Source organism: Lissotriton helveticus, chromosome 1_1 (assembly GCF_964261635.1).
Source record: "Lissotriton helveticus chromosome 1_1, aLisHel1.1, whole genome shotgun sequence".
NCBI classification, from domain to species: domain Eukaryota; kingdom Metazoa; phylum Chordata; class Amphibia; order Caudata; family Salamandridae; genus Lissotriton; species Lissotriton helveticus.
In genome coordinates this window covers 1,800,127,613-1,801,281,045 of record NC_136057.1, presented here as the reverse complement: position 1 = coordinate 1,801,281,045, position 1,153,433 = coordinate 1,800,127,613, and the positions used below count along the sequence as shown (strand labels likewise).

The window sequence follows — 1,153,433 nt, the reverse complement described above, 5'->3', positions numbered from 1 at the left end:
TCTACTGGAAGCCCGTTCCAGTGCAGTGCCGCAAGATACGAAAAGGTGCGTCCCTCAGCCCTGGTCTTTTTAATCCTTTTAGTTTCAGCTAGTGCTTGCTGATGTGAACTTAGGCATCTCGGAGGGATGTAAAATTGGATTTTATTCTGAAGAATCTTTGGGCCAGCGTGATGGAGTGCCTTGTGAGTATGCCCTAAGAGACTGAATTGTGCTCTTTTACGCATGGGCAACCAGTGAAATTATCTCAGGCAGTTGCTCGCTGAGCTATATTTGCCCTTGTTGCACACCAATTTGGCTGCAGCGTTTTGCACTACCTGAAAGCGTTTGAAGAGGTAGTCAGGCATGCCCACGAAGAGAGCATTTTCATAGTACAGCCTGATAACAAGCAGGGCCTGTGTGACTGTCTCCTGCTTTCCAGGGGGATCCAGGAAAAGCGCCTTTTTAAAACCTTCAATGTAGCAAAGCTCTTTCCACATAGTATCCGTACATGATCCTGCATAGATAGTTTGTTGTCAATAAGAACGCCCATGATTTTTTGCACACTGTTTAGGCGCTGGGACGTTATCAAGTGAGTGGGGCCACCATGATGCGTCCCAGATGTGATTGGCTCCACCGAGGAGCAGGATTTCGGTTTTGTGTGCGTTGAGCTTTAAACAGTGGTCCGTCATCCAGCTTGCCATTTCGGTGAGACAGTTATTGAGTTTGGTCCTGGTATCCTCGTGCCCTTCTCTAAAGGCTATTGTTAGTTGTGTGTCATACGCATATGAGCAAACGCCAAAGCCAGACTTCATACCGATTTTTGCCAGGGATGAAACATAGGCATTAAATAGACTAGGGCTAAGGGATGATCCCCGCGGGACGCCACGGCTTAATATTTTTGGACTTGATGAAAAGGCACCCAGTTGCACAGTTTGAGTTCTCCCGCTCAAAAACAAGCTGAGCCGTTGAAGGGCTTTTGCCTGTATCCCTTTTCCGTGCAGATTTTCTAGCAGGAGCTGGTGGGAGACCGTGTCAAACACTGCCGACATGTCCAATAGGATCAGGGCCATTGCCTTACCCTGGTTCAGTAATGCTCTTATATTATCCAAGAAGGCCAGGAGAGTTGCTTCTGTATTGTTGGTGGCCCTGAAGCCCGTTTGGGAGGGGTCCAGCAGATCATTGTCTTCTTGATGCTTAGACAACTGTTTGTTGACCAACTTCTCCATTACCTTGGAGAGGTACCAGAGTTGGTGAATTGGCCTATAGTTGACTGGGTTGGTTACTTCTGAGCCCGCCTTCTTCAGTAAGGGGGTCATTACGGCCTGTTTCCAAATCCCCGGGAAGACTTCTGAAGTACCATACAAATAACATAAAGGGCTATACCTACCAATAGCCCCAATCCCATTGACCAAATAATCAGTCAGTTGGCATTGAAGAAAGTTCAATCATTTATTAAGCAAAAATACTCCTTAGAGGAGCCTCTCCAACCCTCGCCCATCAGGTGCGCAGAGAAGACTGTTGGTTCGTATTCAAACATGAGGTTATATATTTTTCGGTTCAACACGTATAATCACTGTAAAAGGAAAAATACCAGTTGGCCCTCGAACTCCAAGGAAGGACCATATATGGCACACATGGTTAGTTCAAAGCTTAACTATTTATTACTGGGAAGGTCAGGAGGGGTGACTCTCTTTCAACTTGGTGCCTGGGAGGGTAGGCACGGCCCCTCCGGGAATGCGCTTATTACACCCAAAGCCAGATGCGACCATGAGTCTCAGGACAATCAAGTAAACAGCCTACGTTCAGCTGCACCCAGTAATTCAGATGAACTGGGGTTTGAGAACTGCCAGAGACTAACACATGATCACAGCCCGTGCTCGAGCATAGGTTCAGAAAATGGCATCTGTATGGTTCTCGGCCCACTCTATTAGCAGTAAATACGCAAGGGGCAAATAAACGTTTTCCTTCCTGCATATGCACATGTATATATATATATATTCACTGAAAAAACCATAGGTTTCACACCAGTTATAGTTAGGAATTAGCATTTAAAAAACCTATTAAATTCACTAAAAAAACCATAGGTTTCACACCAGTTATAGTTAGCTGGAAATTTTACTCGCATAAAACCAATGAAATTCCTTCGTTATAGTTAGTTGGACTCACTATAACTTGCGCGTGCAATGCACTGCTGATGACGTCACATATTACATCACTCATGACATGGTCAGTGACATCACTCATGACATCACTGATGACACCATCCAGTGAATGTGTGTATTTAAAAAAAAAAAATATGTGTTATATATGTATATGTAAAAATTGATGGAAGAATAAATGTTTAAATAAGTGTTTACATGGATGTTTTTTTTAATTGATTGGTTAACTGGCTTATTAAGTGTATCTTAGTGAATACATATATTAGTGAGTAATGTTTAAATATTTAAATATATGTATTAGTGTTTCACTTTGTTTAAAAGTGGCTGCATGGGTTGGTGAGTAGCTAAATGTGTATGTATATGGGTTATTAGATGTTTTTTTTTAATATCAGTATGAGTGTCTATATGGTTTGGTGAGGGTATTACTTAGCACATAGATGCATGAATGGCTAACTCTTTCTTTGTATGTGTTTTGAAGACAGCATATGTGCAGAACTGTATGGGTGGATGAGTGTGTATATATGTGTGTGTTAGTGAGTGAATAACTGTCTCACTAGTGTCCTTATCAGTAACTACATGTGTTTTATTCTAGTATATGTGAATATTGATGTATATAAGTGAGTATATGTGAGAGTGAGGGATTGTAAGAGTTCCTGTTTAAATTAGTATGTGTTTCTATAAGTGATTGTTTAAGAGAGTAAGTATGTGTAAGTTTCCTTAGAAGTAAAGTGGTAGTGTGTGCATAGCTGTATATGCAAATAAATGGATGTTCAATAGATTATTTGCATGTTTGAGTATGTATGAGAGTATCTTTTGGATGACTGTCGGTGTGTAAGAGGATGTATAGGTGTATCACTACATATGATGAGTGAGTATATGTATGAGTGACTATATAGAACTGTTGGTTGAATGAGTGGATGTGTATATAGATGGTGGAATTACTGAATTGGTTGTTGTAACTGGTATGGGTATCTCCATTTTTTTGAAAATTTTAGTTTCTATTTTTGAATATGTGTTTCAAAGGTTACATTACAGTGAAAGGAGGTCTGTCACTCTGTCACAAGGATGGTGTCATCAGTGATGTCATGAGTGATGTCACTGACCATGTCATGAGTGATGTAATATGTGACGTCATCAGCAGTGCATTGCACGCGCAAGTTATAGTGAGTCCAACTAACTATAACGTAGGAATTTCATTGGTTTTATGCGAGTAAAATTTCCAGCCAACTATAACTGGTGTGAAACCTATGGCTTTTTCAGTGAATTTAATAGGTTTTTTAAATGCTAATTCCTAACTATAACTGGTGTGAAAACTATGTTTTTTTCTGTGAATTTCATAGGTTTTTTAATAGCAAATATCTATAGGTATGAAAAGTAATAATTTTTATAACAAATTTTAAATTGTGTAAATATGTATTTAAAAAAAAAAAAAAAATTTGTTTGCCCCGGGGCGCTCCCGGGGCGCGTACCGGTGAACGTACGGGTAAGCGCAATGATACGGAGCGCCCCGGGGCACGTACCGGGGAGCGTCCCGTTAGCGCTATTCCCGCGAACGAAAACAACATCGTGACGTTTCGCGTAGTCGCGTGATGCATCATATGACGCACTGCGTAAGCGCACCCGGAAGCAGGCGATCACATACGATCGCGCAACGTCTCGACTCGCTTACATGACGCACCCCGGGGCGCGTAGCGTAAGCGCGTCGGGTCATGTGATCTGAAAATAACACTTTTCATTGGTGCAGATCAGTTTAGGTTTCCAAATGATGAAAGCCTGGATCATGTGACTTGAAAATAACACTTTTCATTGGTCCAGAACACTTTTGTTTTCCAAATGATGAAAGCCCCCTCCTTTTTTTCCTTATTCTGACTTTGTCCTTTGACTGAGGAAGACCTGTTTCGAGTTCTATCTCAGAAAATGACTACAGTAGTATCAGCAGCTGGAGCATCTGGCCCACCACCACCACCACCACCACCATCTAAAAGACCACCAGAAGATTATGTTGGTGGTCAAGAGGAAGAGGAGGAGGATGATGAAGAGGAGGCACAGAGAATGGAGTTCCTGCCTGAAGATAAACAGCCCTACAAACCCAAAGAGCACTTTATATGGCAGTTCTACAAACTCCCAAGGGGTTTTAAAAAAGTCAACGCAGCAAAGGTGACTTGTTTAATTTGTGGTGCTGAGCTATCCAGGGGGAACCCTAACAAAAAGTATTCCTTCGGGAATCATACGATGATTCGCCACATGACGCGTGCGCATCCAAACAACTACTCTAATGCAGAGTTAAGGGACCTCTGCAGTAAACTACCCCCATCAACGTCTAGACGCTCAACATCAAAACAACCCACTCCATCGGGTCCGGGGGCAAGAGACACATTGGCTACTATCCAACCTAAGTTTAACGATTACAAAATTGTATGCAAATATTGTAACAAGTTACTTTGCTATGGTGAGCAAAGCATCAAACTTATCATGGTTGCTGGTGATATCCAAAAAAAACTAATTTTTCCTGATTTTTGTTATGCTCCAGTTGAGCCATTTACAATTCCCTGTTTTTTGTTTCTCCCCATAAAAGATACAAAAAAAATATAAAAGTGTTCAGAAAAGCCAAAAAAAGTAAAAAATGTTCAAAAAAACATAAAAAAAATTAAACAACAAAAAGAAGAAAAAAACAGTTCTTTTTAGAACTACCTTTACTTTATAAAAATAAACCTATATTTTTAATGAATCTGTGTCAATCTTTTTTTCTGCAGGGAACGCGTACTGGTACGTGCACCGGGGCGCGCACCGAGGAGCGCACCCAAAAAAAAAATTAATGAAGGAGTTAGCTTGAGGGAACAAACACAAAGAGAGTAATGTTAAGAGAAAGAGAGCTAGAGGGAGAAACGCAGAGGGATTGTTTATTACATAGTTTAAAATAGAAAAGGTGTAATAGGGTGTAAGTGAGAAAAGTAAAACACTAAAGGAGCGAAAGAAGGGAAGAGAGAGGAAGAAGACTAAAGTAGAGATAGTGGGAGAATGTGAGTGGGTGCTGAAAGAAAAAGATAGGACAGAAAAAATTTGACAATAAAGGGTAGTGGCGTAACTGGGATAAATGAAGAACGGTGAGGGAGGGTAAGAAAAGACCAGTTAGTATAAGTAAAGAGGGGTGAAAAAGAGTGAAAAATTGAATTAGGATAAGAGATGGGGAGTGACAAAGAGAAAGGACAGAGAGAATAAAGGTAAGAGTACCTGAATGGGTTTGAGTGAAATAGCAAAGAAAGATAAGTAATGCAGTGTGTGTGACTTATAGGGAGTCAGTGGGTGTAGGTCGGGGTGTGGGTGTGTAAGGTGTGTCTGTGGGTGTGGCTGTGTGGGGTGTTTCGGTGTGGGTGGAGGTGAGGGTGTGTGAAATATGTGTGAGGAGTGTATGAGTGTGGGGTGTATATGTGTTCGATGTATGTGTGTGTATGGAATGTGTGTGTGTGTATGTGAAGAGTGTGTGTGGGAGGATTTTTTGCGTGTATGAGGTGTGTGTGTGGTGTGTGTGTGGGGTGTATGTTAGAGGTGTGTGTATGTATTGAGAGGGGGATGAGGTGTGTGTGTAGGAGTAAGATAAAAAATTAAGAAAAACAGAATGAGTGAAGAAGCAAAGGAAGGGAACAGAGGGTAAGTGAAATAAAGAATAGGGACTGAAAGAAGTTGAATATGAGAGGGGAAATATGGAAATTGGAGTAAACATGGAGAATAAGAATAAGTGAGGGAAGCAGAATAAAGACACAGGAGTGAGGTTGGTTGAGAAAATATTAGTAAGCTTTAAGCAAAGGGTGATGACAAACTACTTTTTTTAGTCATACTTACCATATAATAGGTGTAAATTTAATTAATTTTTTTTACTACACTTTGTATCTGTGAAAGAGAGAAGAAAAAATAAGTTATAATTAGTAAAATGTATATTTTAAATGAAGAGGTTAAAAATCATAACATTGTATTTGGAAATAAAGTAAGAGTGAAGGACACAGAAAGGGAAATAAAGTAAGGTAGAAGGATAAAAAGAGAAAAAAAGAAATGGAATGAGAGCAAATTACTAAGAGTAAGGCATATAGATTCACTGACACAGAGGAAGAGAAGAACAGAGAAATGAACTGAAGGTAAGAAAGATACTAAAACAATGTGAGTTAGCAAAACTAAATCAGGAAACAGTAGTAAGTAAAAAGATAATGACTGAGACAGAAAACAGTCTAATTAAGGATGCATTTAGAAGAATGAGGAATAGAAGATAACTGAGAGTAAGTGAAGAACAGTCACAGAGTGAAAGGATGAAGGGAGAGAGGATAATATACAACGATTGAGGGAAATGGACTGAGGAAGTTAGTAGGCAGACACACTAAGAGAAAAACTGAGTGAGGTGGAGTGCAATGAGTGAGAAAAGGAAATGAGTAAGGAGCAAAAAAAGGAAAGAGAGGAGAAGACGACTAAAACAGTGGTACTGAGAGAAAATAATTTGGTGATGGGAGTAAAGAGAAGGACATTGAAAGAAAGGAAATGAGGGATAGTAATGGAACCAGACTAAAAGAAATGGGATGAAGAACAATGAGAGAGGAGCAGTGAAGTTGTTGTAAAAGAAATGATAGAAGGTAGATAAACACAAGTGAACATAACACAAGGAGAGTGAGGCACTGAGGACATAGAAGTAGTGAACGAAAAATAGAGAGAAGAGGTGAAAAGTAAGGAGCAAACAAAGATAAGCGAGGGAGAGTGGGTGATTTATAGTGATAGAGTGCAATAATACTGCTGAGTGAGTAAACAGGAATTACTAAAAGAGCAAAGGAGAAAAATACGGAAAAATGAAGTAAAGCAGAGAGACTGAAAGCTGAAAAGTTATGCAAGGGAGAGAGGGGATGCAGACAGTTGAAATGAGAGTGAGGGGTTGTCAAAGAAGTGGAGTAAAGGAACGGGGGTTACAGAGAGTGAGAAAAAGACATTATAAGTGAGTAAAAAGAGCTGAAAGAGGATGGAAAAAGGAAAGTGAGTGTCAGAGAATGGGAATACAATTTAATTTACACAATCCAAAATATAGAATAACTTGTACAACATGTTACATAGTTTATTTTTGCTGTTCTCAGAATATATTGAATTTCACTTAAAAGAGTGAGTTCAAATTACTCATCATATAACAGCGGGAAAAAAAACACAATCTAAAAGATTGTGTTTTAAAAAAAAACTTAGAAACTTACAAATGACAAATGTACACTAATCTTTGATTGATTTACTTTTCCTTGAGGCCAAATAGTATATCATGGAGGTCCTTTTCTCGTGGCAAAGTACTTTGCTGTTCACTTAAAAATCCATTTCATCGACTTTCTAGAAGAAAAGCTCCAAGAACATCTCAAATATTTTCAATATTTTCATATACTCCTTTTTTTCAGTCATGACTCTTTACTCATTCCTGCACCTTTCCTTTCGGCCAAATAGTGTCAGATGTGTGAGTATATTTTCAAATTAATTCTAAGACACTCTGAAATGACCTTTTTCCCGACGTTCTGAAAGAATTGCTCTACAACATTATCACAATATTTAAGTATTTGTAAAACCATCTCTGACTCACTCATGTTCATCATTTTCTATAATACTAATATCACTTACTATGAGATCCACTTACAGTACCTATATGACAAGTCAATTTTTTATATTACCTAGATCACTTTTACTCAGAATATATTTTTAAACAGCAAAATAACCTTTATTAACTGCTCCCGTCTTCATAGGCACGTTGGATGGCAGCTAACTTCCTGCAGTGCAACGTCTCCAAGACCGAGGTTATGCTCTTCGGAGAGGCCAAACGCTTATGGACTCCGGACTGGTGGCCTCAAGATCTTGGCCCCGTCCCTGAGCCCAAAACAGTAGTAAAAGATCTGGGAGTGAAACTGGACCATGAGCTTACCCTAACACAACAAACTAATCAAGTGGTGGGCTCATGTTTTCATGTTATTGGGCTTCTCAGGAGAGTATTCCCACTACTACCGGATACCACCAGGAGAACGTTGGTCCAGTCACTAGTGTTAAGCAGGCTGGACTACTGCAATGGTTTAATGCTGGCTGCCAATGAGGGCATCTTTGCTAGATTGCAGGTTGTGCAAAACACGGCTGCACGACTAGTTCTAAATGTCCCGCCTCGTACTCCCTCAAAACCGTTGCTGGCCAAACTGCACTGGCTTCCAGTAAAGCAGAGGGTGATGTTTAAGATCTGCTGTGTCATCCACAAATGCCTGATTGGAAAAGGTCCTGGTTACCTCACTGAAAAATTCATCCCTTATGTGCCATCTAGATACCTGAGATCAGGAGATCAGGAATTGCTATGTGTTCCTAGGGCCATGAAGGCAAGAAAGGGGGGAAAGGCCCTATCGGTAGCTGGCCCAAAGTTGTGGAACCAACTCCCGAAGGAAATTAGAGTATGTAGGGAACATTTCCCTTTTAGGAAAAAACTCAAAAACGTTCCTCTTTAATTTCTAGTTGGCCTCGCGCCTATTTACTAAATTATGACTAGTTTCTGTTCTTGAGTTGCTGCCAAAGGCGCGGAGATACTCCTTCGGGAGTCGATTCACAGCGCCATACAAACATGCAAATAAATAAATAAATAGGCCAATTACCTTTACCTAAATTTTGGCTGTAAAAACACTAGGTATGAATTTTTGAAGCCAAACGTTGTTTGAAAGTCAAATGAGTGTTGTTACATTGGGTCCAACCTTTACAACTTTTTAAATAGCATGTGTAATGCCCTGATGTTGTAGAAGGACCATCATGAAAAATAATAGCTGCAGTTGCAAAGGTTCTTCCTGATATCGATAACTGTGAAGCCACGAAATTTTTAAAAGAAGTTGTCAATTTAGTTCCATCAGGTCTACATCGTTGGAACATTAAAATGACATACTGACCATAATTTTGGAGAAATAATGTGGACAGCATTGTAGACTTACATTGGGGACACACCATATTGTGATCCGCTGCTTTAACTAGATTAGTAAAAGGCACTGATTTGCAGTCTGGTAAAGTCAAATATATAAATCTTGGACATTGTCAAGGGGTTGCTGTTGGCCCTGCGCTTGGAGTCGGACCTGTTGCCGGGTTGTGCCTGCGCTGCTTGTTCTGCCGCTACCCCTCGCCGCACCCGCTTCGCGGGTGCCGCTTCGCGGCTTGGAGGCTTGGAGGAGGGAGAGGTGAAGGCGGCACGCTTTACTGGGAGGCGCCTGGAAGGAACAAACTCGCCGGCGCTAGCAGGGACTCAGAAGACCAGGAGTCCCTGCTTCCCCAGCCCTAAGAGCGGACGCGCCCACCTTGAGACACGCCCACCGCCTGACCAGCTGAAAAGGCGCGTGTCTGCACTAGCCGTTGGGACCCACCTGGACATTGTCAAGGGGTTGCTGTTGGCCCTGCGCTTGGAGTCGGACCTGTTGCCGGGTTGTGCCTGCGCTGCTTGTTCTGCCGCTACCCCTCGCCGCACCCGCTTCGCGGGTGCCGCTTCGCGGGTGCCGCTTCGCGGCTTGGAGGCTTGGAGGAGGGAGAGGTGAAGGCGGCACGCTTTACTGGGAGGCGCCTGGAAGGAACAAACTCGCCGGCGCTAGCAGGGACTCAGAAGACCAGGAGTCCCTGCTTCCCCAGCCCTGAGAGCGGACGAGCCCACCTTGAGACACGCCCACCGCCTGCAACGCCCATTATAAACAAACTGCCGGTCGCTCAGCGGGACGCGAGCGGGACGCCGAGCGAAGCCCGGGCAAAGGGCGGGCCGTCTGTGGCCGTCCGGGGCAGGAGGAGGCAGGGCGGGGCCACCCCCCTTACACCCACTGTACAGGTCTCAGTTCGTGGTGCTTCACTATTGGCCCGGATTCCAGCATGTCAACTCGTTCCGGTAAGGCCTTGAGGGGTGGCGGTGAAAGTGCCCCTGGGGGCACTATGTTCGGCTCTATGGACAAATTCCTCACTAGGGTGGCGGCTGTCATCGACAATGAACTCGCCATATCAGAACGGCGCCTTTCTTTTGATTTTCCTCCTTCCAAAAGCCCATCTCCAGCAATAGTGTTGTCCTCACCAAACTCCATTTCCCCTGCACTCTTGCCTGGGGACCTACCTGGGGATTCTTACATTGTACCATTAGAGGTTGGTATAGATGGGGCAGAAAGCTCGCCGACTGGTAATCACTCCACCAGCCCTTGTCCCGTGCTTATAGAGTCTTGCCCCGACTCTTTCATAGCATGTCCTCCTGGCACCCAGTCCCATCATTGCTCTGATGCTCCTGCTCTTGACCCACAACCTCCGCCTAAGATTCGATCTACCCAGGGGTTTATGAAAAGGAAAGGGAAAAGGGCAATTAACACTCGAAAGGGCTGTCCATCCACGCTTACTAAGCACGCCAGGTACCCGTCCCAGAGGGGTCCTACCCCCCCGGGTGCCGGAGGACCTGTATCTTCAGGGATTCCTATTACCGCTCCAATTGTAGCTGACACAGTACTACCTTCCCTGCTGGTCCCATCAGCGCCTGACCTAGCTAATGTGGGTCCCTCTCTGGAGTCGATCGAGAAGCTGGTCAGGTCTCTTTTGGCACCACTTACTGACCAAGTCAAGAGGTTGGGGGATAGGCTTGACTGCTTTGAACAGGTAACCAGGGACAATTTTTTTTCCCTGAAAACCCTGTTCAAACTTCAGCCAAAGCTCAGTGAGGATAAGACAGACAGGATAGATAAGAACACTGGGATAGAGGTTTCAGCGAGACCCCCTTCAGGAGAACAGTTGACGCAGCCGCCCAAGCGACCAGTCACTGGGAATACTACCTCGGTTGCCCCCCAGGATGGCCCTAGGCAGACAAGGTCGAATGTCTCCACCCATGCTGCCCAAGTGCATGTTATCCCTCCCCCAGTAGTAACAACCTCTGTGCCTATTCAAGGCCAAAGGAAACATCAGAAGGGAGGGATGGGTCCAGCTTCGCAACCTGGGGCCGCTTCACACGTTACAACTGGCGGCATAGCATCAACTCCTAAGGCTATACCCACTCCTGTCCCGCCCACAAACCCTCCTCCTTCAGGTTTTCCTCAGAAAATCACACGAAAGTGTCCCCCAGTTAACCTCCCCCCTGAGTGCCACCCGTTTGTTGTCATTCTCACCAAAGTCCCCCCTATCAGGAGTACCAAGCAGGAAAACCATCAGGCACTTAAGAATAAGGTCATCCACTGGCTGAAAGCCAACAGGCCCTTGCCTCCGGGAGTGGATGGTATAATTCTTGGTGTACGCAGGGTGGGATGGATTGGAAACGGGAAAAAATCTCTTGAAGGGGATTGCGTGGTGGTAAATTTCCAAGACGCTAGGGTTGCCCATTTGATATGCTCCCAAGGACAACCCACGGTTGGAACGGGTATCGACGTAGTCGACTTAACATTCTTTTACCCCCGGTCCATTACGACCACTTCCACCTTTCACCTTGGACAACCCACCTACATTAGCAGTCCTGGGGGCCAATTTCCTGTGGAGAATACCGTCCACGGCCACTCTTCCCCGGGAGTTTTCCCACAGCGGCTATTCCTAGCTCCAGTGATACCGAATTGGGGATCCTGGGGTTGCTGACTCTGTGATGTTCCCGGGGAGGTCCCTGTGGCTTCGAGTCCTGCTGTTGAGCCAACACCTTACCTTAAAACCTATAGCTCCTCGACCCCATCGCAAATTCAGGCTACTGCCGAGCTTGTAAAAGAGCAAGGGGAGACCAGGGCATCTTTTGACCTTCTGGCTAGCCTCCCTGGTGTGGGTGTTATGGACTTACCGCTCCCTGTCGAGGATTGTAGCATTACGGCTGTGACGGACCCCCCGATTAGGGTTTTCAGCTGGAATGTGGCGGGCCTCGAGAGGAAGCTAGCGCTGCCGGACTGGAACGCGCTTGTGGAGCAATACTCCATATGCCTGTTCCAGGAAACCTGGAGTCGGGTGCCCCTACATAAGGCAGGATATTCCACCCACTTTTTGCCGGCAGTACAGAGTGCAACTGGTAGGGGCCGCCCTTCGGGTGGCCTATTAATCTGGGTGGCCTCAGAACTCAACTGCAGGGTGGTGGAGCGGGACACCAATTGCCTGGATCTCCTTAATATATTGCTGAGAAATTCCCAGGGTCGAGTCATCTTAAACATTTTTAACATCTACGCCCGAGGCACAAAGGGGGGTAGAGAATCCCCAGTAATAGCCTGTCTGGAAGCCCAGCTCCGCTCGTCTCCTCATAGGTCTTGTACCTTGTTGGCGGGCGACCTGAACTGTACTTTTGAGCCCCTGGACCTTGAAATCCTAACAGACCAAGAGGAATATGATAGTAGGTGGGGGATTCCGCCCCTCGAGCTTAGTCCTATCAAAAAGTGGACAGAAGTGGCCCTCCAGATCAACTCACTAGCTATGGAGTTTGGTCTTAGGGCCGCCAACGGCAGGACTAGGTCCGATAAAAGTAGGGGCCCACACCTACAACAGGCCAGGGCATATGTCACGGATTGACTATTTTCTCCTTGACATACACCTGTGGAGCATGGTGGAGGACATGGTGATTGTACCATCGGTTGAGAGTGATCACAATCTCCTGTCCCTCACCTTGTCCTACAGGTGGCTTACTAGCATCGCGGGTAGATTTTCTCGTAACCCCGTCCCGGACCTGTCAGTAGTCACAAACTGTGGACGGCGGCTAAAGTGGGCGAAGTTGGCACTTTCAGAGGAGAAAACTTCTGCCATTAGGCAGCTCCTTGCCTCAGCCCTAGTCAATCTTGACCCCCAAGAGGAAGGGCTGATGGAGGTGGCTCCCAGGTTCTGTGTTATAACCCAGGCTATTAGTGACCTCTTTGTAGTTCCAGCTAATTCGAGCAGAAGGAAACCAAGCTCACGATCAGGACAGGGCTGGTACAATCAGAAGTGTAGGGAGGCAAAGTCACTTCTCATTGAGGCAGTCAAGTCCAAATTACCGTCCAGGACTAGGGAGGCCAGGAGTCACTATGCACTCTGCCAAAAAAATGCTAGGATGGAGTGGGAGGATAATTTCTGGCAGGACCTCCTGGCTGCCAGTCGTGGGAAAGACGCCAAAGGTTTTTGGGACATGGTGGGCAAAAGGAACCGTCCTGATGACACCCGGAGGACCTGTACCATCAATGCCCAGACTTGGTTCTCCCACTTCCAAAAACGTTATTCTGCCGTTGAAGGCCCACTTAACGACTCTTTTAACCTCCCGCCCTTTACCCTAGTTCATGACCTGGAACTTTTTTCTGTTTTGGATGTAACAAAGCAGATTAAAACCTTGGTTCCATTGAAAGCAGCTGGTCCGGATGGCCTACCAGGCGACATCCTCCGCGCTTATCCGGAAGAATGGGGGGTACTAATCTCTGCACTCCTCAACGCAATTATTGGGGGAGGCCCCGTGCCAGACTCCTGGAGAGGTGCGGAGGTGGTCCCCATCTACAAAAAGGGCAGTCGGGATTTACCCGGGAATTACAGGCCTATAAGCCTAATAGACTCGAGCCAGAAATTGGCGGGGAAAGCCATTTTGGGGAGGATCTCCCAATGGGTGGACGATAATCACATCCTGTCCGATATGCAAGCTGGGTTCCGTTCAGGTACAGGAACTATCGAACAGGTCTTCAGGCTCTTGTTATTATACTGGAAGGTGGTGGTACTGGGCAAAGGCAGTCTTTATTTGGCCTTCATTGACCTTAAGACTGCCTTTGACCTGGTACCTAGGGAGGAACGCTGGAGGGTGCTTCACGGTTTAGGGATGCCCCCGTATATACTAAATCTCCTTATCAACCTGCACACCAACACCTATGCTCGGGTTAGATGGGGGCTGAACGGGGAAAAGACCGATAAGATCAGGGTCGAGAGGGGAGTAAGGCAGGGCTGCGTCCTGGCCCCTACCCTATTCTCCCTCTATATTAACGGGGTGGTAGACCACCTACTGGGTGAACCAGCAGACGCTCCCACCCTGGGAGGAGAAAAAATTCCAACTTTGTTGTTCGCTGACGACACCCTCCTCATCTCTAAAACCCCCCAAGGTCTCCAGACACTGCTGAACCGCTTTCAGGACTTCTGTACCACTAAGGGCCTTGTCATCAACGTGGATAAGACTAAGTACCTAGTTATGCATCCACCTCGCAAACTTGGCCGCCCTCCCATTCTGAACTCCATACCTCTAGAAAGAGTGGCAGAATTTGATTACCTGGGAATTCGACTGAACGACGCGATGAGCTGGACTGCCCACATCAACAAAATGACAATGGCCCACAAAAGGGTGGGGGGGGCACTTCTCAAGGAGTTTAACAACTCATCAAAACATTGTGTTGCCCCTCTACTTGAGATATACAAAGCACGTGCGGTCCCTGCATCACTTTATGGAGCCGAACTGTGGGGCTTGGGCAAAGTTGACTCACTGAGCAAGGCCGAAAATAAATTCATCAAAGATCTCCTTGCCATTCCATCGAGTAGCCCGACCATCCCAGTGCTCATGGACACTGGCTGCAAAGCCATAAGGGACCAGGCTCGGCTTCGACCCCTCTTGCTCTGGGCACGCTTGTGGAGGGTCCCGGAGCTAAAATCCTATGCCAATGGTCTAGCAGAGGTGATGCACTCTGACGGTTGGCATAGCATCAAATGGCTGAAGGACATTAAACACCTTTTAGGGGACCTAGGCCTGGACTCTTGCTGGCATAGCCACTCCGCTCCTCCGAAGGAGACCTTAAAAAAACTTTTTGGGGAGTGGGTTTGTGTGAAGCGCTTGAGAAGCCAGCAGCACTGCAAAACCACCGCAGCTTTTCTGCTGTTAAAAGACGTTGTCATCTTCGAGCCGTACATGGACATAATATCAGTTGCTATGGATAGGTCCTTGTACATCAAATTTCGGTTAGGAACTCTACCGTTGGCCGACTTTTGCTCGAGGTGGAATAAATCCCAGCCTATATCATGCTTCTGTGCTCTTTGTCGTGATAAGCCAGAGACGGTGCCACATTTTCTTTTTGAATGCCCGGACTATGGTCGCCCCAGATCACGCTGGCTTGGTCCCATCTGCAGAGAACTGGGTACTCGTCAGCACTCCGTTGCACTCCGGATTCTTTTAACTAACACAGCCCCTCCCATTGTTTGTGCTGTTGCTAAGTTTTTGAAATGGGCTTGGTTGATTAGACTTAGAAGACTGTCCATATCAATTTAATTCTTCTTTTATCTAATTTATGCTGACCTAACGTGTTTTATTCTTATACTAAATATACAGTCTTACTTTTTTTCGACATGCTGTTTTTATCTTTTGTACTGCTTTTATGATATGTGCATATCGAAATAAAGCATCAATCAATCAATCAATAAATCTTTCAGTGTCTATTCTAGTAGTACTTGATAAAGTACAGTTGTCGCAGTCATGCTGCCACTGATAAGAAAGGCTAAAAAGATTTTTAATATCTACACCTTCATCTTCCAATACATCAAACATATACATTAAAAATTCCTGACAATCCTGCTGAATATTCTGTTAAAATTGATTTTGACCAGTAGATATGTCTAGAAGATTTCGAATTTCTGAAACACTTTCTATTTTTGCTCTATCACTGGTACATTTCTCAAACACGGAATTCTACAAACAACAGAATCTTTGATCCCGATTTTCAACAATCTGTTCTTGTATATTTTGAAGAAAAAAACCAACATTAACCACTACATTAGAATAGCAGTTGACACAGAACTGTTTTCAAACTGAAATCCAAAAACATCTTCAACAGAATCTTTTTTCCTTCTGCTTACAATTACAGTTTTGTCTACTTTTTGTCTTTTTGCTACTACCTCACTGCAATTACTCTCATTTCTTCTTTTTCGGCCTACCACACGTTTTTCAATCAGAGGATATTGAGGCAAATGTGGAGCATACTCTCTTCTTAACCTATTGTATTCTATAACACAATGTAGATCTGCACAAATCTTTGTTTCATCACACTCAATCAAGTACAATCCTGATAAAGTTCTGACTCGTGATAATGCCACATATGCCATACCCTCTTTAAACACAGAACATCCAATGTTCACCAAAGCGCTATCTACACTTAAACCTTGAGACTTATGAATTGTCACCGCATATGCCAAACAAATAGGAAACTGTTTTCGGCGAAGATATAAGTCTTTCACGAGCAAAAATCTAGCTGAACAACGACAAATTTGTTCTATTTCATCAATGCCATCAAATTTAAATTTTAAAATTTCAATTCCATCTCTATTTTTGTAATTCACAAAACCAACAACATGACCCATTGCTCCATTTACCAGACCTCTTTCAACATTTAAATTCCTTCTCAAAATGATACGACAATTTAAACACACATTCAGAGTCTTTTCAAAACCAGCAGTTTTAGATATAGTCTTCTCTAATGAATCCAATTTTGATTTCAAATTTTCAGACAAAATAATTGTTTCTCCCATATGCTCTATTTTATCTGTAGCTTCCAGTTTCACTATCTCTTCATTTTCTAACTGTAACATTTTGTTGTTGAACATGGAACATTCTTTCAGAGTTGGCATCAAACATATGCCAGATTTCTTCTCATTAATTTTCTTAAAAATATTCTCTGGAAGAATGTTTTCATTTGGGTACAAATTTGAAATTAATCGTCCTTGTAAAGCTTCTTTCCCTTGCTGACTTACTTTTCCGATTCTTACATCTTGTAAGATATTTTTATAATCTTCATCCTTTGCCTGCCGCATATTTTGAAGCAGTTCTGCATATTTGAAGTTTAACCATATATTAACGTTTCCAATACTTCCTAAGCCCTTCCTGGTATCTTCATGCGTGAGCATTTTGAACACAGGTTGTCCTTTCACTGGAGTCAACTGCAGTAGATCTCCAAAAACAATAATGTGTTTTCCTCCAAATAAGACATCATAGGCTGTTCTAAGAATTTCTTGCATTCTCAAATGCACAAAAGCAAGCATTATATTTGACACCATGCTTACTTCATCAATGATAAGAAGTTTCATTTTCTTCAGGACTCTCGAAACTTCGGAACACGCATCTCCAGATAGCTTGTGGTACTCCAATTTGTTATCATGCTCCACTGGCAGCATCAGTAAACGATGTAAAGTAATCCCTTTAATGTTATGTGCAGCCAGCCCAGTTGGAGCGGTAACAACACAAGACAGCGGTGATTCAGTCCTTTTCTGCAGATAAGTTGCAATTGCTTTAATCAGAAAACTTTTTCCAGTTCCCGCTTCTCCACTCACGTACAGTTGGACAGGCTTAAATGATGTACATGAGCACTCTTTCTTCTCATGACTGAATCCATGTTCAATCTGTTCTGTGACTTCGTCATATATCTGTTTCTGCTCAAGGTTTAGTTGTTTCACCAAATCTTCTAAGTTAACTACATCATCTTGAGCTTGTTCCATAGCTCTTTCCACCTCATCCATGGCAGTGGCAGCTTCATTTTGTATAATTGGTCCTCCAAGTGGATCCTGACTCAATGAAGCAGAACTCTGACTGCCTTGAGAACTGTCTCTAGCAATCTCTGCAGCAATTGTGGCTTCTTGCTCTATTTCTTCGTTCAACATTTGCAGATAATTTGGAAAAACAGGGCATTCTATGGTATCCTTGATTGCATTAAAAGAATCTTCGTAACACAGAAAATCTCCAAGTAGTTCCTCTTCTGTACGACATGGCTTAAATTTTCGCAACTCAATTTTCGATGATTAATCAAATGGCATTTTTTCTGTCTCACTAGACATCCTTCACACCCAATGATAGCAAATATTCCATTGTTGATATCTTCTCTGATGGTTCTCTTATAAATATAGTTTTGCAGAACTTCATACAAACAACTGTTCTCAAGATGACTACTTCTATTTGGATAGTATGTATCCAACATGTTTGTCTTCAAAATATCTGTACTTTCTGGTTCTTTCTCCGCCAAATACTCTATCTCTTGTACAGATTTCAAAACTCAATTTCGTGTTGCAGCAAGACCTAGACTCACCCAAATGATGGTTCTAGATTTGGCATAGAGACTTGGTGACGACAATCGATCAGAACATTCATATGCCCCAATTTCTCGATGCGACAACATCTTCAGACTGTAACTGTATAATTTCTTGCTTAGGCTCTTTTCATGTGAAATGTCCTCCCACATTTCCTTCAGTTCTGTCTTTTCTTTTTTTGTGATGTAAGACGTCACATATCGAGCCACAGCAATAGAGTTGTCAGCAACTAATTGAATATCCATGTTAGCATTCCACATGGACAACATCACTGGGTTGTAGTCGTTGATGTACTAGGACTCTTCGTTTCTTTTTAAATTGTATGTATTTTTTGGTGATTTTCTCGTCACAGTATGTCGCAGAGAAGACATCAAATTATTTACTCTTCCTTTAGAAATCACTGGTCGTGGAAAGCCGAAACGACATTTTGTGTAGAACTTGTCCTTGTTTCTGAATTTTCGACGACAGTACTTTCCACAACGATGGGATTGAAAGCGTAAAACTTGTTGCCTTAAACTGTTTTCTTCGGTAGTTTTCGGAACAGCACATGTTGAATACTCTTCAATGAAGCTCATCACTGTCTCATCCGAATCTGTTCCAAATTTGGGTGCATCTTTAATCCACAACAACATATGTATATGAGGAGCACCTCTCGCTTGATACTCCTTTCTCCAAAAGAAATCCAAAACCTCTCCAAGGGGAGGATTTTTTTTTGTTGGTAATAAAAGACATCATAGCTTCAAATCTATGATTGAAATATCTGCATACATTCACTGGATCCAAAGAACACCGTTCTCCAGGTGTTTTGAATTCTATATTTTGTATATTTGCATTTGCCTCTCGTAGAAATTGAAGTAAGTCGTCCCATGCATACTCGGCACAGCTAAGAGTGAGGAACCATGTAGGAGTTCCTAAGTTTCTTAGCATACATTTCAATTCCCCATGACGACGGTACCAATACTCATTTGTACCACGCTGACATGCCATGATATTGATTAGATGAGATTCTAAAATATTATCTTGCAGATTCACTTTCTCCATAAAGTCCCTCGCCGAAACATTTTGCAGATGTGCTCCACTTTTCAGTATATGGTTTACTGCATAAGAAAGCCCAGACAAGTCACTTTCATACAGTAGATGAAACAAATAGGGAATGCATTGACGAAACCTTGGATCTTCAGCATATAATCTTACAGTTCGATATTCAGATGCAGGAATTTGAAGTGGTCGGTCGTCATATCGTCCACCTCGACCTGTTGGAAATAGCTGTGGAAAACAACGAGCTTCCAAACTTTCTTCCCATACACTAATGGGACTTCCGTTTGCTGCTTTCATTTGAAACAATTCAATTGCATTCCCCATTACTTCTTTGGAATGCAAAGGATGAACAGTATAATGTTCATATATTTCTTCACTTCTATACACATCAACTTTTTCAATTTGGCCGCCTGAACAATCACTGTCTTCATCTGCAGCTGTTTCCTCTGCTGCAACACATACATCTTTGTAATACTCATTGTTTTTGACTAAATACAACGTTGCCTTTTTGACTTTCCTAACATCCACTAAATCTTGCCAGATTATTTTACTCTTTGTTGGAACCCCATTAACTAGAATACCTAAAGGTTCCTCTTCTACTTTTTCTATACCAATTGTATCAATATTTTTTTGGAAATCTAGGGGCAAATAAACAACTCTTCCCTTTAATCCTCTCTGCAAATCTGTAGGAGGCAATTTCCCTATCTTAGGCTCCATGCGAACAATTGCCTGAAAAGGATGGACACATTGAATCAAAATAGACTCATATGTATTTAAATCCATCAATTCACGGGGAATGTCTACCAACTCCAGATTATTATGAACAGCTCTAGCAGGCATTCTGTTTTGATTTAATTTATCATAAAAATATTTACAAATACGCTGATCAGAACTCAAATCAAAACAATTCTCCACCCACAAATAAGTTGCAAAATCCTTCCGCTCATAATTATTCATCTTTTCACTTTTTACATATAAGTCAACTAATCTAGTTTGATGCTTATAATGACTTCGTCGACAACACACACAAGTAAAATTCGGCCTTTCACTTGATTTCACCTTAAACCTGGTAATTTCCTGCTCAAACTTTTCTGTACTTGAAATCTGTACATTGTCTTCCACATTACCTTGAATTGCTGTGTCAATTTCTACACTATCCTCTTTTTCACCAAAATAACAAATCTCAATTTCTTCACAAATCTTCTTCACATCTAATTCAGTTCCATGCAAAAGAGCACTATTTAATTGTTTAAGCTTAAGTGCTGGACTTTTTGCATAATACAACATTCTCACTAATTTCCTCATTTTGGTAGGATGCACTGCTAACATCCTAAAATGATGAAAAACACTCTGACAGACTTTTCTAGAAAGACAAGCCAGTGAATGTCCTTGCAAACCTGTGTTTTCTCTCACTCTGCAAGGATCTAAGTCTTGCAACAACTTCACTTTCTACTTTAGACTTTTCTTACTGTATGTACGTAAGAAATTACAAAACAAATCAATTGATTCCTGTCGCACACTACAAATACGATTACACTTCCAAGTGTACGCTGGACCCTTAGTACGTCTCCCTAATACTTCATCAGTTAACACCTCTTCTGGTTCTCTAGGCACAAGTTTCTCTTTTTCAATCGGACAACCGTCTTTCACTTCATACGCTCGACCACTGGTGTCAACTGCATGCACTAAATCATTCTCCTGGAAGTAACTCTCCTCATTAAAAAAAGGCTCACAACTTGAACTATGCATCCATTCTCCAGAAAAAAAATTACAAAATTTAGTCTGATTAATTACTCTTTTCCATCTACTGTTTGATTTGAAAACATCAATTGTCTTGTTAAGTGTCCTAATTCTATTGGTTATTAAAATACATCATTTTTTCTTAACTTCAAAAGCCTGATCAACAATCTTCTCTACACTTTTCTTTTAAAAAGCAGCTCTCTGTTTACCTTTCCTAATGTTTTTTAACAAATTTAAAACCACCCTATTGCGAAACATTCGTTTACGAATGTCTCTAAACTGATTCTGCCTTCTATTCCTATACGTATTATTCTCTCCTGCTCCAGTTGTAGAATTCTTTGAGGTTCTCTCCTTCCTTTTCAAATGTACTCTCTCATTCTCTTTTTCTACATGCTGTCCATCATTTTTTTGGGATGTACATATGTTACGTAAGAAAGTTTTCTTACCAGGAGCTTTGTTCCTGTTTTTTGAAGTATTTGTTGTGGAAGAGTGCTGTAATTCCGTTGCTCTTTTTGTTTTTCGTCGGTTATCTTGTTTTCTTCGCCTTTCCCTTGAAGGCATTTTTTCTTACTCTTGAAATCTTGATTTCAATCTGTGTTAAAGAAAAAAATAGCACATTATAGACCACTATTACCAAACAACAAAGCAATGACAAAAAGCAAACGGTCTATTCAGGGTTACAGATCAAGTCAGGATTTTCCAGGGGTGCAGAAGAGGTGAGGCCTGTATTGAAGAGTGTAGTGGAAGACAGCTCTGTCCACAGGTACAAAGAAGATGAGACCTGTGTCTAAGAGTCCAGTAGGGGATAGACTTCATGAAATCTAGTCCACTGCACTCTTATACAAAGGCTTCACCACCTATGCTTCCCAGGAAAGGCCTCTCTCCCACTACAGTCTTGAACATAGACCTCACCTCCTCTGTCCCTCTGGACATGCCTCACCTCATCTCCACAATCTACTTCCTAATCTCAGGTAAAACAGGTAACATGATTGTGAAAAGGTCAAATTTCTTTTATGTAATCATGCACACACAATTTATTCTTTCTCAAAAATGTAAAAACACATAAATTTGCCCTAAAAATGTTTCAGTAGTGTAATGAAAAGCTTTTACATATCACCTTTTCTCTGTTTTTCTAATTTTATTCTAAAAAAAGATTATGAGGCCTAAGCAGGACTGCTCATGTAATGAAGCCTGTCCAGGGGAGCACAAAACGTGAGGCTTGTGTCCAAGAGTGCAGTGGACAGGACTAAACTGGAGTAGTGTGCAAAAAAAAGATGAGCCTCATTTATAAAGCCCTGCGTCAGTTTTGCGCTACTGATGCGTCATTTTTTGTGACGCATTGGCGACATAAAACATGTGCCTTGTTGCGCAATATTTAAAAAGTGACGCATGTAGGTAGATGCGTCATTTTTTAAACCTCTGCGCCACATTATACCTCTCTCAGGTGTAATGTACACAGAGGGGTAATTCCTCCGCAAAAAGCCTCGTAATAGTGACGCAGGGAAATCTATGAGATTACACTGCGTCACTTTTAAGACACTGTTACATCAAAATATTGCACCTGCCTCACAGCAGACATAAGACTGAAGCAAACACTTTGACATGGGGCTTTCCCCATGTGATAGGATTCTGACACCTAAGCAGCAGTGCAGATGAGATGAACCCTGTCCAGGGGAGCAGAAACGTTAAGGCTTGTGTCCAAGAGTGCAGTAGACAGGACTAAACTGGAGTAGTGTGCAAAAAAAGATGAACCTCATTTATAAAGCCCTGCATCAGTTTTCCACTGCTGATGCGTCACTTTTTATGACGCATCGGCGGCATAAAACATGTGCCTTGTTGCGCCATATTTAAAAAGTGACGCATGTAGGTAGATGCGTCACTTTTTAAACCTCTGCGCCACATTATACCTCTATCAGCTGTAATGTACACAGAAGGGGCATTCCCCCACAAAAAAAAGTGATGCATGTAGGTAGATGCATCACTTTTTAAACCTCTGCGCCACAATATACCTCTGTCAGCTGTAATGTACACAGAAGAGGCATTCCCCCACAAAAAGCCTCGTAATACTAAAATCTATGAGATTTCACTGCGTCACTTTTAGGACACTATTACGTCAAAATCTTGTGCCTGCCTCATAGCAGACATTCCTCACCTCATCTGCACAATCTACTTCCTAATGTGAGGTAACACAGGTGACATGATTGTGAAAAGGTCAAATATTTCTAAGTAATCATTCACACACTATTTATTCTTTCTCAAAAATGTAAAAGACATTATTTTGTCCCAAAAATGTTTCAGTAGTGTAATGAAAAACTTATACATATAACCTTTTCTCTGTTTTTCAAATCTTATTCTAAAAAAAGATTATGAGGCCTAAGCAGCAGTGCAGATGTAATGAAGCTTGTCCAGGGGAGCACAAAAGGTGAGGCTTGCGTCCAAGAATGCAGTGAACAGGACTAAACTGGAGTAGTGTGCAAAAAAAGAGATGAACCTCATTTATAAAGCCCTGCATCAGTTTTCCACTGCTGATGCGTCACTTTTTATGACGTATCAGCGGCATAAAACATGTGCCTTGTTGCGCCATATTTAAAAAGTGACGCATGTAGGTAGATGCGTCACTTTTTAAACCTCTGCGCCACATTATACCTCTATCAGCTGTAATGTACACAGAAGGTGCATTCCCCCACAAAAAGCCTCGTAATAGTGACGCAGTGAAATCTATGAGATTTCACTGCGTCACTTTTAGGACACTGTTACGTCAAAATCTTGCGGCTTCCTCACAGCAGGCGTAAGACTGAGGCAAACGCTTTCACATGGGGCTTTCCCCATGTGAAAATATGCATTGCTGGAGTTGCGTCATTTTTGTGACACACTGCAGCAATTCGTCACTTTTGCGCTTACAGATACATCACAAATACTGTAAGTCCTAGAATTATAATGCGTCATACATTAAAAATAATGCATCATTGGTGTCACAAGGAGTGCACAGTGAAAAGTGATGCATCACTGTTTTCATAAATAAAGCTCTCGGTGTGCTTCCTAATGTGAGGTAACACAGGTGACATGATTATGAAAGCTTGATATTATTTTACTTAATCATGCACACATTATATATTTTTTCTCAAAAATGTAAAATCTATTAATTTGCCCCAAAATCGATTTTTCAATAACATTTTAGAAACACAGTGCCAGTCCTATGTACAATCATTCCATTTGAGTACTGAAAAGTCACTATTTTACAAAATACATTTCCTATCTCTTGTAAACATTCCTACGAAGCATTACCCAAAAAATTAAGCAAACCAACAGCAAGGAAACTCAATCTGCTTCCCAATCTGAGTTAAAACAGATAACATGATTGTAAAAGATTCAAATATTTTTATGTAATTAAGCACACACTATTTATTCCTTCTTAAAATTGGTAAATCCATGGATTTGCACTAAAATCGTTTTTCAATTACCATTTTAGGAACCGAGCACAGGTCCTATGTACAAGCATGGATTTTCACTACTGAAACCCATTCATTTGCACTAAAATCGTTTTTCAATTACCATTTTAGGAACAGAACACAGGTCCTATTTAGAAGCATTCATTGTCACTACTGAAACCCATAGATTTGCACTAAAATCGTTTTTCAATTACCATTTTAGATACAGAGTGCAAGTCCTATGTACAACCCTTCAACTTCACTACTGAAACATCACTAAATACAATCCTCTATTTTACAAATATAGAAACCATGCATTTTCAAAAAACATCAAACAAACCAACACCAAAGAAAATCAATGTGCTTCTTAATCTGAACTCTCTATCCAAATGAATCATAACTCACCTTTACAAATGCTTTAGGAGATTCAGAACAGTGTCAGATACACACACCAATATTTCTTTAGCAGAGCAAAAGGTATGTTCTCCAGGCACTGCAACCATTAGTGGCACAGAAAACCTCTAATTCTACACACATATTACTCATGGTAACCAATCAAAACTCTCCCCTCTGTATTTTGAAACCAACACCCTTCCCCCCTCAGCCCTTTCTACCTGTTACCATAGCAACTCCCTCCTCACTGAGCTCTCAGGTTTAAAAGTTTATTCTACAATGTTGCAAATCACCTCAGCAAGGATGTTTGACCTGCAAATACAGCAGCTTATCTGGTGCAATGTTTCTTCAAATGATTTTTTTTAACCATTCAAATTACTTCTTACACAGAACACAACCATGCACCCTAACTTTCAGTTTTAAACTATCTCAATCTACCAATCATTGCTTGTGATTCAAGAGCCCTGAAAGTCTATATTTTTTTTTGCAAACTCCTAGTGTTCCAACTGCCATTTCTTTCCCACACTTCATCTGACTGCACTAGAATCTCCTCTCACCATGTATTCTGTCTGGATTATTGGACATAGCTATATCCACTGGGCTCAAAGGTATGCAGCTACCAGAAATTTTCACAACCTTGATTTATCAAATGTGAACATCACATGGATTGGCCAGAGAGGATTAAGATGTCACCAATTGATTCCATTGGTGAAAACCTTTTTGCATTTGCCACACCCTGACCTCTTCATTGTGCACTGTGGAGGAAATGACTTGGGCACTTTGACTGGGGTAGGTCTGGAAATGCTTTTAAAGGACACCTTTGATCATTTGATTGCACTTTTTCCACAAACTGCCTTGGTATATTCCAATATATGCCAAAGACAGAAATGGAAATGGTCCAACCAATTTTGTCCACAATTTGAGAAAGCACGGAAATGTGAATAAATCTGTTTCTGCTTACATGAGAGACTATGGAATGGGTTCAATATACAACAATAACTTGCGTTACAACATGCAAGATATTTACAGAGAAGATGGTGTGCACTTCTCAGATGAGGGGAATAGAATATTCCTCCTGAATTTAAGACTGTGCATTGGTACCTACTTGTAGGTACCTAAATCAGTCACAGAACCCAAAAGCTCCTTTCAGGGCTACCCTACCTCTGATCACTCCAAATGATTATCTTTTTCTAACTTTTTTCACTATTTTTCACCAAAGTACGCTCCCCGGTACGCTCCCCGGTGCGCGTACCTGGCGCTCCCCCCGCGAAACATTAAAAAAAATATATATTTTTTGGCCTATATGGGCCTCCTAAGACCCCCTCAGAAAACGTAGGGGGTCAGCGGATGCCTACCGTGCCCCCTTATACCCATTCCCAACGTTGTTTGTCCTCCATTTTCTGTCTCAAATCTAACGAAACACAAAATGGAGGACTCCCGTTGCGCTTACTGGTACGCGTACCGGGGCGCTCACCGGTAAGCGCTCCCAACATTTTTTAAAAGTTAATTTACATAAAAACCTCTGTAGAGAAGTTCACCAAATATAGAATAGGCAATACTACATACCAGTCCCTACCATTTTCTCAAATTTGGTGGAATTCCATTGAGCCATTTGAGCTGTAGCACTTTCTAAATATCCTGAGGTAAATTACATGACAAAAACACATCTGAAGTGTTAGAATTCACAACCAATTAAAATGTTACTTTCATTCTTTATTTTTGTTTCCTGACATTTGATTGGTTATGTACATGAATATAAATGAAAAATGAGAGGGAAACATGGCCATTTTGACTACAACTACCTGAGGTACATCTCAAAAGGATTTTCACATTTTTTCTTCTTCACCTCTCTGTAAAGTAAGTTGATAATTTGTAAGGCGCACTTTAAGTTAATTTGTAAAAAAGTTTTTTGATATTTATTTACTGTCCCCCTGCTATAGTTATAGATACAGATAGGCTCCTCTGTTATATTTATTGATTGACTCAGACTTCTCTGCTATAATTATGAATTTACTTACACTTCTTCACGGGCACTTTTTTATATTTCTACTTGCTGCCTGTTACCATACACTACCCAAAGTTAACTTCACTGTTAAAAAGTCAGAACTACCTGTCTGGACTTAAACCCAACAGTGCCCTAACGCTACTGATATAGTTATTTTTTATGCAATTTACAGCCAAAAAATGGAAGGGGAGCAAAAAAATGTCAATATGTCCTTCGAGATTACATCTGAGGAGATTCTAAATGAAGATTTTTTGGATGAAGATTTTATGGATCAGTCTTTGGATGAACAATTTATTGAATGTTTACAAGACATAGAAACATGCATGTTTGAGGAGATTCCAGATGATGTAATGCTGGAAGTTTTATTGAACTATGAAAATTCTGACCAATACATTTTTATTTAATAATTAAAAATTGTTTGAGACATTATTTATTTTTATATCTAATTCATGAAGTACTACCAAAATAATTATGTTTATATTATAGTATAAAGTGAAACTTACAGTATACTATGAAATTTTAAAACATCATAAGGGAGCAGAGTAGACTACCCATGATCCCGTAGGTCTTCTCAGAGAGTACTTAAAGCATCTGTTTCTGCTTTCCTGACAGACTATGGTATGGATTCCATATACCACAATAACTTCTATTACAACATGCTAGATATCTACATAAAAAAAGGTGTACATTAAATTTAAAACTCTACATTGGTACCTACATGTTGGTACTTAAAACACCCAAACAACACAACAACTCTATGCAGAGCTACCCTACCTCTAATCACTTTAAATTATTATTTTCCTGTTTCACTTGGTTTCCTCCGTGGTACGCTCCCCGGTATTCTCCCCGGTGCGCGTACCGGGCGCTCCCCCCGCGAAAATCAATTTTTTTTTCTTCACCCGTGGGACCCTTTTATGGCCCCCACATCAAACCTAGGGGTTAAGGGGGGGTCTACCCTGCCCCCTTTTGGTTATTTCCCCCTTTGTTTTTGCCACCTCTTGTGTCTCGATCCTACCGAGACACAAGATGGCGGCCGCTCCGGACTGTTTCGAATGTTTACAGACAACCGAGAGCCAATCAGCTTTCCGTGCGCAAGTCGCGTGGCGCGCCCGGAGCGCGCTTATAGATATATAAATTTCTTTTAACCTAAATTACTCAAAATCCTCTGGAGCACATATCTTGAGACATAGCAAAGGCACATCGGGCTACCAGTCCCTACAATTTTGCCAAGTTTGGTGAAAATCCATTCAGCCGTTCGAGCTAAAAGTGCGACCGACCGCCCTATGGAAATTAACATGGGGAAAACATGTTTTGGGACCCCCCTTTTATCTCGGCCCCCGCTTGACAAATCCACTCCAAACTTTCAAGGAAGGAGCGGCGAGCCGCGAGGCAAAGTTGCTGAAAAATTCAGGCTGATTCCTCAACCGGCGCCAAAGTTATTCCAAATAGAATGTTGCGATTTCCCTATGGAAATCAAACTTAACTATAATTACCTACTGGCGACCGCCAGTAGGTAATATATATATATATATATGTTCCCAAAACCTCCACAGCGGAAGTAACAGGGCTGCACACCTGTGTGCGGCTATGGAAATGAAATTTGGAAAATAAAACCATCGTGAAACAAACTCTGCTGGTGTGTTGCCCTGTTACTTCCGCTGTGGAGGTTTTGGGAACATTGAATTGCAGTGAGGTTCGACCGCGAGGGCAACGCCCCCGTCATTGCAGCGCCTGATGCCGAGGTAAAGGAACCACCTTTGCTGGATATATATAAATATATATATGGCAGCTCCAATCGTTTTCTATTTTCCACAAACGATAACGCACTCACGGGGGTTCATGCAGCAAATTTTTAATAAGCCACGGACAGACAAATATATATATACCTGCCAACACTATCAAAGGTTTCCATCCCCAAGTAGACAACAGACCCCAGAACCAACCAGAGAGGGACCACGTACCAGTCTCTATATGTAGCTTCTGGATAGCCAAATGAACGGAGGGGGCGGAGTCAGGGATATAAACACAGCAAGAACTGCCAATCACGCGGCATGCTCCTCCTCGATCTGCCAAGATAACGTCTAAAACCATATGATTTTGAAGCGAAACAAGCCTGGTCGTTTGTAGCTGTACGATCAGATTAGTCAATATTCCTGCAGTGGTGTTAATTACCACTTCAACTACTCTGGACAACCGGCGTACTTCTTTGCTGGTGATTATAGGCCCCCAGATGGGAAACACTCCTTTTACAATTACGGTAAAATGCTGTTCAGGAGTATCTGTCTGATCTATATCGGTAGTATCTATCATTCTTCTATTTCTCTTAACAGGCATGCTTCGTTTATCTAAGCGGTGATCCTTGTGATAATTAGAAGGGCCAATATAGACTGGAGGGTACAAGGCAGGACAGGTAGCAACGTCCAGCCCAACCTCGTGGAAGCCAAGTATAGGCATTTTCTCCACAGATAAAATATTTATTAGGAGGGGTTAACAGTGGAGGGCTGCTAAAAGTACGTAACTGATAAGTGTAATTACATCGGCTTTCTCCTACTGATATGTACCCTACTCCCCGAACACAGAACGCAGAGGTACTATTTAGTATAGGCACTGGAATAGCCCTATCTTCGGTAACATTACGGTCTTGAAAATGTCGAAAATAATGAGTGAAATTGAACCCAACAAAATCCAAAATCCCATTTTTCACCCAAGTGGTATTTTCATGCGTTGTTTACATATTTATGCATGCATTCGGGTCTAAAGTTCCCTCTCCATTATTCCCGTCGGGGTCGAATCCTTGATGAACCTGGATATATGCTAAAATCATTTCAAAATCTTTTTCCGAAAACCTTTGCCTGTCCACAGTACAATGCACATACATCATTGAAAGTAATTTAAATCAAGCCTCACAACTCCCCAGATGAGACAAGGGTAGGGATATGAATAAATCGTGCTTATACATAATAGACGGTAAAAGCCTACAAACTGAACAGTTTGTAGTATTGGAGGCACTGTGTGTTTGATGAAGCATTTCAACAATTACATTTTTCACATAAGTCTGACGATACCTTTCCTTATGTGGAGCTAAAGTGTGAAACACATGTTTCGGAGTTGTGGCAGTTGTTCCTAAAACAATATGCATAGGGTGACGAAATTCTAAATAGATAAATAATCCTATTAATGTGATTAGCAATATCGCTATAATAACTATAAATGCAATTTTAACACGTTGGGTCCAACTAGAAAAGACAGGCATATATATATGCATGGAAATAACGAGGTACAAAAGGAAGTTCCTGTTCTGGAACAAAACGAGAAAAGGGATGCATACTAACTAAAAGTCCAAAAATAAATTTGGGCGATGCAGTCCAACCTGCCAGAGGGTGCTTCTTTCCTGTGTCCGTTTAGAGCCTCACAGGCAGGCTCCTATTGTTCATCACATAAAGACCCAAGCAAACTTCTCACGTTGGAGTTATGCTCTCACACAGCCATTGAAGAAAACACAACCTGGGCCTCTTTAAACAAGAAATTCAGTCTTTCTTTCCGAACAGGGCAAGCAAATGTTCAAGGCTCTCAGCGTGTTCAATCCAGTGTCTCGCTCAATACCCCAGAAGCGCATCTAACAGACATTCATGGAACAGACATTTGTGGAACAGGTCTGTACCCTATCACTCAAGTCTTTCCCTACCTCCTACCAAGTTCACCTGGGGTACTGAGTTGTTTTCTGGGCCGCAGATTGTATCGAGCATGGCCATCACTTCCTGATTAGAGAACAAAACAGAGGATGATGAATCCGGTGCAACAGCGGGACTGCGAGCCTCTTGTTCGACTGTAGGGGCAACAGAATCTGGGGCAGCCACTTGTGCTGATGACAGAGCCCCTTCCGAGCCCAAGACACCTTCTCCTTGCCCTTTTCCAATTACCTGGGCATCCGAAAAAGGAACAAAACGTGGAACTCGCTCACTTTTCTGGGTCAGAACCCCTTCCTGGATACGCTGATCATATGGAAGCGGGAGGGGTCGTTTTTTCAGATGTGACACATGGATCCAGTGTTGCTTGCCGTTCACCTTTACCGCTGTCCGTGTGGCCAAAAAGATTTGAAACAGTTCAGACCAACAGGGATCCAAGCTGGATTTTTGCTGGTAATTACGGAGCAGAACCCACTGTCCTGGCTCCAAGCTATGTCCGGAACCCTCCGTCAGGGGCTGCAAAACTGCTGAGACCTGTTGATGAATTGAACGGATATCTTTAGTCAAAGCATACAGATAGTCTGTCAACATAGGATACTCTATATCACGAAATGTTCTGGGTCTCGGGACGACCCAAACATTAGCAGGACGTCCAAAAATGACCTCATATGGAGATAAGCCAGAACGAGAATGTGGGGTAACCCGTATTGAGATTAAGGGTGGGCAAGCAGCTACGCACCGTCCACGGAGCATGCGTAGTGCCGTCTGCTACGCATTTTGCGGTGCGGGCGTAGTAGCCGGCACTACGCATGCTCCGTGGACGAGCGTAGCTGGCCCACCACCCGCCTCCCTCCCACCCTCAGTAAATACCCCCTTCAATGTTTAAATAAGTTTAAAACCACTTACCTGGTCCGCGCGCGTCCCGGGGCTCCCTCGTCTTTTTCAGTGCACGTCTTGAACCCTAATGCGCATGCGTGGCCGCCCGCGCATGCGCATTAGGGTTCAAGACGCGGGCACTGAAAGAGACGAGGGAGCCCTGGGACGCGCGCGGACCAGGTAAGTGGTTTTAAACTTATTTAAACATTGAAGGGGGTATTTACTGAGGGCGGGAGGGAGGCGGGTGGTGCGTAGTGGGGCTATGCGAAGTGCGCAGGTGGGCGTAGTTTCTCGCCCACTTTGCGTAGCTTCGCGAAGCCCCACTACGCTCACTACGCCCAGGGTTAATTGAGATTAATGCCAGTGGCAGAGCATCTGGCCACTTCAATCCGGTACTTTCTTCAATTTCTGCAAATTTTAGCTTCAATATTCCATTATCCTTCTCGACCAAACCAGCGGACTGGGGGTGTCGAGCTGCATGGAATTTCTGTTTAATCTGTAGTCCATTACAAATGTGACTGATTAAGTCTGCATTAAAGTGTCCCCCTTTACCACGCCAGATCACCCAAGGAAATCCGTAGCGTGGGAAGTAGTGTTTTACCAACGCCTTTTCTGTTGCCAAAGCAGTGTTTTCTTTGGTTGGGTAGGCTTCCACCCATTTACTGAAAGCGCACACCACAACCAGGACATACTTCAAATTATTTATGCGCTCCAGCTGGATTTAATCCATTTGGAGCACCTCAAAAGGCAAAGATGGTGGTGCAAAGTTTCTACTCAGAACAGGCTCCCTGCCCCAGGATTAAGTCGTAAGCAAACCTTGCAATATTGCACCAAATGAGTAGCGGTCTTTGGAATATTGGGGTTGTACCATACAGGATCTAATAATGCACAAATACCTTTTGCCCCAATATGAGCTAAACCATGTGCCATCGTTACCACCACATTAACTAATGCGTTGGGCAACAACCACCGTTGTTTTTCTGTCAAATCAATCCAACAATCATCTGCATCTAATTTCCCCACTTTCTCTTTCCAGTGGGCCAGCTCAATAGGGGAAGCTTCTTTCTGTTTTTCTCGGACAGTCTCCACGGTGTTATTAAACATCTCTGTTTCAGCCACCCACCTAGCAGAGCTAGTCACAAACATTGGGGTCACTTTGAATTTCGCAGTTTCCTTAGCTACTTGATCAGCAAAGGCATTACCTTCACCCACTGCATCAACCACTGCCTTGTGTGCACTGCATTTAACTACAGCCACCATCTCTGGTAACGTCAATGCTGTCAGAATCGCAAAATCAAGGGGCCGTGCTGTATTCGCTGACCATGGGAAGTGAGAAAACCTCTTTTGGCCCAAAGCTATGAGCCACGCCGAAGGCGTACTGGCTGTCGGTGTAAATATTTACTCTCAATCCTTCACTTAACTCACAGGCCAAAAGCATTGCCACTAATTCAGCTGCCTGTGCTGATTGATAGGGTAATTGAGAAGCTTCAACTACAGTGTGAAGAGTAGTTATCACATATGCAGCAGTTCTCGTGCCATCTGGTAATTTGAAACAAGAGCCATCAACATACAACTACCCTTGAGGGTCAGATAGAGGATTGTCTGTCAGGTCTACCCGTCCCTTCGTCTCTTCCTCCGTCCGAAATATACAATCATGAACATCATTGTTCTTTTCGTTCGAAGGGAGGGGTAGTAATGTAGCAGAGTTCAGAGTGGCACATTGTTTAATCGTAATGGGGGAGCAAACATAGTCAATTCGTAACCTGTAAGACGCGCACTCGTAAGGTGCTGGGTCTTCGTTTTGTTCAATAATGTATCCACAGCATGCGGTACCATCACTGTGAGATCACTCTTCAGAACGAGCCCCTCCGACTGTCGAATAGCCACTACGACTGCAGCAGTAGCCCTTAAACAGCTAGGGAGTGCTCTGGCGACATTATCCAACACCACCGAGAAATAAGCACAAGGTCTCTGCTTACCACCAAATCCTTGTGTTAACACTGAAAGCGAGCAACCATCCACCTCGTGTACATAAAGCACAAAAGGTTTTTGGTGGTCAGGGGTACCAAGAACGGGTGCAGAGCAAAGCGCAGATTTCAAAGAGTCAAAAGTATTTTGGCAAGCATCAGTCCAGGGTAAAGGTTGATGCACATCTTTAGCGGTTAAATACAGGAGAGGTTTAGTGAGAAGGGAAAATTAGGGATCTATTGGTGACAGTAAGAAGTTATGCCGAGAAATGCACGAACATCACGCTGAGTACGAGGTACAGACGTATTAGAAATGGTAGTCACACGCTCAGGGGTTAGTCTCCTCCCCTACTTCGACAGTAGATGACCTAGGTAGGTCACCTCCTGTCGACAGTATTGGAATTGAAAAAGAGATACTTTATTGCCATTAGCCGCCAAATGAGACAAAAATTGTACAGTAGCTTCCTTACAACCTTACTCAGTGTCAGAGGCCACTAGCAGATCATCGACATATTGAAATAGCGCGTTACCAGTCGGTACGACCAAATCATCCAACAATGTCTTTAAAGCTGACGTCTATCAGGATGTATCGGAATGCTAAAGAAAGCATTCTTCAAATTGATCACAGAGAAATATTTGGCAGTGGGAGGAATCATAGTGAGAATAGTAGTGATGCCAGAAACCACAGGGTATTGGGGTACCACTAATTTATTAATTTCCCGCAAATCAATCACAAAACGATAAGTATCAACATAGTCAGGATCACTTCCAACAGGGGCCTTTTTTAAGATCGGTAAAATGGGGCTGTTGCATATATTAGTGGCTGTCTCCTCTACCACACCCTTTTTGATGAAATCTTGTATGATGGAGAGGAAAGCTTTCTCGCCTGCCGGAGAAACTTTGTACTGAGGTATGCGTGGAAGCCGAGCATTTTGCTTCAAAGTAATAGAAACCGGTGGAATCCTTAATAATCCTACATCTGTGTCTCCAGTGGCCAACAGCGTCCCTGGGATAGCAGCAAACTCAGGAGGGAGAGGTTCATTTTTGGTGAAACACTGCAAAGTATGCCTGTTCAGGGGATTGATAGTCAAATAAACACCATCAGGTGAACAATGAATTTTTGCATGTCATTTCTTCAACAAATCCAAACCTAATAAATGTTCACCACAATGGGAAGTCAAGAGGAACGGGGAGTCTATCGTAACTGGACCAATTGTGAACGGAATAGGTTTGGAAATGGGGCTTACCACCGGAATTCCCGAGAATCCCACCGAAACATTATTTTGCCCGGATAGAGCAGCCCTTGGGACCAGAGAACGAGAAATAGAACTATTCAACGCACCCGTATCAACTAAAAACTTTTCAGATGTCCCCATCAAATGCGCTTTTACATAAGGACCTTGCTGATCAACGGGTACTGACACCTGGCCCCCACTCTGTCCTTGGCTGTCCTATGTATCGGCATACCCTTCGGTTGCATCCATCACACAGTACTCATTATAGTATTGCCTCCCACTCGGATTATCAAAATAATAATTTTTCTGATCCGACGTGCGTCTCCTCCTCTCGTCGCATATCGCTATGATTCACACCACCTCGACCTCTGCCTCCTCCTCTCTTAGCCCCATTCTGAACCAGCAACAATGGACACTGAAATCGCCAATGCCCTTCCTCCTTACAGGAAGCTCACTGGTTCGGTCCCAAAACAACAGCCGGCTCTCTGCCTCGTCCGGTTCCCGCCCCCCTCGGAACGAACCCTCTACCGCCTCTCTCTCTGCCTCGTCCTCGAATTACTTGTTGCAACAACACCCGCGTCTTAAGATCTTTTGCTTTCCTTTCCATCTTATCCTTACTCTCATTTTCTCTATGTTCCCTAATATTGGGCCATACTCAATATTACCGAGGGTGTAGACGTGGTCCAGGTACTTTCAGCGGCCTATAGCGGCGCAGAAACTTCTGGTAACAAATTGGTCACAAAACGATTAACAAATAATCGTATACCGCCTTCCAATGATAAATCCTGTCCACTAAAGTCAATGAATACACCTTCAAATCTAGTGAAGAAATCAGAAACGCTTTTGTATTTCTTCTGCTTACGTGCTGTCAATTTATCCCAATCCACCTTACGAGGCGGAATTAAGGAATGCATGTAAGTGATAATACGGCCAGGTAATGCCAATAGTACGGGTTTTGATTTATCACCAGACTTACGTTCCTTATCCCAATCTTTTATCTGTTCCCATGTCCCGCCTAACTCCTGAACATGGTCCTCATCATGCACCTGATGCCATACATCCACAGGGACTAGCAATGCAAAAAATATCTCTATGTCAGCTAGGGTAATAACGGCTGAGGAAGCCGCTACTGTGAGATCCTTATAATAAGCCGTGAAAGATGAGATGGACTTCTCGCATAGGGTGCTGAGAGTCCCATGAGGAAAATTTTTGATGCATCAACTCTCAATAACTTAATAAAACCTCAACATTTTTGTACACTTCCTCTGGTCTAAGTTCAGACTCATGAGCCCTGTCCCGAATATCATACATCACTTGGGGGGGCCATCCCTCCTGCAAAACACTGTTCCCATAAATTAATAAGACATATGGCCATGTGTTTCAGGGCATATTGCTGCATAACAATCTCAAAGTCTCGGAGCGTGCTCCATATATCAGTTATAGTATAAATAGGATGTTGCATCCACTGGGTTGACTGTTTTTCAACCATCTGTTTCTCATGTAGTCCTACAGTCGAACGAGTAAACAACTTTTGTGTGTCCAAATCCCCCGTAGCACGAGCTGGAATTGAAACAGCTAACGAAGGGGTCGTGCTCGCGGACTGCGAAGCCCACGCAGGGGTATGGGGAGACAAAACAGCTGTGGACATAACAGAAGATGGCAAAGTAACAGACCATAAAGTAGCCGTCTCAGACACAGAGGGAGATACAACAGAGGAAGTTCCCTGAAAGACAGGGGAGGAGGAAACAAAAGGGGCAGAGACTGAAGGGACCTGTACTGAAGTTGGGGGAACAACGGGATATATACGTTGTGGAGCATAAGGGGAGGTCAACGAGTATCCAATAAATCCTCCATCTTATCCTCCACTTCAGTCCTAGCCACATAGGTCTTATCCACTTGGAACCTAAATTGCCTGTCTGCAAAATCAATTCCCTGTTCGGTTTGAGCTTTATCATAAAGCAATGTCTTTCTTCGTAATCGTCTGACCTCCCTTCATTCTGCATACTTTCTATTCCCGTATACGTCTACCTTTTGCTTCCTTCTGCAATAGGTTCAGGGAATCAAACATTGACTGTCGACTACGTTTAGAAAACAATTGATACTGCAGAAAATGTATCTTTTTCTCATCAAAACGCCCGGTCAAAGGCCATTGCAACTCTACATTATCCTTAGTATATTCATGCCATTATGTATTAAACAGGTGTAATACCATGCTTTACATACATATCTTTCAGGCAAACGCGTATCATTAGGGCGGCGAAAACATCCAAAACAACTCAATTTGCTAATACACGGCATATTGATCGCTGCCACGTATTCCTCTTTAAATCATAAAAACATACTTTCAAACATGGCCATGTTCAAACATTCACAACATTTTCAACCTCACTCTTATTCAAACATACACAGAGCAAAAATATATATACATACAAAGATATTCAAAACAACATGTCTCTTTTCTGTCTTTCCAAACAAAGAACAGAGCCCGTCAACTCCTGTTCGTGGAGAATCAATCAATTCAGATTCCAGACCAACAGATACCAAAATCAAGCAGTCCAAAGACTACCAAGAGACCGTCAGACAGGTATAACCACAGACTCTCCTGCAGACCATCCTGCAGCCTTCCTGGTTCACCCTTAAGACTATTCTGACTAAGCCTGCTTCCTTAGCACCGCTTCAGATATGTCCCCAAGGCTACCCAGGTTCAATCACAGGCCTTTCCGAAACCAGTCCGGCCGGGTGTGCACCACACAAGCCACACCAGGGCGTCCGATTGGCGTCACTATTGTTCACAAAACAAGTCCGTGGAGCATCTACTTGTGCAGCCACAACGCTGCCCCGTCAGACCCCCAAGATTCTCCGTGGTACACCGACCACCAAATCCTACACAGTTAACTGCTTCAAAAGCACTGCTCAATGGTCGTTCCAAAAGACACCATAAACAATCCACTCACCTGGCGCACCCAGTTACAATTGCGTATTCTCCACTGCTAACTCCTGAAGACCAACATGGTCAGCTCCTGGGTTATGCCCGTAGGACTCCGGCGAAGGGTCACTAGCAGCTGGGGCCCTCTGATCGCGAGAGCGGGGTAAATCAAAAATATTCGGTCCGTTCACCCGCTCAACCAGAGCTCCCCTTTCTTTGTCCTTTCTACCCGGTTACAGGGAGAACGACCCTATCACGGAGTCCCACCAGAGTCGCCAACTGAAGTACCATAAAAATAATGTAAAGGGCTATATCTACCAATAGCCCAAATCCCATTTACCAAATAATCAGTCAGTTGGCAGTAAAGAAAGTTCAATCATTTATTAAGCAAAAATACTCTATAGAGGAGCCTCTCCAACCCTCACCCACCAGGTGCGCGGAGAAGACTGTTGGCTCATATTCAAACATGAGGTTATATACTTTTCGGTTCAACACATTAAGGGCCAGATGTAGGTAGGCAAATACCGGTCGGTAACAGCTGAAATTCGGTAATTTCGGCCGTTACCGACCGGTATTTGGAAAATAAGATGTAGGTGGGCATTTTACTGATTCGGTAATTTACCGAATCGGTATTTTAAGGAATCGGTAAATTACCGATTTTTTAAAATACCGAATGTAGGGAGCACTCAAATGAGTGCTTTTCCCCTTTTAGGATTCGTTATATACCACCAACTACAAGTTGGTGGTAAATAATGAAAACCTTGGAAAAAGCATTTTTTTTGCTTTTCCAACAGTGCCATGTTGCAGAATCTGCAACATGTGTACCCATACACAATTGAGGGGTGCAACAGGGTGTTAAAGTGACACCCTGCCACCCTTCAATGTTTTCCCCTTTTACCGAATCCGTAAATACCGATTTGGTAATTGGCATTCATTCCTATGGGCCTCCAGGCCCATAGGAATAAATGGCAATTACCGAAATCGGTATTTACCGATTCGGTAATTACCGAAACTTACCGATTCGGTAATTTTTTGGGTCAAATGACATAAATCCAATTTGCCTGTTCTTAAATACCGAATCGGTACGATTCGGTATTTAAGAATCGGTAATCGGGGATTACCTACATTGGGCCCATAATCACTGTCAAAAGAAAAACACCAGTTTGCCCTCGAGCTCCAGGGAAGGACCACATATGGCACACATGATTAGTTCAAAGCTTAACTATTTATTACTGGGAAGGTCAGGAGGGGTAACTCCCTTTCGTCTTGGTGCCCGGGAGGGTAGGCACGGCGCCTCCGGGAATGCGCTTATCGCACCCAAAGCCAGATGCGACCTTGAGTCTCAGGACAATTAAGTAAACAGCCTATGTTCAGCTGCTACCAGTATTTTAGATGAACTGGGGCTTGACAACTGCCAGAGACTAACACGTGATCACAGCCCGTGCTCGAGCATAGGTTCAGAAAATGGCATCTGTATGGTTCTCGGCCTCCTCTATTAGCAGTAAATATGCAAGGGGCAAATAAATGTTTTCCTTCCTGCAAATGCACGTGTATATATATATATATATATATATATATATATATATATATATATATATGTGTGTGTATATATAAATATATATATATATATATATCTCAAGCAAAAAAGGTACATATAGATGCATCATGCTAACAAAATATAGGCCCGATACTCTGTTATTGATAGAAGGCTAGAAAAACATACCCGATGAATTTAGCCTCCTTATCTCACTTGTATTTAGCATATCTTCTTTTGGATCTTGTTGGCTGTCTATGCAGTGATAGCTAACAGGTTTATTTTATTTATTTTTATTTATTTTTATTTTAAGAGTTTTATATAGCGCTGGCTAGACCCGGAGGTATCAGAGCGCTTTACATGAGGTTCCACAAAATTACAAGATTATATCAGTTCCAATTTACATCAGTTGCTAGACAAACAATTACAAGATCATAGAAAATGAAATAAGTGAAGTGTAGAGGGGAAGGGTGTAAGGGCAAAGGGGTTGGAGGAGATACGGCAGAAAGAAGAAGGAAAGTCTGCCCAAAGTCCGGCTGGGTAGGTGACGGTCGAAGGGGAAGTCCCAAAACCCATCTCCTCTATAGCTATAAGGGAGCTCCACCGGGCTTTGGCCAAATAGCTAGATCTCAATGGGAAACATTTAAGGAACATGGAGGGAAAATAAATGAACCGTAGAGGGGAGGGGACAGGGAAGGTGAGAAAGGGAGGATAGGGGAAGAGACAACAAGGAGAGACGAAATGAAATCTGTCTAAAGGCCGACTGGGTAGGTGACAACCAAGGAGGGAGTCCAAGGCCCATCTCCCCTATAGCTAAACCAGGTAGCTCCATCGGGCATCAGACAAAATAGTTCAATCTCAATACTTTGAGAGAGGAGAGAAGGAGAGACATAAATAGAGGGAGGATGCGAAAAGAGACGACAGGAGAGATGAAAGGAAGTATGGATATAGACCGACTGGGTAGGTGATGTCCAAGGAGGGAATCCCCGACCTGTCTCCTCTATAGCTAAACCAGGTAGCTCCATCGGGCATCAGACAAAATAGCTAGATCTCAAATGATGAGGGAAAATTCACAGGTAAACAGGGAGGGGACTAGGGCCAGGACAGGTGAGGGCAGAGGTCAGTAGCAGGAAAGTGGAGAGGAGTAGAGCGGGGAGGGGTAGGGGGCAGGTAGTTCGGTAAATGTTCGCATGGATCTGCTTCAAATCATTCAAAAAGCAGGTCCGTTCCTTCTCAGACGCCATCTTGAGGTTAAAACACCGGGTGAGATTTTTACCAGAAACCTTCTGTTGCTACGACCGGTTGGAACGGTGGCCACAGTGTCAGACACTCCCGACCATCCCATGTCCGGAGATGGTTGAAACAGTTGTTTAGGGGGGAATTAAGCGCCTCACTTAGTTGATGAAAGTGGGGCTTCAGCGGAACAGAGGCTCTGAGCAGTCAAGTTGGATCTTGGCTCCTCCTCCTTTTCCTTGAGGGCGCCGGTGAGAGGTTAGATGAGGTTAGATGACAAGTCGAGCAAAATAAGAGCATCAGACACCCTGTCATAGATCGTCCTCCATTCATCAGCAGCTAGTACCAGTGTGGTTACAGGGCAGCGACCTAGATGAAAATCAAGATGTCAATGATGAAGAAGGTTAATGTCTCAGTTGTTAGAGTTGTTTTGCAACAACACGTGCAGCATGGCAGAGGTGTAGCTGGTCTATAGTTCTCTAAGGTGAATCTGTCAAGAGGAGTGACAATTCCAGGCTTTCATTCTGTGGGAACCATTCCCAAGAGGCGAGAGAGGTTAACCTCTTGGCCGCGGCGGTAATTCCGCCGCAGCGCTGGCGGGTGAGAGGGTGTTGATAAGCGTTGTCAGTGGACCTAATGATTCAGGAGTTGTGCAAGTTTGCAATATTCTCAGGGGGACAGAGTAACAGAAATTAGTTTTATTGTGAAGGCTTTGGGTAAAGAGTGGATGAAGGACAGCCGCCTGAAACTGAACTCGGACAAGACGGAAGTCCTCATCCTGGGATCTTCGCCCTCCGCCTGGGACGACTCCTGGTGGCCCCCAGCCTGGGCACCGCACCCAAGCCAACCGACCACGCACGCAACCTGGGCTTCATCCTGGACCCCTCCCTCTCGATGACCAGACAAGTCAACGCCGTCTCCTCATCGTGCTTCAACACCCTGCGTATGCTTCGCAAGATCTTCCGCTGGATCCCGACCGAGACCAGGAAGACTGTCACCCAGGCACTCGTCACCAGCCGACTGGACTACGGAAACGCCCTCTACGCCGGAACCACAGCCAAGCTACAGAAAAGACTCCAGCGCATCCAGAACGCCTCCGCCCGACTCATCCTGGATGTCCCCCGACGCAGCCACATCTCCAGCCACCTGAGGAACCTGCACTGGCTCCCCGTCGACAAGAGGATCACGTTCCGGCTCCTCACCCACGCACACAAGTCTCTCCACGACCTGGGCCCCAAGTACCTCAACCACCGCCTGACCTTCTACATGCCCACCCGCCAGCTACGGTCCACCAGCCTCGCCCTCGCAGCCGTACCACGCATCCGAAGAGCCACCGCCGGAGGAAGATCCTTCTCTTACCTGGTTGCCAAGACTTGGAACTCCCTCCCCATCCACCTTCGGCTGACCCAGGACCATCTCGCCTTCAGGAAACAACTCAAGACCTGGCTGTTCGAGCAGTAGCATACCCCTCCCCCCAAGCGCCTTGAGACCCTCCCGGGTGAGTAGTGCGCTATACAAATGGCATGATTGATTGATTGATTGAATTGCGAGTGGGTGGATTTGCAAGTTACTGAGTTCATGTGGGAAAATGAAGTAGTGAGATACAAAATCACTTAAAATGCTTTTCATGTAAGTGAAAGTAGGTTAAAAAGAATGGTAATGAGTGCTTTGTCAGTGGTTGCTGGAGACTGGCATGCATGAGCGGTATTCAGTGATTATAAGTGATGTCCAAATGTACCTCGCGTTGAATGAGTGGTGATGCATGGTTAAGGGTACAAAGTGTGAACGGCTGAGGTAATCGAGGTATTGTGAGTGGCTTTGGGTGTTTGTGTGTTATGTGGTTGTAATGAATGAAAGGTGAGAATAAGTAATGCTAGTCCCTGTCTCTGAATAGATGGATTTACCAAATAGTATTTAAAGTACCTCTGTTAAGTGGTGGTAAGAGTCAAGAATTGGCTTTTGTAGATGTTCTTAAGGGAGGCGGATGATAAAGATAGCGTACAAGGTGAGAAGATGCTCACAGATATTTAGTGAGGAGAATAGACATGAGAATGGGGATGTGGAGTGCGGAAAAAAAAAACAGAGAGCAGCAGACTAAGTGGCATATTAAGATTGAATGTGCAGAGCAGTCACGAGTAGTGGTTGTGGACAGTGAAACAGTAGAATGTTGGATAAACGTGTATGCATATGGCAAGTCAGTGTTGTGTTCAAACAAATTTTGGCTAGCATTTCAACAGACAGCGGTTTCAAGAAAAATTAAGTGTTTGCGGAGAATGGAGGTGGCGAGTCAGTGGATGTTCAGCAGTTATGAAGGGCTCATATCAAGGTCTACAATAGATGTAGAGGCCGGTTTAGATGGTGGAGACTATGTATACATAGGGGACATAGCTGGTGAAGGGTTATCAGCAGATGACATGAACAGTCGTAGATAGGCTGGAGACAGGATGTAGAGCACAGTGGCAGTATGGAAGTAGTGTACAGAAAATGCAAGTGGTAGGCGTAGAATGGATAAAGCAAACATGGAAAGCAAATGTAAGAGGCAAGATGAGCATATGGACATTGCAGAGTTAAAGGAAAGTGCTCAGATACGATGTGTAATATGAAGAACAAATTTAGAGGGAGAACAATAGATGTAGAATGGAGTGTGCAAGTGACGGGAGGAAAGTGCCTGTAGATATTGGAGTTTCCACAATGAAGATGAAGAGCGTGTATGGAGGTCGACATTGGAGGGCAGATATGTAGAGGTATCTGGTGGAAAGTGGATGGTAGGGGGAGAGAAAGTAGACAGTGAAGGAGTTTAGAAAGGAGGTATGGAGATTTGAAGTGTAACATAGAGTGAGGATGGGGGTTGTGCTGTGTGGACACGTGTGGTGGAACTAGGATATAGAGCAAGCTTATAAGATATGGTTAAGGTGTGTGGGGAAAAGATACTGAGGGAAGAGTTTGGACCATGGACAGTGAATAAACAGAGTGGAAGTGCATTTGAAGTGAATGTGAAGCATGGAAAGAGCACATGGAGGGTGAAGAGGGAAATACTGAGTTTATAGAATATGGACACTGGAGAGGGCATGTGAAGGCTGGAGAGAGGCACTTGTGATGGTGAGCCTCAGCAAGGCCTACCAGTGCAAGGGATTTGCCCTTCTCTGCACAGAGTCCTCAGACCAATAGGAAGAAGTTGGCACAGAAACTGGAATAGAAAAGACAGAGTTTATTAAACCTCATGAGGTGGAACTACATTCACACAGCACCATTCGGTAATGCATGAAGTAGCACACTGACTGGAAGGAGCTTTGTCATTTTATACCCACACAGGGGCTCAAATGAAGGTGGTACAAGTACAGAATGCTGGTTTCAAATACATACAAGGTCATATAGAGAGTGTGCTGGCAACAAGTGGGAGGGGCTGACAGTTAGCTAATTCTGGTGGACACATCCTGACAGTTACAAGTTGGGGACAGCTGTAAGCTCTACTGAGCATGTGCAAAGCAGAGGAGGCTAAATATATCTCGTCTCTAGGCAGATTTCAAGAGCAGTTGACAGGAAGGTAGGACAGAGTACATGGTGAGCACATGTCAAACAAAATGGCTGCCAGAAATACAAAATGGATTCCACACAATGGACAAGATAGTCTCTAAATACAAGATGTCTTTTGCTAATGCTTGTTGGACTTGGCCCTTCTGGCAGGTTCACCCCTGAACTTTTTGCCTGGTATTATTAAATATTTATAGTGATTGCTGGTCTTTGCGCACTTTGACACTGTGACGCAGTGTAAAGTGCGTGCGCTCCCGGAGTGCGTGTGTGAGATTGGCCTGCCCTCCCATAGGAATGCATGGGGAATGTATGTGTCCCTGGTAGTTCCTGATGCGTGGGGTGTGCAGGCCCGAGTCTGGTATGTGCGGACTTGTGTGATTGAATGCTGCGCAATGGTGTGTGCCGCGTGTTTTTGTCTAATATGGAAGTGGCACTTCTAGAAATGTGCCTGTCTGTGCAGTGAATGTGCTGGCTTGTGATTGGCTGGAGCTGGCTGGGGTGCCAGGCTCCATGGGTCTGCCCCTATGGTGAGTGTTGAGATTAGCATGTGTGATGTGAGGGAGTGGTGCACCTTGGACCTAAATAGGGCTGGGCTTTCCCCACACAATGCTGGCTCCGCCCCCTGTGGTGCATCTAATGTCCCTAGCCCTGCCAGTGAATAGAGAGAGGGGCTGAGCACATCAAGAGTGCTCCAAAACCAGCTGCGACTGGTTTTTTTCCCCCACCCTACACCTTTAGACAAAGGTTTACTCTGTATAAAAAGGGGCGTGCTGATGCTGGGGCCCTGGGGAAGGCTTGCCTCCCTGGGCCCTGCCCAGCCCCTGGACTGCTGATGCCCTGGATTACTGGAGGAGCTATGGGGACCCCTATGCCTGGCCTGTGTGCCGGAGGGCTTCTTTTGTACCCTCCTGCCCTCTGCCCCTAGGAGGACCTTGCTGCTGGAGCCCTGGTTGCTGAAAGGGGTCATTCCGTGAGGCCCTGGTGCTGCCTGTGCCCCCCAGCGCCTTCAAGGGCACTTTACTTGTCCTCTCTGGGCAGAGCGCTGTTGTTTTCCCTCGGAGAAAACCGCTCCTGCCCTTTATTGGCTCCCATTGATGCATTGGCTAATAGCAACGCGGGTGCCCACCCCGCTCATTTGGCATATTTTATAGCCGCTGCCTACCCCGCGTTATGCCCATTTATTTATGGTCTCCTACGAGGGTGCCCACCCCTCGTTATGGCCCCCAAAGCAGTGATGGCGCCGCCGCCGCGGCAACACAGGAAGTCAGGCGGCCGGGCGCCTGGAGCGGGGCGGGACTTCCGCTTGCTTCCAGGAAGTCCCGCCCGCCGCCGCGCCGTGATTGGCTGCCTGCCCGCCACGAACGAAGAGAGAAAGCCGGCCGACTGATGGCGGCCCGGGACTCCCGTGAGCCGGGGCTGCCAGGACAAACCACCCAGGCTGCACCCTGAGTCCCGGTCCCGAGATGGGGGACCGGGTGAACAAAGGTGATGTCGGGCGGGGCTCCCATGGATCGGGAGAGCCCCGCTACTGCCACCCTCAGAGAGAGGAGTCCTGAGCGACGTGTCCTGCCCCCAGAACCCAGTGAGTTGGCGGGCGGGGGAGAGTTCCGGGCCTATCCCTCTGGCCTCAGGGGCCCGGTGTTGTTTAATACGGAAGGGGGCATCGGGGCACATTGCCGGTGCCCGCCCCCCAGTGTGCGCACTCTGTGTGCAAGCGCCTCACCTGAGCGCAGTGGTGCAGAGCCCACGAGGCTCCAAGGCTCCGGGCACCTTTTGTTTATTTAGAGTCCCCACAAGGGGCTCCAGGGGGGCATTTGTAATTCGGGCCCCCGAGGCTCCCAGGAGACATTATCCTCCCGAGTCCCCAGAGGGGGACTCCAGCGAGCGTCAGGGCACATTGGTGGTGCCCGCCCCAGCCCTACTGCCCTTTGCCGGTGCGGAAATAGAGCCTGCGAGGCTTGGGGGCATTTTGTTATTTAGAGCCCACGAGAGGCTCTTGGCTCCTTTTGTGTATGTCGAGTCCCCAGAGGAGGGACTCCAATGAATGTCCCACATTGTTCTCGAGCCCTGAGAGGCTCCAACGTTGGCAGCATGGCTTGAGAGCCCACGAGGCTCCCGGGGGCATAGTTCTTTTGGCCACCAAGCCTGCGAGGCTCACAGGTGGTTCTTGGCCCCTTAATGGTTTCTAGAGCCCCAGAAGAGAGCCAGGAGGCACGCTGGTGCCCGGCTCAGTTCTTACAGCTGCCCAGCACTTAGTGGGCAGCTGCTACGTTTAGGCCCCCCTGACTTTGGGACACAGGGCGTCCTATCCCAGAGAGGCCAGTTGGCCTGGGTATAGTTATGAGTTCATGCTAATGTAATTTCTGCATCATGTGTTCTCCTGTGCTGCACCTCTGAATGTGTTTTGATGCGTCATGTGCCTTGTTCTTACACCTCTGAATGTGTTGTTTATGCATCATGTGTTCTCCTGTGCTGCACCTCTGAATGTGTTTTGATGCGTCATGTGCCTTGTTCTTACACCTCTGAATGTGTTGTTTATGCATCATGTGTTCTCCTGTGCTGCACCTCTGAACGTGTTTTGATGCATCATGTGCCTTGTTCTTACACCGCTGAATGTATGTTTATACATCATGTGTCTTTCCTACACCTCTGAATGTTCTATGCATCATGTGTGAAGCTTCTGATTATTATATGTCCTATGTGCTAATTATTATTCCTACAAGTGCTAATTCTACCAAGTACTAGTTCTAAAAGTGCTGATTCCTGACAGTGATCCAGGTGGCCCTGTGTTGCACATATCCCCTGTAAATTCTGCCCGTGCCTGTTGGCACATTGTAAAGTGTGTGTTTTTATCTAATGTGTTTTGGTATAATACAAAGGCTATTTTTACATATAACCTTGTGTGGAGTTTACTTTGTGGTGGGCCTTGGGTGTTGTTGCTGGGGGTGCGTGCGCAAACACTTAACTCACATTGCCTCCGAGTTTAGCCTTACTGCTCGTGCTACGTTACCAAGGGGGTGAGCATGGGTTATCTTGGCGGGTAACTCCCTTGCCCTGACGTGGAAGTGGTGGTCTCTGACTGACTTTGGCGCAAGCCCTGGCCAGCCATGGATCCCATTTCTAACAATGCTTAACCTAATCGCTGCTAAATAACAACAGATGACCCTTTCAGCATTAGCTGAAGACATTCGTTTATCTGGGGTAATCTAGATATGCATCCTGTACATTGATGTTCATCATCTCCACTATTTCTTTATTTAATATTTGTTGTGCTTTTATATCTGCAATATTTCTTTTGGCAGTTGTACAAGCAGTGATGGACATGGAGCAAATCATAGGACCGCATTGTATACAAGTACAGCATGTAAATAGTATCACCAGTAGTATACATAGAATAGTCAGTAGCTTCCAGCCCCAAGTAGCAAAGAGTGTCCATATCCAGTTTGAAAATGTCCATGTACCAGTCTCTGTGTGAATTTCTGCAGCAATCTTATGCAGTTTAGAGATTTCATCATAAAATGAAGGTGAGTGATCAGGTATGAAAACACAGAAACTGCTACCGATGATGCGACATGCACCACCTCGATCAGCCAAAACCACGTCTAGCACCATCCTATTTTGGAGTGCTACAATCCTCGCAATTTGTAGTTCCTCTGTTATGATTCCAAGTGCCATAGCTGTTTGATTGGTGGCAGCTTCCACAACACGAGTTAATCGCCTTATCTTTCTGCTATTTAATGCAGCACCCACAAAGAAGAACAAACCCAAATTGAAATCGACATATTGTTGTAAAGTGGTATCTGTCTGGTCGACTTCATCTGTACTTATTGTTCGTTTGTATCTATTCTTGGAAATATCATTATACAACTTTAAATTCAGATGATATGATGAAGGGGCCAAGAACACAGGTGGTAACAAAAATGATATGTAACATACCCCGGACCACCCAACAGATAGTTGATAGTATCCTTTATTACCACATACAAAATAAGTATTATGTGAAAACGTAAAACTGCTGTTATTAGCACCTTCAATAGTCAATGTCAAAATACATTCACTCCGTACTACTGGAATTCTCCCAACACTACTTATACACCGTTCTGCTTTAGCTCTGGTCACAGAAATTGCAAAAGGTTCATTGTCTTTAATGTTCCTCATATTCGTGAAAACATATGGTGTCGAAATATTGCCCGGTTGGTAATCTTCCCATTCCCATTTAGTTCCTTTAGCTTGCGGATAACCTTCTTCATCTTTTTTTTTTTTTTTTTTTTTTTTTTCCAAAACCTTTATTGGAGTAAGCATAGAAAAGTACAAGAATGGGCCTACAACCTCACGGGCTGGCCGCTAATAACAAGGCAAAATGCATGTAAGAAAATATACACCCGTGGATAGGTACAGCTCAAGTACAGAGCGTTACTCTATAGACATCACAGAACAACTTGTATTTTTATTTTTAACAAAAAGAAAACATAAACACTAAAGGCGAATGGACGATAATTAAGGTCAGCCCAAAGAGCGGAGGGGACGGTTCCACGATCAGGAGAACACACCCAGAGCCCGGAGGCTCCAATCAAGTCGGGGAGGGGGGGGGAGGGGAGCAGCGGGGAGAACCGGAAGTATAAAAACCTTACGGAAAGGTTCCGGGAACTCTAGTCTAGGGAGAAAGGACAATCTCAGCAGTGTTTTCAAGGGGAGGGGTGCAAATACCCCCACGATAATCATTCCACTGGCCCCAAACCTTCGTCCACGCCCTGGGTCTGCCCCTGGCCACATAAACCGTCTTTTCACGAAACATGGACCAGTCCATATTGTCCTCCCACCTCGAGACCTCAGGGGGCCTGGAAGCGCCCCAGAGTTGCGCGACATCCCGCTTCGCAATCATGTAACCAAGGGTAGCCCATCTGGTCTGGGATACAGAGTAGTCAGTGGGTTCCCATACATTCAACAGACATCTGCGAGGCTCCGGTCGCAGGGCCACCTCCGTAACAGCAGTCATCACCTCAAGCACAGCAGTCCAATAAGCAGCTATAACCGGGCATTCCCAAAGGATATGCAAAAAAGTCGCACTCAAGCCACATCCACGCTTGCATAGCCCATCCGAAGAAAAGCCCATCGTAACCAGACGCGGACCAGTGACATAGACTCGATGAAGAATCTTAAGCTGAACCAAACAGAGACGGGCAGGAATGGCCACCTCCTTGGGAGAAGAGAGCGCCGATTGCCAATCCTCGTCGTCCAGTTCCAACCCATCACGAACCCAAGCCTCCCGAAGTCGGATCAGTAAGTCCACCCGATTATTAATCAACTTCTTGTAAATCAGAGAAATAGTACTATCGGGAAGATGCCCATCAAGGACACGGTCCTCGAGGGGGGAAGAGTCAGGCAAGGCCTCATCAGGAACCAAGACTGAGACGAGGGCATGTCGGACCTGCAGGTAGCGAAAAAATTCCCTACCACTCAAACCATATTCCGCCTGGAGGGCCTGGAACGACTTCACACAACCATTCGAGTACACGTCACCCACCTTACAGATCCCAATCACATCCCAGCGGTCGAAACCCTTGGTAGACCAGAGTCCGCCCAAACGTTCGGATGCATAAAGCGGTGTCGCTAACGTCAATCGATCCTCCCACCCCAAACTCACACTCGCAGCCCGCCACACCGTTACTGCAATCCTGGATGGGCCCACAAGATGGCGCCCGGCCGATCGGGAATAAAGCGCTCTAGTAAAGTCCCCACCTGGAAGCTGGAGTCTGTCCATCTCGAATGCAGGATTACGACCCGGGGAAAACATCACATGATTAATGGCAGACAACTGGGAAGCCCAATAATATCGCTTGATATCGGGGAGCGCCATGCCCCCGTCATACCAGGGGATGGTGAGCTTTGCGAGTGCGATACGGGGTCGCCCATCCCATATCAACTGCCGTTGAAGACTCTCAATCTCTTGGAAATAGGTCTTAGGGATAGCGTCATAAGAGTTGTGAAGTGCGTAAAGGAATCGCGGCAAGGACATCATTTTAAACAGGGCCGCCCTGCCCAGCGGTGATAGAGGAAGCTTGCGCCAACGGGCCACATCCAATCGCAGTCTAAGCAACGGTGGGAGGAGATTATGCTCAAAGCGGAGCGTCGGGTCCAACGTAATAAAAATCCCTAAGTACTTGAAGCCCGAATGGACCACTTGAATGGGAAGTCTACTCGGCAAGGGGGGCAAAACCCCCGAAAGAACATATACACAGGACTTGGTCCAATTAATAACGAGGCTCGAGTTGGCCCCAAAAGAAGCAAGAACATCAAACAGAACAGACAGAGATTTACGCGGGGAGGTGAGGTATAAAAGGATATCGTCCGCGTAAAGCGAAACGCGGTCCTCAAAGTCCGGAGACCAGCGAATCCCCTTGAGAGACGGTTCCCACCGGAGCCAGGCAGCCAACGGTTCCAAGGCGAGAGCAAACAGTAATGGAGACAAGGGGCATCCCTGACGGGTACCCCTGCCGAGGGTGAAAGGAGCCGAGACCCTATCATTCACCACCACTTGCGCCAGAGGTGCCGTGTACAGCAACTTGACCCAACCAATAAAATCAGGCCCAAAACCAAATTTCTCAAGAGCCGCCCAAAGATAGGGCCACTCCACCGTGTCGAAGGCCATGGATGCATCCAACGATGCCAAAATGGCCGGCTCCGTCAGAAGCCCCGCCCTCGCGATCGCGCCATGAAGACGACGTAGGTTCAGAGCCGTGTTGCGATGTGGGATAAATCCAGATTGATCCGGATGGACCAAGTCACTAATGACCGTCAAGAGACGGGTGGCCAGGAGTTTCGCCAACACCTTGGGTTCAACATTTAGTAGGGATATGGGTCTATAGGAGGAACAAAGATCACGTGGTTTGCCCTCCTTGGGGATGACAACTATCGTGGCTAGTCTCTGATCATAAGGGAGAATACCCCGTTCCCGGGACTCCAGAAACATGGCGCGGAGATACGGAGCAAGCCTATCCGGACGCAATTTGTACAATTCGATTGGCAACCCGTTCGGGCCCAATGCTTTGCCAGAACGGAGGGAACGGATGGCAGTAGCTATCTCATCAACCGTAAAGGGGGAGTCCAACGCCACACGGTCCGAATCAGAAACAATGGGCAGGGCTATATCACGCAACAGAAGGCGAGAGTCAACCACATCCCTCACAGACACAGGGGTATACACCACACGGAAGTACTCGGCAAACCGGTCAACTACCCCAATCGGGTCCGTTACACTCACACCACAGGCAGACTGAATCACGGGTACCACACGATTAGCTCTCTCCTTCTTATCCAGCCACGCCAGCAATTTACCCGCTTTATCACCCACATCATACAAACGTCCCTGTTGCTCCCGAAACATCACTTTGGCGGCATCCGTGACCAAGGACTTATAATCAAATTGTTTCAGACCCAGGGCATGGAGCTTCTCAGGCGTGACACCAGATTCCAAGCCCTCCTCCAGTACAGAAATTTCCCCCTCAAGATCAACCACTTCTCTATTCCTCGCTCTCTTAGCCTCAGCAATAAGGGAGAGGGCCTGCCCACGAATCACAGTCTTCAAGGCCTCCCACAGGGACACAGCAGATGAAACCGACCCCTCGTTATCCAGAAAATACGAGTCGAGGGACTTAAGTAAAAGGGTGCGGGTCTCAGGGGAGGCAAGATACCACGGATTAATGGGAGCCACCCTGCCCGCTGCTTCCACCCCAACCTCAAAACGAAGCCAGAGCGGAGAGTGGTCAGAGATACCCCTGGGCAAGTGCACAATCTCACGCACAGCCGGGGACTGAGCCGCAGGCATCAGGAAATAATCCAGCCGAGACAAACTCCCATGGGCCCCGGAGTGAAAGGTGTACTGCAGCTGCGTAGGATGCAAAAGCCTCCAGCAGTCCACTAGGCCGAAGGTATCCAAAAAGCCACCCAACCACTGCTGAGCCGCCGGGGTATCCCTAGGAGGGTGGCGATCATGAATGCCAGAGACTACCGAATTGAAGTCACCAGCCAGAAAGAGAGTACTATCAGGAAGGTCCAACAAGACACGGCCCAAATCTGAAAAGGTGGAAGTCTGCAAGCCGGGGGGCACATAAACAGTTAATAAGGAAAGGGTACGGCCTTCATACCGACCCACAAGGACAGCATACCGCCCCCGGTCATCCTGTATAACATCATCAATAGCCAGGGGGAGGGAAGCCCGAATGAGGATACCCACACCCCTGGAACCCGAGGTGAACCCCGAATGTGCTACGAGGCGATAGCCCCACCTGTTCATTGCATGACAGACATTGCCTATCAAATGAGTCTCCTGCAGGAAAACAACGTCAGGAGATAAACGTCGTATACATTTCAACACCACACTGCGTTTGATACGATCACCCAGACCATTAACGTTCCACGAAACAAATCTCAACCCGCTACCCCCCATCCCACCCGACAAAGCCCAAACCCCCCATCAATGAGCACGACCACAAAAAGCAATTCAAATACAGAATAAAGTCGCCTTGAACACAGAACATACAAACAATGAACTTCCCAACCACCCACCCCCCAAATAACAGGAAAACACCCCCCACCCTGCACCCCTGCAAAAAGCTAAAAAGCCACCCCAACCTGCAGTGTGCCTGTCGCCCAAGAACCCCTATTCTACACGAAGACCCCGGAGGAGGAAAGGCTCCGGCCCACCCGCCCCCCGATCAATAAATAGCGAGAATAAGACCATACATCAAAACACATATGAGGTAGAGGAACATAGGCTTACATCCCCGGAAAAGTCACACAGAACAAGGCATCAGTCAAAAACGAAACGTTTAGCTCTCAACACCACCTTCAGCACCGCCCGGGTGGGCTTCGGACTCAGTCTCAGGAGGTCGATTAGGCAGGGAGTCCAGCCAGTCATTCACAGCCTCTGGCCGATCAAAAAAGAAAGTTCGATCATCATGCTCCACCCGCAGCCTGGTCGGAAAGAGCATTGCGTAACGCATCCCCAAGTCCCTAAGACGTTTCTTGGCACCACCAAATCCCATCCGCTGCTTCTGGACCTGTTGGGAAAAGTCCGGATAAAAGTTCACCGTGGCATTTTCAAAGGCTACTGGGCCCTTCGCCCGCGAGGCCTGCAGGATAGCGTCCCGATCTCTGTAGTGGAAAAGCTTGGCAACAATAGGTCTCGGCGGGGCGCCAGGCTTGCCCTGGCCCCCCGGAACACGATGTGCGCGCTCCACTGCGAAAAATTTACTAAGGCCAGACGGTGAAAGGTGATTCTGGATAAGATCTTCAACCAGGAGATCAACCGAGTGGGGTTCTGGATTCTCCGGCACACCAACCACGCGAACATTACAGCGACGCGCCCTGTTCTCAAAATCCTCCAAGCGCCGGGTCATGAAATCGTTCACCCTGCGGAGATTGCCAATCTCCGTCTGAATATCAGAGACGTCCGTCGTGAGGCTGGAAGATTTGATATCCAACGATTTCACCTTTTCGTTCGTCTTGGAGAGATCGGCTCGAATCAAATTGACCTCAATCGCCACAGTGTCCAGTTTATGGGCCAAAGTTTCATACTGGTGGCCTATGGATTCCCTCATGCCAGAAATGGCGCCCATGATGTCTTGCAAGGAGGGCTCCGGCGACGCATCTAGTACTTGGTCCGACGCAGTGGGACCGGGCAGGGCAGCTCCGGGGGACCCCTTAGAGTGGGTATAACGATCCATGACATTAGATTGAACCGGACCCCCGCGCAGAGGTGCCTTCGTCTTGCGCGTCTCTCGGTCCCCTCTGCCCGCCATTTTGAAGATGCGTCACAAGCAATGTCACCAGGGTCGACAGGCCGAGCACCAGAAACAGAGGCCCCTGTACCAAAGGAACAAGAGATGTAGCACCAGGATAGATGCAGCCCACTCCAGAAACAGTGCAGCCAAGGGCCAAACAACCTACGTGGAGAGCGGCCGCAGCTCTGGCCCAGCCCTCTCACCAATGTCCCAGTCCGAGGCAGAAACGAAACCGAAACTTAAGAGGGGGTCTCACACGTCCAATCCCCCTGCCGTTGTTGTTCAACTCAAAGACGGCCACCGAACCTCACCCAGTCCCGGGCGCACTTCGAGGGCGGAGCCCAAAAGTTCAAGTGAACATAATTCAGACACCCAATGTCCAAATTCGATTATGAAAAGTCCAGGTAGATCAGCCCAACGTCCTCTATATGAATCCTCGCAAAAATCAGGATTAAATCAGGATATTAAGCCGGGAGCGGCGGGGGTCCGGGGAGCGCTGTGCTCACGCGGCCATCTCGGATGCCCGCCAAGCTCCTCCTCCCAACCTTCTTCATCTTGGTAGCATACTTTATTCAACCAAAAGATGATTCCACCTACTGAGGGCTTTCCAGAAGAAAACAAAAGGGCATACCAAGCTTGACATGAACCATTATGGGAAAACGGTAGAGGAATAAAAGATGTTCCTCGTTTCTTTTGGTGTGCAGGTATCATTCCACACACCCAACAGTTGGTAGCTTTCGTGGCATTGTGTGTATGATGCTACATCTGGATGAATGTGTTATTTAGATAGGATTATCAATGCTTCTGCTCATGGTAGGGAAGAGTGAAGTAGTGGTGTTCCACTGGTACTGGCGTAGTGGCAACAAAAAGCTATTGAGCAGGAGCCACTTTCTCAACAAACCAGGTGATTATCGCCATAACCACCAGAGCAACAACAAACCCTACAGCACAAATGATTCTTTTGTTCTTCATTTCAGCAACAGTGATAATTGATCTTCCTAAAACTCGTTGAAAACAATCATTGGAGCTCTTATCCCTTGGGCAGCCGCTGATTTCTTCATCACGGGCCAAGACGGGTGTAACTACACTAATGCAGGGCTGATCCCCCCCCCTTGCCACATTGGCTCTCCGTTTCACAAACCCAGGGTGGTAGCTCAACCAGTCTCATTCAACACTGCAGATTTTTTCCTCTGACTCAAGTGGTATCGCAATGCTTCAGGAATCGTGTGGTCCGGGAAGCCTTCCGCAGATTCGTCAGGTGAGATAGCTTGACCTTTCTCCGTCTCCAGAATCTCTCAATGGTCGGTCAGCGCAGCAGGTTCCACCAAGGCGGGCGACTCACACTTGCAATGCGTGCTGTGGACCCAGTTCTTGTTGTTTGTCACTCGAACTGCTGTCCTTGTAGCCAAAAGCACCTGCTCCGGACCTCGCCACCTCGGTTCCAGGCTGTTCGATCTGTCGAAGACCTTGACCATCACATAGTCGCAGGGACGGAGTTCGTGGGCCTCACCTGTAGATCTGTCAGGAAGAGCTTCTCAAACCTGTTGATGAATAGAGATGAAACTGTCGGTTAACTGTGCCAAATAATCATTCATCAGAACACAAGGTACATCATGTATGAGGCGTGGCTTAGGAACTCCCCAAATGTTCATTGGTCTCCCAAACACCACCTCATGGGGGTAAGACCTGATCCTGAATGTGGCACCGACTTTATGGATAATAATGCCAAAGGGAGTGCATCTGGCCACTTCAAAGGCGTGGAAGCCAGCATTTTCACCAACTTTAGTTTCAAAGTAGCATTGTACCTCTCCACTAATCCTGCTGATTGTGGGTGGAAGACTGTATGGAGTTTCTGTTTGATCCCTAACCCTTTTAGGACATGCTCAACAACTTGCCCAATAAAATGAGGTCCGTTGTCACTCCACAAAAGCTTACAAACACCATATCTAGGGAAATACTCCTTCAGAAGCACCTTTGCTGTAGTAAGAGCCGTATTATCCTTCGTAGGGTATGCCTCTATCCATTTACTAAAAGCACATACCACCACTAGGACATATTTTAGATTATTGCAGCATTCAAGTTGGATGTAATCCATCTGCAAAACTTCAAAAGGTGCGGTTGGTGTAGCAAACCCTCCTGTAGGAGTTTGTGTCCCTTTTCCAGGATTATACTGCCAACAGATCAAACAGGACTTTACCACTCTTTTAGCTGTGCTGGCACTTTCAGGATGCTCCCAAACTTGTGTAAGCAATTTAGTTATTGCTAGAGCTCCAAAATGTGCCAGCCCATGTGCTATTTGAACCATTGGTTGTAAATAGGCTGCAGGCAATTTCCACGTATTCATTTCTTTGTTACGCCAGCAACCCTCATCATCTAACATTCCTTCTTTAGACCATTGCTCAAGCTCTTCCACAGAAGCAGATCTCTGTATATCTAATGGGAAACATCCTTTACAACGCAACTTTTACCACGCAGTGCCTTTACGATGCAACTTTTACAACGCAAACCATTACAACGCATTGCGCTGGGGGGCGCTCTAGGATAGGGAATGTGTTTAATGTACTATCCAACACCTTCCCTACTATCCACGGGGACTGGAGTTGGAATAGTAAATTAAACAATTCACTATCCAGCGCCTAAAAGCATTATGCGTTGTAATGGTATGCGTTGTAAAAACCGCGTTGTAAAAGCATGCGATGTAAAAGCATGCGTTGTAATGTCATACATCCATATCCAATACTTCCTCTCTAGCGTCATGCCAACGCTCAGCTTGTGATTTCACTACGTACATAGATGTAGTGCTTCATTGCATCGCAGTTTCACGAGCTACGCAATCTGTAAAGGCATTGCTTTGTCCTATTTTGTCAATGATTTTCTTGTGTGCGCTACACTTCATAATAGCAACTTTCTTTGTATATGTAAGTGCAGTCAAGAGGTTATGTACTAATTCTCCGTGCATTATCTGCACCCCGTGTGATGTAAGAAAGCCTCTTTCCTTCCAGAGTAGGCCAAAATCATGAACCACTCCAAAAGCATAGCGGCTATCCGTGTAAATGTTCACACACAAGTCAGTGCTAAGTTCACACGCTCGTGTCAAAGCTATTAGTTCAGCTGCTTGAGCTGACTTCTGAGGTATGCGAGCTGTTTCCACTACTGTCTCAAGCGTGGTAATTGCATAAGCAGCTGAAGTTGTGCCATCTGGTAACTTCAGACAGGACCCATCAACCCACAGTTCCCCATCTACATCTGGAAGGGGCGTATCTTGCAAATTGATGAAACCCTTTGTCTGTTCCTCAGTAAGGAATATACAATTGTGAGGTTCCTTTAACTGAGACTGAGTCGCAGGATATGGCAACAAAGTGGCTGGGTTCAGTGTCGCGCACCTCTTCAAAGTAATATGAGGTGCTAATAGTGTCAATTCATATCATGTCAGGCGGGCACTGGTTAAGTGTTGTGTCTTAGTCTGATTCAAAAGGGCATCTACTGCATGGGGTACTAGCACCAACAGTTTGTATGACAAAACTATCCCTTCACTCTGACGTATGGATACAGCTGTTGCTGCAACTGAACGGAAGCATCCAGGCAATGCACGAGCAACAGGATCAAGAACTGCAGAAAAATATGCACAGGGACGCTGCTTGTCACCGTGTGTCTGTACTAAAACTGAAAATGCACACCCATCTTTCTCGTGTACATAGAGTGTAAAAACTTTCGTGTAATCTGGCATGCCTAACACTGATGCAGAGCAAAGAGCTTGTCTTAACTTACGAAAAGCATTTTGGCATTCATCTGTCCATGGAACGGGGAGCGGAGTGTTTTTAGTCAGAAGCGCTAGCATGGTTTAACAATGTGTGATAAGCCCAATATCCATTGCCTACAAAACGAAGTCAAACCAATAAATGCACGGACATCTTTCTGTGTGGAAGGTACTGGGGTGTCTAAATTGCTTGAATGCGATCTGGTGTCAATGCACGGCCCTCCTTAGACAGAAGGTGTCCTAAATAGGTCACCTTCGGTCTACAATATTGCAATTTCTTTCGTGACACTTTATGGTGATGTGTAGCAAGAAAAGAAAGCCTAGACAAAGTACACTCTGCACATAGTTTAGGCGTATCGGCTGCCAACAAGATGTCATCGACATATTGTATGAGAGCCACCCCTTCAGGCAAAGTAAAGGAATCAAACTGTCTTTTCAATGCTTGACTGTAAATACTAGGACTCTCAGTATAGCCTTGAGGAACTCTACAAAATCTATATGATCGATTATTCAAAGTGAAACCGAACAAATATCGACTTTCAGGATGAATGGGGATGGAAAAGAAATCGTTCTTCAAGTCTATAACAGAGAATGTAGTTGCTGTCGGAGGAACCAAAGTAAGTAGTGTCGTTATGTCAGAAACCACAGGGTACTGCGGTACTACAATCTTGCTGACTTCTCTCAAATCAATGATAAATCTATAAATCCTAGTGTCAGTATCTTTTTTCAAAATGGGGAGAATCGGACTATTGCAAACATTGTAAGGAACTTCTTCCATAATACCCACTTTGATCAAATCATGAACAATGCATGTGAGTGCTTCTTCTCCTTCTCGTGAAATTTTATACTGAGGGAGTCTTGGCAATGAAGCACCCCCCTTGACACTAATATGCACTGGCGGAATAACCATTTGACCTACATCGGTGTCTGAAGTAGCCCACAGAGTACTAGGGAGTGAGGCTAGTGCAATGTCCTCTTTAACAATACAAGATCTCACAATCACAGGGTAGTTGTCATTCAAAATAACCCGTACTCCTTCCGGAGAACATCGTATCGTAGCCCTGAAATATTTGAGCATATCAAGACCCACAATATTATCTGGTGTGTTTGGAGAAAGCAAAAACGGACATGGAGCAGTAAACTTATCAACATGCAATGCAAGTGGTTGTGACAATGGGCTAAGGCAAGGTGTTCAATCGAAACCTATCAATGTAATGGTTAAGCCAGACAGGGGAGCCCTTGGAACCAATTGTTTAGACAAGGTGCTACGAGTAGCTCCTGTATCAACCAGAAACTGATCAGTAGAACCCAAAACATGTGCTGTAACATAGGGACTCCTCTGAGCTACTGGAACTTCAACCGATTCCTTACCCCATCCTAGGCAATCCTATGCTTAAGCAGAATCTTGAAAATCAGAGGGCAAATAGTCGGACATTTGATATTGGTTCCTTCTATCAAAAGTGTTAAACCCATCCTTTCCACGTGTATTAGCATCAAACCTAGCACGATCATTCGTGCTTCCTCTAGGCCCTGAATATCCTGAGCCATTTCTCATTTGTCCCCGACCACGTGGACACTGCTAAGCACGCAGTACTGGACAATCAGAAAGCCAATGTCCAAATTTCTTGCAGTACGCACACTGGTCAACAGACAAATTCGAACGAGTTTAGGAAGGAAAGGACGAACCATAAGATCCACGGCCGCCTCTATCATTACCTCTAGAAGGTGGGCCATAAGTTTGAGCCAACATAACCTTTGTTTTCAACTCTTTATTTTTTAATCCTCATTATTTTTAGCTTCTAATTCTTGTCGCTCATAATACTGAGCCATGGTTAGGAGAGAAACCGGAGAAGAGGTAGTCCATGAACTCTCACTGGCCTTTAGGTGACTAGATATTCCTGGAAAAAGGTTTGCGACATATTTATCGACAAACAGATGCCTACCCGTGTCATTGTTAATGACTGGCCACTAAAATCGTGGAATGCCTCTTCAAAGCGTGTAAAGAAATCTGAAACTGATTCATATGCCTTTTGCTTACACGATGCTAATACAGTCCAATCAATCTTTTTAGGGGGAATAATCATTTTTAACTTAACTAACATAGCTGCCGGTAGATTTAAAATTAACTGACATGGTTTCTGTGCAGGTTCTCTATCTTCATCTAACTGCTCTAAATCTTTCCACAATGCTCCAAATGTTGCCCGATCATCAATTTTACGCACAGTTCTCCACATATCAGGCAGTAATATTAGTCCAAAAAACAAATCAATATCAGGCAAAGTCATAGTACAAGAGCTAATTACACCCTTAACTTCCTCATAAAAGGCTGCTGGATTCTTTCACGGATCAGGTAATACATTTTTAAGGCCATAACATCTGCTCTATTGCAAGGAGTGTAAACCCAATTATAAATAAAATATCCTTTAGCATCTACAGAAGTCTTATCATTATTTGTACCCGTTCCTTTAGGAGGAACATATAAAGGGGCGGCTCCGGCATGGGTTTCACATTAATGACAACATACTTATCTGTTTCAAGAGTCGAAGTTCGTGCCATGCTGATCTGGGGTGTTTGTGCAGCTGCATCTGCTGCCTTTTTCTCCTCTGGCAAATGGGCTGCTTCAACACGCAGTTTAACCAAGTGTCTGATCGTGTCAGCCACCTGGGAGAAGACAAAAAGACCGTCACGTAATTGTTTACAATCAGCTGCTACATCATCAGGCTCCATTTCTACCGAATGTTTCCTAAATCGTTCAATACCCTCTCCGGCAAATGTATCGGTAAAATATATTTGCTCCCTTTCCTATCAACCTTTTATACTATCTAAAAATTCAGAAGCAGTGGCAGTACTACGTACGGCTTTACGCGCAACAGATCTAATGTGAGACGCACGTTCAGCAAATAACATCGAGCGAGTTTCTCTAGCTTTGTCCTGGTCTGTAGGAGAGTCCTCATCTGACTCATAAGGAGCAGTAGGAAGAGTACACGGAGGTGGACAACGATCTAATAGGAGAGAATCATCTTGGGGTTTATTAAGAATAGGATAAAGAGGTCTATGCACAGCGTTTTGTCCATTTACCTGTAAATGACGCTCCCTATCTTCCCTCTCTTTAATTTCTTTAATTTACCTATTTTTCATTTCCAATGCTTTCGCATGGATACGCTTTTGCTGTTCTTTTTCAATCAAGGCTTGCTCACGCTTCATTCGCTCACGCACTTCTTTCTCCCACATTCGCACACAGTCAAACATATCTTGCCTAGCCTTTTGCTTAATCATTCATTGCTCCACATACTGAATCTTTCGCAAATCAAATGACCCATGCATAGGCCAACGCAACTCAGGATCTTTACTAGTGTATTTATTCCATAACGTGCTGTACATTATGGAAGAAATACCATACTTAATATACATGTCCCTATTAGGCGTCCCCTCCGGGGGGCTGGCTGTGCTTCGTTGAATTTCAAACTGGTACCACTACAAAAGCAACACATCCTACGAAGTGTGCTGTACACAGGCATGCCAAAAATAGTGCAAAATATGCAGTATTATAATCAAAAGTAGCGCTTAAGGTACTCTTCGTAAGTGTTGCCGTTCAAACAAAGAAAAATAGAGAAAAATCTCCTCATTACCTGCCTATATGTATTGCAACACATATATTTGTCAAACAAAATTCAATATTGGCCAATCATACCAACAAAGCCGCAGTAAATGTTTCTAAACTACCTTACCAGTCAAAGGCATCAAACCAACAGCAAGTGCCGCAAAACGGCTCTTACCAATGAAATGGTGTCCAGTTTCCAACTGCCAAGTTCTCGAATTGATCAAATGGTCACTGCATGGTGAATCAACAGAAGAGATCTCAGTCAAGGACCGGTGCCACCTGGATGGTAAGATCAGAAAGAAAGGAAAAACGCCGTGGGTGCCAAGACTCGGGTCTCCTCAGGCAGCGATCGCGTCCAAAGCGAGATTCCAATCCCTTGTCGCGACCAGTCCTTCAGGCATCCGAGTCACCGATGATCCCTACGTTGGGCGCCAATTTGTAGTGGTGAGCCACAGCAAGGCCTACCAGTGCAAGGGATTCACCCTTCTCTGCACAGAGTCCTCAGACCAATAGGAAGAAGTTGGCACAGAAACTGGAATACAAAAGATAGAGTTTATTAAACCTCATGAGGTGGAACTACATTCACACAGCACCCTTCGGTAATGCATGAAGTAGCCCACTGACTGGAGGAGCTTGGTCCTTTTATACCCACACAGGGGCTCAAATTAAGGCGGTACTAGTACAGGATGCTGGTTTCAAATACATACAAGGTCATACAGAGAGTGTGCTGGCAACAAGTGGCAGGGGCTGACAGTTAGCTAATTCTGGTGGACACATCCTGACAGTTACACGTTGGGGACAGCTGTAAGCTCTACTGAGCATGTGCAATGCAGAAGAGGCTAAATATATCTCGTCTCTAGGCAGATTTCAAGAGCAGTTGACAGGAAGGTAAGACAGAGCACATGGTGAGCACATGGCAAACAAAATGGATGCCAGAAATACAAAATGGATTCCACACAACGGACAAAATAGTCTCTAAATACAAAATGTATTCTGCTAATGCTTAACCTAATCACTGCTAAATTACAACACACTCACCAAGAGACCCGTACCTCAACCGTCTCTTTGGGGTCTCCCTCCAGTGACAGGTACTAGCCCTGTGGCTCTTGCAGTTTATGCCCACTAACACCACCCTCTAACGAAATTCAACTTGGTCCTTCTTGGCCCAAAAAACTCACATAAATTGCAATACCAAAAACTGTATTTATAAAATAATGTGTAATAAATGCTACATAGGAATGACAACTAGGGCTGTAAAACCAAGGATCATAGAATACTGTAGCAACATGAGATGTAGCAGAGCTACAACAAAGTTGAGTACTCCCTACACAGAATCTAGACACACCCTTGATGACCTACACTGGACAGTCCTAGAACCCCATACACATATATAGAAGGAGATCCTTTTTTATAAAGTACAACAATAGATTTGCCACCTCTACACACACCGCAGTGGACTCAATGAGGATATACCATGGGGTGAGGTGTCACTATGATCTACCTGATATGACCCCACCACACAATCAGAAGTGCCCAACCCCACCAAGTGCATGCCTCCCTGTTATTGGGCTTAGTGTTAGACACCTTGACAAGGAGTCTTACCCTAAGAAGATCCCGTAGGATCCTTGATAGCCCTCGTGAGTGACGTGAGACCTCGCTCAGCCTGAGTGGGTTTTTACTCAGATAAATTCATTCTGTGTTTACAGACTCTCAGGCATGCTGCTCTCACCATTCAAAGATGGCACCCATTCCTGAGTCTAAGACAGCCTCTCCTATCCCAAAGAATGTCCAGACTTATTCACCTAGGCTGATGCTTTTCAAGCCAAGAAACCCCTTCCAGTGTATTATTAGCCCTCATAACTGATTGCGGTCTGCTTTGTCAATGACTCAAGCTTGGTACCGTGTTGCATACAACATGATGCCCATACTTTGATCCCACACCGCATCTCCAATCCAGCCTGTGCGCATGCACGCCATCCGGCCTGACTGATACTCCCTTCTGCCTCAGGGCACTGCACTTCCCGTTACAGCAGGATGAGGTGTAGGTCAGCAAGAAAATTGAGCTCATTCTGCTTTAAGTACTGTATTCTTTGTTTTTTACTCCAGTACAGACCATACTTCGCTGGCACCCCAACTTGCGATTAAGTCACTTGCTTGTTTGTCCGACACGCAATAGAGAAACTTGCTTTGTTGACATATTTTGCCCACCCTGACAAGCCGCATAGCCGAAAACGAGGCCTACAATGAACCTGAATACAACTTTCTGCATCCCTCGAGGCATATCCAGCAATCTCCAGGGCTATGCGTTTCCTTCTCCAAGGTCCCCGCTCCCGATAATTATCAGTCACTCCAGCCATCTTCCCTGCAGGTGGACTCAAAATGGCCTTGGACCTTCGATGTCACTATAGGAACTCTCCTTAAATATCAAAAATCCAAAGCCTCTGTGTTGGGTTCTGTATAGCTTCAACTCATGCACATGCCACCATGACTACCAGTTCCATGTTGGAATGGTGGCATGTGGAGCGGTCAGGACTGCAGTTGGTTTTGCTGTCTGCTCTGACCAGTCGTTTACCTTGGACGTTTTCAAGGATCAATAAAGAAACTGTTTACTCCACGTCCTCCTTTCACTGGCGACGAGGATGGGATTCATGTTCATGTCTAAGGAATTTCAAGAGTTTTTGCGTCATTGGGGCATCAAACATATCACTACTTCCTGATATCATCCGCACAGCAATAGTTTAGTGGTGCGCTGTAACAGGGGAATAAAAGATAACATTCAATTGTCCATGGCCAATGGTTTAAACTGGAAAAAGGAACTAGTACATTTGCTGTGGGCTTTACATTCCACTCCCAAGGCTGTCACCAAAGTATCTCCTTTTGCATTATTAAAGGGCAGGTTAACTTCCACCAAATTGGTTAGACCCTGGATGCGGAATTTAAATGTTTCTAATGTGAAACCTGAGTTAGTGAAAAACAATTGTAACAAAGCTCAACCAAGAATGTTACTAATGAACCAATTAAAGGAGGAAAACAAGTTGTTTTCAAAGAAGGGGATTGGGTTAAAGTGAGACTTCCTGTTTTTTTTGCTAAAGGTCATTCCAAATTTTGTTGTCCTATGCAAATCATTGCCTTGAGAGGTAGATCCGTTAAACTTTATGATGGAAAATGGTGGAATATGGAGAGGTTATTCAAACAGAGATTTGTTTGTGACCATATGACTTCCACTTCTAAAAGTGTCCCCAGTGCCATCATTCATGGTGAGCCAAGTTCTAATGATCCTGCAAGAGAAAGGAGACTGCCTGTTTGGTTCAAGGATTATGTTAAATCTTAATGCATTTTTAGTCATGTATTTATTATTTTGTTTTGTTTTGGTTTATTTTTCAATTGTATGTATTCTGCATAACTATTCTTTTCTCAATGTTGTAAGGGAAAAGATGTTTTGGGTTCTGTAGAGCTTTAACTCATGCATACGCCACCTTGACTACCAGTTCCATGTTGGAATGGTAGCATGTGGAACAGTCAGGACAGAAGTTGGTTTTGCTGTCTGCTCTGACCAGTCATTTACTTTGGAAGTTGTCAAGGATCAATAAAGAAACTTCAACTTACCTGTTTATATGGTGCCTTAGGTACTAAGGACATAGGTACCCCAGAGGCCTACGAGGGGCTGCAGCATGTAGTATGCCACCCCTGGGAAGCCTTCCAAAATGACACCATAGAACTACTACTGCAGCCTGGTTAAGGTGGTGCATGCACCCCTTACTTAGATATAGGTTACCTATATCTACCTTAAATCACTACACATATAAACCTATCAGTCACCATTATGGAAAGCCTTATCAATCCTGAAGGCAGGGTGTTGGGTTTTGTGTGAGAGGGTGTCCATGCATGAGCATGGCCACTTTGCAGCCTTTGGAACCTATTCTATGGGGCTCTTCTGTGATGCAGCCAGACTATATACTCTTAAGTACATTATAACCTTGCGGTAAATGCTAACTTTGGAATGGCTGCACATAAACATGTTGTGTTTGGTGTCAAACACTTTGGAATTCTATCCCCCCGCCATTTCTGGCTGCGGGGTGTAGAATTCCACCCTTCCAGAGGGAGAGACATGTACACACCGGTATACCCGGTACCAGTTTAAAAGAGCTCTGGCATCACAAAATGGATGTTGCAGCCACAGACACGAGTCTGGCCTCCTGCTGCAGGACAAAACTCTGGCAGGGGAGGCCTGGACAATAAGTTTCCTGTCACAGGGAGGTGTAACCACCTCCCAGACAGGCTTTAGTGTATTGGCGATGGGTGGGTGCACTCTGAGAGTGCTTTGAAGTCTGCACTGGGGGAACATTTTGTGTCCCTGTGCATAGCCCAGTTCAAACAGGTTCAGGGACTACCAGCCCCTGCAATCGGCATGAAACTGGACAAAGGAAATGGGTGTAGCCCCCTCTCTTTCCAAACCCTCCCATAGGTGGGTCCCTAGAGTAAGTCCAACCCCTTCCTTGGGTATAAGAAAGGAACCCCTGACTACAGGACTTTAGATTACACCTGGATGAAACTTTGCTACAGATATCCTGCAACTTCAATGATCTACACAACTAGATGCCTGAAGAATCTCCCTTGGAGTAAAGGAGTTACTCGCCTGCTTGGCTGGCACCAAAGATGCATCTGACCTGTCTGCATCCCTGAAGCTCTCGCCGGACTCTGAAGTAATTGTAGCACAGGAGGTGGAGTTCCAGACTTCTCCGAGGTCGACCTGAGTCCCCAGCCAAGCTGAGTACCGTGGAACCAGAACCCCTGGACACTGCGCACATTTGCTAGTGCATTAGCTTCTGGACGTCCCTTGAGGATGTGCATTGGGTTACCTGTAGCCCTACCCCAAGCACCTTTTCCACCAAAGAATTCTGGCCTACACTCCATGAGTCTTCCATGAGCCAGTCCTTAGTGTTTTTACTCGAAGTACCTTTGGAATCCCTGGTCTGTTGACTGGTGGGTCCCTGAGAAGGCAACTTTGACTTTCCTTGCGTTTCCCTGGTTGCTTCAGACGTGCCCTGACTCTCCACCACTTGATGAGTCCGTCAGACCTTGCTGGTCCACACCGAAGCATTTCTTCACTTGTGGTATGCTGTTGCCTAAGCTTGTTGGCTCCAATCTGGCCACCGACGCCGCAGCACTCGACATCCTTCATGGGACAGCTCGAATCCAGCTCCTGGTCATCGTCAACCCTTTCTGGTCCTTGTGGCTGCAGAGTAAAGCTTCACCTCTTCAACCTGAAATCACCCGACGTCGGTGGGCATTCGAATATCGTGCCCCTGGTCACTGGCAAGTGACCCAGACTCTGTCCCCTCTGCTTTCAGGTTCTTCTCATCTTCGATCCAGGCTTGGATCACACCGGACATTTTCCACTTCGATGGCAGCAGCCCTTTGCAGCAGATCGCCATTGAAATCAATTCCGACACCAGAAGACACCTATGCTTCCATGGGTGAGGTAACTCGAGTACTCCGGTGCTCCTGTGGGTGTTGGCCCTAGAACCCTTAAAGTCTAAAAGGGTTGCTCAAAGTCCTCTCCTAAGTGTCCTTAATCTTTAAATTTCCAACCGCCGCTTCCCCTATAGAAACGCGTCTCGTGGCTGTGTTCTCACACTGCACGTGTCCTCCGTGGGACCTCTGTGTCACTTTCTTCGGTGGTTCCTTGTGGGCCTAGCAATTCTACAGGCTCTAGGCCTTGTGTCTTGTCAAGTCATGGTTCTTATACAACTTTCTTAATCAGACTCCGACGTTACACTACACTGCACTCGCGGAGTTTGCATAGTTTCGGTACCTTTGCGGTTTGCATAAAACGCGTATTTACCGATTACTACGCAATCTGCAACGTAGCTTAGCTGTTTTTCTTTGCGCACTCAATATGCATTCTCACGCGTGCGGTAATGACTTCCCGTGATTCTGAGTTTGTTGACTCAATTTCCTATCCGTTCACTTGTGCCACAAGATTTGGAATATGGCCACACGATCCCGCGAGAGTGTGCGAACGTGAACACGTCATTTGGACGCACGAGCTGACTTCCGTTGGAAGTTTTGGTAAGATCGTGATCCCGAACATTCGTAAACTACAATCTAGCAAAGAATATCTCTCGAGCATCATAAAACCTTCTAAAAAATGATAATTTTGCTAAACAAAACTCCTCAGATTGTGATTTGGCTGTAATTTTTTTGTGCAAGGAGTCCTTTTTCTTTTTTTACTTTGTTTTTCAAGAGGAAAGAAGTGCCCCTGAGTCTCCAACTTCCTGTTTCTGTCCAGCAGGCTCCTCCCAGTGCTTTTTCCATGTGCTGTTCACTTTCATTTGGATTTGGAGCTGGAAGGATCACTTTTTGTCTGCTGCATCATATCATTGGACTGGATTTGAGGACTTTTGGATTTGAGATTTTACAAGTAAGTTGGAGAATTAGTGTACTTGTTTGTTTGATTGGGGCTTGTTTGTACCTATATTTTTTTGGCATTGTCATCATTTTTTAAATTTCTTGCTGTTGTGGGTGGCCTGAATTTTCAGTAGGGGCCTAGTTCTTTTTCTTTGAAGTTTCAGCCAGTATGCCCAGAGGTGGTACCCATGGGTGCATGTTTCTGTGGTGTCTGTCGAATTTTATTTTAAATATCATGTAGGGCATGGATGGCATTGGATTGAAATGCTAAATGTGGTTGGGGTGTATTTAAATTTTTGGATGTGTGTGTTGTTAGTAAATAAATGCCTTTGCTGGATGCGTGTGTTTGTGCTTGCTGTGTAACTTTCCAACCTTTCGTAGCCCTGTTGATTTTCGTTTTTGCATTTTTGTATTAAAGCTGTGTTGTTTAGCAGGCCTCCTTTGTCTGGTCATATATGCCTGCGTTCATTGTTTGCAATGGCCTGTTGTGACTGTGAGTGACCATCCATGTGGCTTGGTGCCATTTTGTGGTGGTAGTTTAGTAGTGTGCTGCTTTTTCCATGTAGGCCTGCATGTCTTTTCTTTGTTCCCCTTGGCTTATGCTTGTTGTTGTTATGGCCTGGCCATGTGGGTGGGGCCATTTAGTGAAGGCAGGCAGTGTTGTTTTGCCATAGGATTGCATTGTCTGTCTTCCATTTCTTTTGTGGCTAGCAGCCATTTTGTGGAGCCATCCAGGCTGTGTGCACTGCTTTTGCCATAGGCCTGCATTTATTGTCTAGTGTCTTCACTTTCTGTGGGTGCCCTGGCCATGAGGGTGGCGGCCATTTTGTGCAGTTAGGCAGTGTGCTTGCTTTTGCCATAGGCTTCAGTCTCAAGTTGTGGCCTAGTCTGCCAGTAGGCCCAGAGGTAGTTATCATGGGTGCATAAAAACTGTTTCTGTGTTGTCAGTTGAATTTTAACATCATTTATGCCATTGGATTGATTTGCCAAATATGATTTTTGGGGTGGAATTTCAGTTTTTTGGTGTGTGTTAAATAAATAAATAGGCCTTTTCAGCCAGTAGGTAACCCTAGGTGTTCAGTTCGCGCAGTTGTGGCAACTCTTTTTGTCTTCTTTGCAAGCTCAATCTGCGTGTTCGCGAACGTGATATGACTTTTTGTAAAGATCGTGAGGCCGAACACACATAATTTGTAATCTGGCAAAGAATATCTCCCGAGCAACATAAAACCTTCTCGAAAACGATGGTTTTGTTAATATTGGCTGTAGTTTTTTGAGCAAGGAATCATTTTTCATTTTCTTTTTTTACAATTTTTTAAAAGAGGAAGGAAGATCCCCAGACTTCCTGGTCCTGTCCTTTGTCTTCTTCATTTTATTGTTTATGTGGGTGGCCTGACCATGTGGGTGGCAGCCATTTTGTGAAGGCAGGCAATATGCTACTGCCATAGGATTACATTGTGTTTTGTCTGTCTTCCATTTCTTTTTATAGTGGGTGGCTAGCGGCCATTTTGTGGAGCCATCCAGGCTTTGTGCACTGCTTTTCCAATTGGACTGCATTCATTGTCTAGTGTCTTCACTTTCTGTGGGTGGCCTGACCATGTAGGTGGCGGCCATTTTGTGCAGTTAGGAATTTCAGTTTTTTGGTGTGTGTTAAATAACTAAGCCTTTTCAGCCAATAGGTAACCCCAGGTGTTCAGCTCGTGCAGTTGTGGCAACTCCGCACTGCACGACAACGCAGACTAACACTTTTTGTCTTCTACACGTGCTCAACGACTTTTTGTAAAGATCGCGATGCAGAACACGCAGAATTTGCAATCTGGAAAATAATATTTTGTGAGAAGCATAAAACATTCTCGAAAACGATGATTTAGTTCATTTTTCATTTGGATGTCGTTTTTGGAGCAAGGGGTAATTTTTCTTTTTTTTACAATTTTTTCGAAGAGGAAGGACGTTCCCCAGAGTCTGCAACTTCCTGGTCCTGTCCTTTGTCTTCACTTTCTTGTTATAGTGGCTGGCCTGACCATTTGGCTTGGGGCCATTTTATGGTGGTAGTTAGTAGTGTACTGTTTTTGCCAAAACAGTAGAAAAGTGAGAAAAAAACCAGTAAAAGTTGAAATAAAAATCAAAATATAGACTCAGGGACAGAGAGGGATAGATAATAAATAAAAATAGATCAGAAAATCAATGTAAAAAGCTAAGGAAGGCAAAGATTGAGGGAGGATTGAAAAGCAGACCCCAGAAACCTAGCATAGAGTGAAAAACAAGATGGCTGCGCCCGCCGTGACTGCTTGGCTAGGTTTGCGCAATAATTCCCCGCGAGCACGCACAAAACGTTGCGAACATGTCAATCACGTACCCAAACATGACATGCGCATTGCAAACAGGCTATCCGCGACTCGGAACAGGAAATAAGGCATTGCGAACGGGAGGGACGAGTGGAAAACAAGATGGCCATGCCCATAGCCAACCGCATGGGTAAGTTCACGAGATACTATACCCCGAACATGCAAACAGACTCTCGAACACTCAATACCATTTCGCGAGCAAGAAAAACGTATAGAGAACGGACAGGACACGCACCTACGCGCGCTTTCGTGGCTAGCGAAGCGCATTTGCAACTTTGCGTAGCTACGCTTTGCACGACTACGCATACTACGCCCAGGGTTATCCTTAATATATGGTTTGGTATGCCCCTGGGGCTCAACGTATATTGTGCTAATTTACTGTGTGATATTAAGTGTAACATATGTGCTTTTACCTCTAGCCTCATAAAGAGACTAGTAGGGTGTGTTTAGAATCAATACATATATTTTATATGTATACCTGGTGTGGTTGTCCTTTCATTTAACCATTCAAGAGATTATAGACTGTTAAAACAAGTTGCTTTACATTCCTTCAAGACTTAGCCTGAAGGCTGCTTTCCATAGCTACCACTAGGATAGATTTCAAATAACCTATCACCTCCAAGGGGTTGTTTGGACGGGTGCAAGGTCCCCACTATAACTAGTGGACAGCATATGGCAGGCCAACTTCACACATTGGTGTGCTGCGTTTGGGATTCAAGCTTGCCATTGTTTTATCAGATAATCTCATGTGAGTGACTAACTGAAATCCACTAAAGGTACCTGAGGTACATATATTACAAGCTTAAACTACTGTCAGTTCTCCTGACTTAGAGTTGTGTGTCAAGGGTTTAGCACACCCTATCTACAACTCAAGAGAGTTTAATAGGCCACACTAGAGTAGGTAGGTGCATACACCATATCACACTAGTAATGTCTTCAAGGCCAGGAACCAGTGGGTCCCTGCCAGATATCAGTACCATACTGGCACCCAAGCATGACACATTCACATTCTTGGAATTTAGAGCATTGTGTACTACTAGGAGATTGAAGATAGGCAAAAGTGCAAACACCAAACGCCTCAAGGAGGGACTACTGTTGGATGATCTCAGACAGGCCTCAGGGCCTGAAGGGGTAGACAGAGTGGGTGGAGCAACAGATAGGGAAAGGCCGAGGGGTGAAAATCACCAGGACCTGACCTCTGAAGCTGACCAGGAAGGTGACAATGATCTTAACCTGAAAGATGCAGCTCCTCCTGGAGATGAGGAAGAATGTCAGGAGGCCCTTTCTTTGTCCCACCAGAGAGAGTTGGAGGTGTGCCTAGAAGGTCCATATCTCCTTCTAAGGAGACTGTGTATTCTGATATATCTGTAGGGACCTCTGTTTCTTCTCATAGGAGGGAATCCTCCCAGGAGAAGAGAGAAAGGCAGATCAAGAATGAGGAAACCCAGCTGAGAATTAGAAGGCAACAGGTAGTCTTAGAAAGGGAGTCCCTAGAGCTCCAAAGAGCTAGAAAGAAGATGGGACTAGAGTCCCATGGTGACAGCTACATCCCTAGTGGTAGAGAGAGAGATCTCAAGACCATAGGAACTTAAGCAAGAATGTCCATTCCTACCAGAGTGGGGATGACATCCATAAATGTATTAATGCACTTTAAAGGGCCTGTCAAGTTCAGAAGGTCCCCCAGGAGCAATGGGTAGCAATCTTGTGGCTCTCCTTTGCAGACAAAGGTAGAGATAAGCTCCTCACTGTTAGAGAAGAGAATGCTGATGATTATACAGTCCTGAAGAGTGCTCCGATTGAAGGGTTTGGCCTAACCACTGAACAATACAGGATAAAGTTCAGAGATACCCAAAAGGCTCAGACTCAGGACTGGGTTGACTTTGTTGATTGTGCTACTAAGGCTCTGGAGGGCTGGTTACTTGGCAGTAAGGTGTGTGATTTCACAGGATTGTACAACTTAATTATGAGGGAGCAGATCCTAATAATTGTCAAATTCAGCTGTTGGATCAGTACCTGGTGGACTCTGATCTGACCTCTCCCCAAGAATTGGGAAAGCAGGCAGCCAAATAGGTCAGAACCAGGGTGAAGCAGAAGGTTCAGAACCGAGGTGGTGACCAGAAGAAGCAAGATTCTAAGAACTCTAATAAGGGTGGGGAAAAGGGTAAAGAGCAGAGGTCTTCTCAAGTTCCCCACAAATCTGCATCTGGTGGGGAGTCCCGATCAGCTAAAGGAAAAGGCCTAAAGAAACCATGGTGTAAAATCTGTAAACCGAAAACCCATAGGACTAGTGATTGTAATAAGTCCTAAGACTCAACCCTAGGGCAACTGTTCCCCCTAGTTAAGCTCTAAGTGGTGGTGCTCAGAATAAGGTGGTTCTGAGATGGACTCTGGCCTAGTCAGAGTTCCAACTGAGGCTGTACTGATCTGTAATGGAGGCATGGATATGTCCTCCTTTGTGAGTCCCAGTAATCTGGGCAAATACAGACAGCAGCCTTTGATTAACGGAAAAGAGACTTTGGCATTCAGGGACCCAGGGTCAAGAGTCAGAATGGTGACACAAGACCTTTTGACTCCTGAGCAGATCATACGTGGTGAAATGTACCAAGTGACCAATACTAGCAATGTCAGGACTGACCATGCCCTGGCAGTTGTTAATTTCTCCTGGGGAAGTGTAACTGGCCTGAAGATGGTTGTGGTAAGTGCAGACCTCCCTGTTGAATGTGTGCTTGGCAATGATTTAGAGATTTCAGGACCAATGCAGAAATGTTAGGAATCCCTGCACATGTGTTTGCTGTGACTACGTCACAGGCCAAAATGTCAAGAACTTAACAGGCCCTAGATTCTGGAAGATGGACCTGGTGCCTCCCAAGAAAAGGAGCAGTAGGGTAAAGGTAGTGACTTTGCCCCTGACTCAGAATACAGATCAGTCTCTTGAGGGAGATGATAGTCCTGAAGAAGGAACTGTCCCAGATGAGCTTGAGCCTGATCAGGTTGAGTTCTTGGGGACAGGGGGCCCTTCCAGGGCAGAACTGAGCCAGGAGCAGCTGAGCTGTCCCTCTCTTGAACCCCTTAGATGGTTGTATGATGGAACAACCACCACTTGAACAACTACAGTCTAAACAACTACTCCTTAACCACTACTTAGTGTAAACCACTAAAGTTTTACCAACAACTACTATGCCTTTACCTTGCTTGCCTTTACCCCATTAATGTATCTATTTTACTGGTAAGTATAAACCCATATGTATATGTATATATATATATATATATATTACCTACTGGCGATAGCCAGTAGGTATATATAGTTAGGACCTAGCTACCATAGGAAATCCGCAACATTCTATTGGGAATAACTTTGACGCCGGTTGAGGAATTTGCGTGTAATTTTCCAAAATTGAGAACAGCTCCGCTGCGCTCCTTCCCTGAAAGTTTCAGGGAGATTCGTGAAGTGGGGGCTGAGAAAAAAGGGGGGTCCCAAAACGTGTTTTTCCCATGTTAATTTCCATAGGACGTTCTGACAAGGCTACAGCCCGAACCGCTGAACGGAATTACACCAAACTTGGCAAAATTGTAGGGACTGGTACGCAGAAGTGCCTTTGCTATATTTGGTAAAAATTGCTCCAGTGGTTTTTAAGAAAATTAACTTCAAAAACACATATATATCTGGGTGGGGCCTAACCACACATCTCATCGTGAGATCTGATTGGCTGTCAGCACTTCATCCAAGAAGTGTTGGCAGCCATCTTAGGACCAATATACATGATATCACCTCATTAAAAAGCATTGTAGTTAATAGAGGGTTTTAGGACTTTAGTTACAATTTAAATCATTTGTTGATGGTACCATGCTCATTTTAGGAATTGTGGTGTGGTCTAAGGTGATTTTACCATGTGAAAAAGCCTTCTGCTGGGATATCATGAATCATGTTTGAAAGAAAACTATTATCTCATGCTTTTCCCACAGTGGTTTGGAAGGGGATCTATAAGCTAAACTGAAAGCATATTTTCTGTAAATTCACATTATCTTTCTCAGTCATGTGAGAATGAAGTCTGACATTCTCAGTAAAACATGTACATCCAACAAGGACAGAGACTGTCAGTTGATTCCTTTGTGTTCTACTGCAGCCTCCTAGAGTGTTCTAAAGAACAACTAGAGCGCTAACAGTCCTACTTATTACAAAGGTATGGCACACCGGAAGCCATCTTGATTGGAATAAAGTGGTAACTCTTAAAACATTTAATTTAAAAAGGAACAAAATGAGGGGGTATATTTTGCCATAGAAAGTATGATTAGTGCTGCAGAAAGAAAAATGAGGGCACATTTTGAGTGACTTCCCAAATCCTCTTCTATTTCATTAAAAAATTCTGATATGCAGTCTCCCAAGATGGCCACCAGAGACAAAAGAGCCCAAATGTAGCCCAAATATCACCCAGATGTAGCCCAAGTATAGCCCAACGACAGAATGTCCCAGAGTGTTCTAAAGAACAACTAGAGCGCTAACAGTCTTACTTAAACTATGGCACACCAGAAGCCATCTTGATTGGAATGAAGTGGTAAGTCTGAAAACATTTAATTTAAAAAGGAACAAAATGAGGGGGTTCATTTTGCCATAAAAAGTATGATTAGCAGCAGACTTCCCTGGTGAGCAGTAGCTTTACTACAGTGATCTAATGAGCAACTAGAGTGCTAACATTCTGAATTTATGGCAAACCTGTGACACATCTGAATGCCTTCTTGATGGAACCAAAGTAAACAAGCATTGAAAATGCAATAGATCTCGCCCTCGTTTAAGTTAAAGCCATTCTGTTTGTAATGAGGTGGCTTTTTAGCTTTGCTTTTAATAGTGTTTTTAAAACTTTCATGTAAATAACATGCATATGTATGCATATATGTATATGTATGCATGCATTTATATGTGTATTTATATAGATATGCAGATTATATATGTTTATATATGTATGTATATGTATATATACACATACATAAATGCATATGCATATATATATGCATATGTATATGTGTATATGTGTGCGTGTAGAGAGAGGTAGAGAGGTAGAGGTGTAGAGGTAGAGAGGTAGAGGTAGAGAGGTAGAGGTAGAGAGGTTGAGACTAGTAGAGAAAAAAGAAGAGAGAGGTAGAGAGGTAGAGAGAAGAGAGTGAATAATAAAGTAGAGAGTGAGTAGTAGAGAGTAGTCGAGAGCAGTAGAGAGAGTAGCAGAGAGTGAGTAGTAGAGAGTAGTAGAGTGAATAGTAGAGTGAGTAGTAGAGAGTAGTAGAGAGTGAGTAGTAGAGAGTGAGTAGTAGAGAGTAGTAGAGAGTAAGTAGTAGAGTGAGTAGTAGAGAGCAGTAGAGAGTGAGTAGTAGAGAGTAGTAAAGAGTGAGTAGTAGAGAGTGAGTAGCAGAGAGAGAGAATAGTAGTGAGTAGTAGAGAGTGAGTAGTAGAGTGAGTAGTAGAGAGTAGTAGTAGAGAGAGTAGTAGAGAGTGAGTAGTAGAGAGTAGTAGAGAGTGAGTAGTAGAGAGTAGTAGAGAGAGAGTAGTAGAGAGAGAGTAGTAGAGAGTGAGAAGTAGAGAGTGAGTAGTAGAGAGTAGTAGATAGATAGTGAGTAGTAAAGAGTGAGTAGTAAAGAGAGAGTAGTAGAGAGTGAGTAGTAGAGAGTAGAGAGTAGTAGAGAGTGAGTAGTAGAGAGTAGTATATAGTGAGTAGTAGGGAGTGAGTAGTAGAGAGTGAGTAGTAGAGAGTAGAGAGTAGTAGAGAGTGAGTAGTAGAGAGTAGTATATAGTGGGTAGTAGGGAGTGAGTAGTAGAGAGAGAGTAGTAGAGAGTAGTAGAATAGTAGAGAATGAGTAGTAGAGAGTGAGTATTAGAGAGTAGTGGAGTAGTAGAGAGTAAGTAGTAGAGAGAAGTGGAGAATATTCCAAAGTTTGGCACAGCACCACTTGCGCAATAGGTCCAATCAAATCATATCACTTAGAGTCCTTATTGAAGCGCTGAATCTTGGTGTATATTCAAATGCTTTTATTTTCCTTAAGTTTATGTACCACAGCCAGCTGACGCGTTTCGTTCTGTACAACAGAACTTCTTCAGGGCGTTCTTATTTCCTTCAAGTTATGTCGGTATCCTGTTGTCATATAACCAGATATTTCTTCCAAATGTTAGACGAGACGTAAGTACATTCTTATTCAAAGTGACTAGGTATCAATTTTACCCACACAATTCGGGCAGACTTGAGTAATTTATAGCATCCTCAAAGTCAGTCTTTCAAAAATTCCAAAATGTAGGACATGATAATCCAAATCCAAATGTTTCTCAAGAAAAGTCATTTTCAATCGTTCAGAATTTCGGCATTTGGGCAGATATGACCCAGGGACCCCCAGTATGCATGGGGAATTAGTCCCCCCTCTGCAAACGCGCCAGTGGCCTGTGTTGCAGAGAGGTGTAAAAAGAGGCATAGCCTCATTACACCTCTGTGCAATGCAGCCCCCTGGCGCATACTGGAGGTTCCAGGTGGGCTAGTTGGCCCCCAGGGACCCCCAGTATGCAAGGGGAATTAGTTCCCCCTCTTCAAACATGCACGGGGGCTGCGTTGCAGAGAGGTGTAAAAAAGGGTGTGGCCTCATTACACCTCTCTGCAATGCATCCCCCTCGCGCATACTGGAGGTTCAAGGTGGGCTAGTTGGCCCCCAGGGGCCCCCAGTATGCAAGGGGAATTAGTTCCCCCTCTTCAAACATGCACGGGGGCTGCGTCGCAGAGAGGTGTAAAAAGGGGCGTGGCTTCATTACACCTCTCCGTAATGCAGTCCCCTGGCGCATACTGGAGATTCCTGGTGGGCTTTCAGGTCTTATATAGTTAGGAATTAGCATTAAAAAAACCTTTGGAATTCACTGAAAAAAACATAGGTTTCAGGCCTTATATAGTTAGGAATTAGCATTTAAAAAACCTTGCAAATCCACTGAAAAAAACATAGGTTTCAGCCCTTATATAGTTAGGAATTAGCATTTAAAAAACCTTTGAAATTCACTGAAAAAACCATAGGTTTCAGGCCTTATATAGTTAGGAATTCGCATTTAAAAACCCTTTAAAATTCACTCAAAAAACTATAAGTTTTAGGGGTGTTATAGTTAGCTGGGCATTTCACTCATACAAAACCATTGCAATTGCTCCTATATAGTTAGTTGTACTAACTATATTTCGCGCACCCGCAATCCACTGCTGATGATGTCACATATTACATCATTCATGACATGGTCAGTGACATCACTGATTACATCTCAAATGACATCACTGATGACATCATCCAGTGAATGTGGTTTGCTTCGTTATTTAAATATGCATTATATATAGCAATTTGCATTGAAGAATGAGTGGATATATAAAATTAAATATTTGGATGGAGGATTTAGTAGCAGTGTAATTGACTGTTTACTTGACCAATTTATAGTGTCTCACTAAATATAGTGGATAGTGACTAAACTGTTTGAATATCTGTATCACTTTGTCAGTTGTTGTGTAAACTGGTTCTCCAGTTGGTTACTAGCTATGTGAAAGTCTGTATTTGTTATTGATTAGTTAACTGAGTATTTGTATGGGAGAGTGAATATGTGTGTGGTTCGGTGGGGGCTGTGTAACTGCCCAAAGATGTGTGAATAGTTGATTCACTAGATATATGAAGTTAAAACTACATGTTCTAACAGTTGTTTGGGTGAGTGAATATCAATGGTTTTGTATGAGTGAAATGTCCAGCTAACTATAACACCCCTAAAACTTATAGTTTTTTGAGTGCATTTTAAAGGTTTTTTAAATGCTAATTCCTAACTATATATATATATATATAAAAGCTCCAAAGATCCCCACCGGAACAAAGACGCACTCAGACATCCGCTAGCACCAGGCTTTTAAAGGGTAAGATCGGAACCGGCATGCCGATGCAAATAACAGCTTTCGTGTCCAGTTATGCATGCCTGACGCGTTTCTGTGCTGCCGCACTTCATCAGAGGCTTCGACAGTCTTTCGTGCTGTTCTGACCCATACACACACAAGGAAAAATGTCACCCTTCGATGGGCTGCTCTGTTGAGCGTATTGACTTGTGGGTGTTGTAGTCTGGATCAGCGAACTCTACCCTAATGGGTGCACGTAAATATTGCTGTTGCCAAAAAGTTCCGAGCCCACAGAATATATATATGTGTATGTATATTGTATATATATATATATATATATTCACTTGAGATGTCATTTGAGATGTCATCAGTGATGTCATCAGTGATGTCACTGACCATGTCATGAATGATGTAATATGTGACATCATCAGCAGTGGATTGCGGGTGCACGATATATAGTTAGTGCAACTAACAATATATGGAATTTCAATGGTTTTGTGTGAGTAAAATAAGGTTTTGTAAATGCTAATTCCTAACTATATATGGTCTATAACCTATGGTTTTTTTAGTGAATTTTCAAGGTTTTGTAAATGCTAATTCCTAACAATATATGGTCTATAACCTATGGTTTTTTCAGTGAATTTCAATGGTTTTTTAATAGCAAATATCAAAAGCTTTAAAATGTATTCTTCTTTAAATCGAAAAATATATTTTATATGTTTTTAATACAATTTTTTAATGTATTTTTTTAAATAATTTTTTTGTTTCGCTTCCGGTCCGCGAACCGGGTAGCTTCCCGTTAGCTCAATTTGCTGCCGCGACCCGGTCCGCGAACCGGTAAACGTTCCGTTTGCGCAACTGCCGCGTTAGAAAACAACATCGTAACGCGTCGCGTAACCGCGACGTATCGCGTTGTCGCGTAATGCGTCTTATGACGCGCCGCGTTAGCGCACCCGGAAGTGCTCCGGTGCAAGAAGCGAGGCGCGAAGCGCAGCTTCCCGGAAGCGATCCGGGGCGCGGCGCGGAGCGCGTAACGTAAGCATAACAGGTCATGTGACTTGTTAATAACACTTTTCATTGGTTCATTTCACTTTTGGTTTCCTAATGATGTAAGGTTAGGTCATGTGACCTAAAAATAACACTTTTCATTGGTTTAGAACTATTTTTTTTCCCAAATGATGAAAACCCCTCCTTGTTTCCTCACTCTGACTTTCATCTTTGTGAGAGGAAGACCTTTTTTCATCACTTAGCAATGGCAAGTGTTGGAGCTTCAGCTGGTGCACCCCCACCACCACCACCACCTTTTAGGAAGAGAGGACCACCTCCTCAGGTTATGGTTCAGCAAGAGGAGGAAGAAGAGGAAGAAGAGGAAGAGGAAGAAGAGAGGCAGTTTTTGCGAGAAGAGCCTAGGAGGTCCCGTGTCAAAGAGAATTTTATTTGGCAACTTTTCAAATATCCCCGGGGCCAAAAAAAGTGAATGCTCGGTATGTAACTTGCCTTATTTGCAAAAAAGATCTGTCCAGAGGGACAGATAAAAAATATAGTTATGGCAATTATACCATGCATCGCCATATGGACAGGTGGCACCCTATCAACTATAGTGCTGCGCGCTACGTGACCTGCACGATAACCCCCGTCCTGTGGCCAGTACATCACATCAAGAGGCACTGACGGGACCAGAGGCGAGGGAGACAGTCCCAAATATTCAGCTGAAGTGTGGGGATGTGAAATTTGTATGCATTTATTGCGAAAAATTGATTTGCTACAGGGAGAGTAGCGTAAATTTAATAAATGCTGCAATTGACAATCACAACTGTCCAAAACGCCCCAGAAAATAAATTATCTTTTTTTTTTTTGCTCCTGTTGAGCCCTTCATAATGAATCATTTTTGTTTCCCCCCCCAAAAAACCAAAAAATATATAAAACCGTTCAAAAAATAGAAAAAAAGTAAAAAAATGTTCAGAAAAATAATAAAAAAATATAAAACAACAAAAACAATTTAAAAAAAAGTTCTTATCAGAACTACCTCCCCTTTATAAAAAATTGCTAGAATGTTTAGCACTCTGGCAACCTCTATTTCTTTTGGTTCGCTTCCCGGTTAGCACGCCGGTATGCGAACCGGAAGCGAACCAGAATTTTTTTTTTAAACAAAAAAGAAAAGAAAGTATAAGAGAAGGAAACAGAGAGTAATGTTAAAAGAAAGACAGCTAGAGGGAGTAACACAGAGATACTGTTTAATAGATCTATTTACCGAAGAAAAGATGTAAGTGGGTATAATTGTGAAAAACAAAATAGATAAGGAAGTGAAAGAAAAAAAGGAGAGTAGAAGAATAATAAACAAGAGTTTCTTAGAGAATGTGAGTGAATGTTCAAATTAAGAAGAAAAACAGTAAAGGATGTGGAATGAGAGGTAGCGATAGAACCGGACTAAAAGAACAATCCTGAGGGAAAGTGTTAAGAAAAAAGTGAGCAAAAGTAAATAGGAATAAAACAAGATGTATGATAGTGACAAAGGTTAAAACATGTGGAATAACAGAGAGAAAAAACAGAAAGCAGAAAAGAAGAAGTGACAGAAAAGGAATGATTGAAACAGCAAAGAAATGTAAATAACATAGGGGCATATTATCAACACAGGCAATAAAATTATCGCTGCTTTTATCGGCAGAAAACTACCGCTAAAGCCACTTTTGCGGCAGAAAACTGCCGCTAAAGCCGCTTTTACGGCAGTTTTCTGATGATAAAAGCAGCGATAATTTTATCGCCTGTGTTGATAATATGCCCCTTAGTGTGTTTGAACTACAGGGAGAAAGCATAATGAACAAGTAGTGAAAGAGTGATGAGTTAGAGATAGTGAGAGTAATAGAGACGGAGTGAGTGAACAGGAGTGAGGAACTATGAGAACAGAGGGACTGAGAAAAGGAGTGGAAGGAGTAGCGTAAGTAAGTAATAGAAAAAGGAATGAGGGAATTAGCAACGGCAGGAAACTGACGGTTAAAGAAATAAAGCAGTGGAAGTAATAGAAGTTAAATGTGATAGAAATGTAACGAAAAGAGTACAAAACACTTACCTTATAATTGTCGTTAACTTAGTCACTTGTTATTTTTATACTTTCAATCTGTGAAAGAAACAACAAAAATTTGAAAAATAATAAAACATGTATTTAAAAATTAGAAAAGACAAGGGAAAAGATTGACAATCATCCAATTTTACAAAGAAATAAAGTTAGAGATAAACATGCAGAAAAAAAAGAGAAAGAAACGGTGATAGACAGTCAGAGACAAAAAGACATTTAAATAGAGTAAATTACTTAGAGAGAAAAAAAGAAGATACTTTCAGTGACAGAAAAGAAGGATAGAAGAGAAAAATAAATTGAAGTTGTGTAAGCTACTAAAAGAAAGCGAGTAAGGTAAACTATATAAGGAAAGGGTGAATAAGGAAAAGAGAGTGAGAGAGAGAGGAGACAGAGGAAGTGAAGGAAAGAGTGTCAGATACAGACAGAGTGAGGCATCTACACGATGTGATTCGTAATGTTAGGAAACACAGGTAATGTATTTGAAAAACGTGCAATTCTTTTTGCTCAATCCACAATCACATCACTTGTGTTTCCTTTGCTTAGGTATCTCATTGTGCAGAAGTAGTCTAGCATATGAATGAGTACGCAGAAGGTGAGCACTGTATGCAACAACTTTGACACTTACAGAAGCCTCAGCTTCTCCATGCCCCCTACACAGTCCTAAATATATACATTTTAAACTGACGGTATCTTGTTGCAGATGAAGTGAGGCCAATCTTGCAACATGGTGCATCTTTTGCACTGCTGCTGCGTCACAAAAGTGACACAATGGCGGCGCAAAAGAGGCGCACGGCCATCATAAATCTGCCCCTAACATTTTAAATGATTGTTTCAGGATGCCGATAAGGTGTGGCCTATCCAGAGATTTGTTTGAGGTGAGGCCTACTCAGGGTTGCAGATGAAATTTAGGCTTATTGAAGAGTACAGAGGAGATAATACATGTGCAGGCCTACCAATGAAGTGAGTCATGTCCGCTGCACTCTTGAACAAAGGCCACACCTCCTCTGTGTCTCTGGTAAGGCCTAAACCTCATCTGCACAATGTGATTCATAATGTTAGGAAACACAGGTGATATAATTGAAAAACGTGCAAATATTTTTGCTCATTTCACAATCACATCACCTGTATTTCCTCAGCTTAGGTATCTCATTGTGCAGATTTAGTCTAGCATATCCAAGAGTACGCAGAAGGTGAGGACTGTATGCAACAGAGCAATGTACATTACTCACCTCCCTTGACACTTACAGAAGCCTCAGTTTCTCCATGCCTCCTACACAGTTCTAAATGTATATCTTAAATACAAAAAGGTACAGAAATAATTATACATGTTAAATGGTTTATTTTTGCTGTTCTCAGAATATATCAAATTTCACTAAAAAGAGTGAGTTGAAGGTATTCATCATATAACAGCGGGGAAAAAAAAACACAATCAAAATGATTGTGTTTAAAAAACCCATATAACATAACCAATCAGAAATCAGAACTCCTGAAAAGTAACTTACTTTCCATGACGTCGAAGGATGTCCTATGAACAGCTTATACTCTGTTGTGCTGTTATTATTTTCTGCCCGCCACTTTCTGAAAGAAAAGCTCCATCGTATTGACAAATATGTTACATACAATAAATGACTTCTCGCTCTCTACCGCACTTCTCCTCAAGGCCAAATCGTGTAAGAGCCATTTATAACTCTTGGAATTCTTCTAAGCAAATCCCGTCATTTTCTTTTTCCGCAACTTTCAGAAAGAAAACGTCCAAGATCACTTTCACAATCCTGTACTAGTAATATCTCACCCTTCTTGCTCACTCATGTTCCACATTACCTTTTCACTCTGTACTACACTTATCCTCAAGGCCAAATAGTGTAGGAGCCATTAGAACCTCTTGTAATTCCTCAGAGCAAATCCCGAGATTCCTACCCTAAAATGTTGGTTGTAAAAACACCAGGTAAGAATTTTTAAGGTCAAAAGGCAATTTTTTTTTTAAAGTTAAAACAGAATCACCAGCCGTGTCTAGACTTCAAATAAGCTGTGTAATGTCCTGATGTTGTTGAAGGACCGTCATGATATATAATTGCTGCAGTTACAAAAGTCCTTCCTGATATTGACAACTGCGAAGCCACAACATTTTTAATTAAAGTTGTCAATTTTGTTCCATCAGGCCTACATCGTTGGAACATTAAAATGACATACTGGCCATATGTTCGTATAAATAATGTTGACAGCATTGCAGACTTACATTGGCTACACTCCATGTTGTGATCGGCTGCTTTTACTAGCTTATTAAAGGACACTGATTTACTATCTGGCAAAGTTAAATATATAAATCTTTCTGAGTCTTCACTAGTAGTACTTGATACCCTACAGTTCTCGCAGTCATGCTGCCATTGATAAGAAAGGCCAAACAGGTGATCTACATCTACACCTTCATCTTGCAATACATCAAGCATATACATTAAAAACTCCTGACAATCTTGCTGAATATTTTGAGAGAATTGCATTTGACCTGAACATTTGTCTAACAGATTTCGAATTTCAGACACACTTTCTATTTTTGTTCTATCAGTGCTACATTTCTCTAACACAGAATTCAACAAACTGCAAAATCTTTGATCCGAATTGACCACAATCTCTTCTTTTAAAGTTTCTAGAGAAAAGAAAACATTAACCACAACATTAGCATAGCAGTTGACACCAGAACTGTTTTCAAATTGAAAACCAAGAACATCTTCTACAGAATCAATTTTCTTTCCGCTTATAATTTCGGGTTCATCACTTTTCGTCGTTTTGCTACAACCTCCCTACTATTGGTCACATTTCTTTGTTTCCGGCCTACCACACGTTTCTCAAACAAAGGATATTGAGGCAAATGTGGCGCATACTCTCTTCTTAACCTATTGTATTCCTTAACACAATCTAGATCCGCACAAATGTTTGTGACATCACACTCAATCAAGTACAATCCCGATAAACTTCTGACTCGTGACAATGCCACATATGCCATACCCTCCTTGAACACAGAACTGCCAATATTCACCAATGCACTGTCTACACTTAAACCTTGCGATTTATGGATTGTCACCGCATATGCCAAGCAAACAGGAAACTGCTTACGGCGAACATATAAGTCTTTTACAAGCAAAAACCTAGCAGAGCAACGACCAATTAGCTGTACTTCCTCAATGCCATCACATTTAATTTTTTAAAAATTCAATTCCATCTCTATTTCTGTATTTCTCAAAATCAACAACATTACCCATTGATCCATTTACCAGACCTCTTTCAACATGTAAATTCCTTCTTAAAATTATACGGCAATTTAAGCACACATTCAGAGTATTTTCAAAACCTGCAGTTTTAGATATAGTCTTCTCTAATGAATCCAATTTTGATTTCAAATTCTCAGACAAAATAATTGTTGCTCCCATATGCTCTACTCTGTCAATAGCTTCCAGTTTCACAATCTCTTGGTTTTCTAAATGCAACATTTTGTTGTTGAAGATGGCACATTCTGCAAGAGTTGGCATCAAACATATTCCAGATATCTTCTCAGTAATTTTCCGAAAAATATTCTCAGGCACAACGTCTTCTTCTGGATACAAATTTGACAGTAATCGTGCATGTAAAGCTTCTTTCCCATGCTCGGTCACTTTTCCGATTCTAACATCTTGTAGAATATTCTTATAATCTTCATCCTTCGCTTGACGCATATTTTCACGCAGTTCAGCATAATTGAAGTTTAACCATATATTGACGTTGCCAATGCTCCCTAGGCACTTCCTGGTATCTTCATACGTAAGTAGTTTAAAAACTGGTTGTCCTTTCACTGGTGTCAGCTGCAGAAGATCACCGAAAACAATGATGTGTTTGCCACCAAATAACACATCATACTCTGTTTTGAGAACTTCTTGCATTCTCAAATGCACAAAGGCAAGCATGACATTGGAAACCATGCTTACTTCGTCGATGATAAGAAGTTTCATTTTCCTCAAGACTCTTGAGACTTCACAACAAGCATCTCCAGATAACTTGTGGTATTGTAATTTGTTATCATGCTCCACTGGCAGCATCAGTAGACGATGCAAAGTAATACCTTTAATGTTATGTGCTGCCAGTCCAGTTGGAGCGGTGACAACACAAGACAGCGATGACTCAGTCCTTTTCTGCAAATAACATGAAATTGCTTTAATGAGGAAACTTTTTCCAGTTCCAGCTTCTCCACTCACGTACAGTCGGACAGGCTTCAACGACGTACATGAGCACTCTTTCTTCTCATGACTTAATCCATGATCAATTTGGTTGGTAACTTCGTCATATATTTTCCTCTGCTCAACGTTGAGTTGTCTTTCCAAGTCTTCTAAGTTAACCGCATCCTCCTGAGCATGTGCCATGGCTCTTTCCACTTCAATCATGGCAGTGGCAGCTTCATTTTCGATAACTGGTCCTCCTAGTGGATCCTGACTCAATGAAACAGAACTCTGACTGTCCTGAGAACTGTCTCTAGCAATCTCGGCTGCAATCGTTGCTTCCTGCTCGATTTCCGCATTCAACATTTCTAGATATTTGGGAAAAACAGGACATTCTATAGTCTCCTTGGCGGCATTGAAAGAGTCTTCGTAACAGAGGAAATCTCCAAGCAGTTCCTCTTCTGCACGCCAAGGCTTGAAAAGTTGCAAAAGTGCTAAATAGAAAAACTCTTTTCTTTCAGGAGATTCGCCACTCAATTTTCGATGATTTACCAATTGGCATTTTCTTTGCTTGACCAGACATCCCTCACTTCCAATTACAGCATACACTCCTTTATCAATATCTTCTTTGATGTTCCTCTTGAATATGTAATTTTGTAGAACCTCATACAGACATACATTCTCGAGGTGACTGCTTCTATTTGGATAATATGTATCCAACATGTTGGTCTTCAAAATATCTGTACTGTTTGGCTCCTTTTCCGCCAAATACTCAATTTCCCGTACAGGTTTCAGAACTCGATTACACGTTGCAGCAAGACCAAGACTCTCCCAAATGATACTCCTGGATTTGGCATAGAGACTTGCTGAAGACAACCGGTCAGAACATTCGTAAGCTCCGATTTCTCGATGCGACAACATCTTCAGACTGAAACTGTACAACTTCTTACTGAGGCTCTTTTCATGGGAAATGTCCTCCCACATATCCTTCAATTCTGTCTTTTCTTTTTTGGTGATGTAAGATGTCACATACCGAGCCACAGCCATACAGTTATCAGCCACAAACTGTATATCCATGTTAGCATTCCACATGGACAAAATCACTGGGTTGTAGTCGTTGATGTACTTGGACTCTTCGTTCCTTTTCAAATTGTATGTATTTTTGGGTGATTTCTTCATCACATTATGTCGCAGCGAAGACATCAAACTGTTCACTCTTCCTTTAGAAATCACCGGTCGTAGAAAGGCGAAACGACATTTTGTGTAGAACTTGTCCTTGTTTCTGAATTTACGACGACAGTACTTTCCGCAACGATGGCTTTGGAAGCGTAAAACTTGTTCTCTTAGGCTTTTGTCTTCCTTTGCCTTTGGAACAGCACATGTAGAATACTGTTATATGAAACTCATCACTAAGTCATCTGGATCTGTTCCAAATGTGGGTGCATCTTTGATCCACAGCAGCATATGTATATGAGGAGCACCTCTTGCTTGGTACTCCTTTCTCCAGAAGAAATCCAACACCTCTCCAAGAGGTGGATTTTTCTTGTTCATGATGAAAGACATCATAGCTCCAAATCTATGATTGAAGTACCTGCATACATTCACTGGATCCAAAGAGCACATTTCTCCGGGTGTCTTGAATTCGATATTTTCAATGTTTCCATTTGCCTCTCGTAGAAATTCAAGTAAGTCTTCCCAGCCATACTCGGCAGAGCTGAGAGTGAGGAACCATGTGGGAGTTCCTAAGTTCCTCAGCATACATTTTAAATCACCATGACAACGGTACCAGTACTCATTAGTACCACGCTGACACGCCATGAGATTAATCAGGTGAGAATCCCTTGCCGAGATATTTTGCATCTGTACACCACTTTTCAAGATGTGGTTCACTGCATATGACAGTCCAGACAGATCACTTTCAAACAGGAGATGAAACAAATAGGGAATGCATTGACGAAACCTAGGATCTTCTGCATACAATCGTAAAGTACGGTATTCAGAAGCAGGAATTTGATCAGGTCGCTCATCATATCTTCCTCCTTCACCTGTTGGAAATAGCTGTGGGAAACACCGAGCTTCCAAACTTTCCTCCCAAACACTAATAGGACTCCCTTTGGCTTGTTTCATTTGAAACAACTCAATAGCATTCCCCATGACTTCCTTGGAATGCAAAGGATGAACACTATAATGTTCATATATTCCTTCATTTTTAGAGGCTTCTACTTTCTCAATTTGACCAGCACACAAATCGCTATCCTCTTCTTCACTTACTTCCTCTTCTGCAACATATACATTCTTATAGTACTTATTTTTTTTCTTCAAATACAATGTTGCCTTTTTGACATTCCTAACATCCACTAAATCTTGCCATATTTTCTTACTCTTTGTCGGAACCCCATTAACTAAGATAACCAGAGGTTCCTCTTCCACTTTCTCTACTCCAATTGTATTAATGTTTTTCTTCAAATCTAGAGGCAAATAAACATCTCTTCCCTTTAATCCTCTCTGTAAATCTGATGGAGGCAATTTCCCTGTCTTTGGCTCCATTCGTACAATAGCCTGAAAGGGATGCACACTTTGAATCAAAATAGATTCATAAGTATTTAAATCCTTCAATTCAGAAGGAATCTCAACCAATTCCAGATTATTATGAACCGCTCTAGCAGGCATCCGGTTTTGATTTAATTTGTTACAACAATAAGTACACACACGTTGATCCGATCCCAAATCAAAAAATTTTCTACCATCAAGTATGTTGTGAAATCCTTCCATTCACTATTATTTTCCCTTTCACTTTTCGCATATAAATCCACTAACTTAGTCTGATTCTTATAATGAGTGCGTCGAAAACACACACAAGTGAAATTAGGCCTCTCACTTGATTTCACCTGAAACGTGGCTATTTCCTTCTGAAAATTATCTGTACTGGAAACCTGTACACTATCTTCCACATTACCTTCTTCTTCTAGGTCAATTTCAACATTCTCCTCTTTACTTGCAAAGTACCAAAACTCAATTTCTGCACAAATATTCTTCACATCTACTTCTGAACCATGCAAAAGAGCAGTGCATAAATGTTTAAGCATAATTGCTGGACTCTTAGCATAATACAACATTCTAACTAATTTCCTCACTTTATTATGATGCACTGCTAGCATCCTGAAATGATGAAAAACACTCTGGCATACTCTCCTGGAAAGACAAGCCAGTGAATGACCATGCAAACCTGTCACTTCTCTCACTCTGCAAGGATCTAATTCTTGCAACAACTTCATTTTCTGTTTTAAACTTTTCTTATTAAATGACCGTACAAAATCACAAAGCAAATTGATGGAATCCTGTCGCACACTGCAAATACTACTACACTTCCAGGTATACACTGGTCCCTTAGGACGTCTTCCTAAAACCTCATTACCTAACACCTCTTCTGCCTCTGTTGTCACAAGTTTTTCTTTTTCAACTGGACAACCATCTTTCACCTCATAAGCTTGACCACTGGTGTCAACTGCATGCACCAAATCATTATCCTGGAAATAACTCTCCTCATTAAAAAATGCCTCACAACTTGAACTATGCATCCATTCTCCTGAAAAAACTTCACAAAAATTACTACGATTAACTGTTGTCTTCCATCTACTATTTGTTTTGAAATCATAAATTGCCTTGTTTAGTTTCCTAATTCTATTGATTATCAAAATAAATATCTTTCGCTTAATTTCGAATGCCTGATCAATAATTTTCTCAACTTTTTTTTTCTCTTATAAAAAACCACTTTCTGTTGACCTTTCTTAATATTTTTTAACAAATTACCAATTATCCTGTTGCGGAACATTCATCTACGAATGTCCCTAAACTGATTTTTCCTTCTACTACCATGCACAGAGTTATCTCCTGCTCTAGCAGTAACATTTTTGATTGGCCTTTCCTTTCCGTTTAAATTGGCTCTCTTTTTCTGGACTAAAACATGTTCTGTAGTTATACTTTTTTTTCTACAAATGTTTCTTAGGAATGTTTCGTTCTCTTACCCGAAGCTTTCTTGGTGACTTGACGAGTTTTTATTGTAGAGGACTGCTGCAAGCATTTAGTAATCTGCTGTCTTTGACGTTTTGTAGCCTTTCGGCTTCTTTCTTTAGATGGCATATTGTAGTTTTGAAATGATCTGCAGTTGAATCTGTGGTAAAATATAATAAAAAATGTTATTAACCACTATTACCAAACAGTAAATCAATAACAGTCGTCAAAAAATTAACATACTAGTTGTCAATTCTACATACAATAATTTTTAGTGCATTAGAAAATTTAAAACTCACAAATAGTAGCAAAGAAATGGAATGCTTCTACATTTGACCAGTGATCTTTTATATGTGAATCTGAACTAATTTTATTAGCATATTTCAGTATTTTATTAAAGATACTTCACACAAGCTGTTTTTGAAGTTGTTTTTAATTTTAAATGAAACGGTTTACATGGTTACTTTTCATTTTGAGTAACTTAAATTTATTTTTAAAAGTCTTTATAGGTTAATAGGCTCAAGCAGGTCAGCTGCCCACCCTATGTCATACAATTCTGACAAATCAGCATCCTCATCATATTCTTGATCATCCACAGGATATAAATCATCCAAGGGATCTACTTCCACTGACGTTTCAATGACAAGTTCAATGATAAGATCGAGATCAACAGATTGCTCATTATCACTCATGCTTGATGTTGTCGTTATCTTTAAAAAAAGAGAACAACAATGAGATGTTGCAGAGTAAGAGACAAATCTCAGAGACTATAATAGTAAAATTGTTTAATAAGAGTAACATTTTGCAGATATTATTTAACCATGTCCAGCGATGCTGAGGAGTTGAGGCCTATGTCCAAATTTTCAGTGAACAGGACTCATCTCTTCTTAACCTTGGATAAGCCTCACCAACACTGTGTCCCCTGCTAATACTTAAATTTAAAGGAGCAGATTTATGTTAACTGGCGCATCCCCAGGGATGCACCAGTTAACGTACGCCACTGCTCTGCCACCCATGATGTGCCGCATTTACAATGCAGAGCACCATTGAGCAAAAACAGCACAGATGCGTCACACATCTGTTCCACAAAAACGGCGCATTGCAGGAATCACGTCATAAGTGCAACATATCTACTGCAATGCACAGGGGCAAGCCACACATTGCATGGTGCATCACTCCTTATGCCTGTTTCAAACAGGCGTAAGGATCTGATTCACTAATGCCATAAAGCTGACTCAGTAAAATCTTCTTAATTTTACTATGTTAGTTTTACACGGCTTTCATGCAAATGACTGGCCACCCTGCAACAAAACGCCCACATGAAACCTGACGCAGGTTTCATGTGGCACAGGACTTTACAGCATGACACATCTGCCTAGATGCATCAAGTTGTAAATATGTCGCAACATAGCGCATCTTTTGCTCATCTTCTCCATGCCCCCTACACAGTCCTAAATGTATACAGTTTAAACTGACGGTATCTTGTTGCAGATGAAGTGAGGCCTATCTTGCAACATGGTGCATCTTTTGCACTGCTGCTGCGTCACAAAAGTGACGCAACAGCGGCACAAAAGAGGCGCACGGCCATCATAAATCTGCCCCCAACATTTTAAATGATTGATTCAAGATGACGATAAGGTGTGGCCTATCCAGAGGTTTGTTTGAGGTGAGGCCTACTCAGGGTTGCAGATGAAATTTAGGCTTATTGAAGAGTACAGAGGAGATAATACATGTGCAGGCCTACCAATGAAGTGAGTCATGTCCATTGCACTCTTGAACAAAGGCCAGACCTCCTCTATCTTCCTGGACAGGCCTAAACCTCATCTGCACAATGTGATTCGTAATGTTAGGAAACACAGGTGATGTAATTGAAAAACGTGCAAATATTTTTGCTCAATTCACAATCACATCACCTGTGTTTCCTCAGCTTAGTTATATCATTGTGCAGATGTAGTCTAGCATATCCAAGATTTCGCAGAAGATGAGGACTGTATACAACAGAGCAATGTACATTACTCACCTCCCTTGACACTTACAGAAGCCTCAGTTTAATATTTCTCAGTTCAATATTTATTTAAAGAAGCAGACACCAATATGACCTTCTCATAAATGTGAAAAGTGTTTTTTTTTTTAACAAAAAAACGATTTTCTGGTCATAATTTGAAAACACAACACAGGTCCTATGTAGAAGCACACCCTATCAGTACTTAAATTAGCCAAGCACACATGGGGGCGTATTTACAAGGACCTTGCACCACGGGGAAATGACTTAAATTAAAATGGGGAAATTACATCAAAGGGACTCAAAGGCCTTGTAAATATGCCCCAAGCAACCTATGAAACTCTAGCAGTACATATCAAGAAACCTAATTGATTTCAAAAAACGTTTTTAAACACATCATGTAAAGCAATTATATACCTACATTCATGGGGAAGTGACTTAAAATGCCCTAAGACACATGAAAGCGTTTTTTTAAGGCCCTTGCACCATTTTTGCGTCACTTTTAACATGGCTATGTAACTCAAAGAATCAAAATCTAAATTTGCCAAGCACACATGGGGGCGTATTTACAAGGACCTTGCACCACGGGGAAATGTCTTAAATTAAAATGGGAAAAATAACATCAAAGGGACTCAAAGGCCTTGTAAATATACCCCAAGCAACCTATGAAACTCTAGCAGTACATATCAAGAAACCTAATTGATTTCAAAAAACGTTTTTAAACACATCATGTAAATCAATTATATACCTACATTCATGGGAAAGTGACTTAAAATGCCCTAAGACACATGAAAGCGTTTTTTTAAGGCCCTTGCACCATTTTTGCGTCACTTTTAATATGGCTATGTAACTCAAAGAATCAAAATCTAAATTTGCCAAGCACACATGGGGGCGTATTTACAAGGACCTTGCACCACGGGGAAATGTCTTAAATTAAAATGGGAAAAATAACATCAGAGAGACTCAAAGGCCTTGTAAATATGCCCCAAGCAACCTATGAAACTCTAGCAGTACATATCAAGAAACCTAATTGATTTCAAAAAACGTTTTTAAACACATCATGTAAAGCAATTATATACCTACATTCATGGGGAAGTGACTTAAAATGCCCTAAGACACATGAAAGCGTTTTTTTAAGGCCCTTGCACCATTTTTGCGTCACTTTTAACATGGCTATGTAACTCAAAGAATCAAAATCTAAATTTGCCAACGACACATGGGGGCGTATTTACAAGGACCTTGCACCACAAGGAAATGTCTTAAATTAAAATGGGAAAAATAACATCAAAGGAACTCAAAGGCCTTGTAAATATGCCCCAAGCAACCTATGAAACTCTAGCAGTACATATCAAGAAACCTAATTGATTTCAAAAAACGTTTTTAAACACATCATGTAAAGTAATTATATACCTACATTCATGGGGAAGTGACTTAAAATGCCCTAAGACACATGAAAGCATTTTTTTAAGGCCCTTGCACCATTTTTGCTTCACTTTTAACATGGCGATGTAACATGGCTATGTAACTCAAAGAAACAAAATCTATTTGTAAAACACTTGACACAAAGCAACATTTTAAATACACAACTTTCTTCATAATTTTCTCCTTAAAGCATACTATTCTCTATTTAAATTAAATGAATCTTTTCTCACCTTAGCAAATACTTTTTGAGTTTCAAAACAGTCTCAGACACACACCAATTTGTCTTCAGAAGAGCAAAGGGTATGCACTCCAGAGGCTGCAACCAACAATGGCACAGAAATGCTGTAATTCATCACACATATCTCTCATGTCACCCTGTCAAAACTCTTCCCTCACTTTTTCCAAATCAACACCCTTCCCCCTTCTGCCTTTTCTGCCTTTTTTGCATAGCAACCACCTCCTGAAAGACCTCTGATGTTTGCAAGTTCACACAACAATGTTTCAATTGAACTCTGAACTCTCAGTTCACCTGCGTATCCAGTGCAATCTTTCATAAAATGATTTTTTCTTGACCATTCAAATTACATCTTTCAAAGAACTCATCCATGCACCCTAACTTTCTGTTTTCAGCAATCAAAATCCACCAATCACTGCTACTGATTCATTACCACAGAAACTCCACAGTTTTTTTCATTTCAAACTCCTACTGTTTCAACTGCCATTTCATTCCCACACTTCATCTGACTGCAGCAGAACATCCTCTCACCACGTTTTCTGTCTGGATTATTGGACATAGTTACATCCATTGGGCTCAAAGGTATGCTGATAACAGAAATGTACACAATCTCAATTTACAAAATGTGGAAATCAAGTGGATTGGCCACAGAGGATTAAGATGTCACCAATTGATACCATTGGTGAAAACCTTTTTGCATTTGCCTAAACCTGACCTGTTAATTGGGCACTGTGGAGGAAATGACTTGGGCACTTTGACTGGGGTAGGTCTGGAAATGCTTTTAAAGGACACCTTTGACCAATTTTGTCCACAAATTGAGAAATCGAGGAAGCATGTAAATAAGTCTGTTTCAGCTTACATGAGAGACCATGGAATGGGCTCCATGTACAACAATAACTTGCGTTACTACATGCAAGATATCTACAGAGGAGATGGAGTTCACTTCTCAGATGAGGGGAACAGAGTTTTCATCCTGAATTTAAGACTATGTATTGGTACCTCCTTATAAGTACCTAAATCTACCACAGACCCAAAAGCTCTTCTCAGAGCTACCCTAACTATGATCACTCTAAACAAATTTTAAATGTAACTTTTTTTTTACTAATTTTCACAATTTACGCTTCCCGGAGTGCTACCCAGTACGCACACCGGACGCTAACCGCGCGAAAATTAATATATTTTTTTTTTTTTCGCACATATGGGCCTCCTCAGCCATCCTCAGAAAACCTAGGGGGTCAGGATACGTCTACCGTGCCCCCTTCTACCCATTCTGAACATTATTTGCCCTCCATCTTGTATCTCAATTCTACCGAAACACAAAATGGAGGACTCCCGTAAAGCTGCCGGTTCGCGTACCGGGGCGCGCACCGGGAAGCGCTCGCTTAAAAAAGGTGGGAAAGTAATTTACAGAAAAACGACTGGAGACACTTTCACCAAATATAGATTAGCTCATACTACATACCAATCCCTACCATTTTCACAAATTTGGTTGGAATTCCATTTAGCCATTTAGCCTGTAGACCTCTCTTAATACCCTGAGGTAAATTACTTCACAAAACACATCTGAAGTATTGGAATTGACAACCAATTAAAATGTTACTTTCATTTTCTACTTTTTATACCTGACATTTGATTGGTTAAAGAAAGAGAGAGAAACACAGCCATTTTGACTACTACTTCCTGAAGTACATTGCAAGAGCATTTTCACTGACAACTTAAACTTGTTTTTAAAAGGTAAGATGTTATTTTATAAATTTGACAGGAGAACTATGTTATGCACTTTAAATTAATTTGGGAAAACATTTTCAGATAGTTATATACTATCCCTCTGTAAGGGTTAGACATTGAGAAAGGCTTGTTTATTATGATTATGGATTGATTTACGTTTCTGTGTTATAATTATGAATTTACTTAGGCTTTTTCACAGGCACTTTTTAATAGTACTACTTCACGCCTGAAACCATACAGTGCCCATAGATAACTTCTCTGTTATAAACTCACAAGTACCTGTCTGAACTTAAACCCAACAGTGCCCTATCTCTACTGATATATTTATTTTTTATGCAAATTTCATCAAAAATATGGAAGGAGAACAGAACGTTTCCTTTGAAATTGTCCTAGAGATGAACAATGAGGAAATCATTGAACCCATTGACTTGGAATTCATGGATGAATCACGGGACCATGAACTTCTACAATGTGTAGAATCTGTGGATTTGTTACTTCAATATGAGGGCGGTCAAATGTTGGAAGTTATATTCAGTCAAAAAGAAGACATTTTGGACAGTCAAATGTTGGACGTTCTATTAAATTTTGAAAAAGAATCAGAAAAATTAATTTATATTTAATAATCAAAAATTGTTCGAGTCTTTAATCATTTTTATATGTAATTCATAAACTAGTACCAAATTGATTATAATGTAAAGTCAGACTTATAGTATACTGTGCAACTTTTTTATCTTACATAGAAATTTTGCTCATAGTTACTTCCTTTCTCCAACTATATTATCTCCAATGTGTATTTAACATCTCTTTATCATCTCCTGCCTCCATATTGTTTTTGCTTTCCTGACACACTATGGTATGAATTCCATATTCCACAATAACTTCTGAAACAACATGCAAGATATCTACAAAGGAGACGGTGTATATTAATTTTTTGACTCTGCATTGGTACCTACATATTGCTACTTAAATAAAAAAAACAAAAAAAAAACAAAACGAACAATCAATAAACATACAATATTTCAAAAGTCTATAATTCTTTTTTCCTCATATTACGCTCCCCGGACCGCTTCCCGGTGCGCGTACCAGGCGCTCCCCACGCAAAAAAAAAGATTTTTTTTTTTTTGCCCCGCGGGGCCCTTTTAAAGCCTCAACATCAAACCTAGGGGGTCAGGGAGGATCTACTATGCCCCCTTATGGTCATTTCCCCCTTTGTTTTGGCCTCCTCTTGTCTCTCTATCCTACCGAGAGACAAGATGGTGGCCGCTCCGGACTGTTTAGAATGTTGACAGACACCGGAGACCCAATCAGCTTCGCTTCGCGAAGTTCCGTTACGCGTCAGGTACGCGAACCGGGGCGCTACCCGGAGCGCTGTTACAGATATATATATTTTTTTGAACGTTAATTTATCAAAATCCACTGGAGCACATATATTGAGACCTAGCAAAGGCACATCGGGCTAACAGTCCCTACAATTTTGCCAAGTTTCGTGCAAATCCATTCAGCCGTTCGGGCTAAAAGTGAGGCCAACCGCCCTATGGAAATTAACATGGGAAAAACACGTTTTGGGACCCCCCTTTTTTCTCGGCCCCCCCCTTGACGAACCCCCCCCAAATTTCCAGGGGCTTCTCAGAAACAAAATGTTCTATTTTCCTGAAAATTTCAGTCAATTCTGTCCACAAACGCCAAAGTTATTAGACATAGAATTTTCAAAAATCCCATAGGAAAAAAATCCTAACTATATATAGGTAATATATATATATATATATATATATATATATATATATATATATATATATATATATATATATATATATATATATATATATATATATATAAAAATATATATATATATATATATATATATATATATATATATATATATATATATATATATATAAAAAAAAAAATATATATATATATATATATTACCTACTGGCGGTCGCCAGTAGGTATATATAGTTAGGATTTTTTTCCTATGGGATTTTTGAAAATTCTATGTCGAATAACTTTGGCGTTTGAGGACGGAATTGGCTGAAATTTTCAGGAAAATGGAACATTTTGTTTCTGAGCAGCCACTGAAAATTTAGGGGGGGTTTGTCAAGGGGGGGCGAGAAAAAAGGGGGGTCCCAAAACGCGTTTTTCCTATGTTAATTTCCACAGGGCGGTTGGCCTCACTTTTAGCCCGAACGGCTGAATGGATTTGCACGAAACTTGGCAAAATTGTAGGGACTGTTAGCCCGATGTGCCTTTGCTAGGTCTCAATATATGTGCTCCAGTGGATTTTGAGAAATTAACGTTCAAAAAAATATATATATCTGTAAGCGCGCTCCGGGCAGCGCCCCGGTTCGCGTACTTGACGCGTAACGGAACTTCGCGAAGCGTAGCTGATTGGCTCTCCGGTGTCTGTCAACATTCTAAACAGTCCGGAGCGGCCGCCATCTTGTCTGTCGGTAGGATCGAGAGACAAGAGGAGGCCAAAACAAAGGGGGAAATGACCATAAGGGGGCATAGTAGATCCTCCCTGACCCCCTAGGTTTGATGTGGAGGCTTTAAAAGGTCCCCGCGGGGCAAAAAAAAAAAAAAAAAAAAAAAATAGTTTTTTTTGCGTGGGGAGCGCCCGGTACGCGCTCCGGGAAGCGGTCTGGGGAGCGTACTATAAGGAAAAAAGAATGATAGACTGATATTTTGAAATATTGTATGTTTATTGATTGTTCTTTTTGTTGTTTTTTTATTTTTTTTTTATTTAAGTAGCAGTATTAATGATTATTAAATATAAATTTATTTTTGGAATTGTGCACAGTATACTATAAGTCTGACTTTACATTATAATCAATTTGGTACTAGTTTATGAATTACATATAAAAAAGATTAAAGACTCAAACAATTTTTTAATATTAAATATAATTTTATTTTTCTGATTGTTTTTCAAAATTTAATAGAACGTCTAACATTTGACTGTCCGATATGTCCTCTTGTTGAGTGAATATAACTTCCCACATTTGACCGTCATCATAATGAAGTAACAAATCCACAGATTCTACACATTGTAGAAGTTCATGGTCTCGTGATTCATCCATGAATTCCAAGTCAATGGGTTCAATGATTTCCTCATTGTTCATGTCTAGGACAATTTCAAAGGAAACGTTTTGTTCTCCTTGCATTTTTGTGCTGAAATTTGAATAAAAAATAAATATATCAGTAGAGATAGGGCACTGTTGGGTTTAAGTTCAGACAGGTACTTTTGAGGCATGAAGTAGTACTATTAAAAAGTGCCTGTGAAAAAGCCTATGTAAATTCATAATTATACCACAGAAACCTAAATCAATCCATAATTATAATAAACAAGCCTTTCTCAATGTCTAACTCTTACAGAGGGATAGTATATAACTATCTGAAAATGTTTTCAAATTTATAAAATAATATCTTACCTTTTAAAAACAAGTTTAAGTTGTGAGTGAAAATGATCTTGCAATGTAGTCAAAATGGCTGTGTTTCTCTCTCTTTTTTATATATATTCAGGTACATAACCAATCAAATGTCAGGTAAAAAAAGTAGAAAATAAAAGTTATATTTTAATTGGTTGTCAATTCCAACACTTCAGATGTGTTTTGTGAAGTAATTTACCTCAGGGTATTTAGAGAGGTCTACAGGCTAAATGGCTAAATGGAATTCCAACCAAATTTGTGAAAATGGTAGGGATTGGTATGTAGTATGAGTTAATATATATTTGGTGAAAGTGTCTCCAGTCGTTTTTCTGTAAATTACTTTCCCACCTTTTTTTAAATAAGCGCTTCCCGGTGAGCGCCCCGGGACGCGAACCGGCAGCGTTACGGGAGTCCTCCATTTTGTATTACGGTAGAATTGAGATACAAGATAGAGGGCAAAACATTTTCAGAATGGGTAGAAGGGGGCACGGTAGACGTATCCTGACCCCCTAGGTTTTCTGAGGGTGGCTGCGGAGGTCCATATGTGCGAAAAAAAAACATTTTTTTTCAAATTTTCGCGCGGTTAGCGTCCAGTGCGCGCACCGGGTAGCGCTCCAGGAAGCGTAAATTGTGAAAATTAGTAAAAAAAATGTACATTTAAAATTTGTTTATGGTGGTCATAGTTAGGGTAGCTCTGAGAAGAGCTTTTGGGTTTATGGTAGATTTAGGTACTTATAAGTAGGTACCAATGCACAGTCTTAAATTCAGAATGAAAACTCTGTTCCCCTCATCTGAGAAGTGAACTCCATCTCCTCTGTAGATATCTTGCATGTAGTATCGCAAGTTATTGTTGTAGATGCAGCCCATTCCATGGTCTCTCATGTAAGCTGAAACAGACTTATTTACATGCTTCCTCGATTTCTCAATTTGTGGACAAAATTGGTTTGACCACCTCCATTTCTGTCTTTGGCATATATTTGAATATACCAAGGCAGTTTGAGGAAAAAGTGCCATCAATTGCTCAAAGGTGTCCTTTAAAAGCATTTCCAGACCTACACCAGTCAAAGTGCCCAAGTCATTACCTCCACAGTGCACAATTAACAGGTCAGGTTTTGGCAAATGCAAAAAGGTTTTCACCAATGGTATCAATTGGTGACATTTTAATCCTCTGTGGCCAATCCACTTAATTTCCACATTTTGTAAATTGAGGTTAGGTAAAATTTTGTTATCAGCATACCTTTGAGCCCAGCAGATGTAACTATGTCCAACAATCCAGACAGAAAACATGGTGAGAGAAGGTTCTGCTGCAGTCAGATGAAGTCTGGCAATGAAATGGCAGTTGAAAAAATAAGAGTTTAAAATGAAAAAAACGGTGGAGTTTCTGTGTTAATGAAGCAGTAGCAGTGATTGGTGGATTTTGATTGCTGAAAACAGAAAGTTAGGGTGCATGGATGAGTTCTTTGAAAGATGTAATTTGAAAGGTCAAGAAAAAATCATTTAATGAAAGATTGCACTGGATACGCAGGTGTACTGAGAGTTCAGAGTTCAATTGAAACATTGTTGTGTGAACTTGCAAACATCAGAGGTCTTTCAGGAGGTGGTTGCTATGCAAAAAAGGCAGAAAGGGCAGAGGGGGGAAGGGTGTTGATTTGAAAAAAGTGAGGGAAGAGTTTTGATTGGGTGAAATGAGAGATATGTGTGATGAATTACAGCATTTCTGTGCTTTTTATGGCTGCAGCCTCTGGAGTGCATACCTTTTGCTCTGCTAAAGACAAATTGTTGTGTGTTTGAGACTGTTTTGAAAATCATAAATTATTTGCTAAGGTGAGAAAAGATTCATTTAATTTAGATAGAGAATAGTATGCTTTAGGGAGAAAATTATGAAGAAAGTTGTGTATTTAAAATGTTGCTTTTAGTCAAGTGTTTTACAAATAGATTTTGTTTCTTTGAGTTACATAGCCATGTTAAAAGTGATGCAAAAATAGTGTAAGGTTCTTACAAAAATACTTTCATGTGCCTTAGGGCATTTTAACTCAGTTCCCTATGAATGTAGGAATATAATTGCTTTACAAGATGTGTTTAAAAACGTTTTTTGAAATCAATTAGGTTTCTTGATATGTACTGCTAGAGTTTCATAGGTTGCTTGGGGCATATTTACAAGGCTTTTGAGTTCTTTTGATGTAAATTATTCTCATTTTATTTTAAGACATTTCCTTGTGGTGCAAGGTCCTTGTAAATACATCCCCATGTGTGCTTGGCAAATTTAGATTTTGATTCTTTGAGTTACATAGCCATGTTAAAAGTAATGCAAAAATGATGCAAGGGCCTTAAAAAAACGCTTTCATGTGTCATAGGGCATTTTAAGTCATTTCCCGATGAATGTAGGTATATAATTGATTTAGATGATGTGTTTAAAAACGTTTTTTGAAATCAATTAGGTTTCTGGATATGTAGTGCTAGAGTTTCATAGGTTGCTTGGGGCATATTTATAAGGCCTTTGCGTGTCTCTGATGTTATTTTTCCCATTTAAATTTAAGACCTTTCCCCGTGGTGCAAGGTCCTTGTAAATACGCCCCCATCTGTGCTACGCAAATTTAGATTTTGATTCTTTGAGTTACATAGCCATGTTAAAAGTGACCCAAAAATGGTGCAAGGGCCTTAAAAAAACGCTTTCATGTGTCTTAGGGCATTTTAAGTCATTTCCCCTTGAATGTAGGTATATAATTGATTTAAATTTTAACCGAATAAAGTATTTTGAATCTGAATCTGATTTAAATGATGTGGGATCAAAGGATCAAAATAAGCTTTATTCGGCTTTTTAGTTTAAAAACCATAAAAGCAGCAAAATGAAATGCATTTCATACAAAAATATCTCAACAATACATTTCATAGTTAAAATATAAATTGATTTGAACCCAACTAAAATAGATTAACAAAAACTACTATTCAAAGAAAAAAGAAACTCAAAATACACGGAATCCCCCCTGTTTCACCCGATGTTATGGTGATTCGGTGCTCGGGGACCAGGATAGAAGTCGTATAGGTCCCAGATACAGATGGAACCATCTCCAAGTTTGGGTTTGGTAGATCTCAAGTAGGGGGCGATGTTCCTATATTTAAATTTAATTAAGATCAGGTCCCCCGAAACATTTTTGGGTAGATGACCAAGCCACCCCACTCTTCTGACGCTCATTATCCCACCGTCTAGTGTAGATGGTAATGATCTATTGTTTTTGAGCCAAAAAATGGCTTTGTTCAGTAGGTCCTGGTGTAGCTCGCGTTTGCCCGGCCTGAGAGGGGGGACCCCAGAGAGAACAGTGACGTATGGGGCAGCTTCGGGGGGTAGATCAATGCGACGACTTCTCTCTAGGGGGATCATGTGAGCTCTGTGTGGGGCATGTTCAGCTTTTTTCCCAGTATGAGTTGATGGTATCAGAGGGGAGTTGCAAGTCTCAATTATCCTGGGAGCATTGTTAGACCTTTCACAGGTGTTATGGTGGATATTAGAGGGGGTAACAGTATTACCAGTTGATAGGTATGAACCAATTACAGTTTTTTCGATTCTGGCCAACCTGTCTCCCAAGTCATTTATTTTTACTACCAATGGAGATAGAGCAGTGATGAGCAGTCGCTCTATTTGGGCCAGGAGGGTGACTTGAAGGGGGGATGCGGAATCATTTGGTCGAGTCTCTGCTTTATCCAACGTAAATGAGACAGGGTTGGGAGCGAGTAGAGAGGAGCTGCATTTATTGGATGGAGAGAGGGTTATAACGGGAGATGCCTGGGGAGAAAAATATACTAAATCAGTGTCTCTGGCCGCTATGGGGGGTGTTATAGGATCTTGGATATAGTTTGTGCCACAGAGATCGTTCAGCTCTTCCCAGATGGACATTATAGATAGTCTGTATCCGGACAACAACAGTAATTTGTTCAAAGCGATAGAGGTTAGGAGGATGGAACCTGACTGTACCTTTTACTATGATGGAACCAAGAGTGGTGGCCCGTCCCGTCCTCTTTGTGCCTCTGAGGGCCACAGAGGGCCCGCCCTTTGCCCGGCGCCGTCCCGCGCGCGTCCCGCGGGGCGGGAGGTGTTCCGCGGTCTTGAGGCGCCTCCAGGCGCAGCGGGAGCGTCACGAGCGCGCCAGGTCCCGGGGCTGCTGGGCAATGTAGGAGAGTCCCTGTGTCTCCCTTGAGCTTGCCGTTCCCCTCACGGCTGGAATGGTGAAGAGATTGCCCTGGCCGTTTCCCTCACGGCTCCCCACCACTGCAGGTAAGTTCAGAAATGCCCCCCAGGCCCGCTCGGCGCTCCGCGGTCTTGAGGCGCCTCCAGGCGCAGCGGGAGCGTCACGAGCGCGCCAGGTCCCGGGGCTGCTGGGCAATGTAGGAGAGTCCCTGTGTCTCCCTTGCGCTTGCCGTTCCCCTCACGGCTGGAATGGTGAAGAGATTGCCCTGGCCGTTTCCCTCACGGCTCCCCACCACTGCAGGTAAGTTCAGAAATGCCCCCCAGGCCCGCTCGGCGCTCCGCGGTCTTGAGGCGCCTCCAGGCGCAGCGGGAGCGTCACGAGCGCGCCAGGTCCCGGGGCTGCTGGGCAATGTAGGAGAGTCCCTGTGTCTCCCTTGCGCTTGCCGTTCCCCTCACGGCTGGAATGGTGAAGAGATTGCCCTGGCCGTTTCCCTCACGGCTCCCCACCACTGCAGGTAAGTTCAGAAATGCCCCCCAGGCCCGCTCGGCGCTCCGCGGTCTTGAGGCGCCTCCAGGCGCAGCGGGAGCGTCACGAGCGCGCCAGGTCCCGGGGCTGCTGGGCAATGTAGGAGAGTCCCTGTGTCTCCCTTGCGCTTGCCGTTCCCCTCACGGCTGGAATGGTGAAGAGATTGCCCTGGCCGTTTCCCTCACGGCTCCCCACCACTGCAGGTAAGTTCAGAAACGCCCCCATGTGTCGTTGGCAAATTTAGATTTTGATTCTTTGAGTTACATAGCCATGTTAAAAGTGACGCAAAAATGGTGCAAGGGCCTTAAAAAAACGCTTTCATGTGTCTTAGGGCATTTTAAGTCACTTCCCCATGAATGTAGGTATATAATTGCTTTAAATGATGTGTTTAAAAACGTTTTTTGAAATCAATTAGGTTTCTTGATATGTAGTGCTAGAGTTTCATAGGTTGCATGGGGTATATTTAAAAAGCATTTGAGTCCCTTTGATGTTATTTTTCCCATTTTAATTTAAGACATTTCCTCGTGGTGGAAGGTCCTTGTAAATACACCCCCATGTGTGCTTGGCAAATTTAGATTTTGATTCTTTGAGTTATATAGCCATGTTCCATACAGTGCTCACCTTCTGCGTAGTCTTTGATATGCTAGACTCCATCTGCACAATGAGATACCTAAGCAAAGGAAACACAGGTGATGTGATTGTGAAATGAAGAAAAGAAATTCCACATTTTTCAATTACATCACCTGTGTTACCTAACTTTACGAATAACATTGTGCAGATGAGGTTTAGGCCTGTACACAGACACAGAAGAGGTCTGGCCTTTGTTCAAGAGTGAAGTGGACAGGACTTGCTTCAATGGTAGGCCTGCACATGTATTATCTCCTCTGTACTCTTCAACAAGCTTAAATTTCATCTGCAACCCTGAGTAGGCCTCACCTCAAACAAACAACCTCTGAATAGGCCACACCTTATCGTCATCCTGAATCAATCATTTAAAATGTTAGGGACAGATTAATGATAGCCGTGTGCCTCTTTTGCGCCACTGTGCGTCACTTTTGTGACGCAGCGGCGGTGCAAAAGATTTGCTATGTGGCGACATATTTACAACTTGATGCATCTAGGCAGATGTGTCATGCTGTAAAAAAACGCTTTCATGTGTCTTAGGGCATTTTAAGTCATTTCCCCTTGAATGTAGGTATATGATTGATTTAAATGATGTGTTTAAAAACGTTTTTTGAAATCAATTAGGTTTCTTGATATGTAGTGCTAGAGTTTCATAGGTTGCTTGGGGTATATTTAAAAAGCATTTGCGTCCCTTTGATGTTATTTTTCCCATTTTAATTTAAGACATTTCCCCGTGGTGGAAGGTCCTTGTAAATACACCCCCATGTGTGCTTGGCAAATTTAGATTTTGATTCTTTGAGTTATATAGCCATGTTCCATACAGTGCTCACCTTCTGCGTAGTCTTTGATATGCTAGACTCCATCTGCACAATGAGATACCTAAGCAAAGGAAACACAGGTGATGTGATTGTGAAATGAGGAAAAGAAATTCCACATTTTTCAATTACATCACCTGTGTTTCCTAACTTTATGAATAACATTGTGCAGATGAGGTTTAAGCCTGTACACAGACACAGAAGAGGTCTGGCCTTTGTTCAAGAGTGAAGTGGACATGACTTGCTTCAATGGTAGGCCTGCACATGTATTATCTCCTCTGTACTCTTCAACAAGCTTAAATTTCATCTGCAACCCTGAGTGGGCCGCACCTCAAACAACCCTCTGAATAGGCCACACCTTATCGTCATCCTGAATCAATCATTTAAAATGTTAGAGACAGATTAATGATAGCCGTGTGCCTCTTTTGCGCCACTGTGCGTCACTTTTGTGACGCAGCGGCGGTGCAAAAGATTTGCTATGTGGCGACATATTTACAACTTGATGCATCTAGGCAGATGTTTCATGCTGTAAAGTCCTGTGCCACATGAAACCGATGCAGCAGTGATGCAAAAGATGCACCATGTTGCAAGGCAGGCCTCACTTCATCTCCAACAAGATACCGTCAGTTTAAACTGTAAACATTTAGGACTGTGTAGGGGGCATGGAGAAGCTGAATCTTCTGTAAATGTCAAAATTGTTGTATACAGTGCTCAACTTCTGTGTACTCTTTGATATGCTAGACTCCATCAGCACAATGAGATAACTAAGCAAAGGAAACACAGGTGATGTGATTGTGAAATGAGGAAAAGAAATTCCACATTTTTCAATTACATCACCTGTGTTTCCTAACTTTACGAATCACATTGTGCAGATGAGGTTTAGGCCTGTTCACGGACACAGAAGAGGTCTGACCTTTGTTCAAGAGTGCAGTGGACATGATTCACTTCATTGGTAGGCCTGCACATGTATTATCTCCTCTGTACTCTTCAACAAGCCTAAATTTCATCTGCAACCCTGAGTAGGCCTCACCTCAAACAAACCTCTGGATAGGCCACACCTTATTCCATCCTGAATCAATCATTTAAAATGTTAGGGACAGATTTATGATAGCCGTGTGCCTCTTTTGTGCCGCTGTGAGTCACTTTTGTGACGTAGCGGCGGCGCAAAAGATGCGCTATGTTGCGACATATTTACAACTTGATGCATCTAGGCAGATGTGTAATGCTGTAAAGTCCTGTGCCACATGAAACCTGTGTCAGGTTTCATCTAGGCGTTTTGTTGCAGGGTGGGCATTCATTTGCATGAAAGCCCTGTAAAACTAACACAGTGAAATTTAGAAGATTTCACTGAGTCAGCTTTATGGCATTGCTGAATCAAATCCTTACGCCTGTTTGAAACAGGCATAAGGAGTGATGCACCATGCAATGTGTGGCTTGCTCCTGTGCATTGCAGTAGACATGTCGCGCTTACGACGTGATTCCTGCAATGTGCTGCTTTTGCGGCACAGATGCGTGACGCATCTGTGCTGTTTTTACTCAATGGTGCTCCACATTGTAAATGCGGCACACCATGGGTGGCAGAGCAGCGGTGCACATTAACTGGTGCATCCCTGGGGATGTGCCAGTTAACATAAATCTGACCCTTTACAGTTAAGTATGAGCAGGGGACACAGAGTCGGTGAGGCTTATCCAAGGTTAAGAAGAGATGAGTCCTGTTCACTGAAAAATTGGACATAGGCCTCACCTCCTCAGCATCGCTGGACATGGCTAAATAATAGCTGCAAAATGTTACTCTTGTTAAACAATTTTACTATTATAGTCTCTGAGATTTGTCTCTTACTCTGCAACATCTCATTGTTGTTCTCTTTCTTTAAAGATAACGACAACATCAACCATGAGTGATAATGAGCAATCCGTTGATCTCGATCTTATCGTTGAACTTGTCATTGAAACGTCAGTGGAAGTAGATCCCTTAGATGATTTAAATCCTGAGGATGATGAAGAACATGATGAGGATGCCGATTTGTCGGAATTGTATGACATAGGGTGGGAAGCTGACCTGCTTGAGCCTATGGAACTATAAACATTTATTTTTAAAATTTACTGGAAATAAAAAGTAAAAATGTAAACTGTTTCATTTAAAATTAAACACAACTTCAAAAACAGGTTATGTGTAGTGTCTTTAATTAAATAGTCTAATATGCTCATAAAATTAGATCAGATTCACATATAAAACAGCACAGGTAAAATGTAGAAGCATTCCATTTCTTTCCTACTATTTGTGAATACTAAATTTGCCAATGCACTAAAAATTATTCTATGTAAAAATGACAAGTAGTGTGTTAAATTTTTGACGACTGTTATTGATTTACTGTTTGGTAATAGTGGTTAATAAAATTTTTTATTATATTTTACCACAGATTCAACTGCAGATCATTTCGAAATTAGAGAATGCCGTCTAAGGATAGAATCCGAAAGGCTACAAAACGTCAAAGACAGCAGCTTCATAAATTGTTGCAGCAGTCCTCTACAAAAAAAACTTGTCAAGTCACCAAGAAAGCTCCGGGTAAGACAACAAAATCATTCATAAGAAACATTTGTAGAAAAAAAAGTAGTACTACAGAAAATGTTTTAATCCAGAAAAAGAGAAGCAATTTAAACGGAAAGGAAAGGCCAATCAAAAATGTTACTGCTAGAGCAGGAGATAACTCTGTGCATGATAGTAGAAGGAAACAACAGTTTAGGGACATTCGTAGACGAATGTTCCGCAACAGGATAATTGGCAATTTGTTAAAAAACATTAAGAAAGGTCAACAGAAAGTGGTTTTTTATAAGAGAAAAAAAAAAGTTGAGAAAGTTATTGATCAGGCATTTGAAATTAAGCGAAAGTTATTTATTTTGATAATCAATAGAATTAGGAAGCTAAACAAGGCAATTTATGATTTCAAAAGAAATAGTAGATGGAAGAGAATAGTTAATCGTAGTAATTTTTGTGAAGTTTTTTCAGGAGAATGGATGCATAGTTCAAGTTGTGAGGCATTTTTTAATGAGGAGAGTTATTTCCAGGATAATGATTTGGTGCATGCAGTTGACACCAGTGGTCGAGCTTATGAGGTGAAAGATGGTTGTCCAGTTGAAAAAGAAAAACTTGTGACAACAGAGGCAGAAGAGGTGTTAGGTAATGAGGTTTTAGGAAGACGTCCTAAGGGACCTGTGTACACCTGGAAGTGTAGTAGTATTTGCAGTGTGCGACAGGATTCCATCAATTTGCTTTGTGATTTTGTACGGACAATTAATAAGAAAAGTTTGAAGCAGAAAATGATGTTGTTGCAAGAATTAGATCCTTGCAGAGTGAGAGAAGTGACAGGTTTGCATGGTCATTCACTGGCTTGTCTTTCCAGGAGAGTATGCCAGAGTGTTTTTCATCATTTCAGGATGCTAGCAGTGCATCATAATAAAGTGAGGAAATTAGTTAGAATGTTGTATTATGCTAAGAGTCCAGCAATTATGCTTAAACAATTATGCACTGCTCTTTTGCATGGTTCTGAAATAGATGTGAAGAATATTTGTGAAGAAATTGAGTTTTGTTACTTTGGAAGTAAAGAGGAGAATGTTGAAATTGACCCAGAAGAAGAGGGTAATGTGGAAGATAGTGTGCAGGTTTCCAGTACAGATAATTTTCAGAAGGAAATTGCCACGTTTCAGGTGAAATCAAGTGAGAGGCCTAATTTCACTTGTGTGTGTTGTCGACACACTTATTATAAGAATCAGACTAAGTTAGTGGATTTATATGCAAAAAGTGAAAGGGAAAATAATAGTGAATGGAAGGATTTCGCAACATACTTGATGGTAGAAAATTGTTTTGATTTGGGATCGGATCAACGTGTGTGTACTTATTGTTGTAACAAATTAAATCAAAACCAGATGCCTGCTAGAGCGGTTCATAATAATCTGGAATTGATTGAGATTCCTTCTGAATTGAAGGATTTAAATACTTATGAATCTATTTTGATTCAAAGTATCCATCCCTTTCAGGCTATTGTAAGAATGGAGCCAAAGACAGGGAAATTGCCTCCATAAGATTTACACAGAGGATTAAAGGGAAGAGTTGTTTATTTGCCTCTAGATTTGAAGAAAAACATGAATACAATTGGAGTAGAAAAAGTGGAAGAGGAACCTCTGGTTATCTTAGTTAATGGGGTTCCGACAAAGAGTAAGAAAATATGGCAAGATTTAGTGGATGTTAGGAAAATCAAAAAGGCAACATTGTATTTGAAAAAAAATAATAAGTACTATAAGAATGTATATGTTGCAGAAGAGGAAGTAAGTGAAGAAGAGGATAGCGATTTGTGTGCTGGTCAAATTGAGAAAGTAGAACCCTCTAAAAGTGAAGAAATATATGAACATTATAGTGTTCATCCTTTGCATTCCAAGGAAGTCATGGGGAATGCTATTGAGTTGTTTCAAATGAAACAAGCCAAAGGGAGTCCCATTAGTGTTTGGGAGGAAAGTTTGGAAGCTCGGTGTTTCCCACAGCTATTTCCAACAGGTCAAGGAGGAAGATATGATGAGCGAACTCATCAAATTCCTGCTTCTGAATACCGGACTTTACGATTGTATGCAGAAGATCCTAGGTTTCGACAATGCATTCCGTATTTGTTTCATCTCCTGTTTGAAAGCGATCTGTCTGGACTGTCATATGCAGTGAACCACATCTTGAAAAGTGGTATACAGATGCAAAACATCTCGGCAAGTGACTTTATGGATAAAGTCAATGTGCAAGACAGTATTTTGGATTCTCACCTGATTATTCTGATGGCGTGTCAGCGTGGTACTAATGAGTACTGGTACCGTCGTCATGGTGATTTAAAATGTATGCTGAGGAACTTAGGAACTCCCACATGGTTCCTCACTCTCAGCTGTGCCGAGTATGGCTGGGAAGACTTACTTGAATTTCTACGAGAGGCAAATGGAAACATTGAAAATATCGAATTCAAGACACCCGGAGAACTGTGCTCTTTGGATCCAGTGAATGTATGCAGGTACTTCAATCATAGATTTGAAGCTATGATGTCTTTCATCATGAACAAGAAAAATCCACCTCTTGGAGAGGTGTTGGATTTCTTCTGGAGAAAGGAGTACCAAGCAAGAGGTGCTCCTCATATACATATGCTGCTGTGGATCAAGGATGCACCTAAATTTGGAACAGATCCAGAAGACTTAGTGATGAGTTTCATAGAACAGTATTCTACATGTGCTGTTCCAAACGCAAAGGAGGACAAAATCCTAAGAGAACAAGTTCTACGCTTCCAAAGCCATCGTTGTGGAAAGTACTGTCGTCGTAAATTCAGAAACAAGGACAAGTTCTACACCAAATGTCGTTTCGCCTTTCCACGACCGGTGATTTCTAAAGGAAGAGTAAACAGTTTGATGTCTTCGCTGCGACATAATGTGATGAAGAAATCACATAAAAACACATACAATTTGAAAAGGAACGAAGAGTCCAAGTACATCAACGACTACAACCCAGTGATTTTGTCCATGTGGAATGCTAACATGGATATACAGTTCGTGGCTGATAACTGTATGGCTGTGGCTCAGTATGTGACATCTTACATCACCAAAAAAGAAAAGACAGAATTGAAGGATATGTGGGAGGACATTTCCCATGAAAAGAGCCTCAGTAAGAAGTTGTACAGTTTCAGTCTGAAGATGTTGTCACATCGAGAAATCGGAGCTTACGAATGTTCTGACCGGTTGTCTTCAGCAAGTCTCTATGCCAAATCCAGGAGTATCGTTTGGGCGAGTCTTGGTCTTGCTGCAACGCGTAATCGAGTTCTGAAACCTGTGCGGGAAATTGAGTATTTGGCGGAAAAGGAGCCAAACAGTACCGATATTTTGAAGACCAACATGTTGGATACATATTATCCAAATAGAAGCAGTCACCTCGAGAATGTTTGTCTGTATGAGGTTCTACAAAATTACATATTCAAGAGGAACATCAAAGAAGATATTGATAAAGGAGTGTATGCTGTAATTGGAAGTGAGGGATGTCTGGTCAAGCAAAGAAAATGCCACTTGGTAAACCATCAAAAATTGAGTGGTGAATCTCCTGAAAAAAAGGAGTTTTTCTATTTAGCACTTTTGCAACTTTTCAAGCCTTGGCGTGCAGAAGAGGAACTGCTTGGAGATTTCCTCTGTTACGAAGACTCTTTCACTGCCGCCAAGGAGACCATAGAATGTCCTGTTTTTCCCAAATATCTAGAAATGTTGAATGCGGAAATCGAGCAGGAAGCAACGATTGCAGCCGAGATTGCTAGAGACAGTTCTCAGGACAGTCAGAGTTCTGTTTCATTGAGTCAGGATCCACTAGGAGGACCAGTTATTGAAAATGAAGCTGCCACTGCCATGAATGAAGTGGGAAGAGCCATGGCACATGCTCAGGAGGATGCGGTTAACTTAGAAGACTTGGAAAGACAACTCAACGTTGAGCAGAGGAAAATATATGACGAAGTTACCAACCAAATTGATCATGGATTAAATCATGAGAAGAAAGAGTGCTCATGTACGTCGTTGAAGCCTGTCCGACTGTACATGAGTGGAGAAGCGGGAACTGGAAAAAGTTTCCTCATTAAAGCAATTTCATGTTGTTTGCAGGAAAGGACTGAGTCATCGCTGTCTTGTGTTGTCACCGCTCCAACTGGACTGGCAGCACATAACATTAAAGGTATTACTTTGCATCGTCTACTGATGCTGCCAGTGGAGCATGATAACAAATTACAATACCACAAGTTATCTGGAGATGCTTGTTGTGAAGTTTCAAGAGTCTTGAAGAAAATGAAACTTCTTATCATTGACGAAGTAAGCATGGTTTCCAATCTCATGCTTGCCTTTGTGCATTTGAGAATGCAAGAAGTTCTCAAAACAGAGTATGATGTGTTATTTGGTGGCAAACACATCATTGTTTTCGGTGATCTTCTGCAGCTGACACCAGTAAAAGGACAGCCTGTGTTCAAAATGCTCATGCATGAAGATACTAGGAAGTGCCTAGGGAGCATTGGCAACGTTAATATATGGTTAAACTTCAATGATGCTGAACTGCGTGAAAATATGCGTCAGGCGAAGGATGAAGATTACAAGAATATTCTACAAGATGTTAGAATCGGAAAAGTGACCGAGCATGGGAAAGAAGCTTTACATGCACGATTACTGTCAAATTTGTATCCAGAACAAGACGTTGTGCCTGAGAATATTTTTCAGAAAATTACTGAGACGAAATCTGGAATATGTTTGATGCCAACTCTTGCAGAATGTGCCATCTTCAACAACAAAATGTTGCATTTAGAAAACCAAGAGATTGTGAAACTGGAAGCTATTGACAGAGTAGAGCATATGGGATCAACAATTATTTTGTCTGAGAATTTGAAATCAAAATTGGATTCATTAGAGAAGACTATATCTAAAACTGCAGGTTTTGAAAAGACTCTGAATGTGTGCTTAAATTGCCGTATAATTTTAAGAAGGAATTTACATGTTGAAAGAGGTCTGGTAAATGGATTCATGGGTAATGTTGTTGATTTTGTGAAATACAGAAATAGGGATGGAATTGAATTTTTAAAAATTAAATTTGATGGCATTGAGGAAGTACAGCTAATTGGTCGTTGCTCTGCTAGGTTTTTGCTTGTGAAAGACTTATATGTTCGCAGTAAGCAGTTTCCTGTTTGCTTGGCATATGCGGTGACAATCCATAAATCGCAAGGTTTAAGTGTAGACAGTGCATTGGTGAATATTGGCAGTTCTGTGTTCAAGGAGGGTATGGCATATGTGGCATTGTCACGAGTCAGAACTTTATCGGGATTGTACTTGATTGAGTGTGATGTCACAAACATTTGTGCGGATCTAGATTGTGTTAAGGAATACAATAGGTTAAGAAGAGAGTATGCGCCACATTTGCCTCAATATCCTTTGTTTGAGAAACGTGTGGTAGGCCGGAAACGAAGAAATGTGACCAATAGTAGGGAGGTTGTAGCAAAAAGACGAAAAGTCGATGAACCTGAAATTATAAGCAGAAAGAAAAAGGATTCTGTTGAAGATGTTGTTGGTTTTCAATTTGAAAACAGTTCTGGTGTCAACTGCTATGCTAATGTAGTGGTTAATGTTTTGTTTTCTCTAGAAAATGTAAAAGAAGAGATTGTGGTCAATTCGGATCAAAGATTTTGCAGTTTGGTAAATTCTGTGTTAGAGAAATGTAGCACTGATAGAACAAAAATAGAAAGTGTGTCTGAAATTCGAAATCTGTTAGACAGATGTTCAGGTCAAACGCAATTCTCTCAAAATATTCAACAAGATTGTCAGGAGTTTTTAATGTATATGCTTGATGTATTGCAAGATGAAGGTGTAGATGTAGATCACCTGTTTGGCCTTTCTTATCAATGGCAGCATGACTGCGAGAACTGTAGGGTATCAAGTACCACTAGTGTAGACTCAGAAAAATTTATATATTTAACTTTGCCAGACAGTAAATCAGTGTCCTTTAATAAGCTAGTAAAAGCAGCTGATCACAACATGGAGTGTAGCCAATGTAAGTCTGAAATGTTGTCAACATTATTTATACGAACATATGGCCAGTATGTTATTTTAATGTTCCAACGATGTAGGCCTGATGGAACAAAATTGACAACTTTAATTAAAAATGTTGTGGCTTCGCAGTTGTCAATATCAGGAAGGACTTTTGTAACTGCAGCAATTATATATCATGACGGTCCTTCAATAACATCAGGACATTACACAGCTTATTTAAAGTCTAGAAATGGCTGGTCATTCTGCAATGATTCTGTTTTAACTTTAAAAAAAAAATTGCCTTTTGACCTTAAAAATTCTTACCTGGTGTTTTTAAAACCAAAATTTTAGGGAAGGAATCTCGGGATTTGCTCTGAGGAATTTCAAGAGGTTCTAATGGCCCCTACACAATTTGGCCTTGAGGATAAGTGTAGTACAGAGTCAAAAGTTATTTTTGAGTTTTAAATAGTTCCTGGAAAAAAAGAAGGTTTTCTTACAGAAAGTGGTGGGCACGGATTAGTTAAAGGACAACAGAGTATTTCCCAAAGCAAACGGTGTTCTTACCATTACACTTGACGTCATGGAAAAATAACTGCACTTTGAATGAGTTCAGAAAAACTGTTTCTTTTTATAAGCTAATTCAAGCAGCCAATAAAAACATAGAGTAGAGGTAATGTAAGTCTGCAATGCTGTCTAGATTATTTGACCAAACTTTTGGTTATAATGTCATTTTAAAATTCCAACTATATAAACCTGATGAAAGTAAGTCTTCAACTTTAATTACAAATGTTGTGGCTACACAGTCGTTTATTTTAGGAAGAACATTTTTAACTGCAGCTATTATATGACATGATGGTCCTTTGACAAGATCCGCTTATTACACAGCTTATTGAAAATGTAAAAAAAGCTGCTGTTTCGTAAATGATTCCTATTTGACTACGATACAATGTTGCCTTTTCACTTAAAAATATTCGTACTTTCTGTTTTCAGAAAAGAGAATTTAGGGTAGGTAACTGGCCTATAATGATTCTAGGGGTTGATATAATTTTATCTACTGTTTTAAATTGTTTTGTGATTAAAAGTGATGTAGAGAATTAAATAATTGTAGTAGTCATAGAGGTAGTGTAAGTCTGCTTCATAGTAAGCAGTATCAGTGTCATAGGAAATGTGGAACATGAGTGAGCAAGAAGGGTGAGATATTACTAGTACAGGATTGTGAAAGTGATCTTGAACGTTTTCTTTCTGAAAGTTGCAGAAATACAAAATGACGGGATTTGCTTAGAAGAATTCCAAGAGTTATAAATGGCTCTTACACGATTTGGCCTTGTGGAAAAGTGCGGTAGAGAGCGAGAAGTCATTTATTGTATGTAACATATTTGTCAAAACGATGGAGCTTTTCTTTCAGAAAGTGGCGGGCTGAAAATAATAACAGCACAACAGAGTGTAAGCTGTTCATAGGACATCCTTCGATGTCATGGAAAGTAAGTTAATTTTAAGGAGTTCTGATTTCTGATTAGTTATGTTATATGGGTTTTTTAAACACAATCATTTTGATTGTGGTTTTTTTTCCCCGCTGTTATATGATGAATACCTTCAAGTCACTGTTTTTAGTGAAATTTGATAAATTCTGAGAACAGCAAAAATAAACCATTTAACATGTATAATTAATTCTGTACTTTTTTTACTTATGATATACATTTAGAAATGTGTAGTAGACATGGAGAAGCTGAGGCTTCTGTAAGTGTCAAAGTTGTTGCATACAGTGGTCACATTCTGCATACTCTTTCATATGATAGACTACATTTCCACAATGAGATACCAGGAAACACAGGTGATGTGATTGTGGAATGAGGAAAAGAAATTCCACATTTTTCAATTACATCACCTGTGTTTCCTAACATTACGAATCACATTGTGCAGATGAGGTTTAGGCCTGTCCAGGGACACAGAGGAGGTGTGGCGTTTGTTCAAGAGTGCAGTGGACATGACTCGCTTCATTGGTAGGCCTGCACATGTATTATGTCCTCTGTACTTTTCAACAAGCCTAAATTTCATCTGCAACACTGAGTAGGACTCGCCTGAAAGAAATCTCTGGATAGGCCACACCTTATCAGCATCTAGAAACAATCATTTAAAATGTTAAGTGCAGATTTATGATGGCCGTGCGCCTCTTTTGCGCCGCCGTTGCGTCACTTTTGTGACGCAGCAGCAGTGTAAAAGATGCACCATGTTGCAAGATAGGCCTCAGTTCACCTCCAGCAAGATACCGTCAGTTTAAAATGTATATAATTAGGACTGTGTAGGGGGCATGCAGAAGCTGAGGCTTCAGTAAGTGTCAAAGTTGTTGCATGCAGTGCTGCACTTCTGGGTACTCTTTCATATGCTGGACTACATCTGCACAATGAGATACCTAAGCAAAGGAAACACAATTGATGTGATTGTGAAATGAGCAAAAGAAATTGCACGTTTTTCAATTACATCACCTGTGTTTCCTAACATTACACATCACATTGTGCAGATAAAGTTTAGGCCTGTCCAGGGAAACAGAGGAGGTCTGGCCTTTGTTCAAGAGTGCAGTGGACATGATTCACTTCATTGGTAGGCCTGCAAATGTATTATCTCCTCTGTACTCTTCAACAACTCTAAATTTAATCTGCAACCCTGAGTAGGCCTCACCTCAAACAAACCTCTGGATAGGACACACCTTATTGGCATCCTGAAACAATCATTTAAAATGTTAGGGACAGTTTTATGATGGCTGTGCACCTCTTTTGCGCTGCCGTTGCATCACTTTTGTGAGACAGCAGCAGTGCAAAAGATGCACCATGTTGCAAGATAGGCCTCACTTCATCTGCATCAAGATACTGTTAGTTTAAAATGTATATTTTTAGGACTGTGTAGGGGCATGGAGAAGCAGAGGCTTCTGTAAGTGTCAAAGTTGTTGAAAAACTGTTTGTCCTTCAATCTTTTCCCTTGTCTTTTCTAATTTTTAAATACATGTTTTAATATTTTTCAAATGTTTGTTCTCTCTTTCACAGATTGAAAGTATAAAAATAACAAGTGACTAAGTTAACGACAATTATAAGGTAAATGTTTTGTACTCTTTTCGTTACATTTCTATCACATTTAACGTCTATTAGTTTCACTACTTCATTTCTTTAACCCTCACTTTCCTGCCTTTGCTACTTCCCTCATTCCTTTCTCTATTACTTACTTACTCTACTCCTTCCACTATTTTTCTCAGTCCCTCTCTTCTCATACTTCCTCACTCTTGTTCACTCACTCCGTCTCTATTACTCTCACTGTCTCTGACTGATCACTCTTTCACTACTTGTTCATTATGCTTTCTCTCTGTAGTTCAAGCACACTAAGGGGCATATTATCAACACAGGCAATAAAATTATCGCTGCTTTTATCGGCAGAAAACTGCCGCAAAAGTGGCTTTAGCAGCAGTTTTCTTCTGCAAAAGCGGCTTTAGCAGCAGTTTTCTGCCGATAAAAGCAGTCATTATCGGTAGAAAACTGCCGCAAAAGCGGCTTTAGCGTCAGATTTCTGCCGATAAAAGCAGCAAAACTTTTATCGCCTATGTTGATAATATGCCCCTATGTTATTTACATTTCTTTGCTGTTTCAATCATTCCTTTTCTGTTACTTCTTCTTTTCTGCATTGTGTTTTTTCTCTCTGTTATTCCAATGTTTTCATCTTAATTTGATCATTCAGTCACATTCTCTAAGAAACTCTTGTTTGTTATTCTTCTACTCTCCTTTTTTTCTTTCACTTCCTTATCTATTTTGTTTTTCACAATTATACCCTCTTCCATCTTTTCTTCGGTAAATAGATCTATTAAACAGTATCTTTGGTTTAGTCCCTATAGCTGTCTTTCTTTTAACATTACTCTCTGTTTCCTTCCCTTATACTTACTCTTCTTTTTAAAAAATTTTTTTTATTTGGTTCGCTCCCGGTTCGCGTACCGGCGAGCGAACCGGGAAGCGAACTCAAAAAAATAGAGGTTGGCAGAGTGCTAAACATTCTACCAATTTTTTTATAAAGGGGAGGTAGTTCTGAAAAGAACTTTTTTTTAAATTATTTTTGTTGTTTTATATTTTTTTATTATTTTTCTGAACATTTTTTTACATTTTTTGTATTTTTTGAACGGTTTGATACGATTCATTGTAAAGGGCTCAATAGGAGCAACAAAAAAAAAATAATTTATTCTCTGGGGCGTTTCGGACAAACATGATTGTCGATAGCTCTGTTGATTAGATTGATGCTACTTTCTCTGTAGCAAATGAACTGATTACAACGCACGCACACTTGTTTCACTTCCCCGAACCTCATCTGTATATTTGGGACCATCTCCCTCGCCTCTGGTCCCGTCACTTCCTGTACAACTGATCTTCTGGCCACAGAAGGGGGATTATCTTGCTGGTCACGTAACTGCGCAGCACTGTAGTTGATAGGATGCCACCTATCCATATGGCGATGCATTGTATAATTGCCGTAACTGTACTTCTTATCTGTCCCTCTGGACAAATCCTTCTTACATATCAGGCAAGTTACGTACCGGGCATTGACTTTTTTTTTGGCCCCGGGGATATTTAAAAAATTGCCATATAAAGTTTTCTTTCAAATGAGACCTCCTGGGCTCCTCACGCAAAAACTGCCTCTCTTCCTGCTCTTCCTCTTCTTCCTCTTCTTCCTCTTCTTGCTGAATGATAACTTCAGCAGGTGGTCCTCTCTTCCTTGGAGGTGGTGGAGGTGGTGGGGAAGCACCAGCTGAAGCTACTAATGAAGCCATTGCTCAGTGATCACAAAAGGTCTTCCTCTCACAAAGATGAAAGTCAGAGTGAGGAAAGAAGGAGGGGTTTTCATCATTTGGGAAAAACAATAGTTCTAAACCAATGAAAAGTGTTACTTTTAGGTCACATGACCTAGTCTTACATCATTAGGAAACCAAAAGTGAAATGAACCAATGAAAAGTGTTATTAACAAGTCACATGACCTGTTGTGTTTACGTTACGCGCTTTGCGCCGCGTCCCGGATCGCTTCCGGGAAGCTGCGCTTCGCGCCTCGTTCGCGTACCGGTTCACTTCCGGGTACGCTAACGCGGCACGTCATATGACGTTTCACGCGACAACGCGATACGTCACGCTGACGCGACACAATGTTGTTTTCTAACGCGGCAGTTGCGGAAACGGAACGTTTACCGGTTCGCGGACCGGGTCGCTGCACCAAATTGAGCTAACGGGAAGCTAACCGGTTCGCGGACCGGGAGCGAAACAAAAAAAAATAATACAAAAAAAATAAATTGTATTAAAAACATATAAAATATATTTTTCGATTTAAAGAAGAATACATTTTAAAGCTTTTGATATTTGCTATTAAAAAACCATTGAAATTCACTGAAAAAACCATAGGTTATAGACCATATATAGTTAGGAATTAGCATTTACAAAACCTTATTTTACTCACACAAAACCATTGAAATTCCATATATAGTTAGTTGTACTAACTATATATCGCGCACCCGCAATCCACTGCTGATCATGTCACATATTACATCATTCATGACATGGTCAGTGACATCACTGATGACATCACTGATGACATCTCAAATGACATCACTGATGACATCACTGATGACATCTCAAATGACATCACTGATGACATCACTGATGACTACATCCAGTGACTGTATGTTTCTGTAAAGTTAAAATATGTCTTACATATTGAAGAATGAGTGGATTTATAAGTGTCTGGATGAAGCATTTAGTAGGTGCATAACTGACTGTATGAGTGAGTGATTAAATGTGTCTCACTGAGTGCATGGGTTAGTGACTAAACTGTCTTAATTTGTGCATCATTATGTCTGTTGTTCTGTAAACTGCTGCATGTGTTAATCATTAGCTATATGATTAACTATATGGGTTATTGATTGGTTGCCCAAGTATTTGTATGGGAGACTGAGAGTGTGTATGGGTGGCTGGGAGGTGTATGACTCTCTGCATAGATGTGTGAGCAGTTGATTCACTAGGTGTATGGGTTCAAAAGTGCATGTGGAAACATCTGTATGGGCGGTTGACTGTGTGCATGAGTGTATTGGTGAGTGAATGGATATCTCAGTGCTACATGTCAAAGTAAGTACATATGTACAACACAGTACATGTGAGAGTTGACATATATAAATAACTATGCATAAGAGCCAGTGAATGTGTGAGTGGCTGTATGGATCATTGTGAACTTGTATCAGGGATTGTATAAGAGAGTAAATATGTGTTAGTATATGTTTCAATAAGTAAGGTGTGTATAACTGTATAGTTGAGGAAATTGAGGTGTGATTGATTCTTTGCATGACTGACTAGGTGTGTGAGTAACTCCATGGATGAGTGACAGTCTGTGAGTGTCTGTTTACACTGAGTGTATCTAAGTTTTTATTAGAGTCTGAAGAGATTCATCGTATTATCACATGAATAATGTCATCAGTGATCTCATCAGTGATATCTTTTGAGATGTGATCAGTGATGTCATCAGTGATGTCATCGGTGATGTCATTTGAGATGTCATCAATGATGTCATCAGTGATGTCATCAGTGATATCATCAATGATGTCATTTGAGATGTCATCAGTGATGTCATCAGTGATGTCATTTGAGATGTCATCAGTGATGTCATCAGTGATGTCACTGACCATGTCATGAATGATGTAATATGTGACATGATCAGCAGTGGATTGCGGGTGCGCGATATATAGTTAGTACAACTAACTATATATGGAATTTCAATGGTTTTGTGTGAGTAAATAAGGTTTTGTAAATGCTAATTCCTAACCATATATGGTCTATAACCTATGGTTTTTTCAGTGAATATATATATATATATATATATATATATATATATATATATATATATATATATATATATATATATATACATACATATATACATACACATGTATGTATGCGTAATGGGTTTGTATGTACTTGAATTTCATGGTAAAGGCATGCATTCTTAAGACATATGCATTGTAAAGTGAATATTTGTAAGTATTAACACTATACACACACACACACACCTATACTCACTATTAAGGTTATAAAATCCCTTTCCACCCAAAAAACCTACACCCACCCCACACCTTTAAAATTCTTTTTCCACCCAAAAACCCACACCCACCATGAACTCTAAAAATACCCTTGCAATCCCAAAAACCCATACCAACCCTAAACCCTAAAATTACCCTTGCCACCCAAAATCCATACCCACCCTAAAATTACCCTTGTCACCCAAAAGCCTATACTTACCTTTAACCCTAAATATATAGTTATCACCCAAAAAACCATACCCACCCTAAAATGACCCATACCACCCAAAAACCCATACCCACCCAGAACCCTAAAATTACCCTTACCACCCAAAACCCCACACCCACCCAAATCCCTAAAAAATCCCTTTCCAGCCAAAAACCCATCCCTACCCTAAACCCTAAAAATACCCTTGCAATCTCAAAAACCCATACCCACCCTAAATCCTAAAATTAACCTTGCCACCCAAAAACCATGTCCACCCGAACCCCTAAAATTACTCTTGCAATCCCAAAAACAAACACCCACCCTAAATCCTAAAATTACCTTTCCCACCCAAGAACCATACCCACCTTAAACCCTAAAAATACCCGTGCCCACCCAAACCGTAAAAAGTACCTTTGCCACCCAAAAACCCATACCCACCTTAAATCCCAATATTACCCTTGCCACCCTTAAACCCATACTCACCTTAAACCCTTAAAAATACACTAGCAACTAACCCTGGGCGAAGCACTACGCTACGCTCGCGGAGTTTGCGAAGTTTTCGCTACTTCGCACTATGCGAGCTGCACGTAGCACAGTGCGAACATGCGTAGTGCAGCGTAGCGTAGTGCAACGGTCATTTTTTGCTTGTTCGCGGTCCTGATCGTCATGTTCGCGACCGCGAGCAAGCAAAATGACATACCGGCGAGATTCTCAACGCCAAGAAGGTCAGGTTTCTCATTGTGAGTGGTTGCGCATGCTCGCGACCGCTCTTAATGAGAAACTACATGTTCTCGTTGAGAAAGCTGCCGCTCGAGTAATAATCTACTCGAGCAGCAGAAAACTATAGCTCGCACTGTGCAAGATGCCGTTTTTAATGCTTGCACAGTGCCGGATGCTTGTCCGCACTGTGCAATCATTGAAAACGCATCTTGCACAGTGCGAACATGCTACTACGCAGCTCGCGTAGTGCTACGTGAAGTTCGCGTAGTGCGAAGTGCACTTTGCGTAGCTTCGCGTAGCGCTACTTCGCGAACTACGCCCACCCCTACTAGCAACCCTATATATACATATACATATTTTACACGTAATACTTACCAAAATACTTACATTTTAAAGTAATTTTTTTTACAGTGAGTATGCCTTTACCTTCGATGCATTTATAACGAAATTCAAACACTATTTTAGAAAACGGTTTCCTAAACTTATTCTGTTAAAAACAAAACATCCACTCTACAAAACCATATAACATACATCCATCCATCATTATAGCGCAATAGAAATACATCTTTCATATACAATCCAAGAGTGCCATCTACTGGCCAGAGGTAGTTGTAAATGCATTAGTGGTTAAAAGACTCGTGATTCAGGTTCAGTCGTTGTTAAGGAGTCGTGGTTCAGGGCCTTCGTTGTGAATGAGTCATTGTAAAGGTTGTTTCCCCCTCAGACAGCAGGCTTCTGCTGAGGCTACTGGGAATGCTAGTGGTACCCATAGGATCTATTGGGATGATGGACTCCTATACTCAGAGAGTAGAGACCCCAAGCCTGGTGCAGCCAGGAGGTTGGTTATCCCTCTGAAGTTTAGGGTCTTCCTATTAACACTAGCCCATGATATACCCGTAGCAGGTCACCTGGCCAAAACAAGATTTGGAACAGGATCCTCCCTCACTTTCATTGGTCCCACATGCCTTCAGACACCAACGAGTTGTGTCACTCCTGTGTCACCTGTCAAGCCAGTGGTAAGGCAGGTGGTACAACAAAGGCCCTCCTGATACCACTATATGTGGTGGGAGGGAGTTCCCCTTGAAAGAGGAGGGCTTGATATAGTTGGTCCCATGGATCCTCAGACAGCCTCTGGGCACAGATTTATCCTGCTGGTGATGGACCATGCCACTAGGTACCCAGAAGCTATTACACTTAGGACCACCACAGCTCCTGTGGTGGCAAGGGCCCTGTTGGGAGTGTTCTCAAGGGTGCGTTTTCCTAAGGAGGTAGTATCAGACAGAGGAATTAACTTCATGTCTAGTTACTTGACAGCAATGTGGAAGGAGCGTGGAGGTAATTACAAATTCACCCACAATGCAATGATTTAGTTGAACGGTTCAACACAACCTTAAAGGGCATGATCAAGGGACTCCCAGAAAAGCTTAGGCACAGATGGGACATCCTTTTGCCCTGCCCTTTGTTTGCATACAGGGAGGTTCCTCAGAAGGTGGTAGGTTACAGCCCTTTTGAACTTCTGTTTGGGTATCCTGTAAGAGGTCCATTGTGTCTGGTGAAGGAGGGATGGGTGTTACCTCTCAAACCCCCTAAACCAGACATAGTGGACTAAGTCCAGACATAGTGGACTAAGTACTTGGTCTCCACTCCAGGATGACAGAGTATATGAAAAAGGCAACCAAAAACCTTGAGGCTAGCCAGGAATTGCAAAAGGCCTGGCATGATCAAAAGGCTGTGCGGACTGTTTACCAGGCAGGGCAGAAAGTGGGGGTGTTGGAGCCTGTGGTCCCAGCAGCCCTCCAGGACAAGTGGAGTGGCCCCAATACAATTGTTGAATGGAATGGAGAGGTTACCTATTTGGTAGACCTTGGAACTCCCAGAAGCCCCCATAAGGTGCTTCATGTCAACAGGCTGAAACCACATGTTGACAGGGCAGACATGGGCTTGCTAATGGCTACTGATGAGTGACAGGAGAAAGAGAGTGATCTACTCCCTGACCTGCTCTCACAGAACCCTGATGATGGGTCAGTGAATGGTGTAGCCTTGGCAGGCAGCCTCAGAGCCCAGCAGCAAGCTGATTGCAGACAAGTGCTCAATCAGTACAGACACATGTTCTCTCTGACTCCAAGTCAGACTACCTGGTGCACGCATGAAGTGAACTAATATTTACAGGCAACCTGACCATGTCAGGGACTGTATCAGGACTGAAGTCCAGAAGTTGTTGGATTTTGGAGTTATTGAACCCTCAGATAGCCCTTGGGCTAGTCCAGTAGTTTAAATGCCTAAACCTCACATCCAGGGCTGGCCTCTCTTTTGTAGGGCACACTAAAAAAACTGCGGCCTGCTGTTTTGGACTCCTAAGGGGCTTGAGACCTGTTCTCAAGTTCTTTGATGCCCCAACCAGGCAGCTGGTGATCCAGGCCACTATCATCTCTCGCCTGGATTATGCCAGCTCTCTCCTGGCTGGGGCTAACCAGGCCGAACTAACCCGTTTGCAACGGGTTCAGAATGCTGCGGCGAGAGCGAATGTTGGCCTGCCCAGATTTAGTTCGGTGGCAGGTGTTCTTCGCTCTCTACATTGGCTTCCGGTTAGGAAGCGCATTCTCTTTAAGGTCTTGTGTCTTGCCTTTAAGATCTTGAGAGGTATTGGCCCGGAAATCCTGTCGAGCTGTCTTTCTTTTTATGTTCCCACCCGTAGCCTCCGTTCCCAGGGTTTGGCCCTTGCGGTGGTCCCCAGATTCAGGCTCAGTCGCATGGGAGGCCGCTCGTTTAGGGTAATGGCCGCGTCAGCATGGAATTCCCTGCCTGTTGAAATCCGTCTGATGGAGGACCTCTTGACCTTCCGGAGGGCTATAAAAACCTTCTTGTTTTAGCTGTTTTGTTTTTATTCTCCTGTTGTGTTATGTTCTACCTTGTCTCTGCGCCGGGACGCTCCTTGGCTGGAGTATCTGTGCGCACAATAAATCACCCTAACATAACATAACATAACATAAGAGGGAGATGACGTTGTGTGTAGACTACAGGGGTCTCAATGCAGTCACTAGGACTGATGCCCATCCAACACCCAGAGCAGATGAGCTTATAGATACTTTGGTCTAAGCCAAGTGTCTGAGCACATTTGATCTGACAGCTGGCTACTGGCAGATCAGACTAGCTGATGGTGCAAAACCTAAGACAGCATTTTCTACCCCTAGTGGGCCCTACCAGTTTGTGGTGATGCCCTTTGGTTTGAAGAATGCACCTGCCACTTTTCAAAGGTTGGTGAATCAAGTCCTAACAGGCCTGGAAGACTATAGTGCAGCATATCTAGATGATATTGCTCTTTTTAGCTTAACCTGGGAGGATCACCTGGTCCGCCTGAGAAATGTTTTGGAGGCCTTACGAATAGCAGGCCTAATTATCAAGGCTTCTAAGTGCCAGATATGGCAGAGTCAGGTTGTGTATCTGAGCCACCTTGTAGGTGGAGGCAAGGTTCAACCATTGCAGAGCAAAATCCAGACCATCATGGACTGGGTTGCTCCAACTACCCAGACTCAGGATAGAGCTTTCTTGGGCCTGACTGGGTACTACACAAGATTTGTCAAGGGTTATGGATCCATTGTGGCACCCCTGAATGAATTAAATTCCAAGAGAATGCCAAAGAAAGTTCAGTGGACCGTTAGCTGTCAAAAGGCATTTGATGACCTGTAGCAGGCAATGTGCACTGCTCCCATTCTGCAAAGTCTGAACTACTCCAAATAATTTATTGTCAAAACAGATGCATCTGAGTTGGGAGTAGGAGCTGTGTTATCTCAATTAAATGATGAAGGTCAGGACCAGCCAGTAGCTTTTATTAGCAGAAGGCTGACTCACAGAGAGAAACGTTGCTCAGCTATTGAGAGGGAGGCCTTTGCTTCGGTTTGGGCTCTAAAGAAGCTGAGGCCATACTTGTTTGGCACTCACTTCACTGTTCAGACTGACCATAAGCCCCTCTTATGGCTAAAACAGATAAAGGGTGAAAACCCCAAACTTTTGAGGTGGTTCAGTTCCCTACAGGGGATGGACTATACAGTGGAACATAGACCTGGGAGTAACCATGCCAATGCAGATGGACTCTCCAGATATTTCCACTTAAAACATGAAGATTCAACTGGTCAAGGTTAGTTTAATGTCCCTGCATTTGAGGGGGGTTGTGTAGGAGAGTAGGATCTGCGCTTATGGTTACCCCCACTTGTTGCTGATATTTCACTGTTTTTCGAAGTTACTCTGGCTGGGGTCCTGCTGTCCAGGACCCCAGCCTAGCTGCTTCCTCTCTAAACTGATTCCAAGTACTTTAGGTACACTCCAGTTTAGTTACTGGGGTACCCTTATGAGTCCCTAGTATATGGTAACTTAGGTACCTAGGGCATAGGTACCCCAGAGGCCTACCAGGGGCTGCAGCATGTATTATGCCACCCCTGGGAAGCTTTCCAAAATTACACCACAGGACTGCTACTGCAGCCTCAATAAGGTGGTGCATGCACCCCTTACTTAGATATAGGTTACCTATATCTACCTTAAATCGCTACACATATAAACCTATTAGTCACCCCTATGGCAGGCCTTATCAATCCTGAAGGCAGGGTGTTGGGTTTTGTGCCCATGCATGAGCAGGGCCACTCTCCAGCCTTTGGAACCTATTCTCTGGGGCGTTTCTGTTATGCAGCCAGATCATATATTCTTAAGTGCATTATAACCTTGTGGTAAATACTAACTTTGGAATGGCTGCACATGTCGTGTTTGGTGTCAAACACTTTGGAATCCTACCCCCCTGCCAGTTCTGGCAGTGGTGGTAGAATACCACCCTTCTAGAGGGAGAGACATGTACAGACCGGTATACCGGGTACTAGTTTAAAAGAACCCTGGCATCACAAAATGGATGCTGCGCCACAGACACGAGTCTCGCCTCCTGCTGCTGGACGAAACTCTGGCAGGGGAGGCCTGGACAATATATTTCCTGCCACAGGGAGGTGTAACCACCTCCCAGCCAGGCTTTATTGTGCTGGGGCTGGGTGGGTGCCCTCTGAGAATGCTTTGAAGTCTGCACTGGTGGCAAATTTGGTGTCCCTGTGCATAACCCAGTTCAAACTGGTTGCAGGGGCAATCAGCCCCTGCTCTGGCATGAAACTGGACAAAGGAAATGGGTGTAGCCACCCCTCTTTCCAACCCTTCCAATAGGTGGGTCCCTATAGTAAGTCCAACCCCTTCCTTGGGTATAAGAAAGGAACCCCTGGCTACACGAATTTAGATTACATTTGGACGAAACTCTACTACAGATATCCTGGAACTTCGATGATCTACACGACTAGAAGACTGAAGAATCTCCCTTGGAGTAAAGGAGTTACTCCCGTGCTTGGCAGGCGCAAAAGACGAATCTGACCGCTCTGCATCCCCAAAGCTCCCACCGGACTTCAAAGTAATTGCAGCCCAGGTGGTGGATTTCCAGACTTCTCCGAGGCCGACCTGAGTCCCCAGCAAAGCTGAGACCCGCAGCCTTTGTGAGTACCATGGAACCATAACATTTGTAAGTGCATTAGCTTCTCGATGTCCCTTGAGGCTTTGCATTGGGTTACTTGTAGCCCAGACCCCAAGCACCTTTTCCACTGAAGATTGCTGGCTTACACTCCATGAGTGTTCCGTGAACCGGCCCTTTGTGCTTTCACTCGAAGTACCTTTGTGATCCCTGGTCTGTTGACTGGTGGGTCCCTGAGAATGGCAACTTTGACTTTCCTTCAGTTTCCCTGGTTGCTCCAGTTATGCCCAGACTCTCCACCACTTGGTGAGTCCCTCGGACAAGAGTAACACAATTCATTACAAATACTACCTACAGAGAGAGCCCTATTCCCCCTAGGATACTGGATGGATTCTGCCAAGAAACGCTACCTGCATTTAAAATTCTGTCGGCGGTTTTTCTGGGCGCTTTGGTCAGCAGTGGATGCTGTTGAGGGGCTTGTTGCAGAGCTGGAGGAGCGAGAACGGCACCTCAGAGCTGAGGTGGGCGGATCTGGAGCAGTAGGACAGCGCGGGGCTCGCTGTGGAGCTCACGGAGTTTGCAGGCAAATTAGCGGAGCCCTGAGAGCTCGACCAGGCAGCTTGGACGGAGGAGCAACGGAGCAGGGCAGAGTGCCTACGGTGCCCACGGAGGTTGTAGTTACGAAGGCGGCAGAAACTCAACCCAGTGCAGCCGGAGATAAAGGGTCGGCAGATGTTGGCGGCAAACGTGAGGAATATCAAGCGGCTCATAGTGACCTGCAAGCTCGGTCGTGTGGAGAAGCCTTGGGAGCCTTGGGAGGCAGAGAACCCCGCCGCGATTGTGGGGGTGAGTACTCTGTGGCCCGCAAGTGGTGGGTAGCAGCAAAACGAGGTGTGAAGACAGTCAGCCCCAAGAACTCGGGTACTGTGGTAGAGACTGTGGTAGAACTGGCCAGAATGGCTCATAAAAATGCACGAGGAGGGAAGAAGAAAGGTCCCGATAACCTTGAAGCTTCAAATAAGCAATCTGCTGTACAGAAATAAACTACTAGGAGTAAAGATACCGGCAAGGATACTCCTAAAACGGTCAATGAAAATAGCGAGGGTGCCTGGAACAAAACCAGAGGGAAGAGACAGGGCGCACAGAATGCGACGCTAAATGCAGGCTCAACTAGAAATATCACAGGCTATTTCTCTCCCTCCAACGTGGGCAATGTGGATAAAACAAATGCTGAAAAAATGGTGGGTACACCCGGAACCACATCTGGAGGTGCAACTATCGAAACAGTTTCAGACTTTGGGGGGGCACAGCTGATACCTATGATAGACGCATCCCATCCCGAGGCTCAGTGGGTCGATATAATGGAATCCCAGGATGCATTGGGCGTATCGGGGGTAGAGCTAGCTTCCATCGATGCAGCTATCCTAAGTGAGACAGATCGGCAGACAGCACTACTCGTGCAAAAAGCTGTAGTAAGCCAAGCGGTGCTGAAGATAATCTTGACCTACCGGATAATTTTTCTCAGTAACGGATGGGTCTGATACATCTAAAGGCTTGCCCTCAGAGGTAGATGAGGAGGAAGGTGGCGCCAATACAGGTTCCAGCTTGGATATAAGTTTGGAGGCGGAGAGCAAATCTTCAGCGGAGGATAGGGGACCTGCTCCAAGGAAGAAAAGGCGGTCAAGGCGACAGAGAAGCTCGCAGTCACAGGAAAAGGCAGGTAATAGCCAAAGGCGTAACAGTGCTGCAAGCACGGAGACGGAGGCAGTTGTGAACTGGGATTATTCTGCCACCCAGATGACATATGTAGAAAATTTAACAGCGGGGGCACAGGGCCCTATTCCCTCTGTGGAACCAACTTTGCAGCTGATATTGAGCTCAATTAAACGATTACAAGATGTAACAAAGATCGAAGGGAGGAAAAACCGGCTAGCTACGAAGAATTTACAAGGAGCAATTAAAAAAGTGGCTAAGATCTGTACAGACACAAACTCAAGAGTGTCTCACCTGGAGGAACGCACTAGTACACTGGAAGACCAGCAAGTAAAGGATTCAGCAAGACTACGCGGATATGAAAAGCAAATGGTTGATGTCCAGTGGAAGCTAGAAGACTTGGAGAACCGCCAACAGCAGAATAACATCAGGATTTTGGGCATAGAGGAAGGCGTAGAAGGAGAGGATATCAGATCCTATGTCTTAAAAATGCTGAAAGGGGCATTCCCTGAGCTGAGCCACTGGGATTGGGACAAGGAGGTTCAAAGGGTGCACAGGTTCCCGATGACCTTAAAAAAGAACAGCCGTCCGACCACGGAAGGAGCACAGAGACCCAGAGCTATTTTGATATTCTTCGGTAGCTTCTTACTAAGGGAGGAGGTATATGCGAAAGCACGCCCCAATGCCAGACGGTCTTTTGAGAACCAATCTTTTTTTTCAACACCGGACTATTGCCACAGCACAGTGGAAAGACGGTGGAGGCTTAGATAACTATTGGATCTATGCCGCCAGATGGGCCTCCAGGCATACTTAATGAACCCTGCCAAACTGAAAATAATCTACAAAAATACCACAAGAGTGTTTTTTTCCGAAATCCAAGCCAAGGCATATATGGAGGAGATACGCGGGAATAGGGAGGCGGGGGACAATCCATGACGACCTTTTTTTTTCTCTTTTCATAGCTTCTAATTCTATGGGTTGCTGAGGTAGAAGGGGTTTTTGGGGTGAAAAAGGGGCTGGAAAAGACGGGGGGAAAAAGCGGTTTGATATTCTAACATGTAGATGTTTATATTTGAAGGCAGAGGGAGGCCGACAGCCAGACACCATCATAGAGGCCTTAGGCCTGTTTGCTTCAGGTGGCGGGGGAGGGGGGGGAGCGAGAGGGGTCAGGGGGGATAAGAGAGGGCTGAGGAGGAAAAAGGGGGAAAACATTTCATCACATCAGGATATAGAAGAAACTAGAGAAGTCAGTGAACAAAAGTAGAATGGGGAGAGTGTAATTGAAACAGAAATGCTTATGCGGATAGTCTCGTTGAATGTTTGTGGACTAAATGATGGTAAAAAACGAAGAGCTATGAGGGAATATTTAAGAACATTGCACGCTGAGCTGATTTGCTTGCAAGAAACACATATAGAGGCTTCTCAAAAGGGGTTTTAGAACAGCTGGGATATCAATTAGTATCATACACGACGCAAGGAACAAGAACACGAGGTGTGGCGATCTTAGCAAGGCATGGATGTGTGGTTGTAAATAGGCAAAAATCAGACTGCTACGGCCGATGGGTTTTGGTGGGTTGTCAGGTGCAGGGCTTTAACTTCACACTATGTTCATTGTATGCTCCCACTGTAGATGACCCGGAAGTCATGGACTCTGTTAATGTACAAATAGCCAACTGCCCTCTGCCATTAGTAGTTTGTGGGGACTTAAATGTCAATGGCCTGAATGGTTTGTGGAAGAACGATCCGGGGAAATTCTCCGGTCGGAAAAAGAGAAGCCACAGGGCATTGATTCAATTGATCTGTGATAACGGTCTAGTAGATATGTGGGAGCTGCAAAATAACTTAGAGAGTGGTAGCACATATTATTCTGCCCCTCACAAGGCTTTAGCAAGGCTAGATTATTTTCTGGTATCACCAGCAGTAGCTTCTATTGCAAAGATTAGCATACTCCCCCGGGTAATGTCCGACCATAACCCGCTTATCTTAGATATATAAATTTTTGCCCAACAAAAGAAGGTGACAAATTGGACATTTGAGAGAGCCCTGTTACTGGACCCGGAGTATACTGCCCTAATGAAAGAATGGATGAGAAATGTTTTGGAAATAAATAAAGGCTTTGCCCCCCCTGCAGTAGTCTGGGATACGCTGAAAGCAGGTATAAGGGGGGAGACAATTAGGTACTCAATTAGGCGGAATAAGGCAGAGAAGGAGGAAGTAGAAACGAGGATAAGGGCAGTCGCTAGATTAGAACATGTACTTAGTAGCGCAATCAGGGCGAATCAGGATATTGTCAGAATAACATATGAGCTTGCTATGGCTAAGGCAACGGTTGGGGAGCTGATTGCGTCTAAGGCAGCAGGGAAGTATCTGGCGTGGAGAAGGGACCAATATGAGTACAGTGAGCAGATAGGTCGTATGCTAGTTGTTCGAACTAGGCAGGCTGCTACTAAGGGGGATATTTCTGAGATTAGGGCTGAGAACGGAAGTGCCGCAACAACACCCGAGAGTATATGTGCTAGCTTTCGGGACTACTATCAGAGGCTATATGAAGCCGACTATATGGTGCCTAGCGAGGATATAGAGAGGTATCTTGGGAGTGTCAGGCTAGAGAAGCTATCGACAGAGGATAGGGGGATTTTGGAGATAGCATTTAATAAAACAGGAATGCAGAGGGCAATCTATGATTTGCCGTCAGGTAAAGCGGTAGGCCCAGACTCTATACCCTTGGAATTTTATAAAACTTTTTTAGCTGAGATAGAAGAAGAACTATATGAGATGGTTGTAAATATACAAGAGGGTGCGATACCCCCGCAGTCATGGGGAGAGGCAACTATGATAGTCTTTCTGAAAAAGGATAAGCCCCCAACCAATCCTGGGTCTGATAGGCTGATAAGTCTAATGAACAGTGATGTGAAAATGTACTCAAAGATGCTGGCAAATAGGCTAGGAGCTGTAATCGGGAAGATCGTCTCTCCATGGCAGCACCGGTTTATCCCTGGGAGAGGAACGGCGGAGCATGTTAGAAGAGTGATTACGTTATTTGATGGCACTACATCCTCACGAGACCCTATGGCGCTGATTCTTTTAGATGCTGAGAAGGCGTTTGATAGGGTCTCGTGGGGATTTCTCTGGGCGGCGTTGGAGAAGTTGAATCTGGGGGAGGGTTGTGTGGGGGCTCTGAAGGCCTTATACCACAATCCAAGAATAAGGGTTAGAACTATGGGGGAGCTGAGTGGTATAATAGATATTGGATAGATTTGTACATTAGGAGGATAGAGCAGAACAGAAACATCTTGCCCATAGCACTGAACAGGCATGAAACCAAAATCCTAGGATATGCGGATGACTTGGCTATAACATCAAGCGATCCAGTGTCAGCCCTAAGAGAAATAGAACAGGAAGCGGCTGCATTTGGAAGACTGTCTGGATACAAATTAAATGCAAATAAGACTCAAGTGGTAATAAATCAGAAAATATCATTAGTCGATCCAAGAGTAGTAGAGACAGCAGTATATCTGGGGGTTCGCATAACCTCAGACCTTTCTAAAGTGGTGTCGAAGAACTTAAGCCCCATTATAGATGAGGCTAAAATTGATTTTGACAAGCTGAACAACCTACATCTAACAACAATTGGTCGTTGCAATGTTATTAAAATGGTGTTTATGCCAAAGGTGTTATATTTATTTAGGACCATACCGCTAATTTTTAAAAATAGCTGGTTCAGGGAGTTAGAGAAGGTGACAAATAGATTCATTTGGGCTAAGGGCAAAACACACCGCAGTCAAAAAATGTTGCCGCTCCCAAGAGAGAGAGGTGGGCTGGCGGTACCGGACTTTAAGGCATACTATTGGGCAACGGTCTTGCAATACATCAGAGGTATGCTGGGGGGAGTGTTACAGATAGATGGAGAGGTAGAGATGGTACCACAGATGTATACGAACTTGTAGTGAAAGATTCCAATCAATGGTTACACACATATGAGGAGAGGAGCTATTACAAAAAAGTAAGGTTCAAGACTTTGGTGGCCGCAAGGTTAGTCTGGTCTGGGATAAGGAGAAAATTAAAACTAGGGAGAATGAATTATTATACCCCTCTGTATGGGAATCCATCGCTGCCGGGGGTATTTCATGACCCAGTTATGAGGGGTTGGGATGAACTAGGGGTTAAGACTATTGGGGATCTTATAGGGGCAGCCGGCCTGATCTCTTTCGAGCAGGCACAACGCTTATATAATTTAGGGCGTAGAGACTTTTTTAAGTATCTACAAGTGAGGTCAGTTTTGCTACAGAAACTGGGGGGGGACATGAACTTTCAAAGAGTTGAGCTGTTGGAATGTGTAAGGGATGAAGGGGGATGTTCTATCTCGCAACTATACGGGGACATTTGTAAATATAAAGAGGATGATTGTGGCAGAATGTATGAGAAGTGGAGAGGCAAACTAGGTCTAACAGGAAACGAGGCAGAGAAGTCATTAAAACTGTCAAATTCGGTGCTAAGAGTGGCAAACTTACAATCTCAACAATATAAGACTATGTTTGAACTTTACTACACTCCTCATAGAATAGCGCAGTGGGGGGGAACAAGCGGGGGCATCTGTCCAAGATGCCAATCCACGCAAGCAGACACAATTCATATGTTTGCATCATGCCCCTCTCTAGATGTGTATAAAAAATCTTTAGAACACTTTTTTTGCTGATTCTCTGGGGATTCATTTAATTTTGACTGATGAAGTTATGATTTTGGGTGTAGTGAGGGAGGGTGTAGAAGTTCTTCACCATGAGTTTCTGTATTTAGCTATGACCCTCAGTAGACTATGCATAGCCACACTCTGGAAGGATCCTAACCCCCCAACGTTACAGCAATGGATCTCTCGGGTATTGGCCATATATATCTTAGAAATGGCCCTATATGAAAAAAGGGGGAGGGAAAAAAAAGAAGATGGACGGAGGATATGGTCCCCAATAATTGAATGGAAACGGAGGCTGGGTGAGATATAAGATGAAATGGGGGGGAAAGCTTAATGCAATTAAGATTGTATGATATTTCTTGATGATGGTTTTCTATTGTTTTTGGGATGAATTTTTCCCTTCTTATGATTCACTTTTCCCAGCCTATAGCTCTTTGTGTTTTTGAAAAATGCTTTATTTGTTTTGAACCTGATGATAATGCTTTCTGAATTGTAAGTTACTTTTGTTTCTCTGGCAATGTCTTATGAATTTGTAACTCTGATGTTGATGAAAAAAAAGAAAAGAAAAAAAAATATTACCTACAAAACAATATAACTCAATTTAAAACCTATACACTTTGTTCTCATCATGAACAAAATGCTGTGTCTTACCCATTCATAGACACATGCACATGCAGGGAAATAGACTCAAGCATAGGGTGACCACCACAGGAGGATATAGGACAGTTAAAAGACAAGTCGAGGTGATAATACATCCATTAGAACCACCAAATGTGCCTGTACATAGTGATACCAATCAAAATCAGCAGACCTCTCATCTACAATGACCGTGCTTCGTGTCAGTGCTACGTAGCATGGAATCTACATGCAAGACCTGCCCAATTCCCAAGTTAACACACCTCAAGACAAACCTACTTAGGTTGAGCATGAACCGCTTCACATCATATCTTACAGTGAGCAACCTCACCACCAATGAGGATGCGACCGCCCTTATGCCCAAACCAAACATCCCTATTAAGGTCACTTACAAAAATCCTGTTGGTGGTGTCTCATACGACAAAATCTCCTTAAACTAGACCTGGAGTTCCAACCACAAAGTCTTCACACAATTGGGCACTTTCCGTTCAGTAGGGAGAAAGCCACAAGCCCCATTACTAACAACTTGAGCGCTCCAATGGGAGATCGCGTGACCACACACCAGTGGCGTGGACCCTGCCCCCCAATTGAGCAACTGGGCGCCTACCCTAAAATGTTGCAGCGTAGTCTCCTCAGATACTACCAAGCCTCACGAGAGGCCGCTGGTAAAACAGCCCTTTTGCAACCAACTTCATACAGGAGTATTCTACTCTCCCCAGTATATCAGATGGATGTGCGCAAAGCTGCACATGTATAACTACATTCCGTCTACAAAAATACACGCCCCCTTCTCCAGACTCAAGGAGGTAACAATACATATCATGCAGAAACGTAAGGGTAAGGGAGCATCTATAAAATGCATTTTGTGACCTACAGAGCGTGCTGAACTTCATTATTCTCACAAAAGTGCCAAAAGTCTACCGGGGTTGTGATTGCAGAGACACACATTCAGAGTCGGTGAGGAGCACGGAGGAGCACGCTGCACTTTATACTCCACCCCTGGGCCAGGACACTGGAATTGTGCACGGAGCACTTTAGAGCAGCTCCCTTGGTTTGTGGCTGGCGAGGGGAGGGGCTCACAATGCCATCACCGATCGAGTGCAGGAGCACTATTTAACCTGGAGAGCAGTCCCGCAGCGCGGGACACTCAGGACGTGCTCGGGCGAGTGTGCCAGGGGTGGTGATTCAAATGCTACTAGTGGGCCTACAGCACTGATTGTGCCACCAACATGAGTAGCCCTAATATGGTGTCTCAGGCCTGCCACCGCGGTGCCTGGGTGCAGTTGCTAATTTCTATGCTGCCCTGGCCAGGCCTAACCCTTCCCTTGCTGTACACATTGGACACCCCTATAGAAGTCCCTAGGTACCCCCCTGGGCAGGGTGCAGTCTATATGAAAGGTAGAGAATGTACTGGTGTGTGTGACATTCTCTGGTAGTGAATTACAGTCATTTTCATTTTTCACTATTGAGAGGGCTACCTTGCCCAAAGGCTATAATGGGGCAAGCTATGTATAATGGTTACTTGCATATCTTCCCGTAGGAGCAAGACAGAAAATTAAAGCCTGGTATCCCTGAACTCAGAATTTAATAACACATCTTTTAGGCAGGATGGATTTTAAATCCTGTGTTTGAGGACAGCACTTTTAGAAAGTGGAAAGTGGCTGTTCTCTTATCTAACCTTTCTGTGTGCCTTGGCCTGTTGGTGTATTGACTGTCTGGTTTGTGAGTGACAGGGGCTGGGAAGCCCCCAGGAGGCTGGCTGAGTCAGCCCTAAGCTGAATAGCTGCATCTGCATCTTGAGTGGTGGGAGGGGATAGCGAAGTCCCATTCGACCATTGGATTCCATTCGCAAGTACTATGGCTGGAGCAAAGTGGGGGCCGAGATATTCTGTTAATTAATCATTATAACAATATGTTCGACCCCACGAGTAACCGTGCTGCTAATGATCTTGAAACTGCTGTTATGAAAATTGGTAGGGCTATTCATAAACCTTATGATATTATATGGGATGGGGATTTTAATATTTGCACATGCCCTCGCTCTTTTACAAATGTATGTGGTTTTGATGGGGCAAATGGGGAGGACCGGGACCACTTTGTCCACACAACTTCCTTGAATATTTTCATGCTTAATTTTGACTTGTTAATTCTTCAGCCCGCTGACGATATTGAAGGTAATATTGTACCGACTTTTGTAGGGAGAAATTCAGCCTCTGTTATAGATTATTTGTTGGACTCAGTTAACATTACCCCGTACTGTGCCATGCCAGAAATTGTTGATCTAGGCCTTAGTGACCATAATGCCATTATCATGTCGACATCTATCTGGGGGTCAAAGTATACAGCTAAGTGTGGGATTGTTGACGAAATTATGCCCTGTAGGAAGAATGGTATTAGGATCAAATGGTGCGGGGACAACTCTGATAAGTTGTTGCGAAAAATATTGGTAGCTAGCTCTGAAGAGCTGCTTCGTTGTCTAGATGACGATGTAGACCCATCGTGTATCATTGCCGTATTTGAAGAACTCAACGGTATTATTAAAAGGACCCTCACTATAACCAATGTTACCACTAAGAGGGCTACTGTAGGATGGTTTGACAGAGCCTGTACGAAATCTCTTCAAGAACTGAAGAAGGCTCTCTCAAACCATCCTAGGGACAAGGAAGCTGTAAAACCTTAGGGCAACTTATAAACTCCATTTGAACCTTAGAAAACAGAAGCTAAGGGAACAGGCGTGGGACAATTTGACCAAAGCGGCGGAGCTGCGAGACAGGAAGCTATTTTGGAACACCGTTAATAGCCTTTTTCTCCAAAAAGAGGAATTCCCTGCTTTAACGGCTCATGTCAGTGAGGATAGCTGGGTCCAATATTTTACCGGAATCTTTTATCCGGCTGGGCAGGATCATATAAGCCCTAGTGTTGACATTATTGGGCCTAAGCTACCTCTCGAGATTACATTGTTAGAGGTTGATAACGCCATTGGTAATAGCAAGGGAGGGAAGGCCCCAGGACCGGACGGCGTCCCGGTTGACTTATATAAGACGGATCTATTGTTATTGGGCCCTTTCCTGACTCAGGTTTTTAATGCATCTGTTACAGAAAGCACCGCATCCACATGGGGTCAATCCATTATTTTACCGATTTTCAAGAAGGGAGATAGAGGAGAGGCTAAGAACTACCACCCTATCTCCCTTCTTGATTCTTCACTAAAAATAATGAGCAGGGTCCTATTGTTACGTTTGGAGGAGTGGGCTGAAGCCAACGGTATCCTTGCGGATTCACAATTTGGATTCCGCAAGGGCCTTGGCACTATTGAGCAGTGCATCAATCTAGATTTAATCATTGGTAAATACACGAAAGCCAGGCAAGGTTCTTTATTTCTCTGCTTGCAGATCTTACCAGTGCTTTTGACCTGGTGGATCATGCTTTATTATGGTCCACATTGCTTGAAATGGGAGCCCCTGCTGCAATTATATACTTTCTGGCAAGACTATATAACAAGTTGTTAGCCCAGATTTGTTTTGGCCCAGCGGGGGAATGTACAAAGAAAATTAAGGTCAAATCCGGAATCAGGCAAGGTTGTGTTTTAGCCCCGTTACTTTTCTCCCTTTTTATAAACGCTATGGACTCCGATCTGAAGAAGGTTCAAGCTGATGCCCCCAAGTAGAGGGCCAAGCAATTCCTGTACTGCTTTATGCAGACGACACTGTCTTGCTTTCCAGAACCCCTGTTGGTCTGCAGAGATTAATGAATTGCTACTTCGATTTTATAAAGGGGAGGAAACTTAAAATTAATAATTCTAAAACTTTTATTATGGCATGCGGGAAAAGGGTGAATAAGCTTAGACCGTTCCAGTTCAGGGACCATACAATTGAAGTGGTGGACAAATTCTTCTATTTAGGAATTACTTTTAGCAACAGTGGCACGTGGGCCCCTGAGATTCCTAATGTTAAGGCCAAGATGGGTAAGGGGGCCTCAGGGGTTTTTAGATTTGCTTCTAAATTAGGCAGTCGTCGTCTACCTGACATGATAACTGTTTACCGACATAGATGCGCTTCAGTGGCACTCTATGGTTCAGGGGTCTGGGGACATTGCCAACAAGGATATCTGCAAGTTGCTGAAAATGTGTTTTTAAAGAGGCTCCTTTGTCTCCCAACATCGGCTTCTAATGTGCTGGTACACAAAGAAGTGGGGCTGGAATATTTGACTGACCTAACTGGTTTGAGGCCCCTTATGGCCTGGAGGTCAATCTGGGCCAAGGATGAAACTGGCTTTACTCGGAGTATAATACAAGACTGTCTCCGTTTGGATAAATTTAATCAGATCCCTTGGTTCAAGTATGTTTTGACTTCTTATAAAGATGTGTTTGATTTGGATGTTTCTAGGGATCCTGTAAGTGCCACTAACATCTCCAAACAGGAGCTCAAACGTGTCTTTTTGGGGGATAAATCTAAACTGCGTGGAGTAGCTTGTAGCCAGTTTACCTCCCATTTATTCTATAATTCTAATAATCTGGTTGGTCCTGGCTTTTCAAAGTATCTAATTTTTATTAATAAACAATCTCACCAGTTTGTTCTTACCAGGCTGAGACTCGGTATTGTTCATAATTTGGTGGCATTCCCCCAAATGAAAAAACATACGTCAATTCCCTGCCCATGTGACGGAACCTCTAAACAGAGCACGCTGCACTTTCTGTTAATATGCCCCTTGTATTTGCATCTTCGTATAACTTATCTTAAACCCCTTTTTAAGAAATACTCTGTGACCACTGTTACAAATGCAATGAGACTCTTATTTGCACTCGATGTCCCGGATGTCTGCTAATATACTGCGACTTTTATCTTAAAAGCAGTGTCCAACAGAAAAAAGCTTGGAATTCTAATCTTGCCCTTTCCTGTATTAACGGCTGCTAAGCCAATTATATTCCTCCCCTTGTGTATTGTATTGAATCACATATTTTATTTTAACTGTTTTAACAAATTTTATTGGATTTGTATGTATTATATTGTGTGCTTTTATGATTGTTTATTGAATAATTGAATAAAGCTTTCAAATCGAAATCAACTGTATATTTATGTGCTTTTATGAATGTTAACATAGCAGTCGAATAAAGCTTTCCCTGACTTGACTTGACTTGACTACCGCCCAGTAGCCAATTGTGATCAACATTTCTTATGTCCCAGGCGTATGTACTAAAGAGACTCAGAACTATTTCTAAGTACTATCCAGGCTAAAATCTGCCCTCCTCTCACGGAGGCCATGCTGAAACCAATCAGCCGCATTCCAGGAACCTACAGTTTTGTTCTCCAATGCAGGTGTAAAACTGCAGGGGCCCTACAACACTACATTATTCTCAGATGTCCCATAGCTACACTGCACACTTATAACTCTGTTCTGCCAATCCCTCAACAAATCATACACTTAACCAAAAAATCTATATATAACAATAAATAAATGAATGTATTATCACACCAACAAAAAAATTAAAAAACATATCTACTGTGGTGGTCAGCAGCAAAACAAGGGGAGATAGTCAATTTAAATCTTCAAGACCGCAAAAAAACAACATATCAACACCCACAGTGCTACTGTCTCATGGGAAAGGGACTTCTCCAGACACTCTGGAGACCGCAAAAAAGAGACACACATCTTCTACAGTGTATATATATCTCAGCTCCGGTCCAGAACCACAATACATCTCTGTTTCCATGAGGCACATTGTCAAGGCCGATTTGCATATAGCTGGGTCTGAATTGAGGTGGCAAAGTGAGCTAAAAAATGATGATGAATTTAACAGATCTGTGACTGGGGGTGAGTCAGCACTTCAGACATCATCTCCTTATGTTTGCAGGCGTCTGTAGGCCAAGGCTGCGGTGCGGGATAAGGGTGGTGCTTCATGTAACTTATGAGCGGTGCCCTCAAACCACGGTGCAACAGCAGTGGTGATGTCAGTGTGAAGCCGCGTCATTGGGGATACCAGGGCAGCGTCGTGAATTGAGGCTGTGCAAAGTGCAGTGCCCACAGGTCACGGTGCTATACAATTGTTGCGTACAATGTCGAATTACAGAAAGAGCACTTCATGCAATTCGACATTGTACGGAACTAGTGCTCATCCAAAAGCCCAGATAAATGTGATACCCTTTGGGGAATTATATAGAGCACAAAGGAATTACAGCAGAGATGAGGACTTTCTGAGTTGTATAAATGACATGGAATCACAATTCATGAACAGCGGTTATTATAAGGAGACCATTTTTAAAGCTAAACAGAGGTTGCTAAAGTTACGTAGACAAGACACCTTAAAGCCCAAGAATAAAACAACAAGAAATAAGCAAGATCGAGTAAGGCTTGTAACTAATTACCACCCATGGTCACATAAGATCTAAAAGATCCTCAGCAAACACTGGCACTTATTGACTTCAGATCCAACAATAGGTTGCTATGTTAATTACAAACCGGGAATTTCATATATACGGGGGGCTACCCTCCGTAGTTTGATCAGCCCAAGCTATCCTAGGACTAAACACAATGGTCACACATGGTTACATAGACATACTGTTGGCTCATTCAAGTGTGGGCATTGTAGCATGTGCAAATATGCAGAACATGGAATAAAATAATGCAAATACAATGGTTCCACAATTTATAAGATTCATCAACACATTTGTGGTTTATGTGATTCGTTGTAAATGCCAGAAAATATACATAGGTAGCACTATAAGATGCTTAAAAGACAGGATGGCAGAACATTTTAGGGCATTGAAAAACTTAGATCCAAGATATCCGTTAGCAAATCATGCCAGTAACTGTAAGGATCAGACCGGTACCCTATTATTCACCTTCTATGGGATAGAAAACCTACCCAGTGACAATCGTGTAGGTAATAGGGAATTAAGGTTACGTCAATGTGAGGCAAGATGGATACTTAAATTACATGCGGTGGAACAGGGCATAAATGTTGATTCAGAGCTAAAGTATTTCTTAGGCTGCTATATGTATTGAAAAGTTATATCTGCTAGCACAATCAATATATTTGACTGGATTTTCTGTTTGAATCATGTAATGAATCAATTAATACTATGATTTATGAAGTCAAGGGTAATAGCAAGTATATGGTTTATATATATATATATATATATATATATATATATATATATATATATATATATATATATATATATATATGTATATATATATATATATATATATAAATTCACTGAAAAAACCATAGGTTTCACACCAGTTATAGTTAGGAATTAGCATTTAAAAAACCTATTAAATTCACTGAAAAAACCATAGGTTTCACACCAGTTATAGTTAGCTGGAAATTTTACTCGCATAAAACCATAGAAATTCCCACGTTATAGTTAGTTGGGCTCACTATAACTTGCGCGTGCAATGCACTGCTGATGACATCACATATTACATCACTGATGACATGGTCAGTGACATCACTCATGACATCACTGATGACACCATCCAGTGAATGTGTGTCTTTTTAAAAAATAAATATGTGTTATATATGTATATGTAAAAGTTGATCGAAGAATACATTTTAAATAAGTGTCTAAATGGATGTTTTTTTTAATAAAAAATTGATTGGTTAACTGGCTTATTAAGTGTATCTTAGTGAATACATATATTAGTGAGTAATGTTTAAATATTTAAATATATGTATTAGTGTTTCACTTTGTGTATACGTGGCTGCATGGGTTGGTGAGTAGCTACATGTGTATGTGTATGGGTTATTAGATGTTTTTCTTAGTATCAGTATGAGTGTTTGTATGGTTTGGTGGGGGTATTACTTAGCACATAAATGCATGAATGACTGACTCTCTCTTTGTATGTGTTTTGAAGACAGCATATGTGCAGGACTGTATGGGTGGATGAGTGTGTATATGTGTGTGTTACTGAGTGAATGACTGTCTCACTAGTGTCTTTATCAGTAACAACATATGTTTTAATCTAGTATATGTGAATATTGATGTATATAAGTGAGTATATGTGAGAGTGAGGGATTCTAAGAGTTCCTGTTTAAATTAGTATGTGCTTCTATAAGTGATTGTTTAAGAGAGTAAGTATGTGTAAGTTTCCTTAGCAGTACAGTGGTAGTGTGTGTATAGCTGTATATGCAATTAAATGGATGTTGAATAGTTTATTTACATGTGTGAGTATGTGTGTGAGTAACTTTTGGATGACTGTCGGTGTGTAACAGGATGTATAGGTGTATCACTACATATGATGAGTGAGTATATGTATGAGTGACTATATAGAACTGTTGGTGAATGAGTGGATGTGTATATAGATGGTGGAATTATTGAATTGATTGTAGTAAATGGTATGGGTATCTCCATTTTTTTGAAAATTTTAGTTTCTATTTTTGAATATGTGTTTCAAGGGTTACATTACAGTGAAAGGAGGTCTGTCACTGTGTCACAAGGATGGTGTCATCAGTGATGTCATGAGTGATGTCACTGACCATGTCATGAGTGATGTAATATGTGACGTCATCAGCAGTGCATTGCACGCGCAAGTTATAGTGAGTCCAACTAACTATAACGTGGGAATTTCAATGGTTTTATGCGAGTAAAATTTCCAGCTAACCATAACTGGTGTGAAACCTATGGTTTTTTCAGTGAATTTAATATGTTTTTTAAATGCTAATTCCTAACTATAACTGGTGTGAAACCTATGGTTTTTTCAGTGAATAGCAAATCTCTATAGGTATGAAATGTAATATTTTTTATAATGAATGTTATATTTTATAATTATGTAATGCTATTTTTTTTATGTTTATTTATTTATTTATTTATTTTTCTGCCCCGGAGCGCTCCCGGGGCGCGTACTGATGCGCTCACCAATGAGCGCAATGTTACGGCGCGCCCCAGGGCGCGTACTGATGCGCTCACCAATGAGCGCAATGTTACGGCGTGCCCGGGGGCGCGTACCGGTGAGCGTCCCGTTAGCGCTATTGCCGCGAACGAAAAGAACATCGTGACGTATCGCGTAGCCGCGTGATGCGTCATATGACGCACGGCGTCAGCGCACCCGGAAGCACCCGAGCGCATACGATCGCGCAACGTTAGCGCCCCCGGGCACGCACCGGGGCGCGTAGTGTAAGCGCGTCGGGTCATGTGATCTGAAAATAACACTTTTCATTGGTTCAGATCAGTTTTGGTTTCCAAATGATGAAAGCCCAGATCATGTGACTTGAAAATAACACTTTTCATTGGTTCAGAACAGTTTTGTTTTCCAAATGATCAAAGCCCCCACCTTTTTTCCTCATTCTCACTATGTTATTTGAGTGAGGAAGACCTGCTTTTTCCTTACAGAGATGGCTACAGTCATATCAGCAGCTGGAGCATCTGCCCCACCACCACCACCACCACCATCAAAAAGACCACCAGAAGATCACATTGGTGGTCAAGAAGACGAGCAGGAGGATGATGAAGAGGAGGAACAGAGAAGGGAGTTCCTGCCTGAAGATAATCCCCCATACAAACCAAAAGAGCACTTCATGTGGGAGTTTTACAAAATCCCAAGGGGTTTTAAAAAAGTCAACGCTGCGAAGGTGACTTGTCTGATCTGTGGTGCTGAGCTTTCCAGGGGGAACCCTAACAAAAAATATTCCTTTGGGAATCATACTATGATTTGGCACATGATACGTTTGCACCCAAACAACTATTCTGCAGCAGAGGTAAGGGACCTCTGCAGTAAGCTACCCCAATCAACATCCAGACCCTCAACATCCAAAGAACCCACTCCATCGGGTCCAGAGGCAAGGGAGATGGTCCCAAATATACAAACAAAGATTGGGGATTACAAAATTGTTTGTATATATTGCAACAAAATAATTAATTATGGTCAGCAAAGCATCACACTAATTAATGTTGCTATGGATAACCACAAATGCCCGAAGAAACCATAATTTTTACTGATTTTTTTTGTGCTCCAGTTGATTCATTTTCAATTCCCTGTTTTTTGTTTCTCCCCAAAGAAAATACAAAAAAATATATAAAACTGTTCAGAAAAGCCAAAAAAAGTAAAAAATGTTCAAGAAAACAATAAAAAAATGTAAAACAACAAAAAGAAAAAAAAAAACGTTCTTTTTAGAACTACCTCTAACTTATAAAAAAAACATTTTTAAATAACTCTGTCATTCTTTTTTCTCAACGGTACGCGTAACGGTACGCTCCCCGGTACGCGTACCGGGGCGCGCACCAAAAAAAAAAGAATGAAGGAGTGAGCATGAGGGAAAGGGACAGAGAGAGTTATGTTAAGAGAAAGAGAGCTAGAGACAACAACACAAAGGGACTGTGTATTAGATAGTAAAACAGTGAGGGAGGATTAGAAAAGAGAAGTGACTCTAAGTAAAGAGCGGTAAAAGAGGGTGGATAAAACTGAATAAGGGTAAGACATGGGGAGTGACAGACAGAAAGGAGAGAGACAGTAAAGGAAGGAGTGACTGAAAGGGAGTCAGTGAAGCAGCAAACAAAGGTAAGTGACGGAGTGTGGGTGAGTTGTAGGTAGTCAGCATGACGAAAGAGTATTGACAGATTGAGGGGAGAGAAACAGCAACGATAGGAGAGACAAAGTGAGGGAACGGAAGTGAGGAACTGTGAGGACAGACGGACTGAGAGAAGGAGTGACAGGAGTGAAGTAATGATTAAGGGAAAGGGAATGATTGAGGGAGCAAAGGAAGGGAACAGAGGGTAAGGGAAGTAAAGCAGGGGGACTGAAAGAAGTTGAATGTGGGAGGGGAGTTAGGGAAAGGGGAGTAAACATGGAGGATAAGAATAAGTGAGGGAAGCAGAGTAAGGAAACAGGAGTGAGGTAGGGTGAGAGAATAATAGTGAGGTTAAAGCAAAGGGTGATGACAAACTACATTTTTTTAGGCACACTTACCATATAATTAATGTAACTTTAATTACATTTTTTTTACTACACTTTGTATCTGTGAAAGAGAGAAGAAAAAATAAGTTATAATTAGTAAAATATATATTTTGAAATAAAAGATACAAATGAAGAGGTTAAAAATCATAACAGTGTATTAAGAAATAAAGTAAGAGTGAAAGACATAGAAAGGGGAATAAAGTAAGGTAGAAGGACAAAAAGAGGGAAAAAGAAATAGAAGGAGAGCAAATTACTAAGAGTAAGGCATATAGATTCACTGACAGAGAGGAAGAGAAGGAGAGAGAAATGAACTGAAGGTAAGAAAGATACTAAAAGAATGTGAGTTAGCAAAACTAAATCAGGAAACAGGAGTAAGTAAAAAGATAATGACTGAGAGGGAAAGGAGTCTAATTAAGGATGCATTTAGAAGAATGAGGAATGGAAGATAACTGAGAGTAAGTGAAGGAGAGTCATAGAGTGAAGGCATGAAGGGAGAGAGGATAATATAGAAGGATTGAGGGGAAAGGAGTGAGGAAGTTAGTAGACAGAGAGACTAAGAGAAGGACTGAGTGAAGTGGAGTACAATGAGTGAGGAAAGGAAATGAGTAAGGGAGCAAAAAAAGGAAAGAGAGGAGAAGAGGACTAAAACAGTGGTACTGACAGAAAGTGATTCGGTGATGAAAGTAAAGAGAAGGACACTGAAACATAGGAAATGAGGGGTATTAATGGAACCAGAGTAAAAGAAATGGGATGAAGAACGATGAGAGAGGAGCAGTGAAGTTGTTGTAAGAGAAATGATAGAAGGTAGATAAACATAAGTGAACATAACACAAGGACCGTGAGGGACTGAGTACATAGAGGTAGTGAACGGAAAATAGAGAGAAGAGGTTAAAAAAAAGGAGCAAAAAAAGATAAGCGAGGGAGAGTGGGTGAGTTATAGTGATAGAGTGCAACAATACTGCTGAGTGAGTAAAGAGGAATTACTAAAAGAGCAAAGGAGGAAAAGACGGAAAAGGGAAGTAAAGCAGAGAGACTGAAAGCTGAAAGGTGGTGCAAGGGAGAGAGGGGATGCAGACAATTGAAATGAAAATGAGGGGTTGTGAAAGAAGTGGAGTAAAGGAACGGGTGTTAAAGAGAGTGAGAGAAAGACATTATGAGTGAGTAAAGAGAGCTGAAAGAGGATGCAAAAAGCAAAGTGAGTGTGAGACAATGGGAATACAATTTAAATTACACAATACAAACTATAAAATAACTTGTACAACATGTTACATAGTTTATTTTTGCTGTTCTCAGAATATATTGAATTTCACTTAAAACAGTGAGTTCAAACTACTCATCATATGACAGCGGGAAAAAAAAACACAATCAAAAAGATTGTGTTTTAAAAAAAACATCTAAACTTAAAAATCACAAATGTACACTAATCTTTCATTCACTTACTTTTCCATTAGGCCAAATAGTACATCATGAAGGTCCTTTTCGTTGGAAAGTACTCTGCTGTTCTCTAAAAATTCCATTTCATCGACTTTCTAGAAGAAACGCTCGAAGAACATCTAAAATATTTTCATTATTTTCATATACTCCTTCTGTTCAGTCATAACTCTTTGCTCATTCCTTCACCATTCCTTAAGGCCAAATAGTGTCAGAGGTATTAGTATATTTTCAAATTACTTAAAATAAACTCTAAAATTACCGTTTTCCCGACGTTCTGAAAGAAAGGCTCAAACAACATTTTCACAATATTTAAATTTTTATAATTCCATCTCTGGCTCTGTCATTTGAACATTTCCTATAATACTGATATCACTTACTATGCGATCCACTTACCGTACCTTTATGAGAACTATAATTTTTATATTATCTTCATCACTTATACTCACAATATAATTTTAAACAGCAAACTAACTTTTATTAACTGCTCCCGTCTTCATAGGGCAATTACCTTTACTTAAATTTTGGTTCTAAAAACACTAGGTATGAATTTTTTAATTCAAAAGGCAAACGTTGTTTGAAAGTCAAATGAGTGTCATTACAGTGGGTCCAACCTTTACGACATTTTAAATAGCATGTGTAATGCCCTGATGTTGTTGAAGGACCGTCATGATAAATAATAGCTACAGTTGCAAAAGTTCTTCCTGAAATTGATAACTGAGAAGCCACAACATTTTTAATAGAAGTTGACAATTTACTTCCATCAGGTCTCCATCGTTGGAACATTAAAATCACATATTTACCATAAGTTTGTAAAAATAATGTGGATAGCATTGCAGACTTACATTGGGTACACACCATATTGTGATCAGCTGCTTTAACTAGATTATTAAAAGGCACTGATTTCCAGTCTGGTAAACTCAAATATATAAATCTTTCAGTGTCTATTCTAGTACTACTTGATAAACTACAGTTGTCGCAGTCATGCTGACATTGATAAGAAAGGCTAAAAAGATTTTTTATATCTACACCTTCATCTTCCGATACATCAAACATATACATTAAAAATTCCTGACAATCCTGCTGAATATTCTGTGAAAGTTGATTTTGACCAGAAAATATGTCTAGAAGATTTCGAATTTCTGAAACACTTTCTATTTTTGCTCTATCACTGCTACATTTCTCAAACACAGAATTCAATAAACAGCAGAATGTTTCATCCCGATTTTCAACAATCTGTTCTTGTAAATTTTGAAGAAAAAAACCAACATTAAGCATTACATTAGCATAGCAGTTGACACCAGAACTGTTTTCAAACTGAAATCCAACAACATCTTCAACAGAATCCTTTTCTTTCTACTTACAATTACAGTTTCATCTACTTTTTGTCTTTTTGCTACTACCTCACTGCAATTATTCTCATTTCTTCTTTTTCGGCCTACCACACGTTTTTCAAACAGAGGATATTGAGGCAAATGTGGAGCATACTCTCTTCTTAACCTATTGTATTCTTTAACACAATCTAGATCAGCACAAATCTTTGTTTCATCACTCTCAATCAAGTACAATCCTGATAAAGTTCTGACTCGTGATAATGCCACATATGCCATACCCTCTTTAAACACAGAACTTCCAATGTTCACCAAAGCACTATCTACACTTAAACCTTGAGATTTATGAATTGTCACCGCATATGCCAAACAAACAGGAAACTGTTTTCGGCAAACATATAAGTCTTTCACAAGCAAAAATCTAGCTGAACAACGACAAATGTGTTCTATTTCGTCAATTCCATCAAATTTAATTTTTGAAATTTCAATTCCATCTCTATTTTTGTAATTCACAAAACCAACAACATGACCCATTGCTACATTTACCAGACCTCTTTCAACATTTAAATTCCTTCTCAAAATGATACGACAATTTAAACACACATTCAGAGTCTTTTCAAAACCAGCAGTTTTCGATATACTCTTCTCTAATGAATCCAATTTTGATTTCAAATTTTCAGACAAAATAATTGTTGCTCACATATGCTCTATTTTATCTATAGCTTCCAGTTTCACAATCTCTTCATTTTCTAACTTTAACATTTTGTTGTTGAAAATTGAACATTCTTTCAGAGTTGGCATCAAACATATTCCAGATTTGTTCTCGTTAATTTTCTAAAAAATATTCTCTGGAAGAATGTTTTCATTTGGATACAAATTTGAAATTAATCGTGCATGTGAACCTTCTTTCCCATGCTCACTTACTTTTCCGATTCTTACATCTTGTAGAATATTTTTATAATCTTCATCCTTTGCCTGTCGCATATTTTGAAGTAGTTCTGCATATTTGAAATTTAACCATATATTAACGTTTCCAATGCTTCCTAGGCACTTCCTGGTATCTTCATGCGTGACCATTTTAAACACTGGTTGTCCTTTCACTGGAGTCACGTGCAGTAGATCTCCAAAAACAATAATGTGTTTTCCTCCGAATAAGACATCATAGTCTGTTCTAATAATTTCTTGCATTCTCAAATGCACAAAAGCAAGCATTAGATTTGAGACCATGCTTACCTCATCAATGATAAGAAGTTTCATTTTCTTCAGGACTCTCGAAACTTCAGAACAAGCATCTCCAGATACCTTGTGGTATTGTAATTTGTTATCATGCTCAACTGGTAGCATCAGTAAACGATGTAAAGTAATCCCTTTAATGTTATGTGCTGCAAGCTCAGTTTGAGCAGTAACAACACAAGACAACGCTGATTCAGTCCTTTTCTGCAGATAAGTTGCAATTGCTTTAATCAGAAAACTTTTTCCAGTTCCCGCTTCTCCACTCACATACAGTCGGACAGGCTTAAATGATGTACATGAGCACTCTTTTTTCTCATGACTGAATCCATGTTCAACCTGTTCTGTGACTTCGTCATATATCTGTTTCTGCTCAATGTTTAGTGGTTTCACAAAATCTTCTAAGTTAACTACATCCTCTTCAGCTTGTTCCATAGCTCTTTCCACCTCATCCATGGCAGTGGCAGCCTCATTTTCAATAATTGGTCCTCCTAGTGGATCCTGACTCAATGAAGTAGAACTCTGACTGTCTTGAGAACTGTCTCTCGCAATCTCTGCAGCAATTGTTGCTTCTTGCTCTATTTCTTTGTTCAACATTTGCAGATAATTTGGAAAAACAGGACATTCTATGGTATCCTTGGTTTCATTAAAAGAGTCTTCATAACAGAGAAAATCTCCAAGTAGTTCGTCTTCTGTACGCCATGGTTTAAAGAGTTGCAAAAGAGCCAAATAGTAGAATTCCCTTTTGTCTGGATTTTCGCAACTCAATTTTCGATGATTAATCAAATGACCTTTTCTCTGTTTCACTAGACATCCTTCACATCCAATGACAGCATATATTCCATTATTGATATCTTCTCGGATGTTCCTCTTATAAATATATGTTTGCGGTACTTCATAGAGACAGATGCGTCACTTTTTAAACCCCTGCGCCATATTATACCTGCGTCAGGTATAATGTATGCAGAGGGGGCGTTCCCCCGCAAAAAGCCCCGTAATAGTGAGGCAGTAAAATCTATGAGATTTCACTGCGTCACTTTTAGGACGCTGTTACGTCAAAATCTTGCGCCTGCCTCACAGCAGGCGTAAGACTGACGCAAGCCCTTTCACATGGGGATTTCCCCATGTGAAAGGACGCATTGGTGGAGTTGCATCACTTTTGTGACACACTCCAGCAATGCGTCACTTTTGCGCTTACAGATACGTCAGAAATACTGTCTTATCTGTAAGTCCTTGCGACATGATGCGTCATACATTAAATATAATGCATCATTGTTGTCGCAAGGAGTGCGCAGTGAAAAGTGACGCATCGCTGTTTTCATAAATAAGGCCCTCAGTGTGCTTCCTAATGTGAGGTAACACAGGTGACATGATTGTGAAAGGTTAAAATATTTTTATCATGAAAAAATAAAAAGGAGGCCCCCTAATCTGTCAACTTAGGGACAGGGGAGATATGTTGTAAACCAGTTATTGTCCCACAGGTTTTGCCATTAGGTTTTGTTTTTTTTAAAAAAGCGAAATCAGAGTACCAAGTTGCAGGACGTCTAGCAATACCAATCACACAAATTGTATATGATGCAGGAAGCTGCGTTACAGAGCATAGATCAAATGATATAATTAACAATCCACCTGAGATTTACAGTGTTAAACCATTATGACACATATATTTCAAATAAAGATGTAAAGGAGAGCCAAAAAAGTGATTGTATGTAAAAATATATATGCTTTATGCATTTATTCAAATAATAACATTTTGTACACAGTAATGATAAATCGTTTAAAAAATATACATAAAGTACATTAAGCATTGCATTAAAAACATTGAGAATCACATAAAGAAAACATCAATTAAAAAGTTCAAAACGAACAAGGGTCGACGCGGCGTTTCGGTTACAGGCTAATAATAGGCAACCTTCTTCAGGACCAAGTTCTAAAAAGAAACAGAAAATTACTTTTTTGCCTTCACAATTTTACAAACAGAACGCTTTACTAGGACAACACTTTAGCATTGGCTAGAATTATATGGTGAATTGTACTACAAACATAGGTGGATCATCAGCATTATTGGTATTGCTAGAGAAAGATAACATCTTGACACTAATATCATTCTGGCAATAGTACCATGCCACCAGTCAAAAATGACTGGGCTCATTTTTCAAAGGCAAGACATTTAGTCGAAAATGTCTGAGGGTGAGATTACCTGTGTTATTAAAGAATGAGGGAATTCCAGATGTATCTTGGAATACCGGGTGCCGGTTATAGAATCCGGTCGGGAGATGTTGTCAATTCACTCAATTGTAACAATCGCTGTATCAATATCTGTGGGTGATGATAGGATGGCGATCAATAATGTATGTGCTCTATTGGTATCAAATATTAGGTGTAGCAAATCATTATAGCACAACCCTACCTTATATTGTTCTGAAAATAGGGATCGCTCTGGTAGTAGGAGCCACCGATATGTATCTTCGATTATACTGTAAATAAATACACCTCTTTTACTGTATTGTAATCAAAGGAGTGATTGTCAATTGTCTCATCACACTGTAATTAATTATGCTTACCCAGTTTATAATATCTGGAAGTTAAATGATAACACGAGCTTTTCAATGGGCTTCTGTGTCAGGTTAGGCATTCATTCCTTGGTGGGGATCATCCTGCCTATGTATAATTCAAGAAATGGGATATTTTCTTTTAAATAAACCACTGTTATTGTAGTATTGCAAAATTAATACTAACAGCCTCTCTGTTCCTTTAATATATATTCATATGCTACAGAGTTTCTAGTGGCATTAACTTATTTTTTGATTTGTTGCCTATATTACAGGTTACTGATATTAAAGAGGCCTATGTTTTAATCCCCGTGTTGTTCAGAATAGGCATTTTTGGCATTGGGGTCTATTAGCTTTGCGAACACATCACTAGCATTTTATGTTGATTATGTTGCACTTCCGCTCTGTTTTACTTTTACCGCCCTCGCGGATGCTGGTGCTAAAAGCAGAGCTCCGGTATGTCATGATCATTTGACATCAACGGGTACGTGTATATTTATTTACCAATACCCCCTCAATCTGGTTAGATACGCTATTACAGCAAGTCGTGCAGGGAGCTGGTTTAAAGGAGCGCAGACCTGACATACATCATAGTAGGTTAAATGCGGCAAACCGACACTGCCATATAGAACGTTCTATTGTACGAAGGCTGATCCGGCAGGAAAAAATGTCTATCATGCTTTGCTCACCTTCGGCGTTGAATTCAGCCTCCCTGCTCCTACTACGTCAGCGCGTCCTCGGGTCTCATTGGAAATAGAGATATCAAGCGACCGCTGTTTTACCTGTTTATATAGTACGAGGCCATTCATTGGACGGTTAGTCTAGTCAGTTACTATTGGTTGACACGTTGTCATGTGACTACCCGTTTTGTACACAGACAAGACGCGGGTAAAAGATAATAATATTACCTCGCGATGTATCCATCTCGGTCTATTATATATCGGCTAGAGATTGGTTTGTTTGAAGACAGAATATCTATATAGCCGATGTCAATCACGCCCACGTTTACTAAGTCTTGTCATTTAGTATTAGTTTACACGCGATCACGTGACTACTCGTCTTGTGGACATACATGCATCTGTAAGGATTAATGCCTAGCGATGTAAGCAGCTTACTTTATGTTGTCTCATTTTAAAAGACCTATTACAAAAACACCCTCGATATATGGCTAATATCAATCCAGTTTGCAGGTGCTAAGTGATATAATGTTTTTGCATTTTGTACGCCCCGAGAATAATTTCGGTGTGCAGGCTGTCACGTGATCTCTCGTGTTAATTACCAGCAAATGCGGCCAAAATAAAATACTACACAATCCAAGCCGATTCATTTTCTATCTGTCAGCTGGAGACCAAAAGCTTGTGAAGTGCAGTGGAAAAAGGATAAAACTGCTGTCCTTCTCACTCGCCATTTCCAGACCATATGATGTTTTTGTATTATGTCATCCCGGAAAGCCGTTATTATTATACGGCAAAACTATAAGCATCTGAAATAAAATTGAATTAAAAATAAGAACTGGTTACCAATATAAAAAATTTTTGTTTAACTCAGCTATAGTATTACATGATAACGGTGTTATATGGTCACTATTTTAGATTATCCTTTCCCAATCTTCTCTACTGTTAAGGCCTGTACGGACACTATTGCATTTAGACATATAAAATTGCTCACGTCTTTTTCTTTTTTGGGTTAAGTTACCACCTCTTATGCCCAAAGTGACATGCTCCAGGCAGCACCAACGTAGATCATTGATATCGTGTTTGGCCGCCTTCCAGTGTTCAGTGAGGGGGGCCCCTACTCTGTTCGTTCGGAGCGCAGGTCTGTGCTCATTCATTCTTATTCGAACTTCTCTTGAGGTTTCTCCTATATAGATTAGTTTACAGGGACAACTAATAAGGTAAATTACACTACATGTTCTGCAATTCATAAAGCTCGTTGGTTTTAGAACAATGTCTTTGATAGTGATAGGGTTACCTCGAATGATGTTTTTACAGTTCGTGCAACCTGAACAGGGAAAGGTTCCTGTAGGCATCGGTGCATTATCAATACATGGTTGAATAGCTCGGTTAGTTTCCCTGTATGTATGAACCAGGTTATTTCTGATGGTTCTATTTCTTCTAAAAGAAAACATAGGTTTGGGTAATCTATTTTGGTTTTTGTCAGTAACTAGGTGCCAATTTCTATTTATAATATTTTTAAGTTTATTACTAATTGGATTGTAGTTAGTGACAAAAATTATAGGCTGTTTAGTGAATTCTCCTTTTTCTTTTGGTTGAAATAGACTCTCACGATTAAAATATTTGGCACGCTTATATGAGTGTCTGATCAATCTTTTGGGGTACCCGCGCTCTAGGAATTTCGTTTTAAGAACGTTGGCATGTTTCTCAAAATCTTGGGATGTTGTACAATTTCTTTTCAGTCTCAAAAATTGACCAAATGGTATATTATTGACTTGACTCGGTGGATGGTTACTTTTATGGTGGAGCATGGTGTTTCTATCGGTGGGTTTTGTGAAGAGTTCCACGTTAAGTATGCCATTAGTGTTTTTAATGATCAAGTCAAGGAATTCACAGCTATTGTTATCTATATGGGAAGTAAACTTTAAGTTGTTATCACCCAAATTGAGCCATGCAATGAACTCTTCAAGTGTCTCAATGGGGCCCGTCCAGATGAAAAAGACATCGTCTATGTAACGGGCCCACATTGAGACATTTTCATAGAATGGTGAAATTGTATTGAAAATATGCTGATCTTCAAAGTTTGAGACATACAAACATGCCAGACTTGGGGCACAGGTAGCCCCCATGCTGGTCCTCTTTGTCTGTCTAAATAGTTGTTTATTGAATAAAAATAGATTGTTCTTCAGTACCACAGAAATACAGTCTATAATGAACTGTTCGTGGGCTGTAAGGTCCCTATCTTGTTAATTATATCATTTGATCTATGCTCTGTAACGCAGCTTCCTGCATCATATACAATTTGTGTGATTGGTATTGCTAGACGTCCTGCAACTTGGTACTCTGATTTCGCTTTTTAAAAAAAAAAAAAACCTAATGGCAAAACCTGTGGGACAATAACTGGTTTATAAAATATTTTTATGTAATCATGCACACACTATTTATTCCTTCTCAAAAATATAAAAGTCATTGATTTGCCCCAAAATCGTTTTTTAAATAACATTTTAGAAACAGAGCGCAGGTCCTATGTACAATCATTCTATTTCAGTACTGAAAACTCACTATTTTACAAAATACATTTCCTCTCTCTTGCAAACATTCCTACCAAATATTACCAAAAAAATGACAAAAACCAACAGCAAAGAAGCTCAGTCTGCTTCCTAATCTGAGGTAACACAGGTGACATGATTGTGAAAGGTTTAAATATTTTTATGTAATCATGCACACACTATTTGTTCCTTCTCAAATATGTAAAACCAATTGCTTTGCCCCAAAATTGTTTGTTGAATAACATTTTAGAAACAGAGTGCAGGTCCTATGTACAAGCATTCAATTTCACTACTGAAACCCATTGATTTGCCCTAAAATCGTTTTTTAAATAACATTCTAGAAACAGAGCGTAGGTCCTATGTACAAGCATTCAATTTCACTACTGAAACCCATTGATTTGCCCCGAAATTATTTTTTAAATAACATTTTAAAAACAGAGCACAGGTCCTATGTACAAGCATTCAATTTCACTACTGAAACTCATTGATTTACACCAAAATCGTTTTTTCAATAACATTTTAGAAACAGAGCACAGGTCCTATGTACAAGCATTCAATTTCACTACTGAAACCCATTGTTTTGCCCTAAAATCATGTTTTAAATAACATTTTAGAAACAGAGCACAGGTCCTATGTACAAGCATTCAATTTCACTACTGAAACCCATTGATTTGCCTCAAAATCGTTTTTGTAATAACATTTTAGAAACAGAGCACAGGTCTTATGTACAACCATTCAACTTCACTACTGAAACCTCACTATTTCACAAAATAAAAATCCTCTATCTTGCAAATGTAGATACCAAGCATTATCAAAAAGCATGACACAAACCAACAGCAAAGAAGCTCGGAGCCTCATTTATGAGGCCCTGCGTCAGTTTTGCGCTGCTGATGCGTCACTTTTTGTGACGCATCAGCGGCATAAAACATGTGCCTTGTTGCGCCATATTTAAAAAATGACGCATCTAGGTAGATGCGTCACTTTTTAAATCCCTGTGTCACATTATACCTGCATCAGGTATAATGTATGCAGAGGGGGCGTTCCCCCGCAAAAAAACTCGTAATAGTGACGCAGTGAAATCTATGAGATTTCACTGCGTCACTTTTAGGACGCTGTTACGTCAGAATCTTGCGCCTGCCTCACAGCAGGCGTAAGACTGACGCAAGCCCTTTCACATGGGGCTTTCCCCATTTGAAAGAACGCATTGCTGGAGTTGCGTCACTTTTGTGAGACACTCCAGCAATGCGTCACTTTTGTGCTTACAGATACGTCAGAAATACTGACTTATCTGGTAGTCCTTGTGACATGATGCGTCATACATTAAATATGACGCATCATTGGTGTCGCAAGGAGTGCGCAGTGAAAACTGACGCATCGCTGTTTTCATAAATAAGGCCCTCAGTGTGCTTCCTAATCTGAGGTAACACAGGTGACATGATTGTGAAAGGTTCAAATATTTTTAAGTAATCATGCACACACTATTTATTCCTTCTCAAAAATTTAAAAGCCATTGATTTGCCCCAAAATAGATTTTTGATTAACATTTTAGAAACAAAGTGCAGATCCTATGTACAAGCATTCCATTTCAGTACTAAAAACTCACTATTTTACAAAATACATTTCCTCTCTCTTGCAAACATTCCTACCAAGCATTACCCAAAAAATGACACAAACCAACAGCAAAGAAGCTCAGTCTGCTTCCTAATCTGAGGTAACACAGGTGACATGATAGTGAAAGGTTCAAATATTTTTATGTAATCATGCACACACTATTTATTCCTTCTTAAAAATGTAAAAGCCATTCATTTGTCCCAAAATCGTTTTTTAAATAACATTTTAGAAACAGAGCGCAGGTCCTATGTACAAGCATTCAATTTCACTACTGAAACCCATTGATTTGCCCTAAAATCATTTTTTAATTAACATTTTAGGAACAGAGCACAGGTCCTATGTATAAGCATTCAATTTGACTACTCAAACTCATTGATTTGCCCTAAAATCGTTTTTTAAATAACATTTTAGAAACAGAGCGCAGGTCCTATGTACGAGCATTCAATTTCACTACTAAAACCTCACTATTTCACAAAATACAAATCCTCTATCTTGCAAATATTGATACCATGTATTTTCAAAAAGCATCACACAAACCAACAGCAAAGAAGCTCAATGTGCTTCTTAATCTGAACTCTCTATCTATATTGAATGAATCATAACTCACCTTTACAAATGCTTTGGGAGATTGAGAACAGTGTCAGATACACACACCAATATTTCTTTAGCAGAGTAAAAGGTATGTTCTCCAGGCACTGCAACCATTAATGGCACAGAAAACCTCTAATTCTACACACATATCCCTTTTTGTTAACCAATTAAAACTCTTCCCTCTCTATTTTCAAACCAACACCCTTCCCCCCTCAGCCCTTTCTTCCTGTTACCACAGCAACTCCCTCCTCACTGAGCTCTCAGGGTTAAAAGTTTATTCTACAATGTTGCAAATGAACTCAGCAAGGATGTTTGACCTCTCAATACACCAGCTTATCAGGTGCAATCTTTCTTTTAATGACTTTTTCTTAACCATTCAAATTACTTCTTTCACAGAACAGAACCATGCACCCTAACTTTCAGTTTCCAACTATCTGAATCCACCAATCATTGCTTGTGATTCAACAGCACTGAAACTCCACAGTTTTTTTTTGTTGCAAACTCCTACTGTTCCAACTGCCATTTTATTCCTACACTTCATCTGACTGCACCAGAACCTCCTCTCACCATGTATTCTGTCTGGATTATTGGACATAGCTACATCCACTGGGCTCAAAGGTAAGCAGCTCTCAGAAATGTTCACAACCTTGATTTACCAAATGTGCACATCAAATGGATTGGCCAAAGAGGATTGAGATGTCATCAATTGATACCATTGGTGAAAACCTTTCACCATCTGCCACACCCTGACCTTATAATTTTGCACTGTGGTGGAAATGACCTAGGCACTTTGACTGGGGTAGGTCTGGAAATGGTTTTAAAGGACACCTTTGGGCAATTGATGACACTTTTTCCACAAACTGCCTTGGTATTTTCCAATATATGCCAAAGACAGAAATGGAAGTGGTCCAACCAATTTTGTCCACAATTTGAGAAAGCACGGAAACATGTGAATAAATCTGTTTCTGCTTACATGAGAGACTATGGGATGGGTTCAATATACAACAATAACTTGCGTTACAACATGCAAGATATCTACAGAGGAGATGGTGTGCACTTCTCAGATGAGGGGAATAGAATATTCCTCCTGAATATAAGACTGTGCATTGGAACCTACTTGTAGGTACCTAAATCAGCCACAGAACCCAAAAGCTCTTTTCAGAGCTACCCTACCTCTGATCACTCAAAATGATTATTTTTCTCTAACTTTTTTCACTATTTTTCACCAAAGTACGCTCCCCGGTACGCTCCCCGGTACGCGTACCAGGCGCTCCCCCCGCGAAAATTTAAAAAAACATTTTTTTGGGGTCTATATGGGCCTCCTAAGATACCCTCAGAAAACCTAGGGGGTCAGGGGGTGTCTACCGTACCCCCTTTTACCCATTCCCAACGTTGTTTGTCCTCCATCTTGTGTCTCAATTCTTCCGAAACACAAGATGGAGGACTCCCGTTGCGCTTACCGGTACGCTTACCGGAGCGCTCACCGGTAAGCGCTCCCAAAAAATTAAAAAGTTAATTTACATAAAAACCTCTGTAGAGATGTTCACCAAATATAGAATAGGCCCTACTACATACCAGTCCCTACCATTTTCCTAAATTTGGTGGAATTCCATTGAGCCATTTGGGCTGTAGCCCTGTCTAATATACTGAGGTAAATTACATGACAAAAACAAATATGAAAGTGTTAGAATTTACAGCCAATTAAATGTTACTTTCGTTTTGTATTTTTATGCGCTGACATTTGATTGGTTATGTTCATGAATATATATGAAAAATGAGAGGTAAACACGGCCATTTTGACTAGTATTACCTGAGGTACATTTATAAAGGATTTTCTCTCAAAACTTCAACTGCTTTCTGAAAGGTAAGTTGTTAATTTGTAAGGGGAACTTTGTTGTGCACTTTAAGTTAATTTGGAAAAACGTTTTCTATTAGTTATTTACTGTCCCTCTGTTATAGGTATAGATTGAGATAGGCTTCTCTGTTGTAGTTATGGATTGAGTTAGGCTTCCCTGGTATAATTATTAATTTACTTAGGCTTCATCACATGCACTTTTTTATATTTCTACTTCCTGCCTGATACCATACACTGCCCAAAGATAACTTCACTGTTAAAAACTCAGAAGTACCTCTCTGAACTTAAACCCAATAGTGCCCTAACTCTACTGATATAGTTATTTTTTATGCAATTTACAGCAAGAAAATGGAAGGGAAAGAAGAGACAATGAATATTTCTTTCGAAATTACAGTTGAGACATTTTCCAACAAGAATTCCTTGACTCAGATTTTATGGATGAGTCTCTGGACCAAGAATTAATTGACTGTTTAGAAAGAATGGAATCATGCAATCAAAATTTTCAGGAGATTCCAGATGATCAGATGTTGGAAGTTTTATTAAATTATGAAAATTCTAAACAATAAATTAATATTTCATAATTAAAAATTGTTTGAGACATTATTCATTTTTATTAACCCTGGGCGTAGTTCGCGAAGTAGCGCTACGTGAAGTTACACGAAGTGCACTTCGCACTACGCGAACTTCACGTAGCACTACGCGAGCTGCGTAGTAGCATGTTCGCACTGTGCAAGATGCGTTATCAATGATTGCACAGTGCGGACAAGCATCCGGCACTGTGCAATCATTGAAAACGGCATCTTGCACAGTGCGAGCTGTAGTGTTCTGCCGCTCGAGTAGATTTGTACTTGAGCGGCAGCTTTCTCAACCCGGACTGGTAGTTTCTCATCGTGAGTGGTCGCGAGCATGCGCGACCACTTGCAATGAGAAACCTGACCTCCCCGCGTTGAGAGTCTCGCCAGGATGTCATTTTGCTTGCTCGCGGTCGCGAACATGACGTTGAGGAACGCGAACAAGCAAAAAATTACCGCTGCACTACGCTACGCGTGTTCGCACTGTGCTACGTGCAGCTCGCGTAGTGCGAAGTTGCGCAAACTTCGCAAACTACGCGAGCGTAGCATAGTGCTTCGCCCAGGGTTAATGTTTATATGTAATTCATGAAGTAGTACCAAAATGATTATAATATAAAGTTAGACTTACAGTATACTTTGCAACTTTTTTGTGTTACATAGTAAGTTTGCTCATAGTTACTTCCTTTCTCCCACTATATTATCTCCAATGTGTATTTGACATCTCTTTTTCATCTCCTGCCTCCTTTCTCTCACTGTCTGTCTCTAATGCACCATATCACCGCCAATTTTGTGTAGATTCAGAAGAGAGTAAAATGTAATACTTGAAAACATCATAAGGGAGCAGTGTAGACTACCCATGATCCCCTAGGCCTTCTCAGGGAGTGCTTAAAGGATCTGTTTCTACTTTCCTGACAGACTATGGTATGGATTCCATATACCACAATAACTTCTGTAACAACATGCAAGATATCTACAGAGGAGACGGTGTACATTGAATTTAAGACTCTGCATTGGTACCTACATGTTGATACTTAAATCACCCACACAACACAACAACTCTATTCATAGCTACGCTACCTCTAAGCACTTTAAATTATTATTTTACTGTTTCACTGGGTTTCCCCCATGGTACGCTCCCCGGTACGCTCCCCAGTGCAAAAATCGAACGCCCTTTTATGGCCCCCACATCAAACCTAGGGGGTCAGGGGTCAGGGGGGTCTACCCTGCCCCCTTTTGGTCATTTCCCCCTTTGTTTTTGCCACCTCTTGTGTCTCGATCCTACCGAGACACAAGATGGCGGCCGCTCCGAACTGCTTGGAATTTTGACAGACACCCGAGAGCCAATTAGCTTTCCGCTCGCGTACTCGCGTAACGCGCTGGTGCGCGCCCCGGTGCGTGTACCGTGGCGCGCTTATAGATATATATATTTTTTTTTACCTAAATTACTCAAAATCCACTGGAGCACATATCTTGAGACATAGCAAAGGCACATCGGGCTACCAGTCCCTACAATTTTGCCAAGTTTGGTGGAAATCCATTCAGCCGTTCGGGCTTGTTTTGGGACCCCCTTTTATCTCAGCCCCCGCTTGACGAATCCCCCTCAAACCTTCAGGGAAAGAGCGGAGCGGAGCTGGCCATTTTCTTGCAAAAATTCAGCCAATTCCGTCCATCAACGCCAAAGTTATTCCCAATAGAATGTTGCGGATTTCCTATGGAAACTAGGTCCTAACTAGAACTACCTACTGGCGACCGCCAGTGGGTAATATATATATACATATATATATATATATATATATATATATATATATATATATATATATATATAACGCTCCAAATCCTCTCGATTTCCAAAGAAGACAACAGCACTCGAGAGCTACTTTCAAAACTGCAGGTTTATTTCTCACAGGCACTCTCCACAAACGCGTTTCGGCGTGTCGCCTTCGTCAGTGTGGTAACAATGATTTTCACTATCTGGTGGATTAAATACACCATTTTCACTTTTTTCAGGCATTGAAATAGACAGAGGACAACCCCACTATAGTCGCTCTGGGCGCCATCTTGGAATGTCAGTATGTGCAACCTTGTAATTATCACAGGTTATGCAATAAAGCCCCTAGATGGGCTAATCCATACAATTAGTGGGTATAAACACTAGGTTATGAATTTCTGAGATAAACAACAAAATAAAGCCGTGGATCGGCTAGAGTCCTCTATCTAATGGATAGCATAATGGTCCACCACTACCTGCAGGCATTTAACATTTCTTGCTACCAGATAAGTCACAAAGCAATACAACTCACATTGTTTGAATCTCAATACATCAACATTCTTAATAAGAAAGAAAGAGTTCTCAAGTCCTTAGAACACAACATTATTACATATCAAATCATATGAAGGTTCTGGGCAAGGAGGGGAACTCTAATGAAATAATCAAAATACATTCAGCATGATGCTGTGTATCCATCTAGTGAGTGTCGTGCATATTAAGCGACAATAGCGCCTAGAAGGTGAATGCTAAATAGACAGTTATCATTACCTTCACAAGGCAAGCTCGCAGCCACTCCAGTGAACCTCAGATTCTACATTACATTACAGCCATATTAAGAATATATTCATCTGTGCTCTCCTGTTAATTCATACAAAACTAGAGGTATCTTAGATGTTACACGGCCTTCACGGGACTACAAAGTCCTATTATGTTTTATTTGATTTTGTTTTATTTACCCAGATGAAAAGCCATCTCCTCCCCAGCGTTCAAGCCCCTAGGAAACTTCGTAGACAGGTCTATAATAAACCTAGATTCAAGTCTACGGAGTCGTCTGAGGCGATCTCCGCTCCTCACATTGGGTGGTACAGTGTCAAGGCCGAAATATTGCAATAATTTTCGGTCTCGCCCATGGACCTCCGCGAAGTGGCGGGCCACTGGGTAGCTGGAATCTGCCTTGTCGATGGCTCTCAAATGTTCCAGAACCCTTAGCTTCAGTTCTTTAATGGTGCTGCCTATGTAGCGGAGGCCACATGGGCAGTGCAGACAGTAAACAGCATATTGTGTACTACAGGTGATAAACTTTTTAATTGGTATGGTCATTCCTGTATCTGGTATAGTGTACGACAAGACTCTTCTGCTACTCGCACACGCTTTGCATCTCCCGCAAGGAAAAAACCCTTTTTGATCTTTCAAGGTATTCGCCTTTGGGGGAGGTTTTTCCAGATGGCTCCTAACGAGCATATCACCCACAGACCTTGCTCTACTGAATGTAACTAACGGATTGGGAGGAAGGTCATCCTTTAATACAATATCCGTTTGCAGAATATGGCAGTTCTTTTTTAGCATTTTTTTCGCATTTTTTTTCTAGCATTGTTTTCTTGGCATTTTTTTTTTGCATTTATATATATATATATATATATATATATATATATATATATATATATATATATCAATGTAGTATTCATCTCTGAAAAATATGTATATGTAATTAAATTGGCTATATATTGCTGATACCTTTCATGTACAATAGATGTCTCTGATCACGTTTGGTGCTTTTTGAAGGAGGTACCGTTTTCTCGAATTGTGAATGTGATTCACTTGAGGATCAATAGTGTTTATACTGGAATTTGATGCAATACACTGTTGGGTGGAAATAATCTTTTCATCTTCTGGACATTTCCTTCCTTTCTGAAATCTCTCTCAATCATCTTCTTTAACAATTTCCATATGGCCAACCTATGGCTATGTTTTTATTTTATATGAGGTCTTTGTTGTACAGACAAATGGTATTTTTTGATATGATAATATTAATTCAGCTTATACTGAATTTATTGTTCCAGTGGTAGTAAAGGGTGTAACTACTCACAGTGTGAGTTTAAATTCACCAATTAGGAATGTGTACCCATAAATAGAGGGTATTCACGGGCATAGTTAGATGTGGTAAATTAAGCTTAGATTAGAGTTTGTTATTTTGGTCTTTTGATGTAATGTAAGTAAGTGTTTTTATTAGAACGCATTCAGTGTATTGGTAATTCTTCTTAGTTTTACTAACTTACCGCTCTGAAGACTGCACCCAATAAATAGGGAGTACTTACGGTTACACTTACCAGTACTTTTTAATTTTAGTTATATATGCTCCATTCCAAGATGGAGCTTTCAAATCAGACTTGACGTTCAGTCTGTCGTCTACTTTTATGTATTTAGCAACACGTGATGATGGCGCCCGTGCAACACGCCACAATTTTGCTTGGAAAGTTGGATACCACGCAGAACAGGTAAGAATGGAATGGCTTATTGTGGGAGGAAGATACAGTTTAACACTGCGGTTTTTATTGAGAGTACGATAGTTAGGTTTTAAGATTGTGTTGTAGTAAGAGACAAAGTTGATTTTTGCCTGTGAATATTTTTGGTATATAGGAAGGCTTGTGAGGAATGAAAGCCATGGATTTTGAAGGAACAATTTTGAGTACGTGATATATTGTTTCTTGTACTCATGAGGATATATTGTTTTAAAAGGTAACTGCGGCCAGGAGACAATATAGGTCTCTTGGAGATTGGATTGATCCCTTTTATATAGATGCCAGATATGGGAAATATATATTATTGCGACTATTTCTCATGGGGTGAGTAGTTGGATGAATTGTTGTATTTTAATTTTTACTAAAATATATATCAATATATTTACTGATAGATTGTTTATAATTTCCCGTCCACCTATGACAGAATACAACAGGGTTTGGAATATAGAGACAAATAAGGATTACAATTAAGTTGGTGCGAGGTGAGCAGGAGAGATATATATTTATAATAATTTTGGCAATATGGAGTTACTTTTTTCTTGGGTGTCTTTATGTCTCACGCTGTAACATATGGTTTAGGCCACTAATTGGGTCTTTGATCTTATCACTAATCAGTCACAGGTTTTGACATGCTTTGTCATTCTTCAGGTTGAAATTCATATTGTTGTTGACCTGACTGTTGGTTGGCTTTTCTATTATACACAATTTTGGTGTTCTTTGTATATATCAATTTCCGTTTCCTCTCTTTTCCTTTCTTTTCTTTTCTCATGGTGGAGGTTAGGCTTAGCCTTGTAATGAGACATGTTAAAGAATGGCAATTGGTGATGTATATTCATCTATTTACAGCTCTGATGAAGTCTTATGGAAAGACACTCCATTGACGAAAAAAGCGTTTTGCCTGTTTCTGGATTGTGATATTGGCTGTAATCTTTGTATATGGATCTATGCGATAAACAGGTCTTCGTGGGAATTGAAGAATAAAAAAATAAACACTACAGATTTAAATTGGATTCTTATGGACATTGTCTCCTTGAATAATTGACGGAAATATTTTAATAATACTTGATATGTTTGTACTTTTATTCCAAAACAGCGTGAGGCCAGGGCAAGGCCACCAGATGTGCAAGAAGTCTCCTCTATCACACTGGCACCACCAGCAGAGCGAGGAGGAGCTCGGGAACATCCGATGGAGGTGAGTGGGGACATAGTACCAGCGCATCATTAGTTTGTATACTGATTCGCGCTGAGGTGTATTGCAGCACACCTTAGAAATATCCCTCCACAAGCGGGTCCACTCCTCTGGGGAGATTTCAGTGACCAGGTCAAAGGCCCAATGTGTCTGATAGTTATGAGGTGGAAGTGGCTGAGAGTGCTGTAAGACCGAGTAAGTTTTGGAGATCAAGCTCCGTGACCCTGCAAAGCTATGAACCAGGGATTCAAAGGGAGTGAGCTGTCGAGTTACTTCCGGAATGTACATTGGGGAGCTAAGCCAATGCCTCAACTGATAATATTGCATGCACGCGCTTTCCGAGTGGTGAAAGGCTTGTTTTCACTGGTCAATGTACGGAGGGCGGTGCCCTGAAAAAAGTCTTGGAAGACTCGCCTAGCCTTCCACAGTTCAGGCAGCAAAAGCTGAGGTTGTAGGTCAGGGTGAACAAGGGTTTGCGCGTTAGCGGTGTGTTGGTTGAAGGAAACGTCTTGAGACCTCGGGGGCCACCAGTCTATCCCTGATCTCTAGGACCGTTCTTGTTGGAGTAGCTATATAAGCATGGTGCATGCGAACCCCACGCGGGAGCCAGGTGAGGTCCAACAGGGGTCTAACATTCTGAGTCCCGGCATACTAACTTTATTTTTCTACCTTGTTCCCAGGGGTAGTTATATTTATAAGATGGTACAAACAAACTTCCCATTCTGTCCTATGGAAACGGGCAACCCTATAATGGTGAAAAACAAAATACACTGTTATTCACCACCAGGACATGTCACACACATCAGTACATGTCCTACCTTTAACATACACAGCACCCTGCCCACAGGGGTACCTTGGGTCTAACCTGGGGTGACTGACATGTAGAAAAGGGTAAATCTGGGACCTGGCAGGTGCGTACTTTTGACAGGTTGACATGGCAGTTTGAAACTGCGCACACACTCTGAGGCGGCAGGTCTGAGTTACCTTTTCAGGCTTATTCTGTGGGTGGCACAACTAGTGCTGCAAGCCTACTAGCAGTATTTGATTCCCCAGCCCCGGCACTCTTTGTGACCTATACTAGGTCCTCACCAGTAGATCAAATATCATGGAAACACCAATCAGTAACATAATTTACAACAGGAGCACTTGCACTTTAACATTAAACAGCAGTGAGAATGTGCGCAGAGACAGTAAACCAGCAAAAACAGAGTCAAAACCAGGAGGTCAGAAAGCAAAATGACAGAGGACACATGCCAAAAGATGCCAAGCCTAACACCTATATCTTAAGGAAGTGGTGAATGCACCAACTTACACAGGCTGAAAGGGCAGGCCCATAGTTCCTTTTTGCATGACCTCTCATGGGTGGCATAAAACATGCTTCAGCCCATGGGAGGCCTCTGGGGTACCTGTGCCCTAGGTACATGGATACCATATACTAGGGACTGACAAGGGTACCTAAGTACATCACATAACAGTTTAAGGAGAAAGCAGACAGCTTGGGGTCCTGATTGGCAGGAGCCCAGTCAGACTAGTAAAAAACAGTATCACATTTAGCAAAAAGTGGGGGGTAACTGTAAGAAGCAGATCCTACTTTCCTACACAATCCCCACAACATAAGGAAAAGAGACTAACCTTGCCCAGTTGAGTCTTCATTTTATAAAGTAGAAATATCTGGAGAGGACATCTGCATTGGCATGGTTACTCACAGGTCTATGTTCCACTATACTGTCCATCCCCTGTAGGGAAATGGATAAGCATGGGCGGATTTTGCGAATTGGCAATCCGCGAAATTGCGTATTTACGGATTCGCAATCCGCAAAATCCGCGAACTCTCGCGAATTTGCGGATTTTTTTTTTTTGTGTTCGCAAGGATTTCTGCCAGTTCGCGAGGATTTTGTACAAGTTCGCAAACGCGAACTTACTTTTCGGGTAGCAACGGTCGCGAACATGTTGTTTCTACATCTGGTTCATCACAGCACCCTCTGTTTCACCACTGCCACCCTCTGTTTCACCACTGCCACCCTCTGGCTCACCCATGCCACCCTCTGGCTCACCCATGCCTCCCTCTAGTTCATCACTGTAGATTATGGGTGGAAAAGCACACCTGCCCTACCTCAACTGACATAAATGAATTAGGGGCTGATTAATGTGTTACTGAATTTGAACTTCCTGGCTGGAACCTGCTTCTTTATCTGTAATTGCTTTCTCTGAGCCTGCTGTGAGGGTCAGAGCAGGGGCATAGAATAGTTGCAAGTAGGCAACTGAACTCTGAAGGGGCCCCTCAGGAAGCACTACAGGGAATGGTTACTAATGATAAGATTGAACTTTTGCACCTGCTGAGTGCTTTCAGTTATGTCTGTAATTGCTTTCTGTTGCAGTGTAAGTTTTTTTAACAGGACCTTTGTTGTATACTTGTAGCTATTCTCTGAGCCTGCTGTGAGGGTCAGAGCAGGGTCATAGAATAGTTGCAAGTAGGCAAATGAACTCTGAAGGGGCCCCTCAGGAAGCACTACAGGGAATGGTTACTAATGATAAGATTGAACTTTTGCACCTGCTGAGTGCTTTCAGTTTTGGAAAAATCCAAATATCCAGCAGCATCCACAAAAAGTAATCCTTCCAGGTCAAGATCCAAATCAAAGTGACCAGCACATGAAGAAAGCACTGAGAGGAGCCTGCTGGACAGGAACAGGAAGTTGGAGACTGTGGGGCACTTCCTTCCTCCCACCCCCCCCCCCAAAATGGACTCCTTGCAAAAAAAAGTGCAGGCAAATGTCAACCTGAGGAGTTATTCTGATAAAAATCATAATTTTCAAGGTTTATGCTGCCTGCTGGTGGATTTCTTGTGCGAAATTGCAAATTTTGCAATCTCGCAATTGCGAGATTGTCGCTGCCCGCCGCATCTACGTTTTCGCAAGTGTTTACTCCCGCGAAATTGTATAGTATTCTAGTTGGCAAGTGCGACCAAGCAAAAAAATCCGCTTCGCACGGATTTACGAATTTTCGGTAAGTTCGCGAGAGTTCGCGGATTGCGAATTTACCGAAAATCCGCAAAATCCACGAGCGGAACGGATTGTACGCCCATGCTTAGAAATGGACCACCTCAAACGTTTAGGGTTTTCAAACTTCATCTGTTTTAGCCATAGGAGGGGCCTATGGTCTATCTGAACAAAGAAGTGAGTTCCAAACAGGTATGGCCTCAGCTTCGTCAGGGCCCAGACCACAGCAAAATCTTCCCTCTCTATAGCTGATCAACGGTTCTCTTTGGGGGTCAACCTTCTGCTGATAAAAGCTACTGGTTGATCCTGACCCTCTGCATTAAGTTGTGACAACACAGCCCCTACCCCCAACTCAAATGCATCTGTTTAGACAATGAATTGCTTACAGTAGTCAGGGCTCTGCAGAATAGGAGCAGTGCACATGGCCTTCTAGGGATCATCAAATGCCTTCTGGCAGCTAACTGTCCACTGATCCTGTTTGGGCATTCTTGTTGATCTAATATCATTCAAGGGAGTCACTAAAGAACCATATACCATTCCTTACTATTCCATATAAAACTGAAATTCTAACAATCAGTAAAAATAATCCTTTTCAACCTAAGGACTGGTGGCCAGATAACACCACAGCGCCTCCATAAACGGTGGAAGTGGCAAAGAATTTAGGCGTGTGGTTTGATTCTGCCCTTTCATTTAAACCCCATGTTCTGAAAATGACTGGGACCTGTTTTGGGCTTATAAAAACTTTGAGAAAGTTTTTTAATTTGATCCCTCTGGCCGCCAAGAAGACAGTGGGGGTGGCTCTCATACTATCAAGGCTGGACTACTGCAATAGTCTCCTTGGAGGAATTAACAAAACTATCCTGAGGAGACTACAGGTGGTCCATCACGGGGCAGCCAGATTGGTCCTAGGATTGCCGCGTAGGGCATCGGTCTCAGCTGCATTGAATGCTTTTCATTGGCTCCCAGTTCATAAAAGAATCCTGTTCAAACTCCTACTAACGACTTTTAGAGCGCATCTTCACTTGGGCCCAAGATATCTTTCAGTAAGTTTCAGGCCATATACTAATGTAAGAACACTGAGGTTTACCACTGTCAGAATCTTAAAAGGATACTCTTGATAACTGCACAGGAACAGAGATGCTGACTTCCGAATCCTTCCGAGGCAACTGCCCAGAGCTCAATACTGTATAATGAGACTCCAGACTTTTACCTCAAACGGAAGGGGAATTTGGATAAAATAATAAACAACAAAGAAGAGATCCTCTTGGATGGCTCCCTCGTCAGTCCGACCTGCAGACCGTCTCTGTCATTTAGAAACCTGCAAGGGAAATATCACAACAGTCTAAATACACCTGTTACTTTTCTCTACTCTTCCTACTAACTCACTTAATTACTCTTACCTACCATTTCTACCAAGAGATTTGACCCCTCTTCTATTTAGTGAAACTCTAGATTTCATCTGTTCTTTTCTTTTGTATTTTTGTCTTTCTGTGTGTACTCTTCCTCCGCTATTCTGTAAGTCTTTTTTTCTATTTCTTGGTATTCTTTTCTTGTTAATTATCGTTTCTTATCTATTCTCTTTTTTAGCAACTCCTGGCTTCACAAATTCTGTCTTCTTATGTTCTCTCTTAGGTCCCTGTTCTCAACTGCCCAGAACACCATGTAGAACACTGTACTGTATGTATCACGTTTAACAAGGTATTTCTCTTTCGTTATACGATTTAATCAATGTCTATTAATCTTTTTCCAATGTCACTTATCTCTCTCCTTTCTCCAGACACGTTTCGCAGAGCTCCTGTTCTGGTATTGCCGCCGCCGAACTTCCTTCTTCGCGGACACGCAGATTGACTTCGCTGTGTTCAAGAGGCGCTCAGGCAAATACTTCGTTTTTTCTCCCTACTTTCGTGCTTAACTCGGTATTGACGTAGGACACAAGTGATTCTAAAATAACTCTGAAGACACTTAATCCCTAACTAAGCTTTCCCTGAACTAACTACCTCCGAACTTCAGATATGCTTCTTCTCCGTGAATTTCCGTTGGTGAAGTGCGCAGTTCTTCATTCTCACGCGCCTCACCTGAACTCGGTCGTAAAGGCTTCAGACACTAGACTGCTGACCGTGGCACCAACCAGCGGCCATCTTGAGATTCCGGGTGCTCCACAACGCGGACCAGGAACCAACTTCAGGCTTCTTCTTTGTCTGACAATACCTGACACAGACAGTGGTTGCGGCTTGTAAGTTAGGAGTCCTGACAGTACCCCCCAACAAGGCCGAAGCTTTCCCCCGTGGTTTTGTGGGGAAGCTTTGATGAAAGGATTTGACCAATCTGGGAGCATGAACATCCTCCTCACATTCCCAGGATCGCTCTTCTGGCCCATAACCTTTCCAATCTATGAGATAGAACAATTTCCCTTTTGAATTTCTGGAGTCTAAGATTTCCTTGACTACATACTCGGTTCCTGTCTCTAGATTGACTGGTTTTGGTGGTAATGTCTTCCGTAAATTGCTCGGGGCCTTCTTCAACAATGAAACGTGGAATACTGGATGAACCTTAAGTCTAGATGGTAAGATGAGCTTGTAAGAAACTGGATTTATCTGTTTCTCTACTGGATATGGGCCAATAAAGCGTGGTTGGAACTTCCGATTTCCTTTCAGCCTAAGATTTTTGGTATTTAGCCACACTTTATCTCCCTTCACTAGTTTAGGACCTTCTCGCCTCTTTTTATCAGCATAACCCTTGTATTTTTCTTTTGCTTTCTGAAGACTTTCCCTGGCATCTTGCTGTACTTGATCTAAATGAGTCACCATATCCTGAACTGCCGGGACACTTAAGTCTACCTGTCTAAGGGTTGAATTTGGATGTCTTCCATAGTTCATATAAAAGGGAGAGAACCCTGTAGAGACATTTTTGGCATTATTGTGGGCGAACTTTGCTGCCCACAAATAATCCACCCAGTCTCCCTCCTGTTTCAACAGAAACAATCGTAGGTACTGTTCCAACTCTTGGTTGACTCGTTCTGTTTGGCCATCAGTCTCAGGATGGTAACTAGTAGAGTATCTTGCTTCGATTCCTAAATTTTCCATAAAGGATTTCCAAAAATGGGAAATAAATTGTGTGCCCCTATCTGAGATTACAATCTTGGGTATTCCGTGTATCTTTACTATGTCTGTGCTAAGGTGTAAGGCTAGCTGTTTAGCAGATGGGATTCCCTTCAATGCCGAGAAATGTGCCATCTTTGTAAAGGTGTCTACCACTACCAAAATAGTATTGTAGCCCTTACTAAGTGGTAAGTCTGTGATAAGGTCTAATGTTATAGTGTGCCAAGGATGAGGAGGTGTTGGCAGGGGTTGAAGGAAACCCTTCGGAGCTTGCCGTTCAGATTTTCCCTGTGCACAGATCTCGCAAGTCTTTACATAGTCCTCAATATCCTTGTTCATCTCTGGCCACCAGTAATACCGCTTAATTAGCTCCTTGGTTTTTGCTTCTCCCTTATGACCAGCCAACTTCACATCGTGATTTTCTTGCATGACCTTTAACTGCAACTCTTTGGTAGGGATATACAGACTTTCCTGATAGTAGGGGAGTTGACCTACGACCTTTCTTCCTTCTTCTTCTCTAGTCCAAGCCTCCATTTCTTCTGGTGTCATTACCTCCAAAATACTAGTTTCCAAATCCACCGAAGTGGTGGCTCCAATGATTTTCTCTCTGGGGATGATGGATTGATTCTCCAAAGGTGTTTTCTGATTCTCGGTATCAATTCTGGACAAGGCATCCGCCTTACCATTCTGCGCTCCTGGTCGGAAGGTTATTATAAAATCGTAGTCAGCAAAATACAGTGACCATCTCAGCTGCCGAGGAGTCAGTGTCCTAGCTGTCTTCAAGAATTTTAGATTCCGATGATCAGTAAAGACTGTGACTTGATGTTGGGCCCCCATGAGGTGATGCCTCCATTCCTTGAAAGCGTCTTTTATCGCCAACAACTCCTTCTCAGTAATGGTGGAATTGCACTCAGCGGGGGATAATTTCCTCGACCTGTACGCCACTGGATGCAATTGTCCCGTTACCTTGTTTCGCTGTGAAAGGACTCCTCCTACCGCTTGATCTGAAGTATCAGTTTCTACGTAAAAAGGTTCGTTAGGATCAGCATGTTGTAGAATTGGGGCCGTAGTGAAGTTCTGCTTCAAAGAGTTAATTGCCTCCTCAGCCTCTTGGGTCCACTTGAATGGAATACCTTTCCTCAGCAATTTGGTAAGCGGTAAGATTTTGTGAGAAAACTCGCTGATGAATCTGCGATAAAAATTGGCGAACCCAATAAAACTTTGAACCTCCTTCACACTCTCTGGAGACTTCCACTTGACAACCGCTTCAATCTTTCGTTGGTCCATAAGTATTCCTTTTGGTGAAATTACAAAACCCAAAAACTCCACTTGGGTTACATTAAAAGCACATTTCTCTAATTTTACAAATAGTCTGTTTTCCTTCAGCTTCCTCAAAACTCCCTTGACCTGTTCCGTGTGTCTTTCAGGATCAGCAGAGTAAATCAAAATGTCATCAATATACACGATGGCACATTGGTCAATGAATTCCTTCAGTACATCATTAATGAAATGTTGAAAAGCCGCCGGGGCATTACAAAGTCCATAGGGCATGACTTGATATTCGAATAAACCAAAACGGGTCCGAAAAGCAGTCTTCCACTCGTCGCCCTCTCTCATCCTGACCAAGTGGTAGGCTCCCCTTAAATCGAGTTTTGTATATACTCGAGCCCCTTTCACTTGATCTAATAAAACCGATATCAGGGGCAAAGGGTACCTGTTTTTCTTGGTGATTCTATTGATGGCTCTATAATCAATGCAGGTTCTCAAGTCTCCTTCCTTCTTCGGCATGAAGAATAAGGGCGACGACACTGGGGATTGGGAAGGTCGAATGAATCCATTGGCTAGATATCTGTCTAAATACTCTTTGAGGTGACGATGTTCCTTCTCCATCAAGGCATATACCCGACTACAGGGCAAGTTGGATCTAGGTTCGATCTCTATCTTGCAGTCATAATCCCTGTGTGGGGGCAATTGTTCCGCTTCCGCCTCGTTAAAAACTTCATGGAACTCTGAGTATTCTTCGGGAATCGCTTGAGCGCTGATTACGCATAGTGAACCTTCCAGTCGACTTAAGGAATGAGATGGGCTGACTTCAATCTCAACTTCTCTTTCCTTATGTTCAAAACAGTTTTCCAAACAGTATTTTGAGTTCATTTTGATCGTTCGATTACTCCAATCGATGGTGGGGTTGTGCTCAGTGAGCCAAGGAAGGCCCAGGATCAATTTAAACTGAGGAGCGTCTATCAAATTAAACTGAATTCTTTCTTCATGACCACTATCAGAGACGAGCTGGATCACCTCAGTGTGACTTACTATGGGACCGGATGACAGATTTGTTCCATCCACAGCTCTGACTGGTTCACTTTTATTCTTCATTATCGCCTGTATTCCCACCTTACGAGCAAATCTCAGATCGCAAAAGTTCCCAGTGGCGCCAGAATCTATCATTACCGACACACCTGACAAGGTGATTTGTCGAAATTTTACTTCCATTGATAAATTTAGATGTGGGGCTGCCGACTGTAGGGTATTGGCCACTCGATGTTCCTCAGGAGTCTTCTCTAATATCGCACCTACCGGTTCAACTCCTCCAACAGGCAGTGCAACTAGTTTTCCTTCGGCTTGTAGATAGTCTTAGGCTTCTTAGGGCAGTTCCTGACAAAATGGCCACCATTCCCACAGTACATGCACAGATTTCCTGTCCTTCTTTTTTCTTTTTCTTCTTTTGACAAAGGTCCTCGGATAGTTCCGATTTGCATGGGCTCCACCCCTGAGGAAACCTCATTGGTTCGGCTACTTTCTGGCCGAGCCCGATCAAACCTTAGAACCGTGGGTCGAAACTCCCTCCTTTTTTCACCCTTTCGTTCACCTTGCCGAAAGTCTATCTCCAATACTAGATCCACCAATGCTGATATCTCGGTGGGACGATTCGGGATTCCGGCCAAGGCGTCCTTGAGTTCGTCTCTTAAGCCACGATAAAACACCGCTGCTCGTTTACTCTCCGGCCAGTTTGTCTCTACTACTAGTTTGTTGAATTGGGCCAGATAACCCACCAGGTCTCGGTTTCCTTGCTTTAAATCAAGCAATTCATTGTCGACGACTTGTGATATTCTTCTTCTGGCGAATATTCGTAAGAACTCCTCCTTGAATTCTTCATAATTTCTCAAAATTGGATCATTTCTGGTGATGAGCGGCATGGACCAGGCTGCCACATCTCCACTCAAATAGGATAAAGCGAACGCGACCTTGGATTGTGCGTCAGGGAAAATTGAAGGGCGACACATGTAGTGTAGAGAGCATTGAGTTATAAATATTTGCGCCTTCTGAGGGTCCCCATTAAATCGCTCCGGGGCTGCTAAAGGTATTACAGGGGATAAGGAATGGATCACTTGAGTAGTCATCCTATTTGTACTATCTAGTAAGGGGTTCTGAGTCTCTGAACCTACACTAAAGGGCTGCCGAAGTTTATGTGCTAGCTCAGCTGTTTCTTTCCTATTATTTACTAACTCCAGCCTTAGATTTTGGTTCTCTTCTCTAACTGCGCTTAACTCCTTTTGGATCGTGTCTAAGATAACTCCTAAACCTTGCAGGTTTATTCCCTCCGCCATCTCTGCTCGGGTGCTAAGTGCAACTTAGGCACTTCACTCTGTCAGAATCTTAAAAGGATACTATTGATAACTGCACAGGAACAGAAATGCTGACTTCTGAATCCTTCCGAGGCAACCGCCCAGAGCTCAATACTGTATAATGAGACTCCAGACTTTTACCTCAAAGGGAAGGGGAATTTGGATAAAATAATAAACAACAAAGAAGAGATCCTCTTGGATAGCTCCCTCGTCAGTCCGACCTGCAGACCGTCTCTGTCATTTAGAAACCTGCAAGGGAAATATCACAACAGTCTAAATACACCTGTTACTTTTCTCTACTCTTCCTACTAACTCACTTAATTACTCTTACCTACCATTTCTACCAAGAGATTTGACCCCTCTTCTATTTGGTGAAACTCTAGATTTCATCTGTTCTTTTCTTTTGTATTTTCGTCTTTCTGTTTGTACTCTTCCTCCGCTATTCTGTAAGTCTTTTTCTATTTCTTGCTATTCTTTTCTTGTTAATTATCGTTTCTTATTTATTCTCTTTTTTAGCAACTCCTGGCTTCACAAATTCTGTCTTCTTATGTTCTCTCTTAGGTCCCTGTTCTCAACTGCCCAGAACACCATGTAGAACACTGTACTGTATGTATCACGTTTAACAAGGTATTTCTCTTTCGTTATACGATTTAATCAATGTCTATTAATCTTTTTCCAATGTCACTTATCTCTCTCCTTCTTTCTCCAGACACGTTTCGCAGAGCTCCTGTTCTGGTATTGCCGCCGCCGAACTTCCTTCTTCGCGGACACGCAGATTGACTTCGCCGTGTTCAAAAGGCGCTCAGGCAAATACTTCGTTTTTTCTCCCTAGTTTCGTGCTTAACTCGGTATTGACGTAGGACACAAGTGATTCTAAAATAACTCTGAAGACTCTTAATCCCTAACTAAGCTTTCCCTTAACTAACTACCGCCGAACTTCAGATATGCTTCTTCTCCGTGAATTTCCGTTGGTGAAGTGCGCAGTTCTTCATTCTCTCGCGCCTCACCTGAACTCGGTCGTAAAGGCTTCAGACACTAGACTGCTGACCGTGGCACCAACCAGCGGCCATCTTGAGATTCCGGGTGCTCCACAACGCGGACCAGGAACCAACTTCAGGCTTCTTCTTTGTCTGACAATACCTGACACAGACAGTGGTTGCGGCTTGTAAATTAGGAGTCCTGACAACCACCGCAAGTTTGCTCAGGGTTCCGGCATTCAAATTAGCTATCAGAGGCAGAAGATCAGCCACTGTTCTGGGAGCAAAGGGCTGGAATAGTATGCTTAGGGAACTTAGAGTTATTGAGCAGGAGGGGCAGTTTAGAAAATTGTTAAAGACGTGGATGTTCGGAATATCGGATGCTTGTTGCCTAGACCTTATTTAGGATTTTGCTCTACATAGCTGATCTGTTGTTACTCACAGCGCCAGGAGACTCCGTTATGAGTGGCAGTTGCGCTTTAGAAAAATGACTTTTCATTTAATTTCATATCCTTTACCCCATTCAGACCAAAGGAAGCTCTGACCTGAGTCTGGGTAGTTGGATCAACCAAGTCCTTGATGTCCTGGATTTTGCTCTCTGAGTCGGTGTAATGGGTTTGGATTAGGTGCAGGAAGAATTGGCGCTCTAGCGTGTATGTTCATATGTCAAAGAACACAGTTCGTAAAATGACAGTGCAGGCAGGTCAGGGGGAACAAACCCATAGGAAAAAACTACCTCTGCCAGTGTGTGGGTCAAAACCCATACAACAAATAGTGCTCAAAGTCCTGTGCACACGTATATAATGTAATGAGGGTTAACTGTCAAACCAAACATATTAACCCCAGTTCATATTAGAAATGATGCAGGTCGACATCCATTGTTTCATGTGAGATGTAATATATTTCAACTTGATCAGTACAACAGAAAATTAAATCAGCCAACACGTGTTTCGTCACACCATATCAAGATGTGACTCTTCAGGGCTGTTTTTACGGAGAAGGGAATCTGGTAGTTTGCGAGACCGGTGATAACAACCCGGTCGCGGTCTTGTCTTTAAAGACAACAGCATCATGAGAAACGGACGGTAGGAATTCTCCCCCCATTGCTTGGATTAAAGGTGTGGGGTCAGGTGAGCACATAGATTTCCTTGCTCAACAGAAGGCGACGTCCAGGGATTGTGCCAGCTTGTGCATTGCTGTGATGTGTGTGCACTGCCTTCGTTTATGGTCGATCCATACCCCAAGGTACTTATAAGTTGACACTGTCTCGATGGATCGACCGTCAACTTGCCATTAACCTCTGCTCTTCGTTTGCCTTGAGATTATCATTGTCTTTTTTTTATTTTTTTATTTATTGCCTTTACAATATGACGACAATGCAGTTAAAAGTCGCTGTAGACCAATCAGAGTTTGATCTAACAGGATGGTGTCATCTGCATATTGCAATGATTGGATTTTAAATCCAGCGAGTTGAGGAGGGAAAGCTTTTGTCTGTGCCAGAAAATCAGGAAGGGCGGCTAAATACAAATTAAAAAGCATTGGGGACAGTATGCAGCCTTGTTTTAGCCCCTTGTTTCTTTGTATCTTCTTGTTTGCTGACCAGTCGGCAGACACTCTGATTTTGACCCAGGTTCCTGAATTTAGAGCCACTAGTGCGTTTAACAGTGAGTTGTTAATGCCCCCGTTTGTTAATTTCGTCCACAGTTTTGAACGATCCACGCTATAGAAGGCTGTTTGAAAATCGATATAAGCTAAGTAGAGTGACTTTCCTTTCTTGTCCAGTGTTGTTTCTATTAAGGATGGCACACAGATCAAGTTGTATTCAATGCTAGAGCCCTTTTGGAAGACAGTTTGCATAAACGGGATCAGATTTAGTGCTTCAACCCAGGCAGTCAGTTCTTTTAAAAGCATATTGGCATAACATTTCCCCTCAACATCCAAGAGGGCCAACATGCGATAGTTTTCTGGGTTCGAACGTGTCCCTTTTTTAGGTATTTGTACTAAAAGGGAACCCGTCCATGACTCAGAAATGTGGCTTTCTGCGCTATACGCTGTAAATAATGGTGCCATAATGGTTGCCCATTTAGAGGCTGTTCCCTTATATACCATTGGGGGTATGCCATTTGGGCCTGGTGCCCCGCCTGGGCGCATTTCATTTATAATTTGCACAACCATGTCTGCTGTTATTTCCATCTGGTAGTTTGATGCATACAGTGGCTCTAAGCGAGGTCGTATTTTAGGGAAAGTAACTGGCATGTGACTTATGCTGTCTTCGCTTGGCGAGTCCACATAGAGAGCGTATATATGGTCTTCCCATGCTTGGGTCAAGATGTTTGTGACAGAGGGTTGCAGATTTGATTTGAAGCAGTTGTTCATCCACTTCCAGAATCTCTTCTGGTCCTGAGACTTTATTATTTCATTAGCTTTGGTACAGTGAGATTCTTCAGCCATTCTTCAGAGAGTGAATCTTGCTTTCCTGTAACTATGGCAGAATGCTGCCACCTTTTCCGGGGGTCAAGTCTGTATTCAGAGATCTCATTAGTAATATTTTGCATAGCATAGTTTAATTTACGTTTAATTTCTATTATTAACTCTTTTTATTTTTGAGGCGATCGTCTCTTGACTATAATGTGGATGGATTTCTCTACGTCCCTCTGAGTTTATCCCTGATCTCTCCCAGAAGATGTTCCCAAGATATTGTCGGGATTAGATTACCATTTCCCTCAGATGCTCTCGACGGGTGAATTCTACTTCTTCATCTATTTTTTTCTATGTGTTCGCTCGACCACCGTATATTGCTGATTGGCTCCAGGTGTGCCTCCTCACCGATCAATTGGACTGTTGAGCGATAGCATTGTGATAAAAGAATGTTGCAGGAGATGCTGGCATGGTCACTTGCCAGTGAAGGAGTGACAGCAAAGTCTTGAGCTGCATGAAAATACGCTGCTCGTGAGTCAGAGGCTGATCTTCATTTAAGACTCGGAGGCCCAGTAGGCCCAGTAGGTTGAAATAGGCTGACAATTGTCCTTTCTTTGGTACTGGCAGCTTATTTCTGGAATAGACTAATATGAGTCATCCAAAGCTACCAGGGAGGAGTTTAAATCTGATTTCATTAGATTTGCTTTAAAATCACCCATGATTAGCCATAGATCCTCCGGGTGTTCAGCATATAAATCGCTGATTATTGTCAACATTCTGTTTAACGAGGTTTCTCCTTTTGGCTTAGATGGGTGAAGGTAAATACAGACTAAGATCATTTGCCGCTGATCCTGACTCAGTGTATCGGAATTTTGGAGCCTTGTTTTGAGGAGTCTGAAGTCAATATTTCCTTTATGTACTGGTGATACCAGGATTGTCAGATTGTTTTTGATGTAAATTGCCACTCCTCCTGAGGCATGCTCCCTTCTTTTGAAGGTGTGGCAAGCGATTCATAGGCTGTGTAGTCCTACATGGAGATAATCACAAAGCACACAATACAGAAACAATAGTAAATAGCACTAATACACAGTGGGCTCCAGGGGGAGACAAAACCATATACTGAAATAGAGGTATAAGAACCATGACTCCAGTCAAGAAAGTGTCCAGAGGACGTACAATTGCTGGGACCCCATGGAACCACCCAAGGTGAGCAAGTAGGGGCCTCTTGGAGGACAGGTGCAGTGTGGGAACACGACAGAGTGCTCTGTACAATTCTATGAGAAAGTCCCGGTTGAAGGTTTAGAGTTTAAGGACCCTCCCAGTGGACTTCGAAGGAACCTTGGTGAAGTTAGGAGGTTGGTGAGCCACCCCACCCGTGGATACCATATACTAGAGGTATTTATCCCAGTTAAGCCAGGTGCCTAGGTCTGAAGTGAAGTCGGAAACTGCAGTCAAACCCAATGGAGGAGTTCGAAGAAGAGCCGCTGTCGGAAGTAAGAAAAGTGTCAGTTGGAATCCAAAGTGGATTCTTGTCCAAGTGTACCTGAAAGCAGAGGGGACACAGTCTGGGTGACTCAGGCATGACCAGGGGCTCGGTAAACGAATTCCCACCGATGTCGGGAGCTTCAGGTGGGTTGATGGAGTATTTGACTCTGCAGCCAAGGGGACCAGGAGACACCGAGGATGACCAGGAGCCAGATGTGAGCTGTCCCACAAAGGATGTTGAGTGCTGAGGGGTTGGTGTCCTGTGGGATCACCAACACGCCTTGGCAATGGCAACCCACGCAGAAGGTCAAGGAAGGTTACGGTTTGGACCAGCAATGTCTAGAAGACTCACCAAGCACAGAGGAGTCAGGGCAAGCCTGGAGCAACCAGGGGAGCCCAAGAAAATTAAAATTGACCCTCAATTGGACCCAGAGGCTGGAGGCACAGGAGTCGCAAGAGGACGTCAACTGATTTCACCAAACAACAGCCCACGGAGCACTAGGTGCGAGGAGGCTGGAGTTCTTAGTAGGAATGGTGCCAGAGGTTAGAGCTACTCAGATCTCAATACACTTGCTCGGGAAACACCAGCAAGCATGTGCACATGCAAATGAACATAGTAAACAGGGGTATGGGTATTGCAGCCCCCACGAGCACAAGGGATCAAGGCCTCAAACTTAGTAAGAGGGCAGCTTGGACTATGGGGGATGTGGAAACCCACCTACTGAGTTGCTGGAGCTTTCAGGGTCTGTAGGAGCTCAGAAGCAGGAGACGGGTCAGTCGAGATGATGTGCCTGCAGATGCAGGGGAGTGACTCCTTCACTGCAAGGTATATATCTTCAGTTGTCCTTGATGATCCCCAGGTCATGCACAGAGCCTCTATGGTGCAGGGGCACAGATGATGCTTCAGACATCAGAGGGAGACGAAGTTGGGCCCAAACGAAGTCCAGAGTGTCCAGATGGTCGAAGTTCAGTGGTTTCTGGTTCAGAACCTTGTCAATGTCAAATCTAGGGTCCTACAGCCAGGTAAGCTCTTTTGTACCAACAGGAGAGGGTTAAACAGATTTACGGTATCCTCCCAGTAGAGGGTCTGGACAGTGGGGAGGTTAGTCCCATGTCCTTTGTCCACTCTCAGACCAGAGCAGGAGCCAACGGCTCCCAGGACTGGTTTGAACTGGACTTTTGCACAGGGACCCCAAATGTGCCCCTCATGCAGACTTTCGGTAGCTGGCAAACACACCCACCCAGCCCAAATACACTGAATCCGGTCTGGGAGATGGTCAAACCTCCCTGTGACAGGTTGCCTGTTGTTCTGCCTTCCCCTGCTTGAGCTTGGCTCAGCAGTAGGAGGGCAGAAATGTTTCTGTGGTTGGCAACAACCATTTTGTGCTGCCTGGGACTAGAAGGCTGGTACCGGGAACACCAGGGACCCAACAAAGCTCGCTTCTGAGGGGTGGAATCATACCTCACTCACAGGTTACCTGTGTGGGGGTATGATTCCATAATGTTTGACGCCAAATACAATAGGGTTGGTTTCCGCCATTTTAGAGTTGGTCATCACGCGGTCGCATAATGCCACTCTGTATGTCGTAAATAACTGCTGCACTAACAACCGTGGAGAATGGACTCTGTAGGCTGCAGGGGTGTCTTGCTCATGCAGTGGCACCCTCTCACTTAGAATCAAGCACCCTGCCTTCAGGATTGGCAAGGCCTGCTATAGGGGTGACTTATAGTTTTTAATTGTAGTGAACCTCAGATATAGTAAAACTATATCTTAGGTAAGCTGTGCATGCACCCACCTACACAGGTTGCAAAGGCAGGCCTGTAGTTCAATTTTTCATGGCCTCTAATGGGTGGAATAATATATGCTTCAGCCCAGGGGAGGCCTCTGGGGTACATATGCCCTGGGTATATGGGTACCATATACTAGAGACTGACAGGGGTACCCCATTATCCACTCTGGAGAGTGCCTAAGTACATCACATAACAGTTTAGGTTGAAAGCAGATAGACTGGGGTCCTGATTAGCAGGATCCCAGTCACACTACTCAAAAACAGAATCACATTTAGTAAAAAGTGGGGGGTAATCATAGGAAGCAGATCCTAATTTCCTACAGACTGTAATAGGTAAGAAACATGTTGAACCCCTTTTTTTCCACACACTAACTAGGCCTGAGAGGTCCATCATAACCTGTCCTGTCCTTGATTTTATATTCTCCCTTCACTTCAGCTCATCCCTTCCTATGCCACATGCCCACCACTCCATTTCCTCACATCAGCAAACAGATAAGACAAGGAGGACAATTGATGCTGAAGAAAAAGTACACATGAAGTCTGGAGCACACCCCTGGATAGGGAAATCACACATAGAAGATTAAATAGGTGTATGGGTAGCAAAGGTAAAGGGCAGAGAGCACATGCACAAGGCACAGCACACATTCATAGGGTGAAGACAACGCCGAAGACTAGCCAAAGAGTGGCCCGTCTGCGCCCGTCCGCGACAGGACGGGGCCAGGGGCCACCCACTCTACCCTGTTACTATGGACCGCTCCATGTTTTCCCCCTCTATCAGGTATGCATCACATGCTCTTAGAGCACTGCAACCCCAGGGGAAATATATTTGCACTACTAAAACATCACGCTGCCCAGAGGGCCCCTTTTCATGTCTTAAATGCGGCTTTCAAGCTATGGACTCCCATATCATCATTGGACGGCCTTTGGACAGCACAGGTCCCCAGGGAGGCTTGGAAAGTTTTCTATTGAATCTCAGATCTCTCCCTAAACACCATACACAACTATGGGATACTATCCATAGCATCCAACCAGAGATCTGTTTCCTAACGGAAACATGGTTGAAACCTCACACTACCCCCACTATCACTCTGGGGATACCCACAGGATACAGAATCCTCCGACTGGATCGCCCTGTGAAAGTAGGAGGCGGAATTGCCATTATATATAGGGATACTCTGAACATTAGAGTTCTAGATCAAGTGATGCTACCTACCATGGAAGTGCTAATTTTTCATCTCACAATCAGCCCCAAGGTACATTGGAGAGGAGCACTAGTCTACCGTCCGCCTGGACCCAATGCTGGGTTCTCTCTGGCCCTCACTGAACTGCTAGCTCCACATATGAAAGCTAACGGAGATTTTATCTTATTAGGAGATTTTAACTTTCATTTTGATATTAGTGATCATCCGGATACTAAAGTCTTTCTTTCGGACCTTGCTCTTTTAGGTCTACACCCAAGAAATAATGAACCTACGCACTCAGGTGGTCACATCTTGGATTTGATTCTCACCTCCCATCCAAATGTTCACTGCTACTCCCCTAAGCACATCTTTTGGTCTGATCACAAACTGATAAACTTCTCTTTTACACATACAACTTATCCCGTGAACCGCCTGCCCACTCAGTACACCAAACGCAGACCTTGGCATAAAATAACCTCTGCTAAGCTCATGCACGTATGGGAACAGCCAATACTTTCCAACTCTGAAAACATCGACACTGCTCTCTCCAAGTTTAATTCCACTCTAATGACAGCTATTGACACTCTTGCCCCTCAGAAAAATGTAAAAAAATCTACCATGGCTAAAAGGGAAGCCTGGTACACTGAGGCCCTAAAAATTGAAAAGCAGGGATGCAGAAAATTAGAGAAACTTTGGAGACGAACAGGTAAGGAGGAAGATAAGATTCGTTATCTGGAAGTAATGTCCTCCTATTATAAAAACATAAAAAAGGCCAGGAAAGTAAGCCTTACAAACCAAATTGAAGAGGCAGGCAACTCTACAAGAGAACTTTTTAAAATTATTCAGACCTTCACTAACCCTGAGGTGTGCGAGAGCCCAGACACTTTTACCCAGGTTCTGTGTGACGATATATCTCAATTTTTTGAAGACAAAATAGAAGGGATATATAAAAAAATCACCGCTGTCTCAGACCCTCTGGGAAATGAGGTCCCTGAAATATCCCCTATGCTGACCTCTGAAAAAACTTTTCAGGCAATCCCAGAAATAACTATTGAGGACCTGACCATACTTATTAACCAAATAAAGACTGGCTCTCCTACTGACCTGCTACCTGCTAAATTCATCTCCCCTCTAATTGACATAGTAGGACCTTCCATCCAGAAATTCTCAATCTCTCCTATGCTGAGGGCCTGCTCCCATCAGCCTGGAAGAAAGCGGTAGTGAACCCTATACGCAAAAATTCCACCTTGCCCTGGTCTGAACTCTCCAACCTCCGCCCGATTTCTCTCCTTCCTTACATCAGCAAACTGGCAGAGAAGCACGTAAATACCACTCTTTCCGACTTTATCGAGGCGACAGGGGGCCTGGACCAATCACAATCTGGGTTCAGGCCCAACCACAGCACTGAATCAGCCCTTCTTTCTGTGACGGATCAGATCAAAATGTCACAGGATAGAGGGGGCTCCATGATTCTAGTGCTGTTGGACCTGTCCGCAGCCTTCGATACCGTGGCCCATAACATCCTTCTCGGCCGGTTGCAAGGAGTAGGAATTGGAGGCCTAGCACTATCATGGTTGGAGAGTTTCCTTTCCGGGAGATCACAATCTGTCAGCCTGGGCCCCTTTTGTTCCATCTCTAGGGGGCTCACGAAGGGGGTGCCACAGGGCTCATGCCTTAGCCCTACATTGTTCAATGTATATGTGGCCCCCCTTGCTGAGATTGTGCGGAAGTATGGGTTCACACCGATCTCCTACGCTGATGACACCCAGCTCCTCTACCCTTTCAGCTCCCTTGACTCTAAAGTCAAAGAGAACTTTGCTGAGGGTATGAGGGCGGTGTCACATTGGATGGCAACGAACTGCCTCCAATGTAATGTCACAAAAACTGAGGTCATGCTTTGGTCCCCTGACTGGTGGCCAATAGATCTTGGCCCAGTACCTACATCTAAACATCATGTGAAGAATCTTGGGGTGAAACTGGACCAAAAGCTGACCCTGAAGGAGCACACCAACCACATCGCAGGATTGTGCTTTCATACTATTGGCCTACTTAGACGTGTCTTTCCGTATCTCCCTGCCTCTTATAGAAAGACACTTGTGCAGGCATTAGTGACCAGTCATCTGGACTACTGCAACGGCCTGCTGACATTAGCAAACGCGGATGCAGTAGGTCGTTTGCAGGTGGTCCAGAACACGGCAGCAAGACTGGTTATGGGTGCACCAGCTAGGACCCCTTCTAAACCCCTGCTGAGGGAACTGCATTGGCTCCCAATAAGACAGCGCATCGATTTTAAGATCTGCTGCACGGTCCATAGATGCATCTACGGTATCGGTCCTAAATACTTGTCTCAATCCCTGGTGCCATATCAGCCCAGTAGGTCCCTTCATTCAAGCAATCAAGCCCTTCTAAAACCCCCGGCCACAAAGAAGTCCAGACAAGGAGACCGGGCCTTCTACTCAGTCGGACCTGCCCTATGGAACAAACTGCCCCTTGATGCTAGAACAACTATTAACTACCTATCCTTTAGGAAAATACTAAAAACCCTCCTTTATCAAGAAGCATTTTTGCCCACTTAACTTCCCTTGATTCACTGACTGAGGTTCCTATAGCTGGCACAGCGCGGAGATACCCTTACGGGATTGATTCCAGCGCTATAGAAGAAATTAAATAAATAAATAAAAGTAGGTGACCATGGTAGAGAGTAAAGTGAGTGGGGCTTGGAAAGTGAATGTGAATACAGAGAGAGGATGTGAACCACGGATTGCAGACTTACAGAATGCCTGAGTAGGCAGAGCCTGTATGGCAGATTTTGTAAGATACTGTGGAAAATGCATATGTAAAGTGGGTGTGGACAGTTGAAAGTGAATATAAAGGATGGTGAGTGTATCTTGTGGGTGAAAGACAGATGTACATAATGGAAAGCTCGAGTGAAAGGTGCAAAGTGCATGTACACTTTTGAGAGTGGATTAAGAGGACAGGAACCAGGTGTGCAGTATGTAGTGCAATTGTGGAGGGCATAGAATAAATGTGAAGGGTGGGAAGCAAGGAAGCAGATGTGGATCGAAGTGTATAGACATGGTGTGTAAAGTGTGATGTGCTGAGCAGGTTTTGCCATATATATACATATTCACTAAAAAAAATAGGTTTCAGGAACGTTGTAGTTAGAAATTAGCATTTAAAAAACCTTAGAAATTCACAGAAAAAAACAGGTTTCAGGAGTGTTATAGTTAGCTGGACATTTCACACGTACAAAACCATAGAAATTTCTCTGTTACAGTTAGTTCTGCTAACTATAACTCACACACCCGCAATGCACTGCTAATTATGTCACATATTACATCATTCATGACATGGTCAGTGACATCACTGATGACATCATTGGTGACATCTCAAATGACATCACTGATGACATCATCCAGTGAATATGGTTTAGTTGAAATTTAAATATGTATTATATATATATATACCAATCTGTATTGAAGATTGAGTTGATATATAACTGTCTGGATGGAGGGTTTAGTAGCTGTCTGACTGTTTAAGTGAGTAATTAAAAGTGTCTCACTTAATACATGGATTAGTAACTAAACTATATGAACGTGTGCATCACTGTCTCTGTTGTTGTATAACATGCTGCATCAGTTGGTCACTAACTACATGAGTGTGTATATTAGTTATTGATTAGTTGGGTGAGTATTTGTATGGGACACTTAGTTTCTGTGTGGTTGGATGGGGTCTGTGTAACTCAATGCATAGATGTGTGAATGGTTGATTGACTAGGTGTATAGGTTTAAGAGTGCATGTGGAGACAGTTGTTTGGGTGACTGAGTGTATTTATTTGTGTGTTGGTGAGCAAATATATGTTTTAGTTGTACATCTTCTACAAAGTAAAAAAATAAAAGGCATTGTTTGTGAGAGTTGTTGTATATAAATAAGTATATGTAAGAGTCAGTGATTGTCAGAGTTACTATATGAATGAGTGTATAATTGTAATGCTTATTTTTTAACATATTAACTATGAGTTACTATGTGTTTGAATAAATGAGGTCTTGTGTGTATAATTGTGTAAGTGAGTAAATGTAAGTGTGAATATTTTTTTATGAGTGAGTAGGATGACTGCATAACCGACTAAGATGACTGCTGATGTGTCAATGTCTATATATGTGTATAAGTGCATTTGATAGTGTTCTATTAATTAGTTCCTACCTGTATAAGTGATTCTGTTGTTAAATGGGTAGTTGTGTGTGTAGACTTAGGAATAAGTGAGGGGTATGTACTAACTGGTATTGGTGTGTCAATGGTTTCAAATATGGTACTCTGTAATTTACAGTGAGTGATGAAAGGTTATACTAGTGTTTGATAAATTGCATCAGATTGTCACGTGGATGATGTCATCAGTGATGTCATCAGTGATGTCATTTGAGATGTCATCAGTGATGTCATCAATGATGTCACTGACCATGTCATGAATGATGTAATATGTGACATCATCAGCAGTGCTTTGCGGGTGCGTGAGTTATAGTTAGCAGAACTAACTATAACGGAGGAATCTCTATGGTTTTGTACAAGTGAAAAGTCCAGCTAACTATAACACCCCTGAAACCTATGGTTTTTTCTGTGAATTTCTAAGGTTTTTTAAATGCTAATTTCTAACTATAACGTCTCTGAAACCTAGGATTTTTTCAGTGAATTTCAAAGCTGTTTTAAATGCTAATTTCTAACTATAATGTCTCTGAAACCTATGGTTTTTTCTGTGAATTTCAAAGGTTTTTTAAATGCTAATTTTTAAGGGTAATAGTAGTTATACCTTTTTTTGTACTGATTTTCGACAGTTTTTTAACGGTTTATTTATAAATATTTTATTCATTTAATAAAATTATATATTTTTCTGAAAATTGCAAAAAATAGTAAAATAAATAAATTCTAACTGAAATATTGTTAAATTTTTTTGTTTTATTTTTTAATTTTAATATATTAATATTATTTTCTTTTTTCCAATTTATTTTCGGGGTCGCGCACCCTAAGCGGGTGCGCGGATTCTTGCCACCATTTTAGAAAAGTTGTGAAGGATCCGCGTACGGTGTGTGACGGCTGAGTGTTTTTCAGTTACATCATATACATTTAATATTACGTGATGTGCGCGATTGGTATGCGACCAGTCCGCCACTCATTTTTCATTTCCAAAGCTTTATTCGATTATTAAAAACAATCACAAAAGCATACAATGTAAAAACACACAATACAAACTTTACAGTGAGAACAATAACTCAACAATATAAGAATTTAAAAGTATTAGAACACCAGACTTTTCCTATGCGAAATGGCTTTAAGTAAAAAGGTAGCGGTAAAAAACACAGATATCAGCAGAATCAAGTGCAAATAACAATTTCAGGGCTTGGGCTGTAGTATACACAGAGAATTTAAAAAAAACGGGTCTAAGGTAGAGACGGCGAAGGTGCATAAACTTTGGAGACGAACAGGTAAGGAGGAAGATAAGATTCGTTATCTGGAAGTAATGTCCTCCTATTATAAAAACATAAAAAAGGCCAGGAAAGTAAGCCTTACAAACCAAATTGAAGAGGCAGGCAACTCTACAAGAGAACTTTTTAAAATTATTCAGACCTTCACTAACCCTGAGGTGTGCGAGAGCCCAGACACTTTTACCCAGGTTCTGTGTGACGATATATCTCAATTTTTTGAAGACAAAATAGAAGGGATATATAAAAAAATCACCGCTGTCTCAGACCCTCTGGGAAATGAGGTCCCTGAAATATCCCCTATGCTGACCTCTGAAAAAACTTTTCAGGCAATCCCAGAAATAACTATTGAGGACCTGACCATACTTATTAACCAAATAAAGACTGGCTCTCCTACTGACCTGCTACCTGCTAAATTCATCTCCCCTCTAATTGACATAGTAGGACCTTCCATCCAGAAATTCTCAATCTCTCCTATGCTGAGGGCCTGCTCCCATCAGCCTGGAAGAAAGCGGTAGTGAACCCTATACGCAAAAATTCCACCTTGCCCTGGTCTGAACTCTCCAACCTCCGCCCGATTTCTCTCCTTCCTTACATCAGCAAACTGGCAGAGAAGCACGTAAATACCACTCTTTCCGACTTTATCGAGGCGACAGGGGGCCTGGACCAATCACAATCTGGGTTCAGGCCCAACCACAGCACTGAATCAGCCCTTCTTTCTGTGACGGATCAGATCAAAATGTCACAGGATAGAGGGGGCTCCATGATTCTAGTGCTGTTGGACCTGTCCGCAGCCTTCGATACCGTGGCCCATAACATCCTTCTCGGCCGGTTGCAAGGAGTAGGAATTGGAGGCCTAGCACTATCATGGTTGGAGAGTTTCCTTTCCGGGAGATCACAATCTGTCAGCCTGGGCCCCTTTTGTTCCATCTCTAGGGGGCTCACGAAGGGGGTGCCACAGGGCTCATGCCTTAGCCCTACATTGTTCAATGTATATGTGGCCCCCCTTGCTGAGATTGTGCGGAAGTATGGGTTCACACCGATCTCCTACGCTGATGACACCCAGCTCCTCTACCCTTTCAGCTCCCTTGACTCTAAAGTCAAAGAGAACTTTGCTGAGGGTATGAGGGCGGTGTCACATTGGATGGCAACGAACTGCCTCCAATGTAATGTCACAAAAACTGAGGTCATGCTTTGGTCCCCTGACTGGTGGCCAATAGATCTTGGCCCAGTACCTACATCTAAACATCATGTGAAGAATCTTGGGGTGAAACTGGACCAAAAGCTGACCCTGAAGGAGCACACCAACCACATCGCAGGATTGTGCTTTCATACTATTGGCCTACTTAGACGTGTCTTTCCGTATCTCCCTGCCTCTTATAGAAAGACACTTGTGCAGGCATTAGTGACCAGTCATCTGGACTACTGCAACGGCCTGCTGACATTAGCAAACGCGGATGCAGTAGGTCGTTTGCAGGTGGTCCAGAACACGGCAGCAAGACTGGTTATGGGTGCACCAGCTAGGACCCCTTCTAAACCCCTGCTGAGGGAACTGCATTGGCTCCCAATAAGACAGCGCATCGATTTTAAGATCTGCTGCACGGTCCATAGATGCATCTACGGTATCGGTCCTAAATACTTGTCTCAATCCCTGGTGCCATATCAGCCCAGTAGGTCCCTTCATTCAAGCAATCAAGCCCTTCTAAAACCCCCGGCCACAAAGAAGTCCAGACAAGGAGACCGGGCCTTCTACTCAGTCGGACCTGCCCTATGGAACAAACTGCCCCTTGATGCTAGAACAACTATTAACTACCTATCCTTTAGGAAAATACTAAAAACCCTCCTTTATCAAGAAGCATTTTTGCCCACTTAACTTCCCTTGATTCACTGACTGAGGTTCCTATAGCTGGCACAGCGCGGAGATACCCTTACGGGATTGATTCCAGCGCTATAGAAGAAATTAAATAAATAAATAAAAGTAGGTGACCATGGTAGAGAGTAAAGTGAGTGGGGCTTGGAAAGTGAATGTGAATACAGAGAGAGGATGTGAACCACGGATTGCAGACTTACAGAATGCCTGAGTAGGCAGAGCCTGTATGGCAGATTTTGTAAGATACTGTGGAAAATGCATATGTAAAGTGGGTGTGGACAGTTGAAAGTGAATATAAAGGATGGTGAGTGTATCTTGTGGGTGAAAGACAGATGTACATAATGGAAAGCTCGAGTGAAAGGTGCAAAGTGCATGTACACTTTTGAGAGTGGATTAAGAGGACAGGAACCAGGTGTGCAGTATGTAGTGCAATTGTGGAGGGCATAGAATAAATGTGAAGGGTGGGAAGCAAGGAAGCAGATGTGGATCGAAGTGTATAGACATGGTGTGTAAAGTGTGATGTGCTGAGCAGGTTTTGCCATATATATACATATTCACTAAAAAAAATAGGTTTCAGGAACGTTGTAGTTAGAAATTAGCATTTAAAAAACCTTAGAAATTCACAGAAAAAAACAGGTTTCAGGAGTGTTATAGTTAGCTGGACATTTCACACGTACAAAACCATAGAAATTTCTCTGTTACAGTTAGTTCTGCTAACTATAACTCACACACCCGCAATGCACTGCTAATTATGTCACATATTACATCATTCATGACATGGTCAGTGACATCACTGATGACATCATTGGTGACATCTCAAATGACATCACTGATGACATCATCCAGTGAATATGGTTTAGTTGAAATTTAAATATGTATTATATATATATATACCAATCTGTATTGAAGATTGAGTTGATATATAACTGTCTGGATGGAGGGTTTAGTAGCTGTCTGACTGTTTAAGTGAGTAATTAAAAGTGTCTCACTTAATACATGGATTAGTAACTAAACTATATGAACGTGTGCATCACTGTCTCTGTTGTTGTATAACATGCTGCATCAGTTGGTCACTAACTACATGAGTGTGTATATTAGTTATTGATTAGTTGGGTGAGTATTTGTATGGGACACTTAGTTTCTGTGTGGTTGGATGGGGTCTGTGTAACTCAATGCATAGATGTGTGAATGGTTGATTGACTAGGTGTATAGGTTTAAGAGTGCATGTGGAGACAGTTGTTTGGGTGACTGAGTGTATTTATTTGTGTGTTGGTGAGCAAATATATGTTTTAGTTGTACATCTTCTACAAAGTAAAAAAATAAAAGGCATTGTTTGTGAGAGTTGTTGTATATAAATAAGTATATGTAAGAGTCAGTGATTGTCAGAGTTACTATATGAATGAGTGTATAATTGTAATGCTTATTTTTTAACATATTAACTATGAGTTACTATGTGTTTGAATAAATGAGGTCTTGTGTGTATAATTGTGTAAGTGAGTAAATGTAAGTGTGAATATTTTTTTATGAGTGAGTAGGATGACTGCATAACCGACTAAGATGACTGCTGATGTGTCAATGTCTATATATGTGTATAAGTGCATTTGATAGTGTTCTATTAATTAGTTCCTACCTGTATAAGTGATTCTGTTGTTAAATGGGTAGTTGTGTGTGTAGACTTAGGAATAAGTGAGGGGTATGTACTAACTGGTATTGGTGTGTCAATGGTTTCAAATATGGTACTCTGTAATTTACAGTGAGTGATGAAAGGTTATACTAGTGTTTGATAAATTGCATCAGATTGTCACGTGGATGATGTCATCAGTGATGTCATCAGTGATGTCATTTGAGATGTCATCAGTGATGTCATCAATGATGTCACTGACCATGTCATGAATGATGTAATATGTGACATCATCAGCAGTGCTTTGCGGGTGCGTGAGTTATAGTTAGCAGAACTAACTATAACGGAGGAATCTCTATGGTTTTGTACAAGTGAAAAGTCCAGCTAACTATAACACCCCTGAAACCTATGGTTTTTTCTGTGAATTTCTAAGGTTTTTTAAATGCTAATTTCTAACTATAACGTCTCTGAAACCTAGGATTTTTTCAGTGAATTTCAAAGCTGTTTTAAATGCTAATTTCTAACTATAATGTCTCTGAAACCTATGGTTTTTTCTGTGAATTTCAAAGGTTTTTTAAATGCTAATTTTTAAGGGTAATAGTAGTTATACCTTTTTTTGTACTGATTTTCGACAGTTTTTTAACGGTTTATTTATAAATATTTTATTCATTTAATAAAATTATATATTTTTCTGAAAATTGCAAAAAATAGTAAAATAAATAAATTCTAACTGAAATATTGTTAAATTTTTTTGTTTTATTTTTTAATTTTAATATATTAATATTATTTTCTTTTTTCCAATTTATTTTCGGGGTCGCGCACCCTAAGCGGGTGCGCGGATTCTTGCCACCATTTTAGAAAAGTTGTGAAGGATCCGCGTACGGTGTGTGACGGCTGAGTGTTTTTCAGTTACATCATATACATTTAATATTACGTGATGTGCGCGATTGGTATGCGACCAGTCCGCCACTCATTTTTCATTTCCAAAGCTTTATTCGATTATTAAAAACAATCACAAAAGCATACAATGTAAAAACACACAATACAAACTTTACAGTGAGAACAATAACTCAACAATATAAGAATTTAAAAGTATTAGAACACCAGACTTTTCCTATGCGAAATGGCTTTAAGTAAAAAGGTAGCGGTAAAAAACACAGATATCAGCAGAATCAAGTGCAAATAACAATTTCAGGGCTTGGGCTGTAGTATACACAGAGAATTTAAAAAAAACGGGTCTAAGGTAGAGACGGCGAAGGTGCATATAAAGTGGGCAGATAAGCTCCCTGTACAACAGAGGGTAAATTTCAAACTCTGCTGTATCATGCATAAGTGCACCTATGGATCTGGTCCCAAATATCTAAAAGATATTTTCTTTCCCTATTCTCCCGGTCGTGCTCTGCGATCCAGCAATACCATGTTGCTGCATGTACCGAAAGTTACCAGAGCTAGACAGGGTGGCCGAGCACCTTCCCTTAAAGGCCCCCTGCTGTGGAACTCCCTCCCTCCGCAGCTGAGACAAATCTCCAATCTTTTTTCCTTTAGGAAGAAACTAAAAACTCTCCTGTTTACACCAGATTAATCTGGCCTCTTTTTTAGTCACCCCTTCACTATAATTTTGTCTAACTCATACAGTAGCCACGCTCGGAGATACCCCTTCGGGGCTGATTCAGGCACGATATAAGAATTTAAATAAATAAAATAAGCATAAAGTGCAAAGTGCTTTGCCTAGACTGGCCATCACAGGGACAGGGGGATTGACTATGTAATTTCATCACTGGGAAGGCCACTAAGTTATGTGCAATACCAAGTCTAAACCTCTAAGAGCAAACTGATGAGATTGCTTGGTTATAAAAAAGTTGTGAAGGATCCGCATATGGTGTGTGACGGCTGAGTGTTTTTCAGTTACATCATATACATTTAATATTACGTGATGTGCGCGATTGGTATGCGATTGGTATGCGACCAGTCCGCCACTCCTTCTCCCGTACATTCACGACACATGCCTATTACGGTACGCGACGCTTGCGCTGTGGTGGGTCCTGCATGACGTCACATAGGTGGAGAAGCGTGGCTCAGTGGTTAGAGGCGGCAGACCCGGAAGCTGAGATCGGCTGTGGACCAGGGTTCGATTCCCCGCCTCGGCGGGTCTCGGGCTCCAAAAAATTTCACGGACTCGACAATTCTCGCTCCGGTGCCTACTCGACTCACGGGGTCACACTCTGCGACTCTGGGCAATAGCTTGCTTAATCTCCACTACGGCCCCTCGCGGCGGGATGCCTGGCTTTCACCTTGTGGATACCTTGCCGGGGTATCTCACAGGGGAATACCAGGACGGGTTCCCTAAGCAAGCGCCTTGAGACCCCTGGGTGATTCGTGCGCTATATAAATCAAAATACATTTACATTTTACATTTACATATATATGCTGGGGCCCGCTGGGTGCGTGACTCCAGCAAAAAAACGTTATGTTCTAAAATGATACGTATGTGTCTACAATGTATATATTAGGGCAAGAGATTATCTAAGATATTCATAAAAATAATAAATAATATATTTGTACTTATAATAAACTTATATTATTTTAAAATATATTTTTGCCAAGTCGTGTAGGATGCGTGCTTCATGAGCGTAGAGTGCGCGGATCCCATGTGACCTAAAAAAAAAAGATTTCATGGGTTCATAACATTTCCCACTGTAACTAGTGAAGGACCCCACCGATTTTAATCATTCTTATTGGAGCATCTTTAGAGAGACATCTCTTTTCCTACAAGAACCCTTTTTGCTTTTTTTTTGGTGTTTTTAAAAAAATATCAAACAAAATGGCATCTGGGCAGAAGCAGCAGGAGGGGGAAGTATCTTCTGAAGAAGAATTCTTGCAGAAGGCACCACGTCCACAGAAGCTGGAATCTGTTGTGTGGAAATTCTTCACTATTCCACCTGCAGAGAAGAAAGTAAATACGAGAAAGGTGACGTGCAAAATTTGTGTTCGAGTCCTGTCAAGAGGCAGGGTAAAAAAATTCTCTTGTGGCACTGCTTCTATGTACAAGCATCTCCGGACCACACATCCTCTCAATCTTGCTTGGGAGGAAATGAGGCGAGCTGCTTTGAACAACTGCCCTGCTGTGGCAAGTAAGTCTGGAGCGTTCTCAGGAACACCTGCAATGGACATTAGGCCAGAATTCGCCTTTCTCGAGCAACACTGTATGAAGTGTAAGAAAATTATATGCTTCAGTGAGCAGTCGGTGGATGAAGTTTGTGCTGCACATCGCAACCATCGTTGTTAATTTTTTGTTGTTGTTTTTGGAATGATAAGTAATTCCAAAAGTTTCCTGTTTTTTTTGTTCTTTTTTTTGAAAAAACACCAAAAAAATACAAAATTGTTCAAAAAAATAAAAAGAAAAAAATACAAAAGAAAAAATAAGAAAAAAGAAAGTTCTTATCAGAACTACCTTAACTGGTTAAAGAAAGAACTATAATTGCAAGGTAATGTATGAAAGTTTGGTTGAATATATGTATACAGCATGATTGACTGAAAGAATGCATTAGTAGAGTATGAATAATTTATAGGTGAAGATTTATGAGGAAGTACTGCAGCATGACACTGCAAGCTCTTTAGCTGCACTGCACTGTGGCACTTCCGAAGCACAGGGATGTGACATATGTACATGAATATGTTGCAACTCTGTGCTTGCCTCTGAACTGCTGCACAAACTGCAGCCAAGCGGTGACACAGGCACCCTTGCACCATGGTGCAAGGATGTCTGTGTCGTGCGGAGATTGTTTTTGTGCAGGAAGGGACACCTTCCTGCATAAAAACAACCAGTAAAGGCATTTTCCTCTTTCAATGTATGGTGTGGAATGCAGCATGCATTGAAGGAGGAGAAAATTAGGAGAAATTAAAACCATTCTCCTCGTTGCGCCTTGCTACACCAACTCTAGGATGGCACAGCATTCACACACATCTCCAGATTTACGATTTCTCATAAATCTGGAGATGTGTCTTGTTCTATGTGTGTTGCTTGGGAACACCCACAGCAACACCTATGGAACACACCTTCAATGCAAAGTTCTGTGTATGAAGGGGCCATATTTGCAAGGAGAGGAAAAACCATGCAGGGTGGTTTTTCCTCTCCTTGTAACTAGGAGTAAAAGAAGTAGTGCCTGGCCCCATCACTATGTTACAAAAAGTGACGTACTGGTGGCGCAGGCTGCTTGTAAACCTGCCCCATAAGTGCTTAGGTATTGGCAGACTGATACAATAAGAACATAGTGCTGGATGGGTGATTAAAGAATTGCATGAGACTGACAGGATGTATCCTATGCTGCATGGGTACTACTTCAGTATTTAATCGAGTGGACAAATAGTATCTATCTGCTTAGAGATTTGTAGGGATTATGTACAGAATATTTTATATGTACTTGTGTTGGTGCCTAGGTCATTTTATAAGAATACCACTAGTAACTGGAATGATGACAGTGCTGCAAACAGAGTGAACATTTAATTTATAAGTGCTTATGTATTGGTGGATTGATAGAATAAATAGATAGTGGTCGATAAGTGATTAAAGAAGTGCATGGGATAGACTGGTCGATTCCTACACTGCATGAGTACTAACTGGGTATTTAGAAGAGTGTATCAATAGTATGTAGCTAATTAGAGGTCTGCTTGGATAGTGCCCAAAATATTATAGCTGTACTTGTGTTAGTAGCTAGTCCATTCCATAAGTTCATGACTAATAACTGGAGTAATTTCAGTGTTGCAAAGAAAGTGCGTGCTGAATTTATAAGTGCTTAGGTATTGGTGGAGTGATAGGATACGTAGATAGTGCTGGATGGGTGAATGGAGAAGTGTATGGGACAGACAGAAGGATTCCTAGACTGTGTAGGTAATAACTGGGTATTTAGTAGAGCGTATCAATAGTATGTAGCTGGTTAGAGGTCTGCATGAATAGTGAACAGAATATTGTAGCTGTACTAGTATTGGTATTTCTATGGTTTTGAGTATGGTAGTCTGTATTTTAGGGTGTGAGGAGGTGCATCAGATGATCACGTGGATGATGTCATCAGTGATGTCATTTGAGATAACATCAATGATGTGATCAGTGATGTCACTGACCATATCATAAGTGATATAATATCTGACGTCCTCAACAGTGCAACGCAGGGGTGCAAGTTATAGTTAACACAACTTACTATAACGGCTGAATTTCTTTTGTTTTGTATGAGTGAAATGTCCAACTAACTACGACGGCCATGAAACCTATATTTTTTTCAGTGAATTTCTGATGTTTTTTAAATGCTAATTTCTAACTATAATGTCCCTGAAACTTGTGTTTTTTTCAGTGAATTTTATATATATGTATTTAATCTCCTCTCACTCTTACAAGGAAGGAATCAGCACTCAGGTTGTAGTTTGGAAGTATTTATACTGCAAAGGAAGTGATCCATGCGTTTCGGCTCGTCCGAACCTTGATAACGATACAAGAGTCATTGTAGCTTCACTGTTTAAATGTACAAATGCCTAAAGTTGCCAACATTAACAAAGTACTGCATATTACTTTAATCCAAAAAGCTGGTGGCCATTTTGACCTGGTCACGATGTGAAAATTCAGGAATTTATACAATGAAGAAGAGAAAACAAGTGTTAATATGCACACAATGTCATTTCAGCATATCTTGCCGCGTGACCGCCATACCTGTATTTTCGTCAACGTGACTTATTCATAATAAACATACTTAGATTTGCAAACATCAACATAAACAATGGACTACACATTACTTTAAAGTGAAAGGCTATCGGCCATATTAATCTGGGCACTTTGCGTATTATAATGGTTCTTACAGGAAAGAAAAGAAAAAAAAGGGATGTTAATATATACACACTATCCCTAAATAACGTTTTAGCAATTATAGTTCCATTCCATTCACAGCTCATTTAAGATATCATGACTGATGTCATGAGTGATGTAACTGACCATGTCATGAATGATGTAATGTCTAAGGTAATTAGGAGTAAATTGCGGGAGTGTAAGTTATAGTTAGCTCAGGTAACTATAACTGCTGAATTTCACTTGTTGTGTATGGGGGAAATCTGAGTCTAACTATACAGTCCCTGTAATCTTTGTTTTCTTCTGCAAATTTCTAGTTTTTTTTAACGTTAAGTAAGATGCAAAACACAATGGATGGTGGGGTGTTGGAAGCAGGGCCTGGAATTGTGCTGCCCCCACCCAAGCTTGCTGCTCCTACCTTCCCTCCTCCTAGCCATCTATTGTCCAAGTCCATGTCCTTGCTCACTTATTACAGCCCTGTGTGGCTGTTGTTCTGCCTCTGGCCTTCCTGCCGTCTCTGAACAGTTAGTTTTCTGCCCCATCCACATCCTCCCTATCCTCTGTTGTCTGAATCCATCGACAAGCCTCCTCCCTCCTGCCATGCATGGTCTGATGTGCTGCCACTGCCCTCCATTTAGCATGATGTACCAGTCCACTCCTCCTGCCCTCCATTGCCCTATTCTATGCCCCATCATTGACCTTCTGCTTAGCCTCTGTGCTTAGCTTGCTGCCCCTATTCTCCTTCCCCCTGCCCTCCGATGTCTGTGTGCATGCCCCTACTCTATCCTTTTTACCCACCATGTTCCATGGGCCTGCCACTCCTATCTACTCTGAGTGTTCTGTTGAGCTGCCACTCCCCTCCCACCTGCCTAGCATTGTCAGATGACTGTAACCTGTCCCTGCCACCTCCACCCTGCCTGTCCACATTCACTGCCCCTATCCCCTTCCCCATGTCCCCCATGGTCCATTTTACTGCCACAACCTTCTGCCCTCCATGGTCTGTTGTGCTGCAACTGCTCCTCCTGCCTGCCCTGCGTGGTCTGTTGTGAGGCCCCTTTCTCTGAACTCTCTTGTCTGTGCCCACGTCCTAACCTTCCCTTCTATCTTCCATGGCACTTTGTGCATCCCCCTGCACCCTGTGTGGTCCGCTAGCTGCCCCTGACCCCTCCCACCTTCCCTCTATGGTCTGTGTGTATGCCAATATAGTCTCACTGTTGCTCCCCATGGTGTGTCTTGCTTCTAGTGCCCATCCTGCCAGACCTCCATGGTCATCTTTCTGCTCGTGCCCTGCCCCCTTTCCCCCAGCACTCTGTTTCCATGTGCAGACCCCTATTACCTGCCTCCTGTCTGTTCCATTGTAATGCCCCTGATCTGTCCCTCCTGCCCTTTATGGTCCGTTATGCTGCAGCTTTCTCTCCTGTCTGTCCATTATGGTCAGCTAGCTACAATTGCCTCTTTCCCCTCTGTTCTCTGTTGTCCATGTGCATGGTCCTGTCCTCTCCCTATTGCTTTCTATGGATTGTTGTTCTGCACTCCCACCCCACATGACCTGTGTGGTGCATTGTGCGGCTGCAAACCTGCACCTCTCCATTTCCCTCCTGTCCCCTGTTATCCGAGTCCATGTCCCTACCCCAATTCCTCCTGCCTTCCATCATCCAATGTACCATACTTGCTAACATTTTGAACTTGGGGAGACGGAGATTTTGACAAAAAAACTGGGGTATTGATTTTCTCCTTTGACTTACATTGAAAAAGAGGAGATTGTAGACAGGAGACAGATCAAATAAAGCCCATTTGGGCTTAAAAAACATTGAATCGGGTCTGTTGGCATGTATGGTTGTACTACCACTGCCTCTTCCTTCTGCCCACAATTGTCTATTATATTGCCACTGCATCTCCTGCCAGTCCTGTATTGTGGGTTTGTTGCCCCTGCCCCCCTTTCCACTGCCCTCCATAGTCTGTTGTGCTGCCACTGCCCTTCCTGCCTGCCCAGTGTGGTCAAATTTTGCCTCTGCACCCTCCTACCTGCTTCAATTTTCAGAGTCCGTGCCCCTGTCCTCTGCCTCTAAACAGTATCCTAATGAACAACCAGATTGCTAACATTCTATATTTATTTCAAAAGTGTGGAACTAAGCTTGGGCGTAAAATCCGTTCCGCTCGCGGAATATGCGGATCTTCGGCAAATTCGCAATCCGCAAACTCTCGCGAATTTGCCGAAAATTCGTAAATTTGCACGCAGCGGATTTTTTTGCTTGGTGATACAATATTGCAGCGCGCGGCGTTCACTTACCGTCATTCAGCGTTTACAGAGTTGTTTTTCTCCATATTTTGCGTGTGCTGCGCCATTTTGGATCTTGCTGCGGGATCCTGCGGGAGTTTGGTGACCGCGATTACGTCATCGCGGCTTGCCACCTTGCACAGCACGCATCGCGAGAGTTCGCAATTGCGAACACGTAGATGCGGCGAGCAGCAACAATCTCGCACTTGCGAAATTTCAAAATTTGCACTTTTGCACAAGAATCCACCAGCAAGCAGCATAAACCTTCTAAAAATGATGATTTTTATCAGAATAACTCCTAAGGTTGACATTTGCCTGCACATTTTTTGCAATGAGTCCATTTTGGGGGGGGGGGGGTGGTGGGAGGAAGGAAGTGCCCCACAGTCTCCAACTTCCTGTTCCTGTCCAGCAGTCTCCTCCAGTGCTTTCTTCATGTGCTGGTCACTTTCATTTGGATCTTGACCTGGAAGGATTACTTTTTGTGGATGCTGCTGGATATTTGGATTTGAGGCCTTTTTGACTTTCTTTGGATCACTTTTGGATTAGAAATCAACTTTCACAAGTAAGTTTGTTTGGGGCATTAGAGTTGCTGCAACTACAATTTTGGAACTTTTTCAGAACATTAAATAAAATATATTGTGGGTAGCCATAGTATCCAGTAGGACCAGGGTTAGTTATGGGTGCATGATACAACTGTTTTGTTTAAACATCATTGAGGGCATGGATGGCATGGGATTGTGCTGATTTTTGTGCGTTTTTCGATTTTTGGGGCTGCTGTTGGGGCCTTTTGCCCAAGGGTAGTGAGTGGTGCATGGACTGAGTCTATCTGTGGGGTCTCTTTAATGTAAACATCATGTATGGCATTGGATTGTGGTGATTTTTGTGTGTTTTGTGGCCATGTGGGTGGGGGCCATTTTGAGTGCTGGTACAGGCAGACCCTGGCCATGTGCTTGGGGTGCAAGGGGCCATTTTGAAGGCAGGCAGTGTTCTCGGGCCTGCACCCATTTTGCCTAGCTTTTATCCATTATGCCCAGGGGTAGTGAGTGGTCCATGGCCCTAGTCTTTCTGTGGGGTGTCTTGAATTTAAACATCATTGAGGGCATGGATGGCATGGGATTTTGCTGATTTTTGTGTGTTTTTCGATTTTTGGGGCTGCTGTTGGGGCCTTTTGCCCAGGGGTAGTGTGTGGTGCATGGACTGAGTCTTTCTGTGGGGTCTCTTTAATGTAAACATCATGGAGGGCATGGATGGCATTGGATTGTGGTGATTTTTGTGTGCTTTAACTTTTTTTGGGGTGTTGATGGGGACTGGCCATGTGGGTGGGGGCCATTTTGAGTGCTGGTACAGGCAGGCCCTGGCCATGTGCTTGGGGTGCAAGAGGCCATTTTGAAGGCAGGCAGTGTTCTCAGGCCTGCACCTTTTTTTTTGCCTAGCTTTCATCCATTATGCCCAGGGGTAGTGAGTGGTGCATGGGCCTAGGCTTTCTGTGGGGTGTCTTGAATTTAAACATCATTGAGGGCATGAATGGCATGGGATTGTGCTGATTTTTGTGTGTTTTTCGATTTTTGGGGCTGCTGTTGGGGCCTTTTGCCCAGGGGTAGTGAGTGGTGCATGGACTGAGTCTTTCTGTGGGGTCTCTTTAATGTAAACATCATGGAGGGCATGGATGGCATGGGATTGTGCTGATTGTTGTGTGTTTTTTGATTTTTGGGGCTGCTGTTGGGGCCTTTTGCCCAGGGGTAGTGAGTGGTGCATGGACTGAGTCTATCTGTGGGGTCTCTGTAATGTAAACATCATGGATGGCATTGGATTGTGGTGATTTTTGTGTGTTTTAACTTTTTTTGGGGTGTTGATGGGGACTGGCCATGTGGGTGGGGGCCATTTTGAGTGCTGGTACAGGCAGGCCCTGGCCATGTGCTTGGGGTGCAAGGGGCCATTTTGAAAGCAGGCAGTGTTCTCAGGCCTGCACCCTTTTTTTTTTTGCCTAGCTTTCATCCATTATGCCCAGGGTAGTGAGTGGTGCATGGGCCTAGTCTTTCTGTGGGGTATCTTGAATTTAAACATCATTGAGGGCATGGATGGCATGGGATTGTGCTGATTTTTGTGTGTTTTTCGATTTTTTGGGGTGTATAACTGATGTTCCTCTGTCTTCCATTGCTTTTAGGTGCACAAGAGAACCACCAGTGCCAGGAAGAAGTCCTGCAGCGGTGTGTGCAGCATAACGTTACACGACCTCACGTGTGGCCACAGACAAGACAACTCTGCAACTCGTGCAACTGCGGCCTGCGGTTCTGACATCTGAAGAAGATGGCACCATAAAAAGTTCCCCGTAGCTCCTCTAGCAAGAAAGTTGCCAGAAAGGAGCAGAAGAAGCAAGTGGCGCCACTTACCAAGGGGACTGGTGTGCCGCCCGCCACATTTTTGGGGAAAAAAAGTACGCCTGCAGCAGCAGCGGGGTCTGCTGGGGACCAAGCTGGGAGCAGCACCCCCGCTCCATTGGGCTCAGTGCCACCACCATCTCCACGTCAACTTAAGTCCAAGCCCTTGAGCGCTGCAGAGGCAGCCAGTATAGTTGTTCAATCACCATCGACCAGTGATGTTGGCTCATCGCAAGAAAATAGCAGCATCCCTCAATCAACACAGGTTGTTGTAACTCATCTGACGAGTGTTCAACAACCACAGCCGCAACAACAACCACCTGTGCAAGTAGTACAAGCCCAAGTACATGTGGAAGGAGAGGCAGAGCAAGGAGATGCGCAAGCAGAGGTGCATGGAGCGGCACAAGTGCCCACAATAGTTCTTCCTCCCGAAGTAGGGGCACATCAGGAAATCGACATTGAAGGCGAGGTATCATTTGAGGAAGCCACTCCTCCTGATCATTCATTGTCTTCCAGATCCCTAGCAAGTAAAAGATCAAGGATGGTGTCTACAACTTCTTCAAGCCCCCTTCCTTCTGATGATATGGATCCAAGTTGGGAACCACCACTGCCGTCTGAGAGTGAGGCACACCATGATCTGACAAAGGTAGCTAAGCGTAAAAGGAAGGTCCCTGAAACTCTCGTACTTATGGAGTGTGATGATGACGCTGAACAAGAAGTGGCGTATTCTACTGCTGTGAAGACTCTCACGACGATGACGCAGTCATCACAAATGTCACTGAAGCCCCAGTGGACATGCAGCAAACAGACATTTTTACCCTAGGCCGAAAAGCTGCTGAGCGTGAAGTTGTCGACGAGGCAATGGGAGTGGGACCACCACCATTGCAGTTAACTACTAATACACCACCACCTACCGCTTCCATATTTTCTCGTCAGAAGGGACCTCCATCCACCTCGACCTCCATTTCCTCAATTAGTAGTGCTGCAAGTACACAACGTAGTAAAGTTCGGCAACACACATTCTCCACATGACCAGTATCGCCTCCTCCGCCCCCCACAGAAATTTGAAGTCTGCAGTTTGGGACTTCTTTAGTGTTTGCCCAACAAGGGAAACCATAGCCATTTGTACCATTCGTAAGCTTGGAGTTAGTCGTGGTAAGCTTGGTACCAACTATGGTACCGGAGGCCAGAGAGGTCATCTTAAGAGACAGCACACTGTCAAATGGCTTGCGCACCTAAAGGCGATCAAGGAAGCCCGAATCGGAAGTCAACAAACTGTATCCGTTGATGTTTCATCTGATGATGACGAGGAGGAAGAAGCGTCAAACATTTCTTCACTTACACCCAGTACCCCTGTCAGCAGCACACCCCCTGCAAGATATATGAGCCACACTAAGAGTAAGGGAGAGAGTGAGACACCAATGCGAAAAAGTTCATCATCACCGAGCGTAACTGGGTCGAAGAAGTCATCATCTTCCCGTAAAAAAATGGTCCAGCCCACCATTAGAAGCATGTTGTTTTCAGATGCACCATTTGAATGCAACCACCCAATGGTGCGTCTGTATAACACTAAGCTGGCTAAAATGCTAGCGCTGGACCTTCTCCCTTTTTCTTTTGTGGAAGGGGTTGGTTTTCTTGAATTAGTGGCAACGCTCTGCCCTAAATGGAAGGTTCCTAGCCGGTTCTATTTTGCCAGAGTTGCGGTTCCAGCACTATATGAAGATGTGCTGGAGGTGATTGGGGCAGCTTTGCAGAAGAGTGCTGTTCACACTATACATCTGACAACAGACATGTGGACCAGTTCCGCAGGCACTGATTACATGTGCATCACTGCACACTGGGTCTCTTTTTCAGGGGTTACAGCAAAACAAAGGGCAGGTGTTGACCAGGACAACGTTTTTAAAGCTGCTCAGAAACATGCAACACTAGCCATGTTTGGCATGGAGACAAGTCATACAGGAGAAAACATTTTGAAGGAGTTTAACACAAAGGTGGTTCAATGGCTGTCCCCAATAAAACGCAAGATTGGTTATGTTTCCACGGATAATGGCGCCAATGTAGTTAAGGCCATGGATATGGGTAACTATTTCAGAGTGCCGTGTTTGGCGCACTGTATAAACCTGATTGTCAAAAAATTCTTGAGTGAAGAAAGTCCAGTGTGCGAGTTACTGACCACCTGCCGAAGAATGTGCACACATTTCAACCATTCTTTTAAGGACCGGAAGCATCTGAGGCACCTGCTATATGATCTTAACCTGCCAGTGAAAGCACGCATCCAGGAGGTGGCAACACGTTGGAACTCAACCTTCTACATGCTTGAGCGTCTGTTTGAGCAGTGTGCGGTAGTCAATCAGTATTTCTTTACACAGGGTGCAGCTATGAAGGACCTGAGGATACATGCGGAGCAATGGAAGCTAGTTCAAAGCGTGACAGACATGCTTCGTCCTTTTGAGGTCTTCACGCGTGCAGTCAGCAGGGAGGACTGTAATTTGGGAAATGCTATCCCATTGTTGCGCATGCTAGAGCACAAACTGAAGGCGGTGTCTTCTAGGTTTCAAAAAGATGAAGAAAAGCAAGAAGCTTTTGATTTGGCGGAGGAATTATTAGAGCGCCTACTTTGCGATGAACGTCTTCAAAAGATCCACACAGAACAGCATTACATTTGTGCTACTATTCTGGATCCACGGTACAAAAAGGCACTGGCAGGCAGAGTATTCTTTCCTTTTGATGACGCAGAAGTTACAAAGTACAAACATTGGCTAGCTATGTCAGCCACTCGGTTTGAAAGAGAACGGCAGGAAATTGAAGGAAAAGGCAGTACATCAGCATCAGCATCAGCAGGCTATCCGGAGTCAAAAGAAATGGAATCCCCTTCTCCATCTGTGGCTGTGGCAGAATTAAGTGATTTTCCCTCTCAGCCGTTAAAGACACCAGCAACCGGATCATCTGCACCAGACACAACAGTAACATTGTGTGGAGAAGAGGATTGGCTAACTGAGCTTGGGTTTGCTTCAGAAAAGGTCCCAGGAAAAAGTAAGCAAAGTGGAGGAACCGTGGAGAACCTTGAGTCGATGGTGCAGGACTATCTGAAGGACTCAACAGAGGTCTCTCTTCATGATGACCCATTGGCGTATTGGCATGGGAAAAAAGAATTGTGGCCAGAGATCACCAACCTGGCTATAAATTATTTGTCTTGCCCACTCGCAAGCGTGTCTTCTGAACGTGTTTTCAGTGCTGCTGGTGGCATTGTAACTTGCAAAAGGACCCGCCTCTCGCCCAAAAATGTGGAGAAGTTAACAATGATCAAGATGAATCAGCACCTCATACCACCAGATTACAAAGTACGAGAATACACGCAGGAAGAAGACGAGGAGGACACCAACTTAGATGAGGGAATTTATTCTCTGTTAGGTGACGTACTCCCACCTGAATTTGCAGAGTATGAGGACGAACTCTTCTTCCCTGACACCGGGCCCTGAAAATGAGCCAATGAATCAATAACTTTCTTTTTCGTCCTTATTCACTTTTATTCCTCTGTGTCTGTCTTTCTTTGTTTTGTAAAATCTAATTAAAAAAAAATGTAATCACCTAATCACAAAAACAAGCCCATCAGCAGAACTGTCTTCACTTATTTGATCATTGATTTGAAGGTGCCGCAGTCTATTCCTCAGGTTCACAAGTTCACAAGAACATGCTCCTCTATCCTCCTCCTCCAGACTCCTATTTCCCTCAAAGCAGATGGCTGGCTTATGCCCAATGAAGAAAGACTCTGCACTTGTGGGGGTGTTCTAATTCTTTGCGGGTGAGTTGACGGGACTCTGGGGCCTGTTTGGGGGGGTTCCGGGTGTTTGTGGGTGGGTTTTGGGGTCTGGGTGCAACGCTGAGACAGTCTAATGTTGATTGCATTTGTTTTCCAGGACATCCATGGTGGAAAAGTGGAGTTATGACCTAGCTGCACAGCGTGTTTGAACAGAATTGAAAGAAGGTCGAAAAATATTCTAAGTATGAGATTTTCCATTTTTGCTTTTTGCCTGTTTGGGGGTGTTGTGCTTTTTTGCGGGTGGGTTGGCGGGTCTTGGGGCATTGCTGGGAAGGCCTAGTACCGGATAAAAGTGTTTTGGAGAAAATCCATGAGGAAAACGTTTTTGCATTTTCTGACATTTCGCTCACTACAGCGTTTTCGGGGGCCTGTTTGGGGGGCTTCCTAGTGTTTGTGGGTGGGTTTTGGGGTATTTGAGCAACGCTGGGTATGGATACTTTTCATTGCAAGTGGTTTGAAGAAAATCCGTAGTGGCAAAGGGGAGTTAGGGCCTAGCTGCAGAGCGCGCGTGGAGTGATGTTGGAAATTTACCAGGAAAATTACTAAGTCCCCATTTTTGTAGTTTTGCTTTTTGGCTGTTTGGGGGTCTTCTACTTGTTTCCGCCTGGGTTGACGGCTCTGGGGCCATTGCTGGGAAGGTCTAATACAGGATAAAAGTGGTTTGGAGAAAATCGGAGCAAAAAACGTTTTTGTCTTTTTGCTCACTATCCTGTTTTCGGGGGCCTGTTTGGGGGTTGTTCCTGGTGTTTGGGGGTGGGTTTTGGGGTCTGGGTGCAACGCTGGCACAGTCTAATGTTGATTGCATTTGTTTTACAGGACATCCATTGTGGAAAAGTGGAGTTATGACCTAGCTTCACAGCGCGTTTGGACAGAATTGAAAGAAGGCCGAAAAATATTCTAAGTATGAGATTTTCCATTTTTGTTGTTGTTGTAATACTTTATTCGATAGACATTTATCATAAAAGTACAAACATACAAATATATAAAAACAATCCATCCAAAGTACTACAATTACATCCAGAACAGCAAATAGCAAAAAACATCAGTAAAAACAATCTAAAAACCGTTAAAAGTAATTATACATGGTCCAACAATCTAGAGCGTATTATCCAAGCACCCCCCAGATATTTTGCCACCCCACAGATGATATACATTGAAACCGTGTTAGTTGTAATAATACGGAGAGCTGACCTATGATCTTTTACACCCAACTCTCTACATACAGGTTTCAACCATTTAGTCCTAGCAGATTTGTAAGCTGGACAGGCAAACAAAAAATGGCCAAGGGTTTCTTCTGGGCATTGGCAACCAGGGCATTTTAATTCAATCGCCCCCTTGGACTTCCACTTTTTCAAAAAGTTTTTAAGGGGCAGTGTGCCATACCTTAATTTCAAGAACAAGGTTCTATCTCTTGCTACTTGTATAAAATCCATAAATGGTTCCAACTTCATAGAGGGTTTATGATTAAGAAAGTTTGTTGTTAAAGTCCCCAGATTTGAGTTGCAGTTGATCTTAGACTCAACCCAATCCCAATATAGTTTCTTTACAATTTGCTTTGCAGGGGGGGCTTGTGTCGCCCAGGACTACCCCAAACCTATTAATTTTACTAATTTCTTAAGGTTGTTAAGGCACTTTATTTGGTGAGAAACATTTAGGTTTATTAGCTCGTCCAACACTCGGGCGTACCCAGCTAGTTCCTCAGTTCTTCTAAGACGTACCCAGAATAGCAGTGGCCTTAGTTGAACTTTGTCCGAAATCGATTTTTTGCCCAAATCAAAAAATAAGGGTAGCAAAGGGGTAGAGGCTGGAAGTGAGACTAAATGTCTGAGAAACTTATTTTCCGCAATTGCCAGTGCGTTAGTGTTTTCAGCACCCCATAATTCGGAGCCATACACTGCCGAGGTCAAGGCCTTCACTTCATAGACTGCCAAGGCAGGGGCAACCGGTCTGCTAATCGAGAGGCGCTGGTTCTTCAATATTGCACCGGACACCCTTTTAAGATTTAGAACCATTTTTGAGATATGCGAATCCCAACTCATATTATTGGACAGCCTCACCCCTAGATAATCAAATTCGTTAACAACCTCTAAAGGGGATCCACACAAAGTAAGACAAACATTTCTAACCTTTCTGTTTGGGGTTAAAACCATTAGCTTTGTCTTCAGAGTGTTAACTGTTAGCCCACAATCGTTACAAAAGAGAGAAAAGCGGTCAAGCAATTTTTGGAGACCCTTGGGGGTCTTGGACATCAAGAGGGTATTGTCAGCAAAAAGAAGTGTCGGGGTTTTCTCCCCGGCAAGGACGGGGGCATCTGCCGGATCCTCCCTCAAATGGTCCACCACCCCATTTATAAAGAGGGAGAACAATGTCGGCGCCATCACACATCCTTGCCGAACCCCCCTGCTGACTGGTACCCTCTCTGTCAATTGACCCTGGCGCCCCCATCGTATCCTAGCATAGTTATCCTCATGCAATTTGATAACCAGTTGCAACAAGGAGCTGGGGAACCCCATAGCTTTTAAAATCTCCCATAACTTGGCACGTGGGATAACTTCGAACGCGGTTTTCAGGTCAATGAAAGCCAGATACAAGCAGCCCTTGGTAATTGATACTGACTTCCAGTAGACCGCGCAAAACCGGAAGACTTGGTCCATTGCCCCAACATTCCGCCTAAAACCTGCCTGGAAGTGGGTGAGGATATCATTTTCCATTAGCCATGTCTCAACACAATTTATAATGACCCTGCCAACTACCTTTTGAATAGTATCAATTAAACTAATTGGTCTGTAGTTGGCAGGGTCCTCTCTATTACCTTTTTTAAAAATCGTGATCACCTCTGCCCCTTTCCATGATTCCGGGACGGGATGGCCTAACTGGACAAGAGTCATTAAGTTTGCTATATACTCTGCCCAAATTATGGGATCATGTAATAGAAGATCACCGGGCAGACCATCTGGGCCGGCCGCTTTGCCTGTAAGCATATTTAAAATAGCGGCCTTAACTTCTTGCTGAGAAAATATCATTTAATTGCCTGACATCTCCATTTCATTATCAGACAACTTTAAATCTGAATTGCTATTGCTACACTCTTTTGGGGGAAGCAGGGGAGTTTGGTCGGTAACATTGCTATACAATTTTAAAAAATGAGCATGCCATTGTTGTTCTGTAATATGATTTAAAATAGGATCGGTACCCCTCCGATCTAACTTATTGATCAATTTCCAGAAAATAGTGGGATTCGTCCCACTGGCAGCAATTTTAAGCTGCTGCCAATGCTCTTCCTCCCAATTTTTCTTTGCTAGGGCAATAGAACCACGATACTCCCTTCTAGCTAACCTTACTGCCGTTAGATCCTTTAGTTTTATCGCTGCACAATGGCCTGTCTTTTGGCTCTGCATTCGGCTGCATACCACAAGTTCACCCTCGGCGGTCTATTTGCCACCGATGAGTTCCTTGGGGTGTTTTTAAGGAAGTACTCTCCTATTTTTTCTGTGAGATTTTTATATTGATTCAATAATATATGCCCCAAAGAGGGAACCTCTCCCCAATCCACCGCTGCAAGGCTTGAGATTTCTACTTTAACTAAATCTCTAATATTATTGAGTTTCTCATCTTCACATTTTACCACCTCCCACCTCAGTTTCCGGTTACAATTGGAGGGGATAACTTCCTTCGTGACCATCACCAAGCCCCCATTGATACTAAACTCTTGTGCCCAATTAATTTCCATGCATAATGGGTTATGATCGCTGTCTGAGGACTGCCTAACCTCCATATCTTTTAAACTAGCCCAAGAATGAATATCTAAAAATAAATAATCAATTCGCGAAGGACAGCTTATTCTGTTGTAGGTCATTGCCCCTTCCCGATCAGAGATAGTCCGCCCATTTAGTGCCCGTAAATTATGTTCCAAGGCTAATGCATTCAGCTGTATTGCTCTGGCAGTCCGTTTTTTAATAGGGGCCAGCGCTAATGGGGGTATAGCCTGTCTCCAGTCTTCAGAATTCAAGGCCAAAACATCCTCATCATCTAGGGGCTCAAATGTACAATTAAAATCACCCCTCAGCAGGATTTTAGACCTAGGTGGGAGCTCTGACAGTTTTATATCTAACAGCTCAATAGTTTCCGATCTTAAACCACCCTGAACCCCTCTTGCATAAACACAGAACACATGAACAATTTCCCCATTTCGGTTTTTCAAGGAAATATGCAAAATGTCATTAGACCGTGTATTATGTGTGATGACAATACAGTTCAGGTTCACCCTTACCCAAATGAGCAGGCCACCTGAAGGGCGACCTTTTCCTATAGAAACTGCTGGGACAAAATATGTGGAATATCCGTTTTTATATTGTGGGGACAAGCTCCAGGTTTCCCGGAACAAACATATATGGAAAGGATCAATAAAGTCGTGCCAGTCCGGATTGTCAAATTTTTCCTTAATCCCCCAATATTCCATGAGATGATCTTAATTGGAGAAGGAGCAACATTTGTTACAGTAATTATAGATGATAGCGGACAGTCCAATTCAGTCTTTCTAGTGGTCACATTGTCCTCAGGCACTTCAATCTTTCCTCCTGATGGGGATATATCCTGTAAAGGCCTTATCTCCTCCATCAAACCCTTTTGTCCGGAAGCACAGGTTAAATGTCAATCAACTGCTTCCAGGGCACTAAAACGATTGAAACAGGGTAATGAAGGAGGATTGTACTGGTGTCCATACCATTCCCTCTGGGACTGGTTAAACCCAAAGGGGGGCCTACCTACTCTTCTTTGTACTGTACTCCATCCTCTCTCCTCACCCCGATCCCAACAGTTTGCAATGTAATCCTGGGAAGGCTCTTCTCTCAACCCCCTTCTTATATAAGTTGAGGGCCTTAACCAACTCCACCTATTACTGCGGTGATCTGCAAGCATATAAAAATAGGAGAGGGGTTTGACTAGAATGGGTGAATTGATGTCACATGAAGGTCTAGCACAAATATACTCCACCGTGCGTGGGTCCTCAAATGTGACGACTATACAGTCCCCCTGGACATTTTTGGGATTCTCACCCACCCAAGGTGCTCTCTCCAACATAAGTAGATTACTACGAATGTTGGGCGGGAGTGGGTAATTTCTGTCTAACCAGTGGCAGACTTTGTTTTTAAGAGCCCAATACGATTCTGGTGAAGAGGGGGAAGCTCAGGGACTCCAATTAGGACAATTACATACGGATGGGCATCGGGGGGCAAATCAATATTCCGGCGTAGTTTGTTATTCGCTGGATGGGGTGGGGGTGGTTTGGGCCCAGGAGTGGTGGGTAGTGTGGGGACAGCAGTAGTGGGGCCATTTACTTTATGTGGTACACTTGGCACAGTAGAGAACGATTTATTACTATTATTTGTTGATTATTACCTTGATTGGTAGTTTTTTAGACGAGCACACTTTTGGGATAGGATTTTTCCCTACTGCTTGTATATTAGACAATGGTGGTCTAGCATCAACCGGTGGCAGTCCACCAGTTGTCTTTTTTCCAGGAACATTTGGTCTGACTTTTAATTCCTGATTTAAGGCCTGCAATTGATCTTCAATACCTTGTAGTCTAGATTCCAAGGGGGATAGTAAGGATTTAATCAGCTCAGCTAAAGAGCTCATAAAAATACCTTTACTATTTTCAGGCTCTTCAAAAGATTCATCCTGGCTACTCTCTTCAAGAAGGTCGGCCATGCTTGGGGTTGAGATTGTATCTTCAGGAATGCCCAATGGTAGGGGGTGTGAAACACGGCGACCATCTGCTTTGCCTTCACTATTTTCCAAAATGACCACAATTTCCCTCTCCACCTCCACTCCTCCCAGTGTACTAATTGGGTTATTAGAATTTCCAATCCGGTCAACTATAACTATGGGATCTACACTAACCTTGCTTGATGTGTGGGAACTTTTAGGGATAGCGCCCTCCCTCAAACCTTTTTGTTCAAGTATTGTGACATGATCATTTGTAGCGGTCGGAATAACCATTAAGGGAGTTGGGGGACTTCCTTGAGGGGGCATCAAGGAAGTAGACTCCCTGGATACAGGTTGAGTAGTAGAAATAGAATGCCTTACAAGTGAAGGCTGAATAGAATCCAGTGTAGAGGTACATTGAACTCTAGTTGGTGTGTGGGCAGAAGCTATAAGGCCTAAGGATGATCTCCTCACTGCAGCAAGATCCTGTGACACTCTTCTTTCCATGAGGGCTATTCCCTCATCGATTAGAGTGTTTGTGCGCACAATAAAGTTATCTAAGGTGCCCGTTAGTTTAGAAGCACTAGCCGCAGCTTTACTACGGGTTTCCCGAGTGCACATCCCTGTATCAAGGAGTCAAAATCCAACTAGTACAGAATATACTATACGACAGTGATAATCAAAACAAAACAGTCGATTATAATATATGGCAGTAAACGGAAATTACTCACTGATTTAAACCCAAATAACTAAAAAGAGTGCAGGTTTCAAATCCGAACACAGAGTCAAGAGTTGTGGCCCAGACCAGACTCTACAGGCCTCGGAGGGCCACAGAGGGCCCGCCCTTGTCCCGGGCTTCTCCCGGGACGCTCCCGCGCGCTCCTGCGTCGCGGGAAGTAACGCCTGTAAATATAGGTGAGGAGTTAGGCTGTTGGTGGGGCGGGGCGAGCAGGGAGAGCGGCCAGGTCACAGGTGGCTCGGGTTACCGGGACTCCTGGGAGATGAAGTCCGGTCCCGACGCTCGCAGCCCTGCGCTCGCGCACACACCCACAGATGCAGACCCGGGCTCAGGGAAGGCTGACACAGCGCTGCAAGTTGTAAAGATGAGAGCTAGGTGAGCCAGCAACAAGGTCCAAATGGTGTCCCAGAACAGTTTAGCAGGCAGAGGCTTTTCAGGCTGTTGGTGGGGCGGGGCGAGCAGGGAGAGCGGCCAGGTCACAGGTGGCTCGGGTTACTGGGACTCCTGGGAGATGAAGTCCGGTCTCGACGCTCGCAGCCCTGCGCTCGCGCACACACCCACAGATGCAGACCCAGGCTCAGGGAAGGCTGACACGGCGCTGCGGGACCCGCGGAGCGGGTTCCGCAAGTTGTAAAGGTGAGAGCTAGGTGAGCCAGCAACAAGGTCCAAATGGTGTCCCAGAACAGTTTAGCAGGCAGAGGCTTTTCACGCTGCTGGTGGGGCGGGGCGAGCAGGGAGAGCGGACAGGTCACAGGTGGCTCGGGTTACCGGGACTCCTGGGAGATGAAGTCCGGTCCCGACGCTCGCAGCCCTGCGCTCGCGCACACACCCACAGATGCAGACCCGGGCTCAGGGAAGGCTGACACGGCGCTGCGGGACCCGCGGAGCGGGTTCCGCAAGTTGTAAAGGTGAGAGCTAGGTGAGCCAGCAACAAGGTCCATTTTTGCTTTTTGCCTGTTTGGGGGTGTTGTGCTTTTTTGCGGGTGGGTTGGCGGGTCTTGTGGCATTGCTGGGAAGGTCTAGTACCGGATAAAAGTGTTTTGGAGAAAATCCATGAGGAAAACGTTTTTGCATTTTCTGACATTTCGCTCACTACAACGTTTTCGGTGGCCTGTTTGGGGGGGTTCCTGGTGTTTGTGGGTGGGTTTTGGGGTCTTTGAGCAACGCTGGGTATGGATACTTTTCATTGCAAGTGGTTTGAAGAAAATCCGTGGTGGCAAAGGGGAGTTAGGGCCTAGCTGCAGAGCAACGCTGGCACAGTCTAATTTTGATTGCATTTGTTTTCCAGGACATCCATGGTGGAAAAGTCGAGTTATGACCTTACTGCACAGCGCGTTTGGACAGAATTGAAAGAAGGCCGAAAAATAATCTAAGTATGAGATTTTCCATTTAGCTTTTTGCCTGTTTGGGGGTGTTGTGCTTTTTTGCGGGTGGGTTGGCGGGTCTTGGGGCATTGCTGGAAATGTCTAATACCGGATAAAAGTGTTTTGGAGAAAATCCATGAGGAAAACGTTATTGCATTTTCTGACATTTCGCTCACTACAGCGTTTTCGAGGGCCTGTTTGGGGGGCTTCCTGGTGTTTGTGGGTGGGTTTTGGGGTCTTTGAGCAACGCTGGGTATGGATACCTTTGATTGCAAGTGGTTTGAAGAAAATCCGTGGTGGCAAAGGGGATTTAGGGCCTAGCTGCAGAGCGCGCGTGGAGTGATGTTGGAAATTTGCCTGGAAAATTACTGTCCCCATTTTTGTAGTTTTGCTTTTTGGCTGTTTGGGGGTCTTCTACTTGTTTTCGCCTGGGTTGACGGCTCTGGGGCCATTGCTGGGAAGGTCTAATACCGGATAAAAGTGGTTTGGAGAAAATCGGAGCAAAAAAAGTTTTTGCCTTTTTGCTCACTATCATGTTTTCGGTGGCCTGTTTGGGGGGGGTTCCTGGTGTTTGTGGGTGGGTTTTGGGGTCTGGGAGCAACGCTGGCACAGTCTAATTTTGATTGCATTTGTTTCCAGGACATCATTGGTGGAAAAGTCGAGTTATGACCTTGCTGCACAGCGCGTTTGGACAGAATTGAAAGAAGGCCGAAAAATAATCTAAGTATGAGATTTTCCAATTTTGCTTTTTTCCTGTTTGGGGGTGTTGTGCTTTTTTGGGGGTGGGTTGGCGGGTCTTGGGGCTTTGCTGGGAAGGTTTAATACCGGATAAAAGTGTTTTGTAGAAAATCCATGAGGAAAAGCGTTTTGGCACATTAACTTAGGGCTCGTTAGGGTTAGCACTAGCAGCAGGATTGCATGTGTTTCGGGGTGTTCTAGATTTTTGCAACTGAGTTCTTGGGTCTTAGAGCACTCGTGGGAATGTGTAATTTTGGTTGCAAGTGGTTTGAAGAAAATCCATGGTGGGGAATGGGGGATTTGGCCTAGTTAAAGAAAGCGTTTGCCACTATTCTTAACTTTGGGCTTGTTAGGGTCAGCAGTATTGTATTGCATGTGTTTGGGCGGGGGCTGTTTAAGGGGGGGTTTGCGAGTCTTGGAGCGATGCTGGGTATGGATACTTTTGCTTGCTTGCAAGTGGTTTCAATACAATCCACGGTGGGTAAGGGGGGATTTGGGCCTACTTTACTTTCAAAGTACATTTTGTCACCATTTTCTACTAGGCCTCGTTTTTTGAGATCTGATTGGGGGTCTTCTACATTTTTGCGACTGGGTTTAGTAAGGGTCTGGGAGCACTGCTGGGAAGGTCTAATTTTGTTCTAAAACACAGTTTACAGTACACCTAGCTTGAGGGGAAAGATCCGCTAAATTAATTTGCCCATACTTATTTATCCTTCAAAAGGAGACTCAGACAGAGTACGCACTTTCACAAATATTGTACTGTCCATTAGGAAACTCAAAGTGTGACTTTTTGCACTACACAGCGTACATACCTTATATTTATTTGTCAGTGGTGTTCTAATATCACTTCCTGTTTTTCCATCAATAATTACAGCCCAGGTTTCAGCCTGTGCAATGGGAAAAGGATGAAGTCAGGCTTCACATTAGCGAGCCGCAATTCAGCATCCGCAAGGCAGGCAGTGGACAGGGTGTCTTCTGGTCACCAACATTGATGGACGGAGCGTCAGATGGAATGGAGGAGTCCTGCTAATAAGAGGAATGGTTGGATGCATGCAACTTCCCAAATTCAACAGGACAACTACAACATCATACAGATACAGTATCCGTTCTTTTCTAATTATCTTTTAAGTAATGTTATTGCTGTGAACTTCTATGAGTGTGATTCTGCATTTCTTTGATATCTGCTTCTAAATTCATCCCTACAGCCATTGGATAGGTTTTACTTCTGCTATTTTTCTAACCTAATTTAATGTACAAAGTGTTTCTCTGAGTGCAGAGATAGGCAAGTGAAAACGCATAATTATTACTGCAGCCCGGTACTGTTGCATTCTTTCATTCACGGTTGTCGAAAGTACTACTTACTTTTCAGTAACCATGCATGCAGTAGTGCATGCACTTCCTTTATGTCACTTAAAAGATTTATGGTTAGCTTTGTACCCAAAGATTTGTTTATCTTCAATTATTGTTTGTCCATGCTGTGCTTTTTTTTTCTTCTCTCAACAAAACTTTCCCAAAAAACCCCATTCCCATCCATTTTCCAAACCCTAACCCTCTTCCCCCGGGCTGTGTGGTTTTGATTGATGTGTGACTAAATGACAGCAATAATTCCACACACTTGCTCGGGAGGATAAGGTCATAGCAACAGGCTGGTGAAGGAATCCGAGGGTATATTCTTACTCAGCTTGACACCGAGTCACTATTGGCAAATGAAAGCAGATTTTCATGTGCGCCATCAACTTGATTGGTCATCAAGAACATCCTCCTCCTAGACGTGGCAAATGAAATTATTACGCTGCTGTGTCCTTCACCTTCAGTACTATTTATTGTAATAGTAGCCAATGTCAAAGAAATTCAACGCAAGTAGTAGTTATACTTTAAGTATTTTACCATTTGTTAGGCTACATTGTGGCACTGTTCTAGTGTACTGTCACCTGCCATATTCTCTATTGTACCGTTCTAATGATACGGTAAGGACAAACAAGGTTTAATTTTCTTTTTTTTCAGATGCTGCAACTGCCACTGTGTAACACCACAAGTACCACCGCAATGATGACATTTCATCCGCCCAGGATTGCCAACCTTAATCGCCATTTCGCGTGCAGCCAGCCCTGTGCCTAGCCCTATTTCCAAACACAAATTACAGGTAAGATAAGCGTTTGGGGGGAGGTAGTATAATGGAGTATTAGGAGAGATGAGAGAGTGACGGTCCTAGGACTATTGAATTCACTTACTCTGTGAGAGGCATTTAGTTTTGAAAACATTTGTGCCATTAGTACTTACACAACTTGAATCAAGATGCCACTTAAGTTTCAGGACTGTTAAACCCCCACCCACCAGCCTCAAAAGCAGTAAGAAAAACGTATGCTAAGATTAAGTTTAAAGTATATTTATATATCCAGTAACATAAAAAATCTCCCGCAAGACCCAACCCAACCCACCCCCCCTCCCGAACCCCAACGAATGTCCCTGAAAACGAAGTCCAAAAAAGTAGAAAACCCAACTCCCAATTCCCACCCCCCAGAAGTCTTTAAAAAAGGGGCAAGGAGGAGTCTCCTCCTACCGACTGCTGTTAACTTTTCGGGCCAGGTAAGCATGCTCCTTGCGGAGGGTCTCGAGCAGGGTTTTGGTGTTGAGGAGCTCCTGCTCGAGGTAGGAAACCCTCAGGGAAAGGCGGTGCATCCTTTTTTCGCAACTGCTAAGGGGGGCAGCTGATGTCTTTGCTGCTCGGCGGTGGCGGGTGGCTGCGGTACCCCGCCTCCATACCGCTGGAGACCTGCTGCGCTGACTGGCTGACCCAGGGAGCGCGGAGTAGGATGCAGGTGTCGACGTGGATGTTGTTGACGTACTCTGCGTGTCCTCCTCCTCCTGGGCCACCAGCCGCCGATATTCGGTGACAGTGGCCTCCAGCCTCCGTTGCCGGCCCCTTTCAGCTAGCTCCTTCCTCGTTGGTTTGGAAGGAGCATCTATATGAAGAAAGAAAGACATAGTCTGTAACCAATGCTCTTTAAGATTAACACAAAATGATTCAGCAGAAAGTTGTGTCACAGTAGAAGTAGCAACTTGCAAGTGCAGTACATAACTATTGTGTCCAGTATCTATCTAACCTCCCACTTCTTCATCCTTGCTCTAACATTAGTGGGAGCTTAAGGAATCAATTCTACGAGCACTATGGACTCACTCCATTAGAGTCGACTATGACAGTACACCAGTCTTATTCTTCTTCTTCTCTCTTGTTTAGCAAAATTGGTACGTTAACTTCTGCAAGCTGACATAATGCCAGCGCAGTCAACTTGCACCAGAGAAAAACAGACGCCCGCCATGATGAGTGAGACAGACTTGCGTTACTGCACCAGTCCAGTACATGCAGGTGATGATGCTCTTACTTTTCTGTTACGGGTGTCACTGAGAATACTCTGTTACAAGGGATACTGCTTAATTAATTTAACTTTCACCCTACAGTGCCAATGAATAGATACTAGAAAAGGAAAATGAAGAAGATAAATAATCTGATTATCTATCACTGCACATGGTATGTATTTGATTACATATGGGATGACTTTAGGTGCTTTGCTTTTTATTGAGTGAACAGTGATACATCCACACAAGAATGACCGAGTTCTACTAAACTTATTAATAGAGGTAGTGAGTGGCCATCGTAATAGCCGGATATATGCTGTGCTTGCAATACAAACTACTGCTACTATTCATGGTAGTATTCGGACAAAATTACAACTTCTTTTCCTTGCCTTTCCTACACTGGGCGGACGTGCGGGTGTGGTGTTACATGCTCTTCAAAGTAACACTTAGTTCATCCAGTGACCGTCTACTCTCTCAAGATACACATATGCTATCTAAGAGTCAGATAGTACCATGATCCAGGCACCCATCCATTCAAACTATATGTCAATCATTCTTCTTCATGTCTCTCATCTGGACAAACCTTACGTTTTCTCACGGGGAGCACACTATGCAGTCTGCAATCTCAATAAGTAAGGAATATAAGAGCTTACCACTGCCCACCACTACCGTGGCAACCCGCACAGCAGTTTGGTCCGGCACTTGCAGCGCCTCCTCCCCAGAACTTTCCTCCTCCACCTCCGGGCTGGGCCCAGCACCGGATGTTCCACCTACAAAGTACATTTAAGAATGTTAGATGTCATAGACATACACCAATCACTAGTATTTTGTCTAGGAATGAAGAAATGTGAATACAGAAAACAATCTAATAATTTGTGACTGTCTACTCTAAAGTAAAAATGTCCCTTTTTCCAGGGAAGGGTGTTGTCTTGCTGCACTTTTTGACATAACTGATGAATGCTTGCTTTTTAACACGCACCATTTGTCTCATAAAAGACAGAAGCTTCACTTCTAAGAACAAATCATCATCACTAGGACGGAGGGACCATGATTCAGCACCAAAAAGAAAAATTAAAGTTCAAACCAGGTGAGGGCTCGGCTCGCCCACAATAAGGGCCTGATTAGGATCGCGGTTTTCCCGCATCCTCCGGGCTGGCGGAAGCCACCGCCGGCACGGAGGATGCGGGAAAACCGCTGCGGAGGCACAGAAGACCCACCGCTAAATTAGGATGGCGGTGGGTCTCAAAATCCGTCCGCTGCTTTTCCGCCGCAGTCGCCTTCCGACCGCGGCGGAAAAGCCCTAACATGGCTGGCGGTGTCTGTCAGACACCGCCAGCCATATTAGGATAGCGGAAAACATATGCTCTTCCACGGCGGCTTTTCCACCATGGAAAAGCATACGGAGATTGTCTTCGGGGGCCCGTTGCGGGCCCCCTTGGTGACGGGGGGTGGGGGGTGCACATGGGGGTTACCTATGGTACCCCCCTGCATTTGCGTGGACAAAGCGGCGGGCACCGCGCGGTGCCTGCTGCTTTGTGCTCGCAAATGCCGTGCATGCTTTTTTAACATTGCGGCGGGTGCAGCTTGAAGCTGCACCCGCCGCAATGTTAAAGATTGAGGATGGGACCGCCACCCTGGCGGTCACATCCTAATCTGCACGGAGGGACCTCCGCAGCCCCTGCGGACGGTCCCTCCTACTCTATGGTGGCGGACGGACTCAGGTCCGCCCGCCATCATAATCGGCCCCTAAATGTGTGAAATAAATCACTATAAGCACTTTTCCATTTTTAATCAACCGTTTATGTTTTATGACAACTTGATTTTAATAAATATTTTTACTTTTAATAAAGCTTTAAAACTTAAATAGACTCTGTGGTTTTTGGTCATGAGTGAATGAGTAAAAGGTTTTGCAATTTGCAATGCATGAGCCCGTGCCTCTGACACTTCTGGACTCTGACTCCGTACTCTTGTCCTGCGTTGGATAATCATCATTGGGGATCAATCATCGATGAATTCGGGAGCTAAATGACTCTGCCACACTATCTAGTCAGTAAGGAGATTGGGGGTTCTTCAAAGTCTGATATCACTGAGGTATGTGGAAAGTCTACCTGCGCCTATTATAATTGATAAACAATGCACTTCAGTGTCCATAGTTCTGTTTTTACAGATTTGTCCCTGCAACAGTAGTAGTATGGATTGTCCTCCTATCCAAACCAAAAGTAAAGTAGTATCTTATTCTTTCTTGGGGGTCATTCACCTTTTTATTGTTGGTAATTTTCAAAGCATAAACATTTAGAAGACTTGAAAAGACATTATGGACAATCCCAGAGGACTGCACTCAGTGCATAGAGCTATTGCTGACTAGAATGGGAGTTTCGTTTTACAACTTTTGCCAAATGTTCAATCTTAGTTAGCTACACAGACAGACAAATAAGAATAATCTAGTAATACCACAGGGAGTCATAGTCGAGGCAGGATAAGAATTTAGATACAGTCTACAAGAAGATCAAAGACGATTTAGAAAAAATCGAATGAGGAACGCTAGGAAAAAATAGGTACTCTATATTAAAATAAAACTTACCGGGCCAGCAAAGGAGCCCTCGCCTGACCGATCCTGGCCTTGTTCAGCAGCAGCAGCCTCCTCCAATGTCCTCTTGCCCCTGGGGGGAGCTGATGTACAACATGAAAGAAAGAAAGACCCAAAAACATGGCTGATTGTTGTCAACCAAATCAAACATTTCAAAAGAACAATAACAAAATCTTTTGGCGAAATAGCAAATAGACAACTATTCAACAGGATATATTGACCTATCTCATATGGTCTACTACGATATTAGTATTGGTTGATTTGCAGACCGTCGACTTGGAAAGTTATGCAACTCACTAAACAAACTACTAAAAAGGTTCGCCGAGGACTGGCAGGCAGCAGTCCATCGTGATTGCAGATCAGCGACAACACTAAAAAGTTTCCTACTACATTACCCAGTCATTAAAATACTCAAACTATCAATCCACCACCACTATTTCTTCTTATTGCCAGGTGTACAAAGGAAGGACTGGACTTGAGTCTGTAGGGGCAGATTTACAAGCCCCTTGCTGCTCTTTTGCTCCATTGTTGCGTGACTTTTGTGACGCAGAGGCATAACAAAAGAGGCGCCATGGTGCGGCGTATATTAACAACGTGACGCATATGGGAGATGCATCATGTTGTAAAGTCCTGCGTCATCAGGGGGCGTTCTGGCGCAAGGGAGGGCATTCCTGCGCAGGAACGCATTCTAAAAGTGGCTGAGGGAAATCTACAAGATGTCAATCAGTCACTTTTAGGACAATGATGCGTGACTCAAACTCTGCGCCTGCTTGAAGCAGACGTACGGCTTGACGCAGCATAGGGGAGATAGGGCACCCCAGAGCATTGCTGGAGCTGCGCCATCGTTGTGACGCAACTCCAGCAATGCGCCGCCTTTACGGCACAGATGCGTAAGGCTTCTGTGACGTTTTGGGCCCATGGTGCACAATTACTGGCGCATCCCTGCTACTTTGCAGGGATGCGCCGGTAATTGAAAATCTGACCCTTAATTTAATTTAATTTAATTGTGGGTTTATATAACGCTAGAATCAACTACCGGAGGAGTATCTCCGCGCTTCGACCGCTGGGGAACCCGTCCTGGCTCACCCTGAGAGATGGTCCCTAATGGGTATCTCTAAGGTGCGACCAAGCATCCCCGGCGGTCTGGGGGGCCGTTGTGAAGATGAGGCAAGCTAATGCCCAGAGTTGCCGAGTGTGGTCCCTGACTGGAGTAGGCACCGAGGCGAGAATTATCGAGCCCGCTGACACTGGTCCACGACCCTGCCACGTCGGGAATCGAACCCTGGTCCCGGGCCGTCCTCTGCTTACGGGTCTGCCGCCTCTAACCAGTGAGCCACACCACTTAGTGTCTAGCATTACGCAGTTCTTTACACTACACTCATACATAATTTCTCAGGCCAATGAAATGAACACAAAATAGAAAACAAATAAGCATAGTAGCAAGGCTACTGAGAAGGAAAGCAGTGCACCTGAAATGCACAGAAGATAAATATAATTTACCTACAATTTAATCGGCAGCATTATTGCTCTTGGTAAAAAACAAAAATTTGCAATATAATAACACACAGGCGGGAGAAAACAGAGTAGTGATGAAATAGCTAGAAATAGCTACTACTACTCACCAAGCCCGGGGATCTCGATGCCGAGCACGTCCAGCAAGTCGCGTTCCCAGTCCATGAGATCCGTCCAGCGGTGGGTGGCCTGGTTGTAAGTGCGCCGGACCCTAGAGTGTTCAAACATGGCCCGGCACACCTTCTCCCACCGCTTCCGGTGCTCCAGGATCCCGTAGCCGGTAGCGATCTTGCTGCCTCCCATGATAGTCTTGGGGAGGCGGCGCTGGACATGAAAGACTAGTGCGGCCACCTCCTCCGCACTAAAAATCTCCCGAGCTATAACTTGCTCCCCCCTCAAACGCCCGCATGGGAGCCGGGCACAGGGTGCGGGACCCTTCCCCTTTGCGGGCTGCTTCCCAGCTCCCTTTACCATGGTCTAGGCAGAAAGGAAGGTAAATAATAAAGAAGAAATAGAATAGGGAAGAACAAAAGAAAATAGTTAAAAAAAGTTGTTTAAAATTAACCCAAAGTAGCAGAAAACACAAAAATATAGAGCTAGAAAAATAGAGGGATAGATAATAAGTAAAACAGAACAAAAAAACCTTCAAACAAGCAAAGGATGGCAGAGATTGACAGAGGATACAGAAAGCATGCCCAGAACCATAGCAATGAATGAAAAACAAGATGGCCGCGTCCGTTGACGACCGCGTGGGTAAGTTCGCGCGAGATTTTCCCCGCGATCACATGCGAACATGTACTAGCTAGCCGCACACTTTGCGAGATTACACATAGCGCCCGGAAACGGAATTACGTCACGCAAACAAGATGGGCGCGCCCATGTACGACCGCTAGGGTGACTTGGCAAACGTTGCGCTACAAGCGGCTTGCGAACACACAAAAAATCACGCGAACAAACACGCCGCAAAAAAAACAAATCGTGTATTCGCACGAATTCCCGGCCTCCGAAATCGATCTCGCACGAATTCGCGCCCCGCGAATCGCGCGAAATTGCAGAAAAACGATTTTTGCAAAACTGAAAGCACTCAGCAGGTGCAAAAGTTCAATCTTAACATTAGTAACCATTCCCTCTAGTGCTTCCTGAGGGGCCCCTCCAGAGTTCAGTTGCCTACTTGCGACTATTCTATGACCCTGCTCTGACCCTCACAGCAGGCTCAGAGAATAGCTACAAGTATGCCAAAGGTCCTGCTAAAAAAAATTAGACTGCAAAAGAAAGCAATTACAGATAAGGAAGCAGGTGCCAGACTGGAAGTTCAAATTCAGTGACACATTAATCAATCAGCCCCTAATTCATTCATGTCAGTTGAGGCAGGGCAGGTGTGCTTTTCCCCCCATAATCTACAGTGATGAAACACAGGGTGGCATGGGTGAGCCAGAGGGTGGCAGTGGTGAAACAGAGGGTGGCAGTGGTGAAAAAGAGGGTGCTGTGATGAACCAGACGAAGAAACAACATGGTCGCGACCGTTGCTACCTGACAAGTGAGTTCGCGTTTGCGAACTGGTAAAAAACCCTCGCGAAACAGCAGAAACACTTGCGAAACCAAAAAAAATAAAAATCCGCTAAATTCGCGAGAGTTCGCGGATTTTGGGATTGCGAATCCATAAATACGCAAGTTCGCGGATTGCCAATTCGCAAAATCTGCCCATGCTTATGTGGGACGCCTGACGTCATCTTGATGTAATCAAAACTGTAATACCTAGAGCATTTCCTTTAGAAATTACATAAATGAGAGGGTGTTATTTGCATCAAAATTATGGTTAGTGCTCTAAAAAACTAATATGAGGACATATATTCTGAGTTTTCAAATAGCGACAAAGCACTTTTAAATTATTTATTATCTTTATGTTTTTTTATCCAGTTGACTTGATTAAATGTTGCACTTACGAGAGAGGATGTGGTGTAACTTCCAGAACTGCAGACTTAGCAACTGGGGAACCAGGTTGGAGTTTCTGCTTCAGCTCGACATTCTGTGATTCTGGTCAAATCACTTTTTCTCCCCATGTCTAAATCAAAATGACTTTGTTCTTGTGTGATGTAACCAATGCTCATGTAAAGCACTCCAATACCTTACAAATCTGCACTATATAAAACTGCAAAAACACAAAAAATAAAAAGTGTTTTGCACACTTCTGTCATTAGGCTACATGTGGGCTACATCTGGGTGATATTTGTGCTACATTTGGGCTTTTTTGTCTCCGGTGGCCATCTTGGGAGATTTATTTGTTATGAAGTTTCCTAATTTCCTTATTTACTGCAGTCTCCTCAGTAGGAAATGCGTTCTGCTTTTTACTCGGATTCCATCAAGAAGGTATTCAGATATGTCACACATTTTCCATAAATTCTGAATGTTAGCACTCTAGTTGCTCATTAGATCACTGTAGTAAAGCTACTGCTCACCACATAAGTCTGCTGCTGGTATTAAAAGTGCATGTTTCAGTCTGCATGTCAGAATTGTTAAATGAAATTGAAGAGGATTTGAGAAGTCACTCAAAGTGTGCCCTAATGTTTCTTTCTTCAGCACTAATCATAATTTCTATGCCAAAATGAACCTCCTCATTGTGTTCCTTTTTAAATTAAATGTTTTAAGTGTTACCTGTTTATTCCAATCAAGATGGCTTCAGGTGTGCCATACTTTTGTCATAAGTAAGACAGTAAGCGCTTTAGTTGTTCTTAAGAATACTCTGGGACATTCTGTCATTGAGCTATACATGGGCTACATCTGGAGGACAAATCTGCACTATATAAAACTGCATAAACACAAAAAATAAAAAGTGTGTTGCACACTTCTGTCATTAGGCTACATTTGGGCTACATCTGGGTGATATTTGTGCTACATTTGGGCTCTTTTGTCTCTGGTGGCCATCTTGGGAGACTTCTTTGTTATGAAGTTTCCTAATTTCCTCATTTACTGCAGTCTCCTCAGTAGAAAATACTTCCAGGTTTTTACTTTGGTTCCATCAAGAAGGCATACAGATGTGTCATACATTTGCCATACATTCTGAATGTTAGCACTCTAGGTGCTCATTAGATTACTGTAGTAAAGCTACTGCCCACCAGGGAAGTCTGCTGCTGGTATTCAAAGTGCATGTTTCAGTCTGCATGTCAGAATTTTTTAATGAAATAGAAGAGGATTTGAGAAGTCAAAATGTGCCCTAAATTTTCTTTCTGCAGCACTAATCATAATTTCTATGGCAAAATGAACCCCCTCATTTTGTTCCTTTCCAAATTAAATGTTTTAAGTGTTACCACTTTATTCCAATCAAGATGGCTTCAGGTGCGTCATACTTTTGTCATAAGTAAGACTGTTTTCGCTCTAGTTGTTCTTTAGAACACTCTGAGAATCTGCAGTAGAACACAAAGGAAACCACTGACAGGCTCTGCCTTTGTTGGATGTACATGCTTTACTGAGAATGTCAGACTTCATTCTCACATGAGAAAGATAATGTGAATTTAAAGAAAATATGCTCTCAGTTTAGCTTATAGATCACCTTCCAAACCTCTGTCGGAAAAGCATGAGAAAATAGTTTTCTCTCAAACATGATTCATAATATCCCAGCAGAAGGCTTTTTCACATGGTAAAATCACATTAGAACTCACCACAATTCCTAAAATGAGTATGTTACAATCAGCAAATGATTTAAAATATAACTAAAGTCTTAAAACCTTCTATTAACTGCAATGCTATTTAATGAGGTGCTATCATGTATATTGGTCCCAAGATGGCTGCCAAAACTTCTTGGATGAAGTGCTGACAGCCAATCAGATCTCACGATGAGATGTGTGGTTAGGCTCCACCCAGATATATATATTTCTTTTTCCATTAATATTTAAAGAACTAATGAGTGGATTTACACCATTTAACAAACAGGGCTCCTTCTGAACCAAGGGCTACCTTTTTGCCAAGTTTGGTTTAATTCCGTTCAGCAGTTCAGGCTGTAGCCTTGTTTAAAGTTTCAAGTGGAAAATTGCATGGAGAAAACACGTTTTGGGACCCCCTTTTTCTCAACCCCCGCTTGCCGAATCACCCCGAAACTTTCAAGATAGGAGCGGATCGAAGGGGGTCATAGGTTTTGAAAATATCGCGAAGATTCGTCAATCGGCGCCAAAGTTATTGGGAATAGAATGTTGCGATTTTCCTATGGTAACCATGTCCTAACTATAACTATCCACAAGTAGGTAATATATATATATATACATATATATATATATATTACCTACTGGCGGTCGCCAATAGGTATAGATATAGTTAGGTCTATTGAAGATTGGTTGTGACACTATCTCAACCATACCAGGCGCACAGCCATTAATTACGTAATTCCCCCTCTACAAAAATTCATACTTTTCAAACTGAATGCTTAATTCGCATATTTATTCCGGAACCTTGTTCCACATGAATTATTTCAAATTATATATTGTTGCATTTGCTTAGTTTAAACATAACGACTTGCATTATACACAAATTCATATTTTCAGGATCTTTTCAAAAGACATTTTGTAACATAAATGCATTCATAACAATTTATCGACGATTGTTGATGAAGTTGGCCCGATGCATTTCGGGACCAGTGTCCCTTCTTCAGGGGCCTGTGTATGTAAACCGTCTGCGTGAACTTCACTATGAATGCGAAAGACGCTCAGCCTTAACACTGCTCTGCACTTCTAATTAGCAAACGAAGTGTCGGAGAAAATATCCGCGATTAACCGGAACGTTTTCAAAAGGGTCCTGCTCAGCTGTGCCTTGTGATATAGTTAGGACCTAGTTTCCACAGGAAATCCGCAACATTCTATTGGAAATAACTTTGGTGCCGGTTGATGAATCTTCGCGAATTTCTCAAAGAAGATGGCCTTTTCCACTCCGCTCCTACCCTGAAAGTTTTGGGGGGATTCGTCAAGTGGGGGCTGAGAAAAAAGGGGATCCCAAAACGTGTTTTTCCCATGTTATTTTCCATTGAACGATTAGACACGGCTACAGCCCAAACGGCTGAACGAAATTACAAGAAATTTGGCAAACTGGTAGAGTCTGATTCGCAGATCACGCTTTTGCTCAAATGGTGTAAATTCATCCAGTAGTTCCTGAAAAAAATATATATAACTATAAGCGCGCACCGTGCGCGAATCAGGTTTGCGCGAGCGGAATCATGATTTGCTGTTAGATGTCTGTCAACATTCTAATCGGTGGAAACCAAAAAGTGTTGGCCGCCATTTTGTCACTCTGAGACAGAAGAGAGCCCAAAACAAAAGTGGAGAATGTGAAAAGGGGGCGGGATAGAGACTTCCTGACCCCCTAGGCCTTCTCAGGAGGTCCCTGAAGGACCCCCAAGGCCTAAAAAAAAATATATATATTTTTTTAAATTGCAGGGGTGTGCGCACGTTGCACGCACCCCGAGGCAAAAGAGAGTCAAAAACAAAAGTGGATAACGTGAAAAGGGGCCAGGGTAGAGACTCCTTGACCCCTTAGGCCTTCTCAGGAGGTCTCTGAAAGACCCCGAAGGGCCAAAAAAACATTTTATTTATTTTTAAATCGTGGGTGCGCGCACGTTGCACGCACCCTTAGGCAGAAGAGAGTAAAAAACAAAAGTGGAGAACGTGAAAAGGGGGCAGGGTAGAGGCTTCCTGACCCCCTAGGCCTTCTCAGGGGGTCCCTGAAGGACCCCGAAGGGCAAAAAACCCTTTTTTTTAAATAGCGAGGTGCGCGCACGTTGCGCGCACATCAGAAAACAAAAAAAGAAATACAGTTAAATAACAAGTTTGAGTGTTTAGGTGTTGGTTGGCTCTAATAAGAGCCGTTGTGTTCATTGACTGTTTTTTGAACCTACAAGTAAGTACCGATGCAGATTCTAAAGTTCCAGAGGAAAACTCTGTTTCCCTCATCTGTGAAATGTACACAGTCTCTGAGGAAAGCAGAAACAGACTTATTCACATGTTTCTTTGCTTTCTCAATCTGTGGACAATATTGGTTGGACCAGTTCCATTTTTGCCTTTGGCATATATTAGAATATACAAAGGCAGTTTGTGGAAAAAGTGACATAAATTGCCCAAAGGTGTTCTTTAAAAGCATTTCCAGACCTACCCCAGTCAAAGTGCCTAGGTCATTGCCACCACAGTGCACAATTATGAGGTCAGGGTATGGGAGATGCAAAAAGGATTTTACCAATATCATCAATTGGTGACATCTCAATCCTCTCTAGCCATTCCACATAATATCCACATTTGGTAAATCAAGGTTGAAAAAGCATCTATTTGCTGCATACCTTTCACTCCAGAAAATATAGCGGTGTCCTACAATCCACACTCTAAGCATCTTGAAGGGAGATCTGGTTGTACTCAGATGGGCTCTGGAAATGAAATGGCAGTTTGAAAAGTAGGTGTTTAGAAAAAAACGTGGATGAGATTCAGAGCACTTGAAAAAAAAATGATTGGTGGTTTCTGAAAATTCAACATTGAAAACTAGGGTGCCATGCTACTGTTTTTTTTTAAGGAGAAATGCTAATGGTTGAGAGAAAGTGATTGAAAGGAACATTGCACAGGATTCGCTGCTGTATTGAAAAGTCAAACACCCTTGCTGGTTTGCTTGGCAGATAAACTTTTCACCTGTATGTTCAGTTAGGTGTTCTATGGAGTTTTACCATGGTAACAGGCAGAGACAGCAGTGGGGGAAGGTTGAATATTATGTGAGATTGAAAGTGTTTCAATGTAGAACCAATTAAAATGTTAGTTTGGATTTGAATTTGTGTGGGAAGATATTTGATTTGTTATCTACAAGAATATGTGTGTAAAATGAGAGGGAAGCTATGGCATTCTGTGGTTGCAGTGACTGGTGCACAATTCAGAGATTCTGCTTAAGAAAATCTGGTGTGTGATTGACACTGTTCTAAAGCTACAAAAAGCATTTTAAAGGTGAATTGTTCATTTGTAAGAGGATCTATGTTGTGCACTTTAAGTTAAATTGAAACATGTATTCTAATGTGGAAGCAGGAGTTTATTTGTATAGAGTCTGATTTTGAATTTGTCTGCTTTGGGAAAAACATTGTGAAAGGAGCATTTGGTATGTTGATGTGTTTGAGGAGATATTTTTTTGCAGTACAGTGCTGTTGTTAAAAATGTAGAGTTTGTATATGAAGTGGTCTAACCACTTTAACACTTGTATATCAGGGTTAGAATTATCAGATAGTCTCCTTGCAATCTAGTAAACATTCTGGGTGTGCTGCACAAATGCCATAGAAAATCTTTCAGTAGCAGATAGTAATCATTTTTCTGAATTGCAAGGGAAACTGCCATGTGTCTAAGATCACAGTGTGAGTCAGAATTCATTTCAGAAAATTGTGGCAGAATAATTTGCTTAGTTGATGTGTTTAAAAATATGGGAATACATGTACTCATGGAGTGAGTCAGGCCTTAGGAAATTTAGTGCTACAAAGTCCTATGCAGCATGTGTGCCAGGCCTCTGAATGCCCAAATAGTCTCCATGCTGTGCAATAGAGTTCCTGGGTTTGCTGTAGAAATTGCATAGCAACTGTCTCTGTAGCATGTAGTAATCCTTTCAGTGAATTCTCATTTCTACATTCTCAGTCTCACCTATACCCTCTACACTGCCTGAACACCACTGCACTGTCCTAAACCCTGAAACACCATATGTACCAAAATCTGCTAAACTCTTTCAACACTACTGCACTGCTCTAAACCCTGAAACAGCACTCCCGGAAAGACCCCCTTCCACTGTAGTAATCAATTTACTGAATTGCAAGGGATACTGCCATGCGTCTAAGATCACAGTGTGAGTCAGAATTCATTTCAGAAAAATGTGGCAGAATAACTTGCTTAGTTGATGTGTTTAAAAATATGGGTGTACATGTACTCATGAAGTGAGTCAGGCTTTAGAACATGTATTGGTAGAAAGTCCTATGCAGCATGTGTGTCAATTCCCAAATAGTCTTCATGCTGTGTAATAGAGATCGTGGGTGTGCTGTAGAAATGCCATAGCAACTCTCTCTGTAGCATGTAGTAATCATTTCAGTGAATTTTCATTTCTATATTCTCAGTCCCACCTTGACCCCTTATACTGCCTGAACACCACTACACTGTCCTAAACCCTGATACACCATCCCCAGCAAAACCTGCTATACTCTTTCAACACTACTGCACTGCTCTAAACCCTGAAACAACACTCCCAGCAAGACCCCCCTTCACTGTAGTAATCATTATACTGAATTGCAAGGGATACTGTCATGTGTAAAAAATCATAGGGTGAGTCAGTATTCATATCAGAAAAATGTGGCAGAATAATTTGCTTAGTTGATGTGTTTAAAATTATGGGAATACATGTCCTCATGAACTTGATAAAGCTAGTTTTGTATTATCTATTAGTAAAAATAATAAAATGAAGTGTTTATATTTTTCTGCAAGGTACAGCAACATAATAAAATGTATTATGGATCAAAATCAGAACAACATTCAAGTCACTTTTGAAATTTCTAAAACTCTGATAGAGGACTTACATGTAACTTTTGTGGACAGCAGCAATGAGGAACAACCTATTGGTGCAGGAGATATAACCTGTGATTTTTTGGATGAAAGTTTGGACAATTAATTAATTGAAGCATTAGATAAAATTGAGTATAATGTGAAAAGTTTTGAAGTTGATGATGATAATAACGAAATTCCTGATGACATCATGCTAGATGTTCTATTACAATATGAAATGTTACAAGAATACATTTATGATTAAAAATAAAAAATGATTTGAGACATTCTTCTTGTACAGTTGATGTGTTTAAAAATATGGAAATACATGTACTCATGAAGTGAGTTAGGCTTTAGGACATGAAGTGGTCGAAAGTCTTATGTAGTATGTGAGTTAGGCCTCTTAATTCTCAAATACTCTCCATGCTGTATAATAGAGATCCTGGATGTGCTGCACAAATGCCATAGAAAATCTGTCAGTAGCACATAGTTATCATTACAGTGAATTGCAAGGGATATTTTGATTTGTCTAGAATCACAATGTGAGTCAGTGTGTTTTGGGGAATATTGTGACAGAATCACTTGCTCGGTGCATGTGTTTGCAGACATGGCAATACATGTACTCATGGAGTGAGTTAGGCTTTAGGACATGCAGTGCTTTATACTCCTAGCACTTGCATGATACCATACACTGCCCAAACACAACTGCATTGCTCTAAACTCAGAAATTTCAATCTCACCATGACCCCCTACACTGCCTGAACACCACTGCACTGTCCTAAACCCTGAAATACCATCCCTAGCAAAACCTGCAAAACTCTTTCAACACTACTACACTGCTCTAAACCCTGAAACAGCACTCGCAGCAAGACCCCCTTTCACAGTTGTAATCATTTTACTGAATTGCAAGGGATACTATCATGTGTCAAAGATCACACTGTGAGTTAGTATTCATTTAAAAAAATTGTGGCAGAATATTTTGCTTAGTTGATGTGTTAGAAAGTCCAATGATCTTAGACACATGACAGTATCCCTTGAAATTCAGTAAAATGATTACTACAGTGAAAGAGGGCCTTGCTGGGAGTGCTGTTTCAGGGTTTAGAAAACAACACTAGTATTCACCCAGTGTAGGGGGTATAGGAGGAGGTATTCTTTCAGACTTTAAGGCACAGCAGTAGTGTTCGGGCACTGTAGGAAATCATGCAGGGAGTGCTGTTTCAGGGTTTAAGGCAGTGCAGTGGTGTTTCAACATTATAGGGGCATTCGCTGAGGATAGTGATTCTGGATTTAAAGCAGTGCAGTAGTGTTGAACGAGTTTAGCAGGTTTTGCTAGGGATGGTGTTTCAGGGTTTAGGACAGTGCAGTGGTGTTCAGGCAGTATAAGGGGTGAAAGTGGGACTGAGAATGTAGAAATTAAAATTCACTGAAATCATTACTACATGCTACAGAGAGAGTTGCTATGGCATTTCTACAGCACACCCAGGATCTCTATTACACAGCATGGAGACTATTTGGGAATTAAGAGGCCTGACACACAGAGAGTTACCTTCAGAGTAATGATTTGTTGCATGCAGTTGACACCAGTGGTCGAGCTTATGAGGTTAAGAATGGTTGTCCGATTGAAAAAGAGAAAATTGTCCCTAGAAATGCAGAAGAGGTGTTAGCTGATGAAGTTTTAGGGAGATGTCCTAAGGTTCCAGTGTACAATTGGAATTGTAGTAGTATTTGTAGTGTACGACAGGATTCAATTGATTTTTTTCGCAATTTCTTACGTAAGTATAGTAAGAAAAGTGTTAAACAAAAGATTAAGATGTTGCAAGAATTAGATCTTTGCAAAGTGAGAGAAAAAACGGGTTTGCAAGGTCATTCTCTGGCTTGTCTTTCTAATAAAGTATGTCAGAGTGTTTTTCACCATTTTAGGATGTTAGCAGTACATCATACTGAAATAAGAACATTAGTGAGAAGGTTGTATTATGCAAAAAGTCCAGCACTAATGTTAAAAAGTTAAACAGTGCTCTTTTGCATGGATCTGTATTAGATGTAATCAACATTTGTGAAGAAATTGAGGTTAGTTACTTTGGTCCTGAAGAAGACAGTACAGAAACAGATACATTAATAGAAGGAAATGTAGAAGAAATTGTACAGAATTTTAGTACAGAAAATTTTGAGCAAGAAATTACAAGGTTTAAGGTCATTTCAGGTGAAAGGCCAAACTTTTCTTGTATTTGTTGTAGACAAATTCATTATCAAAATCAGACCAGGTTACTTGATCTATATTTAAAAACTGAATAGGAGAATAATAATGAGTGGAAGGAATTTGCAACTTATTTGTTGGTAGGGAATTGTCTTGATTTGGGTTCTGATCAACGTATTTGTAAATATTGTTATAACAAATTAAATGAAAACAAAATGCCTGCTAGAGCAGTACATAATAATCTTGAGTTGGTAAATATTCCTTCTGAACGGATGGATTCAAAAACTTATGAGTCTATTCTTATTCAATGTGTGTATCCATTTCAGGCTATTGTTCGTATGGAGCCTAAGACAGGGAAATTGCCTCCTTCAGATTTACAGAGAGGATTAAAGGGAAGAGTTGTATATTTGGATCTAGATTTAAAGAATAATATTGAAACAATCGGTGTAGAAAATGTGGAAGAGGAACCTCTAGTTATGCTAGTTAATGGCGTTCCTACGAAGAGTAAGAAAATCTGGCAAGAATTAGTGGATGTTAGGAAAGTGAAAAAGGCAACGTTGTATTTGATAAACAATAATCAATACTATAAAAATGTATATGGAGGAGAAGAGGAAATAACTGTCGAAGAGGACAGTGATTTGTCAACTGCACAAATTGAAAAAGTGGATGTGTCCAGAACTGAAGAAATTTATGAACATTATAGTGTGCATCCACTTCACTCTAAAGAAGTGATGGGGAATACTATTGAGTTATTCCAAATGAAAGAAGTGAAAGGAAGTCCCATTAGTGTATGAGAAAAAAGCTTGGAAGCTCGTTGTTTCCCTCAATTATTTCCAACAGGCAAAGGTGGACGATATGATGAACGACCTGTGCAGATTCCTGCATCTGAATACCGGACATCAAGATTATATGCAGAAGATCCAAGGTTTCACCAATCTATTCCATATTTGTTTCATCTTCTATTTGAGAGTGACTTCTCTGGACTTTCTTATGCAGTGAACCATATACTAAAAAGTGGAGTACATCTGCAAAATGTTTCGGCAAAGGACTTTATGGATAAAGTCCAACAGAAAGATACTGTTTTGGAATCACAGCTAATTAATCTCATGGCATGTCAGCGTGGTACTAATGAGAATTGGTACCGTCGTCATGGGGAATTGAAATATATGCTAAGAAACTTAGGAACTCCTACATGGTTCCTTACTTTAAGCTGTGCAGAGTATGCTTGGGAAGATTTACTTCAATTTCTTCGAGAGGCAAATGCAAACATAGAAAATATAGAATACAAGACACCTGGAGAACTGTGCTCTTTGGATCCAGTTAATGCATGCAGGTATTTCAATCATAGATTTGAAGCTATGATGTCTTTTATCACAAACAAAAAAAATCCTCATCTTGGAGAGGTTCTGGATTTCTTTTGGAGAAAGCAGTATCAAGCAAGAGGTGCTCCTCACATACATATGCTGCTATGGATCAAAGATGCCCCAAAATTTGGAACAGATTCAGATGACACAGTGATGAGTTTTATTGAACAATATTCTACATGTGCTGTACCAAAAAGTACCGAACAAAAGAATTTAAGACATCAAGTCTCACGGTTTCAAACCCATCGTTGTGGAAAATACTGTCGTTGAAAGTACAAATCTAAGAATAAGTTCTACACAAAATGTCGATTTGCATTTCCACGTCCAGTATTATCAATAGGAAGAGTGAACAATTTTATGTCATCTTTGCGACATACTGTCACATGAAAATCACCGAAAAATGCCAACAACTTAAGAAGAAATGAAGAGTCAAAATACATAAATGACTATAACCCAGTCATTCTGTCCATGGGGAATGCTAACATGGATATTCAATATGTTGCAGACAACTCCATTGCTGTGGCTCGATATGTAACGTCTTACATTACTAAATCTGAAAAGACGGAACTAAAGGAAATGCGGGAAGAAATTTCTCATGAAAAGAGCCTAAGTAAGAAATTGTACAGCTACAGTTTGAAGATGTTGTCTCATCGAGAAATCGGAGCATATGAATGTTCAGATCGCTTATCATCTGCAAGTCTATACTCCAAATCTAGAACAATCATTTGAGTGAGTTTAAGTCTTGGAAGAACACAAAACCGAGTTTTGAAATCTGTAGAAGAAATTGAGTATTTAGCAGAGAGAGAACCAGACAGTACAGATATTTTGAAGACAAATATGTTGGATACATACTATCCAAATAGAAGTAATCATCTTGAAAACGTTTGTCTCTATGAACTACTGCAAAGCTATACTTTTAAGAGGAATATAACAGAAGATATCAATAAAGGAGTATATGCTGTGATTGGATCTGAAGGATGTTTAGTGAAACAAAGAAAAGGACATTTGATTAATCACCGAAAACTGAGTTGCGAAACTCCTGACAAAAGGGAATTTTACTATTTAGCTCTTTTGCAACTCTTTAAGCCATGGTGTACAGAACTGGAACTACTTGGAGATTTTGACAGTTATGAAGATTCATTCAACGCACCTAAAAATACTATAGAATGTCCTGTTTTTACTAATTATCTGAAAATGTTGAATGACGAAATACAGCAAGAAGCAACAATTGCAGCAGAGATTGCTAGAGACAGTTATCAAGACAGTCAAAGTTCTGCTTCGTTGAGTCAGGATCACTAGGAGAACCAATTATTCAAAATGAAGCAGAAACTGCCATGGATGAGGCGGAAACAGCAATGCAACAAGCTCAAGAGGATGTAATAAACTTAGAAGAATTGGAAAAACAACTAAATGTTGTGCAAAAACAAATATACGATCAAGTGACAGAACAGATTGAGCATGGTTTATATCATGAGAAAAAAGAGTGCTCATGTACGTCATTTAAGTCTGTCCGACTGTACGTGAGTGGAGAAGCAGGAACTGGAAAAAGTTTTCTAATTAAAGGAATTGCAACATATCTACAGAAAAGAACTGAGTCGTCACTCTCTTGTGTTGTTACTGCTCCAACTGGGTTGGCAGCACATAACATTAAAGGAATTACTTTACATCGTTTATTGATGCTGCCAGTAGAGCATGAAAATAAATTAGAATACCACAAACTATCTGGAGAAGCTTGTTGTGCAGTTTCTAGAGTCTTGAAAAAAATTAAACTTCTCATTATTGACGAGGTAAGCATGGTATCAAATTTAATGCTTGCTTTTGTGCATTTAAGAATGCAACAAATACTTAAAACAGAGTATGATGTGTTATTTAGAGGCCAACACGTCATAGTTTTTGGAGATCTACTACAACTAACTCCTGTGAAAGGACAGCCAGTATTTAAAACAGTTACGCATGAAGACACCAGAAAGTACCTGGGAAGCATTGGAAATGTTAATATTTGGTCATATTTCGAATATTCAGAACTCATTACAAATATGCGACAGGCAAAGGACCCTGATTATAAAAGTATTCTTGAAGATATAAGAATAGAAAAGTGAGTGAACATGGCAAAGAAGCTTCACAGGCACGATTGCTTACAAATTTGTTTCCAAACGAAAATATTCTCCCAGAGAATATATATAGAAAAATTGCCGAAAAGAAATCAGTGATATGCTTGATGCCAACTCTGCAAGAATGTTCAATATTCAATGAAAAAATGCTAAAGTTAGAAAATCAAGAAACTATAAAACTGGAAGCTATTGACAGAATAGAGCATGAAGGAGCTACTATTATTTTGTCAGAAAAGTTGAAGTCAAAATTGGATTCTTAGAGAAATCAATATCTAAAACTGCTGGTTTAGAAAATAATCTATATGCATGTATAAATTGTCGGATAATTTTACGACGTAATTTACATGTGGAAAGAGGTATAGTAAATGGAGCAATGGGTAATGTTGTTGATTTTGTGAATTACCCAAATAGAGATGACATTGAATTTTTGAAAATCAAATTTGATGTAATTGAAGAAGTGCCATAAATAAGCCGTTGTTCAGCTCGATTTTTGCTTGTAAAAGATTTATATGACCGCCGAAAACAGTTTCCTGTTTGTTTGGCATATGCAGTGACTATTCATAAACCTCAAGGTTTAAGTGTAGATTGTGCTTTGGTGAATATTGGAAGTACTGTGTTTAAAGAGGGTATGGCATATGTTGCTTTATCTCGAGTCAGAACTTTATCTGGATTATACCTGATTAATTTTGATTACACAATGATTAGTGCAGATGTAAATTGTGTAAAAGAGTATAATAGGTTAAGAAGAGAACATGCTCCCAATTTACCTCAATATCCAGTATTTGAAAAGTGTGGTAAGTCGAAAAAGAAGATATGAGAAAAATTGTAGCGAGGTTGCAGAGAAAAGGAAAATACGAGAATTTCTAATGTATATGCTTGTTGTATTGCAAGATGAAGGAATAGATATTGAAAATCTTTTTGGCCTTTCATATAAATGGCAACATGACTGTGACAATTGTTCGTTTTCAAGTAGTACGGAAATAGACACTGAAAGATTTATATATTTGCCTTTACCAGACTGCAAATCAGTGTCTTTTAATAATCTAGTTACAGAAACAAATCAAAACATGGTCTGTACCCAAAGTAACTCACAAATGTTATCAACATTATTTATACAAAGATATGGACAGTATGTAATTTTAATGCTGCAATGATGCACACCTGATGGAAGAAAACTGACAACTTTAATACAACATTTTGTGGCTTCTCAACTATCAATATCAGGAAGAACTTTTGTATCTGTAGCAATTATTTCCATGATGGTCCTTCTACAACATCAGGACATTACACAGCTTATATAAAATGTACAAAAGGCTGGACTCATTGTAATGATACTCAATTGATTTTTAAACAACCTTTGCCTTATGACTTACCAAAGTCTTACCTAGTGTTTTTACAACCCAAATTTTAGGGAAAATAATTGGCCTGGGAAAATTACTGTTGTTAAGAAAGGGTAGTCTGGTGTTGAAAAGTACTTTGTGAGTGATGGTGATCAGGTTAAAAAAATTCTTGTAGTTGACGTAGAGGTAGTGTAAGTGTATCAGACAGTGGGTGATGTGGCTATCACAGGAGATGTTGATCATCAGTGATGCAGAGGTGTTTTAGATATGTTGTAGTTGTTGGAGATGTTGGTGACATTTTGTATTCCCTTGTAGAGGTTTCTTTTAATGGTATACAGCTACTTGCTAAGATAAAGGATGAGCAGAGTGTCATCGGCATACCAGATGATGTTGAGATTCTGACAGCATGCTAGTTGTTTAAGGTTCTATGTACATGATAAATAGCATTGGGTGGAGGTATAACCATTGTTAGATGGTACAAAAGATGTTGGTTCTTTTGATTCAGAAGGTTGGGAAACAGACGCTTAAGAGTACTATTAAGTATCTTCCAAACTAAGGATTTCACACATACTATTTGGCCATGAGGAATGGTATTTGAAACAAAAAATGACTGTTTCGGGTAAATGCTGTTAGCATGTGTTTGTACATAATTTTATTTAGAGTGTATAAAAAAGAAGTACTAATGTTTTGTTATATTGTGATTGTTGGACATATCCCATACTTAGGTAAGAAATTGCTGTTCGAAAAAAACATTTAAGATATATTTTTGTCTAATTTTTACATTCTTAATGAAAATGTTGAATGGGTTTTTTAAAGACAATCTTATTGATTGTCTTTTTTTTTGGCCGCTGTTATATGATGAGTACTATTGAACTCACTGTTTTCAGTGAAATTCAATATATTCTGAGAACAGCAAAATAAAATACATAACATATTGTACAAATTATTTTGTTTTGTGAAATATATGTTATAACTCCATTTTTTCTTCTCTTCCACAGATATATTTATAAAAAATATATTATTAACTTTTCATTACTTATAAGGTGAGTATGACAAACAAAAAATACTTTCTCATCACTCTCTTACATCTCTTTCCCTTTTTCACTTTCTTCACTTTGTCTCTTACTCCACTTCCTTTGCTCATCTTACTCTCCTTCCCTCACTCTCTTTACTCACCTTAATTCACCTTTACACTACTTCTCTCAACATCAGTACCCTTCCCTCACCGTCACTTACCTTTTCCTGCTCCCTCTTTCCTATCTGTGACCCTCACTTCTCTTTTCTTTCTTCCTCCAACACTACCCTTCTTTTGCTCTATCCCTCACTCTTTTCTCTCTCCCCCTCACTCTCTTTCCTTCACACCATCCCACACTCACTTTCAGTCACTCCCCTTCTCCTATTCCCTCACTTCCGTTTGCTCACTCCCCTTCCTTTATTCCCTCTCTCACTCCCCTTTCCTCCATCCGACTCTAAGTCTCTTCCTCTGTCTAAGTCACTATAAGTGCCTCATTCCCTCACAATCCCGCACTCTCCCTCTCTTTCTCTCTCTCTCACTGTCTTCCTCTCTCTCCACCAATCTTCCTTTTCTTTCCTCTCTCTTTCCATAAATTCTTCTCTCTCACTCACTACTTTTTTCTCTATCTTAATATGCTTTTTTTCCCTCACTGTCACTGCCCTTCACTCAATCTCACTCCTCTTGCCCTACTTCATATTCTTCTCTCTGTGCATCACTCCCATTCCCTTTCACCTGCTCCCATTCCCTCACTCTCTTTCCCTTACTCCATCCGTCAGTCCCCTTCCCTTACTCCCCTTTCTTCATTCACTTTTGCTAACTCCCATTCCTTTAGTCCCCCTCTCCCCTTCACTCCATTTCTCTCTCCCTCTCTCCCTCTGTCTCACTCAGTCTAACCGCCTCACTCCCTCTCAGTCACTCGCTCTCCCTCTTTTTCTCTCTCACTCTCTCCCTCTTTCTCTCTCCCTCACCCTTCCTTTCTTTTCCTTTCTGTTTCCTTCACTCCTACTTTATCCTTCAGCCCCCTTTCCTCTCTCTTAATCTCCTTGCTCTCTCATTCCCCTTTCGTCACCCTCATACCCCTTCTCTCACTGTTACTGCCTTTAACTTACCCTCAGTACTTTTCCTTCACTCACCTTCCCTCACTCCCCTTCCTTCACTCCTCTTTCCTAACTCCCTCACTCCATCTCACTTACTCCCCTTCGTTTATTCCTTCCCTCACTTTGTTTTCATCAATTTTTCTCTCACTGTCTCCCTCTGTCTCACTCACTCCAACTGCCTCACTCCTTCTCAGTTCCTTGCTCTCCCTCTCTATCACTCTGTCCCTCTCTCTCCCTTACCTTAATCTCCTTTCCTCTCTCTTTCTATCACTCCTCCTCTCTTCCTCACTCACTTTCCCTCTCTTTTAATTTTCTTCCTTCTCTCTCATTCACCTTTCCTCACCCTCATACTGCTTCCCTAACTGTCACTTCCCTTCCCTCACCATCACTCCCCTTCCCCCTCTGCACTTCATCCTATCTGTATTTCTCACCCCTTCACTTTCCCGCTCCCTTTTTCTCACTCCCTCTCGCTCTCCTTCTCTCACTCCATTCCTTACTCCCCTTCTCTCACTCCCCTTTCCTAACTCCCTCCATCCCCTCACTCCACTTCTCTCTTCCTCACTTCCCATCTCTCACTTTCCCCTACCCCCTTTTCTCATCCTCATACCCCTTCCCTCACTGTCCCTCCACTTCTCTTACCTTCACTCCCTTTACCCTGCTCTACTTCTCCCTCTCCGTCTCTTACTTCCCTTCCCTGTCTCCGTCCCCTGCTCCCCTTTTCTCACTCCCTCTCCCTCACTCTCCTTTCCTTACTGCCCTTCCCTTACTCTTTCACTCCCCTTACCTTACTCCCCTACTCTTAGTCCCCTTGTTTCAGTCACTCTTTGACTCCCCTTTCCTCACTCACCATACTACGTTTTCCTCACTCATTTCCTCAGTCCCTTCCTCCCCTTCACCTAGTCATTTCAGTCATTCATTTATACACTACACATTCATTCTAAAAAAGTATGACACAGTATATAAGAGATATAGCTTTTCTTTGAGAAGTGAAGTTAGTTCTTATAATAAATGTTTTTGGCCTTTTTTTGTTTTCATTTTTGTTTTGTTTTTTGAGAAATTTTATAATTTTTTTGGTTTGTTTATAACAAAAAAATAAACAGGTAACCAAAAACTGCTCAACAAGAACAATAATAATCAAAGAAAAAAATTAATTGCGGGGGCATGAGTGCTGCCTAATATTTACCACAATCAAGTCTATACTCTGCTCTCCATAGCACAAGATCTCATTGCAGAAGTTGCATCGTATTTGGACATCCGCAAAATCCGACCTGATGTCAAGAGTACTTGTGGATGGAGATGCTGCCGATGAAGACGTACTGGGGACAGCAGCTGCAGGATTGTCCCTCAAATGCTGAGTTGAAGCCCGAGCATAATTGTTGGGATGAACATTCTTTAGATGCCGCATCATTGTATGGATACTAAAAGAATAGTGCTTGGTGGGATCACCTCTTGATAGAACAGATCCACAGATGTTACAAGTCATCTTTGGGGCATTCACTTTTTTTTGCCCTTTAGCTTTGGTTGTTCTGGTAAGTAATCGACTTCAGAGTCTGAAGATTCTTGTGACTGCTGTTCTGCCATTTTGAAATGTTGTGGAAAAATCCAGAAGATGCTTCTCTCAAAGAAGTGAAACAGGTTGTGAGGGAAGTGGGTGGGGTTTTTGAAGATTTGGAAAAGAAACTACTATAATCAAATCAAAAGTGTTGTTTTCAAGTCACATGGCTTTACGTGCGAGCACGGGTGCGCGCTCGGATGCGCGCACGCTGCGAGACCGTCGCATATGAATGACGTTTTACCTGATTTTCGTAAATGCTTGTAAAAATGTGAAAAGGAGGGAAGAGACTCCCTGACCCCCTAGGCCTTCTCATGGGGTCACTAAAGGACCACAAAGGGCAAAAATAAAATATATATTTTTTGAAATCGCAAGGTGCGCGCACGTTGCACGCACCCTCGAGGCAGAAGTGAGTCAAAAACAAAAGTGGAGAACTGGAAAAGAGGGCAGGGTAGAGACTTCCTGACCCCTAGGCCTTCTCAGGGGGTCCCTGAAGGACCCCGAAGGGCAAACAAAACATTTATTTAAAAAATAAAAATCGCGAGGTTCGCGCACGCTGCGCGCACGTCAGAAACACCCCCCCCAAAAAAAATACAGTTAAATAACAAGTTTGAGTGTTTAGATGTTGGTTGGCTCTAAAAAGAGCCGTTGTGTTCATTGAGTAAGTATATATATCAAATGTATTGTATTTATATTCACTTAAAAAAACATAGGTTTTACACACATTATAGTTAGGAATTAGCATTTAAAAAACCTTGGAAATTCACTGAAAAAACCATAGGTTTCACACACGTTATTGTTAGGAATTAGCATTTAAAAAACCTTAGAAATTCACTGAAAAAAATTCCCCCGTTATAGTTAGTTCAGCTAACTATAACTCGCGCGACCGCAATGCACTGCTGATGACAGCACATATTACATCATTCATGACATGGTCAGTGATATCACTCATGACATCACTGATGACATCTCAAATGACATCACTGATGACATCATCCTTGTGAAAGAGTGGCAGACCTCCTCTCACCCTAATATAACCTTTGATACACACATTCAAAAATGGAAACTACAATTTTCAAAAAAATGGAGTTACCAATACCAATTACAACAACCTATTAGGTATTTCCAACATCTACATACACATCCACTCATTCACCAACAGTTCTATATAGTCACTCATACATGTACTCACTCATCATATGTACTCATACACCTATACATCATGTTACACACTAATACTCATCCATAGAGTTACTCACACAGATATTCACACATGCAAATAAACTATCAAAAATCAATGTACTTGATTATACTGCTATATACACACCACTACACATACTACTACAGAAACGTACACATATTTACTCTCTTAAAAAATCAATTATAAAAACAAATACTTATTTATACAGGTACTCTTCCAAATTCTCACTCTCAAATATACTCAATTATATACATCAATACTAACATATACTAGTTTAAAACATATGTAGTTACACATGAATATACTATTGAGACAATCATTCACTCACTAACCAACCCATACATACAATCATCCACCCATACAGTCTTGCACACATGCTGTCTTCAAAACACATACAAACAGTGAGTCACTCATTCATGCATTTGTGCGCTAAGTAATATCGCTCACCGAACCATACAGACACTCATACTGATACTCAAAAAAACTACTTATAACCCATATACACACTCATGTAGCTACTCACCAACCCATGCAGCCACTTATACACAAAGTGAGACACAGATACATATATTTAAAAATGTAAACATTACTCGCTACATGTATTCACTAAGATACACTTAATAAATCAGTTAACCAATCATTTTTACATAAATATCCATTTAGACACTTATTTACCCATTAATTCTTTCATCGACGTTTAGATATACACATTTAAAAAATATTTATTTTTCAGAAAGACACACATTCACAGGATGATGTCATCAGTGATGTCATCAGTGATGTCATTTGAAATGTCATCAGTGATATCATGAGTGATGTCACTGACCATGTCATGAGTGATGTAATATGTGACATCATCAGCAGTGGATTGCGGGCGTGCGAGTTATAGTGAGTACAACTAACTATAACGGGGGAAATATATATATATATGTGCAAAAACAAATAGATCCAGTGCCGGGGCGTCCCATTATATCGGCACAGGGAGGTCTAATGGAACCCATTTCCAAATAGGTTGACTTTTTTATTTGAAACTATGTGGAAACTCTTGTCTCATATATCAAGGAGGACACGGATCAGTTTTTTAGAAAAACTAAACAAAATAGTATGGTGTGAGCATTACTGTTTTATTGTCAAGGATATATGTGCCCTATATACGAGCATAGAACATGAAAAGGATCCGGCAGGACTGAAATTTTACCTGTCCAAACGAGATATCAAATTTCATGAGCACAACAAAATGATACTGCAAATGATTAATATATGTCTTAAAAACAATTATTTCCTATTCAACGCATCAGTATACCAACAACTCTGGGGTGTGGCTATGGGGGCATGCTTCTCCCCCAGCTTTGCATGCTTGCATGTAGGCTGGTGGGAGGAGCATGTCTTCCCAAACAATGTATTTGCATGGTGGCGATTTATTGATGACGTGTGTGTAATTTGGTAGGGCTCTGTGGAATCTGCACAGGCGCTCATTAATACTATCAATGTTAATGATTTAAATCTTAAGTTTACGGCCAATATTAGCAAGGAAATGGTGGAGTTCTATATTGCAGATGACAAGATAAACACAAAATTACATAGAAAAGCCACGGCTGGAAATTCGATCCTCCATGCAAGTAGTACCCACCCTAGACACCTTATAAAGAGCATTCTGTATGGTGAATGTTTAAGGATCGAAAGAATTTGCAGCAATAGTGATGATTTAAAGGTATGCCTAGATGAAGCAGTGCAAAGATTTTTAGCCAGAGGATATAGAATAGAGGACCTCAACAAATCTTTATCTAAATTGGATGCCCCTGTAATCAGGCAAATTACTAATGGGAACCAATCTGATATATTGGAGGAATCCAATATAGAATTAACAAAACAAAAAGGTTCCCATTAGGTTAATAACTATGTACAATTGCCAACATAAAAAAGTAAGACAAATAATAGCTAAAAGTTGGCCTATTCTAAAATCAGATATAACGTTAGCACCAGAAATTGAGGACTCTCCAAGCATTACCTACAGAAGAGCGCCATCGATGCGGGAAGCCTTAGATAGGGCCATGCCTGAGACTCAAATTAAAACGAAGAGTGATTGGTTAAGCAAAAGAAAGGGGTTTTACAAATGCAGCTTGTGTAGAGCGTGCAAATTTGGAATTAATGTAAGGGAAATTCAAGATGCATTTTCCACTGATTTATATCAATTGAGAGGTTTATTTTCATGCAAAACAGAGTTTGCGGTTTACGTTCTGGAATGCACCTGCAAATTAAAATATATAGGCAGTGCCAAACTACCTGTATCTACACGCATTTTAAAGCACTTGCATGTTATTCTCAATTCGGACGCCAGCTACCCTGTGGCCCGCCATTTTAAACTTGTACATAAGAATGATCTTAAAGATTTAATTTATTTTGTATTAGATGCGGTGCCTAAAGAACTGAGAAGTGGTAACAGGGATAAAAAATTAAGACAGCTGGAAAGTCGTGACATCATGCAATTTGACACTAAAATGCCTAATGGATTGAATAGAGGGGAAGATTTGTACAACTTTTTATAAATATTTTATCAATGCAGTGTTTTATAAAATTGATAGCAATGTACATTTAATCACAATCTGCATAGTTGCATCCATTGGGACCAATGGATGGACACTATATCATCTTGATCCTGAAGTTCTACTGTATGGCCATTTTTTTATTCGTTTTATTCCTTTTATATGTGTAGATGGTTTTTTACATGAACATTTAGCTTCATTCATACTGGATTTTAGCTGGTTTTACTAACTAGTTTGGTTTTACTGGTTTTTATCTGGTGTCTTTGGGTGGAATGTTTACAGTTGTTTGCTATTTGCACATATATATGGGGAGTATAAATGTAACACATACCCAACTTCATTTTGTGTGAGATATTATGATAATACTTTACTTTGCACTAGTCACTTTCACTCCAGCACTTACACGATGACATATGCAGGAAGCTTAGTGGACATATACTGTTGAGTATATACAATAGCTTACATTGTCATATATAATGAGTAAGTGCGATGAATTAAATATGTTCATTATCTGTTAGTATAAATTGGAATTTTAATTTTCATTAACACAGTTTTTTTAACACTGATGTAAAGAAACAACTGTTCCATTTACAGAGCTACCTAAGGGATAGGACTAACAAACGGACTATGCATAATATAGTGTCTCTACTATGACAATGTATAATGGGGATAAATAGGGCACTTGCCGATTATCCTGTTAAACTTATGATTTCAAAAATGTAATTTTCAAACATCTTTAGATAATATGGGCACTTGCCCATTATCAGTTTCAAATTATAAGTTTTTGGGAACAAAATATGTAATTTTCAAGAAATTGTTAAATTTAACAAAAATGAGATTATTGAGACACATATATACACGTATATACCAACATAACGGAAAGTCTGTTTTCTATACCCATCAAAGGAAGGGGAGGAGCTGCTGCTTTCAGAAACAGTATTTAATCACTATGGTGGTCACCACATGTCATGTGATCAAGTCCGGGGGTAACCGGACCAAACGCGTCATGTTTGCCTAAAAAGGGAAAATAAAGCACTTTGATACCAACTTGCCGTGTGGTCCGCGTCCTGATTTGGAGCCGTTTTTGGAGCAGTGGAGTTGGGAGTTCGTTTGGCATATATACATATATATATATATATATATATATATATATATATATCCATACAACAAGAACCCTAAAGAAACGAGGCCATGAAGAAAACTGTAAGGCTTCCTGCTTGGACGTTGGTATCTATCCATGGAGACAATACTTTCTTAATTTGGACTTTGAAAGTGCGCCCACTGGGAATTATTAGGTGCACACTACAACATCCAGAGGGCCATGGTGATGGCCATGTCCACTTGGGCAGGTGCGTTTACTTAAACTGTGCGCATGCATCAGCGCTTTCAATCTGCCATGAAACAGGCCACTGAGGAAGGGATTTTTCTACTCCCGAAACGTGTCTGGTGTATCAAGTTCTGTGATGCAACTTCATAGCAGGGCTCTGCTGGCAAGATGTTAATAACATTTGTGAGCCTTACAGTTTTCTTCGTGTCCTTGTTTCTTTGGGGTTCCTGTTGTTTGGATTTGATTCGGCTTGACCCAGCCGCGAGGTGAGGCCCGCCCACGGTAGCGGGATCTGTGACAACACCACGTTGGTGTCTAATCTAAAGAGAAGAAAGCGGGTTGGTGCCATATCAGGGAGGTGCCAGCGTGTGGCTCCTATTGGCATCTACAAAGCTGGGCATGTCCCTGCTTGGACGTTGGCATCAATCCACGGGGACAATGCTTTCTCAATTTGTACTTTGAAAGCGCGCCCACCGGGAATTATTAGGTGCGCACTACCACATCCAGAGGGCCATGGTGATGGCCACGCCCACTTGGGCAGGTGTGTTTATTTAAAATGTGCGCATGCATCAGCGCTTTCAATCTGCCATGAAACACGCCACTGAGGAAGGGATTTTTCTTCTCCCGAAACACGTCTGGCGTATCAAGTTCTGTTATGCAACTTCATAGCAGGGCTCTGCTGGCAAGATGTTAATAACATTTGTGAGCCTTACAGTTTTCTTCGTGTCCTTGTTTCTTTGGGGTTCCTGTTGTTTGGATTTGATTCGGCTTGACCCAGCCGCAAGGTGAGGCCCGCCCGCGGTAGCGGGATCTGCGACGACACCACGTTGGTGTTTCATCTAAAGCGAAGAAAGCGGGTTGGCACCATATCAGGGTGGTGCCAGCGCGCGGCTCCTATTGGCATCTACAAAGCGGGGCAGGTCCCTGCATGGACGTTTGCATCAATCCACGGGGACAATACTTTCTTAATTTGGACTTTAAAAGTGCGCCCACTGGAAATTATTAGGTGTGCACTACAACATCCAGCGGGCCAGGGTGATGGCCGCGCCCACTTGGGCAGATGTGTTTATTTAAATTGTGCGCATGCATCAGTCCTTTCAATCTGCCATGAAACACGCCACTGAGGAGGGGATTTTTCTACTCCCGAAACGCGTCTGGCGTATCAAGTTCTGTGATGCAACTTCATAGCAGGGCTCTGCTGGCAAGATGTTAATAACATTTGTGAGCCTTACAGTTTTCTTCATGGCCTCGCTACTTTGGGGTTCCTGTTGTTTGGATTTGATTCGGCTTGACCCAGCCGCAAGATGAGGCCCGCCCGTGGTAGTGGGATCTGCGACGACACCACTAGGTGTCTCATCTAAAGAGAAGAAAGCGGGTTAGCGCCATATCAGGGTGGTGCCAGCGTGCAGCTCTTATTGGCATCTACAAAGCGGGGCAGGTCCGTGCTTGGACATTGGTATCAATCCACGGGACAATACTTTCTTAATTTGGACTTTGAAAGCACGCCCACTGGGAAATGTTAGGTGCGCACTACAAAATCCAGAGTGCCATGGTGATGCCAACGCCCACTTGGGCAGGTGTGTTTATTTAAACTGTGTGCATGCATCAGCGCTTTTAATCTGCCATGAAACATGCCACTGAGGAAGGGATTTTCTATTCCCGAAACGCGTCTGGTGTATCAAGTTCTGTGATGCAACTTGATAGCAGGGCTCTGCTGGCAGGATGTTAATACAATTTGTGAGCCTTACAGTTTTCTTTGTTGCCTCGCCCCCATCGGGGTTCCTGTTGTTTGAATATATATATATATATATATATATATATATATATAAAAATATTTTTTTGGGGGGGTGGGTGGTGGGAGAAGGAAGTTGCATGGGCACCGGAACATAATGGGACAATGGACAAAATTGTATTGTGGACCAGGTACATTGACAACTTGTTTTTAATTTGGAATGGCAGTAAATCGGAATTCAAACAATACATTGACTCCTTCAACCAAAATGATATTGGCCACTCTTTCACATATAACATCAACCGCAATCACATAGATTTTCTGGATATCAAAATCTATATACAAGATAATCAACTACAAACAACCTTATTTCGGGAAAAAACAGCCACTAACAGCATCCTACACACTGAGAGCTTCCATCCTCTATTTCTATACGGAATTTGTTAAGCGCGCGGTCACCCAGGGGTTTCATGGCGCTGAAGAAAGCAGATGGTAGATGGAAGTGAGGGAGCAGAAGATGTAATGCTCTAGCCGTACGCTTGTTTGAAAAGCCAGGTCTTCAAGGCTCGTCTGAACTCTGTCAGCTTGGTACAGCTCCGGATGGGCAAGGGCAATGAGTTCCAGGTCTTTGGGGCGAGATATGCAAAGCTGGATCCGCCGAGTCGTTTCTTTTTAAAAGTCGGCACCGAGAGGAGGGACAGATGGGTAGAGCGAAGCTCGCGGGTAGGTTCATGTTTGTTAATGAGTTGGTTGACGAACCTGGGGCTCTTTCCGTGAAGAGCCTTGAAGATTATGCAGCCTGTCTTAAAAGTGATCCGATGGGTGATGGGAAGCCAATGGAGGGAGGCCAACAAAGGTTTGGCTGACTTCCTGCGATTGCTCTTGAATATTAATCTGGCTGCTTGATTTTGAGCAATCTGCAGGCTTTTAGCAATGGTGAGGGGGAGGCCCAGGTAGGTAGAGTTGGAGAAATCTAACCGCGAGAGAACCAATGCGAGCACCACCTGGATGAGGGCAGAGTGGGTCAGCAGATGAGCGATTTTTTTAATCTTTCTTAACTGAAAGAAGCAGGAGGAAATCACAGTTCCGACCTGGGTCTTCAGAGAGAGATCGGCGCTAAGAGTGACCCCAAGGCTTTTGGCTGACTGGGAGGGGGATGGAGGTGTGCCCAGTGAGGATGGCCAAAAGTGGGGCCCCCAACTGAGTGCACTGTTGCTAGGGAGTACTAACTCTGTCTTTCCTGGGTTCAGCTTAAGGTGGTTCCGGTCCATCCAGCTCTGAATGTGCAGCATGGTCTTTTGAAATTCCTCGACGGAGTCTGGAGAGTTGAGGGGAAATACCAGTTGCAAATCGTCTGCGTAGTTAAATATGATGACTTTTCTGTTTTTCAGGGAATGCAGTATGGGTTTGAGATAAAGATTAAAAAGGAGGGGGGCCAGTGAGGAGCCCTGTGGGACACCGCAAGTGGTTGGGAGTGTAGGGGCTGTGAAATTCTCCAGCTTTAAAGCCTGGGATCTGTCCGTCAGGAAGGACTTGATCCAAGAGAGAGCCGCGCCGCTAAGGCCGGCTTGTTCGACACGGTGTAATAGTATGGTGTGGTCCACCGTGTCGAACGCGGCCGATAGATCGAGTAGTACGAGGGCCTGGTGGATTCCATTGTCGGCATTGGACCTTAGGGTGTTCTGCACGGCGAGGATCACCGCCTCGGTAGAGTGTGCCTGGCGGAATCCCGCTTGGTTGGGTTCCAAATAATCTGATGTTTCGATGAAATTGGATAAGCAGCTGGTTACGTAAGCTTCCAGTAGCTTTGCACCGTAAGGGAGAAGGGAAATGGGGCGGTAGTTAGAGAGGTTGGAGGGATCGGCACCTGGTTTCTTGATAAGAGGGACCAGGGTGGCATTTTTGAAGGAATCGGGTACTATTCCTCGTGATAGGGAGGTGTTCAGAATAGGGAGTATGCCCTGGGGGAGTGCAGCATAGAGTTCTTTCAGAATATGCGGGGGGCAAGGATCGTTGGGTGAGCCCGACTTAACTCGGTTCATTAGCTCCAGTATTTGGGTGGATCGATGGGGGGGATGTCCTGAAGAGTGTTAGGATTTCTACAGATATCCGGGTCGTCTGCTACAGCATGGTTGGTTTGGATGCTGTTTTTTATGATGTCAATCTTCTCCTTGAAGAAGTCGTTAAGCAGGTTGCACATCGTTTGTGAAGCAGGTTGAGAGGGAGAGGTTCTGGCGTCATTGCATAGATCGTTGACGACTCTGAAGATTTCCCGTGATTTGTTTTTGGCATTAGAGATTTTGTCAGAAAAGAAGGAGGCTTTGGCAGATAGGATAGAGTCGTTGTAATTTTTGCGAGCTGTTTTGTATAGTGCTCTGTCTGTGGCGTGGTAGCCGTGTCTCCACTTCCTTTCTAGTTGACGAAGTTCCAGTTTCTGCTTTTTGAGTTCAGCAGAAAACCATTTGTGAGTGTCCATGCGACGGGTGCGGGAGAACTTGGTAAGGGGAGCATGTTCATTGCATGCCGAGGAGAGCCATTCGGTATTTGCTATGTCCATCAGATTGATGTCTGATCCCTGGGTAGGGATGGAGTTGGTCAGGGTGGAGAGGAAATCTTGAAGGTTTAGGGATCTCCATTTCCTGACCAACCCTCCCAGGGGTGCTTGGTTGTTTAGCTGGCCCTGAATGGTAATAGTGAATTGCAATAAGTGGTGGTCAGACCATATGCATGGTGAGGCCGTAGGACAAGAGGTAGGAATGTTGCGAGACCAGATGTGGTCTAAGATATGTCCTTTTTCATGGGTGGGGATCAAGACATGTTGGTGGAGGTTTAAATTGGAGAGGAGTTCAACCATTAATCCGCAGTAGCCCATACGGAGAATTTTTAAGAATGAAGAGGAATTGCTCACAAAACAAAAATGCTGAAGTAGAAATCAAAAACAGTGCAAGTAGATTGCGGAAACCAAGATATCATGAAAGAGAACTTAATAAAAGCAAGAAGAAGGTGGACAAGCTAACTAGAACAGCAATTCTGATTAAAAAACCTGTACCCTTAAAAGAAGAAGCGAATGTACAATAACCACCAAGACTCATCTTAACTTATAGTAAAGAATCTCAGAAAATTCGCAAAACTGTACAAAGATACTGGCCACTTCTAGAACAAGACCAAGACCTCAAGAAAATCATCGGTCCTGGACCACAAATAACGTTCCGCAAAGCCCCATCCATCAAATATGCACTGATCAGGAGCCATTTTAATCCACAAAGCACAAAATGCAACTGGCTATCCAACCAACAACTTGGCTTCAGAAAATGTAATGGTTGCAAAGCATGCACAATTGGTACCAACAAACAAGCCATTAGGGATCCCGAAGGTAGATTGATCACCATAAATAAAAAGTTCACCTGTACAACCAAAGTACTCTATGCAATCCAATGTGACTGCACAATGCTATATATAGGCAGTACCACTTGCATGCTTAAAAAGAGAATTCTTGAGCACATTTGTGCTGTAAAAAACCGGGACCTCACATACGCCACTGCCAAGCATCTTCTGGACTGTCAAAATGGCAATTGGCTAAATATGATTTTGCAATAGATGCCATTGAACCAAATGAGAGAATGGGAGACGATAAGAAAAAACTACGACAACTAGAATCGAAATACATTATCCGAATGAGAACCAAACAGCCCAGAGGAATGAATTTCGATGAAGAAATGTATGCCCATTTGGAATGAACACTAATGAAAGATATTTAAATATCTGGAAATATCTGTGAATTTGCTTAGGAAACCGACCCTTTGAGATAGTTTTTTTGAATTTTGTCTTATTAGCAAAATAGGTGTATTGAACAAATTGTTACCGTTTTCTATCTATTCTCAAATTTTTTATCCTGTGAGCTCCCTTTATTTAACACTTTCTCAAAACAATGGACAATTGGCTTAAATGGGTACTATACCCTTCACAAAGTCGGCTGCTTTGTCCAGCCCCTCCTCACTAAGGGTTTTTGAAATTACCTTAAGAGTTTGTTTTGCTTTGTATACAAATTCTATACAAATCAAATCATTGACATTTTTAAATGAGGGCTTTTGAAAACGGTTTGTTGAAGTTCAAAGCTGTTTCATTCCACCAGGTTTGGCAAACAAACACCAACATGTTTTGTTCTAACTTAGTACTTGTTCACGGTTCTAAGTTAGAGCGAAATGTGTTGGTGTGTTTGTTTGCCAAACCTGATGGAATAAAACAGGTTTGAACTTCAACAAACCGTGTTGCTGTGGTGCGACCCGTTTCTTCTTGGAAAGGAAGTGTTGTGGATATATATATATATATTTTTTTTTTTTTGCGCCTCAATTTTTGCTCCAGGAAAGAGAAGGAGTTTCGCACAGGAATATATATATATATATATATATATATATATGTATATATATATATATATATATATATATATATATATATATATATATATATATATATATATATATATATATATATATATATATATATATATATATATATATATATATATGTATTTATTTATTTTTGGAGTTTTCTATAGCGCTGGCCAGACCCAAGGGTATCGGAGCGCTTCACATTTTGATTGGGAGAGACGAGTGCGAAATAGTACAGTAAAAAAAATAGACAGACATCATACAAGTTCAGCAAATTAACAGCCGCCTGAGGGGCGGAATTGAGGTAGTGATTTTGAGGTAGTCAAGGTTCCAGTTGCGTTGTTGAGGTAGTGTTTATGAGGTAGTTAAGGTTCTCGGTTGCGCTATTGAGGTAGAGTTCGGGAATGCACGGTTGAGGTAGAGTATTTTTAGGCGGTTCTGGAATTCAGGAAAGGACGGGATAGTTCTGATGTCCACTGGGATGCAGTTCCAAATTTTCGGGGCGTTGCCGGCAAAAGAGCGGCTGGCGGTTCTTTGTTTCCGGGTTTTCAGGGGGGATGAGTAGTAGGGAGTTTGAATTTCTGAGATTTCTGGATTGACCAGCTTTCTTGAGTTTGGAGGCTAGATATTCCGGTTTCCCTGTGTGTAGGGCTTTGTGTGTGAGACAGGCTGTTCTGAAGTTTGCGCGCATTTCCACTGGGAGCCATTTCAAGTCGTTGAGTGCGGGGGATATGTGGTCGAATTTCCTTACACCTGAGACCATTCTGGCTGCTGCATTGAGGGTGGTTTTTAGTGGTGCTAGGTGGGATATGGCTGTGCCGGTTAGGGTTGCGATTCCATAGTCCAGTCTGGACAGGACCAGTGCTTGGGTGGCTTGTTGGAGGTCTTTTTGTGGGATGTGAGGTTTGATTATATTGAGGAGCTTCAGGTTAAGGAAGGTGCTTTTCGCGGAGTTCTTGATGTGATTTGACATAGTAAGTTTGTGATCCAGGGTGATTCCCAGGGATTTTACTGAGTTGGTCAAGGTGAGATTTCCACTGAGGGCGTCAATGTCTTTCAACCATTCAGTTATTTGTGGGTTGTTGTCATTGTTAGAGATGAGGAGGATCTCTGTTTTTCCTTGATTAAGTTTGAGGTGATTCATCCCTAGCCAGTCTTGGATTCCTTTTAGAGTGTTATTGAGTCTTCGGATGTCATTGTGGGACGTGATTTCTATGTAGATCTGTGTGTCATCCGCGTAGAGGTGGAAAGGGATGTTGGCTTTCTTCAGTATGGTGGTGAGGGGGACCATGTATATATTGAAAAGTTGAGGGGAGAGAACGGATCCTTGTGGGACCCCTCTGGACACAGGGAGAGGATCAGATGAGAACGATTTTATTTTTACTCTTTGGGAGCGGTTCTGGAAGAAGGAGTCAAACCATTTCAGGACCATGTCAACCGCACCTACTCGTTCTTTGAGGGCCTTGATGAGGAGCTTGTGGTCAACCGTGTCGAACGCCGCTGACAGGTCTAAGAGGATGAGTAGGCAGCACTGATCTGAGTCAAGGGAGTTACGTATGTCGTCAACTATGTTCAGGATTGCAGTTTCGGTGCTGTAGCCTTTTCTGAAGCCTGATTGGTTTTGGTCAAGAAGGTTGATGTTGTCGAGCTGGTTGTTGAGTTGGCGAAGTACGCATTTTTCTAGGATTTTGGCTAGGAAGGGTAGACTTGAGACTGGTCTGAAGTTGTTTAGGTCGTTGGAGTCGAGACCTGGTTTCTTCAGGAGGGGGGTGACCTGGCCCACTTTGAGGCAGTCCAGGATGATGCCTGTTTTTAGGGAGCTGGTGATGATTTTACACCAGATTGGGGCAAGGGTGAGTTTGAGGTCTTTGGCCATTTGGGCGGGGATGGGATCAAGGTTGTGGGAGGAAGGTTTGGAGGATGATATTAGATTGAGGATCTCGGCTTCGTGGACGTGGTCGAAAGAGGGCCAGGCGATAGAGGTTGAAGCTTCAGAGGTGGTGAGTGTTGTAGTTAGGTTGATGTTGATGATCGGAGTCGGGTTGATGTCTAGGGATAGTTCGATCTTGGTTATTTTTTCATTGAAGAAGGAGACGAAGTTGTCACATAGGGTCTTTGAGGGTTGAGCAAGGACCGTGGATGGCTTGGAGGTTTGTTTTTTGATGATATCAAAGAGTTCTCTTGGCCTGTTCTTTGCCTTTTCTAGCGCATTGCAGAAGAAGTTTGTTTTTTCATTGTTGATGTGGTTCTTGTACCTTTTTCTCATTGCATTGAGTTCCTCATGACTGTTAAAGGAGGGGTTCTTTCTCCAATGTCGTTCTGTGGCTCTGAGGAGTCTCCTTTCCTCGTTGATGTCCTTTTTGAACCAGGTTCTCGATGGGATGTTCCTGTTTTTGTTTTGTTTTAGGGGAGCCAGTTGGTCTAGTATGGCGGATGTGGTGGTGTTGTAGTGTGAGATGAGTTCGGTAGTTGAGAGACCTTCTGTGGGGATTGACAAGGAGGAGGCTATTTTTTCTTCTAGTTCCATTGAGTTAATTTGTGATAGATTCCTGGACCATGAGCAGGGAGCTGCTATTGGGGTATGGGACTGGATCTGTTGCATGAGGTGGAATAGGATTAGATGGTGGTCGGACCAGTCTACCGGGAGGATGTGTTCAATGGAGATTGCATCGTTCCGGGCGATGATGGCGTCTAGAGTTGCCCCTTTGTTGTGGGTCTCTTTTGAGCAGTGTTGGTAGAGGTTGTTCGCTTGGAGAAGTTCGTTTAGGGATTTTATTGTGGTATTGTTCTCGTTGTTCCAGTGCAGATTGAGATCCCCTAGAATGATGGTGTTGGACTCTTTGAGGGAGCAATTGGCAATTAGGTTTGAAAGTTGTTCTGTGAACATAGTATTGTTGCCTGGGGGGTGGTATATTAGGTGGCATTGCAGTAAGTTGTTGTCCTTGGTTTTGATGTTGGTAGTGAGGCCTTCGAAGGAGTTGTAGTCGAAGGTGTCACATTCGACCACTGCAAGGTTGTTGTTGTGGATAACTGCCACACCTCCGCCTTTTTTATGGCCCTTCCTATCTTTATTGACAATGGTGTAACCTGGAGGGACAAGGATGTCTAGGATAGGTGGGGAGGAGTCATCTAGCCAGGTCTCAGTGATGAATGCTACGTCTATGTTGTGGTTGAGGATGGTCTCCGCTAGCTCCGTCGACTTTTTGGTGGCGGATCTGCAGTTTATGAGCATGCAGTTGGTCTGGGGAGCTTCTTTTTTCTTAGGTTCGGTGGGGATGGTGATGAGGGCGACCGGGGATCTCGGGGGTTTGCGAGGGGGGTGCTCGTTTCTGAGACCAGTGACTACCTGTATGGAGGACTGGCTGGGGAGGGAGGTGTGTGTAGTGTAAGAGGCGGTTAGTTCGAGCGCCTCTTCCGTGGTCATGGCTTTCGCCGCTCTGCTAGGTCTCCTGGCCTGGGAAGGTGGGAGGGGGTGTGAGTCGTTATGGGGTGTTGAGGTGGTTGATCTTGGGGGGGGCGTGCGTGTCGGGGGGTGCGGGTTGGGATTTTGGGTGGGTGTTATGGGGAGTTGCGAGGGTGGTAAGGATGAGATTCAGGCCTAGAATTATAGTGTTGATTTAGTTTTTGATGCGGGTGAGGCGGTCGTGTGGGACCTCCTGTGGGGGGGGGTAGTTGGTTTACGGAGATGTTGTGGTTATGTTGGGTTTTGGGGTCAATTAGGATGTCCGATTGGGTTGAGATGGCAGCTTGAGTCATGATCTGGGTTGGATGGGTGAAGTGGTTGGGTTGCGCAGGGCTGTTATTCCTGTAGTATATAGTGTACATATATATACACTACTGGCGGTCGCCAGTAGGTAGTTATAGTTAGGACTAAGTTTCCATAGGAAGAGCATTTTTTGTTTTGCTTATAACTTTGGTGTTGTTTGATGCATCTTCCTGAAATTTTCCAAACTAATTCTTTGTTTATATCAGTTCCTATTTTGAAAGTGATTCGTCAAGGGGGTGCCGAGAAAAAAGGCGGTCCCAAAACATGTTTTCTCCATGCAATTTTCATAGGAAACTTTCGACAAGGCTGCAGGTCGAACGGAATTACCCCAAATTTGGTAGGGAAAAGGGTCTTATCCTGGAAAGCACGCTTTTGTTTATTTGGTGTAAATCCATTCAGTAGTTTTGAAGAAATATTGAAATGTACAGATATCGATATTTTGGAATTCTGCGATCTGATTGGCTGAGGTGTTACGAGCACGAGCTTGCTGCATATTGGCTGTGAGCGGTGCGAGCGGTACCAACTAGGAAGTGTTGTCTGCCATTTGTGATTCTGTTGAAGCGAGTAAGGGAACAAAAAGGGCAAAAAAAGTAGTAAAGAGGAGGGTAGGAGCACTGTAACCTCTGTGGGGTGTTTAGGGTGTGCTATACAGGGGGTGCAAAGTGAACTACTCATACCTACCAGTCTGAAAGTACGGGGCTATGGAAAATTAAGCGAGGTATTGGGTAGAGTTTGATACTGGTAGAGTGAGCTACTGCGGGACTCCGGGAATAAAGCTTGATCCCAAACTGTGTGTCTTATGCTGTGAAGTCATGTACCCTGGCTGCTGCAACACACCTCTGGAAGTAGTGTCAGCGTGTGTTTATACCTACTAGGACGAACTACTGACCCCTACTGGTCTGAAGGTGCCGGGTACAGAAAATATGTGAGGTATTGTTTAGAGTCTCATGGTGCTAAGCTGAGCTGCTGCTGGACTCGGGGATGAAAGCGTGAGTCCAAACTATGTGTCATATGCTGTGAAGTAATGTGCTCTGGTCACTATGCCACATCTGTCCAAGTACTGTCAGCATGTAGTTATACCTACTTGGAGGAACTTTTGTTTCAAACATTGGAACTTGTGTATGGTGCTTAGGGGTTGTTATACAGGGAGTGCAAAGGTAAATATGTGCGTATCAAATCAATTTGGTATTTGTAAAGTGCAAACTACTCACTCCTACAGGTCTGATGGCACTGGGGGCATAAGCTGAGCTGCTGCCAGACTCAGGGATAAAGCTGCTGAACTACTGACCCCTACCGATCTGAAAGTGCAGGGTCCGGAAATTAAGTGAGGTATTGCCTAGAGTGTCATGCAGCTAAATTGAGCTGCTGCTGGACTCGGGGATGAAACTGTGAGCCCAAACTGTGTGTCCTATACTGTGAAGGCATGTGCTCTGGGCACTGTGCCACACCTGTCCAAGTAGTGTCAACAATATTTTATACGTAGTAGGAGGACGTTTTATTTGGAACACAGTAACTTGTATATGGTGCTTAGGTGGTGTTATACAGGGAGTGCGAAGGTAAATCAATATGATATTTGTAAAGCCCAAACAGCTACTCACTCCTATGGGATAGAAGGCCCTGGAGACTAAGCATGGGCGGATTTTGCGTATCGGCAATCCGCGGATTTGCGTAATTGCGTATTTCGAAAATACGCAAAATCCGCGGATCCTAGCGTATTTTTTTTTTTTGTGTTCGCACGGGTTTCTGCACTGTCGCGAGGGTTTTATTGTACAAAACGCTCGCGAACGGGCAGAAACCCGTGCGAACACAAATGTATAGGCCTCTATCCAGCATCACAGCTGATTTTCGACGGTAGATTTGGGAAGAAGGCACATCTGCCCAGCCTTGACAACGCTCACGATTGTTTTTGGGCTGATGAATGAGTCACTGAATTTAAGCTTCAACTAGGGCACATGCTTTATTGATATCTGTAAGTGCTTCCTGTTGAGGTTTAATTTTTGTGACAGGACAACCGTGCCAGAATGAACCCTGCCCTTCATATTTATTCAAGAAGACGCCACCGTTTTGTGCCATACCTCTACTCAACTGGAGGACTTTCTACTGGATAATCAGTAAGTGCTACCTCGTTGGGTAAATGTATAGTGCTTTTACTACACTACAGCTGCCTAAAGTGCCAGAGAGTTGTCTACAGCGACCAGGTGTGTGTTACTATGCAATGGCGCCGAAGGGCGCAGGGGTCCCTTGAGTGAGCTGTCCATCATAGTGGGTAAATGGCGGGAAGACGGTGCCCCCCGCAAGTGTGTGGGCGGGGCCAAATGGGCGGGCTCCCTTGCGAGTGCACATGCCTCTTGTGTGTATAAAAGGTCCGAGACCGATCAGACCAGCAGATGAAGATACAGAACCTCCTGGTCACAGGAACAGCACGGGGATTGCGCTCGTGAAAGGCAAGGATGCAAAGGCCTCTATCCAGCATCTCAGCTGATTTTCGATGGTAGATTTGGGAAGAAGGCACATCTGCCCTGCCTCCACGACGCTCACGATTGTTTCTGGGCTGATGAATGAGTCACTGCATTTGAGCTTCAACTAGTTCCAGCGACCATGTGTGTGTTACTATGCAATCGCGCCGAAGGGCGCAGGGGTCACTGTCTATTTTACAATGGCGCCAGCAAGCTGCCAGCGCCGTTGTAAAATAGTTACAAAGTTAGCTTGCACAGGAAGCATTTAGATAAAATAAAGCAGGTGCTGCTTTATTTTATCTAAGTGCTTCCTGTGCAAGCTAACTTTGTAACTATTTTACAACGGCGCTGGCAGCTTGCTGGCGCCATTGTGTACACGAGTTTGAACCCGTTACGTCCGCGGATTTTTTTTCTTCGGATTTTGTGGGAAATCCGCAAAATACGCGGATTGCGGATTTCCCAAAAATCCGCAAATCCGCGGGCGTAGCGGATTTTACGCCCACGCTTACTGGAGACCGGCGTGAATATTATCTGAGCTAATAAGTGTGCTATTGTCTAGAGTCACATGGTGCTGAGCTGAGCTGCTGCCGGAGCAGGGGATTAAACAATGAGCCCTGTGCTTTGTAACTCATGTTTTCTGGCTGCTGCGGCACACCTGTCCAAGTAGTGTCAGCATGTGTGCATACATACTAGGAGGAACTTTTGTTTTAAAAAGTGTGAAGTCTATAGGGTGATTGGGGGAGCTACAGAGGGAGTGTGAAGTTCAATTCTGCCGTTTCTAATCAACCCGGTATTTGTAAAGTGCAAAGTGCTCACTCGTACGGGTCTGCAGGCACTGGGGAAACGTAGAAATTAAGTGAGCTATTTCCCAGAGTTATATGGTGCTATCCTGAGCTAGAGCTGGTGATCAAAGCGAGAGCTCTGTGCTGCAAAGTCTGATGGTCTGGCCGCTGTGCCACAGCTGTGTAGAGAATACATTTTGACGAGGGTACAGGAGTTGCAGATATCTGGCCCTAAAATAGCGAGCCTAAGTTGTCAGTTATAGGGTGGCTCTAAAAAGAGGCCTTGTGTTCATTAGTTGGCGCTACATGTAGGTGCGGATGTACAACTTCAGGTTATTCAGAAAAACTCTGTTTCCTTGTTCTGTGAAGTGTACTCCATCACTTCTGTAGCTATCAGTCATATCAAAACATATGTTGTTGTTGAAGATCCACCCCGTACTATGGTCTCTGATGTGTGCAGACACAGCTTTGTTGACATTCTTCCTAGATTTTTCAATCTGAGGACAACATTGGTTTGACCATTTCCATTTCTGTCTTTAGCATATATTGGAATATACAAAGACAGTTTGAGGGAAAAGTAACATCAATTGTCAAAAGGTGTCCTTCATAAGCATTTCCAAACCTACTCCAGTCAATGCACCTATGTTATTTCCACCACAATGCACAATCATGAGGTCAGGGTGTGGAAGATGCAAAGAGCTTTTAACCAAAGGTAGCAATTGGTGCCACATCAATCCTCTCCGTGCAAACCATTTAATGTCCACATTTTGTAAACCTAGGTCTAAGTCAATATGTCTCTGTTCTGCATACCTCTTGTACCAGAAAACATAACTATGTCCTACGATCCACACTAGCAATTTGAAAGTATGGCTGGAAGGTATGGAAAGATGTCTGTAGCTCATGCAGTTCCTTCAAAAAATAAGAGATATATTTAAAGATGGGGAACTACTTTTTTTTGCCATACAAAACGATACCTGTTTGGGAGATGAAAAGCATTGTTTTTAAAAAGTAGGGTGCACATTTGTTTTGTGGAAAAGCATCTTTGTGATTGGTTAAGAAAAAGCAGTTTCAACATAGAGTACATATCATAGGCTAAAATGTGCTCACCTCAACCACACCTGCTACTTGCATTTGGAAGGCACTGTTCAAACTTAAAACAATCTTGAACGTTTAACCTGCGCGTACCGTTAACTGTTCGAGAAAAAGTTGCAAAAAAATATCGTTAGGTTTACAAAAATGTATGAACTTTTAACCTGCACGTGTTGTAGAATGTTCTAGAAAGTGTGCCGATTGAATACGTTGCATCTGACTTCTATGTGTCCTTGAATTTAAAAAAAACTGGTTATATGTAAAATTAAAAAGAAACCAATAGAGAGAAGTTTTGAAACCTAAACGAATAAAGGAACTATTCTAATTTGTTCATTACATGTATTTATGTGTGGAGCAACAAAATGGCAGACACAACAGCACCAGGAAGAGGAAGAAGCAGGGAGTGGGGGTACGGGGGAGATGGGCACAATGGCACACATGTACAATTAAGTACAGCACAAGTATAGACAAACAATGGCGAAAATGAAACACACCAACAAGGAGCACAAGTCACACAACCAGCCACTGAACAAGCATAGAAGTGAAAATCACACTTCCTGAAAGGGAGAAGGGTGAACCAAAAGTCACATTAAATGACATCTCACATATAATGCAGCACACACATAGAGGAAGCACAGTACATCAACATCCAACACAATGTTGTCCAAACACAAACATTCACACAATCGAACACAGGACACAAATGCACTCGCCAGTGGTGGATAAGCATCCAAAAGCATCAGTACAAAAGAGGCACATGAGAATGCATAGGTACAAACCCAGAGTCCGGATGGGGTAGCAATTCACATATGGCAGGCAGCCAGGCAGTGCATGACACACACATTGGCATACAAATCAAGACACAACATATTTGGAGACAAGTGAAAATGTGGAAACTTTATAAAAAAGTGTGTGTCAGTGCGGCCAGGAGTAGGGCCATGATATGCAGACAAATGCAGCAGCATGCCTGAATAAAGAACATAGGAAAAGGTCCATGTTCACCTCAGGGTAGTCCATCACCAACACACGTCAGTGTCAAGCAGCATTGGTTGCCCGTGACTTGGGCATAATTCGAAGCCAATGCAGTCATGTCCACTGTTGTTTTGGGACATGTGAGCAGATGTACAATGTGCACGATGCAGCAGGATACGTGCAATGTGGCACATCGAGTCGTGTATGCAGGTACCTTGCCACTCGTCCATGAACGCGGGTGCAGCTGCATAAGCCACTATCTCTAATGAGTGATGGTTGGCCACAATATTTGACATGTCATCGACGTAATCCATCAGGTGACCGAGACAGATGTGCTGACTCCAACCTCTGTACCCAATGTGCACCAAAGCAGAATCGGTAAGAGGGTCAATTTGGACTTTGCATACTACGACACGTGCAATCTCCCAGGCCCAGTTCCCAACATGCCTGCCAAAAATCTATTCATGCCATAACGGGCATCACGATGACACTCCTGGTCGTGGGCCAACAGGGGGTGCACACACCCCTTGTAATCCATGTCAGCTACCCACTCGTTGGAGAGGCACATGTCCATGCACCACTCGGATAGGCACGTGAAACATTGCAATACAGGTTGAAAGCAGGTGAAGTCCGCAATGCCTACGCCCAGCCGGTATGTGAACCACACTACTGCCAAAGGCAGTGCACCCAGGACATGCAGCAGACATGCAAGGTATAGGTGGACGTGAATGGAGATGACCATGTGTTCGGGATGCCCTGCCAATGCTCAGTGGCTCTGCTTGCAGCTGCACTGGCTTGCCGTGTACCAGTGTTGTGGATGAAATGGCACAGCTTGGTGCAATCAACCGGGTGTTTGTGCAATGGGTGCAGGGCAGGGGTGTGGTCGGAATACGTATGAAGGCTATTTGAAGCACACTAACTACGACAAAGGACTTTTGAGTGTGGGATGTGTACCCATTGTTCTCAAATCGGGCAGTGCATAGTGTGGGAGACGGATGCAAATATTATCATATCTGTCAGGGGGGGCTTGGCCACTTGCAAGTTCCTACTCGGAGCAGCCGATGTGCTAGCGCAAGATAGCTCAGACAAGGAACCTTTCATCCTTACAGTAACTTCTCCAGCTGCATTCATACAGGAAGTGTACAAAGGCTTGTCGTGGGTGTTCTGGGATGTCTGCGACCCTGGTTATCATGGATGAGATGCCCAGCACGTGGCAGATGGGCAGGTTCACTGTGTGTTACGTTGCCAAACAGCTGCTCCTCCCTCCCACAAGCCCCCATACTTTTGTACGGGTCACTGTTGTATCCCATGCACTTCTACAGCACACCATTGTAATGTCTATTCGTGCATATCCTGCGGCATTCCAACTACACCATGACAGTGCCGTTTGGAGGTGGTGCATGCCACTTTACAACATCGACTGCTGCGGCCCTTGTGGCAGGCCAAACCAGAACACAGAGACACACTTACCACACTTCCTGCACACAGACATGTCGGAGACACCCCGTTCCACTTGCCAGATAGGCACACCCCTGCGCTGACCTGTGTACACCAGACCAGCACACGCCGCTTGTGCATGCAGGAGGATGCGTGCGTTGCTACATGTCCAGGGTCACTGCCAACGCTGAGGTGACATGGTAACATCCAGTGAAGACATCACTCTGTGATGCTGCAGTGCCCGTTCATATCATGCTAACAGAATGAACACAGGGAAACACTTGCTCAGATGCGGGTTTGGGGGGTGTTGGCGGCCCTGGGGTTGTTGCGATGAGTCTTGTGGCCCTCGTGGGTATCCCTGCATCATGTTTATTGACTACATGGCACCTGTGGGTGTTCGGGTGTGGCTCTTGGCTGTGTTCCCTTTCATGCTGTAGGTAGTCGTCCTGTTTAACACCAGCAGAAAGCAGGTGTAAAATCCCTGGTGGCTTTTCGCCGGAATTTGGTTTGCATTGCAGTTGTTGTGAAAGTTGTGATGTGATTCTTTTGTGCGCGGAACAATAATGAACTGTGCAGTGTATCCTGTCAAGATCCAGCACCTGACGCACTATTCCCAATCAATATCAATACAATGAGATTTCTTCATTGATTTTGTGTGTGCACTGTAAGTGCACCCACTACCACAGTGCAATTCAATACAGGATTTTAATATTTAGAATAATTCGCAAAGGTGCTCCTTGTGTCTTTTTGCACAGGAACGGCTACTCGGCATTTCATTATCAGCAATTTAATGCAACTAAAGTTGAGATAAATCTAACACACTATTCAGAAGTTGGTGCAAACTCCAAACATCACCAGTATTTCCGCGATAACTGCCTCAAAATGTAACACCATGGTGGAAACCACCAAATAACAGTAATAAGAATAAGAAAGAGTCACACAGCCCTTAAGAAAACAACCAAGGGTGACGATCTGGGGGGAAACATGGCGGCCAACGGTTAGGGCAGGTCGCGTCTCCTCTGTGGAGCTCCAGTTAGTCCTGTGGAAACGCGGAGAAATCGGCATGTAATCGGCATGTAATCGCGCAATCGGCATCTCTCCCTGAAAAGACTGACTTTGATCATACTGCACCGAAACTAATGCTTTTTATCGGTGCTTAGCATACTACTCTGGTTATTGACGCCCACGCTCACGCCCGAGGTACCTTTGAGACAGGAGCCGAGGCAGGTCCCGCTCGGAGCAGAGCAGCGGAGCAGCGGAGCTCCGTGAGAGGTAAAGGCGGTAAAGGCGGTCTCCTACTCTACCCGCCTACATCTGCTCGGTCACCGGGTTGTCGGAATTACCTGCTGGTCTGCAAACGCGTTGTTGTTCCGTCGCTCCTTCTGCAATACGCATGTTGTCAGTGTTCGGCGTCTGACGCCTGAGGCAATCTGAGGCACTCCTGAGACAGGAGCTAAGGCAGGCACCGCTCTGAGCGAAGCAAGCGGAACTATAGTACTACGAGACAGTCACAGGAGGTACAGGAGGTTGCTACCGTAAATCGTCTGGTCTCTTGACCTTTTTCACGGGAAAAAATAAATAAATAAATAAATAAAAAAACAGAACAAAGTAGAAAGTGGCAGTACTGGCTTTAGCTTTACCCCAATCGAAAACGTCCAGTTTGCTGGTGTGTGGATGTGTGGTGTCAAGATCCCGCCTTTTGCTACACTTTCCCGGTGGGCAGAGGCAGCCGTGGAGCTGCGAAGGAGCCGTAGAGCGGCTGCTAGAGGCGATCTCAGCAGCCTTTTTTCATCATTAAAGTGCCCTAATATAATTAAAGGAGCTCAATCAGACACCTTCAGCGTGGGCAAAACCCAGAGGGTTCGTCGCCTTAAACTAAAGACAAAAACAAGGACAGGGACAAAACCAGAGGAGGAAGGAGCTGGAAAAATACTCGTTCTTGCACTACCATCAAGTAAGGAGTTCGGGAAGGGATGTGTGGACATTAAGGGGGGTAAGGTTGGTGAAGGGGATCAGTTTTTAGATAGAGGGGTTGCGAAAGATAACACCCTCACTGATACCTTTTCTAAATTGGGTCTCAGTCCTGGCGACACTAAGAAGGGAGCTAAGGAGGGAACTAAGGACGTGGCTGTAGAATCAGAATCCGGATCTAAAGAGAGCACTCGGGGCCCTTCTATATTAGTGTTTTCCGGCATTCACACCGCAAATCCCGCTACTACAGTAACTGCGGCCGTAACCCCCCGGCTGGCTGAGCAAAAAGGTCCCAAAGACTCAAAAATTGGCACTAAATTAAGATCTAAAAAAACTAAAGGCAGTGCAGCGAAGCTTACCCCCTCACTTAGATCTTATTTTAAAGTGTTACCTCAAGTTCTAGAAATCCCTAGTGGACCACTAGAGGACAAGAATAAGATGGGCGATACAGATGACACTCAAGATTCCGTCCCGGTGGAGGCGGTGGTAGTGGAGGGGGAAGTAGACTAAGGTGTTGTCCACAATACCCCTGAAAATGCTGGGCTTCTCGCCACTCAGGACAAGGATAAGGCAGGTGAGACCTCGGAGATGAAGGAGAAGATTTCACTGGAGGATCTACTTCACGAAATTAAAACTGGGTTCGCTGAATCTAAGCGTAACCAGCTGGAGATAAAAGCAGCGTTTGATGCCTTGGATAAAAGAGTAGATCTTCTCTCTGAGAGGACAGATACTCTTGAAAACACAGTAGTTGAACTAAAAGCCAAATTAGATTCTGCCAATGAAAAGATTTATTACCTAAGGCAAGATGGGAACGCAACAAAAGAGAGAGTGGAATCTTTGGAGAACTACTCAAGGAGAAACAACATTAGAATTCTAAAAGTTCCAGAGGGAAAAGAGGGGAGTGAAATGAAAAAATTTGTAGCTGCCCTGCTTAAAGAGTCCTTAAATCTGGAGGAATCCGTGGAAGAGCTGGAAAAAGATATTCAGCGAGCCCATAGAGATCCCTTCCGCTTAAAACAGGGAAGGACTAAACCCAGGAAAATTCTAGTTAATTTTCTGACCTATTCGGTAAAAGAGAAGATTTTGAATTTAGCTCTAAAGTCCACTGTTTTAAAAGCTCCAGACTTCTCTTATGTTGTCAGATCTGATCTATCTAAATCTACTCTTGATAGACAATGGGAGTTAGGCCAGAAAATGGAGAAGTTTAGGGCTCTGGGAGCGACTGTCCAAAAGAGGTTCCCCGCTTTTTTGAGGGTCATGTATAACAACAAAATGCATAACATCCATTCTCCATTGGAGGCAGACGAACTTTTGACATCTATTAATGATCATCAACAGGGTAACATCTAGCGATAGTTCTTAGGTTAATATAGACATGGCACACTCAGTCACCGAGTTAAAATAAAATGACAACAAAAGAGGTGAAGGGTATAGGGGATATAAGGTCGGAGAATAGGGGAAGGAAGAGGGAAAAAAATAAAAAAAAATAAAGGGAAAAAAAAAAATGATGAAGGGATGAAAAATGGAAAAAAGAAGAGGGAAAAAAATGGTAAGAAAAAAGAAGAGGGAAACTTCATAAAAAAAAAAAAAAAGGGGCAAAATAAGGAAAAGGAAAAAAAAAGATAATATGCATATAAAAAGGGTATCTTCTTCGAAGGTGTCTATGAAGGAAAAAGATATATATATATTTGAAGTTAAAATATATATATATAACACCTACAAAGGAAAATCGTATCAGAACAATAATCCCCGTATGTGGGAAGGTGTGCGTCAAACCCCTAAACTTAAGTATCTCCAGTACTTTTACTTTATATAATCATGACGGCCTTCCCCTAGAAAGAATTAAGGCATGCCGGGCTATATTCAATCATGTAACTGACCAGGGCATACGGAACTCCATAGAGAGGCAAATCTGGCAGCAATAGCCAGATTAATTAAGGGGGGGTTTTCCAGGGTGGGGTGGGAGTGGGAGGGGGGAAGGGATAAAACCATAAAATATCCTCACTGTTCAGGCACAGTCTCAAACACACTAGTTCAATCAAGTATACTTTTATACATACTCCACTCAATTCTCACTGGGAGACGCAATCCTTTATTGAGCTGGAGTAGGGGGAGGGGTCCGGACACTGGCTGATGGTAATAAAATTTCTGTCCTGGAATGTCAATGGCCTGCGTGTTAAGAGTAGGAGATACAGAATATTGCAATATCTGAGGAACTCACCGGCGCAGGTCATAGTCATCCAGGAAACACATCTTCTCCAACCTGAAGTGAAGGAAATGTTGAGTAAAATCAGATGGGTAGACTGTTATATATGCACTAATCATAATGCAAATATCCGTGGTATATTAATCATTTTCAAAAAGCAAATCAAAGCCCAGATTCTTGCATATGAAGAGGACTTAAGTGGGAGATGGTTATACGCTAGAGTCAGTCTAGACAATAGTACATACAATTTGGTTGGTTATTACGGTCCCAATCAGGATGACCCCTCATATTTGATTAAAATCCAGAACCAGTTATTATCAACACAAGGTCCGATAATTTGGATGGGAGATTTTAACCTGGTACTTAACCCAAAGCTGGATAAATCCCCTAATTTAAGGTCATTAACCTTTAAAAAATCCAGGCAGGTATTGGGGATGTTATGTCGACACTCGGATTGGCAGATCCATGGAGGGAAAGAGCTGGTAGGGCACTTGGTGTATCATACCACAACTACAAATATAATCATAAATCAAGGATTGATTACGCCCTTTTTAGTTACTCATTAAGAGACCACCTTAAGGACTTAACGTACTTACCTTTACACTTATCGGACCATTCCGCTATATTTTTTTGTTTGCACTCGGTCCAGCAACCCTCTCAGGCCGTGTGGTCATTTGACCGCACTATTCTTCTAGAAGAAGAAGAAACAGACCTTCTCATCCATGAAACAAAACTTTTCATGGACACAAATATTAATTCCACCCAGCTAAACATAGTATGGGAAGCCTTTAAAGCTTATTTGAGAGGCTACATAACTAATAGAGCCTCCTATCGAGGGAAAATCTATAGAGTTAAGATCAACAGTATTGAAAGGGACATTGCATTATTGGACCAACATATTGGCTCCGGAATCAGAACTAATATGGAGCAAGAACAGCGTAAGGGGCTAAAAGAAAAGCTAGAAAACATTCTTCAAGAAAGGGTCGCCCTAAAATGGGAAGTAAGTAAAATCTCCAATTTTGAATATGGTGAGTCCGCAGGTAAGGTCCTAGCGTGGAAAATTAAATCGGACCAGGCAATAAAACATATTATGGTAGATGGTGAGGCAAGTGAAAGATCATCTGTTAAAGATATTGGGGAAGCATTTTTGGAGTTTTTTCAAAAAATATACAAGGAAGAAATCTCGGAGGACCCCTTTTCAAATTTTAGATGGTTGGAGAAGATCACTCTTCCCACTCTTAGCTCTGAACAAAGAGAGCGTCTTGATAGGCCTATTTCAGAGGAAGAAGTGAGGGAAAGCATCAAAAAGGTGAAGAGGGGCAAGGCAACAGGCCCGGATGGCCTCCCTGGCGAATTATTACGGGTCATAGCTCCGGAAATAGTTCCGGTGCTGACAAGACTTTTTAATGACATCCTAATAAATGGTGTGGCTCCTCCCAAGTCTTGGGGAGAGGCGATTATTGTCCTGATTCCAAAACCCGGGAAAGACCCAGTTAAATGCGGCTCATATAGGCCAATTTCACTTCTAAATAGTGACTATAAGATCTTTGCGGCTGTGCTGGCAAACAGACTTGGACGTGAGGTTGGGTCAATTATTCACACCGACCAAAAGGGTTTTATAAAGGGTAGACAACTTTCGGACCTTACATACGATTTGATCGGGGCAGTGGATATTGCCTCTACGTTTTCTCTTCCTTTGGCCATTATGACCCTTGACGCTACCAAAGCGTTTGACCGAGTAAACTGGGCATACTTAGCCGAAACTATGAAGAAATTCGCATTTGGTCCAAATTTTCGAAGATCAATTGGACTCCTATATCAAAACCCTAGTGCAAGCATCATGGTGAATGGTGTCTGCACTCAGCCCTTCCGGATCACAAGGGGGACAAGACAGGGGTGCCCCCAGTCCCCCTTACTATTTAATATATACATTGAGCCACTTGCACAATCTTTTAGGGACGACTCAAGAATTTCCTCATTCAAATTCGGTGGGTGGGAAAGGAAAGTTGGGCTATATGCCGACGATATCGTAATATACACCAGCGACCCTGCAAATGCTTTCCCCATAGTGGTTGAAAAAGCCAAAGAATTTGGAGGTATTTCTGGCTACGACATTAACTCCGATAAGACCGAGTTGATGACATGGAATATTGCCAATCCGGGTGTGGGGGTGACGCCTTCAACTCACTCAATACGTTATCTTGGAGTCAAAATTACACAAGATATTAACGACCTTAGCAAAATCAAACTTAGACCTGGTCGCCAAAGAGTGTAGGGCCCTTTTAAGATCCTGGGTAGGTCTTAGACTATCAATTTATGGGAGGGTCAATATTGTAAAGATGTCCATCCTTCCGAAATTCACCTTTATCTTTAATGCAATTCCCACTGCATTTGACTCTAAACAACTTCTTAAGTGTCAACAAGAAATAAACTCTTTCATATGGGGTTGCAAAGCCACGAGGTTGGCTTGGAAAAAATTGAGGAGGAGGAGGGAAAAAGGCGGACTGGCCCTCCCAGATATACAGTACTATTCCTGGGCGTTTCAGCTTTCCCATTCAAGAATGCTTCTGAAGACACCGGACGTCACCTCAAATGGGAAGCTATTTAAAGCTATGTTGGTAGGGGCAAACCTCCCATTAGATGGGTTTCTTTTCAAGTTCGGAGAACAAAAGTTTTTCAAGAAGGTGAGGTTGAAGACTTTATTAACGCAATTGAAGACATGGGTACAAATTAAGCGCAGAGTGGGGTTGGCGTATTATTCTAATCATGCACCAATTTGGGACTCTCCCGGGCTTCCACCATGCTTGCAAGACTCTCTGGCCACCCCTCTAATAACAGCTGGGCTTTCAAGATGGGGTGACTTACTTGGTGGAGGCATCCTGATACCGTGGGAAGCCCTTAGGGAAAAAGTAGGGTTGACATTGTCAAGATTTAAATATATACAAATTAGCAGTTGGGCCAGAGAATTAATCAGGAAAGTCCCTAATATCGGGAGAATTAGTCCTCTAGAACAACAGCTAGTCGAAAAACAGATTGGAGGCAAAGAGGTGGCTTGTTGGTATTGGTCTATACATGAGGAGATAGATGGGGATTTTCACCTGCCAAAACAGTTATGGGGGAGAGAAATTGCGGCAATAGAAGAGGATAGTTGGATAGAATCTTTCACCCTTTTATACAAATTGGTAAAACCCGCTTGGCTTAGACGAAACCATCTGTTCACCTTACACCGGGCATATCTCACTCCCCTACGTCTATCCAAATTTCAAGAAGGGAAATGTTGTAACAAATGCAAACTGCCCTCAGCATCTGACACTCATATGTTCTGGGAGTGCCCCCATTTAGCTACTTTCTGGACAGAGATTAAAGCTACTTTGGTCTCAATTATCAAAATTGACATCTCCTTATCTTTATCACTTGTTATTCTTGGGGTAGACCAGAACATAACTGGGTCAGCACGATCCTTTCTGTTTTACGCCATCCTGCTGGCAAGACGGCAGATATGCATGCACTGGGTGGACACCACCCCTCCCACCCACTCAGTATGGTTAAACTCATTGTATGAAACCTCAAAGGTAGATCTGAGAAGATCATGCAGAGCCCAGAACCTCACATTTTGGAAACTTTTGACAGAGTGGAAGTGAGGTCCTTTGGGGTTTGTTTTTTTTCCCCCAATATCCGATGATTAAGCCCACCCACTCAACAGTTCAGTATTGTGGTCTGCCCAGATTTTGACATACATATACTGAATATTTTGGCACGAAGTTGCTTTGAGACATCGTCATAAGATGTACGGTTGTTCCTATCAACTCATAAAATTCTCTGCCAAGTTGTGAAGCGGCTCAATCTTTAGGGCCTTGCTCCCAGAGGCAGTGAGATGATTGGTTGGTTCCTTCCGCATCTAAGGGACGTGTGTCGGGCAGATGAGGATAAAAAAAACTTTAAAAAAAAAAAACAACCAAAACCTTTTTTTCAAACTATATTTTTTTATAAACATTGTTCAACATGAAAGTCGACGACAGAGCCTGGAAAATAAAGCACAAAATAGGGACTGTGTAATGCGCATATCAAAGGAGTGAGACGCAGAGAAACAGAGAAGGAAAAAAAGCCAGAGAGAAAAAGAGAGGGAAGGAAAGAAAGGGAGTGAAAAAGGAAGAAGGAAGAGAGAGATAGAAGGAAAGGAATGAAAAGAGTGAGAGGGAGAGTAAAGAGAGAGAGAGTGAGAGAGAGAGAAAGAGAGAGAGAAAAAGAGAGAGAGAGAGAGAGAGAGAGAGAGAGAGAGAGAGATAGAGAGAGAAAGAGAAAGAGAGAGAGAGAGAGACTCTGCCGCCTCTGCACATCCATGAGCAAATAATTACCTGGTGCCACTGGAGTGTGCAGTAGTGGGCACTCCACATGCCCGTCAATACTTTGCAGATGTCAGAGATGTCGCTGAGTCCTGAGTCATGAATGGCGGAGACCACATAAGCTTCTCAGCAGATCTCACGGATGTCGCTGAGTCCTGAGTTATGAATGGTGGAGACCACATCAGCTTCTCTGCGGGCCAGCAGATCTCACATGTCGCTGAGTCCTGAGTCATCAATAGTGGAAACTAGGCCTGGGCGGTAAATTCTGTTCCGCTAGCGGAAGTTGGGTAATTTTGCGTTCCGCGGAGAACTCAAAATTGGCCACAATTCTGCGTTCCGCGACTTCGCAAAACTTTTTGCTTGCGCGTTCTCAAATGCGGGTTCACGAGATATTTCCCCTCGAGCACACAAACAGCCATTGCGAACAGTAAAAAAGCATCGCGAACAAGCAAATCTGTGTGTTTGCGGAATTTCAGCGTGTACGCTGTGATTTTTTACCGTTTTGCAGAGATTTGCGTAATGCGATTATGCAAATTATGCCCACCCCTAAGTGGAGACCACATCAGGTTCTCTGCGGCCCAGCAGATCTCACACATGTCCCTGAGTCATCAATGGCGGAGACCACATCAGGTTCTTCGCTGCCCGGCAGATCTCACACATGTCGCTGAGTCCTGAGTCATCAATGGCGGAGACCACATCAGCTTTTAGTCGCCGCTAAGCCTGTGCAACGCAAGTCAGTGCCACTTGGTAGTAGGCCACTGACGGCCATTAAACTTAGGGTGCGACTAACCCTGTGGAACTCAAGTCCGTGCCACGTGGTGGTAGGCCCTTGATGGCCACATCAGCATCGGGTGGAACTAATCCTGTGAATCTGAAGTCCGTGGCCCCTAACAGCCATAAAGCTCAGGGTGCAACTAACCTTCTGTGCACATTTTCATGGACTCTTTATGATTGAGATCTGTGGATCATCCGCCATCCAGTCAGCACCGGCAATAAAGGATGTGACATTGCCGATCCATTATATTTGCGTGGTCATATGGCCTGTGAGCATTGTGCTGGATGAGTGTGGTCTGTGTGCAAACCTGCCCTCAGGGAGTGGCCGTGAGATGTTGAGAACTAGATCACTGACCTGCATACCAACAATGAGTATGCCTGCGACAGGTAGCTATGTGGGGCCAACGTCGGAACGTAATTGGAGTGGAGTGGCGTGGCACGGTGTATGACGGAACAGGGCAGGGATAGCCACAATGACGTAGACAGATCGTAGTACTGCATCTGTGAGTCAAGCTGATGGGCCACAGCTGTCCCTCTGCGAGCCTGGGTGTTTATAACTCACATTACATAAGTATTGAAAATCATTTTGCGATTCAGTCCGTCAGCTGGCATCAGCCCGAGGCATTTGTGAAAACATATTGGAATTATTTCTGTGAGAGATACTACTTTGATGCTGCCTCTCCCCACACCAGCAGGTAACGCACCCTTTTCCCACATTACCAACATACCTCCAACAACCTTCTTGGGCCCGGAAGTGTCCCTGTGTGGTTGGACAAAGAAGAATCTTAGTCATGTATACATTTAACTAAAAAGAAATTATTTAAAGAAAACAACAACAAATAAAACTGAAGGGAGTCTGGTGCTGTGGTCGCTGCCACGAAATTGGGGTCATTGCCATTCAGGACTCAGGACACAGTTACACATGTGGGATCGGCTTGTGTTAAATAGGGTTGTTGGCACCAGATGCATTGAGACTGTATGAGCCTGTGATGGTGCTTGGTGTGAACGGCCTCACTGGGAGCAATGTGTGTTGCCTACTGGACGGCGTCATATGGAATCAGGACTCTATTTGTATTGTGAAGCCTGCTGACCATAGTTTAGGCAGGAGGTAGTGGTGAGTAAGGGCCCACAGCCACGTGCATGCGTTGGTGGCCCCACCGGCCTGCGAGTCGCCGACCTTCCATCTGCAACTACCCCTCACTGATCAAAGGGAGTCTGGTGCTGTGGTCGCTGACACGAAGTTCGGGTCACTGTCAATCAGGACTCAGGGCACAGTTACACATGTGGGAGCGGCTTGTGCTAAAGAGGGTTAGTGGGACTACGTTTCACCGGCCTTGCACATGGAAATATGCCTCTCTGATCGAAGGGAGTCTGGTGCTGTGGTCGCTGCCACAGACTTCCATTCAGGACTCAGAACACAGTTACACATGTGGGATCGGCTGTTGTTGAACAGGGTTAGTTGGCACCACGTGTCCAAAATTCGAATTTCGAGCTCTGCTGCCCGCATTGTAGACTGCTAATGAGTGTTCTTTTGCACTTGAAAATGAATTTGGCGATTGTACTAAAGCTATACCTGATATAAAAAATGTTCTAGAAGAAAGGATATTAAAAGGTTATTGTGTAGATTTGAGGCCTGTGATAGTTGCTTGCCTACTGGACTCTGTAGTTAATGAATGAAGAAATAATTTTAATTGTGAGCCCTACTGAGTGAAGTGTAGGCATATCATGAAAAAATGAAATAAGTATAGAATACACTGACGAGGTGTTGTATTTTCTGAGTACAATCTTGTTGTTAGAAATTAGCATTTAAAATTGGAATTGCGAGTTGTACTGCCCGCAGTGTAGACTGCTATTGAGTTTTGGTTTGCACTTGAAGATGAATTTGATCATTGTAGTAAAGCTATAACTGATATAAAAAAAGTTCTTGAAGCAAGGATACTAAAAGGATATTATGTAGGGTGTAGGACTGTAATAGTTACTTGCCTACTGGACTCTGTAGTTTCATATGTAAATATTCTTCGCTGATCTAAGGGAGTCTGGTGCTGTGGTCGCTGACATGAAGTTGGGGTAGCTGCCATTCAGTACTCAGGACACAGTTACACATGTGGGACCGGCTTGTGTTAAAGAGTGTTAGTGGGACTACGTGTCGACTGCAATGCATATGGAAATAGTCTGGTGCTGTGTGCTGTGGTAGCTGCCACAGACTTGGGGTGACTGCCATTCAGGACTCAGGACACAGTTACATATGTGGGATTGGCTGTTGTCAAACTGGGTTAGTTGGCACCACGTGTCTAAAATTCGAATTGTGAGCTCGGCTGCCCACAGTGTAGACTGCTAATGAGTGTTCGTTTGCACTTGAAACAGATATAACTGATATATAAAATGTTCTAGAAGAAAGGATATTATGTAGATTTGAGGCCTATGATAGTTACTTGCCTGGTGGACTCTGTAGTTAATGAATGAAGAAATAATTTTAATTGTGAGCCCTACTGAGTGCAGTGTAGGCGTATCATGAAAACATTAAATACGTATAGAATACACTGATGAGTTGTACAATCTTGTTGTTAGAAATTAGCATTTAAAATAGGAAGTGCGAGCTGTACTGCCCGCAGAGTAAACTGTTATTTAGTGTTGGTTTGCACTTGAAGATGGTCATTGTAGTAAAGCTATAACTGAGCAAGGATACTAATAGGATATTATGTAGGGTGTAGGACTGTGATAGTTACCTGCCTACTGGACTCTGAAGTTGCATACGGAAATATGCTTCACTGATCGAAGGGAGTCTGGTGCTGTGGTGGCTGACACGAAGTTGGGGTCGATGCCATTCAGTACTCAGGACACAGTTACACATGTGGGATCGGCTTGTGTTAAAGAGGGTTACTGGCACCACATGTTGCCGCAGTTGCATATGTAAATATGCCTCACTGATCAGAGAGAGTCTGGTGCTGTGGTCGCTGCCTTGGACTTGAGGTCACTGCTTTTCAGGACTCAGAATACCGTTATACATGTGGGATCGGCTTGTGTTGAACAAAGTTAGTGGCACTTTGTGTCGCCGGCCTTGCGTAGGGAAATATTCCTCACTGATCGAAGAGAGACTGGTGCTGTGGTCACTGCCATAGACTTGGGTACTGTAACATTGTGCCCATTTGATTATTTGTTCCTTTAAGAGCTGTAGTTATTGTTCAAGGAAAACCATGGCAATGGAATGTGTAGGTGTGTAGTCAGTGAGTCAGTTGCACCTGTCTGATTCAAGTTGATGGATGGGACATTTCCTTTTCCTGAATAAACTTAACTTTATTCATCCAATTGAATATTAATCTTGATTTTACACTGACGAAGATGGTCAGAAACCTACCCTGTGTATCCAGCATTTTATTCCTATGGATTTGTCCCAACACAAGACTTTATTTTCTTTTCCGAGAAGGAACAAGTTATACCTTAATTTTGTCTCAGCTCTGTACTACGGGGAAACTGACAGCTTTTCAGTATAAGTACGTCGAATGGAAATTGTCCTGTTCATCTTTACTTTGAGGATAAGACTGGTACCTTTGAAGTTATTTTGAAGAAATGTACATGGCATTTGAAGATATTGATAAGCCTTTGTCATCGCTTTAATTGTCTTGGGATGCGCTTCATCATTTTTGTCAGAGCAACGCTTGAAGAGTTCGTGTGTGCTCAAATAAGGAGAAACAATACCTCTTAGCGCTGTCAGACTCTACTTTTGTGCACTCAACTTTTGAAACTGTTGCTTGTGGTTGGTGAAAATAATTAACTGTTACCTGTTGTTGGTGAAAATACGTGAGCAACAACCAGCTTTGTTTGACTACGCTACGAGTTAATTTTTGTTTAGTGAGACTTCAAGACCACCTTTACTTTGTTACTTCTCTTCCCTTTTAGCGTATTTCAAAAGTAAAACACTCGAAGTTGTGGTTGACATACTTAAATTCGCATGATTTAAATCCCAGCTGTATCTTACTGATGGAGCAAGGTTTCACACGTAAAGTGACTTGCTCGTACTCAACCCTCTCGAAAATAATATTAATGTACTAACTAACATGTTTTGTCTTATTAATATTGCATTACACGACATATTTGGCATCTAGGGAAAGCTTGCCAATGTGTTTTTACTAACTATAATCCTCTTGCACTAAAATGGCTGCTGCTATGCGGGATTTTCTACTGCGCATGTATCTGTCATGCCCATGTGATATGCTTGGTGGGAAAACCTTTGCTTCTGTGCAATAGAACTAAGATGGCCGTTATGTGTCCTAACGTGCAAGAAGCTTGCATCTCTGCTTTGCTAAGCTGTTTGTTTTCGCTTAATATTTAATGCAATAGTATAAAATATAATAATGGGAATAGAGTAGAAAGAAGTGGTATACAGTGCATTCATTTATTCTGTGTCTCGAAAACGGTTTCTTTTCTATTTTTACATGTTATAAAACGGGCCTGCGCAACAAGTCTTGAAGCCACAGAAGCCCTAGCCTTGAATCTGAGCCAAGACGGACATGGAAGGCGGAGAAGAGTGAACTCCTTGCCTTGCCAGAGGATGCTGAATTGATTAAAACGTTTTAAAAATGATTATTGATACATTTCACTACCGGGAGGAATAAAGAACATCGGTAGATAAAGTTATGGGAGGGAACTACTTGAATACATGATTGACAATTTGCTTCAAGAAAACTAGGATGTGATGGCTACTCCTCGTTCTTGTGCAATAAAATTGTGGGATGCACACATTTGCAACATTTGGGGGTGCTACACTGACCTGAAAAATAGTATAACTAGGGTAGGCTTAGCTAGTTAGATTGTCCGACTTGTCTGAATAGCTGACCTGTCACTGACCCAAAGCACTCAATAGGTGATCGGGAGCAGAGTTGCTGGCGGAGTACTCTGTCAGAAGATTCGATAACCCAATCGGGGTTCTGGGAAGGAGATAGATGACCCCATCGGGGTTCGACTGTTAGCTGCAGAGAGGGTTTACAACGCTGGCGTTTTGAACTTTAGCTGTGGTGCAAGTCTTAGCCTGTGGTGGTTCTGTCCTGATACGATTTGGTCCGTAACCTGTCCTGAGTCTGGCTTGCACCTGTTCTATTCTGCTGGCACCTTTATTATGGGATCCTTATTCTTTGATTCAGCCTGTGACCAAGGTTGGTCATCACACCGTTCTAGATGACTATAAAGTGTGGGTTTGCCATTGTATTGTTATTCCTTTTCTCTTACCCACCCTCTGTTTTAAATGCATTAACGACATTTTCTCTCCAAATCATTTGCAATGTTTATATTTAAATCTGCATTTAGTCAGAATAAGAAATTAATTTGAGTTCATGTTTTATAACTTTTTCAAAAAATGTACTTAGATAAAGATTTTAAACCTTTCCTGAGTTTTTGGTTATTTATGAAATGCTAAATGTTATTAATTCTACCTATTCTCTCTTTAACTCCCTTGATATTTTAGGACTATAGGTATCGGTGACTTGGATTGGTAAGATAAATGGTATAAAATCCAAATGGAAAAAAACCCACAATTGATTGTGCGTATGTTTACCTGTTTAGTGTATACATAGCTATATGGGCCCAGGTGAGTATATCGAGCAGGTGAGCCCGCGCTCTATCATTACCAACCGTTGCTTCCCTCGAGTACAGTTTTAACATCATCAAGCTTTCACATATTGAATATCAGCAAGTTCTCCAACCGTTTGAATCTTCCATGGTTTCTTACCTGTTGCCATGTAACACGAGAATTCCATTTCTGCTACAACAGAGGTCTTCATCGTCGGAATGCTCTCTCACGAAATTCCCTGAACTCTTCAAATCGCAGCGCTGTGTGTACGTGCGTAACGTCATGTGAGCGCCATTTTTTTTAATTGTATTTCCATAAGCTGTCCTGAAGAAAAGAGGTTTGTGGCAATTTCAAGGATTTCTTCAGCTTTGGTGCCACATTTTCAAGGATTTCTTCAGCTTCGGTGCCACATCCTGAAAACTTTTCCTAGTAACAGACATTTTCGGGGTAAAAGGAGGATCTTTTAAGACTTGAATCTTCATTTTTGTTTTGCCTATTGAAACGCTTGTAATAACGCTTTGTTTTACATTATCCCACAGCGCCATCTAGTGGTTGTTGTGAAAATATTTCTTTTATCTCCGTAGTTTGCTTTAACAATCTATTTCTTTTCAGCTTGAAATACGAGACAATAACTGTGGTGTGTTAGACATTATTGTTATATTTTGTGTCGATAAATATTAGTTTTTTTAAGGAGGTTACCATGTTCAAACACTGTAGCGAGCTTACATATTTAAGCTATTGAAATTATGTTCTTCTTTAGGGCGTTTTCGCTTAACGCTAGTTCCTGAGTAGTGGAATCCAATAAGATTCAAAGACGGTTATGTTTAATGTCATTTTTGTTATATTTGGAGCTAATAATTTGCCATTTTCCATTTCCTTGCTTTAATATTAGATTTAAACTCACATAATTATTTGCAAGTTAAGTATAAATTGCTAATTACTAGTTTCCAACGTCTTACATATAATTAACATGCAAAACGTTGCCACCCCACTGTTCTTTCTTTCATCCGCCCATAAAGTGGCAGAAGTGGAAAAAGGTGTTCGAAGATATGCTATGGTGTGCGGTACCAACTTAAGTGCGGAACGAAGAAGTGCTCTTTTACTACACTGTTTAGGGTCCGAAGGACAAGAAGTCTTCGATCACCTTCCTGATGTAAATGAGCAAGCATTGAATGAGTATGAAATTTGCATTCTTAAGTTGGATAGACATTAATTACCAAAAGTAAGTACAATCCTGGAAAGATACCATTTTGGGCGTAGGCCCCAAAATGAAGGTGAAACTGAATATAATTACATCACTGCTTTAAGGAAATTAGGCTCCTGTTGCAAATTTGATGCTTTGACCAAAGAGAGAATTAGGGACCAATTTATGCTTGGTTGAAATATACAGAAAGTCAGAGATGACATCTGGCAACAAGATGATCCTGTCTTAGAAGAAGTGGTTAACATAGCTAAGCAAATTGAGCACTCATTAAAGTGTGTTGAGTTAATCACAGAACATGAAAACAAAAGTGATGTTATACATGAGGTCAAGACTTTTTCCAATGGGAAAGGCTCTAAAAAGAATGTCAAACCTGGTAGTAGTAATCCATATTTAGGTAAAAAAATCTACTTGTCAGACTAAATGCTTCAGATGTGGGACTCTTGGTCACTTAACCAATGACAAGAAGTGTCCTGCGTTAAAAGCCACATGTAGTAATTGCAAGAAGGTTGGGCATTTCACTTCAGTTTGTCATGCTAAAAAGAAAAAGGTGAAAGTAAGTTCAATATCTCGGCAAGCAATGTCAGATAGCAATTCGGACTCAGAGGTAGACTGCGGACAAAATGTGTCACAAGTGTCTGACTGTGATAAGAAAGGACCTTTTGATGAGATCCTTGTGGAAGGAATGTCTACTCAAGTGTTATTTGATTCTGGGGCTAAAATAACTATTGTGTGCAGACATTTCTACACTCATCATCTAGAGGGTAAAGTCAAGATTTTGAAAGCTGATATCAAACCTTATGCATATGGTGGTGAACCGATCTAGCTCATTGGCTATTTCCAGGGATTAATTGAATACAAAGGGCGGTTAGTCTCTGGAAAGGTATATGTCTCTCACAGAGGGAACAGCCTCTTAAGCTGGTTCCACCAGAAAGATTTAGGAGTCATGTTGGATCCCAACAGTAATTCCCCCATTTTGTTAAAAGAGAGATTGAAAGTGAATGAAATTGGTGGGAGTGTAAAGGATACCTTTTACACTGAACATCTTAAAAACTTATTTCCCAGTGTCTTCAATGGGAAGTTAGGTTGTCCAAGCAACTACACACATGAAATTAGATTCTTACCTGCTGCAGAACCAGTTGCTTGTAAGTGTACCTTCCACAGTGCGTGAGAAAGTAAAAAGTGAATTGAATAAGTTTAAGGAAGATGGTATAATCGAAGAAGTTGAGTGCACACAGTGGTTGGCCCCAGTAGTCGATGGGATGCCTTTGCCTATGCATTGACTTGCACTCCCTCAACAAACAAGTCATAGTAGACAGGTACCCTCTCCCAAAAATATCAGATATGCTCATGTTATTAAAAGATGCCAAGGTTTTCTCCACGGTAGACCTAAGGTCCGCCTACCCTCAAATAAAACTAGATGAAGGTTCCAGAGATCTCACTGCCTTCATTACTCCTTTTGGAAAGTTTAGGTTTCTTAGACTGCCTTTCGGTCTAGTGTCGGCTGCATCAGTTTTTCAGAGATCCTTAGAGAAAGTGTTGCATAATTTACCAGGTGTTAAGATATATCAGGATGATGTCTTGATTTTTGCTTGTGATGACGTTGAGCATGATAAAATTCTGAAAGAAGTATTGAAAAGGTTCTGCAAGAATAATCTCACTGTTAAGTTAGAAAAATGCAAATTCAAGAAATCATCTATTGATTATTTAGGGCATACCATTTCTGCCAAGGGTGTCGAACTTAAACGAGAATTAATTGAGACCATTCAGAATTTAGCCTCACCTACTGATAAAAAGGAAGGGATGAAAGTTCTTGGTATGAGTACTATAGCAAATTTGTGGAAGGATTTGCAGAAAAGACTGCAAACATAAGGAAATCGTTGTGCAAAGGTGTTGATTTCGTTTGGTCGGATTTGTGGTTAAGAAAACACCTAAACTCTAAACTTAGAAGTTTTGACCCATCATTGAAATCTGTGCTCATCACTGATGCAAGCATGAAGGGGCTTGGTGCTGTTTTGCAGCAAGAATATGGTGAATACAGTTAATGTTATCTTGTTTCTCTCTCGCAGTTTGAAAGGTGCTGAACTCAGGTACTCTGTGCTAGAGAGGGAAGCTCTGGCAGTTCACTAGGCCATTAAGAAACTCAAAAATGTACTATGGGGTACAAAATTCCTGGTGAGAAGTGATCATAAACCTTTGTGTGAAGTATTCAATAAAAAGGGGTTTGATGTCATTTCTAGCAGGATATCAAAATGGATTGTGGGTCTAAAGGCTTATGATTTCAAGGTTGAATATCTACCAGGGGTGCGCAATTGCATCGCTGATACACTTTCCAGATTAGTCCATCATGAAGAAGGTGATGAAGACTCTAAGGATTAAGATATGAATGAATGGGTTTGTAATATTCATCTCAATGGTATAAAAGAAGACAAGTGGCGAGAAGCGTGTGATTCCGATGTTAAATTTATGGAATTACGCTCACTGGTTAAAAAAGGTTGGTCATGCAAGACTGGTGAGAATGTTGACCATTTTTGGAACGTGAAGGATGAATTGTCTTTAAGTGGAGGTTTGATCTTTAGAGGTTCAAGATTAATTCCTCCAAAAGCGTTTCGTAAAGACCTCATCAAGTTAGCACATGAGGGTCATCAAGGAATATCCAAGACTAAAGAAAAACTTAGGCTCAATTACTGGTGGCGAGGGATAGATATTCTTATTGAGAGAGTGGTTCGTGATTGCTTACCATGTTTTTCAAGTGAAAAATCTTTAAAACCCAGAGTACAGCCAATGGTAATAAGAGAATAGCCCAAAGGTCCATGGCAAGAGCTTGTTCTTGACATTTTGGGTCCTGTTATGTCCAATGGTAGTGAAACTTTTGTGTTTGTTCTCATTGACACGTTCTCAAGGTGGCCTGAAATCAAGTTTACAAAGAACATTGACACCAAACAAGGTATAATCTTTCTAAAACAAGTTTTTACACGTGAGGGTCTTCCTGGTTCTCTCGTGACAGACAAAGGTGTGCAGTTTGTGTCTCGGGAGATGATAGATTTTCTACAACAATGTTCTATTCATCATAAGCTGTGTGCCTTGTACCACCCAGAATGCAATGGCATGGTAGAACGCTTTACACATGTTCTCAAATAAACTATTTCTATGTTATGTTATGTTATGTTATGTTATTTGCATTTTAATGCGCACAGCTGCTCCAGCGAAGGAGCGTCCTGGCGCAGGGAAAGGTAAAGACAACACAACACTAAGTCCAGTAACAAAAAAGCAGAACAATAAAGCAAGAAACATTTAAAACAGGAAGGTTTTCAGGGCCCTACGAAAAGATATTAAGTCATTCGAGAGGCGGATTTCCAAGGGGAGCGCATTCCAGAGGGTTGCAGCTTTCACGCGGAAGGAGCGACCCCCCATCCGACTAAGTCTAAAACGGGGGACGACCACCAAGGACTGTCCAAGGGATCGTAGTGAGCGGGTAGGAACATAGGGAGAGATCAATGTATTGAGTATCCCGGGTGCCAACTCTCTCAAAATTTTAAAAACCAGGCAAAGAGCCTTGAATTGGACACGCTTGCTTATCGGGAGCCAGTGCAGGGACCGCAGAGTGTTAGAGGTAGGGCAGGTTCGAGGCAGACCAACCACCGCCCTAGCCGCCGCGTTCTGGACTCGCTGTAAACGAAGAATCTCGGCTTGGTTCGCTCCTAAAAGGAGTGAACTGGCGTAGTCCAGCCGAGAGATGATCATTGCTTGAATGACCAGCTGTCTTGTAGGAGCATCAAAGAATCGCAGCAGGGGTCTTAGCCCGCGTAATACTCCAAAACAGCAGGCTGCCACTCTCTTCGTGTGAGTCACAAAGCTTAGCGTGTGGTCAAGCCATACTCCCAGATTCCTGAGTTCCAGGACAGGGGCCGGCGCTGATCCCAGCTCCGGAGGCCACCATTCGTCCCCCCAGTGGTCCGCTTCCCTTCCAACGATCATCACCTCTGTTTTTGTCGCGTTCAGCTGGAGACAGTTGTTATTCATCCAGCTGGCCACCTCTCTCAGTCCACTTCGGAACCTGAGGGCATCCTGCTTGGCATCCCCGCTGATCGTAACCGCCAACTGAGTGTCGTCAGCATAGGAGACCATGGTTAGGCCCCATTGCCTGGCGACCTCAGCCAGCGGCTGATGTCCAAGCAAAATGGTCTTGAATGGAAGAGTGAACTTAATCAAAGTGTTGAAGCATATAGGTTGACTCCTCATGCCACCACTGGGTATACTCCTTTCATCTTATTGAAAAATAGGCAACCCAATACTTTAATGGCTTCCTTTTGGGTAAATGTTGCTAAATCTAGGAAAAGAAAAGGTATTTCTTCTCAACTTAAATGGAAATCTAATGTGGAGAGAAAAACCATTGTTAGGAATGAGAATTTTGATTCTAGAAAAGCAGTGAAGTCTACTGCCGTTAATGTGGGAGACTTAGTCATGATTAGAGCACATTTGGGAAAGAAAACTTCAGGTTTATTTTCAAAACCTCACAAAGTTGTCAAGATTTTAAGAAATGCGATAAAGACAGAAGATTCTTGTATATGGAATCTATTTAGGGTGGTTGTATTGAAAGGAAAAAATGTGTTTAATGACAAAGACAAGGTCGACACATGTGAGCCTGAAACTACATCTAAAATTCCTACTCTTGTTCCAAGGGGGTGTAGAAAAAGAAGTGTACCTTCTAGATTCAAAGATTTTGTTATGAGTTTTTGAAGTGCTTCACTCTAGATGTACCTTAGTGCCTATTGTTTTTTTTGTGTTTGTTGTTTTTTTTTATTGTAAGGAAGGAAGGTGGGTAACATTGTGCCCATTTAATTATTTGTTCCTTTAATAGCTGTAGTTATTGTTCAAGGAAAACCATGGCAATGGAATGTGTATGTATGGTCAGAGAGTCAGTTGCACCTGACTGATTCAAGCTGATGGATGGGACATTTCCTTTTCCTGAATAAACTTAACGTTCTTCATCCATTTGAAGATTCATCTTGATTTTACAGGTTCACTGCCATTCAGGACTCAGGACACAGTTACACATTTGGGATGGGCTTGTGTTGAACAAAGTTAGTGGCACTATGTGTTGCCGGCCTAACATATGAAAATATGCCTCACTGAGCGAAGGGAGTCTAGTGATGTGATTTCTGCCGTAGAGTTGGGGTCACTGCCATTCATGACCCAGGAAACAGTTACTGATTTGGGATTGGCTTGTGTTGTACAGGGTTAGTGGCATCACGTGTCACCGGTCTTGCATATGGATATATGCTTCACTGATCAAAGGGAGTCTGGTGCTGGGGTGGATTCCAGAGACTTGGGGTCACAGCCATTCAGGACTCAGGAGACAGTTACACATGTGGGATTGGCTTGTGTTGAACAGGGTTAGTGGCAGCACGTGTTGCCGTCCTTGCATATGGAAATATGCCTCACTGATTAAAGGGAGTCTGGTGCTGGGGTGGATTCCAGAGACTTGGGGTCACAGCCATTCAGGACTCAGGAGACAGTTACACATGTGGGATTGGCTTGTGTTGAACAGGGTTAGTGGCAGCACGTGTTGCCGACCTTGCATATGGAAATATGCCTCACTGATTAAAGGGAGTCTGGTGCTGTGGTCGCTGCCACGGACTTGGGGTCACTGTCATTCAGGACACAGTTCACACGTGTGGGATCGACTTGTGTTTAACAGAGGTAGTGGCAGCACGTGTCGCCGGCCTTCCATATGGAAATATGCCTCACTGATCGAGGGAGTCTGCTGCTGTGGTTGTCTCATGGAGTTGGGGTTACTGCCATTCAGGACTCAGTTCTGTTGGATCAGCTTGTGTTGAAGATGGTCCACAATCTTTGGAGTTGCGACGATCTCCGGGGCGGCGATGCGCGGACCAGCGGTGATCTTCTCTCTCGCAGCTCCTCGATGCGATGGCTTCGGCGATGACTCTCGCAGCAACGTGATGTGGTCCGCAAGCAGGCGGTGTGGCGATCTCACCCAGCGACGACAGGCTCTGCGACGACACTCGCAGCGATGTTAGGCTTCCCGCACCGATCGGGTGCATCCCGCAAACGAAGGATGCGACGGCTCTGACAGCGGTAACAGGCGCTGCGACAATCTCAACCTTCGTAGCGGCGGGAATTTCCTCGCACTGTCGGGGATGTGCTCCGCAGCGAGCGATGTGATAACTTTTCTGTAGCAAAGTCTCTCAAGCTTAGTCTACAGCTTCCCAACACAGGTACAACTTCCAGAGGCACCACACAGGGGCCAAGCACTCCAGGAAGGACAAAACTCTCTCAGTAGAGCTCAAGGGAAGCTGGGGGTGAAGTCCTTTTGTTCCTGGGACTTCAGAACAGGGAGCCAGCTCTTCTCGGGCCCTTGGAGATTCCTTCAAGCAAGGGGACACAGCACAAAGCAAAGTCCTTCCCCTCTCCTTGGCAGCAAAGCAATAGCAGGGCAATCCAGCAGAGCAACAGCTGGACAATATTCCTTCCTCAGTTTCAGCTTTCTCCTTGGCAAAGGTTCTTTCTTGATTCCAGGATGATCTAATTTTCTGTTGTCAGGGGTCCTGTACTTATACCCCTAAAAGTATTTGTTCTCTTTGTGCAAGTGGGCCCTGAGCCCGGTCTGAACCAGTTCTGGGTGTTTCTTGAGCACTTTGTTTTCCTGGCTTCTCCTTTCCTTTCAGAGTGAGGGGCAGGGTCGTCAGCCGCCCAGCAGGAGGTGGAGCCAGCATTGTGGAAGGCAGGCAAAGCCCTATTCAGACCCAGGTGCTATCTCCTCCCACCACTCAAGTTGCAAATCCAGTCATTCAGCCTAGGGCAGACTCAGCCAGCATCCTGGGGAATCCCCAGCCCCTCTCACTCTCAAACCAGACAGTCAATACACAAACAGGCCAAGGCACACAGGAAGGTCAGACAAGAGAACAGCAACTTCCTAAAAGTGCTGTTCTCAACCACAGGATTCAAAAACAACCTTTCCTAAAAGATGTGTTATTAAATTCTGAGTTTAGGGATACCAGACTCTTATGTCCTATCTTGTTCCTATGGGAAGAAATGCTGGTAGCCACTGTAGCCAGCATCCCCCATGATAGCCTATGGAGCAATATAGCCTTACAATAGTGAAAAACGAAAATGTCTGTAATTCACTACCAGAGCATGTCACCTGCACAAGTACATGCTCTACCTTTCACATACACTGCACCCTGCCCAAGGGGGTACCTTGGGCCTTCCATAAGGGTGAACAATGTGCACAAAAAGAGAAGGGTTAGGCCTGGTCAGTGGTGACACTGACCAGGAGGACATGGCAGTTCACAGACTGCACACAGGCACTGCGGTGGCAGGCCTGAGACACCATTTTAGGGCTACTCATGTGGGTGGCACAATCAGTGCTGCAGGCCCACTAGTAGCATTTGTCATCACCAGCCCTGGCACACCAATTGCACTTTACTAGGGACTTCTTGGTGATACAAATATGCCAATCATGTATATCCAATCATAATAACAATTTACACAGAGAGCATATGCACTTTAGCACTGATCAGCAGTGGTAAAGTGCGCAGAGTCCTATTGCCAACAGCCACGGGTCAGGAAAAATAAGGGAGGAAGAAGCAAAAAGTTTGGGGATGACCCTGCAAGAAGGGCCAGCTCCAACAAGGCCAGAGGTAGCGGTGAGCAAGGGCTCACAGCCACGTGCATACGTTGGTGGCCTCACCGCACTGCTTAGTGCAGGTTCAGTGGCACCTTGTGCCGCCGGCCTTCCATATGCAAATATCCCTCACTGACTGAAGGGAGTTTGGTGCTATGGTCGCTGCCACGAAGTTGGGGTCGCTGTCATTCAGGACTCAGGACACAGTTCTACATGTGGGATCGGCTTGTGTTGAACTGGATTAGTTGGCACCATGTGTCGCCAGTCTTCCACAGTGTAGGCCGGAGGCAGCGGTCAGCAAAGGCCCACAGCCACGTGGTGTTGAATTGAGCTGCACAGTTAGTGACACCTGGGGCACTCAACGTGTGCACACCCTGCGGTGATACGTGGTGCCGGTGGGCCGCACTGGGAGCAATGTATTTTGTCTAATGAATTCTGCCTTGATAAGGCCATGTGGCGATGGCTTATGGTGCAGTGAATTATTGGTACCTGAAGCACACAGCGTGTGTGCATCCTGCGATCATGCGTGGTCTGTGAGGGCCGCACTGGGAGCAACGTGTCTTGCGTACTGGACTGCGTCATCTGAAATCGCCACTGCATCTGAATTGTGATCCCTGCTGTCCACAGTGTAGATTGAAAGCAATAGTCGGTACAGACATGTGTCTGCCGTGCTGTGCCCTTGGGTTCGCAGGGGGCTTGTGTGGAGGAGGCTCTCCGTCATGGCGGCAGCCATGTGCCAGGGTGAGGGCCGCTGCTCTGGCAGACTCGTTGGTCTTCCCACAAGTGAACCACGCCCAGGGCCTGGCCTATTTTTTCATACTCCTACGGTGGAGTGGCGTACATTGGACCAGCCAACTCCGCTTCCACTACCAGGGGAGGACAACACCGCTACATGACCAAGATCTTCCCCACTGCCTGAGGTAACATGGTTGACACCATGTCCGTGGCAGCAACCACGCCACCAGACTCCCTCTGATCAGTGAGGCATATATACATATCCAATGCCGGCGACATGTAGTCCCACTAACCCTCTTTAACACAAGCCGATCCCACATGAGTAACTGTGTCCTGAGTCCTAAATGATAGTCACCCCAAGTCTGTGGCAGGAACCAGAGCACCAGACTCCCTTTGATCAGTGAGTCATATTTCCATATGCAAGGCCGGCGACGCGTAGTCCCACTAACCCTCTTTAACACGAGCCGATCCCACATGTGTAACTGTGTCCTGAGTCCAGAATAACAGGGAGCCAAACTTCGTGACAGCGACCACAGTACCAGACTCCCTTCGATCAGTGAGGGGTATTTGCATATGGAAGGCCGGCGACATGTGGAGCCACTGAACCTGCACTACTCAGGCCGGTGGAGCCACCACCATATGCAGGTGGCTGTGGGCCTTTCCTCACCGCTACCTCTGGCCTACACCATGGTCAGCAGGCCTCACAATTGAGATAGAGTCCTGATTCCACATAACGCAGTCCAGTAGGCAACACACATTGCTCCGAGTTAGGCCATCCACACCAAGCACCCTCACAGGCTCATACAGTCTCAATGCTTCTGATGCCACTAACCCTATTTAACACAAGCCGATCCCACATGTGTAACTCTGTCCTGAGTGCTGAATGGTAGTGACCCCAACTTCATGGCAGCGACCACAGCACCAGACTCCCTTCAGTTTTTTTTTTTTTTTTTTTTTAAATAATGGTTTTTTTATCTGTAAATCTATACATGACTAATATTATTCTTTGTCCAACCGCACAGGGATACTTCTGGGCCCAAGAAGGTTGCTGGGGGTATGTTGGTAATGTGGGATGAGGGTGCGTTATCTACTGATGTGGGGAGAGGCAGCATCAAAGGGGTATCTCTCACAGAAAGAACTCCGATATGTTCTCACAAATGCCTCGGACAGATGCCAGCTGACGGACTGAATCACAAAATTATTTTTCAATACTTATGTAGTGTGAGTTAAGAACAGTTTGCACCCAGGCTCACAGAGGGACAGCTGCGGCCCTTCCTCCTGACTCAAGGACACAGTATTACGAGCCGTCCACGGCAATGTGGCCGTCTCTACTCTGTTCCATCGTACGCCACACCACTCCACGCCACTCCGATTATTTTCCGATGTTGGCCCCACATAGCTACCTGTCACAGGTGTACTCGCTGATGGTGTGCAGGTCAGTGGTCTAGTTCTCAACATCTCACAGCCACTCCCTGAGAACCGGTTTGCACACACAACACACCCATCTGGCACATGCATCACAGGCCATGTAACCACGCAAATATAATGGATCGACAACATCACATCCTTTATTGCCGGTGCTGAAGCTCATGTGGCCATCAGGGGCCTACCACCACATTGCACAGACTTGAGTTCCACAGGGTTAGTCACACCCCAAGTTCAATGGCCATCAGTGGCCTACCTAGATGTGGCGCTGACTTGCATTGAACCAAACACTCAAGAACCTATTTTAGTTCCAAAACCGGCAGCACAGCCACATAAGTCAATGAGTCCAATCAATTAAATATTGTTATCCTTATTCTTTTTGTACTCCTTATTTTAATCTATTACTTTTTTCTGCAATTTTTCTGCAATTTTTTCCGTTGTCTTCAATTCATTTTACACATTTTAGTTCATAGGAGATGAATCACACCAACACAGGAGGCAAGGTAATTTCCAAATGTCACGTATTTTATTGAGTTATCCAATGCATTTCGGGACGAATCCCTTCGTCAGGGGTGTCTACAATGCAAAAATTAATATATATTAACATCGCTGGTACACATCAACGTTATATAATATAATCTATATAATGAGGATATCCATAGTTTGTGCTCAGTTCATCAACATTCATACTGAAAACACAACAGTTATTTGAAAAACACCATTTGCAACGGGCGCTCTCCCTTGTTCTCACATAAAGCCACCTACGCTCGACTAGGATCTCTTCCCTTCTTAAAGCAAGCACACTTTTCAAACTTTTTGAACCGCTCATCTAATACTACCTTGTTGCACTTACCATGACATCTGTAGTTAATCCTTCAAGATAAAAAGCAACACGACCTTGCGTACAACCAGCTTGTATTTAATCAAGCTGACTTGTATTGCACAGGCTTAGCGGCACCAAAAGCTGATGTGGTCTTCGCCATTGATGACTCAGGACTCAGCGACATGTGTGAGATCTGCTGGGCCGCAGAGAAGCTGATGTGGTCTCCGCCATTGATGACTCAGGACTCAGCAACATGTGTGAGATCTGCCGGGCCATTGAGAAGATCATATGGTGTCCATAATTCATGACTCAGGACTCAGCGACATCTGTGAGATCCATGGACAAGCTGATGTGGTCTCTGCCATTGATGACTCAGCGACATGAATGAGATCTGCCGGGCCGCGGAGAAGCTGATGTGATTTTCGCCATTGATGACTCAGGACTCAGTGACATCTGTGAGATCCCCGGAGTTTTGATGGGCACGTGGAGTACCCACTGCCTCATACTCTGGTGGCACCAGGTAATTATATGCTCATGGATGCGCAGGGGTGGCAGGTCTCTCTCTCTCTCTCTCTCTCTCTCTCTCTCTCTCTCACTTACCTCTCATCACTCTCTCTCTCACTCTCTTCATTCCTTTACTCCAATCTCTCTCTTCCTTCTCCCTTTCTCACTCCCTTTCTCTCCTTACCTCTCTTTTTCCCTCTGGCTTTGTTTTCCTTCTGTGTTTCTCTGTGTCTCACTCCTTTGGTATGCGCATTACACACGTCCTTATTTTGTGCTTTATTTTCCAGGCTCTGTTGTTGACATCCATGGTCCCCACAAAAGTGTTCCACCTTATTGTTTTGTATTTTGTTTTTTAAATTTGGTTTATTAGATTATCGTTTATTTATAAATGTTTCTAAAAAAATAAAGTTTGGAAAAAAAATAATAACGTTTTTGGTTGTTTTCTTAACTGCTGTGTTACTCTTTCTTCTTCTTATTACTGTTATTTGGTGGTGTCCACGATTAAATTTTGGGGCAGTTATTGCGGGAATACTGGTGATGTCTGCAGTTTGCACCAACTTCTGAATAGTGTGTTAGATTTATCTCAACTTTAGTTTAGTTGCATTAAAGTTCCTGTGCAAAAAGACACGAGGTGCACTTTTGCATTTTATTCTAAATACTAAAATCCTGTCTTGAATTGCACTGCGGTAGTGAGTGCACTTACAGTGTACACACAAAATCAATGAAGAAATCTCATTGTATTTATATTGATTGAGAATAGTGCGTCAAGAGCTGGATCTTGACGGGATACACTGCCCAGTTTGTTTATTATTCTGCACATGAAAAAATCATATCACAACTTTCACAACAACTACAATGCAAATCCGGCGATAAGCCATGTTAGCACCAGGGATTTTACACCTGCAAGAGCCTCACCGGACCACCCACAGGTACCATACAGTCAATGAGCATGATACAGTGATACCCATGAGGGCCACAAGACTTATTGCAACAACCCCAGGATTGCCAAAGCCCCCCAAAGCCACATCTGAGCAAGTGTGTCCCTGTGGTCATTGTGTTAGCATGATAGGCATGGGCACTGCAATACCACAGTGTGCTGTCTTCGCCAGATGTTACCATGTCACCTCAGCGGTGGCAGTGACTCTGGACATGTAGCTACACACGCATCCTCGTGCATGCACAAGTGGCGAGTGCTGGTCTGGCGTGCACGTGTCATAGTATGCAGTGACCAAATTGTCCCACTTCCCGATTCTGCTTTGGTGCACATTGGGTACAGTGGTTGGAGTCAGCACATCTTTCCCTGTCACCTGATGGATTACATCAACAACATGTCAAATATTGTGGCCAACCATCACTCATTAGAGATAAAGGCTTACGCAGCTGCACTCACGTTCATGGACGAGTGACAAGGTACCTGCAACCACGACTCGAGGTGCCACATTGCACGTGTCCCGCTGCATCATTGCATATTGTACATCTGCTCACATGTCCCAAAACAACAGTGAACATGACTGCATAGGCGTCGTATTATGTCCGAGGCATGGACAACCAATGCTGCTTGACACTGACGTGTGTTGGTGACGGACTACCCCGAGTTGAACAAAGACATTTTCCTACGTTCCTTATTCAGGCATGCTGCTGCATTATTCTGCATATCGTGGCACTAATCTTGGCCGCACTGACACACACTTTTTTTATGAAGTTTCAACATTGTCACTTGTCTCCAAATGTGTTGTGTCTTGATTTGTATACCAATCTGTGTGTCACGCACTCTATGGCCGCCTGCCAAATGTGAATTGCTACCCCATCTGGACTGTGGGTTTCTACCTATGCGTTCTCATGTGCCTCTTTCGTACTGACGCTTTTGGATGCTTATCCGCCACAGGCGAGTGCATTTGTGTCCTGTGTTCGATTGTGCGAATGTTTGTGTTTGGACAATATTGTGTTGGATGTTGATTTACTCTGCTTCGTATGTGTGTGTGTGCTGCATTATATTTCCAATAGGCTCTGCGCATTGGAATAACATATACTATAGTTTAGACGTAGGACTGAGGTCGACTAGGTCTCTATCGAACATGTTAGACTTAATTGTGAGTGCCAGCTAGCTCAGAGGTCACTAGAAACTTTCTCGATTTCACAAGAAGGGATTAGTTTCTGCCAGTGAGACCTCAATGAATGCTGTCATCAGGATTGGCAGCCGTTGGGGACAACACGATGCATGAGTCGTTACCAGACCTAGCAAGGCTTCAACATCCGATGGCAGTACTGATGGAAGTGTAAGACAGATGTCCAACACACATTCTTCTCCGCAAAGCAGGCATCGTAGAACAGGTAAGATGCAATTCTGCCAGATTGGTCTGAATGAAAGGAACCAAGTGGTATTCAGATCTCTTAAACGAGACAAGCCAAGAATCAGTGTAATCCTTTCACAATACCGCATGGCTAGGAGGGCTTGTTCCATGGTAGTCTGGGTGTTGTTGGTGACTGGACTTGCCATATCAGAGCAGAAAGAATAAAAATAGAATTCCTGCTACGAGTTCCATAATGAGAGGCATGCCGCCGAACACAGAGTGCACAAAATTTGGAAATTTTGGAAAAATGCGGAGGACTGCTTCAAACGGTGCTAACAGTCCCGAAAAAATCGTCTTAAATACATGTGTGATGCCGCCGGTATCAGACATGTTTAAGATTTGACCTAACATTTCTGCGAAATGTACTGGGCAGTTTGTTGATAATAATGCATGTATCTCTGCAGAAGTCCTTGCAACTTGCAGATCATATGTTTCTCTAGACGAGGTCAGTGGCACCGTTTTTTGCAAAAGAATGGCTTTCATTCTGCTTAAAGTATCAATTCGGATAGAAGAGATATTCAGTGAAGGCTATAATGCCGACTCCCTGTCTGTCTTGCTTTTTTTTGGAAACAATACTTGCATACAACAAGTGACCCTGACTGACACACTAACTAGATACGCTTTTCCTGGCAACATGTCACAACAGCTGTGATCATTGAGCATAACGTAGCTGCCATTCGAAAGCTGCCTGAAAATGGGTTCTATCACCGCTGCTGGTGAACCGTGCAGGTGTCAAGAAAGGTTATTTGAAGAAACTTTGCAGGTTCCGTGTAAATTAATACCTTGACACAAAAGTGTACCGCTTAGTGAGTTCTTACAATTTTTACCATTAATAAATACTTCCTTTCCCCCACTCCAACATTTGTGTGTGTATGGTAAATTCCAGGTCGACTTGATGTATTCTTTACCCAACCTTTCATATAGGCCCACTGGTATGTGTCTTAAGCAATATTGAAACTGGAAAAACGTCACTGGTATCGTGATGGTGCCATGTATTATCCATTCTACGACTGGTTTCTCAGAAACAGTTAATAGTAATCTTTCCAGTTTTTCAATGCTCAGCACCGTATAGTCTGCTCCTCTTTGTGCCAAAGAGATTTGTTTATCTCTAAGGTTAAATACAGCAAACAATGACGTGGTGTTGATTAAATGCCATGGCACGTAGCCTGAACAGAGATTTTGTAATGTCCAGCCTAGCTGCATTATAGAACGTAATTGAGACTGGCCATGTTGTAACATTAGCAAGTCCTGCTCTATTATGTCAATGGCAGGTGATACAATGCTGTCCAAAGAATAAATTCTGGAGGACAAAGTTGTTAACCCATTGTCCACTACAGAGAGAGCTTTCTCTAAATTAATATGATCAATTTCTCGTATTCTATCTGCAGTTTCCATTTGCGATATTTTCCATGCTTCATTGTAAGCAGAATATATACCGGCGTATATGAAACGTTTTTGACGTGGCTTACGTGGTCCAAGTAAGAAGTTTTGTAAATCAACGCCGTCTTTAAGTAAAGATAAGTGTTGCTTAATTTCTGGAAGTGTGGATTTCTGTAGCCACTCAAGGCATAGTTTTCCTACACTGTATGTTGTTACTATCCCTGGATGTTGTCTCTGGGAATATCGTGGATCTGGCCTATTCACTGTGAACCCTTCCTTGTGTTTTGTTCAGGAATCTATCTTGACAGTTATTCGTGTCTGTGGGCCAGATTAATATTTTTTTCCAATCAGGATTAGTTCTGTTCTGTTGTAAAATCTGTTTTACATCTACCTCCTCGTCTGCAGTGTTATTATTGTCAGAGGTGGGCTTGGGTATGGATGGTTTATTTAAATCCTTTATCTTAGCTAAGCCAAGACAAGATGTTTGTTGAACAGTGTCATTTAAAAACATTGACACGTATATATGTCATTATATATTTGTGAACATTAATGATTTCAAATATTTGTAACCAACAGGATAATTATTTATATCTTCTTTGTAATTAAATGTTGTATTGATCCCTCAGTACCAGTTTCTTTACTTTACATCTCTTGATGTCCCTTGCTCAGGTATAAGAGGGTGATTTGGGCAGAACCCCTCTATCATTTTCTAGTATTTAAAAACATTGGGGTATATTATCAAGCCCCTTATCACCGCGTCATCAGCACTTTTCTGCCGATAATGCGGCGATATTTGCATCGCCCTATTATCAAGGCAGCGTTAAGTCAATTAACGTGGCTTAAAGCCATGTTAATTGACTTAACGCTGCCTTGGTAATAGGGCCCCTTTCACGATAAACTAATCGTGAAAGGGGGCGTGCAGTGGGTGTTGCGGTAGGCGTTCCACCGCATCACCCATTCACTTCGACGCTGCCACCTTTCATCAAGAGAGGCGATAATAGGTGGCAGCGCCGAATTTAAGAACAGGAAAGACCAGTTCTTAAGGTGGCGAAACGAGGAGAAATGCTTCATTTCTCTTAGTTTTTGCTTTTTTCATCTATGCTGCCTTGTGCAGCACACATGGAAAAATCAAAATGCCAAGGTTTGTTTATGTACCAGAATGTGTCCCTTCCTGTACATAAACAAACCTCTTTTTGAAAATGACAATTTGTAACTTACAAGTGTGCTGCATGAAGCAGCACACATGTAAGTTACAAAATGGCATTTAAGCTTTGTTTATGTGCAGGAAGGAACACCTTCCCGTACATAAACAAACCTTCCCTGCCTGCACTGGCATTAAGTTGTAAAACTTATCGCCATCGCAGGGGAAAACTCTAGGCTGCACCATATCCTTGGTAGTATAGTGCAGCCTAGCGTTTCCGAAGTGGCGAAGAGCGGCGTTAAGCCAAGGCGGCTAACACCTCTCTTCGCCACTTTGTTGGTAATATGCCCCATTATTTGTTCTGGGATAATGCAGACTCTGAATAAGGCTTCTAAACCTTGCACCTGCCAGTCTTTTGTGCCCCAGACAGTTTTTGTCTCAATGTTGTCTTTCCAAAAATTAAAACCTAATGTAGACAGCTGAGCATAAATGTTCGCAGAATAAATTTGTTTAGTATTGGTCAACATGTTTTTCACTCCTGTCTTATTCCCATTTTTTAAATAAACGTTTCTGGATTTGTGACATTAAAACCTAAGAAGTATGGAAACTTTTCATGAAATGTTTTTGAGCCGTCTTTTGGTGGCATTGGACAATGTTACCATTGATTATAAGTAAAAACATTTCTACGGTTTGCGGATTTATGCAAATAATGGTGACCATAATGATTAAAACAATACATTTGTTCATAATCTGATGAACCTTCTAAGTATTCATGTTTTGTAAATTTAGCTGACATTTCTAAATCTGTCATCATATTATTAACAGTTTCAAAGTCCCAATCATCAGAAAATGTGCTGGGTGAGACAAAGTCACTCAAAGAAACCTTAAACTGGTGTAGAAACTTCAACAGCTCCACCGGGCCATAAATGTCATAATCAGTTGTGCCCCATGCTATACCAACAGGTATAGGAACGGCTGTGAAGTTCACTGATGACAGGTCTCTTCATTCACGATGAGATGATTTGTGAGGTTTCAGGAGCAAGTTGATGTTCTTACTTGCTGCGTGCATTGTACTGTATTTTCCATCTATCATTTTTCCAAACTTAAAACAAGAATGAGCCAGACCAGGAGAAAGAGTACACCTAACACAATCCAAAATTCAACCCATGGTGAAACCAGATATGTTTCTTCAAGCTGATGAAGGAGTTCTGTTATTTTTTCTTTGAAGGTTTTATTTGCTGGCGTATTTTCAAGTTCACTGGGATCCTCAGAAAATTTATCAAAGTTGATGAAATAGCCAGAGGCAGTTCTGTCAATTGTTGGAATTGCATCAGGATTGTTTGGAATCGTTGGAGCTGCTTCTTCCTTTGTCATATTTGTATAGTAAGAGACTATGTCATTGTAGACAGGTGATTCTTGACTAACTGCTGTTATTTGGGTCTCAAGAGGTACAAGTTCCATGGCTTTGTTGCATAGTCCTTCTTTTCTTACTGCAGGTTTATCAAAGGTGATAAGTCTTTCAGTTAGAACCTCTTGGATTGTAGCAAGATTGGATCGTCTGCTACATCTTAGGAGTCCACTGGGCCTACTGCTTATTATCGGCCACATGATGTGGTTTGACCAGGTCGATAGACACAACTCTGTTCTCCCTTTTACCAGCAAGGGGCAGTAGTAACACTGATCTTGTTCCGTGGATTGCTAAGACAGGTACTGCTTTTCTGTAAGAAGGCCCAAATTCCATCTTCACCGCAATCTTTTCCCTGACTGGATCCCCAATCTTTGGAATCCAGACAGGCCTTGCTGGGACAGGTGGGTTTTCTTCAGTGGTCGTTGGCATCTGTATCATGTTACTCAGACTTCTTCTTGTTTCATTTAAGTCCTGTAAAACAGCCAAACGATCTTTGACATCAAAGGGTTTTTGTTCTACCACTGAAGTTTGACAATGGAGGTCTTCAATTATCGTTCTAGTACCAAACAGTAGATCATATGGAGTGATTCCACCCAGAGAATTTCTTGGCAGATTGTTAAGACTACGTTGGACACTTATTAGATGTGTGACCCACCCATCACCCGAACCTAATATCCAAGCTGTAATAGATTGCTTCATGTCACGTTTTTTTCTTTCCACTACCGCATTTCCCTCAGGATGGAATGGACTTGAGTACCGCAATGCAACGCCCAAGCTGACCATGGCCTCCTTGTAAGCCCTTGAGCTAAACGCAGGACTCTGGTCAGAATGTAGCGTGAAGATTGCGTATGTGCCGATAAAGACTCGCAAATCTTTTATAACAGTTCTGGCGTCAGCCGAGCGCTGTGGCCACATCCAAATGAATCTTGTCCTAATAGTTGTGGGACCGCATACGTCCATTGTGATGTTTGCATGTAGACAGTCTAATGCTGTCTAACAATGGTGTCTGAACTGGGCTGGCTACACTGTAGTCAGGTATCCAGTGGTTTTCAAAACTATGTTCTCTGTAACAGACATCGCAATTAATTCCAAATTCTTAAACTTGGACGCTCATTCCTGGCCACCAGTACATCTCTTCTAACTCTATTAGAGATTTTAAGATCCCCTGATGTGTCAGACCCTCTCCCATATGTGCTTCCTGAAGCAAAACACCTCTCCGGTTCCTGTTTGGAATTACTCTGTCCCCCACTCCAGGGATTCGAGCAAAAGGAACAGAGTTTGCATCAATTATGTTTGTATACGGTATAGAGTCAAAGTATCGAGTTTTTAATATCGACTAGACACAATATTGAGTAAAAAATGTAGAATGGACATAATATCGACTACACATAATATAGACAAAAATATCGACTAGAAAAAATGTATATCGAATAGAATGGACATAATATCGAATCAAAAATAATATATCGACTAGACATAATATAGACAACAAAAATATTGAATTTAAGGTAAGTTAATATTATTTTTTATTTTTTGTGTAATATAATTCTGTAGCGGGTAGTGGGTTTATAGGCGAATAGGGTGGGAAGTAATTTAATTATAATTAATTAAATATGTTAATGTATTTCTTGATATTTATTTAGAATTAATTGTTAATTAATTATTAATTGGTAATTAATTAAAATATCATTGGTAATTAATTATAATTGATAAATTTTTAATTTTATTAAATTATTTTCTGTAGCGGGTTGTGGGTTTATAGGGGAATAGGGAGGGTAGTAATTTAATTATAATTAATTAAATTTGTTAATTTATTTATTGATATTTATTTAGAATTAATTGTTAACTTTTTCAGGATTTTCTGTTAGTTGGGGTTTTATTGGTTTCCCACCCAAGCTATCTCTTCCAATGATTTTTCAAGATTTCTTGCAAGTTCATATGGTTGCTCTGTTATATCTGTTTCTTTTAGTTTTTGGCGGATTGCCACAGATGCTGCTTCACCTTTAATGTTGGTTAATAGTATAGCCGAGACCTGTTTAAAATCTTTCAGTAATTTTATACCAGATTTAGGGCAGGTTCTAGATTGTTCTCATTTTGAATCTGTCTGGTATTACCGCCATAGATGGAACAGCATGTGTTTTTTGTAGATTGAAGCAAATACTGTACCCCAAATGTCACAGTCCTCCACATGTGGTGCTATCCCCATTGGTAAACAGATTGTTAGAATTCTGTATTTCTCATGACGTGTACTATCAGGAAATACTGCCTCTAATTGAGTAATTTTTTGGGCTAACCAAAACGGAATTTGTTCCCTTTTTGCGGGCAATTTACCAATGACTGGTTGTATAGTCTGTGGTGTGATTTTGTTTGTGTTCCCCTGGTGAGGGGTGTGCTGTGGAATCATTACAGTAGGTTGGACTGTTAAGGTCCGCATGACATATTGAAGCAATTGTCTATGTATTTTAATTAACTGTTTTAGCTGTGCTAACAGTTCTCGACCTGTCATGTTCAATGTCAGGATGTGGTGTATAGCTGGCTAGTACCGGCCATGTTGCTCCTGGTCTACCTAGTGGACCGAGCCTGGTAATGTGACTTTGATGTTGTAGGGTGCCTTTAAACCAGAGCTGATGCTCTTGGTAAGTTAATGGAATTTCAATGTCCTCGTAAGGAATGTATTCCACTGGACATTCCTCTTCTTTGTAGTAGTGGAACTCCTGTGTTACTGCAGTCAAAGCAGGAAACAGAATCCATGAATAGAAGACCTCTGTCTGCCGATACTCATGTGCCTCTATAACAAAGATTACTATACCACCTCTAGGTGATACCCCATTATTTATGAGTCTGTAAGTTATAGTTTTTCTTACATTTGCCGGGATGAATATAGCATCCTCATCATTTTGTCGGGCGCTTGTGTCGTCTAAAACTGCTTGAGCTGCTTCTGCTGCTATAGCTAATTCGTCAACACTATTCATTATTTTGTTGACTGAAAGTTTGCAGAACAAGTTTCAAGGAAACAAAGATAAGGTGCACAATATTTTTGGAACACTGTATCCTTCAACATTGAACAAAAACCAAAAACTAATACATAGGATTTTCGTCCTACTCAGTTTACGGCGGATATTATATCCTTTTACCCACTCCAGACATCTATTGGAGTATTTTATGGGAAAAAGGGGTCTGTGTGAAAAGCACGACTGAGTTACTCTAGTATCTAGCGCTAAATTATCGCCTTACCAATCTTTGGGTGCCATGTTGTGTAGTTTAGGTATGGGCGAAATTTGGAAATTCCCGTTCCGCGAATTCGCGCGAAAACGAATTCGCAATCCGCAAAATCCGCAAATTCGTGCGAATTTGCGGATTTTTGTTTTTTCGCGCGTTCGCAGGGTTTTTTGCGTGTTCGCAGGGTTTTTTGCGTGTTTGCGGGGCTTTTTGCGTGTTCGCGGGACGCTTGCATGGCGAAGTTACCCATGCAGTCTTGTATGGGCACAGCACCCTCTGGTTCACCACTGCCACCCTCTGGTTCATCACTGCCACCCTCTGGTTCACCACTGCCCCCCTCTGGTTCACCCCTGCCACCCTCTGGTTCACCCCTGCCACCCTCTGGTTCACCACTGCCACCCTCTGGTTCAGCACTGCCACTCTCTGGTTCACCACTGCCACCCTCTGGTTCAACACTGTCACCCTCTGGTTCACCACTGCCACCCTCTGGTTCACGACTGACACCCTCTGGTTCATCACAGCACCTCTGGTACACCACTGCCACCCTCTGGTTCACCCCTGCCACCCTCTGGTTCACCCCTGCCACCCTCTGGTTCACCACTGCCACCCTCTGGTTCAGCACTGCCACTTTCTGGTTCACCACTGCCACCCTCTGGTTCAACACTGTCACCCTCTGGTTCACCACTGCCACCCTCTGGTTCACGACTGCCACCCTCTGGTTCATCACAGCACCTCTGGTTCACCACTGCCACCCTCTGGCTAACCACTGTCATCCTAAAGTTCAGCACTGCCACCATCTGGTTCACCACTGCGACCCTCTGGTTCACCCCTGCCACCCTCTGGTTCACCACTGCCAACCTCTGGTTCATCACAGCACCCACTGGTTCACCACTGCCACCCTCTGGTTCAGCACTGCCACCCTCTGGTTCACCACTGCCACCCTCTGATTCACCCCTGCCACCCTCTGGTTCACCCCTGCCACCCTCTGGTTCACAACTGCCACCCTCTGGTTCAGCACTGCCACTCTCTGGTTCACCCCTGCCACCCTCTGGTTCAGCACTGCCACCCTCTGGTTCACCACTGCCACCCTCTGATTCACCCCTGCCAACCACTGGTTCATCACAGACACCCTCTGGTTCATCACAGCACCCTCTGGTTCACCACTGCCACCCTCTGGTTCTGCACTGTCACCCTCTGGTTCACCACTGCCACCCTCTGGTTCACAACTGCCACCCTCTGGATCATCACAGCACCTCTGGTTCACCACTGCCACCCTCTGTTTAAACACTGTCACCCTCTGGTTCAGCACTGCCACCCTCTGGTTCACCACTGTCACCCTCTGGTTCAGCACTGCCACTCTCTGGTTCACCCCTGCCACCCTCTGGTTCAGCACTGCCACCCTCTGGTTCACCACTGCCACCCTCTGATTCACCCCTGCCAACCACTGGTTCATCACATACACCCTCTGGTTCATCACAGCACCCTCTGGTTCACCACTGCCACCCTCTGGTTCTGCACTGTCACCCTCTGGTTCACCACTGCCACCCTCTGGTTCACAACTGCCACCCTCTGGTTCATCACAGCACCTCTGGTTCACCACTGCCACCCTCTGTTTAAACACTGTCACCCTCTGGTTCAGCACTGCCACCCTCTGGTTCACCACTGTCACCCTCTGGTTCAGCACTGCCACCCTCTGGTTCACCACTGCCATTCTCTGGTTCACCACTGCCACCCTCTGGTTCACCCATGCCACCCTCTGGTTCCCCACTGCCACCCTCTGGTTTACCCCTGCCACCCTCTGGTTCACCACTGCCACCCTCTGGTTCATCACAGCACCCTCTGGTTCACCCCTGCCACCCTCTGGTTCAGCACTGTCACCCTCTGGTTCACCACTGCCAACCTCTGGTTCACAACTGCCACCCTCTGGTTCATCACAGCATCTCTAGTTCACCACTGCCACACTCTGGTTAACCACAGTCACCCTCTGGTTCAGCACTGCCACCCACTGGTTCACCACTGCCACTCTCTGGTTCACCACTGCCACCCTCTGGTTCATCCATGCCACCCTCTGGTTCCCCACTGCCACCCTCTGGTTCACCCCTGCCACCATTTGGTTCATCACTGCCACCCTCTGGTTCACCCCTGCAACCCTCTGGTTCACCCCTGCCACCCTCTGGTTCAGCACTGCCACCCTCTGGTTCAGCACTGTCACCCTCTGATTCACCCCTTCCACCCTCTGGTTCACACCTGCCACCCTCTGGTTCAGCATTGCCACCCTCTGGTTCAGCATTGTCACCCTCTGGTTTACCCCTGCCACCCTCTGGTTCATCACTGTCACCCCCTGGTTCATCACTGCCACCCTCTGGTTCACCACTGCCACCCTCTACCAAGACCTTTTGTGATGCAGCAGCACAAAAAATGCGCCCTGGTGCTGGGTATTAACAACGTGACGCATCTCTCTGTGAGATGCGTCACGTTGTAAAGCCCAGCGCCATCAGGAGGCTTTCCGACTCAGCCTCCTAAAAGTGGCTGAGTGAAATCTACAAGATTTCACTCAGTCACTTTTAGGCCAATGCTGCGTCAAAACCCTTCGCCTGCTTGAAGCAGGCGCCAGGCTTGATGCAGCATTGGGGAGATAGGGCACCCCCAGAGCATTGCTGGAGCTGCGTCGCAAGCGCGACGCAGCTCCAGCAATGCGCTGCTTTTACGGCACAGATGCGTGACGCATCTGTGCCGTTTTTGCCACATGGTGCGCCGCATTGTAAATGCGGCGCACCATGGGTGGCGGAGCTGCGGCGCACAATAACTGGCGCATCCCTGGGGATGCGCCAGTTATTGTAAATCTGCCCCTATACATTTAGCCAACGAGGGAGCACTTATTGAATAGACAGTAGAAAGTACTCCAGTTGAGTAGAGGTATTGCACAAAAAGGTGGGATCTTCGTGGACAAACATGCAGGGCGGGATTCATTCTGCCCCCTGTTAGACTCGTTTTTTTGTGCCCTTCTGCCCTCTGTTATTCCCTTGTTTTTGTACCCTTCTGCACTCTGTTAGACTCGTTTTTTGTGCCCTTCTGCCCTCTGTTAGACTAGTTTTTGTGCCTTTCTGCCCCGTTAGACTAGTTTTTTGTGTCCTTCTGCCCTCTGTTAGACTCGTTTTTCCCTTGTTTTTCTGCCCTTCTGTCCTCTGTTAGTTTTTTTGTGCCCTTCTGCCGTCTGTTAGACTCGTTTTTCCCTTGTTTTTCTGCCCTTCTGCCCTTTGTTAGACTGCTTTTTGTGCCTTTCTGCCCTCTGCATCACCACATCATCACTCAGCGCTACCCCAGCATCACTCAGCTCCACCACATTATCACTCAGCACCACCACATTAACACTCAGCACCACCACAGCACCACTCAGCACCACCACAGCATCACTCAGCACCACCACAGCACCACTCAGCACCACCACAGTATCACTCAGCACCACCACATCATCACTCAGCACCACCACAGCATCACTCAGCACCATCACAGCATCACTCATCACCGCCACAGCACCACTCAGCACCACCACAGCATCACTCAGCACCACCACAGCACCACTCAGCACCACCACAGCATCACTCAGCGCCACCACAGCATCACTCAGCGCCACCACAGCATCACTCAGCACCACCACAGCACCACCCAGCACCACCACAGCATCACTCAGCACTACCACAGCATCACTCAGCACCACCACAGCACCAATCAGCACCACCACAGCACCACTCAGTGCCACCACAGCATCACTCAGCACCACCACAGCATCACTCAGCACCACCACATTATCACTCAGCACCACCACAGCACCGCTCAGCACCACCACAGCATCACTCAGCACCACCATAGCATCACTCAACACCACCACAGCACCACTCAGCACCACCCCAGCATCACTCAGCACCATCCCAGTATCACTCAGCACCATCACAGCACCACTCAGCATCACCACAGCACCACTCAGCACCACCACAGCACCACTCAGCACCACCCCAGCATCAATCTGCGCAACCATTCAACAACAACTGGTTCAAATATGTTCTCTCAATGTTTCAAACTTTATCACAAATGTCACAAAAAGATGTTAATATTTCACTTCTGTTCTTGGATTTTCGTCACAATAAAATACACTGAACATAATCTTCACAAAAGTTATTTACAAAAGGTTAAGCTATTGCCATTATACATTAAAATCACTTTTATTTAAGTAATAATTATTTAAAAATTAAAAGCCATTGTAATTTGTAATATAAATACAGCTAAGTCACGTAAATACGAAACATGCGAGACCTATTGCATTGCAAATGCTTGTTTGTACTTTGTCATCTAGGAGATCTTTGCAATGTTTCAAAAAAGAGAAAGAGAGAGAGATAGAGAGAGAGAGGGAGCGAGAGAGAGAGTGAAAGAAAGAAAGAAAGAAAGAATGAAAGAAAGAAAGAAAAAAGAAAGAAAATAGAGAGAGAAAGAAAGAAAGAGAGAGACAGACAGAGAAAGAGCAAGAAAGTGAAAGTGAAAGGGAGAGTGGGAAAGAGAGGAAGAGAAAGAGAAAGAGAGGGGAGAGAAAGAAAGAAAGAAGGAAAGAAAGAAAGAAAGAAAGAAAGAAAGAAAGAAAGAAAGAAAGAAAGAAAGAAAGAAAGAAAGAAAGAAAGAAAGAAACAGGGAGAGAGAGAATGAGAGAGAAAGAAAGAGAGAGACAGCGAAAGAGCAAGAAAGTGAAAGAGAGAGAGAAAGAGAGAGAGAGAGATGGAAAGAGAGAGAGAAAGAGAGAAAGACACACAGAGAGGGAGAGAGATAGAGAGGATGAGAGAGAGAAAGAGAAAGAGAGAGAGAAAGACGGAGAGTGAGAGAGAAAGAAAGAGAGAGAAAGAGAGAGCGAGAAAGAGAGGATGTGAGAGAGAGAAAGGGAGAGAAAGAGAGGGTGAGAGAAGAGGAGAGAGGGAGAGAGAAAGAGAGAACGAGAGAGAAAGAAAGAAAGAAAGAGACAGAGAAAGAGCAAGAAAGTAAAAGAGAGAGAGAAAGGGAGAGAGAGACATGGAAAGAAAGAGAGAAAGAGAGAAAGACACACAGAGAGGGAGAGAGAGAGAGAGGATGAGAGAGAGAAAGAGAAAGAGAGAAAGAGGGAGAGTGAGAGAGAAAGAAAGAGAGAGAAAGAGAGAGAGAGAAAGAGAGGATGTGAGAGAGAGAAAAAAAGAGAGGGAGATAGAGAGAAAGAGAGAGAGAACAACGGAGAAAGAAAGAGATAAGCAGAGAAAGAGGAAGAACTTGAAAGAGAGAGAGAAAGAGATAAATAGAGCAAGAAAGGAGAGGAAGAGAGAGATAGATAGAGAGAAAGAGAGAGAAAGAGAGGGAGAGAGAGAACGAGAGAAAGAAAGAGAGGCCGGATCTCTGAAGGGCCAGATTCCTGAGTTGCCCCTACAGAACATACAGCTTTTTATTTTTAGCAAAATGCATATGAAAATTGTGCTGTAAAGGTCTCTTTTAGTTTAACCCCTCCTGACAACTCCAAATGGGTGTATTTGCCATCCTCTCCCTTCTTCCTGTTTTTTTATATCTGTAAGTGCTTCCTGGTAAGGTTTAATTCCTGGGACAGGTGCCTTGTTGCCTACTTGTAACTATTCTCTGACCCTGCTTCAAGGGTCAGAGCAGGGTCAGAGAATAGTTGCAAGTAGGCAACGAGGCGCCAGGAAGCACTTAGCAGCAGGTGCCCAAGTTGAAGTTAATTTCTTTGTAACCCTTTTGTAAAAGGTTACAAAGAAATTAGGTTCAATTTTTGCACCTGCTGCTGTAACCCTTGCTTGGCTGAAAATTCGTCCCAGCTGATTTGCGGATTTTACCGCGATTTCGCGAGATTCGCGCATCGCAAAATTGCGGAAAATCCGCAAATTCGCCCGCGAAACGGATTTTATGCCCACCCTTAGTGTAGTTCCTATATTCCCAATAGGCGCTGCACATTGGAATAACATATACTATAGTTTAGATGTAAAACTGAGGTCGACTAGGTCTCTATCGAATATGTTAGACTTAATTGTGAGTGCCACCTAGCTCAGAGGTCACTAGAAACTTTCTCGAATTCATAAGAAGGGATTAGTTTCTGACAACCGCATAAATATGACAAATTTGTTTCCCCAGGATAAGAAACGTATCTCTACAGTCATGGAAACAATAGACAACAATTTCACTCAGTCAATCGTGCATGCTTCGTTTCACCAGAGGTGCAGATAAATAGAGAGACGGGCGTTTTCAATAAAAATTATTTATTGAACAGTCTTCTTTCTCAAGCATAAGAAGTGGACTGCTACAATCGTAATACTGGTTATAAAGTACAATGCGTACAATATGAAGAGTATTATAAAGTAATACTGTAAAAGCATGATATGGTTTCTAAGCCATATAAAATAACATAAAATAAATACATTAATAAAGAAAGACTAAAAGTACTCAACTGGTGCTTCTAAAATACGCCTACCCCGGTGTACCTAACCTAGGTCTAGTACGAGGGAGGAAGTAAGTGAGGTGTAGCTTAAGTTTAGTATTCTTTTGCCAAGAATCTATTCCAAGAAATCTCTAAGGGTCTAATCAGCTCCGTACCTTGGTTTAGAATGTAGGAGGTCTTGTATCTCTCTCTCAGGACTCGATTTCCCAGCAACCCGCAAGGGAAGTCTGGAAACACTGGAGCTGGATTTCTCGGCAAGAGAAAAGACAGCGTCTTTCTCAGTGTGTCAGCTGGAGGGTCGGCTTCCTTCGGCGCTTGCTGTAGCAGGGCGTCGGGCAAGTAGATAGTCGAACTGCTCTAAACCACCGTGTGTTTGCCTGGGCAAATGTGGGCATATTTATACCTTGAAGGTGCAGCGTTTGACGTAAGGTTGGACATAATAACGTCATCAAAGACTCAGTTCTTTGAAAACTCCATGAGTTCTTGGATAAATCAATATTTAAGCAAGGGGAAGTCCCTGACTGCTGAAGGCGGGTTTTTCCAAGATATCGTGATTTATACCTATATATGGGCATGAATCGGGAAAATTGCGCAAGTTCTCTAAATCCATATACAGCATTGGTGTGTTTCATTTTGGCAATTTTTTTTCTATACTTGTGCTGTACTTAACACCTTCAATGCTACAGTGTATTTTTCTCCTACGCTGAAGATCCTAATTTCCCATTGTTCATGACAAGGCCAGCTCGTCATAAGCACAGCTCCAGTGGACCTGCATGACGAGCTGACCTTGTCATTAGCATCGAAGAGGTTTTAATTGTGCATGTGTGCCATTGTGCCCATCTCCCGCCATCCCCCCACTCCCTGCTTCTTCCTCTTCCTGGTACTGTTGTGTCTGTAACTTTGTTGCTCCACAAATAAATACATGTAATGAACAAATTAGAATAGTTCGTTGATTCTTTTAGGTTTCAAAACTTCTCTCTATTGGTTTCTTTTTAATTTTCCATATAAACAGTTTTTTTAATATTCGAGCACACAAAGTCAGAAGTGCAACGTATTCTATCAACACACTTTCTCGAACATTCTACAACTCGTGCAGCTTAAAGGTTCATCATTTTTTTTAAACCTAACGATATTTTTTTGCAACATTTTCTCGAACATTTAACGGCACATGCAGGTTAAAACTTCACGATTGTAATAAGTTTGAACAGTGCCTTCCAAATGCAAGTAGCAGGTGTGGTTGAGTTGAGCAAATTTTATCCTATGATATGTACTCCACGTTGAAACTGCTTTTTCTTAACCAATCACAAAGATGCTTTTCCACAATACAAATGTGCATCCTACTTTTAAAAAAAACAATGCTTTTCATCTCCCAATCAGGTATCGTTTTGTATGGCAAAAAAAGTAGTTCCCCATCTTTAACCATATCTCTTATTCTACGAAGGAACTGCATGAACTACAGACATCTTACCATACCTTCCAGCCATACCTTCAAAATGCTAGTGCGGATCGTAGGACATGGCTATGTTTTCTGGTGCAAGAAGTATGCAGATCAGAAACGTATTGACTTTGACCTAGGTTTACAAAATGTGGACCTTAAAAGGTTTGCACAGAGAGGATTGAAGTGGCACCAATTGCTATCTTTGGTTGAAACCTCTTTGCATCATCCACACCCTGACCTCATGATTGTGCATTCTAGTGGAAATGACCTAGGCACATTGACTGGGATAGGTTTGGAAATGCTTATGAATGGCACCTTTGGACAATTGATGTTACTTTTCCCTCAAACTTTTTTGTATATTCTAATAAATGCCAAAGACAGTAGTGGAAATGGTCAAACCAATTTTGTCCTCAGATTGAAAAATCTAAGAAGAATGTCAACAAAGCTGTGTCTGCATACCTCAGAGACCATAGAATGGGGTTGATCTACAACACCAACATACATTTTGATATGACTGATATCTACAGAAGTGATGGAGTACACTTCACAGATCAAGGAAAAAGAGTTTTACTGAGTAACCGGAAGTTGTGCGTCGGCACCTACATGTAGCTCCTACTAATGAACACAAGGGCTATTTTTAGAGCCACTATAACTGACAACTTAGGACCGCTATTTTAGGGCCAGGAAATGGCAACTCCTGTACCCTTGCCAAAATGTATTCTCCACACAGCTGTGGCGCAGCGGCCAGACCCTCTTTGCAGCATGGAGCTCACGCTTTGATCACCAGCTCTAGCAACAGCTCAGGACAGCACCATATGACTCTGGGCAATAGCTCACTTAATTTCCACACCGGCCCCCAGCACCTGCAGACCCGTAGGAGTGAGTAGTTTGCACTTTACAAATATCGGATTGATTAAAAACGGCAGAAATTTACTTCACACTCCCTCTGTAGCACCCCCAATCACCCTACAAATGTCACTATGTTTAAAACAAATTTCCTCCTAGTACATATGCACACATGCTGACACTACTTGGACAGTTGTGCTGCAGCGGCCAGAAAACATGAGTTCAGAGTACAGGGCTCACAGATTAATCCCCTGCTCCGGCAGCAGCTCAGCTCAGCACCATGTGACTCAGGGCAATAGCTCTCTTAATAGTTCACATAGTTTCCACGCCGGCCTCCAGGGCCTTCAGACCCATAGGTGTATCTTGTGCTCTACACATACCGTATTGTTTTGCCTTCGCACTGCCTGTATAACACCACCTAAGCACCATATACAAGTTACCGTGTTCCAAACAAAACTTGCTACTACTACTACGTATAAAATATTACCTACACTACTTGGACAGGTGGGGCACAGTGCCCAGAGCACATGACTTCACAGCATAGGACACACAGTTTGGGCTCATGGTTTCATCCCGGAGTCCAGCAGCAGCTCAATTTAGCAGCAAGACACTCTAGGCATTACCTCACTTAATTTTTCATACCCCGCACTTTCAGACCAGTATGGGACAGTAGTTCAGCGGCTTTATCCCAGAGTCCGGCAGCAGCTCAGCTTACTCCGCCAGCGCCATCAGACCCATAGGAGTGAGTAGTTTGCACTTTACAAATACCGAATTGATTTGATATGCACAAATTATCCTTCGCGCTCCCTCTATAACACCCCCTAAGTACCATACACAAGTTACAATGTTTGAAACAAAAGTTCCTCTGAGTAGGTATAACTACATGCTGACACTACTTAGAAGATGTGGCACAGCAGCCAGAGCACATGACTACGCAGCATATGACACACAGTTTGGACTCACGCTTTCATCCCAGAGTCCGGCAGCAGCTCAGCTTAGCAGCATGAGACTCTAGACAATACCTCACATATTTTCCATACCCCAGCACATTCAGACCAGTAGGGGTCAGTAGTTCATCCTAGTAGGTATAAACACATGCATACACTACTTCCACTGGTGTGATGCAGCGCCCAGGGCACATGACTTCACAGCATAGGACACACAGTTTTGGACTCACGATTTAATCCCCGAGTCCCGCAGCAGCTTACCTTAGCAGCATCAGACTAGGCAATACCTCACTTAATTTCCGTAGCCCAGCACTTTCAGACTGGTAGGAATGAGTAGTTCTCTTCGCATCCTCTCTATAGCACACCCTAAACACCCCACAGAGTTTACAGTGCTCCTACCCTCCTCTTTCCTACTTTTTTCACCCTTTTTTCCCCTTACTCGCTTCAATAGAATCACAAAATGACCGCCAACACTTCCTAGTTGTAACCGCTCGCAGCCAATAAGCAGCAAGCTTGTGCTCATAACGCCTCCGCCAATCAGATGGCAGAATTCCCAAATATTGATATCTGTAAATTTTAATATTCCTCTTAAACTACTGAATGGATTTACACCAAATAAACAAAAGTGTGCTTTCTAGAACAAGGCCCTTCTCCCTGCCAAATTTGGGGTAATTCCGTTCACCCATGCCTTATATACGTGCATCAATCATGAGAAAGGCTTGAATGCCATCAGTTAATTTATATAAAAAAGGCCATTGAAATATCGTAAACATAATCAAATGCTTATTGAGTTGACCAGGTTCTATCTGAATTATAAAATGTTTACTTTTGCAGGGCAATTGTATTTAAAAAAGCAAGGTAACGGGATTTGAGCGTGCTTATCCCCCATTTACGCAAACTGGTTCGTGAACTGGTGGGAGAAGCACGTGACTTGGTCGGGTACTAATGAGAGATGGATAGACAGCATTGCTCTGAGGACACAATACATTGATGTCAGTCAGTCAGATCATCTTTATTCGGATACAATCGTTATGGATCGACAGAATTTATCCCCCAAATTGAATTTCTTCATAACCTCAGACAGGTATGCCCAATTTACCCTGTCGAAGGCTTTAGTTGCGTCGAGGGTAAAAGTGGAGGCAATATCTATTGCGCCTACTAATTCATAAGTAAGATCTGCTAATTGGCGCCCTTTGACACAGCCTTTTTGATCTGGATGAATAATACTATCAGCTACCCCTCCAGCCTGTTAGACAAAATAGCTGCAAAATATTTATAATCCATATTGAGGATTGAAATTGGGTGATAAGACCCACAATTAGTCGAGTGTCAGAATCAATACAACCGTAGCATCACTCCATGAGCTAGGAGGGTTTTCTCCCGCCAAAAGTATTCTATTATACACCTTGACGAGTACTGGGATGATGATCTCTTTAAGAGGGCGATATATCTCCCCCAGAAGCCCATTGGGCCAGCCACCATCCCTCTTTTGGACTGGTCAATTACCCTTCTCACTTTTTCTTCAATTATTTCTTGATCTAGATCTAATTTTTGATCGTCCGAGATGGTCTGTAGAATGACCTTCTCCAACCACCCTTTTCCTTTTATCACTGTCGTCAATGATTGATTCTTTATATATGTCTTGAAAGAAATCGCGAAAAGCCATCCCAATATCTAGGCTGGAGGAGCGAGGTGATAAGTCGTCTCCTACCTTGATCTCTTTTATATGATTACGAATCTGGTCTGATTTTACTTTCCAGGCAAGTAATTTTCCAGCCCCTTCGCCAAATTGGAAATGGGAGATTTTACTAGCCTCCCATCTACGAGAAATTCTCTCTTGGAGGATACCCTCCAACTGTTTTTTAAGCAAGTCTAATTTTTCCAGATCTTCCTTTGGATCGATTCCTATTTGAGTATTCAATTTATTCTCTATTTCTTTCATTTCTGTCTCTAGGCCCATAATGGATTCTCGAAATTTCCGCTTTCTGAAGGTAGCTCTGTTCGTGATGCAGCCTCTCCAGTAACCTTTCATAGAGTCCCAGACAACCAAAATACTGGAAGTGTCTAATTTCGCTTCCACAAAATATCTAGTCCCAGAAAGGAGAAACTTAACTTCTTCTTCTTCCAACAAAATAGTTCGATCGAAATACCAAGATCTAATCTGCTGTTGCTGTGTGAAATTTAAGCTTAAAAGAATTGCAGAGTGGTCCGACAGATGTGTCGGCAAGTATTCGATATGATTCACTAGATCCTTAAGAATGAAACTAATCAAGGCATAGTCATTTCTAGACTTATGTTTATATTTCATGTTTCTAAAAGAAACTCCCAATTGACCCCCGCTCGTTCCCTCCATATATCAGAGAGCCCAAACTGGTCCATTATTATCAAAAGCAGCTGCCGAGATTTAGAGGGAATCCTGCCCTGGAATTTGGCGATTTGTCAAGCTTAGGATTCAACACTATGTTAAAATCGCCCATCCAAATTACAGGGTCTGGGAAATCAATAAGGTGACGTCGAATGGTTTTAAGACATGAGGGATCGTCCTGATTCGAACCCTTTGGGAAACCCATCCCTGATTATTCTGGCCTGATGAATGGCCAAGTTTTTGTCCTACAGCCACTCTACCCACACTTACCTCTATAATGTGTTGTGTCTGTGCCCATAAATAAATATAAAACCATAAACCAACCCACCTAATTGTGAATTGTGTATTGTGTAATGTATATTGTATAGTCAAGTGCGCTTTCCTTCTTCATTTTTTTTCCTTTTTATATATATATTTTTTTCCTTTAATTTTCTCATCTTCTGTTTCGCTTACCCCCTTTCTACCCTTCATTAGCTAAATACTACCCTCATAGAGAAACATAGAGCATCCTCTGTCACATATATAAAAAAATCGAAATACCAAATTAGGGGGTAGAAATGGGTTAGATGGAAGGTTTTTAACGAGCCTCAATCTCCACAGGGTCAGGCCTCCGCTCATCTCATATCGGCCCTACCCAGTCCGAAGCATTCCTTCCCAGGAGGTATATTACTTAGGGAGTCTAATAACTCATCTGCCTCATATGGAGATCTGATATTATACATCTTAGTGTTGAACATAATTTTTAGAAAAGCGGGAAATTTCAGTTGCACTATAGCACCCACCTTCCTAAATTTGTCCATCTTTTTGCCCAATTCCCACTGGCGATCCAGTGTAACTTTCGACAGATCCAAGCGCACCTCAAAGGAGAAGTGAGGGCCTTTTAAAGATTTAGCCTTCAAGGCCAAATTCAAGATCTTCTCCTTGACTGCATAGGTTAGAAAATTGATGAGGATCTTCCTAGGTTTAGATCTACTAGGATTAAGATGAAAATGGTCCCTGTGGATCCTCTGGATATCCTTCTCCAAAAAATCCACTGATTTCTCAAGATTTAGAGAGTCCCTAAGCAATGCAACAATGAAGGTCTTAATGTCCGCCACTTACTTGCCCTCTGGGATCTGCAAGAGGCGTAGATTGTTTCTTCGAGAATTGTTCTCAAGTGTCTCCATTCTGTCTCGTATAGCGTCCCCATCTCTACGTAGAGTCTGAATTATTTTCTCTGCAGACCCCAGATTTGCCTTAAGCTCCTCAACCGAACTCTCCATCAATCCAGTCCTTGAATTTAGTAGGTCTACCTTTTTTCCAAGTTTTCACAGGCCGCTCTGATCTCGGTCTGGTTATCCGCTGAGACTGCGAATCCTTGTTTTATGCAAAAAGGACTTCCATTGAACTCTTAACTGAAGTCTCTTCTCCCCCCCTTTCAAACTGGCCCTGTTGCATAATCTTCTGTTCTGCTGTTATCCCAAGGACTTCAAGGGACCTGGCTTCCAAGGGTAGTGCAGGAGATGGGCTAGGGATCTCAGGAGTGGTGGCACTAGTATCTATGCTGATGTTAGCGTTTGAATGTGTAAGATTAGGCGTATTATTGACATTATCATGGGGCTCCTTAGATTCCATGTTGGAAGAAGATTTGAGGAGAGTAGCTAAGCTGTGCGGTTGGGGGGCTCGATGGGATCCCTCCTGTTTTGCGATGGTAAGAATCTGGGGCTGAACACTAAAGAATGAACATAAAGATGGAGTAACTTTAACAGTACTAAGATTAGAGGGTACTTTAATAGAGCCTTTACTTCTAAGTCCCTTTATGCTCCTCCCGTTTACCTGGTAGTTCTGAAAAGCAGTGTTGTAACCAACCCGGGATACCCACTGTTGTATATCTCCTGGCATTAATGGCTCTGAATTGTCTGTTGTGACTGCTGCGGCCTTCGGGGTTCACTGCTTCTTAACCTGGTCCCCAAGAGTACCTCTCGGTAAGGCTTGCATAGGTGTGTGTTTTAGGCGCTTCCCCTTCCTCCTACCCTACTCGAGCTGATGTTTAATAGGGGGGAGTCTGCCTTTAAGACCTGCTCCTGTACACCAATATGTGGCGCCTCTTGTGTAGACGTTTCCTTCTTACCATCTTTGGCACTTTTGCCACTGCTGCCACCACCATCCACCTCCTCGTTATATTCGACCTCCGAGACGATGCCAGCACTATCGATGGGGCTGCAACTCTTCCTGCCTTCCACACGAGGAAAAAAGGTGCAGATTTCTCCAGCGGCGCTTGTTCTGACATTGCTGCAATTCCCCCGAAGGAGACCGTTGGCCGCAACTCTGCGGCCGTGTCTCAACTCCAGGGCGGCACCGGACCAGCGTGGCAGGAGGAAGGGACGCGGGGAACCCAGAAGCTCCACAGAGCCCCCGACACACATGGGGAGAAAAAGAAAACACCAAAAGGAGTCCGCGCTGGAAAAAGAAGGCAACGCGGGACCGTTAGACTCAGACACGCATCAGAAACGCCTAAAAAAACAGGTAAGGGAGAGCTCTGAATTTGACGTGCGCTACCGCTCAGCTAGCGGGAGCCATGTTTCCCAGAATTTTGTTGTTCCCTTTTTTTGGGAATATGTGTTTGTGTCTGTCTCTAGTGCTATATCATTCAATATAGTACCTTTAGTCACTGCAGTTAATGCTGTCTTCGTAGCTGCTGAGCGTTCCTCGACGTTAACAATCTCGCTAATAATTAATGTTTAAATAGTTTGTTATAGGTGCACTTAATATTTCATTTTTGATTTAACTGCCTGATGTAACAGCTGCGAGTTTACGCTTTCCCATTGTTAAGAAGAAGGATCAGAGCTACAAACTATGGCACAGGTGAAGAGATGTGCGATTATATTTACACTTACCGAAGTTCCGGGGACCTTGTTTAACGATTTAGAGGGATGGCCCAGCCCAGCCCAGCCTGTACAGATGGGCCTGCTCCTGGACCTGGCACACCCATGCATGTCCCGCACCGCAGGAGCCTGAGAATGCCTGGGGGATGTTGTCCCCAGCTGTCCCCGTGCAGTAATGTGCTGGTGCTTCTGTCTCTAAGGGGCTTCCATGACAGACACATTATTGGTATGTGATCTATAAGAAGTAAGTGCTAAATTAGCAACACATTATGTTTACAGAAAGTGACAAATACAGAAGACCTTCAATCTAAATGAGGTCACACCTTTCAATATCACATGCCAGTATAGTATGGATATTGCATTATGGTTCTATTTGTGACATGCGCAAGGGATATACTCTGGATTTGATTTAGACCCTCATTTATAGATGTAACACATCTTAATGCCTATGTGTTGGAGAGAATTTATGGTCATGGAAATTGTCTTTACTTTGATTAATGTATGGAGTTCATTTATGTGTGTACTAGGGTCTACTGGTGACTTGGAATTGCTCTACTTTTTCACTTGCTACTTAACATGGTCCCTTCTGCGGACTCTATTTAGGCACAATTATAAAGATGCACAAGGGATATACTCTAGATTCGACTTGGACCCTCGTCTTTATTTCTCACGTTTCCTAAAATAACTTTACCCTTTTTACCCAATCTTCTCACTATATTACTCATGATCACAAATCCCTTCTTTCCATAACTTTTGGATGACTTACACCATACTAACCCTGGGAAGGTGTAGTGGTCCAGATAGTTATGGGTTGTATTTGCCTTGTAGCCCTAAGGAAGTTGGCAGGATATTAACCGCAAGACAAAACACGTGTTTGCTATTGTGCTTTGGACTGGCTCTAATATTGTAGACCTTGGAATGCAACACTGAAAATTAAATGAAAAAGGACTGGATGTAAGATTGCTGATCTTGGAACTTAACACTGAAAATAAATAGAAGTCTTCTTTACGACAACCCCACCGTCAGTTGCCTCCCTGCCTCCCTGCATGGTCTTCATCATGGCTGGAGCTGCAAGAGCCCAGAAGCCAATCACAGGACCAGGAGGCGCTTTCAATACAGTAGCAGGCTCCTGCACCACGGGTCCCGCCGTCAGCTGCCTCCCTGCCTCCCTGCCTGGTCTTCATCGTGGCCTTAGCCGCAAAAGCCTACAAGCCAATCACAGTGCCAGGATGCGCTTTGAAAACTGGAGCGGGCTCCTGCAGCACGGGTCCTGCCGTCAGCTGCCTCCCTGTCTCCCTGCCTGGTCTTCATCGTGGCCAGAGCCGCAAGAGCCCACAAGCCAATAACAGCACCAGGAGGTGCTTTGAGAACAGGAGCAGGCGGGCCCGTCTGCGCCCATCAGAGCCTGAAGGAGGCCAGGCTGGGCCACCTCTCTTGGTTCATGGTTTTCAGGAAACGTGCAAAACTAAAGGTCCCCACCAACGGATCATGACTAAAGAACTATCATTGCCAGCCCTATATGAGAAAAAAGTAAGACTCATTCTTATTTCTTATTCACCATTTTGTGAAAAACGGGCTATTGAAATGGGGAAACGAAAGATAAGAGTAAGCCAGACATCTAGTTATTTGAGTAAGCTCAACAAGACAAAAATGACTCTGCTAAATGATCTCACGGGGGCCGTAGGTGTGTTGGAAAAAGTGATATCTTCAGTAGAAGAAACCTTGAACGCGGACTCCTTATCTATCCTATTAAATGACAAAGTTACATCACAAGGGGGTGCGAGGGTGAAAAAAAACTGCATTCAGGGCAACATGACTACAGAGAAAATGATAAATGGATGTGTCCAGATTATTCCAGATGAAATTTCCATTAGTGACCCAGACGTTGATATTTTACCTCCCTCTAAAAACCTTTTAACCCCCTGAGACTAGAGAGTTCTGATATCATCACAGTGAAAATATGTCATATTCAAAAAATAAATGAAAGGTACCCCCGCTTGAGATGGAAAACCTGTCTACCCTGGTAAAAGATCTTATTGAGTCAGTTAACCAGTCCATTACCACCCACAGCTAGACTTGACAATATTGAAGTGGGCATGAAGAAAATCCTTGAAAACCAGAGTCTGGTTTTACAGAAGGGGATTACACATAATATGGGGGGCCCTAGTACATCAATACAGTCAGGGAGTGTGAATTTGAACAATACAGCAACAGTAATAAAAGGGCTGACACGCGAAAAGGAATCAGGGAAGGGAATGTGAAAGGTAGAGGGGACTGGGATTTGGACGCAGCTAAAATCCGCAACAATTAGGCACAATGCAACATCAACTAGGGGAGAGGTGATGAGAGAAATATCTATAGGAAAAACATAATTTGGGAGATGGTTAGGCATGTGACACATCATTAAGAGCATGGCCAATATAAAAAAGTCAGAGTAGTACACAGATTTTAGATCTACCACCGGCCGCTACACCATTTACTGTAAACCTAGCCAATGTTCCAGCTCCTTCCCTGGGGGAAAATGAAACTTGGTTTTCTTTGAGGAACAAAGCCATACACTACCTAGGTAGCAGAACAAGTTTAACTAGTGCAATGTTTGAAGGTTTTAAAGTGGTGAGGAGGTTTGGGTGGGTTAGAAGTAGTGGGAACTTCTTTAAGGGAGACTGTTTTGTTATTTCATTTGGAACTCCATCACTGGTTAAGGAGATCTTAACCTGAGCTCAATAAGTAAACATTAACTATACAAACATCAATGTCCTCCCTCTAAGGTTCTTTTACCAGCCTAAGCCCACTGTATGTTACAATAGAAATCATTTACCCACACAGTCTAACAAGTGTTCATGGTATAATTTTGAGGTATCAAATAGATTTTGTCCTCTTCAAACACTGGATGAGAATCACTGACTTTTTCCTAGACAAGATTTAAGCATAATCACTATGAGCTATGACTCGTAGATTGTGTGCAAAGCTAGTTCAACTGATCAAATTGACTCAAAGCAATGAGAGTCATGTGGTAAAGAAGATTTTAGCTCAGTACAAACATTAAGGGAAGAGATAAAATTGGGCGTGATTGGTGCTCATTGTCGAGATATGTAACCTAGAAACAAACAAATTTGCAAGACTGATTCTGCCTCCATATTTTCATCCCCAAAAATCTGTTAGTGTTGTTTTTTGGAACATAGCTGGTCTCCAAAGTAAGTTGAATAACACCTCTTGGTTAGATTTGATAGAAAAATTCGACATTTTATGTGTGCAAGAGACCAGGGCAATAGACGAATTACATATAAATGGCTTCAGGACATTTCACACTCCAGCGATCCGCTCGATACATGGAAGACCAAAGGAGGGAATCCGCGTTTATGTATCCAATCTGATTGGGAAAATAAAGTCCGACATGATAAAATCTGAAACTTACTATCAAATAGTATTGATATGCATAGACAGTAAATATACTCTTGTAATAATCAATTTGCTGGGTGTCATATTGAAGATGCTTAGTGAAGATGTCAATAAATTAAAATTAACCAGTGATACTGAAATGATTAGCATATTGGGAGGTGATTTTAACGTTGGGCTATGCCCATTAGCGGGACTTGGAAAATGTGGCCTATCAGTACAGGAGGATGATCCCCGATGCACTTTGTTCACTCAGATAGGGGGGAGATGTTTAATGAGTTCTTATTTATATACAATCTTGGCTTTGCAAATTGTTTATGCTCCCCCACAGTGGATTTTGGGCACACTTTTATAGGAAGGGGGTTAGAATCCATTATAGATTTTATAACTGCCCCAAATCGCTACCCAAGTTACATCGGGAGCTATAAAATCCACAAAAATGTCACAAGTGATCCTCTGCCCTTAAGCATAGATATCAAACTTTCAACTGCTTTAGAAAGGCAATACAATAATCAAGTAGTATGGACTCAAAATGTAGAAATGGGCAGATTGAATGGATATTCGCTGCCTTGACCCAGCCACGTTCGGTCTGAGCTTAATAAACAAATAGTAACTAAGACCTATGATTCTATTTTAATGTGCCTGGAGAAATTCACCTCTCATGAAAATATATTGCAAGCATTTACTGAAATTACTTTCCCTGCTTAAAACTTGCTTAGATCTGAAATTAAGGAAAATCGCAATGACAGGAAGGGGTGGTATGACTCAAATTGTACTAAAGCATATATAAAGCTCAAGAAGTCCCTACATAAGACAGAAAGAGATCTGGGGGAGATTAGAGAATGTAGGAAACTCTACAATCAAGCCAGAAGATCAAGACAGAAGGAACTTAAATAAAAAGCTTGGGTCACTCTACATAAAGCCTTCATGAGTAAAAATAGCTCTTCTCTCTGGCAGGCGGTAAATGTACCATTTTTTACTAAAACTAATACACGGACGATAGAAGTGACAATTGAGGAGAAAGTCTAGGTGGATTTCTTCTCAAGTGTGTATAAATCGCAAGGGGGTATAGAAAATGAAATAGAAAGTGCAGAACAGCAGGAGGACGGGTCCCTTGTTTCCTTTCCTATTGATTTCCAGATAATACACAAAGATTTTATCGGGGCAATAAAGGCAAGCAAGAGTGGTAAAGCACCCAGATCAGACGGGTTGCCTATTGATTTGTTTAAATCTATTCCATCCCTATGGACACCAATAATAAGCCACTTTCGACTGGGTGGTCCATAGTAAATTATGGAACATTCTGCCTAACTTAAAGGTCGACAGGTCCTGGTACAGTTCTGACAATTGTATACGGGGGCAATTGCGAAGGTCCGCTATGGAACCAAGGGGGAGTGCACTGCACCATTTAACGTTGAGAGGGGGGTGAGGCAAGGATGTGTCTTGGTCCCATTCCTGTTCACTCTTTACACCAACGCATTGGAGAGGGGGTTGATGGCCAAGACGAGGGATCCACCATATGTTAACAAACGCCCAATAGTCTCCCTCCTCTACGCAGAAGATGCTGTGCTAATGGCATGCACCCAGCTAGGACTACAGAAAGCTCTTGTATCCTATACTGCCTTCATGGAGGACATAGGGTTAAAATTAAATGCAAAGAAAACTTTTGTAATGACTTGTGGGCGAAGGAGACAAAAATGTTGGGAAAAACAGGATAGAATCCGCAAATGTGTTTACATTTCTGGGAGTCCTGTTTAACTGGACTGGTACTTGGGGTCAGGCTGTTAAGAGCAGGAACCTTCTCTTTATAAAATCAACTGCGGCCCTTATAAACTTTTCAAAGAAACTGGGTAGATGACCCCCGGAAATTCTTTTAAAAAATGTATCAAGCAAAGTGTGTGAGTGTGGACATTTTTGGGCTGGGAGTTGGGGGATTCCATGATCCCTCCCCTATTCAATATGTTGAAAATGCTTATCTCAGATTCATATTAGCTGTTCCTGATAGCTCCCCCGTTTTTAACTGTCATTGCGAGTTAGGAATCCATATATTTCAGACACCATTCGGGTACAACCAGTGCTTTTTTGGCATGGAGTTTGGACCTCCAGTAGTACAGGCCTAAATCAAGAAATACTAAGGGACTTTATGAAGTTGAATCATGCAATAAAGATTACCTGGTTAAAGTATATTAAAAACTTTACTCATGACCTGGGGCGTCTAGAGTACTATACTTCCCCAGAGTCATTGAATAGCATGAACCGGAAGGAGTTTAAATCAATCTGCATGGCCCACCTGGACGCAAACAGTTTAGTAATGAAGATCAATAAACCTGCTGTCATTCAACACCAATTGACCGTAATCTCATATGATATCCAACCATATCTCCTACGCTGTCCAGGGGGATATGACAGATATGTTTTGACGCATTTTAGGTTTGGGACCTTTCATCGATTGATTTGTTACCCTGAAATGAACACTTGGTCCAGAGAACTATGTACTTGTCCCTGAGAATGGTCTCTCCCCACAAACAACAATTCATGCGATTTTATTCCGCAAATTATATGTCAAGGAAAGAACCAGATGGATCTCCCCCTTGTTAAGATTAGGGGGATGGAGACAATGTCGACCGGCCTTTCTATATCTACAACAATTAGACAATGATTACTGTATTGGAGTCATAGCAAGTTTCTTGAAAAGCATACTGAGAGTAAGGAAAAGGAACAATGTTTAATTATATCCGAAAGTAGAAATAGAATATTCTAAATTTTATAGGACTGTCTCATTTACTGTATTACACCAATAACATGATTTAACAAAGCCTAATTGCTAACAATGAATTACTAGATTTGTGTTCATAGGTATTTTAGACAATTCTATGAAATGATGATTTTAAATATTGTAACTGTGTGCATCTGCATTTTTAAGATGACTTTATGAAATGTTCCTATATGTTTTTACTTGTTTGCTTTTGTGATCTTACAAGACTAAAATCGAATAAAGCTTATGTTGACTTTGACTCTACGACAACACACTGGTGGATTTAATTTTGAATTGGACATTTGCTCAGGACAAAACATTTGTTTGTAATGACATTTGGGGACATTTGTCTCCAAATCTTGAAATGTTGTGTGGCCTATTCTTTTTATCCTTTTAACAATTTGGAAATTAGTACTGTGTAACTCTGAAATGACTTTGCACCTAGCTTGGCCCTGCCACTTTCAATTTTATTGATAATTTGTTTGGCAAAAATATCATCGGGTTGGGTTAAACACCGAATCCAGACAGGGTAGCAAAGGGTCTGTTAAATAGATTACTTCTGGGTGTACTGGTCAGTAAAGCAGTGACTCAAGGTAGCTCTAGAAAGAATGAGGGTCTAAGGGCTAAATTTCTTAGATTTGGAAGACGTAAGAAATTTGAGATATCAAAAGGGTGGAATGGAGCGACCTTAAAACAATACCAAAAGTTAAATTGAATCCCACTGGGCCTTTGTACCCAAATATTCCCTACATATGATGATCTGGAAGAGGACTCACCATTATTTTGGGAGAAAGAATGTATTGGTTTTTCTATGAGGCAAATAAATATGCTGATTAATAATGCTGAAAGAAAAGTAGCAAAGACAGCAGAGCAAGTTCATACATTAGAGAAGGAGATTTCGGATTTGAATTTGTTGGAAGTAACAAAAAAGAACTATACAATTTTGAAAGAAGCATTAATCAAATATGAGGATGATATCAAACACAGAAAGGCACGCATACTGAAAATAGATGAATCAGATTATGTGAATGGCAGGGTATTTACATTTGCCAAATGCTTTGATGACCTAGTCAGACAAGACCAAACAAGAGGAGATAGTGAAACACCATCTATTAGTGGTGAAAGTGCTAGTTCATCTAGCAATATTTCTAGCAGTGGTGGCGAAGCACCAGTGGCGGGACCTTCTAATATGTTGATTGAAAACTCTTTTTTAAGGGAGGTCCAGAGAATATGGATGGGAAACTAGGATAACGATACCAGGCAGAGGGCAAACAACATAGAAAAACAAAGAAAGGGAAGAGGGGAGAGGGCACTCCAAGAGAAAGAGATACGATGCACACATGATTGTGGAGCAGAAACTAACAATACAGACGCATTCTGATAGAGAAGTACAAATTATTAATTTATCCAGTGTGAGCATTACTAAGGATATGATTTCTGTCTTGCAAAAAGGCATGAACCTCTGCCCAACAACGACTTATGATATCACTGATGTCAGAATTGAGGTTTATACATTTATTAGAATGAGTAACAAGCTTTATTTGATTTAAAAATAAATCATAAAAGCACTGGATTGTAATTTTCTTCATAAGAACATACTTGAAAACTTTTAAAGAGATAGAAAAACAAAATTCAACACTATGAAAAGGTAAGAAGGTTGCAGCGCCTCCATTAAAACTGAACTACAGCCCATGCAGTCTAATAGCAACATTTTCTTCATAAGAAAATACTTTAAAAACTTTAAAGAGATAAACCCACAAAATTCATCACGGTAACAAGATGAGAAATTGGCCACGCCACCATTAACATGTAACTACAATCCAAGCAGTCTAATGGCACCCACAATTTCTGTCTTTGTAAGCCTTTGATTGGATGAAACAGACAATGGAGGGCTTTAACCAGACTGAATTAAATTAGAGGCTTGGGCGACCTTGAATCGTCGATAAGCAAAGTGGATGAAAATCGGGAAGCTATTGTTTAAAGCCTTGTTCTCTGGATTCAGGGCAGCAGTGATGCCTTGCCTGCAAGTCTGAATTACTCATTTAATCCCCTCGGGCCTTAACTTTGTTCCACGAAGGAATAACAGTGCTGGGCAAATACATGCAATGTGATCCATTCATTCCTCTGATTTGCCGCAGCCTATACATGCAAGTTTGTTGGAGGTCTGCCGCCATGAAGGTAGGTGTTTCAAGAAGAGCCACTCACCCATCCTAAGAGCCAAAAATCTTTGTTTAAGGTATAAAGAATATTAGAAGGCCATGGGTGGGAGGGGAGGGGCCAGCTGGTATGAGTTCATTACTGCCCATGCGTGCTTCATTTTAGCTAGGATCATAGTTGGATGCTCTTTTTGATACTTAATTTGAAACGTTATACCCAGGATTAGGAGAAAAACGATTGTCTGCTGTTGTTGTAGGAGAGTAGGGTCTGCTATCCTATGGTCACCCCAAATTTTTGCTTTTTGCTTCACTGGTTTCTGACTTAATGTGGCTGTGGGCCTGCTAATCAGACCCACACCCTGCTGTTCTCTCTCTTAATTAATGCCAATGCACTCTAGGTGCATTACCAATTGGAACTGGTTCACCTTATAGGCCCCTGTAACAGTGTACCCTTGGTACCCAGGGCATAGGTGTATCCAAGGCCTACCAGGGGCTGCAGCATGTATTGTGCCTGGCCTAGCTATTTGACACAACTGACTGATCACTCAGCTGGCGTAAGTTGGTGTAATCACCTCTTACTTAGGTATAGTATATCTATATCTAACCTATATGGACACATGTTAACCTATGAGTCACTCCTATGGAAGGCCTCAACAATCCTGGAGGCAGAGTGCTTGGTTTCATGTGAGATGGTGCTCTGGCATGAGCTGACCCTGTCTGCAGCTTTCGGAACAACGTCCTTCAGCTGTTTCATGATATTGCCATACCATATACTCTTAAGTGCATTATAAACCTCGCGGTTAAATGCTAACTTTGGTTTGGCTTTATCAAAACATGTCGAGTAAGGTGTCATACGAATTGGAATACTACCCCCTCGCCAGTTCTGGCGACGGGGGTAGCATTCCACCCCTCTAGAGGGACACGACATGTACCTAACCTGAAACCCGGGTAAAGTTAAACACGAGCCTCAGCATCACAAAATGGATGCTTCCACCACAGACACAAGTCTGACCTCCTGCTGCTGGGAGTCCTTCCAGCTTGGGAGGCTTGGACAAAGGGTTTCCTGTCAGGGGAGGTGCTTGCACCACCCCAGACAGGATTTTGTGTAGTGGGTTTGGGAGGGCTTGAAAGAATGAGACATGCCTGGGACACACAAGGTGCCACTGTGCATATGCCAGTTCAAACCAGTCCTGGGGCTCTCCAGCCCCAGTCCTGGCGCAAAACTGGACAAAGGAAAGGGGGTGTAACCACCCCCCTTCCTGGTCCCACCCAGAGGAGGGACCTAGTAGATGATCCGGCCCCTAGATTTGGTTTAAGAGTAGGAGCTGTGTCCTAAGACTTCAGATCATCCTGAACTCGACTTGCAACTAAGAAGAAAACTGGATTTCGACATTCTGCTGCACAGAAGACTGAAGAGCATCTCCCTTGTGGCCAAGGAGTGACCACCCTGTTAACACACGCGGTACGAAAGGGGGTGGTGATGGACGGAGCATCTGAATCAATCAAACACTCACACCCAGTCAAAAGATCTGGGTTTAATCCATCACCATTCTTTAGCCCACTCTGCCACCCCAGTTCAGACATGGCTATATGCAAATCAGTCTGACCCTGTGCCTCATGGGAACAGTCCAGCCCGAACTGCCAAGCCATGTCTTCCCTGGACCGGAAACAAGCTTCCGAGGACCGGTTTCTGGCATTCCAGCCGTCTTCAGCCCGGCTTGCTTGAATCCAGTGGAAAAGTGAGAAAGGGACTCACGTCTGAGCATACCCTGCCAAACTTATGGCGGCCAAAAGCGGTACAAAAGGGGGTGGTGATGGACGGAGCATCTGAATCAATCAAACACTCACACCCAATCAAAAGATCTGGGTTTAATCCATCACCGTTCTTTAGCCCACTCTGCCACCCCAGTTCAGACATGGCTATATGCAAATCAGTCTGACCCTGTGCCTCATGGGAACAGTCCAGCCCGAACTGCCAAGCCATGTCTTCCCTGGACCGGAAACAAGCTTCCGAGGACCGGTTTCTGGCATTCCAGCCGTCTTCAGCCCGGCTTGCTTGAATCCAGTGGCAAAGTGAGCAAGGTAATCATGTCTGAGCATACCCTGCCACACTTATGCCGGACAAAAGCGGTACAAAAGGGGGTGGTGATGGACGGAGCATCTGAATCAATCAAACACTCACACCCAGTCAAAAGATCTGGGTTTCATCCATAACCATTCTTTAGCCCACTCTGCCACCCCAGTTCAGACATGGCTATATGCAAATCAGTCTGACCCTGTGCCTCATGGGAACAGTCCAGCCCGAACTGGTGATGGATTAAACCAAGATATTTTGACTGGCTGTGAGTGTTTGATTGATTCAGATGCTCCGTCCATCACCACCCCCTTTTGTACCACCCTGTTAACACAGGCACCATCCAGCAACTCAACATCTGCTTTGCCGCCGCCTCCCGCCGGAGCCTGAGCCCAGAGCCCAACAAGACCTGGATTCCCAGACATCTCAAAGCTCGATCCACAGTCCCTGAAAAGAAGAGACCCGTGGAGGCATCGAGAGACGTGGGACCGGCCATCTTGAAAGACCCCCGAGAAACTGACTGCGCAGCACCCGAGGCATCCTCAATGCTGTGCTTTGGGGTTTGAGAAGCCCCACTACCGAGCAGCATCTGCACTGAAGATCAGCCCCCCAGCATCTCCACGATCTGAGTGGGGCCCTTTTGCACTTTGCCACTCGACGCGTCATCCCGGTTACTGGCCCGTTGGCTAGTGGCCATCTTGGCGACTAAATCTACAATCAACACCACTGGTCTGGTTGCTCCAGACTGGCCTTCACTCCTGTAAAAAGGAGCAGCCCCTCTGACCTTGCTGGTCAGAGTAACAAGCTTTCTTCACTTCCTGCGTGGCTTGCTTTTGCCAAGGCCTGTTTGCTTCAATCAAGTTGCCAACACCGCCATCAGCGAGAGCCTGCATGGGACAGCTCGAGATCGACTCCTGGACATTGCTGACCTCTCCGTGTCCACGTGGCAGCAGAGACAAGCTTCCCTTCTTCACCTGTTGGTACCCGACATCGCCTGGTTCCACGGTAGCCACTGGCTAGTGACTTTGAACATTATCCCCTCTGCTTTCAGGTCTTCACATCTTCAGATCCACCCTTGGATCCACCGGAACTCTTCTCGACTGGCTGCCTGCAGCATCTTCATCATCAGGCTCCATTGAACCGCACAAAGAAACCCGACGCACTTTGAACCCTATGCACCCGCCTCCTGTGGGTGAGGTAACGCTGGCACTCCGGTGCCCCTGTTGAGAGAAACATCTCTAGTGTCTAGGTTTTAAGTTGTTAGGTTCTGGTCCATCCGGAAGGTTCCCTTTGCAGTAACTTTGTACTTTTTACGCACCCATTGAAAGTCTATGGGCGCCCGCGTGTAACTTCAAGCGCTGCACATGCATCCTGTGGGCCTCCAGGTCACTAACTATTGTTAGCTCCTCGAAGTACCAGCGATTCCCAAGGCCCTAGGCCTTCTTTCTTTTAGATATGTGGTGGTTATACCACTATTTTAGTATATGGTTTTAGGTGCCACCAGGGCCTATCCATATTGTGCAACTTTTGTGTATTTAAACACTGTTTTGTTTTAACGCATTTGCTTCTGTGCTCATAAAGAGTATAGGGGGTACTTGTAGTAAATAAATATATATATATTTTCAATATATATCTGTGTGGTGTCCTTTCATTTGGTATTCAAGGAGAGTGTTTATGGTAAAACAGCTTGCTTCACATGCCTTTACAGAGTTTAGCCTAAGACTGCTTTGTCCATGCTACCATTAGGATAGCTGGTCTATAAGGTTGACTTACAACCAATCATCATAAGGGTTGCTTGGCATGGTACAGGGTGATCACTAGAACTAGTGAGCATCATATACCAGGCCAACTTCTCACATTGGTGAGCAGCGGTTGGGATTTGAGCTTGCTGTTGCTTTACCATTACAATCTTTGAAAATATCATTTGAAAGATCATACATGTACCTGCTAGGTACATATAAAACAAGACTAGTATACTTAAGTTCTACTGAACTTAGTTGTTGTAGAGCAAAGGGATTAGCACACCCTGACTACAACTGCTGGATAGGTTTAGTAGGTAAACACCAGTGTAGGTAGATTGCAACACATCCACTCACACTAGAACAATGTCTGGAGCAGAGGGGTCCACTGGACCTATCCCTGTTGAGAGTGACCCTCCAAAGGCACCATCCAAATTTGCTATGTTAAACTTTAAAGAGATGAGGCAGCTGTGTACCTTAAGAGGTCTCAAGACCGGTCAGAACCCTACCACAGCACACCGTAGAGAGCTTTTAGACCAGTCTGAAGCTCTAAAGACCTCCAATCCAGACCCCAAAGGGTCTAGAGAAGGAGGCTCTCCCTCTGAAGATGATAACACTGATGCCCCTGTCCCTGTTGTCCAGATAGATGAGGAAAACCAGAACACTGATGATACTCAGCTTGAGGATGAGGAGGAGGAAGAGGAGGAAGAAGAAAGTGATTCTGATGATGAGAGACTTAGTCAGGTGCCAGTCAGGAGACTTAGCCAGGCTAACTTAAGCCTATTCGGGACTGAGACAAGGTCAAACCCACTCAGACCCCCATCTGGACTTAACCAGGAGGGTATACAACTGTTACCACGCAACTTTTAGCACAAAATACTTTTACAACGAAACTATTACCACGCAGGACCCTTTACCACGAATACCTTTACAACGCATTACACTACAACGCAGATACTATTACAACGCATACAGTTACAACGTAAGTATAGGTAAGTTTATCTTTTTTTTTAAAACATATATTAGGGGTATTGGGTTTGGGTTTTGGGGTACAGGGGTATTTTTAAGTTTCAGGGTTGGGTTTGGGTTTTGGGGTACAGGGGTATTTTTAGGTTTCAGGGCTGGGTTTGGGTTTTGGGATACAGGGGTATTTTTTAGGTTTCAGGGCTGGGTTTGGGTTTTGGGGTACAGGGGAATTTTTAGGTTTCAGGGCTGGGTTTGGGTTTTGGGATACAGGGGTATTTTTAAGTTCAGGTTTGGGTTTGGGTTTTGGGGTACAGGAGTATTTTTAGGTTTCAGGGCTGGGTTTGGGTTTTGGGGTACAGGGTTATTTTTAGGTTTCAGGGTTGGGTTTGGGTTTTGGGGTACAGGGGTATTTTTAGGTTTCAGGGCTGGGTTTGGGTTTTGGGGTACAGGGTTGTTTTTAGGTTTCAGGGCTGGGTTTGGGTTTTGGGGTACAGGGTTATTTTTAGGTTTCAGGGTTGGGTTTGGGTTTTGGGGTACAGGGGTATTTTTAGGTTTCAGGGTTGGGTTTGGGTTTTGGGGTATTTTTAGGTTTCAGGGTTGGGTTTGGGTTTTGGGGTACAGGGGTATTTTTAGGTTTCAGGGCTGGGTTTGGGTTTTGGGATACAGGGGTATTTTTAAGTTCAGGGTTGGGTTTGGGTTTTGGGGTACAGGGGTATTTTTAGGTTTCAGGGTTGGGTTTGGGTTTTGGGGTACAGGGTTATTTTTAGGTTTCAGGGTTGGGTTTGGGTTTTGGGGTACAGGGGTATTTTTAGGTTTCAGGGTTGGGTTTGGGTTTTGGGGTACAGGGTATTTTTAGGTTTTAGGGATGGGTTTGGGTTTTGGGGTACAGGGGTATTTTTAACATATATATTTACAAATTAATAAATAAAAATTAATATAATTAATTAAAATATTTAATATTAAAATAATAATTTATTAATTAAAAAAACATTACTAATAATTACATTATTTTAACATATTATATACTTACATATACTTACGTTGTAATGGTATGCGTTGTAATAGTACCTGCGTTGTAGTGTATTGCGTTGTAAAGGTATTCGTGGTAAAGGGTCCTGCGTTGTAAAAATTGCGTGGTAATGGTCTGCGTGCTAAAAGTATGCGTGGTATCAACATATATCCACCAGGAGCCTAGGAGGAGAAGGAATCACTCAGGTGAATCTAACACTTCCCATGCTTCTAGAGGTTCTCATGGTCACTCCAGAAGGAGAATGACAACCCCTCAGAGGAAGGAACATGAGGCCAACATGAGAGAGGCTGAGCTTAGGATCCAGAAGAGAGAGCTAGAGGTAGCCCTGATCCAAGAGAAGCTTACTAAAGCAAGACAGCCTAGAGAGAGTGGATTAGGATCCACTGGTGGCAGCACTATCCCTGAGGATAAAGACAGGTCCTATGACAATAGAAACCTGAGTAAGATTGTGCCCTCCTACAAAGCTGGGGGTGACATCCACAAATGGATAACTGCACTTGAGAGAGCATGCAGAGTACAGCAGATCCCTCAGGAGCAGTGGGCAGCAATCTTGTGGCACTCCTTTGAAGGTAGAGGCCGAGACAGACTCATCACAGTTAGTGATGAGGATTCTAGAAACTACCTGGTCCTGAAGAATGCTCTGGTTGATGGGTTAGGCTTAACCACTGAACAGTACAGGTTGATGTTCAAAGAGACCCAGAAGACACAGACTCAGGACTGGTCTGAATTTGTTGAATGTGCCACTAAGGCTCTGGAGGGCTGGTTGCTGGGAAGTAAGGTTACAGACTATGAAGGATTGTACAATTTACTTATGAGAGAACAAATTTTAAATTATTGTCAAGACCAGCAGTTGCATCAACACCTGATTGACTCAGATCTGACCTCTCCTCAAGAATTGGGAAAGAGGGCAGACAAATGGGTTAGAACCAGGGTTAAGCAAAAGAACCAGAACCAGAACCAGAACGAGGGTGGTGACCAAAAGAAGGCAGACCAGAAGGGTGGGGAGCAGAAAGCTAAAGACCAGAAGTCTTCAACAGGGCCCCAAACTAATACTGAGGGTGGGTCCCAAACTTCCAAGAAGAAGCAGAAAGAAGGTCAAAGGAAACCCTGGTGTAGTACCTGTAAAAACACCTCTCACTGGACCAGCGAGTGTAAAAAGGGTGGAGCCCCCAACACTGCAGCCCCTAAGGCACCTGCAACCACTAGTACAGTCAGCAGTGTTGGTCCACAAACTAAGGGGATAGTGGGTATCACCTTGGGAACTGAGGGAGAGTCTGGCCTAGTCAGAACCCCTACACAGGCTGTTCTGATTTGTGATGTGGACATAGATTTGTCCACTTCTGTGAGCCCCAGTAATCTGGGCAAGTACAGACAGACACCTTTGATTAATGAAAAAGTGGCTCAAACATACAGGGACACATGCGCCAGTGTCACTATGGTGACACCTAGCTTTGTGGACCCTGGACAATACATACCAGGTGATAATTACCTGGTGACCAATGCCAGCAATGTCACTACTACACATAGTGTGGTAATTGTTAATTTCTCCTGGGGAGGGGTAACTGGCCTAAAAAGAGTTGTGGTTAGTGCAGATCTCCCAGTTGAATGTTTGTTGGGCAATGACCTGGAGAGCTCTCTATGGTCAGAAGTAGAGTACAGGACTCATGCAGAGATGTTAGGGATATCATCACATGTCCTTGCTGTGACCAGGTCACAGGCCAAAAAGTGACTCTCTGAACCTCAGGTCTTGGATCCTGGAACAATGGACCAAGCACCTACCAAGAAGAAGAACAGGAGGGTTAAGGCTGTGCCTTCCCACCTGCCTACAAGTGAGGATCAGCCTTCCCAGGAAGATGATCTTGAGACCCCTGAAGGAACTGTCCCTGAAGAACTTGAACCTGACCAGGTTGAGTTTCTGGGGACAGGGGGACCTTCTAGGGCAGACTTGGGGCAGGCTCAGTTAACCTGTCCTTCTCTTGAACCCCTCAGACAGCAGGCTGCTGCTGAAGCTGCTGGGAATGCTCATGGTACCCATAAAGTGAATTGGGATGATGGGCTCCTTTATTCAGAGGGTAGAGACCCCAAGCCTGGTACCACCAGGAGGTTGGTTATACCTCTGCAATTTAGGGGCTTCCTTCTAACCTTGGCCCATGATATTCCTTTATCAGGACACCTAGGCTTGAACAAGACTTGGGACAGGCTTGTCCCTCACTCTCACTGGCCTCACATGCCTGAAGATACCAAGGAGTTTTGTCGCTCCTGTGTAACCTGCCAAGCCAGTGGCAAAGCAGGTGGCACAACAAAGGCCCCCCTGATACCACTACCTGTGGTGGGGGTTTCCTTTGAAAGAGTGGGGATTGATATTGTAGGTCCAATGGATCCCCCTACAGCATCCGGGCACAGATTCATACTGGTGGTGGTGGACCATGCCACCAGGTACCCAGAGGCAATTCCCCTTAGGACCACAACAGCTCCTGTTGTGGCCAGGGCCTTACTTGGAGTTTTCTCCAGAGTGGGGTTTCCTAAGGAGGTAGTATCTGATAGAGATGCAAACTTCATGTCAGGACACTTGACAGCTATGTGGAAGGAATGTGGTGTCAACTACAAGTTCACCACTCCTAATCATCCACAATGTAATGGGCTTGTTGAAAGATTTAACAAGACCCTAAAGGGTATGATCAAAGGATTACCTGAAAAGCTCAGGCGAAGATGGGACATCCTTTTACCCTGCCTTCTGTTTGCTTACAGAGAGGTCCCACAAAAGGGGGTTGGCTTCAGCCCCTTTGCATTGTTGTTTGGGCACCCTGTAAGAGGACCCCTATGTCTAGTGAGGGAAGGATGGGAGTTACCTCTCAGAAAGCCCAATCAAGACATAGTGGACTATGTTTTTGGTCTCCGCTCCAGGATGGCTGAGCATATGGAGAAGGCATCCAAAAACCTTGAGGCCAGCCAAGAATTACAAAAAGCTTGGCATGACCAAAAGGTTGTCTTGACTGAGTACCAGCCTGGACAGAAAGTATGGGTGTTGGAGCCAGTGGCCCCAGCAGCACTCCAGGACAAATGGTCTGGACCCCATACCATTGTTGAAAAGAAGGGAGAGGTTACTGACTTGGTGGACCTAGGAACTCCCCGGAGCCCCCACAGGGTGCTCCATGTCAACAGATTGAAGGCATATGTTGACAGGGCAGACATGGGCTTGCTCATGGCTACAGATGAGGGGCAGGAGGAAGAGAGTGGCCCTCTCCCAGACCTGTTGACTCAGAACCCTGAAGATGGCTCAGTTGATGGTGTGGCCTTGTATGGCAGCCTCACTGAACATCAGCAAAATGACTGCAGACAAGTTTTACAGTCATATAGACATATGTTCTCCTTGACACCCAGTCAGACTCATTGGTGTACCCATGTGGTGGACACTGGTGACAGTCTTCTTGTGAAGAACAAGATTTACAGGCAACCTGACCATGTCAGGGACTGTATAAAGACTGAGGTGCAAAAGATGCTGGAATTAGGTGTTATTGAGCCTTCAGAGAGCCCCTGGGCTAGCCCAGTGGTTCTGGTCCCCAAACCTCATACCAAAGATGGAAAGAGAGAAATGAGGTTCTGTGTGGACTACAGGGGACTCAATGCTGTCACCAGGACAGATGCACATCCTATTCCAAGGGCAGATGAGCTCATAGACAAATTGGCTTCTGCCAAATATTTGAGCACATTTGATTTGACAGCTGGCTATTGGCAAATCAGGTTAGCTGAGGAATCCAAAGACAAAACTGCTTTTTCTACCCCAGGAGGTCATTACCAGTTTGCGGTGATGCCCTTTGGTTTGAAAAATGCACCTGCCACCTTCCAAAGGTTGGTGAATCACGTCCTTACTGGGTTGGATGACTTTTGTGCAGCTTATCTTGACGATATTGCTGTCTTCAGCTCCACCTGGGAGGACCACCTGGTCCACCTGAAGGAACTGCTAGAGGCTCTGCAAAAGGCAGGCCTCACTATCAAGGCCACAAAATGCCAGATAGGGCAGAGTAAGGTTGTGTACTTGGGCCACCTTGTAGGTGGAGGCCAAGTTCAACCACTGGAGAGTAAGATCCAGACCATCAAGGACTGGTCCCCTCCAACTACCCAGACTCAGGTCAGAGCTTTCTTGGGCCTGACTGGGTACTACAGGAAGTTTGTTAAGAACTATGGGTCCATTGTGACTCCTCTTAATGACCTGACATCCAAGAAGATGCCCAAAAAGGTTCAGTGGACAGTAAGCTGTCAGAAGGCATTTGATGACCTGAAGAAGGCCATGTGCTCTGCACCTATCCTGAAGAGTACTGACTACTCAAGAGAGTTTATTGTCCAAACAGATGTTTCTGAGTTGGGAGTGGGAGCTGTGCTTTCACAACTTAATGTAGATGGTCAAGACCAGCCCATTGCTTTTATTAGCAGAAGGCTGACCCCTAGAGAGAAACGTTGGTCAGCCATTGAGAGGGAGGCCTTTGCTGTGGTGTGGGCCCTGAAGAAGTTGAGACCATACTTATTTGGGACTCACTTCAAGATTCAGACCGACCATTAGCCCCTCTTATGGCTTAATCAGATGAAGGGTGAAAACCCCAAACTACTCAGGTGGTCCATTTCCCTACAGTGGATAGACTTTACAGTGGAGCACCGCCCAGGGACTGACCATGGTAATGCAGATGGTCTCTCAAGGTACTTCCACTTAGAAAATGAAGACACAACTGGTCAAGATTAGTCTAATGTCCCTGCGTTTGGGGGGGGGGGGTTGTGTAGGAGAGTAGGGTCTGCTATCCTATGGTCACCCCAAATTTTTGCTTTTTGCTTCACTGGTTTCTGACTTAATGTGGCTGTGGGCCTGCTAATCAGACCCACAGCCTGCTGTTCTCTCTCTAAATTAATGCCAATGCACCCTAGATGCATTACCAATTGGAACTGGTTCACCTTATAGGCCCCTGTAACAGTGTACCCTAGGTACCCAGGGCATAGGTGTATCCAAGGCCTACCAGGGGCTGCAGCATGTATTGTGCCACCCCTGGCCTGGCCTAGCTATTTGACACAACTGGCTGATCACTCAGCTGGGGTACGTTGGTGTAATCACCTCTTACTTAGGTATAGTATATCTATATCTAACCTATATGGACACATGTTAACCTATGAGTCACTCCTATGGAAGGCCTCAACAATCTTGGAGGCAGAGTGCTTGGTTTCATGTGAGATGGTGCTCTGGCATGAGCTGACCGTGTCTGCATCTTTCGGAACAACGTCCTTCAGCTGTTTCATGATATTGCCATACCATATACTCTTAAGTGCATTATAAACCTTGTGGTTAAATGCTAACTTTGGTTTGGCTTTATCAAAACATGTCGAGTAAGGTGTCATACGAATTGGAATACTACCCCCTCGCCAGTTCTGGCGACGGGGGTAGCATTCCACCCCTCTAGAGGGACACGACATGTACCTAACCTGAAACCCGGGTAAAGTTAAACACGAGCCTCAGCATCACAAAATGGATGCTTCCACCACAGACACAAGTCTGACCTCCTGCTGCTGGGAGTCCTTCCAGCTTGGGAGGCTTGGACAAAGGGTTTCCTGTCAGGGGAGGTGCTTGCACCACCCCAGACAGGATTTTGTGTAGTGGGTTTGGGAGGGCTGAAAAGAATGAGACATGCCTGGGGCACAAAAGGTGTCACTGTGCATATGCCAGTTCAAACCAGTCCTGGGGCTCTCCAGCCCCAGTCCTGGCGTGAATCTGGACAAAGGAAATGGGTTGTAACCACCCCCCTTCCTGGTCCCACCCAGAGGAGGGACCTAGTAGATGATCCGGCCCCTAGATTTGGTTTAAGAGTAGGAGCTGTGTCCTAAGACTTCAGATCATCCTGAACTCGACTTGCAACTAAGAAGAAAAATGGACTTCGACATTCTGCTGCACAGAAGACTGAAGAGCATCTCCCTTGTGGCCAAGGAGTGACCACCCTGTTAACACAGGCACCATCCAGCAACTCGACATCTGCTTTGCCGCCGCCTCCCACCGGAGCCCGAGCCGAAAGCCCGACAAGACCTGGATTCCCAGACATCTCCAAACCCGATCCACAGTCCTTGAAAAGAAGAGACCCGTGGAGGCATCGAGAGACGTGGGACCGGCTATCTTGAAAGACCCCCGAGAAACTGACTGCGCAGCACCCGAGGCATCCTCAATGCTGTGCTTTGGGGTTTGAGAAGCCCCACCACCGAACAGCATCTGCACCGAAGATCAGCCCCCCAGCATCTCCACGATCTGAGTGGGGCTCTTTTGCACTTTGCCACTTGACGCGTCATCCTGGTTACTTCCCGTTGGCTAGTGGCCATCTTGGCGACGAAATCTACAATCAACACCGCTGGTCTGGTTGCCCCAGACTGGCCCTCACTCCTGTAAAAAGGAGCAGCCCCTCTGAACTTGCTGGTCAGAGTAACAAGCTTTCTTCACTTCCTGCGTGACTTGCTTTTGCCAAGGCCTGTTTGCTTCAATCAAGTTTCCGACACCGCCATCAGCGAGAGCCTGCGTTGGACATCTCGTGGTCGACTCCTGGACGTGGCTGACCTCTCCGTGTCCACGTGGCTGCAAAGACAAGCTTCCCTTCTTCACCTGTTGGCACCCGACATCGCCTGGTTCCCTCCTGGTTCCACGGTAGTCACTGGCTAGTGACTTTGAACATTGTCCCCTCTGCTTTCAGGTCTTCACGTCTTCAGATCCACCCTTGGATCCACTGGAACTCTTCTCGACTGGATGCCTGCCGCATCTTCATCTTCAGGCTCCATTGAACCGCACGACGAAACCCGACGCACTTTGAACCCTATGCACCCGCCTCCTGTGGGTGAGGTAACGCTGACACTCCGGTGCCCCTGTTGAGAGAAACATCTCTAGTGTCTAGGTTTTAAGTTGTTAGGTTCTGGTCCATCCGGAAGGTTCCCTTTGCAGTAACGTTGTACTTTTTACGCACCCATTGAAAGTCTATGGGCGCCCGCGTGTAACTTCAAGCACTGCACACGCATCCCTATTGTTAGCTCCTCGAAGTCCCAGCGATTCCCAAGGCCCTAGGCCTTCTTCCTTTTAGATACGTGGTTCTTATACCACTATTTTAGTATATGGTTTTAGGGGCCACCAGGGCCTATCCATATTGTGCAACTTTTGTGTATTTAAACACTGTTTTGTTTTAACGCATTTGCTTCTGTGCTCATAAAGAGTATAGGGGGTACTTGTAGTAAATAAATATATATATATTTTCATTATATATCTGTGTGGTGTCCTTTCATTTGGTATTCAAGGAGAGTGTATATGGTAAAACAGCTTGCTTCACATGCCTTTACAGAGTTTAGCCTAAGACTGCTTTGTCCATGCTACCATTAGGATAGCTGGTCTATAAGGTTGACTTAAAACCAATCATCATAAGGGTTGCTTGGCATGGTACAGGGTGATCACTAGAACTAGTGAGCATCATATACCAGGCCAACTTCTCACAGTTGTGACTTGCATTCTTTGACTGTGTGGACCGCTGCAGTTGTAAGCACTTATGTCCAACCATAACAAGGACTCAAGACTGCTAGCTCTCGTCAGTCTCAGCTTATGAAAGAGGTTGAGAAAGGACCCCATACTTTGCGAATTATAGTTTGGGAGGCCAAGCTCCAATTGGATCTGGGCAGAGGATGCACTACTTAGTAGCCGAAGCACCCTTTTGCAGATTGTAATCATGTATTGATTAAGGATGGTACTGAACTTGCCAAGGGAGATCTCAAAACCGTATGACAGAGTGGGGCCTATCTTGGATCGCATGATTTCCAACAGTGCAGCTAGATTGGGGCCAGTCAGTTTTTTAGAAAGCTTGGAGAGGCTAACCTGAAGAGCCGTGGCTTTAATGAGAGTTTTGTGGCAGTGTTTCATTAGTGTGCCCCTTGAGTCCATATGGAGTCCCAGGTACCTGTAGGTTTTGCCGTAAACCAAGCACACACCACTTTAATGCTTCCTGCTCAATGAGGCGACTTGGGTTTTACCACCAATTTGTTTGTGGTGGTGTACACATGCAGAGAATTTAACAACCATTGCACTCCAACTCTTGTGCGACTAAAAAGAGCAAGGTTGTCCTCGTATAGGAGATTTCTGATCTGTGGCCGCCAATCCTGGGGGAATGGCTATTTATTGAACCAAATCTGCTGAGAGATGGGCTAGGAAAAGATTAAAAGCAGCAGGGTTAGCACACATCCCTGTTTCACTCCACTTGTCATCAGAATTTTTCTAGAGAGATACAGTTGAGTGCCAATTTTGATTGGATCCAAGTATTAGTGTGTAGCTGCACAATTGGCTTTGATAATTTAGCTGGTATTCCCCAGCTCGATAGCTTAGCCCAAAGAGACTCCCTTGGTACCTGATCAAAAGCGGCTTTAGAGTACACAAAGCAGCAAAACATTGTTGAGGCAGATGCAATAGCTTTGTTAGTATAGATGGATAAAGCTAAAAGGTTGATCAATGTGCCTGAGTTGGCTTTTCTCATACCATATTAATTGTCCTGAAGATGGTCTTTTGACGTCTGCAACCAAGACCGAAACGTCGACCAACACATCATCTCCAATAACAATTTATCGATCCAAAGAGTCTCCTTGGTTCATGTTTGACTTGAGTTACTCTTGGCTGATCTAATAGGAGTTGATGTCTAGATTATGAAGTGATGTGCCATCGATTTGCTTTATCTGTTCATAACTGTATATTGTGAGATAATTCTCTGTATGTTTTCCCACATTTAAAATCTGATAAAATTCAGTTTCTAAAGAATAGGTTTTCCGTGTGCTTTCTCTAATTTTTTGATCTATTTGAGATTTAATCATTGTTATCCCGTGGATACAATAGAGTTAGATTGTCTCCACAACTAACCTGCCTGACTAATGCTTTTAATTTTTTCTTCACTATTCTTCCAAATAAATCCCTTGAAGCGTGATGGTGGCAGATTCAGGGAGTAGGTAAAACCCGTTATTGTCAATGATTTAAAGTAAGTCTGGGCGTAGTTCGCGAAGTGGAAAAAAAACTCCACGAAGTTTTGCAAGTGGCGTAGTGCAGTGCGAACTGCCGTTTGCGCTGGCCTTCCTGCCGGTCTGGCAGAAATTCTACCCGAGCGGCAGCTCGCGAACTATAAATTCGCGAGCTGCCGCTCGGGAAGAATGCAGGGAAAAAACTCCACTGCACTACACAAAGCACAGTATTCTGAGGAGCGCAGAAAACTCAGCAAACTCCGCGAACAGAGTGGAGTTCTCTGGCCAGAACTAACTTTAAGTTTATTAGACAGCTTAAATTGAAAAAATTTTTTGCAATCAACCCCAAATCTAATAAACCTACCATACAAGATGCAGTAATTGATGACCTATATCCGGAATGTTCATGATATCACCACACTTTCTCTCACTAAAATAAACATGATCCGGCGATTTTTTATGATGTGTTAAATGATTTGGTATGGTGTGCTAACATTAGCGAGGACAGTAGCTTGAAGACAAAATCTAGATTGACCCCACAACTAGCTTGTGGAAATAATATAGTCAACACGGAGATTGATAAGTGGGAGGAGACAATGATACGGAATGGTCATTCACCTTATAGTAACAACCTTACATATAAAGAACGTGAAGCATTGAAACAATTGTACTTGGATGATAGTATTATTATCAGGGAAGCAGATAAGGGTGGAAATATAATTGTTATGGATAAGAATCTGTATAATGCTGAGATCATGGTACAACTTAATAATACCCTACGGTTTAATAAATTGGACCATATTCCCATATTTGAGATAGCTAAAAATATCAATACACGCCTAAAACAGGGGAGGCTGGTGACATTTGAAAGTGGTGCGGTGTAAAAAACATCAGATGACTGCTGTGTATTAAGTGAGCGTAGCGAGCTAGCCCAACTGTCATAAAGGCTAGTAGGGGGGTGGGATACTTCCCCTGAGAATATTTTGAAAAAAGAATGGACAAATGGCGCATTTTCAAGCGAATTTGAGAAAGTAAGAAAGTTAATAAGGCACTTGTGAAAGCGTAGTTATGACATCAATAAAAAAGATTTCACATGAAAATGATATATGTAGCTGCCTATTCAGTATAACCACAGAATGATATCACTTTTCTCTAGGATATACACTCAAATTACAGCCTACATCAATGATTCCCATTGCTTTTACATACTAAAGTGTCAGATCACACACCAGTCATAGTCATCATATGAACAGTTACCCTATAATATGGCAGACATACGTTTCATGTAATTAATTAACCACCACTGACCATTCAGTGCCTTAGGTTGCGTCTCATATTTATCGCATATTCCGCCAATGCCATGATGTACTCCAGGGATTTCCCATTTGCCAATCAACCCCATGATGTGCCCCTCATACCCTGCCTGCCATTTAGTGCCATGATGTGCCTCAGAAGTCTGACTAACAACACTTAGACCCATATTGTACACCAGGGATCACCTTTTAACTATTCTATGGATATAATGGGCCAGCGTTAGCCTGAATGCCGTTTAAAGCCGTGATGTGCTCCAGGTAATCAACGGCCATAAAGAGCTACAGATATTTTTCCCTAATCCAGTTAATGGCATGATATACCCCAGGTACACGTCTTATGCCAACCGCCCTCTTGATGGCTCCAGTTACTTTGTTGTGCTAGTTAGCTCCCTTGATGCTCCGGTATTCTGCTGCAAACCACAGTGTAACCCACACAGGCTAGTCCATTAAACATTTTGCACAATCCATGAATTCATGTATTCCAATCCAAAGTCACACATGCTCTCAGCAGCATAAACAAACACGTACCAACACCTTTCACTAGCACAGATATAATAAACGGACAACACAAACAGGCAGGCTAAGTTAACGTTGCAATGTCAATCATGCTGTATGTTTTTATTTTTATATCACGAATTTGACCTGAAGGTATCCGCGTATTTTACATGAGCCCCAGCTGCACCGCATTACAGACGGGCACTTTCTTTGTTAGGCACGGAGACATTTACCTTAAGTCATTTAAAATCATGTAAATCTGACCTTGCTGACTTGCCCGGAATCACAGGAGGGTGAGCCTCCCACCGAGACTCACTTGAAACCTTGAAAACCCATCCAGCTAAGAGAAACGTTTGATCTGAAGTCTGTCTTTCCCAGGCCGGGGGTCCTGTACCAGGCGGCAGTCTGCTTTGAGAAAGCCACACGCCCAGATCCCCAGACGTCATGCATTGCAAGCCAAGAAGAAACATCCCGATAGCTGCAATTTATTATTGGCCAATTCGGAGTGGGAATATTTTGACTGCTCGCTGACAGATAAGGCAGCATTCTCTGGGGGCCTAGAGGCACGCTGGAGCTTAGAGGTCTCAGGTTGCTGAAAGCCATGAATAGGCCTCTCACCGGCAGTCTGCCACAAAACAGGTGCCGGGTTTTTAATGTTACCCTCAGAAGTGACCGAGATTGAGTTTTTGGCTTCGCTGTTTTCCACCACGTAGTCCATTGTTACAGTTACAGTGCCTTTAAAATGGCCTTTGTCTAATTAGACTTGTTTAATTCCTCTCTGTTGGGACTGAATGGGCTAATAGCTAATAGCTGGATAAATGCTGCCGTGCTGTCACACCGGCCGACAACCTTGATACTGCAATGTTTATCTTACCAGAGTTTCGTCTTTCGTGCTGTGCACTCGTTTGCCGTGGCTGCAGGCGCGGTCTTTCTTACTGCAACTGGTGCCTGTAGTTCACTTTAGGTCTGGACTGGAGCAGCTTGATGGTGTCCGTCCCAGCTTCATTATCCAATGAAAAAGCCGCCTAACAGTGCGAAGGCGAAAGGAGTGCAATCGTTGCCACCCACGGCACCGTGTTGCTGTTGGCGAGCCCCACCCCTTCCCCTTAACGTGAATGAGCCTCTACTAACCTCGCCCTGGCCCACGTCAGAAGTGCCCCAATGTGAAGCCTATTCACTGCTGCTTGCTGCAGTCACTCCCATCAGGATGATGCCACTCTCCTCGCTTGTGCCTAGAGGGCGAGGAATTATCCTTGCCCAGTTCAGCACATGCATAGGAGGGGACTCGTCTCGTCCGAGTGTCCGACCTCAAAATAAAGAACAAACGAAAATGTTTCTTAGGGTAAAAGTGGTCTAGTGGAGCAAGCAGTGAGCATGCAATTTTAAAGCTGCTCCCATGGTGGTGTTAATGTTCTCCCTTTTTTCTCTCCGATGCTGGGAGGGCAACGCCCCCTAGGCCCATGAATACCAGCTGTCAGTGGCCTAAAACAGTGGTTGTGATCGGTTTACTGAACGAGGATGAATATTTGTATTTAATAGTGCTCAGACCAAGATTTCCATGCATGTCTGTGCTTCCTAAGATCCATAGGACTGTAGTCTACCCTCCGGAAAGACCTACTATTTCAGGAATTGGTGGTCCTACGGAGAGACTATGCGAGTTTTTAAATATTTTCCTGCACACATTTGTAGTTAATCTCCAATCACACATCAGGAAAACTAAGCATGTACTGAATATATTCAATGATCTGACTTGGGACTCGAATATGACTTTGTGACCATGGATGTAGTATTGTTATATACGAATATTTCTCACCAACATGTCTTATCAGCACATAGATATTTTCCGTACAAGCGAATAATTGAACACATGGAACATTCAGAAATGCTGATTAATATGTCACATATGTCAATGGCGAGTGGCACGAACAAACATGCGGAACTGCAATGGGTTCCAGTTTTGCACCGTCTTTTTTCTGCCTCTTTATGGGTTGGTTTGAGGTGCTGCATGTCTGGGGCCCTTCAGGAGCTAAGTGGCATGACTTTATAGTCTATTTTGGAACATACATTGATGACTGCCTCCTGATATGGACGGGCAGTCAGGTGGATCTACTGAATCATTTGAACATCTGAATACCAACGAATATAATATGTCCTTTACTATGACACATAGTCAGGATAGGATCTTGTTTTGGACATTGAGCTATACATTGACCAAGGGAAGATTAATAGCAAGATGCACAGATATGTTACCTCCTGCAACTCCTTGTTACATGCAAAGAGCCCACACCCTAAGGTTCACATTAACTTCATTCCCTTTGGGGAGATGTATAGAGCTTTCAGAAACTGTAGTAATAACATGGAATTCATACTTAATGTTGAGGACATAGAACTCCTGGCCAGAAGTTACAACAAGGAAATTATCCTAAGGGCTAAGGAAGGATCACTGAAATTGAAATGGACTGATACCATTAGAGATAACAGAAAAGACAGAGATATTAAAACACCTATTAGACTTGTGACAGGTCATCATCCCTTGTCACACAAAATATATAACATACTGATGTGGAATACTCCAACATTATGTATTGGAACATCCAGTTTCCGAATGGCATGCATGCGATACGCCGCTGTTCAATGAGGAACACTCACCTTTTGAGTAGCAGGTAAGGTATAGTTCTGTAAGTAGTTTCACTGGTCTATAACAGGTGATCTCTTCCTGATTAGAATGCAGACTGGAGACTGGGTTTGTGGTCCTCTATTAATTTTAATTACAATGACCTGGAAGGTTTGAAGCTCAGTTGCTTGATTATGAAAATAACAGTGTTTTCTGGACTGTTTTGTGATATTGAATATGCGTGACCTCATCTGTACTAAATGTTTAATGCACTATTTATACTAGAGTGTTGTGTGATATTGAAATGAGTGACCTCATTTTGTTTGATTTTCTTTCAAATTTGTTGCTTTCTGTAAACATAATGTATTGGTAATTTAGCATGTAATTCTTACAGATCACACACCAATAATTTGACTGTCAGTGAAAATTGTATTAGAACGCAGAGTAAATTATGCCTTACAGGGAAGTACTCTGGAAGGGAATCCTGGAGTAAACCACACCAGAAACATACCTGAATTTGAGGGCTATGGCCTGGAACTGGGTATGCAGAAACAACAATTGATGGACAGAATGCAGAACAATGTCATACATTCACCCCAGTACAGAGATCTGGGCCTAAATCCATCGTGTTTTTGCACTCCACACCACCCCAGGTCAGACATGGCCATATGCAAATCAGCCTTGACCCTGTGCCTCATGGGAACAGTCCAGTCCGAACTGCCAAGCCATGTCTTTCCTGGACCGGAATCAAGCATCCAAGGACCGGTTTCTGGCTATCAGCCTTCATTAGCCTGGATAGCTTGACTCCAGTGGTGTGGAGAGCATGGGGCTCACATCTGAGCATACCCATCCCACTCGGGGTGACAAATGCAAAAACAACAATTGATGGACAGAATGCAGAACAATGTCATACATTCACCCCAGTACAGAGATCTGGACCTAAATCCATCGTTTTTTTGCACTCCACACCACCCCAGGTCAGACATGGCCATATGCAAATCAGCCTTGACCCTGTGCCTCATGGGAACAGGCCAGGCCGAACTGCCAAGCCATGTCTTTCCTGGACCGGAATCAAGCATCCAAGGACCGGTTTCTGGCTATCAGCCTTCGGCAGCCTGGATAGCTTGACTCCAGTGGTGTGGAGAGCATGGGACTCACGTCTGAGCATACCCATCCCACTCGGGGTGACAAATGCAGAAACAACAATTGATGGACAGAATGCAGAACAATGTCATACATTCACCCCAGTACAGAGATCTGGGCCTAAATTCATCGTTTTTTTGAACTCCACACCACCCCAGGTCAGACATGGCCATATGCAAATCAGCCTTGACCCTGTGCCTCATTGAAACAGTCCAGCCCGAACTGCCAAGCCATGTCTTTCCTGGACCGAAATCAAGCATCCAAGGACCGGTTTGTGGCTATCAGCCTTCATCAGACTGGATAGCTTGACTCCAGTGGTGTGGAGAGCATTGGACTCACGTCTGAGCATACCCATCCCACTCGGGGTGACAAATGCAAAAACAACAATTGATGGACAGAATGCAGAACAATGTCATACATTCACCCCAGTACAGAGATCTGGGCCTAAATCCATCGTTTTTTGCACTCCACACCACCCCAGGTCAGACATGGTCATATGCAAATCAGCCTTGACCCTGTGGCTCATGGGAACAGTCCAGCCCGAACTGCCAAGCCATGTCTTTCCTGGACCGGAATCAAGCATCCAAGGACCGGTATCTGGCTATCAGCCTTCATCAGCCTGGATAGCTTGACTCCAGTGGTGTGGAGAGCATGGGACTCACGTCTGAGCATACCCATCCCACTCGGGGTGACAAATGCAAAACCAACAATTGATGGACAGAATGCAGAACCATGTCATACATTCACCCCAGTATGGAGATCTGGGCCTAAATCCTTTGTGTTTTTGCACTCCACACCACCCCAGGTCAGACATGGCCATATGCAAATCAGCCTTGACCCTGTGCCTCATGGGAACAGTCCAGCCTGAACTGCCAAGCCATGTCTTTCCTGGACCGGAATCAAGCATCCAAGGACCAGTTTCTGGCTATCAGCCTTCATCAGCCTGGATAGCTTGACTCCAGTGGTGTGGAGAGCATGGGACTCACGTCTGAGCATACCCATCCCACTCGGGGTGACAAATGCAAAACCAACAATTGATGGACAGAATGCAGAACAATGTCATACATTCACCCGAGTACAGAGATCTGGGCCTAAATCCATCTTTTTTTTGGACTCCACACCACCCCAGGTCAGACATGGCCATATGCAAATCAGCCTTGACCCTGTGCCTCATGGGAACAGTCCAGCCCGAACTGCCAAGCCATGTCTTTCATGGACCGGAATCAAGCATCCAAGGACCGGTTTCTGGCTATCAGCCTTCATCAGCCTGGATAGCTTGACTCCAGTGGTGTGGAGAGCATGGGACTCACGTCTGAGGATACCCATCCTACTCGGGGTGACAAATGCAAAAACAACAATTGATGGACAGAATACAGAACAATGTCATACATTCACCCCAGTACAGAGATCTGGGCCTAAATCCATCGTTTTTTTGCACTCCACACCACCGGAGGTCAGACATGGCCAAATGCAAATCAGCCTTGACCCTGTGCCTCATGGGAACAGTCCAGCCCGAAATGCCAAGTCATGTCTTTCCTGGACCGGAATTAAGCATCCAAGGACCGGTTTATGGCTATCAGCCTTCATCAGCCTGGATAGCTTGACTCCAGTGGTGTGGAGAGCATGGGACTCACGTCTGAGGAATGTATGGTGTTACAACGCATGCTTTTACCATGCATGCTGTTACAACGCAGGTTTTACTACGCATACCATTACAACTCATTGCACTTGGGGGTGCTGGATAGTGAATAGTTTAATTTACTATTCCAACTCCAGTCCCCATGGACACTAGGGAAGCTGTTGGATAGTAAATTAAACGTATTCCCTATCCTAGAGCGCCCCCCAGTGTAATGCGTTGTAATGGTATGCGTAGTAAAACCTGCGTTGTAACAGCACTGCGTGGTAAAAGTTGAGTTGTAATGGTTGTAAACCCGTCTGAGCATACCCATCCCACTCGGGGTGACAAATGCAGAAACAACAATTGATGGACAGAATGCAGAACAATGTCATACATTAACCCCAGTACAGAGATCTGGGCCTAAATCCATCGTTTTTTTGAACTCCACACCACCCTAGGTCAGACATGGCCATATGCAAATCAGCCTTGACCCTGTGCCTCATGGCAACAGTCCAGCCCGAACTGCCAAGCCATGTCTTTCCTGGACCGGAATCAAGCATCCAAGGACCAGTTTCTGGCTATCAGCCTTCATCAGCCTGGAAAGCTTGACTCCAGTGGTGTGGAGAGCATGGGACTCACGTCTGAGCATACCCATCCCACTCGGGGTGACAAATGCAAAAACAACAATTGATGGACAGAATGCAGAACAATGTCATACATTCACCCCAGTACAGAGATCTGGGCCTAAATCCTTTGTTTTTTTGCACTCCACACCACCCCAGGTCAGACATGGCCATATGCAAATCAGCCTTAACCCTGTGCCTCATGGGAACAGTCCAGCCTGAACTGCCAAGCCATGTCTTTCCTGGACCGGAATCAAGCATCCAAGGACTGGTTTCTGGCTATCAGCCTTCATCAGCCTAGATAGCTTGACTCCAGTGGTGTGGAGAGCATGGGACTCACGTCTGAGCATACCCATCCCACTCGGGGTGACAAATGCAAAAACAACAATTGATTGACAGAATGCAGAACAATGTAATACATTCACCCCAGTACAGAGATCTGGGCCTAAATCCATCGATTTCTTTGAACTCCACACCACCCCAGGTAAGACATGGCCATATGCAAATCAGCCTTGACCCTGTGCCTCATGGGAACAGTCCAGCCCGAACTGCCAAGTCATGTCTTCCCTGGACCGGAATCAAGCATCCAAGGACCGGTTTCTGGCTATCAGCCTTCATCAGCCTGGATAGCTTGACTCCAGTGGTGTGCACAGGCACTGGCCCCTCATTAAAACAGACCCAAGACTCAGACCCACATGCACGAAGGCAGTTCGGGCTGGACTGTTCCCATGAGGCACAGGGTCAAGGCTGATTTGCATATGGCCATGTCTGACCTGGGGTGGTGTGGAGTGCCAAGGCAGTTCGGGCTGGACTGTTCCCATGAGGCACAGGGTCAAGGCTGATTTGCATATGGCCATGTCTGACCTGGGGTGATGTGGAGTGCAAGAAAACGATGGATTTAGGCCCAGATCTCTGTACTGGGGTGAATGTATGACATTGTTCTTCATTCTGTCCATCAATTGTTGTTTTTGCATTTGTCACCCCGAGTTGGATGGGTATGCTCAGACTTGAGTCCCATGCTCTCCACACCACTGGAGTCAAGCTATCCAGGCTGATGAAGGTTGATAGCCAGAAACCGGTCCTTGGATGCTTGATTCCGGTCCAGGAAAGACATGGCTTGGCAGTTCGGGCTGGACTGTTCCCATGAGCCACAGGGTCAAGGCTGATTTGCATATGGCCATGTCTGACCTGGGGTGGTGTGGAGTGCAAAAAAACGATGGATTTAGGCCCAGATCTCTGTACTGGGGTGAATGTATGACATTGTTCTGCATTCTGTCCATCAATTATTTTTTTTGCATTTGTCACCCCGAGTGGGATGGGTATGCTCAGACGTGAGTCCCATGCTCTCCACACCACTGGAGTCAAGCTATCCAGGCTGATGAAGGCTGATAGCCAGAAACCGGTCCTTGGATGCTTGATTCCGGTCCAGGAAAGACATGGCTTGGCAGTTCGGGTTGGACTGTTCCCAAGAGGCACAGGGTCAATGCTGATTTGCATATGGTCATGTCTGACCTGGGGTGGTGTGGAGTGCAAAAAAACGATGGATTTAGGCCCAGATCTCTGTACTGGGGTGAATGTATGACATTGTTCTGCATTCTGTCCATCAATTGTTGTTTTTGCACTGGAACTGGGTATTCCAACCAGTAATAGATACAGTGTACTCGACATGGTGGACTGACTTACTCCAAATTTTGCTACACCTATGAGTGCCCGGCCAATGGTTAGGGAAGAAGAAGCCATGAGACAACATTGTGAAAAACAATCCTTTAATACGGATTTGGAAGGGTTTGTAACTCACTCTGCCCAGAGCTCAGATGGTGCCATGAAAAAAGTGACTTATCCCAATGATGCTACAGAAAACAATCAACATACACAGAATAAGGGTGATTCCCCTTGTAAGTCGCATATAATTCCAAAATTAATAGCAAGGGAAGAACCTCTGGAAAATAACCAACAGGTTAGAGAACAGAGCCTGTATCCACTGGCACGGTATAGCAAAGTTGGAAGCTTATCAGGAGATGCTGCCTCATAAACAACTGATAGTATAAACATTAATAACATAGAGCTAAATTATAGCATCAAACTGTTGTCCTGGAACATTGCGGCGCTGTCCGTTAGGACAAGGGACCCTGGCTGTTTATCCTTTATGCAGGATTTCTCAATCATCTGCCTACAGGAATGTTGGGCAATGGAGGCCATACATATTAATGGCTACCATACTTTCCACACTCCAGCTACCCGGTCGACAAAGGAAAGGAATAAAGGGGGGCTTTGCATCTATGTATCAAACCTCTTGAATGATCTGATAGTAAAATTTGATACAGAGTCTGAATACTATCAGATACTGCAGATGACTGATGAGGGTAATCAAAAATATAGTACTGATAAACTTCTACAATAACATCCCGAAATTGGAAATAAGTAAGGTTTTAGAGGATATACGCCAAACACTTAAGAATATCGAAGATAAACAGCCTGGGGATATATGTGCCATATGGGTAGGTGATTTTAACTGTTTTTAATGCCCGCACTGTCACTTGGGCATTTGTGGTCTGGGTACAGGTAGAGATGATCCCTGTGTACACTTCTCCCATACGACCCTGGGCAATTACCTTAATGATCTGATTTTCCAACTAGACTTGGGCTTCGCAAATTAATTATGCTCTCCTCCGGTCCCTTTTGAGCCAACATTCATTGGAAGGGGATGTAAATCAGTAATAGATTTTGCTCTGATATCTAACAGGTATTTTTGTCATATCCTTACCTATAAAACATGTGACATGGCAATGAGCAATCACCTTCCAAATAACCTATCCCTCTCTTTTGCAGGGTGTAAGAAAAAAACAACTAATTTAATAGAAAACCTATATAGTTACAAACTAAGCCTTGCAAAGACGAATGGATATGCTATAAAGTGGAATAAAGTAGAGCCCGTGGCCTTTCTTGAAACCCTTATTAAAAACAAATACAAGGAATTTGAAACGTGTCTAACTGCGACTGGTGAATATGCCCCAATCACTGAGGCTTTCCTCGAAATTCTGAAGAAATACGTAAACTCATCACAGGGCCCCGGAAACAGGGTAAAGTTAAGACACAGGGATGGTTCAATTCTGATTGCAGTAAGACCCATGCTCACTCATTGATGATGCTAAAAAGTGAACAAAGAAATGTGGCTGGAGTAAGACTCGCCAGAACTGCATACCAACGTGTAGTGAAAATCCGCAAGAGCCAATTAAAACAGGAAGCCTGGCAGGCGTTACATCAAGCCTGCATAATTAAAGATAATGTTGTTTTTTGGAAGGCTGTAAATGCCACTTTTTTTGTAGATAGGGTAACTGACACGATAGAAGTGGCAATCACCGAAGATAGACGGGTCAATTATTTTAAAGAGCTTTATCAGGCTGATGACCCAACTGAGAGTGTGCGACCAGATGAAATTGGAGGAGATGAAATTGTGCCCCAGGAAATATTCCCAATAAACATCGATTTTTCACTGATGGAAGTTCAAACTGCCATTAATGATAGTGCCGCAGGGAAAGCCCCAGGACCGGACGGGGTGCCAGTAGATATATATAAATTTAACACCTAGCTATGAGCCCCACTTTTAACTAACGTCCTAAATAGCTGTAATAAATATGGGTTCTTTCCCACATGGCAAGAGGCTATCGTGGTCCCTATTTTTAAGAAAGGTGATCGCAACGAACCAAAATTCTATTGTCCAATATCTTTATTGGATTCACTCATGAAGGTTGCCGGGAGGGTCATACTTAATAAATTACAACTTTGGGTGGAAGATAAAGGCATACTGTCACAGTTCCAAAACGGGTTTAGGGCAGGACTTGGTACAACAGAGCAAGGTCTGAATTTAGCGCTGATTATAGCCAAGTATGTAGCGGCTAAAAAGGAAAAATTATTTTTAACATTCGTCGACCTAAGTTCGGCCTTTGGCTGTTTAAATCACGATAAACTCTGGACCATATTACTGCAAATGGGCGTAGAACCTAATCTGCTGATTTTTATTAAGGAGTTATATCGGGGGGCTGGGGCGAGGGTCCGGTTTGGGAACCAGGGCGAGTGCACCTCTAGAATTTGGCATAAACAAAGGAGTCAGACAGGGTTGTATACTCGCACCATTTCTGTTTAACTTATACATAAATAGTGTGGCTTCCTATCTCATTCAAAATAAGCAGGATTACCCCCAAGTTAGGAACACCCCAGTCCCCATTTTATTATATGCAGACGATGCAGTAATTATGGCACGGACCCAAGTCGGCCATCAAAGATCGCTTACCAAATTCTCTAAGTATATGAACAATAGAGGTTTAAAAATAAATGCAAGCAAGACATTTACTTTGTGCTGCACCTCTAAAAGAACTTCTACATGCAAAATCTTCCTCTCAAATACAAAAATAGATACAACTGATACATTTTCATACCTGGGTATTAACTTTGATTAAAAAGGGACCTGGTCCTCTGCGGCCCAAGCGAGAAAACTGGCTTTCTCACGAGCAATTGGGGCCGTCCGAAAATATGCCAATAAGTTGGGGGGACGACCTGTGCCAGTGCTAGTGGACATATATAAATCTAAATGTGTCTCCACTGCAATATATGGCGCAGGGATTTGGGGAATAACAGAAACTCACAATATACAGCTCTGTGAGAATGCATTGCTCCGTTATCTACTAGCTGCCCCAGGGTCCACTTCTACTTATGTGTGCCATAAAGAACTAGGTTTACATTGTATCACAGCCCTTATCAAAGTTAATCCTCTTCTTTTATGGCATACGGTATGGTCTACTGAGGAGACAGGTTTAAATAAAGATATATTTATGGACTGTTTTAATGTCCAGGGGGTTGCAAGAATCTCCTGGATTATGTATGTAGAGAAACTATTCAATGCCATTGGACACCCTGAATATTTTGATTCCCCAAGTTGCCTAGAGACTGTGTCAAGGGAGAAGCTGAAAGAAATGTGTTTGCTCTTCTTAGAAAATAAACGATGGCTGGCAGAGAAACGTAAGACCCCAGTCATGGAGAACCATTTGATTCTCCAAGTACAGGGGATTCAGCCATACTTGATCCAGATGTAAAATTGTTATTCTCACATGCTACTCACATGATTTCGGGGGGGGGGGCTTTTTTAGACTGGTTACATTTGCAGAAGCAAATTCCTGGTCTAAAAATGTTATATTATGTCCCTGTGATGATACTTCTGTTCAATCTATGTTACATTGCATACTTTTCTGTAAATTCTACACCTTGCCGAGGAAAAGTTTTTTAGTTCCTATGATGAGAAAATGGGGATTGAGACAATGTAGAATAGCACTTTTGAGATCACAAATGCTGGAAGATGAACTGACTATGCATTTTGTGTCGGCGTTTCTAAAAACTATAATTAGATACAGTACTTCAATGAACTGACCTAAAATAATCTTCCAAGTCATTAAAATATTTTTTAGTGTACTCATGATAATGTGTTTTAACCCTTTCTATTGTGCTTTTATGGTTTTTACAATCAAAATCGAATAAAGCAATTTTTGATTTGATTTGATTTGGTATTAGAACTATGGGTGTGAGATATTAATCCATATAATTTTTTTATATGTTTTGTATGGTTATCTCGTGGAGAAGTGTGGCTCAGGGGTTAGAGGCAGCAGACCCGGAAGCTGAGATCGGTCCTGGACCAGGGTTCAATTCCCCGCCTCGGCGGGTCTTGGGCTAAAAATTCCACGGACTCGATAATTATCGCCCCGGTGCCTCCTCGACTCACGGGTTCACACTCTGCGACTCTGGGCAATAGCTTGCTTAATCTCCACAACGGCCCCTCGCGGCGGGATGCCTGACTTTCACCTTGTGGATACCCTGCTATCTCACAGGGGAATACCAGGACGGGTTCCCTAAGCAAGCACCGGGAAACCCACTGCGGGTAGCTGTGCGCTATATAAGCTCAACTACATTTACATTTACAACTTTATTGCCAGATCATAACTGATGACACATCTCAATGCCTAGGTGTTGGAGAGAATTTACAATTCTATTTGTGACATGGAAATTGTCTTTACTTTGATTAATGTGGTGAGTTGATTTATGCTTGTAATAGGGTCTAGAATTGACTTGGAATTGCACTACTTTTTAACTTACCCACTTATAGGGTCCCTTCTGTGGACTATATTTAGGCACAGTTATAAAGATGCACAAGGGATATTCTATGGATTCGACTTAGACCCTTGTGTAAAGATGTACAATTCTTCATTTCTCCCCTTTCCTCTAATATGTTTGCCCTTTATACCCAATTCTCTCTCTATATTACTCATGATCACGAGTACCTTCTTTCCATTTCTTTCCATAACCTTTGGATGACGGACACCATACTAACTCTGGGAGGGGTAATTATCCAGATAGTTACAGGTTTTATTTGTCCTGTTGTAGCCCTGAGGAGGTCGGTGGGATATTAACCACAAGACCAAACACATGTTGGCTGCATTTGTTCTTTGGACTGGCTCTAACATTGTAGACCTTGTAATGTAACACTAAAAATAAAATGAAGAAGGACTGGCTGTAATATTGCTGATCTTGGAACGGAACACTGAAAATAAACAGAACACGTCTCTATGACAACACACTGGTGGATTTAATTTTGAATTGGACATTTGCTCAGGATAAAGCTTTGGTTTGTAATGACATTTGGGGGCATTTGTCTCCAAATCTTGAAACATTGACTGGCTATTTCCTTGTATCCTTTGTGCAATTTGGAAGTTAGTACAGTGTAACTCTTTAAAGACTCTGCGCATAGCTTGACCCTTCCACTTTCAATGGTATTGTTTATTTATGCAGATGATGCCATGGTCATGGCTCAAATTGTTAATTTCTTAAAAAAGCTTGTTGAAACCTTTGTGTGATTCGTGATTGATCATAACCTGAACAGTAAATTAGCTTAGACCTTTGTCATGACGACTGATCTTATGCATACTAAACCCCATACATATATAATTATCCACCCAAAAAACTGTAGTACAAGCCCTGATAACATCCAGATTGGACTACGGTAATGTTCTGTACTTGGGCGCAAGCAAGGAAGTGCTACGCAAACTACAGGTTGTACAGAACTCTGCCACTAGATTACTCTGCAAACTTCCCAATAAAACTGCTTTCTCAGCCTCACTACGTGACCTTCATTGGCTCCGTATTGACAGTCGTGCTAAATGTAAAGCCCTATGCTACATGCATAAAATCAATTCCGGTATAGCACCCCACTACCTAAAGTCCTTAGTGCACCGCTATTGCCCCCCCGCCTTCTCCGATCCTCCAGTCAACACCTGTTCCAAGCCCCTAGGATTAGACGGGCCAGAATGGGTGGACGCTCCTTTTCCTACCTGGCTCCCTCACTCTGGAACTCTCTCCCTAATCACCTACACACTGAACAACACTATCTTAAGTTCCGCAAAGGCTTAAAAACCTTTTTATTCAGTAGTTCCCCCACCACTCTTTTTACCCTAGCCTTCATCCTTCTGTGTTCTCTAGCGCCGGGAAACCTTTGGGTAGCTGTGCGCTGTACAAATATAATAATAATAATAATTATTGCATCTAGAACTTTCCTTTCATACCACCATTTGTTGATCTAATTTAATATCCTTAAAGAGAAAGATTCTTATTCACTCTAGGTAGAATTTTCCATTTTGCTTCTAAATTAAGGGTCAAGTCCTTAAACACATGATAGGGAACTACTTCTATTGTTAGATGGGGTGCATGGATTTGTGGAATTGCCAACTAGAGTCATTGTCATTAATTGGGAAACAGATTTTGATGTCATATTTTTTAACCCTACCACTCAATGGTCTACATTATTCATACCTTGATGAACTTGGCCTGCCATATCTTGAAGACTGTATCAAACTGTTGTCCTTATTTTTGGGGATATCTATCTAGCAAGTCTTACTACACATTTGAATAGAAAACATTTGAAATGTTATTTGAGGTTGGACAATTGTGTGAAGATCATATTGCTCCATTGTCCATTCCTTATGCCACAATCTTAGCAGTCCTGAATTGTTTGTTAAACAACAATTGGCTGATACAAACGATTAAGGTGGAGCCAAGAATTCCTTCTCTGAAATGAGCTGCCTGAAGAGGAAACATTTTCCATTATCTACACCATCATCAGGTCTTTCAATTTTATTTTGTGACCGATATGCAGATTTGTATTTTCTTTTCTTCATTTTTAGATAAGCTTTATCTATCACTTCTTAGGTTTCTCCAAAGGATGGGTCACTGTAGATCCCCTGCTGCCTTGCCAAGGTGATCAGTTTTCTACTTAACATCTAATGCACTTTTTATTCCTTTGTAATATTTTTAATTTATGAGATCATATGTTAATCCTCTACTCAAGAGCAAAGGCTTTTCTCGATGCATACTTGTTTTTCTAGATCTTCAGATGTTGTCCAATCAGCTAGTTTGTTTTGCTGATGGGTATTTTCTATGTGCTGCAAAAAGAACTATTGATGGACAGAATACAGAACAATGCCATGCATTCACCCCAGTATAGAGATCTGGGCCTAAATCCATTATTTTTTTGCTCACCATGCCTTTCCAGTTTGGACCCAGCCATATGCAAATCAGTCTTGACCCTGGGGCCAATGGGAACAATCCAGCCCGAACTGCCAGGCCAGGTCCTCCCTGGACTGGAAACAAACAGCCTTGGACCGGTTTTGGGGTTTCATCCCTCTTCAGCCAGGATAGCTTTATTCCAGTGGCATGGAGAGCACAGGACCCCTATCTGAGCATACCCGTCCCACTTGGGGTGACAAATGCAAAAAGAACTATTGATGGAGAGAATGCAATGTCATACATTCACCCCAAAACAGAGATATGTGCTACCACCAAAGTCAGAGACAGGCTATTAAGCTAGAGATAGTTGTTAATTATTTGCTGGTCACTCTACTCAATGTATTGTTTGTGTTGTCATGTATATTAATTGCACATATGTATTGTCTTTTGATTTTATATTGTTTAAAGTTTTCTTCCATGATTTGAATTAACCAGTAAAAAGATTTTCTGATTGAATGCCCATGGGCAGCACTTGCAGCTCTATTAAGTACAAAAGACTGGGAAAGAGTGCAGGCACCAAGGCAAAAAAACGATATTCTTCACAACTGCAAACTTACGTCATGCATGACAAACACAGTTAGAAAAGTAATCAAAAGCAAACTTAATTTTTGCCTGTGGGGTCAATTTAGAGCTTCTCTGAAAGATTACCCTCAGTAATAAATATAAATGGTGACCAAAAGATGTCTAAACAATCTGAAACAGTTTTGGACAAAAACACATTTCACAAGTAAGGGGCACTGTCACTTGTTTTATTATATCTATTTAATTTACCTCTTAAGTGTGCAGGGTTAGAGGTATGGACTGAGATTAAGGATATAAGGTTTCTTACAGATTGTTCTAAAGAAGCATCAGTTGCTAATATATTTACAAATATGTAAAAAAGTTCATAAGGTTATTGTGCAAATTAGTAACCCTGGGCAAAGCACCACGCTACGCTCGCGTAGTTTGCGTTACTAGTGCAGCGGTTATTTTTTGCTTGCTTGCGGTCCTCAAAGTCAAGTTTGCAACCACGAACAAGCAAAATGACATCCCGGCGGGACTTTTTCCTCGTTCACGATCGGCAACATCAAGTTGCCAATCGCGAGCGTGGAAAATAAACCGCCCGGCGAGATTCTCAAAGCGGGGAGGTCAGATTTCGCTATGAGAAACTACCTGTTTGCATTGAGAAAGCTGCCGCTCGAGTAAAAATCTACTCGAGCAGCAGCAAAAGACAGTTCGCACTGTGCAAGATACCATTTTCAATGATTGCACAGTGCGGACAAGCATCCAGCACTGTGCACTCATCGCGAATAGCACACCACGCATTTCGCGTAGTGCGAAGTGCACTTCGCGTAGTTACGCGTAGCGCTACTTCGCGAACTACGCCCAGGGTTACAAATGAGTACATTGAAGCATAACTCCATATGATCATAAAGAGCTTGATAGCCAGAGAGCAACTGCATTAGGGTGCACATTGCCTGGTAGAAAGGACAAATAATGTCTTGGAAAAGGTTGGGAGTAAACATACAATTAGAATAATAAGTATGGTAATGCTATCTAGCGAGCTTAGAATCAATGCATCAAAGATGGACAACATTCAGTACATTTCAAACTCGCAAATGAATAAAAAGGAAAACAAAAACCTCAAATAGGGTCCGTTATTTGCTACTACCAATAAGGTAATTGCGTTCATTACTGTGTTTGGCTCATTCAATTCATCTAAAATTCCCAGATAAATGTGACAAAGAACAAACAAAAACTAGACACAGGGTCCTTCTTGTGTTTCTGCCAGCAAAGTAGTTGTATTCAGTAGTTTGTTTTTGAGTGATGAATCCATATAAATTCATAAATGAATAACGTAAGACATTAATAATTATCATGTTCTGATTCAGATAGTAATATTTAAAGCAATACATACATGGCTTAGTTAAAGGTTTAACTAACAACTTCAAACTTAGAAATATATGTACAGTTTGTCATTTGACCAAAGACATTAAGTCCATAACAGCATTTATCTAGGCTAACACGGATAGCTTGTTTAATCTGATTCTCCCAGCTCACATTAGAAATCTAGAAACAGCAAAATCAATGCACTCCTTTGTGTCATGTCGTAATAACCTAGATGTGTCCCAATGTAGGAAGTGCCCAATAGATTTCTTACCAGGATAATCTATTTTTTAAGCTGCAGGCAAAAAGAGCAAAGGAAAGTTAAAGAATATTTTTGTCCCTTCTAGAAGTGAGAGATTTTAGCGGCAAAATGCAGATTCTGAACTTTAACCACAAATGTTTTGCTTGGGATGGGCTTATCCTGTCCAGTGTATTGTTTAAATCTAAAGAAGTGTTTGTGGCTCAGGAATTTCTCAGTGATGCTCTCGACTTTTTGACCTTTCCAGATTTGCTCCAGCATAGGGTCCTAGTAAGCTTGCTTAATTTTTGTGTGGATACCTATTGACAATGAAGCAGGGGTGAGCCAGAGCTCATTCATTTTAATGAGCACACACAAGGTTTTTAATTTCCTAAGCCACAAGATGCAGGCACCCCTGTTAATGGCATTATCTCTACAACAGCTTTCTAATAAATCTCAAGTTTTGGTGTCATCCAGAGACACATCCAATATGTCAAGAGCGTTAATGGATTGCCTGGTCAGTCCTCTCTAGCTCTAAGACTAGCCAGAGTGTTGTAAGGGATGTGTCAGCTGGAAGATTTGCCAGGACCCTAATTAATTGTTTTTTAGTCTAATTGAATAAGGACACATCCCAAAAGTTCTGCTCCATATTTTGCCCGTCAGAGAGCTGTGGCCCTATATATTCCACGGGCAAGGGAAACTACTTCCCTGGAAGTGGCTTTGTATTTCCTTCCTATAGCCAAGGCCCTTTGTAGCATGATGGTTTTACTTTTCCCCAGCTGTGGTATCCAGGACATGTTGTCAGCCAATCTAGTACCCATGTAATCAAAAATTTCTTATTTGCTCCAGGGGCATCCCTTCAATACTCATTCTGCCTCTAAATGAGCAATGTGGGTTTAGTGCTATAAATTTTGACTTTGAGGGTATGTCTCTAGTCCCCTTGTAGGACAAAATTATGTGAAGTCATCCAGCAGAGCTGGAAGGCCATGCGGGGTACGATATATTAAAAATGTGTCATCGGCAAGCATTAGGATGGGGGTGTTGATACCTTCAGATTTAGGGGCAACATGATTACGTTATGTCAGCCATTCTTATACTCCATTAATATATACGCTAAAAGGCGTGGGGGTGTGCAAACATCCTTGCGTAACACCACAGCTAATGGGTATTCTAGGTGTGAGGTCTCTCCTGAGTTCCCCCTGACCTGAGAATATGTTTCTGAGTGCAAGGTTTTCAAGATTCCTACAAGATTACCTGGAATGCCATGCCACTCCAATACCATCCCTGGGTATTCTCTCAGGACCAGGTTGAATGCCGCCCTTAGGTCTATGAAGGCAAAATAGAGGTGGTCCTGCCTCAGGTTAATGTATTTCCAGCTGGTCTCCCTGAAGTGACACACCTGAACAAAGGTGCTGATCTTAGCCAAACCCCTGCTTGACTACCAGCTAGAATATGATGTATGTTGCCCAAGTTAGAAGCCTGGCTTCACCTATTAAGTCACTATTCTGTTTCAGCATCATCACAATCAAAAGAACTCAAATAGGTCTTTAAGTTTTTATCAGATAAGCCCAGACTTCACACCCATTACTATCAATAATAGAAAATGTAGCTTTTGATTCTACCTTATTGCTATCATGCTTAGCTTTAGGTATACACACACGTAATATCAGGAGGATGTAAAGGAGGTGAGGGGCCTTCAGGTACTGTATTAAAGAACTTTGTAAATGCTCAGCATCAACCTAATCTCCAAACAACCAGTATAGGGGCAACTGTGCGTGGTACAGGGTAATCAACTTCAAACAGGGCTCATCAATTACTTACTACCACATCTCTGAAATTTGTAGGATAAGACAGTTATGACACTTCTGAATCACGAATTGAATGGGCAAAAAGAATTTATAGCCTCTCACGACACAATAATTACCTTCTTAGGTCAAATAATTGATGCCTTAAAAATGAAACTACAAGACTTTTTGACCACAATAAGTGAACTGGATCACTGACTAAATATCAACAACAAAAATTTAGAACGGACAGAATATCGACACCAAAATATCGAAGGTCAGAATATCAACTCCATATTTACAAACAGGTGAGTATAAAAATATCGAAGACAAAATATTGTTGTTTAAAATATAGTTTGTAAAAAATATCGAATTTTTTAAATATATTAAAAGTAATATTAACTTAATAAAATCATCAATATTATTAAATAACACACTTAAAAATAATTAAAAATTATTAAAAATAATACATAATATATGTAATCCAAAAGAAAAAAATACATCAGTGTTGGATAGCGGGAGGGTAAAATGTACTATTCCAACTCCAGTGAGTGCAACAGTAGGGAAAGCATTGGCTAGTGGGAGGGTAGACATTACTATTCCCACTCCAGTGAGTGCAACAGTAGGGAAAGCTTTGGCTAGCGGGAGGGTAAAAATTACTATTCCCACTCCACTGAGTGCAACAGTAGGGAAAGCGTTGGATAGCGTAGGGGTAAAAATTACTATTTACACTCCAGAGAGTGCAACAGTAAGGAAGGTGCTAGATAGCGTACGGGTAAGTAAACATTACTATTCCCACTCCAGAGAGTGCAAAAGTAGGGAAAGCATTGTATAGCGTAGGGGTAAACATTACTATTCCCACTCCAGAGAGTGCAACAGTAGGGAAAGTGTTAGATAGTGGGAGGGTAAAAATTACTATTCCCACTCCAGGAAGTGCAACAGTAGGGAAACTGTTGGATAGTGTAGGGGGCTAAAAATTACTATTCCCACTTCAGAGAGTGCAATAGTAAGGAAAGCGTTTGATAGCATAGGGGAATAAACTACTATTCCTGCTCGAGAGAGTGCAATAGTGGTGAAAACGTTGGATAGCGTAGAGGTAAAAATTACTATTCCCACTTCAGTGAGTGCAACAGTAGGGAAAGCGTTGGATAGCGTAGGGGTAAAAATTACAGTTCCCACTCCAGAGAGTGCAAAAGTAGGGAAATTGTTGGATAGCGTAGGGGTAAAAATTATTATTCCCACTCCAGTAAATGCAACAGTAGGGAAATCTTTGGATAGCGTAGGGGTAAAAATTACTATTCACACTCCAGTGAGTGCAATAGTAGGGTAAGAAAAGATTTAATTTTTAAATAAAAATAAATTATTTATCAATACCAATAAAAAATGTATTACAATTATTTACCAATTACAAAATACGTAATAGTTAATTAATTATAAATACCAATACATACTATGTATTAAAATTAATTACCTATTAATAACTAATTAACAACCAATTACTTTTCAAAACAAAATATTTAAGTAATACAAGTTACTAATTAATAATTAACAATAAATTAATTATCAATCCACAAATATATTTACAATAATTACTTAATTACAATTAAATTACTTCCCACCCTATTCCCCTATAAACCCACAACCTGCTCCGAATAATACATTGATACAATCAACATAATTATCAATTTATCAATTAATAAAAATGAATTACCAATTAATAAAAATTAATTACCAACCAATAATTAATTAACAAAAAATTAATTAGCAATACCAATAAATGAAAATAAATATTTACTTAATTACAATTAAATTACTTCCCACCCTATTCCCCTATAAACCCACAACCCGCTACAGAACTAAAACACAAAATTAAATGAAAAATAATTAATAATTCCTAAAAATTAATATTTAATTTACTGTAATTAAATAACTTCCTACCCTATTCCCCTATAAACCCACAACCCGCTACAGAATTAAATTACGCAAAAATTAAATAACATAAAATTCATTACTTTAAAAAAATAAACATACATTACAAAAATAAAATGCACTCTTAACAAAATTCGATATATTAATGCCTGGGAGTAGTGCACGTAGTCGCCCTACGTGAAGCTAGGCGAAGCTACGCAAAGATGTTCTTGCACTGCGCAAGCTTTGCGTAGATTCGCAAGCGTGCGTAGTTGCTTGTCGTGTCCGTTCGCGATGCATTTTTTCTTTTTCGGGAGAGCGTTGTGATGTTCGCGGAGCTGTTTGATTGCTCAGGGGATAGCAGCTCGCGAACTTACCCATGGGGTCGCCTACGGGCGCGGCCATCTTGTTTTTTGAATTCTCCCACCTGCTCGCGATGCCTTATTTCCTGTTCCGTGTCGCATATAGCGTGTTCGCGATGTGCATATCATGTTCGGGAAAGCTATCTACTTGTTCGTGACGACTAGTGCGGGCTCGTGAGAAATATCGCGCAAACTTACCCACCTGGTCGCTATGATTCGCGGCCATCTTGTTTTTTCACTCTATGCTATGGTTCTGGGCCTAGTTTTCCATTCATCTTTAATCTTTGCAGTTTTTTTCACTGTTTTTCTCACTATTTTTTTATCTATCTCTCTCTGTCCCTAAGTTTATATTTTACTGTGTTTTTTTACTTTTCTACTGTTTTATTTTACTTCTTTCTTTAAGCTCCTACTTCTTCCCCCTAACTTTATTTTTTCCTTCTTTTCTTTTCCGCCTCCACCCCAGAACCATGGCCAAGGGCAGCAGTACTGGCTCCAAGGACAAGGCGCCTGCACCCAAGAGCCGGCTGCCTTGTGGCAGAATGCACCCTGCAGGGATGCAGGCCCGTCAGATTTTCGGCGAGGCGGAGGTGGCCGCCCTTGTATTTTTCATCCACCTCTCCTGGACCTTGGCAGCAGGCGGCAGGCCAGGCTCCGGGTACCTTACCCAGGAGCGTCACCGCCAGCGGGCAAAGGTGCGCCAGGCAGTGTTTCGCTGCTCAGAGATCCGGCACACCCACAACCATCTGGCCCACCGGTGGTCAGACATCCTGGACCGGGAGCAGGATCTGTTGAACCTGCTAGGTGTCAAGGTTGTAGGGCTTGGTGAGTAGCTCATATATAGTAGTATAAGTATTGTGTATAATTTTTGGATGAATAACATGATTACTGCTGCACTTAGTTACATTGCAGGTCAATTACGTTTCAAAATCACACAGGTGCTGCTTGGAACTACTCTTACTTGTATGCAACTTTGCGCTAGCTTGGGCTGATTACGGATGTAAGAGTTTACTTTAGAGAACTTAAGTTAGTTAATGCTATTGCTAGAGTCTTCCATTGTCCTTCTGTGAAATATTGGTGGATGGATAATAGGTTTACTTAGTATTAGTTCCTACTTTTTTTTTCACGGTCTGCGTGACGCCTCCTCTGTCACTGAATGCTCCTTACCCCAGTCCTCCATAGAACCTTTTGTAGTTTGTTTAGTGAGTGGTAGGCTTAGCATTGTCAGTCAGTACCAGAACAACAGATGACGCAACAAATCAACAATTTGGTGTATGCACAAATTTATGCATGTGTTCTCCTTCTCATCTATGCATTTTTGAAGGCAAAAATAAAATAGAAATGAACAATTGGCCCATCTGGAATAGGTGGGGTAGGTTAGGTGGTACTTAGGCTTCGTTAGTATTCTGGAATCAGAATGTTTATGGAACCTTAGATTAGTGTTCATAATAAGTAGACGGTCCATGAATCCTGCAAGCCAGTAGTCGTTTTGATTAGACAGGTACATTTTGTTTCAATTGTTGTTTCCTAAAATGTTTTTTGAGCGTTTTTTTAATGATTTATTTGTTTCACAGCACTCATTAATGTTTGTCTCTTTCTTTATTATTTCTTACATAATCAGCACCCAGGGGCAAGAAGACGGGGTCCGAGTCGGCGGGACAACCACCAGAGGACTGCTCCTCTACCGAGGGTCCTGCTGCTGGCCCCAGTAAGTCCTCCAGTGGTTATATTAACAGTTATATTTCCCTAACTTTTAATGCACCTTCTTTTTTCCGAACTATGAATTACGGTTCCACTTCCTAATTCAATTTTTTACAAAAGCTTCTTTGATCTTGATTATCTGTTTCCAAATTTTGGTTATCCCTGCCTTTAAGTTCCTTCTAACTGCTTCTGCTATGACTCTCTGTACTACTACTATTAGACTGTCTATAGCTAAGCATGCCCTGTTGGCCACTCTTTATTTAACCCCTTCACTGCTGGGGCTATTCCCCTGCTGTGCAGGGGGCGCGTACAGCGCCCCGGTGCTCATACGGCGCTCCTGTGCTCATGACGAGCAGCTCGTCATGACCGTGCCCGTTTCAATGGAATGTTCAGCACAGCAGGGGAATCAGCCCAGCATGCGAGCGTTCCATTGAACGGGCGCGGTGAGCATCGGAGCGCCGTAGCTCATGAAGAGCTGAGCTCGTCATGAGCACCTAAGGGGTTAAAGTTTTCTTCTGAATAAAGCTCTGATAGACCAATAGCTGTAGCCACTGGGTCCACTGCTGTCCTTTATGTTGTCCTCTTCAATCTTGAGGCTTTGACAATTCCCACCGACCAGATGCCCAACTAAGGGGTCGATTCCGATCCGGTAAAATGCGCTCCGAATCGTCGTACGTAGAGTTTTTTCCCCATACGAATCGTACCCGTAGACGTCCCGTACGTACGACGAAGTACGATCCGTACCAGGTGCCAAACTCCGTACGAGTCGTACAGGACTCCGTACGACTCAGATCTCCGTACGAGTTTCACTCTGAACCGGCTGTACGCGACATCACTACGGTTCGCGGCTGGTTTTTACGACCCAGCAAGTACGATTCGTGTCGGGTACGCGCCGTACGACCCTTTTCCTACGGGAGCCGAAAACAGTCCTAAACGCAGAGTTCGCGCCGAAACAGGTACCGAACGCCCCCCCCCCGGGTACGGCATGTACCCCCCATGATCGCAGGGGTTCGCGCCGTACCCCTGTGATCATGCGGGGTACGTGCCGTATACCCAGCGTACATGGGGTACGCACCGTACCCCATGTACGGTGGGTGTACGGCACGTACCCCATGTACGCTGGGTGTACGGCACGTACCCCGCATGATCACAGGGGTACGGCGCGTACCCCTGCGATCATGGGGGGTACGCGCCGTACGGTGTGTAGGTGATCGTGCGCTTTTCCGTACAATTCGACGTGTACCGTACGAATCGCGCCCGGGTCGGCCGATCGGGATCGGAATCGTCCGGTCGTACGGCGTCCGTACGAGTCGTACGGAAACGGCTCCGGATACGATTCGTACGGACGGGGATTTTACCGGATCGGAATCGACCCCCAGATGTTTGACTAGTATTTTTGTTAGGATAGTAGTACATACTACTACTGTTGTGGGGATTCTGCACAGCCACATACAGAACTATGCACAAGAAAATAGGATGTTGGTGATGGGAGGTTGGACCTTACTCACACCTCAGTCAGAACTCAGAACCCACAATTTCCTGACCGACTGGCTATAGTGTCTCATTAAGACCCGAACCGCCACACGAAGATACCCAATGATTACTACACAACCCAGAACGTAACACCCTTTCGCTCACTCACTCGTTTAAGTCCAAAACACCACACCAAATATCACAGAGTCTATGTGTAAGTTCAAAAGGTTTATTTATTTCAAAATAAATAGCTTTGTAAGTTGTTCCATGAAATTACTACAGCCAGCTCCAACATGCAAAATAAATAAGATTAAAACAGTAAATATTTGTTACAACTAGTGCATGATAGAAAAGATCTGTGTGAATTCTGGGAGACCCCTCACCGTTGAACGTAGAAATACTGGTTACATGCATCTTTCGTAAGCTCTGCAAATCTCTGGTTCGTACAAGGGAATTTTTTGACTTATTATGAGGAAAATGGTGCATGTTAGACAGTATAATGCAATTATACAAGCATTTTGCAGTCATGCCAACAAGTGTAACATTATGGCTAAGCAATAGGGACTAACCGAACCCCATAAAAAAATGGCTTGTTTTTCGACCTCTTCACTTGTAAGCAACACTCATGTGGCCTCAAAGGCGTCTTACTGCACAACAAGCTGCGAGGTAACATCCGCAAAAGAGTAGACATGAATCTAAATTGGTTACATGCCTCAGGCTAACTTTCCAAAGAGTAGAGTAGGCGTAGAGATGACCCTAGGGACCATATAATACTACTAATGTCTGTCTAATGACTCTACTCTAGTACGCAATTTGGACTATTGATGATGTATGTTGTACTTTAACTGTTTTTTCAATCTTCCTTCCTAGTGAAAACAAGTAAAATAGGGGTAAGTGTACAGGCATCTAAAAAGGTGTAATTTTTTTTATAAGCATACTACCAGTACCAACCACCAGTGCCGGCGGGGCCAGCGGCGATGCAATGTTTCCATTCCGGAAGGGGCAGGAGTGGCGGCACCTGCAGGAGCTCCAGCGGGGAGCCAGCAGCAGTGGTAGGAGGTGGTAAGTTATATTCATTACTTATTGGCATTACTAGCTGGAAGGGGAACACTTCACTCACTGTACTGTGAGACTTAATAATTAAGTATGAACTTGAAGTTGTACTGAACAATATACAATGGTTGAAGAAGACACCCTTTACTTAGCATTACCAATGCATTAGCAATAGCATTACCAGCGTGATTTGAGTAACCAATGGCCTCTTCTATCTGACTCCAACTCAGCTGTGAAAGTTATGGAGAAGACTAAAAGTCAGAACAGATGACCTTGATGGAAATGTTGAACAAAAAGGGAAAGAAGGGTGGAAGGAGGAAGGACGGGCAAGATGTAATACGACTAGCAGAGAAGGATAATTTGGAAGTAGCATGCAGTTGGCTGTTAGGAATCAGATGCATGGGTTGTTGGAGGATGGGTGGAAGGTGTAAGAAGATGCCTGCCTGGGTGGGCGACACAGTATGGGTGGATAGTGGATAGCAAGAATCATCATCGGTGTTTGTGTCAAACTCAAAGCCAAGGCAAGGAAGGCAGGAGTGGACACATGGGTGGTTGTTCGTGAAACCAGCTCAGGTTTGTTAAGCGATATGTAACAAAAGAATGATAGACATTTACTTTTACTGGATAGATGCCTGGATGCATTCGTCATAGACAGCATAGTTGGAGACTGTCACCGGATGCAGACTAGAGTCTTACTTTGAAGAGATTGTAAAAGAAACTGCGCCAGAGTAGTAAAGCAGAGGGTAATATTTATATAAAAGTATGATTTTATTTCAGAATACAGTTGATGACTCAGTAGTTTGCAAGCACATTATATATATATATATATATATATTATCAAGCGCCTTCATCTGACTCCAAGGACCACTTCCTACCAATGTTAATTTTTTTGCCGATTTTGTCAACCAGCCTGCAAAGGGTGTCCTATCTGTTGGTTCCACAATCAATGAACAAAGTACCTTATGCAGAAGTGGTCGGTGGTGGGAGTGCTGGCGGGCGGTGATGTGAGGTGGGGGAGGGGCGGAGTAGTAAACTATGGATTATGAATGCAGTGCGCGCAATGAAATGTGTGTTATTTATTTATATGTTTACTTACCAGTAATTGTCCGCAATCCATAGTTTGCTCCCCCCACCCTGCCCCTCCCCTTCCCCACGTCAACGCCCGCCAGCACTCCCACCACTGACCGCTACTGGACTGATATGTCTTTGTTCCATATAAGCAATGATCATTGGATCAGAAATATATTATATTAATCTGCTTTTTGTAGTAGCCAGGGCACAGTGAAAGTGATATTGAGCAATTGCCCTTCTTGTAACAGAAAGAGTATGGCCAGTGCCACCTGTAATCGAAAAATACGAGGTTCCCCACCTGCAGAGTAGTAAATAAAAGTAACGGGAGTCTGCGTATTGACTCGTATGTTGGTTTTGGACGCAAGCTTAGCTGACTGAGCTGGCATGCCGGCTACAACAAGGTTATGTACTTTAGCTAAACTAGAGATAAGAAAAAGACTGGTGTTCTGTGTACTGGAGTCCATCCATAGTACTAGGGCAAGTTTAATGCCGGAAGAAAACTGCAACAAATGTTAGAGGCCGAGTAAGCGGGAGGATAGATACTTACCACAAATTTTATGTACTGCGCTTGCTAGTGCTACTGTGCCGCTATGTGTTGAATTAATTTTGTGTTACTGTTTTGCTAACAGTATTGGTTGCAATTCTGTTTCTTTCTTTATAGATCCTACTTCCCAAAAAACCAATGTGGAAGGAGTTGGCAGCCAGGGCCCGGTGTCAAAATTGGAGGCCATCTGTGAAGAATACCGCCGGCTGGTGGCTCAGGCAGAGGAGGAGGAGGCGGCAGCAGCTGCAGCCTCTTATAATGCCTCGGGCCCCAGCCAGGCCCCGCCTCCAGTAGTACGGTGTCGCGGTAAGGCAGCCACCCACCGCCGCCTTTTTTCATTAACTGCTGCCCCCCACATGGATGCAAATGTAAGTGCTGGGCATTTTGCCAGAAAATTCTCCTCCGGGGGGCACAGCTCGAGGACCAATTAGAGGAGCGAGTCAAAATCTTGGTGGACAAACACCTGAAAGCCCGCCGATTGTAGATGGACCCTGTTAATTTGCCCCTTTTTTAGTACTTTTTAAGCTTGGGCGCAAAATCCGTTCAGTTCGCAGACTTTGGGGATTTTTGGCGATTTCGCGGTCCGCAAATCCCACGAATTTGCCCAAAAATCCGCAAATTCACAAGCTGGCGGATTTTTTTGCTTGGTCGCGCTTCAAAAATACAATGCCGTGATTCTGAGTTCGCCGAGTTGTTTTCCTCCCGGTTTGCGTGTGCTGCGCCATTTGATCGCGCGAGAGTTTTTCGACCGCAAGTACGCCATCGTTGGTCCGTAACTTGGAGCACGGCGACCGGGAAACACAGGAGGAGGGATACCATAGATCTGACCGCGAACCTCGAGAACGGGTTGTGGATCCCCTCCCGGTACCAGCTTGATACTTACACGTATTGAGCGTTATTATTAGAATACCCACATACCCGGGTTATTCTGTGTCGAGAATTTCTACATTTATTTCTGGAGATATACTGACCTCATAAACCATAAGAGAAATTTGACGCCTTATGATTCGACACTTTTGGACCCTGAAACTGGTAGATTGTGCCACAGCCCTGAAGAGTCGTGTTGATTACACCCACACGACGAAACACGTATCGGCTGTTTGTGGACTCAATTAAACTACCCTCGTTATAAGATACACTTGGACATCTGCATCTGCTTTCATTGGCTATTACTGTTTTGCTTACGATTTATGTTACCTATGTTATACCTTGTGTTTGTGTGCAAGAGTATTGCTGTTTTCTATTCTGTGAGAGCCGGTTGACTCTCAATTTGGATGGTTAAGGGTTTCTCCGCCCACCCTTACGCACCATCCCTATCTTTGAATTTAACTACCTAAACGGTTACACCGGATAGCGCGCCTACCCCCTCTGAGATTCTCTGTAAAAACCTTGGCTGCAGTTAAGTACGCCATCGTGGCCCGCCATCTTGCACAGCGAGATTTTGACAACGCGAGTACGTCATAAGGGCCCGCGATCACGCATCACGGAAGTAAACAATTGCGAACACGTAGATGTGGCGTGCAGCTGACTTCCGGCGGGAGATTTGAACAGCTCGCTATCCCGAACTTGCAAAAATTGCAATTCTGCACAAGAAATCCACCGCAGGCAGCATAAACCTTTTGAAAATTATGATTTTGATCAGAATAACTCCTCAGATTGCTCTGAAGGAATGCTCTCCAAACTCAGATAACTTGCCCAGCTCTTGGCATGAGTATGAATTCCATCAGCCCACCACTTTGGCGGAGCCTCGTCATCTGGAAAACAATGGAGTAGAGTCTATGCAGCCAATGTTGCTCATAGGCTAACAGTGTTGGATACTTGACCTCTTACTCCAGATCTACTCGGCCAAAGTGCTTTTCAAAATATGTGAGTGCTGGTGGTGTGCAGTGCTATTGTGAACGTGAAAATAAAAATGCCTATAAGGGCGAAAAATATGTTTATTAGAGATCGTCCAAATGCCATAAATAAAAACAACCTGATAGTATGTGTCTTTTGAAATTTGTTCATAGAATGTCTTCCTACAATGAATGAAGTGATTGGCTATTAATATAGGTGTACAAAGGAATTGTCTCTCCCCGACAGAACCACTACTCTTGTATCACTTTAGGACCCAGGTTCTGAGGGTTACGGGTAAACCCCATTGTAACTACTAGCACCTCATACCAGAGCAACTCATTCACCAAAATATAGCCTATGGATATCTAGGGACAACAATGATCCTCCCCTGGGTCACCTACCCACCCCACTCCAAGGATACCAGGGTGATGAGACAGAAAAAGTCCTGCACCTGGGACTGCATTAATCTATATAGCTGACTGGTGTACTTCTCTGGAGAAACCAGGTTTTTCACTATCATGGTCTGGCTGGCCCCGGTGACAGAGACACCATTCACTTCTACCCAGTGGAAGTGATGACTCCCACCCTCAGGATTCACCAGCTCACCCTCTGAGTCTATCTGCCTGCTGAGTGAGATCAAGGCATGGTCTATGACCTGCTAATTTATTAAAATATTCAACAAATCAAAGTTCCCAATGGTTATATATGGGCCAAGCAAAATTGAATATGTAAGAAGGACATACTGTATCATTATACCAGCAATTGTCTAAACAATGATTACAAATCTAAAAACGTTTTGTACAGGTATTCATTGTGCCATCAATATTCCTGATATCTCAAAATCATTATACAACAAATCAGTCATACCTTCAATCAAACAAACAAACAAACGATGTAAATAAGCATATGTAGAATGTAAAGACTGAACATTGATAGACTAATCATTGATGAATCAGGACTGAACTAAACACGACCTGTGCAGTACATATTTACAAATAAGTAATCTCATTACATTACATAGATTCAGACACTTAAAAACAGCGGTTGTGGCTTAATATGTTGATATTTCAATTCCGAAATAAAGTCTACACATGCTTGTATGTCGTGTGAGCACAGGGAACAAACCTTTTTTGCTCTTAGCAATGTCACATGCACAAATAACACAAAGAAGAATAGACAATTTGAACTATAAGCATTTATTGCAACAGGGTGAACCTGTCGGTCAGCACGTCAAAAATAACTACACAGAATATCCTGAAAACAGCCAATAGGCACGTTGGTGAACAAGAAGAATGAAATTACCATTTCTAACATAGTTTAAAATATCATTTAAACCTAACACACTAAAACTTATTTCTAAGCTCGCAGCTGTTGGTTTCCCTGACTCAGGCACCAGAGACGGCTGCCTCCAACTTCACTGCATGCCTGCAAGAACTGGCTGAATGGATGGCAAAGAATTGCCTGAAGGTGAATGGCGATACAAAAGGGGATGATGGACGGAGCGCTTGAGCAAATCAAACACTCACCCCCAGTCAACTGATCTGGGTTTAATCCATCACCATTCTTTAGCCCACTCAGCCACCCCATTTCAGACATGGCTATATGCAAATCAGTCTGACCCTGTGCCTCATGGGAAGTGTCAAGCCCGAATTGCCAAGCCATGTCTTCCATGGACCGGAAACAAGCATCCTGGGACCGGTTTCGGTTCATAATCCTCATCAGCCAGGCTATCTTGAATCCAGTGGCCAAGTGAGCAAGGGACTCACGTCTGAGCATACCCTGCCACACTTAGGGCGAACAAAGCGATACAAAAGGGGATGATGGACGGAGCACTTGAGCAAATCAAACACTCACCCCCAGTCAACTGATCTGGGTTTAATCCATCACCATTCATTAGCCCACTCAGCCACCCCATTTCAGACATGGCTATATGCAAATCAGTCTGACCCTGTGCCTCATGGGAACAGTCCAGCCCGAACTGCCAAGCCATGTCTTCCATGGACCGGAAACAAGCATCCTGGGACCACTTTCGGATTCATAATCCTCATCAGCCAGGCTATCTTGAATCCAGTGGCCAAGTGAGCAAGGGAAGGTGAATGGCAACAAGACGAAGGTGCTTGTGGTGGGAAGGGTTCCAACGGTGTGGTCCTCGGCGTGGTGGCCCCAGAATCTGGGGTCAACACCCACGCCCTGTGCGCAGGCAAAGAATCTGGGAGTGTGGTTGGACACCAACCTTTCCTTTGACTTTCAAACCAGGCGGGTGGCAGGCGCCTGTTTTGGGGTCCTGAAGGTCCTGCAGAAAACATTAGACCTACTGCCTGCGGTGGCCAGGAAGACTATGGTCCATTCCTTGGTGACATCGTGCCTGGATTATGGCAACATTCTTTATCTGGGTGCGACGACCAAATGCATGCTCTGACTTCAGGGAGTGCAGAACGCGGCGGCCCGCCTGATTCTTATGCGCCCTAGAAGGTGGTCTGCGAGGGCAGCACGGGCTGCGTTACACTGGCTCCCAATAAAGGAAAGAGTCTTATTCAAGGCACTCTGTGTGTGTCACCGGATCCTGCAGGGGACGGCTCCGCCGTACCTGTCCGATCTTCTTACCCTTTATGTTACTACACGCCAGCTGAGGTCAGGTGGGGTGGGCCTGGCTTGTGTACCCGCTGTCAAGTGAGCCAGGATGGGTGGACGGTCCTTTCGCCTTCTGGCCGCTAAAAACTGGAATGCACTCCCGGTGGGCCTCCGGATGGAGGTCCAGGAGAGCTGCTTTAGGAAAAAGTTAAAAACTCATCTTTTCCCCCGAGATAAGTAGGGTGGCAGAGGAGGGTAGCAGAATCTTGGGCAACATTACCGCAGCGCGGGGACACACTGGCTATAGTGTAACCATTGCTCTTTGTAAATGTGCCTATTATTATTATTATTATTATTATAAGCGCTACACAAGGAGATCAAAGAAAGTAGAACTTGCAGTTTAGGCTTTTTTAGGGAGAAGCAGCACACGGTATACCTTGTTGACAATAAAGGCTGTGGTTATCAGAGAGGCGTGAAGGAAGTATTTTCAGCAAAAGGAAAACACACAACAAAGCTGTGTCCTTTATCCTGGCCTCAGCTATTTATCTGTATTAGGTGTAAGGTAGTATCTTCTTGGTGTGCTAGTAGCAGTCGAGACTGTCTCCTGTACTATCTTGTGCAATAATGTTGCTGTCTCTGATGCTCTCGTAGTGGTTGCAGCATAGCGTTCATATCAAGATAATGCACTGGGGGATGTTCCAGAATTACTTCCAAAATTATTCCAGTTGACCAGCTTATGCACCAAAACTCAAGATTCAATTGGGTAGGGTCCCTTTTGCGAATGGATAGCATCTATTTTTCACTTAGTTTAGAAAGCGAAGCATGTACCAAATAACATGCTAGAAACTCGCTGCATTTTTGGTCAGCTGGATACATCTACTACATGTTGTTGGTTTCCTTGTCTGAACAGGGAAAAATGACAATAGCACATGCAATTAGCAGTGAAGATGGTTAGAAAACCTCCAAACAGGCTGGAGAACAAAGATGGGTAAAAGATTATAGAAGTCCCAACAGTGCTTTAATACTGGTCACTAGACCAGATCCAATGTTTGTAAAAAAATGCACAATACCATTTGTAAAAGACAAGTTGAATATAATTTGAAACATATCAGCAAAATGTGTTTGATATTGCATGTGCAACAGTCGTTGAATCTCTGAATAAGTTATAGCTGTCTGCAGATTATATAGTTCAGCCTCAGAAGTCAATGGGACTTCTTTTTGAAGTAAAACTGACAATAATTTGTTTAAGTCGTCAAAACATGTTGTTTATATAAATACTAGGGGACATATTACCAAGCAATAGCGATAATTATCGCTATGCATGGTTAGCGGCCAAAATAATATTGCCGCGCTCCGACGATTTTTACCGCTGAGATACCTTGATATTATCAAGGTTTATCTCAAAAGCGGTAAAAATCGGCCGAAATGCATGAATATCGCTGTAAAGTCAGCGATATTCATGCATTACCGAGCAAATACTCTTAGCCATGTTATCCACCTACCATTGGATAACATGGCTAAGAACTGCTCTGGGCAGGCGTTAGCTTTTGGAGATAATCGAGCTTAGCGCGATTATTTCCAAAAGTAGGTAATAGGAGATAGCAATGTTAGCGACTGTTTCCAGTTGCTAACATCTTGGCACGCCCACTTTGCATTTCATTAGCAATAAATATCGCTGACATGCAAAGTGGGCCCCAAGATGATGGCTATCTCCTACTAGCTGTCGCTAACTGGTGTTAGCGACAGCTAGGTAATAGGGCGATAAAATTATCGCCGCTTTAGCAGGAACATTTCCCGCTAAAGCGGAGATAAGGCCCTTGGTAATATGCCCCTAGGATATTTCTAATTATTTTTCGAGGTGGGGGGTTTATTCCCCAAAACTGTATTGTTTTAAAAACTGTAATCACATTTGGCTGGCTGGGTTCCAGCCTACAGCAAGTAACATTTGTTAAAAAAAGGTGTACCATTATTCAACAATCAATTAATTTACCTTGGCATCAAAGTCCTACACATTTCATGCAACAATATAGTGTCAAGGAGTTCGGGGGGAGGGAGGGGTTCTGCAATTAGCGATTCTGACATGTATATACAGGGTCATTTTCATTTTCATTACAACAGATTTAAGAAAAAAGAAACTTACATCAATAGAGAAATTGTGAATTGTGCATGTTTTCATACCAGCCTACAGATTTATATTTTTGGCAGTGGTGAAAATGAAACGCAATCCCTGGAGAAATTATAACATGCATTAACCAAGTCACTGGTGGTGTGTCACTAACTCAAAATGGTGCTTTTTCCATTTGTTCAATAGTCAATAGTGTAGATGTGTATTCTTTCTTTGCCATGCTTTTCTGTGTTAGTGTCAGATTATAAGGTTAAAAAATAACTAGTTCTTTTAAAGGTTGCCTAAGCACAAACCCTGGCCTGGTGTTTTTAATGACCAATTTAATTTTATGAACCTATTATCTGAGCTTGCCCTTTTTTGTAAAAATCCCAAATCCCCTTTTATTATCTTTAAGGCCGAGTATAAAACGTGGTCTAATGAGTACACCCTTTTAGAAATCATGTGCATTCCATTATCAATAACTTTAAAGACTCGATTTCCCTACTTAAGTTTGCAGCTTCGTTTTTCTGCATATTTGTTCAGCTCATTGTAAATGGCATATACAAATAATAATAATAATAATAATCTTTATTTTGAGGTAGTCACATCCATAAAAGATAGAATATTAAAACAGAGACAAACCTTAAAACACTTCATCGTTTGCATCCATAAAAGATACAATGATAAAACAGAGACAAGCTTTAAAACAATTCATCAGCACAAGTGAGTATCAGTCTAGGTAATGTGCAAAAGAGCAAAATACAATCAACCATTAATAAATCTAGTATTTCTATATCTAGGTGCTGTTCTTAAAAACTTCATAACTGCAAAGAGCTTATGATCTTTAGGCAGCAGCTGTAGATACATTAAGGCAACACAGGCTTGTCTAAAACTCATTGCTTTTAAAAAGGGTTTAAGATCTATTCTCCTAGGATAAGTAAAATATTTACATAAAAGTACGAAATGTAGGGTATAATGTGTGAACCTATTGTCACAACCACAGGGACCTCTCATCTCATCATGCAAAACAAAATCCGCCAGCTGCGCTAAAAGATGGTGAAGCTGGTTAAATCTAAAACAAGATATTAAAAATCTATGAGAGGCAATTCTCAACCTACATAAGTAATTATCCATGCCCTGTACTGAATTAGGAGAACATGCCTAGGTTAGCTCGGTGTTTTCACTGGCGGCCTTGGTGTGTTTAAAAAATAGCTCATTTATTATTCTCAGGTCTAGGTGCTTCACTGAGTCAGGCTTTAGAAAAATGTTTGCCCTGTCCAGAGCAGCAAACGTCTCTTTAATATAGCGGAGCAAGGGAATTTTTAGTGCATGGTCTAGTGATAAACAATCTGATACAATTAGTTAATTTCGGGCCAACTCATTATAAGACCATATTTTCACCCAACAGGTCAGAGGGTTTTACTGCCACCATGTCCTCTTTGCAATTTACCCCTAGTTCCCTCGTGTACAGAAAACGATTGGGTGCCCTGTGGAACCTTCTATGAACATTTCAGGAACTTATTTTCTGCGATCTGAAGTTTGTTGGTCGCTATATAGCCCCACACCTCACTTCCGTGCATGGCCTTGAATACACAAAATGATTGATAGAACTTTAATTTCACATCCGGGGTCCATGTACCTAGTCTGGGGGCATAGCTAGCAATGGCTCCCATTGATTTATTCTAGACCGTTAATGTATACGGTAAGTGGAAAAAGGGCTAAGATGCACCCATAGTGAACTCCCCTGGTGCAATTATAATAAACTGTAGTTTCTGCCCCTTGTGAGTATCTGACTACAGTTGTAGTGTGAGCATGGAGGGTCCTCAGTAAATTTACAATAGCAGGCTCCATCCCCAGGTAATCAAGTACGTCCCATAATTGTTTGTGGTACACCAGGTCAAAGGCTGTGGTGAGATCCATAAAACTTAGAAAAAGGGCACCAGGTTGAGCAATCGTGTATTTAGCATTGTCAAATAAAGAGTCAAACGATGCTCCGTGGTCGATTTTTCCATTCGGAAGCCAAACTGTGTGTCAGAGAGATGATGTTTCTTGCGTTGGCCCACTCAGAAAGCCTGTTAAGTAAGACCCGCCCAAGAACTTTAACTGTAGAGTCAATAAGAGAGATATGGCGGTAACAATGGGGATTATTCTTGTACCCCTTCTTGAAAATCAGCATGATCATGGCAGTAGACCACAACAAGGGTAACCTGTTCCTTACTTTTGCGTTTAACACCCTTGTCAAAACTGGGGCCCATACATTAGTACTATCTGTGAAAACACCCAGGGCCTTACTCCGGCCAGTCCCTCAATACCTACCCTTACTTCATCCAGGGTGAAGGTTATCGGCGTATTCGACTGAATTGACCCTGTATGGCTGTCAAATCCCTCACAATTCCCATAATTATAGACCCCTTCATAATGGGCAATCCAAGATTCCAGGGTAATGTGTTGACATAGGGCAGTTTTCAGTGTATCAGAAAATAGGGTCTGTTTATTATTTGCCAAAAAAGAGTGCTATCCTGCTGCTCACTTACTTGGGTTAGTTCTTCCTATGCCTGCCCCTGTAGTGTTCACCTCCGTTCCTTGAGCGCCACCTTATAATTGTCAAGACACTCAATCACCCTCTCTTTATCAATGGGGGTCTCTTTCAAGACCTTCTTTAGGAGACGAAGAGGCCGTGAACACTTATCATCAAACCATTTTGGGTGGGTGGGGATGGTTTGAACTCCAGAAATGAATAATAAACTAACAGTTTACTGCATGAAAGTAATGAAGTAATTAATAATCCCTTCTTCTGATGCTGACGGCTCTAGGCAAGTATGGATTTCCCTTTGTCTAGTTTTAAAAAGAGAATGATTGAAAGCCTTAGGGGCTACTTGCGATCAATGAAGGTGTCCCCACTGATCAGTTACAGATATTGACCCTACAGATATATTGGCGTGCTTTGACTGATGAACCGCCCTTCAAGAAATAGTGTGAAGGGATTGTGATCACTATAAGGACATTGGAGGGTCTTAAAACAGAGTGATGACCCTCCCAACAAGGCAGAAACAAAAATATATTCAATAATTGTCGCATAACCCCTTCCTTTATAGGTTGGGGGTAACTTTATTGTCTCTTATCTATGGTAAACACTAAATTATGAGTGTGTAGAAGGCTGTGTGCTCCATATGCAATCCCTCCTTTATCAGACAGGTTTGGGCACTTTGGTGAGGTTGTAATGAGCCATGACAGGGGTGACAGTTAAAAGCCCCAGCTATGATTATGTTATCAAGACATAGGCCCTCTCCCTGCACTGTGCTAATGCCCCTCTCAGTTCTGATGGACTTGATGGCCCCAGCCTTCTCCTACCACTACTTCAGTGACCTGGAGCACACTGGAATCCCACTTAAGATGCTTCGTCGCACTACCAAAATCAGACCACCTTTCACTCTGCTGCTCTAGAACTTGCTGCTGAGAGAAAGAAAATTATAAAGACTCAATGAAAAAGTTGTTCTCAATCATCCAGGTCTCTTGGAGGCAAATTATATTAAAAGATGATGATAATGCAATCTCGCTCTAAGCTCTTCCTTGAGGTCCCTATCCAGAAGATTCTCCTAGCCATCAGAATATGTCTGTAGTCTGTCACATTAAATCTAGTGTGTTTGCCCAGCCAATGAGACACTTTATTGATTAATTGGCCCGTGGATTCCTGATTGGTCAAGTTGAGCCATGGGACCACTACCAAGACCACGGTATTGGGGCAACAGTCTGGGGGAAGTTAATCATGGGAAGAAAGGGGGTTTTAAATGGCATTTTTGATCCCTCCCCGCTACCAGGCTACATGGCAGGGGCTTGGGCAATAAGAACTTGCAACTTAATGGTCTCAGAGACTGTATGTCCACTGGGAATATACTGGTTAGCAAGGCCCATAGACCAGTCAATGTTGTTGTAAGTCCAGCCTCTTCTTGGCTGCACTGTGGGAGGCTGTTTTGGGTGACCAGATAGGGCCTGAGGAGTTGAGAGACAATCTCAGCTTTGTCAAAAATGGCTCTATAATCTTACACAAGTCTCGGATTTTTATTACAAATAGGAGTCATTAACTTGATCAATGTCTATGTAATTTTCTGAATTTAAAGACCCCCAAACTTATCCATGCCCTTCAAGGTGTGGCTTGTATTATCAGTCCCAGTCCCTTTTGCATAATTAACATTTCTTCATTTTTGTAGTTTCCCGTTTCCGCTTAGAGGGCGGGGACGTTACTAAATCTTTTCCCAAGGTGGACGCAATGAAGCTGGGATGATCGTGCCACTCTTAGTGCCATGTGGGGGGTTTTGAGGCTAGGGCCAGCTAGAACTGTCAGCATCACCCCTGTGTCAAGCTCCTGCATGATCTCTGGAAGATCTATCAGAAGTAGAACTTTCCTAGGCAGCATTGAAGATTAATCCCCCAGTCAATGTCCCCACGGAGATCCTCCTCCCCACCCGATCGATCTCTTCCAAGATGGCACCCTCCGCCTTCATTACAAATAAGTCCATGGTTGATCTCTGTCCCAGTAGGTGACATAAGTGCCACAGCTTTCTTTTTCCCATTTTAGATAGAGCACTGATCGCCCAAGGGGAGGGGGGAGTAAGAGGGTGCACTAATTAGCCCCTAGACACCTGAGGCCTGCCAAGCTGCATCAAACTGTTTAATTACTGGGTAGTTACTTACTGTGAGAGCTTTGGCTATATCCTGCTGCCAGGATGGCTCCTTTATCTCCTACCATCCCCTCCTGTATAGTGAAGCAGCAAGTTGCTTCCTCAAGTCGAAGAGAATGGGCTCAGCCTGGCCTCTTCCAGCCTCTGACTGGCTTGATCTTGGCGCAGTCTTCGCCCGGTCAGACACCCGCGCACATGCTTCCCACCCACTTCCCGCTCTGGGGAAGCCTATCCAACAATTTAAAGCACCTCCGGGTGCAGGCGTAGATTGTAGGTGCACAGCTGCTGCTGCAATCCCTTCTGGGGATTGTGGTCTTCCCCCAACAGTCAAACAAGCCATATCCAAATGGCAAGCCTACAGTACTGCTATTACTCCATAAACAGTTCCAATTGTGAAATTAAATCAGGGTGCAGGCCGCCCAGAGGAAAGAAAAAAGAAAGAACATTTGGGATAAATGGTAGCATGCGCACTAACTTCTAAAATTGTGCCTTGAGCATTGCAAGACTTTTGCAGATTAGTGTGCATGCTCTCATTTATCACCAGGAGACTGAGAGGCCCAGGCTGGCTGCCCGCAGCTGATAAATACAATTCTAGAAATCAAGGACTGCACCAGGTGGGCCGTGTGAAGGTCACCGAAAGGGTCACCAAAGCAATGACTCGTTCTTTCCCCAGGCCCAGCTTGCAGGCCATCGTGATGCAAAGCTTCATCAGAGCAATCAAGCACTGCTCACTCTGATTTTATGCCACACACTTGTCAAAGGCTGACAACAAACAGCCAGGGCCACAAGCATGATGGCAGGGGTTGCACCAGGTTCTTTGCGATATCATACACAAAAATGGCACTGAGAAGAATAGACATTTTTAGCTAAAAGCATTTATTGCAACAGGGTGAACCTGTTTCTCAGCAGATCTAAAATAACCACTCACAATATCATAAGAACAGCAAATAGGCACCTTGTGAACAATGAAAATAAAATGACCATTTATAACTTAGTTAAAATATAATTTAAAGGCTCGAAAGTCGTTTTCTCTGCAAAAGGACAACAAACGACGCAGCAGTGCCCTTTCTTCTGGTCTGACCTTGTTATCTGCATCAGGTGCATTGTAAAATCTTCTTGGTGCACTAGCAGCAGTCAAGCCCATCTCCCGCAGTATTCTGGGTGAAGACCCTCTCCTGACAAGTGGTGAAATAGCAGCTCTTTCATACTATTTCTTATCAACCATCGGAAGTTCTGACATAAGATCAGGAATTTCTGACAAAGATTATTTACATCAAGGTGTGTGTGGTAGACATATCCTGAAAATCATATAAGCTCAATGGGTGTCAATTCAGACTACACTGTTTTGACTATTCGTCTGCATTTGCCCTTATTTGACTTTGACTTAGTGCTAATAATACATTTTGTCCCAGAATAAAGTTGTATCAGATGTTTTATCCTTGTCATTATCTGTATGACTTGGCACTTTCACAGTTCTTCTAAAGATAAGGCCAGGTGACATCATCGACAAAGGCAGACAGGACAAAGATTCTACAAAAATACAGAAGATGAAGAATAGGTTTCCCTAAAAGGGAGTCAGGGCCTACCTATGATTGAGTTGGGACTTATGAACTTTACGTCAAAGGATAGTTTGCATTGGAATGTACTTCATCTGGTCCCTTACCTGCAAGGTATTCCTCTCAACTGTAGGCATATGTTTCCTGAGTGATACACCCAAAGCTCTTCTGGGACCCAGCGCATCTTAAGGTCCACCTCATGGGCAGGATACCACTTGTCTATTAGCTGGGCACCAGATGTTTGGGAACGTGGACCTTTCATTTACCCTTCAAACACTGCCGGTACGCTGCCACCATAGCGGCTGGAATCTGCTTGCCTTGAGTTTTAGCCCCTTGAGGGTCTTCTGATGCGCCAGTAGCTCTGTAGCCAGTTTCTCCTCCATTTTTAGCTGGGCCATCTGCAGCTGAAACTCCCTCTCTGCCTTCCCATCCTCCAGCTCCTATTGGGACAGGCCTTGTGAAGACACACTTGCACTCTGACAAGGAGTTCCAGTTCAGGAGACAAGACACCCTTTTCCTCTTTTGTGATGCATTTCAGGACCTGCATCCAGGCCCTGGTCCTGCTCCTCCCTATCAACTTTCTCTTTCCCATCCTCTGTTGCAGTCAGCAACTGGTGAGCTTCATTCAAGACCTCAGCGCTTTCTGAATAACCAACTACATGGAACCTTTCTTGGTTGGAAGTCCCATTTCCCTACAGAACTGTGTGAGCTCAACCACAGTGTAGCTCTCCAGGTTGATGATCTTGAATTCCATCACTGTAAGTATGGTCACAGACAGTCAGGTAAAATGAGAGTGAATTCGGAAAAAGCAAACAAACTAATCAAGGAGAATTTAAAAACTCTAAATGGTATCAATATGATGTTTCATAAAATCACTGTATGTCACTAGAAAAACACAAGTCCTAATCCCACAGCTGAACACCAAAGTAGGAAATTAGGTTAGTAGTTGAGGGGTTGAAACCCTGCTCAAGCAGTAACCACAATTCTTAATTGGGTGAAAAATATGAAACCCCCAAATTAACCTGTGCATAACGCTCTAGTAACTTGCAACAAAAGCAATCAGGCTTAAATTAGAGGCAATGTGCCAAGTATTTATGAAGCACTTCAAACAGTAATAATGTGAAAACACAAAACATGAAAAATCACACACCAATTTAGAAAAATAGAGTTGAAGTTAACACATTATTTGAGATAAAATTGTCAAAAATCGAATCATTAGAACGGGAGGTCTGCAATTTTATAGTTATAAGTGAAATTAGTGCCTAATAGCACAAAGGACCAACTGTGGTTATATGATTGTGGTTGTCTAGGACGAAGTCATGCATTCAGGCCAAACGTAATGTGACGTGGGACGGATACAGTGACCAAGTTAGGCTCACTGAATGAAATATCATAAATCCTAGTTGTAAAGTGTTGCATAATCAGGCATTTAGGATGTGCCGCACAGCAGCAGTTCTGAGGAAAGCTGCTGGGCTGCGATGCAGAGTTCTGTGTCTTCATTGAGGAGGCTGTCCACAAGGGGTTGGCAATCTGTAGTCCTGTGTTTAGGATGCATCATGCAGCCAAGGTTCAGAGAAGTTGCTGGGTTGCAATAGGAAGTCCTGCATTGAGGATGTGTTGCACAGCAGTGTTTTCAGGGAATCCGCGGGCTGTGATGCAAGATTCTTCATCAGGGATGGGCCGTACAGGGACAATACCAATGCGGCTGCAAGGAGATGCATCGTTTTGCATTCGTTTTGCTTACAGTACCACAGCTGGGCTGGCAGAGTATCTTCATGCCCACTTCCTAGGGTCCAGGACTGGAGATTCACCACTTGGGGGCAAGACTCACAGCAGATAGAGTCAAGGTTCTCGATTCAAGGTGGTTAGAGCCATTTATTTCCACAAGGGTCTGATCAGGAGGCCAGCCTAATGGAACTTTGAGTCATGCTGGTGAGTCAGGGTTCAAGATGCAGGTTCAGTCCTTCTCACTTGAGCAGCAAGGCAATGGAGTAGCAGTCCTTCTTTCAGTGCAGCACAGCAGTCCTTCTGAATCTTCCAGAGGTCCTGAGGTTTACTGAAGAGTTGCATCCGCAGTCCAAATATTATATGTAGTGCCAGCTTTGAAGTAGTAGAAGGTTCCTGGAAGTTTCCTCCCACAGAGATGATTGGAATTTCCTGTCTCTGTCAAGGCCCCAGCTTAAATGGGGGCACAAACGACTAGGGTTAAACCCTTTTTTAGTGGACTCATTCAGAGCCTTTGTGGTGTGCAAATGTGGTAGGTGATAGCTCTTCTCCCTTATCAAGTCAGAGATGGATCATCATGCCAACATCTATTCCTCCATTGTCTCATGATCTGGGAGCAATTCAAAAAGACCAACTGCCAGCTACACCTAGTCATGTGACCTAGGAAACAGGCTGCAGCATCAAATGATTAGGACAAGAAAATGCTGACTTTCTATAAGTGATTTTTGGTCAACCCAGTATACCCTTGTCGGCTTAGGTAATACAATTCTTTTAAGGTAAAGGTGCCTACAGGGGTTTTGTTTTAACATGTAAAATTGTTGTATCAAAATATCACTTATAAGTGCCCTGATAGTGGCCTTAAATTTTCAAAATCAATTTAAATAATCAAAAGTGAGTAAATCAAAACAAGGACAGATGTATGTACTTCTCACCCTTCTCTTACATCCCCATTTCAAATGCCTATTTACAAAGAAATTTGCCTAAAAATGAGGCACGGTTTTGATATACAAACGGTCGTCCTTCACAAATGAAAAAGGAAAACCCGTTCCTTTCCCCCGATGCCTCTTTTGGATAAATCCGACCCTCCCCAGCCCCAAAACGTACCTTTTTGTTCCCCGACGCGCTGGAAGCAAATGGCTTCCTGCGCGTCGGGGTACAAAGGGAAACCTCCAATGATGTCAGCGCGCCTCGTGTGCTGACATCACTGATGACGTATACAGGGGGTGGGTGGAGGCAGGAGAAGGGCTTCCCCTGCCTTCCCCGGTAAAAATACCCGGATCAGCCTGCCACGGGGGAGCGCCAGCGCTTCCCCCGTGGGTGGGTGTCATGACGAGCTGGACTCGTCATGAGCACACACCCACTGTGTGCCATGACGAGTCCAGCTCTTCATGAGCACCAAAGGGGTTAAATGGGCTGGTACTGCGGAGTACAGAAATGTTTTTATTTTGAGAGGTAGAGTACCGGTACTTCTCAGAAACAAGCGGGTTCTCTGGTATGTTGCTGAGCGTCAGCAACATAAAGTGGACGCACATGGCAGAGGAATGAAGAGAGTGGTAAGCTGCACTGCACCTACAGACCGCCCCTCTCATGATGACTATTAAATTGTTACCACCCATTACCTCATCCTCCTTATCAACCTACCCCACAGCCTGCCATTGAAATGAATGGAGTTCTGTGAACTTCTCCCAGGACTATTTTGTAAGCACCTGCACAGCAACCTTATCCATGTCATTTTACCTCTTCACACCCTCTGCCATAATGTCACTGTGTAGCATGTGCCTGCAGGTCGAGGAAGACTTCGCCCAGATGGCACATGCGCAGTAGGATATCTGCAAAGTACATTATAGCGGGCCCATTATAAATATAAGAGCAGCAAGTAGTCATTTATTTTGAGCAGCTTGCTGTTTTTTGGTCAAGACTCAACAGCACTTTGCGCTGTCTGCCAGACCTGTTGTATCTCTCTATGGGCTTTTAGCACACCTCCTGGTTGCTATTGGATGTCATGTGTGGCATTAAAAAATGCTGGCTTATTATTAGTTCATTTGTCAAAATATCCCTCCATTGTGTGCTGAGTTCCCTTCCTGGAGATTTCACTCAAAGAAAGTGTTTGTTGGCCGTCACACTGTACAGCTGTGATGGCCTCTAATCCCTCTTCCCATCTGGTTTATTTATAGCTGGTTCTTGCCTGCACTCACTGTAGCCACCTGCATTCCTGAAATACCAGCAGCAACTGGGATGGTTGGCTCATGTGAGCGCCCTGCTTGTTTTCTCTTTTAACAGAAGTCTTTTGTTCCACAATTACATATAAGGGGGCAAAACTTTGCAGTACCACCTAGGGGCTCGCAGCCAATCACGTAGAAGGAAATAGTAGAGGTGGAAAACGTAACAACCTTGGATTGGGTTCTGAATATCTTTTTTTTGTCTATTGTTGGTAAAAAAAAATCAATTCCACATGCTGGGCAGCTATACATTTGCACACCTAGGAACTATTACATGCTTGTTTTTCACTCCTACCCCGATTTCTGTTTCAAACGTGACAACAATGTGGAATCATGTTTGCAAAATGTACCTAGGTCTTATCTTTGCAGTATGCAATTCAACTCCTAGCCGTTAATCCTTTGAAATATTGTGGGTAGTGGCAAAGCAAGTATTCATAAAAGTGCATTGTGATTTACATATATGATTGATCGAACCTTTTGCCTCAATTTTTTCTGGACCCTCTGTTTTTGTCTATGATTGAGTAGGGTAAGAAAGGCAGCATCAAATTACATGATTCATTAGAGTGAAACAGAGTTGAAACATTGTATTGTTTCATTCTGATAGTGTTGGTGCACTCTGCATTGTGTATAGTATGGAAAGAAATAAATGAGTTTTAAAGCAATCGTAATCTGCAGCTGAAAATACAGTTTTACTAGTGATGATACATCATACACCGCTGGTCATCAAGGTTGTGACCTTCGAAAGAAGCCAAAAGGAGGAGTTGTGGCAAAGCACATTTTTCCATATTGAGCAACCCATTTAATTTTCTATTTAATACCTTTTTGTTAAGCATGAGCAAAACTTTCTTAATGAAGCATTAAAAGTCTGTTGCTATTCTCACCACCCCCACTTTTTAGTGACAGTGATTGTAAGCATAATTTCAGAACATTGATTTCAACCAAAAGGTAAAATCTAGTTAAACCCAACATTGTGGATGTTGTTGAACATTTTGAGAATGTGTTATTGACTGCCAAGACGCATTGTGATTTTTTGGGGACTCCTCATTGTGAATAGTTGATATGCTTCTTCAGTAGTCTTGCTTGATGGAGTATAATCTCAAAGTATTTCAAAACTGTTTTGAAAAAAAAAATAGGAAATGGTCTACAATGTAATTCATAACATTAAACAAATTCCAGTCAAACCTATTCACAACAGACATTGATTATTGGCGATTGCCTTTATTGTTTTTGTATTCATTGCTTTAGTGAAATAAGAGGTCACACATAAGTCATAGCAACACACTTTGAAATCTCTTCATATGGCATTCTAGAATATTTTGGCAAAACAAAGGTTGGAAACAAAAAGGTAGTGGAATCAGTGGAACTTTCAGTCAGCTATAGTGAAAAGTTGTAATAGACTGCTATTGAGGGTATATGTTTTCATGATTGTGTTATTAGCTTTGAGAAGGAGAGAAAGGATTGGCCCAACACTTCTTGACTGAGGCAGAGGTGGTTGCATTTACATGGGGATTTACCATGATAGAGCTGGGATGTGGAGCCTGAGAGTTTCAAAAGCACATGATTGAACCAGTCATGGGTGAGGTGTAACTGTGCTTGGTGCTTTGTTCATTCAGGTGTTACTAAGGAGATAATTGTACCCTGTACAGTACTTAGTCTCCTCAACATATGGCAGAACAGAGCAGAACAGGATCATCATGTGGCTCTTTCTTATCTTCTGAAAAGAAAACACCATCTCTCTGAAGTGCATCCAAATGTCTGCCTTATCTTTGGTGGCTAGATGCTCCATCAGAATTGCCACATCCCCCGATGACTGGAAACACACTGAAATCAACCTCCTGCTGAAGAAACCATCTGCCAATCCGACAGTCAGCATGAACTTCCAACCAATCTCCCTCCTTCCCTTCCCAACTAAGAACATTCTGAAAGCTATCAATGCCCAACTCTCTGAGTTGATTTGAAGAGAACGACGTCCTGGACACCTCTCAATCCGGTTTCCAAAGCAACCACAGCACCAAGGCCACACTCCTCGCCGCCACAGACAACATCTGCTCCCTCCTTGACTTGGGCAAAACCACTGCCCTCATCCTACTGGACCTCCCGACAGCCTTCGACACCGTCTCCCACAGAACCCTAATCACGAGACTCCTTGACGTCGGCGTACATGACAAGGCACTGGACTGGACCTACTCCTTCCTGACTGGCTGAACACAGCAAGTCAGACTATCCCCATTCCTCTCAGGACCTATAGAGATCAGCTCAGGAGTACCTGAGGGCTCCTCCCTGAGCCCAAACCTTTTCAACAACGACTAGCAGCCATCATCAGGAGCCAAGGATACAACATCGCCTCCTACGCAAATGGCACCCAGCTGATCATCTCCCTCATCAACGGACCAGCAGCCACCAGAATCAACTTTCACAATGGAATTAATGCTGTCGCTACCTGGATGAAAAATGGCTGCCTCAAGATCAACTCAGAAAAGACTGAAGTAATCATTCTGGGATCCACCCTCTCAGACTGGGATGACTCCTAGTGGCCTGCCACACTTGGAAACCTTCCCACCCCTATGGACAACACACGCAACCTTGCCATCATACTGGACCCTAGGCTCACATTAAACCACCAAATCAATACAGTAGCCTTATCCTGCTTCCATACATCTGTTTTGAAAGAGATTCAGATGGATCCCCACGGAATCCAGAAAGACGGTCACCCATGCACTCATTCCCAGGAGACTTGACTACAGCAATGCACTCTATGCAGGCATAACTCAGAAACAGCCCAGATAATACCAGAATGTACAACGCTGCAGCCATGTGACACAAAACCTCCCACAACTCCACTAACCCCCAATCAACAAGAGAATCACCTTACAATCTCCTCACACATGCCTACAAGGCTCTCCACGATGCAGAACCAGAATATCTGAACCACTGACTCACTTTCCACACACCTGCCAGACAACTCTGCTCCATTCAACTCAACTTGGCCTCCGTCCTACAGATCCACAAGAGCAGACCTGGAGGAAGATCTTTCTACTACCTCACTCCCAAGACCTGGAACACACTGCCCCTCCACCTTAGGCACTCTGCGTCCTTGACCCAATTCAGGAAGGATCTCAAGACCTTGTTCTGCGACTGAAACTCCACACCTAAACGGATCAGCAGGCCCCCCCTTCAGCACTTTGAGATCCTCACGGGTGAGTAGCCGTGCTATACATACACCTGATTGATTGATTGAAGTTCATATTTGTTCTACTGTTCACCCTCAATTTATAATATGTTGCAAATGGTGGTAACTTCAAAAGAATTAACATTCTAAGATGCCATCAAGAGCCAAATAGAATTTGTATGGGTACTGCTGTGAAATAGAATGTTTTAGTTACTTTCCCTCTTTGTCAGATGAGGCTTTCTGATGTATACAGTAGAGTGTTTAAACTTTACACTGTTCAAGCAGGCACCTGATTGTGCATTCATATGCCCACACTGTTTATCGATTAAACGCTTTATCTTTGCTCTGTGTGGGAACAGAATGAATTACTTTTTTAGGATTATCAGCAACTGGTGGCAAGGCTGGTTTTGTATGTCTGAGAAAACTGCACATGAACATGACTTATAAGAACCCAAGCTGTTTGTTTAAAATTACACCCTCCGTAACATTGGCTTTCACCCAACCCGGTTTATATTACCATTAGTAATTGTCTTTGACTGTACATGATTTGTCAGTCCTCAGGGTGTACTGACTGTAGCATCACATGTTTAACAGTGTACCCTGATTCTACAACTGACCCCATCATGCTTGGGTTCATCTTAGCACAGGATGGAATAATGTTGTCTTCTCTAGAATGCTCTGGTTTCATCGATGTCTCAAAATACTTACCTTGTACTTACATTTTGTCCAAGAGGGTGAAGATATCATTAAAGTTCAGTGGCGGGACGGTATGCAGCAGTGAAATTTAAAGTCCTAGTGGATCTAGCAAGACACCAAAGACCCTTCAGTTCCTGGTTGGGTTGCAATAATATACTAAATACAAATGTACTCCTACAGTACCTTTGTCTGCCCCAGTTACTTCAACTCCTTTTCCAATTAATTAACTTAGGGCCTTATAACAAGGCATATTAAGGTTCATGTGAATGTTTTGATAGGCATGGGGAGATTACGTGATTTGCCCAGAATCACAGGATATATTTCTCTCACTTTACTCTAACACACTGTTATCTCTCCAACTTGAACAACCTACCTCTGAGCACTCTATCTCGCTCTTTCTCTCTGTCTCTCTCTGTCTCTCTCTCTCTCTGTCTCCCTCTGTCTCTCTCTAACTCTACCTTTCACTAACTCTCTTTCAGTCACTATCTCATTCTCACTCTCTTCACTCTACCTCTCACTTATATATGCCAATAACTCTAACTGTTTCTATATAGCATGTCTCTCTCGCTTTCTATCACTTTCGCATATGCACACTCTCTCTCACATATATAAAAAACATTTCCATTAAGACACCAATAGCTCTAGCTCTCCCTGTAGGGTTGAAGGGTGATGCCTTTCTTCCCATTAACACCAGCCACCCCTTGAATGTCCTGTGAATGTAAATTGAATATAGCATAGCGTATGTAAGTTCATAGAGAACATATGTTTCACTTTAAAAATAACATTTATTTATATTGACTCTGTACTACAAAAATGTGTAAATACACTTTGGAAAAAAACTGCTGTAATTCTTCTTCTAGAAAAGGCATTCACCCTAGTGAGTTGGAGGTTCTTTGTTTTTTGTTTCTTCAATTTATAGTCTTCCTCCACAGCTCACCTAAATTTGTCAACATACTAACAGTGCAGAAATGGCCAACATATCAAAGTCAATAGGAATGCATCAAAGGTGCCCAATCTCACAGCAATTATCTGTAGAGTTGTATGTGTCCCTGCTGGAACTAATTTGCAAATCCAGTAAAAAGATAGCTCCAATTTCCAGTATGACTCCCATAAAATGTGATGCAACAATATTGCACTCCATCTAAAAGCAGTAACACAAATAATTAAAGCAGTATGTGGTATCAATGAACACTTTACAAAATGTGGGAGGTATAAGTTAAATTGTAAGAAGTTCCAATTGCACTGTTTATTCATACAACTGCAGTTATTCTCTCTGGTTTGGAATTAAATTATAGCCCATGTCATTAAATATCATTTGAAAGCAACTTTCCTTTTTTAGAAAATTTTGAAGAAGTATATAACTTAAATTATACTCCTTTGACACATAAGATTAAAGAGATGCTCAATAACCGGTCAAATGCACTTATTAAAGTTTCCATATTACAGATTTTTGTGTTTTTCTAGCTCTGGACCTTGCTATTCACCTTCTAGTGTTTATTGAAAGAAAAAAAGTATGTTAATCAATTCAATGCAGACAAATTGACTTCCCACTTTCCATCTCCAGAACTTTGAAAGAACAACTCTAGAGGAAGATATTGGATTTCCTGATATTCGATTAAAATATGTCACATCTCTCTTGTTGCATATTGCATACTAATGATTCTAGGAAGGTCTAACTTCTTTGATAAAAGATTCATTTATGGAATTTTGAAATGGTTTTAAATATGAAATCTTCCCTTTTCTATTTGTGCCCATTGATTTTTTAAGACTATGATTTAAGTGTTTGATAAATGTAACTATACGATGTATGACACGTTTCCACTACTTGGATATACTGAATGTTCATGTCCAATTGTTATTACAAGACCAGTGGTGTAGCAAGGTCAGGTGGTACCAAGTGCGTAAAATTTCTTGTCACCCTCGGCATAATGTAGAAATACAAACAAATAGCATGCATCATAACATTTACGTTACTTACCAAACTCAATATCATAGAGAGGAGGATGATCACAATGAATCAATGAACTAAAAAAATGTAACAAAAATAAATTCAGCACGGCACCTATAAGCTGCAGTAATAATGAACAACTAACTCAACAGAATGATGTGGGGTGACTGACCGGCACGGCAGCAGATAGGATTGGTTGCGGGTTGAATGATGATGAGATACCGGTTGTTTACAACTCGCTCGAGTACAAACTAGAGAGAAAGACTTCACCAGAAAGAATTACCCCCTCTTCTTCCTTATCCATACGCTCTCCACTATACAGCATCGAGTTCAGCCGCGTTTTGTTGCGTTTTTTGACTGAACTAAAAAGTTTCAATATGTATTATGTTGACTTCTTGAGGTTAATTAATTGTCAGACGAAGTTATCAAACTCGTTTTAAATAATATATATCATTTTTTTAACATTTTATTTTAGTTAAAAAAACATATTTTTGCCATTTTGTCACCCCCTCAGTGATGACACCTGGGGTGGCCCGCACCCAACCCCCCCCCCTTAATACGCCACTGTAAATGACAAGCGATTTCTTGGCTTATTGAATTAAAATTTTCCACTGTACCACTGGATTAACTTGCTTTTGGTTAGCGTGAGGGAGTTCTTCTACTAGGACAGTTTTCAAGTAAGTGCATCATTTTCCAATTGGAGATCAGTCAAAAAAAGCTTTCTTTTTCCAAGTCAAGAGCACTATTCAAGCCTTATCCGGGGATGATTTTATTTGTGCAGATGATATTATAATGGATTTATATGTTGAGGAAACATGTACATTAGGCTGTGTTCATTTATGTACCAAATTGCAGGATCATAATGTGGAGTAAGAGTCTCCAACTTTCCTTAAATGGAATGATGAGTGTAGGATTGAAATATCTGAATGGAACAAACATTGCTCTATTAACCAATTGACAATATGTTTAAGTGATATGAGAAGAATGAAATATTTTAGTATGTGCCTTATATATTACACACCAGATTAATTAGAGAGGAAAAATAAAAACATTTCTAATGCTTATTCCAGATGTTCAGATGATTTCCCAGGCACTTGTCTTCATATGTTTTGGTCTTGCAGATAGCTCTCCAGACCGTCAGACAATATCTTCAACTTCCTTCATCATTTCCAGAAAAGGTTATTCTTTCAGAGAAATTAGTTTCGAGGAGTGATAACCCACTCATCAGACAAAGGAGTTGAAGATCAGGAGACATACGTTTGTGTTTATAGCAGTGCTCTTGGCACACTCCATTTTGAAAAACAGTATTTAGAGGCTGGCATAATATACTTTCTGTGATTAGGCAACTTGAGGTTTATTATCATATTTGTAACTTAACCTCGAAAAATTTAACCAAGTTTGCAAAATGTTTAATAACATTTATTTAACATGGAAATCAGTTTGTAGTACTGAGATTAGAAATTCCATCATTTGAACTTAAAATGTTCCATCTAATGATATTTTACAGAATCCTTTCAGATTGTCAAATTATATCTTAATTTAACTGGGAACAAAATATTTGTTTTAAAATTGTGATTTGTTTGGGATTGTGACAAATTCAAGTTTTTGTATTTTGCATCCTAATTAAATTGATTAAAAAACAGGAGGGCCTACAGGCAGGGATGGTGGGAGGTTCAGCAAAGGGTGTAGTAAGGAGAAGAAATAGATGAGCGGATGTTAAAAACAGAGGGAGAATATTCTGTTACATGTTGCAGTTGATTGTCAAGGATCTGTAGCTGGTTAATGTCAGATAAAGTTGGTTCAGTGGCATTTTATGCTATATGGTTTTAAAGTTAGTAGGTATTAGCATAGGGTATGTGGCCCAGGTTACTGGAGGCAAATACAAGGATGAAAGGAGCAGGTAGGTTGAACAGATTAGTAACTGTGGATATTTTAAGAATTGCTGAGTGGGATATAAGTAATAGCAGATAAGCTTTGGAGGAAACTGTGTTCAATTTACAGGCAGTATCTTTTAGGATATTACTGGGGTAGGGATGTGGGAATGGAAATTGTGTGGATGGGTGATGTGATTATAATGGGGAACAAGACTGATCAAGTGAGAAAGGATTAAATATGTTGTGTTACAAGAGACTGTGGTTAGAGGGTTTTGCCTTTGTTGCTCATTTAGTAATTTCTTGATACAGAGGGGCGAGATTGATTTAGGAACTGCAAAGGGCAGCAGGTCATGAATTATCAGTTGCTGACATTCATTAGAACGACATTGTAGGACTTAAGTTTCATGCTGGAAGAGTTTTAAAACATGTATTTAGGATAGGGGTTCAGACAGAAGAAAGTAAGTTGGGTTTCACATAGTTTAGTGGAATAGAGAGAAGGTGACCAAAATTTTCACAGAGGCATGTATGGCTGTTGTGCATGGTGTTGATCAAATGTTTTCAATAAGTATTAGCACTATGAATTCTTTTTTCTTTGCAGTATTCCTTTCTTATTCAGAAGGGATGCAGGGGCCAGAGAATGAAAAATAGAATGTGCTTATGTGCCATTACTTTTTGGACTAAGTGATGCTTTGGGAATAACAGATACCTTGCAAATGGGGAGGGAATGTTGTGACATACTATTGGCGCATCTATTAGAGGGTGGTTTATTCCAGTTGCTACGGGAGTGTTATAAATAGAAACTAAGGATTTTACAAAGATAAAGATGATTTTCACTGGTAAATGTGTGGTATGGACCAATTTGACCCACAGAAGGATATGGTCTGGGATGATAAAGCCTCTAGCCATTGATAAGGTGAGAATTGTTTGAGTTGTTAACATGTGGGGACAATAGGTTGGTCAACTACGAGCTTTTCAGAAATAATTAAATGCATTTATCCTTAGCTAGAAACAAGTTACATTTGCTATTTTTGAAGAAGAAAGTGGTAGATTGTATGGGGAAAATGTGGAGTTTAGGGAAAGGGCAGTTTTGAGTTGGGGAGATACAAGTGGGGCAGGAAACAAATGCTGGTAAATGTTTTCCTGGGAGCTGATGTTAGAGACAAGTTGAGGATTGACGAAAGAGCTAGCTATATTCCTAACAAACAAGGCAGCCCTGGAGGTAGACAGATTTGGGCTGCATTGAAAATGAGTCACAAGGCTTTGAAGGTGAGAGAAAAAGAATAGCTGGAAATAAAGGGATAAGAACAGGTAGAGACAGACAGAATTGTTAAGAGTTTGAAAGACTTTCTCAATGTTAATTTTCAAGGATGGAGGAAGTTTGAATTCTCAATGCATGAGGGAGGAGAGGGGCTTGTACGCACTATTTCACCCGATTCCCCCCTTTAGGGGAAAATTGTTGTCTATGTAAGTCTTGTAAAAACATATAGTTATTTGTTTGGCCTGTTACCCCCACATTCAGCATACAATTTCTGTGTTGTTCATCTGGAGGTCTTGATCCTACTAAAAAGCAAACAATGTGGAAAACATTGAACCAAAGTTAACGCTCTCAGGACTTTTGTTTTGTCACATGAATGGGGTCTTCTGGAATCTAAAACTCAGTAAAGAGACTCCAGATGCCCCCAGAGAATGAAGGCAAAATACAAAGCGAATATTACACAACAGCCTTTTGGGGTATGGAGTTATTCGCATAAATGATCCCACTGTGACACTTGACAGCATGTAGATACTTACAAAGCAATCTCTTGGTAAAGTTGTCAAAGATTTTTCTCCATTGGTCGTATAGACCTTTGTTAGTTAACGTGAAGCACTGTAAGGAAGAGGACATCAAAAATACAATTCTAGCATGTGAAGCCAATGGGCCTCCACAGTAAGGATCAAGAATCACCAAAAATGAATAAAAGGATTTCATTTTTATTTTGGATCACTAATCAATCCAGTATATAAGCAAACGAAAAATTAGTTTCAGGATACAGCAAATAAACTGAAATATCTCCATAGGTTAAGTCACAATAAAATTAGATACAGAATAGTGACAGCCACAACTATAAAGGAACAAATTAAAACAACAGGTTTTCCTTGAATAAATGTCCTTTCTCTCTTCTAAACATGAATTATAACCATGGGCGAATTTTGTGGATTCGCGGTCCGCAATTCGAGGAAATCGGCATAAATCCGTGAGTTTGTGCAAAAATCCGCGAACTCGCGGATTTGTGACCACGTGTGTCTGTAACTTTGCCTTCGTGCCCATAGGTGCAGAGGTCCCTCGAGTGAGTTGCCCATCATAGTGAGGAAAGGGCAGGAAGACGTTGCATACCCTAGTGTGTGTGGGGCGGGCCAAACGGTCGGGGCTTCCATGTGAGTTCACATGCCTTGTTTATCTAGGGTCAGAGACCGATCAGAGCAGCAGATGAGAAGGAACAGCCTCGAGAACCTCGTGGATGCAAATACCTCCATCAAGGATTACATCTAATTGTAGGCGGTAGATATGGGGAGGAAGCGCACCTGCCTAGTCTCAACACCGTGCTCACTAGTTGTTTGGGCTGATTATAATGTGTTACTGAATTTGAGTTACAACTCGGGCACCTTTATAATCTGTAAGTGCTTCCTGTTGAGGTTTAATTTTTGTGACAGGAGCATCGTGCCAGAATGAATCCTGCCTGCATATTTATCCACGAAGATGCCACCGTGTTGATATTTACTGCAAAAAAAATAATAAATCCGCCCGCGAGTGGATTTGCGGATTTTGCCGAAAATCCGAAAATTTCGCGAGCGGAACGGATTTTGCGCCCATACTTAATGAGTTAGGTACTAGAATATCTACCTGGGTTTTCTATTTTGGGAGCAAAGAAGTTAACAGCATGATTAGACTTCAGTAAAAGTCTTGTTAAAAAGGAAATTAGTGTTTAGCATAAAGCTTCGGTCTTGCAATATAAAGTCACCCAGAGAGGTCTGTACTTCTCAAATTCTAAAGGGAAAATGACATTCTAACTGTGAGACCACAAATTAAAAGTAACAAGAGATTCAGAAACATCCTTTTCTCCTCCACACCACCAGAAACCAACCTAATTGTTACTCGAGGGAGCATCTGAAACATCCCTTCAGTTTCCCATTGCATCAAGACTTGGATTGTAGTTCATAGCCTTTAACAGCCCTCCTTTTTGCTACATGATGAATAGAAGTCCTCTTTCAACCAGAAATCTCCACATTCACTGCCAAGTTCCATCCTCCAGGCCTCACTATCAGCAGTCTAATACAAACAATAAGCCTTCCTCTAACTAATGAGAATCATGGTTATACACCTGCAAAGAAAGAAAGAATGTGTTGGCAAGGCAAAATGCCTTTCAAATGGGGCCTGCAGTCTGGCTAAGTCAGTTGAGCATTTAATATGAACTTTAATACATGATCATAAATCCACATGTGTAGTGTCAAGAATAAAAGTAAAACATGAGCAAAAGAGCACATGGGTACTTGTTTAATTAAACATTGGGGTACAAGTATTTAATCTTTAATCCCTACAATGATTAAGTTTCATTAATACATTTAAATTCTTCACACACAAAATGAATTTAAGGCACACAGTGAATATAATGTCAGATATGAGTAAATAATTGCATAAGAATGACATGTAAGGGTGGAGCCTAAATTGGGCTGCTCCACACTCAACAAACAAATATTCAAATTGAATCTCCGCACACTTTTACTCACTCTGTGTCATACCACCCCCAATGTCCAGCCGTGTCTATGATGCGGTAGGAGCTCTCTCAAGCTTCATGATGTTGAGTAGCTCCATGTGATTCTGGTGAGGGGGTCATGGTGTGGCAAATTCAGTTGCAGAAATCCTCCTTGCAGCAGATGGTGTGTTTTATTTTCAGCTTAAGTCCATCGCACTCCTTGACATCTGTGCAACTTCCTTTTACCAGAACTAGGAGGAGAGAAAGATTGAAAATAAAAAGTGCCACATTCTCGCTAATCCAATCCAAAGCCAATCAGATATTACAAACTCTGAATGATTCCCCAGTAACCAATTAGATGAGAGATGTTCTGAACTAATCTCTGGCAGTCAGTCAAGTAACAGAAACTCTACAACACTCTCCACCAGCCAATTATATCACAGACACCAAACCACTTTTGGGTGGCTAGTTAGAAGTTAAAAACCCTGAACAATTTTTCCATAGCCAGTGAGATCCCAAAGGCTTTATCCACTCTTCGGCAGCGAATACGATTTTACTACTTTGAGTGACTTTGGATACTGATTCTAAAGTTCCCTTGCTGAACAAGTGCTTGGCAATCAAAACCAAATCGCAGTCATGGATTCTTACTGGTATAATTATTGCAAACACTTGGTTAGGTCATACAGCTGTGTGGCAAGAGCTCACATCATTTCACAACATGTACATATATATATATATAAATCAGGGCTCGAAAAATGTACTCGCCCGCTCGCAAATGCGAGTCAATTTCTTTCAGGGCGAGACAGTTTTCAGGCCTGGCGAGTGAGCTTTGTCGCTGTGCTAAAGCGCAGTGCCGGTAGAAGGCTCTAGAGGGCAGCTCAGTGAAATGTTCAGGAACAGCTGTGACAAAATGCGGAAAAGCAAAGGTGTTGATTGGCCGATTGCAATGCGGGCTCGGTCTGCTGAGGTCTAGTAGCAATCGGCCAATCAGATGGTAGCTAATCTCTGCACAGTAAAGTTTACATGCTTCTCATTGGCTGATTACAATGAGCCGCAGCAGGATATACTGCCTGAAAAGCATGTAATCTGCCTTTACCAACCCCTATATCCAATTCACTTGACCAACGGCAGACCATGAACGAGACTGGTGCCCTAGCGTAGCAGAAGTTCTCCTGCACCTTGGGTGTTTAACCATGATCCTGGGAGCCCTGCGAGTGGAGCTCTGCCTGTGATGTAAGCCTGCGCCTGCCGAGGATGGGTCGATATCTCTGCGGGGGACCTAACGGTGAGTGAGCTTAGATGGGAACACCAGGGGTTCTTGCTCCGATTGTTGGAGAGAGTGGCTTTGGAGGGGATTGACGCACAGCCGGGGCAGTTGTCATGCTTGTTATTGTTTCAGTCTTCTATCCTGGAAAATCACAAATTTACCGGCAACGTAAATAAACCTAGTTGACTAGAAATTAGGTTTTAGAAATAATTACAATTAATGTGTGCGATCACATTTGCACTGCGAACTGACTGTGATCAGAGGGTTGATATCAAATAGAGGGCGACACAGGCAGCCAGAGGGCACTCAATGCTCGTGCCTCGTCAAATGGTAGCTCGCGAGGTGCCAACAAGCTGCCTGTAGTGCCCATCAAGGCGCCAGATGTCAGCGCAGGACATTTTGTGTTTTCTCACAGCTTAGAAGTTGAATTACCCAGCTCTATAAAGGGGGTGCAGACGAGGGTGCACAGTCTGGATGCAGAGGGTAAACAGCGACCCACGATTCCCTGTTATTTTAAGTACAAAAATATTTAGCTGTATAATACGAACTATAGTAAGGAAGGAGTGAATGGGTGGGTTGGCAAAGATAAAAGTGGTATAAATATAAGGAGGCTGGAGGAAAGTGGACAAGAAAAAAAATATATGTCCACTCCAAATTGTACAACCAATCACGTTAAACGCATATCTTTTTATTTCCCGGGGTGATTTGCAATTAACTGTATATGAAGCATGGCCGTTCACAAGGAGGACCTGGCTGGCGCCGACTTCTTTAAATTGAAAGGTCAGGCCGTGGAGCCCACCAGGAAGGGAAACAGATGTATGGGCAGGTTATAATCACAATCTATGGTGTGAAATCGCACTGAAAGGCTTCACCGTCGCTTGACAGACAGGTCCCCACGTCAGCAACCTGGAAAGGAGAGTGATGGAAAATGACGATATCATGTCACGAGCAAGCAGGGCAGTGCTCTTGTATGTTTAAGGTTTAGTGGTGTCCCTGAGTACTGCTGAGAGTGTTTATCCAAGGCCGTGCTCATAACTTTCAATACATTGCAGTGAGAATAGTAATGAGGCTAAAAATTTCGATCAAGTCTTACTGGTCATAGATCAACTGCGCTGCATATGTTTTGAAGTAAATTTGTATTCAACCAATTTGAGGGTCGAGTGCCTTGATGTTAGGTCGAGCAGAAAGTTCTAGTCACTAGACCTGCAGGTCAAGTATGATTTTTAAGATTTGTCGAGCCCTGTAAATATATATTACCTACTGGCGGTCGCCAGTAGGTATATATAGTTAGGATTTTTTCCCTATGGGTTTTTTGAAAATTCTATGTCTAATAACTTTGGCGTTTGTGGACGGAATTGGCTGAAATTTTCAGGAAAATGGCACATTTTGTTTCTGAGCAGCCCCTGAAAATTTGGGGGGGTTTCGTCAAGGGGGGGCCGAGAAAAAAGGGGGGTCCCAAAACGTGTTTTTAACATTGATTTTTCCATAGGGCGGTTAGCCTCACTTTTAGCCCGAACGGCTGAATAGATTTGCACGAAACTTGGCAAAATTGTAGGGACTGGTAGCCCGATGTGCCTTTTGTAGGTCTCAATATATGTGCTCCAGTGGATTTTGAGAAATTAACGTTTAAAAAAAGATATATATCTGTAGCAGCGGACCGGGCAGCGCTCCAGGACGCGTACCTTTCGCGCAACGGAGCTTTGTGAAGCGAAGCTGATTGGTTCTCTGGCGTCTGTCAACATTCCAAAAAGTCCGTAGCTGCCGCCATCTTGTCTCTCGGTAGGATCGAGAGACAAGAGGAGGCCAAAACAAAGGGGCAAATAACCATAAGGGGGCATAGTAGATCCTCCCTGACCCCCTAGGTTTAATGTGGAGGCTTTAAAACGGCCCCGCGGGGCAAAAAAAAATAATTTTTTTTTTGTTTTTTTGCGTGGGTAGCGCCCGGTCCGGGAACCGGGAAGCTTTCTGGGCAGCGTACTGCAATGAAAAATGAATGATAGACTTTTATTTTTTAAGGATTGTTTATTGTGTTTAATAATTTATTAAACTTTCTAACGCGGCGCGTCATATGACGCATTACGCGACAACGCAGGTCCAGAATATAGTGAAAATGTCTCCACCAACCAGCGGACGGCACACAACCCCTTTCAGCAGGCTAAATAGTTCTGTTAAATGACAACAGAAGGGACAGGCAACAAGAACCATCAGTCAAAGAGGGGAGGGCAAGTTCTTCTCTACCGGGTCACGTTGGAGCGCTACCGGAACTGATCGAATTGGTAGTCTACAGTGTTTCTGGATGTTTCAGACTGAAGCTGGCGTTAGCATGAGAGCACCACCATTTCGTAGCTCCGTCGTGGCCATTCCACGAGCAATCATGCTAGGCGCTCCCCACCAGAAGCCTGCGGGAGTCGGGGGCCCCCCAAGACTTTTGTAGAATCTTCAAGGATGAGGGGACGCTTTCGAGAATGGAGCCCAAGCTCTAGCAGACAAGCGTCCGAGTTCCAAGGTGTCGCAGGCCCATTTTAGTGGACCACGCCCAAATCTGAAGAGATGGCCGCCATTTTGAGAGTCCTGTGGCAGCCGCCTATCGCTGCGCCGCAAGAGCGGGAGCAACTCAAGTACATGGTGAGCGAGACGCTGTAGTCGAAAGAGCGGGCGGTAAACAGCTGAATAGCGGAAGAGGCACAGTGTAGCAAAAGCGGGCTGAATGGCAAATGAAACGGAAAAGGGGTGCCCCACTACAGCGTGTCTTTAGGTGAAACGGATTGTGGGACAAGGTGAAGAATGGAAGAGTCACCAAAAGGAAAAAAGTTCCGCTTGACCCCGGGAGCCGGCCACCTATGTCGGGGGCGATCTCAGGCCACACCAGGGCAACACGACTTGGGGAGGGGGCCGGAGCCAAGCGCCCCCTCCGAGTCCGCGACATGACACCGTCCCTCGGGGGCCTCCGTCAAGCGGTTCAGGGTGGCACCGCATCACAACAGCCCCCACTTACTTTAAGAATAGTGAAGATGAAGCAATTGCAAATAGGCTTCAGACAATGTTACAAGCACTCCTCAAAACTTTGAACTTTCAGAGTGCATGAGTTGGGACAGCGAGGGGTGATTTGGTTTCTCGGATTTGGTTTCTCGGACTGTTTTTCTGGTCTCTCACCACTGGCATAGTTTAACGTTTTCTTGTTTCTAGGACATTAATAGGTTTTATCATTACGTTATGTTATCGTTTCTTTGTTTGTTGTTTAATAAAAGTTCATGTTCATCAGTGGCCTACTGATTTTCGTTTTCCTATTTTTTTCTTTCCAGGTTGTTTCATGGTAAAGTTTCTGTTAACAGGATACAGTGATCACTTCGTTATTATTGCATATGTCCTTTTCACTAGGGGTGCTCTCTGGTCGGGCCAGATGACGTATCTCTAGTAAATGGTCCGGGTGAAAAAGGTGCATCAATCAGTGGGGAGTAGATAGGCATGACAGATTACAACGGGGGAGAAAGGTCCGCATTACGTACCCTTTCACTACTTGCAAAGATTTTCCTACGTTTATATGCAAACAGGGAATACCTCCAAAAATAACTAATTCCCAAACAGTCAATGTTCGGACAATCAATCAATCAATGAGGAATGAAATAGGTACGACGTGTTAAAGGCTTGCGTTACCTACCCTTCACTATCTGCAAAGGGAGAGAGAATATTCCTATTCTTCCTCGTTTGCAGGTAGAGAAGATCCTTAAGAGAATTAACTTCGAACAATTCAATGCTCGATTGATACAATCAACAAGGGGTACTGTGAACACAAATGAACGCCGCTTATGTACATACGCATTGCTATTTTCAACAGGTTGTTCCTAATGTTTCTATTTTAGCGAGGTCAAAAAGAGATCCCATTAGTGGCCTACTGATTTTGCTCGATTCCTTTTGTTTTTTTACACGATTTTTCGCTATCTGCAAAGACTAAACAGAGTATTGCGACTCTGTGCTTGTTTGTAAATAGAGAATGAACCAAAGAGAACAATCAATCAAATGGAGAGAGAAGCAGGCACGACGTATTACAAAGGGGGCAAAGGGCTGCGTTAACTACCCTTCACTATCTGCAAAGAGAGAGTACTCCTAATAGAAATGAGGGGTGGGGGGCAGTATTCAAAGCAGATCAGTGTGCATAAACACGAAAATGTTTTTACTTACCACGTACTTGACATTCGACAGCTTATGATATTTGCTATTAAAAAACCATTGAAATTCACTGAAAAAACCATAGGTTATAGACTATATATAGTTAGGAATTAGCATTTACAAAACCTTGAAAATTCACTGAAAAAACCATAGGTTATACACCATATATAGTTAGGAATTAGCATTTAAAAAACCTTATTTTACTCACACAAAACCATTGAAATTCCATATATAGTTAGTTGCACTAACTATATATCGCGCACCCGCAATCCACTGCTGATCATGTCACATATTACATCATTCATGACATGGTCAGTGACATCACTGATGACATCACTGATGACATCTCAAATGACATCACTGATGACATCACTGATGACATCTCATTTGACATCATTCTTGTGCTAATACGATAAACCTCTTCAGACTCTAATATAACCTTAGATACACTCAGTGTAAACAGACACTCACACACTGCCACTCATCCATGGAGTTACTCACACACCCAGTCAGTCATGCAAAGAAACAATCTCACCTCCATTTCTTCAACTATACAGTTAAACACACCTTACTTATTGAAACATATACTAACACATATTTACTCTCTTATACAATCCCTGATACAAGTTCACAATGATCGATACAACCACTCACTCATTCAGTGGCTCTCATGCACAGTTATTTATATATGCCAACTCTCACATGTACTGTGTTTTACATATGTACTTACTATGACATGTAGCATTGAGATATCCATTCACTCATCAATACACTCATGCACACAGTCAACTGCCCATGTAGCTGTTTCCACATGCACTCTTGAACTCATACACCTAGTGAATAAACTGCTCACACATCTATGCATAGAGTCACACACCTTCCAGCCACCCCCACACAAACTCAATCTCCCATAGAAATACTTGGGCAACCAATTAATAACACATATAGCCTCTCGTATAGCTAATGATCAACACATGCAGCAGTTTACAGAACAACAGACATAATGATGCACAAATTAAGACAGTTTAGTCACTAACCCATGCATTCAGTGAGACACATTTAATCACTCACTCATACAGTCAGTCATGCACCTACTAAATCCTTCATCCAGACACTTATACATCCACTCAAGACATATTTTAACTTTACAGAAAAATACAGTCACTGCATGTTGTCATCAGTGATGTCATTTGAGATGTCATCAGTGATGTCATCAGTGATGTCACTGACCATGTCATGAATGATGTAATATGTGACATGATCAGCAGTGGATTGCGGGTGCGCGATATATAGTTAGTGCAACTAACTATATATGGAATTTCAATGGTTTTGTGTGAGTAAAATAAGGTTTTTTAAATGCTAATTCCTAACTATATATGGTGTATAACCTATGGTTTTTTCAGTGAATTTTCAAGGTTTTGTAAATGCTAATTCCTAACTATATATAGTCTATAACCTATGGTTTTTTCAGTGAATATATATATATATATATATATATATATATATATATATATATATATATATATATATATATATATATATATATATATATATATATATATATATATATATATATATATATATATATCACACTCCTGGTACACCGAGTCCATATTTCAAAAAAAGAGAGACCAGAACCGGGGCCCAAATGATGTTCAAGTGCTGTATTTATTGGCACACGGAAAAACAAACCCTACGCGTTTCGAAGCCTGAACTTCTTGCTCACGGGTACATTTGTTTCAGCGGCCATTCTTTTTAAAGTGATAAATTCAACATTGTTTCCGTGCACGTGATCACAGTGACATAGAAAAGTTACTATGTTGCAAAAACAGTCCATCAATCAAATCACAATGTTGCCGAAGAAAACAAAACATTAATGCAGCTATACGGATCGAACAATCTGCCAACCTAATACATTATGATTGCAGATTGTACATTATTACTAAGTTTAGCGCAAATCTTATTATACCACCCTAGTGGGCCAGTTCACGATACTGGTGCAAAAGATGAAATGTCCCTTAATTTCACACATCAACTGATAAATATCAAGAGTCACTGAGATCCAATTTGACAAAATAAGCCCGGTTGCCTAAACCAGTATTCGTGCTTCACGGTGTCACGCCCAAGAGGGCCATTTCGATCCCACCGCAAGATGCATCTTCAGCATATCTGAAAATTAAAAGGACAATATGCACAATGTTTACTATGTAACGTCCCTGGATTACGGTGAATTGTAAAAACATTAAAAACTTTCAGAATGGAACTTAATCAGAAAGCAGGCAAATTATAAGTACATCAGGTTTGTAAATGGACTGAAAGCTCTTCCCCCATATTTTGTCCTGCCGGTTGTGTGGTATTGTACCGAATGATGTAGCGGGATTCTAATTTAGGAAATGGTTCGCCACCAAACCACGTTTAAAAAAAGATTTTAATACAGAAAAAGACAGCATTCTTTCTATTAATGATGCAGAGACATAACAGATGGTGCACGAACTAGCTGGCTGTGAAGGAGTTTTAGATGATCCAGTCCTTAATCTTTTGAACACTGACATGGATATTGGGGCGAGTAGTGCTAGCAATTTCAAACCCAAATCTCTTTTTGTTCCTCAGATCCACAACAATATTATTGAGTGTTTTGAGGCGGGGATGATTAATGAAATGAGAAAAATTGAGAAACGTGTACCTCATCTGAACTTTAACTTGAACAAAAAACAGTACATGGCTTTACAAGAAATGAAGGATTGGTCAGACGTTGTAATAAAAAACTCCGATAAAGGAGGCAACGTCGTTATTTGGCCTTTAGATATGTATCTAAAAGAAGGCCTCATGCAATTGAGTAATGGTGACAATTACAAGATTTCGAACACACAAGAATATAATGAGTCTAAACAAATGTATTTTTGTATATTGATTGATTGGAGAGACAGTGGGGTAATTGAAGATGATGAGTACAATTATCTACTGTGTAAATATCCACAAATTCCAGCGCTTTACTTACTCCCCAAGCTGCACAAAAATATAGAAGTGCCTCCTGGCAGGCCTATTGTCTCATCTAATGGGAGTCTATTGGAAAATACCTCTAGGTATATTGATTATTTCCTGCAACCACTGGTCCAATCGCTTCCATCTTTTATCAAAGATACTTCTGACTTTTTGAGGGTGATTAATGATTTGGTTTGGAATAATGACTATTGGCTCATCAGCTTCGATGTCACAAGTCTTTATACATGTATACCGCACGACTTGGGCATTGATGCGTGTAAGCATTTCTTGAGAGATAGATCTATCTCACATTTACTCCACACACATATGTTATTAGACATGATAGAAATTTGTTTGAAGAACAACTTTTTTATCTTCAACAAGCAAATATATCAGCAGACCCGGGGAACTTCGATGGGCTAGGCTTCGCCCCCAGTTTTGCAGGGTTGTACCTGGGCAGGTGGGAGGAGCAGGTGGTGATTAACATCTCCCTCTTCAATGAGCACGTAGTTCTCTGGGTCCGCTATATTGATGACATCTTCTGTGTGTGGAAGGGGACATTTGAGGAAGCAAAGGAGTTTGAGGTTGTTCTTAATGACAATTCGTTGAATTTACAGTTCACTAGTCATATGAATACAAAGAAATTGGAGTTTCTTGATGTAAATCTTGAAGTGATTGATGGGGCACTCACTAGTTCTCTTTTCCACAAGCCCACGGCGGGGAATAGCCTACTACATGCAGGAAGCTGCCACCCCCCCAATTTGATACGTAGCATCCCCCTTGGGGAACTTATTAGGGCTAAACGTAACTGTAGCTCACAAGAGGGCTTTAAAATAGAAAAGACCACTATGTGTCAAAGATTTTGTGAGAGAGGTTATAGTTATTGGTCTGTATCAGTTGGCTGAAACCTATGGTTTTATCAGTGAATATATATATATATATATATATATATATTACCTACTGGCGGTCGCCAGTAGGTATATATAGTTAGGATTTTTTCCCTATGGGATTTTTGAAAATTCTATGTCTAATAACTTTGGCGTTTGTGGACGGAATTGGCTGAAATTTTCTGGAAAATGGAACATTTTGTTTCTGAGCAGCCCCTGAAAATTTGGGGGGGGTTCGTCCAGGTGGGGCCGAGAAAAAAGGGGGGTCCCAAAACGTGTTTTTAACATTGAGTTTTCCATAGGGCGGTTAGCCTCACTTTTAGCCCGAACGGCTGAATGGATTTGCACGAAACTTGGCAAAATTGTAGGGACTGGTAGCCCGATGTGCCTTTTGTAGGTCTCAATATATGTGCTGCAGTGGATTTTGAGAAATTAACGTTTAAAAAAAGATATATATCTGTAAGCGCGGACCAGGCAGCGCCCCGGTTCGCGGACCTTACGCGTATCGGAACTTCGCGTAGCGAAGCTGATTGGCTCTCCGGTGTCTGTCAACATTCTAAACAGTCCGGAGCGGCCGCCATCTTGTCTCTCGGTAGGATCGAGAGACAAGAGGAGGCCAAAACAAAGGGGGAAATAACCATAAGGGGGCATAGTAGATCCTCGCTGACCCCCTAGGTTTAATGTGGAGGCTTTAAAAGGGCCCCGCGGGGCAAAAAAAATAAAAAAAAATGTTTGTTTTTTTGCGTGGGTAGCGCCCGGTCCGCGAACCGGGAAGCGTTCTGGGGAGCGTACTACAATGAAAAATGAATGATAGACTTTTCAAATGCTGTATGTTAATTGATTGTTGGTTTTGTTGATTATTTTTTATTTCCTTTATCTTCCCAGGGAGCGACCCGGTACGCGAACCGTTGAGCGCCTCGGTTCGCGGACCTTAAGCGTTCCGGGAGTCCACCATTTTGTGTTTCGGTCGAATTAAGATACAAGATGGAGGGCAAATAATGTTCAGAATGGGTAGAAGGGGGCACGGTAGAGTTATCTTGACCCCCTAGGTTTTCTGAGGGTGGCTGAGGAGGCTTATATGTGTGAAAAAAAATCATTTTTAAAAAAAAAATTCGCGAGGTTAGCTCCCGGTACGCGTACCGGGTAGCGCCCCAGGGAGCGTACTTTGTTGAAAATTAGTGAAAAAAGTTAGAGTAAAATAATAATTGTGAGTGATTAGATGTAGGGTAGCTCTGAGAAGAGCTTTTGGGTTTATGGTACATTTAGGTACTTATAAGTAGGTACCAATGCACATTTTTAAATTCAGAGTGAAAATTCTGTTGCCCTCATCTGAGAAGTGAACTCCATCTCCTCTGTAGATATCTTGCATGTAGTAACGCAAGTTATTGTTGTACAGGGAGCCCATTCCATGGTCTCTCATGTAAGCTGAAACAGATTTGTTTACATGCTTCCTCGACTTCTCAATTTGTGGACAAAATTGGTTTGACCACCTCCATTTCTGTCTTTGGCATATATTTGAATATACCAAGGCAGTCTGAGGAAAAAGTGCCATTAATTGCTCAAAGGTGTCCTTTAAAAGCATTTCCAGACCTACACCAGTCAAAGTGCCCAAGTCATTACCTCCACAGTGCACAATTAACAGGTCAGGTTTTGGCAAATGCATAAAGGTTTTCACCAATGGTATCAATTGGTGACATTTTAATCCTCTGTGGCCAAACCACTTAATTTCCACATCTTGTAAATTGAGGTTAGGTAAATTCCTGCTTTCAACGTACCTTTGAGCCCAGTGAATATAACTATGACCAACAATCCAGACAGAAAACATGGTGAGAGAAGGTTCTCCTGCAGTCAGATGAAGTGTGGCAATGAAATGGCAGTTGAAAAAATGAGAGTGTAAAATGAAAAATAAACTGTGGAGTTTCTGTGTTCATGAAGCAGTAACAGTGATTGGTGGATTTTGATTGATGAAAACAGAAAGTTAGGGTGCACAGATGTGTTCTTTGAAAGATGTATTTTGAGTGGTCAATAAAAAATCATTAAATGAAAGAATGCACTGGATATGCAGGTGCAGTGAGAGTTCAGAGTTCAATTGCAACATTGTTGTGTGAACTTGCAAACACCAGAGGTCTTCCAAGAGGTGGTTGCTATGGAAAATAGGCAGAAAGGGCAGAGGGGGAAGGGTTTTCATTTGAAAAAAAGTGAGGGAAGAGTTTTGATTGGGTGACATGAGAAATATGTGTGAAGAATTACAGCATTTCTGTGCTTTTGATAGCTGCAGACTCTGGAGTGTATACCTTTTGCTCTGCTGAAGACAAATTGGTGTGTTTCTGAGACTGTTTTCAAACTCAAAGTATTTGCTAAGGTGAGAAAATATTTCTTTAATTTAGATAGAGAATAGTGTGCTTTAAGGAGAAAATTATGATTTATGTGGCGCAAATTGCTTGTAAATATGCTCTCACATGTGTATGGAAAATTTTGATTTTGAATGTTTGTGTTACATAGCCATGTTAAAAGTGACCCAACCATGCTGGAAAGGCAATCAAAAAATGCTTTCATGTGTTTTAATGACATTTTAAGTCATTTTCCCATGTGCAGTGTTTAGAAATTATGATTTGAAAATCGTTTTTGGGGAAAAGGAATTGTTTTTAAATTCATGACAAGGACATAATGGTGTATGCTTCTTTATAAGGCAATTGACTGTCCCTGATGTTATTTTTCTCATTTTAGTGTAAGACCTTTCTCTGTGGCGCAAATTGCTTGTAAATATGCTTCCACATGTGCATGGAAAATTTTGATTTTGAATGTTTGTGTTACATAGCCATGTTAAAAGTGACCCAACCATGCTCGAAAGGCAATCAAAAAACGCTTTCATGTGTTTTAATGACATTTTAAGTCATTTTCTCATGTGCAGTGTTTTGAAATTATGATTTGAAAATCGTTTTTGGGGAAAAGGAATTGTTTTTAAATTCATGACAAGGACATAATGGCGTATGGTTCTTTATAAGGCAATTGACTGTCCCTGATGTTATTTTTCTCATTTTAGTGTAAGACATTTCTCTGTGGCGCAAATTGCTTGTAAATATGCTCCCACATGTGCATGGAAAATTTAGATTTTGAATGTTTGTGTTACATAGCCATGTTAAAAGTGACCCTACCATGCAGGAAAGCCAATCAAAAAACGCTTTTATGTGTCTTAAGGACAATTTAAGTAATTTTCCCATATGTAGTGTTTTGAAGTTATGATTTGAAAATCGTTGTTGAGGTAAAGGAATGTTGTTAAAATTTATGTGCGCCATATGCCCCCAAATTTCTTTTTTAGGGGTGCAGCAGGGTGTTCTTGAGACACCCCTGCACCTTTGGAATAAATTCCTAATTTGTGATGAGCAAATTGTTAATCGCAAATTGCACCTTCATTTATATGAGCCTCCTAGCCCATGGAAATGAATGGGTAAAATAGCAATTAGCAATTTTCTCATCGCAAATTTGGAATGGTAAAGAATCGCTATTTATTCCTTAAAATTCGCTTTTTTGGAAATGCAAAATAGTTATATGATACATATGGCGGTTGATGTCTAACAAGATAAGAAGCTTATGGATTCATTTATGCTGACTGGCGCAATGAAGTAGACATCACTTACTTCATTGGTAGAGCTTTACATGTATTATCTCCTCTGTATTCTTCATCAAGCGTAACTTTAATCTGCAATCCTGAGTAGGCCTCACTTTAAACAAACCTCTGGATAGGCTACATCTTATTGTTATCCTGTATTAATCATTTAAAATGCTAGGGACAGATTTATGATAGGTGTATGCCTCTTTTGCGCCACTTAGAAAACATTGTCCACGGGGAAATGACTTAAAATGTCCTTAAGACACATGAATGTGTTATTTTAAAACGTTTGCAATTTTTTTGGGTCACTTTTAACATGGCTATGTGACTCAAACAGTCAAAATCTAAATTCGCAATGCACAGGTGGGAGCATATTTACAAGGAATGTGCTCCATGGGGAAAGGTCCTATAATGTAATATGGGAAAAATGACATCAGAGACACTGAAATGCCTTATAGAGAAGCATACACCATTATGTCCTTGTCATAAATTTGCAAACCATTACTTTTCCCCCAAAACGATTTTCAAATCATATTTTGAAAACACTGCACATGTGGAAATGACTTAAAATGTCAATAATTCAAAATTTGCGATTACTTAAATGCAATGTATCAAACAAAAAATATGTAAAAAATGATATTAAGGATTTGGAAACTACCACCAACTTCTAGTTTGTGGTAATTTGCGAATTCTTTTCAAAAAGCATTTTTTTCTAAAAAACAAAAGGACCCATATGACGCCCATACATGCCCTTAGGGCATGTAGGTGTGCCATATGCTCCCAAATTTCTTTTTCAGGGGTGCAGCAGGGTGTTCTTGAGATACCCCTGCACGCTTGAAAAAAATCCTATTTTGTGATGAGCTAATTGCTAATCACAAATTGCAACCTTCATTCCTATGAGCCTCCTAGCCCATGGAAATGAATGGGTAATTTGCAATTAGCAATTTGCTCATTGCAAATTAGGAATAGTAAAGAATTGCTATTTATTCCTTAAAATTTGCTATTTAGGAAATGCAAAATAGTTTGATGGTACATATGGTGGTTCATCTGTAACAAGATAAGAAGCTTAGGGATACATTTATGATGACTGGCGCAATAAAGTGCACATTACTTACTTCATTGGTAGGCCTTTACATGTATTATCTCCTCTGTATTCTTCATCAAGCGTAACTTTAATCTGCAATCCTGAGTAGGCCTCACCTTAAACAAACCTCTGGATAGGACACACTTTATTGTCATCCTGGATTAATCATTTAAAATGCTAGGGACAGATTTATGATAGGTGTATGCCTCTTTTGTGCCACTGTGCGTCACTTTTATGATGCAGCGGTGGTGCAAAAGATTTGCTATGAGGCGACAACATTACAAAATGATGCATTTAGGCAGATATGTCATGGTGTAAAAAAAACGTACCACATAAAACCCAAGCAGCAGTGATGCAAAAGATGCAACATGTCGCAAGACAGGCCTCACTTGGGGCCATATGTATCAAGCTAATTAGCATTTGCAAAGATCAAAATTCTACGAATTTCGGCCTTTGCGAATGTTAATTAGACAAATGGTATGTATCAAACAAGTTTGATGCAAAATAAGGAGTAGCAAAATTTGCTATTCCTTATTTTGCAATTGCACTGAAGGATTTGCAAATTTTGTGACTACTTAAATGCAATGTATCAAACAAAAACTATGTAAAAAATGACATTAAGGATTTGGAAACTATTGTGGTAAATTGGTGGTAATTTGTGAATTCTTTTCAAAAAGCTTTTTTTCAAAAAAACAAAAGGTGCCATATGACGCCAACACATGCCCTTAGGGCATGTATGTGTGCCATATGCCCCCAAATGTGTTTTTCAGGGGTGCAGCAGGGTGTTCTTGAGACACCCCTGCACCCTTGGAAAAATTCCTATTTTGTGATGAGCAAATTGCTAATCGCAAATTAAACCTTCATTCCTATGAGCCTCCTAGCCCATGGAAATGAATGGGTAACTTGCAATTAGCAATTTGCTCATCGCAAATTAGGAATGGTAAAGAATCGCTATTTATTCCTTAAAATTCGCTATTTAGAAAATGTAAAATATTTTGATGATACATATGGCAGTTCATCTGTAACAAGATAAGAAGCTTAGGGATAGATTTATGATGACTGGCGCATCACCAGGGATGTGACAGTCATCCTGCGCCGCTGTTCCGCCACCCATGGTGTGCTGCATTTACAATGCGGTGCAGCATGGGGCAAAAACGGCACAGATGCGTGACGCATCTGTGCCGTAAAGGTGGCGCATTGCTGGAGTTGTATCGCAAGTGCGATGCAGCTCCAGCAAGGCTCAGGGGTGCTTCATCTCCACAATGCTGCGTCAAGACCTATGCCAGCTTCAAGCAGGCGCAGGGTTTTGACGCAGCTTTCTCCTATCTGATTGTAAATGCGGCACACCATGGGTGGCAGAGTAGTGGTGCACGTTAACTGGTGCATGCCTGGGGATGTGCCATTTAATATAAATCTGCCCCTTTACATTTAAGTATGTGCAGGGGACACAGAGTCGGTGAGGCTTATTCAAGGTTAAGAAGAGATGAGTCCTGTTCAGTGAAAAATTAGACATAGGCTTCACCTGCTCAGCATTGCTGGACATGGCTAAATAATAGCTGCAAAATGTTAATCTTGTTAAACAATTTTACTATTATAATCTCTGAGATTTGTCTCTTACTCTGCAACATCTCATTGTTGTTATCTTTCTTTAAAGATAAAGACAACCTCAACATGAGCGACAATCTGCAATCAGTTGATTTTGACCTCATCATTGAACTTGTAATTGAAACATCAGTGGATGTTGATCCTTTGGATGATTTAAATCCTGAGGATGAAGAAGAGCGTGATGAGGATGCAGATTTGTCCGAATTATATGATATAGGATGGGAAGCTGACCTGCTTGAGCCTTTGGAAATATAAACATTTATTTTTAAAATTTATAATTAATAAAAAGTAAAAAGGTAAACCGTTTAATTTAAAAATAAAGACACCTTCAAAAACAGGTTATGTGTAGTGTCTTCAATAAAATATTAAAATATGCTCATAAAATTAGATCAGATTCACATATAAAATAGCATAGGTAACATAAATATAAATGTCATTTCTTTTCTGGTATTTCTGTATTGTAAAATTGCCAATGACTAAAAAATCTTCAAATTAAAATGTCAAGTAGTGTGTTAAGTTTTTGATCACTGTTACTGATTTACTGTTTGGTAATAATGTTTAATAACATTTTTTATTATATTTTTCCACAGATTCAACTGCAGATCATTTCAAGATTTCACCATGCCTACAATAGAAAGACAGATAAAGGCTGCAAAACGTCAAAGACAGCAGGTGAAAAAAAAAACGCAGCAGTCCTCTAACAAAAAGATTTCTCAAGCCACGAAGAAAGCACCGGGTAAGAGCTCTAAATATTTCATAAGAAATATTTGTATTAAAAAAAATATTACTACAGAAAATGTTTCAGTCCATAAAACGAGAAGGAAATCAAATGGAAAGAAAAGGACAATGAAAAATGTTACTGCTAGAGCAAGAGATAAATCTGTGCATGATAGTAGAAGGAAACAACAGTTTAGGGAGATTCGTAAACGAATGTTCCGCAACAGGATAATTGGCAATTTGTTAAAAAATATTAAGAAAGGTCAACAGAAACTAGTTTTTTATAAGAGAAAAAAAAAAGTTGAGAAAGTTATTGATCAGGCATTTGAAATTAAACGTAAGTTATTTATTTTGATAATCAATAGAATTAGGAAGCTAAACAAGGCAATTTTTGATTTCAAAAGAAATAGTAGATGGAAGAGAATAGTTAATCGTAGTAATTTTTGTGAAGTTTTTTCTGGAGAATGGATGCATAGTTCAAGCTGTGAGGCATTTTTTAATGAGGAGAGTTATTTCCAGGATAATGATTTGGTGCATGCAGTTGACACCAGTGGTCGTGCTTATGAAGTGAAAGATGGTTGTCCAGTTGAAAAAGAAAAACTTGTGACAACAGAGGCAGAAGAGGTGTTAGGTAATGAGGTTTTAGGAAGACGTGCTAAGGGTCCTGTGTACACCTGGAAGTGTAGTAGTATTTGCAGTGTGCGACAGGATTCCATCAATTTGCTTTGTGATTTTGTACGGTCATTTAACAAAAAAAGTTTGAAGCAGAAAATGATGTTGTTGCAAGAATTAGATCCTTGCAGAGTAAGAGAAGTGACAGGTTTGCATGGTCATTCACTGGCTTGTCTTTCCAGGAGAGTATGCCAGAGTGTTTTTCATCATTTCAGGATGCTAGCAGTGCATCATAACAAAGTGAGGAAATTAGTTAGAATGTTGTATTATGCTAAGAGTCCAGCAATTATGCTGAAACAATTATGCGCTGCTCTTTTGCATGGTTCTGAAATAGATGTGAAGAATATATGTGAAGAAATTGAGTTTTGTTACTTTGGAAGTAAAGAGGAGAATGTTGAAATTGAGCAAGAAGTAGAGGGTCATGTGGAAGATAGTGTACAGGTTTCCAGTACAGATAATTTCCAGGGGGATATTGCGACGTTTGACGTGAAATCAAGTGAGAGGCCTAATTTCACTTGTGTGTGTTGTCGACGCACTTATTATAAGAATCAGACTAAGTTAGTGGATTTATATGCAAAAAGTGAAAGGGAAAATAATAGTGAATGGAAGGATTTTGCAACATACTTGATGGTAGAAAATTGTTTTGATTTGGGATTGGATCAACGTGTGTGTACTTATTGTTGTAACAAATTAAAACAAAACCAGATGCCTGCTAGAGCAGTTCATAATAATCTGGAATTGGTTGAGATTCCTTCTGAATTGAAGGACTTAAATACTTATGAATCTATTTTGATGCAAAGTATCCATCCCTTTCAGGCTATTGTAAGAATGGAGCCAAAGACAGGGAAATTGCCTCCATCAGATTTACAGAGAGGATTAAAGGGAAGAGTTGTTTATTTGCCTCTAGATTTCAAGAAAAACATTAACACAATTGGAGTAGAAAAAGTGGAAGAGGAACCTCTGGTTATCTTAGTTAATGGGGTTCCGACAAAGAATAAGAAAATATGGCAAGATTTAGTAGATGTTAGGAAAGTTAAAAAGGCAACATTGTATTTGAAAAAAAATAATAAATACTATAAGAATGTATATGTTGCAGAAGAGGAAGTAAGTGAGGAAGAGGATAGCGATTTGTGTGCTGGTCAAATTGAGAAAGTAGAACCCTCTACTAGTGAAGAAATATATGAACATTATAGTGTTCATCCTTTGCATTCCAAGGAAGTCATGGGGAATGCTATTGAGTTGTTTCAAATGAAACAAGCCAAAGGGAGTCCCATTAGTGTTTGGGAGGAAAGTTTGGAAGCTCGGTGTTTCCCACAGCTTTTTCCAACAGGTCAGGGAGGAAGATATGATGAGCGACCTCATCAAATTCCTGCTTCTGAATACCGGACTTTGCGATTGTATGCAGGAGATGCTAGGTTTCGACAATGCATTCCTTATTTGTTTCATCTCCTGTTTGAAAGCGATCTGTCTGGACTGTCATATGCAGTGAACCACATCTTGAAAAGTGGTATACACATGCAAAACATCTCGGCAAGTGACTTTATGGATAAAGTCAATGTCCAAGATAGTATTTTGGATTCTCACCTGATTAATCTCATGGCGTGTCAGCGTGGTACTAATGAGTACTGGTACCGTCGTCATGGTGATTTAAAATGTATGCTGAGGAACTTAGGTACTCCCACATGGTTCCTCACTCTGAGCTGTGCCGAGTATGGCTGGGAAGACTTACTTGAATTTCTACGAGAGGCAAATGCTAACGTAGATAACATCGAATTCAAGACACCTGGAGAACTGTGCTCTTTGGATCCAGTCAATGTATGTAGGTACTTCAATCATAGATTTGAAACCATGATGTCTTTCATCATGAATAAGAAGAATCCACCTCTTGGAGAGGTGTTGGATTTCTTCTGGAGAAAGGAGTACCAAGCAAGAGGTGCTCCTCATATACATATGTTGCTGTGGATCAAGGATGCACCTAAATTTGGAACGGATCCAGAAGACTCAGTGATGAGTTTCATCCAACAGTATTCTACGTGTGCTGTTCCAAACGCAAAGGAGAAGAAAAGCCTAAGAGAAAAAGTTCTGCGTTTCCAAAGCCATCGATGTGGAAAGTACTGCCGTCGTAAATTCCGAAACAAAGACAAGTTCTACACTAAATGTCGTTTCGGCTTTCCACGACCGGTGATTTCTAAAGGAAGAGTAAACAGTTTGATGTCTTCGTTGCGACACAATGTCATGAAGAAATCACCTAAAAACACTTACAATTTGAAGAGGAACGAAGAGTCCAAGTACATCAACGACTACAACCCGGTGATTTTGTCCATGTGGAATGCTAACATGGATATACAGTTTGTGGCTGATAACTGTATGGCTGTGGCTCCGTATGTGACGTCTTACATCACCAAAAAAGAGAAGACAGAATTGAAGGATATGTGGGAGGACATTTCCCATGAAAAGAGCCTCAGCAAGAAGTTGTACAGTTTCAGTCTGAAGATGTTGTCGCATCGAGAAATCGGAGCGTACGAATGTTCTGACCGGTTGTCTTCAGCAAGTCTCTATGCCAAGTCCAGGAGTATCGTTTGGGCGAGTCTTGGTCTTGCTGCAACGCGTAATCGAGTTCTCAAACCTGTGCGGGAAATTGAGTATTTGGCGGAAAAGGAGCCAAACAGTACCGACATTTTGAAGACAAACATGTTGGATACATATTATCCAAATCGAAGCAGTCACCTCGAGAATGTTTGTCTGTATGAGGTTCTGCAAAATTACATATTCAAGAGGAACATCAAAGAAGATACTGAGAAAGGAGTGTATGCTGTAATAGGAAGTGAGGGATGTCTGGTCAAGCAAAGAAAATGCCACTTGGTAAACCATCGAAAATTGAGTGGCGAATCTCCTGAAAAAAAGGAGTTTTTCTATTTAGCACTTTTGCAACTTTTCAAGCCTTGGCGTGCAGAAGAGGAACTGCTTGGAGATTTTCTCTGTTACGAAGACTCTTTCAATGCCGCCAAGGAGACCATAGAATGTCCTGCTTTTCCCAAATATGTAGAAATGTTGAATGCGGAAATTGAGCAGGAAGCAACGATTGCAGCCGAGATTGCCAGAGACAGTTCTCAGGACAGTCAGAGTTCTGCTTCATTGAGTCAGGATCCACTAGGAGGACCTGTTATCGAAAATGAAGCTGCCACTGCTATGAATGAAGTGGAAAGAGCCATGGCACATGCTCAAGAGGATGCGGTTAACTTAGAAGAGTTGGAAAGGCAACTCAACGTTGAGCAGAGGAACATATATGACGAAGTTACCATGCAAATTGATCATGGATTAAGTCATGATAAGAAAGAGTGCTCATGTACGTCGTTGAAGCCTGTCCGACTGTACGTGAGTGGAGAAGCGGGAACTGGAAAAAGTTTCCTCATTAAAGCAATTTCATGCTATTTGCAGGAAAGGACAGAGTCATCGCTGTCTTGTGTTGTCACTGCTCCAACTGGACTGGCAGCACATAATATTAAAGGGATTACTTTACATCGTTTACTGATGCTGCCAGTGGAGCATGACAACAAATTAGAATATCACAAGCTATCTGGAGATGCTTGTTTTGAAGTTTCAAGAATCTTGAGGAAAATGAAACTTCTTATCATTGACGAAGTAAGCATGGTTTCCAATGTCATGCTTGCCTTTGTGCATTTGAGGATGCAAGAAGTTCTCAAAACAGAGTATGATGTGTTATTTGGTGGCAAACACATCATTGTTTTCGGAGATCTTCTGCAGCTGACACCAGTGAAAGGGCAACCTGTGTTCAAAATGCTCACGCATGAAGATACCAGGAAGTGCCTAGGCAGCATTGGCAACGTCAATATATGGTTAAACTTCAATTATGCTGAACTGCATGAAAATATGCGTCAGGCGAAGGATGAAGTTTACAAGACTATTCTACAAGATGTTAGAATTGGAAAAGTGACCGAGCATGGGAAAGAAGTTTTACATGCACGATTACTGTCAAATTTATATCCAGAACAAGATGTTGTGCCTGAGAATATTTTTCAGAAAATTACTGAAAAGAAATCTGGAATATGTTTGATGCCAACTCTTGCAGAATGTGCCAAATTTAACAACAAAATGTTGCATTTAGAAAAGCAAGAGATTGTGAAACTGGAAGCTATTGATAGAGTAGAGCATATGGGATCAACAATTATTTTGTCTGAGAATCTGAAAACAAAATTGGATTCATTAGAGAAGAGTATATCTAAAACTGCAGGTTTTGAAAAGACTCTGAATGTGTGCTTGAACTGCCGTATAATTTTAAGAAGGAATTTACATGTTGAAAGAGGTCTGGTAAATGGATCAATGGGTAATGTTGTTGATTTTGTGAAATACAGAAATAGAGATGGAATTGAATTTTTAAAAATTAAATTTGATGGCATTGAGGAAGTACAGCTAATTGCTCGTTGTTCTGCTAGATTTTTGCTTGTAAAAGACTTATATGTTCGCCGTAAGCAGTTTCCTGTTTGCTTGGCATATGCGGTGACAATCCATAAATCGCAAGGTTTAAGTGTAGACTGTGCATTGGTGAATATTGGCAGTTCTGTGTTCAAGGAGGGTATGGCATATGTGGCATTGTCACGAGTTAGAACTTTATCGGGATTGTACTTGATTGAGTGTGATGTCACAAACATTTGTGCGGATCTAGATTGTGTTAAGGAATACAATAGGTTAAGAAGAGAGTATGCGCCACATTTGCCTCAGTTTCCTTTGTTTGAGAAACGTGTGGTAGGCCGGAAACGAAGAAATGAGAACAATACTGGGGAGGTTGTAGCAAAAAGACAAAAAGTCAATGAACCTAAAATTACAAGCAGAAACAAAAAGGATTCTGTTGAAGATGTTGTTGGTTTTCAGTTTGAAAACAGTTCTGGTGTCAACTGCTATGCTAATGTAGTAATTAATGTTTTGTTTTCTCTAAAAAATGTAAAAGAAGAGATTGTGGTCAATTCTGATCAAAGATTTTGCAGTTTGTTAAATTCTGTGTTAGAGAAATGTACCACTGATAGAAGAAACATAGAAAGTGTGTCTGAAATTCGAAATCTGTTAGACAGATGTTCAGGCCAAACACAATTCTCTCAAAATATTCAGCAAGATTGTCAGGAGTTTTTAATGTATATGCTTGATGTATTACATGCTGAAGGTGTAGATGTAGATCAGCTGTTTGGGCTTTCTTATCAATGGCAGCATGACTGCGAGAACTGTATGGTATCAAGTACTACTAGTGTAGACTCAGAAAGATTTATATATTTAACTTTGCCAGACAGTAAATCAGTCTCCTTTAATAAGCTAGTAAAAGCTGCTAATCACAACATGGAGTGTAGCCAATGTAAATCTGAAATGATGTCCACATTATTTATACGAACATATGGCCAGTACGTCATTTTAATGTTCCAACGATGTAGGCCTGATGGAACAAAATTGACAACTTTAATAAAAAAATTTGTAGCTTCGCAGTTGTCAATATCAGGAAGGACTTTTGTAACTACAGCAATTATATATCATGACGGCCCTTCAATAACATCAGGACATTACACAGCTTATTTAAAGTCTAGAAATGGCTGGTCATTCTGCAATGATTCTGTTTTAATTTTCAAAAAAAAATTGCCGTATGACCTTAAAAACTCTTACCTGGTGTTTTTAAAACCAAAATTTTAGGGAAATAATCTCGGGATGTGCTCTGTGGAATTTCAAGAAGTTCTAATGGCTCCTACACAATTTGGCCTTGAGGATAAGTGTAGTTCAGAGACATAACTTCTAATCATAGGACTGGACATCATGGAGATATATGTGCACTTTGAATGAGTTCAGAAAAACTGTTTCTTTTTATAAGCTAATTGAAGCAGCCAATCAAAACATGGAGTAGAGGGAATGTAAGTCTGCAATGCTGTCTACTGTTTTACATTGCTTTGTGATTAAAAGTGATGTAGAGAATTAAATAATTGTAGTAGTCATAGAGGTAGTGTAAGTCTGCTTCATATTAAGCAGTATCAGTGTCATAGGAAATGTAGAACATGACTGAGCAAGAAGGGGAAGATATTACTATTCCAGGATTGTGAAAATGATCTTCAACATTTTAATTCTGAAAGTTGCGGAAATGCCAAATGATGGGATTGGCTTACAAGAAATCCAAGAGTTATAAATGGCTCTGACTAGATTTGGCCTTGTGGAAAATTGTGGTAGAGAGCAAGAAGTCATTTATTGCATGTAACGTGTTTTTAAAAACGATGGAGGTTTTCTTTCAGAAAGTGGCGGGCTGAAAGTAATAACAGCACAAAAGAGTTTAAGCTGTTCATAGGACATCCTTGGACGTCATGGAAAGTAAGTTAACTTTAAGGAGTTCTGAATTTTGATTTCTGATGTTGTATGGGTTTTTTAAACACAATCATTTTGATTGTGTTTTTTTTCCCCCGCTGTTACATGATGAATGGAAAGGGGCGACCATTCGGTCCCCCCGAACGTATGGTGGAGTACCACGATCCCCCCGGGAAGCCATCTTGGGCGGGAGTCGAGTCTCGGCTGGTATGCCCGAAGCGGCGTAGCCGGGGCGCGCCTTTTCCCGCCCTGGAGTGGGTTGTCCTAGACACTGACGCACTCGGCCACGCCCTCGGTGGCGGGCGGGGGTGGGTTGACGCCCGCCCCGAAGACGGATAAAAGAAGCAACAAGCCAAGAAAACATCCTCTCGTTCCTGTGCTCTGAAGCTGCACCTCCCCACTGCACGTGAGCTCAAGACGGAACGAAGAGCCAATTTTGAGCGTTGTAATCTTTCTTTTTGTCTTACAGATATCCGTCTGGGAATGCCTAAGAAAGTCGGACAGCGGGTCAGTACCGATCAGATGCTCCGCATGCTCATGAAGGAGGTAGCCGATTTGAAGAAGCAGATGGCGGCTACGAACGGGGAGGGAGGACCGAAACGGCCTTTGCCGGGAGTAGTCCCCGGTGGGAGAGGCAAGAGGTCCAGAAAGGGGACGCTTGGGGGTGAAACTCAGGTCCCTGATACCCCACTTGAGGAGACAACCCCGGTGCCGAAGGGGGGGAATCCGATCCCCGTGGTGGATATGCCTCCCGAGTTAGCGGCACAATTGGCAGCGTGGTTGGGAAAAGGAAACGAGGGCACCACGGCTGATGACGCCCGGGCAGTAATGAGACAACTGCGGGAATCTAGGGAGGCTGGGAAGACACCAGCTTCTGTTACCCCGCCAGTTATGGCGGCAGAAAATGCAACGGGCCCAGTTTCGGCGGCAAATGCAGCTTCTGGTTCAGGTAAGCGGCCATTGCCGATCGCGGGGGAAGGGTCTGTACCTTCACGAAGGGAGAAGGTGGCTCAGCATGTTCCACTGGAAATTAAGGAAAAGATTTGGGCGAATAAGTATGTTAATATTTTTTCTTTGCTTACCGACCATTACGAGATGGAGCATGTTAAGAGCCAAAAGGAGCTCATGCATCCGAGTGTTTGGCGCGCAAAAATGGCCGCCTTTAAGGTTGACGAAAACATTGGTACTTGGGGCAGAGCGTGGGGCATTTTTACCTCCATCATGGGTGAGCGCAGGCCCGAGTTGCTGACCGAGTTGCCTATTTATCAATCGCGTATCATGGAGTACTCCGTAGCGTATGGGGGCAATCAGTGGTTCTGCTATGACAATATTTTTAGAAAAGCTAAGGAACATGACCCAGTTTTGACTTGGGATTGTTACGACTCCGTGTCATGGCAAAAAATGGAGAGTACTGGAATGTTAAAAGTACCATTGTCAGGGAGTAGCGGGGGTGAATCTTCCCGCCAATACTCTGGGACACCCTTTCGGACGGGTGCAGGTAGCGAGTACCACTCGAAGACGAGTGGCAACGCAGGTAAAAGGGGAATCTGTTGGAATTTTAACAGAGGTAAATGTACGAGGCCCCAGGGGTCGTGCAAGTTCAGACATGAATGTGGGGGGTGTGGGCAGCCATCCCATCCTGAGTCCATGTGCAGAGCCAAAACGGGTGATAACGGTGGTAAGGGAAGCGCCAAACAGGTCTGAAATAGTCCGAGGGGCGACTTTACCTACTCCGATTGATACCATGGCAATGATTCCTTGGCTCAGTGAATACCCGGATCATGCTTCCGCTGGGGTGTTGCGGAACGGGTTTTCATATGGTTTCCGCATCCCAGTGGGGGATTTTCAGGGTGTAGCTAACTGTACGAATCAACTATCGGTCCTACAGCATTCGGCTGTGGTACAGGCAAAGATTGGGAAGGAGGTGACTCGAGGTCGTGTCGCCGGTCCATTTGACTTGCCACCGGTTGATAATTTTGTTTGTTCCCCTCTAGGGGTGGTCCCCAAGAAGGACCCGGGTGAGTTTCGGCTGATACATAACTTGTCAGCCCCACGTGGTCTTTCCGTGAATGATGCGATAGACCCGGAAGTATGTTCGGTGCGGTACGCATCTTTCGATGAGGCCGTCGCCATGTTGCATCGCCTGGGGCCCGGGGCGCTGATGGCAAAATCAGATATCGAGTCAGCGTTCCGGTTGCTCCCGGTACACCCAGACGATCAGCGTCTCCTTGGTTTTAGGTTTCAGGGTCGCTATTATATGGACAGATGTATGCCAATGGGATGTTCTATATCTTGTGCCTATTTTGAAATGTTCAGTTGTTTTTTGCAATGGGTCTTCACAAAGAAGACGGGTTTTCAACATGTTATGCATTATCTCGATGATTTTTTGTTCTTGGGGGCAACCGGGGATCCAGAATGTGGACAGGCTTTAAATGAATTTTGTGTCTTGATGAACCAATTTGGTGTGCCATTGGCGCCAGGTAAGACCGTGGGTCCCTCGACTTCCCTCGAGTTTCTGGGGATCGAGCTCGACTCGGTAGAGGGTTGTTTTCGACTACCAAGAGATAAGGTTTTGAAATTCAGGGCATCCCTTGAAACATGTATCAGTGAGACTAAAGTAAAACTGCATCAATTACAACAAGTGGTGGGCCAGTTGAATTTTGCCCTGAGAGTAATGCCGATGGCCCGCCCCTTTTCCCGCTCGATTGCACAAGCCATGGTCGGCCTGAAGGAGGGTCATCACTGCACGAGGCTCTCGGCAGAGGTTCGCCAGGACATGCGCATTTGGTTGGCATTTCTTGCGGATTTCAATGGTCGAATTGTCTGGATAAAACCGGCGGTGTCCTCTGAGGAGCTGGGGCTGTGGACAGATTCGGCGGGGAGTATAGGTTTTGGCGCCATATTCGGCACACAATGGACGGCTCAAAAATGGCCGTCATGGTGGCATGAGTGCGGATTGACGAGGAACATTGCTTTTCTCGAACTTTTCCCTATTTTGGTGGCCCTGAAAACTTGGCCTGAGGGGTTCCGGGATCAGTCTGTGGTGTTTTGGTCTGACAACATGACCGTGGTAGAGTGTATCAATAGTCAGGCAGCACGTTGCAAATGGATGCTGAGACTTCTTAAAGAAATTGTGTTATTGTGCATGCAGTTGAATGTGCTCTTTAGGGCAAGACATGTCCCGGGGGTATTGAACCAAGCGGCTGATGCGCTTTCTCGTTTCCGTATGCAGGCCTTCTGGGGTTTTCTGCCCGCAGCGGACCCGGTGGCAGCACCCTTTCCCGAAGCTCTCTGGTCTCTCGGTGCCCCGAACTACAAAACCTCGTGGGAGAGAGTTTAGCGCCCAGGACAAGGAAGGCATACGAAGGGGCGTTCCGTTCCTATTGGTCCTTTTTGGGTTCTGCTAGGGGGGAGCTTTGGGGCCAGGAGGAGCTTGTCGTTAAATTTTTGCTGTCTTTACATCAGGCAGGCAAATCAGTAGCTACGGCCCAGAGGCATCGGGCCGCCATTTCCTTTATGGCAAGGGCTCATGGGATCCAGGACCCGACAGCGTCTTTCGTAGTCCAGAAAGCGCTACGGGGGTGGCAACGCCTGGAGGGTCGCAAAGCAGATGAGAGGCGCCCGATAGGTCTGGATAGGTTGGCCCTGTTATTTTCCGTACTCCCGGCAACGTGTTCATCACAGTATGAGACAGTGTTATTCCGAGCCGCTTTTGCGCTAGCATTCCATGGGGCTATGCGGGTAAGCGAACTAGTGGCGAGGAACAAGCGGGATACGATGGGGGGATTGTGCCAAGAGCACGTTCAGGTCAAGGGGGAGACAATGACTGTCTCGTTTGTCAGGTCCAAAACCGATCAGGGTGCGTTTGGGGACTGCATAATCATACAGAGGATTCCCGGGTCCCCCATGTGCCCTGTGGTTTGCGTAGAGGAATATTTAGCGCAGAGAGTGGCATCATGGGGGGGGACCTTTTTGAGACACGCTGACACCACCCCACTGACAAGGTTTCAGTTCCAGCGGGTGCTTGCGATGTCGATTTCGGCCGCGGGCTTGAACCCCGGCGAGTTTGGGACCCATTCTTTTCGGATAGGGGCTGCTACAGAGGCTACAGCCAGGGGTCTGAGTGTAGAAGAAGTAAAACGTGTAGGGCGTTGGTCTTCGAACTGTTATAAAAGGTATGTGCGGTTGCACATGTTATGAAGCTGTAATGATGTACTCACGCTTCTTGTTTTGTTTGGTTTTCAGTTGCGCAAGCCTACGAGGCGGGGCGGACTGTGCAGTCGACCCGACACATGGGGACCAGCGGTCAGACATCACCGGCTGGGAAAAAGGAGGTGTGGGTCGTGGGCCACTCATACGTGAGGCGTGCCGCGGACGTATTCAAAGCAGGTGACATGATTCACGTGGCTGGGGAATACGGGTACAGTGTGTCCTTCTACGGAAAGGGCGGGCTCTGTATTGACCAGTTTCAATCCTTTTTCGAGGATTTGTTAGGGCGGACAAGGTCACCGCCGTCTATAATCATAGTTCATCTTGGGGGCAACGATTTGGTGGCCACTGGTAGACGACTTCTTCTTGAGGCAATGCTTTCCACAGTAAGTTGGTTGGCAAGGAGAGTTCCAGGGTGCACAATTGCATGGTCCCACATGATCCCACGAAAAGTGTGGCGGGGGGCTATTTCTGTTTCTGCTCTGAATCATTCAGTAAGGAAAATAAATAACAAAGTGAGTAGATTGTTTCGTTCAAGTACTCTGCATTCTGTCTCGCATGGTTGTATCAGAGGGGACAGTATGTATTTGGGGGACGGTGTTCATTTGTCCCGGGTGGGGAATGAGTTACTCATAGGAGACCTCATAGCTTGGTTAAAAAGTTTATAACATGACCTTTAGGCAGGAGTTGTTGTGGGGGGTCCGGATAGCCGGTCAACTATCCGGCCTGTGGCGGTAAGGTCATGATCGGTGAGCAGTAATTGGAAGATCCCTATGGGGGGGCGTCACCCATTACGGATGGGAGCGCTCGGGGGAGGTGGCCATTGGCCCCTCAACGGGGAGGCGGTCCCGTCTAAGGATAGGCCGCCGGAAGGAAAGGAAAGGTGGTCAAGGCCCCTTCCTGGATAGGAGGGGCTACGGGCCCTCCTGGGGAATTTCCCGGGGCCAGGACATCTGCGACGGCAGATGGGTAAGTTGTGTGGGGTTCGGGAGGGGGTTTACGCTACCTCTTAGACACCTCACACGAGTCCTCGGACGACCGTTAAATGGCGTCGAGTTCATTGGGGCCCCCGTCAAGTCCAAGGGAAATTGGTAGATGCACTTGAGGTACGCCTCTGTGCGGTTGGTCCTCTCACAAGTGAGGGTTGTATTTCTGGTTTAGGGATCTGACACCGGTTACGACCTTGCCGTTGGCCCTTAACGTTAGGATGTACAATTTCAAGTCAAATGTTTTGTAGGATGTTGGATCGGCTAGGAGAATCTTTGTATTAGAGATCTGTTAAGGTTAGCCAAACATCGTAATGTGGAAAGGAAATTGTACATAATATGAAACTGTTATTTTAATGTTTTGATTTTGTTTCATATTTTAATAAATACGGCCGGGAGGGTCACTCCCTCCCGCCTTCCAAAAGTTCAGAACCGTTTCGGTTTCCCATCCTTGGGGATTGTGTCGAGAGGGGGTGGCGGGTATCTCAGCCATATGGAAAGGGGCGACCATTCGGTCCCCCCGAACGTATGGTGGAGTACCACGATCCCCCCAGGAAGCCATCTTGGGCGGGAGTCGAGTCTCGGCTGGTATGCCCGAAGCGGCGTAGCTGGGGCGCGCCTTTTCCCGCCCTGGAGTGGGTTGTCCTAGACACTGACGCACTCGGCCACGCCCTCGGTGGCGGGCGGGGGCGGGTTGACGCCCGCCCCGAAGACGGATAAAAGAAGCAACAAGCCAAGAAAACATCCTCTCGTTCCTGTGCTCTGAAGCTGCACCTCCCCACTGCACGTGAGCTCAAGACGGAACGAAGAGCCAATTTTGACCCACCCACCAGCCCCTGAGGACAGCTAGTTGTTTTGAAATAAAGTTTTGATGTGGTAACTCTATTTTCTTACAGGTTGTGACGATTGTCGTGATAATTTTTTGAGTATGCAATAAAGATGGTCACTTTCAGTATGTTGTGCAAATAAAGGATTTTTGCAGTGGTGTTGAGCAGTAATCATGCCTTTAATAGGCTATAATTGTTTCGTGATTTAGTAATTTAGGTAGATTTGTCGTATTTATTGTCGGGCGGTAAGGTCATGATCGGTGAGCAGTAATTGGAAGATCCCTATGGGGGGGCGTCACCCATTACGGATGGGAGCGCTCGGGGGAGGTGGCCATTGGCCCCTCAACGGGGAGGCGGTCCCGTCTAAGGATAGGCCACCGGAAGGAAAGGAAAGGTGGTCAAGGCCCCTTCCTGGATAGGAGGGGCTACGGGCCCTCCTGGGGAATTTCCCGGGGCCAGGACATCTGCGACGGCAGATGGGTAAGTTGTGTGGGGTTCGGGAGGGGGTTTACGCTACCTCTTAGACACCTCACACGAGTCCTCGGACGACCGTTAAATGGCGTTGAGTTCATTGGGGCCCCCGTCAAGTCCAAGGGAAATTGGTAGATGCACTTGAGGTACGCCTCTGTGCGGTTGGTCCTCTCACAAGTGAGGGTTGTATTTCTGGTTTAGGGATCTGACACCGGTTACGACCTTGCCGTTGGCCCTTAACGTTAGGATGTACAATTTCAAGTCAAATGTTTTGTAGGATGTTGGATCGGCTAGGAGAATCTTTGTATTAGAGATCTGTTAAGGTTAGCCAAACATCGTAATGTGGAAAGGAAATTGTACATAATATGAAACTGTTATTTTAATGTTTTGATTTTGTTTCATATTTTAATAAATACGGCCGGGAGGGTCACTCCCTCCCGCCTTCCAAAAGTTCAGAACCGTTTCGGTTTCCCATCCTTGGGGATTGTGTCGAGAGGGGGTGGCGGGTATCTCAGCCATATACCTTCAAGTCACTGTTTTTAGTGAATTTTGATACATTCTGAGAACAGCAAAAATAAACCATTTAACATGTATAATTAATTCTGTACTGTTTGCATTTATGATGTATATGTAGAACTGTGTAGGAGGCATGGAGAAGGTGAGGCTTCTGTAAGTGTCAAAGTTGTTGCATGCAGTGCTGCACTTCTACGTATTCTTTCATATGCTGGACTACATCTGCACAATGAGATACCTAAGCAAAGGAAACACAAGTGATGTGATTGTGAAATGAGCAAAATAAATTGCACATATTTCAATTACATCACCTGTGTTTCCTATCATTACGAATCACATTGTGCAGATCAAGTTTAGGTCTGTCCAGGGAAACATAGGAGGTTTCTACTTTGTTGAAGAGTGCAGTGGACATGACTCACTTCATTGGTAGACTTTCACAGATATTATCTCCTCTGTACACTTCAACAAGTGTAAATCTCATCTTGAACTCTGAGTAGGCCTCACCTCAAACAAATCTCTGGATAGGAGACATGTTATTGGCATCCTGAAGCGACACTTTTCTGAAACAAGAGCAATGCAAAAGATGCACCATGTTGTAAGATAGGCCTCACTTCATCTGCATCAAGATACTGTTAGTTTAAAATGTATATCTTTAGGACTGTGTAGGGGACCTGGAGAAGCAGAAGCTTCTGTCAGTGTCAAAGTTGTTGAAAAACTATTTGTCCTTCAATCTTTTCCCTTGTCTTTTGTAATTTTTAAATACATGTTTTAATATTTTTCAAATGTTGGTTCTCTCTTTCACAGATTGAAAGTATAAAAATAAAAAGTGATTAATTTAACGGCAATTATAAGGTAAATAGTTGTACTCTTTTCGTTACATTTCTATCACATTCACCTACTATTAGATCCACTGCTTCACTTCTTTAACCCTCAGTTTCCTGCCTTTGCTACTTTCCTCATTCCTTTCTCTATTACCTACTTACTCAACTCCTTCCACTCTTTTTCTCAGTCCCTCTGTTCTCATAGTTCCTCAGTCTTGTTCACTCACTCCGTCTCTATTACTCTTAGTGTCTGTGAATTACTTTCCCACCTTTTTTTTTGGACCGCTTCCCGGGAAGTGGCCCGGTTCGCAAACCAGCAGCGTTACGGGAGTCCACCATTTTGTGTTTCGGTCGAATCAAGATACAAGATGGAGGGCAAATAATGTTCAGAATGGGTAGAAGGGGGCACGGTAGATGTATCTTGACCCCCTTGGTTTTCTGAGGGTGGCTGAGGAGGACCATAGTTCTTCACTCTTGTTCACTCTCTCTGTTTCTATTAATGTCACTGTTTATGACTGATCAAAAAAAAATTAAAAAAAAAAGAACAGTAACTATAAGGGAAGGAAACAGACAGTTATGTTAAAAGAAAGACAGCTATAGGGAGTAAACTAAGGATACTGTTACCCGCAATCCACTGCTGTTGATGTTACTGACCATGTCATGAATGATGTAATATGTGACATCATCAGCAGTGGATTGTAGGTAACAGTATCTCTTGTTTACTCCCTAGAGCTGTCTTTCTTTTCACATAACTGTCTGTTTGCTTACCTTATACTTACTGTTCTTTTTTTTTAAAAATATTTTTTTTGGTTAGCTTCCGGTACGCGTACCGGGTAGCGCTCCGGGGAGCGAACTAAGAGAAATAGAGGTTGGCAGAGTTCCAAATATTCTACCAATTTTTTTATAATGGGGAGGTAGTTCTGAAAAGAACTTTTTTTTTAATGTTTTTGTTGTTTTATATTTTTTTTAGTATTTTTTAAACATTTTTTTACTTTTTTTGTATTTTCTGAACGTTTTTATATTTTTTTTGGTTTTTTTTGGGGGGGGGGAAACAAAAACGATCCATTGTAAAGGGCTCAACAGGAGCAACAAAAAAAAAAGAATTTATTTTTTGGGGCATTTCGGACAAACATTAACATGATTCTGAATAGCTCTCATAATCAAAATGATGCTACTTTCCCTGTAGCAGATGAAATCGCCGCAGTGCACGCACACTTGCTTCACGTGCCCAAACAACATTTGAATGTTTGGGATCATCTCCCTCGCCTCTGGTCCCGACACCTCTGGAACAACCGATCTTCTTGCCATTGGGAGGGGATTTTGTTGCTCATCACGTAGCTGGGCAGCACTATAATTATTTGGGTGCCACCTACTCATATGCCGATGCATAGTGTGATTGCCGTAACTGTATTTTTTTTCAGTTCCCCTTGACAATCTATCACCGCATATACGGCAAAACACGTAGCGTGCATTCACTTTTTTTTGCCCCTCAGGAATTCTATAGAATTGCCAAATGTAATTCTCTTTTCGATTGTACCTCCTGGGCTCCTCTGGCAAAAACCTTGGCTCTTCCTCCTCTTCCTCCTCTTCCTGTTCTTCCTCTTCTTGCAAAATTACTTCAGCAGGTGGTCCTCTCTTTCTTGGATTTGGTGGAGGTGGTGGGTTAGAACCAGCTGAAGCTACTAATGAAGCCATGTCAAAGTGTAAATAAAGGGTCTTTCTCTCACCAAGATGAAAGTCAGAGTGAGGAAAGAAGGAGGGGTTTTCATCATTTGGGAAAAGCAAAAGTTCTAAACCAATGAAAAGTGTTCATTTTAGATCACATGACCTAGTATTACATCATTAGGAAACCAAAAGTGAAATGAACCAATGAAAAGTGTTATTACCGAGTCACATGACCTGCTGTGTTTACGTTACACGGTCGGCGCCGCGCCACGGATCGCTTCCGGTTCGCGTACCGCTGCGCTTCCGGGTACACTAACATAGCACGTAATATGACGTATTACGCGAGAACGCGAAACGTCATGCTGACGCGACGCGTCACGATGTTGTTTTCTAACGCGAGAGGTGCGCAAACGGAACGTTTACCGGTTCGCGGACCGGGTCGCGCCTCCGAATTGAGCTAACGGGAAGCTAACCGGTTCGCGTACCGGGAGCGAAACAATAAAAATAATAAAATAAAAAATTGTATTAAAAACATGTAAAAAATATTTTTCTATTTAAAGAAGAATACATTGTAAAGGTTTTGATATTAGCTGTTAAAAAACCAATGAAATTCACTGAAAAAACCATAGGTTATAGACCATATATAGTTAGGAATTAGCATTTACAAAACCTTGAAAATTCACTGAAAAAACCATAGGTTATAGACCATATATAGTTAGGGATTAGCATTTACAAAACCTTATTTTACTCACACAAAACCATTGAAATTCCATATATAGTTAGTTGTACTAACTATATATCGCGCACCCGCAATCCACTGCTGATCATGTCACATATTACATCATTCATGACATGGTCAGTGACATCACTGATGACATCACTGATGACATCTCAAATGACATCACTGATGACATCACTGATGACATCTCAAATGACATCACTGATGACATCACTGATGACATCTCATTTGACATTACTGATCACATCACTGATGACATCATTCATGTGATAATACGATGAACCTCTTCAGATTCTAATATAACCTTAGATACACTCAGTGTAAACACAGACTCACAGATTGTCACTCATCCATGAAGTTACACACACACCTAGTCAGTCATGCAAACAATCAATCACACCTCCATTTCCTTAACTATACAGTTAAACACACCTTACTTATTCAAACATATACTAAAACATATTTACTCACTTATACAATCCTGGATACAAGTTCACAATGATCCATACAGCCACTCACACATTCACTGGCTCTTATGCACAGTTATTTATATATGTCAACTCTCACATGTACTGTATTTTACATATGTACTTACTTTGACATGTAGCACTGAGATATCTATTCACTCACCAATACAGTCATGCACACAGTCAACCGCCCATACAGCTGTTTCCACATGCACTTTTGAACCCATACATCTATGCAGAGAGTCATACACCTCCCAGCCACCCATACACACTCTCAGTCTCCCATACAAATACTTGGGCAACCAATCAATAACCCATATAGTTAATCATATAGCTACTGATCAACACATGCAGCAGTTTACAGAACAACAGACATAATGATGCACAAATTAAGACAGTTTAGTCACTAACCCATGCACTCAGTGAGACACATTTAATCACTCACTCATACAGTCAGTCATGCACCTACTAAATCCTTTGTTCAGACACTTCTACATCCACTCATTCTTCAATATGTAAGACATATTTTAACTTTACAGAAACATACAGTCACTGGATGTTGTCATCAGTGATGTCATCAGTGATGTCATTTGAGATGTCATCAGTGATGTCATCAGTGATGTCATCAGTGATGTCACTGACCATGTCATGAATGATGTAATATGTGACATGATCAGCAGTGGATTGCGGGTGCGCGATATATAGTTAGTACAACTAACTATATATGGAATTTCAATGGTTTTGTGTGAGTAAAATAAGGTTTTGTAAATGCTAATCCCTAACTATATATGGTCTATAACCTATGGTTTTTTCAGTGAATATATATATATATGTATATATATATATATATATACATATATATATATATATTCACTGAAAAACCATAGGTTTCACACTCGTTATAGTTAGGAATTAGCATTTAAAAAACCTTTCAAATTTACTGAAAAAACCATAGGTTTCACACATGTTATAGTTAGCTGGACATTTCACTCACACAAAACCATTGAAATTCCCCGGTTATAGTTAGATCAGCTAACTATAACTCGCGCGCCCGCAATGCACTACTGATGATGTCACATATTACATCACTCATGACATGGTCAGTGACATCACTCATGACATCACTGATGACATCTCAAATGACATCACTGATGACATCACTGATGACATCATCCATGTGAAAATACGATGCACCTCCTCACACTTTAATCTAACCTTTGATACACCCAGTGTTAAATACAAACTACCATTCCTGAAATTATCGACACACCTATACCAGTAACTACATACACACTCACTGATTTCTAGGTCTACACACACATCCACTCATTCAGCCATACAAGCACTCATACATACAGTCACTCATCAATAGAACACTATCATATGCACTGATACACCTGTACAGACACTCACACGCTGACACTCATCCACAGAGTTACTGACACACCTAGTCAGTTATGCAAAGAATCAATCACACTCCCATTTCCTCAACTACACAGTTATACACACTAAACCTTACTTATTCAAAACATATACTAACACATACTTACTCTCTTTCACAATCACTAATACAAGTACACATTGATCCATACAGTCACTTACGCATTCACAGGCTCTCATGTATAGTCATTTATATATGCCAATTCTCACATGCACTGTGTTTTACATATGTACTTACTTGGACATGGAGCACTGAGATAGCAATTCACACACCAGCACACCCATGCACACAGTCAACCACCCATACAGCTCTTTCCACATGCACTCTTGAACCCATATAGAAAATTAATCAACTGCTCACACATATATGCACAGAGTCACACACCTCCCAGCCACCCGCACACACACTCACCCTCACATACAAATAATTGGGCAACCAATCAATAACCCATGTAGCCACTCATATAGCTACTGATCAACACATGCAGCAGCTTACACAACAACAGACATACTGATGCACACATTCAGACAGTTTAGTCACTAACCAATGCATTCAGTAAGACACATTTAATCACTCACTCATACAGTCAGTCACACACCTACTAAATCCTTCATCCAGACATTTATACATCCACTCATTCTTCAATATGTAAAACATATTTAAACTTTACAGAAACACACAGTCACTGGATGATGTCATCAGTGATGTCATTTGAGATGTCATCAGTGATGTCATCAGTGATGTCACTGACCATGTCATGAATGATGTAATATGTGACATCATCAGCAGTGGATTGCGGGCGCGCAAGTTATAGTGAGTCCAACTAACTATAACGTGGGAATTTCAATGGTTTTGTATGAGTAAAATGTTCAGCTAACTAGAACTGGTGTGAAACCTATGGTTTTTTCAGTGAATTTGAAAGGTTTTTTAAATGCTAATTCCTAACTATAACGAGTGTGAAACCTATGGTTTTTTCAGTGAATTTCAAAGGTTTTTTAAATGCTAATTCCTAACTATAACGTTTGTGAAACCTATGTTTTTTTTTGTGAATTTCAAAGGTTTTTAAAATCCTAATTCCTAACTATAATGTTTGTGAAACCTATGTTTTTTTCAATGAATTTTATAGTTTTTTTAAAAGCTAATTCCTTTGTATATTGACTTTGTAACCTACTAATTTTTTTTATTAGCTGTTTTTTATAACTATTAAATATTTTTTGAAAAAAAAATATTTGTTCAATGTATATATATTTTTTTTACATTTTTTCCTGGTGGGCTCAGGGTGCGCGCACCGGTAAGCTCTCCAGAGAGCGTACCGAAAGCGCTATTTCGGCGTTCGAAAAAAGAATATATGCATGAAAAGTAAATAATAATGGAAGGCATTTAGTACCATACTTATAAAAGCAGTATTTTTGATTTACGAAATGAAAATGATTTTGCATTTCCGTAAAGCTATGAAAACGTCACTGAGGCGCGCCGCGTAAGCGCTCCTGGAAGCGCCTACGTTCGCGCCGCGTGAGCGCCCTGGAAGCCCTCCGGTGCGCGTAGTGTAAGCGCGTCAAGTCATGTGACCTTAAAATAACTCTTTTCATTGGTTGCTACCAATTTTTTTTACAGAGAATTAAATCCCCACCCATTTCCTTCACTTCTTCTTTCACTTTTGTGACTGCAAGACCTCTCTTTTTGCTGTCGGCTCTTTGCTGAATTAATATCTTGGATTACCATGGCTGCCAGAGCATCCATCAGTGAAGATGAGTCAGAGGGATTTCTGGATGAAGAGGTTCCTCAGCCGAAAATAAAAGAACACTTCATATGGAAGTTTTTTTCTATTCCAAATGGCCAGGAAAAAAGTAAATGCTCCAAAGGTGGAGTGCAGGATTTGTCAAACTGTCCTGTCACGGGGTGACCCCAGAAAGAAATATTCATTTGGAAACTCGACGATGATTCGACATGTCGAGAGGAGGCACCCCCAGAACTTTGCCCGGGAGAGTGTCAGGGCTCTGGCACGAGAGGCTCCCAGTGATGGGGCCTCTACGTCAACCGGAGGACAAACTGCATCAGGGAGGGAGCAATCACAAGAGCAGATTCCCAACATTCAGCCTGCTTTTAAAAAAGGCGTTATTAAATGCAGATATTGCGATAAGTTACTTTGCTATGGGGAACAAAGTGTTCTGCTCATGGTTCGAACATTGGATAACCATCGCTGCCGTTCCCAGCACTAATTTTGTTTTGTTTTTGTGCTCCTGTTGAGCAGTTTCCCATTCCCTGTTTTCGTTTTTGTTCTAAAAAAAGGAAAAAAAAAGAAAAAAAAAAGTTCTTTTCAGAACTACCTCCAATTCTCATCAAAGAGCTGTGTTCTTAAAAAATGAAAAAGAGTAAGTGAAGTGGAGTGCATTGATAAAGGAGAAGAAAATGAGTGAGAAAGCACAGAAAGGGACGAGAGGAGAAGGGAAGTGAAGTAGGGGGACTGAAAGAAGGTGAGTGTGGGGTAGGAGAGTGAGGAGAAGGAGAGTGAGGAGAAGGAGAGTGAACATGGGGAATGTGGATATGCGAAGAAAATGTAGTAAAGGAATGGGGGTGTGGAAGGGTAAGAAAAGAGCAGTGATGTTTTGGAAAGACTAGAGATACAGACTGGATAAAGACAAATAAGTGTGAGACCAGGTAAGTAAGGCAGTGAAGAAACAGAGAAAGTGAAATAAAAAATAAGAGTAGAAGACTGAAGGCCTCATTTTTGCACCTGCCTCACAGCATGCGTAACACTGATGCAGGTCCTTTAACATGGGCCTGGCCCCATGTGAAAGGATGCATTGCCGGAGTTGTGTCATTTTTGTAACACACTCCAGCAATGCATCACTTTTGCGCTTACAGATACGTCAGAAATACTGACGTATCTGTAACTTCTTGCGACATAATGTGTCATACATTAAATTTGACGCATGAGTAGAAGACTGTAGGTCTCATTTATGAGGCCATGCGTCACTTTTACGCCACCGGTGCATCACTTTTTGTGACGCAGCAGTGCTGTAAAAAATGAACCTTGTTGAGTCATATTTACAAAGTGATGCATCTAGGTAGATGTGTCACTTTGTAAACCCCTGCGCCACATTATACCTACATCAGGTGTAATGTATGCAAAAGGGACGTAATGACGCAAGAAAGGGTCGTAGAGGTGACGCAGTGAAATCTAAAAGATTTCACTACGTCACTTTTAGGACGCCGTTGTGTCAAAATCTTGCACCTGTCTCACAGCAGGCGTAAGACTGATACAGGTCCTTTCACATGGGACTTGCCCCATGTGAAAGGATGCATTGCTGGATTTGTTTCACTTTTGTGACACACTCCAGCAATGCATCACTTTTGCGCGTACACATACGTCAGAAATACTGATGTATCTGTAAGTACTTGTGACATAATGCGTCATAAATTAAATATGACGCATGAGTAGAAGACTGAAGGCCTCATTTATCAGGCCATGCGTCACTTTTACGCCACCGGTGCATCACTTTTTGTTACGCAGTAGTGCTGTAAAAAATGCACCTTGTTGAGTCATATTTACAAAGTAACGCATCTAGGTAGATGCGTCACTTTGTAAACCCCTGCGCCACTTTATACCTACATCAGGTGTAATGTATGCAAAAGGGGCGTATAGACGCAAGAAAGGGTCGTAGAGGTGACGCAGTGAAATCTAAAAGATTTCACTACGTGACTTTTAGGACGCCGTTGTGTCAAAATCTTGCACCTGTCTAACAGCAGGCGTAAGACTGATACAGGCCCTTTCACATGGGACTTGCCCCATGTGAAAGGATGCATTGCTGGAGTTGTGTCACTTTTGTGACACACTCCAGCAATGCATCACTTTTGCGCTTACAGATACGTCAGAAATACTGATGTATCTGTAAGTACTTGTGACATAATGCGTCATAAATTAAATATGACGCATGAGTAGAAGACTGAAGGCCTCATTTATGAGGCCATGCGTCACTTTTACGCCACCGGTGCGTCACTTTTTGTGACGCATTAGTGCTGTAAAAAATGCACCTTGTTGAGTCATATTTACAAAGTGACGCATCTAGGTAGATGCGTCACTTTGTAAACCCCTGCGCCACATTATACCTACGTCAGGTGTAATGTATGCAAAAGGGGCGTATTGACGCAAGAAAGGGTCGTAGAGGTGACGCAGTGAAAACTATGAGATTTCACTGCGTCACTTTTAGGACGCCATTGAGTCAAAATCTTGCGCCTGCCTCACAGCAGGCGTAAGACTGATGCAAGCCCTTCCACATGGGGCTGGCCCCATGTGAAAGGATGCATTGCTGGAGTTGTGTCACTTTTGTGATACACTCCAGCAATGCATCACTTTTGTGTTTACAGATATGTCAGAAATACTGACGTATCTGTAACTACTTGCGACATAACACGTCATAAATTAAATATCACGCATGAGTAGAAGACTGAAGGCCTCATTTATGAGGCTATGCGTCACTTTTACGCCACCGATGCGTCACTTTTTGTGACGCACCAGTGCTGTAAAAAATACACCTTGTTGAGTCATATTTACAAAGTGACGCATCTAGGTAGATGCATCACTTTGTAAACCCCTGCGCCACATTATACCTACGTCAGGTGTAATGTCTGCAAAAGGGGCGTATTGACACAAGAAAGGGTCGTAGAGGTGACGCAGTGAAATCTATGAGATTTTACTGCGTCATTTTTAGGACGCCATTGTGTCAAAATCTTGCGCCTGCCTCACAGCAAGCGTAAGACTGATGCAAGCCCTCCCACATGGGGCTGGCCCCATGTGAAAGGATGCATTGCTGGGGTTGTGTCACTTTTGTGATACACTCCAGCAATGCATCACTTTTGCGCTTACAGATATGTCAGAAATACTGACGTATCTGTAACTACTTGCGACATAACACGTCATAAATTAAATATCACGCATAAGTAGAAGACTGAAGGCCTCATTTATGAGGCTATGCGTCACTTTTACTCCACCGATGCGTCACTTTTTGTGACGCACCAGTGCTGTAAAAAATACACCTTGTTGAGTCATATTTACAAAGTGACGCATCAAGGTAGATGCGCCACTTTGTAAACCCCTGCGCCACATTATACCTGCGCCAGCTGTAATGTATGCAAAGGGGGTGTATTGACATAAGGAAGGGTCGTAGAAGTGAGGCAGTGACATCTAAGAGATATCAATGCGTCACTTTTATGACGCTGTTGAGCCCAAATCTTGCGCCTGCTTAACAGCAGCCGTAAGACTGACGCAGGCCCTTTCACATAGGACTGGCCCCATGTGAAAGGATGCATTGCTGGAGTTGCATCATTTTTGTGACACATTCCAGCAATGCATCACTTTCCTCTAAACACTCTACATTATTTTTTTTACTCTAATTTTTACACTGTTTTTCCCTATGGTGCGCTCAGGGTGCGCGTACCGGAGAGCGCACCCGGGAGCGCACCCAGCGCTTACCCCGCGAAAATTTTAAAAAAATAAATAAAATTCTTTTACCCTTCAGGGTCCTTCTAGGCCCCCCTCAGAAAACCTAGGAGGTCAGGGGGTGTCTATTCTCTCCCTTTCTAATTATTTCCCCATTTATTTTTAACCTCTTCTGTCTCTGTTCTTCAGAGTCACAAGATGGGGGACTATGCAGACCATTTAGAATGTTTACAGACACCCGAGAGCCAATTAGCTTTTGAAATTTACAACCAATTAAAATGTTTCTTTGGTTTTGAATTTGTGTGTAATGAAGTTTCATTGGTTTTCTACTAATGAAATGGTTCTCTAATGAGAGGTAAACACAGCCATTTTGTGATAGTACTCTTTGAGGTACATTTGTGAGGAATATTTGGTGTTCTATTTCTGGTGTGAAATGTACACAGTATTATCTCTTCCACTCCTTTCTAAAAGGTGAGTTGTTAATTTGTAAGGGGAATTTAATACTTGATAAAGCTAGTTTAATATTATCTATTACTAAAAACGATAAATTAAAGTGATTTTTTTTCTGCTATTTACAGCAAGAAATTTGAAAAAAATATGAATCTCAATGAGGACACCGTTAATATTAATTTAGAAATTTCTGCAACCTTTGTTGAGGAGAGTTTGATTGAGGTCTCAAATGATCCTTTTCATAACACTATCCATGTAGAAGACCTTCTTTTCAGAGAAGATGGAATGGAGGATTTTAATGATAAAACATTGGATGCTGAATTAATGGAATGTTTGGACGATGTTGAGTTCCAGGAGTCATTTATGAAAAGTTGTGATGAGGAGATTCCTGATCAATTAATGCTAGAAGTACTTCTAAATTATGAATATTCGGAAGAATAAATGTATATTTATAAATTATAAATTGTTTGAGACATTTTTCTGTTATTGTACTTGAAATTTATGAGATAGTAATGAAATGATTGTGGTATAAAGTGAGACTTATAGTATAGAATGCAACATTTCTGTATTACATAGTAAGTTTACTCACAGTTACTTCCCTTCTCCCACTACATTTTCTCCAGTGTGCATTTCACATCTCTTTTTCATCTCATGCCTTCTTTCTCTCACTATTTCTCTCTAATGTACACTATCTCTGCCATTTTTTGTATTTTCAGAAGACAGTGAATTGTAATACTCTAAACGTGGAGTTCAATATGTGCCATACTATATTTTGCAGAAAAGACCCCAGAATGAAGTACAATTTTGGTAATCAAACTATGATTCAGCACGTGCAGAGGAGGCAGGCCCAGAACTATGCCCGAAAGAGTGTCAGGGCTCTGGCACGAGAGGCTCCAAGAAATAGTGCCTCTACTTCAACTAGAGGAATAACTGCATCGGTCAGGGGGCGACCAGAGCAGTTGATCCCAAATATTCAGCCTGTTTTTAATGAGGCCTCCAATCAAATGCAAAAATTGTGTTGCCGTACTTTGTTACAGGGAACAAAGTATTATGATCATTGTTTGAGCATTAGAGAACCACCGCTGCCATCCCCAGTCCTAATTTTAGTGAGAGAGGAAAAGAAAATGAGTGAGGTAGCAAAAAAAGGGATGAGAGGGGAAGGGAAGTGAAGTAGGGGGATTGAAAGAAGGTGAGTGTGTAACTATAACTAAGTTATAGGGAGTGAGCTTGACAGAAGAGGAGCGAGAGACTAAAGAGACAGACAGAATGAGACTAACAGAGAGAGAATGAGGTAAGGGGGAGTGTAGAGAGAGGAAGGAAAGTAAAGGAGAAGGTCTGAAAGAAGATAAGTGTGAGAGTATGGCTCAGTAATAGGGAGTGAGCATGATAGAAGAGGAGTGAGAGACTAAGAGGACGGAGAGAATGGGGGTAACACAGAGAGAGTGAGAAAAGGGGAGTGAGTAAGTTAGAGGACAGAGTGATTGACAGAAGCAGTTACTGAACTGCAGAAAGAGGAGTAAGGAAAGTGAAAAGAGTGAAGGAGTGAAGGATGGGAAAAGAGATGAAAGAAAGTAAAGTATAAGGTCTGAAAGAAGGTGAGTGTAGGAGTATGGACGAGTTATAGGCAGTGAGCGTGACAGAAGAAAAGTGAGAGACTAAGGGGATGGAGAGAATTAGGCTAACAGAAAGACATTAAAGGAAGTGAAGCATAGAAATAAGAAGACAGACAAAGAAAAAGAAGTAGTAATTGAAGTGAATTCAGGAGAATAAAATAAGGGCAATATATAAAACAATGAATTAAAACAAGAGAAAGGAAATAAAATAAAAGAGAAGACCTGTTTTTCCCTATGGTGCGCTTCAGTACCTCATTTATAAGGACATGTGTCACTTTTACGCCGCCGGTGCGTCACTTTTTGTGACGCACCAGTGGTGTAAAAATTTCACCTTGTTGAGTCATATTTACAAAGTAATGCATTTAGGTAGATGTTTCACTTTGTAAACCCTTGTGCCACATTATACCTGCACCTGGTATAATATATGCAAAGGGGGTGTATTGACACAAAGATGGGTCATACAAGTGACTCAGTAACATCTAAGAGATTTCACTGCATGACTTTTAGGACGCTGTTGTGTTAAAATCTTGCACCTGCCTCACAGCAGGCCTAAGACTGACGCAGGCCCTTTCACATGGGGCTGGCCCCATGTGAAAAGATGCATTTCTTGAATTTTTTTTTTACTATAATTTTTCACACTGTTTTTCTCTGTGTTGCGCTTCAGGGCCTCATTTATGAGGCCATGTGTCACTTTTACACCGCCAGTGCGTCACTTTTTGTGACGCACCAGTGGTGTAAAAATTGTACCTTGTTGAGTCATATTTACAAAGTGACACATCTAGGTAGATACGCCACTTTGTAAACCCCTGCGCCACATTATACCTGCGTAAGATGTAATGTATGCAAAGGGGCGTATTGACGCAAGGAAAAGTCATAGAAGTAACACAGTGAAATCTATAAGATTTCACTGCCTCACTTTTAGGACGCTGTTGTGTCAAAATCTTGCATCTGCCTCACAGCAGGCGTAAGACTGCTGCAGGTACTTTCACATGGGACTTGCCCCAATGTGAAAGGATGCATTGCTGGAAATTATTTGGGGGTAATAGAAAAATACTGAGAAAAGTGGAGTGAATAAATTAGAAGACAGAGGATTTGAGAGAAGGAGTTATTGAAGTGGAGTAAGAAGGGTAAGAGAAAGGAAAAGAATGAAAGAGCAAAGGATGGGAAGAGAGAGGAAGGTAAGTAAAAGAGAAGGTATCAAAAAAGGTGAGTGTGTGACTATAACTAAGTTATAGGGAGTGATCTCGACAGAAGACGAGTGAGAGACTAAAGAGACGGAGAGAATGAGGCTAACAGAGACAGAATGAGGTAAGGGGAGTGTAGAAGTAAGAGGACAGAGGGAGTAAGAGAAGGAATTAGTGAAGTGGAGTAAAGACAGTAAAGGAAGGGAAAAAAGTAAAACAAAGAAGTAAGAGAAGACAGAGGAAAGAAAGTAAAAGAGTACACCTGAAAGAAGGTGAGAGTAAGAAAAGAGTGGGAAAAAAGAGTGTAAATGTGGGGATTTAGAATAAGTGAGGCAAGCGCTATAAGAAAACAGAGGTGTGGGAATATCAAAGAAGAGTAGTGAGGTTATGGAAAATAGTATAGAGAAAATACATATTCAACATCAAACTTACCTTATAAGTAATATCAACTTAGTTTGATGTTTTCATTTAAATTTATATTTGTGAAAGACAAAACAAAATAAGTTATAATATTTATAATATATATTTTACAATACAAGAGACAAAGTAGGAGATTAACAAGGGTAAGTGAGGGTGAGTGAAGTGCAGGGAGGTTGATGAAAAAGGAAAAACAAATAGAGAATAAAAGCAAGTGAGCTTGAGACAAACGAAGTGAAGGAGTGAGAATATACAGCTAGTAAAGGAAAGAGTGACACAAAGGAACTGAGTAAGAGAGCAAAGCAAGGTAAGGAAGGGAGTGTGGGTCATTTTTAGGGAGTAAGCATGATGGAAGAGGAGTGATAGATTGAGAGGATCCAGAGACTGAAGCTAAGAGACAGGCTGTGATGGAAAGGGAGTGAGGATGTGAGAGGATATAGGAAGTGAGAAAAGAAGTGAGTGAAGTGTAATAAGGTAAATGAGAGAAGGAGCATTATTGAGGGAATAAAGAAAAGAAACAAAGGGAAGGAGAGTGAAGTAGAGTGACTGACAGCTAGAAATTGGTGGATGGGAGAGAGGTAATGAGCCGTGAAGGAGGGGTTAATGAGAATAAGTGTGGAAAATGGAATAAGGGAAGGGAGGTGAGGGAGAGTCAAAAAAGGCCAGTGAGGGTAAGTTAAGAGAAGTGATAGAGGGTGGAAATAGGTAAGTGAGTATAAGAGAAGGGGATAATATTATATATTTAATAATACAAAATACAAAATAATTTCAACAACATGTTAAATGGTTTATTTTTGCTGTTCTCAGAATATATTGAATTTCACTTAAAACAGTGACTTCAAAAGTACTCATCATATAACAGCGGGCAAAAGAAAACACAATCAAAATGATTGTGTTTAAAAAAAACATTAAATAATGCTTAAATAATGTAATTTTTTAAAAACCATATCTAAACTCACTTTTGATCCATCCACTTTTCCACGAGGCCAAATAGTATATGGAAAGTCCTTTTTTATGGAAATTAGTCCACTGTTTTTGTAATGTCTCATTTACCCGACTTTCTGAAAGAAAAGCTCCAACATCTTTCACGTTATGAAACAAGAGTTTTACTTCCATCTCTAGCTTACATTTAATAAATAATTCATATAATACTCACAGCACACTTTATATAATAAACATATACTATCTCTATGAGAACTACATGTTTTTTATTACCATCATCACTCTCATTCAGAAAGTAATTTTGAAGAGCAAACTAAGGTATATTTAAGCATGGGCGGATTTTGCGGATTCGCAATCCGCGAATTTGCGGATTTGCGAATTTGCGGATTGCGAAAATCCGCAAAATCCGCGAACTCTCGCGGATTTTGCAGATTTTTTTTGGGGTGTGTGTTCGCACGGGTTTCACTGGCACTCTCTTTGTTCACCCATGCCACCCTCTGGCTCACCCATGTCAACCTCTGTGTCATCACAGCACCCTCTGGTTCACCAGTGTACATTATTGGGGCAAAGCAAAGCACTGCCATCCTCTGTTAACACTGGCACTCTGGTTCACCCATGCCACCCTCTGGCTGGCACACCTATGCCACCCTCGGTGTCATCACAGCACCCTCTGATTGACAAGTGAGTGTACATTATTGTGGCAAAGCAAAGCACACCTGCTAAGTGCTTTAAGTTTTGCAAACAACAACACCTGCCCTGCCCCAACTGACATTAATGAAGGCTGGCACCTGCTTGTCTGCTCCCTTTCCTTTTTGTTGCAATGTAAATTTTTTTTAACAGGATGCAATGGCATACTTGTAACTATTCTGTGACTGTCAGAGCAGGGTCACACAATAGTTGCAAGTAAGCAACCGGATTCTGGAGGGCCCCTTCAGGAAGCACTACAGGGAAATGGTTACAAATGATGAGCTCGAACTTTTGCACCTGCTCGTTGGTTTTGCTTTTGCAAAACTCGTTTTTCGGTAATTTCGCCCTATTCGCGAGGCGCGGCGTCGTGCGAACTCGACCGTGGAAGACGCGAACTCGTGCGAGTTACCCCAAGGTTGAGTACGGGCGCCGCCATTTTGTTTACGTGATGTATTTCCATTTCCGCCCGCTATGTGTAATCTCGCGGAATGAGCGCATTGCGAATGCAAGTTCGCACGAGTTCGCGAGAGAAATCGCGTGCGAACTTACTTACGCGCACGTGATCGGGCCGCCATCTTGTTTTTCATTCATTCCTATGTGTCTGGGCATGGTGTTTCTATCCTCTATATCTCTGCCATCTTTTGCTTGTTTTTATATTTTTTTTGATCTATTTAACTTTTTTTCTATCCCTCTAGTTTTCTAGGTCTAAAATTTTGTGTTTTAGGCTACTTTTGTTTACTTTTCAACTACTTTTTTAAACTTTTATTTTCTTCTTCCCTAGTTTTATTCTTTTTCATTTTGTCTCCTTGTTCCTAACACCTGCCCAGACCATGGTGAAGACAGGTGTGAAGCTGCCCAAGACGTGCCCCGCAGCCCGTGCCCGGCTCCCGTGTGGCCGTTTGAGGGCGGAAATGGTGGTGCCCAGGGAGATCTTCAGCCCTGAGGAGGTGGGCGCACTCGTTTTTTATGTACAGCGTCGCCTCCCCAAGACCATTACGGCAGGCGGCAGGATCGCTGGTGGCTACACCAACCGCCAGGAGTGACGGAAGCGGTGGGAGCAGGTGTGCCGGGCCCTGTTTCACATCTCGGGGGTCCAGCGCACCTATAATCAGGTGACCCACCGCTGGACCGATATCCTGGACCGAGAGCGCGACCTGCTCGACGTGCTGGGAGTGGAGGTCCCCGGGCTTGGTGAGTAGTAGTAACAATTTTTTAATCACTCACTACTCTGTTTTTTCTCCTGCTCTGTGTGTTATATTGCAAATGTTTGCTTTAACTTTTTTACAAAGAGCAATAATGCTGCCGATTACATTGATAGGAGAGGTAAATTAATATTTCAAAATCTTCTGTGCATTTCAGGTGCACTGCTCTCCTTCTCTGTGGCGGTGCCACTGCTTATTTGTTTTCTATTTTGTGTTCATTTTATTGGGCTGAGTAATGTATGAGTGTACTTTACAGAACTGCGTAATGCTAGACACAAAGGGGCAGATTTACAAGCCCCTTGCGCCACGTTTACGCTGCCTTACCTGACGCACAGCGACGTAAACGTGGCGCATCCCTGCGAGTCATGTACAACGTGATGCATCTATGGAGATGCGCCACGTTAAGGCCTGGGCCTGCGCCACAATGGATGCGTTCCCACGCAGGGGGGGTGGGGGGTGGCGGTCAGGCAGCTGTGCGCCTCGCAAAAGTGCCTGCGTGAAATCTACAAGATTTAACGCAGGCACTTCCGCGACGCTGCTACGTCAATTCTTTATGCCTGCTTGCTTGAAGCAGGCGTAAGGACTGATGCGGTATGTTGAGTATTGGGCAGCCCTGAGCATTGCTAGAGTTGCATCGCGCCTGCGACGCGACTCTAGAGATGCGCCCCTCTTTCGTCACGAGATGCGTCACGCATCTGCCTACCCTTGCGCCAGGGTTTGCCGCATTGTAATTGCAGCGCATCTGCCGTGACGCAAGGTTAGTTTTGCGTTAAGCATTTCTTCTGGTGCACCTCTGGAGGTGTGCAGCCCAGAACTCGTAAGTATGCCCCTAAGTGTCAGATTAGCAATTACCTGCGCATCCCTGCAAAGTGTGCGGCACGCCAGCTCCACCCATGGTGCGCCGTATTTACAATGCGGCACACCATGGCCCCAAAACGTCACCGAAGCGTTACGCATCGGTGCCGTAAAGGCGGCTCATTGATGGAGTTGCGTTGCAACGATGGCGCAGCTCCAGCAATGCTGCGTCAAGCCGTACGTCTGCTTCATGCAGGCGCAGGGTTTCAGTGATGCATCATTGTCCTAAATGACTGATTGAAATTTTATATATTCCCCATAGCCACTTTTAGCATGCTGCCTGCTTGTGGTTTTCTGGTGCAGAATTGCAATTTTTGCAATTTCGCGAGTGCGAGGTTGTTGCTTCACGACGCGAACGTGGCGAAAAACCAGCAAAATCCGCGAACAGACCGATTCTGGGCCCCCTGGGCATGATAAAATCACAGCACACTGGGTGCAGGCCTATGGCCTAAAGCACACAAACTGGCTTAAAAATGGCCCCTAGACCCCCACCCACACGGGACCAGGCAATAAAATGGCCCCCACCCACATAGCAAGCCCCCAACACCACCCCAAAAAGTCGTAAAACATACAAATATCACCACAATCCAATGCCATCCATGCCCTGGCCAGAATCATGTTAAAATTCAACAAAACAGTTGTATCATGCATGCACCCATAACTAAGCCTGGTAGTTTTCAACTCATGTGCAGAATTGTAATTTTTACAATTTCGCGAGTGCGAGATTGTTGCTGCGCGGGACGCGAGCAGTGCGATCACAGGCAAAAGTTTTTTTTTTAAATCCGATTTTCGCCTGGGCATAATGAAAACAATCAGAGCAGACTGGGTAGCCCTAGGGCACAAAGCACACTGCCTGACTTCAAAATGGCCGCTTGACCCCATCCACATGGCCAGGACCTGCAGGACCATGCCTCAAAATGGCCTCCCACCAACATAGCCAGCCCCCAACCCCACCCCAAAAAGTAAAAAAAACCACACAAAAATCACCACAAACAAACAACATCAACTTATCAACTTACTTGTGGAATCAAATTTCGAATCCAAAAGTAATCCAAAAGGCCTCAAAGCCAAATTTCCAGCAGCATCCACAAAAAGTAATCCTTCCCAGTCAAGATCGAATTCAAAGTGGCCAGGAAATGGACTAAGCAATGGGAGGAGCTTGCTGGACAGGAACAGGAAGTTGGAGACTGGGCCACTTCCTTCACCCCTCCCCAATTGTAATTTTTGTAATTTCGCGAGTGCGAGATTGTTGCTGCCCGTGCCGCGGACCGCGAGCAGTGCGAACACAAGCAAAAAATACGCAGCGCGCGGATTTGCGTATTTTCGCTACATCTGCGAGAGTTCGCGGATTGCGGAGTTACCGAAAATCCAAAAAATCCTCGAGCGGAGCGGAATTTACGCCCACGCTTAGTTATATTAACTGCTGCAATCTTCATAGGCCAATTACCTTCCCTAAAATTTCGGTTGTAAGAACACCAGGTAAGAATTTAGTAAGTCAGAAGGCAAACATTGTTTGAAAGTCAATTGAGTATCATTACAGAGCTGCCAACCTTTTTGACATTTTAAATAAGCTGTGTAATGTCCTGATGTTGTTGAAGGACCATCATAGTATATAATTGCTGCAGTTTTAAAGGTTCTTCCTGAAATTGATAATTGAGAAGCCACAATTTTTTTTATTAATGTTGTCAATTTAGTCCCATCAGGTCTACATCATTGGAACATTAAAATAACATACTGTCCATATCTTCTTAAAAATAAAGTTGATAACATTTCAGATTTACATTGACTGCAGACCATGTTTTGATTTTCTGCTCTAACTAGATTATTAAAAGACACTGATTTGCAGTCTGGTAAAGCCAAATATATACATCTTTCAGTGTCTACTGTAGTACTACTTGAAAAGGAGCAATTGTCACAATCATGTTGCCATTTATAAGAAAGGCCAAAAAGATTTTCTACATCTACTCCTTCATCTTGTAAAACAACAAGCATATACATTAGAATTTCCTGACAATCTTGCTGAATATTCTGTGAAAATTGATTTAGACCAGAACATATGTCTAAAACCTTTCGAATTTCAGAAACACTTTGTATTTTTGTTCTATCACTGCTACATTTCCCAAACACAGAATTTAATAAACAACAAAGTGTTTGATCACAATTTTCAGCAATCTGTTCTTTTACAATTTGGAGAAAGAAAACAACATTAACCACTACATTAGCATAGCAGTTGACACCAGAACTATTTTCAAACTGAAATCCAACAACATCTTTAACTGAATCCATTTCCTTTCTGCTTACAATTACTGGTTCATCTATTTTTTTTCTTTTTGCTACAACTTCACTACAATTTTTCTCATTATTTCTTTTTCTGCCTACCACACGCTTTTCAAACAGAGGATATTGAGGTAAATTTGGAGCATATTCTCTTCTTAACCTATTATATTCTTTTACACAATTTAGATCTGCATTAATCTTTGTCTCATCAAAATCAATCAAGTACAATCCAGATAAAGTTCTCACTCGAGATAAAGCAACATATGCCATGCCCTCCTTGAACACAGAATTTCCAATATTCACTAAAGCAGTATCAACACTTAAATCTTGAGATTTATGAATAGTTACTGCATATGCTAAAGAAACAGGAAACTGTTTTCTGCGGACATATAAGTCTTTCACTAGCAAAAAGCGAGCAGAACAACAAGTGATTTGTTGTACTTCTTCAATATCATCAAAATAAATTTTTATAATTTCAATTCCATCTCTATTTCGGTAATTCACAAAATCCACAACATGACCCATTGCTCCATTTACTAAACCTCTTTCCACATGTAAATTACGTCGTAAAATTATACGACAATTTAAAGATGCATACAGTCTTTTCCATACCAGCAGTTTTGGATATTGTCTTCTCTAAAGAATCCAATTTTGTTTTCAACTTTTCTGACAAAATAATAGTGGCTCCTTCATGTTCTATTTTATCAATAGCTTCCAGTTTCACAATCTCTTGATTTTCCAACTTTAACATTTTGGTGTTGTAGATTGAACATTCTTGCAGAGTTGGCATCAAGCATATGACAGACTTGTTTTCAGGAATTTTCTTAAAAATATTCTCTGGGACAATATTTTCCTTTGGAAACAAATTTTAAATTAATCGTGCATGTAACGCTTCTTTGCCATGCTCAGTTAGTTTTCCAATTCTTACATCTTGTAGAATATTTTTATAATATTCATCCTTTGCCTGTCGCATATTTTGAGGCAGTTCTGCATATTTGAAATTTAGCCATATGTAAACATTTCCAATGCTTCCTAAACACTTACTGGTATATTCATGCGTAAGCATTTTAAACACTGACTGTCCTTTCACTGGAGTTAGTGGCAGTAAATCTCCAAAAACAATGATATGTTTGCCTCCAAATAACACATCATAGTTTGTTTTAAGAGTTTCTTGCATTCTTAAATGCACAAAAGCAAGCATTACATTTGATACCATGCACACTTCATCAATGATAAGAAGTTTCATTTTCTTTACTACTCTTGAAACTTCACAACAAGCTTCTCCAGATAGCTTGTGGTATTGTAATTTGTTATCATGCTCCACTGGCAGCATCAATAAGCGGTGTAAAGTAATTCCTTTAATATTGTGTGCTGCCAACCCAGTTGGAGCTGTAACAACACAAGAGAGCGATGATTCCGTTGTTTTCTGCAAATATGTTGCAATCACTTTAATAAGGACACTTTTCCCAGTTCCTGCTTCTCCACTGACATATAGTCGGATAGGCACAAATGATTTACATGAGCTTTTTTTTTACTCATGTGATAAACCATGCTCAATTTGTTGTGTGACTTGGTCATATATTTATCTCTGCTCAATGTTTAGTTCTTTTTCCAAATCTTCTAAATCAACTCCATCCTCCTGAGCTTGTTCCATGGCTCTTTCAACTTCATCCATGGCAGTGGCAGCTTCATTTTGTATAATTGGTCCTCCTAGTGGATCCTGACTCAATGAAGCAGAACTCTGACTGTCTTGAGAACAGTCTCTAGCAATCTCTGCTGCACTTGTAGCTTCTTACTGTATTTCCTCGTTCAACATTTGCAGATAACTTGAAAAAACAGGACATTCTATGGTATCTTTGGTTGCATTGAACGAATATTCATAAGTAAGAAAATCTCCAAGTAGTTCCTCTTCTCTACGCCAAGGTTTAAAGAGTTGTAAAAGTGCTAAGTAATAAAATTCTCTTTTGTCTGGAGAATCACAACTCAATTTTCGATGATTAATCAAGTGGCCTTTTCTTTGTTTTACTAAACAGCCGTCACATCCAATTACAGCATATACACCTTTATTGATGTCTTCTGTGACGTTCCTTTTAAAAGTGTAGGTTTGCAGAACTTCATAGAGACAAGTGTTCTCAAGGTGAGTACTTCAATTTGGATAGTATGTATCCAACATATTTGTCTTCAAAATATCTATACTGTCTGGTTCTTTCTCCGCCAAATACTCAATTTCTTGTACAGATTTTAAAACTCAGTTTCGTGTTGCAGCAAGACCTAGAATCACCCAAATAATGGTTCTAGATTTGATATATAGACTTGCTGATGACAACCGATCAGAACATTCATACGCTCCAATTTCTCGATGCGACAACATCTTTAGACTGTAACTGTATAATTTCTTGCTTAGACTCTTTTCATGTGAAATTTCTTCCCACATTTCCTTCAGTTCCGTCTTTTCTGATTTTGTGATGTAAGACGTCACATATCGAGGAACAGCAATAGAGTTGTCAGCCACATATCGAATATCCATGTTAGCATTCCACATGGACAAAATGACAGGGTTGTAGTCATTTATGTATTTGGATTCCTCATTTCTTCTTAGGTTGTATGTATTTTTGGGTGATTTTCTTGTCACAGTATGTCGCAGAGAAGACATAAAATTGTTGACTCTTCCTTTCGATGTTACTGGACGGGGAAATGCAAAACGACATTTCGTGTAGAACTTGTCTTTGGATTTGTATTTTCGACGACAGTATTTCCCACAACGATGGGTTTGAAAGCGTAAAACTTGCTGTCTTAAATTATTTTCGTCTGTACTTTTCGGAACAGCACATGTAGAATACTGCTCGATGAAACTCATCACTTTCTCATCTGAATCTGTTCCAAATTTAGGTGCATCTTTAATCCATAGCAACATATGTATATGAGGAGCACCTCTTGCTTGATACTCCTTTCTCCAAAAGAAATCCAACACCTCTCCAAGCGGAGGATTTTTTTTGTTTGTAATAAAAGACATCATAGCTTCAAACCTAAGATTGAAATACCTGCATACATTAACTGGATCCAAAGAGCACAGTTCTCCAGGTGTTTTGAATTCAATCTTTTCAATGTTTTTATTTGCCTCTCGTAGAAATTCAAGTAAATCTTCCCAAGCATACTCAGCACAGCTAAGAGTGAGGAACCATGTAGGAGTTCCTAAGTTTCTTAGCATACATTTCAATTCCCCATGACAACGGTAACAATACTCGTTAGTACCACGCTGACATGCCATGAGATTAATTAGCTGAGATTCCAAAACACTGTCTTGCAGTTTCACTTTATCCATAAAATGCTTTGCCGAAAAATTTTGTAGATGTGCTCCACTTTTCAGTATATGGTTTACTGCATAGGAAAGTCCAGACAAGTCACTCTGAAACAGTAGATGGAACAAATATGGAATGCATTGACGAAACCTTGGATCATCTGCATATAATCTTAAAGTCCGGTATTCAGATGCAGGAATTTGAACAGGTCGGTCGTCATATCGTCCACCTTCACCTGTTGGAAATAACTGTGGAAAACAACGAGCTTCTAAACTTTCTTCCCATACACTAATGCGACTTCCTTCTGCTTTTTTCATCTGAAACAAGTCAATAGCATTCCCCATTACTTCTTTGGAATGCAATGGATGAATACTATAATGTTCGTAAATTTCTTCACTTCTAGAGACATCAACTTTTTCTATTTGTCCAGCAGAGACATCAGTGTCGTCTTGTACAGTTGTTTCCTCATCTCTCACATACACATTTTTATAGTACTGATTATTTTTTACCAGATACAACATTGCCTTCTTGACTTTCTTAACATCCACCAATTCTTGCCAGATTTTCTTACTTTTTGTCGGAACACCATTAACTAGAATAACCAGAGGTTCCTCTTCTACTTTTTCAACACCAATGGTATCAATATTTTTCTCAAAATCTAGAGGCAAATAAACAACTCTTCCCTTTAATCCTCTCTGTAAATCTGAAGGAGGCAATTTCCCTGTCTTAGGCTCCATGCGAACAATAGCCTGAAATAGATGCACATATTGAATCAGAATAGACTCATAGGTATTTAAATCCATCAATTCAGAAGGAATGTCTACCAACTCCAGATTATTATGAACAGCTCTAGCAGGCATTTTATTTTCATTTAATTTATTATAGCAATATGTACAAATACGTTGATCAGAGCCCAAATCAAAACAATTTTCAACCAACAAATAAGTTGCAAATTCCTTCCACTCATTATTATTTATCTTTTCGCTTTTTACATATAAATCAACTAATCTAGTCTGATGCTTATAATGAGTCCGTCGACAACAAACACAAGAAAAATTAGGCCTTTCACTTGAATTGACCTTAAACTTTATAATTTCATTTTCAAATTTTTCTGTACTTAAAATCTCTACATTCTCTTCTACATTACCTTCCATTACTGTATCAATTTCTGCACTAACCTCTTTTTCACCAAAGTCACAAAACTCAATTTCATCACAAATGTTTTTGACATCTAATTCAGTTCCATGCAAAAGAGCACTGTTTAACTGTTTTAGTTTAAGTGCTGGACTTTTTGCATAGTACAACCTTCTCACAAATGTCCTCACTTTATTATGATGCACTGCTAACATCCTAAAATGGTGAAAAACACTCTGACATACTTGTCTTGAAAGACAAGCCAGTGAATGCCCTTGCAAACCTGTTTTTTCTCTCACCCTACAAGGATCTAACTCTTGTAAAATTTTCATTTTTTGTTTCACAGTTTTCTTAGTATATGTCCATAAGAAAGTGTGAAACAAATCAATTGATTCCTGTCGGACACTACAACTACTACCACAATTCCATATATACACTGGAGCCTTAGGCATCTCCCTAAAACTTCATCAGCTAACACCTTCTGTATTTCTAGGCACAATCTCTTCTTTTTCAACCAGACAGCCGTCCTTCACCTCATATGCTCGACCACTGGTGTCAACTGCATGCACCAAATCATTATCCTGAAAGTAACTTTCTTCATTAAAAAATGGCTCAGAACTTAAACTATGCTTCCATTCTCCAGAAAAAACATCACAAAAATAAGTTCGATTAATTACTCTCCTCCACTTACATTTTGATTTGAACACATTAATTATCGTATCAAGTGTGCGAATTCTATTCATTACTTAACAAAACAATTTATTTTTCACTTTAAATGCTTCATCCACGATCTTAACTATGTTTTTTTTTTTCTTGTAAAAAGTTGTCTTTTTTTATACCTTTTCATATTTTTTAATAAATTGGATATAATCCTGTTGTAAAACATTCGTCTACGAATGTCAGAAAATTGTTTGCTTCTTCTATTGCTTTTCAAAATATTGTCTCCTTGTACACGTCTAACAATTGTAGAAGGACATCCTGTCTTTTTCGAAATTACACGTGCTTCATTCTTCTTATTTAAAAAACTTTTTTTGGCTTCAAATTTCAATACCTTCCTGAGAAAATTTGTACTTTGCTTACCAGGAGCATTTTTCTTTTTCTCTGAAGATTTTATTTTGGTTGGTTCTTGATTTTCTTTTTCCTTATACCTTAATTTTCTCTTATAATTTTTTGTTCTCCTTGTTTTAGAAGGCATCTTTCTTCTTGTTTGTATAGATGATTGTAATCTGTGGAAAACAAAAAATAACATATTATAGACCACTACAAACATATTACATAGCAATTACAATAAATAAACAATATAAACACTAGTATACAACAAAAGGCTCATTTACATTACATGTGCTTTGCTTTGTGTCAAAAACGATTAACTAATTAATTTTTATGTCTTGTTTATATATAGGTGGTCTGTTTTTGGCCTGTGGATTCAGAGAAATAATGAGTGCAGAGACACACATAGTGCTTGCACAGACAGAGATTGAAGATTACATGTAATATCATGCACATGTGCCTCAGATCACACCAAATCTATTGCATTTTCAATGCTTGTTTACCTTGCTTCCATCAAGAAAGCAGTCAGATGCGTCACACATTTGCCATACATTTAGAATGTTAGCACTCTAGTTGCTCATTATTTCAAGCTTCACTCACAGTGTAATCTTAGACAGATTAATTGTTTTTTAGATATAATGTACCATGTCTGTCACTGCCAACAGTATGTGTGACACCGAGGGCGAGATCTATTGCATTTTCAATGCTTGTTTACTTTGATTCCATCAAGAAAGCATTCAGATGTGTAACACATTTGCCATAAATTCTGAATGTTTGACATTAATGCTGGTCCAGAGATAGTGTAAAGGTTTCATTGGCATATTTACAAACCGCTTGCACAATGTTAGATATAATTTAGTAATTAATGTTATATCTTCTTAACCGCATGCGTGCGGGCGGAATTCCGCTCGTACGCTGACTTTTGCGAAACCGCATGTTACGTGACGAGCTGGGCTCGTCATCAGCGTAGCAGGAGGCTACCTCATGACGAGCCCAGCTCGTCATCAGCGTGCAAGGGGTTAATATATAGGTGGCCTGTTTTTGACCTGTAGATACAGTGAAATAATTTGTGTAGAGACACACATACTGCTTCCACAGACAGAGATGGTAGATTACATGTAATATCATGGACATGTGCCTAACATCACACCAAATCTATTGCATTTTCAATGCTTGTTTACTTAGGTTCCATCAACAAGGCCTTCAGATGTGTCACACATTTGCCATAAATGTTGAATGTTTGATATTAATGCTGGTCCAGAAATAGTGTAAAGGTTTCATTGGCATACTTACAAACCGCTTCCACAATGTTAAATATAATATACTAATTAATGTTATGTCTTGTTTATAGATAGGTTGTCTGTTTTTCACCTGAAAATAATTTGAAGTAATATCAGCAGAAACATATATACTGCTTGCAAACAAAGAGATAGTAGATTACATGTAATATGGTGCACATGTGCCTAAGATCACACCAAATCTATTGCATTTTCAATGCTTGTTTACTTTAGTTCCATCAAGAAGGCATTCAGATGTGTCACACATTTGCCATATATTCTGAATGTTAGCACTCTAGTTGTTCATTATAGCAAGCTTCACTCACAGTGTGATTTTAGACAGATTAATAGGATTTTAGTTATAATGTACCATGTCTATCCCTGCCGACAGTATATGTGACTCTGCCTAACATCACAATAATGGGTGAATCAAGCTTCAGTCACAGAGTGATCTTAGGCACATAATCAGAATGTTAGATATAATGTACCATGTCTGTCTCTGCAAGCAGTATGTGTGTCTCTGCTCATATTATTTCACTTTCTCTACAGACAAAAACAGGCCACCTATATATAAGCAACACATAACATTAATTTCTCATTAAATGTAACATTCTGCTAATCTGCCTAAGATCACACTGTGAGTGAAGCTTAATTCACCCATCAGTGTGATCTTAGGCACATGTCCACGATATTAATATATATAAGGTAGACTCTCACAATGTTAACATCTCTCACAGCATTGGTGGGAAAATGCATAAACACACAACTATGTAAAAGATTGCGCACGCATATTGTAAATATGTTTCTCTTTTTTTGGATATTCTATCTCAATTTATGCCATTTAAAAAAATAATTTCCAGCAATGCATCCTTTCACATGGGGCAAGCTCTATGTTAAAGGGCCTGCATCAGTCTTACACCTGCTGTGAGGCAGGTGCAAAATTTTGACACAACAGCGTCCTAAAAGTGACGCAGTGAAATCTCATAGATTTCACTGCGTCATTTGTACAACCCTTCTTTGCGTCAATACTTCCCCTTTGCATACATTACACCTGACGCACTTATAATGTGGCACAGGTCTTTACAAAGTGACGCATCTACCTAGATGCGTCACTTTGTAAATATAACTCAACAAGGTGCAATTTTTACATCACTGCTATGTCACAAAAAGTGATGCACTAGTGGCGTAAAAGTGACGCATGTCATCATAAATGAGGTCCTCAAGCGCACCACAGGGAAAAACAGTGTATAAAATTGTTGAAAAAAAATAATTTCCAGCAATGCATCCTTTCACATGGGGCAATCCCATGACCTTACCATATGTAATGTGAGAGATGTTAATATTGTGAGAGTCTACCTTATAAACACACAGCTATGTCAAAGATTGTGCACACAGCTTGTAAATATACACCCAGACAAGAATATGAAATGCCGTGAGAGATCATATCACTGTGAGAGTCTACCTTATAAACACACAGCTATGTCAAAGATTGCTTTGTCTGCCTGCATATTTACAAGCTGTGTGCACAATCTTTGACATAGCTGTGTGTTTATGCATCTCCCCACCATTTCATATGGTTTTCTATCTGCTATTCCTATCCCTCTCCAGACATTCACTCCTTCCACCCATGCTACAGGCTGCACAATGTGCTTAAAAAAATGACCATATTTACAACTCCAATGAAACCATCACATAATTTCTAAACCAGCATTGAATCCAAGCATAAAAAACAATTTATAAAGAAGACTACCTTATAAACACACAGCTAACATTATGGAAAAAGGTAAAAATATCATTCCTTAAATCACAGAGACACACACTATGATACTTGTAAAAAATCTTTAAACTCTCTATCTTTTTTAAAAGAATCATTACTCACCTTTAAAAATGGTTTGGAAGATGTCAAACAGTGTCAGTCACAGTCAACAGATATTCTTAAGCAGAATCTCTGAACAATGCTTCCTTCACTGGGAGCCTTTCAATAATGGCACAGATTCTTTCTGATTTCAGAGCCATATTCTTGCACATAGCCAATAAAAACTTATTCCCCCATTAATTCAAAACCAAACTACACATTTTAATTGGTTGAAGATTTCAAGACTTTGAAAATCACATAACATTCACCCATCCCCCCAGTGCTCATTCACCAAGTAACCATGGTAACTCCCTCTAAAACCAACACAGAGTTCACAAGTTCATTTTACTATGTTGCAAAAAAATCCATCAAGCCTGCTTGACCTCTCAATCTACTAGCTAATAAAATGCAATGTTTCTTTAAATGACTTTTTCTCAACCATTGAAATGACTTCTTACAAAAAAAAGCATGCAGCCTAATTTTCAGTAGAGATTTTTAAGAAAGCTCCAATCATTTGTACTTATTCATCTGCACTGATTCTCAAACACTTTTTTTCATAATCAAACTGCCATTTCATTTCCACAACTCATCTGACTAGAAGCACACCTACCTTCACACACCTATCTTCAAAATGACACAAGTCTGGTTTGTGGGGCATAGCTATGTCCACTGGGCTCAAAAATGTGCAACTAACAGAGGTATTTACAATCTTGATTTACCAAATGTGGACATTGTATGGATTGGACAAAGAGGATTGAGAAGTCACCAATTGATACCATTGGTAAAATATTTTATGCATTTACCACACCCTGACCTTATAATTGTGCACTGTGGTGGAAATGACTTAGGCACTTTGACTGGGTAGGTCTGGAAATGATTTTAAAGGGCATCTTTGGGCAATTGATGTCACTTTTTCCAAAAACTGCCTTGGTATTTTCTAATATATGCCAAAGGCAAAAATGGAACTGGTCTAACCAATATTGTCCACAGATTGAGAAAGCAAGGAAACATGTAAATAAATCTGTTTCTGCTTACCTTAGAGACTATGCTATGGGTTCCATTTACCACAACAACTTGCGTTACAACATGCAAGACATCTATAGGAGAGATGGTGTCCATTTTACAGATGAGGGGAATAGAGTTTTCCTCTTGAATATAAGACTCTGCATTGGTACCTACTTGTTGGTACAAAAACACCCAATGAACACAACAGCTCTTTTCAGAGCTAACTTACCACTAAACACTCTACATTATTTTTTTACTCTATTTTTTTACACTGTTTTTCCCCGTGGTGTGCTCCCGGGTGCGCATACCGGAGAGCGTACCCGGGAGCACAGCCAGCGCTTACCCCGCGAAAATTTCAACAAAATTATATCCCCCTTTCTTTTCTCACCTCTTGTGTCTCGATTCTACCGAGACACAAGATGGCGGACTCTCCGGACTGTTTAGAATGTTGACAGACACCCGACAGCCAATCAGCTTTCCGCTCGCGCACTCCCATAGCGCGCCGGCCGCTATAGTCTTGTTGTTTCAAAAAGTCAAATTTCCGTGCACACGTGAAGATTCGCCCTTCACTATAATCATCTTTATCTCGTTGACATTTGATGCGTTTGCGGTTTTGTACTGACTCCTCGTGCAGCTCAAATGGTTTCTCGAGTTCAAGTTTGAACTTTTTCATGTCTGGGGATAAATCCATTGTCGATAATTCCTTTTCTATTTCCATAACTTGGGTTTTAATTATTTGGAGCGCAACCTCGATGTGCGTTATCAGAATATTCATTAATCCTAATGAGGAGTACAGAATATGAATCTTGCACAAGAGAAACTAGGAGTGAAGAACTCTGATTATGTTTCATTCTTTTGATAAAGATGCTGTCATAGGATTAGTAATGTATAATTCAAAATGTTTTTGTCACATAAGGAGGTCACAGTAGGTTATATTTTTGCTAAAACAAGTTATAAGGGGAGTCCAATATTAACAATGAGAAGGGAAAAATAAGGGAAAGATCAGAATTGCCCAGACCTAAAGCTACGAATATACAGAGATGACTCATGCCACAAAAGGCATTTAAGTACATGTATATATAATTGGGAATATGTAGAAACTTAGAAATGCAGAATGTGATACAAGCCACCAGAGGCATTTAAATTTATAAAGAGGTCTGACAACAAATTTTGTGACACAAAAGGAAACCCGTGATGAAATATCACATCACTTTAATCAAATGTTAATAGTTAGGATATTAGTTTCACAGAGGACTCAAAAAAATACAGTTAAATATTACAAATAATGTGGCCTTAAATTTAATTTTATTTTGTTGTTCACTTTTTTCAAAACACAATGTGATTCGAGTATTATGTGACTACAAATACCATAATGCCCCTTGCAGCTAATCAAAGGAAATGAAGTCAGTCAGCCAAGACTTACAAAATGCAGCAAAAAAGACGGGGCATTACCGTGATCAAGATCACAGGAGAGATCGAAACGCGTTGGTGTGTTTTCTTTTTTGGAGGCTTAGGAAATATACAAACTTTAACTTTGTACCATCACCAAAGTGCGACCTGTTTTATATATATATAATAGTTATAGTTAGGTCCTAGTTTCAATAGGAAAAACGTTTTTTCATTTCCCAACAACTTTGGCGTCGGTTGACGAATGTTCGCGAAATTTTTAAAACTAGTGGCCGGCTCCGGTCAGCTTCTATCTTGAAAATATTGGGGTGATTCGGCAATTGGGTCCCAAAACGTGTTTTTTACCATGTTAATTCCTATAGGAAACTTTAGACAAAGCTACAGCCCGGACTGCTGAACGGAATTACACCAGATTTGGCAAAAGGGTAGCCCTTAGTTCAGAAAGAACTGTTTTCCTTAAATGGTGTAAATACGTTCAGCAGTTCCTGAGAAATTTAAAAAAAGGTACAAAAATGCATTTCCCATAGGAAACTTTAGACACGGCTACAGCTCGAACTGCTGAACGGAATTTAACCAAATTTGGCATAAAGGTAGCCCTTTCCTCAGAAAGAACTCTTTTTCTTAAATGGTGTAAATCCGTTCAGTAGTTGCTGAGAAAATCAAAAAATATAAATACCGATATATAGAGGCACTGTGGATCCACGCACCCTGCCATTCACAAGCTGCATTCTAATTTGCTGTCAACACTCCAAACCAGGAAGTGGTGGCACCATCTTGTGCCTCGGTAAACGAGGGACAAGAAAACAGAAAAACACAGGCATAAAACAAGAAAAGGGGCCAGGGTAGAGATACCCTGACCCCCTAGGCCTGCTCAAGGGGTCCCACACAGATCCCACGCTTCGTTAATATTTAGCCCCGGGTGGGCCAGGTCCTGGTGGTAGTGAAAAAAAAGTGTGGGGGACCCAATCCCCCTCACACTGCCCCGGGGACTGCCACCTCCCCAGAGCAAGATTATTGAGATGTGGGGGGCATGCAGCCCTCCCGCAGCCTCAGGGACCGCCACCCCTGGGACTTTTTAAAATATTTGCAGGGGCAGATGGCCCCCCCACTGCCTCGTGGACTGTCACCCCAGGAGCTTCACTTCTTTTTTTAAAAATAACCTGGGGTGCTCAAGCCCACCACATGCCCTGGGGACCCCCACCTCCCCGGGGCACTAATTATTCAAATTTAGGGACCACCACCCTCTGGGGCTGTGCAGATATCGTGTCCCGGGATTCCCACCCCAGGACACTGCAGTTTGGGTTTTGGAAGAGAGAGCAGGTTTCCAAAATTCAAACCAGATTGCTTTCCACACGGGGAGCTGCATGTCAGCATCTCCCCATGTGGAAAAGCAATGCCGGCTCCTGCATTGCTGAGTGTGTGTATCAAAGATTCTATTAAGGTGAGAGGAGCTCTGCCACTCTATCACAATGAGGATGTCATCAGTGATGTCATTTGAGAGGTCATGAGTGATGTCGCTGACCATGTCATGAGTGATGTAATATGTGACGTCATCAGCAGTGTATTGCGGGCGCGCAAGCTATAGTTAGCTGAACTAACTATAACAGGGGAATGTCTATGGTTTTGTACGAGTGCAATGTTAAACTAACTATAACGCCCCTGAAACCTATGGTTTTTACCAATTTAAAGCTGTAATACTGTGTCTGGAGTGATAACTGGCTTTTGTCAGGTTACAGCTCGGCAAGGACAGCACTGTGCTAGTCCTATGCTGAAAAACTTTGCTGTAGAAATGGCAAAATACTTTTTCCATTTCTATCTCGGCGTGGATAGCACTTTGCTTATCCTATGCTTAAAGACTTTGATAGAAAGGCAGACATTTGAGGTGAGCAGATCTAGAGTGTCGCTGGTATTGAGAGTGCTCAATACAGGAGATGCTTTCCACCTAAACTTGAGAACTACCCAGAGTTCTCTGCTTCTTTTTTTGCATAATTTAATCATCAATCTATGCCTGAAAGGGTATTTTTCTGACTTATACTGGGTGTTCCCTTGTGTCTGGACAAAGCTAAACCTCTCTGAAGAGCTCTAATTAGAGCAAAACACTGTGTCGGGGGTTGCTTTTATTCATTTCAGGTTGGCTTGATTGGTATTTTACCAATTTAAAGCTGAAATACTGTGTCTGGAGTGATAAATGGCTTTTTTCATTTTACAGCTTGGCAAGGACAGCACTGTGCTAGTCCTTTGCTTAAAAACTTTGCTGTAGAAATGGCAAAAGACTTTGTCCATTTCTATCTCAGCATGGATATCACTGTGCTAATCCTATGCTTAAAGACTTTGATAGAAAAGCAGACATTTGAGGTGAGCAGATCTAGAGTGTCGCTGGTGTTGAGAGGGCTCTATACAGGAGCTGCTTTCCACCTAAACTTAAGAACTACCCAGAGTTCTCTTCTTCTTTTTTTGCATAATTTATTCGTCACTCTATGCCTCAAAGGTTATTTTTCTGACTTATACTGGGTGCTCCCTTGTGTCTGGACAAATCCAAACAAATTCAAATCTGTAATACTGTTCCTGGAGTGATAACTATCTTTTTTCATTTTACAGCTTGGCAAGGACAGCACTGTGCTAGTCCTATGCTTAAAAACTTTGCTGTAGAAATGGCAAACGACTTTGTCCATTTCTATATCGGCGTGGATAGCACTGTGCTAATCCTATGCTTAAAGACTTTGATAGAAAAGCAGACATTTGAAGTGAGCAGATCCAAAGTGTCGCTGGTGTTGAGAGTGCTCTACACAGGAGCTGCTTTCAACCTAAACTTGAGAAATACCCAGAGTTCTCTGGTTCTTTTTTGTGCATATATATATATATATATATATACATATATATACACGTATATATATATATATATTTTTTAGAAAATGAATAATTTTTAGTTAGAAAACTATAATCATTCTTTTTTTTATATTATTCAGAAGTCGCGCACCCTACACGATGTCTGTGCGCATTCCGGTAGCCATTTTGAAAAGCCATTTTGAAAAGTCATGCTGGGGTCGCGTCTTCGGCCTAATTTGTAAAGTATGAAATATCTTTAAATTATTTATAAATAAAAGTGTTCCTTTAAGTGTTCGTCTAAATTCTCATACACCTATACATCCTGTTACACACCGCCACTCATCCATAGAGTTAATCACACACATAGTGACACATGCAAACAAAGTATCAAACATCCAAAAACTTGCATATAAAGTTATACACACACCACTACACTTACTTCTACAGAAACTTACACATACTTTCTCTCTTAAGCAATCACTTATAGAAACACATACTTCTTTATACAGGAACTCTTCAAATCTCTCGCTCTCACATACACCAATACTCAGATATACTAGTTTAAAACATACGTAGTCACTCATAAAGACTCTGTTGAGACAGTCATTCACTCACTAACATACCTATACACACATTGACCAACCTATACAGTCCTGCACACATGCTGTCTTCAACACATACAAACAGTGAGTCACTAATTTCTGCATCTATGCACTAAGTAATACCCCCCACCGAACCATACACTCAGACACTCATACTGATACTCAAAAAACAACTAATGTCACTGACCATGTCATGAATGATGTAATATGTGACGTAACTATTATGGCTGAATTTCACTGGTTTTGTACGAGTGAAATGTCTAACTAAATATAATGTCCCTGAAACCCATGATTTTTCAGTGAATTTCAAAGGCTCTTTAAATGCTAATTTCTAACTACAATGTCCCTAAAACCTATGGTTGTTTCAATGAATTTCTAAGGTTTTTAATGCCAATTACTAACTATAACGTCCCTGAAACCAGTGTTTTCTTCAGTGAATCTTAAAGATTTTTTAAATGCTAATTTCTAAATATAACATCCCTGAAACCTGTGTTTTTTTCTGTATTTGCCAGTAGGTAGGTATAGTTAGAACCTACGTTCCATAAGAAAAGTGTTTTTTGATTTGCCAATATCTATGGCACCGTTTGACGAATCTTTACAAAAGTTTCAAATCTAATGGGTCGGCCCTCTCAGTTTCTCTGTTGAATATTTTGGGGTGATTCGTGAAGTGCGGGGCGAGAAAAAAGGGGGGTCTCAAAGCGTGTTTTATCTATAGGAATTTTTGGAACAGGCTACAGTCCGAAGTGCTAAACAGAACTACACCAAATTTGGCAAAAAGGTAGCTCTTGGTTCAGAAAGCGCCTTTTTTTAACAAAAATGGTGCAAATCCATTCAGTAGTTTTTAAATATTAAAGGACAAAGAAATATAGATATCTGGGTGGAGCCTAACCACACATCTTCTCTACAGCACAAGCTTCATTATAATTGGCTGCTAACACTCCAAAGCAGGAAGTGTTGGCAGCCATCTTGTGCCTCTCATCGAGTGAAAATCAAAAAGGTGAGACATACATTGCAAATAAAAAAAGTGGGCAGGGTAATAACACCCTGACCCCCAGGCCTGCTCAGGAGGCCCAAAAAAAATGTAGTTATAAAATCACCATGCACCATCCTTGCACTCCTCCAATGACCCAGGAAGTACTCATGCACTCCTGCAATCACTCAGATACTAACCATGCACTCATGCAATAAACCAGGCATCACCAATAAACTAATGCAATCACCAATGCAGTACCCATGCAATCCTCTAATCACCCAGTTACCATACAAGTACTAATCCAATCACTCTGTCACTACCCAAGCACTTATAAAATCACTCAGGCAGTACCCATGCACTCCTCCAATCACCCTGGCACTACCCATGCATTCACGAAATCGTCCAGGCACTACTTATACACTCATGCAATCATCCAGGTATTACCCATAAACTCATGCAATCACTCAATCATTACACATGCACTTACAAAATTAACGTAGGTATAGTTAGAACCTACGTTCCATAAGAAAAGTGTTTTTTGATTTGCCAATATCTATGGCACCGTTTGACGAATCTTTACAAAAGTTTCAAATCTAATGGGTCGGCCCTCTCAGTTTCTCTGTTGAATATTTTGGGGTGATTCGTGAAGTGCGGGGCGAGAAAAAAGGGGGGTCTCAAAGCGTGTTTTATCTATAGGAATTTTTGGAACAGGCTACAGTCCGAAGTGCTAAACAGAACTACACCAAATTTGGCAAAAAGGTAGCTCTTGGTTCAGAAAGCGCCTTTTTTTAAAAAAATGGTGCAAATCCATTCAGTAGTTTTTAAATATTAAAGGAAAAAGAAATATAGATATCTGGGTGGAGCCTAACCACACATCTTCTCTACAGCACAAGCTTCATTATAATTGGCTGCTAACACTCCAAAGCAGGAAGTGTTGGCAGCCATCTTGTGCCTCTCATCGAGTGAAAATCAAAAAGGTGAGACATACATTGCAAATAAAAAAAGTGGGCAGGGTAATAACACCCTGACCCCCAGGCCTGCTCAGGAGGCCCAAAAAAATGTAGTTATAAAATCACCATGCACCATCCTTGCACTCCTCCAATGACCCAGGAAGTACTCATGCACTCCTGCAATCACTCAGATACTAACCATGCACTCATGCAATAATCCAGGCATTACCAATAAACTAATGCAATCACCAATGCAGTACCCATGCAATCCTCTAATCACCCAGTTACCATACAAGTACTAATCCAATCACTCTGTCACTACCCAAGCACTTATAAAATCACTCAGGCAGTACCCATGCACTCCTCCAATCACCCTGGCACTACCCATGCATTCACGAAATCGTCCAGGCACTACTTATACACTCATGCAATCATCCAGGTATTACCTATAAACTCATGCAATCACTCAATCATTACACATGTACTCACAAAATTAACGTGGAATTACAAAAGCACTCTTCTAATCACCCAGGCACTACTTATCCACTGATACAATTACACAGTCACTACCTATGCACTGCTGCAATAACCCATGTACTACCCATGCACTTCTGCAATCAACCAGCTAGTAAACACAGACTTATCCAAGCATTCCACCAATATCCAAGCACTTATAAAATCTCCACACACTACACTTCCACTTTTGCAATCACCTTGACCCAACGCATGCACTCATGCAGACATTACCCATAAACTAATGCAATCAGTCAAGCATTACTCATGTACTCTTCCAATCATCTATACATTACCTCCATCCTCATGCAATCGCCGAGACATTAACCAAGCTGTTACAAAATCACCCAAGCACTACCCATGCACTCCTCCGATCACTCAGGCACTACTCATCCACTCGTGCAATAACTCAGGCACCACTCAGGCACTGCACCAATCAACCAGGCACTATCCATGTATTCTTCTAATCACCCAGACACTACTCATGCACTCCTTCAATTAACCAGCTGGTAGAAATGCACTCCTCCAATCACCCTGGCACTAGTCATGCACTTATGCCATAACCTAGGTATTACCTATGCACTCATGCAAACACTCAGGTATTACCCATGCACTCATGCAATGACCCAGGCACTACTCATGCAATCATCCAGGTATTACTCATAAACTCATGCAATCACCCAGGCATTACCCATGCACTTACAAAATCACTCAAGCAATACCCATGCACATACAAAAACACCCAGGGCCTGATTCAACCTAATCCAACGACACCGTGACTGGAAAGAAATATTTCCACCTCAGCAGGTAAAGAGAAGGGGGTATTCAAGTTTTTGTTTTCTCCGTTTCTGTTTTCGCTGAGTCTCTGGCCCAGTTTCAATTCATTAGGTGGCTAGAGTGGGAGCTCCGGGTGCTAGCGGCTACCAGCACGCAGCCGCTATGTTCCCCAACCAATGGATCCTCTATTAGGTGGCTGGAGCAGAAGCTCCGAGTGCTAGCGGCTACCAGCGTGCAGCCGCCTTGTTCCCTACCGATATCTGTGTAGAGGAGAGGCGAGTAGACGCCTAACTGCGCCATGCCCCTGGCTGGAAGCCACCCTTGAGCTATGGAGAGCCGCGCAAGGCCACTTCAGGGGAATGATGGCAGAGCCAGCATCAGCAGCTTTTTCCGTCAAGTGGCTAAACAGAGCGGAGGACTCTCGCGGGAAGGTAGTGGTAAGGTCGGCGAGGTTGCTGCCGGTATACCGGTGCTGGGCACCAGGGCAGAAATAGTCCGGAGGCTTTGCTTTTTCACCTAAACAGCATTCGTTGGGGGTTTTTGCCCCCTGCAGTCAAACCACCAGTTACCTCTAGCTATACAGGAGGTCTCTCCTCCTGTTAATGCTACATGGTAACCAGAGGCAACCATTGGCAGAAAAAGTCAAAAGAAGCCGGGAAGCCGAGTAAAGGAGCAACAGGGATCGGTAGATGGGCTTTAACAAACACAGAAAATACCTCTGGCGGAATAGGCAGCCTCAGGAACAGCGTAGAGGCTTCTCAGGATTTGACCGCAGTTGGGGTTACCTCTAGAGCAGGGGTCTTCAAACTGTGGGGCGCGACCCCCAGGGGGGCCGTGGAGCTATGCAAAGGGGGTCGCGGATTCCCAGTCACACTTCTGCTCAGGCCCAAGGGCTTCAGCACCCCCTTTTCACCCATCCTGTGTCTCAGCCTGGGCTGCTGCAGTGCAACTCGAGCTGCTAGGGCCTCAGCTGGGCAGTGTCTGGAGTCTTATCTCCGGCACGCCCGTCTGAATTTTTCACAGGTCTTTAAAGACCATTTACATATTTACATGCCTTTGTAAACTGGTTACAGAGGCTTAGTGTTTTTTCCTGATTCCAGTACCCCCTGTGTCCCACTCCTGTGTCCCACTCTGCCTATTCCTTACATTTATATTTACATATACTGCTGTAGTGTGAGAATGCACCTCATGAAAAGGAATATAAAGTAGGGTTGCCAAAAGTAAAATGCCTGCGTGCGTTGTTTAAAGTGCCTGCAGGGAACTCCTCTTGACACTAAATAGATTTATTAATAAAAAAGTATGTATTCATTCATGATGTGACTTTTCTGTCTTTGTTCTCTATAATTATCAGTCATGGATCATTGAGGCAGTCCTAGATCACAATTAAAAGTGCTTTCTATTTATATTTGCTGTTCGAAGTATGGACATATAAGTTCTTAAAATACAGCTTTAGGTGACTGCTTATTTTTGAACCAACCGGGCCATCAAACTAATTTGCTGGCAACCCTAACTATAGGACTGGAAGTTTGTTGCATGAAAAGCACATTTATTTATTTCCTCTACCCTCGATCCCTGATTAATGGCATAATAGCAATAATTTAACTTAGATCTGAAACCCTACTCTGCCGTCAATAACATGCTGAATTACTTCAAGTGTCTGGGGATACACCCTCTATTCAGACAACTCACTCCTCATTCTCGCCCTTCACTTTCACGCTCACCCTGCACTCATAGGGATCACTATGCACTTACATTGATCGCCATGCACTCACACCATTCACCTGCTCACCCTGCACTCACAGTGATTACTCTGCATTCACAATGCACTTGCGCTGTTCACCCTATACCTCACCTTGCAGTCACATAAGCACACTACTCAGCCTGCACTCATGTCACACCTCACTCACCTGTCCCCCTCACTGCTGAATATACAACTCACACAAACAAGCCCAGCAGTAATCATACATTCATTTGTCCCATTCTGAACTTGAATCCATCCCCAAATTCGTACGGCCACCTCACTCACCCTGCAGTCACTACTCTCACCCTTCTCTTACACTGTTGCATCACTCACCGTGCACTCATATGGGCACTCTTGTCACCCACACAGTGCAGAGAGTTAATGTGCCTGCTACAAAGAATGTGTACACTGCAAATCACAGAAATGAGTGTGAGTAAACTATGAGCAGTGCTATAAAAAAATGAAATGTTATCAGAAAGGTGCTACAAAGAGATGAGGTGCATTGTTGGTGAGTGGTAGTGAGGGAATTCATGGAGAAGAAGGAAACGGGGGTGGGGCACCAAAAAAGACTGTTGCACCGTGTGCAACCAGTATTAGGGCCAGCCCTGGCTAGGAGTGTTAGCCCCCCGAAGTTCTGGTCTAGTGGCTCCCCTGCTTCTTCCGATTATTATTATTTACATTTATAGTGCGCTACTGTTACCAAAAGATGTCCTGGGGATAATAACCATCTGCTGCCTGAAGGCAAATGAGAAACACAGAAGGAGAAGGAGAACCTACAGAGCATAGAGAAATGTTTTTATATCTTCCTAAAGGATAATAGATTATTGGTCGAGTGAAGCAAAGGAGGGTGGGAGTCCCATAACTGCACGGCCTGCACCAAAACAGCAAGACAGACAACTCATGTCTTCTTGAATCAGGGAACAATAAGCAAAGTGGCACAGGCAGAGAGGAGCATTCAGGTCCGACCCGTATGCTTGGTGAGGAGAGATGAGAGAGGACAGCAAGGTAGTGAGAGAATTTGATTGATGAGGTCAGGGACGAGGAGAAATGTAAATTGCAGAAGAGAAGTGTGGACACTCTAGAAGTGAGTGTGAGCCAAGGTGAGGGCTTCTGTTAGAACAAAGAGGAGATGTGAAAGATGAATGGGGGGACTTGAGAGGTGTAAGATACAAATAGAAAAAAAGTTGAATAGAGAGATGAGGTGAATGAGAAGTGCTGAGGGGAACGGATGGTGACAGGGCCAGAGAGGCCATGAGATAAATGTGAGAGACTGTTAGAGATGAGGGCAGTGAAAATACAGAATGGCAAGAGGTGATTAAAGGTGAAGTGAGAGGTTGAATGGGGAGAGTTCAGAAGTTGTAAAAAGGGGTGAAAGGAAATTGCCTGCAAAGTGAGAGAGGGATCCGGGGTTGGGAGAGGAGAGAGGGATGGAAGGGAGGGAGTGAGAAGAAAACTGCATGGGTAAACTGCTTAACTCTGCACAAAACCACCAGGGTTTTAAGGGACCCCTGATTCTCCCGGCCAGGGCGAGATGAGCTTCTAATGTGGCAGCATGTATTCCTGTGGTGTGGAAGGCCATTCACAAAGGTTGACTAGAAATCTTTCTGATGTTAATTGCTGTATTTTGGTTATAAACAGGTACTGATGGGGTGAAATCTTTCCTCAGTTTTACCATGTGTAAAAAAATCATTTCAAAATAATGAAGCAATGCTATCCCAAAATACGCAGCATCACACAACATCATTTACATTTTCTTCCCACACAATTTAGTCAAGCCGGTCATGTAATTTGGTCCTCAACTGCCTAATAATTCCAGTAGCCCTGCCTACAGGTTTATAAATGTTATCAGGAGGGGGTCCTTACACCTCAAAATGTTGACAGGGGAGTCTTGACAGCCAAAAGTTTGAAGCCCTCTGCTCTAGAGGAACAGAGCCTTTGGCTGATACAGCGATTTTAAGCAGCAATTCTGCCTTCCTGACTTATCAGGTCAAAGGAAGGTCCATAAAACCCAAGAGGCAAAAATGTAAGTCCGCCAACACCTCAGTTAGTGTGACCCTGTCGCTACGTTCCTATTTCAGGGTTCAACCAGAGGTGCTGGTTTTCAGTGCACAAACTGAACTTCTAGGGCAGAGCTTAGTAAGCCTAAACACCTCTACTGCATTAACAGTAGAATCAAATACGGTCTCTGTGAGGAATATGGAACCAGTACGTGACTTTGTCTCCCACCAAGGTGATCTAGGGGAGTCTTCGGGGGTAAAAATGGCGGGAAGGGCCCGAATGCTGATCCCTCTTTGCGCCAACCCCAGATACTGCCACAGTGCCAGGTATTGCAACTATCACAGCCACAGCTATTGGCAGCACCTGACAGCAGTCCTGAAGGGCAACAAGTGGGGGGTCCCCATTCTGCACTGTCATCGTCACCCTCTGGCTTGGAGGCCCTTTTTGCTACATTATCTGAGGACATAAAAAAGGGTTTTGCAGTGTCCGCAGTAAATCAAGGCGAAATCAGGAATTATTTATGAATCCCTGGGAAAAAAATTAGAACTCTTAAATTCCAGGCCTGTAACTCTTTAGAACACTGTCAGTGAATTAAAAAAAGATCTTGGGCGAGCAAAGTTGGATATTCAATTACTAAAGACAGAATGTGTGGACATCAGCTATAGAATGGAAAAGCTAGAGAACGATGCACGTAGAAATAATCCACGCTTACTGAACGTTCCGGAAGGCAGTGAAAGCTCCGACATCAGATCTTATATTGTTTCTTTACTTAAAACCTCTTTACAGCTCGAGGACTCCGACGAGGAACTTAGCCAGGATATACAAAGGGTGCAAAGGGATCCTTTTCGAAGGAACCCTACTAGATCTGAACCCAGAAAGATGCTCATTAATTTCCTTACCTTTGCCCTAAAGGACAGAATCCTAAACTCAGCACTGAAACTGAAATCAGTTTGGACAAAAGAGTTCTCGTTCGAGATCCGGTCCGATCTCTCAGGGTACACCTTGGAGAGACAGTGGGAACTGGGTAGGAGATTGGAGGACTTTAAGAAAAAAGGTGCTGTAGCCCAATTAAAATTCCCGGCTTTTTTAAAGGTGATGAACAACAACAAAATGCACAATATAAGATCAGTGCAGGAGGCAGATGAGCTGCTTGACAGTATCAGTAAAGGGGTCCATAAATGTTGAGCTTAGTTTGAGGGCTTAGTCGGGGCAACATTTTGGTTGGGGTGCAGCATTTGGTTGGGTAGGTTTAGCTTTCATCCTATTCCATTTGTGTGGAAGAGTTTGTATAGTAAGGGATTATAAGGGAGATGGGCTAATTATTAGAATACTCCACAACTTTAGGTGAAGGGAGGAAAACAAGAGCAAAAGAGTATACTTGCTTAAGTTCCTCTCTCTTTTAAAAAAAAACCCTGACTGCCTTGGAAAATAGATAGGGTCCCTCTGCCTCTCCTATCTCTTCTAGACTTTTTTGTGCACTTTGTTTCTTTGTCTCTTTGTGTTCAGTGTATTGTGCTTTTTCTCTTTTTAGTGTAAGTGGCTGGGTGGGTATCTCTGGAATGCAATTGCCTGGACTTCATCAGTCCAGATCATTGGGGTAAGGGTTACCTGATGTGGGGGGGGGGGGGTCAGAGGGGGCACCGGGTAGGGGTTGGGGGTGGGTGCAGCAGAAAAAAAATCTAAAAAAATCCTTTCTCCTTCTTTCTCAGTTGTTTGTACTAGCGTCATTCTTAAAGTGATGGCTTTGGAACTGGGCCGGTTTAAGTGCTGGTGTTGGTCTCTCCAAATTCAATCCTCTTTTTCATCAGTGGGTATCTTGGATGACTTAACATGAGTCTTTTACAGATTTTGTCCTGGAATCTAAACGGGCTGCGAACCAGACCAAGAAGGGACAACATCATACAGTATCTTCAAGATTCACCAGCTCAGGTTATGATTCTTCAGGAAACACATCTTCTGAAAGAAGATATAGCTTATCTCTTTAAAAATAAAAAGATTGGTGTGCCCATATGTATGCACAAGTCAGACAGAAAATCTCAGAGGAGTCCTTATTATAATTAAGAAATCAGCCAAAGCACATATTTTACAGCAATTGGTTGACCCAGGTGGCAGATGGGTCATCATTAAAGTCATGATAAGGGGGATCCAGTTCACTCTGGTTGGTTATTATGGACCTAACCAAGATGACCCTTCCTGTCTTAAAACTATCTTTTCTCATGTATTAGATTTTCCTGAACCAATATTCCTAGCTGGGGACTTCAATATAGTCTTGAACCCTGTATTACATAAGACTCCAAATAGTAGAGCGATGGTCCCTTCAAAATCTCAGGATTTCTTATTAGAAGCAATGAAACAATTTGCTTTCTTAGATATATGGAGGGAAAGATCAGGTCAGCTGCCAGGTGTTTTGTTTCAAAACTATAAATATCGGCACCAATCTAGAATAGATTATGTGCAGATAAGTAACTTGTTAAGAGACAGAGTTAATAACATTTCATACCTAGCTAAGCTAATCATCTTTCAGATCATTCAGACGTCCTGCTGAGTCTGGAATGTCCCTTAGCTGGTCCTACCCGGACATGGTCGTTCAACCGCTGCTTACTCCTAGAGGAGGAAGAGAAGTCCTTTTTACTACAAGAAACTGAATAGGGTCAACTACTTAGACCAATGTATGGGACTCTTTGAAGGCTTTTTTGCACGGCCAAATTACCAGCAGGGCATGCTTTAGAAATAAAAGGTATAAAGAGGAGGTATCATGTATAGAAGGAAAGGATGTAGAGCCGGAATTAATTTCCCAAGCCTCCCCTGAAATCCAGCAAGAACAGAAAGCTAAGTGGGACAGCTTAAAGGGACAGTTAGTGAATATCCTATACTCCAGGCTTATCCGTAAATGGGAGGCCAGTAAAATTGACCATTTCGAGTATGGGGAGGGTGCAGGCACGCCCCTTGCATGGAAAGCCAAAGCGGACCGGGTGAGGAACCATATTAAATACATTATTAGTGGTAACAATGCCTTTTCCTCAGATTGGAAAATCAGCCAGACTTTTCAGACCTTTTTTTCAGGACATCTACAGTGAAGATAAATGCCTGGATGCCCTTAGCATCCAGAGCTGGCTGGGAGGCATCCCCCTTCCCTCCTTGTAGCCTGATCAACAACAGCATTTAGAGGTTTTTACTCAAACTGAGGTTGGAGAAGCTACTCAACGTAGTAAGAACGGGAAAGCTTCGGGCCGGACGGCCTCCCACCGGAGATTTATAAGATTTTGGGAGACAAGATCATTCCCACTCTCACGTTGCTTTTTAATCAAGTTTTAGAGGCCGGTCCAGGGCTCTCAGCTTCATGGAATGATGCTACAATTATTTTGAATGTAGATTATAAAATTTTGACTTCAATTTTAGCAGCAAGATTGGGCCTCGTGGTTGGAGATGTTCTCCACCAAGATCAGAAGGGCTTTGTCAGGAACCGGCAGCTTTCGGATCTCACCTATGATTTTATTGGCGCAATTGATCTTGCGTCTACATTTTCCCTTCCATTTGCAGCCATGACTTTGGATACCACCAAGGCCTTTGACAGAGTGAATTGGATCTATCTGTCAGAGGTCTTAAGGAAATTCAACTTAGGGGAACATTTTTGCAGAATGGTCCAATTGATTTATCAGAATATAACTGCCAGACTATTGGTTAACGGCAATATCACAGACCCATTCATGATTACAAGAGGGACTAGATAGGGACGCCCACTCTCCCCTCTCCTTTTTGATCTTTACATCGAGCCATTTGCTCAACGGCTTAGGGATGACTCCAATATTCAGCCTTTCTAGTATGGGGAGTGGGAGAGGAAGGTAGCCCTGTACGCTGATGATATTTTAGTTCTTTCTGCTAATTTACAGTCAGCTTTTCCAGCTGTCATCAGTTTAGCCCGGGAGTTCGGTTCTGTCTCCGGATATCAAATTAATGCTTCGAAGACGGAAATCATGACATGGAATCTGGCAGAGACTCAACATCAGCACCAGGTTAGTTCCAAAATGAGATACTTAGGAGTTCATGTTTTTCAAGTCTTCACTAAGATTGCCAACACCAACATGGCAATGGTGGTAAGGGATTGTCAGAGGCTACTGAGATCTTGAGCCCTACTTTCCCTATCCATCTTCGGCAGAATCAATTTGATCAAGATGTCGATACTCCCGAAGATCACTTTTCTTTTTAATTGTATTCCCCTCCATTTTGAAAAATCTACAATCGATAAGTTGCGGAGGGAAATCAACTAATTTTTTGGGGCGTCCAAATCACCTAGGATTGCCTGGAAAAAGCTGAGGGGGAGAAGAAAATAGGGATGCCTAGCTTTACTAGATCTCCAGCTGCATGCCTGGGCTTTCCAACTCTCACATTCACACATTTTAATAAAAATGCCTGTGAACAGGTGCTGGGGGGATGTTTCTGGCTATGCTTAGGGGGGCCAAACTATCAGAAGAGGGCTTTCTGTTCAAATTTGGTGATCCGAAGTTTTAAAAAAAAGTTAAACTGATGGTTCTCCAAGGGGTTCAGTGGCGCTTGGTTATTTTTCCAGCTTGGTCCCACTCCCATTTTTAAATGACAGGCTGGCAATACCTTTGAGAGAATCTGGGTTTGAGGTTTGGGGAGACTTGCTCTCGGGAGGCACCCTTGTTTCATGGGAACATCTTGAGGACAGGGTTGGAGTGGGTCTTTCCCGATTTAAATGTCTCCAACTGGTAAGCTGGGTTCAATCCCACCGACAACTAAATTGTAAGAACACCGTGGACTGTAGCAGTTTTGTAGAATGCCAGCTGGTGACCAAGCCCCGAGGGAGGAAGGACACTTCCTTTTGGTATAAAGCTCTGCTGGAAGAAGTGGATGGCGAATTCAATCTAGCTGAAGAACTGTGGGGTGGCTCCTTACCCACTCAGGATTGTGTCCAACTATGGCAGAATTCTTGCAAGACCTTCCATGAAGTTGTGAAACCAGCCTGGTTAAAAATAAACCACCTGTTTACCATCCACAGGGCCTATTTCACTCCTCACAAGCTGTCAGAAATCACTAATGGGCCACCGGTGAGTTGCAAAAAATGCGGACAGGTCTCTGCTTCCGACATCTACATGTTTAGGGAATGTCCAGCCTTGGCTTCCTTCTGAAAAAGTGTTGGTAACTTTTTGACAAGCACCCTGGGATGTCCTATCAACATAGATTTACCCCTTATTATATTTGGCTCTGCAGAAAAAGTTACTGGTCCCGCTGGAGCTCTGCTTTTCTATACTATCCTCCTAGCTAGGAGACAAATAGAATCAACTCCCCCCAATTTTCCTGATTGGCAGTGCTCAGTTTTGGCAGTCTCCAAGTTGGATCTTTCCAGATCAGGCAGTAAAAAGAAGAGAGCATTTTGGAACTTTATGCAACTTAGATGGGGTCTTGAGATGACAGGTTGAGGGGTCTTTTTATTTTGTCCTGAATCCTATGATTATGCCTCTATGACTCTTCGGGCTAAGTCAGGCATTGCCAGAATTTCTGGTAGTTCCACGACAAAAGTCATCTAGATCTTAGAGCTTGGCAGAGGAGGTATCTCTAGTTCTGATAGGCGGGTTTCCTCTCCAACAGCCTATGTTCCTCAGCTTGCTGAGTGTGAGTACAGACATCTAGGGTGTGATTTGAGGTGAGACTGGTGGCGAATGAGGATAGAAAAACAACAAAAAAACACCCAGGCAATAAAAAGCACTCTTCCTATCAGCCAGACACTATTCATGCACTGATGTAACATCTCAGGGACTAACCATATAGTGCTCTATTCACCTGTGCACTACCCATGCACCCCTCCGATCATCCAGCTACTAGTCTTACAGTTATCCAAACACTCCACCAATACTGAAACACTTATAAAATCACCATACACTACCCTTGCACTCTTACAATCACCCAGTCACTACCCATCCACTCATGCAATCATCCAGGCATTACTCATAAACTAATACAATCAATCAAGCATTACCCATGCAGTCTTCCAATCACACATACATTACCTCTGTACTCATGCATTCACCCAAGCAGTAACTAAGCATTTTCAAAATCACCCAGGCACTACCCATGCACTCTTACAATCATTCAGGCACTATCCACCCGCTCATCCAATCATCCAGGCATTACTCATAAACTAATACAATCAATCAAGAATACCCATGCAGTCTTCCAATCACGCATATATTACCTCCGCACTCATGCATTCACCCAATCAGTAACTAAGCATTTTCAAAATCACCCAGGCACTACCCATACACTCTTCCAATTATCCAGGCAGAACTCATTGACTCATGGAATAACTCATGCACTATCCATTCACTGTGCCAGTCACCCATATACCATCCATGCACCCCTGCAATCACTCAGTCACTAGCATGCACTTAAAAAATCACCATGTACTATGATTGTACTCCTCCAATCATCCAGGCACTACCCATGCACTCATGCAATCACCCAGGCACTACTCATGCACTTCACCAATTACTCAGACAGTACACATGCACTCATGCAATCACCCAGGCATTATCCATGCATTCCTCCAATCACCAGGCACTACCCATACACTCATGCAAACATTCCCCCAATATCCAAGCACTTAAAAAATCACCATGGACTACCTTTGTACTCATGCATTAACCCAGGCACTACCCCTGCAGTTATAAAAATAACCCAGGCATTACCCGTGCACTCATGTAATCACTCAGGCACTACCCATACACTCATGCAATAAAACAAGCATTACCCACACACTCATCCAGTACCAGTCAGCAAAAGGCTAGGGGTGCCCAGGGCACAGATGACATTGGACCAAGGCCTCTTTTTGCACCTCTGATGGTTCTTTCTGCATATCTCTTGATTCTTTCTGCACCTTTCCTCTTCCTTCTGCACATGCTCTACCTATGTAGGCATAGTTAGAAATTATCATTTAAAAACCTTAGAAATTCACAGAAAAAAACAGGCTTTAGGGACGTTATAGGTAGATATTAGCATTACAAAAAACTTAGAAATTGACTGTAAAAACCATGGGTTTCAGGGGCGTTGTAATTAGAAATTAGCATTCAAAAAACCTTTGGAATTCACTGAAAATCCAAAGGTTTCAGGGACGTTATAGTTAAAAATCATCATTTAGAACATCTTTGAAATTCACTGAAAAACCACAGGTTTCAGAGACATTAGAGTTAGAAATTATCATTTAAAAAATCTTTGAAATTCACTGAAATAACCATAGGTTTTCAGGGACTATATAGTTAGTTGGTCATTTCACTCATACAAAAGTTGAGAAATGTGTCTGTTATAGTTACTTGAGTTAACTATAACTCGCAACACTGCAATGCACTGCTGATGATGTCACATATTACATCACTCATGACATGGTCAGTGACATCACTGATGACATCTCAAATGACATCACTCATGACTTCACTGATGACATCCATGTGAAAACCTGATGAACACATACTTAGGGGTCTATTAGGATGTCGGGCAGATCGCCACCACCCGCTTGGCAGTGGCAATCCGCCCGACATTTCCCTCCGCCCACATTCAATTTCCCCCCACCTTATTACAATGGTGGGGGCTCCGCGGCAGATGTGGAGACCATCCGCCGTTTTTTCCGCTGGTCGACCGGGCGGAAAACATCACCAATATGGGGCGGTGTCTGCAAGACACCTCCATCAATATTAGGATTCAGGCGGAGATCAGCATATCCATGGCGGTGTTGCCACCATGGAAAGGCATGCGTCTTTGGCATTGGGGGGCTGTTGCGGGCCCCCAGGTTGTTGGGGGGTAGGGGTACACATGGGGGGGTACCATATGCATTTGCATGCACAACGTGGCAGGCACCACGCGGTGCTTGCCACGTTGTGCATGCAAACGCACAAGGTGCATCCACAGTATTGTGGCGGCGGGTGCTGTGTGCACCGCCCACCACAATGTAGTGGATGAGGGATGCCACCGTGATGGTGGCATCCTAATTGCCGGTGCGGGACTGCCGCACCACTGGCGGCCGGTCCCAGCACAGCTAGGGTGGCAGGTTGACAAAAGTCCAACCGCCATCCTAATAGGCCCCTATCTCTCTTCTGCAATCACTGACACAAGCACACAGTCATCCATACAGCTGAACTCACAATCACTCACTTTCACAAGTAATTATTTATATACTCTAACACTCTTATACTACCTTTCAAACATGTAGTTACTCACACATGTACCACTGAGACATCCATTCACTCACCAACACACCTATACACATACTCACTCACCCATATAGTCCCTCACAGATACACTCTAGAACCGATAAAGCCAGTGAATAACCCACTCACACATCCATACAGGGAGTCACACACACACCACACACTAACACTGACTCTGAGACATAGACATTTACATACTCAGACAACAAATCAAAAAGCCTTATATAGATTAAGCATGGGCAAAGCACTACGCTATGCTCGCGTAGTTTGCGAAGTTTGTGCTACTTCGCACTAAGCGAATTGCACGTAGCACAGTGCAAACACGCGTAGCATAGTGTAGCGCAGTGCAGCGGTCATTTTTTGCTTGCTCATGGTCCTCAACGTCAAGTTGGCGACCACGAGCAAATAAAATTACATCCCTGCAAGACTTTTTCCTCGTTCGCGATCAGCAACATGAAGTTGCCAATCGCGAGCATGGAAAATAAACCTCCCGGTGAGCTTCTCAATGCTGGGAGGTCAGATTTCTCATTGTGAGTGGTCGCATATGCTCGCGACCGCTCGTGATGTGAAACTACCAGTCCGTGTTGAGAAAACTGCAGCTCGAGTAGAAATCTACTCGAAAGGCAGAAAAGACCGCTTGCACTGTGCAAGATGCAGTTTGCACTGATTGCACAGTGCGGACAAACATCCGGTACTGTGCAATCAGTGCGAAGAGCATTTTGCACAGTGCAATGCGCAGTTTGCGTAGCTCGCGCAGTGCGAAGAGCACTTCGTGTAGCTACGCGTAGCACTACTTCGCAAACTACGCCCAGGGTTAATATAGATACTCATATAGCTGATCACCAAGCCAAGCAGCCACTTACAGACCAACTGACAGACTGATACAGACATTCACACAGATTAGTCAGTCACACACGTATTAGTAAGACATGTCTAATCACTCACTTATATATTCAGTCATGCAACTATTAAATTATTCATTCAGACACTCATATACCCACTCATTCTTCAATGTACATTGGCATACATATGTATAAAATATATTTAAACTGTTTAGGTACACTCAGTCATCAGTGATGTCATTTGAGATGTCATCAGTGATGTCACTGACCATGTAATGAGTGATGTAACATGTGATATCATCAGCAGTGCATTACAGGGGCGCAAGTTATAGTTAACTTCCCTGACCAAGTTGAAGAAACTGAATTGCATGTCCTTTTCTTTTGCCCCACCTATGGAAGGCCAAGGTCTAAGTGGGTGTTACAACTGTGCAGAAACATGGGGATCAGACACTATAGAGTAGTGTACAGGCTCCTCAAGTATGAAACTAACACACTTATTGTGTTCGCCATTTCTAGGTTCCTTCACAGGGCTATTTTTTTTAAAACTATTTCAGGAAACTCCTAGCTCCTAGTATCCTTTATACACGCTGCTATGCCATGTTTGCACATATCCATTGTATGATTATTGTTACTGCAACTTTCCTTCCTCTGGGTTCTTTTTTTAAATGTATCATATTACCTGTTTTAACACAGCTTTTTAACACTGTTAGATATATCTATTAGATAAAGTCAAAAGCTTTTTTAACAATGAATAGGAGTTTTTTATACTAATGAATTTGTTTTAATATGCGTTACTTTAACCCCTCTCACACTCAAAGTAGAATACATATCCTCTGTTAATCAATGTTTTATATCCAAGTTTAGTACCGAGTGATGCTGTGAGGGAGCACATTAAAGAATGAACTAGAAAACTTTTCACAAATTAGATATGTACTATTTTTTAATATAGCACTAATGTACACAAATTGTATTATAACATATTCCAATGTTTTTCCTTTTTATCTAAAATGTATTGTGTTGCCTTTTGTATGTGTTTTTATGGCCATACAATCAAAATAAAGCTTTTTTACTCGACTTGTTAACTCCCCTGACACAGTATCTCACTCTAATTAGAGCTCTTCAGAGTGGTATAGCTTTGTCCACACACAAGGGAGCACCCAGTATAAGTCAAAACAATACCCTTTCAGGCATAGAGTGTCACATAAATTATGCAAAAAAAGAAGTAGAGAACTCCGGGTAGTTCTCAAGTTTAGGTGGAAAGCAGCTCCTGTGGAGAGTACTCTCACTACCAGCGACACTGCTCACCTCAAATGTCTGATTTTCTGTCAAAAGACTATAAGCATACACTTTGAGCACAGTGCCATCCACGCTGAGACAGAAAGGGACAAAGTCTTTTGCCATTTCTACAGCAAAGTCTTTAAGCATAGGACTAACACAGTGCAGTTCCTGCCGAGCTGTAAAATGACAAAAGCCATTTACCACTCCAGGCACAGTATTACAGCTTTTAATTGTTAAAATAGCAACCAAGCCAAGCTGAAATGAGTAAAGGCAACCCCTGACACAGTGTTATGTTCTAATTAGAGCTCTCCAGAGAGGTATAGCTTTCTCCACATACAAGGTAGCACCCAGTATAAGTCAAAACAATACCCTTTCAGGCATAGAGTGATGCATAAATTATGCAAACAAAGAAGTAGAGAACTCTGGCTAGTTCTCACGTTTAGGTGGAAAGCAGCTCCTGTATAGAGCACTCTCAACACCAGTGACATTCTAGATCTGCTCACCTCAAATGTCTGCTTTTCTGTCAAAGTCTTTAAGCACAGGATTAGCACAGTGCCATCCATGCCGAAACAGAAAGGGACAAAGTCTTTTGCCATTTCTACAGCAAAGTTTTTAAGCATTTGACTAGCACAGTGCTATCCCTGCTGAACTGTTCGCCCTCATTCTGTGCAAACCAGTACCATCAATTCGGCTGTGCAGGTGCATCATAACAAGCCGCACATAGAAGCGGGAACTAGTATTCTGCTGGCAGGACAGTGAACTTATATCACTCTGACGGCAGAGGGAACTCCATATCTCTTCGAGGGGATCACAAGGCAACAAGTTACAATTCATGGGATTGACATTGAACCAAATATAGTCAGATCATGGAGGATGACACGAACAGATGTTTGCAAGAGCCCCCCGGTAAAACCAAAGGACCAGATATACTGGTCACATGCACCTCCACGGTACTGGATCTTCTAAGAAAATTGGAAAAACTGCAAAAAACAAAATCTCCAAATGGTGGGAAGCCACCTCTCTTCAAAATTACATCACTAAAGACATGGTCCCTAGAGGGCTAAGAATATATATACCCCATCATACGAATCACCAAACCCGGGAATGGTCGAAGAGTGGGCAGCAAATTCGGCTCACAGTTCAGAAATTCGATGGAAATCCTGGTTAAATATGCCATACAGGACAGGGAAGTAACCATTAATGAGATACATGCTGCAGTGGACCACCGCGTCTAAATCGGCCCAGCGGCCGAGTAATCAGCTCTAAGAACCAACGCTGCTGAAACCACAAGATGGCGGCCACTACTGTCCGATAGCGGACGGCATCACCCCTGCACTACCAACTCTGGTGGCAACCAGTGGCGTGGCTCTGAGCGCGATCGAGAGCACACCTGCAGCAAAAGGTCAGACGTGGCCCTGGGTGTCTCTGGGGACCCACCTAACTGCACTGCTACAACTAAGCCTGACAGATGCGGTAGATGGCGCTGTGCTCCCCCGTGAGCCCTGCCGCCTGAAGTACGGAGCCTGCCTGCTCGGCGAGGCCCGGGGCCTGATGACACGGCCGCCTGACCTCTGATGCTGTGGACTGTGCCACCTTCTACGAGAGCTCTCTTCCTGCTGCAGGAGTAGCACACTCATTCAATGAGTGGAGGCTTCCTCCTTCACTGCGCAGCCCCTGTCACCCCTCAATTTCGCTTTCCCCTGCAGCCTCCACAAGCGGTGCTGATCTGCATGCCAGCACTTGTTCAGAGGCCCTCGCATTTGGGACACAGGGACACAGGGACTGGCGAGCCACAAGGTTCCAGCCCCCTCACCCTTGCTCCTGATGTATGCCTGAGGTCCCACCCACTGCAAATTATACCGGCCCTGGGAGATCTCCTCAACCCCTGCTAAGACCACTTCACCCACCGCTGTGGACACCGCCAAAGAAGGGGCACAAACAGCCACTGAAACCTCAATTACGCTCCTGCCCTAAAAGCCACAACTTGGGAGCAGTGGGGCTCCCTGTGGGCAATACGGCCCAGTGACACGCACCTCATGGGCAAAGAGACAGCTACGCTATCATACAGGCCCGCATTAGCCCAACATACCATTCACTCCCATACCCTTCACCTCCCGGGCCCTCTCACTGCCTGCTCCACCATCTACCCTACTCTTCCGCTACCTCCAGGATTCGTTAGCCGCCCTCCCTCCGCAGTCCACAGTGGCTTCTTTCCATCTGCCTTCAGAGCCTACTGTCACCCTTATCGAACTATCTGCCACTACATACTCCGGGTGCCATCGCACTTGTGTCTCTTGGATATTATTCTAGAGCTGTCGCCTACTCTGCCACCCTGCTCAGAGAAAAAACACCCAAGCCACAAACCAATAACATTTCCAGCTATACGCAAGATGATGGGTTCCCAACATAATTTGCACAGTTTTTTACTTTGGTTCATGAGGAAAGATTTCCACAAGGAGCCCTGCCTGACCCCAAAATGGCACCCGCGCTGGGAGCTGTCTTCTTCTTGATCCTGTCACTGCATCTTTGGGATCACAGGAACTACGGTAGACTGGACACCCCTTTCCATGTGTCCCTTCTAGGGCTGGGACTATTATTCTATTGTGGCCGCTGTCCTGGATACTGACTCTAACTACCTGTTGCCTGACATTAGGATGGCCACAAGTGTACAATACAGTTCCCTGCCTGACCCAAAGATGACTGCCATAGTGGTCCCCTCCACACTTCCCAGAGACAACAATTGGACATTAACCAGACCTTGAACCTATCCCCTAACCTGCTTACACATCGGGACTTGGAACCTGCAGAACTTACCCCAGACTGTGGAGACCAAGCGATTTGGCTGATGCCCGGTGGAGCTACCTGATAGCTAAAGAGGAGATGGGTTGTGGTTTCCCCCCCCACCGTCACCTACGCAGATGGACCTTGGGCAGATTTTCCCCTCGTCTCTACATCCTATCTTCCTCCTACCCCTCTACCCTATCCACTTACCCTTCCTTGCTCCACTCACCTTGTCCCCTAGGTTCTTTAAATGCTTTTCTTGATACTTATGTATCTTTTAACTGATGTAAATTGCAACATTACTGTTCCTCATGTAAAGTGTTCTGATTCCTTCGGTCTAGCCAGCTCGTTATAATAATTCATTAACTAAATATGATCCCATTGAGTACTCTTTCTCTCTTTGTCTACTTCCCTAGCGCCTATCTCCTCCCTCCTCACCTGAATCTCTCTCCTTGCCTGCTACTCTGCCTAGCCCCCTGTTCTTTGTGCCCTTTGACTAAGCGCTCCTTCTCCCCTTGTTGGGGAAAGATCCAATATTCATACTCTGGACTCTCAGCACACCCGCTGAGAGAGTTCACTGCGCCAAGGGATCCACTCACAGCTGAGGTATGGTATGGCACCCCTTGCCAAAGCACCCCTCACCTCTTTTTGGGGAAGGATCCTTGTGGGCCTTGGAGTCTCAGAAACCCCTCTGAGAGAGTCTACTGCATAAAGGGAGCCTCTCGCAATAGAGATAGGGAAGTGATACCACCTCCTCTGGGATCACAGCTTACTGGACTTTGGACGTTGCTTTGACTCGTCTACCGGTTTGTGTCCCCGTTGCCCTTCCCCTCCTCTTTCCATGCCGTGTCTCTCATCCTCCCCTCCTATTTCCCGCCTTCATTATCTGTCTACTTCCCCTGCTCCTACCCCTCTCCCCTGAATCTCTCCCCTTGCCTGCTTTTCCCCTTACGTATTTGTGCTTATTGTTTATCTTGACCTTACAAGTAACTATGTTGCCATGCTCTAATAACTTTGTAACCTTTGTAATCGATGTAACTTGTAACTATGATCTGATACTCATGTAAAGCGCTCTGATACCTCCGGGTCTAGCCAGCGCTATATAAAACCTTTAAAATAAATAAATAAATAAAATAAATCAAATGGTTGAAGGATGAGATTCAAAAAAGCAATGAACAAAACACTATCAGCAAGTTCATGATTGAAATGAAAACATGATTAAAGAGTTACAAGGAAGACATACAATGCAGGAAGCAGAGGAAACTGCATTGCGACTGCATTGACTATGAAACTGGTAGAATATTACCCTTTCATCAAGAAATATAACCATATCTATAAAAGATATAACTTGAACATCAACCAACATGCCTTCACAGAGCATCCACCGGAAATCAAAAGGGATACATCAAGTGAAGCAGACACAGAGACACCTACTACATCATTAGCCTCTGGGAGTTCTACATCAGGCAGCAAATCAAACGTACGACCAAAGACTTTTTGGGACGAATATCAGCTCCTTTGCCGGGGCCATCAAACAACACGAATGCAAAGAACCAAAGTCAAAGGGGAAGAGGAAGGAACATCGACGCAGGAGGAAGAAACGTGAGAAATAGAATGAAGAGGTACAAACAAGGAGCGCATAGGAAACTCATTGAGCCGCTCAAAAGAAGCTCTGTAATGGATGACATACAGGTAAATCAAACCATTATCAACCTCACGAATAGACCCTTAAATGATTTGGAAAAGATAACTCTATATCTCGGCCTATCCTTCTGTCCTACAGTTCCACTAGACTATGTAAATACACGTATTTACCTTTTTAAATTTTGCCGTAAATTAAAATTACAGAAGTGGCATCAACTCAAGTCAGATAACAAGGAAGTGACCAACAGCACACAAAGATCGGATGCCAGTGAAGAACTTAATATTAGTGACATTGACACGCTGTTAATCATTCAAGATTTGGAGGGTGGAAGGGGGATTAATTATAGCAATATGTGCGGAATTTTGTATGAGCTGGAGATCACTCTCGATAAAGCTGCAACCTCTAGAGTCACACATAAATCTACCTTTCTCCAGACTATGCCACATGATAATATTGATACTTTCCAAGATGTAGTGTCTAGCCAACTGCTGAGATTCGCAAAATGTATGTGGTTCAAAAAATCTGAATCAAAAACATTCAACCTAACTATTGCTCAAAAAAATATAAAAGATTTGGCTGCAGATGATACTATTGTGATTAGACCTGCTGAGAAGGGCGGGAAAGTTGTGATTCTAAGTAAAGCCATGTATGTTACTGAGGCTATGCGCCATTTGAATGACACTAGATTTTACATCAAAAGCACAAAGGAGGAATACTCCAATATTTACACTGGCATTTGGAGATTGCTTACAGATGGGAGGGACCAGGGATTGTTAGTTTGGGAGGAGTATTGTTTTCTAAAGCTTGACTTCCCCAAACTGCTGGACCTATATCTTCTCCCTAAAGTCCACAAAGAAGCATTGAATACCCCATGGAGACCTATAGCTCATCCAGGGATAGTGCACTGTCTCCAGATATGATGATCACTTCCTTATTGATAAAGTATCAACTTTACCCTCACACGTTAGGGACACCAAGGGCTTCCTCACCAAATTCAAGGACATCCAATGGCAACCAGATTTTTTTACTGGTTAACATGGGCGTCAATTCTTTATATACGATCATTGATCATGAGGAAGGGATACAGGCTTTTCAGAAATATCTTAATTAATGTCCTATACGCTTTTTTAGAACACACGAAAATACTTGTTAATATGATACATTACTGCCTGACCAACAACTACTTCCTATTCAATAGCGACATTTATGGACACTTGGCACTGCCATGGGGACTTGTTTTGCCCCGAATTTTGCTGATATTTTTCTGGGGACATGGGAGGATGACATCATGAATGACCCCAATCTCAGGAAGGATTTTGACCAAGTCATAATATGGCTACGGTTCATTGATGACTTGTTCATGATTTGGAGAGGAACTGAATCAGAGGTCACTGAGAAAGAACAAAAATCTTGCATTAACCAGTAACATCAGCAACAGTTCAGTGGAATTTCTAGATATCAAAGTAGAGATAACGGAAAATCAAATACATACCAAACTCTACGAAAAATCCACTGCTGGAAATAGACTGTTACACGCCATGAGCAGCCACCCAGAAAATTTTAAATGGAGTACCCCCTATTGGGAACTCCTCAGAGCTAAACGTAACTGTAGCTCTGATGAGTCTTTTCTGGCAGAAGAACCTGCTGGGCAGATTTACAGAAAGAGGCTATCCCGGCTGGGTTCTACAAAAAGCTGTTGAGAAGGTGAAGCAGATAGATAGAAACATAACACTGCAGGTTTCTGTTCAAGCTTCAGATGAGGATAACTGGTACGACCAGGGTCATCCTGACATATAACAATGATTCTAAAAAAGTTCAAAAGATCCTTGCTAAAAACTGGAAAATACTCACTAAAGATCTTATAATAGGCAAATCTATGTCCATCAGGCCTAGAATAACCTATCGTAGGGGACGGAATCTAAGGGATGCACTCATGCACTATGACATCACCACCAAAACGCAATCCAACAATATGAATCTAAAAGGTTTCTACCCATGCAGTCACTGTAAGCTTGTAAAAATAGTGCTATGGTGAAAGAGTATGACAATCCTTGCAAAGGAACTACGGTGCCTATCAACCAATTAATCACGGGCAGTACCTCTTTTGTTGTCTCTGTGCTTGTGTGTCTATGCAACTTACGCTATGTGGGCAGCACCAAGCACATGGCAAAAAAGAGGATCATGGACTATATGAGGGCCATTGCCAATAAAGATCAGCACTACCTAATTGGATGTCATTTTGAAACACACCACTTTTGTGACAACTCAAAACTAAAATATTTTGCCATCGAACAAGTAAATTTGAATATCCATGGTGGTAACAGGTTACTCCAGTTACGTAAACGAGAATCTAAGCATATTATTGACTTAGGGACTCGTAATTCTGGAGGGCATAATAATGATGAAGAGATGACAGTACATATACCAAATGATTGTACCCTTTATTTCTAATCATCATTGAGTTATTAAGTGATTCTGTATACAATTGTGTAATTATACCTTGAAATTGTAACAAGTCATGATATGTTGATATACCCTTGGATGCTCTTTAACTGTCTTATCTCTTCTTTCTCTATTCAGGAGGAAAGGAAGAGACCCAGATAACTATGGTGTTTGTCTTTGGGATCCCTACCCTTTTCCTTCAACTTGGCTGGTAGGCCAATCCCAGATAAGAATATTTTCTTTTCTTTCTTTTCTTAATTTTGGTTTCTGTTGTGCACTAATTAGTTCGCAATGTAGGTACATTATATGCATCTCTGAATAGGATTTTGTTTCTACTTATGGGCAGTGGCCATCAACGTTTCTAACAGGTCATTGTTTGGTGGACTATAACAGGCACTATGCCATGAATAATTGAATTTACTTGATTCTAACTGTATTCTCTCGTTTCTGGCTTTGTTAAGTCTGTACTCCTTTGTAACTACAAAATTGCTACTGGAGTGTTTCAATATTTCATGGCACTTTGTCTGCAATAGCGTTACACATTGCATCAACATGTGACAGCAATTTTAGCGATATCAACTGTGCTTAACGACACTTGGTCTACAATAATGCCACTCTCTGTACTACTATGGGATCACACAGATCACTACAGCACAGGCTCTTAATATTGCACTATGCGATGTAATTTGTATCATATTGCATTTGCATAAATGTGATGTAAATTGTTTTCAAACTACTTCTGCATCCAAACAATATTCATGTAAACTTTTACCACTTTAAGATGGCCGCCATACTCAGTTGTTGGTAGGACCTACGGCAGTAGTCCTACTTTCATTCCTATGTAACACTTAAATAACAAAGTGTTTACCTGCATGAATTTGTTGTGATCAAGACAGCTGGACAGCCGAAACGCGTCACGTATAGATTAATGACGGAATAAATTTATTTGGTGTAGACCTTGCCTGGTTATTTCCTGAGAGCGCGCTTACTTGTGGTGATTTGGAGAAATACATATGTATACAAAACCAGTGAAATTCGGCCATTATTGTTAGTGCAGCTAACTATAACTCGCAATGCACTGCTGATGACATCAAATAGTATCATTCATGACATGGCCAGTGACATCACTGATGACATCACTGAAGACATCATATATGTGAAAATCAGATGCACCTCCTCAAAACCTAATATAACCTTTTATACACCCACTCTAAAATACAAACTACCTTTTTCGTAACCATAAACACACTAATACCAGTTACTACATACCCACTCACTGATTCCTAGGTCCACACACATCTACGTATTCACCTATAAATTCACTCATACATGCAGTCACTCATCAATACACCACTATCATAGGCACTTATACACCTATAGAAACACTCACACACCACCACTCATCCATAGAGGTTCTATTACACCTAGTCAGTCATGCAAAGAATCAATCACACTCCCATTTAATCACCTATACATTTATACACACACCACCTCACTTATTCATACATATACTAACACATACTTATTCTCTTATACAATCACTGATACAAGCTCACACTCATCCATATAGCCACTCTCACAATCACTCACTCTCACATATAGTCATTTATATACTCCAACACTCATATATACTGACTTTCACATATGTCGATACACACACATGTACGACTGAGACATCTATTCACTCACCAACACAGCCATACACACTCCTCACAGACCAACTCTTGAACCAATAAACCCAGTTAATCACCCACTCACACATCCCTGCAGGCAGTCATCCACCTCCCACCCACCCACACAGACACTCAGGCACCCATACAGATACTCAGACAACTAATCCATAACCCATATAGACACTCATGTAGCTACTCACGAACCCATGGAGCCGCTTACATACCAACTGACAAACTGATACAGACATTTACACAGTTTAGTCACTGACCCATGCATTCACTAAGATATTTTTAATCACTCACTTATACAGACAGTCACACACCCATTAACTGATACACTCAGACACTTATAAACCCACTCATTCTTCAATACACCTTGGCATATATATATAACACATATTTAAACTTTACCGAAACACACAGTCACTGGCTGATGTCATCAGTGATGTCATCAATGATGTCATCAATGATGTTATCAGTGTTGTCACTAACCATGTCATGAATGATGTAATATGTGACGTCATCAGCAGTGCATTGCAGGGAACCGAGTTATAGTTAGCTGAACTAACTATAATGGCCGAATTTCACTGGTTTTGTACGAGTGAAATTTCCAACCAACTATAACGTCCCTGAAACCTATGTTTTTTTCAGTGAATTTCAAACGTTTTTTAAATGCTAATTTCTAACTATAACATCCTTGCAACCTGTGGTCTTTTTCAGTGAATATATGTATTTATATATCTATATATATTGCATGGTTATTGAAATCACAGAATTTTGCTTGTTGAATAATTACTTTGCATTTCATCAAGAAGTACACCAGCAACTGAAGGGTGTGGCTATAGGGGCATGCTTCTTCCCCAGCTATTCATGTTTACATGTTGGCTGGTGGGAGAGGTGTCCTTATGACCAAGCACAGAGAATGGCACAAGCATGTAATGTACTATCGACACTACATAGATGATATCTGTTGATTTGGGATGGAACTATAGAGGCAGCTATTGAATTATTCACAGCAATTAATTCCAACAAATTAAATCTTATATTCACTGCTACTATAGACAATGTAAGTGTAGAATTTCTCAATGTCTTAGTTTACATCAGTGAGGAGAAAATCCATACTAAGCTCCATCCTAAGTCCACTGCAGGAAATCCGATTTTACATGATGACAGCTTGCACCCACACCATCTCATTAAAAGCATACCCTATGGCGAATTTGCGCATATTCGCCAAATATGTTGTCTTGATACTGTTTCTAAAGACTGTCAGCATGAACCATTTTGTCGGTTTTTGGACCGAGAGTACAAGAAGTCTCACTGGATCCAAGCACTGACAAAAGCGAATACTTACTAAGAGAGGATTTACTGACACCCAAACATAAAGAAGCCATAGGTTCAGTTTCCACAAGTGATAATACTAACAATGATAAGAACACAATTAATTAATTAATTAATTAATTAATTGTGGGTTTCTAAAGCACTAGAATCGACTCCCGAAGGAGTATCTCTGCGCTGTAGACCGCTGGGGAACCCGTCCTGGCTTTCCCTGTGAGATGGTCCCTACTGGGTATCTCCAAGGTGAAACCAGGCATCCCCGGCATATGTGGGGGGCCGTTGTGGAGATGAGGCAAGCTAATTATCGAGTCTGCTGACCCTGGTCCACGACCCTGCCGCGTCGGGGATAGAACCCTGGTCCCAGGCAGTCCTCTGCTTCCGGGTCTGCCGCCTCTAACCAGTGAGCCACACCACTCAACTGATTACCACTTTCAGTCAACAAGAGCATAAAATACGTAAGATTATCTAATCACAATGGCCTATTACACTTACGGATATCACTTTAGGCTACATCTTACCTACTCTACCATCTATTACCTTCAGAAGGACTCCCTCTATGAGGGATGCCTTAGTCAAATCTATGCCTGAAGTCGTACCCAAAGGCATTAGGCTTACTAAAATGGGCTTTTACAAGTGTAACTCATGTTGTGCCTGCACCTTTGCAACAAATACAACCCACTATGTAACTGCTTTCAGTGATAAAAGAATTGAAATCAGGGAACATCTTACCAGTTGCACTGAATTTGCTATATACAAACTAAGGTGTACGTTTGGCCTCGAAAATATAGGAAGGACAAAGCTTCCAGTACATAAACGGATCCTTCATTATGTGAGGGCCATTGTCAACTCCTACCCCAACTATGCTGTTGCCAGGCATTTTAAGTTGGTCCATCAAAATAAACTGAAAGATTCGGAATGCACTGTGTTAGGCGCTGTTCCCATCCCAAGACGGGGAAGGAACCGAGAACAAATTCTGCGCCAATGTGAAACTCATTGTATCCTGGCCCTCAACACAAAAATGCCCAATGCTTAATCATGAGTGAAGATATGCACAACTTCCTTTAGGTAGGCAGTATGTTTGTTCAGTCCCTGTTTTCTCCAACTATGAGTATAGTCATATGTCTTGAATCTCTTTATTATTCCATCGTTGTTTGTGGCCTATATATATTTTTAGTGGTTTTCTCTTCTATGCTTATATGTAGATTGAATCTTTTTTTCTGTGAACTTATTTATGTCTTTGGCACTTGCACTTTAGAATTATTTAGGCCTAAATAATCTTGTCAAGCTGCTACTGAAACTGTGAGTAACAGAGCACTATGTTTTGCACAGTTATTGTCACTTTTTACTTTATCAATGCAAGTTCTTTTTTTACAGACTAGCATATGTATATGTACATAGGCATACATCTTGGCTTTGACTTTGAGAGTGTTGGACCTTTTCTGGCAGTGTCCATCATAGAATGTGCTTTTGCACTGGATTCCAGGTATATTCTTACGCCTCATCGTCATAATATTATTCTTAACAATGATGGCTAAAGTAACTAGATTGGAGACATGTGCCATTTGGGGCTGTTTAGAATAACACATAGACTGAGTACATATTAGTAGCATGTGTATATTTATATTATGATCAGTGGCATTGTTACGTTAGTATTTACTACATATGAGAATTTAGACAATTCATGCACTAGCACTTTGCGTCCCAAATATTGGACTTTGTCTATTTTCAATATTTTTCCAATATTGTTGGCATGTGTCATTTGGATTGTAGTTTACTCATATGCACTTCGTTGCCCTAAATCATTCGTTTTTATCAAATGTGACTTTGCATATTTGCACATACTAGGTGGTTACTACAATTTAATATTATTACAATCGACAATTATGTAGTTTTGCCAGCTCAGAAATAAGCTGGCAAACTTTCTTTGTGACTTTAGCATCTCTCTACTACACTTTAACAAGTCTATTAGCCAATGTTTAAGATTCTGCCTGGTTGCACATGTAGTAAGATGTAAATCCTTTATGCATTAGCATTAGATATAGCATGGTGCTTTCCCCCATTTTTTCGTTTATTAGACACAATACGCATTTGCACTTTATAGGTGTGGTTTACATCATATCTATGCCAATGTATCCATCATGGCAATTTTGCACTCCAATATTTATTGGACATTTTGCTTATTTGCACATTAATAGTACTGTCTAAAGGGGAGTATATAGTATATTTGCACATTTATTGTGCAGTAAATATTACATTTTATCCATGTCTAATGAAGTTTTAAGTATATTAATCTTACCTTCCTTTTACTGATATATATATACATACATACACAAGCTCCATCTTACCCACTCCTAAGTTCCAAGGAAGAGCACTCACGGGGGTGAGTGATATCCAGAGTCTGTTTATTCCGAGCAAAAATGAGGCTTTTTGGCTGGTGCCTTTGTCGATGTTTTTAGTTTTCGCACGCCAAACAAAACATGTGTTTTATACATTCAAAAGCATTAACACGTGGAATATTCAAGAACAAAGATGATGGATTCATTTTTTAAATTACTTATGGTCGCCATATTGGAACGGTATATGACTTGAAATTCCATGCAGATTACAAAGCATTATATACATTGCAACGTTCAACAGATTGTCAAATTTGTAATGGTGGCCACCAGAATGAAGCACACACCACAGGGGAAAGGTTTGAGGTGTTTATTATTTATACCAAGAAAGCGCCGGGAACCTGTCCGTATCGCTTGGGTCTGAGCGCTGGAATGCGCTCCCAAAATGGTACCGCGAAGACTAGAGCGCGACACTACATATCTCCCTTCTTTATATAACACACAAAAAACAGAACATAACGAGTCTCTCTAGGTTCCGGTTATTTCACCTCGCCCAGTTCATAGTCTCTGTATTTGGCAGGCCTCACTATTGTTCTCCCAGCCCGCGTGCGTCTTACTGGAGTGGAGGCAAAACTCTCTCTGAGTTGCTCTCTGCCTGGATCACCAATCCGCTTCCGGTTCCCTTGGGACTCTCTCTCTCGGAAGTCTCCCTTACCTCCTCCTGATGTCCCACTGCTATGGGATTGTCCCCTTCATCGTGCTCAGCTCCTCTTCCTTCTATGTCTCAGTCTTCTTCTCCTCTGCGCAGTAACGCGCTGTCTGTAGATGAGCTTTGGCTCTGTTGTGTCCTTAATCTTTCTTCACAGGTCCATTGCATTATCTTGTTTCATTTGGACATGCGATCCTGTGACCAGACATTTCCATCACTAAGCAAGGCTGCTCTGTCTTATACCTCCTTTACTTGCATGGACAGGCTGTATTTGCGTTCCCCTTTTCTTCTCAACTAGGCAAGTTTGACTCTAACCCACTCTCCTGTTTCTAGTGGTGTCCTTCACATTGTGTCTCTTTTGTAGTGCTCAGTGTCTATTCTTTGTGCTCTCTCCAAGTTGTGCTGAACCACTGCTGGTGAACATTTGCTCTTTACCGTCTTTTCCTTCCATGCCAGATTGTCTTTGGTGAAAGGATCACGTCCTCTTAGGATCTGGAATGGACCGTACCCTGTGCCAGTGGGTGTAATGCGGTAGGCCCACAGCATACTCTGCACTTCCTTTTCCCAATCCTTGCCCATTGCTATGGCGGCTTGTACGGAACCCAATATGTCACAATTAAACCTTTCGGCTAGACCATTCCCTGCTGGGTGGTATATGGATGTGTTATTTATCTTGATTCCGTTTCGTTCCGTTTCGTTCCATGAATTTGTACCACTTTTTTAGGTGAATTGGGGTCCATTGTCACTCAGAATGGAGCGGGGTATTCCTTCTCTGAGGAAAGTGGCCGTAAGAAATATGAGGACTGTCTCAGTGTCCATCTTCTCCTGTATATCTATTTCTGGCCACTTTGAATACATATCGATGAGAACACACACATATTTCGGGGTTCACTGTGCATCTAGTACTGGCCCAAGAATATCAATAGACAACTCCTCCCAAGGGTTTGCAGGGTTGTCAAATTTCCCCAGTGCTGACCGTAGTAGGGTTTGAGACTCGTCCGCTCTCTGGCACTGGTCGCATTCCCTTACATGCCTTTCAATTTGGATATCCATGGCCGGCCACAAGTACACCTGTTTGGTTCTCATTTTCATTTTCATGATCCCCAGGTGTCCTTCGTGCAATACAGCTAACAGGTGCAGTACCAATGATGTTGGGGGAATGACTTTATCCCCTCTAAACAGGAATGTCCCCTGGTCTCCAATGGACAACTCCTCATGCACCTCGAAGAATTTATGGAGTTCTGTTCTGAGATGTTTTTTTTCAGGCCATCCTTGTAGCAGGAAGTCCTTAACATCTTTGATGTCTGGATAATTTTCATAGGCTTGTTCACATTCTTGACTGCTTATCACTTTCTCCGGGTCTTCTGCAAAGGCTACATGGACTTCGTCTTCATATGCGCTGGTCGGCACTTCCTCTAATCGCTGAGGCTCGGCTGAGATAATCAGCTACCTTTTCCTGGTTCCTGGAATGTACTCTACGTCATATCTATAGTCTAACAGCTTCAAAGTCATCTTGGTGATGCGGGGTGTAGCGCTAGCGTGACCGCAGGACGTGAGTACTTTGACCAGGGGCTTGTGGTCTGTTTTGAGCTGGAACCTCGTACCCCATAAGAATTGGCAGAATTTCAACATGTCCCACACAATAGCCAGCATTTATTTTTCTATCACGCTGAATTTCTGTTCTGTTGGAGTTAGGGATCTGGACGCAATCTGATCGTCGCCATCTCTCCATTCTTCCTTTTGTGCATAAGGACTGATCCTAGTCCTTTTTCGCTTGTATCTGTGGTCAATACGGACTGTCCCTGTGGATCATATCCTTGAAGGGGCACGGCTTGGCTGATGCCTTCCTTGATTTTCTGAAAGTCTCCTGTGCCTCAACTGTCCATGTAAACGTTGTTTTGTCTCGTATGAGCTGCTGCAGATGGTGCGTCTTGGTGGGAAAATGCTGCACAAACTTACTGTAGTACTCGGCCATCCCTAAGAATGACCTCACTTCCTCTTTGTTCTTTGGTGCTGGTGCGTCACATATCGCTTTGACGTTAGCTTGTTTGGGTGTAATGCCCTGCTCACTGATCTCATGCCCTAGATAGGTGACTGACGTCATGCTGAACCAGCACTTTTCCCATTCGGCCGTCAGGCCATTTCCTTCCAGGACTTGCAACACCTTTGCCAACTTTTCGTCGTGGTCGGTTTGATCCTTGCCCATCACCAAGATATCATCTTGGAAGTACTATACTCCTTCTATGTCTCTAAACACTTTATGCATACGTTTTTGGAACACTGCTGCTGCTGATGCCAGGCCGAAGGGCATCCTGCGGAAATGGTAGCATCCGAAGGGTATTATGAAGGATGTCAGTTTCTGGCTCGTGTGATGCAGGGATATCTGGTGATAGGCTGAAGTGAGATCAATGGTGGAAAACCATGTTATCCCTTTTGTTTTTGCCAGCATTTCTTCTATCCGTGGCAACAGAAATTTCTCCTCAATGATTCACTTGTTCAGTTCGCGTACGTCCACGCATAAACGGACCTTGCCATTGGGTTTCATCGCCGCCACCAACGGAGCAGCCATTCAGAGCAGTTTATCGGTTCGATGATCCCGTTGTCTTCCAGTCTTTGCAACTTCTGTTGTACTGCTTCCCTGACCGCTATGGGTATATTCCTTACTTTGTGGGAAACCGGCGTGGAGTTCTCCTTGAGATCTATTCTGTGCATGAATTTTGCTAATTTACCCACTTTCCCTCCGAACACTGTGGGGAAATTGCTTTTCATCTTTTTGAAGTTCAGTTGATGCTCCGTGCTCGTCATCAGGACTTGCGTGTCCCCTCCTGGGTTCAATTGTATGCCCAAGTCGCATTGGTATTCCACCCAATGACAGACGGACCCTTCTCTGCTACATATAGCTTGCACTCTGCACTGCGATCTTTGAACTCGAACTTCAGGGATCTATAACCTACCATTGGGATGGGTTCTCCTGTAAACGTTACAGGACGTATGTCTGGAGGTTCGAGGTGCGATCCCAGGCTAGGTTGGAAGCTTTCGTTCCACACTGTCCATTATACGATGGTGTACGGGGAACCAAAATCTGCTACCATCCTGATCGGTATACCCCCTATTACCATGTCGCATTGTGGTTTCCTGGAGCGTCTGCAGTCAATGCCTAGCACTTGTTCTTCAACGTACAGTACATTGTCTTCTTCTTCCACTCCTCCTTCCTCTCCCATTCCCAGGTTTTTTGTCACGTATTTCACTCTTGGTCTCTTCAACTTGCGACGACACACCTTTTCAAAGTGTCCTACCATTCTACAAAACATGCATTTCGCTCGAAATGCAGGGCAACATTTGTCCTACGCCGCATGTGACGGGCTTCCACATCTGTAGCACATGTTTGTGCCTTTGTTCGGTTTCTTTGGCTGTGTGGAACAAGTGGTCCATTTGTTTTGCGTCTTCCCTTCTGCTGTCGTCCTTTTGCATCTCATTGGTCGTTCCGCTTCGTCGACTTTGTTGACCAAGTGCCTCGTGGCGGTCTCTCTCTTCGCTGCATCTGCGCATGTTTTGGAAAGTTCCGCCTTTTTCACCATGGCTATGACTTCCTTCAGGGTAGCGTCTCTGTTCACCCATAGTTTTTCTTGGATCGCCGTGTTAGCGTGTGCATGACTGTTTGGTCTTTGATAAACTCATCATGCAGAGCGCCAAATTTGCATGTGATTGCTAGTTTCCTTAATGCTGCGACATAGTCATCTATCGATTCTCCCGTCGCTTGGTTCTTCTGTTGGAAGTTGTATCTATCTATGGACATGCACACCGCTGGTCTATAATGGTTGTTGAGGTCTTCTATCGTGTGCCGAAACCAGTCGTCGTCCGCGGCCTGTCGTGGATTGGGGACTAGATTCTGGAAGACTCTGATTCCTTCTGGACCTAAGATGTGCAATAATATTCTCATCCTCCTCTTGCTGGGAAATTCTTCTCCACCTTCATCCTCTAGGGCTTCAAAGTTGTTCATGAAATATTCTCCCCAATCCTCCCACTTCATCAAGGGCTCACCCGGGTAGTAATGGGATTGGAATTGTGAGTGAAGACGCCTGCGCACACATTTCGGCGCGTCTTTCAAGCGCTGTCTCTTCTCCCCTGGGGCTGCCTGGCGCGCTTGCATTTCTGCTGTGCATTTGGTTCTATTGGGGCTCCAAGGCACCCTCCTCCCCATGCTGCACTTGTTCTGCCAGGGCCTTGGATGTTCAGCAGGCGCTTTAGTGAGTGACGACGCTCTTGGTGGGGCATGATTCCTCTCTACTTCACTCTTTCCTTCCTATGGTGGTTGGTCCCTCTATGTGAGTTGCCTCCTTCTTCAGCGCGCTCATGTGGTGCTTGGTCGTGCCTGTTCCTCCCCCGTGGGGTGCTAGGTCTGCTCTGCTTGGGATGGGGCTGCCCTCCTGCCTCTGTGTTCTGTGAGGTTTCCTGCCCCCTTTTCCTTTCATGCACTTGCTTTAGGTGCTTGCCTATGGTGGTGTTTTTGTCCACTGCCACGCTCTCTTGTTGCCTGCACTCTTCCCCCGGTCACAGCTCCTTGTGTCTTCCCTGTTTCCTTTACTTTGGTGGGTCCTGGTGTCTCCTTCTCTTATATATATTTTTAAATTTTTTATTTTGTTGTGAAATCCCGACCTCGTCGCCACTGTAATGGTGGAGGGGGGCCACCAGAATGAAGCACACACGACAGGGGAATGGTTTGAGGTGTTGATTAATTATACCAAGAGAGTGCCGGGAACCTGTCCGGATCGCTCGGGTCTGGGCGCTGGAATGCGCTCCCAAAATGGCGGACGCGCTCTACGTCATCACGTGGTACCCGCGAAGACTAGAGCGCGACACTACAAAATACTTTAAAAAGAGAGTATTTTTCCATGTATCAGCTGCACTATCTTGTCCTTGTTTCTAAGATAGCACTACCTTATTGTACTAGTATTTAAAAATCTGGCTGCATATAGGCTTTGTACCAAGGTCTGCATCTTGAAAGACGGCTATGGAGATCCAATGTTTCTATTTAAATTCATAAGATTTTAAAGACTTACAACACAGGGTAACTCTGAATATACCATACTTTAATAAGAGGTAAACATTTAGAGGGAGGGAGAAAGAAATATGAATTTTGTACATTGATATAATGAATTGTATATACCTAATTTTTACGTGAGCAGGATTAATTGATGAAGAATTATTTGCATACACGCAATATAAATTAATATAAGGCCGATACATGGCAGAATACGTTTTAAATGAGATTTGGAAAACATGTCTTGATCATGGTTTTTCTAATGAACTTAAATTGAAACATTGGACCTCCATAGCCGTCTTTCAAGATGCAGACCTTGGTAAAAGGCTGATATGCGGCTAGATATTTAAATACTAGTACAATAAGGTAGTGCCAACCTAGAAAGCAAGGACGAGATAGTGGAACCGATACACAGCAAAACACTCTCTTTTTTATGAATGTGTTGAAAGTTGCAATGTATATAATGCTTTGTAATCTGCATAGAATGTCAAGTCATATACCGTTCCAATATGGTGACCATAAGTAATTTAAAAAATGAGTCCATCCTCTATGTTCTTGAATATACCACATGTTAATGCTTTTGAATGTATATGTAATGTGTAATGTTTTGTTTGGCATGCGAAAATTAAAAATATCGACAAAGGCACCCACTGAAACGCATCTGTTTTGCTCTGAATAAATAGACTCTGATATCACCCCCATGAGTGCTCTTCCTTGGAACATAGGAGTGGGGAAGAGGGAGCTTGCATATTTCCGCAGCACACAGCCGCGATCAAAGCACGTTGCCTGTATTGTACGTGTTCTGTCCATAGTGAGGAATCTTGCTGGGGGCAGGGGTCTGGTCCAATGTTTTTGTTATGCTCCAACCTGCAATATAGATGTGTGTGTACATTACCTATTGGCGGTCGCCAGTAGGTATATATAGTTAGGATTTTTTCTCTATGGGATTTTTGAAAATTCTATGTCGAATAACTTTGGCGTTTGAGGACGGAATTGGCTGGGTTTCATCAAGGGGGGGCTGAGAAAAAAGGGGGGTCCCAAAACGTGTTTTTCCCATGCAATTTTCCATAGGGCGGTTGGCCTCACTTTTAGCTCGAACGGCTGAATGGATTTTCACGAAACTTGGCAAAATTGTAGGGACTGGTAGCTCGATGTGCCTTTGCTAGGTCTCAATATATGTGTTCCAGTGGATTTTGAGAAATTAATGTTCAAAAAAATATATATATCTGTAAGCGCGCTCCGGGCAGCGCCCCGGTTCGCGTACATGACGCGTAACGGAACTTCGCGAAGCGAAGCTGATTGGCTCTTCGGTGTCTGTCAACATTCTAAACAGTCCGGAGCGGCCGCCATCTTGTCTCTCGGTAGGATCGAGAGACAAGAGGAGGCCAAAACAAAGGGGGAAATTACCATAAGGGGGCATAGTAGATCCTCCCTGACCCCCTAGGTTTGATGTGGAGGCTTTAAAAGGGCCCCGCGGGGCAAAAAAAATAAAAAATTGTGTGTTTTTTTTGCCTGGGGAGCGCCCGGTACGCGCACCGGGAAGCGGTCTGGGGAGCGTACTATAAGGAAAAAAGAATGATAGACTATGATATTTTGAAATATTGTATGTTTATTGATTGTTCTTTTTGTTGTTTTTTTTTTGTTTTTTTTTATTTAAGTAGCAGTATTTATGATTATTAAATATAAATTTATTTTTGTGATTGTGCACAGTATACTATAAGTCTGACTTTACATTATAATCAATTTGGTACTAGTTTATGAATTACATATAAAAATGATTAAAGACTCAAACAATTTTTTATTTTTTAATATAATTTTATTTTTCTGATTCTTTTTCAAAATTTAATAGAACGTCTAACATTTGACTGTCCGATATGTCTTCTTTTTGACTGAACATAACTTCCCACATTTGACCGTCCTCATATTGAAGTTACAAATCCACAGATTCTACACATTGTAGAAGTTCATGGTCTCGTGATTCATCCATGAATTCCAAGTCAATGGGTTCAATGATTTACTCATTGTTCATGTCTAGGACAATTTCAAAGGAAACGTTCTGTTCTCCTTCCATTTTTGTGCTGAAATTTGCATAAAAAATAAATATATCAGTAGAGATAGGGCACTGTTGGGTTTAAGTTCAGACAGGTACTTTTGAGGCGTGAAGTAGTACTATTAAAAAGTGCCTGTGAAAAAGCCTAAGTAAATTCATAATTATACCACAGAAACCTAAATCAATCCATAATTATAATAAACAAGCCTTTCTCAATGTCTAACTCTTACAGAGGGATAGTATATAACTATCTGAAAATGTTTTCAAATTTATAAAACAACATCTTACCTTTTAAAAACAAGTTTAAGTTGTGAGTGAAAATGATCTTGCAATGTAGTTCAGGAAGTAGTAGTCAAAATGGCTGTGTTTCTCTCTCTTTCTTTATATATATTCAGGTACATCACCAATCAAATGTCAGGTAAAAAAAGTAGAAAATGAAAGTAACATTTTAATTGGTTGTCAATTCCAACACTTCAGATGTGTTTTGTGAAGTAATTTACCTCAGGGTATTTAGAGAGGTCTACAGGCTAAATGGCTAAATGGAATTTCAATCAAATTTGTGAAAATGGTAGGGATTGGTATGTAGTATGAGCTAATTTATATTTGGTGAAAGTGTCTCCAGTGGTTTTTCTGTGAATTACTTTCCCACCTTTTTTGAGCGAGCGCTTCCCGGTGCGCGCCCCGGAACGCGAACCGGCAGCGTTATGGGAGTCCTCCATTTTGTGTTTCGGTAGAATTGAGATACAAGATGGAGGGCAAATAATGTTGAGAATGGGTAGAAGGGGGCACGGTAGACGTATCCTGACCCCCTAGGTTTTCTGAGGGTGGCTGAGGAGGCCCATATGTCCGAAAAAAAACATTTTTTTTCAAATTTTCGCGCGGTTAGCGTCCGGTGCGCGTACCGGGTAGCGCTCCGGAAAGAGTAAATTGTGAAAATTTGTGAAAAAAGTTAGAGTAAAATAATAATTGTGAGTGATCAGATGTAGGGTAGCTCTGAAAAGAGCTTTTGGGTCCTGTGGCTGATGTAGGTACCTACAAGTAGGTACCAATGCACAGTCTTAAATTGAGGATGAAAATTCTGTTCCCCTCATCTGAGAAGTGAACTCCATCTGCTCTGTAGATATCTTGCATGTAGTAACGCAAGTTATTGTTGTAGATGGAGCCCATTCCATGGTCTCTCATGTAAGCGGAAACAGACTTATTTACATGCTTCCTCGATTTCTCAATTTGTGGACAAAATTGGTTGGACCACCTCCATTTCTGTCTTTGGCATATATTTGAATATACCAAGGCAGTTTGAGGAAATAGTGCCATCAATTGCTCAAAGGTGTCCTTTAAAAGCATTTCCAGACCTACCCCAGTCAAAGTGCCCAAGTCATTTCCTCCACAGTGCACAATTAACAGGTCAGGTTTTGGCAAATGCAAAAAGGTTTTCACCAATGGTATCAATTGGTGACATCTTAATCCTCTGTGGCCAATCCAGTTGATTTCCACATTTTGTAAATTGAGGTTGTGTAAATTTCTGTTATCAGCATACCTTTGAGCCCAGTGGATATAACTATGTCCAACAATCCAGACAGAAAACATGGTGAGAGGAGGTTCTGCTGCAGTCAGATGAAGTGTGGTAATGAAATGGCAGTTGAAACAGTAGGAGTATGTAATGAAAAAAACTGTGGAGTTTCTGTAGTAATTAATCAGTAGCAGTGATTGGTGGATTTTGATTGCTGAAAACAGAAAGTTAGGGTGCATGGATGAATTCTTTGAAAGATGTAATTTGAATGGTCAAGAAAAAATCATTTTATGAAAGATTGCACTGGATACGCAGGTGTACTGAGAGTTCAGATTTCAATTGAAACATTGTTGTGTGAACTTGCAAACATGAGAGGTCTTTCAGGAGGTGGTTGCTATGGAAAAAAGGCAGAAAGGGTAGAGGGGGTAAGGGTGTTGATTTGAAAAAAGTGAGGGAAGAGTTTTGATTGGGTGACATGAGAGATATGTGTGATGAATTACAGCATTTCTGTGCCATTGTTGGTTGCAGCCTCTGGAGTGCATACCTTTTGCTCTGCTAAAGAAAAATTGGTGTGTGTCTGAGACTGTTTTGAAACTCAAAAAGTATTTGCTAAGGTGAGAAAAGATTCATTTAATTTAAATAGAGAATAGTATGCTTTAAGGAGAAAATTATGAAGACAGTTGTGTATTTAAAATGTTGCTTTGTGTCAAGTGTTTTACAAATAGATTTTGTTTCTTTGAGTTACATAGCCATGTTACATAGGCATGTTAAAAGTGAAGCAAAAATGGTGCAAGGGCCTTAAAAAAATGCTTTCATGTGTCTTAGGGCATTTTAAGTCACTTCCCCATGAATGTAGGTATATAATTACTTTACATGATGTGTTTAAAAACGTTTTTTGAAATCAATTAGGTTCCTTGATATGTACTGCTAGAGTTTCATAGGTTGCTTGGGGCATATTTACAAGGCCTTTGAGTTCCTTTGATGTTATTTTACCCATTTTAATTTAAGACATTTCCTTGTGGTGCAAGGTCCTTGTAAATACGCCCCCATGTGTGCTTGGCAAATTTTGATTTTGATTCTTTGAGTTACATAGCCATGTTAAAAGTGACGCAAAAATGGTGCAAGGGCCTTAAAAACACGCTTTCATGTGTCTTAGGGCATTTTAAGTCACTTCCCCATGAATGTAGATGTATAATTGCTTTACATGATGTGTTTTAAAACGTTTTTTGAAATCAATTAGGTTTCTTGATATGTACTGCTAGAGTTTCATAGGTTGCTTGGGGCATATTTACAAGGCCTTTGAGTCTCTCTGATGTTATTTTTCCCATTTTAATTTAAGACATTTCCCTGTGGTGCAAGGTCCTTGTAAATACACCCCCATCTGTGCTTGGCAAATTTAGATTTTGATTCTTTGAGTTACATAGCCATGTTAAAAGTGACGCAAAAATGGTGCAAGGGCCTTAAAAAAACACTTTCATGTGTCTTAGGGCATTTTAAGTCACTTCCCCTTGAATGTAGGTATATAATTGATTTACATGATGTGTTTAAAAAGTTTTTTGAAATCAATTAGGTTTCTTGATATGTACTGCTATAGTTTCATAGGTTGCTTGGGGCATATTTACAAGGCCTTTGAGTCCCTTTGATGTTATTTTTCCCATTTTAATTTAAGACATTTCCCCGTGGTGCAAGGTCCTTGTAAATACGCCCCCATGTGTGCTTGGCAAATTTAGATTTTGATTCTTTGAGTTACATAGCCATGTTCCATACAGTGCTCACCTTCTGCGTAGTCTTTGATATGCTAGACTCCATCTGCACAATGAGATATCTAAGCAAAGGAAACACAGGTGATGTGATTGTGAAATGAGCAAAAGAAATTGCACATTTTTCAATTACATCACCTGTGTTTTCTAACATTACGAATCACATTGTGCAGATGAGGTTTAGGCCTGTCCAGGGACACAGAAGAGGTCTGGCCTTTGTTCAAGAGTGCAGTGGACATGACTCACTTCATTGGTAGGCCTGCACATGTATTATCTCCTCTGTACTCTTCAATAAGCCTAAATTTCATCTGCAACCCTGAGTAGGCCTCACCTCAAACAAATCTCTGGATAGGCCTCACCTTATCGTCATCCTGAATCAATCATTTAAAATGTTAGGGGCAGATTTATGATGGCAGTGCACCTCTTTTGCGCCGCTGTTGCGTTACTTTTGTGATGCAGCAGTGATGCAAAAGATGCACCATGTTGCAAGATAGGCCTCACTTCATCTCCAACAAGATACCGTCAGTTTAAACTGTAAACATTTAGGACTGTGTAGGGGGCATGGAGAAGCTGAATCTTCTGTAAATGTCAAAATTTTTGTATACAGTGCTCAGCTTCTGTGTACTCTTTGATATGCTAGACTCCATCTGCACTATGAGATACCTAAGCAACGGAAACACAGGTGATGTGATTGTGAAATGAGGAAAAGAAATTCCACATTTTTCAATTACATCACCTGTGTTTCCTAACTTTACGAATCACATTGTGCAGATGAGGTTTAGGCCTGTCCACGGACACCGAAGAGGTCTGGCCTTTGTTCAAGAGTGAAGTGGACATTACTCACTTCATTGGTAGGCCTGCACATGTATTATCTCCTCTGTACTCTTCAACAAGCCTAAATTTCATCTGCAACCCTGAGTAGGCCTCACCTCAAACAAACCTCTGGATAGGCCTCACCTTATCGTCATCCTGAATCAATCATTTAAAATGTTATGGACAGATTTATGATAGCCGTGTGCCTCTTTTGCGCCACTGTGCGTCACTTTTGTGACGCAGCGGCGGTGCAAAAGATTTGCTATGTTGCGACATATTTACAACTTGATGCATCTAGGCAGATGTGTCATGCTGTAAAGTCCTGTGCCACATGAAACCGATGCAGCAGTGATGCAAAAGATGCACCATGTTGCAAGACAGGCCTCACTTCATCTCCAACAAGATACCGTCAGTTTAAACTGTAAACATTTAGGACTGTGTAGGGGGCATGGAGAAGCTGAATCTTCTGTAAATGTCAAAATTGTTGTATACAGTGCTCAACTTCTGTGTGCTCTTTGATATGCTAGACTCCATCTGCACAATGAGATACCTAAGCAAAGGAAACACAGGTGATGTGATTGTGAAATGAGGAAAAGAAATTCCACATTTTTCAATTACATCACCTGTGTTTCCTAACTTTACAAATCACATTGTGCAGATGAGGTTTAGGCCTGTCCATGGACACAGAAGAGGTCTGGCCTTTGTTCAAGAGTGAAGTGGACATGACTCACTTCATTGGTAGGCCTGCACATGTATTATCTCCTCTCTACTCTTCAACAAGCCTAAATTTCATCTGCAACCCTGAGTAGGCCTCACCTCAAACAAACCTCTGGATAGGCCACACCTTATCGTCATCCTGAATCAATCATTTAAAATGTTAGGGACAGATTTATGATAGCCGTGTGCCTCTTTTGCGCCGCTGTGCATCACTTTTGTGACGCAGCGGCGGTGCAAAAGATTTGCTATGTTGCGACCTATTTACAACTTGATGCATCTAGGCAGATGTGTCATGCTGTAAAGTCCTGTGCCACATGAAACCGATGCAGCAGTGATGCAAAAGATGCACCATGTTGCAAGACAGGCCTCACTTCATCTCCAACAAGATACCGCCAGTTTAAACTGTAAACATTTAGGACTGTGTAGGGGGCATGGAGAAGCTGAATCTTCTGTAAATGTCAAAATTGTTGTATACAGTGCTCAACTTCTGTGTACTCTTTGATATGCTAGACTCCATCTGCACAAGGAGATACCTAAGCAAAGGAAACACAGGTGATGTGATTGTGAAATGAGGAAAAGAAATTCCACATTTTTCAATTACATCACCTGTGTTTCCTAACTTTACGAATCACATTGTGCAGATGAGGTTTAGGCCTGTCCACGGACACAGAATAGGTCTGGCCTTTGTTCAAGAGTGAAGTGGACATGACTCACTTCATTGGTAGGCCTGCACATGTATTATCTCCTCTGTACTCTTCAACAAGCCTAAATTTCATCTGCAACCCTGAGTAGGCCTCACCTCAAACAAACCTCTGGATAGGCCACACCTTATCGTCATCCTGAATCAATCATTTAAAATGTTAGGGACAGATTTATGATAGCCGTGTGCCTCTTTTGCGCCGCTGTGCGTCACTTTTGTGACGCAGTGGTGGTGCAAAAGATTTGCTATGTTGCAACATATTTACAACTTGATGCATCTAGGCAGATGTGTCATGCTGTAAAGTCCTGTGCCACATGAAACCAATGCAGCAGTGATGCAAAAGATGCACCATGTTGCAAGACAGGCCTCAGTTCATCTCCAACAAGATACCATCAGTTTAAAATGTAAACATTTAGGACTGTGTAGGGGGCATGGAGAAGCTGAATCTTCTGTAAATGTCAAAATTGTTGTATACAGTGCTCAACTTCTGTGTACTCTTTGATATGCTAGACTCCATCTGCACTATGAGATACCTAAGCAAAGGAAACACAGGTGATGTGATTGTGAAATGAGGAAAAGAAATTCCACATTTTTCAATTACATCAGCTGTGTTTCCTAAATTTACGAATGACATTGTGCAGATGAGGTTTAGGCCTGTCCACGGACACAGAAGAGGTCTGGCCTTTGTTCAAGAGTGAAGTGGACATGACTCACTTCATTGGTAGGCCTGCACATGTATTATCTCCTCTCTACTCTTCAACAAGCCTAAATTTCATCTGCAACCCTGAGTAGGCCTCACCTCAAACAAACCTCTGGATAGGCCACACCTTATCGTCATCCTGAATCAATCATTTAAAATGTTAGGGACAGATTTATGATAGCCGTGTGCCTCTTTTGCGCCGCTGTGCGTCACTTTTGTGACGCAGCGGTGGTGCAAAAGATTTGCTATGTTGCGACATATTTACAACTTGATGCATCTAGGCAGATGTGTCATCCTGTAAAGTCCTGTGCCACATGAAACCTGCGTCAGATTTCATGTGAGCGTTTTGTTGTAGGGTGGCCAGTCATTTGCATGAAAGCCCTGTAAAACTAACACAGTAAAATTAAGAAGATTTCACTGAGTCACATTTATGGCATTGCTGAATCAAATCCTTACGCCTGTTTGAAACAGCATCGCTGGACATGGTTAAATAATATCTGCAAAATGTTACTCTTGTTAAACAATTTTACAATTATAGTCTCTGAGATTTGTCTCTTACTCTGCAACATCTCATTGTTGTTCTCTTTCTTTAAAGATAACGACAACATCAAGCATGAGTGATAATGAGCAATCTGTTGATCTCGATATTATCATTGAAATTGTGATTGAAACATCAGTGGAAGTAGATCCCTTGGATGATTTAAATCCTGAGGATGATGAAGAACATGATGGGGATGCCGATTTGTCAGAATTGTATGACATAGGGTGGGAAGATGACCTGCTTGAGCCTATGGAACTATAAACATTTATTTTTAAAAGTTACTGGAAATGAAAAGTAAACATGTAAACCGTTTCATTTAAAATTAAACACAACTTCAAAAACAGCTTGTGTGTAGTGTCTTTAATAAAATAGTCAAATATGCTCATAAAATTAGTTCAGATTCACATATAAAACAGCACAGGTCAAATGTAGAAGCATTCCATTTCGTTGCTACTATTTGTGACTACTAAATTTGCCAATGCACTAAAAATTATTGTATGTAAAAATGACAAGTAGTGTGTTACATTTTTGACGACTGTTATTGATTTACTGTTTGGTAATAGTGGTTAATAACATTTTTAATTATATTTTACCACAGATTCAACTGCAGATCATTTCAAAAGTACATAATGCCATCTAAAGAACGAAACCGAAAGGCTACAAAACGTCAAAGACAGCAGCTTTCTAAATGCTTGCAGCAGTCCTCTACAATAAAAACTCGTCAAGTCACCAAGAAAGCTCCGGGTAAGACAACGAAATCATTCCTAAGAAACATTTGTAGAAAAAAAAGTAGTACTACAGAAAATGTTTTAGTCCAGAAAAAGAGAACCAATTTAAACGGAAAGGAAAGGCCAATCAAAAATGTTACTGCTAGAGCAGGAGATAACTCTGTGCATGGTAGTAGAAGGAAAAAACAGTTTAGGGACATTCGTAGACTAATGTTCTGCAACAGGATAATTGGCAATTTGTTAAAAAATATTAAGAAAGGTCAACAGAAAGTGTTTTTTTATAAGAAAAAAAAAAGTTGAGAAAATTATTGATCAGGCATTTGAAATTAAGCGAAATTTATTTATTTTGATAATCAATAGAATTAGGAAGCTAAACAAGGCAATTTATGATTTCAAAAGAAATAGTAGATGGAAGAGAACAGTTAATCGTAGTAATTTTTGTGAAGTTTTTTCAGGAGAATGGATGCATAGTTCAAGTTGTGAGGCATTTTTTAATGAGGAGAGTTATTTCCAGGATAATGATTTGGTGCATGCAGTTGACACCAGTGGTCGAGCTTATGAGGTGAAAGATGGTTGTCCAGTTGAAAAACAAAAACTTGTGACAACAGAGGCAGAAGAGGTGTTAGGTAATGAGGTTTTAGGAAGACGTCCTAAGGGACCAGTGTATATCTGGAAGTGTAGTAGTATTTGCAGTGTGCGACAGGATTCCATCAATTTACTTTGTGATTTTGTACGGACATTTAATAAGAAAACTTTAAAACAGAAAATGAAGTTGTTGCAAGAATTAGATCCTTGCAGAGTGAGAGGAGTGACAGGTTTGCATGGTCATTCACTGGCTTGTCTTTCCAGGAGAGTATGCCAGAGTGTTTTTCATCATTTCAGGATGCTAGCAGTGCATCATAATAAAGTGAGGAAATTAGTTAGAATGTTGTATTATGCTAAGAGTCCAGCAATTATGCTTAAACAATTATGCACTGCTCTTGTGCATGGTTCTGAAGAAGATGTGAAGAATATTTGTGAAGAAATTGAGTTTTGTTACTTTGCAAGTAAAGAGGAGAATGTTGAAATTGACCCAGAAGAAGAAGGTAATGTGGAAGATAGTGTACAGGTTTCCAGTACAGATAATTTTCAGAAAGAAATTGCCACGTTTCAGGTGAAATCAAGTGAGAGGCCTAATTTTACTTGTGTGTGTTGTCGACGCACTTATTATAAGAATCAGACTAAGTTAGTGGATTTATATGCGAAAAGTGAAAATAATAGTGAATGGAAGGATTTTGCAACATACTTGATGGTAGAAAATTGTTTTGATTTGGGATTGGATCAACGTGTGTGTACTTATTGTTGTAACAAATTAAATCAAAACCGGATGCCTGCTAGAGCGGTTCATAATAATCTGGAATTGGTTGAGATTCCTTCTGAATTGAAGGATTTAAATACTTATGAATCTATTTTGATTCAAAGTATCCATCCCTTTCAGGCTATTGTACGAATGGAGCCAAAGACAGGGAAATTGCCTCCATCAGATTTACAGAGAGGATTAAAGGGAAGAGTTGTTTATTTGCCTCTAGATTTGAAGAAAAAAATGAATACAATTGGAGTAGAGAAAGTGGAAGAGGAACCTCTGGTTATCTTAGTTAATGGGGTTCCGACAAAGAGTAAGAAAATCTGGCAAGATTTAGTGGATGTTAGGAAAGTCAAAAAGGCAACATTGTATTTGAAGAAAAACAATAAGTACTACAAGAATGTATATGTTGCAGAAGAGGAAGTAAGTGAAGAAGAGGATAGCGATTTGTGTGCTGGTCAAATTGAGAAAGTAGAAGCCTCTAAAAATGAAGAAATATATGAACATTATAGTGTTCATCCTTTGCATTCCAAGGAAGTCATGGGGAATGCTATTGAGTTGTTTCAAATGAAACAAGCCAAAGGAATTCCCATTAGTGTTTGGGAGGAAAGTTTGGAAGCTCGGTGTTTCCCACAGCTATTTCCAACAGGTCAAGGAGGAAGATATGATGAGCGACCTGATCAAATTCCTGCTTCTGAATACCGGACTTTACGATTGTATGCAGAAGATCCTAGGTTTCGTCAATGCATTCCCTATATGTTTCATCTACTGTTTGAAAGCGATCTGTCTGGACTGTCATATGCAGTGAACCACATCTTGAAAAGTGGTGTACAGATGCAAAATATCTCGGCAAGTGACTTTATGGATAAAGTCAATGTGCAAGACAGTATTTTGGATTCTCACCTGATTAATCTCATGGTGTGTCAGCGTGGTCCTAATGAGTACTGGTACCGTCGTCATGGTGATTTAAAATGTATGCTGAGGAACTTAGGAACTCCCACATGGTTCCTCACTCTCAGTTGTGCCGAGTAAGGCTGCGAAGATTTACTTGAATTTCTACGAGAGGCAAATGGAAACATTGAAAATATCGAATTCAAGACACCCGGAGAACTGTGCTCCTTGGATCCAGTGAATGTATGCAGGTACTTCAATCATAGATTTGAAGCTATGATGTCTTTCATCATGAACAAGAAAAATCCACCTCTTGGAGAGGTGTTGGATTTCTTCTGGAGAAAGGAGTACCAAGCAAGGGGTGCTCCTCATATACATATGCTGCTGTGGATCAAAGATGCACCCAATTTTGGAACAGATCGGGATGACTTAGTGATGAGTTTCATAGAACAGTATTCTACATGTGCTGTTCCAAAGGCAAAGGAAGACAAAAGCCTAAGAGAACAAGTTTTACGCTTCCAAAGCCATCGTTGTGGAAAGTACTGTCGTCGTAAATTCAGAAACAAGGACAAGTTCTACACAAAATGTCGTTTCGCCTTTCCACGACCGGTGATTTCTAAAGGAAGAGTGAACAGTTTGATGTCTTCACTGCGACATAATGTGATGAAGAAATCACCCAAAAATACGTACAATTTGAAAAGGAACGAAGAGTCCAAGTACATCAACGACTACAACCCAGTGATTTTGTCCATGTGGAATGCTAACATGGATATACAGTTTGTGGCTGATAACTGTATGGCTGTGGCTCGGTATGTGACATCTTACATCACCAAAAAAGAAAAGACAGAATTGAAGGATATGTGGGAGGACATTTCCCATGAAAAGAGCCTCAGTAAGAAGTTGTACAGTTTCAGTCTGAAGATGTTGTCGCATCAATAAATCGGAGCTTACGAATGTTCTGACCGGTTGTCTTCAGCAAGTCTCTATGCCAAATCCAGGAGTATCATTTGGGCGACTCTTGGTCTTGCTGCAACGCGTAATCGAGTTCTGAAACCTGTACGGGAAATTGAGTATTTGGCGGAAAAGGAGCCAAACAGTACAGATATTTTGAAGACCAACATGTTGGATACATATTATCCAAATAGAAGCAGTCACCTCGAGAATGTTTGTCTGTATGAGGTTCTACAAAATTACATATTCAAGAGGAACATCAAAGAAGATATTGATAAAGGAGTGTATGCTGTAATTGGAAGTGAGGGATGTCTGGTCAAGCAAAGAAAATGCCACTTGGTAAACCATCGAAAATTGAGTGGCGAATCTCCTGAAAGAAAAGAGTTTTTCTATTTAGCACTTTTGCAACTTTTCAAGCCTTGGCGTGCAGAAGAGGAACTGCTTGGAGATTTCCTCTGTTAGGAAGACTCTTTCAATGCCGCCAAGGAGACCGTAGAATGTCCTGTTTTTCCCAAATATCTAGAAATGTTGAATGCGGAAATCGAGCAGGAAGCAACGATTGCAGCCGAGATTGCTAGAGACAGTTCTCAGGACAGTCAGAGTTCTGTTTCATTGAGTCAGGATCCACTAGGAGGACCAGTTATCGAAAATGAAGCTGCCACTGCCATGATTGAAGTGGAAAGAGCCATGGCACATGCTCAGGAGGATGCGGTTAACTTAGAAGACTTGGAAAGACAACTCAACGTTGAGCAGAGGAAAATATATGACGAAGATACCAACCAAATAGATCATGGATTAAGTCATGAGAAGAAAGAGTGCTCATGTACGTCGTTGAAGCCTGTCCGACTGTACGTGAGTGGAGAAGCGGGAACTGGAAAAAGTTTCCTCATTAAAGCAATTTCATGTTATTTGCAGAAAAGGACTGAGTCATCGCTGTCTTGTGTTGTCACCGCTCTAACTGGACTGGCAGCACATAACATTAAAGGTATTACTTTGCAGCGTCTACTGATGCTGCCAGTGGATCATGATAACAAATTACAATACCACAAGTTATCTGGAGATGCTTGTTGTGAAGTTTCAAGAGTCTTGAGGAAAATGAAACTTCTTATCATTGACGAAGTAAGCATGGTTTCCAATGTCATGCTTGCCTTTGTGCATTTGAGAATGCAAGAAGTTCTCAAAACAGAGTATGATGTGTTATTTGGTGGCAAACACATCATTGTTTTCGGTGATCTTCTGCAGCTGACACCAGTGAAAGGACAACCTGTGTTCAAAATGCTCACGCATGAAGATACCAGGAAGTGCCTAGGGAGTATTGGCAACGTCAATATATGGTTAAACTTCAATTATGCTGAACTGCCTGAAAATATGCGTCAAGCTAAGGATGAAGATTATAAGAATATTCTACAAGATGTTAGAATCGGAAAAGTGACCGAGCATGGGAAAGAAGCTTTACATGCACGATTACTGTCAAATTTGTATCCAGAAGAAGACGTTGTGCCTGAGAATATTTTTCAGAAAATTACTGAGAAGAAATCTGGAATATGTTTGATGCCAACTCTTGCAGAATGTGCCATCTTCAACAACAAAATGTTGCATTTAGAAAACCAAGAGATTGTGAAACTGGAAGCTATTGACAGAGTAGAGCATATGGGAGCAACAATTATTTTGTCTGAGAATTTGAAATCAAAATTGGATTCATTAGAGAAGACTATATCTAAAACTGCTGGTTTTGAAAAGACTCTGAATGTGTGCTTAAATTGCCGTATAATTTTAAGAAGGAATTTACATGTTGAAAGAGGTCTGGTAAATGGATCAATGGGTAATGTTGTTGATTTTGAGAAATACAGAAATAGAGATGGAATTGAATTTTTAAAAATTAAATTTGATGGCATTGAGGAAGTACAGCTAATTGGTCGTTGCTCTGCTAGGTTTTTGCTTGTAAAAGACTTATATGTTCGCCGTAAGCAGTTTCCTGTTTGCTTGGCATATGCGGTGACAATCCATAAATCGCAAGGTTTAAGTGTAGACAGTGCATTGGTGAATATTGGCAGTTCTGTGTTCAAGGAGGGTATGGCATATGTGGCATTGTCACGAGTCAGAACTTTATCGGGATTGTACTTGATTGAGTGTGATGTCACAAACATTTGTGCGGATCTAGATTGTGTTAAGGAATACAATAGGTTAAGAAGAGAGTATGCGCCACATTTGCCTCAATATCCTTTGTTTGAGAAACGTGTGGTAGGCCGGAAACTAAGAAATGTGACCAATAGTAGAGAGGTTGTAGCAAAAAGACGAAAAGTCGATGAACCAGAAATTATAAGCAGAAAGAAAAAGGATTTTGTTGAAGATGTTGTTGGTTTTCAATTTGAAAACAGTTCTGGTGTCAACTGCTATGCTAATGTAGTGGTTAATGTTTTGTTTTCTCTAGAAAATTTAAAAGAAGAGATTGTGGTCAATTCGGATCAAAGATTTTGCAGTTTGTTGAATTCTGTGTTAGAGAAATGTAGCACTGATAGAACAAAAATAGAAAGTGTGTCTGAAATTAGAAATCTGTTAGACAAATGTTCAGGTCAAACGCAATTCTCTCAAAATATTCAGCAAGATTGTCAGGAGTTTTTAATGTATATGCTTGATGTATTGCAAGATGAAGGTGTAGATGTAGATCACCTGTTTGGCCTTTCTTATCAATGGGAACATGACTGCGAGAACTGTAGGGTATCAAGTACTACTAGTGTAGACTCATAAAAATTTATATATTTAACTTTGCCAGACAGTAAATCAGTGTCCTTTAATAAGCTAGTAAAAGCAGCTGATCACAACATAGAGTGTAGCCAATGTAAGTCTGAAATGTTGTCCACATTATTTATACGAACATATGGCCAGTATGTCATTTTAATGTTCCAACGATGTAGGCCTGATGGAACAAAAATGACAACTTTAATTAAAATGTTTGTGGCTTCGCAGTTGTCAATATCAGGAAGGACTTTTGTAACTGCAGCAATTATATATCATGACGGTCCTTCAACAACATCAGGACATTACACAGCTTATTTGAAGTCTAGAAACGGCTGGTCATTCTGCAATGATTCTGTTTTACTTAAAAAAAAAAATTGCCTTTTGACCTTAAAAATTCTTACCTGGTGTTTTTACAACCAACATTTTAGGGAAAGAATCTCGGGATTTGCTCTGAGGAATTTCAAGAGGTTCTAATGGCTCCTACACTATATGGCCTTGAGGATAAGTGTAGTACAGAGTCAAAAGTTATTTTTCAGTTTTAACTATTTCCTGAAAAAAAAGAAGGTTTTTTTACTGAAAGTGGTGGGCACGGATTAGTTAAAGGACAACAGAGTATTTCCCAAAGCAAACGGTGTTCTTACCATAACACTTGACGTCATGGAAAAATAACTGCACTTTAAATGAGTTCAGAAAAACTGTTTCTTTTAATAAGCTAATTCAAGCAGCCAATCAAAACATGGAGTAGAGGTAATGTAAGTCTGCAATGCTGTCAACATATTTTGAACAAACTTTTGGGTATAATGTCATTTAAAAATTCCAACTATATAAACCTGATGAAAATAAGTTTTCAACTTTAATTTCAAATGTTGTGGCTACACACTCGTTGATTTTAGAAAAAAAATTCTAACTGCAGCTATTATATGACATGATGGTCCTTTGACAACATCCACTTATTACACATCTTATTAAAAATATTCTTACTTTCTGTTTTCAGAAGAAAGAATTTAGGGTAGGTAACTGGTCTATAATGATTCTAGGGGTTGATATAATTTTATGTACTGTTTTAAATTGCTTTGTGATTAAAAGTGATGTAGAGAATTAAATAATTGTAGTAGTCATAGAGGTAGTGTAAGTCTGCTTCATAGTAAGCAGTATCAGTGTCATAGGAAATGTGGAACATGAGTGAGCAAGAAGGGTAAGATATTACTAGTACAGGATTGTGAAAGTGATCTTGAACGTTTTCTTTCTGAAAGTTGCGGAAAAAGAAAATGACGGGATTTGCTTAGAAGAATTCCAAGAGTTATAAATGGCTCTTACACGATTTGGCCTTTTGGAAAAGTGTGGTAGAGAGCGAGAAGTCATTTATTGTATGTAACATATTTGTCAAAACGATGGAGCTTTTCTTTCAGAAAGTGGCGGGCTGAAAATAATAACAGCACAACAGAGTGTAAGCTGTTCATAGGATATCCTTCGACGTCATGGAAAGTAAGTTAATTTTAAGGAGTTCTGATTTTTGATTGGTTATGTTATATGGGTTTTGTAAACACAATCATTTTGATTGTGTTTTTTTTCCCCGCTGTTATATGATGAATACCTTCAAGTCACTGTTTTTAGTGAAATTTGATAAATTCTGAGAACAGCAAAAATAAACCATTTAACATGTATAATTAATTCTGTACTTTTTGTATTTATGATATACATTTAGAACTGTGTAGGAGGCATGGAGAAGCTGAGGCTTCTGTAAGTGTCAAAGTTGTTGCATACAGTGCTCACATTCTGCGTAGTCTTTCATATGATAGACTACATCTGCACAATGAGATACCTAAGCAAAGGAAACACAGGTGATGTGATTGTGGAATGAGCAAAAAAAATTGCACGTTTTTCAATTACATTACCTGTGTTTCCTAACATTACGCATCCCATTGTGTAGATGAGGTTTAGGCCTGTTCCAGGAGACAGAGGAGGTCTGACATTTGTTCAAGAGTGCAGTGGACATGACTCACTTCGTTGGTAGGCCTGCACATGTATTATCTCCTCTGTACTCCTCAACACGCCTAAATTTCATCTGCAACCCTGAGTAGGACTCACCTGAAACAAATCTGTGGATAGGCCACACCTTATCAGCATCTAGAAACAATCATTTAAAATGTTAAGGGCAAATTTATGATGGCCGTGCGCCTCTTTTGCGCCGCTGTTCCGTCACTTTTGTGACGCAGCAGCAGTGTAAAAGATGCACCATGTTGCAAGATAGGCCTCACTTCATCTCCAACAAGATACCGTCAGTTTAAAATGTATATAATTAGGACTGTGTAGGGGGCATGCAGAAGCTGAGGCTTCAGTAAGTGTCAAAGTTGTTGCATGCAGTGCTGCACTTCTGCGTACTCTTTCATATGCTGGACTACATCTGTACAATGAGATACCTAAGCAAAGGAAACACAAGTGATGTGATTGTGAAATGAGCAAAAGAAATTGCACGTTTTTCAATTACATCACCTGTGTTTCCTAACATTACGAATCACATTGTGCAGATCAGGTTTAGGCCTGTCCAGGGAGACAGAGGAGGTCTGGCCTTTGTTAAAGAGTGCAGTGGACATGACTCACTTCATTGGTAGGCATGGACATGTATTATCTCCTCTGTACTCTTCAACAAGTCTAAATTTCATCTGTAACCCTGAGTAGGCCTCACCTCAAACAAACCCCTGGATAGGCCACACCTTATCGGCATCCTGAATCAATCATTTAAAATGTTAGGGGCAGATTTATGATGGCCATGCGCCTCTTTTGTGCCGCTGTTGCATCACTTATGTGATGCAGCAGTGATGCAAAAGATGCACCATGTTGCAAGATAGGCCTCACTTCATCTGCTTTCTTTCACAGATTGAAAGTATAAAAATAACAAGTGACTAAGTTAACGACAATTATAAGGTAAATGTTTTGTACTCTTTTCATTACATTTCTATCACATTTAACTTCTATTAGTTCCTCTGCTTCATTTCTTTAACCCTCAGTTTCCTGCCTTTGCTACTTCTCTCATTCCTTTCTGTATTACTTACTTACTCTACTCCTTCCACTCCTTTTCTCAGTCCCTCTGTTCTCATAGTTCCTCACTCCTGTTCACTCACTCCGTCTCTATTACTCTCACTGTCTCTGACTGATCACTCTTTCACTAATAGTTCATTATGCTTTCTCCCTGTAGTTCAAGCACACTAAGGGGCATATTATCAACACAGGCAATAAAATTATCGCTGCTTTTATTGGCAGAAAACTGCCACAAAAGCGGCTTTAGCGGCAGTTTTCTGCCGCAAAAGCGGCTTTAGCAGCAGATTTCTGACGATAAAAGCAGCGATAATTTTATCACCTATGTTGATAATATGCCCCTATGTTATTTACATTTCTTTGCTGTTTCAATCATTCCTTTTCTGTTACTTCTTCTTTTCTGCTTTCTGTTTTTTCTCTCTGTTATTCCAAATGTTTTAATCTTATTTTGAACATTCACTCACATTCTCTAAGAAACTCTTGTTTATTATTCTTCTACTCTCCTTTTTTTCTTTCACTTCCTTATCTATTTTGTTTTTCACTATTATACCCTCTTCCATCTTTTCTTCGGTAAATAGATCTATTAAACAGTATCTCTGTGTTACTCCCTATAGCTGTCTTTCTTTTAACATTACTCTCTGTTTCCTTCCCTTATACTTACTCTTCTTTTTTTTTTAAATTTTGTTTTTGTTTCGCTTCCGGTTCGCGTACCGGCGAGCGAACCGGGAAGCGAACCAAAAGAAATAGAGGTTGCCAGAGTGCTAAACATTTCAGCAATTTTTTTATAAAGGGGAGTTAGTTCTGAAAAGAACTTTTTTTATTATTATTTTTGTTGTTTTATATTTTTTTATTATTTTTCTGAACATTTTTTTACTTTTTTTGTATTTTTTGAACGGTTTTATATTTTTTTGTTTTTTTTGGGGGGGAAACGAAAAGGATTCATTGTAAAGGGCTCAACAGGAGCAACAAAAAAAAGATAATTTATTTCTTCCTCCTCTTGATTGAGGATTACCTGAGGAGGTGGTCCTCTCTTCCTAGGAGGTGGTGGTGGTGGTGGGGGTGCACCAGCTGAAGCTACAACACTTGCCATTGCTAAGTGATGAAAAAAGGTCCTCCTCTCACAAAGATGAAAGTCAGAGTGAGGAAACAAGGAGGGGTTTTCATCATTTGGGAAAAAAAATTGTTCTGAACCAATGAAAAGTGTTATTTTTAGGTCACATGACCTAACCTTACATCATTAGGAAACCAAAAGTGAAATGAACCAATGAAAAGTGTTATTAACAAGTCACATGACCTGTTATGCTTACGTTACACGCTCCGCGCCGCGTCCCGGATCGCTTCCGGGAAGCTGCGCTTCGCGCCTCGCTTCGCGTCCCGGAGCACTTCCGGGTGTGCTAACGCGACGCATCATATGACGCATTACGCGACAACGCGATACGTCGCGGTTACGCGACGCGTCACCATGTTGTTTCCTAACGCGGCAGTTGCGCAAACGGAACGTTTACCGGTTCGCGGACCGGGTCGCGGCAAGAAATTGAGCTAACGGGAAGCTACCCGGTTCGCGGACCGGGAGCGAAACAAAAAAAAATATTAAAAAAAATACATAAAAAAATTGTATTAAAAACATATAAAATATATTTTTCGATTTAAAGAAGAATACATTTTAAAGCTTTTGATATTTGCTATTAAAAAACCATTGAAATTCACTGAAAAAACCATAGGTTATAGACCATATATAGTTAGGAATTAGCATTTACAAAACCTTGAAAATTCACTGAAAAAACCATAGGTTATAGACCATATATAGTTAGGAATTAGCATTTACAAAACCTTATTTTACTCACACAAAACCATTGAAATTCCATATATAGTTAGTTGCACTAACTATATATCGCGCACCCGCAATCCACTGCTGATGATGTCACATATTACATCATTCATGACATGGTCAGTGACATCACTGATGACATCACTGATGACATCTCAAATGACATCACTGATGACATCTCAAATGACATCACTGATGACATCACTGATGACATCTCATTTGACATTACTGATCACATCACTGATGACATCATTCATGTGATAATACGATGAACTTCTTCAGACTCTAATATAACCTTAGATACACTCAGTGTAAACAGACACTCACAGACTGTCACTCATCCATGAAGTTACACACACACCTAGTCAGTCATGCAAAGAATCAATCACACCTCCATTTTCTCAACTATACAGTTATACACACCTTACTTATTCAAACACATACTAACACATATTTACTCTCTTATACAATCCCGGATACAAGTTCACAATGATCCATACAGCCACTCACACATTCACTGGCTCTTATGCACAGTTATTTATATATGTCAACTCTCACATGTACTGTGTTTTACATATGTACTTACTTTGACATGTAGCACTGAGATATCCATTCACTCACCAATACACTCATGCACACAGTCAACCGCCCATACAGCTGTTTCCACATGCACTTTTGAACCCATACATCTAGTGAATCAACTACTCACACATCTATGCACAGAGTCATACACCTCCCAGACACCCACACACACACTCAGTCTCCCATACAAATACATGGGCAACCAATCAATAACCCATATAGTTACTCATATAGCTACTGATCAACACATGCATCAGTTTACAGAACAAAAAATATAATGATGCAGAAATTAAGACAGTTTAGTCACTAACCCATGCACTCAGTGAGACACATTTAATCACTCACTCATACAGTCAGTCATGCACCTACTAAATCCTTCATCCAGACACTTATAAATCCACTCATTCTTTAATATGTAAGACATATTTTAACTTTACAGAAACATACAGTCACTGGATGTTGTCATCAGTGATGTCATTTGAGATGTCATCAGTGATGTCATCAGTGATGTCATTTGAGATGTCATCAGTGATGTCATCAGTGATGTCACTGACCATGTCATGAATGATGTAATATGTGACATCATCAGCAGTGGATTGCGGGTGCTCGATATATAGTTAGTGCAACTAACTATATATGGAATTTCAATGGTTTTGTGTGAGTAAAATAAGGTTTTGTAAATGCTAATTCCTAACTATATACGGTCTATAACCTATAGTTTTTTCAGTGAATTTTCAAGGTTTTGTAAATGCTAATTCCTAACTATATATGGTCTATAACCTATGGTTTTTTCAGTGAATATATATATATATATATATATATATATATATATATATATATATATATATATATATATATCCCGTGATCAAGCCTCAGGTTGAGGTGAAACGCGTTGGGCTTTGTGGTCATGTAAAACCTCAAAATAAATGAAGCTGTAATCCTGCAACAGAACTCGAGTGAGTGCGTTTTCATTTACCAAGCAATTGGTGTTGGCAAAGGATATATAGAGGTGGAATGCTTGCGCCAAGATCGACGCGACACATTACGTCCCAGGAGACCCTTTCAGCCAAGCGCAAAGCAAGGAACATCAAGCGTCGCAGACGGAGGCAAGCCTGCACCAGACGCAATACCGAAAAAGAAAACCTTTCAAAAGAAATGGAACAAAAACCGTTAATTTCTTCCACCCAGTCCAGCAATGAACGCTCAGTCATCACTCTTACCAAAATCACACTCACCAAATTGGATCTGCAAACTCTAGCTCTGGGACTATCATACAGTCCTGTCAGTAACTTTAATTATGCGAAAACACGGATAGACCTTTTTAAATCTACATACAAATTAAAGCTGCAAAAACACTTCGCATGTATCAAAGCTCCCACCACGCAGGAGAATATACCTTCCAGAGACAGCACCCTGGACATAAACATTCATGATCTGCGCTTAGTGCAGAATTTGGAGTCTTTAAGAGCGGAAAAATCATACTCGCAAGGCTCAGAGGAACCTACGGCCTGTAATACTGCTGGCATTTCTAAATTCAAACCCAAGTCAACTTATACGCCTGTGATGCTACATGATAACATCGACATCTTTCATGAACTGGCCACGAAAGAGATTAAAAATCTACATGTTAAAACATTGCAAACTAAAAAAACAACATCACATGCTGAAATATTCAATACATGAGTCTGGTCAAGAAAATTCAAGGAGAGGAGACAATAACATCATTGTTCGCCAAGCAGACAAGGATGGCAATGTCGTCCTATGGCCTCGCTCATTGTATTTACAAGAAGCTCACTCACAATTAAATGATCAAACGTGTTACCGACGTTGTGATTTTACAGCAATGAGGAGGACACAGACTGAATTCTATTCGCTGTTAATGGGATGGCGTAGTACAGGACTTTTGAGCCTAGATGAGCTCAAGTTTTTGAAAAATGATCATCCAATCACGCCAGTTCTCTACCTCATACCGAAGGTACACAAAGATGCGACTACACCTCCGGGCAGACCCATTATTTCTGCTCGTGGAGGATTGTTGGAGAACACCACCATCTACATTGACTCATTTTTACAAAGTTTTGTGAGTGAATTACCCTCCTATATTCAAGACTCTGGAGATTTCCTGCGAAAAATTAACAACCTGACTTGGGACCCTAACTGGTGGCTGATAACCCTAGATGTAACATCACTGTACACCAGTATCTACCATCAGGATGGTGTCAGGGCAGTCCAATACTATCTGGACTTTAGACAGGTGGGAATGCTAAACCATAACAGAATGCTAGTAGCCATGAATAACCACTGTTTGAACAATAATTATTTCATGTTCAATAACCAACATTATCAACAGATCAGGGGCGTCGCTATGGGTGCCTGCTTCTCTCCCAGTTATGGCTGTCTTCATATGGGCTACTGGGAGAGGCAGGTACTCCATGGTGACTACCATGAGATCTGTAGTAATCATATTATACAGTGGGTCAGATATATCGATGATATATTTTTAATATGGCGTGGATCCCTGTCACAAGCAGAAGCCTTTGTAGACCGTATCAATTCCATTTTTTTCAATTTGATGTTCACGTCTAACATCAGCCAAACTGTAGCACACTTTTTGGACATAGAGATCATGATTGTAAACGGCAACATAGAAACCAAGCTTTTCAGAAAACCAACGGCTGGCAACACTGTATTGCACGCTACCAGCCACCACCCAGCCCATCTAATACGCAGCATCCCCTATGGTGAAATGTTGTGTATTAGGCGTATTTGCAGCACAGAACATGAATGCTCGGTAGCTCAACAGGCCTGTAAAATCAGGTTTTTAGCTAGAGGCTATAGGGACACAGACATCAGTAATGCCATAAGAAAAGCAAATGCATTCACTAGACAGGAAGTTCTAACACACAAAAGAGTTAGGAAAAAGGTCGAAAGAGATTCCAAACAGCCTACCAGGCTGATTTGGACTTTTAACAAACAACATGGAGCCCTTAGGAGAATTGTCAATAGACATTGGAGTTAAGCATGAGCGCTAAATCCGCTCCGATCGCGGATTTTGCGAATTTTCGGTAAATTCGCGATCCGCGAACTCTCGCGAATTTGCCGAAAATTCGCAATCCGCGAGCGGCGGATTCCGGGGGCAAAAGTTCAACCATTCCTGCTCTGTTGTAACTAATTTACGATGGCGCCGGCAAGCTGCCAGCGCCATCCTAAGATAGTTACTAAATTAGCTTCAACAGGAAGCTCTAATAGATAAGATAAAGCAGGTCATCGAGCGCCTGCTTTATTTAATCTATTAGAGCTTCCTGTTGAAGCTAATTTTGTAACTATTTTATGATGGCGCTGGCAGCTTGCCGGCGCCATCGTAAATTAGTTACAACAGACCAGGAATGGAATAATACCGTTTTGGAGGCTTGGCAGGTGTGCCTTCTTCCCAAATATACCGTCGAAAATCAGCTGTGACGCTCGACAACGGCCTTTGCATCTTTGACCTTCACCAGCGCAATCCCCGTGCTGTTATGTGACCAGGAGCTTCTGTCTCTACATCTGCTGCTCTGATCAGTCTCTGACCTTTTATACACACAAGAGCCATGTGCACTCGCTTGGAAGCGCCGTCCGTTTGGCCCCGCCCACACACTTGCGGTGTGCACCGTCTTCCCGCCATTTACCCACTATGATGGGCAGATCACTCAAGGGACCCCTGCGCCCTTCGGTGCGATTGCATAGTAACACACACCTGGTCGCTGTAGACAACTCTCTGGCACTTTAAGCAGCTGTACTGTAGTAAAAGCACTATACATTTACCCAACGAGGTAGCACTTACTGATTATCCAGTAGAAAGTACTCCAGTTGAGTAGAGGTATGGCACAAAACGGTGGCTTCTTCTTGAATAAATATGAAGGGCAGGGTTCATTCTGGCACGATGGTCCTGGCACAAAAATTAAACCTCAACAGGAAGCACTTACAGATATCAATACAGCACGTGCCCTAGTTGAAGCTTACATTCAGTGACTCATTCATCAGCCCAAAAACAATCGTGAGCGTTGTGGAGGCTGGGCAGGTGTGCCTTCTTCCCAAATATACCGTCGAAAATCAGCTGTGACGCTGGACAAAGGCCTTTGCATCTTTGACCTTCACGAGCGCAATCCCCGTGCTGTTATGTGACCAGGAGCTTCTGTCTCTACATCTACTGCTCTGATCAGTCTCTGACCTTTTATACACACAAGAGGCATGTGCACTCGCATGGAAGTCCCGTCCGTTTGGCCCCGCCCACACACTCGAGGTGTGCACCGTCTTCCCGCCATTTACCCACTATGATGGGCAGATCACTCAAGGGACCCCTGCGCCCTTCGGTGCGATTGCATAGTAACACACACCTGGTCGCTGTAGACAACTCTCTGGCACTTTAAGCAGCTGTACTGTAGTAAAAGCACTATACATTTACCCAACGAAGTAGCACTTACTGATTATCCAGTAGAAAGTACTCCAGTTGAGTAGAGGTATGGCACAAAACGGTGGCGTCTTCTTGAATAAATACGAAGGGCAGGGTTCAATCTGGCACGATGGTCCTGGCATGGAAGCCCCGCCCCCAAATCCGCCGATCCGCTAAATCCGCGGATTTTGCGGATCCACGATCCGTGAATACGCAAATTTGTGAATCGTGGATCCGCAAAATCCGCCCATGCTTAATTGGAGTCTTGATCCAGTAATAGGAGAGCTTATGTCACCTAGACCTTTGATAACCTTCAGGAAAGCACGCTCAATGAGTAATGCTCTGGTGAAGTCCAGCCCGGAAGTTATCTCCCCTGTCATTTGGCTTCACACCAGCAGAGGCTTGCGCAAGTGTGCGAGCTGCAAGGCGTGCAAGCAAGGAGTCAATAAGACCGATGTCGCCACTCCCTTTTCTGAGACCCCTTCAAAAATAACCAAGCAGCTTACATGCAAGACCGATCTTGCAATATATGTGCTGGAGTGTCCATGCGGCCTGCGCTACGTTGGTAGCACCAAGTTGCAGGTCCACAAACAGATACTCCAACACATTAGGGCCATTAACACCAGCGACGCTGCATACCAGGTTGCGCGGCATTTTAAAGATCATCACGATAATAGAAGCGATTTATTGCAATATTACATGATTGATGCCATTGGTCCTCTTAGAAGAGGGGGCAACAGAGAGGCTATCTTGCGAGCGACAGAAACTAGATACATCCTTGAACTGGATAGCAAGACTCCAACTGGGCGGAATGCCTCAGAGGATTTCTATACGTGTCTGTAAGCTGTCGCAAGTTTCTACCAACATCATCTTGACTTGACTTTATGTAAGTAACACGTCTTAGCCTACATGTTAGGTAGTCAAGTCAATTGATACTGTCCTGTACATTTAAAGCTGGTTTCTGATGAATCACTCAGGGTTCTAACCACCGCTTGTCAGTCTGCCGCAGTTATTAGTCCAATTAACATACAAAGGAAAAAAAAAATGTTTTCATTTTTTTTTTTCATTCTTTTCACAGTCACACATTTCACTAGCTGTACAAACATGGTTCACTTACAGGTTTTCCACAATTAATATATCCACTTGAACAAAACGCCCACTTGGGCAGTCTGTGGTTTCAGTCTAAACAACAGGGGCTAACAATGCACAATAGCGGATCGCTATAAATAATGACAGGGGTTAATGGCTGAAGACGTATTGTATGTTGATGCTATTTTTCTGCATTATGCAGTTAGTTATCCCGTCATACATATGAATTAAGGTTTTAATATTTGATGACATATATTTGCACATTTGTACATAACCTGAGTCATTTGTATCTATGTTATGCTCATGTTTTTAACATATATTCCTTAAAAGCACTTTTTTTACCAATAATATTGAAATGATTTTATGATTCACCCATCACTGTTGTGAGAAGTTGGCCTGGTATATGATGCTCACTAGTTCTAGTGATCACCTTGTACCATGCCAAGCAACCCTTATGATGATTGGTTGTAAGTCAACCTTAATAGACCAGTTATCCTAGTAGCGTGGACAAAGCAGTCTTAGGCTAAACTCTGCAAAGGCATGTGAAGCAAGCTGTTTTACCATACACAATCCCCTTGAATACCAAATGAAAGGACACCACACAGATATATATTGAAAATATATATAGATTTATTTCTACAAATATCCCCTATACTCTTTATGAGCACAGAAGCAAATGCGTTAAAACAAAACACAGTTTAAATATACAAAAGTTGCACAATATGGATGAGCCCTAGGGGCCACCTAAACCATATACTAAAATAGTGGTATAAGAACCACTATGGGGAAAGGAAAGAGGCCTAGGGCCTGGGGAATCGCTGGAGCTGTTCGGGACTAACAGTGATGAAGTCGGGAAAGGCCCGCGGGACTCGGGTGCAGTGCTCAAAGTGCACGCATGCACCAATGTTAAGTCAATGGTGCGTAAAAGTTACAAAGTTAGTGTTTTAGGAACCTTCCGATGGACCTACAAGGATAAAACTTTAGACACAGGCACTACTAGAGGTGTATACCAGTGTGGGAACACCGGCGTTGCTGAGTTACCTCACCCACAGGAAGCGGGTTCACAGGTGCGAAGTAGTGTCGGGTTTCGTCACGCAGGTCGATGGTGCTTGGAGCTGAAGATGCTGCAGGCGGGTCGTCGAGGAGAGTTCCGGTGGATCCAAGGGTGGATCTGAAGAGTTGAAGACCTGAAAGCAGAGGGGACAATGTTCAAAGTCACTAGCCAGTGACTACAGTGGAACCAGGATGGAACCAGGCAATGTCGGGTGCAAACAGGTGAAGAAGTGAAGATTGTCTCTGCAGCCACTGGGACACTAAGAGGTCAAGGACGTCCAGGCGTTGGTCACGAGCTGTCCCACAAAGGCTCTAGCTGTTGGCGGTGTTGGCTTTTTGATCGAAGCAAACGGGCCTTGGCTAATGCAAGCCACGCAGGAATCGATGCAAGCTTCTCACTCGGACCAGCAAGGTCAGAGTGGGTGATCCTTTTCAGGGGAGCAAGGGCCAGTCTGGAGCGACCAGACCAGTGGTGTAAGTTGTAGTTTTCGTCGCCAAGATGGCCGCTATCCACGTGGCAAATGGCCGGGATGGCATGTCGAGTGGCAAAGTGCAAAAGGGCCCCGCGCAGATCGTGGAGATGCTGAGGGGCTGATCTTCGGTGCAAATGCTGCTCGGTGTTGGGGCTTCTCAAACCCAAAAGCACAGCATTGAGGGTGCCTCAGGTGCTGCGCAGTCAGCTTTTCAAGGGTCTTCCAAGATGGCCGGTCCCACGTCTCTCGGTGCCTCCACAGGTCCCTTCTTTGCAGGGACTGTGGATCGGGCTCTTAGATGACTGGGAGACTGGGTCTCGTTGGGCTCTGGGCTCGGGCTCCGGCAGGAGGCGGCGGCAAAATAGACATCGAGGTGCTGGTTGGTGCCTGTATTCACAGGGTGGTCACTCCTTGGCCACAAGGGAGATTTTCTTCAGTCTTCTGTGCAGCAGAATGTCGAAGTCCAGTTTTCTTCTTAGTTTCAAGTTGAGTTCAGGATGATCTGAAGTCTTGGGACACAGCTCCTACTCTTATTCCAAATCTAGGGGCCAGATTACCTGCTAGGTCCCTCCTCTGGGTGGGACCAGGAAGGGGGGTGGTTACACCCCCTTTTCTTTGTCCAGTTTCACACCAGGACTGGGGCTGGAGAGCCGCAGCACCGGTTTGAACTGGAATATGCACAGGGACACCTTGTGTGCCCCAGGCATGTCTGATTCTATTCAGCCCTGTCCTACCCAATACACAAAATCCTGTCTGGGGTGGTGATAGCACCTCCCAAGGCAGGAAACCCTTTGTCCAAGCCTCCCTCGCTGGAAGGACTCCCAGCAGCAGGAGGTCAGACTTGTGTCTGTGGTGGCAGCATCCATTTTGTGATGCTGAGGCTCATGTTTAACTTTAACCGGGTTTCAGGTTAGGTACATGTCGTGTCCCTCTAGAAGGGTGGAATGCTACCCCCGTTGTCAGAACTGGCAAGGGGGTAGTATTCCAATTCGTATGACACCTTACTCGACATGTTTTGATAAAGCCAAACCAAAGATAGCATTTAACCGCGAGGTTCATAATGCACTTAAGCGTATATGGTATGGCAGTATCATGGAACATCTAAAGGAATTGGTTCCGAAAGCTGCAGACAGGCTCAGCTCATGCCAGAGCACCATCTCACATATTTCCAAGCACTCTGCCTCCAGGATTGATGAGGCCTTCTATAGGAGTGGCTGATAGGAACATATGTGTCCATTTTGGGTTAGATATAGGCATACTACACCTAAGTAAGGGGTGATTACACCGACTTACCCCAGCTGAGTGATCAGCCAGTTGTGTCAAATATGGAGGCCAGGCCAGGGGTGGCACAATATGTGCTGCAGCCTCTGGTAGTCCTTGGAAGCACCTATGCCCTGGGTACCTGGGGTACACTTTTACAGGGGCCAATAAGGTGAACCAGTTCCAATTGGGTATGTACCTAAGGTACATGGAGTCCATTTTAAGGAGAGAGCAATTAGCCTGGGGCCCTGAATAGCAGGATGCCAGGCCAACTAAGTCAAAAACCAGCTAAACACCAGGCAAAACGTTTGGAGGTAACCATAGTCAGATATCCACCTTCCTACAATGTACTCATGGAGTGAGTCATTCCTTATGACCGTTAGTGCTATAAAGTCCAAAGCAGCATATGTGTCAGGCCTCTGAATTCCCAAATAGGCTCCATGCTGTGTAATAAAGATCCTGGGTGTGCTGTAGAAATTGCATACCAACTTTTTCCGTAGCATGTAGAAATTATTTTAGTGAATTCTCATTTCTACATTTTTAGTCCCACCTTGAGCCGCTGCAATGCCTGTACACCACTGCACTGTCCTAAAATGTGAATCAGCACTCCTAGCTACACTTTTTTTCACGGTAGTAATCATTTTACTGAATTGAAAGGCATACTGTCATGTGTCGAAGATCACAGTATGAGTGAGAATTCTTTTCAGAAAAATGTGGCAGAATAATTTGCTTAATTGATGTATTTTAAAATATGACTTAAGATGTAGTCATGGAGTGAGTCATTCCTTATGACAGTTAGTGCTATGAAGTCCAAAGCAGCATGTGTGTCAGGCCTCTGAATTCCCAAATAGTCTCCATGCTGTGTAATAAAGATCCTGGGTGTGCTGTAGAAATTGCATACCAAATCTCTCTGTAGCATGTAGAAATCATTTAAGCGAATTCTCGTTTGTATATTCTCAGTCCCACCTTGAGCCCCTGCATTGCCTGTACACCACTGCACTGTCCTAAAATGTGAAACAGCACTCCTAGCTAGACTTTTTTTCACTGTAGAAATCATTTTACGGAATTGCAAGGCATACTGTCATGTGTCTAAGATCACAGTGTGAGTCAGAATTCATTTAAAAAAAATGTGGCCGAATAATTTGCTTAGTTGATGTGTTTTTAAATTATGGTAATACATGTAGTCATGGAGTGAGTCAGTACTTAGGACAGTTAGTGCTATAAAGTCCAAAGCAGCATGTGTGCTCATGTGTGCCAGGCCTCTGAATTCTCAAATAGTCTCCATGCTGTGTAATAAAGATCCTGGATGTGCTGTAGAAATTGCATACCAAATCTCTCTATAGCATGTAGAAATCATTTCAGTGAGTTCTCATTTGAACATTCTCAGTCCTATCTTGAGTCCCTATACTGCCTGAACACCACTGCACGGGAAACAACCTTTACAACATTAAAGGGATTACTTTACATCGCTTATTGATGCTACCAGTAGAGCATGATAATAAATTACAATACCACAAGCTATCTGGAGAAGCTTGTTGTGAAGTTTCAAGAGTCCAAAAGAAAATGAAACTTCTTATCATTGATGAGGTAAGCATGGTATCAAATGTAATGCTTGCTTTTGTGCATTTAAGAATGCAAGAAATTCTTAAAACAGAGTATGATGTGTTATTTGGAGGCAAACAGATCATTGTTTTTGGAGATCTACTGCAGCTAACTCCAGTCAAAGGACAACCAGTGTTTAAAATGCTTACGCATGAAGATACCAGGAAGTGCTTAGGAAGCATTGGAAATGTTAACATATGGCTAAATTTCAAATATGCAGAACTACTTCAAAATATGCGACAGGCAAAGGATGAAGATTATAAAAATAATCTACAAGATGTAAGAATTGTAAAAGTAACAGAACATGGCAAAGAAGCTTTACAGTCACGATTAATTTCAAATTTGTTTCCAAAGGAAAATATTCTCCCAGAGATTATTTATCAAAAAATTGCTGAAAACAAAACTGTAATATGCTTGATGCCAACTCTTCGAGAATGTTCAGTCTTCAACAACAAAATGTTAGAGTTAGAACATCAAGAGATTGTGAAACTGGAAGCTATTGATAAAATAGAGCACGAAGGAGTTACTATTCTTTTGTCAGAAAAGTTGAAATCAAAGTTGGATTCTTTAGAGAAGACAATTTCTAAAACTGCTGGTTTTGAAAAGACTATATGTATGTTTAAATTTTTGTATAATTTTTCGAAGGAATTTAAATGTGGAAAGAGGTTTAGTAAATGGAGCAATGTGTCATGTTGTTGATTTTGTGAATTACCGAAATAGAGATGGAATTGAAATTATAAAAATTAAATTTGATGGTATTGAAGAAGTACAACAAATCAGTCGTTGTTCTGCTCATTTTTTTCTAGTGAAAGATTTATATGTCTGCAGAAAACAGTTTCCTGTTTCTTTGGCATATGCAGTAACTCTTCATAAATCTCAAGGTTTAAGTGTTGATAGTGCTTTGGTGAATATTGGAAATTCTGTGTTCAAGGAGGGTATGGCATATGTATAGCATATGTTGCTTTATCTCGAGTCTCGAGTCAGAACTTTATCTGGATTGTACTTGATTGATTTTGATGAGACAAAGATACAAAGTGTTTCTGAAATTCGAAAGGTTTTAGCCATATGTTCTGGTCTAAATCAAATTACACAGAATATTCAGCAAGATTGTCAGGAATTTCTAATGTATATGCTTGTTGTTTTGCAAGATGAAGGTGTAGATGTAGAATATATTTTTGGCCTTTCTTATAAATGGCAACATGACTGTGACAATTGCTCCTTTTCAAGTAGTACTACAGTAGACACTGAAAGATTTATATATTTGACTTTACCAGACTGCAAATCAGTGTCTTTTAATAATGTAGTTAGAGCAGTAAATCAAAACATGGTCTGTAGTGGAAATGGATATTAAAGAGCTTAGGCTAATTAAAATAAAAGAAGAACAGCTTCTCTCCGCCACTTTGGATGATAGAATTAACGTACCAAGATTGGAAAAAGAATTAGTGGAATTACAATTGAACTTCAGATCAAGAACCGAGAAATTACTCAAGGATAAATGGGAAGTTAGTAAATTACGTAATTTTGAATATGGGGAGAAGTGTGGATCCCTGCTCGCGTGGAAAGCTAGGTCGGAGAGAACCAGAAATAACATCAAAACTTTAATACAACGCGGGTCTGGACTCGTTTTGGTTGAAGATGATGAAATCAGGCAAGAAGCTAGAACATTCTATCAGGAGTTATATACGGAAAAAATCACCTGCTCAATGGATGAGTTGGAGAGTCTGTCACTCTGGGATGACTTACCGCAATTAAAAGAGTCAGACATGGCTCTTTTGGTAAAGGACATATCAGAAGGGGAGATTAGACTCCAACTAAAGAAGATGGCGAGGAATAAAGCTGCAGGTCCCGATGGCCTCCCGATAGAGACTTATAAAGCAAATATTGAAGAAATTTTAGTTCCAATTCAGAAATTATTCAATAGAATTTTCATACAGGGAGAACAAATACCATCTTCATGGTTGGACGCTACCATATCACTAATAGCTAAACCGAATAAAGATCCGGAAAAGATAGAATCTTATCGCCCCATCTCACTCCTGAATTCTGATTTAAAAATATATTCTGGAATTTTAGCGACCAGACTGGCTAATGTCATAAAATCTATTATCCACCCCGACCAGAGGGGATTTATTCCCGGCCGTCAATTAAATGAGCTCACATTTCAAGTAATCGCTGCCATAGATTACGCCATAGAGAAAAAGAAGCCTCTTGCTATCGTCGCAATAGACGCAGCCAAAGCATTCGACCAAGTGAATTGGCTTTTTCTTTGGAAAGCGATGAGGAAGTTCGGTTTCCCAGAAACTTTCATTAACGGAATTAGAACTTTATATGGGGGCCCGAGAGCCAGGATCCTGGTGAACGGTGGACTGTCAGATTGGTTGAATATTCATAGAGGGACGAGGCAAGGATGTCCTTTATCTCCATTATTATTTGATATATATATCGAGCCCTTTGTATGTCTTCTAAGACAGGATCCTATAATTTACCCTTTTAAAATTGGAGATTTAATAATTAAGACAGCTCTATACGCAGATGATCTTCTTTTATATACTTCAAATCCATCAGATGCAATTCCAAGATTATTTCAACTTGCTGAGGAGTTTGGTATCGTTTCTGGGTATGGCATTAATAAGGAAAAGACCGATATTATGTGTTGGAATACCTTAGTCCCTATTCCAGAAGCTAAAACTAAGATGAGATACCTGGGCATACAGCTCAATCATAAGCTGGATGAAATTCCTAAAACTAGTTGGGATGTAGTGATAAAAGAGGTTAGGAAACTTTTAACCAGATGGAACTCTTTGCCTTTAAATATTTATGGTAGAGTAAACCTGGTTAAAATGATTATCTTGCCAAAAGTAACTTTCCTTTTTAATTCCATTCCCTTAACATTTAATAAGAAAGACATTCTCAACTTACAGGGTAGGATAGGTTCCTTCATTTGGGCGACAAAATCTCCCAGGATAGCTTGGAGGAAGTTGAGGAGAGGACTAAAAATAGGCGGCCTTGCTCTCCCAGATTTACTTTTATACTGCTATGCTTTTCAATTTAAAAATTTTAGACTTCTAGCGAATAAATTAGACTCCACTTCTAATGGAATACTCTTCCGAGCCATGTTGTCTGATCTCCCATACGGGGCTGATTTCTTTACGTTTAAATTTGGAGACCAAAAATTTTTTAAAAAGGTCCGATTGAAGCTTTTGAAGGCTGTTTTACATAACTGGCTACAAATAAGAGGGATGTTAGGCATACATTATTATCATACATATGCCCCGATATGGGATTCCCCTGGTACACCGGAATGTTTGACAGATCAGTTAGCACTTCCGTTAAAGAGGGCGGGTCTCTTCAAATGGGGGGACCTTCTTGATACATCAAGAGTACTAAAATGGGAAACGCTGGTAGGCTTAACTGGGGGAACTCTCACGAGATTTAAGTTCTATCAATTATCGGCCTGGTGGGGAAGTCATGCCTCGAATTCTGATGATGAGTGCCACCTCCTGGACCTAATCGGTAATAAAACGATAAGAAAGGGGGAGACTGCCCAATGGTACAAAATTTTTATAAGCAATAAGGATAATCAAGAGGCGGAGATTACCAAGTTATGGGACCCCTCTATCCTTCAGATCTCGGATAACTCTGTTACATTATGGGCAGATTCTTTCTCTATGTCCCAAAAAATAATTAAACCTTCCAACTTAAGAAGGAATCATCTGTATACATTGTACAGGGTTTACTGGTCACCTGCGAAACTTTCTAAGATGTCCATAGTTCAATATTCTTGTCCCAGATGTAAGTCACAAGAGGCAGATGACATACATATGTTTTTTGAATGTCCAAATATAAACAATTTTTGGGGACAAGTCTGTGGGTTTTTGGAAGAGGTACTCTCACTTCCACTTACATACACTTTAAGTCTGGTTTTCTTTGGTCTCCAACCTGATTACGATATTAACAGTAATATATCTCAGTTTATCTTTTATGTAACAGTGATCGCCCGAAGAGAGATCTGTAAAGAGTGGAAGTCTGCGCTTCCCCCGACATTTGCAGATTTCCTTAAAAACATTATGGCGGTGAGTAAATTGGATATTTTATGTGGTGGAGATGAGTCTGCTAAATTATGGTCAGCCCTGAATGCCTGGTGTGAGAAATAGTCCAATGATTATGCCAGAGGTATGTGGACTTGTCCTTCCTCTGTAGCAAGTACCAACACGAGAGGAAGTTGGACGGGTAACAGCCTTACCTCTGGGCAATCTTCATCGGCTATCCACAAACAAGAGGGCTGGTAACGTTAGTTTGTGTCAGTGGCCTGAAGAGCGCCTACTTAGAGCATTTATCTACTGGTGGCATATATGAGGACAAAAAAAAAATTAAAAAAAAAAAAAAAAAATAATAAAAAAAAAAAAAAAACATGGTCTGTAGTCAATGTAAATTTGCAATGCTGTCAACTTTATTTTTAAGAAGATATGGACAGTATGTTATTTTAATGTTCCAACGATGTAGACCTGATGGAACTAAATTGACAACATTAATCAAAAATGTTGTGGCTTCTCAATTATCAATTTCAGGAAGAACCTTTACAACTGCAGCAATTATTTACCATGATGGTCCTTCAACAACATCAGGACATTACACATGTTATTTAAAATGTCAAAAAGGCTGGAAGCTCTGTAATGATACTCAATTGACTTTCAAACAACGTTTGCCTTCTGACTTACTAAATTCTTAGCTAGTGTTCTTACAACCGAAATTTTAGGGAAGGTAATTGGCCTATGAAGATTGCAGCAGTTAATATAACTTAGTTTGCTCTTCAAAATTACTTTCTGAATGAGAGTGATAAGGATAATAAAAAACATGTAGTTCTCATAGAGATAGTATATGTTTATCATATAAAGTGTGCTGTGAGTATTATACAAATTATTTATAAAAAGTAAGCTAGAGGTGGAAATAAAACTCTTGTTTCATAATGTAAAAGATGTTGATGCTTTTCTTTCAGAAAGTAGGGTAAATGAGACATTAAGAATATTCTGGACTAATTTCCATAGAAAAGGACTTTCCATATACTATTTGGCCTCGTGGAAAAGTGGATGGATCACAAGTGAGTTTAGATATGGTTTTTAAAATTTTACATTATTTAAGAAATTATTCAATGGGTTTTTTAAACACAATCATTTTGATTGCGGTTTTTTTTGCCCGCTGTTATATGATGAGTACTATTGAAGTCACTGTTTTAAGCGAAATTCAATATATTCTGAGAACAGCAAAAATAAACCATTTAACATGATGTTGAAATTAATATTAAATATATATTATTTTCCCATTCTCTTATGCTCACTCACCGATTTCCACCCTCTATCACTCCTCTTAACTCACCCTCACTGGCCTTTTTTCACTCTCCCTCACCTCCCTTCCCATATTCCACTTTCCTCACTTATTCTCATTAACCACTCCTTCACTGCCCTTTCCCTCTCTCCCATTCACTACTTTCCAGCTGTCAGTCACTCTACTTCACTCCCCTTCCCCTTGTTTTCTTTCTTTGTTTCCTCAATAATTCCCCTTCTCTCACTCACCTTATTACACTTCACTCACTACTTCTCTCACTTCCTCTGTCCTCTCACATCCTCACTCCCTTTCACTCACTCCCTGTCTCTTAGCTTCAGTCTTTCGATCCTGTTACTCTCTCACTCCTCTTCCATCACCCACACTCCCTTACTTATCTTACTTTGTCTCTTGTATTGTAAAATATATATTATAAATATTCAATTTTTTTTGTCTTTCACAGATATAAATTTTAATGGAAATATGATATTAAATTTACATTACTTATAAGGTAAGTTTCATGTTCAATATTTATTTTCTCTATACTGTTTTCCATAACCTCACTACTCTTCTTTGATACTCCCACACCTATGTTCCCTTATTGCGCTTACCTCACTTATTCTGAATCCCCACGTTTACTCTCTTTTTTCACACTCTTCTCTTACACTCACCTTCTTTCAGGCCTTCTCCTTTACTTTCTTTCCTCTCTCTTCTCTTACTTCATTGTTTAATTTGTTTCCCTTCCTTTACTCTCCTTACTCCACTTCACTTACTCCTTCTCTTTCTTTCTCTGTCCTCTTACTTCTACACTCCCCTTCCCTCAATCTCTTTCTGTTAGCCTCATTCTCTCCATCCCCTTAGTCTCTCACTTCTCTTCTGTCACGCTCACTGCCTATAACTCAGCCATAATCCCACACTCACCTTCTTTCAGACCTTCTTCTTTAGTTTGCTTCCTCTCTCTTTCCTTCCTTTGCTACTTCACTCTTTTCTCTTCCCTTACTTTCTTATTCCACTGTACTAACTCCTTCTCTTACTCCTTCTGTCCTCTTAATTGTACACTCCCCTTCCCTCATTCTCTCTCTGTTAGCCTCATTCTCTCTGTCCTCTTAGTCTCTCACTCCTTTTCTATCACGCTCACTCCCTATAACTTAGCCATACTCCCACAGTCACTTTCTTTCAGACCTTTTCCTTTACTTTCCTTCCTCTGTCTTCCCATCCTTCACTCCTTCACTCTTTTCCCTTCCCTTACTCCCCTTACTCCATTTCAGTAACTCCTTCTCTCTCTTTTTTTTTTTAAATCTCTTTATTGATATTGCAAGAGGTAAATATAAGCAATATATGTACAAACAGAAGTAGATAACACCAATTAACACATCGTTTACAACAGAAAAACAATGATCTTTCAATTTGCAAAAATGTCTCTAATAGCCAGCCAACATCTTCCCCAATTCTTATCCAAATAAATTCATCCAGACTTTCTCTTTTTTCTTCAAAGAGTTAGGACCCCTTAGTCTCGCCAGAGCAATCTCCATTGTGTAAATTTCCTTCACTAGACTCAACCACTCAATTGTATGAGAAGGATCTGGCGATATCCAAGATCTGGCAATAGTTAGTCCGGCACAAGCAAAAATAATAGAAATAAGGTCCCTGTTGGGACAGCTCACATCCTGGATATCTAATAAAATCAGATGAGCAGATAAAGGTGGGAAAGCAAGCAAATTCATATTAAGTATCATTTCTAGTCCTTTCCAAAAGTTAGTTAAAGCGGGACATGAGAAAAACATATGCTCTATAATTGCAGCTTCTAATAAACACTTAGAGCATCTGGTGCGCTCATTAGCCTGATTCTCTAGAGCCCAGCTAGCACTCCTTTCTGGGGTGTAATAAAGTTGGCAAACCGTACGATATGCTTGCAGCCTAATGTTAGAAGAATGCACCACTCTATTAATTTGAGTGAGTGTAGTAGAGATCTGTTTGGCAGAAATGTTAACACCCAGCCGATCGGACCATTTAAGAGCCAATTTACCACAATCATCTTTTTTATCTTTGTTCAAGTTATAATAGCCTTCACTAATAAGTGACTTAGTCCGTTTTGAGTACACACATTTAAGAATGTCTGATTGCTGAACTTCCCTGACTTTCATCTTGTGAACGATAAAATCATGAATTTGCATATACTTGAAGTACATTCCATCATTCAGTTTATATATGTTTTTTAGTGCTTCAAATCCTAAAAAAACGTTAGTGCCATACATATCCCCCAGTGTGATTATACCGTGCCTTGTCCAAGCTATTCCTGCCCCATCCGAAAAGATTCCCGGTAATCCAGGGTTTTCCCATAATAAAAAGGAGACTTTCTCATGAGCCATTAATTGTTTCCAAATTTGGGCGGTGTGTCTAGCAGTCTTAAACTTGACTCTTTTAAAATAGTTAGGGTCGTTTACTCTAGTAAGAAATTGATTGCTATCTTGACCTAACATAAACTTATGATAAAAAAAAGGGTTTTCAGTGCATAGTAAACTCCGCAAACGGCCAATAAAAGAGGAAAAAAAGTAAAGTCTGAAGTCAGGAAAATTTAGACCCCCTTTTTCAATTGGGAGTTTCAACTGATTAAGAGCTCTTCGCGCTTTTTTATAGCCCCAAATAAAGCTACTACATATTCCATCGAGTTTTTAAAAAAAAACAATATTAAGACGCAAAGGGATTGATCTATATAGGTAGAGAACTTTACGTAGAATTTTCATTTTTATTAAGTTAAGGCGACCTACAAGGCTTAGTGGAATCTTGTGCCATTTTTTTAAAGATGCCGCTGTTTCTTTAAAAAGCAAGTCATAATTGAGGGTTATTACATTTTCTAACTTGGCCGAGATCTTAACCCCAAGATAGGTAGCGTTCTTACATATACCCGATAATATTCCTGCTGGCTTATAGTTTGCGACAACCTGAGTTTTATTAGCGTTTAGTTTATAGCCGGATACCTTACCAAATCTTTCTGCCTCTTTAGTTAGAGCCGGAACAGCTTTGGACACATCAGTAGTAAATACAGCGATATCATCCGCATACGCGGTGATTTTTAAGCTGTTTCCCTTGTGATTGAAAGAAATAATATCGCTAGATATTAACAAAGCATTAAGAAAAGGTTCCAATGACAAAGCAAATAGCAGGGGTGACAAAGGGCACCCCTGCCTCGTTCCTCTTTCTATTGAAAAAGATGCAGAGCTTTTGCCCGCATAATTAATCGTGGCCATTGGATGATCGTATAATGACTGTATCCAGCCAAGGTATCTACCCTTAATACCATATGCATCAAGCACTGCCCATAGGTACTCCCACCCCACTCGGTCAAACGCTTTTTCAGCATCAAGAAGAATCATACCGAGTGGGGTGTAGTTAGTGTTACCTATATCAAAGGCCGTAATGGCCATATTGGCATGGGCCGTAGTGTCTCTGCCCATAACAAACCCGTGCTGTTGCGTGTTAACAAGTTCTGGCATAAGGGGAGCCAGACGGTTTGCTAAAATCTTAGCAAATGCTTTCGCATCTGCATTGATCAAAGATATCAGCCTGTATGACCCGCATTCCTCTACAGGTTTTTGTTTTTTCAGAAAAAAAATGATCTTTGCTGTTCGCCATGAAGGAGGGGCAATCCCAGTTTCCCCCATTGAATCAACTAATAACTTAAATAAAGGAAAAAGTTCTTCAGAGCAAATCTTATAAAGTTCTATGGGAAGCAGATCTTCCCCAGCCGCTTTTCCCGGGGGAAGTGACAAGAAAGCTGTTTTGATCTCGTCTAGTGTAATCTCAGAGCTAAGCAGATTGACGGCTTCTTTTTCATAATCTCCATTCAAATAGACTCTCAAATAAGACATGATATCTTTTTTAATTGGGCGATTTTCGGGGGTATATAAATTGTGATAGTATTTGGCAAATTGTTCTAGAATCTCATCTGGTTGATGGTACATAATCGAGTCCATGCCTTTAATTGATTTGATTTTAGTTTTAGCTTTCTGGTCTGCAGCCTTATATGCTAGGACTTTGCCAATTCGGTCTCCACTTTCATATTGAGACAAGTGAAATTTATGCAATCTGGCGCTACTCTTCTCTCGCAGATATTTTTTTGTCTCTGATTGTAAGTCCGCTAGTTCTAATCTGATCTGAGCGATATCATTATTAGATGCCCCCTGCCGGAGGGTTAGTACTAATCTTTTTTCCAATGACAATATATGTAGGTTAGTTTGTTTAAGAGTGTTGCGTATTTCTGCGTTTTTCCGAAATACATATTGTTGGGCAAAGCCCCTTACACTAGCCTTACATGCTTCCCATACTGATATGATTGCTGCCAAATTCAAGTTTATTTCAATAAACTCTTTTATATGTGCTTTCAATTGTGACATAAATAGAGGATCTGATATTAAATATCTTGGGAATGTAAAACTGCGTACATCTTTCCTAATGCTGCTAATCTTTATTGTCAAGAGTATAGGATTGTGATCTGAGGTTATTCTAGGGCATAGTTCAATAATACATCCTTCAATGATTCTGTCAGTAGCCCAGGCTAGATCAATTCGAGAGCAAAGCTTATGAGGATGTGAATAATATGTAAACCCGGCTACATTGGGGTGAATAGTTCTCCATACATCCTTCAAATTATGTATGCGGCTTAATTCCTTTATGGCAGCCCTTACTTTACGCATCCGCGATGAAGAAGCTTGCCTAGTAGAGTCCTCAACATAGTTCATCACGCAGTTAAAATCCCCCATTATTAACAGTTCACCCTCCCATTCAAGAAGTTCTACATTTAATGAGTCAAACATGTTCGGGTCGTCTATATTAGGCCCATAAACAACTCCAAATACATATTTACTGTTCTCATATTGAACTTGTGCTAACGCCCATCTACCTTTTGGATCAGCAGCAGTCCTTATAATGTCTAGCATGAACTGTTTTTTCTTTAATATGGCCACTCCCCTGATGGAGGCACCTAGTGTAGAACAAACAATAAGGTCATAACGTAGTTGACTCAGTAATTTCCTGTCTTTAAATCCAATGTGTGTTTCAGAAATCATAGCCATATGAGGTTTATACATGTATAGCTCTTCTTGAACTAGTCTACGCTTTTTCTTACTATTAAGACCTGCTACGTTCCAAGCGAGACATCTAAGCATTGACATTGTATATTTTAAGTTGATTCAAACAATATTGATATCTACTCAACATAACATACTGCATATTCATTTGTATTTTATTTTGTTTAAACTGTCCTTTATTATCTCTTGCAATAATTTTTCTTCCCTTACAAACCTCCCTGCCCCCCACAAGCCCTTCCCTACCCCGCAGAGCTCGTCCCACCCCCTCCCTGTCTCAGCAGGCCCCCCCACTAACCTGGCTGCCGTTCGATTGGCAGCAAGCGCAGAGTTAAGGCCACCGAGGAAACGGGCCATCCACCCCCAGCCACCGAAACAAATACACCTCCACAAATACACCTCAAACCTAAACTTTTGTGCACGTTTGAGCAATATCATCCAAATAAAGTGTCAGAGAAAATCACATATCAAGATCAGCATGATAAGCACCAAGCAGAAAAGAAAGACAAAAAAGGAAAAGAAAATAAAGGGGTGGGGGTAATATATATTAGGCTGAGTCCAACATCCATATTAATTGTCAAAAGTATCATCTAAAAGACTTTAATCGCCCAGGACAATCCATTCTAGGACCCCATCATTCACTCTCCTTTCTCTGCTTTCCATTTGGTCAGGATTCGCTCAACCTCATTTTCATCCATGAAATAATATGTACGCCCGTTCATTACCACCTTAAGTTTAGCTGGCTCCAGCAAAAAAGCCTGCCCACCAATATCTTTAATCGGATCAATGAAGCGTTTTAGCTTCCATCTGCGGTCCATTGTTTGCTTGCTCAAATCAGACCGGACAAAGAAGGCAACAGTATCAATTTTGACTGGGGTGTTTGGTCTAGCTTTTACAGAAATAGCTTGTCTTAGTAAAAAATTGCCAAGATAAATTAGGATAGGCCGAGGGTAAGGACTGTTCTTTTTTTTTTAACCGAAGGGAGTCTATGGGCCCTTTGAATTTGCGAATCCCAGTCCCAGTCAGATAAATCAGGGAACGCTTTCTGAAAAAGATGCACAATGTATGCCCTGGGGTCAGCGCCTTCCGCCCCCTCCCCTATGCCAAAAACTCTCAAATGTTGTCTTCTCTGCCTATTTTCAAGATCTTCAATCTTAATTTGCAATTGTGAAATTTGAGATTCATGTTTATCTAATGTTATTTCCGAATGTGAAGCCTTCTCTTCGGTCAGAACAAATCTCTGTTGCAGTTCTTCCATCTCTTGGGAGACTGTCCCTAACTTATTCGAAAGCTCGAGCAAAGATGACCGAGTTTTACTATTGTCTTCCCTCATTTGCTGATAATGAGAATGAGCTTCCTGTTTCTGTTCGCTAAGTAGGTGCAACATCATCCGAAATGAGGCAGTAACTTCTCCAGGCAAGTTTCAGTCTATAGATGGAGTATCTTGAGTGGGATTTGATGGTGTCGTATAGATCTGACCGGGTTGACTAATCACACCTTCGCTATCCGCTTGTAAATAACTTTGCTTGACCCGCAACTCCTATCAGTGTAGAGTTAGTTGTGAGAGATAGAGCTTTCGTTAGTTCCACTGAAGGAGTCCGTGTCTTTGTCAGCATCTTTGCACCACCTTCGTTAGCCATTCCTGAGGGACCCTGCAGGGGATCCGAAGCGACTAAGCTGCCTGATGAGCCCGGGATAGTAATTATCTCCGAGGGACTATTCCCAGAGAGTCTCAGCACCATTGTCTTTACTCCACCTTTCGCTTGAACCCATTTCCTGATAGGGCTGTTCTCTGCTAGGGCTCTAGCTGAGGCTGCTTTTGATTTGTTAATCATTTTCTTGGCTTTTTTCTTACTTTTACCTCTCCCTTTCCTTACGCTATTAATCTTACGCTTCATCAGGTGCGTGGGAGAGTTGTTGCTTAGTTCAGCATAATCACTATAGTTATCGTCTGTCTCTGAGCCTTCCACCCGCTCATCCAGATCCACCTCTCCATCAGCTGTCACCCCTCCATCTTTGCCACCTTCTATGCCTTCAAAGCTTAAATGCAAGCCGTTGTCGTGTACTGCCTGAGTCAGTCTTCTGCTGGTCTCATCCATAGCAGTCTCCACCTGTATTGCTGGAGAGTTTGGCAAAGATAATGGGGGGATAGTTGGATTAGGTTCTCCTACTTCTTTGCCTGTATTTACAGGGGCAGAAACACCAGTGATAGGAATAGCGAGGGAGGAGGGAGCTGAAGCGACTATAGGGCTGGATGTCTGATCCTTGGAGGGTGCGTGTGATTGAACCCTTCCGGCATTGCACGTCTCGGAGTCACTAGTTGGTGGTAATAAAAAGATTTTGACTGGAGACTCTCCAGGACATTTGTCCGTCACCAGATTAGTAATCACATTGGATTTGACAAGATTTAGTGGGCGAGGCAGTGGTTTAGTTAAACTTTGACCAGTCTTCTCTTGCTTACCAGCCTTCTTCTCATCCAACAGTAAAGTTTCAGCCACTTTTAGGTTAGTACTTGAGGATATTGTGGGGGATAATGACTCGGTTGCCGCCAGGTTCAAGCTAGTTACTGCACCGGCACCGACCCCCGTTTGTTTAGAGGCATGCGCATTCCTCTTTTGAATTTTAGGCACCATAGTAGCTGAAAAAGATCCTAGACTCCTAAAAAAATGTGGTATATTAACCTCCCGGAAAAAGCACTTAATCCGGAGGCTCAAAAAATTCAGGTATAGCATCCAGACCTTTCTGCCCCCGTCGTGCAGTTTATTCGATTTTTTTTTTTTTTAGTACCTCTGTGTCACCGCTTTGCCTGTACAGCTTTGCAATAGGGGTTAGTTGCAAAGAGGAAACCTCTGTCTACACTGTTTAACATGCTTCGACCCCCCCTGCTCCTGCTTGCATTCACTATGGGCTCCCCTTGAGCCGCACCGTTTTCGCAGCTGTTTCAGCTCAGGCAGTTATTGGCAGCCAAGTCATTGTGGTCTAAATCCTAGGTGTTAGCAAGTCTTAAGCCCCCCACACAGAAAGCTGGCTGCAAGCCTCTACTCACCCTGCTCTGCGTTGCTGGGGCTCTGAAAAAAGCGTTGCTGGAGTTTTAGGGTTTTAGCCTCCTCATCGCTATGAGCTCTCCTCCTCCTCCACTGAATTGCCTTGTTTTCCACTTTTGCCTCTACCACAACCTCTGTTGTATCGCGTTGTCAAAGTTGGTGTGGGTCCAGCGGTAGAATTTTTGTAATTCTGACGTCCGCACTTTTCCCGGGAGAGCTTCACTCCCCAGCTCCGCCGCCACTCCGCTCACTCCGCATCCAGACAGACTTAAACCCTCCTGAGGCGATATAGCCGGGAGACGCTCTATTTTTAAAATTGTATACCTGTGTTCACCTGTGTGTGTTGTGTTCCGTTTTTTTAAAAAGCACTTCACTCGCGTTTCACCCAGCTCCTCGCACAGCTGACTGGAAGCTGTCGCGGAGGGAGACACGCCCACCCTACAGGCCACGCCCCCTTTGATCACTACAAAAGGGCGCGCTGAACGAAAGCGGCGCTTAGACAGACTTAAACCCTCCTGAGGCGATATAGCCGGGAGACGCTCTATTTTTAAAATTGTATACCTGTGTTCACCTGTGTGTGTTGTGTTCCGTTTTTTAAAAAGCACTTCACTCGCGTTTCACCCAGCTCCTCGCACAGCTGACTGGAAGCTGTCGCGGAGGGAGACACGCCCACCCTACAGGCCACGCCCCCTTTGATCACTACAAAAGGGCGCGCTGAACGAAAGCGGCGCTTAGACAGACTTAAACCCTCCTGAGGCGATATAGCCGGGAGACGCTCTATTTTTAAAATTGTATACCTGTGTTCACCTGTGTGTAAGGTGTTCCGTTTTTTAAAAAGCACTTCACTCGCGTTTCACCCAGCTCCTCGCACAGCTGACTGGAAGCTGTCGCGGAGGGAGACACGCCCACCCTACAGGCCACGCCCCCTTTGATCACTACAAAAGGGCGCGCTGAACGAAAGCGGCGCTTAGACAGACTTAAACCCTCCTGAGGCGATATAGCCGGGAGACGCTCTATTTTTAAAATTGTATACCTGTGTTCACCTGTGTGTGTTGTGTTCCGTTTTTTAAAAAGCACTTCACTCGCGTTTCACCCAGCTCCTCGCACAGCTGACTGGAAGCTGTCGCGGAGGGAGACACGCCCACCCTACAGGCCACGCCCCCTTTGATCACTACAAAAGGGCGCGCTGAACGAAAGCGGCGCTTAGACAGACTTAAACCCTCCTGAGGCGATATAGCCGGGAGACGCTCTATTTTTAAAATTGTATACCTGTGTTCACCTGTGTGTGTTGTGTTCCGTTTTTTAAAAAGCACTTCACTCGCGTTTCACCCAGCTCCTCGCACAGCTGACTGGAAGCTGTCGCGGAGGGAGACACGCCCACCCTACAGGCCACGCCCCCTTTGATCACTACAAAAGGGCGCGCTGAACGAAAGCGGCGCTTAGACAGACTTAAACCCTCCTGAGGCGATATAGCCGGGAGACGCTCTATTTTTAAAATTGTATACCTGTGTTCACCTGTGTGTGTTGTGTTCCGTTTTTTAAAAAGCACTTCACTCGCGTTTCACCCAGCTCCTCGCACAGCTGACTGGAAGCTGTCGCGGAGGGAGACACGCCCACCCTACAGGCCACGCCCCCTTTCGACTCCTCCTCTCTTCTCCTCTCTAGATATGTGCAACCATAGGACGCGCAGCGGACGAGCGCAGCGGGCGCGCCGATTGCGCGCCGAAGGCGCGCTTAAGGCAAGCTCGTCTGCGCTCGTCCGCGCCCGGCCGGGCCCAAGGGCCACGTCCCCTGGTTCCCCCAGAGGCGACAGACTGGTATACAGCCGAGACCTTCTATGCCAGCTACGGCCACCTATCTCTCCTAATTGCGCTGTCCCGTTACACCCCTTGGAGATTCCTCGACGCTGTAAGTATTGCAATTCACACCTATGCATCCCAACCACCAAACCATCAGGCGAGTTAACAACCTACTTTATGTTTCTCCTAAACTGTAGGTCCCTCGTAAAACACAGTCTAGAGATCTCACTAATACTAGAGGAATACGCCCCAGACGCCATGTTCCTGACTGAGACCTGGCTGAACCAAGACTCTCAGCCAGACTTAGCACAAGCTATCATTCCAGGGTACCAGATAGCACGCGCAGACCGACCTAAGGGCAGAGGTGGCGGCCTCGCAATCATACATAAAGAAAGCTTCATCTGTCGTCACTCATCGGAAGATATTGAGGACTGTGAAAACCTTTCTTTTGCCATCGAATTTTCTCCCAATGCCTGCTTCACCGGCATTCTCATCTACCGCCCTCCCGGTCCTATAGGACAATTTAATACTTCCTTGCTCTCCGTGACCTCTCAGTCGGTTGTCTCCCCGTCCAACTTCTCCCTACTTGGAGATTTTAATATCCACTTCGACAACCCACTAGACCTGTCGGCACAAGAGACCAAGTTAAGCCTGGCTGCATATCAACTCGAGCAACGAGTCCCATCGGCTACACATGAAAAAGGACATCTGCTGGACCCTATTTTCAGTAACTGTGACCAGCTTGAAGTGGGAAACATAACCAGACTCCCCTGGTCAGACCACTTTTTAATAGCTTTCAACTGGACCACAAGCAAACCTCCCTCCTCCTCATTCACCACTAGGAAAACCCGTAACTGGTCCAAACTCCCCATTGACAACTGGGTACAAGCTTTAGGCACCATGAGACCCTCCCTTTCCCAAGACCCAACTGCTAATAACAGAAAATATGAAGAATGGATAACCACCTCTCTGGACCAGGTTCTCCCAGAACACGCACCCAAATCTAAGAGACATAGTAAAACGGCTCCCTGGTACACAGAAGAGCTCAGGAACCACAAACGTCTCTGCAAAAAACAGGAGAGAAAGTGGCGCATCTCATACAATCCTGAAGACAAGGTCATGTATAGGGAACTGATCAGGAACTATAAACTGGCCATTAAATCTGCGCAAGCTGCCTTCTACAACCTTAAAATAACCACGGCAAAATCTAAACCCAAAGAAATCTACTACATAGTTAACTCCCTGATCAAACCCCCGCCCCCAGTCACAGATAACAATAACTCACCAACCAAATGTAATGATCTGGCGGAATTCTTTTTCCAAAAAATTAATAAAATCTATCTTTCCTTTCCCAATCCCCCCTCTGACTTCCCTGGCCAGTACCCGCACCTGACTTCAAACTCAACCAAGTGTCTAGAGTCTTTCCCCCTGATAACTTTGGAAACCGCACAAACACTGGCACAAAAAATAAAATCCGGCTCCCCGCGCGACCCCGCCCCCCCAGGCTCACTGAACCTTGCCAGCATTGCCATTCTCCCCACGCTCCTGGAGCTCATGAACTCCTCCATAATCAGTGGGACAGTCCCCCCAACATGGAAGAATGCTATGGTGCGGGCCCTGCTGAAAAAGCCTTCTCTAGACCCGGCTAACTCTAGTAATTATCGTCCGATCTCGTTACTCCCCTGGGCATCGAAAATTCTGGAGAAACATGTCAATACCACTCTGACAATGTTCTTTGAGGAAAACCATCTCCTCGACTCCTCCCAAACAGGCTTCCGTACCAAACATGGGACTGAGACGGCCTTGCTGGCTGTGACTGAGGAGGCAAGACGGCTCCTGGATCGAGGAGGATCAGTGGCAGTGATCCTCCTCGATCTAAGTGCCGCATTTGATACTGTGCATCACAAAATCTTGCTAACTCGTCTTGCCAACTTAGGAGTGACCGGAGATGCCCTGACATGGTTCAATTCCTTTCTGTCCAACAGAACCTTTCAGGTCTTCGATGGTACATCATGCTCATCCATTCGTCCCTTGGGATGTGGAGTTCCCCAGGGCTCATCCTTAAGCCCTACGCTCTTCAACGCTTACATGAGGCCACTGGCTGAGGTTGTCCGTCCGCATGGTGTAAAGATCATCTCCTATGCGGACGACACCCAGCTGGTGGTCTCCCTGGCAGAGAAGAGCGGCCTCCAGGCGCCACCAGATCTAGCGGCTTGTCTGGAGGACGTAAAGAAGTGGATGATGAGCTCCTGCCTAAAGTTGAATGACGATAAAACCGAGCTGATGATCCTGGGCACAGCCTCCCCCGTCTCCATAGAGCCGAGCTGGCCATCAAGCATGGGAGTGGCTCCACCTCCCAGAGACAGCATTAAAAGCTTAGGGGTCTGGCTCGACAAGTCTTTGAGCTTTAACACACAGGCCACTAAGATCTCAGCTACCTGTTTTGGCCTCCTCAGAGTGATTAAGAAAGTCCTTCCCCTCCTCTGCTTCGAGGCCAAACAGATAATTATACAGGGCCTTATCCAATCCCGTTTGGATTTTAATAACGCCCTATACCTGGGAGCCCCGGACTACACCCTACAGAAGCTCCAACGCACCCAAAACTGTGCTGCCAGAGCACTATTGGGCATCCCCCGGAGGATCTCAGTGAGAACCAGCTTGAGGACCCTGCACTGGTTACCTATCAGGGACAGAGTAAGATTCAAATCGCTCTGCATTGCCCACCAGACTTTCTGGGAAACGGGCCCAGACATTAATCGACCCCTGATTACTCCCTATAGGCCGAATAAATCCCTCCGCTCTTCTACAGCATTCCTGGCTGAGATCCCCAGAACTCGCAGAGCTAGAGCAGGAGGACGCTCCTTCTCGTATAACGTTTCCAAACTCTGGAACTCACTCCCTCTGCAGCTAAGGAACAACCCCAACCTGACCACCTTTCGTAAACAGCTAAAAACCTTGCTGTTTAATGCCTAGCAATATACCTCAAGAGGGCCCCATCTGTTTTCAGCGCCTGGACGCCTCAGGGCAACTGTAGCGCTTTATAAGTCACATTTTCATTTCATTTCATTTCATTTCATTTCATTTCATTTCATTTCATTTCATCCAACACTCTGCCTCGTTGCCTCAACATCTGCCGTGGCGTCTATGGTGGCAGCGCACCTCCGTAAGCCCCAAGCCGGTGCGGGAGCAGGTCGGATACGAGAGACAGTGATTCTCCGACCTCCGTATTTTTCTTCAAAACTCAGCCGATGTCGGACTGAATCGGTGTCCTGCTCCGGCGGCAATGAGCAACATGACTGGTCACCTCGGCAGCCCTCACTCTGCTCGGCGAAGTCAATCCGCCATCTTGGGACCTCAGTAACTCCTTCTCTCAATATCTCTGTCTTCTAGCTTACTCACTCCCCTTCTCTCACTCTCTCTCTGTTACCCCATTCTCTCCGTCCTCTTAGTCTCTTACTCCTCTTCTATCATGCTCACTCCCTATTACTGAGCCATACTCTCAAACTCATCTTCTTTCAGACCTTCTCCTTTACTTTCTTTACTCTCTCTTCCCATCCTTCGCTCTTTCACTGTTTTCCCTTCCCTTACTCTCCTTACTCCACTTCACTAATTCCTTTTCTTACTCCCTCTGTCCTCTTACTTCTACACTCCCCTTACCTCATTCTCTCTCTGTTAGCCTCATTCTCTCCGTCTCTTTAGTCTGTCACTCCTCCTCTGTCACGCTCACTCCCTATAACTCAGCCATACTCCCACACTCACCTTCTTTGAAACCTTATCCTTTACTTCCCTTACTCTCTCTCCCCATCCTTCGCTCCTTTACTCTTTTCCCTTCCCTTACCCCCCTTACTCCATTTCAGTAACTCCTTCTCTCAATCCCTCTGTCCTCTAACTTACTCACTCCCCTTTTCTTACTCTCTCTCTGTTACCCACATTCTCTCCGTCCTCTTAATCTCTCAATCTTTTTCTATCATGTTCACTCCCCATAACTGAGCCATACTCCCACACTCACCTTATTTCAGACCTTCTCCTTCACTTTCCTTCCTCTCACTTCTCTTTCTTTACACCTTCACTGTTTTCCCTTCCCTTACTCTCCTTACTCCACTTCACTAATTCCTTCTCTTACTCCGTCTGTCCTCTTACTTCTACACTCCCCTTCCCTGATTCTCTCTCTGTTAGCCTCATTCTCTCTGTCCCTTTAGTCTCTCACTCCTCTTCTGTCACGCTCACTCTCTATAACTCAGCCATACTCCCACACTCACCTTCTTTCAGACCTTAACCTTTACTTTCCTCCCTGTCTCTTTCCTTCTTTTGCTCCTTCACTCTTTTCTCTTACCTTACTCTCCCTACTCCACTTCACTAACTCCTTCTCTTACACCCTCTGTCCTCTTAGTTCTACACTCCCCTTCCCTCTTTCTCTCTCTGTTAGCCTCATTCTCTCTGACCCCTTCGTCTGTCACTCCTCTTCTATCACGCTCACTCCCTATAACACAGCCACACTCCCTCACTTATGTTTCTTTCCTCCCTCACTCAGGGCCTCATTTATGAGAAATGACGCATCACTGCGTGAAAGCAGCGATGCGTCACTCATCAGTGCGCTCTCCTTAAGACATTCCTGATGTGTCATATTTAATGTATGACGCATTATGTCGCAAGGAGTTACAGATACGTCAGTATTTCTGACGTATCTGTAAGCGCAAAAGTGACGCATTGCTGGAGTGTGTCACAAAAGTGACGCAACTCCAGCAATGCATCCTTTCACATGGGGCAAGCCCCATGTGAAAGGGCCTGAGTCAGTCTTACGCCTGCTGTGAGGCAGGTGCAAGATTTTGTCGCAACGGCGTCCTAAAAGTGACACAGTGAAATCTCATAGATTTCACTGCGTCACTTCTACGACCCATCCTTGCTTCAATACGCCCCCTTTGCATACATTATACCTGGCGCAGGTATAATGTGGCGCAGGGGTTTCCAAAGTGACACATCTACCTAGATGCGTCACTTTGAAAATATGACTCAACAAGGCACTTTTTTTACTCCACTGGTGAGTCACAAAAAGTGACGCACCGGCGGCGTAAAAGTGACGCATGGCCTCATAAATGAGGCCCTCAGTCTTCTACTCTGACTTTTTCTTTCACTTTCTCTGCCTCTTCACTCCCTTACTCACCTTGCCTCGCACTCACTTGCCATTATCCAGTCTGTATCTCCACTCTTTCCTAAACATCACTGCTCTTTTCTTACCCTTCCACACCCCCGTTCCTTTACTACATTTTCTTCACTTATCCTCATTCCCCATGTTCACTCTCCTTCTCATCACTCACCTCCCACACTCACCTTCCTTCAGTCCCCCTACTTCACTTCCCTTCCCCTCTCGTCCCTTTCTTTGCTTTCACACTCATTTTCCTCTCCTCTCTCACTGCACTCCACTTCAGTTACTTTTTTTCATTTTTTTAAGAATACAGCTTTTTTTCAGAATTGGAGGTAGTTCTAAAAAAACTTTTTTTTCTTCTTTTTTCTTTTTTTTCAACAAAAATAAAAACAGGGAATGGGAAACTGCTCAACAGGAGCAAAAAAAAAAATGATCATAATACTTTGTTCCCTGTAACAAAGTAGAGCATCACAATTTTTGCATTTGATTGTGGCCTCATTGAAAGCAGGCTGAATATTTGGGATCAGCTCTTCTGGTCGCCCCCTCACCGATGCAGTTGCTCCTCCAGTTGAAGTAGAGGCACCATCCCTTGGAGCCTCTCGTGCCAGACCCCTGACACTCTCCCGGGCATAGTTCTGGGGGTGCCTACTCTGGACGTGTCGAATCATAGTAGAATTACCAAAACTGTACTTCCTTCTGGGGTCTCCTCGGGAAAGTACAGTATGGCAGATCTTACACTACACCTTTGGAGCATTTACTTTTATTTGTCCCTCAGGTATATCAAAAAATTTCCAGATGAAATGTTCTTTCACCTTCGGCTGAGGAGGCTCTTCATCTATGATTCCATCTGACGCCTCACTGCTGCCATTCTATCCTCAGATTGTTAGCACAGAAAAAAAGAGGTCTTGCTCTCACCAAAGTGAAAGAAGAAGTGAAGGAAAAGGGTGGGGTTTTCATTCTTTGAAAAAAAAATCTGTTAGCAACCAATGAAAATTGTTATTTTAAGGTCACATGACTTGACACGCTTACGCTATGCGCACCGGAGCGCTTCCGGGGGCGCTTACGCGGCGCAAACGTAGGCGCTTCCGGGGGCGCTTACGCGGCGCGCCTGAGTGACGTTGTGGTAGCTTTACGGAAATGCAAAATCATTTTCATTCGGAAAATCAAAAATACTGCTTTATAAGTATGGTACAGAATGTCTTGCATTATTATTTAGTTTTCATACATATTTTTTTTTACGAACGCAGAAATAGCGCCCTCGCTGCGCTCTCAGGAGAGCTTACCGGTGTGCGCACCCTGAGCGCTCCAAGTCAAAATGATACGGGTAAGCTTACCGGTGCGCGCACCCTGAGCGCACCAGGAAAAAATGATTAAAAAAAATATATATACATTGAACAAATAATTAAAAAAATATATATATATATATAATTAATAGTTGTAAAAAACAGCTAATAAAAAAAAAATCGTAGGTATATCGTAGTCGATATACAAAGGAATTAGCTTTTAAAAAAACTTTGAAATTCACTGAAAAAACCAAAAGTTTCACAAACGTTATAGTTAGGAATTAGCATTTAAAAAACCTTTGAAATTCACTGAAAAAACCATAGGTTTCACACTCGTTATAGTTAGGAATTAGCATTTAAAAAATCTTTGAAATTCACTGAAAAAACCATAGGTTTCACACCAGTTATAGTTAGCTGAACATTTTACTCATACAAAACCATTGAAATTCCCACGTTATAGTTAGTTGGACTCACTATAACTCGCGCGCCCGCAATCCACTGCTGATGATGTCACATATTACATCATTCATGACATGGTCAGTGACATCACTGATGACATCAATGATGAAATCTCAAATGACATCACTGATGACATCACTGATGACATCTCAAATGACATCACTGATGACATCACTGATGACATCATCCATGTGATAATACGAAGCACCTCCTCACACTCTAATCTAACCTTTGATACACCCAGTGTTAAATACAAACTACCATTCCTGAAATTATTGACACACCAATACCAGTAACTACATACGCACTCACTGATTTCTAGGTCTACACACACACATCCACTCATTCACCCATACAATCACTCATACATACTGTCACTCATCAATAGAACACTATCATATCCACTATACAGACACTCACACGCTGACACTCATCCACAGAGTTACTCACACATCTAGTCAGTTATGCAAAGAATCAATCACACTCCCATTTCCTCAACTACACAGTTTTACACACTAAACGTTACTTATTCAAACATATACTAACACATACTTACTCTCTTTTACAATCACTGATACAAGTACACATTGATCCATACAGTCACTTACGCAATCACAGGCTCTCATGTATAGTCAACTCTCACATGCACTGTGTTTTACATATGTACTTACTTGGACATGGAGCACTGAGATAGCCATTCACTCACCAACACACCCATGCACACAGTCAACCACCCATACAGCTGTTTCCACATGCACTCTTTAACCCATATACCAAGTGAATCAACTGCTCACACATCTATGCACAGAGTCACACACCTCCCAGCCACCCACACACACACTCACCCTCACATACAAATACTTGGGCAACCAATCAATAACCCATATAACCACTCATATAGCTACTGATCAACACATGCAGCAGCTTACACAACAACAGAGATACTGATGCACACATTCAGACAGTTTAGTTACTAACCCATGCATTCATTAAGACACAATTAATCACTCACTCATACAGTCAGTCACGCACCTACTAAATTCTTCATCCAGACACTCATACATACACTCATTCTTCAATATGTAAAACATATTTCAACTTTATAGAAACACACATTCACTGGATGATGTCATCAGTGATGTCATCAGTGATATCATTTGAGATGTCTTCAGTGATGTTATCAGTGATGTCATTTGAGATGTCATCAGTGATGTCATCAGTGATGTCACTGACCATGTCATAAATGATGTAATATGTGACATCATCAGCAGTAGATTGCGGGCGCTCGAGTTATAGTGAGTCCAACTAACTATAACGTGGGAATTTCAGTGGTTTTGTATGAGTAAAATGTTCAGCTAACATTAACTGGTGTGAAACCTATGGTTTTTTCAGTGAATTTCAAAGGTTTTTTAAATGCTAATTCCTAACTATAACGAGTGTGAAACCTATGGTTTTTTCAGTGAATTTCAAAGGTTTTTTTAAATGCTAATTCCTAACTATAACGTTTGTGAAACCTATGTTTTTTTCAGTGAATATATATATATATATATATATATATTTACATATATATATATATATATATATATATATATATGTGTGTGTGTGTGTATATATATTTGTGTGTATGTTGAGGACACAATGACATGTGCTACTGAGGATGAGACTGACAGTGGTGATTAGAATTCACTCATTTATTTCTCATGTGTCCTTGTTTGAAAGCCATAGGCACACTTCTTCTAATCTGCGTGCCAATCCCGTGATGTGATTACATGTAATTTCATTAGGCAAAAGTTGAAGTGGTGTCATTTCAATGGTCATCATTTTGTTAAATCTCATTTTTCAAAATTAAAAATGCTTTTTTGAGAAACAAAGTGAGGGCAAGCATGCCTTGTGGACTTCACAAAAGCTGCCCTGTTGACGTATGTGCTGCACTTTTCCATGTGTGTGGGTGAATAGCTTGATTTACTGCTGCCTTTCGTGTAACTGTTTAAGTATTGCATATTAAATAAAAAGGTTCCATAAAATAGGCATATAGAGCTTTTCTTTTTTTAGAGCAAGCTCCGCAGATAGTATGAGTTTCCACCTCACTTTATTTATCCTGAGCACTGCTCCTCTTGGAGTCTAGGGTTGGCACACTTGAAAGTTGCAGGTGAGCCGGATCAGCAGGTGTGTTACAGTTTTTACCTAATTAAAGGCCGTATTCCTGTCGACCTGCCCAACTTTCCAATGTGCACGCTTTCTAACGCAATCGCGTGCACATTGGAAAGTTGGGCAGGTCGCAGGAATACGGCCTTTAATTAGGGAAAACTGTAACACACCAGCTCACCAGCGTCACATAGGTGACAGAGAACTTTCAGCAACTGACCCACAAGCAGACCACCAGGAATGCAGTCGGAGTGCAGAGGAGGCCAATCTAGGAGGCCAACAGGCGACGGCATGGCGTGACAACTTAAACCATGCACCAAACCGCTGCCAACAGGAAGGCAGCAACGTCTCCAGAGAAGGGGTCCAGGACTTGACCAGCACAGAGTTAGTGGCCCTGGATGCACTGCGGTCGGCACAGGCACCCAGCCACAGGACGGTGACTTGCGGTGCAGTCAGATGGGCCATGCGACCTGAGCGGGTAACCATCATTGTCCGAGGTGTTTGTTTCAGAGTGTTTTGGGGAACAGTGGAAGATATCCTCCAGGGCAGGATGCCAAAAGGTTTGATTTTGTCAGGAAGCAGTAAGTGGAGGAGTGGAATGCGACAGCCCGTTGCCACCACCAATTCCGTATCAGCTATATGGGGGTGAAAACTGGTCCCTAGTCCACAGGCTCAGACGCCACCACTGTTCGACCAGAGAGTGTCCATGAATGTCGGGGAACAGACTTAGTGGCACCAGAGCTGAGTGTGGATACAGACTGCGATGATGCTGGTACACTGATATGGAATCCACCATTGTTGAATCATGACTCTGACCTACTGGAACTACTGGACCAGAGTGCAGGCCGTAGGCAGCAGTGGCCCACAGCCACATGTCTTTGGCTTGCAATGCACAGCGCTAGTGACACCAGGGCAGTTGCCGGTAGCGTACAAACACCTCCGTAACGATGAGGCGACATCCTCTTAGGCCTCCCCTTGCATGCATAATGTGTAATCAGCCTTTGCATACTCGAAGTTCTGTTCCAAATATGTGGCCTACTTGAGAACAGCCTAGGCCTAGAGCAGTGTAGGCCGGAGGCAGAAGACAGCACGGGCAATTCACAGAGTCTGGCGGGCATAAGTTGATGGCCCCACAGGCCTGCATAGTTCAGGTTCAGTGGTACCACGTGTCCGGTCACCTCCGTGACTATGACCTGGCTTTTTTCCAGACTGAGCCGCATCTCCCTCTTATTCCTCTCCGTGCATCCACTGGTGTGTACTCAGCCAAACGTGATTCGCGACTAGGTGCTGGATATGAGACCTACTGGTCTGCAGGGTTGTCCTGGTCCCTCATCCACGTTTCCCGGATGGCGTTGGAGAGGGTTTGTGGCAGCACGACTTGCCAGAAGGCGTTGGATAGGGTTTGTGGCAGCCTGGCTTTCCGGATGGCGTTGGACAGGGTTTGTGGCAGCACAGCTCGCCGGATGGCGTTGGACAGGGTTTGTGGCAGAATGTGTCGCAAGAAGCGCATATGGCACTATGCGTCACTGATTGGAGGGATTCTCGGCTTGGAGCTTACATTGGCATATGGTGGGCCCTCCATGACACACGTCGGTGTTGGATGCTGATCAGTGTGGCCTGGCTGCGTAGGGTCGGGCCTGACGGGTACATGGTCCAGCTGGCCTGGGCATGTCAGGCGCATGGGAACTCAGGCAACTCCGCAAACGAGGACGGTGTCATCCTCATGGCAGGGTGGGAGGCGCCACTCTAACAGAGCCATTGGGCTTTCCAGAAGAGAACAATGCCCAGGGCTACATGCTTTTTATTCACACCCCTACGCTAGCCTGGGGTACGCCTGCCCATCCCACTCTGCTCAGGCTTACAGGTGGGGCATAACAGGCAACATTTCTGCAAGGACCCCCATGGCTGGGGTGACATGATTGCGTCCACTGTCCACTACACTCCATTCACCAGAGGTGTATGCCGCTGTTTATATGCGTACGTTCTGCATACTGCAGTTTGTTCAGTACTTCGCCACAACTCTTGGCATTGTGTACTTTCCCAATCATGGATCAACTGCATCCTCCACACATGCCTGGTTGCCACCTCTCCCCACATTTGGCTATTGTGTGGCTGAGGTGCCATGCCGTTGATAACTCATGTTCAAGGCTTGTTCATGTTACCATTGTGAGTTTTTCTGTCGTGTCTGGTGCGTGGGCTTGTTGCTGTGCATGTTGGTTGTGAATTTGTGACGTGTGCATTGCGAGAGTTGTGGATTGTATGTTTGTGAAGTTAAGGTGAGTGGGGTGTTAAATGGGAAGTTGACAAGGGGCTGTGCATTTCCCTTTGTGCGATCTTGGGACGGCTGGTTGCTATTGGTCTGCCGAAGGGTGAAGGGATCATGCACACTGGCTGTGTATTTGGAGGCGACATTGGTGAGGGTCCCACTGTGTTCGCATGTTGTCTGCACATTGATTTGTGACCTGTGCTTCCTGTTGTTCTAATTGTGTGCTGTGTCACCAGGTGGCTCAGGTGTGACGTGTGTGCAGTGGATTGTCCCCTACACATGTGTGCATCCAGTTTTGGCATACGGTCCTTGCTTGGTCACCGCTGGTTCCTGTGCATTGTGTTGGCCGTATGGGGACTGGGGTGCCAGGAAGATGGTGATGTCCAGGACAGGCATGGGGATCTTGGATGTGGCAGGCTTTGAGACTCCGCAGACTCTGGTGGTTGTTGTTTGGGGTGTGCCAGGGGCCAACAGGTGGTGCACAGCCAGCAGCTTGGTGTGGGGTGGGATGTTGGTTGTCTGCTTTGTTGGTGATGTAGGCCTCTTAGGTGATGATGACCAGGAAGCGTAGGATGGTTGTCCCTTTCAGGCTGTAGAGGACAGTGACATTGTCAGATGTTGTGGCTGTGAGGCAGGTGAGTTTCCTGGGGTGTGGCTGTAATTGTCTGCTCTGCCCCTGTGGTGGTCCAGGGGGTGCCGGGTTGGTGTTGTGGCCCTCTTGGGTGTCCGTGCTGCATGTTCAGTTGCTCCATGGCATCTGTTGCCCTTCTGATGACACCCTAGGCAGGGCTCCCTATTGCGGTGCATGTTGCTTTCCGACTTTACACCAGGTCAGAGCAGGTGTAAAATTCCTGCTGCTAACGCGCCTTATTGCGTGTTTTGTGTTGTTATCGCCGATCTGTCTGGTCGATGTGAATGTTGAGGTGTGGTGTTGTCACGGCTTTTTGCACGGGAACGCCTACTCTGCATCTCATTAGAGATAGTTGCAGGTGTCTACTGTGGCGATGGTTTTTGCGGCTGCTATCGTGGGAAAAAGTGGTGCTCCGGGTTGTTAGCTCCTGCTTGTGAATGGTGGGGTAAATTTATCACAACTTTGGCTGCAATAAAGTGCCTTTAGTTCGGCGATAGCTCCTTGTGAGTATGCCCCTAAGAATGCAATGATACAAGGAGACTGGCTCATCAATGTTTTCCCTTATCATGGCCTACTCCTCCCCTTCGTACCACGGGCCATACTTCACCACTCCCATGTTCATTTGGAATATGTGAGCTAGGCATCTTAAAAACTGCTTTGCTGTTTTTTTGCCACATTTTGTAGTTAGAAGGTTTTCTTCTTTTGTCCCACTTGGCCCAAGTATGTTCACTCCTTCAATCTATAGCTGTAATATTTAGGTGAAAAAATATTGTGTCTTGCATCTATTTTATATGTGAAGTGTTAAATCTTTCATAGCAATCGTTACCTTTTTTAGGTGTGGTTAGAGATTAATTTAGCTGTTGTCTATGCAAATGCTGTAGCAAAAAAAAATAGCAGGGAAAACTGATGTACTTTGGGTGTTTAATGCCTCATTACGGCTTCTCAGAAAAAGGAACAAGGGAACACTTATAGTCAGAAGGGACCATGGGCAGTAGTCATTGTTATGGGAAAGCGGTTCCCTTCAAGGAGAATCGATATAGATACCCACAATATTTCAATCAAGATTGGGTCTTTTGGTGGCCGGATGGACAGTATTTGAAATTTTTTATACACTTATAGAGCAAGACAATACATAAACAATTAGTGAGCAGGACGTGACAGGGTATTTGGAAATCAGCTGATTTCCTTACCATAGGCAGGTGACTTTAAAAGTGACTCTTTAGAGAAGATACAAATTAACAGTAGTCTCAATAACACAGACATCTTATACGCCACATGATTCTTAATTTGCAGTTTAGAGTTTAAGATGTAATTGTCGACGATGTTTCGATCCCCAACAAGGTTATGGGATCATCATCAGGACTAAGCAATCAAGCAAATGCCTGGGAAGGTGCTTAGATAAGTATGGGAGATGGTAGAGGGGTAAAGGGGGTGTGGAAGACAAGAGGAGTGAATTTAATAATCTTAAAGGTATAGTCAGAAACTTGGTTAATCGCGCTAGAAAGCGTGTGAAATAAGATTCACATGAGTGAAAAATCACATGCTGGGGCACCAGTGTGTTAATGCTGTAAGGTAACAAGATGTCTAACAACACAGGGTCTGGTTCTAATCAGCAAGGCTGAGCCTCTAAGCAAAACAACAAAAAAGTTGCCTGTACTGATCCTTATTCTAAGAGAAAAGCATCAAGGGAACAGCAACAAAATTACTGACAACCTCTTCAAAAATATATTTTTATTTTTCAAAATTCATTTTGTTTTTCACATATATCATATAATTCATCAAATTTAAACTTTATACCACAAGACCAGAGAAACAACTATTGACCAGACAAAAACACTGAATGAGTGTGGGTCAAAACACCAATGATAAACAACATCAAAGACGACTCACTCACATACAAGATGAAAAACACAAAACATATAACCAAATGATCTTTTCTGTTCTAGGCAATTTAACTAAGGTTCATTAGTCAAGGAAAACCCAAGAAAACAAGGTGGAATCTTAGGCAAAAGAATTTCTGCACTGCCGTTTTATGGACATTATTTAACAAATCATTTCACCACGCTGAAAACGTCTTCACATTAATCACACTTGTTTAACATAAAACAACAAAAAGGTCGAAGAGTTTCGATCCTCTTAAGTTGTTGGCTGGGGGTTCTCTTCAGGACCAATCACTAAAAATACAATAATGAATAAAGATGCTTTAGAGGCATGTTCTTCTGTGTGTAAGCTATTAAATACGTTGCACTTTTAACATCCCCATAGCAACAAAGTTCCCATGTGGCTAGCTTAACTGATTGGCAAAATCAGCCGTTTTCTAAAGTAGATTGGAAATATTTACTCAATTTTCTGTCATGTCATAAAAGTTGAGATAAAAATCGAACGCTCCACTACTTACTTAATGTGAGTAAACAGTAATTCTACCCGCAGAACGCCCCCCTACAGTACACAAACACCACTGTGCTACCCTAAACCCTAAATCTTCCCCAGCACGAACCCCTACACTACACAAACACCACGGCACTACCCTAAAACCCTACCCCAGCACGATCCCCTACACTACACAAACACCACTGCACTACCCTAAATCCTAAAACACTATCCCCTACACTATACAAACACCATTGTGCTACCCTAAACCGTGAAACACTACCCCCAGCATGACCCTACGCCCTAACCAAACACCATCGCAGTACCATAAAGCCTAAAACACTACCCCAAGCATGACCCACTACACTACCCACACACCACTGCACTATTCTAAACCCTAAAACACTACGCCAGCACGACCCCCTACACTACCGAAACACCGATGCACTACCATAAACCCTCAAAAACTACCCCAGCAAGACTCCTAACACTACCCAAACTGAACTGCAATGCCCTAAACCCTAAAACACTAACCCCAGCACAGCCTCCTACACTACCCAAACATCACTGATCTACCTTAAAACTCTACCCGCACTACCCCCAGCATGACCCCTTACACTACCCAAATACCACTGCTCTACCCTAAACTTTAAATCTATCCCCTACACTACACAAACACCACTGTACTACCATAAACCCTAAATATATCCCCAGCATAACCCCCTACACTACCCAAACAAGACTGCACTACCCTAAACCCTAATACACTACCCACATCATGACCCCTACACTAAACAAACACCACTGTACTACCCCAAACCCTAAAACACAACCCCCAGCACAACCCCTTACACTACCCAAACACCACTGCACTACCCTAAACCCTAAAGCACTACCCCCAGCTGGACCCCCTACACTACCCGACCACCACTGCACTACCCTTAACCCTAAAACACTACCCCCAGCATGACCCCTAAACAACCCAAAGACCACTGCACTACTCTAAACCTTAAAGCACTACCCACAGCACGACCCCCTACACTACCTGAGCACCACTGCACTACCCTAAACCCTATATCACTACCACCAGCATGACCCCTAAACTACCTGAACACCACTGTACTACCCTAAAATCTAAAACACCCTAAAACACTACACCCAGCATGACCCACTTCAATACACAAACACCACTGCACTACCTTAAATCTTAAAACACTATCCCTTAAACTACAGAAACACCAATGTACTAGCCTAAACCATAAAACACTACCCCCAGCACGACACTCTACACTACACAAACACCACAGCACTACCCTAAACACTAAAACACTACCCCAGCACAACCCCCTACACTACTCAAACACCATTGCAATACCCTAAACCCCAAAACACGACCCCCTACACTAAACAAACACCACTGCACAACTCCAAATCCTAAAACAAACCCCCCCGCATGACCCCCTACACTACACAAACACCACTGCACTACCCTAAACCCTAAAACAGTGTCCCCTACACTACACAAACACCATAAAACACTACCCCCAGCATGACACCCTTTGCTACACAAACACCACTGCACTACCCTAAACCCTAAAACACTACCCCAAGCACGACCCCTATACTTGACAAGCACCACTGCACTAGCCCAAACCTTAAAAGACTACCCTCAGCATGACCACATACACTACAGAAACACCACTGGGCTACCCTAAACCCTAAAACACTACCCCCAGCAGAACCCCCTACTCTACCCAAACACAACTGTACTACCCCTACCCTACCCAAACACCACTGCACTGCCATAAACCCTAAACACTACCCCCAGCATGACCCCCTAACCTACACAAGCACAACTGTACTACCCTAAACCCTAAAACACTATGCCAGCATGACTCCCTACACAACCCAAAACACCACTGCACTACCCTAAACCCTAAATCTACCCCCAGCATGACCCCCTACATTACCCAAACACCACTGAACTACACTAAACCCTAAAACACTGCTGCCTGCACGATGCCCTACACTGCACAAACACCACTGCACTACCCTTGTCTAATGACCGGATTTCCTGACCAAGTTATCAGCTCACCCAAACACCACAAACCCAGTCATCACGTAACTTCATCCCTTCCCAGACCCTATTTACAACAGTACCTGGGGTACTTACCTGGGAATGGGGAACCCACAATATAATATACCACTAAATCCTAGAGGAACTACAAAATTCTATCCTATATCCTATGATCTTGTAGTGTAGTTCCTATTATCCCAATAGGCTCTGCGCATTGGAATAATATCTTCAATAGTATAGACATAGGACAGAGGTTAACTAGGTCTTCTTCTGACGATATTAGACTTAAAGTTTAATGTTTGCCAGCTAGCTCAGAGTTCACTAGAAACTTTCTCGAATAGACAAGGAGGAGTTTAACCTCCCTGGATAGACAAGAAGGGATTTAGTTTCTGACAACCATAGAACATGACAACTTTGCTCTCCCCTAATCAAGAGTGTATCTCTAGAGTCGTGTGAAAACAAAAGACAACTTAGTTTACTCAGTCAGTTCAGTGCATTCTTAGTTTCACCAGATTGTAAAGAAAAGGAAGAGACGGGCGTGTTCAATAAAAAGATGTTATTTATTGATCAGTCTCTTTTCTCATACAAGAGAAATGAATCACTATTATTGCAATACTTATCGTTAAGTAAAGTGCATACAGTAATAACAGAATTATAAAATAATACTGTAAAAGCATTGATATGGTTTCTTAGCCATATGATACTTAAAATGGATAAAATAGATACATACATATATACATTGACTAATCGTACTCAACTGGTGCTTCTAACTACGCCTACCCCAATGTACCTGACCTAAGCCTAATACGTGGGCGGGAATAGATAAGTAGCAGTTTAAGTTAAGTTTGCTTTGCCAAGGGTCTGCTTCAAGAATTCTCTGTAAGGGGTTATTCAGTTCAGTACCTGGGATTTAGAAGGCTGGAGGGCTGGTATCTCTATCTCAGGTCTTGATATCCCAGCTGCCCGCAAGGGCGGCTTGGAAGCGCCGGAGCTCGGCAGGAGAAAAGGCAGCGTCTCTCTCTCAGCGCGTCAGAAAGGAGGGGCAGCGTCTGTGGGCTTCGCTGTCAGCTGGGCTCCTTGGCAAGTCTCGCTTCTCCAATCTTGTCACCACCTCGTGTGTTTGCCTAAGGCAATGTTGGTATTATTTATACCTGAAAGGTGCCGAGATTGACGTAAGGATGGACATAAATACGTCAATAAGGATGTCATACGAACTGGTTGTTCGCACGTTCTTTACTGAAGTTCTCGGCCAAATCAAAACAATGGCTGTAGGGATTTCCCAGGTCGTGGTAGGTTTGATTTGTTTTGAGAACACCGTATGCCTATTAGGGGGCTGGAGAAATAGTGCTTGCCTAATGAGATGGCATGCGCTATGACCTAATCAGATAACGGGCTTCTGTGCCGTTGTGTGGCTAATCAGATAACGGGTTTCTGTGCAGTTGAATGGCTGCTAGTTAATTATTAACCAGACAAGGGTCAGAAATAGGGGGATCGATACAGTACCCATAGTAAATACATCACACCTACTCCACGTAATCTATGTCCATATTTACAAATCTAGGCATAGTAAACAAAACTAGTAGTGCATGTGTATACCGAACCACCCCAAAATACAATCAAATGCATTTTGAAATTGGAAATGTGAAATACACGAAAAGATGAGTATAGTTACTATATGCACTTCAAGCAGTATAATAATGCTAAATCTAAACGCATATTTTGAAATCAGCATTAACGAAATGCGGAAATTACACATGAAATGGCTCTTAATACAGAAGAAAAAAGTCGAGACCATCTCATCACAAAATCATAAATACTTGTGAACATGCTAGAGGGTAGCTAATGTCTCTAGAGTAGCTAAAGATAGAAATGTTGTTCTTTAAGAATAGTTTTACTTTAAGCAGAAGATAAGTGTCCCAAAAATTCGTAAATATTTTTGGAAATGGATGGGGGAAAAAAAAAATGTCTCGCTCTCTGTAAAAACTGGTGAGAAAATTTCTTATTGCTTTATTTTCAAAGTTGAAGGCCAAATTCAGGGTGTAGGGAACGCCGTGTGCTAGTTCACTCAAAGTCATTCTTTCTGCTCTGGTGAAAACATCATATCGTTGAGACTTTCGAAAAAACTGTCAACCGCTTCTTGCGAAAGTTCCACTAACTCGGAAAAATTAATTAACATGCATTCATGAGCATGATTGCCTTCATTGATGTTTCGATCAGCATAGCTGACAGAAGGTCGTACCTGATTGATGCTGCTTTCATCTTGTACTTCACTACTCTTCAATCGTAGTGGTGAAGTCTCCACGAATGCCGTCATCAGGATTGGTAGCCGCTGGGGACAGCACAATGCATGAGCCGTTACCGGACCCAACAAAGTCTCTGCGTCCATTGGCACATCCGATTGTAGTGTCAGACAGGTGCCCAACACGCATTCTTCGCCGCATAGTAAGCACCTTAATACAGGCATAACACAACTTTGCCACATCGGTCTAAATGAAAGAAACCAAGTCATGTTCAGGTCTCTAAGCCGGGCTATTCCAAGGACTTTAGTTATGTGGTCCCGGTAGCCAATAGCTCGGTTTGTTTCGTCCATTGTCGCTGGTGTCTTGTCTGTGACGTGGTTTGCCATAGCGAAGTAACAGGATCAAAAATAGGATGCCTGCCACTAGTCCCAAAAGGAGAGGAAGTCCGCCAAAGATGGAATGGACAAAATCAGGAAAAATACCCAGGATGGCTTTGAATGGGGTTAAAGCTCCCGAAAACACTGTCTTAAATACACTCGCGATTCCACTTGTATCAGAAATATTTAAGATTTCGCTCAGTATTTCTGCGAAATGTATGGGGGAATTGGTTGATAACAGTGAATGAATCTCAGCAGTTGTCCTTGCAACTTGGAGATCATACGTTTCTTTTGATGACGTTAACATGGTTGGCGTCTGTAGGAGCACTGTCTTCATTCTGCCTAAAGTATCAATTCGAATAGAAGAAATTTTCAAACTGGGCCATAACCTTGCCTCCCTGTCTCGGGCATCGTTTGGGAACAATACTCGTTCACAGCACATGACCTTCGTAGTCACGGTTATGAGATAAGGTTTTCCGGGCAGCAGACTGCAACATCTGCGATCTACAATTAGAATGTAACTCCCATTCGAGAGTCTCCTAAAGAATGGTTCTATTTGTGTTGCAGGTGTGCCTAGGTGGTGACATGAAAGGTTATTTGAAGTCCCTTCACATGCTCCATGCAAACTAATACCCTGACACAGAAGTGTACCGCTTAGTGACCTTTCACAATTATTGCCACTAAGGAACACACTTTGTCCTTTATTACTAACACATGCGTGTGTATAGGGCAAGTTCCATGTTGACTTAATGTACCCTTTCCCAACCTTTCATACTGGCCTGCCTGTATATATTTTTGGCAGTATTGAAACTGGAAAGTTGTTATCGGAATATTTATTATCCCATGTATTATCCATTCAATGACAGGTCGTTCTGACATTGTCAATGGTAATCTCTCAAGTTTTTCAATGCTCAGAATTGTATAGTCAGCACCCTTCTGTGCCAAACTGATTTGTTTATCAGTAAGGTTAAAGATATTAAATAGTGACGTTGTGTTGATTAAACGCCAAGGCACATAGCCTGAACGCAGATTTTGTAACGTCCAGCCAAGTTGTACAATAGAACGCAATTGGGACTGACCGTGTTGTAACATCAGTAAGTCTTGCGATATTATATCGATTGCTGAAGACACAATACTGTCCAGTGAATATATTCTGGAGGACAGAGTCATTAACCCATTGTCCATAACAGAAAGTGATTTTTCCAAATTAATACGGTCAATTTCCCGTATTTTTTCTGCTGTCTCAATTTGAGTTACTTTCCAAGCTTCATTGTAAGCTGCATATATAGAGGCCGCTATGAAACGTTTTTGACGCTGTTTGCGTGGTCCCATAATGAAATCACGCAAGTCAGCACCCTCTTGAAGTAAAGTTAGGTGTTGCTTAATTTCTGCCAGTGTGGATGTTTGTAGCCATTGAAGGCAGAGCTTGCCCACACTGTAAGTAGTTACTATCCCTGGATGTTGTCTTTGGGAATATCTAGGGTCTGGCCTGGTCAATTTGAACCCCTGTATTTTGTTCAGGAATCTGTCTTGACAGTTATTTGTGTCTGTGGGCCAGATCAACCATTGTTTCCAATCAGGATGTGTTCTGTTTTGGTTTAAAATATGGTTCACGTCTATCTCAACATCTATAGAGCTATTACTGTTCGTTGTTGGCTTTGGAATAGACGGTTTGTTTAAGTCATTGATTTTGGCTAAGCCAAGACAGGTAGTTTGTTGAATAGTGTCATTCAAAAAAATAATTTGTTCTGGGATCATGCAGGCTCTGAACAATGATTCTATACCTTGTACTTGCCAATCTTTTGTACCCCAAACAGTTTTTGTTTCAATGTTATTGTTCCAGAAATCAAAACCAAATGTATTCATTTGCTCAAAAAATGAATCTGAATATATAAATGTTGTGTTTGTAAGCATGGTCTTCATACCTGTCTTATTCGACAATTTGAAATAAAATGTTTCTGCATTACTTGTGTTAAACCCTGAAAAGTACGAATATTTATCATAAAATGTTTTAGAACTACCCTTTGGAGGAGTAGCACAATGTTCCCATTGGTTATAATTTAAAACATTTCTAGGTTGTGCAGATTTATGGAGATAATGGTTACCATAGTGGTTATAGCAGAACATTTGATCATAATTAGACGAACCCTGCAAATAATCATGTTCTGTAAATTTAGCAGACATTACTAGGTCAGACATCATATCATTAATACTTTCAAAGTCCCAATCATCAGCAAATGTGCTTGCTTTTACAAAGTCACTTAACGAGATCTTAAATTGATGTGGATACTTCAGGATTTCAACCGGGCCATGGATTTCATAATCAGTATTGTCCCATGCTACACCGCCTGGTATAGGATTGGCTGTGAAGTTCACTGAAGAAAGTTCTCTTTTCTTGACGTGTGAAGATGTGTGTGGTTTAAGGACCAAGTTGATTTTCTGGCTTGCTGTGTCCATTTTAGCATATTTTCCCTCAATGAAATGTCCCAAGCATAGTACCATGATGAGCCAAAGTATGAGGATAAAAGCACCTAATGTCACCCAAATTTCAATCCATGGAGACGTCAGATAGGTTCCTTTTAGTTGATGAAAAAGTTCCTTTGCTTTGTCTTTAAAAGTTTTTGTTGATGGCTTTACTTCTGGTTCGCTTTGTTCTTCTGAAGAATCATCGAAGTTGATGAAGTAGCCAGATGCCGTTCTGTCAATTGTTCCAAATGCTTCTGGATTACTTTTTGCTTTTGGATTTTGCTTTGTTTCATTAGCAAAGTCTGTAGTTACATCATCGTAGGTTGTTGTTCCTTGATGAAAAGCTTTGATTTGGGTTTTAAGAGGTTCAAGTTCCATTGCTTTATTGCATAGTCCTTGTTGTTTCACTGTAGATTTTCCAAATGTGATCAGTCTTTCAGTTTGAACCTCTGTGGATGTAGCAAACTTTGGTGTTCTGCTACTTCTTGGGAGTCCACTTGGCCTACTATTTGTTATCGGCCACATGATTGTGGTTTAACCAGGTTGATGGATATGACTCGGTTCTCCTTTTTACCAGCAAGGGGCGGTAGTACTACTGATCTTGTCCCGTTGATAGACAAGACAGGAACTGCTTTTCTGTAAGAAGGCCCAAATTCCTTCTTTACCGCGATCTTCTCTCTGACCAGATCCCCGACTTTTGGAATCCAGACAGGCCTTGCTGGGACAGGTGGTTTTTCTTCAGTGGTTGTTGGCTGCTGTTTCAACTTTATGTTGCTCAGGTCTTTTCTTGTTTGATTTAAGTCCTGTAAAATAGCCAAGCGATCTTTGATGTCAAAGCATTTTTCTTTAACCACTGAAGTCTGACTATCTAAGTCCTGGATTAACATTCTAGTCCCAAACAATAGTTCGTACGGACGGAGTCCTTTCAGAGTATTTCTTGGCAGGTTATTTAGACTATGTTTGACCCACCCAGCTCCTGAACCGAATACCTTCGCTGTTATAGATTGCTTTATGCCTTGGTTTTTTCTTTACACCATCCCGTTTCCCTCAGGAAGGAAGTGAGAAGAGTCCCGCAATGCAATGTTTATTGTGGCCAGGCACCCCCCATAAGCTGTTTTAGAGCTAAAGGAAAGATTTTGGTCAGAACGAAACATGCTTCTAGCGTATATGCTATTATAGACTCGCAAATCTTTGTATAACAGTTCCGACGTCAGCCGAAAGTTGGGGTCTACATTATAAGTGAAGATAGTCTCTACATGTTAATACGACGCATTATTCATACTGTGTTTTTATTATTTTTTTTGTTGATTTGTTACATTCTGGAGTGAAACGCCATGGTAGTAAACCGTTTCTCTCGCCACTGCGATCTCTGTTGCAGTCTGGGCAGTTTTTTACAAAAATGTGATGATGCAGGCTCATGCCTGGCCACCAGTACACTGATTGTAATTCTTCCAGAGAATCTTTTAGCTTAAGGTGTCTGAGACCCTCACCCATATGTGCGTCTGTTATTAACAAGCCTCTCCTGTCCGTGTTTGGAATTACTCTATCCCCCACTCCAGGGATTCGAGCAAAAGGGACTGAGTTTGCATCGATTATGTATGTATAATTGAGTGGGTAATTGATCGGTAGCGCTGAGCAGTCGCCTTTTGATGACGTTTTTACTGCCAGCACAGTTTCCCCGTCAATGTATTTTACTGCACGCTTTTTTGTAGCTACGGAAGCCGATTTAGTTGCTACCGCTGTGGCTGTCCCAGCCAATGATTTCCCTGCAACGTGAACGCCATCACGCTGATGACTCAGTGAATGTATCACGTGAGTTTTTGGTAGTTCTTTCTGTAAATGAACTACCTGTTCCCAAAGCACTTTTTGCTTTATTGTTGCACCTGTGTCATCTTTGTAACCGTTTTGAATCCATTTCTGTAAATCGTTATTGTATGATTTGACGCAGTAATACGAATCGCACACTAAAAGTGTCGGGAAATCGCGATCGGCATTAGCTAGCGCCATTTTTAACGCTATTATTTCAGTTTGTTGTTCTGAATTATTTTCCACTGAGTGTGTTTTTGTAAGTAGAGGTCTTAATTTACCTCCGCGCCACACGTCTTTTACAATTTCGCATGTGGCGTTGTAAGCCAGCTCTCCCCAAACTGAGGGTTGAGCATGACCGTCTGTATATATTACACAGGCGTACTGTCGTAAAGGCAGAATGTCGATTGGCAGAGGGTATTCTTTCTCATATTCTAGATATTTTAATTCTTTCATTTCCGGCTCAAAATAGTATTTTACTTTGTCTGTAGCAACAGGATTTACCCATTGTATCCATTCTGGATTCAGTGCCGTTGTCGGTAAATTACATGGTGTTGTTAATGCCTCAAAAGCTGATTCTGCTGTTCTGACTGTAACCTGTCTACCGTCGGCTTGGTATTTTTCCTTTGCTACAGCTGTTTGAACCGCATGAACAATGTTTTCCTTAATGCTGAACCTTTTTTCAGCTTCTGTGTACAAATGTGATTTGTATGCAATTGGTACCTTCTCTCCTTCATTAGAGGTCAGGTATGTGAATCCGCATCTTCCTGGGATGACTCGAATCACAAGGTTGCGTGTGTTGTCACGTGTTTGTAATTTTGTTTTAACTAACATATCTGTTTGTAAAGATCTCAAAATTTCTGTGTGTTTTTGAGTCCAATTGATTCTTTTAAAATCTGGTTTTATAAGATCATAGAGAGGTTTAACTCTCTCTGCATAATTTATAATGTAAGTTCTTCCGAAATTTAGGAAACCTAGAATTGATTGTAAGTTTTTTAGTGTTCTAGGTGCTTGGATTACAGCACATTTCTCTAGGAAATTGTCAGCCAGGCTTTTGCCTTCACTTGATAGTTCATATCCTAAAAACAGGACAGTTAGATGGGCAATTCTTGACTTTTTAAAGTTGAATTTGTAACCCTCTGCTGCGAACCCAAGTATTATGGTGTTCACTCTCTTCAAGTGAGTATCCAAGTCATCATCTGTTAGATAGATGTCATCGACATAAGATAATGCCTCATCATCATATATTTGTAGTAACTCTGTTACTCTTGCTGAGAATAATCCTGGGCTGTTCTTGAACCCCTGGGGCAAACGACAGAATTTTTTTTGCGCGCCATTTATTGAGAACGCGGTCAAATATCTGCTCTCTGGTGCTATATTTTGACAGAAGAATCCATTAGAGATGTCTAATGTTGTTTTGTATTTTTTGCGCACTATGTTATTCATTAGTGCAGCACTATGCGAATTTTGTACTGCAAAGGTTTTGCAACATGAGTTAAGGTGTCTGTAGTCCAAAACAAGACGATATGAATTGTCTGGTTTGGAGACAGGAAACAAAGGATTATTCATTTGTGAGGTGCAAGTTTCAATCACCCCCTGGTATTCAAGTTGATCTAGGATCTCTTTTACCGGTTTCCTAGCTTCTTGCTTAATTGGGTACTGCCTCTGAGCAGTAGGTTGTGATTTTAACTGGATTTTGTGAGGAGGAGAGTCCTCATCCCATCCCACATGGTTTTTATATAATGCAGGAGCTTGGGCTACTGCCCACTTTCTTGCAAGTGTATATTTTTTATGAATTGGAATATGATTTGAGAAGGCAGGCATAATTATTTCTTCGCCATGAGGGCACTCCCTGACAAACTCTGGTGGCCAGTCTCTTTCAGCTAGAAGGATATCATAGCCCTTGGAGAGATTATCCCAAAAGAGACCCCTTATTTTCCTAGTCTTGTCCCCCTCTATACGCAATGTTATTTCATATATTTTATGAGGTTTGCTAACTCTGGTATCTGCAGTTTCCACCTGAATGTATTCATTCGTGTCCACTGTCTCCAGATGATTCATAAGGATCTTGCGAGCTATGCTCACTTCTGCTGCGCTGTCTAGCATTGTCTGAGCCCATTCTCCGTTTTTCAGCTGTGTCCTCAGTATTCTCGGCATGGTTGATTACTTTAATACTGGCTACCTTCTTTTTTGGAAACTGTAATTTTTTATTTTGATGAGCAGGTTCCTTGTCTTTGGACTTGACGTGCTCTTCCCTGTGCTCTGATCGTCCTCTTCTTTCCGATTTCTGCAAGGAAGTCTGAAAAGATTGAGAGGGACGTGTATCAATATCTTGATATCTATCAGGTTTCTTCAGATTATCCCTATTCCTAAGGTTGTATTTTTTCTCAGAGAGCTCCCTTTGGGGAGACTTGTGTCCTTGGTCCGGAGATCTTTCTCTCCGCCGAGGAGACCTTCCTCTGGACTGGAATCTTTTTTCTTTAGGAGTGGATTGTTTATTTCCATCCCAGCTATTTTTTTGAGTGTTTAGATTATTTTTAATAAATACTTTTTCAGGTTTTTCAATAAGTTGGGGTTTCACCGGTTTTCCACCCAAACTATCTCTTCCTAGTTCTTCATAGGATTTTTCTATGATTCTGGCAATTTCAAATGGTTGGTCTGCTATATCTGTCTCTTTCAACCTCTGGCGGATCGCCACATTTGCTGCTTTTCCCTTTATATTGGCTAATAATATTGCCGAGACCTGCTTGAAGTCTTTTAGTAATTTCATACCAAGAGTTAAAGCAGGTTCTGGACCGTATTCATCTTGAATTTGTTTTAGCACATCTGGTATTACTGACATGGATGGAACACCATGTGTTTTTGTGTAAATGGAAGCAAAGACTGTACCCCAAGTGTCACAGTCCTCCACATGTGGTGCGATTCCCATTGGAAGACAGATAGTCAGAATCCTGTGTTTCTCAACCGGGGTGGTATCTGGAAATACCGCCTCTATTTGAGTGATTTTTTTGTGCTAACCAGAATGGAATTTGTTCCCGTTTTACGGGTACTTTACCTAGATAGGACTGTATGTTCTGTGGTGTAATTTTATTTGTGTTCCCCTGGTGAGGGATCAGCTGGCTGTGGAATTTTAATAGCTGGTTGGACTGTTGAAGTCCGCATTACATATTGGACTAATTGTCTATGTATTTTAATTAATTGTTTTAGCTGTGCTAAAAGATCTGGTGCAGACATTTCTTCAATGTCTGGATGTGGTGTGTATCCGGCTAGGACCGGCCACGTTGCTCCTGGTCTACCTAGTGGACCGAGCCTGGTGATGTGATTATTATGTTTTAGGGCGCCATTAAACCAGAGCAGGTTCTCTTGGTATTTGAGTGGTATTTCCACCTCCTCGAAAGGAGTGTACTCATTAGGAGGTTCCTCTATTTTGTAATAGTGGAAGTCCTTTGTTACAGCGTTTGCTGCTGGAAAGTTTATCCATGAATAGAATACCTCTGTCTGCCAATATTCGTGTGCCTCAATTACGAATATTTATGAAAAAACAAGTGCTGGCCATACAGGAAGTTTTTGGATCTCCTTCTTTTAGAGTAACAAATAAAGTTTTACTTCAGAATTTGTCTGGTATTATTTATTTTATACCCTTCTACTTTTTGTTTTCAAAATTCAAAAAATTCGTTATACAAAAAAGACATACCCAAATACATTTATCATACAATATGTTCAAAAGCATATAAAAAACATTACATATAACAAACAGTACATATATCTGAATTTCATATATACATTAACAAAAAAACTTGTGCATCAACATCATTAATCATTATTGCACTAACTTTTCTTTGAAGAGAAAAGTTCTTTATGCTCAAAAATAAGGAAAAATCAAGTGGAGAAAACAGTCTATGTACACAACAATGCAAGTTAGGCTGAGAGAGTCAATCAAAAGCTCAGTCAAACACAAAGATAGTTATTTTAAGCAGTTGTCGGATGCTTGTCTCCAAATGGCCGACGCGTTTCGAACTCGCTATTTTACTTAGCGTGTTCTCGTCAGGGCGTAATGAATCTATCCTTATATTAAACGTCACTGGTGGATGGGGTTCAGTGTGCGCTATGAAATCCCCGGTCGTGATATCTTCGAGTGCTCGCGTCTCTTTTCAAATTTGATTTTATGGTTCTCCCTTCGTGCATAGGGGAGCCCCCCTGGTTGCACTGGAACCTTAGACTTTAAGTTTAAAGCGTGGTCTGCAGTCCGCTTGATCTTGGTCTGATCACCTCGTGACAACAAGTGCCTCCCGACGGGACGTCCGGGTGCGCACAATATTAGCTATCTAGTTCCCGCTATTCAGTCTGCCTTCATCACTCGTAATGGCAATCCATCAATGCCGAATTACGAATATGGCTGTACCACCTCTCGGTGTCAGCCCATTTTCTATAGGTTTTAAAGTTATAGATTTCCTTATGTTGACCGGGATGAGTATTGCCTCCGGGTCTTGCTGTAGGAGACTAATGTCAGCCACTAGGAGTTGAGCTGCTATTCTAACTGTCTCCCTTTCTTCTTCAGCTTGTGACATTCTAATGTCAAGAAAGTTATTTTATTTATTTGCAGATCAGGTTTCTATGGAAACAAAGATTAGATGCACAATATTTTGGAACAGTGTATCCTTCAACGTTGAATAAACCAAGAACCGTACATAGGAGTCTCCTCCTACTAAGTTTGGCGGATTTAACCTTTCACCCACTCCAGACGTCTTTGGAGTATTATGGGAAAAAGGGGTCTGTGTGAAAAAGCACGACTGAGTTACTCTAATGTCTTACGTTAGATTTATCGCCTATCCAAACCGTTGGGCGCCATGTAGTGTAGTTCCTATTATCCCAATAGGCTCTGCGCATTGGAATAATATCTTCAATAGTATAGACATAGGACAGAGGTTAACTAGGTCTTCTACTGACGATATTAGACTTAAAGTTTAATGTTTGCCAGCTAGCTCAGAGTTCACTAGAAACTTTCTCGAATAGACAAGGAGGAGTTTAACCTCCCTGGATAGACAAGAAGGGATTTAGTTTCTGACAACCATAGAACATGACAACTTTGCTCTCCCCTAATCAAGAGTGTATCTCTAGAGTCATGTGAAAACAAAAGACAACTTATTTTACTCAGTCAGTTCAGTGCATTCTTAGTTTCACCAGATTGTAGAGAAAAGGAAGAGACGGGCGTGTTCAATAAAAAGATGTTATTTATTGATCAGTCTCTTTTCTCATACAAGAGAAATGAATCGCTATTATTGCAATACTTATCGTTAAGTAAAGTGCATACAGTAATAACAGAATTATAAAATAATACTGTAAAAGCATTGATATGGTTTCTTAGCCATATGATACTTAAAATGGATAAAATAGATACATACATATATACATTGACTAATCGTACTCAACTGGTGCTTCTAACTATGCCTACCCCAATGTACCTGACCTAAGCCTAATACGTGGGCGGGAGTAGATAAGTAGCAGTTTAAGTTAAGTTTGCTTTGCCAAGGGTCTGCTTCAAGAATTCTCTGCAAGGGGTTATTCAGTTCAGTACCTGGGATTTAGAAGGCTGGAGGGCTGGTATCTCTATCTCAGGTCTTGATATCCCAGCTGCCCGCAAGGGCGGCTTGGAAGCGCCGGAGCTGGATTTCTCGGCAGGAGAAAAGGCAGCGTCTCTCTCTCAGCGCATCAGAAACGAGGGGCAGCGTCTGTGGGCTTCGCTGTCAGCTGGGCTCCTCGGCAAGTCTCGCTGCTCCAATCTTGTCACCACCTCGTGTGTTTGCTTAAGGCAATGTCGGTATTATTTATACCTGAAAGGTGCCGAGATTGACGTAAGGATGGACATAAATACGTCAATAAGGATGTCATACGAACTGGTCGTTCGCACATTCTTTACTGAAGTTCTCGGCCAAATCAAAACAATGGCTGTGGGGATTTCCCAGGTCGTGGTAGGTTTGATTTGTTTTGAGAACACCGTATGCCTATTAGGGGGCTGGAGAAATAGTGCTTGCCTAATGAGATGGCATGCGCTATGATCTAATCAGATAACGGGCTTCTGTGCTGTTGTGTGGCTAATCAGATAACGGGTTTCTGTGCAGTTGAATGGCTGCTAGTTAATTATTAACCAGACAAGGGTCAGAAATAGGGGGATCGATACAGTACCCATAGTAAATACATCACAATCTCACCTTATAGCCCCACAACAATCTGGCTCGGGCTAATCTACTCTCACTCGTGTCGGAGAACAGCTTCAGCATATAACACCCTATCCTGAGCGATCTCTCTTTATAGTGTCCCCACTTGTAGTCCCACGATAATCCGGCCCGGACTACTCTACCCCCTCGCTCCTCGGGGAGCAGCTCCAGTAAATAACGCCCTATCCTGAGCGATCTCTCTTTATAGTGTCCCCACTATCCTATTAATACCTCCTGTTCTCTATTGGGGATTTACTAAGTACCTAATATCTACTGGAAGTATCTTCTATAATATGAATTATTATTATCCCTCATGTAATGGATAGGAGATCTGATCCTCTCACACAAGAACTGCCAAATTATTACATTCAAGAAGTATTCCCTGATATGATTTACACTCTCCCCTGTCATCAGTTACCTTCTCAGAAGGGAATGTCCCATCCTTCTGTTCGTCAGCACCTGGCTAAAAAGAAAGGTTAACTCTATCATGGAAACAATACTCAGATGCATTTATTAAGAACTGGGGTCCCTTTATTAAACAATAAAAAATAAACATTGCATTATAAAGTCATAGTAACACCTAGCAATCTAAGCATAGCCTGAAAAGTAAAGGAAAGAGTTAATGTATTTGCGCACTATAATAGCAGGACAGACTTCACCTTATAATTACGTTGTCCGGTTCTGGCTGTCAACTGGGTCCCTCTCTCATCTGTGCCTCTGCTCATCTCAGACTCTGCTCTGCACCCACGGATACACGTCTGCACCGCTATGCTCCTTCACCTCCATCACCCCTCGAAAAAGCACTGGAACCCTTCTCTGGTCTTCGTCTCTGTCTCTCAGCTCTGCACCGGTCAATCTGCACTGACTTCTCCTCTCCCAAGAACTGTCTTCACTTCCAAGCTTCAATCTAATGATATAGTTTCCACTACTCTGAGAACCATCCGTTCAACTAACTTCTTCACTCTGATTATTCCAATTCAGGCTACAAACTAACTCCAACTGCTCCAACAGACCAATTTAGGATGTAGCTTCGGTCTCTTCAAAGGATCGTCTGCGTGTGTCTCCCAAAGATCGTCTGCCTGTGTCTGTTCTACCTCTCTGCATTTCGATAATATAGAGAGCTCTTCGTTTGTGGAAATTTCCAGACAGTAACCTGCCGCCCACCAGACTTCTGTACCAAGCCCCGGGCTCTCGACACTCCCACAGTGGCCACCTGTTGTTGCGTCTTAAACCCGAGCTCCGTTTACATTCCTCCGATAAGGGCCAGCTCTGACCGGTTTTTCTCCAGCAAGCAACAGCTCATAACTAAAATATTACTCTTGACCTACAAGCGCCTCGGGCAGCCAAGGCAGAAAGGAAAATGGAGTCTCTCTCGTTTGGGCCCTGCAGGCCCGAAAAAGATGAAAGAGACGCACAACTCTGTCAAAATACATAGGTATGCCCTACCAATAGGTAATCTACCTCCTAATATAAGCCTTCAGGCCCGAAAACGATGTAAAGGGCACAGAATTATGTCAAAGTCAATAGGCAAACTCTAAGAATAGGCTAAGAATATGGATCTATCCATTATACTAAGATGGTAGTAGACCACAGTCACCACCACTCAGAAAATAGAACAAATTATCCGGTCACTACACCTGGTCACCAGGTATGTGCCAGGAAGGTCCCTTAGATCCAGTGGGACCGGGCTGTTGAAAATTCTGAAGGTAAAGAAGACCAGAATGAGAGGCCGTTCCTTCAGGTTCCTGGCAGCTCAGAACTGGAACAAACTCCCTGTAAAACTCAGGGTGGAGATCTCTGAAGCCAAGTTTAGAAGGGCGCTTAAAACATATTTGTTCTCCGGTTAGCATAGAGTGGACCTCAGATGCGGTCAGCTGTCACCTCCCTCTCACTAAGCGCGGGGATACGCCGAGATGGCGTAACCATGTGCTTTATACATTTCTTTATTATTATTATTAAACCCAAAAACACTACCCCATACACTACACAAACACCGTTGCACTACCCTAAACACTAAAACATTAGTCCCAACATGACCCCCTACACTACCCAAATACCACTACACTACCCTAAATCACTACCCCCAGCATGACCCCTAAACTACCTGAACCCCACTGCACTACATTAAACCCTAAAACACCCTAAAACACTACACCCAGCATGACTCACTACACTGCACAAACACCACTGCACTACCCTAAAACCTAAAACACCACCCCCAGCATACCCCCTACACCACAAAAACATCACTGCACTACCCTAAACCCCAAAACACGACCCCTACAATGCACAAACACCACTGCACTACTCTAAAACGTAAAACACAACACCCAGCATGACCCCCCACACTACACAAACACCACTGCACTACCCTAAACACTAAAACATTACCCCAGCACAACCCCCTACACTATTCAAACACCACTGCCCTACCCTAAACCCCAAAACAAGCCCCCCTACACTACACAAACACCCCTGCACTACTCTAAAACCTAAACACTACCCACGCATGATCCCTATACTACACAAACACCACTGCCCTACCCTAAATCCTAAAACACTATCCACTTCACAAACACCACTGTACTAGCCTAAACCATGATAAAACACAACACCCAGCATGACCCCCCACACTACACAAACACCACTGCACTACCCTAAACACTAAAACATTACCCCAGCACAACCCCCTACACTACTCAAACACCACTGCCCTACCCTAAACCCCAAAACAAGCCCCCCTACACTACACAAACACCACTGCACTACTCTAAAACCTAAACACTACCCCCGCATGATCCCTATACTACACAAACACCACTGCACTAACCTAAATCCTAAAACACTATCCACTTCACAAACACCACTGTACTAGCCTAAACCATGATAAAACACAACCCCCAGCATGACCCCCTATACTACACAAACACCAGTGCACTACCTTAAATCCTAATACACTACCCCCAGCACGATCCTCTGCACAACCCAAACACCACTGCACTATCCTAAAGCATAAAACAGTACCCGAGCATGAACCCCTACACTACACAAACACCACTGCACTACCCAAAATATTAAAACACTACCCTAGCACGACCCCCTACACTACCAAAACACCACTGCACTACACTAACACCTCAAAGCACGCTCCCTACAATACAGAAACACCACTGCACTACCCTAAATCCTAAATCACCACCCCCAGCATAACCCCCTACACTACATAAACACCTCTCCACAATCCTAAACCCTAAAAGACTATCCCTTACACCACACAAACACCTGTGTACAACCTTAAACCATAAAACACTACCCTGAGCAAGACCCCCTACACAAACAACACTGCACTGTCCTAAACCCTAAAACACTACCCCAGCACGACCCTCTGCACTACCCAAAAACCACCGCACTATCCTAAAGCCTAAAACACTACTCCCAGGATGACCCACTACACTACCCAAACACCACTGCACTAGCCTAAACCCTAAAACACTACCCCAAGCGCGACCCCTGTACTACACAAACACCACTGCACTAGCCCAAACCTTAAAACACTCTCCCCTGCATGACCCCATACACTACAGAAACACCACTGGGCTACCCTAACCCCCAAAACACTACCCCCAGCAGAACCCCTACACTACCCAAGCACCACTGCACTACCCTACACCCTAAATCTACCCCCAGCATGACACCCTACATTACCCAAACACCACTGAACTACACTAAACCCTAAAACACTACCGCCAGCACGATGCCCTAGGCTGCACATACACCACTGCACTACCCTAAACCCTAAAACACTACCCAATTCCACATACCAACACCACTGCACTACCCAAAACACTAAAACATTACTCCCACCACGACACCCTACAGTACCCAAATACCACTACACTACCCTAAACCCTAAAACACTACCCCCAGCATGATGCCTAAACTATCCAAACACCACTGCACTACATAAAACCATAAAACACTACACCCAGCATGACCCACTACACTACACAAACACCACTCCACTACCCTAAACACCAAAACATAACCCCTACACTACACAAACACCACTCCACTACCCTAAACACCAAAACATAACCCCTACACTACACTAACACCACTGCACTACTCTAAACCCTAAAAACACTACCCCCAGCACGAACCCCTACATTACACAAACAACACTGCACTACCCTAAATCCTAAAACACTATCCCTTAAACTACACAAGGACCACAGTACTAGCCTAAACCATAAAACACTACCCCAGCACGATCCCCTACATTACACAAACACCACTGCACTACCCTAAACCCTAATACACTACTCCCAGCAGGACTCTCTGCACAACCCAAACAGCACCACACTACACCTACAACACTACACCTAGCATGATCCACTACACTAGTCAAACACCACTGCACTAGTCTAAACCCTAAAACACTACCCCCAGCATGACCCCAACACTACACAAACACCACTGCTCTACCTTAAACCCTAAAACACTACCCCATACACTACACAAACACCACTGCACTACCATAAACAATAAAACACGACCCCTACACTACACAAACACCACTGCACTACTCTAAACCCTAAAACACTACCCCAGCATGACCCCCTACATTACACAAACAACACTGCACTACCCTAAATCCTAAAACACTATCCCTTAAACTACACAAGCACCACTGTACTAGCCTAAACCATAAAACACTACCCCCAGCACGACCCCCTACACTACACAAACATCTCTGCACTACTCTAAACCCTAAAACACCACCCCTAGCACAACCCCCTTCATTACACAAACGCCACTGCACTATCCTAAAATCCTAAAACACTATCCACTTCACAAACACCACTGTACTAGCCTAAACCATAAAACACTACCCCCAGCATGACCCCCTATACTACACAAACACTAGTGCACTACCCCAAACCCTAATACACTACCCCCAGCACAATACTCTGCACAACCCAAGCACCACTGCACTACCCTAAAGCATAAAACACTACCCCAGGATGACCCCCTACACTACACAAACACCACTGCACTACCCTAAATCTTAAAACACTACCACAGCATGAACCCCTACATTACACAAACAACACTGCACTACTCTAAATACTAAAACACTATCCCTTAAACTACACAAACACCACTGTACTAGCCGAAACCATAAAACACTACCCCCAGCACGACCCCCTACACTACACAAACACCACTGCACTGCCCTAAACCCTAATACACTACCCCCAGCAGGAATCTCTGCACAACCCAAACAGCACCACACTTCACCTAGGATGACCCACTACACTATCCAAAAACCAATGCACTAGTCTAAACCCTAAAACACTAACCCCAGCACAAACCCCTACACTACGCTAACATCACTGCACTATCCTAAACCCCAAAACACTACCCCCACTACCCCCAGAATGACCCCCTACACTACCCAAATACCACTGCTTTACCCTAAATCCTAAATATACCCCCAGCACGACCCCCTACATTAGACAAACACCACTGCACTACCCTAAACACTAAAAAAGGACCCCTACACTACACAAACACCACTACACTACTCTAAACTCAAAAGGCTACCCCCAGCATGACCGCCTACATTACACAAAAAACATTGCAATACCCTAAATCCTAAAACACTACCCCTTAACCCCTTCAACGCGCATGACAAAGCCAGCTCGTCATGGGCGTTACCTACGCTACGCGCATGATGAACTGGCTTTGTCACGTAACGCGCGATTTTCAAAATCTCAGCACGCAGCGGGAAAACCCGCTAGCGCGCATGCGGTTAAACTACACAAACACCACTGTACTAGCCTAAACCACAAAACACTACCCCCAGCACGACCCCCTACACTACACAAACACCACTGCACTACCCTAAACCCTAATGCATTACCCCCAGCAGGACTCTCTGCACAACCCAAACAGCACCACACTACCCTAAAGCCTAAAACACTACACCTAGCATCACCCACTACACTATCCAAACACCACTGCACTAGTCTAATCCCTAAAACACTACCCCCAGCACGACCCCCTACACTACCCAAAACCACTGCAGTACCATAAACCCTAAAACACTAAACCCAGCACAACCCCCTACACTACCCTAACATCACTGCACTATCCTAAACCCCAAAACACTACCCCCACTACCCCCAGCATGACCCCCTACACTACCCAAATACCACTGCTCTACCCAAAATCCTAAATCTACCCGAGAACGACCCCTACACTAGACAAACACTACTGCACTACCTTAAAACACTACCCAGCATGACCCCCTACACTACACAAACACCACTGCATAAACCTAAACCTAAACCCTAAAACACTACTCCCAGAACGACCCCCTACACTACACAAACACCACTGCACTACCCCAAACCCTAAAACACTACCCCCAGCTCGACCCCCTGCATTACCCAATCACCACTGCACTACTCTAAACCTTAAAACACTTTAACCAGCATGACCCCTAAACTACCCGAACACCACTGCACTGCACTACCCTAAACTCTAAAACACTACACACAGCATGACTCACTACACTACACAAACACAACTGTGCTACCCTAAACCTTAAAACAGTACCCCCAGCATGACCCCCTTCACCACATAAACACCACTGCACTATCTTAACCCCAAAACACAACCCCCTACACTACACAAACACCTCTGCACTACTCTAAACTCTAAAACACCACCCCTAGCACAACCCCCTACATTACACAAACGCCACTGCAATATCCTAAAATCCTAAAACACTATCCACTTCACAAACACCACTGTACTAGCCTAAACCATAAAACACTACCCCCAGCATGACCCCCTATACTACACAAACACCAGTGCACTACCCTAAACCCTAATATACTACCCCCAGAGCAATACTCTGCACAACCCAAACACCACTGCACTACCCTAAAGCATAAAACACTAACCCAGGATGGCCCACTACACTACACAATCACCACTGCACTACCCTAAATCTTAAAACACGACCCCAGCATGAACCCCTACATTACACAAACAACACTGCACTACCCTAAATCCTAAAACACTATCATTTAAACTACACAAACACCACTGTACTAGTCTAAACCATAAAACACTACCCCCAGCACGACCCCCTACATTACACAAACACCACTGCACTAACCTAAACCCTATTACACTACCCCAGCAGGACTCTCTGCACAACCCAAACAGCACCACACTACACCTAGGATGACCCACTACACTATCCAAACCCCACTGCACTAGTCTAAACTCTAAAACACTACCCCAGCATGACCCCTACACTACTGAAACACCACTGAAGTACCCTAAACCCTAAAACACTAACCCCAGTACAACCCCCTACACTACGCTAACATCACTGCACTATCCAAAACCCCAAAACACTACCCCCAGCATGACCCCCTACACTACCCAAATACCACTGCTTTACCCTAAATCCTAAATCTTCCCCCAGCATGACCCCCTACATTAGACAAACACCACTGCACTACCCTAAAACACTACCCAGCATGACCCCCTACACTACACAAACACCACTGCACAAACCTAAACCCTAAAACACTACTCCTAGAACGACCCCCTACACTACTCAAACACCACTGCACTACCCCAAACGCTAAAACACTACCCCCAGCACGACCCCCTACATTACCCGAGCACCACTGCACTACCCTAAACCTTAAAACACTTCCCCCAGCATGACCCCTAAACTACCCAAACTCCACAGCACTACCCTATACCCTAGAACTGACCCAAGCACGACCCCTACACTACCCAAAGACCACTGCACTACCCTCAACCCTAAAACACTACCCTCAGCATGACCCCCTACACTACCCAAACACCATTGCACTACCCTAAACCTTCAATTACTCACCCCAGCACGACGCCCTACACTGCACAAATACCACTGCACTACCCTAAACAATAAAACACTACCCCAGCACGACCCCCTGTACCACACAACCACCACTGCACTACCAACTCAAACCCTAAAACACTACCCCAAGCAAGACCCCCTACACTACCCAAACACCATTGCACTACCCTAAACCCTAAAACACTACCCCCACCACGACCCTCTGTACTATAAAACCACCACTGCACTTCCCTAAAACACTACCCCAGCATGCCCGCTTACACCACACAAACACTACTGCACTACCCTAAACCCTAAAAAAACTACCCCAGTACGACACCCTACACTACACAAACACCACTCCACTACCCTAAACCCTAAAACACTAACCCCAGCACAGTACCCTACACTAACTAATCATCACTGTATTACCCTTAACCCAAAAACACTACCCCCTCTACCCCCGGCATGACCCCCTACACTACCCAAATACCATTGCTCTACCCAAACCTAAATCTACCCCAGTATGACCCCCTACACTACACAAACACCACTGCACTACCCTAATACAATATCCCAGCATGACCCCCTACACTACACAAACACCACTGCACTACCCTAAACTCTAAAACACTACCCCCGGCATGACCCCCTACACTACACAAACACCAATGTACTACCCCAAACCCTAAAACACTACTCCAGCATGACCCCTTACACTACCCAAACACCACTGCACTACCATAAACCCTAAAGCACTACCCCAGAATGACCCCCCTACACTACCCAAACACCACTGGACTACTCTAAACCCTAAAACACTACCCCCAGTATGACCCATAGACTACCTGAGCACCACTGCACTACCCTAAACCCTAAAACACTCCCCCCAGCATGACCCTTAAACTACCCCAACACCACTGCACTACCCTAAACCCTGAAACACTACACCCAGCATGACTCCCTACACTACCCAAACATCACTGCACTACATTAAACCCTAAATATACCGCCAGCATGAACCCCTACACTACCCAAACACCACTGCACTACCATATACCTTCAAACACTACCCCAGTATGACCCCTACACTACACAAACACCACTGCACTACCCTAAACCCTAAAACACTACCCTCACTACCCCTGGCATGACCCCCTACACTACCCAAATACCACTGCTCTACCCTAAACCTAAATCTACCCCAGCACGACCCCTTACACTACACAAACACCACTGCACTACCCTGAAACACTATCCCAGCATGACCCCCTACACTACACAAACCCAACTGCACTACCCTAAACTCTAAAACACAACCCCCTACACTACACAAACACCATTGCACTACTCTAAACCCTAAAACACTACACCCATCACAACCCCCTACACTACAAAAACACCACTGCACTACCCTAAACCCTAAAACACTATCCCCTACATTACACAAACACCACTGTACTACCCTAACCATAAAACACTACCCCCAGCACGGCGCACTATACTACCCGAACACCACTGCACTATTCTAAACCCGAAAACTAAACCCCCAGCACGACCCCCTACACTACTCAAACACCACTGCACTACCATAAACCCTCAAACACTACCCCAACACAACTCCCTACACTACACAAACACCACTGCACTACTCTAAACCCTAAAACACTACTCCCAGCGTGACCCCCTATACTACACAAACACCTCTGCACTACCCTAAACCCTAAAACACTACGCCCAGCATGACCCTCTGCACTATCCAAAAACTACTGCACTACCCTAAAGCCTAACACACTACCCCCAGTATGACCCACTACACTACCCGAACTACACTGCACTTTTTTTCTGGCCAAGCGCGATCCGGAATGGCCACGTAGAGTGTGAGCTCCGTTGTCGGTGAGCCCAAACATCTATCCTGAAGGACTATCCTACAGTCCTGCATACAACCCCTTGTGCCGGAACGGTAGCAGAGCCTGGGCCGGCCGTCCCGGTGTCTGTGGCGTGTTGGATTGTGGAGCTGCAGTCGCTGCTGGAGGCGGACCCTGCCTAGGCCTTAAAGCCGGGGCACACAGTGTCGGCTCCGGCCCAGTGACAACGACTTCTGGCCCACCCTGACGGTGGAGCCGCAGCTGCTATCGGTGCCCGCCCGCTGCTGCCTGAAAAGACCGACTCGGGGCTGTGAGCTGCAACGCTCAACCACCTGACGGCGATAAAGAACTGAGGAGGTGGCGGTGTTGCTGCGGCGGCTGCCGTTACGGCAGTTCTTTTTGAAACGACGGATTGCGGACTTGGGGGGGAGGTCAAGTGCCCCCTCTGAAACTATTAATTCCCCCACCCCCTCTTTGACTCCAGGGGAGACCAGCTAAATTGTGTAAGGCTGAGGCGCAATTTACATCAGTGCAGGTGACATATGGAGTGGAGCACGAGACTCGGCAGGGTGAGGGAGAGATTGGCCCTCCAGCGGTGTAGTGGTGCAGGGCGCCTGTAGGACAACTCGGGGCTGGACCCATGTGGGGCATAACTTTGTGGTCCGCCTGGACGATTGAGGTGCGTAGAGCTCTCCCGCCTTCCCACTTTCTTTTCTCCTGGGTCTGATTGTTTACGCGGCTGGCTGTTGAGACTGGTACTTTGAGTGCGCCAACGATTGCCCGATTGGAAGTTGCGGTGTGCTGAGGACTAGGGGCGGTGAGTTGGAGGCGGTCCCTGACACTACCAGTTCAGTAGCAAGACAGTCTGAGCCCACTGACGCCGCACCTGTGGTGGCCCTCCCCGCATAGCGGCACATTGTGAAAGGCTGAGACCGCGATAGTTTCCCCCTGGACACCACATTGAGGGTAAACTTGTTGCCACTAGACCTCTGCGACCATCCGGGGTGCTAGGCCATACTGCTGGCCCAGGAATAGGTGCACTGTGAAAGTTGTATCAACTGTTGGAACCTAGCTGCTGGCCGTCAACTGAATACCGCTGCTCTCGAGATGGAACGGGTGAAAGTCCCTGGGGCCAAAGGCTCGAAATCGGTCTAGGCTAATAAACTGGATCATTACATGATCACTAAGGACACTCAACGGGGAAGGCTCTCTGAAGAGACGGTAAAAGGGATCCCGCCTAAGGAGGAACCTGAGCTCTCCCTGAAAGACGTCTTGGATGCTATTACAGGGGTTAAAACCTCGCTGGAACACAAAATGGACTCCATGGCCATTGATATTAATTTGATCAGGGCAGATATGGGGAAACTTAATGAGAAGGTGAAGCAGGTTGAGGTCACAGCTTCCAGCCTTGTAGAGGACATCTCACAGCTACAAAAGGAGTTCCTGGAGTTGCGGGACTCCCGCGATTCCATCAACCTCAAACTGGACGATTATGAGGGCCGCCTCCGCCACAACAATCTTCGCATCCTAGGTGTGCCGGAAAAGTGAAAGGGACAAGCCCCTGACCTATCCGTGGAGGATATCATCCTCAAGCACCTGAAACCGAAGGGCCTCATTACATTTTTTGTCATAGAACGGGCGCACAGGGTCCCGGTTGGCCGTCCCAGACCGGGCGCTCCCCCGCGGCCTATGTTGGCCCGAGTCCTTACTTACCGAGACAGAGACGCTATCCTCCAGAGCTCGAGGGCCAATGCCCCACTCAAGTATGAAAATGCTACCATCTCCCTTTTCCCAGATTTCACGCAGAGAGTGCAAAAGCAAAGGAGATCCTTTCTGTCGGTGAAGCGAGATCTAAGGGAAAGAGGCATGAAATACTCATTGTTGTTCCCTGCCCGTCTCAGGGCCGAGCATGGTTTTCTGATCAGCCAGAGGGGGTAATGGTGTGGCTCGATTACCGGGGTACTCAGGCCCCTGATGACAGAGGAGACGACGGCAAAGTGGACACTCAGCCATCCTGAAACTGAGGCCAGTTGAACGCTTGATCTGTTTAAGAGGGGTGCGGCGGTGGTTAGGGGGGGAATGGGATATTTCTGGTAGGGCTATATGTGTACAAGGGGTTTGATACTTTGCTAAATTGACATTCCTCAGGACCAATTGTTACATAAGACAGTTACCCCCTAAGTGTTTTTGTATTCTTTCTTTTGAATTTGTAGGGTGACAGGCACTCGTTGGGTGGTTTGTTGGATGCATCAGCACAATACATTTGACCGTTATACAACATGCGGAGGTTTGTCAACTGTGCCATGTAGATGATGGGGGGTAGGGAAGTGAAGATTTTGAGTTGGAACGTTAATGGGTTGGGGGAAAAAATCAAACGAAGTGTCAAACGAAGTGTGGTCCTTCAGTATTTCAAAAGGCAAGCACCAGACGTAGCCTTGCTTCAGGAGACACATCTCGTCGGAAACTCATGTAAAGCTCTGCACAGAATGGGGTACAAGTTGGTTGCACACTCAGGTTTCGCTTCAGGCTCCAGGGAAGTGGGCATTTTGATCCGTAAGGCGTTTCCTTTGGCAATTGTTTCCACGTGGGAGGATGGAAGGGGTAGATATATTGGAGTCACGGGCGTGTGGGAGGGACACAACATCACCTTCATATCAGTATATATTCCTCAGGGCTGCAGGGCACAACATTTGCAGACTTGGGGAAACTCTTACTTAATCTTCCTGAGGGATCTTTAATCCTGGAAGGCGACTTAACGCAGTCGTCTCTGGAATGGTGGACAGACATCCCCCATGGGAAACGGGGCGGACGATGTGGTGGCTACCTAATTTTATGGATGTAATGGGCCTGGTCGAAGGCTGGAGACTGTTCCACCCTGATCAAAAGCAATTCACATTCAACTCGAAGGCGCACAATAGCTTCTCCCAATTAGATTATTGTTTAGTCCCCGCCGCACAAGCGTCCAACATAACTGAAGTCACACACTTGGCCAGGGGCATTTCAGACCACTCTCCTCTGTGTGTCCACATGATCATAACTCGGGGTACAGTGGGGAGGGTGGCCCTCATCAATACGTGGCATCTGCATAAACCTAAAATTCGAAAAGACCTCATTAAAACGCTAGATGAATACTTTACTAATAACGAGGGGTCGGTGTCCTCTTTCCGGTCTCTGTGGAAGGCCTTTAAAATGGTTATTAGGGTCAGGCTCTGTCATTGATAACGGGCTCAAAAAAGGAGTAGAATTGGGAAGTAGTGGACCTGGAGACTGAAATTTGGGTGCTAGAGTGAGAGTTGGAACTGGGAGTGACACAGGCCAAACTTCATCGCTTGAGCCTCAAACAACATGACTATAAGGCACTAGTAACTGACAGGGCCAAGGCTCTTGGCAGAGAACAGCAGGGCAGGCTCTATGATCTGGGGGATAAGGCAGGGAAGCTTATTGCATGGCTAGACAAAAGAGACGAGGCTTGTCGCCTCGTCCCAGAGCTCCTTACAGAGTAGGGAGTATCGCTTACGGACCCACAAGACATAGTGGATAGGTTTGCGGACTACTTTCAGACAGTTTACACTTCAGTCTCCCCTCAGTCAGAAGCCGACTCCCAGCTACTACTCTGAGACATACAGCTCCTGTGTCTTTCCCCGAGGCGAGGGAGTTTATGGACAGTGCATTAACAGCGGACGAGATTGCCCAAGCCATCCGTTCCTTGAACTCGGGGAATGCGCAAAGCCCCAATGGGCTCCCTATTGAACTCGATAAGGTCAAACCTAATAAGTTGGCTCCTGACTTGAAAGATATGTATGTCAAATCTAGAGACAAACGGGCTCTGCCTAGGGACCAGAAGTGGCAATGGTGGCAGTAATTCATAAGGAGGGCAAGATTACAACTAATTGTGCCTCATATAGGCCTATTTCCCTATTAAACGCTGAACCGAAGATTTTGGCCAAGCTCCTGTCGAACAGACTGGTAAAAGTTGTCAGTGGCCTGGTCCACCCAGATCAGTCGGGCTTTATGCCCCACAGAAACACGGGCATAAATCTGCGCAGATTGCATGGGGTGATAGCCAGAGCCCACACTCTACGGGAGCCAGCGGTAATTGCTTTGCTCGATGCAAACATGGCTTTTGACACTATTGAATGGCCCTATTTGTGGGCGGTCTTGGCCAAGTTCGGATTCTGCCCTGAATTTATCAGCTGGGTACGTTTGCTTTATACTGAACCGCTTGCCCAAGTAGTAGTAAATAATAGTGTTTTAGTGCCATTTCTGCTCGGTCGGGGCACCCGACAGGGCTGCCTGCTGTCCCCCTTCCTTTTTTCACTGGCTTTGGAGCCTCTTGCCGCCTGGCTACGTTGGGAAGGATGTATTCGGGGCATGTGGTGGTCCCCTGAATGGGAGGATTGCATATCATTATACGCAGATGATATTCTGCTCTACCTGACCTCTCCCCGTAAGTCCCTTGGTGTGATCTTCGATGTCCTGGCCTCCTTTGGGAGAAATTTGGGACTCTCAATCAACTGGGGGAAATCCTTGCTGTTTGTGTTGAAGAGAGACCCCCACTGTCCCATACAAGTCAATATGGAAGGTTTCAAGTATTTGGGAGTTTTTTTTCTCTTGACCCAGTGGCTAGATATGCTCAAAATCTTCTTCCCCCTTTGCAGAGGCTCAGGAGTGATATTGCTAACTGGAGGAGGCTCCCTCTTTCGTTGTTGGGTCGGGCAGCCTTCTTTAAAATGATGGCTCTGCCTTGTTTTCTGTATTCCCTTCAGAATACTTTGGCTGCAGTGCCTGCCAGTTATTTTGTGAGGTTGAATGTTTGCAGCGTAGTCTACTATGGGAGGTCAGACCCCGTATTGCCCTACATAAGCTGACACTTCCCTGGTAGGACGGAGGCATCGCCCTCCATGATATCAAAAGATACTATTGGGTTTCCCAGTTGGCTGCGATCAGTCATGGCACATATGGTCCAGTTGATGACCCTGGATATGCCATGGATAAATTGCTTCTTCGCGGGGGTAGGTATAGCAGGGCCTTATACTCAAGACCGACGAAACTGGATTTGACGGGCCGACCAAGCATAATGTCCAGATCTGGCATGATGCCAAGAGTTCCCTTGGTTAAAGAGATAAACTGACCATGGCCACCCCGCTCTGGGATTCAGCAAAGCTAGGTAAGCTTTGGAGGACAAAGGGGTTCGATAAGTGGGACCTTATAGGGATCTCCACAATTAAAGCTATCTGGGGTAAGGGGAGGATTAAATCGTTTGAAGAAATGCAGGCGGAATATGAAATAACAAGTGCCGAATATTTCCGCTATGCACAGGTCCGGCATTCGCTTCATGCGGCACTGCCCGGGGATGCGGAACCCCCGGAGGCCTCACCTCTGGAGGATAGAATTCTTGACGGCCACCTCCCCGAAAAAATGATCTCCTTGATTTACAAGGAGCTAATAAATCACAGAGCTGATGCCCTTGAGGCGCTGAGGGACAGGTGGGTGCAAGATGGGATAGAACTAGATGATGAGGGCTGGCAGACATCCGTGTCTTCCCCAAGGGAGGTCGCCATCCAAGCTCGACTAAGGCTGGTTCAGCTTAAGATACTGCACAGGGTCTATGTCACGGGACCCCGGCTGGTGCACATGGGACTGTCTGATACGGGATTGTGTAGACGGCAGTGTGGTCTTACAGGTACATTTCTATACATCATCTCGGAATGTGAACACATCACCACATACTGGTGCAAAATACTATGCACAAGGTCTTGGGGGTCTCTTTGCTGCCGGAGGCGAGGAGAGGCCTCCTAAACATATGGGAGCCCACCGACCTAAATACCTCACAGACGCAATGGTCTACCTTGGGCTTCATGATAGCGAAAAGAAATATAGCCCAGCTATGGGGAGCCGAACAGCCTCCCACCCTGGAAGTCTGGGAAAGCAACTTAGAATGGTGTATGTTTAGGGAAAAAACAACATATCTTGCGAGGGGACGCACTAGAAAGTGGACACTGATGTGGAGACCCTGGAATTGTTACAGAGGAGAAATTTGTAAGCCACCTAGAAATGCTGTTTTAGATGAACCCTCCTCCCCGTGAAGTTCCCTTTCGTTTGTGATATCATTTATCCTGATACCCCCTGATATATTATTCGCAACATGGCAGCGACCTCTGTAATGTGATTTTTTGCTGATGCTTTTGTTTAATCAAAATAATCATAATTTGTTTCTTTAAAACACTGCACTTTTCTAAACCCTAAAACTCTACCCCCAGCACGACCCCCTACAGCACCCAAACCCTACTGCACTACAATAAACCCCTCAAGCACCACCCCAGCATGACCCACTACACTTTCCAAATACAACTGCACCACCCTAAACCTTAAAGCACTACCCACAGCACAACCCCCCACACTACCCAAATATCACTGCACTACCCTAAACCCTAAAACACTCCTCCCACTACCTCCAGCATGACCTCCTCCACTACACAAACAGCATTACACTATCCTTATACCTAAATCTACCCCTAGAATGACCCTCAACACTACACAAACACCACTGTACTACCCCAAACCCTAAAACACTACCCCCAGCATGACCCTTTACAATACACACACACCACTGTGGTACTTTAAACCCTAAAACACTACCCCCAGCACAACCCCTACACTACCTAAACACCACTGCACTAACCCCTACACTAACCAAACACCACTGCACTACCCTAAACCCTATAACACTACCCCAGCATGACCCCCCTACACTACCCAAACACCACTGGACTACTCTAAACCCTAAACTGCTACCCTCAGTATGACCCCTAAACTACCCGAAAACCACTGCGCTAGCCTAAACCCTAAAGCACTACCCCCAGCACGACCCTCCACACTACCTGAGCACCACTGCACTACCCTAAATCCTAATACACTTCCCCCAGCATGACCCTTAAACTACCCCAACACCTCTGCACTATCCTAAACCTTAAAACACCCTAAAACACTACACCCAGCATGACCCACTACACTACACAAACACCACTGCACAACCCTAAATCCTACAACACAACCCCCAGCATGACCCCCTACACTACACAAACACCACTGCACTACCCTAAACCCTAAACACGACCCCAGCATGACCTTCCACACTACCCAAACCCCATTGCACTACCCTAAACTCCAAAACACAACCCCATACACTACACAAACACCATTACATTACTCTAAGCCTTAAAACACTACACCCTGCACGACCCCCTACACTACAAAAACACCACTGCACTACCCTAAACCCTACAACACTAACCCCTACACTACACAAACACCACTGAACTACCCTAAACCATAAAATACTACCCCCAGCATGACCCACTACACTACCCGAACACCACTGCACTATTCTAAACCCTAAAACTAAACCCCCAGCACGACCCCTACACTACACGAACAACATTGCACTACCCTAAACCCTAAAACACTACCCCCAGCATGACCCTCTGCACTATCCAAAAAACACTGCACTATCCTAAAGCCTAAAACACTACCAACCAGCATGACACACTACACTACCCGAACAACACTTCACTTTTCTAAACCCTAAAACTCTACCCCCAGCATGACCCCCACACCACCCAAACACCACTGCACTACCATAAACCCTCAAGCACTAACCCAGCATGTCCCCTACACTACACAAACACCACTGCACTACTCTAAACCCTAAAACTCTACTCCCAGCATAACCCCCTATACTACACAAATACCACTGCACTACCCTAAACCCTAAAACACTACCCCCAGCATGACCCTCTGCACTATCCAAAAACCACTGCACTACCCTAAAGCCTAAAACACTACCCCCGGCATGACCCACTACACTACCCGAGCAACACTGCACTTTTCTAAACCATAAAACTCTATCCCCAGCATGACCCCCCACACCACCCAAACACCACTGCACTACCACAAACCCTCAAGCACTACCCCAGCACGACCCCCAACACAATCCAAACACAACTGCATTACCCTAAACCCTAAAGCACTACCCCCAGCACAACCCCCTACACTACCCAAACATCACTGCACTACCCTAAACCCTAAAACACTCCTCCCACTACCCCCAGCATGACCCCCTACACTACGCAAATACCACTGCACTACCCTTAACCCTAAATCTACCCCAGAACGACCCCTACACTACACAAACACCACTGTACTACCCTAAAACACTACCCCAGCATGACCACCTACACTACACACACACCACTGCACTACCCTAAACCCTAAAACACAACTCCCAGCACGAACCTCTATACTACACAAATACCACTGCACGACCCCAAACACTACCTCCAGCATGACCCCTTACACTACACAAACACAACTGGGCTCTTTACACCCTAAAACACTACCCCCAGCAAACCCCCCACACTACCTAAACACCACTGCACTACCCCCTACACTGCCCAAACACCACTGCACTACCCTAAACCCTATAACACTACCCTGGCATAACCCCCTACACTACACAAACACAACTGCACTAACCTAAACCCTAAAACACTACCCCCAGCATGACTCCCTACACTACCCAAACACCACTGCACTACCCTAAACCCTAAATCTACCCCAGCACGACCCCCTACACTACCCAAACACCACTGCACTCCCCTAAACCCTAAAACACTACCCCCAGCATGACCCCCTACACTACCCAAACACCACTGCCAAACCCAAAACCCTAAAACACTACCCCCAGCATGACACCCGGCACTGCACAAACACCACTGCACTACCCTAAAACTCTACACCCAGCACGACCCCCTGTACCATACAACCACCACTGTTCTACCCTAAACCTTAAAACACTACCCCCAGCATGGCCCACTACACTACCCGAACACCACTGCACTATTCTAAAACATAAAACTCTATCCCCAGCACGACCCCCTACACTACTCAAGCACCACTGTGCTACCATAAGCCCTCAAACACTACCCCAGCACAACCCCCTACACTACGCAAACACCACTGCACTACCCTAAACCCTAAAATACTACTCCCAGCATAACCCCCATACTACACAAACACCACTACACTACTCTAAACTCTAAAACACTACCCCCAGCATGACCCTCTGTACTATCCAAAAACCACTGCACTACCCTAAAGCCTAAAACACTATCCCCAGCATGATCCACTACACTATCCGAACTACACTGCTCTATTCTAAACCCTAAAACTCTACCCCCAGCACGACCCCCTACACTACTCAAATACCTCTGCACTACCATAAACCCTCAAGCACTACCCCAGCATAACCCCCTACACTATCCAAACACAACTGCACTACCCTAACGCACTACTCCCTGCACAACCCCCTACACTACCCAAACATCACAGCACTATCCAAACACAACTGCACTACCCTAAACCTTATAGCACTACCCCCAGCACAACCTCTACACTACCGAAATACCACTGCACTACCCTTAACCCTAAATCTACCCCAGAACGACCCCATACACTACACAAACACCACCGCACTACCCTAAAACACTACCCGAGCATGACCACCTACACTACACAAACACCACTGCACTACCCTAAAACACTACACCCAGCACTACCACCTATACTACAAAAACACCACTGCATTACCCAAAACCCTTTACACTACCCCAGCATGACCCCTTACACTACACAAACACCACTAGGCTACTCTAAACTTTGGCCGTATGCGCCCGCAAAAATGGCAAAAATGGCATTTGAGATTCATCAATGGGTCATGTACTCGCAATATGAAATTTGAAAAATAATTGCGATTTTTCAAATTGCGATCGCATTTAAGGAATCTCAATTAGAGATTCCTTAAATGCTATTCATGATCCATTTCTGAATTGCGAATTCGCTATTTTTGGCCGCTATTTACCACGAAGTCTGACTTCGTGGTAAATACCGAAAACTTACAAAAATGCACTTTAGTGCATTTTTCTAAGTTGGATGTTGCACACACACATGTCCTTTGGACATGTGTGTGCGCAACATCAGTCTACATTTTCATTTCAGGGGTGCTACAGGGTGTCCTTTGGACACCCCTGGCACCCTTGAATCGCATGCTTATTTGCGATTAGGCCCATAGGAATGAATGGGGAGTTATTCCTTATTTGAGATTAGCATTTGCTACTCGCAAATAAGAAACATGTAGAAATCGCAATTTTTTTTGCGATTTCTACATGAATCCCGTTTTGCGAGTCTTTAATAGCGATTCCTTAATAATCGCTATTAAGGACTCGCAAAACGGGACATTGATGAATCTATATGTAAAACACTACCCCCGGCAAAACCCCCTATACTCCCTAAACACCACTGCACTACCCCCGACACTACCTAAACACCACTGCACTACCACCTACACTACCCAAACACCACTGCACTACCCTAAACCCTAAATCTACCCCCAGCATGACCCCCTACACTACACAAACACCACTGCACTACCCTAAACCCTAAAACACTACCCCCAGCATGACCCCCTACACTACCCAAACACCACAGCAATACCCTAAACCCTAAAAGACTACCCCAGCACGACGCCCTGCACTGCACAAACACTACTGCACTACCCAAAAACACTATGCCCAGCACGACCCCCGGTACTATACAACCACCACTGCACAACCCTAAACCCTAAAACACTACCCTGAGGTTCCGTGACGATTTTACTCGTGTTTGTAACATTGTCGTAAATACATAATTTTGGTATCAGTGAACCGCAAATGATCCATTTAGTATATCCTGGTGTTTTCGCTATGCTACGAACAAGAGCACTCCGGTTACCAACACATTTCTGTTCTACCCGTGGCATCCATCTTAGAACACGGAAGCCATTTTGTATTCCTTGCCCTCACATAGTCAATGGACACGCAATGACCTCTTTTCATTAAAGGACACGTAGGCTTTAACCGGCGATTCACCTTGCGAGTGACACGTGCACCTTAGGCCAGCAACGCTGTAGCAGCATGACTCGGCAAGAACTGCCTCCCCAGCCTGAGGCCAGTCCTGCTATACTGGTTCTTGTGTTCGTTGGCCTGATCATGATTAGGCGGCCGAAGCTGGTAACCGTGCCCATTTACGACCCACAAACATTTCTTATCCTGTCTTTCTATCTTCTGCACCTGGCTCTGCTCCTTTCCTTCTGGGCCTTTATTAGGGGGAGGTAACGAAATTTACGATGAGGCGGTCCGGGTCTTGAATGAAGAATTGACATGGGATTATGATGGACTAGTGGGAACCCCTCATTTGTAATGTTTTGACATCAGATACTGTTGACAATTCCTGTGCAACGCCAAATATTTATTGTTTAAGACACGAATGTTTAGAACTGTGGTAACATGTAAAGAATTCGCCTGAAGCCCAATATTTAGTATATAAGGAGCAACCCTCTTTGTACAAATCGAACAGGCTCCTAGACACTGCCCATGTGTAGTTTCTGTGACTTCTGTGTCCCTGCAGTAATAAACCTTTGGTCTTTGACGCCACCATCGAGAAGCCCGTGTTTCTGTTTGTTTGTGCACCGAGACAGGTGGAACTCCGGGGTCTTCGGGTGTTATCCCTGACACCTCTGGACGGAACCAAAAAGTCCAGAACTCCAATTGGCGCCCAACGTGGGGCGACGTCATTCGGTACCGGTCCAAAAGCCTGAAGAGTTCGAGGAGCTTCGTGTGAAGATTTCAGAGGGAGGCGCCCCACTTCATCGATCCCGGCATATCGCAAAAGTGGCCCCGACGTTCTCTTCCACGAGGGTTCCCGTTCAGACGGCTGCAGTGGTCCGTTGCCTTGACCGTCGCCCTGTCTTGGACCCGAGGTGCAGTCCTCAGTACGGCGAAACGTGACGGGTTTCTCCTTGGTGACGTCTTCAGTGCCTCAGTTAAGCATTCAGTGGTTGCTAGTTGGTTATTTCGTAAGGGTTGCTCCTATTTGGATAATCCTTTTAGTTCTCAGTTCAGTTCAGTTCTGTAAGGTTATCACTGGTTATTCTGGTTACGATAATCATTCTGTTCAGTTCAGGTATCGATACATTTGTCAGTTCTGGTAGGCCTAAGTTCTTGGTTCGAGTGCGCATCTTTTCTGTTTGTGTCTTGTTTGTTTTGTGTTCCGGATTATAAAATGGTAAGTCGGAAAAATTGTATGTTGTCTTGTTTTAGTTGCAACAGTGATTCCCAGTTGGAGGACTCGTGTTTGGTTCCTCCGATTGGAACTCCCCTTTATGATCTATATTGCAAGTTTGGTGTGGGCCCTATCTCTTATAACGAGGTATGGATCCGCTACACAGAGAAAGATGGTGTCCTTAGTTGGCCACTACATGGTAGTTTTGAACCTGAAGTTCTCGATAATCTAGAAAGAAGGTTGTTTAAGAAGAAAGCCTGGCCGGCAATGTTTGATTCTTTCCGTTATTGGCGAAAAGAATCTAAACAGAGAGAAATTAAAAAGTTGAAGAAAGAACAGAAAGAGCAAGAGTTGACTTTAGAACAGTCTGCTAGACAGCTGCAACTCAACGAGTCTGAGAAAGCGATGGAGGTGGCCGATAGAGAGCGTAATTTAGCGATAGACAAATGCTATCCTGTTTTGCCATCGAGTACGGCTAAGATAGTAGAGGACCCTGAAAAGGATCCCCTGTTGTCTTACTTGTTACGATCACCCCCACCGTATGCACAGGGTGCTACGGCTCCACCTATACCGAATGTTCAATTACCGGTTGCTGGACAACCTGGTGTCCCTGTTCCCGCTCCCCTGAATCAAGTTCCTGTACCTCCTGTGGTCAATATTAATGTTCCTTCGACAACCCCTCTTCTAGGGTTGCCGGCTTCTTTACCTATGCCTGTGTCGCTCACACCTGCTACTCCGGGGCAAGCTATTTTTCCTGCTACTCCTACTGTTCCTGATCTATCTGTTCCAACTACTACTCTATTCACTGCCTCTGTTAATATTATGACTCCGCTTTCTGTTCGTCGAAGAATCACTGATTCTGTCTCTAATATTCTATCTCCCTTCTATAAAACTCTGATTAAGACTCCTACCTCTGACTCTGTACAGAGACGTAGTCAGCTTCCCAGTACTGAAGAAAAAGGAATATTAGATTCCACTGCTCTTAGATGGGTTTCGAAAGTTGGAAGATATAATGTACATAATGTATTAGATACATTTATGCAATGGAACGAACCGACACAACGATATGTGTTCGATGAAATGTGTTTCCTTCTACGTGAGGAATTGGAAGAGGATGACCCTGAATCAAATCTAGGAGAATTAATTAATGTTCAAAAAGAGTTTGCTGCAGGTATGATAGTTGGACAAAATATAAAAGAAGCGATGGAACTGATTTTAAGTTATAGGAATGACTCATCCCTTCGTTCACCGAGAGAATTAGAGAAACGTAGTACGAAACGAAATCGTCAATATCCAATGAGAGAGGTTCCACCAATTTGGCGTGAAGCTGTGCAAGCTAATGCAAACCTTGGTATTGCAGCCGCTCCGGCCCAATTCCAGAGAGTCTGGATACATATTCCATGGAAGCGAGCTGAAGTATTAGCAGTGAAACAGGCCTTGCCAGATCCGCGTAAAAATCCTGCAGGGTACTACAAAGAGTTGGCTCAAACAGTTGACGCTTGTGTATTGAATCTTGCTGACATAGATCTGCTATTTGGTAATGTAGTACCGCAACCGATTTGGGCTAAAATTCGTAAAGAGAATCATCCAGTTGCCCTAGGTGGTGACTGGGCAGCTATAATTGCAGCGGATGGTCAACAAATAGGTGGTTCCAAACCTGAACCTTTAATTGCTAATTTGCCTGGTAGAATAATCGATTTAATGAAAACCTTGATGCCAGCATTACGCGTTAACTGGGACAAATTGTCCGCGTGCAAACAAAAGAAAGACGAAAGCGTCTCCGACTTTTTCACAAGATTCGAGGAGACTTTCGTGGATCATAGTGGTCAGGATATGAGCACAGAAGGAGGCCAGAGATTATTTGTTGATAAATTTGTGCACAATCTGTTGCCAGAACTTAGTGGTAAATTAAAGAATTCTGAAAGTGCGTGGGCTGTCTCTACGACTGCGCAAATACTTGCGACTGCTCAGTACTATGAAAATAGGGATAAAGAAGAGAAGGAAAAATCAGATAAAAAGACGAAAGATTTAAAAACTAAAGTACTTTTACAGCAAGCTTATCCGCCTCGCATGAATCAGACGAATATGCAGCAAGGGTCATATCAAAGAACGGATTATAATTTTCAAAGGCCACAATACCAATGGAATCAATGTGCTTATTGCAAAAAGGAAGGTCATTACAAAAGTGAGTGTCCAGTTCGAACGCAAAATAATGCTGCGGCAGCTCAGAGAGGTCATGGTAGTTCTATGCAAAACTCTAGAGGTCGAGGACGAGGTGCTATGCCTCCGCAGACGAGTGATCGCCCCTCTAATTATTTCGACCAGCGAAATGGACAATCTGCCCAACAGAATAGGTCTCCACAGTATCATGTCGAAGACTATTATGAAGCTAGTGAGGAAATTCAGCAAAGTGAGTACTAGGACAGCCATGGACAAAGAGAGGGAGTAGTATCAGTTCCAGTAGATCAGAGTGGGCCTTATGTCGCAGTAGCAACATCAGGTATAGTCGAACCGTTTCTGTTGGATACTGGTGCAGCAAAAAGTTCTATCATACATGCGAAACTCCCTGGCGCACCTTTGTCTGGCTCAACAAACGTTTCAGTAGGTTTTTCGGGCGCCCCTGTTCACAACCCTGTTTCTGGTCCTTTGTCTATTTCTGTTGGACCCCGTCAATTGAAAGCACCCCTGATTTTGACGACAGGTTGTAACGAAAATCTGCTTGGTTTAGACTTGTTAAAACGCCTGTACGCGACATTGTACTGTTCTCCAGCAGGAGTACAGCTTACGTTGGGTAAAAGAATAATATCCCCGATGTACCTGTCGATGGATGCGCTCCCACCAGAGCTGCGTTCACTCCCTGATACTCTTTGGGCGACTGGTCCTAATGATGTAGGTCTATTGGAAATTCCACCCTATGTAGTAACTTTGAAAGCAAATGTCAAACTTCCACGAATTCCACAATACAGAATCTCTAATGAAGGCGAGCGTGCGCTCCTACTGATAGTACAAGACCTGATCAAGAAAGATGTTGTAGAAGAGACTAGAGGAAATGTCTGTAATAGTCCTGTACTGCCTATTTTGAAACGAACTGACCCTACAAAGCCTCCAGTATATAGGTTCGTAATTGATCTCAGAGAGGTTAATAAAATTGTGATCCCACAGTTTCCTGTGGTTCCAGACATTACTGCATTGTTAACGTTGATTCCTGCTACAGCAGCATGGTTTTCAGTTGTCGACTTGAAAAATGCCTTTTTCAGCATTCCGATAGCCGAGGAAAGAAGAGATATCTTCGGTTTCTCTCTAGGAGGACGAAGTTTTAGATTTAAACGCGCTCCACAAGGTTATTGTGAAAGCCCATCCATTTACAGTCAAGCATTAAAAAGCCAGTTAGATTCCTTCGTACTTCCTCGTGGTTCTGCTTTAGTACAGTATGTCGATGATCTTCTAGTGGCTGCCGATGACAAGGAAACTTGCAAAACAGCTACAATTTCTTTATTGCATCACTTGTCAGATTTGAATCACAAGGTGTCACCTTCAAAAATGCAATACTGCTGCCAAGAAGTGACCTACCTAGGTCATCTCTTGTCAAAGGAGGGAAGGAAGTTGACCCCAGAGAGAATAAAAGCAATTACACAGATGAACGTTCCTAGCACGCAGAGAGAAGTACGTGCCTTCTTGGGTATTACCTCATATTGTAGGCAATGGATCCCAAATTTTTCTCTTCTAGCAAAACCATTGGTAGCCTTGACTGGGAAAGGTGTTCCGAGTCCGGTACCATGGTCTGCTGAATGTCAGCAGAGTTTTTCTGAGTTACGAAATGCACTGTGTTCAGCACCTGTATTGGGTACACCCGACTACAGTAAACCATTCACACTCTATGTCCACGAGAGAGAAGGTTGTGCATTGAGTGTTTTGACGCAGAAATTTGGTGATAAACAACGCCCTTGTGCGTATTTTTCATCAACATTAGATCCAGTAGCTAGAGCATTGCCTAGTTGCTTGAGAGCTACAGCCGCAGCTGCAGTTTCCATTCGACAATCTGCTGGTTTAGTAATGAACAACATGCTAGTAGTCATGGTTCCTCATGCTGTGGATACACTCATGAACCGAACCAAGACGCAACACCTTACCAGTGCTAGATTATCAGGTTATGAACTGACACTGTTAGCTAGTCATATTCAGATCAAAAGATGCAATGTATTGAATCCAGCAACATTGTTGCCGACTAGCGAAGAGTCGAGTGATTCCGAACCACACGACTGTTGTTTCAAAACTGAGGAAGAAACAAAAGGACGAATCGACCTAAAAGACACTCCGTTGTCAGAACCAGATGGCACGTTGTATGTTGACGGGTCTTGCTTCAAATTGGAGAATGGTGATGTGACTGCTGCTTATGCAGTAACAACTTTGAATACGATTGTGGAGACTGCAAGAGTGAGTCAGAATTCTGCCCAGGCTGCAGAATTGATCGCGCTAACAAGAGCGTGCGTTTTAGCTAAGGGAAAGAGAGTGAATGTGTTCACAGATAGTCAGTACGCGTTCGGCGTGGCCCATAGTTTTGGCCGTTTGTGGAAAGAAAGAGGTTTCATTACGTCCCATGGGACTAAGATTCAACATGGTCAGCTAGTTAATGACTTGTTGGAATCTCTAACCTTGCCGACTGAAGTTGCGATTGTGAAATGCAGTGCTCATAAAGCAATCACGGATGATGTTGGTCGTGGGAATGCTTTTGCTGATGAGATCGCAAAACAGACAGCTAGAAATATGATGAGTAGAATGTATGTTGCAACGTCTGCAAGATGGATTTCTGAGTCCGGAATGTGTGAGGACACAGTGGAAAGCGTGAAGGAAATTCAGAAAGAGGCGACTGAGGAGGAAAAACTTGCATGGAGAGAGAGCACGGGTAAATTGGACTCGAGTGGGTGTTGGATTGACTTGTCGGAACAACAGCGTTGGATGTTGCCTGATGCGTATGTGCTTGCAGTAGTAACGATGGCACATGGAACAGCGCACATCAGTTCAAAAGGGATTTGTAAGATGTTGGCCCCGGTCTGGAAGAATGACGGGATTAGTAAGTGTGCAGAGAGAGTGGTGAGAAATTGTATGGTATGCTTGATGCATAATCCTGGCAAGGGAATCCCCACACCTGCAGGTCACTTCGCTCCTCCTTCCTGCCCCTTTGAGGTGATCCAGCTAGACTTCATTCACATGGATCGTTGCAATAATCTGAAATACGTCCTAGTGGTAGTTTGTGCTTTCTCCAGATGGATCGAAGCATACCCGCTAAAGGACAATACTGCCTTATCCACCGCCAAAATTCTTCTTAAAGAATACTTCCCCAGATACGGAATGCCACGGATTGTATGGTCAGACAACGGAAGTGAGTTCGTAGGGAAAGTTATGCAGAGTGTGTGTGCCGGTCTAGGGATTAGACAGAAATTTCATAGTGCGAATCATCCCCAGTCCGCGGGTTTAGTCGAGGGTTACAATGGCACCCTTAAACTGAAACTCGCTAAGATACAAGCATCCACGGGTTTGTCCTGGCCAGACGCATTGCCTCTGGCTTTGCTATCAACAAGAGCAACTGTACATTCTAGAGTAGGGCTTAGTCCTTACGAAATAGTTTTTGGCCGTCCTGCAAATGTTTGGGGGGTACCTAGACCGAAAGAATTTAAGCAGCTGGAATACCCAATGTTAATTGATTACCTTTTCGACTTGACTGCTAAATTGAGTCTTATTCACCAACAGGTTTTCGATGCATTACCAAAGCCACCGGAGAGTCCAGGCCATCAGCTGAAACCGGGTGATCAGGTGGTCATCAGAAATTTTGCAAGAACAAAAAATCTTCAGCCCAGATTCATTGGCCCATTCCAAGTCCTGCTAGCAACGAGAACTGCTATTCGTGTGGCCGGAAGGAGAAATTGGATCCATACGACACATGCTAAACGTGTGCCTCTGCCACTTCCTTACGACAACTGGGTAAAGAAAGGAATCGGTGCCTCTGAAACGGAACAAGTCCCCAGGTTCATACCTTTCAGCGATGCAGAACTGATCACGGATTCACCAAATTCTGACTCTCCTCCTGAAACTGCTCTTTTGAACCCTGAACATTTGTCATCCACACCCAATGAACGTTTGCCATCTGCACCAAAAGAACATTTGCCATCTGCGAACGTGAACATTGCAACGTCAGCTGAAAATACATTGTTTCCAGATCAGACAGCTCCTGCAAAACTGAGATACAACTTACGTTCTCGCAATATGGACAAATAAAGCAGGAAACTGCCTATTTTCAGATTTGAATTTGCTATACATTGCCTCCGGCCAGGAAGTTTGCTAATACTTTGTATTGTTTTTTTGTTTTAAAATTGCCTTGCCGTCTGGGTAGCCGTAGGGTCGTGGCTGTGTGCCTAGTTGAATCTGCGGGGGTCAGACACAAGGTCGATCTTTCTGTTAGTTCTGGGAACTCCCAGGGCTGATAGAGGCATTTTCATCTACGTACACATCATCAGTGGTCGCGAACGGTCGTAGAAGATGGAGCTTCCTGAGCTACAACGAGAAAATGTAATTTATGTTCGCAGAAATAGACTGTACAGAATACTACACAGCAAATGCTTTCTAATGCAATGTGCAGTTACATTTTTAATTGTTTTGATAACGTTGGTGGGTGGAATCGTCTTTGGTGTACATTTGATTTTTATGCCAGTAACTACAGTACCTTCCCTTGATCCTACTACTTCTACGGTTTCTTCTATGCATTCTTTTTACTCATTTCCTGAACACGAACAAGCTCGACGCTCAGAATTTATTAACAATACATTTGTACAGCTCTTGCATCAACACCAACTGATAGTTAATACTACAGACTGCTGGGTGTGTGGCTTGATACCTCACACTATGGATAAAGGCATTCCCTATCTAGTCTTGCCTTTCAGCTATAATGGATCATTTCAGGCCTTTCAGACCATTTTCTCATATGCCCTTGAGACCTATCCTTCGCGTCCACCACGGTCCACTAAATACAACTCAGCCAACAAAGCTTTAGTCCAGGGAATTATTGATATGATTAAAGACGTCAATAATACTCCATCTTATCCTAGAGATGAATTACTGGTGTATTTGAGTTGGAACTCTACAGAGTATCGCCTTAGTTTGGGAGAAAGCAAGCGTAAAAGCTCCACTTCAGTTTGGGTCGTGCCTCACCGAGGTCAGGTCTGTTTGCAAGGAAATGGGAGAAATCCGAGAGCTCAGCTAGAGAGGAGTGAGTGCGTTGAGACTTACGTATTTCCGTCTAACTCCTCCCCTGCCTTTCTGACTGCTAGGGGTACCTACTTCATTTGTCAGGACAGAGCATATACATGGCTGCCTGCTGACTTTTCAGGTTCATGTTATATTGCTCGATTGTTACCCCCGACATACACTGCTTCTTCAGATTATCACAAACCCAGAGTAGCAAGAGGTGTCTTCAGCAAGGAAGATACCGCTGGTCAAGAAGCTGGAGACTTCTTCAAAGGTTTTCTTCCGTTTTGGGGGCCTATGGCCAATAGTAGAAACCTTCGTCAACTAACACGGGTAGTTGAATCTACAATTACAGAAACTGCTGGTGCCCTTAGTAACTTAACAGCTGAGCTTCAGGCGGATCGTCTCATGACGTTGCAGAACCGTATGGTTCTAGACGTAATACTTGCAGATCGAGGTGGGGTATGCAGAATGATCCAATCAAGCTGTTGTGTCTTTATTCCAAATAATGCTCCAACAGTCTATGAAGCAATCTCTAAGCTACATAAGATTTCCGACTCTATACACGTAGATAAGGGAAACTGGTCCTTCATGGAGTGGTTTTGGACTCTGGTATCAGCGTGGGGATGGAAGGTTCTGATGGTCATTGGTGTCATCCTAGTATTTCTGTTCTCGTGCTGTCTTATTATCCAATGTGGTCCCGCTCTGTGTAGCCTCTGTGCTGCAACCTGTTTCAGAAAAACACCTGCATTAGGAGAAAAGGCACGAGACAGGATGATGATACAACAACATGTCACTAACCTAATGAGCATAGAATTAGACTCTGACTCTGATATAGACTGAGTAATTGCCTATGTAAGGGCAAAAGGAGGGTCTGAGGTTCCGTGACGATTTTACTCGTGTTTGTAACATTGTCGTAAATACATAATTTTGGTATCAGTGAACCGCAAATGATCCATTTAGTATATCCTGGTGTTTTCGCTATGCTACGAACAAGAGCACTCCGGTTACCAACACATTTCTGTTCTACCCGTGGCATCCATCTTAGAACACGGAAGCCATTTTGTATTCCTTGCCCTCACATAGTCAATGGACACGCAATGACCTCTTTTCATTAAAGGACACGTAGGCTTTAACCGGCGATTCACCTTGCGAGTGACACGTGCACCTTAGGCCAGCAACGCTGTAGCAGCATGACTCGGCAAGAACTGCCTCCCCAGCCTGAGGCCAGTCCTGCTATACTGGTTCTTGTGTTCGTTGGCCTGATCATGATTAGGCGGCCGAAGCTGGTAACCGTGCCCATTTACGACCCACAAACATTTCTTATCCTGTCTTTCTATCTTCTGCACCTGGCTCTGCTCCTTTCCTTCTGGGCCTTTATTAGGGGGAGGTAACGAAATTTACGATGAGGCGGTCCGGGTCTTGAATGAAGAATTGACATGGGATTATGATGGACTAGTGGGAACCCCTCATTTGTAATGTTTTGACATCAGATACTGTTGACGATTCCTGTGCAACGCCAAATATTTATTGTTTAAGACACGAATGTTTAGAACTGTGGTAACATGTAAAGAATTCGCCTGAAGCCCAATATTTAGTATATAAGGAGCAACCCTCTTTGTACAAATAGAACAGGCTCCTAGACACTGCCCATGTGTAGTTTCTGTGACTTCTGTGTCCCTGCAGTAATAAACTTTTGGTCTTTGACGCCACCATCGAGAAGCCCGTGTTTCTGTTTGTTTGTGCACCGAGACAGGTGGAACTCCGGGGTCTTCGGGTGTTATCCCTGACACCTCTGGACGGAACCAAAAAGTCCAGAACTCCAACCCCAGCATGACCCCCTACACTACCCAAACACACCTGCACCACCCTAAACCCTAAACACTACACCCAACACGACCCCCTGTACTATAGAACCACCACTGCACTACCCTAAACCCTAAAACACTACCCCCAGCATGACCCCCTACACTACACAAACACCACTGCACTACCCCAAACCCTAAAACACTACCCCAGCACAACCCCTAACACTACACAAACACCACTGGGCTACCCTAAACCCTAAAACACTACCCCCAGCACACCCCCCTACAATACCCAAACACCACTGAACTACCCCCTACACTACCCAAACACCACTGCACTACCCTAAACCCTAAAAGACTACCCCCATCATGACCCCCTACACTACACAAACGTGACTACACTACCCTAAATCCTAGAACACTACCCCAGCACGACTCCCTACACTACCCAAACACCACTGTACTACCCAAAACCCTAAATCTATCCCCAGCACGATCCCCCTACATTACCCAAACACCACAGCACTAACCTAAACCCTAAAACACTACCCCCAGCATGACCCCCTGTACTACACAACCACCTCTGCACTACTATAATCCCTAAAACACTACCCCCAGCATGACCCCCCTGCTCTACCCAAACACCTCTGCTCTACCCTAAACCCTAAAACACTACCCCCAGCACTACCCCCTACACTACACAAACACCACTGCACTACATAAACCCTAAAACACTACCCCCAGCATGACCCCCCTGCTCTACCCAGACACCACTGCACTACCCTAAACCCTATAACACTACCACAGCATTACCCCTACACTATACAAACTCCACTGCACTACCCCAAACCCTAAAACACTACCCCCAGCATGACTCCCTACACTAGCCAAATACCACTGCACTACCCTAAACCCTAAATCTACCCCCAGCATGTCCCCTACACTACCCAAACACTGCTGCACTACCCTAAGCCCTAAAACACTACCCCCAGCACTACCCTATACAATACAAAAGTAAACTCCACCCCATGGCTAATCCCCCTTACCTCTCACTCCTCGTGTTCCTCTCTCCTCGTGGTCCTGCTTCACGTCGTCTCTGAGGGGCGTTGCACATTGTTGTGAGGAAACGGAATAGCCTCTGTTTCCTTGCAACGGCGTGAATCATCTACATTTTTTTAGAACGTATGGTAATTTACCATACATACCTTTACAAATAAATTTGTTGCACAGACATGCGTGTTAAATGACCATGCAGTCTAAAAAAAATGTGCAGTAATGACTTTGACATATTCAACACATGTGTGGTAATGCACGTGTTGTAATGGTATTGTGAAGTAAAAAACTTGTTGTAACGGCTGTTTCCCAATCGAAGCTGGCCCCTGTTCTTCAGTGAGTCCTTTATTTGATAAATTAGGAGTAAGGAATGTGTTTTTTCCGAAAAGTGCATTCCCAGCTGTTGTATTGTGAAAGTGTCTATGTGGCCTGGTTTCACTTCCGGTGAGAGAGTGAGTCTGTTTGGATCTAAAGGAATTCTGTTGTTGGACTTGGCCGACACAACACGTCATCAGAAAACACAGCTAATGGAAAGCTTCCTCCCCGAAGTGTGGAGCATTGCCATGAGAGGTCAACGAGTGTGTATTCACCGCAGTATGACCGTATCGTGCCATTTCAGGGTACGGGAGGCAGAAGCGGCATCCATCGCCGGTCTTCTTGTACCCTAAAAATGAACCAAACAATGCTTTCCTTTCTTCTTCTGCTGCTCCATCAGTTCTTCCTCTTCTACTGCAAGTGGATCAACTTTGGTAAAACTCGAAGCCATAGTTGTATTAAAAATAAACAAACACACAAAACAGGTATATCAATATAAAGAGAAGCAGGAAACAGGTCTTCTCTCTATCAAGGACAAAAATTAAGGGAAGTATTTTGCTGACATGAAGTCGCGTAGTGTGCGCGCACTCTTCATGCCCCCTTTGCGCACCCGCTAAAATCATATGTATCATTATACACTATAAATAAAAAATTCTACTTTTAATAAGACTATTAGCAAAACTGTTCCGTCTAATATCAAATTCAAACTTTTAGTTTTTTTAGTTATTTTTTCAACTTTAGAAATGCGACTCCGGCGTGATCATGGCACGACCCCGGAAATACGCGCAGTGAGATGTCACGCACATTAAGCGGCTACACTGCGCATTTCGTAACTTTACTTTTGTCGAAATTATATTGAAAATAATACTTTAAAAATACTGTATTACCCAAGTGGGTTGCGGCTTGATGTGCTGTACCAGGGCACCGCTGTATAGTTGTTCGAAAAAACAGCTCCCGTGCCATATGTAAATCCACCAGTTGACAGATTCCCTGGGACGCCATCACAGCATTGGGTTGTCTATACAGGCATCTTCTTGATGGTATGTGTGGCTGCCAGCCTGGGTCGCGGATTACAACCCGATGCTGTGATGGTGTCCAAGTGAATCCGTCAACCGGCGGATTTACATATGGTCTTGGAATTAAAAAGTGCCGCCAAATCCGGCCCTGCTTTTCTTTCTTCAGCCCGAATCCCCATATAAAGTATTCTACAAAACGCGTCGGGATGGGACCTTCATTTTAGCGGACTGAAGTGCTGTCACAACGCTGCTGTTCATTGAATAAACGCACTTTGGCAGATTTCATCCTGTGGTGCAGTTGTCTCCTATACAGGCAGCTTCTTGATGGTATATGTGGCAGCCAGCCTGGGTCGCGGATGACAACCCGATGCTGTGATGGCGTCCCAGTGAATCCGTCAACCGGCGGATTTACATATGGCACGGGAGCCGTTTTTTCTAACAACTATACAGCGGTGCCCTGCTACAGCACATCAAGCCACAACCCACTTGGGTAATACAGATGGTGTTTATCTGGATTTAACAGTGGGCAAATCACTTGAAAAGAACTGGTAGGAACTACAAGAACCACGAGGCCATGCCCACTGGGGCGGGTCCTTGAAATTAAAAAGTGCCGCCAAATCCTGCCCTGTTGTTCTTTGTTCATCCCGAATCCCCTTATGAAATATTCTATGAAACGCGTCGGGATGGGACCTTCATTTTAGCGGACTGAAGTGCTGTCACGACGCTGCTGTTCATTGAATAAATGCACTTTGGCAGATTTCATCCTGTGGTGCAGTTGTCTCCTATACAGGCATCTTCTTGATGGTATATATATATATATATATATATATCTTGCTCCTGTGTTGTGCACCAAGCTCCCAGCACTCACGAGCGGGTGCCCTTGTGCGGGTGGTGCCCCCGCCTCTATGACTGCTCCAAGTACTTCGTAGCAACTTACTACAAAAGACCAGCACTCATGGTAGCGAGCTTCAGTTTTTATTAAGCTCACGGCGTTCAGACGCGTTTCGGCATTCGCCTTCGTCGGTGTTAACATGGCGCCGCCGAAACGGCCGTTTTTTATGTTAAAAAAATCAACATTCATGGATACAGTAGAAGGACAAAATGTCAGAATGTGGGCGCCATCTTGAAGTGGTGCAATATCATATCCCCACGTAGGCTGTTTTCCATCAAACTCCTAAATGAGTTAGTGATCCGCCAACTTTCATTAACATATCAAATATATTAAATATGTTAAATACGTTCCTTTCATAAAGCCCTGAATGGGCTACCATCTTTCCATACATAGTATCCATGAGTATAAACAACTCTCATTAAACAACACATTCCCTCATTAATCACAGAATACAGTTCCTCTGTAAATTACATTATAGTTCATATACAAATTGAATCAGACTGATTCAATTTGTATATGAACTATAATGTAATTTACAGAGGAACTGTATTCTGTGATTAATGAGGGAATGTGTTGTTTAATGAGGGTTGTTTATACTCATGGATACTATGTATGGAAAGATGGTAGCCCATTCAGGGCTTTATGAAAGGAACGTATTTAACATATTTAATATATTTGATATGTTAATGAAAGTTGGCGGATCACTAACTCATTTAGGAGTTTGATGGAAAACAGCCTACGTGGGGATATGATATTGCACCACTTCAAGATGGCGCCCACATTCTGACATTTTGTCCTTCTACTGTATCCATGAATGTTGATTTTTTGAACATAAAAAACGGCCGTTTCGGCGGCGCCATGCTAACACCGACGAAGGCGAATGCCGAAACGCGTCTGAACGCCGTGAGCTTAATAAAAACTGAAGCTCGCTACCATGAGTGCTGGTCTTTTGTAGTAAGTTGCTACGAAGTACTTGGAGCAGTCATATATATATATATATATATATATATATATATATATATATATATATATATATATATATATATATATATTCACTGAAAAAACCATAGGTTATAGACCATATAGAGTTAGGAATTAGCATTTAAAAAACCTTATTTTACTCACACAAAACCATTGAAATTCCATATATAGTTAGTTGTACTAACTATATATCGCGCACCCGCAATCCACTGCTGATCATGTCACATATTACATCATTCATGACATGGTCAGTGACATCACTGATGACATCACTGATGACATCTCAAATGACATCACTGATGACATCACTGATGACATCTCAAATGACATCACTGATGACATCTCAAATGACATCACTGATGACATCACTGATGACATCTCATTTGACATACTGATCACATCACTGATGACATCATTCATGTGATAATACGATGAACCTCTTCAGACTCTAATATAACCTTAGATACACTCAGTGTAAACAGACACTCACAGACTGTCACTCATCCATGGAGTTACTCAGACACTTAGTCAGTCATGCAAAGAATCAATCACACCTCCATTTCCTCAACTATACAGTTATACACACCTTACTTATTCAAACATATACTAAAACATATTTACTCACTTATACAATCCTGGATACAAGTTCACAATGATCCATACAGCCACTCACACATTCACTGGCTCTTATGCACAGTTATTTATATATGTCAACTCTCACATGTACTGTATTTTACATATGTACTTACTTTGACATGTAGCACTGAGATGTCCATTCACTCACCAATACACTCATGCACACAGTCAACCGCCCATACAGCTGTTTCCACATGCACTTTTGAACCCATACATCTAGTGAATCAACTGCTCACACATCTATGCAGAGAGTCATACACCTCCCAGCCACCCACACACACACTCAGTCTCCCATACAAATGCTTGGGCAACCAATCAATAACCCATATAGTTAATCATATAGCTACTGATCAACACATGCAGCAGTTTACAGAACAACAGACATAATGATGCACAAATTAAGACAGTTTAGTCACTAACCCATGCACTCAGTGAGACACATTTAATCAGTCACTCATACAGTCAGTCATGCCCCTACTAAATCCTTCATCAAGACACTTATACATCCACTCATTCTTCAATATGTAAGACATATTTTAACTTTACAGAATTATACAGTCACTGGATGTAGTCATCAGTGATGTCATCAGTGATGTCATTTGAGATGTCATCAGTGATGTCATCAGTGATGTCATTTGAGATGTCATCAGTGATGTCATCAGTGATGTCACTGACCATGTCATGAATGATGTAATATGTGACATGATCAGCAGTGGATTGCGGGTGCGCGATATATAGTTAGTACAACTAACTATATATGGAATTTCAATGGTTTTGTGTGAGTAAAATAAGGTTTTTTAAATGCTAATTCCTAACTATATATGGTCTATAACCTATGGTTTTTTCAGTGAATTTTCATGGTTTTGTAAATGCTAATTCCTAACTATATATGGTCTATAACCTATGGTTTTTTCAGTGAATTTCATTGGTTTTTTAAAAGCTAATATCTGTAGCTGTAAAATGTATTCTTCTTTAAATCCAAAAATATATGTTATATGTTTATTAATAATTTTTTTTAAAATATTTTTTTTTCTTCGCTCCCGGTTCGCGAACCGGGAAGCTTCCCGTTAGCTCAATTTTATGCCGCGACCCGGTCCGCGAACCGGTAAACAATCCGTTTGCGCAACTGCCGCGTTAGAAATCAACATCGTGACACGTCGCGGAAGCGCGACGTATCGCGTTGTCGCGTAATGCGTCTTATGACGCGCCGCGTTAGCGCACCCGGAAGTGGTCCGGTACGCGAACTGAGACGCGAAGCGCAGCTCCCCGGAAGCGATCAGGGGCACGTCGCGAAAGCGCGACGTATCGCGTTGCCGCGTAATGCGTCTTATGACGCGACGCGTTAGCGCACCCGGAAGTGCTCCGGAGCGCGAACCGAGGCGCGAAGCGCAGCGACCCGGAAGCAATCCGGGGCCCGTTCCGCAGCGCGTATGTTGGAAATGGGATCCCCGGCTGGCCAGGGCTTTCGCCAAAGTCAGTCAGAGACCACCACACCCAAGTCAGGGCAAGGGAGTTACACGCCAAGATAACCCCTACTCACCCTCTAGGTAACGTGGCGCGAGCAGCAAGGCTAAACTTGGAGGCGATGTAGGTTAAGTATTTGCGCACGCACCCCAGCAACAACAACCAAAGGCCCACCACAAAGGAAACTCCACACAAGGTTATGTAAAAATAGCCTTTGTATTATAATAAATATACATCAGATAAAACACACATCTTGTTACACTGTGCCAACAGGCACGGGCGGAATTTACAAGGGATATTTGTACAGGACAGGGCCACTTGGACCACTGTCAGGGGTATCAGCACTTTTAGAACTTATACTTTCAGAAATAGCACTTTAGAAAGTAAAATCAGTGTAGCACACAATATAAAAATAGAGCACACAACCAGTAATCACTGGTAACAGGACCTCACTAGCACCACCTGTACTAGGGAGAAAACAACCACCTATGTATTACAATACCTGTAGGGGTGTAAGAGGAAAACACATGATGCAATGCATAACATTCATTCAGAGGTGTAAAGGCACATGACGCATAAAAACACATTCAGAGGTGCAGGGGAAGGAAACACATGATGCAGAACCTACATTCAGCGGTGTAAAAGCAAAGCACATGACGCATAAAAACACATTCAGAGGTGCAGCACAAGAGAACACATGATGAATAAACTACCCATTCAGAGGTGTATAGAAAGTACAATTGCGCCAAACTCACGTAAGTCACCACCTGTGACTGTCCCTAGGCCCTCTGGCCTTGTTGGGGCTAGGACGCCCTGTGTCCCAAGTGTCAGGGTCCTAAACGTGGCAGTTGCCCACAAAGTGCTGGGCAACTGGTGCAGGAAAGTTAGGGCAACGTTGGAGCCTCTCTGGCTCAAAGAACCACCACTGTGGCACTGATGAGCCTCTCTGGGCTCTGGGCAAGAAAATGGCACCCTCAGAACCTCTCTGGGCTCTCAGACACGAAGGGGCCCTCGAGCCTCTCTCAGGGCTCGCAAAGCAAAAGGGCTGGAGCCTCTCTGGGCTCCAGAACGAGGGAATGGCACTCTCAGAGCCTCGCTGGGCTCACAGACACATGTGGGCACGTTGGAGTCCCTCCTCGGGGGACTCTGCAACCAAGGGGGGGCTGGGAGCCTCGCAGGCTCACGAACGGAATGGCCCCTCAGACTCTCGGGGCTCTTCTAACCACTGGTGCCTCGAGCCTCGCAGGCTTGTAATTATCCGGCCCCCGGGGCCCCTTGTGGGCTCGAAGGAAATGCCCCGAAGCGTTGGAGCGGCCCTCTGCCAACTGGGGCCGCTCTGAGAACAAGGAGAAACTGCCCCCGGAGTTGGAGTCCCTCCTGGACTCTGCAAAGGAGAATGCCCCCGGAGTCAAGACTCCCACACTCACCGGGTCTCCTGCGGCGGGCGGCTGCTTCCCTGCTCCCGGAGAGCTCCCGCACCTCGGGGCTCTCCTCAGTTGGGGACCGGCTTCCTCCTTCCTCTGTGGGCAGCGCGGGGCTCTCCTTCAGGCACCGGGGCCCCGCCTGCACCTGCAGCCACCACTCTGTTTCTCGCGCCGCAGCGCTTCCTTGGGAGGCGGGGTAGGCTCCCGCCCTCCTACTTCCGGTTCCGGTGGTCCCGGAGGCCCGCCCCCGGCCTGCCTGACTTCCTGGTCGGGCGCCGGGCAGCGGATGGAGCGATTTGCGGGCAAATGCCGGGTGGGCACCGGCTCTGGGGAATAAAGCGCTTCCAAGCGCAACAAGGGGGATTAACACAGCGCTCCCAGCGCTATATTCCGAAATAAAGGGCTCCTCCAATCACGGCGCTGATCGCCCGGCGAGCCTCCCGCAGCCACAGCCAATGGCAGCGCGGCTCCCGGGTGACGCCAGCAGCTGCTCCTCGGCTTCTCCCCGGCCCCGGGCTGCAGCAGGGATTACGGGGACGAAATCGAGGTGGGCACTCGAACTAAGTCACTTAAAAGGTGAATCTGCGGCGTGGGCAGCCGCCAGCGAGACAATAAAGCGCTCCCAAGCGCTTAGGGGCCACCGAAAGCGCGCCTATCGCTAAAAATAGAAGCAAAGCGCTATTGAGCGCTGGGGCATCAGGAAAGCGCGCCTAGCGCTATAAATCAAATAAGAGCGCCTCCAGGCACTCTAAGCCAAAATCAAAAGCTCCAGCAGGGACTGGAGGCCGGCAGAGGGGCAGGGCAGGGCCAGAGCCAGCACACTGGGTCTCCAGGCAGGGAGACAAGCCAAGTGGCGGTCCTCTTGGCCCCAGCAGCAGCAACAGCCCCCTCTGGCAAGGATCCAAAAGTAGAACAATTTCTGTGGGGACACAGCCCCATATTTATACAGAGAAATCCTTTGTTAGGAGGTGCAGGGTGGGGGGAAACCAGTTGCAGCTGGCTTGGGAGTACCCTTGATGGCCCAATCACCCCTTTCATTCACTGGGGAGGCTAGGGTCATTAGACAAACCACAGGGGGGCGGAGCCAGCATTGTGTGGGGAAAACCCAGCCCATCCAGGACACAGGTACACTCCTCCCACACATCACTCATGCTAATCTCCCACTCACCACCGGGCAAACCCATCCAGACTTCCTGGAGCCTGGCATGCCAGCCAGCTCCAGCCAATCACGCTCCATCACCCTCACAGCACATGCACACATATCTCAATGTCCAGAAGTAACACTTCCCTTCTAGACACATACAAGCCGCACATACCATTGCGCAGCATTCACTCTCACGAGTTCATACATACTAAACTCGAGCCTGCACTCCCCACACATCAGGAACTACCAGGGCACACACATTCCCCATGCATTCCTATGGGAGGGCAGGCCAGCCATACTACACGCACGCACTTTCACTCTGGGACACAGGGAAAAAGTGCGCCAAGACCCAAAAATCACTACACAGGGTCACAAATAAAGGCAAAAAGATTCGGGGTGAACCTGCCCTAAGGGCCAAGTCCAACACAACCCCCTTCCAGCCAAAACGCAGGGGAGAACAATCACCACCGTGATGGACTTCCCTGCTTGGGGCGATAGAACACGGACGCAGGCCCGCCACTGCCGGGACACCCTCCTGTTCTATGCCACGGTGAACCCCTAGGGTTCCTTCTAAAGCTACCGTAAGGACCAGCTGGGCTACCCCACTGGTACTCCTCAGCTGTCCGCGGCCAGGACCAGGCCCTAGGCCACCCAGGTGCCACTGGTTCCTGCCTACTCACGAAGTGGGGGGTAGTAACCCCGGGCACATAGTAGCCAGTCTCCACTCCTCCTGTCTGCAAGACAGGGCTAGACTGCCACTGGTTCTCCAGCCTAGGGTCTACAACCTCAGGTGGACCAGGAGTCTCAGGGAAGGCTCTCCTCCCCTTACCTCTTCTTTTAGGGTTCCTCCTCCCCGTGCGAGGGGGACACCTAGAACGCCATGCCAACCCAGGGTTTAACCCCTCAGGTTGCACCGGGGTCAGAGTTGGGCTCTCCCACCCTCTGCACCCCCTTCCAGAGGTCTGCCCTCTCCCACCTGGAGAAGTTCCTCTGGAAGAAGAACCGGTCAGGACACTGGTTACAGTCGTCCTACCCTTCAGGTCAGGCTGATCCTGAACCTGGCCATCCAACCTCCGGTCTAAAACCTTTGGTGGAACAATTGCCTGGCACTCCAGGACTTCTTGGGACTCACACACAATCCCTCTGAGGCTAACAAATGACACATCTGTTGGGTGACTGTCTGTCTGGCGCCGATCTCCCGCCCTCTGTCCACCTGACAGTGCGTGACGATCCCCCAGACCAGAAGTGGTGCCACCCGGGTCCCTCCAAGAAGATCTAGCCCACCTGGCTAGTCTCTGGTCCACTGGTGCATCCACTGGGAAACTCATCCCCCAATCACTCCTCACGCTGGACTCCTGTACCCTCCCTACCGGAGCGGTACTGCCAGCCTCTGGAACCACAGGAGCTCTGGTTACAGACGCTCCAGGTCCTCTACTCACTAGGAGATCCTCCTCAAATGGGCTAACAGGACAGCCTAGGTCCCCAACCTGGTGTTCCCTCAAGAAACCACCCAGGCTCTGAGACAGGGCTTCGGGCCTCTGGGGGCTCTCAGCCACCCACTGACTCCTGCTCCACTGAGCCAGGCAGTCAGCCCCTACACCCTTCTCACTATACTGGGACCTAGCTGGGCTACACTGAGCCTCTTCCACCACGCTGGGCTGGAAGATCCCTGACCCACTACTTTCGGAGTCACTCACCAATGACTCTACAGAACCTCTGGCCCTTTCCCAGCGCTCTGCTTCCTCAGCAAGCGTGTCTGGATCAGTCAACCCATAGTCCAACAGGTGTTGTCGCAACCCTGGCAAACAACTACTGAGCACCTGCTCTCTGAGAACCAGATCGAACAGTTTTACAAAATCACCTTCTGTGTGAACCGATGACCAATCAGACAGTGCATCTTGACATTCATCCACAAACTCTCCCCAAGACTGGTGAGACAGTTTCATACTGCCCCTGAATCTCAACCTATACTCCTCCTCTGGGGAAACAGGTACCAGACTGGGGGAGCTGGGACTGGGATTTCCTATACTGGAATCTAAATAGCTGCCACCACTGGACTCAACCCTCCCTGGGGGATCCAGAACATTATGACTGCGGTCAGGGGATAATCTACCCTCCCGAGCTACTCTCTCTCTGGCAAAGGCCCTCTCAGCCTCTGCAATCCGCTCATTCACACCCAACTGCGCCATCTCTCTGGCATGCTCTAACCTGAGCTTTTCCATGGCCAGCTGGTGCTCCCTCTCTTCTCTCCTATCCAACCACACCTCTGGGGACAGGGAAAGGGATGGGGTGCTACATCTGACACTGGACCCAGCAAGGGACTCCCTATCTAGGGGATACTCGCTCTCTGCTGGCGCCCACCCATTGTCAAACTCACTCTCCACATCAGACTCTTCAGGGCTCCCCTCAGGCCCACCACCCTCCTGGTGTGCGGCCCGGGCCCTCTCTCTCTCTCTGTGCTCACGCTCCCAGTCACTCTTCTGCCACAGGATCATGTTATCCCTAAGCTTGGACTGGGTGTCTGACTCACTCACTGGGATGTCTCTCTCCTTACATAACCGTACCAACTCATGCACACTGTACTTAAACAGGCCACAAAGGTTAAAAGGCGATTCCATCTTGACAGGATGCTCACAGACACGTGCAACACAAGGGACCTTGCAATCTGAAGTAGGAGTACACAATTCCAAAACTTCCACACTCTCCTTAAAAAAAGAACTCACTCATGCGTCCAGGGAAACACACCATTCATCCACACACACCCTCCCCTCGGATCGGTAAGGCAGTTTCTACCACCCCTGACTTCTCAACCTGACCAAAAGTGACACAGGTACCAAACTCTGGAAGCAGGGCGGGGGACAAATGTACTGAACACAATTATAAAATGACACTCTTCAGGAGAAGAAACAATGGAATTTCACCAAAAACAATAATCCCCAAAATGTGGTTATCTAAAATGCAGAGTTTTGTGGTGCAGCCAGCCGCTACCAAGGTACAAGGCAAACACAAATCCTTATCCCACCGCTTGCCGCCAATGTTGGAAATGGGATCCCCGGCTGGCCAGGGCTTTCGCCAAAGTCAGTCAGAGACCACCACACCCAAGTCAGGGCAAGGGAGTTACACGCCAAGATAACCCCTACTCACCCTCTAGGTAACGTGGCGCGAGCAGCAAGGCTAAACTTGGAGGCGATGTAGGTTAAGTATTTGCGCACGCACCCCAGCAACAACAACCAAAGGCCCACCACAAAGGAAACTCCACACAAGGTTATGTAAAAATAGCCTTTGTATTATAATAAATATACATCAGATAAAACACACATCTTGTTACACTGTGCCAACAGGCACGGGCGGAATTTACAAGGGATATTTGTACAGGACAGGGCCACTTGGACCACTGTCAGGGGTATCAGCACTTTTAGAACTTATACTTTCAGAAATAGCACTTTAGAAAGTAAAATCAGTGTAGCACACAATATAAAAATAGAGCACACAACCAGTAATCACTGGTAACAGGACCTCACTAGCACCACCTGTACTAGGGAGAAAACAACCACCTATGTATTACAATACCTGTAGGGGTGTAAGAGGAAAACACATGATGCAATGCATAACATTCATTCAGAGGTGTAAAGGCACATGACGCATAAAAACACATTCAGAGGTGCAGGGGAAGGAAACACATGATGCAGAACCTACATTCAGCGGTGTAAAAGCAAAGCACATGACGCATAAAAACACATTCAGAGGTGCAGCACAAGAGAACACATGATGAATAAACTACCCATTCAGAGGTGTATAGAAAGTACAATTGCGCCAAACTCACGTAAGTCACCACCTGTGACTGTCCCTAGGCCCTCTGGCCTTGTTGGGGCTAGGACGCCCTGTGTCCCAAGTGTCAGGGTCCTAAACGTGGCAGTTGCCCACAAAGTGCTGGGCAACTGGTGCAGGAAAGTTAGGGCAACGTTGGAGCCTCTCTGGCTCAAAGAACCACCACTGTGGCACTGATGAGCCTCTCTGGGCTCTGGGCAAGAAAATGGCACCCTCAGAACCTCTCTGGGCTCTCAGACACGAAGGGGCCCTCGAGCCTCTCTCAGGGCTCGCAAAGCAAAAGGGCTGGAGCCTCTCTGGGCTCCAGAACGAGGGAATGGCACTCTCAGAGCCTCGCTGGGCTCACAGACACATGTGGGCACGTTGGAGTCCCTCCTCGGGGGACTCTGCAACCAAGGGGGGGCTGGGAGCCTCGCAGGCTCACGAACGGAATGGCCCCTCAGACTCTCGGGGCTCTTCTAACCACTGGTGCCTCGAGCCTCGCAGGCTTGTAATTATCCGGCCCCCGGGGCCCCTTGTGGGCTCGAAGGAAATGCCCCGAAGCGTTGGAGCGGCCCTCTGCCAACTGGGGCCGCTCTGAGAACAAGGAGAAACTGCCCCCGGAGTTGGAGTCCCTCCTGGACTCTGCAAAGGAGAATGCCCCCGGAGTCAAGACTCCCACACTCACCGGGTCTCCTGCGGCGGGCGGCTGCTTCCCTGCTCCCGGAGAGCTCCCGCACCTCGGGGCTCTCCTCAGTTGGGGACCGGCTTCCTCCTTCCTCTGTGGGCAGCGCGGGGCTCTCCTTCAGGCACCGGGGCCCCGCCTGCACCTGCAGCCACCACTCTGTTTCTCGCGCCGCAGCGCTTCCTTGGGAGGCGGGGTAGGCTCCCGCCCTCCTACTTCCGGTTCCGGTGGTCCCGGAGGCCCGCCCCCGGCCTGCCTGACTTCCTGGTCGGGCGCCGGGCAGCGGATGGAGCGATTTGCGGGCAAATGCCGGGTGGGCACCGGCTCTGGGGAATAAAGCGCTTCCAAGCGCAACAAGGGGGATTAACACAGCGCTCCCAGCGCTATATTCCGAAATAAAGGGCTCCTCCAATCACGGCGCTGATCGCCCGGCGAGCCTCCCGCAGCCACAGCCAATGGCAGCGCGGCTCCCGGGTGACGCCAGCAGCTGCTCCTCGGCTTCTCCCCGGCCCCGGGCTGCAGCAGGGATTACGGGGACGAAATCGAGGTGGGCACTCGAACTAAGTCACTTAAAAGGTGAATCTGCGGCGTGGGCAGCCGCCAGCGAGACAATAAAGCGCTCCCAAGCGCTTAGGGGCCACCGAAAGCGCGCCTATCGCTAAAAATAGAAGCAAAGCGCTATTGAGCGCTGGGGCATCAGGAAAGCGCGCCTAGCGCTATAAATCAAATAAGAGCGCCTCCAGGCACTCTAAGCCAAAATCAAAAGCTCCAGCAGGGACTGGAGGCCGGCAGAGGGGCAGGGCAGGGCCAGAGCCAGCACACTGGGTCTCCAGGCAGGGAGACAAGCCAAGTGGCGGTCCTCTTGGCCCCAGCAGCAGCAACAGCCCCCTCTGGCAAGGATCCAAAAGTAGAACAATTTCTGTGGGGACACAGCCCCATATTTATACAGAGAAATCCTTTGTTAGGAGGTGCAGGGTGGGGGGAAACCAGTTGCAGCTGGCTTGGGAGTACCCTTGATGGCCCAATCACCCCTTTCATTCACTGGGGAGGCTAGGGTCATTAGACAAACCACAGGGGGGCGGAGCCAGCATTGTGTGGGGAAAACCCAGCCCATCCAGGACACAGGTACACTCCTCCCACACATCACTCATGCTAATCTCCCACTCACCACCGGGCAAACCCATCCAGACTTCCTGGAGCCTGGCATGCCAGCCAGCTCCAGCCAATCACGCTCCATCACCCTCACAGCACATGCACACATATCTCAATGTCCAGAAGTAACACTTCCCTTCTAGACACATACAAGCCGCACATACCATTGCGCAGCATTCACTCTCACGAGTTCATACATACTAAACTCGAGCCTGCACTCCCCACACATCAGGAACTACCAGGGCACACACATTCCCCATGCATTCCTATGGGAGGGCAGGCCAGCCATAGTACACGCACGCACTTTCACTCTGGGACACAGGGAAAAAGTGCGCCAAGACCCAAAAATCACTACACAGGGTCACAAATAAAGGCAAAAAGATTCGGGGTGAACCTGCCCTAAGGGCCAAGTCCAACAGCGTAACATAAGCGTAACAGGTCATGTGACTTGTTAATAAAACTTTTCATTGGTTCATTTCACTTTTGGTTTCATAATGATGTAAGGCTAGGTCAGGTGACCTAAAAATAACACTTTTCATTGGTTTAGAACTATTGTTTTTCCCAAATGATGAAAACCCCTCCTTCTTTCCTCACTCTGACTTTCATCTTTGTGAGAGGAAGACCTTTTTTGATAGTTCAGCAATGGCTTCATTGGTAGCTTCAGCTGGTGGACCCCCACCACCACCACCACCTCCTCATGGGAAGAGAGGACCACCTCCCAGTTCATCAGCAACACAGAGGAGGAAGAGGATGAGCAAGAGGAAGAGGAGACAGAAGGACCACAGTTTTTAGAAGAGCAGCCCCGGGTTTCTCATCGGAAAACCAGTTTTATTTGGCAGTTTTTTTCGATCCCTGAAGGGCAGAAGAAAGTAAATGCCAGATATGTCACCTGCCTCATATGTAAGGAGAAGTTATCTAGAGGCACCTTAAAAAAATACAGCTTCGGTAACTACACCATGCATCGTCATATGAGCAGGTGGCATCCTTTAAACTATAGCCGGGCAGAGATACGTGACCAGCAGGACAACCCAGCAACTCCTGTGGCCAGATCATCACAGATATCTTTGACACCAGCAGAGGCACGGGAAACCGTGCCAAACATTCAGGACAACTTTGTCCATATGAAGTTTAACTGCTTGTATTGTGGTGCATTATTGTCTTGTGGTAATATGAGTATTACCTTAATCAACCGAGCTTATGAAAATCATAATTGCCCTAAACGCCCCAGACAGTAATTTTTTTTTTGCTCCTGTTGAGCCGTTTCCAATGCCTGTTTTTTGTTGTTTCCCCTCCATCAAAAACAAAAAAAAAACATAAAACTGTTCAAAAAATACAAAAAAAACAAAAAATGTTCAGAAAAAAAAAATATATATATAAAACAACAAAAACATAAAAAAAACTGTTCTTTTCAGAACTACCTCCCCTTTCAAAAAAAATTGCTAGAATGTTTAGCACTCTGGCAAGCTCTATTTCTTTTGGTTCGCTTCCCCGTTCGCTTCCCGGTTCGCGAACCGGGAGCGAACCAAAAAAAATAAAAATAAATAAAAAGAAGAGTTAGTATAAGGGAAGTAAACAGAGAGTAATGTTAAAAGAAAGACAGCTATAGGGATTAAACCAGAGATACTGTTTAATAGATCTATTTACCGAAGAAAAGATGGAAGAGGGTATAATTGTGAAAAACAAAATAAAAAAGGAAGTGAAAGAAAAAAAAGAGAGTAGAACAATAACAAAGAAGAGTTTCTTGGAGAATGTGAGTGAATGTTCAAAATAAGATTAAAACATGTGGAATAATAGAGAGAAAAAACAGAAAACAGAAAAGAAAAAATAACAGAAAAAGATTAATTGAAACAGCAAAGAAATGTAAATAACATAGAGCCATATCATCAACATAGCCAATAAAAGTTTTGCAACTTTTATCGGCAGAAAACTGCCGCTAAAACCACTTTTGCAGCAGTTTTCTGCCAATAAAAACAGCAATAATTTTATTGGCTGTGTTCATAATATGCTCCTTAGTGTGCTTCAACTACACAGAGAAAGCATTATGAACAAGTAGTGAAAGAGTGATCAGTCAAAGACACTAAGAGTAATAGAGACGGAGTGAGTGAACAAGAGTGAGGAACTATGAGAAGAGAGGGACTGAGAAAAAGAGTGGAAGGAGTTGAGTAAGTAGGTAATAGAGAAAGGAATGAGGAAAGTAGCAAAGGCAGGAAACTGAGGGTTAAAGAAATGAAGCTGTGGAACTAATAGTAGGTGAATGTGATAGAAATGTAACAAAAAGAGTACAAAACATTTACCTTATAATTATCGTTAACTTACTCACTTTTTATTTTTATACTTTCAATCTGTGAAAGAGAGAACAAACATTTGAAAAATATTAAAACATGTATTTAAAAATTAGAAAAGACAAGGGAAAAGATTGAAGGACAAACAGTTTTTCAACAACTTTGACACTTACAGAAGCTTCTGCTTCTCCAGGCCCCCTACACAGTCCTAAAGATATACATTTTAAACTAACAGTATCTTGATGCAGATGAAGTGAGGCCTATCTTAAAACATGGTGCATCTTTTGCACTGCTGTTGTCTCACAAAAGTGTCGCAAGACACTAACATTTTAAATGATTGTTTCAGGATGCCAATAAGATGTGTCCTATCCAGAGGTTTGTTTGAGGTGAGGCCTACTCAGGGTTCCAAATGAAATTTCGAGTTGTTGAAGAGAACAGAGGATATAATACATCTGAAGGCCTACCAATGAAGTAAGTCATGTCCACTTCACTCTTGAACAAAGGCCAGACCTCTTCTGTGTCCGTGGACAGACCTAAATTTCATCTGCACAATGTCATTCGTAAACTTAGGAAACACTGGTGATGTAATTGAAAAATGTGGAGTTTCTTTTCCTCATTTCACAATCACATCACCTGTGTTGCCTTTGGTTAGGTATCTCATAGTGCAGATGGAGTCTAGCATATCAAAGAGAACATAGAAGTTGAGCAGTATATACAACAATTTTGACATTTACAGAAGACTTAGCTTCTTATCTTGTTGGAGATGAAGTCAGGCCTGTCTTGCAACATGGTGCATCTTTTGCATCACTGCTGCATCGGTTTCATGTGGCACGGGTTTTTTACAGCATGACACATCTGCCTAGATGCATCAATTTGTAATTTTGTCACCTCATAGCAAATCTTTTGCACCGCCGCTGCATCACAAAAGTGACGCACAGTGGTGCAAAAGAGGCATACACCTATCATAAATCTGTCCCTAACATTTGAAATGATTGATTCAGGATGACGATAAGGTGTGGCCTCTCAAGAGGTTTGTTTAAGGTGAGGCCTACTCAGGATTGCATATCAAATTTATGCTTGTTGAAGAATACAGAGGAGATAATACATGTGAAGGCCTACCAATGAAGTAAGTCATATCCACTTCACTCTTGAACAAGGGCCAGACCTCTTCTGTGTCCGTGGACAGACCTAAACTTCATCTGCACAATGTCATTCGTAAACTTAGGAAACACAGGTGATGTAATTGAAAAATGTGGAGTTTCTTTTCCTCATTTCACAATCACATCACTTGTGTTGCCTTTGCTTAGGTATCTCATAGTGCAGATGTAGTCCAGCATATGAAACAGTACCCAGAAGTGCAGCACTGTATGCAACAACTTTGACACTTACAGAAGCCTCACCTTCTCCATGCCTCCTACACAGTTCTACATGTACATCATAAATGCAAACAGTACAGAATTAATTATACATGTTAAATGGTTTATTTTTGCTGTTCTCAGAATGTATCAAATTTCACTAAAAACAGTGACTTGAAGGTATTCATCATATAACAGCGGGGAAAAAAACACAATCAAAATGATTGTGTTTAAAAAACCCATACAACATAACAAATCAGAATTCAGAACTCCTTAAAGTTAACTTACTTTCCATGACGTCGAAGGATGTCCTATGAACAGCTTACACTCTGTTGTGCTGTCATTACTTTCAGCCCGCCACTTTCTGAAAGAAAACCTCCATCGTTTTGAAAAATATGTTACATACAATAAATGACTTCTCGCTCTCTACCACACGTTTCCACAAGGCCAAATCATATCAGAGCCATTTATAACTCTTGGAATTCTTGTAAGCCAATCCCGTCATGTTGTATTTCCGCAACTTTCAGAATTAAAATGTTGAAGATCATTTTCACAATCCTGGATTACTAATATCTTACCCTTCTTGCTCACTCATGTTCTACATTTCCTATGACACTGATACTGCTTACTATGAAGCAGACTTACACTACCTCTATGACTACTACAATTATTTAATTCTCTACATCACTTTTAATCACAAAGCAATATAAAACAGTAGACAGCATTGCAGACTTACATTCCCTCTACTCCATGTTTTGATTGGCTGCTTGAATTAGCTTATAAAAAGAAATAGTTTTTCTGAACTCATTCAAAGTGCACTTATTTTTCCATGACGTCCAGTGTTATGGTAAGAAGTTATGTCTCTGTACTACACTTATCCTCAAGGCCAAATCGTGTAGGAGCCATTAGAACTTCTTGAAATTCCTCAGAGCACATCCCGAGATTCTTTCCCTAAAATTTTGGTTTTAAAAACACCAGGTAAGAATTTTTAAGGTCATACGGCAATTTTTTTTTGAAAATTAAAACAGAATCGTTGCAGAATGACCAGCCATTTCTAGACTTTAAATAAGCTGTGTAATGTCCTGATGTTATTGAAGGACCGTCATGATATATAATTGCTACAGTTACAAAAGTCCTTCCTGATATTGACAACTGTGAAGCCACAAAATTTTTAATTAAAGTTGTCAATTTTGTTCCATCAGACCTACATCGTTGGAACATTAAAATGACATACTGGCCATATGTTCGTATAAATAAGGTTGACATCATTTCAGATTTACATTGGCTACATTCCATGTTGTGATCAGCTGCTTTTACTAGCTTATTAAAGGAGACTGATTTACTGTCTGGCAAAGTTAAATATATAAATCTTTCTGAGTCTACACTAGTAGTACTTGATACCCTACAGTTCTCGCAGTCATGCTGCCATTGATAAGAAAGCCCAAACAGGTGATCTACATCTACACCTTCAGCATGCAATACATCAAGCATATACAATAAAAACTCCTGACAATCTTGCTGAATATTTTGAGAGAATTGTGTTTGGCCTGAACATCTGTCTAACAGATTTCGAATTTCAGACACACTTTCTATTTTTGTTCTATCAGTGCTACATTTCTCTAACACAGAATTTAACAAACTGCATAATCTTTGATCAGAATTGACCACAATCTCTTCTTTTACATTTTCTAGAGAAAACAAAACATTAACCACTACATTAGCATAGCAGTTGACACCAGAAGTGTTTTCAAATTGAAAACCAACAACATCTTCAACAGAATCCTTTTTGTTTCTGCTTATAATTTCAGGTTCATCGACTTTTCGTCTTTTTGCTACAACCTCCCCAGTATTGGTCACATTTCTTCGTTTCCGGCCTACCACACGTTTCTCAAACAAAGGATATTGAGGCAAATGTGGCGCATACTCTCTTCTCAACCTATTGTATTCCTTAACACAATCTAGATCCGCACAAATGTTTGTGACATCACACTCAATCAAGTACAATCCCGATAAAGTTCTAACTCTTGACAATGCCACATATGCCATACCCTCCTTGAACACAGAACTGCCAATATTCACCAATGCACTGTCTACACTTAAACCTTGCGATTTATGGATTGTCACCGCATATGCCAAGCAAACAGGAAACTGCTTACGGCGAACATATAAGTCTTTTACAAGCAAAAATCTAGCAGAACAACGACCAATTAGCTGTACTTCCTCAATGCCATCAAATTTAATTTTTAAAAATTCAATTCCATCTCTATTTCTGTATTTCACAAAATCAACAACATTACCCATTAATCCATTTACCAGACCTCTTTCAACATGTAAATTCCTTCTTAAAATTATACGGCAGTTCAAGCACACATTCAGACTCTTTTCAAAACCTGCAGTTTTAGATATAGTCTTCTCTAATGAATCCAATTTTGATTTCAAATTCTCAGACAAAATAATTGTTGATCCCATATGCTCTACTCTGTCAATAGCTTCCAGTTTCACAATCTCTTGCTTTTCTAAATGCAACATTTTGTTGTTGAAGATGGCACATTCTGCAAGAGTTGGCATCAAACATATTCCAGATTTCTTCTCAGTAATTTTCTGAAAAATATTCTCAGGCACAACATCTTGTTCTGGATATAAATTTGACAGTAATCGTGCATGTAAAGCTTCTTTCCCATGCTCGGTCACTTTTCCAATTCTAACATCTTGTAGAATATTCTTGTAAACTTCATCCTTCGCCTGACGCATATTTTCATGCAGTTCAGCATAATTGAAGTTTAACCATATATTGACGTTGCCAATGCTCCCTAGGCACTTCCTGGTATCTTCATGCGTGAGCATTTTGAACACAGGTTGCCCTTTCACTGGTGTCAGCTGCAGAAGATCTCCGAAAACAATGATGTGTTTGCCACCAAATAACACATCATACTCTGTTTTGAGAACTTCTTGCATTCTCAAATGCACAAAGGCAAGCATGACATTGGAAACCATGCTTACTTCGTCAATGATAAGAAGTTTCATTTTCCTCAAGATTCTTGAAACTTCACAACAAGCATCTCCAGATAGCTTGTGATATTGTAATTTGTTGTCATGCTCCACTGGCAGCATCAGTAAACGATGTAAAGTAATCCCTTTAATGTTATGTGCTGCCAGTCCAGTTGGAGCGGTGACAACACAAGACAGCGATGACTCAGTCCTTTCCTGCAAATAACATGAAATTGCTTTAATAAGGAACTTTTTCCAGTTCCCGCTTCTCCACTCACGTAGAGTCGGACAGGCTTCAACGACGTACATGAGCACTCTTTCTTCTCATGACTTAATCCATGATCAATTTGCATGGTAACTTCGTCATATATTTTCCTCTGCTCAACGTTGAGTTGTCTTTCCAACTCTTCTAAGTTAACCGCATCCTCCTGAGCATGTGTAATGGCTCTTTCCACTTCATTCATAGCAGTGGCAGCTTCATTTTCGATAACAGGTCCTCCTAGTGGATCCTGACTCAATGAAGCAGAACTCTGACTGTCCTGAGAACTGTCTCTGGCAATCTCGGCTGCAATCGTTGCTTCCTGCTCGATTTCCACATTCAACATTTCTACATATTTGGGAAAAGCAGGACATTCTATGGTCTCCTTGGCGGCAGTGAAAGAGTCTTCATAACAGAGGAAATCTCCAAGCAGTTCCTCTTCTGCACGCCAAGGCTTGAAAAGTTGTAAAAGTGCTAAATAGAAAAACTCCTTTTTTTCAGGAGATTCGCCACTCAATTTTCGATGGTTTACCAAGTGGCATTTTCTTTGCTTGACCAGACATCCCTCACTTCCAATTACAGCATACACTCCTTTCTCAGTATCTTCTTTGATATTCCTCTTGAATATGTAATTTTGAAGAACCTCATACAGACAAACATTCTCGAGGTGACTGCTTCGATTTGGATAATATGTATCCAACATGTTGGTCTTCAAAATGTCGGTACTGTTTGGCTCCTTTTCCGCCAAATACTCAATTTCCCGCACAGGTTTCAGAACTCGATTACGCGTTGCAGCAAGACCAAGACTCGCCCAAACGATACTCCTGGATTTGGCATAGAGACTTGCTGAAGACAACCGGTCAGAACATTCGTAAGCTCCGATTTCTCGATGCGACAACATCTTCAGACTGAAACTGTACAACTTCTTGCTGAGGCTCTTTTCATGGGAAATGTCCTCCCACATATCCTTCAATTCTGTCTTCTCTTTTTTGGTGATGTAAGATGTCACATACCGAGCCACAGCCATACAGTTATCAGCCACAAACTGTATATCCATGTTAGCATTCCACATGGACAAAATCACCGGGTTGTAGTCGTTGATGTACTTGGACTCTTCGTTCCTCTTCAAATTGTATGTGTTTTTAGGTGATTTCTTCATCACATTATGTCGCAGCGAAGACATCAAACTGTTTACTCTTCCTTTAGAAATCACCGTTCGTGGAAAGCCGAAACGACATTTGGTGTAGAACTTGTCCTTGTTTCGGAATTTACGACGACAGTACTTTCCACAACGATGGCTTTGGAAACGTAGAACTTTTTCTCTTAGGCTTTTCTTCTCCTTTGCGTTTGGAACAGCACACGTAGAATACTGTTGTATGAAACTCATCACTGAGTCTTCTGGATCTGTTCCAAATTTAGGTGCATCCTTGATCCACAACAGCATATGTATGTGAGGAGCACCTCTTGCTTGGTACTCCTTTCTCCAGAAGAAATCCAACACCTCTCCAAGAGGTGGATTCTTCTTATTCATGATGAAAGACATCATAGCTTCAAATCTATGATTGAAGTACCGGCATACATTGACTGGATCCAAAGAGCACAGTTCTCCGGGTGTCTTGAATTCGATGTTTTCGATGTTTCCATTTGCCTCTCGTAGAAATTCAAGTAAGTCTTCCCAGCCATACTCGGCACAGCTCAGAGTGAGGAACCATGTGGGAGTTCCTAAGTTCCTCAGCATACATTTTAAATCACCATGACGACTGTACCAGTACTCATTAGTACCACGCTGACACGCCATGAGATTAATCAGGTGAGAATCTAAAATACTGTCTTGGACATTGACTTTATCCATAAAGTCACTTGCCGAGATGTTTTGCATGTGTATACCACTTTTCAAGATGTGGTTCACTGCATATGACAGTCCAGACAGATCGCTTTCAAACAGGAGATGAAACAAATAGGGAATACATTGTCGAAACCTAGCATCTCCTGCATACAATCGCAAAGTCCGGTATTCAGAAGCAGGAATTTGATGAGGTCGCTCATCATATCTTCCTCCCTGACCTGTTGGAAAAAGCTGTGGGAAACACCGAGCTTCCAAACTTTCCTCCCAAACACTAATGGGACTCCCTTTGGCTTGTTTCATTTGAAACAACTCAATAGCATTCCCCATGACTTCCTTGGAATGCAAAGGAGGAACACTATAATGTTCATATATTTCTTCACTAGTAGAGGGTTCTACTTTCTCAATTTGACCAGCACACAAATCGCTATCCTCTTCCTCACTTACTTCCTCTTCTGCAACATAAACATTCTTATAGTACTTATTATTTTTTTTCAAATACAATGTTGCCTTTTTGACTTTCCTAACATCCACTAAATCTTGCCATATTTTCTTATTCTTTGTCGGAACCCCATTAACTAAGATAACCAGAGGTTCCTCTTCCACTTTTTCTACTCCAATTGTGTTAATGTTGTTCTTCAAATCTAGAGGCAAATAAACAACTCTTCCCTTTAATCCTCTCTGTAAATCTGATGGAGGCAATTTCCCTGTCTTTGGCTCCATTCTTACAATAGCCTGAAAGGGATGGATACTTTGAATCAAAATAGATTCATAAGTATTTAAATCCTTCAATTCAGAAGGAATCTCAACCAATTCCAGATTATTATGAACTGCTCTAGCAGGCATCTGGTTTTCATTTAATTTGCTACAACAATAAGTACACACACGTTGATCCGATCCCAAATCAAAACAATTTTCTACCATCAAATATGTTGTGAAATCCTTCCATTCACTATTATTTTCCCTTTCACTTTTTGCATATAAATCCACTAACTTAGTCTGATTCTTATAATAAGTGCGTCGACAACACACACAAGTGAAATTAGGCCTCTCACTTGATTTCACCTGAAACGTCGCAATTTCCCTCTGAAAATTATCTGTACTGGAAACCTGTACACTATCTTCCACATTACCCTCTTCTTCTTGGTCAATTTCAACATTCTCCTCTTTACTTCCAAAGTAACCAAACTCAATTTCTGCACAAACATTCTTCACATCTACTTCTGAACCATGCAAAAGAGCAGCGCATAATTGTTTAAGCATAATTGCTGGACTCTTAGCATAATACAACATTCTAACTAATTTCCTCACTTTATTATGATGCACTGCTAGCATCCTGAAATGATGAAAAACACTCTGGCATACTCTCCTGGAAAAACAAGCCAGTGAATGACCATGCAAACCTGTCACTTCTCTCACTCTGCAAGGATCTAATTCTTGCAACAACTTCATTTTCTGCTTCAAACTTTTCTTATTAAATGTCCGTACAAAATCACAAAGCAAATTGATGGAATCCTGTCGCACACTGCAAATACTACTACACTTCCAGGTGTACACAGGACCCTTAGGACGTCTTCCTAAAACCTCATTACCTAACACCTCTTCTGTCTCTGTTGTCACAAGTTTTTCTTTTTCAACTGGACAACCATCTTTCACTTCATAAGCTCGACCACTGGTGTCAACTGCATGCACCAAATCATTATCCTGGAAATAACTCTCCTCATTAAAAAATGCCTCACAACTTGAACTATGCATCCATTCTCCGGAAAAAACTTCACAAAAATTACTACGATTAACTATTCTCTTCCATCTACTATTTCTTTTGAAATCATAAACTGCCTTGTTTAGCTTCCTAATTCTATTGATTATCAAAATAAATAAATTACGTTTAATTTCAAATGCCTGATCAATAACTTTCTCAACTTTTTTTTTTCTATTATAAAAAACCACTTTCTGTTGACCTTTCTTAATATTTTTTAACAAATTGCCAATTATCCTGTTGCGGAACATTTGTTTACGAATGTCCCTAAACTGTTGTTTCCTTCTACTATCATGCACAGAGTTATCTCTTGCTCTAGCAGTAACATTTTTGATTGGCCTTTCTTTTCCGTTTAAAATGCTTCTCTTTTTCTGGACTGAAACATTTTCTGTAGTAATATTTTTTTTACTACAAATATTTCTTATAAATGTTTTTGTGCTCTTACCCGGTGCTTTCTTGGTGACTTGACAAGTTTTTTTCTTAGAGGACTGCTGCATTATATCATTTACCTGCTGTCTTTGATGTTTTGCAGCCTTTCTAAGTCTTTCTTTAGTTGGCATGCTGAAATCTTGAAATGATCTGCAGTTGAATCTGTGGTAAAATATAATAAAAAATGTTATTAACCACTATTACCAAACAGTAAATCAATAACAGTCATCAAAAACTTAACACACTACTTGACATTTTTAGTGCTTGGCAAATTTAGAATACAGAAATAGCAGAAAAGAAATGGAATTCATATTCATTTTACCTGTGCTGTTTTATATGTGAATCTGATCTAATTTTATGAGCATATTTTAATATTTTATTGAAGACACTACACATAACCTGTTTTTGAAGGTGTCTTTATTTTTAAATGAAACGGTTTACATTTTTACTTTTCATTTATTATAAATTTTTAAAAATAAATGTTTATAGTTCCATAGGCTCAAGCACGTCAGCTTCCCACCCTATGTCATACAATTCTGACAAATCTGCATCCTCATCATGTTCTTCTTCATCCTCAGGATTTAAATCATCCAAGGGATCTACTTCCACTGATGTTTCAATTACGAGTTCAATTATGAGGTCGAGATCAACTGATTGCTGATTGTCGCTCATGTTGATGTTGTCGTTATCTTTAAAGAAAGAGAACAACAATGAGATGTTGCATAGTAAGGCACAAATCTCAGAGACTATAATAGTAAAATTGTTTAACAAGAGTAACATTTTGCAGCTATTATTTAGCCATGACCAGCGATGCTGAGGAGGTAAGGCCTATGTCCAAGTTTTCAGTGAACAGGACTCATCTCTTCTTAACCTTGGATAAGCCTCACCAACTCTGTGTCCCCTGCTCATACTTAAATGTAAAGTGGCAGATTTATGTTAACTGACGCATTCCCAGGGATGCACCAGTTAATGTGCACCGCTGCTCTGCCACCCATGGTGTGCCGCATTTACAATGTGGAGCACCATTGAGTGAAAACAGCACAGATGCGTCACGCATCTGTGCCGCAAAAGCAGCACATTGCAGGAATCACGTCGTAAGCGCAACATGTCTACTGCAATGCACAGGAGCAAGCCACACATTGCATGGTGCATCACTCCTTATGCCTGTTTCAAACAGGCGTAATGAAGCTATAAAGCTGAGTCAGTGAAATCTTCTAAATTTCACTGTGTTAGTTTTACAGGGCTTTCTTGCAAATTAATGCATACCTTGCAACAAAACACCTATATGAAAACTGACGCAGGTTTCATGTGGCACAGGACTTTACAGCATGACACATCTGCCTAGATGCATCAATTTTTAAATATGTCGCCACATAGCAAATCTTTGCGGCACAAAAGAGGCACACGGCTATCATAAATCTGTCCCTAACATGTTAAATGATTGATTCAGGACGACGATAAGGTGTGGCCTATCCAGAGGTTTGTTTAAGGTGAGGCCTACTCAGGGTTGCAGATTAAATGGAGATGGGGCACCCCTGAGCCTTGCTGGAGCTGCATGGCACTTGTGATGCAGCTCCAGCAATGCGCCACCTTTACGGCACAGATGCGTCACGCATCTGTGCTGTTTTTGCCCCATGGTGCGCCGCATTGTAAATGCAGCGCACCATGGGTGGCGGAACAGCGGCTCAGGATGACTGGCACATCCCTGGGGATGCACCAGTCATCATAAATCTATCCCTAAGCTTCTTATCTTGTTGGAGATGAAGAGAGGCCTGTCTTGCAACATGGTCCATCTTTTGCATCACTGCTGCATCGGTTTCATGTGGCACGTTTTTTTTACAGCATGACACATCTGCCTAGATGCATCAATTTGTAATTTTGTCGCCACATAGCAAATCTTTTGCACCGCCACTGCATCACTAAAGTGACGCACAGTGGCGCAAAAGAGGCATACACCTATCATAAATCTGTCCCTAGCATTTTAAATGATTAATTCAGGATGACGATAAGGTGTGGCCTATCCAGAGGTTTGTTTAAGGTGAAGCCTACCTACATTCATGGGGAAATGAATTAAAATGTCCTTAAGACACATGAAAGCGTTTTTTTAAAGCCTTTGCAGCATTTTTGGGTCACTTTTAACATGGCTATGTAACTTAAACAATCAAAATCTAAATTTGCCAAGCACAGGTGGGAGCATATTTACAAGGAACTTGCACCACGGGAAAAGGTCTTACATTAAAATGGAAAAACAACATCAGAGACACTCAAATGCCTTATAAAGAAGCATACACCATTATGTCCTAGTCATAAATGTTAAAAGCATTCCTTTTCCTCAAAAACGATTTTCAAGTCTTAATTTGAAAACACTGCACATGGGGAAATGACTTAAAATGTCCTTAAGACACATGAAAGCATTTTTTGATTGCCTTTGCAGCATTTTTGGGTCACTTTTAACATGGCTATGTAACTCAAACTATCAAAATGTAAATTTGCCAAGCACAGGTGGGAGCATATTTACAAGGAATTTGCACCACGGGGAAAGGTCTTACATTAAAATGGGAAAAATAACATCAGAGATACTCCAATGCCTTATAAAGAAGCAGACACCATTATGTCCTTCTCATAAATGTTAAAAGCATTCCTTTACCTCAAAAACGATTTTCAAGTCATAATTTGAAAACACTGCACATGGGGAAATTACTTAAAATGTCCTTAAGACACATGGAAGCGTTTTTTGATTGCCTTTGCAGCATTTTAGGGTCACTTTTAACATGGCTATGTAACTCAAACATTCAAAATCTAAATTTGCCAAGCACAGGTGGGAGCATATTTACAAGGAATTTGCACCACGGGGAAAGGTCTTACATTAAAATGGGAAAAATAACATCAGAGACACTCCAATGCCTTATAAAGAAGCAGACACCATTATGTCCTTCTCATAAATGTTAAAAGCATTCCTTTACCTCAAAAACGATTTTCAAGTCATAATTTGAAAACACTGCACATGGGGAAATGACTTAAAATGTCCTTAAGACACATGGAAGCGTTTTTTGATTGCCTTTGCAGCATTTTAGGGTCACTTTTAACATGGCTATGTAACTCAAACATTCAAAATCTAAATTTGCCAAACACAGGTGGGAGCATATTTACAAGGAATTTGCACCACGGGGAAAGGTCTTACATTAAAATGGGAAAAATAACATCAGAGACACTCCAATGCCTTATAAAGAAGCAGACACCATTATGTCCTTCTCATAAATGTTAAAAGCATTCCTTTACCTCAAAAACGATTTTCAAGTCATAATTTGAAAACACTGCACATGGGGAAATGACTTAAAATGTCCTTAAGACACATGGAAGCGTTTTTTGATTGCCTTTGCAGCATTTTAGGGTCACTTTTAACATGGCTATGTAACTCAAACATTCAAAATCTAAATTTGCCAAGCACAGGTGGGAGCATATTTACAAGGAATTTGCACCACGGGGAAAGGTCTTACATTAAAATGGGAAAAATAACATCAGAGACACTCCAATGCCTTATAAAGAAGCAGACACCATTATGTCCTTCTCATAAATGTTAAAAGCATTCCTTTTCCTCAAAAACGATTTTCAAGTCATAATTTGAAAACACTGAACAGCTCCTATGCACAAAAACAACCTGTCAGTACTAATACTTCACATTTTATCCAATTACAATTTCTCAAAGAAACAAAATCTATTTGTAAAACACTTGAGGCAAAGCAACATTTTAAAAACACAACTTTCTTCATAATTTTCTCCTTAAAGCACACTATTCTCTATCTAAATTAAATAAATCTTTTCTCACCTTAGCAAATACTTTATGAGTTTCAAAACAGTCTCAGAAACACACCACTTTGTCTTTAGCAGAGCAAAAGGTATGCACTCCAGAGTCTGCAGCTATCAAAAGCACAGAAATGCTGTAATTCTTCACACATATCTCTCATGTCACCCAATCAAAACTCTTCCCTCACTTTTTTCAAATCAAAACCCTTCCCCCCTCTGCCCTCTCTGCCTTTTTTGCATAGCAACCACCTCTTGGAAGACCTCTGGTGTTTGCAAGTTCACACAACAATGTTTCAATTGAACTCTGAACTCTCAGTGCACCTGCATATCCAGTGCAATCTTTCATTTAATGATTTTTTCTTGACCATTCAAAATACATCTTTCAAAGAACTCATCCATGCACCCTAACTTTCTGTTTTCAGCAATCAAAATCCACCAATCACTGTTACTGCTTCATTAACACAGAAACTCCACAGTTTTTTTCATTTTAAACTCTTATTTTTTCAACTGCCATTTCATTGCCACACTTCATCTGACTGCAGCAGAACCTTCTCTCACCATGTTTTCTGTCTGGATTGTTGGACATAGTTACATCTACTGGGCTCAGAGGTATGCTGATAACAGAAATTTACGTAACCTAAATTTACAAGATGTGGAAATTAAGTGGTTTGGCCACAGAGGATTAAAATGTCACCAATTGATACCATTGGTGAAAACCTTTATGCATTTGCCAAAACCTGACCTGTTAATTGTGCACTGTGGAGGTAATGACTTGGGCACTTTGACTGGGGTAGGTCTGGAAATGCTTTTAAAGGACACCTTTGAGCAATTAATGGCACTTTTTCCTCAGACTGCCTTGGTATATTCAAATATATGCCAAAGACAGAAATGGAGGTGGTCGAACCAATTTTGTCCAGAAATTGAGAAGTCGAGGAAGCATGTAAACAAATCTGTTTCAGCTTACATGAGAGACCATGGAATGGGCTCCGTGTACAACAATACCTTGCGTTACTACATGCAAGATATCTACAGAGGAGATGGAGTTCACTTCTCAGATGAGGGCAACAGAATTTTCATTCTGAATTTAAGACTGTGCATTGGTACCTACTTATAAGTACCTAAATGTACCATAAACCCAAAAGCTCTTCTCAGAGCTACCCTACATCTGATCACTCACAATTATTATTTTACTCTAACTTTTTTCACTAATTTTCAACAAAGTACGCTCCCCGGGGCGCTACCCGGTACGCGGACCGGAAGCTAACCTCGCGAAATTTTTTTAAAAAATGTTTTTTTTTCGCACATATGGGCCTCCTCAGCCACCCTCAGAAAACCTAGGGGGTCAAGAAAAGTCTACCGTGCCCCCTTCTACCCATTCTGAACATTAGTTGCCCTCCATCTTATATCTTAATTCGACCGAAACACAAAATGGTGGACTCCCGTAACGCTTCAGGTTCGCGTACCGGGGCGCTCGCCAGTTCGCGTACCGGGGCGCTCCCCGGGAAGCGCTACATCAAAAAAGGTGGGAAAGTAATTTACAGAAAAACGACTGGAGACACTTTCACCAAATATAGATTAGCTCATACTACATACCAATCCCTATCATTTTCACAAATTTGATTGAAATTCCATTTAGCCATTTAGCCTGTAGACCTCTCTAAATACCGTGAGGTAAATTACTTCACAAAACACATCTGAAGTGTTGGAATTGACAACCAATGAAAATATTACTTTCATTTTCTATTTTTTTTACCTGACATTTGATTGGTTATATACCTGAATATATATAAAGGAAGAGAAGGAAACACAGCCATTTTGACTACTACTTCCTGGTGTACATTTCAATTGGATTTTCACTAATCACTTCAACTTCTTTGTAAAGGTAAGTTGTTATTTTAAAAACTGAAGTATATTGTGCACTATCAGTATGGTAAACTTTTTCTGATAGTTATATACTATCCCTCTGTAGTAGTTATAGATTTAGATAGACTTCTCTGTTATAGTTATGGATAGAGTTAGGTTTCTCTTGTATAATTATGAATTTACTTACGTTAAATCACATACACTTTTTTATATTCCTACTTCCACTCTGATACTATACACTGCCCAAAGATAAATTCACTGATAAAAACTGCCTATCTAAAATTAATCCCAACAGTGCCCTATCTCTACTAATATATATTTTTTTTATCCAAATTTCAGGCAACATGGAAAGCGAACAGAAAGTTTCATTTCAAATTGTCCTGCAAGAGAGCAGCCAAGAATTAATTGATCCAAATTATATAGAATTTATGGATGAAACTTGGGACCAAGAACTACTGCAATGTGTGCAAGCAGTAGATGACCTCCTTCAAAATGAGGACATTTTACACACTCAGAGATTACAAGCTATGTTCAATGAAAATGACGACATTTCAGACAGTGAAATGTTAGAAATGTTATTAAATTTTGAAACACAATCACAATAATAAATAATTGCTTAAAAAATAAAGAAATTAAAAAATAATCAACAAAACCAACAATCAATTAACATACAGTATTTGAAAAGTCTATCATTCTTTTTTCCTTATAGTACGCTCCCCAGAACGCTTCCCGGTTCGTGGACCGGGCACTCCCCACGCAAAAAAGTAAAAAAAATGTTTTGGTTCTTTTTGCACTGCGGGGCCCTTTTAAAGCCTCCACATCAAACCTAGGGGGTCAGGGAGGATCTACTATGCCCCCTTATGGTCATTTCCCCCTTTGTTTTGGCCTCCTCTTGTCTCTCGATCCTACCGAGAGACAAGATGGCGGCCACTCCGGACTGTTCAGAATGTTGACAGACACCGGAGAGCCAATCAGCTTCGCTATGCGAAGTTCCGTTAAGCGTCAGGTACGCGAACCGGAGCGCTGCCTGGAGCGCGCTTACAGATATATATCTTTTTTTGAACGTTAATTTCTCAAAATCCACTAGAGCACATATATTGAGACCTAGCAAAGGCACATCGGGCTAACAGTCCCTACAATTTTGCCAAGTTTCGTGCAAATCCATTCAGCCGTTCGGCCTAAAAGTGAGGCCAACCGCCCTATGGAAATTAACATGGGAAAAACACGTTTTGGGACCCCCCTTTTTTCTCGGCCACCCCTTGACGAACCCCCCCCAAATTTCCAGGGGCTGCTCAGAAACAAAATGTTCCATTCTCCTGAAAATTTCAGCCAATTCCGTCCACAAACGCCAAAGTTATTAGACATAGAATTTTCAAAAATCCCATAGGGAAAAAATCCTAACTATATATACCTACTGGCGACCGCCAGTAGGTAATATATATATATATATATATATATATATAATATATATATATTACCTACTGGCGGTCGCCAGTAGGTATATATAGTTAGGATTTTTTCTCTATGGGATTTTTGAAAATTCTATGTCTAATAACTTTGGCGTTTGTGGAATATATATATATTACCTACTGGCGGTCGCCAGTAGGTATATATAGTTAGGATTTTTTCTCTATGGGATTTTTGAAAATTCTATGTCTAATAACTTTGGCGTTTGTGGACGGAATTGGCTGAAATTTTCTGGAAAATGGAACATTTTGTTTCTGAGCAGCCCCTAAAAATTCGGGGGGGTTTCGTCAAGGGGGGGCTGAGAAAAAAGGGCGGTATTTATTGTAACGTAAATTTGTGATATCACATGGTACGTGTACGATTAAGCGGTATGAAACGCAATTTTGTGTTCGCCAGTTATGAAGATAATGTGGAAATATCTTGCAGCACTGTATGAATTGACCATGCTAAGATGGCGCTTATACTTTCCATTGCAATGTCCTTTCTTTGTGTTAATCACCACGTGTGAATGATAATAAAAAATGGCCGCCTCAGACGCGCAATTTACCATCGATAAAGGCAACACGCCGAAACGCGTCTGGTCGCTGTGGGTTTGTAATAAAGCTTTGAACCCGCTCCTGCGAGTGCTTCCTCTTTTCTTCGAAAAATGAAATAAGTGAGAGCTGTAATCTATTGCGGAAGGCACCGTCCGCGGAAGCACCCATCCTTGAGTGCGCGAAGTGGGTGCAAACGAGGGAGCTTCAATATATGACCTTGCGCACTGCCGCCCGGAGAATAACTGCAATGATTATGTTAGTTTTAAAACATCGGGACGGTTGGACGAAAGGGGCCGAAATCTGGAGGGTTTCCAGATTTCCAGCGTACTCATCAAGGAGCACGAGAGAGTTACGATGTGCAGTAACTCGGAGCGCTGTGAGGCGGCGCTTGAAGTCTTTAAGAAGAAACAACCTACGAGTGTGCCCAGCACACAAAAACAAGATCGGATCGCAACCACGCTGACAACCCAGTTCGCGGCACTGGAAAGGCTGAACGAATGAGAAATTCGCAAGTGGTGGGAGGGCACCTCCCTGCAGAACTATGTGGAGGTTAGTAGTGTGCCGCGAGGCCTCCGCATTTACACTATTCCGGCTTATGAAAACCCGGACCCAAAACTGCTTGAAGAATGGGTGGAGTTTATAGCGCACTCCTGTAAGGGGATGTTATTAATTCTTATCAAGTTTGCATGGAGCGACCATGAAAAAACTAAAAAAGATATCGACGATTTGGAGATTGAAATCGCTAAAGATGACAACAAAACAAGACAACAAGAACTGAGAGAACAAATGATCAAGCGCCTGAAAAGTTATGAAGGCAAAATTAGAGCGAGAAAGCAAGAAAAATTCGAGTGCGATGAACGCGACTACGCGCAAGGCAGGATAATCACCTTTGCAAAGAGATATGATGCCCCGCGTAAGGCACTACAGGAAAAGGCCAAACAACACGTGATGGTGCAATCCGCAACGTCTGAATCAGAGGTAACTACTCCGGAGTTATCGGAAGAGGAAAATGCGGATGGCCAAGGGAGTACAGCTTCAAACTTCCCTTTTCAGAACGAGTTCCGTGTAGTGTGGCAGTCCTTTCAGAAATCCCGGGGCAAACCACCAGACCAAAGAAGCGGCGGCCAACGAGGAGGGGCGGCTTCGGTAGAAAAAGGTTGGCAATCTCCACCTGTAACCAGGAGCAGAAAGAAGCTCTACAAACGCAGGTGAATGGTGAAGGAGAGAGCGAAGGTGAGAATCTAACCATTATTAACTTAACCTCACGATCATTATCCCCAGTGGAAGAAAAAGTGCTAAAACTGGGGTTCTCTTTTTGCCCTCAGAAGAATTTGGAGTACACCCAGACTCGTATTGACTTATTTAAGTTCATAAGAAAGCTCAAATTGCATAAGTTTTTTAAAATGAAGCCCAAAAGAGATAAGACTCATAAAGAATCTTTTGCAGCTACAGATTTTTTGGTGGGTCATGACCTGGCAGGTATGCAAATACTTGAAGATTTGAGTAATGAGAACTATACAGACATGGAATATCAGGGGAACATAGGAATAGTGGGGGTGGAACAAGAAAGTGTTCTAACCACGTTCAAACCCCTATCAACTTTCCAACCGCAAATGCCAAATGATATAATTGACACTTTTGCAGATGAGGTCACAAAAGAACTTATGCAATTGAGACGAGAAAAACAGAGGAAACCTAAGAGACGCAACATTACTTATGAACAAATACAGGCTCTTGATGGGCTAAAAAAGGACAATACAATTGTATATAAGCCCTCAGACAAGGGAGGCAACGTGGTGATCCAAACTTATGAGGTTTATGACAAGGAAGCTCTTAGGCAATTATCAGATGAATTGTCATATGAGAAAACTAATAAAAGTGTGTATCTCGAAAGCATCAACAAATGTCATGTGTTACTCAAGAAGTGGTACGAAAAGGGCATGATTGTGACAGAAGAATACTTATTTCTGAGGATTTTGAATCCTATAGCACCATGTTTTTATCATCTGCCTAAGGTGCACAAGAATGCACTAGAACCACCAGGGAGACCGATTGTCTCCTCACAGTCGAGTCTTTTAGAACACATTTCCATTTCCATTGACCATTTTCTTTCAGAATTTGTAATGACATCGAGGTCCTATGTAAAAGATACGAGAGATTTTGTCAAATCTGTTGATGCCATGCATTGGCGAGAGGGCGATCTAATGATAGTTATGGACATCACAAGCTTATATACGTGCATCGCACACACAGATGGCATTGAGGCAGTAAAGTACTTCCTGAAAAACAGACCGGTGAAATTCACTATTCATAATGAGATGATCTTAGAATTGCTGGAATTCAGTCTGAATAATAACATCTTTTTGTACCAAGGGCAGTACTATCGCCTGGTCTCTGGAACCGCGATGGGCACCTGCTTCGCCCCCAGCTACGCGAATTTATTCGTTGGCTGGTGGGAGGAGCAGGTGGCCTGGGCGGAAACCAATCAGAATTGGACCCAAAACATTGTTACCTGGCATCGTTACATAGACGACCTGTTCGTGATTTGGAGGGGGTCTATTGAAACAGCAATGCAATATGTAAACAGACTGAATGATAACAACGTACATTTACATTTTACTGCCGAAATGAGCACCTCCTCAGTACATTTTCTAGATCTGGAGGTGTGTGTAATTGATGGTGATGTCCATACCAAGTTGTATCGCAAGCCTACTGCGGGCAATTCGATACTGCACGCTCAAAGTAGTCACCCGCCCAAATTAGTAAGGAGCATACCTTTTGGAGAACTCCTAAGGATAAAGAGGAATAACACGAGAGAGGCAGACTACCAGAGGAATGCACAAGAGTGCATCAGCAGATTTAGAGCAAGAGGATATGAGGATCATGTCCTGCAGGAAGCCTTGACTAGGGTTAACAAAATACCCCGAGAACAATTATTCGAAGAGAAGAGTAGGCGTTCTGAAAATGGGAAATTCAGAATGATTACAACCTTCTCAGATGATGCAGGGAGATTGAAACAAATCTTCAAGAAAAACTGGAACCTACTAAAATTGGATCCAGTGATAGGTTTGGATATCCCTTCACAACCCTTACTGACTTTCAGGAAGGCACGTTCTTTGAGGGACACACTCACAAGCAGTTATCAAGGGAAAAAATCCTCGGTTCAACTATCCAAGAACCTGCAGGGTTTCTTTCCCTGCGGCAAATGCAAGGCGTGCTCCAATAGTAAGAAAGTATCCTCATACCAAGTTCCAGGCATGACAAATCCTAAAAAGATCAAGAAATTCCTAACATGTAGCACACCATATACTGTTTGGTATGTCCTTGCGAACTGCAGTATATCGGAAGTACCATTAATGAGACCAAAAAACGAATTCTCGAACATTGTAGGGCCATAAAGAACTGTGACATGACCTATCCAGTAGCCCGTCACTTTCAGTTGAAGCATCAAAGTGATAGGGAAAAGTTAAGGTTTTATATACTGGACCATGTTCCAGTACACCCAAGGGGGGGCGATAGGTTAATGATGTTGCGAAGATTAGAATCTCGCTACATCATCGACCTACAAAATAAACATCCGGATGGTCTCAATACCCATGAAGAATTAGCGGTACACTTGGGAAAGCGATAAATACAATAGGGTTTACTGCAAAGTATTGATCAATGTCTATAGATGATAACTGTAACTGAACTGTTCTAGGAAATGTGATTATATGATTATATGTGTTGTATATACGTATATGTGGGCACATCTCTGGTTGAAATATAAATGAATTCCATATGGATAAAGCCCATTCAGGGCTTGATGGAAGGGCAAGAATTATGGAAAGGGCGCCTGGTCGAAAAGCCCATCCAGGGCGGTATTTATTGTAACGTAAATTTGTGATATCACATGGTACGTGTACGATTAACCGCATGCGCGCTAGCGGAATTCTGCTCCTGTGCTGAGTTTTTTAAAACCGCACTTTACATGACGAGCTGGGCTCGTCATGAGCGTGCGAGGAGGCTACCTCATGACGAGCCCAGCTCGTCATGAGCGTCGAAGGGGTTAAGCGGTATGAAACGCAATTTTGTGTTCGCCAGTTATGAAGATAATGTGGAAATATCTTGCAGCACTGTATGAATTGACCATGCTAAGATGGCGCTTATACTTTCCATTGCAATGTCCTTTCTTTGTGTTAATCACCACGTGTGAATGATAATAAAAAATGGCCGCCTCAGACGCGCAATTTACCATCGATAAAGGCAACACGCCGCAACGCGTCTGGTCGCTGTGGGTTTGTAATAAAGCTTTGAACCCGCTCCTGCGAGTGCTTCCTCTTTTCTTCGAAAAATGAAATAAGTGAGAGCTGTAATATATATATATATATATATATATATATATATATATATAATATATATATATTACCTACTGGCGGTCGCCAGTAGGTATATATAGTTAGGATTTTTTCTCTATGGGATTTTTGAAAATTCTATGTCTAATAACTTTGGCGTTTGTGGACGGAATTGGCTGAAGTTTTCAGGAAAATGGAACGTTTTGTTTCTGAGCAGCCCCGGAAAATTTGGGGGGGTTTTGTCAAGGGGGGGCCGAGAAAAAAGGGGGGTCCCAAAACGCGTTTTTCCCATTCATTTTTCCATAGGGCGGTTGGCCTCACTTTTAGCCCGAACGGCTGAATGGATTTGCACGAAACTTGGCAAAATTGTAGGGACTGGTAGCCCGATGTGCCTTTGCTAGGTCTCAATATATGTGCTCCAGTGGATTTTGATAAATTAACGTTAAAAAAAATATATATATCTGTAACAGGGCTCCGGGTAGCGCTCCGGTTCGCGTACATGACGCGTAACGGAACTTCGCGAAGCGAAGCTGATTGGCTCTCCGGTGTCTGTCAACATTCTAAACAGTCCGGAGCGGCCACCATCTTGTCTCTCAGTAGGATCGAGAGACAAGAGGAGGCCAAAACAAAGGGGGAAATGACCATAAGGGGGCATAGTAGATCCTCCCTCACCCTCTAGGTTTGATGTGGAGGCTTTAAAAGGGCCCCGCGGGGCAAAAAAAAAGGGAGAAAAAAATAAAATAAAAATCGTTTTTTTTGCGTGGGGAGCGCCTGGTACGCTTTTGTGCAATGGGCGGTGGTAATCTAAATGATGGGGGGGGGGGGGGGCAGCGTTCAAAGCACATCAGCGTGCATAAACATGAAAATGTTTTTATCTACCACGTACTTGACTTATCTCTCTGAGCTGCATTCCCTTGTGTCTCGGCAATGGTTGTCTGTTCATTACATAGATCGCTCGAGGGCGGTAGTACAGACCGCGCGTAGGAAAGGGTCAAAAGCCAGGGGTATAGGAGTATGTAACAAGCGAGCCATTTAATTGAAAAAACTAAACGTGACAAACGGTTGCAGGATCAGTGAAGGTTGATTTTATAATTGAAAGTATAACAGGATCAGTTACAATAAAATCGTCCATACGCACACCATTGGCGAGTATCATGGGTAACATTACTTCGAAGCTTTAATAATACAATAATCAATAATGAAAAATCGACATCAATAGGGTTGTCCGTATGCCCAGTCAGTACCCTTCCCCGCACGCCATGTGCACAAAGACCGCATACATCCCCCATAACATCAAGGCTAAGTAACTAGAACGTCATAAGGAGTTGCAAGTCGCTCCCATACTGGCGCCATTTTGGTCAAGGCCAGGCAGGTCCAGAGTATAGTTCAATGTCTCCAATAAGTAGCGGCAGGACCAGAATCCCTTTCGGCAGTTCAAAAAGTTTGTTAGCGCCAACAGAAAGAACAGGCAGCATGAACCATGACTCAAAGGCGAGGGAGGCAAAATCTTCCCTACCGGGTCACGCTGAGGTCCCACCGGAGATGATCAAGTTGGCAGTCTACAGTGTCTCTTAGTAATTCGGAGAAAAACTGGCGTCAGCATGAGAGCACTACCATCCTGTGACAATGTTGTGGCCACTTCCGGAGAGCGGGACAGCAGGCGTATCCCTCCGCCGATGCACTGAATCAGCCTCCCTCACGGCACCAGATGTGGATAAGGCGGCGGACACCCGTGGCAGCGGTATATCCATGGGGGATAGTCGAGCAACAGTGGTGGTTGCCCCCATCGGAAGCCCGCGGGAGTCGAGGGCCAACGACTCTCGTAGAACCTTTAAAACTGAGAGGACGTCTTCAAGAGTGGGGCTCATGTCCGAGCAGGCAAGCAGAATGAAATGCTTTGCATTTGTAGACTTCAGTTCGGCGAAGACCCAGCAGAATGTTATAAGTAAATGTCATGGCACGAAGTTCAGTGGGCGGTTTGTCATTGTGAAAGCTTCAATTAAGTTGAATGGCTGCAAGAGCCCCGATTACACCAGCAGCCCTGTTAATATGCCGATCTAGGGAAAAGTTCCTCTGTTGGATTGCAATGGCTGCAGTGATGGTCTTGGGAAACTGCTTCCGAAAACTCTAAAGGCCACGAAAGCTTGCTATGCTGTTCCTTTGGAAATGCGGTGCTGGGTGATGGAAGTTATTGAAGAGTCGGCAGTGGTGTTTTTTGTGGATTTTGGACGCTCTGCCACAGTCCATTCGAGTTCCAGGGTAGACCAGAGTCGTTCTAGTGGACCAGGCCCAAATCCGGGGAGTCGGCCGCCATTTTGAGCGTTCCGCAGCAACAGCCGCTCTTCACCCCGGCCACCGGAGCGGGTCCCCGCCATCCAACCGAGTGGAACGCCAATGATGTATGGTGCAGCTGACCGGGGTGTGAAACGCTAAGACTCGCCCTGCTGCAGCTGACCGCGGGGACGGGCCTTTGCGCGTGGTGTCGCCCCCGGGCTATTTGCACAACGGTCCTCCACCCCTAGGCCGCCACCTATGCTACCTCGACAGGAACAGCATCATGCATTTGGTTCGATGTTGCAGCAGGCTGCCATGTAAATAGTTATTTAATAAAAAGTTTTACCGTGTTACTTTGCTGGTGTGTTGTATACATTTATAATATTTGCATAGGGTTTGGCGTTATTTTGGGCGGGGTGGGCGGCGGAGCCGAGCTAACTTCTCTTATTTAGTCAGCACATAAATTGACTTACTGGTGCGCATTATTTTGGGTGTACATTTGGGATATCAGTTGGGGTCGGGTTCGTCGTACTGAAATAACCCTTCAAGTTTCTGGTGTAGGCTACTGTCCCATTCACTAGCTCCAGAGAGAGTCGTTCCTAAGTAAGGAAAGTGCTATATTGTTTTTCGTCCTTCACATGCGGATACCATGTTCGGGCTTATTTTTCTCATTCCATTAACCGTTCGATCACCGCCTCAGTCATACAAAAAGCATTCTTTTATTGACCCAGTCGTGCGCCACACATACTCATTCAAACCGTACAAATCAGGGCCCATGCGCACATTCATACCATACAATCTTTCACGCTCCCAGTGATGGTCTGCACTCCATGCAATATCTCACAGCGCTTGTCTATGTCTTTCCCTACATGGAGCACGGTGCGGTCCATGTCCACTCCATTCTTCAGTCGGAACTCAGAGGAGAAAAGAAAGGGGAGGGGATACAGCATTCATAGCATGTCAGCGCGCGCAAACACGAAAAAGCTTCTACTTATCATGTATCAGACTAGCTGCAGGAACGTGTGATACAATAGATCTTGGCTATCCCTTTCGCATTATTTTTCTGTGTAACATATCCTCCCCTTCTTATGATGCAAAAAAATGTTTCATTTTGTTTGTCTCTAAATTTGAGTTCCCTCTTCGTGTATTTGTTTCTCAATTAGTCGTATTTTATGGGACAAAATACCACACCTTACATTCGGCAGATACCTTAAGCTACGGTCGACCATTTTCTAACAATTCTGGAAAAAGGGCAGGTGTGACGGATACAAATTTCAATCAATCCAAAATTCAGGCAAAGGGTCTGCATTATCTGTTTTCTATTGTTTGGGAATAACAGCCATTATTCAAAAACCCAACCAACCTAGACGATTGTTATGACGCTGATTCCATACTTCCTTCGAAAACTGTTTATTGCAAAAATGTCAGTATACAAATACAAGCCTACAACCACGTGGGCCGGCCACGGAGGAAACTGGAATCGTACATGATGAGGGGACATTTACACTGTAGAAAAACGTAACGGGCGGGCCATTAGGTTGCAGGAATTAAGGTGTCTAACAGTTGCGGAATCGGTGGACGTTAATTTTATAATCAAAGTACGACAGGACCAGTTACAATGAAATTATCTAGATATACATTTCCGGGCAAGTACCATGAGTAACGTTAATTCGAATTTTTAATAGTACAGTAATCAATAATACATCAGAACTTAATATCAATATGGATGTCCAAATGTTCAATCAGTACCCGTCCCCGCCCGCCATGTGCTTCAAAACTGCATACATATCTCGTGATATCAAGGCTGAGCAACCAGTACACATCAAGGAGTTGCCAACATGTGGGATACATATTATCCAAATAGAAGCAGTCACCTCGAGAATGTTTGTCTGTATGAGGTTCTACAAAATTACATATTCAAGAGGAACATCAAAGAAGATATTGATAAAGGAGTGTATGCTGTAATTGGAAGTGAGGGATGTCTGGTCATTTTGGGCGAGGCCGGGCAGGTCCAGAATATAGTCAAAATGTCTCCACCAAGCAGCGGTCGGACCAGAACCCCTTTGAGTAGTCCAAAAAGTTCCGTTAAATGACAACAGAAGGGACAGGCAACAAGAACCATCAGTCAAAGAGGGGAGGGCAAGTTCTTCCCTACCGTGTCACGTTGGGGCTCCACCGGAACTGATTGAATTGGTAGTCTACAGTGTTTCTGGATGTTTCAGACTGAAGCTGGCGTCAGCATGAGAGCACCACCATTCCGTGGCTACGTCGTGGCTATTCCGCGAGCAATCATGGCAGTCGCTCCCCACCGGAAGCCTGCGGGAGTCGGGGGCCCCGGTGACTCTTGTAGAATCTTCAAGGCTGAGGGGACGCTTTCGGGAATGGGGCCCATGCCCTAGCAGTCAAGCGTCCGAGTTCCAGGGTTGCCCAGAGCCATCCTTGCAGGCCAGGCCCAAGTCTGTGGAGGCGACCGCCATTTCATGAGCTCCGTGGCAGCCGCCTGTCGCTGTACCGCAAGAGTGGGTGCAATTCAGCCGGATGGCGGGTGAGATGCTGTAGCCGCAAGAGCAGGCGAAACTCAACCGGCCGAGTGAGGCACTGTGCCGCAAGAGCGGGCGTAACTCAGCTGGCCGCGCGAGGCACTGTGCCGCAAGAGTGGGCGTAACTCAGCTGGCCGAGCGAGGCACTGTGCCGCAAGAGCGGGCGTAACTCAGGTGGCCGAGCGAGGCACTGTGCCGCAAGAGCGGGCGTAACTCAGCTGGCCGAGCGAGGCACTGTGCCGCAAGAGTGGGCGTAACTCAGCTGGCCGAGCGAGGCACTGTGCCGCAAGAGTGGGCGTAACTCAGGTGGCCGAGCGAGGCACTGTAGGTCTTCCTCTCACAAAGATGAAAGTCAGAGTGAGGAAACAAGGAGGGGTTTTCATCATTTGGGACAAAAAATAGTTCTAAACCAATGAAAAGTGTCATTTTTAGGTCACATGACCTAGCCTTACATCATTAGGAAACCAAAAGTGAAATGAACCAATGAAAATTTTTATTAACAAGTCACATGACCTGTTTGCTTACGTTACGCGCTCCGCGCCGCGCCCCAGATCGCTTCCGGGAAGCTGCGCTTCGCGCCTCGCTTCGCGCATCGGGTGCGCAAACGCGGCGCGTCATATGACGCATTACGCGACAACGCGATACTACAGTGTTTCTGGATGTTTCAGACTGAAGCTGGCATCAGCATGAGAGCACCCCGTGGCTAGGTCGTGGCCATTCCGCGAGCAATCATGGCAGTCGCTCCCCACCGGAAGTCTGCGGGAGTCGGGGGCCCCGGTGACTCTTGTAGAATCTTCAAGGCTGAGGGGACGCTTTTGGGAATGGGGCCCATGCCCTAGCAGTCAAGCGTCCGAGTTCCAGGGTTGCCCAGAGCCATCCTTGCAGGCCAGGCCCAAGTCTGTGGAGCCGACCGCCATTTAGTGAGCTTCGTGGCAGCCGCCTGTCGCTGTACCGCAAGAGTGGGTGCAATTTAGCCGGATGGCGGGTGAGACGCTGTAATAGCAAGAGCAGGCGCAACTCAGCTGGCCGAGCGAGGCACTGTGCCGCAAGAGTGGGCGTAACTCAGCTGCCGAGTGAAGCGCTGGGGTGCAGCTGAGAAACCTCCACCTGGGGAGGTGGGGGAGGCTCGTTCGCGCCGCCTCTCCCTTCCAGTGCACCCCACGCCGTCTCCTGGCGCAGGTATATGTGATGGTCGGACCAGGGCACCGCAGGACGTGTCTTCAGGTCAAACGGATTGTGGGACAAGGTCCAGAATGGAAGAGTCACCAAAAGGCTAAAAGTTCTGCCGGACCCCGGGAGCCGGCCGCCTACGTCGAGTGAAGCGCTGGGGTGCAGCTGAGAAACCTCCACCTGGGGAGGTGGGGGAGGCTCGTTCGCGCCACCTCTCCCTTCCAGTGCACCCCACGCCGTCTCCTGGCGCAGGTATATGTGATGGTCGGACCAGGGCACCGCAGGACGTGTCTTCAGGTCAAACGGATTGTGGGACAAGGTCCAGAATGGAAGAGTTACCAAAAGGCTAAAAGTTCCGCCGGACCCCGGGAGCCGGCCGCCTATGTCGGGGGCGATCTCAGGCCACACCAGGGCAACAAGACTTGGGGAGGGGGCAGGAGCCAAGCGCCCCCTCCGAGTCCGCGCCACCACACCGCCCCTCGGGGGCCTCCGTCAAGCGGCTCATGGAGGCACCGCAGGCAGCGGTTCTTCAGATCAGTGGTCTCACCGGCAAGGCTCCCCTCCGTCAGCAGCGATCGTTGGTGCTGTGGTTGCGGCCGGAGGCCCCGCCTAGTCAACGCCCCAGCCTCTCCATCTCGTAGGCCGCAGAGTAGTCGGGGAGAAATCCCGGGAACGGCGGCATGCATTTGGATCGATGTTGCAGCAGGCTGCCATGTAAATAGTTATTTATTAAAACGTTTTACCCTGTTACTTTGCTGGTGTGTTGTATATATTTTTAATATTTGCATAGGGTTTGCCGTTATTTTGGGCGGGGTGGGCGGCGGAGCCGAGCTGTCTTGCAGCCATCATGGCGTCGAGCTCGGTTCCTCTCACTAGTTTCATATTTCTCATGAGGGGTTGTTCCTAATGTTTCTATTTTAGCGAGGTCAAAAAGAGATCCCATTAGTGGCCTACTGATTTTGCTTGATTCCTTTTGTTTTTTCTAATGATTTTTCACTATCTGCAAAGACTAAACAGAGTATTGCGACTCTGTGCTTGTTTGTAAATAGAGAATGAACCAAAGATAACCAATTCCAAAACAGTAAATGCTTGGATAACAATCAATCAAATGGAGAGGGAAGCAGGCACGACGGATTACAATGGGGCAAAGGCCTGCGTTACCTACCCTTCACTATCTGCAAAGAGAGAATACTCCTACAAGAAAAGAGGGGGGGGGCAGCGTTGAAAGCACATCAGCGTGCATAAACACGAAAATGTTTTTACATACCACGTACTTGACATTTTAAAGCTTTTGATATTTGCTAATAAAAAAACATTGAAATTCACTGAAAAAACCATAGGTTATAGACCATATATAGTTAGGAATTAGCATTTACAAAACCTTGAAAATTCACTGAAAAAACCATGGGTTATAGACCATATATAGTTAGGAATTAGCATTTATAAAACCTTATTTTACTCACACAAAACCATTGAAATTCCATATATAGTTAGTTGCACTAACTATATATCGCGCACCCGCAATCCACTGCTGATCATGTCACATATTACATCATTCATGACATGGTCAGTGACATCACTGATGACATCACTGATGACATCTCAAATGACATCACTGATGACATCACTGATGACATCTCAAATGACATCACTGATGACATCCCTGATGACATCTCAAATGACATCACTGATAACATCTCAAATGACATCACTGATGACATCACTGATGACATCTCATTTGACATCAATGGTCACATCACTGATGATATCATTCATGTGACAATACAATGCATCTCCTCACACTTTAATATAACCTCTGTTACACCCAGTGTTAAATACAGAATATAATTTTTTAAACCATTGACACACCAATACTAGTTACTACATATGCACTCACTGATTCCTATGTCTACACACACATTCACTCATTCACCCATACAATCATTCATACATACAATCACTCATCTTTACAACACTATCATATGCACTCATACAACTATACAGACACTCACACTCTGCCACTCATCCATGGAGTTACTCACACACCTAGTCAGTCCTGTAAAGAATCAATCACACTTCCATTTTCTAATCTATACAGTTAAACATAGAGTACCTTACATTTTCAAATATATACTAACACAATCTTACTCTCTTATATAATCATTGATACAAGAACACATTGATCTGCACAGAGTCACACATCTCCCAGCCAGCCACACACACACTCAGTCTCCCATACAAATACTTGGACAATCAATCAATAACCCATATAGTTACTCATATAGCTACTGATCAACACATGCAGCAGTTTACAGAACAACAGACATAATGATGCACAAATTAAGACAGTTTAGTCACTAACCCATGCACTCAGTGAGACACATTTAATCACTCACTCATACAGTCAGTCACGCACCTACTAAATCTTTTATTTAGACACTTCTACATCTACTCATTTTTCAATATGTAAAACATATTTAAACTTTACAGAAACACACAGTCACTGGATGATGTCATCAGTGATGTCATTTGAGATGTCATCAGTGATGTCATCAGTGATGTCACTGACCATGTCATGAATGATGTAATATGTGACATGATCAGCAGTGGATTGCGGGTGCGCGATATATAGTTAGTGCAACTAACTATATATGGAATTTCAATGGTTTTGTGTGAGTAAAATAAGGTTTTGTAAATGCTAATTCCTAACTATATATGGTCTATAACCCATGGTTTTTTCAGTGAATTTTCAAGGTTTTGTAAATGCTAATTCCTAACTATATATGGTCTATAACCTATGGTTTTTTCAGTGAATATATATATATATATATATATATATAAAAACATAGGATTGAGATACATTAGACTTACAAATTTTCATTTAAAGAACTTTGAAATTCACTGGAAAAACCATAGGTTTCAAGCACATTACAGGTAGAAGTTAGCATTTAAAAAACCATAGAAATTCACTGGAAAAACATAGTTTTCAGGAACGTTATAGTTAGAAATTAGCATTTAAAAAAACATAGAAATTCACTGTAAAAACTATAGGTTTTAGGAACGTTATAGTTAGTTGGACATTTCACTCGTACAAAACCATAGAAATTACAGTGTTATAGTTAGTTCAGCTAACTATAACTCGCGCCACCGCAATGCACTGCTGATGACATCACATATTACATCATTCATGACATGGTCAGTGACATCACTGAAAATCTAATCCTCACACCTGAATATAATATTTCAGACACCCACTGTAAAATACAGACTGCCATTTTCGAAAAAATAGACACATCAATACCAGTTACTAAATACGCACTGACTGATTCCTAGGTCTACACACACATCAAGTCATTCACCCATACAGTCACTCATACATGCAGCCACTCATCAATACAACACTATCATATGCACTCATACACATATACAGACACTCGCACACTGCCACATATCCAGAGTTACTCACACACCTAGTCAGTCATGCAAAGAATCAATCATACCTCCATTCACTCACATATACAGTAATATACAGATACTAACACATAATTACTCTCTTATAGAATCACTGATACAAATACACACTCATCCATGCAGCCCCTCACACAGTTACTGACTCTCACATATAGTTATTTATATACACCATCACGCACATATACTGCCTTTTACATATGTAGTTACTTGCACATGTACCACTGAGACATCCATTCACTCACCAACACACCCATACACACACTCACCCACCCATACATCTGTTTCCACATACACTATTGAACCCATACACCCAGTGAATCAACCACTCACACATCTATGCACAGAGTCACACACCTCCCACCTACCCACACACACACTCAGGAAGCCATGCAAATACTCAGGCAAGCAATCAGTAACCCATATAGACACTCATGCAGCTACACACCAACCCATGCAACAGCTTACACAACAACAGACAGACTGATACAGACTTTCACAAAGTTTAATCACTATCCCATGCATTCAGAAAGGACTTTGTGTCTTCATTACGATTTGGCGGAATACGGCTGTTTCCGTCTTGATGGACCCTCCTTTCAACCTGTGGCTGGCTATTGTGCGGCCGACATCGCGGATGCAATTCCAGTCTAACCCGGAAGGAGTAACTTGAAGCCAGCCCCCCGCAGTCGGGATTCAACAAGGAAACAACACAGCAATACTCAGCGTAGCCTTGGTGACTCAACAGAGTCAGAGGACACCAGCGAGACAACCTAGGAGCTTTGGTGTAACCTGTGGGATACTCGAGAACACTGTGACTGTTGTGGGTGAAAGGATTGTGTACTTTTGATTAGACTGTGCACACTACGTGATAATAGTGAGCTCATTGGTGCAATTATATCTATTGCCACTTAATATGACAACATCAGCAGATGCGATACAGAACCGGGAGGTGGTGGCTGTTGCCTTTTGTTTAAATTTGCCAAACATAGATGAAGTTCCGCAAGGAAATAACAAAAAAACTACAAGCACAAATGATATCAAAACCTTAATGAAGAGACTAGAAAAATTACTCCAGACAGAGATTACTAAATGGTGGGAAAAAGATCCCTAGAAAAATACAGAGAAGTGAGTAGAGTGCCGCGGGGATTGAGGGTTCTCGTAGCTCCATCATTTGGGAACCCCAATCTCCTAATGCTCAAAGAATGGGCTAAGAACAATCTAGAGGCATCTATGTACATGGTCTCGATACTCATACAATACACGGAAATTGACCGAAATGAAATTTTGAAGGAAATTGAAGGAATAAATCAGCAATTGGAACACCATGAGCAAAATTATTTTATTTAAAAAACGCAGAGATGAAATTGATGTGCGCCTTACCAAGCATGAAGAAACAATAAAATCTCGTTAAATATTTAAATTTGCACAGGACAAACGTGACTACAAGACAGGGAGAGTATTCACGTTTGCTCGCAAATATGATACTGGAAAAAGACAAGCACTTGTGTCAAGAATTCCAGAAATTCCTATTTCAACTGCCTCCAAATCTGTGGGCTCTGATACTGACCTGAGTTCAGCTGTGAGCAGTATCGACTCAGATGACAGTGGGTCTAATGCAATGCAGATTCAGGTGCCTACAAAGTACACACCGTCAGAAGAACTTGTTTTTTTAATAGAACACTGCCGTCAGACGTTACGGCCATGACCACAACTGAAGAAAGGCGCAGAAGAAACAACAAGCGAAGGCAACAAATAAGGAAATGCAGACACACAAGGCTACAACAGCAACAAGAAGGGCAGAGGTAAGAAGTGGTAATTACATCAATGCAATCAACCACTCCCGATAACACGGTGGTGAATCTACCTGATATTACTCTCACCAAAGCGGAAACACAACAGTTATCTTTGGGACTTTCTTTTTGCCCTCAAAATTCTTTCAAAAATGTTCAATCCCGTATTGATGTTTTTAAGTTTCTTCGCAAACTGAAGCTTAAGAAACATTTCAAATAGAATAAAGCCCAAGAACAAGCATCTAATGTCATAGCTACCAACTTACCCACTACTAATTTTCAAGTATCTGACACAAGCATTTTACGAACTGTGCACGCATTGAGTAATAACACTATAGGGTTCACTCAGGAAGACATATTAGAAATGGGCATCAGAACTAATCTACCATGCAACAGTCCTTTTCGGCCACCCTTCACATTCATTCTCTAAATGCTGAAAGATGCAATTGATACATATAATGATTGTATGATTGAAGATCTTAAAACCTTTAACTGTACTACTTTGCGCAAACGTAAACAACGCAAGTATATGAAAATACAGTATTCCAAGCTTATGCGCAAGTTGAAAGATAATCCTAATGTGATCATCAATAAAACGGACAAAGGGGGAAATATCGTGATTTGGCCATGAACTCTGTATATGGAGGAAGCAGATCGTCATCTAAGTGACAATACTTGCTACAGGAAAGCCACATTCAGAGACATAAGACAAATAAAGGAGACAGTGGTGAAATAATTGGGCCAATGGAAAAGGGATGGATTACTGAGTAAACATGAATATAATTTCCTGAGGAATGAGTTTCCAATTATTCCGACTCTGTACTTCATCCCGAAGATACACAAAAAAATAACACCAATACCAGCACGACCCATAATTTCAGCCAAACGTAGTCTCCTTGAACCATTATCTAAGTATGTGGATTATTTTCTACATGAATTTGCGGAAGATCTTCCTTCCTATGTCAAGGACACCGGTCATTTTTCGACGAAGTTACGAACCATCATGTAGAAAGAGGATTATGTGCTGATTGTAATGGACATTTGTACCCTATACACCAGTATTTATCATGTGGATGGCCTAAAAGCAGTCAAACATTTTCTGGGAAAACTGAGTATTAATTTCCACCAGCACAATGAAATGATTTTGAAATTGATCGAACTATGTTTATTGAATAATTATTTCATGTTTAATAAGGAGATTTTTCAGCAGCTTCATGGTGTGGCGATAGGGGCATGTTTCTCCGCCAGCTATGCATGTCTTCACGTTGGGTGGTGGGAGGAACATGTCCTCAGAGGCACCCATAGGGAGCTGTATGATATCCATGTGGTGGAACTTTGGCAATTCATTGATAATGTGTGCTTAGTTTGGAAAGGGACTGTTGAATCAGCTAAGGAATTTGTGAAATTGATTATTAACAACAAGTTAAATCTACAATTTACAGCTGATATTCGCAAACAATGTGTTCAATTTCTAGATATAGAGGTATATGTGGAGCATAACACACTAAAGACTAGGCTCCACAGGAAGGCAACAGCCGGTAATGCGATACTGCATGCCAGCAGTTCCCACCCCAGTCATTTGATTAAAAGCATTCCGTACAGGGAACTTTTAAGAATGAGGAGAATTTGTAGTTTGGAAAGGTATCTTGTAGAATGTGTCAGACTCAACAATGAATGGGTTTATTGCCCATGGATATGATTCCAGTGAGTTAGAAACTGCTAAATTTAGAACCAATAGCCATACTAGAGAGCAGTGCCTAGGCACCATCACTAAGGAAAGGAACGGATGGATCAATAGGGGGAGTAGTGACCCCTCTCAGTTTATGAATCCAGTAAGAATAATAACAACGTACAGTTGTCAAGAGAAGAAATTCAGAGGTATTATCAACAAACACTGGCCAATACTCAAAACGGACATAACATTGTCTCAGCTATTACCGGATCACCCTCTTATTACTTTTAGATGGGCTCCCTCTATGAGGGATGTACTGACTAAATCTAGTCCGGAGGTAGGTGCTTTCAATAACTGGCTTTCAAAAAGAACAGGGTTCCACAAGGGCAGTTCTTGTTGGGCATGCAAATTTGGCATCAACAAAACTGAATATCAAAATTCTTTTGACCCAACTCCAATTAAAATCAGTGGGGTGTTCACCTGTCATACGTATTTTGCAGTATATGTTCTTGAATGCACTTGCAATTTAAAATATACTGACAGTACCATGCTGCAGGTATTCAACCGTATACTGCAGCATTTACGCGCTATTGTGAACTCTGATCAAAGCTATCCTGTATCCTGTAGCTCGTCATTGTAAACTAGTACATAATAATGACAAAAATGATTTGAGCTATTTTTTCATTGATTCAGTGCCCAAAGATCCAAGAGGGGGAAACAGGGAGAGGAAACTAAGACAACTAGAGTCTCAATACATTGTATTACTTGATACTAGGATTCCGAAGGGTCTAAACACAGGGGGGGGGTCTCCTCAATTTTCTGAGAACAAACTAAAGTATCAGTAATACTGTTTTCTAGGCCTGGAACATGTGATTTGCGTATGGTTTTTAGAGAGATGGGTTTTAGCCTGTTTTTAGGACTGGTTTGGGTCTCGTTTTTACCTGGATTTTAACCGTTGGTTTGGCCTTGGTGATGGCGGGTACTTTTTACTTGTTTTTATGGCAGGTTTTAGGCTGTTTTTTTACTAACCAAATTCATTTTAAGGTTTGTATATGATGCTCTATTTTGGACTTGTGCAATATCTCTGCTTGTTTGTACTGTATTGACGATTTGTGGTAGCATTTTTGGGAACAGTTGTGACCGTTATGTGGGACTGGCTTTTAACTGTGTTCTTACCTAGTTATAAAGAAACTTGGGGCGCCCCAAAGAATCCAACTCTTGAAAGGATCCTACAATGAATAGCCTTAGCAAGTCAGAACACAAGATTAAGATTGATGTACACTACTCCATAGTATCAAACACATTTTACAAAAGATTAAAAACAAGATACAGTATTAAAATTCAACAATTTATTACACATTATTAAAATCAATCAATGAAACATCAATATAGTGCCACACAAAATTTTGTTAAAATAACATCAGTTAAAAGCCATACAGTACAAAAAAGTGCAAATAAGCAGGGTTGTTACAGGTATATATATATTCACTGAAAAAACCATAGGTTTCACACACGTTATAGTTAGGAATTAGCATTTAAAAAACCTTAGAAGTTCACTGAAAAAAACCAAAGGCCTCACACATGTTATAGTTAGCTGGACATTTTACTCATACAAAACCATTGAAGTTCCCCTGTTATAGTTACTTCAGCTAACTATGACTCGCGCCCCCGGGCCGCAATGCACTGCTGATGACGTCACAAACTACATCACTCATGACTTGGTCAGTGACATCACTCATGACATCACTGATGATGTTGTAATTTAACAGTGACTAGGTTAAGCATTAGCAGAAGACATCTTAGTTTTAGCTATTATCGTGACATTCAGTGGACTCCCTTTTGTATTCATGGCAGCCATTTTGTTTGCTACATGCTGCCGCGTGTCGACCATGTGCTTTATCCTATCTTCCTGTTAACTGCGCTTGAAATCTGCCCAGCCACGAATTATATCTAGCATCCCCCACTTTTGCGCATGCCCAATCGGGTCTACATCTATTAGTGATTAGTTTCAGACAGGAATGTGTTTACCAGTTCCCAAAACAGTTAGCTCCTCCCACTGATCGATTGTGCCTTTCAATATTACCTTATATGTACATAAATCTTGCTCTTGTGTTTGTACCGCCCTCTTTTGAGGCCCTGTGTGGGTATAAATGGGCCATGCTCTTTTAGTTTGGGGTGCTACTTCTTGCAATACCGAAGGGTACTGTCTGAACCGTAGCACCACCTCATGAGGTGTAATAAATATTATCTTTTCTATTCCAGTTTCTGTGCCAACTTCTTCCTATTGGTCTGAGGACTTTGTGCAGAGAAGGGCGAACCCCTTGTACTGGTGGGCCTTGCTGAGGCCTGCTACTACAATGACATGTCAAATGACATCACTGATGACATCATCCAGTGAATGTGTGTTTTTCTGAAATTTAAATGTTTTATATATGTATATCTCAAGGTCGATGGAAGAATAAATGGGTATTTAAGTGTCTAAGTGGATGATTTGTTTGTAAAATTAATTGTATACCTGACTGATTAATTGTATCTTAGTGAATACATGGGTTAGTGAGTAATGTTTTAATATGTAAATATCTGTATCAGTCTCACACATTTTTTGAATAAGTGGATGCATGGGTTGGTGAGTAGCTACCTGAGTGTCTATATAGGTTATTAGTTGGTTTTTTGAGTATCAGTATGAGTGTCTGAGTGTCTATATGGTTCGGTGGGGGATATTACTTAGCGTATAGATGCATGAATGAGTAACTCACAGTTTGTATGTGTTTTGAAGACAGCATGTGTGCAGGACTGTATGGGTGGATGAGTGTGTGTATAGGTGTGTTAGTGAGTAAATGACTGTCTCAATACTGCCTTTATGACTAAGTACATATGTTTTAAACTACTATATGTGAGTATCGGTGTATATAAGTGAGTATATATGAGAGTGAGAGATTGGAAGAGTTCCTGTATAACTAAGTATGTTTCTATAAGTGATTGATTAAGAGAGTAAGTATGTGCAGTGGTGTGTGTATAGCTATATATGCAAGCAAATGGATGTTTGAAAGTTTATTTGCATGTGTGAGTAACTTTATGTATGAGTGTAGGTATGTAACAGGATGTATAGGTATATGAGTACATATGATGAGTGAGTACATGTATGAGTGACAATAAAGAACTGTTGGTGAATGAGTGGATGTGTATGCAGATTTTGGAATTACTGAATAGGTTGTTCTAACTAGTATTGGTATCTCCATTGTTTTGAAAATTTTAGTTTCTATTTTTGAATGTGTGTATCAAAGGTTATATTAGGGTAAAAGGAGGTGTGCCACTTTTTCACGATGATGTCATCAGTGATGTTATTTGAGATGTCATCAGCGATGTCATGAGTGATGTCACTGACCATGTCATGAGTGATGTAGTATGTGACGTCATTAGCAGTGCACTGCGGGCGCGTGAGTTATAGTTAGCTGAACTAACTACAAGGGGGGAATTTCAATGGTTTTGTATGAGTGAAATGTCCAGCTAACTATTACATGTGTGAAACCTATGTTTTTTTCAGTGAATTTCTAATGTTTTTAAATGCTAATTCCTAACTATAACATGTGTAAAACCTATGTTTTTTTTCAGTGAATTTCAAAGGTTTTCTAAACGATAATTTTTATATCTATTAATTATTATGTTTCTTTATTTTTATACTAATATCCTATATGTTTATTATAAATATGTATATTTTTTTAAGTTATATTTCATATTCTTAATGTAAAAACATAACAAAACTAAATTGAAAAAAATTGTTTTATTAATTATTATTTTTTCCAATATATTAAAATTGAATTCTATATAATTCCTTTTCCATTGTTTTTTTTTGGTAATTGTACCATATGCGTATGGTTATCGCACCACACTTTATACGGCTAATCGTACTCAGTGCGTACCCGCACATACGCTCCGAATACGCTTTGGCGTTTAGCGTCGCATCAAGACTTCCGTGTGACGTCATGTATGACACCCCGTACGTGAAAAGGCACAAACTTTTTTAATTGTTTAAAAACATATGTTTACGTATTTAATATACATACTAACAGAAGACATTATCTAGGATAATTATGACAATAGTTTTTTTAACTTTTAATAAGTGTACATTACTTTTAAAAGCATTTCAGAAATCGCGGCGGAACGTCATCCGTACACGCATCGTGAGAGCACCATAAGCACACGGTAAGCGTACGCAAAGCCATGTGACTTTAAAATAAGAGATTTGATTGGTTCATAACACTTCCTATTCCAACTGTTGAAAGACTTGTCCCATTTTAATCATTCTACTTTGACTTTCTAAGAAGGAACATCTCTTCTGAGAATCCTGTCAAATAGAAGGAAGAACACCGTAATAACAGCAATGGACTCATCTTCCAGCCATTCTTCAGAGGAAGATTTCATTCCTGAAGAACCTCTAAAGAAGAAGAAAGAAGCTCTAATTTGGAAGTTATTTACTTTCCCTGAAGGGCAAAAAAGGTTAATGCTCCAAAAGTAACCTGTAAAATTTGCCAAACAACTCTTTCAAGGGGTGATCAATCCAAAAAATACTCCTTTGGCACAGCGAATATGGTTCGACACGTCAAGACCTTGCACCCCAAGAACTTTGCTCGAGCTGCAACACGGAGGTTGCAGGACAACCCACCTGCTGCTGCACCAAGCACATCAACAGCTACAGCAGCATTTTCAGCAAGCAGTCCACACCCACATATTGATCCTGATTTTGGTGAAGTTAAAATTCTATGAATTTATTGCGATGAACTTTTGTGTTATGGGGAACAGTCTATCGACCTGATAAAATGCAGGAAGCAGGTTCATCGCTGTCCTCAACATTAGTTTTTTTTTTTTCATTCTTTTGTTCCTGTTGGACAGTTTTTGGGTTCCAGTTCCATTTTTTTTTTAAACTTGTTGAAAAAACACACAAAAAAGTTATTTTTAGAACTACCTTCACTGGTCAAAGAAAGTACTATGGGGCATATTATCAACAAATAGTGATATTTATCGCTAAGTAGGGTTAGAGACAATTTTTTTATCGCTAAGCATCGCCTATTTTTATCGCTTAGGAACCTTGCTATTATCAAGGTTTATCTCCTAAGCGATAAAAATCTGCCGAAATGCATGAATATTGCTGAAAAGTCAGCGATATTCATGCATTATCGAGCTAATGCTCTTAGCCATGTTATCCACCTCCCATTGGATAACATGGCTAAGAACTGCTCAGGGGTAGGTGTTAGCTTTTGGAGACATTCGCGCTTAGCGCGAATATCTCCAAAAGTTGGTAATAGGAGATAGCGATGTTAGCGACTGTTTCCAGTCGCTAACATCTTGGCACGCCCACTTTGCATGTCATTAGTGATAAATATCACTGACATGCAAAGTGGGGCCCAAGATGGTCGCTATCTCCTACTAGCTGTCGCTAACTGGTGTTAGCGACAGCTTGGTAATAGGGAGATAATTTTATCTCCGCTTTCTTGGCTTTTAAAGCCAAAAAAGCGGAGATAAACCCCCTTGATAATATGCCCCTATATTTCTATGTTAGTGTATAAAAGTTTCTCAGAATGAATGTGTAGTTCATAGATGAATGAATGAATACATTACTAGTGTATGGTGAATGTGAAAGTGCAGAACTATAAGGAAGTGCTACAGCATAAATCTATTACCTATAGTTTACCTATAGTATACTGTAGTACCTCCGAAAAACTTGAATGTAACATATGCACATAAATATGTTGAAATTCTATGCTTCAATTTGCACTGCTACAGAAACTGCCGGGATGAATTTTTATGTGTTAGGGGTTGATTTACAACCCCCTTGTGCCACTTTTACACAGCCATTGCGTCACTTTTGTGACACACTGGTAGTGCAAAAGATGTGCCATGGTGTGTGGTATTTACAATGTGACGCATCTGGAAGGTGCATTTTACTGTAAAGCCCTACGCCAGAAGGAGACTTTCCTGCGCAGTGGGGGGGGGGGTGTTCTGGTGCAGCAACGCCTCCTAAAAGTGACTGCGTCAAAACCCTGCACCTGCTTGAAGCAGGTGTAAGGATTGACACAGCATTGTGAGCATAGGGCCCCAAGAGCATTGCTGGAGCTGCATTACGCTTGCAACCCAAGTCAAGCAATGCGTTGCCTTCACACTACAGATACACCCCATATCTGTGCTATTTTTGCCCCATAGTGCACCACATTGTAAATACAGTACGTCCAAGGCCATGGTGGTGATGTCACAGTACACAATAACTGGCTTATCTCTGGGGATGTACCACTGTAGTGTAGTTCCTATTATCCCAATAGGCTCTGCGCATTGGAATAATATCTTCAATAGTATAGACCTAGGGCAGAGGTTAACTAGGTCTTCTACCGACGATATTAGACTTAAAGGTTTGTGTTTGCCAGCTAGCTCAGAGTTCACTAGAAACTTTCTCAAATAGACAAGGAGGATGTTAACCTCCCTGGATAGACAAGAAGGGATTTAGTTTCTGACAACCATAGAACATGACAACTTTGCTCTCCCCTAATCAAGAGTGTATCTCTAGAGTCGTGTGAAAACAATAGACAACTTATTTTACTCAGTCAGTACGTGCATTCTTAGTTTCACCAGTTTGTAGAGAAATAAGAGATGGGCGTGGTTCAATAAAATATGTTATTTATTGATCAGTCTCTTTTCTCATACAAGAGAAATGAATCGCTATTATTGCAATACTTGTAGTTAAGTAAAGTGCATACAGTAGAGACAGAATTATAAAATAATACTGTAAAAGCATTGATATGGTTTCTGAGCCATATGATACTTTAAAATGGATAAAATAGATACATACATATATACATTTGACTAATCGTACTCAACTGGTGCTTCTAACCATGCCTACCCCAATGTACCTGACCTAAGCCTAATACGTGGGCGGGAGTAGATAAGTAGCAGTTTAAGTTAAGTTTGTATTGCCAAGGGACTGATTCGAGAATTCTCTGCAAGGGGTTATTCAGTTCTGTACCTGAGATCTAGAATGATGGAGGGCTGGTATCTCTTATCCCAGGTCTTGATATTCCAGCTGCCTGCGAGGGCTGCATGGAAGCGCCGGAGCTGGATTTCTCGGCAGGAGAAAGACAGCGTCTCGTTCTCAGAACGTCAGGAAGGCGGGGCAGCGCCTGTGGGCTTCGCTCTCTGCTGGGCTCCTCAGCACGTCTCGCTGCTCCGATCTCGTCACCACCGCATGTGTTTGCTTAAGGCAATGTCGGTAATATTTATACCTGAAAGGTGCCGAGATTGACGTAAGGATGGACATATATACGTCAATAAGGATGTCATATGAACGGGCTCGTTCGCACATTCTTTTGCTGAAGTTCTCGGTGAAATCAAAACAATGGTTATGGGAATTTCCCAGGTCGCTGTAGGTTTGATTTGTTTTGAGAACTCCGTATGCCTTATCAGGGGCTGGAGGAATATCGCTTGTCTAATTAGATGGCATGCGTTATGACCTAATCAGATAACGCGCTTCTGTGCTGTGGTGTGGCTTAATCAGATAACGGTTCTTGCACCGTTGGATGGCTGCTAGTTAATTATTAACCAAACCAGGGTCAGGAATAGGGGAATCGATACAGTACCTATAGGAATACATCACACCCACTCCACGTAGACTATGTCCATATTTACAAATCTAGGCATAGTGAAACCAGTAGCGTTTGTGTATACCATACCACCCCAAAATACAATCATATGTATTCAGAAAATTGGAATTATAAAATATATGAAACACAATCACATGTACTATATGCACAAGCAGTCTAATAATGCTAAACATATAATGCATATTTTTAAATTCAGCATGAATAAATGCGAAAACCACACATGAAATGGCTCTTAATACAGAAAAAAGAATGCGAGACCATTTCATCACAATCATAAAGTTATGTTAAATAGTGCTAGAGGATAGCGTATGTCTCGTGACTACCTAAAATAGAAATTTAGTTCTCTAAGAATAATGTCTACTTTAATCAGAAGATAAGTGTCCCAAAAATCGTAAATATTTTGGAATTGGGGAAAAAGTTCTCGCAGTCTGAAAAAACGATGAGAACATTTTCCATATCGCTTTTCTTTAAAAAGTTGAAGGCCAAATTCAGGATGTGAGGAACTCCGAGTGCTAGTTTGCTCAAAGTTATTCCTGCTGCTCCGGTGAAAACATCATATCATTTAGACTGTTGAAAAAACTGTCAACAGCTTCTTGCGTAAGTTCCACTAATTCGGAAAAAGTTGTTACCATGCATTCATGAGCCTGAGCATGATTGCCTCCATTGATGTTTTGATCAGCATAGCTGACTGAAGGTCGTACCTGAATGATGCTGCTTTCATCTTGTACTTCACTACCCCTCAATCGTAGTGGTGAAGACTCCACGAATGCCGTCATCAGGATTGGTAGCCGCTGGGGACAGCACAATGCATGAGCCGTTACCGGACCCAACAAGGTATCTGCATCCATTGGCACATCCGATTGTAGTGCCAGACAGGTGTCCAACACGCATTCTTCGCCGCATAGCAAGCATCTCAATACAGGCATAACACAACTTTGCCACATTGGTCTAAATGAAAGAAACCAGGTCATGTTCAGGTCTCTAAGCCGGGATAGTCCAAGGATTTTAGTTACCCGGTCCCGGTAGCCAATGGCTAGGATCATTTCTTCCCTTGTCGCAGGTGTTTTGTCTGTGACATGGTTTGCCATAGCGAAATAACAGGATCAAAAATAGAATACCCGCTACTAGTCCTAAAAGGAGAGGAAGTCCACCAAAAATGGAATGGACAAAGTCTGGAAAAATACCCAGGATGGCTTTGAATGGAGTTAAAGCACCCGAAAACACTGCTTTAAATACACTGGAGATACCAGTGGTATCAGAAATATTTAAGATTTCGTTCAGTATTTCTGCGAAATGTATGGGGGAATTAGTTGATAATAATGAATGAATCTCTTCTGTTGTCCTTGCAACTTGGAGATCATACGTTTCTTTTGATGACGTGAGCCTTGTCGGCGTCTGTAGGAGCACAGTCTTCATTCTGCTTAAAGTATCTATTCGAATAGAAGCAATTTTCAAATCGGGCCATAACCTTGCCTCCCTGTCTGGAGAATCGCTGGGGAACAATACATGTTCACAGCACATGACCTTCCTAGTCACAGTTATGAGATAAGGTTTTCCGGGCAGCAAACTACAACATCTGCGATCTACTATTAGAATGTAACTCCCGTTCGAGAGTCTCCTAAAGAATGGTTCTATTTGTGTTGCAGGTGTGCCTAGCTGGTAACATGAAAGGGTATTTGAAGTCCCTTCACAGGCTCCGTGCAAACTAATACCCTGACACAGAAGTGTACCACTTAGTGATCTTGCACAATTATCGCCACTGAGAAACACTTTCTGGCCTTTATTACTTATACATTCGTGTGTATAGGGCAAGTTCCATATTGACTTAATGTATCCTTTACCCAACCTTTCATACTGGCCTGCCTGTATATATTTTTGGCAGAATTGAAACTGGAAAGTAGTTATCGGAATATTTATTATCCCATGTATTATCCATTCAATGACAGGTCGTTCTGACATTGTCAATGGTAATCTCTCAAGTTTTTCAATGCTCAGAATTGTATAGTCAGCACCCTTCTGTGCCAAACTGATTTGTTTATCAGTGAGGTTAAAGATATTAAATAATGACGTTGTGTTGATTAAACGCCAGGGCACATAGCCAGAACGCAGATTTTGTAACGTCCAGCCAAGCTGTACAATAGAACGCAATTGGGACTGACCGTGTTGTAACATCAGTAAGTCTTGCGATATTATATCGATTGCTGAAGACACAATGCTGTCCAGAGAATATATTCTGGAGGACAGAGTCATTAACCCATTGTCCACCACAGAAAGTGATTTTTCCAAATTAATACGGTCAATTTCCCGTATTTTTTCTGCGGTCTCAATTTGAGTTACTTTCCAGACTTCGTTATAAGCTGCATATATAGAGGCCGCTATGAAACGTTTTTGACTCTGTTTGCGTGGTCCCATAATAAAATCACGCAAGTCAGCACCTTCTGTAAGTAAAGTTAGGTGTTGCTTAATTTCAGCCAGTGTGGACGTTTGTAGCCATTGAAGGCAGAGCTTGCCCACGCTGTAGGTGGTTACTATCCCTGGATGTTGTCTTTGGGAATATCTAGGGTCTGGCCTAGTCAATGTGAACCCCTGTATTTTGTTCAGGAATCTGTCTTGACAGTTATTTGTATCTGTGGGCCAGATCAACCATTTTTTCCATTCAGGATCTGTTCTGTTTTGGTTTAAAATATGGTTTACGTCTATCACAACATCTTTAGAGCTATTACTGTTCACTGTTGGCTTTGGAATAGACGGTTTGTTCAAATCTTTGATTTTGGCTAAGCCAAGACAGGTAGTTTGTTGAATAGTGTCGTTCAAAAATATAATTTGTTCTGGGATCATGCAGGCTCTAAACAATGATTCTATACCTTGTACTTGCCAATCTCTTGTACCCCAAACAGTTTTTGCTTCAATATTATTGTTCCAGAAATCAAACCCAAATGTATTCATTTGTTCAAAGAATGAATCGGAATATATCAATTTTGTGTTTGTAAGCATGGTCTTCATACCTGTCTTATTTGACAATTTGAAATAAAATGTTTCTGCATTACTTATGTTAAACCCTGAAAAGTATGAATATTTATCATAAAATGTTTTCGAGCTATCTTTTGGAGGAGTAGCACAATGTTCCCATTGGTTATAATTCAAAACATTTCTAGGTTGTGCAGATTTATGTAGATAATGGTTACCATAGTGGTTATAGCAAAACATCTGATCATAATTAGACGAACCCTGCAAATAATCATGTTCTGTGAATTTAGCAGACATCACAAGATCAGACATCATATCATTAATACTTTCAAAGTCCCAATCATCAGCAAATGAGCTCGGTTTTACAAAGTCACTCAATGAGATCTTGAATTGGTGTGGATATTTCAGGATTTCAACCGGACCATAGATTTCATAATCAGTTTTGTCCCATGCTACACCGCCTGGTATAGGATTGGCTGTGAAGTTCACTGAAGAAAGTTCTCTTTTCTCGATGTGTGAAGATGTGTGTGGTTTAAGGACCAAGTTGATTTTCTGGCTTGCTGTGTCCATTTTAGCATATTTTCCTTCAATGAAATGTCCCAAGCATAGTACTAAGATCAGCCAAAGAATGAGGATAAATGCACCGAAGGCCACCCAAAATTCAATCCATGGAGAAATCAGATAGGTTTCTTTCAGCTGTTGCAAAAGTTCTTTAGCTTTGTTTTTAAAAGTTTTTGCTGATGGCTGTTCTGTTTCTTTGCTTCACTCAGGTCTTCAGATGAATCATCGAAGTTGATGAAGTAGCCGGATGCTGTTCTGTCAATTGTTCCAATTGCTTTTGGATTTTGCTTTCTTTCATTAGCAAAGTCTGCAGTTACATCATCATAGGTTGTTGTTTCTTGATGAAAAGTTTTAATTTGGGTTTTAAGAGGTTCATGTTCCATTGCTTTGTTGCATAGTCCTTGTTGATTCACTGTAGATTTTCCAAAGGTGATCAGTCTTCCAGTTTGAGCCTCTGTATTTGTAGCAAACATTGGTGTTCTGCTACTTCTTGGGAGTCCACTTGGCCTACTGTTTGTTATCGGCCACATGATTGTGGTTTAACCAGGTCGATGGATACAACTCGGTTCTCCTTTTTACCAGCAAGGGGCGGTAGTACTACTGATCTTGTCCCGTTGATAGACAAGACAGGAACTGCTTTTCTGTAAGAAGGCCCAAATTCCTTCTTTACCGCGATCTTTTCTCTGATTAGATCCCCGACTTTTGGAATCAAGACAGGCCTTGCTGGGACTGGTGGTTTCTCTTCAGTGGTTGTTGGCTGTTGTTTCAGCTTTATGTTGCTCAGGTCTTTTCTTGTTTCATTTAAGTCCTGTAAAATAGCCAAACGATCTTTGATATCAAAGCTTTTGTCTTTAACCACTGAAGTCTGACTATCAAGATCTTGGATCATCATTCTAGTCCCGAACAATAGTTCGTACGGACTGAACCCTTTCAGAGAATTCCTTGGCAGGTTATTTAGACTACGTTGGACACTTATTAAATGTTTGACCCACCCAGCTCCCGAACCTAATACCTTTTCCGTTATAGATTGCTCTATGTCTTGGTTTTTTCTTTACACCATCCCGTATCCCTCAGGAAGGAAGTGAGAAGAGTCCCGCTATGCAATGCTCATTTGGCCATGCTTCCCCATAAGCTTGAGGGCTAAAGGGAATACATTAGTCAAAACGTAGCATGCTCCTAGCGTATATGCCATTATAGACTCGCAAATCCTTTTATAACAGTCCAGACGTCAGCCGAGCGCTGGGGTCTACATTATAAGTGAAAATTAGTCTTTTTATGTTAATATAAAGTTTTTTCGTGATGGGTACTTTTTTATTGTTGTTGTTTTTCTGGAGCGAAGTGCCATGGAAATAGTCCTCCTCGCTCGCCACTGCGATCTCTATTGCAGTCTGGGCAGTTTTTTACAAAAATGTGATGATGCAGGCTCATGCCTGGCCACCAGTACACTGATTGTAATTCTTCCAGAGAATCTTTTTGCTTAAGGTGTCTGAGACCCTCACCCATATGTGCGTCTGCTATTAACAAGCCTCTCCTGTCCGTGTTTGGAATTACTCTATCCCCCACTCCAGGGATTCGAGCAAAAGGGACTGAGTTTGCATCGATTATGTATGTATAATTGAGTGGATAATTGATCGGTAACGCTGAGCAGTCGCCTTTTGATGACGTTTTCACCGCCAGCACAGTTTCACCGTCAATGTGTTTTACTGTACGCTTTTTTGTAGCTATGGAAGCCGGTTTAGTTGCTCCCGCTGTGGCTGTCTCAGCCAATGAATTCCCTGCAACGTGAACGCCATCACGCTGATGACTCAGTGAATGTATCACGTGTGTTTTTGGTAGTTCTTTCTTTAAAAGAACTAATTGTTCCCAAAGTGCTTTCTGCTTTATTGTGGCACCTGTGTCATCTTTGTAACCGTTTTGAATCCATTTCTTCAAATCGTTATTGTATGTTTTGACGCAGTAATACGAATCGCACACAATAAGTGTCGGGAATTCGCGATCGGCATTATCTAGCGCCATTTTTAATGAAATTATTTCCGTTTGTTGTTCTGAATTATTTTCCACTGAGTGTGTTTTTGTAAGTAGAGGTCTTAATTTACCTCCGCGCCACACTTCTTTTACAATTTCGCATGTGGCGTTGTAAGCCAGCTCTCCCCAAACTGAGGGTTGAGCATACCCGTCTGTATATATTACACAGGCGTACTGTCGTAAAGGCAGAATGTCGATTGGCAGAGGGTATTCTCTTTCATATTCTAGATATTTTAATTCTTCCATTTCTGGGTCAAAATAGTATTTTACTTTGTCTGTATCAACAGAATTTACCCATTGTATCCATTCTGGATTCAGTGCAGTTGTCGGTAAATTACATGGTGTTGTTAATGCCTCAAAAGCTGATTCTGCTGTTCTGACTGTAACCTGTCTACTGTCTGCTTGGTATTTTGCTTCTACTACAGCTGTTTGAACCGCATGAACAATATTTTCTTTAATGCTGAACCTTTTTTCAGCTTCTGTGTACAAATGTGATTTGTATGCTATTGGTACCTTCTCTCCCTCATTAGAGGTCAGGTATGTGAATCCGCATCTTCCTGGAATGACTCGAATCACAAGGTTGCGTGTGTTGTCACGTGTTTGTAGTTTTGTTTTAACTAACATATCTGTTTGTAACGATCTCAAAATTTCTGTGTGTTTTTGAGTCCAATTGATTCTTTTAAAATCTGGTTTTATTAGATCATAGAGAGGTTTAATTCTCTCTGCATAATTTATAATGTCAGTTCTTCCGAAGTTTAGGAAGCCTAGAATTGATTGTAAGTTTTTCAGTGTTCTAGGTGCTTGGATTACAGCACATTTCTCTAGGAAATTGTCAGCCAGGCTTTTGCCTTCACTTGATAGTTCATATCCTAAAAACAGGACTGTTAGATGGGCAATTCTTGACTTTTTAAAGTTGAATTTGTAACCCTCTGCTGCGAACCCAAGTATTATGGTGTTCACTCTCTTCAAGTGAGTATCCAAGTCATCATCTGTTAGATAGATGTCGTCGACATAAGATAATGCCTCGTCATCATATGTTTGTAGTAATTCTGTTACTCTCGCTGACAATAATCCTGGGCTGTTCTTGAACCCCTGGGGCAAACGACAGAAATTCTTTTGCGTGCCATTTATTGAGAACGCCGTCAAATATCTGCTCTCTGGTGCTATATTTTGACAAAAGAATCCATTAGAAATGTCTAATGTGGTTTTGTATTTTTTGTGCACTATGTTATTCATTAGTGCAGCACTATGCGAGTTTTGTACTGCAAATGTTTTGCAACATGAGTTGAGGTGTCTGTAGTCCAAAACAAGACGATATGAATTGTCTGGCTTGGAGACAGGAAACAAAGGATTATTCATTTGTGAGGTGCAAATTTCAATCACCCCCTGGTATTCAAGTTGATCTAGGATCTCTTTTACCTGTTTTTTAGCTTCTTGCCTAATCGGGTACTGCCTCTGTGCAGTAGGTTGTGATTTTAACTGGATTTTGTGAGGAGGAGAGTCCTCATCCCATCCCACATGAGTTTTATATAAGGCAGGGGCTTGAGCTACTGCCCACTTTCTTGCAAGTGTATATTTTTTATGAATTGGAATATGGTTTGAGAAGGCAGGCATAATTATTTCTTCGCCATGTGGGCACTCCCTGACAAACTCTGGAGGCCAGTCTCGTTCAGCTAGAAGGATGTCATAGCCCTTGGACAGATTATCCCAAAATAGTCCCCTTATTTTTCTAGTCTTATCCCCTTCTATACGCAATGTTATTTCATATATTTTATGAGGTTTGCTAACTCTGGTATCTGCAGTTTCCACCTGAATGTATTCATTCGTGTCCACTGTCTCCAGATGATTCATAAGGACTTTGCGAGCTATGCTCACTTCTGCTGCGCTGTCTAGCATTGTCTGAGCCCATTCTCCGTTTTTCAGCTGCGTCCTCAGTATTCTCGGCATTGTTGATTACTTTAATACTGGCTACCTTCTTTTTTGGAAATTGTAATTTTTTATTCAGATGAGCAGGTTCTCTGTCTTTGGACTTGACGTGCTCTTCCCTTTGTTCTGATCGTCCTCTTCTTTCCGATTTCTGCGAGGAAGTCTGAAAAGATTGAGAGGGACGTGTATCAATATCTTGATATCTATCAGGTTTCTTTATATTATCCCTATTTCTAAGGTTGTATTTTTTCACAGAGGGCTCCCTTTGGGGAGACTTGCGTCCTTGGTCGGGAGATCTTTCTCTCCGCCGAGGAGACCTTCCTCTGGACTGGAATCTTTTTTCTTTAGGATTGGATTGTTTATTTCCATCCCAGCTCTTTTTTTGAGTGTTTAAATTATTTTTTATAAATACTTTTTCAGGACTTTCAACTAGTTGGGGTTTCACTGGTATTCCACCCAAACTATCTCTTCCTAGTTCTTCATAGGATTTTTCTATGATTCTGGCAATTTCAGATGGTTGGTCTGCTATATTTGTCTCTTTTAACCTCTGGCGAATCGCCACATTTGCTGCTTCTCCCTTTATGTTGGCTAATAATATTGCAGAGACCTGCTTGAAGTCTTTCAGTAATTTCATACCGAGAGTTAAAGCGGGTTCTGGACCGTATTCATCTTGAATCTGTTTTAGCACATCTGGTATTACTGACATGGATGGTACACCATGTGTTTTTGTGTAAATGGAAGCAAAGACTGTTCCCCAAGTGTCACAGTCCTCCACATGTGGTGCGATTCCCATTGGAAGACAGATAGTCAGAATCCTATGTTTCTCAACAGGGGTGGTATCTGGAAACACTGCCTCTATTTGAGTTATTTTTTGTGCTAGCCAGAAAGGAATTTGTTCCCGTTTTGCGGGTACTTTACCTAGACAGGACTGTATGTTCTGTGGTGTAATTTTATTTGTGTTCCCCTGATGACTGGTCAACTGTGGAATTTTAATTGCTGGTTGGATAGTTGAAGTCCGCATTACATATTGGACTAATTGTCTATGTATTTTTATTAATTGTTTTAGCTGTGCTAAACGTTCTGGTGCAGGCATTTCTTCAATGTCTGGATGTGGTGTGTATCCGGCTAGGACCGGCCACGTTGCTCCTGGTCTACCTAGTGGACCGAGCCTGGTGATGTGATTATTATGTTTTAGGGCGCCATTAAACAAGAGCAGGTGCTCTTGGAATTTGAGTGGTATTTCCACTTCCTCGAAAGGAGTGTACTCACTAGGAGGTTCCTCTATTTTGTAATAATCGAAGTCCTTTGTTACAGCGTTTGCTGCTGGAAAGTTTATCCATGAATAGAATACCTCTGTCTGCCGATATTCGTGTGCCTCAATTACGAATATGACTGTACCACCTCTTGGTGTCAGTCCGTTTTCTATAAGCTTTAGGGTTATAGATTTTCTTATGTTGACCGGGATGAGTATTATATCCGGGTCATTTTGCTGCAGAGTATTATCTGCTTCTAGGAGTTCAGCTGCTAGTCTAACTGTCTCCCTTTATTCTTCAGCTTCTGACATACTATTGTCAAGAAGGTTATTCTGTTTGTTTGCAGATCAGGTTTCTATGGAAACAAATAATAGATGCACAATATCTGGGAACAGTGTATCCTTCAACGTTGAGTAAACCATGAACCATACATAGGAGTCTCCTCCTGCGAGGTTTGGCGGATATGACCTTTCACCCACTCCAGACGTCTTTGGAGTATTATGGGAAAAAAGGGGTTCTGTGTGAAAAAGCACGACTGAGTTACTCTAATGTCTTGTGTTAGTTTTATCGCCTATCCAAACGGTTGGGCGCCATGTAGTGTAGTTCCTATTATCCCAATAGGCTCTGCGCATTGGAATAATATCTTCAATAGTATAGACCTAGGGTAGAGGTTAACTAGGTCTTCTACCGACGATATTAGACTTAAAGGTTTGTGTTTGCCAGCTAGCTCAGAGTTCACTAGAAACTTTCTCAAATAGACAAGGAGGATTTTAACCTCCCTGGATAGACAGGAAGGGATTTAGTTTCTGACAACCATAGAACATGACAACTTTGCTCTCCCCTAATCAAGAGTGTATCTCTAGAGTCGTGTGAAAACAATAGACAACTTATTTTACTCAGTCAGTACGTGCATTCTTAGTTTCACCAGTTTGTAGAGAAATAAGAGATGGGCGTGGTTCAATAAAAGAGGTTATTTATTGATCAGTCTCTTTTCTCATACAAGAGAAATGAATCGCTATTATTGCAATACTTGTAGTTAAGTAAAGTGCATACAGTAGAGACAGAATTATAAAATAGTACTGTAAAAGCATTGATATGGTTTCTGAGCCATATGATACTTTAAAATGGATAAAATAGATACATACATATATACATTTGACTAATCGTACTCAACTGGTGCTGCTAACCACGCCTACCCCAATGTACCTGACCTAAGCCTAATACGTGGGCGGGAGTAGATAAGTAGCAGTTTAAGTTAAGTTTGTTTTGCCAAGGGACTGATTCGAGAATTCTCTGCAAGGGGTTATTCAGTTCTGTACCTGAGATCTAGAATGATGGAGGGCTGGTATCTCTTATCCCAGGTCTTGATATTCCAGCTACCTGCGAGGGCTGCATGGAAGCGCCGGAGCTGGATTTCTCGGCAGGAGAAAGACAGCGTCTCGTTCTCAGCGCGTCAGGAAGGCGGGGCAGCGCCTGTGGGCTTCGCTCTCTGCTGGGCTCCTCAGCACGTCTCGCTGCTCCGATCTCGTCACCACCGCATGTGTTTGCTTAAGGCAATGTCGGTAATATTTATACCTGAAAGGTGCCGAGATTGACGTAAGGATGTACATATATACGTCAATAAGGATGTCATATGAACGGGCTCGTTCGCACATTCTTTTGCTGAAGTTCTCTGTGAAATCAAAACAATGTTTATGGGAATTTCCCAGGTCGCTGTAGGTTTGATTTGTTTTGAGAACTCCGTATGCCTTATCAGGGGCTGGAGGAATATCGCTTGTCTAATTAGATGGCATGCGTTATGACCTAATCAGATAACGCGCTTCTGTGCCGTGGTGTGGCTTAATCAGATAACGGTTCTTGCACCGTTGGATGGCTGCTAGTTAATTATTAACCAAACCAGGGTCAGGAATAGGGGAATTGATACCGTACCTACAGGAATACATCACACCACTTATTGTACATCTGCTGATTAGTGTTTTAATGTAGTGAGTGGATTCTTTTAGAACAGTGTATAGATAAGCACATAGGGGCATTTTAACAAGCCCCTTGCATCGCTTTTACGGCGTCGATGCATCACTTTTGTGACGCAGTGGCGGCGCAAAAGATGTGCCATGGTGTGGGGTATTTACAATGTGACGCATCTCCCAGATGCATCACGTTGAAAAGCCCTGCGCCAGAAGAGGCGTACCATCGCAGGGGGGGGGGGGCGTTCCGGCCCAGGAACGCCTCCCAAAAGTGGCTGAGTGAAATCTACAAGATTTCTCTCAGTCTCTTTTGGGCCCATGCTGCGTCAAAACCCTGCGCCTGCTTGAAGCAGGCGTAAGGATTGACGCAGCATTGTGCACATAGGGCCCCCCTGATCATTGCTGGAGCTGCGTCGCCTTGCGACGCAACTCCAGCTATGTGCCGCTTTTACGGCACAGATGCGTGACGCATCTGTGCTGTTTTTGCCCCATGGTGCACCTCATTGTAAATGCGGCGCATCAAGGGTGGCGGAGCTGCGGCGCATAATTACTGGCGCATCCCTGCCAATATGCAGGGATGCGCCAGTAATTGTAAATCTGCCCCATAGTGCTCTATGGTCACTAAAATACTGAAACAGAAGTGTGATAGTTTTTACTGGAAGTGTAAGGATACAGACTGGGGAATTGAAGGTATAAAAGACAAGTTTGCCGGTGCATAGAACACTGCATACATAGTCTATAGGAGTTTGAAGCAGTGCATGCCCTAAGACGCACTTTCCACCATGAGTACTTGGGTACTGGTTGAATGATTACAATTCTGCAAGGAGAGTGTGTGGCTGAATGTATAGCAGCTTTACTTTTACAACAGTGTATAGATAAGCATATACTGCTGTATGGTTCACTACAATACTGAAACAGTAGTGTAAGAGTGTTTTGCGAAAGTGTAACGATACACACTGGGCAATTAAAGATATAAAAGTCAAGTTTGCTGGTGTATAGAACAGTGAATGTATAGTCTATAATGATTTGAAGGAGTCCATGTCCTAAGGCCTACTTTGGTGCATGACTACTTGGAAAGCGACTGAATGCTTACACTTCTACAAAGAGATTGTCTAGCTGAATATATAGCACCTTCAGTTTTAGAACAATGCATACATAAGAACATACTGATGCATAACTCACTACAGTACTAAAATAGCACGTTTTTTAGCTCTTCTATGACACTGTTACTAATTTTGAAATCATCTTCCAAATTGGTTTGTTGATTTTCCATACTGAATTTTGTATGTTGTAGGTCCTTGTACAAAAATATAAACACTTCGTTTTATCATTTTTCCTAATACTGAACACAAAACTAGCTTTATCAACTATTTTGCCCTTTAAAATTTTTTATACAAATACCATTCTCAACTACACACAGGGGGTTGGGAGAGCCGCGAACATGTCCTTGCCGGATGACCCCATTGCCTCATGGTCATTGTAGTTTGGTATTCTTCGTTTTCGTTCGAAATTCTCAAAATGTTCAAAAGTTCGTGGCCAGTGCCAGTATGTTCTCAAATCATATCCCTAGACACGTGTTTCTGGTTAAATACCTTCATCAGTAGGGAAAAATATTTTCAGGGGTTGCTTGACATGGCACCGTCATCTCCTCTGGACTATTACCACTCTCTGGCCTTGACATTTTTGAACTTTTCATGCTTTGAACTAAACGAAGAATAATGAACCACAATGACCATGAGGCAATGGGGTAATCCGGCAGTGACATGTTCGCGGCTCTCCCTCCCCCCTTTTGAACTGTTTAAAATGGCTCCCGTGAGCCAAACGCTGACGAGCACTGGGAGATGCTTGCACACCGGGAGCGGTAATTGTCCTGAGAAGATGACGGTGGCATGTCGAGCAACCTCCAAAAATAATTTTCCCTACTGATGAAGGTATTAAACCAGAAACACGTGTCTAGGGATATGATTTAAGAAGAAATGGGGACTGGCCTTGAAATTTTTGAACTTTTAATGCTTTGAACTAAACGAAGAATAATGAACCACAATGACCTTGAGGCAATGGGGTAATCCGGCAGTGACATGTTCGCGGCTCTCCCTCCCCCCTTTTGAACTGTTTAAAATGGCTCCCGTGAGCCAAACGCTGACGAGCACTGGGAGATGCCTGCACACCGGTAGCGGTAATTGTCCTGAGAAGATGACGGTGGCATGTCGAGCGACCTCGAAAAATAATTTTCCCTACTGATGAAGGTATTAAACCAGAAACACCTGTCTAGGGATATGATTTAAGAAGAAATGGGCACTGGCCTTGAAATTTTTGAACTTTTCATGCTTTGAACTAAACGAAGAATAATGAACCACAATGACCATGAGGCAATGGGGTAATCCGGCAGTGACATGTTTGCGGCTCTCCCTCCCCCCTTTTGCACCATTCTCAACTACTTTATAAGATTATATAAATATAATATAGCCTTACAGCCCGTCATAGAAGGCTATATCGGCTATTAAAGGATCTCTCCAGCATTAAAAACCCGAGCCGAAGGCTTTGAGCCGAGCCCACGCTTTGTGCATGCGTTGCGTCCGCGTGTTTTGGTGGATTTTGTATGCATATGCGACATATCTGCCCCTTCATCTGGGTGTGTACCCCAACGGTTCACACTCACTGTGCGCATACGTGTATTTTTTAGAAAAGGCACTGTGCGCCGTCCATCAATCTGACATCCTGTTTGACCAATAACAGCTCTGAAACACTCGTACATATTGGTTAACCAATGAGTGTCATTCTAAGTTATAAGTAACCTCCCATTCTTGTACAAATAAACGTTTAAGTAACCTCGCATCCTTCTAGACAAGGTTGCCAGATTGCGCTATTTCCCGCACAATTGGGCAACTTTTTTCCCAGTTGTGTGGGAAAAACCCACGCATAGCGGTGGGCCAGTTTTTGAGCTCCATTGTAGTGTCTGTGCGCAATTTACTAGCCTGGGCGGACGCCCACAAAAGGATACCGTGGTGTGATGCCATCACACCCTCTCAGTGTCAAATCAGAGCACAGCGCGTGCTACTAGAGTGGCTACAAGTGGTCACTCATTGGAGGTCTGATTCTGGGCCTGACTCTGCGCACATGATAAACCCGCCCCTGTCTCTCTCTGTTGTTAATTGTTTGTGCATACACTCACACTTGCACATGCGTGCAGCACGCCCGCCCATGCTCACCATATGTCACCACCTAGCTTTCTTGCTATTACTAAGCATGGAAGCCAATAAATTAGCCAATAGGAGGTCCCGCAGGGCCATCATTCTTGTAGCGCGCAAAATGCTACTAATGACGACTCTGGGCATTGTCTGGTCAGCCCCGCGGTTCCCATATAATGCAGGGACTGACGTGAGCACACTCTCTTTTGCCTGCCTGTGCTGCGGTGACAGACAGACTCTCGTCGTCGATTGTACTATGAACTGTTTGCTGGAATGGAGAAGGACTCGTGACACTCGATGTGGTGTCACTGCTGCTGCCGCCCAGCCAGGCTACCATAGGTGCGGTGGCGGCGGAGCACGCGCCCAGCCCAACCCCAGGCCCAGCCAAAGCCCCAGCCTTTGAAGACAACACAAGAGACGATAGAAGCAAAGGTAGGAGGAGACGTTACACCATCAGCTTCCGCTCCAGGTCCAGTCAACACCAGACCCAGCGGCCCAGCCCCTACCCTCAGGCAGTCCCATTCTAAACCCAGGCCCAGCAGCCATGCATCTTTTGTGTGTGTATACATTTCTGGGTCATATTTCTGTGATATGCCACATGGTTTGTCCGTGCATGATAGTATTCTTTTTTTACTGCGTCACATGGCCATTCCATCTCTGTTTTGCTGTATTTTTGTGTGCCACGTGTTTTGTGCTTCATCGTATTTGGTCCTCCTAATTCTCCCGTGGCTTTTATTACTTATTACTGCCTCACATGGCCTTCCCAGGCCTGTATTCTTATTGATTGTACTTGCATGATCGTATTATTTATTTCCTTTTGCGTCACGGGGCCCTCCTAGACCTCTTTTTAATAAATGGTGCATGCATGAATTTCTGTGTTGTATTTTTCAAGTGTGTCATGTGCTATAGTCTCTGTTCTTATACATTTTACGTGCTTGATGGTATTTTGTTCTGCGTCACGTGGCCCTCCCAGCTTTGTTTAGGTTTATTTTTGTGCGCCACGTGCTTTGTGCTCCATCGTATTTGATCCCTCCTACTTCTCCCATGATTTTAAATATTTATTACTGCCTCACGTAGCCTTCCCAGGCCTCTATTATTATTGATCGTACTTGGATGATCGTAATATTTATTTCCTTTTTGCGTCACGGGGCCCTCCTAGGCCTCTTTTTAATAAATGGTGCATGCATGAATTTCTGTGTCACGTGCTTTCTTCTCTCTTCTTATAAATTTTACGTGCTTGATGGTATTTTTTTCTGCGTGATGTGGCCCTCCTGCTCTGTTTTGCTTTATTTTTGTGCACCACGTGCTTTGTGCTTCATCGTATTTGCTCCCTCCTAATTCTCCTATGACTTTTAATGATTTCTGTGTCGTATTTCTGTGGTATGCCACATGGTTTGTCTGTGCATGAAAGTATTCTTTTTTTACTGCCTCACATGGCCCTCCCAGGTCTGTTTTGATTTATTTTTGTGCGCCACGTGCTTTGTGCTTCATCGTATTTGCTCCCTCAAAATTCTCCCATGACTTTAAATATTTATTACTGCCTCACGTGGCCTTCCCAGGCCTCTATTCTTATTGATCGTACTTGGATGATCGTAATATTTATTTCCTTCTGCGTCAGGGGACCCTCCTAGGCCTTTTTTTAATAAATTGTGCGTGCATTAATTTCTGTGTCGTATTTTTGAGGTGTGTCACGTGCTTTCGTCTCTGTTCTTAAAAAGTTTACGTGCTTGATGGTATTTTTTTCTGCGTTACGTGGCCCTTCCAGCTCTGTTTTGCTTCATTTGCTTTTTCCTAATCCTCCCAGGCCTCTATTCTTATTGATCATACTTGATTGATCGTAATATTTCCTTCTGCGTCACGGGGCCCTTCTAGGCCTCTTTTTAAAAAATTGTGCGTCCATGAATTTCTGTGTCAAATTTCTGCAGAGTTGCAGAAGCAGACAAAGCAAAATATTAACTTTGCCAGAAAAAGTAGAAAGAAAACTATAGAGAGTTTCGAAGAAATATAAGCCGTGCCCCTGTGCGAAGGAGATTTAGTGCTTTAAAAAAATTGCAGGCGAACAATGAAGAAAAGAGGGATTTTGGAGCACAACTTTCCTGGACCCTACAATATTTCCGAAATGAAAGGAAACCGTCCAAAGTTAGTCAATAGTAGCAACATGCCTTTACATACAACTTATGTCGACATGTTGAGGCCTTATAAATCGATAGTCAAAGATAATCTATTAAAGGGTACCTTTTTTTATGTAATGGCACATAATTCGGATGTCTAGAGTAATGATGTTCTATTGCCTGTTGTAATTATCTCCTATATAGGTGAGAAGTTAGTAAGTTGAAGAAGAGTACGTGATTATGTCTTTCTGCACACAACATATTTTGCAAACTACATTAATATAAGAAAGATATTTCTGATTAGCTTTTTTTGTTTGAGAAAGTTTTATGGTACGTTGTTTAAGTAATTTCTTGTTTAAGAAATGTTACTTTTTCAAAACCTTTCAAAATTAATTTACAGGAGGCATGACGAGTGATAATTCTCCAACACATGTACCATCTTCAGTACCTCTACCATCTTCATCACCTGTTCCATCTTCATCACCTGTTCCATCTTCAGCACCTCTACTAGCTACATCACGTTACCCATCTCCAGCATCTAGTCAATATATATCCCTAAAAGAAGTTTTGGATGTGTAGAAAAAAAACAGTAAAGGAACGTATGGGAGCAATAGTGTCGAGCTTCAAAACATGACAGTTCTTTTTGGTCACTTAAAATGGACCAATGGATAGTTGATGAGGTTAGTTTCTGCTAGATGTAAATTGTGTATAGTATGGCTAATGGCGTATGATGTACATGTTGGTTCCTCTTTAGAAGATAATGTGCTTTCATATATTTTTACAGGTAATCGATGCCTTCCTCTCAAAAATATGTTTGTCAAGACTAAATGTATGCATATTTTCATTCCTAATACAGTTACCTATCTATAAGTAATAATTTAAAATCAATGTGTGTACTGAAATCCTTTTATTTTAACCTTAGTGTTTAGCAATATCAGCAACAGTGTGGTCCTGTATCTTCCTCTGCAAATATCTCTCTTCTACTTTTCAGGTAAATATTCATACCTGTTATGTGACTTTTCAGTGTTACTGGTGCAAAGCAATATTGAAGTTAGTGATTCTATGAAATAATGTTTGATAGAATTGAGTAACGTTTTGAAGAGTGAGAAATGTAAGCTGTTTTTCAACAGAAATTTGTCGATTTTGAATATATAGTGCGTTAAGATTCACGTTTTTATGTTGTTCTAAGTCTAATTATATGTATTTGGTATGTAATATAATAGTTTTTCATGATTGCCATTTTTAACTCTTCAGATACCTTTGGACAAAATAGACACTGTTCTTTGTCCGACAAATACTGACTGTCATTGGATACTTTTGGTAAGTGCAACTTTTTTTTACATTTGACAATCTATTTTGAAAGTTCTTGTTGGAAAATGACTGGTTTCAATAGTTTAAATTGTCAAAGAAATATTTTTCAAATATTTTAAATGCTAATATTTCTAAATGATTTTGTAATGTATCTAGAGCACTGAAACCTATGATTACTTTTCAACCTCAAACCTTTTGTGATTAAGTGTTTTTATGTACATTAACATTCAGGTTGGACTTTTGCTCAACATATACATTGGTTATTATGTTTTCAGTTTGAAGAATGCTACCTAACTCAGCAGCAAGTTACCGAGATTTTTACTAATGTAATATTTCTGGGAAATTATCGACTGAAAATTGCAATGGACCTAATGGAGTCATCAGGTTTAACTTTAACATTTCAATGATAAATAAGGTGTCACACTGAAGAGTTGTCCTGAACATTGGATTATTCTCTATTTTGTTTTTTCATAGAAGGTCTTTTATAGGTAGAGGCATATCATTGATTTTTAACATAGTATAGTAAGATAGTGACATTATGGTTGTGAATTTTCAATGATGTTCGTAATGTAACCATTTGAATATGTTTGCAACAGTTGTGACTGTCTCTATTACTGGATCTGAAAACACCTAGAATCATGCATGATATATTCCAAAATAAGTTTTGAATTGTTAGCATTGCTGTTGTGATGTGCTAATGTATATCTTCTTTTACATTTAGAGTCTGTTGAAAAGTATTGTGGTGTCTGCAACCAAGATACGTCATCAATTTATATGCAACACTTAATGGTAAGTACCCTCAATGACTCTAGACGCTGAAGATCAAAATTAAGTGATATAAGTCCTTGGGCTGTTTTGGTGGCATTAAGTGTCCTGTTCACATTCATCTGATGCAGGGTGTACGTTAGTATGACTCAGATAACTGAGGCATTTGTAAGGGTCTTTTCAGAGTTGCGTCCGCCATGTTGGATAGCTGGCTATGCACCCTTCCTAGTTATGGACTCATTACCACTTTCCCACTGAGTATTGAGAGGTCACTATGTTTACTATGTAAATACATATAAAGTTTTCATTTCAAAAAGCTGTTGACCTTTAAACAATGCAATGTTAATAGCAAGTTACTTTTCACTATCTTCCCAACAGGCCCAATGTTTCGAATGCCGCAGATGGGTCCACCTTGAATGTATCAAAACGAATGTAACATTCTGGTTACCTTTTACTGGTTACAAATGTACAAAATGTATGTTTTAAAGAAAACATATGATCGCATATAAAATGTCTAATTAGATGTTTTGCATACTCCTGCCATGTAGTGTTGTGTCCAAATTATCATAAGAAGTAATGTTGAGACACACTTCCTTCAGCTCTCACAACTTGCACAATCCTTTTAGAATTGGTCCAGACTTCCTCTAATATTCCTACTTAATTTTATTTTTGAAATCTAGCAACTATTTTGCTAAGGTGTTGAAATATAAATTTAAATCTTCTTCCTCTTTGAAGGTGAACAAGCAATACTGCTTATCCACACGTTATTGTTCAACAGTAGTCTAAGAAGTAGTGGTAATTCCACTATCACTAAGGTAGACGTCTGACAGTAGAATCTATAATATAGTTACACCACTTTCCCTGAAGGGCAAAAAAAGGTTAATGCTCCATTAGTAACCTGTAAAATTTGGCAAACAACTCATTCAAGGGGTAATCCATCCAAAAAATACTCCTTTGGCACAGCGAATATGGTGCAACATGTCAAGAACTTGCACCCCAACAACTTTACGCGAGCTGTAACACGGAGGTTGCAGGACAACCCACCTGCTGCTGCACTAAGCACATCAACTGCCACAGCAGCATCTTCAGCAAGCAGTCCACACCCACATATTGATCCTGATTATGGTGAAGTTAAAATTCTATGCATTTATTGCGATGAACTTTTGTGTTACGGGGAACAGTCTATCGACCTGATAAAATGCAGGATGCAGGAGCATCGCTGTCCTCGACATTAGTCATTAGACATTTATCGAGCTGCCTTCCCTGGCTAGGGCTATCAATTATTCTTGAATTTCAAATTCTGATTCAAAGTCAAGGCCCTTTATCAAGCCTTTTTTGTTGTAACTACTACCCCGGCTGAAGGCACAGGGTAATTTGCAATCTTACAGCCTTTCTTATTTTTCACCTTATTCGTCTTCCACTCAATCAACACATCATTCACACATACACACACCTACTTGCTGCATTTTTTGGCTGGTGTTATCAATTATTCTTCAATTTCAGATTCTGATACAAAGTCAAGGCCCTTTATCGAGCCTTTTTGTTATAGCTACTACCGCGGCCGAAGGCAGTAGGAAATTTGCACACTAGCTGCCTTTCTTGGCTTGGGTTATCAATTATTCTTCTTGTAATTCAAATTCAAAGTGCAGGCCCTTTATTGAACCTTCTTGCTAACTACTACCCGTGAATGGCACTGGATAATTTACAGACTTGCGTCCTTTCTTGCGTACTTTTTCCGCACAGTGTGCATACTTTCTGCACTTGCTTGCCTCCTTAGATATGGTACCCATTTCTCAGGCTCACACTGCGGAATCCGACATCCTATCTGTATAATGAGCTGGAAATCCAAAGATCCACTACACTGACAAGGCAGTGGATAGGTTGCGTGTCTCCAGCCTTTCTTATTTTTCACCTTATTTACCTTCCACTCAATCAACACATCATCCACACATACACACACCTACATGCTGGCTTTCTTGGCTGTGGTTATCAACTATTCTTCTATTTCATATTCCTATTCAAAGACCAAGGCCCTTTATCAAGCCTTTTTGATGTAGCTACTACCCTGGCTGAAGGCAGTTGGAAATGTGCACACTTGCTGCCTTTCTTGGCTGGGGTTATCAATTATTCTTCAATTTCATATTCTGATTCAAAGTCAAGGCCCTTTCACATGCCTTTTTGTTGTAGCTACTACCCCAGCCGAAGGCAGTGGGAAATGTACACATTTGCTGCCTTTCTTGGCTGGGGTTACCAATTATTCTTGAATTTCATATTCTGATTCAAAGTCAAGGCCATTTATCGAGCTTTTTTGTTGTAACAACTACCCCGCCTGAAGGCAGTGGGAAATTTGCACACGTGCTCCCTTTTTTGGCTGGGGTTATCAATTATTCTTGAATTTCATATTCTGATTCAAAGTCAAGGCCCTTTATCGAGCCTTTTTGTTGTACCTACTACCCCGGCCGAAGGCAGTGGGAAATTTCCATACTTGCTGCCTTCTTAGCTGGGGTAATCAATTGGTGTTCAATTTCACATTCTGATTCAAAGTCAAGGCCCTTTATCCAGCCTTTTTTGTTGTCACTACATCCCCAGCTGAAAGCACTGGGTAATTTGCACACTTGCAGCCTTTCTTATTTTTCACCTTATTCATCTTCCACTCAATCAACACATCATCCACACATGCACACACCTACTTGCTGCATTTTTTGGCTGGTGTTATCAATTATTCTTCAATTTCAGATTCTGATACAAAGTCAAGGCCCTTTATCAAGCCTTTTTGTTATAGCTATTACCGCGGCCAAAGGCAGTAGGAAATTTGCACACTTGCTGCCTTTCTTGGCTGGGGTTATCAATTATTCTTCTTGTAATTCAAATTCAAAGGGCAGGCCCTTTATTGAACCTTCTTGCTAACTACTACCCGTGAATGGCACTGGATAATTTACAGACTTGCGTCCTTTCTTGCGTACTTTTTCCGCACAGTGTGTATACTTTCTGCACTTGCTTGCCTCCTTAGATATGTTACCCATTTCTCAGGCTCCCACTGCGGAATCCGACATCCTATCTGTATAATGAGCTGGAAATCCAAAGATCCACTTCACTGACAAGGCAGTGGATAGGTTGCGTGTCTCCAGCCTTTCTTATTTTTCACCTTATTCTCCTTCTACTCAATCAACACATCATCCACACATACACACACCTACTTGCTGCCTTTCTTGGCTGTGGTTATCAACTATTCTTCTATTTCATATTCCTATTCAAAGTACAAGGCCCTTTATCACGCCTTTTTGTTGTAGCTACTACCCCGGCCAAAGGCAGTAGGAAATTTGAACACTTGCTGCCTTTCTTGGCTGGGGTTATCAATTATTCTTCTTGTAATTCAAATTCAAAGTGCAGGCCCTTGATTGAACGTTCTTGGTAACTACTACAAGTGAATGGTAGTGGGTAATTTGCACACTTGCGTCCTTTCTTGCGTCCTTCCTACTGCCCAGTGTGTGTACTCTCTGCATTTGCTTGCCTCCTTAGAAGTGGTACACATATCTCAGGCTCCCACTGCGGAATCAGACGCCCTGTCGGTGTAAAGGACTGGAAAACCAAACACCCACTTCCCTTACAAGGCAGTGGATAGTTTGCGTGTCTGCAGCCTTTCTTATTTTTCACCTTATTCATCTTCCACTCAATCAACACATCAGCCACACATACACACACCTACTTGCTTCCTTTTTTGGATGGGGTTATCAACTACTCTTCTATTTCATATTCCTATTCAAAGTACAGGCCCTTTATTGAGCCTTTTTGTTGTAACAACTACCCCAGCCGAAGGCAGTGGGAAATTTGCACACTTGCTGCCTTTCTTGGCTGGGGTTATCAATTATTCTTGAATTTCATATTCTGATTCAAAGTCAAGGCCCTTTATCGAGGCTTTTTGTTGTAGCTACTACCCCGGCCGAAGGCAGTGGGAAATTTCCGCACTTGCTGCCTTTCTTGGCTGGGGTTATCAATTATTGTTCAATTTCATATTCTGATTCAAAGTCAAGGCACTTTATCAAGCCTTTTTTGTTGTAACTACTTCTCCGACTGAAGGCACTGGGTAATTAGCACACTTGCAGCCTTTCTTATTTTTCACCTTATTCATCTTCCACTCAATCAACCCATCATCCACACATACACACACCTACTTGCTGCCTTTCTTGGCTGTAGTTATCAACTATTCTTCTATTTCATATACCTATTCAAAGTGCAGGCCCTTTATCGAGCCTTTTTGTTGTAACAACTACCCCTGCCGAAGGCAGTGGGAAATTTGCACACTTGCTGCCTTTCTTGGCTGGGATTATCAATTATTTTTCAATTTCATATTCTGATTCAAACTTAAAGCCCTTTATTGAGCCGTTATGTTGTAGTTACTACCCCGGCCGAAAGCAGTGTAAAATTTACTCACTTGCTGCCTTTCTTGGCTGGGGTTATCAATTATTCTTCTTGTAATTCAAATTCAAAGTGCAGGCCCTTTATTGAGCCTTCTTGGTAACTACTACCCCTGAATGGCAGTATGAAATTTGCATACTTGCTGCCTTTCTTGCCTAGATTTATCAATTATTCTTGAATTTTATATTCTGATTCAAAGTCAAGGCCCTTTATCGAGCCTTTTTGTTATAGCTACTACCTCGGCCAAGCACAACACGTCATGGCAGGACTATAGAAAGCATCTAAATCTACAGCACTACATGCCAAAAAGAAATGCTTACTGTGTAAGTGGCATTTTCCATCTGTAAGATGTAAGATCTGTCAATAGTAAAGAAACATGTTCTCAGTGAAGTGAAATGAGTTATTGTTATATACTTGAAACTATTTTCACAACTTCATTACTGTTGTTTGTTGTTACAGTGTTTGTGCTCCTCACGTTCAATATTTTAAGCTACACTGCAACTATTTTCACAACTTCATAACTGTAATATTGAGGTTTGTGGTGCTCACATAAAATATTTTGTGATACCTTGAAACCATTTTTAAAACTTGTTTACTGTAATATCGGTGTTTGAAGTGCTTTCATTATACATTTTTGAATACATTGCAACTATTCTAAAAAAGTCTTTACTGTAATACCAGTGTTTGAGGTGGTAACAGAAAATAAATGTGATACATTGTGCTGTATGGCTCACTACAATATTGAAACAGAAGTGTGATAGTGTTTGCTGGAAGTGTAAGGAAACAGACTGGGGAATTGAAGGTATAAAAGACAATTTCCGATGCATGGAAGAGTGCATGCATAGTCTATAGGGGTTTGAAGAAGTCCATGCCCTAAGGTTCACTTTGCATCATGAGTACTTCAGTACTACCTGAATGATTACAATTCTGCAAGAAGAGTGTCACAAACCATTATTATTATATAATTATACATTTATTATTGTAACATCTCATAACTTAATAGAGCTTCTAAAATAATTTCATCATGTATTTCATATTCCTGATTATCAATTTCAAAGGTCATATGATCATACTCGATGTCATCTAATGCGTCCACTAAATCAGCATCTAAGGTTTAGTCTAGGAAATCAGAGCAGATATCTGCAGCATTCATATCTTCCTCTTCATTCTCGCTACTTGTAAAATGTATGTTCAGCTCTTCTATGACACTGTTACTAATTTCAAAACCGTCTTCAAAATTGTTTTGTTTATTTTCCATACTGAATTTCTTATGTTGTAGGTCCTTGTACAAAAACATAAACACTTAATTTTATCCTTACTGTAATATCAGCATATGTGGTGATTCATATGAAATATATTAAATATTTATCTTGGAAATGAAGCAACAATTTTTAGGATATACAGGAATATGTTACCTTTGATTGTAATGACATACAAACCAAGACAAGATAAAACACTGCAAGCACATTACATAATGGTACAAAGCATGTCATTGGAATGTTGAGTATTAGGATAACATACACAACTCACATATAAAATGATTTCAGAAACTTGTTACTTTTTCAATGATTAGGATTAGTAATGTCTTTCCAAGAAGATTTGAATAATTAAAAGGGTACAGTAGGAGGTGAAGAACAGAGGTAAGAGGTTACATCTCAAGATGCAAGAATGGATGAAAAGGGTGGTCCAAGGTCTGCATGTACAATGGCCAGTGGAGACGTTTTGAGGGCGGGTACACTCAAGGTATTCTATAATGTGCAATAAGTGCTGACGGTACCACAACACAGAATGAGCAAGAGCCGATAAAATAATCGATTGTATGTGCTTGGTCTATGATGAGAATACACTGTAGGAGGACCACGGTCAAGTGCAGAGATTAAATACTTAAGACATAGCAAACGAGGTGGCAACAAGGGCCAGGAGGGTCCAAGAGTGGTGGAGGCTGGGTTTCTTAACCCGTGTCCTACCTACTGTTTTGCAAACTTAAAACAGTGACGACAGGAGTGCCTTACTTTGACTCCCCCCATTATGTTGTCAATTAGGGTGGGGGGAGGGAAGGGAAAGGAGTAAACTACATTATCTACAGATGTACTGCTATGTTCAGGACACTGGATCAATCACTGAATAAACAAAGTCAGATACAAAAGAAGATACACAAAAGAAGGCTGCACAAAGGAAAGCTACACTAACAAGATGGCGAATCTCGAACAGAAACTGGTAAGTCAGCAAAAGAACAAAAAGGCTAAGAACGCTGCAATGGATGCTACGCTGTGGAACTCATTGTGATGAGAGGTAGGAAGATACTGTAAATAAAGCGGAATTCTAATAATGAAAAAGTAAAAAAGAAACATGGATGACAAAGTCACTGGGGTAATACTCTGTTCCCCAACACAAAAAAGATTTTGCAGAAATTATATGAACGAATGTTTAAGGAGCTGCAATGGGGGTACACAAACACCATCACCCTAGTGAACACACACTGCCAACCTAGAATCGGCCTGTATAAGCTCCCTTTAGACTTAGGGGGTTCACAAAACCACGGGGAGAAGAAATACTATCTGCTCCCCATCAACAGCAACCGAACCCTAGTCAACACACACTGCCAACATCCATTCGTAGATTCAACATAGATGGTAAAAAAAAAGAATTGCCTCTATCACTAATTTTTTATAATCCCCGGGGACCCCATCCCCCGGGGCTCAAATATAACATTGGGGACCATGGGGGGAACCCCAATGCCCCCACGGTCCCAGCCGGCTCCCCACGTCCTTCGAGAGCCGGCATTGCTTTGTCAGAGAGAGCAGCTTACATGCTGCTCTCTCTGCCGAAAAGCAATCTGCTTTCCTACTTGAAAGAGTCAGCAGGTTAACTTACTCTCTCTTTCAAATAGGAAAGCGGTTTGCTGTGGTAAAGTGGGAGCCGCGAAGCACCCGCCCTACCATAGCAAACAGCAGTGTCCCCGGGGTAGGCATCCCGGGACACTGCAGGAGCCGGCCCTGGGAGGTTGTGGCCCCAGGGCCATCAAAGGCTCCAGGAAGGGGGCCACGCGACCCCCTCCCAACATTCAAAAGCCCCGGGGGGTGCAGGCCCCCGGGGCTGGGGGGTCCATCACGGACCCCCCTATTTTAAATATTACTGCCCCAGGAAGGTGGCGGTCACCGGGGCGTGTAGGGGAGGGGAAGGGCTGAAAACATACTTTAGAGACAGAGGCTATAATAACAAATGTATCAAAGAAGCTCTGTCCAAAGTTATGACACGAGATAGAAATGATCTTTTGGCAATACAAAACAATGAAACTTTGGATGAAATAAAATCTGAAAATGAGTCTGTTAGGTTTACAACTAACTATAACAGAGAATCTTGGAATGTGAAAGAGGCATTAAAAAGATTTTGGGGTACCCTTAGAACAGACAAAGATATCTCAGGCTGCCTTAAAGAATATTCCCAAGTCACATATCGTAAAGCGAAATCGCTAAAAGACTCACTTTGCAGAGCAGTCATTCCACCGGTGAGAAAAACTAATAACATACAAGGTTTCATCACATGCAGAAAGTGTAAAGCCTGCAAACATAGCTTCAATGTCAAGGAAGTCAGCCTCTCCCCCAATTGCAGGCCTTTCAAAATTTTACAGCACTACTCATGCCATACGGAATATGTAGTGTATGCCCTGAGGTGTCCGTGGAATAAGTACTACATCGGAATAACTTTGCACAAAGCCAAGAAACGAGTCTTGGAAAACCTCAGGGCAATCAAAAACAATGACAAGCAATATCCCATTGCCAGGCACTTTGCCACCCATCACAAGAGCGACAACACATTGTTGTCCTTTTGTGTGCTTGATAATATTCCAATACGAAATAGAGGAGGTGACAGATTGCAAGAACTGCCCAGGTTGGAATCAAAAATTATTATTAAATACGATACACTTCAACCAGGGGGACACAACTGTGATGAAGGACTTTCTACACATCTGGGTTGAATTACCCTAATGTTGTGCTGTTTATCAATCTGAACTGTTTTCCAAGTTAATATGTCTGTTTACAATTTTAATCTGCTTGCTGTTAGCTTGTTCACTTTTAAATTTAGAGTAGTGCTTTGTTAATAGTGTTTGTATTCACTATGGGATTCCTCACTTACCATTGTTTATTTTTATTTTTGTAGAATCTTTGGCATTATTATCAAGGAGAGTAGAATGCAAGACTGTTATAACCTACACGTTCAAGAAAACGAGTAATGGATAAGAATCACTTGCACTTATTTTGACTTTACCCACTTGGGTTGGACTTAATTTTTCTTAAATGTTTCTCTATTTCCTTGGTTGAGAACATGAATAAATGTAGGTATGCGTATGCTCCAACAGTAGTATATATAGTTAATAGGCTCACTTGAGCAAGAATACCTTTTGAATGATTTCACTGTGAATGTCACGTTTAACTGAATACGAACTGTTGGGAGTTGAGTAATGTCCTGCACATTTTTCGCCGAGATTGGCGCTATTGCATTAATTAGATTTGTCTTCAGCAAGGCTACGTATGAGTTATGAGTCATGACAAGCAAACATGTGGTTCACAGCAATTCTCTTTGCCCACAGAGGCGTGATTTTGTTCTTGTCAATTTTGGAACAATAACGTTTTGTGTGGTAGCGCAATGTTCCGAAAATCATAATTATGCAAAAACCTGCTAATTATGTTTATTTTATTAACATTCATGTATGCACTGTCTCTTTGGTATTATCTTTGCTCAAAGACAGAGTTGAAGAAAAATAGTCTGTCTTTCCTGCTCCTCCGACTTCGAATTGCCATGATGTCTGTTTTTTATGTTTACTAAGAGATGTGGCATCCAAAATATATTTACACTGTGATATTCAAAACACTTGTTTTCCGACAAAGGAGTGTGTACTCCGAAACGCGTCGAGTGACATGGCCATATTGAAATTGAAATAAACACACTTGGACATGGAGAAGTGGATGTGACTTCGTTTTTTGCAAGGATCCTTTTCTATTAACGATCTATTTGGATATATATATATAATTTTTGGGATATATTTTGCGAGGCGACAGCGCAATGGAGGTGACCCGCCCTGACAACCCAAGCCCAATTGTGGAACACTTTGGAGGTAGATCGAGGAATCGGTATGGGCTTGGATTGCTGCATGCCACAGGTGATCGTAATTCTGACCTGAATGGGACGGTGACTTCACGGTGAGGCCCGGAGTATTGCCACGAGCCCCACAGATTGCACACACACTGGAGGCTGCAGAAGGCGTTGGGTGGTGCTTGATGGAGACAACAGCCCGGAGAAAACATTTTGTTTGAATTTCTGGCAGCGGTTACCAGCATCCAGCCAGAGGGATGCTGGAACATGCAGTTTAATGATGTCCTCCAATGGAAGGAAGCATTGGACTTTAAGAGCGGAACTGCATGCAGCGCCAGTACAGGGAGTGAAGGCATCTGAAGAGGGACGACTTCCCGAAACGCGTCATGCCACATAAGAACTATTGCAATAATCTGACCTGAAGCACTGCCCGCTGAGTCCCTCATTGTTTCTTCACAGAGGCAAGTATATATATATATATATATATATATATATATATATATATATATATATATATATATATATATGCAGAAAAGTCCCTCCTCAAAGAAGAAAAGACGCAGCAGCCCAGAGGGGAAGTGTAAGGAGGGGTTTTATTCAAGCAGATGGCCGTCTGGTGGCGGCGAATGCATATATATATATACATTAGTTGTTGTTTTACATGCTTTAGGCATTGGATCAAAGGGCTAACCCTAAGCGTTAGTATCAGCTATCAGCCCATATTTCATGGATTGGAACATCCACACAGGGGCAGATGTACTTAAATCTCATGCAACACAGTGCAGCATGCAAAAAAAGCTGTGCTGCATTGCACTAGAAGAAAAGAGCATGAGAGTGCCATATTAACAGAAATATGACATGCTCCTCCCCTCTCCCTGGTGCTGAGATTAGCTGCTGTGAGCTATGCATGCATCTTTGCATCATAGCGCAAAGGTGTCCCCATGAGTCTAGCAAGGTTTTGTACTGGAAGGATAGACTTCCAGTACAAAATATTGTGCTCAGAGTAACTTTAAACTGTTTCCCACTTTGCATGTGTGCTGTACAGTGCAGCACATGTGAGTATCAAGGACCCACTGTAATTCCTAGGACAGGGTACAGTAACAATGGAAAATATAATTCCTAGGACAATATGTGAAACACAATAAACCAGATAACATACAAAAATGAGTTCAAGAAAATGTTATATATATTAACAAATTAATTTTAATCATAAACACATTAATAATCTAAAACAAAAAGATCAAATTGATGATGTTAATTGATCTTTATTACATTTCATTGTCTTATTAAAAATTGCATCATAATGACAAAACAATGAGTGGCAAAGACCCCAAGATGTAGGAGAGCTTCTCGCTTTTATTAAAAGGTTGACATAATTGACAGATAATTTGAAGAAAGGTTCTCTTTCAGGCTTCTGTGTTTAACTAAAATCTTTTAAGATTATAGCGGGGTTTAATTGGATGTGGGATGGACACGACAAGAAGAAAATTAGGGGCCCCTTTTAAATTCAAATATCACAAACCTCTAAAACGTAAACTCTCAGTAGACGTTCTTCTCGGGTCGATAATGGCGCAAATATCGCTCTATCTAGCTGTACAGTGCAGCACACATACAAAGTCGGAAAAGGAAGGAGGAATGAAAGCATTTCAGCTTTATAGCGCCTACTTGAAATGGGTGACAATTTCTGACACTAAACCCTGTCTACTTTATTAGGCAAAAAGGGCATAGCATCAGAAAGCTTGGTGGTTGCATGGGAATGCCCATGCACCACCCATGGTACGCCCCAATGGAGATAAGTAATGCAATGCAGCCCTATGCACTGCTTTGCATTACTTTCAAGTGATTTGATTTTCCAGTGCTAAATAAGTTTAGCGCTGGAAAGTAAATAGGTAACAAAGATTTTGCATCTATTTGCTTCAATTTTGTGATGCAAACACAGCATAAACTCTTAGTAAATAAACCCAATGTTGTACTTCTCATTCTTGTCAGGCACAAAGTTAAGGATCCAGAGAGCAAGGTCTATATGCCCACCAACCTATCCCTTTCCTCTAGTTGCTCTCCTGGCTGCTCTTCTCATGCTTTTGGTGAATGCCTTCAGGCAGCTTCCTCTGCTCTCCCTTCTCCCATCAAAGCGCTTCTCTCATGTACTCTCAGCATTCTTTTCCTAGAGCAATGGTTACCCTACCTTCTGCCCCTGGTACACTCTAGTCATGCTTCAGCAGGGGCCACCCTACAGGACCTTTTGCTCTTCCATCTCCTGCCAGGACGCTTATCCCCTGTGCATTTGGGCAGTTCATTTAGGCAGTCCCCTCTGTTTGCTCTGCTCTCATCCAGGGTTGGTGCTAGTCATAGGTAGTGTGGGCTGCTGCCTAAGGTCCCGCACTTAGCCCACCAACATGGAGCCCTACTCCAGTGTGGCACAGCCATGGCACACCAGTCCAATTAAGAGACAGCTGTCTCATTACAAAGGTGCCCACTGGAGGGGCCCCTACCGTGGGCCTCACAGACATGGAATAGGACTGCAAAACCTAATGGAGGGGTGCCCTTATTATGGGCTGTGTTGCAAGGAGACACATTCTACAGGTTTGTCCTTCACTGCTGCCCATAAAAAGGCACCATGGGATGCCCATCGTCATGTAGTTTAGTGCTCAGTTTAACCTCTGAGAAGATAAGCAATCTTCAGACCTTCAGCTCTTCATGAGCTGTAAAAGAGGTGCTTGTAAGTGGCTGCTGCCCATGACAGGTCTGCATTAAAGGTGTGTAGGAAGTTGATTCCAAGATTAAATCCAAAGACAACTCCAAAATTAGCAGGAATGAAAAGAAGACTTATTTCCTTACATAGAACCCACGACTGATCCAGTCAAATAGCAGGTAGTAAAATGAATGATGCACATTGAACATTCTAGAATACAGAATACTAAATAATAATACATTCTTTCAAATGTATATACTCAAAATAACAGAAATCCTCTCTCTACACCCTCCATCCTATAATACCATACAAAAAATACAATAATAATATTTCTATATACAGGTAAGTCAACAAGTTCAATAATAAACAAAATCATCAGAATGAAAGTGATTCCTTATGCAAGAACTACACCTGATTGGTGCACTATCACCAGAACAACAGGGATTATCTTGAACATTTTCCATAGATCTTTGAATGATGGGAACAATATTTTCAGAATCACCATTCCCAACACTCTCACAAGAATGAGAAGAAATGTGATTATCAATGTCATCTTTATGAACAAGATCACCAAAATCAAACCAGCTTGCGTCAGTTTGAGTTTAGAATCTTTTACAACTTATCTTAGCTTGTTCCTCTATAATTTTAATCACCGCATTTCGATTCCACCATACGCGATTTTGTGGCATTACAGCCATTTTCAAAACCCTAACAAATTTAGCAGGTTCTGAACATCTTGATTCTCCTTTGCTTACTTTAATAGGTTTCTTTATAATTACCCCGTCATCAGGAGATAAAGAAGTCACTTTGACATGTTTTCTTAAATCAAAATTTCTTTTGTATGTTGTTTGTTTTTGTTTTACATGTTCTCTGACCTTACATTAATCAATGTTAGAATTAAAGTCGCCTAATTTACCTCTCAACCATGATGGACTAGGCATAGAAATAGGTTTTCTACCTCTTAGTAAAACATAAGGAGAAACATGAGTGGTTGAATGGGGTGTTGTGTTGGAACTCCAGACCTTATCACGAATATACTTACAAACATCAAGGTTATTGGCCACAGATGTCTGCACACCTTCTTTCAATAATCTGTTTGCTCTTTCCACGAGGCCATTCGAAGCTGGACTATACAAAAGTACTAACACATGCTTAACAGAGACTTCACTCAGGAAACTTTCAAACTCATTAGAAACAAAATGAGTTCCGTTGTCAGTCACAATTTCAGCAGGGAGACCTTCTATCATAAATAACCGTAACCACTGATTTAGAATCAGCTCTCTTTACAAAAGAAAAATATAGCCACTTAGAAAAATAATCAATTATCACAATCAAAAATCTGTTATCACCACCAAGAAGAATAAACGGACCGGAAACATCCATTCCTAACCTTTGCCAAGGACCTTTAGCCCACTCAACAGGGCATAAAGAAGTGGATAAGCCCCAATGCTTATCTGAACACAAGCATTCAGGACACTTATCTACAAATTTCTTAACTTGACCATAAATACCAAGCCACCAATACATCTCCTTAATCTTCCTAACAGTGCTAGATGTTCCTAAGTGTCCCTCATAAGCAAGAGAAATGATTTTAGACCTCATACCTTGCGGTGGTACTACTTTGTCCTCCCTGACTAAAACATTATTCGCAATAGATAATTCTGCCGCAACCTGCGAGTAGCATTTGTCTTGCATAGATAAACTCCTATTGCAAGGCCAACCATGCCCTACTTTTTTTTATACTCTTTCAAGACAGAGATCACTCTTATCAGAAGAAATCCACTCTTCCTCAGATAGTTTACTACACTGTGGTAAATTGTTGATGGTGAAAACCACATTAGAATCATTCTCCTTGACAACCAAATCCAAATCAGCATTTTCCAAATGAATTTGTGACAAACAGCCCGTCCTGATTTTATTCCCACCTGGTATGTATTTAATTTCGAAATTAAATTCTTGCAATCTAGCCAACAGTCTGACCAATGTAGAAGAAGCTCTGTTAGAGCAGCTAGCATGTATATCAAAGGTTGTGGTCTGTAAATAGTTGGAATCTCGAACGCCAAATATACATTCAGAACTTTTCAACGGCCCAACAGCATGCCAAAGCCTCCCTTTCAATTGTGCTGTAGTTAGATTCTGCACCACTTAGAATTCTGGAAGCAAAGGCTATTGTATACTCTTGGACATTGATCACTTGGCTCAACACAGTTCCTAAACCTTTTGAGCTTGCATCTACTGTCACAATTGTAGGTTGTCCGTGAGAAAATTTTCTAATTGCTGGTGCTCCCAAAATTAATTTCTTAACTGATTCAAATGACTCGAGTTTCCTCAGACTATATATATTTTGCATTTTTCTTTCATACATTTCTGAGGGGTTGAACAATTATGGCATAACTTTGAACAACACTAGCGTAGTACTCGCTAAGACCCAAAAATGCTCTCAAATCACCTTTATCTTGTGGTCTTGGAGCATCCTTGATGGCATTGATCAAAGATAACTTAGGTTTGATGCCATTAACTGAAATATTGTGACCTAAATATTCTGCGTCTTCAGTGATAAATTTGCACTTATTTTTATTAATAGTCATACCAACATTTTCCAATTTTTGTAAAACAGTTTCAAGAAGACTGTGGTGTGATTCCAATGACGCTGAGTGAGTTAAAATATCGTCCTGGAATGCTTGAATACCATCTATATGTGAGAATAACTGATCCATAAGTCGTTGAAAAATGCTGGCTGCAGCGCTAGTCCAAACGGTAAGTGTTTGTACATATAAACTCCAAAAGAAGTAACAAAAGTGGTCAAAGGCTGAGATTCTTTTGAGAGTAGAATCTAGTGGTAGGCGGATTTTAAGTCTATTGTTGTAAAATACCTACTACCGCCCAGATTGGCTAACATATCCTGAATTCTGGGTAAGGGGTGACAGTCAATGAGAATATTGCGGTTCAGTGCTCTCAAATCCGCACACAGACGAATCTCGCTAGAGGTTTTGAGAGTGACAACACTGGCAGAAACCCACTCAGAAGACTCTACAGGTGTTATTATATCTTGTGTGCATAAATTATGAAGCATTTTTTTAAAATCATCCCTAGCAGATAATGGAATGGGTATGCATTTTTGAACCACTGGGACTGCATTCTTTTTAAGTACAATTTTATGTCAGAAACATTTGACTAACCCAACTTTGTCAGAGAATACATTTGCGTATTTAGTGAGTAAATCCATTAAGACTGGATCATCATAAATTTTGAAAGAATCATCTACTACAGATAATATAGGTAAATCATCCAAAGCAACAGGTTCAGGATGTCCAGGTTTGAAAATAATTCCTAACTTTGCTTGATCTTGCCAGCCTAAGATGTCACGACCATTGACAGCTACATAGATTTTAGTAACAATTTCTCTCCCTTTTAAGTTGATAGAATCAAAAAAAGTATCCACACCTAGGGGTCGATTGCGATTCGGGAAACAAATCCGTACGACGATTCGAATTCGTAGCCGTTTTCGTACGAATCGTACTAATCCATCCGAATCGCGTAGTACGATCCGTAGGTAAAAAATATGTCCCAATCTTAGCGGACTGTACGAAAAGCAAGGGAAAATCCATACAAAACGGACCCTGAAAGTGAACCATACGAATCGTAAACATGCCGTACGACCCGACAAGAACGATGCGGACCGGGGAACGAGATCTTGATTCATATGGAAAATGTCGTATGAGAAATTCGTACGGAGAGCCACACATTCACATACGCACATACCCCTGCAATCATGGGGGTACGCACTATACCCCTATGCACCGTACACCTATGCACCGTACACCCATGCACCATACACCTACGCACCGTACACCCATGCACAGTAACCCTGATGCACCGTACCCCAACGCACCGTACCCCGATGTACCGTACCCCTACACACCATACCCCTGCACTCATGGAGTGTACTTGCGTACCCGGGGGGTCTGTTTCACATGCGGTATGAGTGGAAATATGCTTTTACGGACGTTTTAAACTCCCGTTGAAAAAGAGTTGTACGCAGTGTTGCCGTAACGAATCGTACTTGCTGGTTCGTGAAAAGCTGCTTCAATCCGTACGGACGTCGCGTGCTGCGTGTTCCGAATGCGATTTGTACGTATTTTTAATTCGTATGGTCTTTTGTACGATTCGTACGGAGATCTGCTTTGGGTTCGGATCGTACTTCATCGTATGTAAGGGGACGTTGAAGGTGTACGATTCGAACAGGAAAAATGCTCGGTACGGCAATTCGTAGGGGATTTTACCGAATCGGAATCTGCCCAATAGTAATATCAAATTGCCCAAATGCCCTGGTATTGACATCAGTAGGTTTAAGTAAAACTTTTGACCAACATTTTTTGAAGGTTTTAACATCCAAAATGGTGATTGGGGACCCTGAGTCACCCATAACAATGATATCAATAACTCCTATTAATATGTTACACAAAGAGCCTTTACATTTTTTAATATCCCCATTCAAAGTGTTAATTTCAATAGAAGACAGTGTGTTACTCATTGCTTGGCATAGTTCGTCCTCATCGACTCATTGACTTTCTTTTTATATTTAGCTGCTCTACACACAGTATTAAAATGTCCTATTTTCTTACAAATGTTGCATCTTTTACGAAGTGCAGGACAACATAAATTGTTGCCCACGTGGTACTTAGAACCACATCTGTAACAAGAACCTTTGTTATCTACATGAAAATTTGCATTTTTGGGCTTAGTAGAAACCACATTCACAACAGGTTTATTACTTTTAATACTTGAAGAAGTTTCTGCATTGATACGTTTGCCAGCAGAATTTTGAGTTAGAATTTTTGAAGAGATAACAGATCGTTCGATGCTTCTAGCAATAACCATCACCTCATCCAGTGACGGATTAAAATACGTTCTTGAATTTTTTTATTGAAACAATTGAAAACTAACTGATCTAGCTAAGCTGTGTCCAAATATGAACCAAATTGACACTTAGCTGCTAAGACATGCAAAACAGCTAAGTAATCTTCAATTGATTCATCCTGTGTTTGTTTTCTTTCAAAAAACAACATGCCTTTCCACTATAACAGAAGGTTCATCAACATAGTTTTTACCAAGTCTAGCTAGAGCCTCAGCATATATATTCCATGTTTTGTCACCAAATGGCTCCGTAACCAAAGGTAAATGATCAAACACATCCTGACCAGACCTACCTAAATGATTGAATAAAAGTGCTTTTTTTCTAGAGGCAGAATATTTATTAGCATCTATGGCTTCTAAATAATTATCAAAAATTCTAAACCATTTTTGCCAAGGCACTAAAGGCTTATCTGGATTCTACAAGGAAGGAGGAGGTTGCATGACATTGTTTGAAGATGAAGAAATAATGTAAAATGAACTAGAGTAAAGGTAAATTTGATAAATAAACAGCACTTGTATTATAACTGGATGTCTATAAAATGAATAGAAATCACCAAATAATGCACCAAGTAATGACTATAAACATTAGCTGAGCTGCAGTGAATTAAAGTAAAATAAATACATTTTTAAATAAATAAATATATAATGTCACTGCATAAACGGGTATCAAGCATCAAAGTTCATTATCCTGTTCTTATGTATGTATGTATGTATGTATAGCTTACTTATACAGCGCGTACTGTCACCCAAAGGGTATCCTGGTGCTTTGACTCCATAATCACAATACAAAAAGAGGAGGATCAGACAGCCCTAGGAAAAAGGTGAGACTTCAGGCCCTTTTTAAAGTGGGTCAGCTCATTCAACTTCCTTAAAGAGAGTGGAAGAGTATTCCACAATTTAGCGGCAGTAAAGCTGAAGGAGCGGCCACCGATTCGCATCCTCTGAATGCGAAGGACCCCAACCAAAAAGGCAGAGGAGTGTAAAAGCCTAGCTGCAGAATACCATTTGAATTTGTTCTGAAGAGCAATGGGTCCCAGTCCATGAAGTGCTCTAAAGACAGTACAAGAAGCCTTAAAGCAGATCCGCTGATGTATAGGCAGCCAATGAAGGTTTTTAAGAGCCAAAGTTGAAGATGCAGAACGCACACGTGAAAGAGCCAGATTGGCTGCCATATTCTGGATCCGCCACAGTTGCTTTATCAAAGAGCTAGGGGCTCCTAGAAGTAGTGCGTTACAGTAGTCTAACCTACTGAGTATAATACTGCGCACTACCTCAGGTCTCGCTAACAAAGGTAGCATAGGGAGAATTTTGCACAGCATTCTTAGCAACATCAGGCAAGTGCTAACAGTCTTGTTTATGTGGACGTCTAATTGCAGGTGAGGACCAAAAATTACACCCAGATTGCGAGCAGAACCAGCTGACTCAGCGGTGTCCTTAGTGGTAGAGGGCCAGAAATCGTCGGGCAGAGGGCACAGGATTTTATCCAGCGAGCAATGTAAAAACTCTGTCTTAGATCCATCAAACTGGAGGGAATTTTCCCTCAGCCAGCCCGCCGTGGCTAGCATACAGCGATGGAAGGTCTCTGTAGAGACAGCATCCTTACCCTTGAGAGAGAAGATAAGTTGCGTGTCATCTGCGTAGTTTATTACCGTTATACCAAAAGATTTAATCAACTTGATCAGGGGCCAGAGATAAAGATTGAACAGTGAAAGCTTATCACCGAAGGAAAGCACGAAGGATGAAGCTATTTGAAGTGAAGAGTAGTGCCCAATCACTGTGATAAAATGTTGTGAAGAAAAGTCATTTATCCTAGTTATGGTCGGTGAAATCAAAATGGCAGCTAAAGCGTGAATAACGTCCTGACGCTGCGTGAATAGCGTCTTTGACGTGATGATGCAGACGTTTCTCGTGTAGTAATCCTCAGTGTCGAGAGTAGCGTTACAAAGATTCTTGAAAGCAGGTGTCACGATGAAACGAACATCATGGAGTGAAGCACGAAGATGCCAACTTTTAAAAGTAATCAGCTGCGCAACGGTGAGTTTTTTTTAAGATAAATAATCCAGAAAAGATGGGGTATAGCGTATGTTTCACTTTAGCACGCCAAATTAGAAATATTTGTGCAAGCGTCGGAGAGTGAAAAGCCAGCATCTACAGAACAGCAATATAATAAAATGCGCAGTACCTTTTTGTTTGTTTTCCTTCAACTCCTTTATGGTAAGAACTCTGTTGAGATACAAAAGTAAAATTTGAATGCCATAAAGATCATGAGTTGACAGCAGATCACGAATTGACAGCAACTTGAAGATATCCAAAATAAGATATATTTTCACAAACAGTCAATGGAGAGAACAAATATTTCCAAATATTTCCAGAAATTAAAAAAATAATTGATGAGGTTTCAATTAATTCCAAGGTCGGTGGGTCTTGAGTAAATCGTCGCCATTAATTGTAGGAATGAAAAGAAGATTTATTTCCTTACATAGAACCCACGACTGATGCATTCAAATAGCAGATAGTAAAATGAATGACGCACATTAAACATTCTAGAATACAGATTACAAAGTAATATTACATTCTTTTAAAGGTATATACTCAAATAACCAGAAATCCTCTCTCCACAGGGTGGTAGAAGAGTTCTACTCCAGGGAATTCCGCAGAGTTATATGAAATCTCTGTGAGATTCCACATGGTTCCATGTCGGGCAGGAATGTTGTTGCCACCCGTTCCTGATTTGAAGATGTAAATCTCTGTGGCTGATGGGGTAATTGGAAACTGTGGCATACAGGTAAACCAAACATGTATGTTTTGCTCATATTGAGTCAAAGGAGTAAGAAGTTCACGTTCACAACTGTGACCAGAATTAAGTGAAAGAAACCCTGGCTGCTCTTATTTCCTGCACCTGCGCTGTACATGATCAAAATTCAACTCCAGACAGAGCAGCATCAGCTCATCAGTCACCCTCAAGAGGTCGAACATGTTGCTGGATAATTGGAACATCAAGCCAGTACAACGTTCCATAACAATGATATTATATAGACCAATCACCTGTTGACTAGCTCATTGTCTACACAGATATGGGTGGTAGTAAATATGTCAGAAGAAGCATAAGCTACCTGCTGGCAAGCCCGGTAAAATGCTCAGGCACTGAGATACCATGGAGTCTGCAGCCTGGAATCTGATTGAGCCCATTTGTCTGCTGAGCCAGGCTGCCAAGCTGTCGCTCAGAGCTGGGGATCAAGGAGCTGTAGGAGGAGGAGGAGAGGCTGCCCCGGGGCAAAAGTCATGACACCTGACTTGACTTTGCCGTGTCTGTGAGGGGCAAGCAGGCCCCACTAGTCTGTCTTTGATCCTGTGCGGAGGAAACAGGTGTCTTTCTTCCGTGTCTATACACCACCCGCAGCCCATGTTATTATATATATATATATATATATGCAGCGATATTTCCCAACAACAATCTACTCATCTTGGATACAGATGGGCATGGACTCTGAAGGTGCTTGTGCAATTTCTTTATTCCTCGCAACAAGTCATGACGCATTTCAGGTCACCACACGTGACCTTGATCACATGAATAATGCTCTGCGACTCATTGTTTTAACCACCGCTAGTGTCATTGGACAGATAATATAATAGGAATAAAAAACATATGCTCATATTATGTTTTCCACTTTTTTTGCATTAAAGTACTGTGCATAAATATCTGAATAATCTATAAAGTGCTTTGTGCTTACCCAAAGTGCTAAGTGCCTAATCCTATAATGGACATTTCACTCGTACAAAACCATAGAAATTCCTCCATTATAGTTAGTTATGCTAACTATAACTCACGCTCCCGCAATGCACTTCTGATGATGTCACATATTACATCATTCATGACATGGCGGTACAAAAGGGGATGATGGACGGAGCGTTTGAGCAAATCATACACTCACCCCCAGTCAACAGATCTGGGTTTAATCCATCACCATTCTTTAGCCCACTCAGCCACCCCATTTCAGACATGGCTATATGTAAATCAGTCTGACCCTGTGCCTCATGGGAACAGTACAGCCCGAACTGCCAAGCCATGTCTTCCATGGACCGGAAACAAGCATCCTGGGACCGGTTTCGGATTCATAATCCTCATCAGCCAGGCTATCTTGAATCCAGTGGCCAAGTGAGCAAGGGACTCACGTCGAGCATACCCTGCCACACTTAGGGCGAACAAAGCGATACAAAAGGGGATGATGGACGGAGCATTTGAGCAAATCATACACTCACCCCCAGCCAACTGATCTGGGTTTAATCCATCACCATTCTTTAGCCCACTCAGCCACCCCATTTCAGACATGGCTATATGCAAATCAGTCTGACCCTGTGCCTCATGGGAACAGTACAGCCCAAACTGCCAAGCCATGTCTTCCATGGACCGGAAACAAGCATCCTGGGACCGGTTTTGGATTTATTATCCTCATCAGCCAGGCTATCTTGAATCCAGTGGCCAAGTGAGCAAGGGACTCACGTCTGAGCATACCCTGCCACACTTAGGGCGAACAAAGCGATACAAAAGGGGATCATGGACGGAGCGTTTGAGCAAATCATACACTCACCCCCAGTCAACTGATCTGGGTTTAATCCATCACCATTCTTTAGCCCACTCAGCCACCCCATTTCAGACATGGCTATATGCAAATCATTCTGACCCTGTGCCTCATGGGAACAGTACAGCCAGAACTGCCAAGCCATGTCTTCCATGGACCGGAAACAAGCATCCTGGGACCGGTTTCGGATTTATAATCCTCATCAGCCAGGCTATCTTGAATCCAGTGGCCAAGTGAGCAAGGGACTCACGTCTGAGCATACCCTGCCACACTTAGGGCGAACAAAGCGATACAAAAGGGGATGATGGACGGAGCGTTTGAGCAAATCATACACTCACCCCCAGTCAACTGATCTGGGTTTAATCCATCACCATTCTTTAGCCCACTCAGCCACCCCATTTCAGACATGCTATATGCAAATCAGTCTGACCCTGTGCCTCATGGGAACAGTACAGCCCGAACTGCCAAGCCATGTCTTCCATGGACCGGAAACAAGCATCCTGGGACATGGTCATGGGACATGGTCAGTGACATCACTGATGACATTTTGAATGACATCACTGATGACATCATCCAGTGAATGTGGTTTTGTTTGAAATTTAAATATCTATTATATGTATTCCAATCTGTATTGAAGATTGAGTGGATATATAACTGTCTGGATGGAGGAATTATTAGCTGTCTGACTGTTTGTTTAAGTGAGTAATTAAATGTATCTCACTAAATATATGGGTTAGTAACCAGACTATGTGAATGGGTGTATCACTGTCTCTGTTGTTGTATAACCTGTTGCATCAATTGGTCACTAACTACATGAGTGTCTATAATAGTTATTGATTAGTTGGCTGAGTATTTGTAAGGGAGACTGAGTGTATCTATGGTTGGGTTGAGGAGTTGTAACTCTATGCATAGATGTGTGAGTGATTGTCTGGGCATATAGGTTTAGGAGTGTTTATGGAAACAGTTGTTTGGGTGTCTGAGTGTGTTTATTTGTGTTTTGGTAAGTGAATATATGAGTCAGTTGTACATCTCCAATAAAGTAGAAACATAAAAGGCATTGTATATGAGAGTTGGTGAATATAAATAAGTATACGTAAGAGTCAGTGATTGTGAGAGTAACTAAGAATGAGTGTATAAATGTAATAGTGATTTTTAAAAATAGTAACTATGATTTACTATGTGTATGTATAAATCAGGTGTTTTGTGTATAACTGTATAGGTGAGTAAATGTAAGTGTGCTTGATTCTTTTCCTGAGTGAGTAGCATCACTGAATAACTCACTAGGATGACTGCTGATGTGTCAATGTCTATATGGGTGTCTGAGTACATTTGATAGTGTTATCATTGATCAGTGACTGCATGTATAAGTGATTCTGTGGGTGAATGGACAGTTGTGTGTGTAGACTTAGGAATCAGTGAGTACGTATATAGTAACTGGTATGTGTGAGTCAATGCTTACAAATATGGTACTCTTTATTTTACAGTGAGTGATCAAAGGTTATACTAGTGTGCGATGAGGTGTATCAGATTGGCATGTGGATGATGTCATCAGTGATGTCATTTGAGATGTCATCAGTGATGTAATCAGTGATGTCACTGACCATGTCATAAATAATGTAATATGTGACATCATCAGCAGTGCATTGCGGGTGCGCGAGCTATAGTTAGCACAACTAACTATAATGGAGGAATTTCTATGGTTTTGTATGAGTAAAATGTCCAACTAACTATAACACTCAACTGAAATATTTGTAATTCTTTTGTTTTTTTTTGTATTTTAATACATTTATAAAAAAAATTGGGGAGTCGCGCACCCAAAGCGTACCTATTGCAAGCTCCTCATCATTTTTCAGATGAATATATCCTGGAGGAAGATCCACCCAAGGCCTGAATCAGTGGCATGGAATTTTTTCACCTTCCCTGCCAGAGAAAAAAAGGTCAATGCAAGAAAAGTCACATGCTTGCTGTGTGACAGGGTCCTGTCGCAAGGCAGTGACAAGAAATACTCCTGTGGAACAGTAGGTATGTATAAACATCTGCGGACCATTCACCCGAAGAATCTGGCACAAGAAGAAATGAGGCGTGCAGCAAAAAATCCACCACCAGGCATTACTAGCACCTCTGGAGCATCCACTTCAGCACCACCAGTAGAAATTCGCTCAGAATTTGCTTTTCTGCAGCAGCACTGCACTAAGTTTAAAACCATCATCTGTTATGGTGAACAGTCAGTGGACGCTGTTTGTGCAGCTCATCGGAACCACAAAAGCAACTTTTTTTTATTTGTTTGTCTCTGGAATGATGTTGAATTCCAAAAGCTAACTGTTTACTTTTTTGTTCAATTTTTAAAAAACACCTAAAAAGTAAAAAATTGTTACAAAACTACAAAAAAACGAAAAAAAAACAGAAAAAAAGTTCAGAATTACCTTATCAGGTTTAAAAAAAAAAGAACTATAAATGCATGGTAATGTCTGAAAGTTTGGTTGAATGTATGTGTAGAGCATGATTGACTGAAAGAATGCATTAGTACTGTATGGTGAATTTATAGGGGCAGATCTATGAGGAAGTGCTGCAGCTTGATACTGCAAGTCCTTTAGCTGCACCGTGCTGCGGCACTTCTGAAGCACAGCTATGTGACATATTTCCATGAATGTGTCTCAATTCTGTGCTCCCTCTGCACTAGCACACAAACTGCAGCCATGCAGTCACGCAGACACCCTTGCACATTGGTGCAAGGATATCTGTGTCATGGGGAGATTGTTTTTGTGCAGGAAGGGACTACTTCCAGCACAAAAACAATCACGAAATGCATTTTCCTCCTTGAATGTGTGCTGTGGAATGCAGCATTCATTGAAAGAGGAAACAATGAGGGGAAATGAAAATATTTCTCCTTGTTGTGCCTCACTACACCACTTCTAGGGTGGAGCACCATTCACACATATCTACAGATTTACACTTTCTTGTAAATCTTGAGATGTGTTATTCCATGGGTGTTGTGTGGGAACAGACATAGCAACAACCATTGAACACTTCTTCAACGCAAAGTGCTGCGTTTGAATGGGTCGTATTTTCAAGGAGAGGAAAAGTCATGCAGGGTGACTTTTCCTCTCCTTGTAAATATAGAGGAGTCCCCAGCGTCATCACTACATTACAAAAAGTGACGTACTGGTGGTGCAAGGGATTTGTAAATCTGCCCCATAAGTGCTTAGGTATTGGCAGAGTGATACAAGAAGAACATAGTGCAGGATGGGTGATTGATGAACTGCATGAAACTGACAGTAGGTATTCTAGGCTGCATAAGTACTACTTCAGTATTTAGTGGAGTGTACCAATAGTATGTATCTGCTTACAGGTTTGTAAGGATTGTGCACAGAATATTGTACGTGCACTTGTGTTGGTGCCTAGGTCATTCTATATGAACATCACTAGTAACCAGAATTATGACAGTGCTGGAAACAGAGTGCTCAGTTAGTTTATAAGTGCTTATGAATTGTCTCAATGCCTGAGTCATTCTGCAAGTGCATAGACAGTGACTGGGTTCCTAGAGTGCTAGTAGTTGACAGCAGGATAAAGTTTATAAGTGCTTATGTTTCAGCAGAGTGATTAGATGAGTACATGCTTCTATCAGGATGATTGTAGGAGTGGCCAAAGACTCACAGTGTGCTTCCAGACAAGCATGACTATTACCTGGACTTTTGCAGGACTGACTCAGTAGTCTGCAAGAGCTTGAGGGACTGCATACAGTGTGCACATTTAACTGTAACACTGTTTGTCTCAATGCCTGATTCATTCTGCAAGTGCATAGACAGTGACTATGTTCCTAGAGTGATAGTAGTTGACAGCAGGATACATTTATATGTGCTTATGTTTCAGCAGAGTGATCACAGAAGGACATGATTCTATCAGGATGATTGTAGGAGTGGACACAGACTCACAGTGTGACTCCAGACAAGCAGGACTATTACCTGGGCTTTTGCAGGACTGACTCAGTAGTCTGCAAGGGTCGAAGGGACCTCATATATTGAGCACATTTGACTGTTCCACTGCTTGTCTCAATGCCTGAGACATTCTGTAAGTGCATAGACAGTGACTGGGTTCCTAGAGTGCTAGTAGATGACAGCAGGATAAAGTTTATAAGTGCTTATGTTTCAGCAGAGTGATTAGATGAGTACACGCTTCTATCAGGATGATTGTAGGAGTGGCCACAGACTCACAGTGTGCTTCCAGACAAGCATGACTTTTACCTGGACTTTTGCATGACTGACTCAGTAGTCTGCAAGGGGTTAAGGGACCGCATACATTGTGCACATTTCACTGTAACACTGCTTTTCTCAATGCCTGATTCATTCTGCAAGTGCATGGACAGTGAATAGGTTCCTAGAGTGCTAGCATGAAGACAAAATGGACGACCGAATGCTACCTCAGCGATGTTTGATGTGCTCCCACAAGGCGAAGTGGTCACTCCACCTGAGGTAAATCAACACCAAATGAAATTGATCGTCTTCTAAATCATCAACAAAAAGTTCCTCAGAATAAGTTTATAGTAAAAGGGACAATGACAATTGTGCAATGTCGACGTTTTCTTCAGAAAGGCATGCACATGTGGGACTTGTTGGCTGTGAGGATAAATTCAAAGTGAAGAAGAATCAACATGAAAAAGCACCACAAACATTCAAACATTGTCAGAAGATAACTCTAAAGATAAATGGGTGTTTGATACCATTCATAATTGACAGCGGTACAATGATAAATATCATGCCAGAGGAGAAGTAGCAAGAATTGTCTCCTTCACCTCAACTTACGAAGTCAAAGACTAAAGTATTCACATGGGCTGCCTCAATCCCCCGTAAAGAGATCAAAGTTTGTTTGTAGCCATGATGAAACAGAAGAAAACAGTTGTACAAGCACCTATCCATGTACTTCAAGGAACAGCCTTGAGTGCTTCCTTGCTGAGTTTCAACACTGCTGCTGATGTGGGACTAATATCAGTGCGGCAAAGTGCCGTTCCTAGGAATCCCCCAGGACCTTCATGCTTTGGATGACCTAAATTGAGGACCTGGTGTCCCAACCGCTTCTCTACACCCCCACAGGATGTCAGCCATCAGACCAGCTAGCTCTACAGGGAAACTACCACCCCCCTGTATACTACAGGGGTGTAGGTCGTCTCTGGCAACCACTGAACATGATAACCCTGATTCCTCAGGAATTGTGGAAAACAGTACAGTACGTTTTGCTCAGACACTCATGCTTGCTTACTCCCAGAAAACAAAGGATGGTGATTAGGATGTTTGAATAAGAATGTATTGTTCTAGCAACAGCCTTGTGTAAAACATATGTTCTGTGACAATCAGGAGATAGAAGCATACAAAACAGATTGCTAGTGAATAGTAGATACATTTCTACAGTAGTGCTAACAAAATTAACATAAGCAGTTCAGATAAAAGCAGTAGCACTTGCATATTCCTGAAATGCGACCCTAAGTAATTAGCTGAAATGTACCTAGCCTAAGTATGTGGGTATGTCATGTATATGCATATGTGTATATATGTTCAGCCTCTAAACTTGTATATATAGTGATTATTGTACTGAGCACCTTGAAAGCCATGCAGCTCACTTAGAGCCGAGAAGAAAAATAAAACAAAGTTAGGTTTGTCCTCCAATTTTAGTAAATAGTTAAAAAGTTGCCAAACAGTTCCCAGCAGAGAAGAGGCCAGATTGTTTTAAGAATCATGCGCTGAAGACTCAACATCGCTGAACATCGTATCCATAGATGCAGTCCCCATAAAAACTTCCAGTATCATGTCCAATGAGCAAAGATGGTCATCTCTGGTTCCCAAGGTGGCTGCCGGTGAAGAATTAAATGCATGCACGACTGAAACTGACGCCTGCACCTCCGAAACAGAGCCAATATCCTTTCCAACAGGAGTGGAAGTATCCCTTGGAGGCTCTAGAAATGCCATCATCATCCTGGGAATTAGCTGTGGACAACTGCATGTGTGGGCCTACAAAGGTGTCAGTAGCGCCTCTATGTCCGGCAGAGCAACTGATTGAAGTATCAGACACAAGTCCAACACACAGCACACAGAAGAGGCAACGGAACACAGGAAGGACACAGTCTAACCATACCAGTCTGAAACACAGAAATCAATCCTCACTCAGCTCACGAAGCTGAGACGTAGTAAGGTAGAACACCATGCGCTCACTACAATGTAGTTCCAGCAGTGTTCTCTCCATTTCGTGCAGGATTGCGATGTCTGTTGCGAAGCAGGAGTATCAAAATCTGGATTCCCTCTACCGAAAGCAGGACCAAAGGAAGCCCTCCAAAAGCACTTGCAAGTACGGAGTGTATAAAGGCTAGAATTCCTACCAAGATGTTCTCAAAGGTGGGTAAGAAACCTGATCCAAGTCGCTTAAATAAATGTATGATCCCACTCTTATCAGACATTTATAGATATGATGAACCTTTCTGAAGACCTTGTACCCTGGAGATCCAAAGTCTATTGGGCTAAAATCAAGGCCACATTTTCTTGAAACAACGTGTCTTTCAGTCTGCTCAGCGAATCAAACCTTATACTAGTAACATTCAATGAAGGTCACAGAGGTGCCTGTCTAACTGTGCGAGCTTGGAGAAACAATACTTGCTTACAGCACACAACCCTGAAGTTTACTATGACTCTATGCTTGGTGCCATTCCATATCAGCCTTGATCATTCGGCACTAAATAAATTCCATTCGAAAGCAATTCAAAAACCGGATGAATCACGGCTGCTGGGGAGCCTTTCAAGGAGCAAGATAAGTTCGGTTTTGACGCATTACATGTTCCATGAAGTGACACTTCTTTGAACAATAAAATTCCACTTAAAACCTTCCCACAGTCTTTATTACTTAAGAAAACTTCAGTGTCCTTATTTCTGCACCAATATCTATACGGTAACTCCCAGGTTTCCTGTATGAACCCTACACCGAACTCTTCATACCTGCCTGCTTGGATGAATCAAAGGCAGTATTGTAACTGAAATGTCGTGATTGGCAGTGTGATATAGCCATGAATTAACCATTCAGTTGACGGTGACTATGCTACAGTGAAAGGTAACTTCTATTTCTCAATGAGCAGCATGGTGTACTTTGCATCTTTGCCTGCCATAGTCAACTGTCTGTCGGTCACATTGTAAACCGAAAACAAACTTGTGCTGGTAATGTATTTCCACATTGCTTGAACGCAATGATTGCAGCATCCAGCTTAAAAGCATAATGGAGGGCAATTGGGTTTCCCATGTTGTAGAATAGACAAATCTTGTTCCGTTATATCAATTGCCAAGGACACAATATTGCCCAGTGAATAAATATGTGAAGAAAGTGTGGTCATACCATTGCCTGCCAAGGCCAGGGCCTTTTCTAGGTTAATCCTATCAATTTCAAATATTTTTCTCTCAGCAGCATCCTGTTGGGAGACTTCCACAGTTCATTATAGATGTAGAGCGTTTCTTATGTGGTTTCTTGGGACCTAGCAAGAAATCCCTAAGATCATTTTTTTACTGATAGAAAGGACAAGTGTTAGTGTCACCTGTTTTAGTGTTGAGACTTTTAGCCATTCTAGGCACAACTTTCCAACACTATAAGAAGTCACTACCCCTGGGTCGTTGGTGTGAACATAGCGTGGGTCAGTCCTATGGATACCAAACCCGCTAGTGTTACCCTTGAATCTCGCTTAACACCTATTTGTGTTGATAGGCCAAGCCAATCATCCCTTCCAATTGGTAGTTGGAGGAATTGTATGTGCCATTATTTACCATTTTATCCAGCAGCTCTTCACTTATCAGTGTGTCATTTAATATATCTTCAGTAGGTATGGGTAAGGGGATGCATGGTGTTTTTAGCTCTTTCATATTTACAAACCTAGTGCAGGACAATTTTTTTTTATTTTTTTTTTATTTTCAAAAGCCTTTATTTACTTATCAAGCATTTCACAGATTATACAGCCTACTACTCAGCGTTTGGCAGCGGGCCTTTGCAACTCGGCCAAGCTGCCCAATCGTATCGTACACGGCCATTTAGCCGACAACCCGGAGGTCCGGCGGCGTATCAATAAAGCGACGTAGAAGCGACTTCGCCATCTTGTTCTCTTTGAAGGCTGCACTTTTTCACCTATTCCAGCCTGTATATCAATCGTTCATGCGTCGGCTCACAATTAGTGTACTATCCCAAGTAGGCTGTAGTCCTGTTGCAGTGTTTAGAACGTTTCAATCTTAAACTCTAACCCAAACATCACCCCACCCACCACACGCCAGCAGCTCTTCCTCCCGTCCCAACTCCACGCACACGCGACATCGCACCACTCTTCCTGTTGACTATCAGATAAACTCCTATATTCAATCCCGATTCAATCTTGCATTACCATTGCACTCTCCCATTAGACCACCCCTTCGTGTGCTAGCTAAATCAGGACAACCCGCCCAACACTCAATTTATGCAGTCATTCGTCCCACCTCGCATCCCAAGTACCCTCTCCACCGGAAGTCAGAGAGAACCTAATCAGGCCCAATCTCCCACTCAGCCGGGTCTTGTAGTTCCGGTTCCCCACCCTGTGCCTCACCCAGGTCTGCTTCCTCGTTACCCCCTGTATTTAAATTAGTTCTATATAACCCCCAGAAATTCTTGGGTCGACTCTTCGGGGAGAGCAATTCGCTGTACGTTTCCGATTGTGTGCTGCAATACAGCATATCCCTAGCCCACCGTGTCTTAGTTGGGAGCGGTCACCTCATCCAACACGACGCGACCACTCTCCTAGCTATTAGTAAGGCTATGTCTGGCAGACGTTGCAGTGATACCGGGAGCAACTTGGAATATCCCAGTAGTGCCAATGGTGGACTGACTGGGATCTCTGTTTCTAGTATCTTGCTCAGCTCCTGAAACACCTCTTTCCAGAACTTATAAATTCCGGGTCAGTGCCACGCCATATGCATGAAGTCCGCCACTTTAAAATGGCAGCGCTCACACTCCGCCGTTTGCCTAAGTCCATACCTATGCAGCCTCTCTGGCGTGTAATAGACACGCTGAAAATATTTAAAGTGTATCAATCTATGTCGCCCATTTAGTGACAGCTTCCTAGTGCCAGCACAGCATTATTCCCACATCTCATCAGTGATTGGCATTTGGAGGTCACGCTGCCATTCTGTTCGTGCCTTAGAGTATTGATGCTTCTTGTGCTGATTCCCGATCTTATAGAGATTTGAAACCAGCTTGGCCGATGCCACCGTTTTAATGACGTACGTAAGCTCCGGGATATCCGGGGGTTCTGCCAGGTCTGGGCCTAGCAGTTCTAGCAGCGCAATGCGCACCCGGTGGTACTGGAAACGCCGCAATAAAGTGCAGTTGGTCTGCGCTGGGCTAATCACGTCCCAGGTTTTCACTACCCCATCCAGAAATAGGTCCTCCATCATTGTGATACCTAGCTTGTACAGTGCAGTTGTTACTCCTTTCTCTGTTATTGGGGAGAGCCAAATCGCCCACTCTATCTTCATTAGTGGGGAATATAGCAGTTCGCAGTCCTGCGCTCGCATCAGCGCGTTCCAGGCATGACTCGTGGCTTTTAGGGAATCCAGTCTATCTACGCTGCAGTCAATCGGTTGGAAGACGATGGCAGGCAAGGGGAGGGGATCTGCAAACAGTCGTTCTAAAATCACATGTGTGACATTAGAGCTTCCGTGTATCCACGAATCCAGATGGGCCGCCTGCGCTACTCTGTAATATCTTTCCATGTCCGGAGCTCCCAGTCCCCCCAGTTCGTATGGAAGCGTCAAAATCCTCCATTGAACTCTAGGTTGTTTACCCCCCAGGCCAGCTTAATAAGAATTTGAGTCAATTGCTTAAAAAAGGCCTCTGAGAGCACTACTGGAATGTTATTGAATAAGAACAGGAATCTTGGCAGAACCACCATCTTCATGATGGCTATCCTACCCATTAGGGATAAGGGAAGCCCGCACCATGTTTCTACATCCTCAACCAGTTTGGTGTATGCTACCCCATAGTTCTCCCGAACCAGTACCTCCGGATCTGTGTGTAGCCGTATCCCCAAATACCTAATCGAGTCAGTCGTCCACTGCAAAGGATATTCCGTGTCAAATGGCAGGGTAACGGGCGTTAACGGGAGCGCCACGGACTTGTTCCAGTTCACCTTCAGTCCTGACAGGGCCCCAAATTTAACCACTTCTCTCAGCACTGACGAGAGCTTCGCCTCCGGGTCACGAACATACAGTAGAGTATTATCTGCATATGTGGAGATACCAATCTTATAGGTGGGAAAATTAATACCCTCAGACCTATGGTATTCCCTTATTGCGCAAGCCAAGGGTTCCGCTACCAAAGCATATAGGAGGGGTGAAAGGGGACAGCCTTGTCTTGTTCCTCTGCTGACTTCAAATGCACCTGTGACGTGATCTCCTATTCTCAGTCTTGCTGTGGGTCTATAATATAATGCTCCTAGCATCTATAAGACGGGTTCTCAAAGCCCCAGTTTCCTCAGCACCCTAAGCATGAAGGGCCACTCCACAGAGTCGAAGGCCTTCTCCATGTCAAGGAAAATTGCTAAAGCTTTATTCTCTTGGCGCATATGTTGCATGGTGCCCAGTATGGTTCGGATGTTATACGTGAGGTTTCTAGACGGTATGAACCCCGCCTGTTCTGGAGCAACTAGGTCCGATACGAGCAACGCCAGTCGCGTAGCTAAGACCTTGGCGTATAACTTGGTGTCCACATTAAGCAGGGAAAGTGGTCTATAAGATCCACACATGTTAGGAGGTTTTCCCGGCTTTAGTATGGTGACGAGTAGAGCCTCTCTCATAGAACCAGGCATACTACCTTCCTCACAGATGTCATCGAAGAGGGTCATCAGATGTGGAATAAGCTTATCCTTAAATGCCTTGTAGAAGGCCACCGTCAGCCCATCAGCCCCTGGAGCGCTGCCAGAACGCATTCCCTCCAGTGCCTCCAGAATCTCGTCCTTTTGTATGGGCATCATGAGAAATTCCCTCTGGAAATTGGAGAGAAAGGGCATTTGAATGTAGCTGAGGTAGTCATCTATTTCCTCTTCCATCTGGGAAGATTTGGACGTATACAGTCCTGCGTAGTATTCCCTAAACTCCTCGAGAACCTCCATCTTGCCAGTGATCACTTCATCTAGTAATGAGTAGGGTGGGAACCGCCAAGTAAATGGAGGAATTTTCCTAACCGGCGTGTCTAGTATCAAAAGGAGAGGAGAGTGGTCCGAAAGAGTACGTGGCAATATCACACATCCTTTAATAGCATTGAGCATCGATTGAGACATTAGTCAGTAGTCGATTCTGGTGTGCACATCATGATATGCCGAGTAATATGTGTATCCCCCTTTCCCAGGGTGTACATGTCTCCAAACATCTACCAGGTCTAATTTAATCAGTTCTGTTTGCATGTGTAAGGTCGCAGCCGCTGGGCGACGGGCTGGCCCCGAAGATCGGTCAATGTCCGGATTAAATATAAAATAAAGTCACCCCCCACAACAGTCTAGAGTCCACGTGAGCCCTACAATGGGCAGCTAGGGCGGCGTAGAACTCGGGGTTGTCATAGTTGGGACCGTACACATTAACTACCACCAGTTCGTGACCTTTACCGATGCACCTGGTAATTAAGTAGCGGCCTTCCGAGGCAGCTTCCATCAGCGTTAATTTTAATTTGGATCGGGGATTGACCCATGTGACCACCCCTCTGGAGTGTGTAGTGAACCCTGCCGCCATACTGTTACCCACTAAGCCTTTAGCAGAAAGCATTTTACTCGTAAGGGGGAGGTGTGTTTCTTGTATAAGGGCGAGATCAATGTGATGTCTGTATAAATAATTTAGCACTTTTCTCAGTTTGCGATAATCATTCAGCCCTCTCACATTCCATGTCAGCACCCTCAGTGCCTCAGGACCACATTCTACATTCGTTACCCTGGGGTCTGTCATCTCTGCTGCAGAGTTTTATATTTCTCAGACGGGATTTTCCATATCCAGCGTACCATCTGCTGTCGAACTCCATAGTGTTGAGGCAGGGCATATAGATTAAGACCAGACGACCTGCTGCTTAGCGTGACGTGTGTTCCCCTCTTGTCAAAACAAAAACATCTCCCCATTGACATTCCCCCCCACCCACAGCCGACCACCCCCAACCTGGTCAGACAGTACCCAGCCCCTCCCCCCATCCTCCCTGCACAGTAAACTCTCTTAACAATCCCCAACCTAGTCCCCTCAGGGACCTTTTAAGCCAATGGCACTAGGGCAGAGGTTACCAGTAAAAACAAATAACCACTAAGGAACATCTTGCATTATGAGCTTGCCCCTGCACTACTGCCCCCATAATGTCTGTCAGCGTGAGCCACCATATGTGCTCAGCAGTTGCCCAATGGGCGACTCCCCACTTTTGCTGTTATCCGCTCTGCACTCATGAATGACATTCACCATTTGCGTTTAAAACATTAGTAGAGACCACCACTACTGACGGCCAACTCTACATGCTAGCAACCGATTCAAAAGCAAGGAGCAAAACAAAAAAGGGAAACTCTCCCTGCGGTGTTCATATCAACAGCAAGATACAACATGAATTAGCCATAGTGAATACTCTGCAAACATCTACGTAGTAAGAAAAACAATAATACTTTTGCCGCTTAACGTATATATAATGGGAGGATCTCACCCAATGGCATCTTCACAGTTCTCACGAGGGGCCTTACAGACCGCTGGTGACAGCGCCTCCCAGCTCTCCAGAAAAATTGCAATAGCTTGTTCCTCTCTCATTCCTGCAATCGTTCTCCGGCCATGTACCAGGTAGGAGGGCCGGGCCCCCGCCGGCCAACTATTCCTGCTCATCCAAACGCGAAGCATCGCCCAGCTCTCCATTTTGACTTCTTGGGCTGTTTCTTTGTGCCTTGGACCATTCCTTCAAAGATTTCTGCAGCTCCCTTGGGTCAGTGAAGAAATGTGAGTGGTCCTGCCTGTTGATCCGGAGCTTCGCCGGGTACAGCATTGCGTAGTCCAGGCCTAGTTCACGAAGTTGCTTCTTGTATGGTGCAAAATGCCGTCTTTCCTCTTGAACTTTTGCAGTGAAGTCCGGGTATAGAGATATATCCATTCCTTCATATTGCAGCTTCCCCTTTTCTCTTGCTACCCGCAGAGCAGTGTTTCTGTCCCTGTAGTTCAACAGCTTTGCAATTATTGGCCTCGCGGGCACTCCCGGTTTTGGACGAGACCCCAGTGTACGGTGAGCCCTTTCCACAATGAACATCGGAGAGAAAATCTCCTCCCCCAGAAGGGTAAGTAAGAGTTTTTCTACAAAGAGCTCCATCCTGCCGGTTTGCGTTGTCTCTGCCACACCCGTTATACGAATAATCGAGCGCCTCGAGCGAGCTTCCAAGTCCTCTGACTTGTCCTGGATGACCTGGAGCAGTCTGCTGAATTGCTTGCGGTCTTTATCCCACTCCGATTGCGCTTCTTCAACTTCAGTGAGTCTCCTCTCTGACATGTCGAGGCACTCCGCATGCTTATCCACACGTTCCGACATGCGATCCACGCGGTACGTGAGTGCGTCAATTTTGGTACCAATTGATGCCATACTGTCTTGCAGGCCTTTTTCCATGGACACCAGCATTTCTCTAATATCCGCGCACATTGAGCTCTCAGGGGTAGTACGACGCGGGGATGCTTCCGGTGCTTGAGTGTCAGGCCCCTTCGCTCTTCGTTGATCGAATGTCAGCTTGGTCTGAGTCTTGTCGCCTTTAATCATGGCGGATCTGCTGGACATCAATTGCACCAGTCCCACCGTACCAGGACCGTATCAACTTCCAATCGGACACTCCGATTGTCTGGTCTGCGATCTTCTGCTCGCTCGTACCAACGTGGGCTCCACTCTGCTGCGCCCTCCTGAGTTTTATTAGGACCTTCGGTGTAACCCAATGTACCGGGTACCATGCATCCTCGGCTTCCAGATAGCGCACCGCTGCCAAATCCAAGGGGGGGACGTGTTATTTGTTGCACCTGTCCAGTCCACTACAGCTGCTTTTCATCCGGACCTCTACAAGTATGGCCGACGGCCAAGCTGCACGGCGCATGGGCGTAGCCCTCTCCTTCGACACCTGACCCCCCGCAGTTACCGTCAAGGAGGCAGAGTCGCCGGACCTATCTCCATCCGATTCAGATCAGAGCCTTCTCCAGCAGGGTTGGTGCAAGTGTCGTGGTGAACCAGGAATCTCCGCGTAGGTGCTCCCAACCGCCCCTCTCAGCCGTGCACCCGCCGCCTCCAGGGGGTATTTTTATTATAATATATGCAGCAGACTTCAGACTCACCCAATGACCCAGCCACCTCACTAAACGTGGCTGTGCCCCTTCGTGATCATGCCGTACCCAGGTGCACCTCACAACACGGTACCGGGTACGGTACCGGGTACTCAGACGTCTTCCATCGACGCCGGCAAGCTCCGCCCCCCGTTCTGCAGGACAATTATAGGGAACAGTATGAGGCAAGCTATAAATAAAGCCTCTGTTCTCTGAACCTGCCAATCTTTTGTATCCCAGATATATTTTGTGTCTATCTTGTACCTCCAATAGGGACTGATGCATTGAATCCTGAAAAGTATGCACATTTCTGTGCAAATGTGGCAGAACTACCTTTAGGTGGTGTCTGGCAATGTTCCCATTTGTGGTAAGTGTTTACATTGCATGGACCACTAGCTCTGCGCAAGAAGTGATTACCATTTGTGGTAACAAAACATCTCATTGTAGTCAGGTGTACCTACATACAATTCCCTGTAAGAAAATGTAGTAGATTGTCCTAAATCTGAAAGCATAGTATTTACAGTCTCAATGCCCCAATCATCACAGAGTGTACTCAGGGTAATTAAATAATTCAGTGAATTTTTGAATTTATGTGGATTTTTTAAATGTTCAATAGGACCAAATACATCATTTGAAACTCAATCCCATACTATACCATCCGGTACTGGAATGGCTGAAATGTTTACTAGGGACAGGTCTCTTTGTTTATGGTGTGAGATGTATGAGGCTTTTAGACCAAGGTCATAGGTTGGACTGCAAGCCAAAAATGTAGCCAGTGGGGCACAACATAGGTCTTTTTCAGCCAGAGATATAATTGTCGAAATTGTTCTTTCTTGCAAATGGGTGGCATTTGCTCAGGTTCACTTGGATCTGAAGAATAGTCATCAAAGTTAATGAAGTAGCCAGACACAGTTCAATCTATCTTTGGGAGCTCAGAAGTGTGTGTAGAACTGGCAATTACTTCTTGTGAAGGCACGTTGATATAAAGTTCATTGTTGTGCTGAATAACAATTTGTATTTCATTAGTTTTCTGGTGTTGTTCTATTTCAACTGGTGGGATTTGTACTCCATTATTGGCTACTCCTGCATCTTGCGCAGAGGATTCTTGAAACGTTATTAGTCTTTCCATCAGATCTTCCTGTACAGTAGCGAGAGGACATTTCGAAAGGACATTTGCGGCTACCCAGCACTCCATGAGGCCTGTTGTTTGGATCTGCCACATAGTGTGGTTTGATCACATCAATGGAGACAAACATTCTTTCTTTTTGACCTGCAAAAGGCGTAAGAAGAAGTACTGTTCTTTTCCTTGAACTGCCAGGATAGGCACAGGTGTTCTGATGGATGGCCCAAAATCCTTCCTGTCCATGATCTTTTCTCTGACCAGGTCCCCAACCAACCAAATGATCATTCAAATCAAGTGATTTTACTACCACCACTGTGCTGGCACAATCGTAGTCAAGTACCCACATTCTTGTCCCAAACAGGATTTCTTAGGGGGTACGTCCTCCCAAGGATTTTCTTGGCATATTATTCAGTGCCTTCTAGACTCCATATAGGTGGTTGACCCAGCTACCGCTCGCACCTAACAGCCTTGCTGTTAAGGATTGATTTAGGTCTCGTTTTTTCCTCTCCACCATTGAATTTTCCTCGAGATGGTAGGGGGAGGAGTACTGCAAAGTCATGTCCATACTTTCCATGTAAGCCCTGGAGCCAAACGCAGGGCCACGGCTGGAATGTAATGTGCCAATTGTATATGTCCCAATAAAGACTTGCAAATCCTTTATGACAGTTCGAGCGTCAGCCGAGCGCTAAGGCCAAACCCATAGAAATCAAAGAGCATGAATCGACTGCCACCAAGATATACTTGTAAGCCCTGCCTGAGTGTTAAGGGGCCGCAGTGATCTAAATAGACACATGTGAGAGGTCTGTCTTAAATGAGTAATGGTGTTTGTGGTGGCTGTGCTACGGTGGAACCTTATATCTGCTGACAGGTGTCCCACTTTAAAAGATAAGCCGTTGTTTGTTTAGACAAATTTGGCACCAGAACTGCTGTTTCAATAACAAAACTGTAGCAGTGACTCCTGTGTGTGCAGAGCCCAGACTCCCGTGCTCAGCTAGTATTAAACCTAATCTGCAATCAGTGTTTGGTATGACCCTATCCCCCACTCCTGGAATTTGAGCATATGGTGTGTTTCGCACATTGAATTTATAGGAATATGTGAGTGGAAAACCATTTGGAATAGCAGAGATATTCTTTGAGGCACTGACAGCTATCAGTATTTCTCCGTCTATACTTGTGCCAAAACGAGTGATTGCAGCAATGGCAGCAGTTTGCACTGTCGCCTTGGTGGCTTTATCAGCCAGCGAATTCACTTCAACGTGTATGCCAACACACTGATGACTCAAGGTATGAACATCTTGAGCCCATGGCAAGCATGCTTTCAGCTTTGCCACTTGTTCCCATAACAATTTATGTTTAATTGTGCAACCCTTGAAATCACTAACCCCACTCTAGCCCTAGTAATGAAGATCTTCATTGCAAGACTGCACGCAGTAAAACAAATCGCACACTACCAGTGTGGGGATTTCCCGTTCTATATATATATATATACTGTAGTGCCAGTATCAGGGTTTCAGTTCTGCCAACTATGATGTACAATCTCCCTGAGATTGCGTAGGTGTATTGTTGGGATCCTGCTAATGACCCTTTACTATAGCACATGCAGCACTATACTGTTGTTTACTTCCTATGGCAGGCTGAGCAGATCCATCAGTGTAAATGATGTATGCATTTTTCTCTAGAGGTAAGATTTCATTTGGGAGAGGGAAGTCTTGTATATATCACAGAAATGCTAGCGTTTTTACTGTGGAATCCGATCTATAATCTACATCTGTTACAGTGAGAGAATTATCCCATTGTATCCATCCCAGATGTAGTGCTTTTGCATTTGTAATGCTTGCTTTGGATAACAGCTTCTAAAGTTGGTACCAGGGTAACAACGATTGTGTGTTTCCCCTGAGCTTGTGCTCTTTCTCCCACTACAATAGTCTGTACTGCAGTCGGTATTTTCTCTGTTGCCGCACATTGCATTTCAGCATTTGTGTATAAATGTGATTTGTAAGCAATTGGAACTGTCTCACCTTCGATTCAATTCAATATGCTTTATTCGGTTAAAATGTAATAACCTTAAAAGCAAAAGTACAAACACATATGATAAAAACCAGTTACAGTTAATTTGTCATACAGCATAAAATCACAGTTCATACAATATTAAAACATCATACTTTTCCTTAAATGAATTGATCTTAATATAAAAGTTGCAACAAAAAAAACAAGTCTCAGGCTCTCTGAGTGTAAACCTAAACTCATAGCAGCAGTAGCGGTTGTAAAATGAATTTTTTTTTAACAGAGGTTTTAAATAGACAATACGGAGGTTCAAGTACAAATCACAGAGGAGGAGAGAGTGCAAAGTGCTTTGTTAAGTATGACCATCACATGGGCAAGGGGACACTGGGTGGTGTTTCATACTAGAGAAAGCTACTAAATGATGGACAAGGCCTAGTCTCATTCTTGTTTAGACAAAACGATGTGACGGTCTTGTTACCAGTGTCAGATAAGTCTGGGAGCCGCCGTTATCTAAATAGGAATGATAAAGCTGGTATGTTATTTGTTTAACCTCAAGATCTCAATCTCCACTCCTTCCTTTGAGACAGGAAAGTATTCTTTATTTCCTGTTAAGACAAGTTTGTTACATCATTAGGGTTAGCCAGGGCAGCAAGTTTAAATACCACTTTGTAGGCATGTGCAATAAATTTAAGCCAGGGGATCTTCAAGCAGTTGTCCAGTTGAAGGCAGTCTTTAATGATCACTTTATTGATCTCCACAGCAGTAGGGGTCTAAGCGCAATCAGGTCAGACAAGTAATTGAGCCCCACTTGGCAGTGAATTATTTCAAAGGACGCTGAAGTAGGTAGACATAAAAGCTTTTTAAGAAAAGAATTTTCCTCAATTTGCAGTACTTCGCTAGGATGGTTACCCCATACCCCTGCTTCATATAATGCAATTGAGGTACATCTCGCTTTGTAAATGGATGTCATTTCTTTAATTCGGTGAACCCCTAATTGAAAGTGAGCTAAGTATATCCTGATAAACCGGGGATGACCCGGATCACCAAGTTTGTAGAATTTACAAGTGTGTGCAAGTGTGTGCAGGTGTTTAGATGCTATAATGACAGCCTGAGCTGAACAGAGGGTATCTGTGTGTAGCTGTGACCACTGATGTTGTGTGAATTCCGGACTGAGTATGTTGTTGAAATGTTTTACTCTTTCTGCGTAATCTAGAATGTATGTTCTGCCAAAATGTTGAAATCTTAAAATGAATTGCAAACCCTTTAGATTCTTTAGAGTTAGAGAAGCGCACACTTTTCTAAAACGTTGGCTGCAAGGCTCTTGCCTTCACTTGATAGCTCATATCCCAAAAACATGACATTGAGATGGCCAATTTTAGATTACTTGAAATTAAATTTGTAGCCCAAATTGGTGAATCCCACAATTATGTTGTTCACCCTGCTCAAGTGTTCAAGTAATTCATTGTCCATCAAATAGAGTAATATACATAGGACACAGCCTCCTTATTGCATGATTATAATATTTCTTACACTCTTGCCGAGAATAGCCCCGGGCTTTTCTAATACCCTTGAGGCAAATGACAAAAATGTTGCTGAGTGCCGATCGCAGAAAATGCTGTCAAATATCTACTTTCTGGAGCTATATTCCGGCAGAAGAATCCATTTGAGATATTTACTATTATTTTGTACTTCTTCCACAAGATGTTATTTGTTAATGCAGCACTGTGTGCATTTTGAACTGCAAATGTTCACATGCATGTGTTTAAATGTCGGTAATATAAAACTAGACAATATGTTTTGTTAGGTTTCATTACTGGAAACAATGGATTATTCATCGGGGAGGTGCAAGTCTCATTCACACCTTTGTATTCAAGTTAGTCTAAGATTTCCTTGATCTGTTTTTTGCATAGTTTTTTAGGTTCAGCATTCAAAACCCCTTGTATATACTGTAGTATATACTTATATGTGTATGTACTTTGGGGGCTCTGAAGATCCGTCCAAGGACTTGTCTGCTTCCGATAAGGGATTTGTTTTCTTTTCAACCACCTCAATTTAACTGTCTTGATAGAAAACGACCAGTAAATGTGCGTAAAATACCATAATTGCTTTCTGCTTGTTCAACTGCCTCTATTTAACTTGTCTGCTTCCGTTTAGGGCTTTTTTCTGTTAAACTGCCTCTATTTAACTGCCTTGATAGAAAACGACCAGTAGAGGCCAGTAAAATACCAGAATTTCTTTCTGCTTGTTCAACTGCCTCTATTTATCTGTCTTGATTGAAACGGCTAGTAAACATCAATAAAATACCAGAATTGCTTTCTGCTGAGGAACTTTCTTTTTTTCTTTTTCTAGCATCTGCCTCTATTTAACTTTATTGATAGTAAATGACCAGCAGAGGTCAGTAAAATACCAGAATCACTTTAGTATTCTCTAGATTCGAGTCCATTGAAATTGTCTTCCACGAGCACCCGTAGACAATAATATTTTTTTCAAATCTTGTATTTTCAGTGATATGACCACTGAAGACCCTGGTTTTATATTAAAAACAAAGATTTGGACTATACCATTTCCAGCTTAAAGGCAATATTTCTCTCCCTGTGTTCCCCCACCTGACGTGTCATGCAGTTTGGTGCTTACTTTCCCTCCATGTTAAAGAACAGTAGATGTTTCAGCACCCAGGCTAACGTGCTGCATAGCTAAATACATATAAGTTCCCAAAGGCGATACTGATTGCATTGCAAATGCTTGTTATAGGGTACAGTCTTTGTGGATTTGGCGTAGATTTTAATGGGATTTCATGGTAGGTGTACTGGACGTCCCACCCTACATGGTTGTGTTATAATGCCAGAGCTAGCGCTAGCACCTACTCCTGTGTGTAAGAGTGATTTAAAGATTCGGCGAACTGCCAAGCCATGTCTTCCCTGGACCGGAAACAAGCATCCTGGGATCGGTTTCTGGCTAATGAGCCGTCATCAGCTTGGCTAGCTTGAATCAGTGGCAAAGTGAGCAAGGGACCCACGTCCAGCCAGCTACTTTCTGCTTTTTGAATTGAAGTTTTGCTTCAGGTTGCTCTTCCTGTTTGATAATGTAATCTGAAGTGCAATGTGTTTCCCTTTTTGCCTTTTGTCGATCTTCAGTCTTTTGTTCCGATCGTCCATCCCTCTCGGAATTTATTGATGAACCGTGGAAGGAACAAAAGGAACGTGTCCGCTACAGATTTTCTAATGTTATCACAATTCCTAAGGTTGTACCTCTTTTCAAAGGACTCCCGTTGGGGAAACCCACACCTTATTTTTTATCATTTTTGTTTTCCCATTTCTTTTTTAAAATAAGTGGGTGCTTGCTTCGAGTTGTCTTTGTGGGGACTATCCACCATTTGTGGCTTCCCGGCTTTGGTTCCAAAATTATCTCTACCTAATTCAGCATAGGTTTCTACGATAATTTTTGGTAATTCTCCCTTCCTATTTCTAGGTGCTATTTCCCTTAGATGGCTACGTATGATCACAGCTACTGCTTCCCCCGTTATATTGCTCATCATGATTGCAGAGACTTGGGCAGAATTACTCATCAGTTTCATCCCCAAGTTCAGGGCAGGTCCTACCCCATACTCATTCTGTATTTGTTTCAATAATTCTGGAAAAACTGCTAAGGAAAAAGTACTGTGTATTCTGATGTAAACAGCAGCAAAGATTTTCCCCCAAGTGATACAATCCTCAATCAAGAGAAGCATCCCCATTAGCAAACAAATTGTTAGCATTCTACGTTTTTCCGGCAGACCCGTCTCGAGAAATACTGCTTTCAGCTGTATGTATTTTTGTGCTATCCAGAAAAGAATTTGCACCAGTTTGGAAGGAATTGTCCCAATTACCGTTTTCAATGTCTGTGGGTTAATTGTAGGTGTGGTCTGATGTGGACCAGCTGGAGTATTTATCGCAAGTTGAACTGTCAATGTTCGCATGACAAACTGGACAATATGTCTGTATAGCCTGACTATATCTTTGTATATTGTACGGACTTCATCCACCGGTAGTCTATCTATCTCTGGATGTGGAGTATATGTCGCTAAGATCTGCCAAATCGCTCCTTCTATGCTGAGCAGACCGAGTCTCACGACTGATGTTGTGTGTGGGAGGGCACCTTTAAACCAGCGTTTATGCTGCTGGTAAGTTAACGGGACATCAATGTCTTCGTATGGAATGTATTTATCTAGTGGTTCAGCTACAATGTATGTGTGGAACAATTTAATCACAGGATCTGCAGGTTGGAACTGAACTGAGGAATAAAATACCTCTGATCCAAACACCTTGTGTGCCTTAATCCTGAAGGTAACACAGCCACCTGTTAAGGGTACGCCGTGTTCTAACAATTTCATAGTCACTGCATGTCTGCAGTTTTCTGTAATGTTAAGAGCTTTAGCCAATTTGTCTTTCCCCGAGCTACTCGCAGGCTCAGTCATTTTCAGAAGAGAACAGTAAGTTTAGGAGATAGGGTATGTACAATGTGGGGAACTTTTTATCCTTACAAGCTTGCTAAACCTTCAGCCAATACACAGAGTATATCTGCTCAGCTGAGAAGGATCTCCCATCCCATTTCAGATTTTTCTAGAAGGTGTGAGTAGAGCTTTCTGAGAAAGCATGACTGAACTACTGAGGGGCCGATTCACAGAAGTATTCTGAGATAAAATCCTAAACTATCTACTTTTGGTATTCACTGAAGGCATTTAATAATAGTAAAGTTAGGATTCTTAACTTTACTAATACTAAACTGAGACAAAATCCTAACTTTATGACTTTCGGTATTGACAAAAGGCATTTAGCAGTAGTAAAGTTAGGAGTCCTAACTTTACTGCTACTAAATGTCTTCTGTGAATACCAAAAGTAGTAAGTTTAGGATTTTTTCTCAGTTTAGTAGTAGTAAAGTTAGGAGTCATAGCTTTACTACTACTAAATGCCTTCTGTGAATACCAAAAGTAGTAAGTTTAGTATTTCATCTCAGATTAGTTCTGTGAATCGCCCCCTCAGATTTCTGCTGTTAATATAAGAACCAAACCAACGTTGGCGGCTCCTGCCATGTAGTTCCCAGGAGTCCCCCAGAATCTGCGCGTTTTGGATGACCTAAACTGAGGGCTTGGTGTCCCAACTACTTCCGGACAACCCCACAGGATCTGTAAGCCATTAGACCAGCTAACTCTATAGTGCACTACCACCCCTTGTATTCTATAGTGGTGTAGGTACTCTCTGGCAACCATTGAACATTACTACTCTGATTCCTCAGGGATCATGGAAAACAGTAGAGTATGTTTCGCTCAGACATTCATGCTTGTTTGCTCTCAGACAACACACAGTATGGCGATCAGGACATTTCAATAAGAATTTATTGGTTCAGCGACAGCCTTGTGTAAAACATATGTGCTGTGACAATTAGGAGACAGAAGCATACAAACGAGATTGCTAGTACCAATATAGTGAATAGTAGAAACATTTCTACCATAGTGCTGATAAGACAAACATAAGCAGTTCAGATAATAACAGTAGCACTTGCATATTCCTGAAATGCGCGCCCTTAGTAATTTCCTAAAATGTACCTAGCCTAGGTATGTGGGTGCAGCACGTATATGCGTATGTGTATATGTGTGTAGTCAAGAAACCACTAGGGAAGAACCATCCCCTTCACCTGATGGTTGGGAATGAAGGGTCCCGTCTCTGCATTGAGGATGACAACCCACAATGGATGTCAGACTGCTGTGTGTCAGAGATTCAAAATGTAGGACCCCCGTCTCAGCTTGGAAGGAATTCACCTCTAATTTGTAGGGGGGAGTGAGGGTCTTTTATACTAAAGTGGTCACTCCAGGGTTTTTTCTAGAATCAATATGTTTTTAAAACAACAATAGATGTTTTGAAAACAATTATAAATGTTTTGAAAATAATTACTGTTGCTTTTCTAAACAAGTGTGATCATGCACAGCTGGCTATTGGGCAAGGATGAAAATAATTGTTGACACTTATACAGAATAAATCTGTCCAGCCTGGGGCACATTAGGTACAGGCTTTATGCTAGAATACTTAGAGCCTGATGTTGAGGAGACAGGAAAAACTACCAGGTCAAATGTCACATGTTTAGAACCGTTATTGTTTTTTGGATGAGACAATGTATGTAAACGTGGGGTATACATCTGATGGAGCAAGGGCTTGTAGAAAAGAGACTTGCTCGGAAGCAATCCTCTCATTTAACTTCCTAACATGTTTTAATTATGTATTGTGTGAAACTAATACGCACCACATCAAAATAATGGTCCAAGAAGCTTGTCTATGTGTTTACTAAAGTAAGTAACTCAAATGAATTTCTAAAATGGCTGCTAATGGGAAATCTTTATTGTGCATGTGTCAAGTGCATCTACGCAGTATGACGAGCTGTCGCTTGGAGGGAAATTCTTGCTCATAAGCAAATGGTACTAAAATGGCTTCTTGAAGACTCACGTGTTTTGCATCTACTTGTTTGAAACTAAATGGAGCTATTTTACTAATGCTAATGAGGGGAAAGTATTAATAAATAAAGGGAAATAGAGTATAGATGAGTGGTAAACAGCAAAATCATTTTTTTTAAAGTAAAGTTTGTTTTTCTGACTTTATTACTAGTGCTCATTTGGGCCTCTTCGGTATGTCTGAAGTGGGCCATTGTCACATGGGTTTTCGCGCATGACAGGTGGAGGTTAGCCGGGAGGGATGACATGCAGGTCAAGAAGAGTGCAAGGCCAAGCCTGCCTGAAGCCTGAGAAACCAGCAGTACATGGTCTGAATGAATGAAAACCACATATTAATGTTAACAATTGTATCGAATTTAATGTGGATGCGGGTGGGAAAATAAAGTTTGAATAAAAATTAAGGGGATGATTGTAGTAACAAAGGGCTAACTCAAAAGAGTGATATGTAAGCATGGTGTGATGATCTTTCCCCCCGTGCCTGACCAATCAAAGTTAGTATTTTACGATATTGAAACATTAATGGGTGGTACATAAGAAAAGAAAAGGTATAATTGAAGTAGTTTTAGCTAGTTAATTGGCAGAGACCGGGATGCTGTCTGAAAGAACCAGAGACGTTGATGCTGGGATGCTGTGAGCCGTGGCTGCTGTCTTAGAGATGCTGTGAGATGCTGATAAAGAACTGAATGCAGAGCCTACTATCCTAAATATTAGGGTTAGAAAGAAGATCGCAGATGAATCTCGAGGAGGAAGAGAATGTCAGAGAGGGGTGCAACGTGATCATCGGTGTTAGAGAGGTCATCTATCCTGTCCTGAAGTCTTTATCTCCTGACCTATCCCAGGGGACCCATACCAGCCCTTTGGCCAGGGGGTTGGTCTTCACACCATCCTAGGTAATTATCATTTTTGCTAGGTTGCAGATGTTATTTCTCCTTTCTGAGCCTAAGTCATTGCAAGTTTGAAGTAAGTGTTAATGATTCGATTAATTGAACTTTCTCTCATATGAGTGATGGTGAATGTACTGTACTTTGAAGTGGTTCTATCACAAAGAATTTAGATAAAGATTTAAAACTTTCCTGAGTCGGTGGTTATTTTGCCTAAAGTATAAAGGTTAGATTTAAGTTAGAATTTTCACTATCAACTAGTTCAACTAATGGTCCATCGACCAGAGGAAAGAACTTTTTGATCAGTAAAAGGTTGGTTAGGAATAAGAAATAATCAATCTTGAGTTATGAAAAATAATAAACTTTGACTCCAGCGGTTTACACAAAAGTTTGAGTTTTTATGGGCCCAGGTGAGTATATGGTATTGGAGTATCTGTTGCTCTTACACTGCTGGATCACATTGATGAGACTATCCTAAAAGACATGACATATGGTATGGATCATCATGAAATTATAAGTCAATTTCCTTTATTATTTCAAGGGTTAGGTAAACTCAAAACGGTGAAAGTGAAGTTACATATAAATGAGGATGTATGTTCAGTGGTATAGAGACAGAGACAAACTGCTTTTCACTTGCAAGAGACTGTTGAAAAAGATCTTAATTAATTTATTAAACATGACATCATTGAACACTCCACTTGTCCAAAGCAATGGGTTTCTCCCATTGTAGTAATGCCTAAAGTAGACAGTGAAGGAGCTGTGAGCATACACTTTGACATGCGTCAAGCTAACAAGGTGATTGAAGGGGTGCGCAGTCAAAATATTGAATTTTCAATATCGACTTACACTAATATCGCGTTTTTAAAATCGTAGGGACAGAATATCGAAGTCAAGAATATGGTTGACCAGAATATCGACTTTAAGGTAAGTAATATCTATGTTTTTTAATATCGAAGTAAGTAATATCAAAGAAAATAATATCGTTAGAAAAATATAGTTGTAAATAATATTGATTTGTTTGTGTTACATATTTTAGAATATGATTATATGTATGTTCAACATGTTTTTTTAATGTTTTTTCATTATTTTTAAATATATCTATTAAATCTTTAGAAAATAGTAATTTTTTTAATAAATTTTGCGTTATAGTATCAGAGTGGGTTAATAAGGGAAAAGGGTGGGAAGTATTTTAATTATAATTGATAAATGAATATGTTTTTATTTATTGTTATTGATTGTTAATGTATTGTTAATTAATTATTAATTGGTAATACATTTTTATGAGTTGGTTAATTTATAATTGTATCATTTATAATTATTTTTTATTTATTGTTATTGTTAATTAATTAATTGTAAATTAATTATTAATTGGTCATTAATGTTTATTAATTGATAATTAAATGAGTTATGTTATTTTTAATGTGTGGCAGGTTGTGGGTTTATAGGGGATTAGGGTGGGAAGTAATTTAAATATAATTAATTAGTTAACACCTTCCATGCTCATGACGAGCTCAGCTCGTCATGAGGCACACTGGAGCTGTGCTAATGACGAGCTGACCTTGTCATGAACAATGGGATTATCAAACAATCAGCACAGGAGAAAAATACCTTTAGCATTGAAGGTGTTAATATGTTTTTATTTATATTTATTGATTATTAATTTATTATTAATTAATTATTAAGTGGTAGTACAGGTTTAATAATTGATTAATTAAAACTATATATTGATTATAATTAATTTATTATTAATGTGTATTTATTTTTATTGTTAATTAATTAATTGTTAATTATTAATTGGTCGTTCATGTTTATTAATTGATTAATTGATAATTAAATTAATTGCATTATTTTTTATATGTAGCTCGTGTGTTTATAGGGAAATAGAGTGGGAAGAAATTTAATGTTATTTAAGTAAATATTAATTTGCTTTAATAGCTATTTATTAATAATGTTTTTGTTAAATAATTAATAATATGTTATTTATTTTATAAACAATATTTAATTGAAAAGTATGTTAATTTAACCCTTTCACTATCCTACATTTTCCCTACTGTTGCACTCACTGGAGTTGGAATAGAAATTTTTACCCCTACTCTATCCAATACTTTCCCTACTGTTGCACTCACTGGAGTGGGAATAGTAATTGTTACCCCATCGCTATCCAACACTTTCCCTACTTTTGCACCCACCGAAGTGGGAATAGTCATTTTTAACCCTACGCTATCCAACACTTTTCCTACTGTTGCACTCACTGGAGTGGGAATAGTAATTTTTACCCCTCCGCTATCCAACACTTTCCCTACTGTTGCACTCACTGAAGTGGGAATAGTAATTTTTACCCCTATCCGACACTTTCTCTACTGTTGCACTCACTGGAGTGGGAATAGAAATTTTAACCCCTAAGCTTTATAACACTTTCCCTACTGTTGCACTCACTGGAGTGGGAATAGTAATTTTTACCCCTCAGCTATCCAACACTTTCCTCAAGTGGCCCATAGGAATGAAGGGGAAATTTGCGATTCGCAATTTGCTAATCGCAAATTGTGAATATTTTCAAGGGTGCAGGGGTGTCCAAAGGACACCATGTTGCACCCCTGAAATCTGCATGGGTGCACATGTGGCGCACATACATGCCCTAAGGGCATGTATGTGCGTCTCATGGCACTTAGAAAAATGAAAAAATATGCATTTTGAAAGGAATTCGCAACTTACCACCAACTAGGGGCTATATGTATCAACATTCCGTTTTGCGATTCCTAAATAGCTATTTTTAAGGAATCGCTATTTAGAAATCGCAAAATGGTATGTATGTAGAAATTCGCTTCTTTTTAGCGATTTCCTAAAATTCCTTAATTGCGATTAGGAAATTGCTAATCGCAATTAAGGAATAATTTCCCATTCATTTCTATGGGCCAGGAGGCCCATAGGAATAAAGGGGAAATTTGCGATTCGCAATTTGCTAATCGCAAATTGTGAATATTTTCAAGGGTGCAGGGGTGTCCAAAGGACACCCTGTTGCACCCCTGAAATCTGCATGGGTGCACATGTGGTGCACATACATGCCCTAAGGGCATGTATGTGCGTCACATGGCACTTAGAAAAATGAAAAAATATGCATTTTGAAAGGAATTCGCAATGAAGTTGGTGGTAATTTCCGATTCCTTAAGGCCAATTTGCTATTTTTTTGGGCTTCTTACATTGCATTTAAGGAATCGCAAAATTTGCGATTCCTTAAATGCAATCGCAAGGTAAGGAATCACATATTTTGCGATTCCTTATTTTTAAAGAAGATTACCTTGATGCATACCATTAGTCCAAATTGCATTCGCAAACGCCCAAATTCTGAGAATTTCGGCATTTGCGAAGTCAATTTGGCTTGATACATATGGCCCTAGGTCATTAAACTGCCAAAAAAGGAATTGCTGATTATCTGTCACCACACATACCAATAGATAAATTCAGGCAGATTGACTCTGCTTCAATATAAGTCAGTGGAGAAATACATTCTCCCAACGATTTTTCAAAAAATCTACTACTTGCCTGCTCTAAAATTGTTGGCATGTATGTAGGTGCCTAATCCCCAGCAATTTGATATTCTACAGTAGATGATCAACAAGGCTCTTGGGAGTGACCTTTAGAGCCATGGAGGGTCCTTCTGCTCCTAAAAGAGAACCTTCTGCCCCTTAGGATCCTGACACTTATCTTTCTGAGGAGGAAGAAGTGGAGCCACAAGGGTTATATGTCAAGTGTCTCACCTCTTGGAGGGTATTGATCATATCGAATCTACTTTATCCCATCCGGCTCAATTGTCGAGGAATGATGAAGAATAATTTTTTGAGCAAGATAGGACCAAGGAGCCTGATTCTCTTTGTGACCACAAAGTAATAAGACATCTGCTTTCAAGATACATGTAAGTTGTGGAGAAGTTCACATTTCCCAGGTTTTTGGTTAAAAGGTATATCCTGGATGGTTTTCAGGAGTTCTTGGCACAAGTTAAGGTCAACTCTCTGATTGCTGGCCTAACTTTTTGGAGTGCGAATGTCTAGAAAGATGCCTCCTCCTCATATGCTTCAAATGAAAAAGTGGTTGGAGCAATGAGTGAGGCCTACACCGCTTTTAACTTTTCCATTACAACGCATGGCTGTGCCACATATGCAGCCCAATCCCTGCTGCTGCTCAACTTTCAGGCTATAGCTGCAGCATTGTGGAGACGATATGTCAAATCTACCCATAAGGGAACAAGAACTAACGTTCTTGTCAGAAATATCTTTTGGTGCATTGTGTACAGAAGCCTCTGCATTTGGAGCTTCAATTTCCACAAGATGACACTTAAGGCTCAGAAATTGGAAAGTAGACAACTCTCACAAAAATCTAGTTTCCCACATTCATTTCACTGGGAGTAAGCTGCTTGGCTAGCAGTTGAAAGACCTTGTGAGAAATCAGTCAAAAACAGGACATTGATGGCTCCCTATTGCCCACCAATAGGGTAAGAAATGTTTGTTTTTGGCATGCCTTCTGTGCCTCAAGAGGAGGAAGCTATCCCTTTCGGGGATATGGAGCGGTGGAAGGCTGCATCAATTGTCCAATGTATGGACTGAATCAATAATGGACTTGTTATTTGAATTTATATCAGAAAAATAGAAAACATAATTTTCTTCCACTTTAGAAGATTTATTCTTTTCTACTCCTATTCCAAGATATTCCTAATGATGACAATCTCTGTCTCAGGGAATATCAGAGCTGTTGGCAAAATGGGCAATAAGACCAGTTCCACATGAAGTTTGAGGACAGGGTTTAAATTTACTCCCTGATGTTTCTCATCGGGATACCCTCTGGGAGACTAATGTACAGTTCTGGAACTAAAATACATTAGGCTAAAAATGAATAACATCCAGTTGTTCATCCCTCTAGTTATTCAAGGAATGCACCTAGCTTCTTTGGACTTATTAGATGCCCATCTCCACATCACTATGTATCAAGATTCTCAAAGATTCATTAGATTTGTAGTTGCAGAAGATCACTATAAGTTCTGTGCACGTGGATGCAGGTAAAAATCAACAATGGGCGCCATCTGACCAGGAAAATCTACACAGACAATGGACTAAAGCAAGGCTGCATCTTGGCTCCACACTTATTCAAGTTATTCATGAGTGATCTGACAGAATGCCTAAACAAGGTCAACGCACATCCACCTAGGCTAGGTACCCTTCGTCTAACGCACCTATCCTACGCGGACGACGTGGTACTTTTGAGCCAGACAAGAATCGGCCTTCAACGACTGCTACACGATCTGTCCAGTTACACAAAAAGGAATCTACTTACAATAAATATCAGGAAAACAAAGACATTGCTCATAACACGACGTCGTAAAAATCAGCCAACTTTCCGAATAAATAATGATCACCTGGAAGCCGTGAACAGCTATAAATATCTGGGGATATACCTAGATAAGCGCTTAAACTTTCAAGAGCACTTCAAAGCCATAGAAAATAAGGGGGAAACCCTACTCCACGCCTTTGTCAGACTGGCTACTGAGCTAAAGGGCCCCCTCGTATCCCCTTTGCTAATCGCAATGAATGCAAAATTACTGCCCACATTAGCATACGGCAGCGTTCTGCATCATGGAAAAAGTGCCACCCTCCTGGACAAAATCCAAACCAAAGTTTACAAACGGGTTTTTTTGCTAGCAAATAGTTCTTCTCCAGCTCAAGTTAGACTCGAGTTCGGACTGCAATCTCAAGCTTTGCTGAAAAAATATGAAGCCATTAAATTCTGGTATAATGTCTGGATGAACCATGAGAACATAATGAACAGCGCACTTTGGGAAGCAATCCAGTCTAGTCCGAAATCCGACTATTTAAAGTACCTAAATCTTTCATTAGAATCAACCGAGCTGGGAACTTTGTGGGAAACAAAACTGTCTGTTCCTTCGTTCAACCAGGTGGTTAAAAGGATTGCTAAGAAACACTCGTTTCTCACAGACAAAATAACTTTTAGCACCCGAACCCACGCCTGGATGACCATTAATTCGTACACAAGGCTTACTCCAGCGGCTTACCTTGACACCGCATTCTCAATGCCACTTAAACGTAAATTTCTCCATTTACGGATGGGCACTCTGCCCACAAAATTAGACCAACCCAAATGGAGACCGCAAGAATCAACGGAATGCAACCTCTGTGGGGCGGAAAAACAAGACATTATGCACATAGTATGCATCTGTCCTGCCATGTATCAAGATCGGAGGCACTGGCTGAAGGATAAACTTAACGAGCAAGGAGTCCTCACTTGTCGATCAGCGATAATACAGATCCTATGTTCAGTGGACCCTCAACTAATCTGCCAATCAGTAAAATTTCTGGACAGCTTTGTAAAAAAAAACGAGGCCCACATCCAATGAATCGACTCTTGTCAAGACCTAAGAACATTGCTTGAATGACAATCCTGAATGACAATTTCGTGCTCCGGCAAAGCCCACTGGAACAAGTGACAGACCTTTGTAACATAGCCCCACTTTCGTTTCTACTTTCTCTTCCTCTCTCCTTACCACTCACTATCCCTTCCCCTTCCTAAAAATCGTTTTAAATGTTGCAGAAATGTTAATCTTTGTATTGGTTTTAATTAACCGCGCAATAAAGAATCTACTCTATAAGTTCTGTGTCCTGCTCTTTCTCATCCCCAAAAATCTTTACACAGACCTTCTGGTGGTTAATCTTCATGCCTTTGGCATTGTGGTTTCCCTCTACTCGAATGTTTGATTAATATGTGGTCCTTCTTTCTCTAGGGTTTTGGAAGTAGTCTGTTGGGTATGCATGATTTTGAAAGACCATGGATTCCTTCTGGACATGAAACATCCTACCTTTATCCATCTCAAACTCTACAGTTCTTTGGGATCCTTGAGGCATTGGTTTCTCCCTCCACATGAGGCAACTGAAACTCATCTCCCATATCTGATTCCTGTTTCAAAGGGGTTAAGTAAGGGCCTGGTTAACTGTGCAGATATATATATTCTAGCAGCCCTTCACCTGGGCCTTTGGGCTCATCTCCATCTTTATCACCTAATCCACTACCTTCTTGCCCATTGGAACCCTGCCTCAAAGAACTAAGACACAGAGATTCCTGTAATTCAGAATGTTGATCATCAACTATATTAGTGGTTGGTGCCTGACTATTTGATCAAGGGCTTTTCTCTCTCTACTCCTCACCTGCTGGTTTTGGTCTCAGATGTCAGCAATCATTGGTGGGGAGCCACCCTGGCCAAACCCTCTGTAATGGGGAGTTGATTAGAAACAGCAGCAGTTTTCAGAGGTCTCTTACCTCTTGTACCTTTTGTTCAGAATCTTCTTGTTCAGATTTGTGCAGACAGCCAGGTAACCAAGGCCTATATAAAACACCTGGGGATCTCTTAGCTCCTTTCCTTGAATCTGTTGGCGAGGAGTTAAGGACAATGGAAGAGATCAATCTCCAGTCTCTCTCTGCAGTCTATCTTCTGGGGAGGGAGAATGGGCCTGCCGACCATCTGTTTCAGATATTTCTATCCTCAATTGAGATGTCCCTATTTTCCCAAGCTTTTAATTCACTGCAGGTGACCCTGGGCACTGATGGTTGGACCTCTTTGCTTACCTGAAGAATACTCTCCTTCGGTATTACTACTCTCTCCTCCCCCATCGCCAGAAGTATGGGCAGTGGATGTGATAAGTATTGCCTGGCAGAAGGACCTCTTTTATGCTTTTCCTTGATCATCATGCTCAGCTGAGTTCCCCTGAAAATCAGATCAGGTGAAAGTGACTGTGGGGCCCCAAATTGGTTTCGCCAATCTTGGTATACTCTCATTCTTCAGTTGTTAGTCCTAGTTCCTCTTATCTTTCCAACCTAACACATGGTTGGGGCCTGGATCTGGTACCACATGACAACTTGATAGAGTTTTCAACTTCCCCAATGGGCTGTCTTGTTCCCACTCCTCGCAATGTGGGAAAGAATTCCGCGACTGCTGGCAAAGGGGGCTTAGTTGATGTTCACCAGCATGCACAAAAGAGGCAAGGGTTGATATTCTGCCTTGCTTTTAGTTCAGAAATCATCAGGGTAATTTTGCCCGGTTCTGGACCTGAAGTATGTCTATCATTTTGTGCCTTATGGGAATTCGGAAATGGTGAGCATTAAAGATAACCTCCCTTTGGTTGCCCCAGAGATGTTCCTTACTTCTATTGATCTACTGTATGCATATGTTCATTATTATTTTTAACACGCTGTATTTCTGCTTTTATGATATTTTATATATCGAAATAAAGCCATTCATTCAGCATATGTTCATATTCTCATTAAAAACTCTTCTGAGAGAGTTTTAGGATTCTTTGCTCTTGGTCATCATTATCAATGTTGTGTTCTACCATTTGGTCTGGCTTCAGTTCCAAGGGTTTTCACTAAAACCCTTGCACCCTTAATAGCAACCTTCACTCCCAGGGGCTGGTGGTCCTCTCATACTTGGGTGACTGGTTAATCTGCACCTCTTCTTTTTCCAAAGGCTCAGGAAGTGGAACGGATTGTTTGCAACCATCTCACAGAACATGGCTGGCTTCTCAATTTAGCACATCTCATCTTGCCTCACAATGAGTTTCAATTAATAGAAGCCTTCTTCAAGACCAATTTGAGGAAAGTCTTGCTTCCACTCTCCCGAAAGGGGAAGCTAAGAACTCAATTGAGAAATCTATTCAGTTTAGATCAGGCTCCAGTATGGGTACTGGTTAACAGTGCAGGGGGGCATGGTAGACAATGTATTCTTGGCACCCTGTGCACATTTTTACCTGTATCATCTTCAATTTCGGGATCTGAAATGCCTGTGCTGGTTACAGTCCTGCTGGAAGAGGTCATCAACATCCATTGGTGGCTGTAACTCACCAATCAGGGGAAATGAGTTCTCCTTTCTCCTCCCCTGCCAATGACTGTTACAATGGATACCAGCAGTCTAGAGTGAGGGGCGACTTTCTTTCATTCATGGGTTGTGGACAGCTGAGGAATCCCAGAATGTGTTGAATTTAAGTGAGTTGAAAGCGGTGTTCAGAGTTTCCTTACTTCAGCCCTTCGGATTGCAGGGAGAGCTATAGAAGTGCGCACAGACAATGAGTTAGCATGATAATAACTGAGCATTTTGGGGGTACCAGGGTACTTTCGTGGCCTTTCTTGCCAAGAGAATTGTGAGGAGGTCAATCTGATTTCTCTCTCTCTAGCTCTCTCTCTCTCTCTCGCTCTCTATCTACCATTTATCTGTTGGAGAAGGAGCGGGCATGCAGGTCCTTTGAGCCGCACAAGTGCCATTTGATCACAATATCTCTCAATCCTCTCCTTTTCCAGGATATAGTTCAGAAATATGGGGAGGCATAACCAGACTTCTTTGCATCACCTCACAATGCCCAAATACCATAGTTCTGCTTGCTTTTACCATCTCAGAATGCTTGGAGGATGGATACAATGAGTTTTCGACCTGGCCAGGGTTGGGCTGTTTTCTTTCCTTCCACCCCCTCTGATAAGTAGGGTTCTTTTCAAGATCAAAGAGGAGTAGGCAGAAATTCTATTACAGGTGCCAACCTGGTTCTTTTGGACTTGGATTCTCCTCCTCAAGCAGGTATCATTCTGTCCTGCTTGGATGTTCCCTATGTCTCCTTCCCCTCTCAGATTCCCATCTCTTCCAGAGAAGTCTATCCACTGCTTGTCCCTGTGGTTTTGGAGTTTACACCTGGAGGGTTTCAGTATTGTTACTTATATTGCTCTGGATGTTTGGAACTCCAGAACGGAAGCACAATTACACTTTTGAAAGGCACTGGAAGAACTTTTCAAGATGGTGTGCCAGTATTTACTTGCACCTACTCCATGTTGAAGGAAATTCTCTAGGTTTTCAGAGATAGTTTCCTTCTTTGTGTGGCAGTTCCTACACTTCATGTTACTCATTGTCTTGTCCGCCTCTCTTTTTTTGCTTCTCTCTCTTTGGTTGAAGAGGAGCTTTTCCATACTCTTGACCTTCACAGAGATCTGTCTATCTATCCGTATCAAATAGCTTCATTCAGGCTGTTGATTTTTTATTTGTGACATTTGGCCTGGCAAATAAGGGCCATTATCCCATGACTTATATCCTGAGCTGTTAGATCTGTGCCCTTATTACCTTGACTCACCAGAAAGATGGAGTTCATATTCTTCAAAGTCGCTCCACCTTCTTCTTGGGGGGCTTTCAAGACGTGTTCCTGAAAGATATTTGTGTGGCTGCTACCCTCCACACTTTTATTTCTCTTTATAAATGAAGGATGGAGTATGTGTTTTCTGCTTCTTCTGGCCCATCAATACTAAAAGCAGTTCATTGATTTGTGAAAAGGTGTTTTCTGAAATAAACACGCTGGATGTCACATTTCTCATTGTTGTATTGCCTTTATTATGAAGCTCAACATTAACTTTTTTATGTTTTACATGGCTTGGTTATATGCTGGTGATTTGCATATAGCCATGTCTGAACTGGGGTGGCTGAGTGAACTAAAGAATGGTGATGGATTAAACCCAGATCAGTTGACTGGGGGTGAGTGTTTGATTTGTTCAAACGCTCCGTCCATCATCCCCTTTTGTATCGCTTGGTTATATGCTCCATGTGTGAGCAGTGGGATGATAAAAAGAGACGAGCCAGGTAATGATGCTGTACATACTAGGGGGCTTATTTATGAGCCTATGTGTTACTTTAGCACCGTCGGTGCATCACTTTTTGTGACGCACCAGCAGGGTAAAAAATGCTCCATGTTGCGTCATATTTATAAAGTGATACATCTAAGTACATGCGTCACTTTGGAAACCTCAGTGCCACATTATATTTACGCCAGGTATAATGTATGCAGGATGGGCGTTCTGACGCAAGTAAGCCTTGTAGAAGTGATGCAGTGAAATCTATGAGATTTTACTGCGTCACTTCTAAGATGCAAATGCATTAATATCTTACGCCAGCCTCACAGCAGGCGTAAGACTGACACGGGCACATTTGAAATGAGACTTGTCCATGTGAAATGACCCATTGATGGAGTTGCCTCACATTCGTGACACACTCCAGCAATGCGTCAGTTTTGCGCCTACAGATACATCAGAAATACTGACGCATCTGTAACCTCTTGCGACATGATGCATCATACTGTAAATATGATGCATCCAGCATGTCGCTAGGAGGGTGCAATGAAAAGTGACGCATCGCTGTTTTCACGCAGCAATGCGTCACTTTTCATAAAAGAGGCCCCAGCAATCTTCATTACACCAAGTCATAGTCTTCCTTGTCTTAGTCCTGGATTCGCCAACAACCTCCAACCCTCCCCCCGGGGTTTTTGATCTACTTCAGCAAAAACATATGTATTCTATATTTTACTTCTTGGTGCGTTTTAACAATTGATTGTAATATTGGTGTAAGCTCAGCATGTTTCAGTAAGTTCCAGTGTAGACTTCTCCTATTTGTTGCATTTTAAGGAAGCAAGATATTGGGAGGGGCACTATACAGTAGTCTTTTTAGGCTGAGGGAACTCTGTGTGGTGGACAGATGTGTAAGGGCTGGGACGAGTAAGAATATGACAACATAATGAATATTACAATTATGTAACTAGGTCATTTCTCAGTATTGTGGCATACATTTGGGAGATCACTTCTAGTAATCTTGCATGATATGGTCATTATTGTGATTATATCTGATGTGGTCACTACAGCAACAATTACCAAAGCCATTAGAACTCTGGACTAATTTCATTGATCAGAAGGGGCTCTCTTTATACAAAGATAGGAAACCCCTACCCCAGGCAGTTGCCATATTATGCATAGGACGAGTGAGAGCTTCACTTCAAAATGGGAAAAGATGATGTACAGGCGGGCCAAGGGGCTTGTAAACAATCCTCAAAGTTTCCTTTGAAGATTCTGGCAAGTTGCCACCAGCACGATGAAGAAATATTATATAGCCTGTCACAACTGAATGGGAGAGTCATGCATTCAACACCTGGGAATACAGAACAGCAAACATGTGGCACATCGTTACATTAAAATAAAAATTGTAGAAATGATGGAAAACAGTTTTCAGTCAGTGCACAGCAGTCATGTCCTGATTTTAAAGTACAGTCATCATATGGATCAGGCCAATGTACAAGTTTTAAGTCAAACTCCTCCATGCACTATGCCTCATATGTAATGCCAAAGACACACAGATGATGGACGAAATGTAGAGTATATCAAACATTCACCCCCAGTCAATGGATCTGGGTTAAATCCATTGTTCTTTTGCTCACCATGCCACCCCGGTTTGGGCCAGTAATATACAAATCAGTCTTGACCCTGTGCCTCATGGGAACGGTCCACCCGGAGCTGCCAAGCCAGGTCTTCCCGTGACTGGAAACAAGCATCCTGGGACCAGTTTCGGGGCATCACCCCTCATCAGCCAGGTTAGCTTGAATCAGGTGGCACAGTGAGCCAGGAAATCCTTCAATACAACTGGACATAAATAGAGGTGGATGTAATAGATATGATAATAATAATGTATTACACAGTATAGTTCCCCAGAGTTCTACATATTAATCCACTTTATACTTTCTTTAATTATCGGTTTGAAAATGCACTCCAAAAGCAAATGGTGTGATAGTCTTTATGACCTTATTCAGGATAAAGCCGGTTAACTACCGGCTTCCCCTCTATTATGCATCCTACTCTTCAGTGTCTAACTATATTTGAAAGGCAAGAAATTAGAACAGGCTAGGTCCCTAGTCAGGGGTGGGTTTACCATTGTGGTAGCAGATGAAGTGACACAGAGTCCCAGAAGTTCCACTGCACCTTCCACCTCCTTGCCCTTTCCGACTGCAGTTTGCTATGCTGAGGGCGATCCTTCACGAGTTCCCGGGGCCAAGGCTGAGACACAAGCCCACGCTGAGCAGCAAGCCACTCCCGACTAGCAGAGGGCTCACTCTCCGAATAACAAGGTAGGGCTATTCCTAGCATGCACATACTACCGTGTGAAGCTCAGAAAAACAGCCTTACTTGGAGGCACAGACAGCGTGTCAAGGGAACTACATGGACCTGAAAAATATACCTAAAAGCACAGCAGTGAAAGTTGCCTCCACACTGCATTCCACACTGAAGGGGGCAGGAAGGGTGGATTGGGAAGGGTGGATTGATGCCAAGTATTTTGTTTGTTTGACATTAAGTAACTTTCCATGACTGAAGTAAAAGTAAGACTTTAGTAGACTTTTAGGCTAGTTGCATAGAAAACGTTTCTCGCTTTAAGGTGTGAATCCTCTTTCTCCTTAACGGATAGCTTCAGCTGACAAAGCCACTATAAGATGCACAGTATTTGTTAAACTTAGACCTCCCGCTCTGAGGGGCATATGACCAACAACTAGCGATAATTATCGCTATGTTGGTTTAGCAGCGATATTTTTATCGCCGAGCTGTGCGATTTTTATCGCTTAGGAACCTTGCTATAATCAAAGTTTATTTCCTAAGCGATAAAAATCGGCCGAAATGCATGAATATCGCTGAAAAGTCAGCGATATTCATGCATTACCGAGCTAATGCTCTTAGCCATGTTATCCACCTACCATTGGATAACATGGCTAAGAACTGCTCAGGGGCAGGTGTTAGCTTTTGGAGATATTCGCGCTTAGCGCAAATTTCTCCAAAAGTTGGTAATAGGAGATAGCGATGTAAGCAACTGTTTCCAGTCGCTAACATCTTGGCACGCCCACTTTTCATGTCATTAGTGATAAATATCACAGACATGCAAAGCGGGGCCCAAGATGGTCGCTATCTACTACTAGCTGTTGCTAACTGGTGTTAGCGACAGCTAGGTAATAGGGAGATAATTTTATCTCCACTTTCTTGGCTTTTAAAGCCAAAAAAGCGGAGATAAACCCCCTTGATAATATGCCCCTGAATCTTTTATTGTCAAGAATGCCATGCCTGAATATTGAACTTTAATGATGTGGAGAATTAACTTTGGCTTCACACTTTCATGTTTCACTAGTCCACATATATGTTTAAGTATGGCTTCAAGAATTAGTGTGATGAAATATTATAAATGGGATGTAGTGCATTTCAACAGATACGGAAAGTGCATATACTGAATAATCTTGACATTTATGTGTGAGTGTATTATTAAAATATTCCTCTACAGTAACAGTGAATTGCGGTTCTCATATGTACCTGCATATGTCTGGTTTGAATAACATTAATACTTCTTATATATTTGTGTTTCCATTTTAATAGTAATCTACATCTATATTGTAGTTGTATATGTATCTGAAGTCATGCATTAAAACATTTAAAGAAATGCTTGGTACACTGAGTTGACCAAAGGCTTAACCATTTATAACATTTGACATTCAATGCGAACGTTTGTTTTGCATGCAATGTTTTTCTCTCCTCTGCAGGTGTACTTGCGTCAGCTTATAGTTAGGGAAAGGCTCATTGTGCAACAGGGATGTGAGGCTCAAAAGGAGTATCAATGACAAGGGAGAGGGACGCTAACGTGTGAAAGGAGGAAGATGTTGTATCTGAGGATGAGAGGAATGCAAGGAAGTTCTAATGTGTTGACCAAAGGAAAGAAATCTCAAGTGTGGTTGCCAAGCTTTATTGTTTGAAGATGGAAAAATAATGAGACATGTGACTTGGGAGTCACAAAGGAGATCACACTTTAGCTGGATTCGAAATCCTTTTAGATGTGGAGCGGTACAAACCTCTTTGCGACATCTCTGTCATGTGGCTTCATGCCATACAAAAATATTCTTTCTTTAGAGAATTTCTACAGAGGTTCTGCAATGCTGAGGCCATTCTTGCTTGCCTGACTTAAGCAGAGTTTCCTGATCCCTAGTTTAGATTAAGGTTTGATTGATTTACTTAGACAACCTCATGGATAGGCATGAGGATCCAAATGTTTAATCTACTCACCAGACTTTGCTTCTCATTTTCTGTATTGTGGATACGGAATTCCTCAGTTGCTTTTTGTCATTAAGGATATATTTTGTCTGATGTTGCAGATATCCACTAGTGATTCTGTATTTTATATTACATTTTTTAGACTGATTTATATCAGGTTGGCTTTAAATGTCTAATAAATCCATACTTATTCTCATCTTCCTACTCGAGTTTTACTGTGCAGCCAAATGGATTACACTGCCATTGTTAAATTGTAGTTTATTCTAACTCCTTTTATTCCTTAGCCACCTACAAACTTCCATTGCAGGGGGCAAAAAAGAAGGGACTCAAATTTGGTGCGTTAGCAGATGCAGCATGAGTCAGAAAACGGAAAGGAACAGTGGAGAGTGACAGCAGAACAGGGAGGGACTGGACCTCTGGTGTAGGTGTCGCAGCTGCTTGCTGACTCCTGGTGTGATCATGAACAACTCACTTGTTTCATAGATGCAATGTTTAATAGATACTTTTGTAAAAACAGGACAACGACTCATTTATAAAAACAGTACTGCCTAAGCGATAATGTAGTTGCTAAAACTGTCAGGTATGAGTAATCTGAGAAGTAGCTCTGGTATTTAAGTCTGAGCCTGTGAGATCACTTTGCTGTCTGAGACTAGATCTCTGTGCTCTGTGACATGTGAGAGAGTACTGCGTGTGCCCAAAATCAGTCAATTCTGGGAAATTGAGGAACGATAGTGCTGTCTAAAGTAAAAATCCGTAATGCCTTTGTCATCGGAGAGATAGTTCTGCAAAGGTGCGCACCTTTTGTGCTATTTGATTTGTGTCTCTGCTGTGCAAGGGCTGAATCTGTGCATCATTTGACACTTGAGGGAAGGTTCTTCTGGCAAATATTTTAAGAATACCAGCCTTAAACACTCACGTCCCTGGGCAGATTTAACATGGTCTGTGTGAAGTATAAAGAAATCTGCAGACATGGAAGACCTTAGATACCAAGGTTTTTAAATGAATATCTCTAAATACAGCCAAGCACCATGAGGCTATTCACATCCCAGTACTTGGATACATTCACTAAGGACTACGCTCACCAATGCCTTCTGCCATCATAGTTTAATTACTAACTCTTTTAGCAGATACAGTTGTGTGTGTAATTGTCAAAACAATACACAACTTTGGTGACACTAGATCCTCCTCTCGGTATGGACATCATGTCTTGCCATTGTTTTAAAGAAAGTTGTTTTTTGTTTCTGGTGTCTGTAGGGAATCCTTGACCTGGTCCTCCCTGGCCTACACTGACCACCTCTGATATTCAGTGGGTACTCAAAACATCAGGCCATCTATATAGTCTATGTTTATCACCTATGGCATTTGATGGCTGGTTCTGGTGTGCATAGCCCAACCGATGAATACTTAAGTATGATCAGAAATGTCAGGCTCAGCATTAGTGTTACTGATCCATACAGGACACTAGTAACCAAGGGTACTTAATAAAAATATTAAAACAAAAAATGTGGACCAATTTGGTGTATTTGCTAAAAATGAAAGGGTGTTATTTGAGAAAGCCTTTACTTATTCTGAAAATAATGAGGCAGGGTGTGGTACTTGTTCATTAATTTGAAAAACAGATGGTTTGGACAAAAGAGTAATTTTATGAAATGTCCAGATGAAGTTTGAGCCAAAACAAATACTTTTCCCAAACGTTCTCAAATTTGAAATTTGAGTGATAAATCTTGCTGCTTCTGGATTATTATTTCTGATGTTATGGCTCAATTTCAGTAGTTCTACATTTTCTTCTGATGGTTTGCACTGAAGAATCATTTTATGAAATTTCCAGAAGAAGTTTGAGCCAAAACAAATACTTTTCCCAAAGGTTCTTCAATTTGAAATGTGAGGGATATATCTTGCTGCTTCTGGATTATTATTTCTGATGTTATGGCTCAATTTCAATATTACTAGATTCTCTTCTGATATAGAGCCGTGTCATGATATATATGGGGATGTATGACATTACAACGCATGCTTTTACATCGCAAGCCTTTACAACGCAAGTATTACAACGCAGTCCATTACAACGCATAGTGCTTTGGGGTGCCGGATAGTGAATAGTTTAATTTACTATTCCAACTCCAGTCCCCGTGGACACTAGGGAAGGTTATTGGATAGTAAATTAACCTATTCCCTATCCTAGAGCGCCCCCTAGAGCAATGCGTTGTAATAGTATGCGCTGTAATGGTTGCGTTGTAAAGGCTCTGCAATGTAAAAGTTGCGTTGTAAAGGTTGTTTACCTATATATGGATCGCAATTTATTGTACTGCAGTATGTGTATATATTGGCTGTCTGAGACCAGAGCCTGTAAGACTGATTAACCTATGGCATGTGTGTGCTTTTTTAGGTCAAAGCTACTAGACAGGTGTGGTTACAAAATACTTCCATCTTGGGGACATTCTTAAAGCTTCCCTGGGAATGCATTCCACCCATTGCTCACCATTGGCTTTGTGTTTAATAAGTCACATTGGCCTACTTTCTATATGCTGGCTTTGTTTTAGGCTGCCCAGCAATCCTTTGTCCCTTCTCTGGACCATAGCCTATTAACCATCTCACTGATTGTCTACTTGTATTCTTCCACGAGTCCCTGCCTTAGGTGTGCTCCTTTTTTTCTTTTTTGTGAGGCACTTCACAAGCCAACATTTGTATTCTGATGGTTCCCTTCTTGTATGCCAGTTCAGGAAGTAATAACGGTGCTGTATTTCTTTGAAAATGTTTCCTGTATCTTATCTTTCTGATTGACTGATTCTACTTATCTTTGCTGCTGCAAGTTAATCTTGCATGGCAATGAGGAAAAATGTTCTGCCTACGAGCTTGTATATTTTGGTCAGTGCTCTTTACCAATAATATCACTTCAATTTCACGCTCATGCCATAAGCACTAGAGGTAAGGGAGTGGGGGTCGCTTATACACCTACAAAATAACAATGATGAAGTTCAGAAGTGATTGAGAAATAAACAGGCCTTTTTGGTGTGCGTTCAAAGACAGAGGTCAGATACTAGGCTCTGCCTTCCAGGGAGCTTGATGTTTACATTTCCTTCTGACTGCAAAGAGAGAAGTTTTATGTGATAATCTTGCTAGGTACTGGGTGAAAAAAGGGTTGGAGGATGTTATTTTTTCTAGTATACAACAAAAATGTAGATGCCAGTAAATGATCTGTACAATTTATCAGAATTAGGAAGAACAAATGAAGTACATTTTCTTGTAACTCTATAGTATAGTGTGAAGGAAACAAATATTAAAATAAGATTAAAACAAATCAATACACTAGGTGATGCTAATTTCCACACATTATCGTTTGTGTGCTCTATAGTTTTCTCAGTAAAATTGTATGTCTGTTCAAATGAAATGATAATTTCAATAAAAAATGTGTTTGCTGTAATGTCAGTGCGCTACCACACCATGTCCACTCTACACAACTCCACTCTACAATAGTCTACCTCACTCTTTCCACCACTCCACTCTGCAGCACTCAACTCCACTCTATGCCTCACCACTCTACAAAACTCTACTTCACCCCATTCCATTCTACACCACTACACTGTACAACACTTTATCCCACTCTATGTCACTTCACGCTACGCTCCTCCAGTCTACACCACTGTACTCCACTCTCCGACACTCTACACAACTCCCTTCTATGCCATTCTACTTCACTTCACAAAGATTCACTCTCCGATATTCAACTCTATGACACTCTACTCTACTCTTCATTCTTCTCTACGACCGCTCTACTCTACGTCACTACGCTCCACAAAATATTACAACACGCTGCACAACCCCACTCTATGCAAGTCTACATTACTCCACTCCATTCTATGACACTCCATTCCATATCTCTTCACTCTATACCTTTCTACTCCACTCAATGTCACTTCAATCTATGACACTCTACTTTACTCTATTCCACTACACACCCCTCCGCTCTATGGCACTCCATGCTACACCACTCCGCTGTACCCCAATTTTTGCAAGCAATTAAAAACTTGGCTATTTAATCAATAATTCTAATCTAGGTTTTCAGAGTTTCTTTCAGGGCCTGCAATGGGAAACCCTTGTTGGGTAGCTGTGCGCATTAGAAAAATAAATTGACATAACATAACATAACATTGTAACCAATCCACTGAACGAAACTCTACTCCTCAATGCTCTCTGCCGTTCCACTCTATATCACTTCACTGTACACCACTCTACTCCACTCATTGCCACTTTACTCCACTCTATTCCACTCCAGTCTACACATTTCTGCTCTTTGCCACTCCATGACACTCTCCGCCACCACACTCTACCACATTCTACACCACTATACTCCACTCTACACTTCTCCTTGAAATTCTATGCCACTCTACTCTACAACATGCTTCTCCACTCTATACCACTCCACTCAACTATATGCCACTCCACTCCACGTCACTCCAAGCCACTCATCTCTACTCTACTTCACACCATTCTATGAAACCCAACTCTACTTATGCCATTCCACGCCAATCTACTCGACTCTACTCCACTATGTGCTACTCCATTCAGTGTCACTATTTGCCACTCTACTCTTCAACACTATACTATGCTATACCCCAATCATCAACACTACTCTACTCTACACCACTCCATAGTGCGCCACTCCAAGGCACTCTACGCGACTCTGTACCACTTCACTCTAAGCCACTCCCCTCTATGACACTACACTTTACTCCATTCTATTCCACCAAATGCTACTTCACTCTATGGCACTCAGCTCTACAGTACTCCACATGACTTTACTCCTCTCCATACCTCCCCACAGCCCTCTACTCTATCCCACTCCATGACACTCTAATCCACCCTACACCACTCCACTCCAATGCCACTCAATCTATAACACTCTACTTCACTCTACTCTACTTCACTCTTCTCCACCCTATGTCACTCCACTCAAGCCACTCTACTCCATGTCAACCTATACCACTCTACTCTATGCCACTCCAGCCTGTCACTACCCCACTATTCATCACCTCACACCACTTTCTTCGACTCTATGCCATGCCAGTTTACACCACTCTAATCTACCCCACTGCCCCCTACTCTACACCATTCCACTTTATACCACTTCACTCTATGACAATTTAATCCACTCTGCCCTACTCCAGTCCACATCACTCAATTCTATGCCACTCTGCTCTTCAACACTATATTCCATTCCACTCCTTTCTATGCCACTCCATGCCACTCCTCTCTACGACACCCCACTCTACACCACCCAACTCTAGGCCACTCCAATCTACAACTCTCTATTCCACTCTACTATATTCCTCTCAACTCCATTCTACACACCTCCACTCCACTCTATGGCACTCTACTCCATGCCATACTACTCCATTCAATGTCACTCTATGCCACTCCACTCTATGACACTCCACTCCAATCCATGCCACTCTACTCCACTACATGGCACTTCACTCTATGACGTTCCACTCTATGACACTCTACTCTACCCTCCAGTCTACTCGTCACTCCACTTTATGCTGCTCTACTCTAGTCCGCTCACCTCTACAAAACTTTACAACACTCTACATACCTCCACTCTATGCCACTCTACATTACTTCACTCTGCTCTACTCAATGTCACTCCACTCTATGTTAGAAACGGGACCCCTGGCCGGTCAAGGCTCACGCCAAAGTCAGTCCGGGATCACCATTTCTAAGTCAGGGCAAGGGAGTTACACACCAAGATAACCCCTGCTCACCCTCTAGGTAACGTGACGCGAGCAGCAAGGCTAATCTCGGAGGCGATGTGTAAAGCGTTTGCGCGCGCACCCCAGCAACAACTCCCAAGACCCACCACAAAGGAAACTCCACACAAGGTTATATCAAAAATAGCCTTTGTATTATAATAAAAACAAATTAGATAACACCACACACTTTACAATGTGCCAACAGGCACGGGCAGAATTTACAAGGGATTATGTACAGGACAGGGCCACCTGGACCACTGTCAGGGGTATGCACTTTTAGAATTAGCACTTGTAGGTATAACACTTAGCACATAAACATGTAATGACTGTAGCACCAAAATAGTAAATGTAGCACACAACCAGTAATTACTGGTAAAGGGTAAATACCTCCTACGCAACCCTAAACACTGTAGGAAAATCACGCAGGGAACTAGGACCTTATTCTCAGGACCTATAGGACATAAACAATCACCTAAGCAAGTCACATTTAGCGAAGGTAATGGGACATAAACAATCCTCTAAGCAGGTCACTTTTAGCAAAGGGGAAGGAACATAAACAATCACCTAAGCAATTCACATTTAGCAAAGGTAATGGGACATAAACAATCCTCTAAGCAGGTCACTTTTAGCAAAGGGCATAAAACATAAACAATTGCACATGAGGCATAAGAAAACACATTCAGAGGTGCAGGTAGAACATTTGGGCAGGAATCATATTATCAAGTAAACCATAAATTGCGCAAGGTGCACATAGGCACAACACTAGAATTGTCCCTCAGGCCAACTGGCCTCGCAAGGGCTGAAACGCCCTGAGTCCAAATGTCAGGGAAGGCTGCCCAGGCTGCCCAGGCAGCACAGAACACAAACCTAAACGTAGCAACTGTCCACTAAGTGCTGGACAGTTGTGAATCACTGATGGCCAACGTTGGAGCCTCGTGGGCTCAAGAACAAGGGGGTGGAACACCACGACGGGGCCTCGCTGGGCTCTAACCAACACTTGTGTCCCGCAAGAGCCTTGCAGGGCTCTAAATAACAATATGGCACTCTAGAGCCTCTCTCTGGCTCTAAACCAAAAGAATGGGACGCAGGAGCCTCTCAGGGCTCCTAGAACAATGCGGCCAGGTCTGAGCCTTCCTGGGCTCGGAGAAGCACTGCGGGGCCCTGGAGCCTCTCGTGGCTCCACAAACAAAATATGCCCCTCAGAGCCTCACAGGCTCGTAGATACAAATTGCCCCCAGGAGCCCCGGGGCTCCAAGCACCAAAAATGCGGGTTCGTTGGAGTCCCTCACAGGGGACTCAGAACAGATGACTATGCCCCAAGAGCCTCTCAGGCTCTACACACTGGAGGGGAGGGGCGGGCACCGGCAATGTGCCCCGACGCCCTCCTCCCCGATTCTGCACTTCAGGGCCCCACTCACCGGCTCTCTGCTTCTTGGCGGCTGCGGGAAATGCTGCCGGTCTCCCTCTGCACACTGGGGACTGGCGAAGACTCCTGCTCGCGCTGTGGCACCGAGGGCGGGACTTCCGGTCGTTCCCAGGGGGCCGCGCTGCAATTGGCCGGCCAGGTAGCTGCTTCCGGGTCGTCGCAAGGCAGAGCGGCGGCCCGACGGCTCTTTATGCAACCCTGGGCTGCGGCGGTGAATTGGGGGCAAATGCCGGGTGGGCACCGGCTTCTCGAAGCAAGAACAAATCGAGGTGGGCACTCGCAAATCAAGAAGCGAGCACGGCAGAACTCAGCAAACGCCGGGTGGGCACCGGCTTGGTAACACAAACGCTCAAGCGCATGAAGTACAATAAAGTGCTTCTGAGCCCTAGGGCAAGTTCAGCACGCCTCGGCGCTGGCAGGCAAATAGAGCGCTCCCAGCACTAGGGGAAAGTAAAGCGCTCTCAGCGCTAGCAGCAAGAATGAAGCGCTTCCAGGCGCTCAGCAGAAGCAAGGTCCAGGCAAAAGTCCTCCTGGAAAGTACAGCAAGGCAGGGGGGGCAAGGCTGGGCCCAGAGCCAGCTCACTGGATCTCCAGGCAGGGAGACAGTCCAAGTGGCGGGCCTCCTGGCCCCAGCAACAGCAGCAGTCCCCTCTGGCAGGATCCTGGAAGAGAACAGAGAACCAACTGTAAGGGGACACAGCCACTTCTTATACTCTAAAATCCTTTGTCTCAAGGTGCAGGGTGGGGGGAAACCAGTCGCAGCTGGTTTTGGAGCACCCTTGATGGCCCAACCACCCCTTTCATTCACTAGGGAGGCTAGGGTCGTTAGACGCACCACAGGGGCCGGAGCCAGCATTGTGTGGGGAAAGCCCAGCACCCTCAGGAACCAGGTGCAGCCCTCCCACACATCACTCATGCTGATCTCTCCACTCGCTCCTGGGCAGACCCATCCAGACTTCCTGGAGCCAGGCTTGCCAGCCAGCTCCAGCCAATCACGCTCCAGCACCCTTACTGCACACATACATCAATGTCTAGAAGTAGCACTTCCCCACTAGACACATACAAGCCGCACATACCATTGTGCAGCATTCACTCTCACGCGTTCACACATACCAAACTCGAGCCTGCACTCCCCGCGCATCAGGAACTAACATGGACACACATATTCCCCATGCATTCCTATGGGAGGGCAGGCCAGCCATACTACACACACGCACTTTACTCTGAGACACAGGGAAAAAGTGCGCAGAGAACCAAAAATCACTAACACAGATCACATACTAAAAGCAAAAAGATTAGGGGTGAATCTGCCAGAAGGGCCAAGTCCAACACAACCCCCTTCCAGCCAAAACGCAGGGCAGACCAATCACCACCGTGATGGACTTCCCTGCTTGGGGCGATAAAACACGGACGCGGGCCCGCAACTGCAGGGACACCCTCCTGTTTTACGCCACAGTGAACCCCTGGGGTTCCTTCTAAAACTACTCTAGGGACTAACTGGGCTACCCCACTGGTACTCTCCAGCTGTCCTCGGCCAGGACCAGGCCCTATGCCACCCAGGTGCCACTGGTTCCTGCCTACTCACAGAGTGGGGGGTAGTAACCCCTGGCACATAATAGCCATTCTCCACCCTTCCTGTCTGCAAGACAGGGCTAGACTGCCACTGGTTCTCCAGCCTAGGGTCTACAACCTCAGACGGACCAGGAGTCTCAGGGAAGGCTCTCCTCCCCCTACCTCTTCTTCTAGGGTTCCTCCTCCTCCTGCGAGGGGTCCCCTCAAAACACCCTTCTCCCAACCTAGGGTTTAACCCCTCAGGTTGCACCGGGGTCAGAGGTGGGCTCTCCCACCCTCTGCACCCGCTTCCAGAGTCCTGCTCCCTCCCAACCGGGGCAGTACATCTGGAAGAAGAACTGGTCAGGACCCTGATTACAGTAGTCCCACCCTTCAGGTCAGGCCGATCCTGAACCTGGCTTTCCAACCTCTGGTCTAAAACCTTCGGTGGAATCACTGCCTGGCACTCCAGGACTTCTGGGGACTCACATACTATTCCCCATTCACTCCTTTTGCTGGACTCCTGTACCCTCCCTACTGGAGCGGTACTGCCAGACTCTAGAACCATAGAAGCTCCGCTTACAGATGCTCCAGGTCCTCTACACACTAGGAGATCTCCCTCAAGTGAACTAACAGGAAAGCTTAGGTTTCCATCCTGGTGTTCCCTAAAGAAACCATCCAGGCTCTGCGGCAGGGCTTCGGGCGCTTGGGGACTCTCGGTCACACACTCACTACCGCTCCACTGAGACAGGCAGTCAGCCCCTACACCCTCCTCACTATACTGGGACCTAGCTGGGCTGCTCTCACCCTCCTCCACCACGCTGGGCTGGAGGACACCTGACCCACTATTGTTGGAATCACTCACTAATGACTCTAAAGAACCTCTCGCACTTTCCCAGCGGTCTGCTTCCCTTGCAAGCTGACATGCTGTAGACAATCCACACCCTGACAGGTGTTGGCGCAACTCTGGCGCAAACCAATTGAGCAGCTGCTCCTTGACAACTAGGTTGAACAGTCTATCATACTCGGGTTCCCCGTGAACCCTTAACCAATCAATTAGTGCATCCTCACAATCCTCCGAATAATCCTCCCAATCCTGGTGAGGCAGTTTTCTAAGGTTCCTGAATTTCAACCTGAACTCCTCTTCTGGGGAAACAGGTACCATACTCGGGGAACTGAGAGTGGGGCTTGCTACACTGACATTTAAATAGCTGCCACCACTGGACTCAACCCTCCCTGGGGAATCCAGAAAATTAAAACTACACTCAGGGGATAACCTACCCTCTAGGGTTACCTTCTCTCTGAACAAGGCCCTTTAAGCCTCTAGCTTGGCGTGCTCTAACCTGAGCTGTTCCATCGCTAACTGATGCTCCCGCTCTTCCCTCCTATCCAACCACTCCTCTGGGGACACGACAAGGGATGGGGCGCTGGTACTGACACTGGACCCAGCAAGGGACTCCCTATCTATGGGGTCCTCATCATCTGCTGGTGCCCATTCACTGTCATCTTCATCACATTCTTCAGGGCTCCCCACAGACTCACCACCCTCATGGCGTGCGGCCCGGGCCCTATCTCTCTCACTGTGCTCAAGATCCCACTGACCCTTTTGCCATTGGATCAGGCTGTCCCTAAGCTGGGACTGAGCATCCGACTCACTCACCTCCATGCCTCCCTCTTCACAGAATCTGACCAGCTCTAACCTACTGTATCTAAAAAGACCACAGAGATCAAAAACAGGCTCCATTTTGGCGGACGTTCTCAAGAATAGTTTGACACAGGGAACCTCGGGGTCTGAGCTTAACAGGAGCACACAATTACAAAAATTCAGCAAGATTCCTATCTCAGAGAACTTGCACTCCTCTGTCCAGTGTAACAAACCACTCATTCACACACACCCCCCCTCGGTAAGGCAGTTTCTACCACCCCTGATTTCTCAACCTGACCATAAGCGACACAGGTACCAATCTGGGAGCAGGGCGGGGAACAAGGTACTGGACACAATTACAAAATGACACCTCCCAGGAGAAGAAATACTTATACTTCACCTAAAAAACAATAATCCCCAAAATGTGGTTATCTAAAAATGTAGAGTTTTGTAGTGCGGCCTGTCGCCACTGTGGTACAGCGCAAACGCAAGTCCAATCCGCACCGCTTGCCACCAATGTTAGAAACGGGACCCCCGGCCGGACAAGGCTCACGCCAAAGTCAGTCCGGGATCACCATTTCTAAGTCAGGGCAAGGGAGTTACACACCAAGATAACCCCTGCTCACCCTCTAGGTAACGTGACGCGAGCAGCAAGGCTAATCTCGGAGGCGATGTGTAAAGCGTTTGCGCGCGCACCCCAGCAACAACTCCCAAGACCCACCACAAAGGAAACTCCACACAAGGTTATATCAAAAATAGCCTTTGTATTATAATAAAAACAAATTAGATAACACCACACACTTCACAATGTGCCAACAGGCACGGGCAGAATTTACAAGGGATTATGTACAGGACAGGGCCACCTGGACCACTGTCAGGGGTATGCACTTTTAGAATTAGCACTTGTAGGTATAACACTTAGCACATAAACATGTAATGACTGTAGCACCAAAATAGTAAATGTAGCACACAACCAGTAATTACTGGTAAAGGGTAAATACCTCCTACGCAACCCTAAACACTGTAGGAAAATCACGCAGGGAACTAGGACCTTATTCTCAGGACCTATAGGACATAAACAATCACCTAAGCAAGTCACATTTAGCGAAGGTAATGGGACATAAACAATCCTCTAAGCAGGTCACTTTTAGCAAAGGGGAAGGAACATAAACAATCACCTAAGCAATTCACATTTAGCAAAGGTAATGGGACATAAACAATCCTCTAAGCAGGTCACTTTTAGCAAAGGGGATAAAACATAAACAATTGCACATGAGGCATAAGAAAACACATTCAGAGGTGCAGGTAGAACATTTGCGCAGGAATCATATTATCAAGTAAACCATAAATTGCGCAAGGTGCACATAGGCACAACACTAGAATTGTCCCTCAGGCCAACTGGCCTCGCAAGGGCTGAAATGCCCTGAGTCCAAATGTCAGGGAAGGCTGCCCAGGCAGCACAGAACACAAACCTAAACGTAGCAACTGTCCACTAAGTGCTGGACAGTTGTGAATCACTGATGGCCAACGTTGGAGCCTCGTGGGCTCAAGAACAAGGGGGTGGAACACCACGTGGGGGCCTCGCTGGGCTCTAACCAACACTTGTGTCCCGCAAGAGCCTTGCTGGGCTCTAAATAACAATATGGCACTCTAGAGCCTCTCTTTGGCTCTAAACCAAAAGAATGGGACGCAGGAGCCTCTCGGGGCTCCTAGAACAATGCGGCCAGGTCTGAGCCTTCCTGGGCTCGGAGAACAACTGCGGGGCCCTGGAGCCTCTCGTGGCTCCACAAACAAAATATGCCCCTCAGAGCCTCACAGTCTCGTAGATACAAATTGCCCCCAGGAGCCCCGGGGCTCCAAGCACCAAAAATGCGGGTTCGTTGGAGTCCCTCACAGGGGACTCAGAACAGATGACTATGCCCCAAGAGCCTCTCAGGCTCTACACACTGGAGGGGAGGGGCGGGCACCGGCAATGTGCCCCGACGCCCTCCTCCCCGATTCTGCACTTCAGGGCCCCACTCACCGGCTCTCTGCTTCTCGGCGGCTGCGGGAAATGCTGCCGGTCTCCCTCTGCACACTGGGGACTGGCGAAGACTCCTGCTCGCGCTGTGGCACCGAGGGCGGGACTTCCGGTCGTTCCCATGGGGCCGCGCTGCAATTGGCCGGCCAGGTAGCTGCTTCCGGGTCGTCACAAGGCAGAGCGGCGGCCCGACGGCTCTTTATGCAACCCTGGGCTGCGGCGGTGAATTGGGGGCAAATGCCGGGTGGGCACCGGCTTCTCGAAGCAAGAACAAATCGAGGTGGGCACTCGCAAATCAAGAAGCGAGCACGGCAGAACTCAGCAAACGCCGGGTGGGCACCGGCTCGGTAACACAAGCGCTCAAGCGCATGAAGTACAATAAAGCGCTTCTGAGCCCTAGGGCAAGTTCAGCACGCCTCGGCGCTGGCAGGCAAATAGAGCGCTCCCAGCACTAGGGGAAAGTAAAGCGCTCTCAGCGCTAGCAGCAAGAATGAAGCGCTTCCAGGCGCTCAGCAGAAGCAAGGTCCAGGCAAAAGTCCTCCTGGAAAGTACAGCAAGGCAGGGGGGGCAAGGCTGGGCCCAGAGCCAGCTCACTGGGTCTACAGGCAGGGAGACAGTCCAAGTGGCGGGCCTCCTGGCCCCAGCAACAGCAGCAGCCCCCTCTGGCAGAATCCTGGAAGAGAACAGAGAACCAACTGTAAGGGGACACAGCCCCTTCTTATACTCTAAAATCCTTTGTCTCAAGGTGCAGGGTGGGGGGAAACCAGTCGCAGCTGGTTTTGGAGCACCCTTGATGGCCCAACCACCCCTTTCATTCACTGGGGAGGCTAGGGTCATTAGATGCACCACAGGGGCCGGAGCCAGCATTGTGTGGGGAAAGCCCAGCCCCCTCAGGAACCAGGTGCAGCCCTCCCACACATCACTCATGCTGATCTCTCCACTCGCTCCTGGGCAGACCCATCCAGACTTCCTGGAGCCAGGCTTGCCAGCCAGCTCCAGCCAATCACGCTCCAGCACCCTTACTGCACACATACAGCAATGTCTAGAAGTAGCACTTCCCCACTAGACACATACAAGCCGCACATACCATTGCGCAGCATTCACTCTCACAAGTTCACACATACCAAACTCAAGCCTGCACTCCCCACGCATCAGGAACTAACATGGACACACATATTCCCCATGCATTCCTATGGGAGGGCAGGCCAGCCATACCACACGCACGCACTTTACTCTGGGACACAGGGAAAAAGTGCGCAGAGACCCAAAAATCACTTACACAGATCACATATTAAAAGCTAAAATATTAGGGGTGAACCTGCCAGAAGGGCCAAGTCCAACACTCTCCAATATATCACACTCCACTCTATGACAATCTATTTCACTTGTTGCCCTTCAAGTCTACACTACTCTATGCCACTCCACTCTGTGCCACTCTACCCAACTCTATGACCCACTACTTTACTCTGAATGAATGAATAAATGATTCTTTATGTGTGTGATTAATAAAAATCAATAAATAAAAAACGAAATATAAAAATGTAAAATAAATAAAATGGATACATATATATAGACATCTTTTTCCTAAAACCTCCTTTGGTGTTTTTGTTTTATACAATGGAATGTCCAGGAGAAGGTTTCCCAGTCAACGTTTTGGAGTCCAGGAGAAGGTTTCCCATTCCACGTTTTGAGTCCAGGAGAAGGTTTCCCAGTCCACGTTTTGCGAGTGGCCGTGAGAGGAGCAAGAGGGGCGAGGAGTGAGAAGCCTGCAGTGGCGTCCTGCCGTTGTTTTTCCGTTCTACCATTGCAGGTGCTGTTGCAGTCAGCCCTCAGCCGGTTCTATCATTCACCTCGGTGGCAGGGGGCCCCTGAGCACTCCCACACACCAGCTCACCGTGCACACTGAGTTATCAAGTAGAGCCCATCAAGCCGCATCTGCAGCCGCAGCCTCAGCCAGCAGCCCACAGCCCACGATGCTGCTACCATGCTGCTGCCCCTTTGGAGGTGAAGTGCCGGGTTGCTGCTGACCCAAGGGGGCCTCCCTAGCCTCCCTAACCGCCATTCTGCATTCCGCAGCCCGGCGAGATTGCCGGAAAAGCACAGAGAAGGAGGCAGGAGCCTGGGACCGGAGACAAGTGGCTAGTGACAAACGGCTGAAGAGAGAGCAGTAGAGACAGCTGGAGAAAGCGCTATACAGCAGAACACGACGGACTGTGGCTGCCCATTTCAGCTGTTTGATAATTCATCCCTACGTTGTACCTCTGCTGCCTACCCCCCCCTGTCCTTCAACTGCAGGAGTGGTGCAAGGTAAAAGGCACAAGAGAGGTAGGGGGGAGTGGTGTGACAACAGCATATTGAGACACAAACCGAACAATTCAGCTGAGGGGCAGGCTAAACCCACAACGCTGCACTCTACTCCCAAAGCGAACACAGGGGATTAGAGGGGGTCACGTTTGTGAAGGTGAAAGGTGAAAGAAAGAGCAAAGGAGGCAACAGCATAGCACCTGGAAAAACTCAGTTCACCTCCTTTTTCTTAGTTTTCTTCGCTTTCCACATTGTCACGCAGTTACTTGATTTTTCTTTCATCCCCTTTCCCTACCCTACCCTGCTCATTTGCGATGAGATCTGGCAGGTTGAGGACAACAGGACCACAAAAGAAAAAGAAATGTAGAGGGAAAATTGTGAAGACAACTACGGACTCTGACCAGATTTTAAATCTGTCGCTGAGCGACCCAGAAAACATTACAGACAGCATGACCCAATTCTCTCTGAAGGGACCTGACAGGATGGCCCGAAAACCCCTTAGTAACCAACCAAAAATAACATCCAAATTTGCCCTCCTAAAAGATGCTGGGTCAGCTGTTTTTTCAAGCAATATGAACATTGTGGGCCTACCAATCCCCCTGAGCCCCATAGTGAACATCATCAAGGGCAGTTCTGATGAAAATGGGGCGTTTTGTTATCCCCAAAGCAGTCACACGGCAGCCACTTGCAAGCCTATAGTGGCAGTTCAAATCGAAGCTTGGGGAAGTCCATCAATTAAGTCCTCAACCCAGCTAGTGCATCGGCACAACTCTACATCAACTTCTATCGCCAGACCCAATGCTAACCATAACCAAAGGGATCTCCAAATTGAACCAAACGGAGGGAAAACAAGCAACTCAGTAGAAAACAACCCAGTGCCTCACGAGGTCAGCTTCAGCATCTTGTGTAGTCAAAATGGTTAATTTGCAATCCATCCTAAAACGGTTAGTGTAATGGATACGAAGGAGGAAGTAGTTGTCATTCCTCTTGGAGACGGCGAAACAGATTCGGCCCAACAGGATCAACGCACAGCCAGAGAACCTGCGCCTTAGGAAATCACAGAGGAAGCAGAGCTAGTTGAGAAAGAACTTTCCTATTTCGAGTCAAAGGAATGGGAAAAAATGCTGTTCTCATACAAAAACGCCATCCTTTGCCACCCCCGGCCATCATCCTCACCAAGGGAAGAGAAAAGCGAGGACCTTTCACAAGAAAAGGCATGGGCCACTGCCCTTGATATTCTTCAAAGGTCAGCCGATGCAATGACCTATCAAGCCAACAAAATGGACATTCAAATCAGCCTTCTGAACACACTGGCTGTGTACGTAGTCAAAATTGACGATAAGATCTCAAATTTAAACAGCTTGATCAGACGGGCCCAAGGAGCTGTGAACCGCTCGCAACAAGGATGCGATTGTACACCAATTGTCGAGAAACTAAGCACACTCCCAGGGATAATGGAAAAGCTTTTGGTAGATCTAACAGAAATTGCAAATGTAAAGCCCATCCCTGGATATGGAAGTGATGGCGATTTAGGAGGCTTAGGAGAAGACAACCAAGTAAAAATAGCAATAAACTCAGGGCCAAGAGGGGCCATAGAAACGGACTTCTCTCAATCCCATGATTTATCTGGGACTGCTTGCCAAACGAGCGAACAACAAAAATCTCCAACTGTCAGCAGAGCAAACACTACCCTTCCATCTCCAACCGAACAAGATCTGGGAGATCCTGTGGGAAAGGGGAAAAAACAAAGGAAGCAGAAAGGACGCAACAATATGAGAAGGCGCAAACAAGATCTAAGCCTCTACCCGATGTTTAACACCCTCAGACATCATGCACCCACAGAGGGTGTGAAAAGGGGGGGGTTTACCCAAACATAGTCACTGGGACCTGGGTTCAGTAAGTACTAAGAGGACGGAGTCCCAGTGTGTGTAAAGATTATTATTATCCAATCAAAACAAATAATCAACAAAGCATTGACTGAGTCCACACTGTTTTAATCACAACGGGACTAGGTATATTGAATATACATGAAAATAAATCAGTAGGTACAATTAGTTGTACAGTGCCCCAGAAAGGGTAGGGAAAGGTGGTGGTGGGTGATCTAGTGAGGATGAGGTAGTGAAAAAGATTAGTGACAGTAAAATCAATGAATTACGAAGACTGTATTTGTGAATCATATACAGTACAATAGACAATTAGTTCATGCCAATGATTCAAAAAATATCATACTCCACATTGTACAATAAATGAAACAAATGATGGCGTGAAGTTGAAAATCAAATGGACAGTTGTCGACGTTTCGACCCTCTAAGGAATGCCGGGGTTAGTTAAGCCCTCGCTGTAGGGTCTTCATCAGGACAAGAGATCGGGGCAGACAACCTATTTTGATGTATACAAAATCAAGAATTAAATTTCAAAATGGTGGGATGAGTCTCATAATACTGGGATAGGTGCACACATATTGAGACATAGTCTGGGATTATCATAGAAGGCTTAATAACTAAAAAATATGAAGGATTGCAGAATTGTCCTATATGAATAAGGAATTAGTTGGTAGTAATTAAAAAACGCACATGTCTTCATGCTAATGACATGGATTGCATGAGAAAAATAGATCGGTATGACAAGCAGACCGATGTGGATTAAGCAGTTCGATTGGAAGGAACCAAATTAACACCAGTATGCCCGAGATGTCATCAGTGATGTCATCAGTGATGTCACTGACCATGTCATGAATGATGTAATATGTGACATCATCAGCAGTGAATTGCGGGTGCGCGATATATAGTTAGTGCAACTAACTATATATGGAATTTCAATGGTTTTGTGTGAGTAAAATAAGGTTTTGTAAATGCTAATTCCTAACTATATATTTGTCCTTCAATCTTTTCCCTTGTTTTTTCTAATTTATTAAAAACATGTTTTAATATTTTTCAAATGTTTGTTCTCTCTTTCACAGATTTTTTAGTATAAAAAGAACAAATGACTAACTTAACGACAATTATAAGGTAAATGTTTTGTACTCTTCGTTACGTTTCTATCACATTTAACTTCTATTAGTTCCACTGCTTCATTTCTTTAACCCTCAGTTTTCTGCCTTTGCTACTTACCTCATTCCTTTCTCTATTACTTACTTACTCTACTCCTTCCACTCCTTTTCTCAGTCCCTCTGTTCTCATAGTTACTCACTCTTGTTCACTCACTTCGTCTCTATTACTCTCACTGTCTCTGACTGATCACTCTTTCACTACTTGTTCATTATGCTTTCTCCCTGCAGTTCAAGCATACTAAGGGGCATATTATCAACACAGGTAATAAAATTATCGCTGCTTTTATCGGCAGAAAACTGCTGCAAAAGCAGCTTTAGCGGCAGTTTTCTGCCGCAAAAGCGGCTTTAGCGGCAGATTTCTGCCGATAAAAGCAGCGATAATTTTATCGCCTTGTTGATAATATGCCCCTATGTTATTTACATTTCTTTGCTGTTTCAATCATTCCTTTTCTGTTACTTCTTCTTTTCTGCTTTCTGTTTTTTCTCTCTGTTATTCCACATGTTTTGATCTTATTTTGAACATTCACTCACATTCTCTAAGAAACTCTTGTTTATTATTCTTCTACTCTCCTTTTTTTCTTTCACTTCCTTATCTATTTTGTTTTTCACAATTATACCCATTTCCATCTTTTCTTTGGTAAATAGATCTATTAAACAGTATCTCTGTGTTACTCCCTATAGCTGTCTTTCTTTTACCATTACTCTCTGTTTCCTTCCCTTATACTTACTCTTCTTTTTTTTTTAAAAATGTTTTAGTTCGCTTCCGGTTCGCGTACCGGCGAGCGAACCGGGAAGTGAACCAAAAGAAATAGAGGTTGCCAGAGTGCTAAACATTCTAGCAATTTTTTATAAATGGGAGGTAGTTCTGAAAAGAACTTTTTTTTTATTGTTTTTGTTGTTTTATATTTTTTTTATTATTTTTCTGAACATTTTGCAATTTTTTGTATTTTTGGAACAATTTTAATTTTTTTTTGTTTTTTTTGAGGGGGAATAACGAAAAACAGGCATTAGAAACGGCTCAACAGGAGCAAAAAAAAAATCAATTTTTGGGGCGTTTAGAGCACTTGTGATTTTCATATGCCCTGTTCATTAAAATGACACTCATCTCCCCATGGCAAAGTAATCCCCCACAATAAATACACACCAGCTTCATGTGCTGAAAATTGCTTTGAATATTCAGGACCGTCTCCCTCGCCTCTGGTCCCGAAAAACTTTCCTGTGTTGAGGTGGTGGCTACAGGAGTTCGCGGGTTTTCACGCAAGTCACGCACCTCAGCCACGCTGTAATTTATTGGATGCCACCTTAGCATGTGGCGATGCATTGTATAGTTCCCAAAGCTATATTTTTTATCTGTGCCTCGGGACAGAACCTCTTTACATATCAGGCATGTGACATGACGGGCATTGACTTTTTTTTGCCCTGCTGGAAAGGAAAAAAATTGCCATATGAAATGGTTCTTATGGTGGGATTTCCGGGGCTATTCAGGCAAGAATACTCTTTCCTCTTCCTCTTCTTCCTCCTCTTCCTCAGGGTTGGGAAGGAACTCGGTAGGTGGTCCTCTCTTCCTAGGAGGTGGTGGTGGTGGTGGTGGGGATGCACCAGCTGAAGCTACAACACTTGCCATTGCTAAGTGATGAAAAAAGGTCTTCCTCTCACAAAGATGAAAGTCAGAGTGAGGAAACAAGCAGGGGTTTTCATCATTTGGGAAATAAAATAGTTCTAAACCAATGAAAAGTGTTATTTTTAGGTGACATGACCTAGCCTTACATCATTAGGAAACCAAAAGTGAAATGAACCAATGAAAAGTTTTATTAACAAGTCACATGACCTGTTATGCTTACGTTACGCGCTCCGCGCCGCGCCCCGGATCGCTTCCGGGAAGCTGCGCTTCGCGCCTCGCTTCGCGCATCGGAGCACTTCCGGGTGCGCTAACGCGGCGCGTCATATGACGCATTACGCGACAACGCGATACATTGCGGTTACGCAACGTGTCACGATGTTGTTTTCTAACGCGGCAGTTGCGCAAACAGAACATTTACCGGCTCGCGGACCGAGTCGCGGCACCAAATTGAGGTAACGGGAAGCTACTCGGTTCGCGGACCGGGAGCGAAACAAAAAAAAATAATTAAAAAAAGACATTAAAAAATTGTATTAAAAACATATAAAATATATTTTTCGATTAAAAGAAGAATACATTTTAAAGCTTTTGATATTTGCTATTAAAAAACCATTGAAATTCACTGAAAAAACCATAGGTTATAGACCATATATAGGGGCCGATTAGGATGGAGGATTTTCCGCCTCCTCCGGGCCGGCGGAAGCCACCTCCGGCCCGGAGGAGGCGGAAAATCCTCTGCAGAGTCACCAAAGACCCACCGCCGCATTACGATGGCTGGTGGGTCTTGGTTTCTGTCCGCTGCTTTTCCACCGCGGTCGGATTACAACCGCGGCGGAAAAGCTCTCATTTGGCTGGCAGTGTCTATCAGACACCGCCAGCCAAATTAGGAAACATTTGTAAACATGCTTTTCCGCGGCCGTTTTTCCGCCGTGGAAAAGCATGTGTACTTTTGATTTTGGGGGCCGTTGCGGGCCCCCAGGGTGTGGACGGGTGGGGGGTGCACATGGGGGGTACCTATGGTACCCCCCAGCATTTACATGCACAAAGCGGCAGGCACCGCGCGGTGCCTGCCGCTTTTTGCATGTAAATGTAAAACATGCACTTTTAACATTGCGGCGGGTGCTGCTTGAAGCAGCACCCGCCGCAATGTTAAATATCCAGGATGTGACCGCCAGGGTGGCGGTCACATCCTAATTTGCACGGAGGGACCGCCGCAGCCCATGCGGACGGTCCCTCCACCTCTGGGATGGCGGACGGACGCAAGTCCGTCCGCCATCCTAATCGGCCCCATAGTTAGGAATTAGCATTTACAAAACCTTGAAAATTCACTGAAAAAACCATAGGTTATAGACCATATATAGTTAGGAATTAGCATTTACAAAACCTTGAAAATTCACTGAAAAAACCATAGGTTATAGACCATATATAGTTAGGAATTAGCATTTAAAAAACCTTATTTTACTCACACAAAACCATTGAAATTCCATATATAGTTAGTTGTACTAACTATATATCGCGCACCCGCAATCCACTGCTGATCATGTCACATATTACATCATTCATGACATGGTCAGGGACATCACTGATGACATCACTGATGACATCTCAAATGACATCACTGATGACATCACTGATGACATCTCAAATAACATCACTGATGACATCACTGATGACATCTCAAATGACATCACTGATGACATCACTGATGACAACTCATTTGAGATTACTGATTACATCACTGATGACATCATTCATGTGATAATACGATGAACCTCTTCAGACTCTAATATAACCTTAGATACACTCAGTGTAAACAGAGACTCACAGACTGTCACTCATCCATGAAGTTACACACACACCTACTCAGTTATGCAAACAATCAATCACACCTCCATTTTCACAACTATACAGTTATACACACCTTACTTATTCAAACATATACTAAAACATATTTACTCTCTTATACAATCCTGGATACAAGTTCCCAATGATCCATACAGCCACTCACACATTCACTGGCTCTTATGCACAGTTATTTATATATGTCAACTCTCACATGTACTGTGTTTTACATATGTACTTACTTTGACATGTAGCACTGAGATATCCATTCACTCACCAATACACTCATGCACACAGTCAACCGCCCATACAGCTGTTTCCACATGCACTTTTGAACCCATACCTCTAGTGAATCAACTACTCACACATCTATGCACAGAGTCATACACCTCCCAGCCACCCACACATACACTCAGTCTCCCATACAAATACTTGGGCAACCAATCAATAACCCATATAGTTACTCATATAGCTACTGATCAACACATGCAGCAGTTTACAGAACAACAGACATAATGATGCACAAATTAAGACAGTTTAGTCACTCAGTGAGACACATTTAATCACTCACTCATACAGTCAGTCATGCACCTACTAAATCCTTCATCCAGACACTTATACATCCACTCAGTCTTCAACATGTAAGACATATTTTAACTTTACAGAAAAATACAGTCACTGGATGTAGTCATCAGTGATGTCATCAGTGATGTCATTTGAGATGTCATCAGTGATGTCATCAGTGATGTCATTTGAGATGTCATCAGTGATGTCATCAGTGATGTCACTGACCATGTCATGAATGATGTAATATGTGACATCATCAGCAGTGGATTGCGGGCGCGCGAGTTATAGTGAGTCCAACTAACTATAACGTGGGAATTTCAATGGTTTTGTATGAGTAAAATGTTCAGCTAACTATAACTGGTGTGAAACCTATGGTTTTTTCAGTGAATTTCAAAGGTTTTTTAAATGCTAATTCCTAACTATAACGAGTGTGAAACCTATGGTTTTTGTCAGTGAATTTCAAAGGTTTTTTAAATGCTAATTCCTAACTATATAAGGCCTGAAACCTATGGTTTTTTCAGTGAATTCGCGAAGTTTTTTAAATGCTAATTCCTAACTATATAAGGCCTGAAACCTATGTTTTTTTCAGTGAATTTCAAAGGTTTTTTAAATGCTAATTCCTAACTATATAAGGCCTGAAACCTATGGTTTTTTCAGTGAATTTCAAAGGTTTTTTAAATGCTAATTCTATTAGCGGATAACGTTTAAATATATTAATATCCTAGTGGGACCACCTGAGCAGCCCTAGGGGGTTAGGGTGTTTCTACCCTGCCCCCTTTTTGTGTTCTACACGTTTGTTTTTCTGCTTTCTTGTGCCTCAGTCTACTAAGACCCAAGATGGATGCCAACACTTCCTGGTTAGAAGTGTTGACAGCCAATGAGCATGCAGCTTTCTCGGGAAGGCATGCTGACTGGCTGTCACTGTCTGTCAACAATAGCACAAGATGGATGCCAACACCTCCTGGTTAGAAGTGTTGACAGCCAATGAGCATGCAGCTTTCTCGGGAAGGCATGCTGATTGGCTGTCACTGTCTGTCAACACTAGCACAAGATGGATGCCAACACCTCCTGGTTAGAAGTGTTGACAGCCAATGACCATGCAGCTTTCTCGGGAAGGCATGCTGATTGGCTGCCACTGTCTGTCAACACTCTAAACCAGGAAGTGTTGGCAGCCATCTTGTGCCTTGTTAGAACCAAGGCACAAGAAAGCAGTGAAACAAAGGTGTAGAACTCAAAAAGGGGGCAGGATAGAAGCACCCTGACCCCCTAGGCCTGCTCAGGGGGTTCCACAAGGACCCCCAAGGCAAAAAAAGGGTTTTTAAAAAAAAAAAGTCACGGGGTACGCCTTTTGCCTTGGGGGTCCTTGTGAGCAGGCCTAGGGGGTCAGGGTGCTTCTACCCTGCCCCCTTTTTGAGTTCTACACATTTGTTTTTCTGCTTTCCTGTACCTCAATCTACCGAGGCACAAGATGGCTGCCCACAATTTCTGTTTTAGAGTGTTGACAGACAGTGGCAGCCAATCAGCATGCAGCTCGTGCACATAGGGGTACGTGTACGTACGCGTACGTACGCGTACGGTACGCGGACGTACGCGGACGGTACGCGTACGGGTAAGCTTAGGAGTAAGCTTAAGGTGAGCTGCTATAGATATATATGTGTTTTGAAGTTCATTTTCTTAAAAACCACTGGCGCAATTTTCACCAAACATAGCAAAGGCACATCTGCGTACCAGTCCCTACAAGTTTGCCAAGTTTGGCGTAATTCTGTTCAGCGGTTCGGGCTGTAGACTTGTCAGACCGTCCTATGGAAATTAACATGGGGAAAACACATTTAGGGACCCCCCTTTTTTCTCAGCCCTCACTTCACGAATCCTCCCGAAACGTTCAAGGAAGGAGCGGAGCGCAGCGAGACCATTTTAGGGGAAATTATAGGCAGATCCCTCAACCAGCGCCAAAGTTATTCCCAATAGAATGTTGCGGATTTCCTATGGAAAACAATCCTAACTATAACTACCTACTGGCGACCGCCAGTAGGTAATATATATATATATATATATGCTTCAAAAGCTCGCCTCCACCACAACTTCACCACGGACTTGTAAGTAAGACGAGGTAGACCCATTTCTGTGCTGATTTTTAGTTTATTTCATAAGTGCCACCAGCCATCACGACGCGTTTCGGCAGATCCCTGCCTTGATCACATGACAACAATGTCGTGAGACACACCTCTATTTAAAGTGACTGTGCATGATTAGACATGAAAGAAATACTTATCATTTGTCCTTTCATTTGTTCAATACTATTTCAAAGATAATATTTGTATACAGGTAAAATACAGATAAAATGCAAGTAAAATATAGGTAAAATACAATGGATCTGTCCCATATCTGCTTAAATGCATTTGAGGACAAGCACAGATGTGATTGTATAATACATTATTTCATATACATATATATATATATATATATCGACTCCAAACTTCCCCAGTGTGCCGGTGCACAGACTGGAACACAGACGCAAAGTATAGCCAGAATCAGACTTCTTTTTGATTCATTTATTTTCTCATGCTGGTGAAATGGTGCATGCCTCAGATGCGTTTCGGACACGATGCTGTGTCCTTGCTCACTGATACAATGAGGAGGCTACCACAGTGATTTAAAAATGCCAGTTACGCGCCATTTCTCAGTTACCAGTAATATATATATATTCACTGAAAAAAACACAGGTTTCACACACGTTATAGTTAGGAATTAGCATTTAATAAAAAACCTTGTAATTCACTGAAAAAACCATAGGTTTCACACACGTTATAGTTAGGAATTAGCATTTAAAAAACCTTGCAAATTCATTGAAAAAACCATAGGTTTCACACATGTTATTGTTAGCTGAACATTTCACTCATACAAAACCATTGAAATTCCCCCGTTATAGTTAGTTCAGCTAACTATAAATTGCATGCCCGCAATGCACTGCTGATGACGTCACATATTACATCACTCATGTCATGGTCAGTGACATCTGCGACAGCAATGACGTATACAGACAGAGTTCAATTGAAGTTGTGAACTCTGATGGCCGCAATGTTTATACAAGGTAAGCACAGCGGCCTAGATATACAATGCCTCCAATTAAATGCATTAGAAATAAATCGGCATATTTACAATCCCGTTGTACCACTTTTGAGTCAGTAATGCAGTAGGCACTTCCATATAAACACCACTTGAACGAGGGACTATAACAGAAGTGAAATGTACCAGGCACACTGCACACGTAAAATCGTAGTGTTACCTTGACTTGTAATGTTTCACCTCATTTACTCATGTCTACATAATTTTAAACTCTAATTTTCTTTTTTGTTTTGCAGTGGAGTCCACATCACAATTTGTTTATAATGTTTTATGAAAGTTATTTTTGTACTTCTTTATTATATTGTTATCATTAAGTTATTTTTACAGTTATTGTTGTTTTAATAAAAGTTAATAAAAAAAACTACATACTTCTTTTTTTGGGGGGAGGGGGGGTGACGGTCCACAATAAAAATAATATTTATAATTTGAAGTACTATAGTAAGATGTTCAAGAGTAGGGTTGAAAAGTACTAATTGTACAATAAGTTATATTTTCTTTGGATGGACTACAACATAGAAACGAAATCATACTAAAACAAAACAATGTGTACCACATTTACAAACCTCTTTCGACATTTTCCCGTGCAAGCCTACCCCCCTACAAAATTAAGTGTATGGGCCTCAAAAACGCCCTTCAGAACCCGGAAACAATCAACACCCAAAGATTTCTATATTGTATGAGAGGGGCTGCGTGGCCCTCCGCCTAGTGCCCTGGAGTCCACGACGCCCAGACCCGGTTGTTGCAGTATCTATTGGGGGGAAACAGCCATTACAATGCGGTCATAGGCACGCATGATTGTCACCACAAAGCCATTAGCACGCACATGGCTTTACCACGCATGCTTTTACAACTAGTATACATTTACCACCCATGATAAAGGCATAAGCATGATAATGGCTTTCTGGTGATGGACACACGTTGTAATGGCTGTGGCTTACAAGCTTGAAATTAGTTTTTAGGGATGCGTGTGACCAAGTCTGATAACATCGGAGGCCAAGGACAAACACCGTGGTGTCTGTGGCAGGAAATCTCATCGATCACAGAGAAAATAGGCGGAGGGTAAAATGAAAGTAACAGGTATAATAAAAATAACGGAGGAAAACTATTAAAATGGCGGTGCACGGAGTATGTAATCAACGTTTGGCGCCTCGGCAATACGTTTCAAATAAATATAGATAGAAAATAATTATCAATATATTACAAAAGTATAGCAGCGAATGACACACACGGCCGGGGAAAAGAAAGCAGCAAATTTAATACCTGAAATGAGGACAGCTTGGCTTGGCGAACTTGAAGAAAAAGAAAGAAACATGGGCTTGGAAACTAGGCTGCGCATGCATAAAGAGCACAAAAAAAACGGAAAGTTTCACATACTATCAGAGAAATATAGCTCTTTTTTTCACCAGTAAAGTTAGTTCTCAAAAAGAACTGGTTTTTTTTTTAGCCCCAATGCCCCCACGATCCCAGAAGGCTCCCATTTTCTGGGAGAAATTTGTGAGATGTCATCAGTGATGTCATGAGTGATGTCACTGACCATGTCATGAGCGATGTAATATGTGACGTCATCAGCAGTGCATTGCGGGCGCGCGAGTCATAGTTAAGCTATAATGGGGGAATTTCAATGGTTTTGTATGAGTGAAATGTCCAGCTAACTATAACATGTGTGAAACCTATGGTTTTTTCAGTGAATTCCTAAGGTTTTTTAAATGCTAATTTTTAACTATAACATGGCTGAAACCTATGGTTTTTTCAGTGCATTTCAAAGGTTTTGTAAATGATAATTTTTAAATGTATTAATTGTTATTTTTTTTATACTGATTTACTACATCATTTTAAATTATTTATTTTTAGATATTTTATTTTTTAAATTACATTACATATTTTTTATATAAATTGCAATTCGTAGTTCGACTGATTTTAGTGGAATTTTTTGAAAGTTCCAAAACTCCACACTTAGAAAAATTTCCAAGTAAAACATGTCAATGTTAGCCTATGGAAGGAAATTCAAGTTACTGTAACTACAATTAGAATTACTTTTCAGGGTCCGTCTTGGGCTCAAAGATGCAGCCCTGACGTCTCTCGTGATAACAGGTGAGTAATCGGATTTCGTAGTTCAGCTGATTTTACAGGAATTTTTTAAACTTCCAAAACTCCACACTTCGAAAAATTTCCATGTGAAACCAGTCAATGTTAGCCTATGGAAGGAAATTTAAGTTACTGTAACTACGATTAGAATCTTTTTTCAGGATCCGTAGTGGGCTAAAAGATGCAGCACTAAGGTCTCTCCTGATAACAGGTGAGTAAATCACAATTCGTAGTTCGACTGATTTTAGTGGAATTTTTTAAAGTTCCAAAACTCCACACTGAGAAAAATTTCCAAGTAAAACATGTCAATGTTTGCCTATGGAAGGAAATTCAAGTTACTGTAAGTATGGTTACATTTACTTTTCAGGGTCGGTCCTGGGCTCAAAGATGCAGCACTGACGTCTCTCGTGATAACAGGTGAGTAAATCGGAATTCGTACTTCGGTTAATTTTAGAAGAATATTTCACTCAATAGTGAAGGAAGGGGGCGGGGCCTCAGGACACATGTGTGCAAACATGCCCTGTGGCGCGTTTTAGGTTGGGGAATATATTCCTCTTCAATCCTGAGGTCACCTGTGAACCAACTAGCCCATCAGGCACCTCCAGTTTGTGCCAGGGAGCTGCGTTGTAGAGAGGTGTTCAGAGGGCATGCCCCCTTTTTACAACATTCTGCAACGCAGCTCCGTGGCACTTACTAGAGGTACACGTTGGACTCGTTGGCCCCTCTGGATTGAAGAGGAATATATTCCCCAACCTAAAACGTGCCACAGGGCGTGTTTGCACACGTCACCTCAAGCCCCGCCCCCTACCTTCACCACTGTGCAAACATGCCCCGTAACGCGTTCTAAGTTGGGGGATTAAGTCCCCTTGCATACTGGGGGTCCATGGGGGCCAACTAGCCCACCAGGAACCTCGAGTATGCGCCGGGGGCTGCGTTGCAGAGAGGTGTAAAAAGGGGCATGGCCTCATTACACCTCTCTGCAACACAGCCCCCTGGAGCGTTAGCAGAGGGAAAACTAATTCCCCTTGCATACTGGAGGTCCCTTGGGGGCCAACTAGCCCACCAGGAACCTCCAGTATGCGCCAGGGGGCTGCGTTGCAGAGAGGTGTAATGAGGCCACGTTCCTTTTTACACCTCTCTGCAATGCAGCCCCCTGGTGTGTTTGCAGAGGGGGAACTAATTCCCCTTGCATACTGGGGGTCCCTGGGGGCCAACAAGCCCACAAGGAACCTTCAGTGTGTGCCAGGGGGCTGCGATGCAGGGAGGTGTAGAGAGGCCACGCCCCTTTTTACACCTCTCTGCAACGCAGCCCCCTGGCGCTTTTTCAGAGGGGGAACTAAATCCCCTTGCATACTGGGGGTCCCTGGGGGTCAACTAGCCCACCAGGAACCTCCAGTGTGTGCCAGGGGGCTGCGATGCCCGCTGGCCCCAACATTTTTTGGGGCCTTGGGGGTCCTTGTGGGACCCCCTGAGCAGGGCTAGGGGGTCAGGGTGTTTCTACCCTACCCCCTTTTTGCATTTTCCACATTTGTTGCTCTGCTTTCTTGTGCCTCGGTTCTACCGAGGTACAAGATGGCTGCCAACACTTCCTGGTTTGGAGTGTTGACAGCCAATTAGCATTCAGGTCGTGCTCGGGAAGGCACAGAGTACAGTAAGCTTACAGTAAGCTTACAGTAAGCTTCTATAGATATACTTATGAATTTACTTATGATTTTCTCAGGAACTACTGAACGGATTTACACCATTTACCAAAAAGCGTGATCTGCGAACCGAACTCTACCTTTTTCCCAAATTTGGTGTAATTCCGTTCAGCCGTTCGGGCTGTAGCCTTGGCTAAAGGTCCTATGGAAAATTGCATGGAGAAAACACGTTTTGGAACCCACCTTTTTTCTCGACCCCCGCTTCATGAATCACACCCAAACTTTCAGGGAAGGAGCGGAGCAGGCCATTTTCGTGGAGAAATTCGCGAAGATTCGTCCACCGGCGTCAAAGTTATTCCAAATAGAATGTTGCGGATTTCCTATAGAAACTAGGTTTTAACTATAACTACCTACTGACAACCGCCAGTAGGTAATATATATATATATATATATATATATATATATATATATATATATATATATATATATGCAGAAGCAGAAATCAGGTAAAGGAATCCAGACAAGCCCGTACTTCATTCTTTATTCGGCAAACACAAGAGTCGAGGGATAACGCGTTTCGAACAATAAGTTGTATATATGTATATATGACAAAATTCCTTCCTCCCAAAGAACGAAGCAGGAGCCCAAGGGGAACAGGTAAGACGAGCTTTATTGGCAACAAGGCAGTCCCAGTGGCGGCAGATGCATTTCGGCATGATGCCTTCTTCAGCGCACAACACCGTAAGCCCTCATCCGTATAGATTAGTTCCTGCTGTTTTTCATGTGTTACTGGCGTGATCCGCTCCTCCCCCAGGCAATTAGGCACACCTGTTGTAGTCCGTTTGAATTTCAGGACTGCAACTCCCAAGAAGCCTTATGTTCGCGGCAACTCGAGTCGGTGAATTGTGGAGCGTGTACAGGTAATCTTGACTGCGGTCACAGAGCAGGATGCGATGGAAAAGCCTTTCACTGCCCCAGAACTAACGTGCCCGTCCTCGAGTCCCCTTATGACACCACAGTCTCACAAACAGCAAGTCCCACATGCAGGGACCAGAGTGCGGGAAGCACAAATGTCCAAAACGAGGTAAAATACCTCACTGCTCTGGGCCCTCTGGAAGCGAAGCGGGTACTGGACTATCCATCTCTGGAAACTGTAGAAGCCGTGAATCACCCCCAACCTTTCAGGGAAGGAACGGAGCAGGCCATTTTCTTGGAGAAATTTGCGAAGATTCGTCCACCGGCGTCAAAGTTATTCCAAATAGAATGTTGCGGATTGCCTATGGAAACTAGGTTTTAACTATAACTACCTACTGGCAACCGCCAGTAGGTAATATATGTATAAATATATATATATATATATATATATATATATATATATATATTGCAACACAATCCGACTGTCTTGTCGGAAAAACAGCAAGCACACTGGCATCCGGTTTTAAAGTGTTTTTAATGCAGACCCCCTCACCCCAGACAGACGCGTTTCGCTAATCTAGCTTCGTCAGTGTCAGTTTGTGCAAACAATCATACGCCATTTTAAACCCACCGGTCATTACTGCAATCATAGACATAAATGATGGTAAACATTGTCAAACGCGGTGGCCATCTTTAAACACATGTATCTGCATATATCAACAGTGTTTATCATGGCGAAGAATAAAGTGCTTAGTGCATAATAATTTTTTTTTACAACAAACAGTTTGTAATTTCTATACATGCTAGCATTTTCATTCTAGTGCAGAGCAAAAAAACATTAGGATCCTCTGTAACCAATTGAAAGTTTACATTTGTTTTTCGTTTTGCTGTGTAGGGGTGTATCCCCAATTGCATTCAATTGTTAATGCCAGGGACCAGAATGTTTATCATTTTATTCTTATTGATGTTTCTATGCTTGTTTTTTTTGGTTGTGTGGCCCTGTATGGGCAACGATAACTCTGCTATATAAATTCCAAAACAAAGATGTCGGCTTTTTGGGTAGGTGTGTATTTACAGGTAGTGTATCACTTTATCAGTTAGATTCTGGGCAAATGACAGTATTGATACGCATGATCCCATGTGTACAGTTAGAGGTGGACCCACAATTCCTCGTCATTATTAAGGCCCCATGGAGTCATAGTTTTAAGGTCTATAATGTACCTAGATTCTAGGACTCTAAGTGCTTTTTCTCTGTCCCCCCCTCGTTCAAGGCGCTTAACCTGGGCGATACAATAGAAACTCAGAAGATCCCTGTCGCTTTGATGACATTCTGCGAAATGACGAGCAACCGGATAGGCTTTATCCTTATTCACGATTGCTCGCATATGTTCAAGGATTCTGAGTTTCGTGGGGTTGATGGTGCTACCAATGTATCTTTTTTTGCAGGGGCACTCTAGACAGTAGACGGTGAAATCTGATTTGCAATTTAGGAGTTTCTTTATTTTCCTATTTGGTCTATCCTCTCCTGTTCTGCCCGGATATTCTGATACCTTCTTACAGCTTTTACAGGCTTTGCAGCGCAAACAGGGGAAGAACCCTTTGATGTTACTGAGTTCGGTAGTTTGGGGCTTTGAGGAAAAATGGCTACGAATTAGATGATCTGAAAGTGACTGACAAAACCGATATGTAATCAAGGGCTGCTGAGGGAGATGCCCTTTCAGAACATTGTCAGTGGTCAAGATGTGCCAATTTTTCTTGAAACTATGGACTAGGTTTCCAGATTTGGTGTTAAACTTGGTGATCATTCTCACCTCATCTTCCACCATTGGTGCATTCTTTACCACCAGGAGATCCCTCCTGTTAATTATTGACGCCTCCTTTGAAGCCTGTTCAAATAAGCTCTTGGAATATCCCCTGTCATGAAACCTTCTGCTGGCATCAGCTTCGGCTTGTTGGAAGTCAGTTTCTACTAAGCAGTTTCTTTTTAGCCGCAGAAATTCGCCATAGGGGACATTTTTAATAAGACTCTTTGGATGGTAACTTGCCGCATGCAACATGGCATTACCCGCCGTGGGTTTTCTGAAGAGTCTCTTTTGGAGAGTATTGTTGTATATAAAAACCTCCAAGTCCAAGTAGCAGATACTTGTTGCACTTATTGTGCTGGTAAATTTTAGGTTACAACTGTTATTGTTGAGGACGGCGATGTATTGCTCAGCCGAGGTGCGATCGCGCGCCACACAATAAAAAGGTCGTCAATATACCTAGTCCACATTAGAATCTTGTCTATCCATCCTTCATTGGTCTCACCCCACGCCTCATGCTTCTCCCACCAGCCCACAAACAAGTTTGCGTAGCTGGGGGAGAAGCACGAGCCCATAGAGGTCCCCCTGATTTGTTTGAATAACTGGCCTGAAAAAAGGAAAATGCTATGGTGCAGGCAAAAGCATATCATTTTTAACAACATATTGCTGTGTGACCTATGTTTCTCTGTTTTTTTATCTAGAAACCACTTGATCGCCTTCATGCCATCCTCATGGGCTATAAAAGTGTATAAATTCACCACATCCAATGTTATTAAAAGCATGTCTGAATCACAAGAGATGTTGTCCATAATACGGAGGAAATCGTGTGTATCCCTCACGTATGACGGTAAGTCTTTTACTATGGGGGCGAGGTACGAATCAATGAAGCGTGATGTATTTTCCAAAAGGCTCCCAATTGAAGATACAATTGAGCACCCTGGTGGTCTTTTGGCGTTCTTATGTATCTTCGGAAGATGGTAAAAGGTCGGTAGTATTGGTGATTCACATTGCAAGAAAAGGAACTCTTCCATATTGATCATACCATCATCCTTCATTTCATTAGCATAGATTGATATTCCGTTATGCTTTTCAGATATTCAGTTCTCTGTATGAAGGTATAGCACTCTTTGCCTTTAAGTTGTCTTTGTGCCTCTTGTTCATACTGTTCCTTGCTAAAAATCACAATATTTCCTCCTTTATCTGAGGGTTTAATTTCTATGGTTTGATCATTTTTTAGGGACTTAATTGCCTCCCATTCTCTCCTCGTGATATTAGATGATTGCATATTCATCTTCCCTTTTGATAGTTTTTCCAGATCCAGAAGTACCGCTTCATTAAAAATATCAATTGCATCATGAGGTGCAACAGGCAGTTTTCTTGACTTCTTTTTCATATAGCTCGGATCTCGCACTTGTTATATAGATACATCTCCACCCTGGGAGTCCATCGGTCCCCTCTCTGAAATTTCCTGAGTTGGGGTCAATAGGAAGTTGGCAAGAGTGTTAGGGTGTATTTCTGCAGCTCCCTCTGTGATGTTTTCCAATTGTGTTTTCACAGTAGTGTCTTTGGGATGTAACAGAAAGATTTTTTTTAATTTTAATTTTCGAATGTATCTAAAAAGATCTATTCTTGTGTCTACCAGATCGAACTCACTTGCAGGACAAAAACTCAGTCCTTTCTTGAGGACTTTTATCTCATCGCCTGTTAGTTCTCTTTTTGACAGGTTGATGATATTGTTGTCATCCATCATTATTGTCTTCTCCTGCGATACGTTACACTTCGGGTCACCCTTGGTGAGGCAGTTGTCTGTGTGTCTCCTCTTGCCCCTTCTGCCCCGCCTTGTTCTCCTTTTTTGCTTTGTTGGGGGGAGGGTGATTCCTTTGCTGTGGTCTTTGGCGTGTTTCCTTTATGACTTGATATTCGTCGAAAAAAGGTTTCGCGCTGATCTTTTCTTTCGTTGTGGGAGCTGTGGGTTGTTCACCATCAGAGACACCTCTGATTCTTCCGTGTCTGCATTGTTTGGACCCACGGTTCCTTGCGCAAGTCGTTTTCTGGTGGCATCAAATTTACGAGCAAAAGTCAGTATCCTGCCTGTTAAATAATCCTGCTCATCCCTTTGGAATTTGGTTTGTTTTCTCTTGCGAATTCCTAATTCATACTCCTTGATTCTTTCACGGTCACTCCATGCGTATTGTATGAGTAGGCGTACCATCCCTTTCGATGACTCAGCCGTGTATTACGCCCAGTCTTTTAATAATGCGGGGTCAGGATTCTCATAGGAGGGTATCATGAAAATTCGTAGACCCCTGGGGATCCTATTACATTCTATGTAACGCTGCAGGGAGGTAGCCTCCTACCACTTTCGCACCTCTCTCTCTTGTAATTTCTCCAGCCTCTGAAAGAGCGTTTTTAAATTACTGGTTGTTACCGATGGTATTGTGGCATTATCCGTTCTTAGGGGTCTATCCGTGGTGGACCTAAACATCACGTTTGCAGCAGACTCTCTTTCCCCCATTATGTCCTCATTCTCCGACATCTTTGTTAAATCAAGAATGTACTTGTTAATGCTTTGTTCGTGCGGGGTGGTGACTATCCACTTTGTTTCAGGGGTATGCACTTAGACATGGTACCTTCAGGACAGAGGCTGAGCAGATAATAACGTGCACAATGCGGAAATGCTTTCACTCACCGCGTCCGATGCTGGCGTTCGGTCTTCGTCATCCGACGTCTACCTCGCGTCGCTCTCGAAACCACAGGTGAGCGGCAGATTTCCTTCCGATATAAGTTCTTGCGATCACGTAATTCGTGTCTCTAAAGATTCATATTGCTCCAAATGCCTCGGGGCTGACGGCCATAATGATTTGTGACACAGGCTTCTCCACCGCCGTCGCTCCTCCAACTCCCGGGTGCTTCTAAGCCAGTGCTGGTGGGGCGCTTAGAAACTGCAACACAATCCGACTGTCTTGTCGGAAAAACGGCAAGCACGCTGGCATCCGGTTTTAAAGTGTTTTTAATGCAGACCCCCTCACCCCAGACAGATGCGTTTCGCTAATCTAGCTTCGTCAGTGTTAGTTTGTGCAAACAATCATACGCCATTTTAAACCCACCGGTCATTACTGCAATCATAGACATAAATGATGGTAAACATTGTCAAACACGGTGGCCATCTTTAAACATATGTATCTGCATATATCAACAGTATTTATCATGGCGAAGAATAAAGTGCTTAGTGCATAATAAAAACATTTTTACAACAAACAGTTTGTAATTTCTATACATGCTAGCATTTTCATTCTAGTGCAGAGCAAAAAGACATTAAGATCCTCTGTAACCAGTTGAAAGTTTACATTTGTTTTTTCGTTATGCTTTGTAGGGGTGTATCCCCAATTGCATTCAATTGTTAATGCCAGGGACCAGAATGTTTATCATTTTATTCTTATTGATGTTTCTATACTTGTTTTTAAAATATATATATCTATCAGCAACGTTTTTCATCTATAATGAAATGTTGGATTCATAAGCATTATATAATATAATGATGAATCATGAAACAACTCTTAGATGAGTAATTGTTACATAATTGTTTATATATTACAAGATGTTACAAAATGGCGCCCACGATAGAAGTGGTACGCACGCCCTTCCTTTATTCTGATATAGAGAATGCTAATAAAACATGGTGTTTTGTACGAGTGCCGGTAACATCGAAAAAGGCACTTCCGCCGAAACGCGTCTGTTTGCTGTAATAAACTAGACATTTGCAATCACAGCTGCCCGGAGTGCGGTTTCCTTTGAGCACGTCAAGTGCGATATTGGATTTGAGCTTTATATATATATATATATATATATATATATATATATATATATATATATATATATTTATATATATGGTCTCTGCTGTCCTTCGGCATCTGCCAATGGGAAGGAGACATTGAACATTCAAAGCAGGACTGTTGAAGGCGCTAGCACAGGGAGTGAAGGCATCTGAGGAGGGACACATTCCCGAAATGCGCCATGTCACACAATCATTGCTGATCAAACTTACCTGCACTCTGCCCGCTGAGTCCCTCGTTGTTTTCCTAGTAAAGGCAACCTTTCTTCACATTTGTTTTGCGAGGCCACAACGCAAGAGAGGTGACCCACCCATACGAGCCAAGCACCTTTGTGGTAACCAAGGCGGAAGATCGAGGTGTCGATAGCATGCTCGGATCGATGCATGCCACTGGAGGGCGGACATCTGGCCTGTAAGGGACCGTGACTTCACGGCGAAGCACGAAGCACTGTCACGGCGCTTCCCAGACAGCGCATATCCTGGAGGCTGCAGAAGGCATTGGGTAGAGCAAGAAGGAAACATCAGCCCAGAAATAAACTTTTCACAGTCCTGGCAGCCGCTTCCAACATCAGGCATAGAGGATGCTGGTCTCTGCAGTCCTTCGGTCTCCGCCACTGGGAAGGAGAAATTGAACATTCAAAGCGGGACTGTTGAAGGCGCCGGCACAGGGAGTGAAAGCATCTGAGGAGGGACACATTCCCGAAACGCATCATGCCACACAATCATTGCTGAAGCAAACTTACCTGCACACTGCCCACTGAGTTCCTAGTTGTTTTCCTAGTGGAGGCGACCTCTATTCACATGTTTTGGGAGACCGCAGCGCAAGAGAAGTGATCCACCGCTACGAGCCAAGCACCTATGTGGTAACGAAGGTGGAAGATCGATGTGTCGATAGCGTGCTTTGATCGATGCATGCTACGGGAGGGCGAAATCTGGCCTGTAAGGGATCGTGACTTCACGGTGAAGCACGAAGCACTGTCAAGGCTCTTCCCAGACAACGCGTATCCTGGAGGCTGCAGAAGGCGTTGGGCAGAGCAGGAAGGAAACAACAGCCCGAAAGAAACTATATATATATATATATATATCCCAAGAAGCAAAACAGGGTCCTGCTGGGATCCTTTCTCCCAGGCCAGGTGGCGCAAAAAGTTTCGGCGGACCACAAAAGCCGAATCCAATATTCAATGCAAGGTTGCTTCAGAGCAAAAAGTTGCGCACTCAGGATTCCGTTTACTAGATGGTTTTATTGTTTACAGTTTCACACGCTACGCGTTTCAACACAAAGAGTGTCTTGATCACACGTCTGATCAAGACACTCTTTGTGTCGAAACGCGTAGCGTGTGAAACTGTAAACAATAAAACCATCTAGTAAACGGAATCCTGAGTGCGCAACTTTTTGCTCTGAAGCAACCTTGCATTGAATATATATATATAAAGGAGGGACTGTTTTTCCAGCTTGAGACATTTCTCATGGATCGTTTTGGGCGCTGAAGAAGGCAGAAGTCTGCCGAAATGCATTCGCATCTGTGCTGAATAAAGGTGTTACCTACCGTCTCCCCCTGGGTCGCTGTCTCTCTTCGTGGAAGGAGGTTTTGTGCATCTTACACAGCGTCACCCAGCGGCGCTTTTCAGGGACCCCCGCCGCGCCCTGGGTAACCAGCCTCACTGGGACTTGGACTCCTGCAGTTCGTTTGCTTGACCAGCGTTGGCTGGACGGGCTGGTAGCCCGCCATGGAAACCAGGGAGATAAGAAAGCAGTTTTGGGATTATTAATCCCATGCTGGGTAGAGCTCACTGTGGCTCAGCCCCTGCTCTATTGACTTTCTGTAAGACATGGCTGCGGTGGTATTGGGGGACCGGAGGTGACACTGATCATCTGGCACACCAAAGCGGGACTGTTACACCTGTTTCCTTGAGGCTCACGCTGTTCCCTGCCCCCCCGGAATGACATTCTCACCAACTGGTGACTTACTCCTGCACCAGTGGTCCCGGATTCCACACTGTTGCATTCTGGGACTTGCAGTTTCGAGCTACACTTGGGACTGCTCTCAGGTGCGTGGAGTTAATTACTGGGGGTGGAGCTGGCTTGCAGCAGCAAGCTTTCAAAGGAGGGACTGTTTTTCCAGCTTGAGACATTTCTCATGGATCGTTTTGGGCGCTGAAGAAGGCAGAAATCTGCCGAAATGCATTCGCATCTGTGCTGAATAAAGGTGTTACCTACCGTCTCCCCCTGGGTCGCTGTCTCTCTTCGTGGAAGGAGGTTTTGTGCATATATATATATATATATATATATATATATATATATATATTAATTACCTACTGGCGATCGCCAGTAGGTATATGTATATATAGTTAGGACCTAGTTACCATAGGAAATTCCGAACATTCTATTGGGAATAACTTTGGCGCCGATTGAGGGATGTGCCTGTAATTTTCCTTAAATTTGCCTCACTGCGCTACGCTCCTTCCCTGAAAGTTTCGGGGGGATTCGTCAAGCGCGGGCCGAGAAGAAAAAAAGGGGGTCCCAAAACGTGTTTTCCCCGTGTTAATTTCCATAGGGACATTCTGACAAGGCTACAGCTCGAACGGCTGAACGGAATTATACCAGATTTGGCAAAATGGTAGGGACTGGTATGCAGCAGTGCCTTTTGTATGTTTGGTGTAAATCCCTCCAGTAGTTCTTGAGAAAATTGAATTTGAGCTTTTTCAAATGGCATTTTCTATGGGACCTTTAGACACGGCTACAGCCCGAACGGCTGAACGGAATTACACCAAACTTGGAAAAATGGTAGGGACGGGTATGCAGTAGTGCCTTTTCTATATTTGGTGAAAATCCCTCCAGTAGTTGTTGAGAAAATGAAGTTGAGCAAAATATATATTTATATGAGCTCAACATTCTATTGGGAATAACTTTGGGGCCGATTGAGGAATCTGTGTGTAATTTTCCAGAATTTTGGCCAGCTCTGCTCCGCTCCTTCCCTGAAAGTTTCGGGGGGATTCGTCAAACGGGGGCCGAAAGGAGGGTCCCAAAACGTGTTTTCCCCATGTTAATTTTCATAGGGACCTTTAGACACGGCTACAGCCCGAACGGCTGAATGGAATTACACCAAACTTGGCAAAATGGTAGGGCCTGGTATGCAGATGTGCCTTTGCTATGTTTGGTGAAAATCCCTCCTGTAGTTGTTGAGAAAATTTAATTTGATCAAATTATATATCTATATGCGCTCACCGTACGCGTACGTGCGCGTACCCTTACGTGCGCGAGCGAGTTTCTGATTGGCTGGCAGTCGATTGTCTACATTCCAAACTGTCCAAACCAGGAAGTGTTGGCCACCATCTTGTTTTTCAGGAGAACTGAGGCACAAGAGAGCCCAAAACAAGAGTGGAAAACATGAAAATGGGGCAGGGTAGAGACCCCCCAACCCTCTAGCCCTTCTCAGGGGGTCCCAAAAGAAGTGAATATATATATGATCAAGCCACTTCGGTGGTGAAACGCGTTATGGCCCACAACAAATAAACGCTGAAGTTTTTGCACACAGCCTGGGTCCGTGTCTGCTTGCTTTCTGCCTGCTGGAGCTCCACGTGGGAAGCGGCTTTTCTGAGCAGTTACTTGGATATATATAGATATATATATATATATATATATATATATATATATATATATATATATAGATATATAGATATATATATATATATATATATATAAAGCTCAAACTTTTTGTACAAACTCAGTGCAAATAAATGTCAAAGATAAGGTACACCAGATAGACTTCAGAAATTCAATGGACTGAAACAATTGTATTACATTGCTTATTAGTAGCTCTGATTTTGCCTTTATTTCTATCCTTATCGCACCATGTTTTACCTTTATATCTACCTCATAAACATTCCTAGCCTATCCTTTTCTTCAGCATCTCTCAACATCTGTCAATACCCTTCTTTACTGATATTTCAAATGTTTTGTCAACCTCTGTCTCATTTACACTCCACTTCACCGGCCACTGTTTACCTTGCATCTATCTACCCCTTCCTTCTTTTTGTACCTTACCTTCTGCTACTACAAATCTCTTTCAATCTATCTTTTGGTACCTCATTTCTCCCTACCTCACCAGTCACTAATATCCTAGACATATCTATCTACCCCATCTGACTATCTTATCACCTCATGTTAACTGTCTACCTCTCTTCTCTGCCTCACCTATTTTTCTGCCGCAGATATTTCACTGTACCCAAGCTCTTAAACCTCAATTCTCTTTTTGCCCTCTTTCCCTAATGATATACTGATCTTTACACCTCTACATACTTACTCCACATCTCTATTTAACCCCTTAGCTGCTCGGCATCCCCACACTCTAACACCCCCTTCCCCATGCTGAGCCCTTTTTTGGCTATTTGGGGTAGCTTGCGTTTACAGCTCCATACATTTTTAGCAATATCCTGTGGATTTTAAAACTACCCAGGGTGTGTGGATTACCCAGAAGGTAATGGAGAAAATTGGCAAAATATAGCTAAATTCTGAGTTTAGGGGGGAAAAAGGAAAACAAGTGCTCTGGATAAGTGTCTCTTTTTTTCTAAAAATGGCATCAACAAACAGGTTGCTATGTAAAAGTCACTATCTCCCCTGCTTTCAGGAACACACAGACCTAAATTTTAAAGAAAGAATTTACCACACTTTTGCCAATTTTCAAAGAGGTGGCCCATTTTTCCTATTTTTTCTGCTCTCAACCTACTTCTAGTCTGTAGTCTGTGGTGGAAGCAGTGTAAAACCCATGGGCAATCCATAAAAGCTATAGAGTTATGAAATGTAGACACAATTCTGAATTCATCAAGGGGTCATATGTGTCGATCCCTCAAGGTTTCCCCAAAGACATTAACTGTTGAAATATAGACATATTGAAAATGAGTAGGAAAAAATGACCATTTGTGGCAACATTTTCATATGTAACTTTTTATCTCAATGATTGATTTACAAAAGCAATATACCATTCCATCTGCTTGGCCCTTCTTGTTGTGGGGATATATAGGGTTTGTAGGCTTTCCGAGAACCTGGCTACCCTGAGGCATGAACTGAGCAGCAACATACAATGGTTTTTCATTGTGTACTGAGTATAGACCAATTCATATGGTGAAATATGTGAAGTGAAATATAGGTATCAAGGAAATCTATGTATTTCTGAAATGGGCACACAAGATATTGAGTTTAAAAGCAGTGTTATTTGTACATTTCTGAATTTGTGGGTACCCCTACTAGCGTATACGTGTTTTTCAAAATTCTCCTTTCTTATACACTGGCTTACATTTGGAAGGCACAAATGCTGTGAAATCCAGATGATAATAACAAATGTCCTACTTTCTTATGCTCTCACATGTCTTCTGATAAAAAATGGCACCACACTTGTATGGGTATGCCTAGTGCCTATAACAGAAAATGGCCTAAACATACAACATGGATGCATCACATTTCACCACTCAAAACAGACTCACCCAATTTTTGCAAAATGGATAGCTATATACTTTGGGCCCTAGCTCAGCTGGCACCTGGGGAAACCTAGAACACCTGTACATTTTCAAAAACTAGACACTCAGGGGACTCCAGGATGGGGTGACTTATGTGACTCTCACAGGTTGTTTTACTCAGAATCCCTAACAAACCTCAAACTTTGAATAAAAAAACACACTTTGTTCTCATTTTTCTGTGGTAGAACGTTCTGGATTCTGTGGGGAGACTCAAAATTCCTTCCACTCAGCATTCCTCAAAGTCTTCCCAAAAAAATGGTACCTCACTTGTGTGGGTAGGCCTAGTGCCAGCAACAGTAATTGTTCCAAATGCCACATGGATACATCACATTTCTCTACTCAAAACTGACCTGTTTTTTGCAAAGTGGGTAGCTATGGCATTTGGGCCCTAGCTCAGACAGCACCGAGGGAAACCTTGCAAACCTGTACATTTTTGAAAACTAGACTCCTGGACAAATCCAGGACAGGGTGACATGTGCCGCTTTCACCAGGCTGTCTCATCTGTTTTTAAATCTCAAACTTTGACTAAAAACCACGGGGCATATTATCAAGCGCATTATCGCCGCTTTAGCGAGACTTTTTTCCGCGAAAGCGGCGATAATTTTATCACCCTATTAGCAAACTGTCGCTAACAACAGTTAGCGACAGCTTGTAGGTGATAGCGACCGGTTTGGGGCCCGCTTTGCATGTCAGCGATATTTATCACTAACGACATGCAAAGTGGGCGTACCCAAACTGTTCGCGACTGAAAGCAGTTGCTAACATCGCTATAGCCTATTATCAACACAGGCGAAGCGATAAAAAAATTTGCGCTGAGCGCGAATATCGCCAAAACCTAACGCCTGCTCAGACCACTTCTTAACCTGTATATCCAATGGGAGGTGGATATTCAGGTTAAGACCCTATTGGCGATGATGCCTGAATATCGCTGGATTTCCAGCGATATTCATGCATTGAGCCGCTATCGCCGGATATTTTATCGCATTTGAGATAAACATTGCTAATAGCACGTTATCTCTGCGATAAAATCCGGCGATGCACGGCGATAAAAAAAATATCGTTAAACTCATTCAGCGATAAATATCGCTAGTTGTTGGTAATATGCCCACACATTTCCCTCACATTTCTGCGATGTACAGTTTTGGAATCTGTGGTGATCTACATACTTCCTTCCACCCAGCATTCCCCAAAGTCTTACGATTAAAATGTTATCTCACTTGTGTGGGTAGGCCTAATGCTCCCTACAGGAAATAGACCAAAATGGAGCATGGATACATCACATTTTCGCACTCAAAACTAACAAGTTTTTTTGCAAAACAGGTAGCTGTGGATTTTGGGCCCTAACTCAGGCGGCACCTAGGCAAACCTAGCAAGCCTGCACATTTTTAAAATCCAGACAAGTAGAGAAGTCCACAGTGGTTTGTCTTGTGTGGATCCCATGAGGATTTTTTATCCACAATGGCATGCAAACCGCAAACTTTGTCTGAAATCATGCATTTTCCTTACATTTCTATGATGGAAACTTCTGGAATCCACAACATTCCCACCACCCAACATTAATCCACTTGGATTGATAAAAATGCTGCTGCACTTGTGTGGCTGAACCTAGTGCTTGTGACAGGAATGGATCAAAACAAAGTCTCCTTTTAGCTTCGGTTTGATCCGTTAAGTATTTAAGGGTAAGAGTGGGCCTTAATGTAAGGATGGGAAAGACCCACTTCATTATTTTAATAAAAATGTACATTGCTGCCTACAGTGAGCTTTATGTCCCTGGGGGAAAGATCAGGGTTAATACCCTCATCTGGCCCATAAAGGGCAGAATGACTATTGCCCATACTAGGAAGCCTCACCCTTACATTCAAAAATAGAAAAATTCATGCTGTCTAGTGGGCGTTTTGCCCTCCTAAATGCCCGGAGGGGGAATAAAGACTGTTGCACCCTGTAAGTTGGGATGCCAGCACAACCATGCCCTTAGTGGAAAACTAAAACCTTCCTCTGGAGCCTAGTGGGCTTTCTTTCCCCTGGGAACTGATCAGGGGTAATTATCCCCATCTGCCCACCGGGGGGCAGAAAGACTGTTCCCCCATTTACTTGGTATGAGGGCATAGCAATGCCCATAATGGGCAGCCCCCACCCCTATATTAAAAAAAGAAACATTCCCTGGCTTCTAGTAGGTGTTCCTTCCAAGAGGAGCACATCTGGGGTAAATACTCCAATCTGCTCCCCGAGGGGGCAGATTGACTGTTGTGCCATTCAGTTGGGATTGGTGCATGGCCATGTTTATGGTGGGTGGCCCTCACCCACATGTTATTTTAAGTCCCTGGTGTCTAGGAGGGTTCTACCCCCTTGAGGAGGACAGATCAGGGGTAATTACCCCATTGGCCCTCAGGGGGGCAAAAAGACTCTTGTTGTGGTGGGGGCATGGGCATCCCCACCCCTATATCCAAAGACCACACTCCCTCCCTCCACCTGCTGCTGATATTCATTCTGTATTCTAGTCTGCTTCTACTCCTGGTTTCTGCCACAGAATCCTTGAGTTCATTGACAGCCAAGTTAAATATTTTCAACTCAATTTGTATTTGTATAAGTGATGTGGTTTGCATTTGAGTGGGTTATACTGAGAAGCTAAAGTCATTGAGCATGGTCTGCACTGCGTGGTTGGAAACCAGAGAGACTGAATGGAGAGAAAGTAGATATCATCTTTAGATGTCCGGAAATTAGAGACTGGAAAGAACTGAGTATTTTTTTGGCCAAGCTGCCTTTTGAGACAAAAACTTTCTCCATAATATCCATTTTATGTGTTTTATGGTTTTGTTTCATTAAATGTCTCCAAATACTCCCCTTTCCCTTCATGGGAACATACTAACATTCATAAACACAAAATATCTCCACTTACGTAAGGAACCCCGAACAACCTTTAGAGAGAAATCACTCAATCCAGGCCTGTGTTTTGTTATGAAATTACAAAAGCACAACCAATGGTTATACAGCCCAATTGAAACCCATCACCACTGCCCAGATGCTGGTACCAGCAGATGATTCACATTATTTTTGGCTCTTGTTTGGGCCCAGTGCAAAGGGCACACAGTGTCCCTCAAGACATCGATGATGAGCAAGGAAGGGTTTTGGTTGCTCCTCTCTCCTTACTCTAAGGGGTCCTTGTATGTGGACTTACAGAACACCAAGGGTCTAGATATATGCCCTGAAAACTGATCTAGACTTGCCTCCTGGTCCACCACCAGAAGAAAGGCCTAATTTGCAGTGGTAGTTGCATTGACTGCGATTCTTCACCCATGTTCCGCTACTTATGAGGCATTATTTACATTTAATGAAGCCGTTACTGATGCCCTTCTGGCTACATGTCCTAAGACATGCTCATTTCCTCCAGTCAGCCAACCTGTGACTAGATGACAAAGTCCTGCCATCGGTGACCCAAGACTCCCTATCTAAGGACTATAAACTGGAGACCCTGGTTGTTCAGGCCTCAACATGAAATGTTAATCCTGATTCCTTTCCAACCAACCCTCCACGTAGGAAATTGAAAATAATTGATTCTTTCAGAAACAGACTGATTTTTTTGGCATTCTAGCGCTCCAATCTATTAAGGGTGTTTTCTTTGTGAGGAGGTTCAGTCATTCCTTTTTTTTTAACACATGGCCAGCAACATCTTACCAACTGTTCCAAAGGGCCTCAAGCATTACTAATCCAAGCTATACCAGTAAGTCAGGATGTAGCCAAGAGCATTCTTCAAACTGGCCTGGATACTACAGTGCATTAGAGGAGCTAATGGCGCCAGTGTTGTGCTCAAGATTCATGGCTGAATGTGATTAAGTGGGTTGTTAAGAAACTATGTCAGCACACTTAATGTACATTTCCTTTGACAGCTTTAGGCTGTTTGAAATAAAGGCTAATTTGGCGCTAGAAAGGTCCAAGGATAGTTGCACTACAGCAATCCTTTGAGCTTTTGACACCAACCAAGCAATTTACCCTCCAGTAGAGGAAATTCAGAGGCTCCTACCCTGTTCAGCAGCAATTCAGTCCTTTCAATGCAACAGATGTGTCAACAACAGAGACCTTACCATCCAGTAATCCTCCAGTTGTTTCTCCCCCGCTTTAATGACTATTAAGCTTCTTTAATTTTCCTTCTCAGGTACATACCTGGCTGGTTGGAGAAAGACTCTGGCCTTTGTCCCTGGCTGCAGAAACCATCGCTTCAGAGAGGTCATACAGATTGTCCAAAAGGTCTGTGCCCTGCCCCTCATATCCTCCCCACCCCATCTTCCTACCAAACCCATTTTTGGAGGAGCGCTTTGCAATTCTGCAGAAAGACAACCTTTTGTGGTCCACAGGTGTACCAGTTTCAGAGGGAGGAGGAGGATGCTACTCACATTACTTCATTATTCTAAAGATGAACAGACCGTTGCCTGCTGAATCCCTTTCTGAGGAAGGACAGGTTGAAAATACTCACTTTGGCTCAGATCCTATCAGTTGTAGATCCGGGAGACTGAATGGCGACCTCGAACTTGCAGAACATGTATTTCTATACTGCTGCCCTGCAGTCCCACAGGCGTTATATATGGCTCAAGATGAGCCAGGAAGACTTTCAATTTATAATGTTCCCCTTTCTCCTCACTTTGGCTCCTCCAGTGTTCATGAAAGTGATGGTGGTGGTCACTGCCCATCTTGAGTTGTCGGGGTACACGCTTTGGAACTCATGTATCTACATTATACTTTTCCCTTTCTATGTTATGCGACGCTCCTGCAACTGATGTAACTTTGTAACTATGTTCTGAAACAATGTCCTTCCTCATGTAAAACGCTCTGATACCTCCAGGTCTAGCCAGCGTTATATAACATTTTTCAAATAAAATACAATAAAAAATAAATGTGAAAAAATAAATAATCCATTCCCGGGTGTCTAGTAGCCTTTCCCCCCCCCCCCCCCCCCCGGGCATAATGGGCATAATCACATAATCACCCTCAACTGACCACCAGGGGACAAGTAGGGCTGAAAGACTGTGGCTATAGTTGTTGTTTGTGGGGGTGGGGTCATGACCATGCTGCCCATTATAGGCAGCCTCTGACCCCTACAGTTATTGAAAAAATATGACCCTGGTGTCTAGTGGGCTTTCTGTCCCCCTCCCCGAGAGGGAAATCACGGATAATTACCCCCATTCCCCCATGGGAGACCGAAATACTTTATCTCTTATTTGGGTGGGGGCATGGCTATGCCCATGGTGGGCAACCCCCACAACTATTTAAAAAAAAAAATACAACATTACCTGGTGTCCAGTAGGCATTCTGTCCCTGGGACTGTAGACTGGGTATAATCACCCCATCTCTTCTCCGGGGGGGTAGAATTACGGTTATTATAGTTTATCAGGGTTGGAGCAGGTCCATGCCCATAATGGACAGCCCCCACCCCTTCTAAATACTTTACAAAACAACTCTGGTGTCTAGTAGGCTTTCTGATCGCCGGACATCTCATACATGATTTTATCGTTCTCCATTAAATTTCACTCTCTCCATGCACAACCTCTGAATTTCCCTAATATTTGATCACGTTCTCTACTTCTTTCTACCTACTTTCAACCTTTGTTCCCTTTATGCCATCTCTCTCACAAACATACTCCTTTATCTTTAACTCTTTCTCAACCTATAGCCCTCTTTTTAACTGGCATTGTCTTTTTCTCTCTTTCATTTTGCTCTCTGGACTAACTTTTAACACACCTTCCCTGCCACTTACTTTTTACACTTCCACTCTTCCTGTCTTAATGTCCCCTCTATTTCTTAACGTTACCTCTTTCTCGACTTCTCCTATTTTTCCCTCCAAATAATCTTTCTAACATTCACCTCTCCCAATCTACCTTGGTCTCTAATTTACTGTCCACTGTAGTCAACCTATCTACCTGGGGACTCTTCTAGACCCTTCTTGCCGCCAAACTATACTACCCAGCAGCCTCAGCTGCTAGGAAGAGAGCCCAGATTGGCTCCTGCTGGTCCTGCCCCTGTCTCTAAAGCCTCATAGCCAGACTTTGATTGCTGTTTCATGGGACGTGCATGGATAATGCCTGAGCTAAGCCCAGGCCAAGGGTGGGCTATAGGAGGCCAGGTAGGGATAACCCCTTTTGCCTGATCCCGAGCTTAAGGTACTGTACCCCCATTCCTGTAGTGCCTGCTGCCCCTGTCCCTGTGCTGCTTTATATTCCTGCCCCTGTCCCTGTCCCTCTGTTGCCTGCTGTCCCAGTGCTGCCTGATGTCCCTGTGCTGCCTGATGCCCCTGTCCCTGCACTGCTCCCTGTCCCTTCATTGCCTTCTGTCCCTACCCCTGTGCTGCCTGGGGCCATTGCATTGCCTGCTTTCCCAGTACCTGTGCTGTCTGCTGCCCCTGTACTGCCTGCTACCCCTTGCGCTGCTCCCTGCCCATGTGCTGTCAGTAGCCCCTGCACTGGTAGCTCACACTGTCTCTGTGCTGCTCCCTGTCCATGACCCTGCAATGCCTGCTGCCCCTGTGCTGCTCCCTGTCCCTGCTCCTATTTTGCCTGCGGCCCCTGCACTGCCTGCCCTTGCTCTGCCTGTGCCATTACACTGGCTGCTGTCCCTGCATTGCCTGCATCCCCATGCTGCCTGCCGTCCCTGACACAGAGCTGCTCACTGTCCCTGCTTCTGTGCTGCCTGCTGTCCCTGCCCTGTTTACTGCTCCTGTCGGTCTACTGCCTGCTACCCCTGAATGCTTGCAATAGGTCCTCCTACCAGGACCACTAAATGGAGACAGCCACACGACCACGCAGCTGACATGTGCAATGGGCACACCACCAATGCACCGCCAGCTGGACATTTCCCAGAGCCAGGAGGTCTGTGTCTCCTCCTTTCTACGATCGACCAAAGGTCCCTTCACCTGCTAACACTGCCACTTCTCCTGCAAAATAACCTTTGAAAGATCTCTCACCACTCCTGCCCATAGACCAAGAATACCTCGCCACCGCTTCATTGTATCCTACTCAATGCCTGCTCACTTTGAAAACCTGCCACAGAAATCTGGGACACCGTCACCACCCTATTCATGGATATTACCTTCATCACAGAAACATAGCTCAATCATTCCTCGAATCACAACATCACCACCGCCACTCCTAAACGCTACTAAATGATACACTGTTGCTGTGCCAAGAACAAAGCGGAGGCATAGCCATCATATTCAAGGAAACCATCAGATGCCCCACCACCAGCGATGACCCCAATAAGAGGCACCCTCACCTAGAGACCACCAGGACCCCAAGCAACATTCTGCTGTGCTATCACCAACCTCATTGCCTCCCTAGCCATCGACTGCCACCACTACGACCTACTCTGCAACCTCAACCTCCACATTGATGACCTCAATGATGCCAACTCGATTACACTCCTGGAGGACCTGAATAACATCGGCCTCACCCAATTGGTCTGCACACCCACGCATGAACCCGGACACACACTGGACCCCATTTTCACCCCCATCAAAAGAATTAAATTCAGCCATACTATAGAACTCTCCTGGACTGACCACACCATAGTACACTTCACCATCAATGAAGTCTAGTACACCATCACCTGGTGTCAGATCTCCTCCCACAACAGCTGGAGAAAGGTCACTAAAACTCAGTTGGTATGTGTTCCCACCACTTCCCAGCCCAAGGCCTCAAAAGACCTCAACCAGGCAATCCAGAACTTTCCTGCCTGGATTACCGACAGCACGGACAGAGTCACCCAACTGAAACCTACAAAATCCAAAGAGAGCCCTAAACATGCCAGCTGGAACACCCCAGAACTCAGGACCATCAAGCGCAATTCCCATCAAATGGAGAAATGATAGGTCACAAACAAAAACCCTGCTGACTTAGCAGCTCACAAAACAGCCCTTAGCAACTATCACCTGTACATCAAGGAAGCTAAGAAAGCAGCCATCAAAGAATTCTCCAACTGACAGCAATAAAGTACACCATCCACTCCTCCCTCCCAAGAACTCTACGACACTCTAGCAGACTGCTTCCACGGGAAGACCACCAACATCTACAGCAATTTCAACATCCAAAACCACCACCCTCATAACTGATGATATCAACAAACCATAGAACAGCAGCCAAACCATCACCACCTGGACACTATTCACCACCCTCACTACCTCATGATTTCCATTCACTCTGGGGCGGCCACTAACCACTGACCCCACCACTTCCACAACCTTCCAACAAACGCTAACAGCATGCAACAGCATGCAAATCACCAGTATATTTAATACCTCCACTTAATACCTCCATCTCAACAACAACCTTCATCGACAAATGAAAGCATGCAGACATCAGAGCCCTGCTAAAGGAAGCCTCCCCTGACTCAACAATGTAAAAAAATTATTGTCTGATCCCCCTACTCCCCTACACAGCCAAAGTTCTCAAGTAGCCAACAAGCAGAAGTTCACAGAATTCCAGGAGCAAAACCACCTACTGGATGCCTCTCAATCAGAACTCTGTGCCAACCACAGCACTGAGACTGTGCTGATCGCTGTCACTGACAACATTAGAACACTCCTCAACCCTGCAAAACCCATGGCCCTTATCATCCTTGACCTCTCAGCGGCGTTCAACACAGTCTGCTACAACACCCTCAACAACAGACTCCACAACATAGGCATAGACTAGATGCCCTCATGTGAATCACCTCCTACCTCACAGGAAACACACAGAGCATCCGACTGCCTCCCTTCACCTACGCACCAAAATACATCATATGCAGCATCCCACAAGGATCATGCCTATGCCTCACATTGTTCAACATCTGCATGACCCCCTCATTGATGTTGTCAGGTACCATGGACTCAACATATTCTCCTATGCAGATAACACTCAATTAATCCTCTCACTCACAGAGGACCCCTCCAACACCAAAGCCAGCTTCTGCAACGGCATGGCCAATGTAGCCAAATGGATGAAAGACAACTGCCTCCGACTCAACTCTGACAAAACTGAAGTGCTGATCTTCGGGAAGAACATTTCTGCATGGGATCACAGCTAGTGGCCTTCAGAACTCGGACACCCTGTGGGTGTCACGGAAATGTTGCGCCAGCGTTTGGATGTAGGGGAGACTGTGGCCCTTATAGTGTTAGATCTAATTGCCGCATTTGATACGGTTTCTCATACCGTATTAACAAAGTCTTTACATGCCATGGGTATTTCCGGATCGGCACTGGGATGGCTGGCCTCCTTTCTATCTGAGCGTACCTTCCAGGTCTTCTCTTCTAGTGCCACCTCTAAGTCTTTTACCTCCCCGTATGGGGTGCCGCAAGGCTCAATTTTGAGTCCGCTCTTTTTTAACATCTATGTGCAACCTTTGGGAGTGATTGCTGAAAAAGCTGAAAAAGCAGGGTTGGCTATTTTCTCGTATGCCGATGACACTCAGATCATCTTCTCCTTATCGGCTGACAAGAAAGTGGGTTCATCGACCCTACAATTGGGCTTTTGCAGTACTGCATCGTGGATGCAGTCTAACTTGCTCAAACTTAATGGGGAAAAGTAGAGTACTAAGCGGTGGCATGGACAGTGACCGTGTGCCACGATCCACTAGGATGTTATCTAATTGAATTGATAGAGTGAGCAGCAGGCAACTCACTGTAGCAAGACAGCTGCACTACGAATACCAGAGGCCTTCAGGTGAGGGCCGCGCCCACTGAGGCGGAGTTTGTCAATTACAAAAGTTGCCGCTAAAACTGTTCTGCTGCTTGTCTCGAGACCTTTGCCCCTGAGGAAGTTTATTATGAAATGCGTTGGGTTGGACATTTGATGCCTGTGGACTGAGTTATTTTACATGCTGCTGCCCTCTTGAATAAACAGATTTGGCAAAATACTTACCCGTGGTGTGGTGTCTTCCACAGCAGGCAACTCTGTTTGAAAAAAAAAATATATATATATATATATTGAAGCTCCGTGGTCCTCCCAATTAAAAGGAAAACTTAAGCACTCCGGGTACTGCAAAAAAGGTTTATTTCGGCTTACAGCAGGCGAAAGATGACAGACGCGTTTCAAACACAAAGTCCTTCCTCAGTGTCAGTGAAGTGCTGCGCGCGGCTTGTATTAGTACATGCCCTCACAGAAGGTGAAAGCGGACTTATTTTACGAGTGTAGACGTTAGTTCATTAACACTTGGGGAAACGTGACGGCCATTATATCACATGATACAAATAGTGAAATACATTCTTATGTCACGAGCATACATAAAGCAATATCGACTGACCGCCACTGCCAGAGCAAATTAATGCATAGAAATAAGCACCTTATTCCGCCGTGGATCGGCTTATTTCTGGCTAAACCCCCAATTAAATTATAAACACCAAAAAAATACACCGTACATTAAAAACCCTTCATGGCTTAACTCACACCAGGGATAAAATTAAATCTCGCTGTGTATCGGCAATTCTCCGGCAATACAATAAATATTGAATACCGGAGACAATTAGAAACATCAGGCTAATATATATATATATATATATATATATATATATATATATATATATATATATATATATATATATATATATATATACTTTTCTAATTAAACTTTAATGTGTTTATTATTTCTCTGCAATAGAACATTTCAATATTTAACTTTATGTTGATCTAATTGTGTTTTGAATCCTTTTATTTTTTCTTATTCCTATTCTCACCTAGCAAAAACATTTTATGTACTTTGTATATTAACCTGTTTATCTTGTTGGATTCTTAACTTCTAATGTTGATTTATCTTTTCTTTCAGAAATAATGAACAAGGTGCTGCTGAATATTTGGATTGAACTATGCTGAAGGTAAGTATTCTAGGGTAACTATAAATCTCACTCCTAATTACTGTCTGTTTATAACCCAAAACTCTTCACAGAATAACTCTATATTACTATGTGAAATGACGATTCTTTCACTAATGCTCTGACTGGAAAATCAAAGTTATAATTATTTGTTACAATACTGCACTCTAGTGGATAAACTGTTCATGCACAATGTTCCACTCTGCAAATATTCCTCTTCAAACACTTCCTAAACACTAGCGTAAAATAATAAGTATCTCCTTTATCACTGAATACTTGTTACTCGTGTCACAATGAAACCTTCAAGTTCCCTAATGAGCGCTAACAGCTGCTCCCTCAATGAGCGCTCACCAACTCGCCGAACTCAACTTAAAAAAACACAACAAAAGGAACAGTCTTACTTTTCTTTTTCTGTTGAAGACCTCTCCAGGATTTTCTAGCACCGGAAAACACACAGCGACAATGGCATAAACGATGCAGCTGCGACGCCTCTAACCCTGACTACAACTTGCACCACTCCGAGAAATGCTGCCTACTTCTCTCGATTCTCAGGTGAAGTGTGGAATTCCAGAGGCAATGTTCTGGCACATTCCAGTGGGTGCACCTGGGGACAGAAAGATACACTAGATTGCTGACCTTTTCTGTCTGCCGCCATTTTGAAGCCTCTCCTAACTGCACTTTGCTTCATTCTCACTACATCGCTGAGTTCTTTTGAATAAAAACATTCAGGCCTCTTGCTTAACACAGAATTACAACGGGTTCTGATAGCATCTATTAGACACTAGTCAATAAACTTTATTCGGCTATATTTCATAGCCATAAAAGTACACGAAATCACATTAAAAATTAACAGAGATCAGACAGTAATATGAGATGAACAGGCTTCATAAAATGTAAAAGCGTAAATAAGAAATCATATTATCATAGTATTACGCAGATAGTATACACTTTTGAGATATGTCACAACAGAAGAAACGGTGAAAATATCCTCCAAAGTCAATATAGCCAAAAAGGCAGGGCGACAAAATCTCAAATCCATATATCTTAAAATGGGCACAATCCATCTCTTTCTAGATAACAAATAAAATCTACAAAAGAATAAAATATGTATGTCTGATTGATCAGAACTATTGTCGCAGGAACATTTAGGCAATACCCTTGCCCAGTCATTCATAACAGGGAAACTTAGTAATCTGAATAGAATTCCAAATCTAAATCTAATTAGTAGGAATCTTTCATGTTCTTTCATATGTAATTTTAGGTAGGGTTGGATGGAGTTAACATTGGTAGCCAACTGATGAGAGATCACAGTTTTTTTAGTCATTTCTCCTGTTTGTCTAAGGTCAGAAAAGAAATCCAAACACAAAGACTTTAGGCTCTTTCTAGTTATCCCAAACATAGTTTCTGGCTCATCGAAAAACTCCGGGTGTTTGATGTTCTTGCAAACTAGTTTAATGTAGCAAAACCATTTTATCCTTTTTGCCCCATCAAGTTTTAACACGTCTCCCAATATGAGTCTGTTTAAATAGCATTTCTCATTGGTCCATACACGATGCCATAGTAGAATCGGTTGAACTCTAATTAGATCTTCTAGAAATGGTATTCCCAGTTCAGTATGGCAGTTATAGTTGGACATGCTCCTGGGGAGAGACAGTAAATGGCGTAAAAAATCGTTTTCTGTCACCTGTAATTTATGAACGTCTAAGTTTCCCCATATGCCAGCCCCATATAGTGCTACTGAGACACAGCTAGTCTTGTAAATGTAAATAAGTTCTTTGACCGGCTTTTTGCCCAATTTTTTACTAAAAGATTTGACAGCCATGATCGCTTTAGAAAATAATAAATTTCTGGCCTGTACTGCGTTCGTCCAATTTCCAGTTTGATCAAACAAAATACCTAAATATGGGAAATTGGGAGTATGCTGTATAGAAGTACCTTTAATAAACATGATTTTTTTCTTTAAGCGCACATTCCCGCCACAGTTCATTGCAAATGTTTTTGTGCAGTTTATCTGTAAGTCCAGTTTCTCCATGAACACACTAAAGGATGAAATCATGGTCTGCATGGCTAAGGAAGTTCTTGCCATGAGCACCGTGTCATCTGCATAAATAAGTGCAGGTAACCGGCGGGCTGAGGCGGTTGGCATGTCAGTGCATTCCTGTAGGAGTGTGGCCTCAAGATTATTAATATAAATAGAAAATAAAAAGGGGGCAAGGACGCACCCCTGCCTAACGCCCCTGCCAATGCTAAATTCCCTTGTGCATTCACCCCTAGTACCATATCTGACCATTGCACTAGCCTCGCTATATAATTGTCTTAGAAAGCAAACAATATTTGGTTCTACACTCAAGTTAGTTAAGATGGTCCACAATTTGCTGTGATTTACAAAATCAAAAGCCGAGGTAAGATCTAAAAAAGTTAGGTATAATCTGCCTCCCTTGGCTGTTGTATACTTCTCTATCATAATTGATAGATTAAGAGCTTGCTCAATGGTGCCAACCCCTTCACGGAACCCATATTGGAGATCAGTGATTATGTGGCGTTCCTCGGACCATTTCTGGAGTCTATCTAAGATGACTCTGCCGATAATTTTTATATTAGAATCCAGCAAGGAAATAGGCCGGTAGCAAGCACAACTAGATCTATCTCCTTTTTTAAAGATTGGAATGATAGTTGATTTGAACCACGTATCGAGTAGGCCCACAGAGATAGCAGCATTAAAGGTTCTGGTGAGTAACGGGGCCCAGAGACTAATGTCCTTCTTATAAATATCTACTGGGACACCGTCGGGACCTGGTGCCTTACCCCCAAGACTCGACTTGATGCCCTTAGTTACTTCCTCAAGCGTAAAATCAAGTTGTTGCCCTGCTGAATGTTTTTTCGTAACTTTAGGTATTTTAATTGGATCTGTGTTGACAGGTACAGGGTTATATAATTTTTCAAAATGCTTAACCCATTCCCTTTCGTCAATAGCAACCTCTATGCGAGCTTTAGAGCTGTCTTTAAAAAAAGGAGCATTGATTGCTTTCCAAAAGGAAGTCATGTCCTTTGATTCTGAGGCCATCAAAATATCGGACCATGCTTTATTTTTTAGCTGGAGTTTTTGAGTTTTGAGTGCCATCTTATATTCTTTACGAAGGGTCTTTATAAGGGGTTGGTTTCTAGTTTGCTGTTGCAAGGCTAATTTAAGTTTTTTATACGCCTTGCTGCAGGCCGGTGAAAACCAGCCTCTACCTTTCATTTGGTTCTTATTTAACTTAGAATTAACCCAAAGCCCCTTTTTTATGCTTACAGTTATTACTTTAAAGTTAGTTATGATTTCAGCATCCTCGGAGTCCGGATCCAGACAAGCGTCTAAATTTGCACCACAGGTACTAACAAGGGCACTTAGAAAAACCTCAGGGACCACCCTGGTCCATTTAATGGCGTATCCATTTTGCCTATTTATATCTATGTCCGTAGAGAAAACAGCTGCTCTGTTTTGCACTGCTAACTTTACGTATATGAGTTCTAACCTAATAGGAAAATGGTCACTCAGAGGAGTGTTCAGGACGTTACATTTAATTACACGATCCCTATAACATGATGAGATAAGTATGAAGTCTATAGTAGTCATCGATCCTCTGCCATTAAAAGTTGGGTTAAAATCGGTCTTGTTATAGCATATTTCGTTTGCAAACCCTAGATCATATTTAAACAGGATCTCATTTAGAGCATTCCCCAGCAATGAGTGCTCAAAATTAGATAAGTTAACGTCTCTTTCCACAGTAAGTCCACAGGTACCTGTACCGGATCTGTCACAAAGAGTACAATTAAAATCCCAACCCCAAATTATCGTGTACAATCTATTAGAGCCATTTAGAATACCATCTAGTTCATAAATCATGGTTTTGAGTACCATCCCTACATCGGCTGATGGAATATTGTTATAAAAATTAACCAATAGTATGGAGGCAATGCCGCCAAAGTAAACCCCCACAATATGGAAAAAGCAATTCTGAAAGTGCACTTGGACTTTTTTATAAGTTAAGCGATTCGAGATGTACGTACATAACCCCCCTTTCGCTCGCCCATGTATAGAACTAACAGCGGAGGTTGACACAGTTTTAAAACCACTCAAATGGTAATCTCTCTTCACCCAAGTCTCTTGTAAACAAATTACATCACTGTTATCCGTAAATAATTTCCAGTCTGGGTTCTCTAATTTTGCCTGGAGACCGGCTATGTTCCAGAAATTGATGGACCATTTTTTATCGGAATTTTCAACAGAGCCACCAGTGGTACCTAGGACACTATCTTGGATAATGATTTCCCTACCTATAGGGGCTTCTTGACACATAGGGGACCCGTTGATGTCCTCCAATAGGTTAACCTTAATAATGTTACAAGGATCGCCTCCAGTATCTTCCCGCCTCCCTTCCAGTAATTGTCCCTTGTCAAATTGCTACTTGTGTTGTCAATGTTTTTCTTCCCTAAGTCAGAATTACATGCCTCCGTGTTAGAATGAGAGACATAAAGTCATTCGTTTTCGTCCAGACTAGACAAAGGGTAGAAAAAGTTTGCAAGTGGTATGTCCCAGTATTCCCTCGGATTGTTATTATGGAGGTGCTTATTAAAGGCCATATGTTGTTGTAAGTTGGCACCCCCATATTGAGGTAAAAAATTATCATACTTGGTGTCATAACTATGAACAAGATGATTTAGAACGGGATATTGTCTGGGTGCATGGTTACGCATCAACGATGGATAATTGGTGGACATTTGTTGATACGAGGGTGTATCATAGGCACTGTGATAACTGGGAACGGCCTGGTTCCGAAATGTATCAGGTGTGTGTGGAGCATCAGATCTGTACTTTAATAAAGGGTGGCGCACAGGTCTCATTGGTGGTTTGTTGGAATGCGTCATCAGGGCTTCAGGGTAAAAATAACTCAGATTCCGCGTGGATATGCCTCCCTCACATCTCCCGGGGAACCAGTCACTGATGTGTGTTACCAATCTATGGTCTTTAAAATTGACTATGATCACATCCCCTTCAATCTGTTTAGGTCGAATACCCACCCAATTACAGCGTCTCACAGAAACAATGTCACCGTTGAGATGCGATGGAAGAGGTCTATTTTTGCTCAGCCAGTGGATTACCTTATTCTTGAGGCTAGAGTTATATTCAGTAATTCCACTTGGCAGAGTCGGGACACCGGTGAGTATAATAACATAATTTGCTGACTCAGGGGGTAAGTCAGCCACATGACTAAGTTTGGTTTTAGTTGTTCTAGCAGCCCTAGGTGGAGGATCAATTTTCTTATGTTCTTTTTTTGATTCTCCTGGATGTAACTTGTCTTTATTTGAATTCACGGCAGTTGTGACAATATTACTTGTCACACGACTGTTCCGTGTATTAGCTGCTATGGTATTATTTTTTGGGATGGTATCAGACTGTGGCCCAGGGTGATTAGTAACTTGGTGTTTGCCTACAGCTTCTCGATTACTTGAGTTTTCAAGTGGCTGTTGATATGTTAAGTTTCCCCCCATCCTAATCTGATCCATAACCTCCCCCAGCCTTTTGACCCTTTCAATGAGGGGAAGTATTAATGATTTTAGGAGTCTTTCAATGCCCTCCAACAACCCTTCATAATTGGGAGCAGCGTTCGAATCAGCCTTCTCTACTTCTATGGTTCTCTTATGTGGGGGATATATATTGCTAGTAATGAAGGGTGGAAATCTATCCCCCTTTTTTGCCCCTCCCTTTCTTCTCACAACACAACTAGTCCCTGTAGGTAAAGGTGTATTGTGCTTTTTGTCCGATATGATGGTTGAATGGGCATCCAATACCAGGGGAGTAAACACCGGGGATGGTACGTTTATATTGTGGAGGGGTGCCGCTTCTCTGGGCAGGGGAGTACTTAGGTCAACCAAAAAGTTCGATAATTGAGTAATCTCCAAGGTATTGGAGTCGTGGGGAACTAATGTGTCGTCTAGTACGATGTGGGTGTCTTGAAAAATAAGGGGAATATTGTCCGTGCTAAATAAGTCAGCATCTGATTCTTTACAGATAGCTGAATCTAAAGTTGTACAGGAATCAACATTCTGTGGTAATATGGGTGGTCGTTTTTTAAGTAGTTCAATGGAGAGTCTGCGTTCAGCACGCCTTTCTGCCAGCGTAATCTCTCGATCCACCTCTCTTTTAGTTCTGGCAAAGTATTTATCTAATGGCCCAAGAATGGATACCCCTACGGAACTGGGTAAGGAATTTGAATCTGAGGTGGACATTTTTGATGTATGACGATGTCAATAAACTAGATATACATGGGAATATCCCTTATACAATATAAAAATAAAATACAGAGGGCACAGACAATAGAATGCCAATCTAAGTAACAATATAGATAGTCAATCTTTTATCGCGGTTACAATACCACAAAATCCATGTCCAAGTGTCAAAGGGGGTGGCCCAGCCCAGCCTCCGTCGGCCCCGGACGGCCACAGACGGTCCCGCCCTTGTCCCGGGCTTCTCCCGGCGCTCCCGCGCGCTCCCACACAGCTGTAATGACGTTCTAATTTATCGGGGCGAGATGACTAAAGGGGGCGTCACCTACAGGGAGAGCGGCACCAGGTGGTGATTCGGTGCAGGTGAGCAGCAGGGACTCTTGGGAACTGGAGTCCCGCTGCAAACGCGCTCGCAGCCCTGTTCTGGGGATGCCTACTCCCAAGTGTCCTCAGCATACACGGTGAAATTTACCGCGAAGCGGGTCCGGCCAGCAGTAGCGGTGTGAAAAAGAAATGTGCTCAGGCTGTCAGATGCGCAAATGGCTCCAGCGACGAGAGTCCTCCAAAATACAAAGAAATCCCAGCGAGGCTAACGTCCAGGTTCCTTTTAGAGCAGGGGAAGGGGGCGTCACCTACAGGGAGAGCGGCACCAGGTGGTGATTCGGTGCAGGTGAGCAGCAGGGACTCTTGGGAACTGGAGTCCCGCTGCAAACGCGCTCGCAGCCCTGTTCTGGGGATGCCTACTCCCAAGTGTCCTCAGCATACACGGTGAAATTTACCGCGCAGCGGGACCCGCGAAGCGGGTCCGGCCAGCAGTAGCGGTGTGGAAAAGAAATGCGCTCAGGCTGTCAGATGCGCAAATGGCTCCAGCGACGAGAGTCCTCCAAAACACAAAGAAATCCCAGCGAGGCTAACGTCCAGGTTCCTTTTAGAGCAGGGGAAGGGGGCGTCACCTACAGGGAGAGCGGCACCAGGTGGTGATTCGGTGCAGGTGAGCAGCAGGGACTCTTGGGAACTGGAGTCCCGCTGCAAACGCGCTCGCAGCCCTGTTCTGGGGATGCCTACTCCCAAGTGTCCTCAGCATACACGGTGAAATTTACCGCGAAGCGGGACCCGCGAAGCGAGTCCGGCCAGCAGTAGCGGTGTGGAAAAGAAATGCGCTCAGGCTGTCAGATGCGCAAATGGCTCCAGCGACGAGAGTCCTCCAAAACACAAAGAAAGTAGACACTAAACACTACAGCAATAAGCCCATTGTGTCTCTGCTCTACCCGGGCGACGCAGTGCTTATGGCCAGAACCCAGCTAGGCCTACAGAGTGCCCTCAGAACATACACTGAATTCATGTATAGCCGGGGCCTAAAACTTAATGTCAAGAAGACATATGTGATGACATGTGGAAAGGGGAGAAATAATTCTAAAAGTTTGCCTCTATGGAACGATAGGATTAACGCAAACAATATTTTCTCCTATCTGGGTGTCTTGCTTGATAATACAGGGACATGGATCCCTGCGGTTAAGAATAGAACTCTTCTTATTAAAAGGTCAATTGGGGCACTGATGAACTTTTCTAATAAATTGGGTAAAAGACCCCAGGGATACTACTTAAAATTGACAAGCAAAATGTAGCAATATTACAAAGAGAGAAAAACATTTTTTAAGGTTTTTACTAGCAGTACCGCAGCGCTCCTCCATGTATAATTGTCACAATGAATTTGGTATTCCCTATATTTCTGACCTGATTAAGATGCAGTCACTGCTACTATGGCACAGACTAGTCTGGACGGCCAACAACACTGTGCTAAACAGACACATAATTGGAGATGTTATGAGTTTAACCCATTCAAATAGGATTCCATAGTTAAATTATATTAGAAGATCTTTAATAGACATGGGTAAACCTGACTTTTAGAATAACCCCGAAACTCTGAGTATAATTTTCAGGAGGGATTTTAAAACTACTTGTCAGCCTCACTTAGAGGCTTTAAGAGCGGCCACATAGATGAAGAAAAGTACTGTAATCCCACACCAGCTAACTCTCGTATCCTATATTCAACCATATTTGGAGTGGTGTATTGGAGGATATGACAGGTATGTCCTAACACCACTCAGATTTGACAGTTTCCATCGATTAGTCAGCTTTCCAAAACCTAATGATTGGACCAGTAACCTTTGCAGGTGCCCCTGTGATAAAAGCTTTCCTCAGACGACAATACACGTGATTCTATTTTGTAAGTTTTATAGCGCAGAAAGAACAAGGTGGATTTTGCCATTGCTGAAGAGAGGGGGCTGGAGGCAATGTCGCCCTGCCTTCCTATATTTACAAAAATGGACAATGTATACTGTGTGGGTGTTATGTCTGGACTTTTGAAATCCATATTGAAAAAAGGAAGAGTCTAATGTGGGAGACCCAATCCGAGGAGGACCAATGTATAGAATGACTGGTTAAATAATTATGAATTAACTGAAGAAGGGATATTAAGATACAAGTAGTATATAAAGATGTCATTTTTGTATGTAATATTTTAGTTCTTTTTAAAACAGTATTCCGTAAATTTTACTATGTGACTTTTATGATTTTTAAATGCAAAAAATCGAATAAAGTTTATTTGAATTGATTTTGATCACTAAACACCATAAATTGAACAGTGGCTTAGCATCCTTCTTTCAAGCTCGAGCAGCAGGTAAATTGTATCAGAAAGCACAGAGAAATGGGAAACCCAGAAAGGGCTACAGATCTCTACTATGGCATGGAATCAGATCAATAGGTTTAATGGCTCTTTATTGAAAGAGGCCAATTTAAGACAAATGCAATATTACCTTAAGTGGTTCCTCTAATGAACGTCAGATTTTTTGCATAAAATAAATTCTCTGATTTCTGCAAACTGTTTACGCTGCAATATGGAGGTAAGAGGGAAGTGGACACATATCATCTGGGAGTGTTCAAAGTTAAATCGATTTTGGGGAATGATTAATAAGTACTTCTTTAGCATAGGGAAAGCTCCACAGGTGCTAGATACCCAAACAGTGGTGCTAGGAAACTCTCCCGACTTAATAGCTACCCCATTGCAAATAAAACAGATATATATCTTTTGGTTTTGGTAGCATGGTCATTGATTCTTCAAAGGTGGCAGTCTAATGATATTCCGACTTTTCAAGTGCTAATATGCAAACTAGTTAAGATTAAGAAACATGAAAGAAAATATGCTCTAAGATCGAGCTCATATAGGAAGTTCATGATTTTATGAGAAATATGTGTTAAGAGGCAGTAGGTACTTGGTGTGCTGCTGGGTTGGATACAGAACAATCATGATTTTAGAATTATGCTAGTTGATTCTTGCTCTAAAATTGTGAAGTATTCAAATTTTGCTTCTTTTATTGTATATGTTTTTTATATTTGTAAACATGTGGAAATTCTAGAGATAATAATGTCTCATCATCTTACGCTTTCATGACCTATCCCTAAATAAAATATTTATAAAAATAAAAAATAAACATCTCCCACCCACCTGAGAGACCTCCATTGGCTCCCCATCCAGAAGAGCTGCTAGGTCAAGATCGTCACACAAGCCTACAAAGCCCTCCACGACCTAGGACCTGTCTACCTCAATCACTAACTGAACTTCCACCAACCCCCTAGACACCTGCGCTCCTCTTCACTTGCTCTCGCACACACTCTCCGCATCTGTCACAGCCATAGCGGTGGCCGCTTCTTCTCCTACAGCACTACCAAGACCTGGTACGACCTTCCCCTCCAGCACTGAACAGCCCTCTCGCAGGCAGACTTCAGAAAGAGACGCAAGACCTGGCTCTTCGTGGGAGACACAGCACCCAGATACTCCTCGGGGTGACAATAATGAGCTTTACAAATGATGTTTGATTGATTGATCTTTTTGTACCCTACTTCTCATTCTGCTTATTGCTACTTCCATGCTCTCTCTAGCATTTCTCCATACTTCTTCTCCATCTTTGAGTCAGTGTGTAGAAGTCTACAGCTCTCTGTCTACAGCTCTGGCTAGTGAAACCCTAGTACTACATTACCTTTTCCTGTAACTCACTACTCTGTAACCCCCCTCCTTTTTTCTTTACATTTCATGATCTCAATCTCTAGCTCCCTCCATATGTACCTCATTCCAAAATCTAGTCTATCACTCTAACTCTCTTTTTCAATCTGCCTTTTTCTCTTTTATGAAATTTTCATTACCCCATTATTCTTTTTTATTTTGTTCACTCAGTAGAACTGGAGATCACTATCTAGCTAGAGAAAGAGAGGAAGGACTAGGCATTGGAAGAGAATTAAACAGAAAATTATTATATTTCATTAGATAAAACAGTGAAAATCTTCAGCGAAGTGCTTTGATGTTCACTCTTGCAGCAAGAGAACCAGTGGTCAAAAGGGTTTTATTCATGATTACAAATATTAGGCAACAAAAAAACCTCAATGTCACGTCTTCTGTGCTTTTGTTTTAATATTATGCACTGGTCCACTAAGCATCAAGCAAGTCACCCTTAGCGTGTCTTTTCTACAATGATAGGAACTAGCATGTTAGGCAATGATTTGTAGATAAAATATTGATTTTCAATGACAAAATATTTAGATCCAAACACAAAAAGAGAAATGGCCTTATCAATACTTGTTCAAGTTTTTTGTGTACTGATTTGCTGGCAGAAGTCATGCAGCTTCAGCTTTCAGTAGTTTTAGCATGCTCCCATTTCTGAAAGGTTAACATAGAATTTAGTGTTCTTTGAGATCATGAAGACTGCTATTAGCTGCAAATGAACAGAAATTTACACAAGGGCCCCCAAAATAGTTCCTGTCTGGGGCCCCAAAAATCCTTAAGAAGGCACTGAAAACATACAGCAGTCCTGGTGTGTTCATGCCTTACGGCTCTGACCACACTCTCTTCTCACTAAAAAAATAAAAATCTAAAGGGAGTGATTGTGTGTTCTGGAGGGAGTTCAATAGGAAGATTCTGTAGGACACCCAGCGGCTATTTTCCGTCAATGGTCTATGCTTTGCCACTGACATACTAGTAGGTGGTAGCATCATCATCGGGTCTTATTTACTCCACCCGGAGGAAATCTCGCTGATTAAAGAGATAAGCTTGGATCTGCATAAATATAAGGGATTTAAATTACCTCTTACCCATAGAGAAATGATTTATTAAAAATCTGGATGGGGTAAGATTAAAAACGGAGAGTGGATGTGCAATTGGGATTTAGAATGGTTCCTTCACTTTGCACAGTCAAAAAATAGTCTACATGTTTAAGCCCACCTGTGCCCTCACCGGGTTGGTGGCTTTCATCAGGACAAATAGTATCAGGGATCCATTTGTTTCCCACGTTAGGTGGAACACTGTCCCCTGGGTTCGTTATGTTCCAGGTCAATTCATTCCAGATAAAGAGAAAACACTGTTCTCTTCTCATTTTTGCTTAGATGGACCCCATAGGTTTGGTGGGGAGACGATATGGCCACCATCTTGCACTGCAGCGCATCTTCTTTAGGCTGGTCTCTCACATCTTGGATGGAATCGTGGGAAACAAAGGTATCCCCGATACTATTGGTCCTGACGAAAGCTGCCAACAGGGTGAGGGTGCTGGTGGGCTAAAACATGTAGACCATTTTTAGATCGAGCCTGCAGCATGCATGAGTTGTCTACCAGACCTATTAGAATTAATAAAATGATTGTTGTCCTGCCTTCAACTTACAATAGGTTCACTCCAACGTCGCTCAGCTTTGCTGCTTCTGTACTCGTTGTTCAGCTGATAGCTCACTTACATTTACGGCTGAGGAGCACCAGCTAAGTACAGTTTTCTTGCACTGGCATTTGTTTTGTGTTGTTTGGGAGAACTTATTTTCCTCTCCTGTTCTCCTCCCATCTATTTTTTTCCCTGACCAGGGCAACTGCTGGATGTGTGACATACGCAATTCTCCATTTCTTTCCTGCCCATATTTAACTGTATCTTCCCTCCCGTCCCTTCCTTCCCCTCTTGTTGCAATGACACCTCCTCGCTATACCAAAGCTTTTCCTAGATACTGTCACCAGTAATTTGGGAGATCTAAACAGACCTGTTCCTCACTTTACAATTTCCATTTACTAGAGGAAGTTCAACAAATGCTGTTACTACATATTGATTGTGTCTATCGGGAAGTGTCTTCTTTGAATGCAGTTTCCATAGTTTCTTGTGACCTCCCAAGCCAGCATCTCTATCTGGAGGGGAACCCTGCCCTTGCGGGATACACTTAATGAAAGATTTTATTTTTTGTTGTTGACTCACTGCATGAGGGGACACCTCCCACCTCTACCTCTGACAGGGGGCATAGAAGCCCTTTTAACCCCTCCGCTAGTGGCCCAATTCCCCTGCTGTGCTGAGGGTAGGGAGGGCGCGCACAGCGCCCCAGTGTTCTTGACAAGCTCAGCTCGTCATGAGCCACGGTTCTCGTGTGCTCGTCATGGCCACGCCCGTTTCAATAGAACGCACAGCACAGCAGGGTAATTATCCCCGCGTGTGAGCGTTCTAACGGCCGTGACGAGCTCAGCTCGTCATGAGCACATGAGAACCGTGGCTCATGACAAGCTGAGCTCGTCATGAGCATGGGAGGGGTTAATGTACCATGTGAGTCAACACCCCGCTTCACAGCCACGGGAGACAGAAGTGCTGTGTGCTCTGCCTGCTGGGCCATGGACGACGTTCACCCATGGCTCCAAGCCTGGAATTTCAGGTATCATGTGTGTAAATAAAGCGCCAAGAGTTGTGGCGCTTCACCATGGGCAACTCTGATTGCGCCATTTGTTTAAAATCAGAGTACTAACTGCTTAGCAACTGTTGCTATTTTTGTCCCACGAGCTCGGGAGAGAAGACAACAGTCATGATAGATCTTGTGAAAAGTCACCTTTTTGAGTCTACATTTCTGCACCTGCTAAAAGGTCCACAATGAGATATAGGTAAACTACTTTTATAAAATATCCGAAATGGTTTTGCTCTTACATTAAATGTTAATTAGGTAAGAATATAGAGAATTATTCTGAAACGTGTTAAAGTACTTCCAGATGTGCGTTCGTCACTGGAGGCTTAGTGATTCTTTGTTTACCTATATGATATGCAGTACATTCAATTGCTAGTACATTGAATGTAAGGTTGTAGGAATATAGAGAACTATTCTGATAAAGCATTTGCAATACAATAGGTCACACATTTATCCAAGTTTGAGCTTTTGTCATTGTAAATGAAAAATACTTTTATTTATGTTTTGGTTTTTAAAAACTAAATAAAAGGCATTGTCACTAGCAATACTAATAGCTTAAACTCTCGCAAATGTGAGACCTATTGCATTACAAATGCTTGTTTACTATGCAATCTGAGGGACACATTGTATATCACAACTGCACATCCTCTCTTCATTTTTAACCTTACCCTTATCTAGATGTTTAATAAATCATTTCTCTCTAGAAAATAAGTCGTTTTAAATCACACATTCTTTTGCATATCCCAGCTAATCTCTTTAATCAGAGAGCTTACCCCCTAAAGGGGGAAATAAGACACGATGATGATGCTACCAACTACTAATAAGTCAGTGGCAAAGCATATACTATTGACCGAAAATAGTTGTTGAGGGTCCTACAGAATGTTCCTATTCTCATCCCTTCAGAACATACAATCCCATTCCCTTTTGATTTTTTGTTGCTGTATACCTGTAAGCTGACTGTGGTCCAAACAGCTGATGTTTCTCCTTCCCTCCTATTTTTACTCTCACACTCCGCTTTCATCCAGCCACCTATTTGGGGTTTCTGGTGCGAAGGGTAGTGATATCGAAAGATGTCCTTCCTGTCTTCTGATTTTCATGCCTCCTTTTTCCATGTGAGAACGATGCATGCAAATGAATTCTACAGTCCCCACTGTCATCAGGCTCAAATGAAAACGCTGGAGCAGGAGGACAAAGCAAAGAGCTAACCAGCCCCCGGGTCAACAGGAGACGCTGCATCAACAGTCTGCTGCTTCAGAGCGCTACTTAATCTCCTTATGCCCCAGCCATCTCCTGTCCTGCCTTGGAGGAAGGAATCATAGACTCGACCAAGACCTTCAGTGGCCCAGTCCAACTCCTGAGGCCCAGGCAGAAGGCATGTTACAACTCTCCCATCCAAAACCACCCAGGGTCACCCAGCCCTTTGTTTTCTCTAAATCTGGCAAACCAGGAGGATCACAGGGCCAGAACACCAACTCCAGAGGTCCATCTAATTTGCCTTTAAAAAAAAACAGGCTCCACCGAGTACTGACCAAAGCAGCCTGACCTACTGAATTACCGCGCTAGAGGGCATACTAGCAGAACGCCGCCTTACCTGACATCCCTGCTTGCTTCCGCCGCCGCAGGACACACGCGGCCGCCGAGAGGGGCGAGCAAGGAGCAAGGAGAACTACAGCTCCCAGCGTCCCCTGCTTCGCGGGGACGCCGACTGACAGCTGGGGCTTCCGCCGGGAGGCGCATAAGAACGAGCCCTTCCTCCGGTGGAGCGGGGACTGAATTACCGCGCTAGAGGGCATACTAGCAGAACGCCGCCTTACCTGACATCCCTGCTTGCTTCCGCCGCCGCAGGACACACGCGGCCGCCGAGAGGGGCGAGCAAGGAGCAAGGAGAACTACAGCTCCCAGCGTCCCCTGCTTCGCGGGGACGCCGACTGACAGCTGGGGCTTCCGCCGGGAGGCGCATAAGAACGAGCCCTTCCTCCGGTGGAGCGGGGACTGAATTACTGCGCTAGAGGGCATACTAGCAGAACGCCGCCTTACCTGACATCCCTGCTTGCTTCCGCCGCCGCAGGACACACGCGGCCGCCGAGAGGGGCGAGCAAGGAGCAAGGAGAACTACAGCTCCCAGCGTCCCCTGCTTCGCGGGGACGCCGACTGACAGCTGGGGCTTCCGCCGGGAGGCGCATAAGAACGAGCCCTTCCTCCGGTGGAGCGGGGACTGAATTACCGCGCTAGAGGGCATACTAGCAGAACGCCGCCTTACCTGACATCCCTGCTTGCTTCCGCCGCCGCAGGACACACGCGGCCGCCGAGAGGGGCGAGCAAGGAGCAAGGAGAACTACAGCTCCCAGCGTCCCCTGCTTCGCGGGGACGCCGACTGACAGCTGGGGCTTCCGCCGGGAGGCGCATAAGAACGAGCCCTTCCTCCGGTGGAGCGGGGACTGAATTACCGCGCTAGAGGGCATACTAGCAGAACGCCGCCTTACCTGACATCCCTGCTTGCTTCCGCCGCCGCAGGACACACGCGGCCGCCGAGAGGGGCGAGCAAGGAGCAAGGAGAACTACAGCTCCCAGCGTCCCCTGCTTCGCGGGGACGCCGACTGACAGCTGGGGCTTCCGCCGGGAGGCGCATAAGAACGAGCCCTTCCTCCGGTGGAGCGGGGACTGAATTACCGCGCTAGAGGGCATACTAGCAGAACGCCGCCTTACCTGACATCCCTGCTTGCTTCCGCCGCCGCAGGACACACGCGGCCGCCGAGAGGGGCGAGCAAGGAGAACTACAGCTCCCAGCGTCCCCTGCTTCGCGGGGACGCCGACTGACAGCTGGGGCTTCCGCCGGGAGGCGCATAAGAACAAGCCCTTCCTCCCGCGTCGCGGGACGCGCGCGGGTAGCGCCGGGCTGAGCCCGGGCAGAGGGCGGGCCATCTGTGGCCGTCAGTAGTCTGCAGTGGCCGGGCGGGCCACGTCCCTAAGTTGTACTCTTTCAAGGTGAGCACTGTACTTGGATAAGAAAATGGGCGACCATACGCCTGATGTTAATAATATTGATGTTACCACCCAGGGTGTTGATACCTCCGTCTCTCTCATCACATCTTTTGAGACATTGATAGATACAGCCTTCAATGAGATTGTGGAGACTGAGAGGAGGTTTTCTATGGGTCCATTCTCCACTAATTTTAATTCGAGTGTAACAATAAACAGTACAAGTAGTACTTATGGGAATACGCATATAACCCCTGCAGTTATTGTTGTTAAGCCGTCACATCTTCCTGTTGATGTGCCCACTGTCCTAGATGACGAAGATACCATCACTTATATAGCACAGGACTCTGCCTCTTCTTCATCGGCAGGTGTTGCCTTAAAACCGGCACATGTATCTACACCTACTGTAGCCCCGCTAAATGAAAATGTTCCAACTATCATAATAGCTTCATCTGATGAGGTTCATACCTTGGACAGTTTAGAACTTAGTAGCAATAAACCGGGAGGTGAGAAACGCAAAAGAGGCACCACTGAGCAAAGTGCCAATAAAAGGAAACAACCGTCAACCCATAAGAATCAGCCCACACCCCAAAGTTTGTGGAATAAACAGAAATCCACAGGGACACAAATTGTTCCTATGGAGGATGAAGATCTAGCAGATATGGGCAGTACTATTGTCGCATCTACTATTCACTCGAGTGAGAGTTCTAACACTGTCTGGACCCAAACAACACTAATGGGAGATAACTACAATCTTTCAAGACAGAATGCGAACCTTATAGAAACTATAGTGGACACTATTTTTAATCGGATAGAAAAGCAAATGATCAGTCAGTTTAATAATGTTTTTAAAAGACTTGATAGACTTGACAATCTGGTCAAAAACGGAGATACAAAAAAGAGGGGGTCTGTTGTTTTGGACCAAATTAGGGCCGATTGTCTTATAAAAGAACTGGAATCTGTAAATAACACTCTGTCTGCAAAGAAACAGGAAACTTCTATTCTCCTGGGCGGGGTTCTGAGTAGCCCCGGAACTTTACCGCTGCCTACTGTGTTACCTACAGTTCCACCAAGACCCATTGATGGAGGGCCACATTCAACAAAATCAGATTTGACCACTAGGCCTACCCCTACACCCGCTCCCAGAAAAACTACAACCTCCCTCATTACCAACTATACCAACACTGCTCCGAATTGTAAGAATGGTTCTACCCAACCGGCGACAGCGTTGAGATCGACTGTTGCAAGTAATACTGAGGGTATTGGTAAACAAGGGTCAAACAAATCGATTAAGCATCAAGGGCCGGCATTACACCTGCCTCCAGATGCTTGTCCCTTTGTTTTGGTTCTTGCAGGTGTACCACAGCTGAGGGAGAGCCAGGGGGAATCTTGGGTGCAATTAAGAAACAAATGCATAGATTGGCTGACTAAACATAAAGGCGTTGGTTATGATATCTCTAGAGAGATTTTATCGGCACGTAGGATGTCGTGGATTGGTCCTTTAACTAAAGATAAAGAGGGCGACTGCATAGTTCTTAATTTTCAGAACCCAGGGACTGTGAGAAACCTTCTACATAGAAACAGTAATTGTTCTGCCATTTCTACTGTTGTAACCATGCTACCCCTGAGTTATTTCTACAGACAAATGGCAAGACATCCACGGCCTCCTCCTGTGCAATTTTTACCACAACCATTACCTCAACCAATGCACTTTCACCCTTCAACCAATGTACTTTCAGCCACCGTCTATGCAATTCCAACCGGCCCCATTTCCTCTTAATATGTTCAATAGATTTGCACCTTTGTCGGATTTAGACTTGCAAGATTGACCATCTTTGCCTAACTCTGTTGTACCATCTCTGTCGCCAACTTCTGAATCTCAGGTTGTTCCTCAATATTTGCCTCAACCTTTGCCTCAACCGGTTACGAGTCAAAAAATTTTGATTTTAGAAAGAAAGACCCTGGATTCCGAATTATTGGTTGTAAGTTGGAATATAGCAGGTCTAAAATCGAAATTAAAAATTCCAGAATGGCTAAACTGGGTTGAAAATAATTGCGATATATTGATGCTGCAAGAAACTTGGTGTATAATGTCACCATCAATGGAGGGCTTCTGTTGTTACAATTTAAAAGCTACCCCCTCTCACATGGGTAGGCCTAGTGGGGGTCTATCCATTTGGTCCAAAATAAAACCTGGGGTCCAAACTAAATTGATCCCTACTTTAAGTAACTGTTTTATGGCTATTAAGTATTTTAATAGATTTAAATTGTGCATTATTAACTTTTACAATAATGATTTTGTAACTCACCCTAATGATAATTTTATTTCATTGTTTGCATTCATTGATGACATTATGGAAGGGCATAAGTATGGGCCTTTTGATGGTATTTGCATCGGAGGGGACTTTAATGCCCATATATATCGCAGCAGCCCACCATGTAAAAACGGTGAAGAGTTGAAAAACCTTTTAGCCTCCCGTGACTTATTAAATGCACTGGAAATCGTGGGTTCAAGTATTGATAGCATAACAACCCCCACCTTTGTGGGTCATGGTTGTGCATCCACAATAGATTACATATTTACATGCCCATCATTAAGTGACATCATTTTAAAAGCAGAAGTCATCTGTTCTGCTTATAGCGACCACTATCCAATTAGAATATATTTACATAATCCGCAGACCATGAAGGTTGCAGCAAAATTAGAGAGTGGGCCAAAAAATCTGTCTTTATCTACCGATAGACTAAGACTAGTGTGGAAAGGGGTAGACAATAAAGATATTCTAGCTAGAGTAATTAGAAAACATCCCGTGGTAGTAGAGACTTGCTTGTCATACTCGAGCCCCTGTGATGTTGTGGTTGAGGCCTTTGGCAATTTATGTGGAGCCATTAAAAAAGAATCTTCTAAACCAGCTAGGCAGAATATAGTTCAAGGTCCACGCTGGTTTGACTCTTCCTGCTCCAAGGCCAATAGGGACTTGAGGGCTGCCCTAAAAACCAACCCTAGGGATGTCCCATTGGTAAGAGATTTAAGATCAAAATATAAAATTGCCCTATACACCAGATCTGAGGCTTTGGTGATTAACCATTGGGAATCTCTTACACGCACCGCCACGCTAAAGGATACAGTTGGCTTCTGGAGAGAAGTGAAGTCCCTAAGATCTTTTGGCTCTAGCTTCAACCCAATTAACTGCAACATAACCGGTGAGGCCTGGGTCGAGCACTTTTCTCAAATTTATGCTATATCAGTTACCTCTCTAGTTATTGCCCCCCTACCCAATAGTGCTGAACCTTTGACCTTTTCATTAACGGAGGTCGAGGAAGCTATAATTGATAGTGCAAGTAATAAAGCACCTGGCCCCGATGGTCTCTCTATCGACCAGATTAAATCAGAAATTAATTTCGGGGCCCCTCTTCTATGCAACCTATTTAATAACCTGTGCGAAAACTCAATTCCTGAATCCTGGTCGAACAGTGTTATCGTACCAATCTTTAAAAAAGGTGACAGGTCGGATCCTGCATGCTACCGCCCGATCTCACTGATCGATAACACGTTAAAGGTCCTTGGTAGGGTAATCTTTAAACGGATTAGGAACTGGGCTGAGGACAACAATGCTCTTCATTGTAGTCAACTGGGATTTAGAAGCCACGTAGGCACAGTTGAACAGTGTCTAAATTTAAATTTGATTATGGCTAAATACATTATCGTTAAAAAATCCCCTCTTTATTTAGGTTTCATGGACCTGAGTTCCGCATTTGATTTTGTTAATCGTTCTAGGTTGTGGTCCCTTTTGCTTGATTATGGTTTGGATGACTCTCTGGTGTATTTTTTATCTGAGTTACACAGGGACTTAAAAGCAAGAGTACGGATAAATAATGACGGAGATCTGTCCAATGATGTTCTTATTAGCAGAGGAGTTAGACAGGGCTGCGTACTCGCCCCCCTGCTTTTTATTTTATATATCAATGGGTTGAGCAGCACTTTGAGTAAAATTGTTAAGGATGTTCCAATCATAAATGGCATCCCCATTACTACCCTACTCTATGCGGATGACGCAGTACTAATGGGGCGAACCCCGAATGCTTTACGCATTTTAATTTCGGGGTTTGTTGCGTTTATGTCCGATCTGGTTTAAATACCAATTTTAAAAAATCCTTTATCATGAACTGCGGACCAAAAAAGTACAATATTACATCAATTAAATCTGGTAGGAATATTTTAAAATGCACTAGCACTTTTCCCTATTTAGGGTTACTCTTCTCTAACTCAGGTTCTTGGCAGCCGCATGCAGTTTATGCGAGAAATAAAATTGGCAAGTCAATTAATTCAATCTTATCCCTCCGACAACCGAAACTGGCAGATGTGGTAACACCCCTACTTAACATATATCGCACCCAATGTCGACCAACTGGGACATATGGAGCTGAAGTGTGGGGATACTGCAAAAGCACGGGTCTTCAGTCTGAGGAAAATAGATTCTGTAGGAGGGTGCTGGGGGGAGTCCCCTGCGCCTCTACACTTATTTGTCATAACGAACTGAGACTGTCTTATATTGTTGACTTCATTAGGTCTAGGCCTGCTCTCTTTTGGATCAAGGTATGGTTAAATCCAGCAGCGTCCTTAACGCGCAGTATAATATCTGACTGTTTGTTAAGTGATAGTTGTCATCACATACCTTGGTTCAATGCAGTCAAGGATAGCCTGCAGAGTGTGGGTCAGGGCTCCTTGTTTAGTTCCCCGAATTCTATTGTACCCGCCCATAAGCACAGTATTAAACGGGCTTTACTTGACTTATATAAAGAGGATCGCTTGAGATCTGAGTCTATTAAACTTGGTGTTATTAGATATCAGCTCATTATTGACCTAAGTTGTGATAATTTGATTAATTTGAATAATTTTTATAGATACTTGTCAATACCCATAGGAAAGTGGAATCGGAGCCTTTTGTTCAGGTTTCGGGATGGAAGCATAGTAAATTTGCTCAGCTTCCCCCTAGGCTACAATAAAAAATTGGAAGAATTGGACTGTCCCTGTTCTCAGGGCGGGAAACAAGGTCTATTGCACTATTTCTTCTTCTGTGGCTTCTATAAACTGTATACCTGTCAATATTTAAGGCCGACCCTTTGTAAATATAACCTCAGAGATTTTAATTTTGCTTTAAAATTTCTCCAAATGCTGCATACTGATGAAATTATATATACTGTAAGCTGCTTTATAAAAAGATGTGTGAAATCGAGGTCATGCATGGAGTTTGGATAATTGCTAACAGCACTATGGCATTGTTGCACTTTTTGCATTTAATTATTTTATCCTAATTGCCCATTGATTTAGTTGTATATCTATTTTGATATAAATGACTATTTTGGGAGTACATAACCTGAATCTTATGTCTAAGTTGTTAATAGAATAATGTTTCTCCCTTTACTATCTTTTTGTACTGTATACTATGCTCTCCGCACTTTATGATATATGCTGCTTAATTGCTATCTTGATAAATTAGCTTATTTATATATGTTTTAAACTGTTTTAATGCATTTTTACCTGTATGTACTTTTATGGATGTATTGTTAATCCGAATAAAGATCATTTGACTTGACTTGACTAATAAGTCAGTGGCAAAGCATATACTATTGACCGAAAATAGTTGTTGAGGGTCCTACAGAATGTTCCTATTCTCATCCCTTCAGAACATACAATCCCATTCCCTTTTGATTTTTTGTTGCTGTATACCTGTAAGCTGACTGTGGTCCAAACAGCTGATGTTTCTCCTTCCCTCCTATTTTTACTCTCACACTCCGCTTTCATCCAGCCACCTATTTGGGGTTTCTGGTGCGAAGGGTAGTGATATCGAAAGATGTCCTTCCTGTCTTCTGATTTTCATGCCTCCTTTTTCCATGTGAGAACGATGCATGCAAATGAATTCTACAGTCCCCACTGTCATCAGGCTCAAATGAAAACGCTGGAGCAGGAGGACAAAGCAAAGAGCTAACCAGCCCCCGGGTCAACAGGAGACGCTGCATCAACAGTCTGCTGCTTCAGAGCGCTACTTAATCTCCTTATGCCCAGCCATCTCCTGTCCTGCCTTGGAGGAAGGAATCATAGACTCGACCAAGACCTTCAGTGGCCCAGTCCAACTCCTGAGGCCCAGGCAGAAGGCATGTTACAACTCTCCCATCCAAAACCACCCAGGGTCACCCAGCCCTTTGTTTTCTCTAAATCTGGCAAACCAGGAGGATCACAGGGCCAGAACACCAACTCCAGAGGTCCATCTAATTTGCCTTTAAAAAAAACCAGGCTCCACCGAGTACTGACCAAAGCAGCCTGACCTACTCTTCTCTCTTGACTTCAGACTAGGTTTCTGTGATAATCTGTGTCCAGATCATAGTTGTTTGGGAAATGAGAGGCCACCCCCGCGACTAGGGGAGGGGGGCCTTTAGTGGGCATTCCGTGCCCGCCTCTGTAGGTAAGTTTCGGTTCTGGGGTTGGACGTCATGGGGAGGGTCTCGGTAATGCGAGACGCTTGATAGGCGTCCGAGGACCCTCCTCCCAAGGCGATAAGGAGAGCAGCACCCCGGGAAGTATCTCTCTTTCGTCTCTCGCCTGGGTAACAAGAAGGCCAGCTGTAGAAGAGTTGCGGCGGAGTCGTGACTGATGGCCTTTGTTTTTTGATACACAGGTGAGAGGCCATAGCGTAGCGAGGCTTAATGGGGAGCCAGCAGTAGTGGATGGTGCCGGGAGCCTCAGGTTCGGGCCCCGGTGATACCGCATGTTTATTCAGGATGGTTTTTATTTTGTTTTCCCTTTTGTTGCGCAAATGTACAAACGCATGCAGGCGGTAGGAGGAAACATACCTGGAAGAAATAGAGTTTCAATAAACCCCCTTGTAAGCCTTATTGTGGGGGTACCGAGCGGCGAGAATACAGGCAGAGCGAGTGCAGGAATATCAGATAGGCGGAGGGAGGGGCGGTCCCCTTTCAACCCGCGTGGCGTGCTGCGGTGCGAGTTGGCCTGGAGAAAACGAAAGGACCAACAACCCAGTTGACGTTCTTAGGTATTGAGATAGACACGGTTGAAGGAGTGTGCAGATTACCTCAGGGAAAAGTTAAGGCATTTCAGGGGTCCTTGGATCAATGCTTGAGGGCACACAAGGTTACTTTGCATCAGCTACAGGTGTTAGTGGGTCAGTTGAATTTTGCACTCCGAGTGATACCTATGGGCAGGGTTTTTTCCAGGAATATCGCCAGGGCAATGTCAGGTTTGAAGGAAAAGCACCACCACACTAGGCTGACAACTGAGATGAAGGATGATTTGGTCACGTGGAGGGATTTCTTGGAGGATTTTAATGGGTCGGTCATATGGCAACAACCTGCGCAGGACAATAGAGAATTGGAGCTTTATACGGACGCAGCAGGTAGTGTTGGGTTCGGGGCAGTGTTAGGAGCAAGGTGGTGTATGCAGCATTGGCCAGCAGAATGGTTTGAGAGGGGGCTGGTCCGCAACATCACATTTCTGGAGTTATTCCCCATTATTGTGGTGCTTCAGATATGGGGCAATTTTCTGGAAAACAAAAAAATTGTGTTTTGGTCTGACAGTATGTCAGTGGTTTTGGCGGTGAACAACCAAAGTGCCAAATGTCCTTGGGTGCTCCGTTTACTGAAAGTGCTGGTGCGGGAGTGTCTGCGGCGTAATGTGCATTTCACTGCAAAGCATGTGCCAGGTGTGGTTAACACAGTAGCTGATTCCCTGTCTCGTTTTAAGTTTACAGAATTCAGAGCGCGATGGCCGCAAGCAGACGCTCAGATGACAGCCTTCCCGGAAAGCCTGTGGAAGCTTGGTGCCCCATTGCTCCCGATCTCATAGTGGTGTCGGTTGCTCCCAAGACTAAGAGTAAGTATGAGAGGGACTGGCAGGTTTACATGGCAGTCTTGCAGAGCAAAAAGGGTGTGGGGGAATTTACACCACAAGGGGTGCTCAGTTTCATAGTTAGCCAAAAAGAAGAGGGAAGGTCCCTGGCTCTGGTACGCAGACAATTATCAGCAATAGCCTTCTTTGCAGGGATAAAAGGGGTGATGGATCCCACTAAAGACCTTAGAGTTAGAAGGGCCATGAAGGGATGGGAACGATTGGTTCCAGGGGAAAAGGATACCAGGAGACCGATCGATTCCAAAAGGTTGGTGAATATTTTGGGGGCGTTACCACAGGTTTGTTGGTCGCATTATGAGGTACAATTGATGCAACTAGCATATTCCTTACCTTTCTTTGGGGCATTCAGGGTATCAGAGCTAGTGCCAAACTCCAAGAGGGACAGACAGGGTGGAATCGCCGTTGATGATGTGGTGATGGCAGCGGGCTTGCTGCAGGTCAGGGTACGGCGGTCAAAGACAGACCCACTGGGAAAAGGAGTATGGGTGCAACTGAGAGCAAGTCAGGGGGCGGGCTACTGCCCGGTGATGTTGATGGAAAGGTTCATGCAGATGAGGCCAGGATGCGAAGACGACAGGCTGTTGGTGCATGAGGATGGTACACAGTTGACGAAATTCCAGTTCACGCGAATATGCAAGCGGGCTCTGGAATTGTTAGGAGAAGACATAGCTCATTTTACGTCACATTCGTTCCGTATTGGGGCAGCCACTACAGCAGCGGAATTGGGACTATCACCGGGTGCAATCAAGAGAGTGGGCAGGTGGAATTCAGCAAGTTTCGAGCGCTATGTGCGACCACAGCCGGTATAGGGGGGGTGGTATTCTCAACAGGTTGGTATTTACCCACTTCTCCCCTTTTTTATTTTGTCTTTGGTCTCACTTGCAGGGGTGGCAAGCCAGAGGATGCAAGTATGCTGGTGTGGAGATTCGGTCATATGCAGAGCGGGGAATTGGTTTGGAGAATCTGGGGTGGACAAGACGCAGAGGGCCTTGGGAATGGTCCACAACTGGTTAGGTTTGGAGGGCCTGCGGGCTGAGGACGTTTCAACTCATTTGCGGAGTGCGCTCAATAAAGGTTTGCCTATTCCAGACGTGCTGGTTATTCATGTCGGGGCTGAAAATATGGTCCCAGGGGGCAGGCGAGGAGCCAAGGAGGCATTATTCTCTCTTCTTACTTGGATCAGAAGGGCATTGCCGGACACAGCAATTATTTGGTCAGAGGTTCTCACTCGGAGAGAGTGGGGGGGCGATGTGCCGTCAGCAGCAATGAATACGTCAGTGAAAAAAATGAATAGAGAGGTGGAAAAGCTGTTGAAGGGTTCACAGATACTGGTTATTAGACATACCTTGCTGCAGACATTGACTCCAGATGAGTATCGGACAGGGGGGGTGCACCTGACCAGGGTAGGTTTGGAGGTGTTTGTGCAAACAATCCTGGGGGCCATTGTGTTACACCCTGGTAGAGTGGCAGGGCGTTAGTATGGGGGAGGGCAAGAGCGCCAGTGGGGCTCCTTGCCCTGTGGCGGGGTCCCTGATAAGAGAAAAGGCTGAGGGACTCCTGTTGGACGGAAAACGGTTGACCCTGGAGCAGGGGAGGCAGTTATGGCGGCTCTAGGCTGGCGGGAGAGGGGGCCGTCCGGCTGGTGGTCTTGGACTCTCTGGCTCTACCCTAGTAGCTGGTGGCTTGGAAAGGGGGTGGTGTTGTGTCCTGCTGGTACAACACTCCTCTAGAGATGCCAATTTGTATATATATGGTAAACTGTGGCGCATATGTATGGGCGCAGCATTTATGTGTGAATTTAATAAATGGTAAATGTGGGAAGTTTTACCCACAACTGAAATGGATTTTGGAATAATAATAAAGCTACGCAGAGGACATCAATCATTTGTGAGTGTCTTACTGGGAGAGGGGTGAGCCTGGGGTAAAGAGCGAATGGCACGAGATATCCCCACTATGGTATGTCACTTCATTGTGCAAAGGAAGCAGTTTTCAAAGCTGCAGTGTTCTAGTCTAAGCCCTTATCAGCTTTAAATGATTACTTCACCACACATACTTGCAAAAATGAGAACCTTGATCTGAATCTAGCAGTGTTTCATGAAAGATTGATCCGCAAATGTGAGCCAATATTTTGTGTGGTGTCCATACCTATTTCTGATCCCAATCCAAACCTGGATGCGGCGCTTAGCTGTGTGGGGCATGAAGTGGTGTGAGAGAGACACACAATTTATGGTTTTCAGTAACCTTGCAGCTTTGAGAAGCTTGCAGGCCCCTTCATGGTATTACTTATGATGGTCCTCACTTAGGAGGATACCGCACTGGGTTGTCCTACCTGAGATATTTTGTCGAAAATGTTATTGTCCTGAGACTCTTTTAACTCGGCTGTGTAACTAGGGTAGTATGGCAGACTCACGGCTGTCTGCAACTGCGTACTTATATGGTACCAAGTAACATTCAGACCAGCAAACCCTTTCAAACTTTGTGAGTTGAACAAGAGGCGCTCTTGTTGGTACATTCTCTCCTCTACCCCCTACCAGCCTCCTCTCACATTGGAGCGCTCAACTCACGGAAGACCGATGTGTCGATGAATGCATAGCACAGAGGTTGAGAAGCTCCGCAGGTTGCAGCTTCGACTTGGCAGGGATTTCGGCCTTCGCACCGGAATTGATGGCACCTGAGTGTAGAAGCTGCAAGAGAGGAGAGGGTTTGTGACAATCAGTGCACTTACTTGAGAACGTTTTTTAAATTCTTATTCCCCGCGGGCCGCTCCATAAAGTGCACATCTACCACCGTTAGCATTTAATGATACAGTCAAGCATTAGCAGCAAGATTAGACTCGATAGCGCAGCGGGTGTCTGCTCCGCTGCACAGTTCTGAGCAGAACTATCCCTCAAAAACTCCAATCCGACTGATTTCGCCGGCTACAGAGCTCCACGTTATCCTTAAGACCACGAATTTCAGCCCCTATATATATACATCAGAGGTCAACGGCCCCACCTCAGAAATCTGTGCCTGCCCTTTGGGGTGATCAGGTGCGATTTTAGTCATTCTAATAAGACCCGAGTGTAACCTGTTGGCCACTCATTACAATCCCAGCGAATTGACAGAGTTTTAGGGTTAATGCACCCACTGTTGAGATCGGTGGCGTAACCTGCAGGTCACATTCTATGGTCCCTGTAAACTAGCTCAGAGGATTAATGCACCTGCCGCAGAGTCCTGCTTTGCACCTGCTGGTGACAGGCGACAGTGCCACTACATTTGACCAGGGGGCCGTGCGCCTGCCACAGACCAGAGCACAATGCATTCTGGTAGTTTGAATGTGCACTGTCTGATGATGCGTTTAAAGACAGTTAACAGCAGGGCCCAACTGTGACAGTTCTTTTCAAAAGGGAAAGATATGCCGCCTCCAGAAATGATCAGGACATTCCCTTTAAGTAATCTTACAACTATTTCTAGTTAAAGCGTGGTGCTCCTCGCACTATCTTCGCTACCACTCCCTGCTCACTCCCACTTGGGCATTCAGACCAGCCCAACCTAGAAAAGCAAGTGCTTCTCTGAAAGAGAGTCTGTTTCAGAGTAACATTTTGCGGTGAAATTAATCTTCACTCTCTTTATGATTAAACCCTTTTCCTGCCCTTTGAGTGGATATATCTGCATGCAGGGGCTAATAATCTTGTAATTGGGGAGATAACACTCTTGCAGGGCGGAGAGCAGAATGTCCCTCTCTCCTCTATGGCAGGGGGTGTCTGTGAGTACTCACCCTCCTGGAGAACGAATCCCAGAGCCAACAGCAGCAGCAGGAGGCGCCCCATCGTCTTTCCGCTTTTCTGATTGGTTGATCTGAATTTCGGGCTTGGGCCCGAGTCGGTCTGCTTCACTGTGGTGCGTTGAGTCTTTCTCAGAGTCTCCTCTCACTCGCCCGCACACTGAATAAGATATACCCACAACCAACTCTAGGCTCTAGACTCTACCTTCGCTACACCTCACCCCAAGTAACTTTAAAATTGTTGTAGCCTCACCGGGATATGTGTCGTCTGGTGCAAATACTTTTTCACGGTTTGTGCAACATTCTGGGTCCTCACCTCCCTCTACACACAGGCTATATGTGTGTCTTGGACGCAGAACTGAACACACAGACCGCCCATGAGCTGCCATGTACAGTATGCACAGACCTCTCAAAGACTGTCGTTTGCACTCAGGACCTAGGAGGAACATTCTGTGTTTGTCCTCCGTTCAGTACAAGCAGACCTCCCATTTGGACATTTCACCCTTGCTACAGAGTCTGAGTGTCTATGGGCACCAGCTGTAGACAAGGCCTGACAGGGTCAGGGAAATAATCCCCTGTTATATAAGTGGGCCTTGTTGTACAAGTATCCATTTTTTTTCTTAAGATTTTGATTTTAGAAATTGCAGCTTCTACCACCACAGTGGAATGCCCAAGTCAAATAGGAATTTCTTCCAGTTGTCATTCTGAAGCCAACCACTGACATCAGCTGAGCTAGTCCTGTAATGATCTATTGAAGTCATCTGAAACCATCCTGAAATACACCTATAGGGTGAAATATTTAAATGAGATGACTCCAGAGTCATCTCAGTAACTACTCCAGGATGATGTTCTGATTACTTCCTCTGAAAACATGTGATTATCTTTAACTACTTGCTGCATTGCCATATACTTAAACTCTCTGTAGCTTCAAATGCTTGGGTAATTTTTTACGATAGTTTTTATTTTTGAATAGAGACATTGTGGAGTTCACTGGCCATAGTGCAAGCTGTCACTTTTTTGGAGTCTTCCCCAGCTACTGACCGGTTCAGGTGCAGCTGCTCATGGTTCATGACACTTCATGGGCTCTTTACACTGTACTACAAAAAATAAAGACCTTGGGCCAGATGTAGGTCGCCAAATACCGGTCAGTAACGGCCGAATTCAGCCGTTACCGATCGGTATTTGGCTTTTGAGATGTAGGTGGGTCTGAATTTACAGAATCGGTATATTTTCCGATTCGGTAAATTTACCACTTCGGTATTTTACCGAATCGGTAAATATACCGATTCTGTAAATCCATATGTAGGTGACACTCCTAAGAGTGCCACAGGCCCTTCAGATTCGGTATTTTACCACCCAATCCTATTGGGTGGTAAAATACCGAATTCAGGTGTGCATGCACATCTGTGCATGCACTCCTGTGCCATGTGACACACAGACATGCCCTTAGGGCATGTATGGGTGCCACATGGCACACATGCCTGTACTTGGTGTGCTAGAGGGTGTCAAAGTGACACCCCCTGCACCCTTGCAGGATTCGGTATTTACCGAATCTGTAAATACCGATTCGGTATTTTACATTGATTCCTATGGCTTCAAGGTCCATAGGAATCAATGTGAAATACCGAATCGTTATTTACAGATTCGGTAAATACCGACTCTTACAGAATCGGTAATTTTTTACCTACATCTGCCTCCTTCCTATTTACCGACTCTTAAATACCGATTCGGTATGAGTCGGTATTTAGGAGTCGGTAAATAGGAATTACCTACATCTGGCCCCTTATGTTTAAGCAGCTGAGTTCGGTGTAATCCTTCCTTTTACATTGACACTTCAACTTGGCGACAGTTTGGAAGACCAAGCTTTTCCTACACAGGCCCCACCGAAGAATCCTGTGTCTACATCCACATTGTTTCATGAATCGCCGACTGAATTACGTGAGCCCTTTTGGGATTTATTTGATTTTCTCCTGGATTTGCTGTCTGCAGTGTGGAGTGAGTGTTTCAAGCAATCCTGTTTCCGCTGAACTACTCTTAAGTGGTGGCAATGGTTCAGGTATTTTGAGAACTACATTGGAGCCATTAAAAGGAAGAAGTATTCTAATGAAAGGAAAACGGCCTCACTTTTTGGATTATTAAGTGACGCTGGGATAGCTTTTACCTTGGCATGAATATATTGAAGCTGTAAAAAGATTTGAGAAAAGATTTTCGGACCAGCCAAACTTCATGATAGGAAGTCAAAGTTTCTTTCTTAGGAAGCAATTAAGTGTTGAATCCATAGAGGAATACATATCCAGTTTGCGTATTTTGGCAGCCAAATGTGAATTTGGTATGAATCTGGATTTCACGTGAGGGACCAATTTGTTTTAAACTGTTAGAGTAAGAAAATACAAGAGCGATTGCTTGCTTGCAGGAATCCCACACTGGCTAAAGCAATCGATATTGCTAAAACTATTGAGCGATCTTCATTTTCAAGTAAAGTTATTAGAGGTTCAGAGATCAGCAATGATCTTGTGTGTACCATCTCAAATAAAAATGTGCAGAATGACAATAGGAAAGGAAAAAATGGTCCAGCTAATTCTCGAAAGCTGGTTTGTCACAGATGTGGTTCAAAGGAAATAATCCTGGCTGTCCTGACATCGACCGTAGATGCTCCAAATGTAAAAAACTGGGTCACTTCCAAGCCGTGTGCAGATCATCCATCAGAAGAGGAAACAAAGCATTCAGAGTTAACACAGTAGTTAGTATCAAATTCTGAGGATTTACAAGCGTCTTTTAGTTCCTGTAAACCTATATAGAATCTGCATGTTTAGTCAACATACACTATAGGATTGGTGTCAGACTTATTCTAGACACCCTTACCGAGTATGTTAGCCTGTATACCAGCTAGCTCACAGTGCAATTAGGATCCCCTCTTTCTGAGGAGAGAATAGTTCTTGGCAACTATCAAACATGACAACCCTGTCCCATCAGGGATCGTGGAAACATTATACTACTTTTCGCTCAGTCACTCGTGCTTACTTTGTCTCAGAGAGATACACAAAATAAAGATGGGGATGTTTTTCAATAAGCATTTATTGAACCAGCGTCATTCTCGTGTAAAATAGGTGAGCTGAAAGACCATTAGACAGTAACAGATAAAAATGGTTATAAGTACTAACAAAGTAAAAGGATGGTAGATTTCTACGATCTTGCTAAAACAATGAATACAGGCAAATATATAAAATACATGGCAGTAAAATGCATACTCCTATGATGCAACCCTAACTCGATATACCTAAGTGTACCTAGCATTTATGTAAATGGTGTACAGCCAAGAATCCCGCTATGATAAAGTCAACCCCATTACCTGAAGTGAGAGACTGGTGGACCCTGTCTTGGTCTCGAGATGGACACCCTCAAGGAATGTCAGACTACTGTGAGCTGGAGTGTCTGCGTGCAGGAGCCTCAGCGTCCTGCGCCAGTGTGACGGCATGGAAGTCCTTTTCTACTCTGACTACCTCAGCAAAATATGGTGTATATATACCCAAAGTGGTACCCCCTGGGGATATACCTTGTTGTGTCATGTCAGACTAGGATGACAGAAGGAATGATCCTTATGCATGGTAAATATTCGGGAGATGAAATGCCTGTTGTTCTCCTGTGATTCCAAGAATCCTCATTCATAATGAATGAGGTTTAAGCTTTTTAGAGAAAACCCCATGTCTTCTTTGGACATTACCGTAACTAGTTAAAAGGTCAGTACTAAAAACTGTTATGTTGTGTAATATCAGGGGAATGTAGGTGAAAGGTGTATTCACTACCTGAGCCGATATTGGGGTACCTAAATGGAATATAACACAAGATGATGGAATTAGTAACCTTGTGTTGATTGTTGATGAAATATCTTGTGCTTCGTTCAGGGCTCCATAGGGTTTGGGTTTGATTGGTGATAAAAAATTAGAGATCATGGCAGACTCAGTTTCCCCTAGCACTATTTTATCCGACGCGTTGTTCTGTGTTAAACAGTTTAATAAGAAATTGTTACACACAGATGTCCATCCAAAAGCTTTTGGTGGACAGGATATTGTTATGTTAGGATATTTCGTGGAGCATTTTGAGTGTCTTAGGACGTAACATTCTGACTGAAATTTATGTTGCAGAGAAAGGTTGTGATTTGGTGGGCTGGAAGGACTTAGGTAGAATGGGTATTATTCTTAAGCCTGGTAGTGATCAGCCACTTGGTCTGGGTAAAATGGCAATTGCTTCTATTGCATTACCACAAGTTATGTATGCTTATGAAATTGATAACATATGCAGTTGGCATGAGAGTGTTTCTGGGAATAGAAGTGGCTGTGTCAAAGGTGTTGTTCATGACATAGAATGAAAGAACATGCAGTTCCTGTTAAATACAACGTTAGGCCTGTTCCTCTTTGCATTAGAGATCAATTGGAAAACCTATTGGATAAAATGAGTAAAAATGGCATAATTCAACTGATTGATTCTTCTAAATGGGTTTCAGCTCTAGTGTTGGCAAAAAGAAAGGATGGAAATGTACGTTTGTGTGCTGACTTGAGATCACTCAATAAGAACATTGTGGTGGATTGCCACCCTTTGCCTAAGATCCAAGAAATGTTAATGGCTATTTGTGACACAACTTTCTTTTCTATCATTGATCGCAAGATGGCTGCCGTGAGTGAGGCTGTGTAAGCAGCTAGCTCCCTGGTTCCAGGCGTCCGGGAGAGAGGGAGAAAGGAAAACTTCGTTTTGCCTCATGGAAAATTGCCGTGATAGTTTGCCGTGATAGTCTGTGTGTATTCTACGCTGCATGGGCATTCCGCTGCGCCTTACCTGGCTGAATAACGCCGCACGGCTGCCTATGGTTGCTCTCCTGCCTGTGCCTGCGCCTACCCCGTTGATGGACGGAGCCGTTTGGGGCGTTGACCGTTTCCGGGCTGGACACTAGTGTGAGCGCTGCTCAAACCAAGCTCTATTAGCGCGGAGCAGTACTAACGCGACGATATCTCACCGTGGTGAATACTGGCACAAACTATCCCTGCGACGGAGTTCACGAATGTTGCTGAACTTCCTCGAGCTCAGTCGGCGGTCCCCGCTGTGGCGCGCTACACTCTGCCTGTTTTGGACGCAGAGCAGTGTTTTTCCCGGCAGAGGTGGAGGCGGAGGCGGCTCACGGAAGAAAAAGAAGATACCGCCACCATCATCTGTTAGCACCCGTAGCAATAGGAGAGACGGCGCAGGAAGAGACCAGAGAAGAGAGGAGCCGGGCAACGAGGAGCCTGAGATGGCAGAGGCTGCACCACCAACCCCTGGTAAAACCGCTACAAAACAGGGTAAGAACATCAATAAGCCTGCCCTGAAATCTAATGAAGCCTCGTGCGCTAAGAACATTGTATCACAAACATTGCCTGACCTGTTTGGGAAACAAGCTGCCAAAAAAAAATTATTGATGGCAATATTCAAAGTGCAGATTTGACTGTTTTATATCCGCCTAAACAATGTTCTACCACAGTTGAAACCCATAATAATTCTTTAAATCCCATGCTGACTAATCCTCTGAGAAAGGGCATTATGGGAGATGTAGTCTCTGGCGGAGCCGTAATTAGTCGAGCTTGCTCTCTTCCCTCGCTATCAATATCGTCTGAAACTGACCAACAGAATGAAAAAGAAATTCCTACACAGCAAATCAATTTGGAGGTTTCTGAAAAATTCTACTCTCTGTCTGAACTTTCATCGGATGAAGCAACTGGTTTAAACAAAGATTGGGCAGAGTTTAGCTGTGAGAGTCTATCTTCGGGTGGTGAAGTTAGTATGAGTCCTGATAATACTAACGCGGCTACTATCATTAAAAAAAAAGCTATGGAAAAAGAGGTCATCACGTGCGGCGAGTAAAGAAGATGCTCCTAACTCACCCAGAGGGGAAAACATTCTATCTTCTAATTTAGTATCTGCTGCTACTACTGATACTTTGGGATCTAATCACAATTCTATCCTAGATCCGGCTCTACTACAGGAAAATAATGAAATTTGTGAAGAGATCACTCTGAAAACGATTTTTGATACTATGATGAGTCACAGGGCTGAAAGCAAAGCCAAAAACCAACGCACACAGATGACCTGCGCTAAGGTTAAAAATGCAGTTCGCCGTGCAATTAAGATGTGCTCTGAGACCACTGATAGAGTTGTTGAAGCGGAGGCCAGAATCTCTGTTCTGGAAGAAGAAAGCATGTCACAGAGACAGGAGGTTGGTGACTTTAAAGCCCTAAAAGAGGATCTGTCCGACAAAATAGCTAATTTGGAGAATCAGGCCCGTAGAAGTAATCTACGTTTTTTGGGAATTCCCGAAAATAAAGAAGGGTCTGATCCGCGGAGGTTTATTATTAATCTACTAAAAGATGCCTTTCCTGAGATGACTGATTGGGATTGGGCACGAGAAATACAGCGTGCTCACAGATTTCCCTTCACTGTAAGGAATCCACGACAAGGCCAAGAAAACTATCCCAGGGCTATTCTGGTCTCATTTAATAACTTTCTCGCCCGTGAAGCTATTTATGTAACTGCGAGACCAGATAAGAAAGCGGATGGACTGGGCTGTCATTTTTTTGTACGTCCGGATTACTGTCAAGCCACTGTGGCCCAACGGTGGCGATTGAGACAACTGATCCCTGATTTTCAAAAGAAAGAGGTTGCAGTTTTTCTCCAAGGCCCAGCAAAGCTAAAGACTGTATTCAAGGGCACAGTTAAATATTTTATTTCTGAAACTGAAGCCAAAGAATATCTGGATTCCATTTGAAAAATAATTAGGAGTTAAGACTGTAAGAATATAAGACTATAAGATTGCAGGACTATAAGGACTATTAGTTTAGTAATGTATGTTGAGGCTTTCAATTTTTTTTTTTCAATAAGTAGGATTGCTATGCTCTCTCCTATTCTTTTCTTTCTTTTCATTGTTTTTTCTTTTCTCCTTTTTCTTCGTCAGGACGCTATGGGCCAGGGACCCGGCACCCATACGCTTTAGGAACTGGCAGTTCCTATGCCTCATATAATGGGGAGGGAGGGGGGAGGGGTTCTGGGGCAAAGGGTGGGGGTGGGTAGGGGCAAGGGTTGGTGGTGGGGGTGTAAGGCAGAGGTATTCATTGCAAGGATGTTTATAAGGCACTCAAGTTGTAGTACTGAAGAGTATATATTGTCGATGCTTGCTTACATTTTTTTCTTAATTATTATTTCATCATGGATAAAAAGGTGAAAATATGTACAATTAATATCAATTGTCTTAATGATTTAAAAAAGATTGGGATGTTTCGTTCAATGCTCCAGACTTTATCTATTGATTTATTATTTATTCAGGAAACTCATATTGCATGGGATAAGCGCTCTCTTTTGGACAAGCTGGGATTGGATGTTCTGCTTACATCTAAGCAAATGGGTATTAAAAGAGGCATTGCAATCTGTATGCGAAAGGGTGTTGGGAAGTGTCTGAAAACCTTAGCCGATAAATGGGGCAGATGGGGGCTTGCTGAATTAATAATTGGGAGTTGCAAATTCACTATATGTTGTATGTATGGCCCAAATTTAGATGACGCTGAAGTTTTTAATACTATAAATACAGAATTAGCTACTTGGACACAACCAATCATAGTATGTGGGGACCTAAATATTCACCTGCCAGCCGACTGGAATATTAAATCAGGAAGGAGATATATGGGTCGTAAAACCCAGAACTTATAGAGCCCTCAGAGATTTGGTTTTAAATAACGGGCTAAATGATGTCTGGCACAAACTGTATTATAAAGATCCTGGATATACCTTCTATTCTATTCCCCATCAGAAATGTACCCGACTAGATTATTTTTTTGTATCTTCTCTGTTTTTGGAGACAATCAGTATCGAAATACTACCCCAAGTCATATCAGACCATAATCCTATAATTGCTGAGATTCAGGTCCCCACAGAACGTCAAAATTCAATCAGATCCTGGTCATTCCAGAGAAACCTGTTATTAGATGAAGACTATCTTCAATTTATGGCAACTATCATTAATGACTATTTTCTAATAAACAATGACACGGCCTTCCCACAAGTTGTGTGGGATGCTTTTAAATCAATCGTACGTGGAGAGACAATTAGTTTTGCAAACTATAAGAGAAAAAAAATCCAAACAGACTTTAAGGAGAGGTTAAATAAGATCAGGTTAATTGAGATGGACTTATCAACCGCGTGTAAGAATAACACAGGTATAGAAGACGCTCAACTACGTCTAGTAATTGAACGTTCTGGCTTACGGATCCATATTGCCGATGAAGTAGCATCAAAATTTAAGCTATATAAAACTGAACGTTATGAATATAGCGAGCGTACCGGCAAAATTCTAGCACAACGCCTCCGTCAAAAATCTTCTTTAAATGAAATACAAGGCGTCAAAGATACGAATGGTGTTTATCATGAAAGTAGGGAAGGAATTTTAGAATCATTCTACGATTTTTACAAGACATTGTATAATGACCTTAATAATGAAGTTGATAAGACTCTCAATCCCGTAAATTATCTCCATAGTACTAATCAACCGTCATTGTGTTCTGATGAGACTGACTTATTTACACGCTCAATAAGTTGGGATGAGATTGAGAATGCCATTTTGAGTCTTGCGGCAGGTAAAGCCATGGGATCCGACCAGATACCCCTTGAATTTTATCGGACATTTAGACACATCCTGAAACCAGAGCTGTTAAAGATCTTTAATTCGGCTTTTCAAGGTAAACCACCTGATTCCTGGTCTACCGCCATTATAGTTGTTTTCTTAAAGAAGAACAAGGATTCAAAAGAATTAGGCTCTTATCGCCCCATCTCTCTTATCACTGCAGACAGTAAGATTTATTCCAAAATTCTTGCAAATAGACTAAATCATGTAATGTCTAGTTTAGTCTCTCACATTCAACATGGTTTTATTAGACATAGAGATACCACTGATCATGTTAAACGTGTCATTACACTATTAGATTGGGCTCAGGCAAAGGAATCCCCAGTCGGGGTGATCTTACTCGATGCAGAAAAAGCGTTTGATAGAGTAGACTGGGGATTCCTTTGGACTGTGCTAGAATGGAAAGGGTTTCCATCACAATTCATTCAAGCGGTACGATCACTCTATTCTAATCCTAAAGGTGTAATAAGACTAGGTACTGACAACTCGAGACCTTTTTCAATCACCAGGGGGACTAGACAAGGCTGCCCATGCTCCCCGCTTCTATTTGCTCTATACTTAGAACCTTACTTGCACAGACTAATCTTGGAACCTAATATACCATCAGTTCGACTTTTTGAAGTTGACCACAAAGTCTTAGCGTACGCAGACGACGTGGCTATTGTAACCTCTGATGTCTCCTCTGCGCTACCTATAATTATTGACGTGGCTAGAGAGTTTGGGAAAGTTTCTGGCTATAAGCTTAATATTACAAAAACTCAGATTATACATTCTGAAACGGGTAAACCCACCGACATTCCATTAAATACTACTGGCACATACCTCGGTGTAATTTTATCTCCCAAGGTTGATGACATTGTCGCCTTAAATATAGACCCTTTACTTATATCCACTAATAGAACGTTAGAAAGACTCAATAACCTACACTTATCTCTATACGGACGAACTAATGTCATTAAGATGATGATCTTTCCAAAATTTTTGTATTTTTTTCGCACTATTCCTTTATTCTTCTCAATGTCCCTTTTTAATAGAATAGACAGGATGTTGTCCAGGTTTTTGTGGGGGTTCCGTCGCTCTAGAAGATCTTTAAAATGGTGTACTCTCCCGCCAGATTGTGCTGGGCTAGGATTCCCGAATTTTAGAATGTATTATTGGGCTATTACTCTGAAAACAATCCGGGTTCTACTATTTCATGACTATGTAACAGAACCGTCCACGGCACCCTCTATCTTTGAAATGCTCTTAGGCGCTCATGCTCGGCAGTGCTTATTGAAAGTCATCGAACCCAGCTACTATAAAAAAACAAAATTTAAGGTGGTTCTTGCCGCTTTTTTAGTTTGGAGGCAAATGAACAAAACTTTACGTATAACGTCAAAACTGAACTTTTATACACCTTTGTCTGACAATAAGTCACTATCTGAAATTTTTCAAGATATCGTAATTTCCCGATGGCATACGAGACAGATTTACTTATTGGGGCAATTGTATCAAAATGGGGTTTTTATGTCCTTTTCTGAACTTCAAAAGACATTAGGTCTATCTAGGAACGAATTCTTTAAATATCTACAGATCCGTAGTTTTCTAGAAAAAAAAAATTTGCTTCATACTGATACAATGGAGATTATTGACATTCTAGAGAGCTGTAGGAAGAATAACCGTATCGGCACAATCTATCAGTTAATGAGCAATAGGATGCAGAACGACCTCGATCATCAAACCCAGAAATGGCAGAGAAAGCTATGTATAGAAGGGATAGATTTGGTAAAAGCTTTTGAGATGAGTAATAAGACACTAATTAATAGCTCTCTTAAAAGTCAACATTATATGTCCACTCTAGATCTCTATTATACACCTGCTAAGTTGGCAAAATGGAAAGCTTTAAGAGGTATTAACTGTAGCCGCTGTGGAACTTTAGCAGCTGATTCAAGTCATATGTTTTACAGCTGTTCTAAATTGGTCATATACATAGATAAGGTCGAAAAGTTTCTGACCAATCTGTTGCATGTTCAAATCACACTGCATCCTTCTGTTATTATTTTTGGTGTCTATTTTCCCTCTCGGAATCTATCTCTGGATCAAGAATACTTTTTGTTTATTGGAATGTCTATATACCGATCTTGTATCACTTCTAGATGGTTGGATATAGACCCACCAACATTTGAACTTTGGTTGGGAAAGTTGTTAAATGTTTATAGAATGGATAAAGCAGTCTACAAACTGAAGGGATGTAAAACGAAGACTTTTGGCCGGAAGTTATGGTCCACTGGATTTAAATTGTATAATGATTGTTTTTGTAAAGACTTATTTTGTATTCTATGCCTCGTTATGTCCTTGTGTGTTTTTTTTTTACCTCTGCCAAAAAACAATAAAAAAATAAAAAGAGGATAAAATGAGTAAAAATGGCATAATTCAACTGATTGATTCTTCTAAATGGGTTTCAGCTCTAGTGTTGGCAAAAAGAAAGGATGGAAATGTACGTTTGTGTGCTGACTTGAGATCACTCAATAAGAACATTGTGGTGGATTGCCACCATTTGCCTAAGATCCAAGAAATGTTAATGGCTATTTGTGACACAACTTTCTTTTCTATCATTGATCTCAAGTCAGCTTACCATCAGGTAGCGCTTGCACCTAAATCTCAGGACTTGACAACGTTTGCTACACCCTTCGATGCCTTCAAATTTTTAAGATTGCCATTCGGACCAGCATATGCAGCAAGCATTTTTCACAAGCTTATGGATTCTTTATTGAAAGGTGTCATGGGTGTACAGACATTTCAGAATGATAAACTGAATGTTGGTAGAGCTATCATTGAGCATAATATAGTACTGGACAAAGTGTTAAGCATTTTAAGCAGCAGAGGTATGACTGTCTCCAAAGAAAAGTGCAAATTTCTTGTCAAGGAACTGGACTACTTAAAGCACATGATTACATCTGAAGGTATTAAGCCTAAACACGATTTTATTTATGCTATTCGAAAGACTAGAAAAGATTGACAAGGAATTTGTCATCTTCAAGGACAACACCATCAACTTTAAATCCTCTAAGTTTGGAAAAAGAAATCAAAATATTTAGCTTGGAACAGTTTATCCTTACTTAAAAGATGATTTCTACATGAAAATAGACTCTCGAAGAGTCTTGGCTGAATACCCAGGAAGGTCTAGAAATAAATTCCTTACATTTTCAGAGTCACCATCAGATTCCACAGGAGACACAGACGTGGGGAAAGGCCCCTCTAACAGGAATCAACTAAGAGATAATTCTTTTTCAGAGAAAGACCTACAGAAAATACAAGTCAGGTTCAAACAAAATGAGCATTAGGTGCCTGGTCTATAAAACGTAGACCCAATCGTGAATCTGTCAAAGAAACTTTTAACAAAGGACAAAACATTGGTTCTAAAATTAGGCTTGAAGTTTGTTCCCAATCTACATACAGATTTTGCTAAACTGAAAATAGAAGCCATAGAATTCTTCAGAAAAATTTGACATAAATCTTTGTTTTCCACCAGACAGAAGGATATGACAGCAGAACCAACTGAATTGAGGAGCAAATCACGATGTATTCCTCCTACACACATGATTCCAAAGGAAATTCCTGCATATAAACAAGTGGTACTGTCTTCAATTCAACAACTAGAGAAACAGAAACCCTATACAAAAAATGGAGCAGTCATTCTCTGGCCTAAAGAAATGTATCTGAAGGAAGGACATTAACAGGTCCTAAACCAAGTCTGGTACATACAAATCAACACGAACTCCACACGAGAATTGCAGAGTTGGATCAATGCAGTCACTAAAGAGGGCTTCGAACAAGGAATACTAGGGAAGAAAGAATTTGAATATCTACCCAAAAATAATCCCAGAATCCCGTTAATCATTTTTTTAACAAAAATCCACTAAGAGCCTAAAGAGCCACCGGAGAGACCAATTTTTTCTGGTTGCAACTCTTTCATGGGACCAATATCCAAATACGTGGAAACTTTCCTGAAACATTTCTTACAAGAAGTACCCTCCTACCTAAGCGACACCATGGATTTTATTAATAAAATGAAAGGCATACACTTCGATTCTTCCAAGCAGTAGCTAGTATCCCTAGATGTGGTCTCTTTATATACACACATTCCATAAGATGAGGCCCTAGAAGCTCTGGAATATTATCTAGAATCCAGAAATCGCCCACATCAAGTACCAACTGAGTTTATTCTGACATTGGCCTCTATATCCCTTAATAAAAACTACTTCAAGTTCGAAGATTCATTCTACATCCAAACAAAGGGCACCACAATGGGTTGTCCCTTTGCTCCAGATATGGCCATAGTGTATAAACAATAAACAAAGGAAGAGAGGTTAATGTCTCTAGTAAGCCACTTAAATGGAGCCTCAAAGACTCTAGAAGTTCACACCCTATTTGGGTTGAAAAGAAAGCCCTCACACACCGACCTGGTCGGTGTCATGCTTCATCATCGGGCCCCACCGAAGAGACCTAGTGCCTCTTTGGTGTGCTACGACGCCAGGAGACTGCGGAGCAGGTATCGTGTGATGGGTGTGTTGGAGGGTTAAATTAAACTTTAAAAGTGTCTAAAGGGTATCTACAAAAATTTTTTATTAATGATCCCTAACACACAATAAAAGAAGGTTCTATGTGACTGAATTATAAAGCCAAGGTAATGGATGGTTTAATTCAGATATAACGTAGTCAACATGTTTCAGCCTTAGTATTGGTTTCAATTTACCTAGGCATTCATCAGGACAATGTTAAACCCCGGCGGTATGGACTCTCTAATCGTCCACCCTAACCTGGGGACGTGAAAGTGAAAAATGAAAAAAGTGTTAAAGTGCATAAAAATAGGAAGAGCAATTGCTCATTCCAAAAAATCACTCCTAATTATGGAGTGTCTTGGCACTTTAAAGTTAGGCGCTATCTGCACCATGGGTCTCAGGAGGGGGGTTGGAGTGTCCCTGGCACATCGCCCTCAGCACTCGCAGCCCGCTTGTACACCTCGTAACTCCTCAACCGGACCCCGACATAGTGTATAAAGCCTGTTTAGAAGACAAATATATTTTTAACAACAATCCCCATCAGGAACATTTGAAACAGTGGTATCATTACATAAGCAATATTCAGTGACTTTGGGATGGTACAGAACAAGAATTGGACAGCTTATTTCAATGGCTTAACTTTAGACATCCGGACATCAAATTCACACTCACTAAGAATAAAAACAGCTTAACATTCCTTGATGGGGAAGTCAAAAATATCCAAAATGTCCTCATTCCAACTTTACATAAGAAAACAGCAGATCGGCATACCCATTTCCATTATAAAAGCTTTCACCCATGAAGCCTGAAGGACAATTTACCATATGGACAACTGTTAATGATCAGAAAAAACTGCTCACGCAAAGAAAATTATACAATATATGCAAAAGCTTTCTTAGAACAACTGAGAGACCGCGGTTACCCCAAAAAGTTGCTAAAACAAGCTATGAAAAGAGCACACTATACACCTCGAGAATGTCTACTATCTAAAAAGGAAAACAACAGGACGATAAGTTGGTCTGCATCTCCACATTTGCACCGCACACAAATGAATTTCGTATTATTGCACTCAAAAACTGGCACGTACTTCAAAACATGGAACAACCATTACAACCCAGCATAGGCCAACAAATAGTACGGGCAGAGATCCCCTCAACAATCAAGAAAAAAGACCTACTAGCCCAGTAGAATCTCAAACCCATTGTTGGACACCACAAATGTGGCAACTGCTCAGTTTGTGGTACAAAAGGGGGTGGTGATGGACGGAGCATCTGAACCAATTAAACACTCACACCCAGTCAACAAATCTGGGTTTGCTCCATCACCGTTCTTTAGCTTACTCTGCCACCCCAGTTCAGACATGGCCATATGCAAATCAGTCTGACCCTGTGCCTCATGGGAACAGTCCAGCCCGAACTGCCAAGCCATGCCTTCCCTGGACCAGAAACAAGCTTCCGAGGACCGGTTTCAGGCATTTCAGCAGTCTTCAGCCCGGCCCGTCACCCCGAGTGGGATGGGTATGCTCAGACGTGAGTCCCATATTCTCCACACCACTGGAGTCAAGCTATCCTGGCTGAAGACGGCTGATAGCCAGCAACCAGTCCTAGGATGCTTGATTCCGGTCCAGGAAAGACATGTCTTGGCAGTTCGGGCTGGACTGTTCCCATGAGGCACAGGGTCAAGGCTGATTTGCATATGGCCATGTCTGACCTGGGGTGGTGTGGAGTGCAAAAAAAAACGATGGATTTAGGCCCAGACCTCTGTACTGGGGTGAATGTATGACATTGTTCTGCATTCTGTCCATCAACTGTTGTTTTTGCATTTGTCACCCCGAGTGGGATGGGTATGCTCAGAAGTGAGTCCCATGCTCTCCACACCACTGGAGTCAAGCTATCCTGGCTGAAGAAGACTCATTCGACAGCATTTCTAACCTTACTGATAACCGAGCAGACATCCGAACATACACTGAGACACAATTTCAAGAAATGTATTCACTTATCAAAGATGCACCTTCATTCAACGCCCAAGGTAGCTCTGTCACACAACAATTACAACAGTTGGAATTTATCACGAAGAGAGCACTTAGTCAGCGATTACATGCCTCAACATTGATACAGTACCACAAGGTTCAAAGAATACCACGAGGGTTACGATTACCAATAAAACCACTACTTTACAAATTTCAATACAATAAAAGATTCATGGAGAAATGGCAAGCAGTACTTAATAAATGCTCATTAGATTTAATTATTCTTTTAGTAGAAGAACTTTCTAAAACGATCAAGGAATTGGAAGAAGAGATACACATCATTAAATCAAATTTATCCAGTCGCTGTGAAGCTGATTTTTGGAAAATAACGTTAGAGGATCTAAACACCAAGTTGGATTCTTATGGGAAAGACATTCAAGAGCGAAAACTACGTAAATTCCGAAGGGATACTATTGACTATAAATTGAATGAGGTCTACACCTGGGCTGAGGTGTATGCTAAACGCCGTCCTCAAAAACCAACAACATCATCCCAGGAATCAATAGTATCGGATACCGACTTGGACACTTCGAGACGTCCAGTAGTTGTTGAGCAAGAGTCAACAACTTCAGCCCCAAAAAATGGAGCAAGCACATCACCATCAACGACAACAGCTCCTTCTTTTTTAGACAAGGGCCAGGGAGGAGGCAGACCTCCAGATACAAAAAAACAAGGAGGGGCAAAAGACAAAGCGAAGGAAGCCAAAGAAAAGGAAGCCAAGGAACGGGAAGCAGAGGCACGGAGCTTGAGAAGCAAGGGCAAACCCTCGTAATTAACATCTCAACTAAACAATTAACCCATCAGCAAGAACTCGTACTAAACAAAGGAACTTCGTTTGTACCTGTGTACAACACAAACAAATTAGAAATGGAAGTATCTATTTTTCGATTCCTGAGAAATTTGAGATTAAAACATTTTTTTACAAACGTAATACCCACGTTAGAAACACCCGTACCTGAACTTGATCCTGAAGATCTTGAATTAAGAGCATTCAAACCCAAAAGCACGTTTATGCCTCCGGTATCTCACAAAATTTTAGATACATTTGAGTCATTGGTCCGACATGACCTTTCCAAATTGAATTTACGTCCTCAAGTCTCTGTCAACTTGAGGAAAGATGAGATGGATATGTTACGGAAACTAAGTTCTGACGAAGAAATAACTTTTCAAACAGCGGATAAGGGCGGAGCCCTGGTCATGATGGACACTAGTGTCTATGTTAACAAAGTGTTTGAACATCTATCAGACACGACCACATACATGAAATTGGATGAGGATCCAACAGAGAGATTCATGAATACACTCAACCAAATCCTTGATAAAGCTGAACAAATGGCCTGGATTACACCATCATTACGGAATTTCTTGACGGTACAATACCCGAGGAGGCCTAAATTGTACTTGCTCCCAAAGGTGCATAAAAGTCTCACCGATCCCCCGTTTCGGCCATTAGTATCTGGTTGTGAATCTATCTTTGCACCAGCAGGACAACTCATTGATCACTTTCTTCAAAAATGTGTTCAATCGTGGCGTAGCTTTGTCAAAGATACTACGCATTTTCTCAACTTGTTGCAACAAGTACAACACGACTACAATCCAACTTGGTTGATGTGCACTATCGATGTTACATCTTTGTATACATCTATTCCATTGAAAGAGGGTGTTGACGCCTGCGAGTGGGCTTTATTACAATTACCAGAACTAGCAGTGAACAAAGTTTTATTATTGGAGTTATAAATTTTTTGTCTCCAACACAGTTACTTGAAATGGCAAGATGACTTCTACTTGCAGGTCAGTGGAACCTCCATGGGTTTTCCGGGGGCTCCGGCCTAGGCAAACACGTTCATGGCACAATTTGAATCTGATAACATCTACAGTCAAGAGATTTGGAACAAAAATTTGGTATTCTATGTAAGATTCATGGATGACATTTTCTTAATTTGGAACAATTCGAGAGACTTATTGGAACAAGTCATCTGTGATCTGAATAGCAAACATGAACCTATCAAATTCACACACGTCATCAGTCAACAAAGCATCAATTATCTAGACGTCTTGATCAGCAAGCACCAGCACAGACTTGAAACATCTGTCTTCACGAAACCAACAGACAGAAATAACCTGCTATTACATTCCAGTTTCCAACCTCCATCATTAATCCGAAATTTACCATACTCTCAAATGTTGAGAGTTAAACGGATAACTTCCAATGACACCACCTTAGTAGAGGTGCTGCAAAAACAACAAGACAAATTCAGTAAATGAGGATATCCCTCTAACATTTTGACCGAAGCACTGAACAAAACACAAGCTAAAGAACGTGAGTCTTTACTCATTCCTAAGATCAAAACGCAGTCTAAGCGTCATGTCTTTGTCTCCAAATATTCCACTAGATCATATGCGATTAAACGTATTATCAAATCAAGATGGGAATTATTAAGACAGGAACCTGATTTCAAAGGTTTATTTGACGAGGAACCGCTTTTCGCGTATACCCGCAGCAAGAACATTAAGGAAATCTTGGCAAGCAAAATGGAAATTGAACAATGTTTTCACGGAATGCGCAAATGTTTTAATTGCGTTCACTGCAACAATGTGTTTACTGGCAATGTGATACACCATCACCCATTCGGGAAACGCAATTACACTTAGATACAATGGGGATTGTAATTCTGCTCACGTAATTTACTCCATAAAATGTCCCTGCGGTCTACTATTTGTAGGCAAAACTTCAAGAACAATCAAAATACGCATTACTGAACACAAAAGCACGTTGCGCACTAAGTCAATCAAATCATATTTCTCTGCACATTGGTTAGAACACCAGCACACTAATGCACAATTGAGATTCACTATTCTAGAGACCTTGAGTTTGAGGGCCGACCACAATCACACCATACTACTTGCACAAAGAGAAGCTTTGGTGGATAAAATATTTGCAAACTTTGGTACCAGGTAGGCTCAATGACAGGATCGAACTGCAATGTTTCTTGTGATACGTTTTTTGATCCTCAGTGTTGTAAATGTGATTATCTTCACGTCAAAACCTTTATCTGTAATATATTTTTTGGGATGTTCTTTTCCCTATTTGCTGTATGCACATGCACATTTTCTAATTTCTTCTACTAACTTGTAGGGTATCCGCCACTCTTCTTTATGTTCTTCTAAAAAAAATGTTTTCGTTCTCACTGTGGCACTTTAACCAGCATTTGTAATACTGTTTGCGTGTTTCTTCCTTAAAATACTATTTGGTAAGGTACGATCTATGTGGTGACATACCCACTACTTTTCCCATCATCCTGGATACAATAAGATTTTACGACCATTGGTGAGGAGTCATCTATTCCTCTACATCACAACAGGTTGCCGTCATTTGTATCGGAAAACCTTTGCGATTACATTGACGTGAGTAGAGCTACATGCGGAGTGAGTTCTGCATGTCCAGAGGTTTTATCCCATTCGTTTAGCGCATACACAGTTAGTCTATCTTTTTCAGGCTTGCTGATACAGTTGTTGGTTACGCGAGTTTCACTCGTGTAATAGAGTGATTATCATTTTTAGTTTTTCCAGAAATAGGGTAAGTCGCGGTAAAACCTCATGCTGAGTGAATATATGACGTTACAACGAATTCCGTTGCAACGCATGCCTTTACCACGCATGCGTTACAACGGAATTCTTTTACCGCGCATAACAATTACCTCGATTGCTAGCGTGGTGACATCATACGTCGTTAAGAGAAAGCGGAAGTTTATTTTCCGTTTTCTCTTAAACGGCGCTGATAAAATACATAACCCGACGTGACATCAGGTGAGTTTTTTTTGGGGGGGAGACCTCCCCAAGCCCCCCTTTTTTTACTTTTTACCTTTACCACATATACCTTTACTACAAACCTCGTAGTAAAGGTATGCGTGGTAAAAGCTTTCGTGGTAACCACGCATGCGTTGTACTGCATGCGTGGTTAACGATTTCGTGGAAACGGCTTCGTTGTAATGGCCGTTTCCCATGCTGAGTGCACACACAGAGCATTTTTCATTTCTCAATCATCATTTTTTATTGATTGTAACCGGTGTTTGTTTTGATGTTTATCTCAGCCTGGCTTCGTTAGCGTCTTAGCTTGGAGACAAGTTTACACTTTTCACTACTATATCATGGCGGATCCCGCGAGTCCTCTTTCTATGCTTTTTGCAGTCTCACGTGTTTATTAGTTTGAGGGCAGCAACAGCTTCCGCATCTCTTACGAGCTCTGTGGGAAGTCTAATGATTCAGGAAGACATGTTTTTAATCTTACAAGGTGAGCACACAGCCGCGTCCGAGCATCTTCTTGATAAGCGCCGTGAAGCTTTAATTATGACTTTGCAAGTGGAGGTATCCCAGTAAAGGTTTACCGTTTTAATTACAGACCGCGAGAACTGGGGTGGTGTGGAGTGCAAATAAACGATGGATTTAGGCCCAGATCTCTGTACTGGTGTGAATGTATGACATTGTTCTGCATTCTGTCCATCACTGTTGTTTTTGCATTTGTCACCCCAAGTGGGATGGGTATGCTCAGACACGAGTCCCATGCTCTCCACACCACTGGAGTCAATCTATCCGGGCTGAAGACGGCTGATAGCCAGAAACCAGTCCTAGGATGCTTGATTCCGGTCCAGGAAAGACATGGCTTGGCAGTTCGGACTGGACTGTTCGCATGAGGCACAGGGTCAAGGCTGATTTGCACATGGCCATGTCTGCACTGGGGTGGTGTGGTGTGGAGTACAAAAACACGATGGATTTAGGCCCAGATCTCTGTACTGGGGTGAATGTATGACATTGTTCTGCATTCTGTCCATCAACTGTTGTTTTTGCATTTGTCACCGCGAGTGGGATGGGTATGCTCAGACGTGAGTCCCATGCTCTCCACACCACTGGAGTCAAGCTATCCTGGCTGAAGACGGCTGATTGCCAGAAACCGGTCCTAGGATGCTTGATTCCGGTCCAGGAAAGACATGGATTGGCAGTTCGGGCTGGACTGTTCCCATGAGGCACAGGGTCAAGGCTGATTTGCATATGGCAATGTCTGAACTGGGGTGGTGTGGAGTGGAAAAAAACGATCGATTTAGGCCCAGAACTCTGTACTGGGGTGAATGTATGACATTGTTCTGCATTCTGTCCATCAACTGTTTAGGTCTCGTCCTTTACCATTCCGAAGGAATGGGAAATGGCGAGAATTCAAGTGCTCGAACTGATTGTCAAACCACCGCATTTTTTTGTGGCGTTTTCTTCGAGTGCACGTGGCCACAGGCACGCGCTTTTGGCCCATACACTTTTGTGGCCATCTGTTCCTCAATGTCCCTCCCACCCTTCGTTTGATCTTGCCGCGAGTTCAGGCTAATGGCCCTCCCCCAGCACAGAGCGTGCATCGGGGCCGCACAGCACATCAAAGGGCTTCTCCCAGCGTGTGCTGTGCGGCTTCTCCTCCCCTAATTATGTGGCCGGCCGTACTTGTGTTTCCCGGCCGCTTCCCGGCCGCTCTTGTATTTAATTAGCAGCAGCAGCATTTCTCCTGCGCCAGGCCACATCAAAGGCTCTGTGCCACTTTCACCCACACGTAATACACAAAAAATTGCCCCCTCTCCAGTTATTTTAAATTGAGGACCAAATACACTCTTATTTTAATTCGGTCCGGTATATTTATTCATACCTTTTAATCATATTCTTTTGTACAAAAAACGTTTCAAATGGCAGAAAGAGAATACACCAAACAAACAATTACTGACAAAACTTATTAGATGAACAATTAACAAAAAACATATTCACGAAATTATCAAACAATAAATATACACAATACATCCAACATTCACTATACATTGCAGTGCAGTGCAGAATTTTGCAATATATGACTTTTTGAATAAAAATTTCCACGAATACCAGTCCTATATTTACTCCCCAAAATACATAAGAACCTAGCCGAACCACCAGGGCGTCTGATTGTTTATAAGATAGGCAATATGTTGTTTGTTTCACAGACTGTTGCTCGCTGAACACAGAGCACTGCCTGACAGTTGAGGAAAAGAGTCGTGCCTAGTGATAGAAGTTAAACCACATAGTATCACACAGGTACATTTGTTTTTATCCAAACGGTGGAGTTTTAAAAATAGAGGCGACTTGGTTGTATTAAAACTACGCTTTTCTGCATCCCAACAGAATAATACAAAGCCCTGAAGATGGTTTGGACACTCATGGTCCAAACTTGAAACGCGTCTGCAACGCAAGATAGCGCAGTTCAAGACTGTTGCTCGCTGAACACAGAGCACTGCCTGACAGTTGAGGAAAAGAGTCGTGCCTAGTGATAGAAGTTAAACCACATAGTATCACACAGAATAATACAAAGCCCTGAAGATGGTTTGGACACTCATGGTCCAAACTTGAAACGCGTCGGCTACCCCAGCAAGAGCGAATTGTAACAACTAAAGTGTTTCAGGATAATTGTGATACATGCCTCTATTTGCTCTTTGAATGTAGTAATTTCATTCTTGTTTATGTAAAGAAGTTTGATCATTGATTTGATCTCATATATTGCAAAATTCTGCACTGCAATGTATAGTGAATGTTGGATGTATTGTGTATATTTATTGTTTGATAATTTCGTGAATATGTTTTTTTGTTAATTGTTCATCTAATAAGTTTTGTCAGTAATTGTTTGTTTGCTGTATTCTCTTTCTGCCATTTGAAACGTTTTTTGTACAAAAGAATATGATTAAAAGGTATGAATAAATATACCGGACCGAATTAAAATAAGAGTGTATTTGGTCCTCAATTTAAAATAACTGGAGAGGGGGCAATTTTTTGTGTATTACAAGTATATAGGGCCCAGCCCTCCTTCAGCCCCACCAAGGGTCTACCTCCTTTTTGTGTTCAATTTAGAGCGGATACCAGATCCGCGAGAGGTGTAGGGGCACAATAACAAAGTAGCAGCTGTGAAGGACCGTGTTTTCCTTCGAATATTATGGCAGAGAAAGATACACTATCTTTTAGTGAGAGTCATATCCAGTCTCTCATTGCCTCTGCACCGTTTGGATCTATTTCTTTAAGTACCACTGCCAAACAACAAAACGAGTCTGAAAAACTTACAAGACTTTATAAAAAACACGTAAGAACTGAATTACATGGCTATTTCTTGCTAAAACACCTTCAGGGTGGAACTATTCCCTGGGGTCTCCAGGTTAAGAACATACCAGTTATTTTTGTAGACGACGCTGAATACAAAAAGGGATTCAGCTACATCAATACTAAATGTAGCCGGGACTTGATGGTCCATACCATCGAGACGGCACAAAGGTTGTGTAAAAAATAACTAGAGGAAATAGAAGAGCTAACAAAAGCTATTGCGGATAACCCAGCGGTCACTGATGCCAAGACTCTTCTTGACAAAATCCAAAAAGACATACAGGTCTTTAAGGATATTACAATAAATAATAAAAGTTTGAAATACGAGAAAGACACCAAATCGTTTAAAATAGAACAAGTATACCCCTTTTTAAAAGAGGATTACTATACTCAGGCTGAGTCACGCATGGCGTTGAACGACTACCAAGGTAGATCTCGAAATCGATTCACCACCTTCTCTGAGACTTCGTCATCAGATTCTTCAGACCCAGACGCAAGAGGGAATAATTCACGCAAACAGGTTGCTTTTTTAGAGCGGGGCCAACAAGGAAGAGCCAAGTCCAAAGTCCCATGGCAAATGCGAACGCGCAAACGGTTCTACCAATCATAAGCAACCCCAATGTAGTGGTCAATCTTTCTGATCGAACACTGACAAGACAGGAAGAATCCTTACTCAATCTTGGCTTGAAATTCGTCCCTTGCAAACGAACAGACTATACAAAATTGAAGATAGAAACGTTGGAGTTTTGCAGGAAACTCAGGTTAAAGGCCTTCTTTTTAACCAGCCGGCTCTTCAAAATACTGAGGCAACTGGGCTAAGAAATAAATCTAAATTTGTCCCACAGCAAAACATTCCAAAGCAAATACAAGCATTTGAACAAATCATGCTTTCTTCAATAAATAAAATGGAAAGAACTAAGAAGTATGTACCTCCCAATATCAGCAAGGGAGAATTACAAGCAATATGTAGTCTGAAAGAAGATCCCTCGCTTGTCATAAAGCAGGCGGACAAGGGAGGAGCAGTTGTCATCTGGCCCCGCGAAAAATATGTCGCTGAGGGATTGAAACAGGTTAACAACACTGAATGGTATCGAGCCCTCAATGAGGACCCCACAAAACAGATCCAAGGATTGATCGCTCAAGTGTTAACACAAGGGAAAGAGGAAGGTTTTTTGGGGAGTAAAGAATTTGACTTTTTGAATAAAAAATTTCCACGAATACCAGTCCTATATTTACTCCCCAAAATACATAAGAACCTAGCCGAACCACCAGGGGGTCCGATTGTTTCGGGCTGCGATTCCTGTTTGGAACCAATATCCAAATATGTGGATTTCTTTTTAAAGCCCTTTTTGACGGAGGTAAAATCGTATCTCAGAGATACTACAGATTTCCTACTGAAAGTAGAAGGATTGACCTTTGACCCAACTACACAAATAATGGGAACCATGGACGTCACGTCCCTCTACACACAAATACCTCAAGAAGAGGCATTAGAGGTAATTGAACTATTCCTAGAGAAAAGGGAAAAGCCACATAGAGTGCCAACCAGCTTCATTTTAAAGCTTGCAGCAATAGCTTTGCAAAAGAACTACTTTACGTTTAATGAGCGGTTTTATATGCAAATCAAGGGCACTGCCATGGGGTGTCCTTATGCCCCAGAAATGGCAGTGCTCTACATGGCACAGTATGAGTCTCTATTTATAGAGAATAATAACCCATACAAATGTAACATCAAACAATGGTGGCGATACATAGACGACGTCTGGCTCCTGTGGCAGGGGAGCCAGACGGACCTCTTGGCGTTCCATGACTGGATTAATAACAGGCATAGGGATATCAAATTCTCTATTGAGACAAGTACCACCAGAATGACATTTTTGGATGTAGAGGTCACCTGTGAGGATTGTAAATTAAAGACGTCCTTATATAAAAAACTGACTGATAAAAACACCATTTTGCACCACAAAAGCTACCACCCCAGAAGCTTGAAGGCCAATTTGCCGTATGGACAAATGTTGCGCATCCGGAGAAATTGCTCCGAGATAGCTGACTATGACCATCATGCCCAGGCGTTCTGTAATGAAATGACCTACAGAGGTTACCCACGAAAACTGTTGAAGAATTCCCTCAAAAGGGCCAGATGTACCCCTCGAGAAACTCTACTACAGGTTAAAGAGAAGAAGGAACTGGATAAACTAGTTTGCATTACAACCTTTGGGCCAGACACGCATAACCTCAGGCAAGCGGTGCTTAAAAATTGGCACCTGCTTGAAAATTTAGAATGCCCCTTTCCGCGTCCCATCTTCGCATATAAAAAGAATAAAAGCGTGGGGGAACAAATAGTGAGAGCAGATCTTCCAAAATCTCAGCCAAAACATGACCTCCGAGCATTATGGGACATGAAACCATTAGAGGGCCACCACAGATGCGGCAATTGTGTTGCATGTGGAAACACGATCGAAGGTAATGAGTTCCAGCACCAAGGAGTTAAGTGGCGACATCTAAGTTTTTCAAATTGCAAAACCAAAAACGTGATCTATGTGATCATTTGCCCTTGTCAAAAAATCTACATAGGCAAAACAAATCAGCAGGTTAACCTCCGAATAGGACAACACAGGTCGAGAATTAAAAAGAAAATACTCACAGCTCCTATGGTTGAACATTTCGTTGAGATGTCACATAGTGAAACCGACTTCAGGTGGTCTGTCCTCCATACAATGAGCAATGTACAACGCCCTGCGGACATTGAAAGGATGCTACTTGAGAAGGAAGCATACCTTATCCTTAAATTTAACTGTACAATGACTGGATTAAATAATATGACTGAATTGTCAAGAATTTGAGACTTTCCATCACACTGCCCGGTTATCCTTGCAAAGCTTGCAGCAAAAGTTCTTGATTCAGGAAGTGATGTATTAAAATATGCATTCCTTTTGAGTATTAATGACAATACTTGTGTGATTTTTATCTTTCTAATAATATAGGTATCCCAAAAAACCAATTTGTCACCCACGCAACCATGATTCATGCGTTCCAATTTTAAACACACTACAACTCCCACAATGCATTGACTTTACAAATAAGTCCCTTTTTATAGTTAGACAACATGGCGGCTAGCTACACACTCGAGCTAGTAGCAACCGAGGAGCATAACAGAAAAAGAGCGCACTGCGAATGCAGGTAATGAAATCTACGCGGTAGCGCAGAATCTCATTTCTTCACCCCGCTGAACGCGGAGTGTTTAATAATGCGCTTGATTTTTTCGAACAGAACGGGAGATTTGTTATCCCAAGCGGAACCCGCCAAGCACTAAACAGAAGGCGAGGCCGTTTTTCCTACAGCCCCGGACGGGGCGGTAGACGGGAGGCGAGAGGCGACGCCTTGCTCTACCGAAGATTCAGGTATGCAGACCTGTTTCTGTAGTGAGGCTGCCGGTTTTATGTAAACATGTGAATCTCTATAAATATTGTGTACTCACAAGTGCGTTATACAAACAGGTAGACGTGGAGGACTTAAAGAGAAAGAAAGAAAACAAAGGCCTTTGACTGGTATCCTTACATGATTTGAAGGTACGAAACGGGTTTGGGAATAACACGTACTTATTCCTCCTAGTTGACATTTAAGGGTTATCTAAAAGCAGGTTATATGTCATTTAATTAGGATCATAAGAACAAGGAACAAGACATTCTCCCGCCCCCCGGTGCAACGCAAGATAGCGCAGTTCAAGGTACAAAAAACCATTCTCAAATTAGTATTAGGTGGTCTTTAAATCCCTGGCATTACAATGAGTAAAGATAGGCAATATGTTGTTTGTTTCACAGACTTGGAGTTCTGGACTTTTTGGTTCCGTCCAGAGGTGTCAGGGAAAACACCCGAAGACCCCGGAGTTCAACCTGTCTCGGTGCACAAACAAACAGAAACACGGGCTTCTCGATGGTGGCGTCAAAGACCAAAGGTTTATTACTGCAGGGACACAGAAGTCACAGAAACTGCACACGGGCAGTGTCTAGGAGCCTGTTCAATTTGTACAAAGAGGGTTGTTCCTTATGTACTAAATATTCTGCTCGGGGCAAATTCTTTACATGTTACCACAGTTCTAAACATTCGTGTCTTAAACAATAAATATTTGGCGTTGCACAGGAATCGTCAACAGTATCTGATGTCAAAACATTACGAATGAGGGGTTCCCACTAGTCCATCATAATCCCATGTCAATTTTTCATTCAAGACCCGGACCGCCTCATCGTAAATTTCGTTACCTCCCCCTAATAAAGGCCCAGAAGGAAAGGAGCAGAGCCAGGTGTGGAAGATAGAAAGACAGGATAAGAGATGTTTGTGGGTCGTAAATGGGCACGGTTACCAGCTTCGGCCGCCTAATCATGATCAGGCCAACGAACACAAGAACCAGTATAGCAGGACTGGCCTCAGGCTGGGGAGGCAGTTCTTGCCGAGTCATGCTGCTACAGCGTTGCTGGCCTAAGGTGCACGTGTCACTCGCAAGGTGAATCGCCGGCTAAAGCCTACGTGTCCTTAAATGAAAAGAGGTCATTGTGTGTCCATTGACTATGTGAGGGCAAGGAATACAAAATGGCTTCCGTGTTCTAAGATGGATGCCATGGGTAGAACAGAAATGTGTTTGTAACTGGAGTGCTCTTGCTCGTAGCATAGCGAAAACACCAGGATATACTAAATGGATCATTTGCGGTTCACTGATACCAAAATTATGTATTTACGACAATGTTACAAACACGAGTAAAATCGTCACGGAACCTCAGACCCTCCTTTTGCCCTTACATAGGCAATTACTCAGTCTATGTCAGAGTCAGAGTCTAATTCTATGCTCATTAGGTCAGTGACATGTTGTTGTATCATCATCCTGTCTCGTGCCTTTTCTCCTAATGCAGGTGGTTTTCTGAAACAGGTTGCAACACAGAGACTACACAGAGCAGGACCACATTGGATAATAAGACAGCACGAGAACAGAAATACTAGGATGACACCAATGACCATCAGAACCTTTCATCCCCACGCTGATACCAGAGTCCAAAACCACTCCATGAAGGACCAGTTTCCCTTATCTACGTGTATAGAGTCGGAAATCTTGTGTAGCTTAGAGATTGCTTCATAGACTGTTGGAGCATTATTTGGAATAAAGACACAGCAGCTCGATTGGATCATTCTGTATACCCCACCTCGATCTGCAAGTATTACGTCTAGAACCATACGGTTCCGCAACGTCATGAGACGATCCGCCTGAAGCTCAGCTGTTAAGTTACTAAGGGCACCAGCAGTTTCTGTAATAGTAGATTCAACTACCCGTGTTAGTTGACGTAGATTTCTACTATTGGCCATAGGCCCCCAAAACGGAAGGAAACCTTTGAAAAAGTCTCCAGCTTCTTGACCAGCGGTATCTTCCTTGCTGAAGACACCTCTTGCTACTCTGGTCTTGTGATAATCTGAAGAAGCAGTGTATGTCGGGGGTAACAATCGAGCAATATAACATGAACCTGAAAAGTCAGCAGGCAGCCATGTATATGCTCTGTCCTGACAGATGAAGTAGGTACCCCTAGCAGTCAGGAAGGCAGGGGAGGAGTTAGACGGAAATACGTAAGTCTCAACGCACTCACTCCTCCCTAGTTGAGCTCTCAGATTTCTCCCATTTCCTTGCAAACAGACCTGACCTCGGTGAGGCACGACCCAAACTGAAGTGGAGCTTTTACGCTTGCTTTCTCCCAAACTAAGGCGATACTCTGTAGAGTTCCAACTCAAATACACCCGTAATTCATCTCTAGGGTAAGATGGAGTATTATTGACGTCTTTAATCATGTCAATAATACCCTGGACTAAAGCTTTGTTGGCTGAGTTGTATTTAGTGGACCGTGGTGGACGCGGAGGATAGGTCTCAAGGGCATATGAAAAAATGGTCTGAAAGGCCTGAAATGATCCATTGTAGCTAAAAGGCAAGACTAGATAGGGAATGCCTTTATCCATAGTGTGAGGTATCAAGCCACACACCCAGCAGTCTGTAGTATTAACTACCAGTTGGTGTTGATGCAAGAGCTGTACAAATGTATTGTTAATAAATTCTGAGCGTCGAGCTTGTTCGTGTTCAGGAAATGAGTGAAAAGAATGCATAGAAGAAACCGTAGAAGTAGTAGGATCAAGGGGAGGTACTGTAGTTACTGGCATAAAAATCAAATGTACACCAAAGACGATTCCACCCACCAACGTTATCAAAACAATTAAAAATGTAACTGCACATTGCATTAGAAAGCATTTGCTGTGAAGTATTCTGTACAGTCTATTTCTACGAACATAAATTACATTTTCTCGTTGCAGCTCAGGAAGCTCCATCTTCTACGACCGTTCGCGACCACTGATGATGTGTACGTAGATGAAAATGCCTCTATCAGCCCTGGGAGTTCCCAGAACTAACAGAAAGATCAACCTTGTGTCTGACCCCCGCAGATTCAACTAGGCACACAGCCACGACCCTACGGCTACCCAGACGGCAAGGCAATTTTAAAACAAAAAGAAACAATACAAAGTATTTAGCAAACTTCCTGGCTGGAGGCAATGTATAGAAAATTCAAATCTGAAAATAGGCAGTTTCCTGCTTTATTTGTCCATATTGCGAGGTCGCAAGTTGTATCTCAGTTTTGCAGGAGCTGTCTGATCTGGAAACAATGTATTTTCAACTGACGTTGCAATGTTCACGTTCGCAAAATGGCAAATGTTCAGCGTTCAAAAGAGCAGTTTCAGGAGGAGAGTCAGAATTTGGTGAATCCGTGATCAGTTCTGCATCGCTGAAAGGTATGAACCTGGGGACTTGTTCCGTTTCAGAGGCACCAATTCCTTTCTTTACCCAGTTGTCGTAAGGAAGTGGCAGAGGCACACGTTTGACATGTGTCGTATGGATCCAGTTTTTCCTTCCGGCCACACGAATAGCAGTTCTCGTTGCTAGTAGGACTTGGAAAGGGCCAATGAATCTGGGCTGAAGATTTTTCGTTCTTGCAAAATTTTTGATGACCACCTGATCACCCGGTTTCAGCTGATGGCCTGGACTCTCCGGTGGCTTTGGCAATGCATCGAAAACCTGTTGGTGAATAAGACTCAATTTAGCAGTCAAGTCGAAAAGGTAATCAATTAACATTGGGTATTCCAGCTGCTTGAATTCTTTTGGTCTAGGTACCCCCCAAATATTTGCAGGACGACCAAAAACTATTTCATAAGGACTAAGCCCTACTCTAGAATGTACGGTTGCTCTTGTTGATAGCAAAGCCAACGGCAATGCGTCTGGCCAGGACAAACCCGTGGATGCTTGTATCTTAGCAAGTTTCAGTTTAAGGGTGCCATTGTAACCCTCGACTAAACCCGCGGACTGGGGATGATTCGCACTATGAAACTTCTGTCTAATCCCTAGGCCGGCACACACACTCTGCATAACTTTCCCTACGAACTCACTTCCGTTATCTGACCATACAATCCGTGGCATTCCGTATCTGGGGAAGTATTCTTTAAGAAGAATTTTGGCAGTGGATAAGGCAGTATTGTCCTTTAGCGGGTATGCTTCGATCCATCTGGAGAAAGCACAAACTACCACTAGGACGTATTTCAGGTTATTACAACGATCCATGTGAATGAAGTCTAGCTGGATCACTTCAAAGGGGCAGGAAGGAGGAGCGAAGTGACCTGCAGGTGTGGGGATTCCCTTGCCAGGATTATGCATCAAGCATACCATACAATTTCTCACCACTCTCTCTGCACACTTACTAATCCCATCATTCTTCCAGACCGGAGCCAACATCTTACAAATCCCTTTTGAACTGATGTGCGCTGTTCCATGTGCCATCGTCACTACTGCAAGCACATACGCATCAGGCAACATCCAACACTGTTGTTCCGACAAGTCAATCCAACACCCACTCGAGTCCAATTTACCCGTGCTCTCTCTCCATGCAAGTTTTTCCTCCTCAGTCGCCTCTTTCTGAATTTCCTTCACGCTTTCCACTGTGTCTTCACACATTCCAGACTCAGAAATCCATCTTGCAGATGTTGCAACATACATTCTACTCATCATATTTCTAGCTGTCTGTTTTGCAGTCTCATCAGCAAAAGCATTCCCACGACCAACATCATCCGTGATTGCTTTATGAGCACTGCATTTCACAATCGCAACTTCAGTCGGCAAGGTTAGAGATTCCAACAAGTCATTAACTAGCTGACCATGTTGAATCTTAGTCCCATGGGACGTAATGAAACCTCTCTCTTTCCACAAACGGCCAAAACTATGGGCCACGCCGAACGCGTACTGACTATCTGTGAACACATTCACTCTCTTTCCCTTAGCTAAAACGCACGCTCTTGTTAGCGCGATCAATTCTGCAGCCTGGGCAGAATTCTGACTCACTCTCGCAGTCTCCACAATCGTACTCAAAGTCGTTACTGCATAAGCAGCAGTCACATCACCATTCTCCAATTTGAAGCAAGACCCATCAACATACAGCGTGCCATCTGGATCTGATAACGGAGTGTTTTTTAGATCAATACGTCCTTTGGTTTCTTCTTCAGTTTTGAAACAACAGTCGTGTGGTTCGGAATCACTCGACTCTTGGCTAGTCGGCAACAATGTTGCTGGATTCAATACATTGCATCTTTTGATCTGAATATGACTAGCTAACAGTGTCAGTTCATAACCTGATAATCTAGCACTGGTAAGGTGTTGCGTCTTGGTTCGGTTCATGAGTGTATCCACCGCATGAGGAACCATAACCACTAGCATATTGTTCATTACTAAACCAGCAGATTGTCGAATGGAAGCTGCAGCTGCGGCTGTAGCTCTCAAGCAACTAGGCAACGCTCTAGCTACTGGATCTAATGTTGATGAAAAATACGCACAAGGGCGTTGTTTATCACCAAATTTCTGCGTCAAAACACTCAATGCACAACCTTCTCTCTCGTGGACATAGAGCGTGAATGGCTTACTGTAGTCGGGTGTACCCAATACAGGTGCTGAACACAGTGCATTTCGTAATTCAGAAAAACTCTGCTGACATTCTGCAGACCATGGTACCGGACTCGGAACACCTTTCCCAGTCAAGGCTACCAATGGTTTTGCTAAAAGAGAAAAATTTGGGATCCATTGCCTACAATATGAGGTAATACCTAAAAAGGCACGTACTTCTCTCTGCGTGCTAGGAACATTCATCTGTGTAATTGCTTTTATTCTCTCTGGGGTCAACTTCCTTCCCTCCTTTGACAAGAGATGACCTAGGTAGGTCACTTCTTGGCAGCAGTATTGCATTTTTGAAGGTGACACCTTGTGATTCAAATCTGACAAGTGATGCAATAAAGAAATCGTAGCTGTTTTGCAAGTTTCCTTGTCATCAGCAGCCACTAGAAGATCATCGACATATTGTATTAAAGCAGAACCAAGAGGAAGTACGAAGGAATCTAACTGGCTTTTTAATGCTTGACTGTAAATGGATGGGCTTTCACAATAGCCTTGTGGAGCGCGTTTAAACCTAAAGCTTTGTCCTCCTAGAGAGAACCCGAAGATATCTCTGCTTTCTTCGGCTATCGGAATGCTGAAAAAGGCATTTTTCAAGTCGACAACCGAAAACCATGCTGCTGTAGCAGGAATCAACGTTAACAATGCAGTAATGTCTGGAACCACAGGAAACTGTGGGATCACAATTTTATTAACCTCTCTGAGATCAATTACAAACCTATATACTGGAGGTTTTGTAGGGTCAGTTCGTTTCAAAATAGGCAGTACAGGACTATTACAGACATTACCTCTAGTTTCTTCTATAACGTCTTTCTCAATCAGATCATGCACTATCAGTAGGAGCGCACGCTCACCTTCACTAGAGATTCTGTATTGTGGAATTCGTGGAAGTTTGACATTTGCTTTCAAAGTTACTACATAGGGTGGAATTTCCAATAGACCTACATCATTAGGACCAGTCGCCCACAGAGTATCAGGGAGTGAACGCAGCTCTGGTGGGAGCGCATCCATCGACAAGTACATCGGAGAGATTATTCTTTTACCCAACGTAAGCTGTACTCCTTCTGGAGAACAGTACAATGTCGCGTACAGGCGTTTTAACAAGTCTAAACCAAGCAGATTTTCATTACAACCTGTCGTCAAAATCAGGGGTGCTTTCAATTGACAGGGTCCAACTGAAATAGACAAAGGACCAGAAACAGGGTTATGAACAGGGGCGCCCGAAAAACCTACTGAAACGTTTGTTGAGCCAGACAAAGGTGCGCCAGGGAGTTTCGCATGTATGATAGAACTTTTTGCTGCACCAGTATCCAACAGAAACGGTTCGACTATACCTGATGTTGCTACTGCGACATAAGGCCCACTTTGATCTACTGGAACTGATACTACTCCCTCTCTTTGTCCATGGCTGTCCTAGTACTCACTTTGCTGACCTTCCTCACTAGCTTCATAATAGTCTTCAACATGATATTGTGGAGACCTATTCTGTTGGGCAGATTGTCCATTTCGCTGGTCGAAATAATTAGAAGGGCGATCACTCGTCTGCGGAGTCATAGCACCTCGTCCTCGACCTCTAGAGTTTTGCATAGAACTACCACGACCTCTCTGAGCTGCCGCAGCATTATTTTGTGCCCGAACTGGACACTCATTTTTGTAATGACCTTCCACTTTGCAATAAGCACATTGATTCCATTGGTATTGTGGCCTTTGAAAATTATAATCCGTTCTTTGATATGACCCTTGCGGCATATTAGTCTGATTCGTGCGAGGTGGATAAGCTTGCTGTAAAAGTACTTTAGTTTTTAAATCTTTCGTCTTTTTATCTGATTTTTCCTTCTCTTCTTTATCCCTATTTTCATAGTACTGGGCAGTCGCAAGTATTTGCGCAGTCGTAGAGACAGCCCACGCACTTTCAGAATTCTTTAATTTACCACTAAGTTCTGGCAACAGATTGTGCACAAATTTATCAACAAATAATCTCTGACCTCCTTCTGTGCTCATATCCTGACCACTATGATCCACGAAAGTCTCCTCGAATCTTGTGAAAAAGTCTGAGACGCTTTCGTCTTTCTTCTGTTTGCACGCGGACAATTTGTCCCAGTTAACGCGCAATGCTGGCATCAAGGTTTTCATTAAATCGATTATTCTACCAGGCAAATTAGCAATTAGGGGTTCTGGTTTGGAACCACCTATTTGTTGACCATCCGCTGCAATTATAGCTGCCCAGTCACCACCTAGGGCAACTGGATGATTCTCTTTACGAATTTTAGCCCAAATTGGTTGCGGTACTACATTACCAAATAGCAGATCTATGTCAGCAAGATTCAATACACAAGCGTCAACCGTTTGAGCCAACTCTTTGTAGTATCCTGCAGGATTTTTACGCGGATCTGGCAAGGCCTGTTTCACTGCTAATACTTCAGCTCGCTTCCATGGAATATGTATCCATACTCTCTGGAATTGGGCCGGAGCGGCTGCAATACCAAGGTTTACATTAGCTTGCACAGCTTCACGCCAAATTGGTGGAACCTCTCTCATTGGGTATTGACGATTTTGTTTCGCACTGCGTTTCTCTAACTCTCTCGGTGAACGAAGGGATGAGTCGGTCCTATAACTTAGAACCAGTTCCATCGCTTCTTTAATATTTTGTCCAACTATCATACCTGCAGCAAACTCTTTCTGAACATTAATTAATTCTTCTAGATTTGATTCAGGGTCATCCTCTTCCAATTCCTCACGTAGAAGGAAACACATTTCATCGAACACATATCGTTGTGTCGGTTCATTCCATTGCATAAATGTATCTAATACATCTTGTACATTATATCTTCCAACTTTTGAAACCCATCTAAGAGCAGTGGAATCTAATATTCCTCGCTCTTCAGTACTGGGAAGCTGACTACGCCTCTGTACAGAGTCAGAGGTAGGAGTCTTAATCAGAGTTTTATAGAAGGGAGATAGAATATTGGAGACAGAATCAGTGATTCTCCGACGAACAGAAAGCGGAGTCATAATATTAGCAGAAGCAGTAAATAGAGTAGCAGTTGGAACAGATAGATTAGGAACAGTAGGAGTAGCAGGAAAAATAGCTTGTGAAGTAGCAGGTGTGAGCGACACAGGCATAGGTAAAGAAGCCGGCAACCCTAGAAGAGGGGTTGTCGAAGGAACATTAATATTGACCACAGGAGGTACAGGAACTTGATTCAGGGGAGCGGGAACAGGGACACCAGGTTGTCCAGCAACCGGTAATTGAACATTCGGTATAGGTGGAGCCGTAGCACCCTGTGCATACGGTGGGGGTGATCGTAACAAGTAAGACAACAGGGGATCCTTTTCAGGGTCCTCTACTATCTTAGCCGTACTCGATGGTAAAGCAGGATAGCACTTGTCTATCGCTAAATTACGCTCTCTATCGGCCACCTCCATCGCTTTCTCAGACTCGTTGAGTTGCAGCTGCCTAGCAGACTGTTCTAAAGTCAACTCTTGCTCTTTCTGTTCTTTCTTCAACTTTTTAATTTCTCTCTGTTTAGATTCTTTTCGCCAATAACGGAAAGAATCAAACATTGCCGGCCGGGCTTTCTTCTTAAACAACCTTCTTTCTAGATTATCGAGAACTTCAGGTTCAAAACTACCATGTAGTGGCCAACTAAGGACACCATCTTTCTCTGTGAAGCGGATCCATACCTCGTTATAAGAGATAGGGCCCACACCAAATTTGCAATATAGATCATAAAGGGGAGTTCCAATCGGAGGAACCAAACACGAGTCCTCCAACTGGGAATCACTGTTGCAACTAAAACAAGACAACATACAATTTTTCCGACTTACCATTTTATAATCCGGAACACAAAACAAACAAGACACAAACAGAAAAGATGCGCACTCGAACCAAGAACTTAGGCCTACCAGAACTGACAAATGTATCGATACCTGAACTGAACAGAATGATTATCGTAACCAGAATAACCAGTGATAATCTTACAGAACTGAACTGAACTGAGAACTAAAAGGATTATTCAAACAGGAGCAACCCTCACAAAATACTTAACTGAGGTACTGAAGACGTCACCAAGGAGAAACCCGTCACGTCTCGCCGTACTAAGGACTGCACCTCGGGTCCAAGACAGGGCGACGGTCAAGGCAACGGACCACTGCAGCCGTCTGAACGGGAACCCTCGCGGAAGAGAACGTCGGGGCCACTTTTGCGATATGCCGGGATCGATGAAGTGGGGCGCCTCCCTCTGAAATCTTCACACGAAGCTCCTCGAACTCTTCAGGCTTTTGGACCGGTACCGAATGACGTCGCCCCACGTTGGGCGCCAATTGGAGTTCTGGACTTTTTGGTTCCGTCCAGAGGTGTCAGGGAAAACACCCGAAGACCCCGGAGTTCAACCTGTCTCGGTGCACAAACAAACAGAAACACGGGCTTCTCGATGGTGGCGTCAAAGACCAAAGGTTTATTACTGCAGGGACACAGAAGTCACAGAAACTGCACACGGGCAGTGTCTAGGAGCCTGTTCAATTTGTACAAAGAGGGTTGTTCCTTATATACTAAATATTCTGCTCGGGGCAAATTCTTTACATGTTACCACAGTTCTAAACATTCGTGTCTTAAACAATAAATATTTGGCGTTGCACAGGAATCGTCAACAGTATCTGATGTCAAAACATTACGAATGAGGGGTTCCCACTAGTCCATCATAATCCCATGTCAATTCTTCATTCAAGACCCGGACCGCCTCATCGTAAATTTCGTTACCTCCCCCTAATAAAGGCCCAGAAGGAAAGGAGCAGAGCCAGGTGTGGAAGATAGAAAGACAGGATAAGAGATGTTTGTGGGTCGTAAATGGGCACGGTTACCAGCTTCGGCCGCCTAATCATGATCAGGCCAACGAACACAAGAACCAGTATAGCAGGACTGGCCTCAGGCTGGGGAGGCAGTTCTTGCCGAGTCATGCTGCTACAGCGTTGCTGGCCTAAGGTGCACGTGTCACTCGCAAGGTGAATCGCCGGCTAAAGCCTACGTGTCCTTAAATGAAAAGAGGTCATTGTGTGTCCATTGACTATGTGAGGGCAAGGAATACAAAATGGCTTCCGTGTTCTAAGATGGATGCCATGGGTAGAACAGAAATGTGTTTGTAACTGGAGTGCTCTTGCTCGTAGCATAGCGAAAACACCAGGATATACTAAATGGATCATTTGCGGTTCACTGATACCAAAATTATGTATTTACGACAATGTTACAAACACGAGTAAAATCGTCACGGAACCTCAGACTGTTGCTCGCTGAACACAGAGCACTGCCTGACAGTTGAGGAAAAGAGTCATGCCTAGTGATAGAAGTTAAACCACATAGTATCACACAGGGACATTTGTTTTTATCCAAACGGTGGAGTTTTAAAAATAGAGGCGACTTGGTTGTATTAAAACTACGTTTTTCTGCATCCCAACAGAATAATACAAAGCCCTGAAGATGGTTTGGACACTCATGGTCTAAACTTGAAACGCGTCTGCAACGCAAGATAGCGCAGTTCAAGACTGTTGCTCGCTGAACACAGAGCACTGCCTGACAGTTGAGGAAAAGAGTCGTGCCTAGTGATAGAAGTTAAACCACATAGTATCACACAGAATAATACAAAGCCCTGAAGATGGTTTGGACACTCATGGTCCAAACTTGAAACGCGTCGGCTACCCCAGCAAGAGCGAATTGTAACAACTAAAGTGTTTCAGGATAATTGTGATACATGCCTCTATTTGCTCTTTGAATGTAGTAATTTCATTCTTGTTTATGTAAAGAAGTTTGATCATTGATTTGATCTCATATATTGCAAAATTCTGCACTGCAATGTATAGTGAATGTTGGATGTATTGTGTATATTTATTGTTTGATAATTTCGTGAATATGTTTTTTTGTTAATTGTTCATCTAATAAGTTTTGTCAGTAATTGTTTGTTTGGTGTATTCTCTTTCTGCCATTTGAAACGTTTTTTGTACAAAAGAATATGATTAAAAGGTATGAATAAATATACCGGACCGAATTAAAATAAGAGTGTATTTGGTCCTCAATTTAAAATAACTGGAGAGGGGGCAATTTTTTGTGTATTACAAGTATATAGGGCCCAGCCCTCCTTCAGCCCCACCAAGGGTCTACCTCCTTTTTGTGTTCACTTTCACCCACACAGCAACACTTACAGACACGCAACGCCACTCACACCCACGCAAGCCCACTATCATCCACGCAACACCACACTCACCCACGCAACGCCACTCACCCACGCAACACCACTCACACACGCAACGCAACTCACCCACGCAACCCCACTCATCCACGCAACCCCACTCATCCACGCAACGCCACTCACACACGCAACGCCACTCACACACGCAACGCCACTCATCCACGCAACGCCACTCACACACGCAACGCAACTCACACACGCAACGCCATTCACACACGCAACGCCACTCACACACGCAACGCCACTCACACACGCAACGCCACTCACACACGCAACGCCACTCACACACGCAAAACCACTCACACACGCAACGCCACTCACACACGCAACGCCACTCACACACGCAACGCCACTCACACACGCAACGCCACTCACACACGCAACGCCACTCACCCACGCAACGCCAATCACCCACGCAACACCACTCACCCACGCAACGCCACTCACCCACGCAACGCCACTCACCCACGCAACGCCACTCACCCACGCAACGCCACTCACACATGCAACGCCACTCACACATGCAACACCACTCACACATTGTGGGTGCAGATTGTGGGTGCAGATTGTGGGTGCAGATTCAGGGTGCAGATTCAGGGTGCAGATTGTGGGTGCAGATTGTGGGTGCAGATTGTGGGTGCAGATTCAGAGTGCAGATTGTGGGTGCAGATTCAGAGTGCAGATTGTGGGTGCAGATTGTGGGTGCAGATTGTGGGTGCAGATTGTGGGTGCAGATTGTGGGTGCAGATTCAGGGTGCAGATTCAGGGTGCAGATTCAGGGTGCAGATTGTGGGTGCAGATTGTGGGTGCAGATTCAGAGTGCAGATTCAGAGTGCAGATTCAGAGTGCAGATTCAGGGTGCAGATTCAGGGTGCAGATTCTGGGTGCAGATTCAGGGTGCAGATTGTGGGTGCAGATTGTGGGTGCAGATTGTGGGTGCAGATTCAGGGTGCAGATTGTGGGTGCAGATTGTGGGTGCAGATTGTGGGTGCAGATTGTGGGTGCAGATTGTGGGTGCAGATTGGGGGTGCAGATTGTGGGTGCAGATTGTGGGTGCAGATTGTGGGTGCAGATTGGGGGTGCAGATTGGTGGTGCAGATTGGGGGTGCAGATTGGGGGTGCAGATTGGGGGTGCAGATTGGGGGTGCAGATTGTGGGTGCAGATTGTGGGTGCAGATTCAGGGTGCAGATTCAGGGTGCAGATTGTGGGTGCAGATTGGGGGTGCAGATTGGGGGTGCAGATTGGGGGTGCAGATTGGGGGTGCAGATTGTGGGTGCAGATTGTGGGTGCAGATTGGGGGTGCAGATTGGGGGTGCAGATTGTGGGTGCAGATTGTGGGTGCAGATTGTGGGTGCAGATTGTGAGTGCAGATTGCGGGTGCAGATTGCGGGTGCAGATTGCGGGTGCAGATTCAGGGTGCAGATTCAGGGTGCAGATTCAGGGTGCAGATTGTGGGTGCAGATTGTGGGTGCAGATTGTGGGTGCAGATTGTGGGTGCAGATTGGGGGTGCAGATTGTGGGTGCAGATTGTGGGTGCAGATTGTGGGTGCAGATTGTGGGTGCAGATTCAGAGTGCAGATTCAGAGTGCAGATTCAGAGAAAACTCAGCAGCACCACCACCATTGCAATGCAATAGGTCTCGTTTTAACGCAAATTTAAGCTATAGGCCTTGTAAATGACAAAGCCTTTTATTTATGTTCCAAAAACCAGAACGCAAAAATAAAGGGCATTATCATTTACAATGCTAATAGTTCAGACTCGCGTTATTGCGAGACCTATTGCATTTCCAATGCTTGTTGCATTTGTCACCCCGAGTGGGATGGGTATGCTCAGACGTGAGTCCCATGCTCTCCACACCACTGGAGTCAAGCTATCCTGGCAGAAGACGGCTGATAGCCAGAAACCGGTCCTGGGGTGCTTGATTCCGGTCCAGGAAAGGCATGGCTTGGCAGTTCGGGCCGGACTGTTCCCATGAGGCACAGGGTCAAGGCTGATTTGCATATGGCAATGTCTGAATTGGGGTGGTGTGGAGTGCAAAAAAACGATGGATTTAGGCCCAGATCTCTGTACTGGGGTGAATGTATGACATTGCTCTGCATTCTGTACATCAACTGTTGTTTTTGCATTTGTCACCCCGAGTGGGATGGGTATGCTCAGACGTGAGTCCCATGCTCTCCACACCACTGGAGTCAAGCTATCCTGGCTGAAGATGGCTGATAGCCAGAAACCGGTCCTTTAATGCTTGATCCCCGTCCAGGAAAGACATGGATTGGCAGTTCGGGCTGGACTGTTCCCATGAGGCACATGGTCAAGGCTGATTTGTATATGACCATGTCTGAACTGGAGTGGTGTGGAGTGCAAAAAAACGATTGATTTAGCCCCAGATCCCTGCACTGGGGTGAATGTATGACATTGTTCTGCATTCTGTCCATCATTTGTTGTTTTTGCAGTGCTCAGTTTGTGACACGACTATTGAAGGTTCAGAATTCGTACATTACAACATCAAATGGACCATGAAGGAATTTTATAACTGCAAAATGAAGAACGTAATATATGCAGTGAAATGCCCCTATCAAAAATGATACATTGAAAAAACAATTAGGAGATAAGACAAAGACTGGTACAATATCGGTCCAGAATCAAAACAAACTAACTGCCCCCAAGTTCAGCCACTTTGTTGAAATGAACCACAGCGAACAGGATTTGAAATGGACAGTAATATGTGTTATAAAACCTAACCCTAGGGGTGGCGAAACTGAAAAAGCACTCTTGAGGAAAGAGGTATACTTCATTCCTAAATTCAACAGCACATTACAAGGCCTTAATGAGACATCCGAAATAGGGAAAGTATAATCCATTCAAGCCTTGACATAAAAGTTCATTCCCATAACTTGATCAATAAAGTTTGTTCAATGCAGCTTTTATAGCCCGAGTAAGTATACGTCAATAGGGAGAACTGCACCTCTTAAGCCTGTGAATATGAGTTTAACATCACATTGAGAACATCAAAGTTAGTGCCACCTTTGTCAATTGCCACAATGGATTTACTTAAATAATGTGCATTGAAACTTATAATCAAATGCTGACCACAATGCCCACAATGCAATGCAGCGCCACAACATAAAGAGACTCAGGCACCAGAAACCTATTTTTCGATCGAGTGGAAGAAACACACTACTAGCAGATAGAGAAGTCTACCAAAACAAGTGAGTACACCGCTGCAGTGAATGCGATTGAAAAACTTCCCCCAAAAAACGGGCTAACAATGTTTCAGTTACAGCACATCTGCTTCTTTTGCAGAGAATCCAAACAGTGCAGGAACTAATCGCGTGCACACGACGCTCACCGCTCGTGTAGAAACTATTCAAAGACATTTTCGGAGTAAGTCGTGAGATTGTATCCTGTTTCCATGAGCCTATATGTCTCTAATGAACGGTCCAACTATAGAGATTTTGCCTTTGTCTCAGCTTTTTAGGATAATGAATTAACACATTAGAGTCTGTAACTAACAAAGGACAATCTAAGGAGGACCAAGAACTATTGAACCGAAAACATATAAGGCGCACCACGCACTAATATGGTTTTAATGATATTAAGTAGTGCTACACTTTTTCCCTCATATTTTTGCTTCATTACAAACAATTCAGGATTTTAAAGTCCGTATTTCACTTGTTCTTGCAGATTAATCATCCAGAATTTGCAATTCTGCTTAAACCATACACTAAACATGTTTTGATATCATTAAGAATCCAAACGGGTACAACCTTTTCCTTTTTTCTCATGGGGACTAAATTATAGTATCTAATAAATAACTGATAGAGAGCACTAAATTACATTAAAATGTTTCTGGAATTTTTTCCAGATCTCATCCAGTCACAAGCCCTGAAGAGAACCCAGAGAGTTATTGAGGGATTCGAAACAAGTTGACGTTATCTTCCCCTGGGATAACATCCTAATGATTGAAACTTGTCTAGCTGAAGCATGTGGGTAAATTTTGTTTGCCTTGTTAGACCTTCAAAAATGTGTCCCAGTGGACAACTGCCTCCACAGGTTTCAATAACTAATGGTGGGAAATAACCCTCTATATGGCTGTTGTTGTTCATTTTTGACTGGTTGTAATGAGAATTCAAATTGTGTTATGTAGCATTTTGTATTTAATGTATGTTTTGTAATATATGTTCTGTGTAATTCATTGAGTGACTCAGTGTACACATGATAAATGTTGCCGGTAGTCTGTCTTTTTGAAGGACATGTTCCAATAATGTTTGAATATGCCAAAAAAGATGAAAGCAGAAGTAAATAAATTACATAAGACCAAATGAATTCACAAAGTGGTCTAAGCCTGTTTAATCAATAAACAGCCTTATCAGGTTAGCGGGCAGGGATTTATTTGTATAAAAAATTCAAAGGGCACCAGCACCGACTGATAAGGACTCACTGAAATCCTTTTTAGGTCTGAGTGAGTGTTCAAGGGTATTCACATTTTGTGGTACCTCTAAGATGTGCCTTAAGAAAGAATGAAACATTCTTGTGGACAGATCTACAGAATAAAACTTTTTGGGAAATCAAGAATATGATTGTAAACTGCTCCCTGTTTGCATCCTTTCAACAGGGCTGATAAGTGTACAGTCATTATTGATGCCAACTCGGTTTGTCCAGGAACTTTACTCACACAAACACCTCATGGCGAAGAACCTACCATAGCATTTGGGTCCAGAACTTTGAGTAAGTCAGAGAAACATTACAGCACGATAGAGAGGGAGGCTTTGGTGTATGCCTGGACCATGGGACAATTCAAAACGTATCTTTAGGGGGCGTTTTTGATCTGTATAGAGATCATAAGCCACTTTTCTCTCTAATGTCTGGTAATGGTACTGTTACTGCTTCTTCTAGATTGAGACGCTTGTTATCTAAATTGCAAGAGTGCACATTTGAAGTGAATTACATTCTAGATGGTAAGAATTATAGAGCACATTGCTTATCACATATACCACTTAAAAGGGATGGAGAGAAGGATGTGATTCGCAATCAGGAGTGTATTGTTTTTATCGTTGATGCTGTAGCTCATTCGTCTGGTACTATACTGAGGGTGAGTGGCTGCAGCATTCTAATAATGATGTGGTGTTAGCTGAAGTTAAGAAATACATTTTAAGTAAATGGCCACATGTAAGAAATTTGAACACTACACTTGTGCCATTTCAGCAGGTTTCTGCTGAGGTTTCAGTGGGGAATGGTTTTATAAACAGATACTGTTTATTCATACCACCTGAAACCTTAAGACTTAGATTATTGTCTAATGAACATTGTGGACATCCTGACATGACAGCCACCATAAAGTTGCTCTGCAAGTATTACTGGTGGCCAGGTATGGACACATCCATGTAGCAGTACGTAATCAAGTGTCCAGAATGCTTAACTTCTGATAACCACTGGAAAGTAAACAAGTGTGTAACAGGAATTAATCCTCTTCCAGAAAAGCCATGGAGTAAATTGGCTATTGATTTTTAAGGTCCACATCACAAGTTACCGAGAGATATGTAATTTTGCATCGTCCTTATAGATTATTATTCTAAGTGGCTAGTTTATGATTTTGTGTCCATACTAACAACAGATGTTGCTATTCAATTTCTGGGCAAAACGTGTTTTTCTTTGGAGGGAAGTCCAAATATTTTGGTCTTTGATAAAGGCACTAATTTTGTTTCAGAGAAAATGAGGGAATTCTTGCGTAGGCATAGTATCAAGCATGAAAAACTCCTCTTAGTTTCCAGCTGTCAATGGTTTGGTCAAAAGATGTAGCATACTTTTCAAAGAAGGGATTCATACCGCTTTGGCTGCAAACTTAAATAAATCCAAGTGTTTAAGGGAGAAAATGTGGAGTTATTTAAACACCCCTTATTCAGTTACTGGGTTTTCTCCTTTTGTTCCGTTAAAAGGTAGGAAAGCTAAAACTGAACTTACTCCTACTTGGAGCAGTAATGTATCTTATCAAAGGAACAACAGGAACATGATAGTATTGATGATTGTGTCAGGAAACTTTTTACACACAAGTATATGATTAAGGCACTCTGACTAATTTACTGACATTGTCCATAATTGTTGACAAAGCATGTTCCACATCCAGGGCTGTTTTTTGTTGTTTTGTTGATTTTTAAGCCGCCTTCGACCAGGTTCCCAGGGCTGTCCTATGGGAAAAGCTAAAAAAAAATGGGGGATCCCAGAAACATTTCTGGAGGCGATTATTCAACTACACTCAGGCACATGGGTTCAAGTGAAGTTGGGGTCCAGCACACATCTCTCTCGGAAAATCATGACAACTAGAGGTGTCAAACAGGGATGTGTGCTGGCCCCACTTCTTTTTAATCTGTTCATAGCAGACTAGTCGGCTGATCTAGATGAAATAAACAGTCATCCACCTAAGATGGGAGGTTCGCCAATAAGCAAACTTCTATACGCCGATGACATGGTTCTTTTTAGTCTTACACGGGTAGGGTAGCAAAGGCTTTTGGACAAACTATACAACTACACCACCGCAAATAAATTAGAGGTTAACCTAAAGAAAACCCAAGTGGTTACCTTTGGAAGAAAACGCAACGTCGGTGGTGGCTGGTTGTATAACAATATGAGCCTTGCAAAAGGAGGCACATATAAATACTATGGGGTCAATTTCGACTCTAGGGGTAACTTTGTCAAACAGCACAATGAGATATCAGTAAAAGCCATGATCCTACAGGTGACCCTCTCCAAGCTCTCAAAAAATCTGTCTGGCCCAAGTTTACTACCTTTGCTGGAAGTTATGAGAGCAAAAATTGGGCCGTCCTTGTCATACGGCATTGAGATTTTCAGGGGTAATCTAAACACCAACCTAAACCAACACGCGACCAAACTTTGTAAATAAGGCCTCCATTTGCCTAAAAATGCATCTGCAGCCCAGATCAGATTAGAACTGGGCTTATTAAATTATGAAGTCTCTAACATAGGCACGTACTTAAATCGTTGCCACAAACTTAGACAAGCAGTCATAGGCTCACTAAAGTCACTAGTTTGGCTAGACATTACCGAGAAAAATCCAGGGGGCTCGTACGGTCGCCTTTTTAAGGATTCCATCTGCGAAATGTCTGTGGGCGACCTATGGGCTCTCAACCCTAGCAGGACAGCATTTAAAACCAGCATTAAGAAATGTGTCAGAATGAGCGCCCTCATCATTGACAAAGCCCATTTTGCCAAACGCAGACACGCATGGGCAATTATGAATTCTTATGGGCGGTTATCTCCTGCTACCTACCTGTCCTGCACTTACTCCCTGTACTTAAAACTTAGCTTTATGGCAATCAGATTGGGCGATTGGCAATTCCTAAAAGATTTGCCCTCTTGGCGTCGTACGTCAGAAGTTTTATTGTGCAGAGGATGCGGCAAGACAGCTGAAACCTCGGAGCACGTGGTCTGTCTTTGCCCCGCCACTATGTTACAGCGCAAACGTAAATTGAAAACGGAGTGGAATAGGTTGGGTATTTGGACCTGCAGACAGGAATTTATTGCAGCTCTGAACCCTGAAAATACAGCTTTAAATATAGGCCTTACAACCTATATACGCTCTGCATACCGTAATTTTACGCATGCTTCTCCCTTTTAAGCAATAGTTTAAATTAAATTGCACTCTATTTCTAAGCTGCTAAAACTGTTTTTTATCTGATCGCATTTTATTATAACCCGCTGCTATTGATCTGTTTGCTGCTGTGTTTTATCCGATCTCATTTTATCATAACCCGCAGTTATTTGCTGAACATCAGACTGTTTTTACAAGCCCAACATTGCTAATTGTTAGTATCACAAACCTCTTCTGTTTTAATGTTCTGTTTAATGTCATGCTGACCGAGCTTTTTAATCACCTATATGTAATAAGAAGCCACACAACGCGATTTGGAAGATCTTCATTTAACCACTGTTGTTTTATTGATTTTCGTTTTTTCTCAATAACGTGTACTGTTATTGGAATCATTGAGGTGTTCTTTTCAGGATATTTTACATCCAAATAAAGATTATTATTATTATTATTATATGATTAAGGATGCATCTACCTCTATGTATAGAAATGATTTTTCATTGGGTAAGTGGATGTTGGTTAAAAAAATAAGGAAGATAAGCAAAGGAGAATCAACATTTTCTGTTCCTGTACAGTTTATCAGGGTAACTCGCTCTGCAGTATTACTCAAGGATCGTGGATGTTGTCAAAATGAAACCCCGTTATAAAGAAATTATTAAGAACGCTAAACAATTTACCGATAAATAAGATAGTAGTTGTGTGACTTGCAATTTGGGGGTTGTGGTGAGTGTGAGCGTGATACTAGTGTGGTTATTGGTGGAAATGAATGTGATCACAAGAGTGGGCAAAATTCCAGGATTGTTGACAATTTTGTTTATAGATCTTTAGTTGGTCCTGCACAAGAAATGTGTCAGGCAGTTTGCTTCAAGGTGCTTCTGAAGCAAATGTGGGTGGTCAAGGGGAGTAACCAGAAGCTGTGTTATCTCATGAAGAAACTAATGCATGTACGGGAATGACTACATTGGCTGTTCACAGTTCTGCAAGAAACAGACTAAAGAGAAAATAGTTTTAAAGAAGATTAAGTTGAACTAAGTTTATTTTGTATTATAATCTTATTTGTTTTTTATGGTTTCATTTAAAGGAGATGTTGCATTGCCATATACTTAAACTCTGTAGCTTTAAAAGCTTGTGCTGTGTTTTACGATAGTGTTTATGTTTTAATAGAGGCAATGTTGCCATGGTTGAGGCTGTCACTTGGGTTGGAATATTCCCTGGCTACTGACCAGTTCAGGTGTGGCTGCTCATTGTTCCTGACACTTCGAGGGCTCTTTACTCTGCACTGCAAGAAATAAAAAACGTACCTCGAAGCATCTGAGTTCAGTGAAATTCTTCCTTTTACATCAACGCTTCACTACTCCAGGATGCCTCCAAGACAACAAAAGACTGAGAGCAGCTCACACCAGGATGACTCCATGACAACAAAAAAAGAAATGCAGATTACTCCAGAATGACTCCATACTAGTTACGGACTGAAGGAGAGTCCAAGTCCTACCAGCGACCTTGCTCTGCAGCTTGCCCAGACCCGTGGACACAGGGGCTCGCCTCCCGCCGCCGCACGCAACATCGTAGGTGCGGCCGCCGAGTGGAGCGCGGGCTTGCTGGACTCCATTTCCCAGCAGCCCTTGCGCCTGGATACCGTGCCAGGGGCGCATAAATTACAGCGTCTGCCCCGGCAGAGCGGAGATACTTGTTACGGACTGAAGGAGAGTCCAAGACCTACCAGCGACCTTGCTCTGCAGCTTGCCCAAACTCGTGGACACAGGGGCTCGCCTCCCGCCGCCGCACGCAACATCGTAGGTGCGGCCGCCGAGTGGAACGCGGGCCTGCTGGACTCCATTTCCCAGCAGCCCTAGCGCCCGGATACCGCGCCAGTGGCGCATAAATTACAGCGTCTGCCCCCGCGACGCGGGACGCGCGCGGTCGCCGGGCTAAGCCCGGGACAAGGGCGGGCCGTCTGTGGCCGTCAGGGGCTGAAGGAGGCTGGGCTGGGCCCTCTCTCTGTCATCCAGCGTCATCTATTGGACTATACTGCATAAGGTGAAGCAAACTGTTATTTTGTGTAGCTTTGTAGACGGCCCGTAGTTAAAGTTTCCTTCTGTGCCTTGAGTGGCTCTGTTGCGGTCTACATCGTTCTTGCCCACCCCTCGTGCTGTATAGACCACTAAGTATGTCTTCACCTCCAACTACTACCCTATTGAATTCCCTCCCGCCCACGGTAGGGGTTACAATCTTGGGTCCCTTAGACAAGTATTTTACTAGGGCCCCCCGCGATATCGATAAAGAGATTGCCCTAGCTGAGAGACGCGCTGAGCGCAGGCAATCTATCGAACTCCTTAAACTTCCTTTAGAGAAGCGGGCACCCCTGGGCTCTCTGGCATCGGTCCCTTCTTCACCACCTTTAACCGTGCCAGTCTCAGTGGGAATGCCCCATGCTTCTTCACAGTCGCCCAGTCTGGTCAGGGTGGAAGGTACATTAGGTTTTGACTCCCAGACCGGAAACGAGCCATCGGTCGCTGTCTCTACCATCTTGCCTCCCCCCATGCCTACTACTCTAAATATTACTTCTACTGACGAGGAAAATCCTGCCCTATTAGGTGTGTTACCCCATGCAGCCCCCAAAAACCCTCATATTAAAAGGAAAAGTCACACCAGTCCCCGCAAAGGTTGTCATCCTAAACACCCTAAGAAAATCAGGAAACTTGGTATAGGACCGGGAGCTACCTGTAAGCCTAAAGGGGCTGGTCCAGGTGGGGCTCAAACTGTTAAGGATGGGTTGTCCTCGGGTAATTCAGCATCTAACCCGAGTGACTCTCAGGCGATAGCTCCTGCTGAGATCTTATCTCCAGATTCACCCTTACTCACGCAGATAGAGAAATTGATGAGATCTCTACTGAACCCTATTGTAGAACGAGTCAAAAGGTTAGCGGATCGATTGGACTGCTTTGAGCAAGCTACCTTAGACAACTTTTTCTCAACTAAATCCTTAATTAAAACACACTTTAGGTCGGGGGTCAGTAATAAAGGGGGGGCCCAAGCGGATACATCAACCTCTAACACTCCACATGATTCCTCTAATACAAGTGGGTTGGCAAGTGGGGTACCTGTTCCAGAGCCCCTTACTCCTGTTGTTATTACTACTAAAGGGGGGCCTCGTCTCTCAGGTCAAATGCACAAGATCACTCCCCACCCTTTAGACCATTCATGGGCAAACACATCCCAACCCAAGAAGCGCTCAGCTATCGAGGTCACGGGCACTATTGATAGATCCAAAACTGGGAATCCTGGATCCAATAATTCCAACGCATTAGCCCAAACCCCATCGACTCGCCCTGTTCCTCTCCCTCTAGTCTACCCAACACAATTCCTCCTAAAGTGCCCCGCAGAATACCTCCTATGAACCTGTCCCCAGACTGCTAACCCTTTGTTGCCATTCCTTCCCAACGTACCACCATTGTTGGTTGGGCAGCAAGAATCCTTCCAGACGCTAAAAAATAAGACCATGCACTGGTTAAGGATTAATAGACCACTGCCCAGGGAAGTTGATGGGCTGATTCTCGGTGTCAGAAGGATAGGTTGGGTAGGTAGTAGTCTTAAGCGCTTTGAGGGGGATTGTGTAGTAGTTAATTTCAAGGATCCCAGGGTAGCTCAGCTAATTTCTAGGCAGAATTTAGGCATTAGCAGCGCCGGCATTGGAGTAGTCGACTTGACTTTCTTCTACCCGAGACCAGCTGGCATTCATTTTGGCATCATCCCAGAAGTAAGTTGTTATCACAATCTTCCCATTCCCGGACTCGACCCCTTCTCTGTGCCTTACCAGCAGGGAAACTTTTATAATGTCCCAACCGTTAATCGTTTTGAAGCGATGTCAGATCTAGAGTGGGTTGACTGACAAAAGGGTAATAATCTATCAGGAACGGGTCGCGAAAACCTCAACTTAGAATATGTATTGACCAACCAGGAAAGTATTAATCCAGAGGCAAGGTCTGGGGAGTCTGCATTGATTTCTGGGGTCACAGGGAATGAGGATTTAAACAAAACCAGTATCAATAACCAGACAAATAAACAAGATATTCCACCTAGAAACTCAATCCTAAAGTTTATGTCATGGAATATAGCGGGCCTAAGAAATAAAGTAGATGACCCAATATGGAGAAAATTCATAGGGACCTTCGATATCATCGGGTTACAAGAAACTTGGGATACTACGAATACCCTCACCCTAGATGGTTACTCCTCTCACTGCCTTCCAGCTATATCATCTGGCATGGGGAGAGCAAAGGGGGGTCTAGTCACCTTAATTTCAGCATCCATCCCGGGGATTCATACGCAGTTAGTAACGGGTTCACCTTACTGTCTAGCAGTTCAAATTGTTTGCAAAGGGGAATGTAATGTTTTAATTGTCAATTTTTATAACTCCTATGACAGAGTAACTCCTATCGATCATTTGTCGACCCTGGAACTCTTTTTGTCTAGGAAAATTGTGGTTTTAAATAACCACTGCATGGTAATTGTATTAGGAGACTTTAATATTCATGGGTGCCCAGATAAGTGTCTCTTATTTGATAAATTAGGCCCTAAAAATCAAGGTGAGATACATTTGGAGCATACTGCCCAAGGAGCGATCCGTGAGAAAATCCTGGCGAGTAATGGGTTAATGCTACCTCAAAGGGAGGAAGTGGAGATCACAACCTTTGAGAATAACATCAGTCGCTCAACCATTGATTATATCTTTATAAGTCTTACCCTGGGGAACTGTATCTGGGAATACTCTGTATCCAGGTCACATTTTAGTGATCATAACCCAGTGACCCTGATTATTACTAATCCGTTCAAAATATCTGAGAATCAATATAAAAGGGTAGATAAGCACGACATTCGACCAACAGATCAGGGACGTAGGATCAGATGGGAAAGGGTGGTTCAGCGGGACTTTATAGATAATCTTTTTAAAACCAGAGGGATAGATATGGAAAAATGTATGGACCTTGAAACGGGGGATAAAGAGGTCCTTGATGCTTTTTAAATTTTTTTTACCCAAATAGCATCGGACCTCAAGTTATCAGGTAGGGTGAAGGAGCAAGGGGGTGTTGGTTGGTTTGACCGTAATTGCTCAGTTGCCAATCAAAAACTTAGGATTGCCCTGAAAAGCAAACCAATCGATAGGTCACTCGTAGCTTCCTTAAGGCAATCATACAAAAGAGCAGTGGAAGCCAGGAAATGTGAAATTAGAGAGGCCGCCTGGGAGGAGTTAACTTCAATCAATGTCCTAAAAAATAGCGCTAAATTTTGGGAAGTCGTTAATAAGCCATATTTTAATGATCCCTGTAACAACCAGCTTGACTGTGGTATTCCAGAACACCAATGGCTTACTCATTTTAAAACAGTCTATGAAGGGGGGGTTGCAGGCTGTGAGGTTGTTTGCACCCCTGCCTCACACACATATATCCTGTCAGTCACAGAAATAGAGGTAGCTGAAGCCATCCGGAAAATGACCAGTAATAAGGCCCCCGGCCCCGATGGTGTTCCGGCTGACCTCTTTAAGTCAGACATCAATACATGGTCTAATATTTTAGCTAACGTTTTTTACCCAATTAGTAAATCTGGTATCCCCCCTAGATGGTCGGAATCAGTTATTGTTCCCATTTTCAAAAAAGGTAATAGGGGAGATCCTGTAAATCATCAACCGATCTCTCTTATTGGTTCCAAGGTAAAAGTCCTTGGCCGAGTTATACTGAGTAGAATAATTGAGAAACTGGAAGACACAAATACCCTTTCACCTTTGCAGTATGGATTTAGAAAAGGGAGGGGTACTATAGACCAAAGTCTTAATCTCCAATTAATAATTGGAAAATATACTATTGCTAAAAATTGTATTCTATACCTAGCTTTTATGGACCTGTCCTCGGCCTTCGACCGAGTTAACAGGTCCAAATTGTGGGATCTGTTACTAAAGTTTGGTATAGATGTAAACATTGTGCACTTCCTAGCTGACCTACATAGGGATCTCACGGCCACAGTTAGATATGATTATAAAGGGAATTGTGAATGGGGTCAGGCAGGGCTGTATCTTAGCCCCCTTGCTTTTCACTCTTTATATTGATGACTTGGGGACAGTTTTGGGGGCAGCAAGTAAGGATATACCAAGGGCAGGCAAATTTATGATACCCGCTCTGCTTTATGCAGATGATGCTGCTCTTTTAGCACGTACAACAGTAGGCCTCCAACGTCTTTTAAATTCATTTTATAATTTTATGAATGCACTGGACCTTAGCGTCAATTATTCTAAATCTCATGTAATGGCGGTGGGTAGTAAAAGTAAAGAATTGAAAACCCTGTTTTGTGATGGTAATAGGCTATCCAGAGTTACGAGTTTCCCATACTTGGGGGTTATCTTTGATGACAGCTCCACCTGGCTGCCCCAAATGGCCGCTAAACGAAATGTTTTTGTAAGATCTATTTCGGCCGTTTTAGATTTTTCCCGTAAATTAGGGGTGAAACCATTGGAAGCCGTCTTGAAAGTTTACGACGCAAAATGTGTATCCATAGCCATGTACGGAGCAGACCTGTGGGGTTTTAAAAGCGTAAAACACCTACAGGTTGCTGAAGATAAGTTTTTGAAAAATATCTTATCAGTGCCCCAATCAACCCCTGGTTATATTGTACATCAGGAACTTGGGGTTGGTTATTTGGAAGACCGTATAGCTGTGGCACCGCTATTAAAGTGGATAACATCATGGTTAAACCCGGAATTGGTTTTAAATCATGAGATTCTGAGTGATTGTTTGACTTTGGACCACAGTTCATCCATCCCATGGCTGAAATATGTTAAAACATTAGCTGAGTTATTAGGTCGCCCAGAATTGTTTATCCAGCCCCAAAAACTGGTTAAGGGAGACTTGATATGGACCAAAGATACTTTTATGTTGATTAAGAGTTCTGTAAGGGAGGAAATGGAACTGAGTAAGGTGACCGTGAGGGCCCATCAGCTCTTAATCAGTTCCATTGATATTGAATTATACCTAAAAATGGTCAATAATAATAACCATCGTTTTCTCTTGACTAGGTTCAGGTTGAACACATTTCATCTGCTCCTTACTACACGACCAACCTGGACTAAAATGAAGGATCTAGATATTTGTCCCGGTGACGGTTTTTCCATAATGTACACTGCACATTTTATGTTTTTCTGTAAATACTTTGTGGAAATACAGAAAAAGTTTATTATACCACTGATCAAATACAAAGGGTTTAGACAAGTTAAACCGGCCCTTATGTACCTCCAGTTGCTGTCGAATACTTGGGACATTTTTAATGTGGCATGTTTTTTAACAATAGCCATGAGACTAGGAAAAAAAATTAATTGGCCTAGTTGTAAATAGTAGATTTTTTAAGAGTCTTTTATATTCATATTTATCATGTCCTGTTTGTTTTTAACAATGTACTATGATCTTGATTTCTGATGTGTGTATACTTTTATGGTTTTTGATATGAACCGAATAAAGTACTTTTGACTGACTGACTCCATGACAACAAAGGTATGAAAGCAGATTACTCCAGGATGATTCTGTGAGAACTAGTGGATGGGGGCAAATTACTTCACAATGATTCAATAACAGCTAGGAGTTGGGAGCAGACTGCCTCACAATGAGTTCATGACTACTTCAGTATGCATTCACATTACTACACAATGGCTTCATGAGTATTTCAGGGTGTGGTGGTATTACTTCACTATTACTCTGTGAGGCAATCTGGATAGTTTGTACCTACTTCAACAAGATTTAACAATAATTCCTTTGATCTACCTTCCTATAATTGACAGGTATTCCTCCCAAGGTCATTCATCTCAACTTTTACAGCACTAGAGTGAGTTGGTAAACAGAAACACAAAGGCCCTCAATTACTAAATGTCAGGTACTTGTCTGAAATGCAATTGTGGTAATACTACAATTCCACCTCTTTTCTCAGGAACCATTAATTGCAAATACTGCAAATTTAGATTTTAATGGCGATTAACATGAGGTGAGGTTATTTTCCTTTGTCAAATCCATTTCAAGCTGTAATGAAAGCACTAGGTTTCAGTGAATGGAAATGGTATTGCCACATTCCTTACTGAAGTACTGCCACTTTTATCTGAATCGCAGCAATCATGCTAAATGCACAGAAATTAACTTATTGGATATAAATATTTTTTGCACTTCCAGCAGTCTGATATTGAGAGAATGCCAGAGAAACCTACCACCATGAATTTAGCCTACTTATATCCATCGTATTTAGCATCTCTTCTTTTGGTTCTTGCTGGCTGGCTAAGCAGTGATTGGTAACTGGCTGTGAAAGTGGTAGACGATTTACGTGTGTTGGTAAGCGTTCTTAGTGGACATCATGATTTAGGAGTTGTGCAAGTGGGCAATGTTCTCAGTGGGAGAGAGTAACAGAAATTAGTTTTATTGCGAATGGCTTTGGGTAAAGGGGTGGTGAATTGCGAGTGGGTGGATTTGCAAGTTACTGATTTCATGCGGGAAAATGGTATAGTAAGATACAAAATCACTTACAATGCTTTTCACGTAAGTGAGAGTAGGTTAAAAAGAATGATAGTGAGTGACTTGTCAGTGAGTGCTGGAGACTGGTGTGCATGAGCCATATTCAGTGATTATAAGTGATGTCCAAATTTACTTTGCGTTGAATGATTGGTGATGCATGGTTAAGGGTACAAAGTGTGAACAGCTGATGTAATCAAGGTATTGTGAGTGGCTTTGGGTGTTAGGTGTGTTGCGTGGTTGTAATGAATGAAAGGTGAGAATAAGTAGTGCTAGTAGCTGTCTCTGAATAGAGAGTGTTACCAAATAGTATTTAAAGTACCTCTCGTGGGGGCGTGGCCGAGATGGCGACCTGCTAGGACGTTTCCCGCTTGGCTCCTCTGCCCTGAACCCCGATCTGCCCTACCACTAGCCTGCAAACCCCCCAAATCATTGGCGCTTTTCCCTGCTGAGCAGCGCTGACCAGCGGCCTCCAACGAAAGGTCTCTGGCGACTGCAACGACTGCCGAAATTGTTCTCTGCCTGCCGCGGCCGCAACGCCTTGGGGAGAAGAAAGCGGCAGCCGCAGGCCTGCACTGCCTGATAGGACTCCCGTGGGGGCCCCGGGGGGTCTGCCGCCACCCACACGTGGGCAGAGTGCTGCCCGCAACAACCGGCGCCACCAGAGATTTGCCGCATTCACACAGCCCCGGCAGAGTGCCTGCCCTGCGGGAACCGCGGACAGCCGACCCTGGAACATCCTGGTGGGCTGCCACGAAACTCGAGGCCCCGGCTTCGGGCCTACAAGGCGCGGAGCAACGGAGACCAGCTGAAACCCTGCCTCATCAGGAGCCATTGCGGTGAGCCTTGCAATATAGCTATCGCCGGACATTTAGCGAGCGGTCCCTGCCACAGCACTGACCCACCCGGGGGCCCCACGCCCGACCACGCGCCGCCCGACCACGCGGGACTGGAGGCCCCGGCTTCGGGCCTAGGCGAGGCGGAGAGGCAGGGACCAGCAGCGACCCTGGCCCAGCCGGAGACTATCGCGGTGAGCCTTGCAGCGTGGTGAGCAGACCCTGCCGCAGCTTTGCCCACCCGGGGACCCCGCGCCCGACCTCCCGCCACCCGCCTCCACGGGACCCGGGGCCCCGGCGTGGACTTGACTGGGCCTGACTGACTGCAAACCCGGGAGGACTATACCCGGCCAGCAAGTGAGGAGTGAACAGCCACCTGTGTGATTGTCCCTATTCGACTGGGAGCCGAAGCGTCCCACCAAGCAACACCAGACGAAGTGGCTGATCACACCCGGGACTCCACAAAGGCATTTGCAGCATGTTCCCCACGGCGGGGGCCCCCCGGGAGCCGCCCACCCTATAGACTCGGCCTCAACCCCACTCCTACCGGGCCGCCCTGCCACCTGGAGCTGCCCCCCTGGTCGAGGACACCCGGCGGTGGCACCATGGCCAACACGAGCCGCAGGGGAGTTTGTACTATCAATGACATGTTGGCGAAAACCGCGACGAAAGGGGAGAAGACCCAGACATCCCTGTTGCCATCCGTGTCAGCGGCCACCCCGGAGAAAGGGAGGACGTCCCTATCACAAAAGCCTTCCTGGAGAAGCTATTCAACACCTTGCGGGAGGACTTCCAGGCGTTGAAACAGGTCTTAGCAGGCGAGCAGCGAGAACTCTGCCGTGACGTGGACGGCCTGGGGGAACGGGTAGCAGCGATGGAAGAATCGGGCTAGGCCTGTTGCGAAGAGCTAGAATCACTGCAGCAGGAGGTCCTCCGCCTCCAAGACCAACAGGTGGACCTTCAAGCACACGCGGAGGATCTCGAAAACCGCTCCCGGCGGAACAACATACGAGTCCGGGGAGTGCCACTGAAAGCGGAGGGGAACAGCGTTACCAGCTACCTACAGGACCTGTTCAGGGAGATCCTTGGTGAACCTGCCGACTTCACCATTCGCATAACAGAGCGCCTGGCACGGCGCGCGTCGGCCCCCCCTGCGAAAATACTGGTCTATATCCCGGACTTCCCTCTGAAAGAAAGGATTCTGAATGAAGCCCGTCGGAAACAACCTCTCCGTTTCCGAGATAACCCTGTAGCAATATTTCAGGACCTCTCCGCGATTACGCTTCGGAAACGACTGACCTTCCGGGTGGCCACAACATTTCTGAGAGAGAAAGGGGTGCCCTACTCCTGGGGTCACCCATTCCAACTGATTTTCAAATGGGAAGAGACCCTCCACCAGCTTCGCTCGCTCCGGGACACGTGTGAGCTGCTGGGGCTCGACCCGCCAGAAGATGAGCGGGCAGGGGGACGCCTCCCCGCGACCCACGCGAGAGGGAGCATCACCGAGTTCCCGGGAAGGTTGGCACCAAGTTCGGAGGCGACGCTCTCCCAAAAAGAACCTGAGGCCGGACTCGGCGACTGTAGCCATGGAACACGCGGCGGCCATTCAAGAGGTGGTCAGGGTCACAACCGCTCCACCCTGTAGTACCACTGTGTGGGGATTTGCCTTCATAGCTATGCAATCTCGAGGGCGGGGGGGCCACGGGGGCCGCCACTGCCACACACTCCTCCATTTTGAGACTCTACGGGCCCGAATTGACTTCGCTCAGGCCTGGGACTATGGTTCCAAGTTTGGTATTCCCAGTTGGGGGGGAAGGGGTGCAGGGGGCGGGTCAATTGGGGGTATGTGGGGGGGAGGAGAGTGGAAAGGGGTGGAATGGGGGGGAATTGGGGAAGAGGGGGACGGTTGAGGTTGGTTTTTTTGGGGTCGGGGGGTTGGTTGCTGTGGGGGTACCCCATGTCCACCTATTTCAGTCGCTTCCCAGAGGAGCTCTTTTGTTTTTGTTCCTTGCACATCATTCACAGCTCCAGAATCACCCAGTTGACCGATGCCACACATCAAGCTTAAAGTTCTCTCCCTGAATGTGAGGGGCCTTAATAATCCCATTAAGCATCGGGCAGTCTTGTCCCTCTTAGAGCACACAGCAGCCAACATTTGCCTCCTACAGGAGACACACCTCTTGCCCAAAGACCAGCATCGTCTTAAATCCCGGGCTTTCCCTACACAGCTTTTTTCATTATCCTCCAAGAAAGCAACAGGGGTGGCAATCTTGGTGTCTAAGTCATTCACAGGCAAGGTTCTGCAGCGGGAGGCAGAAATCAAGGAGAGATTGTTGGTACACCGCTTCCTCATAGCAGGGCAGACGTTAATAGTGGGTTCAATATATGCACCCAACGAGGGGCAGGAAACATTTCTCAAAACAGCACTAGCAGCGGCCACAGCAAACACGGAGCGCCAGCTCCTACTAGGGGGAGACCTTAACTTAGTCTTTCATAACACACATGATCGCTCATGCCAACGGTGGGGTCAGGTTGGGGCCCTCTCCAACGCCAGCCAAGCTTACTTGCATGATCTTGACCTGACAGACCTCTGGAGGCCTATCCACCCACGCAGCACCACCTGCACCTATCATTCCGGGGCCCACAAATCATACGCCAGGCTGGACTACTTCCTATGCACCTCCCCACTGGTAGCGCAGGCGCTGGAGATAGACATCGTACCGGCCTCGCTCTCAGACCACTCCCCATGTTCCTCATGCCAGCAACACCGACCCCGCGCCGACATTGGCGCCTCCGAGAGGCCCTCCTTCATACTCCCTCAACAGTAGAGCGGATCAAAACCACTATTGCACAATTCTTGACCCACAATCACAATACCGACACCTCGAGAGCCACTCAGTGGGCAACCCTGAAGGCGGTCCTGCACGGCGTGTTTATATCTATAGCGGTGGCCAATAACAAAGACAGGGTGCAGAAGAGGACCAAAATCACGCAACGAGTGTCGGAACTGGAGCAAATGCACCAGCGCACAGGGGCAAAACGGGCCTGGCGGCAACTATGCACCGAGAGGAAAATGCTAGCCGCGCTAGATCAAGACGCCGCGGAGTATGCAGCTCTACGCCTCAAGCAGGCGTACTACTCAGGGGGTGACCGATGCGGCCGGCTCTTAGCGAGCAAGCTACGGAAACAGCGCCAAAAGCAGGGGGTGGGGGCTATACGGGCAGAGGGGGGAGGCCTTGTCACAGACGATGCAGCGATGGCGGAAGCTTTTGGGAAATTCTACGAATCCCTCTACACTGGGGACACCCTTGACTTCCAAGCAGGCCAGACTTATCTGCAGGAGGCACGTCTCCCGTCTCTGAATTCGGCACAGGCGGATCTCCTGGACAGGCCAATTGGCCTGGAAGAGGTGATCTCAGCGATTTCCCGCCTGAAGCTTGGGAAATCCCCTGGCCCAGATGGCTACCCCGCAAGTTTTTACAAAACATTTTGCCACCAGGTAGCCCTCCTCCTGCGGGACCTTTTCAATTCCTTCGACCAGCCTGGCGCGATCCCCGCAGAACTCCTGGAGGGGTCAATCTCAGTCATCCCAAAACCGGGCAGGGACACGACCCGTTGCGGATCATACCGTCCGATCTCGCTATTGAATATCTACTTCAAACTCTACACGGGTATTCTAGCGGGCAGACTGGCCCCCTACATGCAACAACTAGTGGAGCCAGACCAGGCGGGTTTTATACCCCAGCGACAGACCAGTGACAATACCAGACGTGTCCTCCACCTCATCGAGGCTGGATCTCGCGCACGTCCAGACTGTATGCTTCTCACGATTGACGCTGAAAAAGCGTTCGATCGGGTGCACTGGCCCTACCTGGAACAGGTCCTGCATCATTTTGGCTTCGGGGAGGTCCTCTGCACCCGCATTCTGAACTGCTATAGACAACCTAACGCCACGGTGCGGGTCAATGGGCATACCTCCTCCCGCTTCCCGATTGGAAGAGGGACCAGGCAGGGTTGCCCCCTTTCCACCAACTTGTTTGCCCTCTACATGGAGCCGCTGGCGCAAAGGGTTAGGCAACACGGCCTCATCAAGGGCATTAAATTTGGAGGTGACATCCACAAAATTAGTCTCTACTCAGACGACATCTTGCTCTCCCTTACCGAGCCGATTCAATCGCTTCGGGTGCTTTTTATTGAACTCCATAGCTTTGCGCTCGCCTCCGGGTTTAAAATCAACACAGAGAAATCGATTGCCCTTAATATCTCCTTATCGCCTGACACCCTCTCCGAAGTATGAGCAGAACACGACGTGCAGTGGCCTGACTCTACAGTCCCTTATTTGGGAGTCCTCCTGGGTCCCACCATCCCAACTACGGTAGAAGCGAACTATACCAGACTCCGCACGCAGCTCCGTGAAGAACTCCGGAGATGGAAACAACACTCCCTCTCCTGGTTGGGGAGGATAGCCGCCACCAAAATAACCCTGCTACCGCAGATTCTTTATCTGTTCCAAACCCTCCCCCTGCGACCGCCTCGCGGCTGGATCCAACAGATGCAGTCCGAGCTGACAAGCTATATATGGCAGGGTTGTCAGCCATGCTTTAAGCAAGCCTTTGCAGTCCTCCCACCGGGTCACGGCGGGGTAGGGATACCAGACCTCCAACTCTACTTCTACGCGGCACAACTCCGGAGCCTGGTGGAGTGGTATCAGCCGGAGTCGGGCAAGCACTGGCTTTTTCAAGACCAGGCAGCGGCGGGTAAGCCCCTACAGGGGATCCCCTTTCTCCCTAGGGGCCATCGGCCACCTAATCTTTATGCCAACCGCATCACAGGCACGGTCATGGAAGTGTGGGACCGCGTTGCTTCCAAGCATGAACTGTCTTCCTTCCCCTCCCCTCTAACACCGCTCTTTGACAATCCCGACTTCACCTTGGGCCTAGATCCGAAAGCATTTACGAATTGGCGCCGCTCCCCCTGCAGAGAACTAGGGCACCTCTTCAATTTGAAAGGAATCCTTTCCTTCTCGCAGCTGAAAGAGGATTATGGCATCCCAGAGGATGACCGACTAGCCTACCTGCAGGTTTGAAACTGGGCACTCCACCCTGATGTTAAACTCGGAGCACAACGGCTTCTTACCCCCTATGAGAAGTGGCTTCTTACTCGCACCTCTGAGAAAAAGTTGATCTCGGACCTATACCAACACCTCCTCCTCACGAACATACATACATATAATGCAGGCAGATGCCGATGGGAGCGGGAACTAGGCAGAACCCTCACACACAAGGAATGGAGTGGTATATACAACAGGGCACGACACTCCGCATACCACAACGGATTGACCGAAACCCTAACCAAGGTGGCCACCTACTGGTACCTCACACCTGCACGCCTTCATCAAGCTGACCCACACATTAGCGACCGCTGTTGGAGAGGGTGCGGAGAACTGAGCACATTCGAACACCTGCTCTGGAGCTGCGATCACATACAAGAGTATTGGGACACGATAAGATGAAATTGATTCCCACCTGGATACTCAACTTCCCCGATTTCCTGCTTATATCCTACTGGGGCTGCCCAACACCCAGATGTATCCCCCGAAGTCCCGGAGGGGTAGCCTCATAGCGATTGCATTGGTAGCAGCCACACAAAACATCCTAGCACATTGCAGGACCCTGCAGGCTCCCCCACACACAGGCTGGTTACACAGGGTATGGATGGTGCTTGGCATGGAGAAGCTGTCCCTAGTACGGGCCGGCCAAGGAGACGAATTCCCAGAGTTGTGGTGCCCCTTCTTAACACTGCTCACAGGGGAGTTCCGCGAACTGATCTGTCCCAGATACTTACGCCTTCTCAGGCTGGCTGACACTCTAATCCCGGAGCCAAGGGCAACCAAGGGCGCGCGACACCACAAACACTGATGCTTCTATCATACTTCCTATTTTTCGGCAACAATGGACTTTTTCCTTAAGATGGGTGGACAGGGGGGAAGGGGGGAAGGGAGGGGGGTGGGACCCACTGTTTTGTGTTTACAGATATAGACGGCCTACATTGCTGCCCGCCCTGGCAGGCACTGAATGTACTTATCGCCTTTACATTAACACTTGCCTTGCTAAACTTGTTTAACGGAATACGGCCCTATTGTCTTGTTCTTTGTGAAAACTCAATCAAAGATTTAAACCATAAAGTACCTCTCGTTAAGTGGTGGTAAGAGTCAAGAATGGATTTGAGTAGATTTTCTCAGAGGAGGATGATGATCAAGATAGCCTACAAGGTGAAAAGATATGCTCACAGATATTTAGCGAGGACAACAGACATGAGATGGGCGTGTGGAGTGCGGAACAACAGAACAGAAAGTAGCAGACTAAGGGCCATATGTAGGTGGGATAATACCGGTCGGTAACAGTGAAATTCGGTAAATTTCACCGTTACCGACCGGTATTTATGGATTTGAGATGTAGGAGGCTGCAAATAAGGAATCGATAATTTACCAATTCGTTATTTTAAGGAATCGGTAAAATACTGATTCCTTATTTTAAGGAATCTGTAAATTACCGATTCCTTAAAGCCTATGTAGGTAGCACTCAAGTGAGTGCATTTTAGCCCTAAGGATTCCCTATTCAACACAAACTATAAGTTGGTGGTAAATATCGAATACCTTTGAAAAAGCAATTATTTGCTTTTTTCTCAGTGCCATGTGGCAGACATACATGCCCTTAGGGCATGTATGTGCGCCACATGTGCACACATGCACGATTCAGGGGTGCAACAGGGTGTCAATGTGACACCCTGCCACCCTTGAATATGTTCCCCCTATTACCGATTTGGTATTTACCGAATTGGGAATAGTAAATTGCTTCCCATTCATTCCTATGGGCCTTCAGGCCCATAGCAATGAATGGGAATTACTGAATCGGTAAATACTGGTCCAGTAATACCGAATATTATTAAATCGGTAAAATTTACCAAATTTTTACCTACATACTATTTACCGATTCTTAAATACCGAATCGGTAAAATTCAGTATTTAAGAATCGGTAAATAGAGATTACCTACATATGATCCTTAGTGGCGTATTAAGATTGAATATGTAGAGCAATCACGAGCAGCGGTTGTGGACAGTGGAACAGTAGAATCTTAGATAGACGTGTATGCATATGGCAAGTCAGTGTTGTGTGCAAACAGATTTGGCCAGCATTTCAACATACAGCAGTTTCAAGAAAAATTAAGTCTTTGGGAGGCTGGAGGTGGAGAGTTAGTGATGTTCAGCAGTTATAAAGGGCTCATATCAAGGTGTACAGTAGATGTAGAAGCTTGTTTAGATGGTGGAGACTATGTACATATAGGGGATGTAGCTAGAGAGGGTTATCAGCAGATGGTATGAACAGTCGTATACAGGCTGTAGACAAGATGTAGAGCATGGTGGAAGAATGGAAGTAGTGTGTAGCGAATGCAAGTGGTAGGATTAGAATGGATAAAGCAAACACAAAAAGCAAATGTAAAAGGCAAGATGAGTATATGGAAATTGCAGAGTTAATGGAAAGTGCTCAGATAATATAATAAGATCTAGAATGACATACTGCTGATGCACTTGGAGAACCGCTATTGTTTTTTAAACTGTCTTGGAGCACTGCTCCTTTTTAAAATTGTGATTCTGTAAAAATTTACTGTTTGCTCGAATTATTGTTTTTGAGATCAGTTTGCCTAAATATTGGTCAGTAACACCACGCTCCCCCAATTTTCGCATTGCCTGCACTATAATAGGAAATAACAGCATATCTCACCATTTTGGTGATTCCCTCGCCTCCTCACGCCGTCCACCATCTTGGATGTGTGCTTGAGACGCTGACACCACGCTTTGGTGGTTAGCGGGCTAGTCTTTGCGAGGGCCTCAGCCATACTCTATATATTAACATTAGTATGCCGGCGCACAGCGATCGCGCGCATCATCGCGCCGGAGGAGCGCCAGAGGAAAGCCTGTCTGTGCCCGTCCGGGCCAGGACGGGCCCAGGGGCCACAAATTCTGGTCAAATTCGGACATATTCGCCCGATGCTCTATGGGCATTAAAGACTGACTCTACCTGTCTAGAGGAAAGTACCTTGGTCAACTTGCAAGCTGATGCTCTGGTGCAGACCACAGGTACATGCCCCAGGACTCGCCCTATTTTTGCTCGTCAGCAGTCACATGGCCTTAGACTAGCGATACTTAATACGCGGTCTTTACAAAAGCACCATCTAGAAGTCTTCTCCCTACTGCTTGATGGAGACATTGATATCCTTGCCCTTTCCGAGACATGGCTGGGCTCTGCCTCCCTGCCCGACATTCTGGCTGCCCTACCCCCAGATTATGACGCGCTTTGGTATAATCACCCAAATGATTGTAAAGGGGGGGTGTGGCCGTTCTGTTTAAGAAATGTCTCGTAGTGAAAGAGATTGTAGCACAAAATTGTGCCAGTGCAGAGCTGCTAGGGATAAAAGTCTCGTTTAAATCCTTATGTATAGTAATACTGGTGGTCTATCGCCCGCCACAAAGTTCTCCGGATTTCAGTGACGTCTTCTTTGACCTTCTAACGGACTTGGTTACTAGATACAAGTCCCTTTTGGTGGTGGGTGATTTCAATTTCCACTGGGACAAGGCACCCAGAGGCCCCACGGAGATTGAGTTCGAAGCTAATCTTTCGTTGCTCAATCTGCAACAGCTAGTGGTGGGCCCAACTCACGTGAAAGGCCATACACTGGACCTTGTTTGGTTTTGCCCAACACAGAAATAACGGAGATTAGTCCATGTATTTGGTCAGATCACTTCATGATAAAATGCTGGGTTCCAGGTGACCTTGTCAGGGCTGTCCCTAATAAGTCACGGAGGAAAATTCGATCCTGGAGTAAGGTGGAAGCCAACCTCCTAACCTCGACCCTGCTCTCCTCTACCCCCCCCCCCATTATGCATGGTACAGATCTGGACCATGATGCTAGGGTGTTAAAGACCTGGTTACTCGCCGCTCTGGACAAACTTGTCCTCGAGCAGATGGAGAGCACTAGAACTAAAGGGAGAGGAGCACCTTGGTTTGATGCCTCCTTGAAACAGAAGAAGCAAGCCCTCCGTAAGGCAGAGAGAAGGTGGAGACTCCACTATAGCCAATCAGAGGCTGAAACTTTCAAAACTCTGCTCTCAAAATATAAGGCAGAAATCCTGGAAAGAAAGGCTGCTTTCTATGAGGGAAGAATTAGGGAGGCAACTAACTTACAGCGAGAGACATTTACGATACTAAGGGAACTCACACAACGAGAAGGGAAAATCTCGGTGGGCGACCAACCTGACTGTGACTCCTTCCAAACCTTCTTCCTACAGAAGGTACAGGACATTATTGCTGACATCAATGCACGACCAGCCATAACCATGCCGCCTAGCCAGATTGCTCAGGTGCCATTTATGACTTTGAACAGCTTTCCGCCCATCGATGACAAATGCCTAGTGGAACTAGTCGGTCAAATTAAGTCAGGTTCTAACATAGATCCTTGCCCCCCTAAAATCTTCAAAATGGCCTTGCCAGGCATCCAGCCTCAGGTACTGAGTCTACTGAATGACTCACTTAAATCAGGTTATCTGCCAATTCAGATGAAAGAAGCCAGGGTCTCCCCACTCTTGAAGAAAGCAGGAACTGACACGACAGCCTTAAAAAACTATAGGCCCATCTCGCAGTTGCCTTTTCTAAGCAAAATCTTAGAAAAGCACGTCCTTGGCACTCTAGCCGGCCATCTGGAAGAACACCATCTCCTTCACACCAGGCAGGCTGGGTTCCGGCCCCAACATAGCACAGAATTAGTCATGGCCTCGGTCGCCGATGAGCTGAGAGTCAGGGCAGATATTAAACAGCCATGTGCCCTGATTCTATTAGACTTATCGGCGGCCTTCGACACGGTCAGCCATGCCATCTTGCTGGACCGTGTCGCGAAATTGGGGATCACAGGCCAGGTGCTCAAATGGCTTGAATCCTTCCTGTCAGGTCGAACCCAGAGAGTGCAGCTAGGAGACCAACTGTCTAAGATCTGCGACGTGACCTGGGGGTGCCCCAGGGGTCGTCTCTATCCCCCCTGCTTTTTAACATCTATCTACAACCACTGGTGGAGGAGCTTATGCGGATGAACTGCGAAATCTTTAATTATGCAGATGATACTCAGCTTTTAGTCCGGCTAGATAACACCAAGGAAGCTCAGGAATCAGTGAGGAACCTGCTCTCATTCACAGTCAATTGGATGACTACCAATCTGTTGAAAGTGAATGCTGACAAAACGGAGGTGCTGGTGATCAGTAACAAAGAGGATCCCTGGAGTGACCTGCACTGGCCCCCCGAATTGGGAACCACACCGCATCCTGGTACTGTAGTAAAAAGCTTAGGGTTAAGGATCGATGCAGATCTCTCAATGGCCCCTCAAGTTTCTGCCGTGGTTGGATCCTGCAGAGGTGTGTTGAGGCAGCTGCAAAAGCTAGTTCCCATCTTATCTGCTTCCACCATGCAATCGATCGTATCCGCCACAGTCATCTCGAGACTTGATTATGGTAATGCCCTATACCTAGGCCTGCCTCAGAAGCTGTTGAGGAAGCTGCAGGTAATACAGAACGATGCAGCCAGGCTGATCCATTCTCTGCCTAGAAACTCGCACGTAACCCCCCTGCTTCAGAAGCTGCATTGGCTGCCAGTAAAATTCCGAGTCCAGTTCAAATGTCTCTGTGTGGCCCACAAGGCACTCTTCGGGAAAGACCCAGAGTACATCAAGCAACGCCTGAAAAGGTACATCCCCGGGAGACCAATGGGCTCAGGAACCACCTCCAACCTGATTCAACCTAGGTTCAAATTAAAGACCAAAGGAGGCAGGGCCCTGTCTGTACTTCTCCCGCAACTGTGGAATGAGCTCTCGCCCACCTTGAAAGAGGAATCGCAGCTCTTACCCTTTAGAAAGAAATTAAAAACTCATCTTTTCAGAAAGGCTTTCATGGCAGTATAGGAGGTGAAACAACTGAGGTTCTAGGGGCATTAGTGTGTTATGTTCTTTCTGGTAAGCGCTTAGAGACCGGTGGTGATAGGCGCTATACAAATAATCCTTAACATAACATAACATATCATGTGTAATAGGAAGAACAGATTTAGAGGGAGAACAATAGATGTAGAGCGGAGTGTGCAAATGAAGGGAGGAAAGTGCCTGTAGATATTAGAGTTTCCTCATTGAAGATGAAGAGCGTGTATGGCGGTCGACAGTGGAGGGCAGATATGTACAGGTACCTGGTGGAAAGAGGATGGTCGGGGGAGAGCAAATAGGCAATATGGCGAAGGAGTTTTGAAAGGAAATATGAAGATTTGTAGTGTAACATAGTGAGAGGATGGGGGTTGTGCAGTTTGGCCACCTGTGGTGGAAATAGCATGTAGAGCTTGCTTATAAGATATAGTTAAGGTGTGTGGAGTAAAGATACTGAGGGAAGGGTTTGAACCATGGACAGTGAATGTACAGAGTGGAAGTGCATTTTGAAGTGAATGTGAAGTATTGAGAGAGCACATGGAGGGTGAAGAGGGAAGCACTGAATGCATAGAATATTGATTGCGGAGAGGGCATGTGAAGGCTGGTGAGAGGCACTCACCAAGAGACCCATACCTCAACTGTCTCTTTGGGGCATCCCTCCAGTGACAGGTCGCTATCCCTGTGGCTCTTGCAGTTTATGCTGACTAAAACCACCCTCTAAAGAAATTTGGCTTAAAAATATCACACAAATTGCAATACCAAAAACTTTATTTATAAGATCATGTGCAATAAACGGCACATAGTAATGACAACGAGGGCAGTAAAAAAACAAGGATCATAGAACACAGTAGCAACATGAGGTGTAGCAGAGCTACAAAAAAGTTGAATACTCACTACACAGAATCTGGACACACCCCGGATGACCTACACTGGACAGTCATAGAAGCCCTTACAAACACATATAAGGACAACCTTTTCTATAAAGAACAACAATCGATTTACCACCTCTCCACACACCACACAGGAGTAAATGATGATATACCATGGGGTGAGGTGTCAATATGATCTACCTGATATGAGGATAGCCCTTAAATCTACATTGTGTAAAAACAATGCACGTTTCACGGAAAAGTGGTTTGCCATTCTAAACAAATGTTCTCTGGACTTAATATTATTGATCATCGAAGAATTAGCAAAACTTATAGTGGATCTGAACAAAGAGGGAAACCAATTAAAACAAGAATTAAGTACCATCATGAACAAAGATCAATGGGATGAAGTGCTAAGAGACATAAATCAGCAATTAGAGAGTTACACCAAAGAAAAAAATTATCGTAAAATAAGAAAATTCAAACGGGACACCACGGACTATAGTCTTGGTGAAGTCTATAACTGTGCTGACATATATGCACGCCGTCGACAGCAGAGACCAACTACTGGGAGATCTTCTGATGACACTTCATCATAGGACGATTTCCAATATAGAAAACGAACACCGGCGGACACAACAAGTTCTAGAACAGAAAGTTCTGATCCTTCGACATCCAGCAACCCAAGACCACCTTAATTGACTACCACTTCTTTTTTAGAGAGAGGTGCAGGACAACAAGAAGAACCATGAGGGGCAGGACAAAGAATAAAGTCCATACAAGACATAGTAGCCAAGAACACGAGAATTCAGAAATCTTAGTGATGAATATATCTAAGCAAACATTACAGCGTTTCAAATACAGACTCTACAGAAAGGCACTTCATATGTTCCGACATACCATTCCAATATCTTAGAAACACAAATATGCGTGTGCAAATGTTTACGATCTTTACGATTGAGACACTATTTCACGAACATGGTAGAAATACTGGATGAACCTAAACATGATACCTTACTGGGACTGAGAAACAAAAGCTAATTTTTAACACCTGTTAGTCATAAAGAGCTGGATGCTTTAGAAAAAGTCCTCCTGAAAGAAGTAGATCAAATTTTCAAACAACCAAGACCTAAAGCTACAAACACAACACAAAAAGAAAGACAAGCCTTACAACAACTGGCTACAAATAAAGAAATAAGTATTCATCAAGCAGACAAGGGCGGGCCCTCGTAATCATGGATACTGATTTCTATCTGAAAAATATTAATGAACATGTTAATGATGTTGACACCTACATGAGATTAGACATAGATCGCACCAATGAATTTTTGAAGATTTTGACCCAAATAATAGACACAGCCATCGACCATGGCACAATTGGCAGAAAATAGAAAGATTACCTCATCAAGACCAATCCCGCTGTTCCGTACATTTATATAATCCCCAAGGTTCATAAGCATGCCACTTCACCGCCATATCGACCAATTGTCTCTACAATCAATTCAATGCATGGACTCATAGGAAAATTCATCGTCAAACACTTACAATCAATCATCCAGAACATGTCTACGAATATCAAAGACACAACTCACTTCCTAAACATCTTGGAAAATCTTAAAACACTTTTCACCAAAAAGATGATCTTGTATACGATTGATGTCAAGTCACTCTATACCTCCATTCCACACGACATGGGTTTAACAGCAGTGGAATCTTTCTTAGTACAAAGTGACTAAGATGAAAACCTGAAACTTTTTTGGATGGAGTTATTACATTTCACACTTTTCCACAGCTACTTCAAATGGGATGAGCATTTTTTTATCCAATCATGCGGAACTTCCATTAGAAATTATGCCGCGCCATTGTATGCTAACATCTTTATGCACCATTTTGAGCAAGATCACATACTACAACACACGGATTGAAATCAGAATCTTATCTTGTACAAAAGGTACATCGATGATATTTTCATCCTTTGCAAAGGAACGGAAACTACACTTACCACTGCAATTCAAAATCTAAACAAAGTAAATGATAGAATCATTTTTACATCTACCATCAGAAAACATGAAATATCTTTTTTAGACGTTTTGATTATAAATGACGACGGAATTCTAAAAACCAGAGTATTCACTAAATCGACTGATAGAAATAATCTTCTACATTACACCCGTTTCCACCAACCCTCTTTAAAAAAACATTTGCCTTTTTCTCAATTACTCCGCATCAAAAGAATTGCTTCAACAGAAGAATTTTATTATGAACATAGGGTCACCATCATTGAAAAATTCAAACAAAGAGGATATCCAGAAACCATACTAACTGTAGCAACTGAAAGGGTTCAAAAGTTGGAAAGGAAGCACTTACTCAGATCGCAACCAAAAAGTGATGAACAAAGACCAGTTTTTAGTTCCAAATTTTCTACCAGGAGCTTCAGAATAAAAAAATCTATACTAAAACATTGGCCATTACTCTGATTAGAAGAAGATTTCAAAGGGATATTTTCAACCAATCCAAGATTTGCACATGCACGCACACGAAACTTTAAGGAATTGCTATAAGAAAAGTAAGACAAAACATCAACGAGGTATCGAGGTACCCTCCCATGTCATAACTGTGGCAACTGTAACGCCATAATCAAGGGAAATCTAATACTGCACCCAACTAGGGGAAATCCTATCAAACTAAGAGTGACAGGAACATGTGATGGTAGCAATCTTATATATATGCTTAAATGTTCCTGCGGACAAGCTTATGTTGGCAAAACTCAAAGAAAAATCAGAACGCGTGTCATTGAACACAAAAGCCATATAAAATTAAAAAACACCAAATCTACTGTGGCTGCGCATTTCAATCAGCACAACCATAATCAAGTCAACTTCATTTTTGCATATTAGAAAATGTGCCAATTCTTCCTGGAAGAGGCAATTCGCAACACCTACTGAGAAGAGAAATATTTTGGATAAATTATTTAAATACATTACACCCTAAGGGACTCAATGAACGTTTAGAATTTAGTTGTTTTCTATAATGATGAGATATATTTGACCACATGATGACATTAGTTGTTGTTTTTTCAGATAATAATTGGGACAGATGTGTGTAACATATAATAATATACTAACATGATTTCGTTACCTTTTCCAATCTCATTGTCACTCATTTATTTTCGTATCATTACATGCGGATTTTATATTCCATTACAGACATGCACTAGGTTAAGAGATGTATTTTACATTTCAGTTTAGTCTTTCTTTACAACTCTCTGCATGGTAACGCAGCTACACTCTATAATCTGTCTTTCATTGTCATGATCACGTGATCGGAACTCTTTTGAAAACACAACACCGCCCGACACTCGTGGAGGCACACGAACTCTGACGCCACTGTTCACATTCAATCATTAGAACTTGGTGAGTGATTGCATGGTTTCTACCTTTTCATTTTGTCGCACCATTTGCTATTGTTGAGCAACAACTTTTTGTCCACTTTCACAGGTAATACACCGTCGGTAATAATTTTCTACAACTTCCTACTAGACGCTCACGTGTATTATTTCCGTGAAGCATTCTACCTTCGACTGTGTTAATTACAAAGGTCAGATTTCAGCATTATCATACCACGCTGCATGAGTTCATCGCTCATGTATTTAGGAAATGGGTAAATCGTGCACTATCGATTGATTAACATCACAGGATTACCTAGGCGTTTAACACTCAGGGCCAGATGTAGGTAAATTTTATTTTACCACCTCTTAAATACCGCATCATACCGACTCGGTATTTAAGAAGTGGTAAAATAAAAGTACCGAGATGTAGGTAAATACAGATGTGCATTTACCGATTCGGAAACAATCGGTATTTACCGATGCGGTAAATACCGACCGGTAAATGCCCATGCATTCCTATGGGCTTTGAAGCCCATAGGAATGATTGGGCATTTACCGGTCGGTATTTACCGCATCGGTAAATACCGATTGACACAAGGGTGCAGGGGGTGTCACTTTGACACCCTCTGGCACCCCCAAAAGAGGCTCGGGTGCCATGTGGCAGGCATACCTGCCCTAAGGGCAGGTCTGCCTGTCATATGGCATAGGTGTGCATGCACACATGTGCAAGCACACCAGAATCGGTATTTTACCATCAAATAGTATTTGATGGTAAAATACCGATTTTTTAATGCTTGTGGGACTCAGAAGAGTCCCACCTACATATCAATTTTCCCTATTCCGTAAAAATACCGACTCGGTATTTTACATAATCGGTAAATTTACCTATCGGTAAATTTACCGAGTCTGTAAAATACAGGGCCCTACATCTCAAATTGCATTTACCGGTCGGTAACCGGTAAATGCCTATCTACATCTGGCCCTCACTGTTTTAAACAACTGTTACAGAATCACCAGCATAATTACTTGTCGGTACTGTCACGTGTACCAGTATTTTTAACGTTCCAACTGACACGCTTTGAATAACAAGCCACACGCGCATTTTTCGGAGGTCACCACATATAACATCTTTCAGTTTATGCTCCTCTCTAAACTCTGCACTTTTTAAATTAATTCACATATCATAACTTGATTAGCTCACAACATGCTTATTGGTTTGTCTTTTCTTTTTACACCAAATTGAAAACAACATAAACATCAGTTCTTCCAGTACCAATAATGGACATGTTTTATATTTAATACTTTCAAAATCCAAGTCCCCTGATGAAGGGCAAGGCCCAACATGCATTGGGCAGAAATATGTGAACAATAATAAGTTTACAAGATTTATATACTATGAATGCAATAGTATGAAACTTAAATCAAAATAGAAACAAGCAAATGAAACAAGTAACAACATGATGCCTATACTTTGGCCCTGTACTGGGGTGAATGTATGACATTGTTCTAGATTCTGTCCATCAACTGTTGTTTTTGCATTTGTCACCCCGAGTGGGACGTGTATGCTCAGACGTGAGTCCCGTGCTCTCCACGTCACTGGAGTCAAGCTATCCTGGCTGAAGACAGCTGATAGCCAGAAACCGGTCATAGGATGCTTGATTCCGGTCCAGGAAAGACATGGCTTGGCAATTCGGGCTGGACTGTTCCCATGAGGCACAGGGTCAAGGCTGATTTGCATATGGCCAAGTCTAAACTGGGGTGGTGTGGTGAGCAAAAAACGATGGATTTAGGCCCAGATCTCTGTACTGGGGTGAATGTATGACATTGTTCTGCATTCTGTCCATCAACTGTTGTTTTTGCATTTGTCACCCTGAGTGGGACGGGTATACTCAGACGTAAGTCCTGTGCTCTCCACGCCACTGGAGTCGAGCTATCCTCGCTGAAGACGGCTGATAGCCAGAAACCATTCCTAGGATGCTTGATTCCGGTCCAGGGAAGACATGGCTTGGCAGTTCGGGCTGGACTGCTCCCATGAGGCACAGGGTCAAGGCTGATTTGCATATGGCCATGTCTAAACTGGGGTGGTGTGGTGAGCAAAATAAACATGGATTTAGGCCCAGATCTCTGTACTGGGGTGAATGTATGACATTGTTCTGCATTCTGTCCATCAACTGTTGTTTTTGCATTTGTCATCCCGAATGGGACGGGTATGCTCAGATGTGAGTCCCGTGCTCTCCACGCCACTGGAATCAAGCTATCCTGGCTGACGATGGCTGATAGCCAGAAACCGGTCCTAGGATGCTTGATTCCGGTCCTGGGATGACATGCTTGGCAGTTCAGGCTGGACTGTTCCCATGAGGCACAGGGTCAAGGCTGATTTGCATATGGCCATGTCTGAACTGGGGTGGTGTGGAGTGAAATAAAACGATGGATTTAGGCCCAGATCTCTGTACTGGGGTGAATGTATTACATTGTTCTGCATTCTGTCCATCAACTGTTGTTTTTGCATTTGTCACCCCGAGTGGGACGTGTATGCTCAGATGTGAGTCCCGTGCTCTCCACGTCACTGGAGTCAAGCTATCCTGGCTGAAGACGGCTGATAGCCAGAAACCGGTCATAGGATGCTTGATTCCGGTCCAGGAAAGATATGGCTTGGCAATTCGGGCTGGACTGTTCCCATGAGGCACAGGGTCAAGGCTGATCTGCATATGGCCAAGTCTAAAATGGGGTGGTGTGGAGAGCAAAAAAACGATGGATTTAGGCCCAGATCTCTAAACTGGGGTGAAAGAATGACATTGTTCTGCATTCTGTCCATCAACTGTTGTTTTTGCATTTGTCACCCTGAGTGGGACGGGTATGCTCAGACCTGAGTCCCGTGCTCTCTACGCCACTGGAGTCAAGCTATCCTGGCTGAAGACGGCTGATAGCCAGAAACCGTTCCTAGGATGCTTGATTCCGGTCCAGGGAAGACATGGCTTGGCAGTTCGGGCTGGACTGTTCCCATGAGGCACAGGGTCAAGGCTGATTTGCATATGGCCAAGTCTAAACTGGGGTGGTGTGGAGAGCAAAAAAACGATGGATTTAGGCCCAGATCTCTGTACTGGGGTGAATGTATGACATTGTTCTGCATTCTGTTCATCAACTGTTGTTTTTGCATTTGTCACCCCGGGTGGGACGGATATGCTCAGACGTGAGTCCCGTGCTCTCCACGCCACTGGAGTCAAGCTATCCTGGTTGAAGACGGATGATAGCCAGAAACCGTTCCTAGGATGCTTGATTCCGGTCCAGGGAAGACATGGTTTGGCAGTTCGGGCTGGACTGTTCCCATGAGGCACAGGGTCAAGGCTGATTTGCATATGGCCATGTCTAAACTGGGGTGGTGTGGTGAGCAAAAAAACGATGGATTTAGGCCCTGATCTCTGTACTGGGGTGAATGTATGACATTGTTCTGCATTCTGTCCATCAACTGTTGTTTTTGCATTTGTCATCCCGAATGGGACAGGTATGCTCAGATGTGAGTCCCGTGCTCTCCACGCCACAGGAGTCAAGCTATCCTGGCTGACGACGGCTGATAGCCAGAAACCGGTCCTAGGATGCTTGATTCCGGTCCAGGGAAGACATGCTTGGCAGTTCGGGCTGGACTGTTCCCATGAGGCACAGGGTCAAGGCTGATTTGCATATGGCCATGTCTGAACTGGGGTGGTGTGGAGTGAAATAAAACGATGGATTTAGGCCCAGATCTCTGTACTGGGGTGAATGTATTACATTGTTCTGCATTCTGTCCATCAACTGTTGTTTTTGCATTTGTCACCCCGAGTGGGACATGTATGCTCAGATGTGAGTCCCGTGCTCTCCACGTAACTGGAGTCAAGCTATCCTGGCTGAAGACGGCTGATAGCCAGAAACCGGTCATAGGATGCTTGATTCCGGTCCAGGAAAGACATGGCTTGGCAATTCGGGCTGGACTGTTCCCATGAGCACAGGGTCAAGGCTGATCTGCATATGGCCAAGTCTAAACTGGGGTGGTGTGGAGAGCAAAAAAACGATGGATTTAGGCCTAGATCTTTGTACTGGGGTGAATGTATGACATTGTTCTGCATTCTGTCCATCAACTGTTGTTTTTGCATTTGACACCCTGAGTGGGACGGGTATGCTCAGACGTGAGTCCCGTGCTCGCTACGCCACTGGAGTCAAGCTATCCTGGCTGAAGACGGCTGATAGCCAGAAACCGTTCCTAGGATGCCTGATTCCGGTCCAGGGAAGACATGGCTTGGCAGTTCGAGCTGGACTGTTCCCATGAGGCACAGGGTCAAGGCTGATTTGCATATGGCCAAGTCTAAACTGGGGTGGTGTGGGGAGCAAAAAAAACGATGGATTTAGGCCCAGATCTCTGTACTGGGGTGAACGTATGACATTGTTCTGCATTCTGTTCATCAACTGTTGTTTTTGCATTTGTCACCCCGAGTGGGACGGAAATGCTCAGACGTGAGTCCCGTGCTCTCCACGCCACTGGAGTCAAGCTATCCTGGTTGAAGACGGCTGATAGCCAGAAACCCGTCCTAGGATGCTTGATTCCGGTCCAGGAAAGACATGGCTTGGCAGTTCGGGCTGGACTGTTCCCATGAGGCACAGGGTCAAGGCTGATTTGCATACGGCCATGTCTAAACTGGAGTGGTGTGGTGAGCAAAAAAAGGATGGAATTAGGCCCAGATCTCTGTACTGGGGTGAATGTATGACATTGTTCTGCATTCTTTCCATCAACTGTTGTTTTTGCATTTGTCACCCCGAGTGGGACGGGTATGCTCAGACGTGAGTCCCGTGCTCTCCACGCCACTGGAGTCAAGCTATCCTGCCTGAATATGGCTGATAGCCAGAAACCGGTCCTAGGATGCTTGATTACGGTCCAGGGATGACATGGCTTGTCAGTTCGGGCTGGACTGTTCCCATGAGGCACAGGGTCAAGGCTGATTTTCATATGGCCATGTCTAAACTGAGGTGGTGTGGTGAGCAAAAAAACAATGGATTTAGGCCCAGATCTCTGTACTGGGGTGAATGTATGACATTGTTCTGCATTCTGTCCATCAACTGTTGTTTTTGCATTTGTCACCCCGAGTGGGACGGGTATGCTCAGACATGAGTCCCGTGCTCTCCACGCCACTGGAGTCAAGCTATCCTGGCTGAAGACGGCTGATAGCCAGAAACCGGTCCTAGGATGCTTGATACCGTTCCAGGGAAGACATGGCTTGGCAGTTCGGGCTGGACTGTTCCCATGAGGCACAGGGTCAAGGCTGATTTGCATACGGCTATGTCTAAACTGGAGTGGTGTGGTGAGCAAAAAAAGGATGGATTTAGGCCCAGATCACTGTACTGGGGTGAATGTATGACATTGTTCTGCATTCTTTCCATCAACTGTTGTTTTTGCATTTGTCACCCCGAGTGGGACGGGTATGCTCAGACGTGAGTCCCGTGCTCTCCACGCCACTGGAGTCAAGCTATCCTGCCTGAATATGGCTGATAGCCAGAAACCGGTCCTAGGATGCTTGATTACGGTCCAGGGATGACATGGCTTGTCAGTTCGGGCTGGACTGTTCCCATGAGGCACAGGGTCAAGGCTGATTTGCATATGGCCATGTCTAAACTGAGGTGGTGTGGTGAGCAAAAAAACAATGGATTTAGGCCCAGATCTCTGTACTGGGGTGAATGTATGACATTGTTCTGCATTCTGTCCATCAACTGTTGTTTTTGCATTTGTCACCCCGAGTGGGACGGGTATGCTCAGACATGAGTCCCGTGCTCTCCACGCCACAGGAGTCAAGCTATCCTGGCTGACGACGGCTGATAGCCAGAAACCGGTCCTAGGATGCTTGATTCCGGTCCAGGGAAGACATGCTTGGCAGTTCGGGCTGGACTGTTCCCATGAGGCACAGGGTCAAGGCTGATTTGCATATGGCCATGTCTGAACTGGGGTGGTGTGGAGTGAAATAAAACGATGGATTTAGGCCCAGATCTCTGTACTGGGGTGAATGTATTACATTGTTCTGCATTCTGTCCATCAACTGTTGTTTTTGCATTTGTCACCCCGAGTGGGACATGTATGCTCAGATGTGAGTCCCGTGCTCTCCACGTAACTGGAGTCAAGCTATCCTGGCTGAAGACGGCTGATAGCCAGAAACCGGTCATAGGATGCTTGATTCCGGTCCAGGAAAGACATGGCTTGGCAATTCGGGCTGGACTGTTCCCATGAGGCACAGGGTCAAGGCTGATCTGCATATGGCCAAGTCTAAACTGGGGTGGTGTGGAGAGCAAAAAAACGATGGATTTAGGCCTAGATCTTTGTACTGGGGTGAATGTATGACATTGTTCTGCATTCTGTCCATCAACTGTTGTTTTTGCATTTGACACCCTGAGTGGGACGGGTATGCTCAGACGTGAGTCCCGTGCTCTCTACGCCACTGGAGTCAAGCTATCCTGGCTGAAGACGGCTGATAGCCAGAAACCGTTCCTAGGATGCCTGATTCCGGTCCAGGGAAGACATGGCTTGGCAGTTCGAGCTGGACTGTTCCCATGAGGCACAGGGTCAAGGCTGATTTGCATATGGCCAAGTCTAAACTGGGGTGGTGTGGGGAGCAAAAAAAACGATGGATTTAGGCCCAGATCTCTGTACTGGGGTGAACGTATGACATTGTTCTGCATTCTGTTCATCAACTGTTGTTTTTGCATTTGTCACCCCGAGTGGGACGGAAATGCTCAGACGTGAGTCCCGTGCTCTCCACGCCACTGGAGTCAAGCTATCCTGGTTGAAGACGGCTGATAGCCAGAAACCCGTCCTAGGATGCTTGATTCCGGTCCAGGAAAGACATGGCTTGGCAGTTCGGGCTGGACTGTTCCCATGAGGCACAGGGTCAAGGCTGATTTGCATACGGCCATGTCTAAACTGGAGTGGTGTGGTGAGCAAAAAAAGGATGGAATTAGGCCCAGATCTCTGTACTGGGGTGAATGTATGACATTGTTCTGCATTCTTTCCATCAACTTGTTTTTGCATTTGTCACCCCGAGTGGGACGGGTATGCTCAGACGTGAGTCCCGTGCTCTCCACGCCACTGGAGTCAAGCTATCCTGCCTGAATATGGCTGATAGCCAGAAACCGGTCCTAGGATGCTTGATTACGGTCCAGGGATGACATGGCTTGTCAGTTCGGGCTGGACTGTTCCCATGAGGCACAGGGTCAAGGCTGATTTGCATATGGCCATGTCTAAACTGAGGTGGTGTGGTGAGCAAAAAAACAATGGATTTAGGCCCAGATCTCTGTACTGGGGTGAATGTATGACATTGTTCTGCATTCTGTCCATCAACTGTTGTTTTTGCATTTGTCACCCCGAGTGGGACGGGTATGCTCAGACATGAGTCCCGTGCTCTCCACGCCACTGGAGTCAAGCTATCCTGGCTGAAGACGGCTGATAGCCAGAAACCGGTCCTAGGATGCTTGATACCGTTCCAGGGAAGACATGGCTTGGTAGTTCGGGCTGGACTGTTCCCATAAGGCACAGGGTTAAGGCTGATTTGCATATGGCTATGTCTAAACTGGGGTGGTGTGGTGAGCAAAAAAACGATGGATTTAGGCCCAGATCACTGTACTGGGGTGAATGTATGACATTGTTCTGCATTCTGTCCATCAACTGTTGTTTTTGTATACTTTGGCCCCACACAGCATCTCTGATCCAGCCTCTGCCCATGCACGCCATCCTGCCTGACTTACACTCCCTTCCGGCTGGGGACTCTGCACTTCGCGTTACAGCAGGATGAGGGGTAGGTCAGCAAGAATATGAAGCTCAGCCTGCTGCAAGTACTGTCTTCTTTGGTTTTTTACTCCAAGGACGGACCATACTTTGCTGGCATCCCAACTTGCGATTTAGTCACTTGCTTGTTTGCCAGACACGCAACAGAAAAACTTGCTTTGTTGCCAATTTTTGCCCCACCCTGCCAAGCCACAGAGCCGGAAATGAGGTCTCCAGTGACCCTGAACACAACATTCTGCATCCCTCGAGGCATATCCGACAATCTCAAGGGCTATGCATTTCCTCCTAGGAGGTGCCTGCTCCCGATACTTATCATTTACTCCAGCCATCCTCCTTGCAGGTGGAGACTGGACTGTCCTTGGACCTTCGATGTCTCCATAGGTACTCTTCTTAACTATCACAAATCTAAGACCTCTGCCCACAACCATTAGTTTTGAGCCCCACAGACCGGCAACTAATGGCCTTTTTACCTTTTCCCTTCACTAATCACCCCCCCTTGCCGACTCAGATGATCTTGAGCCCATATTCAGGTTAATGATTTATCTTCTCCCACAGGTTCTACCGGTATGCCATTGTGCAACTGCCCTGACCCAAACTACCATTAGCCCCCACGATTAGTTAAGTTCCTGCCAGCAGACTGCTTCCTCAGCCACCACATCAGTGTTTTATCACGCAGGCATGGGCAAGGTTACTCCACCAACTCTTGTTCAATACTTTTGTATTTTTCTCTATTGCATCCATGCCCACAAACCAGCTGCATGAGTGTACTACTAGCTTGTATCTGTGGTTTTTAAGCTTTTAAATTGAAATCGGCAAGTGCGGTTCCCCGCAAGTTTTTATACACACTGAATGACAGCTTATTGTATCAGCCAGTTGCTGTATATCTTGTCTGACCCCCACTTGCGCTAACATTTTTTATCTTGTTGTCATTTGTCTCCCTCTCTAGGTCTACACAGAAGGTACACTGTATTACAGTATAAGGCATACTATGTTATAAACTACAATTTTCTAGGGTATAATACTACACATATGCATACATCCACCATCCCTACATGGGTAGATGCGAATCCCTTGGTCCTAATGCAGTGATCCTTTGGACTGTGTGAAAAATTGGCCTGGGATATGCTGTCCACTAATTAAAGTGGGCACCCTGTACCAGTCCAAACAACCGTTACAGTGATTTAAGAGGTCAAAGATAACCTTAGAAAGCTATCCAAGTGGTAGGTATGAAGAGCAGCCTTCAGGCTTAGTTTTGAAGGAATATTAAGTAGCTTGTTTTACAAGAATGCAACCTTATAGTATTGTTTAAATGAAAGGAGAACCACATAGTAGTTATAATAATATGTATTTATTAATATGACACTCTCTAGTATGAAACAGTATCGCCTACATAAAGATAATCTCAAAGCACACAATACTGTAGCACAGAAAAAAATATAAATAGCACTAATACACAGTGGGCCACAGGGGAGACCAGAGCTTATATTAAAATAGTGGCATAAGAACCACGAAACAAGTCAAGACAGTGTCTAGGGAATGTAGAATCACTTGGACCCCAAGGAACCAACCAAGGTGAGCAACTAGGGACCCCACGGAGGATGGGTGCAGTGTGGGAACACGACCATGTGCTACCTACAATTCTATGGGAAAGTCAGGTTGAAGTTTTAGAGTTTAAGTACCCTTCGCAGCGGACTTTGAATAAATCCAGTGGAAGTTAGGAGGTTGGAGAGCTACCCCACCCCTGGATACCATAGTACTAGAGTTAACTATCCCAGTGAAGCTGGGTGCAGAAGTCTGAAGTGGCGTCGGAAACTGCCATCAAACCCAATGGTGGACTTTGAAGAAGAGCCACCGCTGGAAGAAAATGTCTGTTGGAATCCAAAAGTGGATTCGTGTTGAAGAATACTTGAAAGCAGACAGGACAGAGTCTGGGTCACTCAAGAGTGACCAGGGGCTCAGTAGACGAATGCCCACTGATGTCGGGTGCTTCAGGTGCATTGATGGAGTTCTTGACTCTGCAGCCACGGGGACCAGGAGACGTTGAGGATAACCAGGAGCTGGATGCAAGCTGTCCCACAAAGGATGTTGAGTCCTGAGGGGTTGGTGTCTGACGGGAGTACCAACAAGCCTTGGCAATGGCTACCCACACAGAAGGTCAAGGAAGGTTACGGTTTGGACCAGAAAGGTCCAGGAGACTTACCAAACACAGGGAAGTGAGGACAAGCCTGGAGCAACTAGGGGAGCCCAAGAAAAGCAAAGTTGACCCTCAATTGTACCCACAGGCTGGAGGCACAGGATTTGTGAGAAGATCTTGAGCAATTTCACCAAAACACCAGCCTACAGAGCACTCGGTGTGAGGAGGTCAGCGTTCTTGGTAGGAAATGGTGCCAGAGGTTGGGGCTACTCAGAGCCGAATACACTTGCTTGCGAAATGCCAACAAGCATATGCACAGGTATTAAAACCCCCACGATCACAAGGGATTCTGACCTCTAATGTAGTAAGAGGGCAGCTCGGACCTCGGGGATGTAGAAGCCCACCTCCTGTGTTGCTGGATCCTTCGGAGTCCATAAGAGCTCAGGAGTAGCAGACCGATCAGTCGAGATGTGGTGCCTACAGATGCAGGGGAATGACTCCTTCACTCCAGGGTAGATATCTTCAGTTGTCCTTGATGCTCCACAGGTCCTGCACTGAGCCTGTATGGTGCATGGGCACAGAAAATGCTTCAGGCTGAGAGGGAGATGAGCTCAGGTCCAAATGAAGTCCAACAAAGTCCAGAGTGTGCAGATGGTCGAAGTGCAATGGATTCTAGTTCAGAATCTTGTCCACATCAAATGTAGGGTCCTACAGCCAGGTAAGCCCTTTTATACCCATGGGAGATGGTAGGACCGATTCAGGGGACCCTCCTGGGGGAGGGTCTGGACAGTGGGGAGGTTACTCCCATGTCCATTGTCCAGTTTAGCGCTAGACAAGGAGCCAACTGCTCCCAGGATTGGTTTGAACTGGACTATTCACAGGGACACCAAATGTGCCCATCATGCAGACTTTCGGTCACAGGCAAGTACACCCACCCAACCCTAATACACTAAATCCTGTCTGGGAGGTGATCACACCTCCCTGTGACAGAATGCCTATTGTTCTGCCTTTTCCTGCTCAAGCTTGGCTCAGCAACCGGAAGGGCAGAAATGTGTCTCTGGCCGGCAGCAACCATTTTGTGCTGCCCGGGACTAGAAGGCTGTTGCCGGGAACACCAGGGACCCAACAAAGCTCACTTCTGAGGGGTGGAATCATACCTCCCACACCAGTTACCGGTGTGGGGTTATGATTCCACAATGTTTGACACCAAACACAACAGGGTTGCTTTCAGCTGTTTTAGAGTTGGTCATCATGCGATCGCATAATGCCACTCTATATCTTCTAAATAGCTGCTACACTAACAACCGGGAGAATGGACTCCGTAGGCTTTAGGGGTGTCCTGCTCATGCAGTGGCACCCTCTCACTTAGAACCAAGAACCCTGCCTTCAGGATTGTTAAGGAATACTATAGGGGTGACTTATAGGTTTTAAGTGTAGTGACCCTTAGATATAGTAAACCTATATCTTAAGTAAGTGGTGCATGCCCCAACTTACACAGGCTGCAATGGCAGGCCTGTAGTTCCATTGTGCATGGCCTCTCATGGGGGATATAACACATGCTTCATCCTATGGGAGGCCTCTGGGGTTCCTATGTCCTGGGTACATGGGTACCATATACTAGGGACTCACAAGGGTACCTCAGTATCCAATCTGCAGTTTACCTAAGTACATCACATAACAATTTAGGTAGAAAGCAGATAGACCGGGATCCTCATTAGCAGGATCCCAGTCAGACTAGTCAAACACATAATCACATTTAGCAAAAAGTGGGGGTAACTATCAGAAGCAGATCCTACTTTCCTACAGACTTTAATAGGCATGAAACATGTTGACTCCCTTTTTTCCTGCACACTAACTAGGAGCTGAGAGGTCCATCATAACCTGTTCTCGCCTTGATTTTCTATTCTCCCTTCACTTCTACTCAGATTTTCCTTTACCACATGACCGACCACGGCACTCTACACACATTAGCAAAAAAGATAAGACAAGGAGGACAATAGATGCAAAAGAGAAAGTACACATTAAGGGGCCCATTAGGATGTCGGGCAGATTGCCCCCGCCAGGCTGGCGATAGCCACCGCCAGCCTGGCGGGGGCAATCCGCCCAACATCCTCACTCATTTTCCCCCCCGCCATATTAGTATGGCAGGGGGGACCTCGGCGGACAGAAAGACCGTCCGCCGCTTTTCCGCCCCGGTCGCCTTGCGGCCGTGGAGGAAAAGGAATAATATGGTAGCCGCGTCTATCAGACACTGCCAGCCATATTACAATCCGTGGCGGCAATGCTGCCATGGAAAGGCATGCGGTCTTCACTCTGGGGGACCCCTGCGGGCCCCCAGAGTGAAGGAGGGATGGGGGTTGCAAAATGTGGGGGGTGAAATGCAGGATGTGCCCGCCACTGTGGCGGGCACATCCTATTGCCCCCCACGGGACCCCCACCCTTATGGCGGGCGGTCCCAATCCCCGTCAGGATGGTGGGCGGGTTCCTAATGACCCCCTACGTGTCGAGCGCACCCCTGAATAGGGAAATCACACATTAATGATGAAATAAATGTATGGGCAGCAAAGGTACAGGGCAGAGAGCACATGTACCAGGCACAGCAAACATTCATAGGGTGAAGCAGGTGACCATGGTAGAGAGTAAGGTGAGTAGGGCTTGGAGAGTGGATGTGGAATGCAGAGAGAGGATGTGGACCATGGATTGCAGATTCACGGAGTGCCCAGGTAGGTAGAGCCTGTGTTGCAGATGTGGTGAGGTACTGTGGAGAATGCATATGTAAAGTGGGTGTGGACAGTTGAGAGTGGATATAAAGGATGGTGAGTGCATCTTATGGATGAAAAGCAGATGTACATAGTGGAAAGCTCGAGTGAAGAGCGCAAAGGGTGTGTACTCTTTGGAGAGTGGATTTGGAGGGCAGAAACTGTGTGTGCAATATGCAGAGCAATTGCGGAGGGTATAGAGTAAATGTAAAGGCTAGGAAGCATAGTAAACAGATGTGGGTAGAAATGTATGGGCATGGTGTGTAAAGCGTTATATTCTGAGCAGGTTTTGCCAGCACATGAAGAGATATGAGTTTCAAGAAAAAGAATGAAGAGTTCCTGGAGAATCAGTGGATGTTCAATAGATATTGAAGGGTCATGTCGCGGAAGTCGAGTGGATGTAGAGGATAATCTTGAAGAATGGACTATTCATATAGAGGGGAATGAAGTACATGGTTACCAGTGGAAATTATGTGCAGGGTAGAATACTGGGTAAAGATGTGATTTGGTGCATGGAGAGAAATAGGAGGGCAAAGAGCACAGTAAATGATAAATGTTAATGGCAGTTTACAGGGAATGCAGAGTGGATGTAGTGCATAGTGAACAGAAGTGGTATACAGAGAATTGATAAAGTAGATGTTGGAAGCAAATATACACGGCAGGAGGAGTATATAGAGCTTGGAGTAGATGCAAAGGATTTAGAAGGATGTGAAAGGTGAACAGACGTACAGAGCAGATCCAGAGGGAGGAAACGATTGTGGATGTTGAAGTTCCCTCAAGGATGATGAAGAGCAAGTGTGGAGGTTGAAAGCAGAGGAATGACGTGTAGAGTAACCTAGGGGAAATTACATGGCTGGGGATTCAAATATATATTATGGGAAAGAAACTTGATAGCAGATATGGAAAGTAACATGATTGAAAGGGAGTGTAAAGCCTGCATAGAAGATATGGGGCCAGATGTAGGTAATCCCAATTTACCGATTCTAAAATACCGAATTTTACCGAATCGGTATTTTAGAATGGGGAAATGGGATGTAGATAACAAATCGGTAAATAATACCGATTCGGTAAAAATCGAAATCGGACAATCGGTAGTTACCGAATCTGTATTATCCGAATCGGTATTTATCGAATCGGTATTCCCCATTCATTCCTATGGGCCTTTTGGCCCATAGGAATGAATTGGAAATACCGATTCGGTAAATACCGATTCGGTAAATACCGAATCGGAAAGCAAACAAAAGTGAAACTTAAGTAGGCAGCCAATCAGGTGCTACCACCCTCCCCCTCCCTATCAGGAAGTGGCTACACAGGCAGCTGCAACTAATTAGAAGCTTCTGGAGAGGCAGTTGGAGCTGAGCTGAGTCCCTGAGCAGCAGAAAGGGTTTTGTACACTTTTAAAACTGCAAAATGGCAAGCAGCAATGACAAAGAGCAGCCAGAGAGGAGGAGGAAAATGAAATTCAGCAGCATGGAGCTGCAGGTCCTTGTTGAGGAGGTGGTGAAGGTGCACCAAAAACTGTTTGCCAGGCAGTCCCTCACTGTGGCAGAATCTGCCAAAAGGAAACTCTGGCTGGACATAGTTGACTAAGTGAATGCAGTCGGAGCGACAACCATAGACACAGAGGACCTGAAAAAGAGATTCCACGACCTCAGGAGCCACACTAAAAAAAATTGGCTGAACTCCACAAGCAGGCAACCAAAACTGGTGGAGGCAAGAAACCAGCACCCCCCCTTACTGACCTGGAGGAGATGGTGGCCTCAACCATTGAACCTGACAGCGTCTGCGGACTGGGAGAAGTAGACAGCTCAGCCAGAGCTGCAAGCAGAAAGGTAAGATGCATGCACAGCGTTCCCCCCCATTCCCTCATCCTTACCTTTACCCTTTGTGGCCAAGTGAACCCCAGTGCAGTACTGCTAGCACTATACAGGAGCAATGCATCATGGTACAAGTAGATAGGAAATGTAAGACCATGTCATACAGCACAGCAACCAGCAAGTTAGGGAAATAAGCTAAACTCAGAAGAGAAGAAAGCTAAACTCAGAAATATTTAATTGTAGTGACTGTGAGACAGTAGCACTTAGCTAATGTACGCTCATATGTCCACAGGTGACAGATCTCGCAGGCGTTCCCAGGAGACTGAAGGCACGGCACCAGAGAGGGAAGAGAGTCAGTATCCAAGTCCAAGTACACAGAAAAGCCATCTTGTCTTGCCAATGCCAAATAAGGTCCCTGAACAACAACATAGGAGACATAGAAAAGGGCATCAGGGAACTAGTAGATGTCAACAAAGACATGTGTGCAGGGATTCGCAAAATGACCCAATCGGTGCAGCTGCTATGCACCAAACTGGACAACGAATTAGCATCAAGGCGTAAGGAAAGGCAGCATGTACATGAACAAAACAAAGCAATCAACCGCCTGGCCACAGCAACATCCCTGCTATGCAGGAGAAGCATTAACATGCAGGAGGCTGTAACCCAAAACAGCAATGAGGTCACTAGGGGCATGGGCAGGATGACCAGTGCTCTTGAGGCGCTGTTAAATGCCCAAACAGCACAAACTGCTGCTCTGGATGTGCCAGAGAGTGAAGAGAGCACAAGCAGGAGCAGCATGGCAAGCTCCCTTGTCCCAGAGACAAGGAGGAGCAGCAGGCGCCACGCTGAGGCCACAGACCAGCAAGAAAGTGAGCACAGTGAGCACCATACAACTGGCACTGGGACGCGAGGACGCAAATGACTATTACAGTTCATGGGGAAGTGAACCAGGACTCACATCATCGAAGTTAAATACTTTTTGTTGCACATTTGTGCTTTAGAAACCTACGTTATGACACAATTAAACTACATTGGGTGCATACTCCACCTGTCTGTGTCTCTTTACTTACTTTAAAAAAGTTGCGTGTGATCTCTTCCCGTCTGTGTCTGCCATCAGTTGGTGTTGCAACTCCAGATGTGTGTGGTTCAGGAACTGCTTGCTTGTCATCATGGTCCTCATAATCAGAGATATCCACTTCGGTGCCCTTCTTAACTGCAAGGTTGTGCAGCATTGCACAGGCTGCAATCATCTTGCAGCAGGTGATTGGTGTGTACTGGTGGCCCCCTCCACTCTTATGTAGGCAGCGAAACCTGCTCTTCCACATACCAAAGGTGCGCTCCACAATGTTTCTGGTAGATTTGTGTGCCCTGTTGTATCTCCTCTGGCTGGGTGTTGAAGGGTTGAGGTAGGGTGTTAGGATGAAGGACCGGAGGGCATATGCACTGTCCCCTATTTGTAAGAAGAAAAAGCATTACTCACATGCACACACACACATCCATCTGCAATACGTATCAAGGGAGTTTCACACAGTGTGTTACCTAGCAAGTATCCTTCGCCGAATTCCCCCGCTGTCAGGCGTGCGTAGATCCCACTGTTTTGGAAGATGTAAGAGTCATGGGTACTCCCGGGAAATTTGGCTACTATGTCAGTGATCATGTACTTGGAATCACAGATCACATATACATTTATGGTGTGGGTGGACTTCCTGTTCCGATAAATATACTCTGTGGCAGCAGGTGGGCATATTGGTATGTGGGTACCATCAATATAGCCAATGATGTTTGGGAAATGCGCCATCTGATAAAAGTCTGTCTTTGTCCTGAGCAGTTCTGCATGCGTTGCAGGGAGGCTGATGTAGTAATGCATTCTCTGCAACATGGCGTCTAGGAATTTTTTAAAGAAACGGGACAGACAGCTCTGGGACACCCCACCTACCGCAGCAACCACACTCTGGTAACTCCCAGATGCAAGCAGGTGTAGGCTGCACAGCACCTGCACATGGGGTGGGATGGCGTGCGCCCTTGGGGTTGGATGGTCCAACAGTGGGTGGAGGTCCCTGATAAGGTCCAGGATAGTTTGGGGGTGTAGCCTGTACCTTTGTAGGATCTCTGGCTCAGTTAGCTGAGTAGGGTGATCCTCTGCCTGTGCACCAGCTCCTCCCTCCTCCAGACCCTCTCTCCTTCTGCCTGTAGCCGTAGCCGCCTCGCAATGACATAGAATGCCGCCATTCTGGTGAAACTGTGCATTTTGGGGCCTTTTTTATAACCTGCACCAGGTTGCCACCTGATTTCAATCCATGGTAAATACCGACTCTTAAATACCAAATTTCGTGCAAATTCGGTATTTAAGAGGTTACCTATATCTCAAAATTCATTTTTTCCATTTCTTAATTTCCGATTCGGTAAATGTACCGAATCGGTAAAGTTTCCTTTTCGGTAAATTTACCGATTCGGTAAAGTTTCCGATTCAGAAACTTTACCGAATCGGAATATTTACCGATTCGGCAAAATTTCCGATTCGGAGACTTTACCGATTCGGTAAATTTATTGAATCGGTAAATTTACCGATTCGGATGTTTTTGGGTCCCCTACATCCAAAATGCCCAATACCGGTCGGTAACGGCCGAAATTCGGTAATTTCAGCCGTTACCGACTGGTATTGGGCCACCTACAACTGGCCCATGGTGAGGTAGTGTGGAGAAAATTATGGAGGAAAGGGTTTAGACCATGCACAGTAGAAGTACTGGGTGAAGTGTGGAAGAGCATGAGGAGGGGGAGGACATAAATACTTCGCGTTCTAGCAAGCTGGTCATCAGCCAGCAGCACTTTTAAATCACCTACTAACGTCTCTCCGAGCAGCGCATGTGCGCTGACTCAGCAAGACCTAAAAAAGAGTGAGCTGCGTGTTTTGCGACTAGCCGATAGCTGACGAGCCCTGTGCATGCGAGAGCAGAGCGGAGCGGTGTGGTGCGATCCGCCGAGAACGCAGAGATCGAGACTGATGCAGGGAACGCAGCCGTGCTTCTGAGTTGCCGGTGAGTTGCCGGTGCTCTTGCCTCTGCCCCTCGCTGATTTCCCTCCCTCCGCCATTTTCAGCCTCTTCTTTATGCCTCATCCTCTGCCGGAGGGCCTATTAAGGGCCAGGTGGGTCTGTTCAGATCTGTTCTGGGTCGTTCAGTTTATTGACGCTCCCCCCCGCAAGAGCAAGAGCAACGATGGCAAGCAGCTGAGTGGCGGAGCGGCAGAGCAAGCAAGCAAACAGCGGAGTGGGCAGTCTGCAACCACTGGAAGGCAGGCAGTTGGAAACCACTGCTTAGAGTTATTGACTGTAGTCACGAACCGCAGTGGGGAAGCTACGCGGGACACCAGGAGGCCGGCGGGAGGTGGACGGTGGACGGTGCTAGATTGTGTAGATTGCAGCTGCCCGTCCTAAGGGTCCGTCCTAAGGGACCCCAATTTCGCTTATTGGTCACTGCCCCTCACCTCCTTCAGAAGTAGAGCAGGAGTGAAGGAGTCTACCTGCCTGGACAGAGGGCTGATGCGGGTGGAGCATCAGCAGCCTTACCTCCCGCATTTGTTTCCAACAATCAATTATAGTCACTACAGCCTACTACAGTCTTGGCAGACGGCACAGCAGGGTGAGTAGCCCCACAACAGTGGTGCGCAGTGGTGAGCAGTTGTGAGCAGTGGTGGGGCAAGGACAAAGAGGTGTGAGCAAACCGCAGCGGCAGGAGTTGCGCTACAGCCCCAGCAGCCACCGTAGAAGTGCACCGTAGAAGCTGCAAGAGTCTCTCTACAGAGGTGGGAGCAGGAGCCGCAAGAATTTTTCTCCAGGAAATGTGAGCCTCTTGTTCGAGGAAGGGAGCCTTTTTCTGGTCACCTGTATCCGGACACCTGTATCTGGACATCCGGAGTGAGATGACCACTAGAAAATTGCGCTCAGGGCGAGTGCTCTCCTCCTCACCCAGTCATAAATTGAGAAGATCTTTCAGTGGTACCAGGCAATTGCAACATCTTTGCTATCAATCCCAGCCTGCTATTACTGGCTTCTTTCGTAAAAAGCCTCGGATGGACCCGAAGGTGGCAGTTGTGGCCCAAGAAGGTCAGACTTTTAACTTTCTACCTCTACTTCCATCATTACCCTCCTTATCTCCCCTACAGATTCCCTGGAGCCCCAAGGCAGCCGGGCTAGGGGGCATGTGTAGCTTAGTGGAGGGTCTTGGTCTGTGGTCCAGATTATTGAGAGAGTGGAGGTCGGATCCTGTGTGCAACTGTTTGATGCACCCACTGGTGCCCCTTCGGACTTGGAAATTCTTGCCAGCCAGCAGAGTCAGTCAATTATTCTAATAAATGGGTCAAAGCCGTCAAAGCAGTTAACAATTGACAGTATGAAGGAGACTCCACTGGTTGTTTTATCTCTGCGGCTTGGCTTTCAAAAGGGATCAGGCGGGGACGGTGTACTGGATGACCTCCTTGGTGACCATCTTGGTGCTCCCCCGGCGGAGAGAGCAAGACCACGTGAAGAGCCATCGCTAGGGGAAGACTTTACACTCTTGGACATCGATATAGAAGCCCAAAAAATGGTCTTGTGAGACTGTATCAATCGTAGGCATAATGACGTCCAGTTAATGAGTGATCACAGATATGTCAATACTCCAATCGTACGCTCTTCACCAAGGCACCTCTCTATGCCTCTCTTATACAGTAGCACAAGTCATCTGATTGTTACCTCCATGGAGTCTGACCATAATGTATTCTTGCCCGATTCTCAACCAAAATGGGGAAATGAGAGAGAGGGGGCACCAACAGAATATCTTGTGTGTATTGAAAATATCTTAAACTCCATATTATCCTTATTAGAAAAATCTGTTTTGAGTTCTGACCACATGCTGGAAATGATTTCTGTAATGCTATTAGAAATCCAAAAGGGAAACAAGTCTGTTACCCCTAAATCTATCCCCATGATTCTCCCCCACATGGCTATATGGCCAAGGGATAGGCCGGTATTAGACCTTCCCTCTGGAGAGTCAAGAGATGTTTATGTACAGGCTGGAACCCCTCTCCCGGGCGCCCTTTGTGGCTCCCGTATGTAATCTTGAAAAGGAAGAGTTATGCTTAAGTACATTATTTGAGGAGGTCGAACTGAGTCCCCCTTTGAAAAAACGCACCTTGAAATTTTACCCCTGTTTAAAAAGTGTAGATTTGAGGGCACCAGAGAAAATGAGAAAATCTGGGCCATTGCCGAGCAATCCAAACAGGTGGGGAGGGCAGGGGGGGAGGAGGCTTTAACCCCTCTGACTACCTCTTAGGTGTACTCTCCCACATCGACGGAAGGGAGGACAGAAAGTAGGTAAGAGGGATGGCCCAGTATCAAAACATAAGTTGGAAAATATGAAAAAGAAACACAAAAACCAAATGAGACGATTTTCCAAACGGAAAGCGTCAAAACTGCACTTTTCCCGGATTTTGGAAAGCCAGAGTGATGCCCACTTAATAACGGAGAAGGGAGGCCCGAAAACTCCATCAGCAGATGGCAACCCAAGGGAATCTATTATAGCATCCACAGCATCGACTGGGAGTTTGGGGGACTCAAGACCGGAAGTTCCGCCTCTAACCGGGTCACTGCAGTCCCTCCAAGGAACCCAGCCCCCCACTAAGGAGTTATTAGACCCATTAGGTGGAGAAATGCACATGGGTTATGGGTTTTCCTCGCTGCACATAGGGCCTGGGGCAATTGACTCTATTGATTTCAGGGGGGCTGGTACCCAAGAGGGAGGGCCCCAAGCCCCAATTACATCCCAGGTTTTGCCAAATAGAACCCTCATAGGGACCTCATTTCCGCTTGTTGGATATTCCGAGGCCCCAATACCTAATATAGTCCCACACTCGAATATCCAACAACACGGTGGGACGCAAGCTGCCTGCTCTATGGATAAGGTCCCCTTATGGATCCCACGGAGAGATGCTCCAAAGAATACAAATGTAAATGTAAATGTAAATGTACAGGAATTTATATAGCGCAAATCACCAAGCGGTTTCTAAGCGCTTGCTTAGGGAACCCGTCCTGGTATTCCCCTGTGAGATAACCCCGGCAGGGTATCCGCAAGGTGAAAGCCAGGCATCCCGCCGCGAGGGGCCGTTGTGGAGATTAAGCAAGCTATTGCCCAGAGTCGCAGAGTGTGAACCCGTGAATCGAGTAGGCACCGGAGCGAGAATTGTCGAGTCCATGGACATTTTAGGACTCAAGACCCCGCCGAGCCGGGAATTGAACCCTGGTCCCGGGCTGACCTCTGCTTCCAGGTCTGCCTCCTCTAACCAGTGAGCCACACTTCTCCACAAGCAGGGCACACCCCCTGGCTATTTGACACTGAATCCATCCCGGTAAATAGAGGTTTCATTCTCAATTAGAGTCACTAAAGCTGATAGCTAGCAAGGATATCTTAAATGTGATGATTTATGCACTTAATATTGTCCCATACTCCAGGGTTACTTTTTGTTCACTGATAGTGGCCAACTTGGTTTTGAAGAACTGTGAGTTTTTCTTGAAACGAGGGCTTGATGTAACATCTGTTAATGAATTTGAGGAAAATCAAATTGCGGGCCCCAAAAGCCAAAACCTAAAAGTCCTGAAGGTTACTAAATCAGTGGCATTAGACGCATTGGGCCCCGAAATAGAGCATTCTGCGGTCAATCCTAATGATATAGTGATTTTCCGTGGACTGGAGGGGGCGTTTAATAAATGTTGTACCCATCATAGGAGCTGCCCCTCAGACTCTAGACATAGAAGATGAATTTGGCCAGTGGAATTGGGTTGCAAGAGTCTTGAATAACACTCATGCGGATGCAGTAAGGAGTGCTCCATTGAGGCAGCCAGGGTGGGCTACTCGTGTCCTGGAATATGGCTGGTCTGGGACCCAAGGAATCAAAATTAAATTCCTTAAAAAGCATGAATCCCATAGTTATATGTCTACAAGAAACGTGGTCTTGTAAAGAGATTGAATGTGATGGCTATTTTGTATATTCTTGTTGTGCGAAGCGATCGGAAAGGGGTCACGCCAGTGGGGGGGGGTATCTAGCCTGCTTAAAAATCCCATCAAATCTCTGTAAATGTTTGAAGCTGGCATGCTTGGGAGACTCTGACACGCCCACCTCCTTTCTTGTGGCAAACTTGTATGTCCCCCCTGAGAAAAACTTTGATCATTTTTTGCCAGCATTTTTTTCTTTTATTCAGGAAATAGCTTCTAGGGAAGATTTTCCCCTAGTGATAGTAGTGGGGGACTTAAATGCTAAAATTTCGAATTCTGCCTCTGAGATTTATGCCAATTCTGACAAAGAGGAAATGTGGCACATCCCTGAGATTATATTACCAAATAAAGTCAGACAAGCGGGGGTTCCTCTTGCTTGATAGCGTTAGAAGTTCAGATCTTGTTATCGTAAACGGGAGAAAGCCCGCCGATAAAACAGCCCATTTTACCTTTCATTCTCAACATACTCAGAGCCTTTTAGACTATGTGATTGTTTCTTACCAAATGTTTTGGGGCTTGTGATAACTTTTTTGTTAATCCGTCGTTATGGAGGGACCACTGTATAGTGGGTATGTCAGTGGCCTTTGATCTACCCACACTGGACTTGGGGAATTCCGGTCAGGGCTTGGCCACTTTTAATAAAGGCAATGGTCGATCCTTTTGGACGCAAAAAAATACTGTTGAAGTAGGCTCCATTGTGAAGACGGTGTATGTCAAAAAGAAAGGTATTACTCACTCCAACATCATATCCTTCTTCGAGGCCCAAATGAAGAAGATTTGTAATTTAAGCTCCACATCTTCTGAACCTCTCATGTATAAACAAGATAGTCCTTACATGATATTTTTAAAACAGGCAATTAACCATCTTGTTCAAAAACAGCACATACATTACCTCTTTGGTCGACGGCAGGAAATCAATTGCCTCAAGCGAGTGAGAAGTCGCCTCACCCTCAGTGAAAAAAGAAAGGAGTTTGATGTGAAGTGGATAGGGCTGAGGGAAGCCGCAAGGGCCAAGGGCTCGAGAAAATATTGGCACTTGATCGTTGAATATTGCGATTCAAGGCAGAGGGCTAGTGGAATACATCTCTCTATTATATAGAAACAATAGTCCAGTCTCTCCCATGTCGCCTGATGGGGTTAAACCTGCGTTTGCTGCTTTTACAGAATTTGGTCCACCTCTAGGAAAGGAATTGGTAAAGTACATAAAGATTGCTAGAACTTCCGGCGCACAAGGGCCGGATGGTATCCCGATTGTACTAATCAAAAAGGAGCCAGAAGTATGGGGTGATTTTTTTAGAGCCACTTTTTAAAATATTGTTTCTATATGAATAAAATCCCCCAATCTTGGAAGGGGAGCATTATAGTCCCCCTGTATAAAAACAGGGCCAAAAACCGTGCCAACTAGTTTTAGACAGATTGCCCTATTGGATGCCTCAGACAAATTATTTGCAAAAAGCATATTATGCCATTTACAACAATGGGTTTATGAACAGGATATCCTTCCACCGGAACAAGCCGGCTTTAGAAAGAACCATGGCACCATAGATAATATAGCTGTTGTTCAGACAATTGTGGAGAAATATGTTTTCACCCGAGGGATGCCAGTTTATACAGCATTTATTGATTTCTCCATGGCGTTTGACAAGGTGGACCGCCAGACCCTGTGGAGAAAACATGTCTCCCTCGGCATTCCAAATACCCTCCTGGGTATGATTATGGAATTGCATAGTGACACCTGGTGCCAGGTTCTAATGGGAGGATCGTGGGGGTTAACATGCAAAATTAGAACGTATAAAGGGCTTAATCAGGGTTGTTTATTAGCACCACTTTTATTTTCATTGTATATTGCTGATCTCCCTGGCGCTTTGAACTCGGTGAGAGGGGATCCCCCAAAATTGGTCAAATGTCAGTTGGGTCTTTATTGTATGCAGATGATGTTGCAATATTTGATTTAACACCTATTGGTTTGCAACGCCGTCTGGACGTTTTAAATAAATATGCAGAGGTTCACTTTTTAAAAATTAACATTGCAAAAAGCAAGATCTTGGTTTTTCGTAAGAAGGGGCTCTGAATAAAGAGATGTTTAAGATGGATGGTTGGTTCTGAAAAAAATGGAATTGGTTGACTCGTATGTATATATAGGGAAAGTCTTTTCCAACACAGGTCGAGACTTGGAGCAAACTAAACACTGTGTGCCTCATTTATGAGGCTGTGCATCACTTTTACGCCGCCGGTGCGTCCCTTTTTGTGACGCACCCATGGTTTACCGACGTAAGTGATAGCGTTAGCTTCTGGCTCATATCGCAGTAAGCGTTAGCTGTAGGCTTCACCATAGCATGACGAACATCTTGTACTCTTCTCAGGTATTCCAAGTAGACTGGATTTTTGGTGTCTTATAGAAGCCTGCTTAATCTGTTTGCCCAGATCCAAGTAAACGCTATTGTTAGATACCGACATAGCTCCAGAGACACCCTGTACTTTGCCCATGCATTTTAAGCAGACCATCGCTCTGTCCAAGCCCGTTAGTATCCTTCTAACTGCCGGCCTCTAGCCGATTTGGCTATAATTGTCCATTTAATCATCTACAGTATAAACACTCGGGTTGCCTCCTAGTCCATTTAGCAGGACACCCGTCCTGCGCCTATTGGTATTGCTCCCGGTTAGTAACCAAGCTGTATCAAGCTGTTTAACTGTATAGGTTACCTTCCTTGGCGCATTTAAGCGATTTTTAGTCTTTTTGATCACCAGATTGCACTTGACTCCACGGTTGGCTCACAATTTATATAATGTAACCAACCCCCCCCCTTTTTCTCCACAGAAATCGCGCCCTCTTTTACCTGACAAGTTTGCCGGTTTCAGATTTGAATTTTGGATCTGTGCAACTAAACTGTGACAGGTATGATTAGCCATTCAACAATCAACTACATATAGTCGCTAAGTTGTACTGACAGCACCAAGGTAATGAACCGCTCTATTTTTCAGATTAGAGCGTTGTAGCGACTCACCTCTAGTGATTCATCCATTCGAACATTTCTCACCTTATTGAAGAGTAAGTTCATCTATGATCTTTTGACTTGTCATGGGAATGCTGGTGACACTCCTATTTATTTCTGACTGTTTTACTAGAAGCCATCTAAAAAGACTACTAGTTTTGTGTTAAATTCTAAAAGCTAATTTCAAGGTTGTTAGGCTTTAAGTCCATCAATCTGCTTTATGACTTGCTAAAACGACTATGATTTACCCACAAGCAATGCTTGTTTTGTATTAAATGTCACAACCTCATGACAAAATTGTAAGGTTCTAAGCTCATTAACTTAGTTTATGTTGTGTCTAAGCAACAATGACTTCCAATGGATTAGCTTTCACTGAATTTTAATTTATTAATCAAATGGGAACGTAAATATTATAGGTCACATCGCAAGGATGTGTAGCACACGGTTCTTTTTTGTTTACTTTTTCAAGTATTGTGTTTGTTTGTGTAACTTTTCAACTCAGTTAGTATAATAAGTAATTGCAATATATTGTTCTTACTTAGGGGGCACTCATTGCAAAAACATTACTGTCCTGATAATGGTCTTATAGACATCCGCAACGAAGACCAAAACGTCAACCTCTCCATCATCTCCAAAAGCAATTCATCTGCACCAAGAATTAACCATCGTACATTGTTTGACTTGGTTATTGTCCATGAATTCAAGGAGCTGATGAACTGTTATGAACTGACCTGTTGATTAGTACATACATCTGTCCATAACATTTTTTGTGTTTATTGATTTGTCTATCATATCCCCGTATATGTATTTGTTGATTTATTCAATACAATATTTTTCAGATAAAATCATTCCTCCGTGTGTTTCTTCCCTTATTCCTTACTTATCATTGATTGTTTCCATTAAAGAAAAGTTTTGCTGTTATCCTATGGATACATTAGAGTTAGATCCTTGTTAACTAACTCATAAATTGATCACAAGTTAATAGATAAACAAAATCCCTTGTAGTCACTCTTTACCTCAATTGCTCATTGCCCAAGCCTACAAGGGTCGAATGGGTAATCCATTTCCTTTTTACACATTATAAATATGACGCATCAATCATGATGCAAGGAGTGCGCACTGAGAAGTGACGCATCGCTGCTTTCACGCAGCGATGTGTCATTTCTCATAAATGAGGCCCCGTGTTAGTAAAGCTGTCTCCCAGGCAAGTGCATTAAACAGACTCTATAAAACTTGCGGGTGTCGCCATTTTAGCCATGTCTTATCTGTTTTTAAGGTTAAAATCCCACCCTCGTTAATATATGCTGCCGAGGTGGTGGACATGAATTATTGGCTTTTGTTTGACAAGGCAGAAGGACGAATTATGCGCCAAATCTGCAATTTAAATTCTCTGGCAGCCCCACATGCTTTGCGCCTTGAATTTGGATTAGTCTCGTCCTTTATTTTAGCCAATGCAGCAGTTCTTAGGTGGGGTAACTCTCTCTTTTTGGGGGAAGAGGGTACCCTTAGAGCTGCTCTGAGAACAGAAATCTTTTGCACTCTAAAAGCACAATCCACGTTTTTTAGGTCCTTTCTATGTGCAATTGACCGTTTTGGCCTTCCTTTAACTTCCGCTTCGCCAATGCCTAAATCTGGTTTGAAACAGTTCTTAAAGAAATTTAGATCCCCTTTCAGTTTAGCGAGAGACACTGCTTTAAGTAAATCCAGGCCCAGTAACGTGGCGGTCAGTGGGAGTGCATTGGGGAACAAACCACAGCCTTATTTAACTTGGAATATCCCTCATGGGATTAGAAGGCTGATACTCCTACTGAGACTTAATCTGCTGCCTTTAAGAGATGTCACTCGCGTCTGGGACAAAACACCTAGAGAGAAGAGAATTTGGGAATTGTGCCAGTTGCAAATCCAAGATCTAAACCATGTCTTATTTGTATGTTCAAAACTGCAAAGTGCCAGGCGAGTGTTTTTAAAGCCAGTTTTTATCAGATTCAATATTCACTCTGCTCAGGATGCACGTTCTCTGGTTTTGTCCCCACCGAATGAAATGGTTTGTTTTAAGATATATCAATTTTTTAGAACATTTTTGCCTATTTATTAGCATCTTGTCTAACAGTAGTACTCTAGTTCCGGTTAAATACCAATTGGTTGTCTATTTATGTGCTCTATGTATTCATAGCATCATTTGCACATTTCTTAGTATGTATATAAGAAATGTTATCGGTCGGTCATGTGACTGTTTCAAATATTATAGCATTGTTTGCACATTTCTCACTATTTTTGATATAATATTATAGTAATGTATAAGGAAGGAATTTTGTACTGTATGCAATGTCTGTTTTTTTTAATTATTGGTGTGTTTTTGTGGACCTCCGTAGGAGTTCCAAAACAAATAAATAAAAATTGGCAAAATAAAAACAAAAATTGACAGAAGTACTTGGTGAAGAGAGCATATGGAGTCTGGAGAGCATTTCTGAAAGGTGGATAGTATTATATATAGGGTAGGAATACAGTTGAGAAGTGCCAATATAAGCTGGAACGTGGATTGCAATTGTGGAGAGTATTTGCAAGGTGGTGAACAAATGTGATGTGGGAATTTATAGGTTGGTGAGCAGATGTGAAGAGTGGCTGTACAGAGTAGAGATCAACTGTAGAGGGTGGAGAGTGCATGTACAGCACTAGTGGAGCCTTTACATCACATGTACGAGGTGGAGATGAGCGCACAGAGAAGGGAAGTACAGTGGAGGGTACATGTGGAGGATGAAGGCCAAACACACGTACACCCACACACACACACACACGTACACGCACACACACACACGCACACACATATATATATATATATATATATATATATATTCACTGAAAACAACCATAGGTTTCAGGCACGTTATAGTTAGAAATTAGCATTTAAAAAACCTTTGAAATTCACTGAAAAAAACATAGGTTTTAGGGATGTTATAGTTAGTTGGACATTTCACTCATACAAAACAAGAGAAATTCGGTTATAGTGAGTTCAGCTAACTATAACTCACGCCCCCGCAATGCACTGCTGATGACGTCACATATTACATCGTTCATGATATGGTCAGTGACATCACTGACGACATCTCAAATGACATCACTGATGACATCACTGATATGTCAGGCCCACCCCCTCCCTGCACCACTGTGCAAATGCACCCCTGGCACATTGTAAGTTGTGGGATTGAGTCCCCTTGTATCCTGAGGGCCCTTGGGGGCCAACTAGCCCACCATTAAGTATGGGTGAATTTTGCGTATTCGCGGTACGTGAATTCATGCGAAAGCGTACGCGCGGTCTGCAAAATACCCAAACTTTCATGAGATTGTGAATTTTTTTATTTTTGCGAGTTCGCTAGATTTTTTTTCAGCACGGCTACCGCGAAGTTATCCATGCGGTCGTGTATGGGCACGGCCATCTTGTTTTCACTGTTCGTGTTGCATATTTCCGTTTTGGGGCGCTAGTTGCATGCTCGCGTAGTGCATTTCCTGTTCCCGGGGCGCAATTGCATGTTCGCGTCCATTTTTGCGTGTTCGCGGGGAAAATATCGCGCTAACTTGGTTGCAACGGACGCGGCCATTTTGTTTTTCATTCATTGCTATCGTTCTGGGCATGTCTTTTCTATCCTGCTTCAATCTTTGTAATCCTTTGTTTGTTTGAACTTTTTAAAATCTTTTTTACTCATTATCTATCTCTCTATTTTTATACATCTATATTTTGTGTTTTTTCTACTTTTTGTTACTTTAATAACTACTTTTTTTAGCTCTCTCTTTTCTTTTATTAACTTTTTTCCCTATTCTTTCCTATTTTTCCTTTTTTTAACCCAGGACCATGGCAAAGGGAGCCGGCAAGTCCAAGGGGAAGAGTCCCGCACCCCGCAGCCTGCTCCCTTGCGGCCGTTTAAGAGGGGAGTCTGTAAGTCCCAGGGAGATCTTCAGTGCGGTGGAGGTGGCCGCACTGGTCTTCTTTGTGCAGCGCCACCTCCCCAAGACCGTCGCAGCAGGTGGCAGGCCCGGTACCGGTGACGGCCTCCGGGAGCGTCGCCAGGTATGGGGCAAGGTGTGCCGGGCCATGTATTGGGAGTGCGGGGTCTGGCGCACCTACAACCAGGTGACGCACCGGTGGTCCGACATACTGGACCGGGAACAAGACCTGCTCCACCTAGTTGGCATCGGGATCCCTGGGCTTGGTGAGTACTAGTAGCTATTTATTAACTACTTTGTTTTCTGCTGCTCTGTGTTATATTGCAAATATATGTTTTTTTTCCGAAGAGCAAGAATGCTGCTGATTACATTGCAGGTAAATTATGTTTCAAAAGCTTCTGTGATTGCAGGTGCTTTCCTGCTCAGTCAGTGGCGGTGCTACTATGCTTACTTGTTTTCAATTTTTTGCTCATTTGGCCTGAGTGATTATGTATGAGTGTACTTTACAGAACTGCGAAATGCTTGAGAGACTAGAGACTCAAGTCCAGTCCTTCCTTTGTACTCCTGCCACTAAGAAGAGATAGTGGTGGTGGATTGGTAGGTTGAGTATATTATGATTTGTTATTTAGTAGGACATTTTTTAGTGGTCTGCAATCATGATGGACTGTGTCTGTCACTCCGTGTGCTGCTGAGTACTGCCAGTCCTAGTAGAACCTTTTTGTAGTTGGTTTAGTGAGTTACATAACTTTCCAAGTACACAGTCCGCGAATCCAGCAATACTGATATCCTAGTAGACCAATAAATGTAGTGCAATTGTTGTTTATTTATGTTGTTTATTTCCCCGAAATAATTTGTTATTGTTGTTTTGAAATGTTTGATTTCGTTGACAACAATCATCCATGTTTGTGTCTTTCTTTCATGTACATCAGCTCCTCCCAGAGGCAAAAGGACAGAGGTGGAGGTGGCGGTGGCGGTGCCGGCGGAGCAGGAAGGCCAGAATCGGTCCGCCGAGGGCTCTTCTGCTGGCCCCAGTAAGTTATCCTGTTAATATTAATAATTATACTTCCCTAACTTTTACAGCACCTATTTATTCCAAACGTTCATCATAATTCTATTTTTTCCTAAATCGTCTTTGATCTTCCTGTAGACTGTTTCTAAATTCTTATACGGCCTCTACTATGACTCTCTGTGCTACTACTATTTATTATTATTAGTTTGTCTGTGTAGCTAGCTAAGCTTGGACAGTTGGCAAAAGGTGTTAAACAAAACTCCTATTCAGCAATAGCTCTAGGCACTGAGTGCAGTCCTCTGGGTTGTCCATAATGTCTATTAAAGTCTTCTCAATGTTTATGCTTTGACAATTCCCAACAATAAATTGTCAATGGCCACCAAGAATAAGATACTAGTTTACTTTTTGATTGGATAGGAGGACATACTACTACTGTTGCGGGGACTATTCTGCACATACAGAACTATGGACAAGAAATAGAGCATTGGTGATAATAGGCACAGTTAGACTTTCCACATACCTCAGTCATAACAGAAGTTGAACCCCCAATCTCCTTACTGACTAGCTAGTGTGTCAGAGTAATTATTTAGCTCCCGAATACAGCGATGATCCCCAATGATTATCCAACCCAGAACATAAGACTACGGAGTCAGAGTCCCGACCTCTCAGAGTCACGGAATCATGCTTGCAAATTGCAAACCCTTTCGCTCGCTCACGACCAAAAACCACTTTAGTCTATGTAAGTTTTAAAGCTTAATTAAAAGTAAGTGTTTACTATAGAGGGCAACCCAATATTCCCCCGGAACTGGGTATAATCAATAACAAGGACAAAGAGGTTCCTAGAGGAATTATTTCTTATTATTCAATGAGTTCGATACTTGTCATAAAAAATGAACAATCTTCAAAAGAATAACTGGAGATTATAATTATATAATCATTGATTTTATATCAGCAATTTAAGAGATTTTACAAACACATTGGTGAATATCCAAATGATAATTCATGAACTGGCAACAAAAAACTGCTACTTAAATTTTGTATGAGCAGTGATAACAGACACTTTTGCTTATTATATAGACAATATATACAGATTATGTCCTATATACATTGATTATTAACTATATACATAAATTTACAATACATAGTCAAATAATATTTGGCAAAACAGTGTCAATGTGTCGACGTTTCGGTCTCAAAATTCAAAATTATATGAGACCATCCTCAGGACCAATGTTGCACCATGAATTAATGGAATGTCACCCTGGATTAATCCTCCTGACACTCTAACATGGGTTCACTTGTTCAGTCGTGATAGCCGGGCATAATTAAAATGCCTGCATGGAATTTTGTCGGGAATTCAATCACCGCCCATTATCCAAGCCTCGCTCGTCTGTTGCAGCGAGGCTTGGATAATGGGCGGTGATTGAATTCCCGACAAAATTCCATGCAGGCATTTTAATTATGCCCGGCTATCACGACTGAACAAGTGAACCCATGTTAGAGTGTCAGGAGGATTAATCCAGGGTGACATTCCATTAATTCATGGTGCAACATTGGTCCTGAGGATGGTCTCATATAATTTTGAATTTTGAGACCGAAACGTCGACACATTGACACTGTTTTGCCAAATATTATTTGACTATGTATTGTAAATTTATGTATATAGTTAATAATCAATGTATATAGGACATAATCTGTATATATTGTCTATATAATAAGCAAAAGTGTCTGTTATCACTGCTCATACAAAATTTAAGTAGCAGTTTTTTGTTGCCAGTTCATGAATTATCATTTGGATATTCACCAATGTGTTTGTAAAATCTCTTAAATTGCTGATATAAAATCAATGATTATATAATTATAATCTCCAGTTATTCTTTTGAAGATTGTTCATTTTTTATGACAAGTATCGAACTCATTGAATAATAAGAAATAATTCCTCTAGGAACCTCTTTGTCCTTGTTATTAATTAAAAGTAAAACAACTAGCTCTGTGTGTACTCTGTATATTAATTATCAATTGTGCATTATATAAAAACATTTATTAAAATCAACTTCATAGAAGAGAAACGGTGAACTCATGAAAACTGTACAGTGGCTGATTTGCACATTAATTGTGGGAGAGCCCTCACCTGGTTGGAATTTAAAGTACTGGTGGTGATGATGATGAGTAACACATTGCTCTTGTTCGTAGAAGGGAATCTTCTGTTTGTTATGAGAAAAAAGGTGCACGTTAAAAAGCAAGCATTCATCAGTTGTGCCAAAAAGTGTAGCATGTTATGGCTAAGCATAAATAAAAACACGTCCCCTTTCGAAAGGGGAATTTTTAGTTTAGACTAGAGAGTCAAAAATAATTAAATTTCTTTATGTAGTAACATTTTTTTTAATTCCTAGACAAAATAGGGAGTGGTGTATATGGCATCTAAAAATAGGAAATGTTTTTTCTAGGCGGAACACCATCGGCACAGACAAACACCAGTGCCGGGGCCAGCGTGGAGGTGGTCACTCCAGGGGCAGATGCGGTGCCACCAGTGGCCGCAGGAACTGCTGTGGGGGATGCCTCGGTAGTGGCGGGCAGTGGTAAGCTATTATATTCCTTACTTATTGATATTGCAGTGTAGGCTCGCTGCAGGGGTGTATGTTGTACAGTACAAGTACACTTTACTGTTAAGAAGAATTAAAAATTTAGGACTAAGCATTTGTCAACCAGGTAGAAGACAGTCACCCTTGACTTCGCATTAGCAATAGCGGCGGGAGTTGACGAGTAACCAATGGCCTCCTCTAAAGTTGACTTCAACTCAGCTGTGAAATTTTTATCGAGAAGCCAAGTCAGATCATAGATGAATTTGATGGATGGGATGAACTAAAAAGGGAAAGAAAGGTGTAAGGAAGGAGGAAGGACGAGCGAGTTAAATTAATGACTGGGAAAGAATGATACGTGTTTTTGACTGCAGGCAGAGGTGGCTGGTAGGAATCTGATGCATGGCCGGTTGAAGCAAGGATGGGTGGAAGGAGAAAGAAAAGAGGACTGCCTGGGTGGGTGCAACAGAAACTATATGTGTGCGCAATATATCCTTTGGGTCAAATTCAAATGCAAGTCAAGCACAGATGCATGGGTGGCGGTTTACAAAATAAAATAAAAAAGGGGGGTTTTCGGTGAGAAAAAGTAAGGTTTGTCCGTCCCGTTGAGACATTAAGAAGAATGATTGACATTTACTTTGAATGGATGGATGCCTGAATGGTATCTTCCTCGTAGATAGCATAGTTGTATGTAGAGTAGACAGAGTAGACGGTCACTGGTTGAAGAGTGTTAGTTTGAAGAGCATGTAACCCGCACGTCCGTGCCAGAGTAGCAAAGCCGAGGAAAGTAGAAGTTGTAATTTTTCAGAATACTCCCTTGACTAACAGTAGTTTGCAAGCACAGCATATATTGTGTATCTATATTGTATAGTTCACATTATCAAGTCAAGTCACAAGTGACTTCCTCCGGCAATTACGGGGACCACTTACTACTATGTAAACAATTTTTTTTCAACTCTGTCATTCATGTGTGGCCTATTGGTCTTCACTCAACCAATAAAACAAAGCACCTAAAGTCATCCCTTATATAAGCAAATATCATGTGAAGGGATAGATGATCATATTATCTTCTTCATTTTTCTTTTGTAGTAGTCAGGGGCAGGGCAGGGTGAAAGTTAAATTAATTGAGCAGTAGCCCTTGTAACAGAGTATGGCCAGTGCCACCACTAATAGAAAAGTAAGAGCTTCCCCACCTGCATGTACTGGTAACAGTAACGCGATTCTGCGTCATCATGGCTTACGTCTGTTTTTCTTGGGTGCAAGCTGACTGTGCTGGCATTATGCCGGCTTCTACAAGTTTACGTACTAATTTCGCTAAACAAGAGAGAAGAAGAAGGCTGGTGTACTGTCTGAGTCTAATGTAGCAAGTCCATAGTGCTAGTAGAATTCCTCAAACTCCCACTAATGTTAGAGCAGAGGCCGACAAAGAGGGAGGTTAGATAGATACATGCCACAAATGTTATGTACTGTGCTTGCAAGTTGCTAGTACTACTGTGACACAACTTTCTGTTGAATTATTTTGTGTTAATCTTAAAGAGTATTGGTTACAGTATTTTTTTCTTTCTTCATATAGATACTCCTTCTAAACTATCAAGGAAGGAGTTGGTTATCCGTGCCAAGCACCGGAAGCTGTAGGCAATTGTCGCCGAATATTGGCTGCTGGTGGCTCATGAGGAGGAGGATGACTCTCAGTCAACAACAACAGCTGCCTCCTTCTCTACTGCCCCTGGGTCATACAGCCAGCGTAATCCTCCAGCGGTACGGTGCCGTGGTCTGGCAGCCACCCACCGCCGCCGAGCAGCAAAACCAACAACTGCCCCCCACAGTACCCGCAAGGCTCGTGTGCACCGCCTTACCCTGCGAGTGGCCTACCTTGATCAGGAGGTGGAAAGGCAGAAAATCCTGCTCAAGGCCCTCCGGAGAGAGCTGCGTGACCACCTGGCCACAGGACACCGCCGGCCAAAGTAGAGACTGTCCCTTGCCCCTTTTTAAAAGACTTTTGGAGGGGTGGGAATTGGGTGTTGGGGTTTTGGAACTTTTCGGGTAATTTCATGGACATTGGTTGGGGTTAGGGAGGGGGGTGGGTCGGGTCTTGTGGGATAGTTTATTTTTGTTAGGATCGAAATACCTATTTATTTTCCACTTAAACATAGCATACTCGTTTTTACTGTTTTCTGGGGAAGGCAGCGGGGGTTAACTGTACATTTGTTTTCCTGAAACTTAACTGGCTGGTTGATTCAAATTGTCTAAGTAATCACCCAAATTTGTACAGAAGTGCCACTGACAGAGTTAGTCTATGCAGAGTGAGCCCAAGGACATTTTCCATATTAAAAAATCATGCAACGTAGTGGCCCCTGCAGTAGAAGTACAATTTGCATTAAACAAGGTAAACAGAGTAGACTTGAGTTGCATTTAGTGTGTAAAAGATTAAATAATGACAGAACACATAGGATTCATTTCATGCACAACAAACAAACAGCAATTGCTTTCATCAGAGCCAGACAGCCAGTGTTGTCCACTGCATGCCATCTCATCATTCATTACCTGTACCACTTTTTGTCAGCATCTTATTCTTAAGTTAAGGGCCACAGGCCAGCCTCTCATGTCAATTTCAGAAGTAACAGTCAGCATATTCAGTCATTCCAGTCCCACTTCTTTTGAGGGGACTCGTCTACGAAGCGACAGTTTCTGGAGGAGGAGGATAGAGGAGCATGACTGAGTTGTGAACTTCTGTACTTCAGGAATGCAGACAGCGGCACCTTCAATATGGAAATAAGACAAAGACAGTGCTGCTGATGGATTTGTTGTGAATAGAGTTTTGTTGTGCTAAAATTTGCAAAATAAAGACACACAGAAATAAAAGTGAATAAGGACGGAAAAAAAGGAAGTATTTCAAGCCTAGGTGCCAGGGAAGTAGAGCTCGTCCTCAAACTCTGTGAATTGAAACGGGAGTAGGTCAGCTGACAGAGAAGAAATTCTGTCACCTAAATCGGTGTCCTCTTCTTCCTGCGTGGATTCACGTATTTTGTAATCTGGTGGTATGAAGTGCTGATTCATCTTGATCATTGTTAACCTCTCCTCATTTTTGGGCGAGAGGCTTGTCCTTTTTGAAGTTACAATGGCACCAGCAGCACAGAAAACACGTTCAGAAGACACACTTGTGAGTGGGCAAGCCAAATAATTATAGCCAGCTTGGTGATCAGTGGCCATTGAGGCCTTTTCCCCTACCAATACACCAATGGGTTCTGATCAAAGAAGACCTCTGTTGGGTCATCCAGATAGGCCTGCACCATCCACTCAAGGTCCTCCAGGGGTGCTCCACTTTGCGTACCATCTGTTGCCATTGCACCAACACAGGAACGAGCAAACCCTTGATGAGTTATCCAATCCGCTTCCGACAATATTATGGCTGGGCCTGGTGCAGGTGATGATGATACGGTTGCTGGTTTCGGTAATGGCTCTGAGGGAAAGTGACTGCCTTCGGCCACAGAAGTGGACCTTGACGCCGGATGGCCTATTGCTTCAGTAGTACTTGTGGTGGTTCCTTCAATTTCCTGCCGCTCTTTTTCGAACCGAGTGGCTGACAGAGCTAGCCAATGTTTGTACTTGGAAACATCTACTTCAGAAAAAGGAATTAATGTATTGCTGGTCAGTGCCTTTTTGTACCGTGGATCCAGAATAGTGGCACAAATGTAATGTTGTTCTGAATGTATTGCTTTAAGCCTTGCATTGTCAACTAGGCAGCTTAATAAGCTCGCCGCCAACTGATATGCGTCTTGTTTTTCAGCATCAACTCGGAACGTTGAAGACACCGCCTTCAGTTGGTGCTCTATTATGCGCAACAATGGGATAGCTTTGCCCAAAGTACAGTCCTCCCTGCTGACTTCACGAGTGAAGACCTCAAAAGGACGAAGCATGTCTGTCAGGCTTTTAACTAGGTCCCATTCCTTCACCTCTAGCCTCATGTCTTTCATTGAAGCACCCCGTGCGTGAAAGACATACTCATTGATTACCAAGTACTGCTCAAACAGACGCTCAAGCATGTAGAAGGTTGAGTTCCAACGTGTTGCCACCTCCTGGATGAGTCCTCTGACTGGCACTCTACGGTCACATTGAATGATCCTCAGCTGCTTCCGGGTCTTAAAAGAATGGCTGAAATGTGTGCAGAATCTTCGGCAGGTGGTCAGTAACTTGCTGACTATGTTTTCTTTTTTCAAGAAATCTTGAACAATAATGTTAATGCTGTGCGCCAAGCACGGCGCTCTGAAATAGCCACCATCAGCCATGGCCTTAACTATATTACTGCCATTATTCGTGGCAACATAACTAATCATCCACCTTCTTGGCTGCAGCCATTGCAAGACCGTATTATCAAACTCCTTCAAAATGTTTACTCCTTTATGAGATTTCTCCATGGCAAACATGACTACTGTTGCATGTTTCCGAGTAGCTTGAAAAGTTGTGACACAGTCAAATCCTGCAGCTATCTTCTCTCTAACCCCTGCAAAAGAGACCCAGTGTGCAGTGATGCACATATAATCAATGGCTTGGCAACTGGTCCACATGTCTGTTGTCAGGTAGATGTTGTAAACAGCACTCTTCTGCAAAGCTGCCCCAATCAAGTCCAGCACATCTTGATGTAGTGCTGGAACCACAACTATGGCAAAATAGGACCGGCTAGGTACCTTCCATTTAGGGCAGACTGTTGCCACAAATTCTAGAAAACCCCTTCCACGAAAGAAAAAGGGAGAAGGTCCAGCGCTAACATTTTAGCCATCATTGCATTATCCAAATGGCGCCTCCGACCAAAACATGCTTTTAATGGTGGTCTGGACTGTTTTCATATGTGATGATGATCCAGACTTCTTCAAGCCAGTTAGGCTCATTGATGTACTTTTTCGCATTGGTGTCTCTACCAGACTCTTACTGTGCCTCCTAGATGTTGCTGGGGTACAGGGTGTGGGCGCTACCACTGCAGTGCTTCTGCCAGGGGTACTGTGTGTACCAGAAAAAATGCCTCTCGCTTCTTCACCTCCCCCTGCACGATCAGCTCCTCGTCATCAGATGCAATATCAATGGCTACATTTGGATTTGTACTTTTGGCTTTCTGGATGTTACTTAGGTGCGCCTCCCACAGGATGCTGTGGTGTTTTTGGAGATGACCTCTCTGGCCTCCGGTACCATAGTTGGTACCAAGCTTACCCCGACTAACTACTTGTTTACAAATCGAACAAATAACTTGGTTTTCCACCTTTTTGCTAATACTAAAGAAGTCCCAAACTGGGGAGTTGAGATTTCTTGTGGTGGTGGAGGTGCCACTTTCAATGCCAGATGAAGTGGAGGATGGGCCTGGCAGAATTTGACTATGTTGTGCACTTACAGCACCAGCACCACTACTTGAGGTAATGGAGGTCAAGCTGGATGGAGGTCCCTGCCGGCCCTTCTGAAGAGAAAATATGGAAGCTGTAGGTCGTGTTGGTGTAGTAGTTACCTGTGTTGGTGGTGGTATCAGTGCCACGCCGTCCACATCCCGCGCAGCATTTCGGGATATCGTAAAAATGGCTGTCTGCTGCATACCCTCTGGGGCTGGAGTGACGACTGTGATGACTGGGTCGTCATTGTCAGACTCTTCATCAGCAGCAGAATACTCCACTTCTACTTCTTCTTTGTCAAACTCATCATCACCCATAACTGAAAGCCTTGCTGGAACCTTCCTTTTACCTAGCTTTGTCAGCTCATGGCGTGCCTCCCTCTCAGACTGAATTGGTGGGTGCCAATCAAGATCTAGATAATCAGAAGGAAGGGGGCTTGCAGAAGAAGTTGTACTAACCCTCCTTTTCTTTTCTGGGGATCTGGAAGATAATGGATCATCAGGAGTGGCTTGCTCGGCTGATACCTCTGCATGAATCTCGATTTCCTGATGTGCCGCTACTTCTGGAGGAACAAGTCTTGTGGGCAGTTGTGCCTCTCCTTGTGCCTCTCCTTGCACCTCTCCTTGCCCCTCTCCTTGCGCCTCTCCTTGCGCCTCTCCTTGCGCCTCTCCTTGTTGCACCTGTGGTTTTTGTTGTACCTGTGTTTGAACACTCATCAGATGAGTTACACCCTGCGTTGATTGGATGCTACTTTGCGATGAGTCAACGCCAACATCACTGGTCGATGGTGAAAGAGCAATTAAAGTGGCTGCCTCTGCGGCACTCAGGGGCTTGGGCCTAACTTGGCGTGGTGGCACTGAGACCATTGAAGCGGAGGTGCTGCTCCCAGCTTGGTCCCCGGCAGACACCACTACTGCAGGCATAGTTTTTTTTTCCCAAAAAAGTGTTGGTCGGCACACCAGTCCCCTTGGTAAGCGGCGCCACTTGCTTCTCCTGCTCCTTTTTACTGGCTGTGGCACTGGCAACTTTCTTGGTAGAGGAGCTACGGCCACCTTTCTTTGGGCCCATCTTCTTCAGATGTCAGAACAGCAGGACACAGTTGCACGAGTTGCAGAGTTGTCTGTGGCCACATGTGACGTCGCGTGATGCTGTGCACACACTGCAGCAGGACTTCTTCCTTGCACTACAACAAGTGATGAGGATGAGGATGATACTTGGTTCTCAGTCTTTGGGCACCTAAAAGCAAAGAAGTCAAAGGATCATCAGTTAAATAAATGTTGCTTATGTTGTGCTTCAATTAATACTATTGCAACTAGGTATTTATTATTATTAACACAACGCACCCAAAAACGAAAGACCCAAAATAAAAATTGCAATTCTAATCAAAAATGGATGTTTAAATTAATAGAAGAGAGACCACACAGAGAGAGTTGTTTCATGCACCCATTCATAACCCTAGGCCTACTGGCCCGCAAGCTTGCCGGCCTATGGCAAAAACTGCCTGGCCTCAATATGCCTCCACCCCCATCCACATGGCTAGGCCCTGGACCAGGCCCCAACAACACCCCAAAAATCGAAATACACACCAAAATCACCCCAATCCAATGCCATCCATGCCCTAAATGATGTTTAAATGCAAGAGACCCCACAGAAAGACTTGGTCCATGCACCACTGAGTACCCCTGGGCATAATGGATAAAAGCAAGGCAGACTGGGAACAGGCCTATGGCACAAAGCACACTGCCTGGCTTCAAAATGGCCCCTAGGCCCCCACCCACATGGCGAGGCCCTGGACCAGGCCTCAAAATGGCCCCCAGCCACATTGCCAGGCCCTGGACCAGGCCCCAATAACACCCAAAAAATCGAAATACATACAAAAATCACCCCAATCCAATGCCACCCATGCCCTAAATGATGTTTAAATTCAAGAGACCCCACAGAAAGACTTGGCCCATGCACCACTGAGTATCCCTGGGCATAATGGATGAAAGCAAGGCAGACTGGGTGCAGGCCTATGGTAAAAAGCACACTGCCTGGCTTCAAAATGGCCCCTAGACCCCCAACCACATGGCCAGGCCCTGGACCAGGCCTCAAAATGGACCCCACCCACATGGCCAGGCCCTGGACCAGGCCTCAACAAGAACCCAAAAATCGAAATACACACAAAAATCACCACAATCCAATGCTATCCATGCCCTAAATGATACCTTAAGTTTAAGAGACCCCGCAAAAAAAGACTTGGTCCATGCACCACTGAGTACCGCTGGACATATTGGATTAAAGCAAGGCAGACTGGGTGCAGGCCTATGGCACAAAGCACACTGCCTGGCTTCAAAATGGCCCCTAGACCCCCACCCACATGGCCAGGTCTTGGACCAGGCATCAAAATGGCCCCCACGTACATGGTCAGGTGCCACTTTCAATGCCAGATGAAGTGGAGGATGGGCCTGGCAGAATTTGACTATGTTATGCACTTACAGCACCACTACTTGAGGTAATGGAGGTCAAGCTGGATGGAGGTCCCTTCTGAAGAGAAAATATGGAAGCTGTAGGTCGTGTTGGTGTAGTAGTTACCTGTGTTGGTGGTGGTATCAGTGCCACGCCGTCCACATCCCGTGCAGCATTTCGGGATATTGTAAAAATGGCTGTCTGCTGCATACCCTCTGGGGCTGTAGTGATGGCTGTGATGACTGGGTTGTCATCGTCAGACTCTTCATCAGCAGCAGAATACTCCACTTCTACTTCTTCTTTGTCAAACTCATCATCTCCCATAACTGAAAGCCTTGCTGGAACCTTCCTTTTACCTAGCTTTGTCAGCTCATGGCGTGCCTCCCTCTCAGACTGAATTGGTGGGTGCCAATCAAGATCTAGATAATCAGAAGTAAAGAGGGGTGATAGAAAATGGATAGAGGCAAGTGAGCGAGAGACAATGGGAGTGAGGGAGTGAGGAGACAGAGGAAGTGAAGGAAAGAGTGAGAAAAGAGGACTGAATGAGGGAGCAAAGAAAGATATGTGAGGAAGTGTGGCTGAGTTATAGGGAGTGAGTGTAACAGAAGAGGAGTGAGAGACTAAGAGGATGGAGATAATGCGGGTAACAGAGAGAGAGTGACGAAAGGGGAGTGAGTTAGTAAGAGGACAGAGAGATTGAGAGAAGGAGTTTTTGAAGTGGAGTAAGGAGAGTAACAGAGGGTAAAAGAGTGAAGGAGTGAAGGAAGGGAAGAGACAGGAAGGGAAATAAAACCGGAGAGCTAAAAGAAAGTGAGTGAGGGAGTGTGTCTGAGTTTTAGGGAGTGAGCGTGACAGAAGAGGAGTGAGAGACTAAGAGGATGCAGAGAATGAGGGTAACAGAGAGAGAATGAGAGAAGGGGAGTGTAGAAGTAAGAGGACAGAGGGAGTAAGAGAAGGAGTTAGTGAAGTGGATTAAGGAGAGTAAGGGAAGGGAAAAGAGTGAAGGAGCGAAGGAAGGGAATAGAGAGGAAGGGAAGTAAAACAAGAGATCTGAAAGAAAGTGAGTGAGGGAGTGTGTCTGAGTTATAGGGAGTGAGCGTGACAGAAGAGGAGTGAGAGACTAAGAGGACGGAAACAATGAGGCTAACAGAGAGAGAATGAGGGAAGGGGAGTGTAGAAGTAAGAGGACAAAGGGAGTAAGAGAAGGAGTTAGTGAAGTGGAGTAAGGAGAGTAAAGGAAGGGAAAAGAGTGAAGGAGCGAAGGAAGGGAAGAGACAGGAAGGGAAGTAAAACAGGAGATCTGAAAGAAAGTGAGTGTGGGATTGTAGCTGAGTTATAGGGAGTGAGCGTGACAGAAGAGGAGTGAGAAACTAAGAGGACGGAGAGAATGACGTTAACAGAGAGAGAATGAGGGAAGGGGAGTGTAGAAGTAGGAGGACAGAGGGAGTAAGAGAAGGAGTTAGTGAAGTGGAGTAAGGAGAATAAGGGAAAGGAAAAGAGTGAAGGAGCGAAGGAAAGGAAGAGAAAGGAAGAGAAATGAAGGAGAAGGTCTGAAAGAAGGTGAGTGTGGGAGGGGAGTGAGGAAAAGGGGAGTAAACATGGGGATTGAGAATAAGTGAGGGAAGCACAGTAAGGAAACGGGGGTGAGGGTGGGTGAGAGAACAGTAGTGAGGTTAAGGAAAAGAATGTTGAGAAACTAAATTTTGTACGTCAAACTTACCTTATACGTAATGTAAATTTACTTACATATTTTTAGTAAATGTAATATCTGTGGAAGAGAAAAAAAAGTATGTTATAATATTTATAATATATATTTTACAATACAAGAGAGAAAGCAGGAGATTAAAAGTCATAAAAGGGTAGTAAGAGATAAAGTAGGAGTGAAGGACTCAGAAAGGAAAACAAAGTAATGGTGAAAGTTAGAGAGAGTGAAAAAGTAATAGAGGGCAAGCAAATTACAAAGAAGATAATGTCATGGATACCTTCAGTGACAGAGAACAAGAGAAAGAGAGAGAAATGAAGTTAAAGTGAGTAAGATTATAAAGGAATGTGCATTAGGAAAACTAAAGAAAGAAAGGAGAGTAAAGAAAAGGGAGTGAGTGACAGGGAAGCAGGAGTGATTGATGGTGGATTCATGACATTGAGGGATGGAATGTGAGTGAGGGTGAATGTAGGGTCATAAGACAGTGAGGGGACAATGGAAATGACGGTAATAGAGAGGGAGTGAGGGAAGACAAGTGAGAATATGAGAGAATAGAGGGAGTGAGAAAAAGAGTGAATAAAGGGGAGTTAGGTGAGTGAGGGAAGGGGAATGACCGAGGGAGCAAAGGAAGGAAAGAAGGGGAAGAGAAGTGAAGCAAAGGGACTTGGAAAAGATGAGTGCTTGAGGAGAGAAAGAGGAAGGGAAGTTAAGGATGATGAATGAGGATAACTGAAGGAACCGGAGTAAGCGAACAAGGGTGAGGGAGGATGAGTGAAGAGCAGTGAGGTTGAGGAAAGAGGGAAGATAGAAGGCGGATAAAGGCAAGTGAGAATGAGACAAGGGGAGTGAAGGACATAGAGGTAGTCAAAGAAAGAGAGACAGAAAGAGACTGAGTGAGAGAGCAAAGAAAGGTAAGTGAGAGGGTGTGAGTGAGTTATAGGGAGTGAGCGAGACAAAAGAGAAGTGAGAGACTCAAGGGACAGAGAAAGTAAGACTAAAAGAGAGGGACTGAGGGAAAGGGACTGAGGAAGTGAGAGGACAGAGAGAGTGACTTAAGGAGTGAGAGAATTTGAGTAAGGTGACTAAAGGAAGAAGAATGAGTGAGGGAGCAATTGAAAGAAAGATAGGAGAAGGGAAGTGAAGAAGGGAGACTGAAAGAAGTTGAGTGTGAGAGGGGAGTTAGGGAAAGGGCAGTAAACATGAGGAATGAAAATAACTGAGGGAAGTGGAGTAAGGGAACGGGGGATGTAGACTGAAAGAAGGGTAGTGAGGTTGAGGAAAGAGGAGTGATAGAGAGCGGATAGAGGCGAGTGATTATAAGACAAGGGGACTGAGGGAGTGAGAACATAGAGGTAGTGAAGGAAAGAGTGAGAGAAAAGAACTGAGTAAGGGAGCAAAGAAAGGTAAGTGAGGGAGTGTGGGTGAGTTATAGGGAGTGACCGTCATGGAAGAAGAGTAAGTGAGTGAGGGGACCGAGAGAGTGAGGCTAAGAGAGAGGGAGTGAGGTAAGGGGAGTGAGGATGTGAGAGGACAGAGGGAGTGAAAGAAGGAGTGAGTGAAGTGGAGTAAGGTTAGTGAGACAACGGGAATTATTCAGGAAGCAAAGAAATAAAAGAAGGGGAGGGGGAGTGAAGTAGAGTGACTGAGAGCTGGAAAGTGGTGGATGGGAGAGAGGGAAAGGGCAGTGAAGAAATAGAGAATGAGGATAAGTGAGGAAAGTGGAATAAGGAAAGGGAGGTCAGGGAGAGTGAGAGAAGGCTAGTGAGGGTGAGTTAAGAGGAGTGATAAAGGGTGGAAAAAGGTGAGTGAGCATAAGACAAGGGGAGAATAACATATATTTGAGAATAAAAAATACAAAATAATTTGTACAACATGTTATATGGTTTATTTTTGATGTTCTCAGAATATATTGAATTTCACTTAAAACAGTGACTTCAATACTACTCATCATATGACAGTGGGAAAAAAACACAATCAAAATGATTGTGTTTAAAAAACCTATACACAGTTTCACTAAATAATGTAAAATTTAGAAAAAACGTATCTTAAATCACTTTTGATCCACGTACTTTTCCACGAGGCCAAATAGTATATGGAAAGTCCTTTTCTTTGGAAATTACGCAAGAGTGTTCTCAATCTCCCATTTACCCGAGTTTCTGAAAGAAATGCTCCAACATCTTTAACATTATGAAACAATAGTTTTATTTCCAACTCCTCGCTTACTTTGCATTAATATTTCCTACAATACTCACATCACACATTATGTGATACACTTATACTACCTCTATGAGAACTACATGTTTTTTATTATCTTCAGTACTCTCACTCGGAAAGTAATTTTGAACATCAAACTAAATTTTATTAACTGCTCCAATCTTCATAGGCCAATTACCATCCTTAAAATTTCGGTTGTAAGGACACTAGGTAAGAATTTGGTAAGTCAGAAGGCAAACGTTGTTTGAAAGTCAATTGAGTATCATCACAGCTACTCCAGCCATTTTGACATTTTAAATAAGCTGTGTAATGTCCTGATGTTGTCGATGGACCATCATGGTAAATAATTGATGCAGTTGCAAAGGTTCTTCCTGAAATTGACAATTGAGAAGCCACAACATTTTTTATTAAAGTTGTCAATTTAGTTCCATCAGGTCTACATCGTTGGAACATTAAAATTACATACTGTCCATAACTTTGTATAAATAATGTTGATAGCATTGCAGATTTACATCGAGTACAGACCATATTTTGATTTGCTTCTCTAACTAGATTATTAAAAGACACTGATTTGCAGTCTGGTAAAGTCAAATATATAAATCTTTCAGTGTCTAGTGTAGTACTACTTGAAAAGGAGCAATTGTCGCAGTCATGTTGCCATTTATAAGAAAGGCCAAAAAGATTTTCTACATCTACACCTTCATCTTGCAATACAACAAGCATATACATTAGAAATTCCTGACAATCTTGCTGAATAGTCTGTGAAAATTGATTTAGACCAGAACATATGTCTAAAACATTTCGAATTTCAGAAACACTTTGTATTTTTGTTCTATCACTGCTACATTTCTCAAACACAGAATTCAACGATTTCGATTTCGATTTTCAGCAATCTGCTCTTGTACAGTTTGGAGAAAATAAATAACATTAACCACTATATTAGCATAGCAGTTGATACCAGGACTGTTTTCAAACTGAAATCCAACAACATATTTAACTGAATCCTTTTCCTTTCTGCTTACAATTACTGGTTCATCTACTTTTTTTCTTTTTGCTACAACTTCACTACAATTTTTCTCATTTCTTCTTTTTTGGCCTACTACACGCTTTTCAAATAGAGGATATTGAGGTCAATTTGGAGCATACTCTCTTCTCAACTTATTATATTCTTTTACACAATTTAGATCTGCACTAATCTTTGTGTCATCAAAATCAAACAAGTACAATCCAGATAAAGTTCTAACTCGAGATAAAGCAACATATGCCATACCCTCCTTGAACACAGAACTTCCAATATTCACCAAAGCACTATCTACACTTAAACCTTCAGATTTATGAATAGTCACTGCATATGCCAAAGAAATAGGAAACTGTTTTCCGCGGACATAAAAATATTTCACAAGCAAAAATCGGGTAGAACAACGACTGATTTGTTGTACTTCTTCAATACCATCAAATGTATTTTTTATATATTCAATTCCATCTCTATTTCGGTAAATCACAAAATCCACAACATGACCCATTGCTCCATTTACTAAACCTCTTTCCACATGTAAATTACGTTGTAAAATTATACGGCAAATTTAAAGATGCATACAGAGTCTTTTCCAAACCAGCAGTTTTAGATATTGTCTTCTCTAAAGAATCCAATTTTGATTTCAACTTTTATGACGAAATAATAGTTGCTCCTTCATGTTCGATTTTATCAAGAGCTTCCAGTTTCACAATCTCTTGATTTTCCAACTTTAACATTTTGTTGTTGAAGATTGAACATTCTTGCAGAGTTGGCATCAAGCATATGACAGATTTGTTTTCAGGAATTTTCATAAAAATATTCTCTGGGAGAATATTTTCATTTGGAAACAAATTTGAAATTAATCGTCCATGTAAAGCTTCTTTGCCATGCTCAGTTAGTTTTTCAATTCTTATATCTTGTAGAATATTTTTATAATCTTCATCCTTTGCCTGTCGCATATTTTGAAGCAGTTCTGCATATTTGAAATTTAACCATATGTTAACATTTCCAATGCTTCCTAAGCACTTCCTGGTATCTTCATGCGTAAGCATTTTAAACACTGGCTGTCCTTTCACTGGAGTTAGTTGCAGTAGATCTCCAAAAACAATGATGTGTTTGCCTCCAAATAACACATCATAGTCTGTTTTAAGAATTTCTTGCATTCTTAAATGCACAAAAGCAAGCATTATATTTGATACCATGCTTACTTCATCAATGATAAGAAGTTTCATTTTCTTTAGGACTCTTGAAACTTCACAACAAGCTTCTCCAGATAGCTTGTGGTATTGTAATTTATTATCATGCTCTACTGGCAGCATCAATAAGCGATGTAAAGTAATCCCTTTAATGTTGTGTGCTGCCAACCCAGTTGGAGCAGTAGCAACACAAGAGAACGATGACTCCGTTCTTTTCTGCAGATATGTTGCAATTGCTTTAATCAGGAAACTTTTTCCAGTTCCTGCTTCTCCACTCACGTACAGTCGGACAGGTATAAATGATGTTCATGAGCACTCTTTTTTCTCATGAGAAAAACCATGCTCAATGTGTTCTGTGACTTCGTCATATATTTGTCTCTGCTCAACGTTTAGTTCTTTTTCCAAATCTTCTAAGTTAACTCCATCCTCCTGAGCTTGTTCCATGGCTCTTTCAACTTCATCCATGGCAGGGGAGGCTTCATTTTGTATAATTGGTCCTCCTAGTGGATCCTGACTCAATGAAGCAGAACTCTGACTATCTTGAGAACTGTCTCTAGCAATCTCTGCTGCAATTGTAGCTTCTTGCTGTATTTCCTCGTTCAACATTTGCAGATAATTTGAAAAAACAGGACATTCTATGGTATTCTTGGTTGCATTGAACGAATCTTCATAAGTAAGAAAATCTTCAAGTAGTTCCTCTTCCGTACGCCAAGGCTTAAAGAGTTGCAAAAGAGCTAAGTAATACAATTCCCTCTTGTCTGGAGATTCAAAACTCAATTTTCGATGATTAATCAAAAGGCCTTTTCTTTGTTTCACCAGACAGCCTTCACATCCAATAACAGCATATACACCTTTATTGATGTCTTCTGTGACGTTCTTTTTAAAAGTATAGGTTTGCAGAACTTCATAGAGACAAACGTTCTCAAGATGAGTACTTCTATTTGGAAAGTATGTATCCAACATGTTTGTCTTCAAAATATTTGTACTGTCTGGTTCTTTCTCCGCCAAATACTCTATTTCTTGTACAGATTTCAAAACTCAGTTTTGTGTTGCAGCAAGACCTAGACTCACCCAAATGATGGTTCTAGATTTGGCATATAGACTTGCTGATGATAACTGATCAGAACATTCATATGCTCCAATTTCTCGATGCGACAACATTTCAGACTATAACTGTATAATTTCTTGCTTAGACTCTTTTCATGTGAAATTTCCTCCCACATTTCCTTCAGTTCTATCTTTTCAGATTTTGTGATGTAAGACGTCACATATTGGGCCACAGCCACACACACGCTGCCTAAGACTCCCTACTAGAACATATACTAAAGCCCAACTGACTTTAAAAAAACATGTACTTCCATATTTTTAAAGACATCAACTAAGCATATTATCCACCCAGATCCATTTAAAATCAAGCTTGACTCACAGTGTGATATTAGGCACATGACCAGGATGTTACATGTAATCTACCATTTCTGTCTCTGCATGCAATATGTGTGTGTCTGCTCATACTATTTCACTGTCCCTACTGGCAAAAAACAGACCACATATATATATAAACAACACATAACATTCCTCTCTCATTTCAAAGGCACAACCTGGATCTTGATTGCACAGCTAAGAGCCTATTTCTGAAGTAAGAGGCCTAACACACACGCTGTCTAAGATTCATGTACTAAAACCCAACTGTCTTTAAAGAAACATGTACTTCCATATTTTTAAAGTCATCAACTAAGCATAATATTCACCCAGATCCATTTAAAATCAAGCTTGACTCACAGTGTGATCTTAGACACATGACCAGGATGTTACATGTAATCTATGTAATCTACCATGTCTGTCTCTGCATGCAATATGTGTGTGTCTCCTCATACTATTTCACTGTCTCTACTGGCAAAAAACAGACCACATATATATAAACAACACATAACATTCCTCTCTCATTTCAAAGGCACATCCTGGATCTTGATTGCACAGCTTAGAGCCTATTTCTGAATTAAGAGGCCTAACACACACGCTGCCTAAGATTCATATACTAAAGCCCAACTTTCTTTAAAGAAACATGTTCTTCCATATTTTTAAAGACATCAACAAACCATAGTATTCAGCCAGATCCATTTAAAATCAAGCTTGACTCACAGTGTGATCTTAGGCACAAGAACAGGATGTTACATATAATCTACCATGTCTGTCTCTGCATGCAATATGTGTGTGTCTGCTCATACTATTTCACGGTCTCTACTGGCAAAAAACAGACCACATATATATAAGCAACACATAACATTCTTCTCTCATTTCAAAGGCACACCCTGCATCTTGATTGCACAGATTAGAGACTATTTCTGAAATAAGAGGCCTAACATTCACGCTGCCTAAGATTTCCTACTAGAACATACACTAAAGCCCAACTGACTTTAAAAAAACATGTACTTCCATATTTTTAAAGACATCAACTAAGCATATTATTCACCCAGATCCATTTAAAATCAAGCTTGACTCACAGTGTGATCTTAGGCACATGATCAGGATGTTACATGTAATCTACCATGTCTGTCTCTGCATGCAATATGTTTGTGTCTGCTCATACTATTTCACTGTCTCTACTGGCAAAAAACAGACCACATATATATATAAGCAACACATAACATTCATCTCTCATTTCAAAGGCACACCCTGCATCTTGATTGCACAGCTTAGAGCCTATTTCTGAAGTAAGAGGCCTAACACATACGCTGCGTAAGATTCATATACTAAAGCCCTACTGTCTTTAAAGAAACATGTACTTCAATATTTTTTAAGTCATCAACTAAGCATATTATTAAACCAGATCAATTTAAAATCAAGCTTGACTCACAGTGTGATCTTAAGCACATGAGACACATGTCATGACACACACACAAAGAGAGAAATGACACACAGAAAAAGAGAGAGTATGCACGTGTAAAGTGACATGAGACACAGACATAGAGTACCCTTTAAGCTAAGAGATGGAAACTGTTAGAAGGCACAGGTGACAATATTGAAAAATGTGAAAATGTAATCCCTTATTTCAAACAGACACTCAATGTGAACCTTGAGCAAAATTTAAAAGCCAGACATTTTACCAGAAAACATTTTCAATAGTAAATCGTTGTTGACACAAAGCACAGCTCATTTAAATGACCACTACAAAAACAAAGCAGAAACCTAACTCATTTTCAAAATACATTTCCAATATGCACCATTCTATTTTTAAACAGCATTACAAAAAAACATGACACAAAATGCAAGAATAAAGAAGCAGAATATGCTTCTTAATCTTCCCCATAGTGGATACAGCAGTCTATCTTTATTAAAAGAATCATTACTCACCTTTAAAAATGCTTTGAAAGATGTAGAACAGTGTCAGTCACACACAACAGATTTTCTTAAGCAGAATCTCTGAATAATGCTTCTGTCACTGGAGCCTTTTAATAATGGCACAGATTCCCTCTCATTTCAGACCCATATTCTTGTACATAACCAATCAAAATTCTTCCCACACAAATTCAAATCCAAACTGCACATTTTAATTGGTTGTACATTTCAACACTTTGAAACTCACATAATATTCACCCATCCCCCCAGTGCTCATTCAGCCTGTTACCATGGTAACTCTCACCTAACCCAGCACACAGCTCAAATGTTCAGCTTAGTATGTTGCAAAAGAATGCAGCAAGGGTGTTTGACTTCTCAATGTACTAGCTAATCATGTGCAATGTTTCTTTCAATGACTTTTTCTCCACCATTAACATGACTTCTTTCCAAAAAAAAAGCATACACCCTAATTTTCAGTGGTGAATTTAAGAAAGCACCAATAATTTTTTGTTTTTCAAGTGCACTGAATCTCAACCACTTTTTTCATAATTCCTACTTTCAAACTGCCATTTCATTTCCACAACTCATCTGACTAGAAGCACATCTACCTTCAAGATGCCAAAAGTCTGGTTTGTGGGTCATAGCTTTGTCTACTGGAGTTTAAAATTTGCAAGTAACAGAGGTATTTACAACCTTGATTTACCAAATGTGGACATTGTGTGGATTGGGCAGAGAAGATTGAGAAGTCAACAATTGATACCAGTGGAGTGGTGTGGCTCACTGGTTAGAGGCGGCAGACCCGGAAGCAGAGAACGGCCCGGGACCAGGGTTCAATTCCCGACACGGCAGGGTCGTGGACCAGGGTCAGCGGACTCGATAATTCTCGCCTCTGTGCCTACTCTAACCCGGGATCACACTCGGCAACTCTGGGCATTAGCTTGCCTCATCTCTACAACGGCCCCCCACATTCGCCGGGGATGCCTGGTTTCACCTTGGAGATACCCAGTAGGGACCATCTCACAGGGATAGCCAGGACGGGTTCCCCAGCGGTCTACAGCGCCACGACACCTCTGGGCAGCAGTGCGCTTTACAAGACACATACATTTACATTTACATTTACATACATTGATAAAATCCTTTATGCATCTACCACAGCCTGACCTCATTATTGTGCACTGTGGTGGCATTGACCTGGGCACTTTGACTGGGGTAGGTCTGGAAATCCTTTTAAAGGACATCTTTGGGCAATTGATGTCACTTTTTCCAAAAACTGCCTTGGTATTTTCTAATATATGCCAAAGGCAAAAATGGAACTGGTCCAACCAATTTTGTCCACAGATTGAGAAAGCAAGGAAACATGTGAATAAATCTGTTTCTGCTTTCCTCAGAGACTATGGTATGGGTTCCATTTACCACAACAACTTGCGTTACAACATGCAAGGCATCTATAGGAGAGATGGTGTACATTTTACAGATGAGGGGAATAGAGTCTTCCTCTTGAATTTGAGACTCTGCATTGGTACCTACTTGTAGGTACAAAAAACACCCATATAACATAACAGCTCTTTTCAGAGCTACTCTACCTCTAAGCACTCTAAATTATTTTTGTACTCTAATTTTTTATACTAATTTTCCCCGTGGTGCGTTCAGGGTGCGCGTACCGGTGAGCGTTCACGGGAACGCACCCAGCGCTCACCCCGCGAAAATTAAAAAAAAAATATATAGTTGTTTTTTGCCCTTCAGGGTTCTTCTAGGCCCCCCTCAGAAAACCTAGGGGGTCAGGGGGTATCTACCCTGCCCCCTTTAATCATTTCCCACTTTTTAATATCACCTCTTGTGTCTCGATTCTACAAAGACACAAGATGGCGGACTCTCCGGACTGTTTGCAATGTAGACAGACACCCGAGAGCCAATCAGCTTTCAGCCCGCGCATTTCCGTGGCGCGCCGGGTGCGCTCCCCGGTACGCGTACCGGTGAGCGCTCGGAGCGCGCCTACAGATATATATGTGTGTTTTTCAAGTTGCTTTTCATAAAAACCAATGGAGCAATTTCAAACAAATATGGAAAAGGCCCTACTACGTACCTGTGCCTATCATATTACCAAGTTTGGTGTACTTATATTCAGCCATTCGGGCTGTAGCCGTGTCTAAATGTCCTATAGAAAATTGCATGGGGAAAACACATTTAAAAGTATTGAAATTAGAACCAATCAAAATGTTACTTTCATTTTGAATTTGTGTGTGATGAAGTATGATTGGTTATGTATATATCTTAAATGAGAGGAAAACACGGCCATTTTGTGATACTCCTGTCCGAGGTACTTTTAGAGGAATTTTGGGTGCTCAATTTCTGGAGTTTGATTTACACAGTACTAACTCTTCTCCTACTTTCAAAAAGGTGAGTTGTTAATTTGTAAGAGGAACTATGTTGTACACTTTAAGATAATTTGGAAAATATTTTCTGTTAGCTATTTACAGTCATTCTGTTATAAATATGGATTAAGATATGCTTCATCACATGCAGTGCTTTATATTTCTAGTTCCTGCCTGATACTATACACTGCCCAATTAATTTTAAAGAACTAAATACTTGATAAAGTTAGTTTTATATTATGTATTACTAAAAACGATAAATGAAAGTGAAATTTGAAGATTCGGGGGGATTCGTGGAGTGGGGGCTGAGAAAAAAGGGGGATCCCAAAATGTGTTTTCCTCATGTTAATTTCCATAGGACGGTCTGACAAGTCTACAGCCTGAACCGCTGAACGGAATTACGCCAAACTTGGCAAAACTGTAGGGACTGGTACGCAGATGTGCCTTGCTATATTTGGTGAAAATTGCTCCAGTGTTTTTTTTTTAATTAACTTCAAAAACACATATATATCGATAGGCGCGCTCCGAGCGCTCACTGGTACGCATACCAGGTAGCGCACCCGGCGCGCTACGGGAGTACGCGAGCAGAAAGCTGATTGGCTGTCGGGTGTCTGTTAACATTCTAAACAGTCCGGAGAGTCCGCCATCTTGTGTCTCGGTAGAATCGAGACATAAGAGGTGAAAAAGAAAGGGGGATATAATTAAAAGGGGGCAGAGTAGACACATTCTGACCCCCTAGGTTTTCTGAGGGGGGCCTAGACGGACCCTGAAGGGCAAAAAAAGTTTTTATTTTTTATTTTCGCGGGGTAAGCGCGAGGTGCGTTCTTAGGTGCGAGCTCCGGTACGTGCACCCTGAGCGCACCACAGGGAAAAACAGTGTAAAAAATTATAGTAAAAAAATTATTTAGAGTGCTTAGAGGTAGGGTAGCTCTGAAAAGAGCTGTTGTGTTATGTTGGTGTTTTTTGTACCTACAAGTAGTTACCAATGCAGAGTCATATATTCAAGAGGAAAACTCTATTCCCCTCATCTGTAAAATGCACACCATCTCTCCTATAGATGTCTTGCATGTTGTAACGCAAGTTGTTGTGGTAAATGGAACCCATACCATAGTCTCTGAGGAAAGCAGAAACAGATTTATTCACATGTTTCCTTGCTTTCTCAATCTGTGGACAAAATTGGTTGGACCAGTTCCATTTTTGCCTTTGGCATATATTAGAAAATACCAAGGCAGTTTTTGGAAAAAGTGACATCAATTGCCCAAAGATGTCCTTTAAAAGCATTTCCAGACCTACCCCAGTCAAAGTGCCGAGGTCATTGCCACCACAGTGCACAATTATGAGGTCAGGGTGTGGTAGATGCATAAAGGATTTTACCAATGGTATCAATTGGTGACTTCTCAATCCTCTCTGTCCAATCCATACAATGACCACATTTGGTAAATCAAGGTTGTAAATACCTCTGTTAGCTGCGTATTTTTGACTCCAGTGGACAAAGCGACGACCCACAAACCAGACTTTTGGCATCTTGAAGGTAGATGTGCTTGTATTCAGATGAGTTGTGGAAATGAAATTGCAGTTTGAAAGTAGGAGGTATGTAAAAAAGTGGTTGAGATTCAGTGCACTTGAAAAACAAAAAGTGATTGGTGCTTTCTTAACATTCTGCACTGAAAACTAGGGTGCATGCTTTTGTTTTTTGAAAGAAGTCATTTCAATGGTTGAGAAAAAGTCATTTCAAGAAACATTGCACATGATTAGCTGGTACATTGAGTGGTCAAACACCCTTGCTGCTTTTTTTTTGCAATATAGTATGATGAACTTCTGAACTGTGTGCTGGGTGAGGAGGGAGTTACCATGGTAACAGGGGAATGAGCACTGGGGGGATGGGTGAATGTTATGTGACTTTCAAAGTGTTCAAAAGTACAAGCAATTAAAATGTGCAGTTTCTTACTCCACTTCATTAACTCCTTCTCTTATTCCTTCTGTCCTCTTAATTCTACACTCCTCTTCCTTCATTCTCTCTCTGTTAGCCTCATTCTCTCCGTCCCCTTAGTCTCTCACTCCTTTTCTATCATGCTCACTCCCTATAACTCAGCCATACTCCTACACTCACCTTCTTTCAGACCTTTTCCTTTACTTTCCTTCCTCTGTCTTCCCATCCTTTGCTCCTTCACTCTTTTCCCTTCCCTTACTCCCCTTACTCCATTTCAGTAACTCCTTCTCTCAATCCCTCTGTCCTCTAACTTACTCACTCCCCTTCTCTCACTCTCTCTTTGTTACCCCATTCTCTCCGTCCTCTTAGTCTCTCACTCCTCTTCTATCACACTCACTCCCTATAACTGAGCCACACTCGCCTTCTTTCAGACCTTCTGCTTTATTTTCTTTCCTCTCTCTTCCCTTCCTTTACTCCTTCACTGTTTTCCCTTCCCTTACTCTCCTTACTCCACTTCACTAATTCCTTTTCTTACTCCCTCTGTCATCTTACTTATACACTCCCCTTACCTCATTCTCTGTCTGTTAGCCTCATTCTCTCCGTCCCTTTAGTCTCTCACTCCTCTTCTGTCATGCTCACTCCCTATAACTGAGCCATACTCCCACACTCACCTTCTTTGAAACATTCTCCTTTACTTCCCTTATTCTCTCTTCCCATCCTTTGCTCCTTCACTCTTTTCCCTTCTCTTACTCCCCTTACTCCACTTCAGTAACTCCTTCTCTCAATCCCTCTGTTCTCTAACTTACTCACTCCCCTTTTCTCACTATCTCTCTTTTACCCACATTCTCTCCGTCCTCTTAGTCTCTCACTCTTTTTCTATCACGCTCACTCCCTATAACTGAGCCATACTCCCACACTCACCTTCTTTCAGAGCTTCTCCTTCAATTTCCTTCCTCTCACTTCTCTTTCTTTACACCTTCACTGTTTTCCCTTCCCTTACTCTCCTTACTCCACTTCACTAATTCCTTCTCTTACTCCGTCTGTCCTCTTACTTCTACACTCTCCTTCCCTCATTCTCTCTCTGTTAGCCTCATTCTCTCCGTCCCTTTAGTCTCTCACTCCTCTTCTGTCACGCTCACTACCTATAACTCAGCCATACTCCCACACTAACCTTCTTTCAGACCTTAACCTTTACTTTCCCTCCTGTCTCTTCCCTTCTTTTGCTCCTTCACTCTTTTCTGTTACCTTACTCTCCTTACTCCACTTCACTAACTCCTTCTCTTACTCCCTCTGTCCTCTTAGTTCTACACTCCCCTTCCCTCTTTCTCTCTCTGTTAGCCTCATTCTCTCTGACCCCTTAGTCTATTGCTCCTCTTCTATCACGCTCACTCCCTATAACACAGCCACACTCCCTCACTTATGTTTCTTTCCTCCCTCACTCAGGGCCTCATTTATGAGAAAAGACGCATCGCTGCGTGAAAGCAGCGATGTGTCACTTCTAAGTGCGCTCTCCTTAAGACATTCCTGAAGCGTCATATTTAATGTATGACGCATCATGTCGCAAGGAGTTACAGATACGTCAGTATTTCTGACGTATCTGTAAGCGCACAAGTGACGCATTGCTGGAGTGTGTCACAAAAGTGACGCAACTCCAGCAATGCATCCTTTCACATGGGGCAAGCCCCATGTGAAAGGGCCTGCATCAGTCTTACGCCTGCTGTGAGGCAGGCGCAAGATTTTTTCGCAACGGAAGTGAAAATCTCATAGATTTCACTGCGTCACTTCTACGACCCTTCCTTGCGTCAATACGCCCCCTTTGCATACATTATACCTGGCGCAGGTATAATGTGGCGCAGGGGTTTACAAAGTGACACATCTACCTAGATGCGTCACTTTGTACTTGACTCAACAAGGCGCTTTTTTTACACCACTGGTGCGTCACAAAAAGTGACGCACCGGCGGCGTAAAAGTGACGCATGGCCTCATAAATGAGGCCCTCAGTCTTCTACTCTCACTTTTTCTTTCACTTTCTCTCTCTCTTCACTCCCTTACTCACCTTGTCTCACACTCACTTGCCTTTATGCAGTCTGTATCTCCACTCTTTCCTAAACATCACTGCTCTTTTCTTACCCTTCCACATCCCCGTTCCTTTACTACATTTTCTTCACTTATCCTAATTCCCCATGTTCACTCTCCTTCTCCTCACTCTCCTTCCCCAGACTCACCTTCTTTCAGTCCCCCTACTTCACTTCCCTTCCCCTGTCGTCCCTTTCTTTGCGTTCTCACTCATGTTCCTCTCCTCTCTCACTGCACTTCAGTTACTCTTTTTAATTTTTTTAAGAATACAGCTCTTTTTTGAGAATTGGAGGTAGTTCTGAAAAGAACTTTTTTTTTCTTTTTTTTCAACAAAAACAAAAACAGGGAATGGCAAACTGCTCAACAGGAGCACAAAAAAAATCAAAATTAGGGCTGGGGACGGCAGCGGTAGTTCTCTAATGCTCGAACAATGATCATAATACTTTGTTCCCCGTAACAAAGTAGAGCATCACAATGTTTGCATTTGATTGAGGCCTCCTTAAAAACAGGCTGAATATTTGGGATCAGCTGCTCTGGTCGCCCCCTCACCGATGCAGTTGCTCCTCCAGTTGAAGTAGAGGCACCATCTCGTGGAGCCTCTCGTGCCAGAGCCCTTATACTCTCTATGGGGATAGTTCTGGGGGTGCCTCCTCTGGACGTGTCGAATCATTGTAGAATTACCAAAATTGTACTTCCTTCTGCGGTCTCCTCGGGAAAGTACAGTATGGCAGATCTTACACTCCACCTTTGGAGCATTTACTTTTTTTTGTCCCTCAGGTATATCAAAAAAATTTCAAATGAAATGCTCTTTCACCTTCGGCTGAGGAGGCTCTTCATCTATGAAACCATCAGACTCCTCACTGCTGCTGGATGCTCTGGCAGCCATTCTATCCACAGATTGTTAGCACAGAAAAAAAAAGGTCTTGCTCTCACCAAAGTGAAAGAAGAAGTGAAGGAAAAGGGTGGGGTTTTCAAACTTTGGAAAAAAAATCTGTTAGCAACCAATCAAAATTGTTATTTTAAGGTCACATGAATTGAGGCGCTTACGCTACGCGCATCGGAGCGCTTCCGGGGGCTCTTACGCGGCGCAAACGTAGGCGCTTCCGGAGGCGCTTACGCGGCGCGCCTGAGTGACGTTTTGGTAGCTTTACGGAAATGCAAAATCATTTTCATTCGGAAAATCAAAAATACTGCTTTATAGGTATGGTACAGAATGTCTTGCATTATTATTTAGTTTTCATTAAAAAAAAATTACGAACGCAGAAATAGCGCTCTCGCTGCGCTCTCGGGAGACCTTACCGGTGCGCGCACCCTGAGCGCTCCAAGTCAAAATGATACAGGTAAGCTTACCGGTGCGCGCACCCTGAGCGCACCAGGAAACATTTAAAAAAAAATATATATACATTGAACAAATAATTTTTTTTTAAAAATATAATTAATAGTTGTAAAAAACAGCTAAAAAAAATCGTAGGTTACAAAGTCGATATACAAACGAATTAGCTTTTAAAAAAACTATAAAATTCACTGAAAAAACCATAGGTTTCACAAACGTTATAGTTAGGAATTAGCCTTTAAAAACCTTTGAAATTCACTGAAAAAACCATAGGTTTCACACTCGTTATAGTTAGCAATTAGCATTTAAAAAACCTTTGAAATTCACTGAAAAAACCATAGGTTTCACACCAGTTATAGTTAGCTGAACATTTTACTCATACAAAACCATTGAAATTCCCACGTTATAGTTAGTTGGACTCACTATAACTCACGCGCCCGCAATCCACTGCTGATGATGTCACATATTACATCGTTCATAACATGGTCAGTGACATCACTGATGACATCTCAAATGACATCACTGATGACATCACTGATGACATCTCAAATGACATCACTGATGACATCACTGATGACATCATCCAGTGAATGTGTGTTTCTGAAAAGTAAAAATATGTTTTATATATTGAAGAATGTGTATATGTATTAGTGTCTGGATGAAGGATTTAGTAGGTAAGGTTTTTTAAATACTAATTCCTAACTATAACGAGTGTGAAACCTATGGTTTTTTCAGTGAATATATATATATATACATATATCTATAGATAGATAGATAGATAGATAGATAGATAGATAGATAGATAGATAGATAGATAGATAGATAGATAGATAGATAGATAGATAGATAGATAGATAGATAGATAGATAGATAGATAGATATTACCTACTGGTGGTCGCCAGTAGGTATATATAGTTAGGACCTAGTTACCATAGGAAATTCCGAACATTCTATTGGGAATAACTTTGGCACCAATTGAGGGATCTGCCTGTAATTTTACTTAAATGTGCCTCGCTCCTTCCCTGAAAGTTTCTGGGGGATTCGTCAAGCGGGGGCCGAGAAAAAAGGGGGTCCCAAAACATGTTTTCCCCATGTTAATTTCCGTAGGGACATTCTGACAAGGCTACATCTCGAACGGCTGAATGGAATTACACCAGATTTGGCAAAATGGTAGGGACTGGTATGCAGCAGTGCCTTTTGTTTGTTTGGTGTAAATCCCTCCAGTAGTTTTTGAGAAAATTGAATGTGAAATTGAGTCCAATGCAATTTTCCATAGGACCTTTAGACACAGCTACAGCCCGAACGACTGAATGGAATTACTGCAAACTTGGCAAAATGGTAGAGCCTGGTATGCAGAAGTGCCTTTTGTATATTTGGTGAAAATCCCTTCAGTAATTGTTGAGAAAATTGACTTTTTTCAAATTATATATCTATAGGTGGGACACGGTGCGCTCACGGGCTTGCACCGTCCTTGCACTGTCCTTGCACGTGCGCGGACCTTAGCATTCTGATTGGCTGTTGGAAGTCTGTCAACATTCCAGTTAGTCGAAATGAGGAAGTGTTGTCCGCCATCTTGTTTTTGTGGCAGATGATAGTGGTTGCAAACAGAAGTGTAATAGTTGACAAGGAGGCAGGGTAGAGATTCCTGAGCCCCCTAGGTTTTGTCATGGGGTCTGTAAAGGACCCCGAAGGTTGAAAAAAAGAAAAAATATTATTTTTTTTAATCGCGGGGTCCGCGCACCATGCGCGGACTTCGGCTCAAAAAGACAAAAAAGAAATACATTAAAATAACAAGTTTCAGTGTTTAGATGTTGGTTGAGTGCAACATTGAGTGATGACTCTTCCACCTTTGGGTTTAGGTAGGTGTTTTGTGGAGAGTTAGTATGGTAATTGGTAGAGAGCATTGGGGGTAGGTTGAATATTATGTGAGTTTGAAAGTGTTGATAATTTGAACCAATTAAAATGTTACTTTGGTTTTGATTTTGTGTGTGCTAATATTTGATTGGCTGGGTATCTGAATATGTATGAGAAATGAGAGGTAAACACAGCCATTTTGAGATTTTAGTGTTTGAGGTATACTTCTGAGGTGTGAGATTGAGACACAATTTACTGTTCAACAGTTTTCTAGAAGGTGAGTTGTTAATTTGTAAGGAGAACTCTGTTGTTCACTTTAAGTTAATAGGAAAAATGTTTTCTGTTAGTTATTTAATGTTTTTCTGTTATACTTATGGATTGAGTAGGGCAACATCAGATGCAGTGCTTTATATTTCTAATTCTTGCTTGATACTATACACTGTCCAGGGAAACACGGCCATTTTGTGACTATAGTGTCTGAGGTAGTTGTGTGAGGAAATGTTGGTGTTCAATTTCTGGTGTGAGATTTACACAGTAGTGACTCTTCTAATAGAATTTAATAGTTTTTCTCTGCCCTATCTCACTCTTCCTCTGCACCATCTCACTGTCTTTCTCTTTCTTTTAATAGTACACTAACATCAATAATGGCTGAAAATGAAGAGACATCGTTATAGAAATTTTTGTGACTGTTATTGAGGATGTTCCTGAAGGAGAGCTTTATGATGGAGGAGATGGCTTGGAGATTTCTATGATGAAGCCTTGGATTCAGGTTTAATTGAAGCTTTGGAGTTCATTGAGTTTGAGGATTCTTTTTTGGGAGATTTTTAATATTGACATTGCTGATGATGCAATCTTAGACGATCAATTACATTTCGAAAATTTCCAACAATAAATTTAAATTTAGTAAATAAATATTGTATGAGAATTTATACTTATCAAAATGTAATTTATGAAGTAGTAGCAAACTGATAATTTTTGGTGTTACATAGTAAGTTTACTCATAAATATTTCCCTTCTCCCCCAAAATTTTCTTAAATGTGTATTTGACATCTCTTTTTCATGTCCTGCATCCTTTCTCTCACTGTCTGTCTCTGATGCACAAGATTGCAACATAAGTAAGTTTAAAGAACAGCAAGTGTGTCTCACCAGAGCAGGAAATCATGCAGTAAGCGCTGTTTCTCTTTCTTTTAATAGTACACTAACATAAAATGATGAATGAAGATGAGGAGCCTACCAACATCTTCTTTGAAATAACAGCAACGTTTATTGAGGCAACTTATTCTGTGGTGTATATTGATCGTATAGATGAAACAAATCATGAAGAACATGAAGGTGATACCATGGCAGATTTTTTTGATGAAACACTAGATAAGGAATTAATGGAATGTGTAGACATTGTTGAGTTTGACGAATCATTTTCAGACACTTTGATGGATGAAATTCCTGATGAAGAAAAGCTACAAGTTCTTTTATATTTTGAAAATTCTGATAAATAAATTTTAATTTAGTAAAGAAAAATTGTTTTGAAAATTATACTTATTTAAATGTAATTTATGAGGTAGTAGCAAAGTGATACAATTTTGTGTTCTTCATTTCCTGCATCCTTTCTCTCACTGACTGTCTCTGATGTCTGTTTCTGCTTTCCTGAAAGACTACCGTATGGATTCAATATACCACAATAACTTGCATTACAACATACAAGGTATCTACAGAGGAGACGATGTCCATTTCCATTTAATTTTTTTTTTTGTTTAAATTCCAATAGGTCCGCGCACCGTGAGTGCTCGGTGCATGCACTGTGAGTGCTCGGTAAGTGCACGGTGCGCGATCCCTATCGCCGCCATATTGTGGTTTCAGAAGAGAGTGAAAAATATAACTTAAAAACGTGGGAAAGGGGTAGGGTAGAGTGTCCCTGACCCCTTAGGCCTTCTCAGGAGGTCCTTCAAGGACTCCTAAGGTTAAAAATAATGTTTATTTTAAAAAAAATATCAGAAAACACGATATGTCCGCGCGAGAGTGCTCGGTGCGCGGACCTCGGTAAAAATAAATTAAAAAAATATAGTTAAAAATCATATTTGAGTGTTTACATGTTAGTTGGCTCTAAAAGGAGCCGTTGTGTTCATTGTGGTTTTTTTGGTACCTACAAGTAAGTACCAATGCAGAGTCTGATGTTACAGAGAAAGACTTTGTTCCCTTCATCAGTGAAATGTACAGCATTTGTCCTATAGATGCCTTGCATGTTGTAACGCAAGTTGTTGTGGCATATACAACCCATTCCATAGTCTCTCATGTATGCAGAAACAGATTGATTTACATGTTTCCTTGCTTTCTCAATCTGTGGACAAAATTGATTGGACCAATTCCATTTTTGCCTTTGGCATATATTGGAATAGACAAAGGCAGTTTGAGGAAAAAGTGACATCAATTGTCCAAAGATGTCCTTCAATAGCATTTCCAGACCAACCCCAGTCAAAGTGCATAAGTAATTTCCACCACAGTGCACAATGATGAGGTCAGGGTGTGGGAGATGCATGAAGGATTTCACCAATGGTATCAATTGGTGACATCTCAATCCTCTCTGGCCAAACCATAAAATATCCACATTTGATAAATCAAGGTTTAAAATTCCTCTGTTTGTTGCATACCTAATAAAATTAATAAAAGTAATAAAATTGGCACACAGACAAGAATATGAAATGCTGTGAGAGATGCGTAAAGGATTTTACCAATGGCATAAATTGAGATAGAATATACAAAAAAGAGAGGCATATTTACAAGCCCCTTACACAATGTTTGACATGGCTGCAAGTAGAAAATGCATGCAGAGTAATAAAATTGGCACACAGACAAGAATATGAAATGCTGTGAGAGATGCGTAAAGGATTTTACTAATGGTATAAATTTAAATAGAATATACAAAAAAGAGAGGCATATTTACAAGCTCCTTGCGCAATGTTTGACATGGGTGCAAGCAGAAAATGAATGCAGAGTAATAAAATTGGCACACAGACAAGAATATGAAATGCTGTGAGAGATGCGTAAAGGATTTTACCAATTTGCATAAATTGAGATAGAATATACAAAAAAAATGCATATTTACAAGCCCCTTGCACAATGTTTGAAATGGGTGCAATCAGAAAATTCATTCAGAGTAATAAAATTGGCACACAGACAAGAATATGAAATGCTGTGAGAGATGCGTAAAGGGTTTTACTAATGGCATACACTGAGATAGAATATACAAAAAAAGAGGCATATTTGCAAGCCCCTTGCGCAATGCTTGACATGGGTGCAAGCAGAAAATTCATTCAGAGTAATAAAATTGGCACACAGACAAGAATATGAAATGCTGTGAGAGATGCGTAAAGGGTTTTACTAATGGCATACACTGAGATAGAATATACAAAAAAGAGAGGCATATTTACAAGCCTAGTCATTCAAAAAATGAATGGTGCATATTAGAAATGACATTTTGAAATGAGTTAGGTTTCAGCAATGTAATGTAGTGCATATTGAAATGGGCTGTGTTATGTGTCTAAATCGATTTACCATGCTAAATGATTTTTGCTGAAATGTTTGGCTTAAAGATTTTTGACAAGGATCACAGTGAGTGTCTGTGTGAATTAAGGAATTATATTTTCACCTTTTTCCATAATGTTAGCTGTGTGTGCTTACAGTTTGTATCTTTTAGGTTGTAGGGTAGACTTCTTTTTAAATTGTTTTTCATGCTTGGATTCAACGCTGGTATAGAGATAGTGTGATGGTTTCATTGGACTTGTAAATATGCTCCTTTTGTAGAAGCGCCTTGCGCAACCTTTAAAATGGGTGCTAGCAGTAAATATATGGAGAGGGATAGGAATAGCAGATAGAAAACAATATGAAATGGTGTGGGAGATGCATAAAGGATTTCACTAATGGCATCAATTAAGATGGAATATAAGATAAAGAGGGGCATATTTACAAGCCCCTTGCGCAATGTTTGACATGGGTGCAAGCAGAAAATGCATGCAGAGTAATAAAATTGGCACACAGACAAGAATATGAAATGCTGTGAGAGATGCGTAAAGGATTTTAGCAATGGCATAAATTGAGATAGAATATACAAAAAAGAGAGGCATATTTACAAGCCCCTTACGCAATGTTTGACATGGGTGCAAGCAGAAAATGCATGCAGAGTAATAAAATTGGCACACAGACAAGAATATGAAATGCTGTGAGAGATGCGTAAAGGATTTTACTAATGGCATAAATTGAGATAGAATATACAAAAAAGAGAGGCATATTTACAAGCCCCTTGCGCAATGTTTGACATGGGTGCAAGCAGAAAATGCATGCAGAGTAATAAAATTGGCATATAGACAAGAATATGAAATGCTGTGAGAGATGCGTAAAGTTTTTTACTAATGGCATAAATTGAGATAGAATATACAAAAAAAAAGAGGCATATTTACAAGCCCCTTGCGCAATGTTTGACATGGGTGCAAGCAGAAAATGCATGCAGAGTAATACAATTGGCACATAGACAAGAATATGAAATGCTGTGAGAGATGTGTTAAGGATTTTACTAATGACATAAATTGAGATAGAATATACAAAAAAGAGAGCCATATCTACAAGCCCCGTGCGCAATGTTTAACATTAATGCTGGTATAGAGATAGTGTAATATTTTCATTGGCATATTTACAAACCCCTTGCGTAATGCATATTCTTGTCTGCGTGTCAATTTATTTACACTGCATGCATGTTCTGCTTGCATCCATGTTAAACATTGCGCAAGGGGCTTCTAAATATGCCCCTCTTTTTTGTATATTGTTTCTCAATTGATGCCATTAGTAAAATCCTTTCCGCATCTCTCACAGCATTTAATATTGTTTCCTATCTGCTATTCCTATCCCTCTCCATACATTCATTGCTTGCATCCATGTTAAAGGTAGCGCAAAGCACTTGTAAAAAAGGAGCATACTTACAAGCCCAATGAAACCATTAGCACTATACCAGCATTAAATTCAAGCATGAGAAACACTTTAAAAAGAAGTCTACTCTATAAGGTAAAATATACAAACTGTGAGCACACACAGGTAACATTAAGGAAAAAGATGAAAATATAATTCCTTAATTCACATACACACTCAGTGTGATGCTTGTCAAAAATATTAAAGCCAGTCATTTCAGCAAAAAACATTTAGTATGATAAATCGTTTTAGGCACAGAGAGTGAGATGACACATACACACAAACAAACAGATGGTGTAGGCAGAGATTGAGATGATACACACATACAAACAGAGAGATGGTTGAAGGAGAGAGTGAGATGAGGCATGCAAAGAGGGAGATGGTGCAGGCAGAGAGTGATATGAGACACACAAAGAGAGATGTAAACTAGTGTTTATAATGTTTAGTTAATGTAATTGCTATGTGCTATGTTGGTAGTGGTCTATAATATGTCACATTTTTCTTTTCAACAGATTGTAAATATCTAGAGTCATAATAGATTATGCCTACGAAAGACCGCCAAAAAAGACTTTATAAGAAAGCTTTATCGACCAAGAGGACTCAATTAGAAGATTCATGCAAAGGACAATCTTCAGAGAAAAGAAAAAATGCTCCTGGTAAGCAAACCAAGGATTTTTTAAGGAAATTGTTAAAATGCAGAAAAAGTCAAGAAAGTGTTTCTATGAGAAAAAAAACAAAGTGTAAATAGAAAGAAAATGCAGAGGTCACCAAAAATGGTATAATGGTACAAGGAGATCATAGTGTGTCTGGTAATCGTAGGACAAATCAGTTTATTGACATTTGTTGACGAATGTTTCATAACAGAGTAGTTTTGAATTTATTAAAATATATTAAGAAATATAATAGGAAAACAGCTTTTTACAAGAAAAAGAAAAGAATAGAAAAGTTTGTTGATCAGGCTTTTGAAGTGAAGAGAAAGCTGTATATTTTAGTAATCAATAGAGTTTGTACACTAGATAAGGCAATCAATGATTTGAAATCAAAATGTAAGTGGAAAAGAGTAATTAATCGGACTAATTTTTGTGATATTTTTTCAGGAGAATGGAAGCATAGTTCAAGTTGTGAGCCATTTTTTAATGAAGAGAGTTACTTTCAAGGTAATGTTTTGGTGCATGCAGTTGACACCAGTGGTCGAGCATATGAGGTGAAGGACGGTTGTCCAGTTGAAAAAGAAAAAATTGTGCCTAGAAATGCAGATGAGGTGTTAGCTGATGAAGTTTTAGGGAGACGTCCTAAGGCTCTGATGTATACTTGGAATTGTAGTAGTATTTGTTGTGTGAGACAGGATTCTATTAATTTGTTTTGCAATTTCTTACGTACATATAGTAAGAAAAGTCTAAAACAAAACTTTAAGATGTTGCAAGACTTAGATCCTTGCAGAGTGAGGGAAAAAACAGGTTTGCATGGTCATTCACTGGCTTGTCTTTCTAGAAAAGTATGTCAGAGTACTTTTTACCATTTTAGAATGTTAGGAGTGCAACAAACTAAAGTGAGGAAAATAGTGAGAAGGTTGTATTATGCAAAAAGTCCAGCACTTAAGCTAAAACAGTTAAACAGCGCTCTTTTGCATGAATCTGAATTAGATGTGAAGAAAATTTGTGAAGAAATAGAGATTTGTTACTTTGGTGAAAATTATACAGTCATAGAAAGTAATGTGGAAGAGAATGTACAGGTTGTAAGTACTCAAAATTTTGATCAGGAAATTACAAAGTTTAAGGTCATTTCAAGTGAAAGGCCAAATTTTTCTTGTGTGTGTTGTCGACGAACTCATTATAAGAATCAGACTTGGTTAGTTGATTTATATGTTAAAAGTGTAATGGAAAATAATAATGAATGGAATGATTTTGCAACTTATTTGTTGGTTGAGAATTGTTTTGATTTGGTTTCTGATCTATGTATTTGTAAATATTGTTCTAATAAATTAAATGAAAACAGAATGCCTGCTAGAGCTGTACATAATATTCTTGAGTTGGTAAAGATTCCGTCTGAATTAATGGGTTTAAATACCTATGAGTGTATTCTGATTCAATGTGTGCATCCTTTTCAGGCTATTGTTCGCATGGAGCCTAAGACAGGGAAATTGCCTCCTTCAGATTTACAGAGAGGATTAAAGGGAAGAGCTTTTTATTTGCCTTTAGATTTAAAGAAAAATATTGGCACCATTGGCGTAGAAAAAGTGGAAGAGGAACCTCTAGTTATTCTAGTTAATGGCGTTCCTACAAAGAGTAAGAAAATCTGGCAAGAATTAGTGGATGTTAGGAAAGTCAAAAAGGCAACATTGTATTTAATAAAAAACAATCAGTAATACAAAAATGTATATGTAGGAGAAGAGGAAACAACTGTAGAGGAGGACAGTGATTCATCAGCTGGACAGATTGAAAAAGTAGATATGTCTAGCAGTGAACAGATTTATGAGCATTATAGTGTTCATCCTCTGCATTCCAAAGAAGTAATGGGGGAATGCTATTGAGTTTTTCCAAATGAAAGAAGCCAAAGGAAGTCCCATAAGTGTATGGGAAGAAAGCTTGGAAGCTCGTTGTTTTCCTCAATTGTTTCCAACAGGTCAAGGTGGAAGATATGATGACCGACCTGTTAAAATTCCTGCGTCGGAATACCGGACTTTAAGATTATATGCAGAAGATCCAAGATTTCGTCAATGCATTCCATATTTGTTTCATCTTCTGTTTGAGAGTGACTTTTCTGGACTATCTTATGCTGTGAACCATATACTGAAATCTGGAGTACATCTTCAAAATGTTACGGCAAGGGACTTTATGGATAAAATCCAAGTGGAAGACAGTATTTTGGAATCTCACCTAATCAATCTCATGGCAAGTCAGTGTGGTACGAATGCGTATTGGTACCATCGTCATGGGGAATTGAAATGTATGCTAAGAAACTTAGGAACTCCTACATGGTTCCTCACTCTTAGCTGTGCTGAGTATGCCTGGGAAGACTTACTTGAATTTCTTCGAGAGGCAAATGGAAACATAGAAAATATAGAATTCGAGACACCTGGAGTACTGTGCTCTTTGGATCCAGTTAATGTTTGTAGGTATTTTAATCATCGATTTGAAGCTATGATGTCTTTCATCACAAATAAAAAAAATCCTCCACTTGGAGAGGGTTTGGATTTCTTTTGGAGAAAGGAGTATCAAGCAAGAAGTGCTCCTCACATACATATGCTGCTATGGATCAAAGATGCTCCCTAAGTTGGAACAGATTTGGATGGCACAGTGATGAGTTTCATTGAACAATATTCCACATGTGTTGTTCCGAAAAGTACAGAAGAAGACAATTTACGACATCAAGTCTTACGCTTTCAAACCCATCGCTGTGGAAAGTACTGTCATCGAAAGTTCAAATCCAAGGAGAAGTTCTACACAAAATGTCGTTTTGGATTTCCACGACCAGTAATATCTAAAGGAAGAGTGAACAATTTTATGTCTTCACTGCGACATACTGTGACAAGAAAATCACCGAAAAATACGTACAACTTGAAAAGAAATGAAGAGTCCAAATACATAAATGACTACAACCCAGTCATTTTGGCCATGTGGAATGCTAACATGGATATTCAATATGTTGCTGACAACTCTATTGCTGTGGCTCGATATGTAATGTTTTACATCAAAAAATCAGAAAAGACGGAACTGAAGGAAATGTGGGAGGATATTTCGCATGAAAAGAGCCTAAGTAAGAAATTATACAGTTACAGTCTGAAGATGTTGTCGCATCGAGAAATTGGAGCATATGAATGAATCGGTTATCATCAGCAAGTCTGTATGCCAAATTGAGATCCATTATTTGGGTGAGTCTAGGTCTTGCTGCAACACGAAACCGAGTTTTGAAGTCTGCACAAGAAATTGAGTTTTTGGCAGAGTTTCAACCAAATAGTACAGATATTGTGAAGACAAACATGTTGGACACATATTATCCAAATAGAAGTAGTCATCTTGAGAACGTTTGTCTCTATTAAGTACTGCAAAGCTATACTTTTAAGAGGAATATGACAGAAGATATCAATAAAGGAGTATATGCTGTAATTGGATGTGAAGGATGTCTGGTGAAACAAAGAAAAGGACATTTGATTAATCATCGTAAATTTAGTTGCGAATCTCCTGATAAAAGGGAATTTTACTATTTAGCTCTTTTGCAACTCTTTAAGCCATGGCGTTCAGAAGAGGAACTACTTGGAGATTTTTTTCAGTTTTGAAGATTTTTTCAATGTAACCAAGGATACCATAGAATGTCCTGTTTTTTCAAATTATCTGCAAATGTTGAACGATGAAATACAGCAAGAAGCTACCATTGCATCAGAGATTGCTAGAGACAGTTCTCAAGACAGTCAGAGTTCTGCTTCGTTGAGTCAGGATCCACTAGTAGGACCAATTATCCAAAATGAAGCTGCCACTGCCATGGAAGAGGTGGAAAGAGCCATGGAACAAGCTCAGGAGGGTGTAGTTAATTTAGAAGATTTGGAAAATCAACTAAACGTGGAGCAGAACAAAATATATGATGAAGTCACAGAACAGATTGAGCATGGTTTACGTCATGATAAAAAAGAGTGCTCATGTACGTCATTTGAACCTGTCCGACTGTATGTGAGTGGAGAAGCCGGAACTGGGAAAAGTTTTCTGATTAAATCAATTGCAACTTATCTGCAGAAAAGAACAGAGTCATCACTGTCTTGTGTTGTTACTGCTCCAACTGGGTTGGCAGCACATAACATTAAAGGGATTACTTTACATCTTTTATTGATGCTGCCAGTAGAGCATGATAATAAATTACAATACCACAAGCTATCTGGAGAAGCTTGATGTGAAGTTGGTAGAGTCCTGAAGAAAATTAAACTTCTTATCATTGATGAGGTAAGCATGGTTTCAAATTTGATGCTTGCTTTTGTGCATTTAAGAATGCAACAAATTCTTAAAACAGAGTATGATGTGTTATTTGGAGGCAAACACATCATTGTCCTTGGAGATCTACTGCAGCTAACTCCAGTGAAAGGACAACCAGTGTTTAAGATACTTACGCATGAAGATACAAGAAAGTGCCTAGGAAGCATTGGAAATGTGAATATCTGGTTATATTTTAAATATGCAGAACTGCTTCAAAACATGCAACAGGCAAAGGATGAAGATTATAAAAATATTCTACAAGATGTAAGAATTGGAAAAGTAACAGAACATGGCAAAGAAGCTTTACAGTCAAGATTAATTTCAAATTTGTTTCCAAAGGAAAATATTCTCCCAGATATTATTTCTCAGAAAATTGCTGAAAACAAAACTGTAATATGCTTGATGCCAACTCTTCGAGAATGTTCAGTCTTCAACAACAAAATGTTAGAGTTAGAACATCAAGAGATTGTGAAACTGGAAGCTATTGATAAAATAGAGCACGAAGGAGTTACTATTGTTTTGTCAGAAAAGTTGAAATCAGATATGGATTCTTTGGAGAAGATCATTTCTAAAACTGCTGGTTTTGAAAAGACTATATGTATGTTTAAATTGTCGTATAATTTTACGAAGGAATTTAAATGTAGAAAGAGGTTTAGTAAATGGAGCAATGGGTCATGTTGTTGATTTTGTGAATTACCGAAATAGAGATGGAATTGAATTTTTGAAAATTAAGTTTGATGGAATTGAAGAAGTACAACAGTTTAGTCGTTGTTCTGTTCGATTTTTGCTTGTGAAAGATTTATATGTCCGCCGAAAACAGTTTCCTGTTTCTTTGTCATATGCAGTAACTATTCATAAATCTCAAGGTTTAAGTGTAGATAGTGCTTTGATGAATATTGGAAGTTCGGTCTTCAAGGAGGGTATGGCATATGTTGCTTTATCTCGAGTCAGAACTTTATCTGGATTGTACTTGATTGAATTTGATGAGACAAAGATTAGTACAGATCTAAATTGTGTAAAGGAATATAATAGGTTAAGAAGAGAGTATGCTCCAAATTTACCTCAATATCCTCTATTTGAAAAGCGTGTGGTAGGTCGAAAAAGAAGAAATGAGAAAAATTGTAGCAAGGCTGTAGCAAAAAAAAAGAAAAGTAGATGAACCAGTAATTGTAAGCAGAAACAAAGAGGATTCTGTTGAAGATATTGTTGGATTTCAGTTTGAGAACAGTTCTGGTGTCAACTGCTATGCTAATGTAGTGGTTAATGTTTTTTTTCTCCAAAGTTTGCAAGAACAGATTGTTGAAAATCGGGATCAAAGTTTTTGTTGTTTGTTGAATACTGTGTTTGAGAAATGTAGCAGTGATAGAACAAATATAGAAAGTGTTTCTGATATTCGAAATGATTTAGACATATGTTCTGGTATAACTCAATTTTCTCAGGATATTCAGCAAGATTGTCAGGAATTTCTAATGTATATCCTGTTGTACTGCAAGAGGAAGGTATAGATGTTGAAAATCTTTTTGGCCTTTCTTATAAATGGCAACATGTCTGCGATAATTGTTCCTTTTCAAGTAGTACAACAGTAGATACTGAAAGATTTATATATTTGACTTTACCAGACTGCAAATCAGTGTCTTTTAATAATCTAGTTACAGCAGCTGATCAAAACATGGTTTGTACCCAATGTAACTCTGCAATGCTATCAACATTATTTATACAAAGATATGGACAGTACGTAATTTTAATGTTCCAACGATGTAGACCTGATGGAACTAAATTAACAACTTTAATTAAACATTTTGTGGCTTCTCAATTATCAATTTCAGGAAGAACCTTTGTAACAGTAGCAGTTCTTTTCCATGATGGTCCCTCAACAACACCTGGACATTATACAGCTTATTTAAAATGTCAAAAAGGTTGGACTTACTGTAATGATACTGTTTTGACTTTCAAAAAATGGTTGCCTTTTGACTTAAAAAATTCTTACCTAGTGTTTTTACAACCTAAATTTTAGGAAAAGTAATTGACCTAGAAAGATTGGAACAATTAATAAAAGTTAGTCATCAGGATTCTATATGATGTTCAGATTCTGATAGTTTACTGGTTGTTTAAGGTTTTATGGACATGATACACATCCTTGGGTGGAGATATAAATATTGTTAGGTGTTACGAAAGACGTTGGAGCTTTTCATGCAGAAGGTCGGGAAATGGAAGGTCAAGAGTATTATTAAGTATTTTCCAAACCAAGGAATTTTTACGTACTATTTGGCCATGTGGGAAAGTACATCAATGAAAAATGAGTTTCTCGGATAAATGTTGATAATATATGTTTTTACATAAGTTTGTAATGATACTCAATTGATTTTCAAACAACGTTTGCCTTTTGACTTAACAAATCCTTACCTAGTGTTTTTAGAACCGAAATTTTAGTGAAAGTAATTTGACAATGAAGATTGGAGCAGTTAATAAAAGTAAGTGTTCGGTTCAAAATTAGTTTGTGAGTGATAGTGATCAAGATAATTAGTAAACTGGTAGTTGTCATAGACGTAGTGTAAGTGTATCACATAGTGAGTGATATCAGTATTATAGGAAATGTTTATCAAGAGTAAGTCAGAAGTACACATATAATTATTGTTAGATGATGAAATAGATGTTGGAGTTTTCATTTCGAAAGTTGGGTAAATGGAAGTTTAAAACTACTATTAAGTAATTTCCAAAAAGAGGACTTTCTGTATACCATTTGGCCATGTGGAAAGGTATGTAAATGAAGAATACGTATTTCGGGTAAATGTGGTTAATATATGTTTCTATATCACTTTAGTATGAGAGTATAATAATGAGATACCGTATCTTAGAAATTGCTGTTTGGAAGAAAACATTTAAGATATGTTTTTTCTAAGTTTTATGGGTTTTTTAAACACAATCATTTTGATTGTGTTTTTTTTTGCCCGCTGTGATATGATGAATAGTATTGAACTCACTTTTTTAGTGAAAATCAATATATTCTGAGAACAGCAAAAATAAACCATATAACATGTTGTACAAGTTAATTTGCATTTTGTATTGTGAAATATATATTATAACTGATTTGTTTACTCTCTTCCACAGATATTAAATTTATAAGGTAAGTACGACTAATAAAAAATATATTTTCATTACTTTTTATTTCTGTTTCTCTCTATTCTTCCCTCACTCCATGTCTCTTAACCTCACTGCTTTCATCCCTTCAGTTTCTCACTCCCTTTCTCTTATGTTCACTCCCTTTAACTCATCCACATTTTGTCACTGACTTTTGTACTCCTTCACTCAGTCCCCTTCTCTCACTCTTTCCTTCACTCCCTCTATTTCCTCACTCTTTTACTCTTCTTGTCTCATGCTCACTCGCCTTTATTCATCCTCTATCACCTCTGTTTCATCAAACTTATTGTCATTCTTTTACCCTACATCACCCCTGTCCCTTTATTGTGCTTCCCTCACTTATCCTCATTCCCTATACTTCACTCCCCTTCTTCTTAGTCTTCTCACCCACTCATGTTAAGTCAGTCCCTCTGTTTCACTCCCCTTCACCTCTCTTTCTTTCCTTTGCTCACTCACTAATTCCCGTTCTGTCACTCACCTAACTGCACTTCAAACACACCTTCCCAAAACTTCCTGTGTCCTCTTACTTTCTCTGTACTCTTCCATCACTCCCTCTCTCTTAGACTCACTGTTGTTAACGCACCTGCACTAATTCCCCCTTCCCTCTCCCTCATTTCCCTTCCCTAACTCCTCTTTCCTTTTTCTCCTGCTTTGTCTCTTGTATTGTGAATAATGTATTATAACTGATTTGTTTTTTCGTTTCCACAGATATTTCATTTATAAGGTAAGTACGACTGACCCCAAAAACTTTTTTATTTCTCTTTTTGTCTATCCTTCCATCGCTCCCTGTCTCTTAGCGTGACTCTCTCCATCACCTCATTCTGTCACTTCTTTTCCCTCACCTACACTACCTCATTTTCCCTTCTTTGATCCCTCACTGAGTCTCCTTATATCACTCCTTCCTTCACTCCCTGTGTGTAGTCAATCACTCACTCCCATTGTCTCACGCTCACTCGACTTTATCCACCCTCTATCATTTGTCTTTCTTCAACTTCACTATCCTTCTCTCACTCACCTCACCCTTGTTTCGTTAGGCTGCTTCCCTCAGTAGCCTTTATTCCTATCCTTCACTCCCCTTCTCCTTTCTTGTTTCCCTCGCTTACCTTTTCTCAGTTCATCTGATTTACTCCCCTTCACCTCTCTTTCCTTCTTTTGCTCCCTTACTCATTAACCTTCCCTCACTCACCTTACTCCACTTCACTTACTCCTTCTGTCACTCCCTTTGAACTCTGACATCCTCACTTCTCTTTCTTCACTGTCTCTCTATTAGCCTTACTTCCTCTGTCCCTTCACTGTCTCAATGTCCTTCCCTTAAACTCACTCTCTTTAACTCACCCACACTCCATCACTTGCCTTTCTTTGCTCCCTCACTCAGTCCCCTTCTCTCACTCTTTCCTTCACTCCCTCTGTGTCCTCACTCCCCTTGTCTCACATTCATTCGCCATCTCTCTTTTGACTGTGCTATGTCTTCCTTTGCTTGTTCCATGTTTCTCTGTGTGTGTGCCATCTTACCCTCTGTCTGCACTATGCATGCATGTGCGTGTGTAATCTTACCCTCTGCTTGCACCATCTCACCCTCTACTTGTTCTATCTCACTCTCTGCCTGCACCATCTTACTCTCTACCTGTGGCATGTGTCCCTCTGCATGTGCCATCTATCTTTCTTGACTCTTAATCTCCTTCCTTCTCTCTTGTATTGTGAAATATACATTGTATACATTATAATTTATTTGTTTCTTGTGTTTTACAGATATTATATTTTTTTTAAATAATTTCTTTAATTTTTTTATATCTTAGAAGGTAAGTATAAGAAATAAAAAACTTTTTTCGCATCAGTGTCTAAGTTTTCATTATTTATAAGGTAAGTATGGGAAACAAAAATAAGTTTGTTATCACTCTCTTATTGTGACAGAATAACTGCCTCACTCTTTCTCAGTCCCTTGCTCCCTCTCTCTCTACATGTCTCTCCCTTACAGTTAATCTTCTTTGCTCTCTCTTTCTACCACTCCTCCTCTTTACCTCAGTCAGTTTCCGTCTTTCTTTATTTTGTTAGGTTTGATCTTATTCTCCTTCCTTCACTCCGACCTTCATTTATTGGCACTCCACTTCCTCCACTTCCTTCTCTCTGTTTCTCACATCTCTTCCCTTTTGTGTTCACTTTTGTTTACACTTCTTTGTTTTGAAAACAGTGCCACAGGCCCTTAAATATTTGCTAGTTACCACTGAATACTTTACGGCCTCAAGGCCCATAGGAATCAATGGCAATTACCGAATCGATAAATACCAATTCGGTAAAATGACTGAATTACACAGATTCGGTAATTTCATAAGAGAAATTACATACATCCCATTTACCTACTATTAAATATTGAAGTGGTATGATTTGGGATGTGATGTAGGTAGGCATTTAACGGTCAGTAACGGCTGAATTTGGCCGTTACCGACCGGAAAATGCCTTTTCCTATGTAGGAGGCACTTATTTACAGATTTGGTATTTTTACCGATTCTGTATTTACTGGATCAGAAAAATTACTGAATCGGTAAATACAGACTCGGTAAAAATACCAAATCTGTAAATTCTAATGTTGGTAGCATTGTTGATAGTGCTAGAGGCGTCTAAGAATTCGTTATTTACCACTCAATACAATTGGGTGGTAAATAAGGAATTCCTGTGTACATGCACATCTGTGCATGTACACCTGTGCCATGTGGCACACATACATTCCCTAAGGGCAACAGAAAGACAATATTTCTTGAATGCCCACTTGGGCGAAACATTTGAGGATTTAGTCCGAAACAAGACTGTCCCGGCAACACATGTAGTAAAGTTTCGAGATTTTGAACCAGCCTAAATCTCAAATTAAGAGACTCCAGAATTGTAGTAATATCACAATGTTACCATTTTCAATTGTTTATCAAGCATAAAACTAGTTTTTTATAACTCAATGTAAGAGTGTGGAGGCAATAACTGTTTAAACTATATACTGTTCCAACATGGCAATTGTGAAACGAAAGAACGGGCTAATTATACTCCGTAGTCCTCTCTCTACCACTTTGCACTATATCACGAAACATGCCGTAATGACAGCTGACCTGTGACCAAGGAACCGCTGGTTCCGAAACGCTTCGGGTGTTGTTTTGCCACTACTTTTTGATTAAATAAATCGCTTCACTGCAAATTGGGGCTCGGCGTTTTTCCTTTTAAAACGATGAGGAGATTGTTTTGTGCTGATTTGAGGGCTCGCAACCTGTCCGGAAGCCCGCCGTCACAAGAAGGCAGAGAAAAACTCTCGCGAAGGAGATTTGATATATATATATATATATATATATATATATATATATATATATATATATATATATATATATATATGTATATATATATATATATATATATATATATATATATATATATATAGATATAGATATAGATATATTACCTACTGGCGATCGCCAGTAGGTAGTTATAGTTAGGACCTATTTTCCAAAGGAAATCCGCAACATTATATTCCCAATAACTTTGGCGCCAATTAACGAATCTCTGCAAACTTTTCAAAACTTATGGCCAGCTCCAGTCCGCTCCTATCCTGAAAGTTTCACGGTGATTCGTCAAGCAGGGGCAAAAAAAGGGGGTCCCAAAACGTGTTTTCCCCTTGCAATTTCCCATAGGAACCTTTAGTCGCAGCTACAGCCCGAACTGCTGAACGGAATTACACCAAATTTGGCAAAAAGGTAGCCTTTTTGTTAAATGGTGCAAATCTGTTCAGTAGTTGCTGACAAAATCAAAAGTTAAATCATATATATATCTAGGGCCGCGGATCCTCCTAAGCACGAGCGTTATGCTAATTGGCTGTCAACACTTCAAAGCAGGAAGCGTTGGCAGCCATCTTGTGCCCACAAGAAAGCAGAAAAACAAACACGCAAAACTCACAATGGGGCAGGGTAGAAACACCCTGACCCCCTAGGCCTGCTCACGGGGTCCCACAAGGACCACCAGAGCCAAAAAAAATGTTTTTTTTAAAAAAAGTTGCGGCACATGCGTAGGATTATTTACAACAAGGAGTGGTGATGGACAGAGTCTCTGAATTAAGCAGAGTACTCTCACCCAGTCAAGAGATATGGGCTAGATCCAACACCGTTTTTTAGCTCATTGCACCATCCCAGTTTCAGAACCTGGCTGTATGCAAATTAGTCTGTCCCTGGCCCAGTGCATCATGGGAACAGGGCAGACCAGACTACAAAAGCCAATTCTTACACTGGGAAGGAAACAAGCTTCCGGGGACCGGTTTCTGCCATTTCAGGCGTCTTCGGCCCGGCTTGCTTGAATCCTGATGGTGCAATGAGCAAGGGACTCACATCTGAGTATACCCTTCCACGCTTAGGGTGGACAAAATTATTTACAACAAGGAGTGGTGATGGACAGAGTCTCTGAATTAAGCAGAGTACTCTCACCCAGTCAAGAGATCAGGGCTAGATCCAACACCGTTTTTTAGCTCATTGCACCATCCCAGTTTCAGAACCTGGCTGTATGCAAATTAGTCTGTCCCTGGCCCAGTGCATCATGGGAACAGGGCAGACCAGACTACAAAAGCCAATTCTTACACTGGGAAGGAAACAAGCTTCCGGGGACCGGTTTCTGCCATTTCAGGCATCTTCGGCCCGGCTTGCTTGAATCCTGATGGTGCAATGAGCAAGGGACTCACATCTGAGTATACCCTTCCACGCTTAGGGTGGACATGCGTAGGATTAAGCATCCTGCCTCGGGGAAAAAAACAAAGCGCGGCCAAGTCCCGAGGGCAATATGTTATAGTAATGGGGGCCCAGAGGGGCCCCAGGGACTTCTACCCCCTGGGGCTTTCTGAAATATGTGGGGGAGCTCTCAGCCCCCCAGCCCCAGGGACCACCACTCCCTGGGCTTTAAAAAACATGGGTGGGGCTAAAAGGCCCCTTCAAGCCCCAGGGACTGCCACCCCCGGGGCTTTATAGTAATATATGTGGGGGGCTCACGGCCCCACGCCACCCCAGGGACCACCACCCCCCCAGGGCTTCTGTTTTTTTAAAACAAAAAAAGAAAACCTGTGTGGGGGGCTCAAGCTCCCCCACCCACCCCGGGGACCACCACCTCCATGGGGCTCTAAATATTCAAATAGGGGGTCCGTGATAGACCCCCAGCCCCGGGGACTACCACCTCCTGGAGAGATTTAGAAATGGTGGGAAGGGGGCCCCACGGCCACCCTCCTGGAGACATTGAGGGCACTGGGGTCCTCCACCCCCTAGGGCCGGCTCCTGCAGTGTCCCAGGTTGTCCAACAGCGGGACACTGTAGTTTGCTATGGCAGGGCGGGAGCCCATGGCTCCCACCCTGCCATAGCAAACTTGGTTTGAATTTTGAGAGAGAAAGCAGGGAAACCTGTTCTCCCTTTCAAAATTCAAACCAAATTGCTTTTCCACACGGGGAGCTGCATCACAGCAGCTCCCCATTTGGAAAAGCAATGCTGGCTCCCGAAGGGCGCAGGGAGCCGGCTGGGACCTTGGGGGGATTGGGGACCCCCCCACGGTCCCCAAAAGAGAGGGCCAGCCCCGGGCGATAGGGGCCCCGAAGCTACAAGTGGCCTGGGAGGAGGGCCACGTGGCCCCCCTCCACAAAATTTAAATAAAAAAACATTAAAAAAACAAAGGCTGGGGTCCCCAGGGTCTTAAGTGGCCTAAGGTAGGGGCAACGCAGCCCCCCTCCAAAAGAATTGTAGATTTAAAAAAATGCCCATGCCCTGGGGATGGGGTCCCCGGGGCCGATTAAGGCCTCAGGAGAGGGGCCACGTGGCCCCCTTCCCAATTTTGGAATAAAAAAAAATTGGGGGCAGGCCCTGGGGGATGCGGTCCCCAGAGCCAAAATATTAAAAAAAGAAGGAGGAACACACAGCCCTCCTGGCACGTTTGCAGAGGGGAAACAAATTCCCCTTGAATCCTGAGGGTCCCTGGGGGCCAACTAACCCACCAGGAAACTCCAGTATGCTCCAGGGGGCTGCATTGCAGAGAGGTGTTCTGAGGCCACGCCCCATTTTACACCTCTCTGCAACACAGCTCTTTGGCGCTTAATGTAGGTAGCTGGTGGGCTAGTTGTGCCCCAGGGACCCACAGGATTCAAGGGGAGTTTATCCCCCAACTTAAAACGTGCCACGGGCGTGTTTGCACAATGGTGAAGGGATGGGGCAGGCCCTGAGGTGACATGTGTGCAAACACGCCCTGTGGCGCACTTTAAGTTGGGGAAATAATTTCCCTTCAATCCTGAGAGCTCCAGGGGGCCAACTAGCCCACCAGGTGCTTCCAATAAGCACCACTGTGCTGTATTTCAGAGAGTTGGCCCAGGCCGTGCTCCTTTTTACACCTCTCTGCAACGCATCTCAGTGGCGCTTACTGGAGGTACCTAGTGGGCAAGTTTGCTAGGTGGACCCAAGGGACACCCAGGATTCAAGGGGACTTTATCTCCCAACTTAAAATGGCCACAGGGTGCGTTTACACAGTGGTGAAGGGCGGGGATGGGCCCTGAGGTGATGTGTGACAACAAGCCCTGTGGTGCGTTTTAAGTTGGGGAAATAATACCCCTTCAATCTGGAGGGCCCCTAGGGCTAACTAGCCCACCAGGTGCTTCCAGTAAGCGCCACTGTGCTGTGTTTCAGAGAGGTGACCCGCTTGGGTGCCCTTTTTTACACCTCTCTGCAACGCAGCTCTGTGGCGCTTACTGGAGGTACCTAGTGGGCTACTTGGACCCTAGGGACACTCAGGATTCAGAGGGACTTAATCTCCTAAATTAAAATGGACACAGGACACGTTTACACAGTGGTGAAGGGAGGGGATGGGGCCTGAGGTGACGTGTGAAATCACGCCTTGTGGCACGTTTTAAGTTGGGGAGATAATTCACCTTCTATCCTGAGAGCCCCAAGGAGCCAACTAGCCCACCAGGTGCTTCCAGTAAGTGCCACTGAGCTCTGATCAGAGAGGTGGCCCAGGCCGAGCCCCCTTTTACACCTCCCTACAACGCAGCTATGCGGTGCTTACTGGAGGTACCTAGTGGGCTAATTTGCTAGTTGGACCCAAGGGACACTAAGGATTCAAGGGGAGTTTATCTCCCAACTTAAAATGGCCACGGGCGCGTTCACACAGTGGTGAAGGGAGGGGACGGGGCCCGAGGTGACGTGTGAAAACACGCCCAGTGGCGCGTTTTTAGTTGGGGAAATAATTCCCCCTCAAACCTAAGGGCCCCAGGGGGCTAACATAGAGATAGTAATAGATAACAAGGTGCCAGAACCTGGAAATACATGTTTGAAGTAGCGCATCCCACTTTATTGTTTGTCAGTATACTGGTATCTGTTAATAAGTGGAGCATTGTCAGGATCACAGACATCGCTAGTTCCATAAAACCACTGGAACTACTTTCCCATGTGCAATGGGGCCAGCACCTTTCATTGACGTGGGACCCAGTTTTATATATATAAAAAAGTGCGTTACATAGTGAACACTTAAGCATTATTTGTCAAAAACAAAGTAGCACAATAAAGTTGTTTAACGCTTGTAGTTCTGACACTTCAAAATTACATTTCCCAATTTTTAGCAACGTAGCATCAGTGAGCACGCTCACACGTCCCCGTGGGGGCGTGGCCGCGCAGCCCCGAAGCTGGCCTACGAGCACAGCCGTACAACCTGTTTAAAAGACATGATGGCGGGCAGGAAAAACCATTCCAAGCGTTGGGATCCTCTATCTACCAGGTGAAAACGTGGGGCAGGACCCTTGATGGCATAAGTAGATACCGACTGAGGAACTGAAAAAGAAGGTATGTTGAAAGTCGGACTCCCGTATACTAATGTATGTGCATATGCCCATACAGGCTCTACTTACTTTCTCCTCCTGGCCATGAATCCTGTCATATCACCAATATGGCACATTTGTGAACTATCTACCCGCTGAATGTATCGATGTTCCTGTTGGTGTGTACAATCTATGTCACCACCAGGGTTTGACTACAGGGCTACCCCATTCACAAGAGGTCCTACGTGAAGTGGATCCTCTCCCAAATTGGGGTAAGCTCGACTACTATAAATGAAAAATATCCATGAAAGTAAATGCATCTGAGTGTGAGGGAGTGTTTTATGTGTGTTCTCGTGTTAGTGTGTGTATGGTTGTGTGATTAATGACCGATTTTAAATACAAGCCACTCACTTTTTTAGTACATGACATTAGCTTGTGGCATTTGACCGCCACCATCTGATTGCACACGCTACAAAGGATGTGGTCTGTGACTTCGTGGACAGGTTAACTAGCATGGTCACGCCCACCTTGGGGTCTCACTAACAGTAGAGACACTAAAACACGGTGATATGAGCACAAATACATGTTTTCTTCTTACAACACAACTACATCCAAATACAAGTTTGTGTTGTTTGTTTTCTAGTGTTTGTTTTCTTTGTTCCCCTTACAGATGGAGTGAAACATGGCGACAAAGGTCACGTTCATATAAGGAGCAGCTATCTGCCCTTATCGTGTACAGTATAGGGAAATTCTCCTACATGTCTTTAAATTCCAGGGGGTCACGCCGAGTAGAAAGTCTAAGCATCCTTTATGGGTCAGAGACAGAAACATGTTGGCAAAAGGGTGCTGGGACCATAATCTCCCGAGAGACCCTCAAAATTCATTTTTAATATTGTTGCTAGACTTAAGAATAAAGGGATACTGGGGTCTGACATAAATTTTTAATCTTTATCCCCCTGGCCAAAAACTATTTTAATAAGCGCTCCCTGAAATATTGTCGAGCCCACCCTGACTTCTAGGCGTCAGGTTGTCCCGATGATGAAGCATGACACCACTAGGGTAGGTGAGGGAATAAAATAACAAAAGGAATTGCTTCCTTCCCCACGCAGCGGTGGTAACACTCCATACAGGGCATATCACTTATCTATAAATAGTTAGTCTGTTCAAGTTAGCCAATTAATTCCTCTATGGCAAACTAGATCACACAGGGAGTATTTTTTGTGACACAGGATAACTAGCCCACCAGGTGCTTCCTGTAAGCGCCACTGCGCTGTGTTTCAGAGAGGTGGCCCAGGCCGTGCCCCTTTTTACATCTCACTGCAATGCAGCTCTGTGGCACTTACTGGAGGTCCCTAGTGGGCTACTTGGACCCTAGGGACACTCAGGATTCAAGGAGACTTAATCTCCCAAATTAAAATGGATACAGGGCGTATTTACACAGTGGTGAACGTAGGGGATGTGGCCTGAGGTGACGTGTGCAAACACACCCTATGGCGGGTTTAAAGATGGGGAAATAATTCCCCTTCAACTCTGAGTAACCATGGGGGCCAACTAGCCCACCAGGTTCTCCCTGTAAGCGCCACTGTGCTGTGTTTCAGAGAGGTGGCCCAAGCAGTGCCACTTTTTACACCTCTCTGAAACGCAGCTCTGTGGCGCTTACTGGAGGTACCTAGTGGGCTACTTCGACCCTAGGGACACTCAGGATTCAAGCGGACTTAATCTCCCACATTAAAATGGACACAGTGCGCGTTTACACAGTGGTGAAGGGAGGGGATGGTGCCTAAGGCGACATGTGCAAACACGCACATGGTGGGTTTTAAGATGGGGAAATAATTCCCCTTCAATCTTGAGGGACCCTGGGGGCCAATCAGTCCACCAGGTGCTTCCAGTAAGCGCCACTGCACGGCGTTGCACAGAGATGGTCCAGGCTGTGCCCTTTTTAACTTCTCTCTGCAACTGCAATGCAGCTCTGTGGCGCTTACTGGAGGTACCTAGTGGGCTACTTGGACCCTGGGGACCCTCAGGATTCAAGGGGACTTAATTTCCCAAATTAAAACGGCCACAGGGCGCATTTACACAGTAGTGAAGGGAGGGGATGGGGCCTGAGGTGATGTGTGCAAACATGCCCCGTGGTGCGTTTTTAGATGGGGAAATAATTTGCCTTCAATTCTGAGGGGCCCTGGGTGCCAACTAGTCCACCAGGTGCTTTCAGTAAGCGTCACTGTGCTGCGTTGCAGAGAGGTGGTCCAGGCATGCCACTTTTACACCTCTCTGCAACACAGCTCTGTGGCGCTAACTGGAGATACCTGGTGGGCTAGTTGGAACCAAGGGACACTCAGGATTCAAGGAGACTTTAGCCCCCAAATTAAAACGGCCATAGGGTGTGTTTGCACACATCAGCTCAGCCTCCCTTCACCAGTGTGCAAACGCGCCCTGTGGCACGTTTTAAGAGGTAGTTTTAATCCACCTGCCCAATTATATACTAGGGGCTTACAGAGGAGGTTATTGTAATAAAAGGGGTACTGCAACGCATAGTGTTCCCTAGTCTATGTAGGTGTTTTAACTCTATTCTAAGTGTCTTTTAGCATAGCACTTTCTCTTGGACTGGTTAGTCAGAGTCAGTTACCACCAGTACCCATCTGAATTTTTTTTTAAAACTGTACCAAAACCCAAACACTTATAAATTCACCCAGACACTCTCCTTGCAGTATTCTAATCATTCAGTCACTACCCAAGTCCTCATGCACTGAGCCAGGCCTTAGCACATGGATTGCTTCAAATGCCTATCCACTATGCATGCAGTCCTCTAACCACCTACACACTTGTCTTTCATACCTTCAATTCCCCAGTCAGTATCCATACACCCCAGCAAACACCCTGTCACACCTCTAGTGACCCATTCAGCACCATGTACTAATCCATTTAGTGCACCAAAATCCAAACACTCATAAATTCACCCAGGCACTCTCCTTGCAGTACTCTAATCATTCAGTCAGTACCCAAGTACTCATCAAGTGACCCAGGCCTTAGCACATGGACTGTTTCAAATCCCCATTCACTATGCATGCAGTCTTCTAACCACCTACACACTTGTCTTTCATACTTTCAATTCTGCAGTCAGTATCCATACACTTCCAGCAAACACACTGTCACTCCCCTTGCACTCCTCTAGTGACCCATTCAGCACCATGTACTAATCTATTCACTCCACCAAAAGCCAAACACTTATAAATTCACCCAGGAACTCTCCATGCAGTACTCTAATCATTCAGTAAGCACCCAAGAACTCATGCACTGAGCAAAGCCATAACACAAGGACTGCTTCAAGTGCCTATCCACTATGCATGCAACCCTCTAACCACCTACACATTTGTCTTTCACACCTTCAATTCCACAGTCAGTATTCATACACTTCCAGCAAACACCCTGTCACTCCCCTTGCACTCCTCTAGTAACGCATTCAGCATCATGTACTAATCCATTCACTGCACCAAAACCCAAACACTTATAAATACGCCCAGGTACTCTACTTGCAGTACTCTAATCATTCAGTCAGTACCAAAGTATTCATGCAGTCAGCCAGGTCTTAGCACATGGACTGCTTCAAAGCCCTATCCACTATTCATACAGTCCTCTAACCACCTACATACTTGTCTTTCACACCTTCAATTCCATAGTCAGTATACATACACTTCCAGCAAACACCCTGTCACTCACTTTTCACTCCTCTAGTTACCCATTCAGCCCCATGTACTAATCCATTCACTATGCCAAAACCCAACCACTTATAAATTTACTCAGGCACTCTCCCTGAAGTACTCTAATCATTCAGTCAGTACCCAAGTACTCATGCACTGACCCAGGACTTAGCACATGGACTGCTTCACACCCCTATCCAATATGCATGTAGTCCTCTAACCACCTCCTACATACTTGTCTTTCACACCTTCAATTCCCCAGTCAGTAGCCATACACTTCCAACAAACACCCTGTTACTCCCCTTGCACTCATGTAGTGACCCATTCAGCACCATGTACTAATCCATTTACTGCGTCCAAACCCAACCACATAGAAATTCACCCAGCACTCTCCTTACAGTCCTCTAATCATTCAGTCTCTACCCAAGTACAGGCCTTAGCACATGGACTGCTTCTTACGCCTATCCACTATGCATGCAGTCCTCTAACCACCTACACTCTTGCCTTTAACACCTTGAATTCCCCAGTTAGTATCCATAGACTTCCGGTAAACAACCTATCACTCCCCTGCACTCCTGTAGTGACATTTGTCTTTCACACCTTCAATTCCACAGTCAGTATTCATACACTTCCAGCAAACACCCTGTCACTCCCCTTGCACTCCTCTAGTAACGCATTCAGCATCATGTACTAATCCATTCACTGCACCAAAACCCAAACACTTATAAATATGCCCAGGCACTCTACTTGCAGTACTCTAATCATTCAGTCAGTACCAGAGTATTCATGCAGTCAGCCAGGTCTTAGCACATGGACTGCTTCAAAGCCCTATCCACTATGCATACAGTCCTCTAACCACTTACATACTTGTCTTTCACACCTTCAATTCCATAGTCAGTATACATACACTTCCATGAAACACCCTGGCACTCCTCTTGCACTCCTATAGTGACCCATTCAGCACCATGTACTAATCCATTCACTGCGCCAAAATCCAAACACTTATAAGTTCATCCAGGCACTCTCCTTGCAGAATTCTAATCATTCAGTTAGTATCCAAGTACTCATGCAGCGAGCCAGGCCTTAGCACATGGACTGCTTCAAACACCTATCCACTATGCATGCAGTGCTCAAACTACCTACACACTTGTCTTTCACACCTTCACTTCCCTAGTCAGTATCCATACACTCCAACAAACACCCTGTCACTCTCCTTGCACTCCTCTAGTGACCCATTCAGTACCATGTATTAATCCATTCACTGCACCAAAACCCAAGCACTTATAAATTCACCCAGGCACTCTCCTTGCAGTACTCTAATCATTCAGTCAGTACCCAAGTACTCATGCACTGAGTCATGCCTTAGCACATGGACTGCTTCAAACCCCTATCCACTATGCATTCAGTCCTCTAACACCTACACACTTGTCTTTCAGACCTTCAATTCTCCAGTCAGTATTCATACACTTCCAGAAAACATTGTCACTCCTCTAGTGACCCATTCAGCACCATGTACTAATCCATTCACTGCGCCAAAACCCAACCACTTATACATTCACCCAGGCATTCTCCTTGCAGTAATCTAATCATTCAGTCAGTACCCAAGTACTCATCAAGTGACCCAGGCCTTAGCACATGGACTGTTTCAAATCCCTATTCACTATGCATGCAGTCTTCTAACCACCTACACACTTGTCTTTCACAGCTGCAATTCCCCAGTCAATATCCATGCACTTCCAAGAAACACCCTGTAAGTCCTCTTATACTCCTCTAGTGACCCATTCAGCACCATGTGCTAATCCATTCACTGCACCAAAACCCAAACACTTATAAATTCACCCAGGCACTCTCCTTGCAATACTCTAATAATTCAGTCAGTATCCAAGTACTCATGCACTGAGCCAGACCTTAGCATATGGACTGCATCAAACCCCTATCCACTATGCATGCACTCCTCTTACCACTTACACACTTGTCTTTCACATCTTCATTTCCCTAGTCAGTATCCATACACTCCATCAAACACACTGTCACTCTCCTTGCACTCCTCTAATGACCGATTCAGTACTATGAATTAATCCATTCACTGCGCCAAAACCCAAGCACTTATAAATTCACCCAGGCATTCTCCTTGCCGTACTCTAATCATTCAGTCAGTACCCAAGTACTCATGCACTGAGCCATGCCTTAGCACATGGACTGCATCAAACCCCTATCTACTATGCATGCAGTCCTCTAACCACCTAGACACTTGTCTTTTACACCTTCAATTCCCCAGTCAGTATACACACACTCCAGCAAACACCCTGTCAATCCCCTTGCACTCCTCCAGTTATCCATTCAGCACCATGTACTAATCAATTCACTGCGCCAAAACCCCAAAACGTATCAATTCACCCAGGCACTCTCCTTGCAGCACTCTAATCATTTAGTCAGTACCCAAGGACTCATGCAGTGAGCACAATGTGTGGCTCAATGGTTAGAGCAGGCAAACCTTGATCCAGAGCTCTGGCCAGGGACCAGGGTTCAATTCCCACCTCGGTGGGTCTCCGGCTCATTAATTCCCCTGACTGGATATTCTCGCCTCAGTGCCTGTTCTGATCATGGGTCCCACGCTGCAACTCTGGGCAATAGGTTGCTTAGTCTCCACAACAGCCCCAAATGCGCTGGGATGCCTGGCTGCACCTGGGGGGTGCCCAGGAGTGGACATTTCCCAGGAAAGCCAGGAAGGGTTCCTAAGTGGTATACGGACAGCCCCGGGACACCTCCGGTGGAGGTAGCTGTGCGCTTTACAAATTCCTACATTTATTTATTTTATTTATTAACGTGGACTGTTTCAAACACCTATCCTATGAAGTACTAAAATATATATACCATAGAGCTATCCTTACCAATAGCCCATATACCTTATTTACCAAGAATAAGTCAGTCGGCAATGGAGAAGGTTCAATCGTTTATTTTGCAAAAGCGCCCTATATAGGAGAGCCTCCCTCTCGTCACAGCTCTCAAAGGTGTGCAGAGGAGATTGCTGGATCACATACAAGAAAGCGCATGTATACTTGCAGCATACCTCATGAAAACCTCGTACATGGAAAAGTATCATTTCTCATGAAGCCAACAGGAAAACCCATATAAGGCACAACTGATTGATTCGAAACCCAGCTCAAGTTATTCCGGGGGTAGGTCAGAAAAGGTGCCTCCCTTTCATTCTGGTTTATCCAAAAAACAATGGTTACTGTGATATCATATTAATGAATCCAAAATTAATACATAGCATAATAGCAATTCATAGAGGTCGAGAGTATATAGGGGATGGAAAAAGGGAGAGACAATGACCAGTGTATCGAATTTTTCATCAAGGTTTTGTATTTTCAAAACAATGGTTGCATAGATAATTATTTACATATATTAGTGCATATAGTAATACAAAGACATAAAGTGCAGTGTCCCAAGTGTTTGCGAGAACCAAAAAGGTATCAATTGAACAGTGAGTGCATATATACAGTGGTTTCTTCTGGGATTTTGTACAAGGAAGGAAGGAAAATGACCAAACAATGATACAGGGAATAGTAGCACAGTGTCTATCCGTAATCATAGGCACTGTTCTTGTGGTTCAATTCCTATGGCGTCGACGGCGTTTCAACCTGTGGGGATAGGGGTCTCATCAGGACAGGACAATGGGGGACATCTACAAGTGATTTAAGGACATGTGGTCAGTGGATATACTATGTGTTAAAATAAACATGTGTACAGAAGGTTCTCTGGATAAACGTGTACCTTAATCTTGAGTGGTGGTAACCCATGCATGGTAAATAATTAGGTTGACTTACAGTTGTCCCAGCCGGGTACTGTGGTCATATATAAAAAAGGGGGAGACAATCAATCATGGCACGTGTTAAGAAAAATTGCATTTCACATGTTTTGAACATGATGTTAATGCTATCTAGGTATACTCACCAGTGTGGTGGTCAAGTATCACTCGCGCTTGTAGCGAGCAAGGAGAAGCAGGGGAGAGTGACCGAATCGTCACTGCCTTACCACCTAATGGTCCGTAGGACGATGCCTGAAAGACAAGGCGGGGGCCTCATTAGTTTCGTCTCAATAATTTGAGAGTAAGGATGTAGATACGGGGTAGCACTAAGGATTAATAATACCTGAATTTTAGACCGTAGCGCTCAGTCGCATTGCCCAGAGTTCGAATGTTGATCTGGTGCAGCCCGTACTGGCGTGCTCACGTTTAGTAGATTAAAACGTGAGTTTTGTACGCAAACCCAACGAGGAGAGTTCGAAAAACTCGATCTGCGTTCGGTTGCGCAGTCGATTGCCGATGCATGGGCAGCGTGAATGGAGATCGCGTTAGCAGGCCAATTAGTAGTGTAGACAATAAAGTTGTTACAAAACACACTTGATGTTACAGATATATGTTCCTGTATGCCCGTTACACATGTGAATAATTAATACATAGCAATGAATGTAAATTCAAGGAGCACTTGTTTACACGTTAAAGACTATAAAACATAAACCGAGTTATTTAAACATTTACATTATGTTAACCTAATCAAAATTATGCAGACATTCTCGCTATGCTAGTATGTGTACAACATAGTGATTACAATAGTATAATCATGTGCAAGATTATTTGGATAAGGCACATTCATAAACTATGACATACTCGAACCGATAGTACACAAAATAATTGATCATGAGGATAAATCGAGCTCAGTGTAGTAATTTAAGTTACAGGAACATGGAACCCCAATCGATTGGGTAGTGACCATTACAAAATCATTAAATCATGGCTCGAGCTGATTTCATGCCAATGACAGGGGTGATCTCAACCCAATTGCAGAATTAAATAATCATAATTGTTCACAAAGCAAGGTTAGACACAAAACCTCTCCATTCATCAGCAGAGTTGAGGCCAAGGCTACTCGAATTGATTTTCTCTATCCAGTGACATTCCCTATGTTGTAAGATTTGTGCAATATCACCCCCTCTTTCTGGTACGGTTGCAGTGTCAATTACTTGCCACTTAATTTGATCTGCCGTGTGTTTTTTTTTCTTCATAGTGTACTAACAGGGGCACAGTAATAACCAATTTCCTAATCCGGCTGCGGTGTTGTCCTATCCTGGCTTTTAATGGCTGTTGTGTCTGCCCAATGTAGGGGAGCCCACAGGGACACCATATGCAATACACGACATTGCGTGTATTATAATTTGAAAATGATCCCAGTGTATGCGTGCAATCTCCATGTTGGAATGTGGTGGTTTTCTCAGTGAAGGGACGAGCTACACAGTTACCACATGGATGATGGCCCAATAGTGGTGGCAAACACCAAGATGCTTCTAGGGTCCCCCTCCTATCTTTAGGTGTCTCAGTGGAAGATTTCACCAGACGATCTTTAAGATTCTTGGCCCGTTTATACGCAAAAAGGGGAACCTCCAAAGATGGATCAATACTTTTAATAATGTGCCAATGTTTGGTAATTAGGTTCCGGATCTTGTTGGTGTGAATCCCAAATGTAGTGACACATACAATTTTTTGCATTTCTTTTTTCGGGCGAGTAACAAGGAGTTCCTCTCGTGGACAATACCACGCACGTTTAAGTGATCTTTTCACTATTTTATTGGGGTAACCTCTGTTTAGTAATTTCTTTTTCAGAATTTCCGCTTCTCTCATATAGTTTTCCCTTCGGCACAGTTGCGACGGATGCGCAATAATTGCCCGAAGGGAAGGCCATCTCTGAGGACTCCAGGATGTTGGCTAGTATATGCCAATAAGGCGTTACTCTCAGTGGCTTTCCTATGCAATAAAGCCTGTTCACCTTCTGGCAAAATCCGATATTGGGGAATACGTGGTAGATGCGCGTTTGGTTTCAGTGTTATTGATACAGGGGGTATTTTCAACAATCCTACATCTGTGTCCCCCTTTGCCCAAAGAGTCTGGGGTATTTCAGAAAACTCAGGAGGGAGGGGTGCATCTTTGACCAAACATTGTGACATACGTTCATTAGGAGACTGCAAAGTTAGATACACACCATCAGGAGAACAATAAATACGAGCATGCAATTTCTTCAGTATATCCAATCTTAGCAAATTCTCGCCACAAGAATGGGGAGTCCACAGTAACAGGACCAACAGTAAAGGGAAGTGGCTTCGAAACGGGGCTCACCACGGGGATTCCTGAGAATCCCACCGATACGTTATTGTGCACAGACAGATCAGCCCCTGGGACCAATTTATGAGCAGCAGAACTATTCATTGCTCCAGTATCCACCAAAAACTTCTCAGATGTCCCCATCAATTGCCCCTGTACATAAGGCCCCTGTTGGTCAACTGGTACTGAGATGTGGATCCTGCTCTGTCCGTGGCTGTCTCATGCATAGCCGTTTCCGTCATAGCCATCTTCCAGATAATCCTCATTATAGTATTGTCTTCCCTGAGGATCATCCAAATAATTCTTACCTGATTCACTGTCCAACCTGTTCTCATGTCTCATACTATTCCGATCAGTACCTCCTCGCCCTCGTCCTCTGTTAAAACCACCCCGTCCATATAATAATGGGCACTGAGATCGCCAGTGTCCCTCTTGTCTACAATTGGAACACTGATTTATTCCTATATTAGGAACCGGACCCCCTCTTCCTCTCATCATTGCTCCTCTTGGAAAGGAGCTCCTTCCTCCCTCCTCTTGCATTTTGTCCTCAGCTAACCTGCTTCAGTAGCACTTGGGTTTTCAACTCCTTAACCTTCTTATCTGATTAATCCTTGCTCTCGTTTTCCCGATGTTCATAATACTGGGCCATGCTAAGAATAACTGAGGGGGTCGAAGTGGTCCATGTACTTTCGGCAGCCTGTAATCGTGTCTTTATTTCTGGCAACAAATTAGTGCCAAATCTATTTACAAATAATCATATGCCACCTTCCGTGGACAAGTCCTGTCCGCTAAAGTCAATAAATACTTTCTCAAAACGAGTGAAGAAATCAGATACATTTTCATCCTTCTTCTGCTTACAGGCTGTTATTTATCCCAATCCACTTTTCGCGGAGGAAAAGGGTTTGCAAATATGTAATGATTTGAGCGGGTATAGCTAAAATCTCGTCTTTAGGCTTATCACCCGGTTTCCGATCTTTGTCCCATGTCTTAATCTGGTCCCAGATCCCTCCAAGTTCTGCAGCATGATCTGAATCATGCACCTGCCTCCATATATCTACTGGGATCAATAGACCGAAAAATAACTTGATGTCAGCCAAAGTCATAACAGCCGAATTTGTGGCTTCTGTTTATTCTTAATAATAAGCCGTAGGATTTTTACGAGGGTCAGGAAGTTGGGCTTTTAAAGTAAGAACCTCACTCCGCTTCCAAGGGGTATAAACCCACTGCTCTTGGAAACGGGCCTCTACACAATGTCTGGTCACTGGACCACCTCCATCTACTACTTCGGGAATCTCTGGGTGACCGTCGTCCCTCTAACTGGGGGTGTTAAAAATACCTGGGACAAGGTAGGGGCACCAACCGGACCAGGTAACAAATTGATCAAATCTGAGGTAGTTGAACTAAGGGTAGGAGAGGCAGACAATGGAGCCGGAGAGTGTACAGCTACCGGGGCAGTAGCGACGGCAGACGCCGTTGCTCCAGCCTTCCCTGTCCGATCCACTGGGACCGCTGGATACAAGCCTTGGGGGCATATGGGGGTGGAAGGTGAGCCTCTAATAATTCCTCTATTTCATCTTCTGCCTCGGCTCGGGTCACATAACTTTTATCTGTCTGTAATCGAAACTGTCTATCCATTTGTTCAATGTTCTTTTCTACCTTTTCTTTTTCATATGCCACTGCCTTTTGAGTAACCGTCAGTCCTGCTTTAAATTTTCCCAATTTTTCTTCTCTTATTCGCCGCCGTTTTGCCTCCTACAACCATAAGTTCAAGGAGTCAAACATCGTCTGACGGCTCCTCTTCAGAAACAATTTATTCTGTAAGTAATTTATTTTTCTTTCATCAAAAGACCCGGTTAAAGGCCATTGTAATTCTGAGTTATCTTTAGTATATTTGTTCCACAGTGTATTAAACAAAATGGGAGAAATACCATGTTTAACATACATATCAAAACTAGGACTGCCTTCCGGAGGAGCAGGCTGTTTTTTTTCCAGCTGTCCACTCCGTTGACGGCAGTATCCAAAACACAATTTACTAAAACACAACATTTTTATGAACTCAATAACTCATACCATTCCAGCCAAAGTTACTCACATGGACGCGTCCGCTCACCACATACTCTTTCACTTTTGCCACTCACTTAACATACAAAAAGTGCATACGTTTCGATCGATAATAATGCTACGGTCATAAATTCAAAATACCAAATGACATGTCTTATACTCGAACAGAGCCCGTCGACTCCTGTTCGGGGAATCGATCACTCCGGATTCCAGACCACTAAAAGAAATACACAAAAGAGACAGTCCAATGACTGTCCTGGGATCATCAGACAGGCGAACCACGAACCCTCTTACAGACTATCCCGTAGTCCTGTGCTGGTTGGGCCGGGCATTTGGGCACGTAGCTCCAGACCACGAGCTTACCCAGTTGCTCTTAGGACTTTTCCGAAGAGGATTCCGCCGAGTGAGCACCCCCGTGCAACACTAAGGCGTCCGATCTTGTCCCAACTAATCACCGAACAAGTCTGTGGGGCATCTGCCCGTGCAGTGACTCCACTGCCACGTCAGACCCCCAGATTCCCTGTAGTTCACTAACCACTACATTCCATACTCAGTTAACTGATCTTCTGAGCCACTTTCTCCAAAGTGCTCGTTCCAAAGTCAACAAAGGACTTACAATACAATTCACTCACCTGGTGCACTCAGGTCTGATTGCGTGTTCTCCACTGCCGACTCCTTCTAGAGACCAACACGGTCAGCTGTTCCCGGGTTAAGCCCAAAGGACTCCGGCGAAGGGTTATTTAGCAGCTGGGAAGGTCACTGGGCCGAAGAGTGACATTTTCCTTTTCTACCACAAACTGGTTTCTCAATTAGGATCCTTTTTCAATCCACCCATTCGACCAGAACCCCTCCCCGTCCCTCTTCTCCTGTTTACAGGAGGGGACTACCCTATCCCGGAGTCCCGGTGGAGTCGCCAACTGAAGTACTAAAATATATATACCATAGAGCTATACTTACCAATAGCCCATATACCTTATTTACCAAGAATAAGTCAGTCGGCAATGGAGAAGGTCAATCGTTTATTTTGCAAAAGCGCCCTACATAGGGGAGCCTCCCTCTCGTCACAGCTCTCAAAGGTGTGCAGAGGAGACTGCTGGATCACATACAAGACAGTGCATATATACTTTCAGCATACCTCATGAAAACCCCGTACATGGAAAAGTATCATTTATCGTGAAGCCAACAGGAAAACACATATAAGGCACAACTGATTGATTCGAAACCCAGCTCAAGGTATTCCGGGGGTAGGTCAGCAAAGGTGCCTCACTTTCATTCTGGTGCACGGGAGTACAGGCATGGCGCCTAAAAGAATGTGCTCATCCCACAAGAAAGGCAGATGCGACCTTGAGTTTCCTAAGTTAGAATCAATGGTCTGTTCATAGCCCAGGCCGACCTTTCAGGCTCTCCTCTCAGTAGCATGTCACGTGTTTTCCTTACTAACGAAAGAGACGCAAGAAAATGAAACCATAATGGCGTCTGTTCATTCTAGGCCCGATTCTTAATGTATGCAGGGTATGAGTGTATTTACAAGGGGTTTGTCTAAGGCAGCTGTTAATATATTGGATATATTAGGCCAACATTATATGACATCTATTTTATATTCCTTCACACTATGCATGCAGTCCTCTAACCACCTACACACTTGTCTTTCACACTTTAAATTCCCCAGTCAGTATCCATACACTTCCAGGAAACACCCTGTCACTCCTCTTGCACTCCTCTTGCGGCCCATTCAGCACCATGTACTAAATCATTCACTGCGCAAAAACCCAAACACTTATAAATTCACCCAGGCACTCTCTTTGCAGTACTCTAATCATTCAGTCAGTATCCAAGTACTCATGCAGCGAGCCAGGCCTTAGCACATGGACTGCTTCAAACCCCTATCCACTATGCATGCAGTCCTCTAACCACCTACACAATTGTCTTTCACACCTTCTATTCCCCAGTCAGTATCCTTACACTTCCAAGAAACACCCTGTCACTCCTCTTGCACCCCTCTAATGCCCCATTCAGCACCTTGTACTAATCCATTCAGTGCGCCAAAACTCAAACACTTACACATTCACTCAGGCACTCTCTTTGCAGTACTCTAATCATTCAGTCAGTATCCAAGTACTCATGCAGCGAGCCAGGCCTTAGCACATGGACTGCTTCAAACCCCTATCCACTATGCATGCAGTCCTCTAACTACCTACACACTTGTCTTTCACACCTTCAATTCCCCAGTCAGTATCTTCATACTTCCAGCAAACACCCTGTCACTTCCCTTGCACTCCTCTACTGATCCATTCAGCACCATGTATTAATCCATTATCTGCGTCAAAACTCAAGCACTTATGAATTCACCCAGGCACTCTCCTTACAGCACTCTAATTATTTAGTCAGAACCCAAGTACTCTTGCACTGAGCCAGGCCTTAGCACATGGACTGCTTCATACGCCTATCCACTATGCATGCAGTTCTCTAACCACCTACACACTTGTCTTTCACACCTTCCATTCCCCAGACAGTATCCATACACTTCCAGGAAACACCCTGTCACTCCTCTTGCACTCCTCTAGTTTCCCATTCAGCACCATGTACTAATAATCCATTCACTGCGCCAAAAGCCAAACACTTATAAGTTCACCCAGGCACTCTCCTTACAGTACTCTAATCATTCAGTCAGTACCCAAGTACACATGCACTGAGCCAGGCCTTAGCACATGGACTGCTTCAAAGCCCTATCCACTATGAATGCAGTCACCTAACTAACCAACACCCTTATAGTTCTGCACTTATACATTCAACAAAAAAAACAATATTTCAGTTTCAATATTTTAAAAAACATTTTTTTTCCATTTATAATAAAAATATATAATGTAATTTAAAAAATAAAATAAGTAAAACATAAACAGTTAAAAAACTGTAGAAAATCCGTATCAAACAAATACATATGACTATTATTCCATTTAAAAATGATCATTTAAAAAACCTTCGAAATTCACTGAAAAACCATAGGTTTCAGACATGTTATCGTTAGGAATTAGCATTTAAAAAAATCTTAGAAATTCACTGAAAAATCCATAGGTTTCAGGGCTGTTATAGTTAGCTGGACATTTCACTTGTACAAAACCATTGAAATTCCTCTGGTATAGTTAGTTCTGCTAACTATAACTCGCGCACCCGCAATCCACTGCTGATGATGTCACACATTACATCATTCATGACATGGTCAGTGACATCACTGATGACATCATTGATGACATCTCAAATGACATCACTGATTACATCACTGATTATATCATCCACATGACAATCTGAAACACCTCATCATACACTAGTATAACCTTTCATCACTCCCTGTAAAATATTGAGTACCATATTTGAATCCATTGACACACCAATACAAGTTTCGAAAAACCCACTCAGTGATTCCTAGATCTACATACACATCTAATCACTTACCTATAGATTCACTCATACATGCTGTCAATGATCAATAGAACACTATCAAATATACTTATACACCTATATCGACATTACACACCAGCACACATCCTATTCACTTATGCAGTCATCCTACTCACTTATGCAAACAATGGATCATACTTACATATACTCAGCTACACACTTATACAAACACCACTTCATTTATTCATAAAGATAGTAACTCATACTTAGTGTGTTATAAAATCACTATTACAAGTATACAGTTATCCATACAGTCACTCATACAATCACTGAGTCTTATGTATACTTATTTATATACAACAACTGTCACATACACTGCCTTTTATTTTTCTAGTTTGTTGGATATGTACCATTGAGAGATATATTTGCTCATCACCACACCCATAAAGATATTCACTCACCCAAACAACTGTTATAAAGTGTAGTATTAACCTCATATGCCTACTGAATCAACTATTCACACATCTTTGGGCAGTCACCCCCCCCCCACCGAATCACACACACATTCACTCTCCTATACAAATACTCAGTTAACTAATCAATAACTAATATAGACTTTCACATAGCTAGTAACCAACTGGTGCAGCAGTTTACACAACAACTGACAAAGTGATACAGATATTCACACAGTTTAGTCACTATCCAATATACTTAGTGAGACACTATAAATTAGTCAAGTAAACAGTCAATCACACTGCTACTCAATCCTCCATCCAGACACTTATACATCCACTCATTCTTCAATGCATATTGCTATATATATAATACATATATAAATAACAAACCAAACCACATTCACTGGATGATGTCATCAGAGATGTCATTAGTGATGTCATTAGTGATATTATTTGAGATGTCATCATTGATGTCATCAGTGATGTCACTGACCATGTCATCAATGATGTCATATGTGACATCATCAGCAGTGGATTGTGGAGGCGCTAGTTACAGTCAGTACAACCAACTATAACGGAGGAATTTCAATGGATTTGTATCAGTGAAATGTCCAACTAACTATAACACCCCTGAAACCTATGGTTTTTTCTGGGAATTTCTAAGTTTTTTTAAATGCTAATTCCTAACTATAACATACCTGAAACCTATTGGTTTTTTCTGTGAATTTCAAAGGTTTTTTAAATGATAACCCCTGTCTATAACATACCTGAAACCTATGTTTTTTCAGTGAATTTCAAAGGTTTTTTAAATACGATTTCTAATTATAATGTTCATTAAGCATATCTGGTTTTGTCTGTCTTTTTTAATTATCATCCCATTCTCAAACTAGTAAAAACTGCAAATATGACCCGAGTATCCATAATATCAAAAATCTCAATAGACTCTCATTCCCACGACAAGGAGTGCAGACTCCTAATAACACATCTGACTGGAGGGGAGGAACGGTTCCATGTAGCGAACATATATGGCCCTAATACAGACAACCCTGCATTCTGGGCTGAAGTGTCAGACACACTAGACAAACTCACTCAAGACGAACTCACGATTGTAGCGGGGATTTTCAACATCCCACTAGATCACATAATAGACAGACAGTCCTCTTACCAGTACCACCGACTAACTCTCATGCCGCACTCTAAAACATTTTCACCAAATTCAACCTCAAAGATACATGGAGACTACAACACCCCGATACTAGAGATTACACCTTTTACTCTAACCCACACAACTCCTACACCAGGATAGACTACATTTTAATATGGGGGTACACACACACTTGATAGAACACTCCGATATTGCACCAAGACTAGTCTCAGACCACTCAGCCATTAGTCTAAAACTAGGCGGCTGCCACAACGAAGCGGTTAGAAGATGGCGTTTTAACAGTGAAATTATTTCAGACCCAGGAAACAAAAAAGAAATCGAGGAAGCCATAACAGACTACATAACTCACAATGATTCCCCAGAAACTAGTGTTGGCACTCTGTGGGAGGTCCTAAAAGCAACAATCAGGGGTAAATTAATTGGAATCAAGGCAAGAATAAACAAAAGGACGAAACTGAGAATAAACCAACTCAAGGAAGAGATAAAAAGGTTAGAACAAGGCCACGTAAAAGCCACAAATGACAATACACTCCTAACCACACTAACACAGTACAAGTATGATTATCTTAAAATCTTGAGCGAAAGGGCAGGGCTGTGGTTTAACAAGTGCAGAGCACTTAACCTTTGCGAAGCCAACAGAGTGGGGAAACTACTGGCAACATTATTGAAACACAAACGCAACCAAGTTACGATCTCATCAATCACAGACTCAAACAACAAGACACAAGGAGATTCTCAATACATTCGGGGAGTTCTACTCAGCGCTATACAGGACAGAGCAGACACTTAACCAAGAAGAATGCACAAGATACCTAGACAGATTAGGGCTCGACACCGCAGACATAGCAAGGTTAGGCCAGGAAATCAACTGCATGGATATCAAAATGGCAATCAAGTCACAAAAAAAATAAGGTCCCCGGACCAGACGGATACACTGCTGATTTCTATAATACCTTTCTAACCCAATTAATCCCAACCATGAAAAGGGTCTTTGGCCACGCTGCAACTACAGGGAAAATACCCCAATCCATGACAGAGGCTAATATAATAGTCATACCAAAGGAGGGCAAAGACCACCGTTTACCAAAAAATTATAGACCCATCTCTCTCATCAATGTGGACTGTAAAATCTACGCCAAAATCCTGGCGGTCAAACTAAACAACGTCCTCCTCAAATTAATAAGTAACTCCCAAGTCAGATTCATGCGCAACCGTATATCTAGCGATAATACAAGGTTTTTCTGCCATATACTAGAACAAGTCTAAACTAAACCGGAGCTGGCAGTAGCTATTGCATTGGACGCAGAAAAGGCCTTCGATGAGGTCACCTGGGCTTTCCTAGAGCAATGTATGCAGGCCTTCAACCTAGGGGAGGCATATATATGGATGATCATGGCCCTTTACCAGACCCCATCAGCCCATATAACAGTTAACGGCACACTCTCAGACCCCTTCAAACTGTAGCAAGGAACCAGACAAGGATGCCCACTCTCTCTGGCACTCTTCCTTCTGGCCGTTGAACCCCTCATCCAGGACATAAAACTAAACACTAGCATAAAAGGGGTCTATATCAAGGGTACCGTAGTAAAACTAGTCGCTTACGCAGATGATATTCTGATAATAACAAAGCAACCAAAGCCCTTGATAAGGGCTCTGATGACCACTATAGCAGAATACTCCAAGATATCAAGGTACAAGCTGAATAATGAAAAATCTGAATGTAAACAATTAAACATCCACTGCACGAGAGACACTCTAGGGTACTCGGGATTGACTTGGCAGATGGGATACATCAAATACTTAGGAATATACTTTGGTACCAACCTGATCAACACTCTACTTCACAATGGAAAATCTATACTAGTAAAAGTTAAGAACCTTTTAGAGACCTGGTCCCTGAAATTCATAACATGGTGGGGGGCGAATAGAAATGATAAAAATAATGATCATGCCAATGATTAACTACCTGAAAAGCATGCTCCCACTCCTACTCACAGACGATTTCCACCGGATAATCGATTACATGCTCACCAAATTCCTCTGGCACGGCAAGAAGGCCAGGATTAGTATTACGAAACTGAGACTAGTGAAACCCCAGGGTGGGGTGAACCTAGCAGACTTCAAGGTTTTCCAACTAGCCTTCCTAGCAAAACAGGGAACGCAATCGGTGGCCCCGGTGCCCGACTACACACCAGTATGGTTACAGGTAGAGAAGTCCATTCTGAACAACCTGAGCCCACTAGCCCTACTAACGGCAAATTTATATCCACACACATCTAAACCTATCTTTAAAAATACAAAAATAGCACTTCTAAAAGTCGAAAAGAAAAAGGAGGGTAGCATCAAAGGGTCCAAGTCAGAATCACTGAAGGCGAATAGCAGGGTCAAATATAAGGGGAAAAGTCTTACCTACGAGACATGGATAGAAAAAGATATATGCTACCCACACCAACTCGAGAAGGGTGAATCCCCCATCACATTCTCTGACTTAAAAGCTAACCACCAACTGAAAGACAAAGACCTATACTGATTCCTAAAGATAAAAACAGCTTTGTCAAAGACAAACTGAACGAGCACACAACCCTCGATCTTTCGATATGTAGCAAACATCAAAAACTAGGTCACCAAGTCTTGCAAATTTATAAGCTAATATGCCCAAAAACCATCAAACTTAATGCCTAAACTACTGAATACTGGGACAAACACATCAACCTCCGCTAAATGACCATGAGTGGAAAACTCTTTGGGCCTCGGTCACTTGAAATAAGATCACCCAAGTCTTAGCACAAACAAAATTCTGCTACTCCACAAAACTTTCTGGACCCCAGCCCGTCTACACACACTAGGTCTCAGGGAGGACTCCCTGTGCTGGAACTGCAACATAGAGAAGGGGGACCTAGCGCACCTTATCTTCCAATGCCCAACACTCAAAGTATTCTGAGGAAGAGTATTTGATTTCATAGAAAATGTGTTTAAATTCAAACTAGCGAAGGAGTTCGCCTCCCTCACCACGGCGTTTATGCAAACTGATCTCTTCTTTGAGAGATATATGAAACTAATGGACCTATTACTGGCAGCTGCGGTTGAACTAGTGCTAACCAACTGGAAAGACACAAGCAAAACTAGCTACAAAGGATGGATCAACTGGGTCACTCACCTCAAAGGAGCGGACCGCATGGCGCTGCAGTACTCGCACTGGAAAGTGTCCTCAAGTGGGCTGTGGGAAGCTTTGGACAGGTGCCTAGACCCTTACGAACCTCCATAATCAACTGGCCCTCACTTCGATTGTACCGACCCACAGCCCAAAGGCACAGCACAAGGCAGAACCTGGGTGAGCTCGAAGACCTCGAATAACCTTGATTTGCGATAAAACGAAATGCAGTTGATATAACGGACACTATTGTTAAACCAAGAATGTGTACCTCTCTATATGCCTGTCCTATCCCCCTTTTTCTTTCATCTCTAACTTTTCTGTCCTTTCCTCCTTACATCTCCTTCTCTATCAAATTCTAACCAGCAGGAGGGTAACCACATATACAGCATAGTACGAACGGTCTATGCCAGGTGTGGCTAACCCTGCAACAGTATTTGTGAATGTATACAATATAAAAAAATAATAATTAAAAAAAAAGCCATGCATAGGCATAGGGATGATAGGAAGTGACTCAAGTCAAACAATGATCAGCCACACATCTGTCACAACGTACTTAACGTGTATGTCATCAGCACAACACACATGGCTCATTGTCACAACCCATGACTGTCAAACACAAGCGGGATCCTTCACACATATCACTCCTCCATCCCCAATGTCCTGGAAGTACACTGACAATCACACTCCCTGCGGTGCATCTACAAACATCACACACACATTCAGGGATGCCTGAACGAATGCTGGCACAGAAACCATAGCCAAACACAAACCTCACAAACAACATACACAGAAGTACAACAAGCCCACATATGGTCAGCCAAACAGTAAAAAGGCAATGGGACCCCAGACAGTACAGGAGTACGCAACATTGTCACTCATGACCAATGCACAGACGCCATACCCCAACACAAACAAGAAGTGCAGCATCTCAAAACAATCATGGACACAAACTGGGATCAATGGGATGATAAGCTAACACAGACAGACATACCACACCACCCATCAAGTCAACATGGTGTCATAGTGTAACACATTCATGTACATGCACAATACTGGCAAGTGACTGGACAAAGAAAGGAGGACAAACCACCAAGGTGCACTCAGAACTAGCTCAGGAACAAGAATCCACCCAACTGAATATGACAGACACACAAGTAACGCACATTCCACTTGTAACACACATCTGAATGTATCACAATGCACAAACAACTCACACCCAATGACATGCAAATAGGACATCATACACAGAGTGCTGGACTTGGCCCTTCTGGCAGGTGCACCCCTGAACTTTTTGCTTTTAATTGTGACTTGGTGTTACTGATTTTTGGCTTCTGCGCACTTTACCACTGTGTCCCAGGGTAAAGTGCGTGTGTGTAGGGAGGTTGGCCTGCCCTCCCATAGGAATGCATGGGGAATGTATGTGTCCCTGGTAGTTCCTGATATGTGGGGAGTGCAGATTCGAGTTTGGTATGTGCGGACTTGTGTGATTAAATGCTGCGCGATGATGTGTGTGGCGTTATTGTGTCTAGTGTGGAAGTGCCACTTCTAGAAGTTGGCATGTCTGTGTAATTTAGGTGAATTGGCTGTCTGGCTTGTGATTGGCTGGAGCTGGCTGGTGAGCCTGGCTCCAGGAGACAGGGTGTGTCTACCCTGGTGATGACTGGAGAGATCTGCATGAGTGATGTGAGGGAGGATTGCACCTGGGACCTGAATAGGGCTGGGCTTTCCCCACAATTCTGGCTCCGCCCCCTGTGGTGCGACTGATGACCCTAGCCTGGCCAGTGAATAGTGAGAGGAGCTGAGCACATCAGAGTGCTCCAAAACCAGCTGCAATTGGTTTTCCCCCCACCTTGCAGACACAGACAAAGGGAAAATGTGTATTAAAAGGGGCTGTGACCCCTTGAAAAATGTTCTCTTGCTGATCCTATTTTGGAGGGGGGCCTGCTGCTGCTGGGCGCCAGGAGGACCGCCACTGGGGACTGCCTCCTTGCCTGGAGGGCCCTGTGAGCTGGCCCCTGGGCTCAGCCTTTGCCCCCCTGCTTTCCTAGGGACTTGTGCCTGAACTTTGCCCTATAGCGCCTGGGAGCACTTTGTTTCTCCCTGCGGCGCCAGGGAGTGCTGTATTTGTTTGAGGGGGCTCTCTGCAGCGTTGCGCTGCTGGGGAGGGAGAGGGATCCCCCCATTTTCCTTGATGATCGGCGCGGGTGCCCGCCCCGCTCATTGCCGTGTTTCCATTTATTTCAATAGCGGGAGCCTAACCTGTGTAGTTATACTGTCTTAAACCCCTGACGTGTGCCCACCCCGGAAGGGACTCGATATTTTACCGGGTGCCCACCCTGCTGTCGTATTCTTCAAGGGGACCCCCCCGGCGTGGGGATCCCCCTACTTGCCGGAGGACCGCAGGAGCCCATCCTGCTTTCGCACTGCGTTTGCAGAGAGGGGTCGCCGCGCTGACCGCAGCGACCCAGAAGCGCCCTGTTAGATCTGGGGGTCTCTAGTTGGCAGAGGTAGGTACCACTGTCCAAATAGGGACTCTTGCTTCTAGTCAGGGAAAGGAGATAACCCTCTGAGATAACCCCTGCTCACCCTCTAGGTAGCTTGGCACGAGCAGTCTAGGCTAACCAGAGGCAATGCGTAAAGTATTTGTACCACCACTCACAGTAACACAGTGAAAACACCACAAACTGACTCCACAACAGTTTAGAAAAATAAAGGTATTTTAATCTAAACTACACAAGACCAAAACGACAAAAATCCAACATACACAGATCAAGAATATGGTTTCAAAAAGAGTTCTTAAGGTTGCGTTAGAATTCTCTACGTTGCGATAGAATTCTCTACAGATGCGTGAAAAGTTCACAGTTGCGTCACGTTTACTCACAGTACCTTTTAGTTGCAACAAAGTTCCAAAAGCAGAAGCTGGTGCGGTGGAAAACAAGCGATGCGTTGCTCCTGAGACCCTGGGGAGGCGATGCGACAGCCCCGCTGCAGCAGCGGGCGTGTTGCGACGAATCCGGTCTGTATGGGGAGGAAGGCCACTTGTATGGATTCCGATGCGTAGGTTCCGTAGGAAGTCTGTTCTCGCAAAGGCACGATGCAACGATCTCGTAGGGGCTGCGACGATCTCCGGGGCGACGATGCGCGGTCCAGCTGGGATCCTCTCTCTCGCAGTTCCTCGATGCGTTGATTCTGCGACGACACTCGCAGCGACGTGATGCGACCCGCAAGCAAGCGGTGCGGCGATCTCACCCAGCGACGACAGGCTCTGCGACGATACTCGCAGCGATGTTCAATTCTCCCGCACCGGTCTGGTGCGTCCCGCAAACGAAGGATGCGACTGCTCTGGCAGCGGCGTAAGGCGCTGCGACGATCTCGACCTTCGTAGCGGCGGGAAACTTCTCGCACCGTCGGGGATGCGCTCCGCAAGCGAGCGATGCGACACTTTTCAGATTCAAAAAGTCTCTCAAGCTTAGTTTCAAGCTTCCCAGCACAGGTACAACCTCCAGAGGCCCCACAACTGGATCAAGCACTCTAGGAGGGACAGAACTCTCTCAGCAGAGTTCAGGGAAGCTGGGGGTGAAGTCCTTTTGTTCCTGGGACTTCAAAACAGGGAGCCAGCTCTTCTCAGGCCCTTGGAGATTCCTTCAAGCAAGGGGACACAGCACAAAGCAATGTCCTTCCCCTCTCCTTGGCAGCAAAGCAACAGGTCAGTCCAGCAGAGCAACAGCAGGACAGTCTTCCTTCTTCAGTTTCAGCTTTCTCCTTGGCAGAGGTTCCTTCTTGATTTCCAGGATGATCTAATTTTCTGTTGTCAGGGGTCCTGTACTTATACCCCTAAAGTCTTTGTTCTCTTGGTGCATGTGGGCCCTGAGCCCGGTCTGAACCAGTTCTGGGTGGATCCTGAGCACTTTGTTTTGCTGGCTGCGTCTTTCCTTTCAGAGTGAGGGGCAGGGTCCTCAGCCGCCCAGCAGGGGGGTGGAGACAGCATTGTGGAAGGCAGGCACAGCCCTATTCAGCCCAGGTGCTAACTCCTCCCACCACTCCAGTTGCAAATGCAGTCATTCAGCCTAGTGCTGACTCATCCATCCTGCTGGGGAATTCCCCAGCCCCTGTCACTCACAAACCAGACAGTCAATACACAAACAGGCCCAGGCACACAGAAGGGTCAGACAAGAGAACAGCAACTTTCTAAAAGTGCTGTTCTCAAACACAGGATTTAAAAACAACCTTTCCTAAAAGATGTGTTATTAAATTCTGAGTTCAGGGATACTAGATACTTATGTCCTATCTTGTTCCTATGGGAAGAAATGCTGTTAACCACTGTAGCCAGCATCCCCCATGTTAACCTATGGAGCAAGATAGCCTTACAGTAGTGAAAAACGAAAATGGCTGCCATTCACTACCAGAGCATGTCACCTGCACTAGTACATGCTCTACCTTTTACATACACTGCACCCTGCCCAGGGGGGGTACCTTGGGCCTTCCATAGGGATGACTGATGTGCACAAAAAGGGAAGGGTTAGGCCTGGTCAGTGGGGACACTGACCAGGAAGACATGGCAGTTCTCAACTGCACACAGGCACTGCAGTGTCAGGCCTGAGACATCATTTTAGGGCTACTCCTGTGGGTGGCACAATCAGTGCTGCAGGCCCACTAGTAGCATTTGTCATCACCAGCCCTGGCACACCCAGTGCACTTTACTAGGGACTTCATGGTGATACAAATATGCCAAACATGTATATTCAATCAGAATAACAATTTACACAGAGAGCATATGCACTTTAGCACTGATCAGCAGTGGTAAAGTGCGCAGAGTCCTATTGCCAACAGCCACGGGTCAGGAAAAATAAGGGAGGAAGAAGCAAAAAGTTTGAGGATGACGCTGCAAGAAGGGCCAGTTCCAACACAACCCCCTTCCAGCCTAAAGCCAGGGTAGACCAAACGATACCTCGATGGGATTCCCTGCTTAAGGCGATAGAACACGGAAACTGGCCCACACAGCAGGGCAGTCCTGTTCTACGCCATCCTAAACCCAGTTCAATCACTCTATCCATACTCTCAGGGTCCAACATGCCAATCCATGTGGAACCCTTCTCCTCACCTGAGGATACCACCTGTGCGGCACCTAGCCTTAATTTCCTCACAGGTGTGTCCCAACAGACCAACGGCAAGCCACAGTGACCATCAACAGTGATCGGGGATGAGACCCAGGCCTCAATCCTCTCAGGGCGCTCAAACCTCTGTGGCGTCAGAGGGTGGGGGACAGTAGCCCCAGGTGCTTGGCACCCTTTGTCCACTCCTTCTCTTGGCAGGTCAGGTCTGACACTTTGGCACTGACCCACCAGTCCTGGACCTGTATCCAGCGGCTGGACAGGAGGCTGTGGTGGGCTTCCCCACACCCGGTCCTCCTCTTCCTTGGGGCTCTGTACCCTCCCACCTGGATCGGTACCCCCTTCTAGAATAGCCAGGGCACCTGTGGCAGGTGTCCCGCACCATTCATCCACCAGTTCAGGGGTGCTATCCTGTAACTGGTTTTCCAGGTCAGGGGGGACACCCCGGGCCTGGCCCTCAAACCTAGGCTCCCAAACCTCCATGTCAGACAACACCTGAACCTGGCTTCCCCACCCAGGGACTAACCCCTGCAGTGGAACACTTGCCTGGCGCACCAGGACTTCACTCACTGAGGTGCCTATACTGGTAGACAGTACCCACCTGGCCAACACAACGGTGTGGCCCAGTCCACCCCAGGGTGAGACTCCTGCCCTCCTTCCAGGGGCAACCCTGTCCACCAAGACAACCAAGAACACAACTTTCCTACCAGTTCAGGACCTCCCTCCAGCAACTGGTGTCCCAACCGAGGGTTTAACCCCTCAGGTTGTACCGGGCTCAGGGGCGAGGGCTCCCTCCCTCTGCACCCCCTTCCAGAGCGCTGCACCCTCCCTACTGGAGGGGTACCCCATGGAACCATATTGGTCAGGACACTGGTTACAGATGTCCTTCCTTCCAGGTCAGGCAAATCCTGAACCTGATCTCCCAACCCAGGGACCAAAACCTGCGGTTGTGCATTTGCCTGGCACGCCAGGACTTCTGGGGACTCACATAGTACCCCCTTGAGGGTGACACACAACTCATGTGTCCTGTGACAGTCTGCCTGGCGCAGATCTCCCGAACCCTGTCCACCTGACAGCGCGGGAAGATCCCCCAGGACAGAAGTGAGGTCACCATGGTCACTCACTGGGGAATCAGCCCTTCCGACTGGTCCCTGACCCACTGGTTCTCCCACTGGGGACTCCTTCCCCCTCTCACCCCTCAGTCTGGACTTCTGTACCCTCCCAAATGGAGCGGCACTGCCAGACACCAGAACCGATGGAGGCCTGGTTACAGGCACTCCCCGTTCACCAGACACTAGGAGATCCTCCTCAAATGGCCTACAAGTACAGTCTAGGTCCCCAACCTGGTGTTCCCTTAAGGAACCCTCCAGGCCCTGAGACTGGGTTTCGGGCACCATGGGACACACCGTCCCACACTCATTCCTTCTCCGCTGAGTCCGGACATGAGCCCCTACACCCCTCCCACTACACTGGGACCTAACTGGGCTACACTGAACCTCTTCCACCTCACAGGTCTGGAAGATATCTAAGCCACTCCTTTTGGGATCATTCCCCAATGCCTCCTCAGACCCTTTGGAATCCACCAAGAGCTCTGCCTCCAATGCAAGCTCTCTGGGGTCAGAGAACTCACACTCCACCGGGTGTTGGCATAGCTCTGGAAAACAGGGACTTAAAATATGCTCTCCAACAAATGAATCACACAGCCCCCCACAGTTGTTAACCAAGCTACCCTTTGCCTCACCCTCCAGTGCCTCACACAAGTACCCCACACCACTCTCCTGAGATTGGCAAGACAGTATCTGACTGTCTCTGTCACACAACCCACACTCTTCTGGCTGGTCTTCACATACACACACCAAGGTTTCTACCATGGGGGAACCCCTCTCCCTGTACCTCTCATCTAGAGTCAGTAGAGTGTCCCTCCCACCACTAGGAATATGGTCCCCTGTGCCAGTCCCCCAATCTAATTCAGGGACACTGCACTCCAATGGAACTACATCATAAACCTGAACCCCCTGGTGTATGTCGACCCCCTCCCTCAAGTCAGGCGCCACATCTCTGGGTGTTTGTACCTTTCTCTCAGCACTAGATATCATAAACATGCTGCCACCATCTGAGCTGGACTCCACCTCCAACTCAGCAAAGCTCCTTCCTTGAGCATCCCATTTTTCTTTCTGGGCTAAGGCCCACCGGATCATACCTTCCTTGTTTAGCCGGTCTAATTCTCTGCACCTTTGCTCAGCAGCAAGGAGCCACTCATCTTTCTCTTCCTCACTGTCAGAGAAGTCCTCCTCCTCAGAATCATCTGCTAATGTTGCTTCCCAAATTCTGGCCTCATGGGAATACAGGCATGCCTCAAGATCCCTCCTTGTGGAACCTTTCTCCACGGGCAGCCCCCTCTTCTTGCATAAGGCTTTTATCTCCTCTTCTGTGTAGATGCACAGGTGGAAAAAGTTGACTTCCATTTTGGCAGGATTTTACAGGTGCAACATTAGCCAGAATCTCAATATCCAAAAAATACTTTCAGGAGGACACCGGAAAAAACAAACAGTATGTGGTGGCGTAGTGGTCTGCACTCACTAGTGATGTACACCAATTACTGTGGGTCTAGTACAAATACAAGTTCAAATCCCACCGCCTGACCACCAATGTTAGATCTGGGGGTCTCTAGTTGGCAGAGGTAGGTACCACTGTCCAAATAGGGACTCTTGCTTCTAGTCAGGGCAAGGAGATAACCCTCTGAGATAACCCCTGCTCACCCTCTAGGTAGCTTGGCACGAGCAGTCTAGGCTAACCAGAGGCAATGCGTAAAGTATTTGTACCACCACTCACAGTAACACAGTGAAAACACCACAAACTGACTCCACAACAGTTTAGAAAAATAAAGGTATTTTAATCTAAACTACACAAGACCAAAACGACAAATATCCAACATACACAGATCAAGAATATGGTTTCAAAAAGAGTTCTTAAGGTTGAGTTAGAATTCTCTACGTTGCGATAGAATTCTCTACAGATGCGTGAAAAGTTCACAGTTGCGTCACGTTTACTCACAGTACCTTTTAGTTGCAACAAAGTTCCAAAAGCAGAAGCTGGTGCGGTGGAAAACAAGCGATGCGTTGCTCCTGAGACCCTGGGGAGGCGATGCGACAGCCCCGCTGCAGCAGCGGGCGTGTTGCGACGAATCCGGTCTGTATGGGGAGGAAGGCCACTTGTATGGATTCCGATGCGTAGGTTCCGTAGGAAGTCTGTTCTCGCAAAGGCACGATGCGACAATCTCGTAGGGGCTGCGACGATCTCCGGGGCGACGATGCGCGGTCCAGGTGCCAGGCTCAGGTTCTCCAGCTGCCCAGCACTTAGTGGGCAGCTGCTACGTTTAGGCCCTTGCATCCTTCTTCCTTGGCTGCCTGCGCAGCCTGCCCTGACATTGTGGACACAGGGCGTTTCAGGCCCTTAGAGGCCAGATGGCCTGGGGGACAGTTCATGTGTTGTACCCTTGCGTGGGGTACGTGTTTATGTCCTATGTGATCTTTGCGCAATTGTGATACCTGCCTAATGTGATTTCTGCATCATGTGTTATGTCATATGCAATATTTTTATGCCTATACCCCTGAATGTATTTTTATGCTTAGGAGGTTGTTTGACCTGGTATAGTGATGCTAGTGAATTCATGGTTCCCTGTGTGATATTTGCCTAAGGTGTTTAGGATTGCGTAGGTGGTACTTACCTTTTACCAGTGGTTACTGGTTGTGTGCTACATTTGTTATTTGGTGCTACAGTTATTATTTGTGCTAAGTGTTATTCCTATAAAGTGCTAATTCTACCAAGTGCTAGTTCTAAAAGTGCTTATTCATGACAGTGGTCCATGTGGCCCTGTCCCATATATATAATCCCCTGTAAATTCTGCCCTTGCCTATGGCACATTGTAAAGTGTGTGATTATTATCTAATGTGTTTGGTATAATACAAAGGCTATTTTTATATATAACCTTGAGTGGAGTTTCCTTTGTGGTGGGCCTTGGGTGTTGTTGCTGGGTGCGCGCGCAAACGCTTTACACATTGCCTCCGGGATAAGCCTGACTGCTCATGCCAAGCTACCAAGAGGGTGAGCAGGGGTTATCTTGGCAGGTGACTTCCTTGCCCTGACGTAGAATGGTGGTTTCGTATGGCTTTTTGCCCTAGCCAACCGGAAATCGCCATTTCTAACACAGAGCATCTGTCAGCTGAAAGACCAACACAGGCCAAACATTGCACACATCAAACACACAACAGATGCACATGCCAATCCCTCACATTGCAAACACAGCTGGACATCAGGGGATGCACACCAGGCAAGTACAAGGCAACACACACTCACAGCACTGCATGCCCAACAAGCAGTGTGTGCACACCAACCAAACCAGTAGCACACATATCTTAGTGCCACTCCATGAACCCCCACAACAGAAATCAGCATAGCACACAGCTAACATCACACTCAGGAAGGGAAGCAGTACCTCAGCAAACACACATACAGGTAAGCCAACACCACAGATGCACAACTCAGGGACACCCAGGTGAAAACAACATCACCAGAGGACAGTGCAGACAAACAGTTGCACTGCACATGAGCAACACTGACTGCAAACAAGTACAATACAATCTCACATAACTATTTGGGAAACTGTCTTTAGTGGCACACTGGTCCTGTGCACAGATCAGCCCCACAAAGCATAGTTTAACTGAAGAAATAGAAACCTTCTAAGGGGTTTACTGATACACCTGGTACTTTAATCCAACAAAGTCAAAGTCGAAAAGATCTTTATTTCGGCAAAATTCCATAAAAGCACAAATTAAAAAAACATACATAGGGCATTAAGTTACTGTTGCGCATTGATTTGAACATGTTAAAACCAGTACAAGTATGTTTAAGGAGGGGACGAGACAAAGAAGAACAAAGTTACTATATGTCCGAGCCCAGGAAGCCTATGTATGACAATGAGTAAGGACATTAAGTGCAAAACAGGGCAAATATGCACATATTTAAAATCATTAAAAGCTGTAAGAAATAAATAATGTGAAACCAGTAAAAACACTTTAAAAAGCTAAAATAGGAGACAATTTTCCATTCAGGTTTTCTCACAAGGAATTGTGCAAATTTAAAGTAGTAGCAAACTCATTGGTTGGGCACACCTGGTTTAATTCCGAGCTTTGATTCTCTATAATAGCTCTACGCATATGCCACATTGCAAGCAAGAATCTGGAAATTGCAAAGACAAATAATGGGTGTTATTAATATTTTAGTAGCCTGTAGGCCTCAGTGTGATCTCTTATTCCCATATTTCTGCACAACTGAAGCACCCATTTGGACCTTGGCCTTCTGTAAGCTGGGCAGAAGAGAAGAACATGAAGTTCGGACTCTTCAGTCAACATACACCCTGGACAGTCCAATTTAAGGCTACCCTTCCATTGGTTTGTAAAAACTATAAGAGGAAGCAACCCAAGTCTAAATTGCAAGAACAATTTCTAAGCTAAAACTGGTTCAATCATGTCAAGTACCGGTTCAAGATTATATTGCAGTTTGACATTCAGAAACCTAGAGGTCAAAGTACAGGAGTTGGTACTCTATGAGAGCAATGCTAATTTATGTTCTTTAATGGCGAACTGAAGGGTTTTTTTTTAGATAGAGGAGCAAGTCTCCTCGGGGAATAGCCACATGTTTGCCCTCCCCATTGTGTAACATGTATTATGGTTGTAGGATAGCCATGGGATATTCCCTGCTCCCAAAATAGACATTACATCCTTCAGTTCCTCCCTATAGTGTAATAGCTCGGGCGTACTCCACAGGCGGCGCTAAAATAGGAGCGGACGGGAAGCAATTATATCACTTATCGGGCCAATCCCCATATCCATCCTCAGTGGTGTTTAGGGAGTACTTTTGGGTAAATTCAAGAGTTGTCGTAGAAAGGTGTTCTCTGTTATGGATAGAGCGTTAGAGGGGGAGAAGCCCAAAAGCTCAGCTTCATAGAGTGAAGCTCCCCTGGCCTGAATTTTATCAATTTCTGCAGGTGGACCCACCACTTTTTGGGTAGAATTTGTGTAAACTTTTAAGATGCCCCCAATGGATTGTGTGAGTTTTAAATTTGCTTTATTGACTTGGGTCCTCCAATCCATCTTGTCATTAAGGGTAGGACCCAGGTAATCAAAAGTAGATACCCTTTCTAGGGACTTTCCTTCCATTTTTGGCTGTGGGCGGTTTCTGGTATTTGCATGGAATACCATATATTTTGTTTTTTTGAGGTTTATCTCCAAATCCCTCTTCTTACAAAATTTGCTGAATTCCTCCAATACCCGCTGCATACCCATTGGAGTCTTGGAAAGTAACAGCGTATCATCTGCGAACATTAACGCAGGGATTTTTTGATTCGCTAACCTTGGTGAATCTATCGGCCATATGCATCAAAGTGCCCATTTGCGATTTCTTAATTGCGAAAATTAAGGAATCGCAATTAAGAAATCGCAAATTGGTATGCATTAAAAAATCACATTTTTTTTGCGATTTCTTATTTTTCCTTAATTGCGATTCACAAATTGCGAATCGCAATTAAGGAAAACCCTTCCCATTGATTCCTATGGGCCAAGAGGCCCATAGGAATCAATGGGAAGGCATTTACAATTTGCGATTTTCAATTTGTGAATCGCAAATTGAAAATGCAATTTCAAGGGTGCAGGGGGGGTCCAAAGAACCCCTCCCTGCACCCCTGAAATTAAACTTAAGTGCAATTTACACACACACACATGTCCCAAGGACATGTGTGTGGGTAAAATGCAACTTTCAAAAATGCATTTTTGTGCATGTTTGAAGGTTTTCGGTAAATTAGCATGAGGTTCAACCTTGTGCTAATTTACCACTTCCAAATTGACAATTCGCAAATTAAAAATGATCATGCATTGCATTTAAAAAATCTGAAATTGCAATTTCTTAAATGCAATCGCAATTTTAGAAATCGCAACATGATTGCGATTCCTAAAATTGAGAAATACATGATGCATCCCAATTTTGATAACTGCATTCGCAAACGGCCGAAAAACGCGATTCGCACCGTTTGCGAATGCAGTTATCGTTGATGCATGTGCCTGTATGTCTTTTATCGCCAACAGAGTCTTAATTAAACCATTTAAAAAAAGGGAGAACAGGGTCGGCGCGAGTACACAGCCCTGTCTCACCCCTTTCTCTACTGGAAAGGGAGCTGTCAGCTCCCCTTTCTTTCCATATCTAATTCTCGCATACGTATCCTGGTGCAAACGCTTCAGCATGTGGCATAAATATACTGGTACTCCCATATCATGGAGAAAGCCCCATAGCTGATCACGCGGAACCATATTGAATGTGGATTTAAGATCCACAAAAGTTAGGTATAAACTGCCACCCTTCAAGAACACTGTTTTCCAATGGATCAGTTGCAGTCTGAAAATCTGGTCAATGGTTGAAATTATACTTCTAAATCCAGCTTGTAAAGGTGTTAAGATGTTATTTTCATCAATCCATGACTGCAAGGGACCCAGGAGAACATTAGAAAATAACGTTTGGGTCACATCGATTAAGCTTTTGGACGATAATTAGCTGGGTTTAGCGGCGAGCCCTTTATTGTCAATCAGGATGATTTCTTCGCCTGCCCAGGTCAAAGGTAAGAGCATGCCTTGAAGGATGGCGTTGAATAACACCCAAAGATAGGGTGCCCACACAGATCCTTCATTTTTAAACAAATGACCAGGGATTTTATCCAGCCCTGGAGCTATTGCTGGGAGCATTTTACCCAATGCTGCAGTGACCTCCTTTAAGTACCAGGAGGGGCTCTAATATTCAGGGGAGTATTATTAGATATAGAATCCTTAAGTAGTACAACTTCATCCTTTGGTCTGGAGTATAAAGTTTGAAAATGGAATCTCCAGACTTCCTCCCCCAGGTTCGGTTCGATTGACGAGTTGTCTTTGGACTTCCAGGTTCTCACTAGGTTCCAAAAGCCTCTCATGTCTCTAATATCTAGAGCTGATTTAAGCATATGTCTCTAATATCTAGAGCTGATTTAATTGCTTCCCATTTATCTGACTCCCATAATAACTTTGCATCACCTATGTTTTTTTTATATACAGCCCTGGTTTCTTTAATGCGTTGACTGTCCTTATCTTTAACCGCTGTAACTAATGCACACTTGGCATCCTTACATGCTTTATTATACCAGGAATGCATATTTTGGGAGTTTAGCCGATTTTTGGTCTCTCTATTGTAAAAAAACATGGCAAGTTTAGAAGCATCTCCTGGTGGTTCTTGCATAGGTCCTGTAGAAAATCTCGGCCTTGGTAATTTGCTGGCATTTGAATAGCAAATTCCAAATGGGGAATAATTTGTTCATATAAAATAGCTACTTTTTCAGGTGACTGTGCAAATGATCCCCACCGAACTCATCTACCTCCTTCAATTACTACCAACAAAGAAGAAATTGGCAAGGAAGCTGTAATATAAAAAACAATGCATTTATTAACCTCTCATGAGGGAGACTGCATCACACGGTACCCTTAGCCACTGCAGTTCTATACTAGGAGCAGGTGCATTCTATCAGCTAGGCCTTTCTGAGCATGTGCAGGGCTCTGGAAGAGGGAGAAAGCACATGGCGAGCCCATGTCTAACAAAAATGGCTGCCAACTACAAAATGGCTTTCAGCTCATGCTAACAGTGATTCCTGCAATCTTTAACAGATAGTCCTTTTAGCATTGAGCTAAAGACATTCCTATGATCTAGTAGGAACATAGAAAATATTTTGCACATTTATTCTGATGAATTCATCAATATCCTAATCCATTGCTAGGTGGGCATTTTTCATTCTAAACATTATATTAAGCGGGTATATATAAGGTATAAGCAGGAGTTCAAAGGGAACAGAGCATTGGGTCATAATTAACAATTAGCAGGAGAGAGTAATGACTATTATCACAAACAGAACTTTCAATATTTTTCGACCGCAAGCAGAAAGCAAATCCTAGAACCATCTATTCCAACTCTATGTAAAGAACATTTTCAATAGACTTTACCATTGTTCCTTTTATAAGAGTATCAATTAATATAGTAAAGAATAATCCTGGTTCCAGGGGACCAGGAGGACCACACAGGGCCATAGGAATTAGGACGAGGAGTCGCAAAGGGCTGCTCCTCCTCAAAAATGGGACGTCCAAAAAGGGTACATTACTGACAAAAAGAAGTCCTTGGGAAATTGAAGCCGCTGTACAACCAGCCAGAGGGGAGTCTTCTCTCTGTATCCATTTGAGCCTCACAGGCAGGCTCTTGTTGTTCCCACGGTGGTGCTGCACAACTCGCAAATCAGGAATTACGGCCCAGTTTGAGAAGAAAAAGTCTTTCAACAAGCCTGTCCAGTGTCTCAGGCAGTGCACCAGTTTTCTTCACTTTAATCTAACAGGCACCAGAGACACAGCACCTGTACCCTGAACTCAAGTACTTCCCTAACTCCTGTATTGCTCTGCGGGCACACTGTTCTTTTGTTGGGACCAAAGACTGTATTCAGTATGCCCAGGCACTCTTGATAAACAAACAAAGGTGCAAACTTGCATTCACTTTGGGACCAGGATTCAGAGGCCTGATCCTGGGATCTCTGAAGTAACCTTCATTTAAAAAGGGGTCACCTCAAGCAAAAGTCTCCTTGCCGTTCTGGTCAGTCTGTGACTCTCTCAGCTGGACATCAAAAAGCTTGATCCACGATTTCTCCTTTCTGATTTGTGACCCCGTCTTTCGGCCAAGACAATGGCAGGAGAACACACTTCACATCCCAGTGCTTCCGCGTTTACTGAGGTCCTAGTTGCTGGTTACCTTCACCTTGGCTTCAAGCTGTACTGGTGCTGACTCCCCAGGCTGGATCTGATGTCCGGGCCCATCTGGAAATAGTTGTAAGGCAGCAAATATCTATTGGTGGACATAACAAAAGGTCTTTAGAAAAGGCACAGAAATAATCTGTCAACAGAGAGTATAGTCTCAGAATATTTCCTAGTCTTGGGATGTCCCATATATTAGCAAGGCAACCAAGAACCACTTCATCTGTCTGAGAGTAAAACCCCTGGGCCTATTACACTATTTAAAGCAGCTAAGGAAGTCTGTGTTCATTTACTAAATTCTGAGGAACAGAGAAAAAGAAATACAGACATACTCTAAATCTTTACATTGTGTATTCCTATATTATTAATCTGAAGACCTCTCAAGAAAAAAGGAAATGTTCTACACTTTTACTCATAGACTTTTCATTACTTGTACAGGACTGCAGACATTTCTAAAATGATTTATTTTAATAAAAGCACCTACATTGTACGCTTAGGACCATGCTCTCCTGTTATAGGTGCAGCAGGAAAATCTAAAACTGCTAACTTAACAGGGATTGCTATTACATAAAGAACTAAAAAAAACTTCAACATAGTGGGTACATACATTTCTCCAGCAGAACATGTTGTGACAAACTCCCATAAAACAATATTTTCTTAAAAAATGTTTGCTGAGGATCACATGGGCGTCTTTCCTGCACTCTACTTTTCATGATCCAGACTATGCAACATCAGCTCTAAAAAGGGCTGTAAGCTTATTTACACAGACTAGCTAACAATAATGGTGTTATCACCTGAGAAGTTTAGAACAAAAACTACCCACAACTAGTTCCCCTTAAAGGTCACATAAGGGCACAGCAATCTAGATTACTCATCCTTTTATACTTTCATTTGACAGGATGGGCAGAAGCATAGCATATTTATTTATTCATTTTATTAATGCTAACAATTTTAAAACAGTATTACTGAATAGCCAATTAAATGTCTCATGGCCATTCTTAGACAGATTAGACAGGCTCAAAAGAGAGTGAGAAAAAGAGAGAGAAAACATAAATTTGCCTACCCTTAATTTGTAGAGAACATAACCTCCTTCCCCCATTTCAACAGTAGGAAACCTGAAACAAGTGTCACTTCTGTTGACACTATTAACCCCTATTTGTAGCAACTGGGCATAAACAAAGTTGTAAGAGGTAAATAGCACATTTAGCTAGCTAGAAAACATTAATAACTAACCACCAATTCCGTTAGCAATTGTAGTAGTTGTAACATGAGGGCGCATGAATTCAAACTAAATCCCATTGCCTCCTTATCTCAGCCCTTGCACAGTACTCTTTAAGCTAAAACCATTAGTGCTATATACATGGAAGAGCTGTCTCTGCATATAACTAACAAATGCTGCTATCCCTTGATAATGTTATTCAATAGGATACCCCCACCTATATATTTCCTACACTTGTAATATTTCTCAAGAAAACAGTGATACCCCCATGTGCCCCTAACAAATTAAGCAATATTTCCTTCACCTAATGTTACCTAAAACATTACTTATAGTGCTTTACTCTTCAGTGTGAGGATCAGGATATTTTAAGTAATAGAAAGCATCACATACTGTCACAGTGGCTAGGGTTGGCCAGTTCTAAAAACAGACTTTGGCCTTTGACCCTTAAACCTGTTGTCCCCTGTCTGAGAAGGGCTATGCCATGCAGACTTTCCAATTCAAAGCAACTATGAGGAATCACAGCTGAAAGGCAGTCCTAATTCCTTTCCTGTTTGCCAGTAATTTAGAGGTAGGATAATAATGTCTGCTGGTTTTTATACATATTTTCAATTGTAAGCAGTGTGGGGTGTGCTTTCCTAGCAGTATAGAAGTCAGCTGTTTGTTCTACACTTATCTGTATGCATTTACTGAAGCCTAAGATCAGTTTGAAAACTGCTCTGAGTGGCAGAACTGCTTTTAAACAGTACATTTTGCCTAATTTCGACTTTGGTGTTAGGGGCACTAAAAAATGAATGACCTACAACGTTTTGGCATATTAGTCATCCCCAGAGTGTCCCCTAGATATCTCAGGAATGGGGGATCAGAAATGCATATGGTAAACCCTTGTAAAATGAGTTTTGTACGCCTGGGTAAAGTGACATTTTCCATTTTAGTTCCCCCCTTTGCGATAAAGCACTACTTAAATTCAACTTTGATGCTAGGAGTTCACAGTATGATTATTAGGCATTATAGAGATTAAAAACGAATTTAGTGCACTTACTTTTCATAACCATTTTTTTTATTGTAAAAATTCCCCTTTTTTAAAAATTATTTTTAATAACACCAACCCTTTTGATGGTTCCACATATGAAAAGCAAGCGTCATTCCTTTCCTATCATTTTTAAATGCATTCATTTATAACACTACGCACAAAAGCCTTACTTAAAACATGAAAAGTCTGCATCACTTTTTAAAGGACAGTTATTATTTAACATCAGAACCATAGATGTGCTTATGTAAAAAGGCATTAAGAAAGGAAATCCCTACTTTCAATCTTTTCTCTGTTATCCAAAATAATGAAAGTGTCTTTTGTAACTTTTAAAATCAACAGTCTGTAATGCTGACCTTTATACGGTGTTTGTACGAACTTACAATTTAGATGACTCAGCAGTTTCCTTGTGGCTTGGGACCAAGAATAGCCATGTATTATTGACGCAGATGTTGCTCTGACCAGCAGGCGTCACATCCTCATGCCTTTCAAGCCAGCAAAAATCTATTGTTCTGTAATGTCGTGTTTAGTTCAGCAGCAACCAATTCACTCAGATGATGTGAATGCCTTTTAATATCTAATGCAATGTGTCTAAGGAGAATGCTGTAACATTTTGTATTTTAATCCTAGTTATTGCAAATCACACAATTTCATGTTTCCCTTCCTTTCAATGAGGCCTATTGTATTCCTATTGAATGAGAATTCTAATGTTATCTTTAGCATTGTGGCAATTTACACACATGTATAGTTTCTTACTCTGTCAATTTTAATGGTAGCTTGCAGCTATTTAGCATATGTTCTATAATTCATTTTTGGATTTTTCTTATTAATATGTAAATATTTAAATTACATTTTGCATAACAGAATGATGACAAAAGAAAACACATTGAGCTCATTCCAAACATTTTCAGAAGGGGGTCATACACTCAGAACACACACTACAGCGCGCTTAAGGCTAGTCATTCGTACACAAAGAACGCAATTGCTACTTACTCACACAAGTACCACCGATGTCAAATCACAAACCAAATAGACATTTAAACACACAATTAACCCACAAATCAACACTTAGGACAGAAACAAAAGACAGCCCACAGACTGTACTTCAACCAAACCATTTGTAAATACTAATTGTAAGTCATATTTGCAAGAAAAGCTTCTCAAAAGCAGTCCAAAGAAAACTGCACCAAAAAACAGCCCAAAGACTTTTCCATGTTCAAGAAGCCAAAATACACCAAATCCGCCAGTTTTGGCTGGCAGGACACTAAAATAAAATCTCTGAAAATTACCTCTTATGAAAGTGCACAGATTAGGATTGTTTTTATGTACATATTTAGTTCCATGGAGTACTTAGTCACCAAGGAAGAAATACTTTTTTTACACCTAAACCTATGTAGGTATCCCCTCTAAGGGAGCCGGCTGATTCCATTCTAATTCCATATTGGTACCTCCAAGAAAGCAACACATTCTACGAAGTGTGCTTAAGAACAGGCATGCCAAGAATATTTTAGCATATACAATATTATACAGCAGTGGCACTTAACACAATATGTGCCGTTACAAAATATTTCAAAGTTAGAGAAAAGTCTCCTCAGTGCCTGCCTACATAAATTGCAATTCATATATTTCCAAGTTCCAAAGTCTTTGACCAAAGCAAAACAAGTCAAATGTTGACTACCTTACCAAGCACAAATCTCCAGCCTCTCACAGCCAAGTTCTGAGTGACCTAACGGTCTGGTTTGCCATGTGCTGCCACGTGCTCGCCATGTGCTCTGTCCTCCCTCAGTGTTGACTGCTCTTATAATTTGCCTAGAAACAAACTATATTTAGCATCTTCCACCTTCGCACATGCCCAGAAGGGCCTAGCTAGTAGAATGCACCTGCTTCTCTAGTATAACTGTCAGGCTATTTTTGCTGCTGTATGGAGAAGTAACTCTCCTCCCACTTTGTTGAGCAAACAGATCTTGCATGTCCATATTAGTCATTTTGCATGCTTACATGAGCCAGGACTGACCCTTGGTCCTATGATGACTATGTAACCCTAAGCATATATAAGGCCTCTCTGCCTGAGGTGGTATATGTGCCTTGTTCTCCAACAACGACAATGGGAACAGAACCAATAAGTGTTTATTAGAATAGAACTAGAAGGAGTAATGTATTTTTAACACCTGTATTACAGTCCCACCAAGTGAATCAAAAGAAGATTGAGAATGCAGGACGAGACTCCGAAGAAGGAGAAAACCTGGTGAAGACTTGGCAGTCTCTTCTCTGTCTGGCCAGCACTGTGAAGGGATAATGAACATTTGGTCACATTTGGTCGCCTCCTAGGTGAGATAAAAGGGGATACATGTTAATTCTGTAGAGTACACTCATACATATTCACCCAGGCCAAATGAGCACAAAATTGAAAACAAGTAAGCATAGTAGCACCGCCAGTGAGCAGGCGAGCACCTGCAGTCACAGAACCTTTTGAAACATAATTTACCTGCAATGTAATCGGCAGCATTCTAGTTCTTTGGAAAAAACTAATATTTGCAATATCATAACACAGAGCAGGAGAAAACAAAGTAGTGATCAAATAGCTACTAGTACTCAGGAATCCCAGGGATCTCCACACCAAGCAGGTCGAGCAGGTCGTGTTCCCGGTCCGGGATGTCTGACCACCGGTGCGTCGCCTGGTTGTAGGTGCGCCGGACCCCAGACTCCCAACATATGGCCCGGCACACCTTCCCCCATCGCTGGCGACGCTCCCGGAGCCCGTACCCGGTACCGGCCTCCCGCCAGCCGCGACAGTCTTGGGGAGGTGGCGCTGGACAAAGAAAAGCAGTGCGGCCACCTCCAGCGCGCTGAAGATCTCCCAGGCAGTTACTGCCTCCCCCCTTAAGCGCCCGCAAGGGAGCCGGGTACGGGGTGTGGGACCCTTCCCCTTCAGGGTCCTCCCGTCTCCCTTTGCCATGGTCCTGGACAGGAAAGGAAAATAAAATAGGAAAGAAAGAATAGGGAAAAAGTAAATAAAAGAAAAGAGTTTAAAAAAGTAGTTTTAAAGTAACCAAAAGTAGAAAAAAACACAAAATATAGATGTAGAAAAATAAAGAGATACGCGCAAAAACGGACGCGAACACGCAATTGTGGCCCGCATGTAGGAATTGCACAACGCGAGCATGCAACTGGTGCCCGGAAACGGAAATACGCAACGCAAACACTAAAAACAAGATGGCCGCGCCCATGTACGACTGCATGGGTAACTTCGCGGTCGCCGCACTGAAAAAAAACCCGCGAACACACAAAATTAAAAAAATCCGCAAATTCGCACAAATTCACGGATTTTGCGGTCCGCGAATTTGCTTTCTTGTGAAATCGCGTATCGCGAATTCGCAAATTTTGCCCATACTTAGCCTAGTCCAAACCAGTTCTGGTCAGTCCTGGAGCACTCTGTTGACAAGACTCCTTTCTTTTCATAGTGCAGGCCAGGGACATCCGACTCACCCTGTCTCATGAAAATCCCCAAGCCCCTGTCACTCAAACTCGAGACAAGGAATACACAACCTACCAGAGGCAGGCCTAGATGGTTAGACAAGAAAATACCTACTTTCTAAAAGTGGTATTTTCAAACACAGAATATAAATTCAACTTCACTTAAAGATGTATTTTATCATTCTGAGTTCAGGCCTACTAAACTCGAATTTCTACCTAGTTCCCTGAATCAGTTAGGATTATAAGATGTAATAATCAAACTGCTCATTCTGGCCTATGGAGAACAGTAACCTTGCAATAGTGAAAAACAAAAATTGCTGTAATTCACTATCACAACATGCCACACACATCAGGGCATGTCCTACCTTTTACCTACAAGGCACCCAGCCCTTGGGCCTACCATAGGGGTGACTAATATGCAGAAAAGGGAAGGTTTAGGGACTGGCAAGTGGGTGCACTTGCTCAGTCAACATGGCAGTACCAGACTGCACACAGGCTCTGCTATGGCAGACCTGAGACACACTTTTACAGGCTGCTTCTGTGTGTGGCACAACCAGAGCTGCAAGCCCACCAGCAGTATTTGGTTTACCAGCCCTGGGCACACTCAGTGCACTGTACTAGGGTCTGACAAGTAAACCAAACCTACCAATCATGGAATCACTACTCCATTCATCAATTTTACCATAGGGAGAGCATATGCACTTTAGCACTGATCAGCAGTGGTAAAGTGCCCAGAGTCATAAAACAGCCAACAATAGGTCAGAAAAAATACAGGAGGAAGGCAAAAAGTTTGGGGTTGACCCTGCAAAAAGGGCCAAGTCCAACAACACTACTCACTGTTTTCTTAAGTGGCCTTCAGGCCATAGAGGCCTTGCAGTGGGTAGATTCTACCTGGGGGTGGTCTGTGAGAGGGGCGTGCATTGTGTAATTGTGACTGTGTCTTATGACATATTTACTGTACATCAGCACTTACCTTAGGGTGCCACATGACATGCACTTGTAAGCTAATGTCATTGGTACATGATATATGGCACAAGTGACCTCACACATGGGACATTGCCGAACTCTTGGCTTTATCATGGGTTGTGAGTGGCATAGGAACATTGTATAACACATATGGCTTTGTTGTGTATTTTGGAAGTGCTTATGTTCAGAGTTAATGAGGCTGTGAAGGGCATATTTACAAGGATGTAACGCCGCCGTAGTGTCAATTTTTAGACATTAAGGTGCCCTTTTTTGATCCTCGTAATTACAAGTTGCCGCAAAGTCCAGTTAGCAGCATTTTTTCAGCGTTAACATGACTTTTTCATAGTGGCACTTCTGTTAGCCTGACTTATAGAAAATGAGATGCACAGTAGATGTTCCCGCGTAAAAACTCCAGCAAAAAACACAACGCGATATTTACATGTTGTACGTTGCAAAAAAAGAAAAACTGCTGCTAAGCCCCATTGGAGGCAGTTTTTTAACGTCAGAAATTAGCTGGTCTTAAAAATGGGGCAAACACACTTGGGGGCCTCATTTAAGAGCTTTTGGTACAGGACAGCGCTGCTAGGAAAACAAAACAAAAGGGCATGAATGCGCCCTATCAATAAGATAGGGCGCAGTCCTGTCTTTTTTCCCTACGTTGGCATACAATGGCTGGCATGCACCAATGCAGGCACCCTTGCGCCATGGTGCAAGGGTGCCTGCGTTGCAGAGCTGATTGATATTGTGCAGGAAAGGAGACTTTCCTGCACAAAATCAATCAATCCAGGCGATTTCTTCTTCCTATGTGTGTCACAGAAAGCGTCACACATAGAAAAAGTAAAAAACAGGAGAAATTGAAATATGTATCCTCGTACCGTCTCCCAAACACCACATTTGGGGTGGTGTTAGATTCTGAGACATTTCCAAGTTTACGTGTTCTCGTAAATCTGGGAATTCTTCAGATTCCATGGGTTTTTGGTGGGAACGCCCACAGCAACACAGAAGGAACACCCCTTTCATGCAGTTTTTTGTGTTAATGGGACACAGATTTACAAGGCCATGCAAAGTCAGGTGAAGTGGCATTACATGGCCTTGTAAATATGCTGTGGCACATTGCCCCACCGAAACGTCAAACATGTGGCATTCCAGCAGTGCAAAAGTGCAGCTAAGGCCTCGTAAATGAAACCCTTGGATAATAGAAAAACTCCCACAATTCATCCATGGCAAGGTCAACAACACCATGGACCTCCTTCCATTGAGCGAAGAGCGCCAAGGAGACCACCGCCAGCCCCCCTGTCATGCGTTACTCACCTGAACACCTGCTCGGTTAACCTTGATGATGGCTGGCCCTGATCCATTCTAAGTGCTGACCTCGGTAGGACAGAAAATCAGAAATAGGAAGCTGGAGACCGGGAACCGTAGAAAGCTAGAGACTCTCCAGAGCTATCTGGACTTGTGTAAGAAGTAGAGAGGCACAACCAGTCAACCTTAAATTAGGTCATCTGCCATCTGAGGAGTCACATTCGGGAGCCACCCGTATTCCGCTCCAGATGACCATGTCGCAGTGGAGCCAATGACGCTGGGGGGAGCGTTATGGGTAAGTGTTGAGATCCTGTCCCTGAGTACAATCACACATCGTAGCCACCGCATGCAGCTCATTCCACCTCTATTTGCATAACTTGCTCCAGATTGGTGGTGGCTTGTAGTTGTGGTGGTGGGCATGTGCTCCTCCTATGCCTTCCACAATGACTAGGTCCTTAAATGACAGCTTGTTGCACAGACCCTTCACTGCCTGTCCGCAGCACCTGGCGACCAGTAAATTCCAGCCAGGTCCAGACCTGATCAGCGGCATCACAGATTTGCAGGTTACCATCTAAGACCACTCGCAGCCTTGCTTGGAAATATAGGGGGCGTATTTGATGCCCAACTCTCTGAGGAGTCATTTAACGACTAGAAACGACCCCCACTACGTCTGCACCTCAGTGGCTTAGTCAGCGAAGAAAAGTACTGTGACGTTATCCACATTCACCTCCCCCAGTTTGCGTACCTCCCTCAGGACAGTGTCACAATCCCTGTAGGATGTGGAAGAGAAAGGGAGTAGGACCTGTCCCCGGCGGAGGACAGCTCGCTGTCACTCGATGAACCCGATCCACAATAAAGAATGGGGAGATTGTACCTACTGGCAGTAGGTCATGCAACTATGTCTCAATATATGCCACTGCATCAGCTCCTTCTGCTCCCTTGGGCAGACCCAACACCTGCACATTGTTCCACCGGAAACAGCCCTCCACATCCTCCAGTCTCCTTTCTAGTGACTTCACACATGCCATTAGCTGCTGTACCTCCAGCGCTGCATTCCAGGTAATGAGGTGGACTTTGGCCAGTTGTTGCTAAATGTTATGTACCTTGTCAGTAAACTTGCAAAGATCTGTGCGCTTCAAGTAGAACTCAACTGTGATATTATCAATGCAGCCTTCAAGAGAAGTACAAGTTTGTTCAAGGGAGGTACCTATTCTCTCCACAGCTGCGAGTACAGAGTCGAATTTGGAGTCCAGGGTGTGCGCTGTCACCTGCCCCGGCGGCCAGTGACTCCCAGCCACAGAGCAGTGGGCAAGTGTTGACGCCGCCCTGTGTGCAGGCAGCTCATCATTGTGCCAGATGCCCCGGCACTTTGTTTGACATGCGGTGTAGTGCAGTGTTGCCAGTCGGCCCCTCTCCTCCGGTCAGGTGCATGCTAGCCAGGAATCTTTGTTTGGGCAGCACAGAGTGACATTACTCAATCAATCAATCAGGGACTTATGTAGCATGGCTACTCACCAGTGAGGGTCTCAAGGCACTGGGGGAGGGGGGCTGCTGGTTGAACTAGGTGGAGGATCGTTCAAAGAACCAGGTCATGAGGTCCTTCCTAAATCAGGTCAGCAATGCAGATTGCTTGAGATGCACTAGCCAAGGTGTTCCCGGTCTTGGTGGTGACGTAGGAGAATGACATTCCTTCTATTCTGGTCTGGTGGATTGTGGGGATGGAGGCGAGGGTCAGTTGGGAGGATTGGAATTGTCTGGCGGGTAAGTGGAATGTGAGGCGATGGTTCCAGTATCTGGGTCCTTTATCATGAAAAGCTTTGTAGGTGTGAGTGATGAGTTTGAAAGTGACTCTCTAGTTGACTGTGAGCCAGTGTAGTTATCAGAGGTGTTGCAGAATGTGGCTGCAATGGGTTATGTCGAGGACCAGTTTGGCTGCAGCGTTTTGGATGTTCTGTAGTTTCTTGAGCTATTTAATGGGTGAGGCCGGCATAGAGTGTGTTGCCATAGTAGAGTCTGCTGGTGATGAGTGCATGGGTGACGGTCTTTCTGGATTCTGTGGGGATCCATCTGAATGTCTTTTGAAGCAGGTGGAGCATGTGGAAGCAGTCTGAGGAACTGCATTGATTTGGTGGTTCATAGTGAGTGATGAGTCAAGTATGACCTAAGGTTGCGTGCGTGGTCTGTCGGGTGGGAGGAGATCCCAGAGCAGCTGGCCACCAGGAGTTCTCCCAGGTTCATGGGGTGGGTCCCAGGATGAGTACTTTGGTCTTGTCCAAGTTGAGCTTGAGGCAGCTGTTTCATCAAGGTAGTAAAGGCCTTCATTCCACTGTGGAAGTTGGTTCTGGTGGTTGTAGGTTTATTGGTGAAGGAAAGGATCAGTTGGGTGCTGTGGCTTCTCATGATGGCTGCGAGGGGAGAAATGTAGATATTAAAAAAGGGTGGGGCTCAAGGGAGATCCCTGGGGTACTCCTTAACTGATCTCAGTGGGTTCTGAGAGGAACAGTGGTAGTCTGACTCGCTAGATCCAGCTGGTCAGGAAGGAGTAGATATAGTCCAAAGCCTTGTCGTGGTGCGGCTTCGTGGAGTCTTGTGATTAGGGTGCATGGGAGACGTGTCGAAGGAGGCTGAGAGATCTCATAGGATGACGGCAGCAGTCTCGCCCCAGTCGAGGAGGGAGCGGATGTCGTCTGTGCTGGTGAGGAGTACAGTCTCAGTGCTGTGGTTGCTTCGGAAGCAGGATTGAGAGGTGTCGAGGACATGGTTCACTTCGATGACCTTGGAGAGTGGGATGTTGATGGCCTTCTTTATGACCTTGGCTGGGAAGGGGAGGAGTGAGATTGGTTTGAAGTTCTTGAAGTTTGTATGGTCAGAGGATGGCTTTTCAGCAGTGGGTTGATCTTGCCGTGTTTCCAGGTGTTGGGGAAGGTGGCTGTTTCGATGGAGCAGTTGATGGTGTAGCAAAGCTGGGGTCGATAGCAGCGGCTGTGTGGGAGTGCAGCCTTTTCAGAGGCCCTCCATTGCAGGGGTTCTCCCTTCTTTGTCCTCAAGTCCTTGGACTAGCAAAATGCAGGTTGGCACGGAAGCTGTAATATCAAACAAATATTTTATTATCACTCATGAGTGGGGACCACATCGATACAGATCCCTCAGGCAATGTATGAAGCAGTGAAAGCAGTACAGAAACCAGGGGTCTTTTATATGCATTAGTTGCATTGTCAGCATGAGACCAAAGGGGAGGTACTTGCACATACAAGAATAGTTATTGACTAACATGGACATACAAATATGTCTTGGTCAGCAAAGTGGGAGGGGAGACATTTATGTTTGCATCAATTAAAACAACGTGATATTTACAAAGTAAGACAGGTGCATTCTGGCAGCTACAGGCCTTTCTGAGCATGCGCAAGGCTCTGGCTCAGTACTGAAGAAGTTAATTATAGTTGATGACTCAAGCGAAATAGAAGGGCAGGAAACAGTGAAGACCAAAGAAGCACATGGCTAACACATGGCTAACTAAAATGGCTGCCAAAACAAAATGGCTTTAGCTCATGCTAACAGCGATTTCTGAAAATGTGCACAGATGACCCTTTTAGCATTAGCTGAAGACATCTCTATGATTTAGTAGGAACAAGGAAAACATTTTGCACATCAATTTTCATCATATCACTAACTTCTTGGTCTAATACATATTGGGCATTCACATTCTTAACTTAGCTTTTTGTGGGTATACAAAGTGAAACACAAAGGGCACAAAGCATCGGGCCATATTGTATACATTAACAGCATGACAGTAGGATCACAATGAATATACATAGAACTGTCAACAGTTTCCAGCCCCAGGTAACGAACAACGTCTATTACCAGCCAGTTAAAATCCATGTTCCTGAATCGGGATGGATCTCAGCAGCTATCTTATGCAATTTAGAGATTGCATAAAAAACTGAAGAGTCGTGATCAGGGATGTAGATATTTATAAGTAACAAGGACCCCCTGAATGTATGGATACAATAATTCCTAGGTCAGGGAAATACAGCATAAACAATATGTAACAACCTAGGCAATTCAAATGTTAGACACTCATGGGAAGGAGACTAAAGGGAATAAATTGCTAAAGATAAACAAAAAATACTCAATCATGAATTTTATTAAAACACAAGATAGATAGTTCATATATTGTAAACTAAATACACTAGGTAGAACTGACAGAATTCAATTAAAATCACAATACATAAAAAATCACAATACATATAGAAAAACAATATAATGGAAAAACTTAAAAGTGGCAGACAGATTGTCTCAAATCACAGTACATATAGAAAAACAATATAATGGAGAAACTTAAAAGTGGCAAACGGATTGTCTCGACGCGCGTTTCGGCGACCAGAACTTTCTTCTGGAGTAGCCACGATATATCTAATAATAATAAAGAAGGTTTTTAAGTAAACTGACATTACATTCTAATATTCATACTAACAGTTATTACATTAACTGACCATATAACAATTGCAATTTATTCTGAGCGTCTCCAGTCATCAATAGGAACCCATGTAATATGTAATTCCAGTAACACATGCTGGTGATATCCATCAAGGTTAATTCCATTGCTCATTGTCTAGCTGGTGATGCTTTAAGGGGGCGATAATATCAGCCATATGGCACTAACACATGAAGACTCATGGGGGGATAGTGATGTGAGAAAGGATATATCACAAAAAATGCCGTATAATGTTAATAAAGTAGTACCATATATACTTACTGCTTTAATAATATTTCGCTGTTCCCTATTGATAGTTTGTTGAAAAATGGATAAAACACGATTTAACTAGGGAAAAGAGAACATGTGGGAAAAGAGACATAATATAACATATCATTAGTTCTCTGCACTCATTAGAGAGTAATGTCAAGGTTTGAATAATAAAACAGGCAACTTACAATCTGGGATAAATTTCGTATCTAAACGATGCCATGCCTTGATATAACTTCTCATATATGGATCTGTTTTGACGAAGGATTCTTTCTTCCAAGATGAATCTATAATTTCGAATTTATTTCAGTTGTATTATAATTTGCGCCGATATTCCAGTATTTATAACAAAGCCACTGCTACGTAAAAAATGCATTTTGTACCGCAAATATGGCTTACCTTGATATTTAAACCCTAATGGGTTCTATGAACTTTATATAGAGCAACTACAAGCGGATATTATGTGTTTAGATGGAAAGATATAACTAACAGATATCTACGCTGTAGCAGACACATTAACCTAGTTTTAGAAGGGAAAATGACAACACCAGGCCAGATTATAGCGCCATGCAATAGAAAATGTATATTACACGGAGCCTATATGTCTGTTTTAATCTGCACAAAGGCATTCGTTTGCTAGGTGGGCACAAATTCTATGGGAAAAGTGGCACATAAAATTAAAAAATTAAAAATTAAAACTTATCTCTGCGCAAAGGCATGCGCTTGGGGTGTGAATACTTATAAAAGAATTGATGCTAGCGATATGAGTCAATGCATGGAAATATGCACAATGTTGAGCAGTTACCTTTAAGAGAATCTTAAGAAGTCATAGAACTCCTGGTCGTGAAGCGGTGCAAATCAGTGATAGATTTCCTGAAAAAGTATGTAACAAACCAAGTAGTTTTAATATAGCGTTTGAAAAGATCGAAACTGGCTTTAATTATAAATAAAGCTGCTCAATACCTGAATTAAAAAATACGTGTTCTGTATTTTAAATGGGGTCCATCCTCCAGATATTAGGTTCACGATATATATTATTTTCTACAAAAGATAGAATTATACAGCGCGTTAGTAACCGTGGGCGAACGAACTTTTAAGTTGAAAACATATTTATTGTTCGCATGCGCTTACCGTGATTAGTGAAGGAACTTTTCAGAACACGACCAGGAGTGATACGACCGCGGTCAGCCTCAAAATGGTATGTAGAGGAAGCCAACTTGATTCCTCAGGTGTGGGCTATTTGAGCTCCCCGGTAGCGCGAAAAAAACGTCCAAAATAAACAAAACGAGGATGGTTGCTCTAAAAGAGCCGGAAGTGTGGGTTACACGAGAAACGATGTACTGGCAGAATACATTACCGGTTCAATGGTGTACTGTTAGTCTACAAATAATAACTAACAGTGTTACCTCATTGGAGATGTTAATCCAATGCATTGTTTCTAAAATCAAAACACCACCGATCTTTTGTCTAGATATCGACGGAAGAAACGTGACTAAGAATAGTAATAGAGAACAGACTATATGTTAGAATAAAAAACACCAGTTATATTCTATTGTAATTCTATAAATCCTATGTGCTATTAAAGTTAACAGATGACTGATTAATTTAAGGTGCACATTGTCAGTCTATTTTCAGAAATATTAGAAATATTAGAAAGACTATAGATGTGTGGTCTTATTCTACAAATAAAATAGCAAACAGACACATATCTAAAAATAACTAATTAACAAATAGCATTCTCCCAAGGGATATCGCTATTGAGTCCGTTCCTAAAAGTGTCAAAGACAAACATCCAAAATACTTCACGCTTCTTTCTGAACTGTAAGCCGCCTTTTGATTCAGACATATGGATTTTCTCCAAAATTCTCCATTTGAATTCATCTGGACAATGATTGTGTTCCACAAAGTGTTTTACCATAGGGGCACACAGCTTTTTTGTATTTATCGCGGAGCGATGCTCAGTTAAGCGAACTTGAATCGCTCTTGATGTCTCTCCTATGTATCCAAGCGAATATGGGCATTGGATAAAATATATTACGTTAGTCGTTTTGCAATTCCATAATTCTCTCGCCTTTGTTGTGTGTCCATTGTGGCTAAATTGCTCTCCTGCAATTATGTTATTGCAGGATTTGCACATTGAACAAGGAATGGTACCTTTAATGGGGTTATTAGTATTGATAGATTTTTGTACTAGTCTCGAGGGATTGAGCGGATCGTAGAACCTAGAGTGTACAATACGATCTCTAATATTCTTATTGCGACGATGCGCAAATAAAGGTTTAGCCAGTTTTTGATTATTGGGACAATTACTATTAAGGATGTGCCAACTTGAGTTGATTATTTGTTTAACTTTTGCATTTACTGTAGAATGTTTAGTAATGCAAACTATCCGTTTATTTTCTTTGGTTGATTTTTCTCTCTTAAGATTCTCTTAACGGTAACTGCTCAACATTGTGCATATTTCCATGCATTGACTCATATCGCTAGCATCAATTCTTTTATAAGTAATCACACCCCCAAGCGCATGCCTTTGCGCATAGATAAGTTTTAATTTTTCATTTTTTAATTTTATGTGCCACTTTTCCCATAGAATTTGTGCCCACCTAGCAAACGAATGCCTTTGTGCAGGTTAAAACAGACATATAGGCTCCGTGTAATATACATTTTCTATTGCATGGCGCTATAATCTGGCCTGGTGTTGTCATTTTCCCTTCTAAAACTAGGTTAATGTGTCTGCTACAGCGTAGATATCTGTTAGCTATATCTGTCCATCTAAACACATAATATCGGCTTGTAGTTGCTCTATATTAAGTTCATAGAACCCATTAGGGTTTAAATATCAAGGTAAGCCATATTTGCGGTACAAAATGCATTTTTTACGTAGCAGTGGCTCTGTTATAAATACTGGAATATCGGCGCAAATTATAATACAACTGAAATAAATTCAAAATTATAGATTCATCTTGGAAGAAAGAATCCTTCGTCAAAACAGATCCATATATGAGAAGTTATATCAAGGCATGGCATCGTTTAGATACGAAATTTATCCCAGATTGTAAGTTGCCTGTTTTATTATTCAAACCTTGACATTACTCTCTAATGAGTGTAGAGAACTAATGATATGTTATATTATGTCTCTTTTCCCACATGTTCTCTTTTCCCTAGTTAAATCGTGTTTTATCCATTTTTCAACAAACTATCAATAGGGAACAGCGAAATATTATAAAAGCAGTAAGTATATATGGTACTACTTTATTAACATTATACGGCATTTTTTGTGATATATCCTTTCTCACATCACTATCCCCCCATGAGTCTTCATGTGTTAGTGCCATATGGCTGATATTATCGCCCCCTTAAAGCATCACCCGCTAGACAATGAGCAATGGAATTAACCTTGATGGATATCACCAGCATGTGTTACAGGAATTACATATTACATGGGTTCCTATTGATGACTGGAGACGCTCAGAATAAATTGCAATTGTTATATGGTCAGTTAATGTAATAACTGTTAGTATGAATATTAGAATGTAATGTCAGTTTACTTAAAAATCTTCTTTATTATTATTAGATATATCGTGGCTACTCCAGAAGAAGGCGCTGGTCGCAGAAACGCGCGTCGAGACAATCCGTTTGCCACTTTTAAGTTTCTCCATTATATTGTTTTTCTATATGTACTGTGATTTGAGACAATCTGTCTGCCACTTTTAAGTTTTTCCATTATATTGTTTTTCTATATGTATTGTGATTGTTTATGTATTGTGATTTTAATTGAATTCTGTCAGTTCTACCTAGTGTATTTAGTTTTACAATATATGAATTATCTATCTTGTGTTTTAATAAAATTCATGATTGAGTATTTTTTGTTTATCTTTAGCAATTTATTCCCTTTAGTCTCCTTCCCATGAGTGTCTAACATTTGAATTGCCTAGGTTGTTACATATTTTTTATTTTGTGATCAGGGATGTAAACACAACAGCTGCTCCCGATGATGCGACATGCACCACCATGATCAGACAATAGCTATGAAAACAAGATCTTAGCCTACGCTGATGATTTGGCGGTTATCACAACAGACCCGCAGCAGGCACTCCCAGAGCTGGTACAGATGGCTTAACTTTTTGGTCAAGGTTCTGGATATCTGCTGAATGAATCCAAAACCCAGATAATCTGCTCTAGAAACATACCAAGACCCGACCCAAGGCATGTTGATTCTGCTTTATATTTAGGGGTTAGGATAAATGCTACAGTGGGTAAGATAGTGGAAGAGAATTACCTACCCCTTATTAAATCCATAGAGCTAGAACTGAAAAGGATGGATGCCCTTCATCTTTCGCTGGTCGGGAGAGTAAATGTTGTAAAAATGGCGATGTTCCCAAGGGTGCTATATCTATTTAGAGCCATTCCCCTTTATATCGAGGAGAAAATTTTGAAGCAATTAGAGTCTGTCTTTATCAAGTTTATATGGCAATACGGTAAGGTTAGACGTTCTACGACCCTTATGTCCCTTCCGTGGGAAAGGGGTGGGATGGCACTTCCGAATCTGAGACTGTATCACTGGACCTGTCTCCTAACCCAGATGTCAATCCTGTTTCAATGCGACACTGATGCGACCATTACAGATAACCAGGGTCCCCCTCCCATCTTCAATCTACTAATGGGGGAGAAAGCTACGGGATTACTGCTGACGGAACTGGAATATAGGTTCTATAGAAAGGCACGATTTAAGATCCTGCTAGGTGCATGGCAAGTTTGGAAATTAATTCTAAAAAGTTTTCATATCCCTAAAGTCAACCCTTCACTCTTCTTGGTTAACTCTAGCCTTTTTCCTCACTTAAGGAATGACGGGATCCTACGAGTCTGGAGGAACTTAGGGGTTAAGACTATTGGAGACCTAATGGTAGGAGATAGGATAAGCGGGTTTGAGGACATGCAAAGGAGATATAGCCTCCCCTCAAATCAATGGCTTATATATGGGCAAATCTCCAGTATCTTACAGGCTTGTAGACCAAAGCTCAAACCCCTCGTAGACTTTCCTGTGGTTGAGGGTATGAGAAGAAGGTGTAGGAAGATAAAAGATATTTACAACATGCTGGTGTCCAGATTACAGGACGATGTAGGAAAAGTAGAAAGTGATTGGGCAACTAAACTGGGAAACCCGGATGTAGATTTGGACCTAGCATTAAGCTTGAATAAAAAGATTTTTCGGGCGTCCAACTTACGAGCACAACATTTTAAAACAGTCTTTAACCTGTACCATACACCGGCAAAATTATTTGCTTGGGGTGTTAGGAATGATGATTGCTGCCCGAGATGCAATAAGAGACAAGCTGACCTACTACATATGTTCTTTACTTGTGAACGATTGACCCCCGCCCTGGATGGAATTACAAAATTCTGGGAGGGGCTGCTAGGTCATAAGATCGATCTATCCCCAACACTAATGTTATTTGGCTCAGATTCTAAATTGGTTTTAACAGACGACGAGGCTGCCTTGGTTTTTATGTCGGTCGCCGTGCTTAGAATCATTATTTCGGCTGGTTGGAAGGATGTAACAGCCCCATCTTTTCAGATGTGGATGTCCATATTCTTGGCCATTTACAATATTGAGTCTGGCCTATATGAACTTAAAGGTGTTAAAAAACGAGAAATGGGTTGACGATTATGGGCCCCGGTTAAGAAATGGATGGACGATAGAATAAGAATTTGAAATGTACTGTATTGCTATATTTATTGACAGAACTTTATATACTTTTTCACCCCCATATAAAATATTGTGTTCTTTAATTGTTCATATATGTATCAGATGTTCTTAAACCTTGCTTATGGCTATGTACTTATGTATTTCCTTACTGCACCATGAACTCCAATAAAAAAAAAAAATAAAAAAAAAGATCAGACAACACGGCATCGAGGACCATTCTGTTTTGGAGCACCACAATCCTTGCAATTTGTAGTTTTTCTGTGATGTTTCCAAGTGCCATAGCTGTTTGGTTGGTTACAGCCTCTACAACACGTGTTAAGCATCTGATTTACCGACTGTTTAAGGCAGCACCAACAAAGAAGAACAATCCCAAATTAAAGTCAACATATTGCTGCAGTGCAGTGTCAGTCTGATCCACCTCATCATGATTTCTTGTTCTCTTCGATCGGTTCTTAAAAATGTCATTGTACAGTTTATAGTCTTTATGGTAGGATGCAAGAGCCAAAAACACAGGTGGTAGCAAAAAGGATACATAGCAAGTTCCTGAACAACCAATGGGTAGATGGTAGTATCCTTTATTTCCACATATCAAGTAAGTATTGTATGATGACATAAAAATGCTGTTGTTTACCCCAGTAATATTCAACACCAGAGTACAGTTGCTTTTCCCCACAGGAATACTTCCAATACTGTTCACACACAGGTCTGCTCGTGCTCTAGTAAAAGCCGTAACAGGAGGCCCATTACCCTTGACTGTTCAAGTGTTTGGGAAAACATAGCTCATGGAGGAGTTTCCTCTGCGATACTCCTCCATTTCCCATACAGTTCCCTTAGCTTGTGGTTCTCTTTCCTCATCAGGGTAGCACACTTTATTGAGTTGAAAATTCAGTCTTCCTACATCAGCATAAGTAATATTAGCAACTTCAGTTGGCCATAGCAGCGCAAACCAGGCCCTACAAGATCCATTGTGTCAAAACGGCAGAGGAATGAAAGGTGTTCCTCCCTTTTTCTGATGTGCTGGCATCATTCCACACACCCAACAGTTAGTAATGTTCATAGCATTATGGGTGTGGTGCAATATTTGTGTGAACGTATTGAGGTAGGTCATTCTGTGCTGCTGCTCATGAAAGAGAAGGGAGAAGTAATGATGCTCAATGGGGACAGGAGTAGTGACATTTTTCGAGGAGGAGTTACTCTCTCTATTTTCCATGTTATTGTAGCAATCAGGATAACAATGGCAGTGAGTCCAACAATAAACATGGCCTTTCTGTCACAAATTTTTGCAGCAATTGATCTCTTCTCTGGACTGGAGACATATTCACTTCGATGTTGAAAAACAAACAGATGGCGTCCTAAGCAGCCGTTGGTTTCTTCACCGAGGGTTGAGACAAGTACTTCAAGGTCTCCCCCCTTTTGTAGCTTAGCCTTTGACTGACCCAGGACGGTGATTTAACCAGTCTATTTCAGCAATGCGGTCTTTGTTTTCCGGGGTCGCAGCTGATATCGAGATGCACCAGGGATCGTATGATCTGGGAACACTTCCTGAGGTACTGTAGGTGATGCAGCTTGGCCTCTCTCTGTGTCCAGGATGTCACGATGATCGGTCAATGTAGCAGGTTCCACCAAGTTGGACGGCAGCTTCTTGCAGTGGGTGGAGTGGACCTAATTATTTTGATTGGTCACTCGGACTACAGTTCTGGTTGCCAAGAGCACCTGACAAGGTCCACGGCATCTGGGTTCCAGGCTGCTTGACCGCTGCAACACCTTGATCATCATATAAGCAATAGGCCGTATATCATGACCATCACCTTGCGACCTGTGAGGAAGAGCTCCTTGAACCTGTTGATGAATAGAAAGCAAGCTGTCAGTCAACTGAGACAAGTAGTCACTCATCAAGACATAAGGTACATCATGTACAGGGCGTGGCTTAGCATTCCCCCAAATATTCATTGGCCTCCCAAATACAACCTCATGGTGTGAGGCAAGACCGTGTATGTGACACTGATCTAATGTATAGCAATGCCAAGGGCAGTGCATCAGGCCATTTCAGAGATGTGGAAGCCTGTATTTTAGCCAACTTAAGCTTGAGGGTAGAATTGTATTGTTCCACTAGCCTTGCTGATTGTGGGTGAAAAGCAGCATGGAACTTCTGCTTAGTTCCCAATCCTTTCAAGATATACTCAACAACCTGCCCAATGAAATGAGGTCCGTTGCCACTCCACAGGACTCGACAAATGCCGAATCACACAGGTTGTGTGATCCACAAAGGCATTGCCCTGTCCTATTTTATCAATCCCCTTCTTATGTGCACTACACTTAACAATTGCTACTTTCTTAGGATATGTCAGGGCAGTGAGGAGATTATGTACTAATTCCCCATGCACTATTTGTGTCCCATGTGATGTAAGGAACCCTCTTTCCTTCCAGAGTAGCCCAAAATCATGAGCCACTCCAATAGCACATCGGCTATCAGTGTAGATGTTAACAGACAAATCAGTACTAAGCTCACATGCTCTTGTTAGTGCTATCAACTCAGCTGCCTGAGCTGACTTCTGTGGGATGTGGGCTGTCACAACTACTGTCTGAAGTGTTGTAATTGCATCCGCAGCTGATTTTGTGCCATCTGGCAATTTCAGGCAAGACCCATCAACCCACAATTTCCCATCAACACTGGAAAGGGGCGTATCTTGTAGGTCAACACGACCCTTTGTTTGTTCCTCAGTAAGGGATATACAGTCATGGGACTCTTGCGACTGAGACTGAGTAGCTGGTAATGGCAATAGAGTAGCCGGATTAGGGTCGAACATCTTTTCAAGGTGATATGAGGAGCCAAAAGTGTCAATTCATATTCTGTCAAGCAAGCACTAGTTAAATGCTGCGTTTTTGTTTGGTTTAACAGGGCATCAACTGCATGGGGAACTAACACAAGCAATCTATGTGACAAGACTGTCCCCTCACTCTGATGTATGGACACAGCTGCCGTTGTCACAGAACGAAACCACCCAGGCAACACATGAGCGACTGGATCGAGGACAGCGGAGAAATATGCACAAGGATGCTGCTTATCACAGTGTGTCTGTGTTAAAACTGAGAGAGCGCAACCATCACTATTGTGTACATAGAGTATAAAAGCCTTAGTGTAGTCTGATGTTCCTAATACTGGTGCAGAACATAGAGTTTGATGCAACTGTTGAAAAGCATTCTGGCTTTCAGTAGTCCATGGGAGAGGCATCGGAGTGTCTTTCGTCAAAAGGGCAAACAAGGGTTTAACAATGTGATAAAAGCTAGGAATCCACTGCTTACAGACAGAAGTGAGGCCAATCAGTGCACGAACATCCTTCTGAGTACGGGGCACAGGCGTGTCTAAAATAGCTTGAATGCAGTCTGGTGTGAGTGCACGTCCCTCCTTAGACAGGAGGTGACCTAAATAGGTAACCTGATGTCTACAATATTGCAATTTCTTCTGGGAAACGTTGTGATGGTGAGATGCAAGAAAGGAGAGCAATAACAGTGTACCTCCTTCAAACTGTTCAGGGGTATCAGCAGCCAACAAGATGTCATCAACATATTGTCTGAGAGCCATCCCTTTGGACATAGGGAAATAATCAAGCTGTCTTTGCAATGCCTGGCTACAAATGCTAGGATTTTCTGTATACCCTTGTGGAGCTCTACAAAATCTGAATGATCAATTATTCAAAGTGAAGCCGAACAAGTAATGGCTGTCAGGGTGAATAGGTATCGAGAAGAAAGCATTCTTCAAGTCAATCACACTGAATGTAGTTGCAGTCGGAAAAACCATAGTAAGAAGTGTTGTGATGTCAGAGGCTACCGGGTATTAGGGCACTACGATCTGATTAACCTCTCGTAAGTCAATGATAAACCTATATATTTTAGTATCAGTGTCTTTTTTCAAGATGAGAAGGATAGGACTATTACAAATTTTGTAAGGGACTTCTTCCACATTTCCTACTCTAATCAGATCTTGAACAATACATAATAGTGCCACTTCACCTTCTCAAGATATTTTATATTGAGGTAGTCGAGGCAATGAAGCGCCCTCCTGTAATGACCTACTTCTCTGTATGTTTTGGTGCTTCTGTCAGTCACCAGGCCATTACTTACCACATCCTTTCTCAGGATCCAGAAAGACCCCACATTTCACAATACTTACTCAAGAAAGGAATAAACACTGACAACATATAAGACCATTGCCGAGGAGCTCGCAAATAACAAAAAGTCACAACACCTCCCCATCCGAGAGGGTATGCAGCAAATCACAACACCTCCCCATCTGCGAGGGTACACAGCGCATGCTCCTCCTAGCAATGTATTGGATAGAATAATTAGAATTTAGACATCCCTGCTAGGAGCCAATTTCCCTTCCGTATCAACAATTACCCATTAGAGGGGAATCGCCCATCCCTCTGTAAGTACTTGGTAAAAAAGGGCCTGACCTTCCTTCATAAGGAATAAAGACAAATGATATGCTTCAAGGGTTCTTTATTACATGATAATAGGATGACAAAAGAAAGAAAGAACTAAAAATCACAGTAAACATTAGTAGCAATCATCAACACATACATATACATAGAGCCTGAAAATAAAAGACATAGTTAGATACAATAAGTATACATGGAACACCTGACCATCTTGACATCTGAAGAAGGGTCCGTCTCTCTTTCCCTCTCTGGTTGGGTCAGGACTCTCTGTTCCACAAACACAACTGCACCGTGATGTATCATCAGACCGCCAAACCACCAGACCAGCATCTCACTCTCTCTCGGACCCCCTTTCTCTAATATAGAATGCAGCTCTCCGTCGAAGTTTCTAGCTAACTCCACCTACAGTTCTCATTGGATTCCTGTACCACCTCGTACCAAGAGCAAAACAAGCAGCAGGCCAAGCGTTTTGCTATGACTCCGGCATCGAGAGAGCACATTCTTCTGATAAGAACCAGTCCTCTCTGGTTCACTACTGGTGAACAACACATGGAATCTAAAATATAACCTCTCACCTAAAGAGGCTCAGAAGATGGCTGCAGTTTAGAATATGGAGTTGCTCAAGCATAGGCCTCTACTCCTGCAAGGAGCCAAAATTAGTCATAAGATCATGCCAATAGGCAATAGGCAAGCCCCTTCAGGTCTACACATCAACATGTCTATGTGATGATATGAATTGCAAAGCAAAATAACATAAACACGTGTCAAAGGCAATAGTCAGCACTGCCATAAATCAAGGTAAAGTCAGAAACAGGTCTAAATATCACTGTATTAGGCTAAAATATACTGAGATGGTAGTGGGCAATGGTCATACTCGAGCCACTTATCCATAAAAATAGCTCAGTCACTACACCTCCTTCACTTGAATATGGACTGGTGGGATAACCATTTGTCCAACATACCCAAAACATTTGCATTACCATAGGGACCCTTCTAATCTACTGGGACTTCAACTTGTTCCTTACCCCATCCTAGGCTTTCCTATGCATAATTAGAGTCCTTGAAATCATCGGTCGAATAATCGGACATTTTATATTGATTTTGCCTGTCAAAAGTATTTTGAGTATGTTCAACTGCCTTAAACCTAGTACGATTATCCATACCTCCCATATTTCCTAAGTTCCCTGGGGGGCTTCTCATATGTCCTCTACCACGTTGATACTGCTGTCCTTGCAAAAGGGTTCACTAAAAACTCCAATGTCCAATCTCCTTACAATAAGCATACTGATCGGAAGACAAAGTTGCTCAAGGGAAAGGGGGTCCACCAGGACGATACATCGCACTTCCGCCTCTACTACCGCCTCTATAAAGTGGACCATAAACCTGAGCTAACATAACCTTCATCTTTAAATCTTTAGCCTTTTTATCCTCCTTGCCCTCTGCTTCCAATTCCTGGTGTTCATAATACTGAGCCATAGTCAAAAAGAGACTGGAGAAGACATAGTCCATGAACTTTTGCTAGCCTTTAGGCGACTAGCTATTTCTGGCAACATATTCATGACAAATTTGTTAACGAACAGATGCTTGCCCGTGTCATCTGTCAATGACTGCCCACTAAAGTCATGGAATTTCTTCTCAAAATGTGTAAAGAAATCAGAAACTGATTTGTCCGCTTTCTGCTTGCAGGACGCTAGCATAGTCCAATCTATCTTTTTAAGAGGTATAAGAATTTTCAACCTAATTATTATTGCCTTTGGAAGGTCTAATATCTCTTTTTGCAATTTCTGTGCAGGTTCTCTTGCTGCATCTTTTCTCTCTATTTCCACCCAAGTATCTCCAATATTTGTATGATTGTCTACTTTCTGAATTAATCTCCACGTATCAGGGGTATAATAATCCCAAAAACATGTCAATATCAGGCAAAGCCATAGTGCAAGAACTAATAGCTCTTTCACCTTCTTCGTAAAAAGCACCCGGATTTTTCCACAGGTCAGGCAAAGCAGCTTTAAGAGCCATGACATCCACTCAACTCCAAGGAGTATAAACCCAATTATAAACAAAATAGCCCTTCGCATCAGTAGAATCTTTATTATCACTGGTTCCCATGCCTCTAGGAGGAACATATAAAGGCTCAGCTTCCCCATTGGTTTCCCATGAACTACAGAATTACTGTTATCCTTATCTGTCCCTGGATCTGCAGCATGTAGTATAGGGTGTGATCGGTTTGTCCAGCTGGAACTGCACCAGCTGCCTTTTTCTCCTCTCGCAAACGGAATGCAGCAGTTCGTAATTTAACCACTCGTCTAATTAAATCAGCCACCTGGGAAGGGAGAAAAAGACCATCATTCAATTGTTTATGATAAGATTTTATGTCAGCAGGCTCTAGATTATCGGAATGTTTCCTAAAATTAAGTATTACTTCCCCAGTAAACAACTACGTAAAATATAACTGTTCTGATGCTGGCCAGTGCTGAACCATTGCTATAAGGTCTGGAGCAGAAGTGGTACCGCAAGCTGCTTTACGAGCAGCGGATCTAAGAGCAGCTGCACGGTCAGCAGGCAACGAACAGCGAGTCTGCCGTTTACCTTCTGCATCTACCCCTTTCTGATCTAAGAGAGATATATCGTCGTAAAAGGTTTATTAAGTACAGGATAAAGGGGGTGCCGGACAGGGTATGGGCCAATTAATTACCTCTAGATGACGCTCCCTATCCTCTTTCTCTTTTATTTCCATCATCTCTTTATTTTTCATTTCTAGAGATTTCATATAAATATTCTTGTGTCGTCCTTTATCTGCTATAGCTTGCTCTTTTCTCACTCTTTCATGTGCTTCTTTCTCCCACATTTGTACACAATCAAACCTATCTTGTCTGCTTTTATGCTTAAATGCACATTGTTTCACATATTGAATCTTTCTAAGGTCAAATTAACCATTTATTGGTCATTGTAAATTAGGATCCTTTTTTGTGTATTTATTCCACAGTGCACTATACATTATGGAAGAAATACAATTTTTAACGTACATGTACCTATTCGGTGTCCCCTCAGGGGGAGCTGGCTGACTGCGTTCTAAATCCATTTTGGTACTTACAAAAAAGCAACACATCCTACGAAGCGTGCTAGAAACAGGCATGTCATGAATGTTATAGTAAATATAATATTATAACAAAATAGTACTTACACAAATACAGTACTGTTCATAAATTCAAAAGTTAGAGAAGAAATGTCCTCATTGCCTGCCTATGTATGTTGCAACGCACATATTACCTAAACCAAAACCAGAATCTTGGCCAAGCAAATCCAAACCAAGAGTGCCGCTTTAGCGACCTTACCAAGGAAAAATCTCCAGCCTCCAACTGCCAAGCTCTGAATCGACCTAATGGTCACTGTAAGACAAACGCCAAAGGGATGTCAGTTGGGACCAGTTGCCACCTGGAGGGTCAAATTGGGAAAATCGGAAAAACACTTCGGTCTGCAAAGACAAGGGTCTCCTCATGCAGCATACGTCCTCAGCGATATTTCAAACCTCCATCAAGACCACTCCATTGGGCAGCCGTGTCACCGATGAGCCCCACGTGATGGGTCCAAATTTGTGAGAGTGCTGCCTTTTCAGAGGCTCACCGGTGTAGGGGTTCTCCCTTCTTTGTCCTCAAGTCCTTGGACTAACAAAATAGAGATTGGCACGGAAGCTGTAATATCAAACACATATTTTATTGTCACTCATGAGTGGGAACTACATTGATACAGAACCCTCAGGCAGTACAAGGAGTACAGAAACCAGGGGTCTTTTATATGCATTAGTTGCATTGTCAGCATGAGATCAAGGGGAGGTACTGGCACATACAAGAATAGTTATTGACTAACATGGACATACAAATATGTCTTGGTCAGCATATTGGGTGGGGAAACATATATGTTTGCATCAGTTAAAACAGTCTGACATTTACAAACTAAGACAGGTGCATTCTGGCAGCTACAGGCCTTTCTGAGCATGTGCAAGGCTCTGGCTCTGTACTGAAGAAGTTAATTATGGTTGATGACTCAAGCAAAATACAAAGGCAGGCAACTGTGAAGACGGAAGAAGCACATGGCTAACACATGGCTAACTAAAATGGCTGCCAAAACATAATGACTTCAGCTCATGCTAACAGCGATTTCTGCTCATTTCCACAGTTGTTCTGTGGAAGATGTGGTATGGGCAGAGATCTGTCCACCTACCTGAGTGGATGCTCTTTATGGCCTTGAGTATCTCCTCTGCTGTGAGCGGGGACCACCAGAGAATGTTCTTTTGGGATGCAGCTTGGTTGTGTCTGATGGTGGTGTGCATGTTGGCTGGATCTGGGGTGTCGAAGCTGTCATAGATCTTCCTAATCTTATGGTGGAAGAAGGTGTGAGTTTGTTGCAAAGGTCTTGGGAAGGGAACATGTCTGTGGTCTCTCTGTTGGGTCAGGCAAACTCCTTAATGATGACGAAGAGTTCCTTGTAGTTGTGTGCATTGGTGTTGATACTGTCTTCAGGGCCATTTCTTGAGACATCTTCAGGTGTGTCTGGAATCATGGAGAGGGGAGTGAACCAGCTGTAATTCTTGAAGTGTTGTTTGCCAGGTCTTTTTTGAGGGGTGCCAGTGTGTTGGTACAGTTGCAGATCCATCAGTGGAGGTTGCGCGCCACGGTGTTGGTGTCGGTGGCGGCTGGCAGAGTGGTGCTGCTCAGGGAGTTGACGCAAAAGTCTTTGCTGGCCTTGATTCAGCTACGATGGGAGTGATGATGACGGTGATGTAGGGTGGGTGTGGTGAAGGCGAGATGTAGGCAATGATGGTCGGTCCAAGAGAGTTTGGTGGTGTGGCTGTTGTTGAAATCCCTCCTGGTGGAAAAGACGGGGTTGAGCATATCTGGATATGTGGGTTGGTGCAGTGGTGAGCTGCTTGAGTCCAATGTTGGTGAGGTTCTCAGGAGGGAGGTGGTGTTCTGTTCGCTGGGGTTGTTCAGGTGAAAGTTGAGATCTCCGATGAGGATGTAGTCGGTGGATGCGAGAGCATAGGGCGAGATGAGGTCTATGATTACATCAGTGCAGGAGGGTCACGTGCTGAGGGGCCTGTAGATGAGGGTGCCAAGGAGGGTGGTGTTGGGGTTGGTACAAATCTGGAAGAGGTTTTCATGATTGCTGTTGGGACATTATATATTTTTTTATTTTTTTTTAAAACCTTTATTATCACTTCACATAAATACAAGCACGGGCCTACAACCATCCCGGCCGGCCGCTAGTCAATTCGTAAGGTCAGCAAAGCAATATGAAAAGAAACAGCGGTCCATAAGCCGGGGTCAGGTAAGTATCCAGGATACGACTCGTATTTAAGCGTACAGCGTGAGAAGCAGGAATTAAGAAGGTTAATTTTACAATGAAGAAAAATAAAACAGAAAAAATATCAGAAGAAGTGCCAGACGGTCACACATGATCCCACAATAGCAACATAAAACAGAAATCCGCAATGAGTGCGAATACACTTGAGGACACGGGGGCAAGGCATACGAGTCAGGATAAATGTAAACAACACATACACGTCATGGCGAATCAGCACCCCAGCCCTTAAAAACAAAACAGATTGTAGGAAGCATGAAGACGGTGACACCTAGAAAAAGAAAAGGCAAAGGGCCATAGAGACAAAAGAGGAACAAATAAACAACCCTCTTCCCCCTACCCCCCACCCTGCACCCCTGCAGAAGGCTACGGCCTACCTCCCCCAGCAGCGTGCCTATCGCCCTAAAGAAGAGACCCGAAATATAGAATAAAAAAGGAAGAAAAAGGAAAGGAAAAAAATATATGAAGAAGGGCCATCGATCACACCACCCGGCCACCCCCTAACCTATCGCGCACAACATACATCAGAAGCAAAGTCAGAATAGCCACAGTAAGCAAGAATCATAAATGCAATCGGTAACATCCCCGTGGAGTGTCCCTCCAAAACACCGTCGGCCAACAATGTGTTCCATCATATCCTAAACGATATCATCCCTGGCCTTCTCTATCAATAGTACCCGCATACGGCCAGTCATCAATCGGCATACAGTACAGTGTGGTGGGTTCAACCGAACCAGGCGGTCCGGGAAGTGCCCAAATCCCAGCCAAGTACGCATGGCGGAACTCCGTCTGTGGCAGTACCGATACCGGAAACATCCCCCAGGCAGAACACAGTCTCACCAGCCAGGAGGAGAAGGTCACACAATCCGACAATTGTTGAAACGCCGCCGGGGCAACCCAAACTATGGATCGATGTTGTTTCTTCCGCCGCCGTACGGATAAGGGCCCCGACGAGTCACTCCCAAACACAACAGAGCAATCGAAAGCGGTTTCACGGACCAGGTCTATCGGCATCTCCACAAACGTAGGCGCAGCTGGAACGTTCATCACTGACGCAAAGGCGGGCACATCGGCGCTTCCTTGTGATTCATCCCTACCCATGTGGAGCGGCGGGACAACAATGGCGGCCATCCTCCTACCCAGATCCCAGGCGTCCCGGATCAGGGTCTCATGCAGAGTTGTTAACGCAGCCAAAACATCTCTGGACGTGGGCTCTCTCTCGTGTCGCCAGACCCCAGGACTCTCTCGCATAGCGGCTTCTCTGCCCGGGTGAGGTGTGCGTACGAGGGCGCTCTCCGCCATCTTAGCTGTTCTGGCCTCGTCCTTCTCCACCTCAACTCGGGACCGGGTCTCACATCAGGGAGGAACAGGATTCACAACGGGAATCTCACAAGCCAAGGCAGGTTTCTCAGCGGAGAGTCACCAAAAGGCTAAAAACTCCGCCGCACCCTGGGGGCCGCACGCTGACTCCGGGCAAAGTCAATAATGGGCCCGGATACAACACCGGAATGGGGGGCTAAGGATCATGCACCTCCCTCGACCCAGCTGCATCACACTCCCCGCATGGTTCTCCGCCAGTTGGGCTGGGTCGGCACTGTCGCCATCGGCAATCAGGTCTTCAGTTCCCTCCGGCCGAGTCCTCACCATCACCAGAAGCCGCTGTTGTTGCAGTCGCGGCCGGCCACTCTCCAAACTCGAGACCCCGGTCCCAGCTCCGCGAAGGCCTCAAAACAGTCGGGGACACTCCAACGGGTCTGCAGCAAGCAGAAGCCTCAGGAGCAAGCGGTAAGTGAGAGTGATCCTTCGCCTACATGTAGATGCCGTTGCAGCTCAGGATAAGTGCCAGGATGTATGTGCGGGGTGAGGAGGCTCACGGAGCCGAGCGGTTACGCAGCCATCTCGATGGCCATCTTGGCTCCTCCTGCTGTTGGGACATTAGAGTGCTTGGTAAGTCGGAGCGTGCTCTTGTGGACGATGGCGATGCCTCGTCCTGGGTAGTCCGGTCAATCCTTGAAGGTGATTTTGTATCTGTCCGGGTGGCAATGTCCAGTCCAGAGCAAGGGTTAGTCCAGGTTTCCGTAAAGAAAGTGATGTCTGAAGAGGTAGCATCAAGGAGGTCCCAGATTTCTAAGGTGTGTTTGTGTAGGGACCGCATGGTAAGGAGGATGTAGTTGAGCCGGTCAGGTGTGCTGTTGGTCGGCTGGGCAGCAATAGAAACTGATGAGTTGGCATAGTAGAATGTGTGGTTGCAGTTTTGGCAGTCAGAGGGTACAAGGCTAGATTTCAGGCGGCATGGTGCTCAAGGTTGAGGGCGAGGAGGGCGCTTGGGTAGTAGCGTTGGAGTGTCTGAGAGGCATGCTCCTTGCATTAGGCATGGTCCAGGCACAGACAGATGCAGAGAGCCTTGCCCTTGGCACACTCGCTGTGCGCTGCTGCACAGCGGCTGTACAAAAGGGGGTGATGATGGACGGAGCATCTGAACCAATCAAACACTCACACCCCGTCAAAAGATCTGGGTTTGATCCATCACCGTTCTTTAGCCCACTCTGCCACCCCAGTTCAGACATGGCTATATGCAAATCAGTCTGACCCTGTGCCTCATGGGAACAGTCCAGCCCGAACTGCCAAGCCCTGCCTTCCCTGGACCGGAAACAAGCTTCCGAGGACCGGTTACTAGCATTCCAGCCTTCTTCAGCCCGGCTTGCTTGAATCCAGTGGCAAAGTGAGCAAGGGACTCACGTCTGAGCATATCCTGCCACACTTATGGCGGACAAAGCGGTACAAAAGGGGGTGATGATGGACGGAGCATCTGAACCAATCAAACACTCACACCCAGTTAAAAGATCTGGGTTTGATCCATCACCGTTCTTTAGCCCACTCTGCCACCCCAGTTCAGACATGGCTATATGCAAATCAGTCTGACCCCGTGCCTCATGGGAACAGTCCAGCCCGAACTGCCAAGCCATGCCTTCCCTGGACCGGAAACAAGCTTCCGAGGACCGGTTTCTGGCAAATAGTAGTGCTGGGGGAAGCTGGACAGCTCGTTGTCGGAAAACGCGGGGGCAGGAAAGGATATTGGAGGTGGCTGGGGCCGCGGGAGATCACAGCAGCAACAAGGGAGAAGAAAGGGAAAAAGGAACTGAAAAAAAGCACAATAAACAAAGCAAAGCCAAAGGCAGAGGCAGAAAAGCAACATAGAAGAGCAGAAAGAGGGACAGAAACAGCAGAAAAAAGATACAGGAGGGCAAGCAACAGAACAGTGATGCTCTACCACTGACCACCAGGGATGAGGCACAGGCAGGACCCTACGGGTGGAGGAGGGCCTTAAACTCCTGACCTCTGGGTCAGAGGAACCAGAAGCAGCAGATAGAGACAGCAGCAGCCGTTACCAGACCCCGCTGTGCTGTGGAAGGAGCAAGTCCACTAAGGAATAGTCCCCAATATACCCAACAGCACAATAACAGGGGGTGAGGAAAGGCAGCACCACCTGGTCGCCTCCTATCATCTAACAGTGGCAACCAGATTCCGTGTTTCCCAGTGCCCCAGCAAGTAATGGTGGATCAAGCTGCATGCCCAAGGGCCTAGGCCCAAACCGACCCCCATGCCCCTGGCACCCGCTGCCACCAACGGCCGATACCAGCGACTTGAGCCAGTTAGTGGAGTCCCCCACCAGTCTTGTGTGGTGTCCTCAGTAATGTGGGTCCACTACAGTGCAGGGATTGCTCAGGGCATGGTGTGTACCACCCACAGGCACTAGGCCTGGGCCTGACACAACCCGACCCCCAGGTCTCCTCCACTCCCTATCCCACCTTCTCATCACCTGGACAAAGACACTGAGGCTCAATCCGCCGTGCTCTCTCTGAATCTGTGAATCAACCAGCAGGAGCCTCAGCCAGGCAGGATTTCACCAGCCTGGATACAGCAGTTACTGCTGAGTCTTCTGGGGAACCTCTCAATGAAGGTAATGCATGAAGTTGCGGCACTCCCGACACACAAGTTCAGCACAGCTCAGGGCCCTCACCCTCCACAGCATCTGGCCAGTGCCACATTCTCCGGCCTGTGGTGCAGAGAGGCACAGTCCACCACCGGCAATCTCCTCGGTTCACCCCGTTGTAGTGGTGGCATGTTTTATGCAATGCAGACCTCCCCATTTCGGTGCGCACAAGTGCCTCTGCCGATCACAGCCCCAAGGGGCACCAGGCGGACTCTCACACAGGTCAGCAATGTGTCTCCATGCGACCTGCCAGACTTCTTCACCGGTAAGGTCGATCGCTGATGCCTCGATGTATACCAACACAGCCCACACCCACCAGCAGGCCACAGTAACTCCTCAGCACCAGAGCTTTCCTTATCGGGTCCCAGGTGCAGGCCTAGTGAGGCCTCAATGCCCGGGGACTGTCTGCACTTCCAGGCATCAGCTGCCATGGTTTAGCAAGGATGGTGCAATGAAAAGTGCTGCATCACTGCTTTCCCCGATCGATGCAGCACTTTTCATGAATGAGGCCCTGATTATGCGTTTCGTCTTCCCTGGGATGTATACCGACACGGCCCTCACCCAGCAGCAGGCCACAGTAACTCCTCAGCACCAGCACTTTCCTTATTGGGTCCCAGGTGCAGGCCCAGTGAGGCCTCAATGCCCGGGGACTGTCTGCACTTCCAGGCATCAGCTGCCATGGTGTAGCAAGGATGGTGCAATGAAAAGTGCTGCATCACTGTTTTCCCCCAGCGATGCAGCACTTTTCAAGAATGAGGCCCTGATTATGCATTTCCTCTTCCCCTGGGTCTCTGGCTGGTCATCCTGGCTGTTGGAGGTTTGTTGACCTGTGCTGTACTTGGTCCTGGCTGCTCCATTCTGCATTCCGGTGTTTTTTTTTGTTTTCCTTAGAGGTGTATTTGTTATCTCTCTTTGCCTCTAGAGGCTAAAAAGTGACGTTGGGCAGAATAATGTGAATTTTTTTTCTGTTAATTGGCCAGCTGTCACTTTTTCCATGCTAGTGTCAAGATTTTTATTGCTGTGATGCTAAATTATCGGCAATTTTCGCCACCACTAGCTGAGCCAATGCCATGTAAATATGTATTGTAAATATGTCAACATTTCAGCAAATAAACAGCGGTAAAAAAATCAAAACTTCATAATGGCAATTCTTGTAAAGATACCCCTGTGAGTGTGCTATGACGTGTCTCTTGAAAGTGATATTACAGATACTGCAGGGTGGTACTGCTGCTGACGTCAGTTGTGTAGTTGTGAATCCAGATGGTGATGGCCAGAATGGAGAGCCCTATGGAGCTTTTTCGTGTTACCGGTGTGAGGCATTGTCATGACCCAGCCCAGTGACAGGCCTGATGCCTACTCATGTTATATTATGTTATGTTAATTTCATTTGTAGCGCGCACAGATAATAGAAGGTATCCCGGTGCGGAGCAGTGAGGGTTAACCATCAGAAATTAATGAAAGGAGTTATGTTTTCAAGTTCTTCTTGAATATCAACGGATCCTGAGTAGTCCAGAGGGAAAAAGGGAGGGTGTTCCAACCCACCACAGATTTCCGAGCTAAAGAGCTGCCTCCAAGCCTCAGACATTTAAAGCGAGGGACCTGGGCGAGGCGCTGAGACAGGGAATGCAGCGGTTGTGCTGGAGTGTAAAAGGCGAACCGTTTTTGCAAATAGGTGAGCCAAGCCTATGAAGAGGGCGATGGGCCATGACCAAGGATTTAAATTTGACCCGCTCGGCTACAGGAAGACAGTGCATTAGTGCTAGTCCTCGCGGGAATTTCCAGAAGAAGTCTGGCTGCCGCATTTTGAACCACTTGAAGTTTTTTTAACAGATAGCCCAGGATGCCCTCGTAAAGGGCATTGGGGTAGTCCAGCCGGGACAAAATAGGGGCACAGATAACAGTCTTTTCGCCGCCTGGGCAGGAGAGGGAGAAACTTCCTCAGAGATTTCAAAAGGCCAAAGCAGGTCCCAGCAAGTTTCTTAATCTGTGTGGCAAAGGAAAGATTTTCCTCAAACCACAACCCCAAGTTCTTAGTGGGCTTCCCTGTAGAGGTGAGGATAGGGAACTCGGAGGGCCATAGAGTTTCTCTAAAATTGGAAGGAATCTTTCCATAGAGAAGAATATCTGTTATTTCTTTATTGCACTTTAGTTGTGCAGCCACTAGCCATTGAATAATGGAGGCCGGGCAGTGTTCATCAGAGGAAACAGAGCCCTGGTTCTTATTCCAGGTGAAAAGAATCTGGGTATCGTCCGTGTAGGCCATGACCTCAGCCCCAAGTTCTTCTGCCAGATACAATAAAGGTGTACCCAAAGGTGTAACATGAATATTAAAAAGAATGGGGCTAAAGGAGGACCCCTGTGGGACCCTTGTGGTCACTGCCTGGGGAGAAGAGGACGATGGTGCTGAGCCCATCCTTCCAAAAAGGATCTGACCCAGCCCCAAACAGCAACCGACACCCTGATCTTGGTTAGCCGCATGAGGAGGAGGAAGTGTGGGACAGTGCCATAATATTAAAAAGAAGGGGGCTAAGGGAGGACCCCTGTGGGACCTCTGTGGTCACTGCCTGGGGTGAAGAGGACGATAGTGCTGAGCCCGTCCTTCCAAAAAGGATCTGACCCAGCCCCAAACAGCAACCGACACCCTGATCTCGGTTAGCCGCATGAGGAGGAGGGAGTGTGGGACAGTGTCAAACGCCACCGACAGGTCAAGCAGAATTAGTTCTGCCTTCCCCTCGGCATCCAGATAGTCCCTAGTTGCCTCAGAAATCTCTACCAGGGCCAACTCAGTGCTGTGGGAGGCTCTAAAGTCTGACAGGGCTGGGTGCAACATGCCCTCTCTCTCAACAAACTCTGTAAGTTGTCTGTTCACCACCTTCTCACACATCTGACCAGGCCAGGAAGAAGGGAGATGGAACAGTAGTTCACTGTGCTAATTTGGTTGAGTGTCGTTTTTTTTAAGAGAGGCAAGATTTTGGCCTGCTTCCAGGTTTCTGGGATGCATGCCGCCTGAAGAGACAAATTGATGATACCATTCACTGCATTATTAATGTCTTGGCAACTGCTGCCAGCATTCAGGCTGGACAGGGGTCCGATGGGGAGCCAGACTTCAGACCGTGAGAATTTTAAGAGACTCGGAGAGATCCACAGGCTTTAAGGCCAGCAAAGAGTGTTCGGGATCAGCGGGTAATGGCACCACAACTTCCCCAATTCCCTTGTTGCAGGAGGAGAAAGCCGCCTGAATGGAAAGAATTTTATCAGTAAAGAAATTGGAGAGTCTCTTGCACCGAGTGTCAGTGGAGGGAGACTCCCTGGATAGACCGGCAGGGGAAATTAAACTCTGTACAATAGAGAAGATTTCTTTGGCGGTGTTTTTTGCCATTTCAATGCAAGTTGCATAAAATTGCCTTTTGGTCTGGGTAATGGAGAACTGGGCCTTATGGGCCCAGCAGCGCAGGGCACGCCTAATATCTCGGGGTTCACCTGCCTTGTCAGACAGAGACACGAGACACTCTGTTAGGCGTATAAAATCAGGTTTATTAGCTGCAGCTAAGCACAGTGGTCCTAGAAGTACACCAGTGGTAAATTCTCAGGAGACTGCCACTTAATTCCGTGGCACACAATCTATTATAGTACACGGATTTACAATGCCCACTACCAAACATACAAAACTGACGAATAGGAAAAGTTCGAAAACAAGCTATCGAATGTCCAAAACACACCCTTCCTTCAGACCCCGTGTGCTCTCCTCCCCTCAAGTTAATCAACACTAGTGCCCGTAATTCAATTTGCAGGTGGTAGAACATGTTTGAATGCTTCAAAGGATAGTTTATGTAACAAGAGAATACACGAAAAGAATAGCGAAGGCCAGTCAAATAAGATAAAGTCAGGAAGAATAGTGAGAGCCAAACAGTCAGTCGAGACAGGGATCAATCAGCCTAGACATGGATTAGTGGACTCGGCCAGACCCTGACATCAGTTTCGTAAACAAGGGCAGGGGGTTTACTCTTTAACAGACAAGACACGTAGCAGCTGAAAAGGCAAAAACACCATGTTCGCCGTGCTGCCTGAGTGAGGCAACACAAAATGGCGGCTGGACACAAAATGCCGGCTAGATACGAAGCGGAGTCAAAAACTACGTAACCTCAGTAATCACCCCATAGTAGATGTTTTGTTTGAGATAGAGCTTCTGCTTGGCCACGGGAAAATATTCACTGCGACGCCAGGCGCGCTCGAGAATCTTGCATTCATGTTTGATTGCTTTGAGGTCGGGGGTAAACCAGGGTTTAGTTGGAGAATCCCTAGTTAACCTTGGACAGGATGGCGAGGCCAACAAATCCACTGCACTGGAAACCCAGTTAGTAAGTTTAGCAGTGGGTCTGGAAGCTTTCAAGGCCTGGCTGAGCACAAGAGGGTTAATTTTTCCTAAGGCTGGTTTGCCATACTAACGCACTGAAGGCTCGCCATTGATAATTTCCCAAGAGTAATATGTTAGAAAATGATTGGTCCATGAGACCGGACGTGGATCCTCCAACCAAATAGGAAAGTTTGTACAAATAGAGTCTAATATATGGCCTGCCTGGTGGGTGGAAAGATGAACCCACTGGGACAGTTGTGCCAAGTGCAGGGTGACAAGACAGTCAAGCGAATCCTTTGATCTGTTCGGTCAAAGTGGATATTGAGATCTCCCAGCACCATATAATGGGAAAATTGCAAGGATCGAGAGATAACAGCATCACCCCCATGCTTTCAAAATATGGCCCATCAGGACCTAAAGATCAAGGAGCCTCCCAGAGTGAAGTGAGCTGAGAAACAAATACTAAAATCGAGGGCCTCACATTAACCCCAGGAGGTAGCATTGCCCCTGCGGAGGTCCCACTTACTTTTATAAAGAATGGCCACTCCGCCCCCTCCCCCCTCTGGAAGATCCACTCTAGAGAACCTATAGCCCTCGGGTGTAGCCAGGGTAACAATGGGATCTTGACTACATTGGTATATTATCAGGGTCTCCCTGCCTGATGACTGGGACATATGTTAGTTACACAATCAAATCAAAAATTAAAATAACTCGCTTGAGATCCAGCTATTTGAGGTCAGCCATTGATTTGCTATGGGATCTCAGTGGAGGGATCGGTATGTTACATAACAACGGTTATGGCCATGATATTGTTGATTTTCCTCATCAACGAGCAGGTACAGGAGTGGCAGGACTTGTAATGCAGGATCTACATCGACACAGGAAAGGCGCAGCTGTATGGATGTGATTTTTGCCCTTAAATGTCTACGTTTATGCCAGCTCGGGCAATGTGGTTGGACCGCCTTGAAAGGCTCTTCAGAAACTGGCATCGTAATTAGGCGGTCAGTCAAATGCTTTTCTGCTCTCTGATTAGTTCTGATGGGCCTTGCCAAAGCCTTCGCAGTCGGAGTGTCTTGTCGGAGTCAGAGGGACCTCAGCCGTCGGAATTCAGTACATTTAGATGCATAGTAATACGTTGGTCGGTGTGACCGCTTCCGACGAAGCCACTGTGGTCCAACTGAGTCTGACAGGACAGCAGAAGCAAGTCCAACCAGCATCGTAATCAACCCCTTAGTCTCTTTTTTGGAAGTTGAAGATCTCCAGAGATGAAGCTGCATGCTGTCGCGGACACGGGCTGTACAAGACAGGATAACACTCATGCAAGGAGTCACTGACCAGGATTTACTGCTGCGTAGAAGACCATAGTGGGATCATGGTGAAGTCATGCTGACCAGCGATGCGCCTTAGGTGTTTCGGCAAGCAAGTCTCCTGTCAGTTTTTAGACAAATCTTTGGCAGAACTCTTTCATTGACCCAAGCTTTGGACTTGGGCTATCTGGGTACCTTTAGTACCACTTCCAAGAGACCAGGACAGGAGAATCCCCACTTGGAGGGTCAGGACTCACTCAGACTATACCCAGATGTGCGTTCAAAATAGTTGGTACCTTTTCTGATCCTGAGATTCTGATCAGGATGCCAGTCAACAAGCCCTTGGAGTAACTCTGGAAGTCTTGGATTCAACCAGGTTCAACTAAAGAGTTGGTCAGTCTAATCTTGAAACCAAATAGAGACCCTAAAAACAGTGATTCCTACAGGCCAATCTCATTGCTAAACTGCAACTATGAAATCTATGCGCAAATTTTAGCAGTGAGGTTGGAGCGAGTAATCAGCTCCCTGGTCGAAGAAGATCAGAAGGACTTTATCAGGGGCAGACTGCTTCATTATTTGACTCACGACCTTATAGGTTCAATTGATCTTGATCTCCCTCTCTCCGTCCTCACATTTGATGCTGCAAAGGCTTTCAACAGAGTAAGCAGGCCCTTTATATCACAAATGATTCACAGATTTGGTTTGGGTGAGCAATTCTTAAAAGCTATCAACTCCATATATAAGAGGCCTACCACTAGAATTCTACAATTTGAATTCCTTACCAGCTCAATCAAGATGGAGCGGGGGACAAGACAGAGGTGCCCATTATCTCCCTTACTCTTTGATCTATATATTGAACTTTTAGCATGTAAAATTAGGGCAAACGTGAACATTTGGCCATTCGAGTGAAACGGGTGGGTGACAAAAGTGACACTATATACTGATGACTTCATGGTTTTTACACAAGATCTCCCCCGCTCTCTTCCAGTTCTAGAGCAAATTTTAACAGATTTTAGTGAAGTTTCTGGTTACCAACTTAACCAACAAAAAACCGAGATCATGTCTTGGAACACCCAAATAAATAACCCCCCTCAAAAGCAAGACAAGATATCTTGGAATACAGTTTCCCCCTTATTTACAACCTTTGACATAAAATGTACCTTATGACAGTGACGAGTTCCTTTTTAAATCAAAGATTTTAAGAGCGGCTAGCGAGACTTGGTATCAGACTAGAAGAATTCTGAGGATACCCTATTATAGTGCTGGTACACCTATTTGGAACTTCCCAGGGACAGCATCGTGCCTGCAGGACAAACTCATACCAAAGGGGATGATGGACAGAACGTTTGAGCAAATCAAACACTCACCCCCAGTCAACTGATCTGGGTTTAATCCATCATCATTCTTTAGCTCACTCCACTACCCCAGTTCAGACATATGCAAATCAGTCTGACCCTGTGCCTCATGGGAACAGTCCAGCCCGAACTGCCAAGCTATGTCTTCTCTTGACAGAAAACAAGCATCCTGGGACCGGTTTCGGGTTCATAACCCTCATCAGCCAGGCTATCTTGAATCCAGTGGCAAAGTGAGCAATGGACCCTCGTCCAGGCATACCCTGCCAACTTCGGGCGGACAGAGCAATACCAAAGGGGATGATGGACGGAACATTTGAGCAAATCAAACACTCACCCCCAGTCAACTGATCTGAGTTTAATCCATCATCATACTTTAGCTCACTCCCCCACCCCAGTTGAGACATGGCCATATGCAAATCAGTCTGACCCTGTGCCTCAAGGGAACAGTCCAGCCCGAACTGCCAAGCCATGTCTTCCCTGGACCGGAAACAAGCATCCTGGGAACGGTTGCGGGTTCATAACCCTCATCAAACAGGCTATCTTGAATTCAGTGGCAAAGGGAGCAAGGACCCATGTCTGGGCATACCCTGCCAACTTAGGGCGAACAAAGCGATACCAAAGGGGATGATAGACGGAACGTTTGAGCAAATCAAACACTCACCCCCAGTCAACTGATCTGGGTTTAATCCATCATAATTCTTTAGCTCACTCCACCACCCCAGTTCAGACATGGCCATATACAAATCAGTCTGACCCTGTGCCTCATGGGCACAGTCCAGCCCGAACTGCTAAGCCATGTCTATCCTGGACCGGAAACAAGCATCCTGGAACTGGTTTCAGGTTCATAGCCTTCATCAGCCAGGCAATCTTCAATACAGTGGCAAAGTGAGCAAGAGTCTCACGTCTGGGCATACCCTGCCAACTTGGGGAAAACAAAGCAATACCAAAGGGGTTGATGGACGGAAGGATTGAGCAGATCAAAGACTCACCCACAGTCAACTTATCTGGGTTTAATCCATCATCATTCTTTAGCTCACTCCACCACCCCAGTTCAGACATGGCCATATGAAATTCAGTCTGACCCTGGGCCATGTGGGAACAGTCCAGCCAGAACTGCCAAGCCATGTTTTCCCTGGACTCGAAATAAGCATCCTGGGACCGGTTTCGGGTTCAAAACCCTCATCAGCCAGGCTATCTTGAATCTGGTTTTAATCCATCATCATTCTTTAGCTCACTCCACCGCCCCAGTTCTGACATGGTCATATGCAATTAGGTAGGACCCTTTGCCTCATGGGAACATTCCAGCCCGAACTGTCAAGCCATGTCTTCCCTGGACCGGAAACAAGCATCCTGGCACAGGTTTCCGGTTCTTAACCCTCATCAGCCAAGCTATCTTGAAACCAGTGGCAGAGTTGTTGTAAATTGGCAGCAATGGGTTAGCATTAGCAGAAGCCATCTTGTAATTAGAAGTTATCTTATCCGCTTTGTGAAAGCCATTTTGTATTTCTGGCGTCCATTTTGTCTGCAAGGGACCCACGTCTGGGCATACCCTGCCAACTTAGGGTGACCAAAGCGATACCAAAGGGGATGATGGACGGAATGTTTGAGCAAATCAAACACTCACCCCCAGTCAACTGATCTGGGTTTAGTCCATGATCAATCTTTAGCTCACTCCACCATCCCAGTTCACACATGGCCATAAGCAAATCAGTCTGACCCTGTGCCTCAGTCCAGCCTGAACTGCTAAGCCATGTCTTCCCTGGACCAGAAACAAGCATCCTGGGGCCGGTTTCGGGGACAAACGCCTCATCAGCCAGGCTATCTTGAATCCAGTGGCAAAGTGAGCAAGTGACCCGCGTCTGGGCATACCCTGCCAACCTAGGGCAAAAAAAGTGATACCAAAGGGGATGATCGACGGAATGTTTGAGCAAATCAAACAATCACCCCCAGTCAACTGATCTGGGTGTAATCCATCATCATTCTTTAGCTCACTCCACCACCATCCCCCATCCTCCCCTTTGTTATTGCTTTGTTCGCCCTAAGTTGGCATGGTATACCCAGACGTTGGTCACTTGCTCACTTTGCCACTGGATTCAAGATAGTCTGTCTGATGAGGGTTATGAACCCAAAACCATTCCCAGGTGCTTGTTTCTGGTCCAGGGAAGACATGGCTTGGCAGTTCGGGCTGGACTTTTCCCATGAGGCACAGGGTCAGACTGATTTGCATATGGCCATGTCTGAACTGGGGTAGTGGAGTGAGCTAAAGAATGATCATGGATTAAACCCAGATCAGTTGACTGGGGGTGAGTGTTTGATTTGCTCAAACGCTCCGTCCATCATCCCCCTTTGGTATCGCTTTGTTCGCACGAAGTTGGCAGGGTATGCCCAGACGTGGGTCCCTTGCTCACTTTGCCACTGGATTCAAGATAGCCTGGCTGATGAGGGTTATGAACCCGCATCCGGTCCCAGGATGCTTGTTGCCTGTCCAGGGAAGACATGACTTGGCAGTTCGGGCTGGACTGTTCCCATGAGGCACAGGGTCAGACTGATTTGCATATGGCCATGTCTGAACTGGGGTGGTGGAGTGAGCTAAAGAAAGATGATGGATTACACGCAGATCAGTTGACGGTGGGGGAGATTTGCTCAAATGCTCCATCCATCATCACCCTTTGGTATTGCTTTGCTCGCCCTAAGTTGGCAGGGTATGCCCAGATGTGGGTCCCTTGCTCACTCTGCCACTGAATTCAAGATAGCCTGGTTGATGAGGGTTATGAACCTGAAACCAGTGCCAGGATGCATGTTTCCGGTCCAGGGAAGACATGGCCTGGCAGTTCGGGCTGGACTGTTTCCATGAGTCACAGTGTCAGACTGATTTGTATACGGCCATGTCTGAACTGGGCTGGTGGAGTGAGCTGAAGAATGATGATGGATTAAACCCAGATGAATTGACTGGGGGTGAGTTTTTGATTTTCTCAAACGCTCTGTCCATCATCCCCCTTTGGTATCGCTTTGTTCGCCCTAAGTTGGCAGGGTATGCCCAGACGTGGGTCCCTTGCTCACTCTGCCACTGGATTCAAGATAGCCTGGCTGACGAGGGTTATGAACTCGAATCAGGTCCCAGGATGCTTGTTTCCGGTCCTGGAAAGACATTGCTTGGCAGTTCGGGGTGGACTGTTCCCATGAGGCACAGTGTCAGACTGATTTGCATATGGTCATGTCTGAACTGGGGTGGTGGAGTGAGCTAAAGAATGATGATGGATTAAACCCAGATCAATTGACGGGGGTGAGTGCTTGATTTCCTCAAACGCTCTGTCCATGATCCCCCTGTCTTTCATCACCTTTTCTGCTTTGAACAGGTTGTCCATTCGTCCAATCTCTCATTCTTCTAGCACTGCTACCCTTCTGCAATATATGTAGGCCTTCCTCTAACTAACATTGCTGTCAACAACCTTTGTCATTCTTATTTTCATCATTCCCAGTTTTCTTGGTCCCCCATCCAGTTCCCCTCTCTCTCCCAGATCTCCTAATTCTACTTCTGTCCTTCGGTTTCATCGATTTCTCAGAGTTTCCTCTTCAAACACAGCTTACGTCCCTCATTCTCACCCCACAGAATGTTCCCTTACACCTCCCCAACTTGTTCTGACAATTTTTCCATCTCCTCTATTTCTCCTGGGTTTCTTTGCACCTCATTCTCTCATTAGTTCACTCTATCTCTTCCAATTTCCTGCTTACTTCCAACTCTGAAACTCTCATCCTCTAAACTATCTCTCCAATGTTCTGTACACACCTCTATCTCTCCCGGTTTTACTGCCACCCTACTGCGTATTCTCCCAGCCCTCCTCATATTTACTTTCAACTTGCGCACACCAACTTTCTCTTGCACTATACTTGAAAATTATGATCAGCAGCTGTAGAGGTCTCCCTAATGATACAGATACAGCACCAGAAACAGGAATACTCCAAACATTCCTCACACAAGCGATATACCATGGGAAACAAGAAGCAAGGAAAGCCGACTTCACTAGAGAGGTACAATAGTAGCAGCAGTTGTGCAAGCACCTCTCACCCAAACAGAATACAAGAGCAGCAGGGCAAGTCTATGTGACAAAACAGGTGATGAAGAATGAAGGGATAGTTGTGCACAGGTGCCAACTGGCGATATGTCACGTGTAACATCTTTAGTCATTCCTGGCATTTTATACAAAAGCATGGTGCATACTGGGATTTCGGATCCCCTGTTCAAAAGCTAAACACAACACTACAAGGTCCCAAATGCATAGTGATCTTAGTAGAACCAGATGTAGGCTTCCCATGTGATGGCATGAGTGGGTGGGTGGGTGTGTGTGAAAACATACACACCACTAAGTCAAATTTTCTAGGCACGAATTGCAAACTGCGATGTAAACAATCAACCTCAGTGTGCCATCAGGTGCATTTGGGATGTGCATTTAAGAAGTATTTATAAATCTTGTGGCTTTGAGGGTTATAATAAATGGGTTTTTAGGATACCTGCAGGATCAAATATACTTTTTAGTGATCATTTCGTGTTTATTGTACTAATGGTTCTGATTCACATTAGGGTGCATGCCTGGGTTCCCTTTCACTATGTATTTTCTGGCTTCTATATATTATTTTTTTCCGTTTACGCCATTTAAATGACCAATAAAGAACTTAGGGGCATATTACCAAGCAATAGCGATAATTATCGCTATTGCTTGGTTAGAGACAAAAATTTACCGCTGAGCTGCGGCGATTTTTATCGCAAATAAACCTTGGTATTACCAAGGTTTATCGCAAATGCGATAAAAATCGGCCGCAATGCATGAATATCGCTGAAAAGTCAGCGATATTCATGCATTACCGAGCTAATGCTCTTAGCCATGTTATCCACCTCCCATTGGATAACATGGCTAAGAACTGCACAGGGCAGGTGTTTTAGAGATATTCGCGCTTAGCGTGAATATCTCCATAAGTTGGTAATAGGAGATAGCGATGTTAGCGACTGTTTCCAGTCGCTAACATCTTGGCACGCCCACTTTGCATGTCATTAGTGATAAATATCACTGACATGCAAAGTGGGGCCCAAGAGGGTCGCTATCTCCTACTAGCTGTCGCTAACTGGTGTTAGCGACAGCTAGGTAATAGGGAGATAATTTTATCTCCGCTTTCTTGGCTTTTAAAGCCAAAAAAGCAGAGATAAACCCCCTTGATAATATGCCCCTTACTTTGGAGAATTTATAGTGATCAGGGTAAAGAGGTAAGTAAAGGGACTCTGCACCATGGATAATGCCATGTGGATGGGCCATTGGCACAGTGTCTCATTTCCTGAGTCTGGGGCAGATCACACATACACCCAGGACTGGGTTTTGCGTAGCGGCTCGTGGTAGGGCAATCTTTGCTATCCCCGTGTCCCACTGCCCAGTGGCCTTCCTCTCCATGGATTCCCTCACTACCTGCCTTCATCTGTGCTCCGTATCTCTCCATAACCCCAATGTATCATGTCAGAGCATGCTTTATATCATACACACATGGTGCACAGAGACAACAAATCATGCAAATGTGTAAATCGAACGTAGGAGATTTTACATTGACAATGTGAGCTGCAAGGTGTAGGAATCATATCATCCGTACTAATGGGCAATATATGTTGATAGTGCTATGCCTGAAGAAACAAAAACTGAGAAATTAAAACATAATAGTGTTAGGGTTTGTCTATATAAATAAGAATTTTCCACTACTGAAATGACACCTTTTTCGCTTATGCCTTGCAGTTTGCATGCAGCTCTTTAAGAATGGTCCATAACTCACTGGGCTATATTACGAGGAATATAGCTAACAAAGGGCAAGTGCCAAAATATTATTTGTGACAAAAGTAGTAGTCTACTGAGCTATCACCATAAAATGATAATCTGTGATCTACTTGTTACACATATGCTGCAGGCTTATACCCATTTTGTGCTACTGCATAAAAGTCAAAACCATAACTTACAGAAAACAGCCCTCTACAGCAAGTACATTATTCACCAGAGTTAAATTTCCGTTATAATTGTGCCCTGAAAAATTCGAGGCACACGAAGTTTTCAGCGGGCTGCTTTACTCTCTCCTGATTCTGACTTGTCTTAAAAAGGACACTGAAAGTTGCTTTCTAGTTTCCTCTCCAATGCTGGGCTCTGAGGCTCTGTACCAGCAAATTGGAAGCATAGCAGGAAAAAAGTGAAACATTTATCTAACCCTCGCTTTCAAATTAGAGGCACTCTCTGTGAATTCTGGTTTTCATTCTCCCCTTTCACTGATGATATGTCTCTACCTGCTTCTGTCTAAATAACTTTTTAAAGCAGCACTGTTTTAAATTATAGACATTCTTGGCAGCTGGACTGTTGTGGGGCCCCCCTCTGACCTCTAAGGTACAGGGGCACCCCATCACTGTGGGGTCTGCGGGGGGATCCTTTATGCCCCTGGCAGAGCAGCAACCCATCGCCATCTAGGCCTTCCTGGGACCATTTAGCAATCCATCCTGGTCGAGCTCCACTTCGGATCCAGCTTGATTCTGGCCTTGCGGAAAACCACTTTTCACCATTAAAAGTTTTAAGTCCAAAGATAAACTTTCCACGGGGACGAGCCTGGTCCCTGAATCCGACCCGCTCTCCATTGTGGTACGCCTTAAAACATTTCTTTCTCCTGATCAAGCGCAGCCAGAGGACCTCAGTTGGCGCTTAATACCTTTTGGTGCTATTTTGAACCTTAAACTTTATAACTTTATACCTCGGTTCTGCTTACTGGATTTGTATTTATTAAAATTCACTCTATTTTTAGGTCTCGCTGAGTCAGCGCGCATGCGCTGCTCGGAGAGACATTTAGTAGCTGCTTCAAAAAGCCCTACTTTGCCAGCCACCAGCTTGCTAGAACGCGCACACGCGCACGCGACGTGCACAGCACTTTTTCCGGTTGCGCACGCGGGTGCTCACAACTCACGTCACCACTTGCATTTTAAAAATGTTTTTATTATATTTCGCGGCCACGAGGGCCAATGCTTGTTACTACTTGTCATGCTACTTTTTAAAAGTCTGTGCGCATCCGCAAATATCAGCCTAATTTCACACACGTCCTTAATATTGCATTGTCGTTTGAGGCCTTCATGGCTTTTCTTGGTCATAGAAGAAAAACTCAATGTAAGACCCAATCTGACTAAATCAATGTGAAAGAGCCAATGCAATTCAACTTCATCCATATTTCAGGTTCTCTGCACTCCCGCTAGCCCATCCCTGTCACATCTCTCCATAACAAACCACCCACTCTTTCCTATCCAATCCAGATAACAAAGGCAGCTATTCCTGCTGCTACTTTTCACCATCCCACCCACTCCCTCACAATCCATGTGTCTCCTTTCCACTTCCTTTCCTTGCCATCTTGCCATCTTCTTTTGACTCTCACCTTTCCACCCTCACTAACCAACTCTCCCTCTCCCCCACTTAAATCCCTCAACCTTGGTAGTCACAATTCTTAACTTCCCCTCACCAGCTGTCCTTGCTCCAAAGCAACCGACTGATCCCCACCTAGTCTCTCAACCTGCGATCAGCTCTGCTGCTTCCTTATGAGCACACAATCAAGGAATGTCTACGATCTGATCTCTAGCTAGAAACTGGACCAGTTGTTGATCAGTGACACCTTGCCAGGAGACGAGACATTCCCCTTCTTCAATGAGGGAGATTCACGTGGATATGGGCTCCTTTCCTGGAACAGCCCCAGAAAGACAGCAGGAGGGCCAGCTTTCGTCTTCAAAACTTTGCATGTCTGCCTCATTTCTAGCCACTTGGTCCCTCGCACATGCTTTCTCTTCCCAGACAGAGGTCACACATACAAACACCTTCGTATACACTGTCTTAACGCATCACATTGCTAGAAAACCTTTGCATTCTGAGTGACCAACACCTGATTGAACCAACCACACCTTTCACAGCCACAATCCCTCATGATGGCCCTTTTCTTCATCTAGCTTGTCTCAGAAACTATCCATATCACTGTCCACAACATACACAATTCTTTGTCTTCCTGGACTCCATGCAAAACACCCGAACACTCCCCTTATTAGGCCGTGCTGCATCACCCCACCCTTTCCAACAAAAACATCAACTCTTAATGATTATTTGTTTTCTCTCTCTCTCTCTCTCTCTCTCTCTCTCTCTTGCTTGTTTCTCCACTACACGCCGATGCACAGCCACCTAAAACTTGAAGAGCAGGCCTCTGCTTCTGACTTACAAAACCAAACTCCTCCCGCCTTGGCTACAGTACAGCCGTCCAGCCAGACACAGCCAATGCAGTAGGCTGCTACCCACCCACGGTGTGATCTTCAGCACCTCATCGGAGTAGTTAAGCACTACATAAATGGTAGTGCAATAGACTGCAGTGTCTATAAGGTTCGGGCACTCCCTGAGGTAGGGGTCCAACCGATGGATGTGCCTACCACGTGTTTCACTACTTTTCCTAGGAAACCGTATGTTGACGTATCAAAAACTGAATATTGTTCTATCCTAGCATTTTAACGTGATTCCCAGAGGGTAGAGGCTGTGCCAGGCGAACAGCATCAGCAGCAACAACTAACCTGTGAAAACCGGTCTCCCTTACACCCTTTTATTAAAAGAAACAATCTTTGCATCAGCACCACAGTATGAGTGATCTGTTCGGCTCTAAGAAAGGAAAGATTCTGCCCAGGGAAAGGCAGTCTCGGTAACTCTCAGCAGACCCAAGAACACATAAGCATGCGAGCATGTTATAGATGCAGCCATGAGGCTGGCGTTGCTTCTTTAAGGTGTCATCAAGCGCCTAGAAACGCATTCTGCCCCCTCTCTTTTCGTTCCCCTAGAGAACGTGTTCATGCTCCAGACTGTGCTGGTCCTTAGAAATGTTAACATATGCAGTTTGCATAATTCAGTATTACTAATTCTGACTATGATTTCCTTTTGGCAGCGCTTACTGTCTGGAGGAAAGCGAGGAGCTTTCTTTTTTTCTTCTTTTAATTTTTTTTTTATTAAAGTTTGGTTACATATCAACGCAAAAAGCATACAGTCATACAGAGCAAGACAACTGAGAATTTTGGCAACAGATCCCCTTCATACAGAATACACAGCCATAATGCCAACCCTGCATGGGGCAGGCGGCGCATTGTAGTCAGACCTCAAACATTATCACAAGAAGGGGGGTCCTCTTTGGGTAGTGCTGCGCATATCCCAGCGAATTGCCTGTCACTCTCTATCTGTTGAAATTTCAGTACATCCTTTATCTAGCCCCCTACGCCTCCATCCCCATCGTCAAGGTTCCCGCTCATGCTCACTCTCTCCATCCGTGATCATTCTGTATGCTCCCTTTTAATGTGTTAACACGGTATGTATAGGACCCTTCCCAAATCCCGCACTCAGCATTGGTTCTATCTGGCGGACATGTTTATCCAGTGTGTGCTACGCCCTATTGCGCTGCTGTCTCCTCTTGCGCAGCAAGCCCCGCCGGCGCTGCGTCCTTACTCACACTGGGTAACTGTGTCAGGAATAGCCCCCAGAAATGTTTTGGTCTGCTACGTGGAGGGAACAGCTCATTATAGTTTTCTGATTGTGTACTGCAGTACAACATATCATGTGTCTTCCGTCTCACCGTGGGTGTCGGCCCCCTGATCCAGCATAAGGCCACCACCCATTTGGCTATAAGCATTCCCATGTCCACCAATCTATGCTTTGCCTTAGGCAGCTTTTTGGAGTATCCCAGGAGGGCCACTACGGGTTCTGGGTCCAGCGACACTTCTGCTATTCTACTCAGTTCCCCAAATATATATACCCAATATGCATATATCCCTGGGCATAGCCATGCCAAATGTAAGAAATCAGCTGACGGTGCATGGCACCACTCGCATGTCACTTCCTACCGCAGCCCATATTGACACAAACATTCTGGGGTGTAATATACCCTAATAATATATTTAAAATGTTTAAGCCGGTGTTTGCCATGTAGCGAGACTCTTCTAGTGTTTGTACAACAGTATCGCCACATATCATCATCTATCGTTATTTGCAAGTCTCTTTGTCATGCCAGTCTCGCAGCAGTGTACCTATTCTCCCTGTGGGACATTGCTATTTTATAGATATTCATAACTACCTTGCGTGGAGATTCAGCCTTAATTACATAGGTAAGTTCAGGAACCTCCGGTGGCACATCCAGGTCCTCCCACAACTGCTCCTGCAGGACCCAGCGCACTCTGTAGAATTGGAAACTCTGCACTACTGTGCTAATTCCCGCAACCTCAGACACCTGTTCCCAGGTCTTAACTTTCCCGTCCAGAAACAAGTCCCCTGCCGTCAGAACTTTCAGCTGGTGCAGTGCCCTTATCACCCCTGTCTCTGCAGGGACCCAACCAGAGGGTCCATTCCACTGGCATATTAGGCAAGTACAAAAGTGCTCCTCCCTGATGCTGCAGTAGGCAGTGTCATGCATGATTAGTAGCAGTAATCAAATCTAGTATACCAGTTTGATGGTCAACTGGCTTGATTATCATCGCCGTTAAGAGGAGAGGGTCCGCAAAAAGTTTTCCATCCGGACAAATGGGATATTCGAGTCTCCATGTATCCAGGTGTACATGTGGGCTCCCTGTGCGGCTCTGTAATATAACTCAAAATCTGGAGCACCCAGGTCTGCCATAATGTAAGGCAATGTAAAGACCTGCCACTGAACCCGGGCCTGTTTACCCGCCCATGCAAGCTTTATCATAGTTTGCTGCAGCCTCTGAAAGAAGACACGCGGTATCACCATTGGAATATTTGTGAACAGAAACAACAGCCTAGGCAACACTGTTGTATGTAAATAATTTATACCTATGGAGCTATACTTACTAATAGCCCTTATACCAATTACCAATAATCAGTCAGTTGGCAGTGAGGAAAGTTCAATCATTTATTAACAAAGTACTCCACGCAGAGGAGCCTCCCCACGGCCTCCAACCTCGAGGTCCGCAGAGAAGACTGTTGGCTTACATTCAACACAGGGCATATATACCTTTTCATCAAACACATGAAAGACTATAATAGGAAAAGTACCAGCCGGCCCTCGAGATCCGAGGAAAGACCATATATGGTACACATAAATGGTAACATTATTAGACACAGCTATTGTGAGCGTAGATCAGAAGAGGTAACTCCCTTTCGTCTTGGTGCTAGGGAGGGTAAGAACGGCGCCTCCAGGAAGTCGCTTATCGTGTTAGCAGCCAGATGCGACCTTGGTTCTCAGGACAGAAAGGAGAACACCCCACGTTGAGCTGCCTACCATAACTCATTCTATTCGTTCACAGAATAACACGTGATCTTCACTAGAGCTTGAACAACAACATATCAAGATGGCGCCGGTCTTGTGAGGGCCTAGCCTATGTACAAGAACCATCAATACATTTCTTTTAAGAATAATAATTGCAAGATATAGTCTTCTAATTTAAAGGTAAATGCTTATTAATACATCATAGTAATACAAAATATATTGATAATATGAACTTAGTATACTTTGCACATGAGCACGGGGAAATCTGGTTTTTATCCTTCAGGTCCACCCTTTTTAGCCTGATGTATTCAATACGTACAAAACTTCCTAATCTTCGAAAATTCCCTCATCGATCTGCATCAGGTCATTTATTTCCTTTTGAACTAATTGGGCTTCATGCTTTGTGGGTGAAGGGGTTTTAATGGTGGACGCTAGTCTAGAGGCAATGCATGAACAACAGGCGGGTCCACACTGTATGCAAAGACAGCAGGTAAACAAGACTGCAGCTAGCCCTGCCAATATCATCAGGATTTTCCATCCCCAAGTGGAAAATAGGTTCCAGAACCACCCTTTCAGGGACCAAGTTCCCGTATCAGCATGTATTTCTGACGCTAAACGGTGCAACTTCTGAATATTATTATTATTATTATTAAAATGTTATATAGCGCACAGCTACCCTGAGGCATCCCGGCGCTTTGAACAGTGCGTCAACAGTAAAACCATGAGATAGTTGGGTCAACTCACGCAGGGAACAGATGTGTTTTCAGGCCCTTTCGAAAGCGCAAGATGCAGGTCTCAGCACGAAGTTTTAGAGGCAGAGAGTTCCAAAGCGTTGCTGTGTGCACAGAAAAACGTCTCCCGCCCGTGCGCGATCTTTTTACTCTCGGGACCTGGAGCAAGCATTTCTGATCGGACCTCAGCGCTCTATTCGCTTTGTAAGGCACTGCCAAATTTTTCAGGATAGATGGTCCGTTGCCCTGAAGAATTTTGTGGGCAATGCAGAAAGCCTTGAACTTCACTCTCTCCCGCACCGGTAACCAGTGCAGAGCCTTAAGGGCGGGTCTAGCAGATTCTGTTCTAGGGATGCCCATGAGTAGTCTAGCCGCCGCGTTTTGCACCTGCTGAAGTTTGTTAAAAGTAGATTCAGGGGCGCCCAGAAAAAGACCATTACTATAGTCAAGGCGAGATGTTATCAAACCCTGAATCAACAGCTTCCTCGATGGAAGAGGAAGGAGCGGGAAGATTTTACGAGCGGCCCGCAGCAGGGCAAAACACACTCCCGCAGTTTTTTTGGCGTGAGTTCTGAAAGAGAGATCTTGCTCCAGCCAGACTCCCAGGCTCTTAATCTCCTCTTTCATGGTGGGGAGATCACCCATACAGCTTGGCCAGCATGTTAAAGGCAATGGGGGAGCTTTGTTTCCAAGCAGCATAATCTCTGTTTTAGAGCCGTTCAGCTTCAGAGCTGAGCTGCTCATCCAGGTGTAGACGTCCGCCAGGCATGAGTGCAACAAGTCAGGGTTCTCCACCAGTTGAGGAAGGGCGACCACCAGCTGAGTATCATCAGCGTAGCTGATGATCTTGATGTTATAAGGGGCCACCACATCCTCCAGGGGGGCCATGTAGACATTAAATAATGTCGGGCTCAAGGAAGAGCCCTGCGGCACCCCCCACTGGAGAGAGATGGATGCAGTCTTGTTGCTGCCTTCCCAGACCTGGTAAGACCGGTCTTCGAGAAATGAGCAAAGCCACTTCAAAGCAGCCCCTGCCACACCCGCCTCTGACAGTCGTTGGGTCAACACCCGATGGTTCACGGTGTCGAACGCAGCACTCAGATCCAGGAGGATCACTGCCACTGATCCTCCCGAATCCAAGATGCGTCTGGATTCTTCAACGACTGCCAGGAGGGCCGTGTCAGTACCTTGACCGGGACGAAATCCGGTCTGCGAGTCTCGGAGCAGACCATTCGACTCTAAAAAATTGGACAGTCGATGATTTGCAAGCTTCTCAGCAATTTTGCTGAGGCCTGGCAACAGAGAGATAGGCCTATAGTTGGCCAGCTCCGCCGTGTCAAGGTTAGATTTTTTTAACAATGCCTTAACCACAGCTGTTTTCCAGCTGGGTGGCACCAGACCCTGGGAAAAAGAGGCATTTATCAGGTCCGTAATAGGCCCTACCACAGCGGTTACTGCTTGCTTTAAAATTTTAAAAGGAACTGGGTCCATAGGGGAGCCACTTTTTATGGAGGCTATGGCTTTTAGAGTTTCAGCTTCTGAAACCGGGCCAAACGTATACAGGGAAACGAGACGCTCCTTCCCCTGAGTTGGGGAGAACTCTTCTTGGGTCCCATGAGGGTTAGTAACCTGGGGTAGGGAGTTGAGTATTTTCACAATTTTAATGTGGAAAAAATCGGCCAGCTCCTTGCACTTCTGAAGGTCATGGGTGACTGCTGGTTCGGGGACTTTAAGGAGTTCTTGCACCACCTTAAAAGTTTCCCTGGACGAATTTGAGGCAAGTTGTATTCGTTCCTCAAAAAATTGAGCTTTTGCCAAGCGGAGGGCTGCTTTGTAGCCTCTCATCGCTATCCAGTAGTCCTTACGCTTAGCAGCATCAAATTTCTTCCTCCAAGCCCTTTCAAGTTTCTTGCATCCTTTTTTAAGCAGGCGGAGCTCAGCCGTAAACCAAGGAGCAGAACCAATTCTTTTCTCCCTCTTCTGTATAGTTTTCATAGGAATGAGGGCATCGAGCGAGGCATTCAGCCATCTGTTAAGGTCAGCATCTCCTTTGATCGGGTCTGACTCAGATGGAGGTTGTGACTTTGCCAGGTTGTGGGTCCAGTCACTGATCGATAGTCTGGACCATACACGGTCCACCACAACCGCTTGATGTGTCGATGTTGAGGGCAGTTTGACTTGCCATTCCACCGAAACTAAAGAATGGTCTGACCATGGGAGAGGGAGGGCTGGTCTGGCCTTGAGCCGGGGGATGTTGGAAAAGACTGGGTCCAATAGGTGGCCCTTCGCATGGGTGGCTCCTGTATTGATTAACTGGAGCTCACATGCAGTCAAATCGCCTTTGAGATCTGTAGCAGTTGTGTCTGCGGTGTCATTAAAATGCAAATTCAAATCCCCTAAGACAATAAAAGTAGAAGTGGATGTGGCCAGCGATGTTACTGTTTCCATCACAGAACTTACAAAGTTGCCCACACTGCCAGGGGGTCGGTAAATCAGCAGACCTGCCAGTGTCACAGTAGGAGATATCTGTAGTGAAAAGTGGCAGCTCTCGCAGTCAGCAACAAGTCCCTTCCAAGCCCTACATATAAAGTTTTCTCGATAAAGGATAGCTAAATGAACGGAAGGGGCGGAGTCAGGAATATTTACACAACAGGAGTTGCCGATTACGCGGCATGCTCCTCCTCGATCAGCTAGGATAACGTCCAAAACCATCCGGTTCTGGAGCAAAACAAGCCTCGTGGCGCGGCTTGAAGCTCTACAGTTATATTAGTCAATATGCCTGCAGTAATATTGATTACCCTTTCCACTACTCTTGACAAGCGTGTAACTTCTTTACTGGTTATGATGGGTCCCCAAATAGGAAATACCCATTTTACAATGTCAACAAAATGTTGCTCAGGAGTATCAGTTTGATCAGTGTCAGTAGTGTCTATCATCCTAGGTAACCTACGCAAGGACAGACCTCGTTTTTCCAATCGATGATGTTTATGATAATCAGAAGGAACTATATATACTGGAGGGTACAAGAAGGATAAATAACAATGCCCAGACCATCCCCGTGGGAGCCAAGTATATGCAGATTCTCCACACACAAAATATACGTTGGGAGAAGTAAGCAAAGGGGGGCTACTATAAGTCGACATCCTATAGGTGTAATTACATACACTCCTTCCTACCTGAATATGACCAGTTCCTTGAACACAAAAAGGCGAAGTATGATTTAATATAGGTATTGGGAGTGCCTCATCATTGGTGACGTTCTGTTCCCTAAACTGCCGAAAATACTGCGTATGGTTGAATTCTTCAAAATCCATTAATTCATTTTTCAACCAGGTGGAATTTGCCTTTTCTGTGTACACATCCATACAGGCTTCCGGGTCCAGGGACCCCTGGCCCTCATTCCCCTTTGGATCAAACCCTTGATGCACCTCTATATACGCTAGGATCATGTTATAGTCTTTCTCAGAATACGGTTTCGGATCCATCACACAATGCATGTACATTACTGAAAACAATTTAAACCAAGATTTGCAACTTCCCAAATATGATAAGGGCAAAGAAATAAACTGATCTTGCCGATGCATCACCGAAGGTAAAAGACCACAAACCCAACAATTAGTAGTGTTGGTAGCATTATAGGTTTGATGCAACATTTTGATAAAAACATTGTTACTATATGTCTGGCAATGCCTTTCTTTGTGTGGGGCCATTGTAAAAAATACATGCTCAGGGCATGGGGTGGTAGTCCCTATAAGTTTGTGCGCTGGATACTGAAATTCTAAATATACAAATACACTCATTAAAATAATCAGTAAAACCGCTATACTGACTAAAAAACCTATTTTCACATGTGTCGTCCAGCTGGAAAAGATTGGTACATAATCAAGGCGATGACGGAGTACAATAGGGCGCTCCTCCTCGGGAACGAAACGAGCAAAGGGATACATACTTGCTAAAAGTCCAATACTAATCTCGGGCTGTGCAGTCCGGCCTACCAGAGGGTTATTTTTCCCTGTGTCCGTCAAGAGCCTCACAGGCAGGCTCCTATCGTTCATCAAAAGAATCTCAGACAATCCTGGCGTTGGAGTTATTTTTGCAATATAACCCTTGAAGATATTTGCAACCTGGGCCTTGATGATGCAGTATTGTCTTTCTTTCTGAACAGAGCAAAATCAGAATGTTCCAAGCTCTCACCGAGTTCAGTCAAGGTGTCTCGCTCAATACTTCAGATGGCTTATAAAATTCTTACAATTTAAACTCTTTCCTACCTCCTAACACCTTCATCTGAAGTATTGCGTTGCCTTCTGGGCCGAAGGTTGTATCGCAATTGACCAGGCTCCTCTTGGTCAGAAAACAAAACAGGCAGGGGAGCATTCCCTACCACCGGAATAGAACAGGATTCTGGTTCAGCACCCAACTCTGCTGGCGCTATTTTTGGAGCTCTTGAAATTTCCACAGCTCCCTCCACTTGCCCTTCACCAACTTCAAAGGCGTCAGAGAAAGGAACAAAACGCCTTGCCCGCTCTCCTTCCTGAGTCAGGATATCTCCACCTTGCTGTTGATCATACGGAAGCGGAAGTGGCAGCCTTTTTTTGTGCGACACATGCGTCCAATGTCGCTTTCAGTCCACCTTTACTGCTGTTCGAGTTGCCAAGAAGACCTGATAAGGCTTAGTCCAGCGGGGCTCCAGGCTAGACGTCCGCTGATAGTTTCGGATCAGCACCCAGTCGCCAGGTTCCAGACGTTGTCCAGGACCCTCTGGAGGCGGCTGCAGTACTGCCGACACCTGTTGATGAATGGAACGAAAATCTTTAGTCAAAGCATACAAATAATCTGTCATCATAGGGTACTCAATATCACAAAAGGATTTTGGTCTAGGGACACCCCATACATTAGCCGGTCGTCCAAAAATAACTTCATAAGGGGACAGTCCAGCTCGAAAGTGTGGTGTAACTCGTACAGACATTATTGCTAGGGGAAGGGCATCAGGCCACTTTAACCGGGTTTCCTCTTGTATTTTAGCCATTTTCATTTCAAGATTCCATTATATTTCTCAACTAATCCTGCTGACTGGGAATGTTGGGCTGCAATGACATTTCTGGGTGATATGTAGTCCATTACAAACATGTTTCACTAATTCTGCATTAAAATGTTTCCCGTTATCTGACCAAATCACCCAAGGAATTCCATATCTAGGGAAATACTCCTTGATCAAAGCCTTGGCTGTTGCTAGAGTGGTATTTTCTTTTGTGGGGTAAGCCTCCACCCATTTGCTAAAAGCACACACTACCACTAAAACATACTTCAAATTGTTAACTCGTTCTAACTGAATATAATCCATTTGGAGCACTTCAAAAGGTAAGGAGGGTGGTGCAAAGCTTCCTGTAAGCACAGATTCTCTCCCTCCTGCATTATGTTTCAAACAGACCATACAATATTTAACCAAATGTGCTGCTGTTTTGGTAATATTAGGGTTGTTCCATACCGGATCTAACAGAGCACAAATACCTTTCGCCCCAATGTGAGCCATCCCATGGGCCATGGTAACTACAGCGTAAACTAATGCATTCGGCAATAACCATCTCTGTTTGTTTGTCAAGCCAACCCAACAATTATTCTCATCCAGTTTCCCTACTTCCTTTACCCAATGCTCTAGTTCTGCGGGAGTTGCTTCTTTCTGTATGGCCCTGACACTTTCCATCGTATTATCAAAGATTTCTGTTTCTGCTACCCATCTAGCTGATGTTGTCACAAACATAGAAGACATTTTGGATGTTGCAATTTCCTTCGCGACCTGATCTGCAAAAGCATTCCCTTCACCTACTTTATCCACTACTGCTTTGTGCGCACTACATTTAATTACTGCCACCCTTTTGGGCAAGGTGAGGGCTGACAGCAATCGTAATATTAAATCACCATGCTGTATTCTCTGACCATGAGAGGTAAGGAACCCTCTTTCTGCCCACAGGCGGCCAAAACTATGTGCGACGCCAAAGGCATATTTTTTTATGAAAACAAATTTTATTGGTTTTATACAGCCATCATACACAATCACAGTAAAGACAACCAACAATGTAGGCTAATCTCAGCAACATTCTTCCCCGTATCCCTGCTATCAACGCCGTCTACCTCGCTTATAATCGCAAAATCTGGTAACTAATGAACAATGACATAAAACTACCAGCCATACATGAGGCATATCATCCCCAACTACCGACCCCCCCTCACCGGTGCGTATCTCCGTATCACAATGGTCACCATATGCTAAATGTCTGTGACAGCCGACCCCTCCATCCTAAGCACCTGTACTCGCTTGGGCACCCCCACATTACTACGCTATTCCACCTCTCACACCCCATCCGTCTGGTAGTCCTGTAACGCCTGCAGTAAAGCCTCCCACGCTGCTGCCGCCTCCAGTGCCTTTTCATTACCAAGCCGTCTTGCCTGCTGATACCTAACCGTACTCACTTTAAGAACACCGCCTTCCACCTCCTGCTACTGGGGCCCTCTCTTGCCTTCCAATGCCTTGTTATCTCTATTTTTGCTAGTATCAATCCCATATCCACAAACTTGCTAGTAACCTTGGTTTTAGATGTGTGAGGAAACCAGTGCAAAACACTCGTGGCCATATCAAAATGCAGCTGCCGCTCCGTGGTGTCATTCAGAATAGCACCCACCTCCTCCCAATAACTTCCGATCTCTGGGCAGGACCATAGCATGTGCTCCAATTCCACTCCCGCCTGCGCGCATCTGGGGCGCCCCGCCTCTTCTACCCCAAAGTACTTCCTAATTCTCCCTGGTGTCAGATACGCTCTGTGAAGGATATAGAAATGCACCAGTTGGAATCTCGCATTCCTCGTGCTCTTCCATGCTTTGCACACTATTTGTGCCCATGCAGTCTCGGGAATAGGTTTCCCTATGTCCGCTTCCCACTTTTCTCTCAGGGTATCTAGTGGAGCCAGCCCCTCAGATAGCATCCTAGCATAGAGGCAGGTGACCGCCTTAAAGGTCTCCGCTGCCATCATGGCATACTGACACACCGATGTTGTCCTAGGTTCCGCCAGACCGCTTCACCAGTGCGCCTGTATGGCCCGTATTAGTGCCGTATGTACCAGCAATCCTCCCCTAGGAAGGTCATATTGGTCCTGCAGGGTCTGATAGGGCAACAATACTCCATCTCCATACAGATCCCCAATCACTTCAAGTCCTGCAGTCTCCCATTCTTCCAAGGATGCCCAGTCGCCGCCGTGAGGCAACGCCGTCACCATTCCCAGTGGAATCTCAGGTGCATAATGGTGCAAGACTCCTGCTCTGCGTTGTGATTTATTCCAGCACAGTCTCAGCATTTTTTCTTCCATAGAAAGATCTTTAAGGTCTAGCTTTTGGTGCATATCTATGAAAGACAGAGCGTGGTGCGGGATCCCAGTACCATTCCGCGGCTCCGGTCCCCTAAACTCCCTAGCCACAGCCTGCGTCAGTACTTGCAATTGGGCTGCTAAATAGTACAGCTCGAAATCGGGGACCGCCAGTCCCCCCTCTACCTTGGGCCTAATTAATGTTGTCTGTGCCACTCTCCACCTACCAGAGCCCTAAATGAACCCCACCACTAGCGACCTTAGTGTCTTAAACACCGAGCACGAGATCCATAGCGGCAACGTTCTAAAAAAGTAGAGCAGCCTAGAGAGCGCTATCATCTTCAGAAGGGCTATGCGGCCCGTTACCGACAACGGGAGGGCCGCCCAGAACGGCATGCTGCCCTTCAATGCTCTGATGCATCATCCCACATTGCCCTCCAGCATATCAGTGGCTCCATGGTAGATCCGCACTCCTAGGTACACCAAACAAGTCGGTTCCCACCTTACCTCCCTACTCGTAATTGGCTGGATCTACCCAGCCCACATTGGGAAAAGGCATGTTTTCGTCCAGTTAACTCGCAGCCCTGATATGTCTCCAAACTCCGACAGCAACTCCGCAGCGCCCTCCAAAGCTCCCCCGCAATTCTTGAGAAACAACAACAAGTCATCAGCATATAATGAAATATATTGCTGGTCTACCCTGCACCACAATCCGTCATAGTACTCGCCCGCTCTAGCCCTCGCCGCCAGCGGCTCCACAGCCAATGCAAACAACAAGGGGGATAGCGAGCAGCCCTGCCGCATTCCTCGCGCTACCAGGTACTGAGGCGAGATCAGTGAGCCCACTCGCACCCTGGCCACGGCCGATGCATACAACACCTTCGTCCACAGCACAAAGTCAGACCCTAGGCCGAAGCGTTCCATCGTCTTATATAAATATATCCATTCCAGGCTATCAAAAGCTTTCTCAAAATCTACAGACAGCACCATTGGATGGTGCGCTCTCGGTTGCTCCTCCTCCATTATCCGCACCAGTCTCCTAACATTTGTGGATGTGTTCCTAGTTGGGATGAACCCAGCTTGATCAACGTGTATTAGCACCGTCATATGTTCTAGAAGGCGGGACACCAGAATTCTGCTCAATATCTTATAATCGGTGGTTAACAGTGATAACAGTCGGTAGGAGGCCGTGTTCTTCCCATTCCGGCCAGGCTTCTGGAGTGGGAGCACCAAAGCCTTGCGCATAGAAGAAGGCAGTCAACCCAACTCTTTCGCTTCCTTGTATACCTCTGCTAGCCTCGGCGCCAGTTCGTCCACATACTTCCCATAGAACTCTATCAGCAGGCCATCTACTCCTGCCGTTTTATTGCGGGCCATATGCTTGATAGCGCATCTGACCTCCCCCACCTCTATGTTTCGACCCAGGCATTTCGCATGGTCGTCCTCCAGATGAGGAAGTGTAACCCCATCCAGGAGGGTATCAATGTCGGAGTCTACCGCCACCAACAAGCTTTCGTATAGGTCTTCGTAATACTGCAAAAAAAAGTGCAAAATCTCATTCTGGGTGTACCCCTCCACTCCCTCTCTATCTTCCAGGGCCAGAATGGAAGAGCCTCTATTCGCAGGATTAGCCAGCCAAGCCAGCAGCGTTCCGGCCCTATCCCCCTCTGCATGCGTCTTCACAGTATAATTTTTGTGGTCAAAACAGCGCAATTTCTCCGCCGCTACCTCTTCCTTCGCCGTCCCTACCTCCGCTTGAGTTTCAGGATGGCCAGGTCGCGCCAATTCAACCTCGTGCAATTTGCCTTCAGCTCGGGTTACCTCCTGCAGCAGCACCTTCCGCACCCCTACATGCTTCCCTATGCAGAACGCCCTGATAACTACCTTAAAGGCGTCCCATTCCACCGCTCTCGTGGAGGCCGATCCCGCATTCTCAGTAAAATAGTGGGTTATCTCGTCCCCCACCTCCCTCTGGAAGATCGGGTCCTCCAACATCTCAGACCTTAACCTCCTAGTGGGGATGGACGAGACCCCGGTCATCCAATGCATAGTGAAAATTAACGGAGTATGATCCGAGATCGTTCTTGCTAGGTACTCCGTGTGTACCACCTCAGGCACCACCAACGGCGAGCACAACACCGCGTCCAAACGGACATGCAGGTCGTGCATCCCCGAAAAATATGAGTAGTCCCTGTCTAGCGGGTGGTGCATGCGCTACACATCCACCAGGTCCCACCTGCTCTGCCATTCCAGCCTGCTTTTAGTCAACCTGTGTACTGGGGATTCTGCCAGGGGGGGGATGCGACCTGTCCAACAATACATCTGTCACAGAATTAAAATCCCCCCCATCACCACCGGACCCGCCAAGTAATGAGCTAGCGACCCCGACAATCGTTCCAAGAAATGTGGTTGCTCAACATTAGGCGCGTAGATGCTACAGAGCGCTATGTCCCTGCCACGTGGCCTACCCTCTATAGCCACAAACCTGCCTTCTGGGTCTATTGGCTGTTTTGTGACCTGAAAAGGAACTCCAGCCCTAAACCAAATTAGGGGCCCTGGCGCAAAAGCTGAGTATGTTGTGTTAAACACTTGCCCTCTCCACCGCCTTTGCAGAGCTAGACCTTCTGCCTTGGTGAGATGAGTTTCCTGGAGAAATGCTACGTAAACCCCTCTGCGAACTAGGTATGCGTGAATCTTGTGGTGCCTTACCATCGTGTGAAGCCCCCTCACATTCCAGGCGATGCATCTTAAATCAGCCGTATCCCCCATTGTCAACAGGTAGCTCCAGTCTCACATTTCGTACTCCAGAGATCGCACCGGTGTATCTCAAACCCCAAACCCCTCCCCAACAAAGCATCATTACCCTCCCCCAAGAACAGGTCCTAGAACCAAACAGCTGGTTCCCATCCAAACCAATGACAGAACTAACACACACCTAAACCCACCAGCAGTCGCTGAGGGAATGCCTTATGGGCAATGAGGGGGACCCTGTGCCGACGGGCTGCTGCCCAACCTCTGTCTTTTGTCCGCCCAAATCCAGCCCCAAATAACTAAAAATTTCAATGAACTCCCCCCCAAGCTCTACCAAACCCCTCTCAAGAGCATCGTAGGAACCAACACACCCAAAATACAGCTCCTTGCAAGGATAAAAGTCCCGCCACCTCCCATTACCCCTTAAGTTTTCCTGGGCTGTCCGACCCATGGCCCGCAGAATCCTCAGTCCTTCTCAGCCACAACTCGCTCTCCCCTCCCGAAGCCTCAGCCTTCATTCAGTATTCCATCTGCTGTCACCGGAGTGACCTGCGGCAGACGCACACCATCTGCTTCAGAAGTTTTGGTGTCTGACTGTTCCTTGTCCTTCTCCGAGTCAGTCCCTTCCGGGGATCTTGTCTCCCGCTCTCCCGACAATGCCGATATCTCCTCCAGCACGCCTCGTCGCTCCGCCTCTGCCTGCTGAACGGACGGTCTCTGCAGGCCTCGTCGTCTCTGTCGGAGTCTCTGCGATTTACGCTGCAGCAAGCCGTCAGGGACGGTTCGCAATACTTGGTCTTGGCCATCCTTCCCAGCTTTATAGGATTCTAAACAAGCACAGGCCTCATCCGGAGTGTCATGGAAACATGTCTTGCCATCCACTATTATTCTCAGCCAGGCCAGAAACAACAGAGAGTATTGAAGTCCCTCTTCCCTCAGTTCCCGCTTAATGGCCAGGAATGATGACCGGCGTCGCTGGGTCTCAAAGGTATAGTCCGGAAATAGATTGACCTTACTATTCCCGACATGATAAGGACCCTCCATGCGGGCCTTCTGGAGCAGCAGATCCCTGTCCCGAAAGTACAGCAGTCTGGCCACCACCGGCCTGGGGGGGCGTCCCTGTGGCGGCGGTCTGGCCGGTACTCTGTGTGCTCGTTCCAGAGTGTAAAAAGAGGATAAACCCTCTGGCGCCACCTCCGTCTTCAGCCAGGACTCAAGATATCGTACTAAGTCCGGTCCCTCCGCTTTTTCCGGAAGGCCTACGATGCGGACGTTGTTCCAGCGGTTCCTCCCTTCGGCGTCCTCAGCGCGCTTCTCCAGCACACCAATACGATCCAAAGCATGAGCCACCTCAGCCTTCAGGTCCTTCTGCACCGGTTCGATGACCACCACCGCCCCCTCCACCGATTTCACTCTGTCCGCCAATTTGGCATGGTCCGCCCGCAGTAGTCCCAACCCCGTGGCGACCTGCGCTATGTCATGTTGGAGCGTGGAACGGTTGTCCGCAATCGCTGATAGGATTTTGTCGAGCTGTTGCTGTAGGCCCAGGTCTCTCTGCGCACCAGGCCCGTCGTGGTCCGTCCGACCAGGGGACTCCTTATCGAATGACTGTTGGGCTCCATCCTTCTTGGTGGGGGGGTAGGCGCTTCAGCGATAGTTTCAGCTACCCCCACGCAGCTCTCCCAAATCAAGCAGGCCACTTCCCAGCCCTCTCTCCTACTTCTCGTCGAAGGTGAGCGTCCTTTCGCTGCACCAACGCCAGTTCCAGCGTGAGGGCTGTATATTCTGTCACTACGCCGCACCGTCTCTCACCTCCTGGGCTTCAAGAGCCCCTGCCAGCGCCAGCACGCACTCGGGGCCCGTCAGCCAAATATCTCTGCCTCCGGGAGGCACCGGCAGCCCAAGCGGCAAAGATGAGGCTCGGGAAACAGGAAGAGCCTCAAGGCATAAGCTCCTTAGATTCGCCCCCCAATTGCCACCTCGGGACCTCCTCCTGGGCTCACCGAGCCACTACCAGCACTCCTCGTCTCCGCAGGCACTGCAACACTACCTGCGACGGTCCCGGTGTTCCATGTCCTCTTCTCCAGCTCACTGATCCCGGCTTCGCCGCTCCCTGCCCACCGGTATCAGTCCGGGCCCCCCCCTTCAGCCCGGGGAGTCGGTTGCATTCGCCTTTGTAAACTGAAAGAGCTCCACTCTTCCGGCGGCGCCTCGGACTCCTCTGCCGCAGCTCCGCCCCCTCTCTCAATTGCAGTGCAGGCAGCTCCCGGCCCAGGCCCAGTGCGCTCGCCTCAGGGGGTCATTCCGCTCCTCTCCACCGACTTCCCCATACCGCCGGGTGGCCCCCAATCACCACCGCCAGTCTCGCCAGTGTCCTCCGTTCCTGCGCCGGGATCAAAGGCGGCCCTCACCGCAAGCTCCGCTCTCTCGAGTTTCGATTCGGGGCAGCGGCCGCCCTCTTGCACCCGCCCTCGGTCACTGTTCTCTACGAGCCTTCAAGCGAAAAAGCAGCACTACGGCGCCGTCCTCGGAGCCCTCCTCTCACCCGGACGGGCCCACTATATTACCCCAGGCTTCGGCGGCGCTGGGGGTCCGATCCCTCAGGAATTCAGGATAATTCTTAGGCACGGAGCTCGTCGGTCAGACGGCTTCCACGATCGGCTCCCAAGCCACGCCCCCTGTGACGCCAAAGGTGTATTGACTATCTGTGTAAATAGTTACTTCCAATCCTTCACGTAGTTCACAGGCTCAAAGCAATGCAATTAATTCAGCTGCTTGTGCTGATAAATAGGGCACTTGTGCAGTTTCGACTATACTACAAAGGGTAGTGATTGCATATGCAGCTGTGGTGGTGCCATCTGGTAACTTGAAACATGAGCCATCCACATACAATTCTCCTTCAGGATCAGATAGAGGAGAGTCTGTGAGGTCTATCCGTCCCTTCTTCCGTCTGAAATATACAATCATGTACATCATTGCTTAGTGCACTCGAAGGGAGGGGTAGTAACATGGCTGGATTCAGAGTAGCGTTTGATAGTTATATGTGGGGCAAACAGGGTTAATTCATATCCAGTTAATCGTGCACTCGTCAGGTGCTGAGTTTTGGTTTTGTTTAACAATGTGTCCACAGCATGCGGTATCATGACTGTGAGATCAGTATTTAAAAAGTTCCCCTCCGACTGTCGGATGGCAACCGCTACAGCAGCCGCTGCCCGCAGACTGCTAGGGAGGGCTCTGGCGACATTATCCAATACCGCCGACAAATATGCACAAGGCCTTTGCCTACCACCAAATCTTGTGTCAACACAGAAAGCGAACAACCGTCCACCTCGTGCGCATAAAGTACAAAAGGTTTTCGGTAATCAGGAGTACCCAAGACAGGTGTAGAACAGAGCGCAGATTTCAAAGCATCAAAAGAAGCCTGACATTCATCCGTCCAGGGTAAGGGTTCATGCACCTCTTTAGTAATCTGGTATAGGAGAGGTTTAGTGAGCAAAGAGAAATTAGGGATCCACTGGCGACAATAAGAGGTTATGCCCAGAAATGCACAAACATCACGTTGGGTACAAGGTACAGACATATTAGCAATAGTAGCCACTCGTTCAGGGGTTAGTCTCCTCCCCTCTTTCGACAGTAGATGACTAAGATAAGTCACCTCTTGTCGACAATATTGAAATTTAGAAAGTGATACCTTATTACCATTAGCAGCCAAATGAGATAGTAATTTAACAGTAGCCTCTTTACAACCTTCTTCAGTGTCTGAGGCCACTAACAAGTCATCTACATATTGAAGTACGTTACCTGCAGGGAGAGTCAATTTGTCCAGAATAGCTTTAAGAGCTTGACTATATATACTTGGGCTTTCGGTGTAACCTTGAGGAGCACGACAAAATCTAAAGCTGCGGCCAGAAAACGAGAAGCCAAAAATATGTCGGCTCTCGGGGTGTATTGGGATGCTAAAGAAAGCATTCTTTAGATCAATAACTGAGAAATATTTTGCGGTGGGAGGAATCATAGTCAAAATGGTGGTAATGTTCGAAACCACCGGGTACTGAGGGACCACAATCTTATTAACCTCCCGTAAATCAATCACAAAGCGATAGGCATCAATGTGATCATTATCACCATCTGGAGGGGCCTTCTTCAAAATCGTCAATATGGGCTGTTACAAATATTTGCTGCCGTTTCTTCAACCACCCCTTTGTCGATGAGTTCCTGTATAATGCCCAGTAAAGCCTGTTTGGCAGCTGGTGAAATCGGTGCACAGACATAATATCGACTCCAAAATATCGTTTGGACAGAATATCGAGTTTTAAATATCGTTTGGAGAAAATATCGACAGGACAGAATATCGACAGCCAAAATATCGTTTTTAAGGTAAGTGAAGTAATATCGACTGTAAATAATATCGAAAGTAAAAAATATCGTTTTTTATATAATATGTAAATATTTATAGTGTTTTTATGTTATAATATGTGTGAAAAGTGTCATTTTATGTTATAATTATTTTTAATTAATGATTTTTTTAAAATTATTGTGTAATTTTATTCTGTAGCGGGTTGTGGGTTTATAGGGGAATAGGGTGGGAAGTAATTTAATTATAAGTAATTAAATATGTAAATTTATTAATTGGTAGTAATAATTAATTAATTGGTAATTAAATATTATATGTTAATTATTTAAAATTTAATTGGTAATTAATTTACTTTTATTTATAATTGCTAATTATGTAAATTAAAATAATGTATTTCCTGTAGCGGGTTGTGGGTTTATAGGGGAATAGGGTGGGAAGTAATTTAATTATTATTTATTAAATATGTAAATGTATTAATTGGTAGTAATATTTAATTAATTGGTAATTAAATAATATTTGTTAATTAATTAAAATGTAATTGGTAATTAATTTAATTTAATTGATTAATTGCTAATTATGTTAAATTAAAGGGGTATTTTTAGGGTTCAGGGTCAGTTTTTAGTTTTTGGGTAAAGGGGTATTTTTAGGGTTCAGGGTCAGTTTTTAGTTTTTGGGTAAAGGGGTATTTTTAGGGTTCAGAGTCAGTTTTTAGTTTTTGGGTAAAGGGGTATTTTTAGGGTTCAGGGTCAGTTTTTAGTTTTTGGGTAAAGGGGTATTTTAAGGGTTCAGGGTCAGTTTTTAGTTTTTGGGTAAAGGGGTATTTTTAGGGTTCAGGTTCAGTTTTTAGTTTTTGGGTAAAGGGGTATTTTTAGGGTTCAGGGTCAGTTTTTAGTTTTTGGGTAAAGGGGTATTTTTAGGGTTCAGGGTCAGTTTTTAGTTTTTGGGTAAAGGGGTATTTTTAGGGTTCAGGGTCAGTTTTTAGTTTTTGGGTAAAGGGGTATTTTTAGGGTTCAGGGTCAGTTTTTAGTTTTTGGGCAAAGGGGTATTTTTAGGGTTCAGGGTCAGTTTTTAGTTTTTGGGTAAAGGGGTATTTTTAGGGTTCAGGGTCAGTTTTGGGTTTTTGGGTAAAGGGTTTTTTTAGGCGGGATTTTCAACAGGCCGACATCAGTGTCCCCTATAGCCTACAAAGTGGGAGTGATACTTGCCAACTCAGGAGGAAGAGGGTCATTTTTAGTAAAACACTGTTTAGTACACTTCTCAGGTGATCGAATTGTCAAATACACACCATCAGGGGAACAATGAATTTGAGCATTCAACTTTTTTAACAAATCTAAACCCAACAAATTTCCCCCACAATTTGATGTCAATAAAAACGGAGAATCCACAGTCACAGGGCCAATTGTTATCGGGATAGGAGCAGAGATGGGGTTTACCACAGGGACTCCAGAGAATCCCACTGAAACGTTATTATGGCCAGACAGAGTCGCCCCCGCGGACCAGTGAATGAGCAATAGAACTATTCATCGCTCCCGTATCCACTTGAAAATTCTCAGAAGTTCCCATCAATCGCCCTTTCACATAAGGTCCTTTCTGATCAACGGGTACTAACACCTGACACCTTCTCTGTCTTTGGCTGTCCTATGCATATCCATACCCACCATCGTCTTCAAATGTACAGTTCTCATTATAGTACTGCCTGCTTTGCGGGTTATCAAAGTAATTCTTACCCGTCCCGCCCTGGGCAGTGTACATACTATTCCGATCCGTAGCTCCTCTACCTCGTCCTCTCCCCCTCTCTGTTCCGTTCCGAGCTAATAATAGAGGACATTGAGCACGCCAGTGCCCCTCCTGTTTACAATATGAACACTGGTTTATTCCCAGGATGGCGGATGGGCCTCCTCCACGACCCGGACCCACCCCTCTTTGGAATGATCCTCTACCACCCCTTCCAGCTCCACGTCTCATATAACTTGCTGTAACAACACTCGTGTTTTGAGATCTTTAGCCTTTTTCTCCGTTCTATCCTTACTCTAATTTTCTCTATGCTCGTAATACTGGGCCATATTTAATATAATCGAGGAAGTGGAAGTGGTCCAAGTGCTCTCGGCTAACTGTAAATGGGCCGAGACCTCCGGGTGCAAATTCGTAACAAAGCAATTCACAAATAATCTTACCCCGCCTTCCACCGAAAAATCCTGTCCGCTAAAATCAATCCATACCCCCTCGAACCTAGTGAAAAAGTCTGAAACGCTTTCATCTTTTTTCTGCTTACATGCTGTTAGTTTATCCCAATCTACCTTTCGGGCGGAATTAAAGAGTGCATATAAGTAATTATTCGTCCTGGTAATGCCAGGATGTCTGCCCTAGGCTTGTCTCCAGGTTTCCGTTCTTTGTCCCAATCTTTAAACTGGTCCCAAGTTCCCCCTAACTCGGCGACATTATCGGTGCCATGTACTTGCCGCCACACATCAACGGGGACTAATAATCCAAAGAATAATTTGATATCTGCTAAAGTCATCACGACTGATCCTGCAGCCTCAGTGAGCTCTTTGTAATATGCAGTTGGATTCTTCCGGGTGTTGGGAAGGTGTGTCTTTAATGAAAGAACCTCACTTCGCTTCCATGGGGTATATACCCATTGCTCCTGAAACCGGCACTCCACCCGAGCCCTTGTTACTTGGTTATTACCGTCTCTTACCTCAGGAATCTCGGGGTGATAAATAGGGTGCACTTCTCTCATAGGATGTTGGGAGTCAAATAATGGGGATTTTAAGTGTAATCGATCTCGATATTTTATTACGGTGGTCACCTTTTTATACTCATCTTCCAATCCCATCTCATACCTGTACGCGCTATCTAGGATATTGAATATTACCTGGGGTGCGCGCCCATCGGGAAAACTAGATTCCCACTGAGAAATTAGGCAAGTTGCCATATGTTCTTATGCTAACTGTTGCATGATTGGTTCATTATCTCTAAGCGTGCTCCATACGTCAGGAATGGTGTAAATAGGATTCAACATCCATTTGGATGCCTGGTCCATTATTCTCACCCGTTCTTCCTGTCCGGCAGAGGATCTAGTAAACAATCTCTGAGGCTCCACATTTCCGGTCTCTGAAGTAGGGGTGGTACCTTGGGGTGTGGAAGTCGCGGTCAAGGACCGCGGAGTCAAAATACTATTTTGTGGGGGCATTATTATGGGGATAATCCTGTTACCGTAGTTGTTGCGGGTAAGAAAGTACGTAATTTCGCAATGAAGGAGGTAATCTAAACGTAGCTGCCACCAAAGCAGGGGCAGCTGTGACAGCGGGGCCAACAGGGGCTGCAGGGGGCAGCCGGAGGTGCCACAGGGACAGCAGGATATACGCGTGGTGGAGCATAAGGAGGTGGGTGGCGTATATCCAAAAGCTCTTCGATTTCATCCTCACGTTCTGTACAAGTGGCATAACTCTTATCTACCTGTAATCTAAACTGCCGATTCGAGGCCTCAATGCCTTTCTCTACCTGTTCTATGTCATGCGCGACAGTCTTCTGTGTAATGGTTTGTCCTTGTTTAATTTTGTACAATTTCTCCTCGCGCATGCGCCTTCGCTTTGCTTCCTTTTGCCACATTCCTAAAGAACCAAACATGGCTTGTCTACTTCTTTTAACAAACAAACGGTCTTGTAAAAATTGAATTTTCTTTTCATCAAAGGACCCAATTAACGGCCACTTTAATTCCACATTTTCTTTAGTATATCGGTGCCATAAAGTATTAAATAAAATAGGGGAAATACCATGCTTCACATACATGTCATGACTTGGGCTGCCCACCGGTGGGGCTGGTTGACTTTCACTCAATCGTTCTTCTCTTCGGCGACATCTGCAACCAAAACATAATTTACTAAAACACGGCATCTTTCTTATTCCAAAAACTCTATCTCGATCACAAAACAATCAAACTGACATGGCCATGTCTCACAAGTTCACTCATTCATTACTAAATCTCCCTTTTTCTTGAGTGATCACCATACATCCATTCATCAAATCAAATCGACATGTCTTCCAAAATAAACGGGGGCCCGTCAACCCTTGTTATGGAGAACTGACCAAAGCAATTTCCAAGCCACAGAATATACTCAAAACAGGCAGTTCAGAAACTACCTAGGAACCGTCAGACAGGTTTTAGCCACAGACCGGCCTACCGACCATCCTCCCACCTTCCTGGTTCACCCTCAAAGCTATTCCGACTAACCCCGCTACTATAGCGTTGCTTCGGATATGCTAGGAAGGCTACCCAGGTCCAGCTGCAGGCTTTTCCGAGAACAGTCCGGCCGGGTGTACACCACAAGTGCTACACCTAGGCGTCCGAGCAAGTTCCTACAATTCACCAAATAGCTTGTGGAGCATCCACCCGTGCAGTCACTTTGCCGTCCCGTCGGATCTCCAAGCTCCGTGGTCCTCCTGACCACTAATTCCAAATACAGTTTACTGTTGCCAAAAGTTTTACGAAAGGTTACCATCCAAAATCAACAAACAAATCCACTCACCTGGTGCACGCAGGTCTGATTGCAGATTTCCGCACTGCCAACTCCTGTGACCCATACACGGTCACCTTTCCCCGGGTTATACCCGTAGGACACCAGTGAGGGGCAATAGCAGCTGGAGGTCCTCTGGTCACGGGAGAAGAGCAACCCACAAATCTCCGGTCAGTCCACCCCCGTGAACAAGTCCAACCCCCTCAATGTCCTCTTCAAATCTGTTTATGGGAGGACGACCCCTGCACGGAGTCGGGGCGGAGTCACCAACTGTTGTATGTAAATAATTTATACCTATGGATATATACTTACTAATAGCCCCTATAGCAATTACCAATAATCAGTCAGTTGGCAGTGAGGAAAGTTCAATCGTATATTTACAAAGTACTCTACGCAAAGGAGCCTCCCCACGGCCTCCAACCTCGAGGTCTGCAGAGAAGACTGTTGACTTACATTCAACATGGGGCATATATACCTTTTCATCAAACACATGAAAGACTATAATAGGAAAAGTACCAGCCGGCCCTCGAGATCCGAGGAAAGACCATATATGGCATACATAATTGGTAACATTATTAGACACGGCTATTGTGAGCGTAGGTCAGAAGAGGGGACTCCCTTTCGTCTTGGTGCTAGGGAGGGTAAAAACGGCACCTCCAGGAATGCGCTTATTGTGTTAGCAGCCAGATGCGACCTTGGTTCTCAGGACAGAAAGGAGAACACCCCACGTTCAGCTGCCTACCATAACTCATTATATTCGTTCACAGAATAACACGTGATCTTCACTACAGCTTGAACAACAACATACAAAGATGGCGCCGGTCTTGTGAGGGCCTAGCCTATGTACAAGAACCATCAATACATTTCTTTTAGGAATAATAATTGCAATATATAGTCTTCTAATTCAAAGGTAAATGCTTATTAATACATCATGCTAATACAAAATATATTGATAATATGAACTTAGTATACTTTGCACATGAGCACGGGGAAATCAGGTTTTTATCCTTCAACACCACCATCTTCATGATGGAGAACCGTCCCATAAGTGAGAGAGGGAGGCGGCACCAGGCCTCTACATCGTCCTCCAATTTACTGAAGGCCACCCTGTAATTTTCTCTACTACTATCTCAGAATCCGTATGCAACTGGATCCCTAAGTACCTGACGGGGTCTGTAGTCCACTGAAGCGGAAACTCCATCTCAAATTTTTTTATGGATGGGGTGAGGGGGAAAGCTATGGACTTTGCCCAATTTACTTTCAGGCCAGAGAGCGCAACAAAGTGTACCACCTCTCTAAGCACCGTAGACAAGTTATTCTCGGGATCGCGAACGTATAATAGTGTATCGTCGGCATATGTGGATACTACGATCTTGTACGTCGGGAAGCCAATGCCCTCGTTCCCGTGATATTCTCTGAGCGCACATGCCAACGGTCGGCGACCAGCACGTACAACAAGGGGGATAGCGGGCAACCCTGTCTGGTCCCCCTAGAGATGGCAAAGGTGTCCGTAACCAAATTGCCCAGACGAATCCTTGCCATGGGGCTATTATACAAGGTGCCAATCATCTGCAGGAACACCTGTCCTAATCCCATTTTCTGCAGAACTTGCCTCATGAAGGGCCACTCCACGGAGTTGAAAGCCTTCTCCATGTCTAAAAATACTGCCACTGCCCTTGTTTCCTGCTTTACATGTTGCATTGTTCCAAATACGGTGCGGATGTTATAAGTCAAATTCCTGTTCAGAATGAATCCCGCCTGTTCCGGGGCAACTAGATGTGGAGCTAGGAGCGCCAAACGGTTGGCCAAGACTTTCACGTATATCTTGGTGTCTACATTTAAGAGTGAAAGAGGGCGGTATGAACTGCACTCCTCCAGTGGTTTTCCCGGTTTGGGAATTGCCACCAAAATTACCTCCCTCATCGACTGTGGCATACTACCCGCCTCGCACATATCAGCAAAGAGTGTTGCCAGGTGTGGGAGTAGAAGGTCCAAAAAAGCTTTATAAAAACTCACTGTGAGGCCATCCGCGCCCGGGGCACTTCCAGTCTTCATGCCCGCCATGGACTCCACGATCTCATCCTTCTCTATGGGGAGCGCTAGGAATTCCCTGTGCGTGTTTGTGAGAAATGGAAGTTCCACGTGTTCCAGGTAGTCCCGTATCCCTCATCCAAGTCCCCTGCTTTAGTCGTGTATAAGTCTATATAATACTGACGGACTGCTCCGCTATATCAGCCTCGTCAGTTAAAAGTTCTCCTTCTGCTGACCTTATTGATACAATTTGTGTCTTTTCTCTCTGCGGACTCAGTACCCTTGCAAGTACCGATCCTAGCCTGTCTCCCTACCCGTACGTTCGTGCCGGCGTATACTTCCCCATGTGTTTGACCTCCCTGTCTGCCTCCTCATGATAGTCACTTAGCAATACCTTAATCTCTTCCTCTAGGTCTTTATTATTGTCCGACACTAGTCGCTCCTCTAATTGTCCCAATTTCAATTCCAAATCCCATAGTCTCTTTCTTATGGATTTAAGGACCCCCAAGTGTTTAGTCATCACTATGCACCTGATATAAACCTTAAATGCCTCCCATATATTTTGAAAACTATCCACTGTTCGTATGTTTGCCTCAAAATAAGTTTCAATCCCATCCGTTATCTCCCCCTTGAGGAGGGGGTCCAGCAGTGAGTAGGGCAGGAAGCGCCACGTAAACGGTGGTATAATGTTCTTAGTGGCGGTCAGGACTAGAAGCAATGGAGAGTGGCCTGAAAGTGTGCGTGGTCGGACCTGACATGCCCGGATTTGGCCTAGTAGTGATGTGGAGGCCAGCCAGTAATCTATACGAGTGTGTAAATTGTGGAAAGCCTAGTAGTGAGTATATCCTCCCTGTCCCAGATTGCGTGTCCGCCATACATCATTGAGATCCATACTAACCATCACGCTGCTCAGTGCTAATGCAGCTACTGCAGGTCTCCAGGTGGGACCTGCCGATCTGTCAAAGTCCAGGTCTCTTACCAAGTTAAAGTCCCCTCCCACAAAAACTGCGCATTGTGAAATCTACGTGTGGTCATGGCCAACGATGTGAAAAACTCTGGGCAGTCATAGTTAGGTCCATACACATTCACTATTACCAAATCAATACCCCGACCCCTACACCGGGATATTACAAAGCGCCTCTCTGTGTCCGCCCTCAACAATTCCAACATGTATTCTGATTTGGGATTCACCCACTTCAGTACACCCCTTGAATGTGTGATGAATCCTGCCTCAGTAATATTGTCAATGAGACCCCTGCATTTCAGCATCACGCTCGTCAATGGTAGGTGGGTCTCTTGTAGCAGGCAATATCCATATTCTGTCTATTCAGGTACCTCAGAACCCTACGTAACTCCCTGTGATCATTGAGGCCCCTGACATTCCACGACAATGTTCTTATACTGCCATCCCACCCAGGGTTATCAGCCGTAGCCTGTCCTGTCATCAGTGTAGTCGCTGCAAATAGTGTACCCTAATCCGCTGTGTGTATGCGCGCTGTACTCTGCATGCAAAAACAAAAACAAGTCTCCCAAACTTCCAAACATCTTCTTGATCCCCCCTCCCACAGTTGACCGCCCCCAACATGGTCACGCTGTACCCCGGGTCCCACCCTACCCACCCCTTAAGACACACTCCTAACAAACCCCAATAACCGGTTCTATGGTGCTCAGCACGCGTGGGCAGAGGTCAGTCCGAGTGTAGAGAGTGTAGCTGTAACTCACTATGCTAGATACCCTACTCCGTGACCCGCCGTGTCAAGCCTTATGCATCACTCAATTCTAAAACCTAACACTCCCCTTCGTCCCACCGCTTTCAATATACTCTCTGCTCTGAGCCACATCAGGTTTCCTCCAAGAGTTATACAACCCAGGATCGCAACCCCTCCCCCAACCTTGGGCCGGTGGAGGTGACGACCTCGAGACAACGCACCTGCGCGCCTTAAGAGGTATCTGGACCTACGAATATTTTCGGCAGCCCACACAGCAACCCCGTGCACACGCCTAATCCCTGCTGATGAGCGTTAATGAACGCGAAACATGTGTCCAGGGATGGCAAGCACACCAGTGATCACCCTCAAGATTCAACACTCGGGTAGAAGCGCACCCGCTGATACCGACTACATCGACCATCATGCTCCGGGGTCACACGCTGATGGGACGAGCAGTGTGCGACCTCATTCGGACATACTATTTATACAGGCTCCCTTGAGCCGGGGGAGGTGACGACCTCAAGATAACACACATGCGCGCCTTAAGAGGTATCTGGACCTACGAATATTTTTGGCAGCCCACGCAGCAACCCCGTGCACACGCCTAATCCCTGCTGATGAGCGTTAATGAATGCGAAACACGTGTCCAGGGATGGCAAGCACACCAGTGAACACCCTCAAGATTCAACACTCGGGTAGAAGCGCACCCGCTGATACCGACTACATCGACCATCATGCTCCGGGGTCACACGCTGATGGGACGAGCAGTGTGCGACCTCATTCGGACATACTATTCATACTGGCTCCCTTGAGCCGGTGGAGGTGACGACCTCGAGATAACGCACCTGCCCGCCTTAAGAGGTATCTGGAACTAAAAATATTTTCGGCAGCCCACGCAGCAACCCCGTGCACACGCCTAATCCCTGCTGATGAGAGTTAATGAACGCGGAACACGTGTCCAGGGATGGCAAGCACACCAGTGAACACCCTCAAGATTCAACACTCGGGTAGAAGCGCACCCGCTGATCACGACTACATCGACCATCATGCTCTGGGGTCACACGCTGATGGGACGAGCAGTGTGCGACCTCATTCGGACATACTATTTATACAGGCTCCCTTGAGCCGGTGGAGGTGACGACCTCGAGATAACGCACCTGCGCGCCTTATGAGTAGGCTGTCCGGATTTCGGTTTAAACCGACTCTGCTCGAATTTACACTACCGACTGCAAATTAGCTGACCCGGTTTAAACCGAGTATCGCTGATTTCATCAAATTTTATTCACCACTTGGCCACTTGCGACCTCATTCGGACATACCCTCCCCCCACCTTATTTATATTTGTTGCAAATGTCCATCTTTATCAGTCCTGTTCCTCCATTGGGCCACCAGTTGCTTCATCCAACAACTGACTCTCCGGACTTCTGCGTTGTTCCTTCGACCATCCCTTTAAAGCCTACTGCAGTGCCATCGGGTCCGTGGATATATGGGATTGCCCCTGATGGTTTGCACAAAGTTTGGCAGGGTACAGCATGGCATAATCTATGCGCGGGTCGCGCAGTTGTTTCTTTAGCGGACTGAAGTGATTACGTGCTTCCTGTACTCGCTCTGTAAAGTCAGCATATATTGAAATATCCAAACCCTCAAACCTCAGTGATTGCTTCTCCCACGTCACTCGTAGCGCCGGGTCTCTGCCTCTGTAGTTAAGCAGCTTTGTGATTATGGGACACAGGGGGGCACCAGGCCTGAGTCGGGGGCCAAGGGAGCAGTGCGCGCATTCCACTACAAACATTGTTGAGAAAACTCCTTCCCCAAGCAGCGTGACCAGAAGCTTCCCTATGAACAGCTCCATATTCCCTGTAGGGGTGGTCTCCGGCAGGCCCGTGATTCTGAGGTTGCAGCGTTGTGAGTGTGTCTCCAGGTCCTCAGTCTTGTCCTACAGGGTCTGCATGACCTTCCCCAATTTCCTATGGTCAGTGTCCACAGTAGTATGTGCTTTTTCCACTTCTGTGATCCTCCTCTCTGACAGATCAAGTCTCTCAGCATGCTTATCCATTATTTCCTCCATTCTATCCATCCTGTAAGTCAATGCATCGATTTTCATACCTAACATCGTTATCCCACTTTGTACGTTTTTTTCCATCGATAAGAGTAAGCTCCGGATATCTGTACCCTCGTGTTCACTCTCCGTTACCGGCAGACTCGTGGATGCAGCTTCACCAGCGTTGTGGGATTTCGAACGTTCCTGCTCAAACGGTAGCTTAGACTGGGTCTTGTCTCCTCGACCCATGTTGCCTTGTGGTGGGGGCCCAAAGGGGGCCGCACGCGTAGACCCAGACTCAACCTAGGGTGCAGACAGGTTACACCGATCCAGGAGGGGTGGTGGGACACCAACCCGGAGGCTCCACTGGCAGAAATCTCAGGCCAACAAATAGATTACGTCAGCCAGGCCCAGCCTGTACCAAATCCTTCCTGTTCCTACCGCTGTGTTCCACCTGACCTGAGTCCTGTGCACTCTCCTCCGCCGGCCGGCCCCGCCCGACCGTCACCGTTATATGTTTGCCGCTGCTTAGTCGCTCCCCAAGGTCGCTCCTTATCTCCACAGGCCACAGATTTTAGTAAGCAGGGGAGGGGATACAATCCTCCACTCCTCCTCCCAGGCCCTCGGGCGACAGGATACTTCCCCCTCACCTGTTTCGCTGTAGGGGCAACCTAGCGGGGCCCGCATGGTCCGCGCCACACTCTTCAACCCAAACTCTGGTGCCAGTGAGGGGGGGACGCCGCCCCCACGGTGCGACCTTCATCCCAAGAGCCTGTCAAAGGGGGAGCTTTCAAGGCGTGCATGCAGGGGGGGTGCCCTCCACGTCGTACTTGCACTCTTGCTGCCAGTTGTTGGGTTGGCTGCAGCTGACGGGCGTTATAGGGGCCCTGCCGTATCTGCCGCTCTAGTCGACCTGCCCCCACCACCACAATCAGGGCCTCTCCTGCCACTCACCGCAGACACGGTCAGAGCGTCACGCTGGCCGCGTGCCCCGCACACGTGTTCTGTGAATGCTGGACAGCTAGGTATATTCAGTGGCTTAAATCCTCCAGGGCCCTTGGCCCCTATGGTCTCCTCGCTCCCCTGTGGGCTACATACATTTCAGGCCCGCCATTATTGAAGGCTGATCAGGCTACGTGTAGTGGCTGCTCAGTTCCCCGATGCCACACTGGGGGGGAGGGGGCCCGACCACTGTGCGGGCCCCTCACTCCCTCATCCGTCGCTCTCTCTCGCTGGGGGGGTAGTCCGTTGCTGTGTTGTTTTGTCCAGTGTGTTCTCACGAACCGAGACCCCCGCCACAAGCCGCGCCCCCTGTCGCGGGCGTCTCTTCTGGGCTCAGTTGCATTCTCACACCCTTAGGGGTGGAAGGAGGGGAGGGGGGAATAGATCGCCCACCACACCCGTGCTGCTCTCACGAGTAGCGGGGCACAGCAGGTAGCCGCCGTCCATCTCTCGGACGCTGGGGGAAGTGCCGCACGTCCTCTGACGCAGCACCGACGTGCCGCTCACCACAGTCCGCGGTTTGTCGGCCTAGGCAGCTGCGTTCGCTTCTCACCATGTTTTCTTCGGGCACACACCACCAAAGCAGACCAGAGCCGTCCCACACGCAGCACAGCTCCTCCGACTGCGGTGGCGATGTCTCCTGAGGCAAAAGTCGAGCCAGTGATGCAGGATAGTTACAGGATAGTCACTCGGCGAGACGGAGCTCGGGGCTCAAGCGGCCTGTCATTGCACCTGCATCCTTTAAAGATTGCCTCGTGGAGTTGTTCTGTCCCTGCAGACTGTGCCGAGGGCCACCAGACACGCTTTGACCACATCACCCGGTTTTACCCACAGTTTTTATATTTTGTCTGAATGTGTACATTCTTATAAAAGTTGATCTTCAGTAGAGCACCAGGAAATCAGTCAATAGAGAATAAAACTAGATCTTAACCTTATTACTGTTTATATAACACATTCCCCATCTTCACAATGATTTCATGCGTTGACCAACTAACTTCTTGACGGCAGAGGCTATTAAGAGGGGAATTTTCTAAAGAAGACACTTGGTATAGCCTGAAATTTCATTTTGAAACCTCGTACTAGAACGGTAAGGCACTTTTAAACAGAACCTGCCCCCTCTCCCCCATCCATCCCATCTTGGTGTGGGAAATGATTGCAGTGTCATGGACGCTACAGAGTACTTGTTACAGGTGGCATAGCAGCAGTGAATTTCAATGTTGTTTTTGTGTTTATTAAGCATATTGCTGTATGAAATCTGTAAAAAAACGTAAATTGGAATGTATAAATGTTTAGCTATTGTGTAACTGCGAGTATTTATTTTTAGACAGTGCAACCATGTTTTGGTACTCTGACAGTTCTAGCAAGTGAGTCAAAAATTTGAATCGGGTGTGTAGTGGATAAAACAAAACCCACTCACTCCAGCTGTACCACAAAGCAATATCTATATTCTGCTGCAGAGGTTGCTGTTCCAGCAACTTTCAGAGGCGTTACTTAGACCACTCATCGTTGCTATAGCATCGCGTGCACTTAGCGTAGATTTAGAACCAGTCCGCCATTACCCCTTTTTCTGTGTTCTGCATCTCACATTTACAAAACAAGCCATACTCGACGGTTAAAACCACCATATTCATTTAATTCACCTTGATTTTTAGAAGTGGTTAGTGGTTTATTTGGATGAATTTAGTGTGGTTGTATTCCCTGTGTTCTGTGCTAATTCAACAAACTATCCATTTGCAAGTAAATCACCTGTTGGAATATTTTCCTTTGAGGGGTGAGCACAGTTGCTGCTGTTTTCACTATCACACTGTAAGCAATCCTCACTAAGGCAGGTGGTCGGATAGGCCTTCTGCAATCCGATGGTGTGTTGAACGAACTATCTGCAAGCCTCAACATATCTCCGCAAGCCTCAACATATCTCTGCACCTGCATGCACAGTTGAGGTGGTTGTTAGAATGTCGGCCTTGCATGGCCTCTTCAAATGACTGGGATGGCAAGTAACTTAATTTCCATTGATCGTGACTCTTTGAGCCTGTGGTAGTTAGTTCTGAAGGGTTGGGACCTTTGAGAGTCAGCTGTGCGCGTCCAGTGTCACACCTTGTCTGTATACATATGGGTTTCATGTTCTTGGAAGGTATCCGATAACTCCATGGATAAACCGGGCGCCTGAAATGCAATGTTGTGTATCATTTTAGTAGCGTGTCTGTTATCTTAGTCAATTTTAGTTTCACTGGTGTTGCTAATAACATTAGTTGCAATTTATAACATGTATTACTGCCTCGCCTGCTCTGAAACGTGAGTTGTGCTGAGGAGGATTTGGTTATAAATCTGCATAGTGGCCTTTTGTTAACTGTGATTATTGAATGGAAATAACATGCATACAAAACAACATCACTTGATGCCACCACAGCATCACTCAGCACCACCATAGCATCACTCAACACTACCACAGCATCACTCAGCGCCACAACAGCATCAGTCAGCACCACCACAGCATCACACAGCACCACCACAGCATCACTCAGCACCACCACAGCATCACTTAACACCAACACAGCATCATTCAGGGTAACCACAGCAACACTTAACACCACCACAGCATTACCCAGTGCTACCACAGCATCACTTAACACTACCACAGCATCACTCACGGCCATCACAGCATCACTCAGCACCACCATAGCATCACTCAACACGACCACAGCATCACTCAGTGCCACAACAGCACCAGTCAGCACCACCACAGCATCACACAGCACCACCACAACATCACTCAGCACCACCACAGCATCACTTAACACCACCACAGCATCATTCAGGGTAACCACAGCATCACTTAACACCACCACAGCATTGCTCAGTGTCACGACAGCATCACTTAACACCACCACAGCATCACTCAGCGCCACCACAGCATCACTTACCACCACATCAGCATCACTCAGGGCCATCACAACATCACTCAGCACCACCACAGCATCACTCAGCGCACCACAGCATCACTCATCACCACCACAGCATTACTCAGCACCACCACAGCATCACTCAGGGACACACCAATATTACTCAGCGCCACCACAGCATCAATCAGCACCACCACAGCGTCACCCAACACCACCACAGCATCACTCAGGTCCACCACAGCATTACTCAGCACCACCACAGCATCACTCAGCACCACCACAGCATCACTTAAGACCACCACATATCACTCAGGGACACCACAGCATCACTCAGCACCAACACAGCATCACTTAACACCACCACAGCATCATTCAGGGTAACCACAGCATCACTTAACACCACCACAGCCCAACTCAGCGCCACACAGCATCACTTGGCGCCACCACAGCATCACTCAGCACCACCACAGCATCACTCAGGGCCATCACAGCATCACTCAGCACCACTACAGCATCACTCTGCGCCACCACAGCATCACTCAGCACCACCACAGCATCACTCAGGGACACACCAATATTACTCAGTGCCACCACAGCATCAATCAGCACCACCACAGCGTCACCCAACACCACCACAGCATCACTCAGGTCCACCACAGCATTACTCAGCATCACAACAGCATCACTCAGCACCACCACAGCATCACTTAACACCACCGCAGCATCACTCAGCGAGACCACAGCATCACTCAGCATCACCACAGCATCACTTAACACCGCCACAGCATCACTCAGCACCACCATAGCATCACTTAACACCACCACAGCATCACCCAGCACCGCCACAGCATCACTCAGCACTACCACAGCATCACTCAGCACCACAACAGCATCATTCAGCACCACCACAGCAGCACTCAGCCCCACCATAGCATCACTCAGGGCCACCACAACATCACTCAGCACCACCACAGCATCACTCAGCGCCACCACAGCATCACTCAGCATCACCACAGCATCACTTAGCACCACCACAGCATCACTCAGCGCCACCACAGCATCACTCAGCGCTACCACAGCATCACTCAGCACCACCACAGTATCACTCAGCAGCACCACAGCATCACTCAGCACCACATCAGTATCACTCCGCATCGCCTTTGCACTAGTACACCACCACATCATCATCACTCAGCAAGACCTGAGTATCATTCAGCATCACCTCAGCATCATCTCCGCACCAGTCACTACCACCCTCACCATCTCAGCATCACTCAGCACCACCTCAGCCTGCTCTCGGAATCTGGCATCTGTTGATATTTCCCTAGCGTCTGGCCGTTGCTAGTGTTATAATACAGGTACTAGTTCCCAACGTTCACCATCCGATTGTTTATGCCCCCCCCCCCCAAAAAACTTTAACAAACGACCATTGGAATAGGCAGACACAAGTTGCCAGTATTGCAAGAACAAAAGAAAACTGAGTACATTGTTTATTGTAAATACTTTTTTTAATATGGTCGTTCAGTTGTACATAATTCCTTCTGGGTCATATATAAGGTAACAAAAATGCTTCTGACACTTTTTTATTATAACTTTTCATCTTGCTGTAAGCAACCACACTTCTCTACAGCACAGATTGAAGACATTGGCAAAGTCAATTGCTCTGGCTAAACACTTATAAGGCCCCGATGGAGAGACCTATTGGCTATGCCAATGCTTGTTTAAATAGTTTGGGAATTTACTGTTTCACATTGCCTTTAAGTTAAGCGTGCCTACTTTGGTACAGAGCAATCGACAGCTAAGTACAGGTTTATTTAGTGACTTTTGTGGTTCACACTGGCAATGATTGTGATTATTATTAGTGGTGGGTTCTCACCTACCTCAATTAAAACTCCACTTTCTCAATCTCTTGAAGGGGAACAAATGAAGTATTTATAGGGCTACCAGGAAAACCTAACAATTATTTGTTTGCACAGTTGCCTCTGCATCTGCTCTGTGACATTTTGTTTGTTATGCTCATTGGGGAGGCCTATGCCCTGCTCAAAATCAAATAACCTGGATTACAGTGAAGAGAGTTTTACACTGAGAAAACTTTATTTCAACATATGTATTTAGTTAAGAGATGTAAACATAGGAAAACAAATACTTGTTATGCTAAAGGAGTTAACGCTGAGTGAAATCAGCATCTCTTTGTTGCAAGAGGGGGTCCTCTGCAAACCAAGACTGAATAAAGATATCTTCAGGTGCTGCCAGATTACACCCTCACTTTTAGAGGTTAGGATGACCACCACCCACAAACCCTAAGCATGATGCAACCACCAGTAGAGCGCGCTGTTTCCCACAAAAGGCAGTAACCTAAAGAGAGTCACCCCCTACATAGACTAGGAGCCTCTTCCAGTTCCCATCCTTGTCATTAAACAGACAGCACACATAATTGGGGGTCTCCCAGCAGTGGTCTTTGATAAAGTGGAGGCTTTTTAAACTTTATTCTTTTACAAGGGAAGATTGAAGTCTTCAGGTGGCATTCTGTTGGTGAAGGATTGCTGTCACTTTAGTTGCAGAGGTCACTTGTGCAGCAGACAGTGGATGATTCGAATGCCTTCATTTTTATACAGTTCATGGGTGTGATGCAGCCACGAATCATCGTAACTAGAAGAAGATAAAGATTTGATGCCATCAGTAACACAAACATAACAAATATGATTAAAGTCAGATGTAAGTGATTCTAAACCATTCCCCAGGTACCAGTCAGATGCTATTGTCTTTGAACCACTCTCCAGCAGCTAATCAGGTTTTACACTCTCGGAACCACTCTCCACAAGCCAATGATATACCAGAGGCCATTGACCTCTAGTCACCAAGCAGCCAAATCAGATCGAAGAGTCTCTGAGCCACTCATAGGCAACCAGTTATTTGTCACTGTTTCTGATTAGCGCTAGAAGATAGATACCAGAGTTTTGGAACAATTTTCCAGCAACCAATTTTCAGCTCTGAAGCACTCTAGCGGGGAATCAAATCCCAGAAAACAAATCACTTTGCTTTGGCCCATCAGTTTTGCGAACTCATGTAAGCGTCTTCAAAAGCCAATAAAAACCAAGGGGCATATTATCAAGCCTGTGCGCTAAAATTATCGCCGCTTTATCGGCCGAAAACGGCCGATAAAGCGGCGATAATGGGCTTGATAATATGTTCTATGGAATTCCAATCGAAGTCCATGTTAGATGTGAAGACATCTAACATGGGCTTCGATTGGATTTCCATAGAGCATATTATCAAGCCCATTATAGCCGCTTTATCGGCCGTTTTCGGACGATAAAGCGGCGATAATTTTAGCGCACAGGCTTGATAATATGCCCCCAAGAGCCTCTAAATCACTCATTGGCAACTAATCATGGCCTGAAAAACGGAACCACTCTTCAGTATCCGGAGATCTCCATTATTTAATTTCTCATCAGCAACAACTGAGAAACCGAAGAATCAGAAGCACTTGCAATATCGAGTTAGAGACCAGGAAGTCAGTAACAGGTTCTTTATTTGGCCAATAAAAGCTATAAAAGCACACAAATGAAACAGTTATACCAAAAACACTTATAAATAAAATAGCTTAAAAAGTGACCATGCATACATAGAAGGTCCAATTAGCCCGAATACATTAGTCTATTACTGTTTATACAGACAAGTAAAAATAGAAATCATTATTAAAAAATAGTACAGAATGCATCTCCAAATATAACATTCAACAGATAAAGTGCAAAAGTCACAAAGCATTGGCACAGTAAGCAAACTACACATTCAAGCCTTACCATACACCATAGTAAAATAAGCACATGTATTTCCCAGAGAACACTGGTTGGGTTCAGTTTACTAAACCATGAGCATCTTCTTCCTAAGTCTTAAGGCTCCTGTAAAGAAACTTGCCACCACAAAAAAGACCATAGGGGAGGAAAGCATTTGTAAATATATTAATGCAGGCCTTACTTGGACAAATTGGCCAGATCTAAGGAGGAGGACAACACATTTTTTATGCAGGGGGGCATAATATTTGCAAAATAAGGTAAAATGCAGAGTGTCTTGATCAGAGAAATTGTCACATGGACATGGATTTAGAGTACCAGGTTTCGTGGAGCCTTTGGGAAAGGCTAATACTCAGTGTATTAGGTTCAATCTGAATCTGGTTAGCAGAAAGCGATGGTGCACGTTATTAACCAGTGGCAAGCAACGCTTCACCTGTGGACTCGAACTCAGTGTGATATGATTTCTCACCGTAGGCTTAGCAAGTTCCCTACCCTCCCTTTATCCCTGCCTCCTGGCCAAAAACAGATGTTTAATGTTCCTTAATATCAACTGGGTGTAAAGGTCTGGGGTTAGTATACAAGTCAGGGCAGCCTGGCCACCTCATCTGCTCCAAAATTTCCCTTAACCAGTGGATACGCAAAGCCCCCTCTTGTGCAGTGCAGTCCGATACTACAAGTTGGTTTAAAGCGGGGACTGGGCAAGACCTGGTATACTCACCCTCTTTTTGCGTTTATTGAGCTGGGCATTCAATATGCAGTTGCAGCGAGGGGATTTTAAGGATAGAATTTGTGTTGCGGGTGGCTAACTCCAATTGTAATTATTTGTTCTTAAATGAAGGTGCTTTTGCATTGCACTCTGCTAATGTTTGCCAATTCATATTCAAATACGACAATATTTCTCAGCAGTTTGGGTGTGTGATGGGCAGCCCCTACTCCCCATGGTATTACAGCAATAACAATGTTTAAAGCGCCAGAAGAGCTGATGTTTCATCATTTTGGACTGTCCCGGTTACAGTTCTGTTGTTGAAACTGCCTGCAATATGCATTTAAATTGTCTCAATTAGTCAGTTATTTCCTTTCTCTAATTTCAATCTGAACTGACAGAGGCTTTGTCACTGGGGCTAAGTCTGTATTATGACTGAGCCATAGAGAGCAGGAGCATATCAGTTCACCATAGTAGTTTTATCGCGTGATTGGTCCCCTTAGATTGGTTCTCAACTCCTAGAATGGTTCTCAAAGCTACAAGCTAGTTAATTAAGATATTTCCTATTTCTGTAAATGTGTATACTAGTTGACAATACTAAGGGCCATATGTATCATCAAACTATTTTGCATTTCCTAAATAGCGAATTTTAAGGAATCGCTATTTAGGAAATGCAAAATGGTATGTATGAAACAAATCGCTTTTTATTTGCGATTCCTTAAGCTTCCTTATTTGCAAATTCGCATTTTGCGAATTCGCAATTAAGGAATAATTTCCAATGCATTCCTATGGGCCAGGAGGCCCATAGGAATGAATGCAAAATGATACTCAAATTGCGAATTCGCAATTTGCTAATCGCAATTTGAGAATTATTGCAAGGGTGCAGGGGTTTCTCAAAGACACCCTGCTGCACCCCTGAAAAGAACATGTGTGTGCATATGGCGCACATACATGCCCTATGGGCATGTGTGTGCATCACATGCCACCTTTAAAAATGCAAAATTGTGTATTTTTAGAAGAATTCGCAAGTTACCATCAACTACAAGTTGGTGGTAATTTGCGAATCCTTAACCAAAATTCGCAAGCCAAAAATGCTACATACATAGCATTTAAGGAATCGCAAAATTGCGATTCCCTAAATGCTATGGAAAAATAAGGAATCGCACAAGTTTGCATTTCCTTATTTTGGGAATGTTTCATACATCCCAAAACATGCAAAAAGGCCGTTTGCGAATCACAAAAGGCTTGATACATATGGCCCCATGTAACGTTCAGATTCTCAAATTGTGCTTTAAAGCGGCAGGTACTGCCAGGTACAGACTATTTGCTGTTCTTTAATTTGAAAGGGAGAGCGCCAGCCCTTCTCAGCAGGTGTGCAATAAGTTTAAAGGAAGAGTACCTCCACTTCTCAGCAGCAAAGACAAACTTAGGCATGCAAACTAACGTGGTTCCCAGGGCCGGACTGGCTGTAGTGGGCATTTCCCCAGGAGGCTGGAAGAGTGGGGGGCGATTTTTCAGTGGTTGGGGCTGGCTTTGTTACTGTCGCTGGTTTTGCAGCAGTGCTGCAATATTGGCCCCCCAGTAACAAAAGCAGCAGTGCACACTTGCGCACCCCCTGGGGGCTGTTCCAACAAAATTGCCTGTGCTGCTTTAGGGGTTCTGGGTCCGGCCCTGATGGTGCTGTAATGTGACACACTATTTCACGCCTCATCACACATGGCCACTTATTGTAGAGCTGCTCTCACACAGTGTGTTTGAAGTCCTTGCACAGAAAGTTTTCCAGCACAGATGTTGATGCTCTGCACAGCGTTTTCCAATTTATCGCCCACCCTGGACTTTGGCAGTTGTTGCAGATAAGTTTATTCTTGCTGTGGGAGAGGTTAGGCTTGGCTTATTAGGCAGTCCATAGCCCCACTGTCAATGGTCCCACCCCCTCTTCAAGACCCAGCCAATGCTCCCTGTATGACCACATGGTGTAAATTCTTATAAGTTTGGCAGTTCTAGAAACTCTATTGTAGTGTGGGGTGACCAGACACCCTGGTTTTCTCTGGACAGTATTGGTTTTCAGAGGACTGTGCCAGTGTCCCAATACAATTATTAATTTTAAATACATGTCCCGGTTTTTGTGACGAAGGTCAGGTCAGCTAGCTTACTAATGATAATTGAAAGGTACGCTATCCTTTCACAGGTTGACTATGAAATCTGAATTAATTAGAGTGATTTGTCTGTTTCTGCCAGGCAGCACAGCCCGCTCCTAGCAGAGAGATAGAGTGAAGAGTGGGGGGCTCAGTATGGAAATCATAGCTAATGTTATGTATACATAGTCTTGTAAAGGTATGCATGTGTATATGTATATATAGGTAGTTATAGTTAGGACCTAGTTTCCATAGGAAATCCGCAACATTCTATTGGGAATAACTTTGGCGCCGGTGGACGAATTTTCGCAAATTTTTCAAATTAGATGGCCCGCTCCGCTCCGCTCCTTCCCTGAAAGTTTGGGGGGGATTCGATAAGCGGGGGCCGAGATAAAAGGGGGGTCCCAAAACGTGTTTTCCCCATGTTAATTTCCATAGGGCGGTTGGACTCACTTTTAGCCCGAACGGCTGAATGGATTCCCACGAAACTTGGCAAAATTGTAGGGACTGGTAGCCCGTTGTGCCTTTTCTATGTCTCAAGATATGTGCTCCCGAGGATTTTGAGTAATTTAGGTTCAAAAAAATATATATATCTATAAGCGCGCCCCGGTACACGCACCGGGGAGCGCACCGGGCGCGCTACGCGAGTTCGCGCGCGGAAAGCTGATTGGCTCTCGGGTGTCTGTCAACATTCCAAACAGTCCGGAGCGGCCGCCATCTTGTGTCTCGGTAGGATCAAGACACAAGAGGTGGCAAAAACAAAGGGGGAAATGACCATAAGGGGGCGGGGTAGACCCCCCTGTCCCCCTAGGTTTGATGTGGGGGCCATAAAAGTGCCCCGCGGGGCAAAAAAAAAAAACGATTTTCGCGGGGGGAGCGCCCGGTACGCGCACTGGGGAGCGTACCGGGGAGCGTACCCTGGAGTAAAAAGAATGACAGAGGTTTTAAAAAATGTAGGTTTTTTTATAAATTGGAGGTAGTTCTAAAAAGAACTGGTTTTTTTATTCTTTTTGTTGTTTTATATTTGTTTTATTGTTTTTCTGAACTTTTTTTACTTTTTTGGGCTTTTCTGAACACTTTTATATATATTTTTTTTATGGGGAGAAACAAAAAACAGGGAATTGTAAAGGGCCCAACTGGAGCAAAAAAAAATCAGGAAAAAATTAAGGGTGCTTTGGGCACTTGTGGTTATCCCAAGCACGGGTGATAAGTGTAATGCTTTGTTCACCATAGCATATTGTCGCTCCACAAAAAATGCAAACGATTTTAAAATTTGAGAATTTTGATTGAATGCTTGGGATCATCTCCCTTGCCTCTGGACCCGATGGGGTGGGTTGATTACTTTGGGAGGTGCTGGCAGAAGATTGTGCAGGGTTTCTGGCCAGTTCCCTGACCTCTGCCCTAGCATAGTTATTAGGGTGCCGGCGTTGCATGTGCCTAATCATGGTGTTGTTGCCAAAAGAGTATTTTTTGTTAGGGTTCCCCCTTGAAAGTTCAGTGCCACAGATTAGGCAAGTAACCCTTGGCGCATTTACTTATTTCTTATCCTTTGGGATGGAAAAAAACTCCCAAACAATGTGCTGCTTTGGCCTATATGGTGTATTATCTTCTGGAAGGAAGATGCTCCTCCCCTCCTCCTCCTCCTCCTCCTCCTCCTCTTCTTCAGCTCCACCACTGTGGTGTTGTGGAGGTCCTCTTGGTGTTGGTGGTGGTGGTGGTGGTTGAAATGCTCCTGCTGCTGCTACTACTACTGAAGCCATTTTAAAGTAGAAATTGGAAATAGCTCTCCAAACAGGTCTTCCTCAGTCAAAGGACAAAGTGAGAAGAAGGAAAAAAGGTGGGGGCTTTCATCCTTTGGAAAACAAAACTGTCCTGAACCAATGAAAAGTGTTATTTTCAGATCACATGACTCAGGCCTTCATCATTTGGAAACTAAAACTGTTCTGAACCAATAAAAAGTGTTAATTTCAGGTCACATGACCCGACGCGCTTACGCTACACGCCCCGGGGCGCGCCCGGCTGCGCGCCCAGGTGCGCGTCCCGGGGCGCTTACGTAGCGCGTTCGTATGCGCGTGGGTGCTTCCGGGCGCGCTTACGCTGTGCGTATCACGCGGACGCGGCTACGCGATACGTCACGATGTCGTTTTCGTTCACGGCAATAGCGCTAACGGGACGCTCCCCGGCACGCGCACCGGGGCGCACCGCAAAATTGCGCGTACCGGGGAGCGCCCCGGTACGCGCCCCAGGGCAAAAAAATAAAAAAAGAAGAATATACATATAAAAAATACTATTACATATATATACAATGTATGATTCATTAAAAAAATATTAGATTTGATAACAATAGAAATTTGCTATTAAAAAAAACCTATGAAATTCACTGAAAAAACCATAGGTTTCACACCAGTTATAGTTAGGAATTAGCATTTAAAAAACCTATTAAATTCACTGAAAAAACCATAGGTTTCACACCAGTTATAGTTAGCTGGAAATTGTACTCGCATAAAACCAATGAAATTCCCACGTTATAGTTAGTTGGACTCACTATAACTTGCGCGTGCAATGCACTGCTGATGACGTCACATATTACATCACTCATGACATGGTCAGTGACATCACTCATGACATCACTGATGACACCATCCTTGTGACAGAGTGACAGACCTCCTTTCACTGTAATGTAACCCTTGAAACACATATTCAAAAATAGAAACTAAAATTTTCAAAAAAATGGAGATACCCATACCAGTTACAACAACCAATTCAATAATTCCACCATCTACATACACATCCACTCATTCACCAACAGTTCTATATACTCACTCATACATATACTCACTCATCATATGTAGTGATAAACCTATACATCCTCTTACACACCGACAGTCATCCAAAAGATACTCTGACACATACTCACACATGCAAATAAACTATTAAACATCCATGTATTTGCATATACAGCTATACACACACTACCACTTTACTTCTAAAGAAACTTACACATACTTACTCTCTTAAACAATCACTTATAGAAACACATACTAATTTAAAGAGGAACTCTTACAATCTTTTACTCTCACATATACATCAATATGCACATATACTAGATTAAAACATATGTAGTTACTGATAAAGACACTAGTGAAACAGTCATTCACTCACTAACACACACATATACACACTCATCCACCCATGCAGTCCTGCACATATGCTGTCTTCAAAACACATACAAAGAGAGAGTCAGTCATTCATGCATCTATGTGCTAGGTAATACCCCCACCAAACCATACAAACACTCATACTGATACTAAGAAAAACATCTAATAACCCATATACATACACATGTAGCTACTCTCCAACCCATGCAGCCACTTATACACAAAGTGAAACACTAATACATATATTTAAATCTTTAAACATTACTCACTAATATATGTATTCACTAAGATACACTTAATAAGCCAGTTAACCAATTAATTTTTTTTTTAAAACATCCATTTAGACACTTATTTAAACATTTATTATTCCATCAATTTTTACATATACATATATAACACATATTTATTTTTCAGAAAGACACACATTCACTGGATGGTGTCATCAGTGATGTCATGAGTGATGTCACTGACCATGTCATAAGTGATGTAATATGTGACATCATCAGCAGTGCATTGCACGCGCAAGTTATAGTGAGTCCAACTAACTATAACGTGGGAATTTCATTGGTTTTATGCAAGTAAAATTTCCAGCTAACTATAACTGTTTTTTTCAGTGAATATATATATAAATATATACATATATATATATATATATATATATATGTTGTCGGTCAGCAGTGAGTAGTTATAGTTCGGACCATGGTTACATAGATAAAGCATTTTTTGATTTGCCTATATTTTTGATGTCGTTGACGAATCTTCACAAAATTTTCCAAAACAGTGTCATAGTGAGTCATGTTATACATGGAAAGTTTCAGGGAGATCCGTGAAGTGAGGGCTGAGAAAAAGAGGGGTTCAGAAAACGTGCGCTGCACATGTTTATTTATGTAGTCTTTACATATGCTTGGAGCCCGAACCTCTGGAGAGAATGGCACTGAATTTAGCAGTAAGGTAGGTTTTGGCTCACTAATCACACTTTCAGTTATTTGGTGTAATTCTGTTTAGTAGATGTTGAGAAACTTAAAGAAATCCCAATGTATATCTACGATCACTGCTAATTCCTGACAAATTGGCGATTCATCATGAATGCGTGCGTCAACAGGAATGCCATATTTAGCTGTCCGTAACCTGAGCAGAGAGCTGCGGCCATCACATTACCTCATTGGAACAGTCATCTGGACTTAAACCAAATGTCAGAAATTGGCATAAGGAGTTAAGTTGATGTGCCCAGACCATATGAGAGGAACATAGGGGTGTTTGAAAAACTCCTTATAGTTCAAATATGTCAAAGAACAGGATCTTTTTTCCACTCGCTATATTCGTATATTTACCATGACCATCAGCGTGGCCCCCTCATGTAACACTGACAAATTCACCAGTATACATCATGAACACTTTGTGAATATCACAGAAAAAAAAATACAAATATGTTTATGCACCCACCCTCAATCTCACTTAGACACTCACACAACCTCTTAAATACCCACTCTGAGACTGATGGCCCCACTCACAGATTTACTCAGACACTCATGAACCCACTTACAGATCCACTGAGACACACACTTACAGATCAACTCCGACACTTATACACCCCCTCACAGATCCACTCAGAGACTCATTCATCCACTCGCAGAACCAGTCAGAAACTCAGACACCCGCTCACAGACCCACTTAGAAAGTGATGCACCAACTCAGACACTCATGCAGTCACTCACAGACCCATATAAACACTCACAGACATATTGATATTCTGAAGCACTCACTCACAGACCCACTCAGTCACTTATGCACCCACTCACACATCTATTTAGACATTCATGCATCCACTCACAGACATACTTCAATGCTTGAACACTCACAGACCCACTCATAATCACATGCACTCCCTCACAGACCCATACACTCACTCATAGACCATTGTTATTCTGATGCACTAACACACAGACCCACACAAACACTCATTCAGCCACTCATATACCCATTCATACACTCATGTACTCCCTTACAAACTGACTCAGACGCTCACACACCCACTGACAGACCCATTTAAAGACTTATAAACCCACTCTAGACCCTCTCAGACACTTACACTCTGACTCTAAGACCCACTCAGAGGCTTATGCACCTACTCACAGACCCACTCACTGACCTACTGAGACAATGGTGTACTCAGTCAGAGACCCACTCAGACACAGAAGCACCCATTTACAGAGCCACTCAAACACTCATGCAGCCACTCAAAGACCTAGTCAGATACTCATGCATCCGGTCACAGACCTAGTCAGAGATTCACACACTCACAAATCCACTCAGACACTGACACACCCGCTCATGGACCCAGTCACACACTCACACATTCAATCCCACTCATGTTCTCATGCACTCACTCACAAACCCATACAGACACTCATACAGTCACTCAGATACCCATTCAGACACTCATGCATCAACTCACAGACCCACTCAGATACTCACACATTCATTCAGAAGCCTGGCCAGAGAATAATTCATCCAGTCAGACTCAGACACCCACTCAGAGACCCATTCACTCACACACTCACTCATAGACCCACTCATGTTCCCATGCACTCACTCACAGACCCATACAGACACTCACACACTCATTCCCAAATTTCATGTTTTACCCACAAGGCACTGTTGGGCAAAGGCCCCTAACAGCTAATTTCAAAGCTCACACTTTATTGTCCAGCAAAGTGTCTCAGATCAAGCAACAAAGCTTTGCTCTTTGCCCTGCATAGCAGAAAAACCCAAATGGGAGTTCGGTCTTTTTCCTACTTAGGCCCACTGTATTGGACACATTACCCTATCGCATGCACACATGCTCTGATCATCTGAAATTCGGGAATCATGCAGTCACACACAGATTCAGTCAGAGACTCATCAACCCACTCCCAGGCCCACTCTGACATTCATGCACCTACTCATAGTGCACTGACTCATGCATCAACTCACAGATCCACTCAGAGACTCAAGTACCTATTCACTGACACACTTAAAGGCACGCGCACTAACAGACCCAGTCATAGACTCAAGCATCTACTCACAGTCCTACACAGAGACGCATGCACCCACTCACAGATCCACTTAGAGACTCATGCAACCACTCACAAACCCACTCATGCACTCACTAGCACACCTACTCAGAGACTCACGACCAGTCAAAGACCCACTCACAGACCCACTTAGACAGTTATGCACCCAATCACAGACCTACTCAGACACTTTTTCACCCACTTACAGTCCCACTTGCAAACTCATGTACTTACTCAGAGACCCACTCACAAGCTCACACACTCCCTCAGACACTCATGCACCTACTCATAGACCCACTCAGACACTCACAGACCCAATCAAAGACCCAAATGTTACAGGGACGTTATAGTTAGAAAATAGAATTTCAAACAACTTAGAAACTCACTGAAAAAAGCAAAGGTTCTATGGACGTTATAGTTAGGAAGTGAAATTAAAAAAACATTAAAAATTCACAGAAAAAACAAAGTTTACAAGGATGTTGTTATAGTTAGGCTTATATTTCACTTGTACGAAACCATAGAAATTCAGCAGTTAAAGTGACCTGTGCTAACTATAACTTGCGCCCCTGCAAAGCACTGCTTATGACCTCACATATTACATCACTCGTGCCATGCTAAGTGCCATCACTGATGACATCGCTGATGGCTTCACCCTTAGAACCACTCACACACCCACTAACACCACCATACAACCACTTATACAACCTCTCTCATATCTAGACAACTACTCACATACCCATTCACAGACCCATACAACCACTGGCACACCCACTCACTCATCCCTAGAGCCACTCATACACAAACTAACTCATTCATACAGGAATTCAAACAACCAGTCACTCGCCCATACATATACACATACATCCAATCACTTAGTCATACACATACTAACACATTTACTCAGTCACCTGAACATTCACTGAGATAACTGCATACTTTTCCATTCAACCTCTCTCACACTCACTTACTGAGCCATATAGCCTCTCACACACTCATTTACTCACCCATGCAACCACTTATACACCTAGTCCCATGCTCATACAGCCACTAATGTACCATCACACTCATCCATACAGACAGTGATGCACCTACTCACTCACTCACACAAACAGCTATAAACCCTTTCACACATGCATACAACCACTCACACACCCACTCATTGATTCTTACACTGATTCACATAGGCTTTCACTCTCCTATACAGGCACTCACACCGAGTCCCTTACCTATACACAAATGCAAACAACTACTCAGGCACCTATATAGCCACTCACACACCCACTGTCTTACCCATACAGCCACTCACACAGGGACTAAGTCAGCCATACAGCTACTCACACACCCACTAAAACCTATGCAGCCCATCAGACAGCCACTGACTCACCTGCACAGCCAGTCACACACCTACTCACTCACCCATAGAGCTACTCACAAACCCACGAATACATACATACAGCCACTCACACTCACACTCATACACATATACAACCACTAAGACATCCACTCACACACCTACAGAGCAACTGAGAGAGCTTCTTACAGAAAGATTCACATAGTCTCAGAGCCACTCAGATGTCATTTATTACAAATAGTAGTACTGTATTTTGAGATGATATCAGTAGGGGTGGGCGGACATCTCCTTTCTGCCCACGGAATGTGCGGAGATTTGCCCCTTCCGCCTTTCGCAATGAAGGCGGAGAAATGAGGCAAACCTCCGCACACTCTGGGACATAACGGAAGTTGCCCGCCCGCAGTATTAAATTATATTAAAAAGGCTAAAATAACATTTAAATAAAACTTACCTTATCGCCTGCGCATCTGTGTTCATCGCGCCTTCTTCTGGGAACTGTGCATGCGGAGGAGCCTGCGCATGCGCATCCCTGGTGAGGAATGGACACAGATGCGCAGGCGATAAGGTAAGTTGTATTTAATTGTTATTTTAGGCTTTTTACCATAATTTAATACAGCGGGCTGGAGGCGGGCGGGTGGCGGGCGGGCGTCGCATAACGGAACTATGTGGAGAGGCACGGAGATTGGTTCAATCTCCGTGCCTCTCCGCGTAAGTCCCTTACACGACTTCCTCCCACCCCTAGTTATCAGTGATGTTACTGAGCATGTCATCAGTGATGTAATATGTTAAGTCATAAGCAGTGCATTGAGAGGGCGCAAGTTATAGTTAGCTCAAGTAACGATAACTACTGAATTTCTAAGGTTTTGTACGGGAGAAATTTAAGAATACTATAACGTCATTGTAACCTTTTTTTCAGTGACTTTTTTTCATTCTAATTCCTATCTATAATGTCCCTGTAACTTTTGTTTTTACGGTGACTTTTGAATTTTTTTATTCTAATTCCTAACTATACCATTCCAGTAACCTTTGTTTTTTTCATTATATATATATATTATATATATATATATATATGTATATATATATAATTATATATATATATATATATATATATATATATATATATATATATATATATATATATATATATATATATATATATAAACTAGCTTACCCGTCGCGCGTTGCTGCGATCTCAGAAGACAGGAAATTTAAGGAAACTTGTTATGATAACATTCAATTTACATTGTGTCATTTTTATTGAAACTTATTCATTTTAATATGGAAAACATTTTAAAGTGTTGTTTTAATTCTGTTTATTTATTCAAGTGCTTGTGGATATTGTCTGGGTTGTCTGTTGACTTTTCCTTTTTACCTTTACATATGCGTGCTTAAAAATATTGGCCCAGAGTTCTTCGATAAAGTGCACAAAGTTAGTTAGCCTCACACCAGGACTCCGTACTTCAACCGCGGAATCTTCAAAAGCTCCGATGACTCTTAGGGCAAATGGCTGCCGATGATGAAATTATGCTACGTTGCGTCGCATAAGTCGATCTGCGCATACAACCTTGATGACATCAGCGGCTCCCCTTTACAGGAAGACGACTGAGAGCTCAGCGTTGTCAAGGTGATGAGGTTGCCACGCTGTGAAATCATTGTAAGTGCACGAGACAGTCGTTTTTTTTTTCCTTTTCAAAAATTGCTTCAAGAGTTGAAAAATCACCGTGAAGGACCAAAATGCGGCTTCGAAATACCGCCACTGTCGCACCTTCAAAATAAAACTGCACATCCTTTTTCGATGTGCTCCATTTATAAATGCGAGCGTTTCTCTCGCAGGGCCCAACACAAAATAAAACAGTATCTCTTTTTTCATGCTGCACATTCAGCTCCCATAAATAACGGCAGACACGTCTTCTCCTTCAAATTTGAACCACATCCAAGTGGATTAAAGTATGCTAGTAGTCAAACTGGACAAGCATTGGAGTGAGCATAGTTTTTCATAAACTACTTCTCTCAAAATAGCACACAGGATGCTTGATTTTGCACATATCCCCACACGAATAACGGTGCCTAGCTATGCTAACAATGTTATTAGTCCGTGTTCTTAAACTTGTGACAGTTTCTGACAGCAGTTGAAACTCTGCACTCACAGTTTGTCTTGCTCTGCCTTTCATTAACAGTTAACACGCAGCCTTTTTTAAATATGACAGACATCAACGATAAGTACCAAGTTCTCAGGTCAATAATGTCCCAATTTATGCAATTACTCCAACACCCTGGGGAAACAGGCTGTCCAGATAATAAAGGACACTGGTGGGGTTAACCAGGGTGCTCTCATTAAATACCTTTTCCTCTTTGGCTTCAAAAAGTTCTCCAGTCGCAGTATTCTCAAATTCTTAGTTTCAGTAATCCAGTCTTTTCTTCACGCATAGGCTGTGTACCTCGTCGCCAAATTTGTAGCAATTGAAAGATGATCCTTGAATCCAGTTGATAGAAATATATCTGATTTATTGAAGATTAGTTGATAATACAGAAATATGTAGGTTCAATAGTTATCCAAATAAAAACCCCACCAGGAGCAAATGGACTCCTGCTCAGCCTCAGATGTAACTGACTCTCAATCCAAGCATACACAATCAGAACCCTATGTGACATCATAGATGCATGCTGAGCAAGATATAACAAACACTAAAGTAGGACAGAGAAAGAGGAAAAGCAGGATGTAACAATGGTGATTGCAAAAGTGAGTCGCACTGGAAACTGTAAACGTTCAGTATTGGAAAGATTATGAGGGCCCTGGGGGGCCGGGACTGATATTTAACATTTTTTTTTTTTTGCCAGAAACCTTCGGAGGAGTATACTCAGAAACCTTCACGGGAGTGTACTCAACAACTTCCCAAAGTTTCATGCCGATCGGATGAATGATGTTGTAATGCATAAAGGACAAACAGACAGACATACATTCGTTATTATATATATAGATATATTATTTTATATTATATATATATATATATACACACACACACACACACATTATGAGGACAGGTCAGATAAGTGAGACAAGAGGCTTTAGTTATTCTTGTATATCTGACCTGTCCCGGTTTTTGCTTCTCAAAATCTGGTCACCCTGTTGTATGGGCCATATTAAACCCTGCATGGTCACATCTTAAAATGGAGAATAATCTGTACTGTATTGAAAGCATGATGTCCTTTTAACCCAGCATGCTGAATATTTGTTTATAGTCAAAATCTCCCAGATATTGATACATTTTTAGAAAATAATAGCAGTAAGAGTATTGCTTTCATTCCATTTGACATGTGTACTCGGTTTCATGTTACTTATGTGCCAGTGACCCCATCAGGCCCTGTAGCATACTCCTGGCTCTTTTTGGCTCCCATATTTTCATTGCCCTACCACATCCCAGTTGTGTCTCCTCTATACTCACACATCGGCTTAGTCTGCATCATGAGGAAACACTGGGTAGCATCACCGGAGCAGCTTACGGTGGAATGGGTACAGGGCCTTGTACCCGAGCAAGCACTCTTCCGGCACTTGAGGGCGTTACCTGTAGCAGATGTAAATAAAAGAAGATTGGGTAATGACATACAGTGGAATCTTGACAGCATGTGTTTTATTATTCATCACTCTTTTATGTTAAGTCATACCAGTGCCATAATTTATTGATCGGTATTTAATCATTCACAGTTGAGCATCTGGAATGGAAAGGTAGGGTAATGCGACGAGGCCAGCCAGGTCAGATAGCTCAGCGGGTTAATACTTTGCTGCAGGGATATGAGTAGGACTTGTAGTTCACAAGTTTTAACCCTGGTAAAATAGTTCAAGAACATTGAACAAACTATGAACGATTCTACTAAATCTGAGAGAGAAAGGTATAGATACAACCATGATAGACTTGCACTAACCGCACCGCGAAGCCCATATGGTATTCACTATGAGCTACGTCACTTGCAGCATGGTAAAAATGGGGACACCAGGCCAACTGTCTACGAAAGGAGCCACCTCAGAAATGAGACCAATGTAAAAAAACTGAGACATAATATCACCAGATTCGACATAAAAATGTAAGTATTGGGCGAGGAATGTCCTCTGCATAATATACAGATTTGTACATCTGCCCTGAGTCACCCAAAAGCATGTTAATCTAGTGTTCTGGTTTATACATTCCCTGTTATCACACTAATCTAGCATGTATGCTGAGGCCTAAACCAGTCCCTGGTAATGAGCTCAGAAATGGATGTGTGAGCATTGACATGGAACTAATGTCTGTCTCCTGGGTTGTTGACATGAACTGATGGCAGCAAATAGCAATGTATATGAATTATTAGTCCAGACCTTTTGTCTGTGTCAGAAGGAATGTGTTTCCTGGTCTCACATTCTGCTGCAGAGTAGCGCCCAGATCCTTGCACTGACATCCAGTGTGCATATCGAGTGATTGTGCGCAGTGTGTGGTACATGCATGAGAGTGAAGTTGTGTGCGCTATGGATATGTTCGTTGGAACCATTGAGATCCAGTTTAGATAGCCCACAGTTTAGCATGACAGAAGATGGAGGACAGATACAGCTACTCCCAGGTAGTCGAAGTATATTGCTTACATTCCCAAAGCTTGATTAGGGGGATCCAATTAGAAAGAGACAGGGTTACTCATAAAGGTTCTATGAAGAACTCTTGGCTTGGGAATGCCAAACAGTTTCCATAGCACAGCCATTAGAGTGGGGAGGAGGCAGAAAGTCATCAAATTCTGTTGTTAAAGTTGGAGAAGTCCCTAATCAGGGATTGCCCTTTTGTGTGTTCCTGATTGCAACTTCAGGAAGGGTGATGACAGGTAGGTGCATAGTTTTCCCTTTTCGTTGTTCCCATGTTTTGGATGCTCTTACTTAAAGGCAGCTGTTTTGGATACCCTTCCTTGATTCCAGTATCATACCTACCTGCTGTGAGAGCCCTCACCTTGCACAGAGTACCTCTAACCTCCAGGTAAAAAATTACATTTGATAGGGAATCACCTCAAACTGGTTCCAGAACGAGACAGTGAATCAACTTTCTCAATCTGGAAAATGAACATGAAAGTGGGGCCAAAAGCCTCCCCTTGGTTACTGTTCAAAGTTCTTCTTTAACCAAGGCAAGGAATGCTCCACAGAGTACTTTGCAAGTGTTGCTGTGAGACCAGGTCTGGTGTCTGCATGACAACCAGTATCTCAGAAGTTATAGGGGACATCACCTGAAGTCTTCAACTTGCTGAAGAATAAATAATTCTGCCTTGCACCTAGAAGCTTCTCTGCTTGCCTGCAGAGAGAAAAAGGAGTACATGGTCCTGTAGGAGCAGAGACTGCCCAGGAGCACACACCAGCTATGCCACCATTTTTAATTAATCCATCTCCATAGCCACCTTCCTCGATGAATGGAAACATTCCGAAGTCAAACCCCTTCTCAAGAAACCATCCGCCAACCACATCAAACTAAAGAACTTCCATCCCATCTCTCTTCTCCCCTTCCCCACCAAGGTCTTCGAAAAAGCTGCCAACTCTCGGAACATCTGGAGAACAACCTTCTGGACATCTCTCAGTCTGGATTACGCACCAGCCACAGTGCCAACACTGCTCTTAACGCCACCAAAGATGACATCAGAGACCTCCTTGACAAAGGAGAAATGGTGGCCATGGTCCTCCTTGGCCTTTCAGCAGCATTTGACACCGCGTCCCACCTCACCCTGCTCAAGAGACTCCACCACATCGGATTCCAAGGGAAAGCCCTCAGATGGATCGCTTCCTTCCTCACCGGAAGAACCCAGAGAATCTGAATTTGTCCCAAAACCTTCAAAATCAAGAGCATCATTTGCAGTTTCCCTCAAGGCTCATCCCTCAGCCCCACCCTGTTCGACATCTAGATGACCCCTGGTAAACATTTTCAGAACCCATGGTCTAAACATCATTACCTATGCCGATGACGCCCAACTTAGCCTCTCACTCTCTGGCTCTGGTCACTTAGTTGACTCAAGCGTCCACTGTAGGGTCCTGTGTTTGACCTCATGGTCATAGGTTGAAATCCAAGTGGGTTCACTCAGCCTTTCATCCTCCTGGGGTCAATAAAATGAGTGCTGTTGAGTTGAGTAACAATAAACGTCTGTTATTCAGCTCCAAAAGGCTCACATGGGAATGTGTGCTTTACAAATGCACATGTTATCAGAGGACCCCGCAACCATGGGTGGCAGCTTCCACATGAGCATAACCAACATCGCCGATTGAATGAAAGACAACTGCCTGAACCTCAACACAGAAAAAAACAGAAGTACTGGTCTTCGGCAGCAACATCTCCCTGTGGAACGACTCCTAATGGCCCTCAGAACTAGGACCATCACCCACACCTACAGACTGTGCTTGCTACTTTAGCATCATTCTTGTAAGCAAGTTCACCATGAAGAATTACATCAACACAGTCTCCTTCGGTTGCTTCCTCACTCTTGGCATGCTTTGCAAGATCTTCAAATGGCTCCTGACTAACACAAGATGCACCATCACCCACGCTCTGGTCACCAGCCTGCTAGACTATGGCAATGCACTCTAGGCAGGAATCACCTCACACCTACTGAAGAGACTGTAGACCATGCATAAGTCTGCAGCTAAACTCATCTTAGACCTCCCCAAGTGGACCCACATTACCCCCACCTCAGGAAGCTCCACTGGCTCCCGATCCAGAGATGCCACTTCAAGATGCTGATGCACACATACAAAGCCCTGCACAACCAAGGACTAGTGTACATCAACAACGCTTAAACTTCCTCCAACCCTCCAGACTCCTGCGCTCCACCTCCCGCCACTTCGCTCACACCCATTGCTTTTATTGAAGCACCCACGGAGATCACTCCTTTTCCAACCTTGTGGCCGGGTCCTGGAACGACCTCCCACTTCACCTCCTGACCTCACCCTCGCAGTTGGAATTCAGAGACGGACTCAAGACCTGGCGGTTTGACAGAGCCTCCACAGCAAGGGCCTCAGTGTCAGGATACCCTCATGGGTGATTAGACACACTTTAAAATTCATGCTTGATTGATTGATAACCCATGTATGTGAGACACCCAGATGAATCTGACTATCTAGTGGGAGTGTTGCTGCGATAGACCTGTGCTGTGAGAGGTCAGGCTGTCTCTATGAGCACTGTTCTGAGGTGAACTGCATGAAGAAGCTTAACTGCATATCCCTGAGCCAAATAACATTTCTACAGTCAGTGGACTGGTGCTTCTGTTGTCACCATGTGTAGCAAGTATAGACAGTCTCCAATGAAATGGGAAGCCTGCAACGACCTGCTCCAGATGCCAAATCTCAATAAAGCCAGCCTTCATCAGTCCCACCTGCCAAGCCAACCATAGAAGTGGTCCGCAAGAGAGAAGTGGGACCACACTGCAGACACCAGAACACCAGCCAGTGCCCCCTCAATCAAGTCTTTCATCAAGCAGGTAACAGCGACGCATATTTCCCAGAGACTAAGAGACTGTAAATGCAAGCAAAGTCAAACTGTGATTAGTATTGATACTTACCAGTAATCCTCTTTTGGGCTAAACAACTAGATGAGCTGATCCACCAGTTGCCCAGATGCACTGCTTAGTCATAAATGCATCTGTGCCTAAACTCACCTTATGGGACAGGACCACTCAAGACTCGTGGGGACACCATAGAGTAGGGAGGCGGACACTAGTGTGGGAGTAGCATTTCAGTTCAAGCCCAGGGGTGATACTGTTTAACCGTAAATCTAATACCTTTCTATTTTTGTGGAATTTTTTATCACTGTGCTGTTAAAAATACTTTTTTTTTTAAAGACAGACACTGGATTGGACAGTGATATCTGGGGTCTATACTTTGTTGAGTTGTGAAGCTATGGTCCCCTAAACACCTCTCTGAAAATCCTTTGACTGCTCGTGCTTGCTACCCTGAGAGAAGTGCAGAAAGGGTTGTACTTGGCCATGTTTCCAGAACCATAGTAGGACAGACTGCAGGAAGCGGGTAGCAAACAACCACCACCTGCAGGGTTGGGGCACAGTAGCTCCTGTCAGCCCAGTATCTCCCAACCTTCTCCAATTGGGTTTTGACACTATGAAACAATACTTCTCACTCCTCTCAGTATATGCGACAACCATCTAGAATTAATAAGCCATACTTAGACGAATTTCAATATCATTCTTGAATTTCAAAAACTAAAAGACTGAACTCAATAGTCATCAAGTAAGAACAGCCAAACATCTCATGCCAAGAAAGCCATTTAGCAAAACAAAACAGCTCCCTGAGATTTGCCTCTGTACACAACCCGGCATCAATTGCCAACTGCCCGTAGACACCAAAAAAATGAACACTAGGTAGTTTCATATATAGGGATAAATAATAACCCATACATGCATTCTTTGTAGGGTGGTACAAGGAGGCTCATTATACATTGCACAAAAAATTAAGCTTATGATAATATGTGTGTGCTACTCAGTAATGCATCATACATCCGTGTGACCTGTACTTTAAGTAAATAATCAATGGAGGGACGAGGAGAGATATTTAACAAGGTCCTAAATCCACACTCCTCCCTGGGTACTATATCAAAACAAATCAATGGGGTAGTTCCTCTTATGGGGCTCATTCGACCCTATGTAGTGTGGAATCAGTAGACTGATCCTGAGGAATGATCCCTGTAAGAGGAACTGCCCCATTGAGTTGTTTTGTTACTGTACTTTAGGTAACCATTTAAAATAGACTGCTTAAAATGTGAAAAACATTCCATTTTGTGGATAGTGTACATGTATAAAATTTTGGAAGTTAGTTGACTTTAATGACAGGAAGAATGAGGTAAAATTAAAGAGGCTCTTAGAGAAAGTGGAAGGAAGCACTGTCAACTGAATATGTCCCAGTCTGCAAACAACAAAACATAAAGATGACATTCGGAGAGACAAATGTTTGCCAAAGGCATTTTCAGAACACGTTTGTCTTCACAAGTAGAGACAATATTTCATTAGCTTCCCCACATTAGCTTCGTACATTGAGCCTGTTACTTTTTCCACCTCTATTTTAGAAAGATGTTGAGTTTTTAAGGTTAAATGCACCTCACGAACACTTTAGCAGAGACCTGGCAAGTGAACAAAAGCTAGTGAAAAGGCAAGATAAATGGCTGCTTGATGATTGTCATTCATTAAAGTCATTAAACAAAATTAAGAAACATGCAACAATTCATTTTGGTTGCAAAATTATGTATTGTAGACCAATGCCGCCAAACCAGGATAATGGTTCACATGAACGCGGTAAGAGCCAAGGTGAGCACATCGTACATCCAAATTCGGCTTGCAATGTTCTTTCTTGGCAAATGAACTTAAATGGGCTGCAGAGCGACACAGTCACAATGATGTATTTTATATCTGCTGGCAGGCAGGATGTTTAAAACAGGTCATGTTCCCACTGGCACGCAATAAACAATGACACATTTTCAGGTCAAGTATAAAGTGGCACTGTGCCCGAGGCATTTCCGGTGTAGCGTGGCACAAATAATGGATTGTCGTGAACCCTTTCAGCGCCTCTGTTGTATTTGTATAGGTGCTGGCCCACTGGGCCCCAGCACACAAAGTCCCGTTTGCTATTAGCCTGGACAGGATAAGTATGTTTTTGAATGCGGCCAGTTGGCAGCTGGTGGCATCAAGGGGCCTAGGTCATGTATGAACACCATAAGACGCTAATGTATGTCAGGAATCAAGTTGGGCAGTCCACTTGTGTCAGCCAGAATAGCAACAGTATAGTTTGTACTGCAGAGATAACCTGTTGGTCTTGCAGGAGGAGTACGGACGCATGCGTGTCCACCAAAACAGGATATCTGCACTTCCGGTTGAAATGGGAGTGTTCAAATCAAACTCTTACAGCTAAAAAACGATAGAGCTGGAGTAGGGTCAGTGATGTTCCAAGGAGAAGACTCAGCTGGCTGTGAGCAACTCTTCCAAAGCCGTACAAGTATTCTGTTGTATTTAGCCTGTCTCTTTTCTGCCTGTGGGATTTCACTGTCATTCACATGATGTCACCAATAGAACCTTTGGTGACATCATGGAGTGTTTGGGGCTTAGCCTGGTGACAACTGGCAGTTGGCACCAGGCAGGCTGAGTGGCAAGCTGGTCACTCCTGGTGGGTCTTCCCTTTATCTTATCTTAACATCTTGAAGACTTGACTAACTTAAATAAAACAACCTAAATGATACCAGACTCCCGGCTTCTATTTACAACATTTTTTGGTGACGCTTGGAGAAGCTTAAAAGAACCTACAGCGTGGAAGAAGTGAGGAACCTTCCAAGTAAAGAAACTACAACTAATGAAATAAGCCTACAGCGTGCAAGAAACTGAAAACGAAAAGCCTGGGTATTTAAAAAGGAAAATACATCATTTTTTTCAAAGAACCTACAGCGTGCAAAGGAAAAGAAGGTAACAAAGACTGTGTATTTATAGTACCAACTGCGTGATATTAAAACTACAGTAACTTAAGTGAAAGAGAAGAAAGCCCCTGGGTTAACCCACCAGTGTCCTTGCTAACGGACGGCCTGCAAACCCAGAGTGTGCTTGGAATTAATATTGACACAAAGTTGACGAAGATCACAATTGCGTGAGAATAAGCTGCAGTTAAGGAAGTGGATTGGGGACATCACTGTATGTTTTCAAGGAAATCTGAAGCAGATGTCATTTTAAAAGCAGCAAACTGTGAGTAAAAAACGCCCGTGTCTGTTACATCGCTGCAGATAAACTTGTAAGAAGGCAAATGTGCAGCGTTTCAACTCTCGGAGACTGTCACTGCATGTTTATGGTCACGACACATGTTTAAGATCACTGTTTAATGACATTGTTAGCGCAGCCCTCACGAACGTTTTTGCAGCAAGGCATCGATATGAAGAGGAGATATGCGCTAAGTCAAGCATCCAGCATGTCATTTTAAGAGTTTTAGAAACGATTAGGTGAAGGCATGTGAAGAGCCTGTTACAGTTGGTTGCCTGCACCGCACGGATTTTCTTCTTGAAAGTTAAAATATGAGGAAAGATTTCAGCTTCACATCGTGAGCCTGAAAAAATCAAAATAAACAACACGCAGCAGATGTATTTTAAAACAGTCTGAGCTGTCACATCGTGTGTAGGAAGAACTACACGCAGGGAATGTATTTAAAAGCTGAGCGGAGCCATACAAAAAATTAATTGCTGTCGGCACGTACTTTAGGGATGTTTTTGAAAAGATTTATTATAGCTGCGCGATGGGAAATGCGCGACTGGAAATGCGCCACAGACACTTTAACTGTCATTACAATTTTGAAGATCGCAGGAAAACGCGTGAGGCTTACCTTCGCAGCACAGCTCTTTGTGACGTATGGAAGTCTTGTTATGCCGCACTTTCACGTTTAAGGCAGCGACGTGCCCAGAGCCACCCAGCACTATGCAGTATGCGTGCCACCATTTTAACCCTGTCACTACTTTGTTTAGGAGCAATACACCGAGCCTTCATTTGTATCGTCACCATAGAAGGTGGGACCCAGGGAGAGCCAGGCGCGAGCTGGTCTTTCCCTGGGTGCATTCGCGCGAGGGAGGAACAGGTGGGGGTTGATTAGGGGTTTATAAGGGGAGATTAGGCAGGCGGGCTGGAAGTGCGTAGCGGGAGGCTAGGGAAGGGAGGTTCTTTTTTGCTCATTTTCTACCTGTCTGGGGGCCATGGAGGAGGCGGCGGAGGTTCGGCGGGCTGTGCAGACGCTTTGCGCCGCTGGGCGTGAGGACCTCCTGCGGCCCGGAGTGCCGGCGGAGGCGTGGGTGGGTTTGGCCCGCCCCCCTTGCAAGGCTGCTGAGGGCGTGACTCGGGCTGTGACTGCATGTTTGTCACCTGACCCGGACACCGACGAAGACGGAGAAGCTGCCATGCCGGCGGCTTTGCATTTGCCGGCCCAGGTTCCCGCATACTCGGGGCCCCCGCCGGTTGACCCGGGCGCCCACCAGCAGGTATGTCTTTTACCTTTTGGAAGTGCTGGCTTGCGTGGGGCGCCCGGGGGGAGGCGGGGGCGTTCTGTGGGCCGGCAGGCCCAGCGTTTGGTTGGGCCCTCTCCTGTAAAGACCAGGAAGTCTTCTGTTGTTTCTGGGGCGAGGCGGGGCGGAGCCTTGACCCTACCTGCCTCGACCAGGCACAGGCTACTGCCACTGTTCCTGGGGGCCCCTCCCCTTCTGTGCCTGGTGTGTCTGACGGGGCTTCGCCCTATTTGTGGGTGAATGGGCAGTGCTACCTGCTGTCCCCTGCCACCCCCGTGCTGGGGCAAGCTCTCCACCCTCCACTCAGTGTTTTGGCTCCGGGCTGCCCAGACTCCGGGCCTGCTCCTTCTACGCTGCCTGTTTTTTCCCTTCCGGGGGCCCCCCCCACGGACACTACCTTGTTCGACTCTGGTGATGTTCCCCCCCCCCCCGGCCCCCAGGTCCATGGTTCCTGGCCATGTTCCCCCCCCGTCTGCTTCCCCGCAGTCCTTGGCGTCTGGTGGGCTGGGTCTGGATATTGGGGGGGGCGCCCCCTGTTCCCTGCCACGTGCTGTTCCCGGCCCCTTGGGCGCAGCCTGGTGCCTCCCAGGGTGGTTTGGCGTCCGGGTCGGGTGGTGGCTCTGGGTTGGCGCAGGTTGCTGGGTCCTCCTTTGGGGTTTCCCTTGCCGCTGTGGGGGGGGGGGCAGTTTTGCTGATTCTTCGCATTCTGGCTTGAGCGGCCGCAATTTTCAGGTTGTTCCTCCAGCTGGGGCGGCTGTTGCCTGGTTCTACGGGCTTGGGAACTGTCCCTACGGCTGTTTCCGGTGCTGGGATCACGGGAGAGTTATCTGGAGCGGATCTCTCTTCTGCAGCTATGCGCGCGCGGAGTTTTCATGACATTGATTGGCAGTTTTATGATGGGGGTGTTGGGGATGGGGCTCTGCCCAGTGGCAGTGCACAAGTTTCTTTTTCTGGTGATGCTTTACGTTTGGATATTCCTGGAGATGAGTTGGAAGAAGGGGAATTGAGGGATCACGATGTTGGGCTTTTGGCAGCACGGGCCCAGAGGGGTGGGCTGGGGCAACCCCCTGTTTCTCGTATCTTGCAGGCGTCTTGTGCGGACCATGCAGCGGTACGGGAGGCGGCAAGGAGTAGACCACCTCCAGGGGCTCCTGTGGATGTTCAGCAGAAGTCGGCACAGTTGCCTAGAGGTAAGGACGGATGGTGGGCTGTGTGGAACCCAAGGGAGAGTCTCCCGGCTAAGCGTACCCGATCAATCGGTACAGGTGATGGGGTTATTGGTGAGCGAGTCGCTCTGGCACCGAGGCTTGAGCGGCCGGTGAGTTTGAATGTTTCTACTGGGCACAATGCGGGGGAAGTTTCTTCTGTTGGGGCTGGGGTGGCTGCTGCACAGCCTGCTACGGAGGATAGTATCCCGCCTAAACAATTGCCATATTCTGGGGTGGGGATGCCTTTGGGGTCCCATTTGTCTGAGAAAACTAAAACCCGCATCTGGAATGGTGAATTTGTGGATGTGTTTCGGCTTCTCCATCGCGATGTCCAAGCTAAGGAAGGGTCGAAGGAGGAGGAATTGGAATTGGCTCGGAGGCCTCGAGTCCCGAAGTCTATTGAGAACTGGACTTCGGCCTTTTTAATTTATGCCAGCGTTTATTGCCAGCGTCATCCGAGTCAGGCGGTCGACATGTTTAAATATGCGGATGTCATTCGTAAAGCGCATAGTTATTTTGGAGGCTTTGCCTGGTTGTCATACGACGAGGAGTTCCGGGCCCGGATGAGTGTTTTTCCAGAGCGTTCATGGGGTGAGGTTGATGCGGAATTGTGGCTACAGTGGATGGCATCTGCTCACCCGCCTGCTACGACCCACATGGCTAGCGGGCAACCGGTACATTATCGGCCCTTTCCATTTCGCCCCGCTCTTGCTGGGGCGGGGGTTTGGGGCAGAGGGCAGTTCTCCCCCTCTGGCGCGTGCTGGCATTTTAACAGGGGTTCGTGTAACCGATCAGCATGCCGATATAAGCATGAGTGTTCGCAGTGTGGGGGGCGACATGCTCTCACCCAGTGTTTTCCCGGACAGCGTTTTGGAGACACGGGGAAGGGTTCGGGGGGCAGGGGACAGCCTTCTCACTTTGTCTCAAAGGGCTCCTACTCCTATTAAACTGGATGTCCTTGATTTGTGGTTGTTGGACTATCCTGATTTTGAGGCGGCCAAGATTTTGTCCTGGGGTTTCAGAGTAGGTTTCAGGATTGGGTATCAGGGCCCCCGTTTGGGCAGGTGGTCTGACAATCTCAAGTCTGCCAAGGAGTCCCCACAGGTTGTGCAGAAGAAGTTGGATGCTGAGCTTGCGGCGGGCAGGGTTGCTGGTCCTTTTCTTAGCTGTTCTCTCCCTGATTTGATAGTCTCTCCGCTGGGTGTGGTACCAAAAAAGGCGGCTGGAGAGTTTCGCCTCATTCATCATCTTTCTTGGCCTGAGGGTGCTTCCATCAACGATTTCATTGACCCGGCTGATTCTACTGTGACATATGCTTCTGTGGACGACGCCTTGCGGCTCGTTCGCGTGGCAGGTGTTGGTGCCCTGCTGGCGAAGAGCGACATTCAGTCAGCTTTCCGGCTTCTGCCCATTCATCCTTGGGATTTTGGTCTCTTGGGTATGCACTTTGGTGGTTATTTCTATGTGGATAAGGTGTTGCCCATGGGCTGCTCGGTGTCCTGTTCCCTCTTCGAAACATTCAGTTCATTTCTGCAGTGGCGCTTCACTTTCATCAGCGGCCACGCCCTGGTCTGCCATTACCTTCATGACTTTCTTTTCATTGGTGAGGGTCAAACTGGACAGTGTCAGTTGGCTTTGGATACTTTTCAGGCTATGTCTGCGGAGCTGGGCGTTCCTTTAGCGCCGGATAAGACCGAGGGTCCGCGTACTTCTCTGATTTTTCTGGGGATTGAGATCGATACCCTGGCTATGGTGGCACGCTTGCCTGCTGACAAAGTGCGGGAGATGTCTGCTTTTATCAGGTTGGTGCTGGGCGAGCGCAAATTGGAACTGCGGAAGGTTCAGAAGCTTTTGGGGTATCTGAATTTTGCGTGTCGGGTTGTTCGGGCGGGTAGGACGTTTTGTAGACGTCTTGGCCTCTCGATGTCCGGAGCCAGCCTTCCTCACCATCGGGTGCGTATTACCACAGCTGTCCGTGCCGATTTGAGTGTCTGGTTACGTTTCCTGCAAGATTTCAACGGCGTGTCCTTGTTTTTTGGGGATGAGGACATTGTGTTGCAGGTACAGCTTTTCACGGATGCATCAGGAGCCAATGGATTCGGCATCTTTTGGGAAGGTCGTTGGTGCGCGGCTGGCTGGCCGGTGCATTGGCGGGAACAGGGTCGCAGCATTGCGTTTTTGGAGCTCTTCCCTTTGTTGGTCGCTCTGTACATCTGGGGGGAGGAGTTTCAGAATCGTTCTGTTTTGTTCCATGTGGACAATATGGCTGTAGTTCACCTCGTTAATAAGCAGAGGGCCCGTGATTTGCGTGTCTTGAAGCTCTTGCGCGCTTTCATGTTGCGGTGTCTACAACTGAATATTGTCTTTAAAGCTCGGCATGTTCCAGGGGCTGCTAATTGCATCGCTGATTCTTTATCTCGATTTCAGTGGTCCGAATTCCGCAAATTGGCTCCTGGGGCGGACCTGGAACTGACGGCGATCCCACAGTACGTATGGGCATTGGGGGATTGAGGGTGCACCACTTGGTGGAGAATTCAGTGGCTGCGTCCACCCGTCGGAGTTATTTGAAGGCCTGGCAGGAAATTCTGCAGTTTGGTGACGACATGGCGGGCCCAGTACGGGCTGGGTTATCTGATGAACAATTTGTATTGCAGTTTGTTTTGCATTTGGCGGATAAAGGCCTCTCCCACACCACCATCTCGGGCAAGTTGGCTGGGGTGTCTTTTTACAGGCTGCTTTGGTGGGGGAGGGATCCGGTTGGGGGGGTGTTGGTTCGGAAAGTTTTAAAAGGTTTGGGTAGGCTTCAGGCTGGTGCGCAGAAGCTGCGACAGCCGGTGACTTTTGATTTGCTTCAGCTGCTCTTATCACGTTTGAAAGGCTGCTGTTATGATGCATTTGAGTGCCAGAAATTTCGTTTGTGTTTTGTGTGGTTATTCTTTGGGGCGTTTCGGGCCTCTGAGCTGCTGGGTTTGCGGGATAGGGTGGGTATGACTAGCAGTGAGGTAGTAGTGGAGCATGACAGGGTGCGTCTGTGGTTGCGTATGTCCAAGACTGATCAGATGGGGAGGGGTAAGTGGGTGTTTTTGGGACGGAACGGTGTGTCTTCTTGCTGCCCTGTGGGGGAATGGGAGGTTTTTGTGTCTTCACCTCACTTTGTTCCGGGGGCCATTTTTTGCCATGCTGATGGCAGCCCCATTATTGTTTCTCAGTTGTTGGCTGTCCTACGCAAGGTTTTATTGGCTCTGGGGCGGGATCCTTCTCAATTCGGTACCCATTCCTTCAGGATTGGGGCAGCGACAGAGGCCGGCAGGTTGGGGTGGGATTGGTCGCAAATTCGGCGTATTGGGCGTTGGCGCTCCAGATGTTGTGAGAAGTATGTGAGAAAATAGTTCGCCTGTGCTATGCCTAACATTTCTTTTTCTCCTAGGTCCTTGGCCCTCGGTCGCTGGAGCAAAAAGGAGGGTGTGGATTCTTGGTCACTCTTTTGTTAAGAGGGCTGCTGTGGCCGCTGCATGTCAGCTTTGTCGTAGATCTCTGGGTTTAAGCAGCCTGACACACGAAGTCTCCTGGCATGGCACAGGGGGCATGCACTGGGGCGGTCTCTTTCCTGCCTTGGCTTCTTTGGTTTCGAAGGGTTGGGGGGGCCCACCGGATTTACTGGTGCTGCACCTTGGGGAAAACGACTTAGTTTCTCTCTCTGGTTTGACTTTGCTGAAGTTAATGAAACAAGATCTAGAAGTCATCAAGACCACATGGGTGCGCACCATGGTCATATGGACTGAGTTCGTGCCTCGATTGACATGGAGTGGGGCGAGGAGTTATTCAGCCATGGAAAAAGCCAGACGCAAAGTGAATCGAACCATGCAACTTTTTTGTACTCATTTATGTATTTACAGTTTGGCTCATCATCATTTGAAAGTTTCAGTAACGCATTTATTCTGCGAGGACGGTGTCCACCTGTCCAAATTGGGCATTTCTTTTTACCTTTTGGAGCTCCGGGACTTGATAGCTAAGGTTCTTCAGGTGCAGTTGTGGTGTGCTCCTTCCCTTTGAGTGGGGCAGGAAAACGCTAAAGGTTTTCCTGGGTGGCGGTTTTTGCTAGTGGGGTGGGCAGCCTGGAGCGGGTTTTCCATCCTGAAGGGTAGCTCATTGGGAATCCAGGGGGTATTCGGCAAGAGTTAGTTTCGGGTTCAGTTAGGTAGGGATGTTTAGGCATACTGTGTAGATTGGAATGTTTTGAAAATAAATAAATAATTAATGTGTTAAAGAAATGTATTATGCACCTGTCTTAAAATAAAGTGGCCTTTCTTGCTCCTAGAAGAAGTGTGGACAGTGATTTTCTTGCGCGAGGTGGGACCCAGGGAGAGCCAGGCGCGAGCTGGTCTTTCCCTGGGTGCGTTCGCGCGAGGGAGGAACAGGTGGGGGTTGATTAGGGGTTTATAAGGGGAGATTAGGCAGGCGGGCTGGAAGTGCGTAGCGGGAGGCTAGGGAAGGGAGGTTCTTTTTTGCCCCACCCACCCTCCCCCTTTTTTTCTCTTAGTTGGGTTTTTTACTTAGCGGTGCTCTAGGCGCTGCTCTGGTCCTCGGGATTTGCCACGGTTAGGACAGGTGTCTTGGTTCTTTCAGGAGGCGGTTTTTGCTAGTGGGGTGGGCAGCCTGGAGCGGGTTGGCCATCCTGAAGGGTAGCTCATTGGGAATCCAGGGGGTATTCGGCAAGAGTTAGTTTCGGGTTCAGTTAGGTAGGGATGTTTAGGCATACTGTGTAGATTGGAATGTTTTGAAAATAAATAAATAATTAATGTGTTAAATAAATGTCTTAAAATAAAGTGGCCTTTCTTGCTCCTAGAAGAAGTGTGGACAGTGATTTTCTTGCGCGAACGATCCTTGGGGGATTTGCGAGACTTTTGCCACACGATCGTAAAGTTGGAAAGAATTGTCTGGAAATAATTTTTGAAGCAGGATAAAACCTTCTGAAAAGGTCCCTTTTTGAGTCATTTTGCAGCGAATTTGGCTTAAGGCATAAGTTTAATGTGACCTGAGAAGGAGTCATGGGATTGTTTAAACTTGCTTTATTTTCAGTTTACTTTCACAATGTCACCAATACATTATTACATGAAAGTTTTTGTTTTTTTGGGAGACGTCGCGAACTTTGGGTTTTCAGCAATTCAAAACAGCGATTCCTACTTCTGAGGAGATCTCGGGTGAGAGATCGCTCACCGGAGCACGAGACTTTCTCTAACATTGTGATGCTGGTCATTTTGATGTTTGTCTCGTGGTTTGTGTGGTTGAGTGAGTGCTAAGGGATAAGTTAGTGGTGATTAGTGTGAGGGTGAAGAGTTTCTTGTGGCAGGTGGCCCCATGCAGTATACTCTAGGGGTGGTGAGTGACAAGTGAGTGGCGAGTAACGCAATTTATGTGTTTTTGGAGTGGCGGGTGACGCAATTTTTGTGTTTTTGGGGTGGTGAGTGGCATTTGTTTTTTTTAGACATCTAAGCTGCATTTTCAAATTGTTTTAGGTTCATGAAGTGAGGTGTTTGGGACTATATGTGTCCTGGTGTTTGGGACTGTATGTGTCCTAGTGTTTGGGACCATATGTGTCCTAGTTAAGTGTTTTAAAGGGTGGTGAGTACCCCATTAGGAAATTGGGGGCGGAGCAATGGTTACTCCAAGGTGCAGTTCATGGAGAGGGTTGTACCCCGTTGTGTACCCCATTTAGGTAATTGGGGGCGGAGCAATGGCTACTCCAAGGTGCAGTTCACGGGGAGGGTTGTACCCCGTTACGTAGCAAAGTGGACTCCATTAATTTTTGGCACGAAATCAGTTTGTGTTTGTGTTTCCCAAGGAAAGGGGATGGGACTTGGGACTAGTTGTGTTTGGGACGAGTTGTGGTTGACTTGTGTTCGCAACTATTTGGGATGTGTTAGTAACTTTATCTTTTCGAATGTATTGTGTACTTTTATGTGGGGGAGTACATCGAAGCTTATTTTACCTATTCTACCTATTCTAATATTGTCTCTTTTGATTTCCCTAAAGAAAGGAGATGTGTTGTATTTAGCCTGTCTCTTTTCTGCCTGTGGGATTTCACTGTCATTCACATGATGTCACCAATAGAACCTTTGGTGACATCATGGAGTGTTTGGGGTTTAGCCTGGTGACAACTGGCAGTTGGCACCAGGCAGGCTGAGTGGCAAGCTGGTCACTCCTGGTGGGTCTTCCCTTTATCCTATCTTAACATCTTGAAGACTTGACTAACTTAAATAAAGCAACCTAAAGGATACCAGACTCCCGGCTTCTATTTACAACATATTCCATTGCTATGCAAACAAATGATGGACGCAATGCTGAATAAATCATACATTCACCCCCAGTCAAGAGATCTGGGTTAAATCCATCAATCTTGTGCTCACCATGCCACCCCAGTTCAGACCCAGCCATATGCAAATCAGTCTTGACCCTATGCCTCATGGGAACAGTCCAGACCGAACTGCCAAGCCAGGTCCTCCCTGGATCAGAAACAAGCATCCTGGGACCGGTTTTGTCTGCATGGTACAAGTATTCCAGGCATACAAGGCTGCTAGAATATCTGATCTCCAAGTTTAAAATGGTGTCTCTCTATTATTAGGGTATTAACAATGCAAAGTGCTGCACAGAGTAGCCGGTCTATGAAACACTATATAATTGCAATGCAATTCTATACAAACCTATGCTTCCAAGACGCACAGGAATTTATACTGTTGCTGTGGAATTTTGGGGAGACAGGACGAAGAGGAATCAAGCATGGTACATGTGAACATCACACCCTCTTGTGGGTCACAACACCAGAGGCACCAGGCTGAGGTACACTAGGCCTCAAACAACTGCGACGGATAGGAAAGCAGGCAGAGTCCATCCAACCTTACAACCTGCTGTGGGGCAGTGCACCAGAGGTATCAGGTAAAGCACATGTGAGCCTTACACCATGCTTGTGTTGAGCAGGGAGGGGTGAGCCAGTCACCACCATGCAGGGAGTGAGGAGAACAGCGCATTGGGCCAGAAACAATGCCTCGCACTTCGCCAACAGCCATGACACCAAAGACACCAGGACGGGAGCGAGAGAGCTTCATGCCCCACTATGGGCCATGACACCAGAGCCACAAATAGATGGTAGAATGCACACCAGAATATCATAAAATTTCAATGTTCTGTGATGCTCCAGGCCATGTAAGACTGTTTTTTAGTCCTTCTTCAGGGGTAACTAGGATGGAAAACATACTCATGAGAACCTAATATCATCCAGCAACCCAAAACCGTTACATAACCAACTTAATTCATATCATTGCATAGTATTAACTTAAATCACAACATTTCATTTAAAATAATTAACATCAATATAACCTATCGTAATCTTTCCTGTATTTTTCTGAATGTGTGTACCTACAGTATGTTTGCAACTTCCAGGTGCATTTGTCCAGACTGCAACCAGGCTGGCCTGGTTCATCCTTGAGAAACAATGCTTCAAATAATAACTTTCTGGGTCGAAAGACTTAGGCGACTTGTCAGATATGCTGTTTAGAAGAAGATACATAAAGATGGGAACATCCAACTATCCAATCTGTGCGTTCTGGATCTGCTGACCTGAAATTCAAGGATTTAGGCATCTGGCCCATCCACATCCTGTCCAGGTGAAGAACCCCCCAGATGGTCAGCCAAGGGGCTCCAGCACCAGGTGTATACCATCATGAATACTACCTGTGTTTGACACTGTCATACAGAAGCTCCACGTTTATGGCTAATGTGCATCTTTTCTGTGATATAGATAGATTAGCTTTGGAAATACACATCACATTCACCAGATTAAGGATAGGTGGTGAGGAAGGTAACACAGACACGTTATCAATGTGTCCAACCACTGCACTCTTGAAATGTAATAGCTCAAATCACTAAGGGCCTGATTTAGATCTCGGTGGACTGGTTAGTCCGTCACCTGATTAACAGGTGAGACAAATCGACCATCATCGCCAGTATTGAACGTCAATGCAGCAATGGTCATCAGCAGAATAATTGTTGAGCAAGTATCCGAAGGACAAGCCTTATTGTTTTTTTTACCTCTTGTGATGATAGCACCGACCATTGAGCAGATAGCGCTAATCAACAGTGTGCCTCGGGTGGCGCTTTACTGATTCAGATAGATTATTTTCTTTATTACTTTAAAAACCACTGTAACTCACTGGGTGTTGCAGCCCTTCTTAGACATTCCCAAGTCTGATTTCCTGATTCCTGCCTCCCTAGGAGAAGTGATGATTGAGCCTTTGTTGATGCTCAGATCGTGACCAGCTTCAGGGATGATGCATTACGGAAAGGCCAGGCTAACCAATGGCATTTCAGCAAATATAATCCATCTAAAACTATACGAAAACAATGCATCTTCTAGAACAGGTATCACCTTAGGTGAAACATCTACTTCAGACCTTGTCCGTATAAAAAATACCACTTTCTGACACTAGAAAAGCACTTTAATCATTGCCATTAGACAAGCACTGCATCCCTTGAAAAGCATCAACCTCTGAATGTACCCCAATAGAAATACATTCACAGAGAGCGCCCGACGCGGCGGACAAGATGGCCGCCCCTTCCTGAGCTCCGCGATTTCGGCGGCGCTGCATTTACGGAGGTCCCGCTTTCAGACAGCGTTTCAGTCTGGAAACGGCGGTATATGATGTCGGAACTGCCCCCCATCACATGGGTATGTCCCTGACTGCGAAAATGCATCCCTGGCGTCCGAATTATGCATAATTGTCGGCTCCTCAGTTCCGGCCGCCATTTTGTTTTTGTTTTCTTTTCGTTTTTTTTTCCTCAACTGTCATTCCACTACTTTTTCAGCTGCTGGTGACTTTTTTATGAACTTTATTCTACTGCTCCAGGAGGCTTTTGACTTTCTCTGAGGCGTCTTGTGGTATTTTGGCACTACTTTTGGCGTTTGCTCCTGCCCTTGAATTTACATTGTGCCTGCCTGCCTGGTGCTCCACTACCTCAGCTCTGTGCGCTATTCTCTACCACGTAGATTCATTGTTCTTTATTGGGGGTGTTCCTGTCTGTATTTCTGCAGTTCGCCTTGCTTTTCTTCCCCCCACTGCCTGGTAGGCTGCTTTTCTCTTTACCCCACGCTGCTCTTCCGCCTCAGTCGCCATGCAGCAGGCACACAACACTAAAGCCTCCACCGCAGCTTCTTCGACGCGCAAGGATCCTACAACACCAGGCAAGCGTCTTAAGACGGATCCCCCGTCCCCTTCTAAATCACCGTCTCCAGTTACCCTTGAGGACCTTATGGATGAGCTTCGTCTAATTCGTCCCTTTATTGCGGATACTACTACTACTCTGCAGAGGTTAGACGACAAATGGTCCAGCCTAGATCAAAGGGTCACCAATGTTGAACAAACAATCAGTGACGCTCAGGATGTCGTCGCTAAGGTGGATCTCCTCACCAAAGAAGTTCAAGTCCTCAAGAAAACGACCGAGGATTTGGAAAACAGGAATAGACGCAATAACCTGCGTATTTACGGAGTTCCGGAGAATTCAGAGGGGTCCGACATCATCCTCTTTTTGAAGTCACAAGTCCTACCAATAGTTGGCTTGCCTAAACATGTTGACCTGAATATTCAAAGGGCACATCGTCTTGGACCAAAAAATTCCTCTTCTTCTTCAAAACCTAGAGGCATAATTGCTTATTTTCTTCTTTATTCTGACCTCATGTCTGTTTTGAATTCAGCCAAGCAACACAAGCAATTATTTTGGTCAGGACATAAACTTTTTTTCTCTCAGGACGTCTCCAAACAGACTGCGACGCGTCGAAAGGAATTTCTGGATATGCGGCCTACACTACGCTCCATGAATGCTAGATACGGACTTATTCATCCCTGTTTCTTCAAGGTTACATACAAAGAAAGGTCTTATAGCTTCGAGGATCCGGCAGATCTCCGCAGATTCATTCACTCTCGCAGAGAAGACTCCATGGAACAAGGCGTCCCTTGATTTCTTCATGTCTTCCTCTCTGTGCTTCGCATATTGTTCATATTAGTGTCTTCTTTTTTCTTGTTTTATTTCGTATGATCTAATTGGTTTCTTGTCTTCCTGTTGTCTTCTAGGTTCGAAGTCCTATGTTCTGGTTGTTTGCCCCCTCATCGTACTGTCCTGTCTTCGTCTTCAATATTCCAATTCGCTGTTGTTCTTGCCTAACTGTTCGGTAAGTCTCCTCCATTTGTTTTTATTGTCGTGCTCGGTCTTGGGTTCTATTTCCTTTATCCCTTGATCTCATTCTTGTCTTTCTCTTTCATGTTCCTCGGACCGGGCTCTTTGACATTTTCCCTTCTGTACGGTCGTCTTTCCCTGTTGCTCCCGCTCTCACTTTATTGTCTCTTTTCTCCGTTACTTGTTCTGTATGGCTGGAACCTTTTTGGTTTCCCTTGCCATCCTTCTTTTTTATGTTTTTTCTTGGGTAGCGTTTTGCACCCACTTCCTTTTTCCTTATTATCCTCTCCTTTCCCTTTCTTTTCCTTTTTGGTTTCCTTCTCCTTTTTGGTCTCTCTCAGCATCCTTTACTTCACTCATCTTTCCTCTATTATTCTTCTTTCCTCTTCTCAGACGCAATGTTGTTTTCTTTTTCTACTCTATCCACCTTAATCTCCCTCTTTTTTCCTCTTCCTTTTGGCACCACGTTATTACTCACTTCTTCTCTTTCTCCTCCATTTATATTTCTTTTGCTCTTTTTACTTGGGGTTCTTTACTACCTACACTGTTCCTCTTTTTATTATGTATGGCTTGCTTTTACCTCTCCTTGCCATTCCTTCTATACATTTTCCCTTGTTACCTGTCTTACTCTCTCTTTTTACTTTTCCCTTAATCTCCTCATATGAAAGGTTTCCGACTCATTTCTTGGAATGTTAAGGGTCTTCGTAACCCTATCAAGAAGCAACGTGTTTTATCCCATCTTGCTCGTTTAAAATGTCAAATTGCCTTTTTACAAGAAACGCACCTTTCTACTCAAGAGTTATCGATGTTACGCAGACAATGGGTTGGGGATGTTTTTTGCTCTCCTGCTATTAATCACAAAAATGGTGTTGTTATTTTATTTCATAAAGCGTTGTCTGTTCAAATTTTAAATGAAACTATTGACTCTAATGGCAGGTGGCTGTTCCTTGACTGCATTGTTAATGACGTTCATCTGTCTCTCTGTAATGTCTATGGTCCGAATGGCATTGATTCTTCCTTTTGGAATGATTTCTCTTCCCTCCTTTCTTCTAATGCAAATGATGATTTGATTGTTGGGGGAGATTGTAACCAATTGATGGACCCTTTTTTGGACCGCAAATCTCAAGCTCGCTACATTCCCAATAAAATGCAAAAGTCCTTCCACAAAGCTATCTCCTCCAGAGGCCTCATAGACTCATGGAGGTTGTCCCATCCTGACTCTCTAGAATTTTCCTTTTTTTCTCCTGTGCATAATTCCCTCTCCCGTATTGATTATATTTTTCTCTCCCACCATGCTTTCCAATTTATGACCAACTCAGAAATAGGCTCTATCCTCATCTCCGATCACGCTCCTGTCATTTTAGATATGGACTATCCCTCCCCCACACCTCAGACCCGCAGATGGCGCTTTAACAACTCCCTTTTACTTGACCCCGCTTTCATTGAACACTTTACTCATTTTATGGATGATTTTTTCACTAATAACTTACACTCCACCTCTGACTTTCATTTTCTTTGGGATGCTTTCAAGGCCACCGCTCGGGGTTGGATTATTGACTTTGTTTCACGTAAAAAAAAGAAAGCGCTATCCCAAGCTTCCTCCTATTTAAAACGCATTAAAGAACTAGAGCATCTTTATTATACTTCTAACTCTCCTGATTCCCTTTCCTCTCTCATTTCCACTAAACTGCAATATAATAAACATTCTTGGGAATCGGCCTCCAATCATCTTCTTCAATTTAATGCAAAGGTATATGGTGGTCACAATAAAGCTGGTAGGGCTCTCACCAATTATCTCAAAATTAAAAAACAGAAATCGAAAATAGTCTTGGTTAAAGATTCACAAGGCTTGCTTCAGTCTTCTGATGCTAACATTCTGGATTGCTTTGTTCAATTTTATTCCTCTCTTTATACCCCTGAGTCTTCCCCCTCTGCAGAGCAATTAGACTCTTTCTTTAATTCTGTCCCTAAATCTCCCAATCCTTTGTTGGATTTCTCTTCTCTTGATGCCCCGATTTCGGAAAAGGAAATTCTTGCTGCCCTCTCTCTTCTCCCCAAAGATAAGACACCTGGCCCCGATGGCTTTACAGTTCGTTTCTTTCTCCACTTTAAATCTATCTTGATTCCTCATTTTCTTCAGTTAATTAATCACTTTCTCTCCTCTGGTGAATCTAAAGGTTCTTTTTCGCAGGCTATGCTTGTTCTTCTCCCCAAGAAAGATAAAGACCCTTCCCTATGTAAAAATTATCGACCCATCTCCCTCATTAATACTGATTGTAAATTGTATGCGAAAATTCTGGCCTTGCGGATTAATTCTATTGTCCCTGATTTGGTTAACATTCATCAATCCGGCTTTGTTAAGGGACGATCCATTACAGACAATTCTAGAACCCTTCTGAATATTATTCATCTTTCTGCTAAAATGGATGTCCCCTTGGCTGCCATTACTCTAGACGCCGAGAAGGCATTTGACCGTGTCAACTGGGATTTTATGTTTGGCGCCCTTCGCTGGCACGGTTTCGGTCCCACTTTTCTTAAATTTGTTAAGTTGCTCTATTCTGCCCCTTCTACTTCTATATGGCTTAATGGTATGCAATCTGACTACTTTACCCTTCATAGAGGTACCAGACAAGGTTGTCCACTTTCCCCCCTTCTCTTTATTTTGGCACTCAAACCTTTCCTTGAGAAAATTAGACAACCCCCTTCCTATTCTGGCTTTCTCTATAAAGATGTTGAGATTAAGTTTACTGCTTATGCAGATGACATTTTGCTTTACATTTCCAACCCTGCTGTTGCCCTTCCCGCTTTCTTTTCTTTATTACATGATTATTCCTCTGTTTCTGGATACAAATTAAATATTGATAAAACTGAAGTCCTTCCCCTCAATAAATTTTGTCTTCCTCAGATGTTTCAGAATTCTGGTTTCCAATGGAACTCTGGTTCTATCAAATGTCTTGGCGTTTTATATGCTAACACTATTAGAGAAACTATTAAAATTAATCACTCCGACCTCCTTAACAAGCTTTCTTCTCTTATAGAACGTTGGTCCCCTCTTTTTCTTTCCTGGTGGGGTCGTCTCTCTACTATTAAAATGATGCTCCTTCCTATTGTGAACTTCTGTCTCTCCATGCTTCCTATTTCTCTACCCCATTTCTTTTTTAAGTCTATCAATAGTCTCTTTTCCAAATTCCTGTGGAATAAGCGTAAGGCCAGAGTCTCTCTCCTCCGTCTTCAACAACCCAAACATCTTGGTGGTGTCAACTTTCCCAACATCTCACGTTTTCATTCTGCTTTTACTCTCAAGCAAATCTGGCCTTTTCTTCTTGAAACCTCGTCTCCCCCTACTACGGCTTGGAGCTCTCTGGAATTGGCTCAACTTCACCCCTTCACCTTCCTCATTGCCTCCAATCTTACTCAACCACCTCCTAAGCTACTTTCCCCTATTTTTAAACACTCCAAAGCTTTAACACTCGCCCTTTTTCGTTCATTCTCTGCACCATCTATTCTTCATATGAATACCCCACTTTGGTATAATAAGTCCCTTAAATTACGCAATTGTGCGCTCTTTTGGAAGGAATGGATTGACAAAGGAATTCTCACTTACCACCATCTTCTTTCTGACAATTCCTTATGAACCTTTCCAGCACTTCGCAATACTTTTGGTATCTCTAACAAATTCTGTACTCGCTTTCATGAACTTCTGCCCAAACTATCCACTATTATCCTACACAATATCCCTTCGTCCTCTTCACCCCCCCTCCTTGCCTCTTCACCTAACTTTCAGGTTCCTCTTAAGGCCTCTGCTATTTACAAATTACTCTCTCCCTCACTTACTGATAGGCCTAAAACTAATCTTGAACTTCTCTGGGAATCGGACCTAAATCAAACTTTCCCCTCACTTACTTGGGATTCTATTTGGTCCAAACTTCACTCCACCTCTCGTTCCGCTAGTACCACACAAACCCTTTATTTTTTCTACAATAGATTATTCTATACTCCCTGTGATTTGTTTAAATTTAAATTGTTAGACACCAAGAAGTGTTGGTCCAGTTCATGCACTCCTGGTGACTTTGTTCACATGTTTTTTCTTTGTCCCAAGGTCCAACGCATGTGGTCCCAGATTTGGGCTACACTTAATAAGATTTTATCTACTAATGTTCCCTTTTTCATTTCCTCTGTATTCCTGGGTGGTTTGGTCCCAGTTTGGGATGTCCCACTCCATACTCGTAAGTTCATTGATCTTTGCATTGCTATTGCTTTTCAAATCATAACAACTAATTGGAAAGACACTACAAACGTGGTTTATAATGCTTGGTGGAATTTGCCCTGCCACCATCATAGACTAGATCGTGCATGTGCTTCTTCTATTCCATTGTTGATAAAACGTGATTTACTCTGGTCCCCTTTAACAGATTTTATATCTAAAAGTGTCTCTTGATCACATGTTATTGTTATATTTTTTATTATTGTTCTTATTATTACTGTGAACTTCTCCATATTTCATACCTCTTTACTTCTCTTATCATAACTTTTTCTTTTGCTGTTCCCCTTCTATTCCCTCCTTTTTCCCTTTTCTCCCTCTTTCTTTCTCTCTTTCCTCCCCACAAATTGAAAAGTTATAAAAGCATTTTTTCCTTTGTATAGAGCTTCCCCCTTTTTTGGGGGTCTTTCTTGTTTTTTGGCACATTATTCTCCACAATTATTTTGCTCCTTCTGCTCTTAATTTGTGCTATTGTACTGATGTTTTACATTGTTGCTTCAACTTAATAAAGCTTTTCAAACTTAAAAAAAAAGAAATACATTCACAGCCACAGTGGACACAGCCAGTTCAGTCTTACCCACTGCAAGAATAGTACATCGGGATGAAAAAGAAATTAGGTGCTTGTAAGTAAAAGATCACCATATCCAAATTGAAACAGTGGTTGCCTGTTCAGTTAAAATACATCAGCCTCCAAAGGAGACAACCACTGACTTAAGCCCCAGAGAAGAATGCTCACTGTTATCAACATATGAAGCCACCAAACTCTCATCTAGGACGGATGAGACAACTACTTCTCCTCAAATGCAGAACTACACAGAGTTAGTGGAACTGAACACCAGCCTTCTATCACGAGATTGCAACATTGTCCGGAACAAGAACAGCTTCCACAGTAGACATTGTGACCCCAGGTCCCTCTGCTCTGCACAGTCACCGCTGCTGCAGCCTGATTGGCAGAGACGCGCCCGCTGCGGTGAACCAGTAAGAGAGGCTCTGCTGAAGCTTTGGGGGAGGGAGGCACTAATGTACTTCGAAGATTAGATTCCATTCTCTCTGGGATAGCTTTGAAAGCTATTGAGTTAACTCCAGAGAGCCACGTGTTCCGTGCTGGTCATGGTATGGTCTCACTGCAGCAACCTTAGTGGATTGAGGTATCTGCTGCAGAAATGTGTGTATGTGTTAATGTGCTTGCTGCAGAGATCATCATGCAACCAGAACTTCACAGGATGGAACCCAGTAGGAAAACTCAGGGGGTTAGTGCGCTTGCTGCAGAGTTCCAGATGTAACCCGCCGGTTACCAGTTCTGCCACAGTAGAGAGGTCGAAGTGGGAGGAATCAAAGGGGCAGAACATGCCTATAATTTTTTCATTTAGGAATAACTTTCCTCTACTTTTTCTGAAAGACCTTGGTACTGGTCTGGTTATTCGATAAGTTAACTGCTTCAGCTGAAGTTTTTATTCAGGGAGTCTCCTGAGATGTGAAACCGAAGGCAGGCAGACATCTAATCAAAAAACAAGCCTGCTTGCCAGGGTGCCTGCTGCCTGAAAAAAATACAAATGTGTGCAACTGGTTAATGTTATGTTATGTTATGTTATGTTATGTTATGTTATGTTATTAAGCTTTTGTATAGCGTACAGCTACTCACAAGGAGTGTCCCGACGCTTTCCACCATCAACTCATAATGAAATAACACAACACAGCTAAAAACAGACAACAGAACAAAGCAAAAACAGTAGGCAGTTAAAACAGACTAGGAGTTAAAAAGCCAGGTCTTCAGGCCCCTCCTAAACTGGAGCAAGTTGGCAGTACTCCGAAGAGAAAATGGAAGCAGATTCCAAAGCTGGGGGGCTTTGCAGCCAAAAGACCGCCCTCCCGCACGGGCCTTCCTCACCCGTGGAACCACCGCTTTACAAAGAGCTTCCGAGCGGAGGGAACGAGCTGGACGATAAAAAGTCAGTCTCCGCTGCAGATATCCCGCTCCTGATCCATGCAGAGCTTTATGCATCAGGGTCAAGGATTTAAACTGGATCCGCTTCCTAATGGGGAGCCAGTGAAGCGTCTGGAGCAGCCCGGAAGCTTGAGCTCGTCTCCCTAAGCCAAAGATCGCCCGGGCAGCAGAGTTCTGCACCACCTGAAGGCGCTGGACCAGATAATCGGGAAGGCCGAGAAAAAGAGCATTGGCGTAATCTAACCTCGAACCGACCAGAGCCTGCACAGTAATCCTCCTGTGCTCCTCAGATAACAAAGGCAAAAATTTGCGGAGCATTTTCAGTAATCCGTAGCAGGTGCCGGCCAGGCCAAGAATGTGAATTCGGAGCGACAGCTGATTGTCTAGCTTGACGCCCAAATTTTTGGCCACCACGGAGGACTGTGCGGGAGGACTCATGTCGGACGGCCACCAATGCTGCCACTCCGGATCGGCAACGCAACCAAAAAATAAAATCTCGGACTTGCCCGAGTTGGCCCTCAGACCGTTCCGCTGGAACCAGTCGAAGACCAGCGCAAGGCAGTCCCGGATTCTCTCTCCCACAAACTCTTGATCTTTCCCGCATGTGAAGAGGAGTTGCGTGTCGTCGGCATAGGAGACGATCTGGGCCCCATACACCTCCACCAAGGCCGCCAGAGGGGACATAAAGATGTTAAATAATGTGGGGCTCAACACAGAACCCTGTGGAACCCCAACTCCCAATGGCGGCATCTCGGCGGAGCTCTGGGAAACCCAGACCGTCTGGCGGCGGCCTTCCAGGAAAGAAGTAAACCACCTGAGCACCGTCCCCCTCAGGCCGATGTCATAAAGCCTAGTTAGAAGCGCCTTATGGGGGACGGTGTCGAAAGCCGCCGAAAGATCTAACATGACCAGCATGGCCCTGCCGCCGGCATCCAGAGTCTCCCTGATGATCTCAGTCACCTCTATCAAAGCTGTTTCCGTACTAAAGTTAGGACGGAAGCCCGATTGAGATGGATGGAGCAGATTATTGGCTTCCAAAAAACTAGACAGAACACCGTGGGCATGTTTTTCCGTCAGCTTCGCTAGTGCTGGTAACAGCGAGATTGGCCTGTAGTTCGCCAAGACTTCTGCAAATGTAAAGGATGTTTGAAAGCTGGTACTGGCTTTAATTGATGGATTCATTTGAAGCTTTGAGATGAGTGATGACAAAGATTTTCTCTTTTTGAGTGGTGGTACAAGGGAGTTACCAGCTGAGCTGTGAGGTGCTTACTATTAAGGGGCAGTTCTGTAAAACAATTTGCATTATGAACAGAATGGGTATTACTAAAATATACATATTGGAAGCACTATTTTATCTTCAAAATGTTGGCGTATTTTGTAGCATTCTATCTTCTACTGTGTGTAATGCAAGTTTAAAATAATGACTTGCATATTCAGAGTGCTTTCTGTCACTGACTGGGACCTAATAGCACTAAACATGCAAAAGTCACTATTCTCCAGTGCACCAACAAAGATTTAATTCTGTGGCCCTCTGGCAACACCCAGACCTCTGTAGTGCATTAACTAATAGAGGTTTCATCTTGTACTATAGTTCATTTCCCACTCAGACACTTAATTCGGATTTATTTCTCATTTAAGATGCACATTATTTTATATGTAGCTAACTGATGGTGTAAAAGCAAAGCCTCTTACAGAATATGTTGTCTTTTTTTAGGCACACCCTTGACCCCCACCCCACGCTCACTGACACCGCCCCATTGCATGTAGTATGACAGTCCCGATAATTTTTTTTTATGCACATCCGTTGTCCCAGTAAGATAGGTGAATAGGTTAACACCTCACCCTACCTGTAGATCCTAATCCTGTTCCAGAATATAGACCCGCGAGCAATACACCTCTTCACTAATCTGCGTGAAACCTCTGTCTTGGTGGTTTCAATGAAAGGAAGATAGATAAGGGGATTAAAGCACCTCTACATGAACCAGCCTATGGGCTAATTCCATCGCAACAAGATCTTTGTGAGGTAGCCTGCAGGACAGAGGTTTCTGTTACATATGTAAATCACCACTATGTGGAACAGATGACCAGGGATTCTAGAATTGCTATTACTTAGGTGAGGTAGTGGGAAGTTGATGGAATGTATGTCATTAACTGTTTAACCTGTGACTTGAGAAGACTGATTAAACTCTCTTGTCTATCCTGACCTTGTGTTTGGACTTTGATTACCACCCTGCCACTTTCCCTACACTGGCGACGAAGGGGGATTGGACTTCAGCATTATTGAAGATCTTATCTATTTGGATTTCATCATTAACAAGGTATTTTTATTCAACTGGCCACAGCAATTTGACTTGGGGATCAAACTTGACCCTAGAGCTGATCCTCCAGTATTTTCAATTGATCCTCCGACACAATATTGGTTGAAAAATTAAAAAATGAATTTCCTGGAGTTTTCAGTGGGAAGTTAGGTAAATATATTGGTTTTGAACATATCATTAAACTCAATGAAAACTCTGTTCCAGTTCGACACAGAGTAAGGAACGTTCCTATTTCTTACCGAGGTAGGTTAAAGGATATGCTCAACAACCTATGTGAACAAGGTGTTATAGAACCAATCGAGTCATCGCCATGGGTTTCTCCCATTGTCATTTCGGTGAAATCGAATGGCGAACTCAGATTATGCATCGATTTACGCAGTCTAAATCGTTCCATTTGGGTAGATGCTCATCCATTGCCAAATTTACACGAAATGGTATCAACTTTGGTGAATGCAAAAGTATTTTCATGCATCGACTTAGCTAGTGCTTACCAACAGGTGGTTTTGTCAGAAGATTCTAAGAACATGACCGCTTTTATCACTCCTGAGGGGCTTTATAGGTACTGTTGCATGCCGTTTGGTCTTGCAAGCGCGGCTTCTGTTTTCCAAAAGATTGATGAGAGATACGTTGGAGGGTTTAGATGGGGCAGTCGCTTTTCAGGACGACATTTTAGTATATGGAAAGGATGATGTGGAACATGATCATAAGCTACATTGTGTTATTGCTGCATTAGCAAAGAAAGGTCTTACACTCAGGTTGGATAAATGCAACATAAAGACAAGGGAAGTAGAATACCTTAGACACACAATTAGTGGTGATGGTATTAGACCTAAGGATAAACACATCAAGAGCATTGTAAATGCTCCACTACCATCATCTAAAGAACAACTAATTGCCTTTTTGGGACTTACAGAGTTTTATGCTAAGTTTATTCCCAACTACTCTGTTAAAGTCGATCCATTTAGGTGCTTATTAAAGAAAAATGCTGTTTTTAAGTGGACAGATGAAATGTCCAAGGCATTTAGTGTACTTAAAGAATTTATTGTCAAAGCACTGTGTTTGAAAGCATTTGTTCCAGGCAAAAAGTGTATTGTAATGGTTGATGCTAGTAACTCTGGTCTAGGTGGAGTTCTTTTACAAAGAGATGACCATAATGAATGGGTTGTTGCCTATGCATCTAGGACTTTGAGGGAAGCTGAAAGAAATTATTCTGTGATCGAAAGAGAGCTATTAGCCTGCACATGGGGGGCAGAACATTTCAGAAGTTTTCTGTGGGGAACAGAGTTTACAATTAAAACAGACCACAAGCCCTTAGTTTTTTTGATGTCTCCAGGAGGTGGTAGGTGCATGTCTGCTCGTTTAGCAAGATTGTCTTCTAGGTTACAATCTTTTCGATATAAAATTGAATATGTTCAAGGGAAGGCAAACTTTAACGCGGATTTTATGTCCAGGTTACCTGTCATAGATGATAAATCATATCAAGAGGACGACTGTGAAGTTGCTTATACTGTTCATGATGTGAATTTGATAAGTAATGGGAAGAATGGTTTGAGGGAAGATTTTTGGATGGACGAAATGGAGAAAGATGTTGAGCTGTGTAAGGTTAAGGAGTTCATTATTCAAGGTTGACCAGAAGTGAAAAGATTGTCAGGAGATTTGATGAGCTTTGCGAAAGTGAGTGGTGAATTAGCCATCGAACAATTACAAGATCATCCGAAAAGACCGCACCGTCCAAACAGGAGGAGGAATCGCCATCGTCCATAAGAACTCCATCAAAATCACGACCAGCTCCGATGATAACCTTGCAAACGCCGAACACCTTCACTTCCAGATCCACACCGACCCTAGGACCACACTCAGAGGCTCCCTCATCTACAGACCTCCAGGAACCCGTAAACAATTCAGCGAAGACATCACTGACTTCATCAGTCCACATGCCCTCGCCTCCGAGAACTACATTCTACTAGGAGACCTCAATTTCCACCTGGAAAAGAAAAACGACAACAACACCACCACCCTTCTTGACAACCTGGCCAATCTCGGCCTCAAACAACTTGTTGACACCCCCACCCATGTAGCCGGACACACGCTCGACCCAATCTTCACCTCGAGCAAACGCATCTCCTTCGACCGCACCACAGCTCTCCATTGGACGGACCACAGCTGCGTTCACTTCAGCTACAAAACCACCTCGACCCACAACCCCCCACAACCTATTCCCCGAAGAAAATGGAACAAAATCACCACCGACCAACTCCTCTCATCGCTCAACCAAAACCCACCCGTCCCCTCATCGGACCCAAACCAAGCTGCCATCAAATTGAAACAATGGATCACTCACAGCGCTGACGAATTAGCACCCCTGAAAAACCTTCACACCAAACAAGACAGCAAAAAGGCCCCCTGGTTCAACGATGACCTTAAGAAATCCAAAAAGCTATGCCGTACTCTCGAGAAAACATGGAGAAAACACCCAACCACTGACAACATGACCACCTTCAAGACAGCCACCCGCAAACACCACCAGCTGATTCGATCCACCAAGAAATCAGCATTCAAGAATCGACTCGACAACAACGCACATAACAGCAAGGAACTATTCAACATCGTCAAAGAATTCACCAACCCCACCGCAGCCTCAAACGACATCACTCCCTCCCAAGACCTCTGCGACTCGTTATCCTCCTTCTTCTACAACAAAATCGCCGACACACATAACAGCTTCGAAAACAGTTCCAACGAACAATCCTCTCCACCCCCCTCTGAACCTAAACCGCCCTCTAACAACCTCAGCGCCTGGAACCCAATCAACACTGAAGACACTATCCGCCTAATGAATTCCATCCACTCTGGCTCGCCAACCGACCCCTGTCCCCACCACATCTTCAACAAAGCAGACTCCATCATCGCACCCCATCTCCGTGATGTCATCAACTGCTCCTTCAACTCTGCTACCTTCCCAGAAAGCTGGAAACATGCCGAAGTCAGCGCCCTCCTGAAGAAACCCACAGCAGACCTCTGTGAACTTAAAAACTACTGCCCCATATCCCTCCTCCCATTCCCGGCCAAAGTCATCGAGAAAGCCGTTAATAGCCAACTCGCCACCTTCCTCGAATCCAACAATTCCCTCGATACCTCACAGTCCGGCTTTCGAGCCAAACACAGCACCGAGACCACCCTCATCGCAGCAACAGACGACATCCGAACACTACTGGACAACGGAGAAACAGTGGCCCTCATTCTACTCGACCTCTCCGCCGCCTTCGACACTGTCTGTCACAGCACCCTCATACAACGCCTCAGCAACATCGGCATAAAAGGAAAAGCCTTGGACTGGATCATCTCGTTCCTAGCTGGGAGAACTCAGAGAGTCCGACTTCCCCCTTTCAAATCAGAGGCCACCGAAGTCATCTGCGGTGTACCACAAGGATCATCACTCAGTCCCACCCTCTTCAACGTTTACATGAGTCCACTCGCCTCCATCGCGCGTCAACACAACCTTAACATCATCTCCTACGCTGACGACACCCAGCTGATCCTTTCCCTCACCAAAGACCCCAAGACAGCCAAAACCAATCTTCACGAAGGCATGAAAGAAGTAGCCGTATGGATGAAACACAGCCGCCTAAAACTTAACTCAGACAAAACGGAAGTGCTCATCCTAGGATAAGCCCCCTCTGCCTGGGACAACTCATGGTGGCCCTCGGATCTGGGCTCAGCACCCATACCCACAGACCACGCACGCAACCTTGGCTTTATCCTAGACTCCTCACTCTCGATGACCAAACAAGTCAACGCCGTCTCATCCTCCTGTTTCAACGTACTCCGTATGCTCAAAAAAATCTTCCACTGGATCCCCACCGAGACAAGAAAGACCATCACCCACGCACTGGTTACGAGTCGACTAGACTACGGAAACACCCTCTACGCCGGAATGACAGCCAAATTACAGAAAAAACTCCAACGCATCCAAAACGCATCAGCGAGACTCATTTTGGACATCCCTCGCCAAGATCACATTACCGGCCACCTGAAAGACCTCCACTGGCTTCCCGTCAACAAAAGAATAACATTCCGTCTCCTCACCCACGCACACAAGGCCCTCTACAAACTAGGGCCCGAATGCCTCAACACTCGACTATCCTTCTACACACCCACCCGCCAACTAAGATCCTCCAGTCAAGGCCTCGCCGCAGTTCCGCGTATCCAAAGATCCACCATGGGAGGTAGATCCTTCTCCTACTTGGCAGCCAAGACCTGGAACTCTCTCCCCACTCACCTCCGCCTTACACAGAACCACATCTCCTTCAGAAAAGAACTTAAAACCTGGATATTTGATAAATAATGATCCCCCTCCCCAAGCGCCTTGAGACCCTATGGGTGAGTAGTGCGCTATATAAATTCTTGAACTTGAACTTGAACTATTGAAAAAGGGTATTGTGTTAAGAGAAGATAAACTTATTCCACCTTTTAGCTTAAGGCACACCATCATGGGAATTGGTCATGAGGGACACCTAGGTATTTCTTTCACACGCAGGCGTATTAAAGAGTATTCTTGGTGGCCTGGGATCGATTCTTCAATTGGACACTTTGTTAAACAATGCAGTGAATGTACCAGTAGTGATAAATCCGCAGTTTCTTTAAGGGCTGAGTCCCAACCGGTTGATTTTCCACATGGTCCATGGAGGAAGTTGGGGATAGATATAATTGGGCCATTTCATGTGTTACCCAAGGATGTAAGTTTTGGGATTGTGTTAATTGACTATTATTAGAAGTGGCCGGAAGTAAAGATGGTTAAGGAGGTAACATCTCAGAAAGTCATAGAATTTTTGGACGAAATTTTTTGCAGGGAAGGCATTCCACAGGAGATTGTAACGGACAATGGTCCACAATTTGTGAGTTGTGACATGGATAATTTTTTCAATAGGTGTGGTATACACACAAAAGAATAGCTGTGTTCCATCCTGAAGCTAATGGCCAGGTTGAGCGCTTCAATCGCGTGGTGAAAGAAGCTATTCAGCTTTCTACTAAGAGCGGTTTAAATTGGAAGAATGCTTTGGATTCTATGCTTTTGTCCTACAGGACATCTCCAAACAGTGTCACTCTGACTAGTCCTTTTGAGCTTCTAAGGGGGAGGAAACCTAGTACCAATCTTGTGCCATGGTGGTTAAAAAAAAAGTTTCTAATGATGAGAAATGTTGCTCAGGGGATTAAAGGACCTGCCTGAGATCTCTCTGTAGGGTACCCTGTGGCAGGGCCGGCGCTAGGCATGGGCAGTATAGGCAGATGCCCAGGGCCCCACAACCTTCTAACTGCTACGGGGCCCCCCACGAGTCCATCAACTTTTTTAAAAATGTGCAGTTGTACGAATTCCAGATGGACAGCCCCCTCCCTTGGCGTTTGCAGCCATCGTACAGCGTGCAAGGACCAAGGCGGGGCCCCCCTCACCTGTGGCCTGCTGCCATTGGCGGAACGGGTAATGTGACTCCTGTACAGGCCCGGACTGGCCATTGCGGGTACCGGGCAACCCCCCGGTGCGCCGCAAGGGTGGGGGGCCGTTTTTGTTACAGGGCCTTTTTTGCAGCATAGCTGCAAAATCGGTCCTGTAACAAAATCGGACGAAAACCGACCCAGGCAAAGAGCTCGGTCGCACCCCCAGGGGGCCGGCCGAGCACTTGCCAGGGCCGGTTTTGGTTCTCAGTCCGGCCCTGCTCCTGTATCCCTTTCAGCTGCCGCAGACTGGGAAGAGATGGGTTTCTGGCCGTCCTTTGCTGGCACCTCTTTCTCTTTTCTTAAATGCTGCATCTACATGATAACAGCGGCTAGGCAGATGCTTGAAGTGGCGTGAGGTGTGAAGTGAGCCCTGCCCCTGCATCAATGTAAAGCAGAGCACCCTGCAGGGCTCACAACACAAAAAAAAAACAAGTGACCTCATGTCACGATGGGGGCTGCTCACTTTCAATGAAGGGAAAGGGATAAGAGCAGAAAACAGAGAAAAAGGTTATTTTTCTTTTTTTTAACAGTTCCGTTTTATTGTATTTTTTTTCTCCAAACAAGCATGTGCATTCAAAAGGAACATAAAAACAGTTAAACATAAGTGGTAAATCCAGTTGATATACGTGCTTGGTGATTTTTACTTTCATGTAATTTACATGAAACGAAGGAAGAATGAACAATTGGGTGTGTAAAAGAATAGAGAGGATAACATTCAGATGGGGGAGGGACAGAAGGGTTACCCCACATCCATCCTTACCACCTGGGGTGGAGTGAATGAACCCTCCACTATACACCCAAGTTATATAGCCCCTCAAACCACCCACACACCATGCCTTGTTTTATACATCTGGAAAGGTTGCACTACTCCCCGGCATCATGTTTGTTAGCATCTGAAATCCCTAATTCTCATGTTCCCGGGTGCATCTGTACGTCTGGTGTTCTCTTTTACTTTTAATAGAAGTATTGAGGAGAGGCACATCTAAAAGAAGTAGGATAAATAAAAGAAGGGAAGAGGTGGGGGAGATGATAGAATACAGCAGAGAGGGGAGATCTGAACATAAGGGGCAAAACAGCTATAAAGAACAAGACGCTTAAGGAAAGGGCGATGGGAAGGAGTGATGTGTATGAATGGCAAAATCAACTGGAGAAGGGAAGAGTCTTGGTTAGATATAATGAATAGCATGCAAACATGAAAGGTAAGATGCTTTGGGAGAGTGGGAGGATGGGAGGGGAGAGAATGATGCAAAGTACCACAAGCAGAGGTGTAACACAAAACAATGGGGTCCTGCTCTTCAGAATGTGATAATGGGGCCCTGAGACTCCCACATCTCACAGATATTCATTTGGCTCTGGCCTGAATGGGAGCCCCCTGATGGGTTGGGGGCCCCCTGAAATGTTGTGGGCCCATCTGTGCTGCAGGAGCCTGTACAGTGTCCTGACACAAGTGGTGAAGCAAGGTAAGCAGCAGGTGAATAGCAGCACATGTAGGGGGGAAGCGGAAGCTACAGGGGCAGAAACAGAGAATGGAGGGTAGAGGTGAGAGAGATAAAACATGAAGAGTAGAGCATGGAGGGGAGAGGTGAACATAAATGGGACAGAACCAGTGAATATAGTTGAGGCTGGAGAGAAAGATGAAAGGTGAAAAGGCAGTGCTTGGATAGGAGAGGTAGATATAAGAGAAGCGGACCATCAGGAGAACTTAAGTGTCATGGAGAGGGAATGGTGAGTGATGGATGTAAGAGGGTAAGACAACAAAGAGCAAGTAAGAGGCGGTGGGAGAGAGGCAGGGGAGAGGTATATTATAGGGAGGTAGAACCAGTGAGAGAAGGTTAGCGGCTGTAAATAGATGAAGGGTTCCGCAGGTAGATAAGAGGTGGGTGTAATAGAGGGAGAATTAGTGAGAAAGGTAAGAGACCGTACCAGAGATAAAGTGAAGTGTAGAGTATGGAAGGGAGATGTGGCTGTAAGAGAGTCAATTAGAAAAGTAAGAGTCAGGGGGAGAGATGAGGCATTCAGCATGGAGGAAAAAGTTGGATAAAAGAGGGGCATAACGAGAAAGAGGAGCGACAAAGCTGGGGATAGCAGAGGTATTGATTTAAGAGGGGCAAAATCCACAAAATATGGTTTGAAGAAGCGATGAGAATAAGAGTAGAGCGTGAATGGAAAAAGGGGATGTAAGAGGTGCAAAATCAGTGCGAAAAGATTAGAGCGTTCAGAAGGATGAAAATGGAAAGAAGATGTAAATGGGGCAGAACCAGTGAAAAACGTTATGAGGCTGGGGAGAGATGAGCAGTGAAGGTAGCATGTAAACCTTTGTGTTGATGGCCCTGCCTGTTAAAACCAAATGCCTTAGCCATGAACTTCACTGGTGCAACTGGAGTACCAGGGAGTCACCTGAAGACCCACTGAATATCTATGAGGCAATCTGTTTTACAATTTTATTCATGCACTAATCTGGAAACATCAGTTTTGGAGAGATAAAGGCCTATCTTTTCAACCCAGTTTGACCTGTTGTATTTCCACATAATAGAGCTTTAAAATATTCTCGCTTATTGTATTAGGGCTAATATTTGTATTTGTAGCCATTTCAGTAATATTCACATTAGAGAAGTAGCTTCTTGCAAAGCTACTTCAACAGTGCCAGAAAATGAATGGTTAGTTGACACTTCCTATGACGTCACTTCCTGTGACATTACATCTTATACAAATTAGAGGGGCATCGTATGTTCTTATCCTGCCCGGGGCCACACAAATCCTAGGACTGGTCCTGCCCTGTGGGCCACACTTTCAGACTCACTAAGGTAGCTCATTGGGGCAGAGCACCTGCCGTGGCAACCAGGAACTGTGCCTTGAATTTATTTTTATTTGTTCAAATCTGCGTCATCATTTGACGCTTTTGAAGGTTACAAACAGTGCTGCGGGGTCCGGGCACTTGCTCCGACTGTCCTCTTTTAAAAACAATGCAAATTAAAAGTCTGTCTGTTTAGTGGCTGCACCCACTCCCCTCTAGCTATTTTTTAGACGGCACACTCGCAGGGCGAAGGTCTCGCGCCACCCCGTGGCAGGTGGGGTCTGTGAGTACTCACCCTCCAGGAGCACAGCGCCCAGCACCAGCAGCAGCAGCATAAGGCGCCTCATCCTCTTTCCGCACTTCTTGGTGGCCCGAGTCAGGCTGATTCCCGTAGCAGGTCCTGCCGCCCTCTTTGTGTCTTGTCTTACTCACCCCCACTTATGTATATATACATGCAAACCCCTGTACCTGCCCCACCCACTTCCCAGTAACCATGATATTGCGGCATTTCCTGGTATGGAACTCATGGGGTCAGTCTGTCCTGTGTTTGCTGGTTGCGTAATATCGCTTCCCTTTGCGCAGGGGGCCTCGGTGGGGGCTGGACCCTGTGGAGTACACAAAGACAGGCACGGAGCTTTTTCTTCTGGAGCAGGGGAGTCAGGGGTTACTGGGCCCCAGGGTAACAACAACTGACCACTGGCTCTTAGGGGGCACATTTACGTTGCGCTTCACATACCATCTCGCCAGAGAATGGGACCATGCAGTCCAGGGCTAGGCATGGTCGAACGTGAGGCCAGGCCCTCAAAAAATCGTTTTGACTGCCTACCAGTGAATCCAGACAATTCCTTATTATAAACGGGAGAGAGCTTTGGCGTTTTAAAAAAATATATATTTTAGGTATTTCTAGAGATTGACATTCATAATAGCTTTGTATTTATTACTTACAACAGCTATGCCACAGGTGTTTGGAACTCACGTGGGTGGGAGGGGGCTTATGAGCCACATGTATCGAATTTGGAAATTGCAGTTACCCAATTGCGATTTTCTCAGAATTGCAAGTACGTAATCGCTATTTCCAAGTTATGAAACTCCATGAGTTTCATAAACCGATTCCTAGTTGGTCGGTAATCGACCTTCATTATTTTTAACGAGGTTGATCGCAATTTTTGGCCCTCTAGGAATCTAAAATTATGGGGATGGTGCCCTGCCGGGGTCAGCAGACCACCATGTCCGTGATTGCTTTTAAATAAAGCAATCTTTTTTTTTTTAATGCAGCTTGTTTTCCTTAAAGGAAAACGAGTTGCGTTTAAAAAAAAAGAATTGAAAGGTTTTCTTTTCATTTTTTAAGGCTGGTGGTAGTCCATGGGACCACTGCCTGCTCTTAAAAAACTTTTCTTCAACCATTCCCAAAGGAGAAAGGTTCCCTTAGGGACCCCTTTTCATTTGCGAATGGGTAACAACTTGGCTTTCCTGTTTTCAGTTTCTATTTTGGTAAATTCTGGTGGGGTTTATTCAGTTTTTTAAAATACCTTAAAAACCAGTGGTTATCTGTGGTTACACATTTTCACGCCATTACAAACTACAGAAACAGTGTTTTCCGTTTTTGATAAAATGTTAATTTAATTTTAATTTTTATTGCTTGCTTTCTGCACTGATAGTGCATGTGTTTAGATAGCGTCTGTATAGGGTATATGAGGTCCAAATAATTTTTTACAAAACAAACTTATTGTAGAAGACCATACCTTACTTCTTTAGTGAGTCTTTGATCATGCGCGCTTGCTCTTTCCTTCCTATGAAATGAAATGAAAGGAGTCTTATAAACGCGCGACTTAGCCAGATGGCATCAAGGCGCCTAACAAAAAAAAATCAAAAAGCAATAGAACAGTGACTACAAATACGCCTTTTTTAAAGCTTTACGGAACCGCGGGACAGAAGGCTGGGCTTTAATTTCACATGGAAGAGTGTTCCACAGCCTAGGGGCGATTGAGGAAAAGGCCCTACCGCCCCATCTGCTCTTACAAAAACGCGGTACCACCAGCAGATTTTTTGAGGAGGAACGTAAGGGTCTGCCAGAAACATAGGGGGCAAGCAATTTCTTGACCCCACCTGCACCATTGCCAGAAAGTGCACTATGAGTCAGGCAGAGCACCTTAAAGGTGATCCTCGCTTCAATAGGAAGCCAATGTAAGGCCTTCCTAGCTGCTGTCGAAGATGCCAATCTGGGAACGTCAAGAACGAATTTGGCGGCCGCATTTTGTGCGGTCGGAAGACGCTGTGTTAGGCTCTTATTCATGCCGATGTATAGGGCGTTACAATAATCAAGTCGCGAAGCGACAAGTGCTACCACCACTTGCTTACGCGCCTGGGGGGACAGGTAGTGTTTTATTTTCCTGAGTATTTTGATAATCCCCCAACAGGTAGCAACAGTTCTGTTGACCTGCAGAATCATAGAGAGGGCAGGTTCAATCAGAACTCCCAAATTCCGCGCTGACTCCGTGGGGGTAGGACAGGCCCCCAGCGAGGGCGGCCACCATTCAGGTGACCAGATGTTATTATTAGGACCAAACACCAGAATCTCAGTTTTATCCCCGTTCAACTTTAATGAATTGTAAATCATCCATTGTGACACTGCTTCCAAGCAGTTCCTAAAGTTGAGCGGGGACGAGCCATCGGGGTGAGAAAGGGACACCAGAATCTGTGTGTCATCTGCATAGGAGACTACCTCCATCCCAAAAGATCTAACCAGCTTGGCAAGTGGGGTCACATAGATGTTAAACAGGGTCGGACTTAATGCCGACCCCTGAGGGACCCCACATTGCACCGGTAGGGATGGAGATAAAAAGTCTCCCAGCTTAACCCTCTGAAACCTCTGGTCGAGGAAGGAGGCCAACAGACTCAAGGCCGCCCCTTCTACCCCTATCTCCCTCAGGCGAGATGTTAGCGCCGGGGGAGACAGGGTATCGAAGGCGGCCGTGAGATCTAGAAGGACCAGGATGGTGGAATGACCCCGGTCTACCTCCAAACGGATGTTATTCAGTACGACCAAGAGGGCTGACTCGGTACTATGGTGTTTCCTGAAGCCGTGCTGGGATTGGTCCAGAAGATCTGAGGAGTCGAGAAAAGCCGCCAGATGTTGGTTAAGATACGTCTCCAGCATCTTTGCAGGTGCTGGGAGCAGAGAAATGGGGCGGTAATTCTTGAGCACCCCAGGGTCAAGTGTGGACTTTTTTAAAAGGGGCTTGACCACTGCGTTCTTCCATTCGGATGGAAAAATGCCCTCTCTCATAGCCCTATTCATAATGTCAAGAAGAGAGGGGAGCAAGGAGTCTCTGGAATCCTTCAGGACCTTAAGAGGACATGGTTCCAAAGGGGATCCTGACCTTGTCTTGCTTAGAAGCATATCAAGCTCCTGATAGGATAGAGGTGGAAACTCAACCAAGCTCTTTGGGGCAGTTAGAGGGATCTCCTTTGAAAGCGGAGAGAGGGGAACAGGCGGAGGAGGTGTAACAGATCTTTGTACTTCAAGATTAAGGTATATATCCGCAATCTTCGAGTGGAAGAATCCTGCGATTTTATCACAGAACTCTTGGGTGCCTGCAACAGGGTTTGGTATCTGTAGCGCACAAAGCGAATCCACTATTTGTCTGTGAAAAGCCCCTCTTAACATTGGCACTTGAGATGGGCAAGGTCAAAACAGCCAGTACACAATTTGCTATTTCTGGCCAATGACATAGCTTTCCATGCCAATACTGGTGCACCTGAACATTGTGATTCTCTAGGACATGTTCTGCAACATATGCATTGAATTGGGCACATATGCCCTCAGTTATTGAAGCGGTCAAAAAAGAATCAGTACTTCTCAAAGTCTGAAGGGATCTTGAACTTGTGCAGAGTACCCTAGTGAGGCTTCCTTAACTTCAAATGCCATGGTTGGTGAAGGGCCCTTTCTAAGCATCATTACATGCCATTTCCCAAGTGGAGAAGTGTGGCTCAATAGTTAGAGCGGCAGACCCTGATGCAGAGGTCTAGCCCGGGACCAGGTTCAATTCCCCGCCTCGGCGGGTCTTGGGCTAAAAAATTCCACTGACCTGTTAATTCTCGCCTCGGTACCTATTCCAATCATGGAGTCCCACTCTGCAACTCTGGGCAATAGCTTGCTTAATCTCCACAACGGCACCCACAACGCTAAGGATGCCTGGCCTCCACTTTGAGGGTGCCAAGGAGTGGACACCTCACAGGGAAAGCCAGGATGGGTTCCACAGCGGTATCTGTACAAGCACCTATAGACCCTTGCGGGTGAGTAGTGCGCTATACAAGTATCAATTTACATTTACTTTAAAATGAAATTTCCTGCATTGCTCCTCAACATTTCTTTGCTTACCAAGTGGCAAGTACCCTAACATGGATCATGCCTAAGTCACTAAAAGTGTCACCCAGTCTACTCTCAAGGAGATGTTTCATATCTACACCAATTACGCTCAACACTTGGTAGACAAGGGTGTTTTCAGACTCTAGTATTTTGATTATGTCCACTACAGCAGTCACGTTTTCCTGTAAAAACCTAAGCATGCAGCAGACTGTACTTTTTTCACATCACTATCAATATGTTTACCAATGATCATCACATTTCTTGCCTTTGGCATCATCACTAAGCAAAAATTCTGTAAACGGTCGCTACATGGATAATATAGCATTCACGCCCTCTAGGATTAAGAACCACCGGCTAAATGACACAGTTAGTATGACTCTGTCTTTGATTCCACACAATGCACAAAAGGAGAAATATTCGCATTTTAGTTCCCGGGCATAACGAAACAGTGCACTAGAATGGACTACAAAGTCAATAGCATTCTTCCTTAACTCTGAAGATTGTAATGATGCTTTCAGCATACCATCTAGCAAGTGACCAGGATCTCTTATAGGGAAGCACTTCAGCTCAGGTATCGATTTTGACAGGCCATCAAACAACTTTTTCATATACGTACCTGGATTACTGCAAATACAAACAATATTACACCAATCTTTATTGAACTTGGTAGGAACTTTTTTTAGAGGCATTCCAAGGGACTCTGCGGTCTATGTTTACCGAATGTCTGGTGTTATGTTTTCACCACTATCTCAGATGCTTGGTGACAGCATTTTTTTAACATGTACCTGTCACTACACCTTACATTGGATGTTTAAAGCCTGGGGTGTTTGGCAAATCACCTACAATCAATACTGACTTGTTAGAAAACAGGGCTGATGTATCAAAGGATTTTACCCATTCTCGGTCTGTGGGTAAACGTGATGGTACATTTTGGGAAAGATTCTTATGAAACTAGCCATTTTACCTATCAGTGAAATCAAATGTAGCCAAAATATCAAATATGATTTTGATATTTCCCGATTCTCTACAGTTTATAAAATAACGGAATAAGACCTAAAACATGCTTCTAAACACAGCATCTTTAGACCAAAGACCACAAAACTGAAAAAAGCATAAGGAAAAAGAGACAATGATTTAGTGACATCCAAAAACAACAAAACTAAAGCAGAATAATGTTAGCCCAGTCTTTCTTGCTGCTGCCTTGTATAACAAAGTGACATTGTATTGGCCCCTTGAGGAAGAAATCCAAATGACTCTTTCACTCATCTTTTCCTTTCTTTGAATGGCACTTAGCTTGTGGTTGCGAAGGCTTTTTTTCAGTGTTTATATGTTTACACCGGTGATGGCTATTTTCCTTTAGGTGGGGTTTTATCAGTTATTATAGGTTTAAACCCAAAACCAGATAGCCTAGTTACAATCTGCTTGAAGTAGGTGGTAAAATGCAAATATTTTGCAACAGCATTCCCGGTCACAAAACATTCGCACATACCATTAGGATTTGCTATTTGTAAGGGACGCCCTAGACACGCCCCTTCCAAATACCGAATTGCAAACCCATTTTGCGATTTGGTAACAGGTTACGGAATCGCAAAAAGGGTTTTGATACATGTAAAAAGCCTTTTCTGCATACGCAAATGGGCCGAACGCAAAATTGGTTGATACATGTGGCCCATAGTTAGTTTGCTAAATATACCTAGAACTGGTAAGTCTTTTATGAAGGATAGAAGCTTTGGCTTACGTCTAATTTCTGGAGGGTATAACTCCACCGCATGTGGAAGAGAAAAGAAAAGAAATGCTTGTTTTAATGTCATGTTTTGTAGTGTTTGGTATTTCTAGTAGAAGATGGGATGAAGTGAAGAGCCTTGTGATTTATGAATGTACTTTATAGTAAATTCTTAACCCAGGCTAGGTCTTTCATGAGAGGGGACGTGCTATGACGTCACAGTCTTAGCATTGGAGACCAGATCCGTTGCATGTCACTTGGCCTTGAGCTGCCTGGTTGTGGGTTTGTGAATGCCAGCCTTCAGAGTAATTTATAGTCAATTCTTACCCCCAGAGTAGGTATTTTTGGAGAGGGAGCGTGCTGTGACGTAACGGTCTCAGCGTTGGAGACCAGACCCGCTGCTGCTGCAAGTCACTTGGCCTTGAGCTGCCTGGTTGTGGGTTTGTGAAAGCCAGCTTTCAGAGTACTTTATAGTTAATTCTTTTCCCCAGTGTAGGTCTTTTAGGAGTGGAGGCGTGCTGTGATGTCACAATCTTAGCATTATAGGCCAGACCCTCTACACGTCACTTGGCCTTGAACTGCCTGGTTGTGGGTTTGTGAATGCCAGCTTTCGGAGCGTTGTCTTCATGGAGATGTGTAATATTGAGGCTTGGAGTGCATCGTACAGTGACAACACACACTGCTCAACTTTACCATTACAAAACACCACTTTATTGAGACAGGTTTGTAGAATCACGTCATAACATTACAGAATGCAGTATAGAAATCGAACCTTGATAGCACAATATATTTCTGTTATTACCCTTGCCCTTAAACTCCCAAGTTGTGAACATTGCACTACCAAAATCCCAATACACCTCCACCTCTTTCCTTTCTTCTTTGATTCACAACCCTTTCCTTGTATTCAATGATCTCTTTCTCTCATGCCCAGTGGGCATGCCCAAGTGAACTCCCCTAGGTTCGTTCCAAAGCCAGAAACGTACTCTGCCTCTCCCTCTCCCCTCAGCCCCCCGGAGAATGTCCACCCCCGAAGTTGCTGCCACTTTAATGCTACAACCTGTCTTAATGTGTGGCAAAACCATCTCCATATCTCCCAAATTTCACTGCCACCACACAATATCTTGCAGTAAATATGAAAAGAAAGGGCGGGCTTTAACCTACCCTGCCTGTTCACATGGTAAATGGAGCCCACAAGAGATTGTCCTTTGACCTTTTTCCCTTGTATGCCCTTCCCTTACAGCCCCACCCCTTCCTGCATGCAGTCTGCCCCACTCCCTGTCTTGTGGCCTGTGCCACTTGTCCAAAATCACCCATGTGAGGCAGGCTGTTGTCTCACTTCCCTGGATCCCTACATTGTGTAATAACAACAAATACGACTCACCTTTATTAGCAGAAAATAGCAATCTATTAAAGCAGGTTTGCAGAATCACTTCACAACATTACAGAATAAACTATAAAAAAACAAGCCTCAATAGTACATTGAATTCTTTTCAATCCGTCCTCCCTCAAATTCCCAACTTCTGCACATTGGAACAATGAAATACCCATACGCTTCCACCTCTTTCCTTTCTTCTTCCATTCACAGTCTTTTGCTTGTGCTGCACCAGCTCTTTCTATGTCACACCCAAGCAAGCATCCCCAAGCAAACTCCCCTGGTGTTGTTTCAAAGTCCCAAACTTACTCTCCCCCTCCCTTGTGTTCCACACTCCTTCCCCCCGGGAGATGGATATGCCCTCAACTGACTCTCCATCCCCACAAGCTACTGCCATCCAGGAAACACCTATATGGTGTTTTCCTACCCAACATACATCCCAACATCTTTTGTCACCTTACTCATAATTCCCTTTACAACACAATGTCTCATTCCAGATGTCTCTTGCCTCAACTATAGCATGTAGTAAGCCTGACCAAATTTAGACAGATGGTCCGCATCTGCATGAAAAATATATCCGTCCTCCCTTTTATGTGCTTATGTGACAGACTTCAATTCCCATGGACATACAAAAAAACCCCATTGCTCTATTCAACTTTTTTCTCACTTTATCCATGGCCATATGTTTGAGCATCCCTCTTTAATGACTTCTGGACACGAACATCGTCCACACAATTCAAGTACCAGCCCGTTGACTTTTGATCACGCTTAGATCAAGGTTAATCCTGACAGCTGCACCAAATCGGTTTCGCCTAAATGAATGACTAACATGTTCAGGTTCCCTCTGCTGGAAAAGGATTCTGCTAGTACAGGCAGCAAACTGCCCCAATGAATGCCACTTTTTCCCCACATACCAACTAATGCCTACTGCTGGGGAGTACAAGATAGAGGACATACATTTGTTAGTCCACCTATTTTGTTGCTCATCTAATAAAGGAATGTGCCGTAATCTGCGTAATCATCTTGTTATGAAACCCGTTGTACCCCGATCTAGGCCTAGTAGTTGCACAACCTTTTACCTACATTTGTCCTAACATTGTTATACATAATGGTTCTGGCACTGATCTTTTACCTAGTTAGGTGCCACATAAATGTTGTGTGGTTTTCTCCAAAAACTAGCCTAATTTATTATGCATGAGGATTTTCAGTATCACAGCAGGATTACCATCTTCCTCATAATAACTCTGTATAAGGGTCACCACTATCGTCATGCTGGCCGACATGCCCACAGTACCATAACACATCTAGGTAGAACCCCTGAGGGTACCTTTCAGGTATTTAAGTACCACATATTTTCTGGGTAAACGAGAGGAGAAGAAAATTCCATGCTGACACGAGCCACTGAAGTCCCTGCACTTAGACACTCTAGCAGTGGTCTGACATCCCTCGCGGGGTGTCCAACTCAAGATCAAGACAGTCTCTCACATCAGGTAACGGGGTTGCTCTTTCCTAGGGGGATTCTTGGCTATACATTTAGATACATGCTAGGTACACTTAGGTATATCTTGTTAGGGTTAGCATCGTAGGAGGATCCATATTACGGTCTTGTATTTATATGCCTGCATATATTCACTGTTTTAGCACTATGGTAGAATTCTACCTTTTATTTACTCAACTGGTGCTGGTAGACGTCTATATCTGTTCCACCACGTGTACTTTATACTAGAATGATGATGGTTCAATAAATATTTATTGAAAATGTCCCCACTGTTTAATCTGTATATCTCTCAGAGACAAAGTGAGCACAAGTGACTGAGCAAATAATACTGTACTGTTTCCACAATCTCTGAGGGGTCAGGGTTGCCGTGTTCTATAGTTGCCAGAAACTATTCGCTCCTTGGTAAGGTTGTGGCCCCAATAGTGGCACTGTGAGCTAGCTGGTCTAGCAGACTAACATATAATTTGGGGGTGCCTGGAATCAGTCTAGACACCAGTCCCGTAGTTTATGTTGTCTAAACATGCAGATCCTATATAGACGACAATCGCAAACAAGTTTGGTCCATGAAAACAGCTTGCAGTGAAGAAAAGAAACACACCAGAGAAAACACTACCAACCGCCTTTATAAAAAAAATTCATTTCTGGACATATTTCCCACAACATTTGGGCTTTCAACTCCCTATCCTTTTAATCTCTAACCATGAGCACCCCAATCTCGCAGCTTCAGTCGCTGCCCCAATTCTGAAGGAGTGGGTTCCATATTTCGTATATGGCAACCTGAAGTAATTCAAAGCCATGCTCAACACTGCTAACATGTTCGACACTGTTATTCTACTTTCACAGTAGAATATTTCTTCTCCTCTCAAACCTGCCCATTTCTTAAAGAACACCCGTTCATCAACTTGACATATAGTAACCTTGCCACTCTTATTCAGCTAAACCCAGTCCCATCTACTCAATTGATCTCTCTTTAATGTTCTTAACCAAATTCGTAATCTATGTCCTTCTAAGTAAACTTTATTGCTCCTTACACCTTGTAAACCCAATAACACCTACGCCCTAAATGCTCCATAAAATATCCATAAAATTCAAAACCTGAAAATCTGAAATTTAAAATCATCATACCAACAAACTTCTAATATCAATAACAACTTCCCAGTAAATCAACTGTGGCTGGCTCTTTCAAAGATGCTAGTCTACCATGTTCTCTGCCCTAACTGTTCAAAACTCTGTTCACTAACTCTCCTTCAGCTGGGTCATAACCCCATCATAATATACCATCAAAAATATTCCAGCCAGTTGCTCTGCTATATTCGTGGGTGACAAACGCTTTTCCATAAAAATCATTACAAAGTACACCTTACTCTCCCTGTTTTTTTAACGTTTCCTTAAATCCTGGTATTACCATGAGCTGAAATTCTTGCCAGGCTTGCAGATAACCTCATGTCATACATCATAGTGATTTCTCTATTAACTCCACTACTCTCATTCCTCCCATGCCCAATGTTCTGCAACAGCCCTCTCTTCTCATCATCTGCTCCGCAGCCAACCTGTGAAACCTGTGCCCCTACAAACTAGATAAAGTATCTTTTACATTATTGTTCTCGTTAGGCACGTCTTCCTTTGAAGGCAATATCCAACTGTAAGTAAGTCAGCCTAAATATGCACAACAAACTCAAAACATTGATGTCCCTGGCCTTCTATTTGTTCACTAGCTTCTCAACCGTCATGCTACCCACGTTGAACATAATTGTTCTGTCCTAAAGTTTAGCCCCCCAAATCATCAAAACCACCACCAGAGGGTAGAGTTCTAGAGACTCTAGAGAGGATATGCTACGCCCTTGTTGCAACATATGTTTAGGCTATCTTTCCGCACACCATTGACCTTCCTAAAAAATGCAGAATCCACATGCACCTGCTACATCAGAAAAGATCTGTCTTGCCAAATAGTGTATTCTTCCAAGACATACAGAGAAATTCCATTGAACATCTCCAAACAACTCATCCAGATGCATAAATCGGCTTACACCGCTGTAGTAATCCAAATTCTGTGGTGAGATACGGTTGCTCCAGACATTGAAAAATCACTCCTTCTACTGAATGTTCTGCCTGCTCTAACAACTGTACATGCAAAGTTTAAGTGACCAATAGTTTCTGCACCTTCTTCAACTCCAGTCTTTTGTTTCCTATGACCATCTCCAGGAAAACCTGTATTTCTTGTTCTTTTCTTTTGGGGAATCGTGCCACCATATTGTTGGCATCCAAGTCAATGCCTAAAAATGGGGTCATAGCGCTCTGGGCTTCCATTTTGTTCCAGGGCCAGTGGAACCCCTAACTCCAAAGCTATTTTCTGAAAACATTACAATGCCAGTTAACACTTTCCTGTGCTTTTTTGTCCTGCAAGTAGAAAATCATATATATAGTGACATACAATGTGTGTCCACTCTGCTTTGTAAATACCCACTGTAAAAAAGTACTAAATGTTTTAAATAAGGCAGAAGATGTTTCGCAACCCATTAGCAGAACTTTATTAACAGAAATGTATCCACCAAATTGTATACCCAATAAAGTGTAGTCAGCAAGATGTACTGGTAGCAGCCTGAAAGCAGACTGTATGTCACGTTTTTTTAGCTCTGTCACTATACTGCCACTCCTGACCAATTCAATGGTGTCATCAACAGATACATACGATCCAATTGCATGTTCTGGTTCAATATTGTTATTAACTGGTTGTCCTTTCAGCCATGAGAAATTATGTATGAGCCGATATTCATCAGCTACTTTCTTAGGAATGACACCTGAGGGCAAAACCATTACATGTTCCAGTGGCCAGTTAATAAGTGGTCCCATAATCCTGTCTGCTTTTAATTCCATTTCCAAATCTGTTTTACACTATATTCTAAAGTTAATTTGTAGACTTTAAATTATCTGCCAGTCTTTGCACTCAATGACCTTGATAACCTAATTAAAAAACCTTCCTTGAACCCCAAAAATAACTCAGTGCAGGATCTCTGTCTGGCTAATAAAAAATCACTCTCCCAACACCTCAACATGAACTGGAGTATGTGCCCTTTGGAATAGGCTGTAATAACTGTCCTCTCTCATTCTCTGGTCTCTCTTGTTACCCATATTTACGTGTTGTAGTAAGTAAGTAAGTAAGAAAGTAAGTATGCTTTTATTAGGACCACAATCGAGGGATACTGAGCTGGAGGAACAACTTACAGCAGGGAAGATCCCCTCCCAGATACAGGGCAAAAAGAAAAAGCTGACCGCCCAGTCTAGGAACTTTATACAGGACATGGAGCACTTAAGCCTTGTGGTACTAAATGGTCGCTTTCTGGGAGACCAAAGCCCGCGGCAACTTATCACAAAGCCATGGCAACCTCTACAATAGATTACACGCTGGTTACTCTACATTTCTTTAGGAGGATTTCTAGTTTCAGGATCGGAACAAAGGAGCATAGCGACCATCAGCCCCAGTAAATTTCGCTGTGTATAAAGGAGAGGCCCTTGACCTTCCCAGTGGAGGATACTGCAACTATTTATACCGGGAATCTCAGAAGGCTCATCTGCAAAACTAGTCAACCTGACAAACTGCAAACCATAGCCAAGTCAATCTGCGAAAATCAAGCAGAGGCACATAGTAACGCGAAAGCCCACTGGGAAACAGTGACAAAACAACTAGGGAAACAATTTGCCAAAACATCAGAGTGCCATGTGCTAGACAGACGATCGCCCAATACACAGATTGTAAGATCTCAATCTGGAAACCAACTCACCCACTTACCAATCTCGAGTATACCAAATCTGAGGGCACTTAATAAAGATATAAATGAAACTTTACGAAAGCTAAGACAAAGGGGAAACAAAACTACCCTACAAAAAACCCTTACGCAATTAAAAGCAACAAAGAAGAAAATTATCTGGCAAGCAAAAAGGGAAGCAGAAGATACTTTGTGGGCTAAGCTCCTGTTTGACGCAAAGACAAATCAAAGTGCAAAATTCTGGCGAACAATAAATAACTTAGTAATACCATTGTGCAGGGTATCAATTACCACCTAACAGAGGAAATTTGAGCAGGCCACCTCCACCAAAACTTTAACCCAAGAGGGAAAAGCTCAGTTACAGTACAACCTGGGTCAGGATAGCCTGACAAGCTGAGCACCCATGGAAACATCAGCAGGAGGTCAACAAGAGAACTGCACTTCACAATTTTGCAGATTAAAAACCGAGTAGCCAAAGGTAGGCCAGAGGGGGCACCTGGCCCCAATGGTATCCCCTAATATTGTTTAAAATTGATCCGAACTACTGGGAAGATGCATTATTACCCATGTTCAATTCCATAGAAGAAGGGGCTGTTATCCCAGACTCCTGGAAAGGCTCCATAATATCTCCAATCTACAAGAAGGGAGATAAGAATAAACCTAATACCTACAGACTTGTAGCTCTAATTGATGTTGAGGCGAAATATAATGCCGGTCTCTTATTGGACGAATTAACAGCATGGGCAAATGAAAAATCCCTCATCCCCATCAATGGCTTTTCCAAAGGCACAGGTTCCATCGCAAATCTACTTGCCCTGACGCTACTGATGGACGGCACCAAAGCAGCAAATCTCCCCCTATTTTTCTGCTTCATCGATTATTCGGCTGCTTTCGACAGTATAAACAGGCACAAACTGTGGGCTAAGCTAGCAAAGATTGTAATCGCAGCAGTGCTATTAAAACAGATAATCCACCTACACCCTAACACTTGGGTTCAAGTAAAACTAGGACCCAGTGAATATCTGTCAAGGAGAATACCAACAGCAAGTGGATTGAAGCAGGGGTGCATGCCAGCCCCTAACTTTTCAACTTGTTTATGGCAGACCTTCCTACAGAATTAAACAAAAGCACCTCTCATGCACCGAGGTTAGGGGGGCTGTCACTCTCTAACTTACTGTATGCTGATGACGTCATCCTAATAAGCTGAACTGCAAATGGGCTTCAGCACTTGCTAAATACAACTGCCAATCATGCTTCATCTAGTGGTTTAACCATCAACCTAGATAAGTCAAAGATCATGGGGTTTAACCGGAAAAAGAACACAACCGGGTTTCACTGGAACCTGGCAGGTGCACCCATAGAAGTCGTGTCAGAATATAAGTACCTATGGGTGATACTTGATGAAAAAAGTACTTTTAATCTACAAAAAGAAGCCATAAACGGAGAGGAATCTCCATAGCAGTAGCTCTAAAATCTCTGAAACTTAAAACTGCAGAGCCAAGCTTTTACCCCTTACTACAAGTTCTACAAGTAAAGTTAATTCCAGCTATTACATACGGAAGCGAATGCTTCAGGGGAAAAGATGTGAATGCTGGTTTAGGATCAGTGCCGCCTCTGCGGGGAAGCAGAAAAGATCTTCATGTATCTACTATGCATTTGCCACGGTCTGGACATAGAACAACGCTTGTGTCTGACATCTATCTTTAACACCAAGAGGATAAGAACCTGCAGGCATGCAGTGAAGGCTTGCTTTGGTGGAGGAGACATACAGCTGGCATGCCGGTTTGTACGATTAGTGGTGGCGGCAGAGGCGAAAAAGAAGAGATCTGGCGCACCATAAAACAGCTCTAAATCAAGGGCTTACCATCCCTGGTCCCGAGATTGGCCTTTTTTTTTACACCGGGAAAACGCCTGACTCAAAAAAGCTTTCCTTCATTGCCTGGAAAACTATTGGGCTTTGGAAAGGCCAAGGACCAGAAGGACCAGTGGTATCTTTATCATGAACATTAAAACAATCCTGATAAATGCAACTATTAATTCTGTGACATTTAAATATAAATGCAATTCTTAAGCTCTTTTAATCTATGTTTTTATATCACAACCTTCGGACTAAGGATTGACCAAAGCTCACCTGTTGAAATAGACATTCAGTCGGAGGAAGGCTCAACCAATCTGAAAAGGAAATACTGTGCCAGGCCAAATCCTCCCTTAGCTCTTTCCTTTTTTAATGTTTGCATAAATGATGAAATTGTAGTGCATTTTCTTTATGAATTTTTGACTTGAGCAATCTCCTTTTTGTAAAGGTTTTTATTAACTTGTACAATAAATATTTACTGTCTATTTACGTGGCGTAGAGCAATGGGTAAGCAGATGCCTTCCTCTGCATTTGAAACAGTCTTGCTTATAGCAGCAGAATTGTCATGGGCAAAATCCTTTATTATACACCCAGCAGGTTGCTGTTGAAATGGCTTGCCCCCTGCTATATGACTCAATCCCCTGCTGGATGCAATAATACCAAAAGGGATGGTAAACACTTGCCCCATGTGTCATCACCTGAGTATGTGTAGAAGGACATACATTGTAACAACAGTTCTGAGTCTACATCACCACAAGATTTGTTTGTGTTTACACTAAACCTGTCCCTGATTTCTTAGTTGTATTCTAGCAAGACATATCCCCCGAAATAAATGCATTTGCGCTTTTATGATAATGTCCATACATTTAAAAATTACTACCAGTATGTCAGAATACTTCTCGCAATACATGCAAATGTAAATAAAAAATGCAGCTATCCAGTTTTGTCTGGTTATAGGTACCCTCAGCCTTCTAGCCAGTTACCATTCCTCTTCCATAGACGCTTCTTTTGCCTGAATGACTCTATGCAGAAATGTAAACACATCCACAAATTCATGCTGCCATATCTTGTTCTTAGTTTTCCATGACAATTGTGACCCTAATGTGGCTATTTCCATGTCAGGGAGCCTATCTTGTATTGTGTGTCCTCCTTATCTTTGCCGTCAGATTTACTGCCCCCCTTTTCTTTTTCTTTAACCTCATCACTTTGCATTTCTTTATCACACATTAACATTTTACTTCCTTTATTAGCTGTATGTTTGGGCTGTCCTTTTTTCATCTCTTCTTTGCATGGTGGCCCACTTTGTGCTCCTTATCTAGCACCTCATATCCTACCCTAATAGATATTTTCTAACCTTTTCCTTTGCTCTCCAGTCAGTGCTTAATTTGTAAAAAAAGAAGTGCAGGTGCTGAAAATGTTGCCAAGGAGGCCACAGCTCACTTCGTCCTCTGATGACCCCCACTTTCAACACTCTCACTGACTCAGTCTCTATCTTCTAACTGTGATCTGTTGTCTGTCCCCTACGTCTTTGCTCTAAGTGTCTATCTTCTAACCTCTCTAATTGTTTTCTATCATCTTTGTCACACCTGGTGTGTTGCCTTATTCCCTGTATTTCTGATTTTCCCTCTATTCATTCTACCCCTGCCCTTTTTTCTCTACACTTTTATCCATGCTCTGCTCTCTCTCCCCTCAAACTAGGCTCTTTACCATCACTCTTCTAGCAGTGATTAGCTGTGTCTCCGTTTTATCATTCGTCTGCACTTTTTTCCTCTGTCCTGTCCTCTACATCCTTTTATTCTATCTACTCTCTTCTTAATGCTCTCTTCTTCACATCATGGCTGCTTTCTCTTTGTATCGGATTTGCTCTCCTTTTCTTCTACTTAGCTCCATCTTATCTCTCTACTCTCCTGTTGTTTCTTTCTCCCTTTTACTCCAGCTCTCTCTCTCTCTCATCTATAACACTGCTGCTGCCTGTGACCCCTGTTATTTGCCTGTACATGTCCCTGCTATTTTGAACTCTGTGTTTCCTGTTGTCTTTCTTAAAGAACAGGAAGATGACATGTGTTTTACTTTACCTACACCCAGTGCAAAAACAAAATGTACACCAAATTAAAATTCTTTTTTTGCATATATTAATCAGTGCAGAATAACTGGATTATTTGCAGAACAGGTAGCTGCTCGAGCACAGCAGGTGATGTCACTACTACTGCTGCCTGTAATTAGTAGGTCCAGGGAAGGCGACGGCATTGGCATCCACTGATCAGCTTGTTGTGACCCTGCCTGCTACAGCACAGGCATTGTCCCCAGCCGTAATGCTGCCAATGCCGGTTAGTATGGCTGTGGCGCCTACTGGACTCACGCACGCTCAGCTATTACCATGCTGGGGTGCAGCGCACACATTCTACAGGTGACGCCATGGTGCACAAAAGTTGTTTTGGGCCACAGCTGCAACGAGCACATTGAGGATAGCAGCAATGCAGGGCTGCAGGATATGCTACCCTGGCTACACAGCAAGTGGAAAGTCCACACTTACTTTTGTTTATTCGTCCTCAAGAGCCCTCACTCCCAAGTTCCAAATTCCCTCTCACAGCTTCCTTGCCTCAACTCCGTCTTGAGCCAGCCCTCAGCTACAATTATCCAATGGGAGGCTTAGGCTCAGGCAGTGGTATGGTGCATCAGACTCTGGGAATAGAATGCAAGACATAGTTTGTCAATGACTTCTTTGATATGTGATAGGTGAGATGACATCATCACTAACTTGGTGAGAAGTGTGGCTCACTGGTTAGAGGAGGCAGACCCTGAAGCAGAGGTCAGACCTGGGACCAGGGTTCAATTCCCGACGCGGCAGGGTCTTGAGCCCAAATATCCATGGACTCGATAATTCTCGTTTCGGTGCCTACTTGAATCACGGGTTCACACTCTGCAGCTCTGGGCATCAGCTTGCTTAATCTCCACTATGGCCCCCCTGCGGCGGGATGCCTGGCTTTCACCTTGGGGATGCCCAGTACGGGTATCTCACAGGGAAAAAGCCAGGAAGGGTTCCCAAGGCAAGCGCCGAGATGCCTACGGGTAATCGAGCGCTATATAAGAACGCATAATAATAATACACAATCATGCCTGCCTGGACAGGCGTATGCTGACCTGTCTATGAACATTTACCAGCCAGAAACCATGCAATGTATGTTATTCTTTTTATTTTGAATTTGAACAATTAATATTGAGACCACCACCAGCAGGGTCAGAAATTGCAGCCCTGTGAAAGAAGTGCAGGTGCTGAGCACCTGAAAGCTCCTGCTCAAATTAAGCACTGTCTCCAGTACTCCCACACTGAGCACCAATTATCCCTACATTTTTGTAGTTTCTTCATCTTTTTTAGCTCTTGGTCTACAGGGTCCAACGTGTTTTGTTTTACCTTGTGCTCTGTTGTTTGTGTTGTGTGCTTTGTCCGCCCCAGACATCTGCAGTACATCAAATGTCCTTCTCTTTTCCATTAGCTCTGAGCTCTTCTCAGACTGCAATGCTTCAGGGCGTTTTTGCGTTTTTGTGTTTGGATATCGATGCACGGCTGCCCGGCAGTGGGAGGAGGCAACATCGTCAGCTGGGGAGGAATGAAGATTCCCAGTTGATTGAGGCCGAATTTCTGAACTTTTCAGGATGATGAACGGCAGGATGTTCAATATGCTAATTAATCAGGCTTTATATTGCGTGACTCGACTCACTTAGAGAAATAA

General features: G+C 43.3%; 3 long non-coding RNA genes across 4 annotated transcripts; 1 reads left to right on the top strand and 2 right to left on the bottom strand.

Annotated features, from left to right (window-relative positions):
* Positions 1-390,800: 390,800 nt before the first annotated feature.
* LOC144774780 (uncharacterized) lies at positions 390,801-973,624 on the bottom strand. 2 transcript variants are annotated; one of them, XR_013600528.1, is made up of 4 exons: positions 973,537-973,624; positions 973,340-973,445; positions 814,839-814,958; positions 390,801-392,784 (listed from the first exon to the last, which is right to left on the bottom strand). It is a non-coding gene; the product is annotated as an uncharacterized LOC144774780 (long non-coding RNA). The 2 variants fall into 2 exon arrangements; XR_013600527.1 differs by lacking the exons at positions 973,340-973,445; positions 973,537-973,624 and adding an exon at positions 816,032-816,245.
* LOC144774764 (uncharacterized) lies at positions 393,762-684,705 on the top strand. The gene is made up of 7 exons (XR_013600522.1): positions 393,762-393,818; positions 481,831-481,903; positions 673,728-674,007; positions 674,250-674,318; positions 674,582-674,647; positions 675,360-675,427; positions 683,981-684,705. It is a non-coding gene; the product is annotated as an uncharacterized LOC144774764 (long non-coding RNA).
* Positions 973,625-1,082,153: 108,529 nt separating the features above from the next.
* On the bottom strand, positions 1,082,154-1,135,560 carry LOC144753022 (uncharacterized). Its single transcript, XR_013594173.1, has 3 exons — positions 1,135,417-1,135,560; positions 1,098,305-1,098,424; positions 1,082,154-1,083,316 (listed from the first exon to the last, which is right to left on the bottom strand). It is a non-coding gene; the product is annotated as an uncharacterized LOC144753022 (long non-coding RNA).
* Positions 1,135,561-1,153,433: the final 17,873 nt, after the last annotated feature.